This window comes from Microcaecilia unicolor, chromosome 8 (genome assembly GCF_901765095.1).
Source record: "Microcaecilia unicolor chromosome 8, aMicUni1.1, whole genome shotgun sequence".
Classification (NCBI taxonomy): domain Eukaryota; kingdom Metazoa; phylum Chordata; class Amphibia; order Gymnophiona; family Siphonopidae; genus Microcaecilia; species Microcaecilia unicolor.
The window spans coordinates 103,797,951-104,944,720 of record NC_044038.1 but is presented as its reverse complement, the minus strand read 5'-3'; the positions used below and the strand labels follow the sequence as shown (position 1 = coordinate 104,944,720).

Here is a 1,146,770-nt window from a genome sequence, read left to right as displayed (position 1 = left end):
TTTTAAATGTTCTCAGGTTTTAACCCAATTAATGTTTAACGTGGCATATAATGTCTGTTTTAGGTGGCCCTTTACCAAGAGAAAAACTCTGCTCGAATATAACACATAATAGGGTGTCCCTATAACCAGCCCCTCCAAATGAAACACTGATTACGATTTATAACAAATTACTACTTTAATTAAGAAAAGTTATTCCGTTATTATACTTCCTCAGTGTATATCAGTATGCTGCACAAGCTGGTACGTTTGAAATGAAATTAAATAAAAATGCTACCAACAATAAAGAACGAACGTGGATATGGCAGCTCATAGGGTTGTTTGTTTGAGTGTACGAAGAATGACGCCTGCGCGGGAAAGGGGAAACATAGACTGACCTAAGTAGTGGCTTTAACTTTTTGACGTCATGCCGCCCAAACGTACTTTGTCGCAATAGTATCAGTTGTACCTTTTTTTCTACTATGAAAATACAGATTTCGGACAAGCTACGCTGGCTGTGCCCTCTCCTCTGACGCAACGCAACTTCCTGTTCCGGCAACGGCGGGATGTAGAGAAGTTGTGTGTGGGGTGTGTAGTAGTGTATCATAGGGGAGGGGCACCGGACAAGGAAAGCAGTGGGACTGTAAGTGAGCGACCTCAGGTATGGGTTTTGCTCGGGGGGAAGAGGGAAGGGGGCGTTTGAGGGAGAGGTACCGTATCGCGGACAAGGAGGAGAGTGGAACGTAGAGGGAGAGATGGCAGATCATGCGGAGGGAGACCGGTCCCCGATCCACGAATGCGTGTGAGGAGGGTGTGAGAGTGTGAGTACAGTTGATTGCGTGTGTCTTGGTATCTTTGCAGATGTAGACTAGAGTGCATACGGAAGACTAAATCTCACCACTGCTGTGAGTAGGTTAAGGATCGGTGTAAACAGCACATCCCCAAGATGGAAACGTGCCCACCACAGCAGGAAAGGAGCTTGCAAGAGCCTAAACGCTGTTTACTTACTGATGCTGAACAACCAGACTTTCAAGACTATGAGGTGCTTTAATTTATAGATCTTAATATTCTGCCTCTGGTAACAAGGATCAAGGTGTATTACAGTTATACTCAATATAAAACAAAACAATAAAAGAATGAATACATAGAATCCATGTTTTCAACTTCTTTGTAACCAATATCTTTTTGTTTGTTTATTTAGCAGAGGGGGATCTCTCAATTTCTAATTGCAATTCATTGGACTACTAGAAGACATTTGTTTATTATTATTATTTTGTTTTTAGTTCATACCTTTTCAGTAGTAGCTCAAGATGAGTTACATTCAGATAAATTAGACATTTCTCTGTCCCCAGACTGCTTACAATCTAATTTTGTCCCTGAGGGCAACAGAGGGTTATTGACTTGCCCAAATCACAACAGTGAGATTTGAACCCAACTTCCTACATTATCAACCCAGTGTTCTAACCACTAGAGGAGAAACCACACAAATTGAAAGGACTAATATGAGAGAGAGAGTCAGTCCTGCAAAGGAAGCATTGAAAAGTTTAGGTTTTGTAGTTCTTTCATGTCAATGTAATTATGTTCATGCTTTGAAATTTTGTGATTACATGTGTGATTTGGTATTCAATATGCAGTTCATAATTCTCTTGAGACCATGTCCACAGATCTGTTTTTCCAGACCAACTGTTTTGAGGAGCTTAGCCAATAAAGAAAGGGTAGAAATGAGGAAGTGCCTGCAACAATAAAGACGGCTGTATATTATAAGCTGTTGGTTAATGGATAGCTGAGTGTTTTATGATAGCATGTTTCCTGGTTAGCGATTGTACTTTCACACAACTGCATAGATAATAAAATAGCCGCTTTAGAACTGGTTAGTTTGGAATGATGTTACTTAGCAAAAATTTTCAGAAATGTGTGGGGTAAACATATTGTATAGAAAGAGGAGGGAATCGAAGCCGAACTTAAATACACAGTAGATGATGGCAGATAAAGACCTATATGGTCCATCCAGTCTGCCCAACAAGCTATATGAAATGAGTATGGTACTTGATACTTATATGTACACCTGGTCTTGATTTGTCCTTGCCATTTTCAGGGCATAGGCTGTAGAAGCCTTCCAGCGCTGCCCTTGTTCTAAGGTTTCTGAATTTAGCATTGAAGCCCCTGAAAAGCTCCAGTCCAGCCATCCAAATGTATTCAGCCACGGTCAGGGCACAGACTGTAGAAGTTTGCCCAGTACTGGACTTGTTTTCCAATTCTGAAGTTGTACTACTACTACTTAACATTTCTAAAGCGCTACTAGGGTTACGCAGCGCTGTACAATTTAACATAGAGGGACAGTCCCTTCTCAAGGTGCTTACAATCTAAAAGACAAGTGAACAGTCAGTCCGATAGGGGCAGTCTGGATTTACTGAACGGTAAGCTGTAGCTGAATCTGTCCAGTCACGATCAGAGTGCAGGCTGTAAAGGTTTGCCTAGTACTGGCTTTGCTTCCCAATTACCAATGTTGCTTTCGAATCTTCATTAAGCTTCTTTGGATCCATTCATTCTAAACAGGATTCCTTTGTGTTTATTCCACACATTTTTGAATTCAGTTACTGTTTTCATCATCTTCATTTCAGACATCTACCACCCTCTCCGTGAAAGAAATACTACTAAATGTTAGTAGTAGTAGTAGTAGTAAAAAAATATTTCCTGACATTCCTCAGTCTGCCCCCTTTCAACCTCAATTCGTGACCTCTAGTTCTAGCTCCATCCTGTCTCTGGAAAAGATTTGTTCGTGGATTAATACCTTTCAAATATTTGAACATCTGTATCATATCACCGTTGTTCAGGTCAGTAAGTCTCTCCTCGTACATCTTTCAATGCAAATCCCATACCATTTTCATTGCTTTTCTTTGAACCTCTTCAAGTCTTTTTATATCCTTAGCGAGATACGGCCTTACCAACGATTTGTAAAGGGGCATCGACACCTCCTTTCTTTTACTGGTTATACCCCTTTCTATGCAGCCTAGCATCCTTCTGGCCACGTCCACCGCCTTGTTGCACTGTTTTGACATCTTCAGATTCTCAGACACCATCACCACAAGGTCCTTCTCCTGAGTCAAGTTTACCAGTCTCTCACCTCCTATCTGGTACATCTCTTTTGGATTTTTGCACCTCAGGTGATCACTCTGCACTTCTTGGCATTAAATTTTAACTCTAGAGTAATCAGTCTGATAGTATTTTATACTATTTATTGTAAGCCACATTGAACTCAAACTTGTTTGTGATAATATGGGATATAAATGTCATAAATAAATAACAGTTTGTACCTACAAGGGTCATATTGGTAATTAATTTTTAACTGCCAGACCCTGGACCATTCTTGTAACGTTTTGAGATCTCTTCTCATGTTTTCTACTCTCTCCAGGATATCTGCTCTATTGGCTATCTTCGTGTCATCCACTAAAAGGCAAATTTTACTTCCAATTCTTCAGTAATGTTTCTCACAAATATATTAAAGAGAATTGACCCCAGCACCGACCCCTGAGGCATGCCGCTACTCACCTTTCTCTCCTCAGAGTGGATTCCATTTACCACCACCCTCTGTCGCCTGTCGGTCAACCGGTTTCCTATCCAGTTAACCACTTTGGGTCCTAAGTTCAGTCCTTTCAGCTTATTCAGGAGTCTTCTGTGAAGGACTGTATCAAAGGCTTTGCTGAAATCCAAGTAGAATACTTCTAGATCACATCCTTCATCCAGTTCTTTGGTCACCCAATTGAAGAAGTCAATAAGATTTGTTTGTCAGGATTTTCCTTTAGTAAAACCATGTTGCCTTGGATCCTGTAACCCATTGGCTTCTAGAAAGCCTGGGGAACTGAGTTCGATTCCCACTGCAGCTCCTTGTGACTCTGGGCAAGTCACTTAACCCTCCATTGCCCCTGGTACAAAATAAGTACCTAAATATATGTAAAACGCTTTGAATGTAGTTGCAAAAACCTCAGAAAGGCGGTATATCAAGTCTCATTTCCCTTCAGCAGCGATTATTTTTCCTACTACTGACATGAGGCTTACCAGCCTGTAGTTTCCCACTTCTTCTCTGTCTCCGCTTTTGTGAAGAGGGACCACATCAGCTCATCGCCAGTCCCAAGGAACGTCTCCCGTTTCTAAAGATCTATTCAATAAATCCTTAAGAGGTCCCGCCAGGACTCCTGAGCTCCCTCAGTACCCTGGGATGTATCCCATCTGGCCCCATAGTTTTATCCACTTTCAGATTGTCAAGCTGTTTATAAATGCTTTCTTCCGTGAACGGCACAATATCCACTCCATTCCCAGATACTCCCTCAGCAGCCGACCATGGTCCTTCTCCAGGATTTTCTTCTGTGAACACTGAGAAGTATTTGTTTAGCACATTTACTTTATCCTGCTTGCTGTCCATATAGATATTCTCAGCATCTTTCAGTCTACTAATTCCATTCCTATCTTTTCTCCTTTCCCCAATATATCTGAAAAGATTTTGTCACCTCTCTTTACATCTTTAGCCATTTTTTCTTCCGCCCGCGCTTTCGCTAGCCAAATGCATAGAGGGATGTAACTTGAATGGAGTGACAGGTACAAACCCAAACTGGAAGGGTGAAACCTGTACGAGGAGGTAGGTACAGCTCTACCTACCTTTATTGGGTGGACTAGATGGATCATGTAGGGCTTTATCTGCTGTTTTACTATGTTACATGCCTTTGCTTATGTTCTTGCATCTTCTGGATGAGATCCACTTGACCTGTGACATGCAAAGTTATTACCTGTGGGAAACAGATTGGTTGTACCTGCCTGTGAGCCTTCTTTCCTCCCTTCTACCCTGGCACATGCATCCACCTCTTTATGTCCCATCTCCTCTTTTGTTTAATTTAACACAGTTATATTCCACTTCTCTTTACAATTCTTGGCCGATTACAACACCCACAGTCTGATAACAAACAATGCACTAATAAATACAGAAATACCATATATACTCATGTGTAAGTTGGGGCAGTTTTAGGATGAAAAATGGCCAAGAATGCTGTTACCCATGTATAAATCGAGGCTGGGTCCTACATTGCTTGTTCACTATCCCTCACTTCCACCACCGGGTCCAACATTGCTCCCTCGCTCTGTCCTTCCCCTCCATTATCCCCTCCTGCCTTTCCCAAACCCACCCCACACCTTTCCCATAGCTTACAACTTCACAGATTTCAACAGGGTAAGAACAGACTTAAAACCTGAAGAAAACGGCTAAATCATCAGATTTCAGTATGTGAGGATTATATATTTATCCCTCGCAGATAAGCCTCTCACTCTAAACTTTGGCAAGTTCACTGAAACAGAGTGTATTTTCAAAACTCACTCACCCTTCCTATCCAAAGAGAATTGTTTTCAGGAATCAGTATTTCTTCACACACTCCTGTTTTTCTTTTACCAAAAAAAGCAATCTGTATTTCACTCATCAACCTTTTACACACACTATCTCAGCTAATCTTCCTCTTTGAACCTACTGCTTGAGCCATCAGTCAGTCAAATGACTCTTAGCTGTATCCTGATAATTGTCATGCACATTTCCCTGCAGGCATGCCCTCCTCTGAGTATATGCTTAGCACAAACTTTCAACTAGCCAGAACATTTACAGATTTTAAACAATCACCACTATTTTTTTTATCATTTCTCAGTCTCACTTGCACACCTCTTCCAAAATCTTCTCTTTAATTAGAAAACTGTACAAGCTTCCCCTGAATTAACAGTTCTTCCTGTGTCAGGGACATGTATAGCACTAGTTGTATCTTCTCAAGCAACTTCAGCACAGCCAGAGTCTGTTTATAATACTCCCATGAAGCTAGCAAGCGTACTATGGTACTAATGAGCATAACCCACAGATAAGATGACCCTGGTTTATTGATGGGATTTGTAGTCAAAATTTATTTTGATTTTATTAATTTCAGTTATTTGTATTCTGTCTTATCTGGATATTCTAAGTGGAGAACAATATACACTCATAATAAAAATAAACAATATTAAAACAGTAATAATACATATATCATAAAAATCTGCATCAGATAATTTCTCCATAATTACCTTCTCAGTTCAGATGTTATCACAGGTTATAGTCGGTCTTAATCAAACATAACTTCAGATTGGCAGCCATCATTCTGTACTCCAATCTTAATCCAAGATAACTCCAGTTCAGACCAATAACCATCTGTCTGTTCTGTAACACTGTTTGAAAAGGAATGTTTTCAATTCTCTTGTAAAATGCCCCCACAGTTTGTATTATGTGTAATTCAGAGAGCAAAGCATTCCATATCTGTGGCTCAATAATATAAAAGATAGGTGTTCTATACTCCTGAACTCTAACTAAATGAAAAGAGAAAACATCTAATTGTTTTCGTGCAGACATCAAAGCTCTAGGCGGTTGTTAAACTTTGAAAATAGAAGGTACAATTACTGATACACTACCTACTAAAACTTTAAAAATCAACAACAGTATTCTTGACTTATGCATGAGTATTACAGTACTTCTTACAAAGTATTATAACATTGACTGAACAAAAACACTTTGAGCTTCTGTAATAATCTATTGTTCCAAGTAGTCCCCTTGACAGAGTTAGGTAGACCTACCAGAAGAATGCTTCCTTGCTTTCTCCCTACCTGCAGTTTCCTTTAGGATTCACTGAATTTGACCAGAGCCATTCAGGAGCTTGGGGGGTTGGTATACCAACCTTTGACTCCCGACTCCTCTTCTTTTCTACTGTCTGACTCCGACTCCTACTGATATTAGGCTTTAAATTTTTTTGCTTTACTTACCAGTACTTTAGAACCAGGACTATAGATAGATATATATATATTTAGATTGTAAGCTCTCCTGAGCAGGGAATGTCTCTTTGTGTCAGGTGTTCAGCGCTGTGTGCATCTGGTAGCACTATACAAATGCTAATAATAATAAAATAAGTATAAAATGATACATTTACCGTATATTATAGTGCAAGTTTTTTTTTATTTTGAAGCTGGAGTCAGTACATATTTTACCAACGCCGACTCCGACTCCATCCAAAATTGCTTCTGACTCCAACTCCATGATTCCGACTCCGCAGCTCTGCTGGAAAGTGAGTCTTAATGCCTTTTCTCCCTTTGTGCCTTACTTTTAGGCAGTGTCAGTGTAGTTAATAGTTCTTTACCTGCTTTAAATACTCTGTGTAATTACAGTTGCAGTCAGATGGTGCCAAAGAATTTGAGAATGTGGAACTGGGGATTGTAGGAAAGATGAAGAAAATTCCCAGGAGGATCATTCATTTTGCAAGTGGGGAAACCATGGAGGAATACAGCACAGATGAAGAGGAGGAACAGGAGAAGCGAGATCTCTTGCCTTCTGTTGACCCGGTATGTTTTGGACAAACGTGTTTCTTTTCAGCAAAGTTTCTGAGGCATTTTGGACAGGTGGGTTTGCTGTCTGGTGCTGCAGTTACAGTCATGTTTTAGTTGGGTTTTTATCCCAGCTCACACTTTATTTTTTAAGGAAATGAGTGGCCCTATGTAAAACTGAGAATGGTGGCTAGTGGTCTCTGTCTCTTGAGGGGCTCTTAGGGTAGCTACTTGCATTTGATTTGAGAAAATTATCTTTTTCACATGCTCAGGAGCTGCTTGTTCACATCTGGATATGAAACTTCCTGGTGATGACCTGCACATAGCTTGAAGCATTATAGTTTTGTGACATGACTAGAGTGTGAAGGCATATTTGATTTAATATTCTCTTCTGAGGTCAAAGAAACATTGTATAGGATGGCCCATCTAGCTTGCCCAGTTTACTATCTGTTTAGCGGTGCAAATGGTGTTTCATAAGTTGTGTTTAGTTCTCATATATGCTAAATATGGCTGTTGTTATCCTATGGACACCTGACCCCAACATCTCATCCTGAGTATTTCAGGTGTTGATCTTTTACTGCCTGCTTGGCAGTCAGCCCAGTTACCGCACATTACAGTTACGAAATTATACTTGTGTAGGAGCAGCCATTGTAATCCTAAAAGTAATACAGCTTTGAACAGTTAGGTAAGGGACATAGAGAGGTGGATGTCAGGTTTCACATGGAGAATTTTTGTGCACTTATCCAAAATGGATGGGCCATTTTGGTTTATTAACTTTATATATCGCCAGGCTTTAACAGATCTAGGCAGTTAACAATAAATAAAAATCGTACAAATTGTATAGTAAAAGAGGAACTCCATTCAAATAGGAAAGACCTAACTCATTCAAGTATATCCAAAGAAAAATTGTTTCTAAAATTGCAGTAACTTTAATAAATCCTCCTGTCTCCTCATCATATATATCAAATGCCTGACGAAAATATAAGTTTTCAGCAAGGCCATAAATTTCTTCAAATTAACTTCAGCCCTCAGAGCTTTTGGTAGTTCATTCCATAGATGAAGAGCAAAAAGGCTCTATCTTGTATTCTTTCCCATCTCACTTTATTTTGGTCTTTGTCTGCTTTCATTTACTATGTTAATATGATCCTCCCCTTTTGAGCAGCCAGTATATTGCAGAAGATTTAAGACCCATAACTTCTACCTATTGTGGGTTGCTCAGAAGGGGAAAAATTGTCACTTTAGGAGCTGCATACTTGCATCACAACATCTGCATGCCACTATACTAGCACTGTGCTTGAATTTAGAGTTGCTTCTAAAGTCACCCTGTTCATATCGAGCTCACCTGGGTTGTGGTCCTGAGTCACCTTTTACTGCTGGCTTCTAGGGGCTGTGATCCTTGTGATCAGGATTGGCCACTGTTGGAAGTAATACTGTATGGCTATTCTTATGTTCTTCAGCTGTCATCATTGTGAAAGAAAAAGGAGTGGTGGAGACAGAGAGAGAGAGAGAAGGCAGTGGAAATGCACAGGGTGGATTGAGTGTGTGAGTTGGAGAGAGCTGGAGGCTGGTGGAGATGGAGTTGGGACATTGAGAGGGGGGGGAGCAGTGGGATGAAGGGTATGTTGAGAAATGTGGCCTCATCTTATGGGGGGGGGGATTTCGTTTCCTTTCCCACCCTACCTCCGATCAAAAAAGGTGAAGGTATCTACTCCTGTGTATTCTGAAGGGTCTGGAGTGTGGAAGGTTATGCTGTCCTGCCCCAGACCCTAGTTGATCTTGTAGAAGCACATAAATGTATAGAAATAAAATGCATTGTCCCATGCAGGAATAGTAAAACTGGTCTTTTTATTAGATGTGCATTATATATCTTATTGGAATAAGGAGGGAAGACTGGGAGAGAAGTATAACAATCCAAATGCTTACATTTATACTGATAAACATATGAGGTAATTGATTCATCTATACAGAATTCCATAGCATCAGCAAGACATACTATTTTAGAAGGCTGAACTTAATCTAAGCAAATAAGGGCATAGTACAATGGAAAAACCGATTACATAGCATTTCTTAACTACTTTTAATAGTAGACCAACATTTATGACCTGTTTTCTTTAAACACAAAATATACTCTACTTTTCCAAAAGAAGATATCTATCACAAACAGTGGTCAATTTCAGACCTTCTGTAACATCTCATCAAATGGCCTTTCTTTGTCAATACAGAAAAGAGGTCTGTAGTAAACATCTCTATTTGTACTTAACTGGCCTTCCCCTAAGTCATCTAAGCCAGCATTTGTCAATAACTCATTTAAGACAATGTCTTGCATTTCTTTTAAAGACAAGGTTAACTTTATCTGTCTTTCTCAGTTCCACAATTTTTTGCTTTTCTGTTATCAATTTATGCATCTCCCACATTTTTTTAAATTGTTTTTGTCTTCACCACCTTTGCAGCATGCATCCACCACCCTTTTCACAGAGGAATATTTTCTGATGTTGCTTCTGTGTTTTGGATCAGTTAATGTCCTTATCTGATATCTCTGCTTCATATGCTTACTTCATTGTGTATATATGCTGTGTTATTCAGGTCAAGATTTAGTACTTTAACTTGTTTCTCATTGCAGACAAACTAACCTGGGGCCCATATGTGTGGTTTTACATGCTGAGAGCAGCTACATCTACTCTTTCAGGTATTAATTATTGTTCTACAGCAAATATTTTTGGACTAGAACCTGAAAATGAATTAGATATGAAATTTGCCCATATAGTAACAAAGTAGATGACGGCAGAAAAAGACCTGCACTGTCCACCCAGTCTGCCCAACAAGATAAATTCACATGTGCCATTTTTTGTGTATACCTTACCTTGATTTGTACCTGTCTTTTTCAGGGCACAGACCGTTTAAGTCTGCCCAGCACTATCCCCGCCTCCCAACCACCGGCTCTGGCACAGACCGTATAAGTCTGCCCAGCACTATCCCCGCCTCCCACCACCGGCTCTGGCACAGACCGTATAAGTCTGCCCAGCACTATCCCCGCCTCCCAACCACCGGCTCTGGCACAGACCGTATAAGTCTGCCCAGCACTATCCCCGCCTCCCCCACCGGCTCTGGCACAGACCGTATAAGTCTGCCTAGCACTATCCCCGCCTCCCAACCACCAGCTCCGCCTCCACCACCGGCTCTGGCACAGACTGTATAAGTCTGCCCAGCACTATCCCCACCTCCCAACCACCAGCCCTGCCTCGCACCACCGGCTAAGCTTCTGGGGACAGGGAGATTATCTTGTTGATTTAAGACACTTCCAACAGCTTCTGTTTGTGGAAATTGTCTGCCATGAGAATAACATTTGCTGTAGTAAGCTGGAACAGTTCAAGTTTTAATGGTTTTTATTCAGGATCAAAATACTCTTATGCAGTTGTTGCCTTATTATCTCAATATAAAGTATACAGTAGCAATCAAACAATTACACAGAAGCTAACAAAGCTTCATAATGCAGAAAATACAAAAAGAACTTAGGATCCTGCTACCATCTACCCCTCAATTCCCTTTTAGCCCTACGTGAATACAACTGTGATGGCCTGTTGTCTGGACTGTTCTAGATGGAAGTCACAGATCACTTTTCAACTGAGTTTAATGCCCACCAGCATGGCCACAGTTGCATTTGTGAAACATTCAGGCATGTAGTCCATTGATGGCTTTCTTATACACATTGGTGCTGAGTAATCCCTTTAATTTTTCTATTAAATTATTGCTGCTCACTTTTAGTGATGCCATCTCTAAAACTGAGCAGGCAGTGACCCTTGCAGTCACCATGCACAGTCATACCCCTTCTTTTATTTCTTACTTTTACGTACATTCCATCTCTAGATTTAATAGCTTCAAAGAAAAAAAGGCATAGAGGGTGTAGACCACTGGTCACCTTTCTGGGCAAACTGGATTGGCCCTGCTAGACTCTATCTGCAGCCATTTACGTTGTTACTACGGTGCTCGTTTTCCAAGCACTTAGACACACAAAGTACCATAAGTTACTGTGGTACTTTTAAATGTCTAAGTGCTTTGAAAATGAGCCCCCATATATGGCTGTGAAATTGAGCCCCATATCTGTTACAGTGTTTTCCTTATTTTTTTTCAGTGTGTGATTTCCTTGGTGAAAGGATTGCCTCTTTTCTGGGTATAAGTACCCCCAAGTACCAGTATGCCATTGATGAGTATTATAGAATGAAGAAGGAGTGTAATCCTTTTTTTTTTTTTTTTTTTTTTAAATACCACAATTTTCATGTCAGGCTAGTTAGTTCTTTTATCTTTGTAACCATTACATATTGCTGTTTTCCTCTGTGTTGCTGGACATAAAGGGTGCCGAGAGTGGAAGCTTCCTCTACACCACCTTTCTGCTTCCAGAATTTCTGTCTTTCTCTTCTGTAGACATGAAGAAGGGGGGCTTAGCCTCCTTTCTGAGGGTATAACATACTGATCAGGATACTTGGATTTAAGACCATTAACTTGTTTCATGTAAGCCACCAAGGAGGTAATTGTAAAAGCCATTTACGTGCATAAAATGGCAATTTGTATATGACAACGGCTTGTTGTAAAATTGCCCACAGTATGTGTGGGTAAAAGGGGGTCTGTAGTGTAATTTTGCACATACTTTACTGCAAGCGGAGGTGTTCCCAGGGGTGACGTTGGTTTTATGAACTTGTATTTGGATTTTCAAAGTGTGCATGTAAATTGTGTTCTGGATAGCATATGATTTTGATTGGTTAGTTTTCAAGGGAAATACGTACATGCTTTCAACTTGAAAATCAGTTATACTTGTGCATATGTTAAGTGACCCTGAGAATTACCCTATAATAGATACTAAATTTCCCCACCCCTTTTTTTTCTTTTTCCCTGTAGAAATATTTTTGTTTTTCAAAACAGTCAAAGCAACGATACTTGCAAATTCAAACAAGTATCTCCAGCCCAGAATATTATCCATATATAGAGGTCCTTACAAATCTAAAATAGCTGGTATAGCAGCTATGTAGATCCATCACGCCATGTTGTGTATATACATTCCAAATTTTATGATATTGCAAAATATGGCCATGCTTTCACCTGTCCTCTTTTTACTAGTTTTATATATAGGTAAAAATTTTCACTTTAATTCTTTACTCTATGTACAACTAAAGAAATGTGACTTCAGAGTTGTGAAAAAAAAATTCAAATGTGTAAAACAGACACATTTGGGCAGGCCGTCTAACTCAGTCCACAGTACTTTGTGCTGTGGTGTGGGTGCGTCTGTCTGCTGGGCTATTTGGGCTTTGGGGAGGTCCACTAAGGTTTGTGGGAGGGGGGGTGAAGGAAGGAGAATGTACCAGCAAGAATGGCTACAGTAGTAGCAGCCATCTTGGAAGAGGTACCCCCTCCCCCCGCTCCCACAGGCCTTGGGCCAATGAGAGCCCGAGCATGCCTTGGGTGGATGAGGAGGGGGAGTACTAAATGGAGGAATTTAAAAAAAAAAAAAAAAGGGAATAAGGCAAAGAATTAAACCTAAGCACCTTTATACATGTTAGTATTAGTATACAGTTATAAAGCTAGATAAAATACTCAGCATGGCTTCGGTCCTGATAACTGCATCCGTTTTGCATGTGTATGTGTGAAGCACTATAACTTATGTATCTTTCCAGAAGAGTTTTTGTAAAAAAAAAAAAAAAAGCACAGTTGGCTAACTGTTATATACTGTTGTACTAAAACCTGCTCAGTTTATTGAATGTGGCAGGATCGGAAAGACAGGTGTGTCTGCTTTTGAAGGAAGAAAATTTTAATGGTATAGTGATCTTACCCTGAATTATTGGGATGTACGATTAGATCCATACTTGTTAGGAGTTACTTGCATTGAGGTATTTGAGGAGTTTGGTATCTTGGTCTATTCTGGAATAGATTCTACAGCACATCTTGGGTAGCTGAACATTTGCAGTCAGTCATTGTTTCCTAGTTTGACAGTCTTGTAGTGATGAGCTCAGGGGCAGGACTGAGGCTTTGTGGTCCTTGCCTGACTGCAAAGTTAACATTCAAATCTGCTATATTTTTTTAACTAGCCTATAATACTTCTGATCTTTTTAGGAGGAAGAAGAGGAAGAGGAGAATAAAATGTCAGAAGAGGCAGAAAGACGTTATCAAGAACAGAACAAGACACAGGAAGGTGACAGTGTTGAAACTGTCCAGCCTGAAGTGATGACTTCCTTTGTGAATATTAATTTTGAAATCAAGGGAATGCTCAGCCCACTGTGAAACATTAATATGATGCAACAACTGTTTTAACTTAGACTAAATTAATAACTGTACCGGAGAATGTAAAGAAAGACGAGCAGCAGAGGTTTACTGTATTTGTCCAACAAGTTCTTGTCAGTTTCTTTTCTCTGTTAAAATTTACAAAAGTAGGTGGTTTTCTATGGCTGAGTTAACTAAGGTCATGTTATTTCTCTGGGATTACTTGGCTATTATACATTTGTGTAGAAATTTGTCTAAATATCATGGTCCTACCTGAAATGACTGTGGCCTTAAACTTTACCATTTGGATGGACCATTAAGGATGTTTCAGATTCCAGCTTACATCGTTGTACTTGTGTTATAAATATTTTGCTGCCATATGTTAGCCTACCAACTCAGCATCTTGTGTAACAATCAGTGCTTTCTCTGGAGCTGAGAAAGCACTGATTGTTACACAAGATGCTCAGTAGGTAGGTTAACATGTGAGAACCATACTGAGCAATGTCAGGCGTAGACCTTAGTAACAGGCCTACACATGGGTATCGGAGAAAGATCCTTGCCACAACATTTTCCAGTTGCAACCTCTGGTAGTTACTGCTATAGATAACTGCAGAGATAACCATTTACTGACAGAATTTTTTAATGGCTTATTTGACACTTGCACTTTTTAATGACAGTGGGTTTTAGAATATTGAAATATGTGTAAGCAGAGGTCATAAGATAGTAGTGTGGGATTTGAACTTATAGCTCTTTTCTTGTTTCACATGTCTGGGTTTTGTGCAATGTTGGTATCAGAAAGTGCTGGGCAAGCAAACCAGAGGGAGACAGCAACACAAAACAGCTGTGAAGTGTAGAGGGCCACAGATGAGACAAAAAGGCGAATCCAAGATCAGAGGAAGTTAATTTTTTATTATGGGACCCTGATATGGCCTGTGTTTTAGCGAATGCCTGCATCAAGGGTCATATGATGTATGCTGAGCAAAGCTTAACAGCTGAGTAAAGTATCAGGGGTCATAATGTAACAGCCGAGTAAAGCTTAACAGCTGACTAAAGCATCAGGGGTTATATGATGTAAAGCTTCCTGTGTTGGTCTTATAAGCGTCGTCAACAAAACACTATACATGATTGTGAGACTGACACCAGAAGCTTTACTTAGTTTGTTACATCATATTCCCTGAAGCAGGTATGCACTGAAACACAGGCCATGTTGGGTCCCATAATAAACTTAGTTTCCGCTGATCTTGATTCTGCCTCTTTGTCTCATCAGTGGCCCTCTACACTGTCACTGCTTCACACCAGAATGTGCTGAAATAGGGGTTCTCAACCCTGTCCTTGGGACACACCAAACCAGTCTTGTTTTTAAGATATCCACAACAAATAAGCATGATATAACTTTGCATACAGGCAATCTCATCCATATTTATTGTAGGGTATCCTGAAAACCTGATTGGTTTGGCATGTTCCAAGGATGAGATAGATTGAGAATCCCAGGGGTGGTAGGATGTCAACACACATGTGCCTAAGGTGGTGGTTCTTAACCAGCCAGACAGGTGTTCAGGATACCTTACAATGCATATTCATGAGAGAAGTTGCATGCACTAAATCCACTGCATTCAAATATTCATTGTAGATATTCTGAAAAAGCTGACTACCTAGGCATATGCTAAGAGCTGGGTTGAAAACCCCTGGCCTAAGGAGTTTTGTTTGGTTGAAAAACTGAATGAAATTCATACTGTTGATGAAGGAATATGTAATAATATAACCTATTTATTTCATTTGCATCTAGCTTCTTCCTTGGATGAGTGGTATTTGTATATGGTTTACAAAGTAATTTCTGTTTAATATAAATATGTAGGGTGAGGAGGAGACCTTTCTTTTGCCATTGTTGGTGTTGACATCTTTTGATGATTCAAGAAGGGTGAGGGTGGAACAGATTTTTCAAAAGTCTCAGGAGCGAGAGCAACTGACGAGAGATGCTGCCTACTGACTGTGTGCCCTTATTCTTAGGGAATAGAACATAGTTTGTAAATAAATAAATGAATGAATGAAGAAAATGGGAGTTCAAAAATATATTTTGTAGTCCATAGACATACCTTTTCCATTTCTTAAACTATAATGGTTATGTTCATATGCTTAAAAAGCCATAGAGCAGTTGGTATTGGCTGGTCCTAATATGTTTTACACACCTGAAAAAAAATCCTCCTCTCAATTTTCTTTTTAAATAGAAAATCTTGAATATATTTGCTCAGTCCAAAAACACAGTTTAAGCAATTGCTGTGTAAAGATTTACTTATATGTCTCATCAATGGAGGCTACATTTATAGTATAGAGATGGATTGCTAGTGAAAGTCGAACCATAGGGGTGGGGCTGGAGGCTTTAGAAAGAATTGCTGGGCAGTGCAGGTGCCCTATTTCTGATCGTTAGGATGGGAACAGGGTTGGCAAGCTGCCTTTTCCTACCTTTCAGAGTGCCTTGATTCAGGTAGATCACATAGTACCTGCTTCGATGGTGGAATGATGGCTGTTTTGGATTTGGGCTTGGTAGTATCTGTACCACCACCCCCCCCCCCCTTTTTTGCCAGTCCAGCCTATTTTTTTCTTAGTCCTCTGGAGCTGAAGCCAGAGTGGGAGGGCCCTGGGGGACATTGCAGGGCTCATTCTATCCTGCTCCAATTCTTTTTTTACTTTCTGCAATAGAGTTTGTCTTAGTTATTTATAAGATTGTCTAAACCATTAACATCTTTTGTGGAAGAAGCCTCACCCATTTTGGCCTAGGGAAAATTAATTTGCTAGTGGCTGGTTTTCCAACCTCTTAAGAAGCCAACGCTCATGGAAGGTCTGGTCTAAAGAGCCCCTTCCCCAGCCTCCTGATGGAGGACATGGCAGAGAAGGCATCTATCCCTCTTGGAAGAGTGCTACCATGGTGAAAGAGGATACATTGGTAATTTACCTGTTCTGGAGGAGGCGCTCTCACCTATGGAGAAAAAGGAGCCATTGGTAATTCACCTTTTCCAAAAAGAGAGTTGTCTTCTTCAACCTTGCAGATTACTTTTGCATACCGTGTTTTGGACACGCGTACTGAAAAGGCTTTGGAGGGTGATCCTATCCTATAGGGGATTAGAAAACTCTCCATGTGTTTCCTTTTCACTGCACACACCAGTACATGATTTTAGCTGAGCTTGGAGTCTCTGGATGTGGTCTTTTTTTCTCATATGGAGGTTTTGAGAATATCTTCTGCATTCTTAAGATGGACACATTAGTTGCAACTGTAACCTGCAAGACTACCATCCTCTGGGCAGACGTCATGTAGTCCTCAAGGACCCTCTGGATGGAAAAGTTGAGGCTCTGAAGAAAACATTCTCTTTTGCAGGACAAAGGATTCAGCCTTTCATTTGCAGCAGTTATGATTCTTATGCAGCAACTGCTAGAGTCCAAAAGTGATCCAGCTGGGAGTGGTGACAGTTTTGTTGGTAGTTGCGCAGTATGATTGGTTTAATCTCTTCTATGTAGTTTCCATGATCGTTGCAAAATGTTTACTCTGGCTTTGCAACTAGTCTTTAGACACTGCCTCCACGTCCTAATTCTGGCAAGCCTCCTTTCAAAGGGTGAAGAGCTGGAAAAAGTTTGGGGAAATTATTTCCAGAAGGTAAAATCTGCATGTCTTCCAGGGATACCGGGTTAGAAAAGCAGCCTCCTACTAATTTAACAGGTTTCAGGGAAAGAGTTATATAGACAGATGTGTACTGTGATTTCCAGTGGATGAGAAAAAGAAAGGAATGATGGTAGCCATTTTTCTATTATTCCTCTAGTTCTGAAGAAACAGAGCAACTGAAAACCTTCATTTGGGTTCACATGTGCTGAACTTTATTGTGAAATAAATTGTTGAATTTCCAAGCTAGCCCTGAAAGCGGGCAGCAAACTCTTTATAGCATTTCCTGTAAGCGGATTAAAGCCATTTAACAAATTTTATTCAACATATTTAAAACAGATTAAATCAGTTTATGGTTGGATTATTTGTGAGAAAAAAAAAATTATGAATACTACATTGCAACCCCTTAGTACTGCAAATCTCCACTAGCGTGGCTGGACAAGTCTGTGCTTTCCCCTAAAATTGTATGTAAAGGTGGAAAACTTTCTGAAAACAGAGACTCCAGCCACATTTTTTTCCTTAGGGAGCCAGCAGAAAACTGCAACCCTCCCCCATTTTTTTGCCATTTTTTGGATTGTGTATTTTTGTTTAGGCTTTTTTTCCCGCCCTCGCTTCCCCCTGCTCGTTTCCAGCTTCCCTAGGCCTGACGAGACTGTGTCTTTTGCCTGGAGGGGGGGGGGGGGGGCAGACTCTCTTTCACTAGACCAGGCTAGAAGCCAGCAGCAGCAGCAGCAAGTGTGCTCTCACCAGCCTCGAAGAACAAGAATATGTCAACTCATGTGAAGCACATGCCAGCAGCAGGGACCCTTGCCATGTTCAATCTGGTGCAGCATATGTAGAACATAAACTAAAATGTTTTGCTACATTTCAATAAATTCTGTCATTGACAATATGTTCACTGTGTAAAAGGAGTTGCTAGAACTGGACGTCCAGAACTGCTCTAATATATAAAGTCCTAATCATCCTCTTTTTCACTAGAAGTATTTGTATGTGAGAGTGAACACTTGCACACTTTTTTTATACTCTTGGAAAGAAGTTTACTCATGTAGTTACTTTATAAACAATGAAGCCTTTTGGGCTATTCAAGCTTATCTTTACCATTATTTCCAGGTCACAACTATACATTAGAAGTATTTGTATCTTAAGAACAAAAATGAGAAGCATGTTACAATCTCAACCTAAAAAACACCCCAAATACGAGTAATACAAACCCGGGTGGAACTGGATAGGATAAAAGTGATCTCATACTCTGGCTTCAGTAGGAGATCATAAGCTTTTCATTCTCTAGTGCCAGATACATATTTATTGACCATGGCCACTGAAAATGCATCTGCTGTCTCACACTTAAGCATTAAGGGCAGGATTACGTGCTATTCAATACCACTTTCATACTTCCGGGGATAAAGCCACAAGTTACCATTTACAGTTTTTAGATAAGGAACATCTGGCTTCAGGAGGGGATGAGCACTCATAAGGCATGTGTAACAAAGCTATAATTTCACTGGGAAGAACAGATCAAAGGTCATGTGTCCTCAAGATCCGCTGTACTCTCAATGTCATTTGCAACAAGGACTTCTCGGTTCTCATAAGTCCAGAAGCCATTCAAGTCAATCAGGATGCTGGTAACTGTATCCCCTTGACTGCTGTTGATTAAATCTTGAAGTGTGATTTTGAAAGGGTTCTTGGGTTTCACCATGTCAAAAATTTCATCCTATAAAAAAAGAAATTATATTTTACTTGCAGAAAACATCTCAATTTGAAATAAAGGACTCAATTCATAGTCAAAACTGAAAGAGCATTAAATCAATTCTTTTTCTGAACACTAGAGCTGTAGACTGTGATGTACTCCACTAGGGCTGTAACAAATATTCATATTCAATTTGATTCAGCCCTGAATACAAATAATCTGGCACTCTACTATGCTAAGTCCTACTGAAATAAACACTCTGATTCACATTTCTTCTTTTATTATTTGTTATGTTAAAGCTCAATGCCCATTAGTTGGATTTGACTGAAAAGTAAAATATGCTATTCGGTACAGCTCTACACTCTAACTTGGTCTGTCTACAAAGGATTTACACCAGCTCTGATTCAGAATAGAGCAGCACAACTGACAGGTTATAAGCAACATGATCACATCATGTCATTTCTGTAAAAACTTCTAGCTACCAGTACAATACAGGGCCAAATTTAAAAACTCTATCCTGCTTATAATCGAACGAGAAAAAACGCCCAAGTTCCGACCTAAATCGGGAGATGGACGTTTATCTCACAAAAACGAATAACGCGGTATAATCGAAAGCCGAACTTGGATGCGGAAGCGTACAAAGTTGACGGGGGCGTGTCGGAGGCGTGGTGAAGGCGGGACTGGGGCATGGTTATCACCCGAACAGAGATGGGCACCTTTCGCCGATAATGGAAAAAAAGTATGCGTTTGTAGCTAGAATTTAGGGCACTTTTCCTGGACCCTGTTTTTTCACGAATAAGGCCCCAAAAAGTGCCCTAAATGACCAGATTACCACCAGAGGGAATCGGGGATGACCTCCCCTGACTCCCCCAGTGGTCACTAACCCCCTCCCACCACAAAAAAATGATGTTTCACAACTTTTTATTTTCACCCTCAAATGTCATACCCACCTCCCTGGCAGAAGTATGCAGGTCCGTGGAGCAGTTGTTAGGGGGTGCAGTGGACTTCAGGCAGGTGGACCCAGGCCCATCCCCCCCTACCTGTTAAAATTGTGCTGCTTAATGCTTAGTCGTCCAACCCCCCCCCCCCCAAACCCACTGTACCCACATGTAGGTGCCCCCCTTCACCCCTGTGGGCTATAGTAATGGTGTAGTCTTGTGGGCAGTGGGTTTGAGGGGGATTTGGGGGGGCTCAACCACAAGGGTGCTATGCACCTGGGAGCTTTTACCTTTTTTTTTTTTTGTAAAAGTGCCCCCTAGGGTGCCCGGTTGGTGTCCTGGCATGTGAGGGGGACCAGTGCACTACGAATCCTGGCCCCTCCCACGAACAAATGCCTTGGATTTATTCGTTTTTGAGCTGGGCGCTTTCATTTTCCATTATCGTTGAAAAGCAAAAACGCCCAGCTCACAAATTGTCGAATAAAACATGGACGTCTATTTTTTTCGAAAATACAGTTCGGTCCGCCCCTTCACGGATCCGTTCTCTGAGATAAACGCCCATGGAGAGATCACGTGATGCAGTGAGAGGAGGCAGACGTGTTTTCTGCCTTCTGCTCGAGGGTCCCATCCTCAATCCCTTGGAATTGATACTGAAAGACCCGAATTGGCCTGCCTTTTGCCTGGAGTGAAACCTGGTGGAGCATATGGACAGATATCTCACGCCGAAAGGCAGAATGGCTGCAAAAACGGCTAAAAAAGGGGCAGATAGAGCCAAAGCTGTAGAGGACAAGATGGCGGACCAGGGACAGGTCCCGCAGCTTACCTGTACCGAGGCGGCTATAGCAGAATTGACTAACGCGGTGGTACTTGCTTTAGAACCGCGCCTGCAACGTCTATCGGAGCAGCTGACCGGTATTTCACAAATCACGACGGACTTATCCCGGCGGACGGGAGAATTAGAGTGCCGCGTGTCAGATCTGGAAGATGGCGCCCAGGGGAATAGCGCGGAACTGACAAGACTCCAAGAGCTGGTGGTGGAACAGCAGAACAAGTTAGAGGACCTGGAAAACAGGTCTCGGCGAGATAATCTTCGTTTCCTAGGCATTCCTGAGACTGTTCCGGAGAGATCCCTACGTCGGGTGATGGAGAGTTGGATGAGCCCGATGGTGGTGAGAGATGAAGAGACACCGGTCAAGCTCGAGCGTGTGCATCGCCTGGGAGCGGCTCGAGCTGGTGAAAGACGCCCTAGAACAGTAATAGCGAAGTTCCTCAACTCGGCTCAGAAAGAAGCATTTCTTCAGTATTATCGCCAGCATAAGGAGGACGTTTGCTATGAGGGAGCCCAGGTGCGAGTCTATCAAGACTATTCGGCGGCTCTTGCGGCGAAGCGCCGCCGGTACGCAGAGGTTGCACGCGCTTGATTGAGAGGAAATACAAGTTTCAAGTTCGTTATCCTGCGGTGCTAAAGATTCTGCATAACGGACAGTGGCGCTCGCATGAGACACCGAGAGTGCGATGTCCTGGCTCAATGGAGAACCGGAGCAGCAAGAGGCAGGAGAGTGAGCTCGAGAGGCCATAACGGTGACCGGATTAAAGAAATTGAGCGTATTGTCCCGAGGAGTTGGTAATGACAGAGAAAGACTTGTATTTGGACACGTTGTGGCACTGTTTCCCTGAGTTCTTTTACTGCACCTTAAAGATTTCTGGGGGGGTGGGTACGTGGGGGGGGGGGGGTGAACGAGTGTCTGATAGTGTGTAAAGTTAAGTGTAAAGGGTGTAATGCGGTCTGATCGGTGCAGAGAGAAGAGGTGGTGTATGGAGAGTGAGGTGTGCGGGGACAATAAAGAGTGAACTATGCAACATAGGTAGTGTGAATGTTGGGAGAGCTGAGGGGTGTGTGTAACAAACGGAAGAGGGTGCCTTACACTGTTAGGCATGGCTAATGGGCATGCATTGGTTATGAGGGAGGATGGGACTCCTCCTGGCATCATTGAGTGATCACAGACAGGCTTCTCTGTGGCTCCATGGAGAGGAATGGTTCTGAGAGGGGTAGGGGGGGGGAATGGGGGAAAGGGGGGGTGGGGGGTTGGATTGTGGGAGGGGGGAAGGGCAGTTGGGTCTTGTGTATTCCATGGTGTCTGATGGAGGTTTTAGTGTTGTGTTGGGGGCTGGTGGGGTAAGAGAGATCTTTGCAAGAGAGGTCAGGGTTTTGAGCTCTAGGGCGAAGGCTGGGCGCCCGGGAGTTCTGGACCATCAGAGAGCTTGGGTCTTTGTTAAAGTGCAGATCCGAGATCCTGGCTAAGCTACCACTGCCTAGAATAATATCTTGGAATGTGTGTGGCATCACTTCTCCTATTAAGCGCACAAAAATTTTAGCGGCTCTTCAGCGTCACAATGTCTCCATAGCTTGTTTACAAGAAACTAAATTATCTGACGTAGAACATGTAAAATTAAAACAGCGATGGGTGGGGGACTGCTTCTTTGCGTTCAGCCATAGGTAAAAAGGGGGAGTAGCGGTACTGGTACACAAAAACATGCAAGGTAATGTTAAGGTGGTGTCACGCGATGGGAATGGTCGTTATATTTTATTGAAGATGAATGTTATGGGGCAGGACTTCTATCTATTAAATGTTTACGGACCCAATTTGTACGACCACTCATTTTTCCAGCACCTGGTGCGCCTGGGAATACAACATGCATCAGCGCCTTGGGTAGTGGTGGGCGATTTTAACCAGGTGCTGGATGCTCTTCAGGATCGCTCGGCCCAGTCCTCGGGGACGGTAATGGGAGGGGGGAAAGGCTTACCCTACTTGTGTCAAGCTTTAAATTTGGTAGACCCGTGGCGGCTGTGCAATCCCAGTGCCCGAGACTACACTCACTTGTCACGAGCACATGGCACTTGGTCCAGACTGGATTACATATTGGTGTCGGCACCCTTGTTTCCACAGGTTGTACGATCGGAAATTGGCCCGATGGAGGTCTCGGACCACGCAATGATATGGGTAGACATGGATCTGGGTGAGGAGCGGCTGAGACAGCGATTGTGGAGATTCCCGTCATACTTGATAGAAGATGATAACTTTAAGGAATATTTGCAGAAAAAGTGGTCGCTCTTTGCTGATGCGAATGGTTCCCATATTTCAGATGCTAGGTTATACTGGGACACTGCCAAGGCGGTGTTGCGTGGGGATATAATAGCTTATATGTGTGCACGCTCGAGGCGAATCTCACAGGGTTTGGTTCGGCTTGAGCGGATATATCAGGAAGCGAAGCGAGCACATCTGGCAGCCCCTTCAGCGCAGAGGCAAGAGCAGATGTTGTCGGCTCTGGCGGCGCTGAACGCCCTCATCCACGAACGTACCAAGAAATATCTTTTTTACCGCTCCTTTAGGTTCCATCGCTTCGGGAACAAATCGGGCAGGTTGTTGGCGCGGCTTGTGAAAACCTGGGGGGGCAATCGGTTTATCCCGTCATTAACAGCACCAGATGGGCGACAGGAGACGCAGACGTCGAATATAGCGAAGTTGTTTCATGACTATTATGCTGCCTTGTACGCGTCGCCAGCTCCTCAAGAGGGACCCTCGATGAGAGAATACTTGGAGGGTTCGGGTATGCCCCGCCTCTCGGCTTCCGTCGTAGCTCAGCTGGATGCCCCTCTGAGGGGGACAGAGATTCAGCGGGTGGTCAAGGTGTTAAAAAGGGGCACAGCGCCTGGGCCTGATGGCTATGCGTCTGAGTTCTATCAATGTATGCTCCCACAAATTGCAGGCCCATTGCTTGACTATTTTGAAGCATCGCTGTTCCAGGGTTCCTTTCCCAAGTATTCGAACGATGCCTTGATTACCCTGATACCTAAGCCGGGTAGGCCGGCAGACTTGCCGGGTTCATACAGACCGATCTCCCTGATAAACGTGGATCTGAAGATCTTAGCCAGGATCCTTGCGGATAGATTAGCTCCACACATACCAGCGCTGATTGGGGAAGGGCAGGTAGGCTTTGTCCGAGGACGACACTCTTCATTGAACGTGAGGAAAGTGTGCCTTGCAATAGCCCGGAGCCAGGTAGTCAACGAGCCTCTGCTGTTAGTCAGCCTAGACGCGGAGAAAGCGTTTGATAAGGTGCACTGGGACTATCTGTTTGCAATGTTAGACTTTATTGGGATCACGGGATGGTTTCGAAAAGCGGTAGAAGCGCTTTATGAAAAGCCTAGTGCATCGTTAGTGGTGAATGGAATGCGTACCGCCCCCTTTGAGGTGGGTTGTGGAACCCGACAGGGCTGCCCTTTGTCCCCTCTATTGTTTCTTTTATACCTGGAGCCATTGTTGCGATCCATTCAGGGTGATCCAGATGTTAGCGGTGTGGACTTCTCGTCGTTCTCAATGAAAACATTAGCTTTTGCGGATGATATTTTAGTGGCCTTGACGAATCCACAAAGATCGGTCCCTGCCCTTCTGAGTGAAATCGAAGAATTCAGCTATTTTTCTGGTTTTACCCTTAACCTACAAAAATCAGTAGCGTTCCCAATTCAAGATCAGATACGAAGCCGGTGGGAGGGCGAGTTCCCCTTGTCTTGGACATCAGGTCCACTTAAATACTTAGGAGTGTGGATCTCAGGGGATTTAAATCAGCTTTATGAGTTGAATGTAGAGCCATTGCGGGAGAGTACGAGGGCTTCTTTAAGGGTGTGGCAGTCTTTGCCGTTGTCGGCTTTGGGCAGGGTGGCACTATTTAATATGGTGTTAGTGCCCAAATGGACTTATATTTTACAAATGGTACCGATGATGCTTAGTTGGAAGGATGAGCGGCTGGTGACCCGGCTGGTGGCACGTTACGTCTGGCAGGGCAAGCGGGCGCGGATGGCAGCGTTGCAACTTTATCGGCCAAAGAGTAAGGGGGGCTGGGGATTATTGAACGTCAAATTATTGTCGGTAGCTGGAAATATGAGGCATATCTCGGACTGGTTCAGAGGAACGAGTCACTTCACCCTGTCGGAGGAGGAAAAGTTGTTGTTGAGTCCGATGCATTTTAGTGCTTGGTTGCATGCAAGGTCGCGCGGGTGCCGGTCATTGGGGCCATACGCGCCTCTGTTTTTACCATTGCGACGGGCGTGGACGTGGGTGTGTCGCTTTTTCGGGCTATCCTCGAGACTCTCTCCTTTGTTGCCTCTGCAGGGCAATCCAGATTTCCCCCGGGCTCGACATCAGCCCAGTTCGTGGCTTGGAGAGGCAGGGGTGCGCACTATCTACATCAGTTATATACAGGGGATGGCGAGAGGAGGACGTTGGATGAGTGGAGACTGGAATTTGGGACGGTAACGGGTGATTCCTTTGCCTGGCTCCAGCTACAACATTATGTGCGGTCGATCCCGTCCGCTTCCCTGTCCACTGTGGTGTGGGAAAAGCTGCTTGAATTATTTGCCTTGGATGCGCAATCGGCAGTCCCCCTCAAATACTATCATTTATGTTTGCGGGGTCAGCTGGGCGAGGTAGATTATGAGAAGCTGGCAACTCAATGGAACAATGAGTTATCCCTGAGACTTCGGGGGGAGCAGCTAAAGACTTATGTATTGAATATTTCCAGGGTAACGGAGAATGTGACGCTGAGAGAAACCCTTTACAAGTTTGTAATGCGAATGTATTTTTCACCGCATAGGGCAATGAGAGCAACCATGCGTACAGATGATGCTTGTGCGAGGTGCGCCCACTCCCCGGCGGGCCTTGGCCACATGTTCTGGCAATGCCCGAGCGTTATGGAGTTCTGGAGGCAAGTGGCGGGGCATGTGTCGACTCTCTGGGGAGTGGCCTGGACGCCTCATGCATCCCAATTATTTGATATATTTCAAGTAGCGACCCCGGGGGCAGTGGGGCTCAAGCCTTTCCTAAAGCGGGTGGTGCTCATGGGCAAGAAAGTGATACTTCATCAATGGATAGTGGCGGAACCCCCAACTTTTCAGCAATGGAGATCCAGGATGATTTGTTTGTGTGCGCTGGAGCGCAGGGGGGTGGGAGACTTGACATCGGCCAAAGGAGAAGAATTTTGTCAGAGATGGGCGCCTTTTTGGGACTCATTGACCCCAGTGGCGCGCAGCAGGGTTCTGAATTGTTGATCAGCACACCATGGAAACACAGGAGGGAGAGGGTGGGTAGGGGGCTAGGGTGGTTTGAGGGGAGTGGGTTTAGTAGTGTAGGGTTGGTTTGAGACCCATTAGTCGATAGTATCTGTTGGCCGCGCTTTAGTTGCCTTGTACTTAGTTAAAGAGATCTTGGAGGCTGATGTTTGGAAGTATTTATGAGGGATTGCTATTGTCAGTGACTCAGATGTACACCTGGAAAGCTGGGAGTCAGGAATAGTGGCTCATACTTGTTTGAGCGGTGGATCACTTACAGGGGGCCATAAGAAAACAGGTCCCAAGTGGGTGTAGTAGTCAGTGGGTGGCATTGCTAGATTTGGAGGATGTCCCAGAGGCTGAGTGCTGCAAAATCAAACAGACTTAAACAAGACATGTTATATTGTTCAAGGTCAACCAGGGGGGAGGAAGGGGATGGGAAGGGAGTAACACAGGGGGGGAAAAATGTTATGATGGTGTTGAACACCTTGATCTTGATTGTTTATTGAAACAAGTGTTTGATGCTTTGCCATGTTGTATGAGTTGTGTTTTATACTTGCCATCAATAAAAAGGATTTAAACATAAAAGGTATGCAGGGGAGGGGGGATGTTTGAGAGACAATATGACATGCAGGTGAAAGAGAGAGAGACCAAATCACTTGTGGGACAAGGCGGAGTTCTTTTGCCCACCTATCTTGAACCCAGGCCCACCCAAAATTGGGTGTCTGGCTATGCCCCTGTTCTGTACAAGCAAGAAGTGGTTATGATCTTGAAAATGATAATGGACCAGAAACTTTGAATAATAAGGTGGATGTTTTTGTGGATGATTAATGTCAAGATTTTTGTTTTTCCCAGAGTTCCAGGTATGACTCCTAAAGTTTTCCTCAGAAATATTTCCTTAATTATTACTTCGAAAGGAGTGAAGCCTGTGAAAACTGGGATTGCTTTAATCAGTGGGATTTGAATTAGAGACTTGAGTATATGTATCGTTAAATAATTTCTGGTTTTTTAAAGAGAGAGAATGTAATTAGATGTATTATTTCTAACTAAAACCTGGACAATAAGTATGTTCTCAATGAAATGAATTGACTGTACGCTGTATTTGGTCTTTGTCAGGTTCTCAGGTTCAGAGCCCGCGGGGCTGGGCTCTGGAGCAAACGTGAGCCCTTGGGCTGCTGACGAGGAGCGACAGCAGCAGGCAAAACCCACCAACCAACGCTGGGCTAGCACACCGGCACCAGCAGGGACTGCAGGCACCGCCCAGCGAGCCGGAACACATGGACTGGAATCCCCCGGACTGGAGGACACAGGACTGGAACACTGGACTGGAGCACACCGGACTGGTCCACACAGCTTCACCTGCACTTAGCTAAGCAGCCCCCCAGGAGTTGAGCTCCTGGGTTCGAGTAGCCGGCAGGACTTACTGGATACCGGATGACACAGGGACCAGGACTGGAAACAGAAGTGCTCCTAAACCTAAACTGATCTACGTGCTCCCAAGCCCTAAACCAGCAGGAGTGTTCCTAACAGTAAACTGACAAAAGGACTTCCTAAGCCCTATACTAAACAGGAGCTCCTAAGCCCTGCTCAAGAAAGGGACTTCCTAAGCCCTAAACTAACAGAGCAGGGAACTAAACCCAAAGCTAACACAGGTGCTACTAAGCACCAAGCTACAAGCAGAGCTCTACACTAATAAGCTAAACACAAAACTACCAAGCTACCTAAGCACTGCTCTAGCAAGCTAGATACAACTAACAAGGTGCTTCCTAAGCACTACTCTGGCAAGCAACCAGAAGAGCTCCTAGCACTAAAAGGGAAGACAGGGGAGCCACAAGGAAAAAGCAGGGAAGCTAACACATAAGCCAAAAGTGCTTCTAAAGCACCAAACACCAACAGCAAAGACTGCAATGCTCCCAATAGCACAAACACCAGAAGTACTTCTAACAGCAAATTCTGCAGTGTTCCTAACAACACCAAACCCTGAAGTACTTCTATCAGCAACAGAGCTTCCAAAGCCCTACACACAGCAATGCTTCTAAAACCAAGAGGGAAAAGCAGAGGAACCAAAGGGAAAAGCAGGAAAGCTAAACACACAGTCACCAGTGCACACTGCACTCACACTAACCTGGACCTTTAGCAAAAGCAAGCAGGGAAACTAGACACAAAGTCAGAAGTGCACACTGCACCACCCTACCTAAAGCAAACACCACTGTTGCAAAGGCTCTGAAGGAAACAACACCACTTCCTTATCAAGGCCCTCCCTGATGATGTCACACTCCCTAGCCCCAGGCAACAGCACACTGACCCAGAGAGGCCCAACCCACACCAATGCAAAACCGTGAAGCACTTGAAGCCAGTACCCCCAAAGAGAGGTAGAGGTAACTCAGTCCACCCACACAGGTGCAGTATAGTGAAACAATTAGAGTCATGCTGCTGGAAGCTGCCAGCACAGAGAGACAGAGCCAGCTCAGAAAGGACAGACAAAAGAAACAGAAGCCAGCTAAGAAGCTGACCCCCAGGAAAGAGGTAAGTTTGAGAAGAGTTCTGACCCCAATCATAACAGTCTTGAGGAAGACAACCAGATGATCAATGTGGAATAATGTATTAGATGAGTAATATCTGGGGATAATCAGGTTAATACCATGTTTTCTTTTTTCTGTTTACTGTTTAATTGATCTCCTTGTCTTATTTCACTCTCCCTATTTTTCTTCACTTTTTGGTCTAAGAAAGAGAAAGATTGTATATAGTCCATATATCTAGTTGGGATTGTTTTCTTCTTATATCGTATTAATGTGCAATCATCTCTGTATTACTGTTTGCAAGTGACCCTTGTAAAATGAAAAAATTATAAATAAATGATTTAAAAAGTGATAAAGGTAAAGGGCATGCCATGAATCTAACTTATAGCACATTAAATCAAATTTAAAGGAAAATAATTCTCCAACACACACTATTGATGTGCAGGTTGTAGCAAAGAATGTATTTAAGACAACTATCATAACTTACTTTAAAAAGATGAGGACCAAACTCCATTATTATGGAGGCAAATTTAGGGTTTGCTGTTACTCCAAGGAATGAATAGAAGTAAAGTATCATTTCATTTGAACTTTTTGGGTACTTGCAATTGTCTGAGACAAGATGCTGGGCTAAGTGGACCATTGATCTGACCTGGCACGCTATTGATGTCTATCCTGCTTATAATCGAAAGAGAAAAACGCCTATACTGCGACCCAAATCGGGAGATGGGCGTCTTTCTCCCGTGGGTGCCCAAATCGGTATAATCGAAAGCCGATTTTGGGCGTTTCCAACTGCAATCCGTCACGGAAACGGGTAAAGTTGACGGGGGCGTGTCGGAGGCTTGGTGAAGGCAGAACTGGGGTGTGGTTATCGGCCGAGGAGAGATGGGCATCTTTAGCTGATAATCGAAAAAAAAGGCGTTTTGACCACGATTTTGGGTCACTTTTTTTGGACCCTTTTTTTCCACGAACAGGTCCCAAAAAAGTGCCCCAGATGACCAGATGACCACTGGAGGGAATCAGGGATGACCTCCCCGGACTCCCCCAGTGGTCACTAACCCCTCCCACCAAAAAAACCCCCCACTTTAAAAACTTTTTTTCCAGCCTCTATGCCAGCCTCAAATGCCGTACCCACCTCCATGACAGCAGAATGTGTTCTATCCTCTGACAGCGTTTCCCTAGTTCTGATGTGGCTCTCGGGTGAGTGTGACACCTTTTCTGTTATGTGCACTGCAGAGTCACATCAGCAATGCATTGTGGTGGGTGTAGGGTATTGGGCTCCGTGATTCCACTAGCTTGTGGCAAATGCTCACGATGTTGGTAGTTGGTAGGCTCTACTCCCATGGTGCTTTTCCCTCTGCTTACTGGGTCAGAGTGTGCCCTGTTTTGTTTCCGGTAGTCCATGAGGTGGTGGCCATTTTTGTAAGCCAGTTTTAGATCTCTTTCACATGTTAGCCACTGTCAGGTTCTCAGGTTCAGAGCCCGCGGGGCCGGGCTCTGGAGCAAACGTGAGCCCTTGGGCTGCTGACGAGGAGCGACAGCAGCAGGCAAAACCCACCAACCAACGCTGGGCAAGCACACCGGCACCGGCAGGGACTGCAGGCACCGCCCAGCGAGCCGGAACACATGGACTGGAATCCCCCGGACTGGAGGACACAGAACTGGAACACTGGACTGCAATCCCCCGGACTGGAACACACACCGGACCGGAACACACTGGACTGGAGCACACCAGACTGGAACACCCTGGACTGGTCCCCCGGACTGGAGGACACAGGACCGGAACACGGGACTGGAGCACACTGGACTGGTCCAACAGCTTCACCTGTACTTAGCTACTAAACAAGAGTTGAGCTCCTGGGTTCGAGTAGCCGACAGGACTTACTGGATACCGGATGACATAGGGACCAGGACTGGAAACAGAAGTGCTCCTAAACCTAAACTGATCTACTTGCTCCCAAGCCCTAAACCAGCAGGAGTGTTCCTAACAGTAAACTGACAAAAGGACTTCCTAAGCCCTATACTAAACAGGAGCTCCTAAGCCCTGCTCAAGAAAGGGACTTCCTAAGCCCTAAACTAACAGAGCAGGGTACTAAATACAAAGCTAACACAGGTGCTACTAAGCACCAAGCTACAAGCAGAGCTTTACACTAATAAGCTAAACACAAAACTAAACCAGCTACTTAAGCACTGCTCTAGCAAGCTAGATACAACTAACAAGGTGCTTCCTAAGCACTACTCTGGCAAGCAACCAGAAGAGCTCCTAGCACTAAAAGGGAAGACAGGGGAGCCACAAGGAGGGAAGCTAACACATAAGCCAAAAGTGCTTCTAAAGCACCAAACACCAACAGCAAAGACTGCAATGCTCCTAATAGCACAAACACCAGAAGTACTTCTAACAGCAAACTCTGCAGTGTTCCAACCAAACCCTGAAGTACTTCTATCAGCAACAGAGCTTCCAAAGCCCTACACATAGCAATGCTTCCAAAACCAAGAGGGAAAAGCAGGGGAACCATAAGGGAAAAACAGGAAAGCTAACCACACAGTCACCAGTGCACACTGCACTAACACTAACCTGGACCTTAGCAAAAGCAAGCAGGGAAACTAGACACAACGTCAGAAGTGCACACTGCACCACCCTACCTACAGCAAACACCACTGTTGCAAAGGCTCTGAAGGAAACAAGACCACTTCCTTATCAAGGCCCTCCCTGATGATGTCACACTCCCTAGACCTAGGCAAAAGCACACTGACCCAGAGAGGCCCAACCCACACCAATGCAAAACCGTGAAATACTTGAAGCCAGTACACCCAAAGAGAGTTAGGGCAACTCAGGCAACACACAGCTGTAGTAAAGTAAAACAATTAACCCCATGCTGCTGGAAGCTGCCAGCACAGAGAGACAGAGCCAGCTCAGAAAGGACAGAGAAAAGAAACAGAAGCCAGCTAAGAAGCTGACCCCCAGGAAAGAGGTAAGTTTGAGAGGGGTTCAGACCCCAATCATAACAGCACCTCCCCCTCAAGGCTCCCGTGTCCCCACGGGAGCCCCAGGTCTCAAAAGACAATTTAGGTCTCCATGGGTAGCTGTGATGAAATCTCCCAATGGGTTTCACAACATAAATCTGGGCGGCTGGGCAGGACGTGACAAGTACATCTGGAACTAGGAAACCAGAATGGCTTTGGCCGCCACGAGGCTCTTTAGAACGGCTGCTAGGCAGGATCAGAGTCTTGGATGCAACAAGTGGAGTTCTATTCAACAGGAACCATCTCCTGAAGGAGTCCACAACTTCCTTGACTTCCTGGCACTCCACTGTAGCAGCCAGAACTGGGCTAGAGCCCACACCCATCCTGGAATCTGAAGCCAGACAGGAACTTGAACTGGACTTCAGACTAGACCTTGCCCCTTGGCTGGAGCTGGAACTCAGAAGGAGTTCAACATCTTGGCTGAAATGGGAACTCGGAGTAGACTCAGCATCTTGCCTGAGACTGCAACCTGGTCCGGCCTCAGCATCTTGGCCGGAACTGCCACTCAACTCGGCCTCAGCATCTTGGCCGGAACTGCCACTCAACTCGGACTCAGCATCTTGGCTGGACTTGGTACTCGCTCCGGACTCAGCATCTTGGCCGGAACTGCAACTTGACCCGGACTCAGCCTCTTGACCGGGACTGCAACTTGACCCAGACTCAGCATCTTGCCTGGGACTGCAACTTGACCCGGACTCAGCATCTTGCCTGGAACTGGAACTCCAACTCTCACCGGACTCAACATCTTGACCGGAGTTGCAACTTGACCCGGACTCAGCATCTTGCCTGGAACTGGAACTCCAACTTGGCCCGGACTCGGCATCTTGGCCGGGACTGCAACTTGACCCGGACTCAGCATCTTGCCTGGAACTGGAACTCCAATTTGGCCCGGACTCAGCATCTTGCCTGGGACTGGAATTCCAACTTGACCCGGACTCAGCATCTTGGCCGGGACGGCAACTCTCTCCGGACTCAGCATCTTGGCCGGAACTGCAACTTGACCCGGACTCAGCCTCTTGACCGGGACTGCAACTTGACCCAGACTCAGCATCTTGCCTGGGACTGGAACTCCAGCTTGACCCGGACTCAGCATCTTGCCTGGGACTGGAACTCCAACTTGACCCGGACTCAGCATCTTGCCTGGGACTGCAACTTGACCCGGACTCAGCATCTTGACCGGGACTGCAACTTGACCCAGACTCAGCATCTTGCCTGGGACTGGAACTCCAGCTTGACCCGGACTCAGCATCTTGCCTGGGACTGGAACTCCAACTTGACCCGGACTCAGCATCTTGCCTGGGACTGCAACTTGACCCGGACTCAGCATCTTGCCTGGAACTGGAACTCCAACTCTCACCGGACTTAACATCTTGACCGGAGTTGCAACTTGACCCGGACTCAGCATCTTGCCTGGAACTGGAACTCCAACTTGGCCCGGACTCGGCATCTTGGCCGGGACTGCAACTTGACCCGGACTCAGCATCTTGCCTGGAACTGGAACTCCAATTTGGCCCGGACTCAGCATCTTGCCTGGGACTGGAACTCCAACTTGACCCGGACTCAGCATCTTGGCCGGGACGGCAACTCTCACCGGACTCAACATCTTGCCCGGGACTGTAACTCAATTCTGATTCGGCATCTCGGCTGAACTCTGCACCCGGTGCAGACTCAGCACTCATCGTGGACTCATCACTCGGTGTAGACTCAGCATCCCGGCTGGGACTACAACTCGATCCAGACTCAGCATCTTGACTGCCAATGCTGCAACTCACTCCAGACTCAGCATCTTGACTGGAACTACAACTCGATCCAGACTCAGCATCTTGACTGGAACTACAACTCGATCCAGACTCAGCATCTTGCCTGGAACTCCAACTCAATCCAGACTCAGCATCTTGACTGGAACTACAACTCGATCCAGACTCAGCATCTTGACTGGAGCTGCTACTCGATCCAGACTCAGCATCTTGACTGGAACTACCACTCGATCCAGACTCAGCATCTTGACTGGAACTACAACTCTCAGCATCTTGACGGGAACTACAACTCGATCCAGACTCAGCATCTTGACTGGAACTGCAACTCGATCCAGACTCAGCATCTTGACTGGAACTGCAACTCGATCCAGACTCAGCATCTTGACTGGAACTGCAACTCGTTCCAGACTCAGCATCTTGACTGGAACTGCAACTTGACCCGGACTCAGCATCTTGACCGGGACTGCAACTTACTCCAGACTCAGCATCTTGACTGCCAATGCAGCAACTCACTCCAGACTCAGCATCTTGACTGGAACTACAACTCGATCCAGACTCAGCATCTTGACTGGAACTGCAACTCGATCCAGACTCAGCATCTTGACTGGAACTGCAACTCGATCCAGACTCAGCATCTTGACTGGAACTGCAACTCGATCCAGACTCAGCATCTTGACTGGAACTGCAACTCGATCCAGACTCAGCATCTTGACTGGAACTGCAACTCGATCCAGACTCAGCATCTTGACTGGAACTGCAACTCGATCCAGACTCAGCATCTTGGCTGCCACTGCTGGAACTCGCTCCGGACTCAGCATCTTGGCTGCCACTCGCTCCAGACTCAGCATCTCGGCTGGCAAAGCCCTTCAGGCTCGACTCAGAAATTTGGCGGGAAAAATCAGGAAGCCACCTTCTTTCAGCTTGGGCTTCAGGAGTATCCCGTAGGGTTGGCTCCGAGAGGAGTTGGAAGCGGTAAAAGAACAGCTTGGTAGAGGGATCAATAGCAGAAACTGGGTTTTCTTCGAACCCAAGCCAGGAGACACGCCTTCTTTCCGCTGCAGCTTCAGGAGTATTCTTCAGGGCTGGAGCAGACAAAAGTGCAACCCGGTAATCCTGGAGTGTCAGAAACGGATCCAGATCAAAAATGGGGTTGGAACTGGGATCCAAACTGGTACTAGGAGGCTTGGTTTGAAGCGCCACTTGAACTGGACGCAGAGACTTGGCTTGAAGCGCTGCTTGGACTGGAATCGGAGACTCAGTCAGAAGCATCCCTCGGACTGGACTCAGAGGCTTGAGTGGAAGCGCCACCTGAACTGGGATCGGCGACTCGGTTAGGAGCATCCCTTGGACTGGCCTCTGAAGCTTGGCTGGACGTGCTGCTCGGACTGGACTGGACTCCAGCTGAGCCCATAGCGTAGAATTCCCCAGACGTCTCCTCTCAGTGACCGCTTCAGGAGTATCCCACAAAGCTGGATTCAAGACAAGGCTGCGGCGATACTCAGCGAGCGTGATAAAAGGGTCCATATCTGAAACTGGGTTTTCAGTGATTCCAAGCCACCGGACACGTTTTCTCTCAGCTGCCGCTTCAGGGGTCTTCTTCAAAACAGGATGAGACAAAAGTTTCCCACGATACTGACGAAGAGTCATAGAAGGATCAAGAACAACGATGGAGCTGGACCCCAGCTGGGTCAGCTGGGCGGGGGTTCTTGCCGGGCTCATGGCCTTTGCAATCTGTCAGGTTCTCAGGTTCAGAGCCCGCGGGGCCGGGCTCTGGAGCAAACGTGAGCCCTTGGGCTGCTGACGAGGAGCGACAGCAGCAGGCAAAACCCACCAACCAACGCTGGGCAAGCACACCGGCACCGGCAGGGACTGCAGGCACCGCCCAGCGAGCCGGAACACATGGACTGGAATCCCCCGGACTGGAGGACACAGAACTGGAACACTGGACTGCAATCCCCCGGACTGGAACACACACCGGACCGGAACACACTGGACTGGAGCACACCAGACTGGAACACCCTGGACTGGTCCCCCGGACTGGAGGACACAGGACCGGAACACGGGACTGGAGCACACTGGACTGGTCCAACAGCTTCACCTGTACTTAGCTACTAAACAAGAGTTGAGCTCCTGGGTTCGAGTAGCCGACAGGACTTACTGGATACCGGATGACATAGGGACCAGGACTGGAAACAGAAGTGCTCCTAAACCTAAACTGATCTACTTGCTCCCAAGCCCTAAACCAGCAGGAGTGTTCCTAACAGTAAACTGACAAAAGGACTTCCTAAGCCCTATACTAAACAGGAGCTCCTAAGCCCTGCTCAAGAAAGGGACTTCCTAAGCCCTAAACTAACAGAGCAGGGTACTAAATACAAAGCTAACACAGGTGCTACTAAGCACCAAGCTACAAGCAGAGCTTTACACTAATAAGCTAAACACAAAACTAAACCACCTACCTAAGCACTGCTCTAGCAAGCTAGATACAACTAACAAGGTGCTTCCTAAGCACTACTCTGGCAAGCAACCAGAAGAGCTCCTAGCACTAAAAGGGAAGACAGGGGAGCCACAAGGAGGGAAGCTAACACATAAGCCAAAAGTGCTTCTAAAGCACCAAACACCAACAGCAAAGACTGCAATGCTCCTAATAGCACAAACACCAGAAGTACTTCTAACAGCAAACTCTGCAGTGTTCCAACCAAACCCTGAAGTACTTCTATCAGCAACAGAGCTTCCAAAGCCCTACACATAGCAATGCTTCCAAAACCAAGAGGGAAAAGCAGGAAAGCTAACCACACAGTCACCAGTGCACACTGCACTAACACTAACCTGGACCTTAGCAAAAGCAAGCAGGGAAACTAGACACAACGTCAGAAGTGCACACTGCACCACCCTACCTACAGCAAACACCACTGTTGCAAAGGCTCTGAAGGAAACAAACAAGACCACTTCCTTATCAAGGCCCTCCCTGATGATGTCACACTCCCTAGACCTGGGCAAAAGCACACTGACCCAGAGAGGCCCAACCCACACCAATGCAAAACCGTGAAATACTTGAAGCCAGTACACCCAAAGAGAGTTAGGGCAACTCAGGCAACACACAGCTGTAGTAAAGTAAAACAATTAACCCCATGCTGCTGGAAGCTGCCAGCACAGAGAGACAGAGCCAGCTCAGAAAGGACAGAGAAAAGAAACAGAAGCCAGCTAAGAAGCTGACCCCCAGGAAAGAGGTAAGTTTGAGAGGGGTTCAGACCCCAATCATAACAGCCACGTTACAGAACTTAGTTCTTACCTTGAACGTGGCTGAAAGAGGGCATTGTACACCATTCTGCCAGCTCGGACCTACTGCTAATCTCAGTACCAGGGAGATTCTTTGCCAGTGGGGCACAACCTCTGATCTGCAGTTAACTGTGAGTAAGCGTGCTTATTCCAATAAAGGACGTTTTCGGAGAGATTAGTCTTCAGGTGTCAACTGGTGTGCCAATGTTATATAGCAGCAACAAGTCCTAGAGGCCTGCGTGTATGCAGGTCCCTGGAGCACTTTTAGTGGGTACCGCAGTGCACTTCAGCCAGGTGGACCCAGGTCCATCCCCCCTACCTGTAACATTTGTGCTGGTAAATGGGAGGTCTCCAAAACCCACTGTACCCACATGTAGGTGCCCCCTTCACCCCTAAGAGCTATGGTAGTGTTGTACATTTGTGGATAGTGGGTTTTGGGGGAGGGGGGTTGGGGGCTCAGCACCCGTGGTAAGGGAGCTATGCATGTGGGAGCGTTGTCTGAAGTCCACCGCACTGACCTCTAGGGTGCCCAGTTGATGTCCTGGCATGTCAGGGGGGCAAGTGTACTATGAATCGTGGCCCCTCCCACGACCAAATGGCTCGGATTAGGACGTTTTTGAACTGGGCATTTTTACTTTCCATTATCGCAAAAAAAAAACAAACGCCCAGCTCAAAAACGTCCATTTTTTCGAAAATACGGTCTGTCCCGCCTCTTCACGTACCCGTTTTCGGACATAGACGCCCATGGAGATAGGCGTTCGCGTTTGATTATGTCCCTCCACATGATCTTATGAATTCTCTACAAAACCACTCTGAAATTTTAAGTTTCAGTGCTGCAGGATTAGTCCTTGCTGGTCTTCAGTGAGAGCATAGCTACACTATTTATTTACGGGGCCTTTTCACTAAAGCTTAGAGCACGCTAATAGTACACATAAAGGAATCCTGTTCAGAAGGAATGGATCCTCAGAAGCTTAGCCGGGGGGAGGACGAGGCTGGTGGTTGGGAGGCGGGGCTAGTGCTGGGCAAGACTTCTATGGTCTGTGCCCTGAAAATAGCAGATACAAATCAAGGTAAGGTATAAACAAAAAATAGCACGTATGAGTTTATCTTGTTGGGCAGACTGGATGGACCGTGCAGGTCTTTTTCTGCCGTCATCTACTATGTTACTATATATATACCCAGGGTTACATATATATACATATATATACACACACAGAAACGAATATGCTAATATGCCCCGCCCCATCCTTTGCCCCCCCCCCCCCCAAATGAAACAGTCAAACTATGCCCATGTTTAAGGCTAACACAATGACATGACAATGGGAGGCATAAAAAGCACTATAATGTTCTTCCTCATCAGGATGAGATGGTGATTATCCAAGAGAAAGATTGCTTTCCTAGGCAGGTTTATCATTCTTAAGGAGATTTCTACTGATGGAACAAATTCCTTGAAAAAACAATTACAGAAAATGTCTTTGTCCATCCAGGCATTCCTCTGGTTCCTATAGGAAGTGCAGAAGGAGCCATGTTTTTAAAAAGGCGAAAGTCAGTGGTAATTTATGTTTACCTGTTGCATTGTTACAGTCCAGAATAGTCACTCTTTCTTTACTTCGTTTATAACCTGGAGCCGAGGCTTCGAGCCGTGATGCAAGAGTTCTTGATAGCAACATTTTAAAATTTAACCCAGTTTCATCACAATTATATATCCGGTCCCTTGAATCCCCTTCCTTTTTAAAGAGACGCTGAAATTTCGCTTTGAATGTGACAAATTCCTCAGAATTTGCTGACAGCTTTTCCCCAGCAATGTAGAGCTGCCTTATTCCATATTGTTTCTTCCAACAACCAAGCTACCGAATACTAGCAGTGAAATCAGGGTCACCTTCACTAAATTCCTGTAGAAAAAAACAGGGCTTTCTCTTGCAATATAGGTCCTTGTCTCTTTACTGTGCTTCCTTCCTAGACACTAGAAAGCAGGAATTTTCCAGTGGAGATCACCCCAAGCTGACCAGTTAGCAACTTACTTCAATGATAAAATTATAACTCTACAGTCTACCTCAGCAAGTTGTCTATCTGCAGTGGATGACTTCCTCAGCTCTTTAGTTCCAGTGCCTGACCGACCGCATTTGGAGCACCTTTCGTGTTGTCCCGGCTGCCACGGTGTCCAAAGTCCTGCGTAAGTTCTCAAGCAAGCACTGTGGCCTGGATGCTTGTCCCAATCACTTGCTGACAAGTGCTCCACGCTGCTTTATAGCTGACTTGAAGACCCACCTCAATTATTTACTATCAAAGGGCTTGTTCCCACCGGACCATGGGCGCATACTTCTCATGCCCATAAAGAAAAACACTAAGGTCAAACCTGATGTAATCTCTAATTACCGCCCTGTAGCTTCAATACCTCTGTTGGTCAAGGTTGTGGAGAGTATAGTCAACACTCAACTAAATGAATATCTGACGAAGTATGACATCCTTCACCACTCGCAGTCCAGATCTCGTGCCCAATACAGTACCGAAACAGTACTGGTTACTCTCCTGTCTTATTTTAAACTTGAGATGTCGGTTGGGAAAAAAGTTCTTTTACAGCAATTTGACCTGTCCAGTGCCTTCGATATGGTGGATCATAAACTCCTTCTACACCTCCTTGACTCGTTCGGCGTGAGTGGCATTGTTTTGCACTGGATCAAGGGGTTCCTGTCGTCCAGATCCTACCAGGTCAAAGTGAACTCTACCATTTCTGCTCCCTGGAGAGCCTCCTGTGGGGTGCCTCAGGGCTCGCCCCTCTCACCTACACTGTTTAACATCATGCTGATCCCACTTGCTACCGCCCTCAGCAACCTGGGCCTAAATCCTTACATTTATGCTGATGATGTCACCATTTCTATCCCTTTCCGTGACACGGTTGCCGAAATCTCGGACCTGATTGCTACAAGCATATCTACAATGGAACATTGGGTGAGGGTGTTCCGGTTCAAGTTGAATAAGGATAAAACGCAGTGCCTAATTCTCCACTCCCCTTACTATTCAGTCCCTACTGATACCCTTACTATAAATGACTATGTTCTCCCTCTATCCAGCAGTCTAAAGCTCCTTGGGGTGACCTTGGATAAGCATTTGCTTCTGGATGACCAGGTACGAGCTGTCACTAAGAGAATGTTCAATGCAATGTGGAGGCTTCGGCAGGTCAGATACTGCCTAACTAGAGAACTGTTTCGTACCCTTGTTCATTGGTTGGTGCTATCTCACCTGGATTACTGCAGTGGGATTTATGCAGGTTGCCTTGGATACCTTTTGCAGAAACTCCAGACTGCACAAAACACTGCGGCAAGACTAATCCTGGGTAAATCGTGTTTCGAGCCTGCTCAACCTCTGCGTTTCCTTCTCCACTGGTTGCCTGTGAGGGAACGTATCTCTTTCAAAATCTGCTCCCTAACTCACTAAATCATATATGGGTTGGCTCCGGAATATATGCTTCGCCTTATCGACCTGCCTCCCAGGAATGCAGTTGCCACCTCGAGGTCGTATCTCAACCTGCACTTTGCAAATTGCAGGGGCGTTAGATACAAGAAGATCTTCACTTCGTCCTTCCAATACTCCTGTGCCAAGATTTGGAATGGTTTGCCAAAATGCTTAAAGCTGCAAAATGATCACCAGCTGTTCAAGAGGCTGCTGAAAACCCACCTATTTGGACTGGTCTACTCCCCCAACTCTCTTACTGATCAATAGTCCCACTTTCTTACCCCTGCATCGGTTATGCCCCCTTCCCCTTCCTTGCCTATTCTTGTCTCTTACCATTTTCTGTTATTGCATTGTCATTTTTTTTTTTTTTTTTATTTGCATGAAGTCTTTATTGAACAGGACAACGGTACATTATTGCCTCATACATTTCAAACAAAGTGAACTACCAATATTTTTAAACATGCAAATGTAAAATTCCTTATTCATTCCAATACGCCATCCAATATCGTCGTATTTGAACCTCTATAAACTTCAGTGTTTTAAAGTACATTTTCTATAGTTTTACTTATCAATAAGACCTCCTTCCCCCCAACTACCCCCCCTCCCCTGCCACCCACACCCTCCCAATCATTACCATATCTTATTTTATACAGTTAACAGGTTAGACCATGATGCTTAATCTTTGGATAACGGTTCCCAAATGGATTGCCATCTATTTAGCTGGTGTTTTCTTTCAGCAAGCAATCGCTCCATCTCACAGATATATTTTAGCTTATGAAGCCATTTTTTGATTGAAGGAACCCCTGCCTGTTTCCAATGAGATGCTATGACTATCTTTGCTGCCCCTAATGCCTGCCGCACCAAGATCCGCTGATGCAGTTTTAAGCCCACCATCTTTGCAGTAAACAAGAAAAACTCAGGGGACCATGGAACTGCACATCCCACCCAATTCTGCAACCTGCTCTGAACTGATTTCCAGTAAGCTCGTACTTTGATACAGCTCCACCACACGTGACCCATAGTCCCCTGCTGACCACATCCCCTCCAGCACAAGCCCGATGTACCAGGGAAAATGCGCCGGATACGGTCCGGAGTAAGATACCACCGAAACAATACCTTCACCGCATTCTCCTTAAGGGGCACATGTACAGACACACCTATCGCCCCCCTTTCTATTCTCTCCCACTCGGTCCCCTCCAGGGCCACACCCAGCTCCCGCTCCCAACTAGTCCTATGTAGAGTATAACGAGCAACCTGCGCATTAATGCTTCTATATATACGGCCAATCAATCCCCTGGAAGAAACAGACTTAGCACAGATCTCTTCCAATTCTAGTGTTTCCCGTTGAAAGACCTGACTGATCGCTTTTGTTGTAAGGAGATGTTTAAGTTGATGATACGCAAATTCATCTCCATCCCCAACAGCGTATCGGGCCTGCAGCGTCGTAAATGACAATATTGAATCTTTTTCTATTAATTGGCCCCAGGTCTTCAACCCCCCTTTGTACCATCGTGTAAACGGTCCAACTTCAGTCCCAGGAAAGAACAATGGGTTGAATGCTATAGGTGACATCCTTGTAAGGACACATTGCCCCTTAGGAAATAGACTATCCCAATAGTGAAAGGTGACACACATGGACGGACACACCCCCTCCCCTATCTCCCGAAACTTCTTATGCACCCACATAAGCGCTCCCAGTGGCATCGATCCCAAGGCATGCTGTTCCATAAACACCCACTGTCTATCAGGGTATTCCTGGTACCATTCAATAGCAGCCTTCCCCTGGGCAGCCCTATAATACCAGGTAAGATTTGGGACTCCTAACCCCCCTCTTTTCTTGTCTTGATAGAGAAGCTTACTTGCTAAACGCGGACGCCTGCCTGCCCAGACAAAACGCATAATGGAATCCTGCAAGGAAGCAAGGAAACGTCTGGGCATCATCACAGGCAGCGCTTGAAACAAGTATAGCAACCTCGGCAGCACGTTCATCTTAACTATTGCTATCCGCCCAAACCAAGAAAATTCCTGATCCCCCCATCTTTCCAGGTCTGCCTTTATCTTACTAACCAGTCCCATATAGTTAGCTGCGAATAGTTCAGAAAGATCAGATGGTATATTAACCCCCAGATATTTGATACGCTTAGATGCCCATCTGAAAGGAGTTGATGTTTTCAGAGAGGCCACTACATTTGTCGGGAGCGTAACATTCAACGCTTCTGACTTGGTCATGTTGACCTTAAACCCCGACACAGCTGAATAGTCCTTCATAAGCTGCATTAAAGTAGGGAAAGCGGTCTCAGGGCGAGTAACATACAACAAAATGTCGTCCGCAAAAAGGGCCATCTTATGCATAGTGTCCGCTATTCGGGCCCCCGAGATGCCCGGGTCTGCCCGCACTCTTGCTGCAAATGGTTCAATGACCATAGCAAACAATAGCGGCGAGAGCGGGCACCCTTGTCTTGTCCCTCTGTGCAAAGTAAACAGAGCGGAGTTACTCCCATTCACTCTGACACACGCCCTAGGAGCTACATAAAATGCCTTAATCCACCGCCTAAATTGGTCACCAAACCCCATAACCTCCAATACCTTATACATAAAAGGCCAGTGGACTCTATCAAAAGCCTTTTCAGCGTCTAGACTAAGAAGGCATAACGGCTTTTGGTTTCTCTTCGCAAAAAACATGAGGTCTAGAGTACGTCTAATATTGTCCATGGCCTTACGATGGGCCACAAATCCCACTTGGTCTGGGTGAATGAGCGTCGGCATTATAGGTCCAAGTCTATTTGCCAGAACCTTTGCCAGAATTTTGACATCTGCATTCAGGACCGAAATTGGCCGATATGACCCACATTCCGCTGGGTCCTTATCCGGCTTGGGCACCACCGCGATCCATGCCTCCATCATTGAAAGGGGCAACGCCCCTCCCCTTCCCACCTGATTAAAGAGGTCTGCAAGCAACGGGGCCAGTTCAGGAGCAAACTTCTTATAAAATTCATTGGGAAGCCCATCCAACCCAGGGGATTTATTTGTTGGTAGGCCTTTAATGGCCGTCTGTACCTCAAGTGGCGTAACTGCCTCTTCAAGCAAATCCCTGTGACTACCTGCCAATGGAGATAGCGGACAATTCTCCAGATATTCCTCAATATCCTCCCTAGTTGGATGGATCTCCTGGGCATATAGTGTTGTGTAAAATTCCGCAAAACGATTACGGATCTGCTCAGATGTAAATAACGCCATATTGTGCTCGTCCCGTATTTGCTGTACCGTTCTATCCACTTTTTGCCTGCGCAATTTTATTGCAAGAAGCCGACCTGCCTTATTGGAGAATTCGTAAGCTCCCGCCTTATACTTTGCCTGCAACATACTAAGTTGTTCTGAGTAGATAGAATCTAACTTCATCCGCTCCCCACTCAACTGTTGCATAATCTGGGGTGACTTGTCTACCTTATGCTGACCTTCAAGTTGACGTATGCGCTCCAGGCAGCATGTTATTTGTTGCCTACATATCTTTGCACGCTTACTAGCAATTTGCAAAAAGTAACCCCTGGAAACAGCTTTCAGAGCATCCCAAATAGTAGCAAGAGAGGGCCCTGAGTCTATATTGAGCTCCAGGTACTCTTGCAACATTGCTCGGTAACCCGCCTCCACCTCTGGCTCATACAGTAAACTGGTATTTAAAGTCCATCTCCTCTCTTTAGTTTCGGCTCTTATGGTTGGTAGGGTAACCCATATTGGAGCATGGTCTGAGATTGTTACACTGCCCAGTCCCGCTGATGGCCCCCTCTCTACCAATGCTACATCTACAAATATGTAATCTATGCGCGAGTATGAATCATGGACTCTAGAATGAAATGTGTAATCTTTATCCGCCCTGTGTGTCAACCTCCACAAGTCTAGTGTTCCCAGGGAATGCACCATGGATTCTAAGGCTAGCGCCTCTTTCCTCCCTCCATCGATTTTAGGAGAACCAGATCGATCCAGGGCAGGGTTCATAACTGCATTGAAATCACCTCCCATTATTAACGAACCCCGTACAAACCCTGCCAAGGAGTTCCTCACCTTTGCAAAAAATTCTACCTGTCCAGAGTTAGGGGCATATACCAATGCTATCGTTAAGTCCACTTGTTTAATTTGGACATGCATAAAAATAAAGCGTCCTCCCGGGTCTTTCTTAACTGCCATTACCTGTGCCCCAACTGATGAATGAATCATAATTGCCACACCACAAGTTTTAGAAGCTTCCGTGGAAGCACAATAGACCCCAGAGTAACCCGAGCAGGAGAGAAGCTTTTCATGTCTACGCTGAAGGTGTGTCTCCTGCAAAAAGACCACGTGTGGTTTGAGCTGCTGCAGCTCTTTATATACTTTCTGCCTTTTTTGGGGCATATTAAGGCCCTTTACATTGTAAGACAATACTTTTAAGTCATTATTCATAAGTTAACTCAAAATGAACATGCTACCGAAATTTTTAGCTTTAACTTTGCATTCCAAATAAATATATATTCAATCACTGTTTGTAGAACCGTCCTCCAGGTCATATCCCCATTGTCTCTAACCTTTTCCCCTAACAACAATTCATCCCCCTCCCCCCTCCCTACCCTTCTACTCCACCCTCTTCCCATCTCTAACCTCCCATGATATACCCCAATCCCCTCCATTCCACCCCTCTCCCCCCTTCCAGCCATCCACCAGACAATGCCTGCCGGCACTGAATGGGATTTATAGGGGAAGTAATACACTGGCCCAGCTAACCACCCATTCCCCCCCCCCCCCCCGCATCAATCCCACACCCACATCCTCTTTTATCCATCGCACATGTTCCCAACTCATCCAACACCCATCCACCACAGCATTAATAATTACCACTGGTGCAGTGTCCAGAGTCCAACCTGCGTTACATGTCCCAAGGCTAGAATATTGCGCAAGTCCATTGCTACGCAAGCCAAATCAAGTCCCTCGCTTCGAAGACTTCTGCCCCACTCGCTTCCACTTCTGGAGCTTTGCTTGTGTAACTGGCGCCAATCCCATCGGTGGCGTTGCCGTTGCAGTTAACCCAGCTTCATGAAGGCTCTGCCATGCTTCCTGGACTCGGCGAAACCGGAGCTGTCTGCCTCTGAGCTCGAAACACACCGCGAAGGGAAAGCTCCAGCGATATGCAATCTTCTCTTTTTGCAAAATTTCAAGGACCGGCTTCATAGCCCTTCTTTGCGCCAGTGTATAATTCGATAGGTCCTGAAATACAGTAACCCTCGCCTCGTTGTACTCCAGTGTTGTTTTTTCGGGCCTGCTGCCAAACTCGCTCCTTAAAAGGATAGGAGGTGAAGCGCACCACTATGTCTCGTGGTCTGTTACCCGGAGCCTTGCCCAAGGACCGATGCGCTCGCTCGATCTGTAGCTCATTAGGGACGACAGTTTCGCCCAAGATCTGCTCGCACAAGGTATGTATAATGATAGGGACATCTTCTCCGCCTCCACTCTCAGGTACTCCACGGAATCGCAGGTTGTGCCTACGACCCTGATTTTCGAGGTCGTCTAGTTTATACTGTAGGTCCTCTGCTTGTTCCACCAAATGTGACATTCGCGATTCCATCGCCACTGCTGTTTCAGCCTGTTCCTCCACTCGTTCCTCTAGAACCTCCACGCGCCCACCCAGCTCTCTCAGGTCTAGGCTAATGGCGTCCACGTGCTCCAGGATCTCCAAACGCGAGGCCTTAATTTCCTCCCTAATCGCCTCAAGGCACTTCGTTAAGTCCTTTGGATGACTTTTCTTTTTTACAACTGTACTTTGACGATCAACGTGGGAGGATGCAGTATCGGAGTCGGACGATCTCTGCGTTTCTGGGGACTCGCGGCGGGAAAGGCCCTTCGCCAACTGTCGGGTGGAATGCTGCTCCCCCTCTCGTTGCTGCGACCCCGGTGTTTTGCTCATCTTGTTCAGCAGTATCTACACTACCTGCCGGTAAGTCAATCTGCAATTTTTATAGTGGATGGGCCTGGATGGTAGGTCTATGGTGTAAGACAGTGCAGGAGCCAGAAGTTCAGGCAGCCATCTAGCTCCGTGACGTCACTTCCTCCTTGCATTGTCATTTTTAATTCTCCTATGTAAGCCACATTGTGCCTGCGTGTGTGGGAAAATGTGGGGTAGAAATGTACTATAAATAAATAAATTTACCTTCTCATATTTGCATTTTTTCATAGTTTTTCTACTGTCCAATAAAAATGTAGAGGCACGATTTGAGGCCCATTTCTCCATCTCACTGCGTTGTTTTTTTCCAGTAAAGAACTGTTACTCTCACCACTCCTGGTTCTGTTGCAATTTTTTGGATGGGTTAACCCTTGCCAATTCTTTTTAAAGTGTCAAGTTTCTGCTCTATAGACAAAACAGCTTTTTCCTCTTTTGACTGGCCATTTCAGAAGTGATGTTCTACAGATCTGAAGGGGAAGAATAAAAATACAGTACTGTAGTATTACATACCTATTAAAACTGTTGCAAAAAGCTCACTGCACAGTAAAAGCAGGGTCCCGGGTCACAATGATGCTGTTTTGCAGTTAAAGCAGGGTCCTAGGATCAAAACTGATTGTCTCAGGTGTGAAACTTCCCTCTGTGCTATGCCGGAAAATGGAAAGAGAAAGACGCACGCTTCTTAATGGCGAGGCGATGATGTCACTGGGAGCCTGTCAGATATGCCGGATGGTCGGATTTGTGAAGGTCAGACAATCGAGACTGTACTGTACTATAGAGGAATAGAATGAGTAAGATTCTTTTAAGTTAAGGTGGTTATTTTAGAAGCGTTCTTCTTGTTTTAGACATCTGAAAACTGGCATTTAGATGTCCATATTGCATAGATGTCCAAATCCCAATTTTAAAAAGGCAGGATATGGACATCTAACACTGCAGTACATTCATATGGCAAGGGGGCATGTTTTGGGTGGGGCTAGGTAGGGTCTAAAATATGGACATCCAACTCCAGTCACAGAAGGGGAAGGGATGTCCATGTCTAAAAAGATGGGCATTGTTATTTAGATCAGGTTCTTATCATATGCTCTGATTGAGTAGATGACCACTGGAGGGATGAAGGCACAGCACCTCCTTAATCCCTAAGTGATTGCTGTCTCCCTTTCTCTCTCTCCTGAATGTGAAACTGGCAAGAGAAACATAAGCACATAAGCACTGCCACACTGGGAAAAGACCAAAGGTCCATCAAGCCCAGCACTCTGTCTTCGACAGCAGCCAATCCAGGCCCCAAGAACCTGGCAAAAAACCCAAAATTTAATAACGATCAATGGACTTTTCCTTCAGAAATCTGTCCAGACCCCCTTTAAACTCAGCAAGGCCAGCTGCCGTCACTACTTTCTCCGGCAATGAGTTCCAGAGTCTAACAACGCGCTGAGTAAAGAAAAACTTTCTCTGATTTGTTTTAAACCTACCACATTCTAATTTCATCTTGTGTCCCCTAGTTCTATTATTGTTAGAAAGCGTAAACAAACGCTTAACATCTGTCTGCTCTATCCCGCTCATTATTTTGTAAACCACTATCATCTCACCTCTCAGCCGCCTTCTCTCCAGGCTAAAGAGTCCTAGCCATCTTAACCTCTCCTCATAGGGTAGTCGTCCCATCCCTTTTATAATTTTTGTCGTCCTTCTCTGCACCTTCTCCAATTCCTTTATATCTTTTTTGAGATGAGGCGACCAGAACTGAACACAATACTCCAGGTGCAGTCGCACCATGAAGCGATATAACGGCATTATAACATCCTCATGCTTGGTTTCCATCCGTTTTCTAATAATACTCAACATTCTGTTCGCCTTCTTAGCTGCCGCAGCACATTGAGCTGAAGATTTCAACGTCCTATCCATGATGACTCCCAGATCCCTTTCTCAGTCCGTAACTCCTAACGCGGAACCTTACGTAACATAGCTGTAATTCGGGTTACTCCTTCCCACATGCATCACTTTGCACTTGTCAACGTTGAACTTCATCTGCCATTTGAACCCCCAATCCCCTAGTCTCACGAGGTCTTCTTGTAATTTTTCACACTCCTCCCGCGACGAGATGACCCTGGATAACTTTGTGTCATCTGCAAATTTAATTATGTTAATATGTGGCCTGGCTTCAGACTTACCACTGGAAAAGTGGTGGGCTAAGCTACACAGGCAAAAGCAACTGAAAAGTACTGACTAGGCCAAATAACAAGCTAATGATGTCATATTTGAGAATCTGCAAAAAGCAGGTTTGAACAATGGGTCTTAACACAACCAGGTACAACTTTCTAATTGAATATAGCACCTATAATGAAATAAAAATGGGAAAAAGGAATAAAATGAGGTTTTTAAAGTGGGACTTATTTTCCATCAGATGGCACCGAGATCATAAGATGTGATGAAAGGTATGACTAAAGAAAGATGTGAAACTAGTATCTTAACAGAAAGATATTTTGGTAAACGAAAAAAATTAAATGTTCCAAAAACATGTTGACTTTAACGGATATGGGGCAATCTCTTGAAATAGCTAGAACGGAAAGACAGATGCGCATGTGGCCGGATACGAAAGTATGATCTCAGAAATTGAGAAATATTAGAAAAAAATGTTCCTCACAATTGACTTCTATTGAGAGCTGTGGGTATAAAAGAAGGGAAATTTTGGCTTAGTTTCGGAGTTCTCCCCAACGCTTGTTCAGACGGCAAGGCCCTGTGCGACTGAAACCAGAGTCTGTTTGATGTCTGTACTTAATTGAACAACTTGGTAAGATTAAAGTCTTCTTTCTGAAATTTATCTCTGTCTTTATTTCCAATAATTCTTTACCTGTCATTCTAACTTAAAACTAAGCCACATACAACTCACACACACTCTTTACATTAAGTTTCATAGATTTATAATACTATATATATATGGGAACTTAAATGGACAAAGATCTACTTAGATCCTGATAGATAGAAGACTATGGTCATGGACAGTATCCTAGACTTATGCCTTCTGGTATCTACACAAGAGACATATCACTGGAATGGAATATCAAAAGGATTTAGGCAGGCGGCCCAACACATAGTGGAAGAGCAGACCCTTTGGCCCTACAGAAGGGTATTCCTGGGGCGCAAAGAGGGCCCCTAGAATTTACATTGGTGACCCCGGATCGCTGATCTAACACAATAGCCCCCCAATACTGTCCTTCTTTCCCTAATTTTTGAACGCAGAGGGGATACATATTTGCGTTCAAACTTTCGTTTCTGTCTTTCAATATTCTGTTCTGTTCTTTCTCACCCTCTTTTCTTTCTTCTATTCTGTCCATCCTTTTTGATTTGCGTGATGTGTGCAAGAGTGTGCTTGCTGTGTGATTGGTGCATAACAACGAATCCAGGCGACTGCGATTTGGAGTTTGCTGACTGTTTATATCACGCTCAATTCTTTGGATTGGTCTTGATGCGAGCATTCTGGCTCTACGATCCTTAGAGGTTGCGCGTTCTCTTTTTCTCTTTCCTGTTCTCTTCTCTCCTCTTTTATATGCGGTTCCGCTTACCTTCCCGCCCGCCATTTGAACGCCAGAGGGGATACCTTAATCTGTGCGTTCAATGCTCTATTTCTGTCACTCAATATTCCTTTCTCTTTTTCTCTCATATTTCTATTTTTCTTTTCCTGCCTCTCACGGACATTGCCCTTTTGAGGGGTACTGGGCACTGCTATTCTGTTCGTTCTTTTTTTTCACCCCTACCGCAACTATTCTTCTATCTTTCTGCCCTCCTCCTCTGTTCCCTTTCTATTTTTCTGCCTTCTTCTCATGTCCCCTGCACGCCTTATTCTCCTGCGCTGGACTGTCACATTTGTTTCTCTGTTCCTGTGCGGTTCTGATTCTGTACATCTGATAACTGTCCTTATATCTTTTCTTTTATTCATCACCATACAAATGGCATCTCGTTTCTAGACTGGGAAACCACGCCTAGCAGATGCTGGCTGCTCCCCTTGTCTTTCCTGGCTAAGTTTATGTTCCTTAAGTTCTCTACTATCCCTATCTGTTGATCACATGTTTGTACTTCTGCCTTAACCCTTGTTCACGGCTGTTCCCTGGAATCTTATATCTCCTAACAAATCATTCTGGTTTATGTGCCTTCTAAACAGCCCACAGCCCCCCCTTCCTACTTTAAAAATACGTCGGCTCATTTTCTTTGCGCTGCACTGAAACCTTCCCTGTGGTTTTCTCCTCATGCCAGTTTGCAACTATACTGCTGTGCTTCTGTGAAAGATTTAGACTTTCAATCTTATGCTTCTTTGCAATCTTTTCAGCTGATACACACATTTCCTGGTCTTTAATAAAGAAACGGCGTAGTAACTCTTATTTCCCCTTTTTAACTACTGTGACGGTATGTGCCCATCTTGTTGTCCGTGGGCGTCTCCCTCCCTCTTACATCTTTCTATATGTCCCATATTTTATTTCAGAAGGATATGTCTCTCCAACACCGTCTCATTTTTTCTTTTTTCCTTCCTTCAGTAACACTACTGTAAGAGGTTCCGCCTCTGCATTTCTCATCTCTGTAAGACATAACCGTAGGAAGCACCTGGTTCCCCTAACCGGCTATTCACAGGTTGCCAGTGTTTTGTTAATGTGATCTCTCATTTTTTCTATATTCTATCCTTGCACAAAAGAATACCCCATGTGCCATGCTTTTTCACTTTTTAAGGGCGTACTTTGTTCTCCTCTCCTGTGCCATGCTAATAGGACGTAGTCCCCACTTCTCCAATTTTCCGCTCGTATTGTTTTGACTTATGGGCGTTGCCCCCTATTTCATTTCATGGGTTTCTGCCCACTTCTTTTTCTTTTAATTAATTTCCTTCAACTAATTCTCTCGGTTAGCAAGTATGCAACTGTCTCTCTTCCTCTTCTATGCACAGTCTAGTTTCTGCTAATCTCTAGCTTTAGAATCTATTATTAAATCCTGCTTCTACTCGGTATTGACCTCCATTGGTTATTGCGACGGAATGTCCCTTTTCTTTTGGGCTATATTTCCTGCTCTCATGTTAGCAACGTTATATTCTTGTCTCTGTCACTGATTCTTCCGCCCTATCATCTTCTTTGATACCCTGTGACAGGTCTGTTACTAGTTCTCAGTATTGTCAGCCCGTGTCTCTACTTTGCAAGTACTGCTCATACTTTGAGAGCTTGCGGTGCCCATATCTCTGACTCCCTAGACTTTGAAAACCCTGCCCTCATCTCTGATGCTCTCCTCTTACATATTTTTATTTATTTCCCACCCTCACCCTAAACAATAGACCGTCTGATACTTTAAGGCTTTCTCACTCTGTTTCTGAGGCTAGATTTAAACCTCGAGACAGGTTTTTCTTTCTTTTTACGCTGCAAGTGACAGCTTGATAGACCTGCATGGGGTCTGCAACGTGGTTTACAAAGTTTTAAAATGTTTTTTTTTCCTTCAAATAGAAATTTGTGTACTTTCCTTCAAAACCGGCTTTCTCCTTCTTCCTCTGCCTTGATTTCACATGCCCGATGATGCTTCTTTAATTTATTTTAGTATACTGGGTAATTGATGGCACATGTACTTTATTATGTCTATTTGTATGGCCCCCCCCATGTCTCATTATGGTAATATTTTGATTTAATACTTCGTGATTCCACTTTTTGAACTGTTATGGTGTGGGTTAAAATTTGGATGTGTAACATTTAGAAATACACGTCTTACTAATCCGCAATATTGTCACATATTTCCTTGTTATGATTGAAACGCATTTATTTCCTGTACAATGATTAACTGATAGCATTTCAGGATGCCCGTTGCATAATTAACCACATGTTTCATTTTGCCGTTAAGAAGCTGGTGGTTTTCTCCTTTTTAAATGCTATCCTATAGTGCTGGGTCCTATGAAAAAGGGTTGTAGAACATTGTTTCCAAGCCATGCATTCAATCTAGTTTCCTCTCTATACGCGTTATGTTCTTTATTTTTAATAGACACAAGCTCTTTCCTGCAAAACCATTTGTGCTCAAATACTGTTAGGTTTTACTCTCATGATGGCAGCGCTGGTTCGCTGCTCACCTATAATCTTTACATTTTTATAACACTAATATACAACACGTTTTACTTTAATAAAATCAGTTTACATACTTATCTTTAATTTTCTTCTCGATACAAAGGATTTCAGCCGTACGAGAAAATATTATGCTGTTTGCTTAATGATCTACAATGCCCGTCCATCAATCTCTAAGTCCCGCTTCAGTGAATGCCACGTATCTCTCAGACTTCTTCTGCTTTGCTCGTTCTGCATGATTGGTTTCGTACTGCTTGGCTAAACTCCCTTGCTGTCAGCCGTTTCGCTTATTGCTTTCCAGTCTCCCTGTCATTGTTTGTTGGGTGGCACTGTATAGTGAAGGTATCATACCCGAAGAGCTTACATGTTTTTTATTTTTTCTTTTTTTCTTGCTATCGCTGGAATAGGTTTCACGGATTCTTTCTATGAACATGACATATATCTTTTTTATTCTCTCTTTTTCCTTTATTTTTATTTGTTTTTTTCTATATCTCTTACCAGTGTCCGGCTATAACTATTAACTACGATACTGATGCCTGGGGCTTACACCTATTGGAGGGTCGCAAATCCTTCAATGGATGACAGTATCTTAATTATTAGATTTAAAGCAGAATTCCATTCCATTTTCGGAGTGGCCTGTGGATTCGGCATTATTGCCCACATTGGGGTTACTTGTATACATGATCGCCGTGACAATAAAGGGACGCCTACGTCATTGGTTGAGATTGCATGCAAGGTGACTCGGGCGATTCTAAATTCTTAAGTGTATTTTGGTTTGTTGAATCGCGTAGAATCTTCAGTGAATTGAGCAGAATCTTCATTCTAAATTTTTAGCTGTATATTAAACTATCCTGTGGAGGTTAGTTGAATTGAGTAGAATCTTCATTTGAATAGAGCAGAATCTTCCCTAACCAGCGAAAAAACCATAGGATATCTGTTCTCCCGAGTTCAGGGAACTAGTTTGCAGCTCCTGGACCCTTTCAGGGGTAGTAGCCTCCCCTCTTTTGAGGGTTCTACCATTGGAGTGAATCATGGCCAATGGAGTTGAATCTTGGCGACTAGTAGAGCAGAATCCTAGTTGTAGAAGCCTACCCTGGGGAAGCAGTGTTTTCTTTATTAGAGTAGGATATATAAATACATACAAGCTGACACTATTCACATTAGCACTATTTCTTAAGCACTGCTTTTTTCCTGTTACTTCCATTTCTCTGTTCATATAACCTGCGGCAAAAGCATGGAGCTTTCCGCCAATTAGTAATTTTTGTTCTAGGTTCCGTCACCGGGACGCTCTTGAAGACGCGTGAGTATAACAGTGTTTTGTATACGCATGATGCATGTTTTTGTATAGATAATTTTCCCTTGCACGTTATTGTTTGTATACTTTAGTTGCCCCTGTTATAGATCTTAGAAATTTGACTTGAACCATCTCACTTATACATATTGCATTATATTGAATACACTCTTCTATGAGTTCCTATGTGGATTGTCTTCCCCCTATTTCAGATCCCACTATGTCCCCCTCCTCATCCCCTAGTCCCCTGGAAGAGTCCTTAATTTCTTTCCCGCTGATAGAAAAGAACTTACCCGCTTATGTCAAACCTGGCATACCGGTGGTCTGCCTAAGGATCAAGGACTGGAATGGCATCAAAGGGCTCATTTGATCAGGGCAAGCTCCAAGCCTTGGTCTGCTACAATGAGTCCAACAAAACAGGAAAATCTAGGGATAAACATTTAGCTGCTATTAATAAGTTCATACTTATTGCACGCAACCAGCACGATAGGAGTTTAGGTAAGTCCGATACTGATCAAGCCCCCTACCAAGATCCAGTGACACCTACCGCCCCACCCCGTTATGACGCTGCTGCTGCCGCAAGCACTACTAAGCTACTACATGTGCTGTGGGATATACCCCAATACCCCCCGGATATTGTGATAAACCTATCACTGATCCTCTGCTACAGAATTCCCAGGGATCTCAGACGCAGATCCTCCTCATCCCAGGGATCGCAAACCGTGACACCTTCGCTGACTGCGGGATCTCTAGCTCCTGCGATTTTCGACCCACCTACCACTGTGCACATTGCTGGTGTTGTCGATATATCTCCTCTTTCATCTCAAAAGAACCCCTATCCCAATGTCCCAGGGGTCGGCACCAACTCAGCCACCCGTAACCCCCGCAACATACCAGTGGCTCAGACTATCGCTCAGTCGCCCACTGTCACAACTGCTCCAACGATTGCACGTAACTACTCAGACCCAGACTCTTACCCACAGACACGTCATGTCTATCGCCACTATTGGAGGTTATGAGATTGAAATACCCCCTCTCATTATTGAACAATATCCTTGTGTCCAGAACCCAACGGTTCCGGTCAACATCCAACGCCCAGCTACCAGTCAAACTGACGCGGCTGCCCAGACCTCCCTCTGTCCAGCACTTGGATCAGGAATGACCTCACACATGACCACCCAAACGACTACTTACCCATATATGGGACATACAACTCAGACATCACCCCACCACCACCACTTTGGACCTCCTCGGCTCAAACTGGTCCCTGCCCCCTGCCATCATTACCATGCCTCCTCTGTCTCAGTTACGACAGATGGGTTTTGTTCCATGCAGTCCTGCCACACAGGCACCGCGCAATTTGTCGGAATTATACGATCCGGGTTATGTAAATTGCCCCTGACTCGGATAATCCTCCCATGCCATTCTTGCACCTGAATGTTCTACTCCCCCTAGATGGGATACGTTAGGTGCACGACCGAAGGTTCAGATACCAGCTAAAGAGGGGCAACAAAGGTTAGACCCTCCCCATTAGAAGAAGCATGGGAAGTTTTTAAAACAACAACTCCCAACAAAATCTGACATGGAGGATATTCGAAACGAGCCTCCTCCGATACTCGATTTTCCTCTCTTCAAGATAGCGATTCACCTCGTCTCACTTTCCCTAAGGCTCTTCACCTTACTCCCTCAGGTCCCCACTGGAGAAACGACCTATGCAATATGGTCATACATTGGCCAGTATGGGAGATGACCTCGCGTTCGTTTCAGAAGGACTTCGTTCCTTACGTAAGTCCATTTCAGCACTCCCGGATACTATTGCATCTGCTGTATCAAAATCCGAAATACCCCAACAACATGACGTTATTTCTCATCATACCAGACAGCGCCACCCTCAAAGTTATCTTACTAATGAGGGATATAGTCGCTGCCTTGCAGTCATTGACAGTCCCCGTCACTCTACAGGTCTGAATATCAGTGCGGAACCATCTTATCTAGTCCGCCTAGCACACCTGCCCAATATGTGGCATTACATGAGAATTCATGGCATTATGTTCAGCCATGGATTGATAATCTTTGCCGGATGGTCTGAGGCGCTCCAGCCCCAGTCCGCCCTTTCCCACGTGAAGGATCCTTGCGGTCTGATAAGCTCTCACTAGTCAGAGATCTATTTCTGACCACCCTGACCCCCATTGGGATCAGCAAACAACCCTTTATCTAATCCAGGGTCTTCAGGTTGGAAAAAGTATGAGATCAATTCCCCCCCACCGCCGCGATCGATCTTCTTACATCTTCATTGGTTTAACCCCTTTGAGAAAGTGAAACTCTTTCCCCTGCTGAATCAGATGTCAGGGGGTGTCCTCATACAGAGTACACCCCACTGTCGGCTGTTGAATTAAATAGCCTAATACTACAACTCCCAGATTGCAATGGGAGGCAACCGATGGTTAACGAAATTACAGGACATTACACTGGGTACCACCCTGTCAGTCGGTGATATGAAAGCGCTTTTGGGCAGAACCCCACACGCCAGTGTCACTGACATATCACCCAATCAGGCTATGCCAAATTTGTAACCGATACCCAGTATGATGGCAACCCTTTAACAGAGATTCAGACCAAAGTATATCAGGAAATCCGGACCATGTATCGGCTCTTAAAGATTTTTTTCAGTTATCATTCCCAAAGATGGGAAATGGATTCAGAGCCTATTGAGGCTTACTTGCTCAGACTCCAAGATCTCTTTAAAGAAGAGACGGAGGAAAAATTTGACTCTGATAATGCCCTTCCAGTGTTCTACCATTTACTTAAGGGAACTTTACCTTCAGAGATTAAAAATAAACTGGAGAACACAGTTGCTCTCCAATTGGAAAAATGGCAAAAATTCTGTGAACACATCCTTCATCATTGCAGACGGCTTATTAAAGCAAGCAAGATGAAGCTCAACATCGTAAGGACAGTACACACTAACTTAGAAGTGCTACAAACTGAAGATCTCAAAGAGAAAAGAGCATCCAGGAGCTCTGACACAGATCCCACAGGTCCCCAATACCCCCGAGACCTCTCCCCGTTATTGTTATGTATGCTGACCAACGCTCTGACAATAACACCCGAAATCAGGGCCCACGGCCCTACGCCCAGACCGTAGAACTGATTACCCTGAAGAACGTGGTCGCCGCTTTCAACCTCAGAGAGGCCTCCGAGGGGTCCTCCTGATGTCAATAGACGACCCAGAGGACTATCCGCTCCCAGCCTAGCCCTGATCGCTATGCTAATATTCAGTGTTACCGCTGTCAACAATTTGGCCATTATGCGGCGGAGTGTCCTCAGCCACCGCCCCATAGAGTTATGAGACAGCTCCGCCAAAATCCTCCAGAACGGCAGTCTTTCCCTCTATGGAACCCAGATCAACGCCGTCCACAGTGACTAGGCGTAGTTCACACTAAGGCAGGCATGGATGATCCTATGATCACCCTGCTTATCTGTGACGTCCCTGTCCCCTTCTAATTGACACAGGCGCTTCTCGTTCTGTGCTGGCCCATGTTCCGCACAAACTGCAGAAACTTCTTAAAGTTTCCCCTACCAATATTACCACCACAGGATTTGATGGTGTCCCCAACTGACACACCCCTGCTTGAGCCCTTGCCAATTACATATGCGGATCAACAACTATCTGCTCCCTTTTTGTATGCTCCATTATGCCCTGTCAATTTTACTTGGAAGAGATCTATTGACATTGTTTCATTTTGAAATTCATTTTGATCCTTCCCTAATGAAGGCACTTCACTCATGATGGCTGTCACTTCTATGGTTGAGAACAAATAGAGGTGGCGCTGAATTATTTGCCGGGTTTCCTTTGGGCCACACCTGATAAGCCCTATGGTGAAGTATCAGGCCCTCCCCATCGTATCCAGCCTCTACCTGGCTGTAAAGGCCCCAAAATCGCCCAATATCCACTGAAGCCTGAAGTTATTGCTGGAGCTCAGCAACAAATTGATTCCTTGTTACAACAAGGTATTATTGAAAAGTGTAATTCACCATACAATACTCCATTATTCCCAGTGCCAAAGAAAGAGCCTGGCGCCTTCCGTATAGTACAAGACTTACGGGCACTAAATGACCTCACTTACGCGGTATTTCCGAACGTGGAAAACCCAACTACACTCCTCAATAGTATCTCCTTGCAAACATATCATTCCACCATTGACCTGTCCAACGCCTTCTTTTCCATCACCCTTGACCCTGTCAGCCGTCCGCTAACGGCCTTCCAATTCAATAACACAACATATCAGTGGACTCGCCTTCCCCAGGGATTCACTGACAGCCCTACCATCTTTTCCCAAACTCTAGCAGAACACATACATGAATTTAAACGTGACAGGTATGTTCTCCCACCACATACTTCTATTGTTCAGTATGTGGATGACATGCTTATCACATGCCCTGACTTTGACACTTGTGTTCAAGTCACCTGTGATTTTCTAGGCTTTCTTGCTACAAAAGGCTATAAAGTTAACAGAAAGAAATTAAAGTAGCTCAGACACACGTTACCTTCCTTGGCCATCATATTGGCCCCCGTCAGAAGGGCCTAGGTCCCAATACCCTCCAACACGTTTCTTCTTTACGTCTGCCCACAACAGTTTCTGATCTCAGAGGTGTCCTTGGCATGCTAAACTTCTGTCGCCTTTGGATACCCAATTATTCCGCCCGGACTCAGCCATTTTACATGAAGCTACAAGGTAAACAGAAAGTGAAACATGAACCCTTACACTTTACAGCTCAGGAAACAGCTGATCTTATGGCCCTTGTAAAGGATGTTATGCTTTCCTCACCATTGGCAACCATTGATGTTTCTCAGGATGTGCACCTTTGGGTTGTGCATACTGAGGATACGTGGTCTTGCCTAATCACACAAGAACATGATGATCTTGCATGTGGTTACCTTTCAGGAACTTTTTCACCCGTGAAAGAGCCTTTGCAACTTGTGAGAAAGGTCTTGTTGCCGCCAGTACTGCTGTTACCAAACTATACAGCTACATTCCTCACCTTCCGGTGATTCTCCACACGTCCCACGATGTTAAATATCTCTTGGACAAACAGATCAGTCACATGACTGTCTGCCGTTTGCAAAAGTATCAAGTACTTTTGTTTAGTGTAGTGCACTCCATTCACCCATTAACTTTAACTGACCTTCAACGTTTGGATCCATTGCTCACCGTAACAGAGACAGCACAGAATGCTATCTTTCCCCATGAGTGCACTACCCAATTATCTGTACCCGAATCTCTCCACGTACATTCTGAAATCTTGCAGAGTGGCGAGGTTTGGTTTACAGATGGTTCTCAGCAAAACGGGGTAGCTGGTTTTGCCGCCCTACGCTACACACCCGAAGAACATATACTCGACCCTGTACAATTTCGACTTACCAGAGGCATTCACCGCCCAAACTGCAGAACTTGCTGCTGTTTTATACGTTCTGCTATTCAAAGCACTACACTCAGATTTGAGCATTGTCACTGACTCAGACTATGTTTTTGCTTCCTGCATCCCATGTCCGCAAATGGAACCAGAGGGGTATGATTTCCTCTACTGGACAACCCCTAAGTCACTTACCGTTGTGGGACTGCTCTTTTTGAACGCACTGCAGCAGCGTCATCAAAAAGGCCTCCGCACCAGTATCTCCTGGATAAAGGCACATCAGGAGACAGTCTTTTCTTTCGCCATCAACGGCAACCATGCTGCTGATGAACTAGCCCGTGAGGTCACTTCCTTTTCCAGTCCTCTTCCGGTAACCCGCTGCCGATGCGGCACTTCCGGTCATTGTGTCAGATGCTCCACTTCTTGACACGCCTCCTTCAACCCCTTCCGATTCCACACAATCTGATTCCTCCTCTCCAAGTACCCCACCCCTTTTTCCTACTCCTCCCATCATTACCCCTCCCTATTTCCTGACCCCGCAGTGTCCTCAGAACGAGCCTACTCCTCCTGTAACCTCTGAATCCCTAACCTCAGATTTCTCCTCTACCCTCACGTCCTCACTGACACAAGCAGAAATTACCTTGTGGAAGCAAGCAGGCTGTTTCCTTAATCCTAATGGTATTTGGACCCATCCCAACGGTCAATTATGTGTTTCACAGCATGTTTTGTCTCTCCTCCTGCATGCCCTCCATTACCCTTTGCATTTGAATGCTAATACATTGTATGATCAACTGTCTTCCAAATTATGGGCTCCCCAAATGATGCCCATGTGTCACACTGTGGTTCATAATTGTTACAAATGTTTTCTGTACACACCCAAACGAGGACCTGTCATTCCTTCAGGTCATTTACCTGTTGTCCAAGGACCTGGCCAACATTGGTATATTGATTTCACAGATATGCAGACACCTATTCGTGGTAAACAGTATCTGCTTGTCTGCGTGGACTGTTTCTCTAGGTGGGTGGAAGCTTTCCCTTGCTCTAGAGAAACCGCACAAACTATGGCACAATCACTGTGCAATGAAATTATTCCTCGATTTGGTATTCCTGGCAAAATAACCACAGATAATGGTACACACTTTGTAAATGAACTGCTGCAGAATCTCCTTCCATCACTTGGCATTACTCACAGAAACTGTCTGTGTCTATAAACCCACCAGTAATGGTTTAGTAGAAAGATACAATGGATGCTCAAAACCAAAATGCGTCAGCTTATGGCAAATGGGATAAAGAATTGGCTCGATGCCCTCCCACTGGCACTCTTATCACTTCGTGCAACTCCATCCTCTTCCCTTAAAACTGACGCCTTTCCAATTGTGTACAGGTCGCCCAATGCGACTTCTACCTGGCAATCCAGACACTCAAGTGCACCGACCAATACTCAGTATATTGGGATATCTTGCAGACTATTGTAAGTTCTCTGTCCTCAATTCCCAGGCCATTTCGGACAGAAGAGGGGATTGTGATGCCAATAGATCCCCCCCTTACAAAGTGGGCGATCTAGTGCATCGGCGTTATTACACGCACAAAACCTGGCGAGATCCCATCTACGTTGGCCCCTTCAAGATAGAAGCTCTGTCAGCTACAGCTGCTAAGCTGGAGGACCACACATCCTGGGTCCATCTGAAAGATATCCGAGTCTACCCGAATACCGAATCAGGCCTTCTGGATGTTTCCATTGATGTTTCCAGCACAGCAGTCACTGGAGAGACCCTGTCCCACCACAAACTCCATCTCCACCGCCACTGAGCCCAAGACCACCGACCCCACATCCAACACTCTTGAACCATCTTGATCAACCTCGATCAAAGACTAACCACTTAATCAACTTAGACCATCCATCTCCTTGATCTGGCTGACATTGTCATCCCATCTCGAGGTCATTATAATATGTAAAAAGCAGCGGTCCCAGCACAGACCCCTGAGGGATCCCACTAACCACCCTTCTCCATCGAGAATAAGGGCCATTTAACCTACTCTCTGCTTCCTATCCTTTACCAGCTCTTAATCCATAATAATACACTGCCTCCGATCCCATGACTCTCCAGTTTCCTTTGGAGTCTTTCATGTGGCACTTTGTCAAACACCTTCTGAAAATCTAGATATACAATATCCACCAGCTTCCCTTTGTCCCCTCAAAAAAATGCAGTAGATTTCTGAGGCAAGACTTCCCTTCACTGAAACCGTGCTGACTTTGTCTCAGTAGCCCATGCTTTTGTATGTGCTCTGTAATTTTATTCTTAATAATAGCCTCCACCATTTTTCCCGGCACCGACGTCAGACTCACCGGTCTATAATTTCCCGGATCGCCTCTGGAACCCTTTTTAAAAATCGGCATTACATTGGCCACCCTCCAATCTTCTGGTACCACACCTGTTTTTAGGGATAAATTGCATATTACTAAACAGTAGCTCCGCAAGTTCATTTTTCAGCTCTATTAATACTCTGGGATGAATACCATCTGGTCCCAGTGATTTACTACTTTTTCAGTTTGCAGAACTGCCCCATTACATCCTCCAAGTTTACAGTGAAATCATTTAGTCTTTCTGACTCATCTGCTTCAGATACCTTTCTCGGGCACCGGTATCCCTCCCAAATCCTCCTCGGTGAAGACTGAAACAAAGAATTCATTCAATTTCTCCGCAAGGCTTTCTCTTCCCTGATCCGCACCCTTTAACACCACAGTCCGTCCAGCGGCCCTACCAATTCTTTAGCCGACTTCCTGCTTTTAATATACCTAAAAAAAATTTTGCTATGTGTTTTTGCTTCTAACGCTAACTTTTTTTCAAAGTCCTTCTTAGCCCTCCTTATCTCCTTTTGCATTCGGTTGACATTCCTTATGTTTTATCTTATTGTCTTCAGTCTGTTCCCTTCTCCATTTTCTGAAGGATTGTTTTTTGGCTCTAATAGCTTCCTTTACCTTACCATTTAGCCTGACGTTTGGTCTTTTTTCCTCTTTTTCTAATACGCGGAATATATTTGTCCTGTACTTCTAGGATGGTGTTTTTGAACAGCATCCACGCCTGATTCAAGTTTTTTACCCTTTCAGCTGTTCCCTTCAATCTTTTTTCACCGTTCTTCTCATTTTATCGTAATCTCCTTTTCTAAAGTTAAACACTAGTGTATTTGAATTGCCTGAGTTCATTTACTTCGCAGCCAATATCAAAACCGATCATATTATGATCACTGTTATCAAGCGGCCCTCGCACCAGGCTGTATGACAGTTTCAGGAACTGTAGACATTCTTAGGAGAACAGCATGTAGGTCTGAAGAGTAGCCCTATGGTTAATGCATGGGGATGGAGAACCAAGGATGCAGATTCAATTTACATTTCAGCTTTTTTTTAAACTGTGATCCCTCCAGGGACAGAAAAATACCTACTATACCAGAATATATAATACACCTGCAAGCTTGAAGGCTATTGAAGTGGTGTACATTCAGGTACAGTATGTTATATTCTAGTCTTTTACCACCACCTCAAATTATTATGTACCAGCCACCCACAATTTGGAGTGATAAAAGACCAAGGCCACGTATGAGAAAAGCAAATTTTATTACTTACCAAAGTACAGGTACAATCAATAGTTTCTCATGGGAGAACAGTGCTGCTACACATAGGTGTTCTCTGCCACTGTCTCTCCAAAGTAATGCTCTGATACAGCTGCTTATATATCTTTTCTTTAAACAATGCTTAACATAGCTTCAGCAAGTTATCTTTCTCAAAGATCATTTTGTTTTCTTTCAACAACATCTGTTTCCCCTCAGTTGCTAAACCACATTTTCTTGTCTTTTTATAATTGCTCCTTTTCCATGCCTGCTTGCACGCAGGAATGTCTTATCAGATCATGAGTCTCTGGTTCACATGCTTATCAGCTTTTGCCCTTTGGCCCTGTTCCATGGTGCATGACCTGTGCTCATTATTTACAAGTAGGTATTTTCTGTTCTTGAGGGCTCACAATTAAAAAAAAAAAAGTCACAGCAGGAATGGGATTTCAACCTGGTTCCCCTGATTTCAACCCACTGCTCTGCATGAATGTCTGTGGGCCAATTTATAAGATGGGCATTCTGTATTCCTTGTTTTCCTCTGTTCATAATTTGGACATTTGTTTGTAAAATGGATGTTCATCTTACATATATTTTAGAACAAGCTGTATCCTGAACTAAAATACATGTGAGATGGATGCCTTTTGGTGACTTTCTGATTTATACATCCATATTTTGAGTTAAGAACATAAGTGTAGCCATACTGGGTCAGATCAATGGTCCATACTGCTTCCTACAGTGGCCAATCCAGGTCAAAAAGTACCAATCCTGGGGCAAGCAGTGGCTTCCCCCATGTCCATCTCAATGACAGACTATGGACTTTCCCTACAGGAACGTGTCCAAAACTTTTTTAAACCTGAATATGCTAACCACTGTTACCACATCCTCCGGCAGTGAGTTCCAGAGCTTAGCTGTTCTTTGAGTGAAAAAATGTTTCCTCCTATTTGTTTTAAAACTATTTCCCATGTAATTTCATTTAGTGTCCCCTGGTCTTTGTACTTTTTGAAAGACTGAAAAATCGATTCATTTCTACCTGTTCTACACCACTCAAGATTTATAGACCTCAATCATATCCCCCTCAGCCGTCTCTTTTCCAAACTGAAGAGCCCTAACCTTTTTAGCCTTTCATCATGTGGGAGGAGTGCCATCCCCTATATCATTTTGGTCATTCTTCTTTGAACCTTTATAATTCCGCTATATCTTTTTTGAGATACGGCAACCAGAATTGAATGCAATACTCAAGGTGAGGTTGCACCATGGACTTCCTTTCTAAAATGCCGCCCCACATCTTTCACATGTGGATAACATATGTGTATATCTATGTGTATGGGGGGGACGGTGAACAAGGGGAAAAGGGTCCTATGAAATGCACTTTCTGATAAAGATATTGTCAGCAGGCGCTATATCTGCAAGGTAATCATAATATTCTGGAATCTAATAAATACACTGAACAGAATCACTTCCTTCCTTCCTTCCTTCCTTCCTTTCTGCTGCTCCCTATCCTTCTGCCCTCCTGGATTCTCTTCCTTCCTGCCTGCTTATCTGACATGATGTGTTAGCTGAGACAGTTTAGAGATCATAGAAGCCCTCTTTCCTCACCCCATGTGATGTCTTGAGAGATATGCTATGGGAAAGGAAATAATGTTTTCTTCTGTTTCTCATGGAGAGTATTTCTCATATAGTATCCAGAGAGAGTCAGAGGTATATGTGCAAGAGGAGGCAGAGAAAAGTGAATGGGGGGGGGGGGGGGGGGTGATGTTTTTACTGAAACATAGAAAGAAGAAATTCGCTTTTCACGCAGTTGTATGCCCTAGGCTGTTCAGTCCTGAAGGGAATTAATGCAGCAGGTATAGAAAACAATACACACACAGGATCCTACCAGAGAACAGGTGCACCACAGGTAGTGGGGTACAATATGGGACAATGGTGGTACAAGGGTCTTCTACATACTATACTGAAGAGCTGAAGGACTTTGGGGCTCATTTTCAAAACAGAAAAACGTCCAAAAAAAGGCATAACAGGCAGATGGACATTTTTCTATCAGAAAAACGTCTAACGCATACAATTGAACAAAGGAAGAAAATGACCACTAGTCATTTAAGGTATAGTCATTTGACCACGGAGATACAAAGCCTGGAGAGATGGATCTTAAAAACACTTGTTTATTGATGAAAAAAGACTCGACACAACTGTTGTGTTTCGGCCTTTAGGCCTGCATCAGGAGTCTACAAAACACATATATACACATTGTGAGAAAGGGGGTGGCAACCCGGAGGGGTGGGGGAGGAAAGGGCTACCTGTGCCTGCCAGGGATCAAAGAAGAAGAGTGGGGCTATAAGAACTACAAGTCCCAGAAGCCCGAGCTGAGCAGGAAGCAGGAATGGGAGGAGAAGTCCTCTCAGAGGGGAAAGGGGGAGGAGGTTGATTGGGAGATGAAGTCGGAGGAAGGGATGAGGCACACCTGTGGGAGAAGGGAGGTGGTGGAACAGATGGATTGGCAAGGGGGGGGAGGGGGAGAGGAATCAGAGAAAATGGATATCTCAGCCTTTGCTCAAGGCCACGCGGAGAGGAGAAAGAGTGCTGTGTCTACTGGAAGAAAAGGTATGAATTCCTTAACCCGGTGGGTGGTTGTCAGGAGTTAGTGCTGACAAAATGAGGGAGGTGGGTCTCTAGGTGTAGCCAGTAGGAAGTGCTAAACCTAGAGGAATTCATACCATAGGGGACAATTGGGAACTTTATAGTGGTTGCTTGAGAAAAGCGGAACTGTGTGATAAGCATTTGATTCTGAATAGAGGCTCTAAAGAAAGGGGCCTGTGCCAGGAACAGGTCCCGGTCCCGAGGCCTGGTTGGGGACTTAATAGCCGGACTGGAAGAATCTAGGCGGCTAGGCTACAAGGAGGGGGGACTCCACCCGGAGACGTATACTTGCCAGTAGCCAGTAGGGGTTGAACAAGGGGGTGGGCTACTGGCTGGAGAGAACGCAACTGAGTAAACCTGAGGAAGGTTTGCATAACTTACAAGGATTGCAGACCGCACGGAGAGGTGCAACTAGAGCGCAGACAGCTCGGAGAGGAGCGGAAGTCTGACATTGGTGCGGCTGGGTTGCAGACAGCACGGAGAGGTGCGGCTGGATTGCAGACAGCACGGAGAGGTGCAACTAGAGCGCAGACAGCCCGGAGAGGAGCAGAGGTCTGACATTTGGTGGCAGTGGTGGGATCGGTCGAGCCCTGGTTCCAGTAAGCCGAGGAGGAGGGCGGAGGAGCGAGCCGGACCAGAAAGCTGGGGAGCTTGAACCCGGAGGCGAACAAACCTCCTGCTTCCGGTGAGCATATTGGGAGTAGGGGGGGAATTGGAGTGCGAAGGGGAAGTGTTGTGAAAGTCCACACTTGGGTTTTTGTTTTCTTGTGTTTTCTTATAGGAAGAAGATTAAAGTTATCGGGATGGATCCGAAAGAGATGTTTGCCTTTATGACTCACCAATTTCAAAAGCAACAAGAGATGGCACATAAACTTATGGAGGAGTCGTTGGCAGCTTCCCGAGCACAACAGCAGCCACTTTTGGACCTATTTCAGGAATTTCTGCGGGCTGGAGGAAGAATGGCCGGACCTAGCGAAAGTGGGACAACCTTGCGGGGCGAAGGGACTGCTGGACTGGTAGGACCTGTGGGGGTGAACTGGTTACCGTGGGGAAAATTAACTGAAGCAGATAATATCGAAGATTATCTGGGGGCCTTTGAGAGGGTGGCGGTGACAGCAGGATGGCCTCAGGAGCAATGGACCCTAAGACTAGCTCCTGCACTGGCTGGGGAAGCTTTAGCGGCTTTTCGGGCCCTACCTACGGGACAAATAACAGACTACACAAGGCTGAAAGCCGCTATTTTGGATAGGTTTGGGCTAAGCAAGCATACGTACCGAAGGAAGTTTCGGGAGTTCAGGTGGGTGGAGGGAGAGACACCTAGGGTACTTGCTCAGAAACTAAGTGATTTGGCGGGAAAATGGTTAGAGCCTGAACGACGGTCCATGCAGCAGGTAATGGAAGACCTGGTGCTGGAACAGTTCTTGGAGTCCCTACCTAGAGGGCTTCAGGTGGACTTGATTAAACGGGGCTGCAGTACCCTCGAGGAGGCAATCCAGAGCATGGATTGTTTCCTAGAGTCGCAGCATTGTGCCCACAGGGGAACTCCGCCGGGAGGAGGATTGGGAGGTCCAAAAGGGCATCAGGTTCCTGAAGGTAGGGGCATGAGAGTTTGGGAGGGGGGTAAAGGGGAAGAAAGAATGTGTTATCGTTGTGGGCGGAAGGGCCATGTGAGGAGAGACTGTGTTGTGAAGTTACAATTGGTGGCTGAAGGGGGGAAGGGGGGCAGGCGGGAGTTCTGCCAACGGGTAGAAGTGATGGGGGTGGGGGTGGAGGGGCTGTTGGACTCTGGAGCGGACCAAACTATGCTGGCCCAGTCCTTGTGGGAGAGGATCAGGGAGAAGAGAGTTGGGAGAGGGGGGAAGAAGGGCGAGAGGTCACCATACGGTGTGTGTATGGGGCTTCCAGTAGATACCCGTTGCGGCAGGTGAGGATCGTAGGCCCTTTGGGGGCTCATTGGGTCTGGGTAGCGGTACTACCTAGGTTGCCTCAGGCCCTTATCTTGGGAAGGGATTGGCCCCCATTTTCGCAATATTTGAAAGAGAGAGAGGGGTTAGTGGTTACCCGGTCCCAACGGGGTGCGGAGGGGACGGAACAGGAACAGGCTTTAGCCCAGATATTTCCGTTTCACATGGAGATATTGGGGAACCCGGGGAAAACCAGGGATTCGGGGGGGCAGAAGAAGACGGGGCAGCGTCAGCGGGCTCGGTCTATGAAAGACTTGGAGCAGGCGGCGGATTTCCCTGAGGAGGCAGGGGAGGTGCAGGAACAATTCCCCTCTTTTAGTAGGGAGCAGCAAGCCGACCCTACTCTGCAATATGCTTGGGCGCGGGCAAAGGAGGGGGACAGGGAGGTGCAGGGACCCGGGTTTGTGATAGAGCAGGGCTTTCTGTTTCGGAGGCCTGCAGGAAACGGAGGGGAGGAGGGACGGAGCCAGTTAGTGGTGCCGAGGGGATTTAGGAACCTACTGTTACGGGTAGCTCATGATCACCCTCTGGGGGACATAAAGGAGCTCAGAATACGGTTTCACAATTGTTGCGGCGCTTTTATTGGCCCGGGATATATAAAGAGGTTGAAAAGTATTGTGAGTCTTGTCCTTTATGTCAGAAGGTATCCGAACAGGGTCCAGGGAGAGTCCCTTTACATCCTTTGCCCCGCATAGGGACCCCCCTAGGGAGGATTGCGATGGACATAATTGGTCCTCTGCCAAAATCGACTCGGGGGTTCTCCTATATCTTAGTCATTATGGATATGGCCACCAGGTTTCCTTGGGCCATTCCTTTACGAAACATTTCGGCTAAAGGTATTGCTGCGGAACTTATTCACATTTTCTGTGAAGTAGGATTCCCTCGGGAGGTGCTGACTGACCGGGGGTCCAACTTTAGATCACGGGTTCTAGCACAGGTATGGGAGGCCTTCGGGATTGTTCACATTTGTACGGCTGCATATCACCCGCAGACCAATGGCCTGGTAGAACGATTTAATAAGACCCTGAAGACTTTGCTTAGGAAAGGAGTGGGCTCTTGCCCGGAGAAATGGGATCAATTGCTGCCCTTTGTCCTGTATGTAACGAGGGAGTGTGTGCAGGCCTCCCTAGGGGTGTCTCCCTTCGAGTTGTTCTTTGGGCGAGCACCAATGGGGGTCTTGGATATAGTGAGAGAAAGATGGGTACCCCCGGAAGCCGAGGATAACACTGTAATATCTTACCTACAGGATTTAAAGGGGCGCTTGAGGCGGTTGGGGGTTTACTCTAGAGACAGATGGCAGGCGGCTCAGCAGTATCAGAAGGCCTCCTATGATAAAAAGACCCGGGTCCGGGAGGTGGCGATAGGGGATAAAGTGCTGATCATGGTCTCGGATAGTCCTCATAAATTTAGTGGGAACTGGAGGGGTCCGATGATAGTTACGAGGCGGTTGGGCCCAGTCACGTATGAAGTGAGGAATGAACGGGGGAGGACACAGACTTATCATATAAATTTGATCAAACCTTGGCAGGCCCGGGAGGTTTGTTGGGTGACTGCAGAGGATTTAACGGAGGAGGATCTAGGTCCTCAGATATCGGAGATGGATTCTAAAGGGGGGTTGCAGGTGGGAGAGGATTTAGAGGGACCCCAAAAAGAGCAGATAAGGGCTCTTTTGGGGGAATTTAAGGATGTGCTGACTCCTTGCCCAGGGGCAACGAGATTGATTACGCACGATATCGTAACGGGGGAGGGAAAGGTAGTAAGGCAAAGACCGTACAGGTTATCCCCCATGAAGCAGCAGGAGGTGAATCGGCAGGTTAAGGAAATGTTGGAATATGGGGTGATTGAGGAATCACACAGCCCCTGGGCAAGCCCGGTAGTGTTGGTGCCCAAGACCGATGGAACCTGGCGGTTTGCATTGATTTTCGGCAAGTTAATGCTCTATCGGACCCGGATGCTTATCCGATGCCGAGGATAGAGGAACTGCTAGACCGATTAGGGTCAGCCCGGTTTCTGTCAACGCTTGACTTAACAAAAGGCTATTGGCAGATTCCGCTCTCTACTGCAGCTAAGCCAAGACAGCCTTTTGTACTCCTCTTGGCCTGTTTTCAGTTCAAGCAGATGCCATTTGGCTTGAATTCGGCGGCGGCCCTCTTGCCAACGCCTGTTAGATCAGGTATTAAGGCCTCATCAGGCCTATGCCGCCGCGTATCTAGATGATGTCATCATACATAGCCAAGACTGGGGGTCTCATCTACTCCAGGTGGGGAAGGTATTAAACGCTTTTTCGAAAAGCTGGGCTTACACTGAATCCCCAAAAATGCTATTTTGCGCAGAGAGAGGTGAAATATTTGGGTTACAAAGTGGGAAATGGCCAGATAAAACCATTACAGGGTAAAGTCGAGAGTATTCCAACTATTTCCCCGCCCAGAGACCAAGAAATTGATGAGGGGTTTTTTGGGACTAGTGGGATACTATCGAAGATTCATTCCTCACTTTGCTACATTGGCCGCTCCTTTGACTGAGATGTTAAAGAAGGATAGGCCCAACCGGTTAAGGCGGGGGGAGGTGGAGCAGGGAGCGTTTGTGGCCCTACGGCAAGCTCTGTGTGAGGAACCTGTGCTTAGGGCCGTAGATTTTGACAGAGATTTATCCTACACACGGACGCTTCGGGCACCGGGTTGGGGGCAGTACTGTCGCAGGTTTTTGAGGGGGAGGAACACCCAGTATTGTATTTGAGCCGGAAGTTGCTCCCTCATGAAACGAGGTATGCCACTATTGAAAGGGAATGTCTAGCTGTAAAATGGGCTATACAAAAGTGTCAGTTCTATCTAGAGGGACGGTCATTCAAGTTGTTTACAGATCATGCCCCTTTAAAGTGGTTGGCCCGGATGAAGATAGCAATGCCAGATTGATGAGGTGGTACCTGGCATTGCAACCCTTTCAATATCACATTGAGCATAAAGCCGGGAAGTTGTTGCCTCATGTAGATGTCTTGAGTCGGGTTGCTAGCCCGGGGAACGAGGGAAGGTTGGAGAAATGGGCTAGCAATCGCTTAAAGAGGGGGGTATGTGAGGAAAGGGGGTGGCAACCCGGAGGGGTGGGGGAGGAAAGGGCTACCTGTGCCTGCCAGGGATCAAAAGAAGAAAGAGTGGGGCTATAAGAACTACAAGTCCCAGAAGCCCGAGCTGAGCAGGAAGCAGGAATGGGAGGAGAAGTCCTCTCAGAGGGAAAGGGGGAGGAGGTTGATTGGGAGATGAAGTCGGAGGAAGGGGATGAGGCACACCTGTGGGAGAAGGGAGTGGTGGAACAGATGGATTGGCAAGGGGGGGAGGGGGAGAGGAATCAGAGAAAATGGATATCTCAGCCTTTGCTCAAGGCCACGCGGAGAGGAGAAAGAGTGCTGTGTCTACTGGAAGAAAGGTATGAATTCCTTAACCCGTTGGGTGGTTGTCAGGAGTTAGTGCTGACAAATGAGGGAGGTGGGTCTCTAGGTGTAGCCAGTAGGAAGTGCTAAACCTAGAGGAATTCATACCATAGGGGACAATTGGGAACTTTATAGTGTTGCTTGAGAAAAGCGGAACTGTGTGATAAGCATTTGATTCTGAATAGAGGCTCTAAAGAAAGGGGCCTGTGCCAGGAACAGGTCCCGGTCCCGAGGCCTGGTTGGGGACTTAATAGCCGGACTGGAAAGAATCTAGGCGGCTAGGCTACAAGGAGGGGGACTCCACCCGGAGACGTATACTTGCCAGTAGCCAGTAGGGGTTGAACAAGGGGGTGGGCTACTGGCTGGAGAGAACGCAACTGAGTAAACCTGAGGAAGGTTGCATAACTTACAAGGATTGCAGACCGCACGGAGAGGTGCAACTAGAGCGCAGACAGCTCGGAGAGGAGCGGAAGTCTGACATTGGTGCGGCTGGGTTGCAGACAGCACGGAGAGGTGCGGCTGGATTGCAGACAGCACGGAGAGGTGCAACTAGAGCGCAGACAGCCCGGAGAGGAGCAGAGGTCTGACAACATAAACATTAGATAAAAACAAAAACTATATGTATTTCAAAACTTAGACATTTAGATAAAAGAAGGCAGGGCTTTTTTGAGGGGGTACTTGGGGGGTACTGAGTACCGGCACCTTTTCCATTGTCTGTTAAAATTGATCCATGGACCCCAAGTTTTAATGATAGAGCTCAGGCTCTATACACCAATTCTGCCTTGTCATAGATTCTGTGACTGGTTGCAGGGGGCCTGGCTATTATGGGGTGGGTCTCTCAGTGATCACCCCAATCCTGAAGGGTGGCCTAGCATTTGAGTACCGGCACCTTTTTGCTAGAAAGAACATACTAGTATATAGGTATACATAAAAATGCATAGGTGCACAAAGAAATATGTGCATAGATATATATAATGCGCACAAGTGTATAGAAAGAGTGATAGATTATTGTCTGTGTACTATATAAAATACATATTTTCAATATGTCGCACAGACATATTTCATTTAGATGCTCTTTACGTCCATCTTTACAGTTTACTTATTTTTTTAATTGTTTGTTCAATTATTTGCAAAGTACTGTATACGTGGTTGATGCAATTTTCTTTTCCACCATTTTATGATTTGCCATAAGAGTATCTTATGAGTAACACACATATAAATGGTGTGTGGTTGTTGTACAGTATTGATGCAATATACTTACTTTTTTTATCTGTTTTTTATCTGCATATTTATATATGTTTTGGATTATCGTATTAGTCTTTACTTTATTGATTATAAATTGTTTTAGCTCTTTTTATATTTAATGTTTTACATCTAAGTTTTGAACTACATATAGTTTTTGTCTAATGTTTATGTGTATATATGTGTTTTGTACACTCCTGATGCAGGCCTATTGGCCGAAAAACACAACAGGCTTTGTATCTCCATGGTCAAACATTCCACTTTCTCCTATACCTGTGTTCTCCTGTGGGGTGTTCGAGTTCTCCGCTTGCTTGCGGATCTGTCTAAACACTAGTCATTTAAAACATAAGCATCGCCAAACTGGAACAGACCAAAGGTCCATCTAGACCAGCACCCTGTCTCCGACAGTGGCCAATCCAGGTCACAATCACCTGACAAGATCCACAGAGCAAAGCATTTTGTACTGCTTGTCCTACGTCCATTTAATAACATTCTATGGCCTTTTCCTTCAGGAAGCCGTCCAAACCTTTCTTAAACTCTGCTAAGCTAACTGCCTTAACCACATTCTCCGGCAACAAATTCCAGAGTTGAATTACGCGCTGAGTAAAGAAAGCTTTTCTCTTATTTGTTTTAAACTTACTGCACTGCAGCTTCATCGCATGCCCTCTTGTCCTAGTATTTTTGAAAAGCGTAAACAGACGCTCCATATCTATCTTTTCCACTACATTCCTTATTTTATATACCTCAGCCGCCTTTTCTCCAAGCTGAAGAGCCCCAGCTGCTTTAGCCTTTCCTCATAGAAAAGTCGTCCCATCCCCTTAATCTTCTTTGTCGCCCTTCTCTGCACCTTTTCTAATTCCACTATATCTTTTTTGAGGTGCAGCGACCAGAATTGAACACAATACTCTAGGTGCGGTCGCACCATGGACCGATACAGTGGCATTATCATATCCTCATTTTTGTTTTCCATCCCTTTCCTAATAATACCTAACATTATATTGCTTTCTTAGCCGCAGCAGTACACTGAGAAGAAGATTTCAATGTATCGTCAATGACTCCCAGGTCCCTTTTTCGTTCCGTGACTCCTAACGCTGAGCCTTGCATGACATAGCTATAGTTTGGGTTCCTCTTTCCCACATGCATCACTTTGCACTTGCTCACATTGAACGTCATCTGCCATTTAGATGCCCAGTCTCCTAGTCTCACAATATCTTCTTGCAACTTTTCACAATCTTCCCTGCGATTTGACAACCTTAAACAACTTTGTGTCATCAGCAAATTGATAGCCTCGCTAGTTACCCCAACCTCCAGGTCATTTATGAAATGTTAAAAAAGCAACGGTCCCAGCACAGTTCCCTGAGGGACCCCACTAACTACCCTTCTCCATTGCGAATAGTGACCATTTAACCCTACTCTGTTTACTATCTTTCACCCAGTTTTTTAATCCATAACAATACACTACCTCCGATCCCATGACTCTCTAATTTCCTCTGGAGCCTTTCATGAGGGACTTTGTTAAACGCTTTCTGAAAATCCAGATACACAATATCCACTGGCTCACCTTTGTCGACATGTTTGTTTACCCCTTAAAAGAAATGCAGTAGATTGATGAGGCAAGACTTCCCTTCACTAAATCCATGCTGACTTTGTCTCATCAGTCCATGCTTTAGAATGTGCTCTGTTATTTTGTTCTTAATGACTCACCGGTCTATAATTCCCCGGATCTCCCCTGGAACCTTTCTTAAAAGTTGGCGTTACATTAGCGACCCTCCAATCTTCTGGTACCACTCTTGATTTTAAGGATAAATTACATATCAACAACAGTAGCTCTGCAAGCTCATTTTTTAGTTCCATCAGTACCCTGGGATGAATGCCATCTGGCCCAGGAGATTTGCTACTCTTTCGTCTGCAGAACTGCCCCATTACATCCTCCAGGTTTACAGAGATTTCATTAAGTTCTCCGACTCATCAGCCTCGAATACCCTGTCCGGCACCGGTAATCCCAACCAAATCTTCCTCGGTGAAGACCGAGGCAAAGAACTCATTTAATCTTTCCGCTATTTTTTTTATCTTCCCTGAGTGCCCCTTTTACTCCCTGGTCATACAGTGGCCCCAACTGATTCTTTTGCCAGTTTTCTGCTTTTTATATACCTGGAAAATTTTTTACTATATCTTTTTGCCTCTATCACTATCTTCCTTTCAAAGTCCTTCTCAGCATTTCTTATCAGCACTTTGCATCTGATTTGACATTCCTTATGCACTTTTTATTATCTTCAGTTGGTTCTTTCTTTCCATTTTCTGAAGGATTCTCTTTTTGTTCCAATAGCCTCTGTTTTATGCACCCCTCTCTAGATCTCCGTTGGACCCGTGCCCACGGAGGTGGAGAGAGGGTTTCAGAAGGCTCATTCTAAATCTGTTAAATGAGATCTCGGCTTTCTGACTCCTAGCATCTAAGTGCATCTTTGTGTATCTACGCTCCCACATTAATGGGTAATTGGGTAGGAGTTTCCTCACTATGTGGATTATATAGAGAATAATTTTATCTGTGTAGGTGTATTCAGAGAAATAAGTATGTAGCCAAGAAATGGATACTGACAAGAGAGATAAGGGGTGATAATGATTTTAATTCTTACCCAATGCAAGTTCAATCAATCTGGCACGCTCATCAGTCTAAGTCTCAGGTTGACCGACCGTAGTTCTGCCCTCTGGGTAGAGTTGGGGAAAAGTCTAAACTCCGCCTAAATTGGCAGATCTTAAATACCCTCTCCTTGCCCATTAAACCCAATGGGCACACATTTTTTTCATATGTGAATCATATTTTCTGACAGCTAGCTTAACCGCAGATCGGAAGCCCATTTCACCCTCCCTTCTACCTGTTTCACAACAACTGTCACATCCTGAGTTGTAAACAAATTTTCTAAAGATGCAAAGACAAGTATTCATATACTGAAGACCCATCTCTTTGAAAAAGCATACCAAAAAGACCAACCCAAGTGAACATACACTACACAACTTGCCTACTTAATCTTAGAACTGTTTCTTAAAATCTGCCTGTATATTACTACTTTGTTTTTATCATATACTAACCATTATCATGCAATACACAATGTTTATGATACTAACACTTTTTCACTACTCATGATGTATTGTAAGCCACTTTGAGCCTGCAAAGAGGTGGATAAGGTGGGATACAAATGCAACAAATAAATAAATAAAATAAATTTCATGAACAGGACTCCATCTTACAAAACCAGACTCCATTTTATGGACCTAACTTTTTACTATTCTAGCCATTTATTCCTCCATCTTGGCTCTTACACTGTATTTGAATGTCACGCCAGATCCTGATAAGGCCAGGTAACCGGTCCTGCTTCAGCAAGTGCTCAGCTGCAAAGCCATCATCAGATTTCTGGCCTAGTCAGTGCTTCTTAGTAGCCTAGGCTATAGTCTCGGCCCACCACTATTCCAGCGGAGGGGTCTCTAGTTGAAACGCACATTAACATTCCCCTCTTCACCCTATCTCATAGGGTGACACTAGGGTTGTCTAGCTTGGTATCATCTATTCCAGAAGGTATCCTGCAAAGCTATCAAATTTGAGAGTCTGAATGAAATCTGGTACGGTGAAATTTTGGAATCCTAGTCACAACATGAATACTATCTCTGCCTCATTCTAACCCCTCTTGGGACTAACCCTTATCTGCGGTTCAGCAACAAAATACACTTACAAGGGTATTATCATTAAACCTATTAATATGCAGGTTTGATCATACTTTTACATATATATATATATATATATATATATATATATATATATATATATATATATATATATATATATATATATATGTATATATATAGAGCTAAAAATCATCAAGCTAATTAATTCCTTGATTATGCTGATTAAACGTTTGCCTTGATTACAGTTTATATGATTATATTCTTGCATAGCCCACATGATTGCATTCATTATAGCATTTCATCATTATTTTGCTTTTCCATGTGCTTTATCCTATTATATAGTTGCAGGTACATCTGTAGCTTCTCTAGCATTTGCATAGCGATTGGTCCACCTCATAGGGAGATAGTCCAATGTATTGTCTCCTGTGGTGTTAGGAAGGAGATTTCCGTACAAGACATATTGTCCTGTTGTTGCTTTTTTTGTTATGGCAGTTTCAATTAAGCGTTCTACTAAGCCTCTAGCACATGGGATTATGCAGCATCCTACCAATATGAAAATGGCAACCCACTATGATAATGGTGGTGGCTGCAGAAATGATAAATGTCTTCCATTTACCAAAAGCTTTATCCATCCAACCAGTCCAGGATGTATCAACACCGAGTTTTCAGCCAATTCCTCTGAGAGTGAGGTGAGGCCTTTCAGAGCTCTGGTGATTGACCCATCTGGGGCAGTGTTGTTGGGGATAAAAGTGCAACATTGGGTGCCTATTTCCGGCACACCCCTCCGTCCACCGCTAGTAATTGGTCAAGAACAAGTCTGTTCTCAAGGGTCATTCTGCTAGTGGCATCTAACTGTGCTGCAATACCTTGAACCGCATCTCTGGTGTAATTCACAAATCTCTGTTGATTGTAATATATGTAGTTGATCCAATCTACGTTCTGTTGATGGTCGCCTACCAAAAGAAGGCAGATTCAAATCCTGCAGCAATCTGGTTTCTGGCTTTGAATTCATCAGGGACCCCTCTCGGAACTCCGATTGCATCAATATAGACCCGGTCATCAAAGGATCCGGGCACTGCATGTCTCTTCACTCGTGAGGAAGAGCTGCTATGAGAGGAATCAAAGATGCAATAACTATTGGGATTACTAATTTGACCAAGGCACATCTGCCTGTCCAACTTCTGTGGAGTGTATGGTGGATGGTGTTGGTCCACAATACCACCATACATCTGCTCGAGCCTCAGCAAAGTCTGTAATGTTCAGACCTCGCAGGGCCCCTTTTCCTAGAGTGGTATTGCAATTGGTCAAATTTCCCAAAAAACCGTGGGTTCTTAACTGCATATCGGTCCAGACATGTATGATATCTTGTGGCAGGGTCTGGAATTCTGAATGCAGGCGGGCACCCTCAGCCAAGGGGGCAAGTAGGGATGTTTTGCAAGGTGTTGACAAGACTGATTAATGTCCTCTTTTACCTGCAATAGCTCTAGCATACACCAAAAACCATCTGGATCATTATAGAGATCTAAGGGAAAAGGAACCGCTGTAGGTTCTGCCCTTGCATGTGCGCAGAAATAACAATTAGAAACATTCAAACTTGCTGTGGTATAGTGGGCCCATTCGAGCCACAAGTTAGTATCCCCAAACCCAGTTTCAAGTGCAACTAAGTCTTGGCATTGTTAATCTGTACAACTTGGTAGGGAATCTTTTCTTCCGGGGCCTTTGTTGGCATTAAGGGGTTTCTTTCTGGTTTGGGAGGGGAAATAATAAGAAATCTGCCAATTGGATCCCTGCCTGTGGTATCTATTCCAAGGGAATAGGCTCTGTATGTGACAGAGGTTACTCCTCTGAAAGTGATAGCCACCTGATTGCACTTGGTCATTGGACAATTGGTAAATACCGGTGGCTTCATAATGGAAATACTCTTCTTGAGTTCAGGAATTGCTTGACCTGAGTAGGGATCCCATGTGCCTGTGTACCACCATACCTCTGCCCAACTTCCACATGTGGAGAAGGGACATATGTATATATCAAAGGCTGAATAATATTGCTGATAAGGCCGTTCACCACACCTAGTGTAAGCACACACATCGAGGGTTATTGTAATCGTCTCCTTGGTTGGGGCTAACACTATCTTGTATTCAATCAAGCGATCTGGTAATTGCATTACTTGTGACTTGGAAGATTCCATGATCTTGGCTAACACACACAGTAGGGGGGCAAGGCATATCATGTTGGCAGTTTTCTTGATTGAACACTGTATCAAGACTGTAGGAATGGTAATTGGCAAGCAATGAATATTGCAAGTAACAAAATTAACCCTAAGGTTTTAGCAAGAACTGAAATTATGACAATTGTAACTCCCAAATACAACAGGAACGGATATACATTAGGCGTTGCTAGTGTAAGGGGGGTAGATTCTGGTAGCTCCTGTTGCGGAGAGACTAAATACCTCCAAGGGTCTTGATCCCACTTCTCTAATGAATAGAAAGGGGTATCCAATCAGTTCTAAGCACACTGTATGTAACCAGAAATCTACTACCTCACGAGTTTCTGGTCTAACTAGGGGTACTTTGGTTTGTTCTACTTGTAAACCTAGACTTCCTCCAAACAACGCAAGGGTGTGAATGATAGTCCGATCAGGGCCAATAGTCAAGGTGTCGAGTAAGGGTTCACACAGTGTCTGATATCGGGTCAATGAATCCCAATTGGGATCGTCTTGCGGAGCCGGGTCCCAGTGAGGATATCTTAGCTCACGGGGATCTAAAAGGTGGATCGGGGGTTCGGAAATTACTGAATCCCAGAAGTCAGAGGGTGACAATGGTGGGAAATCAAGGGAAGGTACTGTCTGTGGCGGAGAAGGCTGGTTATCTGTTCCTCTATTGGACATGTACTTTTGCAGTTAAACTAATGTGTATCACGGGTGCAAACGGACGGCAGCAAAGGAACCCCTACCGTCAGGTGAAAGACAATACTTCTCAAGGGGTCTATTCCCGACCTTTCTCACGAAAAGCCAAGGCAACCAATCTGTAACAGTAAAGTGACAATCCAAAAGATGACTTCTTCTCCTGTTTGAGGTCTAAAAAATGGGAGAGTACCTCGTGCTACCTTAACTGTAACTGCGTTATGAAGTATTGAGGAAAGGTGTTGTATGACCCTGGCAGGGCCTGGACCTGAGGCTTGTATAAAGGTTCACCACAACAGATGATACCTGTCGGTGGAATTCCAAAAGGGGACAATCGTCGGGCGCCGGATCCCAGTACCCAACAACACCTTGTTGGGGTTACTCTGGCTTGTTGGGGGGGTCTGTCACACTTAGTAGGCGCTTGTGGTGGGAAGGGTAAGGTCAATAAATTTGCTGCAATGCTCTAGTTAAATGGGAAAGCCTTCTGAAGGAGATAAATCGGCGAGATGGTCTTGTGGGGCGTCTGCGTGAGGTGGTAGTTGGTACTTCAGTATACTGGGTGTTCAGGGTAATATTTGTGGAAGGAGTAGTGTCACTATCAGGCACCCTAGGATAATTAGGAGGGGTGGGTTGAAGTTCAGACAAGGTAACATTATCCCCAAAAGTAGTTTCAGAAGGTGGGGACAATAGTGTCTGAGCTACCACTAATATTGGGAGCACTTGTAGGATACAGGGTAGGAGGATCAGTAAAGATAGGAGTAGTCTCAGAATTTTCAACTGGCAATGTGTAATTTCCAGCTGGAAATTCAGTCTCAGTGGGTGTGTCTGCTAACGGGGTGGTGTTACTGGCAAAGATGGTACTAACCCCTGTGGACTTGTGGAGGGAAGTATTTTCAGGTGAATGTTTACTTGGGACTTTGTGTAAGCTGCTGGAGTGGGTTGCTGGTACAGTAGCGTTTCCAACGGATAAGGTGAGGGTTACCAGTTGGAGAGGCACTGAGTGTGTGCAGATAGTCAGCAAGACTTTCGTTCTGGTTGTGGTGAAGGCAAACAGTGCAGTAAAAAACAACACTAAACCTATGCAAAATATGATAAAAAAACACAAGTCCAACAACAAACAACTGAACTGATGGGAAGCAGAAGAAGAGGGTGTACTGATGTAACACCGTGACCTCTTCTGATGCAATGCTTCCAGCGATGCTTCCTTCGTCAGTGTCCCCGATGTCGTTGGACCACTGGGTGATGGTTTCGGACAAGTGCTCGGAGCTACACTGATCTACAGGGTATAGTTCAGTTTTACTTGGATCAGGTTCCTTGATGTTCTCGAGGGTGGTTAGGTCAGCTGCCGTTGGTTCTTTGTGAAGTACAACACTTAAGAGGGAAACTGGAAGTGGCGGTACAACAGCTTGGATGCACAGAGGTGGTGCATGGACTTGAAACTTTCTGCAAAGGGATGGCTTCTGGCTTGGGCTTTGGCTTGGATTGTTGTGGCATCTAGCTGGTCTGGTTGGGGAAATCTGGATCTCACTTAACCCGAGATCAACAGATTAGGAAGGGTAAAAGCGGCCACAGATAGGGAAGACAAAAAGTAAGAAAGAAATGACAGAGGACACAGAGAGTAAATGTGTTAGTAAGGTGTGAAGTAGGAATAGGAAAAAGCATGAAATCTCAAAAGCGTTCAGCGAGAGTTGCTGGCATGAGTCCGCTGAAGAGGATCGTACTCGATATACACAAATAGCATAAGCGGGATCGCAGTTGCCTGGCCCCGCGGTTATGCGCCAATCATACATCTATCATACACTTGCACACGCCACGCAAATCAAAAAGGGACAGCAAATAGACAATAAATATAAAAACAGATATAGAGACAAGTAATACACGGTAAGGAGAGAGAGAAAGGGAACAGATGAAGAGCAGAGTATCAGAACAGGTAGTTCCCGGACCCCTAAAAGAAAGGCAGAAAGGAAGACCTACATAAAAAGCAAGAAAGTGCAGGTGTAACATGAAAAGAGTAACAGGGTAGAAGTGGAACTGAGTGTGCATATCAGGAACAATTAAACAAAAGCAGCTTGCAGAGCGAAACACAGGAAATAGCGGGCAAGAGCAGCCAAGAAGGGGAGATGGGCAGAAAGATTTAGAGAATAAAAACGGAGAGAAAGCTGTCTGTAAGGATCAAAGAGTAGGAGGAAAAAAACTTAAAAGCGAACGTATAGCAAGCGAAATGAGGAAAGGCTCACGAGGCAAAACCACGGAGCAGAAAAAGGAAGAAAGTATTTCACATAAGTGTGGTTTAAAAATCCAACTACAGAGAATAGAGAGAAAGTAACATATCAACTTAAAGAGTGACAGGGAAAACAGCAGGTGGGGCAGCCAAAGAAAAGGTATAAGAAGGTAGATAGGGTAGAAAAGAGTATGAGAGTAGAGGGAGAAAAATAGAGAGAAAAAGAAAGTGCAGGACTTGGACACATGATATAGAAATATCCCCTCTGCGGCCAAGGACTGGCAGCAAAAGGAACAGAGAAGGGCGAAAGGGTCAGAGACCGGGGGCAGAGAAAGCAACAGAGAAAGAAGAAAGGGTCAGCAGCCGGAAGTCACCAATGTTTTATGCACCCCTCTCTAGATCTCCGTTGGACCCGTGCCCATGGAGGTGAAGAGAGGGTTTCAGAAGGCTCATTCTAAGTCTGTTAAACGAGATCTCGGCTTTCTGACTCCTAGCATCTAAGTGCATCTTTGTGTATCTACGCTCCCACATTATGGGTAATTGGGTAGGAGTTTCCTCACTTATGTGGATATTATAGAGAATAATTTTGTCTGTGTAGGTGTATTCAGAGAAATAAGTATGTAGCCAAGAAATGGATACCGACAAGAGAGATAAGTGGTGATAATGATTTTAATTCTTACCCAATGCAAGTTCAATCAATCTGGCCGCTCATCAGTCTAAGTCTCAGGTTGACTGACTGTAGTTCTGCCCTCTGGGTAGAGTTGGGGAAAAGTCCAAACTCTGCCTAAATTGGCAGATCTTAAATACCCTCTCCTTGCCCATTAAACCCAATGGGCACACATTTTTTTCATATGTGAATCATATTTTCTGACAGCTAGCTTAATCGCAGATCGGAAGCCCATTTCACCCTCCCTTCTACCTGTTTCACAACAACTGTCACATCCTGAGTTGTAAACAAATTTTCTAAAGATGCAAAGACAAGTATTCATATTTCATGAACAGGACTCCATCTTACAAAACCAGACTCCATTTTATTGACCTAACTTTTTACTATTCTAGACATTTATTCCTCCATCTTGGCCCTTACACTGTATTTGAATGTCACGCCAGATCCTGATAAGGCCAGGTAACCGGTCCTGCTTCAGCAAGTACTCAGCTGCAAAGCCATCATCAGATTTCTGGCCTAGTCAGTGCTTCTTAGTAGCCTAGGCTATAGTCTCGGCCCACCAATATTCCAGCGGAGGGGTCTCTAGTTGTAACGCACATTAACACCTCCTTCACCTCTCTTTTTAAACCACGCCGGTTGTCGTTTGGTCTTCTGCCCTCCTTTACTGATACATGGAACATATTGGCCTGGGCCTCCAGGACGGTGTTTTTGAACAGCATCCACGCCTGTTGTAGGTTTTTTACCCTATCCTTCGCTCCTCTAAGTTCTTTTTTTTACCATTCTCCTCATTTTATCATAGCTCCCTTTTTTGAAGTTAAACACCAACATATTTGACTTCCGTTGTCTACTTTTTTGAAAGCAGATTTCAAAGCTGATCATATTATGATCACTGTTATCAAGTGGCCCCCGCACCGTTACCAGATCATGTGCTCCACAAATGACTAGATCTAGAATTTACAAGAAAACGTTCCCAAAGGGGGCATTTCTTAGGTATAACATGGGTGGTGTTACATGATGAACATCTTCAGCCCATAATGGATAGCAAAACGACTTCCTACAGGTGGGAAGAAAAATATCCAGAATTAAACCTGCTTGAAAAGCATCCAGGGTAAGGCCAAACTTGTCTTTAGACTTGTGATTTTGTTAAGTTGAAGGGTGATGATGTGGAAGTGGTCGTTTGTGAGAAAGAGTGGAGAGTTGCTGAGTGCTTTGTTACCTTTGTCTGTTTGCCCAGTCTGAACGTTTTCACCTTTACATTTCCTGACTTGCCTCCTCTGTGTCTCATCCAGTGGTGTTCCTAGGTCGGCTGCCACCTGGGCGGATCGCCGCTGTGCACACCCCCCCTGGTGCAGCGGCGTCCGTCCACCCCCAGGGTGCAGCACAACAACCCCCTGGCATATCAACCCCCCCACGGCGCAATGACACCCCCTCCCTGGCGTATCAAGCCCCCCCCCCTCCGCGGTGCATTCTTGGCTACTGGAGGGTGCAGAGAACAACTGCGTGCCTGCCGGCTCCACTGTCTCCCTCTGCCCCAGAACACGAAGTAACCTGTTCCAGGGAAGAGGGAGTAGGGAACCAGCGGAGCCGACAGGCGTGCGGCTGCTCTCTGCACCCCTCCAGCAGCGTGCACCGGGGGCAGACTGCCCCACCGCCCCGCCCTTGGTACGTCACTGGTCTCATCACCTCCTCAACTCGGCCACACCTGCTAGCCCCCCAGTCACACCCATCCCTTCCTCTGTATCTCGCCCCCTTCCCTCAAACAAACCCTCACTGTCCCCAAACTCCCACAGCCTCCCATTCGTTTGTGAGAAAGAGTGGAGAGTTGCTGAGTGCTTTGTTATCTTTGTCTGTTTGCCCCAGTCTGGATGTTTTCACCTTTACATTTCCTGACTTGCCTTCTCTGAGTCTCACCTCCTCAACTCCTTGCCTAAACCTGCTAGCCCCCCAGCCACACCCATCCCTTCCTCTATATCTCACCCCCATTCCCACACAAACCTCACTGTCCCCAAACTCCCACAGCTCCCAATCTACATCCCTACCTGCTTGTCCTCTGTCTTTCAGTGTTCCTCTGTTTGTTCACTCCTAGTTTGTCACTGTGTGCTCTGTGCTGCTGCTGCTGCTGCTGCTGCTGCTGCTGTGTGTGAGGACTGTTTGCTGGTACTGGGAGAGTGAGTACTTTGTGTTGCAGCTGTGTATGCCAGGATTGTTTGTCTGTGGTGGAAGAGTAAGTGGTTTGTGCAGCTGGTGTTTGTCTCATGACTGTGTGTTGGTGAAGGGGCTGGTACCAGGTTTCACGAGATGCAGTAGGCAGAGGTGTGCACTGTGGTGTTTCTGGGATTAGTGGGTTGCACCTGTGGTGGTGGAACACTTGCATGCCAATCATGAATGTGCTGAATACTTCAGTGGCTCAGGCCTTGCTGGAAGTGGAGGAGAGTTTGGAGGTGAGGCCCCGGAGGAGATATCCCTATCAGAGAGCCTTCAGGCACCGCACCAGCTTCCTGGATCTCACTGACCAGGAATGCCTAACTCGGTTCCACTTCGACATGGCTGCCACACAGCACCTCTGTCACCAGCTACTACCCCAGGACATGCAGAAATAATCCTGTGCCTGTCCACCTGAAGATCAATGCTTCCCTCACCTTTCTGGCCACCGACACCTTACAGTCAGTGCTAGCAGTCAATGCAGGCCTCACCCAGCTATCTCCAACTGCCTTGCCCATTTCCTTTATGTAGGGTTACCATACGTCCGGATTTCCCCGGACATGTCCTCTTTTTGAGGGCATGTCTGGGGCGTCCGGCGGATTTTGCCCGCGCCCACGTTTGTCCGGATTTCTGGACAAACGTGGGCGCGGGTGCGGGCAGGCGCGTGCGGTGGGCGCGCGATCGGCGCCGTGGGTCGTGACCTGGTCTCCCATCCCCTCCCCTTCCTTACCATGTTCCCTGGTGGTCTAGTGACGTCTTCCGGGCAGGAAAGAGCCCCCTCTTTCCTGCCCGGAGCGCTGCCTCCCCTGTCTATCATCCTTCTCGGTCTGGCTGGGGATTCAAAATGGCCGCCGAGATTTGAACTCTCGCGAGGCCGCTTTAACTCTCGGTGGCCATTTTGAATCCCCAGCCATACCGAGGAGGATGCAGCAGGCAAGGGCAGGCAGCGCTCCGGGCAGGAAAGAGGGGGCTCTTTCCTGCCCCGAAGAGAAGACGCTACTAGACCACCAGGGCTAGATAGTAAGTGAGGGGGGGAGGGGACTATGTGACGGGGGGGGGGGGCGTGGCGGAACCCGACCTGAAGGGCGTGGCATGAGGCGTGGCGGGGGCGGGGTAGGGGGCGTGACATGTGTCCTCTTTTTCAGAGGACACAAAATGGTAACCCTACCTTTATGCCTTCCTTACCCACACCTCACACTATATTACCTTCCCCGCTATCACCCAGGCACTCCAGAATAACATGGCTCAGTTCTACACCATAAACCAATTCCCCTCAGTCACTGGTGTCATCAACTGCATACACGTTGCACTCAGAACCCCCCCTCCCTCCCCAGGCACATGAGGAGACCTAAAGAAATAGAAAATCATTTCACTCTATGAACATGCAGGTTGTGTGTGATGCCCAGGGAGAGACTGTGTATGCATATGCTCACTACCCAAGGTCCATCCACAATACCTACACCCTCCAGCATTCAGGAATCTACTGCATGTTTGACCGAGGGGAGATCACTGGCAGCTGGGTCCTAAGTAACCAGGACAGGGATTCCCAAACCACATACCTCCTCCCCCTTCCTTTTTAGATGCCCCCAGACCCCACAACCATTACCCCCCCTCCTCAAGGTCACCATACCAGCCATGTTACACCAACCATACTAGCCATGTCACATATGTCTGTGATTCTGCTTCCCCCAACAGGTGACAGACGCTACCCATAGTGAACCTAGTTCATGATTCACATAGTCCACCCCCAAAATGAGACGGAGGAGGAATACAGCAAGAGGCATAAGAACACCTGCACCATCATTGAACACACTTTTGGCCAGTTCAAGAATAGATTCCAATGCTCCTCTACAGCCCTGAGAAGATGGCCAAAATATTCATGGCTCTCCAAAGAAGACAGGCCCTGCCAGAGGAGGGACAGCAACCACAGCAGCAGCCGCCAGACCCAGAGGATGAGGAGCCCCATTCCCCTCCCTGCACACAGAGCTGACCAGGGTGCACACCAGCTGTGGGTCCATGCTAGACAAAGACTCATTCTCACTAATTTTCAGTAAATGTAAGTGTACAATGTATTTGTGCGCAACACCTCTAACATTCCCCCATCACCATCACTACCACCCTCCCCCTCCCTCAGCGCGCGTGCACATACACACACACATACCCCAGCACCCAACCCTCACCCCCTCACCCAGCACATACAGCTGCACACCCATCCTCCCAGCACACACTACCACAGCATGGTTAGTGAATGGCTTACAGCTTTACTTACCCCTCCCCTGTACCCTCTGGGATCCACCTCTCCCACCCCATCCCCAAGCTGTTGGCGATGGCCTTGGCCTAGCAGGAGCTAAAGGTGTGTCAGAGTTGTGCCTTGTTGGGCTACCACTGCCCTCAGTGGTATAACTCCATCCTGCTACCTCTGCTGCACCCTGAAAATCAGGCCACCTGATTGGCTGGGTGTCAGATATATTTCTCTGTCCAGCACCCAGTAAGGGAGCGTGTACTTGCCCTGAGGGACCTGGCCTCTTGGTTGGCCCACCGGCCTGGGGTTTGTTGGGTCTCATTCTTGGCCGTTTCAAGGGTGGTTGTAGCTTGGCAGCTGAGGCGGGTGCAGCAAAACTTGGCCGGGCTGTGTGGCCACTGGTGGTACTTGCAGCTGGTGTGGAGGGCAGGACTGGTGGCATCGCTGGTTCCAGGTGAGGCTCAGGTGCTTGCTGTGTCAGCAGTGTGTTCAAGGCCACCGTATAATCCTGGAGATCCCAACTAATCCACAGAAGCTGCTGTCAGATATTCTGGTTTGCCTCATGCCTCTCCTGCTGCATGCTCTGCAGCAGCTGGGCGCATTCTTGGTGGGCTGCGACCCCTGCTGCAGCAGTTGTAATTTCTGCTGCTGGTAGTCAGCCAGCTGCAAATTATGTGCCAGCAATTTGTTGGCTAGGCACAGCACCTACCGCCTGTGGCGATAGGGTCCCCTATGGGCCCCCTGAGGCTCCTCCTCAGCCTCCTCTGCCTCTATTGAGTCATCTGCAAATGCCGTGGGGGAGGGGGGGCATGGGTTGCACCACTAATTGCTCTTGCTCTCCATCCCCTGCAGGTGGGTCCGGGCTGATGTCCTCTTCCTCTTTAACTGTGCCACCAATTTACCCTCCTCCTCCTGATGTGGCTGCCCTGCCTGCTGGCTGCTGGTTCCTGGCTCTGCATCTGACTCCGTGTCCTCGCAGCCATAGGGAAAGTAGAGGAAATGTGCTAACCTGACAGTCTGCTGCAGCCTTCCTGAACATTCCCCTGCATGTGCACTTCTAGACCACATCTGCAAATGCTGTGGGGGGAGACGGGGTTTGCACCACTAATTGCTCCTGCTCTCCATCCCCTGCAGGTCCAGGCTGGTGTCCTCTGGGTTCTCTTCCTCAACCTCGGTGCCCTCTTGTGAAGCCTCAGGTGCCACCAATTCACTCTTCTCCTCCTAATGTGGCTGCCCTGCCTTCTGGCTGCTGGTTCATGGTTTTGCATCTGACTCCATGACCTTGCATGCATAGGGAAAGTAGAGGAAATTTGTCTGTTGCATCAGCTAACCTGGCAGTCTGCAGCAACCTTCCTGAACATATCTGATGAGGAATGGCAATGTCAGGCAATCCATAGATGTATGCCTCTACGTCCAACTGCAGGAGCTAAGGGATATGGTGCTCTGTGAACCTCAGAGGTGAGGGTGCCACATAGCCACACAGCCAGATGAGTACAGAAGGATGGATTATGGAAGGGGTGTGGAGGGCACAGGGAGAGGAACACAGAGTTGTGGAAAGCAGAAATAGAAATGGGTTGGTGATTGGCCTAGGTGGAGGGGGGGGGGGGGGGGGGAGAAGGCACCCAAACATGAACGTGAGGGTGCCCAGACTTCCCAACTAACCAGTTCTCCCTGTGGAAGTGTTTGAACATAGCTCCTGATAACCAGCCTTTCAGCATGTAATCTGGTGTGCCTTCTTACCCCATCCTCCACCTACCTGAGAACCTGTAATACACATGGGAGTGGTATCAATGAGGCCCCCACTGTCCCTGTTAGAGGAAGAGAGGGTGACACAGAGAGAACAGCCAGCACAGCTTTTTTTGCCCAAACTTACCCGACTCCCCAGCCTGTGCTGAGGTGTCCTGGCTTCCCAGGAAATGGATTCCATCCTGGGGTAGGTGCCCTTTGGGGTGAGGTTCATGGTGTCCACACTTTTTCGGGTTGACCCCAACCTTGTATCTCACCAACCTCTTCAGCTGCCTCCATTTTCTTTTTTTATGTCCTCTGTGGATCGATGTGCATTGTAGACCACATTAAGCCTGTTAGACATGGTGATCCATTCCTTGGGAGCAAAGAGGTTGTGATGGAGTGCCGTGATCGCCTTAACAAGGAGCTCAATTTCTCCATCATTGAAATTGTGCTTCCTACTCACTACCTACTTTTGAAAGGTTGAAAATCCCGAGATGGATGTTTTTATAGAGTACTGGAGATGTTTCAGCTGCAGCCACTTAGATGTTTCTCTTTGGTTTTTTAAAAATTATGATCCAAGTAAGAAAAAATTATTTTTGATTATCAAACTCACATAAAAATATTTAGGGAAGAGTGGCATTTAAATCCTGTGAAATTAATGTTCCTAAAAAGGAGATGACTTCACATCTGTCTGGAATTCCACACCTGGGAAACTGACTCATTTGCTCTCCATTCTGTCCGCAGCACCAGGCAGCTGAACCCTGGAAATCATGAGCCAGCTCTGTCTGCAGGTAGTAGAGACCTTTTGTCCTACCCTTCCCCTTCCCCTTCTGCTAGGGAGGTTACCTGAGGTCTGTATCTGTTAATAAAGGACTCCTTGCTTTTTGTAGGACCTGACTGCAGGACAGGATAGAGTACAGGCACTAATCAGCAGGAACAGAAGGGACAGCAGTGGACTATGATAAAAACTGTTTTCATGCTCTTTACCTATGTATTGGTTTAAAACAGGCGCTATAGGACTATGGGGGTATGTGCAGCTATGAATGTCATAGAGACACCCATTTGTGGCTGCCTGCCTGACCTGCGGGGAAGGGTAGGGTGGGGGAAGGAGGAGGGATGTCCTGGGAATGGGTCTGTGCAACATGTTCTCCTAAGGCCTGAGGTTCACAGGATCCAAATCTGGTGACTTTTCTCGAGCTTTGTGTTTCACATTTCTCTTCAGCTGGCTCCTTTGTTTAGTGGCAGTCCTCCACATCTCCATTTGTGTGGTAAACCCCATTCAACTTTGCCCATGTGCCCACCCAGTCCCAGGATTGAGGGGGGACCATAGCAGCGCAACAAACCAAAAGAATAACAACCAACTAAAATTAAAAACAAATACATACGGAAATTACCAACAGAAAGAGAAGAAAGGACACAACAAATCCAAACACCAAGAAACCAGACAAATAACAAGAATCAACACAACCAAAACCCAAACGGAACCTTACAGTCAAATCCAAATGGGATACATAAACGCCAGATCAGTGATAAGCAAAACAGTGTCTATAACAGATTGGATCACTACAGACAATCTAGACCTTCTATTCATCACTGAAACCTGGATTCATGACCTTAAAGACCCTATAATCTTAGATCATAGTAACATAGTAGATGACGGCAGAAAAAGACCTACACGGTCCATCCAGTCTGCCCAACAAGATAAACTCACATGTGCCAAATTTTTGTGTGTACCTTACCTTGATTTGTACCTGTCTTTTTCAGGGCACAGACCGTATAAGTCTGCCCAGCACTATCCCTGCCCCCCCAACCACTCACCCCGGCACAGACCGTACAAGTCTACCCAGCACTATCCCCGCCTCCCACCACCGGCTCTCTATGTCCACCGGGGTACAAAATAACCCACTGGACAAGAAATGGAAAAAGAGGAGGAGGAATAGCAATTATTTACAAATCTGAGTTTATCACCACAACAATACCCAAATCTATTCTACCGCAACTTGAAATCGCTTCGGTAAGAATTAGCCACCCAAACCTGCAAGAACACCTTACTGCATTATTGCTCTATAGACCACCAGGCAACTGGCAAGAATCCCAAACACACCTCATGGACTTTATCTCAAACACTTGTGTCTCCAGCTCAAATCTCATCATAATAGGAGACATTAATCTAAATCTGGAAGATCTCAACTTAACCAGTACCCAAGAATGCGAAGAGTTCCTATAACTATGGGATCTTCATAGGACACACACACAACCTACCCACAGAAAAGGACACACTCTAGACATCATCACACACAACTTTGATCTTGATGTAAACCTTATACTAACAGACACAAAATGGACACCCGTACCATGATCAGACCACTATAAAGCAAACATCTCCCTCCAATGGCGAACGAAAGGACCACCGAATAAACAAGAACAAAAAACTTACACCACAAGAGGAAAAATAGATCCGGTAATATTTTGGCAACAGATTTACCATAATGAATGGACAATAAAAACAGATACGATCCAATTCCTCTTAGAATGGGACGACAGATGCAGATCTATACTAGACAACATTGCTCCAACCCAAACAAGAACCTCACACAGAAAAAACTCAACACCATGGTTCAATGAAGAGCTGAAAAAACTTAAAACCCAAGTCAGAAGGTTAGAATGAGCTTGGAATAAAAAGAAAGACGACACCACACTTAACGCCTGGAAACAACTTCAAAGAAAATACAAATACACCATAAGACAAACCAAAAGACTACATTACAAAACCATAATCGGACCAAATTACAAAGACACACATAAACTCTTCCAACTCGTGAACAAAATATTAGATACCACACCAGTCACAACCAACAACAAAGACACTCCTGGAGCAGACAAACTCGCGAGATACTTCACAAAAAAATGATACAATTACAACTTAAAATATCTGTCAGTACCTTCGACTATGTTGAACTCCTTAATTGCCTAGACCCAGTCCCTGGCATTCACCCAGCGGACAGAACCTGGACTAACTTCGAAATGTTATCGGAGAACATTATCTCCCAAACACTCAAAAGATTTGCCAAATCTCATTGCAAACTAGACATATGCCCAAATAACCTGATGACATCTGCTCCTCAGCGATTCATAAACGACATAACGAAGCACCTAAACTACATGCTACAAAATGGACTCTTCCCGAAGGAAAAAGGAAACATTCTACTCACCCCCATTCCCAAAGACGCAAAGAAAAGCGCCGGTGAACTAACGAACTACAGACCAGTAGCATCTATTCCCTTAATAACCAAATTAACGGAAGGGTTGGTGACCAAACAACTTACAAATTATCTAGATAAATTTTCAATACTTCATGATTCCCAGTCAGGATTTTGGTCTAACCACAGTACCGAAACAGTATTAGTAACTCTCATGACTAAATTCAAACCAACGATTGCGTCTGGGAAGAACATACTACTTTTACAATTTGACATGTCAAGCGCTTTCGACATGGTTGATCACGGAATTTTATTAAACATTCTTGAATACTTCGTGATCGGTGGCAACGTCCTCAACTGGTTCAAGGGATTCTTAACCACAAGATCATACCAAGTAACATCCAACTCAACTATTTCAGCCACGTGGATACCTGAATGCGGAGTACCACAAGGAACCCCCTTTCGCCAACTCTATTCAACTTGATGATGATACCCTTGGCAAAATTACTTTCAAATCAAAACCTTAATCCATACATTTATGCAGATGACGTAACGATCTACATCCCATTCAAACAAGACCTAAAAGAAATTTCCATTGATATCAACCAAAGTCCCATGTTCAAGAAGATATGCTGGTCCGGTCTGGATCTTCCAGCCCTCCAGATTGTTGTGGGAGTTTTTTGGAACTAAGCAGTACCCGTACCTGGTGAACTCCTTTGTATGCTGCCTTTATTAATCACCTGGGAAGTTTCCTAGTTTGCTTTGCAACAGAGGTCCTCAGAGGTGTTTCCTTTGGTGAGAGTTGTTGCAGTGCGTCTGTGCTATTTTTTTCCCTTTTGTGACTTTGACCCTGCTTGTCTCCTGGATTATTCTTCTGCCTGCTGCCTGCCCAGACCTGGCTTGTTGTTGGATTATTCTTCTACCTGCTGCCTGCCCAGACCCGGCTTGTTGTTGGATTATTCTCCTGCCTGCTGCCTGCCGAGACCCGGCTTGTTTCTGGACTATTCGTCTGCCTGCTGCCTACTTGGGACCCCAGCATGTTTCTAGTGTGACCTGATGCTTGTCAGTCGGCTGCTGTGTCCTGCAGTTCTGCCTTCCTGTCCTGTCCGGTAAGTCCTGCCGGCCGCTTGCAGCCAGGAGCTCAACTCCTGGTGAAGGGCGGCTAAGTGTAGGTGAAGCCTTGCTCCAGTCCACTGTGTTCCATTTCCGTTTTGCCTTGTCTTGTGTTTGGGTGATTCTCCTGTCACTGCCACCTCTTGGCAGTGGTCCAAGGGCTCACTATCCAGAGGTTCGCCGGGAAACCTGACAACACGGTCTTACTTTTTAAACCCAAAGGTGAATCCTAAGAGTGTTGGAACAATTAGGTATAAACTGTGTAATTTCTGACTTTACTTGTTTTGGACTGCTTTGGTTCCTGCTGATCTGTACATCTACTGTCTAGAATTTTGTAAGAGGGAAATGTGAAAATACAAATTAAGTTTTGGATGTACTCTGTAGAAGTTGTTATTTACTTTTGCAACATGTGTATGGATGCCTGTTCTGGTGTATGCATGTGATAACTGTCTATACTTATGCCTATGATTTCTGAACATGTGGCATCATTAAAGGACAGACTTTTAAATGCCCAGTTGGATATATATGCTAATCTTAACTTTGTTAAATGTTTCAGACATATCCATTTGCTCCCATGATATAACTGAATTCTATTATTCTGTCTCACTGTATTTTCAAATGTAAGCCACATTGAACCAGACTTTGCTTGGGATAATGTGCAATATAAATGAAAAAAAAATCCTTTATCCTCCACCTTTTAAGACACTGCCTATTCAGCTAGATGGTGATGGCACAAGGAAAGAAAGTTTGGTCCAGTGAAGACTAACTCAAAATAACCTGATCCCTAACTGGGCCCTAGTATCACCATATTGAAAATGCAACCATACCATGTAAGCTCCTTTGAGCAGGGACTGTCATTCTTTGTTAATTGTACAGCGCTGTGCAACCCTGGTAGCGCTTTAGAAATGTTAAATATTAGTAGTAGTAGTTATGTTCCACTAATAAGTTAAATGATTAATTGGATTTCTTGAAAGGAATATGGGGCTCATTTTCAAAGCACTTAGATGTACAAAATTATGTGGACGTGTATTTTCAAAGCACATAGACTTACAAAGTTCCACAGGTTACTATAATAAGCTTTTGATGCATGACTAGGAACACAAACATACTCTTACTTATTCAACATCACAATTCCTCACGTACAGCCACAAAACAACCTTTTGAGCTGGATAGTGTTCACAATGAGCTCCTTTTATTATCGACCAGATAGAGATAAGAGTTTTCAGTTTTGGCAAAGTATAAGTCATCCATCACAAGAACAAAATATAAGAAAACCAATAGACTGCATTAGGGGCTTATAGCCAATTTAGTTATGTTTAAATAAAATAGATCTGTATGAAACAAAATATTTATTTTTATTTTGACTTATAAAACCACTAGCCCCTGAAACATGTTCAAAACAGAAAAATACATTTGTGTATCTAAAAGGTAAACTTCTACAAAACAGATGAAGATGTGAGTCCATGTGCCCCAATGAAAGGAGAGTGTAATTTTACTTCCATTTCATTTCAAAATATTCCATCGTTATAACATCAGGCTTCGCAAGGCAGATTACAACAGTTAAAATGATCCCATCAGAAACAGGATAAACTCACTGAAATTTGGCCATCCATATTGTTTAGAACAGTGGAGACAAATGAGCACAAAATACAGAGTTTATAACTGCTTTAGCTATTTTTATTTCATGATATTTATATCTAGATATGGGAAGCACCAAAATCTAAGTGGTTGTAACCTTTTGTAAACCCTCTATTTGTTGTGTGATGCTACTATTTAATTAAAAAACAGAGTTAATAAAGGTACTTTGAGAAAAGGGGTGTGTGTGACCTACAATTAATATTAAGGAGGGCACCAATCTATAGGTTCACAGAGGGGCGCGAGAAGGCATTGCAGCACCATTGGTCTAGGAGAATGGCCAGATATTTCACCCCCAGGGAACAGATGGCTACAGAGTACAATGGTGATGTAGGTAGCAGTCTGCCCCGTACTGTGACCCACACTGCTGTTTCTGTGACATCCTTGATTCTTACCTCCAGGTAACTGTAGCTACACTAGGGGATAATCTCCTTTACTGCTTGTACCTTTCAAAACATTCCCCTCATTCTTGGAGGGACATGGGCTGAGCTCATCGGTGTAGGGTATCTGGAGGTTGAGCCCTTCCCAAGCATAGGCAGGTCCTGGGGGCCTGCTGGGCCAGCTGTTAAGCAGCTGGAGTGTACCCTGTGCATGTAAAAGATGTAGAAGTGAGATCAAGACATCCTACATAGCTTGAATAGTGGTGCAGCTGGCTGTCAAGAGGCAGGGACCAGGATAACTGTGGACAGTTGTAGCCTGGGGGACATGTCTGAGGTGTGGCACTGATGAGATGGCGTAGTAGGGAACCCTGGAGGCAATGATATCAGAGGTGTTTTCCCCTGAAAGAGTAAGCAGGAGGGCCCTGGGTGAGCAAGCACTGGCTAGGAGGTAGTATGCCACTATGCTGCTGGATTGATGTGGCCATTGTAACATTTTTTTGTCAAAGATGTGGGTGTGTGTGTGTGTCCATTACCTATGTGTCCAACAGCTGGGTGGGAGATGGCTGGGGACCATGTGGGAGGCGCCCATCCTTCTGGTCACCTCTGCTGGGACTCCAGGATAAAGGCAGTTCCCATATGTACAGTTTGGAAACCTAAGTTTGGAAGAAGTTTTCTGTGGAGTACTTAGGCTAGCTATTTGAGGGCCCTGACTTATGGCAGTGGGTGCACATCACTACATGAATCATAGCCATAATTTGGGGGTACCGGGGTGGGGGGGGGGAGGACGGTAAGTGTATATTTAGGTGGGAGTTTCCATAAAGGGTTGTTGTGGGCCTGCTCTAATGTGAAGATTTCAGGAGCCTTGAGCTAAGGCTCAAGCTCAAGGCTCCTGAAATCTTCACATTAGAGCATCTCACAGGGCAGCATAATGACCTTTGGAGCAGTATATCCAATGAATGTGGTTAGGGGGCATGAGAGACCATCCATTTGGGAGGGGGGGAGCAACTGATGCTGTGGTGGCCCTCTGTGGTCAGTGTACTGTCCTCCTTGAACACTTCAAATGCATGTTTGGTGTACGTGTTAGGGCTGTAATCCCGAAATGCAGGGGATGAGGGTTTGATTCTCAGTGTGGATGTTTGAGGTTACTGTTTTATTTCCCCTGCCATTGCGGCTGCAATGTGTGTGTGTGTGACACACTGACCACTTTTGTATTGGTGGCTAGAGGATGCTGACCAAAGGGCTTCCCCCTCCCCCATTCCTTTCCATATGATCTCATAGGTTGTGGGTTGGCAGCAACACATTCTAGTAGATATGACGTTGTGGGCACACTGTAAGGAGGGTAGCTGCATATTCAGGCCTCGATTGGGGACAGAGATGTTTTAGGGGTGCTATGTCTGTGGTACTTACGTCAGGCTCCGAGGCGCTCCCACATATGCCGGATTAAAACTGGATCCACTACGAGGGGAAGTACGTTTTAATTTATAATGAAGATCACCTGAATTGTCTTATCCAAGAAGTCAATGACATAGAACAAAGAGATTTGAGTCACCCACCCACAGAGGCATTATTAGCCAGATGGACTAACATTATTAATTTGAAGAAGAAAGCATTATTCTTCAAGCTCTTGTCTCCTTGGTTTTATTTGGAAGTGTCCTGTTGATCACGCTACTCCTCTGTCTCTGGATAACATGTTGTGCAATGCTACTCACATAAGCTGTGACAAATGGCAACAAGCAGATTTGGGGGGGGGGGGGGGGGGCTGAGGGTATGCCTTACATAGGCACAAGTGCTGTGTAAGCTGAGGTGGCCATGGGGACAGAGGGTGACATGGTGCCCTTTCTGTAGAGCATGTGCACTGTTGCTGGGAAATGGGGATGGGCAGTGGGGTAAAGCAGGTATGCTTTTAGGCATCTCTGTCCAGATTTGTGCAGCCCCTCATTTTAGCATTGCATGATTAGTGTTAGTTGTTATTGGATATTCTGCACATGCTGATTTCAGCAATGGGTTTTTTTTTCTTATGAAAAAGCAATAACATGTACTGCATCAACAAAGGGACCTCGGTACATGGGAGCCTATGTATAATGCTTCCACGAGTGGGACTGTGATCCTTAAGTACATAAGTAATGCCACACTGGGAAAAGACCAAGGGTCCATCGAGCCCAGCATCCTGTCCACGACAGCGGACAATCCAGGCCAAGGGCACCTGGCAAGCTTCCCAAACGTACAAACATTCTATACATGTTATTCCTCAAATTGTGGATTTTTCCCAAGTCCATTTAGTAGTGGTTTATGGACTTGTCCTTTAGGAAACCGTCTAACCCCTTTTTAAACTCTGCTAAGCTAACCGCCTTCACCACGTTCTCCGGCAATGAATTCCAGGGCAATGCTTCACACTCACCTTTGTATGCTGCTCCTTCTTGATCTCCGTGCCCTCATGGAGACATTGTGTGGGGGCAGGTGGTGGTAGTGCTTCATAATTTGTCTCCTGTACCTCAAGCACAGAAGCTCTGCCTCCTCCACAGAGAAACTGTGCTCCTGCACAGTGACATCACTGGGCACTCTGAAAAACGTTCCTCCATGTGCAGAGGTATATATGTATGTTTTGAACTTGGAGAGAATATCCTGCCATTAGCATAGACGTTTTTGGGATGCAGGGACCAGTACTGCCGTTGGACATTTCTATTGGTGGAAACATTATTTCAGAACATCTAGGAAATTTTCAGGATGTCTTCTTTCAAAATGTTTTTTTTTGGGGTGGGGGGGAGGTATTTTTTAATATCAGAAAATATTTATTTTTTTCTTCTATTATGGACTCCAGTTTTTAAATGTTTTTCGGTAAACATTTATTTCTCTATTTGGACGCCATATCAAAAATGCCCTCTTTGTATGCTTGCAGAATTCTTTGTAGTGTCTGCAGCTGCTTTTCCTTTGCTGCTGAGTTAGGTTTCAGCAATTGGTCTCTTTTTAAGACACATGAGTCAGCGTGTCTGGTTCCCCCATTAGCAGTGGTGTGCTGGAGCCAGCTTGCACTGGCTTGCAAGAGCCGGTTGTTAATTTTTCTGACATTTTGCAAGTCGGTTGTTGAGGCAGGGCAGGCCGGTTTGCCTCTCCTCTCCCCTCCCCCCCGAGCCACAGGGTCCCAGCCAGGGGCGTAGCTACAGGTGGGCCTGGGTGGGCAATCTCAGCTCAGGCCCAGCCAGTATTCCCTACTCCTTCAATCAGTGCACAGCCTTTGAGTTCTGCCATGGCAGCTTAAGCCACGTACTTTTAGGCAGCCAACAGGAAAAACAGCAGCTCTCCAAAATGCATGGGCATAGTTTGGGGGGGATGCCCCCCCCCAAACAAACTGCAGCAGCATCTATGTTTCTCTCCTTCCAGTATCACGGCACCCAATATCGCTCCCCTCCCTTGAGTCCTCCAATCCCTCGAGCCGCCTGCAGCTTCAGTGAGAAAGCAGTACACACGCTGCTTTAGACCTGCCCCCAGAAGCCTTTCTTTCTCCTTCAACTTCCTGTTTCCATATAGGCGGGAAGCTGTAGGAGAGAGAAGGGCTTCTGGGGCAGGTCTAAAGCAGTGTGTGTACTGCTTTCTCATTGAGGCTGCTAGTGACTTGAGGGAGTGGAAGACTGGGGGGGGGGGGGGGCTGGAAGGAGAGAAAGAACTGGAAGACTCCAGTGCTATGGCGGTGGCAGCAGTGGGAGGGGGGCTGGAAGGAGAGCAAGAGAGACAGGGGCGAGCCTGGGCAGCGCAGGGTAAAAAAAAAGAGATGGGGGAGGAGTAAGAGAGAGAGATGGAGAAGGATCAGAAGATGAATGGGACTAGGGGGGGTGAGGGGAGGAAGAGGGAGCAGAATATGAATAGTACTAGGGGGTGTGAGGGAAGGGAGAGAGAGCAGAAGATGGATTGGACTAGAGGGTGTGGGTGGAGAGAGGGAGAAGGAGCAGAAGATGGATGGGACTAGAGGGGATGGGTGGAGGGAGGGAGAAGGAACAGAAGACAATAAGTACATAAGCACCGCCATACTAGGAAAAGCCCAAGGGTCCATCAAGCCCAGCATTCTGTCTCCGATAGTGGCCAATCCAGGCCTCAAGAACCTGGCAAAAACCCCAAAACAAAACAAAAATTTAAATTAATAATGTTCAATGGACTTTTCTTTCAGGAATCTGTCCAAACCCCCTTTAAACTCAGCAAGGCCAAGTGCTGTCACTACATTCTCCGGCAACGAGTTCCAGAGTCTAACTATGCGCTGAGTAAAGAAAAACTTTTTCCTATTTGCTTTAAATCTACCACATTCTAGCTTCATCTTATGTCCCCTGGTTCTATTATTGTTAGAAAGTGTAAACAAACACTTCACATCTGTCCACTCCATTCCACTCATTATCTTGTAGACTTCTATCATATCACCCTTCAGCCACTTCTTCTCCAAGCTGAAGAGCCCTAACCGTCTTAGCCTTTCCTCTTAGGGAAGTCCTCCCATCCCTTTTACCATTTTCGTCACCCTTCTCTGCACCTTCTCCAATTCCACTATCCAGCTTATTTTTGAAAGAGAAAGACGCTCATATTTCGACCCAAATCGGGAGATGGGCGCCTTTCTCCCATGGGCACCCAAATCGGTATAATCGAAAGCCAATTTTGGGAGTCTCCAACTGCAATCTGTCGCGGGAACGGACAAAGATGACAGGGGCGTTCAGAGGTGTGGTGAAGGTGGGACTGTGGCGTGTTTATTGGCCGAGGAGAGATGGGCGCCCTCGGCCAATAATCGAAAAAAGAAGGGCGCCAGAAGCGAGAATTTGGGTCACTTATTCTGGACCCTTTTTTCTCACGAACAAGTCCCCAAAAAGTGCCCCAACTGCCCAGATGACCACCGGAGGGAATCGAGGATGACCTCCCCTGACTCCCCCAGTGGTCACTAACCCCCTCCCACCCCCAAAAAATAACTTTAAAACCTTTTTTTTTCCAGCCTGTATGCCAGCCTCAAATGTTATACCCAGCTCCATCACAGCAGTATGCAGGTCCCTGGAGCAGTTGTTAGTGGGTGCAGTGGACTTCAGGCAGGTGGACCCAGGCCCATCCCCCCTACCTGTTACACTTGTGCTGGTAAATGGGAGCCCTCCAAACCGCCCCCAAAATCCACTGTACCCACATCTAGGTGCCCCCCTTCAGCCATATGTGCTATGGTAATGGTGTAGAGTTGTGGGCAGTGGGTTTTGGGGAGGATTTGGGGGGCTCAGCACCCAAGGGAAGGGAGCTATGGACTTGGGAGGTATTTTAATTTTTTTTTCATTGTTACAAGTGCCCCCTAGGGTGCCCGGTTGGTGTCCTGGCATGTGAGGGGGACCAGTGCACTACGAATCATGGCCCCTACCACGACCAAATGCCTTGGATTTCTTCATTTTTGAGCTGGGTGCCTTCGGTTTCCATTATCGCTGAAAAACGATACCACCCAGCTCAAATCCGCCCAAATCCGATGCATTTGCCTGGCACAAACCTATTATCGAAAAAAAAGATGGACGCCCATCTTTTTCAAAAATACGGTCTGGCCTGCCCCTTCACGTACCCGTCCTCAGAGATAGACGCCCGTGGAGAAGGACGTTCGCGTTCGATTATGCCCCTCCACATCTTTTTTGAGGTGCGGTGACCAGAATTGAACACAATACTCGAGGTGCGGTCTCACCATGGAGCGATACAACGGCATTATAACATCCTCATGTTTGTTTTCCATCCCTTTTCTAATAATACTCAACATTCTGTGCGCCTTCTTATGAGATGTCATATGTGTGTGCTTGATGCAAAGAGCTCCTAGCTCTCAGAGAATGAGTCCGGTCACTTAAGGCTAGAGTAGCAGATTTGGAAGAGCTAAGGGAGACAGAGAGGTACATAGAGGAGGCCTACTGTCAGACTTGTGAGTTCTTGTACCAAGTAGAGCACTGCTGAGCCCGGTACTCGGACCTGGTTCTGCTTGGCGGCCGGACAACCCCGGGTTTCACCTGCGCTGACCACCGTTCCCCAGAGGTTGAGCCCCTAGGTGCGGGCGTCCTGCAGGACTTATGAGACGGAGCTGGAAGCGGGGTGGTGAATGTATCAGTCAGGAAGACAGCAGGCAAGAGAGTGATCCAGGAACAGGCAATGTCAACAGGCAAGCAGCAGGCAGGGGAGTAATCCAGGCACAGGCAATGTCAATAGGCAAACAACAGGCAAGAGAGTAATCCAGGCACAGGTAAAGTCACTAGGCAGGCAGCAGGTCAAGAGAGTAATCCAGGTACAGGCAAAGTCAGTAGGCAGGCAGCAGGCAAGAGAGTAATCCAGGCACAGGTAAAGTCAATAGGCAGGCAGCAGGTCAAGAGAGTAATCCAGGTACAGGCAAAGTCAATAGGCAGGCAGCAGGCAAGAGAATGATCCAGGTACAGGCAAAGTCAGTAACGAGGGACAAGTAGATAAGAAGCAAACTACTGAGCAAGTAGCACCTACCAAAGTAGAAGCCGAAGCATGGCGTCCAGGAAGAGCTCAGCTGATAAAGTGCTGGTGTCTGACAACAGCAGGAACCAGCAGGGAGAAAGAGCACAGTCATAGGACAAGAGCAGGGGAAGGAGGACCTGGAAGACCAATAGGAGAGAAGCAAGGGAAGCCAGGCAGAGGGAGAGCAGACACAGGTGGGTGGAAGCAAAGCAATTAAGGAACCTGCAACTACCGCTCTCTGAACAAACCCAGAGAAGAACTACACACACGTGGTTCAGGGAAGTGCCAGTCAAGTGTGCGTGTTGACGGGACCCCGCGCAGCCCGAGGACGCCGCTTGCATTGAGGTAGGGGACATGACACCTGGTTCTGTTTGGCGGCCGGACAACCCCGGGTTTCACCTGCGCTGACCGCCGTTCCCCAGAGGTTGAGCCCCTAGGTGCGGGCGGCCTGCAGGACTTACGAGATGGAGCTGGAAGCGGGGTGGTGAACGTATCGACCAGGCAGGCAGCAGGCAAGAGAGTGATCCAGGTACAGGCAAAGTCAATAGGCAGGCAGCAGGCAGGGGAGTAATCCAAGTACAGGCAATGTCAATAGGCAAACAACAGGCAAGAGAGTAATCCAGGCACAGGTAAAGCCAGTAGGCAGGCAGCAGGTCAAGAGAGTAATCCAAGTACAGGCAAAGTCAGTAGGCAGGCAGCAAGTCAAGAGAGTAATCCAGGTACAGGCAAAGTCAGTAGGCAGGCATCAGGTAAGAGAGTAATCCAGGCACAGGCAAAGTCAATAGGCAGGCAGCAGGCAAGAGAATGATCCAGTTACAGACAAAGTCAGTAACAAGGGACAAGTAGATAAGAAACAAACTACTGTGCCAGTAGCACCTACCAAAGTAGAAGCCAAAGCATGGAGTCCAGGAAGAGCTCAGCTGATAAAGTGCTGGCGTCTGACATCAGCAGGAACCAGCAGGGAGAAAGAGAACAGTCATAGGACAAGAGCAGGGGAAGGAGGAACTGGAAGACCAATAGGAGAGAAGCAAGGGAAGCCAGGCAGAGGGAGAGCAGACACAGGTGGGTGGAAGCAAAGCAATCAAGGAGCCTGGAAGCTAGGCATAGAGAGAGCAGACACAGGTGCATGGAAGGAAAGCAATTAAGGAACCTACAACCACCGCTCTCTGAACAAACCCAGAGAAGAACTACACACACAAGGCTCAGGGCAGTGCCAGTCAAGTGTGCGTGTCGACGGGACCCTGTGCAGCCCGAGGACGTCACTTGTGTTGAGGTAGGGGACATGGCAGTACCCCCTCCTTAAGGACCCCCCTCTGCCTAGGTCCGGGTTTCAGTGGGTAGCGGTCATGGAAATCTCAAATCAGGTCAGGAGTGTGGACGTTAGCAGCGGATTCGCAGGAATTGTCCTCCGGGCCAAAGTGTTTCCATGACAGCAGATAAAATAGTCATCCTCTCTGACGCCTGGAGTCTAGGATCTCCTCCACCTCAAATTCAGGATCAGGCTCAGAATCAGGGACGATGATCTTCTTGGGTTCCAGATGCCATTTGGAAGTTAAAAATGGTTTAAGCAGGACTACATGGAAGGTGTTGTGAACCTTGAGATTAGCTGGTAACTGGAGACTATAAGTGACCGCCCCCACCCAAGATTGTACTGGAAATGGCCCTATAAATCAGGGAGCGAATTTGAAGGAGGGTAGGCGAAGCCTCAAGTATTTGGTGCTGAGCCAGACCTTCTGTCCAGGTTGGAAAACTGGTGCAGTTCATCTTTTCCGATACGCGAAGAGCTTGTACTTAGCCGAAGCTCGCTGGAGATGTTGCTGGACCTTGGCCCAGATATCCTGAATGTCAGTGAGAGTCCGGTGGAGCAGAGGCGAGGCTTGTGTCTGAGGGATAGGAAGCAGCAGATGAAGATGGCGTCCATACACTGTAAAAAAGGCGAGGTATGAGAGGCACTATGAAAACTGTTGTTATAGGCGAATTCTGCCCAGGGGAGCAATGCAGACCAATCATCCTGTCGATTGTTAGTGTACATCCGTAGGAAGGCCTTGAGAGTTTGATTGACTCTTTCCATGAGGCCATTGGTCTGTGGGTGATAGGCAGAAGAGAAGTGAGTGGTAATTTTAAAGGTAGAGCACAGTGCTCTCCAGAACCTTGAAGTGAATTGAGAGCCCCAATCACTAATGATATGCAGAGGGAGACCATGTAAGTGGAAAATGTGTTGGATAAAGGCCGTGGTAAGGGTGGCAGCAGAAGGAAGGGCCTTCATGGGGATAAAATGGGCCATCCGGGAAAATCAATCCACCACTACCCAAATGACTGTGTGCCCTTGGGATTCAGGGAGCTCAGTAACAAAATCCATTGATATTTCCTGCCATGGGAGTTGCGAAACTGGTAAAGGCTGCAGGAGTCCCCACGGCTTGCCAGGAGGGAACTTGTTCCGGGTGCAAGTGGGACAAGTAGAAACAAAATGTAAGATATCTTGAGCCATGCGGGGCCACCAATAATACTGAGATATTAAATGAAAAGTCTTATGGAAACCGGGGTGACCAGCAAAAGTGGAGGAGTGTCCCATTTGAGGACCTTCTTCCTGGATTGAGGTGGCACAGAAGTTCTTGTAGATTTGGGCGAGACCAAGGTCATAGAGGCAATGCAGGCAGGATTGAGCATGGGGTAACACTCTTCGGGTTCTTCAGAAGGGTTGAAGGCCCTGGATAGGGCATCAGCTTGCGCATTTTTCTCGGCCGGTCAGAGCACCAGGCGGAAGTTAAAACGGGCAAAGAATAATAACCAGCGTGCCTGCCGTGGGTTCAACCATTTGGCTTCCTGAAGGTAAAGGAAATTCTTGTGATCTGTGATTACTGTGATGGGGTGCAGGGCCCCATTCCAGGAGGTAGCGCCATTCTTGAAAGGCCAATTTAAGGGACAACAGTTCCCGGTCTCCGATGGTATAATTTTGTTTGGCCGGAGGAAATTTTTTAGAAAAGAAAAAACAGGGGTGACGTTTACCAGACTCTGAGGCTTGAGAAATAAGAGCCCCTGCCCCGAGGGAAGAGGCATCAACCTCCATAAAGAACGGTCTTTTGACATCAGGACTTTGAAGTACAGGGGCGGACAGAAAGGCTCGTTTAAGGGTGGTGAAGGCGTCTTGGGCTTCCAGTGTCCAGTTCTTTACGTCTGCCCCCTTCCTGGTCAGCGCGGTTAGAGGGGCAGTGATGATGGAATATCGATGGATGAACTGCTGGTAGTAGTTAGCAAAGTCCAAAAATTGTTGCAAGGCCCGGAGACCCTGGGGCACGGGCCAATCTCGGATGGCTCGGAGTTTAGTGGGGTCCATTTGGAGGCCATTCGAGGAGACGATATATCCCAAGAATGGGATAGACCGTTGATGAAACAAGCACTTCTCCAGCTTGGCGAATAGGCGGTGGCTCCGGAGGCGCTGATGGACCGTACGCACATGATGGACATGATCCTTAACAGAAGTAGAGAAAACCAGGATGTCATCCAAGTAAACTATGATCGAGGATTACAGAAGATCTTGAAAAATAAAATTGATGAATTCCTGAAACACAGCAGGTGCGTTGCAAAGGCCAAACGGCATAACTAAATACTCGTTTATCGTTTATCATTTATTCATCTTACTATACCATTTCAAATTGTAGTTACAAACAAAAAACGGTTTATATGGTAGTATTAAATCATGGTAAAAGCAATCATAAAAGAACTCCATCGAATAGATAGGAAAGCACACTAAAAACACTCTTTCTTAAAAATAGAAAACACCAATTCATACTAATACAGTCATTCATAACAAAGTACATAAAAAGTAAATAAATGTTCTTCATATTTAATATATAGATATTCTGCATGTTTAAAGCTACCTACCCAATGCTGTCATTTCTCATAGATTATTTTCAAGTGTATCCTGGAACAGGTAAGTTTTTAAAAATTTTCGAAACTGAATATATGACTCTTCCAATCTGAGGTGTTTTGGAAGACAGTTCCAGAGAGAAGGTGCTGAGAAGAAAAATGCTGAATTTCTAGTGGACTCCCATCTGGCCTTCTGTGGTGATGGGATAATCAATCTGTTGTCTGTAAGTGAACGAAGTGTATGCTTAGGTGAATAAGGCAGAATAAGGTTAGATAGATACGACGGAATTAGGAAATATAATGCTTTATGAGTCAGTGTCCCTCATGGGTATTAAAAGCGGTCTTCCATTCATCCCCATGGCGAATTTGGACTAGGTTGTATGCCCCTCTGAGATCTAACTTGGTGAAGATAGATGCCCCTTGCAGACGATCAAAAAGTTGTGGAATGAGGGGAAGCGGATACCGATTTTTGATGGTTATTTCGTTCAGATCTCGGTAGTCAATGCAGGGTTGCAACGAGCCATCTTTCTTAGAAACCAAAAAGAACCCTGCCACCTCTGGGGATGAAGAGGGTCTGATGAAGCCCTTATGGAGGTTTTCTTGAATATATTCCTGAATGGTATTAGATTCCTCCCGAGAAAGGGTGTAGAGCCGGCCCCGAGGGGGCATTTTGCCTGGGAGTAGCTCAATGGGGCAGTCAAAGGGCGATATGAAGGAAGGGAGTCCGCCTCCTGCACATTAAAGATGTCTTGGAATTTCACGGTATTCCTTGGGGAGAGAAACATCACACGGGCGCAAGACCCCCGGGGAGGCAGCAATAGTCCTCGGGGATGGCACCACCGGCATAAGACATATAGTGAAACATTGAGAACCCCAACTGCTGATATCACCAGTAGTCCAGTTGATATTTGGTGCGTGTTGTCGTAACCAGGGTAGGCCCAAAATAATGGGATGAATGGCCCGGGGAAGCACCAGAAATTGAATCGCCTCCTTATGTAAAATTCCAACTTGCATCTGCAAGGGCTGGGCAACGTGAGTGATGGAGTAGGAAAAGTTAAACCTTGAATGGAAGTCACTAGTAGCATAGGTTTGCAAGAAATTGAAGGAGCTCCTAGTTGGTTCTGGAGACCGGCATCAATAAAATTTCCTCCTGCTCCTGAATCGATCAAAGCCTTGATGCAAACACAAAATTCTTTCCAATGCAAGGAGATTGGAAGAGAGACAAGGTTATCTGGAAGAGGTGAAAAACGACCCAGAGCCACCCCCTTCAGTGACCCTGGGTCTAGGCATTTCCCCGTTTATTCGGACAATGTCTTAGGAAGTGGCCAGCCTGCCCACAGTAGAGGCAAAGTTGATTGTCCTGACGGTGAGCCCTCTCCTTCTCAGAGAGGCGATGCTGTCCAATATCCATTGGCTCTTCAGGGACTCCAGAAGTAGAGCTTGCCGCACCTTTGGGAGAAGAAGGGTGCGGTGTCCGAGGAGATGCTCTCTGAGAGTGGTGCTGAGTAGAGTGTTCCAGTGACCTTTCTTGAAACCGTACGTCGATACGGACGCAGAGAGTGATCAGAGCATCCAAAGCATTCGGAAGTTCCCAGTCGGCCAGTTCATCTTTGATCCAGTTGTTGAGTCCTTGCCAAAAAATGGCCGTAAGGGCCTCTTGGTTCCATCGTACCTCTGAAGCTAGGATTTGAAAGCGAACGGCATAGACACCAACAGAACAATTGCCTTGTTGAATTCGTAGAAGATCTGCGGCTGCCGAGGAGGGCCGTCCCGGCACATCGAAAACTAACCGGAAGCGGCAAAGAAATTCTCCAAGATCAGTGAGTAAAGGGTCCCGTTGCTCCCAGGGAGGAGAGGCCCAAGCCAAGGTGGATCCGGAGAGTAGAGAGATGATATAGGTTATCTTGAGTCTATCCGTAGAAAAGGCTGCCGGTTGCATTTCAAACAGCATAAGACATTGGCTGAGGAACCCTCGGCAAGCAGAAGGGGTGCCGTCGAACCGGGGAGGTTCAGGAAGCCGGAACTCTGGAGTAGGTAACACGGATCCGGAAGACGCAGCAGGAGGTTGTCTTTGGGATTGAAGGGTTGACATCTGCGAACACATATCCTATAGAACTCCGGACAGACGGTTTAGCTGGGCCTGTTGCTGCTGAAGAACCTGGGCCAACTCAGACAGGTTGGGTTTGTCCGGCGAACTCATGGCTTTGGCTTACTGTCAGACTTGTGAGTTCTTGTACCAAGTAAAGGGCTGCTGAGCCCGGTACTCGGACCTGGTTCTGTTTGGTGGCCGGACAACCCCGGGTTTCACCTGCGCTGACCGCCGTTCCCCAGAGGTTGAGCCCCTAGGTGCGGGCGGCCTGCAGGACTTATGAGATGGAGCTGGAAGCGGGGTGGTGAACGTATCGACCAGGCAGGCAGCAGGCAAGAGAGTGATCCAGGTACAGGCAAAGTCAATAGGCAGGCAGCAGGCAGGGGAGTAATCCAGGAACAGGCAATGTCAACAGGCAAACAGCAGGCAGGGGAGTAATCCAAGTACAGGCAATGTCAATAGGCAAACAACAGGCAAGAGAGTAATCCAGGTACAGGCAAAGTCAGTAGGCAGGCAGCAAGTCAAGAGAGTAATCCAGGTACAGGCAAAGTCAGTAGGCAGGCATCAGGTAAGAGAGTAATCCAGGCACAGGCAAAGTCAATAGGCAGGCAGCAGGCAAGAGAATGATCCAGTTACAGACAAAGTCAGTAACAAGGGACAAGTAGATAAGAAGCAAACTACTGAGCCAGTAGCACCTACCAAAGTAGAAGCCAAAGCATGGAGTCCAGGAAGAGCTCAGCTGATAAAGTGCTAGCATCTGATATCAGCAGGAACCAGCAGGGAGAAAGAGAACAGTCATAGGACAAGAGCAGGGGAAGAAGGACCTGGAAGACCAATAGGAGAGAAGCAAGGGAAGCCAGGCAGAGGGAGAGCAGACACAGGTGGGTGGAAGCAATTTTTAACCATCTTGTTCCTCATTAGTTGGATCCAGCTTATGGGCTATAACAAATTCCTGACCTCGCCTCAGGCTCCACTGCTGATTTTTCGATACTGAAAGTTGGCGGGAAGTGCTGATTAATGAGACGGGCAATTGAGACGGAAGAGTACAACTGTGAGTGGAGAAGCTGAGAATCGGCGGTTGACAAACAGTACCTCTAGCTAATACCCCCGATATACAGGATATAGCGTTACTCCAACCTCTGCTCCTCTGTTCCTGTGTGTGTCCTCACCTGCCCACGAAGTGCCTAATTGCCATCACTGCAACCTGCATCATCTGCTTAATTACCAACGCTGCAACCTGCGTCCCCTGCTCCTGCCTTCGTCCTCTGCCCCTGCCTGCCCACGAAGTGCCTAATTGCCATCACTGCAACCTGCATCATCATCAACCTACCCTGCTCTTCTGTTCCTGCCTGCATCCTCTGCTCTAGCCTGCCCACGAGCCTTCACCCTCTGCCCCGGCTTACATCATCTGTTCCTGCCTGCATCCTCTGATCCAACCTGCATCACTTGTTCCAGCTTGCGCCCTCTGACCCAGCCTACATCATCTGTTCCTGCTTGCACCCTCTGCTTCAGCCTTTGGTCCTTCTGCTCCAGCCTGTTCCAGTCCTGCTCGTCTTCAGCCTCATCTACTCCAGCCTTCGGTCCTACTGTGCCAGCCTGTTCCAGTCCTGCTTGTCTTCAGCATTGACTCCATCCTTCCAGCCCTCGGCCCTTCTACTCCAACTAGTTCCAGTCCTGCTTGTCTTCAGCCTCGACTCCATCCTTCCTTCCATCAGCTATTGTCTTGATGTTCCAATTGCTGTTTCTACCTATTACCTGAAAGTTCAACTACTGTTCCCACCTACCACCTGAAAGTACCTGACTTTTCATGGCCCCTATACACATTCTCTTCCTAGCCCTATCCCTTCCTAATCTTTTCCCTCACCCCCCACCACTGTCCATTACAGGAACTCACTGTCCATCCATTGATTTCATCACCTCACCTTCACTTCTACCCCCTTCCTCCTTCTCAGCTTTTAATCTTCATCTCTTTCTTCCCTCCATTGTGCCTTCCCCATTCTACCTGAGTACCTCTCGCCTTCGACGCCTTCTTGGCCACACCTTTCCTACTCTCCTCCGCTCTCTTTTACTCCTTCTCTTACTCTCAGCTGGTGACATCAATCCCAATCCTGGTCCTCCTCTTCTGCCTTCTTCCTACTTATGCAGGCCACATCATGATGTCTCTAATCTCATCTATATTCCTCTTCTTCCCCCTCACTCCTTACCCTTCTCTTGCGCCCTATGGAATGCCCGCTCCATCTGCAATAAACTTCCCTACATTCACGACCTCTTCATTTCTCGTTCCCTCCATCTACTTGCCTTAACCGGAACTTGGCTCTCCCCTGATGACTCTACTTCTGTTGCAGCCCTTTGCCATGGTGGTTATCTTTTTTCTCATACCCCTCGCCCTGCCGGCTGCGACGGTGGCATTGGATTGCTACTCTTTCCCTCCTACAAATTCCAACCTCTTCTTCCACCCCAGTCTCGCTGCTTTTTGTCCTTTGAAGTCCACTCCATCCGCCTTTTCACTCCTCTGCCTCTCCGATTGGCAGTCATTTATCGACCTCCTGATAAGGCTCTTTCATCCTTTCTCACTGACTTTGACGCCTGGCTTTCCTTCTTTCTTGAACCTGTATCCCCCTCCATCATCCTAGGTGACTTTAACATCCACGCCGATGATTCCTCTAACTCTTAAGATTCCCAATTCCTTGCCTTAACGTCCTCATTCAATCTTCAGCTATGCTCCTCTGCACCTACCCACCAAAATGGTCACTGTCTCGACCTTATCCTCTCCTCCAACTGCTTCCCCTCCAGCTTCTGTTCCTCAGCTCTCCCCCTTTCTGACCATCACCTATCAACCTTCACACTTAAGCACCCTCCTCCCCAGTCCCACCCAATCTCAATCCCCACATCTAGGAATCTTCAAGCTATTGACCCCCTTACTCTGTCCTCTTGTGTCTCTAACCTTTTCTCTTCCACCACTCTATCTAAATCTGTCAATGAAGCCGTTTCTTCCTATGATACTATTCTCTCCTCTGCTCTGGACACTGCCCCTCCCATCCTACTAGGTGTACCAAGCCCCAGCCTTGGCTAACCTCAAACATCCGCTACTTTCGTTCCTGTGCCCGCTCTGCTGAACGTTCTTGGCTTAAATCCTGCACCCTTGCCGACTTCATTCATTTCAAATTCATGCTTAACTCCTTCCAGTCTGCCCTTTCACAGGCCAAACAGGATTACTTCACCCAATTGACAAATTTCCTTGGCTCTAACCTCTTCACCACACTGAACTCTCTTCTCAAAGTGCCTCCGTCCCCAATTCCCCCTTCACTTTCTCCTCAGACCCTAGCTGAGCACTTCCACAATAAAATCCATAAGATTAACCTTGAATTTTCATCCAAACCCTCCCCACCTCTCTCTCCCTTAATCTGCACCCCCTACTCTCCTTCCTCTCCTTCTTTTTCCTCCTTCTCTGAAGTTTCTACTGAGGAAACTGCCCTTCTTCTTTCCTCCTCTAAATGTACTACCTGTTCATCTGATCCCATCCCCACTCATCTACTTAGCACTATCTCTCCTATAATCATCCCTGTCATCTGTCACATCCTTAATCTCTCACTCTCCACTGCAACTGTTCCTATGGCCTTCAAACATGCTGTTGTCACTCCACTTCTTAAAAAACCCTCACTTGACCCTACCTGTCCCTCCAACTGTCGCCCCATCTCCCTTACTACTTACTACTACTTAACATTTCTAGAGCACTATTAGGGTTATGCAGCGCTGTACAGTTTAACAAAAAAGGACAGTCCCTGTTCAAAGGAGCTTACAATCTAATGGGCGAAATGTCAAGTTGGGGCAGTCTAGATTTCCTGAAGGCGACATTGAAGAGGTGGGCTTTGAGCAAGGCTTTGAAGATGGGCAGTGAGGGGGCCTGTTGTATGGGCTCAGGGAGTTTATTCCAAGCATGGGGTGAGGCGAGGCAGAAAGTGCGGAGCCTAGAGTTGGCGGTGGTGGAGAAGGGTACTGAAAGGAGGGATTTGTCTTGAGAGCGGAGGTTACGGGTAGGAATGTAAGGGGAGATGAGGGTAGAGAGGTAAGGAGGGGCTGCAGATCGAGTGCATTTGTAGGTTAATAGGAGAAGCTTAAACTGTATGCGGTACCTGATCGGAAGCCAGTGAAGTGACTTGAGGAGAGGGGTGATATGAGTGTATCAGTCCAGGCGGAAGATAAGACGTGCAGCAGAGTTCTGAATGGACTGAAGGGGGGATAGATGGCAAAGTGGGAGGCCAGTGAGGAGTAGGTTGCAGTAGTCAAGGCAAGAGGTAATGAGAGAGTGGATGAGAGTTCGGGTGGTGTGCTCAGAGATGAAAAGGGCCAATTTTGCTGATGTTATAAAGGAAGAAGCGACAGGTCTTGGCTGTCTGCTGGATATGTGCAAAGAAGGAGAGGGAGGAGTCGAAGATGACTCCGAGGTTGCGGGCAGGTGAGACGGGGACGATGAGGGTGTTATCAACTGAGATAGAGAGTGGAGGGCGCGGAGAAGTGGGTTTGGGAGGGAAGACAATAAGCTCGGTCTTGGCCATGTTCAGTTTCAAGTGGCGGTTGGACATCCAGGCCGCAATGTCGGATAAGCAGGCCGATACTTTGGCCTGGGTTTCTGCAGTGATGTCTGGTGTGGAGAGATAAAGCTGGGTGTCATCAGCATAAAGATGATATTGGAAACCATGAGAGGAGATTAGAGAGCCCAAGGAGGAGGTGTAGATTGAAAAAAGAAGGGGTCCAAGCACAGATCCCTGAGGAACTCCAACGGAGAGCAGAATGGGGGTGGAGGAAGAACCATGAGAATGTACTCTGAAGGTACGGTGGGAGAGATAAGAGGAGAACCAGGAGAGGACAGAGCCCTGGAACCCAAATGAGGACAGTGTGGCAAGAAGTAAGTTGTGATTGACAGTGTTAAAAGCGGCAGATAGGTCGAGGAGGATGAGGATGGAGTAGTGACCTTTGAATTTGGCAAGGAACAGGTCATTGCAGACTTTAGATAGTGCCGTTTCTGTCGAGTGTAGGGGGCGAAAGCCGGATTGAAGCGGATCGAGGATGGCATGAGAGGAGAGAAAATCAAGGCAACGGCTGTGAACGGCGCGTTCAAGTATCTTGGAGAGGAAGGGTAGGAGGGAAATGGGGCGATAGTTGGAGGGACAGGTAGGGTCAAGTGATGGTTTTTTAAGGAGTGGTGTGACTACAGCATGCTTGAAGGTGTCAGGGACAGTTGCAGTGGAGAGAGAGAGGTTGAGGATATGACAGATGGGGGGGTGACAGTAGGAGTGATGGTGTTAAGTAAGTTGGTGGGGATGGGGTCTGAGGAACAGGTGGTGCATTTTGAGGAGGCGAGAAGATAGGCGGTTTCCTCTTCGGTGATGTCAGGAAAAGAGGAGAAGAAGGCCTGGGTTGGTTGGTTGAGGGAGTGGGTTACCAAATTACTTGAACACGCTGTTCACCGCCGCTGTCTTGACTTCCTTTCTTCTCAACCTATTCTTGACCCACTCCAATCTGGTTTCCGCCCTCTTCACTCCAGTGGTGTACCAAGGAGGGGGGCGGTGGGGGCGGTCCGCCCCGGGTGCACGCCGCTGGGGGGGTGCTGCGCGCCGGTCAGCTTTGTTCGTTTCCATGCTGACTCTGCCCCGGAACAGGAAGTAACCTGTTCTGGGGCAGAGGGAGCATGGAAACGAACAAAGCTGACCAGCGCGCGGCACCCCCCTAGCGGCGTGCACCCGGGGGGGGGGGGGGTTCTTTTGCTGGGGTGGGGGTGTCCCTTCACCGGGGGGTTGCTGCACCCGGGGGGCCGGGCGCATCGGCGATCCGCCCCGGGTGTCAGCCCCCCTAGGAACACCACTGCTTCACTCTATTGAAACTGCACTTACCAAAGTCTCTAATGACCTGCTGCTGGCTAAATCCAGAGGTCTCTATTCTATCCTTATCCTTCTTGACCTATCTGCTGCTTTCGACACTGTTGACCATACCATACTCCCTGATACGCTATCCTCGATTGGATTCCAGGGCCCTGTTCTTTCCTGGTTCTCCTCTTACCTCTCACTTCGCACTTTCAGTGTTCACTCTGGCGGTTCCTCTTCAACTTCCATCCCGCTTTGTTGGTGTCCCCCAGGGTTCTGGCCTTGGACCCCTCCTTTTCTCCATCTATACCTCTTCCCTTGGTACCCTGATTTCATCTCATGGCTTTCAATACCATCTTTATGCAAATGACTCTCAGATCTACATCTCCAACTCTGAAATCTCAACCGTAATCCAGGACAAAATTTCATCCTGCTTGTCTGACATTGCTGCTTGGATGTCTCAACGCCATCTGAAGCTAAACATGACTAAAACTGAACTTCTCATTTTCCCCCTAAATCCACCTCCCCTCTTCCCCCATTCTCTATCTCTGTTAATGGCTCTCACATCCTCCCTGTCTCCTCGGCTCGCAATCTTGGCGTCATCTTTGATTCCTCTCTCTTCTTCTCTGCGCATATTCAACAGAGTGCCAAAACCTGTCATTTCTTTATCTACAACATTAGCAAAATCCGCCTCTTCCTTTCTGAATACGCTACCAGAACCCTTATCCAAACCCTTGTCACCTCTCGTTTGGATTATTGCAATTTACTTCTCACTGGTCTTCCTCTCAGCCATCTCTCTCCTCTCCAGTCTGTCCAAAATTCTGCAGCATGACTTATTTTCCGCCAAAATCGTTATACCCACACTAGCCCACTCCTCAAGTCACTTCACTGGCTCCCTGTCCGCTTCCGCATTCAGTTTAAACTTCTCTTACTGACCTTTAAATGCATTCACTCTGCAGCCCCCCATTACCTCTCCACTCTCATCTCTCCCTACATTCCTCCCTGTGAACTCCGCTCACTGGACAAATCTGTCTTGTCGTCCCCCTTCTCTTCCACTGCTAACTCCAGGCTTCGTTCCTTTTCCCTCGCGGCACCTTATGCCTGGAATAGACTTCCTGAGCATGTATGTCTAGCTCCATGTCTCCCTGTTTTCAAATCTATGCTGAAAACCCACCTTTTCACTACTGCTTTTGGCTCCTAGCCACTACTCAATTGCCTCCTCTTGTTCCTTCTCACCCAGTACTTCCCTCGCCCTTAATTTGTCTTGTCTGTCTGCATTATATTTTTAGATTGTAAGCTCTATTGATCAGGGACTGTCTCTCTGTCAGGTGTTCAGCACTATGTGCGTCTGGTAGGGCTATACAAATGTTAATAATAATAATAAAAATCTTGATAGTGAGGTTGTAAAAGAGTCCATAGTAGATCAGGTGTCCTTAAAAAAAATAAAAATCAGACAAAAGATTGCAAGTTAATTCTGTCAAGTACTGAGCATGATGTAAATAGGAACAACAAACATAGTTTGAAATATCTATATGTGAATGCCAGAAGACTAAGAAATAAGATGAGAGAGTTAGAATATATTGCACTAAATGATGTCTATATTCGAATGCCAGAAGCGTAAGAAATAAGATGGAAGAGTTAGAATATATTGCACTAAATAAAATATTAGACATAATAGGCATCTCTGAGACCTGATGGAAGGAGGATAACCAGTGGGACGCTGTCATACCAGGGTACAAATTATATCGTAGTGATAGGGTGGATCGAATTGGTGGAGGGGTAGCATTATATGTTAAGGAGGGCCTTGAATCAAATAGATTGAAAATTCTGAAGGAAACAAAATTTATTTATTTATTTTATTTATCAAAGTATTTATACCCCACATTACCCCCACAAACATGCAGGCTCAATGTGGCTTACAGAACCAGAGAGAGAGAGAGATCTCTGGGTGGTATCATAGACAAAGTAGAAATAAGAGCATGAGCGGAAGAAAGAAAAGACACTTTACACAGAACATACAAAAGAATGAGTCCAACCAGATGCCACAGTTGCATAGTTGCAGAGGTTATAGTCCTACATAGTTCTTGTAGAAAATGACTTTGTAAACAAATGCGTTTTTAAAGCCCTGCGGAAGAGAAGGTAGTCACTCCTTTCTTGAAGTTACTATTGAGAAAACTACACTTCTCCTTTCTTCCTCAAAATGTACCACCTGTTCCTCTGATCCCATTCCCACCCACCTTCTTAATGCCATCTCTCCTGCTCTTATTCCTTTTATCTGTCACATTCTCAACCTCTCACTTTCCACTGCGACTGTCCCTGCTGCCTTTAAACATGCTGTGGTCACACCTCTCCTTAAGAAGCCTTCACTCGACCCTACTTGTCCCTCTAATTACCGACCCATCTCCCTCCTTCCTTTTCTCTCCAAATTACTTGAGCGTGCTGTTCACCGCCGCTGCCTTGATTTTCTGTCCTCACATGCTATTCTTGACCCACTACAATCTGGTTTTCGCCCTCTCCACTCAACAGAAACTGCGCTTACTAAAGTCTCCAATGACCTATTACTGGCTAAATCCAGAGGTCAATATTCCATCCTCATTCTTCTTGATCTTTCCGCTGCTTTTGACACTGTCGATCATAGCATACTTCTCGATACCCTGTCCTCACTTGGATTCCAGAGCTCTGTCCTTTCCTGGTTCTCTTCCTACCTCTCCCTCCGCACCTTTAGTGTTCACTCTGGTGGATCCTCTTCTACTTCTATCCCTCTGCCTGTCGGCGTACCTCAGGGTTCTGTTCTTGGTCCCCTCCTCTTTTCTATCTACATTTCTTCCCTTGGTTCATTAATCTCATCCCATAGCTTTTCCTACCATCTCTATGCTGATGACTCCCAAATCTACCTTTCTACCCCTGATATCTCACCTTGCATCCAAACCAAAGTTTCAGCGTGCTTGTTGACATTGCTGTCTGGATGTCTCAACTCCACCTGAAATTAAATATGACCAAAACCGAGCTTCTCATTTCCCCCCCCCCAAACCCACCTCCCCGCTCCCCCCGTTTTCTATTTCTATTGATGGCTCTCTCATTCTCCCTGTCTCCTCAGCTCAAAACCTTGGGGTCATCTTTGACTCTTCTCTCTCCTTCTCTGCTCATATCCAGCAGATCGCCAAGACCTGTCGTTTCTTTCTTTACAACATCCGTAAAATCCGCCCCTTTCTTTCCGAGCACTCTACCAAAACCCTCATCCACACCCTTGTCACCTCTCGTTTAGACTACTGCAATCTGCTTCTTGCTGGCCTCCCACTTAGTCACCTCTCCCCTCTCCAGTCGGTTCAAAACTCTGCTGCCCGTCTCGTCTTCCGCCAGGGTTGCTTTACTCATACTACCCCTCTCCTCAAGACCCTTCACTGGCTCCCTATCTGTTTTCGCATCCTGCTCAAACTTCTACTAACCTATAAATGTACTCACTCTGCTGCTCCCCAGTATCTCTCCACACTCGTCCTTCCCTACACCCCTTCCCGTGCACTCCGCTCCATGGATAAATCCTTCTTATCTGTTCCCTTCTCCACTACTGCCAACTCCAGACTTCGCGCCTTCTGTCTCGCTGCACCCTACGCCTGGAATAAACTTCCTGAGCCCCTACGTCTTGCCCCATCCTTGGCCACCTTTAAATCTAGACTGAAAGCCCACCTCTTTAACATTGCTTTTGACTCGTAACCACTTGTAACCACTCGCCTCCACCTACCCTCCTCTCTTCCTTCCCGTTCACATTAATTGATTTGATTTGCTTACTTTATTTATTTTTTGTCTATTAGATTGTAAGCTCTTTGAGCAGGGACTGTCTTTCTTCTATGTTTGTGCAGAGCTGCGTACGCCTTGTAGCGCTATAGAAATGTTAAATAGTAGTAGTAGTAGTAGTATAGAAATGCTAAATAGTAGTAGTAGTAGACTGGTTATGGCTCTGGGAAGTGCATTCCAGTTGTGCGCACTGATGAATGGAAAGCTTGATGCCTGAGTTGAGCCATGCTTACATCCTTTTCTGCTTGGATAATGCAAGGTGAGATATAAGCGCGATGTAGGGTCAGCATTTCTGGCAGGCAAATCAATCATGTTCAGCATGTAATTTGGAACAGTCCCGTGGATGATTTTGTGTACCACGGTGCAAACCTTGAATACAATTCGCTCCTTTTGCTGCTTGGAATCCCTATGGATTGAAATTCCATGTGTAAAGGGGAAAAGGATAGTGATAGGAGTACACTACTGTCCGCCTGGCCAGGATGAACAGATGGATGTAGAAATGTTATCAGAAATTAGGGAGGCTAACAAACTGGGCAACACAATAGTGTAGGAGTGGCAAGCAAACACTGTACTCGGCCTGCGGCCATCACTAGACTGGCAGGACAACCTCAAGCTCTGTACTTACTACCTATGGACTTTGCTCTTTGCACACAACTTATGGACTTTGCCTTCTTTGTGGCATACTTTATACTTGGGTGTTTACGGAACATTTGCATCTTCTTGTATTGTGCCTTAACTATCAACTGTCAGCTCCTGATAGCTAGATAGATAACTGATTGAGACAGGATGCAGATGCATTAGATAAACAGCATAATACACTGTTTATTTTGTGTAGATTGTTGTGGACTTTTTGTACTAACAGGATTTTCTATTTGAACTTTGCATCCACACTTGCACCTTTGCTTTGTACCAAAACCTAAGCTTACATATAATGAGCCTAGACTAAGACCTAAACCTGTGCAGTTTAGACCTTTACTAGTAGTATGTATTTATTAACCAGCAGCTAGATAACAAGTTGTAGTAGTCAGCAATTTAGGATTGTAGGAAAGGCAGCTGGCTCTGCCAGCGCAGTCTTGTGATTCAGGCATAAAGGCTGTATTGTGTAAATGTGCTGGAACACTGCAATAAGTTACATTTCTTGCAAACAATTTCTATGAAAGCTGTAAAACTGACATATCTTTTCTCTGTGAGAACTACAGAACTACAAATGTATTGCGCATGTGTATGTGTGACGTATGATGCGTTTTATGCGCATGACCAGTAATCTGTATAAGAACAAGTGTCAGATGACGCTCGTGACGCAGTATCCTGAGACTGATCTCGGTGCTGTTCATTGCTAGCAATAAAGCTGCCTCATTGTCGGAACCATTTGCCTCTTGTCTCCTGATTTACTTAGCCGAAGATTCTGTTACAATAGTAATGGGTGATTTCAATGATTCCGATATTGACTAGGTAAATTTACCATCAGGGCATGCTAGGGAGGTAAAATTCCTTGACGAAATCAAGGACTGCTTTATGGAGCAGCTGGTACAGGAGCGGACAAGGAAAAATTCTAGACCTAGTCCTTAGTGGAGCACATGATCTACTGCAGGAGGTAATGGTGATGGGGCCACTTGATAGCAATGATCATAATATGATCAGATTTGATATTAGCTGGAGTAAGTATGAACAGGAAATCCAATACGTTAGCGTTTAACTTTTAAAAAGGAGACTATGATAAAATGAGAATGGTGAAAAAAAACTTGGAGGAGCGGCTGCAAGGGTCGAAAATTTACATTAGGTGTGGATGCTGTTTAAAAATACCATCCTAGAAGCCCAGGCCAAATATATTTCATATATTAAAAAAGGAGGGAGGAAGACCAAATGATAGTGTTATGATTGGGGTCAGAACCCCTCTCAAACTTACCTCTTTCCTGGGGGTCAGCTTCTTAGCTGGCTTCTGTTTCTTTTGTCTGTCCTGTCTGAGCTGGCTCTGTCTCTCTGTGCTGGCAGCTTCCAGCAGCATGGCTCTAATTGTTTCACTATACTGCACCTGTGTGTGTTGCCTGAGTTGCTCTACCTCTCTTTGGGTGTACTGGCTTCAAGTGTTTCACGGTGCTGTATTGGTGTGGGTTGGGCCTCTCTGGGTTTCAGTGTGCTCTCTGGGCCAGTGTGCTGTTGCCTGGGTCTAGGGAGTGTGACATCATCAGGGAGGGCCTTGATAAGGAATGGTGTTGTTTCCTTCACAGCCTTTGCAACGGTGGTGTTTGCTTTAGGTAGGGTGGTGCAGTGTGTACTTCTGACTTTGTGTCTAGTTTCCCTGCTTGCTTTTGCTAAGGTCCAGGTTAGTGTTAGTGCAGTGTGCACTGGCGACTGTGTGTTTAGCTTTCCTGCTTTTCCCTTATGGTTCCCCTGCTTTTCCCTCTTGGTTTTGGAAGCATTGCTATGTGTAGGGCTTTGGAAGCTCTGTTGCTGATAGAAGTACTTCAGGGTATGGTGTTGTTAGGAACACTGCAGAGTTTGCTGTTAGAAGTACTTCTGGTGTTTGTGCTATTAGGAGCATTGCAGTCTTTGCTGTTGGTGTTTGGTGATTTAGAATCACTTTTGGCTTATGTGTTAGCTTCCCTGCTTTTTCCTTGTGGTTCCCCTGTCTTCTTCCCTTTTAGTGCTAGGAGCTCTTCTGGTTGCTTGCCAGAGTAGTGCTTAGGAAGCACCTTGTTAGTTGTATCTAGCTTGCTAGAGCAGTGCTTAGGTAGCTTGGTAGTTTTGTGTTTAGCTTATTAGTGTAAAGCTCTGCTTGTAGCTTGGTGCTTAGTAGCACCTGTGTTAGCTTTGTGTTTAGTTCCCTGCTCTGTTAGTTTAGGGCTTAGGAAGTCCCTTTCTTGAGCAGGGCTTAGGAGCTCCTGTTTAGTATAGGGCTTAGGAAGTCCTTTTGTCAGTTTACTGTTAGGAACACTCCTGCTGGTTTAGGGCTTGGGAGCACGTAGATCAGTTTAGGTTTAGGAGTACTTCTGTTTCCAGTCCTGGTCCCTGTGTCATTCGGTATCCAGTAAGTCCTGCCGGCTACTCGAACCCAGGAGCTCAACTCCTGGGGGGCTTAGTAGCTAAGTGCAGGTGAAGCTGTGTGGACCAGTCTGGTGTGCTCCAGTCCGGTGTTCCAGTCCTGTGTGCTCCAGTCCGGGGGATTCCAGTCCAGTGTTCCAGTCCGGGGGGTTCCAGTCCTGTGTCCTGTCCGGGGGATTTCAGTCCAGTGTTCCAGTCCGGGGAATTCCAGCCCAGTGTTCTAGTCCATGTGTTCCGGCTCGCTGGGCGGTGCCTGCAGTCCCTGCCGGTGTCGGTGTGCTTGCCCAGCGTTGGTTGGTGGGTTTTGCCTGCTGCTGTCGCTCCTCGTCAGCAGCCCAAGGGCTCACGTTTGCTCCAGAGTCCAGCCCCGCGGGCTCTGAACCTGAGAACCTGACAGATAGCCAGCATGGTTAAAATGTAAGATGAAGGAAGCTATTAAACCTAAAAGAAAATCTTTCAGAAAATGGAAGAAGGAACCAGCTGAAAATAATAAGAAGCAGCATAAGGAATGTCAAGTCAAATGCAAAGCGTTGATAAGGAAGGCAAAGAAGGACTTTGAAAAAAAAGATTGCATTGGAGGCAAAAGCACACAGTAAAAGTTTTTTTAGGTATATTAAAAGCAAGAAGCCGGGAAAAGAATCAGTTGAACCGCTATGTGACCAAGGGGTAAAAGGGGCAATCAGGGAAGACAAAGCCATAATGGAGAGATTAAATGAATTCTTTGCTTTGATCTTCACCAAGGAACATTTGGGAGAGATACCGGTGCCAGAAATGGCATTCGAAGCTGACAAGTCGGAGAAACTGAATGAAATCTCTATAAACCTGGAAGATGTAATGGGGCAATTTGACAAATTGAAGAGTAGCAAATCTCCTGGACTGGATGGTATTCATCCCAGAGTACAGATAGAATTGAAAAATTAACTGGCGGAACTATTGTTAGTAATATGTAATTCATCTTTAAAATTAAGTGTGGTACCAGAAGATTGGAGGGTAGCCCATGTAACACCGATATTTAAAAAAGGTTCCAGAGGGTATCCAGGAAATTATAGACCGGCGAGCCTGACATCGGTGCCGGGCAAAATGGTAGAGACTATTATAAAGAACAAAATTACAGAACATATTCAAAAGCATGGATTAATGAGACAAAGCCAACATGGATTTAGTGAAGGGAAATCTTGCCTCACCAATCTATTATATTTCTTTGAAGGGGTGAACAAACAGGTGCATAAAGGAGGAAGAAATTGGAGAGTCAAGGGATAGGAGGTAGTGTGCTATTGTGGATTAAAAACTGGTTAAAGGCTAGAAAACAGAAAGTAGGGTTAAATAGTCAGTATTCTCAGTGAAGAAGGGTAGCTAGTGGGGTTCCCCAGGGGTCTGTGCTGGGACCGCTGCTTTTTAACATATTTATAAATGATCTAGAGATGGGAGTAACTAGTGAGGTAATTAAATTTGCTGACGACACGTGGAGGGGCATAATCGAACGCGAACGCCTATCTCCATGGGCGTCTATGTCTGAAAACGGGTACGTGAAGAGGAGGGACAGACCGTATTTTCAAAAAAAATGGGTGTCTTTTTTTTTGTTTCAAAAATACGGTTTATACGGACCAAATGCCATGGATTTGTTCGTTTCTGAGCTGGCCGTTTTTGGTTTTTTTTAGCGATAATGGAAACTAAAACCGGCCAGCTCAAAAATGTCCTAATCCGAGCCATTTGGTCGTGGGAGGGGCTAGGATTCGTAGTACACTGGCCCCCCCTGACATGCCAGAACACCAACTGGGCACCCTAGAGGTCAGTGCGGTGGACTTCAGAAACAGCTCCCACATGCATAGCTCCCTTACCACAGGTGCTGAGCCCCCAACCCCCTCCCCCAAAACCCACTACCCACAAATGTACAACACTACCATAGCTCTTAGGGGTGAAGGGGGCACCTACATGTGGGTACAATGGGTTTTGGAGGCCTCCCATTTACCAGCACAAGTGTTACAGGTAGGGGGGATGGGCCTGGGTCCACCTGGCTGAAGTGCACTGCGGTACCCACTAAAAGTGATCCAGGCCTCTAGGACTTGTTGCTGCTGTAGAACCTTGGCACACCAGTTGACACTTGAAGATAATGTCTCCGAAAACGTCCTTTATTGGAATAAGCACGTTTACTCACAGTTAACTGCAGATCAGAGGTTGTGCCCCACTGGCAAAGAGTCTCCCTGGTACTGAGATTAGCAGTAGGTCAGAGCTGGCAGAATGCTGTACAATGCCCATTTTCAGTAACGTGGGTAACACATGAAAGGGAGCTAAAACTGGCTTACAAAAATGGCCACTACCTCATGGACTACCGGAAACAAAACAGGGCACACTCTGACCCAGTAAGCAGAGGGAAAAGCACCATGGGAGTAGAGCCTACCAACTACCAACATCGTGAGCATTTAACACAAGCTAGTGGAATCACGGAGCCCAATACCCTACACCCACCACAATGCATTGCTGATGTGACTCTGCAGTGTGCATAACAGAAAAGGTGTCACACTCACCCGAGAGCCACATCAGAATTAGGGAAAAGCTGTGAGAGGATAGAACACATTCTGCTGCCATGGAGGTGGGTACGGTATTTGAGGCTGGCATACAGGCTGGGAAAAAAAGTTTGTAAAGTGGGTTTTTTTTGGTGGGAGGGGGTTAGTGACCACTGGGGGAGTCATGGGAGGTGATCCCCGATTCCTTTCGGTGGTCATCTGGTCAGTTGGGGCACTTTTTTGGGACTTGGACCTGAAAAAAAAGGTCCAAATAAAGCAGACCAAATTCTCGTCAAAAACGCCCTTCTTGTTTCGATTATCAGCTAAAGACGCCCATCTCTCCTCGGCCGATAACCACACCCCAGTCCCGCCTTCACCATGCCTCCGACATGCCACCGTCTACTTTGATCGTTCCTGCGATGGAGTGCAGTTGAAGACGACTAAAATCGGCTTTCGATTATACCGATTTGTTCGCCCACGGGAGAAAGACGCCCATCTCCTGATTTGGGTCGAAATATGGGCGTCTTTCTCTTTCAAAAATAAGCTGGAAAGTTATTCAAAATTGTTAAATCATGAGGATTGTGAAAATTTACTAGAGGACCTTACGAGACTGGGAGACTGGGCATCTAAATGGCAGTTGACATTTAATGTGAGCAAATGCAAAATGATGCATGTGGGAAAGAGGAACCTGAACTATAGCTACGTAATGCAAGGTGTCACGGCTGTGGCCGTGCCTTTATATCCAGATCTTCTGATTATATCTGGCTCTGTGACCCCTCCAGACTCTCCCTGCTGTTGATGTTCCTGCTAGCCAAGCCTCGTTTTGGTGTTTCTGAAACCAAGCCTCACTTTGGTCTCTCTGCTTCCAAGCTTCATTGACCAGTGTAACATCATCAGCCAACTCCTTTTTAAGGACCCGGGAAACTTTCCTGGGTTGCCTTTGCAACAGATCTATTTCCCTTTTCTTGTTAAAGTTGTACTGTGTTTGATTCTGAGGGAACTGGTCGTCTTGTTAGCTGTGCCTCAGGGCACAGCCTTGAGCTCTGTGTGTGTGCTTCTGGTTTAAACCTGAGTGGATTACTTTCATGTTAGCTATGCTCTCCAGCAAAGCTCTGTTCTGTTTCCCTGTGAGTGTGCTTCTGGTTTAAACCTGAATGGATTACTTTCATGTTATTCTTTCCTGCAAAGCTCTGTTCTGTTTCCCTGTGTGTGTGGTTCTTATTTGGAACAGATTTCAGGATTTTCCCACAGGCTTCAGGATTTATAAACTGACTTGGCTTGGCTGGAGGGACCCCAAAGCAAGTCTGACAAGGAATATAGTCACAATCATGACAGTGTCCTTCCTTTGTTCCTGCTTTTGTTAAGCTCCGTTCCTGGTTTTGCTTTAGCCAGGCTCTGTTTCTTCCCTGTCTTGAGTGTGCACTGTCTATTGCTATGTCTTGTGTCTTGTCTGGATTCAGTGTCTGACTCGCCTCTGCTTTGTACCTTCTCAGAGGACTTGTCTGCTGCAGCCTGGCTGCAATCCAAGGCCTCACCATCTCTGTATCTGTGACACAAGGTTCCACATTAGGAATCACCAACCAAGAAAGGGATCTCTGCGTTGATGATATGTTGAAACCCTCTGCTCAGTGTGCTGTGGTGGCTAAGAAAGCAATCAGAATGTTAGGTATTATTAGGAAAGGAATGGAAAACAAAAGTGAGGACATTATAATGCCTGTGTATCGGTCCATGGTGCGACTGCATCTTGAATATTGTGTTCAATTCTGGTTGCCACATGTCAAAAAAGATATAGTGGAATTAGAAAAGGTACAGAGAAGAGCGACAAAAATGATAAAGGGGATGGGACAACTTCCCTATGAGGAAAAGCTGAAGCATCTAGGGATCTTCAGCTTGGAGAAAAGACAGCTGAGGGGGAGACATGATAGAGGTCTATAAAATAATAAGTGGAGTGGAACGGGTAGATGTGAATTGTTTGTTTACTCTTTCTAAAAATACTAGGACTAAGGGTCATGCGATGAAGCTACAAAGTAGTAAATTTAATACGAATTGGAGAAAATGTTTCTTCATTCAACGTGTAATTATACTCTGTTGCCAGAGAATGTGGTAAAGGCGGTTAGCTTAGCGGGGTTTTTAAAAAAGGGCTGGACGGCTTCCTATAGGAAAAATCCATAGACCATTATTAAATTGGCTTGGGAAAAATCCACTGCTATTTCTGGGATACGCAGCATAAAATGTATTGAACTTTTTTGGGATCTTGTCAGGTATTTGTGACCTGAATTGGCCACTGTTGGAAACAGGATGCTGGGCTTGATGGATCTGTTCCAGTGTGGCAATACTTATGAATTTATGTACTACAATGAGTGGGTGATTGAATGGGAAAGGAAGATGACAAGAGAAGAGAGAAGAAATGGAAAAGCCAACCTGGAAAAGAATTTAGAAGACTTGACACATGGAAAGTAGCCCAATCAGAAAAATAAAGTGCTCAGACAACAAAGGTAGAAAAGAAAAAAGTTATTTTTATTTAATATTTTTTAAATATTGAGATGTTCCTGCTTTGTGAAATGTACATTAAAAAAAATTTTTTTAGTTTTGTATTTTGCAGAGTACAGGAGAAAAAACATTTCTATTTCTCTCTTACCCGTATTGCCCTGCTTGTAGAGTCTGGCTTTCTTGAGTGGAAGGAAGGGGAGGTCTCCATTTCAGTTTTTGTCTGAATGTTTTTTTTTGTGAGTGTAATGCTAGTGGTGGGCTTCTGGGTGGAGGTGGGTTCTTTACTGCCTAGGGGAAAAAAGATATATTTAATCTTTTTTCCCTAGGCAGTGAAGAGCCCACCCCACCCAGAAACCCACAAATAATGTTTGGGTAGGCTTAGTGTACAGATTTAAAATATATATATATAACCTTTTTTTAAAATTTTATGTTGGTGGGTTTTGGGGTGGGGATGGTCTCTGCAGTGCCCAGGTTTAAAATTAAAAAAACCTTTTTATTTGATGTAGGCAGGTTCCTGGGTAGGGGTGGCCTCTGCAGTGCCCAGGACATTAAAAAACAAAAGGTTTTATATTTAATGCTGGTGTGCTTCAGGTGTGGGGGGGGGGGGGGAGATGCCAGACTATGGGGGGATGGGTAGGGGATAGGACAGGACTGACACTAGGCTACAGGGAGGAGTGGAGGTTAGGGTGGGGCTGATGCATAGCTATGGGATGGATAATGGGGAAGGGAAGGGCTTATGGTGGCCTCACGAGACTTGGAGTCTTGCGAGGCCACCCTTGCAAGTCTCGGCAGCCTTTTTAAAGATGATGCGGCAGCAGGAAGGTCAGCGCCTGCAGCGGGCAGGAAAGATTGGAGATCTTTCCTGCCCCGAAGAATCCACTAGAGCACCCTGCAGCTCGGGGGACCAGGGGAGCAGGGAGGAGGCCTGGAGTAGGTGGGGTGGGGATCACAGTGAGGATACTGTAAAAAAAAAAAAAGTATTTTCAAACATGCCTGCTTGTGTACAGAGGAAGTATAATAAGGGGATAACTTTTCACCAGGGGAGTGGGGAGGAGGTCTGGAATAACCTAGGTGAGGTGAAGTGGGGTGGGGACCGTGGACTGTGGACCGTGGAGAGGATACTGTAAATAAAAGTTATATTTTCAAATATGCCAGCTTGTGCATACGGATGTACACAGAGGAAGTATAATAAGGGAATAACTTTTCATAGTAGTAATCTGTTATAAATCGTAATCGGTGTGTCATTTGGAGAGGCTGGTTATAGGGACACCCTAACCCTGTTATATTACTGCAGAGATATTATTTTTCTCCTGGTAGAGGGCTTCTAAAACAGACATCATGTTATGAGAATCAGGTGCTCAACGTTCAGAGTTTCTATCTATTTATTTACTTATTTATTTATGGTATTTTATCCCACACTAAACATGACTTAGATTGGAGCCTGGGAGCATTTAATTTTTTTTTTTTCTTGAAGCGAGTAATGCATTGCCCCCGCAGGCTTTCTCCCCAGGTATAACCAGCTCTGCAATTTGGGGGGGGGGGGGGGGGTGCGCAGAGGTGGACCGGGGAAAGAGCCTGCTGTTAAAAATTTACCAGCACACCACTGCCTGTTAACAATAAATTATGTTTTAATTTTCTCTATAATCTTAAAACTTAACATGAGAGGAGGCTTGGGGTATAGACAGTAAAGTTTGTGACATTGAAAATGTCTTTTATTTAGAATCTCTGGACCACTATGCTTCTGACCCTCTGCACCGGCTCCCTGCAGCCTGTTAAGCTTATAAATTGTAGCCCTCCCTCCCTCCCTCTCCATACCTGCTGCAGTAAGGACTTACAATACACATGGAGGGATTGTGGCAGAATGGAGCACTTCCAGCCGCATGCAGTGACAGGGAATTTAGCTGCAGTGGCAGGAGCTTCTTTGCAACCTGCCACCAGCCAGATGATTTCCTCATGTAAACACAGTCTCCCCCTTATCTTTCTGCTTCCACCTAGCATGATCCCCATTTGATGTGAAAGCTATGGCAGCTGCCACTTTATCATAGCACAGTGTTTTAAGCCCAAAAGCTGTATTTGAGGAGGAAAAGTTTGGAAGAGGTGAAGCTTTCTGGTTGTTAATACCATGCTGTGACATTGGGTCTGTATTGTATTAGAGGAAGTTGGAGGAGTAGCCTAGTGATTAGTAAATAAAATCAAAACAAAGAAAAATATATAAGGTAACATCTTTGTATTGGACCAACTAAATACATTTTTGATTAGCTTTTGGAAGGTAATCCTCCCTCCCCTCCCCCTTCTCTGGTAAGGATGGAAAGAGAAAAAGATGACAATATTAGAATATAAGTTATTCATCCATTTTCTCATATGGTTGTATGTGATATCTGCCTCCTTATATACAGCATTGTGGCAGCTATGCTAGTCCACTTTAATGAGTAATAAATAAAAACAAAAAAGTATATAAGGTGGTACTTACAATATAATACTCCTGTTTACAAAGCCGCACTGCCAGCCACTAGTGCAGTTTAGCAAATAGGGGGTTTATAGTTCACAGTTTCCACATACAGAGTTTAATACAGATTACAAAGAAATTTGACCAGGTTTAATCCTGGGAACCCCCCCCCCCCCCAACTGAATGAAAATAAATCTGCAGAAATTAAAATTCCTAAAGATTGCTGGAACAAGTGAGTTTAAATTTTTTTTTCTAAAATTCATATAATTTGATGTTAATGGGAAAAAATGCTAAGACTGCTGCTTGGTAGGAAAATAGTAAAGCATGTTTTCATTTGTATCTCATGTAAGACGGAGTTTGTTTGTATTTTATGTAAGATTGAGTATCTAAATTGCAGATGAAATTTAATTTAGACAGGTGCAAATAAAGTACAAAGGGAAATGGGATGGGATTTGATATACTGCCTTTCTGTGGTTACATTCACTACCCAGGTAAAATGGATAGTTATTGGTGTCCAGCACAAGAAGCTCTACAGGAAGCTGAAAAAAGTAACAACAATGATAAACAGAGGGGAGCTGTGCCAAGCCACGTTAAAAAGTGGCTGGAGCTGGTGTCAGTGCGTGTTTTCCATGCACTGCAGCCACTTTTAGTGCAGAGGTAAAATGGCCACCACGCTATATTATTTTAGTGTAATGGCCACACACCAATTTCTCCATTACAGTGTGACCATTACCATGGAAGCCATTACCACTACCTGCCGTGCTACTCCCGCGGTAATTGGGTAGCGTGTGGCAATGTGCCTACTCTCAGCCCATGGGCATGCCTTCCTCACTAGAAAATAAAAAATATTTTCCAGTGTGAGATTAACATGCTGAGCGGGCAACTACCATGGGATGCTTCAGCGCATTCCACGGTAGTGCCCTTTTAGCACATGGTAGGCCCATGTAAGGCCTACTGCGTCTTAGTAATTTGAAAGAAATGTGAGACTCTATTTGTAACCAATGCCAACTTCTTAATACAGGAGAGACCCTATCCCATTTTTGTAAATGATGTATTAGCTGAGGTATTCTGCAAGGTTTGTGATTGCTTTCGTTGCCTGATGGAACAACCCCTATAAATTACATTAGAATAATCCAACTGAGATATCGGCCTGAACCATAAGATGAAAATTAATAGACTGAAAATATTTTCTTTTTTTTTAATAATATATTTATTGATTTTTTATCCAACAGAATATAACAAACACGTCATTCACATGGTACATTAAGCCAACGTCTTCCATTGATTATAGAAATTATACAAACAAACTCCTTACCCCCCCCCCTCCTCCCACTCCACCCTACCCCCCCTCCCTCCCCTGAGGTAACTCAGCATGTACAACTCAAACTCTTGAGGATCAGACTTGCTAATGTGTTACATCTTCAACCCTCTCCACTCCATATATGTGTTCCATGTTTTAAGGAATCGAACCATTGTACCTCTTCTACTAGCTGTCATTTTGTCCATTATACAGCAAAAATCTAATTTTGCCAGCACCTGCTCCACCGTAGGAGCCACCACCTGCTTCCATAGCCTGGCTATCAGGGTCCGAGCTGCTGTAACTATATATACCAGCAAACCATGTTGTGCTTTACTGATCCCTGCCTCCGGAATGTTAAGCAAACACAAACCCGGAGACAGTGCGACCCGGATCCCCAGTTTCTCTTGTATTTGGGCCATTAAGGTCGTCCAGAACTTGTGAATCACTGGGCATTCCCACCATATATGCCAGAATGTACCCTGTGCCCCACATCCCCTCCAACAAGTCGATGTCCCTGTTTTAAATATACGGGATAGCCTATGTGGTGTAAGGTACCACTGATAGAGCATTTTATAACCATTTTCCACCAATGGTGTCGCCACCGTGAAGTTTAATAATGTTTTAAATATCTTTAGCCATGTTTCCTTCGGATATTGGACTGTTAGTAAAGCTTCCCATTTTTTAATATATGGAGTCAGGGGAAACGAGTGGTGCAATAGTGCTTTGTAAATTCTAGATATACCGCCTTTTCCTGCCCCAGAATCCATGGCCCGCTCTAGTTCAGAAATTTGTAAAGACAGGTCATCCTTGGCTTTCCGTTGTATAAAATCTCGGACCTGCATATAATGAAATTTATCCCTGTCCACCAGCCCATATTCCTCCTTTAGAGTGTCAAATGTACAGCAGTGTCCCTCCACCCATAACTGGCCTAGTACTCGTAATGATTCTGCCGACCACTGCTTATATGCATGCTCCTCCCGACCCGCTGGGAAATCCAATGCAAAGATTATGGGGGTATTTAAATGATACTTCCGACCCGGGAACCAGGTTGTTCTACACCTGATCCATTCTTTCAGAGCCACCCCCATTTGACCCTGTAATCCCTGTGTAAGACTCTTCAATGACGGTATAGGGAGCCAAGGAGCCACCCATATTGGGATCCCCCTCAAACCCCACTGTGCCGCATGTGACCACGGTCTGGTAAGTCCTTTCTGACCTATAGCTAACATTTGGAATAATGATGCTCTATAATATAGCCAAAAATTCGGTACCCCCATCCCCCCATCCCTTCTAGATTGATACAATACATTTCTTGCAACCCGCGGGGGGTTTTTCCGCCAGATGAAGGCGAAGACCTTTCGGTGTAGCATCTTGAAAAATGTTTTCGGAATTTGGATGGGGATTGCCATAAACAGGTATAGGAGCTTGGGGAGTATGGACATTTTCACCGCCGCTATTCTGCCCATCCAGGACATCCCCAGCCCTCCCCATCTTTCTAATTCCGTGAATAAAGCTTGCGTTTTAGGGACAAAATTTGCCTGAAACAAGTCTCTCGTATTCGGGGTTAAATTCACTCCTAGATAGCGTATAGCCTTTGGTGCCCATTTGAATGGGAACAGCGGCTGCAGGCTCTCCTGTAATCCTGCTGGAAATTGTATAGCTAGAAGTTCTGATTTCTGTATATTAATCTTTAGGCCTGCTACCTCCTCATATTTTTTAAGAATATCCATCACTGCACACATAGACTCTTCCGGATTTGCTAAAGTTAGTAGAACATCGTCCGCATAAAGCATTATTTTAGTGTCCTGACTCCCTATATTTATGCCCTGAATCCGTGGCTCTTGGCGAACCAACCGGGCCAGCGGTTCCATAGACAAGACAAACAGCAAAGGGGACAACGCACACCCCTGTCTCGTGCCCTGAAACAACTCGAACGGAGCAGTACTCCTGCCATTGATTTTTAGTTGAGCCAGCGGATTACGATAGAGCGCCATGACCCAATGCAGAAACTGGCCGCTAAATCCTACGTATTCCAGCAACTTAAAAAGAAAGGGCCACAGCACTCTATCGAATGCTTTTTCTGCATCCAGTGACAAGAAAACCGCCGGCTGCCCTGTCCACTGTACTCTGTCCAATAAATATTGCGCTTTTCTGGTGTTATCAAAAGTCTGCCTAGTTGCGACGAAACCTGCCTGGTCCTCATGCACCAGGCGTGAGAGCACTTTTTGTAGTCGCGTCGCCAGGATCGTGGTGAAAATTTTATAGTCAGTTCCCAACAGGGAGATTGGCCGATAAGATCCACAGTTCTGAGGATTCTTATTGGGTTTGAGCAACAACACCACACTCGCCAACCTCCATGAATGGGGGAGTGTAGTCCCCTTCGTGATATTGTTAAACACCCGAAGTAGCACCGGTGATAGAATGGCTCGAAAGCATTTATAAAACCGGTTGCCCAAACCATCTAGCCCCGGTGCCTTCCCTCCCGGCAATCCCTTTATAGCTGTTTCAATTTCCTCCTCCTCGATGGGGACCGATAACATTTTCCGCTCTGTTTCTGTCAGAGTGGGGAAATCTACCCTCTGTAACAATGCGTGTATTGATCCCTCCTCTGGGAAGGTTTCTGGCTGGTATAACCGCTTATAGTATTTCACAAACTCTCTTTGAACGTCCTCCACCTGATCCCACACCCGACCTTCCTCATCTGTTATGCTATTAATGTTGTTGCGATTAGCTAATTGTTTTAATTTGTATGCCAATAGCTTACTAGCTTTGTTGTTAAATTCATAATACTCTTGCTGAACCCTTTGCAGCTGTTCCTGAATGCTCCTATTTTCCAATGCTGCCAATTGCACGCGAGCTCTATGTAGATCTTCCTGAATATTTGGTGCAATCTGTTGCTGCTTCACCTTAGTATCAAGAAGATCTATTGTGGCTCGCAGCGCTTTTTCCTGCTGTTTAAGCTCTTTGTGTAAATGCGCTTGTAAGGATATCATCTGACCGCGCATCACGACTTTTAAGGTTTCCCACAATATCTCAGGTGAGACCTCCGGTGTATCATTTATGCTAAGAAATTCTTTTAACTCCCCTTCAATGATTTTCACCTGTTTAGGGTCATTTAGCAAGTTGTCCGGAAATTGCCATTGTCTCCTCCCATCCATCCCGTTTACCTCGCAATGAAAGAACCACTGGGGCATGGTCAGACCATGTACGCGTCTCTATTTCTGTAGATATAACCTGTAACATTAAGCCCGGGCTACCCATCCACATGTCAATTCTGGAATGTGTGCCATGAGGGGCTGAGTAGCATGTGTAATCTCTTTCTGTTTCATGTAGAGCCCGCCATATATCCACCAATCCCCATATATTCAGAAAATGTATTAGTCGGCTACGCTCCGCCCCTGCGTAGTGCGCAGCCTCCCCTGTATTATCTACCTTAGGATCTATGGTAATATTGAAATCCCCTCCCAGCAATATCTCTCCCTGAATAATCTTTACCATTCGCGAGCTGACCTTTTCAAAGAATTCACCCTGTGCTTGGTTAGGAGCATAAATGTTTACTATTGTATACAATTGGCCCTCCAATTTGCCCACCAGCATTATAAAACGCCCCCCGTTGTCCCTTGTCACATCAATAGTGTCCCAGGCCAGTCCCCGTTTCAATAAGATCCCCACACCTGCTGTCTTTCTCTGTAGCTTATTAGATGCCAAATATTGTAACGGGTAACGTGAATCACCCATCAGATGTTCATGTCTCTCCATTAGATGTGTTTCTTGTACCAGTATAATATCTGCCCCTATCCTACTGGCCTCTTTAAAAAAACTCTTTCGTTTTTGTGGAGAGTTTAGGCCACGAGCATTGAATGACATCAGTTTTATCGCTACCAACATTGATTTAGCCAACAGAACTTCGCTATTAATCCTTTCATAAAATAAGTCCCCCTCCCGATATCCTGACAATCTTTTCTTTTCTGAGTTACCCCCCCCTACCCCCCCTTCCCCTTTGCATCCAGTGGGACATCCTATTCCCACCTATTAGTTAATTGAGAGAGCGGTGATCCCTTGCATGCCCTCCCATCTTTATGATAATAAGAAAGAAAGAAAAATACATATATATATAGCACTATCCTTATAGCACCCCCAGAGTACCTTCTGCAAAAATATAACCCCACATATACCTCCTTCAAATTGAATTAGCAGAGTCCCTGTCACATTTTAGTTCTCAAGGTCCGTCTTTGGCGGTAGGACTTTGCTGCTGACTGGGTTGATGCCTGGTGAGTCGTCCCTTGCCTCTGGTCACCCGAGTCCAACCCTGGCGGGTCGAACGCATCCCAGTATCCGCCGTGGCACCCGCTCTTTCCGGCACTGTCTCGACCTCTGGCCAAGTAGCTCTAGCTTCCTCCACGGTCCGGACACGGTGCCATTTTCCATCCATGCTGTAGGCCAGAGCAAATGGGTATTGCCATTTGTAGGATATCTGTTGATCGCGTAGGTATCTTGTAAAGCTCCTTAAAGCCGCTCGTCGTTGCAGCGTCGAAGGCGCCAAGTCCTGGTATATTTCAATCGGGATCGTGTCCCACTTAATATCGTCCTTTTTTCGTGCTTCCCTCATAATGGCCTCTTTGATCTTATAGTCCGAGAGGCAGGCTATAATGTCTCGAGGTATATTTGCACGAGCGCGTGACAACGCTCTGTGAGCTCGATCTATCTTTATATCCTCCGGGGCCACCTCGTGCTGGTCATCCGACAAAAGCATGCTCGCTATCTGCTGCACAATCTTTTCACAGTGCAGATACTCTGCTTGTTCAGGGATACCCCGGATCCGTATGTTAGAGCGTCTACCTCGATTCTCCAAATCTTCCACTCGATCTAAGAGAGTGTTATAGCTTTCTTGTTGTTCCTTCAAAGCTGTGTTCATTGTGCTTAACACCTCTTGCTGCTCCTCTACACGATTGTCCACCTCTGCCACGCGTCGACCCATCTCTGCTAATTCGCCGCGAAGCTCAGCGGCTAGTTTTGTAATATCTTCACGCCCGCCTTTCACTTCTTCTCGTATCTCCATAAGGAGGGCATGGAACTCGCTTACCGAGAGATCCACATCTCCCGCCGCTCCACTCTTCTCAGCCTCCCGGGTAACACCTGTGGCCTGCGCCGCTCTCGGCCCCGCCGCCATCTTGCCTCCTTCCGACTGCGGCTGGTATGAGAAAGCTTTTAAGGTTTTACGCGGCCCCGCTGACTCTTTACCCGCCATGAGTGCGCTCGTTAGGGTTTCCGATGCTTGTTTTAAAGATGACCTGGGGGAAATAAATCACCGCTGTTGCTTAAAAACGTGATCTTTCTTACTGGGCATGCAGAGCTCCTTTCTCACGCCGCCATCTTACAGCGTGACGTCACCGCTCCCTGAAAATATTTTCTAATTCTATCAAGTTGTATAAATTTTCAGAAACGTTTTCTAGCCAACAAATTAATATGAGTTTCAAAAGTTAACAACGAATCAAAAGTTATTGTTATTTAAAGAAGATTCAATGAGGAGAGTAATATTCCTAAGCATGCAAATATTGCCTGATAGTTCTGGGCACCCAAAGTATTTTGGTTTTATCAACATTTAATTTCAATCAACATCTAGTTGCCTGGGCTTCTACTTTTTATTGGACAAACAATACACTTTTTGACTATTTATATATTTATTTAAAAATATTTTATTCTGCATTATCCACTATTCTAGGCAGATTACAAGTTTACATTCATAAAAATCACATTACAAATTGTTCAATGCACATAAATTATAAACAAACACAATCCACTATGTGATATATCTTTCACCTGCTATTCAGACATCACTACAGATAATACTTTCTCGTATGAACAAGCTGAAATTACCCATATGCTTCAACAAACAGCAGTGTCTTAAAGTTCTCTCTTAAAATCCCTCAGAACATTAATTTCTCTAATTCGTTGTGGGATTTTATTCCACAGCATTGGACCCGCAATATAGAAGATTCTTCTTCTATGCTCCTCCAATTTGATTGTGTGATAAGGTGTTACTTCAAACGAACATTGTATGTTAGATCTTAATGGCCGTTTAGGCTGATACAAATACATTTTTGATGACAGTACAAGAGCCCCAAGTTCATGCACAGCCTTGAACATCAGATATAAAGCTTTAAATTTAATTTTTTGTGCAATTGGCAACCAGTGTAGCTCTTGTAGAACAGGGGTAATATGTTAAAATCTAGGTTTTTCCCATCAACACCCTTGTGACCGCATTTTGCGTCATTCACAAAATCACAATCTTTCGCAAAATCTTAATTGTAATAGAATCATATACAAATTCTAATGGAGATCACTGCTCTCTTTACTAGATAAAAGAATCTTGAGTTTTTGCTACATTTAATTTTAAATGATTATTCTTCATCCAAATCTGGATGGATTGCAGATAGGATCTTGACAAAGGTATCATCAATAGCAGCATCAAGAAGTACAAGAAATTGTATATCTTATTTATTTATCACATTTGTATCCCACCTTTTCCCACTGATAGCAGGCTCAAAGTGGCTTACAAAAATATTGTAGTAAGTTACAATGCAAGAAGTACAATTTTTTCAAATTTAGCAGAATAAGAAAAATAACAGTTAAACAACAATGGGTATTGAAGTAGGATATAAATAACAATTAATCAGTATTAAATATGAAAGATAAGATGTAATTAGAGTCTATTGGATCTTATAATAGTAAGGGATAATTATGATTATATTGAACCTGGGGAATAAGCCTTCTTGAACAATACTGTTTTCAATGATTTCCTAAAGTTTAGGTAGTTCTGGGTAGTTTTTGTTAATTTGGGTAAGGCGTTCCACAGTTGAGTGCCAATGTAAGTGAAGTTTGAGGTGTAAATTGATTTATACTTTAAGCCATTGCAGTCTGGGTAATGTAAGTTCAGATAAGATCGCGATGAACTAGTTCTGTTTCTAGGTGGTAAATCAACCAATTCAAGCATGTATTCTGGTACCTCACCATAGATTATTCTGTGGATTAATGTACAAATTTTAAAGGCTATTCGTTCTTTTATAGGGAGCCAATGCAGAATTTCTCTGAGTGGTTCTGCAGTTTCAAATTTAGATTTTCCAAGTATCAGTCTTGCCACAGTATTTTGGGCTGTTTGTAATTTCTTGAGCAGTTGTTCTTTGCATCCTGCATATATAGCGTTGCAGTAATCCATCTGGCTCAAGACCATGGATTGTATCAAATTGCGGAAGTGTTCACGGGGAAAGAAAGGTTTTATTCGCTTGAGTCTCTACATTGAGTAGAACATTTTCTTTCTGGTGTTGGTCACTTGAGACTCTAGTGTTATCGATCTATTGTGATCCCTAGAAGTTTCAAATTATCCGAGATTGGCAGTGAAAGGTTGGGGGTATTTAAAGTGGTGGGATTATAATTGTTATATTGAGATGATAAAATGAGACAGTGGGTCTTTTCGGCGTTTTGTTTCAGATGGAAGGAATTTGCCCATTTTTCCATTGTGGTCAGTCCAAGAGTGATTTGATTGGTAATTTCTTGCAAGTTTTTGCTGAAAGGTATATATATTGTTACGTCATAAGTACATAAGTAATGCCACACTGGGAAAAGACCAAAGGTCCATCGAGCCCAGCATCCTGTCCACGACAGCGGCCAATCCAGGCCAAGGGCACCTGGCAAGCTTCCCAAACGTACAAACATTCTATACATGTTATTCCTGGAATTGTGGATTTTTCCCAAGTTGTCACGTCTGTGGCCGTGACCACCCTCAGCCTTTCTGGGGGTCAGCAGCTCTGCTGGCGTCTGTCTGTGTTTGTGTTTGTCTTGTCTCTAGTCTCTGTGCTGATTGCTTCACTAGACCTCACCTGTGTGGCAGTGGCGTAGCCAGACAGCCAGTTTTGGATGGGCCTGAGCCCAAAGTGGGTGGGCACAAAATTTTCTCTGCTCCGCCCTCCCTCCACCACTATACCCACCATTTCTCCCTCCTCTCCACCCCTATGCCTACCATTTCTCCCCCTCCCCACCTATCCCCTCTGTATGCAGCATGTGTCCCTCCCCTCCACCTCATACACAGCCAAGACTTCTCCCTTCCTCACCCCTCCACCCCTTTGCTGCATCTCTCCCTTTTTCCCCGTGCATCTCCCTCACCCACCAACCAAGCCTCATCTTTCCATCTTCCCTCCCCCCTGTGCAGCATCTTTCTTTCCATCTTCCCTTCCCCCTGTGCAGCTGCTGTGTCCCCCGTCTTCTCTCCCCCATGCGACATCTTTCCCCCATCATCCCTCCCCCCCGTGCAGCTGCAGCATCTCACCCTCCTTGCAGGCCCGCCCAGCAGCAGTGTTCCTGACGGTGATTCTACTCGCAGGCTCCGCTCACAATTGCAGCGATTCCCACACGCTGCCTGCCGGCTGCCGCTCAACAATCTCCTTGCGCTACTAAGCGCTAACCCGGAAGTCTCTCCTGCAGAGGAGAGACTTCCGGGTTAGCGCTTAGTAGCGCAAGGAGATTGAGCGGCAGCCGGCACTGGCAGGCAGCGTGTGGGACATAGGCGTAGACTGGGGGGGGGGCGAGGGGGGGCAGTGCCCCCCCAAACGACGATGACGTGGACTGGCGCTAGAAGTGAAAAAAAAAACAAAACAAGCAGGCACGCGCTCATCTCTGTCCGCTTCGCTGCTTCCCTGCCCTCTCTGTCTGCGTTCCGCCCGAAAGGAAATGACATCAGAGGAAGGCGGGACGCAGACAGAGAGGGCAGGGAAGCAGCGAAGCGGACGGAGACGAGCGTGTCTATCTACCCCCTCTCTTCCTACCCTCCGGCGCAGGCAGCACCAATCTTCTCTAAGTCTTTCTTGTTCCTGGCAGCGGTAGCGACATTCACGCTGCCTTCAGCTCTGCCCCGAAGCCTTCTCTTCAAGTTCCTGTTCCCGCATAGGTGGGAACAGGAACGTGAAGAGAAGGCTTCCGGGGCAGACCGAAGGCAGCGTGTACGTCGCTACCGCTGCCAGGAACACAGAAAGGCTGAAGAAGACTGCTGCCTGCACCGGAGGGAGGGAGGAAGAGAGGGGGTAAACGGAGTCACGATCCTGGACCTCGCGGGGGGGGGGGGGCAGCAGAGGGAAGATGAATGGGACTGGGAGGGTGGAGAGCAGAGGGAAGGAGTAAGAGATGGATGGGACTGGGAGGGGTGGGTGGGGAGCAGAGGGAAGGACCAGGAATTGGATTGGACTGGACTGGACTGGGAAAGGAGGTCAGAGGGAAGGAGCAGGAGATGGATGGGACTGGGAGGGGTGGGAAGCAGAGGGAAGGAGCAAGAGATGGATGGGACTGGGAGGGGTGGGAAGCAGAGGGAAGGAGCAGGAGATGGATGGGACTGGGAGGGTGGGAAGCAGTGGGAAGGAGCAGGAGATGGATGGGACTGGGAGGGGTGGGAAGCAGAGGGAAGGAGCAAGAGATGGATGGGACTGGGAGGGGTGGGTGGGGAGCAGAGGGAAGGACCAGGAATTGGATGGGACTGGGAGGGTGGGAAGCAGTGGGAAGGAGCAGGAAATGGATGGGACTGGGAGGGGTGGGAAGCAGAGGGAAGGAGCAAGAGATGGATGGGACTGGGAGGGGTGGGTGGGGAGCAGAGGGAAGGACCAGGAATTGGATTGGACTGGGAAATGAGGTGAGCAGAGGGAAGGAGCAGGAGATGGATGGGACTGGGAGGGGTGGGGAGCAGAGGGAAGCCTACTGGAAAGAAGACACTGCATAAAACAGAAGACACTGGGACCAAAGCGAATAGAAAAACTAAATGATCAACAAAGGTAAAAAAGTATTTTATTCAGAATATATTAATTGAAATATGTCAGCTTTTTGAAATGTGCATCTGTGATATTTTGCCTGTAAATTTCAATTCCTTCCTCCATATTAGCATATTCATTTGCATATGTATATATGCAAATGAATATGCTAATATGCTCCGCCCCATCCTTTGCCCCCCCAAATGAAACAGTCAAACTACGCCTATGGTGTGGGAATCGCTGCGACTGCGAGCGGAGCCTGCGACTGGAATCGCCGTCAGGAACTTTGCTGCTGGGCGGGCCTGACCCGAAATTCGGTGGGCCCCGCCCGTGGCTACGCCCCTGCTGTGTGGGCTATGCCTCTCTAGGGAGCCAGCATCTAAGATGGCTGCCACCGGCTCTGTGCCAGCTTCCAAGATGGCTCCTGCTTGTCTTTCCTGTGGGCTCACTTCCTAGGTGTGTCAAGCCTCTCTTTGGGGTCAGTGTACTTCCTGCTTCTGTCCTACTGCTGGTGACTCATCATTGAGAGCCTTCATAAGGAAGTGCTGTGCTTGCAGTCAGGGCCTTTGCATACGTGTTATGCTCTTAGGCCAGGTCAGGTTAGTAAGTGTCTGCTGCACTACTGCTTAGCCTTTCTCTGGGTTCCAGCCCAGCTTCGCTCTGTGTCTGTTGTCTTCCTATGGGGGGTTCTTCCCTGCCTCTGCGTGTCTGAGGACTGTGGGTCCTTCCTGGCTTACTCTGTGTTTGGGGTGAAGCCTCTGTTCCTGGCTTACTGTGTGTTTGGGGTGAAGCCTCTGTTCCTGGCTTACTCTGTGTTTGGGGTGAAGCCTCTGTTCCTGGCTACTCTGTGTTTGGGGTGAAGCCTCTGCTCCTGGCTTACTCTGTGTTTGGGGTGAAGCCTCTGTTCCTGGCTTTCTCTGTGTTTGGGGTGAAGCCTCTGTCCGTGTTTGTTCTCTGTCTGCATGTGAAGCCTCAGCCTTTGTGAGTTCCCACTTGGTGTGGGGAGCGGCTGTGGCTTCAGACCCTTGGCCTGTTCTTCCTGGTTTACTCTGTTCACTCTGTTGCCTATCCTGAACCCTGCTTGTATATCCTGTGTGCATATCCTGAACCCTGCTTGTATATCATAGTTAGGGTTACCATATGGCTCCAGAAAAAGGAGGACGGATTGAGCCAGCCGGGTTTTACTTCCATTGCTTTCAATGGAAGTAATTGAGCCAGCCGGGTTTTACTTCCATTGCTTTCAATGGAAAGCAATGGAAGTAAAACCCGGTTGGCTCAATCCGTCCTCCTTTTTCTGGAGCCATATGGTAACCCTAATCATAGTAACATAGTAGATGACGGCAGAAAAAGACCTGCATGGTCCATCCAGTCTGCCCAACAAGATAAACTCATATGTGCTAGTTTTTTGTGTATACCTTACCTTGATTTGTACCTGTCTTTTTCAGGGCACAGACCGTATAAGTCCGCCCAGTACTATCCCCGCCTCCCAACCACCAGCCCCGCCTCCCACCACCGGCTCTGGCACAGACTGTATAAGTCTACCCAGCACTATCCCCGCCTCCCAACCACCAGAACTGGCACAGACCGTATAAGTCTGCCCAGCACTAGCCCCGCCTCCCAACCGTCTCTGCCACCCATTCAAGGCTAAGCTCCTGAGGATCCCTTCCTTCTGAGTGTATATCCTGAATCCTGTATCTGTCTAGCTAGTGTGTATTTCCTGGGTGATTCTTGCTAGTGGCTGTGCAGCAGCACACTGTCTGAGTCTAGTTCTGTGCCCTGTCGCCCTCGTGTATCCCAGACCCAGGGTGGGTCCTCTGGATCTTCAGTTCCTGCCTTATCCTGCAAGTCCTGCCGGCCGCCTGCACTTCGGAGCTCAACTCCGGAGGAACAGTGGCTAGGTGCAGGTGAAGCTGTTCCTGTCTCATCTGTTCTAGTTGCCTGCCTTGTACTACTCCAGTCCAGAGTTCCAGTTCTGCTCTTCTGTGTTTCCAGTCCCGAGGTGGTCTTGCCTGCCACTGCCACTCCTCGGCAGTGGCCCAAGGGCTCACGAACTCCAGTCCTGCCTCGAGGACCTGACAGAATGCCAAGGCCCTCGAGAACGCAAAAGAATGCAAAGGCGATGAGTCCGGCAAGATCAGCCGTCCAGGTGGGCTTCCTGCCCATAGCTTCGTTCCCTATGGACAATCCGGGTGTAGTTTCTGATTTTGACTTTGACCCGGCAAGATCATCACTCCCGGTGGGCTGCCTGCCCATGAGTTCGTTCCCTGTGGACAATCCGGGTGCAGTTTCTGATTTTGACTCTGATCCTTATGTCAGCCCAGTTTCTTTTTTGGGTCCTTTTATGACGCTTCGGGAGTACCGAGATAAACTTTTGTCTGATCCAGCCCTGAAGGATACTCCTGAAGCAGCAGCTGAAAGAAAGCGTCTCTGGTGGCGTCTGGTCCGCCATAGCCCAGTTTCTGACATGAATCCTGCTATCTCGCTCTGTGAGTACTGCCTCAGACTTCTGGAGGAGCCAGCTCTGCGGGATACTCCTGAAGCTGAGGCCGAAAGAAGACGCCGGGGAATTCCTCCACTCAGGTCTCCTCAGCAGAGCAGCCTGCGGTACCATAGCGGGTTAGTTCCTATTCAGGATTCCAGTCCACCGGTGCTGAGTCCAGTCCGAGCAGAGTTTCAAGCGGAGCCTTCTAATCCTGTTCGAGTGAAGTCACCAGTTAAGCCTCTGAGTTCGTTCCGAGGGACGGTCCTGACCAGGTCTCTGAGGTCAGGCCGAGTGAGATGTCGGACCAAGCCTCTGATTCCAGTCCAAGTAGTGCCACCTCCTAGGCGCCTGAGTCCAGTCCAGGGAGTGCTTCATACTGAGTCCCCGCTTTCAGTTCAAGTAACGCTTCCACTTAAACCTCCGAGTCCAGTCCGAGGGAAGCTTTCGATTGAGCCTCTGATTCCTGCTCGAGTGGCGCTCCAGGCCGAGCCTCCAGTCCTCCTTCAAGTGGCAAGCCCCTTGAAACCTCTGTGTCCAGTCTGAGGGGTGCTTCTGACGGAGTCTCCGAGGCCTGTGCAAGTGGCTCTTCGGGTCGAGCCTCCGGTTCAAGTCCAAGTGACCCAACCAGTCAAGCCACTGAGTCCAGTTCGAGGGGGGCTTCTAACCAAGTCTCCGGTGCCAGTCCGAAGGGTGGTTCAGGTGGAGCCTCCGCTTCTAGTTCAGAGGGCACCTCCTATCAAGCACCTTAGGCCAGTTCGAGTGGTGCTTCAGACCGAGCCTCAGTTAAAGTCCAGTTCGCGGGGCGCTCCCAGCCAAGCTCCTGAGTCCAGTTTGAGGGGCGCTGCCAGTCAAGCTTCTGATTCCAGTCCGGGTCCCAGTCCCGGTTCAACTCCTGTTCAGAATTCCTGTTCCAGTCAAGACTTTGATGCCAGTCTGGGTCCCTGTCCCAGTTCAGCTCCTGTTCAGAGTTCCAGTTCCAGTCAAGCTCCTGACGCCCGCACGGGTCCCAGTCCCGGTTTGCTTCCTGAGTTCAGTCTGGGTTCCCTGAGAAGGGTTCCTTTTGAACTTTGTTCCTCTTGCTGCATCCAAGTTTCTGAGTCTGCCCAGCGGTGATTCGAAGGAGCCTCCGGTTTACAAGCTCTGCTCCTGTCTGCCAGTTTTGAACTTCCTTGGGACTTCCAGTCCAGTGATCCATGTCTGGGTTTTGAAACCCATCAGGAGGTTTCACCACAGTTACCCCTGGGCACCTGAAAACCCCATGGGACCGGGAGGGGGGTCTTGAAAAGGAGGTACTGTCATGTCTGTGGCCGTGACCACCCTCAGCCTTACCTTCTTTCTGGTGGTCAGCAGCTCTGCTGGCTTCTGTCTGTGTTTGTCTTGTCTCTAGTCTCTGTGCTGATTGCTTCACTAGACCTCACCTGTGTGGGCTATGACTCTCTAGGGAGCCAGCATCTAAGATGGCTGCCACCGGCTCTGTGCCAGCTTCCAAGATGGCTCCTGCTTGTCTTTCCTGTGGGCTCACTTCTTATGTGTGTCAAGCCTCTCTTTGGGGTCAGTGTACTTCCTGCTTCTGCCCTACTGCTGGTGACTCATCAGTGAGAGCCTTCATAAGGAAGTGCTGTGCTTGCAGTCAGGGCCTTTGCATAAGTGTTATGCTCTTAGGCCAGGTCAGGTTAGTAAGTGTCTGCTGCACTACTGCTTAGCCTTTCTCTGGGTTCCAGCCCAGCTTCGCTCTGTGTCTGTTTTCTTCCTATGGGGGGTTCTTCCCTGCCTCTGCGTGTCTGAGGACTGTGGGTCCTTCCTGGCTTACTCTGAGTTTGGGGTGAAGCCTCTGTTCCTGGCTTACTCTATGTTTGGGATGAAGCCTCTGTTCCTGGCTTACTCTATGTTTGGGATGAAGCCTCTGTTCCTGGCTACTCTGTGTTTGGGGTGAAGCCTCTGCTCCTGGCTACTCTGTGTTTGGGGTGAAGCCTCTGTCCGTGTTTGTTCTCTGTCTGCATGTGAAGCCTCAGCCTTTGTGAGTTCCCACTTGGTGTGGGAAGCGGCTGTGGCTTCAGACCCTTGGCCTGTTCTTCCTGGTTTACTCTGTTCGCTCTGTTGCCTATCCTGAACCCTGCTTGTATATCCTGTGTGCATATCCTGAACCCTGCTTGTGTATCCTGAGTGTATATCCTGAATCCTGTATCTGTCTAGCTAGTGTGTATTTCCTGGGTGATTCTTGCTAGTGGCTGTGCAGCAGCACACTGTCTGAGTCTAGTTCTGTGCCCTGTCGCCCTCGTGTATCCCAGACCCAGGGTGGGTCCTCTGGATCTTCAGTTCCTGCCTTATCCTGCAAATCCTGCCGGCCGCCTACACTTCGGAGCTCAACTCCAGAGGAACAGTGGCTAGGTGCAGGTGAAGCTGTTCCTGTCTCATCTGTTCTAGTTGCCTGCCTTGTACTACTCCAGTCCAGAGTTCCAGTTCTGCTCTTCTGTGTTTCCAGTCCCGAGGTGGTCTTGCCTGCCGCTCCTCGGCAGTGGCCCAAGGGCTCACAAACTCCAGTCCTGCCTCGAGGACCTGACAGAATGCCAAGGCCCTCGAGAACGCAACACAAGTCCACTTAGTAGCAGTTTATGGACTTGTCCTTTAGGAAACCGTCTAACCCCTTTTTAAACTCTGCCAAGCTAACCGCCTTCACCACATTCTCCGGCAATGAATTCCAGAGTTTAATTACGCGTTGGGTGAAGAAACATTTTCTCCGATTTGTTTTAAATTTACTACACTGTAGATTCATCGCATGCCCCCTAGTCCTAGTATTTTTGGAAAGCGTGAACAGACGCTTCACATCCACCTGTTCCACTCCACTCATTATTTTATAAACCTCTATCATGTCTCCCCTCAGCCGTCTCTTCTCCAAGCTGAAAAGCCCTAGCCTCCTTAGTCTTTCTTCATAGGGAAGTCGTCCCATCCCCACTATCATTTTAGTCGCCCTTCGCTGCACCTTTTCCAATTCCACTATATCTTTCTTGAGATGCGGCAACCCGAATTGAACACAATACTCAAGGTGCAGTCGCACCATGGAACGATATAATGGCATTATAACATCCTCACACCTGTTTTCCATACCTTTCCTAATAATACCCAACATTCTATTCATTTTCCGTGCCGCAGCAGCACACTGAGCAGAAGGTTTCAGTGTATTATTGACGACGACACCCAGATCCTTTTCTTGGTCTGTAACTCCTAACGTGGAACCTTGCATGACGTAGCTATAATTCGGGGTCTTTTTTCCCACATGCATCACCTTGCACTTGCTCAGATTAAACGTCATCTGCCATTTAGCCGCCCAGTCTCCCAGTCTCGTAAGGTCCTTCTGTAATTTTTCACAATCCTGTCGCGAGTTAACAACTTTGAATAACTTTGTGTCATCAGCAAATTTAATTACCTCGCTAGTTACTCCCATCTCTAAATCATTTATAAATATATTAAAAAGCATAAATAAAAGGATTTAAACCTAGTCTGGATAGGGCATTAGCTAATGGGGTCATCATTATATTAAATAGTATAGGGGACAGTGGCGATCCTTGAGGGACTCTGTAGGTTGCATTCCAAGTTGAGTTTACTTTCACATGATAGGATCTAAGTGAGAGGAAGCCCTTGAACCATTCAAGTACAGGTCCACCTATTCCGAAATAGTCCAAAAGATGCACCAAAATGTTATGATCAATCATGTCAAATGCGCTGGACATATCGAATTGCAAAAGGAGTATATTCTTTCCAGCAGCAATTTGTTGTTTAAACTTGGATATAAGGGTAACCAATACCATTTCAGTACTATATAGGGAGCGAAAACCGGATTGAGAAACATGTAAGATGGAGAATTTATCCAAGTATTCCACGAGTTGTTTGGCTACCATGTTCTCCATTAACTTTGTTAACAATGGTATGGAGGCAATTGGGCGATAGTTAGTAATGTCACTTGATTTTTTTAAATTATCTTTGGGAATAGGGGTAAGGAGTATGTTTCCATAATTTTGGGGGAAAAAGCCAGCTTTAAGCATAAAATTTAGACTTGATGTGATATCTTGAATAAAGCATGGAGGGGCGGATTTAAGTAGATAATTCGGACATATATCTAATTTGCAGAAGGAGTTTGAAAATTTACTAATTGCTTTGGTGATTTGTTTTATGGAAAGAGGATTGAAATGCAGCCAAGTGCGATCTGCTGGGTGGTCTTCGGAGGTTGACTGAAGGAGAATAAGGAAGGCATCAATGTCAGAGTTTTGTAGGGTGAGAGAGTTGCATAATTTTAGAATTTTTTCTTTGAAGTAGTTAACCAATGAATTTGCTGATGGAGAAGCTGAGTTTGGGGATGTTACTTAGTTTGTATCTAGGAGATTGTTTACAATTTGGTATAATTTCTTTGGGTTTGAGTAATCATATCCGATTTTTGATTTATAATATAGCTTTTGTGCTTGTTTTGTAGCATATTTGTATTTCCTAAGGGCTAGTTTCCATTCTGTTAATGTGAGTTCATCTTTGGGTTTGTTTTCCATTTGCGTTCCATTTTCCTGGTTATTGATTTTAGGGACTTAAATTCTTCATTATAGCAAGGGGTAGGATTTGGTCTTTTTTTCTCCTTATTTTTTAAAGGAGCTATTTCATCTAATATATTTTTGCATCTTTTGTCCCATTCGTCAAGGAAGTGAATGGAGTTTGCATTAGTAGTCCATTAGTAGTCATATAGTTTGGACCAGAACTCCTTTGGATCTATTTTACCTCTCGTGGTGATGGTTGTGTGTTGTTGTGCACAGTGATGACCTTTATTTTAACCACAACATTGATAGCTTTAATTTAAAGTGATCGGACCATGGGACTTCGGACCAGCATGTGTCTGTTATTTTAAAATTCTGGTCTGTGGTTTTTCTGATGGAACAAAAGTCCAGAGTATGACCTTTTATGTGTGTAGGTCTGCAATTGGGCCATGAATAGTCCCATGAGAGGAAAAAATCTTTGCATCCTTTTGTTGATGGGGAATTCACATTTTCCAGATGTAGGTTGATATCTCCTAATATAAGTAAATTTGAGTTAGATACACTCATATTTGAAATGAAATCAGTGAGGGTGGGGAAGGATTTATTCCAATTTCCAGGTGGTCTATATAAAATTATACATGACAGTTGGTCTAGTAGGGATTTTTCTTGGATTCTTATATATGCAATTTCAAGGTTATTGGAGATAATTTCATCAATAATTTCAATCAGGAAGTTGGAGCAATAAATTATGGCTAATCCTCCACCTTTTTTGTTTTTCCTGGTCCAGTGTAATATTTTATAATTTGGGGGACATAAATCTAGTAGAATTGGGTCTTTTTGATTATGGAGCCAGGTCTCAGTGAGGATAAGCAGGTCTAGGTTGTCAGAAGCAATCCAATCAGAGGTAAGTAGAGATTTGTTAACGACTGATCTGGCATTGATGTAGCCAATTTTGGTGTTTTGAAATTGGTTTTCTAGGTTTGGGAGGATGTCAATTTTGGTTAGGGTTCTTTCCTTGGCATGAATTGATTTATTTGAGCCTTTTTTTAGAGACCGTAAATGCTGGTCATGTTTGGTGATTTTTTCTTTGGTATAATGATAATTGATTAGATGTGGGGTTGTTTTACTGGGATAGTTTGATTTGTTTTGGATGATAGTATTTATATTATGTCCATTGTATAGTGTGGATGATGACTGATTAATTAGTAGGAAGGAATAAGTTATTAGAAGATATTTGGTTAATTCCATTTTGATTGGGAAGAAAAGAATTGAAAATTTTTGACGTCAATGCTATATTGAGCAGGTAGAAAATGTCAGGTTCGTTTTAGTACTGAAAGATATAAGGTAATGAATAAGGCAATGTATGGATTCTATAGGTATGTAGAAGTTGATTTAGGATTCATTTCCTAGGCTATTAAACCATATATAGTAGGTAAGCAGATGATGTAGTCTGGATCAGAGGATGCAGGCAGAAGAAGATTAAAGGCTGGATCAGTGGGTGCAGGCAAAATATGAGGCAATGGATAAGGCAATGGATGGATTCTATAGACAGGTAGAAGTTGGCTTAGGATTTGTATTCTGGGGCTATTAAACCATATATAGTAGGTAACAGAAGATGTAGTCTGGATCAGAGGATGTAGGCAGAGGCATATATATCATCTGCATATATCTTAAAATCAAGCTCCAGATCATTCAATAATCTACAAAGAGGCAATAAAAAGATGTTAAAAAAATTGCTGACAAACAGGATCCTTGTGGGACTCCTGTTTTCAAGTGAATAAAGTCAGACTTAAAATACATTTGACTAACACTAAATTGTCTTCCAACAAGAAAAGATGCAAACCATCTCGACATCACCATCAGTTCCTATTGATTTCAACCTGTTTAATAAGATTCAATGATCAATTGTATCAAACGCAGCTGATATGTCCAGTGTAATCAATAAGTAATGAGTACCTTTGTCAAATCCAGATCTCACTATCAGGCTTATTTTCGAAAGTGATCGCCGGCCATTTCCCGACGTAAATCGGGAGACGGCCGGCGATCTCTCAAAAGCGGCGACATCGGTATAATTGAAAACGGCTTTTTTGACAACATCACCGCTTTCTCGTCACCTCGTCGGCAAAAGATCAAGGGGGCGTGTGGGCGGCGTAGCGAAGGTGGGACATGGGCGGGCATGGGCATGGCTAGCAGATGGCCGGCTTTCACGGACAATGGGAAAAAAAGCGGCGTTCAGCAGTATTTCGCCGGGTTTACTTGGTCCTTTTATTTTCACGACCAAGCCTCAAAAAGGTGCCCCAACTGACCAGATGACCACCGGAAGGAATCGAGGATCACCTCCCCGGACTCCCCCAGTGGTCACCAACCCCCTCCCACACTAAAAAAACACAATTATAAGCATATTTTGCCAGCCTGTATGCCAGCCTCAAATGCCGTACCCACCTCCATGACAGCAGAATGTGTTCTATCCTCTGACAGCCTTTCCCTGGTTGTGATGTGGCTCTCAGGTGAGTGTGACACCTTTTCTGTTAGGTGCACTGCAGAGTCACATCAGCAATGCATTGTGGTGGGTGTAGGGTATTGGGCTCTACTCCCATGGTGCTTTTCCCCCTGCTAACTGGGTCAGAGTGTGTCCAGTTTTGTTTCCGGTAGTCCATGAGGTAGTGGCCATTTTTGTAAGCCAGTTTTAGATCCCTTTCATGTGTTACCCACATTAGAGAACTTAGTTATTATCTTGAATGTTGCTGAAAGAGGGCATTGTACACCATTCTGCCAGCTCTGACCTACTGCTAATCTCAGTACCAGGGAGATTCTTTGCCAGTGGGGCACAACCTCTGATCTGCAGTTAACTGTGAGTAAACGTGCTTATTCAAATAAAGAACTTTTTCAAACAGATTAGTCTTCAGGTGTCAACTGGTGTGCCAAGTTTATACAACAGCAACAAGTCCTAGAGGCCTGCGTGTATGCAGGTCCCTGGAGCACTTTTAGTGGGTACCGCAGTGCACTTAAGGCAGGCGGACCCAGGCCCATCCCCCCACCTGTAACACTTGTGCTGGTAAATGGAAGCCCTCCAAAACCCACTGTACCCACATGTAGTTGCCTCCTTCACCCCTAAAAGCTAAGTTAGTGTTGAACATTTGTGGGTAGTTGGTTTTGGGGGGGGGTTGTGGGAGCTTTTTCTGAAGTCCACCGCACTGACCCCTAGGGTGCCCAGTTGGTGTCCTGGCATGTCAGGGAGGCCAGTGCACTACGAATGCTGGCTCCTCCCATGACCAAATGCCTTGCATTTTACTGGGTTTGAGATGGCCGGCAGTTTTTTCCATTATCGCTGAAAAAACCGGCGATCTCAACCCCGGCGAACTCTAGCATTTGGCCGGGCTAAACCGTATTATCGAAAAAAAAGATGGCCGGCCATCTTTTTCGAAAATACGGTTCTGTCCAGCTGTAGCGCCACCGCCAAAATAGATCGCCGGCGATCTATTTCGCCAGCGCCGTTCGATTATGCCCCTCCACATCTAACAATGAGAGTAACAGTGTTTCAGTATCATATAATTTTCTAAAGGCAAACTGATTTGTATCTAAGATCTCAAATTTGTCCAAAAAATCAAGCAGCTCTTCATATACAATTTTTTGCACAACGTTTGTTATAAATGGTAAAGACGATATTTATTTATTTATTTGCTGCATTTGTATCCCACATTTTCCCACCTATTTGCAGGCTCAATGTGTCTTACAATATGTTACAACAACATTCACATTAATGGAATAAGAATTTCAAAATACAGATTCAGATAAGGTACGTAAGAATATATAGGTCTATAACTACTAATCTCACAAGGATCTAAATCTGCATTCTTCAGTAATGGTCAGGGCCGGTGCTAGGGATTCTGAAGCAGCCCTGCAGCCTATTAGTCAGTGCCCCCTACCCATCCAGCATCTCCTCTCTCTCCTTTCTCCTCCCAACCCCTCACCTCCCCTCAGTGAAAGCAACACAAACTCCTCCACTACCAGACACCTGCCCCCAGTGCTTTTTTTTGTAGGAAAAAAGGCACTGGTACTCATTATGGGTAACTTTAGGGGTGGGATCACTATGGCTCAGTCCCAACAGTAGCCACACCCCTTTTACCAGCCATGGTACATAAAAACAGGCATCATTGAAAATATTATACCAGCGAAGGAGAATAAAAATAACTTGTGTTTTATTTTTGTTATAAATAATTTTTGTAAGATGTTACAGCTCCAGTATACCCAAAATGACACAAACCAAATTAGCATACAGACCAGGAATTAGGAGAACAGTCTTGCCAAATCTGAAACACAATCAGGGGCATAATCGAAAGAGAAGGATGCCATCTTCCAACGCAAATCGGGAGATGGGCGTCCTTCTCTCAGGGTCGCCCAAATCGGGATAATCGAAAGCCGATTTTGGGCATCTTCAACTGCTTTCCGTGGCAGGGGTGACCAAAGTTCCTGGGGGCGTGTTGGCAGTGGACGGAAGGCGGGACAGGGGCGTGGTTAACAGATGGGTGTCCTCAGCCAATAGTGGAAAAAAGAAGGGCGTCCCTGACGAGCATTTGGCCGACTTTACTTGGCCCAATTTTTTTCACGACCAAGCTTCGAAAAGTTGCCCGAACTGACCAGATGACCACTGGAGGGAATCGGAGATGACCTCCCCTTACTCCCCCAGTGGTCACCAACCCCCTCCCACCCCCCAAAAAAATTAAAAAACATTTTTTACCAGCATCAAATGTCACACCCAGCTCCATCACAGCAGTATTCAGGTCCCTGGAGCAGTTTTTAGTGGGTACTGCAGTGCACTTAAGGCAGGCAGCCCCAGGTCCCCCCCCCCCACCTGTTACACTTTTTGTGGTAAATGTGAGCCCTCAAAAACCCACCCGAAACCCACTGTACCCACATCTAGGTGCCCCCTTTACCCTTTAAGGGCTATGGTAGTGTAGTACAGTTGTGGGTAGTGGGTTTTGGGGGGGCTCAGCACCCAAGGTAAGGGAGCTATGCACCATGGGAGCAATTTCTGAAGTCCACTGCAGTGCTCCCTAGGGCATGTGAGGGGGACCAGTGCACTATGAATGCTGGCTCCTCCCACGACCAAATGGCTTGCATTTGGTCATTTTTGAGATGGGCATCCTCGGTTTCCATTATCAGCGAAAACCGAGGTCGCCCATCTCTAAGGACGACCATCTCTTAGGTCGACCTAAATGTTGAGATTTGGGCTTCTCCAACTGTATTATCGAAACGAAAGATGGACGCCTATCTTGTTTTTTGATAATACGGGATGCCCCGCCCCTTCGCGGGGACATCCTCAGAGATGGACGCCCTTAGAGATGGGCGTCCCTGTTCGAAAATGCCCCTCCACATGTTATCAAAATCTCAGAACCTAACAAATAGATCCCTATTCAGACACTTGGCCTTGCAGTCACACATGCAGAACAGAGATAGCCCTTCTTCAAAAATTAAGCTGAAATCCTAAGAAGCTAGATTCTGCATGCAGCACAATACCAGAAGAATACAAACACATTGATATACATTGTAAAATAAGACAGCAGATGTAAATTCTCAAATTGCAGATATTCCAAACACTAGAATGAAAATAAAATGATTTTTTTTCTACCTTTGTTGTCTGGTGACTTTGTTTTTCTGATCATATTGGTTCCAGTTTCTGATTCTGCTGTTCTCATAACTCTGTTTCCAGGGCTTCCTTTCCATTTATTTCTTTACTTTTTTATTTATTTTTGTTACATTTGTACCCCGCGCTTTCCCACTCATGGCAGACTCAATGCGGCTTACATGGGGCAATGGAGGGTTAAGTGACTTGCCCAGAGTCACATGGAGCTGCCTGTGCTTGAAGTGGGAATCGAACTCAGTTGCTTAGTTCCCCAGGAGCAAAGTCCACCACCCTAACCACTAGGCCACTCCTTTCTTCTTCATTTCGTGCCTTACATCCATAAGTAAAAGCTGGGTCCTCCACGGACTTGACTGGAGGAGGTATCGAGTGGATCCAGATTTTGCCTATTTTCTCCATCATGTGTAGTTTTTCTCCTCTCTTCCTTTTCCCTCATCTCCATCAGTATGCATCTCCTTCCTCTTTCTTCCTTTCCCTCCATCCATATGCATCTCCTTCCTCTATATTTCCTCTCCTCCATCCATGCCCAGCATTTTTCCTCTCCCCCTCCATCCATGTCCAAAATTTCTCCTCTCTCTCCTCCCCTCCATCCATGTTTATCTCCTTCCTCCGTTTTCCCTCCCCTCCATCCATGTCCAGCATTTCTCCTCTCTCCTCTCTCCTCCATCCACATGCATCTCCTTCCTCTGTCTTCCCTCCCCCTCCATCCATGTCCAGCATTTCTCCTCTCTCCCTTCCCCTCCATCCATGTGCACCTCCTTCCTCTGGCTTCCCTCCATCCATGTCCAGCATTTTTCCTGCCCTCCTCTCCATCCATCCATCCCTGTCCAGCAACTCTCCTCTCTTCCCTGCCCTCTCCTCCATCTATCCATGTCCAGCAATTCTCTCTCCCCTGCCCTCCCCTCCCATCCATCTCCAGCGATTTCTCCTCTGTCCCCTGCCCTCCCATCCCATCTATGTCCAGTGATTCTCCTCTCTCCCCTGCCCTCCCCTCCCATCCATGTCCAGGCAATTCTCCTCTGCCCTCCCCTCCCATCCATGTCCAGCGATTTCTCTTCTCTCCTCTGCCCTCCCCTTCCATCCATGTCCAGCAATTCTCCTCTATCACCTGCCCTCCCCTCCCATCCATGTCCAGCGATTCTCCTTTGCCCCTATCCCCTCCCATACATGTCCAGCGATTTTCCTTTGCCCCCTATCCCCTCCCATTCATGTCCAGCGATTTGCCCCAGCCCTCTACCTGCCCCCTTTTCAGCCCCAGCATTCCAGTTCCAGCCCCCCCCCCCTTTTAATGGGAATAATTTTATGATTAAACGATTTTTATTGATGACAAAGCAAAATATACAATCCATCTTTCCAAACAAACATTGATCAAAGAGTGTAAATAAGCAAGCAGCAGCATTGTTAACAGTTTTGTCATAATCCCCTCTCCCTAGTATGTTTCAGCTTGCTGACTAAGGAGTATCACTTAAGTCCACATATTCAATCAAATCAACAATAACAAATTACTATCTGAAATCTCATACATACCAATAGTATGATTGTCAACAATAAACAGCCCTCCTCTTACCCTTAGGTATCATAGCCCCCCTCCCCATATATTCCCCCCCTCCCAACTATTATCCCCACCCTTACCTACCCTCCCCTCCCTCTGCTCAGGAAGATATGTTGCAATCAGTATCCACACCACATTCTAGACTTCTCACAACACATTAAGAATAAGGCTTCTTCCTTTCTGGGTTAGAGTATCCAACAGGCATCCCCAAACCTTAAGAAAGTGTGCTTTGCGCTTACATGATCCCTTTGCCTCTCTTGCCTCCCATGACATCAAACAGCCCCCTTTTTATTCCTGACGCCCTGCTTTTAAATCTGTTTTACCTCAAATTCAAAGCGGTAGCAGCAGTGAAAGAAGCAGGCTTGCCTCGAGCCTTCCCTTCCCTTACAGTGTCCCGCCCTCACAGAAACAGGAAATTACATCAGAGGAAGGTGGGACACTGAGAGGGACGGGAAGACTCAAGACAAGCCTGCTTCTTTCACTGCCGCTTTGACTTTGAGGTAAAATAAAACAGATTTTTAAAAATACAGGGCAGCAGGAACAAAAAGAGGGCTGTCAGGGAGCTGAGGGCGGGCAGGTAGGAACCGAGCTGCAGCTGCTGGCAGTGGTAAGCATGGCTTGTGGTGCCCTCCAGAGGTTGGTACCCTCCTGTCATGCTTACCACGCTTACTGGGTTGCGCCCAGTGGTGTGCTGGAGCAGGCTCTCACAGGCTCTCAAGAGCCGTTTGTTAAGTTTTTAAGAATTTTGGGAGCCGGTTCTCCATGGCTACTTTAACAAATGGATCCCAAAATGTGGGCTTGAGCCCCTCCTGAATTCTCTTTTACTTTGCTGGCGAGAGAGAGCCCCCTGTTAACAATTTACCAGCACACCCCTGGTTGCGCCTGCCCTGATAATGGTTTAACTACTGCTTTTTTCATATCCACTGGAATCTTCCTGTTTGCAAAGCGCTACTAGGGTTACGCAGCGCTGTACAATTTAACATAGAAGGACAATCCCTGCTCAAAGGAGCTTACAATCTAAATGACAAATGTACAGTCAGTCAAATAGGGGCAGTCAAATTGGGGCAGTCTAGATTTCCTGAAAGGTATAAAAGTTAGGTGCCAAAAGCAACATTGAAGAGGTGGGCTTTGAGCAAAGATTTGAAGATGGGTAGGGAGGGGGCTTGGCGTAATGGCTCAGGAAGTTTATTCCAAGCATAGGGTGAGGCGAGGCAGAATGAGCGGAGCCTGGAGTTGTTTATTCAAACAAAAACTGGGGGGCCAGGATCTTTCAAACCTTTCACTACATTTGGTGCACATAGGTCCAAACTGCAATAGCTGTTCTTGATTTTTGCAAACATTTTCACAATATGCTCTATTTTAACAGGTTGAAACGTGGACCATTTTTCTACTTTATCTAACATACAAGATGATTCAACTGGCAAGTTATCAATGATCAAAAGAATTAGTTATGTCAATGATCTTTATTGAGATCCCATTTGTAAAATCATTGCTAGAAAGGTTTACTCCATCAGAATGTTTTAACCGTTGTGAAGCAACCAAAGTTGAAACAGTATAAAATAGTTCTTTTGAACTTGAAGGGGCTTCCTCAATCTGTCTATCCAAAAATTCACATCTAGTGCTTTCTACCTTACTCTGGTAATCATTGAGGTTTTGCGTAATAGATTTCTTGTGATATTCTGCTGGGAACTAATCTCCATTCTCTCTCTGATCTTCAAAGATCCTGCTTTGCTAATCTTAATTCTTCTGTAAACCAAGGAACTCTATGTTTCCTAATCTTTCTTTTTTTCTTTATAAGGTGAGACAATATCTAAAGCTGCAGACAATTAATTATTCCAGTACTTTAAATAATTGTCAGCACAATCAAATATGGTAAAATTATGTATCATACCTGATAATTTTCTTTCCATTAATCATAGCTGATCAATCCATAGACTGGTGGGTTGTGTCCATCTACCAGCAGGTGGAGATAGAGAGCAATCCTTTTGCCTCCCTATATGTGGTCATGTGCTGCCGGAAACTCCTCAGTATGTTGATATCCAAGCTCCATCCGCAGGACTCAGCACTTAGAGAATTACACCCACAAAGGGACACTCTGCCCAGCTCACCACCGCCGAAACGGGGGAGGGGAATTAACCCAGCTCATCCCCACACGTGGGGGAGGGGAATCCGTCCAGCTCATCCCCGCGGAGCGGGGGAGGGACACCACACCCGCCGATGCGGGGGGATATGGCTTATCCTGCAACCGCAACTGCGGGAGGAGCTGACTGACCCTAACACAGCTGAAGCGGGAGGGGTACAAAGCTGCCCTACTGCCGCACGAAGTGGGAGGGAGCGCCGGCAGAATTTAAGTCTCAATCCAGCCCCGTAAAACGGAGGGGAGAGGAATGCAGCAGCTCACTAGGCTACTAGGAACTGGTCCACCTGAGCCTGAAGTTTGACAATCCGATTGTCCGGCAGGAACACTCTGCCCACTTGGGTGTCGAATCGAACTCCCAGATACTCCAGGGACTGAGTCGGGCGCAGCTGGCTCTTCTCCCAGTTGATGATCCACCCCAGGGAGCTCAAAAGAGCAATCACCCGGTCCACAGCTTTGCCGCACTCTGCATAAGAGGGGGCTCGGATCAACCAGTCGTCCAGATAAGGATGGACTTGTACTCCTTCCTTTCGCAGGAAGGCCGCGATGACCACCATTACTTTGGAGAAGGTCCGCGGAGCAGTAGCCAACCCGAAAGGGAGGGCTCTGAACTGGAAGTGTCGGCCCAGGACTGCAAAACGCAGAAAGCATTGATGAGGAGGCCAGATGGGAATATGCAGGTACGCTTCCTTGAAGTCCAAGGAAGCCAAGAACTCCCCTGCCTTCACTGCCGCTATAACAGAGCGGAGAGTCTCCATGCGAAAGTGCCGCACTTTCAAGGCCCGATTGACCCCTTGAGGTCGAGGATAGGCCGGACAGAATCTCCTTTCTTTGGTACCACAAAGTAAATGGAGTAACATCCCTTGCCAATCTGATTTTCTGGCACCGGAACGACCGCACCCAGGCGTATCAGGTTGTCCAAGGTCTGCTGCACTGCCACAGCTTTGACCGGAGACTTGCAGGGAGAGAGTACAAACCCGTCTCGTAAGGGTCGGCAGAACTCTAACTTGTAGCCGTCTCTGATGACTTCCAGAACCCAAGCGTCTGAAGTTACACTGGTCCACTCGCCCAGAAACGAGGACAGCCGTCCTCCAATCTGCACTGGGCCATGGACCAGGGCCCCGTCATTGGGTACGAGACTCTGGGGGAGGACCGGAGGGCGCACCTCCGGGACGGCGGTCTCTGCGAAAGGAATGCTGCTTGGGGGAGAAGTTCCTTTTGAAGGAAGAGGGGGCAGAGGAGCCCGACTTGCCCGGGCGGTACCGACGGGCTTCCTGAAACCGTCCTCTGGAGATACCGGGGCGAGCACTGGCCCGAGCCCTGACCTCTGGTAACCTCTTGCCCTTAGACGTGCCGAGATCGGTCACGATTTTGTCCAGCTCAACCCCAAAGAGCAGCTTGCCTTTAAAAGGCAACTTAGCCAGGCGGGACTTAGAGGCGTGGTCCGCAGACCAATGTTTCAGCCAAAGCCAGCGCCGCGCAGAGACTGTCTGAGCCATACCTTTAGCCGAGGCTCTCAAGACATCATACAGTAAGCCTGCCAAATAAGCCAAGCCCGATTCCAGTGCCGGCCAATCAGCCCTCAAGGAAGGATCCGAGGGGGAAGCCCGCTGCACCATCGTCAGGCACGCCCTGGCCACATAGGAGCCGCAAACTGAGGCCTGCAAACTTAAGGCAGCCGCCTCGAAGGACGACCTTAAAGCCGCTTCCAATCTTCTGTCTTGGGCGTCCTTTAGGGCCGTGCCACCTTCCACCGGCAACGCCGTTTTCTTAGTCACCGCAGTGACTAAAGAATCCACGGTAGGCCAAATAAAGGCCTCACGTTCACTTTCAGGCAAAGGATAGAGGCGGGACATAGCCCTAGCCTCTTTGAGGCTCGCTTCCGGGACATCCCACTGAGCCGAAATTAAGGTGTGCATGGCATCATGCACGTGGAAGGTTCTAGGCGGGCGCTTCGTCCCCAGCATAATGGCAGAGCCAACAGGGGCTGAGGGAGAGACGTCCTCTGGCGAGGAAATCTTCAAATTGCTCATGGCCTGCACTAACAGGTTGGGCAAATCCTCTGAGCGAAAGATCCGTGCTGCAGAGGGGTCATCCGCTCCATCCGAGCGGGAATCCGTCTCCTCCAAGGAATCCCCAAAGGACCGTTGGGAGAACTCAGATACGCTGCCCTCATCTACATCAGAGGAAACAGAGTCCTCTAAGGCCTGGGAATCCACCCGAGGGTGTTTACTTCCGGGGGCCTCAACCCCTTTATCGGACAAGGGAGAAGGGGCAGCGTTTTGCATAAGAAAGGCCTGATGCAGCAGCAAAATAAACTCGGGGGAGAAACCCCCCAGACTGTGCACTTCAGCAGCCTGGGCCACAGCCCTAGACGCACCCTCAACCGGTGCTCGCAAGAGCGGGGGAGAAACATGCTGCGCATCCAAGATGGCGTCCGGCGCGACACTCCGTGAAGGAGCCGCGCGAGAAGAACGGCGCTTAACTTTAGCCGCTTTTCTGCCGTCGCCCAAATGAAGGGCAGCCATGGCATTAACGTCTCCCACCTCAAGGGCGGCCCAAGAAGAAGCCGTCCGAGCAGCGTGGCCGGCCAAGATGGCGGAGGCGAGCAGCAGGGGATGGGCGTTTATGGCGGGAAAAACCGCCGCACCCGAGGAAGAACCGGGACACTGACCGGCCTCCAAACTGACACCCAACAAGGGCGAATCAGACTTTAAAACCCCCGCATCCCGCTAGACGCGCACACGCGGTCCGGGGAGCGATTCTTTGCGCCCTCGCCCTCCGACGCCATCAGCCACGTGGAGATCAATCGGGGAACCCCCTGCCCGCTACAAAAAGGTAAAAATTACCTGCTTTCCGCTCCGAGCTGTAACGACCTGGTGTCCCAGTGAGTAGCTGCAATAAACGTTTAAATAAACGTCGAAATAAACGCCCTTAAGGACGTCCAAAATTTTTTTTTTTTTTTTTTTAAATGGAGCCAGCGGGAGGGGGGAGAAAAGGAGGGACCTGGCACCACCAGGTTTGCACTTGCTCAAGAAAAGCCCTCAACCCCAGGCACTCAACAAAACCTAAAAATTAGGCTTGGAGGCCTAGCCAGAGCTGCTGCTGTGTGTGACCACCACCTGCTGAGATAGAGAACATACTGAGGAGTTTCCGGCAGCACATGACCACATATAGGGAGGCAAAAGGATTGCTCTCTATCTCCACCTGCTGGTAGATGGACACAACCCACCAGTCTATGGATTGATCAGCATGATGATATGGAATAGACCTTTATCTTTTTCCAAAATATTAGGTGACTGATTTTAAATCTTGCAATTTATAATTCACATGCAGATTCTCAATAAGTATAAAGCCATGTCCTGTTTTTAACCTCTTTCCCACTTTCACTTTACTCAACACTAAAAAGTGATCTGACCAAGGTACTTCTCTAAATTCAGTTACATGTAAAAAATTGAAGTCACTAGATTAAAAAAAAAAATCAAATCCAAACAATGTCCTTTGCTATGTGTTGAACACTCTACCAGTTGTTTCTAACCCATAGCATCCATTACTGTAAAAAATCCAGAAACTATTTTGTCAGATACACTTACATCTACCTTTAGATTCAAATCACCCAATACTATTGTATTGCAATTTGAGAAATTCAAACCCACTAAAAGTTCCACAAAAGGGGAATAATCATCATACATGATTCCTGGTGCCTATGAGGAGTCACAGAGAGGGAGCCAGAAAGTCTGTAGGGAAAAGGACTGCAGAAAGGAAACTTGTCCAGCAGCCCCGCCCGGTATAACTTGCCCTGCTCTTTTAGAGAGAACAGTCCTTCCTCTTTCTCTGAGAGGAAGGACTACAGTTCCCAGCAGGCCCCAGATAGAGCACCTGACCCGGCCAGGAGGTGTGTTCAGCACTACAATCTCCAGGCTTCTCAGAGAGGGGAGGGTGATTGGTCTGGGATGTCTAATCAGGAGGATATCATGCAGCTGGGGGAGAGGCAGAGGGAGGAACCCATGGACTGGCAGCCCTTAGAGGGAGGGGATTCCTCAGGAGACAGCATTGGACCAGGAACCAGTGCATTTTTTCTAGCAAAAAGGTGCCGGTACTCAAATGCTAAACCACCCTTCAGGGGCAGGGTAATTACTGAGGGACCCACCCCATAATAACCAGGCCCCCTGCAACCAGTCACAGAACCTATGACAAGGCAGAATTGGTATGTAGAGCCTGAACTCTTTCATTAAAACTTTGGGTTCATGGGTCAATTTTAGCAGACAATGGAAAATGTGCTGGTACTCAGTACCCCCAAGTACCCCCTCAAAAAAAGCCCTGCCAGGAATGTCTCAGCTCTGGCCAAGGTGAAAGGGCAACAATTGAATGGGATCATAGCAGCTTTGCTTTCTGGCTTGGTCCAGGAGGGGAGATGGTTTCTGGGAAGGGAGAAAAGAACCCGATAGAAAGCTCAGCCTGGACCCATGTAGGAGGATACCAGGAGATAGTGCTGGTAAAGATATGGGAGGGGGTCCCTTCAACCTCTACTAATTCTCAGGGAAAGGGGTGGAGGAAAAGAGTTGAAGCTAAGTGCAAGCAAACTGTTCTGCCTATAGATGAACTTTGATTGAAACTGAATGCAGCAGAACTATTATGCTACTAAATGAACTTGGATTGGAATTGGAAGCAGTAACATTGTTCTGCCTACAAGTGGACTCGGATTGAAGCTGAGAGTCACAGCTCTGCTAAACTAATGGCCAGGGCCTGTGATTGATGTTGGAACTGAGCTGCTGGGGGATGCCTGTGCGGATTTGGGGTTTTGCTGTGAACTGTACTTTAAAGAGTGAGGAGTGGACTGATTTTTATCCGACTGCTTTCTCCCCATTATTAATAATTGGATTCGATTCCTCCTCTAGACTAAACAGACTGACTAAGAAGGAGGAGGGAACCAAGGACAAAGCAGTACATTGCACTTGGGGCTGCAACTGCACTAGGCGGATGCCTATATGACTGTGGAGACAGGATTCCGGGCCCCCAGAGAGCCCAGACTATTGAGGAGTGAGTACCCTTAATTCAAGTGAGAATCCGAAACTCACCCAAGCAAAGTGGAGTGAAGTATATCTACATATCCCAAGGCCTGACTAACCACTCTCCTACCTGTATAAGGGGCGGGGATCTGCCCACCTGTGACCACATGCCACATAGCACAGAAAATTATTGAGCATACTACTGGTCAGAACTAATACCTCCACACCTTGTAACTGCGTACAACCCAATCCATTTCAAATTCCAATGGTCTTTACAAATAAACACAACTTCCACTCACCTCTTATCACTCCTACACTGCAGATATGTATAAAACTTGGTGGGAGTAACTGACTGATCAACACCACATCTTCTCATTCTAACAATGATTCTGTAATTCATAAGAAATCTAAGCATTCATCCCTAATCAAATCAAAAATTAAAGCTACCTCATTTCTCACCAATCTAGCATTAATTAATCCCATTTTATACCAATATATTGTACATCACTACTGTTTTTAATCAATGGGATCTCTATCAGACATTTATCCCTATTCTTAATTTTCTTAACAGTACTCAAATTACCATAACGTCCATGTCCAGTAATCAAAGGGATAGCATAACAACACATCTCTATTTTTACAAAAAGCCCTCAGTTCACCAAATTCCACACAAAGTAGCGCTCCTTTGTTGCGCTCTTTCGTCTGCGCAATAGAGTCAACACGCACTCCTCCAGCGTGTGCATCTCCGGCACAAGGCTTCTCCCTTGGAGCACTTGACACCCTTGCTGATGTCACAAGTGGGCGTAGTTAAAGTTGATTCGGGGAGAGCATCCTGTAACATAGTAACATAGTAGATGACGGCAGAAAAAGACCTGCACGGTCCATCTAGTCTGCCCACGATAAACTCATATGTGTATACCTTACCTTGATTTGTACCTGTCTTTTTCAGGGCACAGACCGTATAAGTCTGTGCAGCAGTATTTCCCGCCTCCCAACCACCAGTCCCGCCTCCCATCACCAGCTCCGGCACAGACCCCGTATAAGTCTGCCCTCCCCCATCCTAGCCTCTCAACCACCAACCCCTCTTCCCCCCGCCACCCAATTTCAGCTAAGCTTCTGTGGATCCATTCCTTCTGCACAGGATTCCTTTATGCCTGTCCCACGCATGTTTGAATTTCGTTACCGTTTTCATCTCCACCACCTCCCGCGGGAGGGCATTCCAAGTGTTCACCACCCTCTCCGTGAAGAAATACTTCCTGACATCTTTCCTGAGTCTGCCCCCCTTCAATCTCATTTCATGTCCTCTCGTTCTACCGCCTTCCCATCTCCGGAAAGATTCGTTTGCGGATTAATACCTTTCAAATATTTGAACGTCTGTATCATATCACCCCTGTTCCTCCTTTCCTCCAGAGTATACATGTTCAGGTCAGCAAGTCTCTCTTCATACGTCTTGGAACGCAACTCCCATACCATCCTCGTAGCTTTTCTTTGTACTGCTTCCATTTTTTTAACATCCTTCGCAAGGTACGGCCTCCAAAACTGAACACAATACTCCAGGTGGGGCCTCACCAACGTCTTATACAGGGGCATTAAAACCTCCTTTTCTCTGCTGGTCACACCTCTCTCTATACAGCCTAGCAACCTTCTCGCTACGGCCACCGCCTTGTCGCACTGTTTCATCGCCTTCAGGTCCTCAGATACTATCACCCCAAGATCCCTCTCCCCGTCCGTGTCTATCAGGCTCTCCCCACCTAACACATACGCCTCCCTTGGATTTCTTCTCCCTAAGTGCATCACTTTGCATTTCTTCGCATTGAATTTTAATTGCCAAACGTTAGACCATTTTTCCAGCTTCTTCAGATCTTTTTTCATGTTTTCCACTCCCTCCGGGGTGTCCACTCTGTTGCAAATCTTGGTGTCATCCGCAAAAAGGCAAACTTTACCTTGTAACCCTTCGGCAATGTCACTCACAAATATATTGAACAGCATGGGCCCCAGCACCGATCCCTGAGGCACTCCACTACTCACCTTTCCCTCCTCCGAGCGAACTCCATTCACTACCACCCTCTGGCGTCTGCCCGTCAACCAGTTCCTAATCCAGTTCACCACTTCGGGTCCTATCTTCAGCCCTTCTAGTTTATTCAAGAGCCTCCTGTGGGGAACCGTGTCAAAAGCCTTGCTGAAATCTAAGTAGATGACGTCCATAGCATGTCCTTGATTTAATTCTCCCGTCACCCAGTCAAAGAATTCAATGAGATTCGTTTGGCACGACTTCCCTTTGGTGAAACCATGTTGTCTCGGATCTTGCAACTTATTGGCTTCCAGGAAATTCACTATCCTTTCCTTCAGCATGGCTTCCATTACTTTTCCAATAACCGAAGTGAGGCTTACCGGCCTGTAGTTTCCAGCTTCTTCCCTATCACCACTTTTGTGAAGAGGGACCACCTCCGCCATTCTCCAATCCCTCGGAACCTCTCCCGTCTCCAAGGATTTATTAAACAAATCTTTAAGAGGACCCACCAGAACCTCTCTGAGTTCCCTCAGTATTCTGGGGTGGATCCCGTCCGGCCCCATGGCTTTGTCCACCTTTAGCTTTCCAAGTTGTAGATTATATAGCGCTAACCAGCAGTTCTAGTCAGGATGTTCTTGCGGGGATATTATCCCACTCAGGCACAGGTCTAAAAAGCTTGTCACACACTCGCACTGGAAAGCACAGGGCCTCTCCCTTTGAGCACTCAATGCCCTTGCTGATATCACAAGTGGGCGGAGTTAAAGCTGATCTGGAGAGAGCATCCTGTATAGAGCTAATCAGCGGTTCCAGTCAGGATGTTCTTGTGGGGATATTATCCTGCTCAAGCACAGGTCTAAAGCAGCTTTTCGCACACTCACACTGGAAAGCAGAGGGCCTCTCCCTTTGAGCACTTGAAGGCATCGCTAATGTCATAAGTAGGCAGAGTTAAAGTTGATTCAGGGAGAGTGTCCTGTAGATTGTATAGAGCTAACCAGCAGTTCCAGTCAGCATGTTCGTGTGGGGACATCATCCCGCTCAGGAACAGGTCTAAAGCAACTTGTTGCACATTCACCACTTCCTCACACCCAGACAGAATGGTTATAACCACTTCCTCACACCCAGACAGATTGGTTCTAACCAGTTTGTCACACCCAGACAGATTGGTTAAAGCAGTGGGCTGAAAACCAGGGAAGCCAAGATTTCAATCCTGCTTCTCCCACTGCTGCTACATATGACCTTGGGCAAGTCATTTCACATTTACATTGTAAGTATTGGGTGAGTATTAAATTGGAAGCATGCCTCTAATCAGGGCAATCACAATGGCTTCCTTCTCTGTATAATCACTGTGGAGCTTCAAACAACTCACATTAAAATATTATATTTGCTCCCACAATCCCTCAGTTCTTAAGTTCTCAAATCAAAACCTTCATTTCAATACTTTTTATCTCTTAGTGTCCTCAGTTGTGCACATTGCCAAGATTACTGAATGGCAATGGTTCCTGCACACCTTTCTTCATCGGTACACTTTATCCACCCTTTTTAAAAACTTGTTTAGCACTATTCTTCACTTATATATTTTTTTTAATTTTAATTATCAATATTCATCTTTGAAAAATACATCAAGCTCAGGGGTTGATGTTACTGCCCGACATGCATGTTTCGCCCTTAACAGGGCTGCTTCAAGGACTGCCCCCTACAAAAAATCATACACAAAAATTAACTTCAACGATATGGTGACAGAGACATATATTTAACTGCTCATATCACCCCACCGTTCTAAAACCTCTCACTCACCCTTTGCCGTTTAGCGCCAGCTCTGCTCTACAGTTAAAGGATCTTCCTCTTGCAAAGATGGCCACTGCGGCCTCTCTCTAACCCCTTATTATAATCTACCAAACCTGATGTCACCTCTCTTCTTCCCAGCTCCTAACAGGATAAAGCTGCTGAAATTTACCACCACCTATATAAGAGATGCCCACTCCAATTCTGCATTCAAGCCCAAAGGTGTCACTGACTGTAAAGTAAATATATACCACTGCTCCTTAAAATTTAAAACTTTATTATTTGATCCACCCTCCATCCTTTCATCTACATGCTCCAGCACCCTCCACCTCATATCTGCCACCTGATGACCCTTCTCCATCCAGTGCTCCACTAAAGGAGCCTGGGTATTATTAGTAACAATACGGGATTTATGTTCCGTTAACCTGATTTTAATAGGACATGCACTTCTCCCCACATATATCATTTTGCAGGGGCATTTAATCGCATACACCACATTCCTGGTTTCACAATCCACCCTATCTCGAGCACGTATTCTCTTGCCATTTGGAGCATTCCATTCAGACCCAATTATTGCCAATTGACACCACTGGCATTTTCCACACATACTCTGGTGTCCATTATCATCTCTTTTTCGTGGCTCATAAAATCTATTGGACATTAACCACTCTCCAATAGTTTTGCCTCTAGTGAAAGATATCAAGGGAGGGTCCTGGAAGCATGGATATAGCTGCACCACATGCCAGTGCGTCTTTATCACTTGAACCATCTTCTGGGACATATTCGTATATGGAAGTACACATGTCAGAAGTTCTTGTTCCACCCCAATCTTCTCCTGCAGCAACAACGGTCTCTGAGCAAACCGTGCTCACAGATAAGCTTTTTTTATCTCAGACTTGGGATAGCCTCTATCCAAGAATCTGCTCTTCAACTCTTGAGAATGTCTCTTAAATTCTTGCAAACTTGAGCACAAACGACGTGCCCTCAAAAAACTAACAGGCAAACTGCATTTCAGTTTATCAGGGTGACAGCTATCAAACTGAAGCAATGTATTCCTACTTATAGGCTTTCTATACAAAGTAGTGCACAACCTGCCCCCCTCCTTAAACACCCAAATATCCAAAAACTCAAGACTTGTTTTACTGGCTGTTTTAGTAAAAGTTATATGCGCATCCAAGATATTCAGCCATCCCACAAACTCATTTAAAGCTTCTTCTGACTGTCCATAGCAAAAATATATCGTCGAGAAATTGTTTCCATAACCTCACCCCTTTAAACTTCTCAGATATATTTGCTGCTCCTCAATCTTTGCAATATACAATGTCGCTATTGAGGGTGCCGCTGTGGCCCCCATCGCCACTCCCTCAATCTGTTGATAATACTGATTTTGATACCAAAAATAATTCTGATGAATAACTAGCTCAGCTAGTTGGATAATAAATTCAGATGGTATCCTCTGGGGTCATTGTCGCAAAATCCAAAGCTTCTTGTATAACATCCATAGCCCCCATCTGAGGTATACGGGTGTACAATGACACAATGTCCAAAGTCACTAACCAAGTGTCTTCTGTAAGTCCATCAACCACTTCAATGTCTCTCAGGAATTGGGCAGAATCCTTAAGATATGATGTCATCCGTATTACCTGCTCCCGTAAAAACACATCAATAAATTTCGACAAGGGCTCCAGCACAGATGATCTTGTAGAGACTATTGGGCGTCCAGGTGGTTTCATGATGTCTTTGTGAACTTTTGGGACAAAATAGATCTTAGGTGTCTGTGGATTTGTTTCAATCAAGAACGTACTCAGGGCAGTCACTTGAAAAAACAGTACCTCCATGCAATGGATATTTTTGGGCTTATATGCTTGCAGACTGACTGACAAAGAATGATGAAGTGTCCTCTCCTAACTTCATATCTTGACCATCCTGTACAATGACCCTCCCCTAACTTCATGCCTAGGTAATTGGTCAGTAGTGGCTCAGAGGGATGAGTGTTCTTAACATTGTGTTGGAGCATTGGGTGAGTAGCAGATCAAAGAGATATTTGTCTTCTACTGAGCCAGTAAAACTTGATGTAAAGTCTCCAAATGGGTTATTTTTGTGCATACCATAACAGGAATTAACTTCACTCTTGTGCCAGGATATGTTGCAGATATTGCAGTCCCTCATATTCATTAGAATGTTGATCTAAAAAATTGCATTGGTGTATCATTTGAGCACCTTTTCTTAGTTTCTGATTACATTTGTTGGGATTTGAGGATCATCTCTTTCTCAGTGGAGAAAGTACTACCTTCTAGTACTTTTCTTCTTTATCAAAATGTCTAATTTTCTTGCACTGAACTTTTTATCTGTGGGAGTAGAAATGTCCCAGATGATTACAACTTTTTTCTCTATAATGCTCTCAGGGTCTTGCTGGGTCAAAATGAGAAATTTTATTACAGACTTGACACAGATCTGTGTGTTCGGCCACAGGCCTGCCTCAGGAGTCTAAAAACTCATATAATCTCTGAGAATATACTATAATTTATGTCAAAGTAAACAATGCTTATATTTAAATTATGTTTTTAAAACAGGCTTATGAAAGCAAAAAATAATTATTTTATGTAACATAGGTATAAGAACAATAACAATTAAGTAAAAAAGAATTACAGTGGTTAGTTATGTTTCTCTCTGCCTTACACACACTGTTGATAATGTGAGTTCAGATGTATCTACGTAACATTCATGATGCAAACTCAGATTTATCCTCACATCACTCCATTGTTATGTTATTTTTTGATAAGGTTGTAATTCAATTTATACATTCATTTACAAACACTATTTTATGGGCACGAAGTTCCCTGTGGACATCACTTTGCTATACTAGAGGTTATTCGGTACAAAGCACACAGTACAATTTAACGTCCGATGATACACACCCCTTTGTCATTTAATTTTATATGTTCTTCATGTTCACTCTTACATTTGCTCAAATACATACATTTTCATCTCGTTTGGCAGTGTATGCACTTATCCTTGAATGTGAGGTTTTAGTTCTTCTGTAGTTGGCTATATTATTTCAGATTCTTTGTTTTTTCTTATGGAATATGTTTATATTAAATATATTTTGTATTTTATCATTTATATCATCTTACATGCATTTTTATCATTTATATTGTCTTACATGTTATTTTATATATGTTTTTAGATGCCTGTGGCCGAAACACAGATCTGTGTCGAGTCTGTAATAAAATCTCTCATTTTGACCCAGCTGTCCCAGTCATTGGAGTCATTGGTCCACTTCCCACTCTCGTTTGCTATTTGTTGGTTCCATGGGATTTTGTTGTTCACCCACTTTAGGTCCCTGTCCCAATGTTTTTAAGGCACAGCAATTTTATAGTGTTTATATAGCGAGGGACTTCCGGTGATGCGGTGAGCGGGTCGGCAGCAGTTCAACTCGGCTCTGAGGTCCCTCGCTGTTGAGCGCTAACATTTATGTGGAATTAACCTAAAACAACCGCCTACCACGATAGCGCACAGTGCACACACTGTATGGACAAGTTCCTCCACAAATCGCCGACGGAAATGGCACAGAAATCATCAAAAAAAGAAAAAACTAAAGCGGGGGAAGCGAGTCCAAAATGGCGGACGCGATCGCGGCACCAACTCCTATATTTACAGATGCGCAGTTAGAACAAATAACGGCGGCAGTAATAAAAGCCATGGACCCGCGCTGGAACACGCTTTCGGAACAATTGGAGTCTTTTCAGGCAAGATTGGACGGCTTGGGGAAAAGAACTGGAGATTTAGAAGCAAGAGTTTCGTCTATGGAGGACGAAACCCAATTACAGACCCCAGATTTAGCTTTGTTAAAAAAACAATTAGCAGAGCAAGCCCAGAAACTGGAAGACCTGGAAAACAGATCCAGGAGAAACAATATAAGAATCGTGGGCATTCCGGAGAAGGTTCCAGAGAAGAACTTGGAAACGTGGCTGGAGGCATGGCTGGCAAAAGAGCTAGCAGTAACGGATTCTGGAAACCCTCTAGTGGTGGAACGGGCGCACCGCGTGGGCCGCAAAGATGACTCTAAAAACCGCCCCAGGGTGATTGTGGCGAAGATACTTAATTTTAAACACAAAGTGGAAATAATGCAAGGATTTCGCCTCAAGAGAACAGAACTTGAGTATGAAGGGCACAAGATATTGATTTTCCAAGACTACTCTCAGTCTGTTCAGGAACAGCGGAGAGGATTTCACCCATTATGCTCCTGGTTAATTGCAAATCATTTAAAATTTGCCTTGATGTATCCAGCCCGCCTTAAGATTTTGTTTCAGGACAAGTGGCATCATTTTCAAACTGTGGCTGCAGCTAAATCTTTCCTCGCAGACAAAGGGCATGCAGTGGAAGGCTGAGTAGATGCATGTTAACTGTTGTGCACTGTTATGTGAAACTTTGTAGTCATGTTACAGAGTGGTGGTTGTTACTTGAGATGTTACAGGGAGCGCTGGGAGCGAGGGCCTCTTGCCTCTAACGGGAGAGAACATTCTGTGTTTGTTCACAGAATGATTGGGGAGCAAGATTGGGTATTGGGGAATAGGGATGGGGGGGGAGGAAGGGAGGGGGGTTGGGAGTTAGATAAGGGGGGTAGGGTTAAACATGGGAAAGGGAACAAGGAGGTCAATGAGGAATGTCATGTGCTCCAGAGAGTGAGGATAAGGCCACGGTTGCATAGGATGTGGAGAAGAGCTGTTAACATCAGAATGATTATTTATACAACTCACTGGGGGGAGGCTGGGTCCCCTGGGGAGAAGATTAATGATGGGATTGGTTACTGGGGTACGTTACACATAAGGTATGACACATATTAGGAAAACACGTTTCATTTCATGGAATGTGGGAGGGATTACGTCGCCAGTAAAGCGGGCAAAAATTCTAGCGGCATTGCGGCGACATGAAGCAGATATCGCTTGTTTACAAGAAACTCGACTTTCAGAGGCAGAACACACGAAATTAAAGAGGTCTTGGGTGGGGGAAGTATTCTCAGCCTCGGCAGATGGAAGGAGGCGAGGGGTAGCGGTCCTCCTCAAAAGGAGCGTGGCTGCTAAGGCAGAACTAATATCAAAGGACGAACAGGGAAGATATGTTTTAATAAAATTGTGGCTACAGGGGAAGGAAATGGCGTTGCTGGGTGTCTATGGCCCCAATATATATGAATCTACATTTTACCAAACATTAATACGTCAATGCGCCAAGCTGCAGTGCCCGCTGATAGTACTGGGTGACTTCAATTTAGTGGTGGACCCAACACAAGACTGCTCAACTCCTAAAGGGGATACATGGGGAGGAAGTAAGGCAAAGGCGCTAAAAGTGTTTATGAACACCTTGGGGGTGCTGGATACTTGGAGAACAATGCACCCAGGTGAGAAAGAGTTCACCCACTTGTCACGAGCACATGGGACTCTCTCCAGAATAGATTACATTATGGTAAGCAGAGAGCTGTTCCCGGCTGTCTTGCAGGCAGAAATAGGCCCTGAGGAGATATCAGATCACAGCATGGTGTGGGTGGATATGGAGGCGCCTAGCTATTTTCAAACTAACCTGGGATGGAGATTCCCAGGGTATCTCTATGGGAATAAAGACTTTGCGCAATTCATTGTAACAAAATGGGAAGATTATGCCAAATTCAATAGCCAACATTTAGATAATCCCAATTTATATTGGATGGCAGCGAAAGCGGTCCTTAGAGGGGATGTTATAGCATATGTGACGGCACGGAATAAAAAGATAGCTAGGGCTATAGTACAACTGGAAAAACAGGCACAGAGGGCAAAAAGACAGTATGCGGCTAACCCAAATAAAAGGACATGGGAACAATATAAGACAATACAAGTAGGCCTTAACTCATACTTGCATGAGAAAACCACTAGAGCGATGTTTTATCAAAAATACAGATTGCATAGGTATGGGAACAGAGCAGGCCCCTTATTAGCAAAGTTAGTAACGAATTGGAAGCCCCACCGAGTGGTCACAGCTGTGAGAGACAGTCAGGGGGCGCTACGGACCAAAAATGAGGACATCAGACAGATATTCGTGCAATTTTATTCTAAGCTATATCAGAAACAACAAACGATTAGAGAACAGTCTTTGGATAACTATTTGGGGAGGCTAGGTGTTCCGCGCTTGCAGGATCAAGAAATAAGACAGCTAAATGAACCTATCCAGGGCCAGGAACTCCAAAGAGTGGTTAGAGGATTGGCGATCTCCTCTGCACCGGGCCCTGATGGCTTCTCGGGGGAGTTCTACAAATTATTGCCCGAGACTTCCCTGGGCGTCCTTGGGGCATACTATGATACGGTGGTGGAGGCTCGGAGGTTTCTGCTTTACGCAAATTCAGCGCTTATAACTCTGTTACCGAAACCGGGCAAGCCCGAAGACCAAGCTGAGGGCTATCGGCCAATATCACTACTTAATGTGGATAACAAAATTTTGGCAAAGATATTGGCTGATAGATTAGCAAAAATTCTGCCGGGGCTAATCGGGGAAGACCAGACGGGGTTTGTGCGTAACAGACAAGCAGGAGGGAATGTCCGTAAGTTGCTCTTGGGAATGGCCCGTAGCAGACATGAGGAAGTACCAGCACTCCTTCTGAGCCTTGATGCCGAAAAGGCATTCGATAAAGTGGACTGGGAATTCATGTTTGATATGATGCGCTATATGGGCTTTCATGGCTGGTTTTATGAGGCTATCACTGCATTATACACAGAGCCCTCAGCCGCGATCCTTCTTAATGGAGTGAAAAGTGAGAATTTTCAGATATGCAGGGGGACACGTCAGGGATGCCCTTTGTCGCCCCTATTATTTATCATAGCGTTGGAACCCTTGATCAGAGCAATAAAATTGGAAAGGGCAATACAAGGGGCTAAGATAGGAGTCAACGAGATTAAAGTGTTGGCATTTGCTGATGACTTGCTAATTTTGACTACTAACCCCAAGGAAGCACTTCCGTTATTATTAAATATAATTGAGAGGTATAGCCAACTCTCGGGGTTCACTCTTAACCTTGCAAAGTCAACAGCCATGATGGTGCATGGGGAAGGGACTCATATTTCCAGGCAACTTAAGGTGAATTGGGTGGATAGTGAGATTCGGTATCTGGGGGTCCGTATACCAAAAGATTTAACACAATTGTACCACCTAAATGTTTCTAAATTGATGAGGGACACATGTACAAGATTGCAACTGTGGCATGATTATCCACTTTCTCTGTTGGGCCGTATTGCTATAATTAATATGATGATAGTGCCTAGGTGGTTATATGTTTTTCAGGTACTTCCGCTATTCTTAACAACTTCAGTGGAAAAGAAATGGACTAAAGCCATCCAACGTTTCCTCTGGCGGGGGAAAAAGGCACGAATACCGTTATGGATACTTCATACCCCGGTGGAATATGGGGGCCTGGGACTTTTGAACATTAGACATTTAACAATAGCGAGCGGTATGCGCCACATAAATGACTGGCTCAGAGGAACGAGCTACTTTTCAGCTACAGCAATAGAAACCGCAGCGCTACAGCAAATACACCCTGGATATATGCTGCATGCCCCAAAAGCGATAATAAATACGGAGTTTGTGGACACAGGAATCTTCACATCAGCACGAGCGGTTTGGAGATGGGTTTGCAGACTACACCACTTCTCCGCAAAGACGACACCATACCTGCCCATATGTGGGAATTTGGACTTTCCACCAGGGCAGCTACATAGCGCTTACCGGAGATGGAAAACGCAGGGATTAATTTTTTTGGCACAGGCGTTGACAGCGGAAGGAAAGATTCAGCCCTTTGGGGAATTAAAAAACAGATACCAATTATTACCATCGGACATTTTCTACTATTATCAATTGAAACATTATATCACCGGGTTACCATGGGACGATTTGACAGAGGATGTCCAGGAGGAGTTGGCGGAGGCATTTTCCATCAGATCCCAGCAGAAGGTTCCTCTGAAATTTCATCATAGACACCTTAAAGATGCAAATACAGAGCTTGACGCTGGAAAACTGGCAGAGGCATGGAGTGTGGAGCTGGGTGTAACTATAAAAGCTGCAACACTAAAGGAACATATTTTGGGACTGAGGCAAATAACCCAATCCTCAAAACATTGGGAGATGCAGTACAAGGTAGCGCTCAGAGCATATATACCGCCAAGGCGGGCCTTTCATATGGGCTTATCCCCAGATGGGGCATGCCCAAAATGCGGGGATAGGGAAAGGGAGGAAGGGAGAGGGTGGGTAATGGATTAGCTAGGAAGGGGGGAGGTGGGAGGGAGGTGGGAGGTAAGGAAGATTAAAGGGTTGAAATTAGTTGTTAAATGCAGAGACTTATAATGTTGGTAGTATGTTGCATAATGTTGAATTTATATGTCTTCAAAAACTAATAAAAATCATTTAAACATAGTGTTTATATAGCCATGAACATTTGAGGGTAATGTCCAACTGGACTACTTCTTTGCATACTATTACAGTACTGAACCTCATTCCTAAGCTAGGGCAGTGACGTAGCCCACTTTGGGCTCAGGCCTACCCAAAATTGTTGCTTCTTTGTTGTGGGTGGTGGGGATTCCCAAACCCTGCCAGCAGAAGACCTCCTCCTTCAGATTCTGGAGGCCATAACTCTTTCTAAGCTTAGCAGTAGTGTCTCTGAGCTGCCGCTACTGCTGGTGCCCCTGTGCATGTTCAGTTTTCACAGGTGTGTGTATTGGGGGGGAGGGGATGGTGGTGGCAGCAGCAGCAGCAGCAGATCAGGCACACTGCCACTAGCTTGGAGTTCAGGCCACTGAAGGAGGAAGTCTGCTGGCAGGGTTTGGGTATTCCTGGCAGCTTCATCCTGGAGTTCATAAGATGTAACATGTATAGGCAACCCTTCAAGCCTACTACTACTACTACTTAACATTTCTAGAGTGCTACTAGGGTTACGCAGCACTGTACAGTCCCTGCTCAAAAGAGCTTACAATCTTGTATCTTTATCCCACATTTTCTTGGTCTCAGACTGCATGTCTAGTACTTGAGGGTGTTCCCTAATATTTTCTTGTGTAAAATCCAAGATCTTCACTAACATTCTCTTGTGCAAAATCCAGCATTCCTTTGAGATTGCCCGGGTAAGCACTGGCCAAAGGGGAAGGTAGTTTGCTTTTAAGTTATGACTATGGGTTCAAGTGAGTTATGACACATAAGTGAGTTATGACACATTTGTCTGTATTTACCAATCAGTTTCCAGTGAATGTATTATCATTAGTGATATGATAGTTCTTCCTTGAAGGAAAGCCACAAAATAGCAAAGGATCGCTACTGAAGGCACACTAAAGCAGTAGTTATCGATAATACATGTCTAGCATAGGCACACTCATAAGTTTTGGTCTATTTTAGCTATGACGTAAAAAACGACACACTTTGCATACTGTATGCCTCTGTATGAAGTCATAGGCAGCTCTTCACCAATGACGGCCACTCTGGCTGATGGGGCGGGTGTAGCATCTTAAAGGGAACGGGACAGAAGCCCTGAAGCTGATGAAGTGACTGCGGTGGCTGCTAAAGCTGCTTACTGTCTCTGGTTAAAGAAATCCTGAGCGGTTCAGCGAAGACACCTAACTAGTTCATGTGAAGACAAAACAGTGAAAGTGTTGGGTCTTATTTGCTCCCGAGTCTCGGGCCGGTGCAGAGCAGCACAATTCGGCAGGATGGTGCAATGCATCAGCTCTTCTTGGCCCCCCTCCTCCTCCTCCATGCGCGCATCATCCTGCCCCTCCCCTTCCTCCTCCCTCTCTTTCCGTTGCAGCATCCTCGCAGCTCTGCAGAACCCGCTTCCTCCCGAGGCAGTCTGGGCTTTGCTGTGAGAGACTGATAGAAAGAGCGAGGAGTGAGAAAGAAAAGAACTTAGAGAATGAGGTAGAGAGCTGAAGTGAACTCGAGCTCCCAGGAATACCGTGTCAGTGCACTGGATTCGCTTCGCTAGGGAAAGGGAGCCTGGCAAGAGGCCAGCAAGCGCTGCAGAACTGGCACTCTGCTCTCCAGGGCAGGAACAGCATGCAGCTTTGATTTACACCGATTTGCCACGATCAAAATTAATGCCGACTTTCCGGCTCCGAAAAATCCAGCCAAAGAAGAAAAATTTTAAAAAGCTGTTAAAGTTATTTCGCATTTTACAGGAAGAGCCTCTGGATTATACATGGTATCCTTTATTTTACCCGGATCGTTTCTTCACTATAGCTTCTTAAGGAGACGGGTGTTGCACAAGGATTTATAAAGTACCAGTGCTGGTAACTGTATCTTGGACAAACTGTTGGGGCCCCGGCACAAATCAAAAGGCGACGATAAACCAGGAAAAAAAAACCCCAAACCACGGATTAGCCTAGTAAACCTGCCAGCCGAAACAAATATTAGCACATTTGTTATTTACTTAATGATTGTGATCACGGCGGGTTGTGTGTGATATTCAGCTGCTGCGGTACAGTACCCTTGTACCATCTCCTCCCGAAAAGAATAGGTGATCTCCAGTAGATGCTACGTGCTAAGCCGCGGAGGTTGGCACATCTTTTGGCGGTCACGGATGGTCCATAGAGGTGACAGCGATTAAGGATGTCTCATGGTGCCTAGTGCCCGCACAGATGAATGAGTAAGCTCATGCACTATGGCAGATCTATACTGATGGCCGCGAAGAGCACCAGTCACAAAAGTGCTGCTACCTGAAGAGCAGAAAGTGTGGCTGCGCTGTTCTAGCAGGCATCTGAACCCCTTGGGATGAGAGTCACCGAGAAGATTGCCGGGCTCCGGGGGCTGTCGTTATTAAAAACTTTTTACTGCATTGTATCCTGCTGACGTTTTTTGTCTGGCGGCAAAGTTGAGGAGTTTCTCTTTGGTTGACAAATAGTTCAGTTCACAATGCAGTTTTCAAATGCTTATCAGCTGTGGACCTGAAGAAAAGGAGAGAGGGAGAAAGAGTGAGCCATCAGTGAAAGCTAGCAGATCTTTTATAGCTGCCTAGTTTGGAGGACCCCTTTACTGCCCCTTCCCTCCTCTACCCAGCTATAAATATCTTTCTTGAAGATTCCTGAAGGGGATCAGTTACTACCTACTTAAAAGGGAAGGAGGGGGCTTGAACCGCAAAGGAGAGCTGCACATACAAATTCGGTGGACGGAAAGGTGGAAAAGACTTTTGAGACGTCACTGGGAAGCGGCTGAGGCCTCTTTGGAGAAGGCTGGGGCACCTTTTGGTTGTCCAAGGTTTTGCGTGGCTAGTGACTGCGTTTGCTTTTGATTGAAACATGCCTTTCTCAACCCAGATCTTTCTGCTTTGCCTCATGTCTGGTGAGTAAGACTGGCTGTTTTGGAGGAGAAAGCTATTGAGAGGGATGGGGACTGACTCAGTAGTTCTAAGACCATCTGGATTCCTCCCTTGAGTGTGAGGGAATCTCCATGTTGTTGTTTGTGGATTGCTGAATGCTTTTCTTGTGTAATAGCCTGTTCAGACCCTTCGGTGTTTGCCATCTGACCCTAATCACAGTGTCTGATCTGCCATGGTTTTTAGATTGTTTTGTTTCTACAAAGCTTTTGAGTCTTTTTGTTTCTGCTGAGACTTCAGGGGCTCCGATTACTGTAAGAAAAGTAGGAGCTACAAGTTCTCCGGTGCAGTGGGACAGACCCAGCACTGGCTCACTCTGTCCTTAGTGAGATGGAATCAGCCTGATAACTCTATAAAAATCTAAATATATACACGGTCTCCCACGTTAGCAGAGACGCAAAGTTACCCAGTTCCAGGTTGGAAACATTCTGACCAGTCCTGGTTTTGAGCAGTATGGGATTTGTAGTGCCTGATCCTGCCCATTAAAATCAGTTCTACAAGTCCCATAATGCACCGTTGATGGGGTGGTCTGAAATTCAGGTCTGTCCCAAAATCTCCAGCTTGTACCTGGGTAACTTGGCATCTCTGGTTTTCTGACATCCCCAGCTTGATACAATATTACTGGGCAGCTTTATGTGTCTTCTCTACTTTCAGGGGGCAATTAATAAAGTACACCAAAAGTTAGATGCCAAAAGGCTGGGCACTAAGCATGAATTTTATAACAGGATCCAGGCACCAGGATTCCATATTAGAATACAAGTATATGCTGGCATTTACATGCAACATTTAGGCATGGTCACTTATACCATGTCTATGGTAAGCAAGCGTTAATGCACGTTCAATGCAGCATTTTAGTTCGTGAATGGCACTGCTCTATGACGTGCATGTAATTGTGGGAGATGCCCATGCCCCATCCACATGAATGCCCCCTTTCATTTGCACACTATGCAGGTGTATGCTAAGATTATAGAATATTGTTTAGCACCTAACTTGCACATACATCTGTAACATTTGAATGTATAAATTCTGGTATTCTGTAATCTGAGCGTGCAAATAGGGGCTCACATAGAATGAAGGGGCCAGTGCCACACTCACTGCAAATACTGCTGCTCCAGCCTGCACGTCTCCAAGCCTTCCCTTTTGCTACCTATAGTAACTTGGAGGGGCATAATCGAACGCGAATGCCTATCTCCATGGGCGTCTATGTCTGAAAACGGGTACGTGAAGAGGAGGGACAGACCGTATTTTCAAAAAAAATAGACGTCTTTTTTTAGTTTCGAAAATACGGTTTGTACGGACCAAATACCATGGATTTGTTCGTTTCTGAGCTGGGCGGTTTTTTTTTAGCGATAATGGAAACTAAAACTGGCCAGCTCAAAAACGTCCCAATCCGAACCATTTGGTTGTGGGAGGGGCCAGGATTCGTAGTACACTGGCCCCCCTGACATGCCAGGAAACCAACTGGGCACCCTTGAGGTCAGTGCGGTGGACTTCAGAAACAGCTCCCACATGCATAGCTCCCTTACTTTGGTGCTGAGCCCCCAAACCCCTCCCCCAAAACCCATTACCTACAAATGTACAACACTACCATAGCTCTTAGGGGTAAAGGGGGCATCTACATGTGGGTACAGTGGGTTTTGGAGGCCTCCCATTTACCAGCACGTGTTACAGGTAGGGGGGATGGGCCTGGGTCCGCCTGCCTGAAGTGCACTGCGGTACCCACTAAAAGTGCTCCAGGGACCTGCATGCACGCAGGCCTCTAGGACTTGTTGCTGCTGTAGAACCTTGGCACACCAGTTGACACCTGAAGACTAATGTCTCCGAAAACGTCCTTTATTGGAATAAGCATGTTTTCTCACAGTTAACTGCAGATCAGAGGTTGTGCCCCACGGGAAAGAGTCTCCCTGATACTGAGATTAGCAGTAGGTCAGAGCTGGCAGAATGCCGTACAATGCCCACTTTCAGTAACGTGGGTAACACATGAAAGGGAGCTAAAACTGGCTTACAAAAATGGCCACTACCTCATGGACTACCAGAAACAAAACAGGGCACACTCTGACCCAGTAAGCAGAGGGAAAAGCACCATGGGAGTAGAGCCTACCAACTACCAACATCGTGAGCATTTAACACAAGCTAGTGGAATCACGGAGCCCAATACCCTACACCCACCACAATGCATTGCTGATGTGACTCTGCAGTGCGCATAACAAAAAAGGTGTCACACTCACCTGAGAGCCACATCAGAACCAGGGAAAGGCTGTCAGAGGATAGAACACATTCTGCTGTCATGGAGGTGGATACGGTATTTGAGGCTGGCATACAGGCTGGGAAAAAAAGTTTGTAAAGTGGGGGGTTTTTTGGTGGGAGGGAGTTAGTGACCACTGGGGGTGTCAGGGGAGGTGATCCCCGATTCCCTCCGGTGGTCATCTGGTCAGTTGGGGCACTTTTTTGGGACTTGGACCTGAAAAAAAAGGGTCCAAATAAAGCGGACCAAATTCTCGTCAAAAACGCCCTTCCTGTTTCGATTATCAGCTAAAGACGCCCATCTCTCCTCGGCCGATAACCACGCCCCAGTCCCGCCTTCACCACGCCTCCAACACGCCCCCGTCCACTTTGTTCGTTCCTGCGACGGAGTGCAGTTGAAGACGACCAAAATCGGCTTTCGATTATACCGATTTGTTCGCCCACGGGAGAAAGACGCCCATCTCCCGATTTGGGTCGAAATATGGGCGTCTTTCTCTTTCGAAAATAAGCTGGATAGTAAATGATGGCACATAAAGACTTGAATGGTCCATCCGGTCTGCCCAACAGTCACATTCATTATCACTTCAAGATTAACTCAACAATGAACGTGATATTATATACTTGTATTTGATCATGGTCTTTCTTTGGTGTTTTTGGCACATAGACAGTAGAAGTCCGCTCAGCTCTGTCCTTAAAGCCCACTTCAGTCTATCTGAATCCATTTTGTCATTTGCGGGACTCAGACCGTAAAAGTCTGCCTGGCACTGTCCTCATGTTCCAGATTACTGGAGTTTCCATCTAAGCTCTCTCCAACCCATCCTAAACCGGATTGCTATATACGGGACTCAAACCGTACAAGCCAGCCCAGCACCGGCCTTAGTTGATACCAGGTACTTGTGACCTGGCTTGGCCACTGTTGCTAGATGGACCATTGGTCTGACCCAGTATGGCTACTCTTATGTTCTTATGATACAGCCAGAGATGCCATCTAAGCACCACTTGACATACAAACACATATGCAACCCTTTAAGTTTTGTTTTTTTATACCATTCATTTTCTAATTAGAGATCCTCTTTGTTCATCCCACGCCTGTTTGAATTCCGTCAAGTTTTTTTTCTTCACCTCCTGCCTCGAGAGGGCATTCCAGGCATCAACCACCCTCTCCATGAAAAATAATTTTCTGACATTACTCTCTACCACCCTGCAAACTCAATGCATGTCCTCTAGTTTTACCATTCTCTGGAAAATATTTGTTTCTATATTAATACCTTTCAAGTATTTAGATGTCTGTATCAATTGTCCTTCCTCTCCTCTAGGGTTTACATATTCAGGTCTTCCAGTCTCTTCTCATATGTCATTTGGCTCAAGCCCCATATCATTTTTGCGACCTTTCTCTGGACCGCTTCAAGTCTTCTTACATCTTTAGCAAGATATGGCTTCCAAAACTGAACACAGTACTTCCAGGTGGGGCCCCTGCTGGTTACACCTCTCTCTATACAGCCTAGCATCCTTTGGTTTTGACAACCGACTTGTCACACTATTTCGTTGCTTTCAGATCCTAAGGTACTATCACCCCAATGTCCTTCTCCCTGTCTGTGCATATCAGCTTCTCACCATCTAACACATATGTCTCCTTTGGATTTCTGCTCCCTAAGTGCATCACTCTGCACTTCTTTCATAGGCGCCCCGTATAAGAGGCTTGGGGAGGTTAAGCCTCCCCAGCCAAGCTGTGACCTTTCCTCGCCTTTTCCGCCGCCGCCCATCCCCCGCTGAGCCCGCCCTCAGCTCCCCGACCTTTCCATTCCTGCTGTGGCCGCCGGCGTTTAAATCTTTTTAAGTCGCAGCGACGGTTCACCTCCGCTCCAGCATTTCCCTTCTTCTCGCTTCTCGCTCAGTGTCCCGCCTTCCTCTAATGAGGTATTTCTTGTTTCCGTTAGGGCGGGACACTGAGTGAGAAGGGAGAAGAAGGGAAAGGTTGGAGCAGACAACAGCTTCCTGCGCGCTTGGGGGTTTCGTAACCGCGTGTATATCGGTGGCGGCCGCTCCTTCCTGTTCTCCAGCTCCTTTTCCTCCTCATCCCCGCCACCAACCCCATTCTTGGGCCATGGATAAAACTGGGCTGATCCAGAAAGCCAAGCTGGCCGAACAGGCCGAGCGCTACGACGACATGGCATCCTGCATGAAATCGGTGACGGAGTACGGCGAAGAGCTCTCTAATGAGGAGCGCAATTTGCTTTCCGTCGCCTATAAGAACGTGGTGGGGGCGCAGTGCTCCACCTGGAGGGTCATCTCCAGCATCGAGCAAAAGACCGAGGGCTCTGAGGCAGACAAGAAGCTTCAGATGGTGCAGGAATACCGTGAGAAAGTGGAAACGGAGCTCCGAACTATATGTAAAATTGTCCTGGTGAGTACCACCTTGCAATATCTAGTTAGTATGGCTAGATATTAATCATTTTTTTCTAACTTTGTATCCTGTAATAAAGTGAAGAGGCCAAAGATGATAATATTTTTTTTTTAAACAAGAGCCTGGGGAAGCAGCAGGTATGCCCCTTGTGTTAACATTGCACCAGTTTTCCAGCCCTTTCAAGCTCTGACTTGCTGCAAGGTGGTGGATGCTCCTCCTGCTCCACAGATACGAGATGCACTACCCTATTATATGCAATCAATAAACTGTGAAGCAGGTTGAGTTGTAGATGCCCAATGTAGGGGAAGAAGCTACAGTGATGGTGTGCATGTATAAGCTTGGATGAAACTATTTATAGTTCTCTGCCAGAGTGGTTTGCCATAGGAAGGTTTCTTCATTAATTCTGAAGTTTAGTATTATTCTGACAAATTTGTACATTACCTTAATGGTTAGAATTGGGGTATTGTGAGAGAACGTCATTTCTGTTTCTGGAATAGGAGCACGTCAATTACAAAGGTTTGGGTAGTCTTACCCTTACTAGCTAGCTTTTCAGCAGGGTAGTAAAGGGCCTTTATCATATAAAGTAGCTGGTAATCAAGATATTACACTCTCTTCCGCTGGAGAATCTTTTTAGTAGTCATGAAAACACTGCCTTAACAATGCCTGTTTACTTTCAGTGCTGGTTGTTAATAAAAGGAGCTCATTGTGAACACTATCCACCCTAAAAGGGTGTTTTGTGGCTCTACATGTGAATTATGATATTATGATCCCTTATTTCATATTGTTGATGGTCTGCATTTTCCGTATGGGTGGTATATTGGTGTATTAGGGTCTGCCCAGTGTAATATTTATGGTACAGTAAGGTTCTGAGTGTGTTTTTGCACAAAGTTGTGCATAGTGTTTTGCAGTTGAGCGATTGTGGTTAGTATATGCTTTGAGCAACCACTTTATTCTTTGACATATCTACATTTCTAAATTTATCTAATATCTAAATTTAATAAAAGGTATTGTGACTTTTATTTTTTACTGTGTGTTGTCAGACAATGATGGAGATAAGCTCCGCCCCTGGCCCCACCCTAACCCCGCCCCCTTTAGCCTCCCCAAACAATTGGGCCACCGACCGCCTATGACTTCTTTGCATTGAATTTTAATTGCCAAACATTAGACCATTCTTCTGTTTCAGATCCTTTTTCATGTTTTCCACTCCCTCCAGAGTGTCCACTCTGTAACAAATCTTGAATCATCCGCAAAAAGGCAAACCTTATCTTCTAACTCTTTGGCAATGTTGCTCACAAATATATTGAACAGAATTGGCCTCAGCACCGATCCTTGAGGCACTCCACTACTCACCTTTCCTTCCTATGAGTGAATTCCATTAACCACCACCCTCTGGTGTCTGCAACCAGTTCCTAACCCAGTTCACCACTTTGCATCCTAACTTCAGCCTGTCAAGTTTATTCAAGCAGGGCCGCCGAGAGGGGGGGACAGGGGGGACAAAAGTCCCCGGGCCCGGGCCTCCAGGGGGGCCCGGCGCCGAGTCCGTGGGTGCTCGCCCCTCCGTCCGACTCCTAGGTCCCTCCCTCCCTCCGTCCGACTCCCAGGGCCCGCCTCCGTCCCTCCCTCCCTCCGAATTGCAAAAGCGATCTTCTTACTTCTTCGGCGGGGGTTACGGCGAGAGCAGCACGCAGACGCAGTAAGAAGCGTGCAGGCTCCCGCTTCAGCCTTCCCTCGTTGTCTGTCTCTCAGCTCTGGTCCCGCCTTTGAGGGCGGGACCACAGACAACGAGGGAAGGCTGAAGCGGGAGCCTGCACGCTTTTTACTGCGTTCTCTTCTGCATGCTGCTCTCGCCAACCCCCAACGAAGTAAGAACAAGATCGCTTTTGCAATTCGGAGGGAGGGACGGAGGGGGGCCTTGGAATTCAGTCGGATGGACGGAAGGAGAGGGGGGCCTTGGATCTGGGAGGGAGGGAGGGAGTTTAGTAGCGCTATAGAAATGATAAGCAGTAGTAGAAGGGCCTTGGATCTTGGAGGGAGGGGGGAGGCCTTGGATCTCGGAGGGGGGCAGGCCTTGGATCTCAGAGGGGGGGGGGAAAGAAGAGATTGCTGGACAAGAGGGCAGGGGGGAGAGAGAAGAGATTGCTGGACAAGAGGGCAGGGGGAGAGAAAAGAGAAAAGAGATTGCTGGACAAGAGAGCATGGGGGAGAGAGAAGAGATTGCTGGACAAGAGGGCAGGGGGAGAGAGAAGAGATTGCTGGACAAGAGGGCATTGGGGAGAGAAAAGAGATCGCTGGACAAGAGGGCAGGGGGGAGAGAGAAGAGATTGCTGGGCAGGGCAGAGGGGAGAGGAGAACTGCTGAACATGGATGGATGATTGGAGGGGGCAGGGGAGAGAGGAAATTTACTGGATATGGTTGGATGGAGGAGAGGCCAGGAGAGAATGAGGAGTTGCTGGACATGGATAGATGGAGGGGAGGGAAGTCAGGAAGGAGATGCACATGGATGGAGGGAAGGGAAGAGAGGAGAAATGCTGAACATGGATGGATGGAGTGGAGGGCAGGGAAGAGAGAAGAAATGATGGACAAGGATGAAGGGAAGGAAAGACAAAGGAAGGAGATGCACACGGATGGAGGGAAAAGGAAGAGAGGAGAAATGCTGGATATGGATGGAGGGGAGGGAAGACAGGAAATATATGTACATGGATGGAGGGGAGGAGAGTGAGGAGAAATGCTCAATTTAAGGGCTGGATCGGAACACTTTCAGGACAGATGCCGAAACTTGAGGAAGGATAGGGACAGGGCTACAGATGGTAGACAGGACGCATAAGGACACAGGAGGATGGTGAGAGAAAAAATATCAAATGGAAAGAAGACACTGCATAAAACAGAAGATGGGACCAAAGCGAATAGAAAAACTATGATCAGACAACAAAGGTAGAAAAAAGTATTTTATTCAGAATTTATTAATTGGAATATGTCAGCTTTTGGAAATGTGTATGTGATATTTTTCATGCAAGTTTCAATTTTTCTAGTATTGCTGCATGCTGAGTCTGACTTCTTGAGATAACTTTCTAGTTCAGTATTTTGCCTTCATATTTTTTTATTTCTAGTTCCTTGTGTCATATCTGTTGCCATGTGTTTTTCATGTGTGATCAAGGTACAGTATTCTGCTAGTGTGTAGTATTTGCAGCCCTTTATGTTTTGTTTTTCATTAGGTTGTGTACTGGTGTTTTAGAGCCCGGTGTAATTATAGTGCTGCCTTTCTACGCATAAGGTTGTAGTTCGTCCTGTCCTTGGAATTAGTGCTGTTATGGTTTGGTAAGGTTATGAGTGGGTTTTTGCACAAGTTTGTGTATAGTGTTTTGCAGTGGAGAGATTGTGTTTTGGCTTTACTGAGGTGGCACCAAAACATCAGAAAAGGTGTAGAGCCTAAATCATGACACACTACCTCTTGAAGGATCTACATATAGTGCAAGGGCCCGGCAGTGGGGGGGGGCCAGGGGCGGCCTTGTCCCAGGCCCGGCCCAGTCTCTCGGCGGCCCTGTATTCAAGAGCTTCCTATCAGGAACCGTGTCAAAGGCTTTGCTGAAATCTAAGTAGGTTACATCTAGGGCATGTGCTTGATCCAGTTCTCTGGTCATCCAGTCAAAGAATTCAAACAGATTTGTTTGGCACGATTTACCTTTGGTAAAACCATATTGTCTCGGTTCCTGTAAACTACTGGATTCCAGGAAATTCACTATCCTTTCCTTCAGCTTCACTTCCATTACTTTTCCAGTAACCGAAGTGAGGCTTACTGGCCTGTGGTTTCCAGCTTCTTCTCTGTCTCCGCTTTTGTGAAGAGAGACCATATCTGCTCTTCTCCAATCCCATGGAATCTCCCCCGTCTTCAAGGATTTATTAAACAAATCTTTAAGAGGATCCGCCAGAACCTCTCTGAGCTCCCTCAATATCCTGGGATGGATCCCGTCCAGTCCTATTGCTTTGTTCACCTTCAAATTTTCAAGTTGTTCATAAACACTTTCTTCTGTGAACAGTGCTATATCTGCTCCATTCTCATATGTACTCAGTCATGGTACTTTTCCAGGATTTTATGCTGTGAGCACAGAACAGAAGTATTTGTTTAGCAGGTTTGCTTTTTCCTCATCATTATCCACATAGCGGTTTACAACATCTTTCAGTCTCACAGTTCCATTTTTAGTCTTCCTCCTTTCACTAATACACCTGAAAACATTCTTGGTGCTCCTCCTTACATTTCTAGCCATTTGTTCTTCCGCTTGTACTGTTGCCAGACGTATATCTCTCTTGGCTTCTTTCAGTTTCATCCGGTATTCCGCTCTGTGTTTCCTTTCTTGAGTTTTTCTGTATTTCATGAATACCAACTCTTTAGCCTTTATTTTCTTAGCCACTTGCTTGGAGAACCATATCGGTTTCCTTTTTCTCTTGCTTTTATTTACTCTCCTTACATAAAGGTTAGTAGCTATATTGAGACCTCCTTTGAGCCTGGACCACTGCTTTTCCACTTCACGTATGTCCTCCCAGCCCATCAGCTCTTTTTTCAGGTATTCCCTTATTTTACTAAAGTCAGCATGTTTGAAATCCAGGATTTTAAGTTTTGAAGTGGCTGTCCTCCACTTTAGCTGTTATATCAAACCAAACTGTTTGATGATCACTGCTGCCCCACTCGGACATTAGACACACTTTCCCCATTTGTGAGCACGAAATCCAGCGTCGCTCCTTTCCTCGTGGGTTCTGTCACCATTTGTCTGAGCAGAGCACTTTGAAAGGCATCTACAATCTGATTCCGCAAATGAAACTTTCCAGTCCACATATGGCAGATCGAAATCTCCCAACAACAGCACCTCTCTTTTCTTTCCCAACTTTTGGATATCTGTAACTAGATCTTTAGGTGCTACTATATCTTCTCCAGTGCATCTGTGTTTCTAGAGAGGTAAACTTTTGCAATAATTCCTTGTACAGGAAACAAACTGATTCAGAGCATTAGGTGCCTTTAAGGCAGCGGCTTCCGAACTTGTCCTGGGGGAACTCCAGCCAGTCAAGTTTTCAGAATATCCACAAAATATTCTTGAGAATGATTTGCATATATTACTTCCTTGGTATACAGATCAATCTCGTGCATATTCATTGTGGATATCCTGAAAACCTGACTGGCTGGGTTTTCCCCAGGTCAGGTTTGGGAATCACTGCTTTAAGGATGTATGCAAATCTGTTGGATTCTGAATTTGTTCCACCCTTCAACTTGACAGATCCAATCCTGGTTTTACTCCATTGCTTCTGTGGTCTTGTAGTTCCTGTTTTTTCTAGGAACCACAAGTTTGGAGATGTGATGGGGCAAAATCAGGACTGAAGTCTGGTGACCTGGAATCAGCTGACAGTTGAACCTTCTCTAATCGAAGCACAGCAACAAAGTGACTTGGTTCCTGGAAGGACACTTTGGGATCAGTCCTTTTTGAACATACTATCCCATTGCATTTTGGGATTTGTTGTTCTGCTTCTTCCATGTGCCATCAGATGACAAAAACAATAGGCGGGGGCAGCTTAAAGAGCAAGTATTGACTTAAAGTCTCTCTCTAGAACTGGAGTCATTAAGTAACCTTGTAGAAAGAGATCTATGGGGGATTTTGCTGTGGTGTAGCACAGAAGGATGTCCGCCCAACCTTCAAATCTTTGCAGGTTCAGCACTTAGGGATGAAGAGGGTGGAGGTGAACACCTGTCATTATTTCAAATTTGGAAGAGGTTTGGTTCGTATTCTCTGAGGGTTTCTACTTTGCAGAGTAACTAGAGATGCAATTTATAATTAAACACTTCCGGGAGAGAAGCACTGTTTGTGTACTACTGCAGAGTCCTCTGAGAGCAAACTAGGATTGTACAACAGTTTAAAGACACCCCTCTCCCCAGCTACTCCATCCTCAGACTTTCATCTGCTCCCCCAATCATCATTAATAATAATGCTGAAGAAACACTGATCTGCCCCAAAGGAGAGCACACTGCACTGATAATACTCAAAGGTGCTGATTTACCAAAGTGAAGCACGCTGCTCCAGTAATATTAAGAAAGAGAGTACAGTTTACCAATAACACCGAAAGGGTACTGATTTACGAAAGGTGCACCGATAATACTGACAAGGTGCTGCTTTACTTAACAAATACACACTGTACTGATAAGACTGATAAGATATTGATTTAATAAAAGAGTGCATGCTGCAGTATTTTCACAAACATAGCACTGATTCACTAAAGGAGTACACTTTTCAGTCCACGTATGTTGACAGATCCCTCTGATGGTGGAGGAGATTTGTGCTGTGTATTTGATATAATGAAAAATATTAGACTTGGGCTCTACCAGAAGTCTCAGGACTTTCAGGCTTATTTTCAAAAGTGATCGCCGGGCATCTTCCGACATAAATTGGGAGATGGCCAGCGATCTCTCAAAAGCGGCGAAATCGGTATAATCGAAAGCTGCTTTTTTGACACCATCGCCACTTTCCCGTCGCCGAGCCGACGAAAGTAGAAGGGGGCATGTCGGTGGCGTAGTGAAGGTGGGACATGGGCAGGCATGGGCATGGCTACCAGATGGCCGGCTTTCGTGGATAATGGAAAAAAAAAGCGGCGTTAATCAGTATTTCGCCGGGTTTACTTGGTCCTTTTATTTTCACGACCAAGCCTCAAAAAGGTGCCTCAACTCACCAGATGACCACCGGAGGAAATGGGGGATGACCTCCCCATACTCCCCCAGTGGTCACCAAACCCCTCCCACACTAAAAAAATAAAAATAAAAACCTTTTTTGCCAGCCTGTATGCCAGCCTCAAATGTCATACCCAGCTCCCTGACAGCAGTATGCAAGTCCCTGGAGCAGTTTTTAATGGGTGCAGTGGACTTCAGGCAGGCAGACCCAGGTCCATCCCCCCCTACCTGTTACACTTGTGGTGCTAAGTGTTGAGCCCTCCAAACCCCCCCAAAACCCATTGTACCCACATGTAGGTGCCCCCTTCACCCATAAGGGCTATGGTAATGGTGTAGAGTTGTGGGGAGTGGGTTTGGGGGGGATTTGGGGGGCTCAGCACCCAAGGTAAGGGAGCTATGCACCTGGAAGCTATTTGTATATATTTTTTTAATTTTTAGAAGTGCCCCCTAGGGTGCCTGGTTGGTGTCCTGGCATGTCAGGGGGACCGGTGCACTACAAATGCTGGCTCCTCCCACAACCAAATGCCTTGGATTTCGCCGGGTTTGAGATCACCGGCATTTTTTTCCATTATTGCTGAAAAACAAAACCGGCCATCTCAAACCTGGCAAACACTGGCATTTGGCCGGGCCAAACCGTATTATCGAAAGAAAAGATGGCCGGCTATCTTTTTCGATAATACGGTTACGGCCAGCTGTTGCACCACAGCCAAAATAGATCACCGGCGATCTATTTTGCCGGTGCCGTTCGATTATGCCCCTCTTTGTTAGCACTGACAATTAAAGTTCTCATTAAATCTGTGGGTATGGTCGTGTGGAAGGTAGTTAATTCAACTCAATAAGTATATTCAAATGGTTTGAAGCACAATCTTCAGACTGCTGCTAGAAGGGTTCGGGTTCTTGTTCTGGTTCTAATGTGGTTAGGTGTTGACGGAGTGGCCTGGGATGGCAAGTGCCACTCCAAAAAATAGATTTGTAACCCCTTTACCACCCCAGCTAGAACCAGACATTACCTGAAAACTGGCCAGGCTGGAGCCGTGGTTCTGGCAGCAGCAATGGGTCTCATAGCAGGTCCTTCCTCCACAGAAGGACTGGGCTGCATGATTCAAGCCATTCAGTTTGAACCAGAGGGCTCTGTGTCTACAGAGACCTACATGGTTCAAATATTTGTTTCAGCTGTATGGTTAAAACTGATGACTGGACTATGCTGGGCTGCGTAGACACAGAGACCTGAGGATCAAACTCATTGGCTCCTCTGTGAAGGAGAAGAGAGCTGCCATGAGACTTGCTGGCACTGCTAGAACCAGAGCTCCAGCCAGACCAGCTTACAGATGCGGGGCCAAGGATGAGATGTGGATGAGTTGAAGAAGGGGAACATCAGAAGACACATGGAGAGAGGATAGTACAGAAGGAGAGAGAGAGAGGATTTGAAGTGAGGGGGAGAAGATGGATGTGACTCAGAAGAAATTGGACTTGGTGATTGAGTGGGACAGTGTTGAAGGGCAGGACAGGGAATTATGGATGGGAGCGTGTTGAGGGGCAGGGGGCAGGGCAGGGAATTATGGATGGTTGAGACTGAGTGGGAAATTTTGAGGGGATAGTGAGGACCTGGCAGTTGGTAGGTATGAATGGGGGTGGGTTGATAAGCTGGGAGTATGAGTGAGGGAGTAATGGGGTAAGGAGATGAAGTGTAGGGAGAGGTTCAAACGTAGTGTGAATAACCTGGAAGATTAGAGAGAGGATGACATGCACTGTGAAGGGGTATGAGAGGAAGGGAATAGATCTCTGAAGGGGTTGAGTGAGGGTGGAAATGGCATTAAGAAGATGGTGAAAGTGAGGCAATAAAAGAATGTCCCTGAGGCAAGGTAAGAAAGGAGAGACAGGGATGGAGCTGGGGCTGGTGAGGGTATTTGAAGGCTGAGGGTAAGTATACAGGATAGAAGTGGTGGACTGGGGAGTGGGTGAAAGATAAAGAGGTGAGGATAGGAGACTGGGGAAGGGGGTGGGCAATGGGAGTACTGGAGAGGGGATGAGAAGGAGATGGGGAAAAAACAGTAGATGGATAAGAGGTGAAAAGGGGGACTATAGAGGGTGAGAGAAAGGGAGAATTATTGAAAAACTGAAAAATATTAAGATGGAGACAGCAGACCAGCAGTGAGAGGGGTGCTATCCAGTCTTTTGCATTGAATGTCACATGTATGATTATCTCCCAGTTGGTGAGCAGTTATATGTGTGTGCACTTGATGCAAAGAGCTCCTAGCTCTCGGAGAATGGGTCTGTTCTCTTGAGGCTAGAGTAGCAGACTTGGTGGAGCTGAGGGAGACACAGAGGTATATAGAGGAGACCTACAGGGATGTTGTACAGAAGTCCCACCTCCAATCTGGCAGCCCCTGTGCTGCATTGGAGGAGGGAGGTCTGCTAGAAGGAGAACATCACCCTGGTGAAGTAGGAAGTACTCCTGTAGTCAGGACCTGCCCACCAGGGGATGTATTAGCCTCTTGCACTGAGGATATGTCTCCAAGAACTTCTGTAAAGGTATACAGATCCAATTCACTAAAAGTAAAATGTGAGAAACCACAAAGAATAACAGTGAATCAAAATGAAGGCACATCCACTTATCATATAAGGAGGAAAAAAACCTCATCAAACTGTGTCAATCAGCGGTATGTGAAACTGGACCGTGAAATCAGCAAATAAGCGTGCACACAGTAGAAAAAGTAATCATTGGCCAAAAAACCTCCTGTAATTCAATTTTTGTTCAATTACAACAAAAAGCTGTTCCATGACAAAAACAATCTTCAATACATGAAAGCCATGCAAATCCAATCATCAGCAAGCACTTATCATTAATCGTGCGATACCTCAGTGCCCAAACTTGGTTGCTCTGGCTTGCCAGTTTGATGAGCTTTTTTTCCTCCTTATATGATAAGTGGGCATGCCTTCATTTTGATTCACTGTTATTCTTTGTGGTCCAAGGACTGCCCAGGCGGGAAGGGTTAGGTAAGCTGTTGTAGTTGGTGATTTGATCATTAGGCATATAGATAGCTGGGTGGCTGGTGGACATGAGGATCGCCTGGTGACTTGACCTCATGCGTCACCTAGACAGGATCTTCAATAGTGCTGGGGAGGAGCTAGCTGTCTTGGTACATGTGGGTACCAATGACATAGGAAAATGTGGAGAGAGGTTCTGGAAGCCAAATTTAGGCTCTTAGGTAGAAAGCTGAAGTTCAGATCCTCCAGGGTAGCATTTTCAGAGATGCTTCCTGTTCCAAGCGCAGGACCCTGTGTTGAGGGTACAAATTGTATCGCAATGATAGAGAGGATCAAATTGGAGGGGGGGGGGGGGGGTTGCGCTATATGTTAAAGAGGGAATTGAGTCAAATAAAATAAACATTCCACGTGAATCAGATAGCGTGGAATCATTATGCATAGAAATTCCATGTGTGACGGGAAGGAGTGTTCTTGTAGGACTTTACTACCATCCAGGACAGAACGAACAGACGGGTGAAGAAATGTTTACAGAGATTAGGAAAGCTGGGAAATTGAGCAACACTATAATAATGGGTGATTTCAATTATCACTACAATTGTTGGAATCTGTATTACTTAATATCAAAATGTGTACAAAGTTACTTCTACAATTCTGTCTTAAGTATCTCAGGGTATATCTTGTATCATTTAATAGTGGAGAAAAAAGACCTCAGTATCTCTCAGAGAACACCTCAGTTTGAACGATAAACTTTCATAAACACAGAGGGCTCCTTTTAATCATTGGTCTAAAAAAAAAACTCCACTAGTATCTATAATATTCATATAACAAAAACAAGATAGCCTTTTTCAAGATACCAAATTGACTGGAGACCATGAAAATGCTGTTCACAAGCACACAGTACTTATCTTGGATGATAAATCATGTTTCAATCTTCTTTATATCCATCGAATAAGTTATCCTCAAACATCCCAACAGTGGTTCCCAGTTTGTGGTTCCCTGTTTAACCTTAACCAGGCTGCTTCAGGGTAAAAAAGTTTTTTAAATATAGTCCATCTAAGAACAAGAAAAACATAGCTGTTAACAAATGTCTCTACTGGCTCTTAGTGCTGGGCAAAATAGTGGAAACTAAATTTCAGAACACGTAGACAAACATGGTTTAATGGGACAGAGTCAGCATGGGTTCAGCCGAGGGAAGTCTTGCCTCACCAGTTTGCTTAATTTCTTTGAAGGCATGAATAAAGATGTGGATAAAGGTGAGCCGGTTTATGTAGTGTATGCAGGGGTGTGCTGGTAAATTTTTAACAACAGACTCTTTCTCCAGACGTAGCCAGCTCTGCAGTTGGAAGGGCCAGGGGTGGTCGGGGTGGGATGGGGGAGCAACACTTGCCTCTCTCTCCTCCCTCCCTTCGTGTGGGCACACTAGGCATACCTTTGCTGGCAGCCAATAAATGGACTGCCACCACTCCCAAGGTCTTGCTTTGAGCAGCATGCAGGAACTTCTCTCACATGCACGAGAAGTCCCAGCCTGCTGCCCAGAGCTGGAAACAAGGAGCGGGGAGCAGCAGTAGTCTATTTACTTGGCTGGCAGGGCTCAGCATCCCCACCAGCAAAGTAAAAGATAATTCAGCAGGGGGCCCAAGCCCACATTTTGGGAGCCAGTTGTTAAAGTAGCCATGGAGGGCCCTACTTTAACAACCGGCTCCCAAAATTCTTAAAAACTTAACCGGCTCTTGCGAGCCTGCTCCAGCACACCACTGAGTGTATGTAGATTTTCAAAAAGCTTTTGATAAAGTTCCTCATGAGAGATTTCTGAGAAAATAAGAGTCATGGGATAGAAGGCAAGGTTCTCTTGAGGCTAGAGTAGCAGACTTGGTGGAGCTGAGGGAGACAGAGAGGTACATAGAGGAGACCTACAGGGATGTTGTAGAGAGGTCCCACCTCCAGTCTAGTAGCCCTTGTGCTACCTTGGAGGAGGGAGGTCTCCTAGAAGGAGAGCATCACCCTGGTGAAGTAGGAAGTACTCCTTTAGCCAGGACCTGCCCACCAGGGGATGTACTATCCTCTCGCACTGAGGATATGTCTCCAAGTGCTGCTCGGGAGGGAAAGGTTAGGACAGCTGTTGTAGTTGGTGATTCGATCATTAGGCATATAGATAGCTGGGTGGCTGGTGGACGTGAGGATCGCCTGGTGACTTGCCTGCCTGGTGCAAAGGTGGCGGACCTCACGCGTCACCTAGATAGGATTTTAGATAGTGCTGGGGAGGAGTCCGCTGTCTTGGTTCATGTGGGTACCAATGACATAGGAAAATGTGGGAGAGAGGTTCTGGAAGCCAAATTTAGGCTCTTAGGTAGAAAGCTCAAATCCAGATCCTCTAGGGTAGCATTTTCTGAAATGTTACCTGTTCCACGTGCAGGGCCCAAGAGACAGGCAGAGCTCCAGAGTCTCAATGCGTGGATGAGACGATGGTGCAGGGAGGAGGGTTTTAGATTTGTTAGGAACTGGGCAACATTCTGGGGAAGGGGGAGCCTATTCCGAAAGGATGGGCTCCACCTTAACCAGGGTGGGACCAGGCTGCTGGCGTCGGCATTTAAAAAGGAGATAGAGCAGCTTTTAAACTAGAAATGGGGGGAAGGCCGACAGTCGCTCAAAAGCGCATGGTTCGGGAAAAGGTATCTTGCAAAGATACCTCACAAACAGGGAAGATAGGGTTTCTGGATAGTGAGGTTGCACAACAGACCGTGGTAGGCCAGGTGCCCTTAAATACAACTAGATGTCAAATCAATAGTGTCAGGTACTAAGCATCATGCAAATAAGAACAACAAACATACTCTGAAATGTCTAGGAGTCTAAGAAATAAGATGGGAGAGTTGGAATATATTGCACTAAATGAAAAATTGGATATAATAGGCATTACTGAGACCTGGTGGAAGGAGGATAACCAGTGGGACACTGTCATACCGGGGTACAAAGTATATCGTAATGATAGGGTAGACCGGACTGGTGGAGGGGTAGCATTGTATATTAAAGAGAGCCTTGACTCAGATAGATTACAAATTCAGCAGGACACAAATCACACCTTTGAATCACTGTGGGTTGAAATTCCATGTATAAAAGGGAAAAAAATGGTGATAGGAGTGTACTACCGTCCACCTCGCCAGGATGAGCAGGTAGACACAGAAATGATAAAAGAAATCAGAGATGCGAACAAAATGGGCAATGTGATAATAATGGGTGACTTCAATTATCCAAATATAGACTGGGTAAATGTAACATCGGGACACGCTACAGAGATACAATTCCTTGATGAAATCAAGGACAGCTTTATGGAGCAACTGGTGCAGGAGCCGACGAGAGAAGGAAAAATTCTAGACTTAGTCCTTAGTGGAGCGCATGATCTGGTGAGGGACGTTATGGTACTGGGGCCGCTTGATAACAGTGACCATAATATGATCAGTTTTGACATCAACCTTGAAGTAACTGTACACAGAAAGTCAAATACGTTAGCGTTTAACTTTAAAAAAGGAGACTATGATAAAATGAGAAGAACGGTAAAAAAAAAAACTTAGGGGGGCAACTGAGAGAGTAAAAACTGTACAACAGGCGTGGACGCTGTTCAAAAATACCATCCTGGAGGCCCAGGCCATACATATTCCGCGAATTAGAAAAGAAAGACGGAAGTCCAAAAGACACCTGGCCTGGTTGAAAAGTGAGGTGAAGGAAGCTATTAGGGCTAAAAGAAACGCCTTCAGAAAATGGAAGAAGGAACCGTCTGAAAATAACAAGAAACAGCATAAGGAGTGTCAAAGCAAATGCAAGGCGCAGATTAAGAAGGCCAAGAGGGAGTATGAAAAAAAGATAGCAGTAGAGGCAAAAAAACATAGTAAAAATTTTTTTCGGTATATTAAAAGCAGGAAGCCGGCAAAAGAATCGGTTGGGCCGCTGGATGACCGAGGGGTAAAAGGGGCGATCAAGGAAGACAAAGACGTAGCGGAGAGACTGAATGAATTCTTTGCTTCGGTCTTCACCGAGGAAGATTTGGGTGGGATACCGGTGTCGGAAATGGTATTTCAAGCGGACGAGTCGGAGAAACTTACTGACTTCACGGTAAACCTGGAGGACGTAATAGGGCAGTTCGGCAAACTGAAGAGTAGCAAATCTCCTGGACCGGATGGTATTCATCCTAGAGTACTGATAGAACTGAAAAACGAGCTTGCGGAGCTACTGCTAGTGATATGCAACTTATCCTTAAAATCGAGCGTGGTACCGGAAGATTGGAGGGTGGCCAGTGTAACGCCCATTTTTAAAAAAGGCTCCAGGGGAGATCCGGGAAATTATAGACCGGTGAGTCTGACGTCGGTGCCGGGGAAAATGGTAGAGGCTATTATCAAAAACAAAATTACAGAGCACATCCGAGGACATGGATTACTGAGACCAAGAGGCATATTTTCAAAGCACTTTGGGAGGCTAAGTTCCATAGGTTTCTATGGAACTTTGGGAGGCTAAGTGCTTTGAAAATGAGCCTCCAAGTCAGCATGGCTTTTGTGTGGGGAAATCTTGCCTGACCAATTTACTTCAATTCTTTGAAGGAGTGAACAAACATGTGGACAAAGGGGAGTCGGTTGATATTGTGTATCTGGATTTTCAAAAGGCGTTTGACAAGGTACCTCATGAAAGGCTACAGAGGAAATTGGAGGGTCATGGGATAGGAGGAAATGTCCTATTGTGGATTAAAAACTGGTTGAAGGATAGGAAACAGAGAGTGGGGTTAAATGGGCAGTATTCACAATGGAGAAGGGTAGTTAGTGGGGTTCCTCAGGGGTCCGTGCTAGGACCGCTGCTTTTTAATATATTTATAAATGATTTAGAGATGGGAGTAACTAGCGAGGTAATTAAATTTGCTGATGACACAAAGTTATTCAAAGTCATTAAATCGCGACAGGGTTGTGAAAAATTACAAGAGGACCTTACGAGACTGGGAGACTGGGCGGCTAAATGGCAGATGATGTTTAATGTGAGCAAGTGCAAGGTGATGCATGTGGGAAAAAAGAACCCGAATTATAGCTACGTCATGCAAGGTTCCACGTTAGGAGTTACGGACCAAGAAAGGGATCTGGGTGTCGTCGTCGATAACACACTGAAACCTTCTGCTCAGTGTGCTGCTGCGGCTAAGAAAGCGAATAGAATGTTGGGTATTATCAGGAAAGGTATGGAAAACAGGTGTGAGGATGTTATAATGCCGTTGTATCGCTCCATGGTGCGACCGCACCTTGAGTATTGTGTTCAATTCTGGTCGCCGCATCTCAAGAAAGATATAGTAGAATTGGAAAAGGTGCAGCGAAGGGCGACTAAAATGATAGCGGGGATGGGACGACTTCCCTATGAAGAAAGACTAAGGAAGCTAGGGCTATACAGCTTGGAGAAGAGACGGCTGAGGGGAGACATGATAGAGGTATATAAAATAATGAGTGGAGTGGAACAGGTGGATGTGAAGCGTCTGTTCACGCTTTCCAAAAATACTAGGACTAGGGGGCATGCGATGAAACTACAGTGTAGTAAATTTAAAACAAATCGGAGAAAATTTTTCTTCACCCAACGTGTAATTAAACTCTGGAATTCGTTTCCGGAGAAAGTGGTGAAGGCGGTTAGCTTAGCAGAGTTTAAAAAGGGGTTGGACGGTTTCCTAAAGGACAAGTCCATAAACCGCTACTAAACGGACTTGGAAAACTCCAAAATTCCAGGAATAACATGTATAGAATGTTTGTACGTTTGGGAAGCTTGCCAGGTGCCCTTGGCCTGGATTGGCCGCTGTCGTGGACAGGATGCTGGGCTCGATGGACCCTTGGTCTTTCCCAGTATGGCATTACTTATGTACTTATGTACTTATGGTGTGGATTAGGAATTGGTTATTAGATAGAAAACAGAGGGTAGGGTTAAATGATCATTTCTCTCAGTGGAGGAGAGTGAACAATGGAGTGCTGAAGGGATCTGTACTGGGACTGGTGCTATTTAACATATTTATAAATGATATGGAAATTGGAACAACGAGTGAGGTGATAACATTTGCACATGATACAAAACTATTCAAGGTGTTTAAAACACGTGTGGACTGTGAAATATTGCAGGAAGACCATAGGAAATTGGAAAATTGGGCATCCAAATGGCAGATGAAATTTAATTTGGACAAATGCATGGTGATGCACATTGGAAAGAATAATCCGAATCATAGTTGCCTGATACTAGGGTCCACCTTGGGGGTCAGAACTCAAGAAAAAGATCTAGGGGTCGTTGTAGATAATTTGTTGAAATCTTCTGTGTGCAGCAGCGGCCAAGAAAGCAAACAGGATACAAAAAATTATTAGGAAAGAGATGGTGTAGAAGACCAAAAATATCATATTGCCTTTGTATCACTCCATGGTGCATCCGCACCTTGAGTATTGCGTTCAGTTCTGGTCACCGTATCTCAAAAAAGATATAGTGGACTTAGAAAAGGTTCAAAGAAGAGCAGTGGAGTACTAAGGGCGGGGTGGTGGGGTGGTCCACCCTGGGTGTCAGCAGGTGGGGGGTGCTCCGCTGGCGCCGCAGTCCCCACCTGCCTACCACCAGCTCCGTCGACAGACGACCCTCTTCTGCCACCCGGCTGGCACCCAGCCTTTAAAAACAATCTGTGAAGCGCCTCGCGTCTGCTCTGCTGTCAAAGATGCAAATTGCCTCGTCGCGTTGGCCCTTCCCTCACTGTGTCCCACCCTCTGATGTAACTTCCTGTTTCCGCGAGGGTGGGACACAGTGAGGGAAGGGCCGACGCGACGAGGCGATTTGCATCTTTTACAGCAGAGCAGACGCGAGGCGCTTCACAGATTTTTTTTAAAGGCTGGGTGCCGGCCGGGTGGCATAAGAAGAGGGTCGTCTGTCGACAGAGCTGGTAGGCAGGTGGGAACTGGGTCAGGGAGGGGGGAGGCTCAGATGGGAGAAGGGGAGGGGGGAGGCTCAGATGGGAGAAGGTGAGAGGGGAGGCTCAGATGGGAGAAGGGGACTGGGTCTGGGGGGAGCTCAGATGGGAGAAGGAGACTGGGTCTGGGAGGGGGCTCAGATGGGAGAAGGGGACTGGGTCTGGGTGGGGAGGGGCTCAGATGGAAGAGGGGGCCTGGGTCTGGGGGGGGGGCTCAGATGGGAGAAGGGGCCTGGAGCTGGAACTGGGGTCTGAGAAGGGGGCAGGAGGGAGAATGGGGCCATGTCTGGGGCAGGTGGGAGAATGGGTCTGGGGCTGAAAAGGGGGGCCCTAATGCAAGGCATGTGGATGAAGGGGACGAACTGGGGGCTGAAAAGGAGGGTAGGTGGGATAAGGGTGCTAGTACTGGAACTGGGGGCTGAAAAACATAGTAACATAGTAGATGACAGCAGAAAAAGACCTGCACAGTCCACCCAGTATGCCCAACAAGATAAAATACCTTACCTTGATTTGCACCTGTCTTTTTCAGGGCACAGGCCGTATAAGTCTGCCCAGCACTATCCCCACCTCCCAACCACCAGCCCCGCCTCCCACCATCGGCTCTGGCACAGACCGTATAAGTCTACCCAGCACTATCCCCACCTCCCAACCACCAGCACTGCCTCCCACCACCGGCTAAGCTTCTGGGGATCCCTTCCTTCTGAGGAGGATTCCTTTATGTTTATCCCACGCATGTTTGAATTCCGTTACCGTTGTCCTCTCCACCACCTCCCGCGGGAGGGCATTCCAAGCATCCACCACTCTCTCCATGAAAAAATACTTCCTGACATTTTTCTTGAGTCTGCCCCCCTTCAATCTCATTTCATGTCCTCTAGTTCTACCGCCTTCCCCTCTCCGGAAAAGGTTCGTTTGCAGATTAATACCTTTCAAATATTTGAACGTCTATATCATATCACCCCTGTTTCTCCTTTCCTCCAGAGTATACATGTTCAGGTCAACAAGTCTCTCCTCATACGTCTTGTAACGCAAATCCCATACCATTCTCGTAGCTTTTCTTTGCACCGCTTCCATTTTTTTAACATCCTTCACAAGATACGGCCTCCAAAACTGAACACAATACTCCAGGTGGGGCCTCACCAACGTCTTATACAGGGGTATTAAAATCTCTTTTCTTCTGCTGGTCACACCTCTCTCTATACAGCCTAGCAATCTTTTAGCTAGTGCCACCGCCTTGTCACACTGTTTCGTCACCTTCAGGTTCTCAGATACTATCACCCCAAGATCCCTCTCCCCGTCCATACCTATAAGACTCTCACCGCCTAACACATACGTCTCCTGTGGTTTTGTACTCCCTAAGTGCATCACTTTGCATTTCTTCGCATTGAATTTTAATTGAAAAGGGGCAGGGGCTAAAGCTGTGGGGACTGGGGGCTGAAAAGGGGACAGGGAGAAGTAGCTGGGGGCTGAAGCTCGGGACTGGTGGGAGAAAAGCGCTAGGGTTGAAAGTAGGGACTGGTGGGATAGTGGGGCTGAAACTGGGGGCTGAAAAGGGAGGCAGGTGGGAGATGTGGGCTGGGGCTGGAACTAGGGGCAGGTAGGATAATCGGGCTGGAACTGAGGGCCGAAAAGAGGGGGCAGAGAGAGAAAGGGGACAGATCCTGGATGGAAGGGGGAGGGAGAGGGAGGGCAGACTCTGGATGGATGGGAGAGGGAGGGCAAATGGTGGATTGAAGGGGCAGAGAGAAAGGGCAGACAGTGGATGGAAGGGGCAGGGAGAGAGGGCAGGCACTGGATGGAGGGGACGGCAGAGAGGGCAGATGGATGGCAGAGAGAGCGTAGACAGATGCTGGATGGAAGGAAGACAGTGAAAAGAAGATGAGGACAGCAGAAACCAGAGACAACAAACTGTAAATAAAATATATATTTTTATTTTTTTGCTTTAGGATAAAGTAGTATTGTAGCTGTGTTAATAAATGTTTATAATAGAACATGGAAATAAGGTAATCTTTTTATTGGACTAATTTTAATACATTTTGACAAACTTTCAGAGAACAAAACCCCCTTCCTCAGGTCAGGATAGGATACTGTAACAGCGCTATACTGTATTGACCTGAGGAAGGAGCTTTTGGCCTCTGAAAGCTAAATGTATTCATCCAATAAAATGGTATTATTTTATTTTCTATATTTGTTTTATTTCTATTTGTTAATTTGTAAAGTGGTGATTGGTACTTGTTAGTTTTTTCAAATTTACATCTGCTGTTTTTTCTATTTTGCACAGTACTAGGGGACATTTTCTGTTTCTGTGGTGTTGCATTGTATGCAGAGTCTGGCATCTTGGGGGTTCAGTTTAATTTTTGTCTAAATAGAAAGTTTATGATTACTTATTTTATAGTGTTTGTGAAAAAGACATGGCTTTCAGTTGGCACTGACTGTGCAGGATCGACGATTCTGTCTGGTTTTGTTTTACAATAGGTGAATTGATGTTCTAGTGCTCACTATAGTGTTTAAGATGCTTTCCTTTTCCTTGTGTGACTTGTAGAAATTACTGCTTATGGTATGCTAGAATTGCTCTATAGGTCCTGAGTGTTTTGCCTAGTACTGGATTTTGGAGGGGGGTGTTAAAAAATGACCAGCCCCGGGTGTCAACCACCCAGAAGCGTAGCTAGGTGGGGCGCAGGGGGAGTGGTCGCTCCCCCAACTGCATTTCTAATAATGAATGGCGCCTATGCGCATGCGCTGCTGCTCCTGCCTTCCCTTCCCGCGTGGAGTCCGATGCAACAGCTGACTCCGAGTCCGAGCCTGCCTTGCGCCGCTGCCAGACCGACGAGACGAGTCAGTGACTGCCGTGCCTGCAGCCTGCCCTGCTGCTGCTAACATACTGCCAACATGAGCGCCGTCCGCCGGGAAGGGAACGAACGACACAGAACTGCTGAGGCCCTCAGCTAACAGCAGAGGAGGGAGGAGGACGGAGAACACTCACACAAAGACGTAACTTCCTGTTTGGGAGGAGAAAGCAGACAGAGGAGGAAAGAACCGGCAGAGGCAGCAGTGGCACGCAAAGGGCTAAGGCCCCGCATGCGCTTAATTTTTGTTGCAGTCAAGTTGGGGAGGCAACGGTGCGAACAAGGAGGAGGAACTCAAAACATTGAAAGGCAAGCTACTGTTGTATCCATTTTTTACCTTTTGCCTGTCTCTTCCTTTCCTTCGCTCTGCTCCACACAGCCGTTAACTTCAAAGCAAGCAAATCTAGGAGGAGCTGCTCCATTACGTTGTTGATTTTAGTTGTTGGTATTTGATCTTCTTTTTTTACTTATATTTTTAAGCATGCCGGCTTGTGCAGCATAGGGATGTGTATACAAGGAAGTACTGGTTTAATGGGTTAGAGTACTGCTATGTTCTAAATCATGTCATTTGGAGGGGCTGGTTATAGGGACTCCTTGTATTCATGTACAGATGTTTTCAGGTGCTTAACAATCAGACTTCTATTTAAAAGTATATTTAAAAAAATAACATTAATTAGGTTGAAACCTGGGAGCATTTAATATCTTTTTTCCCTGTGCCTACATCAAAAGATTATGCATGTCTGGGAACTTGCTCCTTTTGTTTTGTGGATTGCAGTGGTATATTATAAAAATACACTTGCCTTTTCTATTACTACTATTTCACAGAGAGGTATTGAATAATGAGGGAAGGACATCCTTCATAAGTTCTGTCCACTCAGTCTAAATATGCTGACATTGTCCAGTTCAGCACACTATTAGCCACCAAGTTCATATGAGTTAATTATGTTCAGTGAAAAATAAATTTGTTGGCTCAGGCTGCTTACTTCTGAATATTCCATCATTGTTTCATTATTGCTACTAAGTATTACATATTAAGGGCATTTGCTTTAAACTTTGTTTTAATTCGTTTATTTAGTCCTTACATGCATATGGTTTTGCTTTTTAAACCCAATGGTGAATGAATCCTAAGGGCGGTTGAACAATTAGGTATAAACTGTTGTTTCTGACTTTACTTGTTTTGGACTGCTTTGGGTCCTGCTGATCTATCTGTACATCTGCTGTTTAGAATTTTGGAAGATGGAAATGAGAAAATAAAAAGTTTTGGATTATTCAGTAGAAGTTGTTGTTTTGCAATGTGTGTATGGATGCCTGTTCCGGTGTGTGCATGTGAGAATATTTGAATAGCTGTCTATACTTATGGCTATGATTTCTGAACAAGTGGTATCACTAAAGGACAGACTTAAATCCCAGTTGGTATATATGCTAATCTCAATTTTGTCAAATGTTTCAGACATGTCTATGTACTTGCTCCAATTATATAACTGAATTCTATGGTGATGGCACAAGGAAAGCAAGTTTGATCCAGTGAAGACTAACTCAAAATAATCTGTTCCTTAGTTGGGCTCTAGTATTACCATAGTGAAAATGTGACCATACCATGCCTCTGTGGTGATGTTCCACTAATAACGATTAACTGACTTTCTTGAAAGGATTATATAAACTTTGGATGCATGACTAGGGATACAAACAGACGCTTATTTATTCAACATCACAATTTTTCATGTACAGCCACAAAACAACCTTTTAGGGTTGATAGTGTTCACAATGAGCTCCTTTTATTATTGACCAGATAGAAGAGTTTTCATTTTTGGCATAGTGTATGTTATCACAGGAACAAAATATAAGAAAACCAATGGACTGCATTAGGGGCTTATAGCCCGTTTAGTTATGTTTAAACAGAAGAAATCTGCATGAAACAAAATATTTATTTTTATTTTTACTTATAAAACCACTTGTCCCTGAAACATGCATCAAAACAGAATAGTCCATTTGTGTTTATACAATATAAACTTCTACAAAACAGATGAAGTGAAGATGTGATTCTATATGCCCCAATGAAAGGAGAGTTTAATTTAATTTTACTTCCATTTAAATTCAATATATTCCATCTTTATAACACCAGCTGTGGAACTCTTTGCTGGAGGATGTGGTAACAGCGTTTAGCGTATATAGGTTTAAAAAAGGTTTGGACAAGTTCCTGCAGGAAAAGTCTATAGTCCGCTATTGAGACAGACATGGGAAGCAACTGCTTGCCCTGGCCACTGTTGGTGCCCCCTGATGACTACCCCCTTGCCAGTCAGATTTTCAGGCTATCTACAATAAATATTCATGAAATTGATTTGCAGATTCATTGTGGATAGCCTAAAAACCTGATTGGCAAGGGGGTAATCCAGGACCACATAGGGAAACACTGCTCTAGGGCCCAGTGTGATATTTGTAGCACCGTCTTTCCATAGGTGGGTTATGGCTGTTATGGAGGGGCATAATCGAACGCAAACGCCCATCTCCATGGGCACCTATATCCGTGGGTGCCTATTTCCGTGAACGGGACAAACCGTATTTTCGAAAAAATATGGGCGCCCATCTTTTTTTCGATAATACGGGTTGTGCGGGGCAAATGCCTAGGAGTTGGCCGTTTTCCAGCTGGGTGCTATCGGTTTTCAGCGATAATGGAAACCATAGTAACATAGTAACATAGTAGATGACGGCAGAAAAAGACCTGCACGGTCCATCTAGTCTGCCCACGATAAACTCATATGTGTATACCTTACCTTGATTTGTACCTGTCTTTTTCTGAAATTCTGAAATTGGGTGGCGGGGGGAAGAGGGGTTGGTGGTTGAGAGGCTAGGATGGGGGAGGGCAGACTTATACGGGGTCTGTGCCGGAGCCGGTGATGGGAGGCGGGACTGGTGGTTGGGAGGCGGGAAATACTGCTGCACAGACTTATACGGTCTGTGCCCTGAAAAAGACAGGTACAAATCAAGGTAAGGTATACACATATGAGTTTATCGTGGGCAGACTAGATGGACCGTGCAGGTCTTTTTCTGCCGTCATCTACTATGTTACTATGTTACTATGGTTTCCATTATCGCTGAAAACCGATAGCGCCCATCTCAAAAACGAACAAATCCAAGGCATTGGGTCGTGGGAGGGGCCAGTATTCGTAGTGCACTGGTCCCTCTCACATGCCAGAATACCAACTGGGCACCCTAGGGGGCACTTTTACAAATTAAAAAAAAAACAGTAAAAGAGCTCCCAGGTGCATAGCACCCTTCCCTTGTGTGCTGAGCCCCTCAAATCCCCCCAAAACCCACTGCCCACAAGTCTACACCATTACCATAACTAAGGGGTGAAGGGGGGCACCTACATGTGGGTACAGTGGGTTTTGGGGGGGGGGGGTTGGAGGGCTCAGCATTAACCAGCACAAGTGTAACAAGTAGGGGGGGGATGGGCCTGGGTCCACCTGCCTGAAGTCCACTGCACCCACTAACACCTGCTCCAGGGACCTGCATACTGCTGTCAGGGAGCTGGGTATGCCATTTGAGGCTGGCATACAGGCTGGAAATAAAAAGTTTTAAAAGTTGTGTTTTTTTGGTGGGAAGGGGTTAGTGACCACTGGGGGAGTCAGGGGAGGTCATCCCCGATTCCCTCCGGTGGTCATCTGGTCATTTAGGGCACTTTTCTGGGACTTGTTCGTGAAAAAAAAGGGTCCAAAAAAAGTGCCCTAAATTCTCGTTAAAAACGGCTATTTTTTTCCATTATCGACGAAAGCCACCCATTTCTGTTCGGCCGATAACCATGCCCCAGTCCCGCCTTCACCACGTCTCCGACATGCCCCCATCAACTTTGGCCGTTTCCACGACGGAGTGCAGTTGAAGACGCCCAAAATCGGCTTTCGATTATACCGATTTGGCCGGCCACGGGAGAAAGACGCCCATCTCCCGATTTGGGTCGATATATGGGCGTCTTTCTCTTTCGAAAATAAGGCGGATGGTGTTGTAAGTTTTTAGTATAGGTTTTTGGTGTCATTTTGCAAAGTTTTGTGTTATTTCACAAAGTGTCTGGCCCTATTTGAAAGTAGGCTGTGGGGCAAGGGCTGCCTTTGGTGGCCCTTGTCACACAAAATAAAAATGCTCAGGACTAGTGGTCTCCACATCCTGTAGAGTCACCACACAAACAAAAGCCCATCTGATTTAAACAAAGTGTCCAGCAGTGGAAGGAGTGTATGTGCTGTTCCTGGGGTGATGGTCACAATTTTAATATTTTTACTTGTAGTTAGGAAGACAGGTTGCTTGCTCTGGCCAGTCCAGGGATCTCTTTCTGCGTCCTGTCTCCTGATGTAACTTCCTGTTTCCTTGTAGGCAGGACGCAAAAGAGACAGCCTGTATTAATCATTGCCTGCCACAGCCACTGCACCTGAGAACAACACAGGCACTGCTGTCCAGCTGACACCAACCGGCGCCTATTTTATAAAAGTCTGCTCCCCCTGATGTCAAAACCTGGCTACGCCTCTGCAACCACCCTAGGTATGCCACTGAAGAAGAGCGACCAAAATGATAAAGCGGGTGGAACTCCTCTCATATGAGGAAAGGCTAAGGAGGTCTAGAAAATCCTGAGTAGTATAGAATGAGAAGTAAATCGATTGTTTACTCATTCCAAAAATACAAAGACTAGGGGACATTCAAGGAAGTTACATGGAAGAACTTTTAAAAGAAATAGGAGAAAATATTTTTTTCTCTCAACAAATAGTTAAGCTCTGGAACTCTTTGCCGAAGGATGTGATAACAGCGGTTAGTGTATCTGGGTTTAAAAAAGGTTTGGACAAATTCCTGGAGGAAAAGTCCGTGGAGGGGCATAATTGAAAGGTCATCCAAGTACGCATTAGGACGTCCTTACGAAAACGTCCAAAATCAGGCAGGTATAATCGAAAAATAGTATGGACGTTTTTCGACAATCGATTATTCCCTGTTGCAAACGACCAAATGAGGGGTGCATGAAGGTTACTAAACAGGGCGCCCTTACACATTCGATTATCACAAGTGAAAATGACCAAATCAGATAGTAAAACAATTTGTACTGCAAGTACAGTGCATGCTGTTCTGGACATCCAGGTACGGGAAATATGAAGAACGTTCATAAGCGTAAAATACAGGAAGATCATGCTGCTCCACTGAATACTCCTCATATGTGCCCTATCTGGATGTCCGAAACTGCATGCACTGTACCTACTGAAAATGCAGCTATGTGCATATTGTGTATATGTGAAAAGGTTCGCGTGCTTCATACTGATCTATATAAGGCAAGTTCCGCACGCATCAAGGGCCCGCACGCATAACAACCATTCATGCACATCAAGGATGTCTATGATTACGACGGCGTCCACGTACTGATAGGGCCATATATGGGATGGTAATCCATATATGGAGCTGTGCACGAAACGATGCAAGGGCGTCCATATAAGGCGCTTGTTTTCCAACACCTATTCTCACTGAAAAATATGACGCACCTGCGACGCAAGCCAAATTTCAGTGAGGCTGAAAGCCTGCTGCTGGTGGCACAGGCTCTTCATTCATCACCACCACCTGCCACCCAGGATCCAGGCAATGAGAGCCTGGTCTCACATAAGGGGGAGGCTTGAAAGGTAAGTGTTTGGGCTGCCCCCCCTTGCGGTCCCCCTCCTGTACCGTGTTTCCCCGAAAATAGGGCATCCCCATAAAATAAGACCTACCGAGGTTTTTGGTGCCCTTAGAAAATATAAGGCCTCCCCCGAAAGTAAGGCCTAGCAAAGTTTTGTTTTTCCCGGTAAGTAGGGTCCCCCCCCCCCCTGAGATCACCGGGCCCCCCTCCGTCGTTCTGAAACTAACCCCCCACCCGAGGTCGTCCCCCCCCACCCGAGATGGCGCCCCCACCCGAAGTCGCCGGACCCCAACCCCCTCTGTCGCTCCGAAACTAACCTGCACTTAAGCCTCCTTTCACTTTCCTTCCAGTTCGCAGCAAGCAGCAGCAGTAGGAGGGCAGGCCACTCCTTCCTTCCGTGTCCCGCCCTCGCCTGACGTAACGTAACGTAACGTCAGGCGAGGGTGGGGCTCGGAAGGAAGGAGAGGCCTGCCCTGCCCTGCTGCTCCTGCGAACTGGAAGGAAAGTGAAAGGAGGCTTAAGTTCAGGTTAGTTTCTGAGCGACGGAGGGGGGTGGGGTCCGGCGACTTCGGGTGGGAGCGCCATCTCGGGTGGGGGGGGGGGCGACCTCGGGTGGGGGGTTACCGGTAGTTGCAGGAGCGACGGAGGGAAGGTGGGCGGGCCAACCGTGTTTCCCCGAAATATTAAGACATCCCCTGAAAATAAGACCTAGCGCCTTTTTGGGCGCAAAAATTTATATAAGGCAGTGTCTTATATTCGGGGAAACACGGTACCTACACATATAACAGCACCGTCATCAATGTAAGCAGTAACTGGAGTGTGCATGCAAGGATAATGAGTAATATGGGCACAATCAGTAATAAAATGTATGTACTTGAAAGGACAACCATTCCCACATCCCTTCAATAATTTATTTCATTATTTACTTATTTATTGTATTTGTATCCCACATTTTCCCACCTCTTTGCAGGCTCAATGTGGCTTACAATACATCATGAATAGTGGAAACATTTAATAAAATAAATGTATAGCATACAGAAAGATCTTGATAACATGGTAATGATAAGACATATTAGTAGTTTAACAAGCATAAATTATAATGCATACAAATGGTACTTTCTGGCCTCATGGCCACCTCTATGGCATCGTCTGCATAGGAGCCGACTCTGTGGCTGCTATGGGTGCTTGAGCACCACCAATATTGAATAAATTCCTTGTATGTGTCCAGGGAGGGTTATCTCCACTGGGGTTAGCACCCACAATAACTTAAAAAAGGTGACTCCTATGATCATCTGTACCAATGGAATGCCCCCCCCCCCCCAACAGTGTTGGCCCTCTCTGCTATTTGATAGACGAATGTGTGTGCAGAAGGCAAGAAGGACCATCCCCTGACTCCTGCTGTACAAACTTATATCCTACAGACAGTTTGGGATTCACAGGGACCTCAAGTCCCTGAGGAGGAGGTTCAGGCGCGTACGCCGTGAGCGCCCAGATATCATCAGGGCAGTGTGACGGCACCTGAGGGCTCAACGTAAGTCTTCAAAACAGGACATCTGTACTCATTTGTAAATGTATTTATTGAATAATGCAAATGTACTGTACAATATCACTTTCCATGTGGCTAATAGCCAACTAGTAGGTAATAACATATCTGTACCAGATCAAGGACTCAGGTTGCAGGTGCCCTTTCATGAGTGTGGCTGTAACTTCCAATGACCCTCCCCCATGAGATGAATGAGATGACATGCCTCACTTTACTATCCCCCTTTCTGTGGTGGGTGGATAGTGTTTCCTGGTAGACCTGCCTGAGGCCCTACTTTTAGTGGATGTCATGGCCTCATGGTAAAATTATGTATCATACCTGATAATTTTCTTTCCATTAATCATAGCTGATCAATCCATAGACTGGTGGGTTGTGTCCATCTACCAGCAGGTGGAGATAGAGAGCAAACTTTTGCCTCCCTATATGTGGTCATGTGCTGCCGGAAACTCCTCAGTATGTCGATATCAAAGCTCCATCCGCAGGACTCAGCACTTAGAGAATTACACCCACAAAGGGACACTCTGCCCAGCTCACCACCGCCGAAACGGGGGAGGGGAAGTAACCCAGCTCATCCCCACACAAGTGGGGGAGGGGAATCCATCCAGTTCATCCCCGCGGAACGGGGGAGGGACACCACCCCGCCGATGCGGGGGGATCTGGCTTATCCTGCAACCGCAACCGCGGGAGGAGCTGACTGACCCTAACACCGCCGAAGCGGGAGGGGTACAAAGCTGCCCTACAGCCGCACGAAGCGGGAGGGAGTGCCGGCAGAATTTAAGTCTCAATCCAGCCCCGTAAAACGGAGGGGAGAGGAATGCAGCAGCTCACTGTAACACAAACTCGTCTCAACTCTTGAAGAATCCAAGTGAAAAAACTTGAACACGAAGTCCTCCTGAAGTAACTGAAGTAACTGAAGACTAAACTTGAACCTAAAATTCAACCAGAATATAAACAGTACAGATATCTGGGAGGGGCTATGGATTGATCAGCTATGATTTATGGAAAGAAAATTATCAGGTATGATACATAATTTTACCTTCCATATCATCAAGCTGATCAATCCATAGACTGGTGGGATGTACCGAAGCAGTACTCACCCAGGGCGGGACATTGAAATCCCTGACCTCAACACTGAAGCTCCAAACCGGGCCTCCGCCCGTGCCGCCACAGTCAAGCGGTAATGCTTGGAGAATGTATGGGCCGATGCCCAAGTTGCCGCCTTGCATATCTCTTCCAAGGAGACGGACCCGGCCTCTGCCATCGAGGCCGCCTGAGCTCTAGTGGAGTGAGCCTTCAGCTGGATAGGCGGCACCTTCCCTGCGGCCACATAAGCCGCTGCAATGGCTTCCTTGACCCATCTTGCCACTGTAGGCAAGACCTGCAAACGAGGACCTGCAAACAGGACAAACAGATGATCCGATTTCCGGAAATCATTGGTCACTTCCAAGTATCTGATGATGACTCGTCTCACATCCAGATATTTAAGAGCAGAGTATTCCTCTGGGTAGTCCTCCCTACGAAAGGAAGGGAGACAGAGCTGCTGATTCACATGGAAGCGAGAAACAATCTTGGGCAGGAAGGAAGGCACTGTGCGAATAGTCACTCCTGCCTCAGTGAACTGCAGAAAAGGCTCTCGACATGAGAGCGCCTGGAGCTCGGAAACTCTTCTGGCTGAAGTGATAGCCACCAAAAAGACTGCTTTCAACGTCAGGTCTTTCAGAGATGCCCTAGACAAGGGTTCAAAAGGCGGCTTCTGTAATGCTCTTAGCACCAGATTGAGATTCCACGCAGGCACCACCGAGTGCAGAGGAGGGCGCAGGTGATTAACTCCCTTGAGAAAACGCACCACATCTGGCTGCGAAGCCAGGGAAGCACCCTTCAGGCGGCCCCTGAAGCAAGCCAGGGCCGCTACCTGGACTAAGGGAACTGAGCGACAGGCCTTTCTCCAGACCTTCTTGCAGGAATGCCAACACTGAAGAAATTGGAGCAGTGAATGGAGAAAATTAGCCTGCTTCACACCACGCTGCAAAGGTACGCCAAACCCTGGCGTAAGCAGTAGAAGTAGAGCGCTTCCTCGCTCTCAGCATAGTGGCGATGACCTTGTCTGAGAAGCCCTTCTTCCTCAGACGCTGCCGCTCAATAGCCAGGCCGTAAGACCAAAGGGGGAGGGATCCTCCATCACCACGGGACCCTGATGTAACAGACCCTGCTCCACTGGCAGCCGCAGAGGATCGTCGACTGAGAGCCTGATCAAGTCCGCATACCAGGGACGTCTGGGCCAATCCGGACCCACCAGGATTATCCGGCCCGGATGCTTTGCCACCCGGTCTAGCACCCTGCCCAACATGGGCCAGGGCGGGAACACATAGAGAAGCTCTTGTGTCGGCCACTGTTGGAGAAGAGCATCTACTCCCAGGGATCGAGGGTCCCGTCCTCTGCTGAAAAAGCGCGGCACTTGGCAATTGGCCGATGACGCCATCAGATCTAGGCTCGGCAGGCCCCAGCGCTTCGTGATGTCCAAGAACGCCTGAGCAGATAGCTGCCACTCTCCGGGCTCCAAGTTATGGCGACTGAGAAAGTCCGCCTTGACATTCATGACTCCGGCAATGTGGGCCGCTGACAGCTGTTCCAGGTTCGCTTCCGCCCACTGGCATAGATTCATGGCCTCCTTGGCTAGAGGGGCGCTCTTGGTACCTCCCTGGCGGTTGACATAGGCCACAGCCGTGGCATTGTCCGACAGGACCCGTACAAGCTTCAACACCAGTACCGGGATGAACTCCAAAAGCACCAACCGAATGGCTCTGAGTTCCAGGAGGTTGATAGACCACTTTGCCTCTGCAGGAGACCAGAGCCCCTGCGCTGTCCTTCCCAAGCAATGGGCTCCCCAGCCCGACAAAGAGGCGTCCGTCGTGACGACAATCCACTCCGGGGTCACCAGAGGCATTCCTGCAGACAACTTGTCTGTCTGCGTCCACCAGCTCAGCGCCTTGCGCACTGCTGGGTCCAAGGGAAGGCGCACAGCATAATCCTCCGACATCGGAGTCCAGCGCTGCAGCAGAGAGAGTTGTAGTGGTCTCATATGAGCCCTGGCCCAGGGCACTACTTCCATCGTGGCCGTCATAGAGCCCAACAGCTGCACATAGTCCCAAGCCCGAAGAGGAGAGGCTACTAGGAACTGGTCCACCTGAGCCTGAAGCTTGACAATCCGATTGTCTGGCAGGAACACTCTGCCCACTTGGGTGTCGAATCGAACTCCCAGATACTCCAGGGACTGAGTTGGGCGCAGCTGGCTTTTCTCCCAGTTGATGATCCACCCCAGGGAGCTCAAAAGAGCAACCACCCGGTTCACAGCTTTGCCGCACTCTGCATAAGAGGGGGCTCGGATCAACCAGTCGTCCAGATAAGGATGGACTTGTACTCCTTCCTTCCTCAGGAAGGCCGCGATGACCACCATTACTTTGGAGAAGGTCCGCGGAGCAGTAGCCAACCCGAACGGGAGGGCTCTGAACTGGAAGTGTCGGCCCAGGACTGCAAAACGCAGAAAGCGTTGATGGGGAGGCCAGATGGGAATATGCAAGTACGCTTCCTTGATGTCCAAGGATGCCAGGTACTCCCCTGCCTTCACTGCCGCTATAACAGAGCGGAGAGTCTCCATGCGAAAGTGCCGAACTTTCAAGGCCCGATTGACCCCTTTGAGGTCGAGGATAGGCCGTACAGAACCTCCTTTCTTTGGTACCACAAAGTAAATGGAGTAACGTCCCTTGCCAAGCTGATTTTCTGGCACCGGAACGACTGCACCCAGGCGGATCAGATTGTCCAAGGTCTGCTGCACTGCCACAGCTTTGACCGGAGACTTGCAGGGAGAGAGTACAAACCCGTCTCTTAAGGGTCGGCAGAACTCTAGCTTGTAGCCGTCTTTGATGACTTCCAGCACCCAAGCGTCTGAAGTTATTGTGGTCCACTCGCCCAGAAACGAGGACAGCCGTCCTCCAATCTGCACTGGGGGGTGGACCAAGGCCCCGTCATTGGGTACGAGACCCTGGGGGAGGACCGGAGGGAGCACCTCCGGGACGGCGGTCTCTGCGAAAGGAATGCTGCTTGGGGGAGAAGTTCCTCTTGAAGGAAGAGGAGGCAGAAGAGCCCGACCTGCCCGGGCGGTACCGACGGGCTTCCTGAAACCGTCCTCTGGAGGTACCGGGACGAGTACTAGCCCGAGCCCTGACCTCTGGTAACTTCTTGCCCTTAGACGTGCCGAGATCGGTCACGATTTTGTCCAGCTCGACCCCAAAGAGCAGCTTGCCTTTAAAAGGCAATCTAGCCAGGCGGGATTTAGAGGCGTGGTCAGCAGACCAATGCTTCAGCCAGAGCCACCGCCGCGCAGAGACTGTCTGAGCCATGCCTTTAGCTGAGGCCCTCAAGACATCATACAGCAAGTCTGCCAAATAGGCTAAGCCCGATTCCAGGGCCGGCCAATCAGCCCTCAAGGAATGATCCGAGGGAGAAGCCCGCTGCACCATAGTCAGGCACGCCCTGGCCACATAGGAGCCGCAAACTGAGGCCTGCAAGCTTAAAGCAGCCGCCTCAAAGGACGACCTTAAGGCCGCCTCCAATCTTCTGTCTTGGGCGTCCTTTAGTGCCGTGCCACCTTCCACCGGCAACGCCGTTTTCTTAGTCACCGCAGTGATTAAAGAATCCACGGTAGGCCACAGATAGGCCTCACGTTCACTTTCAGGCAAAGGATAGAGGCGGGACATAGCCCTAGCCACTTTAAGGCTCGCTTCCGGGACATCCCATTGAGCCGAAATTAAGGTGTGCATGGCATCATGCACGTGGAAGGTTCTAGGCGGGCGCTTCGTCCCCAGCATAATGGCAGAGCCAACAGGGGCTGAGGGAGAGACGTCCTCCGGAGAGGAAATCTTCAAAATGCCCATGGCCTGCACTAACAGGTTGGGCAAATCCTCTGAGCTAAAGAGCCGCGCTGCAGAGGGGTCATCCGCTCCATCCGAGCGGGGATCCGTCTCCTCCAAGGAATCCGCAAAGGACCGTTGGGAGAACTCAGATACGCTGCCCTCATCAACATCGGAGGAGACAAAGTCCTCCAAGGCCTGGGAATCAACCCGAGGGCGTTTACCTCCGGGGGCCTCAACCTCTTTACCAGACGAGGGAGCAGGGGCAGCGTTTTGCATAAGGAAGGCCTGATGCAGCAGCAAAACAAACTCGGGGGAGAAACCCCCCAGACTGTGCACTTCCGCAGCCTGGTGCGCATCCAAGATGGCGTCCGGCGCGACACTCCGCGAAGGAACCACGCGGGAAGAACGGCGCTTAACTTTAGCCGCTTTTGTGCCGTCGCCCAAATTAAGGGCGTTCATGGCATTAATGTCTCCCACTTCAAGGGCGGCCCAAGAAGAAGCCGTCCGAGCCGCGTGGCGGGCCAAGATGGCGGAGGCGATCAGCGGGGGATGGGCGTTTATGGCGGGAAAAACCGCCACACCGGAGGAAGGACCGGGACACTCATCAGTCACGAAACTGTCACCCAACAAGGGCGAATCAGACTTTAAGACCCCCGCATCCCCTCTAGAAGCGCCCAAGCGATCAGGGGAGCGACACTTTGCGCCCTCGCCCTCCGACGCCATAGGCCACGTGGAGATCAATCGGGGAACCCCCTGCCCGCTATAAAAAGGTAAAAATTACCTGCTTTCCGCTCCGAGCTGTAACGACCTGGTGTCCCAGTGAGTAGCTGCAATAAACGTTTAAATAAACGTCGAAATAAACGCCTTTAAGGACGTTAAAAATTGTTTTTTTTTTTTTTTTTTTTTTTAACGGAGCCAGCGGGAGGGGGGAGAAAAGGAGGGACCTGGCGCCACCAGGTTTGCACTTGCTCAAGAAGAGCCCTCAACCCCAGGCACTCAACAAAACCTAAAAATTAGGCTTGGAGGCCTAGTCAGAGCTGCTGCTGTGTGTGACCACCACCTGCTGAGATAGAGAACATACTGAGGAGTTTCCGGCAGCACATGACCACATATAGGGAGGCAAAAGTTTGCTCTCTATCTCCACCTGCTGGTAGATGGACACAACCCACCAGTCTATGGATTGATCAGCTTGATGATATGGAAATAAAAGTTATGTGCTAAACACCCTACCCACCGCCCCCCCCCCCCCCCCAACAATAAAAACAAAAAAAACAGGTCAGCAAACCGTCGTCACATATCAGAATGCAAACATGCTGGTCAGTAATGAGTGTGGTGTGCCAACATGTCCTGTGTGTTCTGTGTCAGAGCACCTTCCAGGGTTCCCTGTCATGTCATCTGATGCATCTCAGTCCCCCATGGGTATAGGCCATGCCTCACCACACCTTTCCCCATTCCCCGCCTCAGGCCACCCAGCTACTGCACTGTGCAAGCCATCTTGCATGTGCTGATCTCAACCACACTCCTTTTACATACACAGGGCTCCAGCACCAGCAGGAGGAGGAGGCGGACGAGGAGGGCCACCTGGAGGAGAAGGAGCCAGCCGAGGAGGGCCACCAGGAGGTGGAGGAGGAGGCGGCCGAGGAGGCCCACGAGGAGGAGGAGGAGGGGGTCCTCATCATCGATGAGGACTTTATGGAGGCTCCATCCCCTGGCCCAACTCCACCCCCTGGGCCAGCGCCTGGGCCAGCTCCAGCCCTGCGCCTCCTGCAGCAGCTGGTAGTTGGTTAGAACCAGGTGCTGCAGGAGCTCAGAGCCCTAAGGCAGGGTAATGAGCAGCTCCACGGCCCCCTGAGGGTGCTGCTGTTGCTGCTCATTACCCTGCTACAGAGGGCGTTGGTAAGAGGGCGTGGCCACCCTTGACATACTTGGGTGGGTGGGTGGGGGAATTGTTGGATTTGGGGGTGGGGGATATGTAGGGGTTCTGGGGATTTGTTGGATTTGGGGGGGATATGTAGGGGTTCTGGGGATTTGTTTCGTGGGGTGGGGGTGGGGAAATATGTTGGGGTTTGTACAGAAATATATTTTTTCTTTTTTATCTAACAAGGTGTGTGTGTCTCTACCTTGTGCATTACATATAACCAAATGGGGGTGTGGATGTGAGAGGAGGGAGCAATATGCATTGCATGAAATGTGAAGTGTGAATGAGAAAGTTGATGCATGTCTGTGATAATGTTGCCCATACAGAAGCCCACCTGTTCATTCCAACCTGCATGGCCGTATGTGCAGGGGGATGGGCCGGGGAGGCTGGATGGCTATTACTGTTGAGGAACACAAATGGCCATCCAGCCTCTCTCCCTCCCCCTTACCATACAGCCCCACAGCACAGAGTGGCATAAATAATAGATGTGTTGTCTAGCACTTGTGATCTGCCAAGTAGAAACTTGCACATAACCCTAGGTAGCACATAGATGATGTTTGCTCTTTGATCGCCAGACATCCTTACCCACAACCAAACCACATTGGTTGGGGGGGGGGGGGGTCCACGAAGGAGCTACAAACAGCTGGCTCATCTTTTCACATTCAGTGCATCAGCAATGGTATATAGTGGTGAGGAGAAAAGGGAAAACAATGGGAAAACCATTAGATGGATGGTTACTTCATCACAGTTGCAATATAATACAAGAGTTACAGAAGGGCACAAATAAATATGGTGTTTGCTCACGTGTTTTTCAGTAGTAACTCAAGGTTAGTTACATTCAGGTATTCTGGGTCTTTCTCTGTCCCAGGATGGGACAAAAGGCCCACTGCAGCTACCAGGCTGTAGCCACCTGCAGGTAATTTGGGTTTGGACCTGTAACCACAAACCCTCTCCCTCACCATGTCTTAAGGGCTCAGTAGGCAGTACCTGTGGCCACCTTGAACCTAGTTTGCAGCCTACCACATGTTAGAAATGTGGTTGTTCCATAACTGTGGAGGATTGTAGGACGGTGTTCAATAATGTGGTAAAGACATTCATTGCATATATTATTCCCCCTCCCCCTCCTATTGAACTTGAGAATGGGTGGCCACTTCATAAATGGGGACTGGGGTTCACCACATAAACAAGGAAGATGGAACCTAGTGGGAACCAATACAGCAGCTCCAACAGCTGGCACCATTGAGGACCTGCCAAAACCACACAGTACGGCGCTGATGGCCTCCAACCAGTGCACAGGAACCTGGTGAAAAGAGAGCTAAGAGTTGACTGCAGACTACATACAGTGAATGGACACTTCTTGATTATGAGCAGAAAGAGAAGAGGTGGCTGAGAAGTATGAGCTTACCTTGAACATGTGTTGCAAGATTGTGTAGTGTGGCTTCTATCTCCTGGACCATTAGCTCAATTTCTGCCTCAGTGAAATGACCCTTACCGATGGGTACTTGCTTTGATGTCATTCTACCAATCTCTTCGCTCCCACAGACTGTGTAAACTAATGTTAATAACAACCGCAAAAGCCCCAGCACAGGAAATGGCGGTTTAACTGGCAATCAATAAAGGGAAGGGATGTGGGGACGCCGATACTTATCTACCCATAATCGAAATCACGTGGCCCAAATCGCTACCTCAGCTGGACACGTTTAGGAATTTTGTGTATAATCGAAATTAAAGCGCCCATATCAGACACGCCTATCCTGTTGCAACATGGGCGTTCCTGGCGACTATTTAGACGCCTTCTCTGTATTTTCGAAACTCATTGGTACAATGCCGCCACGCCAGCCCCTAACCCGGAAGGGTAATTTTAGTGATGCAGAGGTGGAGCTCCTGGTCCAGGAGATGGAGCAACGGCACTCCAATCTGTTTGCTCCCACAGGACAGAGGCTGGCTGCAACCACCAAGCAGCGGGAATGGGAGGCGGTACGTGACCAGCTGAATGCAGTCTTCCATTGTGCAAGGGACGTGGAGGACTGCAAGCGCAAGTGGCGCAAGCTGAGGTGGGATGTGAGGAGGAAGGCTGGGGCCAATCTCGCAGCACATGACACCGCCAACCTCAACCCCATGGAGCTCATGGTTCACGCCCTCCTACCCCAGGAGGGCATCCACGGGATCGGGCCCCTTGACACCTCGGCACAGCCTGAGGGCTCAGGTAGGTCGACCATTATGAAGCTGGGGTATCTGTTGTGCTGCACTACACTGTGTTATACAAATTGGGGGCAGGAGGAGGGAGGTGGGGGGAGGAGTTTCACCAGGGTGTGTCTCTGGCTGTCTTCATATGTAGAATAAAAGGCCACCTTTATGATGCTGTCCTGACCTCCTAACCCCTACTCACTTGCTCCGTACCCTTACTCTCTATCCCTACCATAGTCATTGGCTTCCCTCTTACTTGTCCTGTGTGTACATCTTAATTACATTGTAAGCTCTATTTGAGTAGTGGTAGTATTAATGTGTGTCATAGGAGCAGATTCTGTGGGTGCTGTGGGTGTTTGAGCACCCCCAATATTGAGGAAATATCATGTAGGTGTCCAGGGAGGGGTTATTTGCACTGGGCTTAACACCCCCAATAATACTTTACACTTGGCGCCTATGGGTGTGTGTAGATTGTAAGCTCTTTGAGCAGGGACTGTCTCTCTTTGTTAAATTGTACAGCGCTGCGTAACCCTAGTAGCGCTCTAGAAATGTTAAGTAGTAGTAGTAGTAGGTTACTACTGTAGCACAACTTTGGGGCCCTTCCTTCCCTACTCTTCCTCCTATTATTTCCTAGCACCAAACTGTGCATATTTCCTTCTATGACCTCTGTGCTCTAGTCAGTGTGGGCCACATGCATGAAACTTAAGGAGCCTGTAATCGGGATCATAAAGCAGCTCTAGGCAGTCTACCAAGTCAGTAGTAACACAAGACATGCTCAAATATCCCACACTTTAACAAATATACAACAAACAGCTTGTCCACAGAGTTGTGAGCGATGTCCTTCTCTTGACTGTCCCTCCACCACCTCTACCCAGCTGCCTGTGGGGCTCTGTTTCACATCGGTGTCAATCCCATTCCTCCTCACCATCTCTTTGCTGGGTCATCAAGTGTGGGGCAATGTATATGAATGCTGAAAGACAAAAGTGGGTTATTTTCACCAACACACTTCCTCACCCTTGTGCTATACAGGTGATGACTCTGAGGAGGCTGGCTCTAGTGGCCTTCAGTCCCAACAAAGGAATACACCAGCAGGACAGCCTCAACCTCCACCGCCTGCAGCAGCAGTCCAGCCTCTACCTTCACCACCTGCAGCACCAGCAGTACAGCCTCAACCTTCACCGCCTGCAGCACCAGCAGTAGAGGCTGTACCTCCACCACCTGCAGCAGCAGAACCAGCAGTAGAGGCCCAACCTCCCACCAGCACCACCGGCAGAGGCTGTACCTCCAGCACTGGTAGACTTTGCTGATGAGGAGGATGCAGATAGAGGGCCAGCTCCTCGCCAGCGGCCATCCAGCCAAAGGAGGCAATTACTGCGGTTGGCCACTGAATTGCTGCGGCACAATGTGCACTTGGAGGAGTACCAGCAGCAGAAATTACAGCTGCAGCGGGAAGGTCCACCCCGATCTTCCCAGGGCCCTCGCTCCAAGTGCACAGAGTTTCCAGGTGCTTTTTGGCTAGGATCAGGCGACCCTCAGGGGGAGGAATGCTGGCTTTGGCCTAACCCCTGGTAAGCCTTTCCTCAGCTGAGAGGTGCCCAGCTGTACCACCGGCTGCCTTTCAGGTGCTGTGGAGGACTTGCAGCTCATCTGCATATCCTTACAGCCTTCTCCGGGGTGACACCCAGGTCCACTCAGGGCCACCGCTCTAGGTGCCGCGCGCCTAACAGCGCGTGGGGCATTTTTCTCTTTACAGCTAATCCTCTTCCCACTTGCTAAAGTACCTCAGTCATTTATGGCCCCTATTCACATTCTCTTCCTAGCCCTGTCCCTTCCTAATCTTTTCTCTCACCCCCTACCTCTCTCCTCTACAGGAACTCACTGCCCATCCATCGACTTCATCACTTCACCTTCTCTCCTACCCTCTTCCTCCCTCTTGGCTTTTAATCTCTGTCTCTTTCTTCCCTCCATTTTGCCTTCCCCATTCCACCTAAATACCTCTCGCCTTCGACGCCTTCGTGGCCACACCTCTCCTACTCTCCTCTGCTCTCTTTTACTCCTTCTCTTACTCTCAGCCGGTGACATCAATCCCAATCTTGGCCCTCCTCACCAACTATTATCCCAACTCTACAGATCTTACCGCGATCTCTCTAGCCTCATCTCTATTCCTCTACTCCCCTCCTCTTCTCTGCCCTTCTCTTGCGCCCTATGGAATGCCCGCTTTATCTGTAACAAACTCCCCTATATCCAGGACCTCTTTATCTCGCGTCACCTCCATCTGCTCGCCATAACAGAAACCTGGCTCTGCCCTGATGACTCTGCTTCAGTCGCAGCCCTCTGCCATGGCAGTTATCTTTTTTCACATACTCCTCACCCTGCTGGTCGCGGGGGCGGTGTTGGACTACTTCTCTCTCCCTCCTTCAGATTTCAACCCCTTCTTCCACCTCAATCTCACTGTTTTTCCTCCTTTGAAGTCCACTCTATCCGCCTTTTCTCTCCTCTGCCTCTTCGAATAGCGGTCATTTATCGTCCCCCTGATAAGTCCCTTTCATCCTTTCTCAGTGACTTTGATGCCTGGCTTGCCTTCTTCCATGATCCTTCCTCCCCCTCTCTCATCCTTGGTGACTTTAATATTCCTGCTAATGATCCTTCCAACTCTTATATTTCCAAGTTACTCGCTTTAACATCCTCCTTTAATCTCCAAGTATGCTCCACCTCCCCCACTCATCAAAATGGTCACTGTCTTGATCTTATCTTCTCCTCCAACTGTTCACCCTCTAGTTTCCTTGCCTCTGATCTTCTCCTCTCTGATCACCATCTTATAACTTTCACACTTAAATCTCCTCCCTCCCAGTCCCGTTCTATCTTATCTAATTTATCTAGGAATCTTCACGATATTGATCCTTCATCTCTATCCTCCCATGTTTCAAACCTCCTCTCTACTGTGGCACCATCCACGTCTGTCAACGAGGCTGTTTCTTCTTACAACAATACTCTATCCTCTGCCTTAGACACTCTTGCACCTTTGATGACCCGCCCTATAAGGCGTACAAAACCCCAACCTTGGCTGACTTCTAATATCCGCTACCTACGTTCCTGTTCCCGCTCCGCCGAACGCCTCTGGCGGAAATCTCGGGCCCTTGATGATTTCTTACACTTTAAGTTCATGCTGACCTCCTTCCAATCTGCTCTTTTACGCGCCAAACAGGATTATTATATCCAACTGACCAACTCTCTTGGCTCTAACCCTCGACTTCTCTTCATCACATTGAACTCTCTCCTCAAGGTGCCCCCTCTCCCAACTCCCCCTTCATTATCTCCTCAGACCCTTGCTGAATTCTTTCACGACAAGGTTCAAAAGATAAACCTTGAATTCTCTACCTTGCCACCTCTCCCTCCACTAGTCCATTCCCCTCTCTCTCCTTCCCCTCATTCCTTTTCCTCCTTTCCTGAAGTTACTATTGAGGAAACTACACTTCTCCTTTCTTCCTCAAAATGTACCACCTGTTCCTCTGATCCCATTCCCACCCACCTTCTTAATGCCATCTCACCTGCTCTTATTCCTTTTATCTGTCACATTTTCAACCTCTCACTTTCCACTGCAACTGTCCCTACTGCCTTTAAACATGCTGTGGTCACACCTCTCCTTAAGAAGCCTTCACTTGACCCTACTTGTCCCTCCAATTACCGACCCATCTCCCTCCTCCCTTTTCTCTCCAAATTACTTGAGCTTGCTGTTCACCACCGCTGCCTTGATTTTCTCTCCTCACATGCTATTCTTGACCCACTACAATCTGGTTTTCGCCCTCTCCACTCAACTGAAACTGCGCTTACTAAAGTCTCCAATGACGTATTACTGGCTAAATCCAGAGGTTTCTATTCCATCCTCATTCTTCTTGATCTTTCCGCTGCTTTTGACACTGTCGATCACAGCATACTCCTCGATACCCTGTCCTCTCTTGGATTCCAGGGCTCTGTCCTTTCCTGGTTTTCTTCCTACCTCTCCCTCCGCACCTTCAGTGTTCACTCTGGTGAATCCTCTTCTACTTCTATCCCTCTGCCTGTCGGGGTACCTCAGGGTTCTGTTCTTGGTCCTCTCCTCTTTTCTATCTACACTTCTTCCCTTGGTTCATTAATCTCATCCCATGGCTTTTCCTACCATCTCTATGCTGATGACTCCCAAATCTACCTTTCTACCCCTGATATATCACCTTGCATCCAAACCAAAGTTTCAGCGTGCTTGTCTGACATTGCTGTCTGGATGTCTCAACGCCACCTGAAATTAAACATGACCAAAACTGAGCTTCTCATTTCCCCCCCCAAATCCACCTCCCCATTCCCCCCGTTTTCTATTTCTGTTGATGGCTCTCTCATTCTCCCTGTCTCCTCAGCTCGAAACCTTGGGGTCATCTTTGACTCTTCTCTCTCCTTCTCTGCTCATATCCAGCAGATCGCCAAGACCTGTAATTTCTTTCTTTACAACATCCGTAAAATCCGCCCCTTTCTTTCCGAGCACTCTACCAAAACATGCATCCACACCCTTGTCACCTCTCGTTTAGACTACTGCAATCTGCTTCTTGCTGGCCTCCCACTTAGTCACCTCTCCCCTCTCCAATCGGTTCAAAACTCTGCTGCCTGTCTCGTCTTCCGCCAGGGTCGCTTTACTCATACTACCCCTCTCCTCAAGTCGCTTCACTGGCTCCCTATCCGTTTTCGCATCCTGTTCAAACTTCTACTACTAACCTATAAATGTACTCACTCTGCTGCTCCCCAGTATCTCTCCACACTCATCCTTCCCTACACCTCTTCCCGTGCACTCCGCTCCATGGATAAATCCTTCTTATCTGTTCCCTTCTCCACTACTACCAACTCCAGACTTCGCGCCTTCTGTCTCGCTGCATCCTACGCCTGGAATAAACTTCCTGAGCCCCTAAGTCTTGCCCCATCCTTGGCCACCTTTAAATCTAGACTGAAAGCCCACCTCTTTAACATTGCTTTTGACTCGTAACCACTCGCTTCCACATACCCTCCTCTCCTCTTTCCTGTACACATTAATTGATTTGATTTGCTTACTTTATATTTTGTCTATTAGATTGTAAGCTCTTTGAGCAGGGACTGTCTTTCTTCTATGTTTGTGCAGTGCTGCATACGCCTTGTAGCGCTATAGAAATGCTAAATAGTAGTAGTAGTAGTAGAAGCACTGCAGGCGCAGCGCAAAGCCCACCAGGAACTGCTCCAGGCACAGCGCCAAGGCCACCAGGAGGTGCTCCAGCAACTCCAACGACTGGAGCAGAGCATCGAAAGCCTGCGCCCTCAGGTCACAGCACCTACTCCAGCCATGCTGCTCCCACAAGACCTGCCATCCACTTCCTGCAGTGAGCAGCAACCACCAGCTAAGAGGTGGGCATTGAGATCGTCCGCCTCCGCAGCCAATAGTGCAGCACTTACCACACCAGCTCCCCTTCTGGGTCCTGTGCTCAGGCTACAGCCAACAAGGTGGCCGGATTTCTACAGGGCAGCTGAAGCCGCAGACTGCTGCGTGGATACGGAGGAGTACAGTGGGAGCAGCCCATCAGAGGAGTCTGAACAGACTTCCCCTGCAGCACCAGCTGCAAAGGAAGTCCTTGGGAGGGGTAAGAGGGGATGGGGGAGGGGACGGGGAAAGTGATGGGACATGCTGGAGGGTGAGGATTGGTGGGTGGTGGTGGTGGTGGGTGTGATGTTAATAGTTATGTGATTAATAGAAATAAATGTGCACTTACTTTCACACAAAACTTGTTTCAATGAGTCTTTGTATGGCTCTGACGCCAAGCTGGTAAGCAGTGAGCTCTGCTCTGTGGGCTGGGGGTGGAGGGGGCTCCTCTTCCTGCTCATCTGGGGCCTCCTCTGGAGGCTGTGGCTCCTCTGGGAGGGCCTGTCCTCTGTGCTGGGCCAAATTGTGCAACATGCAGCACGCCACAAAGATCTTGGCCACCTTTAGGGGGCTGTAGAGGAGCTCCCCTCCAGACCAGTCCAGACAGCGGAAACGGTTTTTCAAAAAGCCAAAGGTCCGCTCAGTGAGCCCCCGGGTGCTCCGATGTCTCCTGTTGTGGGTTTCTTCTGCCCCTGGTTGTGGGTGCACCACAGGGGTCATGAGCCACGTCCTCTGCGGGTAGCCTCGGTCACCTTTGGAGAAAAGCAGAATGAGATAGATGAGTGTGTATTGCTTGGAGCTGGTGCGGGGGGGGGGGGGGGGGGGGGGGGGAGGGGGGACTAGGATAGTGGGTTGTGGAGTGAGCTGGAGGAAGCCAGGGTGGAGGGTTGCCCAGTGGAGGAGGTATAGTATGGGTACATCCATGTTGCACTTACCTAGTAGCCATCCACCAGTGAACGCCCCTCGCTCAAACCTGCGGAAGATGCCCGAGTGCTGTAGGATGTAGGCATCGTGGGTGGAACCCGGGTACCTGGCACACACGTCTAATATCTCCCCCTGGGCATCACACACAACTTGCATGTTCATAGAATGAAATGCCTTCCTGTTTCTGTAGGTGGCTTCGTGTGGCCGGGGGGGGGGGGGGTCTCAGTGCGACGTGTGTGCAATCAATCACACCTATGACCGATGGGAATCTAGCAACAGGATAGAAGGCAGCCATGTTGTTGTGCAGGGCCTGGGGGGTGGTGGGGAAAGTGATGTAGTGAGAGGCGTGAGTTAGAAAAGCATCCAGGAATTGGGTGAGACAGTGTGAAATAGAAGCCTGGGTGAGACCTGTGTTAGCAGCTAATACAGATTGAAAACTCCCAGTGGCCAGGACAGAGAGAGAGGCAGTGATTTTGAGGTGGACAGGGATGGGGTTATTCCTACGGGTCTGGGGCTGAAGGAGGGGTTTCAGCTGCTCACAAAGCTGCTGAATGGTCACCCTATCAAACCGGAACCTTGTTAGACACTGCTGGTCAGTGAGGTCTAGGAAGGTGATATGGGGCCTGAACACTCGGGGCCGTGAGTACCTCCTGCGGTGTGTGGCCTCTTCCTCTAACATGGAAGCCGCCAGTGAATTTAGTGCATCCATTTCCCCACCAGTGCAAGTATTAGTAGTAGTACTGAAACAACAGCAGCACACAGAATCTCACTCTGAACACACCCTCTGGCCACTCGCTCACCAAACAGTACAGGCAACACAGAGACAAACGGAGGTCAGGGAATACAATATACACGTGGGAACAGTGAATGGAGAGGGGAAGGGGCCGATAGAGCAAGGAGGAGGAGTAGGGAAAGGTCAAAAGGTAAGACACAAAAGAGGCAGGTGAGGGTGAAAACGTTCCGACTAGAGCACACAGACGAACATAACAGGTACTCAACACACTCAGCTTTCTCTGCAACCAACAATTCAGCTCTCCCAACAACGATCTCGCCACTCTCCAACTCCACACAATCACTAATGGGTCTAAAGACGATTTCCCCCTTGCTCTGGTCACTTTTATTTTGGGTCTAACCAATGACGCCCATGTTCCCGCCCAACCAGAAGCATTTCGCTATCCGTTATAAGTTGTACATGACCACCTCGTAACACCGCCCCTAACACGCCCCCAACACGCTCCTTGTTTGGGCGTCTGTATCTGAGCGTATGAGCGATACAGACAAACTGAAAGTTTTGTTTCGATTATACCCATTTAGTCGTTTTTGAGAGATAAACTTCTATCTCCCGATTTGGGTCGCAATATAGGCGTTTTTCACTTTCGATTATAAGCAGGATAGTCTGCTATTGAGACAGACATGGAAAGCAACTGCTTGCCCTGGGATTTTTAGTGTGGAGTGTTGCCACGTTTTAGGTTTCTGCCAGGTACTTGTGACCTGGCTTGGCCACTGTTTGGAAAACGGTATGCTGGGCTAGGTGGACCATTGGTCTGATCCAGTTTGGCTACTCTTATGTTCTTATGTAATTTAGGAGAAGATAGAAACATGATGGCAGATAAAGGCCAAATGGCCCATGCACTCTGCCCATCCGCAACATCCACTATCTCCTCCTCTCCCTAAGAGATTCCACGTGCCTGTCCCACGTTTTCTTGAACTCAAACAGTCTTTATCTCCACCATCTCCACCGGGAGGCTGTTCTACGCAACCACCACCCTTTCTGTAAAAAAGTATTGCCTTAGATTACTCCTGAGCCTATAACCTCTTAACTTCATCCCTTACCCTCTCATTCCGGAGTTTTCCTTCATTTGAAAAAGGATCCCCTCCTGTACATTGATGCCACAAGATATTTAAACGTCTCTTACCATATCCCCTCTCTCCCGCCTTTCTTCCAGCATAAACATATTGAGGTTGATAAGTCTGTCCCCATACGCTTTATGACAGTTTTGTAGCCACCCTCTGAACTGACTCTATTCTTTTTATATCTTTTTGAGGGTGCAGTCTCCAGAATTGCACACAGTATTCTAAATGGAGCCTCATCAGAGATTTTTAAAAGGGCACTATCGTCTCTTTTTTCCTTCGAGCCATTCCTCTCTCTTTGCACCTGAGCATCAGTCTGGTTTTGATCATCACCTTTTTTTTTTTACCTGTTTGGCCATCTTAAGATGATCAGATATAATCGCCCTCAAGTCCCGTTCTTTTTTTCATGTTCAGAAGTACTTCACTATTCCCTTGGATTTTTGCAGCACAAGTGCATAACCCTGCATTTTTTAGCATTAAATCTTAGTCACCAATTTCTGGACCATTTTTCAAGCTTCACTAGATCCCTCCTCTTGCTATCCACACCCTCTGGGGTGACTATGCTAGTACAGAGTTTGGTGTCATCTGCAAAGAGACAAATCTTACCAGACAGTCCTTCTGCAATATCGCTCACAAAAATGTTAAAAAGAGCCAGCCCAAGGACAAATCCCTTTGGCACATCACTGATAACATCCTTTTCCTTGGAGCGAACTTCATTTACCACAACCTTCTGTCTCCTTTCACTTAACCAGTTTTTAACCCAGTCAGTTACTTTAGGGCCCATACTGAGGGCACTCAGTTTATTTATCATTCATCTATGCTAAAATCCAAGTACACCACATCTAGCATCCTTCCCATATCCAACTGTTTGGTCATCCAGTCAAAGAAATCAATCAGATTTGTCTGACAAGACCTGCCTCTAGTAAAACCATTCTGCCTCGGGTCCTTCAGTCCATTTGATTCTAGAAACCTCCCAACCCTCCGCTTTAGAAGCATTTCCATTAGTTTACTCACCACTAAGGTCAGGCTAACAGGCCTGTAATTCCCAACCACCTCTTTACTTCTGTTCTTGTGCAGAGGGACCACCTCCGCCTTCTCAAGTCCTCCGGAACCATTCCAGACTCTAAAGAAGCATTGAAAATGTCAGACAACAGAGCACCAGAACCTCTGAGTTCTTGAGTACCCTTGGATGTATCCCATCAGCCGCATTGCTTTGTCCGTTTTCAGTTTAGTTAGCTCTTCACGAACATAGTCTGCTGAGAATCTGTCCTGGTCTACCACACATCCATTCCCATTAGCATTTGTTTTTTTGCGGTCCTATCCCCTGCCCTTCATCCGTGAACACAGAACAGAAATAATTGTTGAACAATTCAGCTTTATCCTTATCAGCTTCTACATATTCCTCCCCTTCACCTTGAGCCTCACAATGCCATTTTGGCACTTCCTCCTATAACTTACATATCTAAAAATTGTTATGTCCCCAAATTTTACTGTATTGGCCATCTTTTCTTCCATTTGCATCTTTGCTTTCCGGACAGCTTTTCCAGATATTTTTGCCTGTCTTCCTCTTTCTGTGATATCTTGTAATTTATTAAGACTAACCTTTTTTCACTTACCTTTTCATTTAAGAACCAAAGCAGCCTTATTTTCCTCTTACTTTTATGTGCTTTTTTTAACATAAAGGTTTGTCGCCTTTAAAATAGCACTTTAAAGTTTTGCCGACTGCTGTTTTTCCCATGCAGCTAACTCCTCCTTGAGGTATTCCCCCATCTTGATAAAGATAGTTCTTTTGAAGTCTAGAACCTTCAATCTTGAATAAGCCCTGTGTCTTAATATTGAACCACACCATTCAGTGATCACTAGATGCCAAAAGATCACCCACCATCAAATCAGAAACACTCTCCCTGTTTTGTAAGCACCAGGTCTAGAATAGCTCCATCCCATAAGGACCAGGTCTAGAATAGCTCCATCCCGCATGGGTTCCATTACCACCTGCTGGAATAGTTCTTCCTGTAGTAAATCCAAGATTCCCTTGCTTCTATACGACCCTGCAGCAGGGATGCCCCAATTCATTTAAGCTGTTTCAATTTGGGTGTATACCAAGAGGATCTATTGGAGTGTTGTTCTTGACAGTGCTGCAAAGGAGCTAGATCGTCAAGTGCAGTAGCAAGAGAACATGATAGAGCAAGGAGTTTATCATCTAAGGAACTGCTTGGGGAGGGAACAAAGGAAGCTAGACATTTGGAGGCAAATACCTCTTTATCCAAAGAATGCTAGTTGAAAACAGGTTGAGCACGACTGAAAATAGGGGACCTAAAATCGGGTATGATACAGTCACAAAGAGTAAGACCAGGCAACAAGCATTGTGAAACAAGAATTGGGAGGGGGGGATTGGAAGTACTCTGATTGCAATTAGATCATGGCACTGACCACCTTTAAGAGTTGGTGCAGTAAATGCAATAAAGCCTAAGGCATGATGCAGGGAAAACAAATCACGCTGAAAACAAAAGGAAGGGTAATCTGTGTGAATATTAAAGTCCCCTAACAGTACGAGAGGACTGGTATGTAACCAGAAAGCGGATAACAATGAACCAAGATTATCAAATGAAGCAGAGGACAAGGAGGGAGCATGAAATAGAAGAAGACAGTAAATTGTGGGGGCCCAGTTCAGTTGCACTTCCAAAGAATTCACGTAAAGAGAAGATCAGGAAGACTAGGTTTAAGAGAGGAACGAATATAAAGGGCTACCCCTCCCCCTCATTTGGTTGAACGCACACAGGACAGAACAACATAGCAGGATCGGATTGTGCAAGGCAATGTGAATTGTCATCGTTAAGCTGAAATTCTACAAGGGCCAAAAGAAAAGGGTTATAACTCAAAATACATCAGAGAGAAGCAGAGAATTACTTTTTAAAGCCAAAGACTGACAACTCCCAGGAGAACAGACAATTGGTGTAAGTGTTCTACTATATGAGGGAGACGCGGTCGGGCAGGGGAGCAGTTACCCACAAGAACAGATACCTGGTATGCACTTACCTCAGACATAGATGTAAGCATGGGACAAAAAAGAATTAAAAGTGCTAGAAAAGAAATACAGACCACATAGAGGTTCACAATGGAGTGGCATTTATTATCATCATCATCATTATACTGTGCTACACTGGTGCATCTAACACTTGAATCTGTACCCACGTCCCTCCCGCTCAGTGAGTTTTCTTTTACTATATAAATAATGTCTGCTGTATTCTCTTTGGTTAATCAGGCCCTTTTCAGTATTATTGATGAAGTGTGCTATTGGTAAGTGGGCACACCAGTAAGTATTTTTGGTGCAGTGCAATGCTTCATCAGTAAATGAGTACATTTTCTATGTTAACATATGTGTATGTGTATGTACCCCTTTGTTAATTGGTTGGACCCTCAGTATGTTCCCAGCCTTTACATGTTCCTAAGCATTGTGGCATGAATGCAAGTATCAAGGATTAGAGAGATAAGGTATTATAAGGGCTATGCTATTGTGATTTTAAAACAGCTGCACAACAGGCTCAGGAATGCTATATTTCCCTAGAAGGGTTTAGGGCCTTTGGAATGACAGTACTTCATGATTCAGGAATGATTCACGGTTTAAGTCAGGGGTCGAGATTCAAAGCAATTTAACTGGCATGAGAGCATCCTGTCTGGTTAAATTTATTTATTTATTATTTTATTGTATTTGTACCCCCATTATCCCACCTATTTGCAGGCTCAATGTGGCTTACAGAGTGTTGTTATGACATAGTCATGACAGGATCCTGTATACAATCGTATTAATCACCAGTGTGGGGCTCCCTGCTGATATTCATTGGAACTTAACTAGGTATTGCCACAGAATATCAACACTAACGTCACTATCTGAATCCAGGCAATGGAGGGGTGTTCTAAGGGCAGAGTCTGGCAGTGTTGGCATTCATACAAGAACTTGCAGATAGCTAACTGGACAGACAAGTGCATAATAGTCTTACTATATATCTTTGTCCAGTTGGATGGCTGTTAGAGGTTGCAGTGGCCATTATGAGTCTGGCACCAAAAGGGGTAGGAACAAGGGAGTTGGCTTCTGCCATTAAGACCCCTAGATGACCAGGGCTCTTAAAGGTAGACCCAGGAGAACCTACAGGGGGGTTCTTGTTGGGTCTATGTTTTATCTTTTGTGGGGGGGGGGGGGGGGGGGGCAGGTTAACTTGGGCTACTGTTAAAATGGATTATTTTACCACAACTTGTGCTATGTCAGCACAGGTCCTATTTTATACAAATGAGACCCAGTCATTAATATTATTATATTTAAATTCTTGGTTATTTTACTATTGTCATGCTGTTAACAAAATTGTTAGTTTTATGTTAAACTGTACCTGCTGTACACTGCTTTTGGTGAATCTCTTCATAAAGGTGGTTAATAAATTCAAATGAATAAATAAACCTGAGTTAACAGTAACATGACATGTCTTAATGGTAGCCCACATAGATAGCTTCCCCCTTAAACCCCTAATTCATAAGTACATAAGAACATAAGTAATGCCACACTGGGAAAAGACCAAGGGTCCATCGAGCCCAGCATCCTATCCCACGATAGCGGCCAATCCAGGCCAAGGGCACCTGGCAAGCTTCCAAATGTTCAAACATTCTATACATGTTATTCCTGGAAGTGTGGATTTTCCCAAGTCCATTTAGTAGCAGTTTATGGACTTGTCCTTTAGGAAACCGTCTAACCCCTTTTAAACTGTGCCAAGCTAACCGCCTTCACCACGTCTCTCCGGCAACAAATTCCAGAGTTTAATTACACGTTGGGTGAAGAAACATTTTCTCTGATTTGTTTTAAATTTACTACACTGTAGTTTCATCGCAAGCCCCCTAGTCCTAGTATTTTTGGAAAGCATGAACAGACCCTTCACATCCACCTGTTCCACTCCACTCATTATTTTATATACCTCTATCATGCCTCCCCTCAGCCGTCTCTACTCCAAGCTGAAAAGCCCTAGCTTCCTTAGTCTTTCTTCAAAGGGAAGTCGTCCCATCCCCCGCTATCATTTTAGTCGCCCTTCGCTGCCACCTTTTCCAGTTCCACTATATCTTTCTTGAGATGCGGCGACCAGAACTGAACACAATACTCAAGGTGTGGTCGCACCATGGAGCGATTTAACGGCATTATAACATCCTCACACCTGTTTTCCATACCTTTCCTAATAATACCCAACATTCTATTCGCTTTCCGAGCCGCAGAAGCACACTGAGCAGAAGGTTTCAGTGTATTATCAACGACGACACCCAGATCCCTTCTTGGTCCGTAACTCCTAACATGGAACCTTGCATGACGTAGCTATAATTCGGGTTCTTTTTTCCCACATGCATCACCTTGCACTTGCTCACATTAAACGTCATCTGCCATTTAGGCCGCCCAGTCTCGTAAGGTCCTTCTTAATTTTTCACAATCCTGTTCTGAGTTAACGACTTTGAATAACTTTGTGTCATCAGCAAATTTAATTACCTCGCTAGTTACTCCCATCTCTAAATCATTTATCAATATATATAAAAGGCGAGTGTCGTACTCACTTGCAAATGCGCAGTAGAGACCTCTGCCCCGCCCCCGCGTCAATACGTGATGACGAGAGCGGAACACAGGGGTTCTGTACTGCGCATTTCTGAGGGAGGGACACCGCCGTCTAACGCTCCCCCCACCCGAGTCGCCGCCACCCACCTTCTACTCGGCCGGGCCCTCGCTCCACTATTGAAACAGCGAGGGTCCGGAAATGCAGCACTGAGCTCTGCTGAGCTGCCGACATCGCCCTTCCTTCTTCTTCTCTGCCTCTGTCCCGCCCTCGACGACGTTACGTCATACGAGGGCGGGACAGGCAGAGAAGAAGAACGAAGGCCGACGTCGGCAGCTCAGCAGAGCTCAGTGCTACGTTCCCGGACCCTCACTGTTTCAATAGCGGAGCGAGGGCCCGGCCGTGTGGAAGGTGGGTGGTGACGGCTCGGGGGGGGGGGGGGGGGGGCGAATTCGGAGGGGGGGGGGCAGCGGCGAACTCGGCGGGGGGGGCGGGCCTTTCAACCCCCCCTTCCTATAATAGCCCGTTTTTACGGGCTCAAAGGCTAGTAAATATATTAAAAAGCAGCGGTCCTACAAAGTTGTGAACCCAATTTCTGACTATTATAAGTTTGTACGTACCAATTAATGACTTAATTAGACACATGGTGGGGCCTTTTTGAAAGAATGTCTAAGTCTGAATTGGGATGTCCTGCTCATACATCAAAAAAGAAATCTATCCTGTAGCCATTTTCGAACACGAAAAATGTCAGAATTTCCTGTTCGAAAATATGTGAGAATGTCCAAGCTAAACAACCATTTTCCAAAATAAAATGTCTAAACTACGAATGCCAAAAATCAGAGACAAGAACATTTATCTGGCAGCATTTGTACAAAAAAAACCCACACAGACATTGCTGCAGAGCAGAGGGCAGCCTAGTGGTCAGTGCAATGGACTTAAAAAAATGGCACCCAGGTACGAATCCCACCTTAACTCCTTTATTTTATGTTGTGAGCCCTCCAGACACAGAAAAAAAACCTAAGAATATAGAATAGCCATACTGGGTCAGACCAATGGTCCATCTAGCCCAGTATCCTACTTCCAGCAGTGGCCAGGTCACAAGTTCCTGGCAGAAACCCAATTTGTAGTACCATTCAATGCTATTAATCCCAGGCAAGCAGTGGCTTCCCCATGTCCATATCAATAACATGGTAACGCAGTAACAAAAGAGAGGGTAATACAGCATACTAATATACAGCACAGACAAAAAAGCACCACTGGGCCTTCAAGAAACAGATAATAGCCGTCCTTTTATTGTGAAAAAGACCCGACACGGGCCGTGTTTCGGCGCACAAGCGCCTGCCTCAGGGGTCTAACATAAAAACACACAGAATACAGTTATAAATGCAATTATGCACATAAATAAACATTTATACCATAAAATAATGAATGATTAGATTATAAAAACAATATAAAATATAGTAAAATTAAATAAATGAGGTAATGCAATAAATGGTTGAGTTATAATATTAAAATGAAATACAGAATACAATGAATGGTGCTTTTTTGTCTGTGTCCCATCTCAATAACATGCCCATCTGCCCTGCCCCGAATGCACAGGGATGACGCCTGTGTGGGGGAGGGGAAACAGACCAACCTCCATGGCCTCAACCCTTCAGCGCCATGCTATCTCCCTCTCTAAATCCAACTCCCTTGGGTCCTGAGCTCACTGGAGAGATTCAAGAAACCTGGCCTTGCCAGATCGATGCATGTGCTGCACAGGCAGACAAACGCATTAGTAAGCAAAGGCTAGAGAAGCTGCCTGCAATAACAGCAGGCAGCTGTAGAGAATGGAGGCAGAGAGAAGTAAGCCACCCAAAGAAGAGCTCGAAGTAGAGTGGAGTGGAGACCCCCCCTCCATGCTCGACTCCCGCCCCGAGCAGCAGCAAACAACGCAAGGTGGTAGGAGGTGCTTTGGCTGTGCAGGGTAGCTGGCACCTGATTGGTGATTAATGAGACTGGGTGGTGGGCCAGAGTAATCAAAAATGTGCCATACTCTCGGTCATTTGCGCATGCGCAATTGCGCAATCACGATTCAACATTTCAAGGACCCATTATGGGTCAAACAATGGTCTTCCCATTTTTTCTTTTTTTTTTTGCATATATATTTTTCAACATTTCAAGGACTCATTATGGGTCAAACAATGGTCTTCCCATTTTTTCTTTTTTTTTTTTGCATATATATTTTTATTAATGACCACGGAATTTGTACACAGAAAGGCAAATACTGTTCCATTATACACTTCAGACACGTGGTATCTCGTGGTCCCAAAACTAGCAGCCAACATCTTGCAAAATGCACCCAAAAAACTCCCCCCAACAACCCCCCTACCCCTGTTCCACCAATTCAAAATGTACTCCAAAAATGAGATCTACTTACCATTCAGTATTCTGCTGCGAGCAAGTGAAGTCAGAGTACCCCAAAAGGGGGACCAACATTGGAGAAAGCGGTTTCCCCGCATTGAAGACTAGTCCTGAATGTCTTTACATTCCAGAGCACTTAATGTGATCATGGCAGACCGCAACTGTTGTATAGAGGGGTTGTCCGGTCATAGCCTGATGCCAAGAATAGTCTTTTTTTCCCCATGATCACTGCTGTCTTTAAAAATCCTTCAAACCCACTCGGGCCATTCCCTGTATGTGAAATGAGTGAAACAACAAAGCGGGGCCGGGCCTCCACGTTCGTTATCTTCCACACCCGGGACACAGTTGAGTCCAAAAGTCTAAAATTGGAGGGCAATGTGGCCTAAATGTGTCCCAGTCCCCAAACACTTCGGGCAATCATCACTGGGGCGTAGGGTAGCTTTAAATGCTCTGTGTGGGGAGATGTGGAGACACATAAGGAATTTAAATTGCAGCTCCCAAAAGTCCGCACTCCCCAAGGTTTTGTAGGTGCTCAACAAACATGATTGGAGTTTGTGTGTCCTGGATATGCAGCCCCTGCTCAGTAGACCATTTCTGAGCCAGGGGGCCATAGGCAGTGATGTGCTGGTAAATTTTTAACAACAGGTTCTCTCCCCGGTCCACCTCTGCGCCCCCCTAAATTGCAGAGCTGGCTATACCCAGGGAGAGAGCCGGGGAGGGGGGTAATGCATTACTCTCTCCAGGGAATTTTTTTTTTTTTGTTAATGCTCCCAGGTTCCAATCTAATTCATGTTTAATGTGGGATAAAATGCCATAAATAAGTAAATAAATAGATTTAAACTCTGAACGTTGAGAACCTGATACCCATAACATGATGTCTGTTTTAGAAGCCCATTACCAGGAGAAAAAAAAATCTCTGTACCAATAACAGGGTTAAATGTCATAAATAAGTAACTAACTAAATAAATAGATAGATAGAAACTCTGAATGTTGAGCACCTGATCCTTATAATATGACATCTGCTTTAATGGCCCTTTACCAGGAGAAAAAAGATCTCTGCACAAATATAATACATGCTAGGGTGTCCCTATAATAACCAGCCCCTCTAAATGACACACTGATTATGATTTATAACAAATTACTACTCTATCTATGAAAAGTTATTCCATTACTATACTTCCTCTGACCTCTGTGTACATCTGTATGCTGCAAAAGCTGGTATGTTTGAAAATATAAGCAAGATTGAATGAAAATGCTACCAACAATAAAGAATGACAACGTAGATGCAGCAGCTCATAAGTTTGCTTGATTTTGTTTAACAGAGTGACTAATCTAAATAGTTTCAACTTTTTTTTTCCTTCAAGCTGTCTCCGTCCTCATGCAAACCCAGCATCTCATCTCCCTCCCACTCTTCTGCGAGTCCTACCTCACTCAGCTTCCATTCCCTCTGGCCATTCATTCTTCAAACCTTCCAGCAGCTGGTAACTCGCTGCCTGGTTGACCCCAGAGTGTACTGCTCTGCCCTGCTGATGCAACTTCCTGTGGGTGGCATCTGGCAGAGAAAAGGCTCCGGGTTGGTCAGGCAGTGGTGAGTGGGGGATGATGGAATGACATGATGAGGTATGCTGGGGGCTCACAGGAAGGTGGGGGCTGGGGGAGGAGGGAGAGAGAGGAGGAGAAAAAAAAAACCAGATGCTTGTGTGCTCGCCAGTGGCGTAGCCAAGGGTGGGCTTGGGTGGGCCCAGGCCCACCCACTTTGAGCTCAGGCCCACCAGTAGCAGCACACCTATGGTGTGGCCAACAGAGATTCCCAAGCTGAAAACTCCCAACTGTACCTCCTGTGTACCTTATAAATAGCAGATCTTCGCCTGCAGGAAGCAGCGACTGATACATACTGCTTACACCAGCCCCACAGCCTTCCCACTGACGTATTCCCGCCTATGCGGAAACAGGAAGCTGCATCAGTGGGAAGGATGTGGGGCCTACATGAGTAGTGTGTATTAGTTGCTCCTCACTGAGAATCTGAAATTTAAAAGGTGTGCAGGAGAGGAGGGATATTTGAGAGACCATATGGCATGCAGGCGAGAGAAGAGACCAAACCACCTATGGGATGGGGTGGGGTTCTTCTGCCCACCCATCTTGGGCCCAGGCCCACCCAAAATTGGGTGTCTGGCTACGCCCCTAGTGCTCGCTCTCGCTGCCTGACTCAATCAACAACCGGCTCGCAAAAATCAGTAAAATTTAACAACTGGTTCCTGCGAGCCGGAGGGAGCCGGCTCCAGCACACCACTGGCCATAGGCAATCGTAGGGGAGTTCTCTCGTAGGTGACCATGGTAGTACTTAAGAGGAACCAACAACTGAGCGTCCAGACCATACATCTCCACTAAACGTTCCCACACCCCTAAGGACAGTGAGACCTGAGTCAAAGATGCAATATAATGTTGTATCTGGTAATAAGAAAAAAGCCTTGAGCAGAGAGGTAGTAGCTGATCTGCAGATCGTTGAATGATTTAAGTGTGCCATCTTCGTTCAGTACATGAAAAAGGTAGATAAGTACCTCTTGTTTCCAGCGACGAAAGACTGACAATGACCTCCCCACTGGGAAATCTGCATTCCCTGAAATCGGTAGTAATGGGGATACATGCAGGTTTAATTTGTGAAATTTACATATCCATCACCATGTCCTACATAGCAGCGAAAAAACAGGGGCAAAATTTGTGGCTGTCCAAACCATTCCCGGACAAGCTTGCAACCAATAGCTAAAGTGATGGGTGCCCAACAGAGTACGTTCAGTATTTGTGAACGAAAAAAATGTTGTACCCCTATACCAGTCTGTCAGATGGCGCATGCAGCCAGCCACCAACAGCATATTAATGTTGAGAACCCCCAGGTCGCCTTTGAATCTAGGTAGATATGTTTGAGACAAGGGGATGTGAGCGCGACTACCCTTACACAAAAAGTGTATCAGCAGACGATGTAGCCCAAGTTCGTTCTTATGTAAAAGAAAAAGAGAGAAAACCTGAACTACATAGGTACACTTCGGTACTAGTATCATATTATAGAGTGCGACCCTACCCCAGAAAGAGAGTGGAAGGTTTTGCCACATCAATAGTGATGTCCTCATTGTAGTCCATAGAGATGTAAGGTTAATTGTATATATCTGTTTCAACTCTGCTGGGATATAAATGCGTAGGTATTTAATCTGGGAGGATAAGTCTAGTTCATTGAAGAAGTTTTCGATGTCGGCGTTGTGATGAGGGAGTGTGCTGCGTAGTTTTATTATTTTTTCGTTGAAGTATTTAGCAAGTTTGTCTGCGGGTGGGGTGTCTGTATTGCTTGTAGTGGCAGGGGTGGTGTCCAGTAACTTATTTATGAGTTGGAATAGTTTCTTCACATATTTGTAGTCCGGTCCTAGTTTGGTTTTGTAGTAGGACCTTGTGGTTTGTTTCATTGCATAATTGTATTTTCTATGTATGTGCTTCCATTCGTTAAGTGTGTGTTCGTCTTTTATTTTTCTCCATGCTCGTTCGAGTTTCCTGGATTGCGTTTTGAGTTTTTTTAGTTCGTCGTTGAACCATGGTATTGTGTTCTGTCGTTTTGATGTTTTTGTTTTTAAGGGTGCTATTACATCTGTCCTCCCAGCAATTAAGATAGGGTTTGGAGTCAGTTCTTATTGTCCAGTCGTTGGTGTAAATCTGTTGCCAGAATGCTAGTGGGTCTATTTGCCCTCTTGTGGTATAGGTTGTGAATTCTGGTTTACGGATTAAGCCCTTCTTCCACCAATTCAGAATTAGGCTCAGCTTGTAATGGTCGGACCAAGGTGTTGCAGTCCATTTGATGTCTGATATTAGTAGGATGTGGTCTGTGGACAGTTTATGTGATAGGAGGTCCAATGTGTGACCCTTGGTATGGGTCGGTTGCATATGAGGCCAGTTGAGATCCCAGGATTGCAGAAATTCTTTACATTCCCGTACGTTGGTGGAGTTAGTGTCTTCTAAGTGAAGGTTGATGTCAGCTAGTATTAATGTGTTGGAGTTATTTACACAATTGTTTGATATGAAGTCTGTGAGAGTGGGTTGGGTTTCGTTCCAATTGCCGGGTGCTCACTCAAATACTGTATGATTCAAACCATAGCTGATCTAATTCCAAGAGACTTCAGTCTCCATGAGTAAATGATTCAGAATCAACAGCAGATGACTCTGAATCATTTATAATGACTCTGAATGGATTTATAATGATTTTCCTGACAGCAGATGGTCTGTCAGGAAAATCATTATAAATCCATCACCCTTTTCCTCCAGGCCATATACCAATCTAGCAAACATCAGTGTCTCTACATCATGATTCTTACAGAATCTGAAGAAGAAGGGGTTATCTTCGAAAGCTTATCAAAAAATGTATTTTGTTATTCCAGTAAAAAAAAAAGTATCATCTTATTATTATTTTTAATATCATTATTGACACCAGAAACAGCATGAGATACATACTAAGAACAAACCAGTAAGCAAAGAATGAACAGAACTAAACAGCCTGGTCATGAAAACACAATGTAACTTTCAAGACGCTCTCAAAGTATAGTTACAATATGCCCCTTGTGTTTTCCATATTAAGAAGCCCCTCTCCCCACACCCCCACTGAGGAAACAAATATGGAGTAAGTTCTCAACAAGCAAATTGGGTATAATTCCAGGAAGCGCTTCCATAGAGCACAATATGGACCTTGTCTCCCAGCTTGAGACAAAACCTGAGAAAATTGTATCATCACCCATGCGGCCATCTCACGCATGAGGGTATGCCAGGCCACAGGAGAGGGTGCCGCTGGGGTGATCCAGGATTGTAGAATACATTTCCAAACCAAAAGAAGGGCAAACTGTACTGATTGACACTGGGCATCAGCCAATCCTTGTTCTTGCAGTGTACTCACATCCCCCATTAGCAAAATACTATAAGCTTATTCAATATTCAACTGTAAAATATGGCCCATGACTTTTAAAGCAGCAGTCCACAATTCCTTTAATTTTGGGCATTTAGAAAGGAATGCAACAGAGTCCCTGCAGTGCTCTGATAAAGTGAATGATACATACCTGTAGCAGGTGTTCTCCGAGGACAGCAGGCTGATTGTTCTCACGACTGGGTGACGTCCGCGGCAGCCCCCACCAACCGGAAGAAGCTTCGCGGGTGGTCCGCAAGCAGGGCACGCCCACCGCGCATGCGCGGCCGTCTTCCCGCCCGTGCGCGACCGTTCCCGCCAGTTGAATGACAAGCAAAAATGATGAAAACGCAACTCCAAAAGGGAGGAGGGAGGGTAGGTGAGAACAATCAGCCTGCTGTCCTCGGAGAACACCTACTACAGGTATGTATCATTCACTTTCTCCGAGGACAAGCAGGCTGCTTGTTCTCACGACTGGGGTATCCCTAGCTCTCAGACTCACTCAAAACAAGAACCCAGGTCAATTGAACCTCGCAACGGCGAGGATACAACAGAAAATTGACCTACGAAGAACAACTAACTGAGAGTGCAGCCTGACCAGAATAAATGCGGGTCCTGGAGGGTGGAGTTGGATTTACACCCCAAACAGATTCTGCAGCACCGACTGCCCGAACCGACTGTCGCGTCGGGTATCCTGCTGGAGGCAGTAATGTGATGTGAATGTGTGGACAGATGACCACGTCGCAGCCTTGCAAATCTCTTCAATAGTGGCTGACTTCAAGTGGGCCACTGACGCTGCCATGGCTCTAACACTATGAGCCGTGACATGACCCTCAAGAGCCAGCCCAGCCTGGGCGTAAGTGAAGGAAATGCAATCTGCTAGCCAATTGGAGATGGTGCGTTTCCCGAAAGCGACCCCTAGCCTGTTAGGGTCGAAAGAAACAAACAATTGGGCGGACTGTCTGTGGGGCTGTGTCTGCTCCAAGTAGAAGGCCAATGCTCTCTTGTAGTCCAATGTGTGTAACTGACGTTCAGCAGGGCGGGTATGAGGCCTGGGGAAGAATGGTGGCAAGACAATTGACTGGTTAAGATGGAACTCCGACACCACCTTCGGCAGGAACTTTGGGTGGGTGCGGAGCACTACTCTGTTGTGATGAAATTTGGTATATGGAGCATGAGCTACCAGGGCTTGAAGCTCACTGACCCTACAAGCTGAAGTAACTGCCACCAAGAAAATGACCTTCCAGGTCAAGTACTTCAGATGGCAGGTATTCAGTGGCTCAAAAGGAGGTTTCATCAGCTGGGTGAGGACGACGTTGAGATCCCATGACACTGTAGGAGGCTTGATAGGGGGCTTTGACAAAAGCAAGCCTCTCATGAATCGAACGACTAAAGGCTCTCCAGAGATGGCTTTACCTTCCACACGATAATGGTAAGCACTAATCGCACTAAGGTGATTCCTTACTGAGTTGGTCTTGAGGCCAGACTCTGATAAGTGCAGAAGGTATTCAAGCAGGTTCTGTGCAGGGCAAGAACGAGGTTCTAGGGCCTTGCTCTCACACCAAACGACAAACCTCCTCCACTTGAAAAAGTAACTCTTTTTAGTGGAATCCTTCCTAGAGGCAAGCAAGACACGGGAGACACCCAACGCAGTGAAGTCTACGCCCTCAACATCCAGGCCGTGAGAGCCAGGGACTGAAGGTTGGAGTGCAGCAACGCTCCGTCGTTCTGCGAAATGAGAGTCGGAAAACACTCCAATCTCCACGGTTCTTCGGAGGACAACTCCAGAAGAAGAGGGAACCAGATCTGACGGGGCCAAAAGGGCGCTATCAGAATCATGGTGCCATGGTCTTGCTTGAGCTTCAGTAAGGTCTTCCCCACCAAAGGTATGGGAGGATAAGCATACAGGAGGCCGGTCCCCCAATGAAGGAGAAAGGCGTCCGACGCTAGCCTGCCGTGTGCCTGAAGTCTGGAACAGAACAGAGGCAGCTTCTGGTTGGTCTGAGAAGCGAAAAGGTCCACCGAGGGGGTGCCCCACTCTCGGAAGATCTTGCGTACCACTCTGGAATGAAGCGACCACTCGTGCGGTTGCATGACTCTGCTCAGCCTGTCGGCCAGACTGTTGTTTACACCTGCCAGGTATGTGGCTTGGAGGAGCATGCCGAACTGGCAAGCCCAACGCCACATCCCGACGGCTTCCTGACACAAGGGGTGAGATCCGGTGCCCCCCTGCTTGTTGGTGTAATACATTGCAACCTGATTGTCTGTCCGAATTTGGATAATTTGGCAGGACAGCCGATCTCTGAAAGCCTTCAGTGCGTTCCAGATCGCTCAGAGCTCCAGGAGGTTGATCTGCAGATCCTTTTCCTGGAGGGACCACAGACCCTGGGTGTGGAGCCCATCGACATGAGCTCCCCACCCCAGGCGAGATGCATCCGTCGTCAGCACTTTCGTGGGCTGTGGAATTTGGAATGGACGTCCCAGGGTCAAATTGGTCCGAATGGTCCACCAGAGCAGTGAAGTGCGGCAACTGGTGGAGAGGCGGATGACATCCTCTAGATTCCCGGTGGCTTGGAACCACTGGGAAGCTAGGGTCCATTGAGCAGATCTCATGTGAAGACGAGCCATGGGAGTCACATGGACTGTGGTCTGCGAAGCCAGGGACAGGAGGTTGTTGGCCCTCGCTTCGGGAAGGAAGGCCTGAGCCGTCTGGGTATTCAGCAGAGCTCCTATGAATTCCAGAGACTGGGTTGGCTGGAGATGGGACTTTGGGTAATTTATCACAAACCCCAGCAGCTCCAGGAGTTGAATAGTGCACTGCATGGATCGTCGAGATAAGGGAACACGTGCACTCCCAGCTTGCGTAGATACGCCGCCACCACCACGAGGCACTTTGTAAACACCCGTGGGGTAGAGGCGAGCCCAAGGGCAGCACACAATACTGAAAGTGCCGTGCGCCCAGGCGGAATCTGAGATACTGTCTGTGAGCTGGCAGTATCGGGATGTGAGTGTATGCGTCCTTTAAATCCAGGGAACATAGCCAATCGTTTTTCTGAATCATTGGCAGAAGGGTGCCCAAGGAAAGCATCCTGAACTTTTCTTTGACCAGGAATTTGTTCAGGCCTCTCAGGTCTAGGATGGGGCGCATCCCCCCTGTTTTCTTTTCCACAAGGAAGTACCTGGAATAGAATCCCTGCCCTTCCTGCCCGGGTGGTACGGGCTCGACCGCATTGGCGCTGAGAAGGGCGGAGAGTTCCTCTGCAAGTACCTGCTTGTGATGGGAGCTGAAGGATTGAGCTCCCGGAGGACAATTTGGTGGAAGGGAGGCCAAATTTAGGGCGTATCCGCACCGCACTATTTGGAGAACCCACTGGTCGGAGGTTATGAGAGGCCACCTTTGGTGAAAAAATTTTAACCTCCCTCCGACCGGCAGATCGTCCGGCACGGACACTTTGAGGGCGGCTATGTTCCCGTGGATCCAGTCAAAAGCCCATCCCCGGCTTTTGCTGTGGAGGCGCAGGGGGCTGCTTAGGCGCACGCTGTTGACGAGAACGAGCGCGCTGGGGCTGTCCCTGTGCCTGTCAAGGCCTTCGGGCCGGCTGGGTGTACCTACGCTTGGCAAAAGCATAGGGCGCAGCCTGCCGGGCCCGGGAAAAACGTCCACCTGCTGAGGTGGATGCTGAAGGCGCCCGGTGGGAGAGCTTCTCGAGGGCGGTTTCCCGCTGATGTAGTTGGTCCACCAGCTGCTCGACCTTCTCGCCAAAAATATTATCCCCCCGGCAAGGGACGTCGGCCAGTCTCTGCTGGGTGCGGTTGTCCAGGTCAGAGGCACGCAGCCATGAGAGCCTGCGCATCACTATACCTTGGGCCGCAGCATGAGATGCCACGTCACAGGTGTCATAGATACCCCTGGACAGGAACTTTCTGCACGCCTTCAGCTGCCTGACCACCTCCTGATAAGGCCTGGACTGCTCCGGCGGGAGTTTATCGACCAGGTCCGCCAGTTGCTTCACATTGTTCCACATGTGGATGCTCGTATAGAGCTGGTATGACTGGATGTGGGTCACGAGCATGGAGGATTGATAGGCCTTCCTCCCAAACGAGTCCAGAGTGCGAGACTCCCGCCCCGGGGGCGCTGAGGCGGTATCCCTCGAACTCCGTGCCCTCTTGAGAGCAGAATCCACGACCGCCGAGTCATGGGGCAATTGGGGCCGCATTAACTCTGGGTCCGAGTGGATTCTGTACTGGGACTCTGCTTTCTTGGGAATGGTGGGATTAGATAATGGTCTCATCCAGTTCCCAAGCAGTGTCTCTTTGAGGACATTGTGCAACGGCACCGTTGAGGACTCTCTAGGTGGTGATGGATAGTCGAGGACCTCGAGCATCTCAGCCCTCGGCTCATCCACAGAGACCACGGGGAAGGGAATGCAAATGGACATGCCCCTTACAAAGGAGGCAAAGGAGAGGCTCTCAGGAGGCGAGAGCTTCCTCTCTGGTGAAGGCGTGGGGTCAGAGGGAAGGCCCACAGACTCATCTGAGGAGAAATATCTGGGGTCCTCCTCTTCCCCCCACGAGGCCTCTTCCTCGGTATCGGACATAAGCTCATGTAGCTGAGTCCTTAACCGGGCCCGGCTCGACGTCGAGGCACCGAGGCCTCGGTGTCGTCGAGCGGTGGACTCCCGCGCTGGCGGGGACGAAGCTCCCTCCATCGACGTCGACGGGGACTCCACCTGCGTGGCGGTCGAGACGTCGAAGGCCTCGGCACCTGGCTAGAGCTCGCCGGCGCCACAGTCAACGGCACCGAGGGCGCAAGCACCCCCGGCGCCGGCACAGCCTGGCGCATCAGCCCTTCCAGGATCCCCGGAAGGATGACTCGGAGGCACTCGTCCAGGCCCGCTGTCGGGAAAGACGGGGGGGCCGGTAGAGGTGTCGGTGCCGGAAGCTGCTCGGGTCCAGGAGGCTGCACCGAAGTGCTGGGACCCTGACGCGTCGGTACCTCCACTACCGAGGGGGACCTCTCCTCTCGACGCGGACGCTTCGGCGTTGACTCCTCGCCGGCACCGAGAGCCGGGCGCACCGATGGGGACCGATGACGGTGCTTTTTCTGCTTTTTGCGGTGCCCGTCATCGGCGCCCGGTGGAACGGAGGAGGAGGAGGTCGATCCCCCTCGGTCTCGAGGGGCCGGGTCAGACAGGGTTCGGTCCCGAGGGCCATGGGCAGAGGGAGTGACCGGGGCCGATTGCCCACGCGGCCTCTCACCCCTACCATCACCGGAGGACCGGCGGGCCGACGGGACCTGTGCTCCTGGGGTCCATGCCATCGGTGCCGATTTCGCGGACATCGATACCGGTACCGAAGAACCGGCCGTCGATACCGATGCCGTCGACGTCGAGGGGCCGGCGCAAGTTCCAAAAAGACGGTCCCGAAGAACTTTCCTCGCAACCTGAGTCCGTTTCCGGAGACCAAGACACAAAGAACACGACTTGATATTGTGCTCCGGCCCGAGGCACTGGAGGCACCAAGCGTGGGTGTCGGTCTGCGAGATAGGCCAGCCGCACCGACCACACTTCTTAAATCCACTCGGGACCTTCGAGGACATCGACGGAAAAATCGCGTCGGCGAAATTAAAGTCGTCGATGGTGGCGGTAAATCACACCTCGAAAAATAAATCGACCGCGCGGCCACAAGGCCGCAACGCGACGCCCCCGCTAGAAAACGAGGGAAAAAACAAGCGCGTTCACTCGTTTTTTTTTTTTTTACAAGAAAAGAAAAGGTCCGGAACGCGCAGGAACCAGAAACAAAAATAAGAAATTCGCGAACAACACGAGGGTTTTCCGGGCTGACAAGAGAGAGCGGCGACGCACGACTCACTTCAGCGCGGAAAAAACAAGACTGGCGGGAACGGTCGCGCACGGGCGGGAAGTCGGCCGCGCATGCGCGGTGGGCGTGCCCTGCGTGCGGACCGCCCGCGAAGCTTCTTCCGGTTGGTGGGGGCTGCCGCAGACGTCACCCAGTCGTGAGAACAAGCAGCCTGCTTGTCCTCGGAGAATGTAGGCAACATGAATCATTCCAAAGACCCATAGTCATACCCCTCTGTTGGGTAATATACACCCGGTATAAGAGCTTGTACTGAATATCCTGAAGGGCTGCATTAGGAGTAATCTGGTGTATGACTTGAAAAACTTGTTGTAATCTATGAGTCGAGAGCTACATTCATCTCCAAGTGCCGTGCTAATTCACTTGGATAAGGGGCTTACCTGGCCTCACTAATAATGCAATACCATTGAGAAAGCTTATTTATGGGTGAAGGAAGTTGCAGAAAAACATGATCTAATTTGGAAAATGACACTACAGGGGTTCCAGGATCGGTAAGAGTAAAGTAGTAATGCTACGCTTGTAAATATGCAAAGAAATGCTGATGGGGGAGGTTCCAGGCCCTTTGCAGTTGTAAAAAAGAGGGACACGAACCATCATCCAATTGTACAAAATCCCACAAAAGCTTCCCTCCCTTGGAGTACCAATGTCTAAAAACTCTTGAGTTCATGCCTGCTAGGAAGTCTGGGTTACTTTCTAAAGGGATGAAAGGGTCTACCCCCGATCTCACACGCTGGAAATCCCTCCACCAGGACCAGGCCTTATCAAGTGCCCCAAAAAGCGGGTTGCTACGAAGTGTACCCAGGCGTTTCTTTTTTTTTGCAAGACAAAGCTGCAAACATGAAGTAGGGAGCGCACCAGTTAGACCAAAAGTTAGCTGGTGCAAAAAAGGAACAGGATGTACACAGTTCGTGTAGCCAGCATAATAGAATAGCAACATTATATGCTCTAAGGTCCGGAAGGTGGACCCTACCCAGTGTACATCTAAGGTCAATTTAGCAATACTTATGCAGGGCTGCTTAGCATCCAAAGCAGCGAACAGGAGAAACCTCTACGACAGTCCAAACAACACAACGGTAGAAGCTGACCACAGTCAAAACCAACTCGGGAGATGGTGCTTGAACAACACTTTATTGTTTGTTTGCACAAGGGACCCGACACTGTCCGTGCTTTGGCGTGACAAAGCGCCTGCCTCAGGGGTCACAAATAGTATTCGCAGAGTACACTGACTAAATAAGGTTGCCACCAAGCATGCACTCTGTGAAATTGGAAACAAGTAACAGAACAGTGTGCCGACAAGTACACACTTCTTACAGTCAGTGTATACTTGTCAGCATGCTGTTCTGTTACTTCCTTCAAGTTTATGTTTGGTGGGAACTTTGTTTCCAATTTCACAGAGTGCATACTTAGTGGCACCCTTATTTAGTCAGTGAACTCTGCGAATACTATTTGTGACCCCTGAGGCAGGTGCTTTGTCGCGCCGAAACACGGACTGTGTCGGGTCCTTTGTGCAAGCAATCAATAAAGCGCTTTTGTGCTCAGCTTCTACTCCTGTTGGGCTGCTTAGCATAGTAACATAGCGGGGAATAATCGAACAGCGCCGGCGAAATACATGGCCGGCGATGTATTTTGGCGGTGCCGCAAACAGCTGGCCAGACCCCTATTTTCAAAAAAGATGGCCAGCCATCTTTTGTTTCGATAATACGGTTCCGGCCAGCCAAATGCCTTGGAGATAGCCGGCTTCGTTTTTTTAGCGATAATGGAAAGTTATGTCGGCCATCTCAAACCCCGGCCAAATCCAAAGCATTTGGCCGTGGGAGGAGCCAGCATTTTTAGTGCACTGGCCCCCCTGACATGCCAGGACACCAATCGGGCTCCCTAGGGGTCATTGCGGTGGACTTCAGAAAAGCTCCCACATGCATAGCTCCCTTACTTTGGGAGCTGAGCCCCCCACCCCCCCCCCCCCCCCCAAAACCCTCTACCCACAAATGTACTGCACCCACTAAAACTGCTCCAAGGACCTGCATACAGCCTCTAGGACTTATTGCTGCTGTATAACTTTGGCACACCAGTTCACATCTGAAAACTAATCTCTCGGAAAAAATCCTTTCTTGAAATATGCACGTTTACTCACAGTTAACTGCAGATCAGAGGTTGTGCCCCGTTGGCAAAGAGTCCCCTGGTACTAAGATTAGCAGTAGGTCAGAGCTGGCACAATGGTGTACAATGCCCTCTTTCAGCACCATTCAAGGTAATAACTAAGTTCTGTAACGTGGGTAACACAGGAAAGGGAACTAAAACTGGCTTACAAAAATGGCCACTACCGCATGGACTACAACAGGAAACAAAACAGGGCACACTCTGACCCTGTAAGCAGGGGGAAAGCACCAGGGGAGTACAGCCTACCAACTACCAATACCTACACCCACCACAATGCATTGCTGATGTGACTCTGCAGTGCAAATAACAGAAAACGTGTCACACTCACCCCAGAGCCACATAACAAGCAGGAAAAGGCTGTCGGAGGACAGAACACATTCTGTTGTCATGGAGGTGGGTACGGCATTTGAGGCTGGCATACAGGCTGGAAAAAAGTGTTTAAAGTGGGGTTTTTTGGTGGGAGGGGGTTAGTGACCACTGGGGGAGTACGGGGAGGTCATCTCCGCTTCCTTCCGGTGGTCAAGTGGTCAGTTTGGGCACCTTTTTGAGGCTTGGTCGTGAAAATAAAAGGACCAAGTAAACCCGGCGAAATACTGCTTAATGCCGTATTTTTTTCCCCATTATCGGCGAAAGCCGGCTATCTGGTAGCCACGCCCATACCCGCCCATGACCCGCCTTCGCTTTGCCTCCGACATGCCCCCTTGAACTTTCACCGACGAGGCGACGGGAAAGCGGCGATGCTGTTAAAAAGTCAGCTTTCGATTATACGCTTTTAGCCGCTTTTGTGAAATCGCCGGCGATTTCCCGATTTGTGTCGGAAGATCGCCGGCGAAAAGTTTCAATTATAAGCTGGATAGTAACATAGTAGATGATGGCAGAAAAAGACCTGCACGGTCCATCCAGTCTGCCCAACAAGACAAACTCATATGTGCTAGTTTTTGTGTATACCTTACCTTGATTTGTAACTGTCATTTTCAGGGCACAGACCGTACAAGTCTGCCCAGCACTATCCCCGCCTCCCAACCACCAACCCCGCCTCCCACCACCGGCTGTGGCACAGACCGTATAAGTCTGCCCATCACTATCCCCGCCTCCGAACCACCAGCCCTGCCTCCCACCACCAGCTCTACCATCCAATCTCGGCTAAGCTCCTGAGGATCACTTTCTTCTGAACAGGATTCCTTTATATTTATCCCACGCATGTTTGAATTCCATTACCGTTTCCCTCTCCACCACCTCAATAAAACTGTTGAAATATAAAAAGGAGATACAGCAGCTTTTAAACTAGAGACTGGGGGAAGGCTGACAGTCGCTCAAAAACGCATGGTTCGGGGTAAGGTATTTTCAAAGATATCACCAAAACAGGGAAGATAGGGTATCCTAATAATGATGTTGCAAAAGAGACCATAGTAGATGAGGTGTCCTTAAATAAAAATCAGACAAAGATTGCAAATTAATACTGTCAAGTACGGAGCATGATGTAAATAGGAACAACAAACATAGTTTGAAATATCTATATGTGAATGCCAGATGCCTAAGCAATAAGATGGGAGAGTTAGAATATATTGCACTAAATGAAAAATTAGATACAATAGGCGTCTTTGAGACCTGGTGGAAGGAGGATAACCAGTGGGACACTGTCATACTGGGGTACAAATTATATTGTGGTGATAGGATGGATCAAATTGGTGGAGGAGAAGCATTGTATGTTAAGGAGGACCTTGAATCAAATAGATTGAAAATTCTGCAGGAAACAGAACACATCTTGCAATCTCTATGGATTGAAATTCTATGTGTAAAAGGGAAAAGGATAGTGATAGGAGTGTACATAAGTACATAAGTAATGCCACACTGGGAAAAGATCAAGGGTCCATCGAGCCCAGCATCCTGTCCACGACAGCGGCCAATCCAGGCCAAGGGCACCTGGCAAGCTTCCCAAACGTATAAACATTTTATACATGTTATTCAATTCGTTCAGAGGTCTGCTGCATGTCTTATATTCCGCCTGGACCGATATGCTCATATCATCCCTCTCCTCAGGTCACTTCACTGGCTCCCGATCAGATACCGCGTACAGTTCAAGCTTCTCCTTCTTACCTACAAATGCACTCAGTCTGCAGCTCCTCATTACCTCTCTACCCTCATCTCCCCTTACGTTCCCACCCGAATCCTCCGCTCACAGGACAAATCCCTCCTCTCAGTACCCTTCTCCACCACCGCCAACTCCAGGCTCCGCCCTTTCTGCCTCGCCTCACCCTATGCTTGGAATAAACTTCCTGAGCCCTTACGCCAAGCCCACCTCTTCAATGTTACTTTCGGCACCTAACCTTTATACCTATTCAGGAAATCTAGACTGCCCCAATCTGACTGTCCCTATTTGACTGACTGTACATTTGTCCTTTAGATTGTAAGCTCCCTGAGCAGGGATTGTCCTTCTATGTTAAACTGTACAGTGCTGCGTAACCCTAGTAGTGCTTTAGAAATGTTAAGTAGTAGTAGTAGTTATTCCTGGAGTTGTGGATTTTTCCCAAGTCCATTTAGTAGTGGTTTATGGACGTGTCCTTTAAGAAACCGTCTAACCCCTTTTTAAACTCTGCCAAGCTAACCGCCTTCACCACGTTCTCTGGCAATGAATTCCAGAGTTTAATTATGCGTTGGATGAAGAAACATTTTCTCCGATTTGTTTTAAATTTACTACACTGTAGTTTCATCGCATGCCCCCTAGTCCTAGTATTTTTGGAAAACGTGAATAGACGCTTCGCATCCACCTGTTCCACTCCACTCATTATTTTATATGCCTCTATCATGTCTCCCCTCAGCCATCTCTTTCCAAACTGAAAAGCCCTAGCTTCCTTAGTCTTTCTTCATAGGGAAGACATCCCATCCCCGCTATCATTTTAATCGCCCTTCGCTGCACCTTTTCCAATTCTACTATATCTTTCTTGAGATGCGGCGACCAGAATTGAATACCATGGAGCGATACAACGGCATTGTAACATCCTCACACCTGTTTTCCATACCTTTCCTAAGAATACCCAACATTCTATTCACTTTCCTAGCCGCAGCAGCACACTGAGCAGAAGGTTTCAGTGTATTATCGACGACGACACCCAGATCCCTTTCTTGGTCCGTAACTCCTAACATGGAACCTTGCATGACATAGCTATAATTTGGGTTCTTTTTTCCCACATGCATCACCTTGCACTTGCTCAGATTAAACGTCATCTGCCATTTAGCCGCCCAGTCTCCCAGTCTCGTAAGGTCCTTCTGTAATTTTTCACAATCCTGTCGTGAGTTAACGACTTTGAATAACTTTGTGTCATCAGCAAATTTAATTACCTCGCTAGTTACTCCCATCTCTAAATCATTTATAAATATATTAAAAAGCAGCGGTCCTAGCACAGACTCCTAAGGAACCCCACTAGCTACCCTTCTCCATTGTGAATACTGCCCACTCTCTGTTTCCTATCCTTCAGCCAGTTTTTAATCCATAATAGGACATTTCCTCCTATCCCATGACCCTCCAATTTCCTCTGTAGCCTTTCATGAGGTACCTTGTCAAACGCCTTTTGGAAATCCAGATACACAATATCAACCGGCTCCCCTTTGTCCACATGTTTGTTTACTCCTTCAAAGAATTGAAGTAAATTGGTTAGGCAAGATTTCCCCACACAAAAGCCATGCTGACTCGGTCTCAGTAATCCATGTCCTCGGATGTGCTCTGTAATTTTGTTTTTAATATTAGCCTCTACCATTTTCCCTGGCACCGACATCAGACTCACCGGTCTATAATTTCCCGGATCTCCCCTGGAACCTTTTTTAAAAATGGCGTTACATTGGCCACCCTCCAATCTTCCAGTACCACGCTCGATTTTAAGGATATATTGCATATCACTAACAGTAGCTCCGCAAGCTCATTTTTCAGTTCTATCAGTACTTTAGGATGAATACCAGCTGGTCCAGGAGATTTGCTACTCTTCAGTTTGCTGAACTGCCCCATTACGCCCTCCAGGTTTACCGTGAAGTCAGTAAGTTTCTCCGACTCGTCCGCTTGAAATACCATTTCTGACACTGGTATCCCACCAAAATCTTTCTCGGTGAAGACCGAAGCAAAGAATTCATTCAATCTCTCCGCTACGTCTTTGTCTTCCTTGATCGCCCCTTTTACCCCTCGGTCATCCAGCGGCCCAACCGATTCTTTTGCCGGCTTCCTGCTTTTAATATACCGAAAAAAAAACTTTTACTATGTTTTTTGCCTCTAATGCTATCTTTTTTTTCGTAATCCCTCTTGGCCTTCTTTATCTGCACCTTGCATTTGCTTTCACACTCCTTATACTGCCTCTTGTTATTTTCAGACGGTTCCTTCTTCCATTTTCTGAAGACGTTTCTTTTAGCCCTAATAGCTTCCTTCACCTCACTTTCAACCATGCCGGCTGTCTTTTAGACTTCCGTCTTTCTTTTCTAATTCGTGGAATATGTTTGGCCTGGACCTCCAGGACGGTACCCCCGAACAGCGTCCACGCCTGCTGTACAGTCTTCACCCTCTCAGCTGCCCCCCTAAGTTTTTTTTTTCACTGTTTTTCTCATTTTATCATAGTGTACTACCATCTGCCTGGCCATGATGAAAAGGAGGATGCAGAAATGTTAAAGGAAATTAGGGACACAAACAAACTGGGCAACACAATAATAATGGGTGATTTCAATTACCCCAATATTGACTGGGTAAATGTAACATCGAGGCACGTAGGGAGGTAAAATTCCTTGACGAAATTCCGGACTGCTTTATGGAGCAGCTGGTACAGGAGCCGACAAGAGAAGGAAAAATTCTAGACTTAGCCCTTAGTGGAGCATATGATCTTTTGCGGGAGGTAATGATGCTGGGGCCGCTTGATAACAGTGATCTTAATATGATCAGATTTGATATTAGCTTTGGCTTAAGTATACACAGGAAATCCAATATGTTAGCGTTTAACTTTCAAAAAGGAGACTACGATAAAATGAGTAGAGGAGCATCTGTGAGGGTCAAAACCCTACATCTATGAGCCTTACTGCTGCATCCTGAAACAACTGGAGCTGGTGCAGGCCCTTTGTAGTCAGACCATTGTATAGTGCATTGCAGTAATCCAGTCTTGATGTTATCATGGCATGTACAACTGGGATAAGATTTACCTTCTCAATGTAAGGAGAGAGGCAGCGTAGCTGTCGCAAATAGTAGAAGCATCTCTTGAAGGTTGCTTGGATTTGGGAAATCAGAATAAATGTCAAATCTAACTGTATTCCAAGGTTCCTGACTTGTGATTTGAGGGGGGCGTTCTTACTTCCTAAAAGGGATTTTGATGTCAGTTATGTATCCACTTGTGTTAAGGACCCAGAGAAGCTCGGTTTTACTTGGGTTCAGGCAAAGTTTGTTGTGCTTAGCCCATTCTTGAATTGATGTTAGACAAGTAATCAGTTTATTCAAGGCTGTAGGTAAGTGAGGTTCAACGGGTATGAGTAGCTGCACATCATCCGCATAGATGTAGAACTGAGTGTCCATTGACCTAATCAGCTCAGCTAGTGGCTAGAGGTAGATATTGAACAGAATAGGTGACAGTATCGATCCTTGTGGTACCCCGCAGGTCAGTGTCCATGGTGGTGATGAGTTGCTGCCAAACATTATGGATTGTTGCCTGTCTGATAGGTAGGATCTGAACCAAGCAAGTACTGAACAAGCATGCCATATGAAGGTGGTGATAATAGATTTGTAAAGCTTGTCTTCCTTAGGGTCAACCTACAGAGGAAGTATTTGGAGAGGGTAAAGCAACTTTGGCAGAAGAATCACTTTAACCAGAAAATTAAGCGGTAAATCCTTCCATTTAAAACAAAGCTGACGAACATACTCCAGCTTGTCTATAACATTTTTCCAGTATAGCCAGGTATACTCAGCCCCCAGGAAGACTCCCTAATATTTAAAACACACAGGGCCCATGCCAAAGGAAAACTGGGATCCCTAGTACTTAGACAAGGGTGAGAAATTGGCAGAACCTCGGATTTAGACAAATTAATCTTTAGACCTGTAAAGGTCTCAAAACAGCAGATAAGGTCCATAATACGAGGCAAACTGATAGAAGTGTTATCTATGAGAGTAAGTACATCATCTGTAAATAAGTTTATCCTATATTCGGTCCCTCTAACAGTAATTCCCCGCACCCCAGGGTCTTGGCTTAACTTGGCAGCAAGAAGCTCCAGAGAAAGAACGAACAGTAAAGGGGAAAGAGGGCATCCCTGGCAAGTTGCTCTTTGCAGGTGAAAGACCGGAGTAAGTGCATCATTAATTAATATTTGAGCAGTGGGGCAGCTATATAACACCCGAATCCCGTCTAACAAGTGTCCGTGAATGCCAGATCTCTCCAGAACCCAAAAGAGGTATTGCCAAATGACCTTATCAAAGGCCTTTGTGTCCAGGATGGCCAGTATTGCATCACCTGGGGTCCCACACCCTCTTGTATAAAATTCTGTGCCCAGACCATCAGGCCCAGGAGCCTTAGCCAATTTTAACCGTTTAATTACTGCATGGACTTCAGGTAAAAGGGGCATTCAGAGAATGTACCTGAGGGCAGACAGGCAAGACAACTCAAGGGACTGAAAAAAACATTCTCAAGCTGGGAGCATTTTATAGGGAAAGGGAAATGGGACTTGATATATTGCCTTTCTGAGGTTTTTGCAACTACATCCAAAGAGGTATACATATTCTTTGAGCAGGGATTGTCTTTCTATGTTAAATTGTACAGCGCTGTGTAACCCTAGCAGCGCTTTAGAAATGTCAAGTAGTAGTAGTGTACCGGGGGCAATGGAGGGTTAAGTGACTTGCCCAGAGTCACAAGGAGCTGCAGTGGGAATTGAACTCAGTTTCCCAGGATCAAAGTCCACTGCACTAACCACTAGGCTACTCCTCCACTCCTATTGCTTTCCTGGGATGTCACTTTTCCACTATTCTACCCGATACCAAGCTTTCTATTTTTTTTATAACATCTGAGCCTTGTGTTTATCAGTAGATTTGGGCTTTTTTTTATAACATCTGAGCCTTGTGTCTATTGTTTATCAGTAGATTTGGGCTTTGAATTCAGATCTATACATGAAAAGGAGGTCTCATTGCATATATCTAAATACCAGAGTGCTATTTTTCCATACTTAATAGCAAGAGCACATTCCCTAATTACCTGTCCCAATGCAACTGAAGCTTTTACCTCCTCAGTGCATGTAATTGGTTTCATCCCTGTGTGGATTCTCTGATGCCATGCGAGTCTTTCTTTCCAAGAGTGTACATTCCCTAATTACCTGTCCCAATGCAACTGAAGCTTTTACCACACTTAGGACATGTAGAGGGTTTCACTTCTGTGTGTATTTTCTGGTGCATTGTGAGGTTTACCTTCTGACCAAAGCTTTTACCAGACTCTATACATGCAAATGGTTTCTGTCCCGTGTGGAATTTCTGATGCACTTTGAGCTAATTTACCACCACCACTGCCTCAGAGAATGAAATATCAGAGGAATAGATGGGTCACAGTAGGCTCAAGTGGATTAAGATCTGTGAGACAGAAACACTTAGGAATGGATCCTAAGGAGCTTAGCCGAGATTGGGTGGCAGAGCCGGTGGCGGGAGGCGGGGATAGTGCTGGGCAGACTTATACGGTCTGTGCCAGAGCCGGTCTTGGGAGGAGGGGCTGGTGGTTGGGAGGTGGGGATAGTGCTGGGCAGACTTACACGGTCTGTGCCCTGAAAAGGACAGGTACAAATCAAGGTAAGGTATACACAAAAAGTAGCACATATGAGTTTATCTTGTTGGGCAGACTGGATGGACCATGCAGGTCTTTTTCTGCCGTCATCTACTATGTTACTATGTTACACTCGCCCTCCCAAGTTTTGCCCCTCTCAAATTCTTTTGCAGCGTTGCATCATTACGATGGTGAAAAAAGAAATACTGTGGAGGAACCAGAGGCAATGAAAGTAGCACAACCCAAGAAACATCCCCCAAATAATGACAGAATGGTGAAAAGCAGACGTATGTGTTAGGCGGTGAGAGTCTGATAGCTACGGACGGGGAGAGGGAAATTGGGGTGATAGTATCTGAGGATTTGAAGGCAACGAAACAGTGTGACAAGGCGGTGGCTGTAGCTAGAAGGTTGTTAGGCTGTATAGAGAGAGGTGTGACCAGCAGAAGAAAGGGGGTGTTGATGCCCCTGTATAAGTCGTTGGTGAGGCCCCACCTGGAGTATTGTGTTCAGTTTTGGAGGCCGTATCTTGCTCCTTAGTAAAAAGAATTGAAGCGGTGCAAAGAAAAGCTACGAGAATGGTATGGGATTTGCGTTACAAGACGTATGAGGAGAGACTTGCTGACCTAAACATGTATACTCTGGACAATGTATAACTCTGCACAATGTAATCCATAACCAATTTGTAACAACTGTATTTCCATCATTCATCTCATATTGTAAGCCACACTGAACCCGCAAAAAGGTGGGAAAATGTGGGATACAAATGCAATAAATAATAAATAAATAAATAAATAAATAAACAGGGGTGATATGATACAGACATTCAAATTTTTGAAAGGTATTAATCAGCAAATGAACCTTTTCCGGAGATGCGAAGGCGGTAGAACGAGAGGACATGAAATGAGATTGAAGGGGGGCAGACTCAAGAAAAATGTCAGGAAGTATTTTTTCACGGAGAGAGTGGTGGATGCTTGGAATGCCCTCTCGCGGGAGGTGGTGGAAAAGAAAACGGTAACGGAATTCAAACATGCGTGGGATAAACATAAAGGAATCCTGTTCGGAAGGAAGGGATCCTCAGGAGCTTAGCCGAGATTGGGTGGCAGAGCCGGTGGTGAGAGGCAGGGCTGGTGGATGGGAGGTGGGGATACTACTACTACTACTTAACATTTCTAGAGTGCTACTAGGGTTACGCAGCGCTGTACAGTTTAACAAAGAAGGACAGTCCCTGCTTGAAGGAGCTTACAATCTAAAGGACGAAATGTCAAGTTGGGGCAGTCAAGATTTCCTGAATAGAGGTGTAGTGGTTAGGTGCCGAAGGCGACATTGAAGAGGTGGGTTTTGAGCAAGGATTTGTAGATGGGCAGGGAGGGGGCCTGGCGTATGGGCTCAGGGAGTTTATTCCAAGCATGGGGTGAGGCGAGGCAGAAAGGTTAGTGGTGGGCAGACTTATACGGTCTGTGCCAGAGCCGGTGGTGGGAGGCAGGACTGGTGGTTGGGAGGCAGGGATAGTGCTGGGCAGATTTATACGGCCTGTGCCAGAGCCGGTGGTGGGAGGCGGAACTGGTGGTTGGGAGGCGGGGATAGTGCTGGGCAGACTTATACGGTCTGTGCCCTAAAGAGGACAGGTACAAATCAAGGTAGGGGATACACAAAAGTAGCACATATGAGTTTATCTTGTTGGGCAGACTGGATGGACCGTGCAGGTCTTTTTCTGCCGTCATCTACTATGTTACTATGTACTATGTTATTATCAGAGGCATTAACTTAGGAACACAGTTCAGGGGTTCCAACCTAGTGAAATGTCTTCCAGGATCTTCAGCTACAAGATGTACAGACCAAATCCTGAAAGTGATCTGAGAAGAGAGCGAGGCTTCAAATGCTGATGTTGTAATTCACCTGGGGACAAATGACCTGGCCAATAATAGCAAGTTTACAGCACAGAGAGCATTCCAGAAGTTTGGGGAGGGACTGAAATCTTTGGTTCGAACTGTGGCTTTTTCTGAAGTAATTCTTACGTGAGGTAGGGGAGAGGAAAGACTACGCAAAACAGAGGAATTCAATAAGTGGCTTGAGTCTTGGTGTAAAGAAGACGGTTTTAGATACATTGGAGCATGGGGTAATACGTGGAAATATAACAGGCTGTACTGTAATGATGGGCTACATCTTTCTGTGATGGGAAAAAGGATCCTTGGGGAGAAATTCAGACAATATGTTTCTAGACATTTAAACTAGAGGGTGGTGGGTGACAAAAGGAAACAAGGGATTTCAGAAAGTCACCCCCAAAATAAACATGATGGCAGAGGGAAAGGTCATGTAAATATAGTAAACCACCTAAACTCACTTAGCACATGGAAAGCTATGTGTACAAATGCTCGTAGTCTAAGTAAAAAGGTTCAAGACTTGCAAGCCCTGATGTTTGAAGAAAACTTGGATATTGTTGCTATTACGGAGACGTGGTTCAACGATTCCCATGAATGGGATGACCATACTGGGCTATAATCTTTTTAGGAAGGCTAGAGAGGACCGAAGAGGTGGAGGAGTGGCTCTGTATGTGAGAGACTATATCAGAGCGGCTGAAATGCGGGGAACCTGGGGAGAGGAAGAAGCTTTATGAATCGTCCTGGAAAGAGAAGACGGAACCTGTATCCACACGGGGGTTATCTACAGACCTCCTGCGCAAACGGAGAAGTTAGACAAGGATCTGATAGAAGATATTCAAAAGATTGGTCGGAAAGGGGAGGTGCTACTGTAGGGAGATTTCAATTTGTCTGACGTGGATTGGAATGTCCCGTCTGCGGAATCGGAAAGAAGTAGGGAGATTGTGGATGCCTGTCAAAGTACCTTGCTCAAACAAATGGTGACGGAACCCACGAGGGAAGGGTCGATGCTGGATCTAGTGCTCATGAGTGGGGGTAATGTTTCCAATATCTGGGTGGGTTTGAAATAAGAGTGAAGTTGGAGTGCAGATGCACAAAACTCAAAGTACTAGATTTCAGATTTACTGATTTTGATAAAATGGGGGAATACCTGAAGAACTAGCTGTTGGCGTGGGAAGACGCAGAAGATGTGGAAAAAACAGTGGTCCAAGCTAAAGGCTGCTCTACATATGGCAACCGATCTTTTTGTGAGGAAAGTAAACAAAAACAAGAGAAACAGGAAGCCTATATGGTTCTCCAAACAAGTAGCTGAAAAAATAAAGCAAAAGAGGCTTTGTTCAAGAAATTCAAAAGCACGCAATGAGAGGATCATGGAAAAGATTATCGGATTAAACTCAAGCGAAGAGGGAAATACGGCTGGTGAAAGTGTGAGCAGAAGAAAAAATGGCTAAAGCTGTAAAGAGAGGTGACAAGACATTTTTCAGATATATTGGAGAAAGGAGAAGAGATAGGAATGGAATTGCGAGCTTGAGAATCGAAGGTGGACAAAGTATAGGGCTGGATGGGATACATCCCAGGATACTGAGGGAGCTCAGGGAGGTCTTGGCGGGACCTCTTAAAGATTTATTTAATAGATCTTTAGAGACGGGAGAGGTTCCGCGGGATTGGAGACGAGCGGATGTGGTTCCTCTTCACAAAAGTGGAGACAGGGAAGAAGTGGGAAACTACAGACCGGTAAGTCTCACATTGGTGGTAGGAAAAATAATGGAGTCGCTGCTGAAAGAAAGGATAGTTAACTTTCTAGAAGCTGACGGGTTACAGGACCTGAGGCAACATGGCTTTACCAAAGGAAAATCCTGCCAAATGAATCTTATTGACTTCTTTGACTGGGTGACCAAAGAACTGGATGAAGGACGTGCGCTAAATGTAATCTACTTGTACTTCAGCAAAGAAGACTCGTGAAAAAGCTGAAAGGGTTGAACTTAGGACCGAAAGTTGTGAACTGGATAAGAAACTGGTTGACCGACAGGTGGCAGAGGGTGGTGGTAAATGGAATCCGCTCGAAGGAAAGGAAGGTGAGCAGTGGAGTTCCGCAGGGGTCGGTGCTGGGCCCTATTCTGTTTAATATATTTGTGGGAGATATTGCTGAAGGGTTGGCAGGAAAGGTGTGCCTTTTTGCGGATGACATGAAAATAGCCAATAGAGTGGAGGGAGTAGAAACGATGAAAAGGGATCTCCGAACCTTTGAAGAATGGTCGACGGTCTGGCAGTTAAAATTTAATGGATACTAATATAACACTGGGGTAACCAAATGTCCTGGTTTCAATGTTATGATCTCATATAAATTATTTAGAAACCGTTATTGAGTTCTTATATTTTTTTTTCCTTTTTATTATGCTGTGACTTCTATGTGAATAAAGGTGATAGCATTCAGCTTATGATATGTGAGTGCTCAGTAAAATACATTTTGCTAATGCTGGACTACTGAGAGGCAACATGCAAACCCAACATCATTGCACCTCAGCCCTACCTACTGCCTAATTCAAATCCTGCTGTCAAATGTTGTTAAACACCTAAATAAACAGTCGGTAGGTATTACAGTGGGAAAACTAATACTTAGCTTGGGGCTGGATGATTGTGACAGAAAACCATTGGGTGCTCCTCAGTAGTGCCTCAGCTTTGTCAATAAAGGTCCGTGTTCGTGTCAAAAGTGTATGAGTGAAACCTCAACTCTATTTTCAGTTCGTAGATCTTTATTGGTCCACCTTCTTTCTTCTCTTATGTTCTCATGCTCTCTCAAGTTCTCGCTCTTATCGTGTCATCAGGAGAACTTAAGGGATAAAGACCTGTATCCCTGCTCTCGTTGGTTGTCACCACTGTATAATATGAACAATATGTAAAACAATGTATTATATCATATGCATGCTATACTCCTATTGATAGTAGAAATATATACTCTGCATCGATGCATTGACCTCCTCGGTTATCAAATTTCTGTTAAATTTTGCCCATCTTATTATAAAATTAAGGCTTACCTATTAAGTGTGCCGCCCTGCTCTCCCGCGGCTGACCATTGAAAAAATGCTAGCGCCTGCGCACTGTTTAAATATGATCTATTAGGTTCAGGCCTAATACATCACATTCTATTTCCCGGTTCAGGTCGCTAGGGGTAACCGTATCCCATTGGAATATCATTCTTTGCTCTTTACGCTTCAACATCCTGGCTATATCCCCCCCATGCGATGTAATGATCTGCTTCAACACTAAGTACCTTAAATCAGAAATGGCATGCTGTTGGGTGGCCCAATGCTCTACGAAAGGGGCTTCTCTCTTTTGGAGTCTCAAATTACTGATATGTTCCGCTATACGCTGTTTGATCTTCCGTGTAGTATAACCAATATACCATTTATTGCAAGGGCAAGTGATGCCGTACACGACTTGTGCGGACTCACAGTCTGTGACTGATGTAAAATAGAATGGTTTCCTGTCTTAGGGTGAATCACCTGATCAGTTTGCCACACTTATTTGCAGTAGACACAACGGGAACATGGTTTATGGCTCCCTCTGGATTCACCACTCGCTCTATTACTCAAATGGGACCGCGATCTAAATATCTCCCCCATGTTCCTTGCCCTTGTATTAGCAAACAGTGGATAATCAGTAAATTGTAGTAGTGACAGCATGTGCCAATGTTTCCTTATAATTCCATGTACTGATGCAGTTCTATTGGAGTATGGCAAAATGCATGTGAACCTTTCTTGTTTGGTCCCAGAATGTCCTTTCTGCGGGGTTAACAGTCATTGTGGATGTGTATTAGATGCTCGCTTCCAAAAAGTTTTTAACATTTTGGGAGGGTAGCCTCGCGCCCTAAACCTATCATACATATGCTTGGCCTCCATATTAAAATTGTCTTTTGTGCCACACAATTTCCTTATGCTTAAGAACTACCCTATATACAGTGATACCTCGGTTTGCATTGATAATCCGTCCGAAAACAATCGGTGAAATCCGAAACCAACGAAAAACGAGGCAATAAGAAATTTATATAAAATGAATACAAAAGAATAAAGGAACATTTATTTAACATGGCAGTTTCATCACAGTTGAAGGACCTTAGGTATCAAGGCACTATCTGGGGTCACTTGTCTTCTTGGTCTTTTGGCACTAGGGCCAGCTTCAGAGTTAGTGGACCCATGTCGCACAAGAAAGCTGTCCAAAGAGGTCTGTTTCTGCCGCCTCTTAAAGATTTGCCTAAAATAGAGCAAGACATTATCATTAAACAAGTTGCAGACACGGCCTGCCACAGCTTTGTCTGGGTGATTTTTCTCCACAAACCCCTGTACTTTACTCCACATGGAGAAGATGTCCTTAATCTCTGAGGAAGGCACATTCTCCCCTGTCTCTTTCTCCTCATCTGAAGCAACTTCTGTTGCACTTTTAGGTGAAGGTCTTGCAGCTCTTCAGTGGTGAGTTCTTCACTGTGGTCATCCACCAACTCTTCCTCATCCTCATCACTCACCTCCAAACCCATGGAATTCCCCAAATAAACAATTGACTGCACCACATGTGTAGGGTCATCAGGTGAAGGCTCAAACCCTTCTAAATCTCTCTCATGCACACATCCTGGCCATAATTTCTTCCAACCTATTACAAAAAGACTCCAGTATGCTATTAATATCAAAAAGCTTTTTATTGCACTATCGTGTCACTATAAAACATCTGACACTTCTACTTAACTAAAACACACGTTCATCCCATCCATTCACCGTTCACTACCTGTGCCTGAATATCAAATACAAAAAGTATACAAACATCAAATACAAAAAGATCTAATACACATTAAATACCCCTGCACATTTCTTCCAGCCAGAGTTCAATGTCCTGGATGTCACTCCCTGCCAAGCCTTATCTATGAGGCTAATGCAGTTGAGAATGTTGAAATGGTTTTTCCAGAACTCTCTTAAGGACAATTCTGTATCTGATGTCACTTCAAAGCACCTTTGAAACATTGCTTTTGGTTACAGTTTCTTGAAATTGGAAATGACATTCTGGTCCATAGGCTGGATGAGTGGTGCGGTACTAGGGGGCCGGAACTTCACTGTGATAAAATTTAACTCCTCCAACAATGCGTCTTCCAAACCTGGAGGATGTGCAGGAGCATTGTCCATTCACAGGAGGCACTTAAGGGGCAACTGATTATCCTGGAGGTATTTTTTCACACTCGGGCCAAACACTTCATTCATCCACTCAATGAAAATTGGCCTCGTGACTCATGCTTTCTTGTTTGCCCTCCACATCACACACAATTTACTTTTGATCACGTTGTTTCTGCTAAAACCTCTAGGAGTTTCTGAATGGTAAGGGCTTCACTTTACAATCACCACTAGCATTACCACACAACATAGGCTTATGTCCTGGCAGTGTCTTTTACTCCTATGTAATGAACGTCCTCTTTGGCATTTTCTTCCAAAACAGGCCAGTTTCATCACAGTTGAAGACTTGTTGGGGGATGAATCCTTCAGCCTCTACGTAATCTTTGAATTCGGACACAAATTTTTCGGCCCCAGACTTGTCTGAACTTGCACCTTCGCCGTGCCTAGTGACACTGTGTATGCCAGTGCGCCTTTTGAATTTTTCGAACCAGCCTCTGCTGGCCTTAAAATCACTAACCAGCTTACAATCGAAAGAGAAAAACGCCTATATTTCGACCCAAATGGGGAGATGGGCGTTTTTCTCGCAAAGGCGCCCAAATCGGTATAATCGAAAGCCGATTTTGGGCGTTTCCAACTGCACTCTGTCGTGGAAACGAATAAAGTTGATGGGGGCGGGACTGGGGTGTGGTTATCAGCCAAGGAGAGATGGGCGTCTAGCTGATAACCGAAAAAAAAGGCGTTTTTACCGTGATTTTGGGTCACTTTTTTTGGACCCTTTTTTTTCACGAACAAGTCCCAAAAAAGTGCCCCAACTGCCCAGATGACCACTGGCGGGAATCGTGGATGACCTCCCCGGACTCCCCCAGTGGTCACTAACCCCCTCCCACCAAAAAAACCCCCACTTTAAAAACTTTTTTCCTAGCCTGTATTCCAGCCTCAAATGCCGCACCCACCTCCATGACAGCAGAATGTGTTCGATCCTCTCACAGCCTTTCCCTGGGTCAGATGTGGCTCTCGGGTGCACTACAGGGTCACATCAGTATTGCATTGTGGTGGGTGTAGGGTATTGGGCTCCGTGATTTCATTAGCTTGTGTTACAGTCTCACGATGTTGGTAGTTGGTAGGCTCTTCTCCCATGGTGCTTTTCCCCCTGCCTACTGGGTCAGAGTGTGCCCTATTGTGTTTCCTGTTGTAGTCCATGCGGTAGTGGCCATTTTTGTAAGCCAGTTTTAGTTCCCTTTCCTGTGTTAGCCACGTTAGACAACTTAGTTCTTACCTTGAATGTGGCTGAAAGAGGGCATTGTACAGCATTCTGCCAGCTCTGACCTACTGCTAATCTCAGTACCAGGGAGACTCGTTGCCAGTGGGGCACAACCTCTGCAGTTAACTGTGAGTAAACGTGCTTATTCCAATAAAGGACGTTTTCGGAGAGATTAGTCTTCAGGTGTCAACTGGTGTGCCAATGTTATACAGCAGCAACAAGTCTTAGAGGCCTGCGTGTGTGCAGGTCCCTGGAGCACTTTTAGTGGGTACCGCAGTGCACTTCAGGCAGGTGGACCCAGGCCCACCCCCCCCCCCCACCTGTAACACTTGTGCTGGTAAATGGGAGGCCTCCAAAACCCACTGTACCCACATGTAGGTGCCCCCTTCACCCCTAAGAGCTATGGTAGTGTTGTACATTTGTGGGTAGTGGGTTTTGGGGGAGGGGGGTTGGGAGCTCAGCACCCGTGGTAAGGGAGCTATGAATGTGGGAGCTTTTTCTGAAGTCCACCGCACTGACCTAGGGTGCCCAGTTGGTGTCCTGGCATATCAGGGGGGCCAGTGTACTACCAATCCTGGCCCCTCCCACAACCAAATGGCTCGAATTAGGACGTTTTTGAGCTGGGCGTTTTTAGTTTCCATTATCGCTAAAAAAAACAAACGCCCAGCTCAAAAACGTCCATTTTTTCGAAAATATGGTTCGGCCCGCCCCTTCACGGACCCGTTCTCGGAGATAAATGCCCATGGAGATAGGCGTTTGCGTTCGATTATGCCCCTCCACGTAGACTAGCACTCGTCCCAGGCATTTTCTTAATGAGATCGGCATACAACATTCTAGCCTTTTCACATATGATGGCCTCAGAAACAGAATCGCCATCTAACTGCGTTTGATTGATGCAGATTAATAATAACTGTTCCACATCTTCAATTGTTTGTGATCTTTGTTTCATTAGCACATTCACGCCTTTCGCTACATTAGCCTCCTTTATTGCTACCTTTTTCGCCACAATGGAACTTATCGTGGATGGTGACTTCCCGTACATGCGGCAGATTTTGGCGATCTTAACGCCATTCTCGTATTGTTCAATGATTTCCTTCTTCAACTCGATCGTGTTCCTGGCCTTATTCTTCGAAGGGCTGCTGGCTGTGGAAACTTTTTTTGGCCTCATGATGGAGCTAGGGGTGATGATCACACAACGAGAAACAACGCCACAGGAGAACGCCATAGGAGAACGCCACAAGAGAACGCAAAATTAGCAGCTTGGGCACGCTGACGAAATCCGAGGCAACCAACGAAAACCGAGACAAAATTTTCTAAGAAAAAAACGATGAAAACCGAAAACGACGATAACCGAAGTCAACGAAAACCGAGGTTTGGATTTGATACCAAAGTATATAGGAAGCCCACCGATACCAACACGATATTACATTATAGTAGCTTTCATCCTGCATCGGTTAAAACTGTGAGACTGTGAGTCCTCACAAGTTGTGTACTACATCACTTGCCCTTGCAATAAATGGTATATTGGTTATACTACACGGAAGATCAAACAGCGTATAGCGGAACATATCAGTAATTTGAGACTCCAAAAGAGAGAAGCCCCTTTCGTAGAGCATTGGGCCACCCAACAGCATGCCATTTCTGATTTAAGGTACTTAGTGTTGAAGCAGATCATTACATCGCATGGGGGGGGGGGGGGGGGATATAACCAGGATGTTGAAGCGTAAAGAACAAAGAATGATATTCCAATGGGATACGGTTGCCCCTAGCGGCCTGAACCGGGAAATAGAATGGCTGCACGGTTTGATGGGCAGCATATGTCACCTAATACATCATATTTAAACAGTGCGCAGGGGCTAGCATTTTTTCAATGGTCAGCCGCAGGAGAGCAGGGCGGCACACTTATTAGGTAAGCTTAATGTTATAATAAGATGGGTAAAATTTAATAGAAATTTGATAACCGAGGAGGTCAATGCAATCGATACAGAGTATATATTTCTACTATCAATAGGAGTATAGCAGAGATACAGGTCTTTATCCCTTAAGTTCTCCTGATAAGAGCGAAACACATGATGTGTTGAGAACCTGAGAGAACATGAGAACGTAAGAGAAGAAAGAAGGTGGACCAATAAAGATCTAATTGAAAATAGAGTTGAGGTTTCACTCATCTACACTTTTGACATGAGCACGGACCTTTATTGACAAAGCTGAGGCACTACTGAGGAGCACCCAATGGTTTTCTGTCACAATCATCCAGCCCCAAGCTAAGTATTAGTTTTGCCATTGTAATACCTACCGACTGTTTATTTAGGTGTTTAACAACATTTGACAGCAGGATTTGAATTAGGCATTAGGTAGGGCTGAGGTGCAATGATGTTGGGTTTGCATGTTGTCTCTCAGTAGTCCAGTCCAACATGTATTTTACTGAGCACTCGCATATCATAAGCTGAATGCTATCACCTTTATTCACATAGAAATCACAGCATAATAAAAAGGAAAAAAATATATAAGTACTCAATAACAGTTTCTAAGTAATTTATATGAGTTAAAATTTAATGCCAAGAAGTGCAGAGTGATGCACTTGGTGTGCAGAAACCTGAAAGAGAGATACCGAATTGGAGGGGAGAGATTAGTAAGTTCGACTTGGGAGAGAGACCTTGGTGTCTGAGGATCTAAAGGTGAAGAACAATGCGACAAGGCGACGGCCGTGGCCAGAAGGATGCTAGGCTGCGTAGAGAGGGGCAATAACCAGCATAAGAAAGGAGGGTGTTGAGTCCCCTCTACAAGTCGTTAGTGAGGCCCCACTTGGAGTATTGTGTTCAGCTTTGGAGGCTGTATCGTGCTAAAGATTTAGAAAGACTGGAAGCGATGCAAAGAAAAGCTACAAAAATGATATGGGATTTGTGTTGCAAACCCTACGAGAAGAAACTTGCTGACTTGAACATGTATACCTTAGAGGAAAGGAGAAACAGGGGTGACATGATACAGACGTTCAAATATTTGAAAGGTATTAATCTGCAAATGAACCTTTTTCGGAGACGAGAAGGCGGTAGAACTAGAGGACATGAATTGATATTGAAGGGGGCAGGACTAATGTCAGGAAGTAGTTTTTCGCGGAGAGTGTGGTGGATATGTGGAATGCCCTCCCGTGGGAGGTGGTGGAGATGAAAACGGTAATGGAATTCAAACATGCGTGGGATAAACACAAAGGAATCCTATTTAGAAGGAATGGTTCCACAGAATCTTAGCGGAGATTGGGTAATTGGAGATGCTGGTAATTGGGAAATAAAATGGGAGCTGGGCAGACTTCTACGGTCTATGCCCTGATTGTGATTGAATTGATAGGGATGGACTGGAGTGTAAATTTTAAGGGGCATCGATGTTAGCTTCAGAACTTTGTACAAGAACAGTTTCTGGGTAGACTTCTATGGTCTGTACCCTGAGAAAGGCAAGGATAAATCAAACTCAGGTATACATATAAAGTATCACATACCATGTAAATGAGTTTATCTTGTTGGGCAGACGGGATGGACCGTACAGGTCTTTATGTGCCGTCATTTTCTATGTTACTATGAGATTTGCATTACAACCAAAGCTTTTACCACACTTAGAACATGTGAATGGTTTCACTGTATTGTGGATTTTCTTGTGTATTTTGTACGTTTTGCATTTGGATGTTTTTTGTTTGAAAATGGACCAAAAAAATAAAACATCCAAATCACAAAACATTTTTCAAACAGCATTTTCAAAAGGAAAAGATTGACTTTTTTTTGTACAAAATGACCTTTCCTTTTCTGATTTTGGACGTTTTACAAAAAACGTCCAAATTCAGACTTAGACGTCATATCCAAAAATGCCCCTTGTGCAGTTGACTTGCCCAGAGTCACAAGTAGCTGCCGTGGGAATCGAACCCATGTTGCCAGGATCAAATCCCGCTGCACTATTAAGCCACTCCACCTCTATTTTGGACGTTTTGTATTTGGACATTTTTTGTTTGAAAATGGACCAAAAAATAAAACGTCCATACCATAAAACTTCCAAAGGGAGACCACGTGATGCCATGAGGGGATAAGGACGCACTTTCCTCTCAGGTAACTCACCGCATCCAAAACCGTCATAATACTCTCCTTGAGAAAGGCTGAATCCCCCGAATTAGATTAAGAATTGCATGGACAGATATTTGAACACTCCGAAGAGAGAAATGGCTGGAAAATCACAAAGACAATTAAAAGAGAAGCAGAAGCCGGCCGATGACAAGATGGAGGACCATGCTGCACCCACCTCGTTATTTACCGAGGTACAACTGGAACAGATCACACAAGCAGTGGGGAAAGCACTGGAACCCAAGTTTGGCCAGGTTATCATACGATTATCGAGTCTAGAAACTATTTTAGAGGACACAACACGAAGGACTGGAGAGGTGGAGGCTAGAGTGTTGTCCTTGGAGGATCAGGCCCCGTGCAGCTCCGTGTTGGTAGCAACTCTTGAACGGAAGGTCAGAGAGCACGCAGAGAAACTGGAAGACCTTGTGAATAGGTCAAGGCGACAAAATCTGAGGATTGTGGGGATTCCGGAGTCGGTAGGAGATAGAGTGCTGGCCTCTGAACTGGAGAAATGGATGGTCCAGGAATTTGTGTTATCTGGGCCCACTGCATGGACAGGCGGCAAAACGATTCACAAAGGCCCAGAGTAATTCTTGTGAAAGTACATAACTACATCCACAAAGAGGAAATATTGAGAGGCTATCGTTTAAAAAAAGAATCCCTGACATACATGGGACAATCAATAAAGATTTTTCAAGACTTTTCAGCGTCATTACAAGATAAGCGCCATCGCTTTACACGCATTATGTGCTGCACTTCATTCGAAGCAACACTGCTTCATGCTGATCTATCCTGCACTCTTGAAGGTACAGGTGCAGGGACAATGGCAGTCATTCCAGACTTTTGAGGCGGCGAAGGAGTTTGTAGCCAGCATTCAGGACTCTCAGGAGGAAGAGAGTTGATTGGTACTGATTTGTCCCAGTATCGGGATAAAGATACCGTTCCACCATGGGATTCAAGGAGAAGATCAGCTTCACATAGTTTACTTTTCAGGAGGAGTAAAGAATTAATAAGACAAGGCAGACAAAAGGTTAACGCAAGAAGATCGGCGGATGAGGACTGCTTCAGAGCTAAAACGAAATCCAAAGAGCCTTGCAGAAGTTAGCAGAGGCTGGACAAAGAGATTGAACTGTATGGATCGGGAGAAATATGAAGTCTCTTTCAGTAATCTAGCAGGTGTTGTGAGTTCAGTGTGGGCAAGGGGAGGATACACATGTACTAGGTTGGGGGGGGGGGGGGGTGTCCAGGGCAATAACTGGTCTCTGAGAGGCGGCCACGTAGGTTGTGACTGGTTATCAGTTGTTTGCAGGGGAGGATGGGAGGTGGATGGCAATCTGGAGGGTAATTGTTCTTTGTTTTTGTGGTTTTGTGTAGGGCAGATGGGGGATGGAACGAGGGAATACAAGGAATTCTTTGCAATATGCACGCTTTGGGGGTGAGGCTGGGAGCCCCTGGGGTACTTTAAAAAATAACATCTTGGCAGACGCAATGTTATATTGTAAATGTCAGCATGTAAAATTACCTCCTGGAATGTGGGAGGGATCACTTCTCCCATTAAGAGATCTAAGATACTGACAGCTCTTCAAAGGAGCAAATGTGATATTGCATGTCTTCAGGAAACTAGACTCACCGATGCTGAACATCTAAAACTTAAGAGGAGATGGGTGGGAGAAGTTTTCTTCTCCTCATCAGGGTCCAGTAAGGGGGGCATTGCAAGTGTTAATTAGAAAAATCCCTAGCATGCACTTCCCAAGTGATGTTTACTGACAGAAATGGACGCTACATACTTTTAAAGCTGTGGATTCAAAGTAGGGAGGTCTTTCTTTTAGGAATATATGGGCCCACTCCCTTTGATAAAACATTTTTTCCTGATTTGCTGGGCAAATTGGCGCCTTTCATGGAATCCCAGATTCTAGTAGTGGGTGATATGAATCTAGTCATGGATCCTAGACAAGATTGTACAGCTAAACATGGTGAGTCAAGGTCGGGTAGGGGGTTGCTGTCGTCATTTATTCAATCACTGGGATTGGTAGATGCATGGAGACTCTTGCATCCCATAGAACGCACCTTCACCCATAGATCCAAAGAACATGACACTATGTCCAGATTGGATACTATTTACTTCCCAAAGTTGTTTCCCAACAGTGTAGAGGCAGATATAGGGTGGAAGCCATCTCAGACCACTCTATGACGTGGGTGGACGTTGGGCTGGTCCATCCCATTATAAGCCCTCCCCGGGTTGGAGGTTTCCTTATTTACTTCACTGAAAAGAATTCCATAAATTCCTACAGGGGGAGTGGGATGATTACTGTACCCATAACTCAGGACACGCAGAGGATCCACATTTGTTTTGGGAAGCTGCTAAGGCAGTGATGAGGGGTAAAATCATAGGGTATACAAGTCACAGAAAGAAGCAAGTGGCAGCAGAAATAACAAGGCTCGAAAAACAATTGAAAAAAGTGCAACAGCGCTATGGGCAGAACCAATCAGCGGTCAATAAAGATAACTTAGTGGCTGTTCAGGTGGTGTTAAATAGCTACATACATGAGTAAAACTAGCAGAGGTATGCTTTATCAGCGTTATAAATTATATCAGTATGGAAATAAACCTGGACGCTTGCTAGCAAGGCTGATTAAAAATTGGGGGGGGGGGGGGGGGATCTAGGACGGTGTCAGTGTTGAAAGACCCAAAGGGGGGGCTGACTAATAGTAGCGATTGTACAAAATTGATTTTCTTCAATCATATTCAGTCCCTCTATAGGGAAGAAGGAACTGTAGTCCCCAATTACAAGAATTTTAAACTCAGCTGGACCTCCCTAGGTTAACCTGCGAGGGAGAGGACCTGCTGAATGCACATTTGCAGGCTCAGGAACTTCAATTAATTATTAAGAATTTTTTTTTATTTTTATTTTTTTTTATTTATAAGATTTCCCAATTTCTTACAAGCATATCACTTGTTACAGAAAAAAACAGCATAATACAAGCATAAAAAAAATAAGCAAGAGGAAAAATTATACATGCTTCCTTAGACCTCAAGTTAAGGGGGGAATTACAGTTTAGTGGAGTTATATACAGGTATGTTAACACAAATATAGAAAATGCAGTTTATGTGTGTAATTCATCACGTTTCATTTAACTAATTCTACATTAAGCTGTTTCATATCCAGAAAGGATTTTAGCTGTTTTGAGTCATAAAATACATACTTTATCTTGTTTCAATGCCAGAAATAATTTTCTACGTTCTTGAGTTACTTTAGTAACATCTGGAAATATCCATATTTTTGTTCCATAAAAAGGAACCTTTGAAAATTTATAGTATAATTTTAATATTGCATTGAGGTCTTGTTCAAATACCAGCGAGACCAGAAGGGTGGCTCTTTGCGGAATTATTTCAATGGATTGTTCTAGAATTTCAGACAGATTGTTAAAGTCTATACCATCCAAACCTTCTTTCTTTCCTTCTTTTCCACCTGAGCTTGTCAAAAGATAATAAATTTTATTTATAGGAGGAATAAGTTCTTGAGGCATTTTCAAATTTTCTTGCAGGTATTTTTTAAATAACGCAATAGGCGTCTTATCAGGGAATTTGGGAAAATTCAGTGCATGAAGGTTTAGTCTTTTATTAAAATTCTCAATCTGTTCAATTTTCTATGCATTGCCAAATTGTCTTTTATCACCGTCACTTTAAATTCTTGCAATTGATCCATATCTTTTTTTAGAATCTTTGACTTGTGGTCGTCAGGTCTTCTTTAACCGTTTCTAGAGTTTTGCCATGTCCTCAATTTTCAAAGATAAAGTATTTACCTTTTCTGAAGCATTTTGAAGCGTAGAGTCCATTTTACTCAGCTTTAGTCAGATCCTCTCTAGATTAACCTCCGGAGTTGTTTTGGTCCTTTAAACCCAAGGACCTCTCTCTCCTGACTATTTCATGTGGCATGGGTCCTCCGTCTGCTGGCTCCTTATTCCCCTTATTGGGTTTTCGGATACCTGCTCCCCTCACCACATCTATAGCCGGACACGAAGGACATTTAGAATCGGGAGGCGGGGATAAAGATGTTTCTAAGCCCATCAGGGGCTCCGCTCCACCGAATGCCCCTGCAGCAGGCAACCCGGTCTCTTCACTCTGTGATGGGCGCGTCAGGAAGTGCTCCATGCTACCCTGAAGTGGAGAAGAAGAAGCTGTGGGTGGCGGTGGAAGCCTCACGGCTCCTTTTCGCTTTGTATGCGGCATTGTTGAATAAAGGAATCGCTTCAACCCTCGAGCAGCAAGGAAGCGTTTTACCGAACCGCTCACACTTGCCGCCATCTTGGTAATGCCCCGTGTGTCTAATTATTAGAATTTAAGTCCATCAAACGGCCCCTGGGGCTGACCGGTTTTCAGGAGCTTTCTATAGAATCCTACATACCTCCTTGTTGAAACCACTATTGGCTTACTTCCAATCAGCGGTAGAACAAAGGGAGTTGCCCCCCCATGTGAACACTGCCCTAATTACAATATTGCCAAAACCAGGAAAACCTAGGGATGAGGCTGATTCCTACTGACCGATCTCACTTATTAACTTAGACATAAAAATCTTGGCCAAACTGTTAGCAAACCGGTTGGCAGGATTACTGCCCAACTTGATAGGAGACGAACAGGCTGGATTTGTGAGAGACTGGCAGTCTGTAAGGAATGTTAGGAAAATACTGATGGCAATGTCCAACACTAGGAAAGAAGGTCAACATGCAGTTGCAGTCAGCCTGGACGCAGAAAAAGCGTTTGACAAAGTGTGGTGGGAATACATGTATCAGACACTGGAAAGGGTGGGCATTGGGGGGTGGTTTTTGGATGCCATTAAAACACTATACCACCATTCTATGGCACAAATTTTAGTGAATGGAGAACGGACAACACAATTTCAGATACAAAGGGGGACTTGCCAGGGATGCCCCTTATCTCCCTTACTATTTGTGCTTTGCATTGAACCATTGATTCGAAAAATTAGCCTGGAAGGAATCATCAAGGGAGTGGTAATGCGAGGGGCAGGAGGTGAAAGTATTGGCTTTTGCCGATGACTTATTTCTCACCCTGACTTAACAGAGACCTCACTTTCTAACTTGCTTAACGTGATACAATTATTTGGACAATTCTCTGGATTTACTCTAAATTGGACAAATCCAAGGCCCTCCCAATTGAAGAAGGGGTGAGGGTGGGCTGGAATGGGCGTTTCCCCCTCCAGGGGCAGACACAACTCTTAAATATTTAGGCATACTTTTACTGGCAGATCTAACTAAACTATACTCTGCGAATCTGCAGATCTTGTTATCGGACACAGCCAGACAATTGCAAATATGGAACGCCTAGCCTGTTTCCCTATGGGGACGGGTCCATCTTGTTAATATGATAATCATTCCCCGCTGGTTATACACTTTCCAAATGTTGCCACTATACTTACAAACTAGAGACTTGAGACAGTTCCACAGATTAGTGCATCTGTTTTTGTGGAAAGGAAGGAAGCCAAGGTTATCCGTTGAGGTCATCCAGACACCTAAGAAATTCGGAGGGATGGGAATGCTGAACATTAGACATTTGACAGTCGCCTGTGAGATGAGGCATATAAATGATTGGCTTAGGGGGGGTGGAAAAATTCTCGGCCACATCAATAGAAGGAAGTGTCATTTACCCTATCCATTTGAGTCATATTCTCCATGCTACCAAATCATTGCCGTCCGGAGTCTTTAAGGAGTTTCCAGTATACCGGGTGGCAAGGAAAACATGGAGATGGTTGTGTCATAGGTTTGGCTTTTCGGCATCGGTGACTCTATTCCTCTCTATAACTGGAAACCCAGCATTTCCACCAGCGATGAAGGGGTGGGGGGACGTTTTCCACTTGGGTGGCGAATGGCCTGAGGTATTTGTTCAATGTAGTGGGGGATGAAGGGAAAATCAAAACCTTTAATGAACTCCAAGAAAAATATGGGCTGAATCAATCCAATCTTTTCGCGTATATACAATTACAACATTATGTAAACTCTTTGCAATGACCTGATCTAAGATGTACAGGAGGTCCTTTCTGAGGCCCTTACCTTGGGGGGAACACGGGGAGTGTCGTTATCATTCCACCACAGACTTTTACAAGATAACACACCAGACATTCGCTATAGTGAAATTGCATCTGCTTGGACTCTGGATCTGGGAATTGAAGTAACCTGCAACATGTTACAAATCTCTATCAGGTCAATTCATCAACAAGTTATTTCGGTTCTGCTCAAAGAGACGATGTATAAGTTCATTATGAGACTGTTTGTTTCACCTAACCAGGCGAGGCAGGCTGGGTTTGGGGGGGGGAAGGAAGATGCCCAAAATGTGGAAAGGAATGAGCGTGTCTTGGGCACATGGTTTGGCAATGCAAGCCCGTGAAGCACTTTTGGGATTCCTTAATAAAAATGATATCGAGGTGGGACCAGGCTGCTGGCATCGGCATTTAAAAGGAGATAGAGCGGCTTTTAAACTAGAAATGGGGAAAGGCCGACAGTCGCTAAAAAGCACATGGTTCGGGATAAGGTATCTTTCAAAGATATCACCAAAACTGGACAGATAGGGTATCCCAATAGTGAGGTTGCAAAAGAGACCGTAGTAGATCAGGTGTCCTAAAATAAAAATCAGACAAAAGATTGCAAACTAATACTGTCAAGTACTGAGCATGATGTAAACAGGAACAACAAACATAGTTTGAAATGTCTATATGCGAATGCCAGGAACCTAAGAAATAAGATGGAAGAGTTAGAATATATTGCGCTAAATAAAAAATTAGATATAATAGGCATCTCTGAGACCTGGGGAAGGAGGATAACCAATGGGACACTGTCATACCGGGGTACAAATTATATCATAGTGATAGGGTGGATCGAATTGGTGGAGGGGTAGCATTGTGTATTAACGAGAACCTTGAATCAAATAGATTGAAAATTCTACAGGAAACAAAACACGTCTTGGAATCACTGTGGATTGAAATTCCATGTGTAAAAGGGAAAAGGATAGTGATAGGAGTGTACTACCGTCCGCCTGGCCAGGATGAACAGACGGATGCAGAAATGTTAAAGGAAATTAGGGACGCAAACAAACTGGGTAACACAATAATAATGGGTGATTTCAATTACCCCAATATTGACTGAGTAAATGTAATATCGGGACACGCCAGGGAGGTAAAATTCCTTGACGAAATCAAGGACAGCTTTATGGAGCACCTGTTTCAGGAGCCGACGAGAGAAGGAAAAATTCTAGACCTAGTCCTTAGTGGAGCGCATGATCTGGTGCGGGAGGTAATGGTGCTGGGGCCGCTTGATAACAGTGATCATAATATGATCAGATTTGATATTAGCTTTGAAGTAAGTATACATGGGAAATCAAATACGTTAGCGTTTAACTTTAAAAAAGGAGACTATGATAAAATGAGAAGAAAGGTGAAAAGAAAACTAAGAGGAGCGACTGCGAGGGTCAAAAATTTACATCAGGCGTTGTCAAGCCCCGGAGTAGAATAGAGAGTCTAACAGCCGAACAACCCTGACCTTACCTTGTGGAATGGAAATGAAGAGCCAAGGTACCACAGCACAGTCCAGGTCCGGGCAAAAGGCAGGTGGCAAACAAAAGCACAGCCCAGGTTCAGGCAAAGGTTCCAAAGCAGGTGCCAAGTTAAAGCACAGTCCAGGTCCAGGCAAAGGTTCCAAGTTGTGACGTAGCCAGACAGCCAACTTTGGGTGGGCCTGAGCACAAAGTGGGTGGGTACAAAATTTTCTCTCATCCCCAGCACTTCCCAATTCAAAATATAAATACTTTAGCAGATGAGGATCCCCAATCTCTGTCAGCTGAAGACCTCCAGTAAAGATGGCCAGAACTCCTCTCCACCAAGCACAGTAGGCAGCAGCAACTCCTCGAGCCACTGATGCCAGCACCCCATACATTCTTAGTTGTCAGTGGCTCCAGGATGCTGCCCTCATCTACCAAGCTCAGTAGAAGGCATCTCTGGCCAGCTTCAGAGGAGACCCCAGCTAGTAGGGCTTGGGAATCCCCACTAACTACAGCAAGGATCAGGGCTGCCGTTAGCCATGCTGGTGACCCCAATTCCCTCTCCTCTCCAATCTCCTCATCTGCAGTTAAAGTCACACTGACGGACCCTCACAAATTAGAAATAAAAATATATAGACAAAATTGAACTGGGAACCTCAGCATGTACTGCAACACTGGAGGGAAAAAACCCCCAAAACAAAACAAAAGCGCATTTCCTTTCTACTTAACACAATAAAAAGACATCCGCTATGCACATTTCCCAAAGTTAACATATTCCATTTAAAATATTCAAAGTAAAATGATTTTCCTACCTTTATTGTCTGGACATTTTATTTTTCCATAATGTTGGTTCCAATTTCTGTCTGTATTCTGCTAATTCTTCAAGCGGTTGTCCATTTGTCATTTTTCTCCTGTCGTTTCATTTCCTCACTACACCTACCTCTGAAATATTGATCCTTCCATTTTAGCTCTTTCCTTTCTTTTTTTCATTTCTGCCTCTGTACACTCAAATTTCATCCTCTTCCTAAATCTTTTCCTTCTTTTTACTTTTCAGATATCTATCACATTTCCATCTCCTTTCACCCACTAGCTCTCCCATTCCCCATCTCTCTCCTTCTCAGCCTTCCATTCCCTTCCATCTTCGATCTTCACGTCATTACCATATTTCTACCCCCTGTGATCACTATTCTCTCATTTTTTCCTTGCCATCTCCACTCCCTGAGCCTCTCCCCCATGCTTTCCACCATTCCCAGTGTCTCCCTCCCTCCACCCTTCCAGCCCAGCATCTGTTCCCTCTTTCTACCCGCCTCACCCTTGTAGCCTGATATTTCCCTATCCCTTTTACCTCCCACCACCATCTTCCTGTCCCATCTCTCTCCCCTCCCCCATTGTTCAGCATTTTTCCCTTTCTCTTCCCTACCGTCTGTCTTCTCTCCCTGGATCCATCTTCCCTCTTTCTCCCCTCCCCCGCTTGTGCATCTCTCCTTTCCTCTCCTCTTCTCCACCTTCATGTCCAACTTTTCTCCCTCTCCCTACCTTGAGCCCCTGGTTTGACATCTCTCTCTACCCCCCCCCCCCACCATCATCATCTCTCCATCCTTCCTTTCCCTCACTGCCATGTTCAACATTTCCCCTCTCACCTGTCCCTTCCACTTCCATGTCCAAAATGTTTTTTTCTCTCATGCCCTTCTCTCCCTTTCCCCATCCCACCCATATCCAACAATTCTCCCTCTCTTTCCCCTTGCAGCATCTCTCCGTCCCTCCCCCTACCTAGCTCTACCCTGTTTCACTCCCTCATCCCAACAGTGCTCCTGTCTCTCCCCGACCCTCCACCCACACACCACCACCATCACACACACACGTTTTTTCCCTCCCTTTCCCCAGCCACAGCCTGGCACCTGGCTGCAGGCCTTCTTTCCCCTCCCCTTCGGGCAGCGCCGCAGTCTAACGCTACAGCTGAGCAAAGCTGCACCGCACCGGGTCCGTCTCTGTCCTGCCGCTACTTCTGCCCTCCGGCTCCGTTGTGATCTTTGTTTGCTCTCTTCTGCTGCTTATCTGCAGCAGTTCCGGATCCGCGCGCTCCAAGGCCTGTCTGTATGCTGCCTGCAACTGCTTCCTCTGTGCTGGCCCCGCCTACTCTTCTGAAGAGGCGGGGCCCAGCGCAGAGGAAGCAGTCGCAGGCAGCATACACAGAAAGCCCTGGGAGCGCACAGATCTGGAACCGCTGCAGATAAGCAGCAGAAGAGAGCAAACAAAGATCACAGAGCCGGAGGGCAGAAGTAGCGGCAGGCCAGAGATGGACCCGGTGCGGTGCAGCTTTGCTCAGCTGTAGCATTAGACTGTGACGCTGCCCGAAGGGGAGGGAGGGAGGGGAAAGAAGGCCTGCAGCGTGCCGGCGGCGGATCAATTCTTTTGGCATCTCTCTTTATCCTCGCTGGGTGGGCCCGAGCCCAAAGTGGGTGGGCCCGGGCCCACCCGTGGCTACGCCCCTGGTTCCAAGGCAGGCGGCAAGCAAAACACAGTCCAGGTCCAGGCAAAGGTTCCAAAGCAGGCGGCAAGCAAAACACAGTCCAGGTCCAGGCAAAGGTTCCAAGGCAGGCGGCAAGCAAAACACAGTCCAGGTCCAGGCAAAGGTTCCAAGGCAGGCGGCAAGCAAAATACAGTCCAGGTCCAGGCAAGGTTCAAAGGCAGGCGGCAAACAAAACACAGTCCAGGTCCAGGCAAAGGTTCCAAGGCAGGCGGCAAGCAAAACACAGTCCAGGTCCAGGCAAAGGTTCAAAGGCAGGCGGCGAGCAAAACACAGTCCAGGTCCAAGCAAAGGTTCCAAGGCAGGCGGCAAGCAAAACACAGTCCAGGTCCAGGCAAAGGTTCAAAAACGACAAGCGGCAAAAACAAGAGAAACAAACGCCCAGGAGTCTACACAAGTAGAAGCTGAAGCAACGAGGCTGCTCTTAAATAGCTCCCCCCCCCCCCATCAGGAAGACAGGGAACAGCTGACAGGAGGCGAAGAACTAGTCGGCCATCAAAGAACCCCAGATTGACCGGCCAGCAGAAAGAGGCAGTGTCAAGCTGCGAGTGACCAATCCGTGCGTCGGGGAAGTGTTCTCGTGCCTGGCCTTCGCGCCCGGAAGAGTATCCTTACTTCGGGGACACCAGCGCTGCCAACATGGCCGGCGTTCCCCCACCACCACTGGAGACAACCAGCGTCGGACCAACCTTCTTGGTCAGCGCCCTCCTCCGCAGAGCCGGTGAGTGAGACGGCTGAAGAGAGAGCATCACAGGTGAGGGACGCGACAGGCGTGGATGCTGTTCAAAAACACCATCCTGGAAGCCCAGGCCAAGTAAATTCCGCGTATTAAAAAAGGAGGACGGAAGACCAAACGACAGCCAGCGTGGTTAAAAAGTGAGGTGAAAGAAGCTATTAGAGCTAAAAGAAAATCCTTCAGAAAATGGAAGAAGGAACTGACTGAAAATAATAAGAAATGGCATAAGGAATGTCAAGTCAAATGCAAAGCGCTGAGAAGGAAGGCTAAGCGGGACTTTGAAAAAAAGATTGCGTTGGAGGCAAAAACACATAGTAAATATTTTTTTAGGTATATTAAAAGCAGGAAGCCAGCAAAAGAATCGGTTGGACCACTAGATGACCGAGGAGTAAAAGGGATAATCAGGGAAGACAAAGCTGTAGCGGAGAGATTAAATGAATTCTTTGCTTCGGTCTTCACCGAGGAAGATTTGAGTGGGATACCAGTGCCGGAAATGGTAGTCAAAGCTGACGAGTTGGAGAAACTTAATGAATTCTCTGTAAACCTGGAGGATGTAATGGGGCAGTTCTACAAACTGAAGAGTAGCAAATCTCCTGGGCCGGATGGTATTCATCCCAGAGTACTGATAGAACTGAAAAATGAGCTTGCAGAGCTATTGCTAGAAATATGTAATTTTTCCTTAAAATCGAGTGTGGTACTGGAAGACTGAAAGGTGGCCAATGTAACGCCGATTTTTTAAAAAGGTTCCAGAGGAGATCCGGGAAATTATAGACCGGTGAGTCTGACGTCGGTGCCGGGCAAAATGGTAAAGACTATTATTAAGAACAAAATTACAGAGCATATTCAAAAGCATGGATTAATGAGACAAAGTCAACATGGATTTAGTGAAGGGAAATCTTGCCTCACCAATCTACTACACTTTTTTGAAGGGGTGAACAAACATGTGGATAAAGGTGAGCTGGTTGATATTGTGTATCTGGATTTTCAGAAGGCGTGTGACAAAGTACCTCATGAAAGACTACAGAGAAAATTGGAGAGTCATGGGATAGGAGGTAGTGTTCTATTGTGGATTAAAAACTGGTTAAAAGATAGAAAACAGAGAGTAGGGTTAAATGGTCAGTATTCTCAATGGAGAAGGGTAGTTAGTGGGGTTCTCCAGGGGTCTGTGCTGGGGCCGCTGCTTTTTAACATATTTATAAATGACCTAGATATGGGAGTACCTAGTGAGGTAATTAAATTGCTGATGACAGAAAGTTATTCAAAGTCATTAAATCGCGGGAGGATTGTGAAAAATTACAAGAGGACCTTACGATACTGGGAGACTGGGCGTCTAAATGGCTGATGACGTTTAATGTGAGCAAGTGGAAAGTGATGCATGTGGGAAAGAGGAACCTGAATTATAGCTACGTCATGCAAGGTTCCATGCTAGGAGTCACGGACCAAGAAAGTGATCTAGGTGTCGTCGCTGATGATACGTTTAAAGCCTTTTGCTCAGTGTGCTGCTGCAGCTAAGAAAGCAAATAGAATGTTAGGTATTATTAGGAAAGGAATGGAAAACAAAAATGAGGATGTTATAATGCCTTTTTATCGTTACATGGTGCAACCGCATCTCGTATATTGTGTTCAATTCTGGTCGCCGCATCTCAAAAAAGATATAGTGGAATTAGAAAAGGTGCAGAGAAGGGCGACGAAAATGATAAAGGGGATGGGACGACTTTGCTGTGAGGAAAGGCTAAAGCGGCTAGGGCTCTTCAGCTTGGAGAAAAGGCGGCTGAGGGGACATATGATAGAGGTCTATAAAATAATGAGTGGAGTTGAACAGGTAGATGTGAAGCGTCTGTTCACGCTGTCCAAAAATACTAGGACTAGGGGGCATGCGATGAAGCTAAATGTAATAAATTTAAAACAAATCAGAGAAAAGTTTTCTTCACTCAACGTGTAATTAAACTCTGGAATTCGTTGCCAGAGAATGTGGTAAAGGCGGTTAGCTTAGCGGAGTTTAAAAAAGATTTGGACGGCTTTTTAAAGGAAAAGTCCATAGACCGTTATTAAATGGACTTGGGGAAAATCCACTATTTCTGTGATAAGCAGTATAAAATGTTTTGTACTTTTTTGGGATCTTGCCAGATATTTGTGATCTGGATTGGTCACTGTTGGAAACAGGATGCTGGGCTTGATGGACCTTTGGTCTTTCCCAGTATGGCAATACTCTTACGTACTTATGGTGGAACCAAAAAGTGGAGGTCACCCCAGTGTTGCTATTTGGATAATGGAATGAGGGGAAATCCGTTAGTGGAGGATTTGGATCTTTTCTTAGGCATAGAGTGATATTTGGCCTCAAATCAATATTGTGTGTATGGCTTCAGTCCTCCCCTCCCAGCTTGCAGTGATGGAAAACGTACATGATGGAACAGTTGAGGATGGACAGATTGGGTATCTCCGATCTGGATATCATACAAGGCCGCAGGCTCATAGCAACATGGGAACTATTTTGGTTGATATTAACGCACCAAGCATGCAGTCGATTGTTAAATTGGACTGATTGCAGTTAATATAGGAATGTGTTGTATCCACCCCCGTTTCCTTTTTTTTTGGGGGGGGGGGGGAGTCAGAAGGGCGGGGGGGGGGGCTATGGAGGGTAGGGATTAGAAATAGAATGGAGAGTACATTGCATATTGGTATAACTTTGTACAATAGAACAGTGCAGCATTGATTGTAAACATACAGCTAGGAGAAGTTAGCCTCAGAAATCCCTGTGGGAGATTGAAAACTTGTAATTTATAATGTGCAATGTATTGCTTTGTCGTTATGTTAAAATAAAAACAAATTTAAACATAAAACTTCCAAAATACAAAACGTCCATAGTATTTTTGAAAAAAAAAAGATATATGTTTTTCTTTTTTGAAAATGACTTTCTTTCCTGTTCTGGATTTGGACGTTTTGTGTAAAACGTCCAAATTCAGACTTAGATGTCATATCGAAAACTAACACGCTTATTTTCGAAAGAGAAGGACGCCTATCTTTCAGCACAAATCAGGAGATGGGCGTCCTTCTCGAAAGGTCGTCCAAATCAGCATAATTGGCCGACAGTCACTCAAAAGCGCATGGTTCGGGAAAAGGTATCTTGCAAAGATACCTCACAAACAGGGAAGATAGGGTTTCTGGATAGTGAGGTTGCACAACAGACCGTGGTAGGCCAGGTGCCCTTAAATACAACTAAGATCAGACAAAAGATGGCAAATCAATAGTGTCAGGTACTAAGCATCTTGCAAATAGGAACAACAAACATACTCTGAAATGTCTATATGCAAATGCTAGGAGTCTAAGAAATAAGATGGGAGAGTTGGAATATATTGCACTAAATGAAAAATTGGATATAATAGGCATTACTGAGACTTGGTGGAAGGAGGATAACCAGTGGGACAGTGTCATACCGGGGTACAAAGTATATCGTAGTGATAGGGTGGACCGGACTGGTGGAGGGGTAGCATTGTATATTAACGAGAGCCTTGACTCAGATAGAGTACAAATTCAGCAGGACACAAATCACACCTTTGAATCATTGTGGGTTGAAATTCCATGTATAAAAGGGAAAAGGACAGTGATAGGAGTGTACTACCGTCCGCCTCGCCAGGATGAGCAGGTAGACGCATAAATGATAAAAGAAATCAGAGACGCGAATAAAATGGGCAATGTGATAATAATGGGTGACTTCAATTATCCAAATATAGACTGGGTAAATGTAACATCGGGACACGCTACAGAGGTACAATTCCTTGATGAAATCAAGGACAGCTTTATGGAGCAGCTGGTGCAGGAGCCGACGAGAGAAGGAAAAATTCTAGACTTGGTCCTTAGTGGAGCGCATGATCTGGTGAGGAACGTTATGGTACTGGGGCCGCTTGATAACAGTGATCATAATATGATCAGTTTTGATATCGACCTTGAAGTAACTGTACACAGAAAGTCAAATACGTTAGCGTTTAACTTTAAAAAAGGAGACTATGATAAAATGAGAAGAACGGTAAAAAAAAAACTTAGGGGGGGCACCTGAGAGAGTAAAAACTGTACAACAGGCGTGGACGCTGTTCAAAAATACCATCCTGGAAGCCCAGGCCATACATGTTCCGTGAATTAGAAAAGAAAGACGGAAGTCCAAAAGACAGCCGGCCTGGTTGAAAAGTGAGGTGAAGGAAGCTATTAGGGCTAAAAGAAACGCCTTCAGAAAATGGAAGAAGGAACCGTCTGAAAATAACAAGAAGCAGCATAAGGAGTGTCAAAGCAAATGCAAGGTGCAGATAAAGAAGGCCAAGAGGGATTATGAAAAAAAGATAGCATTAGAGGCAAATAAACATAGTAAAAAATATTTTCGGTATATTAAAAGCAGGAAGCCGGTGAGACCACGTGACGCTATGAGCTGAGCAAGACGTGACTTGCTCTAGCTCCGAGACTCGCTCCCCCAGAACTGCTTAATTTACAATAAAGCGGCGATTACCACCATCAGCCAAGACTACAAGTGCGTATGGACAAATATATTAAGAAATCGCCAGGTGGTATGGCGCTGCGCACCGCAAAGAAAGAAAAAAGCTAAAGCGGGAGCCCTGGACGGAGTTATGGCGGAAGGCCCGGGAATCGAGGCAGCGCCATGCACCTTCACAGAACAACAATTGGTCCAACTGACCTCTGCTATTGAAAAAGCTTGGGCTCCAAAGTGGTCGGCATTGCATGAAAAATTAGATCATTACCAGACTGCGGTGGATGGCTTAGGGATCAGGACGGGAGATCTAGAAACCAGAATGGCGGCCCTCGAAGATGAGACACGTGGTTATGGGCCGGACATCCACAGTCTACAACAGCAACTGAAAGAACAGAGTGCAAAGCTGGAGGACCTGGAGAGCCGCTCGCGGAGAAATAATGTTCGCATAGTTGGGCTCCCAGAACAATTGCCAGAACGCAACTTAGAAACCTGGCTTGAAAATTGGCTAGGAAAAGAATTGGCGCTCACGGATTCGTCCGGCGCGCTGGTAATTGAACGGGCACACCGAATAGGGCGCAAGGTGGAAGCTAACAACAGGCCAAGAGTAGTGGTGGCGAAAATCCTCAATTATAAGCACAAAATTGAAATATTACAAGGATTTAAACTTAAGAGAGACTCACTTAAATATGGCGGACGCAACATTTTGATTTTCCAAGACTACACAACGATGGTTCAGGAACAGCGTAAGAAGTTTCACCCGTTGTGCTCACAATTGATTGAGAAAAGGATAAAGTTTGCATTACAATATCCCGCTAAGCTGCGGCTGCATATTCAAGATAAATGGCAAACTTTTGACAAAGTGGAGGAGGCACGAGCGGCTCTGGCGGAATACCAGTTGTTGGACAGTAATTAGAAAGGAAAGTGAGCATAACTGTGTAAGAATGCATAACTGATTGTGAGTAAGGCCGGTGCAGGGGAAAAGCGGGGAGAAAATATGATGTACAAAGTATGGGGGAGGGGGTCTCAAAGCAAAGACACGTGGTTTTTACATTTTCGTGGGCATTGTGACCTGGGGAAATGTTTCGGGGTAGCATCACAGGATGGGGTAACGGGGAGCAGGGGGGGAGGTTGGGAGGGGAGTGGGAGGGGGGGTGGGTAAGATATACACTAGTGTGGCTCGGCCAGAACAGAGATTCATATGGCACAGTATTTCTCCGAGGGCAGGACAGGGAGATGACACAACCAAAGCGTGGGGCACATGGGATAGCGGACAAGAGTCAGTCAGCTTGGAGAAGAGACGGCTGAGGGGAGATATGATAGAAGTGTATAAAATAATGAGTGGAATGGATCGGGTGGATGTGAAGCGACTGTTCACGCTATCCAAAAATACTAGGACTAGAGGGCATGAGTTGAAGCTATAGTGTGGTAAATTTAAAACGAATCGGAGAAAATTTTTCTTCACCCAACGTGTAATTAGACTCTGGAATTCGTTGCCGGAGAACGTGGTACGGGCGGTTAGCTTGACGGAGTTTAAAAAGGGGTTAGATAGATTCCTAAAGGACAAGTCCATAGACCGCTATTAAATGGACTTGGAAAAATTCCGCATTTTTAGGTATAACTTGTCTGGAATGTTTTTACGTTTGGGGAGCGTGCCAGGTGCCCTTGACCTGGATTGGCCACTGTCGGTGACAGGATGCTGGGCTAGATGGACCTTTGGTCTTTCCCAGTATGGCACTACTTATGTACTTATGTACTTATGTAGGGCGCCATGCGTTAGGGCATCACATACAATCTAGTCCATGCCCGCGCGTATAATAACATGGAACGTGGGAGGGATCTCCTCTCCAATCAAACGGGCAAAAATACTTGCGGCCTTGCGGAGGCACGGAGCGGATATTGTCTGTTTACAAGAAACCCGCCTGTCGGTGGCAGAGCACAATAAATTAAAGAAAACCTGGGTTGGAGAGGTGTTTGCCAGCTCCCCCCAGGGCCGCAAAGGCGGTGTAGCAATTCTATTTAGAAAAGGCTTGTTGTATAAGGCCTCGTTGATAGCCACGGATCAGGCGGGGAGATACTTGATGTTAAAGGTATGGTTGCAAGGATGGAATAAATTTACTGTAATCTATGGGCCTAACAAATACGATCCTGAGTTTTATTCAAACAATAATGAAGTTATGCAATCAAAATGGAAACCGCCCATTACTGATAGTGGGAGATTTAATTTGGTAATGGATCCAGACCGGGACTGCACAAATCCAGGCTCCTCACATTATCAGGACATAGAGGGGAGACACTGTCATGCTTAGTACGCACACAGGACCTAGTTGACACATGGAGGGCCTTACACCCAACAGAAGTAGATTTCACACATAGATCTCGGGCTCATGGGACGCAAGCCAGGCTGGATTACATGTTAATAACACGGGGAGAGTTTTATAGAGTGCAGAGGGTAATTATAAGACCGGAAGAAATATCTGACCACACTCCAGTGTGGCTGGATCTGGAAACTAACATTGGGGAGTCGGGCGGGAAAAGATGGAGATTCCCGGCCTATCTGGTGGCAGACCCACAATTCCAAAAATATATTAACAAGAGGTGGGATGAATTTGTGACAGATAATGCGCAGCATGTGGACCAAGCGTCCTTATTTTGGTCGACCTCTAAGGCCGTCCTTCGGGGAGCCATTATAGCTTACGTCTCTCTTAAAAAGAAGAAAGAGGCACTAGTGTGCTTTTACTAGAAGCGCAACTGAAACGTGCGAAGAAGGCTTATCGAGGATCCCACCCCAATGAGGTTGGAGACTTTGAAAACCACACAGGTGTCCCTTAACACGTTACTGCATGAAAAAGAAACACACTCCCAACTGTATAAGAAAATATAGGCTAGAAAGATATGGCAACCGGCTGGGTCGCATGCTGGCACGGGCTATAAGACCTGGAGCGGCCCAAGAACAATGATGTGCTTAGAAATCGCAGGGTAAATTAACTAAACAAACCCAACGCAAATTGCTAAAATTCTGGCTTCACACTTTGCCACTTTATACAAAAAAGAACAGTTAGAAAGCCCACAGAGGATTAGGAAGTATTTGGCACAAACTGGGCTTCCCAGGCTGACAGCTGAGGAGCAGCAAGCCCTAAATGCCCCATTGACGGCGAAAGAATTACAGGCTGTAATAAAAAAACTGAAGTCATACTCTGCGCCAGGGCCAGATGGATTTTCAGGTGAATATTATAAGATGTTGCCACCGAGGGCCGGGGGGGGCATTGATTGACTACTTCGAAGAGGTGATAGAAGGCGGCGAGTTGCCCCTGTACGCTAATACGTCCACAATTACCCTAATACCAAAACCAGGTAAATCAAAAGAGTTAGCAGAATCGTACAGACCCATATCGTTATTGAATGTAGACGTCAAAATATTAGCAAAAATTCTGGCGGAACGCATGGCCGCTGTCCTTCCCAGATTGATAGGACCCGATCAAGTGGGATTCGTTAGAAATAGGTCCTCGGTTTTAAATGTGCGGAAGGCCCTGGTGGCGATGGCCAGATGTCAGGAGAGGAGAGAGCCCGCGATGCTCCTGAGTCTGGACGCTGAAAAAGCTTTCGACAAAGTGAGTTGGGATTTCCTCTTTCAGACTCTGGAGCATCTGGGTTTTGGGGAATGGTTTGGGGAAAGCAATAAAAACCTTGTACAATCAACCAAGGGCGGCAATACTGGCAAACGGGGCACTAAGTGAGGAATTTAAAATAGAACGTGGCACGAGACAGGGGTGCCCCTTATCCCCACTGTTGTTTGTGCTCACTTTGGAACCGCTACTGAGACAAATAAACAAAGTAGAAGCCATAAAAGGAGTGAGTTTGGAAAGGCACCAACTCAAAGTACTAGCGTATGCCGATGACCCTTTTGGTGATAGTTACAGATGTTAAGCAGATCGCTTAATCCCTCCTTGAGGTATTAGCCGGGTATAGGCGGGTGGCGGGGTTTACCCTAAATTTGGATAAGTCCAGGCTTTGTCAATCATCCCCGAATTGGCAGATAGAGAAGGGGTATGGCTCCCCTTTAAACAAGCAGACGGGGTGCTCAACTATTTAGGGATATGGTTATCAGTGAATTTGGCTCAGGTTTACACACTTAACATACAACGACTACTGAGGGACACCGAACAGAATTTAAGGGGGTGGGGAGTCCTTACCACTAAATTTATGGGGGAAGAATAGCCCTGTTAATATGTGCATTATACCTAAATGGTTGTATGTGTTTCAATTGTGCCTTTATTTCTGAGAAACAAAGAAGAACGTAGCCTGAATAAATGTTAAGAAAGTTCCTATGGAAGGGGAAAAGAGCGCGACTACCACTGAGAACTCTGTGTACCCCCAGAAGAATATGGCGGACTGGGATTAATTAGTATTAAAAATATAACAGCTGCTAGTGGGATGCGGCACATCAATGACTGGTTCCGCCAGACATCCTACTTCTCAAACACAGATTTGGAACTCAGCCTGCTTCCACAGACTCATTTAGTAACTGTCTACATTCAGGAGGAGGGGACATTCCTGCGACACTGAGAGCCACAGGGATCATGAGTTCAGCCAAGGCGAATTGGAAATGGATATGCCGGTTGCACCAGTTCTCGCCCAAAGTGACCCCTTTCCTTTCTATTGTGAACAACCCTCGCTTCATGCCAGGATGCATCTACCCAGCTTTTGGTAGGTGGAACAAAAAGGGATACATATCTTCTACAAGTGCTGACGTTGGAGGGGCAAGCTCAAGTCATTTTCAGATTTGAAGACAGAGTTTTTAATCCCTCCAAGAGACTACTTTCATTATATACAGTTGCAACATTACATCACGACATTGCCATGGACAGACCTTGACAGAGGATGTGCAAGAAGAATTGTCTTCAGCGTACTCTTTAAGAGCACAGGATAAAGTACCGTTGGCATTCCATCATCGCCACATAAAGGATATGACTCAAGAGGTGGATTATAAACGATTGGCAGAAAACTGGGGAAAAGATTTATCCACAGACATTACTGCAGACCTGCTTAAAGACTATATTCTGTCAATTAAGAGACGCTCAAAATACACAGTACATTGGGAAATTCAGTATAAAACTGCGATGCGGATGTACGTGGCGCCTAGAAGGGCATTTCATATGGGTATGTCCCCTTGGGGGACGTGTCCAAAATGTGGAGTAGATGGAGCGACGTTGGGCCACATGCTGTGGTCCTGTAAAGGAATACAACAGTTCTGGAAAGTCATAATATCCAGGTTTCTAAATTGTGGAAAGTGAAATGGCAGTAGATGCGAGACTGTTGTTGGACCACTTCAGAGCGCCGTGGCGCACGTGAAAAGGACTGAACGTATTCTTAGGAAAAACTGTCATAATAGCACAGCAATGCATAATGGCCAACTGGATTACCAATAAATGTCCGACTTTGCAAGAATGGAGGGTTGCGCATGATTACTCTGCTGCGAATGGAGAAGCTGGCAGTCGGGGATATTCATCAAGGTACTGGGGAGAACTGGCCGCACTGTTGGTGTTTAGTTCTGCGTACACTGACCCCGGCGGCGAGCAGCCGACTTTTGAACAGATACACTATAAAGAGCCTGAGCCCACGTTAGATTGAGTCAAGTTGGTTTAGGATGCCAGGGAGAGAGGGGGGGAAGGGGGGAATTCAAAGGGAAGGGATAGGGGTGGCAGGGGGGAGGGTGGGGTAAGGATGTGCGGGTTAAAGGGAGAGAAGGGGGGGGGAAAGGAATTGGGAACCTGTCAGAAGGAATGATGTTAGCACGGTCATATTTGTAAAATGCTTAAGCTGTAACAAATGACTTATTATTCACAATGTTAATGTCTAGTTCCGTAATAAAAATGATTTAAATATAAAAGCAGGAAGCCGGCAAAAGAATCGGTTGGGCCGCTGGATGACCGAGGGGTAAAAGGGGCGATCAAGGAAGACGTAGCGGAGAAACTGAATGAATTCTTTGCTTCTGTCTTCACCGAGGAAGATTTGGGTGGGATACCGGTGTCAGAAATGGTATTTCAAGCAGACGAGTTGGAGAAACTTACTGACTTCACGGTAAACCTGGAGGATGTAATGGGGCAGTTCAGCAAACTGAAGAGTGGCAAATCTCCTGGACCGGATGGTATTCATCCTAGAGTACTGATAGAACTGAAAAATGAGCTTGCGGAGCTACTGCTAGTGATATGCAACTTATCCTTAAAATCGAGCGTGGTACCGGAAGATTGGAGGGTGGCCAATGTAACGCCGATTTTTTTAAAAGGCTCCAGGGGAGATCCAGGAAATTATAGACCGGTGAGTCTGACGTCGGTGCCGGGGAAAATGGTAGAGGCTAATATTAAAAACAAAATTACAGAGCACATCCGAGGACATGGATTACTGAGACCAAGTCAGCACGGCTTTTGTGTGGGGAAATCTTGCCTGACCAATTTACTTCAATTCTTTGAAGGAGTAAACAAACATGTGGACAAAGGGGAACCGGTTGATATTGTGTATCTGGATTTTCATAAGGCGTTTGACAAGGTACCTCATGAAAGGCTACAGAGGAAATTGGAGGGTCATGGGATAGGAGAAAATGTCCTATTGTGGATTAAAAACTGGTTGAAGGATAGGAAACAGAGAGTGGGGTTAAATGGTCAGTATTCACAATGGAGAAGGGTAGTTAGTGGGGTTCCTCAGGGGTCTATGCTAGGACCGCTGCTTTTTAATATATTTATAAATGATTTAGAGATGGGAATAACTAGCGAGGTAATTAAATTTGCTGATGACACAAAGTTATTCAAAGTTGTTAAATCGCGACAGGATTGTGAAAAATTACAAGAGGACCTTACGAGACTGGGAGACTGGGCGGCTAAATGGCAGATGACGTTTAATGTGAGCAAGTGCAAGGTGATGCATGTGGGAAAAAAGAACTCGAATTATAGCTACGTCATGCAAGGTTCCACGTTAGGAGTTACGGACCAAGAAAGGGATCTGGGTGTCGTCGTCGATTATACGCTGAAACCTTCTGCTCAGTGTGCTGCTGCGGCTAGGAAAGCGAATAGAATGTTGGGTATTATTAGGAAAGGTATGGAAAACAGGTGTGAAGATGTTATAATGCCGTTGTATCGCTCCATGGTGCGACCGCACCTTGAGTATTGTGTTCAATTCTGGTCGCCGCATCTCAAGAAAGATTTGGAGGCATATTTTCAAAGCACTTTGGGAGGCTAAGTTCCATAGATTTCTATGGAACTTTGGGAGGCTAAGTGCTTTGAAAATAAGCCTCATAGTAGAATTGGAAAAGGTGCAGCGAAGGGCGACTAAAATGATAGCGGGGATGGGACGACTTCCCTATGAAGAAAGATTAAGGAGGCTAGGGCTATTCAGCTTGGAGAAGAGACGGCTGAGGGGAGACATGATAGAGGTATATAAAATAATGAGTGGAGTGGAACAGGTGGATGTGAAGCGTCTGTTCACGCTTTCCAAAAACACTAGGACTAGGGGGCATGCGATGAAACTACAGTGTAGTAAATTTAAAACAAATCGGAGAAACCTTTTCTTCACCCAACGTATAATTAAACTCTGGAATTCATTGCTGGAGAAAGTGGTGAAGGCGGTTAGCTTAGCAGAGATTAAAAAGGGGTTGGACGGTTTCCTAAAGGACAAGTCCATAAACCGCTACTAAATGGACTTGGGAAACATCCACAATTCCAGGAATAACATGTATAGAATGTTTGTACGTTTGGGAAGCTTGCCAGGTGCCCTTGGCCTGGACTGGCCGCTGTCGTGGACAGGATGCTGGGCTCGATGGACCCTTGGTCTTTTCCCAGTATGGCATTACTTATGTACTTATATATGTACTTATGAAAGCCGATTTTTTGACACCCTCGACTGCTGACCGTTGCAGGGACGACCCAAGTTCACGGGGATGTGTCGGCAGGGTAGCGAAGGCGGTACTGGGGCATGATTAGGAGATGATCGACCTCGGCCGATAATAGAAAAAAGAAGGGCGTCCATGACGAGCAGTTGGCCGACTTTACTTGGTCCATTTTTTTTCACGACCAAGCCTCAAAAAGGTGCCCCAACTGACCAGATGACCACCGGAGTGACCAGTGGTCACTAACCCCCTCCCACCATAAAAAACAAGTTTAAAAATACTTTTTTGCCAGCCTTTATGCCAGCCTCAAATGCCATACTCAGGTCCATTGCAGCAGTATACAGGTTCCTGGAGCAGTTGTAGTGGGTGCAGTGTACTTCAGGCAGGTGGACCTGGGGAGTGTTGGGGTGCTCAGCACCCAAGGTAAGGGATCTAAGCACCTGGGAGCAATTTCTGAAGTGCACTATAGTGCCCCCTAGGGTGCCTGGTTGATGTCCTGGCATGTGAGGGGGACCAGTGCACTACAAATGCTGGCTCCTCCCATGACCAACGGGCTTGGATTTGGACGTTTTTGTGATGTCTTTGGTTTCTATTATCGCCGAAAACCGAGGACAACCATCTCTAAGGTCGACCTAAATGTCAAGATTTGGGCGTCCCCGACCGTATTATCGAAACGAAAGATGGATGTCCATCTTGTTTCGATAATACGCGTTGCCCCGCCCCTTCGCGGCACCGTCCTTAGGGTTGGGCGCCCTTAGAGATGGTCGTCCTTATTTGAAAATGCCCCTCTATGTGTCATATCCCCTGTTGACAGTGAAAGCTGGACCATCCTAATCAAGTAGTCTACAACACCTGCATCTGCTTTAACTTCACTGAGCCAGCTCATGGGACATGTATCACGAAGTAAAGTAGTCATATGTAATGCCAAGTTCCCAGTTTATTAATACTTGATATACCGCCTTAGGGAGATCTGTCAAGGTGGTTTACAAACACATTCAGTAAGGGAAAGCAGAAAGGAACTACAATATAGATAGAAAGTGAGCAGGAGAGTATGGCATGGTACTAAGGAGGGAAAAGGGTACTAAAACTAGAGGAGGAGAAAAGTGGAGATGCTCTAATTGGGTCCTAGCCATCTCAGCAGCTGTTGACACAGGGCTAGAGGCGAGAGCTGCAGCAATGAGTGATGGAGGACAGCATTCCAGAGTGTAGGGCTTGCTATGCTGAATATCCTAGCATGTACTGAGGAAAGCTGAATAGCGTGTAGCAAAGGAACATGTAGTAAGTGGTTCTGCAAGGATCACAGAGATTGTGGGGGTTTGTAGGGGGATAAATACTGAAGCAGGTAGGTAGGTTGGCCAGACTGAAGAGTTTTATATACAAGGAGAAGTATTTTGTATTGGATTCTGAAGGAGACTGGAAGCCAATGCTCACCTCGTAGGAATGCTGTAATGTGATCAAATCGTTTTGCCTTTGTAAGGAGACAAATGGAGGCGTTTTGTACTATCTGCAGATGCTGAATATCTGTCTTTTTTTTCCCTTTATTATTCATTTAATAATTCACAACACAATGTGATTATGCAATTCAGATTCAAATAACAAAAAAGGCACTTTACATGAAAATATAAGGAAACAATAAAGACTATTTTCCGTCCACTATAAAAAGAAAGAAAAGATTCCAAGAAAAGGAAAAGAAACAAGATATTAAATTGTTATTACACAACTACTATCTCTATGTTCCGACTCCTGCCTGCTATGTAGGAGGGCATGTAACAGTCACATCAACTCTAGCATCTAGGAAATCTTTAAGCTGTTTGGGGTCTACAAATTGAAATTGTTTACCCTCTAGCAATACAATGCATATACAAGGAAAACGCAAAAGAAAATTTGCTTTCAAGGCTTCTACTCTAGAACGCAGATCTAAAAAGGCTCTACGTCTAGCTTGTGTCGGCCTGGAAAGATCTGGAAAAATCCTAACCTTGGAGCCCATAAACAGATCATCTAAATGCCTCAAGGAAAGTCTTAAGACAGCGTTCCGATCCGGTTCCAGCACAAAGGTGACTAACATTGTAGTCCTATAGGTAATCACATCCAATGAACTTTCCAGGAAGGAAGTAAGGTTCATTTCTTCACCCATTTCTCGTCTAGGGGGATCTCCCATTGTCCCCCTAATATTCCAGATGTAATGGGCCCGAGTTATTGGAGGCAATGAATCTTTGTCCATTCCCAGAATATCAATCATGTATTTTTTCACCATCTCAATAGGAGGAATTAAAGGAGACTTGGGGAAATTAAGGAACCGAAGGTTAAGTCTCCGAGATTGATTTTCAAGATGTTCCAATCGTTTATGCAAAAAGTTATTGTTCTTAACCAAAGCGGATTCCAAAACCCCCATTTCTTGAATTTGAGTATCCACTTTTTCAGTCTTAGAGGACTGCTGTGCTGTCACCTGTGCCTGTATCAAAACTGCTTCTGAAAGAGTTTTAATATCGCCAGTATTTTCTTTTAACATACTTTGCATGCAGGAGTGAGTGTTATATACCATATCCCACAGTGACTCAAGTGTCACAATAGAGGGCTTACTTATTCCACCTGATGGTAGAAGGGAGTGTGGTGGGATCTCAGTACGAGAGAGCTTATTAACAATATCTTGCGGCAGTACCTTTAAGGCCCTTTCCGCCGAAAACGCTGGATCCGAGGTCCCACTCAAATTCGCCGCTAGCCTCCCCTCTGTCAGCTCCGGATTCACCCCTTCGGTATCGGATACTGGCCAGGCTGCAGCGAATAATTCACTTCCTGGCTGTGGTGGATCCCTGCGGTCTTCGGGGCTCAGAGAAATCCCGTCTGCGCTTCCTATTGACGTTGGCGCGTCAACAGTTGCAGAGGGAGTCGACGAACACAGAGGTCCTGATAGCATCCTGGGGAACTGCAAAGTCGACTGTCTCAATGCCGGCAAAGACCCAGGAACCGAGGGGAGTTCCCTCACCTTCCCCCTCTGTTTTCCCATCGCTAGCGACGGGACCGAGGAACCGCAAGAGGCAACGGACCACAGCATCTCCAGGGAGCTTACTCAGGTGCGTGTGAACTCAACGCCATCTTGGAATCTCGCTCCGCTGAATATCTGTCTTAGGGAGATCGTGTAGTAGTGCGTGCAATAGTCAAGAGCCGAGAGATACCAGAGTGAAGAAAACTCGCAGGGCGGAAGTGATAAATAGGTGACGGACAGTGTAAAGCATTTTTTAATTTGTAGAAGAACGAGTGTATGATTTGGGAGATGTAAGGCTGAAAGGATAAAGCCTCATCCAAGGTAACAGTAGTGTAACACTGCCCTTCTTTCTTCACAGGGGAGGGGGTCTTAGTGAAAGCCTCTCAATTGCAATATTCCAGTTTTGCACCGGCATCTTTAGACTGTCATCTACATCCTGCATCAGAAAGTGTCTACATTATCAAAACAATGTTATACTTTCTATCAGTGTTTCTCGATCAGATTTATTGGAATGCCTCAGTGTCCCTACCTTCCTATTCTGGGACCCTGACCTTAATGGTGCCCCTGGCATAGAGAAGTTTAATAGAAAATGGTCAGACCATGGCATAGGTGTTATTGACAATGATACTTCAACAACTTCAGTCTGCTTTATGTGGAAAAAAGTGGGGTATAAATGTTAAAAAATAAATAAATAAATAAATAATATCAGCTGGGACAAAGATTAGAAACAAGATTATTCCTTTTCCAAGGTTTGCTCATAACTCACCATGCATAGTAGTCAAACAATATCAACAGTATTTCCTGCAAAGGAATTGGCAATTAAAATTCCTTACCACGGACAGCCTTGAAATCTACTATAATAAAACTCACCCTCAACGTTCTGAGGACACTGACGTCAGTGAAGCCAAGCCCTGACTTCCTTCAAAAAGGTTCGAAGGTTCGTGGTGGTGAAGCCACCAAAATCGCTCCGGGCCTCGCCCTCGAGGGCGGAGCAATGGCAGAACAACGAAGGGGTTGGCAGGGAGGGAGGCAGGGAGGCGGGGGGTGGGTGGGAAATCGCTCCGGGCCCCGCCCTCGCGTCAAACGTCATGACGTTGGGGGCGGAGCAATGGCAGAACAACGAAGGGGTTGGCCAGGGAGGGAAGGGGGGTGTTGGCGACGAAAACCTTTCTAGTGCCCGTTTCATTTGCTCTGAAACGGGCCTCTTTTACTAGTGTTTACATAATTTGACATCATTTTGCTAGTATTGAAGATAAATTTGTATAATCCATCGATAGCAGTCTGTATATTAAACACATACCCCCCCCCCCCCCCCCCCGATATTCGAAACCATTTAACCGGCCAACCGTGGCACCTGGCCGGTTAAATGGTACTTAGACTGTTATCCGGCAGTATTCAACAGGAGATAGCTGGCTGTCTCATGTGAATATCCCTGATTAGCAGCTAAAGGATAACCGGTTATATCGCCCAATATAACTGGTTATCTGCTGATTTTTAGTGTGAGTGTGAGGGCCATATTTGGCCGAATGAATACCTGGAACATCTTTGGCCAGTTTAAACATAACTGGTCAGCGCTGAATATCAGCTTGTTTGATTATGTTTAAATCAGCAAAAAATAAACCAGATAGTCAATGCCGGTCACTGGAAATGGCCCAGCATTGAATATCCGGGCTCAGTGCTGACCTTTCACAATCTGAATATCGGCCCCATAGATATTATTTAATTTCTGTTCATTAGTTCTTCCAGCCCCCATCTAACAGTAAGCTCCACAACTGTAACTTCAAGTTTAAGAAGAGACTAAAGACATGGGGGTAGAGACCAACTGAATTTCGGATTTGGTTTCAGTTATGGTGCACAAAATCCTTTTTCTAGATTAAGAACTAGTTTAAAGATAGAAAACAGAGAGTAGGGATAAGTATTCTCAATGGAGAAGGGTAGATAATGGGATTCTTCAAAAATACAAAATATAAAAATACAAAAGAAACTGAAGATCCCTTAAAATCTCAAAATAATACTAAATCCACTGGAAACAAACCAAATCAGTGTAATGATAGAGAATATAAATAAATGCTGTAAAACCATATGCTCTAATGTATAATATTAAAAAAATGTTGTGAGAAAAGCCTCAGAGCCAAAGTCTGGGACATATCTGGCCTCACAGACATCAAAGGGTAACCTCATAGGCATAAAAACCTTCCAAATTCAGTTATTAGAGCAGTGCTTAAAGAAAAAACTTCAATATTGAATTTCTAATTATAAAATGAAATTGTGAAACTGTGAAAACTTACCTGAGCTTTATAGCAAACGACTTCAACTGAGAGCACTGTAAGAAGGTACCACTGACGGTGACCAGCATTTCTCTAGAAAAGCTGCTTCAGCGTATTTGGGACCAAAAATCTGCAACACACAACCACTATAAAAATTATTCCTCAGTATTTCAAAAACAGCACTTAAACAAATCACTGTAGTTAAAAAACAAACAAACAAAAAAACTTACTATTTCAGCTCACATCATATTGCTCTCCAAACATGATTGCTGGCATGTACTTCCACTTCTTAAACATGGTGGGTGACATCACTTTTCAAGTTTCATTTTGAACACCAAATTTAAAACTTAATACACTCAATCCATCAATTGTATCAGCTCTCAATAAATGCCAGTTTTGGTAAAGAAGAAAAATTAGATATTGAACAAAGCTAACAAAAATGTTGCTACTCAATCATAAGAACATAAGAGTAGCTATACTGGGTCAGACCAATGGTTCATCTAGTCCAGTATCCTTCCAATAGTGGCCAAGCCAGATCACATTCTTCTTGATCTTTCCGCTGCTTTTGACACTGTCAATCACAGCATACTTCTCAATACCCTGTCCTCACTTGGATTCCAGGGCTCTGTCCTTCATTGGTTCTCTTCCTACCTCTCCCTCCGCACCTTTAGTGTTCACTCTGGTGAATCCTCTTCTACTTCTATCCCTCTGCCTGTCGGCGTACCTCAGGGTTCTGTTCTTGATTCCCTCCTCTTTTCTATCTACACTTCTTCCCTTGGTTCATTAATCTCATCCCATGGCTTTTCCTACCATCTCTATGCTGATGACTCCCAAATCTACCTTTCAACCCTGATATCTCACCTTGCATCCAAACCAAAGTTTTCAGCATGCTTGTCTGACATTTGCGTCTGGATGTCTCAAGCCACCTGAAATTAAACATGACCAAAACCGAGCTTCTCATTTTCCCCCCCAAACCCACCTCCCCGCTCCCCCCGTTTTCTATTTCTGTTGATGGCTCTCTCATTCTCCCTGTCTCCTCAGCTCGAAACCTTGGGGTCATCTTTGACTCTTCTCTCTCCTTCTCTGCTCATATCCAGCAGATTGCCAAGACCTGTTGTTTCTTTCTTTACAACATCCGTAAAATCCGGCCCTTTCTTTCCGAGCACTCTACCAAAACCCTCATCCACACCCTTGTCACCTCTCGTTTAGACTACTGCAATCTGCTTCTTGCTGGCATCCCACTTAGTCACCTCTCCCCTCTCCAGTCGGTTCAAAACTCTGCTGCCCGTCTCGTCTTCCGCCAGGGTCGCTTTACTCATACTACCCCTCTCTTCAAGACCCTTCACTGGCTCCCTATCCGTTTTCGCATCCTGTTCAAACTTCTTCTACTAATCTATAAATATACTCACTCTGCTGCTCCCCAGTATCTCTCCACACTCGTCCTTCCCTACACCCCTTCCCGTGCACTCCGCTCCATGGATAAATCCTTCTTATCTGTTCCCTTCTCCACTACTGCCAACTCCAGACTTCGCACCTTCTGTCTCGCTGCACCCTACGCCTGGAATAAACTTCCTGAGCCCCTACTTCTTGCCCCATCCTTGGCCACCTTTAAATCTAGACTGAAAGCCCACCTCTTTAACATTGCTTTGACATTGCTTTGACTCGTAACCACTTGTAACCACTCGCCTCCACCTACCCTCCTCTCTTCCTTCCCGTTCACATTAATTGATTTGATTTGCTTACTTTATTTATTTTTTGTCTATTAGATTGTAAGCTCTTTGAGCAGGGACTGTCTTTCTTCTATGTTTGTGCAGCGCTGCGTACGCCTTGTAGCGCTATAGAAATGCTAAATAGTAGTAGTAGTATCACAAGTACCCAAATCGTGGCAACACTTCATGCTACCAATCCCAGGGCAGGAAGTTGCTTCTCCATGTCTGTCTCAATAGCACACTATGGACTTGCCCCAGGATTGGTAGCATGGAATGTTCTGATTTCCTTATCATTTATAAATATATTTAAATAGTACCGGTCCCAGTACTGATCCCTGCGGCAATCCACTGTTCACCCTCCTGCATTGAGAGAATTGACCATTTAACCCTACCCTCCGTTTTCTATCTGAAAAACAGTTCCTAATCCACACCAGAACATTGTGTCCTATCACATGACTCTTTAATTTTCTCAGGAGTCTCTCATGAGGAACTTTATCAAAAGCTTTCTGAAAATCTAGATACACTACATCAACTGGCTCACCTTTATCCATGTGTATTCATGCCTTCAAAGAAATGAAGCAAATTGGTGAGGCAAGACTTCCTTTGGCTGAACCCATGTTTGTCTATGTGTTCCATAATTTTATTCTTCATAGTAGTTTCCACTATTTTGTCCAGCACCAACGTCAGGCTTACCGGACCCAGAACACCCCTAGAACCCTTTTCAAAAATCGGCGTCACAGTGGCCACCCTCCAATCTTCAGGTACTACAGACGATTTTAATGACAGGTTATATATTACTAACAGCAGATCAGCAATTTCATGCTTCAGTTCTTCGAGTACCCTTGGATGTATGTCATCTGGTCCAGGTGATTTACTACTCTTTAATTTGTCAATTTGGCTTAGTACATCTTCCAGGTTCACCGAGATTTCTTTCAATTCCTCCGCATCATCACCCTTGAAAACCATTTCCAGTATAAGCAGATCTCTTACATATTCTTCCGTAAAGACCGAAGCAAAGAATTCATTTAGTTTCTCTGCTATGGGCTTGCCCTCCCTGAGTGCCCCTTTTGCGCTGTGATCTAACGGTCCCACAGATTCCCTTGTAGGCTTTCTGCTTCTGATGTACCTGAAAAAGTTTTTACTGTGAGTTTTAGCCTGTTAGGCAAGTTTCTCTTCATATTCTCTTTTAGACTTCTTTATTAATGCTTTGCATCTGACTTGCCAGCACTCATGCTGCTTCTTATTTTCATCACTTGGGTCCCTTTTCTATTCTTTGAAGGACATTCTTTTGGCTGTAATAGCCTTTTTCACTTCACCTTTTAAATAGCCTCTTTCACTTCACCTTTTAACCACGCTGGCTGTCTTTTTCTCTTCTTTCCAGCTTTGCAAATACGTGGAACACATCTGGTCTGGGCTTCTTTTAGTTAGTTTCCTAACCTTTGCAGTTGACCCTTTTAGCTTCTTTTTAACCATTTTCCTCATTTTATTATAGTTACCTTTTTGAAAATTAAATGCATCTACAGTAGATTCCCTTTGCGGGTTCATTGCAGATAGCAGCTCAAACTTGATCAAGTTATGATTACTGTTTCCCTGTGGTCCCAACACCGCCACCTCTCACACTATGACCTGCATGCCACCAAGAACCAGATCCAGATGGCTCCCCTTCTTGTCAGTTCCTGGACCAGTTGCTCCAAAAAGCAGTAATTTATTACATCTGGAGATTTTATCTCCTTGGCACTCTCTGATGTAACATTTATCCAGTCAATATTGGGGTAATTGAAATCACTCATTATTATAGTGTCCAATTTGCCAGCTTTCCTAATTTCTGTAAACATTTCTTCATCTGTCCGTTCTGCTCCAGTGGATAGTAGTATAGCCCTACAAGAATACTCCTTTCCTTCACACATGGAATTTCTATCCATAATGATTCCACGCTGCTATCTGTTTCATGTGGCATGTTTATTTTATTTGACTCAATTCCCTCTTTAACATTTAGTGCAACCCCCCTCCAATTTGATTCTCTCTATCATTGTGATACAATTTGTACCCTGTTAACACAGTGTCCTATTGATTGTCCTCTTTCCACCAAGTCTCTGAGATTCCTATTATATCTGCCTCATCATTTAGTACTATATATTCTGACTCTCCCATCTTATTTTTTAGGCTTCTAGCATTTGTGTACAGGCACTTCAAATTGTGTTTTTTCCTTGGATCTACAAGCTACTTAGAAATTGAAGGGGATAATTTGCATCCTTTATCCTGCTCTCTCATTAAGCACACTTGGCTTACTTTCAGCATTGTTGAAACCTATCTACTGGGATTCCCTAAATGTACTGTTTCAATAACATCCTTCAAGGAGATTCCACACCGAACCATGCGCTCACAGGCAACTGTCGGCTTCCCCCCCATTCTAGTTTAAAAACTGCTGTATCTCTTTTTTTTTTAAGTTAGTACCAGCAGCTTGGTTCCATCCCGGTTAAGGTGGAGCCCATCCTTTCGAAACAGTCTCCCCCTTTCCAAGAATGTTGCCCAGTTCCTAATAAATCTAAATCCCTCATACCTGCACCATCATCTCAGCCATGCATTGAAACTTCAGAGCTCTGCCTATTTTTTGGGTTCTGCGCGTGGAACGGGGAACATTTCTGAAAATGCTACCCTGGAGGATCTAGACTTCAGCTTTCTACATGAGCCTAAATTTGGCTTCCAGAACCTTCCTCCCACATTTTCCTATGTCATTGGTACCCACATATACCAAGATAGCCGGCTGCTCCTCAGCACTATGTAAGATCCTGTCTAGGCGACACGTGAGGTCTGCCACCTTTGCACCAGACAGACAAGGGACCAGGCAATCCTCACATCCATCAGCCATGCAGCTATCTACATGTTTAATGATCGAATCACCAACTAGAACAGCTGTCCTAACCCTTCCCACCTGGGAAGAAGTTCTTGGAGACATATCCTTGGTGTGAGAGGATAGTGCATCCTCTGGTGGGCAGGTCCTGCTGCTCTCCTTCTAGGAGCCCTGGAGCTGCTAGACTGGAAGTGGGACTTCTCTACAATGTTGTAGTAGGTCTTCTCTATGTACCTCTCTGTCTCCCTCAGCTCCTTGCTAAGGTATTAAGGATATCGGTTTATATGGTATATTGTGTGATTTATTTAGTGTTTTCTTAGAAATTGGCATGTAATTAAAACTCTTTAAGAGGACTTCTCCCTTGTTATCCTAACTAGAATAACTGACTATAAATGAAGAGTTGTGCTAGGGGTGGGAGAGAGTTAGGGGAGGGTGGGTGGAATTGAAAACTAAACTAGGCACTGCTGTGCCTTCTAGAGGCTATCTGTTAATGTTGTAGGCTGTGACAGAAAGTTCAAGTTTTAAAGTTTTAAAACTATAGGGAAAAGGGTTTTATACAATGGAAACTAAGCTGTGCTGCAAAACTAAAGTTAAATCTCTAGCCCAAGGTTTCCTGTGACTGTCAGCTCTGTATTCCTTATTTGAACTGGCTAAGTTGTGCTGCAAAACTAAAGTTAAAACTCTATACTGGAGTTTCCTATGACTATCAGTTCTGCTCTACACTGATGCTATGGTAAACTGTAGAATAATCCCTTAACCTCTAGCCTTTGAAACTGTAATAGAGACTTTAAAATGCTTAACAAACAAAGAAAACCCTATTGCCTTTGCTAAATAAGTAGAGTAACTGAAAAATAAAGACACTGAGATAACCTATTTAACTGTAAATCTACCCTTCCCAGGTTTAAAAGCAGTATCCCAGCAAATAACACATGAATGAAGATTTGTCCTGCTCTGGAAGTCTGGACAGAGAAGAACTGAGGGGCGGATGCAGTAAGGTCCTTGGAAGAGCCCTTCCCTTACCGATTCCATAGCGAATTGGTAGGGAACGGCCATGCATCAAGGAAAGGGAATGCAAATGAGCTGCTCGTTGTAGCTTACTTGAATTCTCTATTCCCTTGGAAGCCAGTCGGCCGGTCGAGCATGCGCAGAGCAGCCAAGCGTTATGCTGGCTGCTCTGCGCATGCCAAGGACGTCCTTTATGGATGTCCTTCACTCAAAAAAACAACAAAAAAAAAGGACGTCCCTGACCAGCAGGAAACTTGTCAGCAGCCTGAAACCTCAGAAGAGAAACAGTGCTGAAAAGAGCCCCAGTTAATTTAAGTGCTACTGCTCTTAACATTTCCATTATTTACTGCTTTGCATGTTAAAGGCAGGCTTACATCAGGCAATTAGGAAGGACTTCTCTGAAGAAAAAAAAATCCAAGTGCTCATCAGGGGCATCTAACAAGAGCTGGACATCTTCCTGCAGCTTTTGTGATGGGTGTCCTTGGACATGTTTTTCTTACCTGCAATTAGGAAGGACTTCTCTGAAGAAAAAAAAAAAGGACATCCCTGTTTTTCTTACCTGCCTGAACTGATCACAACCACAGTTCTCTCAACAGTCCCCTCCAAGGTTGTTTTCATCTTGCGCCCCCTCCCCCCAGGATCAGCTAAACGTGCTGGGATTGGCTGAGAGAGACCTGGAGGGAGGGACATCCAAAAAGTTTTGATTTGGACATCCTCGCACGTCCTGATTCGGGGGGGGGGGGGGGCAAGATTAAAACAACCTTGGAGGGGACTGTTGAGAAAACTGTGGTTGTGGTCAGTTCAGGCAGGTAAGAAAAACAAGGACGTCCTTTTTTTTCTTCAGAGAAGTCCTTCCTAATTGCAGGTAAGAAAAACACGTCCAAGAAGGACGCCCATCACAAAAGCTGCAGGAAGACGTCCAGCTCATGTTAGACGTCCCTGACGAGCATTTGGATGTGGCTAGGCAGTGAAGGACGTCCATAAAGGACGTCCCTGACGAGCATTTGGACGTTTTTCTTCCCGATTTTTTTTGTTACATTTATAGAAGTTTTTAGAGGCTGTGCAGCCCCAATGAAAGGTACAGACCTTCTGTAAGATTTTCCACGGTTAGGCAATTGGAAGACGGTAGTGCATCTCATTACAATACGATTTATACACATTGGGGTACTAATTTGCTCGTCTGCATTCCGTTTTCGTTAGCAGCTACCATGATCAGAAAATGACTCGGAGAAGCATTTAGTGTATGCCACGGTTTTTCTACTTGCTCGGTAATGGCTCGTTTAGTGCATTTGGCCCTGAAAGTGTAGCTTATGGTCCTGTGGTGTTTAGGTGACTCACATTGCAAACAGTGAGATAAAAGGGCCCTTTTCAACTTCCCTCTTTAATCTGTTCCAGTGACTTGATTGACAGATACTTGAAAACTATCACAGTGTTTCTTAGTTCCTAACAGGAAGACCCTTTCTAAAAGATTCTCTATGAAGGTAACTTTCTTTTAGTAAATAATTTTAAAATAGAGACACACAAATATGACTCAACCTTGTTTCCTGAAAGATATCTTTTTCTTTTTGTTTTGAATGGCCAAGCTATGTTGCAAACAAAAGTTAAAACTCTAAACTAGGATTTCCTGTGACTATAAGCTCTACATATTCCTTATTTGAACTGACTAAGCTGTTAAAACTCTAAACTGGGGTTTTCTGTGACTATCAGCTCTGTATTGGTTATCTGAACTGGCTAAGCTGTGCTGCAAAACTAAAGTTAAAACTCTATACCGAGGTTTAGCCTATAAAACTGTAATAGAGACTTTAAATGCTAAACAAAAAAGAAAACCCTAAATTCCTTAAATGCTTTTGCTAAATAAGTAGAGTAACTTAAAAATAAAGATACTGAGATAACTCTAAATCTACCTTTCCCAAGTTTAAAGCAATTTCCCAGCAAATTACTTACCAATGAACCTGCTGTGAACACATAGGTTCTTCAGATTGCATCTTAAAAATCCACTCCTGTTCACGTTTTAACAGTAATAGCGTTCTGTTTCACCCTTGGTCAGATGCCGGTACATGAACTACAATGCAGCACTGAAATTCACTAAACAGATGATTTGTATCAATACAGTGCTGGAAAATAGGTGCCTCCAGACATCTTTGTTTAACACAACTTCTGTGTTCACCAATCCTAGCCCTAAACTGGTGTGACGTCTCTCCCACATAAATCTTCTGGAGGGGCATATGATCACATAAACAACAAACTCCATTATATGTGTGGTCTTATATCTCAAATTATATTTATGGCCATTTACAGGATGTACAAAAACCTTGTCCAGTTCAAGGGTGATCTCACATGTTTTACAAGTATTACTTTTTATATTTCTTCTATCTGAACGTGACTGCTGTTTACAGTGTTCTCAACTGAAGACCTTTGCTTTAAAGCTCAGATAAGTTTTCAGTTTCACAATTTCATTTGATAAGAGAAATCTATTCTTTAAGCATTACTCTAAGAACTGAATTTGTAAGTTTTTTTTTGCTCTGAGGTTACTCAGTGATATCTGTGACTTTGGTTTTGATGCTTTTTCTTCCAAAGTGTTTTGCTATTATACCCTAGAGCATATGGTTTTACAGCATTTATATATATTTTCTAGCACTTTATTGTGCTGATCTGGTTTGTTTCCAGTAGATAATGGGGTTTCCCAGGGATCTATGCTGGATCCACTGCTTTTTGTTTGTTTTTTAATGTATAAGAAGTCTTTATTAACAGTGTAAGCATGAAGAGAAAGAAAAAATACACTTTGCCACAAACATCATTGCTCTGTCTTTGCATATGTAAATGTATAACAAAGAAAAGGAAGTATGTATCGGAACAATATTCCTTCCAGCCCAAACATTAGGAAAGTAATTGAATGAAACTTCAAACTTTTTTAGCAGATGATGTTTAATGTGAGCAAGTGCAAGGTGATGCATGTGGGAAAAAAGAACCCGAATTATAGCTACGTCATGCAAGGTTCCACGTTAGGAGTTACGGACCAAGAAAGGGATCTGGGTGTCGTCGTCGATAACACACTGAAACCTTCTGCTCAGTGTGCTGCTGCGGCTAGGAAAGCGACTAGAATGTTGGGTATTATTAGGAAAGGTATGGAAAAAAGGTGTGAGGATTTTATAATGCCGTTGTATCGCTCCATGGTGCGACCGCATCTTGAGTATTGTGTTCAATTCTGGTCGCCGCGTCTCAAGAAAGATATAGTAGAATTGGAAAAGGTGCAGCGAAGGGCGACTAAAATGATAGCGGGGAAGGGACGACTTCCCTATGAAGAAAGACTAAGGAGGAAAGGGCTTTTCAGCTTGGAGAAGAGACGTCTGAGGGGAGACGTGATAGAGGTATATAAAATAATGAGTGGAGTGGAACAGGTGGATGGGAAGCGTCTGTTCACGCTTTCCAAAAATACTAGGACTAGGGGGCATGCAATGAAACTACAGTGTAGTAAATTTAAAACAAATTGGAGAAAATGTTTCTTCACCCAACGCATAATTAAACTCTGGATTTCGTTGCTGGAGAACGTGGTGAAGGCAGTTAGCTTGGCAGAGTTTAAAAAGGGGTTAGACGGTTTCCTAAAGGACAAGTCCATAAACCACTACTAAATGGATTTGGGAAAAATCCACAGTTCCAGGAATAACATGTATAGAATGTTTGTACTTTTGGGAAGCTTGCCAGGTGCCCTTGGCCTGGATTGGTTGCTGTCGTGGACAGGATGCTGGGCTCGATGGACCTTTGGTCTTTTCCCAGTGTGGCATTACTTATGTACTTATGTAGCAATTATTTTGTGATACAGAAAAGTAACCCTCCTCCACCCACCCCTCTCTCAACAAATCAGGAAGATACATCAAAGGAGGTCCCTCACAGTCCAGTCAGACAATGCTCATGCGAAATAAAAGGCTCCCAAACAGTTTTCCATTTATGCCTCTGATGTCTGCGCTTAGCTAATAAATGCTCAATTTCACAAATATACCATAATTTATTAAGCCACTTCATCAGTGTGGGAACAGATTGATGCGTCCAGTGAGCGGCTACTATCACCCGAGCTGCACTCATAGCATGCCGCACCAAAGTAGCTTGAGTGAGCGTTAATCCCGGGGCCTTCGTAGGAAAAAGAAAAAATACTGGTGCCCATGGAACAGAGCGCCCCAACCACTTCTGTAGCCTATGTTAAATTGCTTTCCAAGAAGTGCAAATTTTAACACAGGGCCACCATATGTGACCCACCATACCAAGTTCGTCACATCCCCTCCAACACATGCCTGATAAAGCTGGATATATGCGTTGAAGACGAGCAGGCATTAAATACCATCATTTTCTTTAAAAGGCACATAAAGAGACACTTTCGCCGATGCCCTTTCCATGACCTCCCACTCGTCATCCCTCAACTCCAAGCCCAGCTTACGCTGCCAATTCCTGTGTATATTGGGGGCTGCGAGCAGAGATATTTGTATAGACAGGTAATTAGACCTCTCGTGGTCTTGGAGTCTTCATATAAATCCTCCAAAAAGGAGTTCTCTCGTGTGATTGCAGAACGAAAAAAGGGCGCATTGAGGAAATGAGAGATCTGGAGATATGCATATCTATCCGATGATGTAAAAGAAAATTCTTCCACAAGTGAAGAGAAAGTTAGCAAGGATTCTTCATCAAACAATTGCCCCCAGGTCCTAAGACCCTCAGTGTACCAACGAGTGAACACTCCTTGTGTATTCCCAGGAGGAAAAAGAGGGTTAAATGCTATAGGTGTAAGATGTGACAAAATATGGTCCTGATGTGGGAAAAGACCATCCCAGTAATGGAATGTAGTATAGATCGAAGGACACAACCCTGTCCCCAGAGATCTATGCTGACGTGGAAGCCACATGAGGGCTCCCAAAGGCCGGGAGCCAAAAGAAATTTGTTCCAAGTGAATCCATAGCTTATGAGAGTGTGCCTGATACCATTCTATTGCTGTGTGCGCTTGAGCTGCCCGGTAATACCAGTAAATATTAGGGACTCCCAGCCCTCCCTCCTTCTTATCTTGATAAAGAAATGATCGCGCTAATCGAAGATGTCTAACAGCCCAAATAAAATGTGTGAAGCGGTCTTGTAATTTAAAAAGAAACCCCCTAGGCATCTTCAAAGGGAGCACCTGAAATAGGTAGAGTAGGCGTGGTAAGATATTAATTTTGTTGGTAGCTATCCTACCAAACTAAGAAAGAGTCAGATCCTTCCATCTGTCCAAGTCAACAGAAATGGCTCTAAGCAAAACTGAGTAGTTGGCGGAAAACAGATCAGAAAAATGCGGAGTCAGGAACACACCCAGATAACGTATTCCCTTTGTAGCCCAGAGAAAAGAGAATGAAGTCTGCAAGGAGTCCACTAACCTCGAGGACAAGGTAATATTTAAGGCTTCTGACTTGTTCATATTAATCTTAAACCCAGAAACAGCTGAGTAATTGCCAATAGTTTGCACAAGATTAGGAAATGAAGTTAAGGGACAAGTTAAAGACAACAATATATGATCAGCAAATAGTGCCATTTTATGTTCTCTATCAGTGAGGCATATACCAGAAATATCCGGGTTCGAACGCACTTTCTACGCAAAAGGCTCCACAACCATCACAAAGAGCATAGAAGACAAAGGGCAACCCTGACAGGTTCCCCTAAACAACGGGAATAATTCAGAATTACCTCTATTAACCCGGACACATGCCTTAGGAGAATAATAAAAGGCCTGGATCCATCCACAGAATGATGGGCCTATCCCAAAGCACTGCATAGTCTGATACATAAATGGCCAATGAACCATATTGAAAGCCTTTTCCGCTTCTAAGCTGAGAAGACACATAGGGATCTTATCTCTTTTAGACAAGTACATCAGGTCTATAACTCTTCTAATATTATCCATAGCTTGCCGATTAGCCACAAACCCCACTTGATCAGGATGTATAATAGATGGTAGGATATGTGCAAGATGATTTGCTAGAACTTTTGCTAGAATCTTAACATCCGCATTTAGAGTGGAGATAGGGTGATATGAGGTACATTCAGTATGATCTTTATCTGATTTTGGTACTACTGCAATCCAAGCCTCCATCATGGAGGGCGGCATGGTTGTCCTATTTCACTGCTGATTAAGTAGATCTGAAAGAATTGGAGCCAGTTCTGAGGCGAACGTCTTATAGAACTTGTTAGGAAAGCTATCTAAACCAGGTGATTTCTGTGAAGGGAGGCCCTTAATAACTTTTTGAATCTCCAGTGAAGTTACCAGCTTATCCAGGTCAGCTGCTTGCACAGGGGTAATCAAAGGTTAATTACAGGATGTTAAGTACTCTGCGATAGCCTCTGAGGTGGGGTGAGATTCTTGTGAGTATAGATAGAATTGCTGAAAATGCAAACAAATCTGAGAGGAAGTAGTCAACAAGCATAGGCGCCCGGTATAAGAGGCTTGGGGAGGCTAAGCCTCCCCTGCTGCAGCAGGATGGATCAGCTGTGGAGTTCCACTGCTCTGGGGGGGGGGGGGGGGGGTTAAATTGTTGATTTACCTCTAGCCTTGTGTAACCAGTTGCAGAAATTGGTTTATGGTTTAATTTGTTTACCTTACTGCTGGGAGAGCAGGGGGGTTGGTTGGAGGTGTCCTGGGTTGCCAGGGAGATATTTAACGAGGGTGACTTCCTGACATGCACATGAGCAGTTCATACCAAAGAGACTTGCACTGACACCTGAGGACAGATAGCAGCAGAATCGGATACTGGACCAGCATGATCAGAAAAAGTCACCAGACAACAAAGGTGGAAAAGATCATTTTATTTTCATTATAGTGTTTGGAATATGTCCACTTTGAGAATCAGGTGCTCAACATTAAAAGTTTATATTTAATTACTTATTTATGGCATTTTATCCCACATTAAACATGAATTAGGGTGTTTTGTGGCTCTACATGAGAATTGTGATGATATGATCCCTTGTTTCATATTGTTGACGGTCTGCATTTTCCGTATGGGTGTTATATTGGTGTATTAGGTTCTGCCCAGTGTAATATTTATGGTACAGTAAGGTTCTGAGTGTGTTTTTGCACAAAGTTGTGCATAGTGTTTTGCAGTTGAGCGATTGTGGTTAGAATATGCTTTGTGCAACCACTTTATTCTTTGACATATGATACATATCTAATATCTAAATTTAATAAAAGGTATTAATTGTGACTTTTTATTTATTTATTTTTTCTGTGTGTTATCAGACAATTATGGATTTAAGCTCCACCCCTGGCCCCACCCCTAACCCCGCCCCCTTTAGCCTCCCCAAACAGTTGGGCCACTGACCGCCTATGTGAACAAGCTACCTGTACTGCCTCAAACATGTACGATTGTGTGGTCAACCTTTTGTTTACGCAGTCGAAGAGCAAGGGTACGCCCCGCTTTGTTAGTGAATTCATAAGAATGTATCCTATGACATGCTTGCAACAGGCTAAGTTGTTCAGAATAAATGGAATCTAAATGAAGTCTAAGACTGCGCAATTAACGCAGGATCTCGGGTGAACCACTATCCTTATGGCTGGCCTCCAAATGCTGAATTTTATCTAAATAGCTGGCTAACCGTACCTTTTGGAGATGAGCACACTTACTAGCCACTTGCAGGAGGTATCCCTGAGACACCGCCTTCATCGCATCCCAACTATGTTTAAAGAAGGACCTGAGTCTATGTTGTTTTCCAAGTATTCTTTTAATACTCTCCTATAGCCTCCCACCACCTCAGTTTCCCTCAGCAAGCAGATATTTAAAGTCCATTGTTTATCTTTGACCTCTTCCGTAAGGGAAGGCAGAGTTACCCATATCGGCGTATGATCTGATATAGTTATATTGCCAATGCCAGCCTCTGGCCCTCTCTCAACCAATTTAGTATCTAGAAAGATGTGTGAATATGAATCGTGCGTAGGAGAATAGTAAGTATAATCTTGGTCTCGCGGATGAGAAATGTGCCATATATCCAGGGATCCCAAAGAGTATATAAGAGAGCCCAAGGCTATGTACAGTTTAGTGTCAGTGGCTATGAAGCCCCCCGATCTATCAAGATCTGGATCCAATACAGCATTAAAGTCCCCACCTATGACCAGGGAGCCCTGTATAAATGGAGATAGAGTCCCTCAACCAGGCACGTATATAGACGCCAGGGTGACATCCAGTTCATCAGTGGTAATATGTAAAAATAAGAACCACCCACCCGGGTCCCGTTTAAGTTTAACAACCTGAACTGGTAATGATGAATGAATCAGTATAGACACTCCCCATCTCCTAGAGGAATCAACAGGTGAAGCAAAGTAAACTGTAGGGTAGCAGGGATGAGAGAGAGGAGCCTTTCGTGTGCCCGGCGAAGGTGTGTCTCCTGCAAAAAGACTATATGTGGTCTATGTTGTGACAGTTCTTTATAGAGCTTTTGACATTTCTGAGGCGTATTGAGGCCTTTAACATTGTAAGAAAAACAGTTCTAGACCTCTGATCACTGAACATAAGGAACCCTTTAGGCTACTAAAAGCCACGTACCTGATCATCCCCCCCTCCGGTACCGACCCCCCCCCCCCCCCCTGAACCCCCCCTCCCTCCCCTCTACATCAGACAGAAGGTATAAACCCCTGAATGGGATATCAAGGAACTGAACCACCACACTCCAGACAAACTCGTCCACATATACCCCCCACCCCTGCACACAAACAGCTATTTGCACCCCTTTCTAAGTTAAACGTGTTATCATGTCATACAACTCCAATCACATCCCAACACAGCCACCCTCTAGGTCAACAATCCACGCACACAATTATCCCCTCCCCCCCACATTGCATACCCAGTTATAATCTAAAGCACACTTCCTTCCTGTTTCTTCTAACAGCCCATCCACTCATCCCCAAACCCAATTTACCAGTGCCAAATACATATTATATAAACTTACTTTCAGCCCACGCACACATACAGAAACTCTTATGTCAACGAAAGGAAATTTCCCCGTCCGCATTACTCAGAAATCACTCCATAATAGTGAAGAAAATGATATAAAACCAAAAATACAGGTAGTGTCCAAATCAACTCCCTTCCACTGAATTCGCAGCTTTCTGCATATTCTTCTTAGAAGATGCAGGAACTCTCTGCCATCTCTGAAGTTTAGCTCTGGTTGCAGGAGCCAGTGTATTCTGGTGGGTGAGGCAGTCAAACCCGTGGCATGAAAAAATTTCCAAGCTCCTGCCAAAGATTGTACCCAATGGCTTTTGCCCTACAGAGCAAAATTCAGGGAGAACGGAAACCCCTATCTGCACGATAGGTCTCATCAATCTTCACTGTTGTAGCGTGAATTGAGAAATATTTTGATACACACAGCAATTCTGGAGCCGTTATACTCCATGTCCGGCATCTGACGAGCATGTGTTAGAATAAGATCTTTGTCAGCGAATTTAAGAAAACGTGCAGTTATATCTCATGGCCTCCCATCCATGCGCTGAGCTAATGAACGATGAACTCTTTCCAGGTCAATTGGGGCAACACCCAGTTCAGACGCCAGCAGGGTGACACAGAAGGATCTAACAATAGCCGAGACATCCTCAGTTGCTCCTCCTTCCAACACACCCCGAAAGCGGAGATTATTCTGGAGGCCCCTATTCTCCAAGTCATCCAAGTTGTTCAAGTCTTCATGTTTCTTCCCCAGCTTCAGAATATTCGAGGTATGGGTTGAAATTGATTCCACATGTTCATCTAATTTCAGTTCTATATCTTTGACCCATCCACCCAGCTCATGGAGGTCGGAACTTAGTGTAGCTATCCGGTCCAGGATTTTCTCTTTAGAGGTTTTTATGTCTGCTTGTATTCACCTGAAATACCTTTTTTTGAAGGAGGTGGCCGCGATTCCACCAAAGACAAAGCTGAATCCGAGTCGGACGGGGAAAGACGTGCTGGTGACACATGGCGACTCAAGGCCTTGCTTGCTGATCGGCCCGACTGCTGTTTCATCTCTTTTTTTCTGCACGGCAGAAGACTTACTCATCGTTGTAGCGATTATACAAGTCTGCACCACTTGTATAATAAAAATAGGTGCCGATGGCAAGGGATATCACTATTGTTAGCGTGCTAGGAGTGAGAGCGAAGGAACTAGGCTGCCATTTCGTGCAATGATGTCACTTCCTGTCTGGAACAGCTGCTTTTTAACATATTTGTACATGATCTAGAGATGGGAATAACTAGACAGGTAATTAAATTTGCTGATGACACAAAGTTATTCAAAGTTGTTAAATTGCAAGAAGATTGTGAAAAATTGGCAGAGGACCTTATGAGATTGGGAGACTGTGCATTCCAATGGCAAACATGAAAAGGGATCTGAAGAAGCTAGAAGAATGGTCTAAGGTTTGGCAATTAAAATTCAATGCCAAGAAATGCAAAGTGATGCACTTAGGGAATAGAAATCCACGGGAGACGTATGTGTTAGGCGGCGAGAGTCTGATAGGTACAGACGGGGAGAGGGATCTTGGGGTGATAGTATCTGAGGATTTGAAGGCGACGAAACAGTGTGACAAGGCGGTGGCTGTATCTAGAAGGTTGTTGGGCTGTATAAAGAGAGGTGTGACCAGCAGAAGAAAGGGATTGTTGATGCCCCTGTATAAGTCGTTGGTGAGGCCCCATCTGGAGTATTGTGTTCAGTTTTGGAGGCCGTATCTTGATAAGGATGTAAAAAGAATCAAAGTGGTGCAAAGAAAAGCTACGAGAATGGTATGGGATTTGCGTTACAAGACATATGAGGAGAGACTTGCTGACCTGAACATGTATACCCTGGAGGAAAGGAGAAACAGGGGTGATATGATACAGACGTTCAAATATTTGAAAGGTATTAATCCGCAAATGAACCTTTTCCGGAGATACAAAGGTGGTAGAACGAGAGGACATGAAATGAGATTGAAGGGGGGCAGACTCAAGATAAATGTCAGGAAGTATTTTTTCTCGGAGAGAGTGGTGGATGCTTGGAATTCCTTCCCGTGGGAGGTGGTGGAGATGAAAACGGTAACGGAATTCAAACATGCGTGGGATAAACATAAAGGAATCCTGTTCAGAAGAAATGGATCCTCAGGAGCTTAGCCGAGATTGGATAACAGAGCCGGTAGTGGGAGGCGGGGCTGGTGGTTGGGAGGCGGGGATAGTGCTGGGCAGACTTGTACGGTCTGTGCCCTGAAAAAGACAGGTACAAATCAAGGTAAGGTATACACAAAAAAGTGGCACATTTCTTGGGCAGACTGGATGGACCGTGCAGGTCTTTTTCTGCCGTCATCTACTATGTTACTATGTAAAGTGAGGAAGCCAAAATTATAGCTATGTGATGCAAGGTTCGACATTAGGAGTCGCCATCCAGCAAAAGAATCTAGGTGCCATCATTGATGATTTGTTGAAACACTCTGCTCACTGTGCAGCAGTGGCTAAGAAAGCAAATAGAATCCTAGGAATTATTAGGAAAGGAATGGAAAACAAAAATCAGAATGTATCGCTCCATAATAAAACCACACCTCGAATACTGTGTGCAATTCTGGTCATCGCATCTCAAAAAAGATATAGTGGAATTAGATAAGGTACAGAGAAGGGCAACAAAAATGATAAAGGGAATGGGACGACTTCCCTATAAGGAAAGGCTAAAGCAGCTAGGGCACTTCACCTTGGTGAAGAGATGACTGAGGGGAGATATGATAGAGGTCTATAAATACTAATTGGACTATAATGGATAGATAAAAAATCATTTGTTTACCCTTCCCAAAAATACTAGGACTGGAGGGCATGCAATGAAACTACTAAGTAGTAAATTTAAAACAAATGGAGAAAATATTTCTTCACTCAACATGTAATGAAACTCTGGAATTCGTTGCCAGAGAATGTGGTAAAAGCAGTTAGCTTAGCAGGGTTTTAATAAAGTTTGGATAATTTCCTAAATGAATAAGTCCATAGGCCATTATTAAGATGGACTTGGGAAAATCCAGTGCTTATTTCTAGAATAAGCAGTATAAAATCTGTTTTACTGTACTGGGATCTTCCCAGGTGCGTGTGACCTGGATTGGCTACGAAACCTTCGGTCTGTCCCAGTATGGCGACACTTATGTTCTTATGTTATGTTTACTGTACCTGTCCATGACCCATGGAGATATTTTGAGTAAAAAATTAATTTTAAATTCAATTAATTAATTTTGCTTCTAGTCTATAAGACCATGAAAGCTAAACATTTTAGAATGGGCATAGACTTTATATACCCATTGTATAACTCTTGTAATGCAAGCACTGATCAGGTCATGACAAATATTCTTTGAATCTAAGACCTCTTTCACTCCCACTCACCCTGGAAAAATGTTGAGGAGAAGGGGAGTGGGGGAAGAAATAGTCTCTGAGAACTGCTACAGCTAGATTTAATAATGTATGCTACCAGGTTAATGCCATTAACATACATTAGTGGAGGAGTGGCCTAGTGGTTAGAGCACCGGTCTTGCAATCCAGACGTGGCCAGTTCAAATCTCACTGCTGCTCCTTGTGATCTTGGGCAAGTCACTTAACCCTACATTGCCTCAGGTAGAAACTTAGATTGTGAGCCTTCTTGGGACAGAGAAATATCCAGAGTACCTGAATGTAACTCACCTTGAGCTAATACTGAAAAAGGTGTGAGCAAAATCTAAAATAAATAAATAAATTATTAGTAAGCAGCTCCTTCTGCATAAAATTGGACTTTGGGTAACTAGCACACGTTAATGCAAATTAGAAATGATTTACATAGTAGCACACTTCAGTAAAGCTAGGCCTCTGTGTCTATATTACTACTACTACTACTACTATTTAGCATTTCTATAGCGCTACAAGGCATACGCAGCGCTGCACAAACATAGAAGAAAGACAGTCCGTGCTCAAAGAGCTTACAATCTAATATGGGAGAATGCTTAGTAAATCAGGCCTTATAATGCACCTTTGAATGGTGCTGGCAAAAGCACACAGCCAATAGTCCCCACCTCCTAATCCCTCTTTCAGATACCAAGGCACACACATTGAGCTATACAAAAATGCTGAGCATTCCTCTTCTCATACATTCTGGAACTAGTCAAGTGGTAGAGTCGGCAGCACGTGACTAGTCTAGGAAGTGCAAACAGCCATCAGCCTGGGCTTCACCTGCAGCCAGTCTGTTACGTCTGTGTTCATCTCGCCCTCTGGTGGCCAGAACCGGTGGCTGCTGTGGACCGTCACCCGTTCCAGATTTCAGCCTAGTCCGGTCCGGATCTTCCAGGCTGCCGGGTTTGCTTGTGCCGTTTGAGCCTGCACAGCACCCGTAGTTGCCTGATGATTGCAGCAGCTGAGTTCCAACTGCTTCTGGGCTTATCAGCCATTTAGAACATGTCTTCTTGCCTTTGCATTGCGTCTAAGGCCCTGGTATGTTGGGGTGCTGGTGCACTTCTGCTGTTTCCAGTTCTAGTTTTTGCCTGCCTTGATTCTTGTCTGTTCTTGCTAGTCTGTGGATAGTTAGATTAGATTGTTTGTTTGTTTGCTTGTCTCTGAGTGGTAGTTTGGTGTTTAGTCCTTGTCTGTTTGTTTGTTTCCTGCTGGCTGCTCTGCAGCTTTTAGTTCTGTGTCTTGTTAGTCAGTGTTTTGTTCCCTGTTTCAGTGGCTGCTTGCAGCTTCCAGTTTCTGTCCCCTAGCTTGTCCTGTCCCTGCCTTGTGTTGTATTGTCTAGCCCAGTTTTCTGCCTTGCTGCCCATGTTCCTTTCTTTCCCCTCTGACACTCAGTCCCTGTGCTGCCTAGCTGTTATCCAGCTCCTGCCCTGCCCTGCAAAGTCCAGTCGGCCACCTGAAGCTGGGAGCTTAACTCCTTTTGGAAAGTGGCCAGGTACAGGTGAAGCCTAACTGTTGTCAGAGTTCTGCCTTGCCCCTGGTGTGGGGTGGTTTTGCCTGCCACTGCCGCTCCTCGGCAGTGGTCCAAGGGCTCACAACCCAGTTCCAGATTTGAGTACGTGACACAGTCGCTGCCCCTATTCTTGGCTTTCCCAGAAGCCAGTTAGCACACCCTGGGTTTTCTCTCCTTCCTCCTCCCTACCCCACCAAAGTACTCCCCCCCTCTTTTCTGGCTGGTAGAATCTTGCTACTGTTCAGAATTCCACCAGGCACTTGTGGCTTGGATTGAACACTGTTGGAAATAGGATATTTGGCTTGATGGATTTTTGGTTTGACCCAGTATATCAGTTCTTATGTTCTTATTTTTATTTCAAGTACAGGAAGAACAAGCTGGTACACTTGGGCTGTCTTACAGCGCAATCAAGACAACATTAAATGTTCACTCTTAGTGTTTTGCATTGAAGAGCGTTTTACTTTGTGCAGTATCAGCTTTTGATGTTTCACCTTACAAGTCAATTATAACTGAGCAGTTCTTGGTACAGACTCCTGAGGCAAGCCTTGCAGCCGAAACACAATTCATGTTGAGACTTTGTTACCAATTAATAAACTTCTGCACCACACCGCTTGTTTTGGGACTTAGTTTTATATCTGCATCCTGTAATTTCTTCTACTGTTGTTATCACTGTTTTGTAAATATTTTCCCTTTTAATGTAATTATTTTGGAGTTCATATTAAAAGTGATTTGTCCAGGTAACTGCAGGAATTAAGTGGATAAAACAGAGATGCCAAGAATGGCCCATCTCAAAGGGTGAGGTTTCACCAGCACAATGAGGATTTCTAGCAGTGCAACTGGAATATACATTTTGAAAGATGTGCATGTTGTTTTGCTAAATCCTGCTGAGGCTTTAAGGCAGTATTTTTTCAGTCAGATGATGCTCACATATGTGACACACTTCATACAAGATCCCTCATGGACATTTGATCTGACACTGTAGCAGTTCTTATGAGTTAAATGTAGACGTGCTCTGCATCCACAAAAATAAACAGCTGCAGATCAGAGCAAAGACATTTCTCCATGGAAATCACCATTCAAAAAAATATTCTGATTTTCAGGTAATCTGAGCAATAGCAACATAAATGTCTCCACTACTAGGCACATTGTGAAATAATACATAACTTGAAAAAAAATCCTAACTCAGCATACATGTAGCAAACAAGTTATATACACCAGTAAAAGTAATCCTATGATTCCAGCAGCAAGAACCCTACCTATGAATAGGCAGTACTACAAATATTACACTGGGTCTTAAAACACCGATACACCTACTGCTGGTAAAACATGACACTTCCACAGAGTTCTACACAGAACTACATGCACTAGCCTCACACAGACCCTCACCAAATACAGGGATCACAAATTAGAAATAGAAATTTGAAGAAAAAAATTTAACTGGGAACCAAAGAAGTCAAACTCAGCATGTATTACAAGTCTTGAGAAATAAAAATAGAAATGCATTTCATTTTGCACTGAACACAATACAAAGTTATCTGTCATTCACATTTCCCAAAGATAACGTATTCCAGTTAGTAAATTGAAAATAAAACAATTCTTTCTACATTGTTGACATTTTATTTTTCTATCATATTGGTCTCTGTTTCTCTTTTCTGCTTTCCAGTCTTCTGCAAATTTTTTTTCCAGTGGCTGCTGTCCATTTGTCATTTCTCTTCTCTCCTCTTGTCTTGTTCCATTCCCTCTCTACACCTGCCTCTGACATAATGATATTTCTGTTTTATCTCTTTCCTTCATTCTTTTCTGACTCTGTCCACTCAATTTTTACCTTCTTTCACACTGTTCTCCTTCTTTTAACTTCACCTACCTATCAACTTTCCATCTCCTTGTCTTACCCTCTAGCTCTCCCATTTCCCTTCTCACTCCTTCCCCAGCCTCCTATTCCATTCTCTTTCATCTACTCCCCATTACCGCATTTCTACTCTCTATACTCACTCCCTCTTCTCTTTGACAACTCCCTCATGGCTTCTCCCACATGGTTCCACTATTCCCAGCATCTCCCCTCCCTCTCCCTTTCCTTCCTTCCACCATTGTAGCCCAGCATCTCATCCCTCTCTCTGTACCCCACCCTGTAGTTTTACATCTCCCTGTCCCTTCCCGTCCACCCCCCAGCATCTTCCTGACATAAGAACATAAGAGCATAAGCACTGCCATACTGGGAAAAGACCAATGGTACATCAAGCCCAGCATCCTGTCTCTGACAGCGGCCAATCCAGGCTTCAAGAACACGGCAACCCCCCCCCCCCCCCCCCAGTAAATTAATAATGTTCAGTGGACTTTTCCCTTGGGAATCTGTCCAAACCCCCTTTAAACTCCGCAAGGCCAGGTGCTGTCACTACATTCTCTGGCAACGAATTCCAGAGTCCAACTACACGCTGAGTAAAGAAAAACTTTCTCCTGTTTGTTTTAAATCTACCATATTCTAGCTTCATCTTGTGTCTCCTGGTTCTGTTGTTGTTTGAAAGTGTAAACAAACGCTTCACATCTGTCTGCTCTACTCCGCTCATTATCTTGTAGACTTCTATCATATCACCCCTCAGCCGCCTTTTCTCCAAGCTGAAGAGCCGTAACCTTCTCAGCCTTTCCTCATAGGGAAGTCTTTCCATCCCTTTTATCGTTTTCATCGCCCTTCTCTGATCTATCTCTCTTCCCTCCTGCTCCTCCCCCCATGGACCCCTCCCTATTTCTTCCCTCCCTCCCTCTCTCCTCCCTCCCCAGTAATCCATCTCTCTCTCGTCCTTCCTTCCCTTTCATTGTCCTTTGTCCAGCATCTCTCCCTCTCTCTTTCCCCACATGTCTAACATCATCTCTCTTAGCCCTCTCTTCCTTATGTTTTCCAGCATGTTTTCCAGAAGTAGCCTGCCCGCCCCCTCACCCCATCCCTGAGCCCCATAGAAAAATGAGAGCAACACTCTGCACGAGCCTAGACAATTATACACCTAAGATTCATGACAAATTAGAAAACCTTCTTCAGACCTACTACAAATCATAAAGCTTCCTACTCCTATCCCTGCCCTAGTACCTCATTTGGTCTCCCTAGTGGCTAGTGGGGAGCAGGAGCAATCTGACTACATAAAACTTTAGCTAAGATTTGTAGTGGTAGTCTCGCAGTACTTCTGCTAGGGGTCAGTGTGCCAAATAAAGGAACATTCCTTTTACCTAGCATCCTGATTCCTAATGGTAGTACTGCAAGACTAGTAGAGAGACCTGAAGGATGCCATTTGTATGGAAGAAGCCATCTGGCAAGGACTAACTAAAAATCACTTGTGCCTCACCATGTACCCACCAATAGATGGCTGGGGGGGTGGGGAGAGCAGGGAGTTGGGTAGGGGGCCTTCTGATATTAAATGAATTCAGAGTGTGTCCTGGGGGGGGGGGGTGGCACTCTCATTCTTGTATAGGAATTGGGCAGGGTTATTTTGGACTAATCACCCGCCTTTTCTGAGCACTCCCAGGAGTATCAGCTCAATATTTGTGGGCTGATGTTCCTGGTGGAAAGCTAACATCTCTTCTTGAGTTGGTGGTAACTTGCAATAAATAATGCAGCTTGAAGTTTAACACAAGTTGCATTATTTATTTTCCATAATAAAGAGCTACTACTCTGTATTCATTTGGATATTTCACAGCTCATTATTACATGTGCTGTGGAAAAAATCTTGCACTAGGCTGTATTATTGTCAAATAACATACATTATTGCCACAACACAACTTAGTAAATAGGAGTCTTTACTATAAGCTCTCTGGGGACAGCAAAGTACTAGTGTACCAATTTATAATTGCCCTTGAGCTATTAATATAAATCAGTCTATTAAGATGTGATTATCTTGAGGACTGTCTCCTTGGTGCACCACCAGTACCTCACGTCTCACTCTTCCTTTCCCTCCTCCTCCCACCCCTTAGATTTATACATCTCAAATGTATAACTGTGGCTTTTCATTTTGTTGGCTCTCTTATGTGTGAAACACTTGTTGCTTAATTCCCTGTATGTCCAAATAACTCGGTGCTAGTTACTAGGTTTGTACAAATGAATCTTTTTTTGTTTTGTTTAGCTTCCTATGTCATTTATATGAATTTTTGTTTTGTTTTTGTTTTTTGGGGGTGGGGGGGGGGCAATGTTGTAAATAGTGTGTGCTCTTTGGAAAAAGCGCATACTATTTACAAGAAAAAAATGAAATTTGGAGTTTTGTCATGTTGTTTCATGCAAAACAACAACATGAAATAACATGTTGACATTTTCCATGTTGTTTGAAACAAATGCACATCCCTACTAGTTACCAAAACAGGAACATTTAATGGGTCAAATGCTATCCACCTGACCTTGAGATGCAGCCCGTTTGAGATTGTTAGGGCAAAGGTTTTTTTTTTTTTTTTTACTTGACTGGCTAGCACACATGATTTGGAAGCACTACAGGGCTATATAGTGGATACAAAGTCACAGTTTCAGAAGAGATTCACAGATTTTGAGGAAAATAAATGATGCTGTAACAGTCTATTAAATTCATACAGCCTGTACAGGTTTCTGATCATGTGGGCCCACTGTTGAAAAAATTTTAAGACCCCCCCTGCACTAAAACATTTATAGGGAGATGATCAAAAGTAAATGTGGGCACCGGAAGCCAATGTACCAGTGAATATCATGCGCAGGACCCAAGAGGCAGGCAGAACTCTGAAGTCTCAATGCATGGTTGAGACGATGGTGCAGGGATGAAGGATTTAGATTTGTTAGGAACTGGAAAACATTCTGGGGTAGGGGGAGCCTGTTCAGAAAGGATGGCTCCACCTTAACCGGGATAGAACCAGGCTACTGGCATCAACATTTAAAAAGGAGATAGAGCAGTTTTTAAACTAGAAATTGGGGGAAGGCCAAGAGTCACTCAAAAGTGCATGGTTCAGAACAAGGTATCTTTAAAATATATCACCATACAGAGAAGGTAGGGCATCCCGATAGCGAGGTGGCAATTGAAACCACAGTAGACCAGGTATCTTTAAATAAAAAGCAGACAGATTTTCAAGATTGCAAATTAAAACACTGTCAACTGCTGAGCAAGTTGTGAATAGGAACAACAAATACTGTGTTAATGTTTATATTCAAATGCCAGAAACCTAAGAAATAAGATGGGAGAATATATTGCCCTAAATGAAAAGGTAGATATAATAGGCAACTCTGAGACCTGGTGGAAGGAAGATAACCAGTGGGACACTGTCATACCAGGGTACAAGTTATACTGTAGTGATAGGGTGGATCGAATTGGTGGAGGAGTTGCATTATATGTTAAGGAGGGCCTTGAATCAAATAGACTAAAAATTCTACAGGACATGAAACACATCTTGGAATCCCTATGGACTGAAATTCCATGTGTAAAGGGGAAAAGGATTGTGATAGTGTACTATCGTCTGCCTGGCCAGGATGAACAGTCAGATGTAGAAATGTTATTGGAAATTAGGGAGGCTAACAAACTGGGCAACATAATAATAATGAGTGATTTCAATCACCCTGATATTGACTAGGTAAATGTAACAGCAGTGCATGCTAGGGAAGTAAAATTCCTTGATTAAATCAATAACTGCTTTATGGAGCAGCTGTTTCAGGAGCCAACGAGAGAAGGAAAAATTCAAGACCTAGTCCTTAGTGGAGCACATGATGTGCAGGAGGGGCACCCCGACATAATAGCCCGGGCAAAATAGGTCTGACAAAATAGCCTTGTAAAAAATATTCCATAACAAAATAGCCCTTAACAAAATGACCCTAGACAAAAGCAGCTTGATAAAATAGAACGAGTAGAAGTAAATCGATTTTCTACTCGTTCCAAAAGTACAATGACTAGGGGACACTTGAGGAAGAAAAATACTTTTAAAACAAATAGGAGGAAATATTTTTTCACTCAACAAATAGTTAAGTTCTGGAACTCTTTGCAGGAGGATGTGGTAACAGCGGTTAGCGTATCTGAGTTTAAAAAAGGTTTGGACAAATTCCTGGAGGAAAAGTCCATAGTCTGCTATTGAGACAGACATGGGAAGCAACTTCTTGCCCTGGGATTAGTAGTATGGTGTGTTGCCATGATTTGGCTTTCTGCCAGGTACTTGTGACCTGGCTTGGCCACTGTTTGAAAAACAGGATACTAGGCCAGATGGACCATTGGCCTAACCCAGTATGGGTACTCTTATGTTCTTAGCCCTATGACAAAAATAAAAAGTGCATATATTTACACAATTTCCTAGATCCTTCAAAAGAAAAAGTCAGTTGCTGTGTGTGTACAAGTTTATGTGCATATCTGGAGGGAAACCTTTTTAATAGCTTTTAATAGAGTCAGAAGTACCCTGGCATTCCAAAGGTAAATCATCTGATATGCTCCCTGTTTGTGAAATGGTATGTAGCAAGGTGTTAGACAGGGGGAGAACTTACTTGCTGCACACTGCATGAAAATATCCTGACTTTTACTTGTAGAGGATCCAACTGACTTTTTCTTTTGAAGGATCCCGTATTTGAGGAAAACTTATCAACAGCCAACCCCAGAACTCGTGTCTGCCTTGTCTCTGCCACATCCCGCCTATGTGGTAACAGGAAGTAGTAGTAGAGATAAGACTTCCTGGGATGGCTGGTGATCAGTTCTCCTCGAATACAGGGATCTTTTATACGTAAAAGTTGGGCAGATCCTCTTTCAATGTGCCGCAAGTTCTGCCCCGTCTGGTACTGTTTGGGCTACTTTGTCAGAGGCCATATTCTGGGCAGCCTGGTAGGGCCCTTTTGTCAGGGGGCTAATTTGTCAGGGGATATATTGTGGACAGGCTGTTTTGACAGTGGCTGTTATGTTGGGGGCTACTATGTCAGGAGCTTTTTTGTTTGGGTTTTTTATCTGGGCTATTTTGTGTGGGGCTCTTTTATTGGGGCCATTTTGTCAGGGTTTTTTTGATGGGGCTATTTTGACTGGGTAACATTCCATCCCAGAGTACTGGTAGAATTGAAAAATGAACTTACAGAGCTATTGTTAGTAATATGATTCAAAAGTGCCAAACCCCTCCGAGAAAAACTGCACTGGCTCCCAATCAAAGAATGTATTACCTTCAAAATCTGCACCCTGGTCCACAAAATTATCTACGGTGAAGTCCCAGGCTACATGACAGACAGACCACGGCTAGGGAGGGAGTGAGAGGGATAGATGCTGCATCGTGGGGTGGGGGGATGAGAGAGAACCTGACAGTAGCAGCAATCTGATTAAATTAGAGGGACTGCAGGGAGGGAGTGAGAGGGATAGACGCTGCATCGGGGGGTGGGGGGATGAGAGAGAGAGCCTGTCAGTAGCGGTGATCTGATTAAATTAGAGGGACTGCAGGGAGGGAGCAAGAGGGATAAATGCTGCATTCGGGGGGGGGGGGGAACGAGGGAGAGGGATAGACACTGCATTTGGGAGGGAAAGAGGGAGAGGTATAGATACTGCATGGGGGGAGAAACAAGGGAGAATTGCTGGATATGGGTGGATGGAGGGGAAGGCAGGGGAGAGAGGAGAATTGCTGAAGATGGATGGAGGAGAGGGCAGGGGAGAATGGAGAGTTGCTGGACATGGATGGATGGATGGAGGGGAGGGCAGGGAAGAGAGGAGAATTGCTGGACATGGATGGATGAATGGGGGTAGGGGAGAGAGGAAATTTGCTGGATATGGGTGGATGGAGGAGAGGGCAGGGGAGAATGGAGAGTTCCTGGACATGGATGGAGGGGAGGGCAGAGGAGAGAGGAGAATTGCTGGATATGGATGGATGGAGGAGAGGTCAGGGGAGAATGGATAGTTGCTGAACATGGATGGATGGAGGGCAGGGGAGAGAGAGGAGAATTGAGGGACATGGGTGGATGGAGGGGCAGGGAAGAGAGGAAATTTGCTGGATATGGATGGATGGGAGGAGAGGGCAGGGGAGAATGGAGAGTTGCTGGACATGGATGGAGGAGAGGGCAGAGGAAAGGAGAATTGCTGGACATGGATGGATGAATGGGGGCAGGGGAGAGAGGAAATTTGCTGGATATGGATGGATGGAGGAGAGGGCAGGGGAGAATGGAGAGTTGTTGGACATGGAGGGCAGGGAAGAAAGGAGAAATGTTGGACAAGGATGGAGGGGAGGGAAGACAGAGGAAGTACATGCACATGGATGGAGGGGAGTGGAGTGAGGAGACATGCTGGATATGGATGGAGGGAAAATTGCTGAATTTAAGTGCTGGATTGGAACACTTTGAGGGCAGATGTTGAAACTGGAGAAAAGATAGGGACAGGGCTACAGATGGTAGACAGGACGAATAAGGGGACAGAAGAATGGTGGACATGGTGAGAGAAAAAATATCAAATGGAAAGAAGACACTGCATAAAACAGAAGACACTGGGACCAAAGCTAATAGAAAAACTAAATGCTCAGACAGCAAAGGTAGAAAACATTTTTTTAATTCAGAATTTATTAATTGGAATATGTCAGCTTTTGGAAATGTGCATCTGTGATATTTTGCATGCAAGTTTCAATTTTTCTCGTATTGCTTCATGCTGAGTCTGACTTCTTGAGGTAACTTTCCAGTTCAGTATTTTGCCTTCATATCTGTTGTGTCATGTGTTTTTCATGTGTGATCAAGATACAGTATTCTGCTAGTGTGTAGTATTTGCAGCCCCTTTTTTTTTTGTTTCACTAGGTTGTGTACTGGTGTTTTAGAGCCAGGTGTAATTATAGTGCTGCCTTTCCACGCATAAGGTTGTAGCTGGTCCTGTCCTTGGAATTAGTGCTGTTATGGTTGGTAAGGTTATGAGTGTGTTTTTGCACAAGTTTGTGTATAGTGTTTTGCAGTGGAGAGACTGTGTGTTGGCCTTACTGAGGTGGCACCAAAACATCAGAAAGGGTGTCGAGCCTAAATCATGACACACTACCTCTTGAAGGATCTACGTATGGTCGTTAATAAAAGGAGCTCATTCTGAACACTATCCACCCTAAAAGGGTGTTTTGTGGCTCTGCATGAGAATTGTGATATTATGATCCCTTGATTCATATTGTTGACGGTCTGCATTTTCCGTATGATGGTATATTGGTGTATTAGGTCTGCCCAGTTTAATATTTATGGTATAGTAAGGTTATGAGTGTGTTTTTGCACAAAGTTGTGCATAGTGTTTTGCAGTTGAGCGACTGTGGTTAGCATTGCTTTGAGCAACCACTTTATTCTTTGACATATGATACATATCTAATATCTAAATTTAATAAAAGGTATTAATTGTGATTATTTTATTTTTACTTATTTTTTTCTGTGTGTTGTCAGACAATTATGGATGTAAGCCCCGCCCCTGGCCCCACCCCTAACTCCGCCTCCTTTAGCCTCCTCAAACAGTTGGGCCACCGACCGCCTATGCTCTGAAGTACACAGTGCTCCTCATTTCCAGTAGTGTTGCATGTAGAATGACATCTATGAGTTGCCTGCCAATGCCATTCCTCACCATCTGTTTGCTGGATGTTCACATGTAGAGGTGTGTATATGAATGCTGCAAAACAGTGGCAGGTTGGTTATTGTTACAAGCAGACTTCCTCCCCTGTTGCTGTGCAGGTGATGAAACAGAAGCTGGCCCTAGTGGCCACCAGCCCGAGCACACTGAAGGGCAGGTTGAGAAGCCTGCATCAATATAGGAAACCAGTGGACCTGGAGGTCTGGCTACACAGGACACCATCCAGAGCCAGTCACATGTGGAGGAAACACATGATGCAGCTGGAGATGACCTCCCTCTACCCCCCCCCCCCCCCCCAGCCTTTGCTGATGTTGACACTGAAGATGAAGAGGCTGAAGGGGAGACACATAATCAACACAGGCCATCCAACCAGAGGAAGCAGCTGCTGCACCTTGCTACACAACTGCTTGGCCACAGTGTGCAGCTGGAAGAATATCGGAGGCAGAAATTGGAGCTGCTACGGGAAGGGGTACAGGCACAAAAAGAAGTTGTCCAGCACCTCACACAGCTGGAGCATAGTTTCAAGGGGCTACTTGAAGACATTCAAGCTCATACTAATGCCTTAATGCACCAGCACCCAGCAGCCACAGCTACTACAATTGTGGCCAACAGGTACCCGTCTCCTTCCACCAGGATGATGGGATCCTTGTCCCCCACAGCCACTGGTCCACCAGCTCGCAGGTCATCATCAGCCACCACACTAGCTTCCATTCTGGGTCATGTGCCCAGGTTGCAGGGCAATACCCAGCGAACAAGGTGGCCAGACTTCCAGAGAGCAGCCAAGACACCAGGCTGCCTTGTCTAGACTGAGAAGAGTGGAAGTTCATCAGGGGAGGACTCTGAACAGAGTTCTCCTCCTGCAGCAACTGTACTGCCACCAGCTGTTCAGGAACAGGGTGAGAGGGGTAGGAGGCAATGGGGGAGGGGAAAGTAGGCAATAGTTTTTCTGACAGACATGCTGGGGAATTGGGGGTGGTGGAGGTTGGGGTGTGTATTGGAGGTGAGAGGAAGGAGTGTGAGGATTGGAGGGAGGGGAATATGCACAGAGCGGGTGGTAGGAGGGTGTGGTGGTGGTGTGTAACTGGTGTGTCATTGAAATGTTCATTTCTTACCATCACTAAAAATTTGTCTCAATGAGTCTTTGCCTGATTTGGACCCCAGCTGGTCGGCACTCTTCTCTGTTCTGTGGATGGGAGGTGGAGGGGGTTCTTCATCTTGATCTGGGGCCTGCTGCTCTGGTTGCTGTGGATCTTCTGGGAGGGCCTGTCCTCTGCGCAGGGCCACATTATGTAGCATGCAGCAGGCCATAAAGATGTTGGGAACCTTTTGGGGGTTGTACAGGAGCTCCCCTCCAGAATGATCTAGACATCAGAACCTGTTTTTTCAGTTGTCCAAAGGTGCGCTCTATGATGCACGAACTGATTCCATTCACTACCTCTCAGAATGGGACGCAAGATGTAGAAGCGTACTAGACATACTGGTACCCTTAATAACTAGAACATCAGAAAGACAAAACTCGATACCATGGTTCAATGATGAACTAAAGAAACTAAAGACATAATCCAGGAAACTCGAACGAGCATGGAAAAAAGCAAATAATGAACACACACTCAGTGCATGGAAACAAGTACAAAGAAAATACAAATATGCAATTAGACAGGCCAGAAGGTAAAAGAATACTCCTTCAGTTTGACATGTCGAGCGCATTTGATGTGGTAAACCATAATATTCTACTAAATCTTCTGGACTACTTTGGGATAGGTGGAAATATACTTAGCTGGATTAAGGGTTTTCTAACCTCTAGAACATATCAAGTAAAATCGAATTCAAGCATATCATCACCGTGGAAAGCAGACTGCGGAGTCTCTCAAGGATCACCGCTATCACCAACATTCTTCAACATAATGATGATTCCACTGGCCAAGTTCTTATCCAATCTAGGCCTTAACCCATTCATCTATGCAGATGATGTCACAATTTATATTCCTTTCCGACACGACCTGACAAAAATCACCAATGCAATCAAGATCGGTTTGAACAGAATGGACTCATGGGCAAATTCATTCCAATTGAAACTGAACACTGAAAAAACTCATTGCCTCATCCTTTCATCTCAACACAATAAGTTTAAACCTACAACCTTTAACACCCCAGACCACACCCTCCCTATCTCGGATCGCCTAAAAATACTCAGCGTTATAATTGATCGCAACCTGACACTTGAAAGCCAAGTAAATTCCACCACAAAGAAAATGTTCCACTCAATGTGGAAACTTAAACGTATAAAACCTTTCTTCCCGAGAGATGTATTTCGCAATCTAATACAATCAATGGTATTAAGCCACTTAGATTACTGCAATGGAATTTATGCAGGATGTAAAGAACTACATGTTCTGATGTTGGAGGCAGACTTGGATGTTGTTGCAATCACGGAGACGTGGCTCAATGGTTCCCATGAATGGGATGCAAACATACCAGGCTATAATCTATTTAGGAAGGATAGAGAGGGTCGTAAAGGTGGAGGAGTAGCTCTGTATGTGAGGAATGATATCATTGCGACTGAAATGACAGGGACCTGGGGAAAGGAAGAAGTGATATGGATCACCTTAAAAAGAGATGATAGAACCTCTGTCCACGTGGGTGTTGTCTACAGACCTCCGACACAATTGGAGGAATTAGATAAAGACCTGATCGCAGATATTCAAAAGTTGGGAAGCAAGAGAGAGGTGCTGTTGCTGGGAGATTTCAATCTGCCGGATGTAGATTGGAAGGTTCCGTCTGCGGAATCGGAAAGAAGTAGAGGGATCGTGGATGCTTTCCAAAGTGTTTTGCTCAGACAAATGGTGATGGAACCCATGAGGGAGGGAGCGACACTGGATCTGGTGCTCACAAATGGGGATAGCGTGTCAAATATCCGAGTGGGTGCCCACCTGGGCAGCAGTAATCATCAAACGGTTTGGTTTGATATAACAGCTAAAGTGGAGAGCGGCCACTCAAAACTCAGTCCTGGATTTCAAGCGTGCTGACTTTAGTAAAATGGGGGAATACCTGAGGAAGGAGATGATGGGCTGGGAGGAAGTACAAGAAGTGGAAGGACAGTGGTCCAGGCTGAAAGAAGCTATAAATAGGGCCACGAACCTTTATGTAAGGAAAGTAAATAAAAGCAAGAGAAAAAGGAAACCGATATGGTTCTCCAAGCAAGTGGTTGAGAAAATAAAGGCTAAAGAGTTGGCATTCCAGAAATACAGAAAAACTCAAGAAAAGGAACACATGGAGGAATACCGGATGAAACTGAAAGAAACCAAAAGAGAGATACGACTGGCAAAAGCGCAAGAGGAAGAACAAATGGCTAGAAATGTAAGGAGGGGTGACAAAAATTTCTTCAGGTATATTAGTGAAAGGAGAATGACTAAAAAGGGAATTGTGAGACTAAAAGATACTGCGAACTGCTATGTGGAAAATGATGAAGAAAAAGCAAATTTGCTAAATAGATACTTTTGTTCTGTTTTCACAGAAGAAAATCCTGGAGAAGGACCGCGATGGACTGGAAATAGTACAAATGAGAATGAAGTGGATAGAGCACCATTCACGGAAGAAAGTGTGTATCAACAACTTGAAAAGCTAAAGGTGGACAAAGCCATGGGACCGGACGGGATCCACCCCAGGATATTGAGGGAGCTCAGAGAGGTTTTGACGGGTCCTCTTAAAGATTTGTTTAATATATCCTTGCAGATGGGAAAGGTTCCGAGGGATTGGAGAACGGCGGATGTGGTCCCTCTTCACAAAAGTGGTGATAGGGAAGAAGCTGGAAACTACAGGCCGGTAAGCCTCACTTCGGTTATTGGCAGTGCTTTTTTTGTAGAAAAAAAGGTGCCGGTACTCACTGTGGGCGGAGTCACCACATATGACTCCACCCCTATTGTAGCCACACCCACATTAGCCACACCCCTTATACCAGCCATAGTGCATATAAACAGACATCATTGAAAATATTATACTAGTATAAGAGAAAAAAATAATGTGATTTTTTTTTCATTATAAATAATTTCTGTAAGCTGTTACAGCTCCAGTATATCCAGTGCAAAATAAGACAGCAGATGTAAATTCTCAAATTGGACGTATTCCAGACACTAAAATGAAAATAAAATGATTTTTTCTACCTTTGGTGACTTTGTTTTTCTGATCATGCTGGCTCAGTATCTGATTCTGCTGCTATCTGTCCTCTTAACTCCGTTTCCAGGGCTTCCTTTCCATTTATTTCTTTACTTTCCACCTCTCTTCTTCATTTCTTGCCCTACATCCGTAAGTAAAAGCTGGGTCCTCCGCAGACTTGACTGTCCAGTGGATCCAGCTTCTGCCTATTTTCTACATCCATGTGCAGTTTTTCTCCTCTCTTCCTTTTCCCTCATCTCATCTCCTTCCTCACTCTTCCCTCGCCTCCATCCATGTCCAACATTTCTTCTCTCTCCTCCATTCACCCATGTCTAGTAGCCCTCCTCTCCCCTGCCCTCCCCTCCATCCACCCATGTCCAGCATTTCTTCTCTCTCCCTTCCCTCTCCTCCATCCACTCATGTCCAGCAACCCTCCTCTCCCCCATCCACCCATGTCCAGCATTTCTTCTCTCTCCCTGCCCTCCCCTCCATCCGCCCATTCAGGCTATTTGTGAGACCTCACTTTGAATACTTTAGTTTTGGAAGCTGTATCTTGGTAACAATAGAACACGGCTAGAGGTTGTCCAGAGAAAAGCAAAATGGTGCATCAAAATGGTGCAAGGCCTGCACCAGAAGACATACAAGATGAGAATTGAGAGTCTAAATATTGTGGTAAAGGTACCTTTGGGTTAGCTCTTTTGGACAGGAACTCAACTGTCCGCTGGTGTACTATTTATATACTTTATTTACCAATTTAAATGGGAAACCTCTCCATAAGCTTATTAGCAAATTTCCATGCTTAACATACAGCCACTTATAAAGCCATTTCCATACCAATTAACCGATAGTGCTTTCCTCAAACCATAACATGCAGTAGACCTTTTCTGATCCAGATTTCAGTCAGTGGTTTTATACAGCTCAGTTCCGGTGAATCTTCCAATAGGCTTACAGTTGACTTTTCTAAGTACATTTTCCAGGCAGGCAAAATACTTCTGTTTGGATAGCTCTATGCTACTACATTTATTCTAATTATAAAGTTACTCCACCCATGCTCTCTGGTCAGCGACTTGGAGCTCTCTAGCAACATTCTAAACCAGGGTACATTTCCAGTGACACTACAGTGCCATCACAGCCTTTCTGTCTGCGACAGCACAGGATAAATGCAGCTTTATGGCTTCCATCAGAACATTTCACACAGCATACACGTTATTCTTCTGTCTGCTCAAACACTGCTGGTTCCTTAATACCTTAAATATAAAGCTAGAAAGCATTCGGGGTTCTGCTTTATTAGAGATTCTGAAAATTAAACACCAAGCATTCGCCACCTAAGGGGTTTTCTTCTAAATCCATCTATCTGGCTCAGTAGCTGTAGCTACTCAGCTGAGCGCCTCTTGGTGCTCTGGCCTGTTTTTTTTCTGTAAATAGCCTGACTTTTCCTTACATTCACCAGATGTCTGCCTGATTAACTGCAAGTGCTTAATTGTTATTATTAGTGTGCCAAGACTCCTGCTTCTGTGAGCTCATTTCCTGTCTATCTAGTACTCACTGCAACTTCCAGTGGTCCTGTGGCTCATTTTCAGAGCTCTGCTACATGCTCTGGAGTTTCCTCTAGTATTCCATCAGTGTAAAAACTGTGGCATGCTAACCAGCACACTACAATATGTCTGATCTAGATGAGAGTGGGGACAGGGTATATGTGTTTCAGATTTGATGAGGTATCATGTAGTGCAAGCGATCTCCATCTTCCCCTCCCAAATGCATATTCTCACCTGGTCCAGCATCAGCTTCTGCTTTGCCACTGCCAACAGGACCTGGTCATCCTACAAGCCATGCCGCACTGTGCCCTCATTACTGCCTCAACTTCCCAGCAGCTCTTCCTCGGTGCCACAGCATGTTCAGCTGGCAGGGTTCAAGGCCTCTCCACAAAGTGTCACTTTCTTTAAAAAAATATACGAAGCGGCGGCACGGTGCCTCGCGTCTGAATGTAAAAGAAGAAAAATCGCTTCGGCCGGCCTTCCCTCGCTGTGTCGTCCTGCCCTTGCGGAAATAGGAAGTTACATCAGAGGGTGGGACGACACAGCGAGGGAAGGCCGGCCGAAGCGATTTTTCCATGGACAGGATCTTCTAGCCACACCTCTGAATATACGCCACGATGACGTGCGTGACCCGGCTATCCAATAGCAATGCTTGAGAATTAAAAGCAACAAGTTAGCGGATTCCCGCCCATCGGCAAAGTATAAATACCATTCGACAGCCCAGACAGTCAGTTTTATTTTTTCCGCGCTGACAGAGCGACCCGGTGGTTTTTTCTATTCAGTCAGTCAGTCAAAATTATTTGTATTGTCTCACGATGTAGTAAATTGTTTACTTATAGAAACAGTGTTTAACAGCTTTGTACTCTTCATATGTAAGTTCTCTTACCAAATCTTTACCAGTACTGTCTTTACAGGTATCGCATGATTCAGCTGCTATGGAGAATAATATTATCCCTGCTCTCCCCCTTGCCTTAGTGCCCGGGGATCAGGTGACTTCAATTCCTGCTCTCCCCCTTGCCTCTGTGCCCGGGGATCAGGTGACTTCAATTCCTGCTCTCCCCCTTGCCTCTGTGCCCGGGGATCAGGACAATTTCTCGCCCATCAGACAGCAAACGTTTCGAGAGGGTTTGCCTGACTCCATGGGCAGGTCTGTGGATCGACGTCGACGTTCATCACGGGATCGACGATCTTGAACAGTGACATCACGATCGAATTCAGGAAGTGAACTCGACATCGATGTCAGGTAGGGTACTTACCTCAACATCGCCATCCATCTAAATGTAAGTTTTTCACTACTTTCTTTACAGGTATCGGAGACTTTAGCTCTAATGGAGAATACTATTATCCTGCTCTCCCCCTTGCCTTACTGCCCGGGGATCAGGTGTCTTCAATTACTGCTCTCCCCCTTACCTCAGTGTCGGGGATTACATCTTTTCTTCACGGTATACACAGCAAACGTTTTAGGATGTTTTTGCTTGTGACCGCTGCCATCTCCAGAGGTCGATGTCCAGACAAAGTCGGCTATGAGGTCGACGTCGGGCATGGGCGCCCAATTCAGCATCTTGGAAGGGCAGTCAGAACCGTCCATCTTGACAGGTCAGTCCATCTGGGCATGGATGTTGTCGGTATCGTTGCCTAGTTAACAACAATTGTAAATAGGCTTCTGTATCGGAGGTTTAAAAAAAAAAAAAAAAACCAACCTCGAAGTCCAGAAAGTCTCGTCACAGTTCAATTTCAGGATTATACAGACTCAATAGAGGGTTACAGAACTTTCGGGTTCTATATTTCACTCTGAACAAGCTGTCTCACTGCATTTGATTTCATCTACGTAGCTTCTTGTCCTCTCACTCCTCAGGGGCAGAAGCTGTGGTGGGTATCTCATTCTTCTTCTCTTCCAATCAATTTGTCTGTGAACTCACAACTCTCTGTATCAGCTCTTCCTAACACTCATATTATTCAGACAGGACAGAAAATCCCTGCTACTTTTTATATGTAGTACACTAATCAGGGAAGAGATTTCTCTGTGATGAATATTATGCAAACTTTTTTACATAGATTGGTTCATGCATTGCATTTTTCTCTAACTTCTCAAGAAGAGGTTTCTAAGGATAAATGCATAAGTCACTAAGTGTTTAAATTTGGTCAAGCTCCTTATACCTCAGGTGCTTCAGGACCATCATAGATTGATATACAATATTCTATTCAATCTACCTAAGGATCAATACATACTAAATATAAGGTTCTTGAACTCTTTAGTCTTCATAAGAGTCAGCTTACCCATGCATCATTGGTGGTGTAATCTACGATGTATAAGAATAACGGATTTCCAGTTTATGGATATATTAGCAAGAAAGAATTATCACTCTCCTATGCTATCTGCCCCTATTTATGTTTATATACTTCATCACATAGTATATTTATCTACTAATTGGGAGGATTTGTCCCAATTACAATCATTGTCTCTACAGGATATGCCTCTTTTTCAGCAGATTATGACAATTTAGTAGGGGTTTTCTTTACAAATGGTCATTACTTTATATGATCACTTTGATACTTCTGTCAGAAATGTAGTTTCTTTAATTCCTTCAAGATGGTTATCATGCTTAAGAGCCTCAGTTTTGGGTGCTCATTGTTTATGAAAGGTGCCTGATGCTCCTTTCTTGTGGTGCTTTCTTATTTGGCTTCTAATCCAGCGGTGGTGAGTTCAAATCCCTGTAATCGTTTAAGATCGTGTTAAACAGCTAATTGAAGCTTTTAAGAAGGGTGGTACAACCAATACTATTTTATAGCGCTACCAGAACATTTGACAAGAGAGAGCTTACAGTCTGGGTATAATGAACAGGATTGGGTATAACACTTGATACCTCGGAGCAGGATAAACACCAATTTTTTAAATCCAGTTATAAGAAGTGGCCTTTCTTTACCTCTGGAACCAGATTTCAACAGCGTAAATCTTTTATTTATCAATGCCCTGCTTATCAATTTAAATTTTCAGTATCCACATATTTTCACACTGGACCAACTCGAGAACAGCGTTCTCAGAAGCCTGTTCAGACACATCAGCAGCAAAAGCTTTCTCCTTCTTTTTCACCTTTCCAAGTGGCAGAGTCTGGTGGGGAGCAGAATTCAACACGTTTTCATTGTTTGGAGATCAATAACATTAGACACGTGGATTCTGCATATTCTTCAAAATGGTTATTCTCTAGTATTTTCACAACCCCTACATCTTGGATATAACACAACTCAACAAGTTTCTCCCACAACAAAGATTTGAATGCCATTTTTACTTGTAATACTTCCTGCATTAAGTCAAGGAGTAGGGTTTTCAGCCCTAGATATACAGGATGATGACTTACATATTACTATTTCATCCCTATTCAAGACGATACCTTCGGTTTGTCTGTCAAGGACAAAATTACCAGTACAAACATACATTTTGGCTTACCGTCAGAGCTCAGGGTGTTCTCAATTAGGTCAATTTATTGATTTAAATACAGACCTTGTTTGGGAAACATAAGTTGTGAGAGATCTCTTTTTGGTTCCTTTGTTTGTACATTTGCTTTTTAAATTGTTCAGTTACATTGATAAGGAATCCTCCTGTTTTTCATATCAAAACAATTGGTTGATGGTAGCCCAGTCTCCACAACAAAATCTTCAAGTTTTACAGACTACCATTATTCTTTTTGAAGGTTAGGTTTACTGATCAATAAAAAAAAAATAAAAAAAATAAAAATAAAAATAAAAAAAAGTCACAGGTGATCCCGACACAGAAGTTGACTTTCATGAGACTGGATCTGGTTTCTGCATAATCTATACCACAGTCACCACTCCCGCGAGCTCATTTTCCTCATACAATTAGTTCATTATCTTCATTCAGTAACATCACGAAATTCTTTTGGGACATATGGCTTTAACATTTGCTGTTCTGCCGCTAGTGCTACTACACATAAGGCCTCTACAGTGGTATTTTAAGGAAAAGTGGATTCAGTATCGACATCCTCTTACGTCATATGAACTAAATCTCTTTGTAGGAGTTCCGTTCCAATCACCTTTTTCCAACCAAGTTTCTTACTACAGATGCATCCTAAGTTGGTTGGGGGACAGACACATCTAGGACCCTTGTCAACACAAGGCCACTGGTCACTTCAGGACAGCTTCTATTCCATACTCTCCTCGTATTCAGAGCGGTCAGAGTGGCTGTTCAAACTTTTCAACATCTACTTCCATCTCAAGTGATATAGGTTAGTATAGACAATAAGGTGGCAATATTTTCTATAAATAAGCAAGGGCTTATGAGCTCTCTTCATCTGTGTCAAGCAGCTGTCAGACTTTAGACCCTAATTCTATCACTCCCTTCTGTGATTCAAGTGATTTATCTATCAGAGTGGGAGAATCACATTGCAGATGTGTTAAGCAGGATACTTGTCTTACACAAGTGATATCACAATTCTTCACGACCTTTTTCAGCTTTGCACTGTACTCTGGTACATCTTTTTGCATCCTCACAGTAATACAACTGTCATAAATATTGTTCAAGGTGGTATTAAAGGAACATGATAGCCACAGAAGTATTACTATTTCTTGGGCAAATTCTCTCTTTTACGTCTTTCCTCCAATTCTAATAACAACATATTGGCCGAGGCAAGCGTAGTTTCCTGGACTAATGCAGTTAACTGTCCTCCATCCATGGTTTTCTTCATGCAATATCAGACCTCATCTAGCAGATCAATGGTCAACTTCTTCATCCAAGTCTCAATAAACTCCATCTTTCCAATTGGTATCTTCAAGTAACCAGATAGGTTATTCGGTTTTGTTTTGTTTTTCTCAACCAGTTATTAATGTATTCTTGCCTTCCAAAACAATCGATCAGACTTGTTTATCTGTCTAACTGGAACAGATTTCGCTATGACTGTATAACACATGAGATTTACCTAACATTTTGCCTAATTTCTTCATTTTTTGGAATATTTCCTCTTTTTATCCATCTCAGGTTTGGCTACTTCTTTAGTTAAGGTCCAAATTGCGCATATTTTCTGTTTTTCTCTGGTTTGATTGATAATTACAGAGTAATGACACATCCTATCGCAAACAGATTTTTGAAAGATCTTCTGAATCATAAATCTCCAATTCACTTACCCCCAGTAGTATAGGATTTCTCTTTGGTTTTAGAAAACCTCATGTAACCTCCATTTGCACCATTTCATTGGGTTACTTTCAATGTTTTTCCTTGGAAAACGTAGTTTCTTATTACTATTACTTCACCTCGAAGACTTAGGAAACTACATGCACTTGTATTTTTCACCCCATATACTCAAGTTGTACATAATGATCTGATACTACGATCTTATCTGGAGTTTTCTACCAAAAGTAGAGTCTTTTTTTTTCGCAGAAGTTAATCGGTTATTTTACCAGTAATTTTTCTACCTCCTTATCAATCTACTCAACATAATAGATTGCACACATTGGACTGTAACAAGCGCATTATCAAGTTATTTACAGTGTACATCAGGTGGTCATATACCTTCGCAGTTATGTCTTTCTTACAATGTAAAAAAAAAAAAAAAAAATCGACATCCAATCTCTAAATGTACTCTTTATTCAGTTGTTACTCAATATATAAAATTTTGTTATAATCAACATGCTTCACATCATCATGTTACAACTCATACGTTGAGTGCTATGGCGACCTCAACTTCATTTTTACATCTCTAGGGCAGCTACATGATCATCCCTGCATACTTTTCAAAGTATTACTGTTTCCATGCAGCTTCACGTACAGATTAATTATTTGGACTGTCGATCCTTCAGGAGGTAATGTAAACGACAACTGTCCTCCTCCTCCTACCACAGGTAACAAATTTTCTTTCATCATGTTTATTGGATTAGTCATGTTTGATCTATCACATGATTGTTACCTGTGTATGCTTGGGAGTCTTCAGAGGTGTGGCTAGAAGATCCTGTCCATGGAAAAATCTTAGTTTCTTACCTGTAACGGTAGTTTTCCGTGGACAAAGGATCTTCTAGCCACACCATCCCTCCCTGGTTGTCGTAGCTATATTATTAAACTGACTGTCTGGGCTGTCGCTTTTAATTGTTGCTTTTAATTCTCAAGCATTGCTATTGGATAGCCGGGTCACGCACGTCATTGTGGCGTATATTCAGAGGTGTGGCTAGAAGATCCTTTGTCCACGGAAAACTACCGTTACAGGTAAGAAACTAAGATTTTTCTTCTTTTACATTCAGACGCGAGGCACCGCGCCGCCGCTTCGTATATTTTTTTTAAGGCAGTCAGGTGCCGGCCGGGTCGGGTGGCAGACGAAGAGGGTCATCTGGCAGCATGGAGTATGCCACTGACTCGGACCCTGTGGGCTATCTCGGGAGTGCATTATAAATATAACGTGGAATCGCTTGAATCAATTTCTGCAACATTTCCTCTCGAATACCTAAGCTATGATCTTTACTCCAACTGTGGGGTCAAGGTCACATAATTCTTGCCTGGAGTATACTTCTGATGTATACTAGTAACCGAAGGTCGATATTGAGTGAGGGAATGAAAAAAAACTTCCAACACCGGAAGCACCCCATGAGAACAGCCATCCAGAATGGACCTAACATAATGAGAAACCTGAAGATATGCATAATAGTTCAATGGATGAGGCTGTAATGTTTGCAAAAGAGATGCATACGTTTTTAGTGTACCATCTCCCATCAAAAGATCAGCTATATAAAATATCCTCTGTAGCGCCCATTTATGAAATATACCTTTTCCCTGACCAGGTACAAAATCTAAATTCCCCACCAACGGTAGGAAATCAGTACACATATGATTCTTACCTAAGTACATCAACATACATTTCCAAGCATAGCGCATAGGTTTCAACAACACATGCAATTTCCATCGCAGGTGGAATTTCTCCTGGGGCGCATACAGTAGATAGTGTGGATGCAGCGGAAGAAATATGTCCCTCTCCAAAGACCAACAAGTATAGTGTTCCATCCCCAAAATCCAGTCTACAAGATGTCTCAATATACACGCCGAATTATAAAGTCTCATATTCGGAAGCCCCATTCCTCCCTATTGCCAATTACCATATAATTGTTCTAATTTAACCTTTGGTTTCTTCCCTCCCCTACAGAAGTGAGTAAGAGCTTTCCTTAGGAGTTTATGATCTCGAAAGGCAGTTGCCGTAGCACATACGTATAACCAACGGGCAAACAAAATCATTCGATATAAACTGATTCTCCCACTTAACGTAACCGAAATAGCTTGCCAAGCAGCCAATTGTTGTCTCGTGCCACATAATAAATTATCATTATTAATTTTATAGATCTGTCTAGGGTCAGCCGGCAATAGAATTCCCAAATACCAAAAACTCCCCGTGGCCCATTTTAACAGGAATTCACTCTGCCATTGCTCCTTGAGTTCTGGAACAGTTGGTAATCCCTCCGATTTATTCATATTGAGACGGAACCCAGAGAATGACCCACATTCTTCAAAACTTTCCAACAAAACCCCAAGGGAGCTAGCCAGTGACGACAAATGCACTAATAAATCTTCAGCAAAAGCCGAAATCTTAAACTCAGAATTCCCCACCATCACCCCCGTTATTTCAGGATTCTCCATAATTTCCCTTACCAAGGGGTCCAGTGTTAGTGCAAATAGCAACGGGGATAACGGACAACCCTGCCTAGTTCCATTTAATATCATAAATTTCTCTGAAACACACCCATTAACTAAAAGCCGGGCTGCCGGGTCCTTATATAAAGTCCAAATGACTTGCTCAAAAAACCCCTCTATGCCATAAGTACGCAAAACAGCAAATAGAAAATCCCATCTAACCCTATCAAAAGCTTTTTCAGCTGATAAGCAAGGTAGATAACTTGGCGTCCTGAACTTTCTCCAATGTAGCTAACACTGTACGAATATTCTTGACCGCCTGTCTCCCCTGAATAAATCCCACCTGAGGTTCTGCAATAATCAGCGGCAATATTGATGCCAAACGATTCGCTAATATAGTCGCCAAGAGTTTTGCTTCATAATTGATCAAAGATATAGGTCTGTAAGATCCAGGATAACTAGGATCCTTACCAGGTTTAGGAAGGACCACTATCTCAGCCATATAAAGTGATTCAGGTAATTCTCCTCTCGCTATCACAGTCCCCCCAAAACTCTACCAAAACATGCTATTTATCTGGCAACATTAATTTGTAGAATTCAGCTCTACAGCCGTCCGGTCCTGGAGCTTTATGTAACGAACTTCTTCCCTCCGCCCAAATCACTTCATCCAAACTAACTGGTGCGTTAAGTCCTGCCAATTGTGCCATCGATACCCTCGGCAAGTCCAAACTATGCAAATACGTTTCAGGATCCAACTCTTGCACCCCATCAGGGGTGTAGAGTTTCTCATAATAAGACCGGAATACCTGTACAGTCTCCTTATCTGAGCATACCAGTCGCCCTAAATCATTATGCATTACTAGAATTCGCTGTGCCCCTTTCTTCTGTCCCACTAATCTCGCTAATAACTCCCCCCCCCCCTTATTACCATGCTTATAATGCTGATACTTGTAATATAATGCTGATTGTTTTGCTCTTTGATGAAGAAGTTCATTGAGGGTGCTTTGATCTGCCAAATACCTATCCTTATTTTCCGCCATTGGCCATTTCCCATAGTGCTGTCTATAATGTGAAATTTGCGTCTCTAACCGCAGTATTGCAGCATCTCTACGCTTTCTCTTCAAACTACAATACGCTATAATATGTCCCCTCAATACCGCTTTAGCTGCTTCCCAATATAATACTATATTCGAGCTATGTTGTTCATTAAATCTACTATAATCCCGCCATTGTCCTCTGATATATTCCAAAAACTCCAGATCCTGATACAAAGTTAATAATCTGTTCTACATTTTAAATCATTGCGTCATTTGGAGGTGCTGGCTATAGGTACTCTCTGTGTTCTTGCAGAGATATTTTCACCTAGTAAAGGGCCACCAAAACCTACACCATTTTATGATAATCAGGTACTTAACAGTCAGACTTACTATTTATAAGTACAGTTTTAAAAATATGTTTAATATGTTGAAACTGAGAGCATTTAACATCTTTTTTTTTCCTGTGCCTACATCAAAAGAAAAAGATGGCATGTTGGAAGTTGCTCCTTTTTATTTTGTGAAATGCAGTGGTATATTATAAAAATGTACTTACTTTTTTTTTTTCTTTTTATTACTGCTATTTCACAGAGAGGTATTGAATAATGAGGTAGGGGCTTCCTTCATGCAGAAGTTCTGTTCAGAGGCAGTATAAATATGCCAACATTGTCCATTTCAGCGCACTGTTAGCAGCCAAGTTCATATGAAATGATGTTCAATGATAAATACATCTGTTGGCTCAGGCTGCTTGCTTGTGAGTATTCCATCACACCTTCATTATTGATATTAAGTTTTACATATTAAGGACATTTGCTGTAAACTTTAATTTGTTTATCCAGTTCTTACATGGACATAGTTTTGCTTTTTAAATCCAAATGTAAATCCTAAGGGTGGTTGAACAGGTATAAACTATATTGTTTTTTTGTACTTTACATGTTTTGGACTGCTTTGGGTCCTGCTGATCTGTACATCTGCTGTCTGGAATTTTGGAAGATGAACATGAGAAAATAAAAATTAAATTTTGGATGTACTTTGTAGACGTTGTTGTTTACTTTTGCAGCGTGTGTGTGTGAATGCCTGTTCTGGTGTATGGATGTGATAATATTTGAATAAACGTATATATGTATGGCTATGATTTCTGAACATGCAGCATCATTAATGAACAGACTTTTAAATGCCCAGCTGGGTATATATGGTAATCTCATCTTTGTTAAATGTTTCAGACTTATCCATGTACTTGCCCCCATGATATAACTGAATTCTATTATTCTGTCTCACTGTATTTTCAAATGTAAGCCACATTGAAACCGTCTTTGATTGGGATAATGTGAAACAAAATGTAAAAAAAAGAAAAAGAAAAAAATCCTTTATCCTCCACCTTTTAAGACACTGCCTATCCAGCTGGATGGTGATGGCACAATGAAAGCAAGTTTGGTCCAATGAAACTAACTCAAAATAACCTGTTCTTTAGCTTTGCCCTAGTATTACCATATTGAAAATGCGACCATACCATGCCTCTGTGGTTATGTTCCACTAATAACTGATTAAAGGGGTCTTTTACTAAAGCTTAGCTCAAGTTATCTGCAGCAGGATTTACTACTTAGCTTGAGGTATCTGCAGCAGGTCCCATTTTAAGTGGCTATGTTGAAAAGATTTTATAACCTTTGGGTGCATGACTAGGAACACAAACATACACTTATTTATTCAACTAGTAAAAAAGGCCCGTTTCTGTTTTGAAGGAAACGGGCGCTAGCAATGGGGTTTTTTTTTAGTGTGTTTTTGGTAATCATACAGTTGTTAGTAAAGTATTATAATGAGAAGGAATAATTGTTAAATTTGTAAATCATTCCAAGCCCCTCCCCCCTCTTTCTCCCCCTCCAGCCACCCTTGTCCAGCGACCCTCCCCTGCCCCCCCTCTGGGCATCACCCAAGCCCCTACCCCCCCCCCCGGGCACATCAACCCCCTCGCTACCCGCAACCCCCAATAGTAACGGTGTCCGGCCGCTGCTGCTTCTCATGTTGAGCAGCAGCAGCCGGTACAAAAAGAAAAAAACGAAAAAAAATTACAACCTGAAAAACGCGGCTCCATAGACAGCCATCTGGCATTGGCTGTCATCTCTGCAGCCGGTCCTCCTCTCCTCTCTGACGTCGCTGCGCTCCTCCGGGGTCTTCTTCCAGGGGCAGTGACATGCAGGGGAGAGGAGGAGCGGCTGCAGAGACGACAGCCAATGCCAGATGGCTGTCTATGGAGCTGCGTTTTTCAGGTTGTTTTTTTTTGTGTGGATTTTTTCTTTTTGTACCGGCCACTGCTGCTCAACAGGAGAAGCAGCAGCGGCCGGACAGCGTTACCATTGGGGGTTGCGGGTGGCGAGGGGATTGATGTGCCCGTGGGGGGGAGTAGGGTCTTGGGTGATGCGCCGGGGGGGGTGGTTTGTGATGCGCCGGGGGGGAGGGTCGCTGGACATGGGTGACTTGAGTGGGAGAAAGAGGGGGGGAGGGACTTGGGTGAAGTGCCGAGGGGGGGGTAGGGACTTGGGTGATGCACCGAGGTGGGGCACTGAAAGCTGATTCCTAGGCAGGGGGAGGAGTAGGGAAACACACAAAGCGTGTTTCCCTACTCCTCCCCCTGCCTGGGTCGCTGTTTCCTATTGGATTCACTCAGCAGTGTCATTGTGACGTCACTGATCTACAGACGGAAGCTCACCACCTCCAAGGGATCCACGGTCCCAGGCAGCTTCAGAACGTTGGAGGTGAGAATTATTATATAGGATATCACAATTCCTCATGTACAGGCGCCAGAAAACAAACTTTTAGGCTGGATATTGTTCACACTGAGCTCCCTTTAATATTGATCAGATAGAAGAGTTGAGAGTTTTCAGTTTTGGCACAGTATAAGTCATCACAAGAACAAAATATAAGAAAATCAATGGACTACATTAGGGGCTTATAGCCTACTAGTAAAAAAGATCCGTTTCTGACAGAGATGAAACGGGCGCTAGCAAGGTTTTCCTCGGAGTGCGTATGTTTGACAGAGTGTGTTTGACAGTGACTGTGTGAGAGAGAGAGAAAGTGAAAGTGCGAGTGTGTGTGTGTGACAGAGAGAGAGTGAGACTGTCTCCTCTGTCCCCTGCCCCCCCCCTCTAGCCACTCAGCGATTCTTCTCTCTCCCCTGCTCCCCCTCCAGGCACCCAGAAAGTCGCCTCTGTCCCCTGCCCCCCCCCCTGTAGCCACCCAGTGATTCTTCTCTCTCCCCTGCCCCCCCTCCAGCCACCCACCGATTCTCCTCTCTCCCCTGCCCCCCCTCTCCAGCCACCCAGCGAGTCTCCTCTCTCCCCTGCCCCCCTCTCCAGCCACCCAGCGATTCTTCTCTCTCCCCTGCCCCCCTCCAGCCACCCACCAAGTCTCCTCTCTCCCCTGCCCCCTCTCTAGCCACCCACCGATTCTCCTCTCTCCCCTGCCCCCCTCCAGCCACCCACCGATTCTCCTCTCTCCCCTGCCCCCCTCTCCAGCCACCCAGCGAGTCTCATCTCTCCCCTGCACCCCCTCTCCAGCCACCCAGCGAGTCTCCTCTCTCCCCTGCCCCCTCCAGCCACTTTGCAATTGTCCTCTCTCCCCTGCCCCCTCTCCTGCCACCCAGCGATTCTCCTATCTCCCCTGCTCCCCTCCAGGCACCCAGCAATTCTTCTCTGTCCCCTGCCCCCCTGAAGCCACCCTGCGATTCTCTTCTCTCCCCTGCCCCCCCCCTCCAGGCACCCACCGATTCTCCGTCACTCCTTTGAAAGCCCTGCCCGTCTGTAGCCTTCCCTTCGAGTTCGTTCCCTGTGAGTCTCGCCTTCTGATGTCATTTCCTCTTTCCGCGAGGGCAGGACTCTGAGGGAACGAAATGGAAGGGAAGGCTACAGACGGGCAGGGCTTTCAAAGGAGCGACGGAGAATCGGTGGGTGCCTGAAGGGGGGGCAGGGGATAGAGGAGAATTGTGTGGCAATGACAGTCCGGGCAGGCAGGTTGGGCTTTTTTTTTTCAGACCGTCCATTGGCTCCTCTGTCTTGTGACATTGCAGGACAGTGAGAGCCAATGAAACGGTGAACTACAGATTTACGAACCCTACACTGCCACAGTGCCATGGAGTCAGCTTCAGAACGTTGGAGGTGCTTTTTATTATATAGGATTTAGTTATGTTTAAACAAAAGAGAAATGCATGAAACAAAATATTTATTTTTATTTTGACTTATAAAATCACTTGTCTCTGAAACATGTCTAAAAACAGAATAATCCATTTGTGTATCTAAAATGTAAAATTCTATGTAACAGATGAGGTGAAGATGTGATTTCATGTGCTCCAATGAAAGAAGAGTTTAATTTTACTTCCATTTAATTGCAGTCTATTCCATCTTTATAACACAAGGCTTCCCAATGCAGATTACAACAACATTTAAGATGAACCAATCAGGAAACAGGATATCCTCACTGAAATTTGGCCATCTGTATTTGTATAGAACAGTGTAGAAAATGAGAACAGAATACAGTGTTTATACCTGCTGTTTCTACCAGCTACAATAATTTTTTTAACTGTTTTAGTGATATTCAATTTTTATTTACTACTACTACTATTTAACATTTCTAGAGCGCTACCAGGGTTACGCAGCGCTGTACAAAAAACAAAGAAGGACAGTCCCTGCTCAAAGGAGCTTACAATCTAAAGGACAAGAAGGACAAGGATTGCAGACAATCAAAAATTGGAACAGTCTAGATTACCTGGGTAGAGGCATAGGAGCCAACTTTTCAAAATGATCGGGGGTGCTGAATTTTTCCTTTTTTTTTTTTTACAGATGGTGCATTCCCCTGCCCCCTCCCCCTCCTCCTCCCCCTCCCCTGTCCCTCCCTCCGAGTTCCAGGCCTCCCTCCCTGCCTCTGTTCCAGGCCCCCCTCACTCTCCCAGTTCCAGGCCAGGCCCCCTCTCCTCCCCCTCTAAGTTCCAGGCTCCCTCCATGCCTCTGAGTTCCAGGCCCCCCTCCGCCTCCCTCTCACCCTCCCAGTTCCAGGCCTCCCTCCCCCTCCCACCCAATTCCAGGCCCCCCTTCTCACCCTCCCAGTTCCAGACCCCCCCTCACCCACCCTCCCTCCCAGTTCCAGGACCCCTCCCTCCCCTACTACTACTACTTATCATTTCTAAAGCGCTACTAGACGTACGCAGTGCTGTACACTTGAACATGAAGAGATAGTCCCTGCTCAACAGAGCTTACAATCTAATTAGGACAGACAAACAGGGCAAACAAGAGATAAGAGAATATTAAAGTGAGGGTGATAAAATAAGGGTTCTGAACAAGTGAATAAGGGTTAGGAGTTAAAAGCAACATCAAAAAAGTGGGCTTTTAGCTTAGATTTGAAGACGACCTTAGATTTGAAGGAGCTTGACGTAGTGGCTCAGGAAGTCTATTCCAGGCATATAGTGCAGCAAGATAAAAAGAACAGAGTCTGGAGTTAGCAGTGGAGGAGAAGGGTGCAGATTAGAGAGATGTACCCAGTGAACGGAGTTCCGGGGGACTCCAGGTGAGAGTTGACATGGAGGGGCATAATTGAACGAAAACGCCTATCTCCATGGGCGTTTATCTCCGAGAACGGGTCCGTGAAGGGGCGGACCGAACCATATTTTGGGAAAAAATAGATGCCCATGTTTTATTCAACAATGTGTGAGCTGGGCGTTTTTGTTTTTCAGCGATAATGGAAAATGAAAGCGCCCAGCTCAAAAACGAATAAATCCAAGACATTTATTCGAGGGAGGGGCCAGGATTCGTAGTGCACTGGTCCCCCTCACATGCCAGGACATCAACCGGTCACCCTAGGGGGCACTTTTACAAAACCAAAAAAACAGGTAAAAGAGCTCCCAGGTGCATAGCACCCTTCCCTTGTGTGTTGAGCCCCCCAAATCCCCCTCAAAACCCACTGCCCACAAGTCTACACCATTACTATAGCCCTAAGGGGTGAAGGGGGGCACCTACATGTGGGTACAGTGGGTTTGGGGGGGTTGGACGACTAATAAGCATTAAGCAGCACAATTGTAACAGGTAGGGGGGGATGGGCCTGGGTCCACCTGCCTGAAGTCCACTGCACCCCCTAACAACTCCTCCAGTGACCTGCATACTGCTGCCAGGGAGCTGGGTATGACATTTGAGGGTGAAAATAAAAAGTTGTGAAACATCATTTTTTTGTGGTGGGAGGGGGTTAGTGACCACTGGGGGAGTCAGGGGAGGTCATCCCCGATTCCCTCCAGTGGTCATCTGGTCATTTAGGGCACTTTTTGGGGCCTTATTCGTGAAAAAACAGGGTCCAGGAAAAGTGTCCTAAATTCTAGCTAAAAACGCATACTTTTTTCCCATTATCGGTGAAATGCGCCCATCTTTGTTCGGCAGATAACCACGCCCCAGTTCCGCCTTCGCCACACCTCTGACACGCCCCCATCAACTTTGTCCGCATCCGCGACGGAGTGCAGTTGAAAACGTCCAAAAATCGGCTTTCGATTATACCGCTTTATTCGTTTTTGTGAGATAAACGTCCATCTCCCGATTTAGGTCGGAACTTGGGCGTTTTTCTCGTTCGATTATAAGCAGGCTAGTCTTTCTAGACTAGAATGGCATAAAAAGAGAGCCCTAAAAAGGCTTAACAGAAAAAACAATCTTGCTGTTATATACTTCAGGCAGTGTAGGGCATGTCACCTTCAGAAGCACTTCCAGCCTAAGGCAGACAAGCCAAAGACAGTGATGGAACCCAATCCTGCAACCTGCCAGCACCTTACATCAACTCAGACACCAGCCTCACTCCAGTGGTGCTGGTTCTGTCTTGATACATAAATCTATATATATAAAACTCACCCTCAACGTTCTATCCTCTGACGTCACTGAAGCCAGCCAAGGTTCGTAAGTTCGTGGTGCTGAAGCCATGAAAATCACCCAGTCTCTGGGCCCCGCCTTCACGTCAAACGTTATGACATTGAGGGCGGAGCAATTCAGTCACACATCGACGGCGAGCAGGGCGGCGCAATGGCGTCAGTGACGATGAAGGTGCGGTGGTTGGGGGGGGGCAGAGGAAAGCCTTGCTAGTGCCCGTTTCATTGGCTCAAAAAATGGGCCTTTTTTACTAGTAAAAAATAAGGCAGAAAAATGTTTATGTTATCACCTGTGCAATCATTTCATTCTGATGGCGTCCTAGTCAATTTAACTATGAGTGAATGCGAGGCCAGTTTGCAATGCTGAGGTAAGCAATCTCCACTACATCACAAAGGAAACCCATCTGTGCTCTGGGTAGATGCACTGCTGAGAAACATGCTACAGCACACAGCTTTTAAAAGCAGCTGGTTACACCATGATAAGCTTGGTTTCAAAAGCCACAAACAGGTGGGCTAAGATTTGTATTGGTTGTGTACACACAGCACATCTTGCCTCCATTTTCAACACAACTTCTGAGTTACTACTGCTACTGAAAATGACTAGACATGCACAGCGCAGTGCAGATACATCCCAATAAATAAATATCACACACAGTCCCTGCTCCATTGAGCTTACAATTTAGTCAAGGACTTCAGAAAAAAATATTTACTACAAGAACATGTTTAAAATCAAGAAGGCTAAGACCTTGAAGAGTTGGTGCTTAATGGCACAATATTCAGAAAATGCTAAGCACCCGAGTTCCAGGGTGGACCCCCCCATCTCCCTCCCTCCTTCCGAATTTAAAAAAGTCACTCATCTTACCTCCTCGTTGGAGGAGTTACATCTACAGCAGCAGCAGCCCAGGAAAGCATGCAGGCAGGAGACTCAGAGCTGTTCCATCTGCACTCTGCTCTCTCTGAGCTCTGGTCCCGCCCTTGCGTAAACAGGAAATGAGGGCGGGACCAGAGCTCAGAGAGACCAAACGGAACAGCTCTGAGCAGTGGCATAGCCAAGGGTGGGCCCGGGTGGGCCCAGGCCCACCCACTTTGGGCTCAGGCCCACCCAGTAGCAGCACACCTATGAAGTGGCTGGCAGGAGTCCCCAAGCCCTACCAGCCAAAAACTCCCAACAACTGTCCCTCCTGCATACCTTGTAAATAGCAGATCTTCGCCTGCAGCGAGCAGCAACTGATACATGCTATTCGCACCGGTCCTACAGCCTTCCCTCTGATATATTCCCGCCTATGCAGAAACAGGAAGTTGTGTCAGAGGGAAGGCTGTGGGGCCAACATGAGCAGTGTGTATTAGTTGCTGCTCGCTGCCGGTGAACATCTGCTACTTAAAAGGTATGCAGGGGAGGAGGGATGTTTGAGAAACCATATGGCATGCAGCCAAGAGAGGGAGAGATCAAATCACTTGTGGGACAGGGCAGAGTTCTGCCCACTCATGTTGGGCCCAGGCCCACCCAAAATTGGGTGCCTGGCTACGCCCCTGGCTCTGAGTCTCCTGCCTGCAAGCTTTTCCTGGGCTACAGATGTAACTCCTCCGACAAGGAGGTAAGATGAGTGACTTTTAAATTTCGGAGGGAGGGGGAACGCCCTGCAGGGAACTTCCGGTGGGTGATTATTGGGGGTGCTCGAGCACCCACAGCACCCACGAGTCGGCGCCTATGGGTAGAGGTACAATGGTTAGGTTCCAAAAGCGACATTGAAGAGGTGGGCTTTGAGTAAGGATTTGAAGATGGATAGGGAGGGTGCTTGGCGTATGGTCCCGGGGAGTTTATTCCAGGCATAGGGTGAGGCGAGGCAGAAAGGGCGGAGCCTGGAGTTGGCGGTGGTGGAGAGGAGGGATTTGCCCTTTGATCGGAGGTTAGGGGCGTAAGGGGAGATGAGGGTAGAGAGGTAGTGAGGGGCTGCAGCTTGAGAGCATTTGTAGGTTAGTAGGAGAAGCTTAAATAGTATGCGGTACCTGATCGGAAGCCAGTGAAGTGACTTGAGGAGGGGGTGATATGAGCATATCGGTTTTGGCGGAAGATAAGACGCGCAGCCGAGTTCTGAATGGATTAAAGGGGGGATAGATGGTTAAGTGGGAGGCCAGTGAGGAGTAGGTTGCAGTAGTCAAGGCGAGAGGTAATGAGAGCGTGGATGAGAGTTCGGGTGGTGTGTTCAGAGAGGAAGGGGCAAATTTTGCTGATGTTGTAGAGAAAGAAGCGACAGGTCTTGGCTGTCTGCTGGATATGGGCAGAGAAGGAGAGGGAGGAGTCGAAGATGACTCCAAGGTTGCGGGCGGATGAGATGGGGAGGATGAGGGTGCCATCGACTGAGATAGAGCGTGGAGGGAGAGGAGAAGTGGAAGCTTTCAAATAAATTAAAAGGTTGTCAAATAAGTAAAAAAAAGAAAAAAATCTTTTGTTCTCTACCTTTTAAGGCACTGCCTATCCAACTGAATCACGTTTAGACTTTTTATAGATGGACCACGCTTAAGCAGTCCATTATTTCTAAGAATCTTTTGCTATTGTTTTCAATAACGTTTGCTATTGTTTTGGGTGAACTATCGGCGGCAAGCGTCACCTTTTTGGCTTGTGTCATCTAACCCTCTGCAGCCAATCAGGCAGATGTTCATGGAATGTTTAATTTTTTTTTACTGTTTAGAATGTAGTAGAAATCTCTATTTTGAAACACATTTTTCCCATCGAGTTAAATGGGAAAAATGGATTTTTATACAAAACCAAGTTTAAATTTCACAGAATTAGAATTAGTTATGGACTTCCGGTGACGTCATCAACCTTGATGGCAGCCTGAACCTGTTGCTCCCGATTTACCCTGCTACTGTAGCGAACATTAGCAATATAAACGACAGAAGTTTTACTCTTTTTGGAGCTAAACGAGACCTTTGGTGTACACGGATCGCGATGTCCCAAAAAACAAAAACTTTGGTGGCTAAAGGAGGGGCACGTAGCAGTCAGAGAGTTTCCAAGGTGGCAGTGCGCCATGTTTCCTCCCAGCGTGAAGAGGCCTCTGACTCAGAATCTGTGCGGTCGGAAGAAGAAGTCGGCAGTGAGCATGAGGTACATTTTACCAGATTGCTGAGAGATCTATGTAAAGATCTAGCTCACATGAAAGCTGACATTGTGGAGCGAATAGATAATCTGAGAGGCGAGCTTAAAGACATGGAGGCCCATATTGAAGATCTAGAGGTGCGAGTCGAGGAACAAGTGGAAACGGTGCTACAAATGCGTCAGAAAGAAGAAGGCTTTGCGAATCAATTGGAGGAGCTGCATTACAAACTTGATGATATGGAGAATAGGGGACATCGTAATAACTTGAGATTTCGGGGAGTCCCGGAAGTGGGTGAGCAAGAAGTTGTCAAAAAAGTAGTACAAGAGCTTTGTATGCAGATTCTTGCTGAGATCCTGGGAAGCCCTGTTCCAGAAATTGAGCGTGCACATCGGGCCCTGGGGGTGCCGCCGAATAATAAACCAAGTGACATTGTAGTGAGATTTTGGAGATATACAGATAAAGAGCAGCTGTTTGCCCTGTCGAGGCAGAAAAAGGATCTACAATTTAATGAGGCTCCAGTACAGGTGTATCAAGATTTGTCAGCCTATACGTTGCAGCAGAGGAGACTTATGAAGCCCATCTTGGAAGCATTGGGACAACATAATGTAAAGTACCGCTGAGCAGTCCCGTTTGCCTTGTGCTTCACCATACTGGGGAAACATCATAAGGTATGCACGATGAGTAATGCCAGACAGATTCTGCAAAAGGCGAGATTCCTAGGGCCAGAGTGTGAGGCCTCCTCGGTGATGGCAACAAATCAAGACAAAGAGGCATATTTTCAAAGCACTTAGCCTTCCAAAGTTCCATAGGTTTCTATGGAACTTTGGAAGGCTAAGTGCTTTGAAAATAAGCCTCATAGTGTGTCAGTGGCAGCAGGTCTTTAATAAAGCAAAGAAGCCGCGTTTGAGTGTAATTAGTCTGCCTTCGTAATAAGTGAAGAACCTTGGTGGACTATAGTTGAAGGACTTATTTTCTCGTTGTTATACGAGGGGTCGGATTGTGTGTGGGGTTTGGTGACTTTGCTAGGGAGGAGTGTGACAGGTGGGGAGAATTTTTCCTTTGTCATTTTTCACACTGGGGGTAACATTTGGAGTAGGGGGGGTGGGAAGGGGTGAGGATGGGTTCCATTCAGTCTTCTCAGAGCGGATGCTCTGTACTGATAGGCCCTTATATTTTCTTTTTGATTTATGACATTTAATCTAAAGACTGTAACTTTAAATGTGAAAGGCCTGAATGCCCCTAGGAAAAAACAATTGATTTGGCAAGAAATAACCAGATTGAAGCCACAGGTAGTGATGTTACAAGAAACTCATCTGAAACGTGCTCACGAATGTTTTGCCATTCTTCATAACTCAAAGATTTTCTTTGCTTCGGACATTTCTAACAAGAAGCAACTAGGGGTTGCTTTTCTTTTTCAGACTGACCTTCCTATACAGATAAAGCAGGTGAAGCGCGACCCAAGAGGGCGTTTTGTTTTGATTCGAGGGACTCTTGATGATAGAGAAGTCACTTGGGGTTGTGTGTATGGCCCTAACATGGGGTAACCCTCCTTTTTCAAATTGCTTAAAAGACAAATACAATTAGTGGTAGGTGGACAACTTATCTTGGGAGGTGACTTTAATGCAACCTTGGACCCGGAAGTAGATAAGTCTGGCCCTGTCTCTAAGGGGGATAGGGTCATAGCTAAGCATTTGAGTCATTTTTTGTCTGAAGTGGGTCTGTTTGACTCATGGCGGGATCTCCAGATTGGGACTATTCCTTTTACTCCCTGTACATGCCACATACTCCTGTATTGACTATCTTTTTGTGGACAGATCTCTGGGGGGCCATGTCCTGGACGCTCAAATTGGTAATATTATGATATCTGACCATGCTCCATGTATAGTGAATCTTAAGTGGTCCTCAGATGGTACCTTTGGGGGCAGATGGACTTTTAATAACACTTTGCTGCGACAGGATGAGGTGTGTAAGGAATATATAACTGTACTCAAGGAATATTTACATTTTAATTTGGATTCTGGGCCCTCGATAGCAGTTGTATGGGATGCTCTTAAAGCAGTTTCAAGGGGATACTTTATGAGGGTGGCGGGAAGTCTTAAGAAAAAGAGGGAAAAGGAGATGCATTATTGGATAAACCAGATTAGAGAACTGGAAATTAAGCATAAGAGAACAGGATCACCTAGGATTTATAAATCATTACAGTTTGCACGGCTACAGTTGGATGCTTTACTTTCTAGGGATCTTGAATTTCTTAATGATAAGTTGCGTCTGCAGGGCTATACAGAAAGGAACAGGATTGGGAGACAGTTGGCAATTGCGGAAATTGAGAATTGAAAGAACAGTTTTTCATATTAAAGGGCAAAGGGGAAAGATTTTGAGAACATTCCGAGACATCAGAGATAGGTTTAGTAAGTTCTATACTGAATTATACACTCAAGACTCCTCCATAAAGGTAGATGCCATTCGGTCATATCTGGTAGCTTTAGATTTGCCAATTATGGCATTGGATCATAAGGCTCAGGTGGAGGCACCAATTGAGGTACAAGAAGTGTTTAAAGCCATTAAAACCTTGAAATCTGGAAAATCGCCAGGTATAGATGGTTATACTGGTGAATTTTATAAAACTTTTGCTCCTCAGTTGGCACCTATACTCACAGAAGTGTTAAATTTTGTACAATGAAAGAGGCCTGGATAGCATTTATTCCTAAGCCCAATAAGGAGGTGACCGAATGTACATCGTATCGCCCCATATCGGTACTGAATGTTGATGTACGTATCTTGACTAAAGTGTTGGCCACTAAATTGAATAAAGTTCTGCCGACTTTGGTCCACCCAGACCAGGTTGGCTTTGTTCCTAATAGGCAGGCATCTGACAATATTAGGCATACTTTAGACATCATGTATTTAACGAAACAACAAAAGACACCCTACTGCTTACTTAGTGTAGATGCTGAGAAAGCATTTGACAGGGTCCATTGGCAGTTTTTACATCAGGTTCTGGAGAGATTTGGGTTTGGGTCTAACTTTATGGGCTGGCTTAGAGCATTGTATACTTTTCCTAAAGTCTGTGTACGGATTAATGGGCAGGTCTCCTCCTTTTTTGAGCTACAGAGGGGTACTCGAAAGGGCTGCCCCCTCTCGCCCCTTCTTTTTGCCCTTGTGATGGAACCATTGGTTCTAAGCATTAGGGGTAATTCAGAGATTCGGAGGGGGGGGGGGTGAGGGTTGGACAGTGGGAGTCTAAGATTGCTCTTTTTGCAGATGATGTCCTCTTAACACTTTCTTCGCCTCTGGACTCTCTGCCAGTGTTGTTTCAGGAGATTGAGAGTTATGGTCGAGTCTCGGGGTTTAAAATCAATGTTACTAAGACTGAAGCGATGGCACTGGGTATGGTAGATGAGGATTACCATAGATGTAAACAACTTTATCCTTTAACTTGGGTGATAAAGGACATAAAATATTTAGGTGTCTTCCTTGCTAGCAATCTTGAAGGGTTGAGCGATGCTAATTATATTCCGTTGTTGAAAACGCTAAGGAGTGATTTGGAATGCTGGGACCTTCTGAACTTATTCTGGTTCGGTAGGATAGCCACTGTGAAAATGAATATTTTGCCCCGCTTGCTTTACCTATTTCAAGCAATACCTCTGCCCATTAAAGTGCAGTTGCTTCGGTTCCTGCAGGATAGATTACATAATTTTATTTGGAGGGGGCCGACCTAGATTTCCATGCTCTATTTTGTATATGGTGCGTAAAGCTAAAGGAGGGTTGGGGGTTCCTAACTTAGAATTATATCATAGGGCCGCTCAGGCCAGAGTGGCTGTGGAATGGTTCCAGGAACCTTCGCATAAGCTATGGGTTCCAATGGAACAATACCTGACTCGTAGCCCATTAAAATTAGGACATTTGATTTGGCTGTCACCTAGGCAAAGATATTTGGGATCCCAATTAAATCCTATTGTTCAGTTTACATTCCTATGTTGGGATAAATTGGAACGTTCGAAGGGTTTTCATAATTCACGTCTGTCTCCTATAGTGTATAATTCAGCATTTCCACCAGGATGTGCCCTTTCAGCATTTACTCGTTGGAGGAGACTGGGTTTGGATTTATGGGGCCAGTTGGTGGGTAAGGATGGATTTATTTCTTTTGCAGAGTTGGCTGACACGTATAACCTGCCGCAAACGGATCAATATGCTTACCACCAACTCATTAATTTTCTTCATACCCCTGGGATTAGAGATAAATTGTTTGGGGAAGTGTCCTTTTTAGAGGAGATATGTGTTAGAAATTTAGGCTCTAGAGGTCTGATCACTTTGTTGTATGGCCACCTAAGGGACCTTTTACCTGTGGTCTGTTGACACCGTACTAGATGGGAAAAAGAATTGGGAGTGCACTATGAAGTGGGTGAATGGCAGAGGAAAAGGGCATCTGTTAATATTTCTCCAGCGGTTAATATTAAAGAAAACTGTACTAAAGTACTTTATCGGTGGTATCTTACGCCGGTAAGGTTGAGTAATATGTTTGTAGGTGTTTCCCCTCTATGTTGGTGAAATTGTGGCCAAAGGGGTACATTAGGCCATAATATTTTGTGGTCCTGTAGGAAGGTGAGGGCCTTTTGGAAGGCGATTCAGGGGCAGGTACAGTTTTGGGTGGGTTCTTCGATCCCATGAGATTCAGCCACATTCCATATTGGGGGTGGTTGGAGCCGGAAGGGTTCTGCTTAAACATTGTTTTAGTGCAGGTCGGGTAGCGATTGCTTGTTTGTGGAGACAGAATGGGAGTCCCTCTATAGTCAAGTGGCAGAGTCTATTGGAGTATATTGCTGAGAGGGTGAGACTAGTGGCCAGGGAACTGAAGACCATGGCTAAATGGGAACAGATTTGGGCCCCCTTGAGATTTACAGTCTAGTTAGGGGAATAGCCTAGGCTTCTATTGTTGGGCGGATATCGATCGGAGACCTTGAGAAGATGATGGGGGGGGGGGGGTAATACTGGGGTATGAGAGGTATAATGGATGGTTTTTGCATTATTAATTTTGTTCTAAAAAAGTTCTAAAATACAACTGGGACATGTTATGTATATGTGGGGTGATCTACTGCGTGGGATCCTCGAATGAATGACTTATTCTATTAGATATTGATATTGTATATGTGTATTACATTGTATTTTTGCTGAAGTCATTCAATAATGCTTCCGGTTATAAAAAAAAAAAAAGAATTAGAATTAGTTATACTATCTTCCGAGTCATTTCAAGCACAATCCAGTCCGTATTTTTAAATTTAAAACCCACTTACAGTTACCAAATTACACAATTTCACTATTAAAATTCAATGAAAAATTACCAAATTTTCTACATGGGTTAAAATAAGTTTACACTCACAGACGCCACCATTGGATTCCAAAAACTCATGTCCCATGCAGCGCAAAGTGCTCCACACTAAAACTGGACAAAATAGCCACTAAAAATAAATTCTAAAATTTTTAAAGAACCCAGCCCACCTAAAGGGAACCCCAGGACCCCCCCCCCCCCAACTATAAAAAGAAAATTTTTAAAACCATCCTGGAAGGCCCGAAAAATAAAACACCAAAAATGGGTAAAATAAAATTATATTAAACCAAGGTGCAAAGGCCTCTTACCTTATTCCCCAGATGACTATCTGGTGGTCCATATACTTCTTCGGGGTCCCGGTGAACCCCCAGCACTACTGGTATTCCAGCGTGATAAACCACAGAAGCCTGCCAGGACGCCTCAAAAATTCAAGGTGCGGCTTATAGAATAGCACTTTTTCAGCGCCATATATAGAATTCACACCTCTGTGATCTTTTTTCCAATCAGAAGTTCATGTCCTTCCAAGCTTTGCATAATAAATATGGTTTGCCTCCTTCTCAATACTTTAGATACATTCAACTCAAGCATTGTATACTGAGGATTATAACAGTGACTGGGAATATAATTCATCTACCTGATACTGTTTCAGCTGTGATCAAAATTGGGCGTATCCTCAACGTTTTGTGCACAATTTTTAGAAACTTTTTTAGAATTAGGGAGTATATGACCACCCAACCTATGTATGCCCTCATCCAGTGGTTGTAGAAGAAATAGTGCTGATCCCTAGGGAACCCCAATCTTACTATCCTTCCAGGAGGAGCAATTTCTTTGTACCTACCCTCTAAATTGTCAGTTGTGCAAAAATGAAAACTGTTCTCCCAAATCCTACCTGTGCATCTCACAATTTAAACATCTCATGTTGCACACTGAAAGATCTAACAATACCAACAACACTTCCTCTCCCCTCTAGACAAACAATTTAAAATAGAATCTTCAACAGCAAATAATACTGACTCTGTATTGCCTCATCTTCTAAAACCTGATTGAATTATGTTCAATCTTCCATAATCTTCTAAAGTCTGAAATTTGAGAACAGCTTTACAAAGCAACTTTACTAACCAAGGGGGTTGTTTACTAAAGCTTAGCTCGAGTTATCTGCAGCAGGGACCATTTTATTCCTATGGATCCTGCTGCAGATAACTCAAGCTAAGCTTTAGTAAACAACCCCCCAAGACTGATTTGCCACAGATCTATAACTTTCACAGCACTTTGATTCGCTAACTCCACTTTTCAAAATTAGTTTTAACAATTTACTTTTTAAAGATTTTATACTGTTGGTACTTGACCCCAGATCGCCTCAGTAAATGGATCCCATAATCTAATCCAACTTGCTGGAGGCAGTGTGGCCTTCAAAGTACATTGGGCCATATATGGTGGGCGTGCCCTAAAGCATGCTCTTTTTGGAAGTCTATTCAATTTTGTGGCGTACTGGCCTGTAGATCCCTTGGGACCCAAGGATCTTCTTGCTCAATAGAGACATTCCTGGATTCCATAAAAAACAAACTGCACTTCTTAGAAATTTTCTCAATGCAGTTAAACTGACACTTGCAGTGTGCTGGAAGGACTCTGGTATTCCCCCTTTGAACCTTTGGAGGGTGAAACTAAGTTATATCTACAACATGGAGAGACTGACTGCCATTTGTTGGAAGACTGAACTTTGCTGGAAATGGATTTGGGGAGCCTTGAAGGATGTGGACGTTTTGTAACTGACGAGTGACCTCCCTTGATTTTTCTTTTTCTGCAGTGTGTGACTTCTAAACTTGAGAGGAACAGTCTCCTCCCTTAGTTCTTTTTGCACTTTAGTCTGGGTATTTGCTTAAAAACTTATAAATAAGGAAGTATTGTGTGTTGTACTTTTCTTGGAATTTTTTGTACATTGCTGAGATTGCGTTTGATCCTTTGCTTTACTTGTATTGTACAAACTTTAATAAAGACTTCCTGTTACATTAAAATACAGTTGAAGTTTCCATCTTTGCAGAACAACTCTCGCCTTCAACAAAAGATTCACCAAATCTGTAAGAACTATCATCCATCAAGTTTAGTTTAGTTTAGTTGGCGTTTGATATACCACCTTTCACTCAATAATCAAAGCGGTGTACAATTCAAAAATAGGAAACCAGAAAAGAACTACATAATGCATAGAATAGGAAGAAAAGCAGGAAAAGAAAGGAGAGAGGAGGAAGAGAGAATGCAAAGCTGCCTACCTAGTGCCTGGACTCACTGATACCTCAGGAACGCTAGAGTAAATAAATTAATTTTTAGGGCAGATTTGAACTTTGGATAAGAGCATTCAGAACAGAGATCAGTAGGGAGAGTATTCCAGAAGGAGGGGGCAATGAAGAAAAATTCAGAATGGCATAAGTACATAAGTAATGCCATACTGGGAAAAGACCAAAGGTCCATCGAGCCCAGCATCCTGTCCCCAACAGCGGCCAATCCAGGTCAAGGGCACCTGGCAAGCTATCCAAACATACAAACATTTTATACAAGTTATTCCCGAAATTGTGGATTTTTCCCCATTTAGTAGCGGTCTATTGAATCAAAACCGGAACAGTAGACAAGGCAGAGATGTCGTCATTCAAAAGCTGGACGCAGTACACATGAGGGTCTGTAGTGAGGAGAGGTAAGCTGGGTAGCAGAATGGAGAACGCTGTGGGAAAATTGTGAGAATTTTATGCTGAATACAGAAAGGAATAGGGAATCAATGGTGTTTCACTAGGAGAGGGGTGACATGGTCAAACGGATGGGCGTGAAAGAGGAGACAGATGGCAGTGTTCTGGACTAACTGTTGCCTTTTCATGAAAGATCTTTCATTATCGAAAAAGTGTAATTATCAGGCATATATGGGCCAGGCTTGAATCTTTCCCCCCAAAAAAGATTATACCTGTAGCACTGAAACTGGCATTTCTCTTTTAATATTCTTTTTCTCAACCTCTCAATGCATTTATAAAATAGTACAACATATGCACCTATGTGCCTTTCCTGCTCAGGTGCCTTGTGCTGTGTTTACTTGGCAATACTACCCTCTGTGTAGTAACCAAGAACAGTCAAGCTAGCAGTTCTGAGTCCTCCGGTGCTGTTCCGAATAGCACTATAAAAATACCACCGGAACAGTGCACTAATGCTCAATGCTAATGAGAAGCAAATATAGGTGCACTTATAGCATTGAGCATTAGGGAGTTCAGCAGGAGGATTGTGCTTGGCGCATGTGCAGAATAATTCCACGGTATGCTCGGCTCCTGTGTTCAATGCGCCTAGTAAAACCCGAATGTGAAGCACAAATTGGCGTCTGTTTTCTGTGGCCTAAATATAAGCGTTTAAAATTGTTTTTAGCTTGGATGCTTATATTTAGACACAGGAAACAGGCACCAATGTGTGTTTCAGTTTGAGCGTTTTTAATTTTTTTTTTTTAGCATGGATGCTTTAAATTTAGACGCAGGAAACAGATTTGCTAATGTGTGCTTTCGCTTGGGTCTGCTGTTTCTCATAACCATTGCTTAAGGGCTTGCACAGGCTTTCTTCTTCTTCCAAAAGCAATCAAACCTGGCATATTTTGCAGGAGATTCATAACACCCTAACACCTGCTCCAACCTGATGTTATTTTTTGTAGAGGTAAGGCAGTTTTGTTTCAGGTGTTCTTTTCTGAGCATTAGGGAGGAATACAAAATGACCTCATTAACATGAGCTTGACTACATTAGCATGCTACTTGCATTGTTCATCTGCGCACTCATTTGTTCCCACGCTCTGGGCCTCAGAACATTCTGCACAGGTAAATGCGGGTGCTAGGTGCTAATCAGTGGTGTGCTGGTAAATGTTTAACAACAGGCTCTCTCCCCGGTCCACCTCTCCGCCCCCGTCCACATCTGCGCCCCCCCCCCCCCAAATTGCAGAGCTGGCTATAGCCCCCTCCCCTGGGGGGAGGGGGCAATGCATTACTCCAGGGAAAAAAATTTAAATGATCCCAGGTTCCAATCTAATTCATGTTTAATGTGGGATAAAATTCCATAAATAAGTAAATAAATATAAACGTTTAATGTTGAGCACCTGATTCTCAAAGTGGACATATTCCAAAAACTAGAATGAAAATAAAATTATTTTTTTCTACCTTTGTTGTCTGGTGACTTTGTTTTTCTGATCATGCTGGCTCAGTATCCGATTCTGCTGCTTTCTGTCCTCTTAACTCCGTTTCCAGGGCTTCCTTTCCATTTATTTCTTTACTTTCCGCCTTTCTTCTTAATTTCTTGCCCTACATCCGTAAGTTAAAGCTGGGTCCTCCGCAGACTTGACTGTCCAGTGGATCCAGCTTCTGCCTATTTTCTTCATCCATGTGCAGTTTTTCTCCTCTCTTCCTTTTCCCTCATCTCATCTCCTTCCTCACTCTTCCCTCCCCTCCATCCATGTCCAGCATTTCTTCTCTCGCTTCCCTCTCCTCCATCCACCTATGTCCAGCAACCCTCCTCTCCCCCCTGCCCTCCCCTCCATCCACCCATGTCCAGCAACCCTCCCCTCCCCTCCAGCCACCAATACCCAGCGATTCTCTTCTCTCCCCTGCCCCCCTCCAGCCACCCATACCCAGCGATTCTCTTTGCTCCCCTGCCCCCCCAGCCATCCATACCCAGCGATTGTCCTCTCTCCCCTGCCCCCCTCCAGCCACCCATAGCCAGCGATTGTCCCTTCTCCGCTGCCCCCCACCAGCCACCCATACCCAGTGATTGTCCTCTCTCCCCTGCCCCCCTTCCAGCCACCCATACCCAGTGATTGTCTTCTCTCCCCTGCCCCCCTCCAGCCACCCATACCCAGCGATTATCTTCTCTCCCCTGCCCCCTCCAGCCACCCATACCCAGCGATTGTCCTCTCTCTCCTGCTCCCCCTCCAGCCACCCATACCCAGCGACTGCCTTCTCTCCCCTGCCCCCCTCCAGCCACCCATACCCAGCGATTGCCCTCTCTCCCCTGCCCCCCCTCCAGCCACCCATGCCAGCGATTATCCTCTCTCCCCTGCTCCCCCTCCAACCACCCATGCCAGCGATTGTCCTCTCTCCCCTGCCCCCCCTCCAGCCACCCATACCCAGCGATTATCTTCTCTCCCCTGCCCCCCCTCCAGCCACCCATACCCAGCAATTGCCCTCTCTCCCCTGCCCCCCTCCAGCCACCCATGCCAGCGATTGTCCTCTCTCCCCTGCCCCCCCCTCCAACCACTCATGCCAGCAATTGTCCTCTCTCCCCTGCCCCCCTCAAACCACCCATGCCAGCAATTGTCCTCTCTCCCCAGCCCCCCCTCCAGCCACCCATACCCAGCAATTGTCTTCTCCCCTGCCCCCTCCAGCTACCCATACCCAGCGACTGTCCTCTCTCCCCTGCCCCCCCTCCAGCCACCCATACCCAGCGACTGTCCTCCCCTGCCCCTCCTTCAGCCACCCATACCCAGCAATTGTCCTCTCTCCCCTGCCCCCCCCCCAGCCACCCATACCCAGGGATCGTTGGTTGTTGATTCTTTGGGGCAGGCAGGAAAGATCCGCAGTCTTTCCTGCCCGCTGCCGGCGCTGACTCTCCCGCGACGCTACTGCATCACTCTTCAAAATGGCCACCAAGACTTACAAGGGCAGCCTCCAAGACTTCAGCAGAAGTCTCGTGAGGCCGCTGCTGGAAGTCTCAGCGGGCATTTTTAAAGAGCGATCTGGCAGCAGGGGAGGGTCAGCGCCGGTAGCGGGCAGGCAAGACTGGGGATCTTTCCTGCCTTCCCCGAAGCATCCACTGGACAACCAGTTGCCTTCTTCAGGTATGGGACCCTGTAGTGGGCGGGAGGGAGGGAGGGTGGAGAGCCGGCTCACCCTGAATAACAACCGGCTCACAAAATTGTAAAAAATTTAACAACCGGCTCTTGCGAGCCGGCTCCAGCACATCACTGGTGCTAATAGCCTTTTGAGCATCAGGGCCTTAGTGTTCTAATGTTTTCTCATATTCCCTGGGATTACCACATGCAGAGAACTGTCAACAAATAGGAAGAGAAGGGACCTGATGGTGCTCTGTTGTGTAGCTGTTTTTTATTTCTAAAATAATTCTATTGCAGATGGATATGACAGCTAAGGCCTTGCAGGAAACAAAGAATCGTTAACATGCATCATAGCTCAAAAGAGCCAAGTAAGAAAAGTTGCTGAAGAAAGTTTCAGTACTTCAAATAGGTCCCAGAGCTACAGATGGAAAAAGCATTTTAGCACAGGACTCATTCAGTGCTGGGGAGAGGGGTCTGCACACAAAGTAACTGAACCTCACACTGTCTGGTGCCCAGTCGCTGTGAAAGGTCAGAAATAAGATTGGTAGGAATGCTCAGCCCTTCTGCAGAATGACTAAGGAACACTAAACTCTCAACAGAATCACTGCTAGGATTACTTAGCCTTGCTGCAGAGTCGTTTCTATGAACTGAATTGTCTTATTACAGAAGTTTCCACTGAAATCTTGGCAGGCTTCCAATTTCTTTTCAGCAATGTTTGGCTTTCTTTTTTTTCTTGATCCTGTACGCTTCCCATGCTTCCATGCTGTTTTGTTGCTACATAGAAAATTCTTAGATGTCAGAGTATTTTTACATGGTAACTTTCTATACTGTTTTCTTAAAGATCTTCTATCTATAGGCTTACCAGACCATCAAAAAAAGCCTGAGGTAGTTCTTTCTGGGTTTGTCCTGTTGCATCTACAGACTTGTAGCTCTTTCTTGCCTGAGAAAAACAGAATATACTTCTTGTACAACCGCCATGAGGAAATCTCTTCAAGGCAAGTAATAAATCTTAATAAATAAAACAAAATAAGCAAAATGTCCATAGATGTAGTGGATTAAAAGCAGGCCTGGCTCCATGAAACTATCAGCTATACCTCTTCTAAGTCAGGCAGACCACAACTTCTCTCTACAGCTAGGCTTTCCAAATCTGAGCTGGGGAGCCCATGGCCAGCCATGTTTTCAGGGTATCCACAATGGATAATGCATATGATGAATTTTCATGTTCTGGATCTCTAAGGTATGCAAACTCACCTCATGCATACTGTGAAGAGGTAATCCCAGATGACCCCTCTAGAGGGTGGATTCACAGCAAAACAACCCTTAGGGATAAAGCTTCTGGCCTTAGACCTAAGGGAGGGGAAAGCAAAACCGGAATGCCCTCGGGAAGAAAGGATTAGGATTGTTCCTCCTAAACTACAGGTGAAGTTACCTTGTTTGGCAGCCAGGGGGAGCCTCAGTGAGAAAGTCCAGCTCCCCTGGGTGGAAAAAGCAAGACGTACTTCATCAGAAGGGAAAGCTGCCGGGAGGAGCCATTCCCATTCCCAGCTGAAAATAGGCAGGCTTGAGCCAGAAGGGCAGAGAGGAAAGAAAGCACCCGGAAAGAGGAAGGTGTTGTTCTCCCCACCCGGAGGTTATGAAGTGTAGAGAGAAAGGTAACCCTAATTCTGGTTGTGAAACAGAGGGCAGTGAACTGGAATAAGAAACCTGCTAAAGGAATTCCAGATACTGCAAAAGGTAGTTTTAGGAAGCTACAGAAAGAAGCTGTTGCCCACTCAGCACACTCTTGGTTCACCACTGAACCACTTCAGTGACCACTCAGACTAGCACCTCACTTCTTGTTTCTAGTGCACTTTGTGAACAAGCCCTCTCATGTTCTCAGCTGGCCATCTGCAGGACATCCACCATGCCCTCTGTAATGTCTGAGTCTTCTGTCAACTGTCCCAGGTTTGTGTCAGGACATGTACACTTTGCCTCAGCTGCCTCTTGGTCATTCTCTTCTTGACTTCCTTGAGTTGGTTCTCCTTGTCAGAGCAGCTTCCTTAATTTGGGTATCCATATACTCTAACTTTCTATCCGTCTCCCTCCTGGAGACTTTCATCAGGGCCATCTAGGTTTGTTCCAGGGCCAGCTGCTTTTGCATTGTCTGCACTCTTCATTCAACACCGACACCTTTTCTTGGTATTCCTGCAGACTGACACACTCAGTGGTGATGTGGCACTGTAACCCTGTCAACTCATGGGACAACAGTGAATTCTCTTTCCGCAGCCGGTTACATGCATCTTGGGCTTCTTCCTTTCTCTTACAGTATTCTTCTTCCCAGAGGCACATCTCCTGTACTTGAACCTGGAGGTCAATGATCCTGCCTTCCAGCACTCGGACCTTCCAGCACCTTTGCTGGAGATTAGACAGCTGTCACTGCAGCTGAGAGTACTGTTCCACTGGCACTACTGCTGCCACCTCTTGCTGCAGCTGCTCTACTTCAGTTTCTGTATCCTCTACTGTAGTCTGGTATCCCTCAGTCTGGACTGTCAACAGATGAACTTGTCCTTCAACTTCTGGACCTCTTGTTGCTACTGTATCAGCTCTCCATCCTTGGCTTCCAATAGCATGTCTTTCTTGGCTAACTCCTCGGTCAGCCTCTTCTGCATTTCTGTGAACGGATCAGCTGGAACACTCCTCTCCAGCTGTCTGTATAGTTCCTCCTTTGCTTGGGCACAACTGGCTTTCTCCCCTGCCAGCATGTGAGCTGGGCTTCCTTGCAGTGCAGCTCTTCTACCTGACGTTCCAGTCACTGGCACTGCTCACATGACTGGCTGACTTCAGCCAAGATCTTCTCCCACTGCTCCTCTGCAACCTGAGTAAGTTTCTTGGCCTTCTCTACTTCAACAAGCAGCCCCTCTGCCTGCTTCTGCAGTGTCTCAGTGGAGGACTCCATACAGGTTACTTGCTCTTGCAGCTGGGTAACCTCCTCTGTCTTCTGCTTCAGACACAGTTCAGAAACAGGATTTCCTGGGTCTTAGCCTCCAACTGGCTCTCAACCATGCATTCTGGCTCTTTGACCATTCTCTCACCTTCTCCAGTTGCTCTCTGTAGCTTAAGGAGATTTATTTATTTATTTACTTTTCTGCATTTATATCTCACATTTTCCCACCTCTTTGCAGGCTCAATGTGGCTTACAAATACCATAGTGGCGATTGCCATTTCCGGAATAAGAAATACACAGTAATATTCCAGTTAAAATAGAGACACAATATAAATTGGTAGAAAAATAGATAAACAGTACAATTCAGGTATTTAAGAACAAGGGTAATGAAAAGCATTCAATAATAACAATGTGATAAAGTAACCAAATAAGAATGATTCAATCTTAGCTAATTGTAGTACAGATCAATGTCATGTTTTAAGAAGGATCCCTTTGATAAGTCTCTTTGAACAGCTTAGTTTTTAGTAATTTCCGGAAGGCTGCCAAGTCATGTGTTGTTTTTATGGCATTCGGCAGTGCATTCCAAAGTTGCGTGCAGATGTAAGAGAAGCTGGATGCATAAATTGATTTAAACTTAAGTCCTCTACAATTGGGATAATGGAGGTTCAAGAATGTACGTAATGAACTTTTTGTATTCCTTGTTGGTAGATCAATGAGGTCTAACATATATATCGGGGCTTCTCCATGAATAACTTTATGAACTAGAGTACATAATTTGAAAGCAATTCGCTCTTTTAAAGGGAGCCAGTGTAATTTTTCTTGGGGGGTTTGGCACTTTCCTATTTCGTTTTTCCAAATATAAGTCTAACTGCAGTGTTTTGGGCTGTTTGAAGTTTTAAAATAATTTGTGCTTTACATCCGGCAAAAATGGAGTTGCAATAGTCCAAATGGCTTAACACCATGGATTGCACCAGGTTGCAGAATACCTCCCTTGGGAAGAAAGGTTTAACTCTTAAGTTTCCACATCGCATGGAACATTTTCTTTGTTACATTTTTTGCGTGACTTTCCAGAGTGAGATTGCAATCAATTGTGACTCCTAGAAGTTTCAAAGTGTCCAAAACATGGAGAATGTGATTCGGAGTATTAATATTAGCATACTTGACCTTATTATATTGCGACGAAAGGATAAGGCATTGTGTCTTTTCAGCATTAAGCTTCAGTTGGAATGCATCCGCCCATAAGTTCATTATTTGGAAGCTGTGATTGATTTTCTTTGTGATTTCTGTTAAATCATTACTGAACAGGATATATATCATGACATCATCAGCGTAGATGTAAGGATTGAGGCCTTGGTTGGATAATGATTTGGCCAGTGGTGTCATCATTAAATTGAAGAGAGTTGGTGAGAGCGGCGATCCTTGAGGCACTCCACATTCAGGAATCCATGGCGAGGATGTAATAGAGTTTGATAATACTTGGTACCTTCTTGTGGTTAGGAAGCCTTTAAACCAATTCAATACATTTCCTCCAATCCTGAAATATTCCAGGATGTTTAGTAGAATGCTATGACCGACCATGTCGAATGCGCTAGACATGTCAAATTGTAAGAGGAGAACATTATTGCCAGCTGCAATAATTTGTTTAAATTTAGATGAGTGTTATTAACACTGTTAGTACTATGATTAGATCGAAATCTAGATTGAGATATATGTAATACTGAGAAGTTGTTTAAATATTCAGTAAGTTGTTTAGTAATTAATTTGACAATTAGAGGAATGGATGCAACCGGTCGATAGTTGCTTATAACATTTAAGTTTGTCTTTAAGTCTTTAAGAATTGGGGTAAGTAGGATATTTCCTTTGTCCATAGGGAAGTATCCATGTTGGAGCATATGGTTTAAGTAGGAGGTAAGATCTATTATAAAGCGTTGAGGAGCAGATTTTATTAAGTAACTAGGGCATGAGTCTAATTTGCAGTGAGACTTAGCAAATTTGTTAATCGCTTGAGTAACTGTATTCTCCGACAGTAAGTCAAAGTTTGTCCAAATTCGGTCTACTGGATATCCATCTGTGGTTGGGTCCAAACAGTTGATGAATTTTTTGTAGTCAGTGGAGTTAAGTGGCAAGGTGGATCGTAGCTTAATAATTTTCTTGTTAAAGTATGTAGCCAGATCATCTGCTGATGGGGTATCTGTTTTAGTTGTGATAACAGGGGAGGTGTCAAGCAAATTGTGAACGAGTTGGAATAGTTTATGTGAGTCTTTTTATAGTCTGGTCCTATTTTGGATTTATAGTAGGTCCTTTTGGTTTGTCTGATTGTATATTTATATTTTCTTTGCATTTGTTTCCATGCATTGAATATGTGTTCATCTTTCGATTTATTCCATGCTCGTTCAAGCCTCCTTACTTAGGTTTTTTTTTTTTTTTTAAAAGATTTGTTGATTGAGTTTCAAAGAGAATACAGCATCAACTGGCTACAAGCCAACTATAGGCATATTACATCAAAATAACCATAACAAACCACACAATTATTATCTGCATTTTGTAGTGTTCTCCCTCCCTCCCCCTCCCCTTATACTACCTCTCCCCCTCCCTCCCACCGTCGATGTATGTTATCCTGCCTCTTTACAATCCTTTCCACTTTTCATAATATTCCCATATTTTTTGAAATTTTTGTAGCTGCCCCTTTCGCATAGCTGTCAGCTTCAACATTTGGTATATGTAGTTTAGCCTATTCTCCACCACCTGCATAGCAGGGGTCTCCCTCTGTTTCCATGCCCTTGCCAGCGCCAATTTCGCTGAACCAAGGACATGTACGACTAACTTACGGCAATGTATAGGGGTCTTTCGAGGCCGTATATGTAATAAACAGTGTTCAGCCCGCTTTGGATAAGTGATCTCAGTCATATCTCTCACTCTGCCCAGAACCTCTGCCCAATACACTTGTACTTTGGGGCACTCCCACCAAATGTGCCAGAATGTACCTCTCCCCCCACATTCCCTCCAAGTCTGCTGATAAGTGCGGACAGAACTTCTGTAAACGAATCGGGGTATAATACCACCAGTAGAAAATCTTATATCCATTCTCAACCAGTGGCTGGGCGATGGAGGGCTTCAATAAGTGCCTGTAGCTACTTGCCCACCAGTCTTCCAAATAAGTGGTCTGTAACTTCGTCTCCCACCTTCCAGTGTAGAAGTCCTGCGGGGAGGAGAGCAGTAGCAACGCTCTATATATCTTAGTTATGCCACCTTTTCCCCCTCCCCCTCCAATAGCCTTCTCCAGTTGGGTTTCAGCCAACTCCAATTCATCCCGTGCTCGTCTCAGTATATAATTCCGGAGGCAGTTATAATAGATAAGGTCTCTCTCCTCGAGCCCATATTCATCCTGCAATTCCTCGAAAGCCCGAACTTTCCCATTGTCCCATAACTGGCCCAATTTATGGAGGCCTCTCTTAGCCCAGATCTGGAATATCTTTTCTTCTGTCCCCAAGGGGAACCCTGGAGCCCCCTGAATAGCCATCTGGAGGAAATAAGTTCTATCCGGGAAGACCCGCTTCCTTAATTGAAGCCAGGTCTGTAATATGTGACTAAGACTCACCGGGATCCTCCCTATCATCTCCCATATTTCCCTTCCCGACTTCCATAATATATCCCCTATATATCGTGTTCCCATCCAGGCTCACTCCCAGTGCAACCACTTTTTAGTATTAGCCGGGTCCCACTCAGCAAGTATCTTCAGCTGCGCTGCCTGATAGTAAAGGTAAAGGTTTGGGACCCCCATGCCGCCTTTGTTTGGTCTTTGATATATCGCGCTTCTGCCCACTCTAGGAGGCCGCTTCTTCCAGATATAGGCAAATAGTTTTTTGTTTAGCTGTTGGAAGAATGCCCGGGGGATTGGGAGTGGGAGGGCCATGAATAGATACAGCAATTTCGGCAAGAGCATCATTTTTACTGCTTGAATTCTGCCTAACCAGGATATCGTAAGTCCCTCCCATCTGTCCAACTCTGACCTTCCTGGGGAAGTTTTCCTGATATATTTGCTCTAGCTTTAGAAATGTCAAGTAGTAGTAGTAGTAGTAGTAGTCTTGGGGTGATCATTACCCCAAGGTATCTAATTGCTTTTGGCGCCCATCTAAATGGATAGGTTTTCTGTAATTCCTGGACCACGTTTTGGGGTGTTGTAAGGTTCTGATTTGGTAGCATTAATTTTAAAGCCTGAGAGCTCCCCATAATGTGAAAACACCTCCATGACCTGCTGTAGTGATTGTGTAGGTTGGGCCAACGTCAGCAGCACATCGTCGGCAAAGAGCATGATCTTATGTTCCTGTCTGCCTCTGACTACTCCCCGTATGTTCCCATGTTCTCTGATTTTTTGTGCTAATGGTTCAATGGATATTGCGAACAGCAGGGGTGATACCACGCATCCCTGTCTCGTCCCCCTGCTCAGGCCTATCGGTTCTGTGCAGGACCCATTTATTTTTAGTTGAGCCAGGGGGTTAGTATAGAGTAATTGGAATCATTTCAAAATTCTCCCATCTAGTCCTATCTGTTTCAACACTGCAAAGAGAAAGGGCCACTCCACCCGGTCGAAGGCCTTCTCAGCGTCTACCGAGAAAAGCAGTACCGGTTCCGATTCGTTATTTACATGCTGAACTATATGGAGCAGAGTTCTTACATTATCAAACGTTTGTCTGCTGTCTATGAATCCCGCCTGATCATCCTGTATCAGTCTTGGGAGTACCTTCTGCAGTCTTGTTGCCAATATTTTTGTAAAAATTTTATAATCCACATTTAAACGTGATATAGGTCTATATGAAGCAAATACCCACAGAAGGTGAGCTCTCCACAGGAAAACCAACGGTAGGCAAAACAAACAGTGGATCCAATAAAAGTCCTCTCACAATGAGTGTCTTCCTGAACAAGGTCTTTATTAACAGTAGCACAATTGACAAAACGTTTGCTATTTGTTGCGTATGATAGAGCAGCACAGCGCAGCTTTGTATACGATACCTCTTTTAGCAGTTTTAGTGCTGTTTTTTCATCTGACCTACAAGGCATTTTTTCTTCATATAACACTAGACCCCTGACACAGGCCTTACGGCCGAAACACGTCACGTGTCGGGTCAATTGTGCTACTGTTAATAAAGACCTTGTTCAGGAAGACACTCATTGTGAGAGGACTTTTATTGGATCCACTGTTTGTTTTGCCTACCATAGGTCTATATGATCCACAATATAATGGATCCTTATCTGGCTTCTGTATCAGAACTACCTCAGCTACCCTCCAAGAATAAGGCATCTCTCCTATATTGTCAAAGGAAGTAAGCTTTTTCAACAGTAGCAGTGCTAACCATTTGGTATATAACTTATAGAAACGTGTGGGGAAACCGTCTGGGCCTGGCGCTTTATTGGCTGGCAAATTCGCAATTGCCTTCTCTACCTCCTCCAGCGTTATGGGGGAGGACAGATACTCTACTTCCTCCTCCGATAGGCCTGGGAGTTTCACCTCCTGCAGATATTGAACAATATCTTCCTGCGTCCCCTGCTGTTCCGACTTATATAGGAGAGCATAGTAGTCTCTGAATACTTTCTGTACCTCCTCTGTTTGGCTAACTAGTTGACCTGTTGCATTATAAACCCCCGGAATATAGTTTCTCTGGGCCTGCTTTTTCAACTTATTTGCCAAAAGTCTACTAGCTCTATTGCCAAATTCGAAGTATTCTTGCTGCACTCGCTGTAGTTGCACTGCTATCTCTGTCATCTGTATATCGTTTAGCTGCGCTCTAGATTCCTGTAGATCTTGCAATTTCTGCGGATCTGCCGAGTCCGCTTTATGCTCTCTCTCACTGGCCTCCCATTTAGTTCTAATTACTTCCTCCCTGCCTTTCTGCGTCCTAGTAAGGTAGGCCTGCAGGGCAATAATTTGACCTCTTAACACCGCCTTCATTCCCTCCCAGACACTTGCCGGATGTGTTTCCCCGTTGTCATTGATTTCTATATATTCCCTTATATACTTCTCAAGCTCAGCTATTTTCTGCGGGTCTAGGAGAAGTCCCTCATTTAATTTCCAATTTGTTCGCCCTTTGGGTCTTGCATCCATCAGCAAGGTCAAGACCACAAACGAGTGGTCCGACCAGCTGCAGGGCACTATGTGTACCTCCCCCACCTGGCTCCTCACCCTCACATCTCCCAGCCAATAATTCTTGAATATGTTTTGTGCGAGGAGGCATAATGAGTAAAATCTTTTTCAACCCCATGTTTATCCCTCCACAAATCGGTCAGGCCCCATCTTGCCAGCCAGGACCTAAAAGCCTCTCTGTCCCCCTGAGCATACCGTGCCATTCCTCCCGAGTAATCTATATTTGGGTCCACTGTCAGGTTCATATCACCCCCTATCAGTAATTGCCCCCTGGCATGCTTTTGCAAAATCCTTTCTATTTCCTGCAGGAATACCTTTTGACCCTCATTGGACGCATAGACACATAGCATAGTATAATACACATTATATAGGGAAACCACCAGCAATAAGTATCTACCCACTTTATCCTTAATCGATATATGGACCTGCCAGGGCAGGGCCCGGGACAGGGCAATCAAAACTCCCCTCTTTTTTTGAACCTCTGTGGCCGAGGCACATTTTATAATCGGGTAATGCTTATGACTCATCAGATATTCATGGGATTTTTTGAGGTGCGTCTCCTGAAGAAACATCACATCTGCCTTTTGGCGCAGCATTTCTCTAAATACCTGTTTTCTTTTCTGCGGGGTATTCAGCCCCCGCACATTTATAGTCATGCATTTAAACATGGTAAGGATATAACATATAGCCCATTTCTAGCATCCCTTTAACATACATTACGGTTCCCCTCCCTACTCCCCAACCCACCTCCCTTGCCCCCCCACCCTGCATCTTCGAACCCCTTACCCCTCTCCTATTCTCCTCCCCCTCCCCTCCCCCCTTCCCAAGCACCAATGCACCTGTGCCATATCTTGGTCGGTGCGTTACGGGAGGAATGTGATCCATTAATACCCATTCATGCCTTTTAGGTTTTGGTGCCTTTAACATAACAGTTAACATGCTAACATTTATTACCCTATTCTCTATTTCCCAGCTTCATACCCCAACTAGCATCAACCACCAACATATTCAACTTAGTTACTTCCATACCCGGAGCTCCTGGTGCCTCCAGGACCCAGGTAGTCTCAAGTTCTCACAGGGGGTCTAACCCCCCACTGATACAAAATGTCTTCAAGTGATACGTCCCGCTGATTTCTGACGCTGAAGGCGTCTTTGACCAACTCTTTGCCACTTTGGGTTGGTCCTGGAGTCTGTTGCCCTTGGTGGGCGCTCTGCTACAGCTGGTGTGGCTATCTGGTGCTCCCCCTGTAGTATCCTCTGCGCTTCCGCCAGCGTTTTAATTAGGTGCTGCTTTCCATCCTTATAAAATGCCAGTCTAAATGGATATCTCCAACGGTAGCGAATGTCCATTTCTCTTAGCTTGGCCGTTACCGGTTTTAAATCAGCCCTTCTCTTCAAAGTGGCAGCAGCCAGATCCTGATATACTTCCACCGAATTTGTATCCCATCTGAAGTCTTTTGCTTGTCTTGCCGCCGCCATCACTCGCTCTTTTAGTTTAAAGTCTTGGAAGCAAGCTATTATATCTTTGGACAAGTTCTTCTTGCTAGCTCCCAGGGCCTGGTGAGCTCTGTCCAATAGTATTTTTTCCGGTGGGACCGGCTCTTCTGTAGTCGCTAGCAGAGCACTGGCTATTTGTTGAATCACTTGCTCGCTATTTTGATACGCTGGGGTCTCTGGCAGACCACGAAAACGGAGATTATGGCGCCTGCTTCTATTTTCTAGGTCTTCTAGCTTTTCAGATAATATCTGCTGGCCCAAATGCTCATCAGCTATTTGCCGCTCTAAGGAGCCCAGGGACTCTGAGTGATCATCAATTTGGCCTTCCACCTCTTCTACCCGGCGTCCCAGCTCCGCTATCTCGCCTCTCAGATCAGCTCCCAATGTCGCCAGCTCCAACCTCATTGATTTTAAGTCCGAGCGGATTTCTTGAATCCAGGCGCAAAGCTCCGGCAATCCAGCTTCCCCAGCGTCTCCCTGGGTCTGTGTTACAAACATATCGCTTGAGGGCTGCAGTTCTGCTTGCTGCGCTTCATCTTCGAGCTCTGGCGCCGCCATGTTTTTTTCCCCGTCGCGCTCTGTTTAAACGTGAATTTGGACAGGTTAGGCGGCACCGGTCACTTTTGCATTAATGCCTTGGGTCCACTCCACTCTTATTCGGCTCCTAGCAGGGTATTTTCCACACATCGCTCTCAGATATGATCGGGAAATTGCTGTTTTCGCCGTGGGCATTTGGGAGCATGGAGTTTAGGCGATGTTAATATGGATTGGAGCTTGAGTATCCACTGGAATGGTGGTAAGCCAGGTTACAGGACTTTTGGTCAACAGAGAAGCCTTGACTAGGCCTGATAACCCACTAATGGCATGACAGTTGAGAACCTGCAAACGCAGGACTATATGATGAAGTCTTGATAGAACCTGAAACTAATTACAAATTGAATATAGCATATATGATGATAGGATAATAGATAAAAATGGTTTGTAAAATCTAGCTTGTATCTCTATAACATGGCACACAGGTCATAAGATTATATGAAAATAGATTATGAAACTGGATGTTTCTATAAAAGATAAAGACAAGATGTTCAGGGTGACGGAAATGATGCGAGGTTTTGAAATAGCAAAAGAAAGAGATGTTTACCGGAAAAGACAGTTGGGTACAGATGGACACCTGGCCGGAAAGAAATGTTTCAAAATAACTAGAACAGGAAAGAAGTTAGTACAAGATGGTACAAAAAGTACAAATGAACATCTGCCGGAAAAGAGGAAAAAAATTGGTACAGAGATATTGGCCAATACGATAAAAAAATAGGTACTGACATAAGCTTCTATTGAGATCTGTGCCTATAAAAGAGCTAACATTCAGACAGAGAAGTTAGAAGCTTCTTCAGCACTTGACCGACGGCAGAGCTTTGTGCATTTGAACCTAGATGTATGTATTAAACTGAAGACTTTATCTTGGTAAGAATAAACAAGATCTTATTCCTGAAAACTATCTTTGTCTTTATTCCTACATACTGTATTATATGTACTCTTTCCTTATTATCTGCTATACACAAATAAACTACACAGACTGAACCAGAAAGAGTAGATTAGAAATATATATATATATATGTGGGAACATAAATGGCCCAGGATACACCTAGATCCAGAAAGACAGAAAGCAGTGGTCAGGGGGATCAGGTTTGAATTGCGGCTTCTGATGCCTCCTCAGAACAGACCCCCCTGGGATTGGAGAGAAACTATAAAAAACCTTTTAGATGAACTTAAGAAGTTTACTCCCCCATGTGGAAGAGTCCAGAAGGGGTCAAGAGGAGGGGCATTTAAACAGCGACCATGCTTGCCGCTGACGTCACTTCCTCCCCCTTACTTAGGTTTTTAGTTTTTTCTGTTAATATAAGGGTTTGATCAGAAGAAAATTTATATGTGAAGAGGTCAAGTGAATGACCTTTTGCATGAGTTGCTTGAGTACTAGTCCAGGTAAATTCCCATAACTGGAGAAAATCTATACATTCTCGGGAGTTCTTTGCATTGGGGTCTTCTAGATGCAAGTTTATGTCCCCTAGTATAAGAAGATTGGAATTAGATATGCAGTTACTTGAAATGAAGTCCATAAAATGTGGTTGGCATTCTTGCCATTTACCTGGTGGTCTGTAAAACAAAATAATGTTTAAATGGTCAAGTAAGGAGTTGTGGTTAACACTAACTGAGGCAATTTCCAGTGGTGGTGTGATGGATTCAGCTGTAGTTGATACTGTAAGATAAGATTTGTAGATCAATGCGATGCCTCCTCCTCTCTTGCCCTCTCTTGTCCAATGGATAATTTTATAGCCTGGAGGGCAAAGGTCCAGCACTATTGGGTCATTGTGGTCATAAATCCAGGTTTCATTGATGATTAATAGATCAAGGTTATCATTGGTAATCCAGTCTGTTATTGTTGTAGTTTTATTGACTACTGATCTGGCATTCGTATATCCTAGTTGAATTGTTTGAAAAGGATCAGTTGGGTTAGAGATTATATTGATTTTTCTTAGTTGTCTGTTTTCTTGAAGCATAGGTTTATTATGCCCTTTTTTCCCTTTATTTTGATGTTGTTTATGTAAAGTAGTATTTCCATTGTTTAGGTTATTAATGTTATTATGTTTAGGTTATTAATGTTATATTGTGTCTAGATGGTCAAAAAGGCAGGGATATTGTTGGAATGCTATTGGATTCTGATAGGGGGGTGGTTAGTGTATGGTGGATTAATGAAAGAGAGTAAATAGTAAGGAGCAATTTAGTGGTAATCATCTTAGTATAATTTCTGTGAAGATGATGAGTTAACCAGGATGCTTATGGGGGGTACTGACGTCACCGCACCAAGATGGCTGCCTGAGTGAAGAGCTCTGATGGTCCCACAACAAAAAGCAAGAAAATAAGCGTCTAACCTTGAGCTCTAGCACAGTGTACAAGCACGCGAAATATAGGAACTTCGTGGGAACAAATTGAGCATGGCCACTCGAGTGTCTAAGCAATCGCTAGTGAGCTTTGCATATACAGGCCCAAGCGCGTCGACTCCGCAGCCCGCCAAGCTGGGAAAAATATGGCGGAGGAGCGAACATTCGAGAAATCGGTGCCACAACAGGCGATGCAGGGTTCCCAGCCGCTGTTCACCCCCAACGAAGCACAAGAGGAAGAGATAGAGCCGCTGACTGAGATCCATGAGTAGCTGAAGGAAATTACGGGAGAACTTAAAGCAATGCGCACTGATTTAAATACGCTGGGAGCTGATCTTAGAGGTGAGATAGCAACTCTGGGACAGCGTGTAGCGGAGACGGAGGATCGCCTGGATGAACAAATGGACATAATACAAACAATAACGGAACAGAGAGGGGAGGACAAGAAGAATTTCCAACAAATATGGGACAAGATGGAAGATATTGAGAACAGGAGCAGGCGGCATAATATCAGGTTCTGCAGCATCCCAGAGACTCCCCAATATGCCAATTGTGAGTTAACATTGCAGCAAGTGGCTAGTACACTTTTAAAGAAATTACAAATCACGCTAGAACCAGCAGATATCGAGATAAAACGGGCCCACAGGTCCCTGGGAACAACTAGGAATAATCTACCGAGAGACATAATAGCCTGCTGTGTGGATTTTAAAACTAAAGAAAAAAATACTGCAAGCAGCGCGTGAACATCCAGAGTTTACTTGGGACACACATCGCATTCAACTCTATCAAGATTTGGCACTCACCATGCTGTGCCGGCGGGCAGAATTGCGTCCCATCACACAATACCTACGCTCACAAAACATCAAATATCGATGGGGCTACCCATTTGTGCTGCGGTTCTACAAGGAGGGTAAGCTCCACCAGATAAGAGGAGCTGAGGAGGCAGAGCAGCTCTTTCCAGACCAAGAATGGAGTACCCTCAGCGCGCCAAGACAGAAGGCAGGAGTAGGGCGCATGGAAAAGCCCAGATGGCAGCGAGTGACAGCAGGAAAAGGCAGACTGCAGCGCCAACAGTCCGACACAACATTGAGACATGGAGAACTGGCAAAAAGCTGAGAGTGGGCAACATGGCCCAGGGACATGAGACATACTATAATGGATAAAACCGAAACATCCAGCAGTGAGTGGACATACTTGAAGCCTCACAACTAAGGCTACTGGCTGGCAAAAAAAGTCTGAGTAAACAAAAGTAAGATTTTGCATGATTGTAAAGTTAATGGTTAGAGTTGTATAAGGTTTGAAGTTGAATTATGTATGGATGAAACACAAAAGTCAGTTAGGCGATAAAGTACAAGGTATAGAGGTGGGATGCGGGGAAATCATGAAGGCCCCTGAAACCTTACCTTCTTATGGAGGATGATATTTGGATACGAGGGGGGGGGGTAGAGGGGGGGAAGGGGAACGGGAATGTACTGATGCAAATAAATCAAGGTGGGATATGGTCTCCTGATAACCAACATTGTAGAGATGCTAGCCTGAGAAATCATATAGACGTCATGCTTGGGAAAGATGGGTACAATTGAATTACTTACCATTAATGTGAAAGGGCTTAACTCACCGGCAAAGCGACAGCTTCTCTTTAAGGAGGCACTTCATTTAAGAGCAGATGTTATATTTGCCCAAGAGAAACACCTGCTGCCACTACATGAAAGACTCTGTGTACATGAGGAATATAGGGAGATATACTTTGCATCAAATCACATTGAAAAGAAAAAAAGGGAGTCATGATAGCCTTAACGAGGAAGGTGCCCTGGCAAGTGCAGCGAATAGTGAGAGATAAGGGAGGGCGCTATATTTTGCTAATCATACGACTAGGAATGGAAACTTTCACCATGTTGAATATCTATGCTCCTAATGAGAAACAGAGCTCTTTCTATGAGGAGTTATCGGAATTATTGGTAAAATATATTGAAGGGGAACTAGTAAACGGTGGAGATTTTAATCTGACCCCATGCCCCTCTATGGATAACTCAACCAAAAAGATACGCTATGCTCGGCATGATAGGGCAAAATTACATACATTTATAAGCTACTGGCAGCTGATAGATATATGGCGGCACTATAACCCGCTGCCTCGCAGTTACACTTATTATTCGGCGGGTCCATGCATCACATTCACGAATAGACATCTGGCTAGGAGGGAAAAATCTGATACAAAAGAGTACAAAAGGTGCACATACAGAACAGAACTTGGTCTGATCACGCACCAGTTACGCTAACATTAAGAAGCACAATAACATGGATATCTAAGTCAACATGGCAAATGGATGACAGTTTACTAACAGACCCAAACATATTAAAACAATTAGAAGCCAATATAAAGAACTATATTATGAATAATGATATGGGGGATGTGAGAGACGAAATATTATGGGAGGGCCTTAAAGCAGTCCTGAGAGGACAGATTATATCAATACAAACATACAGGATGAGACAAAAAACAACTTAAAAGGCAACAGCTACATGTAGAGCTTGACCAACTGCAACACGTGGTAGCCAAAGGGCCACATACGCCAAAAGTGGCTCAATGCTGCCAACAGGTACAGTTAGAACTCCGTGAACTTCAATTAGCAGAAGTGGTGGAAGCACTTCAAAGAACACAACAACAATACTAAGAATTCGGCAATAAAGCTTCACGATTATTAGCATATAAATTAAAAAAGCAAAAGATGAAAAATCATATACATGTACTCGAAGACGACATAGGGCAGCGGTTGACTGCAACAGATGATATTAAGCAAGACTTTTACAATTTCTATAAACAGTTATATATTGATGATATACAACCAGGGGCCCAGGTGATTCAAGACTATTTAGAAGGGATAGAGATACCCCAAATTACACCAAACCAAAATGCTGAACTTTCGGCACTCATCAAACTAGAAGAGGTTCAATGGGCTATTCATAATCTGCCAAATGGAAAAGCCCCAGGACCCGATGGGTTCACAAATAGATTTTACAAATGCTTTGGGAAACTATTGGCGCCCCTATTAGTCCGGGTCTTGAATGAGATAGAACACCAAGTAGAACTGCCATATTCTTGGCGTTTAGCACATATCAGTATACTATTGAAACCGGGGAAAAATCTGATGCAATGTGGATCCTATCATCCTATATCACTGTTAGATACAGATTACAAAATATTCACAAAAATATTGGCTAAACGATTACAGAGACTCATGCCGGGCCTAGTACATACAGGATGATCAAACGGGATTCATAGAGGGCAGACAAACGTTTGATAATATTAGGAGGGCACTTCATTTGATAGATGAAGCCAATAGCACACAACACTCAACAATATTTCTCTCCCTTGACGCCGAGAAAGCATTCGACAGAGTGCATTGGCCTTATATGTTTGGAGTTCTAAATAAGATGGGTATGACGGGACGCTATATAACGTGGCTGCAGCGCTTATATGATAAACCATTAGCAGCGTTAACTGTAAATGGAGAGTGCTCAGACACATTCATATTGGAATGGGGAATGCGTCAAGGGTGTGAATTGTCTCCCATACTTTTTGCCCTGACAATGGAACCATTAGCCCAGGTAATTAGATCAAATGAGGAGATCCAAGGAATTTGCATAGGACAAAAAAAAACATAAAATCATGCTATTTGCTGATGACATCTTATTGACACTAACAGAACCTCATAGATCGCTACACTACTACTACTATTTAACATTTCTAAAGCACTACTAGGGTTACGCAGCGCTGTACAATTTAACATAAAGGACAGTCCCTGCTCAAAGAGCTTACAATCTAAAGGACAAGTGAACAGTCAGTCCGATAGGGGTAGTCAATTGGGGCAGTCTGGATTTCCTGAAAGGTGAGAGTTAGGTGCCGAAGGCAGCATTGAAGAGGTGGGCTTTGAGCAAAGACTTGAAGATGGGCAGGGAGGGGGCTTGGCGTAAGGGCTCAGGAAGGTTGTTCCAGGCATAGGGTGAGGTGAGGCACAATGAGCGGAGCCTGGAGTTGGCGGTAGTGGAGAAGGGTACTGAGAGGAGGGATTTGTCCTGTGAACGGAGGTTTCGGGCGGGAACGTAAGGGGAGATGAGGGTAGAGAGGTAGTGAGGGGCAGCAGACTGAGTGCATTTGTAGGTAAGAAGGAGAAGCTTGAACTGAATGCGGTATCTGATTGGAAGCCAGTGAAGTGACCTGAGGAGAGGGGTGATATGAGTAGATCGGTTCTGGCGGAATATAAGACGTGCAGCAGAGTTCTGGACAGATTGAAGGGGGGATAGATGGCTAAGTGGGAGGCCAGTGAGGAGTAGGTTGCAGTAGTCAAGGCGCGAGGTAATGAGAGCGTGGACGAGGGTTCGGGTGGTGTGTTCAGAGAGGAAAGGGCGAATTTTGCTGATGTTGAAGAGGAAGAAGCGACAGGTCTTGGCTATCTGCTGGATATGCGTGGAGAAGGAGAGAGAGGAGTCGAAGATGACTCAGAGGTTGCGGGCAGATGAGACGGGGAGGATGAGGGTGTTATCAACTGAGATGGAAAGTGGAGGAAGAGGAGAAGTGGGTTTTGGTGGAAAGACGATGAGTTCGATCTTGGACATGTTCAGTTTCAGGTGGCGGTTGGTTTCAGGCAGCAATGTTGGATAAGCAGGCTGATACCTTTGCCTGGGTCTCCGCGGTGATGTCTGGTGTGGAGAGATACAGCTGGGTGTCATCAGCATAGAGATGATACTGGAAGCCATGAGATGAGATCAGGGAGCCCAGGGAAGAGGTGTAGATTGAGAAGAGAAGGGGTCCAAGGAATGGGGTGGAGGAGGATCCATGAGAGTGAACTCTGAAGGTGCGGTGGGAGAGATAGGAGGAGAACCAGGAGAGGACAGAGCCCCGGAACCCAAATGAGGACAGTGTGGCAAGGAGTAAATCATGATTGACAGTGTCAAAAGTGGCGGATAGATCGAGGAGGATGAGGATGGATTAGTGGCCTCTGGATTTGGCAAGGAACAGGTCATTACAGACTTTAGAGAGTGCTGTTTCTGTCGAGTGAAGAGGGCGAAAACCGGATTGAAGTGGATCGAGGATGGCATGAGAGGAGAGAAAATCAAGGCAGCGGCTGTGAACGGCATGCTCAAGTATTTTGGAGAGGAAGGGTAGGAGGGAGATGGGGCGGTAGTTGGAGGGACAGGTAGGGTCAAGTGATGTTTTTTTGAGGAGAGGTGTGACTATGGCGTGCTTGAAGGTGTCAGGGACAGTTGCAGTGGAGAGAGAGAGAGAGGTTGAGGATATGACAGATGGAGGGGGGTGACAATATGAGAGATGGTGGTAAGTAAGTTGGTGGGGATGGGATCAGAGGAACAGGTGGTGCATTTTGAGGAGGAAAGAAGGCGAGCGGTTTCCTCCTCGGTGATGTCAGGAAAGGAGGAGAAAGAGGCCTGGGTTGGTTGGTTGAAGGGTGAAGAGGAGGAGATGGCTTGTTAGTGAACTCAAGGTTGATCTTTTGCACCTTGTCGCGGAAGTAATCGGCTAGTGATTGAGGAGAGAGCGAGGGGGGGGGGGGGTGGGAGCGGAGGGCACTATGAGGAGGGAGTTAAGGGTGGCGAAGAGATGACGGGGGTTGGAGCTGAGAGAGTTGGTCAATTGGGTGTAATAGTCCTGTTTGGCAAGGAATAGGGAGGAGTGGAAGGAGGATAGCATGAATTTATAGTGAAGGAAATCTGAATGGGTGCGAGATTTCCTCCAGAGGCGTTCAGCAGATCGGGTGCAGGAACGAAGGTAGCGGATGCAAGGGGTCAGGAATAGTACGCTTTGTGGGACGGGAGGTGGATGGTGCGAGGGTGTCCAGAGCAGAGGAGAGAGTGGCATTGTAAGCGGAGACAGCCTTGTCGACAGACTCGGAGGACATGATGGAGGGGAGGAGATTAGAAATACTAGAGGATAAGGTGGGAGGGTCAATAGCCTGGAGATTCCTGGAGGTAATGGTAAGAGTTGGACGGGGCTGAGGGGGGGGGGGTGAAGAAGTGTGAAGGTGATCAGGTGATGATCGGAGAGAGGAAGAGCTGAAGTGTGGAAATTGGAGGGCGAGCCGGAAGAGGAGAGGACGAGGTCAAGACAATGGCCGTCTCGATGAGTAGGGGTGGTGGAGCATAGTTGGAGGTTGAAGGAGGATATTAGAGTGAGGAACTGAGAAGCATGAGGGTCGGATAGGTCATCAATGTGTATGTTAAAGTCTCCGAGAATGAGGGACGGAGATGAAGGTTCAAGAAAAACGGAAAGCCAGGCATCGAAGTCGGTGAGGAAGGAGGAGAGGGATTTATTAGGGGGGCGGTAAATGACTGCCACTCTGAGTGGCAATGGGTAGAATAGCCGGATGGAGTGTGCTTCAAAGGATGAGAAGCAGTGAGACTGCGGTAGGAGGAGGGGTTGGAAACTACAGGAGGGCGAGAGTAGTAACCCGACGCCTCCACCGCGGCCAACTGGGCGGGGAGTGTGGGAGAAGAGATAACCTCCATGGCAAAGGGCCGCGACTGAGGCAGAGTCGTCAGGGGAGAGCCAGGTTTCGGTTAGGGCGAGCAGTTGAAGGGAACGAGAGATGAAGAGATCATGGGTGAAGGGCAGTTTGTTGCAGACTGAGTGGGCATTCCACAGGGCACATGAGAAGGGGAGGGAAGAGGGGGGAAGGAGGGGAATAGAGACGAGATTGGAGACATCCCGGAATCGTTTGCATGGATAGGAGGAGGCCAGGTGAGGGGGGCATGGATTAGGATTAATGTCTCCCGCGGATAGCAAGAGGAGGAGTAAGAGAGTGCGAAGGAGGGTGGGGGAGATCGGGCGACGAAGGCGACGAAGACGGGATGCACTTAGTAGGAACGGTGATGGGTTAATGGCAGGAAGGAAGTGTTGAAGGTTAAGAGCTAGGAAGGAGGAGGGGGACAAGAAAGATGGTGAGGTGGTGAGGGATGGGGTGAATAGGGTATTGCCGTAGCGAGCAGGACGGGAGGGGACATGGGTGGGCAATGAGTTCCAGCGGTAGACAGCGGTGGGGGGAGGGGAAAAAGATTAGGAAGGGACAGGGCAAGGAAGAGAATGTGGACAGGGGCCATAAGTAGTGATTGAGGTGTAGCAGGTGTGTATGTAGTGACTGAGGTGTGAAGCAGATAGAAAGAGCAGAAAAGCTGGATTGGAGGCTTGGAATTGATGGGATTGAGGGCTGGAGAGCAGGTAAGTCAATGACTGACAAGCTAGGAAGCAGGCAGGCAGGTTGATTGATGGGTTAACAGGCAGGCAGGCAGGAGCAGGACTGGAGTTAGCTGGAGCAGACGGATTGAAGTAAACTGGAACAGATGGGCTGGAACACTGAAGTAGACCAGCTGAGATAAATGGACTGGAGCAGGGCGGCAGGACTGGAGCAGACTGTAGCACTTTGGAGGTTGGTTTTATAGGCTAGCAGGCAGGCAGGAACAAGCTGGAGCAGGTGCACTGATTAGGCGGATGGGACAGGTTGGATCGACGGACTGGAGAAGCTGGATCAGGCGGGCTGGAGAAGCTGGATCAGGTGGACTGGAACAAGCAGGGAGCAGATGGACAGGTACAAGCGGGGAGGAGCTGGATCAGGCTGACTGGTACAAGCTGGGAGCAGATGGACTGGAACAAGCAGGGAGAGGCTGGATCAGGCGGATTAGTACAAGCTGGAGCAGATGAACTGGAACAAGCAGATGGACTGGAGTAGGCAGGGAGAATCTGGATCGGTGGACCAGAACAAGCAGGGAGAAGCTGGATCGGCGGACTGGAACATGCATGGAGAAGCCGGATCAGCGGACTGGACTGGAGGAACAGGCTGGAATCGGCAGACAGGAACAGGCTGAAGCTGGATCGGGGGACTGGAACATGCAGGGAGAAGCCGGATCGGTGGACTGGACTGGAGGAACAGGCTGGGATCGGCAGACAGGACTGGACTGGAGGAACAGGCTGGAATCGGCAGACAGGAACAAGCTGGAGAAGCTGGATCAGGCGGACTGGAACAAGCTGGGGCAATAGACTGCAGAAGCTGGAACAGGCGGTCTGGAACATGCTAGGGCAAGCTGGGTCAAGCTGGGGCCGATGGGGCAGTCAGGAACAAGCTGGAGAAGCTGGATCAGGCGGACTGGAACAAGCTGGGGTCGATGGACTGCAGAAGCTGGAATAGGCGGTCTGGAACACGCTAGGACAAGCTGGGTCATGCTGGGGCTGATAGACTGGAACAGGCAGGGTCAGGCAGACCGTAATACGCTGGGTCAGGCGGACTGAAGCAACTGGAGCACAAAGAGAGCAGCCGATCAGCGGGGCTGGGACAAACTGGGGCACACAGGAACTACAGCACAGACACGGACTGCGAGGCTATGAGGGCTTAACGACAGACCCTCAGGCCCAACACAGCCCTGGACGATGCTGCAACGTGGTCGGGTCTGGTCAGACGAGGTGAACCGCCACGGGTACGGAAGGTGCTATCGCGGCTCACCTCGACTACCTGGTCTGAACCTACAGGCAATCTTCCCGTGTCGGTGCGCTCCCAATCCGTGTCCAGTGAGTCCGCGCCCGGGCCGTTCCAGCCAGGGAGTGCGGCGGTAGCTCACTGAGACACGCCGGATCTCTGTCTGCCCGGCACTGGGGGTCGCCTAGAGGGTTCGGACCACACCAGAGAGGCAGTTGGGGACGCAGCGCGACCACGAGGTAGGCCCGCTGCCGCGATCAACCCCGCGACCAGTCCCGGCCCACCGCTGTGCAGAGTCCAGAGTCCAGCGAGGCCGTCGAGAACCTGTGGTCCCCCACCCAGCAGCCGGTCAGCCCCCGGTTTCCTTCGGCCCGACCGGAGACAGCGCAGCGCGGTCCGGGTAGGTCAATTCCCTAGACCTCGGGATCTCAGTCTCGGAGCTCCTTACCCGTCGGCCATCTTGTATCCTTGTTCTCTGCCTCCTTGCTCGCTCGGACTCTTCACGGCCTGGCTCCTAGCGGTGAGCTCGAGTCGGGGAGGTCGCTTGACCCTGGTCTCACTGGGTCTGGTCTGGTCCAGGTCTTTTCGCAGCACAAATCGGGTAGAGCAGCAGTAGGCCTTGATCGGCCCATGCGCTCCTGTTCGCGCTGGGGCTTGGTGGATCAGGCATTGTGGTCTTGCGCTTGGCAGCAGTTCTTTCAGGAGGCCGCCCGAAGCCGTTAAAACAGTTACTGTTTGAGGCAGTTTGGACAAATAGCAGGCTTCAAAATAAATATGACAAAATCAGAAATAATGGGAGTAAATGTGAATACAGATGATAGGCGTAACCTACAAGAACACTACCCTTTTAGATGGACAGACCGTTTTCTTCGGTATCTAGGAGTCAATTTGACACCTGATCTAAAAGATGTTTTTGGGGCAAACTTTCCAAGTAAAATACGGGAAATACTACAAGACCATGAAAGATGGGAAGGGTTGGAGTTATCATGGATAGGTACAAGCAATAAAAATGATGATATTACCTAAAATCCTATACCTCTTAGCATTACCAATATCGATCCCCCCAAAATTATTTTGAAAGTTAAAGCGTAAAACATTTGCATTCATATGGAAACACAAGCCACCGAGGGTGCGAGCAGAAGTGCTTTACCAAACCAAAAAAAAAAGGGGGAATGGGAGTACCGGATTTCTTTCGGTATTTTCAAGCAGCCCAGTTGAGATCATTGGCAGCATGGGTCAATGAAGAAGACAAACCGTGGCTCCAAATAGAAAAACACTGGATAGGACTTAATCATCCAGCCACATTGGTCTGGCTCCCTCATCGGCGAATCAGAGCAATGGCTGCCTTGTTACCTGCTGCGGTTGCCCACCCCCTGATGACATGAAGTACACTAAGACAACAATTTTGCCCACAAAGAACGTATTTTCGCAATATGCATATACAAGGGGCACCAGGATTTGTGTGGGAGGAGGGGGATAAGGTATATAAACAATGGGGACAGAGGGGGTTACGGCAATTGGGTCAAATATGGGAGGAGGGGGCAGTACGCCCATTCACTGAGCTGCAAGAAGAATTTGGTCTCCAATCACAACATATGTTTCACTACACCAGAGTCAGAGACTATATCCTTCGGAAGCTAAAGGGGAATTACAAGTGGAAGAAACAGAATTAGAACGGGCAATAGGTGGGAGTAGTCGCAAAAGGTGTGTCTCAAGAATATATGCAGCACTGCTCTCATATAGGAACCCAATTATGGTATATACACAGAAATGGGAACAAGATTCCGGGGTCACACATGACACACAGAGCTGGAAAAGAGCGATGGGTTTTTTGCTAAAGGGGTCGGTGAATAGCTCAATGATAGAGAATGGATATAAGATTCTTTATCGCTGGTATTACACACCACAAAGAATAGCGAAAATGTTCCCAGGGTCCTCGAATCATTGTTGGAGGGGATGCCAAGATATAGGAGATATGATACACATATGGTGGTCCTGCCCAAAAATACAGAATTACTGGCAGGAGCTACTTAAGTTACTTCAACAGATATTGGGCAGAGAATATCTGAAATCAGTAGACAATTATTTGTTGCACTTTCACCCTCCAGGACTATCACGGCCACTACACTGCCTGGCCTCAATGTTTTTAGGGGCCGCTAAGATCACAGTAGCATCTGCCTGGAAGAAACAAATGGCTCCTCCAATTGTCAAAGTCCTGCATAAAATGGACTATATATATCAAATGGCAAAGCTAACGGCGATGAAGAATGGACAGATTATCCAGTTTCATAAGATAGGGGACAAGTACAAGATATGGAGATCCCAGGCGGGAATTGACTTAGATGCTCCACAACTGGTGGTACCGATGATGTGAAAAATGTTTAATATTCTGGGACTATTCCCGACAAGAAGTATTAAGCACAAAGACAATGTACTCAGGAGACCTTTAGGAGAACGTAGGGACTGGGAGGGAGGGGGAGGGGTGGATGGGGGGGGGGATAAATATAAAATGTAAAATGTGTTACTGATGTTTTATATATAACAGATGTTTTTACATTAAAAATAAAGTTTCCAAAAAAAAAAAAAAACAACCAGGATGCTTATTATAATATTGAACTCAGTACCGTTGAATGGTATTTACTACCAGTTAAGATAGAGTTAGAACTAGTAGGATTTTGATTAGAGAAGAACATCAAATTCGGTACAGTTAGGTATAGCTATAATGCTTCCAGTTAGATAGTTATATCAAATTAGATAGTTGAATCAGATTTGAATCAGATTCCAATTAGATAATTATATCAAATTTGATTTAGGTAGGCTCAAAACTAACTGAGAGGTTGATGTAGGTTCAGCTAGGCTTAAAACAATTGACAGGAGGAAGCGAACAAGCAGATAATAGTGATGTCTGATTAATGGATAGCTACTCGGAACTGCAGTAGCAATCGCATAATGAATGAGGGGATCTCTGCTATCCCAGAGCTGCAAAGTCCCAGTATAACCGTGTGGTAAGGTTACCTCAGACTTTGAGATCGCTTGGGTGTTTATGATAAGATGTTCAGGTTCGACAGTCACAGTCACTAATAGCTTGGTTCCCACAATCATGCCGCGATCCGCGGGTCACCTCGCTTGTTATGGGGAAGCAGATCCAACTGTGCATGGTCACCTTGCTCCCTAATGGCTTGGTTCCCACGATTTTGCTGCGATCAGTGGGTCGACTCGCTCGCTGATAATGTGGTACCCGCGATCATGCACGATCCGCCCCACTCTCCTGCTTCCACTGTCACACCTCATGTCTCGGGCGCGTGCTGCGAGGATCGGCCGCTTCAACCGTCAACAAAGGCCATAGGAGGGGGAGGGCAGCCAGCCGTGCTCTCCTCGGTGTGCCGCACCGGCAGAGGATGAACTGTCTGCTCATCTAGGCAAGCAGAGAGGGGTGATGAGATCGGCTGGGGCAATGCTGCTAAACTGAGGTAGCGTGGGGGCACAGGGTGACTCACAGGGTAGGCTGACCTGGTTGGGAGGTTTGGTGATGAGCTGGGTTTCTTGGGGCTATAACGATTACGTTGGTCTGAGAAGTTCTCGATCTCCGGTCCAGCCAGATCGTATCAGATAGCGAGATAGCTGTTCTCCGAGATTTAGAACTGTCTAATGGTCACGTTTTCCCTATTACAGTTTAGGGTCCGTGGAGCAACTTGTTCTCGTGTCCTACTGGTCGGCCATCCTGCTTGCTATTTCCAAGTCCTCTCCAGCCTTGCTTTTATTAATGTCTCTGCAGGGTCCCTTCCTCTGGACTTGGCACTCAGTTGCTTTATCTCTTCCACCTGCTGTTCAATGGTTCCACGTAAACCTTTCTGTTCTGCTTCTGCAGCAATATGGATCCTCTGTAATTCCTCCCCATACTTTTCAGTTTGCTGTCTGAGAGCTCCCATCAGCTCAGGGGCGTAGCCACGGGTGGGCCTGGATGGGCCTAGGCCCACCCAGTTTGGGTTCAGGCCCACCCAGCAGCAGAGCGGAGGGAGCAGGCAGCACTGATCCTGCATCTGCCTCCTTCTCTCTGACGGCAGCGCTTCCCAGACGCTGCCTACCGCCGCCACGATCTACCTCCTCCCTCTGTCTCACTCTCAACAGCAGCGGTAGCGATTCAAACACGCTGCCTCCTGCTTCTAACCCGGAAGCGTCTCCTCTGCAGAGAAGACGCTTCCGGGTTAGAAGCAGGAGGTAGCGTGTTTGAATCGCTATCACTGCTGTTGAGAGTGAGACAGAGGGAGGAGTCGAACTCGGAGGTAGATCTTGGCAGCGGTAGGCAGCGTCTGGGAAGCGCTGCCATCAGAGAGAGGGCGGGCAGGTGGAATGGGAGGGAAGGATGCATGGGGGTGAAGGAGAATCGCTGGACACATAGAGGGGAGGGGAGAGAGGAGAGTCACGGGATGGATGGATGGAGGTGGGGGTCAGGGGAGAGAGGAGAATTGCTGGGGATGGATGGATGGATGGAGGTGGGGGGGCAGGGGAGAGAGGAGAATTGCTGGGGATGATGGATGGATGGATGGAGGTGGGGGGCAAGGGAGAGAGGAGAATTTCTGGGGATGGATGGAGGTGGGGGTCAGGGGAGAGAGGAGAATTGCTGGGGATGATGGATGGATGGATGGAGGTGGGGGGGCAGGGGAGAGAGGAGAATTGCTGGGGATGGATGGATGGATGGAGGTGGGGGGCAGGGGAGAGAGGAGAATTGCTGGGGATGATGGATGGAGGTGGGTGGGGGGGTAGGGGAGAGAGGAGAATTGCTGGGGATGGATGGAGGTGGGGAGCAGGGGAGAGAGGAGAATTGCTGGGAATGGATGGCTGGAGGGGACAGGGGCAAGAACAGAATTGCTGGGGATGGATGGATAGGGGCAGGGGAGAGAAGAGAATTGCTGGGTATGGATGGATGGAGGGGAGAGGAGAGTTGCTGGACATGGGTGGATGGAGGGGAGGGAAGAGGAGAGAGGAAGATTGCTGGACATGGGTGGATGGAGGGGAGGGAAGAGGAGAGAGGAAGATTGCTGGACATGGGTGGATGGAGGGGAGGGAAGAGGAGAGAGGAAGATTGCTGGACATGATGGATGGAGGGAAGGGCAGGAGAGAGGAGGCTGCTGGATATGGATGGAGGAGAGGGAAGGGAGAGAGAAGAAATGCTGGACATGGATGGAGGGGAGGGAAGAGTGAGGAAGGAGATGAGATGAGGGACAAGGAAGAGAGGAGAAAATTGCACATGGATGAAGAAAATAGGCAGAAGCTGGATCCACTGGACAGTCAAGTCTGCGGAGGACCCAGCGCAAGAAATGAAGAAGAAAGGTGGAAAGTAAAGAAATAAATGGAAAGGAAGCCCTGGAAACGGAGTAAAGAGGACAGATAGCAGCAGAATTAGATACTGGGCCAGTATGATCAGAAAAACAAAGTCACCAGACAGCAAAGGTATAAAAAAAATCATTTTTATTTTCATTATAATGATTGGAACATGTCCACTTTGAGAATCAGGTGCTCAACATTAAAAGTTTATATTTATTTACTTATTTATGGCATTTTATCCCACATTAAACATGAATTAGATTGGAACCTGGGATCATTTAATGTTTTTTTTTTCTGGAGAGAGTAATGCATTGCCTGCCCCACCCCCCAGGCTCTCTCCCTGGCTATAGCCAGCTCTGCAATTTTGAGGGGAGGTGCACAGGTGGACGGGGGGGGGGGGGGGGGGGGCACAGAGGTGGACCGGGGAGAGAGCCTGATGTTAAACATTTACCAGCACACCACTGTCTAGTGCCCACCCATCCAACCTGTTGGCCCACCCAAAAATTGACTTCTGGCTACGCCACTGCATCAGCTCCTTTTTCTCCTTTGCCAGATCCTGCAGCCTGACCTGGTCTTTGTTCCACTTTTCTCTTTGACTTTGCAGCTGGTACTTAACCTCTACCAGTTGCTGTTGGAGGCTCTTATTTCCCTCCTGTAACTGATGCATATACACTGGTCTGCTGCAGTTCTTCCTCCAGCATTTTAATATAGCAGTCGGCCTCCTCCAACTCGTTAGCTAGATCCTGTGGTATGTCCTGAACCTCTACTGGGTAATCTTCAAGGGGTTCTCTCTCTTCCCCAGGTTGAGACACCATGGCAGACAACCAATCCAGGTCACCTCTAAACCGAGCACATGACAGGCGCCCTTTCCCTTCTTGCGCCCTTTAGGTGCCCCTGTTCATGAAGGCGCCCTTTCCCTTCTTGGGACTTCTGGGCTTGGGTTGTAACTCACTCCCTTGCCCAGGCATCACTTTCTCTTGCAGCCCAGCCACTTGTCTGGCTTCTGGCTGCCTGCCTTTATCAGGGCACATAACCTCCTTTTACTTCTGGCAGGTCACTTAACTTGCTTCCTCTTGGAGACCTGGGGATTCCTCAGCTACCCCAGTAGGCTCTCTGTCAATCATCTATTCTGACTGTTCCATGGCCCTCTTCATGGCCTTCTTTGTTCCTCAGCCATGCCCCCAGGGGCATAGCTATGGGTGGGCCTGATCACCAATCAGATGCCAGCTATCTTGCACACTGCACAGCTGCAGTACTCCAATCACGTTAGTAATTGTGTAGAAAGCAATGAAGCACCTCCTACCACCTTGCTTTGTTTTCTGCAGCTCCGGGCTGGAGTCGAGCTCGGGTCTCTGTTCCGTTCTACTTCATGCTCTTCTTTGGGTAATTTACTTCTCTCTGCCTCCATTTCCCATGGCTGCCTGCTGCTATTGCAGACAGCTTCTCCAGCCTTTGCTCACTAACGCACTTGTCTGCCTGTGCAGCTCGCGCATCAATCTGGCATAGCCAGGTTTCGTGAATCTCTCCAGTGAACCCCCAGGACCCAAGGGGGTTGGATTGAGAGAAGGAGTTGGCATAGCATTGAAGGGTTGAGGCCATGGAGGTTGGTCTGTGTTTCCCCTCCCCCGCACAGTTGTCATCCCCGTTCACTCGGGGCAGGGCAGATGGGCCTGTGGGCTGCTTCATCCACATTCATACAATATGTCGAAACATGTATCATTCTCTTTCAGAAAAACTAACTCATCTAATTTTTCTTTCACTTTCTGTTTCCTCTCCTTACATGTCTTGATGATCAAAATCATTAAATCTAGGGAGCATTGTTAAGTATTGCTTCCCATTGTATCATAAACGAACTATCATTAAACATAGCAGATGATTTATTTTTGCGTAAACCCCTAGGTATCCTTTTATATCTACAATATATGGCTTGTTGCCTGTCTGATAGATAGGATCTGAACCAGGCAAGTACTGTTTCATTGATACCTGTTTCTGTCAGTCAAAAGCTGCTGAGAAATCTAGCTGTACTAATATTGAGGCTAATCCCTTATCTCAGTTTCTGTGAAGATCATCTAGTAGGGATACGAGGACCGTTTCTGTTCCATAACTGGGTCTGAATCCAGATTGACATAGATCTAGCCAGTTTCTCTCTTCTAGCCAATCATTAAGTTGAGCACAGACTGTTTCTTCTATGAGTTTCCCTAGAAACCGCATGTTGGATACTGGCCTGTAACTTTCAAGTTTGTCCTGGTCAAGGTTGTTTTTCTTTAGCAGAGGGCGAACCACTGCCCTTTTTAATGTTGTTGTTAGTTGCCCATTAGAATGAGAGGCATTCACAATTTGTGTGGCGCCTTCTATGAGGCCCATACTTGCCTGCTGCACTATCTTTGATGGGTAAGGGTCAAAGGTCTCTTAGGATTTTGTCAAGGCTCTCCTCTGTCATTAGGTTAAAAGTGTCCCATCTGTCTCTGTCAAGAGGGGGTGAGTTTGTGCACCCTTAGTTGACTGGTTGGGGACTGGGTAGGATTGCCTATAAATCCTGGCGGAGACTTTTGTTGGCAAAGTATACAGTAAAATCATTGCGGTTCAGTTTAGACTGGGCAGGCTGGTTCTGTTGTGAGGGTTGCAGTAGGCTGTTTACTATAGTGAACAAGTGCTTGGTTGAACTGGCAGCCTGTGCAATGCATTGAGAGAAATACTGTTTTTTGGTTGCTGTTAAGGCTTGGCGGTACTTTGCCATGTGCTTCCTACAGTTTAGCCTGTCTTTATCCAGGCGAAATTTACGCCATCTCCTTTCCAGTTTTCATCTTTCACATTTAAGGATTCAATGTTCTGGACAAAACCAAGGTGAGCGTTTGTGAGTGGGAAATAAGACCTTTTTTTAGTGGCGCTGTTTTTTCTAAGGTCTTGGCTAAGTGTGTATTCCAGATGTCAACTTGTTCTGACACTGTAGTTTTCTTTTCATCCACATGTGGATAGTCCAAGGCCTCTAGGAAATTCTCAGAGGTCAGCTTTTTTTTTGTCTCTGATCTCCTTCCAAACTCTGAGAGTTGCCATTTGTTTCAGGTGGTCACTTAGGGAGAATTTAATTAGAAAATGGTCTGACCATGATAGGGGTGTTATTTCCAAGTTGTAAAGGTCTAAAATACAAACTAGTACATGCGTCTAGCTTTTCCTACATTGGCACACAGATGTGGAATGCATTGCCACTTGACCTGAAGACTATTCACGACCTAATCAACTTTTGAAAATCACTAAAGACTTACCTTTTCAACAAGACTTACCATGATTCCAATCACTACCACTGAATATACAAGCATCCTTGAATGCCTAGACCCGAAACCTGGGGAATATTCAGCGGACAGATCATGGACCAACTTTGACTTGATTACAATGGATGAACTCACACACTGGCTTGGAAAATACGCCAAATCTCAATGCAAACTTGACATCTGCCCGATTAGCTTACTAAAAGCTGCCCCCAAACAATTCAAAATAGACCTCACAAACCAACTGAATTACAGACTCCTAAATGGTCTCTTCCCTAAGGACAAAGGAAATATCCTTCTCACACCATTGCCAAAAGATCCCAAGAAAAGCACAATGGACCTAACAAACTACCGACCAGTCGCCTCCATCCCGATCATAAGAAAACTGATGGAGGGCATAGTGACGAAACAACTCACGGAATACCTAACAAAACACTCAATTCTACATGAGTCTCAATCAGGATTCAGATCAAACCACAGCACTGAAACTGTACTTACTTGTGTCTGCAATGAATTCATTCAAAAAAACAATTGCAACCGGCAAAAATATACTCGTACTACAATTCGACATGTCTAGTGCTTTCGACATGGTAGACCATGAAATAGTACTACACTTATTAGAATATTTTGGAATCGGAGGCCCAGTTCTCAACTGGATCAAAGGCTTCCTCACCACCAGGTCCTACCAAGTAGCAACGAACAATGACAGATCACCAACCTGGACACCGGAGTGTGGAGTTCCTCAGGGATCCCCCCTCTCGCCAACTATTTTCAACCTGATGATGACACCACTGGCCAAATTACTAGCAAATCAGAACCTAAACCCCTATATATATGCGGACGACGTGACGATCTATATCCCGTTCAAAAATAACCTAAACGAAATAACCAATGAGATCAATCAGAGCCTCCACATCATGCACTCTTGGGCAGACTCATTCAAGTTAAAACTGAACGCAGAAAAAACTCAATGTCTGGTTCTCACATCCCAATACAACACAAGCAACTATCCTACCATAACCACACCTTACTGCACACTTCCCATCTCAGAAAATCTGAAAATTCTGGGAGTCACTATTGATCGAAACCTCACACTCGATACCCATGTGAAGAACACAACAAAAAAAATGTTCTACTCAATGTGGAAACTCAAAAGAATAAAACCTTTTTTCCCTAGATACGTCTTCCGCACCCTGGTACAATCACTAGTGATAAGTCACCTGGACTATTGCAATGCTCTGTATGTAGGATGTAAAGAACAGACCATTAAAAAACTCCAAACAGCCCAGAACACCGCAGCCCATCTTATTTTTGGAAAACCCAAATACGAAAGTGCAAAACACCTAAGAGAGAAACTACACTGGCTCCCGCTCAAGGAACGAATTGAGTTCAAGATCTGCACGACCGTATACAAAATCATTCACGCAGAGGCCCCAAGCTACATGCTGAACCTAATAGACTTATCACCCAGAAATGCCAGAAGATCAGCCCGTAAGTTCCTCAACTTGAACTTCCCCAGCTGTAAAGGAACCAAATACAAACAGGCATACGCTACTACCTTTGTGTACAAAAGCACACAGCTATGGAACGCACTACCCAAGACCCTGAAAACCACGGACAACTTAACCAACTTCCGCAAAACTTTGAAGACATTTCTCTTCAACAAAGCCTACAAAATAATCCTTGATGAATCAAACTACAAATCTTTGAAGACATTTCTCTTCAACATAGCCTACAAAAACAATCCTTGATGAATCATACTACTCCGTACATCACCCAAACGCTCTAAAACACTTCGACACGACCTTACCCATTACCTTCTAATTAATTCCTCTTTTACTTCCAATTTATTACCGATTGTATCTAACACTATGTAACGATCATACCAAATTAACACCTTGTAATCCACATTGAGCCTGCAAAAAGGTGGGATAATGTGGGGTACAAATGCAATAAATAATAATAAATAATAATAATCAATAATAGGATTTCTAACATACCGCTAGTCACGTGATATTCTGACTGTTTTCTTGTTTACTGAATTGATTATATCCACTATGTTTCACTTGTTCTATATGTAATTAATTGTGTATCAACTCTTGAATGACGCTTGACATGATGTAATATTGTAAGCCACATTGAGCCTGCAAATAGGTGGGAAAATGTGGGCTACAAATGCAATAAATAAATAAATAAATACTGTTTCCCAGAATTCTGGGATATCCACCCTTTTGTAGAATACCAGGTCTAGTATGTGACCTTTTTCATGGGTTGTAGAATTGATCACCTGTGTAAATCCTAGTGCTGTCATTGTGTCCAGAAAGGCAGCTGTAGTGGTATCTGGGGTTTCAGTGTGTAGATTGAAGTCTCCCATGATCACCAGCCTAGGGTAATTCAGGGTCACTTGAGTAATCAGGTCTAGGAGTTCTTTCACAGATAATGTGTTATTACGAGGTGCTCGGTATCCCATGAGCAGTCAGATTGGCTTCTCCTCTTAAAGTTGGATTAAAAGAGATTCTGATTCATATAGCTGGGGAATGGATATTCTGCGCAGTTTGATTGTATCCCAAATTAAGACTGCTACCCCTCCACCCCGTCTTCCTGGACTTGGTTGATGTTGGATATTGAAACCTGTTGGGCATAATTCAGCCAGTGGTAAACCCCCACTTTCATCTAGCCAGGTTTCACTTATTCCTAGGATGTCAAGATGCTGTTCATTTATGGCATCATGGATCACCGAGGATTTCTTTGCAGCTGATTTGGCATTCACTAGTCCTATAGTTCCCAAAGGTGGTCTGGGAGTGCTGGGAGTAGCTTTGGTGTGGCAGGACGTCAGGAGGAAGAAAGAGTAGCAGGGCGACGAACACGGCGTGCCAGCGCTGAAGAAGGCTTCGGGTGGCAGGGGTTGGGGACCCCACCAGCAAAACCAGGAGCTCGGATGAAATCTGAGGGGGCCCAGGCTCCCGTGCCCCCACCTAGCTACGCCACTGGTACAACCTGATGCAGACCTCTAGATAGCAATGTGCTTTTCAGATGGTCAGTGTGGTCCGACACTGTCTTGCTCCTCAGGCGGGATGTTGATACAGTCTCTTTCTTTGAAAATAGCCCTAATTTATAGAGAAATCGCGAACTGCAGCTGTACTGAAGATGCATACTCTGTCCTTGTGGATGATTTATACATAACATTTTCCCCATTGTTGTGACTTCAGGGGCCACATGATTGTCTCACTGGCACCACAATGGGGGGGGGGGGCATCTTGACAAACGGACAGGGTTTCATTAACAATGTGAAGTTTTGCCAGCCACCATAGGCGGTCGGTGGCCCAACTGTTTGGGGAGGCTAAAGGGGGTGGGGTTAGGGGCGGGGCTGGGGTGGAGTGGGGTTAGGGGTGGGGTTAGGGTGGGTCAGGGTGGGGTTAGGGCTGGGCCAGGTGGGGCTTACATCCATAATTGTCTGACAACATAGAAAAAAATAAGTAAAAATAAAAGTTACAATTAACAACTTTTATTAAATGTAACATAACATAGTAGATGACGGCAGAGAAAGACCTGTACGGTCCATCCAGTCTAGATATTACATATGTATCATATGTCAAAAAAATTGGTTGCTCAAAGCATATACTAACCAACGTGTATACTATTCAAAAATGTTATCAATTATTAAACAATGCTATTTCTATCCATGGAAAATCCCAAAATGAAATAGTCACATTAGTGAAGTAACATCCGGCGACTAGACTTCACATCATAGGTGTCAATGATCTGCTCAGGGTTAATATCTCCAACAAGATCACTTTCAATGTTCAGTAAACATAAAGTTGTCAGTCTTTCCTGACCCATTGTGGATCTCAGCCAGTTTCGTACATGTCTCATGCCAGAAAAAGATCTCTCACAGGTAGCTGTGCCAACAGGAAGAGTAAGTGCCAGTTTCAAAAGCTTTGTAAAATTTGGATAAAAATGTGTTGAAGTAGCTGCTTTCAGAGCTTCCAGAGTGATTTCTGTGTTTGGTAGTAATTTTTTATCATTTCCATCTCTGTGTGAGCAAGTTTCGTATTGATAGAAAGAGCACTTGCATATTTACTGAGTAGCCCATTGCTGCCCTCCAAATCACATTTCAGAACTGCATCAACACTTTTTGCAATTTCCATTGACTGAGGTGAAAACCTGTGACTACATTCTTCTAATAGTGTATCTAGCACAGAAAAATACAGTTGTTTTCCCCATTTTTCATTTGCATTCTCATTTTCACTTGACGACTCTGAGAGATATTCTCGTTGTCCAAGTGTGCTTGTAATAAATGAACATTCTAGCGAAGCTGTTCTTTTCACAGGTCTTGACTGTCGACGTTTGTAAGCGTGCTCTTGATCTGTGTCAGGAACATCATGCAGTTCACAGAACGTTTGGATCTCCTCCCAAATATCAGCCCACTTAGCATCTGTTCGCATATTCTGCAATACGTCGATGGTTTTCTGGAGTACACTAAAGGCCAGAGAAAGTGTTGTATCTTCTGCCTGCAGTGCTTTGTGTGTCACATGAATTGTACTAAGTACATGGTAAAAAATAATCAAGCACACACAAAATTCTAACTTGCGCACAGTTTTCAGCAACACTGATGCTTCAATGAATCTACGGTATGGAGGCTCTGACAATCCCAATAAAGTGCTGAGAAGTGCTCCCAGTGAGTTTTTAACAGCAGATTCATTTTTCCATCGACAGACCCATCTCGCGTCACTTAAACTGGACAATTCCAATTTGACACCAAGCATCTTCTGGGCCTCTAGGTATGCATGATGTGTACCAGGCTGTGAGAAAAATGTGAAAAAAATGTGAACAAGCTTTCCAGGGTGTAAAAAAAAACCTGTTGCCGCTCTGTTTACTTTGCAGGCCTCTACTAAAACCAAATTCAATATATGGGCCATGCAGTGTATATATATAGCTGTGGGGTGATCTTGCAGTAATTTTTTCTGTACTCCATTGACATGACCTGCCATGACAGCAGCTCCATCATAGCACTGTGCTACAATTGGCAAATCTGCAATCCCTGATACTTGTAAGAATTGTTTAATGTGCTGATAGATAGCATTAGCATCTCCTCGCTCAGAACAATCGATCAATCTCAAAAAGCGTTCTTTTATTTCTAGATTTTCTGTATATCTTACACACACTGTCATTTCTTCTTGCTTGAAACTGCATGCTTCATCAACAAGAAGAGTAAAGAACCCATTTTCCTGCAATTCCTGAATGATTTTAGCTTTTACAAAATCTGCTGCAATCTGTAGTAGCTCATTTTGCGTTCTGTGGCCCAGTAGATTGAAAGAACCCTTCAGTTTTCTTGCAAATGCTTCATCGTATTTTGAGAACAAATTGCACAATTCCAGGAAGTTTCCACGATTTGCTGATTCTTTTCTTTCATCATGTCCCCGCAGTGCAATTCCTTGTTTGGCCAAGTAAAGCAGTAAATTAGTAATTTTTAGAGCATAGTCTCTATTTTCTTCTACTGTTTTCTTGTGAGAAGATGAGAGCTGTGTTGTGATAGAGCCCACTTGTCTGGATTTTTTTGAGAGAATGCCATCTTTCAGAATCTACATGTTTCTGAAGCTTTTTCTTTAAATTTTTCCAGTCCCTGACTCCTTTTTCAGTAAAAGCAGAATCTTTCAAAACACTAGAACTTGAAAACTGTCTGCAAGGAAAGCAGAAAACTGCATCTGACTGCTGACTATACTCTAAAAATGAAAATGTCTTGTAATATTCTGATGTGAAGGAACGGTTTTGCTTTCCAAACACAGATTTTGGAAACTCAGGTAAATGAGGCTGTGATGGTCCCATTGTAGTTGACCCAAGATCTAATACAGGAGTAAGGACAAGATTTTTTTCAGTTGAAATTGCAAGATTTTGAGGCTGATTTTGATTTGATGAGAATTCTTCCTGTGGATTAGGAACTAAGATGTTGCTAGAGCAGCCAGCCAATGACATATTTGAATCTTGCTCAGAATCACTTGGTATCTCATTCTCTTCAGAACTTGTTTTCTCTGGAGTGCACTGTCCAGAGCTCACTGTGGCTTTTGGCACAAAATATTTTCTAATATCCATGATGTTTTGAGTAACTGCCTGGGTTTGTTTGAGATGATCTGAACTCAAATTCTGAGTCAGGAGGGTCGCCAGCAGAGGATCTTCAGTCTCAAGTCCCAGGGCCTTTAGAAAGAGAAACGAGGCAGCAGCAGGGGCATAATTAATAGGGCTTTCAAAGAGACTCTTAGCACAGAAGTCAATGTTTAGTATATTCTGGTTGAAGACTATAGATCTGAAAGTCCAAAATACCCTATTTACTTGTGCATCACCATAAATCTACTCTAGGGGAGCGAAGGGTGTCCCATCCCAAATTTGAAAAGTTACAAGTACCACTCTAATTAGTGAGATTGAAGGTTAGCAAGTGAAAGTTTTCTTGCAGTGTATTCGGTATATAAATTTGTCATGGTGGAGAAGAAGAGACTGAATCCCAAGGAAGGGCTGCTGCTGCTGATTATTGACAAGTAATGCTTCTATGTGCGTGTAAAAATGGATTTATATATCATAAATTACATATATTTTAAACTCAATTATTTCAAGCACTTAACCATACACATCTGGAACAATTCAACACCAGATCCTCCAAAATATTCTAAAACCAAACCATGTCTGGTGTTATGACACACTAAAATTAAATTAAAGTGTTGATGTTTGTCACCTCAATAAGGCCAACAATCCCAATTGTAAAACACTATGCACAAAATTGTGCAAAAACATACTCAGAACCTTACTGTACCATAAATATTAAACTGGGCAGACCCTAATACACCAATATACCACCCAAACGGACATCACAGACCGTCAACAATAAGAAACAAGGGATCATATCACAATTCTCATGTACAGCCACAAAACATCCTTTTAGGGTGGATAGTATTCACAATGAGCTCCTTTTATTAACGACCAGATAGAGATAAGTGTTTTCAAATTTCAATTTTGGCACAGTATAGTCATCTTTATGACTACTGATGCACTCAAGCTTGCAAGTAATTAATTTGAAACTCCAAAGCCACAGTCTCACACTACCTGTGCATAAAACAGGATACAGGAAAAGTTATCATCATCACCCACAGTTAAATGTGAATCTTCTTTCAGCATATAGAGTGGAGAAAAAAGGGGGGTTCAGTAACGCCACCCAGCCAGCTCAAGATGATCAGACTATATAAGGCGTAGTAGGCCCGGCGCAACATCATCTAGCCCCCCAAAAACTCCACACTATTAAATGTCCAAAATTAATATAAAAAATGGACTTGAAATGTCCTGAGGGTTAATAATGGACAAATTCCTGTATCCAAAAAGTTGAGATCACAGCAGTGGCGTAGGAAAGGGGGGCGGTGGGGTGGTCTGTCCCGGGTGCATGCCGCTGGGGGGGTGTCAGCTCCGCTGGTTCCCTGCTCCCTGTGCCCCGGGACAGGTTACTTCCTGTTCCGGGGCACAGAGAGCAGGGAACCAGCGGAGCCGACACAGCTCCCAGCGACATGCACTCAGGGCAGTTCGGCCCTCCCACTCGTCCCTCGCCGCTTTCCCATGTAAGTACGTGCTCCAGGGGGGGGGGTGCGCTCCGGAGGGGGGAGGATGCACAGTGCTGCACCCGGGGGAGGGGTGCGCAGCGGTGACCCGCCCCGGGTGTCAGCTGCCCTCGCTACGGCACTGGATCACAGTCTGTCATCACAAACAATATAGGAAAAACCAAAAGCATTAATTAGGGGCTTATAGCCCATTTAGTTATGTTTAAACAAAAGAGATGTGCATGAAACAAATTTTTTTTTTTTGACTTGTTTTAAAACCTTCAGGCTTCAGAGTCAGTCAGCACCTCTGCCTAATAGTTGAGATCACACAGTCTGTCATCATCATCACAAACAATATGGGAAAAAAAAACTCAAAAGCATTAGGGGCTTGCTTGGCTTATATAGCCCAGGCATTTAGTTATGTTTAAACAAAGAGATCTGCATGAAATTTACAAAAATAACAAAATATTTATTTTTTTTACTTCTTTTGTTTTAAAACCTGCTTCAGAGTCAGTCAGCTGCACCTTACCTCTGTCTCCTGAAATCCAAGGTACGGTTGGTGCAAATTTCTAGAAGGAAGTGGGAGGGAACATCAGACTCTCAGTCTCCTTCTTCTTGCCTTCCCCGCGCGTTCCCGCCTATGCGGGACAGGAGTACACCACGGGACGGGAGCGAGCGCTCGAAGAAGGCTGACTGTGACTGGCTGCTGCGTGAGCTGAGGGCGAGCCCAGCCGAGGCGGGCAAGGGGCGAAGAAAGAAGCAGTAAGCACTGCAGGCACACAGGACCGGCGCGCCGGTGAGAACCCGAGCGGGCCGGGCGGACGGAACTCAACTGCCTGGGGCTGGGCGGGCTGAATGTGGGATGGCGTGTCCGTGTCGGCTTGGCGTCGTGGTCGCACGCGTCGGCGTCGGTCCGAAAAAGTCTTGATCCTGCGGCTGGGCCGAGCGGCGAGCCCCGCGGGCGGAACTGGGGGCTGATGCGGCGTGTCGTGTCGGCGTCGTCATCGCGACCTGTCAATCATAATCCGACGGTCCTCCGGCTGGGGAGGCTTAGCCTCCCCAAGCCTCTTATACCGGGCGCCTATGCCAGCCACAGTGTCTCTTCAGCTACAAGGGCAATTCCAGGAGTCCTTGGCTGTTCTGGCCATGAGGTTGATTAACATAACAGCCTTGCTATTCTAGTACAATGAGAATCTTGAAAGCACTCTTTGTCTGTACGCAAGGTTGAGGCTTTAGAAAGGGAAAATCAGTGACTACTTCTTCACGTCAGCATACACCCTGTCAGCTGCTCCTTGAGGCAGATGCCACTCCACCGGCACACACTCTCCGGTACGCCTCTAAGCGCTGGATCCAGTCAGGCCACAGCAGAGGTGCGTACGTACTCTCATGCCCAACCAGTGAAACGGCAGCAGGAGAAGTGAAGGCTCTGAGGAATGATGTCACAAATCAGAGACCTTTTACCCCCACAGGAGACCCACCCTGGTGCCTTTGCTTCTTCGGCTCATGCTCTTGTCTAGAGGGTTAAGAACATAAGAACGTAAGCTTTGCCATACTGGGACAGACCGAAGGTCCATCAAGCCCAGCATCCTGTTTCCAACAGTGGCCAATCCAGGTTATATGTACCTGGCAAGATCCCAAAATAGTACAATACATTTTATGCTGCTTATCCTAGAAATAAACAATTGTGCCTGTGCTCTGTCGAGCATCAAAATATAACAAAATATTTAAACACACATGAATACAAGTGTATTGCTTCTTCAGCTTATTGAGAGTGGAGTAGTCTCATATATAACACACGATAAAGATTATTTGATTTTTCACCCAATGACTGGGTGTATTATCTGTGTGTATTGTCTAATCATTGACTTAACCTCCACCACCCTTTGCTAATCTTATATATGAAAATATATTTCTGTTTATCCATATGCTATCATCTAATTTTATGCAGCACTTAGCTTGAACAAGTTGGTGCTCTTAAAACCCCGACAGGTCCCCGTTTCGTGGCTACTTTTTCAAGGGGGAGTCACCAGTTCTAAAACCAAAAACAAGATGCAGCACAAAGTTACTTACAAAATTGTTCTAAAAGGCATATTAGTTGTATAATTACTTGTATTCTAAATAAAAATGCTGATGGCTTACCAAGTAACTGTCTCAAGTGCAACTGCAGCATTACTCTGTCTCTCTCAAAATGGCCACGGCGTCTTTTTGTTAGTGCTCAGCCGTGCCAGCTGATTATGAAGCTAACTTCAAAATAAAAGTCCTTAACAAAGACTTCTAACTAAATAAAAGGCTTGTGCCCTGTCTGAGACTAGTGTGGAAAACTGCCACTGTTGATATTCATCTTATATGTCTCAAGCAAACACTCCTTAATTGACCATTTGTTTGTGGCAAAAGTTTTAACATATCAGAAGATTTTTCTATATATTAAGAAATAAAGAAAATTGAAAAACATTGAAAAAATTATGTTAAACTTAGTGCCTGTTGATAACTCTAGAACTGATATGGGTATGTTCAAAAACCAGTGTGCGTGTTTATTATGAACCATCCAACCAGAGACAAGAACTGAATTGCTCACTTCTTATATCAAAAGGGGAATATTGTGTTAGAAAAAACAACTCCACTGTGTGTAAGTGTTCAAACCCCTTGGTTCTATAGTATCCAATGTAAAAATCCAAAAGGTTTCACGCTGTAAAATTTTTCTGTTTAAATCACCTCCTCTAGTGGAGGGAATCACTTGTTCAATCACCATACATTTGAGATCTTCGATGGTATGATTTTGCGATGTCCAATGTTGTACCATAGGTGCTCCAAAATTTTGTGCAGTAATTCGTGAACGGTGTTCAATCAGTCTCTCATGTAATGACCTCATTGATTTCCCAATGTAGTATTTGTCGCATGGACATTTTATGTAGTAAATGATGCCCGTGGATCGGCATGTAGTTCTGCACTTTAATTTATAACTCATGCCGTTACAGACGAAATCTGTCCCTTCAATGGTTATGGGGCATGTTTTGCAACGAGGTTTCATGCATTTAAAGTGGCCAAAGTTACCTGCGTTGTCAATGGGAACCATAGGTAAAACCGCTGGACTTAAAATTTCTTTCAGATTTTTGGAACGTGAAAATGCCGTCCTGATGTTGTAATTTGCACAAAATTTTGGAGCACCTATGGTACAACATTGGACATCGCAAAATCATACCATCATACCCTGGGTATCCCCACTATCTATCCATCCCCATTGAGAATACTGTTAACCCTACTCTATGTTTTCTATATTTTAACCAGTTTTTAATTCCTATTCCATGACTCTTCAATTTCCTCTGGAATTTTTCATGTGGTACTTTGTCAAACGTCTTTTGAAAATCCAGATACACAATATCGACCAGCTCACCTTTATCCACCTTTGTTCACCCCGTCAAAGAAATGTAGTAGATTGGTGAGGCAAGATTTCCCTTCACTAAATCCATGTTGGCTTTGTATCATTAATCCATGCTTTTGAATATGCTCTATAATTTTATTCTTTATAATAGTCTCTACTATTTTGCCTGGCACTGACGTCAGGCTCACTGGTGTATAATTTCCCGGATCTTCTCTGGAACCTTTTTTAAAAATTGGCATTACATTGGCCACCCTCCAATGTTTTGGTACCATGCTTGATTTTAAAGATAAGTTACATATTACTAACAATAGTTACGCACATTCATTTTTCAATTCTATCAGTACTCTGGGATGAATACCATCCGGTCCAGGAGATTTGCTACTCTTCAATTTGTCAAATTGCACCATTACATTGTACAGTTTTATAGAGATTTCATTCAGTTTTTCTGACTCGTCTGCTTTGAATACCATTTCTGGCACCAGTATCTCTCCGAAATCTTCCTCAGTGAAGACCGAAGCAAAGAATTAATTTAATCTCTCTGCTATGGCTTTGTCTTCCCTGATTGCGAAAACTGCAGACAATTCAAAACACTGCACTGAAATTGATTTATTCTCTAAAACGTTCCAACCACTTAACATTCTACTATTCTAAAGTTCATTGGTTACCGGTGGCAGCTCAAGTTATTTATTTATTTTTTCAGTCTTAGTATTTTTATTAATTTTAGTATAAGAGAAACATGAGTAACAACAAATGGATTAGATAATTTGACTTAACATTGGAAAATATAAAAAGAAAGAAAAAAAAGGAAAATTACAAGTCATACATGTAATATATTATAAATACAAGAACACTTCTCATTTTACATCTTGAAAATAAGATATTAAAGGAGACCACTTTTCCTCATACAAAGCAAAATGAGATGATTTTTTTAGCAAAATATGTTTCATGTTTATAAGTTTGAAATAACAAAATCCACCATTCTTGATAAGTAGCTTGATGCAGAATTTTCCAATGTGAAAAGACTACTCTCAGCGCTAAATTCAACATGGTATTAACACGTCCGCATTCATTAGTCTTTAAAGTATTTTTAAAACATTGAGCTTTAAGTATCACATATTTATATAATATTGGACCAGAAAGATGGAATATATCTACTAATAAAGACCATATGTTCATCCAAAATTTTTGAATACTTATGCAATCGAATGTAATAATATGTTTGATAGTGCCTTGTTGAGATTGGCAAGACCAACATAAATTTGAGATAGAAGGATCAATCATGTGTGATTTGAGAGGTGTCCAGATGGACCTATGCGTGAAGAAATAAAGAGATTGTGTTAATGATGAGGATCTAGAACATTTAAATAGTGAATTCCATATCTGTTCCCATACGTTGTGTGAGATAGGCTGCTGGATATCCTCTTCCCAGCATTTACGTAAACCTATACATTTAATAGAAGATTTATTAAGGAAAAATGTATATATATGAGATGCCACATGACCAGTAAGTTGGAATCGTTTAGATATAGCAATAAGTTCAGGTATGTGAAACATTTTTGAATTTGTAGATTGCTCTTTTTTAGCATTGAGTTAAGTTGTAACCATTGATAAAATTGAGAGTCTAATAAAGAGAATTCTGCTTTCATAACAGAAAATGATTTCCAAGCATGATTTTTTAAATCAAGGAAATTACTAAGATCCCATATACCAATACGCTGCCATTGTGATCAGGAAATCTGTTTTCTATTAATTTTTCGGACTATAAGACGCACTTTTTTCCCCCAAAATTTGGGAGGAAATGTGGGGTGCGTCTTATAGTCCGAAGGTAGCGTTTTTGGACCGCCGTCCCGTACTTACACGATTCCATGTTCCCTGGTGGTCTAGTGAATTTGAATATCGCCGAGACCGTCAGAAAGCAGTGAGGAGCACGGAGAGCAGCGCGATGGGCAGGAAAGAGGGGGCTCTTTCCTGCCCCGACGTCACTAGACCACCAGGGAACATGGAATCGTGTAAGTACGGGACGGCGGTCCAAAACTCGGACAAGACGCACCGGAGCACCTAGGTTTTAGAGGAGGGAAAAAGAAAATTTTTTTTTTCCTATTTCCCTCCTCTAAAACCTAGGTGCGTCTTATAGTCCGAAAAATACGGTAGGTTTGTGTGTGGTAGCAGACCAAGGTATATTTTGCTGCTTATCACAAGAGGATAATAATTTGTGGGTGGTGTTAATAATAGGATTAGAAGCAATATTTTTAGGAAGGTACATGCCCATTAGATGAGAGTATATTAATGGATTTATAATGGACTGCTCAAGAATTAGCCATCTAGGCAGAGAAGAGGTATTGAAAGGAGTGATCCATTCAAAGCCCTGACGAATAATAAAAGCTTTATGATATGTTAATAAATCAGGGAATTTTACCCCACCTTGTGATTTAGGTAGTTTTAATTTACCTAAGGAGATTCTGGGTGACCGAAGATTCTACAAAAAATCAGAGAGTAATTTTTCCAGTCTTTTGTAGAAAGAACAAGGGAAAGGAGAGGAATCATGCTCAGAGTTTATGTAATTTGGGGTATTAACATCATTTTGATAGTATCAAGTCTGCCCCACCATGTTGTTAAGTGGGGACCAGGATGAAATGGAATTTTCAATTTTTGTCGTAATCTTATCAGAATTGATTTTAATAATAGTAAGAAAATCTCTTATCAAAACAAAAACACCCAGATATTTAATAGAAGAGACTACCCATTTAAGAGAGTAACCAGATATAGTAAAAGGAATACAGGCATCATTTAAAGGCATCAACTCAGTTTTATCCCAGTTAATTTTATAGCCAGACAACATAGAGAATTGGGAAATTAGCTGAATAAGTGCCTGGTATAACATGATATCATCAGCATATGCTGAGAGCTTGAACTCATTTTTGCCCATAGCAACTCCAGTAATATCTTTTGAGTTACGAATAGCCACCAAAAGAGGTTCAAGAGCCAGGTTAAACAAAATGGGAGAAATAGGGTATCCTTGTCTGGTACCTCTGTATAGTATGAACGGGGCAGAGAATTCATCATTAGCTGCAATTTGAGCAGAGGGGTATGAATACAATAATTGCAGCATATGTATGAAGAATTCAGGAAAACAAAAATGATTAAGCACATTAAACAAGTATTTCCATTCCACCCGGTTGAAAGCCTTTTCAGCATCTAGAGAGACAGGTAATACAGGATAATTTTCCGACCGGGTGAAGTGGATAAGACTACATAATAAACTAGTGTTGTCACCACCATATCTGAATTTTTCAAATCCAGCTTGATCTCTATGTATAAGTGTTTGAATAACACTCTCCATTCTGCAACAAAGTAGTTTCATGTAAATCTTATAATGATAGGAAATGGGTAGTTTTTCCCGGGAGTAGGCCGCAACATAATACGGTGAGCACACTCTATGTCTAACACTGTGTCAGTAGGCAGATCAGCGATTTTTATGAAGAACGATCTCAAGAACTGAAATATGTCCTTACCCTCAATTTGTTCAGGTACTCCAAGTATGCGTATATTATTTCTTCTCAAACTATTAGATAAGTCCTCAATATCATACTGCATGAGATCAATTTTATTCAGTTTACGGTTCATTTCCAAATTAAGTAACATAGTAACATAGTAACATAGTAGATGACGGCAGAAAAAGACCTGCATGGTCCATCCAGTCTGCCCAAGACAAACTCATATGTGTATACCTTACCTTGAATTTGTACCTGTCCTTTTCAGGGCACAGACCATATAAGTCTGCCCAGCAGTATTTCCCGCCTCCCAACCACCAGTCCCGCCTCCCATCAGCGGCTCTGGTACAGACCGTATAAGTCTGCCCTCCCCTATCCTCGCCTCCCAACCACCACCCCCTCTTCCCCCCAACTGCTCCGCCACCCAATTTCAGCTAAGCTTCTGAGGATCCATTCCTTCTGCACAGGATTCCTCTATGCATATCCCACGCATGTTTGAACTCCGTTACCGTTTTCATCTCCACCACCTCCCGCGGGAGGGCATTCCAAGTGTCCACCACCACTTCCTGACATCTTTCCTGAGTCTGCCCCCCTTCAATCTCATTTCATGTCCTCTCGTTCTACCGCCTTCCCATCTCCGGAAAAGATTCGTTTGCGGATTAATACCTTTCAAATATTTGAACGTCTGTATCATATCACCCCTGTTCCTCCTTTCCTCCTGGGTGTACATGTTCAGGTCAGCAAGCCTTTCTTCATACGTCTTGGAACGTAAATCCCATACCATCCTCGTAGCTTTTCTTTGCACCGCTTCCATTTTTTTAACATCCTTCGCAAGATACGGCCTCCAAAACTGAACACAATACTCCAGGTGGGGCCTCACCAACGTCTTATACAGGGGCATTAAAACCTCCTTTCTTCTGCTGGTCACTCCTCTCTCTATACAGCCTAGCAATCTTCTAGCTACTGCCACCGCCTTGTCGCACTGTTTCGTCGCCTTCAGGTCCTCAGATACTATCACCCCAAGATCCCTCTCCCCGTCCGTGCCTATCAGACTCTCCCCGCCTAACACGTATGTCTCCCTTGGATTTCTACTCCCCAAGTGCATCACTTTGCATTTCTTCGCATTGAATTTTAATTGCCAAACGTTAGACCATTCTTCTAGCTTCTTCAGATCTTTTTTCATGTTTTCCACACCCTCCGGGGTGTCCACTCTGTTGGAAATCTTGGTGTCATCCGCAAAAAGGCATCATGAGCTGACATACGATCTTCAAGAAATTCAATTCTAGCATTGAATTGGGGTAAGTTGGGTAGAGATTGTGATTAATTCTGATTTTATTTCAGAGGTGGTGCTGAGATTTTGCTGCATTAAGATATGTAAAGCTTTTATATCATATGCAAGAGATTCTGCTTTGTCACGCAGTAACAGTAACGGTGATTGCAGGGCCTTTTCTGGTGTAGAGAGGTCCATTTTCTTCCTTTTAGAGGCTGAATGGAGAGAGTACGAACCTTTGTTTCGATTAGATTTTGAAGTCATCTTGCTAAGATATGTTGAGAGTGAAGTTATACACGATAAGATGAAATAATCAGGTGCTATATCATGGCACCAGAGAGAAATCCGGCAGGAGAGAAAACTCTAAGCATCAGTGCTGGATGATTTCAAGCGCTTCCCCCAGCTCGAGTTATTTTTAAATTGCCTTTTGTGATGTATAAAGTATCATTTGGATTAGCCCCTTCGTATTTCTTAAATTATTTTGTTTTGTTCTGTCCAATTTGGAGCGTTACACTTGATTAAAAAATCTGATCTCTTTCCCATCTTTAAAGGGTAAATCAAGGAAGAAAATAATAGATTCCTTATTTGCCTATCAAGCTGCAAAATTGGGGAAAGATATCTCTCCTTTAATAATGGAAGCTTCAAGTTATAGTCATTTTAGATACTTGTTGAAGGCATATTTGTTTGGTATATTTTGTGTTAATTTGTGCAATGTTTCCTGAATTGTTTAGTTTTCTTTCGTAATCTGCATCGAACCGTGAGGTATTGTAGGCTATAAGAATAAAATGTTATGTTATGTTCTAATTCAACTATATCTTTTTTGAGATGTGGTGACCAGAACTGCACACAGTATTTGAGGTGTGGTCGCACCATGGAGAAATACAAAGTCATTATAACGTCCTCATTTCAGTTTTCCATTCCTTTCCTAATAATACCTAGAAGAGTGTGGTATGTCTCTGTATGTCTCTGTTGATCACCCCACCCCTCACCTATCCACACCCATCCTGTTAGAATATCAATGATATGCTTTGATGTCCCCATGCATACCTCCGACCCACCCCCATCTTCCCACCCTGTCAGACTGTCATAGTAATGCTTGAATGTTTTCACTTATATACACTGTCAGCTAGCACATTTGCTTATTTCCGATCTGATGAAGAAGGGCAACCTTCGAAAGCTAATCAAGAAATGTATTAAGTTATGTCCAATAAAAAAGGTATCATCTTATTTTCTTTTCCATGTTTTATTTTATTTGATTTCTATTGATAACCTAATAATACCTAAAATTCTATTTGCTTTCTTAGCTGCTGCCACACACTGAGCAGAGGGTTTCAAAGTATCATCAACGATGACACCTAGATCCCTTTCCTGGGCGGTGACTCCTAATGTGGAACCTTGCATTACATAGCTATAATTTGGGTTCCTCTTTCCCACATGCATCACTTTGTACTTGCTCACATTAAATGTCCTCTTGCATTTGGATATCCAGTCTCACAATCCTTTTGAGTTTTAACAACTTCGAATAACTTTATGTCATTGGCAAATTACATGTTACTAACAATAGTTCTGCAAGTTCATTTTTCAGTCAGTACTCTGCTGTTCTTCAGTTTGTCAAATTGCGCCATTACATCCTCCAGGTTTATAGAGATTTACATAAGTACACTTGCCACACTTGGACAGACCAGGTCTTCCAGAATGGTATTTTTGAACAGCATCCACGCCTGATGTAAATTTTTGACCTTTGCAGCTGCTCCTCTGAGTTTTTATCATAGTCTCCATTTTGAAAGTTAAATGTTAACGTATTGAATTTTCTGTGTGTACTTACTCCAGAGCCGCTATCAAATCTGATCATATTATAATCACTGTTATCAAGCGGCCCCAACACCATTACCTTCTGCACTAGATCATGTGCTCCACTAAGGACTAGGTCTAGAATTTTTCCCCTCTTGTTGGCTCCTGTACCAGCTGCTCCATAAAGCAGTCTTTGATTTCATCAAGGAAATTTACTTCTCTAGCATGCTCTAATACTACATTTACCCAGTCAATATCGGGGTAATTGCAATCACCCATTATTATTGTGTTCCCCAGTTTGTTTGCCTCCCTAATTTCTGATAACATTTCTACATCAGTCTGCTCATCCTGGCCAGGTGGACAGTGGTACACTCCCATCACTATCTTTTTCCCCTTTACACATGGAATTTCAATTCATAGGGATTCTAAGATGTGTTTTTTGTCCTGCAGAATTTTCATTCTATTTGATTCAAGGCCCTCCTTAACATACAGTGCTACCCCTCCACCAATTTGATCCACCCTATCACTACAATATAATTTGTACCCTGGTATTTACAGTGTCCCACTGTTTATCCTCCTACCACTAGATCTCAGAGATGCCTGTTATATCTAATTTTTCATTTAGTGCAATATATTCTAACTCTCCTATCTTATTTATTAGGCTTCTAGCATTTGCATATAGACATTTCAAACTCTTTGTTGTTCCTATTTACATCTTGCTTAGCAGCTACAGTGATAATTTGCAATGTTTTATCTGCTTTTTATTTAAAGACACCTTGAGGCATATTTTCAAAGCACTTAGCCTTCCAAAGTTCCATAGAAACTTATGGAACTTTGGAAGGCTAAGTGCTTTGAAAATATGCCTTCTTGTCTACTGTGGTCTCTATTGCAACCTCTCTATCGGGATTCCCTTTCTTCCCTGTTTTGGTGATATCTTTGAAAGATACCGTGTTCTGAACCATGCACTTTTGTCACAACTGACAGGAATAGTGAGCCCTTGGACCAAAGCTGGAGCTTTGGCAGACAAGTCACCTGAGCTGGCATAGACAGGAGTGAGAACAGACTGGACAAGAATAAACTAGCAGACTCAAAAAAGGCAGGACACAGGTAACTAAACACAATGGACTGGATCCAGGCGAGGCAAGGAAAACAAGGGGCCAGAACTGGAACCCAGACAGGACAAGGCGAGACTTGGAACTGGATTAAAACTGGGACTGAGACACAAGCAGTACAAAGCAAGGCAAGACACGGAACTAGATTAAAACTGGGTCCAGAAAAGGGCAAGACAAGGACACGGCAAGCACTGGATCTGGACAGGACTAGACTGAATGAGACAAGACAAAGCACAACTAGACAGGCAAGACAAGGTAGGAGCGAGGCAACAAGAATAACAGAAGGAAGACAATAAGCAAGGCAGGAACAGGATTCTTGAACAGACATGGCTGGAACAGGATTCTCGAACAGGCTTGGCTTGGCTGGAATAGGATTCTCGAACTGGCTTGGCTGGAACAGAATTCTGGAAGAGGCTTGGCATGGCTGGAACAGGATTCTGGAACAGGCTTGCCTGGAACAGGATTCTGGAACTGGCTTGGCTGGAATTGGATTCTGAAAGGGACTTGGCTTAGCAGGGAACAGGAGCAGAACCTGGCTCAAATACATAGCAGGAACAGAACTTGGCAGAAACAGAGCTCACAAGAGCCAGGAAGCAAACACAGTAGACAAAGGATTAAGCAGACTAGGGGTCAGATGCACTAAACTTAACGAGCCATTAACGAGCAAGTAGTAAACCCTGGCATGTACTAAAGGCTTCTCCGAGCCATTTTCCGATCACGGTAGCAGCTAACGAAAACAGAATGCAGATGATCCAAAGGCTATTATAATGAGATGCACTACGGTTTTCCGATCCCCTTACCGTGAAAAACCTAACGGGAGGTCTACACCTCTCGTTGGGGCAAATCGGAAGAAACAAATGTCGTCAGGGACGTCCTTTTTGGACGTCCACCTAGGGAAAAAAATCCACCCCAAAGACGTTCTTTTTGGACGTCCTTCACTTAATTAAAACCTGTGCCGCAAAAAGGAAGATGTCGCGCCGTTCACCCCCTCCACGGCCTGCTGCAGGAAGTCTCCGATGCAGCTCGATCGTAGAAGACGAGTGCAGTTGAGGACGTCCATCCAAAAAGACATCCTTTTTGGACGTCCCCCCCCCCCCCCCCGCAATAATAAAAACGTCGTTTTTGGACGTGCTTCACTCAACTGAGAGACATGGAAGTCTCTGTTTCAATCATGGCGCGTTTAGCTCAGCAAAAAGCGTTGTGATTGGCTCAGAGACTTCAAGGTCTCTCAGCTGAGTGAAGCACGTCCAAAAAGGACGTTTTTATTATTGGGTGGGGGGAGGACGTCCAAAAAGGACGTCTTTTTGGATGGACGTCCTCAACTGCACTCTCCTGCTACGATCAAGCCGCATTGGAGCCTTCCTGCAGCAGGCCGTGGAGGGGGTGAGCGGCGCGGCATCTTCCTTTCGGGTGGCAGAGAGGCGTATTTGGCATGCGCAGAGCGGTCAGCATAACGCTTGGCTGCTCTGCGCATGCTTGACCGGCCGACTGGCCGACTGTTTACCGATGGAATAGAGAATGCAAGTGAGCTACAACGAGCAGCTGATTTGCATTCCTTTTCTTTGATGCATGCCCGTTCCTTACCGATTCGCTAAGGGAATCGGTAAGGGAAGGGCTTTAATGATTTTTTAGTGCATCTTGGCCTAAGGGAAAAGCTGCTTCTAATACACAAGTCAGCAAAGGAGAAGTGCTCAAAAGAGCCAGGACACAAACACAGCACACAAAGGGTTAAAGCAGGCTACAGGGAAGACAAACAAAGAAGCAATATGCTTACCAGCACCCACAGTCGAGAAGGGAAAGGCAAGGCAGACTGAGAGGCAGCAAACACAGCTGCACAGCAGTGAAAGTAATCAGGGACGATGCTAGCTTCTACAGACTCTCAGAATAAACAGACAAGAACTACACACGCCCAGAGCTTGAAACCAAAGCTAACTAAAAGGTAGTTCATACAGGTACAAACAGAAACCACACACACAGGAAGCAGAACAGGGCATACAGAAAGCAGGAACATAGCTTGGCTTAAACACAGAGCTTAACTGTAGCAAGAGTCAAAAGCAGGGCTAGACTGAAAGCAGGAGACAAGGATAGAGTCAAACCGATACAGACACCAAGAGCAGGGTGTGGCTCTAGAGCCAGGCTTTCAGGAAAAAGGTTTAAAAGCAAAACTCACAGAAACAAAGCATTGCGATACAAGATTCATAGAAACACAGAACAGACCTCCAGGAGCAAGACTCACAGGAACAAACCAGGCTGGAAACAAAGCATGCAGGACGAAAGCCAAGCAGGGATAAGATCTAAACAGGGAACACAACGACAAGATTAAGAGACCTCTTGCAAAGGCCAAACATGAGAGTTCCCAGGTGCTTAATAAAGGACTTGCTGATGATGTCACAACTTAGAATGAGGCTTGAATAAACTAGAGTGAGGCTTGGATTGCTGGCACACCAAAGCGAGGCTTGGATTGCAGGCACACTAGGCAGCAGATGCATCATTGCAAGGACAAGGCAGTCCAGAAAACCCACAGGGCCAGATCACTGGAAACAGGTGAGTCAGAACGCAGAGGCACAACCAGAACAAAACCATGACAATTTTTGAATGACTGTCGGCCTTCCCCCAGTTTCTAGTTTAAATGCTGCTCTAACTCCTTTATAAATGCCGAAGCCAGCAGCCTGGTCCCACCCTGGTTAATTGTATCCAATTCCTGCTTTAATATGCTATGCTCCTGTTTTATACTAGGAAACTGAAGACAGATAAGAAAAGACATAAGCCTCCAGACGGTGTGCCTTGGAACTAAAGAACCACAGTTATTGGAGACAGCATGCTGGGATTGATGGACCTTTGGTCACTCTGTCCCAGTATGGCAATACTTATGTACTTACTAGTAAAAAAGGCCAGTTTCTGCCACAAATGAAACGGGCGCTAGCAAGGTTTTCGTCAGAGCGCCACCGCTCACCCCTCCACCCCCCCAGGGTGCCAGCGCTCCTCCCCTCAACCCCCCCCCCCGAGGTCGCCGTAGTCACTGCTCCCCCCACCACACACCCCCAAGGTCACCTCCACTTCCCCTCGCCCTGGATCCCCTTCCCCCCCTTTATGGTCTCAGGACCCCCTTCCACCTCCACCTCACTGGTCTCAGGACCCCCCTCACTGGTTTCAGGACCCCCTCCCCCATCTCTCGTCCCTGGACCCCTTCCCCCCTTCTCATCCCTGGACCCCCTTCCCCCCTTCTCTCTGGTCCCATGCACCCACTATCAGTCTCTGTGGCCTCGCAGTGCAAGCAGGACGTGTGCTGCAGCCCGTGCTCCCCTTCACTGTTGTGCTGAAGCTGCTGCTCTGTACCTGCAGAGCCCCAGCTGTAATATTTCCCAGTTGACTTCTAAGTGGCTAGATTTAGAACCTGTCAGCTGCTCCCGACTGCAAAGACTGGGAGAAACGGAAGTTTCACTGTTTCCTGCTTCTATCTGAAGGGGGACGTGTGCTGCAGCCTCTCCCCTTCATTAGTGCTGGCTGCTGTTAAAAAGAGTGAAGGGGAGCACGGACAGACGACACAGCTTCAGGCTGCCTTAACCTTTGCTTTGGCTTTTGTTTCAGCTGTTCCGCAAACAGGAAATGAGGGCGGGACCAGAGGAACAGCTGAAACAAAAGCCAAAGCAAAGGTTAAGGCAGCCTGAAGCTGCGTCCATCCATGCTCCCCTTCACTCTTTTTAACAATAGCCAGCACAAATGAAGGGGAGAGGCTGCAGTACACGTCCCCCTTCAGATAGGAGCAGGAAAGAGTGAAACTTCTGTTTCTCCCAGTCTTTGCAGTCGGGAGCAGTGCCTTAAGAGGTGGAGGACAAAAGTTTTTTTTTAAAACTTGACAGCTTTTTAGCTTATTTGAAAGTGTCCCACTTCTAATATAATAATTTGCTCCTTCAACGTCAGGAGCTGGTTACAAACGCAGGTAGCCTCATTGGAACGTTGGAGGAGCAAATTATTATATTAGAATACGTTGTAGGTGACGTTGACTCGCACTGCTTTGCTGTTATTGGGCACAGTCATTTGTGACGCAACCGGGGGTGCGAGACGTCATCATGCCAGGATATGGATACAGGAGCACGAATGCTTCAAGTTTTTGTCCATGCTGCCACTGGCCTGCCAGCTTCAGAACGTTGGAGGTGCGTTTTATTATATAGGATATAATAAAAGTCATCTTGATTGGTTGGAATGGCTTTGAACAGGTGTACTATGAGAGGGTTAACAGTCTGGAAAATTTGACTGAGGAGTAATTTTAATGACTTTTGGGTAGTCTATATATGATTAGAAAACTCTGGGAAAGGTGGGGTGTGAGGAGGTTTGTGGGACTATAAGTCCCAGTGTGTCAGCCAAAGCCTGTATCAAAAAAGTTCTCTAGTAGGGCAAGCAATAACAGTTTGCTAAAACAGTCAAATTCAGTTTGATACAACAACTTCAGCTAGAAACTAACTTTTCTCCTGTAAATCTAAACATCCCTAATAAGTACAGCAGTTTCATCAATGTAAAAGCAAATTAAGCAGCTTTTTTCCCTAGGACTAGCAATGGAAAATATACCTGGCAGAACTTGTCCAACGTTAGGAGCTCTTTTATAAAGGTGCGGTGCACCAAAAAGTGGCCTGTGGTACTGTCGGCTCGTGTATTGGATGCGCGCTGGACCATTTCTTCAGTGCGTCCAGAAAATAAGATTTTTTTGAGGGGGGGGGGAGAAATGGACATGCGGCAAAATTAAAACCAGCTCGCATCTATTTACAGCCTGAGCCCTTAATGCCACCCATTGACTTAGCAGTATGGGCTCATGTGTTACCCACACGATAACTGTCTACCGCATGTTTTGGGTGTGTGACAAACTCGAATTACCGCCAGGTGCACATGCCAGCCGGTAATGCCAACTTGACGCACGCTGGACACGCTTAGGCCCTTATGCGCCTTTGTAAAAGGGCACCTTAGAAAGCTACAGCAAGGGTTAGCAGGGTGAAGGACAAGAAACATTTTGAAAATCCTATCCTCTTTACTATCAAAGCTAGGAAGAAAGGGAGAGAAAGTGGGATTTTTAAACATCTTTTTGGGGGGTCTGGGTTAGAAGACAGAGGGCCAGATGCACTAAACTTAACGAGCAAGTAGTAAACCCTGGCATGCACTAAAGACTTTTTCCCGACGACAGTAACAGCTAACAAAAACGGAATACAGTTGAGCAAATTGTATAGAAACCCTATGTAATGAGATGCACTAACCTTTTCCGATTGCCTTAACACTGGAAAATCTAACAAGAGGTCTGTACGTCTTGTTGGGGCTGTGCGGGATTGAAAAACTTCTACAAAAGTGAAAAAAAACAAATAATCGGGGAAAAAAAGTCAAGTGCTCGTCAGTGCAATAATAAAAACATCTATTTTGTCCGTCATTCCCCCCCCCCCCCCCCGAAGATGCCGTGCTGCTCACCCCCTCCGATGCACCTTGATCCAGAGGACAGTGCAGTTGAGGACGCCCATCCAAAAAAACACCCATTTTGGCCGCCTTTCCCCCCCCCCCCCCTGCAATAATAAAAACATCTTTTTTGGCAGTGCTTCACTCAGTTGAGACCTGGAAGTCCCTGAGCCAATTATAACGCGTTTAGCCGAGCTAAACCCGCTGTGATTGGCTCAGAGATTTCCAGGTCTTTCAGCTGAGTGAAGCACTGCCAAAAAAGACGTTTTTATTATTGCAAGGGGGGAGGCGGCCAAAATGGGTGCCCATCCAAAAAACCGTCCATTTTGGCCCCCTTAATAATAAAAACATGTTTTTTGGCAGTGCTTCACTCAGCTGAGACCTGGAAGTCCCTGAGCCAATCACAACGCGTTTAGCCGAGCTAAATGCACTGTGATTGGCTCAGAGACTTCCAGGTCTCTCAGCTGAGTGAAGCACTGCCAAAAAATACGTTTTTATTATTGCAGAGGGGAATGACGGCCAAAATGGAAGTTTTTTTGGATGGGCGTCCTCAACTGCACTGTCCTCTGTCGAGCCGCATCGGAGGAGGTGAGCAGCGCGGCGTCTTCGGGCAACACAGGGAGGCGTATTTGGCATGCGCAGAGCAGCCAGCATAATGCTTGGCTGCTCTGCGCATGCTCGCCTGGCCGACTGGCCTACTGTTTAACGACGGAATAGCGAATGCAAGTGAGCTACAACGAGCAGCTACTACTACTACTACTACTATTTAGCATTTCTATAGCGCTACAAGGCGTACGCAGCGCTGCACAAACATAGAGGAAAGACAGTCCCTGCTCAAAGAGCTTACAATCTAATAGACAAAAAATAAATAAAGTAATCAAATCAATTAATGTGAACGGGAAGGAAGAGAGGAGGGGTAGGTGGAGGCGAGTGGTTACAAATCAAAAGCAATGTTAAAGAGGTGGGCTTTCAGTCTAGATTTAAAGGTGGCCAAGGATGGGGCAAGACGTAGGGGCTCAGGAAGTTTATTCATTTGCATTCCTATTCCTGTGATTGGCCGTGCTTCACTCAGCTGAGAGACCTGGAAGTCTCTGAGCCAGTCACAGTGTGTTTAGCTCAGTTAAACACGCTGTGATTGGCTCAGAGACTTCCAGGTCTCTGAGCTGAGTGAAGCACGGCTAAAAAGGACGTTTTTATTATTGCGGGGTTGAATGTCCAAAAAAGAGCCTGCAGCATCGGAGCCTGTTTGATTTTTTAAAATAAAGCTTCGCTTAAAAAAAAAAACGTCCATTTTGTGCGGCCCACCCCTCGCATTAATAAAAACGTCCTTTTTGGCCGTGCTTCACTCAGCTCAGAGACCTGGAAGTAGGGGAGGGACTTCCAAGTAAGTATGGTTGTGGCTGAGTGGTTAGAGCAGCGGTCTTATAATGCAGAGGTGGTGGGTTCAAATCCTAATAGTTTTGTTAAAAAAAAAAGGACGAGCACTTGGATTTTTTTCCACTTTTTTAAGTTGTATGAAGTCTTTATTGAACATTTATCAATAAAGTGACGAGCACTTGGGCGGTTTTTTCGGGTGTAGGACGGCGATAATGGCCATCCATGACGAGCGCTTGGCCGTTTTAGCCCCCCTGATTTTTTTTTTTACATTTTAATAATTTTTCCAATCCCGCGCAGCCCCAACGAGAGGAACAGACCCTCTCGTTAGATTTTCTACTGTTTTCTAGTGTTAAGGCAACTGGAAAAGGTTAGTGCATCTCATTACAATAGGGTTTCTACATGATTTGCTCATCTGCATTCCGTTTTCGTTAGCTGCTACCGTCGTCGGAAAAAAGTGTTTAGTGCATGCCAGGGTTTACTACTTGCTCATTAATGGCTTGTTAAGGGCTCATTAAGTTTAGTGCATCTGGCCCACAGTTTGCTAAAACAATCAAATTCAGTTTGACACAAGCAATTTCTTGACTTTCTTCAGTTGTGGCAATTCTCAATGTTCAGTGGTCAATCTTCTCATGTCAAAGGTCATCAATTGGATATAGCAACCAAATTTGGAGACTCTTAATTTTTCTTTGTTTAATCCACAATGGTTAACAATTAATTGGTCTTAAAACAAAAGGTGGTACATAAATCCTAATAAATAAGAAAAGATTCTTACATCTTTCAAACCAGAGGTAAAATTGACTGTATAAACTTTTGGTCAAATGAGCAATTTAGTCAACTATTTTCCTCTCCTCTACCAACTGACTTTATTCAAAAATGGAATGACACCTGTAGCATAGTTCTAGACAAGATAGCACAGATCAAAACTAAATCCAGACCAATCAGAGGTTATCTCTCTGGTACAATGTAGATCTCTTAGAAATGAAATGAAAATGCAGAAGATATGAAAGAATTTGGTCCAAAACTAAAACTAATGATAATTGGATAAATTGGAAACAGCTCCTAAGAGAATACAAACATATGACTTACAAAGCTAAAATTACTTATTACTCAAAATTCATAGGTGAAACAATAATTAATCCTAGAAAACTATATGCTTTAGTTAATTCATTACTGAATACCCAACAGGTAACCTCCATAAATGAATCTGTCCCTTCAGTAGACCAACTAGCCTATTATTTTGAACAGAAAATAACAAAAATAAAACAAAAATTGAAAACCCCCTCCATCTCATTATAGCAATTCCTTAATTTCTAAAATGAATTGTCCTTTTGCTCATCTATGAATAGAATTTGGTCGACATTTCAACCTATCACATTGGACCAACTCAATCATTTCCTTTGCAAATATACCAAATCACAATGCTTGCTTTACTCCTGTCCTAATTATCTCTTGAAACCAGCTCCTAAGGTTTTAATTGATCACCTACATTCTAGTCAAATTTGAATGTTATCTCAGGGTATATTCCCTACTTGCAGTGGTAGCATAATCTTAACTCTGATCTAATCCTGAAAAATAGTCAAATTAGTATTGTTTCCAACTACGGACTAGTGGTCTCAATACCTCTATTAGTCAAAGGTTTGGAAGGGCTAATCACTAATTTAATGGAATATCTTCAGCATCATTCAATTCTACATAAATATCAGTCGGGTTTCAGGACTTCGTATAGTACTGAAACCATTCTTACTACTTTAGTAGCCAATCTTAGACTAGAGTTAAGGTTAAGCAACAAAGTTTTAATTCTCCAATTTGACATGTCTAGTGCATTTGATACAGTAGATCATGACATCTTTTTAAACATACTTGACTATTATGGAATCTGTGGAACTGTCTTGGAATGGTTCTTTGGATTTTTAAACTCCAGGTCTTACCAAGTTAAGCAGCTGGGTACCATCTCGTTGTCATGAGTTTTTTGTAGTGGAGTGCCACAGGGCTGTCCTCTGTCACCTATTTTGTTTAACATTATAATAATCCCTTTAGGCCATTTGCTAGAATCAAACGGGTTTTCACCGTTCATATATGCTGATGATATTATTATTATTATTTATTGCACTTGTATCCCACATTTTCCCACCTATTTGCAGGCTCAATGTGGCTTACAGAGATCTGTTATGGCATCGCCGTAACAGAGAAGAAATACAATTGGTGTTACAAAGAATAAACGAAGATAAGAGGATTAGGTTGTGTAGCTATACAGTGAGACAATCTGGATAAAGAAGTGTAGGGGTTGAGTTCTAGTCATTATTGGTTCTCATGATAAGCTTTATTAAAGAGATAGGTTTTCAAAGCTTTGCGGAAGTTAGTTAATTCGTTGATCATTTTCAATTGAGTTGGTAATGCATTCCACAGTTTCATACTCATGTAGGAGAAGCTGGACATATGTGTTAGTTTGTATTTGACCCCTTTACAGCTGGGGAAGTGTAGGTTAAGAAAGGAACGAGAGGATCGTTTAGCATTTCTGGATGGAAGGTCCACGAGATCTAGCATGTAGGTCGGGGCGTCTCCATGAATAATTTTATGAACAATCGTGCATATCTTGAACGCGGTGCGTTCTTTCAGTGGGAGCCAGTGTAGGTTCTTTCTTAGGGGTTTTGCACTTTCATATTTTGTTTTTCCGAATATAAGTCTGGCTGCGGTAGTCTGGGCTGTTTGGAGTTTCTTGATGATCTGTTCTTTACAGCCAGCATAGAGTGAGTTGCAGTAGTCCAGGTGGCTTATTACTAGGGATTGTATCAGGTTTCGAAAGATGGCCCTTGGGAAGAAAGGTTTTACTCTTTTAAGTTTCCACATGGAGTGGAACATCTTCTTCGTTGTATTCTTCACGTGGGTTTCGAGTGTGAGATTTCGGTCAATGGTGACTCCCAGGATTTTCAGATTGTTTGAGATAGGGAGGGAGAAGTTAGGGGTGGTTATGGTGGTGAATTTATTTGTATTGTGTTGTGATGTGAGTATAAGACATTGTGTTTTTTCTGCATTGAGTTTTAGCTGGAATGCATCCGCCTAGGAGTGCATGATTTGGAAGCTTTGGTTGATTTTGTAGGTGATTTCCTTTAGGTCTTGTTTGAATGGGATGTAGATTGTAACATCATCAGCATACTGTATATGTATGGGTTAAGGTTTTGATTGTCTAATAGCTTGGCTAGTGGTATCAACATTAGGTTAAAGAGGGTTGGTGAGAGGGGAGATCCTTGGGGGACTGCGCATTCAGGTATCCATGGGTCTGATATCGTCATATTAGTTGTTACTTGGTATGATCTGGTTGTCAGGAATCCTCTAAACCATTTAAGAACATTACCTCCAACTCCAAAGTAGTCCAGGATGTGTAGTAGTATTCCGTGGTTGACCATGTCGAAGGCACTGGACATATCAAATTGTAGGAGGAGTATGTTATTGCCAGTTGTGATAGTTTGTTTAAATTTATTCATTAAGGTAACTAGTACTGTTTCTGTGCTGTAATTCGATCGAAATCCTGATTGAGATTCGTGCAAGATTGAGTGTTTATTTAGGTGGTCAGTGAGTTGTTTTGTCACTGCACCTTCCATAAGTTTGGTCAATAACGGGATGGATGCTACTGGGCGATAGTTGGTTAGGTCATTTGTACTTTTCTTCGCGTCTTTAGGTAGTGGAGTAAGTAAAATGTTTCCTTTGTCCTTTGGGAAAAGACCATTTTGTAGCATGTAGTTCAAGTGGCTCGTGAGGTCTGTTATAAATTGTTGGGGGGCGCTTCTTATCAGGTTGCTAGGACAAATGTCTAGTTTGCATTGCGATTTGGCGTATCTTTTGAGTAGTTGGGAGATATTTTCAATCGATAGCGCGTCAAAGTTGGTCCATAATCGGTTTGCTGAGTATTCCCCATGTATTGGGTCTAGACAGTCTAGGAGGTTTGGATACTTAATTGTGTTACTGGGTATAGTAGATCGCAGTTTTGTGATTTTCTCTTTGAAGTAGCTGGTCAGGTTGTTTGCTGATGGGGTATCTACGTTGTTGGAAGTAACCGGTGTTGTATTTAGTAAATTGTTTACAAGTTGGAAGAGTTTATGTGTATCTTTGTAGCCTGGACCAATTTTAGTTTTATAATATGATCTTTTGGTCTGTCTGATAGTGTATTTGTATTTTCTTTGTAGTTGTTTCCAAGCGTTCAGTGTAGGGTCGTCTTTTTTCTTGTTCCATGCACGTTCAAGTCTTCTGACTTGTGTGTTTAGTTCTTTTAGTTCTTCCGTAAACCATGGTATTGATTTTTTCCTATGTGAGGTTCTGATTTGAAGTGGTGCTATGTTGTCTAGTATGATTCTGCATATGTTGTCCCAGTCATGGAGAAATTGGGTTGATTCTGTTGTTATTGTCCATTTCATTATCATAGACTTGTTGCCAAAATAACAGTGAGTCTATTCTGCCTCTTGTGGTGTAGGTAGTTTGTTCTTGTTTATGTTGTGTATGTTTTGTTCTCTAGTAAAGAGAGATATTCGCTTTGTAATGATCAGACCATGGTATGCATGTCCATTTTGTATCTTTTATTACAATTTCTATCCCATTCATCAAAGAATTACATGAGATTGCAAACAAAAATCAAAGTAGGTATCAACTTAATGGAATCCTGGGCTCTTACTTTCGTATTGAAACTTAATACTGATAAAATTAAATTTATGATAGTAACTAGCCCTTGTCACCCAATAACCAACTCAAATTTTAAGATTGATAATGTGGCTTCAACAATGAAAATCTTGGGGATCTTAACTGATCAGTTTCTTTCTTTTGATTTCCAAATTTCCAAATTAGTCTTGAATGTCTTTAATTCATTGTGGAAAATTAAAAGATTAAGACCATTCTTTTCAAGATCAGTCTTTCGCACTTTAGTTCAGTTGTTAGTCTTAACTAAATTTGACTATTGCAATTCAATTTTAACGGAGTCTTCTAAGAAGACTACAAACTGCACAAAACACAGCTGCCCGCCTTATATTTAGATTGCAGTGTTAACTTAAAGCATCTTCTCTTCTTAAGGATCTACATTGGTTGCCTATCAATGAAAGAATTTCATTTAAGCTCTGAGTTATTGTTCATCAGATTCTTTATGGTATCTTACCATTTTATATGATGGATCTCATTAAGTTATCACTGTGCAATGCCACCTAATCATCTAGAGAATATCTCATATTACATTTCCCAAGTTGTAAAAACTTAACCTACAAAATTATCCATAATTCTTATTTTTCGTACCAAAGTACCAAACTCTGGAACTCATTACAAAAGTATATCAGACACTCAGTTGATTATTGGGCTTATTTTCAAAAGTGATCGCCGGCCACCTTCCGACATAAATCGGGAGATGGCCGGCGATATCTCAAAAGCGATGAAATTGGTATAATCGAAAGCTGCTTTTTTGACACCATCGCTGGCGAAAGTTCAAGGGGGTGTGTCGGCGGCATAGCGAAGGTGGAAAATGGGCGGGCATGGGCGTGGCTACCAGATGGCTGGCTTTCGCGGATAATGGAAAAAAAAGCGGCATTAATCAATATTTCGCCGGGTTTACTTGGTCCTTTTATTTTCACAACCAAGCCTCAAAAAGGTGCCCCAACTCACCAGATGATCACCGGAGGGAATGGGGGATGACCTCCCCGTACTCCCCCAGTGGTCACCAGCCCCCTCCCACACTAAAAAAATAAAAATAAAAACATTTTTTGCCAGCCTGTATGCCAGCCTCAAATGTCATACCCAGCTCCCTGACAGCAGTATGCAGGTCCCTGGAACAGTTTTTGTTGGTTGCAGTGGACTTCAGGCAGGCGAACCCAGGTCCACCCCCCCTACCTGTTACACTTGTGGTGGTAAGTGTTGAGCCCTCCAACCCCCCCCAACCCTCCCCCCCCCCACTGTACTCACACATATAGGTGCCCCCCTTCACCCATAAGGGCTATGGTAGTGGTGTAGAGTTGTGGGGAGTGGGCTTTGGGGGGCTCAGCACCCAAGGTAAAGGAGCTATGTACCTGGGAGGTATTTGTATATTTTTTAAAAAATTTTAGAAGTGCCCCCTAGGGTGCCCAATTGGTGTCCTGGCATGTCAGGGGGACCAGTTCATTACAAATGCTGGCTCCTCCCATGACCAAATGCCTTGGATTTCGCCGAGTTTGAGATCGCCGGCATTTTTTCCATTATCACTGAAAAACAAAACTGGCCATCTCAAACCCGGCGAACTCTGGCATTTGGCCAGGCCAAACCGTATTATCGAAAGAAAAGATGGCCGGCCATCTTTTTCGATAATACGGTTCGGCCAGCTATTTGTGGCGCCGCCAAAATAGATCGCCGGCAATCTATTTCACCGGCGCCGTTCGATTATTCCCCTCTATATGTCATTTAGAAGTTTACTTAAAGCCCCCTTCTTTAGATCTGTGTTCAGCTAATATGAAAATAAATGTTATTTTATGTATTATTTTTTTAAATAGTTGTATTCTTGTATTAATGTCTTGTAATGCTTCATCTTAATTGGTTATGTAAGCTGCATTGAACCTGAGCTTTTGTGGGAAAATGCAGGGTAGAAATGTCTTAATTAATTAATTCGGCTTAGAAACTAACTTTTCTCTTGTAAATCTAAATATCCCCAATAATTATAGCAGTTTCATCAATGTAAATGCAAATTAAGCTAGTTGTAAGACAAAAGCTGCTTTTTATTTTTTTACCTAGGACTAGCAATGGAAAATAAACCTGACAGAACTTGTCCACAGTACAGTTGTCAAATTTAGGAAGCTACAGCAAGAGTTAGCAGGGTAAACTTGAGGACAGAAACAGTTTGAAAAGCTTATCCTCTTTACTATCAGAGTTAGTCAGAAAGTGTGTGGGTGTCTATTCTTTGCAGTAGATGATTGGAGGGTGGTTGTCCCAGTTCTTTGAGGAGCGGACCAATATTACCACAGACGAATGAGTTCTAGAACTTATCAAAGAAGACTACAAATTAGAATTGTCCTCTCTCATTGTAGATTTTTGTAACCCGGTGGTAAGGTTACCACCCGTCCGGATTTCCCCGGACATGTTCTCTTTTGAGGGCGCCGTCGGGAGTCCGGGCGGATTTCATTTTTCCGATCATTTGTCCGGGTTTCTCGGGTCATCGCATCACATGACCGCTCCGAGTCCGACGTCCGACCTGTCACCTGACTCCTATGATGCAAGGGCGGCGGCGTGGGCTGACGCAGGCAGGCTACAGGCAGCGTACGTGCATGTGCGTCGCCTTCCTGCATCAGCTGATGTGATTTTGTTGATCCTGCACGCAGCACGCTGCTACTGCAGCCGCCTGCCTGGCGCCTGCCCACAGCCTTTTTCGCCCTATATAATTGAGTCGATGATGACTGAGGCTGCAGCGTGCAGCGTCTGGGGTCTGTCTGTGTGTGCCCTCCTTGCTGCCCTGCTTAGCCGGCCGGCCGACACCATAACCTGAGAAGAAGGACGAGGTAAGAATCAAGATTTAAGATTAAAATAATTTATATGTGCGTCCGGGGAGCGGGAGCCTAAGATTAAAAGGCTACTTCTGCTTGAATTTGAAGGGGAAGGATTAAGGAAGGGGTCAAAGGGAGGATATTCTTGTTGGCGGGGGAGGGGGAGGGGAGGAACTGAAAACACATGGCTCTCCTGTTCAGGAATAGAGAGAGAAGAGGATTTTAAAACACAAAACAGAGGAAATATGGTGTAATAAACTCAGCCCAGTCATCTACCCAGTAAAAGATAAGTGTAGATGTTTTAAAGACATTTTCTTGAACTGTTTAAACCATGATATTGTTCTTGGACCGGGTCAGCACACAATACTTATTTGAATTGATTATTAAGGATAGGAAGGAAGGATAAGTGCTGTGATGTTTGGCAGCTGATGTCTTACCCCATATTTATGGTTTAAAAGGCACTACAAAGCACTACTGAGAGCACTGCAATTTAAAAAAAAAATATGTGTTGTGAATGAATTGATTATATGCTGGATATTCTGGTGTAATTGGAAGTATCAGTATAAAGATCTAACTAACACCAGGTTAGATTTGAATTGATCCCTAAGGATTAAACTGTTCTCCTGTGTGTGTGCCAGCAGCCACCGTTCTGAGCACATCTAAAATGTGTTGGAAGTGTAACCGGACAGATCAGCAAGTAAATCAGGAGACTGAGACGCTGACTTCCAAAGCAAGGCAACTTTTATTAGCTAGCTGACACAGTACTAAGTTCAGACTCAGGATACTGCGCGCCGAGCATCACCTGACACTCATTCTTATACCTCATTAGTGAGCACGCGTATAACACACACCATACATCACACAAGCACATGCGCAGTACAAGCACATGCGCAATACAGTAGTAGTTCTGTAGTTCTCACAGAGAAAGAATACGTCAGTTTCACAGAAAATGTTACTTTGCAAGAAGATGTAGAAAATGTACAGGGGTGGTCAAAACTAGGGGACTTACACCCTCAGTGTACTGCTGAATTTCCTGCACTACTTCCCGTAGCCCTTTCATTTGCCGCATAAGGGTACCCTCACCTTGGACTTGCAATGATATGGGACATGAGGGTATGGGCGGAGGTCTAGCGTACATCATTCATAAGGAGTGAGACCAGTGGCCCTGGGCAGACACCGGAGATGTAACAAGGCTAGTGGCAAAAGATCAGGCCACTTGGCTTTAGCCTCCCTGACAGAGTTTGGCTAACTGATTCTTCAGGGATCTATTTGCCCTCTCTACCGCCCCACTACTCTGCGGCCTCCACGCGCAATGCAACTTCCAATCGAGGCCTAATCTCATGCTGAGTTGTTGAGTTACTTCGCTAGTAAAGGCAGGACCATTATCAGAATTGATCTGCTTGGGGAACCCGTACCTTGGAAGAAGATGATGGAGAAGTAAAGAGGTGACTTCTTTAGCCATTTCAGTCCGTGTAGGTATGGCCTCAATCCATCCAGTATATGTACACACTGCTACAAGGATAGCTGTATATCCCTTGGCTGGGGGCATGTGCGTGAAATCAATTGACAGACTTAGAAAGGACTGGTGCCCCGTAGGATATTACCAGGAGCTGGGCCTGGCCCCGTCCGTGGGTTATTCTGGGCACAAGTACACATTGACTAGATGCATTTTTGGTCCAATGAAACAGGTTGTTGATATAATAGGTTTTTCCAAGTAATCTACCTAGGGCGTCTCGGCCGAAGTGGGTCTGGTCATGTGCTCCCTTGACCACAGTCCAAGCTAACGCCTCAAGTATCCATATTCGGCCATCTGGCAGCACCCACCATCCGTTACGCAGTTGTAGTGCCTCCTGTCGAGCCCATTCTTCCTCTGATGAAGCATGTTGGTGTCTCAGTCGGTAAATGGATTAGGAGTAGCATCCCAGAATCAGAAGAGTAAGGAAGTTGGCTCGCCTTCTTTGCTACATCATCTGCTCGCTGATTGGCCCTGGCAATGGGGTCCGTTCTGCTGGTATGAGCTTTACAATGCATCACCGCCACTTTCTTTGGCTTCCATACTGCTTCAAGTAACCGACAGATTTCAGTAGCATGTGCAAGTCCCTTTCCTTCGGCAGTTAGGAATCCCCTTTCCTTATACAATGCCCCGTGTACCTGAAGGGTTAAGAAAGCATATTTGGAGTCAGTGTAAATGTTAACCACCTTTCCTTCTGCCCACTGAAGGGCTCTGGTTAGGGCAATCAATTCAGCCTTCTGAGCAGAGGTTCCGGGTGGTAAGGCCATTGCTTCTATTACGTGGTCCTCTGACACAACAGTATATCCTGCTCGTCGAACCCCTGCTATCACCTGACTACTCCCGTCTGTAAATAGTGTAATTCCCCCTTGCCACGGCTGGTCCTTAAGGTCAGGTCTGCTAGAGTGGTCACTTCTTCACAATCGTGTAGCCTGGGTTCGGGAGCTGGTAAGAGAGTGGCAGGGTTTAAGTTGGTGGTATCTTGAATCTGCACCTCCGGGCTCACACAATAGGGCCTGATACTTGACTAACCGGGAGTTAGTCATCCAACGGGGTCCATGGCTTTCTAGTAGGCCCCGGATGGTATGTGGGGTGGTTACAAATAGTGTTTGGCCAAAGGTGAGCTTATGGGCTTCTCTGATCAGCAAACAAGCAGCAGCTATGCTCCGTAGACATCCCGGCCAACCTTTTGCTACATTGTCCATGCTTTTATAAAGGTATGCTACTGGTCGTTGCCAAGTACCGACTGTTTGCGTTAGTACTCCAAGTGCCAGGCCTTTCTTCTCATCTACAAACAGGTGGAAAGGCTTTGTTACGTCTGGGAGTCCGAGTGCTGGGGGGGATATAAGCAGGGGTGTGCTGGTAAATTTTTAACAACAGGCTCTTTCTCCGGATGTAGCCAGCTCTGCAGTTGGAAGGGCCAGGGGTGGTGGGGGGGGGGGGGGGGCAACACTTGCCTCTCTCTCCTCCCTCCCTTCGTGCAGGCATGCTAGGCATACCTTTGCTGGCAGCCAATAAATGGACTGCCACCACTCCCAACGTCTTGCTCTGAGCAGCATGCTGAAACTTCTCACACATGCTGAAACTTCTCTGCTGCTCAGAGCTGGAAACAAGGAGTGGGGAGCAGCAGCAGTCTATTTACTTGGCTGGCAGGGCTCAGCATCCCCACCAGCAAAGTAAAAGAGAATTCAGCAGGGGGCCCAAGCCCACATTTTGGGAGCCAGTTGTTAAAGTAGCCATGGAGGGCCCTACTTTAACAACCGGCTCCCAAAATTCTTAAAAACTTAACAACCTGGCTCTGCGAGCCTGTGAGAGCCTGCTCCAGCACAACCACTGGATATAAGGGCCTTCTTCAAATCTGCTAGAGCCTTCAATTCGTGTTTTTCCCACTGGAAGGGTTGGACCTCGGGTTCAGGTCCTTTCAGTTTGGCATATAGGTCTTGGGTCAAACTGCAAAATTGAGGATCCGTATTCGGCAGTAACCTGCTGCCCCTAACAATGCCCGCAGTTCCTTGTTTGTTGGTATGGGCTGGTTACAAATAGCTTGAGTACGGGGCATACCAAGCCTCCGGGTACCTTCCCGGAGGCGAAATCCCAAGTACTCAACCTCGATTTCACACATTTGCTCTTTTTTCCGACTAGCTCGGTATCCTTGCGCTTCCAGAGTTTTCAGAAGATTAAAGGTGGCCACGGTAAAATCAGTGTATATTTCCCTGGCTATCAGCAGATCGTCCACATACTGGACAACAGGCCCATGCTCAGCCTGATACATCTTCAAATCATGGGCGAGTTGTTCCCCGAACAGAGTGTGGCGAATTCTTGAAACCTTGCGGTAATCGGGTCCAGGTAAATTGTTGTTTAGTTCCGGTCTGTAAATCCTCCCATGTAAATGCAAAGAACTGCTGACTCTCTTCAGCAAGAGGTATGGAGAAGAAAGCATCCTTTAAGTCAATGACACTGTACCACCTGGTTTGGGCCGGCACTTGGGCTAGAATGGAGTAAGGGTTAGGTACAAGAGCAACTATAACCACAACTTGGTTATTGACTTCCTTAGGTCCTGAACAGGTCGGTATTCAGGGGTCCCTGGCTTCTTGACTGGCAGTAAGGGGGTATTCCAGGCTGATCTGGTAGGTTTCAAGACTCCCTGTTGGAGGAGTTTCTGTAAATGCGATTGCATACTATGTCAAGCAGCATAAGGTATACTGTATTGGCCCTGGTTAACAATTTGAGCATTGGGTTTCAATTCGATCCAGATAGGGGTGGCGTTTACAGCCAGTCCTCCGGGATTCAATTCTGCCCAGACCCCAGGTACTCCCGCCATAAGAGTCCTCCTCTGCTGTGCAAATGCAGTATCTTCTGTGTATCGACTGTCAGCGACAGTAACAACCAGAGGAGCATGTAATCGCCACTCTTCCTGGACAGGACAAATAAGGGATACTGGCTGCTCTTCAAAAGTGGCCTCAACTTCCCCAGTGGATTTAAATTTCAGAGTGGCCTGCAATTTACATAGCAAGTCCCGTCCAATAAGAGGAACGGGACACCCAGGTATATGGATGACCTGGTGAGAGACTGTTTTCCCTCCAATCTGGACTTGGCGTTCCTTCAACAGAGGCACAGTAAGGGATTTCCCTGAAGCCCCCACTATCGGTATGGTTTCCTTGGTCTCGGGGGCTATTGCTGTAGTGATGACAGATCTTTGAGCCCCTGTGTCCAACAGGGCTCTCATTTGTTGCGTCCCCACTCGAATTTCCACCAGAGGGTCAGTGGGGACTCTCCCCTCCTGGTGTCTTCATGCTGTATGTGTTTGAACAGCATCCACTGCCATCTGCCACTCCTGCTGCTCTGAGCGTCCCCGGCCTCGCCCTCTTTCTCCACACTCCGCTTTCCAGTGGCCTTCTTGCCTGCAGTATGCACACTGGTTCCTCCCTAGGGGAAACCTCCGGCCCCTGCCCCTGTACTGGCCCCTACGTTCTTCCGGTGCGGCCGCTCCTCTGCTTTGTTCCCGGTGTTCTTCCAGTGCAGCAGCTAACAGAGTAGCATTCTCACGCATCTGTCTGCTTGCTTCTCATCGGGCCTCACTCTTCTCCTCCTGATCTCGATATCCAAAAACACGATCGGCCATCGCCTTCAATTGACTTATACTCATGCCCTCAAACCCCTCGGTCTTCTGCAACTTCTTCCTAATGTCTGGGGCTGCTTGGGTAACAAAGCTCATTACTATCATCGGACGGTTGGCTGGATCCTCAGGGTCTATGGGGCTATATTTTCAATATGCATCCATAAGCCGCTCCAGAAAATCACCTGGGCTTTCATGATTCCTTTGTATTATGTCATGAATCTTTCCCATATTGGTGATTTTCCGCTTTTCCTTCTTCAAGGCTGCCAAATAGGCCTGCTGATATTGCCGTAAGGACTTTCGGCCTGCTAGGGTTCAGTGATTCCATTCGAATTGGGTAGTGGGTACCAGGGCAGTGACACGATTGGCCAAATCTGGTTCATTCGGATGTGCCTGCTGAACTGCCTCTTCCATATTCTGTTGCAACTGTCGGCGTTCTTCAGTAGTTAATATATGGGAACTCAGTTGCCTCAAGTCAGACCAGGTTGGATTATGGCTAAATATTATGCCTCCACTAATTCGATAAGCTGCTCGGGTTTCTGTTCATATGTAGGCCCATGATTTTTCCAATTCAGGAGGTCCGAACTCGAGAAGGGAACATGATTATAAACAACTGACTCAATCGGATGGTCAGAGTCCTCAGGATTTGGTAATTGTACCATGGCCTCCCTAATGGGATACAAGTCGGCCGCGGTTCGGCAGTCCGATGAAACTATAACGGGACTCGTAGCAGGATAGCGGGTGGGTTCCTTGAGACTCTCTGACTTTTCCTAGCGGGCTTTTGGTCTACTGGGAACTCTGTCTGATCAGGTGAAGGTGGGCTGTCTGAATCCACTTCCGGGGAGGTAGGCCCAGTGTCCCCTCTCCACTTTCTTAGTTCAGTAAGGTCCGGATAGATTGGGCTATAAGGGGGCAGCGCCGGACTGGGCATGGGGTCCTCCTCCTCCGGTTTCTCCAAGACGGGGACTACCTTCTTTGAACTGGTGGGCCTAGCCTCACAGCGACCATCAGCACCTCCCCCAACTGCCGTAGGTAGGGACTGGGATCTGGATTTCAACTTGGGCCTCTGGCTTCTTCTCTGGGCCACCACCATTAAGGCTGCCTTCTCCACCTTCCTTTGGGCCCATTTTGGTGGGTTCCGAACCACATCCGCCCACCCCTCTATGTACGGGATATCCTCCGGACAGCCGGGATTACCGTCAACTATAACAATGTTCTGAACAGCAGCAACTTTTTCATAGGCAAAGGTGCCCTCTGGCGGCCAGTCGACAGACTGACCTAACCCAGGCCACATAAACTGACAACGCTGTATCATCCCTGCCCTGGAACATTGTTTCTGGTCGAACACTTCGCTAAAGTGCTCAGTCATTAAATCCAAAGGTGTAGACCCACCCCCGCCCATCCTATCCGACGGTGCCAAAGGATAGTAGACAGACAGAAGAAGGGTAAAGGATAGCAGAGGGGTAAGGGGTCCCACTCCACCAGACACGAAAGGTTCAACACTCGCCCTGGCCAAGACGCGGTCGCCCGGCTTGAAACCGCAGGGCCAATCACTCTGCTTTCACACTTACAGGAAGTCCGTCCTCCCGTTTCCGCCCGGAGCCTAGTGGGTTTCGGGACCTAGTCCCTACTCGGCACTGGCAAAGGGGGTGATCAAACCCCTCTTCGACCCTTTACGGGTCGGTCAGCTGCTACCCCGAGTATACTCGCCTGATTCCGCTGCAGATTCAAAAGTCTCCGGAGACCCAAAAGTTGTCCTGCTAGGATCGCACACCCCTTGTGCAGGCTACCCAGCTCTGCACAGCTCTCTCACAGCGGCCAGACGCTGAACTCAGCGGTGCGCACTCTCCGGTCAGCTGGAGAGAACCGTCAGTCTCGGCTCAGCTGTGCCACTATCAGGGAGGGGAGGAAATATCCTCGTCCTCGGCCCCGCCTCCTGGCTGGCTCACCAAATGTAATCGGACAGATCAGCAAGTAAATCAGGAGACTGAGACGCTGACTTCCAAAGCAAGGCAACTTTTATTAGCTAGCTGACACAGTACTTAGTTCAGACTCAGGATACTGCGCACCGAGCGTCACCTGACACTCATTCTTATACCTCATTAGTGAGCATGCGTATAACACACACCATACATCACACAAGCACATACGCATTACAAGCACATGCGCAATACAGTAGTAGTTCTGTAGTTCTCACAGAGAAAGAATACATCAGTTTCACAGAAAATGTTACTTTGCAAGAAGATGTAGAAAATGTTACTTATTGTATTGTTTCAGCACATCCACATAATACAGCCTCTGTGTATTGATCACGAGACTGCGCTGACAGACACTGGCTGTCTCCATTCCAAGCCTGAATTGCTGACTACTACAAATTGTTATCTGGCTACTGGTTCACAAACGGGTTCTACTATTAACAAATTCAAGCTGTGAGGGTTTTAGTTTAGGTTCATTAGAGAAACTCTGATTCTTTGGTTCAAACACAAAAGTATATGCAAAGTGTAAGTATAAAAAGTCCTTCAACAGTCTTCAACAGTCCTTCAAGTTCAATTAGTGCAAAACCTCACCCCCTACAGAAGGACATGGAACTGTGGCTGTGGCCAAACTGGTGATTGTTTCTATCTCAGTGCCCAAGGATTTCCACATCACTGATGCCAGCTGGTTAATCTGCTTTTACTGCAATGGTTTTCTCCCTTATCATTATCAGGAACACAGATCCTCTCTATATGTGTCTTGGTGCTGCTGCATGATTCCAGCCATTACACAAATAAAGGAAATCCTGTTTCAGCTGAAATCGCAGAGCAAATGATAATCAAATGCCTGCAAGCTTAAAAAAAATTAATAGGTGTTTAAATTTAAAAAAAAAAATATATATATATATATATATATATATATATATATAATTTTTAGGGGGTGAGGAGGAAGGCTGAAGGGATGGTGTGTGTGTGTGTATATATATATATATACACACGCTGCATAATTTCTGTTACTATTCATAGTTGTATCAACCCATAATACAGACCTTCTTGCAAGATGGAGCATTTCCATAGACTCGAATTGATCCTTCAGCATCAGTATGCATATCATTATTCACCACTATTTTAAACGGTTCACTCAGGATTATAATCTTATAACTTTAGGGTTTCAAAATCTTTTTTTTAAGGATTTGAGGGCAGCAGACAACTATTTTCAGAAAACTCAAACTAGAATGTTAAGGTAAAAGGGGGTGGGGGATGTACAGCCACTTTTTTAATGTTAGCCAGTTTGCAATGCAGTAAAGAGACGCAGCAATATTATTAGCTGTACACAGAGCAGATTTCCCGGGAACAACAAATTCCAGAATTTAATTAAACGTTGAGTGAGGAATATTTTCTACAGTTTGTTTTAAATTTACTACTCAGTAGTTTTGTTGCATATGATCCCATAGGCCTTGTATTTTGGAAAATAGTAAACAAGCGATTCATGTCTACTCATTCCACTCCACTCATTCTTTCATAGACCTCTATCATACCTCCCCTCAGCTGTCTCTTTTCCAAGGTGACGAGCCCTAGCCTCTTTATCCTTCTTCATAGGGAAGTCTGTCATCCTGTTTGCCATTTTTTGTCACTCTTCTCTATACCTTTTCTACTTCCGTTATATTTTTTTTGAGGTACGGTGACCAGAATTGCACTCAATATTCAAGTGCAGTCACACCCATGAGTGATACAAAGGCATCATAATATTCTCATTTTTGATTTTCATTCCTAATAGCTTAGCAGACAATGGGGGGGGGGGGGGATAAACTAGGAGACGTTTTGGAACTGGGAATGAGGTTGAGCATGGCATGGGGGAGATATGCTGGATAAGAAGACAGGATGAAGTGGAAGAAGTGAACAGGGAGACAGTAGGAATCCCAGGTCATACAAGGATAGATATGACGGTTTCTTTGGTTTGTGTTTACAGAGTTTTCACTGCACTGACCTAGTGAGCACAGTCGTCTAACGTGAGCTACGGACTTGAAATGCCGAAACGAAACTGTTCATTTACTGATACGATGAAAGCGAAATACCCATGTTTCCGTTCAGGTCGACATGACAAGGAGCAGAATGCATAACATGTGGCGTTGGGACTTATATTTCTGTTGCGCATAAAGGTGCACTTGATTTAGAGGCACATATCAGAACATCGAAACATGTTAGAAGAATGTTCGTGGAGAAAGCTCATCTATGAAACTTACAGATTTTTTCATAGCACCGTGTGTTCCAAAATTGATGATTCTGTTCGGCTGTTGAAGGAACATTGGCGTTTCATGCAGTTAAACATCATCATAGCAGTTGCAGGTTAGTAAAAACAATATTACCTGACTCCAACATTGCACCGAAAAATATCATGTGCACGAACAAAAACCGAAAGCAATTGTTAATAGTGTGCTGGCTCCACATTCCGTTGATGTGGTTGTAAAAGCACTAAGCTGTGTATGCTTTGTGGGGTCGCGACAGATGGTAGTAATCATGGATCTCAGAAGTTGTTTCCAATTCTTATTTACTACTTCGATTGGAAAAATGGTGGTTTACAGTCGAAACTTATTGATGTGCATAGCACTCCAGATGAAACTGCAGAAAGAATTTCAACATGCATTAAGAACACCTTGGACAGACATAGCTTATTTCAGAAGTGTATAGCCTTTGCAGGAGATAATTGTAATACTAATTTTGGAGGTGTCCAGCGTAGAGCTACTGGCAAGAATGTGTTTGCAAATTTAAAGAAGATGAAAGGAGAAAGCAGTGGCAATGGTACATTAGTTGGAATTGGTTGTCCAGCACATGTTTTGAATAACTGCATTCAGCATGGCACTGATACACTTGATGTTGATATTGAGTCAATAGTTTAAAAAATTTACAACTATTTCTCAATCTACACTGTTCGAACTGAACATTTAAAAGAGTACTGTTAATTTGTTGAAGTGGAATATCGCCAGCTACTTTATCACTGCAAGACTCGATGGTTGTCTTTGTTTCCTAGCATCCATCGCATGTTGCAGATGTTTCCAGCCTTGAAGTCTTCTTTTTGTCTCAAGAAAAGCCACCTGCTATGATCCGAAATTTCTTTGAAAATGATCTCAGTGAGATTTACCTTTGGCATATGCATTCACTGAGGAATGTGTTCCCATTCACACATTGAACAAATTGAACGTGAAAATAACTTACTACTGGAGGTTATGAACTGCCTTAAATCTGTCCAGTCTGTTCTCACATGTCGAGCACAACAGAGTTTCATGTCCACTAAAGGTGAAGGTGATGTTAAATAAGTTGCGTCAGATGGACTGAATGACCACTGTGATGCATTTTGTTCACAAGTAGCCTCGCTGTACACCACATGTTTGGATATTTGGAAATGTGGACCATGCCACTGGAGGAGTTCACTGTATTTTCATGGATGGCTTTCACTAAATTCCAAGTTGGGGTGAAGTTTTAAACTGTGGCATATCTCAAAGAAAAAGGGAATAGACATTGACGATAGCAAATGTTTTGATCAGTTCTGCAACTTGAAGAGATTTGTTGAGTCAAACCAAAATGAAGATTTTTAAAAGTTATTGTCACATGAGAAATGGGTGAAGTACAACAGATGCAAGACTGAGGAATGTTTCTCAGAACTTCTTATCATTGCAGAGTTTTTCTTTGCGATTCCATCACATAATGCTAACACTGAACAAGTTTTTTCCTTAATGCAGAGCCAATGGACAAAGGAGAGAAACAACTTCTGGTTGAGTCTGTAAAGGGAATTCTCCTTGTGCACCACAAACTTTAAGCATATGACATGCAAAGACTTTCATATGTATCAAGTGCCAACCAAAGTTGTTGCGGGAATATCCGCTCTTCTGATAAGTATTCTAGAGCTCAGACTCAATCAAATTCAGATTCAGAAACCTTTGAAACATAGATTGTCTACTGCTGCTGCAGTGTCATGAGAGAGGTTTGCACTGCATGTGGGTATCCTGGAAATCTGGCTGGGGAGCCTCCAGGACCACTGAATGCAAACTTTGCAAACCTGACTGGCTGGAATGCGGGTGCCTCCAGGAGTATGGACCAGGTTTGGGAACCACTGCAATTCTCTGTTGTACGGTACACTCAATACAGCTGCTTGTCAACTTTTTGCTTTTATAGTTGTAAGAGGTTTTACACTAGATAGTTGGTCTACCTCCATTTTCTTGTGGGTTTTATTTGTCCCGTTCCCGTGCAGGTCTCTGTTTTACACTTCATGTGTTCATGTGTTCCTGTGCAATTGATATACTGCTGCACTCTTTTGAAGTCACTATTCCATGGTGGTTAAATGGTGCCACAATTGTTATTTCTGTTTGGACTCATTGAATCCTGCGTAAACATTACTGTTTGTTGTGCTTTAGATGTCAATTAAAGTCGAACCCTTGTGTTTCAACGTTATTGGTCTACCTCCATTTTCTTGTGGGTTTTATTCAGGGGTGTGCTGGTAAATTTTTAACAACAGGCTCTTTCTCCGGACGTAGCCAGCTCTGCAGTTGGAAGGGCCAGGGGTGGCCGTGGGGGGAGGGGGGGAGCAACACTTGCCTCTCTCTCCTCCCTTCCTTCGTGGGGCACGCTAGGCATACCTTTGCTGGCAGCCAATAAATGGACTGCCACCACTCCCAATGTCTTGCTCTGAGCAGCATGCTGAAACTTCTCACACATGCTGGAGAAGTCCCAGCCTACTGCTCAGAGCTGGAAACAAGGAGTGGGGAGCAGCAGCAGTCTATTTACTCGGCTGGCAGGGCTCAGCATCCCCACCAGCAAAGTAAAAGAGAATTCAGCAGGGGGCCCAAGCCTACATTTTGGGAGCCAGTTGTTAAAATAGCCATGGAGGGCCCTACTTTAACAACCGGCTCCCAAAATTCTTAAAAACATAACAACCAGCTCTTGCGAGCCTGTGAGAGCCTGCTCCAGCACACCACTGGTTTTATTTGTCCATGCAAATGGGGGCAAACAGTTGTTCAAAAACTTGAAATCTGACATAAAATCATGGCTCTCCCTGGTAGGGTTAACATGAGGCTCATTTTCAAAGCGCATAGACTTACAAGTTATGTATGTTACTATGGAACTTTATAAGTCTATGTGCTTTGACAATGAGCACCCATAAGTCCAGTTTTACCTGGACATGTCCTCTTGTTGAGAACACGGCCAGGCATCCGGGTAGGTTGGGCAGACTGGAGGGCAGACAGCTGGGCAGTCCTCAGGGTGTCCTATCCTCCCCTCCTCTCCTTTACCTTACTGTGGTGCCCTGGTGGTCTAGCAACCTCTTCAGGGCAGAAATGACTGTCTTGCTCCCTGTGCCACTTCAAAATTGCTGCTACCAGTTCAAGCGGCAGCTTCGTGAGACTTCCATTGAAGTCTTGCATAGGAGGCGGGCGGGGAAGAGGTGTGCCAGGGGGCGGGGTATGTGTCCTCTTTTTTCTTAGGGCAAATATGGTAACCCTACCCGGTGGGTTATATTTTTTTTTTTACCTGGGTTCCCAGAGATTGTTGGTGGTCAGTGCTGTGACTCCAGAAGCAGTTCTGGAATTCCTGCATGGAGCTGCGCTGTCTGCGGCTTGCCCCAATGCTCTGAGTGTTGGATAAAAGTCTGTAAATGTATTAGATGTGTGTTTAACACATGTGAAAGGTGCACTGTATGTGTGGTTTGATGGCACCAATGATTGTGGGATGTTTTGATCTGATTGTATAGAAATTTTATGGGGTTTTGTCTGAAAGTATAGCTTTTCTATTATTTCCTATGGAAAGTTATTTTCAAAAATAGAGATTATGAAAAAATGTTAATTAGTCTCCATGAGGCAAACACCCTGTGTTCTGACACCTTATTGGCCAGCAGAGGGCAGCTGGTGATTCAGAGACCCAGTGCCCTTGGCAACAGCTTGCCAGGAAGTGGAGGAGGGGCTGAAGATACTGAAGTGTAAAGATGTGTTTGGGAGAGCTCTGAGTGCATGACAGGATTCTAGGCAGAAAGGTGTGTGAAAGTAAGTTTTTCTGTGAGCTTTAAATTCCTGAATACAGGTGAAGAGAGTTGAAAGTGAAAGTGTTGGATTTGAGCAGAGAAAGAAAGTTTCTAAAACTGATTTTTGTTTGTTTGTGTGCTGTTTAAAAGTTTTGCAAGTTAAGACTGGTAGAGAGACCATGATTGTGTAAAACAAATTTGTGCAAGTAATCCCAGTTAAGCCACTAGGAAAACTGGTCTTCAAGCTTAAGATTGGGCTTGCAGTATGTGGGTTCACATGCTGGTGCACTAGAGTGGAAGATTGCATGAATTTGGAGAGACAAAGATGCTGAGAGCTGTGTGACTGCAAGATCCAATGACGAGTGCCCTTCCTTAGTTAGGGAACGCAGTACAAGAACAGAGAAACTATTTAAGGTTATGTTGCAGGAATTACCACTATTGTTACCTATTAGCTTCATACACAGAACTAGCTAGGACTGTGGATAATTCAAACCAGATGATGACCTCTTAAACTGCAGACAAATCTCACTTGAAAAGTCAGACAAAGATGTAACACTGAATTGAAAAGATATTTTACAGGGAGAAATAAAACTTATTAATTAAACAGAATAAAACATATTTTAAAATAAGCAGAAATCAGAATTCCTTATAAAACAAAGTCTAAATCATCTAGAATTATTTAAATCTACTCTATCTCCTTCTAAACAGCGTTCAGTCTAATCTTTTAAAACAGCTTGCTTGCTGATCCCGAGATTGTCCAGTATGCCTTACTCAGAATGGCATCCAGATGTGGTAAATAATACCTATGAACAATCCATCACTCAAAAAGGGACAAAGAAAGTTTCATTTCTCACTGACCTTTCTAACCTCTAGTCTAGCAAAACCAGATGGCATTCTACCACTTGCAGGACTGAACCAAACTTAAACAGAATTAATTAACAAATATGATTTCTCTGTCCAGGCTGCCTCAGTTATACAATTATTATTTATTTTGTTAGTTAGCTAGCCATAGTTATCCCTGAATCCCAGCTAGTGCTGTTCCTGCTGTTAGTCAGGAAGGAAGGTTTTTTGTTGATTTCATTTAAAGGGTGAGGCAGTAGGTTCCTGTACTGAAAGAGAAGCCTGAGCTCCAGCATTCAAGGGGGAAGAACAAAGAAGCTCCAAGAAGGGCCAAAGATAAGTCTTCACTACTATGCAAAAGGACACTGCAAAAGGACACTTAAAGGTCACAGTTTAATCTGACTTACATGTTGTAGAGACTGAATCTGGGTGTTCACACCTAAAAGACAAAGTAATTCAAAATAATTGATTCTTGAGACACACAATATAAAGGAAATGTATAGATTGAGAGAGAACAAATAAGATAATTTGGTTAATAAGTATTAACCAAATTATCTTATTTGTTCTCTCTCAATCTATACATTTCAATAGACGTTTCACTGTTGTTCTATTGCTGCACCTGTAAGAAGAAAATTATGCTATTAGTTTACGTATAAATGTATTTTTATGTTACAAAAGAACCTACATAGTAACATAGTAGATGACGGCAGAAAAAGACCTGCACGGTCCATCCAGTCTGCCCAACAAGATAACTCATATTTGCTGCTTTTTGTGTATACCCTACTTTGATTTGTACCTGTGCTCTTCAGGGCACAGGACCGTATAAGTCTGCCCAGCATTATCCTCACCTCCCAACCACCAGCCCTGCCTCCCAACCACCGGCTCTGGCACAGACCGTACAAGTCTGTCCAGCACTATCCCCGCCTCCCAACCACCAGTCCCGCTTCCCACCACCGGCTCTGGCACAGACCGTATAAGTCTGCCCAGCCCTATCCCCGCCTCCCAACCACCAGCCCCGCCTCCCAATCTTGACTAAGCTCCTGAGGATCCATTCCTTCGGCACAGGATTCCTTTATGCTTATCCCACGCATGTTTGAATTCTGTTACCGTTTTCATTTCCACCACCTCCCGCGGGAGGGCATTCCAAGCAGCCACTACTCTCTCCGTGAAAAAATACTTCCTGACATTTTTCTTGAGTCTGCCCCCCTTCAATCTCATTTCATGTCCTCTCGTTCTACCACCTTCCCATCTCCGGAAAAGGTTCGTTTGCGGATTAATACCTTTCAAATATTTGAACGTCTGTATCATATTACCCCTGTTTCTCCTTTCCTCCAGAGTATACATGTTTAGTTCAGCAAGTCTCTCCTCATACGTCTTGTAATGCAAATCCCATACCATTCTCGTAGCTTTTCTTTGCACCGCTTCAATTCTTTTTACATCCTTAACAAGATACGGCCTCCAAAACTGAACACAATACTCCAGGTGGGGCCTCACCAACGACTTATACAGGGGCATCAACACCCCCTTTCTTCTGCTGGTCACACCTCTCTTTGTACAGCCTAACAACCTTCTAGCTATGGCCACCGCCTTGTCACACTGTTTCGTCGCCTTCAAATCCTCAGATACTATCACCCCAAGATCCCTCTCTCCGCCCGTACCTATCAGACTCCTCCCCGCCTAACACATACATCTCCCGTGGATTTCTACTTCCTAAGTGCATCACTTTGCATTTCTTCGCATTGAATTTTAATTGCCAAACCTTAGACCATTCTTCTAGCTTCCGTAGGTCCTTTTTCATGTTATCCACTCCCTCCGGGGTGTCCACTCTGTTACAGATCTTAGTATCATCCGCAAATAGGCAAACTTTACCTTCTAACCCTTCGGCAATGTCACTCACAAATATATTGAACAGAATCGGCCCCAGCACCGATCCTTGAGGCACTCCACTACTTACCTTTCGCTCCTCCGAGCGAATTCCATTCACCACTACCCTCTGGCGTCTGTCCGTCAACCAGTTCCTAATCCAGTTCACCACTTCGGTTCCTATCTTCAGCCCATCCAGTTTATTTAAGAGCCTCCTGTGGGGAACTGTGTCAAAAGCTTTGCTGAAATCTAAGTAGAGTACGTCCATAGCTCGTCCCTGATTCAATTCTCCTGTCACCCAATCAAAGAACTCAATGAGGTTCGTTTGGCACGATTTCCCTTTGGTAAATCCATGTTGTCTCGGATCTTGCAACTTATTGGCTTCCAGGAAATTCACTATCCTTTCCTTCAGCATCGCTTCCATTACTTTTCCAATAACCGAAGTGAGGCTTACCGGCCTCTAGTTTCCAGCTTCTTCCCTATCACCACTTTTGTGAAGAGGGACCACATCCGCCGATCTCCAATCCCTCAGAACCTCTCCCGTCTCCAAGGATTTATTAAACAAATCTTTAAGAGGACCCGCCAGAACCTCTCTGAGCTCCCTCAATATCCTAGGGTGGATCCCATCCGGTCCATGGCTTTGTCCACCTTTAGCTTTTCAAGTTGTTCATACACACTCTCTTCCGTGAACGGTGCTCTATCCACTTCAATCTCATTTGTACTTTTTGCAGTCCATCGCGGTCCTTCTCCAGGATTTTCTTCTGTGAAAACAGAACAGAAGTATCTATTTAGCAAATTTGCTTTTTCTTCATCATTAGCCACATAGCGGTTCACAGTATCTTTTAGTCCCATAATTCCCTTTTTAGTCATTCTCCTTTCACTAATATACCTGAAGAAAATTTTGCCACCCCTCCTTACATTTCTAGCCATTTGTTCTTCCGTTTGCGCTTTCGCCAGACGTATCTCTCTCTTGGCTTCTTTCAGTTTCATCCGGTATCCTCCTCGTGTCCCTTTTCTTGAGTTTTTTTGTATTTCTGGAATGCCAACTCTTTAGCCTTTATTTTCTCAGCCACTTGCTTGGAGAACCATATCGGTTTCCTTTTTTCTCTTGCTTTTATTTACTTTCCTTACATAAAGGTTCGTGGCCCTATTTATAGCTTCTTTCAGCCTGGACCACTGTCCTTCCACTTCTTGTATTTCCTCCCATCCCATCAGCTCCTTCCTCAGGTATTCCCCCATTTTACTAAAGTCAGCATGTTTGAAATCCAGGACTTTGAGTTTTGAGTGGCCACCCTCCTCTTCAGCCGTCATATCAAACCAAACCGTTTGATGGTCACTGCTGCCCAGGTGGGCACCCACTCGGACATTTGACACATTATCCCCATTTGTGAGTACCAGATCTAGCGTCACTCCCTCCCTCGTGGGTTCTGACACCATTTTTCTGAGCAAAGCACTTTGAAAAGCATCCACGATCTCTCTACTTCTTTCTGATTCCGCAGACGGAACCGTCCAATCTCCATCCTGCAGATTGAAATCTCCCAACAACAGCACCTCTCTTTTCTTCTCCAACTTTTGAATATCAGCGATCAGATCTTTATCTAGGTCCTCCAATTGTGTCGGAGGTCTGTAGACAACACCCACATGGACAGAGGTTCTATCCTCTCTTTTTAAGGTGATCCATATCGCTTCTTCCTTTCCCCAGTTCCCTGTCATTTCAGTCGCTGTGATATCATTTCTCACTTACAGAGCTACTCCTCCACCTTTACACCCCTCTCTATTCTTCCTAAAAAGATTATAGCCTGGTATGTTTGCATCCCATTCATGGGAACCATTGAGCCATGTCTCTGTGATTGCAACTATGTCCAAGTCTGCCTCCAAGATTAAGGCATGAAGGTCATGAACGTTATTGCTTAGACTGCGAGCATTTGTGGTCATCACTTTCCATCTACATTTCCAAATATGTGTTTTGGTTTTAGTGATTTGGGGGTGTCTTTTCTCTTTGGGTACCTTCATATCTTTTTGTTCCACCTTCTTTGCTTTTTCTTTCTCTTCCGCCTCAGTTTTATTTTCAGGAGCATCACAGTGCTGTAGTGGAGCAAAAGAATTCTGTAGGGGCAAAACTTGTGAGGGCGGATGCTTCTGTGTCACATAATGAAGCCTGCCTGAGCCTACTGTGAACCATCTATTCTTAGGTGGTATTATCCTTTGAGGCAGTGGTGAGAATTTGGTATGATTCTGTGCAGTATGATTTTGTGCAGTCCTAGAAGTTGCTTTAAGTGCATTCAATTCCTGCTTTACTTTGCTGAGCTCCTGTTTTAAACTAGCAAGCTGAAGACAGATAGGACAAGCTTTAAGTCTCCAGAAGCTTGGTCTTGAAACTAAAGCACCACAATTATTACAGAGAATAAAAGTCATCTTGATTTGTTGAAATGGGTATGAACAGGTGTACTATGATGGGGTTGTAATTAGGGTGGGGTTAATTTATGATATGTAGTATATTTGGTAAAGCTATATAGGAAGTGTCAGTCTAATGTGTTAAGAACATCATTTTTTCCATACTCCAAATTGAGTTTAAATAAACAACTAGTAACTTGTACTTACCATCTGCCTGGTTACTGGGTCTTAAAATCCTTTTAGTTTTCTTTCCCTTCCATGGTCTAGGACTTTGGAGGCGAGGTTAGTTTAATTGTCTCCAAGCTCAGAGGTGAACTGCAGGCTTGAAGTATTCGGCCACGGGTACTAGTAGAGCTTGCAGGGCCTTCTGGGACGAGGAAGCTATATTTTTTTCTTGAAATCCCTGTGCAAGAGTTCTTGCAAGTGGGCAGTGATTCTTTCCACTCTTCTCTTTTGAAAGGACATTGGAATGGTGGTTCCAGTGCCCTTGTATGAGCACGATCAAGGCCACTACTCCATTTATTTTGTGGTGCCAAAGAAAGGAGGAATTTACTGCCCTGTGTGCAACCTCAAGAAGGTCAACAAGTTTCTTCAGACGTCATGCATTTTTGTATGGAGACCTTATGATCAGGTGTGGCTTAAAGCTTCTGTGAATGTGCTGCAGTTAACCCACGAGGTCTTTTCTTGACTCCTTCCTAAAGGACACTCACAGATAAGATTGCTCTGGCTTTAATTCTGCATTTATATCTTTATATCTTTCAAAAAAAACCTGTTTTTATCTACTCTGCTAAAATTGTCATTTGCTTGTCCCAATCCTTAGAGCTGTGGTTCTGGGCATTTCTGGTGCATTTAAATGCAGCGCTACAGATAGGTTTATAGCAAACACATTCCACAGGTCTTAAGCTTAAGTCTACACACCCTGCCCCTCAACCCACCCACCCCAAGACTGACACTACCTAAATAGCTTTCCCAAATACACCACTTATCACAAATTAACTCCACCCTAATTACAACTGTCTCTGAAAAGTAAACCCCTCATTATCACAGGAATCTCCACTTTTCTGCTCACCATCAAGGGCTTACTGCTCTAGATAAAAAGGACCTCTGATAGCATATCCACAGGCTGCTATTCTCATTATTTATCACAAAGGATGCCATTTTACCTTCTCTTCCTTAAACTTGTTTATCAAGCTTCTCTCACTGTTGGCAGTACCATATTGGCAGGCTAATCAAAAAGATCATTATTAATCAGCTATACCCATAGATCTACCATCTTTCCTTTCCTGCCTAGCTCTGATAGAGAATAGGTTTTTCTAACTGCTTCTGGTCCTGTAGCATTCTAACTTTGAGGAAAGGTTCTGCCAGATCTAGTTATATTCTAGTGGAATTTGAAAGTTAAATCAACTGGAAATTCTTAATCAGACTCTATCAGTTCTAGTCATACATAGGCGCCAAAACAGTGTGACAAGGCGGTGGCCGTAGATAGAAGGTTGCTAGCTGTATAGAGAGAGGTGTGACCAGCAGAAATAAAGAGGTTTTAATGCCCCTGTATAAGTCGTTGGTGAGGCCCCACCTGGAGTATTGTGTTCAGTTTTGGAGGCCGTATCTTGCTAAGGATGTAAAAAGAATTGAAGCGGTGGAAAGAAAAGCTACGAGAATGGTATGGGATTTGTGTTACAAGACATATGAGGAGAGACTTGCTGATCTGAACATGTATACCCTGGAGGAAAGGAGAAACAGGGGTGATATGATACAGACGTTCAAATATTTGAACGGTATTAATCCGCAAACGAACCTTTTCCGGAGATGGGAAGGCGGTAGAACGAGAGGACATGAAACGAGATTGAAGGGAGGCAGACTCAAGAAAAATGTCAGGAAGTATTTTTTCATGGGGAGAGTGATGGATACTTGGAATGCCCTACCGCAGGAGGTGATGGAGATGAAAACGGTAACGGAATTCAAACATGCGTGGGATAAACATAAAGGAATCCTGCCCAGAAGGAATGGATCCTCAGAAGCTTAGCCGAGATTGGGTGGCAGAGCCAGTGGGGGGAGGCGGGGCTGGTGGTTGGGAGGTGGGGCTAGTGCTGGGCAAGACTTTTACGGTCTGTGCCCTGAAAATGACAGATACAAATCAAGGTAAGATATACACAAAAAGTAGCACATATGAGTTTATCTTCTTGGGCAGACTGGATGGACTGTGCAGGTCTTTTTCTGCTGTCATCTACTATGTTACTATGTTATGCTTGGTTATGGCGACTGTTCAGCCTACGGAGTATCTCACTGGACTAGATCTAAAAGAAGCATACTTACACATTCCCATTTGGCCATCTCATCAGGACTTCCTCAGGTTTGTGATGTTTGGATCAGCACTTTCAGTTCTCGGCAATGCCCTTTGACCTTGTGACAGCTCCTGAACCTTTTCCAAGATTATGGTAGTAGTGGCATTTCTGAGGAGATCAGAGTACACCCCTATTTAGATGACTGGCTGATCAGGGCTTCTTCAGCTCAGGAGAGTCATTGAGCCGCTGCCAGGGTGATTTCCCTCTTGCAATCCCTAGGTTGGATGAACAACTTCCCCAAAAGTTCCCTCTGGTAGTTCGTTTCAACATGGCTCAGGGCAAGATATTTTTGTTGGATCAAAGAAGGATCAAATTGCAGAACCAGATTCGCCTCTCGCACATTGGATTATGTCTAGGTTCTGGGCTCCATGGCAGTGAGGTTAGATGTGGTGCCGTGGGCCAGAGCTCACATGTCTACTTCAGTCCCTATTGAGCCAGTGGACGCTGGTTACGCAGGACTATGACCGTCAGCTGTTGTGGACCCAGGCACAGAGCAGTATGTTATAGTTATAGTTTATTGAACTTGTCTCCTCCGTGGCACGTCTCAGACCACTCTATCCTGGTAGTCTCAGATGCCAGCCTGTCAGGATGGGGGGCACACTGTCTCTAGCACAACACAAGGTCTAGAGAGCGAAATGGAGTCATTGTGACCCATTATTCATTTAGAGTTAAGAGCAGTTCGTAAGGTTCTTTTGGCCTTTCAACACATTCTACAGGGCAAGCCAGTTTGCATTGTTTCAGACAACATGACATTGGTGGCTTATATAAACAGGCAAGAAGGCACTTGCAGTGCTCTTCCAGCAATGGAGCCTAGCCTGCTCACTTATTGGATGGAGATACACTTACAGCATATCTCGGATGCCTACATTGTGGGAACGTTTAATATTCAAGCAGACTAGCTGAGCAGGCACTCCTTGGACCTGGAGGAGTGGGAGCTGTCACCAGAAGTCTTCCACCTGATCATTTATAAGTGGAGTAACCCAATTTGGATCTTGTGGCTTCTTGTCTCAACGCCAAGGTCCTCGGGATTCTTTAGCAGACGTTCAGATCAGAGAGACTAGACACTTTTCTCAAACCCTGACTGGAAGCGCATCTTCTTTATGTATTTCCTCCATAGTTGATGTTAGGTAGGGTCCTCTCCATAATACCCATCTTCATCGAGGATTGGTAATTGTGATTTGCACCAGACTGGTCCAGGAGACTGTTGCATGCAGATCTAGTTGGTCTCCTAATGGACAAGCCATTCTGGATTCCCCTGTGCTAGGGGTTGCTCCTTCAAAGGCCCCTTCAGATGGAGGTTCTGTCCCGCTTTGGTCTTGTGGCATGGCTATTGAGCGGTTGAAGTTAAACACCTCAGAGTAACCTCTTTTTTTTATTTCTACCTTACTACAGGCAAGAAAGCGTTCTACCTCCTTTGTTTATGCTCAGATCTTGCAAACCTTTGAAGCATGATGTTCTGAAAGGTCCCCTTAATTTATTTATTTGTTGCATTTGCATCCCGCATTTTCCCACCTATTTGCAGGCTCAATGTGGCTTACAATATGCCGTAGTGGCGATCGCCATTTCTGGACTGAAAATACAAAAAAGGTACTGCGTTGCGGTTCTTGCGTGACAGAATAAGTTAAGCAGTCAGTATAGAGAGCTCATTTCCAAAATAAGAGATAAAGTAGTCAGGTGTATAGAATTTGGTTTTGTCCAGTTCTGGTATAGGTTATGATTTTTGGTATTTAGGATGGGTCATTGTGGTATGCCTTTTTGAACAGGTTAGTTTTTGGTAATTTTTGGAAGTTTGTTAGGTCGTGCATTGTTTTTATGACGTTTGGTAGTGCATTCCATAGTTGCCTGCTTATGTAGGAGAAGCTGGATGCATATGTTGATTTATATTTTAGTCCTTTGCAGCTGGGGTAGTGGAGATTCGGGAATGTGCATGCTGATCTTTTTGTATTTCTGGTCGGTAGGTCTATGACCTACAGGCTTCCTTACCTCTCATTTTGGCCTTCATACAAGAGGGCCTTAAAGGTCTGGCTTACTATTCTCTAAGAGTACAGGTAGCAGCCGTAGCTTGTTATAGAGGGCGTAATTGTATATCTTCCTTTGGCCGCTCATCCATCCTCTCTGTCATCCTGGCTCTGAGTGGAATCTTAATCTTGTTTCAGTCACTCCAGAAGGCACTGTTTGAGCCTCTGAGGAAAATTGCTCTGAAAAACCTTACCCTCAAGTCTGTTTTTCTGGTCACCATCTCATCCGCACACAGGATTCTGAGTTAAAGCGTTGTCTTGTAGACAGACATTTCTTAGTTTTTCTGGAGCAGGAATAACCATTCACACAGTTCCTTCGTTTCTATCCAAGATGATGTCTGCAGTACACTTGAATCAACCTTTGCTTCTTCCATCATTTCATGAGGAGGATTATCAGGCTGATTTTAAAATACTCCATTTGTTTGATGTTCGTAGAGTTCTCATTTAGTACCTTTGAGGTACAGATGAGTTTTGTCATTCGGGCCACCGTGGAAATTCGGCCTCCAAGCCAACCATTGCTCACTGGGTTAAGGAGACTATTAAGGTCTTTCAACTCCCTGGGTGGAATCTCGGGCTTACTCATCAGAAGAACCTGTAGATTGGCCAATTGGTCCTCAAGGCATATGTTTTCTAGGCACTGTGGCTTGTATATCGCATTTGATTCAGAGGTGTCTTTCAGGGCAGTTATTTCTGATTCCCGCCCTATGTAAGGACTGCTTTGTTATATCCCACAAGTCTCTGGATGCATCTGCTTCTGATGACCAGGAAAGAAAAATGGTCTTACCTGATAATTTTCTTTCTTTTAATCACAGCAGATGAATCCAGAATCCTTCCCTACATTTTTTTTCAGTGATGCTATCTATATTTCAAGTTATTTGTTTAGAATGTTACATTTTCCTGTTCTTTGTTCCAGTTGTAATTTTGTTCATCTCTGTTCTTTGTGCGGAAGGAGAAATGTAATTTGGATTCTCAGAAGCTTAGCAGAGATTGGTTGGCAGCATCGGTGGTGAGGAGGCGGGGCTAGTGCTGGGCAGACTTCTACGGTCTGTGCACTGAAAATGGTAGATACATAAGAATTGCCATACTGGGAAAGACCAAAGGTCCATGAAGCCCAGCATCCTGTTTCCAACAGTGGCCATCCAGGTCACAAATACCTGGCAAGATCCCAAAAAAGTACAAAACATTCTATACTGTTTATCCCAGAAATAGTGGATTTTCCCCAAGTCCATTTAATAATGGTCTATGGACTTTTTCTTTAGGAAGCCGTCCAAACCTTTTTTAAACTCTGCTAAGCTAACCACCTTTACCACATTCTCTGGCAACGAATTCCAGAGTCAGGTATAAAGTAGCACATATGAGTTTATCTTGTTGAGCAGACTGAATGGACCGTACAGGTCATTTTCTGCTGTCACCTACTATGTTACTATCCTACTTATTTTCGAAGGAGAAGGGCGCCCATCTTCCGACACAAATCGGGAGATGGGCGTCCTTCTCCTAAGGTCGCCCAAATCGGCATAATTGAAAGTCGATTTTGGGCATCCTCAACTGCTTTCAGTTGCAGGGATGACCAAAGTTCAAGGGGGCGTGTTGGCAGTGTACCGAAGGCGGGATGGTGGCGTGGTTAACAGATGGGCGTCCTCGGCCAATAATGGAAAAAAGAAGGGCGTCCCTCATGAGCATTTGGCCGACTTGGTCCATTTTTTTTCATGACCAAGCATCAAAAAGGTGCCCGACCTGACCAGATGACCACCGGAGGGAATTGGGGATGACCTCCCCTGACTTCCCCAGTGGTCACTAACCACCTCCCACCCTGAAAAAAAAGAACTTCAAAAGCTTTTGTCTTTTTTTTTTAGAGTATGTCCTTCGCTATGCCTCCGTCCCTGCGACTGCAGTTGAGGACGTCCTTCCCTGCGACGGCAGTTGAGGATGTCCAAAATGTGGATGTTTCTGTGAGAAGGACATCCATGCCTTTGCTATGCCTCTGACACCCTCTTTATTTATTTATTTGGATTTTGGATCACAAGTAGCAGCAGTGGGATGTGAACCGGCCACCTCTGGATTGCAAGACCAGTGCACTAACCACTGGGCCACTCCTCCATGCCACTCCACTCCCTTGAAATTTGGCCAACCCTGGTGGGGGGGGGGTATGTGTGTGTCAGCGGAGTCATAAGGAAGGCATGGACTTCCTTCTTTCAAACATTTTGGACGTCCTCAACTGCCCCCCCCCCCCAGGGATGGCCAAATTTCAAGGGAGTGGAGTAGAACAGAGGAGTTGCAGAGTGGCCTAGTGGTTAGCGCACTGGTCTTGTAATCTAGATGTGGCCGGTTCAAATCGCACTGCTGCTACTTGTGATCCAAAATCCAAATAAGTAAACGAAGAGGGTGTTGGAGGCATAGCAAAGGCATGGACGTCCTTCTCACAGAAACATCCACATTTTGGACGTCCTCAACTGCCGTCGCTTCCCCTCCTTAGGAAGGAAATCGTGTGCAAATGAGCTAACAGCGAGCAGCTCATTTGCATGCAATTTCCTTCATCCTTAGGAAGGAAATCGTGTGCAAATGAGCTAACAGCGAGCAGCTCATTTGCATGCAATTTCCTTCATCCTTAGGAAGGAAATCGTGTGCAAATGAGCTAACAGCGAGCAGCTCATTTGCATGCAATTTCCTTCATGCATGCCAGTTCCTTTCCGGATCGGTAAGGGAAGGGCTTTTAGTGGGACCAGTGCACTACGATTGCTGGCTCCTCCCACGACCAAATGGCTTGGGTTTGGTCATTTCTGAGATGGGCGTCCTCGCTTTCTATTATCACCGAAAACCGGGGATGACCATCTCTAAGGTCGACCTAAATTTCATGATTTGGACGTCCCCGACTGTATTATCGAAACGAAAGATGGACGTCCATCTTGTTTCGATAATACAGTCAGGGACGCCCAAATCATGAAATTTAGGTTGACCTTAGAGATGGGCGCCCCCATTCGATTATCCCTCTCCATGTTACTATGTGTTTGTGTCGGGGGGGGGGGGGGTTGTCTTTTGTTGGGGTCTGGGATAGAAAACAGAGAAGTAAACCACATACATATTCACAGGACAAATTAATTAAGCAATAAGCAATAAAGTCTACAGAATAGCTATATCAGGTAGCTAAACCTGTAGTCAGAAATGTGAGAATTTAAGAATAAAATATCAGAAAAACACTTAGCTGTATTATGGTTCAGGGCTAGCACGTGGAAAGCTTCAAAATCTCTCTTGCTATATCAAAAACATGGAGGGGCATTTTTGAATGGAGACGCCCATCTCTAAGTGCGCCCATCTCTAAGGACGTCCCGGCGAAGAGGCAGGGAAACTCGTATTATCAAAACAAGATGGGCGTCCATCTTTCATTTCGATAATACAGTCGGGGACACCCAAATCTCAACATTTAGTTCGACCTTAGAGATGGTCAACCTAAATGTTGAGATGGTCGACCTTAGAGATGGTCATCCCCGGTTTTCGGCCATAATGGAAACCGAGGATGCCCATCTCAAAAACGACCAAATCCAAGCCCTTTGGTCGTGGGAAGAGCCAGCACTCGTACTGCACTGGTCCTCCTCACATGCCAGGACACCAACCGGGCACCCTAGGGGGCGCTACAGTGGACTTCAGAAATTGCTCCCAGGTACATAGCTCCTTACCTTGTGTGCTGAGCCCCCCCCCCCAAACTCACTACCCACAACTGTACCACTACCATAGCCCTAAGGGGTGAAGGGGGGCACCTACATGTGGGTACAGTGGGTTTTGGGTGGGTTTTGAAGGGCTCACATTTACCGCCACAGGTGTAACAGGTAGGGGGTGATGGGCCTGGGTCCGCCTGCCTGAAGTGTACTGCACCCACTAAAAACTGCTCCAGGGACTTGCATACTGCTGTGATGGAGCTGGGTATGACATTTGAGGCTGGCATAGAGGCTGGCAAAAAATTTAAATTTTATTTTTTGGGGGTGGGAGGGGGTTGGTGACCACTGGGGGAGTAAGGGGAGGTCATCCCCGATTCCCTCCGGTGGTCATCTGGTCAGTTCGGGCACCTTTTCGAGGCTTGGTCGTGAAAAAAAAATGGACCAAATAAAGTCGGCCAAATGCTTGTGAGGGACGCCCTTCTTTTTTTCATTATCGGCAGAGGACGCCCATCTCTTAATCACGCCCCAGTCCCGCCTTCGGTACGGTGCCAACACGCCCCCATGAACTTTGGTCATCCCCGCGACAGAAAGCAGTTGAGGGAGCCCAAAATCTGCTTTCGATTATGCCGATTTGGGCAACCCTGAGAGAAGGACGCCCATCTCCCGATTTGTGTCAGAAGATGGGCGCCCTTCTCTTTCAAAAATTCCCCTGATAGTAACATAGTAAATGACGACTGAACGGTCCATCCAGTTTGCCCAGCAAGATAATCTCATTTTACATGGTATGTGATACTTTATATGTATACCCGAGTTTGATTTGAGTTTTGATTTGTCCCTTGCTTTCTCAGGGCACAGACTGTATAAGTCTGCCCAGCACTATTCCTGTACTAAAAGTTCTGAAGCCAGTGTTGAAGCCCCTTAAAATTTACACTCCAGCCCATCCATATCTATTCAGTCACGATCAGGGCACAGACCGTAGAAGTCCGCTCTGCACCGGTTTTTACTCTCCAAATACCCAGGGCCGGTCTTAGCAAGTGCGGGGCCCTATGCAGATCAATTTGATGGGGCCCCACCCTAGCCCTGCCCCCACCCTAACTCCGCCCCCACCCTAGCTCCAGGGCCCGCCACCCCTCCCTCCAAGCTCCAAGGCCCCCAGCTCCAGGGCTTGTCGATCCTGCACAGTCAATGCCAACTGAAAGCCATGTCTTTTTCACAAACACAGATACACCCTAATCCACTATAGAATAAGTAATCATAAACTTTCTATTTAGACAAAAAATAAACTGAACCCCCAAGATTCCAGACTCTGCATACAATGCAACACCACAGAAACAGAAAATGTCCCCTAGTACTGTGCAAAATATAAAGACAGCAGATGTAAATTTGAAAAAACTAACAAATACCAATCACCAGTTTACAAATTAACAAATAGAAATAAAGCAAATAAAGAAAATAAAATACCATTTTATTGAACTAATACATTTAGCTTTCAGAGGCCAAAACATCCTTCCTCAGGTCAATACAGTATAGTACTGTTACAGTATCCTATCCTGACCTGAGGAAGGGGGTTTTGTTCTCCGAAAGTTAGCCAAAATGTGTTAAAATTAGTCCAATAAAAAGATTACCTTGTTTGCATGTTTTATTATAAACATTTATTAACACATCTACAATACTACTTTATCCTAAAGCAAAAAAATTAAAATATATATTTTATTTACAGTTTGTTGTCTCTGGTTTCTGCTTTCCTCATCTTCTTTTCACTGTCTTCCTTCCATCCAGCATCTGTCTTCGGTCTCTCTCTGCCATCCAGTGTCTGCCCTCTCTGCTGTCCCCTCCATCCAATGTCTGCCCTCTCTGCCTGCCCCTTCCATCCACATCTGCCCTCTATCTCTGCCCCTTCCATCCACCATCTGCCCCTGTCTGCCCTCTCTCTCTCCCCCATCCATTCACTGTCTGCTCTTTCTATCCCTTCCATCCACTGTCTGCCCTTTCTCTCTGCCCCTTCAATCCACTATTTGCCCTCCCTTTCCCATCCATCCAGGGTTTGCCCTCTCTCTTTCTCCACCATCCAGGATCTGCTCCTCTCTCTACCCCTTTTTTTCAGCCCCCAGTTCAAGCCCCACTATCCCACCAGTCCCCCATTTCAGCCCCAGCCCTTTTCTCCCACCAGTCCCGAGGTTCAGCCCCCCAGCCACTTCTCCCTGTCCCCTTTTCAGCCCCCAGTCCCCAGTTTCAGCCCCTGCCCCTTTTCAGCCTCCAGTCCCAGTACTATCCCCCTTATCCCACCTACCCTCCTTTTCAGCCCCCAGTTCCAGCCCCCTTCATCCACATGCCTTGTATTAAGGCCCCCCTTTTCAGAACCATTCTCCCACCTGACCCACGCATGCCCCATTTTCCCACCAGCCCCAGGCATGGCCTCCATTTTCCCATATTGCCCCTTCTCAGACCCAGTCCCCTTCTCCCATCCGAGAACCCCAGTCCCCTCCCCACCCGTCCCCTTCAACCATCCCCCTCCCCACCTCAGTCCCCTTCTCCCATCCAAGAACCCCAGTCCCCTCCCCACCCGTCCCCTTCTCCCATCCGAGAACCCCCTCCCCAGTCTCTCCCATCCAAGAACCCCCTCCCCACCCCCTTCTCCCATCCTTGAACCCCCCTCCCCACCTCAGTCCCCTTCTCCCATCCAAGAACCCCAGTCCCCTCCCCACCCGTCCCCTTCAACTATCCAAGAACCCCCTCCCATCTCAGTCTCCTTCCCATTTGAGAACTCCCTCCCCACCCCACCCTTCCCCCATCTGAGAACCCCACACCCTTCTCCCATCTGAGTCCCTCCCCACCTACCAGCTCCATTCTCCTGCCCCCCACCACCCTCACTGCCTTTAAAAAAAAAACAATTTTGAAGCGCTGGAGTGACAAGCAGCAGCGCCTCGCGTCTGCCCTGCTACTAAAAATCTCTTCGACAACGTCGTTGGGCCTTCCCACATTGAGTCCCGCCCGCCCTCGCGGTAATTGGAAGTTACCTCAGAGGAGGGCGGGACTCAATGTGGGAAGGCCCAACGACATCGTTGACGAGATTTTTAGTAGCAGGGCAGACGCGAGGCGCTGCTGCCTGTTACTCCAGCGCTTCAAATTGCTTTTTTAAAGGCAGGACAGGGCGAGCAGCGGGAGCGGACTCGGGGCACCCCCCCACCCGCTGACATCTGGGGTGGACCGCCCCCACCATGTCGCCGTCGCGTGTTGTTGAACTTGGGAGGGAGGGAGAGTGGAGCTCGGGCGGTCAGGGTAGGGTGACCTGAGGCGCGTCGCGCGGGGCCCCCCTGAGCACGAGGCCCTATGTGGCCGCCTTGGTCGCCTCGCCTTAAGACCGGCCCTACAAATACCGGCGTCGCCACTCAATTTCTGCTAAGATTCTGTAGATCCATTCCTTCTAAACAGGATTCCTTTGTGTTTATCCCACGCACGTTTGAATTCCATTACCGTTTTCATCTCCATCACCTCCCGCAGGAGGGCATTCCACGTATCTACCACCCTCTCTGTGAAAAAACACTTCCTGACATTACTCCTGAGTCTGCCCCCCTTCAATCTCAATTCATGTCCTCTAGTTCTACCTCCTTCCCCTCTCCGGAAAAGGTTTGTTTGTGGATTCATACCTTTCAAATATTTGAACGTCTGTATCATGTTACCCCTGTTTCTCCTTTCCTCCAAGGTATACATGTTCAGGTTGACAAGTCTGTCCTCGTATGATTTGCAACACAAATCCCATACCATTTTTGTAGCTTTTCTTTGCACCGCTTCCAGTCTTTTTACATCTGTAGCAAGATACAGCCTCCAAAAGTGAACACAATACTCCAAGTGGGGCCTCACCAGCGACTTGTAGAGGGGCATCAACACCTCCTTTTTTCTGCTGGTTATACCTCTCTCTATGTAGCCTATCATCCTTCTGGCCATGGGCCGTCGCCTTGTCACATTGTTTGTTCACCTTCATATCCTCCGACACCAACACCTCAAGGTCTCTCTCCTGCATCGAGCTTACTAATCTCTGCCTTCTTATTTGGTATCTTTTTTTGGTTTCTACACCCCAAATGCATCACTCTGCACTTCTTGGCATTAAATTTTAACTAACTACAAAATCAGAGAAACCCCTTTTACAAGACTAGTATCATGTGAATGTACTCACAACAATTCTTTTTTTTATTCTTTTTAAATCTGCAAATAGTGCTCAGTGTATTACAATTGACCACAGTCAGTATCTTAGTAATAACACCGTCCCGACATCATTGCACAGGAGTCCTCCTGCCTGCCGTTAGTAGTAATTGATATTCCACATTCAATTTAATTCAATTCGATTAAATATAGAAAACTACTTAGCTTGTTAGACGCCAGCAGACAAGCTCCTATGCTGGGACTGGTGCACCCAATGTCCACTGTGAGTTTTCTTGGTCAATGTAATAATAAATTTTCAGTGAAACCGCTTCCCCTGTGCGTTAAAAACGAAGCTTCATAATTCAAAATGCTGCCATAATTTCTTGTCCCGAAAAAGGGGTTTCTCTGATTTTGTAGTTGTTTATAATAAGAAACCGAAGAAAACAATAACACAGATTCTAAGTTTGGATTAAATTTTAACTGCCAGACCCTTGACCATTCTTTTAAATTTCAGAGATCCCTTCTCATCATTTCTACTCCCTCCAGGGTATCCACTGTATTGGCTATCTTTGTGTCATCCGCAAAAAGGCAAACCTTTCCTTCCAACCCTTCAGCAATATCTCTCACAAATATATTAAACAAAATGGGCCCCAGCACCGACCCCGAGGAACCCCACTGCTCACGATCCTTTCCTCCGAGCGGATGCCAGTTATCACCACCCTCTGCCACCTGTCGGTCAACCAGTTTTCTATCCAGTTCACCACTTTCGGTCCTAAGTTTAGCCCTTTCATCTTATTAACGAGTCTTCTGTGGGGACCCAACCTGCATCATCTGTTCCTGCCTGCATCTTCTGATCCAGCCTACTTCATCTGTTCCTGCCTGCATCTTCTGATCCAGCCTACATCATCTGTTCCTGCCTGCATCATCTGCTGAACCTGCATCATCTGTTCCTGCCTGCATCATCTGCCCCAACCTGCATCATCTGTTCCTGCCTGCACCCCCTGATCCAGCCTACATAATCTGTTCCTGCCTGCACTCGCTGATCCAGCCTGCATCCTCTACTCCAACCTGCATCATCTACTCCAGCCTGCTCCTGCCTAAACTCCATCCCTGCAACCCCTGCTTCTGCCGGCATCATCTGCTCCAGCCTGCAGTTTTAACTCCAGTCCTGCAGTCTTGACTCCTCTGCCGTCCTTCAGCCTCAACTGCCTCACCTTGTGTGTGACTGTTAGCTGACGCCTAGGACTGCCTGAGTCTATTCGTATGGCTCCATTTCACATCCTCCTCCTAGTACTATCCCTTCCCAATCTACTCCTCCACCCGAAATCACCATGGACTTCAGTTATACATTGCCCTTTCGTTCATTATACTACCTCACCATCTCTCTTATCCTCTTCCTCCCTCCTTGCTTTCTGCCTTCAACACTTCATCCCTTCCATTTTACCTTCCCCATTTTGTCTGAACTCATCTCGCCTTCGTCGCCTTCATTGCCACTCTTCTCCTACCCTCCTCCATACTTTCTTACTCCTTCTTCTTCTCTCTGCCGGAGACATCAATCCTAATCCTGGTTCCCCCCCCACCAACCCTCATCCTATTTGTACAGGTCGCACAGACCTCTCCAATCTCATCTCTATTCCTCTCTTCCCTTCTTCCGTGCCCTTCTCATGTGCCTGTCACATATGTGAATGTTTTTTTGTCTGTGCTCACCTCGCCCCCCCGGTGGCTGCTATGAACTGTCACACGTTCCAGACTTCAGCCTAGTCCAGTCCGGATCTTCCAGGCTGCCATACTTGCTTTTCTTGTTTGGGCCTGAACAGCACCCGTAGCTGCCTTGTGATTCCTGCAGCTGAACTTCAGCAGCTGATGGGCTTTATTAATCACCTGGAAACTTCTGTGTTTGCCTTTGCATCGTCTAAGGTCCCTGGTTTGTTGGTGCTTTGTTGCACTTCTGCCTATTCTGGTTTCTTGTTTGAGTTTCTTGTCTGGTTCTAGTTAGTCTGTGTGCAGTTTAGCTTAGGTTTATTGCTTATTTCTTAGATTTGTTTCTGGTTTGTATTCTTGGTCTAGTTTCTGTTTGTCTGTGTCTCTTGCTTAGTGGCTGCTCTGCAGCTTTCAGTCCTGTCTCTTTCCTGTCTCAGTGTTTGTACTCTGTTTCAGTGGCTGCTTGTCAGCTTTCAGTTCCTGTCCTCTAGCTTGTCCATTTTCCTGCCTTATCTAGTATTGTCTGTCTGTGAGTCCTAGCCCAGTTTCCTGCCTTGCTGCCCATGTTTATTCCCTTCCCCTCTGACCCTCAGTGCCTGTTCAGCCTAGTTGTTATCCAGTTCCTGCCCTGTCCGGTAAATCCTGCCGGCCGCCTGCACCCAGGGACTCAAGTCCTGAGGAACTGTCACGTCTGTGGCCGTGACCCCTCTCCGACTCACCGTATTTCCTGTGGTCAGCTTCTGAGCTGGCTTCTGTCTGTTCTTTGTGAGTTAGTTCTGTCTCTGTCTCTGTGTGCTGGCTGCATTAGATTGTCTGTGTTCTGTCACCCATTCCAGATTTCAGCCCAGTCCGGTCCGGATCTTCTGGCCTGCCAGACTTGCTTGTTTTGTTTGAACCTGCACAGCACCCTTAGTTGCCTGGTGATTGCAGCAGCTGAGGCTCAGCTCCTGCTGGGCTTATTAGCCATTTTGAAACTCTCTGCTTGGCCTTTGCATCGTCTAAGGTCCCTGGTATGTTGGTGCGCTGTGCACTTCTGCCTAGTCTGGTTTCTTATTTTAGTTTCTTGCCTGATTCTGCTGTCTACCCAGACCTGGCTTGTTTCCTGGTTTTCTCTTGTGCCTGCTGCCTGCCCTGACTTGGCTTGTTTTCTGGTTTTCTCTTGTGCCTGCTGCCTGCCCTGACTTGGCTTGTTTTCTGGTTTTCCCTTGTGCCTGCTGCCTGCCCTGACTTGGCTTGTATCCGGGTTTTCTCTTCTGTCTGCTGCCTGCCCGGACCCGGCTTGTACCTTGGGTGATTCTCCTGTTCTGTGTCTAGTTGTGGGTTGTCTGTTTGTGTCTTGTTGTCAGTGTCTTGTTCCCTGTTTTAGTGGCTGCTTGCAGCTTTCAGTCCTGCCCATGAGCTTTCCCTTCCGTGCCCTGCTGCCCTGTATGTTCCTTTCCCCCTCTGACCCTCAGTCCTGGTTCAGCCTAGTGGGTATCCATTCCTGCCTTGCCCAGTAAGTCCTGCCGGCCACTCGCAGTCAGGAGCTCAACTCCTGGTGAAAGGTGGCCAAGTGCAGATGAAGTTTAAGTGTGCCTGCTCTGCTTTCCTGCTTGTTTGCCTCTGCTGCTACTTCAGTCCGGGGGTCCAGTCCTGTTCTGCCTAGTCTCCGGTGTGGGGTGGTTTTGCCTGCTGCTCCTCGGCAGTGGCCCAAGGGCTCACAATCTGAGTTCCTGCGTTTTTGGAAAACGTGACAGGAACAGCGGTCAAGTGCAGGTGAAGTCTAACTGTTCCTGTCAGAGTTCTGCCTTGTCTCTGGTGTGGGATGGTTTGCCTGCCACTGCTGCTCCACGGCAGTGGCACAAGGGCTCACGAACCTAGTTTCTGCTTTGGAAACCTGACAGTGCCCGCTCCATCTGCAACAAACTTCCTTATATCCATGACCTTTTTATCACTTGTAGCCTCCATCTGCTGCGATAACTGAAACTTGGCTCTGCCCTGATGACTCCGCTTCAGTCGCAGCCTTCTGCCATGGTGGTTATCTCTTCTCCCATACCCCTCGCCCTACTGGCCATGGTGGTGGTGGTGTTGGTCTATTACTCTCGCCCTCTTCCAAATTTCAATCTCTTCCGCCACCTCAGTCTCTCTGTTTTTCTTCCTTTGAAGTCCACTCCGTCCGCCTATTCACTCCTTTGCCTCTTCGAATAGCAGTTATTTATCGTCCCCCTGATAAATCCCTTTCATCCTTTCTCTGCGACTTTGATGCCTGGCTTTCCTTCTTTCATGATCCTTCCTCCCCCTCCCTCATCCTTGGCGACTTTAACATTCATGTTAATGATCCCTCCAACTCTTATGTCTCTCAATTCCTCACCTTAACATCCTCCTTAAATCTTCAACTATGCTCTACTTCCCCTACCCACCACAATGGTCACTGTCTTGATCTTATATTTTCCTATAACTGCTCTCCCTCCAATTCCTCTACCTCAAATCTTCCCCTTTACGACCATCATCTAATAACCTTCACACTTAAACTTCCTCCCACCCAATTCCATCCAATCTTAACCAATTTATATAGGAATCTCCAGGCCTACTACCCTATTCTCCATTGTCTCGAACCACTTCTCTACTTCTACACCATCCAAATCTGTCAATGATGCCGTCTCTTCCTACAATTCCATTCTATCCTCTGCCTTAGACACTCTTGCACCCCTCATGCTCCGTCCTATAAGACGTACCAAACCCCAGCCCTAGCTAACCCCTAAAATCCGCTACCTGTGTTCCTGTACCCGTTCCGCCGAACGCCTCTGGTTGAAATCTCGTGCCCTTGCTGACTTCTCACACTTCAAATTCATGTTGACCTCCTTCCAATCTGCTCTCTTGCTTGCCAAACAGGACTACTACGTCCAGCTGACCAATTCTCTTGGCTCAAACCCTCGACTTCTCTTTGCCAGACTAAACTCTCTCCTCAAGGTGCCTCCACCCCCAACTTCCCCCTCACTATCTCCCCAAACCCTAGCTGAGTTCTTCCACGACAAGTTCAGAAGATTAACCTTGAATTCTCTACCAAACCACCCCCACCTCTCTCTCCCCTTGTCCCTCCCCTTGTCTGTTCCCCTATTTCCTCAACCCCTCCTTCCTTTTCCTCCTTTCCTGAGGTCACTGATGAAGAAACATCACTTCTTCTCTCCTCCTCAAAACAAACTACCTGTTCCTCTGATCCCATTCCTACCCACCTTCTTAACACCATCTCTCCTACTCTCACCCCTTTTATCTGTCATATCCTCAATCTCTCTCTTTCCACTGCGACCATTCCTGATGCCTTCAAACATGTTGTGGTCACACCGCTCCTAAAGAAGCCTTCACTTGACCCTACAAGTCCTTCCAACTATCAACCCATCTCCCTCCTCCCCTTCCTTTCCAAGTTACTTGAACGCGCCGTTCACCACCGCTGTCTTGACTTTCTCTCATCTCATGCTGTTCTTGACCCACTCCAATCTGGCTTTCGCCCTCTACATTCAGCTGAAACTGCACTTATTAAAGTCTCTAACGACCTGTTCCTAGCCAAATCCAAAGGTCTCTATTCTATCCTCATTCTTCTTGATCTATCCGCCGCTTTTGACACTGTTGATCACAGCCTACTCCTTGACAGGCTATCTTCATTTGGATTCCATGGCTCTGTTCTTTCCTGGTTCTCCTCCTACCTCTCGCTTCGCACCTTTAGTGTGCACTCTGGTGGATCCTCTTCCACTTCTATCCCTCTACCAATTGGTGTACCTCAAGGTTCTGTTCTCGGTCCTCTCCTGCTCTCCATCTATACTTCTTCCCTTGGCTCTCTGATATGTTCCCATGGATTTCAATACCATCTCTATGCTGATGACTCCCAAATCTACCTCTCTACCCCCGAAATCTCAACCAGCATCCAGACCAATGTCTCAGCCTGCCTATCTGACATCGCTGCTTGGATGTCTCAACGACACCTAAAACTTAACATGGCCAAAACCGAGCTCCTCATCTTTCCCCCTAAACCTACCTCTCCTCTCCCCCCCCCCCCCTTTTTCTATTTCGGTGGATGGCACTCTCATTCTCCCAGTCCCATCAGCCCGTAACCTTGGGGTCATCTTTGACTCCTCTCTCTCCTTCTCTGCTCACATTCAGCAGACTGCCAAAACCCGTCGTTTCTTTCTCTATAACATCAGCAAAATCCATCCCTTCATCTCTGAGCACTCTACCAAAACCCTTATCCACACTCTTATCACCTTCTGTCTTGATTATTGTAACCTACTACTCACCAGCCTCCCTCTTAGCCATCTCTCTCCTCTTCAATCAATCCAAAACTCTGCTGTGCAACTCATTTTCCGCCGAAGTCGCTATGCCCACATTAGCCCTCTCCTTAAGTCACTTCACTGGCTCCCTATCCATTTCCGTATTCTATTCAAACTTCTCCTATTGACCTATAAGTTGTCAGCCTCTCCGCTCAGCCGAGTAATCGTCTCTCTGTCTCTCTCTCTTTCACTCGTCCGTGCTGTCCGCCACTGACTCCCCACTCGTCAGTGCAGTTTGCTCTTCCCTTCACCGTTCAGCTAGCCAGGTGTCACATCCGTCGCTCCCTCCGGCTGCTCCTCCGCGGGAAGCAGGAGCCGGCGTCCACCACGATGAAGGCCGGCTTTCTTGAGGCCACGGAGGGGAGCCGGGGCTCGCCGTGGTGATGGCCGCCCAGTCCGGGGCCAAGGCCGGAGGCCGGCGATCGCGGCTGCCGGACTCTTGATCGCCGGTGTTAATATATGGCCTAGCTTTGGATCTACCACTGGAATAGTGAGGGCCAAAGCTATGAAGCCTACAATAAATGAAGAAGTACCGACTAGGCCAAATAACAAGTACATGATTTAATATTTCAGAATCTGTAAAAAGCAGGTCTGAACAATGAGTCCTGACACAAACTGGTACAACTGTCACTTTAAATCAGATGAACAAAATGGAGTCTATTAGTTTTGTATAGAAGGCTACAGAGGTTATACAGAGTTCTTAAAAGTATTGCGACACAGACAGATGTGGAACTGTTATCTCAAAGCTTCTCAAAACATGCTGATAAGACTGCATGGGAAAGTATCATCTCAGAAATTGAGAGCTAGGTATCTCACCATAGACTTCTATGGAGAGGTTTGTGTATAAAAGAAGGGACAATTTGCCATAGCTTTGGTATCCGCCCCAACGCTTATCTCAGACGGCGAAGCTCTGTCCGGTTGTACCCAGAATCTATCTGCTGAATGTACCTGATTAAAGTCTGATGTCTGTATTTGTATCAACTTGAAGACTTGTCTTTGGGTAAGAAATAAAATGTATCTATCTATTTAAACCTATCTCTGTCTTTATTCTATCTTCTCTTTACCTTACATTTAGCTTACAAGGCACATCACATACACTCAGTCTCTGGAGAAACTTAGACAGATTTTTATTAGGCATTATCTGGGAACATAAATGGCCCAGAGTATACCTAGATCCAGGAAGACAGAAAGCAGTAGTTATGGGAATTAGTTTTCAATTACAGCTCCTAATGCCACCCTCTTGTAATTGGGTGACAATGGAGGTTAGAGAAACTATACAGAACCTGTTATGTGAAATAGGTATCTTTAGTCCCCCGTGTGATCTGGAGTCAGAAAGAGGTCCAAGAGGGGGAAATTAAAACACCGGCTATAGGGGCTGTGTTTGCGCCAGTAAGGGAAATGGCGCCGAGGCGCGATGGCCGGCGTCTTCTTCATTCCCGGGTGCGGGAACCCAAAGCTCCGCTTCAGAGGAGTTAGACCGGAAGGCCAGCACGATAGATCCGCCTGGGAGATCGGTCAGAGCCAATCAGAAGGGTTCTGTCGATAACCAAGTTCTGATTGGCCGGCTATGTCTACGGGGGCTGGGCGGCTGATTGCCGAACAGTATTTAAGGAATGAGCCTGAGATAGGATATTGCTTCAGGTTCTGTTACCCGAGGCCAGTCTCCATGGTTCCTGTGTTCAGTTGCTGATTTTGGACTTTTGGACTGTTTCCTGGTTTACTCTGCTAGCTGCCTGCCTTGACCTCTTGCCTGTCTCTGACTACTCTGCTAGCCACCTGCCTTGACCTCTTGCCTGACTCTGACTACGCTGTTAGCTGCCTGACCTGATCTGTTGCCTGGTTGTGGACGTCTCTATTCCACCTGCCCGCTTCTCTCCTGGTTCCAGTCCAGGTCAGTCCGTCAACCCCGCGGTTCCTGAAGTCCTGTTGACCGCCTGCAGCTGGGGGCTCAACCCTTGGTGAACGGCGGTCGCCTCGGGTGAAGACTTGGGGTTGCACGGCTGTCCTTTGAGGTCCTTCGGGGCCTTACGGGACCTAAGGGCTCACCTTCCTTGTGGACAAGACACCAGGCCTTTCTCCACTTCAGCCAACCCGGCATTTAAAATACAGTTCAGCTAGCTGGGCTTTTAAACACAGTTCAGCTAGCTAGGCTTTTATACTCAGTTTAACCCGCAAGGCTTTTATCCACAGTTCAGCCAGCCAGGCTTTTCTCCACAGTCCGGCTAGCCAGACTCTTAAATACAGTTCAGTGAGCTCGGCTTTTTAAATACAGTTCAGCTAGCTGGGCTTTTAAACACAGTTCACCCAGCTAGGCTTTTATCCATGGTTCAGCCAGCCAGGCTTTTCTCCACAGTTCAGCCAGCCAGGCTTTTCTACACAGTTCAGTTAGTAAGGCCTCAGAAATCAGCAAGGCCTTCCAAAACTCCCTTTTAGCCAGCCCAGCTTTAAACACAGATCCACAAGTCAGGCTAAAAACGATCCACCACCCACAACTGTCAACAACTTGTCTCTTGACATCCACCCACCGGATCTCCCCTGACTATTATACTTTCCTTGTTACCTTGGGCTCCTCCAGCAATCACTCTTCTCCTCCAGCCACTTCCTCACCCACCTCCATCTCTTCTTCCACCCCTTCTCCCCCTACCTCCTCCAACTCCTCCCATTCCATCCTCTCATTCTCCACCCCCTCACTCAGATGTTCCACCCTCTCCTCAGCTGATTCCATTTCCCAATCAGCCACCTCTCTTTCCTTCTCCTGCCATTCCGCTTCTTGTTTGTCAGGACCACCCTTATTCTTCCAGGCAGTCTCAAATCTGTGCTCTCTATGCTCCTGCCTCCTCCCCTCCCGCCGTGCATTCTGGGTTCTGTAGCTGTTCTGGACTTGTCTTTCCCTCCCCTGCAATTCTGGGATCTGTAGTTTTTCTGCTCTGGCTTTTCCCTCTCCCACCATGCATTCTGGGATCTGTGGTTTCTGTGCTTCTCACAAAGTGCATTCACTCTGCCGCTCCCCAGTACCTCTCCACTCTTGTCTCCTCCTACGTTCCCCCTCGAGTACTCCGTTCTGTTGATAAATCTCTCTTATCTGTCCCTTCCTCCTCTACTGCTAATTCGAGACTCCGTTCCTTTTATCTCGCTGCACCTTACGCCTGGAATAGACTTCCCGAGCCTGTACGTCTAGCCCCGTCTTTAGCTGTTTTCAAGTCCAAAATCAAAACCCACCTCTTTACCACTGCTTTTGACTCCTAACTCACTTACCCTGTCCTTTATCCTCATCTCTCTTTATTCCCTTTACCCTTAATTGTTCTGTCTGTTTACTTTTCTTATCTAGATTCTAAGCTCTTTGAGCAGGGACTGTCTTCTGTGTATGGTGTACAACACTGCATATGCCTTGTAGCGCTATAGAAATGTTAAGTAGATAGACCGTATCAAAGGCTTTGTTGAAATCCAAGTAGATTACATCTAGCGCACGTCCTTCATCCAATTCTTTTGTCACCCAGTCAAAGAAGTCAATGAGATTCGTTTGGCAGGATTTTCCTTTGGTAAAGCCATGTTGCCTCAGGTCCTGTAACCCGTTGTCTTCTAGAAAGTAAACTATCCTTTCAGCAGCGACTCCATTATTTTTCCTACCACTGACGTGAGACTTACCGGTCTGTAGTTTCCCACTTCTTCCCTGTCTCCACTTTTGTGGAGAGGGACCACATCCGCTCGTCTCCAATCTCACGGTACCTCTCCCATCTCTAAAGATCTATTAAATAAATCTTTAAGAGGTCCCGCCAGGACCTCTCTGAGCACCCTCAGTACCCTGGGATGTATCCCATCCAACCCCATAGCTTTGTCCACCTTCAGATTCTCAAGCTGTTTATAAACTCTTTCTCCCCGACGCAGTATCCACTCCATTCCCAGATGTTCCCTCGGCAGCCAACTGTGGTCCTTCTCCAGGATTTTCCTCCGTGAACACAGAAGAGAAATAGTTGTTTAGCACATTCGCTTTATCCTCCTCACTCTCCACATAGCCACTCTCGTTATCTTTCAGTCTCACAATTCCATTCTCATCTTTTCTCCTTTCTCCAATATATCTGAAAAAGGTCTTGTCACCTCTTTTTACATCTTTAGCCATTTTTTCTTCCACTCACGCTTTCGCTAGCCGTATTTCCCTCTTCGCTTCTTTGAGTTTAATCCAATAATCTTTTCCGTGATTCTCTCGTTGTGTTCTTTTGTATTTCTTGAACAAAGCCTCTTTTGCTCTTATTTTTTCAGCTTCATGGTTGGAGAACTATATAAGCTTCCTGTTTTTGTTTACTTTCCTCACGTAAAGATCATTCACCATATTTATAGCAGCCTTCAGCTTTGACCACTGATGTTCCACTTCTCCTACGCCTTCCCACTCCAACAGCTCCTTTTTCAGGTATTCCCCCATTTTATCAAAATCAGTACGTCTGAAATCCAGTACTTTGAGTTTTGTGCGTCCACACTCCGCCTTTATATCAAACCATATTGTGTGATGATCACTATTACATAGGTGGGCACCCACTCAGATATTAGAAACAATTCCTCCATTCATGAGCACTAGATCCAGCATCGACCCTTCCCTCGTGGGTTCCGTCACCATTTGTCTGAGCAAGGCACTTTGACAGGCGTCCACAATTTCCCTAATTCTTTCCACTAGTTACTAGCGCTTTTGTGCAAATGAGAAGGCTCTTCATAGAGCTCTACCTTTGCAAGTGTGGCGATTTATAATCATCATTAAACATCTTGGGGCAATGACCCTATACAACTTACCTATTACAGAACTATATCTTGACCCCTGAGGCAGGCGTTGATTAACGCCGAAACACGGCTCGTGTCAGGTCACTTGTCAATAAAGAACTTCAGTTGTCCCAGTCTTGAAGGCCCAGTGTTGCTTTTTTTTGTTTGTATACTTTCTATGTATGCTGTATTACCCTCTCTATTGGTTTTGTAGGATTATATCAGCCTGTTAATCAGCTTTGCTGAATTTGGAGTCCCAAAGAGGAGGGGTGTTAAAAATAAGAAAAACAAACTTCAGACTGTTGCAAATAAAGACTCTTGGCACTGTAGCTGCAAGAGTGGCACTTCTTTCTTTTTTTTTTACTTTATTTTTGTTGAAATATTTTCTTTTATAACATTCAAGCAGTTATTCCAGACAGAAAGACAATAATCAAAACATTCAAATTTCTATATTCATAATACAAAAATTCAAGCTGATGTACCTTCATGTGAGAATATTCTCACATAATAGTAGTAGTGGCCATTTTTAGTTGAACTGGAAATGTAAAAGAGAGGTTTGAAATTACCAAGTCAAAAAAAGGAAAAAAGAAAGACCTGTTTGGATCTGGGTTAGTATTTTTGTGTTTTTGCTTTTCCTCAGTGCTGCTGACATCAGCACATGAGCATGCTCAGTTTAGTCCTGCTGTGACTGGTCCATATGTGTACCAGAAAAAGGAGATTGAGGCTGTTAATATATTGCAGCTTTAAAGCTGGCCACTTTCCAGAGATACCCAGTGCCTCTTAGCCATAGATTATAAACAAAAGATGTGGTGATTTGTATCTGCAAAATTTGGCAAATAGTTTTCTGCTAGAAATTTTTGTAAGGCCTGAATTTGAGTCAGTGCCTTATGGAAATAAATAAATGCAAGTTTACTACTGCTTATATGTAAAAGTGTATCTGGTTTCCTTAGGAACTCTAAGAGTATCTTCCTTTCTTTGTCTTTCAGTATCAGCCTGCTGGGCGGGGTGTGTGGAGGTTGAGTCGGAGACTGAGGCTGTCAATGGCAACTCATTCAAGATAAATTGTATCTCCTGCAAGAAGCGTGGTGAGACCACTGCCACAACCTTCACTGAGTGGTTTTTCAAGGGCAAAGAAGATTCAGACTATACCCTTGTAAGTTCAGAGTGACATGGAGGCGAGCAGCTTTATGTATATTGGGTTGCAAATTCTTCAGGAATAAAGGGGTAATCTCCAATACACTCCTCCAAACAATCCTGGAGAAAAAGAGAATTCTCTAAACTAACCGCCAGATTCTATATATCGTGCCTAGTGTTCCGTGTAGAAATCCAAGCGTATTCTATAGCATTACGCATAACTTGGCTTTACAAGCCAAATAGCGTTTTTAACAGCACTTAACAAGCAATAATGAGCACTAATTGGAAATAATTATTTACATGCATAACTTGCTATGCATATTCTGTAACGCACAGCACATAAATTCTAATGCACAGAGCCAAAAAGGGGCCTGGTTATGGGTGTGGAAATGGGTGTTTCATGTGCCCCTCTGCACCTAAGTCTATGCTCCGGTATTTATGCCACGTTTCCCTTGGGATAAATTGCTGCGCATAGCAGTGGCGTAGCCAAGGGTGGGCTGGGGTGGGCCCAGGCCCACCCACTTTAGGTTCAGGCCCACCAAGTAGTAGCACACCTATAATGTGGCTGGCAGGGACCCCAAGCCCCACCAGCCAAAAACTCCCAACAACTGTTTGCTGCCGGTGAAAATCTGCTATTTAAAAGGTATATGGGGGAGAGGGGATGTTTGAAAGACCATATGGCATGCAGGCGAGAGAGGGAGAAACCAAATCACTTGTAGGAGAAGGCGGAGTTCTGCCCACCCACCTTGGGTCCAGGCCCAGCCAAACTTGGGTGTCTGGCTACGCCCCTGGCGCATAGTTCTAGGCGCTGGGATATCAGCTAAGCATATTCTATATAATGTGCCTAAATCTAGGCACCGCTTATGGAATACGCATAGGTGGAAAATTATTCCATGTGGATTTATCAGGTGCCATATATAGAATCTAGCCCTGAGTGTGCAGATTGGTGAATCAAGAGTTACTGTATGTTGTTATCACTTCTCTTCTGTTATATTTGTTCCTGGTAGGGCTCAGATGAAGTTTGTTATGGCAGTGAGAAAGAATGACAGGAGCAAAGATCCTCAACTGTAGGGGACCCGACTTGTGTGAAATAAATCCAGCAACATGTATTTCAATTTATTTTAATCCTGTGAGTAGATTGTAGATGCACTAATCATGTCAGAATAGTATAATAATTTCTTTTTTGTTTTCTTTATTTTATGATATTGAATGGGAATTGACTGGCCCATTCAAACATGCAGGCACCCGAGCCCACACACAAACCATTTGAATATCCACTGATGTTCAGCACTACTAATTGAAAAATTAGTCTTGTTTTGTTTGGGTAATCTACTTCAGCCATGCAAACATGAACAATATGACAGACACTTGCTATGTTATTCATTTTCTAAAGTTAGAGTATTCCAGTCATGAAATAAAACTGAAGGAAAAGGTCCAGCAGATCTGGTAATACTGTGTGTGTTTGTGTGTTCTGTGCGAGTGTCTTATAGGGAAATTGCAAACTGACCAGTTTTGTGTGCACTGTATAGTGAGAGGCTGGAGTGGCCAACTATATGAGTGCCAGATAGGGAAGGGGTAGAGTGACCAGCTTTGTGGGTGTGTTGGATGTGGGGGGGGGGGGGGGGGTCTTGGGATGACCAACAATATGAGTATTGCTTGAAGAACTGTTTTTCTTATACACACAAAGTTGAAGGCAGCAAGAAGGCATATAAATGGCTGTATTCAACCACAGATGCCTAAATGACCAATTGTAGAATACCGCCTAGCAGAAAACTACACATTATGATTTGATAGCTGTACTTTGCTGGTGGATTTGCACATGGGCAGAGCATGGTTGGAGCGTGCATGCAAATATGCATGCAAATTATAGTATTCTTTAATTTATGTACTCCCTGGCTAACATCTAGTCACAGGCATTTACTCTAGCTATAGGACTGGTGTAAATGATGTGTGTGTTTTCTGGCACTTTTGTGCTAGTATTCTGTAAAGAATAGTCAGCACTTATGTTTCCTTATAGTGATATGACTTGAAATAGGTGCCTGCTTACCACCTTGTCTTAGGCCCCCTCTTAGAGGGCGACCGAAATCGGGGTTCTTGGTTTCAGCTGAAACTGACTCTGTGGCCAAAATTTGCTGCTTGGTTTCAACTGAAACCAAAATGATCACCCCCCCCCCCCCCCCTTGGTAGAGAGCGGGTCTCCCCAGCAGAGAGCAGGACCCTCGGGCTGCACACCCCTTCCACCACCCGTAGGACCTCCCCAGGCTTACCTTTAGAAACCATGGTGGTCTAGTGGCCTCTTCGGGCAAGGAATGATCCCCAATTGCTCCTGCCCATGCCAGTTCCAAAATAGCTGCCACAACCTCCTGCTGCAGCCCTGTCAGACTGCAGCAGGAAGTTAAGGTAACCATTTTGACTGTAGTGCGGGCATGGGCAGGAGCAACTGGGATATTGCTCCTGCCCCTAAAAGGCCACTAGATCACCAGGAATTCTAAAGGTGGGCTCAGGGAGGGCCTATGGGTGGTGGGAGATGGTGCTTATGGAGGGAGGTGGGGACAGGCAGAGAGTGGTCATGTTATGGTTGTGGAATGTGGGGGGGGGGGGGGGGGGAGAGTGGAGTATTGATTTCAGCTTAAATGCACTGGCATTTTCAGCCCAAACCACGGCATGGCCATACCCGGATTTTGGGCCGGTTTCAGTGCCGAAATTGAAATTCAGTCAGCCTTTATACTCTGTTATACAATTACCCTTATAGAGGATCATTTTTGAAAATGTTTCAGCTGGCAAACATCTGTTGCTGCACAGAAACAGGCCTTTTATAAAATTGTGTGCTTGATATGCACATAAAATTAAACTTATGTGTGTACACACTTTACTTCATCAGTCTGAGGAGAGGTATTCCCCAGGGCGGGGTTGGAGGAAGATTTGCATTTATATGCATACATCAAAAATATGCATGTATATATATGCATGTAATTTAACCCAGAAAATTTGTGTGTGGTACTTTTGCATTGAAAATTTGCCAGAGTCCACAGAGGGATAAAGTATGTATATACTTTATGGAAGTAATGTTATAAAGCATTTTCCACATGTAAAACATATGTTATACATGGCAAATTGCTGTTATAAAATTGTGCACAGGTATACATGTGTAAAACTTTGGCATACTGCAAGATTGTGCCTACTTTTATGTAATCTGTATGTGGATGTAATTCGGGCAAAGTTGCGATGTATGCATAAAATACATGTGCAGATGCATAGAGTAAAGCACACATTTACATGTTTGGAGCATGTGTAGATTTGTGCAAAAGGATTTATGCGATATTGGATGTCAATATGCAATCCCATTTTATAAAGGCACATAAGCACCTTTGTTCCCGTTATGAAATTGCAGGGTGATTTGTCAAATGCCACTTTTAGGAGAATTCCTTGATTCAGTGATAGCAAAACAGCCTATGTCAGAAAGTGGTCTCCTAGCTAATTCATGTTAAAGATCTTAAAGATGAGTATTTGTTAACTTATTGTTCTGGAATTTGTATTGAAAATTGATGAAGTATCAAATAGAAAGAATTTCAGCTGTTAAAGAGTGATAAAGAAAAAATTGTTGGACCAGAGATGATTAGGTGTATGAGACTGAACGGCAGAGAAGTGTGAAGCTGAGCAGCAACACCACTGAGGTCATATATAAGAATATTAAAGCAGGAGTTGTATAAAGCAGTGAAACTTGTATGACCTTCAAATTGTGTCCATTTGGTATGATCTCATTACTTTATCATTACGGGGGTAGTTCTATAAGTGTGTGCCTGGTGAGAGTCTATTATAAAGGAATTTAGGCCTACAGTCCTGCAGATCAGACGCAGTGAAGGGATGTAATAACCACCAGCAGTGTGTGTGTGTGTGTGTGTGTGTGTGGTGGTGGGGTATTCGCTTGAAAATTGTTGTTTTTTAAAGCATGTTATTTGTGGCTAATTTCATTACCGTTGAAATTTATTGTTGACCTTTTGCCAACTTGTGTCTTCAATAAAAATAATCATCTATAAAGGTAGCTCAATGATTAAAAATGTAATTATTGAACTTTAAACACAATCTTAATACTTGTTTGTTAAATGGTAAAATATATATCCTTTAAAAACTGATGGTATGCATTGACCATTTTTGCACCTTGTTAGTGTGCCATGAGTTGAAAAAGGTCAAAATTCTCTGTGCTAGATAACTGAGTGGGAATTACTTACGTGGAGGCGCAGTGTAACCAAGTGCTCCGCAGGACCTTGCACTGCAAAAATGCTGATGAAAGAAGCCTGTCATAAAAACCGGTAAAACACGAATATGCAAGACGATGATGTCACTGCCAGAGAGAAGAGATTATAAGGTGTGTGAAACATAAGAACGCTTGTAAAAGAGAGTAGTATGCAAGTCCTTTTACAAACCATGAAAAAGAAAAAGAGAACAAAAATAAAAATAAAATGGATTAAAAGTGTCGGCCATAAAAATGAAGGACATCACAACTAAAAAAAAGAGAGGAGAACCGAATCCCCACAACACTTACTGCCCTTGGGTAAATGCATCTTCTTTTATAATCCTATATGTCCCGTTTAAATCTCTCCATTTTTTTCTCTTGTAAGATCTTTTTTAAAGGATTCCATGTGTGTGTTAAGATCTTGCAATACAACATCATAATTTCAATTTCTCCAACTGACTATTTAAATCCATTTTCACTTTATTTATTTTTAGCTGTAACAGTTAATGACACTTTTTGTTTGGACGGTCTCGGGATATTCAGCAGCACTGTCCAGTTAAGTGCCGCTCAATATCCCTGGTTAGGTGCAAGAAAGCTATTTAAGCAGGCAGGAGAGGCTCCTTCTTGCTTACTTCATTTTGAATATCGGCCTCTCAATATTAAAATTACCAGATGTCCTCAATTTGGGGGGATTGTCCCTGAACTTACATAAAGGACCCTGATTGGTCCCTCTCAGGAGAATACGTGTTCCCAATTGGAAAAATTCACTTTGCACATGCGCCTTCCCCTTTTATTTTCGATGTTGCCACTGCACAGCCATTGGCACCCAAATGCACATGCTGCTGCATGCAGCCTAGTAAGTAACAGAGCAGAAAAGACCAACAAGAAAAGAATAGAAAGCAAAGGAAAGTAGTTGAGAGCTGAGGAAGGACTGAGTACAGAGGATGGAAATGGGAAGTCTGTGAAATACAGAAGGGAATTAGTCAAGCAGAGGAGATGGATAATGGTGAGGAGGGTTGGTGTTAGGGAGACGATAAGATTGGGGAGATGAACTAGGAAGTAGGTAAGAGAAGGAGATGGAAAGCTAGAGGTAGGTCAAAGATATATTGTGGGGATCATGATTATTGCTTTAATAATCAAAATCTTGGGTGGTCTCCAATTCTTAAGTTCCAAAGCTTCTGCCCACTGCTCATAGGTTAGAGTATCTGGCACTTCTCTTTTCTCTCCCTCATTTCTACCTCAGATTCTGCTGTCTGATCACAACTGACAGCAAGAGAATGGAGTTGGTAGCCTGTTTTGCCAGCTTCTCTTCCGGTGTGCAATAGCTATCCACAGAGTACCAGACAGATTGAACAGAGCTGTGAATCACATTTGCAGGAGTGGTACTGATAACAGTAAGTGCAGTGTAGGGCTAATAAGGTGATTAATAAGCTAATTAGTTAATAATTACTCTGGTAGAATTTGTAGCTTGTTTCATCTGTTTGGAGCATGATTTTGAGCTAAAGTGGTCCCAAAACAAAGAAAATAATTTGTACAAAGGTTTTGTTGGCAATATGAGAGAAAAATGCCACACTCTGGAAATATACATTACAAAGAAATTAACTGACAAAAAATAACTTCATGTGTGCACTAACCCTCCCGTTTACTTAGCCGCGCTATTGCTAACATAGTCCATTCACTTTGAATGGGCTGTGTCGGCATTGCCACGCAGCTTAGTAAACAGGAGGTAAATAACAAGTATAAATGCAACATTCAAAACTACACATAACTATGCAACATTAAGTATAAATAAAAATATCACTGTATAAATATATAAATGTGTGTTAGTGTAAGTCCTAACCTTAAGTGAAATCACTAAACTAAAATGCAATGCAGCATGTGATATAAGTGAAAATGTATGAATTAATTAAAATCATGACTATATAGAAATCATAAATGAAAATCATATCTAAGAGCATACATGGAGGAATAATTATGATGAAACTAGTAAAAAAAGCCGGTTTCTTTTTGAGAGGAAACGGGCGCTAGCAAGGTTGTATGGTTTTTGTTTTTTGCACCTTGAAGATTTTGCTTATAGTGTGTATGTTTAGAGACTGTGTGTGAGAGTGAATGTGAGAGTGTGTGTGTGTGTGTGTGACAGACAGAGATTGTTAAAGGGCAGTTTTTGTAAGACATGAAACTTGTGCTAGTAAGCTTAGATGACAAAGTTATTTGTTGTTAAACAAACAGTTTTATTTATGTTGTTACATTTGCAAAATTTCTTTATATACAATGTTTTTTGTGTAAACTTTGTTACAATTTTTGAACAGTAGTCCTTGTTCAGGTCCATTAATAATTTTCACAATTGCATCTGCAGATGTTTTAACTCTTGAGAATGCAACATGTAGTTGCCCATGTGTGAAGACAGGTTCTGGTAGATAAATTCCTACTTTGTTAAAAGTTTGTCCTTGTGCTTTGTTTATAGTCATTGCAAATGCTAATTTTACTGGAAACTGTTTTCTTAGTAATGTAAAAGGCAGGTCATTCTTTGATGGTGCTAGTTGTATGCGTGGGATAAAGACAATTGTCCCTGTTGTTGTTCCTGTGATTATTTGGCTAATAATGAGATTTTTTTTCAACTCTTTTACTATCAATCGAGTCCCATTGCATAAACCTTGCTTTGTGTTGTTCCGGAGCAGTATAATTATGGCTCCATTTTTTAGCTGTAGTTTATGGGGAGGCATGCCACTTGGTGTTTGCTCATGTAGGAACTCTATAGGATATAAGTGATTTTCCTCTTCATTTGAATCTTGAATTGAGTCTGTACTTAAGTAAGTGATTGTTGTTCCCTGTAAAATATTTAGTACATACTCATTTATGGTGTCCACTTGTGAATTCTTTGGGCACAGAATAGCTTTTTTGGCAAATTGTGAAACAGAATCTGGAGTGTTTTGCCATAAATTGCGTTAACTATATTGCCCTCACAAAGGTGTTTTTGTGGTATTTCAATAAGGTCATTGTAACCATTTGGACATGGTAGATTTCCTTTTGCTAAAGTAATAAGCCATTTGTTATATTCTGGGTCAACTGAGCGCATAGGAGCCACCTTTTTTAAATTATTGGGGGTGCTAACCCCAGTGGAGATCACCCCTCCCTGGACACATACAAGGAATTTATTCAATACTGGGGGTGCTCAAGCACCTACAGCAGCCACCGAGTTGGCTCCTATGACTGAGCGTACATTTTGTTTCAGTTTTAGTATTTTAAATGCTTTCCAAAGTTTGTTAAACTTAATGCTTGCTTCAATAATGTTTGTTGGATTCGCATGTGGTACCACTGGTAAAGTTTGTTGGAAATCTCCACCAAGCAGTAGAACCTTCCCACCAAATGGTCTTTGGTTGTTCATTATCCTGCTTATAATCGAAAGAGAAAAACGCCTACAGTGGGGGAAATAAGTATTTGATCCCTTGCTGATTTTGTAAGTTTGCCCACTGACAAAGACATGAGCAGCCCATAATTGAAGGGTAGGTTATTGGTAACAGTGAGAGATAGCACATCACAAATTAAATCCGGAAAATCACATTGTGGAAAGTATATGAATTTATTTGCATTCTGCAGAGGGAAATAAGTATTTGATCCCCCACCAACCAGTAAGAGATCTGGCCCCTACAGACCAGGTAGATGCTCCAAATCAACTCGTTACCTGCATGACAGACAGCTGTCGGCAATGGTCACCTGTATGAAAGACACCTGTCCACAGACTCAGTGAATCAGTCAGACTCTAACCTTTAAACTTTACATTTGGAAAAATCCAAAATTCCAGGAATAACATGTATAGAATGTTTGTACGTTTGGGAAGCTTGCCAGGTGCCCTTGGCCTGGATTGGCCGCTGTCGTGGACAGGATGCTGGGCTCGATGGACCCTTGGTCTTTTCCCAGTATGGCATTACTTATGTACTTATAATGAATTGCATTTATAAAATGATAAAATAAATTAATGGATTTTCTTATAAAAGACCAATTTCATGATGAATTGAAGTCAGTTTTGACATAAACTTAATTCAAAATTTATTAACAGTGGACATTGTTTCATAGAATTGTGTGTAACAATAATATAACACATTTATTTTTTAAGATCTTAAATCTCACTGTTGATAAATATATAGTTTCATAATATAAGTCGTTGAGGTTTAGCTTAATCAGAAGAATATTTTATAAGTTATATAAAATCGAGGGTCACGTGATGCGCTGTGAGTGAAAGGTGCATTGCAGCATCGCTCCGAGGCCCCTGCTCTGCATATCGATAATTGTGACCGTTTACCAGCCGCATCGGCGGGATTTTTACCTGTGATACGCTGTGGGAACAGTGTATGGAACAATATCTGATCTCGATGCCGGCAGGGAGCTCCAAAAAGACTGCGAAAGCAGAGAAAGAAAAGGTGACACCGACCATCGGCGAATCCAAGATGGCGGGCGGAGCGCCGAGCGCGGATGAAGAATTCTCCGCCAAACAAATGAATCAGATCACAGCTGCAATGGGAGCGGCACTGGAACCCAAATTTGTTGAATTGAATGTGCGGTTTGAAAAGCTAGATGCCTTACTGCTGGATTCCAATAAGCGGCTGACAGAGGCAGAGCGGAGAGTTTCAGACATGGAAGACACGTGCAACAGCGTGGCACCAGAGCTCGACCAACTAAAAGAGACCGTGCGAGCACAACAAGACAAGATTGAAGATCTAGAGAACCGGGCACGAAGGAGTAACCTATGCATTGTGGGCCTACCAGAAAAGCTGCCAGAAAAGAACTTAAGCTTCCTGCTCGAGCAGTGGTTTAATACGGAATTTGCCTTGTCTGATAGTTATGGCCCCCTGTGCATTGAACGGGCTCACAGGCTGGGCCGGATGAAACTTGAGAACCAAAAGCCACGGGTTGTCATCATTAAAATACATAACTATTCCCACAAAGAGGAAATATTGCTTGGATACCGCGCAAAGAGAGACACATTAAAGTACGATGGTGCGCAGATCCGGATCTTTCAGGACTACTCTGCGGGGGTGCAAGAGAGGAGACGCCGTTTTCACCCGCTCTGCACATCCCTAGTAGAAAAGAAAATAAGATTCATGCTATTGTACCCTGCCACGCTGAAGGTGTTGCACGAGGGAACGTGGTCTGCATTTGATTCGGTACAAGGGGCAACGGAGTTCCTGAACCGTAATGGAAAGGTGGCGACCATAACAGATAAGTGAGGCAGAAGATCGTTACAGAGGATTTGCTGTTTTGTGCAGATGATGGGGAACACATTGACTGCATTAAGTTTAACTGTTGAATATTGGGTATCGGCTGGAGAACAGAGTGATGGACGGTGGAGTGGGGGCCTCAGCATTAAGTGACTACCTGTGAGATGGAAGAAGTTCCACTCAAGTCAAGGGTAACAGCAGGGGAAAGCGGGGGGGAGGGGGGTGGAAGGGAGGAAGGGTGGATGGGAGGGGGGAGGGGGGAATTTGGGGTGGGTAATAATGGTATTTTGATGTTGAAGAAGCGGGGGATGGATATGAGGGGTTGGGGGGAGGGGGGAGAATCATGTGTGTATTATGCTTTTCAAGACGATGTTACATGTGTCAATTATGGTGGCAGCTTCGGTAGGCAGATGTGCTACATGTGGGATCCGGGGGGAGGCTGGGCCCCTGGATTCACAGCAGCGGGAAACCTTGGTTTGCGACACACTTTGGGATGGGACCCCTAATTGCAGATTAGTAACTTGGAATGTGGGGGGAATCTCCTCCCCGATCAAAAGAACGAAAATCTTGGCTCACCTGAGGCGCCTTAAGGCAGATATAGCATGTCTGCAGGAGACACGATTGTCAGAGGAAGAACATGCAAAGCTGTGCAAATCCTGGGTGGGCCAGGTTCACTCGGTATCATCGGGAGGGAGAAGGAGCGGAGTGGCTGTTCTGCTTCATAAGAGGCTGACGGTCACTTCCGAGGTACTCTTACAGGACCCCTTAGGCAGATATATACTGATAAAGATGTGGCTTCAAGGTAGAGAGGTATATCTACTAGCAGTATACGCCCCTACGCCCTATGATAAGAAATTTTTCCCTGAGCTGCTAAGGGCTTTGGTGCCATACCAAGGTAAAAACCTTATTCTTGCAGGTGACATGAACCTCTTAATAGATCCTGAGATGGACTGTACAGGCTCCCGTAGCGATGGGAACACAGGAAGAGCAGCGCAGGGGGTGTTGGAGGAGTTTGCAGTCTCACTGGATTTGATAGATGCCTGGAGGGTATTACACCCTGGGGAGCAAGACTTCTCTCATAGGTCCCGGGCCCATGGATCCTGGTCCAGACTAGATTATATATTTGTATCATCAGTGCTTTTCCCCTGGGTGTTGGCATCCCATATAGAGGAGGTGGTGGTCGCGGACCATGCACCTGTTTGGGTAGAGTTGGAACCGCCGGGGAGCTTTAGTCCTGTCCTGACCTGGAGATTCCCAGGATACTTAATAAAGAATAAAGATTTTCAGGAATTTTTGAGGGGACGATGGGAGGAATACGTATCTCACAATGAGCAGCATCAAGCTAACCCCCAATTGTTTTGGTGCGCTGTGAAGGCTGTACTGAGAGGGGAGATAATATCATATACGGCGGCTCGTCGTAAGAAGACGGCCGCGAGCCTTGTGAATTTACAACGACAATTGAGAAAGGCCAAATTCTCGAGTCTTCACTCCCCGACCCAAGCTAATAAGGATGCATATGTAGCACTGCAGGTGTCCATTAATACCATACTACATGAGCACACACAGCGTAGGTGGTTATTTCAAAAGTTTCGATTTCATAGATTTGGGAACCGCACAGGCGGGCTATTAGCTCGTCTAGTTAAGAGTAAACGGGGCACGCGGACCATCATGGCTTTGAAAGACAGCACAGGAGTGGTGGTAAACCGACCGGAGCGTCTACTGCAGATATTGCAAGATCACTTCCAGACAGTGTATAGAGGGGGAGACCCGGCAGATAGGAATTTAATGAACGACCTTTTAAACCGGGCGGATATGCCCAGATTGTCAGACCAAGCGGTAAGGGAGTTGGACATGCCGCTACAGATGAGAGAGTTACAGAAAGCAATTAAGGGATTGCGGCCGTTAACGGCACCAGGTGAAGATGGTTTTTCGGGAGAGTTCTTTAAATTGATGCAGGCTCCAATGGGGGGAGCATTGCTGGATTACCTGCAGGCCATCATACAGGAGGGCACAATTCCGGGTAGGGAAAATACAGCCCTCATTTCACTCATACTAAAGCCGGGTAGGCCGTCCGAAGATCCGGCATCGTATAGGCCCATCTCTTTGATTAATGTGGACATTAAACTCCTTGCAAAGGTAATGGCCAATAGATTAGCCGCCCGGATTGCAGAGTTAGTGGATGTGGCACAGGTGGGCTTTATTCCTCGCAGACAATCAGTATTGCATGTCCGCAGAATCTTACTGGCTATGGCACAGAGCAAGTATTCACAGACACCGTTACTAGTGGCCAGCTTAGATGCTGCTAGGGCTTTTGACCAGGTGGACTGGAGATATTTGTTTCATGTATTGGAATGGGTGGGGCTCCCTGAAGGGTTTTTGAGAACAGTCAAAGCGCTCTACTCAGGCATGATGGCGCAGATTGTAGCAAATGGGAGCAGGTCGGCACCATTTGAAGTACAACGCGGTACGAGGCAGGGCTGCCCGCTATCCCCGCTCCTATTTGACCTTTCTTTAGAACCCTTGCTGCGGATACTTAACAAGACAAGTAAGATACAGGGCATTAAGGTAGGGGGGGAGGAGCTTCGTGCGCTGGCGTATGCAGATGACATCATGCTTTTGCTCGCGGACCCCCAAGCCTCTCTAGAATACATTTTACAGGTAGTGGAACAATACGGTGCGGTGTCAGGGTTTTCCCTTAATCTTCAGAAGTCATGTGCGATGGCACCGGATGATGACACGTTTCGTGAATGGAGAGGTCAATTCCCCCTGCGTCAGGAAGATGTAGCACTAAAATACTTGGGGATCTTAATACCTAGAGATTTAGCACTCCTATATGAGCAAAATGTCAGAATACTCATGGAGATGACGAAGAAACAGTTGCTGCTCTGGCAGGCCCTTCCCTTGTCTCTGTGGGGAAGGATAGCGCTGTTCAACATGCTGATAGTGCCGAAATGGGTATACGTTTTTCAGCAGCTCCCGCTATTTCTAAAAAAAAAGGATGAGAATAAACTGGGGAAAATGTTGCAAACATATTTATGGAAAGGGAAACGCCCTAGACTAAGGCTCTCAATGATCTGGACACCCAGGGAGTATGGGGGTATGGGAATGCTGAACCTCCGATCGTTGACGGTAGCATGCTCTATGCGCCACATCAGTGATTGGTTCCGAGGATCCTCGGACTTCTCCTTGACGGCTATAGAGACCGCGGTTTTCCCGGAGATTCAATTTAGTCACTTGTTACATACTGGGGGTAACTTACCTCAGGCGGCGCTGAAACGCCATCCATTGCTGGGACCCTTGCGAGCGACTTGGAGGTGGCTTTGCCGTCGTCATCAGCTCTCCGCCAAAGTAACACCATACCTCTCAATTTGCAATAATCCGGATTTCCCACCAGGTCAGGGAAATAGTGTGTTTCAACAATGGGAAAAGAAGGGCATAATATATTTGGTGCACATCATAGATGAGGAAGGTAAGATACGGCCCTTTGCCACCTTGCAACAGCAATATGGTATCTCAGGGAGGCATTTCTTTGCATATCTCCAATTAAGACACTATGTACAGACTTTACCCTGGACGGACTTGACGGAGGATGTGTCCGACATTCTCTGAGGCCTATACGTTGGGTGCTCAGCTGTGTGTGCCATTAAGATTTCATCACCAGCAGTTGAAGGACACGACTGTAGAGCTGCAATATGCATCCTTGGCATCAGACTGGTCCAAAGATTTAAATTGTGAGGTGACGGAGGAGATGTGCAAAGCATACTTAAAACAATTATATGCGCGGCGTTTGTCAGTACTACAGCGCGAAAAACTATATAGATTCTTGTTAAGACTGCACATCTCTCCCCTGCGGGCATTCAGGGCAAAAATTTCTAATTCGGGGGTCTGTCCAAGGTGTGGGGCGGTTATGGCCTCCTTAGGTCACATGTTCTGGCTCTGCCCGGAGGTACAGCGCTTTTGGGGGGCAGTATTACAGATTATAGATCTGTGGTGGGGATGTACTCTCACTTGTGACCCCTTGCTGCTATTTAATAGCTTTAAATTTACAACACAACCTCCGGCGGGGTTCAAGAGATTTGTACAATTCGCAATTTTTTGCGGCATTCATGCCATCTTGACAGCCTGGATGATGCCGCAGGGCCCTCAAATCTGGAGGTGGAGATCACAGTTAATTCACCAAATGAGAATAGATAGGTGTGGGGTGCAAAGCATAGATAGTGTCCCAGGCACCAGGTTTAGAGAAATGTGGGAGCCAGTATGGAACGCCCTGCCACCTAAAGGGAGAAGTTACATCCTAAACATCTAGCCATCCTAAACATTTACTTATCACACATGAAGGGAGGGTGGGTAGGGAGGGAGGGAGCTGGGTGGGAGGGGACAGAGGGAAGGGGTTCCTGCGCTGTACCAATTAGTGCCAACGAGGGAGGAGATGAATGGGACTGATGCTGGGGGAGTATATATCTGGTTCGATCATTGTGAAGGTATCATCCCCACGCTAAGAGGCTGGGGTAGTGGGCTGGAGGCTATAAGAATCAAGGCCTCTGGTCTACGTGCGAACACTAGTCATTGACCTACAAAGTGTAAATGGTTTTCTTAAAGTTCATTTGTTTAGTTGTCTGGCTGCTGGCGCAAGGGAGGGGGGGGGGGGGGGGGAGGAACGGGGGGACTGCAAATTTGTTGTAATCCTTAAGCACGTGACATCTTGAATCACATATGTTGTATTTGTGTTGAGATATGTACCTGTAATATATGTACTGGATTACTAATAAAAAGATTTAAACATAAGTTATATAAAATCAATTTTGAAATATATGAAATGAATTTAGTTCAAAATGAAAATAATATAATGGACATTAATTCTTTAGTAGTGCTGTGTATTGCCATAATGTGGCACCTTTTGGATTTGAATCTTAAATTCCATCTATAATTAAATGTGTAATATGGGATAAAATATTGCATAGGTCATCTAAGATGTAACTTCATACTTTGTAATTAATTCAGAAATGATGCTCCATGTGGAAAAACATGTTGAAAATAAAATAAAAATAATGATAATAATAAAAATAATTTAAAAATTAATTATTATTTTGACACTCCTTATTAGGGGATAACAATAAAAATGAGAATGATAATTAGAGAGTGAGGATTCAAAAATGAGGAAATCAAGAAAAGACTGCTAAATCCAATTCTGCGTTAAGTCCTGCAGGATGTAATGTATTGAGCTCGAAAATTGTTCTTTGCTCCTGTTTTAGTAAAATTGAGTCCAAATTTCCACCTCTCCATGGTTTTGAAATTACTTTGAATACACAGAAGCGTAGTTCCCCAAAGCTATGAGAATGCTCTATACAATGATTGACCAATGGTGCAGAAGAATCCTCACGTCTGATACTGCTTCTATTGTAGCGTTGAAAAACCAGGCTGGGTCATTGGTTAATACTAGAGAAGAGATCACGCAGATATTTGATAGGTATTATACCAAGTTGTATACGGCTGGGTCAGCAGGAGAAGTACAGATAACCCGGAATTATCTGCGGAAAGCTGGTTTGGACGGGTTGACTGAGGAAGAGAGAGAGGGATTAAATGCTCCTTTGACAGTGAAAGAGTTGAAAGGGGCGATTAAAAGCTTAAAGCTCCATTCAGCCCCAGGCCCAGACGGTTATACGGGGGAGTACTATAAAATGCTGTCCCCAGAGGCATTAGCTTCCTTGCTAGAATACTATGAGGGTGTAATAGACACAGGCCAGTTCCCTCCATATGCAAATCAGGCACTAATCACTTTAATCCCCAAACCTGGCAGGTCACCGGACAGGGCAGATGCTTATAGGCCCATATGACTACTTAACGTAGATACTAAGATACTGGCCAAGGTAATGGCCGAAAGATTAGCAGACTGCCTACCCCGTTTAATAGGTAAAGAACAGGTAGGATTTGTGAGAGGCCGACAAACTACCCAAAATGTTCGCAGATTACTTTTGGCAATGGCAGTTTGTATAGAGAAAGCTGAGCCAGCTTGGGTACTCAGCTTAGACGCTGAAAAAGCGTTTGATCGGGTGCAATGGGATTACCTGTTTCAGATGCTTGAGCATATGGGTTTTAATGGTAGGTTCTTAAATATAATTAAAGTTCTTTACTGTCACCCCACGGCGAGAGTGTTGGTAAATGGCCTGCGGGGCAGTGAATTTGAAATAGAGCGAGGCACTAGGCAGGGCTGCCCCCTCTCTCCCTTGCTGTTCATATTGGCATTGGAACCTCTGCTGCGCACGCTGAAAGCAGAAAAAAGAGTTGAGGGGGTCTAGGTGGGGAGACAGTCAACAAAAGTGCTGGCGTATGCCGACGATTTGCTGCTAACGGTGACCAACCCACAAAGATCTACAGAGGTTATGTTGGAACACATTAAACAATATGGGTACATATCAGGATTCCAATTAAACTTGTCAAAATTGGTGGTATTACAGATAGGACACATGGGGGGGGGGGGGGGGAGTCCGGGGAAGACAGATACCATTCCAGGTGGCCCAGGGTAAATTCAAATATTTAGGTGTCCTGGTTCCAGCGGAGATGAGGGAGTTATATGACCTTAATATACAGAGACTACTAAGGGATACTAGAAATAGTCTACAAGCATGGATGACACTGCCCTTCTCTCTGTTGGGCCGAATAGCCTTATACAATATGATCATTGCCCCGAAGTTGTTATACGTCCTGCAAACTTTGCCACTGTATTTGAATAAGAAGGATGAGAAAGAGTTGGACAGATTAATACAAAAATACCTTTGGTGCGGTAAAAGAGCTCGATTGCCTGTGAGGGTACTATGCATGCCAGTGGAATACGGAGGCTTAGGACTGCTGAGTGTGAGGTACTTTAACGTGGCCAGTGGAATGAGAAACGTGAATGATTGGTTCCGAGGAACAAGTGACTTTTCAGATACCCCAGTGCAACTGAGCCTTACCTTGGGGATTCATTTCAGCAATTACTTGCACTCGACTGGAGCACCCGTTCCGCAGGTATCGCGACAATCCCTGATCATGGAAACAGCGGTGGCGACATGGAAGTGGGTCTGTCGGATGCATCATTTTTCCACAAAGGTTTCACCATACTTATTTGTGACAACATGGCGTTTGAACCAGGCCGTATGTATGGGACATTTAAGAGATGGAAAAAATGTGGATTGGAGTACCTGCTGCAGGTGTTGACCCGGGAGGGACGCATGAAATCATTTGAAGACTTGAAAAAGAGTATGACCTTCTTGATGGAGAACGGTTTATTACGAACAATTAAAACACTATGTAGCGTCCCTGCCCTGGGAGCATCTGGTGGAAGACACCCAGGAGGAGCTTGCGTTGGCTTTCTCCCTGGAAGCCCAACAAAAAGTGCCACTCTCTCATCATCATAGACACATAAAAGATACCATGCCAGAACCGGATTATAAAACCCTATCTCAGCAGTGGACAACAGATCTTAAGACAGATATTGCTCCAACACTGGTACAGTCTCATATACTATCAATTAGACGAGTGACATACCAGTCCACACATTGGGAATTACAGTATAAATTTATTTTTCAAATGCACATACCCCCTAGAAGAGCGTTTTACATGGGTCTGTCATCCTGGGGGGAGTGCCCGAAGTGTGGAGCAGAGGGTGCCACTTTAGGGCACATGTCTTGGACATGCAAAAGCATAGAAGAAATCTGGAAGGCCATCATAAAATATGTTAACACAATTTGGCGCCAGCGTTGGAGTTATGATCTGGCTCTATTGTTTGGCCAACCTCAGCTGCGGCAGCCTTTGGCGAAGGGCTTTATGGCTTTCATCGCTAGAGCCGTGATAATTGGCAAGCAAATTGTTCTAACAGAGTGGCTGTCGCCTAACGCTCCTACCCTCCAGCAGTGACGATCGAAAATGTTGTTAATGATGCGGATTGAGAGGGTAGGGATTGTTGACTTTGAATCACAAGAGGGGGAAAAATTTCAACAGCTGTGGACACCTCTCTGGAGCACGTTAACTCCGTCTGCACGCAGTCATCTATTGAATTTATAAATAATGTGATGTTAGTCATAGAACAAAAAGGGGAGGAACGGGGGGAGGGTTGGGGGGGATAGAAAGGGGAGGAGGAGAAGAAATTTAAAAATTCTTTCTTGTTTCAAGAGCAGTACTGTTATTGTTGTATTGTTTGAATAAAAATGATTTAAACATAACATAAAGCTGTAACACCATCAAAATGATGAAACAACAATGTGTAGAAATGAGATCGTAAATTGTTTCCCCTAGTTGGAATTACACTGGTCTCCATCAATTGTTTTTCTTTGTTCTTGTGCTGTCCAAAAAAGCAAACAGGTGGAGTTAAGCCAGAAAACTCTGCAAATCTAGAAACTTTATTGAACATTAAGAACGGTAACACAAATTAAATAGTGATATATGCTCCTTTCAATTGGCTCTAGATGACAGCATTGATAAAAGTATTTTAATGCATTTCATAACATCTCCTTTTCTTTAGCTGTAAATTCACCCACCCCTTCCCCTCCTACCTCCACATTCCTCCCCCCTCTTCCCCACTCCTTTTTACAGGGGCCGATATACTAAGTTGTGCTATCATTTACTATGGTATTTTACTTCCAATATTCATGCACTAAACTTGCTCCCGGTGTGCATAGAAAAATTTGCAGTAAAACCACTAAAAGGTATCAAGGTCAGCATGCAAAATGGTTGAATCCAAAATTGCTCCTGATGTTTAAAAAAAAACACATTAAATTTTTGTGTGTTTCTTTTTCACTTCTTCTTTAGTGCTGAATCTTTACTCCAGGGCTAAAAGAAAACTCTAGCAAAAGGGTTATCTGAAGTGAAGTGCAGTACTTCACCTCAGATGATCCTGATCTGCAAAATTTCTAGGTGGCCCTGGAATCCATCCCCCCCCCCCCCCCTTTCTCTTAAAAAAATACCTGGTGGCCCAACTAGGCCTCACACAACTCCTTCCCTTCCAGCCACTAAATTCACCTTGGTGAGAGGCAAGAATGATACCTACTTGCTCTTGCCTCTGGCTCTACCATCTTGCTAAGTGGTAATGCCTGACCCCTAGCAATACATCAGAATGCACCACTAGGGGTCAGTCTGTCACCAACAGAAGTACATCCTTTATTTGGCAACCCAACCCCCAGCACTACTTTCACTTTTCTGTCAGTGCAAGAGTCAATTCCATGTCAGTAATCTAAACTATCACCTTAATAGCGATAATGAGCTGAATGCTTTTGAACACTTAATCAATGTACTATGTACAATGCGGTATCCATTCTATTAATCCTACTTATCTTTGTCTTTTTTTATTTTCTCTTTTTTTCTTTTTTTCTCTTGTATTAAACTCAAAGCAGAGAAAAAAACCTCATCAGTCCTTGCATGGCGTTACTGTGCTTAATGTGCTCAAACGCCAGCGTTCCTTGGACTCCGTTATAATCCTCGGTCTTAAAAAACTCCGCTTCTACATAAGTACATAAGTACATAAGTAGTGCCATACTGGGAAAGACCAAAGGTCCATCTAGCCCAGCATCCTGTCACCGACAGTGGCCAATCCAGGTCAAGGGCACCTGGCACGCTCCCCAAACGTAAAAACATTCCAGACAAGTTATACCTAAAAATGCGGAATTTTTCCAAGTCCATTTAATAGCGGTCTATGGACTTGTCCTTTAGGAATCTATCTAACCCCTTTTTAAACTCCGTCAAGCTAACCGCCCGTACCACGTTCTCCGGCAACGAATTCCAGAGTCTAATTACACGTTGGGTGAAGAAAAATTTTCTCCGATTCGTTTTTAAATTTACCACACTGTAGCTTCAACTCATGCCCTCTAGTCCTAGTATTTTTGGATAGCGTGAACAGTCGCTTCACATCCACCCGATCCATTCCACTCATTATTTTATACACTTCTATCATATCTCCCCTCAGCCGTCTCTTCTCCAAGCTAAAAGCCCTAGCCTTCTCAGCCTCTCTTCATAGGAAAGTCGTCCCATCCCCACTATCATTTTCGTCGCCCTTCGCTGTACCTTTTCCAATTCTACTATATCTTTTTTGAGATACGGAGACCAGTACTGAACACAATACTCCAGGTGCGGTCGCACCATGGAGCGATACAACGGCATTATAACATCCGCACACCTGGACTCCATACCCTTCCTAATAACACCCAACATTCTATTCGCTTTCCTAGCCGCAGCAGCACACTGAGCAGAAGGTTTCAGCGTATCATCGACGACGACACCCAGATCCCTTTCTTGATCCGTAACTCCTAACGCGGAACCTTGCAAGACGTAGCTATAATTCGGGTTCCTCTTACCCACATGCATCACTTTGCACTTGTCAACATTGAACTTCATCTGCCACTTGCACGCCCAATCTCCCAGTCTCGCAAGGTCCTCCTGTAATCGTTCACATTCCTCCTGCGACTTGACGACCCTGAATAATTTTGTGTCATCGGCGAATTTAATTACCTCACTAGTTATTCCCATCTCTAGGTCATTTATAAATACATTAAAAAGCAACGGACCCAGCACAGACCCCTGCGGGACCCCACTAACTACCCTCCTCCACTGAGAATACTGGCCACGCAATCCTACTCTCTGCTTCCTATCTTTCAACCAGTTCTTAATCCATAATAATACCCTACCTCCGATTCCATGACTCTGCAATTTCTTCAGGAGTCTTTCGTGCGGCACTTTGTCAAACGCCTTCTGAAAATCCAGATATACAATATCAACCGGCTCCCCATTGTCCACATGTTTGCTTACCCCCCCAAAAAAATGCATTAGATTGGTGAGGCAAGACTTCCCTTCACTAAATCCGTGCTGACTTTGTCTCATCAGTCCATGTTTTTGTATATGCTCTGCAATTTATTCTTAATAATAGCCTCCACCATCTTGCCCGGCACCGACGTCAGACTCACCGGTCTATAATTTCCCGGATCTCCTCTGGAACCCTTCTTAAAAATCGGAGTAACATTGGCTACCCTCCAGTCTTTCGGTACTACACTCGATTTTAGGGACAGATTGCATATTTCTAACAGTAGCTCCGCAAGTTCATTTTTTAGTTCTATTAATACTCTGGGATGAATACCATCAGGTCCCGGTGATTTACTACTCTTCAGCTTGCTGAACTGACCCATTACATCCTCCAAGGTTACAGAGAATTCGTTAGTTTCTCCGACTCCCCCGCTTCAATATTCTTTCCGGCACCGGTGTCCCCCCCAAATCCTCCTCGGTGAAGACCGAAGCAAAGAATTCATTTAATTTCTCCGCTACGGCTTTGTCCTCCATGATCGCCCCTTTAACACCATTTTCGTCCAGCGGCCCCAACCGACTCTTTGGCCGGTTTCCTGCTTTTAATGTATCTAAAAAATTTTTACTATGTATTTTTGCTTCCAACGCTAATTTCTTCTCAAAGTCCTTTTTTGCCCTCCTTATCTCCGCTTTGCATTTGGCTTGGCATTCCTTATGATCTATCCTGTTACTTTCAGTTGGTTCTCTTCTCCACTTTCTGAAGGATTGTTTTTTTGGCTCTAATGACTTCCTTTATCCTTACTGTTTAGCCACGCCGGCTGACGTTTAGTCTTTTTTTCCCTTTTTTCTAATACGTGGAATATATTTGTCCTGAACCTCCAGGATGGTGTTTTTAAACAGCATCCACGCCTGACGCAAGTTTTTTACTCTGCGAGCTGCTCCTTTCAGCCTTTTTTTCACCATTTTTCTCATTTGTCGTAATCACCTTTTCTATAGTTAAACGCTAGCGTACTTGATTTTCCTAGTTTCACTTCCTTCAATGCCAATATCAAAACCGATCATATTATGATCACTGTTATCAAGCGGCCCTCGTACCGTTACCCCCCTGCACTAGATCATGAGCACCACTAAGGACTAAGTCTAGTACTTTTCCTTCTCTTGTCGGCTCCTGAACTAGCTGTTCCATGAAGCTGTCCTTGATTTCATCAAGAAATCTTATGTCCCTTGCGTGTACAGATGTTACATTAACCCAGTCTATATGCGGGTAATTGAAATCCCCCATTATTATTGTGTTGCCCAGTTTGTTTGCGTCCCTGATTTCCTTTAACATTTCCGCATCCGTCTGTTCGTCCTGGCCAGGCGGACGGTAGTACACTCCTATCACTATCCTTTTCCCCTTTGCACATGGAATTTCAATCCACAGTGATTCCAAGGAGTGTTTTGTTTCCTGCAGAATTTTCAATCTATTTGATTCAAGGCTCTCGTTAATATACAATGCTACCCCTCCACCAATCCGATTCACCCTATCACTACGATATAATTGTACCCCGGTATGACAGTGTCCCACTGGTTATCCTCCTTCCACCAGGTCTCAGAGATGCCTATTATATCTAATTTTTCATTTAGTGCAATATATTCTAACTCCCCCATCTTATTTCTTAGGCTCCTGGCATTCGCATATAGACATTTCAAACTATGTTTGTTGTTCCTAAGTACATCATGCTTAGTACTTGACAGTATTAATTGGCAATCTTTGTCTGATTTTTATTGTTATTTAAGGATACCCGATCTACTACAATCTCTTTTGCAACCTCACTATCAGGATACTCTATCAGGATACTCTATCTTCCCTGTTATGGTGATATCTTTGAAAGATACCTTATCCCGAACCATGCTCTTTTGAGCGACTGTCGGCCTTCCCCCCATTTCTAGTCAATCATGATATTTCTTTCCTTTACAAATCTAATGTTGTAAACAATACTTAATGTTACTTAGCTTTTGATCTTGCCCTACGGGGCTCTCCGTTTCGCTATATGAAATAAGCTTCATCAGGGGGCCAAGCAACTTTTGGCTAATCACGATATCTATAATCAAACAAAATGATACCACATAAACCTTAATATAAATAATCGTTTATTAATATAAAATCACAAGCCATTAAACCACTAACCTTACAACATGGTGTCTCTGCTCGTATGACACCGGTAGTGAAAAGCACCACCCGGAAGGAAACTCTCCTATTTATGCTCTCAATCAGATGTAATCAACTCCAGATGGAGCCTTGACTATATTTTATTCAATCAAAGGGATTTTTCAAAAAGAATTCTTAACTACTCAAAAAAAGACAGCCCATTCAATTAGTGAATTTAACCCTCTGGGTTCCAAAGTTTGTAATGTGTAAATCCACTTCTGTTCTCTTCTAATTAACATCTTATCTCTATCACCTCCTCGAATATTACATGGGATATGATCTATCGCCAAACATTTCAAAGAATCAAAAGTATGTCCTTTCTCTTGACAATGTGCTACAATCGGAGCTCCTTTCTTATTCGGTTTAATACATGAACGATGTTCAGTAATACGTTGATGTAAACCGATGTTTTTAGTCTTCCCTACATATATTTTTTGACAGGGACAAACCAAAATGTATATAACGAATGTCGATTGACAATCTGTCTGAAACGTAATTGATACATTTTACCATCTATTGGATTTCTAAACTCAGTCACTTCTTGTGTGATGTTACAAGTTTTACACTGTTGACATTTCTTATGTCCTCCCGATGTATTATGTTGAGTTAAAGCCGGTAAATTGGCTGGACTCACAATCTCTTTCAAATTACGAGTTCTGGAAAAAGCAATTCTGATATGTTGATCATGCAAGATTGGATGTGATTGCATCATAGACTAATTGCGTTTAATAATGTTCCTCATTCTATCTCCTCCCTTGAAAAATTGAATAACGAAAGTGTTTATGTCATTACTATCTATCTGTGTTCGTGATGAATTGCACAATAATAACTCCCTGTTGTTGTGTTTGGCCCTTTTGTATGCGGTTTTAATCACTTGATCAGGGTATCCACGTTTATTTAGATCTTTCTGAAAACTCTTAGCACATCTTTTAAAGTCATCCTGATTTTTACAAACTCTCTTAAATCTTAAAAATTGCGAAAAAGGTATACTGTTTTTTAATTTTGTAGGATGACAACTTTGGTATTGAAGGAAGGTATTTCTGTCAGTTGATTTTTAAAAATTTTTTGTATTAAACTTCTGATTCACTATGGTTACATCAATATCCAAAAAATGCACGTTCTCAACTGATTGTTCATATGTATATTTAATGTTTGGATGACAGGAGTTAAGCCATATAGTGAATTGGGTTAACATAGTCTGACTTCCATACATAGTAACATAGTAACACAGTAAATGACGGCAGAAAAAGACCTGCACGGTCCATCCAGTCTGCCCAACAAGACAACTCATGTGTGCTACTTTTGTGTATACCCTACTTTGATTTGTACCTGTGCTCTTCAGGGCACAGACCGTATAAGTCTGCCCAGCACTAGCCCCGCCTCCCAACCACCGGCTCTGGCATAGACCGTATAAGTCTGCCCAGCGCTATCCCTGCCTCCCAACCTCCAGTCCCGCCTCCCACCACTGGCTCTGGCACAGACCGTATAAGTCTGCCCCGCACTATCCCCGCCTCCCAACCTCCAGCCCCGCCTCCCACTACCGGCTCTGCTATCCAATCTCGGTTAAGCTCCTGAGGATCCTTTCCTTCTGAACAGGATTCCTTTATGTTTATCCCACGCATGTTTGAATTCCGTTACCGTTTTCCTCTCCACCACCTCCCGCGGGAGGGCATTCCAAGCATCCACCACTCTCTCCGTGAAGAAATACTTCCTGACATTTTTCTTGAGTCTGCCCCCCTTCAATCTCATTTCATGTCCTCTCGTTCTACTGCCTTCGTATCTCCGGAAAAGGTTCGTTTGCGGATTAATACCTTTCAAATATTTGAACGTCTGTATCATATCACCCCTGTTTCTCCTTTCCTCCAGGGTATACATGTTCAGGTCAGCAAGTCTCTCCTCATACGTCTTGTTATGCAAATCCCATACCATTCTCGTAGCTTTTCTTTGCACCACTTCGATTCTTTTTACATCCTTAGCAAGATATGGCCTCCAAAACTGAACACAATACTCTAGATGGGGCCTCACCAACGACTTATACAGAGGCATCAACACCCCCTTTCTTCTGCTGGTCACACCTCTCTCTATACAGCCCAACAACCTTCTAGATACAGCCACCGCCTTGTCACACTGTTTCGTCACCTTCAAATCCTCAGATACTATCACCCCAAGGTCCCTCTCCCCGTCTGAACCTATCAGACTCTCGCCACCTAACACATACGTCTCCCGTGGATTTCTATTCCCTAAGTGCATCACTTTGCATTTCTTTGCATTGAATTTTAATTGCCAGACCTTAGACCATTGTTCTAGCTTCTTCAAATCCTTTTTCATGTTTTCCACTCCCTCCGGGGTGTCCACTCTGTTACAGATCTTAGTATCATCCGCAAATAGGCAAACTTTACCTTCTAACCCTTCGGCAAGGTCACTCACAAATATATTGAACAGAATCGGCCCCAGCACCGATCCTTGAGGCACTCCACTACTCACCTTTCCCTCCTCCGAGCTAACTCCATTCACCACCACCCTCTGGCGTCTGTCCGTCAACCAGTTCCTAATCCAGTTCACCACTTTAGGTCCTATCTTCAGCCCATCCAGTTTATTTAAAAGCCTCCTGTGGGGAACCGTGTCAAAAGATTTGCTGAAATCTAAGTAGATTACGTCCATAGCTCGTCCCTGATTCAATTCTCCTGTCACTCAATCAAAAAACTCATTGAGATTCGTTTGGCACGATTACCCTTTGGTAAAACCATGTTGTCTCAGATCTTGCAACTTATTGGCTTCCAGGAAATTCACTATCCTTTCCTTCAGCATCGCTTCCATTACTTTTCCAATAACCGAAGTGAGGCTTACCGGCCTGTAGTTTCCAGCTACTTCCCTATCACCACTTTGTGAAGAGGGACCACCTCCGCCGTTCTCCAATCCCTCAGAACATCTCCTGTCTCCAAGGATTTATTAAACAAATCTTTAAGAGGACCCGCCAGGACCTCTCTGAGCTCCCTTAATATCCTGGGGTGGATCCCGTCCGGTCCCATGGCTTTGTCCACCTTTATCTTTACAAGTTGTTCATACACACTCTCTTCTGTAAATGATGCTGTATCCACTCCACTATCATTTGTACTTTTTCCAGTCCATCGCGGTCCTGCTCCAGGATTTTCTTCTGTGAAAACAGAACAAAAGTATCTATTTAGCAAATTTGCTTTTCCTTCATCACTATCTACATAGCGGTTCGCAGTATCTTTTAGTCTCACAATTCCCTTTTTAGTCATTCTCCTTTCACTAATATACCTGAAGAAACTTTTGTCACCCCTCCTTACATTTCTAGCCATTTGTTCTTCCGCTTGCGCTTTTGCCAGACGTATTTACCAAAGTAAAAAGACGTCATCGATATACCGTTTCCACATGGCTATATGTTGTTTAAAGGGAGAGTTGTTGAGCCATGTTTTTTCATATCGTGCCATAAACAAATTGGCTATTGAGGGGGCAAATGTTGCCCCCATAGCTATTCTCGATATTTGCAAATACAATTCCCCATTGAATAGAAAATAATTTTTGGTAAGTGCTAGTTCAGCTAACTGTAACAAAAATTTGGTGGGAATTCTATGTGGTCTTGTTCTTTTTTCTAGGACCTCTAGAATAGTCTCTAGTGCTTCTGTTTGAGGAATTGACGTATATAATGATGTTATATCTAGTGTTGACAGAAGCATATCTTCCTTGATCAGGTGATTATGATCCTCTAGTATATTTAAAAAATGAGTACTATCTTTCACATAGGATGAACATTCGTTCACATAAGGTTTTAAGATAACATCAATAAATGAAGATAGTGCTTCTAACACCGACCCTCTAGCTGAAATAATTGGGCGTCCAGGTGGTGCTTGTAAATTCTTATGTATTTTTGGTAATGCATAAAACACTGGTATCGTTGGATGTTCTCTATTCAGAAACTTAAACTCTTTCTTTGTTAGAAATTCTTGTTGTAACCCTAACTCTGTTAGATATTTGATCTCATTCTGAAGATATATACTGTAGTGGGGTCAATATCTATCTTCCTATATGTAGTCTCATCTGAAAGTTGTCTGTTAATTTCTTTAACATAGAGGTCACGATCTAATACCACAATGGCGCCCCCTTTGTCGGCTCTTTTTATCACCAGGTCGGTCTTATCCTGTAAATCTTGCACAGCAATCCCTTTTTACTCAAGTTATCATGAAACCGCCAGTGTTTCTTATCAAAATAATCATCCATGTCTCTTAGTACTAGGGTACGGAAGGCTGAAATTAAAGGATCCATGGGAGTCGGTGGGATCCAAGTTGATTTGGGAGCTATAATTGAATTATCCTGTATGTTCTCTTTTCCATCAAAAAAGGTTTTTAGTTGTAAAGTCCTCAAAAATCTTTCCAAATCAATCCTAAATTGAAACGGATTGTAATTGACTGCTGGTACAAATGATAAGCCTCTTGAGAGTAGACTCATTTCAATACTGGATAAAGGTTTAGAGGATAGATTAATCACTTCCGACGTGATCCTCTCTGTGCTCTTATTGGAAAATTGCTTCTCCCTCTGTTTCTTGTTTGTCGACTCATTACACGATTTTCTTGGTTGGATCCTAAAAAACCTTCAGATATCCCGCCACTGCTGGAACTCAAGCTGGCTGATGTATCTCTAAAGCCAACCCGTTTGTATTGAGTATCCTGGCTCTCTTGATGTTCTTTCCACATCCATGGATACACCTTACCGTCTTGATAATCTTTAAAGTCTCTAGATAATTTTTTTGTCTTTAGTCCTTTAATATTCTCTTTAAACTTTTCCATCGATTCTTTAAACTGAAGGTGTTGACGATCAAAATCATCTAATGATAATCTCTCTTTCATGTTAGCAAGTTCTTTGTCTAAAGTGTCTTTATTCTGTTGTAACATAATGTCGCTTTTCTCAATAATTAACAACATGAGGTCTAAGGAACATTTGTTTAGGATCATATTCCATTTAGAGATAAATTCAGAATCTTCTTGAAATAAACACTTTCGTTATTCAATTTTTCAAGGGAGGAGATAGAATGAGGAACATTATTAAACGCAATTGGTCTATGATGCAATCACATCCAATCTTGCATGATCAACATATCAGAATTGCTTTTTCCAGAACTCGTAATTTGAAAGAGATTGTGAGTCCAGCCAATTTACCGGCTTTAACTCAACATAATACATCGGGAGGACATAAGAAATGTCAACAGTGTAAAACTTGTAACATCACACAAGAAGTGACTGAGTTTAGAAATCCAATATATGGTAAAGTGTATCAATTACGTTTTCAGACAGATTGTCAATCGACATTCGTTATATACATTTTGGTTTGTCCCTGTCAAAAAATATATGTAGGGAAGACTAAACGTCGGTTACATCAACGTATTACTGAACATCGTTCATGTATTAAACTGAATAAGAAAGGAGCTCCGATTGTAGCACATTGTCAAGAGAAAGGACATACTTTTGATTCTTTGAAATGTTTGGCGATAGATCATATTCCATGTAATATTCGAGGAGGTGATAGAGATAAGATGTTAATTAGAAGAGAACAGAAGTGGATTTACACATTACAAACTTTGGAACCCAGAGGGTTAAATTCACTAATTGAATGGGCTGTCTTTTTTTGAGTAGTTAAGAATTCTTTTTGAAAAATCCCTTTGATTGAATAAAATATAGTCAAGGCTCCATCTGGAGTTGATTTCATCTGATTGAGAGCTTAAATAGGAGAGTTTCCTTCCGGGTGGTGCTTTTCACTACCGGTGTCATAGGAGCAGAGACGCCATGTTGTAAGGTTAGTGGTTTAATGGCTTGTGATTTTATATTAATGAACGATTATTTATATTAAGGTTTATGTGGTATCATTTTGTTTGATTATAGATATCGTGATTAGCCAAAAGTTGCTTGGCCCCCTGATGAAGCTTATTTCATATAGCGAAACGGAGAGCCCCGTAGGGCAAGATCAAAAGCTAAGTAACATTAAGTATTGTTTACAACATTAGATTTGTAAAGGAAAGAAATATCACGATTGACTATTATTGATTATTATTATATTCATAATTCACTATATAGAAGCGGAGTTTTTTAAGACCGAGGATTATAACGGAGTCCAAGGAACGCTGGCGTTTGAGCACATTAAGCACAGTAACGCCATGCAAGGACTGATGAGGTCTTTTTCTCTGCTTTGAGTTTAATACAAGAGAAAAAAAGAAAAAAAGAGAAAATAAAAAAAGACAAAGATAAGTAGGATTAATAGAATGGATACCGCATTGTACATAGTACATTGATTAAGTGTTCAAAAGCATTCAGGTCATTATCGCTATTACAGTGAAAGTTTTTTTGCTGAAATTGTGTCCAATAAGATCTTTTTGTTTTTACAGTAATCTAAACTAAACAGGTACTGGTTCATGCACTGACAGGCAGGGAGCTAAAATATCCAATGCAGAAAATGACGACAGAATAACACAGTGGTTTGTGTGTGTGTGTGTGCACATTTTTTAATGCTGCACTAAGTTGTATGCCATTAATTTACAGTATCAGTGTAAAACTTTTGTTCAGTGCATATATTAGGAATCTGCACAGTTCTAATGTACAGTTTATTACACTGGTCCAACGTAGGGTAGCCTGTTATTTATTTATTTGTTACATTTGTACCCCACATTTTCCCACCTATTTGCAGGCTCATTGTGGCTTACATAATACCGTAAAGGCGTTTGCCAGTCAGTTGATAACAAATACAAGGTTGTATTGTGGTCAAATGAGGTAGGTGTGTGTCAGGCACCATGAAGGTCGAAGGAAATGAAGATTGTATATTGTCCAGTACGATCATTATGATACTGGGATGATGTATCAGTTCTGCTATCAACTGGCTATTCCTCATAGTAGTACTGGTTTGAGTTATAACAGAATATGTGTTGTTGAAAGGTATGAATTGCCCAGAAACATGCTGCCAGACACCTACAGCAAAACTGGAGTTTTTTTGTAAGCCATTATATTATATCCCCATCAACCTGTAAACCTAAGTTTTCTATATGTAGAGATAGCTAAATTTATGCCTGTTGAGCAATGCTGGAATCTTTAGTTCAGAGCTTCCAAAGCTGGGGATCAGTACTCCAAATGGGGTCACAAAACCTGCATTTGAGTCACTACCTGGGAGGGAATCTCATAGGATATCGGTGTCCTACGCGGCTACGCCGCCCTGGGGTTGCACACTTTTCTTGACTGCATAACTTGGGTTTGTGGCTGCAGAAAGATTGGTGACCACCAGAGTAAAGGAGTTCTGATCTTTTCTAAGCCCACAATTTCTAGAAGGTAAAATTATGTATCATACCTGATAATTTTCTTTCCATTAATCATAGCTGATCAATCCATAGACTGGTGGGTTGTGTCCATCTACCAGCAGGTGGAGATAGAGAGCAAACTTTTGCCTCCCTATATGTGGTCATGTGCTGCCGGAAACTCCTCAGTATGTCGATATCAAAGCTCCATCCGCAGGACTCAGCACTTAGAGAATTACACCCACAAAGGGACACTCTGCCCAGCTCACCACCGCCGAAACGGGGGAGGGGAATTAACCTAGCTCATCCCCACACAAGTGGGGGAGGGGAATCCGTCCAGCTCATCCCCGCGGAGCGGGGGAGGGACACCACACCCGCCGATGCGGGGGGATCTGGCTTATCCTGCAACCGCAACCGTGGGAGGAGCTGACTGACCCTAACACCGCCGAAGCGGGAGGGGTACAAAGCTGCCCTACAGCCGCACGAAGCGGGAGGGAGTGCCGGCAGAATTTAAGTCTCAATCCAGCCCCGTAAAACGGAGGGGAGAGGAATGCAGCAGCTCATTGTAACACAAACTCGTCTCAACTCTTGAAGAATCCAAGTGAAAAAACTTGAACACGAAGTCCTCCTGAAGGAACTGAAGACTAAACTTGAACCTAAAATTCAACCAGAATATAAACAGTACAGATATCTGGGAGGGGCTATGGATTGATCAGCTATGATTAATGGAAAGAAAATTATCAGGTATGATACATAATTTTACCTTCCATATCATCATGCTGATCAATCCATAGACTGGTGGGATGTACCGAAGCAGTACTCACCCAGGGCGGGACATTGAAATCCCTGACCTCAACACTGAAGCTCCAAACCGGGCCTCCGCCCGAGCAGCCACAGTCAAGCGGTAATGCTTGGAGAATGTATGGGCCAATGCCCAAGTTGCCGCCTTGCATATCTCTGCCAAGGAGACAGACCCGGCCTCTGCCATCGAGGCCGCCTGAGCTCTAGTGGAGTGAGCCTTCAGCTGGATAGGCGGCACCTTCCCCGCGGCCACATAAGGCGCTGCAATGGCTTCCTTGACCCATCTTGCCACTGTAGGCTTAGCAGCCTGCAGACCCTTATGAGGACCTGCAAACAGGACAAACAGATGATCCGATTTCCGGAAATCATTGGTCACTTCCAAGTATCTGATGATGACCCGTCTCACATCCAGATATTTGAGAGCAGAATACTCTTCTGGGTAGTCCTCCCTATGAAAGGAAGGGAGACAGAGCTGCTGACTCACATGGAAGCGAGAAACAATCTTGGGCAGGAAGGAAGGCACTGTGCGAATAGTCACTCCTGCCTCAGTGAACTGCAGAAAAGGCTCTCGACAAGAGAGTGCCTGGAGCTCGGAAACTCTTCTGGCTGAAGTGATAGCCACCAAAAAGACTGCTTTCAACGTCAGGTCTTTCAGAGATGCCCTCGACAAGGGTTCAAAAGGCGGCTTTTGCAAGGCTCTTAGCATCAGGTTGAGATTCCACGCAGGCACCACTGAGTGCAGAGGAGGGCGCAGGTGATTAACTCCCTTGAGGAAACGCACCACATCTGGCTGCGAAGCCAGGGAAGCACCCTTCAGGCGGCCCCTGAAGCAAGCCAGGGCCGCTACCTGGACTTTCAGGGAACTGAGCGACAGGCCTTTCTCCAGACCTTCTTGCAGGAACGCCAGCACTGAAGAAATTGTAGCAGTAAATGGAGAAAGTGAACCTGCTTCACACCACGCTGCCATGGTACGCCAAACCCTGGCGTAAGCAGTAGAAGTAGAGCGCTACCTCGCTCTCAGCAGAGTGGCGATGACCTTGTCTGAGAAGCCCTTCTTCCTCAGACTCTGCCGCTCAATAGCCAGGCCGTAAGACCAAAGGGGGAGGGATCCTCCATCACCACGGGACCCTGATGTAACAGGCCCTGCTCCACTGGCAGTCGCAGAGGTTCGTCCACTGAGAGCCTGATCAAGTCCGCATACCAGGGACGTCTGGGCCAATCCGGACCCACCAGGATTATCCGGCCCGGATGCTTTGCCACCCGGTCTAGCACCCTGCCCAACATGGGCCAGGGCGGGAACACATAGAGAATCTCTTGTGTCGGCCACTGTTGGAGAAGAGCATCTCTCCCAGGGATCGAGGGGCCCGTCCTCTGCTGAAAAAGCGCGGCAGTTGGCAATTGGCCGATGACGCCATCAGATCTAGGCTCGGCTGGCCCCAGCGCTTCGTGATGTCCAAGAACGCCTGAGCAGATAGCTGCCACTCTCCGGGCTCCAAGGTATGGCGACTGAGAAAGTCCGCCTTGACATTCATGACCCCGGCAATGTGGGCCGCTGACAGCTGTTCCAGGTTCGCTTCCGCCCACTGGCATAGATTCATGGCCTCCTTGGCTAGAGGGGCGCTCTTGGTACCTCCCTGGCGGTTGACATAGGCCACAGCCGTGGCATTGTCCGACAGGACCCATACAGGCTTCAACGCCAGTACCGGGATGAACTCCAAAAGCGCCAACCGAATGGCTCTGAGTTCCAGGAGGTTGATAGACCACTTTGCCTCTGCAGGAGACCAGAGCCCCTGCGCTGTCCTTCCCAAGCAGTGGGCTCCCCAGCCCGACAAAGAGGCGTCCGTCGTGACGACAATCCACTCCGGGGTCACCAGAGGCATTCCTGCAGACAACTTGTCTGTCTGCGTCCACCAGCTCAGCGCCTTGCGCACTGCTGGGTCCAAGGGAAGGCGCACAGCATAATCCTCCGACATCGGAGTCCAGCGCTGCAGCAGAGAGTGTTGTAGTGGTCTCATATGAGCCCTGGCCCAGGGCACTACTTCCATCGTGGCCGTCATAGCCCAACAGCTGCACATAGTCCCAAGCCCGAAGAGGAGAGGCTACTAGGAACTGGTCCATCTGAGCCTGAAGCTTGACAATCCGATTGTCTGGCAGGAACACTCTGCCCACTTGGGTGTCGAATCGAACTCCCAGATACTCCAGGGACTGAGTTGGGCGCAGCTGGCTTTTCTCCCAGTTGATGATCCACCCCAGGGAGCTCAAAAGAGCAACCACCCGGTTCACAGCTTTGCCGCACTCTGCATAAGAGGGGGCTCGGATCAACCAGTCGTCCAGATAAGGATGGACTTGTACTCCTTCCTTCCTCAGGAAGGCCGCGATGACCACCATTACTTTGGAGAAGGTCCGCGGAGCAGTAGCCAACCCGAACGGGAGGGCTCTGAACTGGAAGTGTCGGCCCAGTACTGCAAAACGCAGAACGCGTTGATGAGGAGGCCAGATGGGAATATGCAAGTACGCTTCCTTGATGTCCGAGGATGCCAGGAACTCTCCTGCCTTCACTGCCGCTATAACAGAGCGGAGGGTCTCCATGCGAAAGTGCCTGATTGACCCCTTTGAGGTCGAGGATAGGCCGTACAGAACCTCCTTTCTTTGGTACCACAAAGTAAATGGAGTAACGTCCCTTGCCAAGCTGATTTTCTGGCACCGGAACGACCGCACCCAGGCAGATCAGATTGTCCAAGGTCTGCTGCACTGCCACAGCTTTGACCGGAGACTTGCAGGGAGAGAGTACAAACCTGTCTCTTAAGGGTCGGCAGAACTCTAGCTTGTAGCCGTCTCTGATGACTTCCCGCACCCAAGCGTCTGAAGTTATTGTGGTCCACTCCTCCAGAACCGAGGACAGCCGTCCTCCAATCTGCACTGGGGCGTGGACCAAGGCCCCGTCATTGGGTACAAGACCCTAGGGGAGGACTGGAGGGAGCACCTCCGGGACGGCGGTCTCTGCGAAAGGAATGCTGCTTGGGGGAGAAGTTCCTCTTGAAGGAAGAGGGGGCAGAGGAGCCCGACCTGCCCGGGCGGTACCGACGGGCTTCCTGAAACCGTCCTCTGGAGGTACCGGGGCGAGCACTAGCCCGAGCCCTGACCTCTGGTAACTTCTTGCCCTTAGACGTGCCGAAATCGGTCATGATTTTGTCCAGCTCGACCTCAAAGAGCAGCTTGCCTTTAAAAGGCAATCTAGCCAGGCGGGATTTAGAGGCGTGGTCAGCAGACCTATGCTTCAGCCAAGGCCACCGCCGCGCAGAGATTGTCTGAGCCATGCCTTTAGCTGAGGCCCTCAAGACATCATACAGCAAGTCTGCCAAATAGGCTAAGCCCGATTCCAGGGCCGGCCAATCAGCCCTCAAGGAATGATCCGAGGGGGAAGCCCGCTGCACCATAGACAGGCACGCCCTGGCCACATAGGAGCCGCAAACTGAGGCCTGCAAACTTAAAGCAGCCGCCTCAAAGGACGACCTTAAGGCCGCCTCCAATCTTCTGTCTTGGGCGTCCTTTAGGGCCGTGCCACCTTCCACCGGCAACGCCGTTTTCTTAGTCACCGCAGTGTTTAAAGAAACCACGGTAGGCCACAGATAGGCCTCACGTTCACTTTCAGGCAAAGGATAGAGGTGGGACATAGCCCTAGCCACTTTAAGGCTCGCTTCCGGGACATCCCATTGAGCCGAAATTAAGGTGTGCATGGCCTCATGCACGTGGAAGGTTCTATGCGGGCGCTTCGTCCCCAGCATAATGGCAGAGCCAACAGGGGCTGAGGGAGAGACGTCCTCCGGAGAGGAAATCTTCAAAATGCCCATGGCCTGCATTAACAGGTTGGGCAAATCCTCTGAGCTAAAGAGCCGCGCTGCAGAGGGGTCATCCGCTCCATCCGAGCGGGGATCCGTCTCCTCCAAGGAATCCGCAAAGGACCGTTGGGAGAACTCAGATACGCTGCCCTCATCTACATCGGAGGAGACAAAGTCCTCCAAGGCCTGGGAATCAACCCGAGGGCGTTTACCTCCGGGGCCTCAACCTCTTTACCAGATGAGGGAGCAGGGGCAGCGTTTTGCATAAGGGAGGCCTGATGCAGCAGCAAAACAAACTCGGGGGAGAAACCCCCCAGACTGTGCACTTCCGCAGCCTGGGCTACAGCCCTAGACGCACCCTCAACCGGCGCTCGCAAGAGCGGGGGAGAGACATGCTGTGCATCCAAGATGGCGTACGGCGCGACACTCCGCGAAGGAGCCGCGCGTGAAAAACGGCGCTTAACTTTAGCCGCTTTTGTGCCGTCGCCCAAATTAAGGGCGTTCATGGCATCAATGTCTCCCACCTCAAGGGCGGCCCAAGAAGAAGCCGTCTGAGCCGCGTGGCCGGCCAATATGGCGGAGGCGAGCCGCGGGGGATGAGCGTTTATGGCGGGAAAAACCGCCACACCGAAGGAAGGACTGGGACACTCATCGGTCACGAAACTGTCACCCAACAAGGGCGATCAGACTTTAAGACCCCCGCATCCCCTCTAGAAGCGCACACGCGATCCGGGGAGCGACTCTTTGCGCCCTCGCCCTCCGACGCCATAGGCCACATGGAGACCAATCGGGGAACCCCCTGCCCGCTATAAAAGGTAAAAATTACCTGCTTTCCGCTCCGAGCTGTAACGACCTGGTGTCCCAGTGAGTAGCTGCAATAAACGTTTAAATAAACGTCGAAATAAACGCCTTTAAGGACGTTCAAAAATTTTTTTTTTTTTTCAACGGAGCCAGCGGGAGGGGGGAGAAAAGGAGGGACCTGGCGCCACCAGGTTTGCACTTGCTCAAGAAGAGCCCTCAACCCCAGGCACTCAACAAAACCTAAAAATTAGGCTTGGAGGCCTAGCCAGAGCTGCTGCTGTGTGTGACCACCACCTGCTGAGATAGAGAACATACTGGGGAGTTTCCGGCAGCACATGACCACATATAGGGAGGCAAAAGTTTGCTCTCTATCTCCACCTGCTGGTAGATGGACACAACCCACCAGTCTATGGATTGATCAGCATGATGATATGGAACAAGGTTTTGTCTTTCTTCCTGACAGGGTTAGAGGATACATCCCTCAGAAAGAAAATCTGGGCTAGTATAATGACTTAGTCCAAAAGAATCCTATCTTTGGTTCCAGATCCCCAGCCAATGTACCCTGCAGCAAAGGGACCAGGGATTTAGATTCTGAATCCCTGGCCAATGGTGACCCTGTCTTCCACCACTGCCTGAAGGTGCAGAAAGAGGAAAAGGAGAAGAGATGTTACATAATACAGTGGGAACAGAACAACCACCAGGGTAAAGCCTCTCAGATATCCCTCTGGAAAGAACCAGCTTCACACTAAAAACTGTAACTAAGCCAAACTAGGGTGTGTAACTGTTGCTATTTTTCTTTTATTACTTGTATTTACTGGCATATACAAAAGAAACTTATAAACATAGAAAATGACTGCAGATAAAGAAAATGTAGCCTATCCATTCTGCCCTCCAATACAACTTCCTCTCCTTTAGAGATCCTCTGTGTTTGTCATATGCTTTCTTGAATTCAGATACAGTCTTTGTCTCCACCTTAGAGGCTGTTTAATAAATTCACCACCCTTTCCATAAAGCAAAGATAATGTATCAGGTATTCTCCGAGGACAGCAGGCTTCATATTCTCCACGAGTGGGTAGACACCAATCCGCGTTGCCCAGTCCAGCATTTATGCCAAAGTAAAAAAGTCAGAGCTTTGTGAAGCGCGAGCTGTGCTCCACTGCGCATATGCAAGTGCCTTCCCGCCTGCCACGAGAACACGGTTCCCTCAGTTTAATTTTAAAGCAAAACCAAATAAAAATAAAATAATGAAAGAGACAATTCCAAGGGATGTGGGCGGGATTGTGAGACTATGAAGCCTGCTGTCCTTGGAGAACAACTGCCACAGGTAAGTATCTTCACTTTCTCACTTTCTTGCATATTCTCACGAGTGGGGAATCCCTAGCATCCAGGCTCACTGAAAACAACAAACATTGGTCAATTGGGCCTCGCAACAGTGAGGACATTACACAGATTAACCGAAAACTATATATAATCTGAATGAAAGTGCAGCCTGGAACAGAATAAAACGGGCCTAGGAGGATGGAGTTGGATTCTAGACCCCAAATAGATTCTGCAACACTGACTGCCCAAACCAACTGTTGCGTCAGGTATCCTGCTCAAGGCAGTAGTGAGATGTGAATATGTGAAGACCACATTGCAGCATTGCAAATTTCTTTAATGGAGGCTGACCTCAAGTGGGCTACCGATGCAGCTATAGCTCTGACATTATAGCTCTGACATGACCCTCCAAGGCCAGCCCAGCCTGGGCATAAGTGAAGGAAATGCAACACGTCACCAGTTTCTGGTCTTATTAGGAGCTCATCAGTCTGTTCAACCTGTAAACCCAAGCTTCCTCCAAATAATGCCAGAGTATGAGTAACTGTTCGACTGGGACCGAGTGTCCAACTCTCAAGTAAGGGTTCACACAGTGTCTGATATCGAGTGAGGGGATCCCAATTGGGATTGTCTTCTGGAGCTGGGTCCCAATGGGGAAATCTTAATTCTCGAGGATCTAAAAGGTACTCTGGGATTACTTGATCATCTAAATTAGGCAACGGTAGTGGAGATTCAAGGGAAGGAACTGTTTGCGGCGGTGAAGGCTGGTTGTTTAGTCTGCTATGGGACATATATTATGTCACGGGTGTAACAGTCAATGAGCTCTTCCTCTCCACATTATCAGGGACGAAGGTGTAAAGATTTCTGTGCCTTCCGGAGAATGCTGGGGTTGGTGGATGCCTGGAGAGTTTTGCACCCTGAGGATAGGGAGTATACTCATAGATCGAGGGCACATGGTACCTTGGCAAGCCTAGACTATATATTGGTAGAGACCACCGTGTTCCCCTGGGTGCAGTCTGCAGAAGTGGGTCCCGAGGAAATCTCGGACCACGCTCTCATATGGTTGGATATTACGATCCCGGCGGACAGAGAGGGAGGAAAGGGATGGCGGTTCCCAGCTTATTTACAGGGAGATGTACAATTTCAGGCATACCTACGTGAAAAGTGGGAAGCATATATTACTCACAATGGGGCGCATGCAGAGACACAACCGGTGCTGTTTTGGAATGCGTCCAAGGCAGTGCTAAGGGGAGATATTATTGCATACTGTAGCTCCTGGCGCAGGCACCAACAAGCCAGTATCTTACATTTAGAGAAGCAATTCCAGAAGGCAAGGCGCACACATATGCGTAAACCCACTCCAGAGTCCTTGGAGGCACTGAGGGTGGTTCAGGTAGCGCTGAACACCCTTCTGCATGAACGGGAGACACGGTCCTCCCTATATTACAAATACAAATTAAGTAGATTTGGGAATAAAGCAGGTCCCTTGTTGGTGAGAGTGATCAAAAATGATGGGGGGGGGGGGGGGGTTCCCCGAGCCATTGTAGCGTTCTATTTTCTATCATTCTAGTTTTTTTTTATTTTTTATTTTAGTTACATTTTAACGAATTGTCTTTCCTGTGTATATTAGATGGCAAAGACATATAATTAGGTAGACAACACCCTCTGATGAATGGTTCAATGGATAGTGTTTCATTGTGATTGGTTGTATGAAAGTACTGATACACATAGAGGATGCACACATGGAGCATGACCCGCAAGGTCTGTGTCCAGTTGGGAGCTGTAGTGTTGGTCTTTCAGAGAAGCCACCTTTTAGAGAGAGTCTGCCTGCAGATTACAGCTCTGTCTCAAAAGCAACAGCTTTTTTCAGAGAAAATACCTTTTAGAGATAGTCTCCCTGCAGAGAACAGCTCTGTCTCTTAGGCTCTTGACCTACCCTCCCCCACATTTTTCAAACTTAGTGGGTGTGACTAGTTCTTTCTGGGGAGAGCAGATTTCTGCCTCAAAACCAACTGCTTTTTCAGAGAAGCCACCTTTTAGAGAGAGTCTGCCTGCAGATTACAGCTCTGTCTCAAAAGCAACAGCTTTTTTCAGAGAAAATACCTTTTAGAGATAGTCTCCCTGCAGAGAACAGCTCTGTCTCTTAGGCTCTTGACCTCCCCTCCCCCACATTTTTCGAACTTAGTGGGTGTGACTAGTTCCTGCTTGTTCCAGTCCAGCTGCCCTAGCGTGTTCCAGTCCGCCTGATCCAGCTTGTTCCGGTCCGCCTGATCCCAGCTTGTTCCAGTCCGCCGATCCAGCTTCCCCCTTGCTTGTTCCAGTCCATCTGCTCCAGCCTGCTTGTTCCAGTCCAAATGCTCTAGTGTGTTCCAGTCCGCCTGCTCCAGCTCGTTCCAGTCTGCATGATCCCATCTTGTTCCAGTCCGCCCGATCCCAGCTTGTTCCAGTCCGCCGATCCAGCTTCCCCTGCTTGCTCCAGTGTTCCAGTCCAACTGTTCCAGCTTCTCCCTGCTTGTTCGAGCCCATCTGCTCCAGCCTACTTGCTCCGGTACACCTGCTCCAGCCTACCTACTCCAGTACATCTGCTCCAGCGTGTTCCAGTCCGCCTGAACCAGCTTCTTACTAATATAAACTCTACTACCTGTATCCAAACCTTCAAAATAAGATACCTCCCCTGCCCTCCCTGTGACAACAAATTAACTTTGCACAGGAGTCCTTTCCGGATTAAGACCGCTAAACCCCCCTTCCGCCCCTGCGCCGCCACCGCATGACATTCTCCCACCCAGGTCCTATTCAGTTTAGCATGTCCCTGGTCATTCAACCGTGTTTCCTGCAGGCAAGCAATGTCTGCTTTGTGCCTACACAACGCCTGCAAAATTTTATAGCGTTTCGTGGAGGTGCTAATCCCCCCCACGTTCCATGATATTATCCGTGCTGGCATAATGCTTCTGTATCTGCCTTCGTGACCAACCCCTGATCTCCACCGTCGTCCACACGGCTTCCCCCCATAAACAGTTTATTTCCTTCCAATGTACCAATACCAACTAGTTTCGTGTAACTCCACCTTCTCTTTATATTTAATCTAGTGATGTTTTGTAGTCCCCTGTTCCAACTAGAATTTCCCCCTCCCAAACCCACCCCCCCCCCCCGTGTCTCCCTTTATCTACCACCCTTTTCATGCTCCAGGCCTACCTGGTTATGGAACTGAATCACGCAAACAGGCTTGGGATCCCCACCCGCAATACCCAAATGTGAGTGAATTGCCCTTGTCTTTTACTCACATACAGTCCAACTTCTATGTCCCTTTTATATTAAGGCCTGCTGTCTTACTCTTGCCCTGGACTGTATATGTTATTGTCCTGGAGATACTTCTGTGCAGCTGCCACAGTATGGAATGTGTGCCATTGATCCTGCAGCAGCACCTTCAATTGTGCCGGATATTGCAAAGCAAAGCGAATTTTTTTGTTGATTAAAGTTGTACACACTGGATGAAACAGTTTACGTCTTGCTTGTACCTCTGCTGAAAAGTCTTGGAAAATTAAGACATTCCTCCCATTATATTTAAAGGTCTCCCTCTTCAAGCGAAAGCCTTGCAGGATTTCTTGCTTGTGTCTATAGTTCAGCAGCCTTGTGCCTCCATTTTCCTCCCCACGCGGTGGGCCCGCTCTACCACCACTGGCCCCATAGAATCTGTTAGTGCCAGCGCTTTCGATAGCCACGTCTCCAACCATACCTCCAAGTTGCGCTCCGGGAGCGATTCAGGGAGTCCCACCAGCCGTATATTGTTCCGGCGGGAACGATTCTCCAGATCTTCCAACCTGGAGGCATGCGTCTTCATCTGTTGCTGCAGGCTGTTTATATCTGGGACATAGGCGTGCACATCGTCTTCTAGCGCCGCCACCCGCACCTCCGCATCGCTTACGCGGGTTTGCAGACCCGCCAGTGTGGCCTGCATCCCTTCCAGTTTCCGGTCCAATGCCATCCATTTCGGCTCCCATGCTTTCATCATTGCAGAGGTGAGTTGCTCCAGCTGGACCTCTGAAAATACCATCGGTGAATCGTGCACGCCGTCCGCCATTTTGTTTTTGCCGAGAGCGGTTTTAGTTTTTTCTTTTTTACTGGGCTTTGGTGCCTTTATCACCGGCAAGCTTCGAAGATATCTATCCATGCTGGGTTCACACGTTTCACTGCTAGAAAATATTCCAACAGTGGTCGCCGGTTCGCTCAAGTTGCGGGTGAGGGTTCCGGAGCTAGTGCAACCAGCTGCTGCCTAGCTCATAGCACCACGTGATCTCACAGCTTTATGTTATAATGTGACTTATTGGCAGTCATTCACTGACTAACAATTTTCCATTGTCAACTAGACTGGAATATCTCTGACTCCTGTTTAAATGCCCCCCCTTTTAGACCCCTTTTTGTCCCCTCTACACGGAAGGTTAAAGAGCGTTAGTTCATCCAAAAGGGTTTGAATTGTTTCCCTGACCTCAAGGGTTACCCAGTCCCATGGGGGTCTGCTCTGGGGAGGCATCAGAAGGCGGAGTTCAAAGCTTATTCCCATGACCACAGCTTTCTGTCCATTAGGATCAAAGTAAATCTTTAACCTTTTATTTTCCCACATATATTATATTGAAGATCAACCCAAATTAGTTCAGGGAATCAGTATTATTGGTGTGTGGATTACTTAGTAGATCAGGTGATAAATAGAAGGCAGATAGAAATATAGAAATGAAGACAAAGATAGTTTCCAGAGATAAAGTATTTATTCTCACCAATATAAGGTCTTCAGGACAGTACAATCATCAACAGATCCTGAGTTCAACTGGACAGAGCTCTGCTGTCGGTCAAGTGTTGGAGGAAACTTCCCACTTTCTGTCTAAATCTCATCTCCTTTTATAGGCGAAGACCTCTATACAAATTAATGGCAAGACCCTGTTTTTTTTTTATTCTTGCCCAACTCTTTCCGGCAGGTGTACATCTGTACCATCTGTACTATCTCTTTTCCGGTTCTAGCTATTTCAAACATTTCCGTTCTCGTAAACATCTTGTTTTTTTCTTGATACCAAAATATCTATTTTAGCTATTGCAAATGATTGTGAAACTTCCGTTCTCGTCAACACTTGTTTTTTCTCTTTCTCTCCTATTATTAACATATCAGCTTTCATAACATCTTATGATCTGAGTATCATCTCATAGAAGCACAGACTTCATTTTAAAAACCAGATTTTATCCATTCTAATCCATTATTCAACCATCATATGTGCTACATTCAATTTGTAAGTTGTACCAGGTTTTATTAACACTCTTCCTGCAATCCTGCTTCTGCAGGTTCTCTACTACAAGGCCATCAATGGGTTATCAGGCCTATTCAGGACTTCTCAGCTGGCCAAAGCCCTGTAACTTGGCCTACCACCATTCCAGTGGATAGGCCTCAAGCTACAACACATATTAACATTCCCCTCTTCACCCTATCCCATAGGGTGACACCAGGGTTAACATACCATGGTACCATCCATTCCAGAAGGTATTCTATCGGTTTATTGCATTTGGAGAGTCTAATCAAAAACCTGTATAGTCCAACTTGTTTGAATTGAGATTAAATTACCGAACTCTATTTCAATTCTTCTTGGGACTTACTCTTATCTGCAGTTGAATGAAAGCACTAACAACTATATTTTCCAACCTATTAATATGCAGGTTCTATCTTACTTCTACCTATATATGTATATACTGTTAACAATCATTAGTTCTTTGGTTATATGCTGATTATATCTTGAGTATATATTTGCATAGATTAAATAATCATATTGAATATTGATTACCTTGTTCCATAAAGCATTACGTTATTATATTGTATCCCTGTGTGCTATTACCTGATTATACAGTTGCAGACATTTCTATAGTGTCTCTAGCATTCGCATAGCGATTGGTCCGTCTCAAAGGGAGATAGTCCAATGTGTTATCTCCAGTGGTGTTGGGAAGGAGATTTTCATACAGGACATATTGTCCTGTTGTTGTCTTTTTTGTTATTGCAGTTTCAATTAAGCGTTCTACTAAGCCTCTAGCACAGGGGATTATGCAACATCCTACTAGTACAAAAATTGCTACCACTATGATTATGGTAGTGGCTGCAGAAATGATAAATGTCTTCCATTTACCAAATGCTTTATCCATCCAACCAGTCCAAGAAGTGTCGACACCAGAGTTCTCTGCCAATTCTTGTGACAGTGAGGTTAAGCCTTGTAAAGCTCTGGTGATCGATCCATCTGGAGCAGTATTGTTGGGGATAAAAGTGCAACACTGTGTACCTATCTTGCGGCACACTCCGCCATCTGCTGCCAGAATCTGGTCAAGCACTAATCGATTTTCTAACGTCATTCTGCTGGTGGCATCTAATTGTGTAGCAATTCCTTGGACCGCGTCCCTAGTGTAATTCACAAATCTCTGCTGGTTGTAATATATATAGTTGATCCAGTCTAAATTTTTATTTATAGTAGCCCACCAAAAGAAAACTGATTCGAACCCTGCGGCTATCTGGTTTCTGGCTTTGAACTCATCAGGTACCCCTCTTGGAACTCCAATTGCATCTATATATACCCGATCATCAAAGGATCCAGGCATTGCATCTCTCTTCACTCGTGAGGAAGAGCTGCTATGAGGAGGGAGCAAGGATGCTATAATGATTGGAATTACCAATTTGACTAGGGCACATCTGCCTGTCCAACTTTTGTGAAGTGTATGGTGGATAGTATGGGTTCCACAGTACCACCATATGTCTGCTCTAGCCTGTGAAAACTCTGTGAGGTTCAGATTTCGCAGAGTCCCTTTTTCTAGGGTTGTGTTACAATTAGTCAAATTTCCTAGAAACCGTGTATTTTTCACCCCATATCGTTCCAGACATGTATGATATCTGGTAGCAGGATCTGGAATCCTGAATGCAGGTGGAACCCTCATCCGAGGGGGTAAGTAGGGGTGGTGTTTGTCAAGATGTTGACAAGACTGATTCACTTCAGTTGTTACCTGAAGTAACTCTAGCATACACCAAAAACCATCTGGGTCATTGTGGAGATCTAAAGGAAAGGGGACTACTGTTGGTTCTGCTCTTGCATGGGAACAAAAATAACAATTAGAGACATTCAAACTCTTTGTAGTATAATGCGCCCATTCGAGCCACAAGTTTGTTTCTCCAAATCCTGTTTCTAATGCCATTAAATCTTTGGAATTATTAATTGGCACGATCTGATAAGGAATCTTTACTTCTGGGATCTTTGTTGGCATCAAAGGATTCTTTTCTAGTTGTGCTGGGGGTGGAACAATCTTAAATTTGCCAATGGGGTCTCTACCTGTGGCATCAATTCCTAAGGAATAAGTTCTGTATGTAACAGCCGTTACTCCTCTGAAAGTGATAGCCACTTGATTACATTTGGTCATTGAACAAAGGCCAGTCACTCGCAATTTCATAATGGAAATGCTCTTTTTGAGATCTGGAATTTCGCTACCTGAGTAGGGAACCCATGAACCTGTGTACCACCATACTTGCGCCCAACTTCCGCAATTGGAGAAGGGACACAGGTATATTTCAAAAGCTGACAAATATTGCTGCACAGGATGTTCACCACACATAGTGTAGGCACACACATCAAGGGTTATTGTGGTCGTGTCTTTTGTGGTGGGTAATGTTATTTCGTAAGTGGTCGTAAATTTTTGCAGAAATTTTTCTAAATCCTGTGCTCCATGTACAATGGGCATGGTGAGCACACACAAGAAAAGGGCCAGGCACTTCATGTTGGTAGTTTTCATGATTAGATGTTAGATCTGGACTGTACAAAAGGCAATTGGCGGCTAAGAATAAAAGTGAGTAACAGAATCACCCCTAGGGTTTTAGCAAGAGCTGCAATGACAATAATCAATATCCCAAAATATATCAAGGCTTGATATATCATTGGGTATGACTTGGGTAAGGGGGGGTAAACTCTGATAGCCCCTTTCTCAGTGGGATCGGGTACTTCAAAAAGACTATATATTTCCAAAGGTCCCAATCCAACCTCCCTGAAAAACAAAAAAGGTATCCAGTCAGTGCCAAGTATGGCGTATGTGAATAACCAAAAATCCACCACGTCACCAGTTTCTGGTCTTATTAGGAGCTCATCAGTCTGTTCAACCTGTAAACCCAAGCTTCCTCCAAATAATGCCAGAGTATGAGTAACTGTTCGACTGGGACCGAGTGTCCAATTCTCAAGTAAGGGTTCACACAGTGTCTGATATCGAGTGAGGGGATCCCAATTGGGATTGTCTTCTGGAGCTGGGTCCCAATGGGGAAATCTTAATTCTTGAGGATCTAAAAGGTACTCTGGGATTACTTGATCATCTAAATTAGGCAACGGTAGTGGAGATTCAAGGGAAGGAACTGTTTGCGGCGGTGAAGGCTGGTTGTTTAGTCTGCTATGGGACATATATTATGTCACGGGTGTAACAGTCAATGAGGGGTGTTGGGCTATCTGGGAGGACGTGTAGCTGGGACTCTGGTACCTGGAGTGGTTAAGGTAGTATTCGTGGGAGGAGGAGCGTCAGTATTAGGCACCAAAGGATAAGGAGGAGGGGTGGTTCGTAATACAGACAAGGTAATATTATCCTCAAAAGTAGTTGCACGATTGGGGACAATATGAACCGAGCTACTGATATTAGAGGGAACACTTGTAGAATGCAAAATAGGAGAATTAGTGAGGACAGGAGTAGTTGCAGAGTTCTCAATAGGCACTGTAGGATTGCCAGTTGAAAAGTCTGTTGTGGCAGATGTGTCTGCCCAGGGGGTGGGATTCCTGGTGGCAAGGGGACTGATCTTTTTGATCGTTTGGAGGGATGTGTGTCCAAACAAGCGTGTGAATGTGGTATACTGTTGGGGTTCTGTGTAGGCTGCTGTTGTAGTTGTTGGAACAGGAGGAGTTGCAAATACAGAAGTAGTTGCAAGTACTGCTGGGGTAGTTGCAAGTACAGAGGTAGTTGCAAGTACAGAGGTAGTTGCAAGTACCGTGGCGTTTCCAACGGGCAAAGTAACGTTGCCAGTGGGAAAGGCACTGAGTGTGATCCAAAGATCAAAGAGGTTTCTGTCAGCAGTATAGGTAAACAGGGTAGTGAGAAACAACACCAAACCTATACAAAGTATGATAAAACACAAGAGTCCAACAGCAAACAATCGAGCAGATGGAAAGCAGAAGAAGAGGGTGTACTGATGTAACACCGTAACTGCTGCTGAAACAACACTTGCAACGGTGCTGTTTGTGTCCGTGTCGTCTGGAATGGTGTCGTCTTCCAGATAAGGTTCGTCAAAGTCGTTGGACCAATGGGTATTGGTTTCAGATAACTGCTCAGAGTCACACTTGTCAACAGGGTAAAGCTCGGTTCTTTGTGGATCTGGTTCCTTGATGTCCTCAAGGGCAGCAAGGTTCTCTGATGTTGGTTCCCTACGGAGGGTTGATTCCCTGCGGAGTAGTATAGCAACTGAAGAGGCGGAGGGAGGTGGTAAGGGGGTTGGAACCTTCTGTAAGGGAATAGTCTGTAAGGGGATGGTTTCTTCTGGAGTGGACTGTGACCGGACTTGGCGTGGCATTTATCTGGCCTGATTTGGGAAGTACAAGTGTTGCTGTACAAATTCTGCAGTGTTAAAAAGTGCTCAGACTCTGGTTCACCCAGATTCAAATCTGCTGCAAAGTTGCGGATTCGGATGAGACGGATACGAAGATCAACGTAGGGAAGTGGAAATTCAGGAACACTGGAAGGTGGAGGTGAGGATGGCCACTCAAATGCAGGTTCAAGTACTGGTGGTTGTTCAGGTGGTGACTCAGGTGACTCAGCAATTGTTTTGATGGTGATATCAGCGAGATCTAGCAGGTGCGATTCGGGAGATGGTCGGTCTTGTGCAACTAGTTGATTAAGTTTCTGATCTAGTTGATCCAAATGATTACACAGTGATGCTGGGTGCGGTGTTGGTGGTCTTGGGCTCAGTGGCGGTGGAGATGGGGTCCGCGGTGGGGCAGGTTTCTGCAGTGGCTGCTGAACTGGAAACATCAAGGAGGCCTGATTCGGTATTCGGATAGGCTCGTATATCTTTCAGATGGACCCAGGATGTGTGGTCCTCAAGCTTGGCAGCTGTAGCTGACAAAGCCTCTATCTTGAAGGGCCCAATGTAGATGGGATCTCGCCAGGTCTTGTGCGTATAATAACGCCGATGCACCAGATCACCAACTTTAAAAGGGGGGGGGTCTATTGACATCACAATCCCCTCTTCTGTCCGAAATAGCCTGTGGAATTGAGGACAGAGAACTTACAATAGTTTGTAAAATATCCCAATATACAGAGTATTGATCGGGTACTAAAGTGTCTGGATTGCCGGGTAGAAGTCGCATACGGCGACCTGTACATAGTTGAAAAGGCGTCAGTTTAAGGGAAGCGGATGGAGTAGCACGAAGAGATAAGAGTGCCAGTGGGAGGGCATCAAGCCAATTCTTAATCCCATTTGCCATAAGCTGACGCAATTTGGTTTTAAGCAATCCATTGTATCTTTCGACCAAACCATTACTGGTGGGTTTGTAGACACAGACAGTTCTGTGAGTAATGCCAAGTGCTGGGAGGAGGTTCTGCAAAAGTTCATTCACAAAGTGTGTACCATTATCTGTGGTGATCTTAGCAGGAATGCCAAATCGTGGGATTATCTCAGTACAAAGTGACTGTGCCATGGTTTGTGCGGTTTCTCTAGAGCAAGGGTAAGCTTCCACCCACTTAGAGAAAGCGTCCACGCAGACAAGCAGATACCGTTTACCACGAACAGGTGCCTGCATATCAGTAAAATCAATGTACCAATGTTGGCCAGGTCCCTGGACAACAGGCAAATGACCTGAAGGAATGACAGGTCCTCGTTTAGGTGTGTACAGAAAACATTTATAACAATTATGAACTACAGTGTGACACATGGGCATCAATTGAGGAGCCCATAATTTGGAGGACAATTGATCATACAATGTATTAGCATTTAAATGTAAGGGGTAATGAAGAGCATGCAGAAGGAGTGATAAAACATGCTGTGAAACACATAATTGACCATTAGGATGGGTCCAAATACCATTCGGATTAAGAAAACATCCAGCTTGCTTCCACAAGGTGAGTTCTGCTTGTGTAAGTGAGGAAATAAGGGTAGTAGAGAAGTCTGAGGTTAGGGATTCAGAGGGAGGGGACGTCACAGGGGGCTCAGGTTCAGGAGATAGCAAGGAGGTAATGACAGGAGGGGCTTGAAAAATAGGAGGGGTGTTTGGAGAGGAGGATTCAGAGTGTGTGGAGTCCGAAGGAGTAGAAGGAGGCGTGTCACAGGGAGGCGCTTCGGACGCGATAACCGGAAGTGTAACATCGGCTGCGGACCCGGAAGGAAGGGTGGAAAAGGAAGTGACTTCACGGGCTAGTTCATCAGCAGCATGGTTGCCATTAATGGCGAAAGAAAAAACCGTCTCCTGATGTGCTTTAATCCAGGAGATACTGGTGCGGAGACCTTTTTGATGGCGCTTTTCCAGTGCATCAAAAAGTGCAGTCCACAAAGGTAAGTGACTGAGAGGTTGCCCAGTAGAGGAAATCATACCCCTCTGGTTCCATTTGCGAACATGGGAATGCAAGGAAGCAAAAACATAGTCTGAATCAGTGACAATACTTAAATCTGAGTGTAGTGCTTTAAACAGTAGGACGTACAAAACCGCTGCAAGTTCTGCGGTTTGGGCTGTGAATGCATCTGGTAACCTGAATTGTACAGGATCCAGTATATCTTCTTCTGGAGTATAACGGAGGGCGGCAAAACCGGCAACTCCGTTTTGCTGAGAACCGTCTGTAAACCAAACCTCGCCACTCTGCAAGATTTCAGAATGTACATGGAGAGATTCGGGTACAGATAATTGGGTAGTGCACTCATGGGGAAAGATAGCATTCTGTGCTGTCTTTGTGATGGTGAGCAGTGGATCTAGGCGTTGAAGGTCAGTTAAAGTTAATGGATGAATAGAGTGCACTACACTGAACAAAAGCACTTGATACTTTTGTAACCGGCAGACAGTCATGTGACTAATCTGTTTGTCCAGCAGATATTTAACATCATGGGACGTGTGAAGAATCACCGGAAGGTGAGGAATGTAGCTGTATAATTTAGTGACAGCAGTGCTGGCAGCAACAAGGCCTTTCTCACAAGTAGCAAAAGCTCTTTCAACCGGCGAGAAAGTACCTGAAAGGTAACCACATGCAAGATCATCATGTTCTTGTGTGATTAGGCAAGACCAAGTATCCTCGGTATGCACAACCCAAAGGTGCACATCCTGAGAAACATCAATGGTTGCCAATGGTGAGGAAAGCATAACATCCTTCACAAGGGCCATAAGATCAGTTGTTTCCTGAGCTGTAAAGTGTAATGATTCATGTTTTACTTTCTGTTTACCTTGTAGTTTCATGTAAAATGGCTGAGTACGAGCTGAATAATTGGGTATCCAAAGGCGACAGAAATTTAGCATGCCAAGGACACCTCTGAGATCAGAAACGGTTGTGGGCATACGCAAGGAGGAGACATGTTGCAGTGTATCAGGGCCTAGACCTTTCTGATGAGGGCCGATGTGATGGCCAAGGAAGGTAACATGTGTTTGAGCAACTTTTAATTTCTTCCTGTTAACTTTATAGCCCTTGGTAGCAAGAAAGCCAAGAAAGTCACAGGTGACTTGAACACAAGTGTCGAAGTCAGGGCATGTGATGAGCATGTCATCCACATACTGGACAATAGAAGTGTGTGGTGGGAGAACATATCTGTCATGTTTAAATTCCTGTATGTGTCCTGCTAAAGTTTGGGAAAAGATGGTAGGACTGTCGGTGAATCCCTGGGGAAGACGAGTCCACTGATATGTTGTGTTATTAAATTGAAAAGCCGTTAACGGACGGCTTACAGGGTCAAGAGTGATGGAGAAGAAGGCGTTGGACAGATCAATGGTGGAATGATATGTCTGCAAGGAGATACTATTGAGAAGTGTAGTCGGGTTTTCAACGTTCGGAAATACAGCGTAAGTGAGGTCATTTAGCGCTCGTAAGTCTTGTACTATACGGAAGGCGCCAGGTTCTTTCTTTGGAACAGGGAATAATGGAGTATTATATGGTGAATTACATTTTTCAATGATGCCTTGCTGTAATAAGGAATCAATTTGTTCCTGAGCTCCAGCAATAACTTCAGGCTTCAGTGGATATTGGGCGATTTTGGGGCCTTTACAGCCAGGTAAGAGCTGGATACGATGGGGAGGGCCTGTAACTTCACCATAGGGTTTATCAGGTGTGGCCCAAAGGAAACCCGGCAAATAATTCAGCGCTACCTCTATTTGTTTCTCAATCATAGAGGTGACAGCCATCATGAGTGAAGTGCTTTCATTAGGGGAAGGATCAAAATGAATTTCAAAGTGAAACAATGTCAACAGATCTCTTCCAAGTAAATTGACAGGACATAGTGGAGCATACAAAAAGGGAGCCGAAAGTTGTAGATCGGCATATTTAATGGGCAGGGGTTCAAGCAGCGGTGTGTCTGTTGGGACACCATCAAATCCTGTGGTGGTAATATTGTCAGGAGAAACTTTGAGAAATTTCTGCAGTTTATGCGGAATGTGGGCAAGCACAGAGCGAGAGGCGCCTGTGTCAATTAAAAAGGGGACGGGAACATCACAGATTAACAGGGTGATCATAGGATCATCCAGTCCTGCTGTAGTGTGGACCACGCCTAGTCACTGTGGGCGGCGTTGATCTGGATTCCACAAAGGGAAAGACTGCCGTTCTGGAGGATCGCGGCGATTTTGATTTCTGGGAGTGTGTTGTAATGGTTGTGAACATTCGCGTGCATAATGACCGTATTGATGACAACGATAGCACTGGACATCTAGATATCGATCTGGACTAGGTCGGGAACGGTAGTCTCTGGGTCTTCTATTGGAATCAGACGGGCCCCTTGGGGGGCCTCTTTGAGGTTGAGAACGGCGACCACGTTCTTCAGGGTAATCAGTTCTACGGTCTGGGCGGTAGGGCCGTGGGCCCGGATTTCGGGTGTTATTGTCATAGCGTTGGTCATAAGTACATAAGTACATAAGTAGTGCCATACTGGGAAAGACCAAAGGTCCATCTAGCCCAGCATCCTGTCACCGACAGTGGCCAATCCAGGTCAAGGGCACCTGGCACGCTCCCCAAACGTAAAAACATTCCAGACAAGTTATACCTAAAAATGCGGAATTTTTCCAAGTCCATTTAATAGCGGTCTATGGACTTGTCCTTTAGGAATCTATCTAACCCCTTTTTAAACTCCGTCAAGCTAACCGCCCGTACCACGTTCTCCGGCAATGAATTCCAGAGTCTAATTACACGTTGGGTGAAGAAAAATTTTCTCCGATTCGTTTTAAATTTACCACACTGTAGCTTCAACTCATGCCCTCTAGTCCTAGTATTTTTGGATAGCGTGAACAGTCGCTTCACATCCACCCGATCCATTCCACTCATTATTTTATACACTTCTATCATATCTCCCCTCAGCCGTCTCTTCTCCAAGCTGAAAAGCCCTAGCCTTCTCAGCCTCTCTTCATAGGAAAGTCGTCCCATCCCCACTATCATTTTCGTCGCCCTTCGCTGTACCTTTTCCAATTCTACTATATCTTTTTTGAGATACGGAGACCAGTACTGAACACAATACTCCAGGTGCGGTCGCACCATGGAGCGATACAACGGCATTATAACATCCGCACACCTGGACTCCATACCCTTCCTAATAACACCCAACATTCTATTCGCTTTCCTAGCCGCAGCAGCACACTGAGCAGAAGGTTTCAGCGTATCATCGACGACGACACCCAGATCCCTTTCTTGATCCGTAACTCCTAACGCGGGACCTTGCAAGACGTAGCTATAATTCGGGTTCCTCTTACCCACATGCATCACTTTGCACTTGTCAACATTGAACTTCATCTGCCACTTGCACGCCCATTCTCCCAGTCTCGCAAGGTCCTCCTGTAATCGTTCACATTCCTCCTGCGACTTGACGACCCTGAATAATTTTGTGTCATCGGCGAATTTAATTACCTCACTAGTTATTCCCATCTCTAGGTCATTTATAAATACATTAAAAAGCAACGGACCCAGCACAGACCCCTGCGGGACCCCACTAACTACCCTCCTCCACTGAGAATACTGGCCACGCAATCCTACTCTCTGCTTCCTATCTTTCAACCAGTTCTTAATCCATAATAATACCCTACCTCCGATTCCATGACTCTGCAATTTCTTCAGGAGTCTTTCGTGCGGCACTTTGTCAAACGCCTTCTGAAAATCCAGATATACAATATCAACCGGCTCCCCATTGTCCACATGTTTGCTTACCCCCTCAAAAAAATGCATTAGATTGGTGAGGCAAGACTTCCCTTCACTAAATCCGTGCTGACTTTGTCTCATCAGTCCATGTTTTTGTATATGCTCTGCAATTTTATTCTTAATAATAGCCTCCACCATCTTGCCCGGCACCGACGTCAGACTCACCGGTCTATAATTTCCCGGATCTCCTCTGGAACCTTTCTTAAAAATCGGAGTAACATTGGCTACCCTCCAGTCTTCCGGTATTACACTCGATTTTAGGGACAGATTGCATATTTCTAACAGTAGCTCCGCAAGTTCATTTTTTAGTTCTATTAATACTCTGGGATGAATACCATCAGGTCCCGGTGATTTACTACTCTTCAGCTTGCTGAACTGACCCATTACATCCTCCAAGGTTACAGAGAATTTGTTTAGTTTCTCCGACTCCCCCGCTTCAAATATTCTTTCCGGCACCGGTGTCCCCCCCAAATCCTCCTCGGTGAAGACCGAAGCAAAGAATTCATTTAATTTCTCCGCTACGGCTTTGTCCTCCTTGATCGCCCCTTTAACACCATTTTCGTCCAGCGGCCCAACCGACTCTTTGGCCGGTTTCCTGCTTTTAATGTATCTAAAAAGTTTTTACTATGTATTTTTGCTTCCAACGCTAATTTCTTCTCAAAGTCCTTTTTTGCCCTCCTTATCTCCGCTTTGCATTTGGCTTGGCATTCCTTATGATCTATCCTGTTACTTTCAGTTGGTTCTCTTCTCCACTTTCTGAAGGATTGTTTTTTGGCTCTAATGATTTCCTTTATCTTACTGTTTAGCCACGCCGGCTGACGTTTAGTCTTTTTTCCCTTTTTTCTAATACGTGGAATATATTTGTCCTGAACCTCCAGGATGGTGTTTTTAAACAGCATCCACGCCTGATGCAAGTTTTTTACTCTGCGAGCTGCTCCTTTCAGTCTTTTTTTCACCATTTTTCTCATTTTGTCGTAATCACCTTTTCTATGGTCAGCATACATAACAATAACAGGGGGAGAGGTCTCGGGGGTATTGGGATCTGTGTCAGGGCTCTTGGAGGCTCTTTTCTCTTTGAGATCTTCAGTTTGTAGCACTTCTAAGTTAGTGCGTACTGTCTTACGATGTTGAGCTTCATCTTGCTTGCTTTTAATAAGCCTTCTACAATGATGTAGAATGTGTTCGCGAATTTTTGGCCATTTTTCCAATTGGAGACCAACTGTGTTTTCTAATTTATTCTTGATTTCTGAAGGTAAGGTTCCCTTAAGTAAATGGTAGAACACTGGAAGGGCATTATCAGAGTCAAATTTTTCCTCTGTCTCTTCTTTAAAGAGGTCTTGGAGTCTGAGTAAATAAGCCTCAATAGGCTCTGAGTCCATTTCCCATCTTTGGGAAGTGATAACTGAAAAATCTTTAAGGGCCGGATACATGGTCCAGATTTCCTGAAATACTTTGGTCTGAATCTCTGTTAAAGGGTTACCATCATATTGAGTATCAGTTACAAATTTGGCATAGCCCGCTTGAGTGAATATATCAGTGACACTGGCGTGTGGGGTTCTGCCCAATAACGCTTTCATGTCACCAACTGACAAGGTGGAGCCTAGTGTAATGTCCTGCAATTTCTTTAACCATCGGTTGCCTCCCATTGCAATATCTGGGAGCTGCAGTATAAGGCTATTTAGTTCAACAGCCGAAAGTGGGGTGTACTCCGTATGAGGGACACCACCTGACATCTTGTTCAGTAGGGGTAAGAGTTTAGCATTTGAGGATGGAAGGGTCGCTATTGCGGCAGGTGGGGGGAATTGATTTTCGTACTTTTTCCAAACTTGAAGACCCTGGATTAGGTAAAGGGTTGTTTTCTGATCCCAATGGGGGTCAGGGTGGTCATAAATAAGGTTTCGCACTAACGAGAGCTTATCAGACCGCAAGGATCCTTCACATGGGAAAAGGGCGGACTGGGGCTGGAGAGCCTCAGACCATCCTGCAAGATTATCAATCCATGGCTGAACATAATGCCATGAATTCTCATGTAATGCCACATATTGGGCGGGTGTACTAGGTGGGCTAGGTAGAGCATGCTCTGCACTGGCATCTAGGGCAGTAAAAACTGTAGGGTTACGAGGACTGTCAATGACTGCAAGGCACCTGCTGGTACCCTCAGCAGTAAGATAGCCTCCCGGGTGACGTTGTCTGGTGTGGTGAGAAATAACATCATGTTGTTGGGGTAATTCGGATTTTGGTGCAGCAGATGCAACAGTGTCCGGGATATCAGGACGCGGGTGTGCTGAAAGGGACTTGCGTAAAGTACGAAGTCCTTCTGAAACGAACGCAAGGCCGTCTCCCATGCTGGCCAATGCATGGCCATATTGTGGCAAACGGCATGCCCCTGAAGGAATCAGAGTGTCAAGGGGAAGGGTCTTTGGCAGTGTAAGGTGAGGAGAATCTTCCTCAAGAAAGGAAGTGATTGCTTCACCATCCGCAGAGGAGGAAAAACTTAGCACCGGGGGGGGGGGGTTCGTTGCGAATATCCTCCATGTCAAACTGAGTTGGGAGTTGTCGTTGTAAAACTTCCCATGCTTCTTCTAATGGGGAGGGTCTAACTTTTGGTCGCGCACCCAAGTTATCCCATTTTGGAGGAGTAGAGCGTTCAGGTTCTAGAGTAGGCATGGAAGGGTTCATCGGAACAGGGGGCTCTTTAATGAAACCCCGATCATAGAGTTCCTGACAAATAGCCCGTGTCTGTGTAGCAGGACTACATGGAATAAAGCCCATCCGTCGTAAGTGAGACAGGGTGGGGCAAGGTAGGGATGCAGGGGGCAAGGGACCAGTTTGGGCAGAGGTGTCCCAACGTGGTGGTGGAGGTGATGTTTGAGTTGTATGTCCCATGTGTGGGTAGGTAGTCGTTTGGGTGGTCATGTGTGAGGTCAATCCTGATCCAAGTGCTGGACAGAGGGAGGTCTGGGCAGCCGCGTCAGTTTGACTGGTAGCTGGGCGTTGGATGTTGACCGGAACCGGTGGGTTCTGGACACAAGGATATTGTTCAATAATGGGAGGGGGTATCTCAATCTCATAACCGTCGATAGTACGATAGACATGACGTGTCTGTGGGGTAAGAGTCTGGGTCTGAGTAGTTACTTGCATCGTTGGAGCAGTTGTGACAGTGGGCGACTGAGCGATAGTCTGAGCCACTGGTATTGTTGCGGGGGTTATGTGCGGCTGAGTTGGTGCCGACCCCTGGGACATAGGGATAGGGTTCTTTTGAGATGAAACAGGAGATATATCGACAACACCAGCGATGTGCATGGTGGTAGGTGGGTCAAAGATCATAGGGGCAGGAGATCCCGCAGGTAGCGGAGTTGTCACTGTCTGTGATCCCTGAGATGAGGAGGTCTCCGTCTGAGATCCCTGGGAATTCTGTAACTGAGGAGCTGTGACAAGTTTATCACAATATCCTGGGGGTACTGGGGTATATCCCACTGCACATGGTAGCAGCTTGGTAGAGCTGGCAGTAGCTGCATCATAAGGTGGTGGGGCGGTAGGTGTCACTGGATCTTGGTAAGGAGCTTGATCGCAATCAGACTTACCTAGATCCCTATCGTGTTGGTTTCGTGCAATAAGTATGAACTTATTAATAGCAGCTAAATGTTTATCCCTAGATTTTCCTGTTTTGTTGGACTCATTGTAGCAGACCAAGGCTTGGAGCTTGCCCTGATCAAATGAGCCCTTTGATGGCCATTCCAATCCTTGATCCTTGGCGGACCAAACGGTATGCCAGGTTTGACATAACCGGGTAAGTTCTTTTCTATCAGCGGGGAAAAAGTTAAGGACTCTGTCCAGAGGAGTAGTGGATGAGGAGGAGGACATAGCGGAGTCAGAAATAAGGGAAAAGCAATCCACATAGGAAATTCCACGTGGGAAAATGTGTGCAATATAAAGTGGTATTTAAAGAGCAAGGTTCACAGGTGATGCAAAAATAAATCTCAATCTGGATCCTAACTCAAATATTTATAGTAGGGGCACCTGTAAAATATATGTACAATAAACGTGCAAAGGGATATTATCTAAACAAAAACATGCATCATGCGTACACAAAACACCTTTATACTCACGCGTCTTCAAGAGCGTTCCAGCCACGGAACCTAGAACAGAGATTACTAATTGGCGGAAAGCTCAATGCTTTTGCCGCATGTTAGGTTAACAGACAAATGAAAGACACAAAGGTGAAAGGAGAGTTTAAGAAAATAGTGCAAGAAGTGATTGGTGTCAGCTATTATAGATCTATACTACTCTACCCTTAATTAATGAAAACTACTCTCCAGAGTGTGCTTCTAAAGACAGGAGTAATGCCTGCTTCTACTGCCTGCCAAGAGTTATCCCTGCTACGATTGGCCATGGGTTCCAACCCATGATAGAGCCCCCAAAAAGGGACATTGCAAACACTCCCAAAAAGAACCCCAAAAAAACCAGCGTATAAGGTCTCCTGAGTCGGGGAGCAGCGGTCCGATGGGTTTCCGCTGATTAGGAGTCCTCGCGTCTACAACTAAGCACCCCAATGGACCTGCAGTGGTCTAACACACCACCCAAAATTTTATAGTTAGGAGTCCTCTCGTCTACCACTAACCATCCTGAAACATTGAAAGGTTAGGAGTCCTCTCGTCTACCACCAACCATCCAAAAATATGTAAAAGCCCTCGTCACCTAGTCCAAACTCGCAACGAAAAGCGTCAGACGTCTCTATATTGCCCCCACGCTCATCTGTACTAGGTAACTCATATGTGGGCAATAAGGCCGAATCCGCAGGCCACTCCGAAAATGGAATGGAAGTCTGCTCCTACTAATTGAGATACCGTCATCCATTGAAGGATCACCTCCAATGGGTGTAAGCCCCAGGCATCGATATCAAACCCAATGGTTATAGCGTGACACTGGTTTATAAGAAAAAAAAAAATAGAAATAAATAATAAAAAAAATTAAAAATAAAAATATAGCATATCCCAGGGAAGAGCCCCTGAAACAAACTGCAAAAGTGGTAAAAATAAAGTAGATGTAATAATAAAATAAAGTAAAAAAAAAGGAAATTGAAAGAAAGATTTGTAACTCTGAACACATGTAAGCTCTTGGGGGATGGTACAACCATAAAAGAATCATTAGACAATAGATTTTCTATTAAATAATTCATAAGAAGGGAACTGAAAAGCATTAAAATAAAACAGCCGACAGTAAGAAGGCCTGCAAAACCAGGACAATACAATACAAAATAAAATCATTCACACTGTTGTACTGCATAAAAATGCATTAAAGTCTGAAACAAGAGTGACACACGCAAAATAGGAGAGTAGGTGGGACTTGGAGGGAGAAAAAAATGATTTTGATGGACAAGCAGAGCAAACCAATGAACAAACGACTTCGTATGTTCCCCATATCAGAGGAAAAAAAACTGTACAACAAAATTGGAATATCAAGTAAATGAACAACAAACACCCTGGACAAACAGACTGTAAATCATTATTATGGAACTTGCAATATTACACTGCAGAAACAAAAGCCATTCTAGACAAGCAACAAACCAGCGCTGCCACCGCAAAAATGAAACCGAATTTAAAAGAAATATGTACCATTACATAGGAATATCATTATGCATGCTGAGAAAATGAGCCATAAAACAAGATTAAACTTGCAGAAAACTGAAGATATGATTGAACTGAAAACAATGGCGCACACCATTTATTTATAGAACTCGAACACAGGCTCACAGCCTTAAGTAAAATAAAAACTCCAGCTTCCCACAGTAGAGCAAATCAGTAGTTTACAATGTAACTTGTATCCTGAAAAGTTACGGGCAAGTAGTTCTACAGGAAATAAGTGCATATTAATCATGCCGTTCAGAAACAATGCCGTGAGCTGAATTCCGGAGTCAAAAATAATATGCTAACAAGGCTAAAGATACCGAAATTGCTTCTAAGTCATGTTATCATGAAACTACATAACGGCTTGTCACGTCAATTATCCCCTCACAGCTAAACAAATGCAGCATATGTTTGTCCTAATCCAAAAACGGACACACACAATTACTGTTAAAAATATCAATTCGAAATATAATAACAATAATCTACGGAGGGCCACACATTTAAATGTTACTACTTTTGATATGAGGGACAATCAGAAGGAGGAAAATAAATAAATTATGTAAGAGGAGAGCATCAGAAAAGAGGGCAGGGAAGAAAATAAAAAGGTGCAAGAGTCGGTAGAGCATCAGAGAGGAGGGCAGGGAGTATGGAACGTCAAAGTGAGAGCACAAAGCATATCCAAGACATACACAATAAATTGTAACAAGGGAGTAAAAAGGGCTAATAGGAAAAAACCTTTTTCTGGCTGAAACTATAAATTTTAACCACTGACAGAGTAGAGGAACTGTATCGGACGTGCTACGGGGGGGGGGGGGGGTACTGGATACCGCGTCAGGAACAGATATTTATAAAGGTTAATAGAGAAGATAACCAAAAAAAGTATCTAAAAGACATATTCAGAGAAAAGGCAGACTAGTTTCCCTTTTCTGCCATAGTCTGCCTTTTCTCTGAATATGTCTTTTAGATACTTTTTTTGGTTATCTTCTCTATTAACCTTTATAAATATCTGTTCCTGACGCGGTATCCAGTACCCCCCCCCCCCCCCCCGTAGCACGTCCGATACAGTTCCTCTACTCTGTCAGTGGTTAAAATTTATAGTTTCAGCCAGAAAAAGGTTTTTTCCTATTAGCCCTTTTTACTCCCTTGTTACAATTTATTGTGTATGTCTTGGATATGCTTTGTGCTCTCACTTTGACGTTCCATACTCCCTGCCCTCCTCTCTGATGCTCTACCGACTCTTGCACCTTTTTATTTTCTTCCCTGCCCTCTTTTCTGATGCTCTCCTCTTACATAATTTATTTATTTTCCTCCTTCTGATTGTCCCTCATATCAAAAGGACAGCGGCCAGAGAGTAATTATGCAGTTGTAAATGGAGAAGGCAAAAATACAGAAAAATAAATGGGACGATAAATAACGACAGGTGGTTTAGTACAGGCGTTGAACAAAGATAGAGCGAGAAATCTCAGTCATAAACGACTGAGGAAACAGGCACTTCCCCCATCTAAAGCATATTGAGAAAGAAAGAAACTAGAGGTAAAACCACATTAATTATAGGCAAAGACCTAATGGTGGAAACAAATTATATATTCCCTTAATATATTTATAAAAGAAACCAAACAGAGTAAGGACACATTCAAGGAAGAAGGGATATGGCCTAAACATCTTTCCATGAGGGGGACCTCAGAGCGGACAGTAGTGAAAAGAGAAGTAAGAGTAACTACGCAGTTATTAATAAGAGACAGGAAATGTGTTTTATAGTAAGAAAACAAGCAAAATTGTAAGATTTAAACTATATATGGTTCACAAAGGCACAGCCGGACAGCTTTCATAAGGGGATGAGGGGCGGGCGATATTGTCCACAGAAACAGAGGGCACAAGATTGAAGCTCCTCATTAGCATGAGCCAATCAGTGAAAGGTAGAGGTTAAATACCTCTAGCTGGATCTAAAAGTCTAAGTAATACAGGGACAGTCCCTCTGTAAGAGGTGTAAAAACAAGATTTTAAGGCAAGAAAATAAAGGTGGGGTTGCCAGTCCTAAAGTATAATTCTAAAAGCACATACAGCGAACAGCGGTGAATAAGGGCTCAAACAGAGACAGGAACACATGATAGGAAGACAGAAATATGGTGACAATCTGTCAAAAGCGATGGTATAGAACATGTACAGCGCACAAATGGACCGCAAGCTCTCAAAGCATGAGAAGTACTTGCAAAGTAGAGACACGGGCTGGCAATACTTAGAACTAGTAACAGACCTGTCACAGGGTATCAAAGAAGATGATAGAGCAGAAGAATCACTGACAGAGACAAGAATATAACCTTACTGACATGAGAGCAGGGAATATAGCCCAAAAGGAAAGGGAGATTCCGTTGCAGTAACTAACGGAAGCCAATACTGAGCAAGACGTTGTTAAAAAAAAATTAGTAGAAGCAGGATTTTATAATAGATTCCAAAGATAGAGATTAGCAGAAACTAGATTGTGCATAGAAGAGGAAGTTAAACAGCTGCACACTTGCTAACCGAGAGAATTAGTTGAAGGGAATTAATTAAAAGATAGGTGTACAGATGGAATAAACCGTCATAACAAAAAAGGGGAATTCAGACAACACCCACATAGCCCCAGTGGAGAGAGGGGAGGTGGGGCAACGGCCACAGAACAGTTCCAGAAATAAGGGAAACAAAATAACAAAATTGAAAAGGCAATGATGCAGATGTGAAATAAAGATAGAGCAAGAAATCTAAGTCATGAAAAGCCGAGAACTCTAAAACAGCTGTTGATAGGAAACAGGCTTTTCCTTTATGTATGGCGTAGCGAGAAAAAAGGAGGGCAGAAAACCGTAGTTGACAGTAATCTAATGAAGTAAAGAAACATAGAAGAGGGTACAGAAAAGACAGCATTCTATCAGGGGTGTCCATAGAACGAGACAGCGGGGATAAGAGGAAGCAAAAGTGACTGCGCAGTGTTTAATATAAAGCAGGAAACGTGCTTCACAGCTAGAAAGCTAGTCTAGAAGCAGAATACTGACAGGTGTAAAACATAGTTCAGACAATACACAAAGGAACATGATTTTAAAGGAGAGAAATAAGATTTCAGGAAACAGTAGTACCTAAGAGCATAGGCAAACATGACCTACAGATAGGGAGACAGAATGGGAAAGTAAGACAGAAGAGAGGACGGAAATGGGGGTACTCACCTAATCCAGAGACAGACCAATATAAGAAAGAGGGTGCAATCAGGCAGAGGAATGGCACAGAAGTGTGTCAGGAAGAAAACAAATAAGGCCATGAGAAAAGTAGGAAGCCAGACCATAAGTAGTGGGTTAACCACAGAAAAGAGTTAGAGAATAGAGAGAGGAAGCAAAAGACATGGGGACAGATAGAAACGAAGCTTTGAACGCATAGATTTATCCCCTCTGCGTTCAAAAAGAAGACGGGGAAGGACAGGAAAGCGGGACAGGGAATAGCAGCGTTCGGGGAATCACCACTGTTTAAATGCCCCCCCTTTTAGACCCCTTTTTGTCCCCTCTACACGGAAGGTTAAAGAGCGTTAGTTCATCCAAAAGGGTTTGAATTGTTTCCCTGACCTCAAGGGTTACCCAGTCCCATGGGGGTCTGCTCTGGGGAGGCATCAGAAGGCGGAGTTCAAAGCTTATTCCCATGACCACAGCTTTCTGTCCATTAGGATCAAAGTAAATCTTTAACCTTTTATTTTCCCACATATATTATATTGAAGATCAACCCAAATTAGTTCAGGGAATCAGTATTATTGGTGTGTGGATTACTTAGTAGATCAGGTGATAAATAGAAGGCAGATAGAAATATAGAAATGAAGACAAAGATAGTTTCCAGAGATAAAGTATTTATTCTCACCAATATAAGGTCTTCAGGACAGTACAATCATCAAACAGATCCTGAGTTCAACTGGACAGAGCTCTGCTGTCGGTCAAGTGTTGGAGGAAACTTCCCACTTTCTGTCTAAATCTCATCTCCTTTTATAGGCGAAGACCTCTATACAAATTAATGGCAAGACCCTGTTTTTTTTTTATTCTTGCCCAACTCTTTCCGGCAGGTGTACATCTGTACCATCTGTACTATCTCTTTTCCGGTTCTAGCTATTTCAAAACATTTCCGTTCTCGTAAACATCTTGTTTTTTTCTTGATACCAAAATATCTATTTTAGCTATTGCAAATGATTGTGAAACTTCCGTTCTCGTCAACACTTGTTTTTTCTCTTTCTCTCCTATTATTAACATATCAGCTTTCATAACATCTTATGATCTGAGTATCATCTCATAGAAGCACAGACTTCATTTTAAAAACCAGATTTTATCCATTCTAATCCATTATTCAACCATCATATGTGCTACATTCAATTTGTAAGTTGTACCAGGTTTTATTAACACTCTTCCTGCAATCCTGCTTCTGCAGGTTCTCTACTACAAGGCCATCAATGGGTTATCAGGCCTATTCAGGACTTCTCAGCTGGCCAAAGCCCTGTAACTTGGCCTACCACCATTCCAGTGGATAGGCCTCAAGCTACAACACATATTAACACTCCTGAGGAAGGGGCTTGCCATGCCGAAACGCAGGACTGTGTCGAGTCCATTTAATTTCTTGATATTTTGGACATCAGCTTTGTCTTACATATTTTTAGTATTATCAATAAATTATTTCCCTTGGTTGGAATTACAGGGTCTTCCCCAATTGTTTTTCTTTGTTCTTGTGTTGTCCAAAATATCAAGTAGTTGGAGTTAAGCTAGAAAACTCTACAGTTACTTTAAAGAATTGAAGTGTTCTCTGCCTCCAGCAGCTGGTTGGGGAACACAACTCAGTAGTCTGGACTAGTCTAGCAGAAGGAAAAGGAAATTATCATTTTATGATGCAGTCTAGCTAGTTCTCTGATCCAGCAGTTCTCCTGAGTAGATATTCTATTTGTCTTGCTTGCATGTAATTGTTGCCTCTTGCTTCTAGAGGAAATTCATTCATATTCAGATAAATTTATTGCCGTGACAGTTGTACATGTGCTACCAAAATAATACATTTACTGGTAGATAAAGAGAGAGAAAAAAACAGAAGGAAATAATTTGCAAAATAATAGTAATAGCAGTAAAATAAAGTTAAGAACAGAGGTCAGTAATTCCTTGGTTTTGGTCCTGGTCTGTATGGTTACTGCTCAGTCATATTTTGTGTCTGATGGCAGTATGCAACATATTTTTCTGCTGTAGTTGCTGTTTCTCCCTCCAGAATTATAGTGAGTTATTCCTACTCATTCTTTTGTAGGGAAGTCTTTTATTTTCTTAGTTTTGGGAAATGTGTATATCTGATGTCTTTGTATTTAGCATAATGCAAAAGAAAATGCATGTCTGTTTCTATTTCTCCAGTACTGCATTGCATGCAAAGTCTGGCTTGTTGGTTTCCAATTTAGATTTTCTCTTCCTTTTTCTATTTCTAGTCTGTGGTCACATATTCTGTATTTGGTGAGGGTCTGTTCTTGTTTTGCATCTGTGAGCAAGGTCAGGTATTCTGCTAGTCTATAGTTGTATACATGAATCTGTAATTGTCCAGCTTGTTCTGTTTTTGGATCTATGCCTTCCAACAGGAGGTGTAATATTTCTTTAGACACCATCTTTCAACCCACTCTTCTGTTCCTCAGATCTTCCAGTATATCAACCAGGTTGCAGCTGTCCATGATGAGCGCTTTATTGAACGGCTGGCATGGAGCGGAACCAATCACACTAATGACCTTCAGGACATGTCCATTACAATCACCAACGTCACCTTCAACCATTCTGGGGACTACAAGTGTATTGTCAACCGCACCCTCCACTTCGAGGCTCATGAATTTCTGACTAATACCACCAAGTATGTCCACCTGACAGTAGTAGAAAAAGGTAACAACTGCATTCCCAAGGGGACACAATTCAAATTTCCTTTTCTCATCTCTGGGGAGTGTGAAATTTTCTGTTCTTCAGAGGGGCTGTGCCTGGTATCCATTTCATGAATCCAGTATAGGGATGAGATGGCTTAGTCCTTCAAAATATCTTGATTAGCTAAGGCAATATCTTGATTGCTTAGTTGGCAGGCAAACATTATGGGGCCACCATCATAATCCTTTAAACAGGAGAAGGAGGTTGATGGTTGATGGATGTCACCAGGGGACAGCTGGTGGAAGAGGTTGAAGTTTCTGGGTGTGAATGAGTGAGTCAGCTGACAAGTGATGTAATACATGTATTTAATTTCATTGCAAAGAGTCCCTGCCACAGAATTTTGAAATATTTTTGAACTGGTTAGCTGTGCTGATCTGCTGCTCATGAGATGTAGAAGCTCATAGTAACCCCTGTCATTTTAGGGCAGTTGGCAGTTGGAATCATTGATGAGCTACTAGTAGCTTCCCTAAACTTCAGATTCATTCACCACCTAAAGATTAGAATTAGAATTCAAATGTATTATTTCTAATCCGCTTTTATCCAGGGTGGAGTACAACACAACATACACAAAAAAAAAATTCACATACAAAACATACTCAGACAAATAGAAGTCTACTTTAGGGTCTTTTCTATCTCCCATGGGCTGTACCCAGAGCTTATGCCATGAACAGCAGAAATGCAGATGAAGATTTTTGTTATGAGCAGAAGAATTTATCTAATTAATTCCCTGTGTTTTAAGATATTTTCTCTTTGAGGGCCTGCTGCTTATTACAGGAAGTACTACATAAGAACATAAACATTGCATACTGGGACAGACTGAAGCCATCAAGCCTAGTAGTAGAACGCCGATTATTCAATCTCTGATTACCCAGATGTCCAATTATCCGATTGCTTCTGTTCCTTATTTTTCCATGTTTTTATCATAATCTCTGTATTATAATTATCACATTATGCCTGATATACAGTACAAAATTTTGTAACATCACAAATAGCTTGATATTTTTTCCCATTTATAATTGAAAACAAAAAATAATGTTCAACCTGTAACTCTCAAAGTATATTCTCTTTTCAAAAAGCAATTTGTTACATTTGCATCCCACATTTTCCTACCTAATTGCAGGCTCAATGTGACTTACATAGTACCGGAGAGGCGTTTGGAGAGTCCGGTGTAAACAAATACAAAGTGATGTTGTGGTAAGATAAAGTTCATGTGGTACAACCACATTAGGGAATCGTACAACGGAAGAGTTGTGTTATGTCTATTACGTACTTTAGTTTTGTTGTGTTGCAGGGGTCAGGAATTTATGTTGGATTGGTAGGGTATGCCTTTTTAAACAGGTTAGTTTTTAGTTTTTTTCTGGAAGTTTAGGTGGTCGTAAGTAGTTTTCAGGGCTTTTGGTAATGCGTTCCACAGTTGTGTGCTTATTTAGGAAAAACTGGATGCGTAAGTTGATTTGTATTTGAGTCCTTTGCAGCTTGAGTAGTGCAGATTTAGGTACGTTCATGTTGATTCGGATGTGTTTCTTTTTTTTTTTTTTTTTATTAATGATAAAGTGATACATCCATATACATAGACTTAGAAATAACAGAATTGAGTTTGAAGGCAAAAAAGAAAAGAACAATACTTACAACCAAATGGTTAAAGTATAACATACTAATTTTACATTTGTCCCCAGTAATAGGATCAAGATACTAGGAAATATTTCAATCAACAAACAAAAGTAATAATTAACGGAGGGGGCAGCTCGAATATCTACAGCCAACTTAACAGCGCTTAAATTAGGGAGGCAAAGCAACAGGTGATCTAACTGTTTCCTTAGATGATATGAATTGTAATAATTTTAAAGGGGAAAAAATATATAATTATTTGCTTCATACGTTATGAAGCACTTACATGGAAACTTTAGCAGAAAAGTTGCACCCAAATTAATCACTCTGGTTTTATAGGATAGAAATTCCTTCCTCCTTTTTTGAGTGCTTCTTGCCAAATCTGGAAAAATTTGAATTTTTCCCCCCAAAAAAACATCATTTAAATGACGAAAGTAAAGTCTTAAAATGTTATTTCTATCCAGTTCAAGAGCAAAGGAGACAATCAACGTAGTTCTCTCTGTGACTATCTGCAGAGAGGTTTCCAGAAACTCAGTAAGATTTAAATCAGGAGGGTTCTGTGGGTGATTTTCCCCTTTCTCAGTTCCTGAAATGTATTGAGTCCTCGTAATAGGAGGACAAGCCTCCATAGGTATCCCCAATATCTCATTAAAGTATCTTTTTAACATATCAGTAGCTGAGATTAAGGGAGATTTAGGAAACCTCAAAAGCCTAAGATTATTCCTCCTGATTCGGATGTGTTTCTAGTTGGTAGGTCGATTAAGTGTGTCATGTATCCCCAGGCTTCACCGTAGATAATTTTGTGAACCAGAGTGCAGATTTTGAGAGGAATGCGTTCTTTGGGAGCCAGTGTAGTTTTTCGCGGAGGGGTTTTGCGCTTTCAAATCGCGTTTTTCTGAAGATAAGTCTAGCTGCCGTGTTTTGAGTGGTATGAAATTTCTTTAATGTTTGTTCTTTGCATCCCGCATAAATTCCATTGCAGTAGTCTACATGGCTTAGTACCATTGATTGTATCAGGTTGGGAAATGTTTCCCTCGGGAAGAATTGTTTCATGCGTTTGAGTTTCCACATTGAGTGGAACATTTTCTTTCTTGTGGATGTCACTGGCTCTCTAGTGTTAGGTTGCGGTCCAGTGTAACGCCAAGGATTTTCAATTATCCAGACTTATGATTAAATGGACCACCCCTTCAGAGGATGGTCTGAATAATCGGAGTCATACTGTATCTTGTTTCCAACAGTGGTCAATCCAGGTCACAGGTACCTGGCAAGATCCCAGAACAGTAAAACAGATGTTATTCTGCTTATCCTAGAAATAAGCAGTGGATTTTCCCATGTCCATCTTAATAATGTCTTATGGACTTATCTTTTAGGAAATTATCCAAACCTTTTTTAAACCCTGTTAAGCTAACTGCTCTTGCCACATTCTCTGGCAACAAATTCCAGAGTTTAATTACATGTAGTGAGAAGAAATATTTTATCTGGTTTGTTTTAAATGTACTACTTTGTAGCTTAATTGAGTGTCCCCTAGTACTTCTCTGTACCTTTTCTAATTCTGCTATATCTTTTTTGAGGTGCGGTGACCAGAATTGCACACAGTTTTTGAGGTGCAGTCGCACCATGAAGCAATACAAAGATATTATTCTCATTTTTGTTTTCCATTTCTTTCCTAATAATATTCATGAGAGAGATTTGCATGCACTGCCTCCACTGCATGCAAATTTCTCTCAGCTTTGCATCAGGTGCTCTTCCTGTTTTAGATTAAAAAGATCTCTTTTACATACACACAGGTTTATTAATCTTTATATACCTCTAATAGAAAGATATTAATTTACCTTCTCTTACCCTTAAACTTGTGCATCACCATAATGGAAGGAGTGTGTGTGCTGTCCCTGAGGTGATGGTCACAATTTGAAATATTTTTACTTCTAGTTAAGAAGTCAGGCTGCCTGCTCCCACCAGTCCTGGGACATCTGCTGTGTCTGGCCTCCTGATGTAACTTCATGTTTTCCTCATAGGCAGGACACAGCAGAGGCAGTCTGTGTTAAATCATTGCTGGTCACAGCCATGGCACCAAAGCGACAACATCGGCACTGCTGGCTAGCCGACACCAAACAGCGCCTATTTTACAAAAGTCTGCTCCCCCTAACCTCAAAACCTGGCTACGCCTCTGCACTCAATATTTTATAGACCTCTATTATATTCGCCCTCAGTTGTCTCTTCACCAAGCTGAAGAGCCCTAGCTGCTTTACCCTTTCCTCATTGGGAAGTCATCCCATCCCCTTTATCATTTTTGTTGCCCCTCTCTGTACCTTTTCTGATTCCACTGTATCTTTTTTGAGATGCAGTGACCTGAATTGCACACAATATTCGAGTTGCAGTCGCACCATGGATCGATACAAAGGCATTATAACATTCTCATTTTGTTTTCCATTCCTAATAATTCCTAATATTCTATTTGCTTTCTTAGATGCCGCTGCACACTGAGCAAAAGGTTTCAACGTATCATCAACACCTAGATCCCTTTTCCTGGGTGGTGACCCCTAATGTGGAAGCTTCCATCATGCAGCTATAGTTTGGGTTCCACTTTCCCACATACAACACTTTGCACTTGCTCACATTAAACATCATCTGCCATTTGGATGCCCAGTCTCCCAGATGCGTAAGGTCCTCTTACAATTTTTTACAATCCTCTTGCGATTTAACAACTTTGAATAACTTTGTGTCATCAGCAAATGTAATTGCCTCATTATTTATTCCCATATCTAGATCATTTATAAATATGTTAAGAAGCAGCAGTCCTAGCACAGACCCCTGAGGAGCCCCACTATCTACTCTTCTCCATTGAGAATACTGACCATTTAACCCTACTGTCTGTTTTCTATCTTTTAACCAGTTTTCAATCCACAATAGGACATTACCTCCTATCCCATGATTTTCCAGTTTCCTCAAGAGTCTTTCATGAGGTACTTTGTCAAATGTCTTTTGAAAATTCAGATGCACAATATCGACCGACTCACCTTTATCCACATGTTTCTTCACCCCTTCAAACAAATGTAGCAGATTGGTGAGGCAAGATTTCCATTGACTAAATCAATGTTAGCGTTGTCTTATTAATCCCCAACTTCCCCTTTTTAGCCCCTTATTACCCGTCCCTATGGACTAGTCACGGTTACGCCCCTCCCCACATTTCCTTATATGATCATGTTCCCAGCCATAACCCCTTAACTTCCTCTTAGCCCTCCTTTATTATGCTCCCCCATCAAGGTCATAGCCCCCACATACTCTTACATTCCCATATATCTCTACCATACTTATTTAACAAATCTTTTAAACATTCCAACAGTTTAACCTCAATTACAGCTGGCGTTTCGGTATTGATCTTCGAATCCTACTGTGAGGGTAGGTTACAGTATATGCATTCACCTGTGATTTTAAAATCAAACATTTTTATCTGTGTTGAGACAACCTCTTATCACTTGTAAAGTCCTTTTTTTGGAATAACGGTATCATTCTTTCTCCCCCTTCATAGTATAGTTTCCCACCCTCACATTTTCGTTCACTGACTGTAGCCCCACTATTGCAATACTTGTCCAATTTCAGAGATCTGATCTCAACCTCGCTACTCTGAAGAAGAAGGAGGGGATTATTATCTCCAGGTGGCAGGCCTGGCCGTGGAGGCCATCCAGGCTTCAATTACCAACCGGGTCCTTAGTAAGATCATTAAGTTCCAGGCCAAACCAGTCGACCAGGCCACCTTACTTGAGTCAGCCTTATTTGAGATCATGAAACTCCCCTACATTAGAATCTTTTATTTCCAACAGCAGTTGTAATCCAAAGCCAAGAGACTGTATGTTTGTGTCCTTCCACATCGATCCACAGTTGCTTTTAACCATTAATCATTCATTTATTTCCAAGGCTTGGCATTTGCCTTAGAAAGTGGTGAGTTGTTGCAACTACGTGACCCAAACTGCATGGTCCGATAAGTATTATGGTACGTTCAATGGGTGCTAAGTAAATCTAGGTGACCAGGTCCTCTCACCCAGAGCAGCTTACCCTGAGGATCCTTAAATTTCCTTTTATAGAATCCTTTTGTTTCAACCAGTGGCGTACCTAGGGTAGTTGACACCCGGGGCCAGTCATTTTTTTAACCCCCCCCCCCCCCCCCCCCCGAAAAAAAAAATCCAGTACTAGGCATGCCGAGAATACAAAACACTCAGGACCTATAGAGCAATTCTACCATACCATAAGCAATCATTTCTACGAGTCACACAAGGAAAAGGAAAGCATCTTAAACACTACAGTGAGCACTAGAACATCAATTCACCTATTGTAAAATGAAACCAGACAGAATAGTACAGATCGTAGATCCTGCACAGTCAATGCCAACTGAAAGCCATGTCTTTTTCACAAACACAGATACACCCTAATCCACTATAGAATAAGTAATCATAAACTTTCTATTTAGACAAAAATTAAACTGAACCCCCAATGCCAGACTCTGCATACAATGCAACACCACAGAAACAGAAACTGTCAACTAGTACTGTGCAAAATATAAAGACAGCAGATGTAAATTTGAAAAAAACTAACAAGTACCAATCACCACTTTACAAATTAACAAATAGAAATAAAACAAATATAGAAAGTAAAATAATACCATTTTATTGGACTAATACATTTAGCTTTCAGAGGCCAAAACCTCCGTCCTCGGGTCAGTACAGTATAGTGCTGTTACGGTATCCTATCCTGACCTGAGGAAGGGGGTTTTGTTCTCCGAAAGTTAGTCAAAATGTATTAAAATTAGTCCAATAAAAAGATTACCTTGTTTACATGTTCTATTATAAACATTTATTAACACAGATACAATACTACTTTATCCTAAAGCAAAAAACAAAAATATATATTTTATTTACAGTTTGTTGTCTCTGGTTTCTGCTTTCCTCATCTTCTTTTCACCATCTTCCTTCCATCCAGCATCTGTCTTCGTTCTCTGCCATTTAGTGTCAGCCCTCTCTGCTGTCCCCTCCATCCAATGTCTGCCCTCTCTCCCTGCGCCTTCCATCCACATCTGCCCTCTATCTCTGCCCCTTCCATTCACTGTCTGCCCTTTCCCTTCCATCCACTCCACTGTCTGCCCTTTCTCTCTACCCCTTCAATCCACCATTTGCCCTCCCTCTCCCATCCATCCAGGGACTGCCCTCTTTCTCGCTCCCCCTTCCATCTAGGATCTGTCCCCTCTCTCTCTCTGCCCCTTTTTTCAGCCCCCAGTTCCAGCCCCCTTCTCCCCTCTGAACACCCCCACCCCAGTCCCCTTCTCCCCTCCCCTTCTCCTGTCTGAGACCCCCACCCCAGTCCCCTTCTCCCCTCCCCCTCCCCTATATGAGACCCCTACCCCAGTCCCCTCCCCCTCCCCTGTCTGAGACCCCTACCCCAGTCCCCCCCCTCCCCATCTCCCATCTGAGATCCCCAACCCAGTCCCCTTCTCCCCTCCCCCTCCCCTGTCTGAGATCCCCACCCCAGTCCCCTTCTCCCCTCCCCTTTTCCCCTCTGAACACCCCTACCCCAGTCCCCTTCTCCCCTCCCCTTCCCTTCTCCCGTCTGACCCCCACCCCAGTCCCCTTCTCCCCTCCCCTTCTCCCGTCTGAGACCCCCACCCCAGTCCCCTTCTCCCCTCCCCCTCCCCTGTCTGAGACCCCCACCCCAGTCCCCTTCTCCCCTCCCCTTTTCCCCTCTGAACACCCCCACCCCAGTCCCCTTCTCCCCTCCCCTTCCCTTCTCCCGTCTGAGATCCCCACTCCAGTCCCCTTCTCCCCTCCCCTTCTCCTGTCTGAGACCCCCACCCTTCTCCCCTCCCCCCTCCCCTGTCTGAGATCCCCACCCCAGTCCCCTTCTCCCCTCCCCTTTTCCCCTCTGAACACCCCCACCCGAGTCCCTTTCGCCCCTCTCCTTCCCCACCTCAGTCCCGTTCTCACTACTGTCTGAATCGGCGAAGCAGCATCGCAGGCAACGCATCGTCTGCCCTGCTGCTTGTAAAAAAATCAAATCTCCTTCTCCTCGTCTTGACGTCTTGACGTCGACTCGGGCCTTTCAATCAATCACTATGTCCCGCCCGCCCTCGCGGAAGTTACCTTAGAGGAGGGCGGGACATAGTGATTGATTGGAAGGCCCGAGTCGACGTCAAGACGAGGAGAAGGAGAGATTTGATTTTTTCACAAGCAGGGCAGATGAGGTGCTGCTTGCGACGCTGCTTCGCTGATTTTTGTTTAAAGGAGGCGGCGGGAGCGGAGCACCCCCACCCACTGGCACCCGGGGCGGACCGCCCCCATCGCCCCCCCCCCCCTTGGTACACCACTGGTTTCAACAATAACTGTGCCCCCAAACAAAACAAGTAAAATTGCAAGTGTTTACTCCACTCTATCAGTCCATAGCCAAGTCTTATCAAACAGTCATTCATCTTCAGTGCTTAGTATTTGCCTTACATATTGTTGAGCTTCTGATACTGATTCACAGATCTTTGTTGCGGACTGATAAAAAATTTTCAGTTTTGCTGGGTATAATAATGCGAATTTGATGTTATTCTTCACTAATTGTGAGCAAACTGGTAAAAAGGTCTTCCTCTGCGTTGCCACCGCTATCGAGTAATCCTGAAAGCAAAGGATCTTTTGATTGTTGTAATTCAGCCCCGCTCTTCCTCGTATAGCCTGCATTATCGCAGTTTTCTGGATAAAATTGAGCAGCCGGCAAATCACCACCCTGGGCCTGCTGGAGTTTTGTCTCAACGGTCCCACACGGTGAGCCCGCTCAATTATCAGGGGTCCCATACCTGTTGGCAATTTAAGTTCCTTTAATAGCCACGTTTCCAAAAAGGCGTGAAGCTCTTTGTCTCCAAGTTCCTCTGGGAGTCCAACAAATCACAAGTTATTGCACCTAGACCTGTTTAGAAGGTCTTCAATTTTTTTCTGCCTGTGTTTCCACCATTTTTAGCATTTTAGCATATCTCTGTTCCATTGTAGTAACTTGATCCAGCAAGGCTCCAGTACGCTGCTGAAAGCTTGCCTTGTCTTAACTTAGCTGCGCCATATTATTCCTTAAACCCTCCAGCTTGGAGTCTAGCCCTTGCAGTTTTTTATCTAAAACTGCTTCAAGGGCGGTTGTCACTTCTCCAACGATTTTTGCAGTCCAGGCGGCGCTTACTGCTGTTCCTGACGGGCTGGCCAGGGCCGCCATCTTGTCTTCTCCGACTTTGCTTTTTTCCTTGTCTCTTCGCTGTGTTTTCGCTGTCATCGTCGGTCCAAACCCACGTTCCAGCCAAATTATAATCAGGGTAAGTTCGCTGACCGAAATGCCTTGCTTTTCGCTTCTTTCATGGGATTTAACAGTGGGAAATGCTAGAAAGAGCACGGAGCGGAACTTTCAGCAACCGCTCTCGTGCATCGCGTCACGTGACCCCCTGTAAAATGAGTTTTAAATGCTGGGTGGCAGGAAGGAAAGGAGGGCTGATGTGCATATGGATGGAGGAGAGGGAAGAAAGAGGAAGGAGGTGCATACTGACGGAGATGAGGGAAAGGGAAAAAGAGGATGGATGGAGAAAATAAGCAAAAGCTGGATCCACTCTATACCTCTTCCTTTCAAGTCTGCGGAGGTCCCAGCTTTTACCTATGGATGTAGGGCAAGAAATTAAGAAGAAAGGAGGAAAGTAAAGAAATAAATGGAAAGGAAGCCCAGAAAACGGAGTTAAGAGAACAGATAGAGAGTAGTAGAATCAGAGAGTGGGACCAACATGATCAGAAAAACAAAGTCACCAGACAACAAAGGTAGAAAAAAAATCATTTTTCATTTTAGTGTTTGGAATGTGTCCAATTTGAGAATTTACATCTGCTGTCTTATTTTGCAGTGTATAGCAATGTGTTTCTTTCTGTTTTTCTGGTATTGTGCTGCATGCAGAGTCTAGCTTCTTAGGATTCTAGGTTAATTTTTGAAGAATTTGAAGAGGGGCTATCTCTGTTCTGCATGTGTGACTGCAAGGCCAAGTGTCTGAATAGGGATCTGTTTGTTAGGTTCTGAGATTTTGATAACATATTGTTTCAGGTTTGGCAAGACTGTTGGCATGAGTTGTCCAGTGCTTCGCTGAGTGGGACTACGGCTCTTTACTTTTGGGTATTCAGGAACACTTGGTGTAGCAGGCCATCTTAGCCTCGCAGTGCCACTTCCTTTATAATTTTCTTTTGCTCATCAAGAAATTGATTCTATCTTATTGGGTGGCAGAAGATTCACCACCACTATCTGCAGCTATGGTTTATAAATCTGAGAGAAATGGCATGTTTTGAACTTAGGAACTATCAGCACAGCAGTCCCACTGTCTCCCACATCTGATGATAAGAAATGTTATGGTCAAGTTTTTACACTTGTACCCTGCAACTACTTAGACAGTAGACTCATTTTGCACACCATTCATTTTTAATTTGATATTGCTCTGTTGTTAATGTTTTATCTGACTGTTGCAATAAAATATATTTTAAAAAAAAACAAAAGAAAGGTGAATGTAGTCTAAGACTATTTCTTTTTTGGTGGTGGCAGGTGGCAGGAGAATATTGGGTTGTGTTCATTCAGCACCCCCAATCATTTTAAAAAGTTGGCTTCTATGGGGAGAGAGACTAAGAGGGTGATACGTTGGACTACAGAAGATGCAGGGAACAGAGGGGGAGAGACAAACATGGTTTAATGGGACAGAGTAAGCATGGGTTCAGCCAATTTGCTTCATTTCTTTAAAGGTGTGAATAAAAATGTAGTGTATCTAGATTTTCAGAAAGCTTTTGAGAGACTCCTAAGAAAATTAAAGAGGCATGGGATAGGAGGTAAGGTTGTGGTATGGATTAAGAAATGGTTATTGGATAGAAAACAGAGGGTAGGGTTAAATGGTCATTTATCTCAGTATAGGAGAGTGAAGAGTGAAGTACCGCAGGGATCAGTATTGGAACCTGTGCTATTTAACATATTTATAAATGATATGGAAATCAGAATGATGAGCGAGGTGATTAAATTTGCAAATGACACAAAACTATTCAAGGTTATTAAAACACATGCGGACTGTGAAATATTTCAGGAAGACCTTAGGATATTGGAAGACTGGTCATCCAAATGGCAAATGAAATGTAATGTGGACAAATGCAAAGTGATGCAAGTTGGAAAGAATAATCTGATTCATGGTTACCTGATGCTAGGGTCAACCTTGGGACTCAGCACTCAAGAAAAAGATCTAGGTGTCATTGTAGATTACACTGAAATCGTCTGCTCAGCGTGTGGCAGCAGTCAAAAAAGCAAACAGGATGCTAGGAAAGGGATGGTGAATAAGACCGAAAATACTATAATCATAGGCGCCCGGTATAAGAGGCTTGGGGAGGCTATGCCTCCCCAGCCACAGCAGGATGGATCAGCTGTTTCTATAGAAATGCTAAATAGTATTAGTAGTAGTTCTCCTGCGAGTCCTCCTGCTCTAAATAGCAGCAGCTGCAGTGAAAGCTGTCTCTAGCCTTGTGTATAACCAGTTGTAATTTGATTATCTTACTGCTGGGAGAGCAGAGCAGGGGGGTTGGCTGGAGGTGTCCTGGGTTGCCAGGGAGATATTTAACTAGGATCATGAATTCCTGCACATGAGCAGTTCACACCAAAGAGACTTGCACTGACCCCTGAAATTTTAAAAGTGCTAAAATAAGTTTTAAAAGTATTTGCATTAAATCTAATTGCAGAATTTAGGTGCTAGGAAGTGGGATTGGTATGCTATGTACTCAAATTTGCTCAAGCCATATGCAAATTAGTCCATTTTTGGGAGGTTCTCATTTGCATATTTATGGGTAAAAATTGTTGGAAATGTTTACAGCCTTAATGTTAGGGCATGGCTCTGATCAAAAATGTGAACTTTGATCCAAAAACGAAGGATTTAGCTAATGTTTTTGACTAAAAATTCCCATTAGAGTGTCTGTATGTTAATCTGCATTCAAATAGAGCTCTCTGATTGGATGAGCAGCTCCTGTTAGAAAATCTGCCCGGGAACAGAGAGGAGAGGAGAGAATCAATGGGTGGGTGAGTGTGGATGGCTGGAGGGGGGCAGGGGAGAGGAGAGAATCAATGGGTGGGTATGGATGGCTGGAGGGGGGGCAGGGGAGCGAGGACAAGAAAGGCAGAAAGTAAAGAAATAAATGGAAAGGAAGCCCTGGAAACAGAGTTAAGAGGACAGATAGCAGCAGAATCGGATACTGGGCCAGCATGATCAGAAAAACAAAGTCACCAGACAACAAAGGTAGAAAAGATCATTTTATTTTCATTATAGTGTTTGGAATATGTCCACTTTGAGAATCAGGTGCTCAACATTAAATGTTTATATTTATTTACTTATGTATGGCATTTTATCCCACATTAAACATGAATTAGGATGTTTTGTGGCTCTACATGAGAATTGTGATATCAGGATCCTTGTTTCATATTGTTGATGGTCTGCATTTTCCGTATGGGTGGTATATTGGTGTATTAGGTTCTGCCCAGTGTAATATTTATGGTACAGTAAGGTTCTGAGTGTGTTTTTGCACAAAGTTGTGCATAGTGTTTTGTAGTTGAGCGATTGTGGTTAGTATATGCTTTGAGCAACCACTTTATTCTTTGACATATGATACATATCTAATATCTAAATTTAATAAAAGGTATTAATTGTGACTTTTATTTTTATTTATTTATTTTTTCTATGTGTTATCAGACAATTATGGATTTAAGCTCCACCCCTGGCCCCATCCCTAACCCCGCCCCCTTTAGCCTCCCCAAACAGTTGGGCCACCGACCGCCTATGACTATAATGTCTCTGTATCGCTCCATGTTGAGACCGCACCTTGAGTATTGTGTTCAGTTCTGGTTGCCGTACCTCAAAAAAGATATAGCAGAATTAGAAAAGGTTCAAAAAAGAGCGACTGAAATGATAAAGGGGATGGAACTCCTCTCATATGAGGAAAGGCTAAAGAGGTTAGGGCTCTTCAGCTTGGAAAAAAGATGGATGAGGGGAGATATGATTGAGGTCAACAAAATCCTGAGTGGTGTAGAACCGAGTAGAAGTAAATTGATTTTTTACTCATTCCAAAAGTAAAAAGACTAAGGGACACTCAAAGAAGTTACATGGAAATACTTTTAAAACAAATAGGAGGAAATATTTTCTACTCAGCAAATAATTATGCTCCGGAACTCTTTGCTGGAGGATGTGGTAACACTGTACATAAGTACATAAGTAGTGCCATACTGGGAAAGACCAAAGGTCCATCTAGCCCAGCATCCTGTCACCGACAGTGGCCAATCCAGGTCAAGGGCACCTGGCACGCTCCCCAAACGTAAAAACATTCCAGACAAGTTATACCTAAAAATGCGGAATTTTTCCAAGTCCATTTAATAGCGGTCTATGGACTTGTCCTTTAGGAATCTATCTAACCCCTTTTTAAACTCCGTCAAGCTAACCGCCCGTACCACGTTCTCCGGCAATGAATTCCAGAGTCTAATTACACGTGGGTGAAGAAAAATTTTCTCCGATTCGTTTTAAATTTACCACACTGTAGCTTCAACTCATGCCCTCTAGTCCTAGTATTTTTGGATAGCGTGAACAGTCGCTTCACATCCACCCGATCCATTCCACTCATTATTTTATACACTTCTATCATATCTCCCCTCAGCCGTCTCTTCTCCAAGCTGAAAAGCCCTAGCCTTCTCAGCCTCTCTTCATAGGAAAGTCGTCCCATCCCCACTATCATTTTCGTCGCCCTTCGCTGTACCTTTCCAATTCTACTATATCTTTTTGAGATACGGAGACCAGTACTGAACACAATACTCCAGGTGCGGTCGCACCATGGAGCGATACAACGGCATTATAACATCCGCACACCTGGACTCCATACCCTTCCTAATAACACCCAACATTCTATTCGCTTTCCTAGCCGCAGCAGCACACTGAGCAGAAGGTTTCAGCGTATCATCGACGACGACACCCAGATCCCTTTCTTGATCCGTAACTCCTAACGCGGAACCTTGCAAGACGTAGCTATAATTCGGGTTCCTCTTACCCACATGCATCACTTTGCACAGTGGTTAGTGTATCTGAGTTTAAAAAATGTGTGGACAAGTTCCCAGAGGAAAAGTCCATAGTCTGCTATTGAGACAGACATGAGGAAGCAACTGCTTGCCCTAGGATTTGTAGCATGGAATGTTGCCACAATTTGCGTTTCTGCCAGGTGTTTGTGATCTGGCATGGTCACTGTTTGGAAACAGGATACTGGGCTAAATGGACCAGTGGTCTGACCCAGTATGGCTGTTCTTGAGAGACACTGGACTCTGGGGGTGAAGAGGGAAGAGAGAGATGCTGGCCCATGGGATAGAGGGAAGAGAGACCGTGAGATAATATTCCCATAGAAGGAGATGAAATGCTGGATGGAGGAGGGGCAGAGAGGAGAGAGATGGTTGGATCATATCTGGAGTGGAAATGGATAGGAAAGATGTTAGGCAGGAAGGCAGACTAGGGAAAAGCTGGGCATGGGGAGGAACGAGGACATAGAAATAAGATTCTGGGCATGGGGGAACATAAAAACATGGACACAGAGGGCCAATGCTGGATAGGAAGGGGGTACGGACAGAGAGGAGCAATGTTGGACATGGAGGGATATGGACAAAAGGATAATTGCTGGCACGTTGGGAGGGATGCTGGACATGAAGAAGAATGGGAGCAATGAAAGGAGATGGTGGTCATGGAGGGAATATAGGGACAGGAAAGGGGTTATAATGGACACTGGGAGGGGGATAGAGAGACAGAGGGGTGATGTTGAAAATGGTAGGATAGGGAAACAGGGGTGATGCTGAATAAGGGTAGACAGGGGCAATGCTGGATATGAGGGGATAGGGACAAAGGGGGAGGGATATGGCACAGAAGAGAGATGCTGGAAAGGGAAGGATAGGGACACAGATGGAAGATGGGTGATGTACAGGATACCCTGGTAAGAGAGTTAAGAGAAGACAGAGGAAAGCAGAAACCAGTGACTGGGACCAATGTAATTTAAAAAAATAAAATGATTTTATTTTTTATTTAGTGATTTTGGGCCCAATATTCAGCATAGGCAGGCAACGCATTTGCTCTCCACCACCAGTATTAAACCCCGATATTCATTGCCGGGTGGTATCCGGTTAGATCATCATTGTCATGGACGTAAGAAGAGAAGGGACCTATTATTAAGTCCAAATTGGACTGGTAGGATGCCAGGCAGAAAGAGGGGAGTTTAGGGACAAGAGGGATTGACAGAAGGGGTGGGGAGAATGGGTCCCAAGGAGGTGATTGGGTCTTGTCATGATAAAGAGAAGAAATAGCAGTAGAGGTTGTATAGAAGGAAGCATTTGGGGTGCAGGAGTGAAAGAGGTTAGGGTCAGGGCAGGATGGAAAGAAAGAGGGGCATGTGGGGTAAAAAGAGGGATAGGAGTGTTGGTGGACAAATTTCAGGGTACAAGAAGGGAAGAGTGAAGGACTAGGGACAGAGAAGGGAGTATGGGGTGGGGTCAGGATAGAAAGACAGGGGTATGACAACAGTAGGCGTAGTAATTGTGAGAGGATTGGGTGAGAGAAGGTAAGTGGACAGCAAGGTAAGAGACAGGGGAGTGTGGGTGAAGGGATGGGAGACAAAGTGAGAGGAAGTGCATGAGATAGGCAAGAAAGGGAAAGAAAAATCTTTTGGGTACAGTTTACAGGGAGATAGGATTGGGAAGGGATATGAGTGGTGTTTTGTTGGGGACACTGTGTGCCCCTGTCTGTACTAGGAGTGGGAACTATTATGTTGTGGCCATTAAGCCTCTTTTGGTTTGTCTTTTTATTTTTTTCATTGGAATGGGAGGTATTAGGTTTGGCCCAACAAGTCTCTCTTGGTGTTCTTGCTGGAATGGGAAGTATTGCGTTGGGGTTGCTGAGTTCCTCTTGTTTTTGTAGGGGTGGGAGATGCTGTGTTGGTGTTGTTGAACTTTTCTTGTTGCACATATTTATTGCATCCCCTGTTATAAATGTCACTGCATGCCACTGAAGGTAAGATTGTGTGGGAGCACCAGTTGGCTGTCAGTAGTCTGTAGAGCTTCTGCCAATGGTGAACTGAGAGAATAAAATTTTCTCCAATCGAGAGAGGTGGTGGGAAAAGGGGGGAATATGGTGAAATGTTGAGAGAGAGAGAGGAAAGGAGGAAGAAGCGATTTGGACGTGAAAGCTGGTACAGTATAAGGAAGAAAAAATTAAACAAAAACCTCTTAACCAAGGTATATTAGTTAAAAAGGAAGGTTAGAGGGAAGTGCAATTACTCCCTCATTAAAAAGAATTTCCAAGCACACCTGGATCAGTTGCCTATACATTAGGGATCCTCAAATCCAGTCCTTGTGGTCCACAACCCAGCCTGGTTTTCAGGAATTCCACAATGAATATATATGAGATCTATTTATATTTACTGCTTCCATTGCATGCAAACAGATCTGGATATTCAGTGCCGGGCCATGTCCAGGCACCAGCATTGAATATGGCAGGAGAAAACAGCAGATCAAACAGGAAATCTTTATCCAAAGCTTTATTATCTATAGTAGATAAAACATAAAATAGCCTGACACTGGCCATGTTTTACCCACACAAGAGCTGTGTCAGGGGCTAACAGCAACTAATAACAAGATAAGATAAAAACATATTAGTATAAAAGATCATATTAGTATAAAACAATCAAACACTCAGTGTACACTTATAAAAAAAACCAAAACATGTACATAAGATAAAATTACAGCCAAAATCATATAACTTATAAAATGACAAAACTACAACTTAAAAATTGAAATTAGCATAAGTTAATGTTACAAAATAAAAGGTGAAAGAAGAAAACAGCCTAGCTAAAACTGAAAATCAAGCAAACAATGATTTAATCCATAGGCAGCAATTGAATCCCAGTACATATTTAAAAAACATGAAAGCAAAGTTTCCTTACCAGTTGTCTTCAAAAGATGGCAGCCTCACACAGCACTGTAACCGAACAAATTCTGGCAGCAATTCTGATGCTGCTCTCAAAGCTGCTGGTATGTACTCTCCCAAAGGAAAAAACACTAGAAACTTAAAACATAATGCAAGACAGGCTGAAATCAAGTATGTCCAACGTCCAAAGTGTGGTCCACCAGAGATTTCTCTGTTATTTGTCTCTTAATCAAGCTTTTATATTCCATAATCCTAATATTTAATCTTCTCTTGGTATTCCCAATATTCATCGAAAGGCAAAGAGGGATTTTGAAGAAAGATAGCATTAGAGGCGAAAACTGATAGTAACATTTTTTTTAGGTACATTAACAGCAGGAAACCGGCAAAAGAATTGCTTGGCCCGCTGGATGACCGGGGTGTAAAGGGGGCGATCAGGGAAGACAAAGAAATAGCAGAAAAACTAAATGAGTTCTTTGCTTCGATCTTCACTGAGGAAGATTTGGGTGGGATACCGGTGCTGGACAGGGAATTCGAAGCTGAAGAGTTGGAAAAACTTATTGAAATATCTAAGTACATAAGTAATGCCACACTGGGAAAAGACCAAGTGTCCATCGAGCCCAGCATCCTATCCACGACAGCAGCCAATCCAGGCCAAGGGCACCTGGCAAGCTTCCCAAACATACAAACATTCTATACATGTTATTCCTGGAATTGTGGATTTTTCCCAAGTCCAATTAGTAGTGGTTTATGGACTTGTCCTTTAGGAAACCGTCTAACCCCTTTTTAAACTCTGCCAAGCTAACCACCTTCACTACGTTCTCCGGTAACGAATTCCAGAGTTTAATTATGCATTGGGTGAAGAAACATTTTCTCAGATTTATTTTAAATTTATTACACTGTAGTTTCATCACATGCCCCCTAGTCCTAGTATTTTTGGAAAGCGTGAACAGACGCTTCACATCCACCTGTTCCATTCCACTCATTATTTTATATACCTCTATCATGTCTCCCCTCAGCCGTTTCTTCTCCAAGCTGAAAAGCCCTAGTCTCCTTAGTCTTTCTTCATAGGGAAGTCGTCCCATCCCCGCTATCATTTTAGTCGCCCTTCGCTGCACCTTTTCCAATTCTACTATATCTTTCTTGAGATGCGGCAACCAGAATTGAACACAATACTCAAGGTGTGGTCGCACCATGGAGCGATATAACGGCATTATAACATCCTCACATCTGTTTTCCATACCTTTCCTAATAATACCCAACATTCTATTCGCTTTCCAAGCCGCAGCAGCACACTGAGCAGAAGGTTTCAGTGTATTATCGACGACGACACCCAGATCCCTTTCTTGGTCCGTAACTCCTAACGTGGAACCTTGCATGACGTAGCTATAATTTGGGTTCTTTTTTCCCACAAGCATCACCTTGCACTTGCTCACATTAAACGTCATCTGCCATTTAGCCACCCAGTCTCCCAGTCTCATAAGATCCTTCTGTAATTTTTCACAATCCTCTCGCGAGTTAACGACTTTGAATAACTTTGTGTCATCAGCAAATTTAATTACCTCGCTAGTTACTCCCATCTCTAGATCATTTATAAATATATTAAAAAGCAGCGGTCCTAGCACAGACCCCTGAGGAACCCCACTAATACCCTTCTCCATTGTGAATACTGCCCATTTAACCCCACTCTCTGTTTCCTATCCTTCAACCAGTTTTTAATCCACAATAGGACATTTCCTCCTATCTCATGACCCTCCAGTTTCCTCTGTAGCCTTTCATAAGGTACCTTGTCAAACGCCTTTTGAAAATCCAGATACACAATAACAACCGGCTCCCCTTTGTCCACATGTTTGTTTACTCCTTCAAAGAATTGAAGTAAATTGGTCAGGCAAGATTTCTCCACACAAAAGCCGTGCTGACTTGGTCTCAGTAATCCATGTCCTTGGATGTGCTCTGTAATTTTGTTTTTGATAATAGCCTCTACCATTTTCCCCGGCACCGACGTCATACTCACCGGTCTATAATTTCCCAGATCTCTCCTGGAACCTTTTTTATGTTTCAATCATTTTTATTGGAGAAAATTTCAAAATAAACTTATTCAACAGTATTTTGGCTTCTGTTATAACTTATTTGCGTCACCATCAACATCTTATTGGACCCTTACAGCTTAACAGTAACTTATGCATCTTTATACATTGTACAGCAAAATAAACTCAGTATATGGCATACTAAATATCTGCCCTTTTATCGCCAAACTGATCTATTGTTCTCCAATTCTTTATTTTTCCCCTCTTTTTCCCCCCTCCCTTTCCCTTCCCTCCCTCCCTCCCTTCCCTACCCTCCCACCCTTACCCACCCTCTATCACAGTTATAATTCACACCACGGTTATTTCTTATTCCACTTTAGTTCTCACATATTTATTATTTGACCTCTGGCTTGGGGAGTCAAGGTCAACCAGAACAGGGTCCAGCAATTCCAAAAGTTCTTTGTAACGAGGGGTCCCCGACCTCTCAGGCTTATCCGTTCCGTGCGTAACAAGTTAATCATCTGCCCTCTCCAGTGAGATACCGAAGGGCTCTCCGCTGACAACCACATCAATAGGATTATTTTCTTAGCCACCATAATCGTTTTGAACACAAATGTTCAACATCCTCTTGGAGGGCTTCCCGATAGTTTTGGGTGGCCAAACAGCAGCATTGGTTCTACTTGCCATTGTATATCCCACATGTCTGCCACTCGTCGTATCAATGCCTTCCAGTATGATCCAATCTGTGGACAACTCCAGAACATATGTCCCAATGTTGCTCCCTCCGCCTTACACTTGGGGCATGCTCCATCTGGTGATATGCCCATGTGAAATGCGCGTCTAGGAGGGACATACGCTCTCAACGTAAACTTAAACTGCATCTCCCAATAATACGTTTGATCCGTATTCTTACGATATCCAATCAAATGTTCCCGGATCAATGCTGCAGTTATATCCACTCCCAACTCCGCACTCCACAGTTTCGATAGTGTCACGAAATCTGGTTCTTTTGCCATTTCCTTTAAATGTCTATGGTAAAATTTCAATGGTACTTTTTGTTGTGCTCCCAATGAGAGGGCCGATCCCAGCTCCTCCTGTACATCTTCTGTCATTGTTTCCTGTGGGAGACTACGGCTGTAATGTTGCAGCTGCAAATAATGAAACCAATCTGATGAGTCAAGCAGAAACTGGTTTTTAAGTTGTTCCCATGATTTAATCTTCCCATCCTTGTCTAGTGCCTGGTACATGTATTCCAATCCTTTTTCCTTCCAACGTACAAAGGCCGCATGTTGTTGTCCAGGTGGGAATTCTGGGTTACCCCAAATTGGAAGGTATGGGGTTTTGGCGGCTCCAAATTTATGGTGTCTACAGAGCCAACTCCACACCGCTTGAGCTGTGTGCAAAATTTGTGCTGCCCTTAACAAGCTCATTTCTGCTTTATTTTTTTTTTTTTATGTATCAGGTAGCTGATATGTCTCTGGCCTATTTCTTGCAGCTCGAGGTGAGAGGGAGTAAAATATTGTGTGCGTCTTAGCCAGTCATTTAAGTGCCTCATGCCACTTGCAATTGTCATTTCCCGAAGGTTCAATAGTCCCAGGCCTCCGAATTCTCTTGATAGATGAAGTGTGGATAGTGCTATTCTTGGTTTTTTCTGCGCCCACAAAAAGGTCTGTAATAACTTGTTTAGTTGTTTTTCGTCAGCCTTGGTCAGGTACAAAGGCAAAGTCTGAAATACGTAGAGCCATCTGGGCACTGTTACCATATTATAAAGGGCTATCCGACCCAGAAGCGATAATGGGAATCCTTGCCACATTTGTAAAGTTAACTTTGTTGTATTCATCAGTTTTCTCATGTTTCGATCGTATAGCTGAGTAAGTTCTCGAGGTATTAATACTCCCAGATATTTTATTGTCTCTGTCTCCCATTCCATGGGTAATGCTAGTGTCTGTCTGAGAGCATCCCCCTGCAGTACCTCCAAAGCCCTAGATTTTTGAATGTTCAATATGTACCCCGACAGGTCCCCATACTCCTTTACTATCTCCAGTATTCTAGGTATTGCCCTTTCTGGTTGTTGGGTTATTACTAATAAATCATCAGCAAAGGCGAGGGCTTTGACTATGCCTCCCGCCAAGGGCACCCCCTTCACCCCTCCATCTGCTTTAAGAGCTTGTAGCAGTGGTTCCATGGCCAGGATAAACAGAAGGGGCGAGAGCGGGCATCCCTGCCTAGTTCCCTGTTTGATCTCAAAAGAAGTTCCCTTTATTCCATTTACCAAAACTGCTGCTCGAGGTTTGTTATACAGTGCCCCCAATGCATCTCCATACCATCCTTGAATACCCATATGGTTTAACAGACCAAACAAGTATCCCCAGTCTACCTTATCAAATGCCTTTTCAGCATCCAGACTAAGAATCAAAGCTGGTTCCTGGTCTTGCTGGCTCTTTGCCATTGCCAAGAGCAGTCGTCTAACATTGTTCCCTGCTTGCCGGTTCCTCACAAAACCTACTTGTTCTTCCCCTATTAAGTCAGGAAGGAGTTGTCCTAATCTGGTGGCAAGAATGCGAGCCAGTATCTTTACATCTAAGTTTATCAGAGAGATTGGCCTATAGGAACCTGGTTGTGTGCTCTCCTTACCTGGCTTAGGTATCAAAGTGATTAGTGCATCGTTAGCATACAGGGGGAATTCTTTGTCTTCTACTACCTGTTCCAAGTATTTCCCCAGGGCTTCCAAACCTTCTTTCGATAGTATCTTATAATATTCTCCCATAAAGCCGTCAGGCCCAGGTGCCGAGTTCATGGCTAACGCTTTGATCGTGTTTTGCAATTCAGTCCCTGTTATAGGACTATTTAACATGTCTATTTGTTGTGGCTGGAGTTTAGGGAAGCCCATTCGATCTAAATATTCCTCCAAGTCCCCTATGTCCTTTCTCGGCAAGCCCCCATATAGAGAACTAAAATAATTATGAAATATCTTCCCTATATCTTCACTCTTATTTTTTATCGCCCCCTTGTGGTCTTGCATTGCAGTGATTACCCGTCCTGGGGTCTCTGTTTTCAGCAGCCTTGCTAATATAGTGCCTGCTTTGTTACCAAAGCGTTGTAGTCTACATTTATAATATGTTAAGGATCTTATGGTCTGCTTGTGAATTAAGGTATTAAGGGTGATTTGGGCCGTTAAGTATTGTTCCTTATTTATTGCTGTTGGGTTTTTTATATGAACTTGTTTGGCTTTCTTAAGTTGGGTTTCTAAATGTAAAATTGCCCTTGCTTGCTTTTTCTTACGGCTTTGTACAAAGGCAATTATATCCCCCCGCACTACTGCCTTGGAGGCCATCCAGTATAGTTTTGGATTATTCATGTGCTGGTTATTAAACCGTTCATAATCCTTCCATTTAGCATTAAGGTAACGAGTGAATTCTTTGTCTCCATGTAAGTACATCGGGTATCTCCAACCCCCTCCATGCCTATAATACTCTGAGGCCTCTATCTCCATCCACACCATTGCATGATCTGATATAGGGCCTATTCCAGTATCTCGTACCCAGGAGAACGCCGAACTGTCCAGGAGTATATAGTCTATTCTAGAGCTGGTACCATGTGCCCTAGATAAATGTGTATAATCTTTTGTCTCTGGATGTAATGCCCTCCAAGTGTCTACCAAGCCTAACGTGCGTATGAATGTCGAGAGTGCCCGCTTTCTACTCCCCCCTTGTGGTGCTTCTCTTGGATTAGTGGTGTCCATCATTGGGTCCATTACTAAGTTAAAGTCTCCACATATCAGCAATTTCAAAGACGCATACGGGGCACACTGTTTTATTAGGGTTTGGAAGAAATTTGGCGAGAAATCATTGGGCCCATATAAGGATATGACCAAGAACTCTTTATTTTGAAGCCAAAGATGTATTAGGACGTATCGTCCCTGGGGGTCTGCCTGGAGCAATTTTGCCTTAGCTGCTATTCCCTTCCTTATTAATATTGCTACTCCCTTTGACCTGCCTGCCGCAGGAGCAAAAAATACTTCCCCCACCCAAGCTCTTTTCAATTTACAGTGTTCGTCTTCCGAAAGTCTAGTTTCCTGTAGGCAAGCCACATCTGCTCTATGTCTCTGCAATGCCTGTAGTATTTTCGACCTTTTCACAGGAGTTGCTATGCCTCCAACGTTCCAAGATATGAACCGGATCATCTTAGCCATCCCAGCCTAGCATTAGCCATATTAAAATCCAGTTTTTCTTTAGTATGTTTGAGATTTGGGCGCCCAGCCTCGCCTTCCTCTCTATTGATCTGCTCTTATCTGTGGGTTCCTTGATTTTTGTTCTACTCAACGCATGTAGGGGTGTATTATTCCTACCCTCCCTCCCCGAAGTTATTCCCCTTCTCCTCTTACTACATATCTTCCCTTCTTGTGGTTGTAATTTCAATTGTGTTAGTTGTTTCTGTGATAGTTCCCCTTCCCTCTTTAATCTCCTGTGTCCTGCTCTCTTCCGATTTTCTCCCCTCTTCCCTCCCTCCCTCTTTCCGTCCCGCCCCCCCCCATTTCTCCTTCCCAAAATCCTTGGTCCACCCCATCCACCTTATGGTGTAAGACTTATAATGATGGTTCCCCTCCCCCAGCCCGCTTATTCTCTATATTATCCAATTTCTTGTGTTCGGTCTTGTGCAGGTCTAATTGCCTTCCCCCTCTAACTCAATATAGTGTAAAAGCCAACAAGTCCTCTTAAGTTATAGTTGTACTCCCTATGTCAGGGTATTCAAAGCTATACCTCAGATATCTTGTACTGGATTCATGTGTTAGTGTCCTCAGAGTTCAGTTGATCTTGGAGCCCATCTTGTGCTTCTTGCGGTGTCTGAAATATTTTCCAGTTTCCATTTTGCAGTACTCTCAATTGTGCCGGATAAGCGAGCATGAATCTTCTATTCAATGTTGCTAATTTTGTGCATATTGGTCCAAAGGCTTGCCTGCGTTCCTGCAGTACTATCGAATAGTCCTGAAAGATTTTTATTTTTGCTCCATCAAATGTCAATGTGTCCCATTTCTGGCGTGCACCTCTTAGTATCTCAGTTTTGTGCACAAAGTTGTGGATCTTTGTAATAACTACTCTTGCTCTGCCATTTCCAGTTCCTTTCGGCCTAATTGATGAGCGCGCTCCAGGCAGAGAGGCCCCGCGCTGTCCGACAGCGCAAATTCCTCTTTTAGCCAGCGTTCTAATTGTGTTTGAAGTAGTTGGTCAGGCACTGTCTCAGGAATTTCCACTATCCGCAAATTCGATCTCCGTGATCTGTTTTCTAGATCGTCTAGTTGTTGAGCCTGGGTTGCCGTTAATTTTTCCAATTCACGGACTCGCTCCCGCAAAGCATGTTCTGCCTCCTCGGCTACTACTATGCGGCCTTCCAGGTCCCCGGTCCTCCTTGTTGTATCTGCCAGTAATGTTTCTACCGCTGCTAGTTGTTCGGATATCTGGGCATACTGGGGCGCCATAGCTGTTTTGACGGCCTCCGTCAATTGTGCTAGTTGCGACGGGGTAAACACCGGAGACGAGTTCATCTGCGTAGGGCTTTCCGCCATTTTAGGCTCACTCGGTCCGCGCTGTCGTTCGGCTTCTTTCTTTACTGTTTTCCCAGGCATTGTTGTTGCTGTTCGAATTAGGTATTGGTCCATATAGGACTGCTCCTATGATCGCAAAACGCTGTTAGTTCGTTTATTTTTAGTGCTATTTTAGCGTTGCTGGGGGAGGGTTCTCAGAGAGACAGAAAACACGTCTTCTCCTCTCACTCCATCACCGGAAGTCCTCCCCTGGAACCTTTTTTAAAAATCGGGCTAAATGTAACAAGACAATGTCGTTATAGTGCTCTGTTCTTTCCTGGTTTTCTTCTTATCTCTCCCAGCGTACCTTTAGTGTATACTCTAGTGGATCCTCTTCTACTTCTATCCCACTGTCAGTTGGTGTACCTCAGGGATCTGTCCTGGGAGAGACCTCTTCACTTCTCCATCTATACTTCTTCCCTTGGTACTCTGATCTCATCCCATGGTTTTCAGTATCATCTTTACGCTGATGACTCCCAGATCTACCTCTCCACACCAGAAATCTCAGCCGAAATCCAGGCCAAAGTATCAGCCTGCCTGTCTGACATTGCTGCCTGGATGTCTCAGCGCCATCTGAAACTAAACATGACCAAGACTGAGCTTCTTATCTTTCCCCCTAAACCAACCTCTCCTCCTCCCCCATTCTCTATTTCTGTGGATAACACTCTCATCTTTCCTGTCTCATCAGCTCGTAACCTTGGGGTCATCTTTGACTCCTCCCTCTCCTTCTCTGCACATATTCAACAGACTGCTAAAACCTGTCGTTTCTTTCTCTATAATATCACCAAAATTTGCCCTTTACTTTCAGAGCACACTACCAGAACCCTCATCCACACTGTTATCACCTCTCGTTTAGACTATTGCAACTTGCTTCTCACAGGTCTCCCACTTAGCCATCTCTCTTCTCTTCAATCTGTTCAAACTTCCGCTGCACGACTAATATTCCGCCAGGATCATTATGCTCATATTAGCCCTCTCCTCAAGTCACTTCACTGGCTTCCTATTCGTTTCCGCATACAGTTCAAACTCCTCTTATTGACCTATAAGTGCATTCACTCTGCAGCTCCTCAGTACCTCTCCACTCTCATCTCTCCCTACATTCCTCCCCGGGAACTCCATTCACTGGGTAAATCTCTCTTAGCTGCACCCTTCTCCTCCACTGCTAACTCCAGACACCGTTCCTTTTATCTTGCTGCACCATATGCCTGGAATAGACTTCCTGAGCTAGTACATCAAGCTCCATCTCTGACCGTCTTCAAATCTAAGCTAAAAGCCCACCTTTTTGATGCTGCTTTTAACTCCTAACCCTTGTTCACTTGTTCAGAACCCTTATTTTATCATCCTCACTTTAATATTCCCTTATCTCTTGTTTGTCTGTCCTAATTAGATTGTAAGCTTTGTCGAGCAGGGACTGTCTCTTCATGTTCATGTGTACAGCGTACAGCACTGCGTACGTCTAGTAGCGCTATAGAAATGATAACTAGTAGTAATAGTGAAATGTACATTGCCCCTCTTCAACCTTCCCCGGGCCTTATGCTACTTACAATATCTTTTTTTTTTTGTTACATTTGTACCCCGCGCTTTCCCACTCATGGCAGGCTCAATGCAACTTACATGGGGCAATGGAGGGTTGAGTGACTTGCCCAGAGTCACAAGGAGCAGCCTGTGCCTGAAGTGGGAATCAAACTCACTTCCTCAGGACCAAAGTCCACCACCTTAACCACTAGGCCACTCCTCCATCTAAATGATCCTGGAGGAAGATAACAATGCTAGGCAAAGGAAATCATAAAAAAGATTTAAACATCATCATCAACATACATCTTCAATCTGTGTTAATATGTAGTTTTTCATACAGAACATAGTGTCCTATGGGTTCTCTCTTACTTAAAGCAGTTTCAATTAAACGTTGTACTAAGCTTCTGGTACAAGGTATTACACAAGAGCCAAGAAGTACAAATACAGCAATAACAATTATCATTGTGGTTAAACTAGATACTATAAACGTTTTCCATTTCACAAAAATATTGTCCATCCACCCAGTCCAAGTGGTATCTATACCAGAATGCTCGGCAAGTTCATGTGGCATCTAATTGAGCAGCAATACCTTTAACTGCATCTCGAGTGTAATTAATGAAGCGCTGTTGATTATAATAAATGTAATTAATCCAATCAATACTCTTGTTAATAGTGGACCACCAAAACAAAGAGAATTCAAAACCTGCAGCAATTTGGTTATGGGCCTTGAATTAATCTGGCACCCCCCTTGGTACACCTATAGGATCAATATAAATTCTATCATCAAAGGAACCAGGGATTTCTTGCTTCTTTCTAGAAAGAACTAGATTATCAACTGATTGGGTTACTAAATGGAGTCACTAATTAGACTAGACCACATTTGCCTTGCCAGTTCGTGGGCAGCACTGAGTATAAGGTTTTGGTTCCATAATATCACCATATGTCCGCCTGAGGACAAAAAAAAAGTCAGAAAAGTCAAGGTCAATGATAGAGGTTAAGTTAGCGTTACATAGTGAAAGGTTACCAACCGAATAAGGATTCAGGATTTTTTTTCTCAGGTTAGATAGATCTCAAAAATTGTCCTAGGGACTGGTGGTCTGAATACCGGGGTTGTTTTTGCTCCTTTGGGTAAGTCGGGGAACAGTAGACTGAGGGAAAGGCAGTGTGGTTCGATAGTTTTACTGGAACCCTGAAGCAGTTTTTTTTTAAGTTTAATATCTTTTATTGGATTTCAATACAATACAATAGAAGCAGGAGCTCACCACAGTACAACAAGCAACATTTACAAATTATGGCAAAACTGGAGCTCACATTCAAGAAGCAACTATCCACAACTAGAATCACATTAAGAAAAAGGGGAAGAAAGAGGAGGTGGAGAAGAAGAAAGGGGAAAAAAAGGGAAGGGGGAGGGCTGGAGGATACAAATCCAGACATAGAGCATGCATAGGCCACAAAATACATCAAACTCAGTACATCAAATACATCTCTATACCGAAGCAAAATAAGATACCAGTGGCAGCCATTTTTCCCTGTAGGAAGATTTCTTCACCAGATGTAATTCGAATGTGTACATTTGGAGCAATAAGTTCCACCATTCCTGATAAGTGGCCTGGTATAAGGACTTCCAGTGGGAGAAGATCACCTTCAATGCCAAAGAGACCATGGCACTAACAAGAGCCCCTTCACTAGGAATTAGCCGACCCCCAAAGAACTGCTCCCGAAGAATCACAAATGGATAAGAAATGGAGCCAGGGAGGGGAAAAATGGCTACCAGCTGTGACCAGACTTCTGACCAGAACTTGCGAAGGCACACACAATCAAATATAAGATGCCTGAGAGTACCCGTTTGGGAATGGCAAGACCAACAGACATCTGGACTAGAGGAATCAATAACAAGCAACTTTTACGGCGTCCAAAGGGATCTATGCATAAAGAAATACATAGATTGCGTGGTACAGTGGCGTAGGAAGGGGGGGCAGTGGGGCGGTCCACCCCGGGTGCACACTGCTGGGGGGGGTGTCGTCTCCGTTGGGTCCTTGCTCCCTCTGCCCCGGAACAGGTTACTTCCTGTTCTGGGGCAGAAAGAGCAAGGAACCAATGGAGCCGACGCAGCTCCCAGCGACGTGGGCTTGGGGGCGGATCAGCCCTCCCGCCTGCCCCTTGCTGCCAAAGTAAGCTACAATGCATTCCGGCGGGGGGAGGGTGCGCACCGGAGGGGGGGCACCGTGCGCCGATGGGGGGGGGGCGCCTTGCTGCACCCGTGGGGGGTGCGCGGCGGCGACCCACCCCGTGTGCCAGCCACCCTCGCTATGGCACTGGCATGGTGGTAGAAGAGTTAGAGCACCTGAAAAGGGACTTCCAAAGCAATTCCCACAGCTTGCCAGAAATAGGTCGCTGCAAGTCTTTCTCCCAGCACTGTCGCAATCCAGTACATTTAGTGCTGGATTTACGAAGAAGATATTTGTAAATGTGGGAAGCAGCATGACCAGTGCACTGAAGCTTCAGACCAAAATCCAGAAGCCCTGGGGTTTGAGAGAGGAACTGGGCTTGTAATCCACCCTTGTACTGCTTTTTTACCATGGAGCCAAGCTGAAGCCACTGATAAAATTGGGTGTCAGAAAGGCCAAAGTCTAGTTTCATTTCTGTAAACCTTAACCGGCATGGACGCCTAAGGTGGTTCTCCTTGCCAGCCTTACCATTATTTGATCCGTAGCAGTCCGAATTAAGTTTCTGGTCAGCTGTTAACTTGTGCTGAAGACCTTGCTGTAATAGCTTCCAAAACGGGTCGGACTGATGCCTCTCACCCCCTGTTTCGAAGCGCAATAAATCGGATGTTGCTCCGGTCTCTGATAAGACCCTGAAGCAGTTTTAAGATGCACATGGTTCCATTGTAATCATTTACCGAATTTAAGGCAAAAGGGACTGCTTAAGGCTCAGGGCGAGAAGCAGAACAAACATAACAATCAGATACGTTTAAACTCCAGATAGTATACCGAATCCAATCTAGCCACACATTAGCTTCACCGAAACCAGTCTCAAAAATAAAAGTTTCCTTAAGGCTGGTTACGTTGAGGAGCTTAATAGGAATCTTTGCTTCTGAAATTTGAGGTATATTATGACGTAAGGGATTATTCCAAGCCAATTGATATTTTTCTATGGAAAAGTTGGGTCCGGTATACCACCATACATTAGCCCATGTCATTCAAGGAGATGTATACTGACTCATTTCAACATAAGTACACAAATAAACATAATATTGACAATACCATCATTGCCAGTCTAAAGATCCACAATTGGCTATGTTACAAGCATCCAATTGTAATGTGACTATCTCATCAGTTAAATTTAACTTCATTGTGGTCTTGACCGGATATCTTCCCAGAGCGTAATACCTATCCACGTCTTGGGAATCTAAGTTATTATTGCCAAAAAAGTCCTGGAGATTAAAGACATGTGTGCTGATAGGCGTAAAAGTATGAATAATAAAAAGCCAATAGATGATATACATATTAATGGTTATGCTAAACAAAAATAACACAGTTCCTTTCTAATAACAGTAATATTATGGATAATAAGAAGGTGAAGATTAATAATCCTATAACAGTGAGTCCCTAATCATAAACAGAAAGATAAATTAACAACAGATAATACAATGTGAAAAATTAACAAAATATAATACAATGTTTTTCTAGCAATATTAATACCAGCGCGAACACAGCTATGCCCTCAAACAGTAGTCCCCAGATAGTAAACTGAAGAGTCTATGGCTCCAGGCACTGTTGTTTCAGGGTTGTGAGCTGCATGAGGCAAAGATGTCTGTGCAGGAGACTGGTTGTCAGTTCGCTGCTGTGGCTTACAGGGCCTCAATTCAGAAAGGTCCAACATAAACAGGATCCTTCCAAGTTTTGTAGGTGTAGTGCTTGCGGTGTACTAGATCTCCTGTTTTCAAGGCCTTGATATTTGCTGTACCATCCCCCCTTCTGTCTGGCAATTCCTGTGAAATGCAAGACAGAAATGTGATTAGAAATTTATAGTGCAGTGTAGGGATTATGCCGTGGAGAGGCTCACACAGGCAGGCATCATGTTGCATCTAGAAGACTTCCATTTAGAGGGTCGCATGGTGTCCGGGAAGGTAAATAGTCCATATAATAGTTGTCCAATTCATGAGAAACATGTCATTAACTTAAGGATGTTCTCCGATTTCATTTGTTGCACAGTTCAAGGTATATGTAGGATATAATAAAAATCTTATTATGTGAACAGAAGCATTATCAAACATGAAACAATCAGTTGCATTTCCAACTTCTCCTACATAAGTACCCAACTATGGAATGGACTCCCAAGTACAGTGAGAACAATCCAGGACCACCTAAATTTCAGAAAATCACTCAAGACTCACCTATTCAAAAAAGCCTATTCCAACAATCTAACATAAAACCCCAACACCCAGCAACACAACATAACTAATGATCATACTGGACAATCTAATCTTCACCTTTTTTGACCCCATGATACTTGATCCAAACCCACCTCTTCTGTTCACAACATAATTTTGTATCTGTTACCAACCAAACCGGCAACAGCCTATACGGTACCATGTAAGCCACATTGAGCCTGCAAATAGGTGGGAAAATGTGGGGCACAAATGTAACAAATAAATAAAAAAAATATTAAAACTGAGTGTGTTAACCAAAGAAAGAAATTAACTTATGAGTTTTATACCTAGGACTTAGGGTCAGAAGAAGAGAACCAAAGAAAGATATCATCATAACTCAAAATGTAACTTAATTAATGAAAGATTATACAAAAAAGTGTAATATGCCATCAAGTCAAACCAACAGTTTAAATGCTAGAGTTTAACAATTCACCCAATGAATGGAGTATGTCTTTAAAGCACACAAATGAGTCCAACTAAAAGTGTCCTTCCAGCAATGCAGCTGTAGAAATAGAGAAAAGCCAATATCAGAAAAGAAAGATGTAAAAACTATATATTTCTATGAGGCCTCCTCACGTGACCTTTACAAGGTTTAAATAGGTCAAATGAGAAGGACAATAACCTATAGTCCTCTGTAATAGTTCAGACCCAATTTGGAAAATGAAAATTATATTAAATTCTAAACTGATCATTTCTATGCTGTCACAATTTGGGCCCTAAATTATGATAGCATATCAAGATTCACATTCAGAGGGATAGCTAAAAATAAGCTTATATATTCCCAGGAATCAATTTACAATTTAGAGTATATTTTAAATTACAGAGGAGGAGCAGCTTTATAAGCAGGAGACAAGTAGGAGCATTTCTTAAAACATTATAGTAAAATTCAAAAATCAAGGATATAATAACAATTTTTATTAATGCAATAATGCACAAATTGACCAGTAGGATATGTTCATATAGACCAGTATGATAAATGGAACAGCTTGTAAACCTACATTGTAAATTGAATTCTAAACAAAGAGTAGCAAAGATAACACAGAATCATAGAATAACCCATCTAGTTATTAAAAATCTGAAACACGTAATTAATTCCTGTATCATATACTGAGTTCAAAGCTTTTGTAAAGATGAACTTTAGAGAAAATAAGAACTACAAGGGTTAATCTCTATCATTCGGTCCTAAGGAAATCACGAAATAACGGTGTTTCCTGTGTCTAATTTGAGTTTACTGCTCACTGCAAGCATTGGATATTATGGTGACTGAAAATAGGACTATACATCAAACAAAAACTGTAAGTTTAAGTTTTCGTATTAAAACTTCATGCTGGTGTAATTAGAATTAATTAATACTTCAGGAGAGGAAAAGAGGAGAAGGTTATTACTTTATCTGTCTTATCCAGATTTAGAATCCGGATGTGATTACCGGAGCTAACAAAGATAAATTATCGAAAACCCTTAATCTATTTATAGCCACTATAACTAAAAAGTGCTTGCATTTCTAGTGAAAGCAATTTACCGGAAGTAAATAACAACAATCTATTTAATATCATGTCACAAATTAAACAAACATTGCTTAAATGAAATAATATGCAATCCTGGAAAAAACACTCCTTTGAGATTTACTACCACTGCAGTTGATAGGCAATCTCGCGGGGTAACCTTAGAGCACTAATTTAAAACTAAAGAAATGATTCCTTAATAACTAGCTGGTTTAATTTATGCCATTTATCACAGGACACACAGGAACATACAGACATAAAATTAAAACAATAACCTAACCCTGATAAGTAGAAAACTTAAAGCTTAGAAGAGGAAGCGAGATATTTCTAAATGTAGTTCAAAACCAATCATTGGAATTGTGCACGGTTAAGGAATTGTTTAGAGTTTCAGAATAAAAGATCCCCAAAATAAATATTCCAGTAGCCAATCACAAGTCACAGCACACAGACAGGATAGAAAAGGAAAACCACACTCATACACATACAGTTATTGTCCCACATACAGAGGTATCCCTGTGTATTGAGGACAAAATCTTAATCCTAAATTTGATAAAATAAAACATTTAAATTAGAGCTAATCCAACAGGCCATGAAAGTATACAACGGAAAGCTCAATAGTATCACATGTAGTAAATAAAAATATACTCACAATTCGTGCAATGTACTCTCCAGCGCAGAAAATCAATTGAGAAAGAGGACAGTTGGCGGGATCACTACGCCCTTCCGAACTCTCGGTGGCGTAGGGGGATCAACCGCAAAATAGAAAGGTCTGTTTCAGAAAGCCCTTACCAGAGATCTAAATAGATGTCAGATCACCAGTATCTGGTGTTGGGTGCGGAGAGGAAGATATGATATAATGGGTAGTGAACAACATCACCCAATATGTATAATAATGGGACCTAGTGAGCAAGTGGTCTACAAATAAGCTTCAGACCTGTAATCTGCTATAGAAAAATGAACTAGAGTAATAATATATATATTGACCAGACCTAGAACCTGGTACAAGGTCAGTGGTTCAAAAGGCAGCTTCAGGGATAGCAGGGAGACCTAGAAATGATAATGTGCTAACAGTTTACAAAAACATGCAATGATTATCCTGATAGTAAAACATGCAGAGACATAACACAATCATACTCACGCATCTGCTAATGTACTCCAACATAGGGACCTAAAATAAAAATTACCAATTGGCGGAAAGCTCCACGCTTTGACCGCAGGTGACATTAACAGAGAAACAAATGCTACAAAACAGAGATGTGTACTCGAGGAATTAGTGAGCAAATATTTAGTGTCAGCTAATATATGTACCCTACTCTATATAAAATAATTGTCCCCCAGGGTAGGCTTCTAAGGACAGGAGCATACAGCAGCTTCTACAGTCCGCCAGGAGCGTTCAGCAGCTTCTATTGGCCATGAGCATTACAGCACTCAAATGATAGAACCCCTAAAAGGGGGTGGTTGCTACTACCCCTAGAAGAATACAGGAAACGCGGAAGAAAGTCTCCCATAGTCAGAGGACAACGGTCCAATGGGTCTCCGCTGGTTAGGAGTCCTCAGCATCTACAACTAACCTCCACTGGATCCACCCCTGGTTAGGAGTCTTCAACATCTACAAATAACCTTCTAAAAATTTAGACAATCTGGTTAGGAGCCGTCAGCGTCTACGACTAACCTTCCTGAAACCTGGTTAGGAGTCTTCAGCGTCTACGACTAACCTCCATAAAATTTAGAACCTGGTTAGGAGTCGTCGGCTTCTACGACTAACCTTCATAAAATTTTAAATGCCCTAGTCAACTAGTCCACAATTGCAACTTAAGGCGTTAGACGTCTCTTTATTACCCCAGCGCGCATCTGTACTAGTGTCAGGTTCTCAGGTTCAGAGCCCGCGGGGCCGGGCTCTGGAGCAAACGTGAGCCCTTGGGCTGCTGACGAGGAGCGACAGCAGCAGGCAAAACCCACCAACCAACACTGGGTAAGCACACCGGCAGGAACTGCAGGCACTGCCCAGCAAACCGGAACACATGGACTGGAATCCCCCGGACTGGAGGACACAGAACTGGAACCCTGGACTGCAATCCCCCGGACTGGAACACTCGATTGGAATCCCCCGGACTGGAGGACACAGGACTGGAACACCGGACTGGAGCACACCGGACTGGTCCACACAGCTTCACCTGCACTTAGCTACTAAGCCCCCTAGGAGTTGAGCTCCTAGGTTCAAGTAGCTGACAGGACTTACTGGATACCGGATGACATAGGGACCAGGACTGGAAACAGAAGTGCTCCTAAACCTAAACTGATCTACGTGCTCCCAAGCCCTAAACCAGCAGGAGTGTTCCTAACAGAAAACTGACAAAAGAACTTCCTAAGCCCTATACTAAACAGGAGCTCCTAATCCCTGCTCAAGAAAGGGACTTCCTAAGCCCTAGACTAACAGAGCAGGGAACTAAACACAAAGCTAACACAGGTGCTACTAAGCACCAAGCTACAAGCAGAGCTTTACACTAATAAGCTAAACACAGAACTAACCAGCTACCTAAGCACTGCTCTAGCAAGCTAGATACAACTAACAAGGTGCTTCCTAAGCACTACTCTGGCAAGCAACCAGAAGAGCTCCTAGCACTAAAAGGGAAGACAGGGGAGCCACAAGGAAAAAGAAGGGAAGCTAACACATAAGCCAAAAGTGATTCTAAATCATCAAACACCAACAGCAAAGACTGCAATGCTACCAATAGCACAAACACCAGAAGTACTTCTAACAGCAAACTCTGCAGTGTTCCTAACAACACCAAACCCTGAAGTACTTCTATCAGCAACAGAGCTTCCAAAGCCCTACACACAGCAATGCTTCCAAAACCAAGAGGGAAAAGCAGGGGTAGGGTTACCATATGTCCGGATTTCCCCGGACATGTCCTCTTTTTGAGGGCATGTCCGGGGCGTCCGGCGGATTTTGCCCCCGCCCACGTTTGTCCGGATTTCTGGACAAACGTGGGCGCGGGTGCGGGCAGGCGCGTGCGTGCGGTGGGCGTGTGGGCGGGCGATCGGCGCGTGGTCTCCCGTCCCCTCCCCTCCCCTTCCTTACCATGTTCCCTGGTGGTCTAGTGACGTCTTCGGGGTAGGAAAGAGCCCCCTCTTTCCTGCCCGGAGCGCTGCCTCCCCTGTCTATCATCCTTCTCGGTCTGGCTGGGGATTCAAAATGGCCGCCGAGAGTTGAACTCTCGCGAGGCCGCTTCAACTCTCGGTGGCCATTTGAATCCCCAGCCATACCGAGGAGGATGCAGCAGGCAAGGGCAGGCAGCGCTCCGGGCAGGAAAGAGGGGGCTCTTTCCTGCCCCGAAGAGAAGACGCTACTAGACCACCAGGGCTAGACAGTAAGTGAGGGGGGGGTATGTGATGGGGGGGAGGGGACTATGTGACGGGGGGGGGGGGAATAGGGGCGGAACCCGGACCTGAAGGGGGCGTGGCAGGGGCGGGGCATGAGGCGGGCGGGGCGTGGTAGGGGGGCGTGACATGTGTCCTCTTTTTCAGAGGACACAAAATGGTAACCCTAAGCAGGGGAACCAAAGGGAAAAGCAGGAAAGCTAAACACATAGACACCAGTGCACACTGCACTAACACTAACCTGGACCTTAGCAAAAGCAAGCAGGGAAACTAGACACAATGTCAGAAGTGCACACTGCACCACCCTACCTAAAGCAAACACAACTGTTGCAAAGGCCCTGAAGGAAACAAGACCACTTCCTTATCAAGGCCCTCCCTGATGATGTCACACTCCCTAGACCTAGGCAAAAGCACACTGACCCAGAGAGGCCCAACCCACACCAATGCAAAACTGTGAAACACTTGAAGCCAGTACACCCAAAGAGAGGTAGAGCAACTCAGGCAACATACCCACAGGTGCAGTGTAGTGAAACAATTAGAGCCATGCTGCTGGAAGCTGCCAGCACAGAGAGACAGAGCCAGCTCAGAAAGGACAGAGAAAAGAAACAGAAGCCAGCTAAGAAGCTGACCCCCAGGAAAGAGGTAAGTTTGAGAGGGGTTCAGACCCCAATCATAACAGCACCTCCCCCTCAAGGCTCCCGTGTCCCCACGGGAGCTCCAGGTCTCAAAAGACAATTTAGGTCTCCATGGGTAGCTGTGATGAAATCTCCCAATGGGTTTCACAACATAAATCTGGGCGGCTGGGCAGGACGTGACAAGTACATCTGGAACTAGGAAACCAGAATGGCTTTGGCCGCCACGAGGCTCTTTAGAACGGCTGCTAGGCAGGATCAGAGTCTTGGATGCAACAAGTGGAGTTCTATTCAACAGGAACCATCTCCTGAAGGAGTCCACAACTTCCTTGACTTCCTGGCACTCCACTGTAGCAGCCAGAACTGGGCTAGAGCCCACACCCATCCTGGAATCTGAAGCCAGACAGGAACTTGAACTGGACTTCAGACTAGTCCTTGCTCCTTGGCTGGAGCTGGAACTCAGAAGGAGTTCAACATCTTGGCTGAAATGGGAACTCGGAGTAGACTCAGCATCTTGCCTGAGACTGCAACCTGGTCCGGCCTCAGCATCTTGGCCGGAACTGCCACTCAACTCGGACTCAGCATCTTGGCTGGACTTGGTACTCAGCATAGACTCAGCATCTCGGCTGGCACTGGAACTCGCTCCGGACTCAGCATCTTGGCCGGAACTGCAACTTGACCCGGACTCAGCCTCTTGACCGGGACTGCAACTTGACCCAGACTCAGCATCTTGCCTGGGACTGGAAATCCAACTTGACCCGGACTCAGCATCTTGCCTGGAACTGGAACTCCAACTCTCACCGGACTCAACATCTTGGCCGGGACTGTAACTTGACCCGGACTCTGCATCTTGCCCGGGACTGTAACTCAATTCTGATTTGGCATCTCGGCTGAACTCTGCACTCGGTGCAGACTCAGCACTCATCGTGAACTCAGTATCTCGGCTGGCCTCTACACTCAGTGCAGACTCAGCACTCATCATGGACTCATCACTCGGTGTAGACTCAGCATCCCAGCTGGGACTGCAACTCGATCCAGACTCAGCATCTTGACTGGAACTACAACTCGATCCAGCCTCAGCATCTTGACTGGAACTGCAACTCGATCCAGACTCAGCATCTTGACTGGAACTGCAACTCAATTCTGATTCGGCATCTCGGCTGAACTCTGCACTCGGTGTAGACTCAGCACTCATCGTGGACTCATTATCTCGGCTGGACTCTGCACTCGGTGTAGACTCAAAATTCCGGCTGGGACTGCAACTCGATCCAGACTCAGCATCTTGACTGGAACTCCAACTCGATCCAGACTCAGCATCTTGACTGGAACTGCAACTCGATCCAGACTCAGCATCTTGACTGGAACTACAACTCGCTCCAGACTCAGCATCTTGACTGGAACTCCAACTCGATCCAGACTCAGCATCTTGACTGGAACTCCAACTCGATCCAGACTCAGCATCTTGACTGGAACTACAACTCGATCCAGACTCAGCATTCATCATGGACTTATCACTCGGTGTAGACTCAGCATCCTGGCTGGGACTGCAACTCGATCCATACTCAGCATCTTGACTGCCAATGCTGCAACTCACTCCAGACTCAGCATCTTGACTGGAACTACAACTCGATCCAGACTCAGCATCTTGACTGCCAATGCTGCAACTCACTCCAGACTCAGCATCTTGACTGGAACTACAACTCGATCCAGACTCAGCATCTTGACTGGAACTGCAACTCGCTCCAGACTCAGCATCTTGACTGGAACTGCAACTCGCTCCAGACTCAGCATCTTGACTGGAACTCCAACTCGATCCAGACTCAGCATCTTGACTGGAACTGCAACCCGATCCAGACTCAGCATCTTGACTGGAACTACAACTCGATCCAGACTCAGCATTCATCATTGACTTATCACTCGGTGTAGACTCAGCATCCTGGCTGGGACTGCAACTCGATCCATACTCAGCATCTTGACTGGAACTACAACTCGATCCAGACTCAGCATCTTGACTGCCAATGCTGCAACTCACTCCAGACTCAGCATCTTGACTGGAACTACAACTCGATCCAGACTCAGCATCTTGACTGGAACTGCAACTCGATCCAGACTCAGCATCTTGACTGCCAATGCTGCAACTCACTCCAGACTCAGCATCTTGACTGGAACTACAACTCGATCCAGACTCAGCATCTTGACTGGAACCGCAACTCAATCCAGACTCAGCATCTTGACTGCTAATGCTGCAACTCGCTCCGGACTCAGCATCTCGGCTGCCACTGCTGCCACTCGATCCGGACTCAGCATCTCGGCTGCCACTGCTGCCACTTGATCCGGACTCAGCATCTTGGCAGGCAAAGCCCTTCAGGCTGGACTCAGAAGTTTGGCGGGAAAAATCAGGAAGCCACCTTCTTTCAGCTTGGGCTTCAGGAGTATCCCGTAGGGTTGGCTCCGAGAGGAGTTGGAAGCGGTAAAAGAACAGCTTGGTAGAGGGATCAATAGCAGAAACTGGGTTTTCTTCGAACCCAAGCCAGGAGACACGCCTTCTTTCCGCTGCAGCTTCAGGAGTATTCTTCAGGGCTGGATCAGACAAAAGTGCAACCCGGTAATCCTGGAGTGTCAGAAACGGATCCAGATCAAAAATGGGGTTGGAACTGGGATCCACACTGGTACTAGGAGACTCCGTAGACAGCGCCACTTGAACTGGACGCAGAGACTTGGCTTGACGTGCTGCTTGGACTGGAATCGGAGACTCGGTCAGAAGCACCCCTCGGACTGGACTCAGAGGCTTGAGTGGAAGCGCCACCTGAACTGGAGTCGGAGACTCGGTTAGGAGCATCCCTCGGACTGGACTCTGAAGCTTGGCTGGACGTGCTGCTCGGACTGGATTCAGAGGCTTGTCTAGGCGCGCTGCTTGAACGGGACTGGACCCCTGCTGGGCCCAGAGCGTGGAATTCCCAAGACGTCTCCTCTCAGCGACAGCTTCAGGAGTATCCCACAAAGCTGGATTCAAGACCAGGCTGCGGCGATATTCAGCGAGCGTGATAAAAGGGTCCATATCTGAAACTGGGTTTTCAGCGATTCCAAGCCACCGGACACGTTTTCTCTCAGCTGCTGCTTCAGGGGTCTTCTTCAAAACAGGATGAGACAAAAGTTTCCCACGATACTGACAAAGAGTCATAGAAGGATCAAGAACAACGATGGAGCTGGACCCCAGCTGGGTCAGCTGGGCGGGGGTTCTTGCCGGGCTCATGGCCTTTGCAATCTGTCAGGTTCTCAGGTTCAGAGCCCGCGGGGCCGGGCTCTGGAGCAAATGTGAGCCCTTGGGCTGCTGACGAGGAGCGACAGCAGCAGGCAAAACCCACCAACCAACACTGGGTAAGCACACCGGCAGGAACTGCAGGCACTGCCCAGCGAACCGGAACACATGGACTGGAATCCCCCGGACTGGAGGACACAGAACTGGAACCCTGGACTGCAATCCCCCGGACTGGAACACTCGATTGGAATCCCCCGGACTGGAGGACACAGGACTGGAACACCGGACTGGAGCACACCGGACTGGTCCACACAGCTTCACCTGCACTTAGCTACTAAGCCCCCTAGGAGTTGAGCTCCTAGGTTCGAGTAGCCGACAGGACTTACTGGATACCGGATGACATAGGGACCAGGACTGGAAACAGAAGTGCTCCTAAACCTAAACTGATCTACGTGCTCCCAAGCCCTAAACCAGCAGGAGTGTTCCTAACAGAAAACTGACAAAAGAACTTCCTAAGCCCTATACTAAACAGGAGCTCCTAATCCCTGCTCAAGAAAGGGACTTCCTAAGCCCTAGACTAACAGAGCAGGGAACTAAACACAAAGCTAACACAGGTGCTACTAAGCACCAAGCTACAAGCAGAGCTTTACACTAATAAGCTAAACACAGAACTAACCAGCTACCTAAGCACTGCTCTAGCAAGCTAGATACAACTAACAAGGTGCTTCCTAAGCACTACTCTGGCAAGCAACCAGAAGAGCTCCTAGCACTAAAAGGGAAGACAGGGGAGCCACAAGGAAAAAGAAGGGAAGCTAACACATAAGCCAAAAGTGATTCTAAATCACCAAACACCAACAGCAAAGACTGCAATGCTACCAATAGCACAAACACCAGAAGTACTTCTAACAGCAAACTCTGCAGTGTTCCTAACAACACCAAACCCTGAAGTACTTCTATCAGCAACAGAGCTTCCAAAGCCCTACACACAGCAATGCTTCCAAAACCAAGAGGGAAAAGCAGGGGAACCAAAGGGAAAAGCAGGAAAGCTAAACACATAGACACCAGTGCACACTGCACTAACACTAACCTGGACCTTAGCAAAAGCAAGCAGGGAAACTAGACACAATGTCAGAAGTGCACACTGCACCACCCTACCTAAAGCAAACACAACTGTTGCAAAGGCCCTGAAGGAAACAAGACCACTTCCTTATCAAGGCCCTCCCTGATGATGTCACACTCCCTAGACCTAGGCAAAAGCACACTGACCCAGAGAGGCCCAACCCACACCAATGCAAAACTGTGAAACACTTGAAGCCAGTACACCCAAAGAGAGGTAGAGCAACTCAGGCAACATACCCACAGGTGCAGTGTAGTGAAACAATTAGAGCCATGCTGCTGGAAGCTGCCAGCACAGAGAGACAGAGCCAGCTCAGAAAGGACAGAGAAAAGAAACAGAAGCCAGCTAAGAAGCTGACCCCCAGGAAAGAGGTAAGTTTGAGAGGGGTTCAGACCCCAATCATAACAACTAGGTAACTCCTATGTGGGCAATAATCCAGAATAGTGGAAGCAGGCCACTCCGAAAAATGGAATGGAATTTCTGCTCAAAATCTAGTAATTGAGATACCGTCATCCATCGAAGGGTCTCTGACCCTCAGATGGGTGTAAGCCCCAGGCATCGGTATCAAAGCCAATGGTTATAGCGTGACACTGGTAAAAGGAAAAATAATAAAAGTATAGCATATCCCAGGGAAGAGCCCCTGAAACCTACTTCAGAGGTGGTAAAATAAAAGAGGATTAAAAAAAAGGAAGAAATATTTTAAAGCAAAACTAAACACATGTAAGCTCATGGGGGAAGGTACAACCATAAAGGAGCCATTAGTTGGAACATATTAACCAGAACAAAAATTGTGAAAAATTCCACGTTCATCATTCACTAGACAATATATTTTCCACTCAACAAACCACGAGAAGGAAACTCAAAAGCATTAGAATGGAACAGCTGACAGTAAGGAAGCTTGCAATGCAAGGGCAAACAGTGCAAATAAATTCATTCATGCAGTTATACCTGTAGTAAAAGAAGAATAAGGAAAGAAAAAAAGTTTTACAGCTTGACAACAAATCTAAATTCAAAAGTGAGTACTGCTATTCTAGCATTGAAGTCTCAAAGAGAAATGACACACTGTAAGAGGGGAAGTGGGCAGGATAAAAAAAAATTGACAGACAACCGTAACGAACCAATGAGTAAGCAGTTGTATAAGGCTGAGCTAAACCTAACAGTGGGTAAAAAGCTGGCAGATAGCCCAGAGAAAAGGATTTGACATACCAATCAATAAGTAGTCCATAAGTAGAGAGAAGAGACACAAAAAAAAGTTTGAAAGCCCTGTTGAGCAAGTCTTATTTAAGCTGAATTAAGGAATAGCAAGGGAAAGAAGTGTAAAACCACTAGAGTGAGAGTTGTGAGACAGAGCAACCATCAAGGAAGGGAGGGGCAGTGCTGGAGGAGAGTAAGTAAGAGAAGTGAAAAAAAAACATGACGCAGTAAGAAAAACCTTGTAGCAACAGAGAAAGTGTTCTCAGGAAGTATAAAAAAAAAAAAAAGGACTACGCAGGAGAAATAGAGATAAGATTTAGTATCGAGAACTCCTCTATTAAGGGAAAAGAAGCAAACTTTTTTTTAAAACTTTATAACCACATTGTGGAACACGATAAGATCTACCAGGCTGTTTCTTGCAGCATAAAAAAAAAATCTGTCTCTGAGTTTTAACGAGTTTTATCGAAACCGGGCAAAAGATTAGATTGCCAAATATAGCATCTTAATTCTGAAAGTCTCAGAAACAGTTTTAGAAAGAGACTAGAAAGCAAAAATAAAACAGCAGTTTATAAATTCAGCCAAAAATTATGCTAGTAAGGGCAACATTCAATTGGAAGATAAAACAACAACAGAATTTTAGTCAAGAGCTATAATCAACCCCCACTTTGACAAAAATTCTGGTGGCGTGTTTAAATCTAACGCTGGGTCACCAATGTTGTGAATTAAGGGGTCCCGAGCCCCCCAAGAAGGCTGGAGTGACCTTAAATCTGACTCCATCTCTAAATAGCACTAGTACTGGGATAATCAAGGAGTTGTGAAGTTCTAAAAGGAATTGCCACTAAGAGAGACATTAGGTCTAAGGAAAAGATACCAGCCTTATGACAAACTGGATTTAGATTACAAGTTATACAATGCAGCGAAAGACAGCCTGATACAGCAAAAGCATTTATACTTACAGCCTTTCATCATTAAGTGAAGCCCACAAACCATCATTTAGAATGAGGAGTTTATTTGCCAAGGTACATGTCAAATCAGTGATTGACAACAGGCATGTACAATCAATTAGTTATAGGAATATAATAATCCAGCTGCAAACAGGTGTTAATTAGTTCCTAATCTTTTATAATTTCTTTTACCAATTAAAGGTTTTACAAGGGAAAGCAATTAGGTAGTTTGTCAATTCTGCTGGACACATTGGTTTCCCTTGGAGAGAGAGAGTGGCAACCCTTTTCTCTCTAACTTAAACCAGGAAATACTCTGATTTTTATAGGTGCCCTCAGGATATGGATAATATGACAGCAGATATACCTGATTGGATCTATGCTAATGTCATGGTTGTCACTGATTGGCTCATGCTAATGAGTAGCTTCTATCTTGCTAACATGGTTTTGTCTTTAGCTCGCTTGACCACAAATCTTAAGCAAGACCCTGCATCCAGCTACACCTTTCCTTTCTCACACCATGGCTGACCACAATCCTGCTCACAGGAAAGTCTCATTTCTCAACTTGTTTTTCTAACTTACATTAGAGAAAATTCCACTTTGCAACAGATACGGCTTCCATTTTGTGCTGAAATCCTCCATTTTGTTTCCATATCTATTGACCTAACTTTTCCTAATTTAGCTTATTTAGGCCTCAATCCGGGCTACAAACTAGGCCATACTTTTCCAGTAAGCTCCCAGTTATGTTAGCCATCAGATTTCTGACTCAGCCAAGGTCTGTAATGGCCTGAGCTCTATGACTGGGCCTGCCACCATTCCAGTGGGGGGGGGGTCTCTGGCTGTACCATAATTATACAATACTATGCAGTCCCGTATAGATTGGGTCTTGCCACGTTTTATGGGTGAAATTCTCCTTTTATACCAGCTGGTCAGGCTGATATGTGTAAACAGGATGACATGATGCTTCTGAAAGGTGGCAACTTTAGAGTAAATAAGGGTGCTTTGAATGAAAACAATAAAACAATTAAACAGAGCAATGTACATAATGTTTGCCCAGTTCCTTTCAATGCTGTTTTCAGGTTTTATACTTTATACAATTCTGGTTATAGTTAGTTTAGAATAAACTCAATTGCTATTCTGGTCTTAACTAAAAGAATATATCATAATTCATATACATATCCCTGATCAAAGACTTCCATATATATTCACGTTGCTCATTCTTTCTAACTAACTTACAATATCCTTTCTATACATGCTGTTCCACTAGCCTGTACTCCCTCCATGTGACCACCCACAGCATGCACCGTTAAACAGTTCACACAACTGGCCCTTTTCTAGCTTACTACAAATAGACCGCCAAACATTTCTGTAACTTGCTACATAAAATTTTCCAAAATTGATTGGGAAATGGCTTCCAACTTCTTTACAAGGTTTCTCCATTTAAACTAAACAAAGGATACAGAAAATAGAAGAAAAGAGTTTAACATTCCAGATGTTTGTAAAGAGTATCTCATATATATATATATATATGCTGAAACAACCTGATGAAAGAGAAGGTAATTTAAGCAAGTTGGGGCGAACTAGGCAGTTGCCTAGAAAGGTTAGTCTTTGTTCTGGGACAGTATAAAACATTTTCTTTCAAGGTACACAAAATATCTTAACATCTTAATCTAAACATTCATTCAAATGCACTTGTCCCGTGGGGCAATTTTTCTGGAATTCCATTTATCTAAGGTAAAATAACACAGATAGTAATGAACTAAACAGATTAAGTACTTCAGCAGGCAAACGTTGCCTTGCACAAATCACAGCCAGCAATACAAAAAGTTCAGCAGGACTGTGTTAAATCCTGTGTTGATAAATCTAATACAGGCAGGAACCTTCACAGTTAAGGTAAAATTTGTATGCAATGCAACAAAAATCAGAGTTAAAAAAGAAAGAAAATATTTCTGCATATTCCACTGGTCTAGGATACACATGTACTGGAATGTGGACACGTGTCCTAATAGCGGAAACATCCTAAAAGTAAAACTGTAAAATTCTTAGCAAGCCCAGCAGGGAAACAAAATCAAAATTGTTATCTAGAAATCATATACACAAAATAAAACATTGAAATAGAATTATATACAAAAGAAAACATTGATGAGATTTAGGCCAAAAGAAATAAAACTGTAAAACGAAACTGGTCTCTGACTGGGTATGGTTTTTTTCTTTGATTAGGCAAAAATAGTGCCAGGCCAGCAGTTAACTGCTTCAGGCTAAAAACAAAAGGCAAGCCAATTCCTATCAGTTTGGCGGGATTTCAAAGCTCACACAAAGAAGGAGACAGAAAGCTATTTACAAAGGAATGTTGGTAGCAAACCATTCACTCCAGACAAAAGAAACAATTCATCTGTACTCTCAGAAATAGTCCCTCTAAGCAGGAAAAGAAAAAATGTGTTTAAAAAAAGAAGAAAAAGGCTGCTCTACAACAAAAATTAGCAATCCAAGCAACTGTAACCATCTGGAAATAAGAAAAAAATAATGTTTGCATGAGCATGTCAGGAAATCTAATAGCTAATGTAAAAGCTACCTAGCTATAAAACATACAACAGAGAATTCAGAAGAATTAATGGCAGTGAAAAGTACGACAAAGGTGCATCCTTGGCTGACCTTTACAAGATTCATAGATCAGGCAAGTAGAGGAGTGTGGTAGCCGTGTTAGTCCACTCTTAAGGTTATCAATAGAAATCAAACAAAATAAAACATGGAAAAGAAAATAAGATGATACCTTTTTTTATTGGACATAACTTAATACATTTCTTGATTAGCTTGATTAGGGGATAATAAACCTCTCGAACCATCAATTATCACAGCATGAGGTCTCTGTGCTATCCAAAGATCTCTCATTTTGCCCATCCAGTAAACTAGATGAAATCCAACTATATTCAGACCTAGAAGAATTCTTTAGAAAAATGCGCCTTAAAACACATTTCTATAATAAAGGGAACACTTATTTCACCCCACAGGAGGGACAAAACTACAAGCTGGATAATTACATAGAAAGTTTCAGACATAGGGTGAAATCCCAACTTTCCAACAAACAAAAGAGAATCCTGTACAATCTTACCTCACCAGAAAGAGCGGCCATAAGAACCCTACAAACTAACGAACGCATTATCATCAAACCCGCAGACAAAGGAGGCGCAGTGGTAATTATGGACAGACAAAAATACATTGAAGAGGGGCACAAACAGCTCTCAGACAATAAATACTACAGGAAACTAACTGAGGACCCCACACAGGATTACACAAAACAGCTGAAAGACCTTATCAAAACATTTCCTACGCAAGCGCAACCTCACCTGAAGAAACTCATACCAAACCTGCCTTCTATGGGCACATTCTACATGCTACCCAAGATCCACAAACCGGGAAACCCTGGCAGACCAATCATATCAGGTATTGGCACACTCACGGAAGAAATATCTGGATTCATAGAGGGAATTCTGAAACCTCTCGTACACAAAACTAACAGCTTCATACAAGACACCACAGACTTTCTGAATAAATTGAAAAATATCAAGCAACTACCATCTAACACCCTTCTGGTCACGATGGATGTAGAATCACTATACAGCAACATTCCACATGCGGATGGCATAGCTGCATGTGGAAGACTCCTAAAAAAATCCACACTGGACCATCAATACTCACCAGAAACTATTACAAAATTAATCAAATTCATTTTAACTCACAACTACTTCCGCTTTAATAATGATATCTATCTACAAATAATGGGCACTGTGATGGGCACCAGGACAGCGCCCCAATATGCCAACCTTTTTATGGCTGAGCTGGAAGAGACATTTCTGAATACACACCAGACCAAACCTCTAAAACACTACCGGTACATCGATGACATTTTTATGATTTGGACAGAGGGTGAAGAAACTCTGAAACAATTTTATTCTGCCTTCAATATATACCATCCTACAATCAGATTCAAAATTGACTACTCCCCAGAAAAAGTCAATTTTTTGGACACCACGGTCTCAATCAGTGATGGCTGTATACAAACATCTATATACAAGAAACCCACAGACAGATGCAGCTACCTCCACAACTCCAGCTTCCATCCTTCACATACAAAAAGATCCATCATTTACAGCCAAGCCACAAGATACCACCTGTGAAAATGATGAGGCTACTGTGATGATGAAGCTCCCACCTCAGGATCCCAGGTCCCTCTTTCACTCAGGGTGAGCTGGTTCTCAGTATGCAGATTTATGCAAATCAATCTACCACCCTTTTCTGCTCAGGGTGACCTGCTTCTCAAAAAGCAAACACAGTCAGGTTTCACCTCTCAGGCTATTTTCATACACATCTTTATTCCAGCCTCTGGGGCACACTTCTTTTAGCTTAAAACACTTTCACAAGCTTAAACAGTTCTTCCAGCTTAACTATTTCATTTCTTCCTACTCAGTGCAATCTTCCATTTTAAACATTTCTTCTTGCACAGTTCAATGTCCATAGATTTCTTCTCCCTGAGCCCTCTCACACAGGCCTTTGGGCTCAGTACTAACTCAGTCCCCGGACACGCAGTCCCCGGACACACAGTCCCTCTTCACTGTTCTAGACACACAGGCTTTTCAGCTGGGACACACAGTACCTCTTTGAACCCATAGTTCTTCAACCTGGCACTCTAGGGCCTTCTTCCCTCAGCCAGCTTCCTTCTTGGGAACACCCAGTTCTACCACCAGTCCAAAGGGCACAGCCAGTACTTCTCAGGGGGATTCCTCTTTGCTTTAGTTACCAGCTCTCTTTTCCAGCTGCCAGCTCTCCTCCCTCCCTTCACAACTCAGGAGGAGTATAAGTAGTTAATAGCCAAACAGGACCCAGCCCATACCCTGCTGCACCTGTTTCTATCCCCAGGACTCTCCCCGGTCCTAACGACCTCCAGCTATCCTCCAGGACTCGCCCCGGTCCTAGCGACCTCCAGCTATCCTCCAGGACTCGCCAGCTATACCTCCCCTTTCTGGCTCCCTTCAGCAACTCACCCAGCCCTTTTCCCTGGACATTTTAGGGGATCTACGCCCTCTAGGGGCCTAACCAGGGTAGGACAGCCTCTTCCTTATTACACACCGTATCTGCTCTGACCCAGGGGACACAGACAGACACCTTAAAAGCCTGACTGCATCCTTCAAACAGAAAGGCTAGAACCCCAAAATAATCTCCAAGAATATTGCCTCCTCCCTCAAAACACCCAGGGAGAATCTGCTTCAGTACAAGGAGAAAAAATCCATAGACAGAATCCCCCTTGTAGTGACATACAATCCAGAGCTGGAAAAACTGAGGAAAATCATAAGAGATCTACAACTTATACTCCAGGAGGATGAATTACTGAAAGAGATATTCCCATCCCCACCAGTACTGGCCTTCCGACAGCCACCCAACTTAAAACACAAGCTAATCAGAAGTAAACTTCCATCACAGACTGAAAAGGAACAGAAGGGCACACTTCCTTGTAATTTATCCAGTTGCAAACTATGCCAAAATATTTCACAGGACCCCACAGTCATCCACAAAGGAAAGAAATTCAACATAAAGGAATCTTTCACTTGCTCATCTTCCAATGTGGTATATATCATTCAGTGTAAAAAATGTAACGAAGGATGCTATATTGGAGAAACAGGCCAGATGCTTAAGACAAGATTCAATTTACATAGACATCACATGAACAATACTGGTGCCAGCAGGGTTCCCACCCCTGTTGGTCAGCATTTTACAGGACCAGGACACTGTACCAGTGACTTCACAGTGAGAATCCTGAAAGGTAACTTTAAAACCATACAAGAACGTAAGACCTTTGAAGTCAGAATGATTGAATATTTTAACACCCAACAGAAAGGACTTAACAAGGATTTGGGGTTCCTAGCCCATTATAAACCATAAAGCTGTATTTCTCTCCACCCCTCACCTATCCACACCCATCCTGTTAGAATATCAATGATATGCTTTGATGTCCCCATGCATACCTCCTACCCACCCCCATCCTCCCACCCTGTCAGACTGTCATAGTAATGCTTGAATGTTTTCACTTATATACACTGTCAGCTAGCACATTTGCTTATTTCCGATCTGACGAAGAAGGGCAACCTTCGAAAGCTAATCAAGAAATGTAACATAGTAACATAGTAAATGACGGCAGAAAAAGACCTGCATGGTCCATCCAGTCTGCCCAACAAGATAAACTCATATGTGCTACTTTTTGTATATACCCTACTTTGATTTGTACCTGCCCTCTTCAGGACACAGACCGTATAAGTCTGCCCAGCACTATCCCCGCCTCCCGCCACCGGCTCTGCCATCCAATCTCGGCTAAGCTCCTTAGGATCCATTCCTTCTGAACAGGATTCCTTTATGTTTATCCCACGCGTGTTTGAATTCTGTTACCATTTTCATTTCCACCACCTCCCGTGGGAGGGCATTCCAAGCATCCACTACTCTCTCCGTGAAAAAATACTTCCTGACATTTTTCTTGAGTCTGCCCCCCTTCAATCTCATTTCATGTGCTCTCGTTCTACCGCCTTCGCACCTCCGGAAAAGGTTCGTTTGCGGATTAATACCTTTCAAATATTTGAACGTCTGTATCATATCACTCCTGTTTCTCCTTTCTTCCAGAGTATACATGTTCAGGTCATCAAGTCTCTCCTCATACGTCTTGTAACGCAAATCCCTTACCATTCTCGTAGCTTTTCTTTGCACCGCTTCAATTCTTAAGAAATGTATTAAGTTATGTCCAATAAAAAAGGTATCATCTTATTTTCTTTTCCATGTTTTATTTTGTTTGATTTCTATAGATCAGGCAAGAAATAGCACATAGACGTTTGCAAGTCTTATGAAGAAATTTGGAAATGAAAGCTTGTAGTGTATTGTAAATATAAATCACATTCCTCCTCTACATTGTGAATCGGGCCCTGAAACACAAAGCAGTACAAAGTACTGTAAAAAGAAAACAAATTTAATGTAATTTAAATATAAAAAATAATCCCATAAGACTTGAGTAAGAAAAAAATCATAACGGAAGCAAGGGCACTGTCCCAGAGAAAGTTCAATGCAGGACATAACTGATGAGCACAACGAATGTGCACAGCTCAAAGAAAATAGCAAAAAAGCAATACAAGAAAACAGTTTATTTCAAAGAAAAAGTCTATGTACAATAAAGCTCAGGAATCTCTTATAACGCTAAAAGTTAGTGCTCTCAAACAAAGTGAAGTTTCTGTCACTTAACTTAAAACAAGGCAATTAACAAAAGAACATGGCTAAATATACAGACAGCTGATATTTCCCTGAAAGAAAGCACAAACCGAACCTCACTCACACCCACACCCACACCCACACATACTTATGAAGGATAGCAAAAGAAAGAAATGACCGCTGCTTTCAATCCAGACAACCTCTGCCGGGAAGCAGGGAAAAGAACGTTGAAAAAGATATAACTTTCCTATCCTGAGATCAACTGCCAAAAAATAAATATTTTAGTACACAAAACAACTCTCTTTTATCAAGTTAAATTCTCCAGCACTGTTTCTCACTTTATTCCAAAGTTAAAACAGTAATAAAGGCTGTAACAAGCTGTTAGCCCTCTCACAAATATCCAAGGCTCTCAACAAGAGTACAAGATAACGGGGCAGGAAAGATCCCCCTTAAACCAGGACAAAAAGAGGTAGTCTTTAGCAATTTATGGCATTTTACATTGTACAATTTAATATCCTGAACCTTTAAGGGAAGAACAGTACATACGCAAACTACAGATGCTGACTTTTTATCATGCTCCCTCTTCCACAAATCATTTACAATTTCTTTCTCTAATAAAGAATTACTCAAAATCTAAATTAAAAAACATAGCAATACTTAGAGCAGCCGGCTTCAAACTTATTTACACGCACACTTTCAAGTATACCTGAGACGTCTGTACCTCTCACCGCTTTATGCCAGTGAACTTTATTAGGATCCCTTCTCTGAGCTATCGATAAGTCTCCACAGACCAGCTGCAGGGATAGCCCAGGTTTCTTTTATTGGAGCAATCATGTGTAATCCTATTGGTGGTGGTGGTGGAAATTTAGAGGAGTCAGGTAGACTCTGGGATTCAGGCAGTGTTTCACCCACCAAAATCCATTGATTAATAGCTTGTAAATGTTTCAGTTGGGATTTTCCCTTATTCTGTTTCTCATTGTAAGCAATTAATTGTTTCATTAGGGAACCCACAAACATAGGCGGTCGGTGGCCCAACTGTTTGGGGAGGCTAAAGGGGGCGGGGTTAGGGGTGGGTCCAGGGGTGGAGCTTAAATCCATAATTGTCTGATCACACAGAAAAAAAAAATAAATGTCACAATTAATACCTTTTATTAAATTTAGATATTAGCTATATATCATATGTCAAAGAATAAAGTGGTTGCTCAAAGCATATACTAACCACAATCGCTCAACTGCAAAACACTATGCACAACTTTGTGCAAAAACACACTCAGAACCTTACTGTACCATAAATATTACACTGGGCAGAACCTAATACACCAATATACCACCCATACGGAAAATGCAGACCGTCAACAATATTGAAATAAGGGATCATAATATCACAATTCTCATGTAGAGCCACAAAACATCCTAATTCATGTTTAATGTGGGATAAAATGTCATAAATAAGTAAATAAACTTTTAATGTTGAACACCTAATTCTCAAAGTGGACGTATTCCAAACACTATAATGAAAATAAAATGATCTTTTCTACCTTTGTTGTCTGGTGACTTTGTTTTTCTGATTGTGCTGGCCCAGTATCCGATTCTGCTGCTATCTGTCCTCTTAACTCCGTTTCCAGGGCTTCCTTTCCATTTATTTGTTTACTTTCCGCCTTTCTTCTTCATTTCTTGTCCTACATCCGTAAGTAAAAGCTGGGTCCTCCGCAAACTTGACTGTCCAGTGGATCCAGCTTTTGCCTATTTTCTTCATCCATGTGCAGTTTTTCTACTCTCTTCCTTTTCTGTTATCTCATCTCCTTCCTCACTCCTCCCTCCCCCTCCATGTCCAGCAACCCTCCTCTCCCCCCTACCCTCCCCTCCATCCACCCATGTCCAGCAAATCTCCTCTCCCCTGCCCTCTCCCCTTCTTCCACCATGTCCAGCAAACCTCCTCTCCCCTCCATCCAGCAACCCTCCTCTCCCCTTCCCTCCATCCAGCAACCCTCCTCTCCCCTGCCCTCTCCTCTCCCCTTCTTCCACCATGTCCAGCAACCCTCCTCTCCCCTTCCCTCCATCCAGCAACCCTCCTCTCCCCTTCTTCCACCATATCCAGCAACCCTCCTCTCCCCTTCTTCCACCATGTCCAGCAACCCTCCTCTCCCCTTCCCTCCATCCAGCAACCCTCCTCTCCCCTTCTTCCACCATATCCAGCAACCCTCCTCTCCCCTTCTTCCACCATGTCCAGAAACCCTCCTCTCCCCTTCTTCCACCATGTCCAGCAACCCTCCTCTCCCCTTCCCTCCATCCAGCAACCCTCCTGTCCCCTTCTTCCACCATGTGCAGCAACCCTCCTCTCCCGTCTGCCCTGTTTCCTTCCTGCCCCCCCCCCCGCCGTACCTTTAAATATTATAGTTTTGCTGGAGTCGCGGGCAGCCGGCATTGAAGACATCAGCAGGCTTACGCCGGTTCCAGCAGCCTTCCCTCTTCCCTCGTTGCAAGTCGGATGATGGCTCCGTCCTCGTAGATACAGGAAATACGTCAGAAGAGGGCGGAGCCATCATCCGACTTGCAACGAGGGAAGAGGGAAGGTTGCTGGAACCGGCGTAAGCCTGCCCGCGACTCCAGCAAAACTGTAATATTTAAAGGTACGGCGGGCGGCGGCGGCGGGGGGCGGGGCAGTGGCGGGCTGGGGAGGCTTAGCCTCCCCAAGCCTCTTATACGGGGCGCCTATGCCCACAAATGAGCCATTTGGTGTCCAGCAAAAATTAGTTTGCTCATGGTTCCACTTAAACCATTTTTCTCTAAAGGAAAGTATTTAATTAGCGTAGCCACTATATTAAAAACCTAGTATTTTAAAACACCTATTCTGACAAACAAGACTTAGGACCTACTAGGACTTGTTTTCTAAACCCGGTATTTTACTCACACCTAAGGAGGATCAGACCCTAGGACCTACCAGAGGTTTTTGCTATTTTAAAACACCTAGTCAGACAAAAGTGACATAGGACCTAGCAATGCTATTTTAAATACACCTAGACTGCGTACAAAGTTCAGACCTAGGACCTAGCAATAATAACAAGAAATAATTTAAAGATGTCACTGACCAATCTCGTATTAAACAACACAGTCGGTGTGTCCAGGAGTATATAGCACCCTTGTCCGGCACAGAGGCTACCGTGCCTCCACCAGTGCGGCATCAGCTGCTACAGCACAACCACTAGCCAAACATGCCAGATTGGAACCCCCAGCAGTCCAGCCTGGTGCAGCAACCAGGAGAGCAGCTCCATCATATGAGGGCCACACTCCTGCTGGGTGCTGACCCATATACAAGATCTGACTTGTATGCCAAATGGTCAGATTTTTCATTGGACAACAGAGGCAGCAGGAACCTTAGATGAGAGTGAGGACAGTGAGAGCCCCACATGGGAGGACATAGACAATGTATCTGCTGCTAAAAGGGCCAGCTCCTCACCAGTTGCTTGGGGCCAGGGGGGGGGGGGTAGTGTGTGCTGGGAGAGGGGGTTGGGTGTGTGTGTGGTGAGGGGGTGTGTGTGCTGGGGGAGGGAGTTGGGTGGGTGGGTGGGTGTGTTCTGGAGGGAATTAGCTGGGGGAGAGTGTGTGTGCTGGGGAGGGGGTTGAGTGTGTGTGTTCTGGGAGTTTTGTGTACGCTGGGGGAGCAGGTTAGGGGGTGTTTGTGCTGGGGGTGTGTGTACTAGGGGAAGGGGTTGGGGATGTGTGTGCTGGAGGAGGTTCAAGGGGTTGAGGTGTGTGCACGGAGAGGGTGGGGTGGTGGTGGGTAATTGGAATGGTGTTGTACATTAATAAATAATACGTACCTTCACTGAAAATTGGTCAGTCTGAGTCTTTGCTTGGACCTCAGCTGGTGTGCACCCTGGTCAAGGGGGCTCCTTATCCTCTGTGTCTTGTGCCTGCTGCTGTGCTTGCTGTCCCTCCTCTGGCAGAGCCTCTCTTCATTGTGCCAGGTTATGTAACATGCAGCAGACCATGAAGATTTTTGCTACTTTTTCTGGGCTCTAGAGGAGCTCCCTTCTGAACCAGTCAAGACATCAGAAGTGATTCTTCAACTGACCAAAGGTCTGTTCGATGTTGCTGCATGTGATCCAGTGCCTCTTATTGTATTCCTTCTCCGCCTCGTTTTGGGGGTGTACTATAGGGGTCATGAGCTACATTCGCTGTGGGTATCCTCTCACCTTGGGGGGTTAGCAGAATAAGACAGGGGTGTGTATTGGTTGCTCTGGTGACCTTGTGGAGATGGGTGGTGGTTGTGGGTTGTGGGGCACCTAGAAGAAGGGAGTATGGAGTTTCAGGACCCTTGTAGTGCTTACCTAGGAGCCAGCCACCAGTGATCTCCCCTCAGTTGAATCTGCTGTGGATTCCTGAGTTCTGGAGGATGTAGGCATCGTGGAGCCTGGGTAGTGGTCACACTCATTCACAATCTCCCCCTGGGCATCACACATAACCTGAGTGGAGTGGAAGGATTTTTTTTATCGCGGTAGCTGGCCTCGCAGGGGGGGGGGGGGTCTATGGCATAGAACTGAGCCATGTTGTTGTGGAGGGCCTGGTGGGTAGTGGGGAAGGTAATATAGTATGACGTGTGGGTGAGAAAGATATCAAGGACCTGGGTGAGGCAGTTGGAGATGGCGGGCTGGGTGAGACCTCATTGACCGCTAACACTGACTGAAAAATGCCGGTGCCAAAAAGGCGAGGGAGGGAGTGATCTTCAGGTGGACCGGGATGGGATTATTTTTGCATGTCCTGGGCTGGAGGCGGGGTTGTAGCTGGTCACAGAGGTGTGCTATATGGTGGCCCTATTGAAGCAGTAACTAGTAAGGCATTGGTCGTCAGTGAGGTCAAGGAAGTGGGTGCAGGGCCTGAAGACCCTCTGCTGGGTGTATCTCCTGCGGGACCTCCCCTCCAAACTCTTTTCCACCTCCATCAAGGCATAAGTCATCAATGCATTCAGTGCATCCACATCCCACCACCACAGGTGCAACCTGATGTCCCCAGAAACACCACTGTGCACCTCTGCACCTACTGTACCTAGTGAGAACCACCACCAACACCCAGCAATCACTCTCCCACCACTGCCAAACAGTCCTCAGACATACACAGCTGCAGCACTAAGCACTCACTTTCCCAGCCACAACACACAGTCCTCACATACACACAGCAGCAACACAGAGCACAGTGACAAACTGGAGGTGGACAAACAGTGGAACACAGAGACAGAAGCCAAGCAGGTAAGGCGATGTAATGGGAGGTGTGGGGATTTTGAGACAGCGAGGTTTTGATGGGGAAAGGGGGTGAAAGGGGGATGGGTGTGGCTGGGGGGCTAGCAGGTGTGGACAAGGACTTGGAGGTGAGACACAGAGGAGACAAGTTAGGAAATGTAAGGGTGAAAAGGTTCAGACTGGGGCAAACAGAAAAAGGTTAACAAAGCATTCAGCAGCACTCCACTAATTCTCACAAATGGCCCACTTCCAGCTCTTCACTCTCCAAATTAGCAAAATCACAAATGGGTCTAAAAACAGGTTTGTCCTTACCCTAGACACTTTTAAAGCAGGTCTAGCGCTGGATGTTTTTCTTCCCGGCACTAGGAAGTCATTTTGCTATCTAGAGATGTTCATTGTATAAGAACATCTTATACATCTTATGGCCCATGTCACGGCCACAAAACACCCCTTCTGGGGATGTTACATGATGAATGACTAGCGGTCTTGGCTCTTTATTTTTCCTTTGTTCGATTATACGCTTTGGACGTTTTTCTTTTTCTGCTGGATAAATGTCCATCTCCCTGTCATTTTTTGGATGTTTTTGTGTTTTGAAAATGAGCCCCTGTATGAGCAATCCAACCAAGAAGTATAGTGAAGATGATCGATCAATTGTTTATATACATATATCAATTTAATATCAGAAGTACCAAAATATAGTGTAAAAAGGCTTTCCAATGATAAAAGAGAAACACATAGTCAATTGATTTTATATATATATATCAATTTAGTAACATAAATGCCCAAACATATTATAACAGGGATACCCAGTAATACAAGGGCAACGTATACAACAATGAGTAGAAGAACCTACTGAATAAACGCATTATTCAAATACAGTATGCAGCAAACACCTCTGAAAAAAAAACAGCAGAAAACTGGCAATGGGGAAAAAAAACCAAGCATCACTAAGGGCCCTTTACCAAGCTGCAGTAAAAGGGGCTCTGCAGAAGCATCAGCACGTGGATTTGCTGTGCTCTGAGGCCCATTTTAGCACAGCGGGTAAAAGGCAAAAAAAAAGGAAATGGATGTGTGGTAAGTGCACACTTGCTATGTGGCCATTTCCGGGAGGAGCCTTTACCACCACCTAGTTAGGAGGCAGTAAGGCTTCCGAGCTGCCCATTTACTGCCAGGTAAGTCTCTGACGCAAAAAAGAAAAAAAATAATTTCTGTCTCACTGGAATTTGTGATGGGCCAGCGGTAGTACCAAACTGGCTCATGCCAATGCCATGGTAGCTCTACCGCAACATTGTAAAAGGGCCCTTAAACTAATAGGCAAGAGAAGTCAACATTAGTGAATAAAAGAAAGTGAAGAGGGGCATAAACAGAATAGTAGTGGCCATATATGAAAAACAAAGAAGTAAAGTAATAAAATCAAGTACCAGATGAACCAGGGCAATAGAAAGTAAAAAAATCTATGTAGGGTGAAGACAAAAGAATGTGAGAATAAGCCAACCTGACCAAAAAATGAATGTGCTGAAAACAAAGAGGTTAATGGTTCAAAGAAAAGGGATCACAAACAACAGAGAGAACGCAGAAGCACTGAAGCAGTACAATCAGAAAATTGGCCGTGCATGACTGAAATAACAAACAAAAATTTTGAGAATCTTGCAGTGCACCCTGGAAGATCCTGGGCACCGGCTACATTGAGGAAGCTCTACGGGGGACAAACGCTCAGCTGGAAGAGGGGGGAGATTTCCATATCGAGGCACTTTCATGCAGGCTCTAGCCCCTCTTTGAGGCCACTCTTTCAGGTTCCCTGCTCCAGATATGAGCTAATCTCTCAAGATATGGAATTCTCCCCTCACTGAGCTAGTCTAGGGTTTCCAGGTGTGCTGAAGAGCCAGAGCTTTAACTGAGGATTGCAAACCCACTGCAGCCGGTGCAGAGAAGATGCTATTCCCTTCGATGAGCATGCAACTATGGAAACATACTGTGCTTTACAAAAAAGCAGGCTAACAGCAGTGCCCCTTTGGAGCCTGGTATCACACAAAAGAGCTTTGAACCCTCAGTGCAACTCTCAGTTGCCAAAAGACAACACAAACCTCCGGAACACTACAGAAAATTGGTCGACCTCCCACACTCCTGCACTTGACCCTGCACTTGGCAATGGGTGAGCAGATGGGTGCAGCAACAGTGGCCCACATCAGAGTGGCAACAGTCACCGGAGAGGAAACAGCCATCGGCATTCACAGAAGTACTCGCAGCAGAGATAACAGCACAGAAGAAGCCACCACTGCTCCCGACGCAGCTACTCCAGCAGCCCAAATCGATGCACCATTCTACCCAGGGTGGTACGGCACAAGACTGTGAGTCAGCAGCAGGTGTTGCTGCGACACCACCAGCACCAATGGGAGCCCCCATGGTAGAACCCCCACCTGTGGCAGGATCTGGGCAGTGGCCAGCATGCCAAGCCGACAGTTTCAATGCTGCATCTCACAAAAACAAAGGAAAGAAATGCAAGGGAAAGCCAGTCAGACACATGTGCATGGAGATTTTGTGACTTCGCTGTGATTTGCGACTTCATTGTGTGCATGTCTGAAGAAAATAAAAGTACTTACACTTATCTGTGCATGAACTGAATATTGCTCCGTGCATAAATATTGGCCTCAAAAATTTTTCTTTCACATAAAAACTTTTGCAAGGCTAATAATAAAGTGCAGAACAATACATATTATAATGTTTGGAATTCTTCCTGTTTTGTGTGAGTTGGTATCGTGCAACTGCTGTTGTTCTTTTGAAAAAGGACCGTCTTCTTCTCCCAACATACAATCCCTGATGCAGGCTTATGCTGAATAGTCAAAAAAGAAGGGGGTCCAATACTTCCACAAACGAGCCAAAATTATCAAAACACACAAAGGTGGAAGAACGCAATATCCAAAAAGACCAGTCCTGAAGCCATGGTAGTAAGAGCACCAAAATAAAGTTTATTGGGACCCTACACGGTCTGTGTTTCGGCTGCAAAGCCTTCATCAGGGGTCTAAAAACATAGAATCAAATAGTTTAAAAACATAAAAATGCAGTGGCGTACCAAGGTGGGGGCGGTCCGCCCCGGGTGCTGGTGGGGTGCTGCGCGCCGGTCAGCGTCGTTGGTTTCCATGCTCCCTCTGCCACGGAACAGGAAGTAACCTGTTCCGGGGCAGAGGGAGCATGGAAACCAACGACGCTGACCGGTGCGCTGTACGGGGGGGCGCTTCACCCGGGGGGGCGGGGCGCATCAGCAATCCGTCCCGGATGTCAGCGCCCCTCGGAACGCCACTGTAAAAATGAAAAGCTTTTCATCTAAATTACACCACATATATAGGTCATAAGACATGACATAAAAATTCTAAAAACTTTAAAAGATACAAATCAATCATAATAAAAAGGATATGATATATTGCACAGGACATCAATATATGTAAAAGGCGAGTGTCGTACTCACTTGCAAATGCGCAGTAGAGACCTTCTCTGCCCCGCCCCCGCGTCAATACGTGATGACGGGGAGCGGAACAGAGAGGGTCTGTACTGCTTATTTCTGAGGGAGGGACACCGCCGTCTAACGCTCCCCCCACCCGAGTCGCCGCCGCCACCCACCTTCTACCCGGTCGGGCCCTCGCTCCACTATTGAAACAGCGAGGGTCCGGGAACGCAGCACTGAGCTCTGCTGAGCTGCCGACATCGCCCTTCCTTCTTCTCTGCCTCTGTCCCGCCCTCGACGACGTTACGTCACACAAGGGCGGGACAGGCAGAGAAGAAGAAGGAAGGCCGATGTCGGCAGCTCAGCAGAGCTCAGTGCTGCGTTCCCGGACCCTCGCTGTTTCAATAGCAGAGCGAGGGCCTGGCTGGGTGGAAGGTGGGTGGTGATGGCTTGGGGGGGACGCGAATTCGGAGGGGGAGGGGCAGCGGCGAACTCGGCGGCGGGGGCGGGCCTTTCAACCCCCCCTTCCTATAATAGCCCGTTTTTACGGGCTCAAAGGCTAGTATATAATGAATTACACAAAATATGTAATGAAGTAAAATAATGTAATAAAATATATTATGCAATAAAATGTAATGAAATATATATATATATATATATACATACATACACATATATAAACACACATGTATAATAACTGCAACATCCAGACACCCTTACCACCCAAAGTTTATATATAAAATCAAGTGAATAGCAAATAAAAATACCTACAGGTATGTGTACATATATAATTTCCCCTTGGGTTGTGCTCCTCTCGCCCTCTGGTGGCCAGAACCGGTGGCTGCCATAGACTTTCCAGACTCTTTTCATTCCGGTCCAGATATTTTAGCCTTCCAGTCTTGTGTGGAAGTTTGGCAGCTAGCCTCACCTGTAGTTGCCTTGTGATTGCTGCAGCTGAGCTCAGCTGTGATGAGCTTATTAGCCACCTGGGAACTTGCTGCCTTTGCCTTTGCAATATTTTGCTTCAGGTCCAGGTTAGTGTTGGTGCAGTGTGCACTTTTGACTTATGTGTTTAGCTTCCCTGCTTTTTCCTTGTGGCTCCCCTGCTTTCCCTTTTGGTACTGTTAGAAGCACTTCTGTTTTGCTGTGAGAAGTACTTGTGGTTGGTGCTGTTAGAAGCACTTCTGTTAGTGGAGTGCTTAGGAGCACCTTTGTTAGTTTAGTGCTGTGGAGCACTGCTGTAGCTTGGTGCTTAGGAGTACCTTTATTAGTTTATGTGTTTAGCTTCCCTGCTTTCTCCTTGTGGCTCAGCTGCTTCCCCTTGGTTAGTTTAGTGCTATGGGGCACTGCTGTAGCTTAGTGCTTACGAGTACTACTGATTAGTTTAGTACTTAGGAGCGCTTCTGTTAGTGGAGTGCTTAGGAGCACCTTTGTTAGTTTAGTGCTGTGGAGCACTGCTGTAGCTTGGTGCTTAGGAGCACCTTTGTTAGTTTATGTGTTTAGCTTCCCCACTTTCTCCTTGTGGCTCACCTGCTTCCCTTTGTTAGTTTAGTGCTGTGGAGCACTGCTATAGCTTGGTGCTTAGGAGCACCTTTGTTAGTTTATGTGTTTAGTTTCCCTACTTTCTCCTTGTGGCTCACCTGCTTCCCCTTTGTTAGTTTAGTGCTGTGGAGCACTGCTGTAGCTTGGTGCTTAGGAGCACCCCTGTTAGTTTAGTGCTTAGGTATTCCTCTGTTAGGGTAGTGCTTAGGAGCCCTTCTGTTAGTGTAGTGCTTAGGAGCACTTCTGTTAGTTTGGTGCTTAGGAATTCTTTTGTTAGTTTGGTGCCTAGGAGCACCCCTGTTAGTTTAGTGCTTAGGACTTCTGTTAGTGGACTGCTTAGGAACACTTCTGTATTGCTGGGTTTCCCTGCTTTCCCCTGGGGGCTTCCCTGCCTTTCCTTTTGGTGCTTGGGAGCACTTCCGTTTTGTCTTGGCCCTGTGTTCCTGGTTTGTGCAAGCTTGCGTGGTATGCCAGGGTCTGAGGTGGTCCCTCAGCCCTAGTCCCATTCCTGGTCCTGGTACTGTCAAGCTTGTTCTAGTATCTCAGCCCCTGTGTTATCCTGTATCCGGTAAGTCCTGCTGGCCGCTTGAACCCAGGGGCTCAACTCCTGGGGGACAGTGGCTAAGTGCAGGTGAAGCAGGGCGGACCAGTTTGGTGTACTCCAGTCCAGTGTGTTCCGGCCCAGGGTGTTCCAGCCCGGTGTGTTCCAGTCCAGTGCGGACCAGTCCAGTGTACTCCAGTCCAGTGTGTTCCAGTCCGGTGTGTTCCAGTCCAGTACGGACCAGTCCGGTGTCCTCCAGTCCAGGGGGTTCCAGTCCGTGTGTTCCGGCTCACTGGGCGGTGCCTGCAGCCCCTGCCTGTGCCGGTGTGCTAGCTCAGTGTTGGTTGGTGGGTTTTGCCTGCTGCTTTCGCTCCTCGTCAGCAGCCCAAGAGCTCTGAACCTGAGAACCTGACAGATTGCAAAGGCCATGAACCCAGCAAGATCACCCACCCAGCTAGGGTCCAGCTCTGTCGTTGTTCTTGATCCTTCCATGACTCTTCATCGGTATCGTGGTAAAAGTTTGTCTTATCCTGTTTTAAAGAAGACCCCTGAAGCGGCAGCTGAGAGAAAACGTGTCCGGTTGCTCGGGATCGTTGAAAACCCAGTTTCGGACATTGACCCGTTTATCACGCTCTCTGAATATCGCCGCAACCTTGTCTTGAATCCAGCTTTGAGGGATACTCCTGAAGCTGTCGCAGAGAGGAGATGTCTTGGGAATTCCACGCTATGGGCTCAGCTGGAGTCCAGTCCAGTCCCAGCCAAACCTCTGAATCCAGTTTAAGCAGCACATCCAGCCAAGCCTCCAATTTCAGTTCAAGTGGCGCTTCCACTCAAGCCTCGTAGTCCAGTCCGAGTGACGCTTCTAACCGAGTCTCCAATCCCAGCTCAAGTGGCACCTCCACGCAAGCCTCAGAGTCCAGTCCGAGGGATGCTGTCAACTGAGCCTCCTAATACCAGTTTGCATCCCAGTTCCAACCCAATTTTTGATCTGGATCTGCTTATGACGCTCCATGATTACCGTGTTAAACTTTTGTCTGATCCAGCCCTGAAGGATATTCCTGAAGCTGCAGCGGAGAGGAAGTGTGTCTCTTGGCTGGGGTTCTTAGAAAACCCAGTTTCTGCTATTGATCCCTCTACCAAGCTGTTCTTTTACCGCTTCCAACTCCTCTCGGATCCAGCCCTGCGGGATACTCCTGAGGCCCAAGCTGAAAGAAGGTGGCTTCGTAGTCCCACACCGAGTGCCGAGCCCAGCCAAGATGCTGAGTCCGGATCAAGTTGCAGTTCCGGTCAAGATGCGGAGTCCGGATCGAGTTGCAGCAGGTCCAGGCAAGATGCTGCTGAGTCCGAATCGAGTGGCAGTCCCGGCCAAGATGCTGAGTCCAAATTGAGTTGCAGTCCTTGTCAAGATGCTGAGTCCGGATTGAGTTGCAGTCCCGGCCAAGATGCTGAGTCTGGATCGAGTTACAGTCCCGGCCAAGATGCTGAGTCCGGATCGAGTTGCAGTTCCGGCCAAGATGCTGAGTCCGCATTGAGTTGCAGTTCCAGTCAAGATGCTGAGTCCGGGTTGAGTTGCAGTCCCGGTCAAGATGCTGAGTCCGGCGTGAGTTGTAGTTCTGGCCAAGATGCTGAGTCCGGGTCGAGTTGCAGCAGGTCCAGGCAAGATGCTGCTGAGTCTAAATCAAGTTGCAGTCCCGGCCAAGATGCTGAGTCCTGTGTGAGTTGCAGTCCCGACCAAGATGCTGAGTCTGGGGTGAGTGGCAGTCCCGGCTAAGATGCTGAGTTCGGATTGAGTTGCAGTCCCGGTCAAGATGCTGAATCCAAATTGAGTTACAGTTCCAGTCAAGATGCTGAGTCTGGTCGGAGTTGCAGTTCTGGCCAAGATGCTGAGTCCGGATTGAGTTGCAGTCCCGGTCAAGATGCTGAGTCCGGATTGAGTTGCAATCCCAGCCAAGATGCTGAGTCCGGACCAAGTCCCAGTCTCAGGCAAGATGCTGAGTCTGCTCCGAGTTCCCATGTCAGCCAAGATGTTGAATCCCTTCTGAATTCCAGCTCCGACCAAGAGGCGAGGTCCAGTCTGAAGTCCAGTTCGAGTTCCTGTCCGGCTTCAGATTCCAGGATGGGTGTTGACTCTAGCCCAGTTCCAGCTGCTACATTGGAGTGCCAGTAGGTCAAGGAAGTTGTGGATTTCTTCAGGAGAGTGTTCCTTTTGAAGTTGACTCCACTTGTTCCATCCAAGACTCTGATCCTGCCTAGCAGCGGTCCTAAAGAGCCTCGTGGTGACCAGAGCTACTCCTGTTTTCAAGTTCCAAATTTACTTGTTACTTCCGGTCCCGTAGTCCAGGTTTTTGTTTTGAAACCCATTTGTAAATTTCATCACAGTTACCCATGGAGAACGGAATCACCCGTGGAGATCAGGGGGGCCTTGAGGAGGAGGTGCTGTCACATTCGTGACTTTTTTCCCTTGGGTTGTGCTCCTCTCGCCCTCTGGTGGCCAGAGCCGGTGGCTGCCATAGACTTTCCAGACTCTTTTCATTCCGGTCCAGATATTTTAGCCTTCCAGTCTTGTGTGGAAGTTTGGCAGCTAGCCTCACCTGTAGTTGCCTTGTGATTGCTGCAGCTGAGCTCAGCTGTGATGAGCTTATTAGCCACCTGGGAACTTGCTGCCTTTGCCTTTGCAACGTTTTGCTTTAGGTCCAGGTTAGTGTTGGTGCAGTGTGCACTTTTGACTTATGTGTTTAGCTTCCCTACTTTTTCCTTGTGGCTCCCCTGCTTTCCCTTTTGGTACTGTTAGAAGCACTTCTGTTTTGCTGTGAGAAGTACTTGTGGTTGGTGCTGTTAGAAGCACTTCTGTTAGTGGAGTGCTTAGGAGCACTCCTGATTAGTTTAGTGCTTAGGAGCGCTTCTGGTAGTGGACTGCTTAGGAACACTTCTGTATTGCTGGGTTTCCCTGCTTTCCCCTGGGGGCTTCCCTGCCTTTCCTTTTGGTGCTTGGGAGCACTTCCGTTTTGTCTTGGCCCTGTGTTCCTGGTTTGTGCAAGCTTGCGTGGTATGCCAGGGTCTGAGGTGGTCCCTCAGCCCTAGTCCCATTCCTGGTCCTGGTACTGTCAAGCTTGTTCTAGTATCCCAGCCCCTGTGTTATCCTGTATCTGGTAAGTCCTGCTGGCCGCTTGAACCCAGGGGCTCACCTCCTGGGGGACAGTTTTCTAAGTGCAGGTGAAGCGGGGCGGACCAGTTCGGTGTACTCCAGTCCAGTGTGTTCCGGCCCAGGGTGTTCCAGCCCAGTGCGGACCAGTCCAGTGTACTCCAGTCCAGTGTGTTTTGGTCCAGTGTGTTCCAGTCCAGTGCGGAGCAGTCAGGTGTCCTCCAGTCCAGGGGGTTCCAGTCTGTGTGTTCCAGCTCACTGGGCGGCGCCTGCAGCCCCTGCCTGTGCCGGTGTGCTAGCTCAGTGTTGGTTGGTGGGTTTTGCCTGCTGCTGTTGCTCCTTGTCAGCTGCCCAAGAGCTCACGTTTGCCCATTCCCGCGGGCTCTGACCCTCAGTACCTGACAATAATCTTATGCATGAATATATATACTGAGCGATCTCAGATGAACACCAGAATTATTTGTAAATAGCATCATAAATCTACATACCAACAGCTTGACATATACAGATTGGCTTCTTAATCTCTCAAAATGAGGAACGCATAAACTGCAATGGATATAAAAAGTGATATAAGGATATATAAACCTCATCAATTGTGAAACATAAAAGTGGATGATGGTTGAAAAACGGAAAAAATGAAAAAAAGAAGAAAAAATAAAAATGAAAAAATGAAAAGCCGAAAAAATGGAAAAAATGGAACCATCATTACAATAATGAGGGTAAAACATACGAACGAAGCCTCATACGAACAATGGGTTCTAAAAAATATATAAAAATAAAGATAATAGCAGATAAGACCGAGTTTAAATGTAAAATATAAAATATAGCGTGAACATACACCCTCGATACTCTGCTAAACCTACAAAAATAAAATAAAAGTGTGATGACATAACAAACTCGATGGTGTTACAAAGGCATAATGAGGAGCCCAACGTGATGACAAAACAACGTAATAGGGAGCCGAACGTGATGACAAAACTAACCGTCTGATGATATAAGAATAGTAAACAGCATGAATTAAAGTGGATAATGGTTAAAGACGTAAGTATGAAACACCAGGATCTCAACCAATTGCTTACTATTAGGCAGTAGTGGGAATTCAACCTGGTTCCCCAGGTGCGCAACCCGCTGCAATAACCATTAGGCCACTCCTAGTGTCTGGAAAGTGATTGTTCCTTTTGTCGATAGACCTGAATTCATAATGCTCAAATAATAACAGAACTAACTCCACACCCAAAGGTATTATAAAAATAGATTGCTTCATTTATTTACAATAGCAGCAAAAACGGTGAAAGAGATGCAAGAATAATGACACAGTTGGTCTTATCACAGAAACAGCCCAGAGTAAATACACAAAAATCCCTAAGCCAGGCTTCTGATACAGCACTATACAGCTATTACATGGCAGTTATACAACCTGGCCAGTGATGGCACATGATGTCTGGCAGGTGGCAGAGCGCTCCTCATACAGGTCATCTAGATGGCAGAGCAGGGCTGCACTTCAGATGAAATGTAAACAGCCCTTTGCCTCAGATATGAGTCTCTTTTTATACAAAAGTTGCATGCTAGAGCTGAGTCAGTGATGTGCAATCTGGCCTTGCCAATGCATAGACAACTTTGTCTTAGATGTTCTGACTTGAGGGGCCACAATATTGTCCTACTGGCACCATGTTGAAGATGCACTTCAGCCATGAGATCATTTGTACCAATAAACAATGTGTTTTTCTTGGGTGAGGAGGAGCTTCAAAATCTGCAACAATGAGCTTGTAAATTCCCCTTCTGGTAATGTAATGTGGTTGTTGTTCTCCTTGCTCACTGACAGCCTTGGTGATGTTTTGTAATGTCCTTGTAAGACTGAGACCTGACAAGCAACAGGCCTCGGCAGTGAAGTTAGCCAAAGTCTGTATTTTAAAATCAGGTTGGTAATGCTGGAAGGTGCCAGGTATTATAATCCTATATAACTTTGTTATATAGTGGCATGTAGTACTGCATATAGTGCCTTTTGCTCCTACAAGAATAATAAAGCACAGAACAAGCAGCGCAGATGTATGCTGGTACTTTCATTTTCTTTGGACACTGGCACAGTGATGCTGCCATTACCTCTGTTCACACAACTGTTACTTCTGTCCTGTCTTTTAAAGTTGCAGGTGCAAGAAAAAAAACCACTAGCAGTAAATCCCAAAAAACTGTCAAAATATCTTCTCAATTAACCTTTCTATACTGCCACAGACCTGTTAGTGACTTTCTCACATTGAGCACACATTAAAATTCCCTGTTTACTTCTGTGCATTGTGGATGAATACCTAATGGCCTTTTCTCATTCATATTAATAAACTGTGCACCCATGTGTACTGTGCAAGTTAACTACCATGGTGAACACTTTTCTGCATCATGCAGCGAGTAATGTGGGCGCAAAATGCTTGTTAACTGTGCAATTCTGCTCAAAATAGCTTTATGCATGAACCTCACATCAAATAGGAATGCCTACCTATATCAGTTAAGGTCTACAAGGTCAATATTTTTCAACAAGCTAGTCAAAGAGTTACTCCTGGGGGAATTCTGTGCAATGGCGCAGTTCAGAATTTCCCATGCCCAAAGGTACTGGCGTCAGGTCTGTCCTCAGACTCTCTCCCTGGCCTCAGCAGAGATCACATGGCAGGAGGAGGAGGAGGAGGAGGAAGTGAACTGCTGCATATCAAGTCACTTCCTTCTTCTCTGGTGGCTTAGATCCAACTGATCATGTGAACTGTGGAACTGTAGGGAGGACCATGTGGTTCATATAAACAGTCGGGTCTAGAGGAAGAGGAAGTGACCCAGTGTGCAGCAGTTCACTTTCTCCTTCTCTTGCTGTGTGATCTCTGTGGGGGAGGGAGAGACAGCAACTGATACTGGCTGAGTATACCATGGGTGGGGGAACAGAGCAAGGTGAGTGTGCCTTGAGGGTAGTGGGGGAGGGGAGCAAAGGAAGGCTAGTTTGCCTTGAGGGTAGGCAGAGCAAGGTGAATGTGCTGTGGAGGGGGTGGGGAAGAATAGAGCAAGGTGAGTGTGTCCTGCAGTCAGGGGGGGGGGCTGTGGTGTGCTGGGGTTGGCTTGCAAGAGCTGGTGGTTAAATGTTTTTTTTTTTTACTTTTTGCGAGCCAGTTCTGGCAGGGCGAGCCGGCTCTCCCCCTCCCCCCCCCCCCCCCCCCCCCCCCCCGAGCTACAGGGTCCCAGGCTCCAGCACGTACCTGAAGAAGGCAGTCACCCTGGTGGTCTAGTGCATTCTTCGGGACAGAAATGATCCCCAGTCTTTCCTGCCCACTGCTAGTGCTGACCCTCCCGCTGCCTCATCGCTCTGTAAAAATGGCCACCGAGACTTCCAAAGGCGACCTCGCGAGATTTCCACTGACGTCTTGGAGGCTGCCCTTGTCAGTCTTGGCAGCCATTTTAAAGAGTGATGCAGCAGCAGCAGCAGAGTTTCATCTAAAAAATATTTTTGATGGCTCTGTTTTCTTAGAACAATATAAATTTTCTGCAAAATCATTGATACATATTGTTGCATTGTTAATACTACTACTACTACTACTACTACTACTATTTAGCATTTCTATAGCGCTACAAAGCATACGCAGCGCTGCACAAACATAGAAGAAAGACAGTCCCTGCTCAAAGAGCTTACAATCTAATAGACAAAAAATAAATAAAGTAAGCAAATCAAATCAGTTAATGTGAATGGGAAGGAAGAGAGGAGGGTAGGTGGAGGCGAGTGGTTACAAGCGGTTACGAGTCAAAAGCAATGTTAAAGAGGTGGGCTTTCAGTCTAGATTTAAAGGTGACCAAGGATGGGGCAAGACATAGGGGCTCAGGATGTTTATTCCAGGCGTAGGGTGCAGCGAGACAAAAGGTGCGAAGTCTGGAGTTGGCAGTAGTGGAGAAGGGAACAGATAAGAAGGATTTATCCATGGAGCGGAGTGCACGGGAAGGGGTGTAGGGATGGACGAGTGTGGAGAGATACTGGGGAGCAGCAGAGTGAGTACATTTATAGGTTAGTAGAAGTTTGAACAGGATGCGAAAACGGATAGGGAGCCAGTGAAGGGTCTTGAGGAGAGGGGTAGTATGAGTAAAGCGACCCTGGCGGAAGATGAGACGGGCAGCAGAGTTTTGAACCGACTGGAGAGGGGAGAGGTGACTAAGTGGGAGGCCAGCAAGAAGCAGATTGCAGTAGTCTAAACGAGAGGTGACAAGGGTGTGGATGAGGGTTTTGGTAGAGTGCTCGGAAAGAAAGGGGCGGATTTTACGGATGTTGTAAAGAAAGAAACGACAGGTCTTTGCAATCTGCTGGATATGAGCAGAGAAGGAGAGAGGAGAGTCAAAGATGACCCCAAGGTTTCGAGCTGAGGAGACAGGGAGAATGAGAGAGCCATCAACAGAAATAGAAAACGGGGGGAGCGGGGAGGTGGGTTTGGGGGGGAAAATGAGAAGCTCGGTTTTGGTCATATTTAATTTCAGGTGGCATTGAGATATCCAGACAGCAATGTCAGACAAGCACGCTGAAACTTTGGTTTGGATGCAAGGTGAGATATCAGGGGTAGAAAGGTAGATTTGGGAGTCATCAGCATAGAGATGGTAGGAAAAGCCATGGGATGAGATTAATGAACCAAGGGAAGAAGTGTAGATAGAAAAGAGGAGGGGACCAAGAACAGAACCCTGAGGTACGCCGACAGGCAGAGGGATAGAAGTAGAAGAGGATTCACCAGAGTGAACACTAAAGGTGCGGAGGGAGAGGTAGGAAGAGAACCAGGAAAGGACAGAGCCCTGGAATCCAAGTGAGAACAGGGTATCGAGGAGTATGCTGTGATCGACAGTGTCAAAAGCAGCGAAAAGATCAAGAAGAATGAGGATGGAATATTGACCTCTGGATTTAGCCAGTAATAGGTCATTGGAGACTTTAGTAAGCGCAGTTTCGGTTGAGTGGAGAGGGCAAAAACCAGATTGTAGTGGGTCAAGAATAGCATGTGAGGAAAGAAAATCAAGGCAGCGGCGGTGAACAGCACGCTCAAGTAATTTGGAGAGAAAAGGAAGAAGGGAGATGGGTCGGTAATTAGAGGGACAAGTAGGGTCGAGTGAAGGCTTCTTAAGGAGAGGTGTGACCACAGCATGTTTAAAGGCAGCAGGGACAGTCGCAGTGGAAAGTGAGAGGTTGAGAATGTGACAGATAAAAGGAATAAGAGCAGGAGAGATGGCATTAAGAAGGTGGGTGGGAATGGGGTCAGGGGTACAGGTGGTACATTTTGAGGAAGAAAGGAGAAGTGTAGTTTCCTCAATAGTAACTTCAGGAAAGGAGGAAAGGGAATGAGGGGAAGGAGAGAGAGGGGAACGGACTAGTGGAGGGAGAGGTGGTGAGGTAGAGAAAGCAAGGTTTATCTTTTGAACCTTGTTGTGAAAGAATTCAGCAAGGGTCTGAGGAGATAATGAAGGGGGAGTTGGGGGAGGGGGCACCTTGAGAGAGTTCAATGAGGTGAAGAGAAGTCGAGGATTCGAGCCAAGAGAGTTGGTCAGTTGGATATAATAAACCTGTTTGGCACGTAAAAGAGCAGATTGGAAGGAGGTCAGCATGAACTTAAAGTGTAAGAAATCAGCAAGGGCCCGAGATTTCCGCCAGAGGCGTTCGGCGGAGCGGGTACAGGAACGTAGAAGTCAGCCAAGGTTGGGGTTTTGTACGCCTTACAGGGCGGGTCATCAAAGGTGCAAGAGTGTCTAAGGCAGAGGATAGAGTATTGTTGTAAGAAGAAACAGCCTCATTGACAGACGTGGATGGTGCCACAGTAGAGAGGAGGTTTGAAACATGGGAGATTAGAGATGAAGGGTCAATATCGTGAAGATTCCTAGATAAATTAGATAAGATAGGACGGGACTGGGAGGGAGGAGATTTAAGTGTGAAAGTTATAAGATGGTGATCAGAGGCAAGGAAACTAGAAGGTGAACAGTTGGAGGAGAAGATGAGATCAAGACAGTGACCATTTTGATGAGTGGGGGAGGTGGAGCATAGTTGGAGATTAAAGGAGGACGTTAAAGCGAGTAACTTGGAAATATAAGAGTTGGAAGGATCATTAGCAGGAATATTAAAGTCACCAAGGATGAGAGAGGGGGAGGAAGGATCATGGAAGAAGGCAAGCCAGGCGTCAAAGTCACTGAGAAAAGATGAAAGGGACTTATGAGGGGGACGATAAATGACCGCTATTCGAAGAGGCAGAGGAGAGAAAAGGCGGATAGAGTGGACTTCAAAGGAGGAAAAACAGTGAGATTGAGGTGGAAGAAGGGGTTGAAATCTGGAGGAGGGAGAGAGAAGTAGTCCAACACCGCCGCCACGGCCAGCAGGGCGAGGAGTATGTGAAAATAGATAACCGCCATGGCACAGGGCTGCGACTGAAGCAGAGTCATCAGGGCAGAGCCAGGTTTCTGTTATGGCGAGCAGATGGAGATGACGTGAGATAAAGAGGTCCTGGATATAGAGGAGTTTGTTACAGATAGAGCGGGCATTCCATAGGGCGCAAGAGAAGAGCAGAGAAGAGGAGGGGAGTAGAGGAATAGAGATGAGGTTAGAGAGGTCACGGTGAGATCTGTAGAGTTTAGATAATAGTTGGTGAGGAGGGCCAGGATTGGGATTGATGTCACCGGCTGAGAGTAAGAGAAGGAGTAAAAGAGAGCGGAGGAGAGTAGGAGAGGTGTGGCCACGAAGGCGGCGAAGGCGAGAGGTATTTAGGTGGAATGGGGAAGGCAAAATGGAGGGAAGAAAGAGACGGAGATTAAAAGCCAAGAGGGAGGAAGAGGGTAGGAGAGAAGGTGAGGTGATGAAGTCAATGGATGGGAAGTGAGTTCCTGTAGCGGAGAGAGGTAGGGGGTGAGGGAAAAGATTAGGAAGGGACAGAGCTAGGAAGAGAATGTGAATAGGGGCCATAAACGATTAAGGTACTTTAGCAACTGGAAAAATATTAGATACAAAGAGAAAAATGCCCCGGCGCGCGGCACCTAGAGCGGAGGCCCTGAGTGGATCGGAGTGGACCTGGGTGTCACCCCGGAGAAGGTTGTAAGGATATGCAGATGAGCTGCAAGTCCTCCACAGCACCTGAAAGGCAGCCGGTGGTAGAGCTGGGCACCTCTCAGCTGAGGAATGGCTTACCAGGGGTTAGGCCGAAGCCAGCATTCCTCCCCCTGAGGGTCGCCTGATCCTAGCCAAAAAGCACCTGGAAACTCTGTGCACTTGGAGAGAAGGCCCTGGGAAGATCGGGGTGGAACTGGAGTCACCCCGGATACAGCTGTGAGGAAATGCAGAAGGGCTGCAAGTCCACCACAGCACCTGGTGGGAGCGCTGGGCACCTAGAGCGGAGGCCCTGAGTGGATCGGAGTGGACCTGGGTGTCACCCCGGAGAAGGCTGTAAGGATATGCAGATGAGCTGCAAGTCCTCCACAGCACCTGAAAGGCAGCCGGTGGTAGAGCTGGGCACCTCTCAGCTGAGGAAAGGCTTACCAGGGGTTAGGCCGAAGCCAGCATTCCTCCCCCTGAGGGTCGCCTGATCCAGTTAAACTCCCCAAATTTTTGACTGAAGATCTATTGAAAACTTATTTCCATCAGTTGAAAAACCAGGACTAGAGCCTATCTAAAGGAATTTACAGGCTGATCAAATTCCCTGCACTGTTCAAAACAACGTTGAAAAATTAGTACCAGAACAGCACTAATAGCATGCAAATTTATGCGCAATATTAGTTTTGATCATGGGGAGAACTTCTGTGGGAGGATTGTGCCTGGACGTGTTTTTTTTTTTTTGACAGCCTGGACCTGTCAAACAAACAGGCTGGAGGCCCCCCCCCCCCAAGACAAGTTTCCCACAAAGAGAAGAAAAAACTACGGCTTTGATCAGAAGCAAACATGGGTGCTAGAGGCTATTAGCACCATACTAGCGCCCATGTTTGCTCCCGCCTTATGATCAGAGCCGGTGAGTGCATGAAACAACGAGCTCGCTGGCTCTGACCACAAGTAGCATTACCTATTCTTCTGCAATGCTCAGCGGGCAGCGGGCCAAAAATTGGCGCTGCTCCCACAGCAAACCCTAAACCAGCTCAGACCTGGTATTAGAGTTTGCGCAGCATTGGGGAGGAATGGGGAGCCCTGTCCAGCATGCATTTGCATGCTTACAGGTCCCCACCTCCCCCAGACACAGGGGGCTGGTGGACCTCCAGCCCCCTCAAGCCCCCCAGCCATGTTTCTCTGTGGACAACCTCCTCACCTGGACACCAGGGGGGCTGTTTACCTCCAGCGCCCCCGATACCAAAAATAACTTTCCCAGGTGGCCCAGTGGGCAACCCTACCCCCACCCACCTAGTGGTCTAGTGCTCCCAACCTCCCCAATATATTTAAAAGGGAGTAGCACTCCCTCCTGAGGCACTGCCTTGAAAATGGCAGCACCCTGCCTTGCCTGGTGCTTCCTGGGATGCACTGGGAAGGGCTTCAATACCATATAAGAGGTGGGGTGGGACTGTGAGACAATCACTTGGGGGCAATGTTGCACAGGGTGCATTTGTAGCTTGTGACGCTCCTGAATTAGGGTCAGAAATATGTTTTTATCCAGACAAAAGGTAACTGGTTGTCAGGGACGGACATTTATGTGTGGATTTGTTTGGTTAACTTCTGTTAAACTTCTGGATTCATGGTGCACTCTATCAGTAGAAATCTTGGCTTGTGAAATATCCGGTGATAATAGACTCCTTTTGTTTCATTTTACTGCCCACCAGGTAAATGGGTGGAAGCAAAAGATAATTTTTATGTTTTTATTTTTCATAATGGTTTACATTTTAATCATAGTTTACTGGTGGATGATATTAATTTATACTTGGAAGATCTCTTAGATGCTAAAGTAAAGGACTTATATAGCTTTCTAGAATCAGCATGAAAAGGGGCACCAACTAGATTTGGTTGTCTTTTCCGGACATTCTTCTTTAAATATTTTGATTGAAACACAGGTTTAGATACCAGTGGTGTGGTTAGATCTAGAAAATGACACAGGGACAAAGTTTGTCCTCACCCCAGCCCTGCAAACTCTGTCCTCATCTCTGCCCTGTCCCTGCAAACTATGTCCCCGTCCACAGAAGCCTCTGTTGATTTTATATTTAAATCTTTTTATTACAATATAAAAAGGAACAATATTCTGAACCGTCATTTATAAAAAATAGAAGATACACCCCCCCATCTTCCCTCCCACCTCCCTTTTCACAAACATCCCCTCCCCTATACTCCCTCCCTCACTGAGCTGTTATAGCCCCTCCAAGCACAGCCACAGCAAACAAGAGTGATCTTAAAAGGTGGAGGATAAAGGATTTTTTAATTTTTTTTTACATTTATATCCCACATTATTCCAAGCAAACTCAGGTTCAATGTGCCTTTACTTTGAAAATACAGTGAGACAGAATATTAGCATTCAATTATATCATGGGAGCAAGTAAATGGAAAAGTCTAAAACATGTAACAAAGTTGAGATTAGCAATAGCATACCCACCTGGGCATATAAAAGTCTGTGCTTTAATAATGCCTTATCATATGTTCAGAAATCATGTCATATGCACATTGTACTCACCAGAACAGGGCATCCATACACACATTTCAAAAGTAAACAAACCAACTTCTACTGTACAGACTCAGAGTACATCCAAAACTTAATTTTTATTTTCACATTTCCATCTTCAAAAATTCTAGACAGCAGATATACAGATCAGGAGGACCCAAAGCAGTCCAAAACAAGTAAAGTCAGAAACAACACAGTTTATACCTAATTGTTCAACCACTCTTAGGATTCACCTTTGGGTTTAAAAAGCAAAACCATGTGCATGTAAAGACTGAATAAACACATTAAAACAAAGTTAAAGCAAATGCCTTTAATATGTAATACTGGTTGCAAGCAATAATGAAAAAGTGATGGAATATTCATTCACATAGCAAACAGCCTAAGCCAGCAACAGATTTATTTTCCACTGAACTTAATTAACTTTGTTTGAGCTTGGCAACTGCTAGTGGACAATGTTGGCATGTTTACAGTGATTCTGAACTTCAGCATCAGGGAAGCCATTCCCTCATTACCTCTCTGTGAAATAGTAGTAATAAAAAAAGGCAAGAGCATTTTATAATATACCACTGCATTTCACAAAACAAAACATCTTTTTCTTTTGATGTAGGCACAGGAAAAGAAGATATTAAATATTCCCAGGTCTCAATTAAAGATTTTTTTTAATTATAAACAGTAAGTCTGATTGTTGAGCACCTGATACTCATAGCATGATATCTGTTTCGGTGGCCCTTTACTAGGAGAAAACATCTCTGCACGAATACAGGGAGTCCCTAGTCCCTATCAGCCCCTCTAAATGAACTAATTACTAGCACTCTAACCGATGAAACCAAAAGTACTTCCTCAAAGTGCATACGTATGCTACATGAGCCAGCATACTGGGGGTGGTCAGGGATGGGGGCACCTTACCGTGGTCTTCTTCACACAATGTCCGAAGGTGTACTGATCCTCCTAGGCTCACGCACGCTAGTTCCTTGCTGAGTCCTCCTCCTGCCTGAGTCCTCTAGCTGAGTCCCGAGTCCGTCCTCCCCTCTACTGCTGTGCTGCCCTCGGCCTCTACTCTCTTTTCTTGACCCCACTACCACCACCACACTGAATAACCCACAAAATAGCGTGCTGTGGTGGCACACTATTTAACAGTGTGGAGGGCCTGGTGGCAGTAGCACAAAATGAAAAATGAAGAAAGGCCAATCAGGGTCCTCTCTTCTGGTGGGCAGGGAAGCTGGCGGCTTCTCAGGAACCCACTCACACATGGAGACAGGAAGCATTGCTGGAACCCATTCGCGCAGAGCATATCAGGACCCAGAGGAAGCAGAAGCAACTGGGCAGCTAATGATGCAAGAGCCCTGCTCCTCCATGTCTGGCATCTGACGTCGTCATAGGGGTACACGGTGGCTGGCTGATGCAGGTATCACAATGGTATATCCTTCTGATGAGGGTAGATTGGTAATGAAATCCATGGAGATGTGGATCCAAGGCTTTTCAGGGGTGGGTACAGGGTGAAGTAATCCATGTGGCTTTCTAAGATCTGGTTTGTGTTGGGCACATTAAGGAGAGGCTGCAACAAATTCCTGGACATCCTTCCCTAGAGATAGCCACCAGTAAGTCTGGGAGATGAAACGTTTAGGACCCAGAATGCCTGGATGCCTTGCCATTTTAGACTTGTGGCTCCACTGGAGAATCTTTTCCCACAGATGGCAGGGTACAAATGTCTGAAGGTACAGCCACCACAGCTGCAGGGAGGATATTACTTGGGTCTTCATCCCTCCCACCCCTAGCACAACTCTTCATTTATAGTCAGTTATTGTAATTAGGATAACAAGCAAGGAGTGCTCTTACAGAGTTTTAAATACATTTCATTACCATTTAAGAAGGAAACACTAAATAAATCACACAGTATAACATATAAACTGAAAAATATTTTTATATTAGACTAATATCCTTAATACTTTTACAAGTTTTAAATTCTTGAAAAACTCAAACATACTAAGATGGAGTCAGCAGTCCAGCAGCGGGAGGGGTGCTATCCAGTCTTTTGTATTGAGTGTCACATGTATGATTATCTCCCAGTTGGTGAGGGGTTATATGTGTGTGCCCGATGCAAAGAGCTCCTAGCTCTCAGAGAACGGGTCCGTTCTCTTGAGGCTAGAGTAGCAGACTTGGTGGAGCTGAGGGAGACAGAGAGTACATAAAGGAGACCTACAGGGATGTTGTAGAGAACTCCCTTCTCCAGTCTGGAAGCCCCTGTGCTACTTTGGAGGAGGAGGAAGGTCTCCTAGAAGGACAGCATCACCCTGGTGAAGTGGGAAGTACTCCTGTAGCCAGGACCTGGGCCCAAGAAACAGGCAGAGCTCCAGAGTCTCAATGCGTGGATGAGATGATGGTACAGGGAGGAGGGTTTTAGGTTTGTTAGGAACTGGGCAACATTCTGGGGAAGGGGGAGCCTATTCTGAAAGGATGGGCTCCACTTTAACCAGGCTATTGGCATCAGCATTTAAAAAGGAGGTAGAGCAGCTTTTAAACTAGAAACTGGGGGAAGGCCGACAGTCGCTCAAAAGCGCATGGTTCGGAATAAGGTATCTTTCAAAGATATCACTAAAACAGGGAAGCTAAGGTATCCCGATAGTGAGGTTGCAAAAGAGACCATAGTAGATCAGGTGTCCTTAAATAAAAATCAGACAAAAGATTGCAAATTAATACTGTCAAGTACTGAGCATGATGTAAATAGGAACAACAAACATAGTTTGAAATATCTATATGCGAATGCCAGAAGCCAAAGAAAAAAGAGGGGACAGTAAGAATATATTGCACTAAATGAAAAAATTAGATATAATAGGCATCTCTGAGACCTGGTGGAAGGAGGATAACCAGTGGGACACTGTCATACCGGGGTACAAATTATATTGTAGTGATGGGGTGGATCGAATTGGTGGAGGGGTAGCATTGTATGTTAGAGGTCCTTGAATCAAATAGATTGAAAATTCTAAAGGAAACAAAACACAACTTGGAATCACTGTGGATTGAAATTCCATGAGTAAACGGGAAAAGGATAGTGACAGAAGTGTACTACCGTCTGCCTGGCCAGGAGGAACAGACAGATGTAGAAATGTTATCAGAAATTAGGGAGGCTAACAAACTGGGCAACACAATAGTAATGGGTGATTTCAATTACCACTATGATTATCCAGAATATGTAGGATAAACAATCAGCAACAATCTCACAATCCTACCTACTATGCAACGTGTTTGAGGGACACACTGGTAGATAATACAAGAAAAAGTGGAGAAAAAAGACCTCAGGTCATTCGGCTACTCCTCGTTCTTAAAGGACAAGCCTTTTGTATAATGAGGAGGCCTTATCAGTCACAGGTCTTAAAAAAACTCCACACTACTAAATTTCTCATTAACATTACCATGAATCTCAACAAGCAGATGCAAAGGAGACACAATTTTCATATATATTAAAGCTTGGCAAGAGTACTTATCTCTATTAATGAATTCTTCAAAAGCCCAGGGGAATCTTTCAAAATAACAGCAAATCCAAGCCTTTAACATTTCTCCATCTCCAAATCTCACTGGAACAGAAAATGGCGGACCAATGGTTCCAGTGAGATTTGGAGATGGAGAAATGTTAAAGGCTTGGATTTGCTGTTATTTTGAAAGATTCCCCTGAAGCAGCTATATTGTTTAGCGAAACAGGGTTTCCCTGTCGGGACTTTTTGAACGCCAAGAGCATATCAGATATAAGGCTGGACTTTTGAAGAATTCATTAATAGAGATAAGTACTCTTGCCAAGCTTTAATGTATATGAAAATTGTGTCTCCTTTGCATCTGCTTGTTGGGATTCATGGTAATGTTAATGAGAAATTTAGTAGTGTGGAGTTTTTTTTTAAGACCTGTGACTGATAAGGCCTCCTCATTATACAAAAGGCTTGTCCTTTAAGAACGAGGAGTAGCCGAATGACCTGAGGTCTTTTTTCTCCACTTTTTCTTGTATTATCTACCAGTGTGTCCCTCAAACACGTTGCATAGTAGGTAGGATTGTGAGATTGTTGCTGATTTCAATTACCCCAATATCAACTGGGTAACATCGGGGCATGCTAGGGAGGTAAAATTCCTTGACAAAATGGAATACGCCTAGCTGGTTTACAGAATACGCCTAGCAGCCATATCTGAGCCTAACTCTAGGGGCATCCATTTACACCGTTTGGTGTAAATACTGGCATTGGAATTTACGCTCGCCACTAGCAAGTGGTGCCTATAAATTCTAATTAATGCCAATTAGTATCAATAACTGCTTGTTAAGTGGCAATTATCAGCTTTGATTGGCTTAAGTAATTAAAATGCATGTGCAGAATATGACTGAATTTGTGCATGCAATTTCGGTCACGCTATATAGAATCCAGGGGCTAAATGGATAACTATCATCTTTGTGATTACCTTATAATAACCAAGCTGCAGTGTAGATATCCCATATAGACAATATTACAATAGTCTAGTTGTGATGGTAACAAAGATTGCACCATTCATCTTAACAAAGACTGCTCAACATACTTCCTTACTTTTCTCAATTTCCTCAATAGTAAAAATGGTCTTTTGATTTCTGCATTTACCTGTGGTTCCATGGATAGCCTACCATATATTTCAACCCCAAGATTTTCAAACTCATATTAAATTTATACTGGTTGATACTCAAAATGATTTAACTGGCCAGAAATGGCTGATGACCAGTTAAATCGCTTGTTTGGGGCTCTCTGCTAATTTGCAGCAGCACTTAACCGGTTATCTCCACTGAAAATTACCGGTTAGCGCCTAAGTGAAAGTTGGCTATTTGGGAGGGTTCTGGAGGTGAAGTCGGCACTTGGCCATTTAAGGGCTCCTTTTACTAAGCGGCAGTAAGCCCAACATGGGCTTACTGCTCGCTACACCGGAAGTACTGCTGGGCTACCGCAGCAGCCCAGCGATACTTCCCACCCCTAGCGTGCTGTCATTTCCGGCACTACAAAAATGTATTTATTTTTGTAGCGCTAGAGTGTACTCGGCGGTACATAAGTACATAAGTATTGCCATACTGGGACAGAGCAAAGGTCCATCAAGCCCAGCATCCTGTTTCCAACAGTGGCCAATCCAGTTCACAAATACCTGGCAAGATCCCAAAAAAGTACAAAACATTTGATACTGCTTATCCCAGAAATGGTGGATTTTCCCAAGTCCAATTTAATAATGGTCTATAGACTTTTCCTTTAGGAAGCCGTCCAAACCTTTTTTATACCCTACTATGCTAACTGCTTTTACCACATTCTCTGGCAACGAATTCCAGAGTTGAATTACACATTGAGTGAAGAAATATTTTCTCTGATTCATTTTAAATTTACTACTTTGTAACTTCATTGAGTGCCCTCTAGTCCTAGTATTTTTGGAAAGAGTAAACGAGTAGTTCACACCTACCCGTTCCACTCAGTATTTTATAGACCTCTATTATATTTCCCCTCAGCTGTCTCTTCTCCAAGCTGGTGATCCCTAGCCTTTCCTCATACGGAAGTAATCCCAATCCTTTTTATCATTTTAGTCGCTCTTCTCTGTACCTTTTCTAATTCTGCTATATCTTAAGGGATGCAATAATGGATGGAAATATTTCTGGGACATTTTGTGAGTGCCCACCTATAACCCTGAACCACTCTGATCAAGTTGGATGTGATGATGTAGGTACCCTAGAGAATCTGGGAACTCAAGTTGATAATTACATTTGGTGTCAGAAAGGTGTGGGTGGTGGTGGTGGGGGTTCGTTGCTGTAGGACTGGCTCCAGCTGATCAGAGGACGTGGTAACAACAGTTAATGTATCTGGGTTTAATAAAGGTTTGGACAAGTACCTGAAGGAAAAGTCCATAGTCTGTTATTGAGATGGACATGAGGGAAGCCACTGCTTGCCCCAGGATTGGTAGCTTAAAATGTTGCTACCAATTGGGTTTCTGCCAGGTACTTGTTACCAAGATTGGCCACTGTTGGAAGCAGGATACTGGGCTAGATGGTCGTATGGCTATTATGTTCTTATGTTCTATTCTTAAGTGTTCATCCTCATTCCCTGAATGACCAGGCTGAAAAATACCAGACATTCAAAGGAAGGATGGATTTATTGAACTCTGCTTCTCTCCCAGTGCAAACAAGGAGAGGTTAGGAGGGCTGATAGTCTCATGTGTTCTGGAGTCTGTGCAGTGAGAGAATCGCCATGGACACAGGACTTCCCTGTCCTTTTTCTCAGTGCAGTACAGGATGGTTTCCTCATGTTCTTTTCTCTTTTGAATGCTTACCACAGCAAACAGAGATATAGCGTCCATCGTCTCGGAGATCATGATGTATGTGCTAATTGTGTTCCTCACTATCTGGCTGGTGGCAGAGATGATCTATTGTTATAGGAAGATTGCGGCGGCCAGTGAAGAGCCCGTGCCAGAGAACGCGTGAGTGCCTTACTGAGCAACACCCTTAAACAGACACACATTTACATGCCAGCATGCATAGGACAGCACAGGCACTCTCCTTCCCTGCTTCTGCTTTTCAGCTACTCCAGCCATGAAGCAACACAAAGTGATCACATTCAAAAAAAAATTTGAGACTAGGTACAAGGTGAAATTATGAACTATATAGATAGCTCTTTAAAAGCCTGACTTTAAATATTTGATACTTCCAGGTTTTGGGTGAAAAAGAGCTCAGAAGCTGCTCTTAGGGCCAAATATCTTTCATCAGTCTAAAAAACCTCTTTGTTTTATGTTTATTAAAAACTTTATATACTGCCATGCTTTACCAGATCTAGGCAGTTAACAAATAAAAAATATGTATAATAACAAAAGACAAGAACACCATTTTTAACAGGAAAAACCTGTGCCATTTATTCAAAACTAGTAAAAAAGGCCCGTTTCTGACACAAATGAAACAGGCGCTAGCAAGGTTTTCCTCGGAGTGTGTATGTTTGGGAGAGTGTATGTGAGAGTGACTGTGTGAGAGACAGAGTGAAAGTGTGAGTGTGTGTGTGTGAGAGAGAGAGAGTGAGTCTGGGTGTGAGTGTGTTTGTGAGAGAGTGTGTGTGTGAGAATGAGAGTGTTTGCAAGTGTGTATGTGAGACACAGTGTGAGAGAGAGTGTGTGTGTGTGTGCGAGAGAGAGAGTGTGTGTGAGACACAGATTCTCTGTGAGAGTGAGTGTATGAGACCAAGCGAGTGTGTGAGTGACTGTGTGGCACATAGAGAGTGAATGTGATACAGTGTGAGACAGAGTGTGTGAGAGTGAGAGTCAGAAACACATTGTATATGAGAGAGAGAGTGTGAGCCCTGCCCTCCCAATCCATGCCCATCTGTCCCCTGCCCCCTCCATTCATCCTTTTCCAGCAATTCCCCTCTCTCCCTGAGCCCTGCCCTCCCAATCCATGCCCATCCATGCTCCTCTGTCACCTGCCCCCTCCATTCATCCCTATCCAGCAATTCCCCTCTCTCCCTGAGCCCTGTCCTGCAATCCATATCCATCCATGCCCATCTGTCCCCTCCATTCATCCCTATCCAGCAATTCCCCTCTCTCCCTGAGCCCTGCCCTCCCAATCCATGCCCATCCATGCTCCTCTGTCACCTGCCCCTCCATTCTTCCCTATTCAGCAATTCCCCTCTCTCCCTGAGCCCTGCCCTGAAATTCATATCCATCCATGCCCATCTGTCCCCTCCATTCATCCCTATCCAGCAATTCCCCTCTCTCCCTGAGCCCTGCCCTCCCAGTCCATGCCCATCCATGCTCCTCTGTCCCCTGCCCCCTCCATTCATCCCTTTCCAGCAATTCCCCTCTCTCCCTGAGCCCTGCCCTCCCAATCCATGCCCATCCATGCTCCTCTGTCACCTGCCCCCTCCATTCATCCCTATTCAGCAATTCCCCTCTCTCCCTGAGCCCTGCCCTGCAATCCATATCCATCCATGCCCATCTGTCCCCTCCATTCATCCCTATCCAGCAATTCCCCTCTCTCCCTGAGCCCTGCCCTCCCAGTCCATGCCCATCCATGCTCCTCTGTCCCCTGCCCCCTCCATTCATCCCTTTCCAGCAATTCCCCTCTCTCCCTGAGCCCTGCCCTCCCAATCCATGCCCATCCATGCTCCTCTGTCCCCTGCCCCCTCCATTCTTCCCTTTCCAGTAATTCCCCTCTCTCCCTGAGCCCTGCCCTCCCAATCCATGCCCATCCATGCTCCTCTGTCCCCTGCCCCCTCCATTCATCCCTTTCCAGCAATTTCCCTCTCTCCCTGAAGCCTGCCCTCCCAATCCATGCCCATCCATGCTCCTCTGTCCCCTGCCCCCTCCATTCTTCCTTTTCCAGCAATTCCCCTCTCTTCCTTCCATGACCCCCCCCCTCGCATCCATGCTCCTCTCTTTCCCATGTCCCAGCCTGGCCCGCCCTCTTCTCCCCCCCCCCTCACATCCATGCCCCCCCCTTCGCATCCATGCTGTCGTTTCTCCCCTGCCCTCCTGCTCCCATTGTTCAACTTTACTGCCCACCCTCTTCTCTCCCCCCAACATCCCTTTTCTTTTTTTTTTCTTTTTAAATTTACCTCCGTGGTGGCGGTTCCGGCAGTGCAGCGTCAGGGAAGGAGGCGGTGCTCCCGACGTCTAGCCTTCCCTTCGCTTTGTTCCGCCTTCTTCTGACGTCATCTTTGACGTCAGAAGAAGGCGGAACACAGCGAAGGGAAGGCTAGAGACGTCGGGAGCGCCGCCTCCTTCCCTGACGCTGCGCTGCCGGAACCGCCACCACGGAGGTAAATCTAATATACTAAAACGCACCGTGCGTGGGTGCGATCAGTTTGTTTGTTTTTTTTTCCGCCCTCGCGATACGTTTTTTTTCCCGCCCTCGAAGTCATGACATTTGACGCGAGGGCGGGGCAGAGACGGCTGGGTGGCTTCACACCACGAATCCACGAACCCTTCAGGAAGTGTTTGAGTGACTTCAGAAAGTTGTCTTCAGAACGTTCACGGTGCGTTTTATTATATTAGATAGATCATTCATAAAAGAATTAAATTTTCTGTAATTGCAGCATCTTCTGTACATCCTCCTACAAAGCTCATTTAGTACAAATGTGCTTACTAAAAGTGTTCTTTTTAAACATTCTACTGTGTTACCTACAGTAGTTCCAGAAGGGAGAGTCTTTGACCAGTCCTGGTTTTTAACATTTATTATAAAGCAATGTGGCATTTATAGTCCTGCAATGCATCTTGGTGGGGTTGTAAGAAATACAGGCTTAAAATCTTCCTCCTGGAATTGAGTAACTTAGCAGCACTGCACCACAGGTAAGTATAAAAGCAGTGTGCTTTCTGTGATCATATTTGCCCCTCCTTCTGCATATGGGCTCCTAGTTTAGGGAACAGGAAGGAGGTACATGCAGTTTCAGAAAGATGAGGAGAGGGAGGCAGCTGCAAGGACAGGTGGAGGAAAATGCCAGGGTGGGGAGAGCCTCTGGCTAAGGCAATAAAGATGGGAAAGGAGGAGGAGGAGGCTACTAAAGAGACAGGGGAGGTGACAACAGCTACTGAGTTGGGGAAGATGGTGGCAGCACCTTTAGGAACATGAAGCTAGAAATTTTATTGTCCCCATAGTGCTGTGCTGGTATAAAGAGATCAGAATCAGTGAGTTTAACAGAGGAAGCAAAGCACTAAGGGACAACTGTAGAGGAATGGAACTTGAGAGAGAAGTGCTAAAAGAGGGAGCAAAATAGGAGAGAGGGGATGGGAGATAACAAAGGAGATAGAGGGCCAGGGAGTATAAGGAAGAATCAGAGAGAGAAGTGGTACTGAAAATGGGGAAAAACTGAGAGCTTGCAAGGAAAAAGATACAGACAAGAAAGTAAAGTATGAGAGGAAGAAATGAACCGTGATAAGCATATAGTGAGGTGAGAGAAATTCTAGGAGGGTGATAAGTGGAAAGAAACAAGATTAAAGGGAGGGAGGAATGAAGGATGTTAGGTTGATCGTGAGCCCTTGGGCTTAGGCAGAGTCCTAGGACAGACCTAGGCTGAGGCCTAGGGCACACTAAGCTCATGCTATACAGTAACAACGTCCTACGAAGCCCAGGACACTTGGGGAGACCAGCAAGCACCACCAGAAAGAGATATAAACCACTCATATGGGCCGCAAGGACGAACTGGAACCCAGTCACACACAAGAGAAGGGAAAAGTCTTGGAAGGGACTGGCACTTGTGCTGCTCATATAGCGCCACACACAGACACCAAGGAAAGGTCATCAGACCAAACACACAGATACAGACAATAACCAGATTAAGGGAACTCGCGCAGAGAGACAACCCAAGCTGTGCCACACAGCTAAACAAAGGAGTGACCTATACAGGATCCAAACGAGCTACAGCAAGAATAGGGAAAAAGGGAAACCATACAAAAGACAACAAAAGCAACACAGCTTGGTAAGGAGCAATCCACAAACAGCAGGTAAAGGGTAATGCAGACTACAGAGAGGGACTGCTTCTAGTTATACAGCTCAGACAAGGAGCAGTTCTCACAAGAACCAAGCAACAGATACAGCAGGTGAAGGGTTAAAGCAGGTTACAGAGAGAGACTGCTTCTGGGTACACAGGTCAGACGAGGAGCAGTGCTCACAAGAACCAAGCAACAGATACAGCAGGTAAAGGGTTTAAGCAGACTATAGAGAGAGACTGCTTCTAGGTACACAGGTCAGATAAGCAGTGCTCACAAGAACCAAGCAACAGATACAACAGGTAAAAGGTTAATAGGGAAATCCAAACAAAGGAAGTAAGCTCTTACCACGGACTCAGCCAGCACACACAGAAGCTGAACACAGCTGCACAGCAGCTAAGTAATCAGAGAAGAAGCTAGCTTCTGCAGACTCTCAGAACACACACAAAGGGAATAATGGCAACCAAATAACAAAGAATTCAGCCTGTGAAACACGCACAGACTAAGCGGAAACAAGGTAAGCTCACAGCTGAATGAGATAACGGTAGAGCGTCCTATGTAGGCAGAGGTATGTTTAAATAGGGTCTGGTATCTGATGTCAGCTGCCTCAGATGTCAGCCCAATCCTTGACATGGCCAATCAGGAGCGAGACTCAGTCACTACCCTGTCTGTCCCAGTAGGATAATAACATCACTCGGGTCCGGGGTTTAGGTTTATGAGGAAAGAGTCGATGGAAACATCGGACCAATACAGGAGCATGCACTTGACTAGCAGCTTTCCAGGAATTCTCCGCTGGTCCATACCCTTTCCAAGAGATGAGATATTGAAGTTGCCCCCTGAGGCGTCGAGCGTCAAGGATATCACAAACTTCATATTCCTCTTGGGAGGCTGATATGACTGGTCGAGAAGACAGAGCAGGCAAAGAGCCCTTTCTTAGGACCACTGGTTTAAGCAAAGATACATGAAACGTATTGTGTACTTGCAAAGTAGGTGGCAATTTGAGCTGATAGCTAACTGGGTTGACTTGTGTTAAAATGGGATATGGGCCCACAAATAGCAGAGCAAATAGAGTGGAAGGAGTCTTCAGTCAAAGATTGTGAGTGGACAGCCACACCAAATCACCAGGTTGGAACTGAGGCCCCAATCATCTATTTTTGTCTGTTTGAAGTTTCATACAAGCAGTGGTTTGTTAAAGTGTCTTCTGGACCGATGACCAAATAGATTGGAGGGAGGTTACAGCGCTGGCTGCTGCTGGAACATCCGCGTTAGTTTTCAACAGAAAGGGAATGCGAAGATGTCGTCCACAGAGGGTGTAAAATGGAGAGGACCCAGTGGCAGAGCTTACTGTATAATTATGGGCAAATTCCGCCCAAGGAAGTAATTGACTCCAATCATCATGATGAGCAGTGACATTCATTCGCAGGAACTGTTTCAAACACTGATTAATACGTTCAGTTTGATTGTGGATGATATCCTGAGGAAAAATTCTACTTTACACCTAGGGCCTGATTCAAGGCTCACCAAAATTTAAGACACAAGTAGCACTCCACGATCTGAAGTGATAGATTCTGGCAGTCCGTGGAGATGGAAGATTGCCGTGATGAAATGTTGCGCCAGTTTCACAGTAGAATGAAGGCTGGACATAGGTACAAAGTGTGCCATTTTAGAAAACTGGTCTACTACCACCCGGATGACTGTGTATCCTTCAGAAGATGGGAGGTCAATAATGAAATCCATGGCTATATGGGTCCATGGTTTCTCAGGCACCAGGAGGAGACCCTGGGGTCTCTGACGATCAGCCTTATGCAGTGCACAATCTAGGTAGTCGGCAACAAATGCTTGAACGTCATGGTCGAGTGTGGGTCACCAGTATTTCTGCAAAATAAATGTCCTGCAATTCGGTAGGCATGACCCCATCGAAGTATCTTATCTCTCAAACGAGGTACAAATGTCATACCTGGGGACACCGCGGCCACCATAGCTGGAATGATGGCAGCAGGTTCAATCACATGCTGCAGGAGTGGAGGAGTGGCCTAGTGGTTAGGGTGGTGGACTTTGGTCCTGGGGAACTGAGAAACTGAGTTTGATTCCCACTTCAGGCACAGGCAGCTCCTTGTGACTCTAGGCAAGTCACTTAACCCTCCATTGCCCCAGGTACAAATAAGTACCTGTATACAATATGTAAGCCACATTGAGCCTGCCATGAGTGGGAAAGCGCGGGGTACAAATGTAACAAAAATAAAAATTCATCTTCAAGATCAGGCTCCAAAGATCTTGAAAGAGCATCCGCCTTGGTATTTTTCTCCGCTGGGCGGTAAGTCAAGGATAAATTGAAGTGGGAGAAAAATAATGTCCATCAGGCCTGTTGGGGATTCATCCTCCTCACTTCATGTAGATAGACCAGATTCTTGTGATCCGTAAATACTGTGAAAGACACCTGTGGCCCTTCTAAGAGGTGCCGCCACTCCTCTAGGGCCAGTTTAATGGCTAAGAGTTCCTGGTCTCCTGTGGAATAATTCCTCTCTGCTGGCGTGTAATTCTTAGAAAAGAAGGCACATGGGAGAAGCTTCCCACTAGAATGGGCCTGTGACAGTACAGCCTTCATACCAACCTATGAAGCATCTACTTCCACAAAACTGTTTTCTGCAGGACTAGGATGTCATAAGACAGGCACAGCTACAAAAGACTGTATAAGGTTCTCAAAGCCTCCTGCAATCAATGACGAGCATCAGCATTCTTTCTAGTCAAAGCGGTAAGAGGAGCGGTCAACGAAGAGTAATTTTGAATACATTGTCTGTAATAATTGGCAAATCCTAGGAAGCGTTGCAATGCTTTATTCTCTGTAGGCTGTTTCCACTGCAAAATTGCGGTCAATTTACTGGGATCCATCTGTAATCCTTGGTTCAAAATAATGTATCCCAAAAAAAGGCAGTTCAAAACGGTAAAACTCACATTTTCTAGTTTCTCAAGCAATTGGTACGCTCTTCACATGTTAATAGTGTTCTTCAGCAGGTCTACAAAATATAAAAATATCATCTAGATAAACCATAACAAACTTATACAAGAAGTCTCTAAAAATATCATTCATGAAGGACTGAAACACAGCTGGGGCATTAGCCAGGCCGAAGGCCATCACTAAGTACTCGTAGTGCCCGTCACGAGTGTTTAAAAGCAGTCTTCCACTCATTACCCTCTCTTATCTGAATGAGGTTGTAGGCCCCTCTAAGATTCAACTTGGAGAATATTTAGGCTCCTTGAAGGCGATCGAACATCTCAGAGATGAGTAGCAAGGGATATTTGTCATAAGTACATAAGTATTGCCATACTGGGAAAGACCAAAGGTCCATCAAGCCCAGCATCCTGTTTCCAACAGTGGCCAATCCAGATCACAAATACCTGGCAAGATCCCCCAAAAAGTACAAAACATTTTATACTGCTTATCCCAGAAATAGTGGATTTTTCCCAAGTCCAGTTAATAACAGTCTATGGACTTTTCCTTTAGAAAGCCGTCCAAACCTTTTTTAAACTCCGCTAAGCTAATTGCCTTTACCACATTCTCTGGCAACGAATTCCAGAGTTTAATTACACGTTGAGTGAAGAAACATTTTCTCCAATTCGTTTAAAATTTACTACATTGTAGCTTCATCGCATGCCCCCTAGTCCTAGTATTTTTGGAAAACGTGAACAGACGTTTCACATCTACTCGTTCAACTCCACTCATTATTTTATAGACCTCTATCATATCTCCCCTCAGCCGCCTTTTCTCCAAGCTGAAGAGCCCTAGCCACTTTAGCCTTTCCTCATAGGGAAGTTGTCCCATCCCCTTTATCATGAGTGGAGAGGAAGGTAGACTTGAATCATTTGTTTACCCTTTCCAAAAATACTAGGACTAGGGGGCATTTGATTAAGCTACAAAGTAGTAAATTTAAAATGAATTGGAGAAAATTTTTCTTCTCAGGGTATAATTAAGCTCTGGAATTCATTGCTAGAGAATGTGGTAAAGGTGGTTAGCTTAGCGGGATTTAAAAAAGGTTTGGATGGCTTCCTAAAGGATAAGTTCATAGACCATTATTAAAATGGCCTTGGGGAAACTCCATTGCTTATTTCTGGGATAAGCAGCATAAATGTTTTGTACTTTTTGGGATCTTGCCAGGTATTTGTGACCTGGATTAGGAACTGTTGGAAACAGGATGGTGGGCTTGATGGACCTTTGGTCTGTCCCAGTATGGCAATACTTTTGTACTTATGCACTAACATGTTTGTTGCTTCTCCTGGACCTACGTTCGACCTTCATAGGCTCTGACCTATCTTGCAAAGTATGAGGCTGGGATGGAGGACTTTTATGTCAAAATTTCAGGTCAGTTCACCCAAACCGCTGACTGGCAAGACGCTCACTGGCACGTTCTCTGACATGAATGTGCACCTGGGTGCATAGACGAATGAGGTCATCCAAGTTGGAGGGTAGCTCCCAACCAGCCAATTCATCCTTAATAATGAGGGGAAACCCATGCCAGAATACGGCAGTAAGACTCTGATTGTCCCATCCCAGTTCAGCTGCCAAGGTTCTGAACTGAATGGCTTACTCGCCCAGGGAAAGCTGACCCTGGCGCAGATTCAGTAGTTGGGTAGCCGCAGACGAAGCCTTCCTGGGTTCTTCAAAAATAAGATGAAATTGTTCCAGGAACTCCATCAAACTATTCAATATGGGGTCCTTCTCCTATAAATGGGAGGCCCATGCAAGAGCAGATCCCAAGAGTAAGGAGATAATGTATGCTACCTTCGCTTGATCTGTAGCAAAGTCCTGGGCCTGTAACTCAAACAACTTGGCATTGATTAAGAAAGCTCTGAGAAGTCTTACTATCACCGTCATAACGAGGGGACTGGGCTACACGAATGCCTATTCCACCCATGGGTTTTTGTGGCCTAGGAGGCAAAGCATTCCCAATAGTTCCAGTAGCCAATTGTCAACCCGTTGATTCAACGCATCAACGGCTCCAATAACCTTTTCTACCTGAGAATGCAGTTTCTGGAGTAACTGCATAGCGGAGGGCTAGGTCAAACTCATGACTCTAGCGTTCTATTAGGTTGATTGTGAGCCTTTGGGCCTAGGCCAAGTCTTAGGACAGACCTAGGCCTAGGGCAGACCAAGCTCACTGTATACAGTAACAACATCCTATGAAGCCCAGCACACTCAAGGAGACCAGCGAGCATCACCAGAAAGGGACATAAACCTCTCATATGGGCCGCAAAGCCGAACTGGAACCCACATGTACAGAGTCCAAGCGTATGGGCTGCAAGGCCAAACTGGAACCCAATCATACGCAAAAGAAGGGAAGAGTCCCGGAAGAGACTGGCACTCAAACTGCGCCCACAGCGTCACAAACAGACACCAAGGAAAGGTCACCAGACCAAACACACAGATACAGACAATAACCAGAATAAAGGAACTCACACAGAGAGGCAAACCAAGCTGTGCCACACAGCTAAACAAAGGAATGACCTACACAGGATCCAAACAAGAGCTACAGCAAGAATAGGGAAAAAGGGAAACCACACAAAAGACAACGAAATCAACAGAGCTAGATAAGGAGCAATCCGCAAACAGCAGGTAAAGAGTAACGCAGACTACAGAGAGGGACTGCCTCTAGTTATACAGCTCAGTCGAGGAGCAGTGCTCACAAGAACCAGATACAGCAGGTGAAGGGTTAAAGCAGACTACGGAGATAGACTGCTTCTAGGTACACAGCTCAGACGAGGCACAGTGCTCACAAGAACCAAGCAACAGATATAGCAGGTAAAGAGGTAAAGCAGGTTACAGAGAGAGTCTGCTGCTGGGTACACAGGCCAGATGTGGAGAAGTGCTCACAAGAGCCAAGCAACAAGCATATTTCTCCCTTATTCCCCTCCCCAAACCTCTGCTAAGTGTAACCACTCTTCAGCATTTGGGTTATAATTGCCCATGCGTCTATCCATCAGTTTTTCCAATCCCATCAATAACTGAAGTTTTCCTTTCCAGTCTAGCCCCATAGGGCCCAACTTCTGCTTCCATTTCAATGCTATAGTTGTTTTTGCTGCTGCAATATAAGATGTGGTTTGGGAGGGGTTGGGAAGGGGGAGGGAGGGGGCTGGGGGAAGGGGACGAGAAGGGTGGGAGGTTGGGAATTCATGAAGGGGGAAAAATTGGATGTGACATTGCTTGATTGTTGATGTTTTTAATTTCTCAAGGAGCATTTGTCTCCAGATTTTGTTATTAATAAAGTTTTATAAATAATAAAAAAAAGAACTAAGCAACAGATACAGCAGGTAAAGGGTTAATAGGGAATCCAAACAAAGGAAGTAAGCTCTTACCACGCCTCAGGCAGCAAACACAGCAGGGAAGGGAAAGGCAAGGCACACAGAGAAGCTGAACATAGCTGCACAGCAGCTAAGTAATCGGAGAAGAAGCTGGCTTCTACAGACTCACAGAACAAACACAGACATCGGGAATAATGGCAACCAAACAACAAAGAATTCACCCTGTGCCACAAGCACAAACTAAGCAGAAACAAGGTAAGCTCACAACTGAAGGAGATAACCTATGCAGGCAGAGATATGTTTAAATAGAGTCTGGCATCTGACGTCAGCTGCCTCAGACGTCAGCACAATCCCTGACATGGCCAATCAGGAGCGAGACCCAGTCACTACCCTGCCTGTCCCAGTAGGATCATAGCAAAGGAAAGAAGGAGAGACAAGGAGAGGAGGAGTAAGGAAGAGATACAGTGGTTGAGAGGCAGCGTGCATACCTAGGAGGGGGAGAAAGGAGGAGAGACAGTGGCTGAGACAGTGTGTATACCAAGGGACTGCTCATGTCCTCTGCTCAGTAGGATGCTGCAGAGGAGAGGGAGGATGGAGCCATTCATTGTGTAATGGAGACAGCTAGTGGCCAGTTTTGAGCTCATAAGTGCAGGGTTCCTCAAGGAATTTGGTGCATGGTCCCTGGCTGAGGTCTGTCACTGCAGTGACTTGGGTAAAGCAGGGCTGCCATGACCATTAAGCAGAACTAGGCAGTCAACTAGGGCAGTTGCTTCTGGGAGTGCCAAAGAGCAGCAGGGGTCAACGTGAAAGAATAGATCCTGACAATAGTACAAATTGCAAGAAACAAGAGGATGTGCCTTGCCAGCAGAGAGGATGGGCAGTTTTCAAATAGCCCATTTCCCCAGAGTGATCATAATTGTTGGAGGGGCCAGAGGATATAAAAGTTAATAGAGGGGAGGGGGCACAGGGCTGAAAATTTGCCTGGGATGTCTGATACCCTTGCACCAGGTCAGGGCTAAAGTAAGTTGGGAGGAGAAATCAAATAGGAAAAAATTCAGAGATAACAGCAAGTGAAGATTCCTGGTGCCAGATCCCAGCCATGGTTCAGATTGAATTGAGGGTCCAAAAACCAGGAAAAAATTGTTGAACCCAGAGAGAGAAGGAGGAGAGACCAGAGAAAATGTAAAGAAAAAGTGGAAAAGAAGAGAGAAGGAAAGCTCCTAGGCATCCAAATCACCAAAAAAATTTCAATTTAATCTCCAGTTTAGTTATTAGAATATGGCTTAAGTAATACATTTATTATTTTGTATTTTCGGTATGATTTGTTTAAAATGTTTTTTTAAAAGGTGAATGGCCCTATTATCTTTACACTCCCCAACCTACATCTGTGCCTAAAGTTCACTATAGGATGAGGGTTGAGAGATGCACAGGATGATGCTGTAATCCAGTTTTTCTACATTATCTCCTGGAGGTACTATAATGAATATGCATGAAATGAATTTTCATCAGACAGATTTCCATATGATGGCTGTATGCAAGTTTATTTTAATCCTGAATAGAGGAGTGTGGTAGCCGTGTTAGTCCACTCTTAAGGTTATCAATAGAAATCAAACAAAATAAAACATGGAAAAGAAAATAAGATGATAACTTTTTTTATTTTAATCCTGAAAACCAGGTTGGTAAACTGTGCCTCCAGGAGAGGGTAGAGAAGAACTATTGTAATCCATCCTCTTATCAGGGTCTTCATTTGTGTGATGCAGGAGTTCTCAACCCAGTCTCCAGGACACACCTAGTCAGTGAGGTTTCAGGATATTAACAATGAATATGTATGACTTATACAGACAATCTCACCAGAGATTAATACACATACCCCCTAGTTCTAGAAAGTTGCGAACCCAAATTTCTGACTAGTGCACAACTATGTATATGCAACTTATAGATAAGGTCAGTTGCATGCCTAACTTAAGTTAATCATTGGATAAATGTCAGGCAGCAACCCTAGCTATGAGGTGTGCCAACACCTCCTTTCTGTCTCTGTAGTATCCGCATCCAGCCTGAGGATGTGCATTGAGAATAAAATCAAGAATGTGATAAGCCTGTTGATAACCCTCTAGGTGACATTAATTGTATTTGTTTAATACTTACCGTACTTGGCGTTCACCATTACGGTATTTTGTAAGCCACATTGAGCCTGCTAATATGTGGGAAAATGCGGATACAAATGTTACAAATAAATAAATAAATTGTAAGCCTGACATGTCTCTTCTTCCTGCAGGTCTGACTACTTAGCAATAACTTCAGAGAGTAAAGAGAACTGCCCAGTGGTCCAGGTGGAAGAATAGCAGAGGAGCCAGCAGTAAGAAGGCTCTGTAGATAGGTAAGCACTGGATGCATCCTCTAGAGAGCTCTTTGGCATCAGCAGCAGTATATTTAAAGGAAGAACTGTCCTTTCCTTAGCCTCAGCAGCAGATGAATCCAGGAACTGGTGGGTTGTGTCCATCTACCAGCAGGTGGAGATAGAGAACACTAAAAGTAGGCATTGGCCTCCTGAACACAGGCCCCTCTATCTTTAGTATATCTCTATCTCCAGTAGGTGTTAGACGGAGCTTTCCAGCTCCTGGATTCTGTGGTTGAGGGGAATCCTGGGTTGCCTAGTTGAGCTGTGGGTGTGTGATGGTGCCCACTTTGAAGGCATACTTGAGTTTCAAGTCCCTGCCTTACCCTTTTCTCCCTCCTTCCCAAGTTGACTGCTCTGTGCTGTTGTCTGTGAATTTGCTCTTTGGCTTGGCTCACAGTAAAAAAACAAAACAAAAAAACGGCATGTTTCCAGACCCGAGCTCTTCTTTGACTGGGCGCTGGAGCGCTGAGACGCTGTTGTTTCAGGCTCCTCGGGGGAGTGGCTGCAGTGGGCCGGTCTGCCTGGGAAGGGTGAGTGTGTCTGGCTCTGTGCCGCTCCTAGTGTGAGTGACGCTATGGCAGCTGAAGCAGCTAAACGCTGCCATCGCTGTGGTAAGAGACCCAGTGCAATGGGAAATTGCAGCGCAGGCTGCCTTGAGGAAGCGGAGTTTATGAGTCTGCTGGCAGCCTCCGAGGTAGTTGTTTCCCGCGCTCAGACGCTTGTGGCGGTCGTCACATTGGAATCACCAGGGGGGGGGGGCAGTTCGGACGGTTCCTGAGATGGAGGACCTCAGAGGACAGGCGAGGAGCAGAAGCGTAGCTAGGTGGGGCGTAGGGGGAGCGGTCGCTCCCCTAAACTGCTGTTTTGAAAAAATGCCGCCTATGCACCTCGTGGCAATAAATATTTTTTTCTGATCCCTCCCTCCCGAGTCCTCTTCTTCCCGTCTTTCCCATCCTGTCCGCGTGGCCACTTTTTACTTCCCTGAAGCCTTCTCCGTCTCCCTCCTGCGCAGCACCGGCGATTCACAGTCAGCCTTCTGCCAGCGTCGGGGCCTCTCTCTCCTCAGGCACATCCCACCTCTGCGGAAAACAGGAAGTTGCAATAGAGTAGGCAGGACGCAACTGAGGAGAGAGAGGCCCCGACGCTGGCAGAAGGCTGACTGTGAATCGAATCGCCAGTGCTGTGCAGGAGGGAGACGGAGAAGGCTTCAGGGATGTAAAAAGTGACCACGCGAACGGGACGGGAGAGACGGGCAGAAGAGAGGGTGACGCCAATTTTGGTAATGTTTCCACTCCCCCTCCCCCCTGCGCCACCATTGTTGACGTTCAAAGCAAGCAAATTTACAATCTGCTGCATACACGTTGTCATTCTTTATTGTTGGCCCATCTGTAAAAATGCTAAAGCTGTTTCAGATTATAGAATATACTGAAATTAAATGGAAGTAGAATTAAACTCTCCTTTCACTGGGGCACATGGAATCACATCTTCATCTGTGTTGTAGAAGTTTACCTTTTAGATACACAAATGGATTATTCTGTTTTTTGTATAAGAGAAAATCCGCCGCAAGGCGAAGAACTCAAGACTCCCCACGGAGAACAACAATAATACAAAAAGCTGGAGGATGACCAAGGATCCCAAAGACTGAGAAGATGTATATTGAAACAGTGGCATAGCTAGGGTAGTTGACACCCAGGGCCGGTCATTTTTTAACACCCCCCCCAAATCCAGTACTAGGCATACCGAGAATACAAAACACTCAGGACCTATAGAGCAATTCTACCATACCATAAGCAGTAATTTGTACGAGTCACACAAGGAAAAGGAAAGCATCTTAAACACTACAGTGAGCACTAGAACATCAATTCACCTATTGTAAAATGAAAACAGACAGATTAGTACAGATCGTCGATCCTGCACAGTCAATGCCAACCGAAAGCCATGTCCTTTTCAAAAACACAGATACACCCTAATCCACTATAGAATAAGTAATCATAAACTTTCTATTTAGACAAAAATTAAACTGAACCCCCAATGCCAGATTCTGCATACAATGCAACACCACAAAAACAGAAAATGTCTCCTAGTACTGTGCAAAATATAAAGACAGCAGATGTAAATTTGAAAAAAGTAACAAATACCAATAACCACTTTACAAATTAACAAATAGAAATAAAACAAATAAAGAAAATAAAATAATACCATTTTATTGGACTAATACATTTAGCTTCCAGAGGCCAAACTCTCCTTCCTCAGGTCAATACAGTATAGTGCTGTTACCATATCCTATCCTGACCTGAGGAAGGGGGTTTTGTTCTCTGAAAGTTAAGTCAAAATGTATTAAAATTAGTCCAATAAAAAGATTACCTTATTTACATGTTCTATTTATAAACATTTATTAACACAGCTACAATACTATATCGTAAAGCAAAAAAATAAAAATATATATTTTATTTACAGTTTGTTGTCTCTGGTTTCTGCTTTCCTCATCTTCTTTTCACTGTCTTCCTTCCATCCAGCATCTGTCTTCGCTCTCTCTCTGCCATCCAGTGTCTGCCCTCTCTAATGTACCTTCCATCAACATCTGCCCTCTCTCTTCCTTCCATCCACATCTGCCCTCTATCTCTGCCCCTTCCATCCACCATTGCCCCAATCTGCCCTCTTTCTCTCTCCCCCTTCCACCCACCACCTGCCCTTTCTCTCTGTCCCTTCAATCCGTCTGCCCTCCCTCTCCAATCCATCCAAGGTCTGCCCTCCCTCACGCTCCCCCCTTCCATCCAGGGTCTGTCCCCTCTCTCTCTCTGCCCCCTCTTTTCAGCCCCCAGTTCCAGTACTAGCCCCCTTATCCCAACTACCCTCCTTTTCAGCCCCCAGTTCCAGCCCCCTTCGTCCACCACATGCCTTAATCCCCCCCCCTTTTCAGCCCTAGACCCATTCTCCCACCTGCCCCAGGCATGGACCCATTTTCCCTCCTGCCCCCTTGTCAGACCCCAGTTCCAGCTTCAGACCCCTTCTCCCCTCCCCAATCCCCTTCTTCCCTCTGAGCACCCCTCTGAGCTCCCCCACCCTCCCTAATCCCCTTCTCCCCTCCCCAATCCCCTTCTCCCCTCTGAGCACCCCTCTGAGCTTCCCCACCCCTCCCCAATCCCCTTCTCCCCTCTGAGCACCCCTCTGAGCTCCCCCACCCCTCCCCAATCCCCTTCTCCCCTCTGAACACCCATCTGAGCTCCCCCACCCTCCCCAATCCCCCTCTGAGCACCCCTCTGAGCTCCCCCACCCCTCCCCAATCCCCTTCTCCCCTCTGAGCTCTCCCTCTCCAATCTGAGCCCCCCCCCCCCCGACGAGAGCCGACAGAGCCCTCTTCTCCTGCCACCACCCTGCCTTTTTTTAAAAAATCCATGCAGCGACGCAGGTAGTGCGTCGCATCTTCCCTGCGTGTGCTGTGAAAGGGAAAATCGCCTTGCTGGCGTTGGGCCTTCCCTCGCTGTGTCCCGCCCTCGAGAAAATAGGAAGTTACCTCAGAAGAGGGCGGGACACAGCGAGGGAAGGTCCGACGCCAGCGAGGCGATTTTCTCTTTCACAGCACACGCAGGGCAGACGCAAGGCGCTGCCTGCATCGCTGCATGGATTTTTTAAAAAAAGACAGGGTGGTGGCAGAAGATGAGAGCTGTCGGCTCTCGACGGAGCACCCCCCACCCGCTGGCACCCGGGGCGGAACGCCCCCACCACCCCGGCCTTGCTACGCCACTGTATTGAAAGAGAAGTTTATTGTGATATAAAGAGTCTTTATATCACAATAAACTTCTCTTTCAATATACATCTTCTCAGTCTTTGGGATCCTTGGTCGTCCTCCCACTTTTTGTATTATTGTTATTCTGTTTTTTGAACATGTTTCATGGGCATGTGATTTTATAAGTCAAAATAAAATTAAATATTTTGTTTCATGCAAATCTCTTTTGTTTAAACATAAATGAGCAATAAGCCCCCAATGCAGTCCATTTGTTTTCTTATATTTTGTTCTTATGATGACTTATACTGTGCCACTACTGAAAACTCTTATCTCGATAATAAAAGGAACACTATCCACCCTTAAAAAGTTGTTTTGTGGCAGTACATGAGGAATTGTGATATTGGGTAAATAAGTATATGTTTGTGTCCCTAGTCATGCATCCTACGTTTACATAATCCTTTCAAGAAATCCAGTTAATTGTTTAACACTAGTGGAACATAGCCACAAAGGCATGGTATGGTTGCATTTTTAATATGCTAATACTAGGGCCCAGCTAAGGAATAAGTTATTTTGAGTTAGTCTTCACTGGACCAAACTTGCTTTCCTTGTGCCATCACTATCCAGCAGGATAGGCAGTGTGGTGGAGGATAAAGGATTTTTTTTTTTTTACATTTATATCACACATTATCCCAAGCAAAGTCGGATTCAGTGTGGCTTGCATATAACACATGCTAGAGTGTCCCTATAACCAGCCCCTCCAAATGACACACTGATTACGATTTATAACAAATTACTACTCTTCCTATGAAACGTTATTCTGTTATTATACTTCTGTGTACATCTAACTTCTGTGTACATCCGTATACTGCACAAATCGACATGTTTGAAAATATGTGAGATTAAATACAAATGCTACCAATAATAAAGAGTGACAACGTGGATGCAGCAACTCATAGGTTTGCTTGCTTTCTTTTGAGAATGCGGCGATGACAGCTGCGCGGGGAAGGGGAAACTGAAATTGGTTTTAACATTTTGACGTCACTTAGTAACATAGTATCATAGTAGATGATGGCAGGAAAAGACCTGCACGGTCCATCCAGTCTGCCCAAAAAGATAAACTCATATGTACTACTTTTTGTGTATACCCTACCTTGATTTGTACCTGTCCTCTTCAGGGCACAGAGCGTATAAGTCTGCCCAGCATTATCCCCGCCTCCCAACCACCAGCCCCGGCACATTTATTTCACTTGGTCTCCTGTCTATTAAAACCTTCTTGGAGCTGCCAGAGGATGGACCGTGGGAGCAGGCCAGGGAGATATGTGGCCCTAAGGAGGATGGGGAGCGCTGAAAGAGACGGGGAAGAAGGTTAACATGGGGAGAGAGAAGGATATAGTAAATGCTGGACAAGGACACAGAGTCAATACTGGACAGGGAGAGGATAAGGACACTGGAACACAAAGAGGCAATGCTAGAAGAAGAAAAGAAATGTGGACACAGTGCACTATTCTTTATTTTCTCAGAATCTGCCTTTATTAATCAGGCAGCGGAAGCAGTGGCCCGTCTCATCTCTCTGGGCAAAGTTACATATGCCCTCCAAATATCTAGCTTTCCCCACCTTGAATCTGCTCATGGCAGTTCGGTACAGACTCAGCCGTAGCTAAGTCTGTAATTAAAGAGGAACCCAGTTTTAATTAGCTAAAGAGATATAGTTTATTAGTATTAATTAGCATTGATACATTACCCAATAATGAGGATACCAGCAATTCAGTCAATCATACAGTGGAACAGAATCACACGACACATCAGCTCTCTGTGGTGCTCTGTCTTTCTCCTCCATCTGCATCTGCATCTGCATCTGTGTCTTACACCTCTCGGGGTGCTTCCTTTATACTGTCTCAACCCAATTAATTCCAAATGGATCCAGCTTTGTCAGCAGAACTTGCTATCCCTTATCAGTTGATAAGGAACCGATAAGGGTGACTTCATTGGGTCCCAGGTTCTAACTATACACAAAAGGGGTGCAAAGCACAGCTGGCGAGATGACTTCATCGGGCACTCTGCCCTTCTCAGCTATTCTCAGCTCCCCCCTCCCTCTGAGTACTCTCTAACTACGTACATCTACCCCTTTATCTACTTTCATTAACCCAAAACATCTTTCTCATGACTCTTCACCGATGCCAGTCCCAGGCATGTTTATAAGAGCAAAGGACCCCCTCCCGTGCCAGCTCCCTGAGAACTCAGTTCAGCTTATGCTGCAGAAAAATGTATTTTGTATCAGAGAAGACTTTGGATTTTTAAGAGAAGCCTAGCTCTTATTATAAGCCATTTGCTTGTAGAGGCCTAGCTCTTTAGCCTGAGCCATTGACCTGTATTTTACTGAGAGCAAGGGCGGCCATATATATTCATTTCCCCTCTTGCCGGACCTCTAAAAAGGGCAGGCACACCTGACTATGGGTGTGGCCATCTTTTCCAGAGGGCTCATAGAATCCTGTGTGGGGGGGAAGATATATATCTGAAGTGGGAGGGATGCTCCGTCAAGACATGGGACTGAGGCCGTAGTGAAAGTCAAGCTTTCAGTACATAGATATATACTATGTAAAACTTCTATGCTGTTTCCCTCTTAAGGTAAAACCACCCAAAAAGAAAACCTAACTATGTATCCAACAGCTACTCTTTTGGAACAGGTAAAACCTGGGAATATGAGAAGTCACATAAGCCTAGGTATCATACAAAGGAATCAATGAGGTTGAGTGTATGGCTGCAACAAGCTAAGATTATTACTACAACAGTAATCAGTCAGTAGTCATGTTCTGACTATTTAAGTATTGCCCAAATTGGAAATAACAAGGCAGCTATATTTCATTTAACATTACTAGAAGTGTAAATATCTGTTATACAAAAGAAATCTATTGACATTAATGACTATTGCAAATTTATGAGTCTTATAATGATGAATATTGCAAATGACTTAACCTTAATAGGCCAAAAATATATATGAAGGCCATGTTAACCACTAATGGTTTGAAAAGTACATAGAAGCATATGATCCTTCTTCTGTTCCAGCAACAAGCTCAATATCAGTGGTAAAGCGTTCATACAGGACATAATGACCTGCAGGTTCTCTCTTGCTTATAGCAGCGGTAACTACACGTAGTACTAATTCTCTAAGGCATGGGATAATACAACATCCTACAACTATGAAAATAGCAATGCAAACAGCAATAGCAATTGCAACTGAAACAAAAATATTCTTCCATTTTCCAAAAGTTTTATCCAGCCAACCTGTCCAAGAGGTGTCAATACCAGAGTTGTGAGCCAGTTCCTCTGAAAGTAAGGTGAGGCCTTTCAGAGCTCTGGAGATTGATCCTTCTGGAGCAGTGTTGTTGGGGATAAAAGTACAATATTGAGTACCTAGTTTAACACACACACCACCATCCGATGCTGTCATCATGTCAAGAATCATTCGGTTTTCCATTGCCATTCTACTGGTGGCATCTAATTGTGCTGCTATTCCTTGAATAGCATCTCTGGAGTAATTAACAAATCTTTGTTGATTGTAATAGATGTAATTAATCCAATCTACGTTTTTGTTAATTGTAGCCCAAGGAAAGAAAAATGACTCAAATCCTGAGGCAATTTGATTACGGGCCTTGAATTCATCAGGTACCCCTCTAGGGACTCCTATTGAATCTATATAGACATGATCATCAAATGAGCCTGGTACAGAGGCCTGTCTCTTAGATCGGTGGGAGGAAGGTGAATGGGGTGAACCTAGGGAGGCGATCGTTAGTGGAATTACCAATTTAGCAAGGGCACAAGTTCCTTTCAAACTTTTGTGTAAGGTATGATACAGAGCATTGGTTCCACAATACCACCATACATCAGCACGGGCTTGAGAAAAGATGGTAAAATTTATCTGTGCAATACTGTGATGAATAGATCTGCAGGAAGTCAAATTACCTACAAATCTGGAATTTTGAGTTGGGTACCTGGCCAGACAAGTCTGGAACTTGGTAGTGGGACTGGGCCTTATGAATACAGGAGGAACTCTGTGTCGTAGGGGCAATGCAGGATAGCTCTCTCCTAGAGCTTGACAAGACTAATTAATAGGCTCTAACACCTGGAATAAGTGTAACATGCACAGGAAACTCTCTGGATGGTTGGAGAGGTCAAATGGGAAGGGAACTGCTAAGGGATCTGCACGGGCATGGGCATAGAAGTAGCAATTGGAGACATTCAAACTGGTTGTGGTGAAGTGGGCCCATTGTAGCCAAAGGTTTCGTTCACCAAATCCAGTCTCAAGAACAACCCAATCTTTAGCAGTTTCAATTCTGCGAACCTGATATGGAATCCTTATTACAGGGGCTAAGGTTGGCATTAATGGATTCTTCTCTACCCGGGGGGTGAGATGGACAATTTGATAGTCGGTGGTATTTGTGTCTCCATTGGGAATATGAATTCCGAATAAAGAAGTGGCAGGAGGGAGAATACAAATTGTGGCAATAGGATCTCTACCAGCAGCATCTATTCTGAGGGAATAGGTCTGATAGGTACTGGGTGTTACACCTGTAAAGGTGATGGCAACAGGGTTACAATGGCCTATTTGGCAGTGCTGAACATCTGCTTTTAACTTGAGAATGGCAATACTCTTTCTTAGGGGGTTGTCATTACCCTGGTATTGACTTTGGCCTGATTTCCACCATACCTTAGACCAAGTGCTACAACTGGAACCTGGACACATGTACATATCATATGCAGAGTAATACCGTTGCCAACTTAAATCTCCACAGTTAACATAGGCACAAACATCAAGAGTGACTACCAGTGTGTCATTCGGGAGGGATAAGATGATAGGATGGCCAGGTCCTGACATCACCCGAGGTATGGGAATGGCAAACAGGGAACAGATTAGGAAAAAAAATAGGAGTCATGATAGATCAAGTCAATTATTAAGGTACCTGGGATAAATCCTGGTTGCTCCAAGTTGGTCTCCAACAGGGCAAAGGGAATAGATTTTGAGATCTTGGTCCCCTTTTGTCCTAATGTAGAACCAAGGGTGCCAACCACTGCTGACAATGTTGTACGAGATAAGCCAAAAATTAAACAGTTCTCTTGTCTCAGGTATGGTTAATGGTGCTTGTGGTCGTTCAATTCTCACAACACCACATCCTTCAAATATGTCAAAAACGTGTACTACTTCTCTATTAGGGCCTACAGTCCAGGTGTCAAATAATGTAGAACACAGTATCTGATACCTGGTCAAGGGATCCCAGGTAGGGTCATCTTCTGGGGCAGGATCCCAGGGAAAGGCCCAAGGGAGGGGTTGCGTAGCAGGGGCCTGGGTCATGCAGTGGGAACTACCTCCCTAAAGCAGGAGGAGAAAAGAGCCCAAAAATGAACAGTGGAAAGGAGAGGGAATTCAGTAGCAATCCCCTAGGCCTTACTTTCTGTACTGGAGGAACTCATGGAGTTTCTCAAATACATAAATTATGAGACCAAGCAGCAAAATTATAAGAACAATAAGAACAGTAATTTCAAGGGCAAGTTTAGGTGTGCAAAATTGAAAGTCCTGTGTTGCTTGGAGGTTCAGGAAAACCGGGTGGGCTTGCATCACACTGTTCCGGTGGGAGAATGGCAGGTGCAGACTCAGCAATGAGTTCAACAGGGGACAGATCAACAAGGGTGGAGTCCGGGGGATGGACAATATTCCGTACAGGTACAGGTGGTATGTCCTGGCAGGTATTGTCTGTGAGGGTTAGAAGCTCGGTCATAGGACAGGATTTTCAGTCCAGTGGCTCTAAATGTTGGTGGCAAAGACGGTGTAACTCATGAAGTTCATGGTAAAGATGATGAAGACGGTCAAAATCAGGAGCATCAGGAGAAAGCAAATCCTCAACCAAATCAAGGATATACAAACTCCTGGCATGCAAAGAAGGAATGCGCTCTTCAGATACAGGAACCAGGTGTACCAGTAGTGGTGGAGGTGGTGGTTGCAAGAGTGGTAGTGGCGGAAGGGGCAAGAGTGGCACCTGTAGAAATAGTGGAGGTGGCTGGGGGACTTGTGGTGGGCGCTCTGGGAGTGGAGGAGTGGCCTAGTGGTTAGGGTGGTGGACTTTGGTCCTGTGGAACTCAGGAACTGAGTTTGATTCCCAGCACAGGCAGCTCCTTGTGACTCTGGGCAAGTCACTTAACCCTCCATTGCCCCATGTAAGCCGCATTGAGCCTGCCATGAGTGGGAAAGCGCGGGGTGCAAATGTAACAAAAAAAAAAAAAATCAAGTGGCTGCAAAAGGTCAGAATCAGGAGCCTTGTAGACCCGGATATCTTGCAGGTGAACCCAGGAAGCATGGTCTTGTAACTTGACTGCAGTGGCTGGCAGAGCCTCGACTCGGAAGGGGCCTATGTAGATAGGATCCTTCCAGGACTTGTGGGTGTAATACTTCCGGTGAACCCAAGCTCCGACTTTAAGAGGTGTCAAGGAACCAGGGGCAGGGCTATCATTACCCTCCCCTCTTCTGTCTGAGATTGCCTGTGGAAGCGAAGACAGAGAAGTAATGATGCTTTGCAATACATCCCAGTAAACAGAATAGGAGTCTGGTAAGGTGTGGTCAGGATTGCCTTTAAGAAGGCGCATATTGCGACCTGTGCAAAGCTGAAAAGGAGACAACTTAAAAGAGGCAGAGGGAGAGGCTCGCAGGGCTAGCAAAGCCAAAGGTAAAGCATCGAGCCATGTTTTAATTCCATTTGCCATGAGTTGTCTCAATTTCGTTTTCAAAAGGCCATTGTAGCGCTCAACCAGGCCATTGCTGGTAGGCCTGTAAACAGAAATAGTGCAGTGGGTAATACCCAAGGCAGGAAGAAAAGACTTGAGGAACTCATTAACAAAATGAGAACCATTGTCGGTGGTGATGCGACAGGGAATCCCAAATCTGGGAATTATTTCCTGACATAGAGAAAGTGCCATAACCTGCGCAGTTTCTCTGGTGCAGGGAAATGCTTCTATCCAACGTGAGTAAGCATCCACGCAGACAAGCAGGTACCTTTTACCTCTGACAGGTGTCTGCATATCAGTAAAATCAACATACCAGTGGAGGCCTGGACCTTGCACAACAGGCAAATGACCAGGAGGAATAGCGGGTCCCCGCTTAGGTGTATACAGAAAACATTTGTAACAATGCTGTACTACTGTCTTACACAATGCTAACAACTGTGGAGTCCATAATTTAGCAGAGAGTTGGTTAAACAGTGTAGAAGCATTCAAGTGAAGCGGGTAATGAAGTGCATGTAAGAGTAGCGAAACAACGTACTGTGATGCACAGAACAGACCATTAGGGTGTATCCATACCCCATCAGGATTAAGAGAGCAGCCTGCATGTTTCCATTGTTTCAGTTCTGCTTGTGTAACTGAAGACTGCAAAGTATAGGGAAAATCAGGAGGAGGGGGGGGGGGGGTGGGCTGCCAGGAGGAGGGGGTGTGTGGAGAGGGGGCTGTATGGGAAGGTGGGAGGGAGGGGTAGGAGGTAGAGAGGAGGGAGGGGCAGGGCGGGGGAGGAAGGAGGGGCAGTGGTGGATAGGGGAGGGGTGGTGAAGGGAGAGGAAGGGAGGGCTACGGGGGATAGGGGAGGGGTAGAGGAGGGAGAGGAAGGGAGGCAGCGGGGGATAGGGGAGGGGTAGAGGAGGGAGAGAAAGGGAGGGCAGCGGGGGATAGGGGAGGGGTAGAGGTGGGAGAGGAAGGGAGGGCAGCGGGGGATGGGGGAGGGGTAGAGGAGGGAGAGGAAGGGAGGGCAGCAGGGGATAGGGGAGGGGTAGAGGAGGGAGGAAGGGAGGGCCACAGGGGATAGGGGAGGGGTAGAGGAGGGAGAGGAAGGGAGGGGTGTGGGCGGAGGTGTGTCAAGGGAAATGGGGAAGGCATCCGTGACATGCAGCGGCAGAGTGAGGTCAGGGGCTGGTGAAACCGGATATGACGTCACCTGGCATGCCAGGTCATCAGCGAGATTGTTCCATTGATTGCAAAAGAGAAGGTGGTCTCTTGGTGAGCCTTAATCCATGTAATGGCTATGCGCAGGCCTTTCTCATTGCGGGCCTGTAGGGCCTCAAATAATGAGGTCCAAAGTGGTAATTGGCTTAAAGGCTGACCATACTCCTCTTGTTCCCTTTACGTGCATGAGAGTGTAGAGAGGAAAAGACATAATCAGAATCTGTTACAGTAGAAAGATCTGTGTTCAAAGCTTTAAATTGTAAAACATACAAAACTGCTGCAAGTTCAGCTGTCTGAGCAGTATAATTTTCAGGGAGTAAAAACTGGACAGAGTCAAGTATTTCTTCATCAGATGTGTAATGTACAGCTGCAAAACCTGCCCTGTCGTGCTGAAAGGACCCATCTGTGAACCATTCTGTAATAGCTCATAATGAGTTGTAAGACAGTCAGGCAAAGGGGGCAAGTGTGAAGTGCACTGGTGTGGAAAAAGGGCACTGTGGTCTGCAAGCGTATGGGTAAAGAGAGGATCAAGACGGTGAATGTCTTTCACTGTCAGTGGAAGGATGGAATGCACTACACTGAATAAAAGTACCTGATATTTCTGGAGGCGAGAAGCAGTCATGTGACTAATCTGTTTGTCTAAAAGGTACTTAACATCATGAGAGGTGTGCAAAACGATAGGAAGATGGGGGACATAGCTGTAGAGCTTCAGGATTGCAGTCACTGCTGCAACTAATCCTTTTTCACAGAGAGCAAAAGCACATAGGAAAAAGAGCCTGAGAGGTACCCACAAGCTATGTTTTCGTCCGCCTGAGTTATCAATGCGCACCAGGTGTCTTCAGAGTGAACAACCCATAAATGGACATTTTGTGAGACGTCAATTGTTGCTAATGGAGAACTGAGCATGACATCTTTGACTAATGACATAAGATCTTCAGTTTCTGCTGTAGTGAGGCTCTTGTTTAAGTTTTTGTTTGCCTGCTAACAAATTGTAAAAAAGCTGGCTACGGGCTGAATAATTCGGGATCCATAATCTACAGAAATTTAACATTCCCAGTATAGCTCTGAGAGCAGAAACCGTTTCAGGCATGCGCAAAGCAGATACGTGTTGCAGTGTCTTAGGGGCTAGGCCGTGTACCTGAGAGCCTATCTGATGACCAAGAAAAGTAACTCGAGACTGTGCAACCTGTAACTTCTTTCTGTTTAATTTGTAACCCTTCGTAGCTAAGAATGCCAGAAAGTCACAAGTAACCTGCAAACAGGTATCAAAGGTAGGGCAGGTAATTTTTTTTTTTTGTTACATTTGTACCCTGCACTTTCCCACTCATGGCAGGCTCAATGCAGCTTACATGGGGCAATGGAGTTAACCCAGAGTCACAAGGAGCTGCCTGTGCCTGAAATGGGAATCGAACTCAGTTCCTCAGGACCAAAGTCCACCACCCTAACCACTTGGCCACTCCTCCACTTCAGCATGTCATCGACATATTGAATGATGGAAGTGTGGGGTGGCAGGACATATCTGTGATCTTTAAATTCACGAATATGTGCAGCCAGTGTCTGAGAGAATATAGTGGGACTGTCAATAAAACCCTGTGGAAGGCGTGTCCATTGGTAGGTGGTGTTATCAAATTGAAAAGCAGTGAGAGGGATATTGCAGATCAGCAACGTGATCATGGGATCTTCATAACCTGCCTCGGTGCGGACCACGCCTAGTCACTGAGGACGGCGGCTATCAGGGTTCCACCTAGGGAAAAATTGCCGTTCAGGTGAGTTATTGCGCAGGGCGTGTCTATCAAAGGATCGTGAATCCTGGCGACACTCAGCTGCGAAATGGCCTAAGCCATGACAGCGCCAGCATTCAATATGTGCTCAGCGATTGGGGCTAGGCTGGTTAGTGTCCACCAGGGGTCGCATGTCACGATGTGGTGGACCTCTGTGCTGTGGTCTACCCCGAGACATGGGGTAGCCATTTCTGGTATCATTTGGGTAGGACCTGGGGTTGTGACCTCTGGCATTATTGTAATAAGTACCAGAGTACATGGTAAAGTGGGGTGAGGGTGAAGGGTCATGCTTTGCACAAAAAGGAGAGTCTTTACAATCAGGAGGGCAGTGGGTAAAAGGGGTTTGAATCTCTGGACTGGAACTGGAACTGGAACTGCTGGATGGGGTACCGTAACGGAAGGGAGACAAATCGGGTGAGCAGTCACTAGAAGTTGAGGGGAGACAGGGTGAGGACATGGAGGAACTGGAACGAGATCTGGAGGAGGAAGCAGAGGAGGATGAAGGAGTGGTCGGTTGAGACCGTTCATCCTTCAGTTTGGCTATCTTAAGGGTCAAAAGATGGGTACGCATGGCTTGTTCCTTACGTAGCTCATTCTGTGAATTTTTAAGTAGGACACTGCAATGGTGCAATATATGGTCCTTCATCTCAGGCCATGGCTTATGGGATAGGCCAACGGTACTATCAAGACCCTCTCTAACTTTAGAGGAAGGGTCTCCTTGAGGAGATGATAAAAGACAAGTAGAGCATTTGTAGCGTCAAACCTCTGTTCAGTCTCCTCTCAGTATAGCTGTTGCATCCGCAACAGGAAGGTTTCAATTGGTTCTGTGTCTGGAACCCAGCGTTGGGAGGTAAGGACGGAGAAGTCCTTATGGGCGGGGAAGGCAGTGCGTATGGCAGCCATTAATTTGTCTTCAATTAATGAGAAAGGATTACCATCAAAGGTAGTGGAGGCCATGATTTCAGCATAGCCTGCCTGTGTAAACAGGTCACCCACATTGGCGTGGGGGGTGCGACCTAAGAGCGCTTTGATATCGCCAACAGCGAATGAGGTTCCAAGTGTGATTTCTCAGAATTGGCGAATCCATCGCCCACCTCCATTGGTAATGTCTGGGAGTTGCTGAACCAAGGTATTCAGGTCAGCAGCGGAGTAAGGAGTATACTCCGTGTGAGGTTTCCCGCCAGACATTTTGTTAAGGAGCGGCAAGACTTTGGCAGGGGGTGTACGGGTGGAAGGGGTGAGTACAGCAAGGCTGTAGTCAGTACCATCGGGTAACTTGTATCCTAAAGGTTGTTTGGATTGGGTATTATCTGCAATATTAGGAAGATAGCTGTCCGCATAAACTGGGTGGTAATGTCGGGCAATCACAGCATCTATGCGGTCATTAATGGTATGGTCCTGCAGAAGCAGAGTGGAGGATGCAGAGTCACTGTCCAAGGTGGACGATGCTACGGGCGAGGTACTGGAAGGCAGCAACTCAGTCGGGAGCTGTTGGGTAGTAGAACTCACTAGTGGAGCCTCGTGTGACGAAAGTGGGGGCATGGTATCAGCTGGTGAATGCTGTACCGATAGAGAGTGGCCCACCAAAGGGGGCATTAGGCCAGATGCTAGAGGCTGTGCAGACATGGGCACAACCTGTGGATCAGAGTAGGCCACGGGGGAGTGATCAATTAGCCTACACTTCAGAGGAGGCAGATTATCTGCAACTGAAGCTGTCACCGGACTTCATGGGACCGACTGGGGACGCAGGGGATGGTCCACAGGAATCTTGGGGCGTGCACCCAAGAGTGGCCATTCAGCAGCACTGGTGTGAGCGGCGGCCATGGGGGGTGAAGTTGATGGCAAGGCAGTGTACTCAGTGAGGGTGGTGCCATCATGGGCATGCAAGGAGTATGCCAGTGAAAGGGGTGGAGGGACAGGGGATTGGGAAGATGAGAGAGTCACACCACTGACCGTAGCAGCAGTAAGGTGTGGTGACTGGGCAGAAGCCACAGCTTGTCCAGCCAAGACAGCTTGAGAGAGGCCAGTGGGGACATGGGGTGGGGCAGGAATAATAGAATCGGGAAATCTCCAACAGCCAGATCTATGCGATCAAACAGGGCCATAGGATTGTGTGGAATTGCACCGGCAGGGGGTGCTTGCCGTGGAAGGATGGGAAGTCCCTGGTAAGGGGACAAGTTAGAGGCTGCAGCATCGAGCAGCATTGCAGGGAGAGGAGGAGAACGGGAGGCAGGATTAGGGACAGCAGGTATAACCATGCTGGTGATACCAGACCTACGTCGGGGTATTGGTACAGGTTCGAGGAGACTAGGGGGGGGGAACAGGCATAACAGCACCTGTGATAGCAGGTTGAGGGAGAGTGGGGATAGTAGCACCAGGGGTCACAGTGGTGGCACCTGGAAATGTGGGTGGAGAGATGGCTGGCATGGCAGTACTTGGAAGTATAACTTGGGGGGGGGGAGCGGGGTAGCAACACCCAAAACTGGAGAGGGGATGTCAGGGACAGCAGCACCTGGAACAATAGGTGCAGGAATGGCAGAGGCAGCAACGCCTGGAGCCATAAGTTGGGGGATGGCAGGGGTGACAGTACCAGGGACAACAGGAACCACAGGTCCTGGATTAGCAAGGGTGACTACACCTGGAACAGTCGGGGTGACAACACCTGAAACAACAGGGGGAAGAATGGCAGAGGTGGGACCACCTGAAACAACAGGTGGAGGAATGGCAGGGATGCCAGGAGTTGGAACAGCGGATGTAGGAATGGCAGAGATGGCAACACCTGGAATAACAGGTGGAGGGCTAGCAGGGGCAACCACACCTGGCACAACAGGTGGAGGTATGGTAGGGTTGACGGTGGCTGGAACAACAGGTCCTAGACCGGGAAGGACAGGAGCCGGGACAGGTGACAGATCCACCGTACCGGAGATCTAGACCATGGTGGGCTGGTTTAATGTGACGGGCTGGGAAGGAAGGATTGGAGCAGGTGTGGGATTCAGGATATGGGGGGGGGGGGGTATGGGCGTATAGCCAATGGCTACGCCACAGGTTAAATGTTTCTCAGTAAAGCCTGGCTCATATGGGGGCGGAGTCCCCTCATATGAAGGGAGAGCTGTGGGTGCAGTGGCATCCACAGGTGGATGTGCTGGGGTTTGGGCAGTGAGCAGAGGGCTGGTCTTGCCTTCTTGTTCCCCAATAAGGATAAATTTATTTATGGCATTGAGATATTTATCTCTGGACTTCCCTGTTTTACGGGAGTCATTATAGGCAATTAAGGCACGCAATTTAGTGGGATCAAAGGAACCAGTGGCAGGCCAATCAAGGGTCTTATCATTGGCATTCCACACTTTAAACCATTTCTCACAAATGCGGATAAGAGTTTTCTTTTCGTTGGGAAAGAACTTCAGGACTGTGTCTAAGGGCGAGGACATGGCAGAAAGGTGTGAGGCCCAAAGGGTACCACAAATTATGTGATGCAACTATGTGCAGGGCTATATGATAGTTTGGCAACAGTACAAATAATACAACAGAACTGGCACTATGTCTAAATGTGTTTCAGCAATCAATCACAATACAAATGGAAGTAAATGGTATACTGGTATACCTGTCTTCAGAGGTGTCAGTTCTCCAAGGAGACTTCACAAAAGAGGGCTATTCAGATACCCCACATTCACCCAAGGAGGCCTGTGAATACGTTCAAGTAAGAAGAAAGGGTTGCCTAGGGCAATTCCATAAAGGTACAATTTTAGCTGAACCGGACAAAAATAAAAAAGAAAATTGCAATGTGCACTCAAACAAAAAATTCTCAATATGTGTTTGTAATAGTCAAGGTACTTAGCAAAACCCCGCGGTCTAAACCCGGCCCATCAATTAGTGCGTCCACTTATTGAGAGTACACTCAGGATACATCACAAGACACTTAAGACAGGGTGGCTAAAGGTTACCTGCATTACAAAAAAAAAACCGCGGTTCTCCTTGAACCGGAAGAAAAAAACCCTCAACCTTGGTCAGGAGATCGGACAAAAAAAACCCCTCAGTTACTCTGGACTGGACCCTCAGCCTCTCTGGACTGGACCCTCAGCCTCTCTGGACTGGACAAACTCTCGGTCACTCTAGACCGGAAAAAAGAACCTCGGTTCCACACCTAGAACCAGAATAACCCTCAGTCAATTTAGACTGGAATACAAAAATATCCCTCAGTATTAAACTGGAACTCTTGGTCACCTTGACCAATATAAAACCCCTCGGCCAACTGTAGACCGGTTAACAAAAATAACCTATTTAAAAAAAAACGTAATGGTCAGCTAAAATTATAGTACCTGAATGAGGGCAACCCAAAAAAAACTACCTATGGGTATTCACCAAGGGACATAGGGTCCAAACAGCTCTCTGTAATAAAGAGAGACCTCAAGAGAAACCCACAGCTCTGTAAAAAGACAGTAAAAAGTGTGTTTGAAATCAGCGTGTCTATCCTGCTTCAGACAGCACAAGCTGGGCTGAATCGGTAAACGATGTATGGTTGGCCACTTGCCCAGAAACAAGACAAAGGAAATGTACTATGCAATGGCCAGTCTCAAAAACATGTCCTGCACAAGGCCTAAAACCCTCAAAAGTACCTTGGTAGAGGTTAGAAGGTGCTTCTTACTCCCTTTATTAGTACTGGGGAAAGCGCAGCAACCCACACAGACTATAAGTCCGGAACCTCTACAAAGGGTGGGGTCAGTGTCCAGTAATTGGATACTGGCTACTGCGTGACCCAGCTTAAAGTGGTAATTAGAGACCGCAGCCAGGGGAAGGCTGTTTGTGTATCAGAAAGTGCTGCTGAAGGAGGCAGACTGAAAATCTAGAGATAGGGAATCATAAATCTCATCAGCGTTAAGGGAAGGACCCTTGCATAAGTCCACCATCGAGAATATGGTGAAAAAAAAGTTGTACCAGTTCTGAGAGATGAAACTGGAGTTTAAAGGCGTGAAAAAGATAAGAGAGGGAGTTAGTTAGATCGATTTAGGAGCAATACAGTTGACAGAGGATAGACAGCGAGCGTTTAAAAAGAATACCTGTGTAAATGACTGTTTAACTTGTACCACTTCAGCATGGGACATAAAGAGAAAAAACTAAAGGAAAAAATTGCTGTTTGAAAGTGCTGTGTGCTCTGTACAGAGCTGGATAGATAAGACAGCTACATCGGGCAAATCTCCCAGCTGTACGTGACCTTGAGACACTGAGTTAAAGTGCTCATTAGGAAGAACTGTAAACAGTAAAGGAAAAAAATGCTTGATTTGAAAATACAGTTCGGTGGTAAGAAAAATATTTTAAAGTAAGTTACAGTTCTGTGCTCCAAATCAGAGTGAATCAAATTAAAAGTATAAGGAAAAATATTATAGAAAAATTTATAGTCTGGCGCCCAATGTTAAGAAAAGGTACTTAACTGTTAATTAAAAGTTAGGGAAGCACATCCGAAGCTCAGAGGGGAAACACATCCGTCTGCTACCAATATGTTTATTTTCTCAGAATCTGCCTTTATTAATCAGGCAGCGGAAGCAGTGGCCCGTCTCATCTCTCTGGGCAAAGTTACATATGCCCTCCAAATATCTAGCTTTCCCCACCTTGAATCTGCTCATGGCAGTTCGGTACAGACTCAGCCGTAGCTAAGTCTGTAATTAAAGAGGAACCCAGTTTTAATTAGCTAAAGAGATATAGTTTATTAGTATTAATTAGCATTGATACATTACCCAATATGAGGATACCAGCACTTCAGTCAATCATACAGTGGAACTGAATCACATGACACATCAGCTCTCTGTGGTGCTCTGTCTTTCTCCTCCATCTGCATCTGTGTCTTACACCTCTCGGGGTGCTTCCTTTATACTGTCTCAACCCAATTAATTCCAATGGGATCCAGCTTTGTCAGCAGAACTTGCTATCCCTTATCAGTTGATAAGGAACCAATAAGGGTGACTTCATTGGGTCCCAGGTTCTAACTATACACAAAAGGGGTGCAAAGCACAGCTGCCGAGATGACTTCATCGGTCATTCTGCCCTTCTCAGCTATTCTCAGCTCCCCCCTCCCTCTGAGTACTCTCTAACTACGTACATCTACCCCTTTATCTACTTTCATTAACCGAAAACATCTTTCTCATGACTCTTCACCGATGCCAGTCCCAGGCATGTTTATAAGAGCAAAGGACCCCCTCCCGTGCCAGCTCCCTGAGAACTCAGTTCAGCTTGTGCTGCAGAAAAATGTATTTTGTATCAGAGATGACTTTGGATTTTTAAGAGAAGCCTAGCTCTTATTATGAGCCATTTGCTTGTAGAGGCCTAGATCTTTAAGCCCGAGCCATTGACCTGTATTTTACTGAGAGCAAGGGCAGCCATATATATTCACTATGGAAAAGGGGGAGAGATAGGGGCTCTACTAAAAAGAAGGGGGATAGGGATACAGAGGGGCACTACTGGAAAGGGGGGAAGGAGATAGGGACACAAAGAGGGCACTACTGGAGAGGGGAGGAGGAGATAGGGACACTACTGAAAAGAGGAGGAGGAGATAGGGACACAGAGGGGCACCACTGGATGGGGGATATAGGGACAATGGTGAAAAAGGGGTGAGATGAGGACAAAGAGGTAATGCTGGAAAAGGGGGAAGATGGTAACAGGGGTAAAGCTGGGAACATGGGGACACAGGACAATGTTAGAAAAAGGGAGAGGTGGGGACACCAGATGCTAGAAAGGGGGAGATGAGGAGACCAGATAGGCTTGTGCTGAAAAAGGGGGGGGAGATGGGGGACACAGAAAGGGCAGATGCTGAACTTAGGGGTAGGATAGGGACAAGGGACACAGAAGGGAGATGCTGGACAGGACAAATAGTGGTGCAGAGTTAAAAAGGATGGTGCACTTGGAGAAGGAAAGGAAGAAGACAAGAGGCAAGAGAAGAAACGGAAAGGCCAACCTGGAAAAGAATTTGTAAGGATGACTCTTGGAAAAAAAGACTGGAACCAGCCAAATTTCCAGACAACAAAGGTAGAAAAAAATTATTTTTATTTAATACTTTGTAAGGACTGAGATGTACCTGCTTTGTAAAATGTACATTTTTTTCTTTTTTTATTTTCCAAAGCACAGGAGAAAATGCATGTCTATCTCTTTTTTTTTTTATTTACCAGTATTGCACTGTTTAGAGTCTGGCTTCCTTGGGCAGGGAGGGGTCTCTATTTCAATTTTAGTTGTTATTTTTTTTTTGTGGCTCCCTATCCTGTATTAGATTGGTAACATAGAATGTTGTCACAATTTGGGTTTCTGCCAGGTGCTTGTGACCTGGGTTGGCCACATTGGAAACAGGATACTGGGCTAAACGGACCATTGGTCTGACCCAGTATGGCTACTCTTATGTTATATAGATGAGGGTCTGTCCATGTTCTGCATGTATGACTGAGCTGAAGGATTCTGCTAGCATGTAGTATCTGTGTAGGAATGTGTAATGGTGCAGCTTGTTCCAGTTTCCCAATAGTAGGTTGTAACCAGGTACATATAGGTTGCAGCCAAGGATAGAATAATCTCCTCCAGCCACAGGCTCCCGGTACAGTCAAGAAATACATTTCCACCAGCAACTTTGGTTTCTAGTAGACCTGATACACAGTTCCAACAGCAGCATTCACCTTCATAAGTACATAAGTAATGCCACACTGGGAACAGACCAAGGGTCCATCAAGCCCAGCATCCTGTCCACGACAGCGGCCAATCCAGGCCAAGGGCACCTGGCAAGCTTCCCAAACGTACAAACATTCTATACATGTTATTCCTGGAATTGTGGATTTTTCCCCAGTCCATTTAGTAGTGGTTTATGGACTTGTCCTTTAGGAAACCATCTAACTCCTTTTTAAACTCTGTCAAGCTAACTGCCTTCACCACGTTCTCCGGCAACGGATTCCAGAGTTTAATTATGCATTGGGTGAAGAAAAAGTTTCTCCGATTTATTTTAAATTTACTACATTGTAGTTTCATCGCATGCCCCCTAGTCCTAGTTTTCTTGGAAAGCGTGAACAGATGCTTCACATCCACCTGTTCCACTCCACTCATTATTTTATATACCTCTATCATGTCTCACCTCAGCCGTCTCTTCTCCAAGCTGAAAAGCCCTAGCCTCCTTAGTCTTTCTTCATAGGGAAGTCATCCCATCCCCGCTATCATTTTAGTCGCCCTTCGCTGCACCTTTTCCAATTCTGCTATATCTTTCTTGAGATGCGGCAACCAGAATTGAACACAATACTCAAGGTGTGGTCGCACCAAGGAGCGATATAACGGCATTATGACATCCTCACACCTGTTTTCCATACCTTTCCTAATAATACCCAACATTCTATTCGCTTTCCTAGCCGCAGCAGCACACTGAGCAGAAGGTTTCAGTGTATTATCGACGACGACACCCAGATCCCTTTCTTGGTGCGTAACTCCTAACGTGGAACCTTGCATGACGTAGCTATAATTTGGGTTCTTTTTTTCCCAAATGCATCACCTTCCACTTGCTCACATTAAACGTCATCTGCCATTTAGCCACCCAGTCTCCCAGTCTTTTAAGGTCCTTCTGTAATTTTTCACAATCCTGTTGCGAGTTAACGACTTTGAATAACTTTGTGTCATTAGCAAATTCAATTACCTTGCTAGTTACTCCCATCTCTAAATCATTTATAAATATATTAGTAAAACATGCCCGTTTCTGGAGGAAATGAAATGGGCGCTAGCAAGGTTTTCCTCCCGAACCCCCCCTCCCTACCCACCCCTTCGGCGTTTTGAACCCACTCACCGCCATTGCTCCGCACCTCGTCAATGCACGCCACCTTCATCCACTGACGCCATTGCTCCGCCCTCGCTCTTTGACGCCACTGCTCGACGCGAGAGCGGGGCCCAGACACAGCGATTTTGGTGGCTTCACCACCACGAACCGGAAGTGCCCGCAGGTACTGACAGTGACGTCATTGTCCTCAGAACTTTGAGGGTGAGTTTTATTATATAGGATTAAAAAGCAGCAGTCCTAGCACAGACCCCTGAGGAACTCCACTAACTACCCTTCTCCATTGTGAATACTGACCATTTAACCCACTCTCTGTTTCCTATCCTTCAACCAGTTTTTAATCTACAATAGGACATTTCCTCCTATCCCATGACCCTCCAATTTCCTCTGTAGCCTTTCATAAGGTACCTTGTCAAAAGCCTTTTGAAAATCCAGATACACAATATCAACTGGCTCCCCTTTGTCCACATATTTGTTTACTCCTTCAAAGAATTGAAGTAAATTGGTCAGGCAAGATTTCTCCACACAAAAGCCATTCTGACTTAGTCTCAGTAATCCATGTCCTTGGATGTGCTCTGTAATTTTGTTTTTAATAATAGCCTCTACCATTTTCCCCGGCACTGACGTCAGACTCACCGGTCTATAATTTCCCGGATCTCCCCTGGAACCTTTTTTAAAAATCGGCGTTACATTGGCCACCCTCCAATCTTCCGGTACCACGCTCGATTTTATGGATAAATTGCATATCACTAGCAGTAGCTTCGCAAGCTCATTTTTCAGTTCTATCAGTACTTTAGGATGAATACCATCCGGTCCAGGAGATTTGCTACTCTTCAGTTTGCTGAACTGCCCCATTACGTCCTCCAGGTTTACCGTGAAGTCAGTAAGTTTCTCTGACTCGTCCGCTTGAAATACCATTTCCGACACCGGTATCCCACCCAAATCTTCCTCAGTGAAGACCGAAGCAAAGAATTCATTCAATCTCTCCACTACGTCATTGTCTTCCTTGATCGCCCCTTTTACCCCTCGGTCATCCAGCGGCCCAACCGATTCTTTTGCCGGGTTCCTGCTTTTAATATACCGAAAAAAAATTTTACTATGTTTTTTTCCCTCTAATGCTATCTTTTTTTTCGTAATCCCTCTTGGCCTTCTTTATCTGCACCTTGCATTTGCTTTGACACTCATTATGCTGCTTCTTGTTATTTTCAGACGGTTCCTTCTTCCATTTTCTGAAGGCGTTTCTTTTTGCCCTAATAGCTTCCTTCACCTCACTTTTCAACCACTTTTGGACTTCAATCTTTCTTTTCTAATTCGCAGAATATGTTTGGTCTGGGCCTCCAGGATGGTATTTTTGAACAGCGTCTATGCCTGTTGTACAGTTTTTACCCTCTCAGTTGCCTCCCTAAGTTTTTTCTTAACCGTTCTTCTCATTTTATCATAGTCTCCTTTTTTAAAGTTAAACGCTAACGTATTTGACTTCCTGTGTATAGTTACTTCAAGGTCGATATCAAAACTGATCATATTATGATCACTGTTATCAAGTGGCCCCAGTACCACAACGTCCCTCACCAGATCATGCGCTCCACTAAGGGCCAAGCCTAGAATTTTTCCTTCTCTCGTCGGCTCCTGCACCAACTGCTCCATAAAGCTGTCCTTGATTTCATCAAGGAATTGTCTCTAGCGTGTCCAGATGTTACATTTACCCAGTCTATATTTGGGTAATTGAAGTCACCCATTATTATCGCATTTTTTTTGTTACATTTGTACCCCGCGCTTTCCCACTCATGACAGGCTCAATGCGGCTTACATGGGGCAATGGAGGGTTAAGTGACTTGCCCGAAGTCACAAGGAGCTGCCTGTGTCTGAAGTGGGAATCGAACTCAGTTCCTCAGGAACAAAGTCCACCCCCCTAACCACTAGGCCACTCCTCTACTCACTGCCTATTTTGTTTGCGTCTCTGATTTCTTTTATCATTTCTGCGTCTACCTGCTCATCCTGGCAAGGTGGACAGTAGTACACTCCTATCACCGTCCTTTTCCCTTTTATACATGGAATTTCAACCCACAATGATTCAAAGGTGTGATTTGTATACTGCTGAATTTGTAATCTAGCTGAGTCAAGGCTCTCGTTAATATACAATGCTACCCCTCCACCAGTCCGGTCTACCCTATCACTACGATATACTTTGTACCGCGGTAAGACAGTGTCCCACTGGTTATCCTCCTTCCACCAGGTCTCAGTAATGCCTATTATATCCAATTTTTTATTTAGTGCAATATATTCCAACTCTCCCATCTTATTTCTTAGACTCCTAGCATTTGCATATGGACATTTCAGAGTATGTTTGTTGTTCTTATTTGCTTGATGCTTAGTACTTGACACTATTGATTTGACTTCTTTTGTCTGATCTTTAGTTGTATTTAAGGGCACCTGGCCTACCACGGTCTGTTGTGCAACCTCACTATCCAGAAACCCTATCTTCCCTGTTTGTGAGGTATCCTTGCAAGATACCTTATCCCGAACCATGCGCTTTTGAGCGACTGTCGGCCTTTCCCCCATTTCTAGTTTAAAAGCTGCTCTATCTCCTTTTTAAATGCCAACGCCAGCAGCCTGGTCCCACCTTTCGGAATAGGCTCCCCCTTCCCCAGAATGTTTCCCAGTTCCTAACAAATCTAAAACCCTCCTCCCTGCACCATCGTCTCATCCACGCATTGAGACTCCGGAGCTCTGCCTGTCTCTTGGGCCCTGCGTGTGGAACAGGTAACATTTCAGAAAATGCTACCCTAGAGGATCTTGATTTGAGCTTTCTATCTAAGAGCCTAAATTTAGCTTCCAGAACCTCTCTCCCACATTTTCCTATGTCATTGGTACCCACATGTACCAAGACATCCGACTCCTCCCCAGCACTATCTACAATCCTATCTAGGTGACATGTGAGGTCTGCCACCTTCGCACCAGGCAGGCAAGTCACCAGGCGATCCTCACGTCCACCAGCCACCCAGCTATCTATATGCCTAATGATCAAATCACCAACTACAACAGCTGTCCTAACCTTTCCCTCCCAGGCAGCACTTGGAGACATATCCTCGGTGCGAGAGGATAGTACATTCCCTGGTGGGCAGGTCCTGGCTACAGGAGTACTTCCTACTTCAACAGGGTGATGCTCTCCTTCTAGGAGACCTCCCTCCTCCAAGGTAGCACAAGGGCTACCAGACTGGAGGTGAGACTGCTCTACAACATCCCTGTAGGTCTCCTCTATGTACCTCTCTGTCTCCCTCAGCTCCACCAACCTGCTTATAATCGAACGAGAAAAACGCCCAAGTTCCGACCTAAATCGGGAGATGGGCGTTCTTCTCACAAAAACAAATAAAGCGGCATAATCGAAAGCCGAACTTTGGACGCTTTCAACTGCACTCCGTCGCGGATGCGGACAAAGTTGACGGGGGAGTGTCGGAGGCGTGGTGAAGGCGGAACTGGGGCGTGGTTATCACCCGAACAGAGATGGGCGCCCTTCGCCGATAATGGATGCGTTTGTAGCTAGAATTTAGGGCACTTTTCCTGGACCCTGTTTTTTGACGAATAAGGCCCCAAAAAGTGCCCTAAATGACCAGATGACCCCCAGAGGGAGTCGGGGATGACCTCCCCTGACTCCCCCAGTGGTCACTAACCCCCTCCCACCACAACAAATGATGTTTCACAACTTTTTACTTTCACCCTCAAATGTCATACCCTCCTCCCAAGCAGCAGTATGCAGGTCCCTGGAGCAGTTGTTAGGGGGTGCAGTGGACGTCAGGCAGGTGGACCCAGGCCCATCCCCCCCCTACCTGTTACAATTGTGCTGCTTAATGCTACTAGTCGTCCAACCCCCCCAAACCCCCTGTACCCACATGTAGGTGCCCCCCTTCACCGCTTAGGGCTATAGTACTGGTGTAGACTTGTGGGCAGTGGGTTTTGAGGGGGATTTGGGGGGCTCAACACCCAAGGGAAGGGTGCTGTGCACCTGGGAGCTCTTTTACCTTTTTTTTTGTTTTTGTAAAAGTGCCCCCTAGGGTGCCCGGTTGGTGTCCTGGCATGTGAGGGGGACCAGTGCACTATGAATCCTGGCCCCTCCCATGAACAAATGCCTTGGATGTATTCGTTTTTGAGCTGGGCGATTTCATTTTCCATTATCGGTGAAAAGCAAAAACGCCCAGCTCACACCTTGGCGAATAAACCATGGGCGTCTATTTTGTTTTGGAACATACGGTTCACTCCGCCCCTTCACGGACCCGTTCTCGGAGATTAACGCCCATGGAGATAGGCGTTTCTGTTCGATTATGCCCTCGCAAGTCTGCTACTCTAGCCTCAAGAGAACGGACACGTTCTCTAAGAGCTAGGAGCTCTTTGCATCGGGCGCGCGTATATGACATCTCACCAACTGGGAGATAATCATACATGTGACACTCAATGCAAAAGACTGGATAGCACCCCTCTTGCTGCTGGACTGCTGACTCCATCTTAGTGTTTTTGAGTTTTTCAATAATTTAAAACTTGCTACAGTATTAAGGATATTAGCCTAATATAAAATTGTCTTTTAGTTTATATAGTATATTGTATCATTTATTTAGTGTTTCCTTCTTAGATGGTAATGAAATGTATTTAAAACTCTGTAAGAGCACTCCTTGTTTGTTACCCTAATTGCAATAACTGACTATAAATGAAGAGTTGTCCTAGGGGTGGGTGGGAATACTAAATTAGATCCTGCAGTGCCTTTTAGATTCTATCTGTTAATGCTGTGGTACAAAGCTTTTAAAGCTAAATGGAAAAGACTGTGGAGATTAGTTGTTAAAATTTGCTTTTTATATTTTTATTTTGCCTAACTCTAACCTACAATTCCTCCTTTAAGCCCCAATCTTTAAGTTCCCAAAGCACAAAGCAAAGTAGCGTTCACTTACCAGAGAAATGTCCTCTTCTCTCAGACTTCTCAGAAGGAAAGTTCAGTGGGACCTTTCTTCTTTATATAGTTTTGAATCTAAGGGGCCTCTTTTAAACAGGCTCTTTGAAGCTGACTCAGCAACCTGTGCAAGTATTCTACTTCCCCACACCTTAATTAACACTTAATTGAGGTCGCTGGATGAGCTACCTCTCCAGCAGCCAAGGAACAGAAAATAACTGCCTTTTAGAACATAGTAACATAGTAGATGACGGCAGAAAAAGACCTGCACGGTCCATCCAGTCTGCCCAAGAAGATAAATTCATATGTGCTACTTTTTTTATTTGTACTGTCCTCTTCAGTGCACAGACCGTATAAGTCTGGCCAGCCCTATCCCCGCCTCCCAACCACCAGCTCTGGCACAGACCGTATAAGTCTGCCCAGCACTATCCCTGCCACCCACCACCGGCTCTGTCACAGACTGTATAAGTCTGCCCAGCACTATCCCCGCCTCCCAACCACCAACCCCGCCTCCCAACCACCAGCTCTGGCACAGACCGTATAAGTCTGCCCAGCACTATCCCTGCCACCCACCACCGGCTCTGGCACAGACCGTATAAGTCTGCCCAGCACTATCCCCGCCACCCAACCACCAGCCCCGGCACAGACCGTATAAGTCTGCCCAGCACTAGTCCCGCCTCCCAACCACCAGCCCCAGCACAGACCATATATGTCTGCCCACACTAGAACAATTAACAATTAACACTTAAATGACGTCGCTGGATGAGCTACTTCTCCAGCAGCCAAGGAACAGAAAATAACTGCCATTTAGAACAAAAGAGTTTTTGGCTGTTTAGTTTCTACCTCTAGAAAAGGTTTCAGTTTAAAACTATGGGGAAAATGCCTATTTCTAGAGAAAATTTCAGTTTAAAACTATGGGAAAAGGGTTTGTACACTATACTTGCTTCTCTCTCTCTCTCTCTCTCTCTCTCTCTTTCTCTCTTTTTATTCCCCCCTTAATACTAAACTAGGTCCTGCTTGCTTTTTCCCTCTCTCTTTTTATTCTCCCTTAATACTAAATTAGATCCTGCATTGCCTGTTAGATTCTATCTGTTAATGCTGTGGTACAAAGCTTTTAAAGCTAAGTGGAAAAGACTATGGAGATTAGTTGTTAAAATTTGCTTTTTATATTTTTATTTTGCCTAACACTAACCTACAATTCCTCCTTTAAACCCCAATCTTTAAGTTCCCAAAGCACAAAACAAAGTAGCGTTCACTTATCAGAGAAATGTCCTCTTCTCTCAGACTTCTCAGAAAGAAAGTTCAGTGGGACCTTTCTTCTTTATATAGTTTTGAATCTAAGGGGCCTCTTTTAAACAGGCTCTTTGAAGCTGACTCAGCAACCTGTGCAAGTATTCTACTTCCCCACACCTTAATTAACACTTAATTGAGGTCGCTGGATGAGCTGCCTCACCAGCAGCCAAGGAACAGAAAATAACTGCCTTTTAGAACAAGAGTTTTTGGCTGTTTCGTTTCTACCTCTAGAAAAGGTTTCAGTTTAAAACTATGGGAAAAATGCCTATTTCTAGAGAAAATTTCAGTTTAAAACTATGGGAAAAGGGTTTGTACACTATGCTTGCTTCTCTCTCTCTCTCTTTTTTTATTCCCCCCTTAATACTAAACTAGGTCCTGCTTGCTTTTTCTCTCTCTCTTTTTATTCCCCCGTAATACTAAATTAGATCCTGCATTGCCTGTTAGATTCTATCTGTTAATGCTGTGGTACAAAGCTTTTAAAGCTAAGTGGAAAAGACTATGGAGATTAGTTGTTAAAATTTGCTTTTTATATTTTTATTTTGCCTAACACTAACCTACAATTCCTCCTTTAAACCCCAATTAAGTTCGCAAAGCACAAAGCAAAGTAGCGTTCACTTACCAGAGAAATGTCCTCTTCTCTCAGACTTCTTTAGCACATATAAGCCACCTGAAAGTGGGTGGCAAATAGTCCCCTTTAATCAATAGGATTCAATACAGGCTCACAGTCAACTCCAGTCTGGGCTCTTTATCCAGTGCACAATAAGCAGTAGTTCAGTTCCAAATAGAAGCAGTTCATTCAATTCATCATCACAGTTAAATCACTAAGCAGCAGTTTCTACCTTCTATTCTCTTTACCTTCAGGAGAGTTCAATACTTTAGGGACTTCGAATACCCAAGGGATTTCACCCTGCATCAGCTTCACTGGTAAATTCAATACTTTAGGGACCTCCCTTACCCAAGGATTTTCAGCGTGCAAATACTTGTGGGACTTCCTCTCACCCAAGGGATTTCAGCCTGCTTCAGTACTTTAGGGACCTCTCTTACCCAAGGGTTTTCAGCCTGCAACTGCTTCTCGCTCTTGGGACTCCTTCCCACCTGCCTAATCAATCCCTGGCTTCTGCTACCACAACCAATCATTCTCCTTCCATTAGCTTCCCCCACACCCATACCAGCTGAGTTAAGCTTTAGACTAATGATGAGCTCCTGCACACAGGGTTTGCAAACTCTCTTCCCCCCTAGTGGCAGCCAATCTACACGTCCTACCAGCTTACAACCATGTCTTCCCCAGGAGTCCAGTCCGGGGTCTTGATCTCAGCCCCTGGCTCCTTGCCTGCAATGCCTTCTGGGACTTGTATTTCAGACTGAAACTGCCTTAACCCAACTATCCTGGATGTGACTCTATCACAAGGTATATTGGTGCTCCAGAGCCCAGTGTACTATATATAGCACTGTCTTCTGATAGGTGGGTTAGGGCTGTTATGGTGTGGTAAGGTTTGTGTTCTAGGGCAGTCCTGGAGTACCCCCTTGTCAGTCAGGTTTTCAGGATATCCACAATAAATATGCATGACATTGATTTGCATATACTGCCTTCATTACATGCAAATCTTTTTCATGCAGATTCATTGTGGATAGCCTGAAAACCTGAATGGCAAGAGGGTACTCCAGGACCAGCTATAGAAACACTTCTCTAGGTTCCACTGTAATATTTATAGCACTGTCTTTTCATATGTGGGTTAGGGCTGTTATGGTGTGGTAAGTTTTCAGTATAGGTTTTGGGTGTCTTTTTGCAGGGGTTTGTGTTATTTCACAAAGTGTCTAGCCCTATTTGAAAGTAGGCTCTGGGGCAAGGGCACCTTTGGTGGCCCTTGTCACCCAAATTAAAAATGCTCAAGACTAGTGTTCTTCACATCCTGTAGAGTCACCACACAAACAAAAGCCCATCTTGATTTAAACAAGGTGTCTAGCAGTGGAAGGACTGGGTGTGCTATTCCTGTGGTGATGGTCACGATTTGAATATTTTTATTTGAAGCTAAGAAGACAGGTTGCCTGCTCTGGCCAGTCCAGGGACCTCTTCTGTGTCCTGCCTCCTGATGTAACTTACTGTTTCCTTGTAGGCAGGACGTTACAGAGACAGCCTGTATTAATCGTTGCTCGCCATAGCCCCTGAGCAACAACACAGACACTGCTGTCTAGCTGACACCAACCGGCGCCTATTTTATAAAAGTCTGCTCCCCCTGAGATCAAAACCTGGCTACGCCTCTGGCGAGGAGCCTTGTGGATGGCAATTGGGTGATGTGGGAAACTCGGGGATCAGGAGCGCCTGAGGGTTTTACCTCACAGCAGCAGGGGGACCCGTTTTCCGCAGAGTTTATTCTCCTTATGCACCAGGCCTTCTTGTTAGAGAGGGCCTCACCAAGTTCTCTGCCTCTGCCCCCTCAGTCTTCAGTTTCCTTGGTGCAGTCATGTTCTGCCTCAGAAGCAGGCTCCATCACCTCACATTCTCCTCAACATTCCCTGTTTGAGGGAACAGGAGGTTCCGCCAGGTCTACTGGACAGGAGGAGCAGGATGATACTAAAGCAGTGCATATTTTTCACAGAGACGAGCTGCCCTCCCTTATTAAAGAGGCCTTACAGGCACTCAATATTGAGGACCCTGAGGCGGCGACAGCAGCGGTGGTCAACGTCAAAATGACCAGCACAAAAATGCCCGCCCAAACTTTTCCGGTTAACAAGGCCATTCAGGAGCTCATTTAGGACCAGTGGTTGGATCCTGATGGGAGCCTGAAGGTAGCACGCACGATGGCCCGCCTCTACCCGGTGGGAGATTCCCATTTGAATCTTTTTGCATTCCCTAAGGTAGACTCCCTGGTGGCGGCAGTCACCAAGAAAACCACCCTTCCTGTGGAAGGAGGTGTCGCCCTCAAAGATATGTAAGATCGCTGTCTGGAGGCATTCTTAAAGCGCTCTTTCGAGGTTTCAGCCTTGGCTCTGCAGGCTGCTATTTGTAGTTCGTACACAGCTAGAGCCTGTCTTTTTCTTGGCTTCAAAGTTCGGTGGGGCAGAATGTGGAAGCTTCTACCTGTTTTCCAGAATTAGCCCCCAGTATGGAATCATGGCTTGCTTACTTGGCTGATGCTCTTTATGATTTGGTGAGGGTATCTGCTAAGCAGATGTCTGTAGCTGTTTCGGCTCGGCATCTGCTGTGGCTTTGCCACTGGTTGGCTGATATGGCATCAAAGCAGTGCCTCACTAAATTGCCCTTTAGGGGTAAACTGCTGTTCCGTGAGGACTTGGAAAAGATTGTCAAAGATCTGGGGGATTCCAAATCCCAACACCTTCCAGAAGACAGACCCAAGCCTGGTTCCAGAGTTTCTTCTGTGAGGCTAAGATTTCGGGACACCCGCCGATTTCACCCTGGCCGACCCTCCATACCCTTTCAGTGTTCCAGATTTCAGCCACGTTCCTCCTTTCGTTCAGATAAAAAAATTTGCGACCCCTGCACAGAGGCAGGGAGGCCCAAACCGTGCTTTCTAATGATGGGGTGCCGGTCCACTGTTCGGTTCCACACATAGGAGGCCGTTTATCCCTGTTTCTCAAAGAGTGGACCAAAGTCACGACAGACCAATGAGTACTCAATCTAATCAAGAACAGATACAGGTTGGAGTTTGCCACACCCATTGGAGACGCCTTTTTTGAATCCCAGTGCGCAACTGCCGTCAAACGTGTGGCAGTTACCGACACATTGCATGCACTCTCTTCTGGATATAGGGGAGGTGGTTCCCGTCCCTCAGTCTGAGCTTTGGCTGGGACACTACTCCATCTATTTTTTGGTTCCTCAGAAAGGAGGGTCGTTCAGACCAGTCCTCGATTTACGAAGAGTCAACGAGTCTCAGAGTGCGTCACTTCCATATGGAGACGCTGCATTTGGTGATAGCAGCAGTTCAGCCCGGGGAGTTTCTGACTTCGTTGGACCTCAAGGAGGGGTATCTGCATATCCCAATTTGGCCTCCTCATCAGAAATTCTTAAGGTTTGCAATTCTAGGCCAGCATTTTCAGTTCCGAGCCTTACCGTTCGGGCTGGCCATGGCTCCACGCACCTTTTCCAAGGTGATGGTAGTGGTGGCGGCGGCCTTCCTGAGAAGAGAAGGGGTCAGGGTTCATCCATATGTGGACGATTGGCTCATTCGGGCGGACTCAGCTCGAGAGAGTCAGCTACTTCACAGGTTATTGAAGTGCTACAGTCCCTCAGTTGAGTCGTCAATTTTCCCAAGAGCCATCTGGACCCCTCCCAGGCTGTCAACTATTTGGGAGTTTCCTTCAACACGGAATTGGACTGTGTCTTTCTTCCCGACAGCAGGCGACTCAAGTTGTGATCGCAGATTCTCCGGTTATTGAACATTCCTCGTCCTTGGGCGTGGAATTTTGTTCAGGTTCTAGGCCTCATGGAAGCCACCCAGGGCATGTGCCATGGTCGAGGTCACACATGAGGCCCCTGCAGCATGCCTTACTCAGGCAATGGTCACCGATGCCTCTGGAGTATCGGTGTCAGTTGTCCTGGACCCCAGTGGCCAGGAACAGCATTTATTGGTGGCTATTCAGGAACAATCTGAAGCGAGGGATGCCGCTAGCTTCCCCTAAATGGATACTAGTGACTACCAATGCCAGTCTTTCGGGGTGGGCGCACTGCCTCCACCAGTATGCTCAGGGGCTATGGTCAAGTGTGGAGTCGAGCTGGTCCATCAATCGTCTGGGGTTGAAGGCCATTCGGCAGGCCTTTCTGGCGTTTCACAAGATCCTGAAAGGACAGGCAGTGCAAGTTCTGTCGGACAATACGACGGCTGTGGCCTACATCAACCGCCAAGACGGCACGCAGAACAGTGCATTAGCGGACGAAGTAGCCATCATTCTGGCTTGGGCGGAGCAACACCTTCTGTTGTCGGCGGCACATATCACCGGTTTAGACAGTGTGCAGGCCAACTTTCTCAGTCACCACTCCCTCGATCCAGCAGAGTGGGAGTTGGCGACAGAAGCCTTCAGGCAGATTTGCATCAAGTGGGGCACTCCAGCAATTGACCTCATGGCGTCCAGTTCCAATGCCAAAGTCGCGCAGTTTTTCAGCAGACGAAGAAAGTGAAGGTCTGTGGGGTTGGATGCCGTGTCTCAACCGTGGCCGCCGTCCACACTTCTGTATATGTTTCCTCAACGAATTCACCTTCACTCGAGTCTAGTGATCATCGTAGCCCCAGATTGGCTGCGTTATCCATGGTATGTAGATCTGTGCCATTTACTGGTGGAGGACCCGTTCCATCTTCCTCTCCTTCCAGGTCTGTTACACCAGGGTCCGTTGGATATGGGGGATCCTTGCCGCTGTGGTCTTACGGCTTGGCTCTTGAGAGGGCTAAGTTGAAGAAGAAGCATTATTCGGAGGAAGTGGTAGTAACTTTGCGCAGAGCACGGAAGCGGTCCACAACTACAGCCTATGCTCGGGTCTGGCAAACTTTTGAGAAGTGATGTTCTGAGCATAATTGGAAGCCAATGCAGGCTTCAGTTTCCCAGATCTTAGCTTTTTTGCAGAAGGGTCTGGCATACAATTCGCTTCGAGTGCAAGTGGCAGCTTTGTCGTGTTTTAGGGGCTGAGTAGCAAGTTCTTCGCTGGCAGCTTATCCGGATGTTGCACGCTTCTTGCGGGGGGGGGGGGGGCATTGAAGCTTTGTCCTCCGTTGTGTAATCCGTGTCCTACTTGGAGCTTGCAGCTCATGCTGCAGGCCTTGCAGTCGGCGCCTCTTGAGCCGCTTCGGCAGGCTTCAGAGAAAGATCTGACACTTAAGTCGGGTTTTTTGGTGGCGCTGGCGTCAGCATGTAGAGTGTCGGAAATTCAGGCTCTCTTATGTCACGATCCCTTCTTGCAGTTTTCGGAATCCGGGGTCACGGTCCGCACGGTACCATCGTTTCTTCCTAAAGTGGTTTCTGCGTTTCATCTGAATCAACCTCGTTTTCTTCCTTCCTTTCGAAAGGAGGACTGTCCAGAGTCATTTCGGCAGCTACGCCTTTTAGATGTCTGGCACGTACTTTTGCAGTACTTACTGTATGTCAAATGAGTTTCAGTGCTATGATCACCTGTTTGTCCTATTTTCAGGTCCGCAACAAAGTTTTCAGCTTCTAAGACCACAATTGCGCACTGGCTTAAGGAGGCCATTGTTTCAACTTATCCTTTGGCCAGGAAATCTCTTCCAGAGGCCTTGAAGGCACATTCCACATGGGCACAGGCTTCCTCTTGTGCGGAAACTAGCATGTTTTCAGTTCTAGAAATTTGTTGGGCGACGACGTGGGCATCTCATCTCTTGTTTGTTAAACATTATCGCCTGGATGTTGCGGCTTGAGAGGATGCGCATTTTGGAGCGGCGGTTCTCTCTCAAGGAGCTGCAGCTTCCCACCCACTTAAGGGAGTGTTTGGGTACATCCCACCAGTTCCTGGATTCGTCTGCTGCTGAGGCTAAAGAAGGACTTACCTGATAATTTTCTTTCCTTTAGTTGCAGCAGATGAATCTAGGATCCCTCCCTGCTTGCAGTCTGATACAAATTTAAGAAAAACCTTCAGACACTGTACAAATGTAAGAGACACTTTCATGGTCTAGTCCATTAGTTACTCTGTTTTGAGTATGGTTCACTCCAGTTGAGCGAGTTTCTTTTATTGTGAGTTAAGTAAAATGTTTCTATTCCTTTTCTCTGCTTTGGAATTATTTCTGTACTAAAGGTAGAGGGACCGGTGTTCAGGAGGTCAATGCCTACTTTTAGTGTTCTCTATCTCCACCTGCTGGTAGATGGACACAACCCACCAGTTCCTGGATTCATCTGCTGCGACTAAAGGAAAGAAAATTATTAGGTAAGCCCTAATTTTACCTTCCTTTCTACCTGGCTCAACAGATCCGTGTGCAAACAATGAGACATAACCCGCTTTTTCCCCTTTTTTCCTCCCACCCATTCTGGCTCCTCCTTCCTTACAAATTATTGTACTCTTTTTTTTTTTTCCTTGTTCTGAATCAATGTGTATACTGATATGTGTTACTCCTAAATAAGACTTGAAATATTGTATATCGAAATTTGAAATTAATCTAAATGTGTAACTCACCCCACTCCCCTCAGTTAAAAGGCGTATTTGCCACCAGTGGAGGTAAAGATGCCAAGTCTCATTAGGAGTGTGTTACACTCATTTGAAGGCTCTCTCACTCACACTCTCTAGGCCCCTTCCCTCACTCATTAGGAAAGTGTTACACTCATTTGGAAGCAGGCTGTCAGTCTCTGAGCCCCTTCTCTCACTTATTAGGAGTGTGTTACACTCTCTGAACCCCCTCTCTAACTCATTAGTCTCTCATTGCCAGTGCACTGATTCTGGGCACTGCTTTAATGAGAGGCAACACTAAAAGAAGAAAAGCCAAGTGACCCAGTCAGAAGGAAGAAATCCGAGCACATTTTTCTGCCCATGCCTCTCCCTGCCCTTCCCATTTTCCTTCACCTACAATTACATGTACTGTGAAACCTATGTACATATTTTTAGTCGGTTTGCCTGTATCCATACAGAGGCTCCAAAGAAAAGCAAATACCATTCTATGCTGCTTTGTTCATTTGCAGAACAATGTGACACTTGATATTTTTTTTAGAATTGTACTCCAGACACACACCATCTGAAAAATCTCACTCTTTGAGATGGTTTACTCTTGGCATCTCTGTAGAGGGAAGGTCACCAGTAGCAGGAATCCTGCTGCAGTAATATTTATTAACTAGCACCTGGGCCATTCCCAGAGGGACTAATAAATTGTGAGATTGTGTCTATATGTGGAGCAAAATAGTTTTTAGCGTCACACGCTCCATATACTACAATATAAAAAAATAAAAATTGTAAACAATGCTATAGTGTAATGAAAACATTAATGAGAATATAATAATAAAACAGAGTAAATAATACAAAACTTGATTATGGAGGATGGTATAGAATGTTTATATAAAATAATGTAATAAAAATGTGCGTATGGCATATTTATATACAAAATACTGGATAAGGGAATGACATCTATTTACATAAATAGAAATGCATTTCAAAAGCATTAATCTCACAATGTGATATTGTTGAATACAATTATTTATTTATTTGCCATATTTATATCCCACTTTAACCCTGCTTCCCAAAGCGAGTTACAATGTAAACATATATAATTTGAAAACTTATATAACAATACAAAAATATAAAATCATTAAATTTTAAAATCTAACCTTTCGCTGCTAGCCTTGATGAAAGTCCATATCAAATTTGAGATTAGTCATCACCAATGTATTTCACAAAGAAATATGTTTTTTAAAGTTTCTTAAATTTGATCTATCAGAATGTAATCTCTGATAACCAGGTAATTGATTCCAAAGAATTGCCCCTGCAACCAATAAAGCTTTCTTACAAGTATCTACCAATTTACAAATCGAGACACATAATTGCTTAGTTCTTTTTGAATGTAGAGATTGCCTTGATTGTGTTTTATATTACTAGTCTTTTTGCCACCTCCCCAAATTAGTACTCACCAGCCACCTGCAATTTAGAGATATAAAAGACTAGGAAGGCCACGCGTATGAGAAAAGCAATTCTTTTTATTACTTACCAAGATACAGATACAAATCAGTATTTTCTCATATGGGAAAGGAGCACTGTTACATAGAAATATAATCTGTGACTATCTCTTCCAATGTACTGCTCTGATACAGCAGTTTGTATACCTTTTGTGTTAAGCAATGCTTCACATTACTTCAGCATTTATCTTCCTCAGAGATCATTCTGTTCTTTGTTTTCATCATCTATTTTCCCTTAAGTTGCTAAATCACATTCTCTTGTTGTTTAGACTAGTTTCTTTCCCAAGGCCTGCCTTGCCCTGAGTTTACATAGGCTCATGTTCTTTAATAAATTACAGGTTTCTCAGTCTCAGATAGATTCCAGAGTCCTTTTGACCTCTGCTGGGGTGCTGACCTGTGCTTATGATTCTACAGTTGATATAAGATCAAGCGTAAACCCTTTGATGAATCAACATGAGCACTTTAAACAGTACACAGCATTTAATAGGTAACCAATGAAGTTTTTAAAAAATTGCATCATATGATCTGATGTCTGCAAGGCAGTCAGTAACTGCACTGCTGCATTTTGTATAACTCTTGCATTCTGGCAGCTGATATGCCCTATTACAAGGAATAACAGTAATCCAACCTTGTTAAAATCAAACTCCGTACAACTGTTTGAAAATCAGAATTAGGTATCACCCCTTTTTTGTTTACTGTGACTCGAAGTTGAAAAAAATAGGTCGAGATCATATGATCAACTTGATGCTGCATAGTTAAATTGGAGTCTAATAACACTCCCAAAATGCAGTGATGCAGTTTAACCTTTAAATCCATTCCTTGAAACTTTAAAACAGAAGGCAAAAATGAATTCAATTTTTGCAAGATTTAGGTCCAGTTTGTTGACGCATACAACTCATCTCATTCAGATATTATGTCAACTACTCGGGTACATTTTGTATGTTCTTTCTCTGTTATTGTAAAAAAAATTGGATGTTGTCAGCATAAATTCTGAATGACACTCCTATATTCTGAAATACTGCACTCAGGGATGACATATTCAGATTGAACAGTAGTGCTGATAATGCACTACTCGATTTATAGAATGTTTATAGATAAGGCACGCCTCGATTTATAGAATGTTTCTCTGACACAGAATCATGAATTTTCACTACAAATGATCTTCCCTGTAGAAAGTATTCAGACCTTTGTAATACTTTTCCTCTAATACCAACATTATACAGATCTTGCAATAATGTAACATGATTAACCATATCAAATGCTGAAGTGATATCCAGTGTTACTAAACAAAAGCAGATATTCTGATCCATACCCAGCAGAGGAGTAGCCTAATTGTTAGTGTAGCGGACTTTGATCTTGGCAACCTGGGTTCAATTCCCACTGCAGCTCCTTGTGACCTTGGGCAAGCCAAGTGGCTTGGTACAAAAAAACTTAGATTGTGAGCCCCCTAGGGACCAGAGAAAGTACCTGTATATAATGTGTACAGCACTGTGTACTAGAGAATGACACAGGAGCGAATAATCCACAGTAAAACTGCAGGAATGGGGAACATTTTCAAAGTTTTACTGCGGATGCAAAAAGAGGTTATTTCTCTACCCCGCAGGAGCAGTAATAACCCCTGCACCCACGGTATAACAGACGCCTACCTTTTTCTCGTCCTCCCTCCCTTCCTTCCAAGTCCGGTGTCATTCGCTTGCTCTCCCTGCCCCCCCCCCCCCCCGCCGCCACCGTCTGGTCCTGTATCGCACTCTCCCTCCCCCTCTGCAAGCTCCAGTGTCACTCTTGCACCTCTCTGCTATGCTCCTGCTGCAGCCTTACCATCTTCCAGGCTGCCGGCAGCGTTAGCAATGTAAGCACGCTGCCTTCACACAGCCCGGAAGCCTTCTCTCTATTGCAACTTCTTGTTTCCACTCGCTGCAGAGAGAAGGCTTCCCGGCGCATGAAGGCAGCGTGCTTATATTGCTAACACTGCAGGCTGCAGCGGGAGCACAACAGAGAAGTGCAGAGTGACACCAGAGCTTGCAGGGGGGGAGGGAGAATGCAATACAGGACCCGATGGCGGCAGCGACGGGGGTGGGTGGGAGAGCAAGCAACACCAGACCCTGTGGGAACGGAGGGAGGGAGACACCAACCCTGTGGGGGGGGGGGGGCAGGAAGATTGAGAGAGTGACACCGAACTTGGGAGGGGGGGAGGGAAAGCGACACAAGACCTTGTGGGGGGGGCGGGGTGGTATGGAGGGAAAGCAACACCAGACTTTGTGGAGGGGGAGAGGGAGGGAAAGTGACACCGGACCTTGGAGGGAAGGAAGAAGGGAGGGAAGGAGAGTGACACGACCTTGCAAGGGGGAAGAGGAAGGAAGGGCATGGGGTATAGGGCCTTGGAAGCACGGGAATGAAAGAGAGAAACAGATGCCGCTGGGGACTGATAGGGTGATGAGATCCAGTGGAGGGTAGATGAGGGCTACTAGGATGGGAATGAGGGCTAAGGAAATGGGTGAAAAAAGATAGGGGTTTAGGAGACAGAGGGAGCAATGGTAAAAGCTAGTAGGTAGATGAGAAGTGAAACATAGTAACATAGTAACATAGTAGATGACGGCAGAAAAAGACCTGCACGGTCCATCCAGTCTGCCCAAGAAGATAAATTCATATGTGCTACTTTTTTATTTGTACTGTCCTCTTCAGGGCACAGACCGTATAAGTCTGGCCAGCCCTATCCCGGCCTCCCAACCACCAACCCCGCCTCCCAACCGCCAGCTCTGGCACAGACCCTATAAGTCTGCCCAGCACTATCCCTGCCTCCCACCACCGGCTCTGGCACAGACCATATAAGTCTGCCTAGCACTATCCCCGCTGCCCAACCACCAGCCCCGGCACAGACCGTATAAGTCTGCCCAGCATTATCCCCGCCGCCCAACCACCAGCCCCGGCACAGACCGTATAAGTCTGCCCAGCACTATCCCTGCCTCCCACCACCGGCTCTGGCACAGACCGTATAAGTCTGCCCAGCACTATCCCCGCCACCCAACCACCAGCCCCGGCACAGACCGTATAAGTCTGCCCAGCACTAGTCCCGCCTCCCAACCACCAGCCCCAGCACAGACCGTATAAGTCTGCCCAGCACTAGCCCTGCCTCCCAACCACCAGCTCTGCCACCCATTCTAGGCTAAGCTCCTGAGGATCCCTTCCTAAGGTGAGAGAAAAGGGGATAAACACAAATAAGGGGGTGGGGGACATGAAATGAAAGGTCCCTGACAGACAGATGTAGAGAAGGAAAGGACAAAGCCAAGAGGAGAGAGAAGAAATGGAAACGCCAATGTGGAAAAGAATTTAGAGAAGACGGACACGTGGAAAGTGGAAAAGAGACTGGGACCAGCCCAATTAGAAAAATAAAGTGCTCAGACAACAAAGGTAGAAAAGAAATATTTTTATTTAATACTTTTTAAGGAATGAGATGTGCCTGCTTTGTGAAATGTACGTCTTTTCTATTTTTGTATTTTGCAGAGTGCAGGAGAAAATACATTTCTGTTTCTCTTTTACCAGTGTTTACCTGGCTTTCTTAAGGGAGATCTCTATTTCAGTTTTTCTGTGGTTCCCTGGTTTGTATAGTGAGAAAAGAATTAAATGTGCTTGGAGTTTTAGAATGATTAGAAAAATTAGTGCTCATTATTGCTTGTTATGTGAATGAATATTCCATCACTGTTTCATTATTGCTTGCCAGACCAGTCCAGTATTATTACATTTTAAGGGCATTTGTTTTAATTCGTGTATGCAGTCCTTACATGCACATGATTTTGCTTTTTAAACCCAAAGGTAAATCTTAAGTGTGGTTAAACAGCGAGGCTTTTGTGGATAGGGACAGAGTTCGCGGGGGCAGGGATGGGGACAGAGTTTGTGGGAACGGGGATAAGAGTTTGTGGGGCGGGGTGGGGACGGGGACAAACTTTGTCCCCGCGTCATTCTCTACTGCATACATCTAGTAGCACTAGAGAAATAATTAGTAGTAATAGTATACCCAACTGAATTTTATCAGTCATAGATAATGTATAATTTTAGGGTGGGATTTATTCCTCCCAGTGCAGCGAATCTGCTGCTGCTCTCTAGGGATGAAAGAATCCCATCCAAGTCTGCTTCAGATGTGTTCGCCTCGCTTATCTAACCTCCATGAAATCCCAGAATGTACACTTTACTCTGAATAGATAGGAGAAAACTAATCAGGGGAGACCAGTAGGTATGAGTTATCAATTAGACTCTTTTATTTCTTAAACATCAAGTATGATTACAATTAGTCATTGCTCTGTAAATACAAACTACAGAACACCATTTGTCATGAGAAGTACCATTCAATTGGTTATAGGAATATAGTATTCTCAGCTGCACACAGGTGCTTTCTGCATTTTAGTCTTAGGTGATATATTTTACCACTCAAAGGAATTCATGGGAATGCAATTGGGTAATTTGCCAATTCTGATGTGCTATGTTGGTTTCCCATGGAGAGAGAGCAGCCGCAGCTGCCCCTCTAACTTGAAGTAAGAAGTACACTGATTTTTAAAGGTCTACTTAGGATACGGGTAATATGACAGTAATCACATCTGATTGGATCTATGTTAATGTCATGGTTAACACTGATTGGCTATGCTAATGAGTAGCTTCATCTAGTAAACATGTTTTTCATCTTTAGATTCAACCGTTATTACCTCACTCTTTACCACAAACATTTGCAAGACACTGCAGTGTTCCAACACTGGAGTTCAAGTCAGAGTTACAGGCCTATAAGTTTTTATCTCATTTTGAAGCCTGAACCAAAGTCATGTATGGGACCAAGGCTCATAGCTGTAGCACTATTATACAATAATAGCAACAATTCAGTACTATGATCCTGAATTGGAAATCATTTAGTAAACTATTGCTTTCAACATATTCTTTTAACTGATTTAAAACAATTTTCTCTACTTAGCTATAAATGGTAAAACTGAGATTGGTCTGTAATTACTTGGTATAGATGAATCTCCAGTGCCTTTCTTCCTCAACAGTTTCACAGTTGCAGTCTTCATACAGTCTACCAACATCCCATCGTGCAAGGACTTGCAAGGACAATTTTAAACAAAAATGGACTTGCCATGTCTGCCAAAGATCTAAATATAGCAAAGGCGCATGGATCTAAACAAGAGTGAGTAAGGGGAAAGATTTCACACTATCATAGATATTTCCTCAACGTGTATCATCAATTGCAATGCTATAGATGCTTTAATTTAATTTAAATCTTTTTTTTATTGACGATAAAACCAATATAAACATGTTGTACCATCTCAATAAGGTAAATCATGGGTACAGATAATCAGCAAACTTTCCAAGAATCGTTAATATGTTTTCCTCTTTATTTCCCCACACCAAATTCCCCCTCCTCTACATAAAGATCAATCCACGTGAAGAACAAAGTAAAAAAAAAAACCCTCATACCCAACCCCCCAACTAAGGAGGCTAGGGCTATTCAGCTTGGAGAAGAGACGGCTGAGGGGAGACATGATAGAGGTATATAAAATAATGAGTGGAGTGGAACAGGTGGATGTGAAGCGTTTGTTCACGCTTTCCAAAAATACTAGGAGTAGGGGGCATGCGATTAAACTACAGTGTAGTAAATTTAAAACAAATCGGAGAAAATTTTTCTTCACCCAACGTGTAATTAAACTCTGGAATTCATTGCCGGAAAATGTGGTGAAGCCGGTTAGCTTAGCAGAGTTTAAAAAGGGGTTGGACAGTTTCCTAAAGGACAAGTCCATAAACCGCTACTAAACGAACTTGGAAAAATCCAAAATCTCAGGAATAACATGTATAGAATGTTTGTACATTTGGGAAGCTTGCCAGGTGCCCTTGGCCTGGATTGGCCGCTGTCGTGGACAAGATGCTGGGCTCGATGGACCCTTGGTCTTTTCCCAGTATGGCATTACTTATGTACTTATGTACTCTATTCCACAGTACAATCTTAGAAATCCCAACCCAATGCCCTCCCCCCACACACACTCAACATTCTCCCATCCAAAATGGGACTGAGATCATTATGATTTGTAAGAGGTGTTAGATACACTCCAGTCTGTCCATTTCCACATATTGCCATACCTTCAGAATAAAGGGGGTTGTCTTTACTCTTATAACATCCCCCCTTATTATTTGTTACAGACCTCTGGAGGTTCCCAACCCTTTTCCGCCTATTCCATGATCCTAATCCCCCCTCCACCCCCCCCCAAGGATGGAGGTAAAGAAAAAAAATCGATAGTGAACAGAGTGCTCCATTCTTCTACCTACATATGAGCACTGGGCCCCCCTTCCCCCATCCCAAGATCCTCCTCCATGTGTATTTAAAACAAAACATCATGGGAGAACTAGAAAGAGTTCAGTACCAGGCTGCGGGCTCTATAAGGTAGAGACTGGAGATATTTATCCCAAGTGGCCAAAAATATTTGTTTCCTTCTACAGGAAGAGCTTGCATATTGTTGTTCTAATAGCATCAAGTTATGGACCCTGTTCCTCCATTGCCAATAAGAAGGAACCTGGTCGCCGACCCATACTCCCAAAATAGTTCTTTTACTTATCATCCCCGCTTTGCAGATCATCAATTTGGAAAAGCGATCCTGCGACCCCAGGTCTTCATACCTGTCCAGAAGGAGGCTTGCTGGTGTCACCCTGATCCTTCCCCCACATAATTTCTCTAAGTATTGTAGCACTTTCCTCCAAAAGGACTATAACCTTACAGTTCCAAAATGCATGACTAAAGGAATTAACTTCTTGATGACATTTCTCACATATCAGAGATTCCACCACCCACCTGCCTTATAAAGTCTTTCCTGGGTAAAATAGGCCCTATGTAGTACTCTGAACTGACATTCACGCAATTCAGCATTAATCAATATAGTAGGAATTCGTCAAATCAACTTCAGCATGTCTGATGAGTCTGGATTTACCCCCAGGTCCTGTCCCCAGCGGGCCACAAGCTCCCTCCAATCTGGGACTTTGTGTAACAGGCTGCCATCTTGAAATGGCCCGAAGAATTCTAACAAACGATGTCTCAGCCTGAACCTGGGGTCTGCAAAGTCCAAACTTCCTATGTAATGACTCACCTGTCTATATGCGAACAAATCACGAGGCTCTACCCATCCTCTCTCTAATAATACATTCCAAGAAAGCAGCCTCCTGTCTTCCTCTAATAGGTGACATAAATGAGAAATTCCTTTAACTGCCCAACGCCGGAAGCTAGCATTCTCTTCTCCAGGTTAGAACTGAATATTGCCTAGCACTAGTAGTTGGTCAGAAATCTGAGGATTCCCTCCCATCTTTGTGATTCAATATTTCCAGGTTACCCTCAAAGATTTCAGTAATATACCACCCCAGAGACCTTCTGGTATTAATCTTGCCAGACAATGCATTAGAGAAAAGAAATTCTAGGGGTGGTAAGAAATCATTTCATATGTCCTGGGCGTGAAATTTTGTTCCTCTAATATCCAATCCCCCATATACCTAAGCAAAAAAGCCATGTTATATTTCTGCATGTCTGGAAGTCCAAGACCCCTAATTTGCCAGGAGCCACACATATACTTGAACCGAACCCTAGGCTTTTTCCCTGTCCAGCAAAAATTCAACAGTATTTTACAGAGAGATAGTAGGTCCCTGTTTGTCAGTCTGATTGGTAACAATTGCAACGTATAGAGTCATCGGGGAAAGAGAACCATATGAAACAGTCGGAGCCTCCCATATACCGAAATAGGAAGAGCCTTCTACTTTGTAAAATGGTCTTTGGAAAATTCTAACAGAGATGACACATTCAGATCGTGTATCAGAAAAGATTTATATGGCAGTCTGATACTTAAATATGAAAAGAACCTAGATGTCCATTTCAGAGGATAGCCTCCTTCCCAATTATGCCTCATCGAAGGCTGTGTCGACAGAGCCAAAGATTTATCAAAATTCAATTTAAAACAGGAAAAGTCCCCATATTCAGCAAAGCTATTCATCAAAGCACTTAGGGACGTCTCCAGATTAACCAAGTGTACTGAAATATAGTCCGCAAAGGCCGATAATTTAAACTCTTGGGCACCATTTCGTACTCCTTGAATATCTGGATTATTTAAGATCTCCCGAATAAGTGGATCAAGAGTTAGAATAAAAAGAAGTGGCGACAAAGGACAACACTGACGGGTCCCCCTCTGAATCTCAAAAGGTTCTGAAACTGTCCCCTGTAGCCATAATGCCGCCCTAGGTTCATTATACAATGCCCATATAACCTCTAGAAAAAAACCATCAAACCCATAGGCCTCTAATTTGCGTATAAAAATTCCCACCTTACTCTGTCAAATGTCTTCTTCGCATCAAACCTTATGAGCAGAGAAGGCACCTTTGTCCGTTCTACGCATTCCATTGATATTAATACTTTACGAATGTTCTTAGCGATCATGTGCCCTTGCACAAAGCCAACCTGACTGTCATCTATCAGCGATGGTAAGACGGAGGCTAGTGTATTCGCCAAAAGTTTCACCAGAATTTTAGCCTCCACATTCAATAAAGATATGAGTCTATATGAAGTGGGCAATTCTGGGTTCCATCCTGGTTTCAGCAGCACTACTATCTGCGCTAGATACAATGAACCAGATAACGGCCCTGTCTCTACAAATGTTGTGAATAAATTTCGCAAAGTCGGCACGGTCACAGGATTCAAGATTTTGTAAAATTTGAAACGAAACCCATCTGGTCCCAGTGCTTTATAAAGGGACCCTTGCTGTATGGCCCGACTGACTTCCTCCTCAGAAATCGGTGCATTTAGTTTAGATCTGGCCTGTACTGTGAAAACCAGCAAGGACCTACCCTCCAGATACGTTCGACCCTCCAATCCCTCCTCTCGAGGCTTGGCATAAATATGTTGATAATATGAACAAAATACTTCCATGATTTCCTTATCTGTGCGTACCTTAGTCCCATCCCCTCTATCTATCTGCATAATCGTTTGTAAATCCAACTTCTGCCTGACAAGGTTAGCCAGTAATTTCCCTTGCTTATTGCCTTATGCAGAAAGTTTATATTTATAATACTGCAGAGATTTAACCGTGCGCATATGCAGAAGCATATCGAGAGCTGCTTGTGTTGCCATCGGTTGCGTTTTTTGTTGAGGTGTGGGAGACAATCCAAATTGCCATCTTGCTTCTTGTACCTGACGTTCCAGACGCAAAATCTCACTGTCCCTGACATTTTCTTGTAACTAATATATGCTATTATTGTTCCTCCAAGGACCGCCTTAGCCGCTTCCCACAAAACGACCAGGTTATCACGATTCTCCTCATTTGTCTCCTGATAATCTGCCCATTGGCAAGCTAAATACTCCTTGAACTCAGTCTCCCAGTACAAATGGGTAGGAAAGCGCCACCGTGGCAGCAGATTTCCACTAGGCCTCACGACTATTGAGCACCATACCAAAGCGTGATCTGAGACACCATAAGGGCTTATCCCTGCATCCTGGACCTTAGGAAATACCAATTTAGATATCAACCAATAATCGATTCTAGATTGAGAAGAATAGGCCCTAGACAAATGGGTGAAATCCCTTTCCTCTGGGTGTAGAACACGCCATACATCTATGAGGTCTAATGCCGAACACACTGAAGAAATCCCCCGAGGCATGGGCCCTTCCCCTCCCCCTCTGCCTGTACTTCTATCCCATACCGGGTCATGAACTATATTGAATTCGCCCCCCATGATCACCGGGATATCCTGGTGTTGCACTACAGTATAGATCAGCGACCTAAAAAAGCCCCTATCATAAACATTTGAGGAATATACGTATGTTACACAAAAGCAGAGGTTGTTTTTTAATCATTATCTTGGCTAAGAGATATCTTCCAGAGTCCGCTGTCCAGCACCCCTGAATCTGAACATCCAGGGTCTTCCGGAAAAGAATCATTACCCCTGCTTTACAGCCCACTGCTGGAGCTTCCAATGTATCTCCCACCCACCACCTCTTAAATTTGCATGCTCTGAAGCCGACAAGTGGGTTTCCTGCAAAAAGGCCACATCCGCTCTGTGACGGTTCAAAAACTGCAGCATTTTTTTGTCTCTTGATAGGAGAAGTAACCCCTATTAACATTCCAAGAAATAAATTTAAGTGGCATCTCACACCAGCCTTTTGATAGTAAACATGCAGACCCACGATTTTATCTTTAAACGGGAGGGTCGCCCCAGCCTACCACCCTCCCTGTCAGGTTCTCAGGTTCAGAGCCCGCGGGGCTGGGCTCTGGAGCAAACGTGAGCCCTTGGGCTGCTGACGAGGAGCGACAGCAGTAGGCAAAACCCACCAACCAACGCTGGGCAAGCACACCGACACCGGCAGGGACTGCAGGCACCGCCCAGCGAGCTGGAACACATGGACTGGAACACTGGGCTGGAATTCCCCGGACTGGAGGACACAGGACTGGAACCCCCCCGGACTGGAACACTGGACTGGAATCCCCCGGACTGGAGGACACAGGACTGGAACACCGGACTGGAGCACACCGGACTGGTCCACACAGCTTCACCTGCACTTAGCTACTAAGCCCCCCAGGAGTTGAGCTCCTGGGTTCGAGTAGCCGGCAGGACTTACTGGATACCGGATGACACAGGGACCAGGACTGGAAACAGAAGTACTCCTAAACCTAAACTGATCTACGTGCTCCCAAGCCCTAAACCAGCAGGAGTGTTCCTAACAGTAAACTGACAAAAGGACTTCCTAAGCCCTAAACTAACAGAGCAGGGAACTAAACACAAAGCTAACACAGGTGCTACTAAGCATCAAGCTACAAGCAGAGCTCTACACTAATAAGCTAAACACAAAACTAACAAGCTACCTAAGCACTGCTCTAGCAAGCTAGATACAACTAACAAGGTGCTTCCTAAGCACTTCTCTGGCAAGCAACCAGAAGAGCTCCTAGCACTAAAAGGGAAGACAGGGGAGCCACAAGGAAAAAGCAGGGAAGCTAACACATAAGCCAAAAGTAATTCTAAATCACCAAACACCAACAGCAAAGACTGCAATGCTCCCAATAGCACAAACACCAGAAGTACTTCTAACAGCAAACTCTGCAGTGTTCCTAACAACACCAAACCCTGAAGTACTTCTATCAGCAACAGAGCTTCCAAAGCCCTACACACAGCAATGCTTCCAAAACCAAGAGGGAAAAGCAGGGGAACCATAAGGGAAAAGCAGGAAAGCTAAACACACAGTCACCAGTGCACACTGCACTAACACTAACCTGGACCTTAGCAAAAGCAAGCAGGGAAACTAGACACAAAGTCAGAAGTGCACACTGCACCACCCTACCTAAAGCAAACAAACACCACCGTTGCAAAGGCTCTGAAGGAAACAACACCACTTCCTTATCAAGGCCCTCCCTGATGATGTCACACTCCCTAGACCTAGGCAAAAGCACACTGACCCAGAGAGGCCCAACCCACACCAATGCAACACCATGAAGCACTTGAAGCCAGTACACCCAAAGAGAGGTAGAGCTAACTCAGTCCACCCACACAGCTGTAGTAAAATAAAACAATTAACCCCATGCTGCTGGAAGCTGCCAGCACAGAGAGACAGAGCCAGCTCAGAAAGGACAGAGAAAAGAAACAGAAGCCAGCTAAGAAGCTGACCCCCAGGAAAGAGGTAAGTTTGAGAGGGGTTCTGACCCCAATCATAACAGCACCTCCCCCTCAAGGCTCCCGTATCCCCATGGGAGCTCCAGGACTCAAAAGAAAATTTAGGTCTCCATGGGTAGCTGTGATGAAATCTCCCAATGGGTTTCACAACATAAATCTGGGCGGCTGGGCAGGACGTGACAAGTACATCTGGAACTAGGAAACCAGAATGGCTTTGGCTGCCACGAGGCTCTTTAGAACGGCTGCTAGGCAGGATCAGAGTCTTGGATGCAACAAGTGGAGTTCTATTCAACAAGAACCATCTCCTGAAGGAGTCCACAACTTCCTTGACTTCCTGGCACTCCACTGTAGCAGCCAGAACTGGGCTAGAGCCCACACCCATCCTGGAATCTGAAGCCGGACAGGAACTCGAACTGGACTTCAGACTAGACCTTGCCTCTTGGCTGAGGCTGGAACTCAGAAGGAGTTCAACATCTTGGTTGAAGTGGGAACTCAGAGTAGACTCAGCATCTTGCCTGAGACTGCAATCTGATCCGGCCTCAGCATCTTGGCCGGAACCACCACTCAATTCTGACTCAGCCTCTTGGCTGGACTCGGTACTCAGCGTAGACTCAGCATCTCGGCTGGCATGGGAACTCGCTCCGGACTCCGCATCTTGGCCAGAACTGCAACTTGACCCGGACTCAGCATCTTGACCGGGACTGCAACTTGACCCGGACTCAGCAGCTTGGCCGGGACTGCAACTTGACCTGGACTCAGCATCTTGCCTGGGACTGGAACTCCAACTTGACCTGGACTAAGCATCTTGGCCGGGACTGCAACTTGACCCGGACTCAGCAGCTTGGCCGGGACTGCAACTTGACCCGGACTCAGCATCTTGACCAGGACGGCAACTCTCCCCAGACTCAACATCGTGACCGGAGCTGCAACTCAATTCTGATTCAGCATCTCGGCTGGACTCTGCACTCGGTGCAGACTCAGCACTCATCGTGGACTCAGCATCTCGGCTGGGCTCTGCACTCAGTGTAGACTCAGCACTCATTGTGGACTCGTCATCTTGGCTGGGCTCTGCACTCGGTGTAGACTCAGCACTCATCGTGGACTCAGTATCTCGGCTGGGCTCTGCACTCGGTGTAGACTCAGCACTCATCAGGGACTCATCACTCGGTGTAGACTGAGCATCTTGACTGGAACTACAACTCGATCCAGACTCAGCATCTTGACTGGAACTGCAACTCGATCCAGGCTCAGCATCTTGACTGGAACTACAACTCGATCCAGGCTCAGCATCACTGGAACTACAACTCGATCCAGACTCAGCATCTTGACTGGAACTGCAACTCAATTCTGATTCAGCATCTCGGCTGGCCTCTGCACTCGGTGCAGACTCAGCACTCATCATGGACTCATCACTCGGTGTAGACTCAGCATCCCGGCTGGGACTGCAACTCGATCCAGACTCAGCATCCCGGCTGGGACTGCAACTCGCTCCAGACTCAGCATCTTGACTGGAACTACAACTCGATCCAGACTCAGCATCTTGACTGGAACTGCAACTCGATCCAGACTCAGCATCTTGACTGGAACTGGAACTGCAACTCGATCCAGGCTCAGCATCTTGACTGGAACTACAACTCGATCCAGGCTCAGCATCACTGGAACTACAACTCGATCCAGACTCAGCATCTTGACTGGAACTGCAACTCAATTCTGATTCAGCATCTCGGCTGGCCTCTGCACTCGGTGCAGACTCAGCACTCATCATGGACTCATCACTCGGTGTAGACTCAGCATCCCGGCTGGGACTGCAACTCGCTCCAGACTCAGCATCTTGACTGGAACTACAACTCGATCCAGACTCAGCATCTTGACTGGAACTGCAACTCGATCCAGACTCAGCATCTTGACTGGAACTACAACTCGATCCAGATTCAGCATCTTGACTGGAACTACAACTCGATCCAGACTCAGCATCTTGGCTGCCACTGCTGCAACTCGATCTGGACTCCGCATCTTGGCTGCCACTGCTGCAAATCGGAGTGGACACAGCATCACGGCTGGCCTCAGTACTCGGTGTAGACTCAGCCCACAGCACGGACTCAGCATCTCGGCTGGGACTGGCACTTGGTCCGGGACTACTAAGCCATCTTCTTTCAGCTTGGGCCTCAGGAGTATCCCGCAGGGCTGGATCCGAGAGGAGTTGGAAGCGGTAAAAGAACAGCTTGGTAGAGGGATCAATAGCAGAAACTGGGTTTTCTTCGAACCCAAGCCAGGCAACACGCTTCCTCTCTGCTGCAGCTTCAGGGGTATCCTTCAAGGCTGGATCAGACAAAAGTGCAACCCAGTACTCCTGGAGTGTCATAAGCAGATCCAGATCAAAAATTGGGTTGGAACTGGGATCCAAACTGGTACTAGGAATCTTGGTTAGAAGCGCCACTCGAACGGGACTCAGAGACTTGCCTGGAAGCACAGCTTGGACTGGACTCGGAGACTCAATTACCAGCCCCACTCGGACTGGAATAAGAGGTGCAGTCAGCGTTTCTCGGACTGGACTCCGAGGCTTGCGTGGAGGCGCCACCTGGACTGGCACCGGAGGCTCGGTGAGAAGCCCCCTCCTTCGGACTGGAATCGGAGGCTCGGTCAGCAGCGTGCCACGGACTGGACTTTGAAGCTTTAGTGGAAGCGCCACTTGAACTGGCACTGGAGGCTCGGTCAGAAGCATCCCTCGGACTGGACTCAGAAGCTTGGCTGGACGCGCTGCTCGGACTGGATTCAGAGGCGTGGCTGGGCGCGCTGCTTGACCTGGATTCAGAGGTTTGGCTTGGCGCGCTGCTGGGACTGGACTGGACTCCAGCTGAGTCCATAGCGTAGAATTCCCCAGACGTCTCCTCTCAGCGACAGCTTCAGGAGTATCCCACAAAGCTGGATTCAAGACAAGGCTGCGGCGATACTCTGAGAGCGTGATGTAAGGGTCAATGTCCGAAACCAGATTTTCAACGATCCCAAGCAGCCGGACACGTTTTCTCTCAGCTGCCGCTTCAGGGGTCTTCTTCAAAACAGGATGAGACAAAAGCTTCCCACGATACTGACGAAGAGTCATAGAAGGATCAAGCACAATGACGGAGCTGGACCCCAGCTGGGTCAGCTGGGCGGGGGTTCTTGCCGGGCTCATGGCCTTTGCAATCTGTCAGGGTCTCAGGTTCAGAGCCCGCGGGGCTGGGCTCTTGAGCAAACGTGAGCCCTTGGGCTGCTGACGAGGAGCGATAGCAGCAGGCAAAACCCACCAACCAACGCTGGGCAAGCACACCGACACCAGCAGGGACTGCAGGCACTGCCCAGCGAGCCAGAACACATGGACTGGAACATTGGACTGGAATTCCCCGGACTGGAGGACACAGGACTGGAACCCCCCCGGACTGGAACACTGGACTGGAATCCCCCGGACTGGAGCACACCGGACTGGTTCACACAGCTTCACCTGCACTTAGCTACTAAGCCCCCCAGGAGTTGAGCTCCTGGGTTCGAGTAGCCGGCAGGACTTACTGGATACCGGATGACACAGGGACCAGGACTGGAAACAGAAGTACTCCTAAACCTAAACTGACCTACGTGCTCCCAAGCCCTAAACCAGCAGGAGTGTTCCTAACAGTAAACTGACAAAAGGACTTCCTAAGCCCTATACTAAACAGGAGCTCCAAGCCCTGCTCAAGAAAGGGACTTCCTAAGCCCTAAACTAACAGAGCAGGGAACTAAACACAAAGCTAACACAGGTGCTACTAAGCATCAAGCTACAAGCAGAGCTCTACACTAATAAGCTAAACACAAAACTAACAAGCTACCTAAGCACTGCTCTAGCAAGCTAGATACAACTAACAAGGTGCTTCCTAAGCACTACTCTGGCAAGCAACCAGAAGAGCTCCTAGCACTAAAAGGGAAGACAGGGGAGCCACAAGGAAAAAGCAGGGAAGCTAACACATAAGCCAAAAGTAATTCTAAATCACCAAACACCAACAGCAAAGACTGCAATGCTCCCAATAGCACAAACACCAGAAGTACTTCTAACAGCAAACTCTGCAGTGTTCCTAACAACACCAAACCCTGAAGTACTTCTATCAGCAACAGAGCTTCCAAAGCCCTACACATAGCAATGCTTCCAAAACCAAGAGGGAAAAGCAGGGGAACCATAAGGGGAAAGCAGGAAAGCTAAACACACAGTCACCAGTGCACACTGCACTAACCCTAACCTGGACCTTAGCAAAAGCAAGCAGGGAAACTAGACACAAAGTCAGAAGTGCACACTGCACCACCCTACCTAAAGCAAACACCACCGTTGCAAAGGCTCTGAAGGAAACAACACCACTTCCTTATCAAGGCCCTCCCTGATGATGTCACACTCCCTAGACCTAGGCAAAAGCACACTGACCCAGAGAGGCCCAACCCACACCAATGCAACACCGTGAAGCACTTGAAGCCAGTACACCCAAAGAGAGGTAGAGCTAACTCAGTCCACCCACACAGCTGTAGTAAAATAAAACAATTAACCCCATGCTGCTGGAAGCTGCCAGCACAGAGAGAAAGAGCCAGCTCAGAAAGGACAGAGAAAAGAAACAGAAGCCAGCTAAGAAGCTGACCCCCAGGAAAGAGGTAAGTTTGAGAGGGGTTCTGACCCCCCTATACCTAGGGTGAGAAAAGAGGCCCCAAGTATCGCATTCTGTGAAGTTCACAGCCATAATAAACCTCCAGTGATAACCACATTCCAAATGCAAACTTTGATATAGTACCAGATATCAGTGGCGTACCTAGGGTAGTTGACACACGGGGCCCATCATTTTTTAACAACCCCCCCCCCCTCCAAAATCCAATACTAGGCATACTGAGAATACAAAACACTCAGGACCTATAGAACAATTCTACCATACCATAAGCAGTAATTTCTACGAGTCACACAAGGAAAAGGAAAGCATCTTAAACACTACAGTGAGCACTAGAACATCAGTTCACCTATTGTAAAACAAAACCAGACAGAATAGTACAGATTGTCAATCCTGCACAGTCAATGCCAACTGAAAGCCATGTCTTTTTCACAAACACAGATACACCCTAATCCACTATAGAATAAGTAATCATAAACTTTCTAAATAGAGACAAAAATTAAACTGAAACCCCAAGATGCCTGACTGCATACAATGCAACACCACAGAAACAGAAAATGTCCCCTAGTACTGTGCAAAATATAAAGACAGCAGATGTAAATTTGAAAAAACTAACAAATACCAATCACCACTTTACAAATTAACAAATAGAAATAAAACAAATATAGAAAATAAAACAATACCATTTTATTGGACTAATACCTTTAGCTTTCAGAGGCCAAAACCTCCTTCCTCAGGTCAATATAGTATAGTGCTGTTACAGTATCCTATCCTGACCTGAGGAAGGGGGTTTTGTTCTCCGAACGTTAGTCAAAATGTATTTAAATTAGTCCAATAAAAAGATTACCTTATTTACATGTTCTATTTATAAACATTTATTAACACAGCTACAATACTATTTTATCCTAAAGCAAAAAAATAAAAATATATATTTTATTTACAGTTTGTTGTCTCTGGTTTCTGCTTTCCTCATCTTCTTTTCACTGTCTGCCTTCGCTCTCTCTCTCTGCCATCCAGTTTCCGCCCTCTCTGCAGTCCCCTCCATCCAGTGTCTGCCCTCTCTCCCTGCCCCTTCCATCTACTGTCTGCCCTCTCTCTCCCTTCCATCCACATCTTCTATCTCTGCCCCTTCCATCCATTTGCCCCAGTCTGCCCTCTCTCCCCCTTCCATCCACTGTCTGCCCTTTCTCTCTGCCCCTTTAATCCACCATTTGCCCTCCCTCTCCCATGCATCCAGGGTCTGCTCTCCCTTGCGCTCCCCCTTCCATCCAGGATCTATCCCCTCTCTCTCTCTCTCTGCCCCCTCTTTTCAGCCCCCAGTTCCAGCCCCCTTATTCCACCTGGGCGTCCCTTTCGATTATGCCCCTCATAGTAAGCTAATCCTACAGTGTGTGACTTGAGCGGGACTGTACTGAGCTATAGCTACACCCTGTATGACTCCAGGGCCATGCCAACTCAGTAAGCGGGGTAAGCACCGGAGGGGGGCGCCGACCTCTGGAGGGCGCTGCCCAGGTCCACTCACTTGCAAAATCTTTTACCTGAAGCTGTGATTCTCCTCTCTCCCCTGCCCTTCCCTCTCGCGTCAGGAAGTGAAGGCAGCCCAGCAGTGCTGAGGCAGACACGCTCTGCTAAAGTTGCTTCAAAGAGTACAACCAGTGATATATATGTCTTTGGTGTGGGAATAACTCCTCATTCAGGGTGAGCTTGAACAACGTTCAAATTAAAGAGAACAGGTTTGGAGGGAGGTGTGCAAGTGAGACTGGGGAGAAATAAAAAATAAATAGTGTAATTATTTGTTAAAATCTGTAAGTGGTTCAAAGTTTTTGTTTTTGTTTTCTGAGCATGTACACTGAGAGGAGGGCATGACTGCAGTGATGTGTGCATAATTATCAGGTAACCTGTGATAGCTACAGCTAAAAGCCATTTTATTAGCTGATGGTTCAAACAGTAGGTTCAAAGAGGAAGTTTAGCTTAGAGCTGGTAAGTGAAAATCTGATTGCTTTTTTTGTGTGTAATTACTAAATGTTTATTTCTTATATATCTCCATCATTCATGATAGATTGTAAGCCACCAGAATCTTCAAAACCTTTAGTATATGAACATTGCTGGGCAGACTTCTATGGTCTCTGCCCTGATTGTGACTGAATAGATATGGATGGCCTTGAGTGTATATTTTAAGGGACTTCATCTTTAGTATCAGAACTTAGCATAAGAAGAGTGCTGGGTAGACTTCTACAGTCTGTGCCCTGAGAATGGCAAGGACAAATCAAACTCAGGTATACATATAAAGTATCACATACCATGTAAAATGAATTTATCTTGTTGGGCAGACTGGACGGACCATACAGGTCTTTATCTGCTGTAATTTACTATGTTACATTGAGCCTGCAAAGAGGTGGGATACAAATGTAATAAATAAATAAATATAAAACATTCTGCTTGGATAGGAAGAGTTTGTGATATGTGAAAATACATTTTGCTTTAATTAAATTGCTAAACTTTAGAGTCAGAGTCTCAGAGACTTATCAATGAGGGATACATACAGTGCTTTTTTTGTACCGGCACCTTTTTCCTGAGGTCCGGCTCACGTGCCCGCTCCCTTCTGTTCCTGCTCTCGCGCTCCAAAATCTTTTACCCGAGGTCGTGATTCTCTCCCCTGCCCTCCCCTCCATGTCCAGCAATTCTCTCTCCCCTCCCCTTCATGTCCAGCATGTCGCCTCCCTCCCCTGCCCTCCCCTCTCCATGCTGGACATGTAGAGGAGGGGAGAGGAGGGCAGGGAAGAGAGAATTGCTGGACATGGATGAGAGGGGAGGGCAGGGGGCAGAGGAGACATACTGGACATGGAGGGGAGGTCAGCAAAGAGAGATCGCTGGACATGAAGGGCAGGGGGGAGAGGAGAATCTTTGGACATGGATGGGAGTTGAGGGCAGGGGAGAAAGGAGAATCGCTGGACATGGATGAGAGGGGAGGGCAGGGGAGAGAGGAGAATCGCTGGACATGGATGGATGGAGGAGTTGGCTAGGAGAGAGGAGAAATGCTGGTCTTGGATGGAGGAGAGGGGAGAGAGAATTATTGCTTTATATGGATACAGGGAAGGGACGAGAGAGGAGAAATGCTGAATATGGATGGAGGGGATGAGAGAGGAGAAGTGTTGGACATGGATGGAGGTGAGGAAAGAAAAAAAGAAGAAGATGCACATGGATGGAGATGAGGGAAAGGGAAGAGAGGAGAAAAACTGTACATGGATGGAGAAAATAGGCAAAAGCTGGATCCACGTTATTTTTATTTATTTATTGCATTTGTATCCCACATTTTCCCACCTCTTTGCGGGCTCAGTGTGGCTTACAATAAGATATGAGTAGTAGAAATACATTTGTAACAACTTGAATATGGAATACGTTGTGCAGAGTTGTGTGAGACATTCGATTATCATTAGGAATGAAACAATGGGACATCAATATAGAAACATTAGGAGGAGACAGTGGGACAATTGATTACAGGATGAGGGATCTGAAGTGGTTGTATGTTGCATTGATGAACAGTGAGTATGGACTCTATGTGTTTTGGTTCTTTCCGTAAGTTTGTTCAAACAGGTGCGTCTTCAGTAGTTTTCGGAAGGAAGCTTGTTCGTTAATCATTCTTAGGTTGCGCGGTAGTGTATTCCAGGCCTGCGTGCTCATGTGGGAAAAGGTTGACGCGTGTAGCGTCTTGTATTTCAAGCCCTTGCAAGTGGGGAAGTGGAGGTTGAGGTATGTTCGGGATGACCTTTTAGCGTTTCTGGGTGGTAGGTCTATTAGATCAGACATGTACGCTGGGGCTTCGCCGTAGATGATCTTATGGACTAGTGTGCAAACTTTGAAAGTAACGCGTTCCTTAAGTGGAAGCCAATGTAATTTCTCTCGTAGTGGTTTCGCCCTTTCGTATCTTGGTTTTCCGAGGATGAGCCTGGCTGCTGTGTTCTGGGCTGTTTGAAGTTTCCTCATTATTTGCTCTCTGCAGCCCGCGTATAGTGAGTTGCAGTAATCCAGGTGGCTGAGGACGAGGGATTGCACTAGGCTGCGGAAGACGAATCTTGGGAAGAATGGTCTTATCCTTTTCAATTTCCACATGCCATAGAACATCTTCTTGGTTGTATTGTTTGCGTGGGTTTCGAGTGTTAGGTGGCGGTCGATGGTGACTCCAAGGATTTTTAGTGTTTCTGAGACTGGGAGGTTTAGGGTTGGTGTGTTTATAGCGCTGAATTCATTTGTGTTGTATTGGGAGGTGAGTATCAGGCATCGGGTTTTTTCTGCGTTTAATTTCAGGCGGAATGCGTCTGCCCATGTGTTCATGACGTGTATACTTTGATTGATTTCGTTGGAGATTTCTTTGGTGTCTTGTTTGAATGGGATGTATATTGTTACATCATCGGCGTATATATACGGGTTGAGCTTATGGTTTGATAAGAGTTTTGCTAAAGGGATCATCATTAGGTTGAAAATGGTTGGTGAAAGAGGTGATCCTTGTGGGACTCCACATATAGGTGTCCATGCCTTGGACGTGGTTGAATTAGATGTGACTTGATACGAACGTAGGGTTAGGAACCCCTTGAACCAGTTCAGGACATTTCCTCCTATGCCAAAATGTTCGAGTATGTGTAGCAGGATTCCATGATCTACCATGTCGAAGGCGCTTGACATGTCAAATTGTAGGAGGAGTATATTGTTGCCAGTTGCGATGATTTGTTTGAATTTGGTCATAAGGGTGATTAATACTGTTTCTGTACTATGATTCGATCGGAATCCTGATTGGGCGTCATGCAGTATTGAGTGTTTATCTAGGTAGTTTGTGAGTTGTTTAGTTACCATACCTCCTCCAGTCAATTCCACAGAGGAGGACACAGCTTTTACTTATGGATGTAGGAAGAAATGAAGAAGAAAGGAGGAAAGTAAAGAAATAAATGGAAAGGAAGCCCTGGAAACGGAATTAAGAGAACAGATAGAGAGCAACAGATTCAGAGACTGGGACCAATATGGATAGAGAAACAAATTCACCAGACAACAAAGGTAGAAAAAATCATTTTATTTTCATTTTAGTGTTTGGAATATGTCCACTTTGAGAATTTACATCTGCTATCTTATTTTGCAAAGTATAGCAATTTGTTTTCTAAGAATATTGCTGACAATTCTTGTCAGTGTGGCAAGTGGTGAGCGATCATTTTCACAGTTAAAAATCATAAAAAATTATTTGCAATCAAGTATTTCGCAAAGAAAGGCTTGTAAGCCTTGCCATCTTGTGCCACACGGGGGGAAGGGGCGCCAACTGATTTTCACGGTTAAAAATCATAAAAAATTATTTGCGATCAAGTATTTCGCAAAGAAAGGCTTGTAAGCCTTGCCATCTTGTGCCACATGGGGGGAAGGGGCGCCAACTGATAGTCTGCAGGGGGGCACCAGAGACCCTAGGCACGGCCTTGTGTGACTCACCCACTGATACCCTCATGTCCATGCCAATGAGAGGAGCTGGGCTGGGAACAAGCTTTGCACTCCCCTCCATATCTGCATCTTTTACAGCTGCCCTTCTCGCACAGCCTTTGGTAGGGTTGTGGACTTGAGTGTGGGGGTCCAGTGAGAAGATGTTGTAGCTGGGATGGAAAGGCCTCTTTCGACTGTTCATGTTTATGTTTCAAGTCCAGCACCTAAATATTACATACAATAGGAATCCCCAGACCCCATTTTACAATGATGGAAAAGCTTCCAAAGCATGTGCTGCTTTTTATTATGAAACAAAACAGCTGCTGCTATTGCTAAAGGATTTAAGCAGAATTCATCCTCACCTCTGCTTTCAGTTCAAATATATCCCCCTATAGCATTGTTCAGTTTGTTCATCTATGTGCTCCAGATTTTGAAAAGAAATAGTGGCCTTGTTTCTTGGTTTTGTCAGGTCGCGTAGATTTCTGTAACATAATGGTATCAGTCCACATAGAAAGAATGGTTGGCTTCACGGGCCCAGCAATCACCTCCTTTCCCCCACCCCACCACCTTTCACATGATGCCTCTCAAGCATACTGGTTACTTGAGATCCACCTTTCTTATGCATGAGAGATGCTACTGTGAGTGTCTGTATCGGGCCCTGTTCTCTTTTCTGTGCCTGTGTCCGCAAACTACAGCCAGGAGCATGCAGCAAAAGGGGCAGACATTGGTATGTGGTAAAATCTGCAGCTGTGCAACTCTGCGACAGTCACGACGGAGAGAGGAGTCAGTCAGGAGGAGCCAAACACCGAGGAGACTGAGACGTTACTCTGCAGCAGCAGCAGGAAGGGTGAAGGCCAAGGCGCGCAGGGTGCCGCAGGGGGAAGGCGTCTGGCGTCATGACGTAGTAGTCCAGAAGGGCGCCTGGGCGGGACTCATCACGGACTCGGAGACTGAGAGGGAGGGAGAGAGAGAGGAGCCGCTGGAGGAGACAAGTGAGCCTGCGAGCTGCAGAGGTGTAAAGGCGCGCGCCGGTGCAGCGTTAGCAGGAGACGGTAGAAGAAGTTAGAACACCCCGTCGTCACCCCCCCATTGGCTTGCACCCGGGGCGGTCCGCCCCCACCACCCCCCCCCCCCCTCGGTACGCCACTGCCAGATATTTATTTATTTAGATCATTTATAACCCGCTTTTTGCCATGGAACGCAGCCCCAAAGTGGCTTACAATGAACTAAAGAAAAGAATTACAATGACAGTTAAAAGCAAAGGGAAGGGAAAATAGGTGCAAAATGAAGCAGATAAGCAGCAGGTAGGGAAAAGAACAGAAAGAAAGAAGAAAGGAAAGGGAAATAGGACAAAACCAGATCTTGACTCGCCAAATCACAGAAGATAACGATGAAGATATTCCCATCAGGGCCAGGGACCAAACTACAGGTTGTCCAGCAGGCAAAACAGGCGGAGGCATGGCAGTGCAGAAGGCAGTCTTTAGACAGGAGCGTCCGAGAAGCTTGTCAGGAGGAAAGAGCTCATCAGCTGTTAGACCGTACCGTTGTAAAGGAGGCGTTACTGGACGAGGGCCATAATGAAGAGGGCTCAAACCAGTCCGGGAAGCAGAGGCAAGCAGAAGTCAGGTGGCCCCCGACAGCTGGGGCGTCAACAGTACTGGGCGTCCACAGGAGAAGGAATGAGGAAGGGTGGGGGACACTGTTTAGTTCCCTGGATGTTCACTTTATTCCCTGCTTCTGATTACTTCCTCGCTCGGTTTCACAGTTTCTCTCCTTTGCAGTTAAAGTGCCTCTCGTATCAGTTTCTGTGTGGCAGCTACAGCTATGTCTGCTGGGATATGCCTGTGTGCCGTTAATTGGCGGTTGGGCTGCAGGGATGTCGACAAGAAGCAGGGCAGCCAACGGCTCTGGGGGCACTCAGGCTGTCTCATACACCCCCCTCCGTGCTCCATACCCGCCGACAGGATCACGACTCTGGGCCGCCGACCTTCCTATGATGGTACCGTCGCGCCAAGTGCGACAGATGAACCCCGCACTGAGCCCCACAGAAGAGTCCTCCTGCGGTGCAGCAGGCCTCCCCGAATCGGCCTCCCCCAGCATCGCCATCAGTGATAAAAGCGAACGGGAACCGACCCAAGAATAAGCAGGGCTCCACGGCGACCCACATGGGGCACTGGCAGAAAAGATCTGGCCAGATCTCAGCCAGGTAACGGCCGGCTGCGGTGATGGCATCAGGAGCCAACGGCTTCTGCGTCTGCTATACGGCGGCCATCTTACATCCTCTGGAAAGCGACCTGCTATGCCCCCTCAGGTAGGGCTTCCGTCGCCCACGGACCAAGGGAGGTCACGCGCAGGACTTCACTTCTGCTGCCAGAAATCTCCCCAGGCCCAAGGTTGGGATAGTTGGAGCATATATTCTAATACTGGTCTGCGGTCTCCTCACAGATACCAGAAGTCAAAATCCCATGGCACTGGAGATCTTCCCCTTGGACTCCTCTCTAAATCATGGTCACTCTCTGACATGTACTGGATACAAAAAAAAAACGGGGGGAATGTGAGGGGAAACTTCAAGGGAGAAATAAAGTAGAAAGTAGGACAAAGGATAACTATAAGCAATGATCGTGCTGTAATTTATCCTGTTCAACTGATGTCAAGATCCAGTGGAGAAAACCAAACATGTCATTGGCGCCCCTGCGAAATCACCTTATTCAGTGGTATTCCGTTTCGGAGAGGCTTGTTGGTTCATAAAGACTTTAGCTGCTTCTGGTGTGTCAAAGAAGTTAGGTTTTCCATCTATAAACACTAAGCCGCGCTGGGTATAAAAGGGCAAATTGTATTTGGCATCTGTGTAATTTAGAACATATGGGTGTATACGCTCTCTATAACAAAAAAGTCCTGGAAACACAATATTCTCATTTTCATATGTGAGTGGGCCTCGAGATCTTATTGCCCGGAGTACTTTAGTCTTATGCATGTAATTTAGTAGTTAATAGATTTAAAATTCTGCAGGAAACAAAACACTTTTTGGAATCACTGTGGATTGAAATTCCATGTGTAAAGGGGAAAAGGATAGTGATAGGAGTGTACTACCGTCCACCTGGCCAGGAAGAACAGACGGATGCAGAAATGTTAAAGGAAATAAGGGATGCACACAAACTGGGCCCCGATATTGACTGGGTAAATGTGACATTGGGGCACGGTAGGGAGGTAAAATTCCTTGATGAAATCAAGGACAGCTTTATGGAGCAGCTGGTACAGGAGCTGATGAGAGAAGGAAAAATTCTAGACCTAGTCCTTAGTGGAGCACATGATCTGGTGCGGGAGGTAATGGTGCTGGGGCCGCTTGATAACAGTGATCATAATATGATCGGATGTGATATTAGCTTTGAAGTAAGTATACATAGGAAATCAAATACGTTAGCGTTTAACTTTAAAAAAGGAGACTATGATGATATGAGAAGAACGGTGAAAAAAAATCTTAGAGGAGTGACTGCGATGGTCAAAAATTTACATCAGGCATGGATGCTGTTCAAAAACAAAAACAAAAAAGGAGGTAAAAACCCTCACGAAACCGTGGGATATAAAACAAAAAGTGAGGAGAGTGGATGAGGATACCAACAATTATATATTTATTCACTTAAAAATTAAAAAATAACAATGTACATAAAAATGACCCGACACGGCCGTGTTTCGGCCCAATGGCCTGCCTCAGGGGTCTTTGTAACCTAAGTTGAACAATGAATCAAATAAAGAATATTGTTACAAATATATCATAAACATGAATATGGTGAATAAAACAACAGATATTAGCTAAAAATATAGCATAAATAAATGAACAAACAGCCAGAAAATTATCTGTGACTCATTCTAATAATATAATATTGAGTGATAAAGGTAAAACATATATGTAAAGTTTTAAAAGGTTTTTTAAGGAAAATTATGTATGATTAAAAATTATTTTTGTGAATTATAAAAACACATGGATAATGCTTTGAACAATACATCAATGTATTTATATGCAAATACTAAAATTTATAATTGAAATTGTATGGAATAATATATTATGAATATTTAAACACGTGAATAATACTTTGAATATATCAAATTGTAAAAATAAACAATGTATTTATATGCAAATAATAAAAAATTATAATTAAAGTTGTATGGAATAGTATATTATGCATATTTAAACACATGAATAAATACTTTGAATGCATCAAGTTGTAAAAATAAACATTGTATTTATATTCAAATAATAAAAATTAAAATTGTATAGAATGGTATATGGGTATGTATATTTTAAAAAATTTTTCATTTGTAATAAACATATATTAATCTTCACATCAAAATCTAACGTGAATATAATGAGTTAATTGTGCCCAAATTTTAAAATGAAATGAATGAATTGTAAAGTACCTCGGAAGATGTAACTCGGAATGTGTACTCCAAGGGAAATAACGAGACACAATCCTCTTAGGTCTGTGTGTATAAGAATAATTGATAAAATGCAGGGAAATTGAAACAGGTAAGATGATGTAAAATGAAACAATAGAAAAAGTATATATTATGATAGCATATACCTAAAAAGGCATAAATGTGAAACAACACCGGTATAGAACGAAGCATTAAAATGAAAGGGCTAAGTGCTAAGTTGAGAGATATTGAATAAGTAACGATAAATATTATGGACTCTGTATTGAAAACTGAATATGGTGGAATCTCTGTATATGAACAGAAAATTCTGTGTATGAACTTGCTAATATTGTATTTAATCTAACATGTAGAGGCTGGGGAAACTTACCTCCTCTCTTCAAAAAGATATATATAAAATATATATTAAAAGGCAAAACGAACTTGTAATACTGCAGGAGAAACAAAAAAGTAAAACGAACTTGTAATACTACATAAAGAAACAAAAACTGGTTATAATGCGAGAAAGAAACGTGTGCTTATGATAAAATGAATGAAATGACGTGATTTGATAAAATGGTTAAGAAACATAATGTGATGGGCACCAAAATCTCTGTTCTAACATCTATAAAATCGATGTTACTGATGTTATTTATATATTAAGGACGCTGGGATCTCTATTGTAACATCAACTGAATCGATGCTACTATGTTGTTTATATATTAACAACCGTTAAAATCTAAATCATATGAAAAGTTGTCTGTGTCAAACTGTCGGAAGTCTATGAACAAAAATGATCTTCAGTGGAAATTTTTCAAAGCGTTTATTTAATAAGTACTGCGATATTGATATATGAGTTCTAAATCTTTAAAATTTTAACTATTTTAAAATAACGATAGTCTGTTAACAAAATTGAAAAATTATATGCGTGATGGTTTAATACCAAGGAGCGCAGAGAAAGTTTTAGATCTTAATGCTTACCTCCTCTCCGAAGAGATGTCTACAATTGTGAAATATATTGAAAAAATGGCGGTAGTGTCAGCGTCTCTTAAATAGATGAAATGGAGGAAATTACGTTTTTCAAAAATTGGAGGGAAAAAGTAAACGTATAATTTTCAATTAGAAACAAATAATTAAATTAAGGAAATGAAGTCAAACTGAAATTTACTTAATCACGCTTGTTTTGAGGACAATGAAATGTGTTATTGCAATTTAGCAAAATAAAGGAGGTACTAAACAAAAGTAATTATATATATGTAGGGGATCAACAGGTAGTGTAACCATGATAGGAAATGAAATGAATGTTATCATAATGGAAAACTAAAAGATAATTGTCACCCACGTTAGATGATTATTAATGAACGTGATGAATGCATGATATAAAATAGTTTGGAGTGTAAACGTTATCTGACTATTAAATGATTAGTGATGAACGTCATGAATGCGTGGTGTAAAATAGTTTGGAGTGTCAACGTTATCTAACTATTAAATGATTAGGTGAAGAAACTTAAATATCGTGTATTTGAGTTTGTAAAAAGGATACTGTTTAAATTTAAAAAGATATATTGAAGATTAAAGTAATTGTTTAATAAAATATAATGTGAATAGGTGAAAAATAAACCAAGACGTATCTAATGAGTATGATTCGGTTTGAGAGTCATTTAAACTGGAATAATTTGACAATAAGTGAATCTGAATTTTAAGAAGACTACCTGTGTAAAGAAAAACTAAACGAACTTGATATCTCTAACTTGAATTTAATGAAAAAATACTTAAAATAAGCAAATGAGGGGAAAAAATTTTTGGCCGTATAATTGCACAAAATTATGTACCTGCAAATATGAAGTTGTAAAAGGTAGGACTGGAATTTACTTAATCGCACTTGTTTTGTGAAAAAAAATATAGCAATTAGCAAAATAAAGAAGGTGCCCATGATTGAAAGTAAAATGAATGCTATCATAATCGAAAACTGTCGTGGTAGAAGGCTGAAAAATAATTGTAACCTACAATAAATAATTTGAATGCATGTATATGAATTTGTGAAAAAGATACTACTTGAATTATAAATTATATGTTTGAAAAATGAAATGAGCATTAATTGAAATATAATATGAACAGATAAAGCATAATCCAAAACGTGCCTAATGGATATAAATAAATTTGAAAATAATTTGGAGCTGAAATAATATTGAATTTTAAGAAAACTAAATGTTTGAAGAAAAAACAAGACAAACTAAACGTCTCTAACTTAAATTCAATAATACTGAAAAAAATTTTTAAAAGGACTAACTGAAGAAAAACAAACTGTTTGAAGATAAACAGAGCGAACTTGACATGTCTGACTTAAATATTAATGAAAAAAAGGCACATAAAAGAAAAATAATTTTTGACCCTATGTTTACACAAAACTATGCAAGATGAAGCCATCTAGTTATTGATTTTGAATGTGATGTGGATTGTGAAAAATGAATCCCATGAAATGTGTATAAAAAATAATAAAATATATGTGAAACAGTGCGAAAATGCTTATATGCCTTTTAATATATATTTTATATATATCTTTTTGAAGAGAGGAGGTAAGTTTCCCCAGCCTCTACGTTAGATTAAATACAATATTAGCAAGTTCATACACAGAATTTTCTGTTCATATACAGAGATTCCACCATATTCAGTTTTCAATACAGAGTCCAAAATATTTATCGTTACTTATTCAATATCTCTCAACTTAGCACTTAGCCCTTTCATTTTAATGCTTCGTTCTATACCGGTGTTGTTTCACATTTATGCCTTTTTAGGTATATGCTATCATAATATATACTTTTTCTATTGTTTCATTTTACATCATCTTACCTGTTTCAATTTCCCTGCATTTTATCAATTATTCTTATACACACAGACCTAAGAGGATTGTGTCTCGTTATTTCCCTTGGAGTACACATTCCGAGTTACATCTTCCGAGGTACTTTACAATTCATTCATTTCATTTTAAAATTTGGGCACAATTAACTCATTATATTCACGTTAGATTTTGATGTGAAGATTAATATATGTTTATTACAAATGAAAAAATTTTTTTTAAATATACATACCCATATACCATTCTATACAATTTTAATTTTTATTATTTGAATATAAATACAATGTTTATTTTTACAACTTGATGCATTCAAAGTATTTATTCATGTGTTTAAATATTCATAATATACTATTCCATACAACTTTAATTATAATTTTTTATTATTTGCATATAAATACATTGTTTATTTTTACAATTTGATATATTCAAAGTATTATTCACGTGTTTAAATATTCATAATATATTATTCCATACAATTTCAATTATAAATTTTAGTATTTGCATATGAATACATTGATGTATTGTTCAAAGCATTATCCATGTGTTTTTATAATTCACAAAAATAATTTTTAATCATACATAATTTTCCTTAAAAAACCTTTTAAAACTTTACATATATGTTTTACCTTTATCACTCAATGTTATATTATTAGAATGAGTCAGATAATTTTCTGGCTGTTTGTTCATTTATTTATGCTATATTTTTAGCTAATATCTGTTGTTTTATTCACCATATTCATGTTTATGATATATTTGTAACAATATTCTTTATTTGTTTCATTGTTCAACTTAGGTTACAAAGACCCCTGAGGCAGGCCATTGGGCCGAAACACGGCCATGTCGGGTCATTTTTATGTACATTGTTATTTTTTAATTTTTAAGTGAATAAATATACAGTGGGGGAAATAAGTATTTGATCCCTTGCTGATTTTGTAAGTTTGCCCACTGACAAAGACATGAGCAGCCCATAATTGAAGGGTAGGTTATTGGTAACAGTGAGAGATAGCACATCACAAATTAAATCCGGAAAATCACATTGTGGAAAGTATATGAATTTATTTGCATTCTGCAGAGGGAAATAAGTATTTAATCCCTCTGGCAAACAAGACCTAATACTTGGTGACAAAACCCTTGTTGGCAAGCACAGCGGTCAGACGTCTTCTGTAGTTGATGATGAGGTTTGCACACATGTCAGGAGGAATTTTGGTCCACTCCTCTTTGCAGATCATCTCTAAATCATTAAGAGTTCTGGGCTGTCGCTTGGCAACTCGCAGCTTCAGCTCCCTCCATAAGTTTTCAATGGGATTAAGGTCTGGTGACTGGCTAGGCCACTCCATGACCCTAATGTGCTTCTTCCTGAGCCACTCCTTTGTTGCCTTGGCTGTATGTTTTGGGTCATTGTCGTGCTGGAAGACCCAGCCACGACCCATTTTTAAGGCCCTGGCGGAGGGAAGGAGGTTGTCACTCAGAATTGTACGGTACATGGCCCCATCCATTCTCCCATTGATGCGGTGAAGTAGTCCTGTGCCCTTAGCAGAGAAACACCCCCAAAACATAACATTTCCACCTCCATGCTTGACAGTGGGGACGGTGTTCTTTGGGTCATAGGCAGCATTTCTCTTCCTCCAAACACGGCGAGTTGAGTTCATGCCAAAGAGCTCAATTTTTGTCTCATCTGACCACAGCACCTTCTCCCAATCACTCTCGGCATCATCCAGGTGTTCACTGGCAAACTTCAGATGGGCCATCACATGTGCCTTCCGGAGCAGGGGGACCTTGCGGGCACTGCAGGATTGCAATCCGTTATGTCGTAATGTGTTACCAATGGTTTTCGTGGTGACAGTGGTCCCAGCTGCCTTGAGATCATTGACAAGTTCCCCCCTTGTAGTTGTAGGCTGATTTCTAACCTTCCTCATGATCAAGGATACCCCACGAGGTGAGATTTTGCGTGGAGCCCCAGATCTTTGTCGATTGACAGTCATTTTGTACTTCTTCCATTTTCTTACTATGGCACCAACAGTTGTCTCCTTCTCGCCCAGCGTCTTACTGATGGTTTTGTAGCCCATTCCAGCCTTGTGCAGGTGTATGATCTTGTCCCTGACATCCTTAGACAGCTCCTTGCTCTTGGCCATTTTGTAGAGGTTAGAGTCTGACTGATTCACTGAGTCTGTGGACAGGTGTCTTTCATACAGGTGACCATTGCCGACAGCTGTCTGTCATGCAGGTAACGAGTTGATTTGGAGCATCTACCTGGTCTGTAGGGGCCAGATCTCTTACTGGTTGGTGGAGGATCAAATACTTATTTCCCTCTGCAGAATGCAAATAAATTCATATACTTTCCACAATGTGATTTTCCGGATTTAATTTGTGATGTGCTATCTCTCACTGTTACCAATAACCTACCCTTCAATTATGGGCTGCTCATGTCTTTGTCAGTGGGCAAACTTACAAAATCAGCAAGGGATCAAATACTTATTTCCCCCACTGTATAATTGTTGGTATCCTCATCCACTCTCCTCACTTTTTGTTTTATATCCTGCTGTTCAAAAACACCATCCTGGAAGCCCAGGCCAAATATATTCCGCGTATTAAAAAAGGAGGATGGAAGACCAAACGACAGCCAGCATGGTTAAAAAGTGAAGTGAAGGAAGCTATTAGAGCTAAAAAATATCCTTCAGGAAATGGAAGAAGGAACCAACTGAAAATAATAAGAAACAGCATAAGGAATTTCAAGTCAAATGGAAAGCGCTGCTAAGAAAGGCTAAGAGGGATTTCGAAAAAAAGATTGTGTCAGAGGCAAAAACACATAGTAAATTTTTTTTAGGTATATTAAAAGCAGGAAGCCGGCAAAAGAATCGGTTGGACCGCTAGATGACCGAGGAGTAAAAGGGGTGATCAGGGAAGACAAAGCTGTAGCGGGGAGATTAAATTAATTCTTTGCTTCGGTCTTCACCTAGGAAGATTTGGGTGGGATACCGGTGCCAGAAGTGGTATTCGAAGCTGACGAATCAGAGAAACAAAGAATTCTCTGTAAACCTGGAGAATGTAATGGGGCAATTCTACAAATTGAAGAGTAGCAAATCTCCTGGACAGGATAGTATTCATCCCAGAGTACTGATAGAACTGAAAAATGAGCTTGCGGAGCTATTGTTAGTAATATGTAATTTATCCTTAAAATCGAGCGTGGTACCGGAAGATAGGAGGGTGGCCAATATAACACCGATTTTTAAAAAAAGGTTCCAGAGGAGATCCGGGAAATTATAGGCCGGTGAGTCTGACGCTGGTGCTGGGCAAAATGGTAGAGACTATTATTAAGAACAAAATTAAAGAGCATATTCAAAAGCATGGATTAATGAGACAGTCAACATGGATTTAGTGAAGGGAAATCTTGCCTCACCAATCTACTACATTTCTTTGAAGGGGTGAACAAACATGTGGATAAAGGTGAGCCAGTTGATATTGTGTATCTGGATTTTCAGAAGGCGTTTGACAAAGTACCTCATGAAAGACTCCAGAGGAAATTGGAGAGTCATGGGATAGAAGGTAGTGTTCTATTGTGGATTAAAAATTGGTTAAAAGATAGAAAACAGAGAGTAGGGTTAAATGGTCAGTATTCTGAATGGAGAAGGGTAGTTAGTGGGGTTCTCCAGGGGTCTGTGCTGGGACCGCTGCTTTTTAACATATTTATAAATGACCTAGAGATGAGAGTTACTAGTGAGGTAATTAAAGTTGCTGATGACACAAAGTTATTCAAAGTCATTAAATCGCGGGAGGATTGTGAAAAATTACAAGAGGACCTTACGAGACTGGGAGATTGGGCGTCTAAATGGCAGGTGACATTTAAAGTGAGCAAGTGGAACGCGATGCATGTGGAAAAGAGGAACCCGAATTATAGCTACAACATGCAAGGTTCCACGTTAGGAGTCACGTACCAAGAAATGGATCTAGGTGTTGTCGTTGATGATACGTTGAAACCTTCTGCTCAGTGTGCTGCTGCGGCTAAGAAAGCAAATAGAATGTTAGGTATTATTAGGAAAGGAATGGAAAACAAAAATGAGGATGTTATAATGCCTTTGTATTGCTCCATGGTGTGACCACACCTCGAAAATTGTGTTCAATTCTGGTCCACACATCTCAAAAAAGATATAGAGGCATATTTTCAAAGCACTTAGACTTACAAGGTTCTATAGTAACCTATGGTACTTTGTAAGGCTAAGTGCTTTGAAAATGAGCCCCTAGTGGAATTAGAAAAGATGCAGAGAAGGGCGACGAAAATGATAAAGGGGATGGGACGACTTCCCTATGAGGAAAGGCTAAAGCGGCTAGGGCTCTTCAGCTTGGAGAAAAGGCGACTGAGGGGAGATATGATAGAGGTCTATAAAATAATGAGTGGAGTTGAACGGGTAGATGTGAAGCGTCTGTTTACGCTTTCCAAAAATACTAGGACTAGGGGGCATGCGATGAAGCTACAATGTAGTAAATTTAAAACGAATCGGAGAAAAATTTTCTTCACTCATCTTGTAATTAAACTCTGGAATTCGTTGCCAGAGAATGTGGTAAAGGTGATTAGCTTAGTGGAGTTTTAAAAAGGTTTGGACGGCTTCCTAAAGGAAAAGTCCATAGACCGTTATTAAATGGACTTGGGGAAAATCCACTATTTCTGGGATAAGCAGTATAAAATGTTTTGTACTTTTTTGGGATCTTGCCAGATATTTGTGACCTGGATTGGCCACTGTTGAAAACAGGATGCTGGGCTTGATGGACCTTTGGTCTTTCCCAGTATGGCAATACTTATGTACTTAATAATTACTACCCTGGGCTTGGCCTCCGACTGTCTTCTGGGGCCCAGCCTATGCGCTCTTTCTATTCTCAAAGGCCCTACTTCTGATTGGAGCTGCAGCAACTTAACCAGCCAGGTTTCCAGAAATCCTCGCAGCTCTGTCTCCACTATAGACTACGGTAGGCCCACCAATCTCAAATTGCCTCTCCTAGATCTGTTTTCCATGTCGTCTATCTTATTTTCCAGCTCCTCCATTTTGGTTTGCAAGGAGGTGTTCACTGAGCACGTTTGCTGCACGTGGTGTTCTACATCTGAGACTGTCTGGCAATAGGCCGTAAATTCTCCCTTCAATGATTCCATCCACCCATCCATCATATCCAATTTGTCGGTGGCGCTTTGGAATATTTTTTATCTAAAGAAGGATCTATTGCTTGAGTCACCTCCAAGACTATTTCAGCCACCCATGCCGAGCTCACCGAGGCTGTCCCATGTCCATCTGCATCCGCCATCTTGTGCGCCTCCAATGGTCTCGATTTCTCAGACTGCTTTTTCACTGATTTAGAAGCCATAGAGCCTTGCTTCATCCAGTTGCTAGCACCTCAATCTTCTCAGATGTTTCTCCCTTTAGTGGTAAGGTCTGTGTTCTCAAAATTTGTGGTATTAGGGCATTAAAGGGGTCGACGTTCGGGAGCTCCCCTCACCTACAGTGGGGGAAATAAGTATTTGATCCCTTGCTGATTTTGTAAGTTTGCCCACTGACAAAGACATGAGCAGCCCATAATTGAAGGGTAGGTTATTGGTAACAGTGAGAGATAGCACATCACAAATTAAATCCGGAAAATCACATTGTGGAAAGTATATGAATTTATTTGCATTCTGCAGAGGGAAATAAGTATTTAATCCCTCTGGCAAACAAGACCTAATACTTGGTGGCAAAACCCTTGTTGGCAAGCACAGCGGTCAGACGTCTTCTGTAGTTGATGATGAGGTTTGCACACATGTCAGGAGGAATTTTGGTCCACTCCTCTTTGCAGATCATCTCTAAATCATTAAGAGTTCTGGGCTGTCGCTTGGCAACTCGCAGCTTCAGCTCCCTCCATAAGTTTTCAATGGGATTAAGGTCTGGTGACTGGCTAGGCCACTCCATGACCCTAATGTGCTTCTTCCTGAGCCACTCCTTTGTTGCCTTGGCTGTATGTTTTGGGTCATTGTCGTGCTGGAAGACCCAGCCACGACCCATTTTTAAGGCCCTGGCGGAGGGAAGGAGGTTGTCACTCAGAATTGTACGGTACATGGCCCCATCCATTCTCCCATTGATGCGGTGAAGTAGTCCTGTGCCCTTAGCAGAGAAACACCCCCAAAACATAACATTTCCACCTCCATGCTTGACAGTGGGGACGGTGTTCTTTGGGTCATAGGCAGCATTTCTCTTCCTCCAAACACGGCGAGTTGAGTTCATGCCAAAGAGCTCAATTTTTGTCTCATCTGACCACAGCACCTTCTCCCAATCACTCTCGGCATCATCCAGGTGTTCACTGGCAAACTTCAGACGGGCCGTCACATGTGCCTTCCGGAGCAGGGGGACCTTGCGGGCACTGCAGGATTGCAATCCGTTATGTCGTAATGTGTTACCAATGGTTTTCGTGGTGACAGTGGTCCCAGCTGCCTTGAGATCATTGACAAGTTCCCCCCTTGTAGTTGTAGGCTGATTTCTAACCTTCCTCATGATCAAGGATACCCCACGAGGTGAGATTTTGCGTGGAGCCCCAGATCTTTGTTGATTGACAGTCATTTTGTACTTCTTCCATTTTCTTACTATGGCACCAACAGTTGTCTCCTTCTCGCCCAGCGTCTTACTGATGGTTTTGTAGCCCATTCCAGCCTTGTGCAGGTGTATGATCTTGTCCCTGACATCCTTAGACAGCTCCTTGCTCTTGGCCATTTTGTAGAGGTTAGAGTCTGACTGATTCACTGAGTCTGTGGACAGGTGTCTTTCATACAGGTGACCATTGCCGACAGCTGTCTGTCATGCAGGTAACGAATTGATTTGGAGCATCTACCTGGTCTGTAGGGGCCAGATCTCTTACTGGTTGGTGGGGGATCAAATACTTATTTCCCTCTGCAGAATGCAAATAAATTCATATACTTTCCACAATGTGATTTTCCGGATTTAATTTGTGATGTGCTATCTCTCACTGTTACCAATAACCTACCCTTCAATTATGGGCTGCTCATGTCTTTGTCAGTGGGCAAACTTACAAAATCAGCAAGGGATCAAATACTTATTTCCCCCACTGTATGTCCGTTCACCAGCACGACATCACGTGACCCCCTATAGATGCATTTAAAACAAAATTATGAGGTAAAAGCATAAACACATCAACTTGAATAAACTGATATAAACAGCTAAATTACTGAGAAATAATAAAGGGCTTCTTTATAAAGCCATGCAAACTATTCCTACGCAAAAATGAGAGGAAGCCCATAGGAATTGAAATGGCTTCCTCTCATTTGCCATTCCAGGAATCACTAGTGTGGTTTATTAAAAGAGGCCCAAAATGTCTTAAGATTACATATTCCTTTAGAAACAATGGTACGATATCTTAGGTATATATGCAAATAAAACAAAAATGGCACGTCTGTGGAGCAAAGAAACATGAGTGAAAAAACAGTACCAGACACAGAAGTATATAAATATCTTTTAAATGTGAAATTTGACATATTAAAATCAGTAAACCGCAATCTATGTAAGTGCATTACAAAGCCAACATGGCAAGCAATGTGACCAATGAATTATACCTGAGACTATATTAAATTATGATAGAGCAATAGCTTTACTAAATAAAGGTCTAAAGACTATATAGGACACAGTTTAATAGTTATTAGGGAATATGGTTTACATACTGTCCACGTAACAGCGAGCAGACGAGGATAATAGACACACAATTGATGATTGTATGGAGCTTCTTGAATTGACTGCACGAAATTTCAAAAATTTACCTGAGGTTAAGATCCATAATGCGTATGAGAATTCCATGTACAGTCACTACTAAAGCAATGCGTAAATGACATGGGGGCATCCCTCATATCAAAGAGGGGGATGGGGATAAAATGTGAAAAGTGATTGGCACTCTGTACTAGGTTAACAAAAACTTTCTCTGTGAACATTTATACCTGTGAGGCTGTATATAAACGGACAAGCGTGTATTTTATTGAAGTGTCATTAATAAAAATGTTGTACAAATAAATTATGATAGAGCAGATGGCAAAAGGGAAATATGCCCACACAAAGTGAACACGCACCAAAAAAATTAACTGTAAGTGATTTGTAATTTTACGGCAATTGAGTGATGAGAACTGATGCAAAAAGTCTGTGAACTCAATCAGTGGTGACTGTGCTGAAAAAGTGCAGAACCATAGGAGCCAACTTTTCAAAATTATTGGGGGTGCTAAGCCCAATGAAAATAACCCCTCCCTGGACACATACAAGGAATTTTCTCAATATTGGGAGTGCTCAAGCACCCACAGCACCCACAGAGTCAGCTCCAATGTGCAGAACACTCTGTTACCGAAACAATGAGAGTGGGCTGCAGTGTATAAATAGGAACATAGAAAAAATTTGATAAGAGGATTTTGACCTGCACTCAAACAAGCATTACTTAGGAATTAGACAATATACAAAACTTAAAGAAAATCTCAAGAGGGATTGCTGTATAATACAGTACTGAAATTAGAACATAAGAGTAGCCATACTGGGTCAGACAAATGGTCCGTCTAGCCCAGTATCCTGTTTTTCAAACAATGGCCAGTCCAGGTCACAAGTACCTGGCAGAAACCCAATCAGCAGCAACATTACATGCTACCAATCCCGGGGCAAGCAGTTGCTTCCCCATGTCTGTCTCAATAGCAGACTATGGACTTCTCCTCCAGGAATTTGTCCAAACCTTTTTTAAACCCAGATACTCTAACCTCTGTTACTATATCCTCTGGCAAAGAGTTCCAGAGCTTAACTATTCGTTGAGTAAAAAAATACAATATAAGTACATAAGTACATAAAAGTAATGCCATACTGGGAAAAGACCAAGGGTCCATCGAGCCCAGCATCTTGTCCACGACAGCGGCCAATCCAGGCCAAGGGCACCTGGCAAGCTTCCCAAACGTACAAACATTCTATACATGTTATTCCTGGGATTTTGGATTTTTCCAAGTCCGTTTAGTAGCGGTTTATGGACTTGTCCTTTAGGAAACCGTCCAACCCCTTTTTAAACTCTGCTAAGCTAACCGCCTTCACCACATTTTCCAGCAATGTAATATTTCCATGTAACTTCCTCAAGTGTCCCCTAGTCTTTGTATTTTTGGAACGAGTAAAAAATCAATTTACTTCTACTCGTTCTACACCACTCAGGATTTTGTAGACCTGAATCATATCTCCCCCCCTCATCCATCTCTTTTCCAAGCTGAAGAGCTCTAACCTCTTTAGCCTTTCCTCATACAAGAGGAGTTCCATCCCCTTTATCATTCTGGGCGTTCTTCTTTGAACCTTTTCTAATTCTGCTACATCTTTTTTAAGATATGGCGACAAGAACTGAACGCAGTACTCAAGATGCAATCGCACCATGGAGCAATACAAAGGCATTATAGTATTTTTGGTCTTATTCACCATCCCTTTCCATTTTTGGCTGCCGCCACACACTGAGCAGAAGATTTCAGCATATTATCTACGACACCTAGATCTTTTTTCTTGAGTGCTGACCCCCAAGGTGGACCCTAGCATCAAGTAACTATGATTTGGATTGTTCTTTCCAATGTGCATCACCTTGCGTTTGTCCCCATTAAATTTCGTCTGCCATTTGGACACTCAGTCTTCCATTTTCCTAACGTCTTCCTGAAATATTTCAGTCCACACGTGTTTTGACAACCTTGAATAGTTTTGTATCTGCAAATTTGATCATCTCATTCGTTGTTCCGATTTCCATATCATTTATAAATATGTTAAATAGTACCGGTCCCAATTCTAGTTTAAAAGCTGCTCTCTCTTTTTTAATTAGTTAGCTCCAGCAGCCTGGTTCCATCCCAGTTAAGGTGGAACTCATCCTTTTGGAACAGTCTCCCCCTTTTCCAGAATGTTGCCCAGTTCCTAACAAATCTAAATCCCTCATCCCTGCACCATCATCTCAACTACACATTGAAAGTTCTGAGCTCTGCCTGCCTTTTGGGTCTGCACGTGGAACGGGGAGCATCTCTGAAAATGATACCCTGGAGGATCTGGACTTCAGCTTTCTACCTAAGAGCCTAAATTTGCATTCCAGAAGCTTCCTTTGTCATCAGTACCCACATGTACCAAGACAGCTGGCTCCTCCCCAGCACTATTGTATGTAATGATACTGCCACCGTCACTAGTGTTATTACTATAGTGCTGAAAGTGGTGACCAGTACCGAAAAATAAATGAATGTGAATTTCAATTTGCCAAACAGGACTGAAAAGATCTATATATTGAACAATAGCGCAAAAGCCAAAATAACAGAGAAGACTTACCAGCCGCAAAACAAAGTGGCGTCTCTCTTGAAAGCCAGAAGTAAACTGCACATGTGTGCATATCAGGGCCGGCAGAATGCGGTAAGCAGGGTATGAATGGCAGGGGGCGCCAACATTGGGGGGCTCCAGAGACTGTCATACTTACCCTCCCCCACCACCACAACAATGTTGCCATCCCCCTCCCGCGTACTACTACCTTGCCGCCCGCCCTGGTGGTGTAGTTGTCTCTGCGGCTGTGGGGGCAGGAAAGAGACCCACTCTTTCCTTCCCGCTGCCACTACTCCATCTCCGGCGCTCTCCAATTTTCTCTTCTGTTGCGTGGACGGCCCCGTCGTATTTAAAAAATGGCTGCCAAGGCTTCCAGCAGTGAAGTCTCAGTAGCCATTTTGGGAAAACATGGTGATGGCGGCCGCAACACAGAAGAGAAAAGCAGAGAGTGCCAGAGACGGAGTAGCGGCAGCAGGCAGGAAAGAATGGGATTCTTTCCTGCCCCCACAGCCTCAGAAGTCACTACACCACCAGGGCGGGTGGCAAGGTAAGACTGTAATACTCTGGAGTGGGATGGTGGCATTAATGTGGGGAAGGGGGGCAGATTTTGGCACAAAATATGTCATCACAAGGACAAAATATAAGGAAACCAATGGACTGCATAAGGGGCTTAAAGCCCATTCAGTTATGTTAAAATAAATGAGAGATCTGCATGAAAGAAAATAATTTTTTATTATTTTGACTTATGAAAACCACTTGTTCCTGAAACATGCTCAAAACAGAATAATCCATTTGTACAAAAGAGATGAGGTGAAGATGTGATTCTCCGAGGACAAGCAGGCTGTATTATACTCACAACTGGGTCGGCAATAGAGAGCTGCACGGGAACGGGGTTTGCGGGAATCCCACGGAACCCGCAGGATTCCCACAGGGATGGAAGCAGTTCTGCGGGTTCCCGTGGGGACGGAAGCAGTTCTGCAGGGTTCCCGCAGGGACGGAAGCAGGTCCTGCGGGGCTCCCGTGGGGGTGAAAGCAGTTCTGCGGGGTTCCTGTGGAAGTGTAAGCTGCACTGCATCATCCTCTCATCTACTGAGTACCTTGAGTGCTGTCTCCTCCTCCTCTTCCTCCTTGCTTTAACAGCATAACTGTGGAAAGTCTTCCGTTAAGGAGGTGGTAGAGACACAAATGATGATGGAATTCAAAAAGACTTGGAATGAACACAGAGGATTTCTAATTAGAAAATGGAAGTTATAAAAATCCTAACCTTAAATGGCTGCATGTGTGTGGATGTGTCAAGTGACGCTTAGATGGCGACTCTGGCTGAGATTAACTAGGGCCGATACCGGGCAGACTTGAATGGTCTGTGTCTAATATATGGCAGTCTGGTTTAGGATGGGCTAGAAAGGGCGTAAACAGCAACTTCAGTGGCTGGAACATAAGGACAGTGCTGGCCAGATTTTTACGATCTGTATCCCACAAATGAGAAACAAATAGACTGGAGTGGGCTTCAACGAGAACTCCAGCAGTTGGAACATAAGTATAGGGCCAGATAGACTTCTATGGTCTATGTTCCAGAAACACAAAATAAAGTATATAATATCACACTCGTTGATTTCATCATGAATTGATAATGAGTGTGACTATTGGGCAGACTGGATGGACCGTTCAGGTCTTTATTTGCTGTCACTTACTATGTTACAATTAATCCTCTTTGTTCCCAGGCTGATGCGCAGACCTCAGGTCTGACACCTGACCTACTGGTGACCTCTCAGCACACAGTGCCAGAAATCAGAGACAAATCTTACATGTGCTCACCAGAGTGTTCTAAGTTTCAGCTTCCATTCCTTCCTTGCCTATAGTGATGTGGCTCAAATCCAGAGAGAGACTGAGGGAGCTAACCAGAATTTTCTTTTATGTGCCATTAAATTCTTGGGGGGACGGGTGGGGATGGGTTGTGATGGGTTAAATTTTTGCGGGGCTGGGTGGGGATGGGTAAGATTCCAGTGGAGACAGGTGGGGATGGGTGAGATTCTAGCAGGGACGGGCGGGGATGGGTAAGATTTCTGTCCCCGTGCAACTCTCTAGTCGACAATCCGGGAGCCTTCTGATCACGCCGTGCGCTGAATGTCTTCCCACCCACCGCGCGGCCGCGCTCATCAGTTTTTTTTCTTCCGCATGAGGAGCTACAGTCTGTTTCTGTGGTTCCTCTGCCCGGGAAAAGAGCCTTTGAATGTTTTTTAGAGCTTTATTCTTAGTATTTTCTTCACTGAGGTAAAGTTTTTTTTTTTCTTTTTGGCACGGCCGTTTTTAGGCTGCTCAACCGGGTCCTTCCCTTTTTTTGTGCCTTTTTTTCTTGGTACAATCGAGCCTTTTGATTTAGCTGGTGCTGTCTTCCCTTCCATGTCATCGAAGACACCCAGCGTCTTCAAACGTTGTACTCGGTGCAACTGGACCATCTCAGGCATAGATGCTCATTCGTGGTGTATCCAGTGCCTTGGGCCCAACCATAGCCCAGCTCATTGTGCCCTCTGTCTTCGCATGAAGAAGAGGACTCAACTGGCTCGAGAAGAGGAAAAACCTTTTGGGGCTCAGTATGGTCCTTTAATGTCTGTATCGGAACCGAGGTTGGTGGCGTTGACATCGACATAGAGGGATGCATTGACGGGAGTGAATGTAGGCATGGCTGCTGAGAGGCCACGGCACGTTGGGAGCAGTGAGGCATCGAGTGGGTCTCCACCTACTTCAGGGCCTCCTGCTGTGGGGATTAGACGACATCCTCATCGGCACACAGGAGCATCGGTGAGGTGCATCGCTCCCCCTCGACGCATGGTGCCGGGGCGCCGAGCGATTCGGCACCTGAGAAGTGTCTGCACCAGGAGAACTGCTCCCCCTCCATTAAGGAGGTGCCAATGCGTCGGCCTCTCAGTAGTCCGGTTCCTGCTCCCGAGCCACCAACTGCTCCATCAGGTCTGCAGCCTTCTCCGATGGCGGCTCTCGACGAGCACATATGGGCCTTGCTTCCAGAGCTCCTGGAAGGACTGCTGCACCAATCGTCTTCTGTGTCGGGGGTGCTTGCGCCTGCCATTTATTTATTTACTTGTAGCATTTGTATCCCACATTTTCCCACCAATTTGCAGGCTCAATGTGGCTTACATTTGCCGTAATGGCGGTTGCCATTTCCGGGTAACAGAGTTACAAATGGTATTGCGTTAAGGTGCATACATACATGATAACATACATGTAACAAAACGTTTATGGAACAGATCAAGGTATATATATATATATATATATATATATATATATATATAGATATATAGATATATATATAGATATATTTATATATATACCATATATACCATGTATATATATATATATATACCATGTGCATACATCCTCGCCAGGATGAGCAGGTAGACGCAGAAATGATAAAAGAAATCAGAGACGCGAACAAAATGGGCAATGTGATAATAATGGGTGACTTCAATTATCCAAATATAGACTGGGTAAATGTAACATTGGGACACGCTACAGAGGTACAATTCCTTGATGAAATCAAGGACAGCTTTATGGAGCAGCTGGTGCAGGAGGCAACGAGAGAAGGAAAAATTCTAGACTTGGTCCTTAGTGGAGCACATGATCTGGTGAGGAACGTTATGGTACTGGGGCCGCTTGATAACAGTGATCATAATATGATCAGTTTTGATATCGACCTTGAAGTAACTGTACACAGAAAGTCAAATGCGTTGGCGTTTAACTTTAAAAAAGGAGACTATGATGGCTGGAGGGGTTGAGTGTGATGTATATGGCTAAAGCCTGGCAGTGCTCTAGAGCTTTAATGTTTCATTTTCTGATATTTGTGATAAGCACTATCTTACCTAATGAAGTATTCAAGTGTATGATATTAGGAACATGAGTCATTTAAAACCTAATGTTAACATGGGCCAAGGAATTGTTAAGAGGGGAGGGGGGAGGAAAAAAATGGGGACGAAAAGTGTTTGGCGAAGTTGAATATGTTGCAAGAATGCTGTTTTGTATATCAAGCAATGCTATATGCATATTCTACATTACTTTGTATTGTGATAATCGTTAATAAAACAGTTTAAACACAAAAAAGGAGACTATGATAAAATGAGAAGAATGGTAAAAAAAAACTTAGGGGGGCAACTGAGAGAGTAAAAACTGTACAACAGGCGTGGACGCTGTTCAAAAATACCATCCTGGAGGCCCAGGCCATACATATTCCGCGAATTAGAAAAGAAAGACAGAAGTCCAAAAGACAGCCGGCCTGGTTGAAAAGTGAGGTGAAGGAATCTATTAGGGCTAAAAGAAACGCCTTCAGAAAATGGAAGAAGGAACCGTCTGAAAATAACAAGAAGCAGCATAAGGAGTGTCAAAGCAAATGCAAAATGCAGATAAAGAAGGCCAAGAGGGATTACGAAAAAAAGATAGCATTAGAGGCAAAAAAAACATAGTAAAAATTTTTTTTGGTATATTAAAAGCAGGAAGCCGGCAAAAGAATCGGTTGGGCCGCTGGATGACCGAGGGGTAAAAGGGGCGATCAAGGAAAACAAAGATGTAGCAGAGAGACTGAATGAATTCTTTGCTTCGGTCTTCACCGAGGAAGATTTGGGTGGGATACCGGTGTCGGAAATGGTATTTCAAGCGGACGAGTCGGAGAAACTTACTGACTTCACGGTAAACCTGGAGGACGTAATGGGGCAGTTCAGCAAACTGAAGAGTAGCAAATCTCCTGGACCGGATGGTATTCATCCTAGAGTACTGATAGAACTGAAAAATGAGCTTGCGGAGCTACTGCTAGTGATATGCAACTTATCCTTAAAATCGAGCGTGGTACTGGAAGATTGGAAGGTGGCCAATGTAATGCCGATTTTTAAAAAAGGCTCCAGGGGAGATCCGGGAAATTATAGACCGGTGAGTCTGACGTCGGTGCTGGGGAAAATGGTAGAGGCTATTATTAAAAACAAAATTACAGAGCACATCCAAGGACATGGATTACTGAGACCAAGTCAGCATGGCTTTTGTGTGGGGAAATCTTGCCTGACCAATTTACTTCAATTCTTTGAAGGAGTAAACAAACATGTGGACAAAGGGGAACTGGTTGATATTGTGTATCTGGATTTTCAAAAGGCGTTTGACAAGGTACCTCATGAAAGGCTACAGAGGAAATTGGAGGGTCATGGGATAGGAGGAAATGGTCAGTATTCACAATGGAGAAGGGTAGTTAGTGGGGTTCCTCAGGGGTCTGTGCTAGGACCGCTGCTTTTTAATATATTTATAAATGATTTAGAGATGGGAGTAACTAGCGAGGTAATTCAATTTGCTGATGACACAAAGTTATTCAAAGTTGTTAAATCGCGACAGGATTGTGAAAAATTACAAGAGGACCTTAAGAGACTGGGAGACTGGGCGGCTAAAAGGCAGATGACGTTTAACGTGAGCAAGTGCAAGGTGATGCATGTGGGAAAAAAGAACCCGAATTATAGCTATGTCATGCAAGGTTCCACGTTAGGAGTTATGGACCAAGAAAGGGATCTGGGTGTCGTCGTCGATAATACGCTGAAACCTTCTGCTCAGTGTGCTGCTGCGACTAGGAAAGCGAATAGAATGTTGGGTATTATTAGGAAAGGTATGGAAAACAGGTGTGAGGATGTTATAATGCCATTATATCGCTCCATGGTGCGTCCGCATCTTGAGTATTGTGTTCAATTCTGGTCGCCGCATCTCAAGAAAGATATAGTAGAATTGGAAAAGGTACAGCGAAGAGCGACTAAAATGATAGCGGGGATGGGACGACTTCCCTATGAAGAAAGATTAAGGAGGCTAAGGTTATTCAGCTTGGAGAAGAGACGGCTGAGGGGAGACATGATAGAGTTATATAAAATAATGAGTGGAGTGGAAAAGATGGATGTGAAGCGTCTGTTCACGCTTTCCAAAAATACTAGGACTAGGGGACATGCGATGAAACTACAGTGTAGTAAATTTAAAACAAATCGTAGAAAATTTTTCTTCACCCAACGTATAATTAAACTCTGGAATTCGTTGCCGGAGAAAGTGGTGAAAGCGGTTAGCTTAGCAGAGTTTAAAAAGGGGTTGGACGGTTTCCTAAAGGACAAGTCCATAAACCGCTACTAAATGGACTGGGGAAAAATCCACAATTCCAGGAATAACATGTATAGAATGTTTGTACGATTGGGAAGCTTGAAGGTGCCCTTGGCCTGGATTGGCCGCTGTCGTGGACAGGATGCTGGGCTCGATGGACCTTTGGTCTTTTCCCAGTGTGGCATTACTTATGTACTTATACATGGTAAAGAAGAATAATTTATGGTATTGCATGAAGGTTCCTGAGTAATAAATTGGGTTGTCAACTATAGAGAGACCCTGTTCAACATAAGGTTTAAATGGTTTTGCTTGATCATTAATATCAAAGAGGTTGTTCAGTCATGTGATAAGAGTTCGGTTTTGTATAGATCGTGTATGGCGTTATTATATCGTATTTAAGATGGATGTTTATGGTAAGCCTTCTTGAAAAGATCTGTTTTCAGTAGCCTTTGGAAGACGATTATGTCTTGCGTTGTTTTTATAGCCTTCGGTAGTGCGTTCCATAGCTGCGTGCTGATATAAAAGAAACTGGTCGCATATGTGGATTTATATTTTAGTCCTTTACAGTTAGGATAATGGAGATTGAGGAATGTGCGTGATGATCTTTTTGCGTTCCTAATAGACAAGTCTATATGGTCTGACATATAGGCCGGAGCTTCCCCGTGAATGATTTTGTGGACCAGGGTGCAAACTTTGAATGCAATTCGTTCTTTTAGTGGGAGCCAGTGTAGTTTTTCTCTTAGGGGTTTGGCGCTTTCGTATTTCGCTTTCCCAAATATGAGTCTGGCTGCTGTGTTTTGAGCGGTTTGAAGCTTCTTAATGATTTGTTCTTTGCATCTGGCATAAATGGCATTGCAGTAGTCTAGATGACTTAGCACCATTGATTGTACTAGGCTGTGGAATTGAGTAGAACATTTTCTTTGCTGTATTTTTCGCATGGTCTTCGAATGTGAGATTTCGGTCAATTGTGACTCCCAGAATTTTCAGGCTGTCTGAGACCGGAAGGGTGTAGTCTGGGGTGTTTATGGTATTGGGTTTGTTTATGTTGTATTGTGAGGACAGGATGAGACATTGTGTTTTTTCTGCGTTTAGCTTTAGTTGGAATGCGTCCGCCCATGAGTTCATTATTTGGAGGCTGTGTGTGATTTCATTTGTGATTTCGGTTATGTCTTGTTTGAACGGGATGTATATCGTGACATCGTCTGCATAGATGTATGGGTTGAGTCCTTGGTTGGATAGCGATTTGGCTAAAGGTGTCATCATTAAGTTAAAAAGGGTTGGTGATAGCGATGATCCTTGTGGTACTCCGCATTCAGGTTGCCATGGTGTTGACGTTGGACATATCGAATTGTAAGAGTAGCACATTGTTTCCAGTTGCAATTAGTTGTTTAAATTTGGTTATGAGAGTGGGAGGTGGTGGAGATGAAAACGGTAACGGAATTCAAACATGCGTGGGATAAACATAAAGGAATCCTGTGCAGAAGGAAGGGATCCTCAGGAGCTTAGCCTAGAATGGGTGGCAGAGCTGGTGGTTGGGAGGCGGGGCTAGTGCTGGGCAGGCTTATACGGTCTGTGCTGGGGCTGGTGGTTGGGAGGCGGGACTAGTGCTGGGCAGACTTATACGGTCTGTGCCGGGGCTGGTGGTTGGGCGGCGGGGATAGTGCTGGGCAGACTTATACGGTCTGTGCCAGAGCCGGTGGTGGGAGGCAGGGATAGTGCTGGGCAGACTTATACGGTCTGTGCCAGAGCTGGTGGTGGGAGGCGGGACTGGTAGTTGGGAGGCGGGGATAGTGCTGGGCAGACTTATAGGGTCTGTGCCAGAGCTGGTGGTTGGGCGGCGGGAATAGGGCTGGCCAGACTTATACGGTCTGTGCACTGAAGAGGACAGTACAAATAAAAAAGTAGCACATATGAATTTATCTTCTTGGGCAGACTGGATGGACAGTGCAGGTCTTTTTCTGCCGTCATCTACTATGTTTGTTTACTATGAGAGTGGTTAGCACTGTTTCAGTGCTATGGTTGGATCAATTCATGTAATATTGTAAATTTGTTTAGGTAATTGGTGAGTTGTTTGGTTACCATACTTTCCATTAGTTTTACTATCAGGGGTTTGGATGCTACTGGTCGATAGTTGGTTGTGTCATTTAATTTTTTCTTTAAGTCTTTGGGTATGGGTGTAAGTAATATATTTCCTTTGTCCTTGGGGAAAAGTCCGTGTTGCAGCATGTAGTTCAGGTGTGACGTAAGGTCTGTTAAGCAGGGTTTGGGGGCGAACCTTATTAGGCTACTGGGGCATATATCCAGTTTGGAGTGGGTTTTGGAGAATTTGTTGAGTGCTTGAGTTATGGTTTCTTCGGTTAGCAGATCGAAGTCATTCCAGGTTCGATCTGCAGGGTATTCACTGGGAGTAGGGTCCAGGCAATCCATAAATTTTTCGTGATCAATGGTGTTGAGTGGTAATGTGGATCGAAGTTTTATAATTTTCTCATTGAAGTATTTGGCAAGTTGATATGCTGATGGGGTGTCTGTACTAACTGTTGTAACTGGTGTGGTGTCTATCAATTTATTCATGAGTTGGTAGAGTTTATGTGTGTCTTTGTAGTCTGGTCCTATTTTGGTTTTGTAGTATGATCTTTTGGTTTGTCTTATTGTATATTTGTATTTTCTTTGCATTTGTTTCCAAGCTTTAAGTGTATGTTCATTTTTCATTTTTTGTCATGCGCGTTCAAGTCTTCTGACTTGTGTTTTTAGTTTTTTCAGTTCATCATTGAACCAAGGTATTGAGCTGTGTCTTCGTGTGGTTCTTGTTTGTAGTGGTGCAGTTTCATCAAGTATGCTCCTGCATCTGTCGTCCCAATTTTGGAGATAATGTTTGGAATCTGTCTGTGCTAACCATTCATTTTTGTAGATCTGTTGCCAGAAAGTAACAGGATCGATCTGTCCTCTAGTTGTATAGGTTGTGCTTTCTTGTTTGGGGTGTGTGTCTTTTTTCCGCCATTGTAGGGCTACGTTTAATTTATGGTGGTCTGATCATGGTATGGCCGTCCATTTTGTGTCTATTAGTATAAGGTTTGAGTCTAAGGATAGTTTGTGTGTAATGAGGTCAATTGTGTGTCCTTTGACATGTGTAGCTTGCATGTTAGGCAAGTTGAGGTCCCATAGTTGTAGGAAGTCTTTGCAGTCACGTGTATAGGTTGCATTAGGGTCTTCCAGGTGTAGGTTTATGTCCCCTATTATGAGTAAGTTTGAGTTGGATATACATGTGTTCGATATGAAATCCATAAAGTTTGACTGGTATTCTTGCCAATTTCCTGGTGGTCTATAAAACAGGACCACGTTTAGATGGTCGAGCAGGTTAGCATGGTGGATTCTAACTGAGGCAATTTGAGTTTTGGTGTTATGGACTCAGCAGTTGTTGTTACGGTGAAGTGGGATCTATAGATTATTGCTATTCCACCTCCTCTTTTTTCTTTCCTTGTCCAGTGTGTAATTTTGTAGCCTGGGGGGCAGAGTTCTAGGATTTGGGGGTCCTTGTGATCGTGGATCCAGGTTTCGCTGATGAGTACTAGGTCAAGATTGTCTGCCGTGATCCAGTCAGTTATTGTTGTTGTTTTATTTACTACTGATCTGGCGTTTATGTATCCCACCTGAATTGTTTGGTAGGGGTCTTTTATGTTCGTAGTTGTGATGATTTTCTTAAGTTGTCTGTTCCCTGTTATGTCCTTTCTTTCCTTTGTGATATGTTTGTCCTTGTGGGGTAGTTTTTTCAGTGTTTTGATTATTGTTGTTCTGGTGAGGTGTGTTGTGCCTAGGTAGCCTGAAGAGGTTAATTATTGTGGGTATGTTGTTGGTGTTTGTGAGGGGGGTGGTTAGTGTGTGGTGAGTTAGGGATAGTGTGTAGGTTATTAAAAGTAATTTGGTAATAATCATTTTGTTGTTTCTCTTTGGGCTTCTCTTTAAGGTGGGAGTGATGGGTTTGTTTGTTTTTGTGAGGGGTTTTCTAGGGGTCTTTGAGGGTGAGCTTAAAGTTATCTCCAACTAACGTTTCTCGTCTGATTCGGTGACAGTTAATGAGCTGGGGAGGTAGGAGGGAGGGGGGAGAGCAGCTAGATTTTTCCCACCTCCTTGCTCATGAAGTCTTCAGTTTCTGCCTATGGTTGGAGACAGATGGGAGGCAGGGGGGGGAGCTTCAGAGCCCTTTCATGTATATAACAGGGAGATGTCAGTATGCAACTGGGTATCTTTTGTTGCTGACAGACAGGATGGCCCAAGTGTGAAGTTTGCTCTTGATGGGGCGAGTTATTTGAAAGACAATGGTAGAGTACTTAATTTAATTGCTCTGTGGAATGTGGCAGTGGAGGAGTGCTGGTGTTTGAGCACTAGTTTAAGATATCTATGGTATCTTTTACATTTCACAGACATCTGGATCAGGATGTGCTCTTCAGCAGGCTTGTTTCTTTAGTTAAAAGTTTCTTTGTATGCAGACCATTTAATGTCCGGCTGGTACTCTGAAGTACCTGAGTTATAAGAGTAATTTTCTTACTGATTAGATCAACTTGTATGGATCTGTTTTCCAGCCTATCATCTCCGACTTGATCAGACGTAGTGTAAGCATAACCCTGGCACACTAGAACACACCCAAGCCCAGTGCTTTTTTTGTAGAAAAAAAGGTGCCGGTACTCATTATGGGCGGGGTCACCACATATGGCTCCACCCCTATGATAGCCACACCCACATTAACCACACCCCCTATACCAGCCATGGCGCATATAAACAGACATCATTGAAAATATTATAGTACTATAGGAGAAAAAAATAACGTGATTTTTTTTCATGATAAATAATCTCTGTAAGCTCTTACAGCTCCAGTATACCCAGTGCAAAATAAGACAGCCAATGTAAATTCTCAAATTGGACATATTACAAACACTAAAATGAAAATAAAATGATTTTTTTCTACCTTTGTTGTCTGGTGACTGTTTTTCTTTCCATATTAGTCCCAGTCTGTGATTCTGCTTTCCTTTGTTTTCGCTTAACTCTTCTGTGCCATTTGTCATTTTTGTCTCCTTTTTCTTTGCTTTCTTCAATATTTTTCAGGCTCTCTCTCTGTCCAGATTTAATTCATTCTTACTATCCATTCTTTAATTTCCTTCATCTACCTGTGGCTTTTCATCTTTTCCTCACCCTTATTCTCCCCATGCCCCTTCCTCTTATTCTCCAGTCTTTCTCTATTCCCCTTTTCCATCCAGCAGCTCTGCTTTCTCTCCCCATCCTTCCGTTTTCCCTCTCTCTCTCTCCCCATCCTTCCATCTGTTTTTCCCCCTCTCTCTCCCGATCCTTCCATCTGTTTTCCCCCCTCTCTCTCCCCATCCTTCCATCTGTTTTCCCTCTCTCCCCAATCCTTCCATCTGTGTTTTCCCTCTCTCTCCCCATCCTTCCATCTGTTTTTCCCCTCTCTCCCCATCCTTCCATCTGTTTTTCCCCTCTCTCCCCAATCCTTCCCTCTGTTTTTCCCTCTCTCTCCCCAATCCTTCCCTCTGTTGGTTTCCCTCTCTCTCCCCAATCCTTCCCTCTGTTGGTTTCCCTCTCTCCCCAATCCTTCCCTCTGTTGGTTTCCCTCTTTCTCTCTCTCCCCAATCCTTCCCTCTATTGGTTTCCCTCTTTCCCTCTCTCCCCAATCCTTCCCTCTCTTGGTTTCTCTCTTTCCCCAATTGTTCCCTCTGTTGGTTTCCCTCTTTCCCTCTCTCCCCAATCCTTCCCTCTGTTGGTTTCCCTCTCTTCCCAATCCTTCCCTCTGTTGGTTTCCCTCTTTCTCTCTCTCCCCAATCCTTCCCTCTGTTGGTTTCCCTCTCTCACCAATCCTTCCCTCTGTTGGTTTCCCTCTTTCCCTCTCTCCCCAATCCTTCCCTCTGTTGGTTTCCCTCTTTCCCTCTCTCCCCAATCCTTCCCTCTGTTGGTTTCCCTCTTTCCCCAATCCTTCCCTCTGTTGGTTTCCCTCTTTCTCTCTCTCCCCAATCCTTCCCTCTGTTGGTTTCCCTCTCTCCCCAATCCTTCCCTCTGTTGGTTTCCCTCTTTCCCTCTCTCCCCAATCCTTCCCTCTGTTGGTTTCCCTCTTTCCCTCTCTCCCCAATCCTTCCCTCTGTTGGTTTCCCTCTTTCTCTCTCTCCCCAATCCTTCCCTCTGTTGGTTTCCCTCTCTCCCCAATCCTTCCCTCTGTTGGTTTCCCTCTTTCTCTCTCTCCCCAATCCTTCCCTCTGTTGGTTTCCCTCTTTCCCCAATCCTTCCCTCTGTTGGTTTCCCTCTTTCTCTCTCTCCCCAATCCTTCCCTCTGTTGGTTTCCCTCTTTCCCTTTCTCCCCAATCCTTCCCTCTGTTGGTTTCCCTCTTTCCCTCTCTCCCCAATCCTTCCCTCTGTTGGTTCCCTCTTTCTCTCTCTCCCCAATCCTTCCCTCTGTTGGTTTCCCTTTTTCCCTCTCTCCCCAATCCTTCCCTCTGTTGGTTTCCCTCTCTCCCCAATCCTTCCCTCTGTTGGTTTCCCTCTTTCTCTCTCTCCCCAATCCTTCCCTCTGTTGGTTTCCCTCTTTCCCTCTCTCCCCAATCCTTCCCTCTGTTGGTTTCCCTCTTTCCCTCTCTCCCCAATCCTTCCCTCTGTTGGTTTCCCTCTTTCTCTCTCTCCCCAATCCTTCCCTCTGTTGGTTTCCCTCTTTCCCCAATCCTTCCCTCTGTTGGTTTCCCTCTTTCTCTCTCTCCCCAATCCTTCCCTCTGTTGGTTTCCCTCTTTCCCTCTCTCCCCAATCCTTCCCTCTGTTGGTTTCCCTCTTTCTCTCCCCAATCCTTCCCTCTGTTGGTTTCCCTCTTTCTCTCTCTCCCCAATCCTTCCCTCTGTTGGTTTCCCTCTTTCTCTCCCCAATCCTTCCCCCCCCCCCCGCGACACTCCGGGCGAGTCCTGCACTTAGTTTTTTTTTTAAGACTCAGAACGTGCGAACGATGCAGCCGGCAGCGATTGAAAGAGGCTGTCTGGGCTGGCGTCTGCGTCGGAGCTTCCCTCACCCTCTGCGAGTCCCGCCTTCATTGTTACAACTTCCTGTTTCGCGGGACTCGCAGAGGGTGAGGGAAGCTCCGACGCAGACGCCAGCCCAGACAGCCTCTTTCAATCGCTGCCGGCTGCATCGTTCGCGTGTTCTGAGTCTTAAAAAAAAAAACTAAGTGCAGGACTCGCCCGGAGTGTCGCGGGGGGGGGGGGGGCGGGGCGGGCAAAAAAAGGTGCCGGTACGCCGTACCGTTGCGTACCGGCACAAAAAAAGCACTGCCCAAGCCTCTCTATTTTCTGAAGTTTCCTTCATTGAACAGATCATGGATAAGTTACTCACGGTCAGATGTTCAGTCGTGCCGTCCCAGGGCGCAGAGACACCATAGTTCTGAGCACTGTAGCAGTGGTTGGAGAAATCGAAAGATAGGCTGCTTATTGCAGAGATGGGAAAAAAAGTTGGACAGGTAGAAGTAGTTCAGGTCTGGGTGATTTAGGAGTTCAAGAGCTCATCAGGAAGTAAGCAGGATGGATGCGAGGGGCCCACCAGACAGCCCAGTACCTCTCCGTCACGCCGAGCTCCCTTTAGGTAGGTGCTGGTTTCTTGGCTGGCCATTCACGCTGAATCTGGCTGCAGTGGCTCTCGTGATCAGCCACTCTTTTGCCACTCCTGACTAGATCCAGTCTCCCTCAGCTGTGGGCTAATCGCCTCTGCTCACCATTCCTGCTCATTCGTCCATGGACAATCTCGGGTCTCGTCGTCCTTCGGGCGATGTGCAAGGCAGCGCCATCTGTCGCAGGTCAGTCCCGCTCGCTCTGCGGCTCTCTGGCTCTCCAGCTGTCCGCTGCTCTGTGTCTCTCCGGACGTCCATTGCAATCCTCCTCTGGCCCGTCTTCCCCGTCCTCTCTCTCCGTTCTGTTCTCGCCTCGTTACATTCCTCGCTTTTCTCTTCTACACCAGCTGGCCTGGTCGTCAGCCCCAGGGATGGGACAACGGGCCATGCTGTCTGCTGCAGCTCTCTGGCCCTTCACCCGCAGTGAGGTCCCCAAGCTCGGTGCTGCTTGTGGCTCCGGTATCGGCTTCCACCCAGGTCGACTCCCCATCGACATCGGTGGAGGAAGCTTCGCCACAGTCCCATGCGGGCGTCGGCCTCTCGACATCGCCATCGAGAACGTGGTTCTTCGGCAGGTACATTCTCGGAGGTCACTGAGGGAAGCGCTGTCCGATACTGAGGAAGAGCGCTCATGGGAGTCATAGGAAGATCCCAGGTACTTTTCTTCCGATGAGTCCTTTGGGATTCCCTCTGAACTCTCCCCTCCACCTGAAAGGAGACTGTCTCCTCCAGAGAGCCTCTCCTTTTCTTCTTTTGTACGGGAAATGGTTCAGGTCATTTCATTCCCTGTAGATGTGGAGGATGAGCCCAGGGCTGAGATGCTTGAGGTCCTGGACTACATCTCTCCACCTAAAGAGGCAGTAACAGCTCCTTTGCATAAGGTACCCAGGGAAGTCCTTATGCGAAACTGGGCATTCCTTCTGTCTGGTGCCGTGATCCCTAAGAAGACAGATTCCCAGTATCAGATCTACGGTGAGCCTGAGTTGATGAGGTCTCAGTTACACCATAGCTCCATGGTGGTGGAATCCGCTCTCAAAAGAGTCAAGAGTTCTAGAGACTATGCTTTGGTGCCCCCAGGCAGAGAAGCTAGGACCTTGGACTCTTTTGGGAAGAAGATCAGGCCACTATGCTCACTGTCCATATCCAGTCATACCAGCTGTTCATGAGCATCCACTTGCGGAACTCGGTGCAGCAGCTGTCTAGTCTGGTCGATGCCCTCCCCCCCCCCCCCCCCGAGCAGGCCGAACCTTTTCACCAGGTGGTCAGGCAGCAGAAGGTGTGTCGTAAATTCCTGACCAGGGGCGCATATGACAACTTTGATGTAGCATCCAGGATCCCTGCTCAAGGTATAGCAATGCACAGACTCTCATGGCTGCATGTCTCTGACCTGGATCATTGAGTCCAGCAGAGGATAGCAGATGTTCCTTGCTGGGGGGATAATCTTTTTGGAGAGAAAGTGACAGATCTGGTTGACTAGATCAAGAAGCACACAGATGCAATGGCTTCTCTCCCCTGCCGGGCGCCTTCTGCTACTGCCTTCTCAACTAGGAGGTATTTTGGTTGGCCAAAGAGTGCTCCCTATTCCTATTCTAGGCGTAGGTACACTCCCGCATCTCACCAGCCTACTCAGGCTCAGCCTAAGTGCGCTCGTTCCCGTCAACAGCGTGCGCCCATGGCCCCTGCTGCTCCCCAGCAGAAGCAAGGGACAGGATTTTGACTGGCTCCAAGAAAGCATAGCCGCAATACTGCCGGACGACTTGCTGGTTGGAGGGAGGTTAATGTTTTTTCACCAAAGGTGGCCTCTCATAACGTCCGACCAGTGGGTTCTCCAAATAGTCCGGTTAGGATACACCCTCAATCTGTAATCCAAACCTCCAAATTGCCCACCGGGAGCTCATTCAAACAGCTCTCAGCACAAGCAGGTACTTGTAGAGGAACTCTCCACCCTTCTAAAGGCCCATGCGGTCGAACCTTTTCCACCAGGGGAAGAAGGGCTGGGATTCTATTCCAGGTACTTCCTTGTGCAAAAGAAAACGGGGGGGGTGCGTCCCATGCTAGACCTAAGGGCCCTGAACAAATTCTTAGTCCGAGAAAAGTTCAGGATGGTTTCCCTGGGCACCCTTCTTCCCATGATTCAGGAAAACGATTGGCTATGCTCTCTGGACTTAAAGGATGCTTACATACACATCCCAATACTTCCAGCTCACAGGAGGTAACTTTGATTTCGGCTGGGAATGCAACACTTTCAGTACTGTGTACTGCCATTTGGCCTAGCGTCAGCTCCCAGTGTATTCACAAAATGCCTACCAGCTGTCGCAGCATCTACGCAGACTGGGAGTGCATGTGTTCCCTTATTTTCAACGATTGGCTGGTGAAGAGCACCTCAGAGGATGGTGCTCAGGAGTCAATGCAGATCACTATTCAGGTGCTGGAACTACTAGGGTTTGTGATAAATTACACCAGTGGTATCGGATTTGCATTACAGGACGAATGAGGAGAGACTTGCTGACCTGAACATGTATACCCTGGTGTCACGATTGTGCCCATGTTTCATGCTCTCATTCATTTCGCCACCTGGTGGTCAGACCTGGTGGCTGCGATGGACTATCTGCTTGTTGTTTCCCATGTTCCAGAAATCATTCCAGTCCAGTCCGGATCTTCCAGCCTTCCAGACTGTGTTGGGATTTTTGGAACTAAGCAGCACCCTTACCTGGTGACCTCCCTAGTATTTTGCCTTTATTAACCACCTGGAAACTTTTTTTTAATAATGTTTTTATTAACAAGAGTAGCAGACAATTATCCAAACAATCACTTTTCTACTCGCTGTAACACTACTAATATGGATCATACATCAGCTAGGGTTCCAATTACATTACCAGAACAGTACATTGCATATTTAACACAGAATATTTAACATCAACTGTTTAGCACCGCTATTCGTTTAAAAATCCTTAATACCCCAGGTCTATCTGGGCTACGTCCACTCTGCTGGTGGTGTTCTAAAGTACCCTTTTGGTTCACACACTTTTCACAGTCCTCTGATTCCCATAACCCCATTGGTTTGCCACTGCTCCTCGTAATATACGCCTGGTGTAGAATTTTAAATTGAGTTTCATGGCAACTCACGTTAGGAGTTATTTTGTAGGCTAAATCAAAACATCGCTGTATTTCCTTGTTCAAAACCTCCATTCCTACCATTTTACTCCACTGCCTTCCAGTACATCCACCATTGATGCTGGCCTCCAGGTTTTCCCCAAATAATACCAACGTGAAAGCTTACTGCTCCCCGTTGGTACCTGTTTAAACACCACGTCTAGTGCAGTAAATGTGGGGAGCCTATCAACTTTACCTCTCAACGATAGTATGTAGTGTCTGAGTTGTAAGTATGAAAAAAACAATTTGTGTGGGATGTGCCATCGTTCCTGGCATTCTGCGAAGGAGAGAATCTGGGTTCCCCCCTCTGCCACCACCTGCCCCACATATTTACATCCTCTTTTTACCCACTCTTTAATATGTGTGTTCCCCACTCCTGCCGGAAATCCTGGGTTATCCTGAAATTCTAAGAATGGTGAGGGGCCTTCTATAGCTCCTATCCTGCGGTGCCACCACTCCCAGGCCAACCTCAACGGTTTCATGATAGGGGTGAGCCGAACTTGAGAACTCTGCAAGGCGTTAGGCACTGAACAAGGCTGGGTGATGCTCTCCCACACCTCCGGTGGCGCGAAAACAAAGTGACCCGAGTGCAGCTCATGAATCCATCTTAAGAGCACCACCATATTATAGAGCCTTAGGTCCAGTAAATTAACTCCCCTTTCGCTTCGGGCCCTCGTTAGTTTGTTATCCCGTATCCTAGCTGTCTTACCTCCCCAGATAAAAAATAGTATTGCTCCCCTGTAAACCCCCTCATCCTTGCTATGTACCCACAAGGGCATCATTTGCAAGGCGTACAGAATTTTAGGGAAGAGCACAATTTTAACAAGCGCAATCCTGCCCATAAATGAGACTGGTAAGTCCTTCCACTGCCCGCATAAGCGTTTGATCGCTTCCAGCTTGTCACTAACATTTTTCTTGTACATAATCTTAAAGTCTAGATGTAGGAACACTCCCAAGTATTTCATAGGACCCTGCGTCCAGGCCAAAGGGAAGTCTGGACAGCTCTTACTTGCACAATTGCTAGACAGCGCCATTGCCTCCGATTTGTCAAAGTTAATTCTTAGACCAGAAAAAGTTCCAAATTGTTGGATAAGATCAATCAAAACAGGGATCCCTTTATTTGCCTCCCCCAGAAATATTAGCATATCATCTGTGAAAAGGTTAATTTTATATTCTTCTTTCCCCAACTTGATTCCCTGCAGCTCCCGTGTCTGCCTGATTTTACTCGCTATGGTTCCAGAGCCAAAACAAAGAGCATAGGTGATAATAGGCACCCTTGACACGTGCCCCTCTGTAGCACAAATGAGGGGGATAGTTCATTATTGACCATGATTTGCGCTGTGGGATTCTTGTATAAAGCCCTTATCCCCTGCAGGTACTCCCAATATATGCCAAATTGCGGCAGCACCCAAAAGAGGTAATCCCATAAGATCTTATCAAACGCTTTTTCCGCATCTAGGCTGGCGATGATGTTATTGCCCAATTGGTTCCCCTTTGCCTGAATAGCGCTTAGGGCTCTTAGTATGTTAGTAGAGGCATACCTGCCCGGCACAAAGCCAGTCTGATATGGATGCACCAAAGTTGGCAAAATCTTTCCCAGTCTGGCAGCCATAATACTAGCGAATAGTTTTATATCCTGATTCAACAGGGATATGGGCCGGTAAGATCCCAATAGCTCTTTATCGCGTCCCAGCTTAGGTAATACTATTATGGTTGCATGTGTCAAAGCTCCCGTGAATTGTCCCTCTAAGCACAGCGCATCACATAGCTCACTAAAAGGCCCTATTAACTGCCCTCCCAGTATCTTGTAAAATTCGGGCCCCAACCCATCGGGTCCTGGGGCCTTTGCTAGTTTGAGCTTTTTTATTGCTTCTTGGATTTCAGGTCTCTTAACGCCCATGTTCAAGGTTGCTCTCTGTTCCTGCGTCAAAGAAGGCAGCCCAAGATTCTGAAAAAATATCTCCCGCTTGGTCCCATCACAGCTCCCCTTATCATAAAGGGATTTGTAGAAATCCACAAATGCCCCTTGTATCTCCTCTGCTTTACTCACCACTTGCCCCGTTGAAGTTCTAATGCGGGTTACCAGGTGTTTTGCCGCTCTATTGCGCACCATGGTCGCCAGTAGGCTGCCCATTTTATTGCCCCACCTGTAGAGCTTACATTTATATACCTGGATGTCCCTCGCTGCCCTTTTATTCAAAAATACTGTTAATCTTACTTTTCAGCTCTCTGAAAGTTTCCTGTTGCTCTACATCCCCTCGTGTCATCTTAATCCGAGTAGCCTGTAATAACCTCAATTGCTGTAGCAGTTCCCCATCTCTCTTTTTCCTGGTTCTCGCCGTGTATTCTATAATTTTACCCCTCATCACTGCTTTTCCGCTTCCCATAACATTATTGGATTTTCTACTGAGGATGCATTGTCTTTTAGGTATTGTTTCCATTCTTGTTGAAGGAACTCACGGAATTCCGCTTCCTGGTATAAAGTGGGATTCATCCTCCAACTTGTTTTACCCCTACCCCCACTAAAGTTACGCTCTACCCATACCATACTGTGATCCGATACTACTTCCACCTCAATTTCTGCCGCCCGACTCACAGTGAAGAGGTGCTGTGAAAGTAATATGTAGTCTAACCTCGCCCTACATTTATATGCATGTGAGTAAAAAGTGTACTCTCTCTCTTCTGGGTGTAGAACCTTCCAGATATCCACTAACCCTAAGTCTTGTTGTAATAGACCTAATCCCCTATCCTCCTACCCCTTAGGTCTAGGTTTAGGTGGGTTACAATCAATTAGCGGGTCCGCTGTTATATTAAAATCTCCTCCCACAATCATTTTGTATTCTTTCAGTGGGGCCAGAGCCGCCAGCAATTGCAAGTAGAATTTTTGTGAGTAAATATTCGGCGCATAGACCGAACACAGCACTACCTTCTCCCCCTGGAGAGTACCTGCCCAAATCACAAATCTGCCCTCAGGGTCTTGTACCACCTTATGACATGTACTGTCTAGCCCTTTCCGCAAAAGAATCGCCATACCTCTTTGCCTGCTATTGAAGGAGGCGAAGACAAGTTCACCCACCCAGCTCTGTTTTAACTTAAGATGCTCTGATGTTGACAAATGTGTCTCTTGCATTAGTAACACATCCGCCTTCATCTGTTTGCTATATTGCAAGATCTTTTTGCGTTTTATAGGAGACTGTATTCCATCTACATTAATGGAAGCTACACGCATACTACCCATTTCCCTACACCACTGCCATGCTTATATGACATTGCAAAATCGCATACATCCACCAGGGCGACATCCCAGCTGTGCCCCCCCGGAACGCTGACTTCTCATGTTCTCCCCATAGTCTTCGTCTGCACCTTCATGTATGGCAACGCTTCTCAATCTGCAGCCTCAGGATTATCTTAAGCCCTTTATACCCTTTATCCCTCATATTCTTCTTCCTTCCCTCCCTTCCTCTCTCCCATCCCACCCCCTCCCTCCCCATCCCTGCCCTCTTCCCTTCCCCCTCTTCCCCCTTTTCACACTTCCATCCGTTCTTCCTTTCTGCCCATCACTCCCCTATACACATCTCCACGACTTCCAAGCCCCTCCTACCCCCTCCCTAACCCAGTCGTCTCTGATTGAGGCTCCTCCCCCCTCAACCATCCCCCAGATTGCTTGGCCACGCCTTCCCTCCCCCCATCTTTCCCCTTATATAACAAGAAGCTGTAAAAGTACAACTTATATTCAAACACAGGTTAACTTACATACAAATAACTTCCCCTTCCACCCAGAGGGTTATGACTCCCAAATTACCCCGAACCATTAAACTGTAAAACATTAAACGCTGTATTCTTTTTTATATTTTACCGCACTTCACTCTCGCCCGTACAAGTCCATCTCTCGTATAAGCATTCAGTCACCATCATAACCGCTCGAGTCGGGTTCTGTCATTCTTAATTGCTCCCTGGTATAGTGAACATTAGCCCGTTCTGTCTTCACCTCGTGACCGTATCTCTCCCCTGACTTGTTCTTCCAGGCTTTGTTTATTTCCATGCGGATCACTATTCAGGTGCTGGAACTACTAGGGTTTGTGATAAATTACACCAGTGGTATCGGATTTGCCACCTGGTGGTCAGACCTGATGGCTGCAATTGACAATCTACTTGTTGTTTCCCATGTTCCAGAAATCATTCTAGTCCAGTCCGGATCTTCCAGCCTTCCAGACTGTGTTGGGATTTTTGGAACTAAGCAGGACCCTTACCTGGTGACCTCCCTGGTATTTTGCCTGTAATAACCACCTGGAAACTTTCTAGTTTGCCTTTGCACAGTGGCGTACCAAGGGGGGGGCGGTCCGCCCCGGGTGCCAGTGGGTGGGGGGTGCTCCGCTCCCATCGCCTCCCGTGGCCGTTCCCGCAGCACCGCACATTAAAAAAACCGGCGAAGCTGCGTCGCAGGCAGCGCCTCGTGCCCTGCTTGTAAAAAAAAAAAATCAAATCTCCTTCCTTCTCCTCCTCATCTTGACGTCTTGACGTCGACTCGGGCCTTCCAATCAATTATTGGAAGGCCCGAGTCAACGTCAAGACGAGGAGAAGGAAGGAGATTTGATTTTTTTTTTACAAGCAGGGCACGAGGCGCTGCCTGCGATGCTGCTTCGCCGGTTTTAACGGGACTGAGGTGGGGAAGGAGAGGGGCGAAAGGGACTCGGGTGGGGGTGTTCAAAGGGGAGAAGGGGACTGGGGTGGGGGTCTCAGGCAGGGGAGGGGAGAAGGGGACTGGGGTGGGGATCTCAGAGGGAGAAGGGGACTGGGGTGGGGATCTCAGAGGGGAGAAGGGAAGGGGAGGGGAGAAGGGGACTGGGGTGGGGGTGTTCAGAGGGGAAAAGGGGAGGGGAGAAGGGGACTGGGGTGGGGGTCTCAGACGGGGGAATGGGAGGGGAGAAGGGGACTGGGGTGGGTGTGTTCAGAGGGGAGAAGGGGACTGGGGTGGGGATCTCAGACAGGGGAGGGGAGAAGGGGACTGGGGTGGGGATCTTAGAGGGGAGAAGGGGACTGGGGTGGGGGTGTTCAGAGGGGAAAAGGGGAGGGGAGAAGGGGACTGGGGTGGGGACCTCAGACTGGGGAGGGGAGAAGGGGACTGGGGTGGGGATCTCAGAGGGGAGAAGGGAAGGGGAGGGGAGAAGGGGACTGGGGTGGGGGTGTTCAGAGGAGAGAAGGGGACTGGGGTGGGGGTCTCAGACAGGGGAGGGGAGAAGGGGACTGTGGTGGGGGTCTCAGACAGGAGAAGGGGAGGGGAGAAGGGGACTGGGGTGGGGGTGTTCAGAGGGGAGAAGGGGGCTGGAACTGGGGGCTGAAAAAAGGGGCAGAGAGAGAGAGAGGGGACAGATCCTAGATGGAAGGGGGAGCGAGAGGGAGGGCAGACCCTGGATGGATGGGAGAGGGAGGGCAAATGGTGGATTGAAGGGGCAGAGAGAAAGGGCAGGCAGTGGATGGAAGGGACGGCAGAGAGGGCAGACACTGGATGGCAAAGAGAGAGAGAGAGAGAGTGAAGACAGATGCTGGATGGAAGGAAGACGGTGAAAAGATGAGGAAAGCAGAAACCAGAGACAACAAACTGTAAATAAAATATATTTTTTTATTTTTTTTGCTTTAGGATAAAGTATTGTAGACGTGTTAAATGTTTATAATAGAACATGTAAATAAGGTAATCTTTTTATTGGACTAATTTTAATACATTTTGACTAACTTTCGGAGAACAAAACCCCCTTCCTCAGGTCAGGATAGGATACTGTAACAGCACTATACTGTATTGACCCGAGGACGGAGGTTTTGGCCTCTGAAAGCTAAATGTATTAGTCCAATAAAATGGTATTATTTTACTTTCTATATTTGTTTTATTTCTATTTGTTAATTTGTAAAGTGGTGATTGGTACTTGTTAGTTTTTTTCAAATTTACATCTGCTGTCTTTATATTTTGCACAGTACTAGGGGACAGTTTCTGTGGTGTTGCATTGTATGCAGAGTCTGGCATTGGGGGTTCAGTTTAATTTTTGTCTCTATTTAGAAAGTTTATGATTACTTATTCTATAGTGGATTAGGGTGTATCTGTGTTTGTGAAAAAGACATGGCTTTCAGATGGCATTGACTGTGCAGGATCTACGATCTGTACTATTCTGTCTGGTTTCGTTTTACAATAGGTGAATTGATGTTCTAGTGCTCACTGTAGTGTTTTTTTTTTTTCCATTCATTTTTATTAAACACAAAAAGAACACAAAGTTACAGGATTGTAGGTACAGTGTACACTAAACCTTGGTATTCACAGACCACACAACAACTCTACCGAGGTTTAAACATTTTCCCCCCCTTCCTGCGCCTCCCCCCTTCCCCAAGAAACATGCCCACCTCCCTACCCTCCCCCCACCCACTCTATTGCCCCCCTACCCTCCCCCCCTCATAGGTTCAGAATACGGCTTCTAGCAGTAGGGGTAAGTGTGGTCCCAAAAGGGTGCCCAAGTGGCACAAAAATGTCTCCTTTGTCCGACGCCAAGTCCTTTATTTTCCTTTTCTCTAAAGAGCACATTTGGATCATTGCTGTACGCCACTGTGCCAGAGAGGGGCTTTCCGCATTTCTCCATAATTGTAATATCGTTCTCTTGCCCATCAGCACAGCGCGCTTTAAAAAGGCTTTCATTTTCGCTGGCATACACCCCGCACTGGCAAAGGACTCAAATAGTTGTCCTGGGCTATCTCCATCTTGTGCCCCAACAGCTAGATACTTGTAGACCCACGTTTTCCAGAATTGTTGCACCCCGGGACACGTCCAGAACATGTGCCCCAGGTGTGCCCCGGAAACTCCACATTTTGGGCAAGAATCCACCTCTGCTATGGTCGCTCTCCAGGCCCTATACGGCGAGATGTACAGCCTCAGCAAAAATTTTAGCTGTAGTTCCTGCCAGGCTACATTCTCTGTAAATTTAGTCACCGATAGCAACTGGCTGTGTAATTGCTCTTCCTGTAAATTAAGTCCCAGTTCTGCATTCCATTGCTCAATTATCTTGGTAAAGTCAAACTTTGGGAAAGATTCTCTTATGCAAGAGTGAAAGTATTTTAATGGTACTCTCTGTTGGGCCTCCAGGCCCAACAGTTCAGTAAGTTTATCACCTATCTCCACAGTCAAAGCTTGTTTGGGGAGAGCGGCCACATAATGTCTCAGTTGATAGTATGCAAAAACATCTCCTTGATCCATATAAAATTCTGTACATATGTCCTGCAAAGGCTTCATCTCCCCTTTTTCTGTTACAACATGAAACAAGTAGGTTATCCCGTGGTTTTCCCACTCCCTAAATACAATTGATGTATCACCTATCGGAAAGTCTGGGTTCCCCCTGATCGACAGAAGCGGGGAATTTTTACTATCTAGTGAAAGGAATCTAGTCACCCACTTCCAGGTTTGTTTTAGTGGCTGAAATATAAATCTGGCCTGGCCTAGGGTATTTCCCTGATATCTCCTCCCATGCACCCAATTTGCAAAATGGGTTTTCCCTAGCATATGTGTTTCTGTCTTTGTACAAGAGAAATAGGATGTGGAGCGAAACCAATCTGACAAATGCCGTAGGTTACTAGAAATGGAAAAAAGCCGCAGACTTAGGAGGCCTAGACCTCCTTTGGCTCTGGGCAAATGGGCCCTTTTTATGTTTAGTCGAGCCCTTTTCCCATTCCATAAGTATCCATTTAACCTTTTATGTAGCCATTGTTCATCCCTCCGTAACAGATATATAGGAAGCATTTGAAACTTGTATATCCACATGGGAAAAAGGACCATATTATATAAAGCTACCCTTCCTAACAGAGACAGCGGTAGACTCTGCCAACTTTTCAATGTCTCTGCTGTCTTCATCTTCAAAGGTTCAATGTTTAAAGTATAAATCTCCGCTAAATTTGTGGGAATCTTCACTCCTAAGTAGGTAATAGAGCCTGACGCCCACTTTAACGGGAAGCAACCCACCCACCGGTCTTTTATTTCAGGGAATAGGGGTAGTGCCTCCGACTTCTGCAAATTTAACCTGAAGCCGGAGTAGAACCCAAACTCCTCCACCGCAGAGATCAGTCTATAAAGCGATTCCTGAGGGGAAGTGAGTGTTATCAACAAGTCGTCTGCATAGGCCAGTGTCTTGACATTTTGAGATGGCAATTCTACGCCCTCTATATCTGGATCTTTCTCAATAGTACGTATCAAGGGCTCTAAGTAAAGCAGGAATAATAATGGTGATAGTGGGCAGCCTTGTCGGACCCCTGCTTGGATTTCAAAGGAAGGGGAAACGAATGAGTTAAGTAATAGCTTCGCTGAAGGTCCCTCATAAAGAGCCTGAAGTGCTTCCATGAACCATCCTTCCACCCCCACATATTCCAAAACTTCAAACATATAATCCCATTGCACCTTATCAAATGCTTTCTCAGCATCCAGGCCTACTATTAACAAAGGCTTTTCTATTGTATGACAGTGAGCCATAGCCAGCAATAGCTTATGTACATTTAGGGTGGAGTGTCTGCCTTTTACAAAACCCACCTGGGGCGAGCTAACCAACTCTGGCATATAATATGCGAGTCGTGCAGCCATTGCCCTCGTAAGTATTTTTAGGTCAGAGTTCATCAACGATATTGGTCTATAAGATGTTACCTGATTACTGGGTTTTCCGGGTTTTAAAATCAATGTAATTAGAGCTGTGTTTACTTCTTGTGGGAAAAAACCTCTCTGAACCACCGCCTCAAAAAATTTGGAAAGATACCCCCCGGCCTGCGGCGGCAGTAGCTTATAGTATTCATTGGGCAAACCATCAGGGCCCGGAGTGGACCCCAGGGGGAGCGATTTTATTACCTGCTGTATCTCTTGTGCTGTAATCGGTTTCCCCAGCCGGGCCCTAGCTATCTGAGGCAACTTCGGTATACCCGAGTCTTCCAGATAATCTAACAATTCTGGGCCTTTCCCCTGAGGTTCGCCTGAAAAGGTTTTAGTAAAGTAGTCGTAAAATATTTTAGAGATTCCCTCTTGTGATGATACCTTGTCTCCTCTGTTATCTAGCACTTCTGTAATTAAGGGTCTGGTCCCCCTGTATCTCACAATGTTTGCTAAGAGCCGGCCAGCTTTATTTCCATATCTCTGGAAATTTAGTTTCCCATACATTAACTGTTTTTTTGTTTGTTCATGTATTGCCGTGTTCAAGGCCGCTAGTGTGGCCGCTAGATTACCTTGATTTTGCAGAGTTGGCTGCCGGATACTAATTTGTTTCAATTTTTTATATTCTTTTTCCAGCCTTAATATGGTTCCCGCTTTCTTTTTTGCCTGCGTGCACACATACGCAATGACACCCCCTCTAAGGACTGCTTTAGAAGCCTCCCACAGCAAAATGGGTGAAGTGCATGAACTTTCATTGTCACTCAGGTATTGCTCCCATAGATTTATCAAGTGAGCCCTAAAGTGGTCGTCACCATACAAGTGTGCAGGGAACCTCCATCTAGCTCCTATGGCTCCCATCAAATTGAACTCCAAGTCGACCCAGACCATACAGTGGTCCGATACTACTAAGGGCCCAATGTCTGCTCCCCTAACCTTAAAGAACCAAGATTGGGTTATCAATATATAATCGATTCTAGACCAGGTTTTGTGTGCTTTAGATAGGTGGGTAAAATCCCTAACTGTAGGGTTCAAGGTCCTCCAAACATCTATGAGGTTAAGAGCTCTGCTCATTTGCGACAGGACCTGGCGTGGTCCCGCACTCCCTATTTCGCTGTTCCTGATATTTGACCTATCTTTCCCAGGGTCCATCACCTCATTGAAATCTCCACCCCACACCCAGGGGGCATCTGCATAACGGTATCCCAATGCGATCAAGTCTTGGAAAAACCTTGTGTTTGAGTCATTGGGGCCATATATTGAGCATATATAAAAGGGGAGTCCGTGCAATACAACATGTAGCAGTAATATCCGTCCCTCTTTATCTTTATGGATCAACTTAGCCTTACAATGGAGACCTCTTCTAATTAGAATTGCTACTCCTCTACGGCCATTTCCAGCTGAGGAATAATAACATTCCCCAACCCATTGTCTGGTTAGTTTCTCATGTTCTGCGTCTGACAATTTGGTCTCCTGTAGACACGCTATGTCCACTTTATGTCTTTTTAATTGTGTTAATATTTTTGTACGCTTTACAGGGGACGAGATACCTGAAACGTTCCATGAGATTATACGTTTTGTGATATTACTCGTCATATAAGGACTCTCTGATATATAGCGTCGGTACTCTGTGGTGTACCACCCGGGAGCCCAGCCCCTCCCAGTGGCTTCTTCTATTCTTGCTTCCCATTTGCTCCCTTCTACTATTAAATTGTATTTCCTGCCCCCCCTTCCCCCGTGACCATCTCCTAGCTAACCCCCTCCCCCCCTTCCTCCCTTGTTGACCCTTCCTATCTCTCCCCTATTTTCCCCTCTTAGTTTACTATTCCCCATAATGGGTCGGAATCACTATTGATGCACGAGGCCCCCCTGCCCCCACTTACAGTGCTATACAGTCCACATAACATATTTCCAAACTTTTTATAAACCTCTTAGAGTTCCCCAGTTTTATAGCCATAACATTCACCATTTGAAATCCAATCTCTTCCTCAGTGTAGTTTCAGTCTCCACTTCTATCTGGGCTTGCAGACATCTGTCCATTATTTGTTTCAAGTATTTTCACCATTTCCATTGCGGCGGCCGCTGTTTCAAACGCCTGCCACCTTCCTTCATGTTTAATTTTCAACGTAGCAGGGTATATTAGCATAAAGTTCTCCTTTGCCTCATGTAGGCGACGACAGATTGGGGTGAATTGTTTCCTTCTCTCTTGCAGCGATGCTGAATAATCCTGAAAAATGCGGATCAAATGCCCTTCGAATTTAGTGTCATTTCTTTTCAGGCGGTATCCTCATAGTATCTCCGTTTTATGGATATAATTATGCAGTTTCAAGATCACTACTCGGGGAGATGAGCGGCCATCTTGTTTCCTGCCCACGCGGTGTATTCTCTCTATGCACAAGGGCCCTGCATGGTCCGAGGTTGCAAATTCCTCTTTCAACCATCGTGCCACCACCGTTTCCAGCACCGAGTCTCCCACCGACTCCGGGAACCCCACCAGCCTCAGGTTTGCCCGTCTCGATCTATTCTCAAGGTCGTCTAATTTGGCGGCGACCTCCTGCAACTTTTCTGTGTGCTTTTTCAGTTGCTGCGGTATCGGCAAAACAGAGTCCTCCAGCTCCGATACCCTGTGCTCCAGCTCACCGGTACGCTGCGTAGTTTCCGTCAATAAAGATTCAAAGCTAGCGAACTTCGTGGCGAGCGTTACCAGCTTTGTCTCCAGCGTTTTCTCCATAACCTCTGTGAGTTGTATTAACTGTTCTGGAGAGAACTTCTGTTCCAGCGGTTCTGGGCGCTGCTCTATGGCCTGTTCGGCGCCCTTTAGTTTTTCTTTCTCTTTTTTGGCGGTTTTCCCCACCATCTTTTTCGCGGGGGTTTCTACAAATTTGTCCATTTGTGTTTCAAGTCCCTTGGTCTGTATGCTAGAATTTCGTCTGAAGTCAAATTTTAAGTTTTCAGATGCCGGGTGGCTGCGGGGCCTCGGAGAGCAGAGCAGGCACGTCTTGCTCTCTCTACAGCATCACGTGACTCCGCTCACTGTAGTGTTTAAGATGCTTTCCTTTTCCTTGTGTGACTCGTAGAAATGACTGCTTATGGTATGGTAGAATTGCTCTATAGGTCCTGAGTGTTTTGTATTCTCGGCATACCTAGTACTGGATTGGGGGGGGGGGGGTGTTAAAAAATGACCGGCCCCGGGTGTCAACTACCCTAGGTACGCCACTGCCTTTGCAACAGAGGTCCTCAGAAGAGTTTTCATCTGTGAGAGTTTGTTGCAGTGCTAACCTTGCTACTTTCAGTTTCAGCTAGGCCCTGCTTGTTTCCTGGTTTATTCTACTGTTTGCTGCCTATCCAAGACTCTGCTTGTTTCCTGGTTTATTCTGCTTTGCTGCCTGCCAGTAAGACTTTGCTTGATTCGTGGACTATTCTCCTACTTCTTCTGTTCCAGTCCAGCTGCTCCAGTCCAGCCTGTGCCCGTCTGTCTGTGGTCCGCCTTGCTGCCTGTTTGGGTGGTTCTCCTGCCGCTGCCGGTTATTGGTAGTGGCCCAAGGACTCACTTTTCCTGACCAGTGTGACACCTGGAGGAAAGGAGAAACAGGGGTGATACGATACAGACGTTCAAATATTTGTAAGGTATTAATCCGCAAACAAACCTTTTCCAGAGAAGGGACGGCGGAGAACTAGAGGACATGAAATGAGGTTGAAGGGGGTCAGACTCAAGAAAAATGTCAGGAAGTATTTTTTCACGGAGAGAGTGGTGGATACTTGGAATGCCCTCCCGAGGGAGGTGGTGGAGATGAAAACGGTAACAGAATTCAAAAAAACGTGGGATAAACATAAAGGAATCCAGTTCAGAAGAAATGGATCCTCAGAAGCTTAGCAGAAATTGGGTGGCAGTGCTGGTGGTTAGGAGGCAGGGCTAGTGGTTGGGAAGCGGGGCTAGTGCTGGGCAGACTTCTACGGTCTGTGCCGTGAAAATGGCAGATACAAATCAAGCTCAGGTATACATATAAAGTAGCACATATGAGTTTTTCTTGTTGGGCAGACTGGATGGACCGAACAGGTCTTTTTCTGCCGTCTGTTACTATGTCCCATCTCACGCCTGTTCAAGACTTGGAATTCATTGGAGCACTGCTGAACACAAAAACAGTTCGGGCCTATCTCCCCGACACAAGGGCAGACATCTCTCCCTAGTGTCCAGGGTTTGAGCGTCTCAGCAAGTCACAGCTCAACAGATGTTTTTATTTATTTATTTATTTATTGCATTTGTATCCCACATTTTCCCACCTCTTTGCGGGCTCAGTGTGGCTTACAATAAGATATGAATAATGGAAATACATTTGTTACAACTTGGTTATGGGTTACATTGTACAAGTTATGTGAAACCATCGAAGTATCATTAAGAATATAACAATGGGACATCAACATTGAAACGTTGGAAAGAGACAATGGGAAGCTTAAAGGGCAGTATTAAGACACAGAGACATATGGTGTACATATTCCTGTGAGTAAATGTATGAGTGATGTGGAATTATGGGGGATGAGGGTTAGAAGTGGATGTATGATGCATTGATGATCAGTGAGTGTGGACTCTATGTGTTTTGGCTCTTTCCATAAATTGTTTCAAACAGATGGGTCTTCAGTAATTTGCGGAAGGAGGCTTGTTCGTAAATCGTTCTTACATTGCGCGGCAGTGTATTCCAAAGCTGCGTGCTCGTGTGAGAAAAGGTTGACACGAGTAGCGTCTTGTATTTCACGCCCTTGCAATTAGGGAAGTGGAGGTTGAGGTATGTTCTGGATGATCTTTTAGCATTTCTGGTTGGTAGGTCTATCAACTCAGACATATAGGCAGGGGCTTCACCATGAATGATCTTGTGGACTAGTGTGCATACCTTGAAAGTGACACGTTCCTTAAGTGGAAGCCAGTGTAGTTTCTTTAGTAGTGGTGTTGCCCTTTCATATTTTGGTTTTCTGAAGATGAGTCTGGCTGCTGTGTTCTGGGCTGTTTGAAGTTTCCTCAGTATTTGCTCTTTGCAGCCTGCGTATAGTGAGTTGCAGTAATCCAGATGGCTAAGGACGAGGGATTACACTAGGTTGCGGAAGACGAATCTTGGGAAGAATGGTTTTATCCTTTTCAATTTCTACATGCAGTGGAACATCTTCTTAGTTGTGTTATTTGCGTAAGTTTCGAGTGTTAGGTGGCGGTCGATAGTGACTCCAAGAATTTTTAGCGTTTCTGAGATTGGAAGGTTTAGGTTTGGTGTGTTTATCGCGTTGAATTCATTTGTATTGTATTGGGAGGTGAGTATCAGGCATTTAGTTTTTTCTGCATTTAGTTTCAGACGAAATGCATCTGCCCACATGTTCATGATGTATAGACTTTGATTGATTTCGTTGAAGATTTCTTTGATGTCTTGTTTGAAAGGGATGTATATCGTCACATCATCGGCGTATATATATGGGTTAAGGTTATGGTTTGATAGGAGTTTTGCTAGAGGGATCATCATTAGGTTGAAGATGGTTGGTGAGAGAGGTGATCCTTGTGGAACTCCACATTCAGGTGTCCATGCCTTGGACGTGGTTGAATTTGATGTGACTTGATACGAACGCAAGGTTAGGAACCCCTTGAACCAGTTCAGGACATTTCCTCCAATGCCAAAGTATTCCAGTATGTGTAGTAGGATTCCGTGGTCGACCATGTCGAAGGCGCTTGACATGTCAAATTGTAGGAGGAGTATATTGTTGCCAGTTGCTATTATTTGTTTAAATTTAGTCATAAGGGTGACTAATACTGTTTCAGTGCTATGGTTCGACCGGAATCCTGATTGGGCATCGTGCAGTATTGAATGTTTGTTTAGATAGTTTGTGAGTTGTTTGGTTACCATTCCTTCGGTTATCTTGGTTATTAGTGGTATGGATGCTACTGGCCTGTAGTTGGTTATTTCGCTTGTGTTTTTCTTTGTATCTTTAGGAATTGGGGTAAGATTTTTCCTTTTTCTTTTGGGAAGAGTCCGTTTTGTAGCATGTAGTTTATATGGTTCGTTAGGTCTATTATGAATTGTTGAGGAGAAGATTTCATGAGGCTATTTGGGCATGTGTCTAGTTTGCAATTGGATCTGGCATATCTTTTGAGAGTCTTAGAGATGAGGTATTCTGATAGTAGTTCGAATTCGGTCCAGGTTCTGTCTGCTGGGTGTGTTCCTTCTTCTGGATCTAGACAGTCCAGAAGAGTGGCGTATTCTATAGGACTAGCGGGTATTTTGTGTCGTAGTAGTATAATTTTCTCCTTGAAGTACTTCGCAAGGTTGTCGACGTCTGGCATATCTTTGCCGTTGTTTGTAACTGGTGTGGTATCTAGCAATTTGTTCACGAGGTTAAAGAGTTTGTGTGTGTCTTTGTAGTTGGGTCCTATTATTGTTTTGTAATGAAGTCTTTTTGTCTGTTTTATGGTGTATTTGTATTTTCTCCGAAGTAGTTTCCAATCGTTTAGTGTTTGTTCGTCTTTCTTTTTGTTCCAAGCTCGTTCTAGTTTTCTGACTTGCGTTTTAAGTTTTTTCAGCTCTTCGGTGAACCATGGGTTTGCTTTTTTCCTGTGTGATGTTCTGGTTTGGATTGGGGCGATTTTGTCTAATGTTGTTGTACATAGGTCGTCCCATTCTTGAAGGAATTGGATGGTGTCAGCGTTTGTTGTCCATTTGTTCTGGTAGATCTGTTGCCAGAATGTTGTGGGGTCTATTTTTCCTCTCGTTGTGTATGTTGTTCGCTCATGTTTATTGGTCGTGTTTAAATGTGTTTTTCGCCAGCAAAGAGTAACATTTGCTTTATGGTGGTCTGACCATAATGTGGGTGTCCATCTTGTGTCAGTGAGTATGATAGTTGAGTCCGATTCGAATTTGTTTGTTATGATATCTAGTGTGTGTCCTTTTTCGTGGGTTGGTAGCATGTTGGGTGCTTGCAGTTCCCAGAGTTTTAGGAATTCTTTGAATTCTCGTGTGTTTGGTAAGGTGTCATCTTCTATGTGTAGGTTGATGTCTCCTAGTATAAGGATGTTTGAGGCAGATACGCAGGAGTTCGAGATGAAATCCATGAGTTGTGTTTGGGAGTCTTGCCATTTTCCTGGAGGCCTGTAGAATAGGATTGTGTTAAGGTGTCCTGTTAATTTTGGATGGTTAATTCTTGTCGATGCAATTTCGAGTTGTGGGGAGGTAGATTCGCCCGTGACTGTGATGGTGAATTCGGGTTTGTAAATTATAGCTATTCCGCCTCCTCTTTTTTTTCCATTTCTTATCCAGTGGGTGATTTTGTAATCTGGTGGTCACGTTTCTAAGATGGCGGGATCTGTGGGACTATGGAACCAGGTTTCTGTGATAAATAGGAGGTCTAGTTTGTCTGCGATGATCCAGTCTAGAATGTCTACTGAATTGCTTACTACTGACCTTGCATTGATGTATCCTAGTTGGATTGAGTGATATGGTTCCAAGGGATGGTTTGATGTGTTTATTTTTATTAATTGTCTGTTTCTTCGGTGGTGGAGTTTGTTGTTGTTGTTATTTTCCTCGTTTTGTCGGTGGTGTTCATATCCGGAGATTGTTCCTTTTGGTTGGTTATTGTATCTTTGAGTTGGTGGATTGTTAAAAGGTTGTGCATAGGGTTGGTGAATTGTGGGTGGGTTGTTGTGGATGCTGTTTAGGATATGCATTATGTGTATGTGAGTGCTGTGTGATTTGTGGGCAATGGGGGTGTTGTTGTCTAGGTTGTGGGTTAAGTTTGTGCGTAAGAGTAAGGTGAGACAATGGATGATTAGGAGTGTCTTGCTGGTGTTCATATCTATGTGTAAGGCGCTTTGGTAGATATTCAGCTGGTGTGCATTCAGGCGAATTAAAATTTACATTTGCATTTAAGCTTGGCAATTCAGCACGAGGCAAGGTCTACATTTACATTTGAACTTGGCTACAATTCAGGCGAGGTAATGCTTACATTTGCAATTAAGCTAGGCGACAATGTAATTTAAAGCTTGGCAACAATTCAATGCTAGACAAACGAGGTAATACTTACATTTGCTTTTTAGGTTGGTAACAATTTACTTTAAAGCTTGGCACCAATTCAGTGCTAGGCAAGTCTACATTTAATGCTTGGCAAAAATTCAATGCTAGGCAAGCGAGTTAATGCGTACGTTTACATTTAAGCTTGGCAACAATTTAAATTTAGATTTAAATTTAATTAAGTTCAAAGCTTGGCAACAGTTCAATGCTGGGCATGCCTACATTTGCATGTACATTTGAAGTAAGCAGAGCAAAGCAAGCAAAGTGAATAGTTAATTCAAGCTGAAAGCAGTGCATGCATGCAATTAAGTTGAGCAAGCATTTATTTATTTTGTTTAGTTACGGTAGTGTTGTTCTTGGTGCTCTGTCTGTTCCCATCCAACGTTCGGCTCTGGTGGCTTGCTGGTCCCTGATCTTCGATATTCGGTCTCTGTGGGCTGCCTGATATTCCTCGGGTCGGCGTTGCGCTTTCGCTAACTGCAAGGCTGCTCGATCATAGCGGCTCTCCTCGGTCCTTGGGAAGGCACGTGGCTCCTCTCTCAGTTGGCCACAACCACAATCCTTCAGCCGGTTAGCGGATTTGCTGCGGCTTGGTGCCTGGTCGGAAGGAGAGCTCGACTCGCTCTCAGCGATCTTCCGCTTGCGCTCGTCCTGCTTCCCTACTGGTCGTCGGCGCCGCGTGGCCTCAAGGCTGCTGGCTGAACAGCCCCTGCGCCTGTGTTGGGCTTAGTAGGTCTGGTTCTGCGGTCCTGCGCCCAGCATCATTTCCTCTCAGGAAGCCGCTCGGAGCCGCCAAACCAGCCACGGCCTACTTTGCTGTCTCTCCGACGTCGGTCGCTCCGGCGTCTGCCTCTGGGTCGGGTCCCCCAAATCAGCAAGTCTGGGCAATTCGGAGCATGGACCTCGATCCAAGTGTTGTCCGGACTCTTCCAGTCCGATCTGGGGTATCTGCTGACGCCTGGACGACCTGGCGAGTTCGCTCTCTCTGGGTCTCGGTCATCAGCGGGCAGATGGGCCGCGTGGTGCAGTCAGCTCGTCCGAGATGGGGTCGCGGTTGGCTCCCAGCTCCCAGCTCCAGATCGTTCACGCTGGGCACCCGCGGGGTGTACGAGATGGCCCGCTCCGCTGTGTGCGAGATTGGCAGCCGAACGGCTGTTCAGACTCTTGGGGCACGTGCCTCCACGTTACACCCTTGGCACATCTACATATGAGATCAGCTCAATGGACCCTAGCTTCCCAGTGGTATCAAGCTGCGGGAAGTCTAGAGGATGTCATCCAACTGTCCACCGACTTCCACCTCAGTGGTGGACCATTCGATCCAATTTGACCATGGGACGACCATTCCAAATTCCTCAAACACAGAAAGTGCTGAGAATGGATGCATCCCTCCTGGGGTGGGGAGCTCATGTAGATGGGCTTCACACTCAGGGAACCTGGTCCCCCCAGGAAATAGGTCTTCAGGTTAACCTCCTGGAGCTTCGAGCAATCTAGAAAGCTCTAAAGGTCTTCAGAGATCGGCTGCCCAATCAAATTATCTTAGTTCAAATGTTTTGTTTTTGTTTTTTGTTACATTTGTACCCCGCGCTTTCCCGCTCATGGCAGGCTCAATGCGGCTTACATGGGGCAATGGAGGAATAAGTGCCTGAAGTGGGAATCGAACTCAGTTCCTCAGTTCCCCAGGACCAAAGTCCACCACCCTAACCACTAGGCCACTCCTGGAAGATCAGGTTGCAATGTACTACACCAACAAGCAGGGGGGCACTGGATCTCGCCCACTGTGTCGGGAGGCCATCCAGATGTGGCTTTGGGGACACCGGCACGGCATGTTTCTCCATGCCACTTATCTGGTAGGCATAAACAACAGTCTGGCTGACAGGCTGAGCAAGGTAATGCAATCTCACGAGTGGTTGATGAATATGGGCGTAGCCCGCAACATCTTCCGAGCATGGGGCACCCTCTCAGTGGATCTTTTTGCCACTCAAACCAATCACAAGGTCCCTCAGTTCTGTTCCAGGCTTCAGGCCCCCAACAGACTAGCGTCAGATGCCTTTCTCCTACATTGGGGAACAGGCTTCCTCTATGCATATCCTCCCATGGAGAAGACTGCTGAAAAGCAATACCGCAAAACCATGATCCTGATTGTGCCCTACTGGCCTTGTCAGATTTGGTTCCCTCTTTTTCTGGAATTGTCCTCCAAAGAACTGTGGAGATTGGAGTGTTTTCCGACCCTCATCACTCAGAATGAGGGATCGCTTCTACATCCCAACCTCCAGTCTCTGGCTCTCACGGCCTGGATGTTGAGAGCCTAGATTTCGCTTCCTTGGGTCTTTTGGAGGGTGTCTCGTGGGTCTTGCTTGCCTCCAGGAAAGATTCCACTAAGAGGTGTTACTCTTTCAAATGGAGGAGGTTTGTTGTCTGGTGTGACAGCAAGACCGTAGATCCTCTGTCTTGTCCTACACAGACCCTGCTTGAATACCTTCTACATTTATCAGAGTCTGGTCTCAAGAACAACTCCGTAAGGGTTCACCTTAGTGCAATCAGTGCTTATCATCACCGTGTAGAAGGTAAGCCTATCTCTGGCCAGCCTTTAGGTGTTCGCTTCATGAGAGGTTTGCTTTTATCAAAGCCCCCTGTCAAACCTCCACCAGTGTCATGGGATCTCAACATCATTCTTACCCAGCTGATGAAAGCTCCTTTTGAGCCACTGAATTCTTGCCATCTGAAGTACTTGACCTGGAAGGTCGTTTTCTTGGTGGCTGTTACTTCAGCTCGTAGGGTCAGTGAGCTTCAGGCCTTAGTAGTGGATGCACCTCATACTAAGTTTCATCACAACAGAGTAGTCCTCCACACTCACTCTAAGTTCCTGCTGAAGGTGGTGTCAGAGTTCCATTTGAACCAGTCAATTGTCTTGCCAGCATTTTTTCCCCGTCCTCATGCCCACCCTGGCAAAAGCAGCTTGCACACCTTGAACTACAAGAGAGCATTGGCCTTTTACAAGGAGCAGACGAAGCCCTTCAGACAGTCCGCCCAGTTGTTTGTTTGTTTTGATCCCAACAGGATGGGAGTTGCCATCGATAAACACACAATCTCCAGTTGGCTAGCAGATTGTATTTCCTTCGCTTATGCCCAAGGTGGGCTAACTCTGGAGGGCCATGTCATGGCTCATAATGTCAGAGCCATGGCTGTGTCGATGGCTCACTTAAAGTCAGCCTCCATTGAAGAGATTTGCAAAGCTGCAACGTGGTCTTCACTCCACACATTCACATCACACTACTGCCTTCAGCATGATACCTGACGCGACAGTCGGTTTGGGGTTTAGAATCCGATAGAATTATAGCTCAGCCGATTCCAAGATGGCGCTCTGAACGGACGCACCTGTGTTTGCTCTTAGAGGTCGCTTCGGTCTTAAGCTTCTTTCGTTGCCCTCGACCCGTCGATATCGATGGGGAAACGGAGGGGAAAGGTGAAGGAGTACCCCTCGGCTCCTGGAGCCTCGTCACCGTTGAAGCAAACGACCCTCCAGTTCTCTAAGAATCAACCGGGTCCTCTGGGCACTTCTACCCCCTCTGCAACTGTCGACGCATTGACGTCGATAGAAAGCGGCGACGGGGCTTCTCTGAGCCCCATGGAATGCATAGCACCACGCCAGCCGGGGAGTGGATTGTTTGCAGCAGCCCGAACGGAGACAGATACCGGAGGGGTGCAACCTGACCTGTTCGAGGGGAGGACTGTTGCAGCGATGAGCGGATCCCAGGTTCGAGAAATATCAGCTCAATTAACCTTAAAGGTACTGCCTCAAGATATAGTTTCTAAACTCTCTCATACCGAGGTTCAGCCTCACTCTCCCTCACCAACAAGTGGTATAACTAAACCGGCCATTGTGACGCTTGAGTCACTGTGGGATATGGTCTACAATATTCAATCCTCTATGCAAAGTACTATGAAAGAAAATACTAATGATATTAAAGTTCTCTCAGAAGCTGCTCTGATACAGGCACAAGTGACTGCACAGCAATCCTTGAAAATGGAAAATGTGGATGTTAAAATTCAGGAAATGGAGACTTTGGAAACCGCTTTAGTTAAGGACAATAATTTTCTGCATAAACGTTTGGAATACCTGGAGAACCAGGCTAGAAGACTTAACCTTAGGTTTCTCAATTTCCCCAAGTCTCTGTTAATTTCTCCTTTAGAAATGGTGAAAAAAATATATGATTGAAATTTTAGGAATGGACAAAGACTCATTACCTCCCATTACACGTGCTTATTACATCTGGAATTTTAAGGGGACGGTAGGAAACCCCCCTGTGATGGGTGAAGAAATGAATCTTACTTCTTTCCTAGAAAATTCGTTGGATGTGATTACCCAAAGGACAACTATGCTGGTTACTTTTGTGCTGGAGCCAGATCGGAACGCTGTATTAAGACTTTCCCTAAGACACTTAGAAAATCTGTTTTTCGGTTCAAAAGTTAGGATTTTTTCAGATCTTTCTAAGCCTACACAGATGCGGTGCAGGGCTTTTTTAGAACTACGCCCCAGAGTAGAAGCTATGAGAGCAAATTTTGTATTACGTTTTCCTTGTATTTGTAATGTAATGCTTGAGGGTAAGCAATTTCAGTTTATGGACCCTAAACAGCTTAAAGAATTTCTTGATGCTAGAGTTGATGTGAATGTTGTATGTCCTCCCAAATAGCAGGCTGGGGTCTAAATACAGAGGTAGCTACTGTGAGATTTATAATTTTCCTTACTTAGATTCTTTAAATCTTGGAATCAGTTTTTCTTTATTCATGGACGGAAAGGCTGTTATTATTATTTTTCCTTATTGTATTTAATTTTCTTGTAAAATGAATGCCGATTTCTTAATCACATTGTTTTGTGATATATTATAAAATGTTAATAAAGAAAATTAAAAAAAAAAAAGAATCCAACTCCACCCCCCCTTGGCCCATTTTGTTCTTTTCCAGGCTGCACTCTCAGCTAGTTGTATGTAGTGTTAGGTTAATCTGTTATGTCCTCGCCGTTGCAAGGTCCAATTGACCAACCTTTGTTGTTTTGCGTGAGCCTGGATGCTAGGGATACCCCACTTGTGAGTATAATACAGCCTGCTTGTCCTCGGAGAAAGCAAAGATACTTACCTGTAGCAGGTATTCTCCGAGGACACCAGGCTGATTATTCTCACAACCCCTCCCCCCCCACCTCCCCTTGGAGATGTCTCCTCTTTCTTGCGCTCTTTGATTATTTTCACAACCCCCCCCCCCCCCCACACACACACACACACACCTCCCCTTGAAGATGTCTCCTCTTTCTTGCTCTTTCATTCTTTATTGAACTGAGAAGTGTGACCGCGTGGCAGGCTCAGAAGGCTCTAGCAAACTTTTTGCTATGTGAAATGCTGGTTTCCGGGCCGGCGCGGATCACTGACCCAGTCTGGAGAATAATGCCTGCTGTCCTCGGAGAATACCTGCTACAGGTAAATATCTTTGCTTCCATATGCCTCAATGAAAGAACAGTTTAATTTTACTTCCAATCTTTATAACACCAGGCTTCCCAAGGCAGATTACAAAAACAGTTAAGATGAACCCATCAATAAACAGGATATCCTTACTGAAATATGGCCATGTATTACTATATTGTATAGAATAGTGTAGAAAAAGGAGCTCAAAATATAGCCTTTATTAGTGCTTTTTCCAATAGCTACAACAATTTTTAAAGCAGTTTTAGTAATATTCAATTTTATTTCATGATATTTATATCTACATATAGGAAAATTTCAAATAAATTAAAAATTTGTCAAGTAAAAATTTAAAAAAAAACTTTTGTTCTTCACCTTTTAAGGCACTGGGCTGAAAAAAGGGGGTGGGGTGGTAGAAGGGGGGAGGGAGAAGAAAGATGCTGGACTGGGGAGGGGGCGCCAATTGATAGTTTGAAGGGGGGTGCCAGAGACCCTAGCACCAGCACTGGTGCAGAGTTTAGATGGTTTACATGGCGCCAAAAATGAAATCCCCAAAAAACAAATAGAAACCATTGCATACCACCTAATAGTAGTGAATACACGTAGGTGGTCGGTGACTCAGATTTTTGGGGAGGCTAAAATGGGGTGGGCCTAGGACTTGGGTGGCATGGGAGGGGAAGCTGTGGGCCAAGTTAAAATCCTTGTGGTGGTGACATCTGTGTCGGCAGTAAAGGAACAGTGGGGGCACTGAACAGAGCTGCCTCCCCCACCTGGTACCTTTGTTACTGATTATATTATACACACTGAACTGACTCCAGGGAATTTTGTGCCAAAAAAAATTTTAATACACCAAAATATGTAAGGTAACTATCTCCTCTATGCCTCTTTCACTGCAGATAGGCGCTGTACATCATGAAACCATCCAGTTTTATGTGTTACCTAAGTCTGTCTATCCCATAGTCTTGGGTCTTCCTTGGCTACAACTTCATTCTCCATGCATCGATTAGAAAAATAATGAAATCACAGCCTGGGGCTCCTCATGTTTTCAATTCATGCCTGATGTCTGTTTTGCCTCTGGTGACTACATACCCCAATGATCAACTACAATTGTCTGCTTTTCTCAGGGTATATCAATACTTTAAAGATGTTTTTTGTAAGAGACAAGCAGAGAAACTTCCACTTCATCGAAGCTTTGATTGTGCTATAGATTTAATACCTGGAAAAATAACCCCTCACGGTCGAGTCTATAATTTGTCCCAACCTGAGATGCAGGCCATGACGGAATATATCCATGAGAATTTACAAAGAGGTTTTATCCGGCCCTCTACCTATCCTGCCGGAGCCAGGTTCTTCTTTGTTGGGAAGAAAGATGGGAGTCTTCGACCATGTATTAACTGTCGTGGCCTAAACGCCATCATTGTCAAGAACCGATATCCTCTATCACTAATTCCTGAATTGTTTGACCGATTGCAAGGAGCCAAGGTGTTTTCTAAGTTGGATTTAAGAGGCGCGTATAACCTGATTCGTATAAAAGAAGGGGATGAGTGGAAAACTGCGTTTAAGACCCAGGATGGCCACTATGAATATCTAGTTATGCCGTTTGGCTTATGTAATACCCCAGTTATATTCAATCATTTTGTAAATGAAATCTTTAGGGACCTGCTCTACACTTGCTTGGTGGTTTATCTGAATGATATTTTAATATTTTACCCAACTTTTCAGATCAAGTTCAGCATGTCTGACAGGTTCTCCAGCATCTCCGAGACAGTGGACTCTATGCCAAATTGGAGAAATGTGCATTTCATCAAAATTCCATTCCCTTTTTAGGGTATATTATCTCTGCTTCTGGATTACAGATGGATCCTACCAAAGTTCAAGCTATTCGGAATTGGCCTCAACCAGTTTGACTTCGAGCACTTCAGCGCATTCTTGGTTTTGTCATTACTTCCCACTCTGACACCACTTGTACCAGCCAAAGTGTAGTATATACTATAACTTGTCCTTGTAATTTAGTATATGTGGGTCATAGCGGACACTCAGTGAAAATAAGAATCTAGAATCGCCACAAAAAATCTTCAGGCACCATTAGTACATTAGTTGACATTTCATCATACAGCTTCAGATCCTAAAATGGAGGGTTATTGACCAGGTATTAGAAGGGTGGAAGGGTGGGTCTGTGGAAAAAGCATAGTGAGGTCAGTATACAGTGAACTAGATTTAAAACGCTGCTACCATTTTCACCAAGTAAAAGTACTGACCAGTGAAGCTGGCGCTGAAATTGCACTAAGGTAGTTCTGTATGATAAGTTCTTGCATATGGAGAACAAGTGAGTTACGGCAGTACAGATAAAGATGTTATGCCTTCCCTCTCTCTGCAGGGAACTTCCTTGAAACAGCTCTCTAAACGAAACATGAATCATGTCGAATTCTGTCCCCATCCCAGCAGTGATACAATACCTAGATGAGTATTAAATATATTCTCTACTAAAAAAGTTATTTAGAAAACAAATTGTGGGAATCACTAGATAAACATTGAAGTTTAGTCTTAAAAAAATCTTTTGCTGCAGAGCCAATGAAGAGGTTGGTGCTGTAATTCTCGCCAGGCTTGAAATCTCAAGTGATGAGTTGCATCACTGAGGTATACATAGCACAACTCATATCACTGATAGCCATAATCTCCATCAAAAATACCTTCTCTCCCCCTTCACCTAATAAACCCTCACCCCTTCCATTTGAGCAACTCAAATTCTGTGTGTCTCATTAAATGGAAAGGAAAATAAAAGTTGTGTAGGGGGCTCCCAAGCCTCTTAATAGTCAACCCCTCTCTGCAAATATCACCTTATTGTATTGCACTTGGCTAATCAGCAGCCAAACCCATATTTCCTGAAAACATTTAGGTTTTCTCCTGATATGCCATGTCAGTTTTTCACATCCCATGAACTCACCCCCAATTTCAGTCCACTCCTGCGCCATAGGACCAGATTCAGATTTCCACTATCAAGTTATTACCATTTTAGCAGCTAACATGTGGGATTGAATCGGTTTGAACAAATTAATTGGAATAGAACTTGTAGGGTACAACCCCAGCAAATAAATAAATAAATAAGTAGGGTTCTGTACTACATCCACCCTCACTAAGTATATAATGTGACATGATACGTCCCCCCCCCCCCGCCCCAAAAGTCCCCGACAAAACTACATTTTACCACATATGGTTAAACGACCCCTTTTCCCCACACCCATGCCAACAATACAGCCTTACCCATTTTAAAAGGAGAAGGAGTGTACAGTAAACAAGTTGTTATACTGCAACTGCTTATAATTAGTTGCAGAAGAGCATTTGTTCAAGAAACAATGTGCTTTTCTCCAAGTCTCTTCATGTAAAGGTGTCCAGGGCCGGTCTTAGGCAGAGGCGACCCCGCATAGGGCCCCCCGCCTAAGGGGGCCCCACCTGGCACGCCTCAACTCTGCCTCGCTCGTGCCTCCGCTCCGACCTCCGCCGTTGCTTGCCTTAGTCACCTGAGATGATCCCCATTCCCGCGGCTCAGCCGCTCCATTCCCGCCACCACCGGTGCGGCGCCCACCCCCGGCTTGGGCCCGCTGAGCCCACCATCAGCTCCCGAGTCCCCGGACCCCGGCGACTGATTGATGCCAACGAGCCAGCCCAGGCAGCGACGGCCCCGACAGCAACGACAGACAGTTGCAGCACGACGGCTCACCTCCAAGCTCCAGCTTCCCGCTCAATGTCCCGCCTTCTGATGTATTTCCTGTTTCCGGATGCGAGGACGGGAGTCACTGAGCGGGAAAAGCTGGAGCCTGGTCGGAGGTGGTGAGGACGTGAGGTGAGCCATCGTTGCTGACGCCAACAGTTGTGCACTTATGCCAAATCAAAATCGAATTCCAAGCAGGCAGGAAATCAGGAGAAGTGTCTCTCTCATTTAATGACGCTTGTGGACGGTGCAAGGGTTGGAAATGTCTGCCTCCCTGAGAGGAATTTGGCCCAACAACATTAGTTGCTGGAGAAGCTGAGCAAGTAAGATCTTCTGGCTTGGAAGAGGGTGTTTCTAACATATCTGGGCTATTTTCACATAGATCTGCAGATATTTCTCCTGATAAAAATTTGGATGGCAATAGCAGATTTAGCTAAAACACTGCTTCCAGTAATTAATGATATGACACCTCGAATTAATCATTTGGAAGCTAGACTGCAATCACAGGAAGAAAAGATTACTAAGCTAAAATCTGAGAATGGAAATCATGAAATAGCAAAATCTGATATAAAGTAGGTACAATCAGTTCAAACTATTTTAGTAACTGATGTGGCTACTTGCCTCTCTGGTTTGATGGGTTACAGAGTAATAGGGGAATTTGAAAGTACTGGATCTTCTTAATATTTTTCCTTTATTCTCCTTTGTTATGAGAATTGGAACTACTAATTGTAGTGGACTTGAACTGAATAATTTCTGGGGAGGGGAGGTTTCATGATAGCATTGTGCTTATTATTTCAATCAGTTTTTTTGTACAAGTTTAGCTTCATTTGTCTTTATTTGAAATTTCATAAATAAAAAAATTTTCTAAAAATGGAATAATCTTATCAATGGGGTGGAGCTAGGGTGGGGGCGGGGCTATGGTGGGCAGGGCTAGGGTGGGGCCCCACCAAATTGGTCTGCATAGGGCCCCGCACTTGCTAAGACCGGCCCTGAAGGTGTCTGTTCCACCATTTATCCCCCCCCCCCAAAAAAAAAAAACTGCTGCTTTAGACTGGCCCTGCTGTTGAAATAATTACCCGCAAATACCCTCCATTGCGTACCTTAAAATGAAAATTATCAGGGATAACCTAGGCTATCAAATTAAACATCAAATCCTCCGACTTATATTCTCTCTAATATGGACCATACATTCATGGTTCAGTGGCCTAGGCAAACAGCAGGTTTGACAAAGAGCACCCTGCTTACTGCCCCTGTATCAAACCAGTCCTCAGGCACACCCAGCCAGTCAGGTTTTTAGGGTATCCACAATGAACTTGCACGAGATAGATTTGTATGCACTGCTTCCTTGGAATGCAAATTTATCTCATGCAAATTCATTGTGGATATCCTGAAAACCCTGAGTACTGGGTTGAGAACCACTGCCCTAGATAATGGAAGCTCTTCTGAGTTGATACCATTAACTAAAATTCTGCTTTTTGGGCTGTAATATAATTTTTGGACCCATGTTGAAAAGTTTTCCCCTTGTCTAAGACTGTAAACAAAAATCCCCATTGTACACTATCAAATGCCTTACCGCCTAGGAAGGGCTCCTGGCCGCTTAGATAGCATTTAGCTAGCTAACTACTAATATTCAGTGGAAGGTAGCCGGTTATCTCTGCTGAATATTCGTGGTTAGCGCATAGGGTTGAATTCTAGATATGCTGCCTAAAAAAATCAGCACTGAAAAAAACCACTGTTCTGTAAGACACACTTAAAGTTAGACATGGTTTATAAAATAGCGCTTACACCCGGGACTCGCACCTTAATTTAGGTGTAGCCATTTGCAGCAACTGAAATGTGGTGCAAATGTACGCACCTAAATTAGACACATATCCCTGTTATTTTATAACAAAGCACATAAATGCTAGGAAAGCCCCCCATTCTGCCCATGATGCTCCCATTTCCACACTCCATTTTTTTACTCGCGTGTAAATTTTAGGCACGTAAGTTTCAATTAAATCTAATTAGTGCCAATAATTTCTTGTTAAAACAATTATTGGCACTAATTGGCTCATTATTCAATTAATTTGCATGCACCAAAATTTACGCATGTAATTTTTGGTGACTTTTATAGAAATAGGGGGATAGCGGCTAACCAGCTATATCGTGCAATATAGCCAGCTATCCATGAATCTTAAAGTGCTGGCCAGTACTGAATATACACTTAGCTGATTAAGTTTGAGCTGATCAAAAAAACCCCAAAACCTGGATATTCAGTGCCAGTCATCGGAAACGGCGGCACTTATGCAGGCTGCCTCCCGTGGTCTGAATATCAAGCCCAAAGACTTCTTACCCTCTCCCTCATTACTTGAAGAAATTAACCACTTTCCCTACATTATCACTAATCAGTCTCCCTTTTATAAAACCGGATTGCTCCTAATGAATCCCTCCAGATTGGCCAGTAACTTAGCAAATGTGTTCATGTCACAGTTTCAATAAAGCAATTGGACAGTAGCTAATGCATAACTTACTAGATTTACCAGAAGCATAGTGAAGGGGGAGCAGACTTTTGTAAAATAGGCGCCGGTGTGAGGCCGAAGGGACAATCCACATAGGCGCCATTTCATTCAAAATCCATGCACTCCCCCCAGCTACATCTCTCCCCTCCTCTTTATGCAGCACAACCACATTCGCTTTGTACATTGAGTCTGGTAAGGGGGAGCCACTGAGAACCTCAATCAACAGCTTTGCCAAGACCCGGTTAATCTATTCATTTAATACTTTAAAATGCTTCATGGAAATATTCCACTGCTTTCCCTTTAGGGAAGTTAATATAGTAACATAGTAAATGACAGGATATAAAAACCAGCATGGTCCATCCAGTCTGCCCTGAAAGGATTGCACCTGCTGCTCTCTGCAGTCTACCCCCTCTATGAAGGTTACTCCCCTTTTTTGTTAGGGTTATGACTGCTGCTCCTTGCACACTATCCCCCTCTATGCTCTCTCTTTTATATATATTTAGATTTTGTTGAGTGGAAATACTCCGTACTTTGATTACATTCTCAGGGTCGGTCTTAGGCAGGGGCGACAGAAGCGGTTACACAGGGCCCCGTGCACTTCCTCCTGCACCATGCCGTTCGATCCTCAGCTTTTCTTCCAGCTGCCCTGCATTTAAAAAGTTGTAGCAGCAGCAGCGAAAAAGCAAGCTCACCTCTAGCCTTCCCTTCTCTCTGTGTGCTGCCTTACTCTGATGCAATTTCCTGTTTCCGTGAAGGCGGCACACTGAGAGGGAAGGCTAGAGGTGAGCCTGCTTTTTTGCTAACGCTGCCACCACTGCGACTTTTTTAACGCAGGGCAGCTGGAAGGAAAGGAGGGCTGTGGAAAACTGAGGGCACAAGTGGGGCTGGGGTTGGGAACTGAAACTTGGGGGCTGAAAAGGGGGGTAAGTTGGGGGCTGGAGCGAGTCACTGGACATAGAAAGGAGGACAGAGGAGAGAGGAGAGTTGCTGGACATGGATGGGTGGAGGGGAGGGCAGGAGAAATGCTGGACATGGATGGAGGTAAGGGAAGACAGGAAGGAGATGCACATGGATGGAGGGGAGAGAGGAGAAATGCTGGACATGGATGGAGTGGAGGGTAGGGAAGAGAGGAGAAATGTTGGAGGGAAGGAGATAGAGGAAGGAGATGCACACGAATGGAGGGGAAAGGAGAGAGGAGAAATGCCGGACATGGATGGAGAGGGAGGGAAGACAGAGGAGGAGATGCACATTAATAGAGGGGAGGGGGAGAGGAGAAATGCTGGACATGAATGGAGGGGAGGGAAGACAGAGGAGGAGATGCACATGGATTTAGGGGAGAGGAGAAATTCTGGACACAGATGGAGGAGAGAGGAAAGTTGAAATGCTGGACATGGATGGAGGGCAGGGAAGAGAGGACGTGAGATGAAGTGAGATGAACATGGATGGAGGGGAGGGGAGAAAGGAGAAATGCTGGACATGGATGGAGAAGAGGGAAGAGAGAGGAAGAAGATGCATATGGATGGAGGGAGGGAAGAAAGAGGAAAGAGATGCATACTGACAGTGATGAGGGAAAGGGAAAAGAGGAGAAAAACTGCACATGGCTGGAGAAAATAGGCAAAAGCTGGATCCATACTATACCTTCTCCAATCAAGTCTGCGGAGAACCCAGCTTTTACCTATAGATGTAGGGCAAGAAATGAAGAAGAAAGTAAAGAAATAAATGGAAAGGAAGCCCTGGAAGTGGAGTTAAGGGAGCAGATAGAGAGCAGCAGAATCAGAGACTGAGACCAACATGATCAGAAAAACAAAGTCACAAGACGACAAAGGTAGAAAAAATCATTTTAGTGTTTGGAATATGTCCAATTTGAGAATTTACATCTGCTGTCTTATTTTGCAATGTATAGCAATGTTCTGTTTTTCTGGTATTGTGCTGCATGCAGACTCTGTATGCTAATTTGGTTTGTGTCATTTTGGGTATACTGGAGCTGTAACCATAGGAGCCAACTTTTCAAAATTATTGGGGGTGGCACCCACAGCACCCTCAAAGTCGGCTCCTATGGCTGTAACAGCTTACAGAAATTATTTATAATGAAAAATAGCAAGTTATTTTTCTTCTCCTGTACTGGTGTAATATTTTCAATGATTACTGTTTATATGTGCCATGGCTGGTGAAAGGGTGTGGCTCAATGTGCCAGCATTTTCCAGTTCAGCACACTATTAGCAGCCAAGTTCATATAAAGTTAATTATGTTCAATGGAAAATAAATCTGTTGGCTCAGGCTGCTTGCTATCTGAATATTCAATCACTGTTTCATTATTGCTAACCAAGTATTACATATTAAGGGGATTTGTTTTAATTCATTTATCCAGTCCTTACGTGCACATGGTTTTGCTTTTTAAACCCAAAGGTTTCCTAGTATAGCATTTTTCATGTTTGAATTAGTTTTTGTATACAAGTTTTGCTTGATTTGTCTTTATTTGAAATAAAAGAAAATGTTTAAAACATAGCTTGTCAACAAGGGGCAGGGCTGGGGGGGCAGCGAACTGGTCTGCACAGGGCCCCGCAATTGCTAAGACTGGCCCTGTATATTCTCTTTCCATATAGGGATCCTCTGTGTTTATCCTGTGCCTTTTTAAATTCTGTCACTGTTTTTGTCCCCACCACAGCCTGTGGAAGAACATTACAGGCATCCACCACCCTCTGTGAAAAGGTATTTCCTACATCAGCTTCATTTCACACCTTCTAATTCTGTAGCCTCCCTGTCTTTGGAAATTATTTTCCCCTTAACTAGAAGAGGTTGATTTCTATAAATGCTCAAAAATGTTTAAGCCCCTATGCAATATCACTATTGGTCTTAAACAGCAGGTCTCTCTTTCTATCAATCCCTTTGACCAATATTTCTCTCCTCTTTTGCCTTAATTGCCACACAAACAGTTTTCTAGCTCATTTCCCGTATTCTAAGAAGTCTCTCTTAGATAATTGTAGCAGATATTCCATTTTCTCAACTCCTAATACTCCAGCTTTATAACGTGCATTTGTTATGCAAAACCCTACTTTCCCTCAAGGCCTTATGTTGCTTCTGTAGTACTTCTAATTATTCATTTAGGGGCCAATATTCAGCCCACAGTGATCAAAGAATATAATTGCATTGACCACCATGGGCAGAACTTGACCCAGATATTCAGTGCCCGCCCTATTCCAGGCACCAGCATTGACTATATGGAGCTTGCTTGGACACCAGAAATTGTATAATGTCAAATGCACACCTACTTGACTTTTTTAAACTACTAGTGATTAGAACGTATGCCAGCTCAAAGGCAAAAATTAAGGAATTTTATAATATGTGTGCATAAGTGTGGACCCTGCCCGCACACTACCCAAACTCCATCCCTGTGCACACCCATAGTGAAAGCACACACCATGAAACACAGACACATACTTTCATGTTAGTCGGTATTTTATAAGAGGCCAAAATAATGACATTTACTCACATTCTTAGCTTCCAAAACTAGGCAGCTCCTTATAAAATTATCCCTGATAAGTTGAAATCCTCATCTAAGTATGTGCTGGCAGTCAAAAAAATAGGAAATAGAAAATGAGGAATTATTAAAGAACAAAATTGGGAATATCATATTGTCTTTGGATGTGCTTATGAATGAGAAAAAGTTCACAGAAGAGTGACCAAATCAGAAAAGGGACGGAAAGGCTCCCCTGTGAAGAAAGGCTAAATGGATGAGAGGTCTTCAGTTTGTAGAAGCTTTGAGAGGAGATGTTTTTATTTTATTTAAAACTTCTTATATATTGCTTTCCCAGCTAAAAGAACCACTCAAGATTATTAACATTAGAGATCTGTAAATCTTGTCAGATGAATCTGATTAATTTCTTTCACTGGGTGACCAGATAGTGGGATGGAGGGAGAATGTATGCACTGCTTACTATCCTAAACTGTTACATTCTGATGTCCATTTACCATCTTCTGCACTGCTAACTTAAAGCTGTTTATTTCCTGATGTCTAAGCACTAGCAGTACTTTGGAAAAAATCAGACTTACCGAATTCTGTGTTTGCTGCTTTAAAAAGTTTTGGGGAAGAAATCAGTGATTTATTTATTTCTCTGTTTGCTGCTTCAAAGAAGTTACATATATATCAGTGTTCTGCTCCTCCCCCATAATTTCTCTGAGCAGTTGTATGGGAGGCAGGCTTGTTGGAAGCATAGGAGTGGCTATCATTCAGACTATTAGACTAAGATTGCCTTTGCCTTGCGTCCAACACCAGTTTTTAGAGCAGCTGGAATCTCTGTCTCATCTGATGAGCAAATAACAGCATTCTATCATATCATTATCTGTCTAAAACTTCTGCCTCTTTCTATACTTTTCCTGTATTTATTACGAAAATATTTAAACCTTGTCTTTCATTGTATGCACTATTTACTTACTACCCTGAACTGTTACATTCTGATATCTGTTTACCATCTTGTGCACTGCTATCTTAAAGCTGTTAATTTCCTGATGTCTGAATGCTAGCAGTGCTTTGTAAATCAGACTTATCTAATTCTGCGTTTGCTGCTTAAAACGGGGGGGGGGGGGGGGGGGGAGAAATCAGTGATTTATTTATTTCTGTGTTTGCTGTTTCAGAAAAGTTACATTGTGATATCAGTGTACTGCCCCTCCCCCATAGTTTCTCTGAGCAGTTACCTGGTATTGGAGGCAGGCTTTTGTTGCAAAACAGCAGTGTAGTAAAGGTAATTTTAATACATTGGAGATAGCCGTGAAACCTAACACATTCTACAGTTCCTTGGTTGCTTAGTCCCTCCCACCCTGCCCCTCAGCCCAGCCCCCAGGGATGCCACTTTATATATACAGTAGTTGCCTAATCCACTGTCTATCTCCAAAATTAAATATATCCAATTTGCAGATATTTTTTTCAAAAATACAATCTCCTCTGATTTCAGTAGCTCTCCAGCTTTCTGCTTTGTACCAGGTGCCCTTCCTATTGTAGAATAAAAAGATCTCTTTTTAACATGAACACAGGTTTGTTACTCTTTGCATACCTTTAATAGAAGGATATCAATTTACCTTCTCTTTTCCGATCTGAGGAAGAAGGGCAACCTTCGAAAGCTAATCAAGAAATGTATTAAGTTATGTCCAATAAAAAAAGTATCAGCTTATTTTCTTTTCCATGTTTTATTTTGTTTGATTTCTATTGATAACCTTCTCTTACCCTAAACTTACTACAGGCTTACCTTTGCCCACTTCAGAAGGGGGCAAGAAGTCATCCTCTTTTCTGTACTCTATAATCCAATTCAAGATTTGAATAGATTCGTTTGGGGGAAAAAAATCTGTAGTCCCGATTAGGGATTTCCCCACTTCCGTTCCTCCCACTCTCTGTCACCTAAGCTGCTGCTGTTTCTCTCCCTCCCTATGTCACTTAAGCCGCTGCTTCCCTCACTTTTTCCCTCCCTCTGTCACCCAGCCAGATCCAGCCAGACCTAACATTTTGGGTGGGCCCAGAGCTAATATGGGTGGGCACTATGTATATGGGTGTGAGTAGTGTTTCTTGGGACACTCTTAGAGTGCACTTGATGACAGATTTTTAATAAACAGTCTGCCTGCATCAACATAAACCACATACATACTTGGAACCTCTGTTGCAAACTTTAACACCACCAGTTCTGAACACACAAATACCAATAACAGCACCTTTATGTTTTTCATTATCATGTAACCCAAAATCCTTCTGTAATACCAAACGTCTATTCTCGTCTTATTTCCACTATTCATGATGTATTGTAAGCCACATTGAGCCTGCAAAGAGGTGGTAAAATGTGGGATACAAATGCAATAAATAAAATAATATGCACAACAGCAATGTGTTCCATTGGAACAAAACAGACAAGTCAGACTGATATAGATCCCATACAAACCATATGCCAGCAGAATCTCTCACCTGGGTCACATGCAGAACACAGATTAACCCTCATCAATTGAGAACAGAGGACCAAATTTTGAAATTGGCCTGTAGCTCAGTATCAGCCTTGCCCTTCCCAACCCCCATCCGTCTCTGTAGCCTGGCATCAGCCCTGCCCTTCCCTAATCCCATCCATCCCTGTAGCCCAGCATCAGCCCTACCCTTCCCCCCATCACATCATCCCTGTAGCCATCTCCCCTACCCTTCCCAATCTCTACCCCACCCTGATGCACACCAGCATTAAATATAAAACCCACCAACATTTATATTTAATGTTGATGGGTTTCTCGGTAGGGGGTGGTCTCTGTCTGCAGTGCCCAAGATTTAAAAAAAAAGTTTTATATATGAACATTTTTTTTAACGTCTTTGGCACTACAGAGCCCACCCCCACCCAGAAACCCACCAACATTAAATACACAACATTTTTGTTTAAACCTGGTATTATACAAATTAAAACATTTTTGTTACCTGGTCTTGAGCTTCCTATAGAGATCTATTGCCCCTGATGAGGTCCTAATGAGTGTGCACGTGGGATTCCAGGTTCTAGGCCCGATTCCCCAAGCATAGCAGCAAGAATGTTAAAAAAGCAGGCAGGAAGGCTTCTGAATGGCTGCATGTTGCTGTGCAGCCTAACTGGTGCCAGGATCCAAATTACTGAAGCTATTCATCTCCAATTATCACATAAACTTCAAGATGTATTCCTTGTGCAGCCAGAAATCGCCCCATCCTTTCCCCTGTAAGCCACATTTTGTAATTTTGAGCCTAAAGCGGCCCTTATACTCCCACCCCCCCCCCCCACCCCCCACTTATTTCGGCCCGTTTCTGAGAAACCGGAGATGAGGAGGAAAGAGAAAAAGTTTTATTCTAGTCTGCACTGCAGGCAGTTCAAATTCACAATTCACCATTAATTTCATGTAAAATAACATATCTAGACGGCACAAAAATAATAAAAACAAAGGGGGAGTAAGAAGAGGAGAGACATAACGGGTGACCTAAATTCAACTAATATGAACACATTTTAGAAATAAATAAAATGGGAGCTAGAAATAATTTAAAAATAATGAGAGAAGATAATTGTTTAAAACTAAAGGCAAAATACAATAGGACAGGAAGCGTGAGAAGGGCAGGGCATAAAGGTGGTATATGTGGAATAAACAAACATCATATGAACCTGTGATTGCAAGAGAAGAACAACTGTGGGTTTGGCCAAAGGAGAAGAAAAAAAAAATCAGAGCCAAGTACTGCAGGGGAAGAAGCACCCTTACCTGAATATTAAAAGAAGAGAAAAGCTCTGGAGGAGACCTGCAAAGAGCTCAGCAGGATTTAAAAACACCCTGAGAGAAAGCAAATAATGAGCCCCTATATAAACTCAGTAGGGAGACCGGAGACTGTTAGGCTGATTCAATTGCAGCTCAGTTGTAGGCTGTTCAATCTCAGATCTCTCCCTAGTTAGATGTAATCAGTGCAGATAAACTCAGCAGGGAGACAGTAGGCAGATAGGCTGGTTCAATCACAGCTCGGTTATGGGCATTCAGTCACCTGCGATCCCTCCCTGGTGTTTCAGTCAGTGGCCGGAGTCAGAGTAGCAATATAAACAACAACTGGAGAAGCGATTGACTCAGGGAGAGCCCGATGGAATAATGAGAGCCGGACAAGGAAACTGAGAGTGAGCTGCTGACGCCTAAAAAGACAGGTACCGATTGGCGGATCAGAGAGACTGGGCGGGCCTGTGCTGAGATTGGGTGGGCCTGGGCCCACCCAGGCCCACCCATAGCTACGCCCCTGACCCAAGCCACTGCAGCTGCTGAGGGAAGCAGCAACAGTGACAAGAAGGCTGTCACTCAAGCCATTTCAGCTGCTGAGGGAAGCAGCAACAGTGACAAGAAGATAACATAGCATGGCCCAAGGTCTCTCTATTGGCACGTAGCTGGAACAGGAACAGACATCAGGAGGCGAGACTGGTATCCGTGCCATGCAAGCTACCAATGCAAGGAGCAGGAGGTTGGATGAAAACAGGAGGCGTCTAAGGCGGATGACAAACCTATGAGCTGCTTCATTCACATTGTTGTTCTTTGTTGTTGGTAGTATTTTTATTTAATCTCATTTACATTTTCAAACATGCCAGCTTGTGCAGCATATGGATGTACACAGAGGAATCATAATAACAATAAGTTTTTGTAGGTAAATTGTTTTATAAATCGTAATCAGTGTGTCATTTGGAGGGGTTGGTTATAGGGATACCCTAGCACTGTTATATTCGTGCAGAGATTTTTTATTTCTCCTTTTAAAGGACCTCTAAAACAGACATTATGTTATGAGAATCAAGTGCTCAGCATTCAGAGTTTGTCTATTTATTTACTTATTTATGACATTTATATCCCACATTAAACATTAGACCATCTCCCTTCAGGTGGAGGGTAGGGTTCAGAGGGGATCCCATATGACTCATCTGAGGAGAAGTATCTGGGATCCTCCTGTGAATCCTATGAGCACTGCTCCTTGGTGTTGGACAGTGTCTCCCCTAAAGGGATCGCCGAGACCGAACCTGCCTCGATGCTGAGGAACCGTGCCCTCGAAAGCGGTATCGAGAAGTCAGCTCCCATCTCAACATCAGCGAAGCTTCCTGCACCAACGTCGAGAGGGTACCGGCTTGGGAGGCAGTCGACACAGTGGCCACAAGAAGCGCCGGAGGCCGCACCACCAGCTTAGGGCCAGACGGGGCCACAACAGAAGGTATGGCAGGCGCAAAAATCCACGATACTGATACACACCGCGGCATGAGGCCATCCTACAGCTCTGGAAGCAAGGCCCGGATGCACTCATTGAGAGCTGACACCAGGAAAAGCAGAGGTGCAAAAAGAGGCGCAGATTGCAGAACCACTGGGGTTAACACGGGAACAGAATCTCAGCAGCTTGGAGACAGGTGCATTGGCACCTCCTGTATGTAGGGAGAGCAATCCTCCAGACGTCAATGCTTCTTGGGTGCCAAATCATTCAATGCCTCAGAAGCTGACACTAGAAATCAGGATGTAACGAAGGTTTGAGAAAGTGCTGTGAGAGGTGAAGGATGGTTAAGAAACAGAGAAGTAGAGAAAGGGAGGGGTAAGAGGGATTCCTAGGGATAGAAATCCCCCGTGGATGGCCTCCCGATCTGAATGTGCTAAATGTGGGGAGAGAGGGCACTTTAAGTTAGTGAGGGAAGAAAAAGTTCTCACTTTCATGGAATCTATGGAAGATTAGGGGAGTCAGGGACTCCGGATCTTGAGGTCTCACCAGAAGCACTCGATGAATTTATGGGTGGGACCAGAGAGGGAAGAGACAGTCTCTTTGGTAGAGCCTCTGTGACTCAGCTGCCTAAAGGAGTTAAATTAAAATCACAGAAGTCTGGGAGGGGAGTGGGAGGAGAAGGATTTTCAGTTCCCCCTGTTGGGAAAAAAAAAGTGATTAGAGCAGAGACTTAATAGCACAATTAGGTCTGGGAATGCGAGTCAGAGACAGACAAATAACTAGTAAAATGAATCATTTTACTGCAGAAGATGAAAAGGGAATGGATCCTGAGGGAGGAGTCAGAGAAGGGAATTGAGAGAGGGATTAAAAATTCCTCCATTAAAAAGTAAGCTGCAGCAGCAGAGTGAATTGATATGCCAAAGGCAATACCCTATTTCATCTGAGGGAAGAAAGGGTCTGCAACCATTGATAGAACAATTAATAAAGGATAAGTTAAAAATAAAAATTGGGGGCCGAAAATGGACGTGCGGCAAAATGAAAATTGGCGCATCCATTTTGGGCCTGAGACCTTACTGCCACCCATTCACATAGCGATAAGGTCTCATGCGTTAACTGGGCAGTAATTGTCAGCACGCGTATAATGCTGATTACTGGCCGGTTAGCGCTGCGCACTGGAAAATAAAATATATTTTCCAGTGCGCATACTGGATGCGTGTAAAAAAATGAAATTACCAAGCGGCAGCCGGGCAGTAGTTCTGAATTGGTGCATGCTGGGCACACGTAGGCGCCTACGCGGCTTCGTAAAAGAGCCCCATCAATAGCATAACTTTTCAAAACCCATTATTGGTTCGAGACCAATATGCATCCTATAGTCTTCTAATACATTCATTTCACTCTCAGCACTATTCAGCAACTGATGTAACATATTAATTCAATTTCATCAAACTTGCCTGTCCAATAATACCATCTTTTTTTTCTCTAACTTTAAAAAGCAAAAGACAGAGCTCACATACCTTCTTGATTGAGGGTTTGCCCGGGGTCAGCCCTAGGCTAACTGAAACTGTGGATTGGTGCCACCTCCTGCCTTGCAACACTATAAGCAGTCACAGAGTCTCTTTCTCTCCCCCTACTCAGCTTATAACCTTCCTCTTCTCCCTACCCCTTGGCCCTTTGTTCTTTTCTCTCTATCCAAAATAATTGGAATATTATGGGTGAAGGGGGCACCGTGTGGTGATCTCCCCTCGTGCATGGTGCCTTCATTTACTCCAAGCCATCCCTGCATCTATTTATGTACATATATTTTTTTTAAACCCACTAATTACAACATCTTTCATTAGCTGAAGTACTCATTGGCAATGACCCACATTTATGCTAAAGATCACTGACCTGTTCTAACGGCACAGAACAACCAGCACTCTTGGAGAACCCTCTAGTGCCCAGAGAAGGGATGGTGTAGCCCTTGACACCCTTAGCCAGTCTGTAGTAGTACACAGTCAATCTGCAGGTCCAGGGTTGCCATTTAGAGCCAACGAACACAGATACAACACAGCTGCTGGTAGGAATTTCCTGTCATCTTCTCATGCTCCTGGATTCTATTGGCTTGTCTACATGCACTCCTAATTCATTTTGAGAGAAATATTTATCACTGGTCTCAGTGCAACATTCTGCTATTTATAACATCTGTGTGTGGTGTCAGTCCATGCGTGAGAGAGGGGAACTCGAAAAATCCGGTTTCACTTTAAATCAAAAGCAGAATGCTGAGGCCACGAAGATACGCGTTCAGTCTAGAAACAGCCTTTATATCCCTCTGCTCAAGTTAAATGACAACAAAGCTGAGAGCGGTCTTCTCAAGCCACTGCAGAGCGGCGGGCCTGGCAATCCTGGCGAACCCTTCACTTGAGGCCACTGAGTCAGCTTCAGAACGTTGAAGGTGCCTTTTATTATAGTAGAGACTAGCTTAGCACAGCTCATCCCGGCACCTAACTATGGGCGCCATTTATTGACTCTAGCCCTAAGTTACCACTTGCTAAGTTGCTAATGCAGAATTAAGTATAACATGCTAGCTGGCTAATCCTTCCATGCCCGCTCTCTGCCCATGCCATGCCCTCTCAGGGAAATTCATAAAAATGTAATAATTGTGGTTTTATGCGCAGTAACAGACATATTTCCACACAACCCTTTAATACATTTGTGGGGTAGACTGTTACATGCGCTAACCACACATTGAGCCCCTAATTCTATAAAAATTGCTAGAAACTGTGTGTGCAAATTTGGGTGCATGTCCAATTTGTGCATGTAATTTAACTGAATAACAAGCTAATTGTTGACAGCCAATTAGTATTAATTAGATTTAATTGAAATGTGTGTAATTGAGGCGTAGAATCCACGCCTATATTTTACATGCAAGTTCAAAAAAAAGGGGCATGAAAATGGGAGGGGCATGGGCAGAATGAGGGCATTCCTTACATGCTTTGTTATAGAATATAGGGGGGGTAATGTGCCTAATTTAGGCACATTTCAGTTGGTGCAAATGGCCACACCTAAAGTTAGCCACAATTCCTGGGCATAAGCGCTATTCCATAAACTGCGCCAAACTTTAAGTACGGTTTATAGACTAGTGTGGGAGGGGTTGTTTTTTTTTTACACCATATATGGATTTACCCCTAGGTGCTTAATGCACTTTACTAAAAGGACCCTTTAGTGGCTTATTTTCACTTTCACAGTTTAAAGGTTACCTTGATACATCTGTAAAGGTCATTCAAATAAATTAATTTTAAGAATTTCATGCTATTAGTAATTTAATTTAAGCTTTATTTTTATTAAATCTAGAATAAACACTGAATGAATAACTATTTTAAAAACAGAAAACTAAAAGAGCATATAATGAAAACACTACACAAAATGTTAGTAACCACAATGATTTATAAATATTATTATAGTGGGAAAGAGATATCAAAGGTGGGTGGAGGTATTGAGATAGGGCAATGATATTAAAGGTAGAGAGCAACCGGCATTGAGACACTTGGGATCAACATTGAGTACTCATTGAAAGATACCCAGAGATTTGTAGGCTAGTGAGCATAGGTGCCCGGTATAAGAGGCTTGGACAGGCTAAGCCTCCCCTGCTGTGATCTGAGAGGTTTAAATTGTTGATTTACCTCCATCCTCACAGCAGGAGCTGCAGTGAAAGCCCTCTAGCCTTGTGTAACCAATTGTAGAAATTGGTTTATGGTTTGTTTACCTTACTGCTGGGAGAGCAGGGGGAGGGGGGGTTGACTGGGTTGCCAGGGAGATATTTAAGGAGGATGACTTCCTGACCTGCACTGAGAACAGATAGCAGCAGAATCGGACAACCAGACAACAAAGGTAAAAAAGATCATTTTATTTTCATTATAGTGTTTGGAATATGTCCACTTTGAGAATCAGGTGCTCAACATTAAAAGTTTATATTTATTTACTTATTTATGGCATTTTATCCCACATTAAACATGAATTAGGGTGTTTTGTGGCTCTACATGAGAATTGTGATGATATGATCCCTTGTTTCATATTGTTGATGGTCTGCATTTTCCGTATAGGTGGTATATTGGTATATTAGGTTCTGCCCAGTGTAATATTTATGGTACAGTAAGGTTCTGAGTGTGTTTTTGCACACAGTTGTGCATAGTGTTTTGCAGTTGAGCGATTGTGCTTAGAATATGCTTTGAGCAACCACTTTATTCTTTGACATATGATACATATCTAATATCTAAATTTAATAAAAGGTATTAATTGTGACTTTTATTTTTATTTATTTATTTTTTTCTGTGTGTTATCAGACAATTATGAATTTAAGCCCCACCCCTTTACCCTCCCAAACAGTTGGGCCACCGACCGCCTATGCTAGTGAGACAAGCATAATCTGCAATTACAGTATATCTAGTCATTACCCAACTTTTGGATGCCTGCAAATCTAAACACCCTGAAGTAAAGAAGAATCAGTACACAGCGTGTTTTCTCTCTGTTGCTTTTGCTTGGCTTCAGTTCCAGTTTGATCTATACAACTTTTCCCCCTTCTTCCTCTTTCCCTTATATGTCTGATTGACTTGACTGTTACAGTAAATGAAACCGGACATAAGAAAACAGACTAAAGGCTCAAAGTGGTAAGTTGGTAAGAATGATGAGGAGAAGGTTTTCATGCCATGCAATGACATCACCTCTGAATAAATTGGTCACATTCATGCCAATAGCCGGGAGTCTTTAATCTTTCTTCACTGCTGCGCATAGAGAAGCTTTGCCTGTCCCCTGCCAGTTCACTTTGCTGCCAGTGTTCTGGTAAAGCTAAATAAAATAACAAAAATTGCACAAGGCTTCATTCAGGCTATCAAGAAAAAAAGTCACACTTACTGCTCTCGTTTAGTCACAGCCGCTATTCAGGAAAGGTTTTCTCCCTTTCTGTGCCTATGGCAGCTATCCTAAATAAGTTGGACTAATATATGAGAACAGCATGAGCAAGTAGCAATGTCAACGCTACAATAGCGGTCGCAGGAAGTCTAGTGGGGGTTGATTTTTTTTTCCTTAAAAAATAGGTTATTTGACTACTAGAGAATATGTTTCAATTTGAATACATAGACATATTTTTGCTTTCCAAAAATTATCATCCCTATCATTTTCCTAGAGTTCTGTATAGAAAGTAATACTTTTTATTGGAACAATAAAAGAGTTATAAAGATGCTGCAGTATATGAGCTTTTGAGATCACAGAGGTTCAGGTTTGATTGCTGTTTTAGGTTGTCACATCTGAAGAAAGGGACCAAGGTGGTAAAACCACTTTTGATTACCTATGTGCTGCAGTGGCGTAGCCACAGGTGGGCCTGGGTGGGCCAGGGCCCACCCACTTAGGGCTCAGGCCCACTCAACAGTAGCACACGTTTAGTGGTAGCTGGTGGGTATCCCAAGCTCCGCCAGCTGAGGACTTCCCCCTGATAGTAACTAAAACTCTACTCTCTACGATACTGGCATCTGCACATGCTCAGTTTTCAGCGCATGCCTGCTGCAGAACTGCCAAGGTGGAAAGAAACGTTTTCCCGCCAACTGGTAGGGGAGAGGGAACACTTGGTGCCCACCACCTCATTGCCTAGGCCCACCCAAAATCTGTTGTTGGCTATGCCCCTGATGTGCTGGTATCTCATCCGAAGAAGGGACCTATGGTGGGCTACAGTTTGAGAGATATGGCGGTTTCCCAGAGTCCTAGATATCCTGTTTCTTTAGCCATGGCAAGGACTATGTATGAGATTCTAAAAGCAAATAGAGTATGACAGTCTCATTCTGGGGAAGGAAGGCCACAACACAGGCACCTGTCTAATACTGCTAGCTGCAAAATGGTGGCTGATTGCATCAGTCAGTTGCCCTGATTCCCCTCCCAGCTACAACTCCAGGGTGAAGGGAAGGATGGTAAAGGGTTAGGCAATCCTGGTTGCTAGACAGGGACTCCAGAGGCCACTAAAGTGGCTAATTAGGCAGGGATAGTTGGGAGGGTGGAGAACGACCACCTAAACTTCTGGAAAATACTAAAAACCACCCTGTTTAAAAAGGCATACCCTACAGATCCAACCTAATTGCCTGAACTTGGCTACACAACGAAAGCACGTAATGAACATAACACAACTCTTCCGCTCTCTGATTCCTAATGTGGCTGTACCACATGAACTTTATCTTACCACAACATCACATTGTATTTGTTCACACCGGAGTCTGCAAACGCCTCTCCGGTACTATATAAGCCACATTGAGCCCACAAATAGGTGGGAAAATGTGGGATACAAATGTAACAAATAAATAAATATATTTTTTCCTGTACTTAGATAAAAGAAAAAGATGACATGTAGGAACTTGCGCCTTTTGTTTTGTGGATTGTAGTGGCATATTATAAAAATGCACTTGATATTTTTTATTACTACTATTTTTTTTTGTTACATTTGTACCCCACGCTTTCCCACTCATGGCAGGCTCAATGCGGCTTACATTTAAAAGACAAGGGGGTCTTTTACTAAAGCCTAGCTTGAGTTATCTGCAGTAGGATCCATAGGAATAAAATGGACCCTAATGCAGGTAACTCGAGGTAAGCTTTAGTAAAAGACCCCCAAATATTGAATGAGGGCAGAGTTACCTTCATGTAGAAGTCCAGCGTAAGTCTGTGCCAAAATTGTTCAGGTTCAGCACACTGTTAGCCATCAAGTTCATAGAAAGTTAATTATGTTCAATGGAAAATAAATCTGTTGGCTTTGGCTACTTGCTATGTGAATATTATATCACTGTTCCATTATTGCTACCAAGTATTACATGTTAAAGGCATTTGCTTTAAACTTTGTTTTAATTTGTTTATCTAGTCCTTACACACACATAGTTTTGCTTTTAAACCCAAAGCTGAATCCTAAGGGTGTGGAACAATTAGTATAAACTGTGTTGTTTCTGACTTTACTTGTTTTGGACTGCTTTGGGTCCTGCTGATCTGTACATCTACTGTCTGGAATTTTGGAAGATGGAAATGAGAAAATAAAAATAAAGTTTTGGATGTTCTCTGTAGAAGTTGTTTACTTTTGCAGTGTGTGTATGGATGCTTGTTCTGGTGTATGCGTGTGATATATTTGAATAACGTCTATATTTACAGCTATGATTTCCGAGCAAGCGGCATCATTAAAGGACAGACTTAATGGTGGGTATATTTTGAACTTAATTTTAATAATAAACAATAATTGGGAGATAGTGTAGACATTTTAAAGAAGTAGAGACTAATGCAGTTTAACCTGTCGTAAATGCTGTCATGAATGTTTAAAATGTTCAGTTGCTGCCTGTTGTGTTACTCTTCTATAGTATTAGCATAGGTCTGAAGGCTATCTGGCTCATTTTCGAAAGAAAAGGGCGTCCAAAAAGTGACACAAAAGGTACATGGGTGTCCCGTGAAAGAAGGCCGCCCAAATGCAATAATCAAAACTGGGCCGTAAGGGCGTCCGCAACGCGAGGATGCCCATCTATGGTCATCCCCACACTGGGCATGTTATGGGCGGGTGTTACGTGATGTGCGCCCCCAGCGTATAACAGCTTACGAAATGGTTTTGCATGGGTCGGAACATGAGTGTTCTTAATTAGAACTGAAATAAAAGCGACCAGAGTAAGGGGGAAGTCGTCTTTAGACCCATTAGTGATTTTGTGCAGTTGGAGAGTGGCGAGAGCATTGTTGGGAGAGAAAGCTGAATCATTGTTTGCAAAGAAAGCTGAGTTTGTTCAGTACCTGTTACCTTTGTCTGTGTCCCCTAGTCGGAACATTTTCACCCTCACCTGCCTCATTTGTGTTTTATCTTTCAGCTTTCCCTACCCTTCTAGCCCCCAAACTCAGACACCACTACTCCTTCCTCTTTCTCCCCATCCCCTCCCCCATCCCTCTCCATTCACTGTCCCCAAGTTCATATTTCATTCCCTTACCTGTTTGTAGTCTCTGTGGTGTCTCATTGTCCTGTGTACTGCTGCAGCGTGTTGTGAAGACTGTCCGTTTGCTGCTTGGAGAGTGAGTGGCTAGAGGATGTGGCAGGAGTGCTTGCAGTGTGGCTCTGCTGTGTGTGACCGCATTGTTTGTCGGTGGTGGGAGAGGAGTATCAGCTTCTGTTTGTTCCTGCTGTGTTTCACCAAGTTGGTAGGGAGAGGTGAGCACTGGTGGCACTGCATTGCACCTCTAGTGTGAGGAAATGTAGGCACAAAATGCACAGGTGGTGTTACATGTTGGAAGAAAGAGGAGAGGCACCACAGGAGGTACACACTACCCGAGTTTTCAGGCCCCGTAGCAGTTTCCTAGACCTCACTGTTCTGCAGTGTCTCACTAGGTACCGCTTTGATAGGGCTGCCATTCAGCGCCTTTGTGACCAGATCCAACCCCTCTTGCAGCCCAGGACCCGTAGGAACAACCCCATCCCTGTGCACCTAAAGATCACTGGATTCTCTCTCTTTTCTGGCCACTGGGAGTTTCCAGTCTGTCCTAGCTGTGAACACGGCTCACCCAGCCTTCCATTTCTAACTGCCTCACCCAGTTTCTTGATGCCTTCCTTACCCACACCTTGAGTGCATCACCTCCCCACCACCCCCCAGGCCCTGCAGAACAACATGGCTGACTTCTATACTGTAGCTCGCTTCCCTCGGTCATAGACGCCATTGACTGCACACATGTTGCACTCAGAGCCCCTGGGCACGAGAGGCCACTTATAGGAACAGGAAAGCATTCATTCACTCAATATGCAAGTTGTGTGTGACGCCCAGGGGGAGATTCTAGACGTGTGTGCCCGATATCCAGGTTCCACCCATGACACCTATATATTGCAGCACCTCAGGAATCTTCCGCAGGTTGAGCGAGGGGAGATCACCGGCGGATGGCTCCTAGCTAAGTGCAGCAGGACCTGCCCAAACTATACCTCCTCAAACAGGCAGCCCTCCAGCTCACTCCACAACCGACTATCCCCCCCCCCACCTCCACAAAGTACCCACTCCAAACAATCACACCTCATCTTTCTCATCCTTCTCTCCAAAGGTGACAGAGACTACCCACAGTGGAGTGGCTCATGACCCCCATAGTGCACCCACAAACAGGGTCAGAGGAGAACTACAACAGTAGACATCGGACCACCCGTGGCATCATCGATCGCACCTTTGGACAACTGAAGAACAGGTTCCGATGTCTGGACCCCGATCTGGAGGGGGCTCCTGTACAGCCCCAAAAGGTGGCAAAGATATTCCTGGCCTGCTGCATGCTACATAATTTGGCAATGCGCAGAGGACAGGCCCTCCCAGAAGAGCTACAGCCCCCACAGCAGCAGGCCCCAGAGGAACAGGATGAGGAAGCCCCTCCACCTCCTGCCCACAGAGCAGAGCAGAGTGCACACCAGCTGGGGGTCAAGAGCAGGCAAAGACTGATCGAGAAAGATTTTTGTGTGAGAGTAAGTTGACATTTATTTATATCACACCAGTATTTACACACCCAACACCAACCTTCCACCACCATCACCCTCTCTGTGCATATTCCCCTCTCCAACCCTCACCCCCCAGCATGTCCCATCACTTTCTCCCCGCCCCCTCCCCTGGCCCCGTCCCCTCCTACCCCTCCCGCCGTGTTTCCTTTCCAACTGGTGCTGCAGGGGAACTCTGTTGAGAGTCCTCTGATGAGCTCCCACTCTCCTCCTCTGTGTCCACAAGGCAGCCCGCTGCCTCAGCTGCCCCGTGGAAGTCCAGCCAGCTTGCACTCTGTAGCTTGCCTGCAACCTGGGCACAGGACCCAGAAGGGAGCTGGTGTGGTGGCTGCTGGACCAGTGGTGTGTTGGGGGCAGCTTTACAAAGACTGGAGATTCAGAGTTAAGCTTTTGTTGTAAACGACAGTCTATTGTGTTTTTGCTAAAGAAGCTGTACTTGTAATAGTTAACAGAACTGCAGACAGAATTGCAGAAGCTTGCAAACAGGATGCTATGGCAACCAGATAAGATAACGGTTATAGCTTGTGCAGAGTTCGCTTCTGCCATATGCTCATTAGTATAATCCTTTGTCTGTGTAATGAAAATGAACTGTGTGTTAAGTTTCGATTCCTGACTTCTGTGTAATCTTTTTGTGAACTCAATGCGCATGACTGCTGATAAAGCCTATAAATGTTAGTGGCAAATGATACAGGACACGCAGTGTTACTGAAACATTTCAGCTGTGTCACTGCTAGCAATAAAGTTCTCTTGATTTGGATCCGTTGCCTCCAGCCTCTTGATTTACTTGCTAATATCCGGTTACATTTCTGGCGAGCCAGCCAGGAGGCTCGGGGAATGAGGATATTCCTCCCCCTTCGGCACATGGTCACACCGGATGGCGGCCCCTCTCTGGCTGATCGGTGAGTGCGCACCACTGAGTTCAGTGTCCGACCGCCCAGAAGAGGGGCTGCACAAGGCTGGGTGACCTGCACCAGGGCTGCGGGAGCCGAACAAGACAAGCTTTCATCTCCGGAATATCCTGATCCTAAAGCCAGGCGGATACTTGGAATTTGGCCGGTCCTGGTTTAAAAGACCGAAGGGGGGCCTGATCAACCCCCCACCGGGCGCCGAGTAGGAACTAGGTTCTGAAACCCGCCCGAGACAGGGAGGAACGGGAGTCGGGTTTCTTGTTGTGTGAAAGAGTGGTGACTGGCACCGTGGCTCTGGGCCGGGCGACCGCGTCCCAGCCGGTGCAGACTGAAAACCCTCATGTGTCCGTGGAACGGGACCCCTTACCCCTCCACCACCCCTTTCCCCCCTTTTCTGTCTACTATCCTTTTGTACTCAGGCCAGGATGGGCGGGGGTGGGTCACACCCCTTAGACCTAATGACCGAACATTTTAGTGAAGTGGTTCGACCAGAAGCTGTGGACAAAGGGAGGTATGATCCAGAGATGCCAAGTCATTGTGGGCCAGGACTCGGCCAGATAGTATGACTGGCCGGAAGAAGGAGCTGTCCGAATTCAGAGCCCGAGCAGCCCGGGTGTCAGAACATAGTTTAATCGTTGAGGGCACACCCAGGAGCCAATCCTTAATGACAGTACATATTAGAGAGGCCTGGATCAAGGTTATCAGGGATCCCCCCCAAAGTGGCCGAGGAAGGGAGTGGAAGCGGCTTGCTTCTCATCAGGATTGAACACAAATAAAGAACAGGAAATAATAGACGACGTCAGAAAAAAGAAAAATAAGAGTTACGGCCACACCCACACATGGCCGCGATAGAAGTTCCAAATAGAGGAAACCAAGAGAAAACCCAGGAAAGGGCCCTACCCTGACTACAACCCCCCTGTACAAGGCCTTATTCCCATGGCCTAGAGAGGAGGAGGGTCCGACCCCCACCTTACAGTCCTTTATATCCCAACCTGCCAACCTTGCCGGGTCCCGGAGACCGTTCACCCGGTAACCTCAGACCTAGATGAATCTGGCTCTGATCACGATGAAGGGACAGAGCAACAGGCCCCCGGACTCGACCGCAACCTCTTAGTGCGACTGCAGTCCTCTACTACCCGGAGGGTCCAGGATCCGGCACCCGGAGTAAAACCCCTGGAAGGCCACGCCACCTCAGAGGGCCCCAAAGAAACAAGGAACTAGTCCTGACAGCCAGCATGACAAGCCAGCGAATACATTCCCCAATGTGACGACTACCACCTATGTCCCAGGTACCCATTGGTGGAGGCCCAGCTCAACCCTCCCACTGACAATGTACACTTACGTACCCTTCACTAGTTCCAACCTCCTTAACTGGAAACTCATGGCCCCTCTTATGAACAGAAGCCTGACAGATGATCGAGATGGTGGCAGGCCTAATTACCAGTCACAACCCCAATTGGGCAGACATAGCGACAACTGGGGTCCTATCTCCTCAGTACAGAGGAACACCGCCAAGTGCAATATGGAAGATGCCGCCAGAGCAACCAACCCCCCAGGAGACTACCAGCTATCCGTAACCACCAACTTGTCCCGACTACTGACCCCCGATGGGACCATTAGACCCAGGAAGGGCGGATCGTATTGCCCGGCATACCAACAAGCCTATCTGGAGGCCCTGAAAAAGGGAAAAAGAAAGATCACCAACATGAACAAATCCACGATATAACCCAGAAAAAGAAGAAAGTCCCAGGGATTTCTTGGAGAGATTGATGGACGCGTACCGGAAAACACAGTCCCTTCGATCTGGAGGACCCGAATAGCAGACAAATGATAGTCATGAGTTTCGTCAGTCAGTCAGCACCAGACATACAAAAGAAGTTACAGAAAACTGAAGATTCGAAGGAATGATCATTAGTCAATTAAAGGCCATGGCGGATAGAGTGTTTGGAATAGAGATCAGGAAGAAAAGAGAGAAGCAGTAGACGAATGTGAGAGAAAGTAAGTCCTTTAGCGTCTGCCTTAGAGACACCCGGGCAGTGGCGTTCCTAGCCTCGATGACACCCGGGCGGATCGCCGATGCGCCCCCCCCCCGCACGAAATGACACCAGTCCCCCCCCCCGGTGAAATGACACCCCCCCGGGTGCACGCTGCTGGGGGATTGCCACGGCACGCGCCTGTGGGCTCCGAGTTCGCTACGCTAACTTCGCTGGTTCGCTGCAGCTCCCTCTGCCCTGGAACAGGAAGTAACCTAGTTAAGGAGGTTGGAACTAGTGAAGGGTACGTAAGTGTACATTGTCAGGGGATGGGTTGAGCCGGGCCTCCACCCATGGGTACCTGGGGACATAGGTGGTAGTCTGTCACATTGGGGAATGTATTCGCTGGCTTGCTTCTCTCTCTTTTCTTCCTGAACTCGGAGCCCACAGGTGCGCGCCGCGGCACCCCCCAGCGGCGTGCACCCGGGCGGACCGCCCCCCCTTGGTACGCCACTGCACCCGGGCAGGAGTCGGGAAAGAGGACCCCCAAGGAGTTGGGGAACCAGAGGACGACAGGGGAGTAGACCCCCTTTGGGAAGAAACCAGTGCGCTTATTGCAAACAAGAAGGTCATTGGAAAGCAGAATGTGAGGAAAGACGACAAAAATATGGAAGTGAGGAAGTTACCGCCGGACAAACCTGTCCCCCTGATCGCCTCGGATCCCCAGAAGAGGAGAAAGCCGAGGCAGAGGTCGAGGACGATCGGAACGGGAGGAATGGCAAATGGCCATACAGAACATGGGAGAATACACAGCATGAAGAGACCGGGAGGGCGGAAGTCCCCACCGACCCGCTGGTGGAACTCCGAGTGGGGACACAGCAAATGAAGGCCCTGTTGGACTCAGGGGCCCAACGATCCATCATCACCACAGCAATAGCCCCTCACACCAAGGAAACCATACCGATAGTGGGAGCCTCGGGGAATCCCTCACAGCGCCATTATTGAAAGAATGCCAAATTCAGATAGGGGGAAAGACTGTATCCCATCAGTTTATACATGTACCCCGAATGCCCAGTTCCCCTGATTGGGAGAGACCTACTGTGTAAACTACAAGCCACCCTAAAATTCAAACCCACCGGCGAGGTGGAGGCTACCTTCGAAGATCAACCAGTGACACTCATATGCCCCATACAGGAAGAATGAGGCTTCATGCCCCCTTGATCACTGGAACCACGGATAGCCGGTACTCCCAAGATACTGTTTCTGCCCAGCAGAGGAGAGACCTCATGGCAGAAGTACCAGGAGTATGGGCGGAACTGAACCCTGAAGGATTAGCTTGTGAACGCCTCCCCTGTCTGGATCGAGCTGAAGCCTAACGCCCAGGTCATGAATCAATCCCGGTATAGCCTACCCTATGCAGCCCGACATAGCATGCAGACACACCTGCAAAGGCTCCTCCACCTCGGAGTTCTGAAGCCGACCAGATCCTCCTGGAACACTCCATTATTGCCGGTCAAGAAACCAGGGACCACGGAATACCGGCCAGTCCAGGACCTAAGAAAGGTCAATAACCAAGTGATGGACATAGTTGCCCTATTACCCAATCCTTACTCCATCCTGGCTCAGGTGCCGGCCCAAACTAAATGGTACAGCGTCATAGACTTGAAAGACGCCTTTTTCTCCATACCACTCGCCAGAGATTGCCAGGCGCTCTTTGCCTTCACGTGGGAGGATATGCAGACCGGAGCCAAACAACAAATGACATGGACTCGTCTCCCACAAAGATTCAAGAACTCACCAACCCTGTTCGGGGAACAGCTAGCCAGAGGTCTGAAGATGTACCAGACCGGGGAACAGCTAGCCAGAGGTCTGAAGATGTACCAGACCAAATACGGACCAGTTACTCAGTATGTGGATGACCTGTATGCCAAACTGAAAGGACCCCGAACCCAAAGCCCAGACCCTCACATGGGAAAAGCATGAACTTAGGGCCCTGGCAGATCTGAAGAAAGCCCTCATGTCCCCACCAGCGCTGGGACTACCAGATGTCACCAAACCTTTCCACCTGTTTGTGAATGAGGAAAGGGGCTTGGCGCTCGTGACCCAGGCATTCGGGACATGGCAGCGACCAGTGGTGTACCTCTCCAAAGGCATGGACAATGTGGCAAAAGGCTGGCCTGGATGTCTCCGGGCTTAGTCACTGCATGCCTACTAATCCAGGAAGCCAACAAACTCACTTTCGGTCAGACACTGCTTGTGACCACCCCCCACACCGTCTGCGGCTTGCTCGAAAGCCATGGACCCAAATGGATGACCAACTCCAGATCAGTCAAATACCAGGCTCCCCTTTTGAAACTTTTGTATGATCCAGCCCTGAAGAATACTCCTGAAGCTGAGGCCGAAAGAAGACGCCTTGGGATTCCAGTCCGCCGGCGTTGAGTCCAGTTCGAGGGGTGCTGCTGATGGAGCCTCCGAGGCCTATGCAAGTGGCGCTCCAGGTCGAGCATCGTTTCCAGTACAAGTGACCTGTTCCAGTCAAGACTCTGATTCCAGTCCGGGTCCCAGCCCCGGTTCAAGTCCTGATTCCAGTCGGATCCCAATCCCGGGACTGCTCCTAATACCAGGCTGAGCGTCAGCCTATAAGGGTTTCTTCAGTTTCTGCCCTTAGTGGAGGAGTGGCCTAGTGGTTAGGGTGGTGGACTTTGGTCCTGGGGAACTGAGGAACTGAGTTCGATTCCCACTTCAGGCACAGGCAGCTCCTTGTGACTCTGGGCAAGTCACTTAACCCTCCATTGCCCCATGTAAGCTGCATTGAGCATGAGTGGGAAAGTGCGGGGGTACAAATGTAACAAAATAAAATAAAAAAAATAAATGAGATGATGCTCCACGAGTACCGTGATAGACTTTGTTCTGATCCAGCCTTGGAAAATACCCCCGAAGCTGTAGCTGAGAGATGGCGAGTTCAGCGGCTTGGTGTCCAGAGAAACCCAGTTCTGCAATGGATCCTTCTATCACGCTCTGTGAGTACCGCCGCAGTCTTCTCTTGGAGCCTGCCCTGCGGACTACTCTTGAAGCCAACGCCGAAAGGAGACGGCTTAGAAGGTCGTTCCAGTCCAACCAGAGAGCATCAGTTCCAGCCAAGCTGTTGCATCTATTCTGAGTTCCAGTTCCATCCCCGCGTGCTGAGTTCACTCCACGTTTCAGTTCCAGCCAGATGAGGTTGAGTGCACTCGAGTTCCAGTGCCACCTCAGAAAAGGACTCCTCTTGGTGCATCCAAGATTCTGATTCTGTCCAGCAGTGGTTCGAAAGAGCCTCCTGTTACAAGTGCTGGACTTCCTTGTTGCTTCCAGTCCAGCGATCCATGTTTGGGTTCTGAAACCTATCAGGAGGTTTCACCACAGTTACCCCTGGATACCTGAACCCCCCGTAGAGACCGGAAGGGGGGTCTTGAAGGGGAGGTACTGTCACGTCTGTGGCCGTGACCACCCTCCGACTTACCTTATTTCTGGGGGTCAGCTTCTAAGCTAGCTTCTGCCTATCCTTTCTGGAGTAGTTTTCCTTCTGTGTGCTGGCTGCTTCCAGCATGGCTCTAATTAATCCACTCTACTGCACCTGGGGTGCTGCCTGAGTTAGCTCTACCTCTGTCTCCAGCCTGGCTCTGTTTGCTCCTCTGTGCTGCACCTATGTTCTGTGTGCGCTCTGCCTGCTCCTTGGTTTGTGCTCCTCTCACCCGCTGGTGGCCAAAGCCAGTGGCTGCCATAGCTTGTCTTGCTGTTCCTACCCGTTCCAGACTTTAGCACAGTCTGGTCCGGTTCTTCCAGGCTGCCGGACTTGTCTCTTGTTTGTGCCTGGACAGCCCCGTAGTTGCTTACTGGTGGCTGCAGCTGCTCCTCAGGTGTTGAGAGGCTTTATAATCACTTAGAGAACTACTACTACTACTACTATTTAGCATTTCTATAGCGCTACAAGGCATAACGCAGCGCTGCACAAACATAGAAAAAAGACAGTCCCTGCTCAAAGAGCTTACAATCTAATAGACTAAAAATAAATAAAGTAAGCAAATCAATCAATTAATGTGAACGGGAAGGAAGAGAGGAGGGTAGGTGGAGGCGAGTGGTTACAAGTGGTTACGAGTCAAAAGCAATGTTAAAGAGGTGGGGCTTTCAGTCTAGATTTAAAGGTGGCCAAGGATGGGGCAAGACGTAGGGGCTCAGGAAGTTTATTCCGGCGTAGGGTGCAGCGAGACTGCAGCCTTTGCCTGGCATCGTCTAAGGTCCCTGGTATGTTAGGAGTGCTCTGTGCACTGCTACCTTGTCCAGTTCAGTGTGAGTTTCTAGCTTGTTACTAGTAGCTTGGGCATAACATTTCTTGTTTGCTTGTGTACAGCTTTACTAGTTTCTTGTGTTTAGCTTTCTGGTTTTCCCCGTGTGTGTTTCCTTTACTTCTGGAGCTTCAGCCCTAGTCCTGTCCGCTGCCAGTACTCCTTGCTACTGGAACTCCAGGCATAGTCTTGCTACTTGACCTGACCATTGCCTGAATCTGACTACTCTCTGCCAGCTGCCTGACCCAACTACTGCAGAGTGGGATTGGACGAAGAACTTAGGGAACTGGTTTGCTGGGGTGGGGGGCCTTAAGGGGATGTTTGCTGTCCTAGCGGGCCTACTCCTACTATGCTTGATCCTGCCCTGCTGCATACCCCCTTGATGAGCACCCTAAAGGGGACAGTTGAAACTATCGCCGACCGCAGGGCAACGGCTCAGATTATGTCTCTACAATGTACTCCCCCGTCCCTGTATCCGACACTGAATAATTGGCTTTCCTTCTCTCCACAGGACGGATCGGCAAGGACAGCCCACCGCCCCTGCTGTGGCAAGTCCGGCTACAAAGGGGGGGGGGGGCCCTCAATAGGAACCCTCCTCTCAAACCGGTGAAGCAACCAACGCCGGAGTAGGGGTTTAGGGCCACTTAGTCAGAACCGTCAAGTAACCATTTCTCTTCTGTTTCAGGGGTCGGATAGATGATATTTCATCAGCTGTTCACTGGCTTTAACCGCACCGTTTGAGCAATGGAAAGGTCAAAGGTCTCATCAGCTCCGTGGTCAAACCTACGGATCAAGAATGTGATACTTTCCACTATGAAGATGATAAAGTATCAAAGGGGGGATTGTTGAGGGCAGCTTTACAAAGGACTGGAGATTCAGGGTTAAGCTTTTGCTGTAAACGACACTCTATTGTGTTTTTGCTAAAGAAGCTGTACTTGTAATAGTTAACAGAACTGCAGACAGAATTGCAGAAGCTTGCAAACAGGATGCTATGGCAACCAGATAAGATAACGGTTATAGCTTGTGCAGAGTTTCGCTTCTGCCATATGCTCATTAGTATAATCCTTGTCTGTGTAATGAAAATGAACTGTGTGTTAAGTTTCGATTCCTGACTTCTGTGTAATCTTTTTGTGAACTCAATGCGCATGACTGCTGATAAAGCCTATAAATGTTAGTGGCAAATGATACAGGACATGCAGTGTTACTGAAACATTTCAGCTGCGTCACTGCTAGCAATAACGTTCTCTTGATTTGGATCCATTGCCTCCAGCCTCTTGATTTACCTTGCTAATATCCGGTTACAGCTGGGGAGGCTGAGGATCTTAAGCTCCACTTCTTAGCAGGTGGTTGCTGTGCAGTGGTGGAAGTCGACGCCAGTTGTTGCTGCATCAGGGCTGTATTAGGTGCTGTATCATATCACGGTGGGCCTGTACCACTTCCCGTTGCACCTGGAGCGCTTCCCGGTGCACCTGTACTGCTTCCTGTTGGGCCTGGAGTGCTTCCCAGTGCAGCTCCAATTTCTGCTACGGGTAGTCTTCCATGTGCACATTCTGGGCCAGCAATTGTGTGGTGAGGCGCAGTAGCTGCCTCCTCTGGCTGGATGGCCTCTGCTGAGGTTCCCCCCCTTCTGTATCTTATTCAGTGCCACCGTCAGCAAAGGCTGTGGGTGGTTGAGAGAGAGCCTCTGCTGTGGGTGGTGGAGGGAGAACCTGCGCTGCTGCTGCTGGGTCCTGTGGTTCCACCCTACGGTCCTGTATGGTTTCTTGAGCAGGCCTACTGGTTTGCTGCTCTGTGTGCTGGGGCTGGTGGCCACTAGGGCCAGCTTCTTCCTCCGACTGGCTGTCATCACCTGCATAGCAAAATGGGAGGAAGTGTGTTGGTCAAAATAACCCGCTTTTGTTTTTCAGCATTCATATACATAGCCCCACAGGCAAAGACCCAGCAAAGAGATGGTGAGGAATGGGATTGGCAGGCAAGCCACAGATGTCATTGTACATGGTACAGAGCTAGAGGCAAGGAGCACAGTGTACTACAGAGACTGATGTGGAAGAGAACCACACAGGCAGGTGGGTAGACATAGAACTTTGGAAGGAGTACAGAGGACACAGTGGCTACAGCACAGAGGTGTGGGAAGGAGATATGCAGAGTTTGGTGATGGGGAAGGCCCCCAAAGCTGTGAAACAGTGCTAACCTACACACACATTTTATTTATTTTATTTAGATTTTAAATTTTAAATATATTATTTACATATATTATATACATTGATGGAAACTCTTCCCCCTTCCACTCTCCCCCTTCCCCCTCCCTCCTGCTACTCCCTGTGTCATGGTCTGTAATGAAAAGTGTTTTGCATTGCATGTGGTGTTCTCCCCCCTTTCCCTACTTAGGAGCACCACACTGCCCCCACTTGTGTAAAACAGAGTGTAATACAGCACAACAGATACCCCAGCTTCCTAATGGTGAACCTACCTGAGCCCTCAGGCTGTGCTGATGTGTCAAGGGACCCAATGCCATGGATCCCCTCCTGGGGCAAGAGCCCATGAATGATGCTCTCGATGGGGGTGAAGTTAGCAGTGTCATCTGCTGGGGGGTTGGCACCAGCCTTCCTCCTGACATCACACCTCAGCCTGCGCCACTTTCGTTTGCATTCTTCCACATCCCTGCCACAGTAGAAGACCGCATTGAGCCGATCCCTTACTGCTTCCCATTCTCGCTGCTTCTTTGTAGCAGCTAGCTTCTGGCACGTGGGAGCAAAGAGATGCATGTGCCTCCTCTGTATTTCTTGAACCAGCAGTTCAATTTCTGCGTCGGTGAAATTACCCTTGCAGGTGGGTGGTTGCTTTGGTGCCATTGTACCAATGTGATGCAAAGAATCGAAAATACAGAGAAGGGCGCTTAAATACGCTCTCAGGGACGCCCATGTGAGAATGAGATGGGTATCCCTGAGATGGGTGCCCTAATTTGATTATCGACAAAATCCCTGAACGTCCCCAGCTGCTTCAGCCGATTTTGGCGTCCTAATTTCTATTATAGGTAGGGAACTGTGGGCGTCCCCAGCTGCACTGTGTTTGGGTGTCCTCATTTCGATTAAGGGGTGATAATGATAAATGTCTGCAGCTGCTCTTCCCATTTGGAAGTTTGCATTCCCTTTATTGGCGCCTTTTTAAAACGGCTTTCTCTGTGCTTGCACTTTAGAGGTATTTCTTTCCATTATGGGGTAGTATTTGAAAGCGTTTTAGCGTTATAGTAACCCTTGTTTTTGCCACTGTATGCTTTTGTACAGCTGTTTCTTTGTGGGGGGGGGACTTTTTTGCCAATTCTTGAAAGATAACTGGTGTGTGGGCTTTGTTTCAGACTGGGTGTTAGCTGATAGCTTAGCATATACTCTGCATTTTCTACATGTGACCAACTCTCCATTCTCTACCCTCCATGAGGTCCTTGCTGTGTGTGATGTGCTCCCTCACTGCCCCCCCCCCCTCCCCATTCTCTCTCTCTCCTTTGTTGAAGCAGGCAGCCTCTGGTCCCTTGGAGCCAACAGATTCTTGCACCACAAGTTCAAGGTAAGCTCACACCTCTCAGCCATCTCTTCCCTTTCTGTTATGTAGGTGCTAAACAAACACTTCTTGCATCTTGCAGGACAGCTGGTCAAGAGGATTGCAAGAGACAGCAGTGGATTGTAATACACTGGACTCAGAGAGCCATGATTATTTCTACCCAATTCATTGTACAAATGTCTTGTTCTCTATTGGACACACTCAGTTGTGGCTGCCTGTGGGGTGCGGGAGGGTAAGAGGTCCTGAGAATGGATGTGTGCATCCCTCAAGGTCAAGGGCTCCCCATTCTGTCTCTGTTCTTTGCATTCAAATCTTACCTCTATTTTCACCAGGTTCATGGGTATCCACAGCAGTAGTTTTTCTCCCGCTTTGCACCTCATGTGTCTCCCCGCTAGGTTCCATCCTTCTTTATGTGATGAACCCCAGTCCCCTTTATGAAGTGCCCACTCTTGTTTTGCCTTTCTCCTCGGCACTATATACCATTGCTGATTCCTTCAATGTGAAAAGATGACCCAGCTGTTTGTAGCTCCTTCCTGGCCCTCACCAATGAGGTTTGGTTGTGGGTAAGGGTGTCTGGCGATCAGAGAGCAAACATCGTCTATGCGCTACTTATGGTTATCTGCAAGTTTATACTTGGCAGATCACTAGTGCTAGACAACATACCTATTGTTTACACAACTCTGTGCTGTGGGGCTCTATGGTAAGGGGGGAGAGGCTGGATGGGCATTTGTGTTCCTCAACAGAATTGCCCACCCAGCTTCCCCCCCCCCCCCCCTTACCATACAGCCATGCAGTTTGGAAGGAACAGGTGGCCTTCTATATGGCCACACTTATCACACATGCACCAAAGTTTCTCTGTCACAGTTCACCTGTCATGCAACCCAGATTGCTGCCTCCTCTCACATCAACCCCAGCATTTGATAATAACACATATGTAGTGCACAAAGTACACACACAGACCCTGGTCAGTGCCAAAAGTGTCAAATTGTATTGAAACATATATACAATAAAAAACTATATACAATTCCCCCCCCCCCCCCCCAAAATCATTCTCCCCCCCCAAATCATTCTCCCCTCCCCTATCTCTCCCTCTGCAAATGGTGTCTTAGCAGCTCAATAACCAGCAGCACGAGCCTGCTGTGTGTTTCTTGCCGCTCCCCCACAGAGTTCCGCAGTGCTGCTACCTCCTGCAGCAACTGGTTGACTATAGTAACCAGTTGCTGCAGGAGTTGCAGTACTGCGGCACTGTTGTCTGGAGCTGCTGGTGTGACTGGAGCTGGTGGTGTGGGTGGAGCTGCTGGTGTTGCTGGGGCTGGTGGGTGCTCCTCCCCCTCCAGAGGAGGCATATCTTCCCATGCCTCGGCCTCCTCCTCCTGGGCATCCTCCTTCTCCTCCTGGGCCTCCTTCTGCTGCCGCTGCCGCCCTGTGTATGTAACAGGATTGTCTGAAATCAGCACATCCAACATGGTTTGCATAGTGTAGGAGCTGGCTGGCCCGAGGCGGGGGATGGGGAAAGGTGTGGTGATCCCTGGGCTATACCCATGGGGTTTGAGATGCATGAGATGACATGACAGGGAGCCCTGGATGCTAGTCTGACACAGAGTACACAGGCAGACCACACTCATTGCTCAGCAGCATGTTTGCATTATGATTTGTGACTATGGTTGGCTGACCATTTTGGGTTTTGTTTTTTTTTTTGGGGGGGGGAGTACATAACTTTAATATGAGACAATGACATCCACTAAGAGTAGGACCTCAGGCAAGAATACCATGAAACAGTATCATCCCCAGAAAGGTGGATACAGAAGTGAGGCATGTCATGTCATTCATCTCAGAGGAGGAAGTTGCAGCCACACTCATGGGAGGGTAGCTGCAACCTCAGGCCTTGCCTATTAGCCACATGGAAACTGATATTGTACAGGACATTTGCATTATTAAATAAATACATTTACAAATGAGTACAGGTGCCCTGTTTATAATACTTACGTCGAGCCCTGAGGCGCCGTCTCACTGCCCTGATTATGTCAGGGCTCTCCCTCTTGGTTCTTCGGAACCTCTGCCGGAGGGACTTGAGGTCCCTCCGAATGCCAAATCTTCTGTAAGATATAAGTTTGTACACCAGAAGTCAGGGAATGGCCCTTCTTGCCTTCAGCACACAAATTCATTTGGAAATCAAATAGGAGAGACTCACAACACTGATTGGGGGGGGAGGGGGGACATTACATTTGTACAGATGATGTCATTGAGGTGGACATGAGGACAGAAAGTACCGTTGGGGTGCAGTATTGTAGGGATGTGGGAATGTTTTTGCTTCTAGTACATAGATTCTATTAATGAATGTGCATGTGCACATATCACTGATTACCCTTGAATGCAGACTACAGTTTGTGCTTACATTGCTGAGGAAGCTCTTATATTTGTAGCTACAGCAGGGGGCCCTGATAGCGGGGGGGGGGGGGGGGGGGGTGAGCAAACACTTACCTCACCAACCTGTCCCTTATCTCACCCCAGGCTTCGATGGAGAGAGTCCTGGGGGGCAGGTGGTGGTGGTGGTGAAAAAGAATTCTTCTATGCTTTAAGCACAGGCACAGAGTCTCCTGCTCACTAAAATTTGGTTCTCTACTGAGTACCATGTTTCTCAGTGAATAACTTGTTGGAAACCGTGCATCGCCTTATAGGGATGCCCATGCGTGATGGACGTCCTTACATGCACAGCTCCACATAGGGATGACCATCCCATATATGGACAGGTCAGTACGTGCACGTCTTGGCATCTATAATGGCTCCACACATGGATGGCCGTGACGCATGGACTGTCGACCCGCGTGCGGGGCCTACTTTCGGAGTCTTCCTTATATGGATCATTATGAAGTGTGCGAACTTCATATACACACAATAAAATATGTATGTTCCTTATATTTCCCATAGCTGCCTGTTCCAGAAGTACAGTGCATGTAGTTGCGGATATGCAGGTACGGGGAAAATATAAGGAACATTGAGAAGTGTGAAGTACAGTAACAAGGACACGTTTGTCACAGAACTGCCGAAGTACATCCCTGTTACAGGGCCGCCATCCTTAGGTCGGCCTAGTAAGATGGACGTCGTTCGGAAGTTCTGTAACAAACGTGTCCTTGTTACTGTACTAAGGACGTCTTTGCAGTATTTTTCCCATACTTTGTGGGCATCCCTGATTTGAACGTTTTCAACTGCGACAATGGAATGTCTAAGGGCGTCCTTTTTCGTATACTTTGGGCGTCCCTGATTTGGGCGTTTTCAACTGTGATAATGGAATGTCTAAGGACGTCCATACTATTTTTCCATTATACCTACCTGATTTTGGCCAACTTTGTGAGGGCGTCCTCATTCAGACTTGGACGACCTTTCGAAAATGCCCCTCCTATGGGTCCCTATATTTTAGTAAAGCAGAACTGAATTGAAATGGAATTGAAAAACCAATTCATATGAGCAAATCAAATTAAAATTTTTTTGAGTGAATCAGACAGACCTACTGTATAGAGTTTACAATTAAACTACCTGCTTCCAGTAACTTACTGAACAGGTAAAGAAAAAAAATATGGTTGGATCTTTAGTAGGCCTATAAGTACATAAGTATTGCCATATTGGGAAAGACCAAAGGTCCATCAAGCCCAGCATCCTGTTTCCAACAGTGGCCAATCCAGGTCACAAATACCTGGCAAGATCCCAAAAAAGTACAAAACATTTTATACTGCTTACCCCAGAAATAGTGGATTTTTCCCAAGTCCATTTAATAACGGTCTATGGACTTTTCCTTTATGAAGCCATCCAAACCTTTTTTAAACTCCACTAAGCTAACCGCCTTTACCACGTTCTCTGGCAACAAATTCCAGAGTTTAATTACACGTTGAGTGAAGAAAGATTTTATCTGATTCGTTTTAAATCATCGCATGCCCCCTAGTCCTAGTATTTTTGGAAAGTGTAAATAGACGCTTCACATCTACCCATTCAACTCCACTCATTATTTTATAAACCTCTATCATATCTCTCCAAGCTGAAGAGCCCTAGCCACTTTAGCCTTTCCTCATAGGAAAATCGTCCCATCCCCTTTATCATTTTCGTCGCCCTTCTCTGCACCTTTTCTAATTCCACTATATCTTTTTTGAGATGCGGCAACCAGAAATGAACACAATATTTGAGGTGCGGTTGCACCATGGTGCGATACAAAGACATTATAACATCCTCATTTTTGTTTTCCATGCCTTTCCTAATAATACTTAACATTCTATTTGCTTTCTTAGCCGCAGTAGCACACTGAGCAGAAGGTTTCAACGTATTATCAATGACGACACCTAGATCACTTTCTTGGTCCGTGACTCGTAACGTAGAACCTTGCATGACGTAGCTGTAATTCGGGTTCCTCTTTCCCACATATGTAAGAAGACGGAGAACTCAAAACACCCCATGGTAGATACAACAGTACAACAAAAAAAAGTGGGAGAGCGACCAAGGAATCCAAAGACAGGAAGATGTACATTAATAAGAAAGTTTATTTGACGTATGAAGACTCGACACAACGTTGTGTTTCGACTGTTAGGCCTGCATCAGGAGTCTATAAAAATATATATATATATTTTTTTGTTACATTTGTACCCTGTGCTTTCCCACTCATGACAGGCTCAATGTGGCTTATATGGGGCAATGGAGGGTTAAGTGACTTGCCCAGAGTCACAAGGAGCTGCCTGTGCTTGAAGTGGAAATTGAACTCAGTTTCTCAGTTCCCCAGGACCCTAACCACTAGGCCACTAGGCCACTCCTCCACTGCTTGTAATAAATTGTATTTTATATTGATGTTTATTTCCAGTATATTCAGCATAAGTAAATTTATATATAGTCATGTCTTATGACGACATATATTCACACACATTTTATCATTGTTTTCAGATATGTATGTGTTTAATCTCTCTATCTATATATATATATATATTTTTTTTGAATTTGACCTGTTTTTAATTTTTATTGCACATATAAATATTTACTATCCTCTGATATAAATGCCCTAAATATAAATTTTGCTTTATATGTATTTTAATTCATTTATATTGAATTACAGTTATGGTTTATTTTTACATTTATATTTACATATACTTTATTATATCTTTGCAATTATGCATATATGTGTGTATTGTATACATTTATTATTTTATATTTGACTTGTTTTTATTATATGGAGTGGCATGGCCTAGTGGTTAGGGTGGTGGACTCTGGTCCTGGGGAACTGAGAAACTGAGTTCAATTTCCACTTCAAGCACAGGCAGCTCCTTGTGACTCTGGGCAAGTCACTTAACCCTCCATTGCCCCAGGTACAAATAAGTACCTGTATATAATATGTAAGCTGCATTGAGCCTGCCATGTGTGGGGTACAAATATGAAAAAAAAATGAATGGCAAATGTAATAATGTGGTGATGTGTGAGGCATTAGATGAATTAAAAAACAGATTTAAAGATAAACCATGAATAAATGAAATGGGAGGACACTTGATGGGAGCTGATGTATTTGTTAAGTGTTAAAGGGAACACTAACAAAGAGAAATCTTCAAGTACCACAATAGTCTATTTGAGAATGTCAAACATAAAATGAAAAAAATTAATATATTTTTTAAAAGATGAAATGTAATCCTTTGTTCTAAAAGGCAGTTATTTTTTGTTCCTTGGCTGCTGGAGAGTTAGCTCATCCAGCGACCTCAATTAAGTGATAATTAAGGCATGGGGAAGTAGAATATTTGCATAGGTTGCTGAATCAGCTTCAAAGAGCCTGTTTGAAAGAGGCCCCTTAGATTCAAAACTATATAAAGAGGAAAGGTCTAACTGAACTTTCTTTCTGAGAAGTTCTGAGAGAAGAGGACATTTCTCTGGTAAGTGAACGCTACTTTGCTTTGTGCTTTGGGAACTTAAAGATTGGGTTTTAAAGGAGGAATTGTAGGTTAGTGTTAGGCAAAAATAAAAATATAAAAAGCAAATTCTAACAACTAATCTCCATAGTCTTTTCCACTTAGTTTTAAAAGCTTTGTACCACAGCATTAACAGAATCTAGCAGCCACTGCAGGATCTAATTTTCCCACCCTCCCTCCCCTAGGACAACTCTTCATTTATAGTCAGTTATTTTAATTAGGGTAACAAGCAAGGAGTGCTCTTACAGAATTTTAAATACATTGCATTACAATCTAAGAAGGAAACACTAAATAAATCACACAATATACTATATAAACTAAAAGACACTTTTATATTAGGCTAATATCCTTAATACTGTAGCAAGTTTTAAATTATTGAAGAACTCAAAAACACTAAGATGGAGTCAGCAGTCCAGCAGCGAGAGAGATGCTATCCAGTCTTTTGCATTGAGTGTCACATGTATGTTTATCTCCCATTTGGTGAGATGTCATATGTGTGTGCCCGATGCAAAGAGCTACTAGCTCTCAGAGAACGTGTCTGTTCTCTTGAGGCTAGAGTAGCAGACTTGGTGGAGCTGAGGGAGACAGAGAGGTACATAGAGGAGACCTACAGGGATGTTGTAGAGCAGTCCCACCTCCAGTCTGGTAGCCCCTGTGCTACCTTGGAGGAGGGAGGTCTCCTAGAAGGAGAGCATCACCCTGGTGAAGTGGGAAGTACTCCTGTAGGCAGGACCTGCCCACCAGGGGATGTACTATCCTCTCGCACCGAAGATATGTCTCCAAGTGCTGCCCGGGAGGGAAAGGTTAGGACAGCTGTTGTAGTTGGTGATTCGATCATTAGGCATATAGATAGCTGGGTGGCTGGTGGATGTGAGGATCGCCTGGTGACTTGCCTGCCTGGTGCGAAGGTGGTGGACCTCACACGTCACCTAGATAGGATTCTAGATAGTGCTGGGGAGGAGTCCGCTGTCTTGGTACATGTGGGTACCAATGACGTAGGAAAATGTGGGAGAGAGGTTCTGGAAGCCAAATTTAGGCTCTTAGGTAGAAAGCTCAAATCCAGATCCTCTAGGGTAGCATTTTCTGAAATGCTACCTGTTCCACGCGCAGGGCCCAAGAGACAGGCAGAGCTCCGGAGTCTCAATGCGTGGATGAGACGATGGTGCAGGGAGGAGGATTTTAGATTTGTTAGGAACTGGGAAACATTCTGGAGAAGGGGGAGCCTATTCCGAAAGGATGGGCTCCACCTTAACCAGGGTGGGACCAGGCTGCTGGCGTCGGCATTTAAAAAGGAGATAGAGCAGCTTTTAAACTAGAAATGGGGGGAAGGCCGACAGTCGCTCAAAAGCGCATGGTTCGGGATAAGGTATCTTGCAAAGATACCTCACAAACAGGGAAGTTAGGGTTTCTGGGTAGTGAGGTTGCACAACAGACCGTGGTAGGCTAGGTGCCCTTAAATACAACTAAAGATCAGACAAAAGATGGCAAATCAGTAGTGTCAAGTACTAAGCATCATTCAAATAGGAACAACAAACATACTCTGAAATGTCTATATGTAAATGCTAGGAGTCTAAGAAATAAGATGGGAGAGTTGGAATAGATTGCAGTAAATGAAAAATTGGATATAATGGGCATTACTGAGACCTGGTGGAAGGAGGATAACCAATGGGACACTGTCATACCGAGGTACAAAGTATATTGTAGTGATTGGGTGGACCGGACTGGTGGAGGGGTAGCATTGTATATTAACGAGAGCCTTGGCTCAGATAGATTACAAATTCAGCAGGACGCAAATCAGACCTTTGAATCATTGTGGGTTGAAATTCCATGTATAAAAGGGAAAAGGACGGTGATAGGAGTGTACTACCGTCCGCCTCGCCAGGATGAGCAGGTAGACGCAGAAATGATAAAAGAAATCAGAGACGCAAACAAAATGGGCAATGTGATAATAATGGGTGACTTCAATTATCCAAATATAGACTGGGTAAATGTAACATCGGGACACGCTAGAGAGGTACAATTCCTTGATGAAATCAAGGACAGCTTTATGGAGCAGCAGTAGCAGGAGCCGACGAGAGAAGGAAAAATTCTGGACTTAGTCCTTAGTGGAGCGCATGATCTGGTGAGGGACGTTATGGTACTGGGGCCGCTTGATAACAGTGATCATAATATGATCAGTTTTGATATCAACCTTGAAGTAACTATACACAGGAAGTCAAATACGTTAGCGTTTAACTTTAAAAAAGGAGACTATGATAAAATGAGAAGAACGGTGGAAAAAAAAACTTTGGGGGACAACTGAGATGGTAAAAACTGTACAACAGGCGTGGACGCTGTTCAAAAATTCCATCCTGGAGGCCCAGGCCAAACATATTCCACAAATTAGAAAAGAAAGACGGAAGTCCAAAAGACAGCCAGCCTGGTTGAAAAGTGAGGTGAAGGAAGCTATTAGGGCTAAGAGAAATGCCTTCAGAAAATGGAAGAAAGAACCGTCTGAAAATAACAAGAAGCAGCATAAGGAGTGTCAAAGCAAATGCAAGGCGCAGATAAAGAAGGCCAAGCGGGATTACAAAAAAAAGATAGCATTAGAGGCAAAAAAGCATAGTAAAAATTTTTTTTCGGTATATTAAAAGCAGGAAGCCGGCAAAAGAATCGGTTGGGCTGCTGGATGACCGAGGGGTAAAAGGGGCGATCAAGGAAGACAAAGACGTAGCGGAGAGATTGAATGAATTCTTTGCTTCGGTCTTCACCGAGGAAGATTTGGGTGGGATACCGGTGTCGGAAATGATATTTCAAGCGGACGAGTTGGAGAAACTTACTGACTTCACAGTAAACCTGGAGGACGTAATGGGGCAGTTCAGCAAACTGAAGAGTAGCAAATCTCCTGGACCGGATGGTATTCATCCTAAAGTACTGATAGAACTGAAAAATGAGCTTGCGGAGCTACTGCTAGTGATATGCAATTTATCCTTAAAAATCATGCGTGGTACCAAAGATTGGAGGGTGGCCAATGTAACACCCATTTTTTAAAAAGGTTCCAGGGGAGATCCGGGAAATTATAGACCGGTGAGTCTGACGTCGGTGCCGGGGAAAATGGTAGAGGCTATTATTAAAAACAAAATTACAGAGCACATCCGAGGACATGGATTACTGAGACCGAGTCAGCACGGCTTTTGTGTGGGGAAATCTTGCCTGACCAATTTACTTCAATTCTTTGAAGGAGTAAACGAACATGTGGACAAAGGGGAGCCAGTTGATATTGTGTATCTGGATTTTCAAAAGGCGTTTGACAAGGTACCTCATGAAAGGCTACAGAGGAAATTGGAGGGTCATGGGATAGGAGGAAAAGTCCTATTGTGGATTAAAAACTGGTTGAAGGATAGGAAACAGAGAGTGGGGTTAAATGGACAGTATTCACAATGGAGAAGGGTGGTTAGTGGGGTTCCTCAGGGGTCTGTGCTAGGACTACTGCTTTTTAATATATTTATAAATGATTTAGAGATGGGAGTAACTAGCGAGGTAATTAAATTTGCTGATGACACAAAGTTATTCAAAGTCGTTAACTCGCGACAGGATTGTGAACAATTACAGAACATAGTAACATAGTAAATGACGGCAGAAAAAGACCTGCATGGTCCATCCAGTCTGCCCAACAAGACAAACTCATATGTGCTACTTTTTTGTATACCGTACTTTGATTTGTACCTGTCCTCTTCAGGGCACAGACCGTATAAGTCTGTCCAGCACTATCCCCGCCTCCCAACCACCAGCCCCGCCTCCCACCACTGGCTCTGGCACAGACCGTATAAGTCTGCCCAGCACTATCCTCGCCTACTACTACTACTACTAACTAGCATTTCTAAAGCGCTACTAGGGTTACGCAGCGCTGTACAATTTAAACATAGAAGGACAGTCCCTGCTCAAAGAGCTTACAATCTAAAAGACAAGAGAACAATCTAAAGACAAGTGAACAATCTAGAGGATGAGTGAACAGTTAATCTGATAGGGTGGATAGATTGGGGCATTCTATATATCTCGAGCGGTTAGGCGCCGAAGGCAGCATTGAAGAGGTGAGTTTTAAGCAGAGATTTGAAGATGGGTAGGGAGGGGGCATGGCGTATGGGTTAAGGAAGATTGTTCCAGGCATGGGGTGAGGCAAGGCAGAATGAGCGGAGCCTGGAGTTGGCAGTGGTGGAGAAGGGTACTGAGAGAAGGGCTGTGTCCTGTGAGCGGAGGTTACGGGCGGGAACATAGGGGGAGATGAGGGTGGAGAGGTAGTGAGGAGCCGCAGACTGAGTGCATTTGTAAGTAAGGAGGAGGAGCTTGAATTGTATGCGATATCTGATCGGAAGCCAATGAAGTGATTTGAGGAGAGGGGTGATATGAGTATATCGGTTTTGGCAGAATATAAGATGTGCAGCAGCGTTCTGAACTGATTGAAGGGGGGATAGATGGCTGAGTGGGAGGCCGGTGAGGAGTAAGTTGCAGTAATCAAGGCGAGAGGTAATGAGAGCGTGGACGAGAGTTCTGGTGGTGTGCTCAGAGAGGAAAGGACGAATTTTGCTGATGTTGAAGAGGAAGAAGCGACAGGTCTTGGCAGTCTGTTGGATATGCGCAGAGAAGGAGAGGGAAGAGTCGAAGATGACTCCGAGGTTGCGGGCAGATGGGACGGGGAGGATGAGGGTGTTATCAACAGAGATAGAGAGTGGAGGAAGAGGAGAAGTGGGTTTAGGAGGAAAGACGAGGAGCTCGGTCTTGGACATGTTCAGCTTCAGGTGGCGGTTGGACATCCATGCCGCAATGTCGGATAAACAGGCCGATACCTTGGCCTGGGTCTCCGCGGTGATGTCAGGTGTGGAGAGGTATAGCTGGGTGTCATCAGCATATACTGAAAACCATGAGACGAGATCAGCGAGCCCAGGGAAAAGGTGTAGATTGAGAAGAGAAGGGGTCCAAGGACAGATCCCTGGGGAACTCCAACAGATAGTGGGATGGGAGTGGAGGAAGATCCATGGGAGGGTACCCTGAAGGTGCGGTGGAGAGATAAGAGGAGAACCAGGAGAGGACAGGGCCTTGGAACCCAAAAGAGGACAGCGTGGCAAGAAGTAAATCATGGTTGACAGTGTCAAACGCGGCGGAAAGATCGAGGAGGATGAGGATGGAGTAGTGACCTCTGGATTTGGCCAGGAGCAGGTCATTGCAAACTTTAGAGAGTGCTGTTTCTGTCGAGTGCAGAGGGCGAAAACCGGATTGAAGTGGATCGAGGATGGCATGAGAGGAGAGAAAATCAAGGCAGCGGCTGTGAACGGCGCGCTCAAGTATTTTGGAAAGGAAGGGTAAAAGAGAGATGGGGCGGTAGTTGGAGGGGCAGGTAGGGTCAAGTGAAGGTTTTTTGAGGAGAGGTGTGACAATGGCATGCTTGAAGGTGTCAGGGACAGTTGCAGTGGAGAGAGAGGTTGAGGATGCGACAGATGGCGGGGGTGACAGTATGGGAGATGGTGTTGAGTAGGTTGGTGGGGATGGGATCAGAGGAACAGGTGGTGCATTTCGAGGAGGAAAGAAGGCGGGAAGTTTCATCCTCGGTGATCTCAGGAAAAGAGGAGAAAGAGACCTGGGTAGGTTGGTTGAGGGAGAGGGTTAAAGGGTGAAGAGGAGGTGGTGGCTTGGTCGTGAACTCAAGGTTGATCTTTTGCACTTTGTCGCGGAAATAGTCAGCCAGTGATTGAGGAGAGAGAGAAGGGGGAGTAGGAGCGGGGGGCACTTTTAGGAGGGAGTTAAGGGTGGTGAAGAGACGACGAGGGTTGGAGCTGAATTGGTCAATTGGGTGTAATAGTCCTGTTTTGCACGCAATAGGGAAGAGTGGAGGGAGGATAGCATGAATTTGTAGTGGAGGAAGTCTGAAAGGGTACGAGATTTCCTCCAGAGGCGCTCAGCGGATCGGGTGCAGGAGCGAAGGTAACAGATGCAAGGAGTCAGCCAGGGCTGGGGATTGGTGCGCTTTGTGGGACGGGAGATGGATGGCGCGAGGGTGTCCAAAGCAGAGGAGAGAGTGGTATTGTAAGCGGAGACCGCTTTGTCGACAGTTTCGGAGAACGTGATGGAGGGGAGGAGATTAGAGATAGTAGATGATAAGGTGGAGGGTTCAATAGCCTGGAGGTTCCTGGAGGTGGTGGTTAAAGTTGGACGGGGTGGGGGGGGGGTGAAGAAGTGTGAATGTGATCAGGTGATGGTCGGAGAGAGGAAGAGCTGAGACGTGGAAATTGGAGGGTGAGCCGGAGGAGAGGACGAGGTCAAGACAATGGCCGTCACGGTGAGTAGGGGTGGTGGAGCACAGCTGGAGGTTGAAGGAGGATGTTAGGGTGAGGAACTTAGAAGCATGGGGGTCGGATAGGTCATCAGCATGTACGTTAAAGTCTCCGAGGATGAGGGGTCAAGAAAGACAGAGAGCCAAACATCAAAGTCGGTAAGGAAGGATGGAAGGATTTATCAGGGGGGCGGTAAATGACTGCCACTCTGAGTGGTAGCGGGTAGAATAGCCAGATGGAATGGGCTTCAAAGGATGAGAAGCAGTGAGACTGCGGTAGGTGGAGGGGTTGGAAACTACAGGAGGGTGAGAGTAGTAGCCCAACGCCTCCGCCGCGGCCAGTTGGGCGGGGCGTATGGGAGAAGAGATAGCCTCCATGGCAGAGGGCTGCAACTGAGGCAGAGTCTTCCGGGGAGATCCAGGTTTCGGTTAGGGCGAGCAGTTGAAAAGAGCGAGAGATAAAGAGATCGTGGGTGAGAGACAGTTTGTTGCAGACTGAGTGGGCATTCCACAAGGCGCATGAGAAGGGGAGGGAGGAGGGGGGAAGGAGGGGAATAGAAACGAGATTGGAGACATCCCGGGATCGTTCGCAAGGATAGGACGGGGACAGGTGAGGGGGACCTGGATTAGGGTTAATGTCTCCCGCGGATAGCAGGAGGAGGAGCAAGAGAGTGCGGAGGAGGGTGGGGGAGGTCGGGCGACGAAGGCGACGAAGACGGGGTGTACTTAGGAGGCTGGCTCTGCCACCCAATCTCAGCTAAGCTCCTTAGGATCCATTCCTTCTGAATAGGATTCCTTTATGTTTATCCCACGCGTGTTTGAATTCTGTTACCGTTTTCATTTTCACCACCTCCCGCGGGAGGGCATTCCAAGGACCTTACGAGACTGGGAGACTGGGCGGCTAAATGGCAGATGACGTTTAATGTGAGCAAATGCAAGGTGATGCATGTGGGAAAAAAGAACCTGAATTATAGCTACGTTAGGAGTTACGGACCAAGAAAGGGATCTGGGTGTCGTCGATAATACGTGAAACCTTCTGCTCAGTGTGCTGCTGCGGCTAGGAAAGCGAATAGAATGTTGGGCATTATTAGGAAAGGTATGGAAAACAGGTGTGAGGATGTTGAGTATTGTGTTAAATTCTGGTCGCCGCATCTCAAGAAAGATATAGTGGAATTGGAAAAGGTGCAGCGAAGGGCGACTAAAATGATAGCAGGGATGAGACAACTTCCCTATGAAGAAAGACTAAGGAGGCTAGGGCTTTTCAGCTTGGAGAAGAGATGGCTGAGGGGAGACATGATAGAGGTATATAAAATAATGAGTGGAGTGGAACAGGTGGATGTGAAGTGTCTGTTCACGCTTTCCAAAAATACTAGGACTAGGGGGCATGCGATGAAACTACAGTGTAGTAAATTTAAAACAAATCGGAGAAAATGTTTCTTCACCCAACGCGTAATTAAACTCTGGAATTCGTTGCCGGAGAGCGTGATGAAGGCGGTTAGCTTGGCAGAGTTTAAAAAGGGGTTAGACGGTTTCCTAAAGGACAAGTCCATAAACCACTACTAAATGGACTTGGGAAAAATCCACAATTCGGGACTAACGTATAGAATGTTTGTACGTTTGGGAAGCTTGCCAGGTGCCCTTGGCCTGGATTGGCCGCTGTCGTGGACAGGATGCTGGGCTCGATGGACCCTTGGTCTTTTCCCAGTGTGGCATTACTTATGTACTTATGTACATATGACATCTCACCAACTGGGAGATAATCATACATGTGTCACTCAATGCAAAAGACTGGATAGCACCCCTCTAGCTGTTGGACTGCTGACTCCATCTTAGTGTTTTTGAGTTTTTCAATAATTTAAAACTTGCTACAGTATTAAGGATATTAGCCTAATATAAATGTGTCTTTTAGTTTATATAGTATATTGTATGATTTATTTAGTGTTTCCTTCTTAGATGGTAATGAAATGTATTTAAAACTCTTTAAGAGCAGTCGTTGCTTGTTACCCTAATTACAATAACTGACTATAAATTAAGAGTTGTCCTAGGGGTTGGTGGGAAGACTAAACTAGATCCTGCAGTGCCTGCTAGATTCTATCTGTTAATGCTGTGGTACAAAGTTTTTAAAACTAAGTGGAAAAGACTATGGAGATTAGTTGATAAAATTGCTTTTTATATTTTTATTTTGCCTAACACTGACCTACAATTCCTCCTTTAAACCCTAATCTTTAAGTTCCCAAAGCACAAAGCAAAACAGCGTTCACTTACCAGAGAAATGTCCTCGTCTCTTGGGAACTTCTCTCAGCCTCTCCACTTCTTGTATCCACAGGGACAAATAGCTCCTACAATTGTAGTATGATACAGAAACATTGTGCCCTTGAAGCTGAGGCTCTCATTACAGCTCCTCTGTCTGTCCAGACTGAATGCTCAGCCCAAGACAACATTGCATTCTGGTTTCATGCAATAGATGCATGCACACTGAGTCCCTCATGAAAGAAGTACATGAACTAAGAGAGGAGGTGGCAAAACTAAGAAACATCTTAGAAAATCATCCTGGAGGTGCATGATGAAACACTGAGGATCACCAGCAAATGGAGAGAAGATTTTGTGCAGAAAGAGGACAGTTGGACACAGATCACCAAATCCTTCTGTAATACTAAATATCTATTCTCTTCTCATTCCACTGCAGTTACTAAAGTCTCCAATGACCTATTACTGGCTAAATCCAGAGGTCTCTATTCCATCCTCATTCTTCTTGATCTTTCCGCTGCTTTTGACACTGTTGATCACAGCATACTCCTCGATACCCTGTCCTCACTTGGATTCCAGGGCTCTGTCCTTTCCTGGTTCTCTTCCTACCTCTCCCTCCGCACCTTCAGTGTTCACTCTGGTGGATCCTCTTCTACTTCTATCCCTCTGCCTATCGGCGTACCTCAGGGTTCTGTTCTTGGTCCCCTCCTCTTTTCTATCTACACTTCTTCCCTTGGTTCATTAATCTCATCCCATGGCTTTTCCTACCATCTCTATGCTGATGACTCCCAAATCTACCTTTCTACCCCTGATATCTCACCTTGCATCCAAACCAAAGTTTCAGCGTGCTTGTCTGACATTGCTGTCTGGATGTCTCAACGCCACCTGAAATTAAACATGACCAAAACCGAGCTTCTCATTTCCCCCCCAAACCCACCTCCCCACTCCCCCCATTTTCTATTTCTGTTGAAGCCTCTCTCATTCTCCCTGTCTCCTCAGCTCGAAACCTTGGGGTCATCTTTGACTCTCCTCTCTCCTTCTCTGCTCATATCCAGCAGATCGCCAAGACCTGTCGTTTCTTTCTTTACAACATCCGTAAAATCCGTCCCTTTCTTTCCGAGCACTCTACCAAAACCCTCATCCACACCCTTGTCACCTCTCGTTTAGACTACTGCAATCTGTTTCTTGCTGGCCTCCCACTTAGTCACCTCTCCCCTCTCCAATCGGTTCAAAACTCTGCTGCCAGTCTCGTCTTCCGCCAGGGTCGCTTTACTCATACTACCCCTCTCCTCAAGTCGCTTCACTGGCTCCCTATCCGTTTTCGTATTCTGTTCAAACTTCTTCTACTAACCTATAAATATACTCACTCTGCTGCTCCCCAGTATCTCTCCACACTCGTCCTTCCCTACACCCCTTCCCGTGCACTCCGCTCCATGGATAAATCCTTCTTATCTGTTTCCTTCTCCACTACTGCCAACTCCAGACTTTGCGCCTTCTGTCTCGCTGCACCCTATGCCTGGAATAAACTTCCTAAGCCCCTACATCTTGCCCCATCCTTGGCCACCTTTAAATCTAGACTGAAAGCCCACCTCTTTAACATTGCTTTTGACTCGTAACCACTTGTAACCACTCGCCTCCACCTACCCTCCTCTCCTCCTTCCTGTACACATTAATTGATTTGATTACTTTATTTTTTGTCTATTAGATTGTAAGCTCTTTGAGCAGGGACTGTCTTCTATGTTTGTACAGCGTTGCGTACGCCTTGTAGTGCTATAGAAATGCTAAATAGTAGTAGTAGTAGTATCCATTATTGTAAGCCACATTGAGCCTACAAAGAGGTGGGAAAACGTGGGATACAAATGCAATAAATAAAATAAATAATAAAATAAATCCTGCAAAATCAACCCCCCAACTCTCTGTTGAACTGAAGAATCAGTTCACAGCCCTGGAAGTAGAAGAACTGAAAACATCTTGGGAACAGGAGGAAACAACAATCAAAAATCCAGAGGCTGCCGGATCAGTGGCCAATAAGAAGCAAAGGTTAGTGGTGGTCGATGATTCTCTTCTGCGGGGTACTGAAGTGCCCATCTGCCGACCACACATGATGTCCAGGGGAAGTGTGTGGTCTGCCTGGTGCCAAGATTCGAGATGTAGCGGAAAGATTGACTAGACTCATCAAATCTACTGACCACTATCCTATGCTGCTAATCCATTTAAGCACAAATGATACTGCTCAGTATCCTACTGAACATATCAAACGTGACTTCATGGCTCTGGGTCAGATGGTAAAGCATCTAGGTGCACAGGTGGTGTTTTCATAGATTCTTTCTGTTGAAGGTAAAGGCCAAATGAGGAAAGCTCATATCTTGGAGCTAAATGTGTGGCTGCATGGACGGTGCCTACGTGAGCACTTTGGTTTCCTTGACCATGGGATGATTTTCCAAGAGCTACTGAGTGGAGATGGTGTCCATCTTTCAAGAAAGGGACAAAGTATCTTCAGTAACGGACTGGCTGACGTACTAAAGAGAGCTTTAAATTAACTTTGCTGGGGGTGGGTGAGACATTAGCAATCCTCAGGAAGGTAAGACATTGAATACCCCTATAGAAAGGGAAAAACAGGGTAACATCTGGAGAGCCTTACATACCAATTCCCGTAGTATGGTAAACAAATGCCTAGATCTAGAGGCAGCAATGATAGAAGTCAACTTGGATATAGTGGCAGTCATGGAAACATGGTTCACGGAGAACCATGACTAGGATGTAGTTATACCTATAATCTATTCAGGAAGAACAGGGTAGGAAAAAAAGGTGGAGGAGTGGCGTTTATATGTTAAAATAATATCCAAGTGACAACTGCAGGATGTATAGGGTAATGAAGAAGCGATGTGGGTTAAACTGGTAAGAGGGAAAGGAAAATGTATTTACGTTTGGTGTAATATACAGGTCACCTTCACAGTCAGAAGAAATGGACAGAGACTTAATTGAAGATATCCATATGATAGCTAGGAAAGGGGAACTACTACTGGCCGGATGTCTATTGGGGCGTGCCTGCTGCAGGGTCAACTAGAAGCAAAGGGATCTTGGATTCTCTACAGGAAGAATTGTTTCAGCAGTGGGTGATGGAACCGATGTGGGATGGAGCTATTCTTGACTTTGTGCTTACAAACGAGGACATTGTTTCTGATGTTACTGTGGGAGATCATTTGGCATCTACTGATCACCGAATGGTATGGTTCAATATTAAAACAAAGGGAGAGAGGGTGAGATTGAAGGTCCTAGATTTCAAGAGAACTAACTTTGCCGAGATGGGGGAATTTCTCAAGGAAGAGTTGGATGGGAACAGCTGAAGAAAATAGAACAGCAGTGGGCAAAACTGAAAGAAGCTGTTTTAAAAGCAACTAACCTTTATGTTAGAAAGTTACGTAAGGGTAAGAGGAAAAGAAGGCCATTCTGGTGCTCGAACGCAGCAGCTGAAAAGGTAAGGGAAAGAAGATTAGCCTTCACACTTTACAAGAGGACTCAGAAAGAAGAAGGCAGGCAAATATACCTCAAAAAGCTAAGAGAAGCTGGAAAAGTTGTCAGGAAAGCGAAGAGACAAATGGAAGAAAAGATAGCCGATACGGTAAAATTGGGCAACAAGACTTTTTCAGATATATAAGTGACAGGAGGAGGTGCCAAAATAGCATTGTGAGGCTCAAAGCTGAGGGGGAGGAATATGTAGAAGCCAGTAAGGATAAAGCTGAACTGCTTAACAATTATTTCTGTTCTGTGTAGGACCGCAGAAAACAAATGTTAAGGGGGATGGATGTGTGGTAGACAGGGACCACTTCTCAGAAGACTGTTCGTGAAGAGTTAGCTAAACTAAAAGTAGACAAAACAATGGGCTATGATGGGATACATCTGAGGGTGCTCAAGGAACTTGGAGATGTTCTGGTGTTTCTGCTGTCTGACCTCTTCAATGCCTCCTTGGAGACTGGAGTGGTCCAGAAGGACTGGAGAAGGGAGGATGTGGTCCCTCTGCACAAGAGCAAAAGTAAGGAGGAGGTTGGGCATTACAGACCTGTCAGTCTGACCTCGGTGGTGAGTAAACTAATGGAAATGCTTCTAAAGCGAAGGATCGTGAGGTTTGTCGGTTTGAATGGACTGCAGGACCCAAGGCAGCATGGATTCACTAGAGGCAGATCATGTCAGACAAATCTGATTTATTTCTTTGACTGGGTGACCAAACAGTTAGACGTGGGAGGGGCGATAGATGTGGTATACTTGGATTTTAGCAAAGCTTTTGACATGGTTCCGCACAGGCAACTGATAAATAAGCTGAGTGCCCTTGATATGGGACCTAAAGTGAATGACAGGGTTAAAAACTGGTTGAATGGGAGGAGAGGTAAATGGAGCTTGCTCTGAGGAAAAGGATGTTATCAGTGGTGTGCTACAGGGATCAGTCCATGGGCCGGCCCTTCTTAACATCTTTGTGAGTGATATTGTGAAAGGGCTGTCTGGTAAGGTTTGTCTCTTTGCAGATGATACCAAACTCTGTAATAGGGTGGATACCTCAGAGGGTGTGGATGGAATGAAGAAAGATCTAGCGAAGCTTGAAGACTGGTCTGAAAATTGGCAACTAAGATTTAATGCTAAGAAATGTAGGGTCATGCAGTTGGGTTACAAGAATCCAAGGGAACGGTACATTATCGGGGGTGAAGTGCTTTCGTGTATGGAAGAAGATTGGGACTTGGGGGTGGTTGTGCCCGAAGACCTTAAGGGTGGCCAAGCAGGTAGAAAAGGCGATGGTCAAATCCAGAAGGATACTTGGGGTTCATAAGGAGAGGGATGACCAGCAGGAAAAAAAAGGTGATAGTGTCCTTGTCTAAGTCTGTGGTTAGACCCCATTTGGAGTACTGTATGCAATTCTGGAGACTACACCTACAGAAGGATATGAACATGGTGGAGTCAGTCCAGAGGGCAGCTACCAAACTGGTAAATGATCTCTGTCATAAAACATATGGGACAGGCTCATGGACCTCAACATGTATACGCTGGGAGAGGGGATATGATATAGATGTTTAACTACCTCAGTGGCGTTAATGCACAGGAGGTGAGCCTTTTCTAAATGAAGGAAAACTCTGGAATAAGGGGGTTTAAATGGGGGAAATAGGCTTAGGAAGAATCTAAAAAAATACTTTTTCACGGAAAGGGTGGTGGATGCGTGGAATGCCCTCCCAGTGGAGGTCATGGAGACTAAGACTGTGTCGGAGTTTAAGAATGCGTGGAACAGGAACGTGGGATTCTTTAGGAAAAGGCGGAGCTAGTGGTTACTGAGGAAGGGTAGACTGGATGGGCCATTTGGCCCTTATCTGCCTTCATGATTCTATGTTTCTATGAGAATGCTAGATGTGATGTACTTGGATTTTAGTAAAGCCTTTGATATGATTCCACATAAACTAATAAATAAACTGAGTGTCCTCAGTATGGTGTCAGGTTTTCAAGGCAGGAACTAGATTTGTGAGCCCTTGGGCCACTGCCGAGGAGTGGCAGCGGCAGGCAAAACCACCCCACACAGGGATAAGACAGAACTCTGACAGGGCCAGCTAGACTTCACCTGCACTTGACCACCGTTCCTCAGGAGTTGAGCCCCTGGGTGCAGGTGGCCGGCAGGACTTACCGGACAGGGCAGGAACTGGATACCCTCTGGACAGGTCAAAATGTCAGGAACTGAAGCTGCAGAGCAGCCACTAAAACAGGGAACAAATACTGACAGACAAGAGACAAGACTGAAAGTTGTCAGGAAGCCACTAAACAAGAAACACAGGCAACCAATAAATACAAACAAGACTGGGAACAAGTAATACAGTACAAGATAAAATACACAAAGACTATAGTAGAAACAGGCAACAATCTCAGACAATAAACTGAACTAGGCAGACGTGCACAGCGCACACCAGCATACCAGGGACCTTAGGTGATGCAAAGGCAAACACAGAAGTTTCCAAATGGCTAATAAGCCCAGCAGCAGCTGAGATTCACTGCAGCAATCACCAGGCAGCTATGGGTGCTGAGCAGGCTCAAACAAGACAAGCAAGTCTGGCAGGCCAGAAGATCCGGACTGGACTGAGCTGAAGTCTGGAACGGGAAACAGCACACAGACAATCCAATGCAGCCACCAGGTCTGGCCACCGGAGGGCAAGAGGAACACAAACCAAAACACAGGCAGCAAGCATACTGAAGCACAGAGAGGCTTAACACACACAGATGCAGTATAGTGGAGTAATCAGAGCCATGCTGGAAGCAGCTAGCACACAGAGACAGAGACAGAACTAACTCAGAAAGACCAGACAGAAGCCATCTTAGAAGCTGACCGTAAGTCTGAGAGGGGTCACGACCACACACGTGACATATGGCTCCTACAGTGACTGACTGGGTTAGAAACTGAGTGGAATGCGACAAAGTGTAGTGATAAATGGAGCTCAGTCGAGGAAAGGGACGTTGCAAGTATGGCAGTGATTATGTTCTTATGAGGAGGGATCTTGCAAAGCGTGAATAATGGAGCAGAATTTGGCAGCTAAGATTTAATGGTAAAAAAAATGTAGGGTCATGTTTTTGGGCTCCAAAAACACAAGCGAGCGGTCTCTCTCTCTCCCCCCCCCCCCCCCTCCCTCTCTCTCCAACCTTACTTTTTGCCTCCTCTGAGGGATGGGAGGGGGCAATGAGAGAGGAAGAGATGCAGGGATCGGTGAGGTAAAAAGAGAGGGAGGAGTGGCCTAGTGGTTAGGGTGGTGGACTTTGGTCTTGGGGAACTGAGGAACTGAGTTCGATTCCCACTTCAGGCACAGGCAGCTCCTTGTGACTCTGGGCAAGTCACTTAACCCTCCATTGCCCCATGAAAGCCGCATTGAGCCTGCCATGAGTGGGAAAGCGATGGGTACAAATGTAACAACAACACTTGCTGGATCCTGGGATTAGGGTGGGAGGTGAGGGAGATGGAGAGGAACTTGCTGGAACATTCTGCAGAAGGAAGAGGGAGAATGAGAAACAAGAACCAGGAGAGAGAGGAACACTTGCTGGACCCCAGGGAGGGGAGACAGAAGGGATGGAAGAGAGACAGAGAGATGTTTGCTCTGGGAGAGGAGGATAGGAGTAAAGGAGAAGAGATGCTGGCCCCTTGGCAGTGTCTGAGCAGGAGAAAGGGAAGAGTGAGGGAAGAAGCTAGACATGGGGAGAGATACAGATACAGAGGGGCGATAGTAGACAATGGGGGAGGATAAGGACACAGAAGGGAGATTGTGGACAGAGGGAGAGGCATATAGATGCAGAGTGGAGAGATGCTGAACATGGCAGGAGGATAAGGGCAGGGACCCAGAGAGGAGATACAGGGATACAGAGGGAAGATGGATGGTGGACATGGAGAGAGAAGAAATGCCAAATGGACAAGGCGATTCTGGCAAGAGAGTTAAGCAGACAGAGGACAGTGGAATCCAGAGATTGGGACACAATTAGAAAAATAAAATGGCCAGACAACAAAGATAGAAGAAGGAATTTTATTTTCTATTTATTGATTAGAATATGTCAGTTTTTAGAATGTACATCTTCCAGAACTGGTGGTTGGCAAGGTCCCCAAGAAAACTTTACTGGCCTTCAATCATAGACATAGCAGTAGTAAATCTCCAGCTTTGGGATAGGCTTGGCATGTTTGAAACAGGCAGTTTATTTCATCTATTAACAAAATCCACCGCCACATTTTTTTATACTGTAGGCATGAATGTGCTGTTTGGTTTTCATTAACTGAAAGCAGCTGAACAAAAATTTGCCTATTCCCATAGCTCTAATCCTCTGTGCCTTGCTGTTTTTGTTTCAGATGGGGTTTTGATAGGACAGCAAGCAAACGAAGAGAGAGTCACAACACAATCCTGTTGATTGCTGCTGAAAGAAAAAGAAAATATCCAACATTTTGAAACACTCACTCATCAAAATCAAAAGGACTTACATAAGTGCTCCTCCATCACTCTTGCTACCACAAAGAATGAGGGAGAGGAAGAAGGAATATTTACAAATAAAGCATGTTATTTTTAATAAATAAAAACAAAAAAGACAGAAATATTGTAAAGACATAAATTAACCCAAGGGGACAAAAAGAAAAATTGGAACTCTGCTCTTTAGCATCTTGTTTCACAACAGGCTATTGTGTAGTCAGCATCAGTGCAGTGCATGATGGGATACAGCAAAATGGCTGCTGCCTTGCAATGCAAGTTTTTATTCTCCTACAGAACTTTAAAACTATATGCATAGGGAAAATGTGTGTGTGTGTGTGTGTGTATATATATATATATATATATATATATATATTATAAGACTATTGCTTTAATTTTGCTTAGCCCGTTGCAGATCTTTTTTCTTAGAGTAAATATTGGCATAAGTGGTTTAAGGCCCATTCATGAACACTTCCCTGTAGTGCAGGGCCAACTTGCAACATCACTTTCTGGCTAAGGAAATATCAATATGACTCTTATTAATGGTAGGCCACCATTTTTTCCCTTTAAGACTGTTGATGCTTGCCTTCAAAGGGGAAGGGGTGTGTTGGAGGTTATTGATGGCAGAAAAAGACCTCCACAATCTATTCAGTGTGCCCAACAATGCTACCAGAGCTGCATCCACCACTCGGTGCAGATTACAGGCTTTCGTGATACAACACTGGCATCACAAACAGGGCAATTGGCAAGCCTTCAAAGTCCACTGTGTAGCCTGTCCTGATCTGTCTTTCTTTTTTGGGACATCTGCTCAACTGGCTTTATTTCCCCACTGCTGAAATTGTCAGCATCATTTCTGCCATCAAAACACATCAAAAGCCATGCTGTCATTTAAGTTTTGTTTAGATTCTATTTTCTTTCTATATAGGTGTCTTGTGTTTATCCCATGCATTTTTTAATTCTGTCCCAATCACCTCCACCGGAAGAGTATTTCAGACATCCACATCCCTATCTGTGATGTTACTCCTAAGTGTACTACCCTTCAACCTCAACTCATGTCTTCTAGTTCTACCACTTCCCCGTGTCTGGAAAAGATTAATTTGTATATTAATATCCTTCCAAGTATTCAAATGTCTGTATCATATCTTCCCTATTCCTCCATTGTATTTAAATTTATCTCATGCACATGCATTATGGATTTCCTGAAAACCTGACCTGCTAGGTGTGTCCCAAGGACTGGGTTTAGAACTACTGCTCTAGGGTATACATATTCAGGTCCTCAAGTCTCTTCTTATACATCTTTTGGTGCAAATCCCATACCAGTTTTGTTACCTTTCTCTGAACTGTTTCAAGTCATTTTATGTCCTTAGCGAGATATGGCCTCCAAAACTGAGCACAATATTCCAAGTGATGCCTCACCAGTGACTTATACAGGAGCACTAACAACTCCTTTCTTCTACTGCTTATGCCTTGCTCTGTGTAGCCTAGCATCTTTCTGGCTTTGACCATTGCCTTGTCACTTCGTTTCGCCACCTTGAGATCTTCAGACACCATCACCCCAAGGACCCTCTCCTGATCTTCTTTAGCAGAGGAGTAGCCTAGTGGTTAGTGCAGTGGACTTTGATCCTGGGGAACTGAGTTCAATTCCCACTGCAGCTCCTTGTGACTCTGGGCAAGTCACTTAACCCTCCATTGCCCCTGGTACAAAATAAGTGCCTGAATATATGTAAACCGCTTTGAATGTAGTTGCAAAAAACCTCAGAAAGGCAGTATATCAAGTCCCATTGCCCCCTTTACATTAAATTTTAACTGCCAGATTTTAGACCATTCTTCTAATTTTTGTAAGTCTTTCATGTTGGCCAATCTCTCTGGGCTGCCCACTGTTCCAGATGTTCGTGTCATCCACAAAATGGCAAATGTTTCCTTCCAGCCATTAAACAGCGTCAGCTCACAAATATATTGAATAGAATCGGCCCTATGACCAGTCCATGAGGCACTCTATTACTCACTTTTGTGTTCTCTGAGTGAATGTCATTGATTTATCCCTTCCTTACCCAGAGAACACTATCAGTTGCAGTTTTTCCTATAAAGCCTGATATTTGTATAATGAGGGTGGTCCTTCTTTTGAACTTTTCCTCCAAATCTGTACAACCCCCATCTTTTAGGCCTCATGCATTATTTCCTTCTTTCCATGGAAGAGTATTAGACAGCCTCATGAGTAGCTTGCAGAAGTCTGTTAACATCCTCTCTTCTGTATCCCATATATCAATGATAAGTGTCATTCTGAAATGCAGGGGTAGGTCAGCGTATAAGTCTACAGAGTGAGGTGTGAGAGAGAGGCTGCACAGTTAACCCACAGAAAATTGTATCAGTCTGTATGATGGTATTAACCTGGAAGCACAGGGCATTGAGTGTGAGAGAGGGTCTGTGAAGCTTGTAGTTAATAGTCCTGGTGGAAGGTGTAAACTCCTTTGGTAGAATTTTGGGCTCAAGAAAAACCTCTCTCCCCCCAAATATCCCAATCCACTGTAGGAAACACTAGTAAACTTATTGTGCATTTCCACAGCCCTGCTCCCGCATGGCATGGTTCTTCTGCTAACAGCTATACCCATACTTGGATCTTTAAGGGCAGGATTTGAAAGGTCAGCATTGTTTGGTGTAATTTGAGAAATCACTGTATGAGTTATGAAATAAAGAACTGGGAACTCAGTTTAATTGTCTCACTGTGTTGCTGCTTTATTCACAGAGTTACAAATCCAAAAACTGGAGAATCAGAGTTTAAGGCAGAGCACAGGTTGTTTCTGTGAAGGCCATTTTTATTTGTGGGCTTCAGTTCTAATCAGCTCTGCCTATGGCTTTCTATATGATCTTGAATGAGTCTATTTATGTTCAAACTTTTTATTAAAGAACAGTAATATTCCAGTACAAGAAAAAATAATTCTGCAAAATGCTATACAGGAACAGCAAGAAGCTTGGACTGTTATAGCTCCCCCCCCCCTAAAACCTAACCCTAGGAGAATGGTCAAGAAATATACAAATATTGTAGGGTAAAACAAATTCCTAGCATCTGCCAGAGGAATATAAATGATTCAGGATCAACCTCCGTGCAGCAGGAGATAGCGAGTGCAAGTAGGAATCCCAGTTGCGTCTCTAGCCTCCCACAGTGCCAGACTATGGACGGGCTCGTCAAGACCAGAAAGACGGAGGCTCCGGGCTGTCATATCCCCCTTCTCACTCAGGGTGACCTGGTTCTCAATATGCAAATCATATGCAGATTAGTGTGCTACCCCTTCTCGCTCAGGGTGACCTGGTTTCCACTCAGCAAATTAAGCAGGTCTCACCAACTGCATATTTCTCAGGCAACTCTTTATTCCAGCCCCTGGGCACACTTCTTCTAGCTTAACACTTTATGCTTTCAAAGATCTTCACCTTGAGCCTTCCCACACAGATACATGGGCTCAGTACTATACCAATACTTTGGGGACTCTCACCCCAGGCTTTGCAGCCTGCTTCTCTCAGTACTTTAGACACACAGTCTCTCCTTTGAACACACAGTTCTAGACACACAGTCTTTTCTTCTTCGGACACACAGTCCCTCTTTGAACACACAGTTCTAGACACACAGTCTTTTCTTATTCGGACACACAGTCCCTCCACTGAACACACAGTTCCTATAAGTACTGAGGACACATAGTCAAACACTAATGCTTTAGGGACTTCTTACCCCAGGACTTTCAGCCTGCTGATCTCCTTTGGACACCCAGTCCACCCCAAGTCCATAAGGTTAGCCAGTATCTTTCAGGGACTCTCTCTTCTTCTGCTGCTAGCTCACTTCCCTCCTTTCACCACTCAGGTGGGGTATAAAGTGGTTAATTAGCTACCCAGGACCCAGCCCATAACCACCTGCACCTGTGGACCTCCCAGGGCTCTCCCCGGTCCTAGTGACCGCCATCTTCTTCTAGCGCCCTCTAGTGGCCTACACCGTATAGGACAGCCTCATACCTTCTCACAGGGCTCACCCATGAACAGAGAATACACTTTTTCCCCATCACAATAAACTTTCAAAGAAGAGTCTTCTTGTCTTTTCTCACCCCTTCCAGTCCTCCCTTCTGTTCCAGAAAAAAATAGATTCACACTAAAGTGGATGATCTGGTGGAACAGGCCGCTCAATAGGATGCCACCCCTGACCAGAACTGTTGGATAACTATACAGGCCCACATGGCATGGTAAAAGGTGTTGTCCCCCCTGGAGCAACAACCACACATTGGAGAGGGCAATCCACCCGCTCTACTTAATTGTACTTGAATGACATAAGCTCTATGTAGCACCCAAAACACACATTCCCTGAGATCGGCTCCCAGAGACGGTTGAGGTATTTTACCAATGGTACCGGCCACATTCCATTTCAAGAGTGATCTTCCCAAGTCCACCTCCCATCGTGTTTTAATCAGCTGAAAATCCTTTCCCCCTTCCAAGGTCTGAGCTGCTTTAAAGAGACCTGAGATAGCCTGTCAGACGCAATCGTCTCAAAAAAGCCTCTCAATTTATCTTCCAACTTATTTTAAACTATTGGAGGTCTAAGGAATTAACATAGTGTTATCATTGCTCAATCTCCACCAGGCCCCCAGTGAACAAAGGTGGCATTATCCATCCCTGGAGGGAACAATAAATTACCCCTTAAAATTGATCCGTATTCATGGGGGCTTTTCCTAGCCATTGGGTCAACTTAAGCAAAGTATTCTTCAAGGTTCTGAACAGGATACAGTTTTAAAACAAATTGGGTAGGAGGCAGTAAGGAACTTGCAAGAGAGATCTGATATTATATGGGGCATATAGCAACTGCTCATTTGCAGTTGGAGCATAGTCTGTTCTGTCCAACAGCCAATTACCTAAGTAACGCAAAAGACAAGCATAGGGTAAGCCCAGCTCTTCCTTCCTCCAATTACCATATAGATAAGACAAGCAAAGTTTTGCCTTCCTCCCGCCCCAACAGTATTTAGTCAGTAACTTTGCTACTTGTGCAAGATCTTTCTTAAGGAGGCAGACAGGCAGGACTTGTAACACATGTGGAGATGTATTTTCAAAACCCTTAGACTGGCAAAGTTACATGGAGGGGCATAATCGAACTGGGCACCCATCTGTACAGGTGCCCCGGGGAAGGGGCGGGGCATCCCGTATTATTGAAACAAGATGGGCATCCATCTTTCGTTTCGATAATACGGTCGGGGACGGCCAAATGCAAACATTTAGGCCAACCAAAATGTTGAGATCGCCGACCTTAGAGATGGTCAACCTCGGTTTATGCGGATAATGGAAACTGAGGCCGGCCATCTCAAAAACGACCAAATCCAAGCCATTTGGTTGTGGGAAGAGCCAGCATTCGTAGTGCACTGGTCCCCTCTCACATGCCAGGACACCAACCGGGCACCCTAGGGGGCACTGCAGTGGACTTCACAAATTGATCCCAGGTGCATAGCTCCCTTACCTTGGGTGCTGAGCCCCCCCCCCCCCAAAAAAAAACCCCAAACCCACTACCCACATCTGTACAACACTACCATAGCCCTTAAATGGTAACGGGGGGCACCTACATGTGGGTACAGTGGGTTTTGGGTGGGTTTTGGAGGACTCCCATTTATCACCACAAATGTAACAGGTAGGGGGAGGATGGGCCTGGGTCCGCCTGCCTGAAGTGCACTGCAGTACCCACTAAAAACTGCTCCAGGGACCTGCATACTGCTGTGATGGAGCTGGGTATGCATTTGAGGCTGGAAAAATGTTTTTTAATTAGTTTTTTTGGGTGGGAGGGGGTTGGTGACCACTGGGAGAGTAAGGGGAGGTGATCCCCGATTCCCTCCAGTAGTCATCTGGTCAGTTCGGGCACCTTTTCGAGGCTTGGTCGTGAACAAAAAGAGACCAAGTAAAGTCAGCCAAATACTCGTCAGGGACGCCCTTCTTTTTTCCATTATCGGCCGAGGACGCCCATCTGTTAACCACGCCCCGTCCCACCTTCGGTACACTACCGACACGCTCCCTTTGGCCGTCCCTGCGACGGAAAGCAGTTGAGGACGGCCAAAATCGGCTTTTGAGTATGCCGATTTGGGTGCCCTTAGGAGAAGAACGCCCATCTCCCGATTTGTGTCGGAAGATGGGCGCCCTTCTCCTTCGAAAATAAGCTGGATGGTAACCTATGGAACTTTGTAAATCTAAATGCTTTGAAAAGGAGACCACTTGGGGAACACTGCCATTCTATATAGGCTATTAATACCAGACAAGGACAGGGCAATGCCTTCAAGTCCTCCAACTGCATTTTTGTCATGGCTAAAAGGTATCCCATATTAAGGGAACATAATAACTGAACTCCTAGGTACCAGAAAGATTGTATGGCCCACTTCAATGGAAAGGCATCTCTCCAAGTCTGGCGTACCTCCTCCTCAGTGGCCAAGGCTTCAGATTTGGATAGGATCAATTTGAAAACAGTATAGTTTCCATATTCCTAAAAAATATTGAATGAGTCTCTTTATTGTATATAATTCTGGAGACTGCTCCTTCAAAAAGATATAAACAGGATGGACTCATCCAAAGGGCAGCCACTAAAATGGTCAGTGGTCTTCGTCATAAAGCGTATGGGGACAGACTTAAAGATCTCAATATGTATACTTTGGAAGAAAGGTTGGAGAGGAGATATGATAGAGATTTAAATACCTACATAGCATACATGCATGCACAGGAGGCAAGTCTCTGTCAAAAAGTACAGAGACTAGGGGACACTCAATAAAATTATATGGAAATACTTTTAAAACAAATAGAAGTAAATATTTTTTCACTCAAAGAATAGTTAAGCTTTGAAACTCGCTGCCAGCGGTTAGCGTATCTAGGTTTTAAAAAGGTTTGGACAAGTTCCTGGAGGAAAAGTCCATAATCTGTTATTAAGATGGACACGGGAGAAGCCACTGCTTGCCTCAGGATTGGTAGCAGGGAATATTGGTACTAATTGGGTTTCCTTCAGGTACTTGTGACATGAATTGGCCACATAGAGGCAGGATACGGGGCTAGATGGACCACTGGTCTGACTCAGTATGGCTATTCTTATATTCTTATGTTCTTAAGTTCTTAATTGAAAGGAAGCTCTGGATCGAGGGGACACAGGAAGAAAATGAAAGGGGATAGACTCAGATGTAGCCTGAGGAAATACTTTTGCATGGAAAAGGTGATGAATTTGTGTCTCCTCACTCTGAACCTGTCCTTAATCCCTAACCACCATCCCCATGAGACTCACCTGGGGGTCTCCTTCATAGTGTAGGGCAGTGTTTTTCAACCGGTGTGCCGCTGTCAAGAGGGAATCTGGCAGGGATCTCCTCTAGCCTGCTCTTTCCTGGTTCTGCAGCTGTGTGTGCTCCCAGCTTTCTTCCTCTCTTTGCAGCTCCAAGGGGCCGGCACTCCTCTCGATGTGCAGTGGGGGTTGAGAGCACCACTGCTTAGCCAACTATGCCAGAGGTGTGGACGGGTTCCGAGGCCAAGGTGGGGGTGGCCCTGAGGCAGGGAGGAAGCTGCATCTGAGTCTCAGCAACAATTTGATCCAGATAGGATGGCCTGGGTTCATCAGCGCTTCCCACTCCACCTCCTGTAGGAGTGTATAAGCCTTTCAGTGATTATCCACCTACCCAGGGTCCTACATGATGTCCAAATACTGCCTCCTCCTCCTCCCTTTAATAATTTAGCAAAGCCGCTCTTGCTCTCTGCCTGGGCTGATGCAGCAAGGCTCACACATACATGGGCCAGCCTCATAAAAAATCACCTGATCTACTGGTGCATGCGTGTGGTGACCTCCGTGTGCAGCTGGCCTGTTCATGTGTCAGTGTGAGCCTTGATGCATCAGCCTGGGCACAGAGTAAGTGCAGCACTGAATTATTGACAGGAAGACTTGGACAGTGCCAATTAACTGTGCTTTGCCACCAAAGTGTTTGTTGTTCTCAGATGAGGACAGATAGGAGTGTGGGTGCAAGCAGGAGGGATGGAAAAAAATGGATGGTGTGTGTGTACAGGGGGAGGGACCTGGATAGAAGGTGTATGGAATGTGGGTGCAGGGAGAGGCTGGAGAAAAGGGTGGATGGAAATGTGGGTACATGGAGAGAGGTTGGAGAAAAAGATGGATGGTATGTGTGTGCAGGGGGAGAGGCCTGGAAACAAGATGTATGGAGTGTGGGTGTAGTGAGAGGAGCTGGAAAAAAAGGTGGATGGAGTGTGGGTACAGGGAGGGGGGGGGCTGGAAAAATATAGATGATATGTGGCTGCAGGAAGAGGGCTGGAAAAAAGATAGATGTGTGTGTACACACGGAGGGGGCTGGAAAAATATAGATGGTATGTGTGTGTAGGGAGGATGGCTGGAAAAAAAGATAGATGTGTGTGCAGGGAGGTGGGCTGGATAAAAGATGGATGGTGTGTATGCAAAGAGGGGGGCTGGAAAAAATATGGATGGTATATGTGTGCAAGAGGGCTAGAAAAAAGGTGGCTAGAGTATGGGTGCAGGAAGGGGTCTGGAAAAAAGATGGTGTGTGAGTGTGTTTGCAAGGGGGGCCTGTAAAAAAGGTGGATGGAGTGTATGTGCAGGGTGGAACTGGAAAAAAGACAAATGGAATATTATAATGCCTCTGTGGTGTGACCTTACCTTGGGTATTGTGTGCAATTCTGGTCACTGTATATCAAAAAAAGATATAGCAGAATTAGAAAAGGTTCAAAGAAGGGCAACAAAAATATGAAGAAAGGCTTAAGAAGTTAGGGCTCTTCAGCTTGGAAAAGAAGTGGCTGAGGGGGGATACAATAGAGGTCTATAAAATCCTGAGTGATGTAGAATGGGTAAATGTGAATCGATTGTTTCAAGAAGTACAAAGACTAGGGTACACTCCATGGAGTTGTATGGTAATACTTTTTAAAACAAATATAAGAAAAAAATTTTATTTTACTCAATGAATGTGAAATTCTATTAAGTGAGGTAATTTTCATAATCCATTGACCTGGGTAAAAGGGCTGTCTGAAAGCCACACATGCCTGAGATAAAGGTGTTTTCAGCCAGGCTATATGGAGAAGTTTCTAGGGCGTGTTTTGGGCAGAATTAAGAAATTGTGTACAGTAATGACAAAAGCATGGGCTTTCAAGGACCAGAGCCCAATGTCAAGTGCATGAAGGTGGTATATAATGAAAATGGGATGGTGGGAGGGAGGAGAGAATACATAGTATAGAGAAAGTGAAAAATAAAGGGAGAAGGGGGTATTCAGGTCCAGAAAAGTGTCAACTGGGCACTACTGGGTAGGGATGTGCAGCCAAAACGTTTTGTTTTATTTTCCTGTGTCATTTAAAGGAATTTTCATTTTGATATGTTTTTCCCCCATTTTGAGGGCAATGTCTTAAATAGTGAGGCCCCACTTGGAGTACTGTGTTCAGTTTTGGAGGCTGTATCTTGCTAAAGATGTAAAAAGACTGGAAGCAGTGCAAAGAAAAGCTACAAAAATGGTATGGGATTTGTGTTGCAAACTGTATGAGGAGAGACTTGCTGTCCTGAACATGTATACCCTGGAGGAAAGGAGAAACAGGGGTGACATGATATAGACGTTCAGATATCTGAAAGGTATTAATCTGCAAATGAACCTTCTTCGGAGATGGGAAGGCGGTAGAACTAGAGGACATGAATTGAGGTTGAAGGGGGGCAGACTCAGGACTAATGTCAGGAAGTATTTTTTCACAGAGAGGGTATGTGGCATGCCCTCCCGTGGGAGTTGGTGGAGATGAAAATGGTAATGGAATTCAAACATGCGTGGGATAAACACAAAGGAATCCTATTTAGAAGGAATGGTTCCGCAGAATCTTAGCGGAGATTGGGTGGCGACACTGGTAATTGGGAAACAAAATGAGAGCTGGGCAGACTTCTACGGTCTATGCCCTGATTGTGACTGAACAGATAAGGATGGGCTGGAGTGTAAATTTGAAGGGGCTTCGACGTTAGCTTCAGAACTTAGTACAAGAACAGTGCTGGGTAGACTTCTACGGTCTGTGCCCTGAGAAAGGCAAGGACAAATCAAACTCGGGTATACATATAAAGTATCACATACCATGTAAATGAGTTTATCTTGTTGGGCATACTGGATGGACCGTACAGGTCTTTATCTGCCGTCATTTACTATATTACTATGTTAGTGTACACTATGTTTCAATTGTGTGTGCATGTGCAAACTATTTTCTATCAGTGTACACTATTTATGACTTAGAAAAAAAATTAGCCGGCTCCGGAAAAAACATATATTCAAAGCCGAAGCCTGGAAATGACCCAGCTTTGAATATCCAGGAATAACGCTGGCAGCAGTTAGCAAAACATTCCCCGCTGCCTGCCAAATATTGCTTCCAAAAAGAAATTTCAAACGAATGCATATCTCTACTGATTAATAAGTTATTAGATGGGAACAGACCAGTGGCGTAGCCAGACCTGACATTTTGGGTGGGCCCAGAGCTAATATGGGTGGGCACTGTGCATATAGGTATGAATAGTGTTTCTTGGGATACTACAAAATAATGCCTTAGAATGCACTTGTTGATGAATTTCTAAGTAGTCTGCCCAACAGATGCCCTGCATCGACATAAACCACAGACATACTTAAAGGAGAACTCAATATTTTTAAATATATTGACATTATGCCATATCAAATTTGACCAGACATAGATCTACTATAATGGCAAACATCTCAATGCATGTGACAGGATCCTGCAATACAATTACAGTAATGACATACAGCAATGTATTCAAATTCTGATAGCACCTCAATAATAGCAACAAAATCCCTTCACTGCCAGGTACTTTGTAAAGTAACACTAAATCCTGCAAAGAGGCTTCTCAGATCCTATGTTGCAAACCTTAACACCAGTTCCAATAACAGTACTTTACAAAGGCAGCAGTGAATATACACAACAGCACTACACATCCCATTGGAAAAGCCAGACAAGTCATACTGATAGATCCCCACACAAAGCACTTGCCAGCAGAATCTCTCACCTACTCACCTACATAGACCAACCCTCATCAATTACAGAATAATGGAATAAAAATTAGAAATTGTTCTTTAACCCGAGATCAGCTTTTCCCCTCCATCTCTGTAGCCCAGAATCTGCCCTTCTTTTCCTTCCCTATTCCCCCCATCTATCCCAGTAGCCCAGCATACATCCCATAGCTAGGCATCAGCGCTACCCTTCCCCCACCCCTCTCTGTAGCCTAGCATCAGCCCTGTCCTACCCCCATCCATCCCCCGCCCCCTCCCCCCACATGGTCTGGCATCTCCCCACCCCCAGCCTGAAGGACACAAGCATTAAATATAGGACCTTTTTTATTTTAATGTCCTGTGCACTGCAGAGTTCACCTCCACCCAGAAACCCACCTACATTAAATGTAAAACTTAAAAAAAAATTTTAACCAAGGCACTGCACTGCAAAGGCCAACCCCATCCAAAAACCCACAAAGGCACCAACCTATATCTTTTTTTGCCCTTTGCAGTGAAGAGCCCACCCCCACCCAGAACCCCACCACCAGCCAGCATTAGACTGTACACATTAAAATTTTTAAAATATATTTTACCTGGGCTGGGTAGCTGTGCTTCGGCGGTGGCAGGCACTGGTGCAGATTCAGAAAGCACTGTGCTCTGTTCCGTGTGCGCTGTTGTAGGACCGCAGGGGAGTGCTGAGGCTAAGGCCTTGGGGGGGGGGGGGGGGGGGAGATCAACAAAAACGGCTAATTCACCCATGAAGGTTCAGTGAGGAACGCGACACCGATGGTGATGAAAGCCAGCAGATTTTCCCATGCAGCAGATCTGTAGGAGTGGACACTAGATACGGCCTGCAGCAACCACTGGACTGGCAGGACAGCCTCAAGCTTTGTGCATATTACCTATGGACTTTGCCTTCTTTGTGCCACATTCCATACTTGAATGTTTTACTGAACACTTACATCTTCTTGCACTGTGCCTTAATACTGTGCCTTACCTACAAACTGTCAACTCCTGCTTGCAAGCTAAATAACTGGTTGAGACAGGATGCAGGAGCAGTAGATAATGGCTTGTAACATTTAGTTGCCAAGGCTTGTACACTGAATCAGCCTGCACATAGACGCCACATGAATAGAAGATAGCCTGCATTTTTGAGCCTTACGCTACAGTGAGCCTTATCAACTCTGTGAAAGAAGCATTGTGTGATTATATGTGTGTGTGTGTGTGTGTGTGTGTGTGTGTGTGTTAAACAGGGAGATAAGTTTCGTTTCCCTTGCTAGTATCATTTCAGTATTATGACGTATGTATGTACTGTAAGAACTACAAGAACTACAAATGGTTACTGCGCATGCCAACTGTGACGTATAAGGGGCCTAATGCGCAGGCCCAGAAGGGAGGTATAAATGTGAGTGTCAGGTGATTTCTGACACACAGTATCCTGAGACTGAACTCAGTACTGTACATTGCTAGCAATAAAGCTGTCTTGCCTTTGGAACCAGTTGCCTCTTGTCTCCTGATTTACTAGCCAAGGGTCCTGTTACATTTGGCGAGGCAGCCAGGAGTATATAGAGGGAAACGGATTATATTCTTTCCCCTCCCCCGCTGCACGGTCGGGCCGGGTGATCGCCCCCCCCCCCGAGCGGGTGGTGAGTGGCCACCGCTGAGTTCAGCGTCCACCCCCGAAGGAGGGCTGATAGACGCCGACTGGCTGGCGGTGGGGCTGTGTGGTTCCGGCAAGACACCTTTCCTGCACTCCGGAGAAGAGCGTGCCGGCAGGCCACGTCCGAAGACAGCGGACAGGCGAGTATACTCTGGGTAGTTGACCGACCCGGTAAAGGGTCGAAGAGAGGCTTGATCTCCCTCTTAGCCAGTGTCAAGTACGGACTAGGTCCCGAAACCCACTAGACTCCGGGAAGAAACCGAATGGGAGGGTTTCTTGTGGTGTGTGAAAGTTGAGTGAGTGGGCCTGCAGTTCCGGATCGGGCGACCGTACTCCGGTTAGGCCGACTGTTGACTAGAGAGTTGCACGGGAATGGGGTTCGCGGGAATCCCGCGGAACCCGCGGGATTCCCGCGGGGACGGAGGCAGTTCCTGCGGGGTTCCCGCGGGGATGGAAGCAGCTCTGCGGGGTTCCCGTGGGGACGGAGGCAGTTCCTGCGGGGTTCCCGCGGGGATGGTAGCAGTTCTGCGGTCTTCTCTTAGAAGTGTAAGCTGCACCTGCACCAGCCTCTTATCTACCGAATACCAATTTCTTTGAGTGCTGTCTTCTCCTCCTCTTCTTCTTCTTTGCTTTAACAGCACAAATGTGGAAAGTCTTCCATTAAGGAGGTGGTAGAGTCACAAATGATGACGGAATTCAAAAAGGCGTGGCATGAACACAGAGGATCTCTAATTAGAAAATGGATGTTATATAAAACCTAACCTTAAATGGCTGCATGTGTGTGGATGTGTCAAGTGACGCTTAGATGGCGACTCTGGCTGTGATGAACTAGGGCTGATACCTGGCAGACTTGTATGGTCTGTGTCTCATACATGGCAATCTGGTTTAGGATGGGTTGGAAAGGGCTTAGACATCAACTTCAGTGGCTGGAACATGAGGACAGTGCTGGACAGACTTTTATGGTCTGTGTCCCACAAATGAGAAGACGAATAGACTGGAGTGGGCTTCAACGGCAACCCCAGTAGTTGGAACATAAGGATAGGGCCAGATAGACTTCTGTGGTCTTTGTTCCAGAAACACGAAAGAAAGACCATAATCAAGTATATAATATCACACTCGTTGATTTAATGATGACTTGATCATGAGTGTGACTATTGGCAGAGTGGATGGATCATTCAGGTCTATTTGCTGTCACTTACTATGTTACTATTAATCCTCTTTGCTCCCAGGCTGGTGCACAGACCTCAGCTCTGACACAGGCACGAGAATCAGATGTCACCTGACCTACTGGCGCGTGCATGTGGCAACCTCTCAGCACACAGTGCAAGTGAATTGGAGACAAGTCTTACATGTGCGCACCAGAGTGTTCCAACTTCCAACTTCCATTCCTTCCTTGCCTACAGTGCTGTGGCTCAAATCCAGAGAGAAACTGAGGGAGCTAACTGGAATTTTCTTTTATGTACCATTAAAATTCTTACGGGGACGGGTGGGGATGGGTTAAATTCTTGCGGGGACGGGTGGGGACGGGTTGGGATGGGTTAAATTTTTGCGGGGATGGGTGGGGATGGGTAAGCTTCCAGCGGGGATGGGTGGGTACGGGTAAGATTCCAGCAGGGACGGGCGGGGATGGGTAAGATTTCTGTCCCCGTGCAACTCTCTACTGTTGACCCTTTTGTGTCCGGTGGAACGAGACCCCTTACACCTCCACCATCCTCTTCCCCCTCCGTCTGTCTGCTATACTTTGGCACTCAGGTTAGATTTAATGACTGAACACTTTAGCGAAGTGTTCGACCAGGAACAATGCAGTAGAGCCAGGATGATACAGCGATGTCAATTCATGTGGCCCGGTCTAGGGAGATTTGTCGACTGGCCACCGGAAGGTTCATTCGAATATGAGAAAGTGGCTGCCGTCATGAATGTTGTTATAGTCGAGGGAAACCCAGGATGTCCCGAGGATATCCCGTATGTGGAAGGGTGGTTTAACGTGGTCCGGAACCCTCCGACCTGGGCCCAGCATAAGGTGGAAAAGGCCGCCCTTATGGTAATAAGCCAGAGGAAGGGTCACAAGACCAAGTTGAAAGCCCAAGCCACGCCCAGGACCTCTAAATCCCCGGCTACACTTGCCGTCGCGAAGGCCGTAGGAAACACCCCTACCACTGAAGCCACGCCCAGTCCCACTAGTACCCTCCCAAGACCCCCGAAGGATATCCGAGATAGGGCCCAGGGCTCCCAACATCCTGGAAAGGGTCAGAAGGCCCCTATACTCAGTACGGCAGAGGCCTATGAGGAGGACCCAGCACCACCTCCCTACAGTCCCATATACCCCAACCTCGCAGACTTGACCGAGGGCCAGAGTACCGCCGGGGCCTCCGCCCCAGGGTCGGACGCTGAAGAAACGCCCGAGACCGAACCCGCAGCCCATGGAACTCTCCGGAAAAGTCAGAGGGTTACTAAACCGATAACTCGATTTCCCCAGTTGAGCCCGATAAGTACCCTTCCCCCAAGCCGACGAGCGGATGCCGCCGACCTGTTTCCGATCCGACAATCAACAACGTACACTCCGACCCCGGAAGGCCAGCCCATCAAGTCAACAGTCTACACCCACGTCCCCTTCTCTAGTTCTGACCTGTATAACTGGAAGGCGCATGGACCTTCCTACGAACAAAAGCCTGAGCAACTTATAGAACTTGTGGAGGGCATAATATACAGTTACAACCCGACCTGGGGTGACCTCAGACAGTTGAGTGCCCACGTCCTGACCACTGAAGAACGCCGCCTGCTACAACAGAATATGGAAGAAGCAGTCAGAAGAGCCCACCCAGACGAAGCGCAGATAGAAGACCGCTTAAGAAGGGAGGTGCCCACCGCACGTCCCGACTGGGATTACCGGACTGAGGATGGCCAGAACCACAACCACCAATATCAGCAGGCCTATCTAACGGCCTTGAAAAAGGGAAAACAGAAAATCACTAATATGGGAAAAATCCACAACTTTGTCCAGCAGAAACAAGAAAGCCCAGGGGATATCCTAGAACGCCTTCTGGAAGTGTATCGGAGACATAGCCCCATAAATCCCGAGGATCCAAAGAATGTCCCCACAGTGGTTATGAGTTTCGTCAGCCAGTCGGCGCCGGACATTAGGAAAAAACTCCAGAAGACCGAAGGATTTGAGGGGATGAGCATAAGCCAACTGAAGGCTATAGCTGATCGCGTGTTCGGATACCGCGACCAGGAAGAGAAATCCGAGGCCAGAAGGGAGGCAAGTAGACGGATGCGTGAAAATGCGGATGTACTGGCTGCTGTGCTGGAGGAGCGCTTGGGATCGAGGCAACGCGGCAGGGGAAGAGGCCGAAGAGGCAGAGGGGCGAGGTCCCCTATAGGACGGAACCAGTGCGCCAACTGCCGACAAGAAGGACATTGGTGGGCGGACTGCCCGGAGAAGCCACGAGACCAGAACCGAGAGGTGGTGGAAGACGACCGTCCAAGGGGCCCCAGGCAAGGGCAACGAGGCCAAGGCCGGGGACACATAGAACAACAGGAGTGGCAGATGGCCCTCGATGCAGCTCAGGGCTACCCCGCATGAAGGGACCGGGAGGGCAGAGTCCCCACTGACCCTCTGGTGGAAATCCGGGTGGGGACACAACTAATGAGGGCCCTATTAGATACAGGGGCCCAGCGATCTGTCATCACCACTGCCATAGCCCCTCCCACGAAGGAAACCATACCGATTGTGGGAGCCTCAGGAAAGTCCCTCGCAGCCCCACTCCTCAAGGAACGCCATGTCCAAATCGGAGGAACGATGGTGTCCCACCAGTTCATACATATCCCTGAGTGTCCAGTCCCCCTGATTGGCCGGGACCTACTGTGTAAGCTCCAAGCCACCTTAAAATTTAAGACTACGGGAGAAGTAGAAGCCCAGTTCGAAGACCGACCAGTAACACTCATCTGCCCTGTCCGGGAAGAATGGAGACTACACGCCCCCCTGATCGCAGGCCCCGCCGACTGCCGCTATTGCCAGGATACCGCTTTCGCACAGCAGAGGAGAACCCTCATGGCTGGAGTGCCCGGCGTGTGGGCAGAATCAAACCCCGGAGGGCTGGCAGTCAACGCCATCCCCATCTGGATTGAACTCAAACCAAATGCCCAGATCATCAATCAAGGACAGTACCACATTCCCTATGCTGCCCGACACAATATGCAACGCACCTACAGAAACTCCTTCAACAAGGGGTCCTGAAACCAGCCAGATCTGCCTGGAACACCCCATTGTTGCCCGTTAAGAAGCCAGGGACATCAGAGTACAGACCTGTCCAGGACCTGAGGAAGGTCAACAACCAGGTGGCCGACATAGTGGCCCTCGTGCCTAACCCGTACTCCATTCTAGCCCAAGTGCCAGCCCAAACCAAGTGGTACAGTGTCATTGATCTGAAGGACGCCTTCTTCTCCATCCCTCTTGCTGCTGATAGTCAACAGTTGTTTGCCTTCACGTGGGAAGACTTACAAACTGGGAGTAAGCAGCAATTCACTTGGGCCCGACTCCCCCAGGAGTTCAACAACTCACCCACTCTCTTCGGAGAGCAACTTGCCCAAGACCTGAAGTCATACCAGTGCGAGTATGGGCCTGTCGTCCAGTATGTAGACGACCTGTTGGTGGCCTGGGAAATGTACACGGCTTGTGCAGAAGCTACCCTTTACCTCTTGAAAACCCTGGAAGCCCAAGGGTACCGAGCCAGCTGAAAGAAAGCCCAGATATGTGAGATCGAAGTTGAGTACCTGGGATTTCGCCTCCGAGAAGGAACCCGAAGGCTCGGTACACCCCGTACCCAAGCTATCCGCAACCAACCCACTCCTGCGAATAAGAAGGAACTGCGAGCGCTACTGGGAGCAGCCGAATACTGCCGGATCTGGATCATTAATTTCGCTGTTTTGACCCAAGACTTATACACCAAGCTGAAGGGACCTGAGCTCGAGGTCCAAACCCTCCAGTGGGAGAAACATGAACTGAAGGCTCTCGAGGACCTAAAGGAGGCCCTCGTGGCCCCGCCAGCGCTCGGATTGCCAGATGTGACTAAACCGTTCCACTTGTTTGTCGACGAGAAGAAAGGTTTGGCACTTGGGGTCCTCACCCAAACAGTTGGCACCTGGCAACGACCCATAGCATACCTTTCCAAGGGCATGGACAACGTGGCACGAGGTTGGCCGGGGTGTCTCCGAAGCATTGTGGCTGCATGTCTGTTAATACACGAAGCAAACAAACTCACCTTTGGCCAGACGCTCCTCGTGACAACGCCCCATTCCATCCGTGGCCTGCTCGAGAGCCATGGGCCCCGATGGATGACTAACTCCCGACTAGTCAAGTACCAAGCCCTCCTATGCGAGAATCCGGAGGTGCAAATTCAGGACACCACCAACCTGAACCCTGCTACCCTTCTCCCCGCCCCGGAGCCACCATTCCATGACTGTGAAGAGGTCATGGCCACCGTACATTCTAGCAGACCCGACCTTAAAGACCAACCCTGGCAGGGGGGAATCACCTTGTTCACAGACGGAAGTAGCCAAGTGATCGAAGGAACTCGGAGAGCTGGCTATGCCGTCGTATCCGAGGATCATGTGATCGAGGCAACGGCCCTGCCACCCGGAACATCAGCCCAGAAAGCCGAACTGATCGCCCTCACCAGGGCCCTCATGTGGGCAGAAGGAAAAATTGTGAACATTTACACCGACTCCAAATATGCCTTCCTCACCCTCCAGGTACATGGGGCCTTGTACAAAGAGAGAGGATTCTTGACAGCCGAGGAAAAAGGACTCGCAAACGCCGCTGAGATCTGCCAATTACTCGAGGCTGTATGGAAGCCAAGGAAGGTGGCTGTGATACACTGCAGGGCTCACACAGGCCGGACGGACCCCATTGCCCGGGGAAATCAGCGGGCGGATGATGCGGCCAAAAAGGCGAGTCGACTCCCTCATTCCTCTGATTCTGTGCTTTTCGTCCATCTCCCCACAGAGGTCCCCATCTATGCCCCACAAGAAACCGATTGGGCCCGACGAGGGCCTGGAATCGCGGAATGGGTGGTGGCTACTACAGGATGGCCGAATATGGATACCCGAAGCCCTGGCCTGGACAGTGGTCAGGGAAGCCCATAACCGCACCCACCTGGGCAGAAACGCCTTGGGACGCCTGCTGGAAAAGACCTACTACATCAACAAACTATCCCTCTGGACCAAGAATGCTTCCAGTAGGTGCACAACTTGTGCCCGGAACAACCCACGGACAGGATCAGGTCCTGCTCCTGGTCACATCCTCCGCGGCACCAGCCTATTCCAAGTCTGCCAAGTTGACTTCACGCACATGCCCACGGCCCGGGGCTACAAAGCTATCCTCGTGGCAGTGTGTACGTACACCGGATGGATTGAAGCCGTACCCACCAGGACGGAGATGGCTAAAGAAGTTACTTCCTTACTTATTCACCACATCTTGCCTTGATACGGCCTCCCTAAACAGATCAACTCTGATAACGGGCCTGCATTTGCCAGTGAAGTGACCCAGCAACTCAGTACTAGATTGGGCCTCAATTGGAAGCTACATTGTGCCTGGAGACCCCAGAGCAGTGGGGGCAGTGGAGAGAGCCAACCGATCCCTGAAAAACCAGCTAGCTAAATTATGCCAAGAAGCCAAAGCTAAATGGCCCGACCTGCTCCCACTCGCATTGCTGCACCTTAGGTGCACGCCCAAAGCTACTGGTCTTACCCCTTATGAGATGATGTACATCAGGCCACCACCTCTGCCTTCCTTTCCCAACTCCTTGCAGATACAGGGTGAGAGTTCCTTAGTAAAACAGCTGAAAGCTTTACGCGAGGTAGTGCAGGACATCCAACAGTACACTGAGAGTGTAAGTCCCTTAGTCCTTACTAGCCCTACACACCAGTTTCGGATGGGAGATGAAGTATGGGTGAAAGAATGGGACGAGTCTGACTGCTTGAAGCCCAAATGGAAGGGGCCATCCCTTGTCCTCCTAACCACCCCGACCGCTGTTAAAATTGCAGGAAGTCCCGCTTGGATACATTGGACCAGGCTGAAGCCAGCTGCGCGAACCGACAGCCCACTCAGAGTTTGGAAAGCCCACAGCCACCCAGACGCTCCACTGCGACTAACCCTCAAGATGAGGTGAACCAGGTCCATGCCTAGTCATAAACTCAGCCCCTGGACTTTCTGTGCTTTAGGTTCACTGTTTATTGGAGCTGTCATCCTGAGCCTCGTCCACTTCCTGCTGCAACAACTCGGATACCTCTTCCCCCAACCATGATGTTCGTCCTGCTCTTCGTTCTCCACCTCTGCCTAGTCCCGGTGGAGATGACTGCTCTTAGCTTGAACTGTACCGAGTGCCTGCGCCTGGTGCGTCACCGAATGGCAGAAGGGTACAACCTTGTCACCACCCTCATTCACCAGTCTCAGCCCCCAGAGAAGGACTGTAATCCCCTTACTCCCTGTGTCATTACCACACCGGATGGCCCCCAGCAGTTCCACAGATGCCTTAAGAATAAGAACCGCACTATCTGCCATTCTCCCTCAGCCCCCAGATATTATAATGTCACCCTTAGTGTTGGTCTTCCCCAGTACCCGGTCCGAAGGCCTCCAGGGCGGACCATCACGTCGGCTACAGGAATCGAGGGAGATGGCATCCTGTATTACGTAAACTCCACCCGCGTTCTTGTAGCCGGTACCCAAACTGTGGCCACCCTCACCTTTGACGTTTGCGCTGCTATGGACAAACACCCCTGGTCTCGCAAGTGCGGCAGCCAAAACTGGCGAAAGGCCTATGCAGACAACCACAAGTATGTTTGCCCCCTAACTCTAGATTGGAGATATGGTTCCCCTTGGGCTTGGCTACCATGTGTGGCAGACACCCGGGCCTCGGGGTGGAAGAGGGTATGCGCCTACACAGGAGGAGGATATCCTGGATGTACCGGCCTGGGCGAATTCCGCCGAGGTTCCGGCAACACTGTCCTACTGGACTGGCCTCTTAGAGGACACGGGGTCCCCTGGAAAGAAACCTGGGGCCTCGGCATTGACGGGACCGGGATGGATCCGCTTACCTATGTCACCATATGCCAGAGCCTCGATGCTAAGCCTCCCACACATTATCAGACTACCATAGTTGGATTCCAGGAGGTATTCGATGAGATTGCCCGTGCAGAGGAGGTAGCTACTAAGTTTCCTGTTTCACCTGAAGCCCGGAACATGTTCCTTAATTTGGCCGAGAACATAGCCCTCTCCCTCGGAGTTACTAACTGTTTTGTCTGTGGCGGCACTGACATGGGTGAGCAATGGCCCTGGGAAGCAAAGGAAGTCCACCAGCACATGTGGGATGCCTTGAACACCACTAACATCACCTTTCCACAATGGCCTCGCCCTTATGAGTGGGCACTGAGAACCAACATTATAGGCACTCTGTGTGCCAGCCGTGCCCCCTCGAAACGATACTCTGTTCGCGTTGGTGACTCGGCCTGCACGGGAGTTATCCAGTATAATGGCAGTCACACCACCTGGTGGCAAACCGACAACCTGCCCATACCGACACCCATATGGTCTGAACCTATCCTGAACGCGACGTGGACGCACGGGGGTAACGCCTCCCTCAAATGGATAGCTCCGGAAGGCTACTATTATATATGCGGCCACAGGGCCTACGAACAGCTTCCCGCCCGCTGGTTCGGTACCTGCCTCCTAGGCACAGTCCGACCCAGTTTCTTCCTCTTACCCCTTCGGGTGGGCGAAACGCTAGGTATTCCCCTCTACATGGAGCAGGGGCCCGGACATAGACGGAGGCGGTCTACCCGTGACACCAAGGTCCGGATAGGAGGTTGGAAAGACAATGAATGGCCGCCCAAACGCATAATTCATTACTATGGCCCGGCCACCTGGGCTGAAGATGGCACGTATGGATACCGTACCCCTATCTATATGCTGAATCGCATCATTCGCCTGCAGGCTGTGCTTGAAATACTCATGAACGACTCTGCCTTTGCGCTCAACGTATTGGCACGGCAGAACACCAAGCTGATCACCGCAGTTTACCAAAACCGCCTTGCCCTTGATTACCTGTTGGCCCAGGAAGGGGGGGTGTGTGGGAAGTTCAACCTCAGTAACTGCTGCCTGCAGATCGATGACCAGAGTCATGTCATTAAGGATATCACCGACCGGATGGTGAAATTGGCCCATGTCCCCGTTCAAACCTGGAACAGTGCCTGGGACTGGACTTCTTCCCTAACCGACTGGCTGCCCACTTCCGGAGGCCTCAAGGGCACACTTATCATGGGGGGCCTGTTCTTGTTGTCCTGTTTACTAATACCCTTATCTCTTCCCTTTGTTTTCAGGTGCCTCCGTTCCACCATGGAAACCACTGCCGACCGGCGGGCAGCCGCTCAGATTATGGCCCTCCAGATGTACTCCCCCATACCGCAATCTGATGTTGATGAAGTTGAAGTTTCTTCCTCCGAGGTGACCGGCGGGCTGACCCCCTTGTGACAGCAAAAGTCCGGCTACAAAGGGGGGGGGGGGCTCCAATAGGGACCCTTCGTCTTGACCCCGGCGAAGCAACCGACGGCTGCACAAGGGCATAGGGCCCCTCATTGCCTCCTTAAGCTAATTCTTCTTGTCTCTCTTTCTTTTTCAGCACCCTTGAAGGTGATACTCTCCACCGGAACGGATGTTCAAGTATCAAAAGGGGGGAATTGTAGGAGTGGACACTAGATACGGCCTGCAGCAACCACTGGACTGGCAGGACGGCCTCAAGCTTTGTGCATATTACCTATGGACTTTGCCTTCTTTGTGCCACATTCCATACTTGAATGTTTTACTGAACATTTACATCTTCTTGCACTGTGCCTTAATACTGTGCCTTACCTACAAACTGTCAACTCCTGCTTGCAAGCTAAATAACTGGTTGAGACAGGATGCAGGAGCAGTAGATAATGGCTTGTAACATTTAGTTGCCAAGGCTTATACACTGAATCAGCCTGCACGTAGACGCCACATGAATAGAAGATAGCCTGCATTTTTGAGCCTTACGCTCCAGTGAGCCTTATCAACTCTGTGAAAGAAGCATTGTGTGATTATATGTGTGTGTGTGTGCTAAACAGGGAGATAAGTTTCGTTTCCCTTGCTAGTATCATTTCAGTATTATGACGTATGTATGTACTGTAAGAACTACAAGAACTACAAATGGTTACTGCGCATGCCAACTGTGACGTATAAGGGGCCTAATGCGCAGGCCCAGAAGGGAGGTATAAATGTGAGTGTCAGGTGATTTCTGACACACAGTATCCTGAGACTGAACTCAGTACTGTACATTGCTAGCAATAAAGCTGTCTTGCCTTTGGAACCAGTTGCCTCTTGTCTCCTGATTTACTAGCCAAGGGTCCTGTTACAGATCCACATGACAAATCAGAGGACCAAATAACATGGCTTCAAAGTTTCCAGACATTATACTTACTTGTCCACATTTAGGCAGACTGTCAGTTAAGTGAGTAAGTTTGAAGTAACTTCCCCACAAGGTTTTACACATGTGAGAGCAGTGAAAGAAGCATACTCATGCTTTCCATACCATCCTGGACAATTTTCAATACACACACACAACAAAACACGAATTCCATTTATAGCATTAGGTAGCACAAAACAGGGACAAGGGGAATGAAACATCTGACAAATATTTTGTTTAGAGTTGGCATGGTCAGCTTTACATTTTCTCTGGCTCGCTGGCACAGATTCCGATGCCCTGGATCAAATTTGCACTTTCCCAAAGGGTTTTTTTTTCTTAAATAGAGTCTAACTGGTTTCACTATACCTCACTCGGACAGATCTCTGTTGTAGCAAACTCTTTGGCACTTTTAAGATTCAGCAAACCTTCGTTTCTGTACAGTTCTGTACATCTCCTGATACTTCAGGTTTCCTAATTCATATGCTATGTAATTGCTTTACTACGTTCCCAGTTGCGATTTGTGTATGCGGCGCTATTTTTCCCCTCTCGTGTCTTTTCATCTGTGATTGCTAAAAGCACTTCTCCTTTTTTTTTTTTTTTGCCCCAGTAAAAAGGTTCCTATAGCATCCATTTACCAGGTAACCAGGATTTCCATAACAAAGCCCAGTGTGCTTTTGTCCTTTCCCAGCCAAATGCTGCTTGGCTCTAGAATGACAAGTGGCCAAGGGACTGTTGTACAATAATTAGCAACTTTTGTTCACGGCACTTCAGCCCATGAAACTCAGCCAGTCTGAGACTTCAAATGGGTAAAGAAAGAACGTTTGGGGATCACTCGCCTTGTTTTTCCAAAACCAGTTTATCAAATGTCAGTGTCCCTCTTCTCAATGCCTCATCTGTAATAGTTGTCCATGATTAGGGGAGAGTTGGAACTGCATAATTTGGGTGGCGAGGAGGAGGTTACCCCTGGTAAGTTGCTACTCTGCCTAGTGGTTTGGAGCTGGGTGTTAGGGGGTAGCAGCACTGCGATGCCGTCATGCACACTGTAGTGTGGAGGAGGAGCGCAAAGCAGCAGATTCCAGAGTGAGATCGGATGGGGAGTGAGCAACAGAATAGTGGTGCCGACATGCAGTGCTACAATGCCTACGCCTACCCACTTCCGTATCAGGACCTGACCCGCACTTTAAAAAATGTGGTAGGTAAGAGGAAGAGGACCGGAGAGTTGTCAGCTGTGTGGGTGGGCCTGAGCTGAGATTGGGTGGGCCTGGGCCCACCCAGGCCCACCCATAGCTACGCCCCTGCTGTGTGGGAAAACTCAGCCATCCCAGGTAATTACTGTGTCAAAAGCAAAGAAATGGCAAGCAGAAGGGCCATCCCACAGCAATAGGTCAGGAAACTCAGGACAGGCCCCCTGGAGAGGGCAGGGCAGAGGTAATTTTAGAAATTCCTCAGGCTACATCCCTTTTCATGAGCTCAAAGCACAGAGAGACCAGTTACCACAGCAGAAAATTAAGTGGGAGCAAGATAAATATTCCATGCAGCTAGAATTAGACAGAATAAAAAGCTGCCCAGGATAATCAAGAAAAAAAGGATTAGGGATGTCCTGATCCCCAGTATCCAAATATCAAACAATCCCAAGCCTTTTGGGCCCAGCCTGACTCCTTTCACTTACCTGAGCACTCACTTCCAGCACCTATGGAGAGGGGAAAGGAGACAGACTCAGAATATAAATTAAGGTTTGTGGCACCCTTGATATTGGACACTTGTGGTCACCCCAATGTGAACAGCCGGATAGGGGGTCAGGATAAATTAGCGTTGATTGACATAGGGGCTGGAATCAGTTTTACAAGTAGGGCTTCTCTTACTGCAGACCAGGAAAATGTGCAAACATATAAAATCCAAGGGGTCAATGACACAGTTACCAACTGTGTGGCTATCCCAGTTAAATGAGGTATCCCGGTGCAGATGCAGAAGGAACATGATAATGAAATTTTGGAAACCAATGCCTCCACTATAGTGAGCACAGAAAAGGAGATAATTGGAATTGATGTTCTCAACCAGTTAAATCTGGTAGTGGATATGGATAATCTTACATTGTGGCAATGTATTTGATCTCCAAAAATGTCTACAATTGTGGTGCACGAAGTAATTCCCATGCATTTGGCCACACAATGCACAAAAGCTGACCAACAGTATGATCTGATTGTAATTCCCACAGAGGTTACAGACATCCCTGTCTGGGCACAAGACAAACTAGAATGTGGCAGAATGTCCACAGAAATCCTGTTGGAAGGAGAGGATCCTCCGCCACAAAAGCAATATCCGGTACCTCATCAGGCAATAGAACCCTTAGCTAAGATTATACAGGTACTGGAAGAGAGGGCATAATTAAACCGATCTCTTCTACATGCCCAATAGTTAAACCAGGAGGCTCCTTTAGACTGACCATAGATTTCCGTGCCCTAAATCAAGTATCAAAATCTGTGGTGCCGGCGGTAGCCTCATACCCCAAAATGATCTCTAAATTAAGCCCCAACTGTAAATTTTTTCTGTCCTAGACATTTCAAATGGGGTTTGGAGCCTGCCCCTGGCCCCGGAATGCCAGTACAAAACAGCATTTCAGTGGCTAAATAAATAGTACGCATGGACTGTGTTACCTCAGGGTTATAAGGATTCTCCATCCATTTTCCACAAATACATGCAGGAAGTCCTAGCCCATCCAATATGTTGATGACATTCTAATTCAATCTGAAAAGGAATCTGACCACTGGGCCCATGTAAGAGAGATTTTAAAAGCTCTTTTGGAAGCTGGTCTTAAAGTAAATCTGGCCAAAGCTCAGCTGTGTGAACCACAGGTTTCCTTTCTAGGAGTCACCATTGGCCAGGATGGTAAATCCATAGATTCTCAGAGAACAGATCTCATACAGAAATTATCTCTTCCTATAGACCAGAAATCCCTCCAATCATTTCTAGGGCTTACAGGGTTCTGCCATGATTTTATGCACAACTATGCTGAAGTGGCTGCTCCACTATACTCCCTGCTTAAACATAAAGCATATCTTTGGGAGGCAGAGCACACAGAGACAGTGACTAAACTCAAGCAGACTTTGACTTCTGCTCCTGTCTTTGCTCCCCCAGATCACAAGCAGAGTTCTTTTCCTATACCCAGTGGTTGGGGAGAACAGTATACGGGCTACCCTAACACAGCGCTTAGGAGGGACAGACCGGCCAGTTGCTTTCTTTTCCAGAGTTCTCACTTCTCCAGATCTTAAAATGGGAACCTGTGAAAAACATGTGCTATGCTGCTATGCAGCAATTTACGTATATTATTGGTGCTCAAACCACTTACCAATGTAGCCACCACCACAACCCCCCCCCCCCCCCTTAAATTCATTGTGGAGGGCAAGCTGGCTTGTAGTAGAATTAGGACAGAGAGAATAGTCCATTGGACCCTGATGTTGTAGGCACAGAATGTGAAATTTGAATTACTAAAAGAGCCTAAAGTACAGGTTGCAGGATCTTACTGGAGGGACAACCTCAAGACTGTCACTCTTCACCCAACAGCCCCCAATCATTTGATATTTAAAGAACTGGTACTGGACAGAATATCCCCTTTTCTTCTTACAGTATACATTGATGGCAGTAGCCAATGTGAGGGAGGAAGGAGACTAGCAGGTTTTGCAATTGTACAACTGGGCCCAGATAATCAAGTAATTCTGTAGAGGCAGTACTCCTGTGGGTCAGTCTCGGCATAATACTGCGAACTGGCTGCCTTTGTGGCCTGTTTGCAGCAATAGCAAGACTCCCACCCTGAAATACAGATAATCTTAGATTCAGATTACATATTCAGAAGTGCCATTGCATTGCTGCCATGGTGGTTAAGCCACAACTTTAAATCAAAAGAGGGGTCCATTGTAAAAAATTCAGCACTATGGGCTATGGCACAAGAACTCAGTGAAAAATTTCAGAAAGTTCATTTAGTGAAGGTGAAAGCACACAGAAAGAAAGGCCCGTTAGTAAAAGGAAACACTTTAGCAGATTATTCAGGGTCGTCAAGTCGCAGGAGGAATGTGAACGATTACAGGAGGACCTTGCGAGACTGGGAGAATGGGCGTGCAAGTGGCAGATGAAGTTCAATGTTGACAAGTGCAAAGTGATGCATGTGGGTAAGAGGAACCCGAATTATAGCTACGTCTTGCAAGGTTCCGCGTTAGGAGTTACGGATCAAGAAAGGGATCTGGGTGTCGTCGTCGATGATACGCTGAAACCTTCTGCTCAGTGTGCTGCTGCGGCTAGGAAAGCGAATAGAATGTTGGGTGTTATTAGGAAGGGTATGGAGTCCAGGTGTGCGGATGTTATAATGCCGTTGTATCGCTCCATGGTGCGACCGCACCTGGAGTATTGTGTTCAGTACTGGTCTCCGTATCTCAAAAAAGATATAGTAGAATTGGAAAAGGTACAGCGAAGGGCGACGAAAATGATAGTGGGGATGGGACGACTTTCCTATGAAGAGAGGCTGAGAAGGCTAGGGCTTTTCAGCTTGGAGAAGAGACGGCTGAGGGGAGATATGATAGAAGTGTATAAAATAATGAGTGGAATGGATCGGGTGGATGTGAAGCGACTGTTCACGCTATCCAAAAATACTAGGACTAGAGGGCATGAGTTGAAGCTACAGTGTGGTAAATTTAAAACGAATCGGAGAAAATTTTTCTTCACCCAACGTGTAATTAGACTCTGGAATTCGTTGCCGGAGAACGTGGTACGGGCGGTTAGCTTGACGGAGTTTAAAAAGGGGTTAGATAGATTCCTAAAGGACAAGTCCATAGACCGCTATTAAATGGACTTGGAAAAATTCCGCATTTTTAGGTATAACTTGTCTGGAATGTTTTTACGTTTGGGGAGCGTGCCAGGTGCCCTTGACCTGGATTGGCCACTGTCGGTGACAGGATGCTGGGCTAGATGGACCTTTGGTCTTTCCCAGTATGGCACTACTTATGTACTTATGTACTTATGTACTTATTCACTAGCCAAGGAAGCATGCCATGTAGGCCCTATATGGCCCTGGTATGAGCCGACCCAGATGGTAGCCACGGCCACAGGGTCCACTGATTATGATCAGGTGGTACCACCAGATTATTTCTGTACACTGCAGGAAAATGACTCGGAGCTTTCCAATCTGAAGCGACTAGTGCAACACACCCCAGATAACACTTACCAGAATACACCCTTTCTCACACTCACTATACAGAAAGACATGCTGTGTGTGAAGAAGGAGGAAGGATGGGTTATAGCTATCCCCAGAGCTCAAAGGAAAGATTGGATGCAGTAGGTTCATGGAGCAGGGCCCATGGGGCACCCTAAAACGGAAGAGATGCTGACAGCCCTGAATATGTTGGTCTGGTGGCCAGAAATGAAACATGACATACAGGATCATGTGGCCTCCTGTGTGATTTGTGCTTCATTTGGGAGACAACCTAAAAAGAAAAGGGGACAGCTGATGAGAGCGCCACCACGGGGCCCATTTGAGAGGCTACAGATTGAACATGTGGGCCCTCTCCCTTTCACAGCTAGGAAAAACAGATTTTTACTCTTTATAGTCGATTCCTTTTCCCACTGGGTAGAGGCATTTTCTGTATCAGATCAAACTGCCAGAACCACAGCTGAGGTCCTAACTATGCAATTTTTTACACGTTGGGGAATTCCTAAGACTATTGAATCTGATAATGGTCCTGCTTTTGTTTCTCAGCTAGTCAAGGAATTGTTTGATTTTCTAGGCATAGAACAGCAAATGCACATTTTGTACCATCCCCAAGCAGCGGGGCAGGTAGAATGCATGAATCAAACAATGAAAGCACATCTCAGCCCTATGCTGAATCTGACAGGGAAAAATTGGGATCAGGCCCTCCCTTTGGTCCTTATGCGTATCAGAGCCAATGTCTGTAAGTCCACAGGTTTTGCCCCCTATGAAGCCTTAATGGGAAGGCCAATGCCTCGATGGGAAAACCTGCTACATCCTTTCCTCCCGGAGGATCAGACTGTAGTTCTTGCAAATGAGTGGATGAAATCCCTGCAAGAATACCTAAAAGAAATCCAGACCACTGTGCTGGCAAACACAGAAAAATCTAGGGATTATCTACAGGAGGTGCAGGCCAAAGATTCTGATTTACGACTACTCAAAGTGGGGAGTAAGGTCAAGCTCCTAAACCCTAGACCAAATCTCCCTTTTGGCATAGCAAAGTGGGATGGACCATACTTGGTTACAGATACCTTAGGCCCAAGCCTATATCAGATCCTAAGGCCAGACAACCAGCGATGTTGTAAACACATCACTCAGTTGAAACCATATGGATAATAAGTGGTTACCAGTTTCTGTTTTCAGATTCCACCTGAATACAGCACAGAAGGCTGCCCCCCAAACAAAAAAATGTTGGAAGAGTGGTAACTATAGTAGTTATTCATGATGTATAGTTGAGGAGTCCTATACATGCATTTAATAGGGATGATAATACTTAGTAAACATTAGTAAACATTATTTCTGTTGAGGTGTTATATAAGTAAGTTTATAAGTAGGTTAGTTATTGTACTGTAATAATCAGTGTGCTTCTGGCATGGCACGTTTTCTGTTTAGTGTGATATGTGTTCTCCTTTACCCAAGTCTCATTACAGGAACTATCGTCCGAATATGCACAATTGGTGGGCCAATTCCACAGATAGGGTATATCGCTATCAAGAAATACCCCCACCATATCCTGAAGGAAAAGACCTAGTTATCCTGAGTTTCTGTTTGGCGCAGGACAGACCAGCCTACTATTCCCCAAACATCACGCACGTGAAGTGGGCTCCACCAATTTCCACTTCCCTAGAAAGAACACAAGAATTGATTGCACTTCCAGAGAAATACTTTCTAGGCCCTCCTGCCTTGATTCTGTACAATATTTCCTGTCAGGATAAAGGTACTTGGCAGATCACTTATACGTGGACTCAAAATAATCAACGGCACATTACTGAGACTTCTTTCTTTTTTGATGTACCTTGCTTACGTACCACCCCTCCTCCCACCCCACCCCCCACCACTTTAGCTCCTCCTATTCTGTACCTCTCAGAAATTAATTTGTTCCAGGAGGGGAAACCATTTCAGATTAAATACGATGCACCCCATGATGTTTTATATGATGTAGAATACCACTTTCTTACTTGGCATCTGTTTCCTAAAGTATTTCTAGTCACTACCAAATATCCAAACTGCTCTCAATTTGTTGCCAACCACATACATATGCTTAATACGTGGTTCGATATGCAGTCAGTCACACCCCCAGCCAATCCCTCTAGATACAAGTGGGAATTATTGGACACCATTTTAGGGGGCACAGGAACTGCACTGGGAGCCCTTAATACAATTGATATAGAGGTGCTCTGGAATAAGATGGGATCCACAGCTCAACATGCTTCTGAAGGGTTTACCTCACAACATATTATTAATGAGGCTTCAGATAAACTATCTAATGTAATTGTAGATACCTTTGCTCTTATATCACACATTATAGAACAGAAAATTGTGACTTTAGCACATGAAGAATACAGGTTGGGAAAGAATATTTCATGGGCTATGGCCTGTGATCAAATACAGATCAAGCTTATTACTATCTTAAAGGAAATTTTGATCACGTCTAAGTTAGGCCACTGGCCACCATCTCTTGTTCAGATGGCTAGCACCAAATTACCGGAATTTGCTATAGCTCACCTTGATTGGTGGATGGTTAGTGTTCCAATCTGTTCACAACAAGGATGCTCTATCTGTACTTTGATCCCATGGTCAGGACAACACACAGTTATTTACCCTGTTGTTAATATTGGTGTGCAAGTTAATAATGTGATCATGTATCCTTTGGACCATCTCGCATGGGTGCAGCCCCTGGACAATAATTGGACATCATTCAAACCAATGGACCCTAGCCTGTGCCAGCGGACGCCCTTTCATTTCCAGTGTGAACCTCATCAGTTTAAAGAGAGGGACAGCTCCTGCTGGAACAATTCATCCTCCTGCACTCTAACTGCCAAACGTTTGTATTCACTCACTGTCTCACATAAGGTGTACTACCTTGGAGCTGGACACTTTTGTTTTAATCTGTTCTTTCCTCAAAATATCTCTTTTTCCATTGCTCCCCAAGTACATGACATCCACCTCCCTAAGAACACTTTGCTGAACAGTTCGAACTATTTACAGAACAATACTTGGTGCAGTCATACACCGCTGGTCTCCATCACCATTAATAAGACAACATATTCTGCACCTCTGGTTACCAATGACTCTCTTGACATTCCAGATTTTATTCCATACGCTGTACATCCACTCCCTCTGGGCATGGGAGAAGAGACTTTACACAAACTACTGAACTTTACTGAACACCATGCCTATATGGACCATCTGAAAACAACCTCCACAGAAGTGAATCACACCATCACCTATGAGAATGGACAAATTAGACAAACTGTTCAAATTTGCTACAAGACTCCCATGTTTCAGCATGGGAACTATTCTTTGGATATTCACCTACTGCTGATCATGTCTTTAATGTTTTAATATCGCAACATAGTAGATGACGGCAGAAAAAAACATGCACGGTCCATCCAGTCTGCCCAACAAGATAAACTCATATGTGCTACTTTTTGTGTATACCTTACCTTGATTTGTACCTGTCCTTTTCAGGGCACAGACCATATAAGTCTGCCCAGCACGATCCCCGCCTCCCAACCATTAGCCCCGCCTCCCACCACCGGTTCTGGCACAGACCGTATAAGTCTGCCCAGCACCATCCCCACCTCCCAACCACCAGTCCCGCCTCCCACCACCGGCTCTGGCACCCAATCTCGGCTAAGCTCCTTAGGATCCATTCCTTCTGAACAGGATTCCTTTATGTTTATCCCACGCATGTTTGAATTCCATTACCGTTTTCATCTCCACCACCTCCCGTGGGAGGGCATTCCAAGCATCCACTACTCTCTCCGTGAAAAAAATACTTCCTGACATTTTTCTTGAGTCTGCCCCTCTTCAATCTCATTTCATGTCCTCTCATTCTACCGCCTTCGCATCTCCGGAAAAGGTTTGTTTGCGGATTAATACCTTTCAAATATTTGAACGTCTGTATCATATCACCCCTGTTTCTCCTTTCCTCTAGAGTATACATGTTCAGGTCATCAAGTCTCTCCTCATACGTCTTGTAATGCAAATCCCATACCATTCTCGTAGCTTTTCTTTGCACTGCTTCAATTCTTTTTACATTCTTAGCAAGATACGGCCTCCAATACTGAACACAATACTCTAGGTGGGGCCTAATTCACCCTATCATTATTTTAACTGGTGTACAAGTATTGCTATGCATTGGTATGATTTTCATGTTCTGTAAACTTAGACACATGTACAACTCTTTGCAAAGTTTAACCTATAAAATACCCACACCCCTGTAAGGCAGGCATACACACAAATACACACTCTAGTCTGTCAGGTTAATTTAGGCTTTTTATACCTGGCATCCAGGTACCTGTAGGCCTTAACCTCCAAAATGCCTGCATCCCTTATGCATGGTCCATTCTGCTCCAAGATGGGTAAGAGGTGGCATGTTGGGTTATCCCCACCCACTAGTGACTGCCCACCCTAAGGCACGCGGCTTGGACTTATAAGGGGATTTAAACATCTCACTATTCTGGAGATATGAATAAGCAGGACAGGGGACCTGCCAGAACTAGCAGAAGCAATATAACTGGAGGTATGAGAACATGAACAGTCATCACTACAGTGACAGATCAGGTATCCAGGTTTGCTTCCATCTTGCCTCCAGGCATTAAAAAAAAGTGGTGGAGATGTCAGGATTGCTGGACATACTTAGATTAATATGAAACCAGCTTCTGATAACTCCCCCCTCCCTCAGGAAGCCCTGAGGATGGCAGAAGGACCAAATGTTGCCCAGCTGCCTGCTAGACCTTTGTTTTCACAAGTACCCCTAATTAGCATACCTTTGGGCATCTAGGAGCAGGGCTCTCTGAGAATAATGAAAGCCAGACAGAGAGGCTCCAAAACTAGGGACTTCAAAGACTAAAACCTGTGAAAATGCTCACCATCGTTACATCAGGAAATTAAACTGGAGTTTGCAAAGGGAAGAGCTGATAACAAAAGGCTGGGAAGGAAAGAAGTTATTTGATCCCTCTCTGTTCCTGTTAGGTATAAAAATCAGAGCACATGGCTCTGCCTCTGGCTCTTTCTCTTTCTCTGCACACACATATCTTCAGCCACCAGAGCACCTGGCTCTGGCCCCCCTTCTCCTTCAGCCCTACCCCAAAGCTTTCTCTCTATTTCTCTGCACACCCACATCTTTAGCTGCTCTCCCCCTCTCATTACCTTTCTCTCATTGATTCTCATCTAAACACACACCCAGATACAGCATTGCAATATTTATCTGTACTAAGTGCTGTGAGCCTATATATGCAAATATAATATACTTTCTATCCAAACCCGTGTGGATTGTGCATTATTGAGAACCCACTGCCTCTACGGACTGGACCCGGGACCATACCTTGACAAAGAATGCTGACAATGGGGTGGGGCACACCAAGGGGGAAGGTGTGCACCTGATGTTGGGGTTGGGGATGGCACCAAAGCAAAAGTTGGCTCAGGACATTACAGTCCTTTGAACGAACTAGCCCTGCTGTGAACAATTTCCTGATGCATAGAGTAGTGTTACATTTATGCATGTAGGTACTGGATTTCTTTCTCCTCTTTTAATGTTAATGTTGATTCCATAAGATACCACTGTACTCTTACTGCTGCTGCTGCTGAAGCAGAATTCTATGCAGGTGGGGCAGTGGCGTAGCCAGACCTGACATTTTGGGTGGGCCCAGAGCTAATATGGGTGAGCACCATGGGCCTAATATTCAAAATTATTTAACCAGCCAGGAACAGCTCCTGGTCAGTTAAATAGCATTTTAGCACATAACCGTAGATATTCAGCAGGAAAAAAACTGTCATCTCGTGCTGAATATCCACGGTTAGCCACTAACTGGCTATATTGTGCAACATAGCCGGATAGGCACAGGTATTCAGTGCCAAACCAACTATGTTTACTGGTTAAATTAGGCCGCTTAAGAAGCAGGCCTATCTTTAACCACAAAGCACTTAATGGGTTAGCTCTGAATATTGACTTAACCGGTTAAGTTGCCGCAGTAAAAAATGAGACCGATATTCTATTCCAGTCACTGGAAATGGCTGGAATTGAATATCTGGGTTTAACACTAAATATCAGGGGCTATGTATATAAGTATGAGTAGTGTTTCTTAGGATAGCACTAAATAATGCCTTAGAGTGCATTTGATGACGGATTTCTAAATAAATAATCTGTCCAACAGCTGTCCTGCATCAACATAAACCACATATATACTTAATGGAAACACTGACATTTTAAAATATAGTTACATTATCCCATAACTTAAACTTGACCAGTCTACCATAATGGCAAACATCTCCACACACAAAATTCCTTCACTGCCAGATACGTGGAGGGGCATAATCAAATGCGAACACCCATCACCATGGGCGTCTATGTCCAAAAACGGGTATGTGAAGAGGCGGGACAGACCGTATTATCGAAAAAGATGGGCGTTGGAAAGTTTCGAAAATATGGTTTGGACGGACCAAATGCCATGGATTTGGTCCCTTCTGATATGGGTGCTTTTTTTTTTTCTTTTGCGATAATGGAAACAAAAAAACGCCCAGCTCAGAAACGTCCCAATCCAAGCCATTTGGTCGTGGGAGGGACAAATGTACAACACTACCATAGCTCTTAGGGGTGAAGGGGGCAACTGCATGTGGGTACAGTGGGTTTTAGAGGCCTCCTATTTACCGCCACAAGTGTTACGGGTGGGGAGGGGGGATGGGCCTGAGTCTGCCTGCCTGAAGTGCACTGCAGTGCCCACTAAAAGTGCTCCAGGGACAGGACTTGTTGCTGGTGTATAACCTTGGCACAGCAGTTCACACCTGAAGACTAATCTCGCTGAAAACGTCCTTTATTTGAATAAGCACCTTTACTCACAGTTAACTGCAGATCAGAGGTTGTGCCCCACTGGCAATGAGTCTCGCTGGTACTGAGATTAGCAGTAGGTCCGAGCTGGCAGATGCCCTCTTTCAGCAACATTCAAGGTAAGAACTAAGTGCTGTAACGTGGCTAACACATGAAAGGGATCTAAAAGTGTCTTACACAAATGGCCACTACCTCATGGACTACTGGAAACAAAACAGGGCACAATCTGACCCAGTAAGCAGAGGGAAAAGCACCATGGGAGTAGAGCCTACCAACTACCAACATCGTGAGCATTTAACACAAGCTAGTGGAATCAAGGAGCCCAATACCCTACACCCACCACAATGCATTGCTGATGTGACTCTGCAGTGCCCATAACAGAAAAGGTGTCACACTCACCCGAGACCCACATCAGAACCAGGGAAAGGCTGTGAGAGGATAGAACACATTCTGCTGTCATGGAGGTGGGTACGGCATTTGAGGCTGGCATACAGGCTGGGAAAAAAGTTTGTAAAGTGGGGTTTTTTTTTGGTGGGAGGCGGTTAGTGACCACTGGGGGAGTCAGGGGAGGTCATCCCCGATTCCCTCCGGTGGTCACCTGGTCAGTTGGGGCACTTTTTTGGGACTTGGACCTGAAAAAAAAGGGTCCAAATAAAGCAGACCAAATTCTCATCAAAAACGCCCTTCTTGTTTCGATTATCAGCTAAAGACGCCCATCTCTCCTCGGCCGATAACCACGCCCCAGTCCCGCCTTCGCCACGCCTCCGACACGCCCCCGTGATCTTTGTTCATCTCCGTGACGGACTGCAGTTGAGGACGCCAAAAATCGGGTTTCGATTATACCAATTTGGGCACCCACGGGAAACGGATGCCCATCTCCTGATTTGGGTTGAAATATGGGCGTCTTTCTCTTTCGAAAATAAGCTGGTTAGTGAATTAACACTAAATCCTGTGAAGAAGCTTCTCAGAGCCAATGTTGCAAACCTTAACAACACCAATTCTGAACTCACAAATATCAATGACAGTATCTTTAAAAAGGAAGCAGCGAATATATACAACGGAAAAGCCAGACAAGTCAGACTGATATGACACTAACCACATGCCAGAAGAATCTTTCACCACAATCACATGCAGAACAGAGATCAACCCTCATGAATTACAGAATAAAGGACCAAAAATTAGAAATTTGATTTATTTTCTAAATTTTTCTGCAATTCTAAGAAGATCACAATTCAACACACATAATTTTAAAACATGTTACTAAAACATAAAACATATAAGTACATAAGTATTGCCATACTGGGAAAGACCAAAGGTCCATCGAGCCCAGCATCCTGCTTCCAACAGTGGCCAATCCAGGTCACAGATACCTGGCAAGATCTCAAAAATGTACAAAACATTTTATACTGCTTATCCCAGAAATAGTGGATTTTCCCCAAGTCCATTTAATAACGGTCTATGGACTTTTCCTTTAGGAAGCCGTCCAAACCTTTTTAAAAATCCGCTAAACTAACCGCCTTTACCACATTCTCAGACAACGAATTCCAGAGTTTAATTACACATTGAGTGAAGAAACATTTTCTCCAATTCGTTTTAAATTTACTACATTGTAGCTTCATCGCATGCCCCCTACTCCTAGTATTTTTGGAAAGCGTGAACAGACGCTTCACATCTACCCGTTCAACTCCACTCATTATTTTATAGACCTCTATCATATCTCCCCTTTTCTCCAAGCTGAAGAGCCCTAGCCGCTTTAGCCTTTCCTCATAGGAAAGTTGTCCCGTCCCCTTTATCATTTTCGTCTCCCTTCTCTGCACCTTTTCTAATTCCACTATATCTTTTTTGAGATGCGGCGACCAGAATTGAACACAATATTCGAGGTGCGGTCGCACCATGGAGCGATACAAAGGCATTATAACATCCTCATTTTTGTTTTCCATTCCTTTCCTAATAATACCTAACATTCTATTTTTTTTCTTAGCCACAGCAGCACACTGAGCAGAAGGTTTCAACGTATCATCAACGACGACACCTAGATCCCTTTCTAACGTGGAACCTTGCATGACATAGCGATAATTCGGGTTCCTCTTTCCCACATGCATCACTTTGCACTTGCTCACATTAAACGTCATCTGCCATTTAGACACCTAGAGGCATATTTTCAAAGCACTTTGGGAGGCTAAGTTCCATAGGTTTCTATGGAACTTTGGGAGGCTAAGTGCTTTGAAAATGAGCCTCCTAGTCTCCCAGTCTCGTAAGGTCCACTTGTAATTTTTCACAATCCTCCCACGATTTAATGACTTTGAATAACTTTGTGTCATCATCAAATTTAATTATCTCACTAGTTACTCCCATCTCTAGGTCATTTATAAATATGTTAAAAAGCAGCGGTCCCAGAACAGACCCCTGGGGAACCCCACTAACTACCCTTCTCCATTGAGAATACTGACCATTTAACCCTATTCTCTGCTTTCTATCTTTTAACCAGTTTTTAATCCACAATAGAACACTACCTCCTATCCCATGACTTTCCAATTTCCTCTGGAGTCTTTCATGAGGTACTTTGTCAAACGCCTTCTCAAAATCCAGATACACAATATCAACCGGCTCACCTTTATCCACATGTTTGTTCACCCCTTCAAAGAAATGTAGTAGATTGGTGAGGCAAGATTTCCCTTTACTAAATCCATGTTGACTTTGTCTCATTAATCCATGCTTTTGAATATGCTCTGTAATTTTGTTCTTAATAATAGTCTGTACCATTTTGCCCGGCACCGACGTCAGACTCACTGGTCTATAATTTCCTGGACACCCTCCAATCTTCCGGTACCATGCTCGATTTTAAGGATAAATTACATATTTCTAACAATAGCTCCGCAAGCTCATTTTTCAGTTCTATCTGGGATGAATACCATCCGGTCCAGGAGATTTGCTACTCTTCAGTTTGTAGAACTGCCCCATTACATCCTCCAGGTTTACAGAGAATTCATTAAGTTTCTCTGACTCGTCAACTTCGAATACCATTACTGGCACCGGTATCCCACCCAAATCTTCCTTGGTGAAGACCAAAGCAAAGAATTCATTTAATCTCTCCGCTATGACTTTGTCTTCCCTGATCATCCCTTTTACTCCTCGGTTATCTAGCGGTCCAACCGATTCTTTTGCAGGCTTCCTGCTTTTAATATACCTAAAAAAATTCTTACAATGTGTTTTTGCCTCCAACGCAATCTTTTTTTCGAAGTCCCTCTTAGCTTTCCTTATCAGTGCTTTGCATTTGACTTGACATTCCTTATGCCATTTCTTATTATTTTCAGTCGGTTCCTTCTTCCATTTTCTGAAGGATTTTCTTTTAGCTCTAATAGCTTCCTTCACCTCACTATTTAACCACGCCAGCTGTCGTTTGGTCTTACGCCCTCCTTTTTTAATATGTGGAATATGTTTGGCCTGGGCTTCCAGGATGGTGTTTTTGAACAGCATCCACGCCTGATGTAAATTTTTGACCCTCGCAGTCGCTCCTCTAAGTTTTCTTTTCACTGGTCTTCTCATTTTATCATAGTCTCCTTTTTTAAAGTTAAACGCTAACGTATTTGATTTCCTATGTATACTTACTTACATAAAGACCTTCCCCCCCCTCCCATCCAACCCAGCAGCCTGGCATCAGCTTTCCCTTCCCTACTCCCTATCCATCCCCTTAGCTCAGCATCCTTTCTCTACCTTACCCCCCCCCATCCATCCCTGTAGCCCACCCTACTCCCTATCCATCCCCTTAGCTCATCATCCTTTCTCTACCTTACCCCCCCCCCCCATCCATCCCTGTAGCCCAGTATCAATCCTTCCGTTCCTCACCATCCATCCCATAGCTAAGCATCAGCCCTATCCTACCTCCACTGCACCGGTCCATGTCCCAGAGAAAAACGCTTACACTTTTTTTTTTTTAATTTTAACCTAGGCACTGCAGAGACCATCCCCACCCACAAACCCACCAACATGAGAAATAGACAACTTTTCTAAAATTAACCTGGGCACTATTAAAATTTATTTTTGGTGAATTTCTGGGTGGGGATGTGCTCTTCATTGCCTAAGGCAAAAGAGATATATTTATTTATTTGTCGCATTTGTATCTCACATTTTCCCACCTATTTGCAGGCTCAATGTGGCTTACATAATACCGTAGAGGCATTCGCCAAGTCCGGTAGAGAAACAAATACAAGGTGATATAAAATATAGGTACATGTGTTTCAGGTACAATAGGGATAGAGGAGAGGAAAGTTAGATAGTGTCCATTACAATGGGGATTGAGGAGAGGAAGGTTGTGTAGTGTCCATTACGATCTTTGGTTTTGCTGTGTTGCAGTGTGTAAGTGGTTATGTTGGGTCTGTGGGGTATGCCTTTTTGAACAGGTTGGTTTTTAATGATTTCCTGATGGTCATATGTTGTTTTTACAACTTTTGGCAGTGCATTCCATAGTTGTGTGCTTATGTAGGAGAAGCTGGATGCATAGACTGCTTTGTATTTAAGTCCTTTGCAGTTTGGGTAGTGGAGGTTTAGGTATGTTCGGGATGATCTGGTTATGTTTCTGAGTGGTAGGTCTACGAGGTCTGTCATGTAACCTTGGACATGGCTGTAGATAATTTTGTAGACAAGGGTGCAGATTTTGAAGGTAATGCGCTGTTTGATTGGAAGCCAGTGCAGTTTTTCTCGGAGGGGTTTGGCACCTTCAAATCGCGATTTGCCAAATATCAGCCATGATTAAATATACCTTTTTTTTGCTCTATGCAGTGAAGAGTCCACCCCCTACCCAGAAGCCAACCACCAGAGTTGGTGGTGTGCTTCTAAGTGGGGGTGAGATCTTCACTGCCTAGGGTAAAAAAAAAGGTATATTTAATCATTAAAATTTATATATATCTTTTTTGCCCTAGGCAGTGAAGTACTTACCCCACCCAGAAGCCCACCACCACCAGCCAGCATTTTGAGTACAAAATTACATGACATGTTTAAACAATATATTTGTTACCTGCTGGGCAGCTGCATGCAGTTGCATGTGGTGCAGAGCACCCTGGCTCCTGTAACTGTGTTGTGTGGGGCCGTGGGGGAGTGCTACCGCTGCTGTGATAATGACTGTGATCAATTTGAACCGACACTGAGACTAAGACCCAGCTGGCAGGCAGGCACAGTGTGCACTCAGCCGGGCCAGCCGAGCAGCCTTTCCCATGCGGCACTATGTGCGGCAGCCATCGTGCTGTGCACAATGCAGGGAGCAGGAAGTGCAGCATGGAGCAGGCAGCTAAGTCTGCTGGGCTTCCTTGCTTCTTACATATGTGGCGCAGGTGCAGCGGCTGAGACTTTAGCGCGAGAAGCGCATGCCTTGTGGGATGGCAATGCCGACTCAGGGCCAAAAGTCAGAAGAGCTGCCAAAAAGCAGGTGGGAGGTAGCTGAGCGGACTGCCATCTTGACGGCACGCAGAAAGGCTGTAGCTGAATGCACTTTTCAGCACTTAACTGGGTGGGCCTGAGCCAAGATTGAGGTCCACCTGTAGCTATGCCCCTGAGGTGGGGAATCCCACACAAATTTTACATGGCACAGAATTCTCTCCCAGGAGTGTCTTTTGAACAGGAAGCAGAAGCATGTGGTGTCTTTCTTACACCACATGCTTCTGCTTTCTGTTCATAAGACACTCCTGGGAGAATTCTGTGCAATGTAAAATTTGTGCAGGATTCCCTACCTGCACAGAATTCTGCATGTGCAGCAGCAGTAAGAAGTAGCAAACTCTCATGGACCCTCTCTCCCAGCAGAGGAAGCAAATTGCTGCACATCATGTCCTCTTCCAATGTTCAAATCAGCAGTTGGGCCCATGCAGCCATTCACCAATTTCTCTTGCCACATGATTGGGGCTGGGGAGCAGAACAAACTGGGGGAGGCCATGGGGCTGGGCTGTAGCAATCTGGGAGTTGTGCCCCGACAGTGGAGGAAGAGCACTGGGAGGAGAAATATATGAGGTGTAGATATCTACCTTGGGGGGGGGGGGAAGAAAGAATGAGAGGGGGTATGTATGTGGGTATGGGGCCAAAGCAAGCTGGGGCTGTGGATATGGGGGGCAGATAAAGAATGAGAAGTGGGGGTAAGTTCTTAAAGAGGGGATAAAGAGATAGGGGGTACATAAGTAAAGTACATAAGCATCGCCATGCTGGGACAGAGCAAGGGTCCATCGAGCCCAGCACCCTGTCACCGACAGCGGCCAAAAGAACAAGCAATTTGTCACGCCCATCCTAGAAATACTGTATTATTCCCTCGTCCATTCAATAACATTCTATGGCCTTTTCCTCCAGGAAGCCGTCCAACCCTTTTTGTTAATATGGACCTAACAGTTTATGCTGGTCATGACTGAAGGCCATATTAAAGGCTGATCAATAGCTGGTGGCTAGATGTGTAACCAGGCCTCAGAAAAGGTTAATAATTAAATGGCAATTTAGAAAAATACTGGAACAGCAGTATTGAGTTACTGAGTAGGTGTTAATACCAGCTGCTATGTGAAATGACCTAGTGATATGAAAAGAACAAGGAAGTATAGACAGTTTTAGAGAAAAATATAAATATGTGTTTCTGAGAAAATGAGTAATGGACTAGATTATGTCAAGAGAATAAGGAAGTAGAAAGCAGGTAAACAAAACATGTGGTTGGGTAGATCAAGTGAAAATGACCCTCAGTAATTAGAAGTAGGCCTATTTCTTGTAAATGGTATATGAAGTAAGTGGTAATATCTAAATATGTCTGCTGATTATATGGAAATTCAATACTAATAAACAGGATAACAGAGGTTTGAAAGAAGAAGTAGAAAATCTCATTTAAGGAACTAGCAAAAGGCAGAGTTAGTGATGTAAAATGACAAGCACTCAATAGACTTCAATGTAAAGTTTGCACTATATAAGTTGTGACCAAATCAATAGGAATTAGAGATGTAAGCCTGAGTATTCATGTGTTGTGACCAGATTACTACTCTCTATGAGAACAAGCCTGAGGCCTGTACTTTGATTGATGCATCAACTTTATGCTGTATTGCCTGATTTGAAATAACCATTGTACTCTTGGTAAGTCATGGAAACTGTAATAATAAATTTGCTTCTTCTCATACAATTTAACAAGCCTTATGAGTCTGTCTCCTCTCTTTCTTGTAATTATAACGTTTAATTTACTTCAGTGGTAGACACTGTTAGAATTAATAGACATGTGTTAGACTATAAGATAGAGGGGCAGGGGGCTGGGAGTCAGAGGTCTATTCATTTTCCAGCAGCGAATTCCAGAGTTTAACTATGCGTTGAGTGAAGAAAAATTTCCTCTGCTTCGTTTTAAATTTACCACACTGCAGCTTCATCGCATGCCCTCTTCTCCTAGTATTTTTGGAAAGTGTAAACAGACGCTCCACATCGACCCGTTCCATTCCACTCATTATCTTATAGACCTCTATCATATCTCCTCTCAGCCGCCTTTTCTCCAAGCTGAAGAGCCCCAGCCTCTTCACCCTATCCTGATAGGGACATCGTCCCATCCCCCGTATCATCTTTGTCGCCCTTCTCTGCACCTTTTCCAATTCCACTATGTCTTTTTTGAGGTGCGGCGACCAGAGAAGAAGGGAGAGAGACCTTGGGGAAGGGAAGAGAACTGGGGGGGGGGGGGGGGGGGGAGCAGAAAAGGCTGAAAGTTGGGGAGAGAGCTGTGGAGAACAGAAAGCCAGTGGCGTAGCTAGGGTAGTTGACACCCGGGGCTGGTCATTTTTTAACACCCCCCCCCCCCCCCAAATCCAGTACTAGGCATACCGAGAATACAAAACACTCAGGACCTATAGAGCAATTCTACCATACCATAAGCAGTAATTTGTACGAGTCACACAAGGAAAAGGAAAGCATCTTAAAAACTACAGTGAGCACTAGAACATCAATTCACCTATTGTAAAACGAAAACAGACAGATTAGTACAGATCGTCGATCCTGTACAGTCAATGCCAACCGAAAGCCATGTCTTTTTCCACAAACACAGATACACCCTAATCCACTATAGAATAAGTAATCATAAACTTTCTATTTACACAAAAATTAAACTGAACCCCCGATGCCAGACTCTGCATACAATGCAACACCACGGAAACCGAAAATGTCCCCTAGTACTGTGCAAAATATAAAGACAGCAGATGTAAATTTGAAAAAACTAACAAATACCAATCACCACTTTACAAATTAACAAATAGAAATAAAACAAATATAGAAAATAAAATAATACCATTTTATTGGACTAATACATTTAGCTTCCAGAGGCCAAAATCTCCTTCCTCAGGTCAATACAGTATAGTGCTGTTACAGTATCCTATCCTGACCTGAGGAAGGGGGTTTTGTTCTCTGAAAGTTAAGTCAAAATGTATTAAAATTAGTCCAATAAAAAGATTAACTTATTTACATGTTCTATTTCTAAACATTTATTAACACAGCTACAATACTATATCCTAAAGCAAAAAAATATATATATATATATATTAAAGGAGCTCAGAGAGGTTCTGGTGGGTCCTCTTAAAGAGTTGTTTAATAAATCATTGGAAATGGGAGAGGTTCCATGGGATTGGAGAACGGCGGATGTGGTCCCTCTTCACAAAAGTGGTGATAGGGAAGAAGCTGGGAACTACAGGCTGGTAAGCCTCACTTCAATTATTGGAAAAGTAATGGAAGCGATACTGAAGGAAAGGATAGTGAATTTCCTTGAAGCCAATAAGTTGCAAGATCCGAGACAACATGGTTTTACCAAAGGGAAATCGTGCCAAATGAATCTCATTGAATTCTTTGACTGGGTGACTGGAGAATTAAATCAGGGATGTGATATAGACGTAATCTACCTAGATTTCAGCAAGGCTTTTGACACGGTTCCCCACAGGAGGCTCTTGAACAAATTGGACGGGCTGAAGATAGGACCCGAAGTGGTGAACTGGATTAGGAACTGGTTGACGGACAGACGCCAGAGGGTGGTGATAAATGGAATTCGCTCAGAAGAGGGAAAGGTGAGTAGTGGAGTGCCTCAGGGATCGGTGCTGGGACCGATTTTGTTCAATATATTTGTGAGTGACATTGCTGAGGGGTTAGAAGGTAAAGTTTGCCTTTTTGCGGATGATACTAAGATTTGTAACAGAGTGGACACCCGGGAGGGAGTGGAAAACATGAAAAAGGATCTGTGGAAGCTAGAAGAATGGTCTAAGGTTTGGCAATTAAAATTTAATGTGAAGAAATGCAAAGTGATGCACTTAGGGAGTATAAATCCACGGGAGACGTATGTGTTAGGCGGGGAGAGTCTAATAGGTATGGACGGGGAGAGGGATCTTGGGGTGACAGTATCTGAGGATCTGAAGGCGACAAAACAGTGTGACAAGGCGGTGGCCGTAAGTAGAAGGTTGCTAGGCTGTATAGAGAGGGGAGTGACCAGCAGAAGAAAAGAGGTTTTAATACCCCTGTATAAGTCGTTGGTGAGGCCCCACCTGGAGTATTGTGTTCAGTTCTGGAGGCCGTATCTTGCTAAGGATGTAAAAAGAATTGAAGCAGTGCAAAGAAAAGCTACGAGAATGGTACGGGATTTGCGTTACAAGACATATGAGGAGAGACTTGCTGACCTGAACATGTATACCCTGGAGGAAAGGAGAAACAGGGATGATATGATACAGACGTTCAAATATCTGAAAGGTATTAATCCGCAAACGAACCTTTTCCGGAGATGGGAAGGCGGTAGAACTAGAGGGCACAATATGAGATTGAAGGGGGGCAGACTCAAGAAAAATGTCAGGAAGTATTTTTTCACGGAGAGAGTAGTGGATGCTTGGAATGCTCTCCCATGGGAGGTGGTGGAGAAGAAAACGGTAACGGAATTCAAACATGCGTGGGATAAACATAAAGGAATCCTGTTCCGAGGGAATGGATCCTCAGCAGCTTAGCTGAGATCAGGTGGCAGAGCCGGTGGTGGGAGGCGGGGCTGGTAGTTGGGAGGTGAGGATATTGCTAGGCAAACTTATACGGTCTGTGCCAGAGCCGGTGGTTGGGAGGCAGGGATAGTGCTGGGCAGACTTATACGGTCTGTGCCCTGAAAATGACAGATACAAATCAAGGTAAGGTATACACAAAAAGTAGTACATATGAGTTTATCTTGTTGGGCAGACTGGATGGACCATGCAGGTCTTTTTCTGTTGTCATCTACTATGTTACTATGTTACTATTTACAGTTTGTTGTCTGTGGTTACTGCTGTCCTCATCTTCTTTTCACTGTCTTCCTTCCATCCAGCATCTGTCTTCGCTCTCTCTCTGCCATCCAGTGTCTGCCCTCTCTAATGTCTCTTCCATCCACTGTCTTCCCTCTTTCTCTGCCCCTTCCATCCACTGTCTGCCCTCTATTTCTGCCCCTTCCATCCACCATCTGCCCCAGTCTGCCATCTCTCTCTCCCTCTTCCATCAACATCTGCCCTCTCTCTTCCTTCCATCCACATCTGCCCTGTATCTCTGCCCCTTCCATCCACCATTGCCGCAGTCTGCCCTCTTTCTCTCTCCCCCTTCCACCCACCATCTGCCCTTTCTCTCTGCCCCTTCAATCCGTCTGCCCTCCCTCTCCCATCCATCCAAGGTCTGCCCTCCCTCACGCTCCCCCCTTCCATCCAGGGTCTGTCCCCTCTCTCTCTGCCCCCTCTTTTCAGCCCCCAGTTCCAGTACTAGCCCCCTTATCCCAACTACCCTCCTTTTCAGCCCCCAGTTCCAGCCCCCTTCGTCCACCATATGCCTTGCATCCCCCCTTTTCAGCCTCAGACCCATTCTCCCACCTGCCCCAGGCATGGACCCATTTTCCCTCCTGCCCCCTTGTCAGACCCCAGTTCTAGCTTCAGACCCCTTCTCCCCTCCCCAATCCCCTTCTCCCCTCTGAGCTCCACCACCCTCCCCAATCCCCTTCTCCCCTCCCCAATCCCCTTCTCCCCTCTGAGCTCCCCCACCCCTCCCCAATCCCCTTCTCCCCTCTGAGCACCCCTCTGAGCTCCCCTACCCTCCCCAATCCCCTTCTCCCCTCTGAGCACCCCTCTGAGCTCCCCCACCCCTCCCCAATCCCCTTCTCTCCTCTGAGCACACATCTGAGCTCCCCTACCCTCCCCAATCCCCTTCTGAGCACCCCTCTGCGCTCCCCCACCCCTCCCCAATCCCCTTCTCCCCTCTGAGCTCCCCCACCCCTCCTCAATCCCCTTCTCCCCTCTGAGCTCCCCCTCTCCCATCAGAGCCCTCTTTTCCTGCCACCACCCTGCCTTTTTTTTTTTAAATCCATGCAGCGACGCAGGCAGCGCCTCGCGTCTGCCCTGCGTGTGCTGTGAAAGGGAAACTTGCCTCGCTGGCGTTGGGCCTTCCCTCGCTGTGTCCCACCCTCGAAGAAATAGGAAGTTACCTCAGAAGAGGGCGGGACACAGCGAGGGAAGGCCCAACGCCAGCGAGGCGATTTTCCCTTTCACAGCACACATAGGGCAGACGCGAGGCGCTGCCTGCGTTGCTGCATGGATTAAAAAAAAAAAGGCAGGGTGGTGGCATAAGACGAGAGCTGTCGGCTCTCGATGGAGCACCCCCCACCCGCTGGCACCCGGGGCGGACTGCCCCCACCGCCCTGCCCTTGCTACTCCACTGCAGAAAGCATACATAAATGTAGGGAGGGAGAGAGCGAAACGGAAACAGAGAGAGAGGGGTGGGGCAGGCCAAATAAAGCTATGGGACAGAGAGATGGCTAGGAGGTGAAGACCACCTTGGAAAAGAGAGAGAGAAATTTGGGGGATGAAATCTATATAAGATAAATGGTTTTTTTCTATGTTTTGCAGCTAAAATAATAAACCCATTTCCAAAAAAAACCTGCCAGGGGAGGTAAAGGTTCAAGCTAAGTTGGGACAAAAGAGAGAGTTGGGGAGTGTGAAACCTGGAGAATGATATTGTTGGGAAGGGTGGGAGTGGGGCAAGGAGTGGGGATTTCAGATCTGGGGGCATCAAGTTTTATGATTGGGGAATTCCACACATAAAAAATTGCAAATAAAGCATGCAGAATTTTAAAATTTTGTGTGCAGATCAGTGGCGTAGCCAAGGGTGGGCTTGGGTGGGCCCAGGCCCACCCACTTTGGGTTCAGGCCCACCCAGTAACAGCATATCTGTGATGTGGCTGGCAGGGATCCCCAAGCCCCACCAGCTGAAAACTCCCAACAAGTGTCCCTCCTGCATACCTTGTAAGTAGCAGATCTTCACCTGCAGTGGGCAGTGACATACATACTGCTCACACCGACCCCACAGCCTTCCCTCTGATGTATTTCTGCCTAGGCGGAAACAGGAAGTTGCATCAGAGGGAAGGGTGTGGGGCCAACATGAGCAGTGTGTATTAGTTGCTGCTCGCTGCTGGTGAAAATCTACTATCTAAAAGGTATACAGGAGAGGGGGGATGTTTGAGAGACCAGATGGCATGCAGGCGAGAGAAGGAGAGACCATATCACGTGTGGGACGGGGCGAGGTTCTTCTGCCCACCCATCTTGGGCCCAGGCCCACCCAAAATTGGGTGTCTGGCTACGCCCCTGATTCTGTCTGTCTTCTGTTGGACTTGGATTCTTCAGAGAATTCTCCTTTCTCCACAGTCAAATTTCACACTAACCATAATCAATCCTTCTTAAAGTTGAACCAATAAGTTCCAATATCCACAACTGGAAATAAATGTTCTCAATATATTTATTTATTTATTTAAGGGACTACTTTAACGATCACTCTCTCTCTAAAGTGAACTTAAAGAAAAATAGAAATGTCACTTTCTTTACTTTAAACCAAATTTCCTACTGTCTGAAGTGCTTTGAACAGGCATCAAATTTTCTTCAAAGAATCTATAAATAAATCTATATTAACATTATATAAAATAGATTCTTCTTTACTGAATTAGAATCCTGAAATCAGTGGCGTAGCCAGGGGGGGGTGCCAGGGGAGTGGCTGCTCCCCCAAACGGAGTTCTGCCAGCTCCGGCGCCTATTTTTTTCTCAATGTGTTGCATTGAAAATGTGCGCCAGCGCCGGCAGAAGTCCGCTCTTGCGCTGCTCTCGCTCCCCCCGCGCCATCAACCTGGCTCTGCTTCTGCCTGAAATATCTCTCAAAGTTTTATAAGAGGGCTCACTACTGTCAATGCCATTTCCTTCCCACGCTGACAACTTCCACTGACCTTCTATAATTCCTCGGAAATGATGGATTTATACCCACTCTTTAAGGGCCCTGTTTACTAAGCCGCATTATGGGTGCATTAGCATCTTTAATGCGCGCAAACCATGTACACACATTAACCATGTATGTGCCTACAATATCCCTATAGGCGCCTACATGGTTAGTGCGTGCACTAATTGTAGGCGCATTAAAAATGCTAACACACCTTAGTAAACAGGGCCCTACGTTCTGAGGAAATTATAAGTATTCTATATTATATTCTCAATAATTTATTCAAGAATTTACTCTCAAAGTCTGAGAGGTCAATCTTAAAATTTCAAGAATCTAATCTTCCTATTAAACACTTTTCTTAAGCGTACATCTACTTTTCTTAACTCTTTTCTCTATATAACTTTCAAATTTACTTTTAAACTACATTTCCTCACACCAATCACACAAACAGCAATCACTCAACACCTTTCTTCTTTCCAGTCCAACTGTCTTTGCCTCAGAGATTCTAAACTTCTCCTTAGAAACAGGTTCCTAGAGAGAGCTGTGCAGACAATCAAAGCTGTCCTCTTAAAGGCACAACACTTCTGAACATTCCATTTCTTAATTTAGTATAAAAATAAGCTTTAAACCCAACGTTTTTGATAATACACCAATTCAAAGCTATAGCCTAACCTGTTTTATGTAAAAATTTACATCTTTACATACCTCAGAAACCCACAAATGGAACTCTCTAAACACAACAATTTGCAATCAAACAGGACTTAAATAACCTCAAAGTGAAACAGGCCCTAGGCTAAGTGAATCAGGAGACAAGAGGCAAATGATTCCGAAAGCAGGACACCTTTATTGCTAGCAATGAACAGTACTGAGTTCAGTCTCAGGATACTGCCTCCTGAGCGTCATCTGACATTCGGTCTTATACAAATTAGTGATCATGCGCATAAAACACACCATACGTCACACATACACATGCGCAGTACATGCACATGCGCAATACATTAGTAATTCTGTAGTTCTCACAGAGAAAAGATACGTCAGTTTCATAGCTTTCATAGAAATTGTTACTTTGCAAGAAAATGGAACTTATTGTAGTGTTCCAGCACGTTCACACAATACAGCCTCTATGCATAGATCACGAGACTGCATTGGCAGAGCCTGCTGCCTTCCCTACAAACCTGAATTGCTGACTACTACAACTTGTTATCTGGCTGCTGGTTAACAAATACATACTACTAGTAAAAGTCCAAACTGCACAGGTTTAGGTCCTAGTCTAGGCTCATTATATGAAAGCTGAGGTTTTGGTACAAAGCAAAGGTGCAAGTGTGAATGCAAAGTCCAACCAGAAAATCCTGTTAGTGCAAAAGTTCACAAAAGTCCAGTAGTTATTCAAAGGTGGAGCATGCCACAGGTAAGGCAGAAGTTCATAAGTGTTATGCACAAAGGCTGAGGTTGTCTTGGCAGTCCAGTAGTTTCTACATTACAGTCGTCCACTCCTACAAAAGCACACATCTACAACCCTCCCACACCTTAATTCTTTAAAAACTTTTAAGATACCTTTAAAATTGTTTAAATCCTTATTTAAATTTGCAAGTGTTCTTGCAGGTTTCCTTAACCCTCACAGCACATGCGCCTCAAATCATGCCATTTTAGTGCCTTTTGTGGGCTTTTTGTAGCCCCCTCGCTTTCCCAACATTCTTTGTGGTTTATTTAATGAAAAACAAATGTGCAGCTAGGCACAGGATATCTGACACTGACAGACCTGCCAAGTCTCCCGCATTCAGTGGGAGACTCCTGCTTTGGCAGGTCATCTCCTGCACTCCCGCCAAAGCGGGAAAGTCTCCCGCTCACACATGGCGGCGGTAGCTCCCTCTTCCACCTGGTATTCATTTCCTGGCGATTGCTGCTTTTCCTGTTGAGCAGCAGTGGCTGCAACCAAAAATAAAATTAGAAAAAGCAAGCGCAGGGCCACAGCAGCCTTCAGGCATTGGCTGTCAGCTCTGCAGATGCTTCTCTCTCCTCTTTCTGCCCCTGAAGCAGGAAGTTGAGATCGACTTCCTGCTACGCTCCTCTGGGGACAAAGAGAGGAGAGAGGAGCAGCTGCAGAGCAGACAGCCAATGCCTGAAGGCTGCTGTGGCACTGCGCTTGCTTTTTAAAAATTTTTGTGTTTTGCGGCCGCTGCTGCTCAACAGGAAAAGCAGCAGTGGCCACGAAATGAATATCGGGTGGAAGGAGGAGCGGGAGGCAGAATAGAGAGAGTGGGAAAATGGGGAGAGAAGGAGGGGAGATAGAGAAGGGCTGGAGAAAGAGAGAAGCTGCTGGAGATACAGATGGGGAGAAAGGAGGGGATCCTGGCTGAGAGCAGAAAGAAGGAAGACGCTGGAAGGAACAGAATCAGAAGAGACATTGAAAGATGGGGAGAAAGAGGGGGGGACATGATGAATGTAAAAGGGTAGAAAGAGAGACACTGGATGGAAAGAAGGGGATAAAGAGAGAGAGAGAGAGAGACACTGGATGGAAGGATAAGGAGATAGGGATAGACGGATGGAAGGATGGGGAGAGAAAGAGGGAAAATGGAAGGATGGGGAGAGAAAGATGCTGGATGAAAGGATAGGGAGAGAAAGAGGGGAGATGGATGAAAGGATACAGAGAGAAAGGTGAGAGACTGGAAGGATGTGGCGAGAGAGAAGATACTGAACAGAAAAGGGTAGAGAGATAGAGAGACAGACACTAGATGGAAGGATCAGGAGAGAGGGTAGATGGGTGAAACGATGGGGAGAGAAAGTGGGAAGACGCTGGATGGAAGGGTAGGGAGAAAAGAGGAGATGCTGGATGGAAGGATGCAGAAAGAAAGAGGGAAGACACTGGAAGGATGGGGCGAGAAAGAGGGGAGCTGCTGGATGGAAAGGGGGAGAGGACAGAGTAGTGAAAGACTGGAGAATAAGAGGGAGGGGCATTGGGGAGAACAAGGGTGAGGAAAAGATGAAAAGCCATAGGTAGATGAAGTAAAAAGAAGGAAATTAAAGAATGGATAGTAAGAATGTATTACATCTGGACAGAGAGAGAGAGGCAGAAAATAATGAAGAAAACAAAGAAAAGGGAGAGAGAAATGACAAACGGACAGGAAACCCTGGAAAAAGAGTTAAGAGAAGATGAAGGAAAGCAGAATCAAGAGACTGGGAGCAACACAATTAGAAAAAGTCAACGGCCAGATAACAAAGGTAAAGAAAATAATTTTATTTTTATGTTTAAATCTTTTTATTAAACAAAATACATTCATATACTGTAGTCATATTACAACTCAAGGTATTACCGCATGTTAACTTCTGATAACTACTACTGTCAACGTATTGTCTGATTATTTCTTTTAACAACTTTTAACAACTTTTATTACCCCAGCAATCCCTGTCCCTCCCCCCTCTCTGCTATCCCTTCTCTTCTCACCCCTCCCTCCCACCCTCCCTCGTCTACTCCTCAGTTTAGTGGCTTCCTAGGCATTGCAGGGTCTACCCAAAGTCTCACATGTCTAATTAGCAATTAAGTAGTCTCCTCCTGGCTGCTGGCTGCAGAGTGTCCCAAAAGTTACTCCAAATACTTGTCAGGTGTTTACCCGCTTCTGTGTCAAAGTCTTGTACTCCACGCCTTTCTAGTTTCAACATCTCTATCATCTGTACCCTCCATTGGGCCAAAGTTGGTCTTGCACTCTCTCTCCAGTTTGTCAGTAGTACTCTTTTCCCCTGCAACATCATTCTTTGTAAAAATCCCTTCAAGCCCGCAACTCGGCGGCCCACGTTTTTAAAGTCCTCGAATAAGAGCAAGGGTTGTACAGGCACTGCACAGTTCCAATACTTCTCAGTAGCTCCTATCACCGCTCTCCAGAAGCTCTGCATCTCCGGACATGTCCAAAACATATGGCTCAATGTAGCTGTATCTTGGCCACATTTCAAACATGCCCCTGAGGCTCCGAACTTTGCCTTGTATGCTCGGTCAGGCGCCACATAAAGTCTCAGTGCAAACCTGTACTGCAACTCCCAATCACGGGGGAACGTGGCACTTTTCCGTATACTATTCAAGAATCCTGTAAACAGCGTCTCTGTCACTTCCTCTTTAAGGTCTGTCGTCCACTTTTTTGCATAGCCTCTGTAGTCTATGTCCTCTGTTGAGTCCAGGAGGTTTCTGTGAAAGAATCTCAATGGCACCACATTCTGCGCTCCCAAAGTCAATGCCGAGCTGATAACCTCCTGCACGTCCTCGCATAGGTTCATCCAGCCCAATGAGTGTATATAATGTCTCACTTGCATATATGCAAGGGGGTCGATTCTCTGTAGCCCAAACTCTCGCCGCAGTTCTGCCAGACTCTTAAGTTGTCCTTCCTCATCCAGTATCTGATAAAGATATAAAATCCCTCGCGAGTGCCATTCCTCAAATGTTCTAGAAGAGGTTCCCACCGGGAAATCCGGATTATGTTTTAGTGGCAGGAAGGGCGTCGCTGCCGGCGAGAATCTGTGTCGCCTACACAGCCATCTCCATGCTTCCCGCGCTGAGTTGACGAATGGATTTTTCCTGATCTCCAGCTGCGGCCTCCTCCCCGTGGTGTGCAGCAGCCATCCCAGGTGTTCCCTGGGAGACAGTAATGTCTCTATTGCAGTTGGCGTGAAGTGTTGCGTGCCAGCCAGCCAGTCCCTGATGTGTCTTAGTATGCAGGACACTCCTAAGTACCTTACATTCAACAACCCCATTCCCCCATGGGCCCTGGGCTTCTGCAGCACCGATATTGGCAATCTGGGACGCCTTCCCCTCCACAGGAATTCCTGGATCTGTTTATTGAGCTTCCTCTCCTCCCTCCTCCGCATGAACAGTGGCAACATTTGAAATAGATAAAGCCACTTAGGCGCTATCAACATGTTAACCAACGCTATTCGACCCATTAACGAAATGGGGCAGGCGCCCCAGAGTTGCAGAAGCCGTCGGGTTTCCATCAGCATTGGAATTACATTTAGCTTGTACAGTGTAGCCAGGTCCCCTGACACCCGGACTCCTAGATATTTAATATTTCCTTCTGCCCATTCCAGTGGAAATCCCCCTTTCCAACTGTCCCTTATTCTTTTCCCCAATGGCAGCCCCTGCGATTTTGTGAGGTTAAGTTTAAAGCCTGACAGGTTCCCATATGTCTGCAGCACCTCTAATAAACAATTCAGTGATGAGTGGCCTTCATCCAACAGCAGCAATAGATCATCTGCATAGGCAAGAATTTTTGTTACTGTCCCTTGGATTTTTATTCCCTCTATTCCCTCCTCTGCCCGCACCCTGCACAACAATGGTTCCAATGAGAGCACAAACAGGAGAGGGGACAGAGGGCAGCCCTGCCGAGTCCCACACTTTATGTCTATCTCACGAGTCCTAACCCCATTAATTATGAGCATTGCCTTTGGTGATGAATATAACGTTCTTATGGCCTGCAAAAACCACCCCGTTATTCCTACCCACTGCAAAGTTTCGAACATAAAGGGCCAGAGCACCCTATCAAAGGCGCGCTCTGCGTCCAGGCTGGCTATAAGACCACCCTCCCCTTCTACCGTTGCATGAATCACGGTCGCTAGTAGTTTACGCACATTAAGCACTGACTGCCGCCCTCTGACAAAGCCCACCTGACTATCATGGATCAGCCTGGGCAGCAAGGGAGCCAATCTATCTGCTAATAATCGCGACAAGATTTTTAGGTCTACATTAATCAGTGATATCGGCCTGTACGACCCAGGGTTCATCAAATCTCTCCCTCCCTTCGGTATCAGACTGATTAAAGCTGTGTTCGCCTGTGGGGGTAGGGTCTCTTGTTCTATCACTTCGGTGTAATATTCCCATAACGGTCCTATCAACTGATTCCCCAATAATTTATAAAATTCACCCGAATAGCCATCTGGCCCAGGCGCCGAGTATAGTTTTAATGCCTTGATAGCCTTCTGGATTTCCTTAGCAGTTATCGGTTCGTTTAGCCCTGCTGTCTCTTCCGCAGTGAGTTGTGGTATCCCCGAGTTTCTCAAATAGGTTCTTATTGCCTCTGAATTCCCCTCCCCCCTTTGGTATAGTGCTGCGAAATGACTCCAGAATGTTTCAGCTATTTCTTCAGTTCTAGTCTTCACCTGCCCCATGTTATTTTTAATTGCCACAATAAAGTGGGAACCTCGAGCCCCTTTCACCATCCTTGCCAAGCGCCCCCCTGCTATGTCTCCATATTTATACATCTTGTATTTTCTGTATATTAGGGAGCGAGTCGTTCGTTCATGCAACAACTCATTCAGAGCTGCTCGTGCCACCAACAGCGTTTCATAGTTCCCTGTAGTGGGTGACTTTACATGTCGCCGCTTTGCTTCTCTAAGCTGACGTTCTCTGTCTATGATGCCTTTTGCAATGCGGCGATTACGCTGACTGACATATGCAATTATGTGGCCCCGTATGACTGCCTTTGCCGCTGCCCAGAAGAGCACTGGGTCCTCTGTGTGCTGCGCATTGAATGTACAGTAGTCCTCCCACTTTGCAAGCAAATACTTCTTAAAGTCTGCCGAATGATAGAGATAAGCTGGGAACCTCCAGTTCCCCTGGGCTCTATAGTATGGCTGCGCTTCAAAATCCACCCAGATCATTGCATGGTCTGAGGGACCCTCCGACCCTATTTTTGCCCCTTGCACTTGACTAAAGAGTTCCTGCGAGAGGAGAATATAATCTAATCTAGAGTGGGTCCTATGGGCCCTTGAGGTGTGTGTGTAGTCCCTCTCTTCCAGATTCATCAGCCGCCACGCATCTACCAGCCCCGCTAACCTACAGAAAGATTCCAGCAATGAGGGGCCCGAAGAAGTCCCTTTGTGGCTAGACCCAGAGCGATCCATTTCCAGATCAAAGACCTGATTCATGTCTCCTGCTACTATTATGGGCAGTTCTGGGTACTGCTGACATTTGGCCAGCAACTGCGAGTAAAAAGCCTTATTGGGTCCTGTTGGTGCATAGACAGCTATCAAGAGCCGGTCCTTACCTTGTAACTTGAGTTTAACCCCCACATATTCCCCTTCTGTATCTTTAAACAACGGTGTTACTTGGCAAGCTAGGGCTTTATGGATTAAAATAGCCACCCCTCCCTTTCTACCTTTTGCTGGGGAACAGTGTACCTCTCCTACCCATTGCCTTTTCAGTTTTTCACTTTCCTCTTGTGAGAGCCTGGTCTCCTGAACACAAGCTATTTGGGCCCCCTGTCGTTTCAGGGCATCTAAAATCTTAGTTCTCTTTATTGGGGACGTAATCCCGCAAACATTCCAGGAGACCACCCTTACCTCTCCTCTCTGCTTCTTAACCAGGAGTTATGCTTTGTTTCTCTGCCAGTTCTCTCATTATGTTGCCCCGGGGGCGCCCAGCCTCCCCCCCAGTGCTTTGCTGTGCCCAGCTTTCCAGCTCACCTAGTTCCCCCCCTACGTTCTGACTTTGACTTCCCTGCCTTGTGTTCACTTCATATAAGGTGCCACGTTGTTTTGAGATTCTGCTCCCTATTTCTTCCCATCTACTCCCCCTTTCCCCCCCTCCCCCCTCCCCTCCCTGCCCCTCCCTGTTCAACTGTAGTTCTGGGTCCATATTTCTACAGACCTAGAGTCACTTCAATGCCAGTGGCCCCCCCACCTCTATAACTTTTCCAAGGTGCCCAGATTTCACCCCTTACTGCTACAAGGTGTTTCAACCCTCAGTGTGCTGAAAAAATAACATTTTTACATTTTCTTTATCATACCTATGCACAGGAACTTCATTTAGCGTTGTTACTAGCTTGAACATGATTTGCAGTATTCTCTATCTCATTTATAAACGCTGAGGCCCCTGCCACGTCCTCAAAAGACCTCCATCGGCCCTCGTGCTTGATCTTGAGGATAGCTGGGTAAATCAGCATGAATTGAATGCGGGCCTCATGTAGTTTCTTGCACAACGGGGTAAAGTTTCTCCTCCTTCCCTGCAACTGTGCCGAATAGTCCTGAAATATTCTGATTGTGTGTCCTTCGTATTGAGTAGAATCCCTTTTCATCCGGTATCCCTGCAAGATTTCCACTTTGTGCAAGTAATTATGTACTTTTAAGATGACTGCTCTCGGAGCCTGTCTCCCTTCTTGTTTCCTGCCCACGCGATGGATCCGCTCTAGACAAAGCGGGCCCGCGTGATCCGAGAGCGCAAATTCTTCTTTTAACCATTTTTCTATTTTAGTGCACAGTACACCGTCCCCCACTGATTCGGGGACGCCGATGATTCTGAGGTTTGCTCTTCTTGACCTATTTTCTAGGTCGTCTAAGGCCGACGCCATTTTGTCAATCTTTTCCAGCGCTCGTTCCAGTTTTTGAGTTGCCGGTGCCCCTGCGTCCTCTAGCGCCGAGACCCTGCTTTCCAGCTCCGTCGCTCTTTGCACCGTCTCTCCCAGCAGCGTCTCCATGTTTGCTAGCCGCCCCTCCAGCCGCTCCCATCTCGGCTCCATTGCCTTCTCCACCGCCGCTGTAAGTTGCGATAGTTGCTCCAATGAGAACACGGGGTTTTCCGGCGCTTGTTTTGTTTCTGCTGCGCTTTCCGCGCTTTTGGCCTTCTCCTTATCCTTTTTTTGTCCTCTGCTCGCCATTACTTTTCCCGATGTTTCTATAAATTTGTCCATCTGCTATGCGCTGCCTTCGCTGCGTGTTCTTTTGTCTCCCGTCCTGTTTTTGCTTGATTTGAGGTGTTAACGATGAATTAAGAGGTGTTGGGGCCTAAGAGAGCCTGAGAACACGTCTCACTCCCTCTACAGCATCACGTGACTCCTTCATAATTTTATTTTTAATTTAGGATAAAGTAATGTGGTAGCTGTGTCAATAAAGTTTAATAAAAGCAAATAAAACACAAAATAGAAAATAAGGTGATACCTTCACTTATTTTAAAACATTTTTGATTAGCTTTCAGCGACCAACATTTCCTTCATCAGGTCAGGAGAGGATACCATAACAACATTATACTGACCTGAGGCAGGAGGTTTTGACCTCTAAAAGCTCATTTAAAAGGGTATTAATGGCTATTAAAATATTATCTGAAATGGCCGTGGGTTTGAGGTGTGCCAGGGGGCAGAGCCATGTAGAGTAGGTGGAGCCAATGCAAATTAGGGTGGGGCAGGGGGGGGTGTGTACTAAAATCTCCCACTCAAAAATTGGGATCCCTTGGCAGCGCTGCACTGAGGCAGCCAGACAAAGGAACTCTGATTCTGTGGCAGGAACTGGAGGGAATCAGGGATGACTCTCTCTTAATCCCTCAGTGGTAACTGACCCACGCCCAGTCCCACCCCACCCCCAAAAATGTGCTTACCAGCCTTATGAAAGCCTTAGATGTTATAGCACAGGAACGCTGACTCTTGAGGCACAGCCAGGCACAGGAACTCTGACTCTGAGGTGCAGTCAGGTACGTTGTCGTGCTTTATTGTTGTAGCATTTTATTTAATCTTACTTATATTTTCAAATATGCCAGCTTGTGCAGCTTATGGATGTACACAGAGAAAGTATAACTTTTCATAGGTAGAGTAGTAATTTGTTATAAATTGTAATCAGTGTGTGATTTGGAGGGGCTGGTTACAGGGACACCCTAGCACCATGTGTTGTATCATGAAGAGATTTTTTTTCTCCTGGTAAAGGGCTACTAAAACAGACATCATGTTTATGAGAATCAGGAGCTCAACATTCAGAGTTTCTATCTATTTATTTATAACATTTATATCCCACATTAAAAATGATTTAGGCTGAAACCTGGGAGAATGTAAAATCTTTTTTCCTGTGCCTAGATCAAGAGAGAGAAGTGGTCTGTGGTGGGAACTTGCTCCTTTTATTTTGTGGGTGGGTGGATGGATGGATTATGAATTTGTGCTAATTATGATTATGATGATTGTGCTAATTATGGTGCTGATTGTGCTAATTATGCTGATTCTGATGATTATGCTGCTGCTGATTCTGATTACCTTATTAATATTCATATTGACCTTATTAATATTTATATTAATATTGTATTATTTTGGGGCTACTTTGGGGTTGGAAAATTTTTCGTCATCTAGCAACACTCTGACAGTGTGGCAGGAACAAGGGGGAATCAGGGATGACTCCCTTAATCCCCCAGTGGTTACATAAGTACATAAGTATTGCCATACTGGGAAAGACCAAAGGTCCATCAAGCTCAGCACACTGTTTCCAACAGTGGCCACTCCAGGTCACAAAAAAGTACAAAACATTTTATACTGCTTATTCCAGAAATAGTGGATTTTCCCCAAGTCCATTTAATAATGGTCTATGGACTTTTCCTTTATGAAGTCATCCAAATCTTTTTAAAACTCCGCTAAGCTAACCGCCTTTCCCACATGCATCACTTTGCACTTGCTCACATTAGTCATCTGCCATTTAAACGCCCAGTCTCCCAGTCTCGTAAGGTCCTCTTGTAATTTTTCACAATCCATTATAAAAAGTAGACCGATACACATATATAAAAAACAAAGAAATAATTTATTCAAAGCAAGATAAAAACAGTACCCAACATGGCCACGTTTCGTCAGGGGTAAAACTACAAATAAAAACATAAAAATAGTAATAATATCATCTCAAGTTATATATATATATTGTGAAAGATCCGTCCCTCCTCCCGGGGTCCTCAGGATCTTGTCTCTGCCCTGGCCAATCCGGCTAAGAGTCAGGATACCTGTCTCAGTCTCCCAGCCCACTGCAGTTCACAGGGCAGGGCTTAAAGCAATCCAAACTCCAGAAAGCAAAATCAGTAAGTATCTTTATTCTCTTGGGATTCACAGTCCAGCAGTTCAGAATTAAAGCAAAAAAAAAAACCCCACAATCCCACTGTTTCTCCTTTCGGGGTCACAGCACAGCAGGAAAGAAAAACAACCCCACTTCCCTGCTTCCAGAACTCAGTTTGTTCCACCTTAAGCAGTCTACAGCCCCGTGCTCTCCTTCTCTCCCTCCCCTTTGAAAAGGGGGAGAATGTCCGTAAAGGGCAGTAAAAAGAAAACACAAGAAAAAGAAAGAAAATGCTCCCGGTTTCTTCCTGGTGCTTTGGCAAACAGTCCCAATAAACAGTTCCCAATAAACCACTTCTTCAGGCTTGAGCAAACACTTTCCCACAACAGCTTCCTCCCGCTGTGAGCAGTTCACACAGGGGGAGTCAATAACCCTTCTTCAAATGGCACTCTTTAACACACAGTTCAAAAACAGCCTGAACTCGCTTTGGGGAGAAAAAAAAATGTCCCACCCTTTCTTGGGTCACTCTCTCAATACACTGACCCTCCTCCCTCATGACCCTTTTTCTTTCCCCTTGCAACCCAGCTGCCATACCACGAGTTCACCTGCTTTTTCAGCTTTTTCCCTAAGGAATGAGCCCAGGCTGTGAGGTCCATCGGCTCCTCTGGGTTCTCCTCTCCCTCTCCTCAGCCTCTTGCCATTCCATGGGTTCCTCGTCCCACCCACTTTGCAGCTGTTCCTCGTTCACTTGATTACCCTCCAGGAGCCCCTCCCTTGCCCTGTCAGAGTTCTCCCCTGTGACCTGCTGGGGAAGGTAATCTCTGTACCAGGGCTTGTGCTGGGGCTGCTGGGTGATGTAGTCTTTTCCTCTCCTCCATTTTCCAGGGCGCCTTACCCTTTCTCTTCTCTCTCTCTGTGGAAATAGTAAAGGCAAGGCCCTGTTCTGTCTTCTTCTGTTCTTGAGCCAGATACCATCTCATGAGGCGGGTATTACTGTTCTTCATCTGATTAAGCCATTTGAGGGGTGCATCATCTGTTACCAGCCTAAACTCCCTTCCCTCCAAATTGTCAGGTTCTCAGGTTCAGAGCCCGCGGGGCCAGGCTCTGGAGCAAACGTGAGCCCTTGGGCTGCTGCCGAGGAGTGACAGCAGCAGGCAAAACCCACCAACCAACACTGGGCAAGCACACCGGCAGGGACTGCAGGCACTGCCCAGCGAACCGGAACACATGGACTGGAATCCCACGGACTGGAGGACACAGGACTGGAACACCGGACTGGTCCACACAGCTTCACCTGCACTTAGCTACTAAGCCCCCCAGGAGTTGAGCTCCTGGGTTCGAGTAGCCGGCAGGGCTTACTGGATACCAGATGACACAGGGACCAGGACTGGAAACAGAAGTGCTCCTAAACCTAAACTGATCTACGTGCTCCCAAGCCCTAAACCAGCAGGAGTGTTCCTAACAGTAAACTGACAAAAGGACTTCCTAAGCCCTATACTAAACAGGAGCTCCTAAGCCCTGCTCAAGAAAGGGATTTCCTAAGCCCTAAATTAACAGAGCAGGGAACTAAACACAAAGCTAACACAGGTGCTACTAAGCACCAAGCTACAAGCAGAGCTCTACACTAACAAGCTAAACACAAAACTAACAAGCTATCTAAGCACTGCTCTAGCAAGCTAGATACAAAACTAACAAGGTGCTTCCTAAGCACTACTCTGGCAAGCAACCAGAAGAGCTCCTAGCACTAAAAGGGAAGACAGGGGAGCCACAAGGAAAAAGCAGGGAAGCTAACACATAAGCCAAAGGTGCTTCTAAAGCACCAAACACCAACAGCAAAGACTGCAATGCTCCCAATAGCACAAACACCAGAAGTACTTCTAACAGCAAACTCTGCAGTGTTCCTAACAACACCAAACCCTGAAGTACTTCTATCAGCAACAGAGCTTCCAAAGCCCTACACACAGCAATGCTTCCAAAACCAAGAGGGAAAAGCAGGAGAACCATAAGGGAAAAGCAGGAAAGCTAAACACACAGTCACCAGTGCACACTGCACTAACACTAACCTGGCCCTTAGCAAAAGCAAGCAGGGAAACTAGACACAAAGTCAGAAGTGCACACTGCACCACCCTACCTAAAGCAAACACCACCGTTGCAAAGGCTCTGAAGGAAACAACACCACTTCCGTATCAAGGCCCTCCCTGATGATGTCATACTCCCTAGACCTAGGCAAAAGCACACTGACTCAGAGAGGCCCAACCCACACCAATGCAACATCGTGAAGCACTTGAAGCCAGTACACCCAAAGAGAGGTAGAGCTAACTCAGTCCACCCACACAGCTGTAGTAAAGTGAAACAATTAACCCCATGCTGCTGGAAGCTGCCAGCACAGAGAGACAGAGCCAGCTCAGAAAGGACAGACAAAAGAAACAGAAGCCAGCTAAGAAGCTGACCCCCAGGAAAGAGGTAAGTTTGAGAGGGGTTCTGACCCCAATCATAACACAAATACTGCCCATCTGATGGCCAAACACTCCTTTTCAATCGTGGAGTAGTGGATTTTATGTGGGAAGAGCTTCCTACTCAAGTACGGTCAGTGCTTTTTTTGTAGAAAAAAAGGTGCCGGTACTCATTATGGGCGGGGTCACCACATATGGCTCCACCCCTATGATAGCCACACCCACATTAACCACACCCCCTATACCAGCCATGGCGCATATAAACAGACATCATTGAAAATATTATAGTACTATAGGAGAAAAAAATAACGTGATTTTTTTTCATGATAAATAATCTCTGTAAGCTCTTACAGCTCCAGTATACCCAGTGCAAAATAAGACAGCCAATGTAAATTCTCAAATTGGACATATTACAAACACTAAAATGAAAATAAAATGATTTTTTTCTACCTTTGTTGTCTGGTGACTGTTTTTCTTTCCATATTGGTCCCAGTCTGTGATTCTGCTTTCCTTTGTTTTCGCTTAACTCTTCTGTGCCATTTGTCATTTTTGTCTCCTTTTTCTTTGCTTTCTTCAATATTTTTCAGGCTCTCTCTCTGTCCAGATTTAATTCATTCTTACTATCCATTCTTTAATTTCCTTCATCTACCTGTGGCTCTTCATCTTTTCCTCACCCTTGTTCTCCCTATGCCCCTTCCTCTTATTCTCCAGTCTTTCTCTATTCCCCTTTTCCATCCAGCAGCTCTGCTTTCTCTCCCCATCCTTCCAGTGTCTCCCCTATTTCTTTCTGCATTCTTCCATCCAGCGTCTTCCCTCTTTCTCTCCCCATCCTTCCATTTTCCCTCTCTCCCCATCCTTCCATCTGTTTTTCCCCCTCTCTCTCCCCATCCTTCCATCTGTTTTTCCCCCCCTCTCTCCCCATCCTTCCATCTGTTTTCCCTCTCTCTCCCCATCCTTCCATCTGTTTTTCCCCTCTCCCCAATCCTTCCATCTGTTTTTCCCCTCTCTCCCCAATCCTTCCATCTGTTTTTCCCTCTCTCTCCCCATCCTTCCCTCTGTTGGTTTCCCTCTCTCTCCCCAATCCTTCCCTCTGTTGGTTTCCCTCTCTCCCCAATCCTTCCCTCTGTTGGTTTCCCTCTCTCTCCCCAATCCTTCCCTCTGTTGGTTTCCCTCTCTCACCAATCCTTCCCTCTGTTGGTTTCCCTCTCTCCCCAATCCTTCCCTCTGTTGGTTTCCCTCTCTCCCCAATCCTTCCCTCTGTTGGTTTCCCTCTTTCCCTCTCTCCCCAATCCTTCCCTCTGTTGGTTTCCCTCTTTCCCTCTCTCCCCAATCCTTCCCTCTGTTGGTTGCCCTCTTTCTCTCTCTCCCCAATCCTTCCCTCTGTTGGTTTCCCTCTTTCCCTCTCTCCCCAATCCTTCCCTCTGTTGGTTTCCCTCTTTTTCTCTCTCCCCAATCCTTCCCTCTGTTGGTTTCCCTCTTTCTCTCTCTCCCCAATCCTTCCCTCTGTTGGTTTCCCTCTTTCTCTCTCTCCCCAATCCTTCCCTCTGTTGGTTTCCCTCTTTCCCTCTCTCCCCAATCCTTCCCTCTGTTGGTTTCCCTCTTTTTCTCTCTCCCCAATCCTTCCCTCTGTTGGTTTCCCTCTTTCTCTCTCTCCCCAATCCTTCCCTCTGTTGGTTTCCCCAATCCTTCCCTCTGTTGGTTTCCCTCTTTCCCTCTCTCTCCCCAATCCTTCCCTCTGTTGGTTTCCCTCTTTCCCTCTCTCCCCAATCCTTCCCTCTGTTGGTTTCCCTCTTTCTCTCTCTCCCCTATCCTTCCCTCTGTTGGTTTCCCTCTTTCTCTCTCTCCCCAATCCTTCCCTCTGTTGGTTTCCCTCTTTCCCTCTCTCCCCAATCCTTCCCTCTGTTGGTTTCCCTCCTTCTCTCTCTCCCCAATCCTTCCCTCTGTTGGTTTCCCTCTTTTTCTCTCTGCCCAATCCTTCCCTCTGTTGGTTTCCCTCTTTCCCTCTCTCCCCAATCCTTCCCTCTGTTGGTTTCCCTCTTTTTCTCTCTCCCCAATCCTTCCCTCTGTTGGTTTCCCTCTTTCCCTCTCTCCCCAATCCTTCCCTCTGTTGGTTTCCCTCTCTCCCCAATCCTTCCCTCTGTTGGTTTCCCTCTTTCCCTCTCTCCCCAATCCTTCCCTCTGTTGGTTTCCCTCTTTCCCTCTCTCCCCAATCCTTCCCTCTGTTGGTTTCCCTCTTTCTCTCTCTCCCCAATCCTTCCCTCTGTTGGTTTCCCTCTTTTTCTCTCTGCCCAATCCTTCCCTCTGTTGGTTTCCCTCTTTCCCTCTCTCCCCAATCCTTCCCTCTGTTGGTTTCCCTCTTTCTCTCCCCAATCCTCCCCCCCCCCCCCCGTGACACTCCAGGCGAGTCCTACACTTAGTTTTTTTTTTTTAAGACTCAGAACGTGCGAACGATGCAGCCGGCAGCGATTGAAAGAGGCTGTCTGGGCTGGCGTCTGCGTCGGAGCTTCCCTCACCCTCTGCGAGTCCCGCCTTCGTTGTTACAACTTCCTGTTTCGCGGGACTCGCAGAGGGTGAGGGAAGCCCCGACGCAGACGCCAGCCCAGACAGCCTCTTTCAATCGCTGCCGGCTGCATCGTTCGCGCGTTCTGAGTCTTTAAAAAAAAAAACTAAGTGCAGGACTCGCCTGGAGTGTCGCGGGGGGGGGGGGGCGAGGCTAGCAAAAAAAGGTGCCGGTACGCCGTACCGTTGCGTACCGGCACAAAAAAAGCACTGAGTACGGTACTGGATGCTCTTCCCCCTCATGCTCCTGGGACAACACCGCTCCTAGCCCTACCCCGGAAGCGTCAGTCTGCAGGATAAAGTTTTTCCTAAAATCTACGGCCTTCAACACAGGTTCCTGACAGAGGGCCCTCCGGAGGGTTTCTATCACCCGGGCCCTTTCCTCCTCCCACTTTAACTGATTGGGCTCATTTCCCTTCAGCATGCCAGTAAGGGGTGCGGACAGGGTAGAGAAATGGGGGATAAACCGGCGATAATATCCGATAAGTCCCAAGAACCCCCTTAACTGTTTCTTTGTGCTAGGCCGGGGAAACTCCTGGACGCTCTGGACCTTGTCAATAATCGGCCGTACTTCGCCTTGCCCTACCATATAACCCAGGTATTTCACCCTCCTTTGGGCAACGTGGCATTTCTCCGGATTAAGGGTTAGCCCAGCCTCCCGGAAGGAACTAAGCACCGCTCGGACCCATGGGTAGGCCAGTCCCTGCTGTGAATGACCACATCGTCCATGTATGCGGCAGCATAGCTTTGATGTGGTCGCAGCACCCTATCCAGCAGGCGTTGGCAGCTAGCCGATGCCGAGTTCAACCCAAAAGGCAACTGCTTAAATTGGTACAGCCCCTGGGGCGTCCGGAAGGCCGTCTTAGGACGGTAGGACGGGCCTCCTCTGACAGGGGGATTTGCCAATACCCTTTGGTCAAGTCCAGCGTGGTGAGAAACTGGGCCGTTCCCAGCCTATCTAGCAATTCATCAATATGGGGCATGGGGTAGGCATCGGTCTGCGCAATGGTGTTCAGCTGCCGAAAATCAATGCAGAACCGCCATGACCCATCTGGTTTAGGCACCAGCACCACCGGACTTGACCAGGGGCTATTAGACTCCTCGATCACCCCAAAGCCTAGCATCTCCTGAACCTGCCGCATGACCTCCTGCCTTTTTTGGGGTGACAGCCTGTAAGGCCTCTGTCTAACCACCTTCCCCTTCTCTGTGACAATCTCGTGTTGCAACACGTGCATTTTCCAGGGACAGGGTGTAATGACATCTTTAAACTCCTCCAGGAGCTTTTGCATTTCCTTCTTCTGGGCACCACTTAACTGGGCGTTAATGTCTGGTAACCCGGGCTTGAAAATCTCATCTATCTGGGCCCCAGGTCCTCCTCTGCCTCCTCTTTAGTCAGAGCCTGAAACCCTTTCCTTTCGATCCAGGACTTGATCAAATTAACATGAAAGGTCTGCCTCTTCCCAGACCCCCGGGCTACTTCGTATGTCAGAGGGCCCAGTCTCCTATGCACCACCCAGGGTCCCCTCCACCTGCTTTCAAACTTATGCGGAGTTTCCTATACTAATATGAGGACTTTATCTCCCTCTTGAAACTCCCTCTCCTGAGTTCCCTGATCGTAGTACTCCTTTGTCTCTCCTGACTCTGTCTAAGCTGCTCCTGAGAATATTCCCTTAGTCGTTCGAGCCTCCCTCTCAAGTCCTGCAGGAAGGATCCTACCGATTCCTCCTCTGTCTGGGGCCACCCACTGCTCCTTTAGAATATCTAGGATCCCCCTGGTGGTCTGCCAAACAAGAGTTCAAATGGTGCTACCCCCAAGGAGGACTGAATGGATTCCCGGCAGGCATACAGCACAAAGGGGAGCAGCTGATCCCAGTTCTCTAACTCAGTCCCCAGTCCTCTCCTCAGCATCCCCTTAAGGGTTCGGTTAAACCTCTCCACCATCCCATTTGTTGGGGGGTGGTAGGCTGAAGTTCTCACATGGTGTATCTGAAATGCCTCCCACACCCGTTGTAATGTTCGGGACATGAAGTTAGATCCTCGGTCTGTCAGCACCTCCCTGGGAAACCCCACCTCACAAAAAAGTTTAATTATTTCGGCCGCTATCACCTTAGCCGAGATATTCCTTAGGGGAATGGCCCAAGAGAATCGCGTAGCGACGTCCATCACTACCAGTACATATTTGTGGCCCCTTTTTGACTTGGTAACTGGGCCGATTATGTCCATAGCTATACGCATTAGGGGCTGACCCACTCGGGGCAGAGGACACAAAAGGCGATCGGCCACGTTCTGGCAATTCGGACAGGATTTACAGTACCCTTCCACCTCCTTGTACACCCCGAGCCAATAGAATCTCTCCAGCACCTGCTCCAATGTGGCTTGTGTCCCCTTATGCCCTTCCCAGGGGATGATCGTGGGCCAGGCGAATTACCAGGGGCCTGGGTACCAGGGTACCACCAATTGCTTCACTCCTTCGGGATTCTCCCAGGTGGGCCTCACCCTATACAGCACCCCTTCTTCTACTACAAATCTTGGGACCTGGCTACCCTCCTTCCTACAGGCACCTTCCCAAGCATATTCTAGAGTAGGGTCCGACTCCTGCTCCCTAGGGAAGTGGGGGAACTGCTCTTTGAGTCGGCTTACTTCCTGGGGTATATAAGCTTCCCTCTCGCCCTGGTCAAAGGCCTCTCTCTGTTCCCTTTTCTCCGCCCTTCTGTCTGCCCTCGCCTTGCGAGTCTTCCCAGGCTCCCCCACCACCTCACCTTGAAAAGGAAAAATTTTATCCAAATGGGGCTCGGATGCCTGGCGCTCCCAGGCCTGCGCTCGAGTGGTCACCATAACCCTCTTCCTCTCTATACATTCTGCGAACAGCGGCCAATCCCTGCCCAAAATCAACTCTTGGGGCAGTCTGGGCAAAACCGCTACGGCTAGCTTTATTTTCCCTGTGGGGCCCCGAATGCTCACCCGGTGCAGACCATACTGGGTACTAGCCCTATGAATGCACTGAATCACCACCTGCCCATCATAAGTCCCCTTGTCCTGCATCCCGGTCCTCCTTATCTTTTCCCACAGGGTCCTTGCCATCATCGACTGATCTGCCCCGGAGTCCAATAGAGCCTACCAGGATGCCCTCCACCTCTACCTCCTGGGTATAACTAGATTGGGCACTAGGGGAGACCTGGGAGATCCACCCCGCTCGACCAGGACACTTACTTTGGAAATGCCCCCTCCCTCCACACTGGTAGCAGAGGCGCTCTTGGGACATCCCTGCCCCCTTCGTGTCCCTTCCCTGAGGTTGGCCCTTAGAACATGGGAAGACGGGCCCAAGGCTCCCCATACCCCCCTTTGGAATCGGGGACGGCAGCCCCAGCACCTCGGGAGAGCTGCCACTTGCTTCCCCTCCCTTCTGGTCCTTCCCCACCTTACCCCACTGTTGGGCTTCCATACAGCCCTCTAGGCTCCCCACAGCTTCCTCTAAGGTACGACACCCCCTCCGTACCACCAATACCCTTACCTACCCAGGTAAGGCTTGTAGGAATTGCTCCAGCACTAGCTCCTGCAGAATATCCTCCACAGTACGTCCTTCAGGCTCTAGCCACTTCTTTGCTAGGTCCATCAATTTAGTGGCTAGGCCCTTAGGAGACTCCCCTTTTCCCCATGCCAGGGCCCTAAATTGCCTACGATAGGCCTGAGCACTAAGCCCATACCTATCTCTGATGGCCTCTTTCACTTTCCTATAATCCCCAGCATCCAGGGGCGATAGTCCGCGGAAAGCAGCTAGGGCCTCCCCTGATAGAGAGGGGGCTAAACGAATGGCCCATTGTTCCTGAGGCCACTTAGCTGCCACCGCCCCCCTCTCAAAAGCACACAAAAAGTCATCCACATTTTCCTTTTCTGACAGTTTACCCCAGGTGAGCCAGTTCAGTGGATAAGGTCCTACCATACTCGTTCCCTCCATGGTCAAGTCCAGGTCTCTTATCCCACTCACGGCTCCCTGGGCATGGGCTTCCCTCTGCAGGAACTCCTGGAACATGTCCAGTACCGGCTGCTTCTGGGCTCGATTAGCCGCCAGGGCATCCCCGATCATCTTTTCCGCCAATTCGTGCTGCTTTTGGAATTGCAGGGTTATCCAGGCGAAAACCTCCTTAGGATCCATCGTTTGTGCTGCTGCCGTCACCTACAAAGAGGGCACAACAAAAAAAAACACTCCAAGTGCAGCATCTTGACACCTGGACCCCGCTGGCCACTCCCTTCTCACCTCCACTCCACCCCTGCTCCCGTGTATGCTTACCAGAAGCAGAAACGAGTCTGCGCTGCTCTCAGCGTTGGCCCCCTCAACGGGCTTCTGGCTCCCTGCGGGTCCGCCTTCCTTCTGCGTGGACATCCGGTGTGATCCCACCACTGCCACCACTTGTGAAAGATCCGTCCCTCCTCCCGGGGTCCTCAGGATCTTGCCTCTGCCCTGGCCAATCCGGCTAAGAGTCAGGATACCTGTCTCAGTCTCCCAGCCTACTAAAGTTCACAGGGTAGGGCTTAAAGCAATCCAAACTCCAGAAAGCAAAATCAGTAAGTATCTTTATTCTCTTGGGATTCATAGTCCAGCATTTCAGAATTAAAGCAAAAAAAAAACAAAACACAATCCCACTGTTTCTCCTTTCGGGGTCACAGCACAGCAGGAAAGAAAAACAACCCCACTTCCCTGCTTCCAGATCTCAGTTTGTTCCACCTTAAGCAGTCTACAGCCCCATGCTCTCCTTCTCCCCCTCCCATTTGAAAAGGGGGAGAATGTCCGTAAAGAGCAGTAAAAAAAAAAAACACAAGAAAAAGAAAGAAAATGCTCCCGGTTTCTTCCTGGTGCTTTGGCAAACAGTCCCAATAAACAGTTCCCAATAAACCACTTCTTCAGGCTTGAGCAAACACTTTCCCACAGCAGCTTCCTCCCGCTGTGCGCAGTTCACACAGGGGGAGTCAATAACCCCTCTTCAAACGGCACTCTTTAACACACAGTTCAAAAACAGCCTGAACTCGCTTTGGGGAGAAAAAAAAATGTCCCACCCTTTCATGGGTCACTCTCTCAATACACTGACCCTCCTCCCTCATGACCCTTTTTCTTTCCCCTTGCAACCCAGCTGCCATACCACGAGTTCACCTGCTTTTTCAGCTTTTTCCCTAAGGAATGAGCCCAGGCTGTGAGGTCCATCGGCTCCTCTGGGTTCTCCTCTCTCTCCCTCTCCTCAGCCTCTTGCCATTCCATGGGTTCCTCGTCCCACCCACTTTGCAGCTGTTCCTCGTTCACTTGATTACCCTCCAGGGGCCCCTCCCTTGCCTTGTCAGAGTTCTCCCCTGTGACCTGCTGGGGAAGGTAATCTCTGTACCAGGGCTTGTGCCGGGGCTACTGGGTGATGTAGTCTTTTCCTCTCCTCCATTTTCCAGGGGGCATTACCCTTTCTCTTCTCTCTCTCTGGGGAAATAGTAAAGGCAAGGCCCTGTTCTGTCTCCTTCTGTTCTTGAGCCTCCTCACTTCTTCCCCTTCTACTTCCATCTGATCCACCCCTTCACAATATATATATCTTCGCATTACACATTCAAAAGTAAAATGGAGGAGGAGATAAGACAAGCCACTTTCCAAACATATAAAAGTGTGATCAAAACTTATATAGTCATTAGAACATATATAAAACATTGAATTGATTTGCTCAAGTCCAATAATGTATCAATACATACCTAAAAATCAGGGTTTGAATAAATTATTTCTTTGTTTTTTATATATGTGTATCGGTCTACTTTTTATAATAGATTTTTATGTAGCAGGTAGACTGTTGCCTTTTTTGTTTTCATTTTTCACAATCCTCCCACGAATTAACGACTTTGAATAACACTCAAGCTCATTTTCAAAGCACTTAGCCTCCCAAAGTTCCATAGAAACCTATGGAACTTAGCCTCCCAAAGTGCTTTGAAAATATGCCTCTTTGTGTCATCAGCAAATTTAATTACCTCACTAGTTTTTCCCATCTCTATGTCATTTATAAATAAGTTAAAAAGCAGCAGTCCCAGCACAGACCCCTGGGAAACCCCAATAACTACCCTTCTCCATTGAGAATACTGACCATTTAACCCTACTCTCTGTTTTCTGTCTTTTAACCAGTTTTTAATCCACAATAGAACACTACCTCCTATCCCATGACTCTCCAATTTCCTCTGGAGTCTTTCATGAAGTACTTTGTCAAACTCCTTCTGAAAATCCAAGTACACAATAGTAAAAATTTTTTTAGGTATATTAAAAGCAGGAAGCCGGCAAAAGAATCGGTTGGACCGCTAGATGACCGAGAAGTAAAAGGGGCGATCAAGGAAGACAAAGACAAAGCGGAAAGATTAAATGAATTCTTTGCTTCGGTCTTCACCGAGGAAGATTTCGGAGAGATACCGGTGCCAGAAATGGTATTCAAAGCTGATGAGTCGGAGAAACTTAATGAATTCTCTTAAACCTGGAGGATGTAATGGGGCAGTTCTACAAACTGAAGAGTAGCAAATCTCCTGGACCAGATGGTATTCATCCCAGAGTACTGATAGAACTGAAAAATGAGCTTGCGGAGCTATTGTTAATAATATGTAATTTATCCTTAAAATCGAGCGTGGTACCGAAAGATTGGAGGGTGGCCAATGTAATGCCGATTTTTAAAAAAGGTTCCAGAGGAGATCTGGGAAATTATAGACTGGTGAGTCTGATGTCGGTGCCGGGCAAATTGGTAGAGACTATTATTAAGAATAAAATTACAGAGCATATTCAAAAGCATGGATTAATGAGACAAAGTCAACATGGATTTAGTGAAGGGAAATCTTGCCTCACCAATCTACTACATTTCTTTGAGGGGGTGAACAAACATGTGGATAAAGGGGAGCCGGTTGATATTTGTTTTTCTGATCATGCTGGCCCAGTACCTGATTCTGCTGCTATTTGTCCTCTTAACTCCATTTCCAGGTCTTCCTTTCCATTTAGTTCTTTACTTTCCTCCTTTCTTCTTCATTTCTTGCCTTACATCCGTAAGTAAAAGCTGGGTCCTCTGCAGACTTGACTGTCCAGTGGATCCAGCTTCTGCCTATTTTCTCCATCCATGTGCAGGTTTTCTCCCTTTTCCCTCATCTTATCTCCTTCCTCTCTCTTCCCTCCCCTCTATCCATGTCGATCATTTCTTCTCTCTACCTTCCCCTCCATCCATCTGCATCACCTTCCTCTGTCTTCTTTGCCCTCCATCCATGTCCAGAATTTCTCCCCTCACCATGTGCATCTCCTTCCTGACTTCCCTTCCCCTCCATCCATGTTCAGCAACCCTCCTCTCTCCCCTGCCCCTTCCATGCACATCTGCCCTCTATCTCTGCCCCTTCCATCCACCATCTGCCCGTCTGCCCTCTCTCTCTCCCCCTTCCATTCACTGTCTGCCCTTTCTATCCCTTCTATCCACTGTCTGCCCTTTCTCTCTGCCCCTTCAATCTATCATTTGCTATCCCTCCCCCCCCATCCATCCATCCATCCATCCAAGATCTGTCCCCTCTCTCTCTGCACCTTTTTGCAGCCCCCAGTTCTAGCCCCCTTATCCCACCTGCCCCTAGTTCTAGCCCCAGCCCACATCTCCCACCTGCCCCCCTTTTCAGCCCCCAGTTTCAGCTCCACTTCCATCTGAGAAGCCCCCACCCCCTTCTCCCATCTGAGAAGCCCCCTCCCTACTCCCTTCTCCCATCAGAAACCCCCCTCCCCACCCCCTTCTCCCATCTGAAACCCCGACCCGACCACCAGCTTCATCCAGAGAGGACAGCCCTCATCTCACCTGCCTTTAAAGAAAAAGGTGTGAAGCGGCATGGCAGGCAGCGCCTTACGTCTGCCCTGCTTGTAAACGAAGTAAATCTCCATTCTCCTTCTCCTCCTCGTCGTCGGGCCTTCAATCACTGGGTCCCGCCCTCGCGGAAATAGGAAGTTACCTCAGAGGAGGGCAGGCAGCGCCTCGCGTCTGCCCTGCTTGTAAACGAAGTAAATCTCCATTCTCCTTCTCCTCCTCGTCGTCGGGCCTTCAATCACTGGGTCCTGCCCTCCTCTGACCCCTGTGAAGAAGGGGATAAGGGAACAGAGAGGGGGGGTACCAGTGGAGGAGAAGATAAAGCCCAGAGGAGGACAACCCAGATTCTTAGCTCAGGGAGTTCCACATGTCAGGAGAAAGCATAGATCATTTTCCCCAGAGGGCTGGAGGCAGGGTAAAAACTACTATTCCCAGCAGCCCTTGAGAAAGTCTTACAACAGAATCAAAGACTTCCTATCCCAGCAGCCCCCAGTGGAGCCCAAGGGAAAGGCAGGTAAAGTTTAAACCCAAGACATGGAGGGGAGGCCAGGAATGGAGGGGGAGCATCTATGCAGAGCTAATCAGGGAGAGGAGGATCAGCTGGGGAATGGGTGGGGCGAGGAGCCCATGGAATGGAAGGGAAAAGAAAAGGAGGAAGAAGTGAGGCAAGAGGAGTCGATGGAGATTGCAGCTCTGGCAAGATCCAAAAGTAAAAGGTTCAGACAGCAGGTAACTGCTGAGAAGCTGGTCACCTTTCCAGACTCCAGCCAGGGCTGAGCCTGCTTAGCTTCCACCACATACAGTCACTGCTGGGCTCTAGCCTTCTTGGTACCTCCCAGGCAGTGGCGTACCAAGGGGGGGGCGGTGGGGGCGGTCCGCCCCGGGTGTCAGCGGGTGGGGGGTGCTCCGCGAGAGCCGACAGTTTTTTTTTTTAATCCATGCAGCGATCGCCGATGCAGGCAGCGCCTCGCGTCTGCCGTGCATGAACTGAAAAGAGGAAATCGCTTTGCTGACGTCGGGCCTTCCCTCGCTTGTTGTCCCGCCCTCGAAGAAATAGGAAGTTACCTCAAAAGAGGGCGGGACAACAAGCGAGGGAAGGCCCGACGTCAGCAAAGCGATTTCCTCTTTTCAGTTCATGCAGGGCAGACGCGAGGCGCTGCCTGCATCGCTGCACGGATTAAAAAAAATAAAGCAGGGTGGTGGCTTTAGGGTGAAGAGGGCTCAGGCCTCTCGACGGAGGGGGGGCTCAGATGGGAGGGGGGGGGCTCAGATGGGAGAGGGGGGGCTCAGAGGGGAGAAGGGGATTGGTGAGGGTGGTCATAGGGGAGAAGGGGATTGGGGAGGGTGAGGGTGCTCAGAGGGAAGAAGGGGATTGGAGAGGGTGGGGGTGCTCATACCGTAGGGGAGAAGGGGATTGGGTAGGGTGCTCATAGGGGAGAAGGGGATTGGGGAGGGTGCTCAGAGGGGAGAAGGGGATTGGAGAGGGTGGGGGTGCTCATACCGTAGGGGAGAAGGGGATTGGGGAGGGTGCTCATAGGGGAGAAGGGGATTGGAGAGAGTGGGGGTGCTCATAGGGGAGAAGGGGATTAGGGAGGGTGGTCATAGGGGAGAAGGGGATTGGGGAGGGTGCTTAGAGGGGAGAAGGGGATTGGGGAGCTCAGAGGGGAGAAGGGGATTGGGGAGGGTGAGGGTGCTCAGAGGGAAGAAGGGGATTGGGGAGGGTGGGGGTGGTCATAGGGGAGAAGGGGATTGTGGAGGGGAGTGCTCAGATGGGAGAAGGGGTCTGGGGGTCTGACAAGGGGGCAGGAGGGAAAATGGGTACATGCCTGGGGCAGGTGGGAGAATGGGTCTTGGGCTGAAAAGGGGGGATGCAAGGCATGTGGTGGATGAAGGGGGCTGGAACTGGGGGCTGAAAAGGAGGGTATTTGGGATAAGGGGGCTAGTACTGGAACTGGGGGCTGAAACGGGGCAGGGGCTGAAACTGGGGGCTTTAAAGGGGACAGGGAGAACTGGCTGGGGCTGAAGCTCGGGACTGATGGGAGAAAAGGGCTGGGGACTGGTGGGATAGTGGGGCTGAAAAGGGGGGCAGGTGGGAGATGTGGGCTGGGGCTGGAACTAGGGGCAGGTGGAATAAGGGGGCTGAAAAGAGGGGGCAGAGAGAGAGGGACAGACCCTGGATGGAAGTGGGGAGCGTGAGGGAGGGCAGACCTTGGATGGATGGGAGAGGGAGGGCAGACGGATTGAAGGGGCAGAGAGAAAGGGCAGATGGTGGGTGGAAGGGGGAGAGAGAAAGAGGCAGACTGGGGTAAATGGTGGATGGAAGGGGCAGAGATAGAGGGCAGATGTGGATGGAAGGAAGAGAGAGGGCAGACAGTGGATGGAAGGGACATTAGAGAGGGCAGACACTGGATGGCAGAGAGTGAGCGAAGACATGCTGGATGGAAGGAAGACAGTGAAAAGAAGATGAGGAAAGCAGAAACCAGAGACAACAAACTGTAAATATATATTTTAATTATTTTGCTTTAGGATATAGTATTGTAGCTGTGTTAATAAATGTTTATAAGTAGAACATGTAAATAAGGTCATCTTTTTATTGGACTAATTTTAATACATTTTGACTTAACTTTCAGAGAACAAAACCCCCTTCCTCAGGTCAGGATAGGATAATGTAACAGCACTATACTGTATTGACCTGAGGAAGGAGATTTTGGTCTCTGAAAGCTAAATGTACCAAGATGGCGCTCTGAACGCACGCACCTGTAGTAGCTCCGAGTGTTTGTTGCAGATTGCTGTTTCCTCCGGGACCCTCGATTCCTCGTTATTGATGGGGAAGCGAAGGGGGAAGGTAAAGGAGGTCCCCTCGACTCCTGGACCATCGTCGGGATTGAAACAATCTACTCTGCAATTTCCCACGGCGCTACCGGGTCCTCTCTGTACATCGACTCCCTCTGTAAACGTCGACGTATTGACGTCGATGGGAAGCGGGGACGGGGCTTCCCTGAGCCCCGTGGAACGCAGGGCTCCACCACAGCCGGGGAGTGAGTTATTTTCAGCAGCCCGAGCAGAAACGGACACCGGAGTGTTGAATCCGCAACTGTTAGAGGGGAGGACTGTTGTCAATCGGATTGGGACACAGGAGCAGGCGTTTTCGGCCGATTTGGCCTTAAAGGTATTACCACAGCATATTGTGAATAAGTTATCACGTACTGAGCCCCCGTCCCACACCTCGGTACCAGCAGGTGGAATAGCTAAGCCCTTAAATGTGACGCTTGAGTCACTGTGGGATATGGTCTATAATACTCACTCCTCCATGCAAAAAATGTTGCAAGAAAATACTAATGATATTAGAACTCTTTCTGATGCCGTTCTGATACAGGCACAAGTGACTGCGCAGCAGTCCTGTAAGATTGAAAGTTTGGACACTAAAATTCAAGAAATGGGGACTGTGGAATCTGTTTTGGTTAAAGACAGTAATTTTCTACATAAACGTTTAGAATACCTAGAAAATCAAGCTCGTAGACTTAACCTTCGGTTCCTTAATTTCCCCAAATCTCCTTTAATTTCCCCAATGGACATGGTGAAAAAATACATGACTGATTTACTAGGAATGGATAAAGACTCATTGCCTCCTATAACTCGGGCCTATTATATCTGGAACACTAAGGGGACAATAGGAGAACCCCCTATACGAGGGACGGAGACAGAAATGAATCTTACTTCCTTCCTGGAAAGCTCTCTGGAAGTAATCACTCACAGGACGACTATGCTGGTCACTTTTGTGCTGGAACCAGACCGGAATGCAGTACTAAGGCTTTCCCTGAGACATTTAGATAGCATGTTTATGGGTTCCAAGGTTAGGATTTTTCCAGATTTATCTAGGCCAACACAAATGAGACGCAGGGCCTTTTTGGAACTGCGACCCAGAGTTGAGGCCATTAAAGCAAATTTTGTTTTACGTTTTCCTTGTATTTGTAATATAATGTTTGAAGGTAAACAGTTTCAATTTGCAGACCCTAAACAGCTTAAAGATTTCCTAGATGCAAGAGGTGAAGTGAATGTTATATGCCCTCCTACACAACAGGCTGGAGTATGAACAGAGAGGTAGCGATTGCGTATTAATTTAATACTTTTGTTAAAAAAAAAAAAAAATTTCCTATCTTGGAATCAATTTCTTTCTTTTGAGTGGACAGAAAAAATTTTCTCACTGTTTCCTTATGTGTTAAATGAAATGTTTTTCAGCTTATGGATCTAATGTGAATTGCATGGTCACATTGTATTGTGTATCATTGAAAATATTAAAAATAAAAATGAAAGCTAAATGTATTAGTCCAATAAAATGATATTATTTGTTTTATTTCTATTTGTTAATTTGTAAAGTGGTGATTGGTATTTGTTAGTTTTTTCAAATTTACATCTGCTGTCTTTATATTTTGCACAGTACTAGGGGACGTTTTCTGTTTCTGTGGTGCTGCATTGTATGCAGAGTCTGGCATCTTGGGAGTTCAGTTTAATTTTTGTCTAAATAGAAAGTTTAAATATTACTACTTATTCTATAGTGGATTAGGGTATATCTGTGTTTGTGAAAAAGACATGGCTTTCAGTTGGCATTGACTATGCAGGATCGACGATCTGTATTATTCTGTCTGGTTTCGTTTTACAATAAGTGAATTGATGTTCTAGTGCTCACTGTAGTGTTTAAGATGCTTTCCTTTTCCTTGTGTGACTCGTAGAAATTACTGCTTATAGGTATGGTAGAATTGCTCTATAGGTCCTGATGTTTTGTATTCTCGGTATGCCTAGTACTGGATTTGGGGGGGGGTGTTGAAAAATGACCGGCCCCGGGTGTCAACTACCCTAGGTACGCCACTGCTCCCAGGATTCTCTCTCAAACACTGGGGAGTTTTCTGTCTCCTCTTCTCCCTTCACAAAACGCTCATCAACACCAGGCTTCTTGCAATTAAGGGGTTTATTAATGTCTTTAACATAAACATTTCTTCAAGTCAAAAATAACAAAAACACTCTGCTCAGAGCCTGCTTCTTAAACCCTTCTCAAACTTTAGACAGGTCCTCAAACTCAAATAGAGAAACAAAAGAATTTACTTTCCTTCTCAGAGCTATCACCTTTTCCAGAGAGAGCTTCCCCAGTGTTTCCATTTCCTTCCTACAGCTTTCCACCACTCTTTTAATAAAGCTGCCTCCAACCTTCTCACACCTGGTTCAATTTCCCAATCAACTGCTGGCTTCTCCCTCTCCTGCCTAGAGTCCTCCCCCTGACTCTGATTCTCTTGCTGCTGCAGTGCATTCTGGACCTTGTAGTTCCCTGCCTCATCACACTGCTTGGTGCGGGGTCTTGGTAAACAAGGGAAGGCAGTGGCTATCGTGGAGGAGCCAGGGAGTGACGGGGTCAAGTGGGAGGAAGCCAGGACATAGAGCTGGCCAGAGGAGGGAGGGGACCCCTGGGAGCTCTTTGACTCTGAACTGCTGATGGGATTTCTAAACTGCTTGTTTGAACTGCCTGTTTGGAAGTGCTTGTTTTATTTGAACTGCTTGCTTTTCTTTGTGGAACGTTTTTTGCTTTTGCTTTTGGGATTACTTATTTTGAATTGCATCATTGGGACTGCTGAGATTCATGTCCTGTTGGTTTATGAACTGCATTTTTGAAGCTGTGGAGATTCCTGAACTGCTTTGCTTTTGGAACTGAATTATTAAAAACAACTTTTTCTAAACTGTTTTTGGGATTGCATTCTTGAAACCGCTGGGATAATTTCCCTGGCGGATATCTCAGGAGCTGTGCTGGAATAGTACTGCTGACGTACCTCAGGTCGGAGGGTACACCTGTAGGATCACAGGAAGTTGTACCTAAGTGGAATATCATATAGAAAATTTGGGCTGGAGGCCTGAGTTTTCCTGAGAGGAGTGGAGGGATCCTTCACACCCCACACTTTTTGTTTAATTTACCATGGTGGTCCAGTGGACCCTGGCCACCCCAATCTTTTATCCAGTGGACCACGACGTCCCACCCCCACAACCCCCTGTGATCCCACAAATCTTTTTTTTTTAATTTCCATGGTAGTCCAGTGGACAGAACCCCTTCCCCTGGTGGTCTTGTGGACCGCAACCCCCCCAACCCCCCCCAAAACTTTTCAACTTGAACAGGGAGTGGGCGCCACCATTTTGTTCCGGGCTGGCTTGAGGCAGGAGGGAGGAGCCGTTGCTCCTGACCTCCTGCCTCCAACCTGTTGTAAAGGTACAGGGAGGAGCAGGGTGGGGGTGCAAGTGCATGGGAAGGAGTTCGATCCACTGGACCACCAGGGAAAATGTTTTTAAAAGGTTCGGGGTTTAGGGGTCATGGGGGGGGAGTGTCGCGGTCCACTTGACCACAAGGGAAAATGTTTTAAAAGGTTTGGTGGTCTTGGGGGGGGGGGGTCCAACAGAAGGCAGATAGATTAAGATAGGGACTTTAAGTAAAAGACAGTACAGGAAAAATAGGTAAGGTATTGATAGTTATTTTATTTTTGAAAGTAAGATTTTATACAGTGCAGGAATCCAGATCCTGACAAGAACATAAAGTTAATTCACACACATAGTTAAGAAGATAGTTTTCTTCCTTTTATTTTATACTAGTAAAAAAGGCCCGTTTCTCAAACCAATGAAACGGGCGCTTCTAATGGTGATTATGTTTTTAAGGGAACTGTTAGGAAGAATGTGCTGTGATGATAAAGAATAACTGGGAAGAGTGTATAATGAGTAATATGGTCCAGGGGTATGACATGTGGATTGTTTTCTTATTTTTATTTATAATATTTTCCCAAAAAGCTAACGAGTATGCAGAAATTAAATTTTTTTTATTAGAAATATAATGCTTGTTTACATTTGCAAGATTTCTTTATAAACAATATTTTTAGTGAAAACTTTGTTACATTGTGGGAAAAGCTTTCCTTGTTCAGGGCCATCTATGACTTTTACAATTGCATCAGAAGAGTTTTGAACTCTTGAAAATGCTACATACAGTTGCCCATGTGTAAACACTGGTTCTGGGAAGAAAATGCTAACTTTTTCAAATGTTTGTCCTTGTGACTTGTTAATTGTCATTGCAAAAGCCAGCTTCACAGGAAATTGTTTTTGACGTAATGTAAATGGGAGGTCAGTGTTAGATGGTGTTGGTTCAATACGTGGGATAAAAACAGTACTCCCTGCAGTTGACCCAGTGATTACTTGACTAATAATGAGGTTAGTTTTCAAGTCTTTCACTATTAAGCAAGTTCCGTTACATAAACCTCGCTTGGTATTTAAATTCCTGAGTAGGATAATTATGGCTCCAATTTTTAAATGCAGTTTATGGCAAGGCATGCCAGTTGGAGTTTGTTCATGAAGGAATTCTACAGGATATAACTGATGTTCCTCATCATTGGAGTCATGAATGGAGTTCGAACTTAAATAAGTAATTGTCTCACCTTCTAAAATATTTAGAACAGCCTCATTTATCTTGTCAACATGTGCATTTTTTGGGCAAAGAATAGCCTTTTTAGCAAAGTTGTAAACAGTATCTGTGGTAATTTTTTCTCCAAAAACGGCATTAACTATATCGCTGTCACAAATGTGCTTCTGTGGGATTTCGATAATATCTTTTAAACCGTCTAGACATGGAAGATTTCCGTCTGCTAAAGTAATAAGCCAGTTGTTGTAATCTGGGTCTACAGAGCGGTCATTGTAGTTTAATTTTAGTATTTCAATTTTTTTCCATAGTTTATTTAACTTAATGCTGGCTTCAATAATGTGAGCTTGATCACCGTGTGGTACCACTGGTAGAGTTTGTCGAAAATCTCCACCAAGGAGAAGAACTTTCCCACTAAATGGTTTCTGATTGTTCATGATGTCTTTGAGGATTCTATCTACAGCAGTAAGTGCCATACTGAGTGCCATAGTTGACTTATCCCAAATAAGGATTTTAGCATCTCTAATGATGGAAGCGTCATTTGATGTTAATCTGATACTTGATGTTGATGTTTCCAGTAGAGGAACAGGTAACTTAAACTGTGACTGATAAGTTCGTCCTCCTGGAAGGAGATTTGCAGCAATTCCTGTAGAAGCAACAGGTAGTGCAATTCCTCCATCTCCTCAGATGGAGCTCAGGATAGTATTATATGTATACGTTTTTCCACTTCCAGCAGGACCGTCTAGGAAGAAGCACGTGTGGCTTATGTTTTTTGTATTGCAGGCAGAAAGTATAGTATGAAATGCTTCCCTTGGCTCATTATTTATTTATTTATTTATTGCATTTGTATCCCACATTTTCCCACCTTTTTGCAGGCTCAATGTGGCTTACAATGTATCATAATTGGTATATAATAGATAAGTAGATGACAATTAGTGTTACATAAAGACCATGATTAACATAATAGAAATTTAAACAAGTAGGTATAGGAAAAAGACAGTTCTGATTATAGGTAATGTGGAGACGGGTTCCATTTACAATTGCTGATCATTGTGGTAAGCCTTGTTGAAGAGGTGGGTCTTCAGAGATTTGCGAGTTAGTTAGTTCATAGATAGTTTTCAAGTTGCGCGGCAATGCGTTCCATAACTGTGTACTCAGGTAAGAAAAGTTTGACGCATGCGTTAGTTTGTATTTTAGGCCTTTACAGCTGAGGAAGTGAAGATTAAGGAATGTGCGGGATGATCTTTTAGCATTCCTGGGTGGTAAGTCTACCAGGTCTGACATGTAGGCTGGGGCATCTCCGTGAATGATTTTATGAACTATAGAACATATCTTGAACGCGATACGTTCTTTAAGTGGAAGCCAGTGTAACTTTTCCCTTAGGGGTTTAGCACTTTCATATTTTGTCTGGCTGCGGTGTTCTGGGCGGTTTGAAGTTTCTTGATAATTTGCTCTTTACAGCCAGCGTAGAGTGCATTGCAGTAATCTAGGTGACTAAGCACTATTGACTGTACCAGTTTGCGAAAGATGGTTCTTGGGAAGAAAGGTCTTACTCGTTTTAATTTCCACATTGAATGAAACATCTTCTTGGTTGTATTTTTCGCATGATTTTTCAAGTGTAAGATGATGATCAATGGTAACTCCAAGAATTTTCAGGGTGTCCGAGATGGGAAGGGACAAGTTTGGTGTTTTTATGGTGGTGAATTTGCTCATGTTATGTTGTGAGGTGAGTATCAGACATTGTGTTTTTTCTGCATTAAGTTTCAGCTGAAATGCATCCGCCCATGAGTGCATGGTATGGAAGCTTTGGTTGATGTCGTTGGTGATTTCCTTTAAGTCATGTTTAAACGGGATGTAAATCATTACGTCATCTGCATATATGTATGGATTGAGGTTTTGAATGGATAGTAATTTGGCCAAGTCATCATTAGGTTGAAGATAGTCGGCGATAGGGGGGATCCTTGGGGATTCCACATTCAGGTATCCATGTGGCTGAGGTAGTTTTTCTACCATTTGTTCAGCTTTCTGCTTTTCATCTCCAACATTGAAGGCAAGTTTAGGATCTTCTATTCTGTGGATGATTGTTGGTAAACCAAAGTGTTCAAGTTTTTTGCCATGTGTAGTCAGAATGGCTTGGATTTTCTGAAGGCACAATTGTTCACAAATCGAGCAATCACCTTTGCAACCATGGATGTGTTGAAAATCTTGTGTCATATTAAGTTTGTATTTTTGGAAAATTTGGAAAGCATTTGATGGTATGGCAAAAACACAAATGTATGCAAAAAGGTGTTTGATTTGCTGTGGCATACTGCATGTGAGTGCATCGTCTAAGGTGTTCTCCCACAGAGCTTTATCGTGAATGAGCCCCATTTTCTTGACTGCATCTTGAAATGTATTATAAAAAACACATGCAACTGTTTTTAAGTCTTCAAAGGACTTAGCCCCTGGTTTGTGTAGTAGAATTAGCCTTAAACAGTAACGTTCAGGGTCCGCTGAAAAATGAACTGCATACATTCTCCCAATTGTTTTGTCATGTCCTGCTTTTCTACGTTTCCACTTTTGTCAAAAGTATAGTACATAGGAATATCTATATACAAAATGGTCTTTGGAGGATTGTCTTCTGCATTAAGTTTAAACCATGCTGTTAAAGTTGTGTCCCTGGTTCTGGCTCTTTTTACTGCAGCCTCAAGTTCGTTAAGGTGAAAAACAATGCTTTGTTGATCTGGTAAGTGTACTTCCAGTCTCTGGATAGTATGTGATTGGTGATGCATTTCAAAACCGTTTAATTGTCATGCAGCTTCAGGAGCGCTAACATATCTAGAGTCAGTAAACATTTTAATTTCATCATGTTGTAAAGTTTGATGCTCTGTAATAACCACATTGGCACAATCGTGTCCTTTATAGACATATTTAAAGAGGTACTTGACACTTTTAATAGATGCACATAGTTCCACATTCATAATTAAACTCTGGAATTCGTTGCCAGAGAACGTGATGAAAGCGGTTAGCTTACCAGAGTTTAAAAAGGGGTTAGACGGTTTCCTAAAGGACAAGTCCATAAACCACTACTAAATGGACTTGGGAAAAATCCACAATTCCAGGAATAACATGTATAGAATGTTTGTACATTTGGGAAGCTTGCCAGGTGCCCTTGGCCTGGATTGGCCGCTGTCGTGGACAGGATGCTGGGCTCGATGGACCTTTGGTCTTTTCCCAGTATGGCACTACTTATGTACTTACAGTGGGGGAAATAAGTATTTGATCCCTTGCTGATTTTGTAAGTTTGCCCACTGACAAAGACATGAGCAGCCCATAATTGAAGGGTAGGTTATTGGTAACAGTGAGAGACAGCACATCACAAATTAAATCCGGAAAATCACATTGTGGAAAGTATATGAATTTATTTGCATTCTGCAGAGGGAAATAAGTATTTGATCCCCTACCAACCAGTAAGAGATCTGGCCCCTACAGACCAGGTAGATGCTCCAAATCAACTCGTTACCTGCATGACAGACAGCTGTCGGCAATGGTCACCTGTATGAAAGACACCTGTCCACAGACTCAGTGAATCAGTCAGACTCTAACCTCTACAAAATGGCCAAGAGCAAGGAGCTGTCTAAGGATGTCAGGGACAAGATCATACACCTGCACAAGGCTGGAATGGGCTACAAAACCATCAGTAAGACGCTGGGCGAGAAGGAGACAACTGTTGGTGCCATAGTAAGAAAATGGAAGAAGTACAAAATGACTGTCAATCGACAAAGATCTGGGGCTCCACGCAAAATCTCACCTCGTGGGGTATCCTTGATCATGAGGAAGGTTAGAAATCAGCCTACAACTACAAGGGGGGAACTTGTCAATGATCTCAAGGCAGCTGGGACCACTGTCACCACGAAAACCATTGGTAACACATTACGACATAACGGATTGCAATCCTGCAGTGCCCGCAAGGTCCCCCTGCTCTGGAAGGCACATGTGACGGCCCGTCTGAAGTTTGCCAGTGAACACCTGGATGATGCCGAGAGTGATTGGGAGAAGGTGCTGTGGTCAGATGAGACAAAAATTGAGCTCTTTGGCATGAACTCAACTCGCCGTGTTTGGAGGAAGAGAAATGCTGCCTATGACCCAAAGAACACCGTCCCCACTGTCAAGCATGGAGGTGGAAATGTTATGTTTTGGGGGTGTTTCTCTGCTAAGGGCACAGGACTACTTCACCGCATCAATGGGAGAATGGATGGGGCCATGTACCGTACAATTCTGAGTGACAACCTCCTTCCCTCCGCCAGGGCCTTAAAAATGGGTCGTGGCTGGGTCTTCCAGCACGACAATGACCCAAAACATACAGCCAAGGCAACAAAGGAGTGGCTCAGGAAGAAGCACATTAGGGTCATGGAGTGGCCTAGCCAGTCACCAGACCTTAATCCCATTGAAAACTTATGGAGGGAGCTGAAGCTGCGAGTTGCCAAGCGACAGCCCAGAACTCTTAATGATTTAGAGATGATCTGCAAAGAGGAGTGGACCAAAATTCCTCCTGACATGTGTGCAAACCTCATCATCAACTACAGAAGACGTCTGACCGCTGTGCTTGCCAACAAGGGTTTTGCCACCAAGTATTAGGTCTTGTTTGCCAGAGGGATTAAATACTTATTTCCCTCTGCAGAATGCAAATAAATTCATATACTTTCCACAATGTGATTTTCCGGATTTAATTTGTGATGTGCTATCTCTCACTGTTACCAATAACCTACCCTTCAATTATGGGCTGCTCATGTCTTTGTCAGTGGGCAAACTTACAAAATCAGCAAGGGATCAAATACTTATTTCCCCCACTGTATGTACTTTAAAAGTAAGGGTTATAAAGGACTACCCAACTGTTATTAATGAATTTTCCATTTAAGAGTGTACCGATGCCATTTAAGAGTGTTAACCCTTCTGCAGTATTTAGGATATCCGTCACAGTTCTCAATAGTTTCATTTTGGAATGGTTTTGAAACTGTTTAGAGCACTACCCATAAAGCATGCAGGGATAATTTAAGTTATAGTCACTGCATGGGCCATGTATCATATGTTTAGCAACTGTTGCATGGAGACGTGGAAAGTTGTTTATTTCAGGAATTTCAGCATATACGATTTTGTCAATTATTTCCTTTCTTTTCGGCTTCTGTTCCTCTTTCATGATAATTAATATATGAGCGTGAGGTAAACCACGCTTTTGAAATTCAATGACATGAATTTTTGCAAGAGGGACACCAAGTATATGTTTTTTTGCATATATCGTGTAGTAACTCTTTTAGTTTTAAATGAAACACCGTTGCCAATAAGTCAGGTTGAAACTCTGGTGCCTGACCTTTTTTCAGATTTTGAGTAATTTCTTCCCATCTTGGGTTGCAGGTCATAGTAATGAACAGATCTGGCTTGCCATATTTGCGAACTATTGCCATTGCATCCTAAAAATTTTGATGCATATTTCTTGGGCTGCCAGCAAATGATGATGGTAAAATAAATGCCTGGCCAGGTGTAAATCCTCCATTTGCAGCTTCACTTATAATTATAATTAAATATAATTAAGTCTGTTTGCCTCTGTTTTAATATATGCATCCACAAAATATTGTTGCGTTAGTTTTCTTGCACTAAGAAAAGGATTGAAGTCGTCTCTTATTGCCAAACAGTACCCATAGTACTGCATTTGCGTAACTCTTAGTCTTGGGTTGTTTGATTTGCAACGGAGGTGCATTATACATTTTGGTTATTTAGACAAAAGGAATATGTATCCCCCAGCTCTGATCTCCATATGGAAAGAGTAATGGATATACCATTGGTTCTAGATTGGGGTCCAACACACTGATTATCTCAGTTTTGTTTTCTTCATTTTGCTTGTTTTGGCAATGTATTATCAGATCTCTGTGTAAGGGAGGTTCCCCATCTGTATTTTGAAAAATGAAAGCCACCTCATTGGCTCTAGGGGCATTGTATCGTCTTGAATCATTTTTGCGATCTTGAACAATGGCCAACTGTTGGAGGTTCTATTCTTCTTCGTTGTGCTTCACATATGCATTCATTTTCTACTTCATACAGCATCTTGCATGCGTCTGCAAATGGATTTTCCCATGCCATAAAATCGCTTAATTGTCTCATTAATGTATGGGTTGATGTGTGCATTTGTTGAGATTCGTAGTTTCTGAACGGCTGCTTCATCAGGATCAAAAATATATAATTGAGCAAATTGTCTTTGATTGTCATTTTGAGGATGTAGTGCTGCTGTTCTATGGTAAACAGTACCATTAATTCGAAAACAATAAGGGCCATATCCGGGTGGTGGTGCAATGTTAGCTCCCATGGAGGCAAAAGCTAAGGAACTATTAATTGACCTAATGTTTTGTACAAAATTCTTTGAATATTCAAGTTCCCCGGAGAGAAGCTGTTGTATTAATTCATTGTACCTAATTCATGGAAGTTGTACTTTGCTCTTACTACAACATTGTGTAAATAGGTTGTCAGAAGGTGTTTCATTGTGAAAATGTTTGGCATTGCAAAATATACAGACTGCGTTCATTGGACCACAACTATAGTATTGAGTTTCTTTCTCATTGATACAGTCTGTTATTGCAATTCCTGTGGTTGGAGTTCTGCACTGTGCTGTCACTGTATCCGTTCTTCTTGCTTTATTTTGTGCTGTGTCACAGGGTTTTTTCTTTTGTTTCATATTTCCAATTGTTTTGCGTTTGAAATCTGTTATATTTTGTGTAGTCATTCTTCGTTGCTTGTCTGTCATTTCTGCAAGTCTTTTCCGCCCTAAATCTTTTTGTCTGTCTTGCTGTTTGTCTCTGTTCCTCTGTCATTTGTTTAATTCTTTCATGTTCTAAATATGCTCTCCTTTTTCTATTTGTTGCTCTTTCTTCTGTCATTTTTTCAAATCTTTTGCATTGTACAGCAGTGAGCCTTGTTCTGTGTGTTTATCTCTGTTCATCCGTCATTTCAGCAATTCTGTGCCTTTCTGAATCGGCGTTTCTTTGTGGGTTACTTGCACTTTCCTCATCAGTCATCTTTTGTGTCCTGGACCTTTTTCTTGCAGTGGCTTTTTGACTTTCATGTGCTTTTTCATCTTCACAGAGCTGCACGCCTTTTTTGTTGTGCTTCAGCTCTTTTTCTTTTAACTTCAGCCTGCTCCTCAGCAGTTAGTATTCTTTTTCTAGTCATGTGATGTTCACCACATTGGAATGTGTCTCTGATTGTTGTTTGTGAGCTACAGTACGTTGGACTGTGCCTCTGCTTCTCCTCGATGCCCTGCCTTCCCCTCCATGTGCTGCAATTCTTCCCTACGCTCTCATCCTCTCCGATGCAATCCATGTGCAGTGATTCTCCTATGCCGTTCCCTCCCCTTCCCTCCCCTCCGTCTCCAGTGATTGTGGCCTCTACATGATGTGCAGCAATTCTCCTGTGTTCTCCCCTCGCCTCCCATGCCATCCATATCCTGCAATTCACCTGTGTGCGAGTGTGTGTGTGTGAGAGAGAGAGTGTGATAGAGAGAGTGAGTGTGAGAGAGTGAGTGTGTGTGAGACAGAAAGACAGTGAGTGTGACACAGTGAGAGAGAGAGAGAAATAATGAGTGTGTCCAGGGGCGTAGCCAGACAACAGATTTTGGGTGGGCCTAGGCAAGAATTGGGTGGGCACCAGTGTTCTCCCCCCCCCCCCCCCCCCCCTCCAAAAAAAAAATTATCTCTGCTGGTGGGAAAACACCACCTTGGCAGCAGGAATGCACTGAAAACTGAGCATGCGCAGGTGCCGGTGTCGTGGAGAGTAGCGTTTTCATTACTATCAGGGGGAAATCTTCAGCTGGTGGAGCTTGGGATTCCCACCAGTTACCACTAAACATGTACTACTGTTGGGTGGGCCTGAGCCATAAATGGGTGGGCCCTGGCCCACCCAAGCCCACCTGTGGCTACGCCACTGAGTGTGTCTGAGAGAGAGTGTGTGTGTGAGAGAGAGTGCATGTGTAAGAGAGAGTGTGTGTGTGTTATTAAGAGAGAGTGTGTGTGTGTGTGTGTGTGTGAGAGAGAGAGAGAGACACTCAGACAGACTCTGTGTGTGTGTCTGTGTGAGAGAGCGAGAGAGAGTGTGTGACAGTGATTGCACTGTCTGTGTGTTTTGTATCCTTTTCTTTTTTAGATATCCTGTTTTTTCTGTTATATATAAATTTATGTGCTGTGTCGTCCGCTGGGTACCTCGCAGATTCGTGTCTGCCTAACGTCAGCTCAGCTTGCCTCCAGCTTTCCCTTCCCTCTCACTGTTCCACGAGGGCAGAGCAGTGAGGGGGAACGGAATGCTGGAGGCTGGCTGACGTCATTTGATGTTACGAACCCTGGCAGCCTGACAGCAATGGAACGTTGGAGGTGCAAATTATTATATAGGATAAGTATAGGTTTAGGTACAGAAGATCATCAACTAGAAGAAGGCTGGCTCCAACGCTGCAAAGAAATTGAGAAGTACGAAGACAGATAAGTTGAATTCTACAGTGTACACATAAACATACACATAAACATCACATTACATCAGTAGCGGAGAGATTAAATGAATTCTTTGCTTCGGTCTTCACCGAAGAAGATTTGGGTGGGATATCGGTGCCGGAAATGGTATTCGAAGCTGACGAGTCGGAGAAACTTAATGAATTCTCTGTAAACCTGGAGTATGTAATGGGGCAGTTCTACAAACTGAAGAGTAGCAAATCTCCTGGACTGGATGGTATTCATCCCAGAGTACTGATAGAACTGAAAAATAAGCTTCCGGAGCTATTGTTAGAAATATGTAATTTATCCTTAAAATCGAGCAAGGTACCAGAAGATTGGAGGGTGGCCAATGTAATGCCAATTTTTAAAAAAGGTTCCAGAGGAGATCCAGGAAATTATAGGCTGGTGAGTCTGACGTCGGTGCCGGGCAAAATGGTAGAGACTATTATTAAGAACAAAATTACAAAGCATATTCAAAAGCATGGATTAATGAGACAAAGTCAACATGGATTTAGTGAAGGGAAATCTTGCCTCACCAATCTACTACATTTCTTTGAAGGGGTGAACAAATATGTGGATAAAGGGGAGCTGGTTGATATTGAGGGGCATAATCGAACGAAAACGTCTATCTCCATGGGCGTTTATCTCCGAGAACGGGTCTGTGAAGGGGCGGACCGAACCGTATTTTCGAAAAAAATAGACGTCCATGACAATAGACGTCGACAATTTGTGAGCTGGGCATTTTTGTTTTTCAGCGATAATGGAAAATGAAAGCGCCCAGCTCAAAAACGAATAAATCCAAGGCATTTGTTCGTGGGAGGGGCCAGGATTCATAGTGCACTGGTCCCCCTACATGCCAGGACACCAACCGGGCACCCTAGGGGGCACTTTTACAAAAACAAAAAAAAAGGTAAAAGAGCTCCCAGGTGCATAGCACCCTTCCCTTGTGTGTTGAGCCCCCCCAAATCCCCCTCAAAACCCACTGCCCACAAGTCTACACCATTACTATAGCCCTAAGGGGTGAAGGGGGGCACCTACATGTGGGTACAGTGGGTTTGGGGGGGTTGGACGACTAAGCATTAAGCAGCACAATTGTAACAGGTAGGGGGGGATGGGCCTGGGTCCATCTGCCTGAAGTCCACTGCACCCCCTAACAACTGCTCCAGGGACCTGCATACTGCTGCCAGGGAGGTGGGTATGACATTTGAGGGTGAAAATAAAAAGTTGTGAAACATCATTTTTTGTGGTGGGAGGGGGTTAGTGACCACTGGGGGAGTCAGGGGAGGTCATCCCCGATTCCCTTTGGGGGTAATCTGGTCATTTAGGGCACTTTTTGGGGCCTTATTCGTGAAAAAACAGGGTCCAGGAAAAGTGCCCTAAATTCTAGCTACAAACGCATACTTCTTTTCCATTATCGGCGAAAGGCGCCCATCTCTGTTCGGGTGATAACCATGCCTCAGTCCCGCCTTCACCACGCCTCCGACACGCCCCCGTCAACTTTGTACGCTTCCGCGATGGAGTGCAGTTGAAAACGTCCAAGTTCGGCTTTCGATTATACCGCGTTATTCGTTTTTGTGAGATAAACGTCCATCTCCCGATTTAGGTCGGAACTTGGGCGTTTTTCTCGTTCGATTATAAGCAGGATTGTGTATCTGGATTTTCAGAAGGTGTTTGACAAGGTACCTCATGAAAAACTCCAGAGGAAATTGGAGAGTCATGGGATAGGAGGTAGTGTTCTATTGTGGATTAAAAACTGGTTAAAAGATAGAAAACAGAGAGTAGGGTTAAATGGTCAGTATTCTCAATGGAGAAGGGTAGTTATTGGGGTTCCCCAGGGGTCTGTGCTGGGACCGCTGCTTTTTAACATATTTATAAATGACCTAGAGATGGGAGTAACTAGTGAGGTAATTAAATTTGCTGATGACACAAACAGGCTTATTTTCGAACGAGATCGCCGGCGATCTTCCGACACAAATCGGGAGATTGCCAGCAATCTCTCAAAAGCGGCGATATCGGTATAATCGAAACCCCCCTTTTTTGACACCATCACCGCTTTCCCGTCGCCGTGCTGGCGAATGTTCAAGGGGCGTGTTGGCAGCGTAGTGAAGGCGGGACATAGGCGGGCATGAGCGTGGCTACTAGATGGCCGGCTTCAGCACATAATGGAAAAAACAAAAGCGGCGTTAATGAGTATTTCGCCGGTTTTACTTGGTCCTTTTATTTTCACGACCAAGCCTCAAAAAGGTGCCCCAACTCACCAGATGACCACCGTGGGGAATGGGGGATGACCTCCTTGTACTCCCCCAGTGGTCACCAACCCCCTCCCACACTAAAAAAATAAAAATAAAAATCTTTTTTGCCAGCCTGTATGCCAGCCTCAAATATCATACCCAGCTCCCTGACAGCAGTATATAGGTCCCTGGAACAGTTTTTGTTGGTTGCAGTGGACTTCAGGCAGGTGGACCCAAACCCATCCCCCCCTACCTGTTACACTTGTGGTGGTAAGTGTTGAGCTCTCCAAACCCCCCACAAAACCCACTGTACCCACATGTATGTGCCCCCCTTCACCCATAAGGGCTATGATAGTGGTGTAGAGTTGTGGGCAGTGGGTTTTGGGGGGGGGGGGATTTGGGGGGGCTCAGCACCCAAGGTAAGGGAGCTATGCACCTGGGAGCTATTTGTATATATTTTTTTAATTTTGAGAAGTGCCCTCTAGGGTGCCCGGTTGGTGTCCTGGCATGTCAGGGGGACCAGTGCACTACAAATGCTGGCTCCTCCCACAAGCAAATGCCTTGAATTTAGCCAGGGTTGAGATGGCCACTTTTAGTTTCCATTATTGCTGAAAAACACAACCGGCCATCTCAAACCCGGCAAACTCTGGCATTTGGCCGGGCCAAACCATATTATCGAAAGAAAAGATGGACGGCCATCTTTTTCGATAATACGGTTCCGGCCAGCTGTTTACGGTGCCACCAAAACAGATCGCTGGCAATCTATTTTGCCGGCGCCATTAGATTATTCCCCTCAAAGTTATTAAAGTCATTAAATCACGGGAGGATTGTGAAAAATTACAAGAGGACCTTACAAGACTGGGAGACTGGGCGTCTAAATGGCAGATGATGTTTAATGTGAGCAAGTGCAAAGTGATGCATGTGGGAAAGAGGAACCCGAATTATAGCTATGTAATGCAAAGTTCCCCCTTAGGAGTCACGGACCAAGAAAGGGATCTAGGTGTCGTCGTTGATGATAGGTTGAAACCTTCTGCTCAGTGTGCTGCTGCTAAGAAAGCAAATAGAATGTTAGGTATTATTAGGAAAGGAATGGAAAACAAAAATGAAGATGTTATAATGCCTTTGTATCGCTCCATGGTGTGACCGCACCTCGAATATTGTGTTCAATTCTGGTTGCCATATCTCAAAAAAGATCTAGTGGAATTAGAAATGGTGCAGAGAAGGGCAACGAAAATGATAAAGGGGATGTGACGACTTCCCTATGAGGAAAGGCTAAAGCGGCTAGGGCTCTTCAGCTTGGAGAAAAGGCGGCTGAGGGGAGATATGATAGAGGTCTATAAAATAAAGAGTGGAGTTGAACGGGTAGATGTGAAGGGTCTGTTCATGCTTTCCAAAAATACTAGGACTAGGGAGCATGTGATGAAGCTACAATGTAGTAAATTTAAAACAAATCGGAGAAAATATTTCTTCACTCAACGTGTAATTAAACTCTGGAATTCGTTGCCAGAGAATGTGGTAAAGGCGGTTAGCTTAGCGGAGTTTAAAAAAGGTTTGGACGGCTTCCTAAAGGAAAAGTCCACAGACCGTTATTAAATGGACTTGGGGAAAATCCACTATTTCTGGGATAAGCAGTATAAAATGTTTTGTACATTTTTGGGATCTTGCCGGGTATTTGTGACCTGGATTGGCCACTGTTGGAAAACAGGATGCTGGGCTCGATGGACCTTTTGTCTTTCCCAGTATGGTAATACTTATGTACTTATTAAAGAAATACATTTTTAAAACAAAAAGTGACTTATGTGAGAAGAAGACTATAAGACCAAACAAACAAAATACTTACCTGAAAGGAAATTATTTAAGATACTTACCTGTATAAGTTTAGACTAAAATTTGTTTTAGTCAGTTGAAATATTAAAAAGAACCAGAGAAGAAATCTTTAAAGTTATTATTATTCATTCCAATGAGTAAGGTTCGTGATAAATGGTAACACTTCTGATTTATATATAAAACCTTTATTTGAATAAATCTTAATTAAATGAAAGATCAAGTTGTGTTAAGAAAACTGTATTTAAAATAAGAAGTTTTTGAAAGATTTGAAACACAGCTGAATTTACACAAGTTTCAAGGAAGGTTACTTTACAGCACTATGTACATCTAGTAGCGCTATAGAAATGATAAGTAGTAGTAGTAGTAGTAGTAGTTATAACACAAGTTATTTATTGAAATTTTCAATTCCTGAATATTTTTCTTTCATATTTAATTACATTCTTAACTAAAATTCAACACTTTAATAATTTTTAATGTTTAATTTAAAAAACTCATTACAAATCAATACAGAGTATAACATTTTTTCTCTGCCTATATCTTTTAATTTAAATTCTAATATTAATAATTTAATCCGCCTTCTTTCTTTGAGAGAGAAGGAAGTGGGGTTTCTTTAAAAGTGTAAAGACCCATCTGGGAGGATTGAAACCTGAGGTACCAGGACACTGTGACACTTTGAGGCATATTTTCAAAGCACTTAGCCTTCCAAAGTTCCATAGAAACCTATGGAACTTTGGAAGGCTAAGTGTTTTGAAAATATGCCTGTTTGAGTTTTAAATTGGCAATTGGTAAGTAAGGTTTTTCTTTTCTGATGCTAGGTTCTCTTACATTTTAAAATGGTGTCACGGGCAGTAATGTAGCCACAGGTGGGCCGGGCCCCACCCACTTAGAGCTCAGGCCCACCCAACAGTAGCACACATTTAGAGGTAGCTGGTTGGGATCCCAAGCTCTGCTAGCTGAAGACTAATGGTAGCAAAAATGCTACTCTCCACGATACCGACATCTGTACATGCTCAGTTTTCAGCGCATGCCTGCTGCAGACTGCCAAGGTGGAAAGAAGTGTTGTCCCGCCAACTGAGATATTTTTTGGTGGGTGGGGGGAGGGGTAGAACACGGTGCCCACCCACTTCTTGCCTAGGCCCACCCAAAATCTGTTGTCTGGCTACGCCCCTGGTCACGGGACAGGATTCTATTATAGTTTCTGGAATGTTTTGAAATTGTTAGGGATTCTAAATTCTTTGCTTTACAGCATAAGTTGGTGGTATCCAGATAATAATAAAATTTGTTGGTTGCTATGTGGCCTTATTTTGAAAATACTTTGGAACCCTGTTTGTGAATGAGTATCTGGTCTTTGAAGAAGGAAGACAAAAAGAAGAGTTAGAATACCAGAGTTCAGTCAGAGGACAAGAAGCGTTTGAGTCAATAAAGATGGAAGAGTTGAAGAAACAAGTGGAAGAATTACAGAAGACAATAGAAAGAACAGAAGTCCAACTCCAGTACCACCTATTATAAATACAGTGGTAATTCAGAAAGAGAAAAATATTACAGATTTTTGTGGATTTCCCAGTAAATCTGATGATTTACCAGTAGAGGAATGGATAGAAAAAACTAAAGCTATTTTGAGAATATTAAAAGTGTCAGCTGAAGATCAGATGGAAATGATAAAAGAACATTTGAAAGAGCAGGCTTTGGAGATAGTAAAATATTCAAATTTGAGAAGATGCTATGCTGCAGAAAAACTCTTTGAGTTACTACAACAGGTTTATGGGGACAAAGTTCCTCTAGGATTAAGAGTTAAAGATCTTTATGACAGAAGACAAAGATATAAAGAAACTATAAGAGAATTTGCTCATCAGTTACAAGAAAAATTGACACTAGTAAGAAATAGAGATACCAGGATTGCAGAGCCTGTTCTATAAGAACAATTCTTATTAGGTTCAAGAGATGATACTCTGAGAAGAAAAATGACCAGCAAATCTGATGAACATCCTGATATGTATTTTCAAGATCTCATGCATTCTGCTATAAAATGGGCAGAAAATACAGCTCCTGTAAGAATTTTGAAAAGAGGGGTTCAGCATTATGGGACAGTAGTGGAGTAACTGAAACGTTAATGACAACTTTGACTGAAATGACTAAATGTCTAGTAAAGGTAGATAAAAAAACAAGATGAAATATTGGTAAACCAAAGACAAGATGATGTTAGAGAAAATATTATCCAAGAAGGGGACTGAATAGAAGATTTACAAATTTTAAGAGAAATAATCCATTTGTTCAAAGTAAAGATCCTATCTGTTAACGGTGTCAAGAGGCTGGACATAGTAACATATAGAGGGGCATTTTCAATATGACTTCTAAGTCTGACTTTGGATGTTTTGCAAAAAATGTCCAAAATCTGAATAGCAAAGAAGGTCATTTTCAAAAAAGAAAAACGTCTATCTTTTGTTTTCGAAAATAGAAGGTTTTATGATTTGGATGTTTTATTTTTTGGTCCATTAAAAAACCCCCCAAAAACATCCAAGTGCAAAACGCACAAAATCAAGCCATTGAGATGTAGGAGGAGCCAACATTTTTAGTACACTGGTCCCCCTGCCATCCCAGTAAAGCAATAGGGCACCCTAGGGGGCACTGCAGTGGACTTCATAAAATGCTCCCAAGTGCACATCTGACCATTGCTCCCTTATCTTGTCTGCTGAGCCCCCCAAACCCACCCAAACCCAATACCCCCAACTGTACACCACTACCATATCCCTTACGGGTGAAGGGGGCACCTATATGTGGGTACAGTGGGTTTCTGGTGAGATTTGGAGGGCTCACAGTTTCCTCCACAAATGTAACAGGTAGGGGGAGGTAGGAGCACTGCACCCACCACTAGACTACTCCAGGGATCTGCATGCTGTTCTAATGGACCTGAGTATAACATCTGAGGCTGACATAGAGGCTGGCAAGTGATGTTTTTCATCACATTTTTGGGGGGTGGGAGGAGGTTAGTGACCACTGGGGGAATAAGGGGAGGTCATCTCTGATTCCCTCCGATGGTCATCTGGTTATTTAGGGCACATTTTTGTGCCTTATTCGTTATAAAAACGGGTCTAGCTCAAAACGTCTTAGTTTTAGTCCTGGACAATTTTGTTTTCTTCTATTATGGCTGAAAAATGTCTCAGGAATGACCAAGTCCCGCCCTGAACACGCCCCCTTGAGATTTGGATGCACTTCTGACGGACTTCAAAGAAAAATGTCTAAAAATAGGTTTTGAAAATGCTGATATGTACGTTTTTGTCAGAAAAATGTCCAAATGCTGCTTTATGCCACTTTTTAGACATTTTTCTGTTTTGAAAATGAGCCCAATAGTAACATAGTAAATTATGGCAGATAAAAAACCTGTACAATCCATCCAGTCTGCTCAACAAAATAAACTCATTTTACATGGTATGCGATTCTTCATATATATATATACCTGAGTTTGATTTGTCCTTGCCATTCTCAAGGCACAGACCATAGAAGTCTGCCCATCACTCTTCTTGTACTAAAAGTTCTGAAACTAACATCGAAGCCCCTTAAAATTTGCACTCAAGCCTATCCATATCTATTCAGTCACGATCAAGACGTAGACCATAGAAGTCTGCCCAGCATTGGTTTTGCTTCCCAGTTGCCACCCAGTCCATGAATCCATTCCTTCTAAACAGGATTCCTTTGTGTTTATCCCACGCATGTTTTGTGTGTGTGTGTGGGGGGGGGGGGGGGTCGCGGTCCACTTGACCACCAGGGAAATTGTTTTTAAAAGGTTCAGGGGTCATTGGAGGGGTCACGGTCCATTGGACCACCATGGAAAATTTTTTTTTTAATTAGGGGGGGGGGGGGGAGGGGTGCCAGGAGGTGAGAGGTAGGAAGCAGAAGCAGGCAACCTTTGCAGCAGCCTGCTTGTGCTTCTCTCCTCTCTGACAGCTCCAGAGCAGCTGTAAAATTTGCTTGTTAAATTAGGGCTGCTCTGGAGCTGTGAATCCCCTGGAATATACATTAAGACTACTAATGAGCTCATTAGAATACTAATGAGCTCATTGTAATTCATTTGCATGGGGTTCTCATTGGCTGCTAATGGCACACGTTAGAGCCATGGAAAACCCCTTTTTGCATTACTAAGAACCTAAACATTTGCTTTAGACTGGCTAGAACCAGTCTAAAGCAAAAGTTAATAACACCGCAAGCTTTGTGCACCATGGTATCGATGTGTGTCTTCATGTGGTTCTTGTTTGAAATGGTGCAATTTTGTCTAATATGCTCCTACATCTGTCGTCCCAGTTTAGGAGATAGTATTTGGAGTTTGTGTTAACCATTCGTTATTGTAGCTCTGTTGCCAGAATGTTACAGGGTCAATTTGGCCTCTCGTGGTATATGTTGTGCATTGTTGCTTGAGGTCCGTGCCTTTTTTCCGCCATTTTAGGGTTAGGTTTAGTTTGTGGTGGTCTGACCATGGTATGTCTGTCCATTTTGTTGTTAATATGAGGTTTAAGTCTGGTGATAGTTTGTGTGTGATGAGGTCAATTGTGTGACCTTTGACATGGGTAGCTTGCATATTAGGCCAGCTAAGGTCCCAAAGTTGGAGAAAGTCCTTGCATTCCCGTGCGTTGTTTGCGTTAGGGTCTTCTATATGTAGGTTTATGTCTCCTATTATATGTCTATTGGAGATGGCTACACGGGTATTCGATATGAAATCCGTAAAGTGTGGTTGACAGTCTTGCCAATTGCCTGGAGGCCTGTAGAACAGGACAGCATTTAGGTGGTCAAGCAGGTTAGGGCGTTGAATTCTAACTGAGGCAATTTCAAGATTTGGTGTTATAGACTAGGCAGTTGTTGTTACGCTGAAGTGAGATCTGTAGATTAGTGCCATGCCTCCTCCTCTTTTTCCTTTTCTTGTCCAATGGGTAATTTTGTATCCTGGGGGACAGAGTTCTAAAATTATGGGGTCCTTGTGATCATGGATCCAGGTTTCACTGATGAATAGTAGATCAAGATTGTCCGCCATGATCCAGTCTGTGATTAATGTTGTTTTGTTAACTATTGATCTTGCGTTTAAGTATCCCACTTGAATTGTTTGGTAGGGGTCCGTTGAGTTCATGGTTGTATTGATTTTTGTAAGTTGTCTGTTCTCTTGTTGTGTAGATTTATTATGGCTTTTCTCTCCTTTATAGTGACTTTGCTCTCGAGAGGTAGTTCTTCCGTTGTTTTGGTTGTTATTGTTCTGATGAGGTGTGTTGTATCTGGGAAGTCTGTAGAGATTATGTATTGTAGGTATGTTGTTGGTGTTTGAGAGGGGGGTGGTTAGTGTTTGGTGGATTAGTGATACTGTGTAGATTAGTATGAATAGTTTGGTGGTAATCATTTTGGTGGTGTTTCTCTTTGGCTGTTTTATAGACGGGTAGTAGGCTGGTCACTGTGTGGGTGTAAATGGGATGAACGACTAGTGGGCTTCATTGGCTTTTGGCGGTATTGGTTGCATTTGAGACACGTAATTTTTTTTTTTTACATCTAGCTTCTCTGTCCAATTGCTATCACAGACGTTTTTCAGATAGAACAGTAAATATTTTCCCTAAATATCGTCCTTGGGAGGTAGTTCTCTGTTTTGTCTTTAGGCATCAAGGGAACAGTTTTATCAGAAGGGAGGAAGAGAAGGGACCGGTCATGTTGGGGTGGGGGGGGGGGGGGTGATATCGTAAAAGTAGCTCCTCATCTTGAGGGACTTAGAGACAATAGAACAATTGCTATATAAGAGATCTTGATTCCACCAGATTAGTTTTGTTAATATGTGTCCCAGCTTGAGACCCATCCACTGGAATAGTGGCGGGCCGATTTACATAGCTTAAATTGCAGACAAGCACTGACTAGGCCTGAAAAATCTGAAAATCTGATGATGGCCTTGTAGCTGAGCGCCTTCAGAAGCAGGGCTGCTTGGTAAGCCTTATTAGAATTTAGTATGTCATTCAAAAGCAGTGTAAAGGCCAAGATCAAGGAATTAATGGCTAAAATCCTAAAAAGTTTGGTTCAGAAAATGGAGTCTGCTGCAGTTAAGATGGCACCCAGAATCACAAGATATAAAACTGATCTCTCCATATTAGGAAAGATGTTTACAAGACAGGAAACTGTCGTTATTAAGAAATTTCAAGGGGGGGGGAAGAGGGAGCAGGTGGGCACCTGACCTACGGTTAAGTATGATTCACAGATGAAAAAAAAAAAAAAAAAAAAGTGTTTCTCCATTGAATTGTATGGGCAGCAAATACTATATAAGAAATGTAAATCTGAGTTAAATTTGGAGTCCTTCCCCAACGCCAGTCAGACGGCGAAGCTACGGTCGGTTGAACTAAGAATCTGACTGATGTGTGTACCAGCTTGAAGTTTCAATTGGTGAGAATAAAAGACTATTTCTATCACAACATTCTCTAGTCTCTGTGTCAACTTTTCTGTTTCCTTTAACACTCTTATACAAGTGGTGTTCACATAAGTAGATTATCTTTTAAACTCCAGTACATTATGTGGGAGAATAGATGGTCAAAGATTCACCTAGACCCCAGAAACCAGAAAGCCGAGGTCCTGGGGCTTAGATTTGAACTGCGCCTTCTGCCACCCCCTCTGCGCCTCCGTGCCAAAACGCGGTCATCAGAGACCCACACTTCACCCCCATGGGAATGGGTTGTCTGGATGCTCAGATTCCCCATGGGAAAGGGCTGTCCGGAGGTATAGAGGGGGGGCCATTAAAAACAGTTTCTAAATGGTTCTGTTTCAATATAGAATCATGTACTGACATGTATGACAGCCTCAGATGTTATAGCACAGGAGCTCCAATGCAGGCAGGCACAGGCACATTGGTCTTCGATGCAGGCAGGCACAGGAACACTAAGATAGAAACAGGAGGGAATCAGGGTTGATTCTCCCTTTCTCCTCCAGTGGTCACTGACCCCCTCCCACCCCCAAACAATGTGAAGAAAAATAGTCCTCACCAGCCTCTATGACAGCCTTAGATGTTATAGCACAGGAAATATGACTGCAAGGCAGCCAGGTACAGGAACTCTGACTCAGAGGCGCACCCAGACATAGGAACTCTGACTCTGAGGCAGCCAGGCATAGGAACTCTGACTCTGTGGCAGGAACTGGAGGGAATCAGAGATGACTCTCCCTTAATCCCCCAGTGGGCACTGACCTTCCTGCTACTCCTGCCCCACCCTAAAATGTGAAGAAAAATAGTACTTACCAGCCTCTATGACAGCCTTAGATGTTATAGCACAGGAACTGTGACTCTCAGACACAGCCAGGCACAGGAACTCTCCCTGAGGTAGTCAGGCACCGGAACTCATGAATTCAATGTTCCTTGGCATGTGAAGAACTCAGTTGAACTGAATGACAAATACACTTTCCCGCAGATTCTATATAGTGTGTCTAGAGATCTGTGCTGAAATTGGTGCAGATTCTATAACAAGCTTAACAAACTAATGAGCACCAATAATAGTACTTAATTAGAATTTAGGTGCACAAATCTCTAAGCATATTCTGTAATGATGTGTGCTGAATTTCTAATGCTCATGCTAACCTCATCTGAAGAAACACATACCAAACAGTCTTCTGTGGGCACATTCTACATGCTACCCAAAATCCACAAACCTGGAAACCCTGGCAGACCAATCATATCAGGTATTGGCACACTCACGGAGGAAATATCTGGATTCATAGAGGGAATTCTGAAACCTCTCGTACACAAAACTAACAGCTTCATACAAGACACCACAGACTTTCTGAATAAATTGAAAAATATCAAGCAATTACCACCAAACACCCTTCTGGTCACAATGGATGTAGAATCACTATACAGCAACATTCCACATGCGGATGGCATAGCTGCATTGGGAGACTCCTAAAAACATCCACACTGGACCATCAATACTCACCAGAAACTATTACAACATTAATAAAATTTATTTTAACGCACAACTACTTCGCTTTAACAATGATATCTATCTACAAATAATGGGCACTGCGATGGGCACCAGGACAGCACCCCAATATGCCAACCTTTTTATGGCTGAGCTGGAAGAGACATTTCTGAATACATGCCAGACCAAACCTCTAAAATACTACCGGTACATCGATGACATTTTTATGATTTGGACGGAAGGGGAAGAAACTCTGAAACAATTTTACTATTCCTTCAATACATACCATCCTACAATCAGATTCAAATTTGATTACTCCCCAGAAAAAGTCAATTTTATGGCCACCACAGTCTCAGTCAGTGATGGCTGTATACAAACATCTATATACAAGAAACTCACAGACAGATGCAGCTAGCTCCACAACTCCAGCTTCCATCCTTCACATACAAAAAGATCCATTATTTACAGCCAAGCCACAAGATACCACCATATCTGCTCGGACCCAGTGGATAGAGACAGACACCTTGAAACCCTGACTGCATCCTTAAACAGAAAAGCTACAACCCCAAAATAATCTCCAAGAATATTGCCTCCTCCCTCAAAACACCCAGGGAAAATCTGCTACAGTACAAGGAAAAAAAGCCACAGACTGAATCCCCCTTGTAGTGACATACAACCCAGAGCTGGAGAAACTAAGGAAAATCATGAGACCTACAGCCTCTACTCCAGGAAGATGAATTACTAAAAGAGATATTCCCATCCCCACCAGTGCTTGCCTTCCAACAGCCACCCAACTTAAAACACAAGCTAATCAAAGTAAACTCCCAACACAGACTGAAAAGGAAAAGAAGGGCACATTTCCCTGTAATATATCCAGCTGCAAGCTATGCCAAAACATTTCACAGGACCCCACAGTCATTCACAAAGGAAAAATATTCAACATAAAGGAATCTTTCACATGCTCATCTTCCAATGTGGTATATATCATTCAGTGTAAAAAATGTAACGAAGGATGCTATATAAGAGAAACAGGCCAGACGCTTAAGACAAGATTCAATCTGCACAAACATCACATGAAGATAGCCGGTGCCAGTCAGGTTCCCATCCCGGTGGGCCAGCATTTTACAAGACCAGGACACTGCACCAGTGATTTCATAGTTAGAATCCTGAAAGGTAACTTTCAACAATACAGGAACGTAAGACCTTTGAAGTCAGAATGGTTGAATATTTTGTCATCCAACAGATAGGACTTAACAAGGATCTGGGTTTTCTAGCCCATTATAAACCATAAAATTGTATTTCTCTGTTTATCACCCTCCTCTCACCTACCCACACCCATCCCGTTAGAATATCAATGAAATGCTTTGATGTCCCCATGCATACCTCCTACCCACCCCCGCCCTCCCACCCTGTCAGAATGTCAAAGTAAAGCTTGGATGTTTCACTTATATATACTATCTGCTACCACACTTGCTTATTTCCGATCTGACGAAGAAGGGCAACCTTCGAAAGCTAATCAAGAAATATATTAAGTTATGTCCAATAAAAAAGGCATCATCTTATTTTCTTTTCCATGTTTTATTTTGTTTGATTTCTATTGATAATCTTAAGAGTGGACTAACACGGCTACCACACCTCTCTACTTAAAGCTCATGCAAAAAAGGGGCATGGTTATGGGTGGGAAAATGGGTGTTCTGAAATATGGCCCACTGTTCCCAAATCTATGTGCTGGGATTTATGCTACGTTTTTATTTGTGTAAATGGATGCACGTAGATTTAGGCGCTGAAATATCAACTAAGTGTATTCTATAATCGACTCCAGCAAAAAAATGATGATCGGTGCTTACTGGGTGAAGTGGAGAAAAAGCCCTCAGAAACCACTGGTGCAATGCCAGAGGTTTAGTGCGTGGTTATATGATATTCACTGTATAATTCACGCAGCGGTTCTATCATTGGGCAAAAAACTCCACATCCCCGGGCTGAGTCTTTAAGCCTCAAAATTAAACTGTGAAAAGGAATTGTTCTTCTCAATTAAGCAAATTCTTTCTTTTAGAATGAGTCTTTAACATGGGCGTAGACTGGGGGGGGGCGAGGGGGGCTTTGCCCCCCCAAACGACGACGACCCGCAGCGGCGAACGGGTGGCCAGCAGTAGTAAAAGCAGCAAGCAGCAGACAGGCTCGACGACTCCGCTTTCCTGCTCTCTCTGCGTCTCGCCCGAAAGGAAATGACATCAGAGGAAGGCGGGACGCAGAGAGGGCAGGAAAGCGGAGTCGAGCCTGTCTGCTACTTGCTGCCTTTACTACTGCCGGCCGCCCGTTCGCCGCTTCAACTTCGGTACCAGGGGCTGTTGGTAGCGGCGCTGCAGCGATTACAACAGTCTGCCTCGGCCTTCCCTGCCACACGTCCCGCCTATGCGGAACAGGAAGTTGTACCAGAGGAGGCGGGACATGTAGCAGGGAAGGCCGAGGCAGACTGCTGTTATTGCTGGCTGGCTGCAGTGCCGCTACCGGCAGCGATCAATGCAAGTGAGTGAGGAGGAAGGAAAAAGGAGAGACGCTGGAACCGGGATGGGGGGGGGTGAGAAAAGGAGAAAAATGGAGGTACTGTTCAGCTGCACCTTTGGGAGGAGCGAGGTGATGGAACCATGTGGGTAGGGATGAATGGAGGGCAGAAGGAGGATCTACAGGATGGAGGGAGAGAGGTGCAGGTCTGCTGTGCTGGATATTTTTTTTGGAGGGGGGGATGATGAACAGAGAGGAAGAGGTGATGGATTGGGGGGGGAGAAGGGATTGTTAGATGTGGATTAGCTGGTAGGAGGGAAGAAGGGAGAATGGATGGTAGGAGGAAGGGAAGAGAAAAGAGAGTGTCAGGGAGACAGAGAAGCGAGATTGTGGTCATTGAGGGAGCATAGAGACAGGGACACAAAGGGACAATGCTGGACAGAGAGGGGATAAGGGCATACAGGGACAATGCTGGGAGGGAAAAAGGGATATTGGAAGATGATGGACATAGGGTGAGTAAGAAGACAGGGGAGATGCTGGAAATGGGGAGGTAAGAAAATGATGGGGGGGGTGTGCTAGACATTGTATGGGGATGGGGACAAAGAGGGGATATGCTGGACATAGGAGAAATAATGATATAATGGAGAAGCTGACATGGAAGGGAAGGGGACATGGAGGGATGCTGGATTGAAGTAAGGGAAGGAGGATATGCTGGACAGAAGAGGGTGAGAGAAAGAGAATATACTGGTCAGAGGAGTGAAAATAGGGAGAGAGGGTGCTGTATAGAAAGGAGGAAATAGAAAGAGAGGGTGCTGGAAGAGGGGAGAATTAACAAAAAACACAGGAATAACAGGATGAAGATTGGGGTGAGGGACACGTTGAGGGCAGATACTGAAACTCGAGGAAGGGTAGAGACAGGGCTACTGCATAAAGAAGGCACTGCATAAAACAGAAGACACTGGGACCAAAGCGAATAGAAAAACTAAATGATGAGACAACAAAGGTAGAAAAAAGTATTTTATTCAGAATTTATTAATTGGAATATGTCAGCTTTTAGAAATGTGTATCTGTGATATTTTGCATGTAAGGTTCAATTTTTCTGGTATTGCTGCATGCTGAGTCTGTCCTTGGAATTAGTGCTGTTATGGTTTAGTAAGAATATGAGTGTGTTTTTGTACAAGTTTGTGTATAGCGTTTTGCAGTGGAGAGATTGTGTGTTGGCCTTACTGAGGTGGCACCAAAACATCAGAAAGGGTGTAGAGCCTAAATCACGACACACTACCTCTTGAAGGATTTACATATAGAGCCTATGCATTTCTAAGGTCAACACTGGTATGGTATGGGAAAGGGGGGCGGGAAATACTACTGGAGATGAAGAGGGAGTGCTGGGTAAGGAGGAAAGAAGGAAGGAAGGGAGGGAGAAAGAGCTGGCTTGATATCTCATACATATTCATTATGGTTATTCCCCCAAAAAGCCAGCTCTTTTTCCCTTCCTTCCTCCATATTAGCATATTCATTTGCATATGTATATATGCAAATGAATATGCTAATATGCTCCGCCCCATCCCTTGCCCCCCCAAATAAAACAGTCAAACTACGCCTATGGTCTTTAAGACTTTTAAATGGTTCAGCATTACAAGAAAAGGGAATAGCACTTAGCTTTCACTTGAATCAGGCACTCTTCATTATCCATTCAACGGGGACCACCGTTTCACCTAGAAACACGGCTCCGTCAGGAACGGAGTGCTCTCTTGTTGTGCTGAAGGTCTGAAACAAACAGGATATATCATAAGCCTGCAATTGCATGAAGAATCTTCTTTAGAAAAAATAATAACGCACAGAAAAAGTCACTCCACGGACAAACATACTTGAATTGGAGGCATTGAACTTTTCAAAATGGCACCTCAGCGTTCACGTACAAACAGCTGATAGATATACTTGCGTGAACGTGACATAATGGGGATGTGGAGTTTTTTGCCCAATGATAGAATCGCTACGTGAGTTATACAGTGAATATCATATAACCACGCACTAAACCTCTGGCATTGCACCAGTGGTTTCTGAGGGCTTTTTCTCCACTTCACCCAGTAAGCACCGATCATCATTTTTTTGCTGGAGCTGTTTGTTTGGTATTAGGTTACAATTTTTTGCCCCAGCTATACTGCATTTGTTCTGCCAGGTATTCTATAATCGGCACATGAATCTAGTCTCATTGCCAATTTTTTTAGGCACCATATATAGAATCTCACCCTTTATGTATATGTTAGGGCACACTTCACGAAACCTGGATATAATGGAACTATTTCTGCCACACATGATACTACAGCCATTGGTTGCTAAGTCTAAGCAGTTGTCTATTGCCAGACAATTTGCTGCAAGAAACGTGGTAATGGCACTGAATATTCCTTCCTCTATACCAGCCTCAACAGATATTATTTCTAGAAATGTGGTGGTAATACATTTCAAGGAATGACTGTAGTAGCGTACCATCACACAGAGCTGCTTCACTAGGCCGATATCTGTGCTTTCATCGATAATCAATGAGTACTATGTCTCCTTTTTATCCAGGTCTGAGATTTATTCCTCATGGACTGCAGGGTCAAGGATGTGCTTGATCAGTGCAGAACATTTCAACCGGTGTAAAGCTATATCTTTGCTTGAAATGTCCTTGATGACCTCACCTAAGTGGTCAATCGTTGCAGTACTGGAATGGCATGCAACATGTGCCACCAACTTCAGCTCTGCTGTCTTGACAGTGTGGTCAATGTTCTTTGATGACAGCTAACATCAAATAAAGTCTGAGCACTGGAAAAAGGCGCTGCATTCTACTTGTGCTTGGCTGTAGAGGCATGGCTAACCAAATCAGCATGATGTGCATGGCTGTCACACTTGCAATACTCAAAAATAACTAAGGGGAAGAGATCCCTAGTGTAGTCAAATATATACACAATAAAAATGGTTCTCAATGAATATAGCAAACACACTGTTAGTCCTTTGGAGGAAAAAACCTCGAGAAACTCCCAAACACATGAAAAAGTCTATAGGGAGCTGGACTTCCTCATCATCAGCCAAAAAAACCTCCGTGTGGGGTAAAGACTCACTAATATTTTTATTAAGCTTTAAACGTAGCCAAATAAATAAATAAACTTAGCTTTCGTTGGTAGATCTCTGTGTCTTTCTGTTAACCTTGACCGTGATCAACGGCGGCCAGCGTTTGAATTTACACTTTCTGCTTCAGGATCACAGGCCAATCAATCTAAAATGGAAACAAAGAAACACCGATCTCAGTTTATAGTTTAATATATTCAGAAGTTCTCCTCAAATGTGCTTACTTCCGCTCAATTCTGCCGGCGGGAGCAACAGAGACAACCTCCTGGAAAATGGTATTTCTTTTAAAACCTGGCTGACGTCACACGCTGCTCCGTTCGTAAAAAATGTTTTGCTACCGTAAATCCTTAACTAAGTGGTAATGTCCTTTCCAAATCCTTGATGTTTCCATTATAAACTTCATGAACATTTCAAAATCTTCAGGAAAACTTCATAGAAAATGGATCCATTCTATTTTAGAATTTAATCCTGCTGGAATAGATGCTTTCAATTTAAAAATCCATCTCTGTTCATTTTGTAAAAGGAGTTGGTGTCTATCCGCCCCTCTCGCTGAAATTTGTTGTAACACAAGACAACGGAGGGAATTAAACTGATGTTTGAACCCATTACAGTGGAGAGCTAAAGGCGAGGTACTCTTCATAGTCTTAATCGCACTTTTATGCTCTATCAACCTCACATAGAGGTTCCGAGACGTTTGCCCTACATAGATCTTTTTGCAGGGACAAATAATGCAGTAAATCACAAAACTAGATTTGCAGGTTCTGTTACTCCGTGGACAAAGTAATTCTTTCAGATTTCTTCCTCTAGTATATGCAAACCGTACTTTTGATTCTGCAAAAACAGGAAGTGCCTGGACTACGTGCCAGTGTTCCCTGAAAATTTGTGTTATCTTACTAGATGACTGTCAGGGGAAATTTCGAAAGAGAAGGGCGCCCATCTTCCGACACAAATCGGGAGATGGGCATCCTTCTCTCAAGGTTGCCCAAATCGGCATAATTGAAAGCCAATTTTGGGCGCCCTCAACTGCTTTCCGTCGTGGGGACGACCAAAGTTCATGAGGGCGTTTTGGCACCATACCGAAGGCGGGACTGGGGCGTGATAATGGAAAAAAGAAGGGCGTCCCTGACGAGCACTTGGCCGACTTTACTTGGTCCATTTTTTTTCACGACCAAGCCTCGAAAAGGTGCCCGAACTGACCAGATGACCACTGGAGGGAATCGGGGATGACCTCCCCTGACTCCCCCAGTGGTCACTAACCTCCTCCCACCCTCAACAAAGCAACTTTAAAAACTTTTTTTGCCTGAAATGTCATATTCAGGTACATCGCAGCAGTATGCAGGTCCCTGGAAAGGGAGGTATGTGTGTGTCAGCGGAGTGTAATCCTATTATCCCTCGGTGCGGGGCAGACAACTTCCGGGCTCTGCCCTCCCTGGCTTGAGCTCTCCTCTTTCACATAAAAGTAAGACACAAAACTCCCTTGAGGATCCACAGCTTTTAATTCGGAGACCTCTTACACAAGCTTCTCAGTAGTCCAAAATAAGGCTTGCAGTTCACTTTAGAGTTCCCTTTAAAAGGCTTTCAGGCCCTTTTCTTTATCAACACAGTTCAAGTCGATTTAGGCATAGTCCATAACAAAAGAAATCAAACAAGAAAAAATCACCTGCTCTCTGAATACCTTCTCTCTCAGAGAACTGCAGGTTGGGCAGTTCACCTCCCTCTTCACAGCTACTTCATTCTGTGTCCGCCTACACTGCCCCTTTATACTTGCAAACTTTGGTCATTTGTATCCTCATAGTCCATGGGTACTTGCTCCTCCAAACTGTTCTCTCCTGCAGGGGAGTCAAGTCCTTCTTCTATGCCTTCCATCCAATCAGGTGCTTCTCCACCCTACTCTCTTAATTCCTCACTCCCATCAGCTGGCCTGTACCTTTCCTCCCCTTCTTCCCAGGTTGGTGGAATACTATATTGATTTTGTATCCATGGAAACGGGGTTTTAACATTGCTGATCCCTCTACTGGCCTCTCGCTGGTATAACTTCTTTTCCCTCGGTGCCCTTCCTTTCCTTCCTAGACAAGGACTCCATGTCAGCATTTCTGGGTTGCCTTTTCTCCCCTCTCCCCCCTGGCATTGTGGGTAGGATAGTTCTATACCCCCTGGATCTTCAGCGTGCCTAAGTTGCCCTTCCTAACTACAGGAGGCATAGCGAAGGGGTGGACTTCCTTCTTTCAAACATTTTGGACGTCCTGAACTGCCCCCCCCCCCCACAGTGACAGCCAAATTTCAAGGGAGTGGAGTGGAGGAGTGGCCTAGTGGTTAGAGCACTGATTTTGCAATCCAGAGGTGGCCAGTTCAAATCCCACTGCTGCTACTTGTGATCCAAAATCCAAATAAATAAAGGGGGTGTCAGAGGCATAATAGGCCTGGACGTCCTTCTCACAGAAACATCCACATTTTGGATGTCCTCAACTACCATCACAGGGACAGAGCCATAGCAAAGGACGTCCTCAACTGCTGTTGCAGGGACGGAGGCATAGCGAAGGACGTCCATCACCCATACTCTAAAAAAAAAAAAAAAAAGATGTCCCTGACGAGCACTTGGACGTTTTCATCTGGACTTGTATTTTTCTAAGGTTGTAGATGGCAATTTATTTAAGGTTGTAGACGGCTATTATACACGCAGCTTGTCTGCATGTATGAAGCCATCTTTGGCATGCGCAGAGCAGCCACACATAATGGTTGGCTGCTTTGCACTGGCTTCCCCTCCTTAGGAAGGAAATCGTGTGCAAATGAGCTGCTCACTGTTAGCTCATTTGCACACGATTTCCTTCATGCATGCCTGTTCCTTTATGAATCGCTAAGGGATCAGTAAGGGAAGGGCTTTTTCCGTTCAGTTAGTGCATCGGTTAGTCCACTGCATTGCCCTCTAGGGTGCCCGGTTGGTGTCCTGGCATGTCAGGGGGACCAGTGCACTACAAATGCTGGCTCCTTCCATGACCAAATGAGGTGGATTTGGTCGTTTCTGAGATGGGCATCCTTGGTTTCCATTATCGCCAAAAACCGGGGACGACAATCTCTAAGGTCGACCTAAATGTTAAGATTTGGGCGTCCCCGACCATATTATCGAAATGAAAGATGGACGCCCATCTTGATTCAATAATACGGGCTTCCCCGCCCCTTCGCCGGGACGTCCTTAACGATGGGTGCCCTTAGAGATGGTCATCCCCGTTCGATTATGCCCCTCCACGTATACTTCAACACACACATATGTAAGTCCTTATCTTCTTCCATTCTAGGACTAGGATATAGTAGAAGATCTCTATTATTATATTTGGCTCTCTTATATGCTGCCCTTACAACTTGCTCTGGGTAACCTCTTTCAACAAGGCGTTCTTGCATTGCCTTAGCTTGACTATGAAAATCCCTGTCATCAGAACAAATCCTTCTATATCTAAGAAATTGTGAAAATGGAAGACTATCACATAGTTTCTTTGGGTGACAGCTATTATATTGAAGGAACGTATCCTTGTCAGTTTACTTATGATGTACTGTAGTTCTAAATCCTCGTGTATCTTTCTGTATTGTCACATCTAAAATGTAATTTCATTTAGATCATGATGGGCTGTGAACTCTCCGCGGATGGCAGTGGTTCAAATACCTCAGCAAACTGGATAATTCCTCAACGTCCGCATTCCACAACACAAAAATATCATCTATGAAGCGGATCCATAACTCAATCTTTGCCCAAAAAGGGGTCGAATAAACAAAACGATCTTCAAAATCAGTCACAAATAAATTCGCTATGGACGGGGCCATCATCACTCCCATCACAACTCCCGAAATTTGCTGAAATGCGTTATGCCAGTATTGCAAGTGTTCTCAATGAATATAGCAAAGACACTGTTAGTGCTTGGAGGAAAAAGCCTCGAGAAACTCCTAGACACATGAAAAAGTCTATAGGGAGCTGGACTTCCTCATCATCAGCCAAAAAAAACCCTCCGTGTGGGGTTTAGACTCACTAATATTTTTATTAAGCTTTAAACTCAGCCAAATAAATAAATAAACTTAGCTTTCATTGGTAGATCTCTGTGTCTTTCTGTCAACCTTGACCGTGATCAACAGCGGCCAGCGTTTCGAATTTACACTTTCTGCTTCAGGATCATAGACCAATCAATCTAATATGGAAACAAAGAAACACCAATCTCAGTTTATAGTTTAATATATTCAGAAGTTCTCCTCAAATGTGCTTACTTCCGCTCAATTCTGCCGGCGGGAGCAACAGAGACAACCCCCTGGAAAAATGGCGTTTCTTTTAAAACCTGGCTGATGTCACACGCTGCTCCGTTCCGAAAAAATCTTTTGCTACCGTAAATTCTTAACTAAGCGGTAATGTCCTTTCCAAATCCTTAATGTTTCTATTATGAACTTCATGAGCACTTCAAAAACTTCAGGAAAACTTCATAGAAAATGGACACTTTTTTACATCTCCTAGTACCGAAGGGTCGGTCATACATAAAAGACTCTACACATTTTTTGAATAAATTACATCAGTGGTTAGGCCCCCTGGATAAGTGCCTGCTTGTGACTTTAGATGTGACTTCCCTGTACACCTCGATTCCCCAAGCTGAAGCGCTTACTGTTATTAAAAAATCATTGCTACAGACGGGGGTAGAAGACGTTTTAGTCACTTGTTACCAACTTAGCTTTTTTTTTTTTTTTGTTACGTTTGTATCCCAAATTTTCCCACCTTTTGCAGGCTCAAAGTGGCTTACATAGTACCATAAAGGCGTTTGCCTAGTCTGGTAGAGAAACAAGTACAAGGTGATGTTGTGGTCGGATAAAGGTGCATGTGTTTCGGGTACAGTGGGGATCGGACAGAAGAAGGTTATAAAGTGTCCATTACGAACTTTGGTTTTGCTGTGTTGCAGAGTGTAGGTATTTATGTTGGGTCGGTGGGGTATGCCTTTTTGAACAAGTTGGTTTCCTGAAGTTTAGGTGATCGTAGATTGTTTTCACAGCTTTTGGCAATGCATTCCATAGTTGTGTACTAAGACCGCAAGCTTGTCAAAATCTATCCTTCGCATGCCTCTTATTCTGCCATCCTACTGGGCTACATTAATGCCAGATCTGTGGTCAATAAAGCTGCAATCATCACAGACTGGATTGCACCAGATAACCTAGACCTGGTCTTTATCACAGAAACCTGGATCCCTAAACAAACAGATCCTATCTTACTTGATTTATGCCCCTCAGGCTACAAGCTTGTCCACTGGCCGCGGTCTGGGAGGAGAGGTGGAGGTATTGCCCTAATTTATCACTCCACCTTCGTAGCAGAACCCATTGCAGACTCTATCTCACCGCATCTTGAAATCACTTCTATCAGAATCTACAATAAAACCTTATTTAGTCATCTGACCTGCATCCTGTTATATAGGCCACCTAGCGACTGGAATGAGGTACAGCCTATTTTTGCAGATTTTGTTTCCAGCGCATGTTTGGCTAGCTCCAATGTACTCATTCTGGGTGATATTAATCTGCATCTTGAAAATTACTCATCTTCTGACATGTGTGACTGCTTGGGCTTTCTCCAATCCTGGAACTTCTCCTGCTGGAATCACCAAGCAACCCATTCGAAAGGACACACGCTTGACCTCCTCTCCCTAAAATCAGCCGATAACCTCACTTTTCATATAAACTCTGATAAATGGTCAGCAATCCCTTGGTCGGATCACTTCAAGCTGATCTGCTCCATTTCATGGCAGGTGAAAGGCCCACCGTATTCACGACATCAAACAACTTATTACACTAGAGGTTATATTGACCCCAAGGTATTTTGGCAGTTAATCTATGAGACAGATTGGCCTGAGCCGGTGGACTCTGTTAACTTCTTGGCAAATTGGGAAGCACGATGTAGAAGAATTTTGGACACCATTGCTCCTCTCAGAGCAAGGTCCACAAAGAGGACTGCTGCTGCACCATGGTTTAATGATGACCTTAGACAAATTAAAACCACTTGCAGACGACTCGAAAGGGCCTGGAGAAAGCGCCAGGACGCTCAGCATCTAAATGCATGGAAGGCCTCTCAGAGAAAGTATAATTATGCTATCAGACAATCCAAGAAACTCTATTACAAATCTAAAATAGGCCCTGAGTACAAAGATTTAAAACAACTCTACTCTTTCGTTAACAAACCCACGGATACTACAATGCTCACATCTGTCAATAAAAGTATTCCACTGGCTGCAACTTTGGCCAAGTTTTTCTAAGAAAAACTCATAAACTTAAAGAATTCCCTACCACAGAGCAGTTTGTGTGTAAGTGATTTTCTTAGTGCCCTTGATCCAAGTTCATGCGAGCACTCAGCTGATCGATTGTTCTCACTCTTCGCACCTCTTACTGTGGATTCTGTCCTACAGGAGATTCACAGATTCTCCAGTAAATTTTGCAAATTAGATGCTTGCCCTAATTATTTATTCAAATGTGCTCCTCGTTGCTTTATAGCTGATTTGACACAGCATTTCAGCTTCATGCTTGGTATTGGCCTGTTCCCTGAAACTTTTGGAAACATCTTACTTACCCCGATTCCCAAAGATGTCAAGAAAAGCAGCCAAGATCTTGCCAACTATCGGCTGATTGCATCTATTCCGCTTTTCGTGAAATTGATGGAGAGCATGGTATACAAACAGCTTAAGGAGTACTTGGACAAGTTTAATTTATTACATGAGTCGCAGTTAGGATTCCGTCCACTCCATAGTACCGAAACCGTGCTTGTCACCCTCCTGACCAACTTTAAAAAGGAAATAGCTGTTGGAAAGAGAATTCTGCTCTTACAATTTGACATGTCTAGTGCTTTTGACATGGTGAGCCATGACATCTTGCTTCAGCTCCTTGACTATGTTGGTGCCAGTGGAAATGTACTAGCATGGCTGAAAGGTTTTTTAACCACAAGATCATACCAAGTTAGCTCTAACTCAAGCCTGTCGCCTAGCTGTAATGCAGACTGTGGTGTGCCTCAGGGCTCACTGCTTTCCCCAATGCTCTTCAACATAATGCTGGTTCCTCTGGCCACAGTCCTTTCCAAATTAGGTCTCAACCCATTTATTTATTCGGATGACATCACTATTTCTATTCCTTTTAAAGCGGACTTGAGTGAGATAGCCAATGAAAAACAGCTTGGGTTACGAACGATGCTAGATTGGGTCAACACTTTTAAATTCAAATTTAATGCTCAGAAAACACACTGCCTTGTCCTCTCTACTCCCTATAACAAGTTCACGACCTCCACGTTAATCACGCCTGAGCTTGTTTTACCGATCTCTGAGTCTCTAAAAATATTAGGTGTACTTGTTGACAGACACTTAACTCTGGAGCAGCAAACAAACTCTACCACCAGGCAAATGTTCTTCTCTCTTTGGAAGCTAAAACACATAAAACCTTACTTCCCTAGGGAAGTATTTCGAGGTTTAATTCAGTCTTTCGTACTTACAGTAGCTGCCTAGATTACTGTAATGGGATATATGCAGGGTGCAAAGACATGCTTCTGAAAAAATTACAAACTTCCCAGAACACAGCTGCTAGGCTCATTTATGGTAAATCGAGGTTTGAAAGCTCAAGGCCACTAGTACATAAGTACATAAGCACTACCACGCTGGGAAAAGACCAAAGGTCCATCAAGCCCAGCACTCTGTCTCCGACAGCGGCCAATCCAGGCCCCAAGAACCTGGCAAAAACCCAGAATTTAATAACGATCAATGGACTTTTCCTTCAGGAATCTGTCCAGACCCCCTTTAAACTCAGCAAGGCCAGCTGCCGTCACTACCTTCTCCGGCAATGAGTTCCAGAGTCTAACCACACGCTGAGTAAAGAAAAACTTTCTCCAATTTGTTTTAAACCTACCACATTCTAATTTCATCTTGTGTCCCCTAGTTCTATTATTGTTAGAAAGCGTAAACCAACGCTTCACATCTGTCCGTTCTACCCCACTCATTATTTTGTAGACCTCTATCATATCACCTCTCAGCCGCCTTTTCTCCAGGCTAAAGAGTCCTAGAGGCATATTTTCAAAGCACTTTGGGAGGCTAAGTTCCATAGGTTTCTATGGAACTTTGGGAGGCTAAGTGCTTTGAAAATGAGCCTGCTAGCCATCTTAACCTCTCCTCATAAGGTAGTCGTCCCATCCCTTTTATCATTTTCGTCGCCCTTCTCTGCACCTTCTCCAATTCCTTTATATCTTTTTTGAGATGAGGCGACCAGAACTGAACACAATACTCCAGGTGCGGTCGCACCATGGAGCGATATAATGGCATTATAACATCCTCATGCTTGTTTTCCATCCCTTTTCTAATAATACTCAACATTCTGTTCGCCTTCTTAGCCGCCGCAGCACATTGAGTGGAAGATTTCAACGTTCTATCCACGATGACTCCCAGATCCCTTTCTCGGTCCGTAACTCCTAAAGCGGAAACTTGCATGACATAGCCGTAATTCGGGTTCCTCCTTCCCACGTGCATCACTTTGCACTTGCCAACGTTGAACTTCATCTGCCATTTGGACGCCCAATCCCCCAGTCTCACGAGGTCCTCTTGTAATCTTTCACACTACTCCCGCGACGAGACGACCCTGGATAACTTTGTGTCATCTGTGAATTTAATTACCTCACTAGTTACTCCCATCTCAAGGTCATTTATAAATATGTTAAAAAGCAGCGGTCCCAGCATAGACCCCTGAGGGACCCCACTAACTTCCCTTCTCCATCGAGAATACTGACCATTCAACCCTACTCTCTGCTTCCTGTCTTTTAACCAGCTCTTAATCCATAATAATACACTGCCTCCGATCCCATGACTCTCCAGTTTCCTTTGGAGTCTTTCATGAGGCACTTTGTCAAACACCTTCTGAAAATCTAGATATACAATATCCACCGGCTCCCCTTTGTCCACATGCTTGTTCACCCCCTCAAAAAAATGCAGTAGATTTGTGAGGCAAGACTTCCCTTCACTAAATCCGTGCTGACTTTGTCTCAGCAGCCCATGCTTTTGTACGTGCTCCGTAATTTTATTCTTAATAATGTCACGTTGTGGCCGTGACCACCCTCATACTTACCCTGTTTCTGGGAGTCAGTGGCTGTGCTGGCTTCTGCTTGTCTCTGTGTCTGTCTCTGTCTTAGTTTCTCTCTGGCTCTGTGTGCTGATTGCCTTACTGGACCTCACCTGTGTGGGCTATGCCTCTTCCAAGATGGCTGCCGCCTCCTCTATGCCAGTATCCAAGATGGCTCCTGCTTGTCCTTCCTGTGGGCTCTCTTTCTCTGTGTGTCAAGCCTCTCTTTGGAGGCAAGGAACTTCCTGCTTCTGTCCTGCTGGTAGTGACTCATCAGTGAGAGCCTTCATAAGGAAGTGCTGGGCTTGCAGTCAGTGCCTTTGCATGAAGTGTTATGCTCTTAGGCCAGGTCAGGTTAGTAGGTGTCTGCTGCACTATTGCTTAGCCTCTCTCTGGATTCCAGCCCAGCTTCTTTCTGTGTCTGTTGTCTTTCCGTGGGGGGTTTCCCTGTCTCTGTTCCTGGCTTACTCTGTGTTTGGGGTGAAGCCTCTGCTCCTGGCTTACTCTGTGTTTGGGGTGTTGCCTCTGTTCCTGGCTTACTCTGTGTTTGGGGGTGAAGCCTCTGTTCCTGGCTTACTCTGTGTTTGGGGTGAAGCCTCTGTTCCTGGCTTACTCTGTGTTTGTTCTCTGTCTGCATGTGAAGCCTCAGCCTTTGTGAGTTCCCACTTGGTGTGTGGAGCGGCTGTGGCTTCAGACCCTTGGCCTGATATTCCTGGTTTACTCTGTTCGCTCTGTTGCCTATCTTGAACCCTGCTTGTATTTCCTGAGTGTATATCCGGAATCCTGCCTTGCCTAGTCTGTGTGCTTACCCTGCTTGTATTTCCTGTGTGTATAGCCTGAATCCTGTCTCTCTGTCTAGCTAGTGTTTATTGCCAGGGCGTGGCCCCTGTTTCCTGCTGCTTCCTAGCTAGTGGGTTTACCCGCTGGGTATTCCCTGATCCCCAGTCTGCCTTGCTGGCATGTTGCCCTAGTCTTTGTTCCTATGTCTTGTCTCCTTGGTCTGCCTTCTGGTTCTTGCTAGTGGCGATGCAGCAGCTCCCTGTCTGAGTATAGTTCCTAGTCTAGTTTCCCTCGTTTTTCCTACACCCAGGGGGGGTCCTCTGGGTCTCCAGTTCTGGCCCTGTCCTTCAAGTCCTGCCAGCCACCTGCACGCTAGAGCTCAACTCTAGCGGAACGGTGGCCAATAACAGGTGAAGCGGATCCTGTCCTGCCGGTTCCAGTTGCCTACTTCCGATCCCGAGTTCCAGTCCTGTTCTTCCGTATGTCTGATTCCAAGATGGTCTTGCCTGCCTCTGCCGCTCCTCGGCAGGGGCCCAAGGGCTCACGATTCCCAGTGCGGCCCCGAGGACCTGACAGCATACCAAGGGCCTCGAGAACGCAACAAATAATAGCCTCCACCATTTTTCCCTGCACCGACGTCAGACTCACCGGTCTATAATTTCCCGGATCTCCTCTGGAACCCTTTTTAAAAATCGGCGTTACATTGGCCACCCTCCAATCTTCCGGTACCACACCTGATTTTAGGAATAAATTGCATATTACTAACAGCAGCTCCACAAGTTCATTTTTCAGCTCTATTAATACTCTGGAATGAATACCATCCGGACCCGGTGATTTACTACTTTTTAGTTTGCAGAACTGCCCCATTACATCTTCCAAGTTTACAGAGAAATCATTTAGTCTTTCAGACTCGTCCGCTTCAAATACCTTTTCCGGCACCGGTATCCCTCCCAAATCCTCCTTGGTGAAGACCGAAGCTGTCCCGTCCGTGGCCGTGACAACCCTCAGACTTACCCTGTTTCTGGGAGTCAGTGTCTGTGCTGGCTTCTGCTTGTCTCTGTGTCTGTGTCTGTCTTAGGTTCTCTCTGGCTCTGTGTGCTGATTGCCTTACTGAACCTCACCTGTGTGGGCTTTGCCTCTTCCAAGATGGCTGCCGCCTCCTCCTCTTTGCCAGTATCCAAGATGGCTCCCGCTGTTCCTTCCTATGGGATGCCTGCTCTGAGTGTCAAGCCTCTGTTTGGTCACAAGGTGATTGCTGCAGCTGTGGCCCTGGTGTTGATGGGCTTTATTAGTCACTTGGAGACTACAGTCCTGGCCTTTGCATCTCATCTAAAGGTCCTGGTGTATAGAGTGCCCTGTACACAGTTTCAGTGTTTGCTCTGAGTGAGTTTCTATGTTTGTGTATACTAGCTAGCTTAGGCACCGTGTGGCTTGTAGCCTGTGTATAGCTTTGCTAGTGTTCTATGTTTGTTCAGACTAGCTAGCTTAGGCACCGTGTGGCTTGTAGCCTGTGTATAGCTTTGCTAGTGTTCTATGTTTGTTCAGACTAGCTAGCTTAGGCACCGTCTGGCTTGTAGCCTGTGTATAGCTTTGCTAGTGTTCTATGTGTGTTCAGACTAGTTAGCTTAGGCACCGTTTGGCTTGTAGCCTGTGCATAGCTCTGCTAGTTCTCTGTGTTTGTTTCCAGTGCATGACTAGCTAGCTTAGGCACCGTCTGGCTTGTAGCCTGTGCATAGCTCTGCTAGTTCTCTGTGTCGGTTTCCAGCGCATGACTAGTTAGCTTAGGCACCGTCTGGCTTGTAGCCTGTGCATAGCTCTGCTAGTTCTCTGTGCTTGTTCCTAGTGTTAGACTGGCCGCCCTTGCTAGTCACTATCCCAAGACTGTGTTTGTTCCTAGTGTTAGACTAGCCGCCCTTGCTAGCCACTATCCCAAGACTGTGTTTGTTCCTAGTGTTAGACTAGCCGCCCTTGCTAGCCACTATCCCAAGACTGTGATTGTTCCTAGTGTAGACTAGCCAGCTTAGGCACCGTCTGGCTTGTAGCCTGTGTATAGCTTTGCTAGTTCTCTGGGTTTGTTCCTATTACTTGACTAGCCAGCTTAGGCACCGTCTGGCTTGTAGCCTGTGAAAAGCTTTGCTAGTGTTCTGCGTTTGTTTCCAGTGCATGACTTGTTAGCTTGGGCACAGCTTAGTTGTTAGCTGGTGTATAGCCTTCCAAGTCTCCTGAGAGTGCTCTGTGTATGTTCTTGTGTATGACTGGTTTGCCTGGGTATAGCGTTCCTATTAGCCTGGGTACAGTTTACTAGTCATTGTGTGGAATCCTGCCGACTGCCAGAACCCGGACAGACCCTGCTTGTCTGCCTTGCCTTCGCCTAGGTGCCAGGGGGCACCCCTGGACCTTCGTTCCTGCTGTTCCTGTAAGTCCTACCGGCTGCCAGAACCTGAGGGCTCAACCCGAGGGGGAAGGCAGTCAAGTGTAGGTGAAGCCTAGGTCCAGGGTGTTCCAGTTCCGCGGGTTCCGCTCCAGTGTGTTCCAGTCCAGCGGGTTTCACTCCTGTATGTTTCAGTCCAGTGGGGCCACTCCAGTGTGTCCAGTCCAGTGGGCCCCACTCCAGTGCGCACCCGTCCGGTGCGTTCCAGTTCCGAGTATTCCAGTGTAGAACTCCAGTCCGGAGTTCCGGTCCAGTCTTATCTCCTCTCTACCTGGAAGGTGATTTTGCCTAAAGGACTCACAAACCCCGCGCTTCCGGGGAAGAAGCCTGAAGGTATGCCAAGGTCCTCGAGAGCGCGGCAAGCGCGAGAGACGCGACAGAAGCAAAGAATTCATTTAATTTCTCCACTACAGCCTTGTCTTCCCTGATCGCCCCTTTAACACCACCATCGTCCAGCAGCCCTACCGATTCTTTAGCCGGCTTTCTGCTTTTAATTTACCTAAAAAAAATTTTGCTATGTGTTTTCGCTTCTATCGCTAACTTTTTTTCAAAGTCCTCCTTAGCCCTCCTTATCTCCTTTTTGCATTTGGCTTGACATTCCTTATGCTTTATCATATTGTCTTCCGTCGGTTCCCTTCTCCATTTTCCATTTTGCATGAGAAACTGCACTGGCTCCCTGTTAAGGACCAAATAACATTTAAAGTTTGTGCTTTGGTGCATACAATTCTCTATGGTGAAGCCCCTGCGTATATGGACGCCCTCGTTAGCTTACCACCTCGAAACTCTCACAGACAAGCTCGTTTGTACCTGTATCTGCATTAACCAATCTACAGTGGCCTCAAGTATAAAACCACTTACACCACCACCGTCTCCTATATTAGCGCACAAATGTGGAATGGCCTACCTAGATTCGTGAAAGTTATCCTTGATCATCCGACCTTCAAAGGATACCTTAAGACCTACTTATTTGGAAAGGCTTACGCTCTTGACCCGCCCCGCACCGCTACCCATTGAATTCTTTTTTCTATTCCTATTCTCCCACCTCTGCTATTACTCACTTGTTCCTTTCCCTACAATGCCGTTGACTGTTTGTTTGAAGATTTCATGTATGCTTTTGTAAATTACTGTAAGCCACATTTGGGCCTATCCATGGGTGGGAAAATGTGGGATATAAATGCTGTAAATAAATAAATAGGAGAAGTTGGATGCATAGGTTGTTTTGTATTTAAGTCCTTTGCAGTTTGGGTACTGGAGGTTTAGGTATGTGCAAGATGATCCGGTTATGTTACTGTTTGGTAGGTCAATGAGGTTTGTCATGTATCCTGGGGCTTTGCCATAGATAATTTTGTGGACCAGGGTGCAGATTTTGAAGTAGATATGTTCTTTGATTGGAAGCCAGTGTAGTTTTTCTCAGAGTGGTTTGGCACTTTCGAATCGAGTTTTGCCAAATATCAGCCTGGCTGCTGTATTTTGAGCGGTCTGGAGTTTCTTTGTGAGTTGTTCTTTACATCTCGCATAGATTCTGTTGCAATAGTCTGCTTGGCTTAGTACCATTGGTTGCATTAGGTTATGAAATATTTCCCTCAGGAAGAAAGGTTTTACGCGTTTAAGTTTCCACATTGAGTGGAACATTTTCTTTGTTGTGGAGTTCACTTGGCTCTCGAGTGTGAGGTTGCAGTCGATTGTAACGCCAAGTATTTTCAGGCTATCTGAGATAGAGAGGGTGTGGTCTGGGGTGTTTATGGTTGTGGGTTTATAAGTATTGTGTCAAGATGAGAGGATGAGGCAATGTGTTTTTTCAGTGTTTAATTTCAGTTGAAAAGAATTAGCCCAGGAGTCCATGGTGTTCAAACCGAGCATGATTTCATTGGTAATTTCTGTCAGATCGTGTCTGAAGGGAATGTATATTGTGACGTTGTCAACGTAGATGTACGGGTTGAGGCCCTGATTGGATAAGGACTTGGCCAGTGGGGTCATCAATGTGTTGAAAAATATTGGTGATAGTGGTGATCCTTGAGGTACTCCGCAGTCTGCTTTCCATGGTGGTGATATGTTTGAACTAGATTTCACTTGGTATGTTCTGGTGGTTAGGAAACCCTTGATCCCGTTAAGTATATTTCCACCAATCCCGAAGTAGTCCAAGAGTCTTAGCAGTATATTGTGGGGTTTACCATGTCGAATGCGCTCAACAAGTCGAATTGGAGGAGAAGTATGCTTTTACCTATGGCTATTTCCTGCTTGAATTTGGCCAGGAGAGTGACCAGCACTGTTTCAGTACTATTGAAGGGTCGAAATCCCGATTGTGATTCATGTAGTATTGAGAACTTGTCCAAGTAGTCAGTAAGCTGTTTGGTCACTATGCTCTCCATCAGTTTGACTGCTAGTGGGATAGATGCAACTGGGTGGTAGTTGGCAAGTTCGTTTGTTTTTTTTCATGGTATCTTTAGGGATTGGGGTGAGTAGGATGTTGCCATATTCCTCAGGGAAGAGACCTTGTTGGAGCATGTAGTTTAGGTGGGGTGTAAGGTCTGTTATGTAGCGGTCAGGGGCAGATTTTAGTAGGTGGCTGGGGCACATGTCCAGTTTGCAGTGGGTGCTAGAGAACCTTTTGATCGCCTGCCTTTTAATCGCCTGGGCGACTGTTTCTACGGGGAGGAGCGTGAAGCTTGACCAAGTTCGATCAGCTGGGTATACTCCAGGGGTTGGATCCAAACTATTGATGACGTTTTCGATGTCGGTATTGTCCTGAGGTAGCGTGTCGCGTAGGTTTGTAATTTTTTCATTGAAGTATTTAGCGAGTTTGTCTGCAGATGGAATGTCTGTGTTGGTTGCAGTGACCGCTGTGGTGTCTAGTAGTTTATTCACAAGTTGGTATAGTTTCTTCGTGTCTTTGTAGTCAGGCCCTATTTTAATTTTATAGTATGTCCTTTTGGCTTGTCTTATTGCGTATTTGTATTTTCTGTGAGTTAGTTTCCATGTATTGAGTGTGTGTTCGTCTTTTATTTTTTTCCATGCTCGTTCGAGTTTCCTGGATTGTGTTTTTAATTTTTTAAGTTCATCATTAAACCATGGTATAGAGTTATGCCTACGTATGGTTCTTGTTCGTATGGGCGCTATTTCATCTAGTGTGCTTCTGCATCTATTGTCCCATTCTGTGAGGTAGTGTGTGGAGTCTGTTTGTGCTGTCCATTCGTTATTGTATATCTGTAGCCAAAATGTTTCCGGGTCTATTTGGCCTCTGGTGTTTTAGGTTATGTGTTCTTGTATGCTGTATGATCCCTTCTTTCGCCATTTTAGTGATAGGTTTAGTTTATAGTGATCGGTCCATGGTGTTTCCATAGCTATGAAAAAAAAAATTTTCAGCATGACACGAAGTTTTTTTCAGCAAATTTCTGGAGTTGTGATGGGAGCGACGATGGCCCCATCCATAGTGAATTTATTTATGACTGATTTTGAAGATCGTTTTGTTTATTCGACCCCTTTTTGGGCAAAGATTGAGTTATGGGTCCGCTTCATAGATGATATTTTTGTGTTGTGGAATGCGGACATTGAGGAATTATCCGGTTTGCTGAGGTATTTGAACCACTGCGTATCCAGTCCATTAAGGCATCATCTTTTTCCCAGTTCTTGCTGTAACGTTTTCCATACTTAGAAACATAGAAACATGACAACAGATAAGGGCCAAATGGCCCATCCAGTCTGCTCATCCTCAGTAACCACTAACTCCTCCTTTTCCTAAGGGATCCCACATTCCTGTCCCATGCTTTTTAAAACTCTGATCACAGTCTTTGTCTCTACCACTTCCACTGGGAGGCCATTTCACGCTGTAAATACATAACATAGTAACATAGTAGATGACGGCAGAAAAAGACCTGCATGGTCCATCCAGTCTGCCCAACAAGATAAACTCATATGTGCTACTTTTTGTGTATACCTTACCTTGATTTGTATCTGTCATTTTCAGGGCACAGACCGTATAAGTCTGCCCAGCACTATCCCTGCCTCCCAACCACCGGCTCTGGCACAGACCGTATAAGTCTGCCCAGCAATATCCTTGCCTCCCAACCACCAGCCCCGCCTCCAATGTGGCCTCACTAGAGATTTATAAAAGGGCACTATCACCTCTTTTTTTCCTGCTGGTCATCCCTCTCCTTATGCACCCAAGCATCCTTCTGGCTTTGACCGTCGCCCTTTCTACCTGCTTGACCACTTTAAGGTCATCAAACACAATCACCCCAAGTCTCATTCTTCTTCCATACACAGAAGCACTTCATCCCCTATATTGTACCGTTACCTTGGATTCTTGTAACCCAAGTGCATGACCTTGCATTTCTTAGCATTAAACTTTAGTTGCCAAATATTGAACCATTCTTCAAACTTTGCTAGATCCTTCCGCATGCCAATCACAACTTCTGGGGTGTCCAACCTATTACAGAGTTTGGTACCATCCACAAATAGACAAACCTTATCAGACAGCCCTTCTGTGATATCGCTCACAAATGTTAAAAAGAGCCGGCCCGAGGACTGATCCCTGTAGCACACTGCTGATAACATCCCTTTCCTCAGAGCAAACTCCATTTACCACTAATCTGAGTCTCCTCCCACGTAAGCAGTTTTTGACACTGTCAGTCACTTTAGATTCCATACCAAGGGCACTCAATTTATTTATCAGTCACCTCTGTGGAACCGTGTCAAAGGCTTTGCTAAAATCCAAGTACACCACATCTAGCACTCCTCCCACATCCAACTGTTTGGTTACCCAGTCAAAGAAATCAATCAGATTTGTCTAACATAACCTGCCTCTAGGGAAGCCATGCTGCCTCGGGTCCTGCAGTCCATTCAATTTGAGAAACCTCACAGTCCTTTATTTTAGAAGCATTTCCATTACTTTGCTCACCATCGAAGTCAAGACTGACAGGTCTGCAGTTCCCAACCTCCTCATTACTTCTGCGCTTGTGCAGAGAGATCACATTCACCCTTCTCCAGTCCTCCGGGACCACTCCAGCCTCTAAGGAAGCATTGAAGAGGTCAGACAGTGGAGCAGCCAGAACCTCTCCGAGTTCCTTGAGCACCCTCGGATGTATCCCATCGGGCCCCATCACTTTGTCTACTTTTTGTTTAGCTGGCTCCTCATGAACACAGTCTTCTGTGAATCGGTCCCGGTCTACCATATATCCATCCCCATTTGCATTTGTTTTCTGTGGTCCTTCCCCTGGCCTTTCATCTGTGAACACAGAACAAAAATAATTGTTAAGCAGTTCAGCTTTATCCTTATCATCTTCTACATATTCCTCCCCCTCACCTTTGAGCCTCACAATGCTATTATGGCACTTCCTTCTGTCACTTACATATCTGAAAAAGTCCTGTCCCCCAATTTTACTATATCGGCTATCTTTTCTTCCATTTGCCTCTTCGTTTTCCTAACAACTTGTCCAGCTTCCCTTAGCTTTTCCAGATACTTTTACCTGTCTCCCTCTTTCTGAGTCATCTTGTAACTTAAGAAGGCTAACCTTCTTTCCCTTACCTTTTCAGCTACTACGTTTGAGAACCAGAGCGGCCTTCTTTTACTCTTACTTTTATGTAATTTTCTAACAAAAAGGTTTGTCGCCTTTAAACTAGTTCCTTTCAGTTTTGCCCACTGCTGCTCTGCTTCCTTCAGCTGCTCCCATCCAACCAACTCTTCCTTGATAAATTCCTCCATCTTGGCAAAGTTAGTTTTTTTGAAATCTAGGACCTTCAGTCTTGAGTAAGCCCTCTCCTCCTTTGTTGTAATATTGAACCACACCATTCGGTGATAACCAGATGCCAAATGATCTCTCACCGTAACATCAGAAATATTTTCCCCATTTGTAAGCACCAGATCTAGAATAGCTCCATCCCTCGTCGGTTCCATTACCCACTGTTGAAACAATTCTTCCTGTAGAGAATCCAAGATCCCTTTGTTTCTAGATGCAGGGCCAGTCTTAGGCAGGAGCAACCGGTGCAGCCGCACAGGGCCTCACTCTCTAAGGGGCCCCACAGTGCCGACTAGAGACCTGGCTCAGCTGCACGGGAATGGGGCAGATCCAGCACCGGATCTGATCCCTTGCCTCCTTGTAAGTCCGGTGTCCCCCCCCCCCCCAAAAAAAAACCCTGCCACGTGGGAATTCCCAGCTGCCTGCTCGTGCTTTGCTTCCATTCCACGGCTTTCATGCCTTCACAACGTCACTGGGAAGCATTGATTGGTGGGGTCACTGCACAAGGCGGCGGTAAGACTAGAATAAAGAAACACCACCAAGGAGAGTGGGTCCGACTCCTCTTTGGCGGTAGATGGTACAGCTCACAGAAGGCAGAAGAGCATGGGGGCAGAAAAAAGTAGTTGCAGAAGATAGCCGGAACTAAACCAGCAGCTCCTTTGCTGTGCCTGCAACGGTGACGGGAACAGGCTGTCTGGACCGTCGCTGATCTGGTCCTTCCCTCTGCAGCGTCCCTCCTGCACTTAAACAGGAAGTTGCATAAAGGCGGGATGCTACAGAAGGAAGGACTGGTTGGCCCAGACAGCCTGTTCCCATTACTTCTGCTAGCACCAGCAAAGAAATCAGGTTTTGGGAGCTGGGGGGGGGGGGGGGGGGGGGGGGGGAGGGGAGAGGGAGAGGTGCTGCGCTGGATCCATACCTGGAGAGGAGAGGAAAGGAAACAGAGGGGAAATGAGGGAACACAGAGCTGCTGGGCTATAAGGTGGAAGGGAAGATAGAAGACAATAAGTGCTGGACCATAGGGGCGGATGGGAAGAGAGGGTGGACAAGTAAATGCTGCATCATAAGGGAGAAGGGTGGGGATTGGAGACAGGGATTTGATGGACCCCAATTTGGGGTGGATGGGAAGGGAGAGAGGGGAGAGGGAATTGTTGGATCATGGGGTGGAGGGGATCGGGAGAGCTAGGCTATAAGGGTGAAGGGGAAGGACAGGCAAAAAGGAAATGCTGGACTAGGGGTGGAAGGGTGGGCAGGGGAGAGAGGAGAATTGCTGGACATGGATGGAGAGGAGAGCAGGGGAGAGAGGAGAATTGCTGGACATGGATGGATGGAGGGGAGGGAAGGGGAGAAATGCTGGACATGGATGGAGGGAAAAGAGGAGAAATGCTGGACATGGATGGAGGGCGAGGGAAGGCAGAGGAAGGAGATGCACATGGATGGAGGGGTGGGGAGAGAGAAGAACTGCTGGGCATGGATAGAGGGGAGAGAGAGGAAGTGAGATGAACATGGATGGAGGGGAGGAGAGAGGAAGGAGATGCATTTGGATGGAGGGGAGGTTGAAAATGCTGGACGTGGATGCAAGGGATGGGAGAGAGGAGACATGCTAGACATGGATTGAGGGGAGAAAAGAAAAGAAGATGATGCACATAGATAGAGATGAGGGAAAAGGAAGAGAGGGGAAAAACTGCATATGGAGGGAGAGAAATCAGGCAAAAGCTGGATCCACTCTGTACCTTCTCCAGTCAGGTCCACGGAGGACCCAGCTTTTATTTAGGGCAAGAAATGAAGAAGAAAGGAGGGAAGTAAAGAAATAAATGGACAAGAAGCCCTGGAAACAGAGAATAGATAGGGAGCAGCAGAATCAGAGAATGGGACCAACATGAACAGAAAAACAAAGTCTCCAGACAAAGGTAGAAAAAAATAATTTTATTTTCATTTTAGTGTTTGGAATATGTCCAATTTGAGAATTTACATCTGCTGTCTTATTTTGCACTGTATAGGAGGAAACGTGTTTCTGTTTTCCTAGTATTGTGCTGCATACAGAATCTGGCTTCTTAGGATTTCAGGTTAAATTTTGAAGAATTTGAAGAGGGTTTATGTCTGTTCTGCATGTGTGACAGCAAGGTCTGAATAGGGATCTGTTTGTTAGGTTCTGCGATTTTGATAACATATTTGTGTTTCAGATTTGTCAAGATTGTCTAATTCCTGGTCTGTGTGCTAATTTGTTTTGTGTCATTTTGGGTATACCGGAGATGATTTTTTTTTTCACTATAAATCTGTTACAAGTTAATTTCCTTCTCCTATACTAGTGTAATATTTTCAGTGATGCCTGTTTATATGCGTTATATATGGTAAAAGGAGTGTGGCTACTGTGGGAGTGGCTGTCGCCCCTAAGGTTACTCATAATGAGTACCGGTACCTTTCTCCCTACAAAAAGAAACCTACTGGCTACAAGTGTGGGTTGAGAATGAGAGAGAGGAAATGTTGGGGTAGAAGAGTGTAGGAAGAAAAAGGGAAGGGAGATGCTTGGCAGGGTGGAACCATATGGTAGAGACATCAGGGTTTTCAGGGGAGATGAGTGATAAGAGGATGGTGAGTACAGAGGGTAGAAGTGAGTCAACGGGGGTGGAACTAGGCAGGGGAGGGGTTGGGCGGAGCTATGCAGGATTGGGGTGGGCGGGGCTAGCAAGGGGCTGGGGGGCCTTACCAAACTGGTCAGCACAGGGCCCCACAATTGCTAAGACTGGCCCTGTCTAGATGACCCTGCAGCAGGGACACACCAGTCAATGTCCAGCATATTAAAATCACCTATCAGTAGTACTTCTCCTTTTCTACCTGTCTTGTGGATGTCTTCAATTAAGTCGCTGTCCATTTGTTTTGACTGTGAAGGTGACCTGTATATTACACCAATGTAAATACATTTTCCTTTTCCTCTTACCAGTTTGACCCACAGTGCTTCTTCTTTACCCCATATGTCCTGCAGTTCTGTCACTTTAATATTGTTCTTAACATATAATGCCACACTTCCATCCTTTTTTCCTACCCTGTCCTTCCTGAATAGATTATAGCCAGGTATAACTATATCACAGTTATGATTCTCTGTGAACCATGTCTCCGTGACTGCCACTAAGTCCAAGTCGGCTTCTATCATTGCAGCCTCTAGAGCTAGACATTTATTTCCCATACTATAGGCATTGGTATACAAGGCTTGTCAGATGTTACTCTTTTTTCTGCTTTCTATAAGGGTATTTGATATCTTACCTTCCTGAGGGTTATTAATGACTTTGGGGCTTTTCTCTCCCATCCCCAGCAAATTTAGTTTAAAGCCCTCTTTAGTACTTTAGCCAGTCTATTACTGAAGACACTTCGTCCCTTCCTTGAAAGGTAGACACCATCACCACTAAGTAGCTCTTGGAAAATCATCTCATGGCCTAGGAATCACTAGGTCTCACTAGGTCTTTTTGTTTTGCATATAGGCGGCCAAAAAAGTCCCCCAATATTTTGACTATACTTTCATCCGTATTTACCTGTGTTCCCTTGTTATCCTCCATTGCGAGTATTTTTTTGGCACTGAATCGCCTGTGGGCGATTCGAGCTAGAAATCTACCACTTTTATTAGCAAACCTATATAGCTTGTACTTGTAATATATGTTCGTTTTCTGCGTTTGCTCATGTAAAAGTTCATTAAGGGCCTGTTGTGTCTCCAATAACTGTCTTTTAAGTCTCAGTTCATGATGTACCCCATATTTCTTCCGCAGCGCTACTACTTGTCTTTCCAGCCTCATCACCTCCCTATTTCTGACCCGTTTTTTAAAAGCTAGATAGGATATTATATCTCCCCGAAGTACTGCCTTCGCCGCTTCCCAATAGAGTACAGGATCTATCCTATGTTGTTCATTGTTACTGCTATAATCTCTCCATTTCTCCACCAGGAAGGGCAAGAACTGGGGGTCGCGGTAAAGATAGGTTGGAAAACGCCTGGACCCTAGCTGAAATCCTCCCTCTCCTAATTTAATCTGAACTCTCACCCAAGCATGGTCAGAAATCGTTATGGGGCCTATCTGTGCCTCCTCCACTTTTGTTAGTAACTCTCTGGAAATCCATATATAGTCTATTCTAGATAGCGTTTGGTGTGCTCTGGAAAGATGTGTAAAATCTTTGTCTACCGGGTGCAATATTCTCCATACATCCACCAGTTCTAACATATCACAAAGTCTAGAGTTACCTCTCTCCCTTCTAGCCAGATCCCTCCTGGTTGGTTGGGACCTATCCCAAGTCGGGTCTAATACATCATTCAGATCTCCTCCTACCACTAAGGGAATGTCACCCAAGCTATGGATTTTACGCGTGATTTGAGTGACAAACTTCCTATCATAGGTATTGGGAGCATATATATTGCATAGCAGGAGTGGCTGTCTCTCCACAACCACTGAGGCTATAACATATCTCCCCCCTCTATCAGCCACCACCTTCTTGACCTCTACATTCAAGTTTTTCCTTATCAATATCACCACTCCTCCCTTTTTCCCAACTGCTGGCGCATCATATAGCTCCCCCACCCACCAGGTTTTCAACTTCTCGTGTTCATCCCTTGTAAGATGTGTTTCCTGCAGGAACGCTATGGACACTTTTTTATCATTCAACACTTTCAGGATGTTTTGCCTCTTAATTGGCGAGTGGATGCCCCCCACATTCCATGTTATGCATTGCAAAGTTGTCATGTCACACCTCTCTCTGTTCTGTGTCTTACTTGTAAGGCTTTATTTACACTCTTCTTTCTTATACACAGAGAGAGCGTCCCAGCCTCCGCCCTCTCCTTCTCTAGGGATTCCTCCTTCACTCTCCTTTGGGCCGCCCCTAGGTTTTCCTTCATACCTCTCACCTTCCAATTCCATGCATACAGGGATTTCCCCTTCCCTTCCCCCTCCCTCCCATCCACCCCCCCTACCCCCCGTATCCCCTTCCCCCTCTATACCCACCATCTGTCGTCCCTTGCCTATTGGCATAACTTCCTGTTTTCCAAGGCTAGGGCGCCTCATGTATCTGTGGCTATCCCCACCCACCCAACCCGTCACCAGAACTTATTTCTTACCAAGCCAACGAAAATGTCCCTTCTGTTCATGTCCATCGTAAGCACCCTCAGTTCTCCTCAGGCTAACAGCTGTGCCAGCCCCTCACTGTGCCAGTAATCATTTGGCAGGCTGTAGTCCTCAGAATTCCATGTCTGTTAGCCCGAACAACCACTTTTATCCGCTTTGCTTGCACTTGGCACGTAATAAATCCGCAGTGGAGATTCAAACAATCACTGTCTACAGCCTTTATGGCCACTACTCCTCTGTCTTGCCTCTGTCATTAGCTGTCTGCTGCACCAAGTGTCCTTAATGCTTCTAACAACTGGGCCAACTGTAAACTCTCAAAACACAAACAACAAGAGTGGGCTCATCTCCCAGTATCTCCTGATATGAGCCAGCCAAACTCACTTATAACTTGCTACTTGCATAACTTGCATAACAATACTCATGTAGCCCGAACATGTCAGTAATTTGTACTTATATGGACCAGTCCATCTCCACTGAGACTATTAACTTGTGAACGATGCTCAGTGTAGTCTCTTCTTTCCTTGATAGAGCTCCTTCTTGTTCTCAGCCCTCATGCTCTTTGGCCAGCATTCGGTCTACATATTTAGTTGCTTCTTCTACTTTCTCAAAGTAGACTGCTTGGCCATTTTCCAGCAGTTTGAGCTTAGCTGGGTATAGGAGACTGAATCTGTACTTGAGCCCAAAAAGTTTGGTGCACAGCGGTGCAAAGCCTTTTCGCGCTGCGGACACTGCAGTGGAATTATCTTGAAAACAGAGGATTTTTTTGCTTTTATATTCCAATTGCTTGCCTGCACGCAGTTCTTGTAAGATGAGCATTTTATGGGCATAGTTCAAGATCCTAAAGATCACCACTCGGGGCCTTCCTGTATCCTCCCTCCTCTGGCCGAGTCTGTGCGCTCTTTCCACCCGTAATGTCGCCAGTTCCTCATTGCTAAGCGCCTCTGGTAGCCATTTTTCCAGGAATACGCAGAGATTCCGCTCAGGCAGGGTTTCAGGCAGCCCCACAAGGCGCAGATTGTTCCGTCTCGAGCGATTTTCAAGATCGTCGAGCTTTGCCTCCACCTCTGCAAGGCGCGCCTGCATTCTCGGTTGCTAATCTGAGACCTTTTGGATATCCTCCTCCGCAAGCCCAACTCTACGCTGCACCTCCTGAAGTTCAGTAAACAGTTGCATGTGCCTCTCTGTCAGCCCTTCTAGTTTGTCCAATATAAGTTGCAGTTTATTGCCCACCGCTTGTTCCACCGCTGCCCTCACCTCTTCCGTGATTTCTGCAGCCCACGATGTGCCTGGCGATGGTGATGCTGGCGTGGCCCTGTCCGCCATTTTGTTCTCCGCGGCGCGGGCTTTTTCTTTTGGATCTTTGCGGGCCGCTTTCGCAGCCATCCGCGTCGCTTCAGCCGCCACCAACAGCCAATTTGTGTGCGATATGCCTTTGCTTGTTTGTGTTTCGATTTTTGGGTGGGTGTTCGATTCTATGAGCGCCGATTTAGATATGCGCCCCGGAGCAGTTCTGTCTCACGTCTTCACCGCTCCATGCCTCCACCGGAAGTCCGACAACAAACAAGTAAGTCTGCGCAAAATCCATTAGTACGATAAGTTCGGTTTCTTTTAGGCCAGCTTTTAATTACTTCAAATATTCACTTTGATGTTTTGAGATGAAGTGGTGGCCAGTCAGTTTCCAAATTTTGCTAGCAAGTTTTTCAATAAAGTTGTCAACAGTGAGAACAAGTGTTTTGAGCGTTTCACGGTCAGTATGAACCCATTGTTTGAATTCTATTGATTCTTCTGAATCCAAGTCCTCAAATATTTCTTCCAAATATGCTATCAGTGCCTCTTCACCAGGACAGTTTTGGCATCGCTGCAACATACAATCTTTGGCGTCCAGATCGCAAACTGCCTTTCCCATGAGCATCTTGTAGTCTCCTTTAATGTTGGCACCTTGTAGCATAAGCTTAACATTCTGATGGACGGTGCAGACACACCGTCCATCAGAATGCACTGACAGTAGCACACCACTTTGGTCTGAGCTCACAGAATTTGGAAAAACCAATTTCAGCACCATATTTGTTTCGATATGCTACATACAGTTCTTTCAGATTGCACAGTAGCAACCGCTTTTGTTTTTGAACCTTGATGCCATCAAGCCGAACAGAAACAAAATCATTTTTTACCAGGGCACATCCTGCTAAATTCATCATCCTCGTAGAAATCTCAAATTTTGTCGGCGATTGCCTTTGGTAGCAGTTTCCCAACTTTTGCATCCAGTAGTGCACAAATGCTTCTCTCTTGCTTTAATTTTCACGCTGTTTTAACCATACGTTCTGAAACGCTAAACGTTTTTGCTGTCACTGGTATTGACCAACTCTTTGGGGCCAAAGTCAATAATTGAATTTTCATGGATCTATTGGATATTTTAATTTTCGTTTTCATATCTTCGATTAGGTCAGTGTAATCTTGGCATGACAGACATTCCTTATCAGCCGACTTGCTAGTTTGTCCAATATCTTTGGCTGATACTGCAGCGGCTACCATTATTTTTTCTGCTACCACTTTCTGCACGCGTTCACTTTTTCGTTTCACATATCCAGTTTCATCCCTACTGGCCAACCTCTGAATTTTTAATGGAGAAGTCCCCAAATCAGTCAAACTTTGATCAAGAGTGTCTGAAATGTCCATATCGTAATTTTCTGATGACGATGACTCTGCCTTGCTTTCAACCATAGAAACATATTTGGCTTTACACTTGAAACACATTTTTTGGCCCGGCTTCACATTTGTTTTCAATTTTTCCAAATCATCGGACATGGCTAGATCGACTTTCAACAGTCCATGTTTAACTATGTGATTTTGTTTGTTGAATGGGTTGCCGCAAGACTTTTGCTTCATTTCGTACTTTTCCAAATACATCGCTTTGTGATGCAGGCAGATTTGGTCGTCTGTGAACTCAACCTCTGATTGCCGAGTAATGAGAATTTTTTCATTGGCAGACAAGCTGTGCACCTAATGCAGCCCAATTTCTTCAGAATAAAATGAACCATGGTGGCAAGTTGCCGAAAACTTTTTTCCAACAACGCAAATGGGCAAAGTGGGATTGTCAGTTGACTCTTTGACATTCATTTTTCGCATATTAAGCAAAATTGCAATAATTAATAATATGAAGTAAGTGTATTAAATTAATGCGAATCTGAAAAAGAGAAATTATAAAGATTCTTATGTTATGACAGAAACATACAAACACACACCATGTGGAAACTCAAAAGAGTGAAACCATACTTCCTGAGATACATCTTCCGCACCCTGGTACAGTCAATGGTAATAAGCCATCTGGATTACTGCAACGCACTATATGCAGGCTGCAAAGAACAAACTATCAAAAAACTCCAAACAGCCCAGAATACTGCCGCCAGACTCATATTTGGAAAAACTAATTATGAAAGTGCAAAACCCCTAAGAGAGAAACCGCACTGGCTCCCACTTAAGGAACGCACTGCGTTCAAGATATGTACGATGGTACACAAAATCATTCACGCTGACGCCCCGATCTACATGCTGAACCTAGTGGACCTACCTCCCAGAAACGCCACAAGAACATCCCGCAAATTTCTCAATTTGCACTTCCCCATCTGTAAAGGACTAAAATACAAGCTGATGCATGCCACCACCTTCTCTTACACGAGCACGCAGATATGGAATGCTCTACCCACAGACCTGAAATCAATTGTCGAAGCAAATAATTTTCGCAAATCTCTGAAGACATACTTCTTCAACAAGGCCTACAACAAGAACCAATAGCTTCACCGATCCAATTTCCCAACCCAACCAACTACGAAAATCCACTTCTACAATCACCCGTCTAATCACTTCCTCTTTCTTCTCTACTTAATCTCTGCACACTACTAACTGTATTTGATATTCTGGAATGATAATGTCATAGCAAAACTATGTAAGCCACATTGAGCCTGCAAATAGGTGGGATAATGTGGGATACAAATGCAATAAATAAATAAATAAACTACACCTGCACAGTACAGAATCCTATAGCCGAAACGTGCTAATGTGCGGCATCAATAAGGTACTTACAGAATATTTAACCAATGTCATTAGTGTAGAAGCACCGCTAGTAGACTAACAGATTCATATAGCATACAAAAAAATGAATTATACACTTTAAACTTCAGCAGAAATGGAAAGAAAATGACACAATATAGAAAAATGCATGTTGAAGTATATGACGTTGCAATAGCAACGTCCTCAACTTTGTCCCTATTTCTAGGGCCTTATATGCCAGTGATGAAAAACCAACCCTACTTTTTTAAGTGGTTTGAAACATGCTCTTTCTAATGAAAATGGTTAAAAAGAGTTGCCAGAAGGTCTTTTTTTGTAAAAGTGGGTAAAAATACCCTATTTTTGGCATTTTTGCAAAAATCATCAACTTTACACTCAATTTGTGAACTAATGGAAAATAATAGGAGAATGAAATTTTATATTCGAAAACCTTGTTGTGTGCAAAGTTTCACGTTTATCACACCTTAATTCCAGAGATATAAAAAGCCAAACTTTACAATTTTTTCGTGCCACAAATTTTTCGGACCAAGTTTGCTCCAACTTTTCTTCATGGAAATCGCTCATGAAGATTTTTTTATTATTTTGTTTAATAGAGCGCAAAATGTTGTACAAGATGGCCAAGTTTTGTTTCTCTCAACAAAATATTGCCGGAGATACAGTGTCTCAAAGTTGCCGAAATCTCGGAGTCATACCATAGAAGGCTGCAGTATGGGGTCAAACAGATTACTATTGTACTACAGTATTGCATCCGCGAACGTAAAACTTTACCAATGGTCATTGAGGAGATGTATGAATGTTCACAGAAAACTTTTATCGAAATCCGTGATGGTCACGCAGGGACCATCAGACCACTTGCCACGGACCCAATAGTAAAACTAAGGTGCTCGTTTTCAAAGCACACAGAGGCGTATTTTCAAATCACACAAAGTTCCATAGGTTATCACGGAACTTTGGAAGTCTAAATGCTTTGAAAATGTGCCCCATAGTAACCTACGTACCTTTGTAAGTCTATGTGCTTTTGAAAATAATCCGTTCGTCACATTTTTAAATCCAAAGGCTTTGGAAAGGGTGTTTTAATCTTGAATTGGAAGAGGGGCGGGACAGGGTAAACATTTCCGTAGCCGGGTTGCTCCTGTACTGTGTAATGTAAGGGTGGGAGGGGGCAGGGAAGCTTAGACAGGTACAGTGCTTTGTTGAATAATTTTCTCTTCCGTAGTCCACGTCCGCAGCTTGGGTACAGGGGGGACGAAGCCGTCATCCTAAGGTACAGAAGACCCCATTTTGCAGCACGGGCGAACCCGATCGAGGTGACAGAGGGAGAGAGCAAGGGAGAGTGTTACTTTCTCGCCCCAAAATCCATCCTGCTGCGAGGAAGCCTGAAACTGCAGGGAACGCGCTTCCGATGCACAGGTGGGTGAGCGAGCGAGCGAGCGAGCAAGATATTCGTCCTCAAGAAGCGTTTTGTGTTTTTCTATAGTTATCGGATCAATACCCATCCGCTCGCCTAAAAGCTTTCCTACCAGTTCTCTCGGTTTACAAATGCGAAGACAACACGCTACAGTTATGTGTTGTGGTTTAACGGTAACCACATTATAAAGGGGCAATCTTCAAACTTACAAAAATAAAAACCCTTCTATGTATCCATACAAAAAAAAAAAAAATGAAAGTACGTTTGTGAACTGCGTTCTGCTACCAGTGAAGCGAGTGTGAGCTTTTCTCTAATTCGTAGTTTTGGAAATGTGGTTATTTTCCATCTGTTTTGGCTATTGAGTTATCACTGTGGTTTCTTTCTAAAGGTGTTTATCAGCCATTAAAACACAAACATATTAATAGAAGGAGGTAATTCAGCGAATCAAAGGCTGAGATTAGTGGCGAGGTGCTTTTAAAGTAAACTAGTACCGAAAGAAATTAAAATAAAGGCTCAGACAAGTTGTGTGGGAACTCTTGTGTTTATAGCCTGAAGCATTCTGAGAGCTGTAGTCCTGCATTTTGCTTGATGAGGCTGAAGGTAGGAAAACAAGGAGTAGCTGAAAAGTCTACAGGATATAGTCAACGAGTGAGGCCTTCTCAGGCTCTTTAATTGAAAATAGAAGTGTTTTTAAGCTGTTGAAAAGTAAGTAAAGTTTTAGAGATCTCCTGTTCTTTGGCCTGGAGGTGAGGGTGGGGAAGGGGAAGGGACAGAGGCAGGATACGGAGAAATAGGGAGAAGGGAATTCAGATTGAGCTAGGCTAGACAAAATGGTGTCCAATCCAAGAATTACCTGTAGTGTCCCATTTGTCTTAAAAGGAGGGTGTTGTAGTGCATCAGTGGCATGGTGCCCATAACAGTTGCCTTTTTTTTTTTTTTTTAAATTCACCTCTTAGACAGTCCTGCAAATTGGATACACAGCAAGGGCAGATAGAAGCACACTCTAAAGTTTTTCCAGTACAGAAAGCTGCTGGATCCAGTGTGCACAACCACATCTTGCCAAAAATCTGGTTTAGTCCTTGAGAAGGTTTGCTAGACATTTTATTGTAAGAACATTATACATAGTCACAGAGCCATAGCGAGGGGAGCTGACACCCGGGGCGGGTCGCCGCTGCGCACCCCCCCCCCCCGGGTGCAGCACGGCGCACCCTCCTCCCGCTGGAGCGCACCCCCCCCCCGAGTGCATACCTGTGGCGAGGGATGGGCGGGAGGGCCGATCCGCCCCGACTGCATGTTGCTGGGGTGTGTTGGCTCCGCGCTGGTTCACTGCTTTCTCTGTCCCGGAACAGGAAGTAACCTGTTCCGGGGCAGAGAGGGCAGTGCACCAGCGCGGAGCCGACACCCCCCAGCGGCGTGCACCCAGGGCGGACCGCCCCCCCCTTCCTACGCCACTGCATAGTCATATAATCTGTTCAATTAAGATTCAGATTCCTTTATTGTTATGACAATTTTACATGTTTAACTGGGAGGCTTTGTGTTTCATAGGTGGTCACATAGGAAATTCTATAAATGGTGTTCAAAATTCATTGCTGGAAAAAAATGGCACAAAGCACGATTCTACAAAGGCATGCACCCTTTATAGAACTGAGCTTGGCACCGATTTCAACATCTAACTTTAGATGCTAGACGTATGCCTGCTGAAACCTGGTGTAAGTGTTGGCGCCCAAGTTAGGCACCCTGAAGCTGTATTCTGTAACTATGTGCACAGCTTTTCAGAACACCCCGAACATGCCTGGGGCCATGTCCTCTTTTGAGTTGCACACTAGTAGAATTAGGTGCCAATCCTAGGATAGTGTACAGCCAGATACATGTGCAAATTTTAATGAGTACCAATTAATTGCAATAATTTGTTAGCACCCAATTATTGATAGTTAAGGGCTCATTACTCAACTAACTTGCATGCACATCTTGGTTGCATGCACATAAGTACATAAGTATTGCTATACTGGGAAAGACCAAAGGTCCATTGAGCCCAGCATCCCGTTTCCAACAGTGGCCAATCCAGGTCACAAATACCCAGCAAGATCCCCAAAATGTACAAAACATTTTATACTGCTTATCCCAGAAATAGTGGATTTTCCCCAAGTCCATTTAATAACGGTCTATGGACTTTTCCGTTAGGAAGTTGTCCAAACCTTTTTTAAACTCCGCTAAGCTAACCACCTTTACCACATTCTCTGGCAACGAATTCCAAAGTTTAATTACACGCTGAGTGAAGAAAACTTTTCTCCGATTCATTTTAAATTTACTGCATTGTAGCTTCACCGCATGCCCCCTAGTCCTAGTATTTTTGGAGAGCGTGAACAGACACTTCACATCTACCTGTTCAACTCCACTCATTATTTTATAGACCTCTATCATATCTCCCCTCAGCCACCTTTTCTCCAAGCTGAAGAGCCCTAGCTGCTTTAGCCTTTCCTCACAGGGAAGTTGTCCCATCCCCTTTATCATTTTCGTCACCCTTCTCTGCACCTTTTCTAATTCCACTATATCTTTTTTGAGATATGGTGACCAGAATTGAACACAATATTCTTGGTGCGATCGCACCATGGAGCGATACAAAGGCATTAAAACATCCTCATTTTTTTCCATTCCTTTCCTAATAATAATACCTAACATTCTGTTTGCTTTCTTAGCCGCAGCAGCACATTGAGCAGGCGCTGTCAACGTATCATCAGTGATGACACCTAGATCCCTTTCTTGGTCCGTGACTCCTAACGTGGAACCTTGTGTGACATAGCTATAATTCGGGTTGCTCTTTTCCACATGCATCACTTTGCACTTGTTCACATTAAATGTCATCTGCCATTTAGACTCCCAGTCTCGTAAGGTCCGCTTGTAAGTTTTCACAATCCTCCCGCGATTTAACGACTTTGAATAACTTTGTGTCATCAGCAAATTTCCTTTTCATCAAGCAGATGAAGCCATTACGTGTGGGTTGTGTCCATCAACCAGCAGGGGGAGATAGAGAGCACTCAACTTTTCACAGTGCCTCATGGCCAGCCAGCTCCACTGCCTCTTCAGTATTCTCTATCTCCCCAAGCAGGGTGGCTGCAGCTTCTTCGAGCTCCATCAAAAATCTGCCTGGGGTGGCTCCTGGCTTGCCAGTTGTTAGCCGGGGTGTTAGAGGCTATAGCAGCTTCACTTTGAAGGCACATAGATTAGCCCTTTCCCCGCCTTACCCATGCCCCTGTGGATGTGGATATATTAGCTTGCTTTTCCCTGTCCTTTCCCACTCAGTGGATGCAGGCACATTGGTTCGCCTTTCCCTGCCTTTCCCACTCATCTGAGCCTCCGGAGTTCTTATTACCTCTGCTTTCCTCACAGCATTAAAAAAAAAAAATGGAACAGAGGTTTTCCTTTGATTCTTCTATGGGACCGGAGCTGTGATACTCGGTCTGGTGAGGTAAGAGTGTTTTCTAACTCCTCCGGGGTGGGCCCGCGATCGGGGCGTTTTTGACGCGAAACCGCCATTTTGAATTTTCACGCCGTTTTCGGCAATGGCTGCAGAGAATGTAAAGCGCTGTTCCCGGTGTGGCAAGTGCAAATCAGCAGCGGGGCTCTGTAAATTGTGCTGTACAGGTGTAAGAGCCGGCCCGAGCATGGCGAGCGGCGATGATTCTTCCCGCTCAGAGCTGGCAGCGGACACCATTTTGAATTCTCCACTTGGCGCGGCCTCTGTAGAGACGGAGAGCCCTGAGCCCGGGGGGGGGGGGGGGACCTCGATTTGAGGCTATTCAGGGAGCGGCTAGCCCCGGACGGGATCTGGGTGCCCAGTGTGAGTTTTTCTCCCCTGATTTTGTGTTATTATTGCATAAAGCATACATGCTGAAAAGAGCTCTCCCTCAAGGGTCGTCTGAGGCCCCTTCTATTGTCCCCCACTGTGGATTCTGGCCTGGGACTGCCCGCTGAGGCTATTTTTCCTGATAATTGGCATAAAGAAAAGCGTAGAAGGGCTAATTCCCCTTCAGATTGTGGTGCACCTCCTTTTTCCCCCCCATGGTCGGGCTGTGAGGATTCGGAGAGTTCTGGCAGGCCTTCATGGTCTGAGGAGCCAGAGTCAGGTGCAGAATTACCACAGGATCTGGATGATCCCTCCGCGGTGAGGATTTTCCACTGTGATGAGCTGCCAGCGCTTATTTCAAATGCACTACAGGTCCTTTTTATTGAAGAGCCTGACAGTGGCACGGCCTCCTCTGTGAATCCTAGGATGGCTAGTACCAAAAAGCCTGCTCGAGCCTTTCCTTTGTATGACTCCATCCAAGAGCTTATTTCTGCTCAGTGGGCTGACCCCGAGGGACCTTTGAAAGTTTCCAGGGCTATGGGGCAATTATACCCTCTGCGTGAGGAGCATTTGGCTCGCTTTGCAATGCCTAAAGTAGATGCCCTAGTCACTGCGGTGACAAAGAGAACTACCCTCCCTGTGGAAGGAGGAGTTGCCCTGAAGGATATACAAGACCGTAGGCTGGAAGCAGCACTTAAACAGTCCTTTGAAATTGCAGGTCTTACTGTTCGGGCGTCTGCTTGCAGTTATTATGCTGCTAGAGCCTGCCTGGCGTGGTTGCAACAGGCAGTGGAACAGCCCAGAGATGGAGCGGAGCCCTTCTCGAATGTGGCTCTGCGGCTGGAGTCGGCCTTGTCCTTTTTGGCTGATGTCCTTTATGATATTGTCAGAGCTTTGGCTAAACAAATGGCAGTAGCAGTGGCGGCTCGCTGTCTTATTTGGCTATGACATTGGGCAGTGGACATGGCCTCTAAGCAAAGGTTGGTGAAGTTGGCCTTTCAAGGCCTTCTCCTATTTGGTGAGGAGTTGGAAAAAAAATTGTTAAAAGCCTGGGAGATCCTAAACCCCAGCGCTTGCCCGAAGATAGGCCGAGGCCTTCCTCCAAGGGCCAGGCGGTCCACTCCTCTTATAGACCTCACTTCCGTGAAGCTAGAAGGTACCGCCCGGGCGTTCTGCTGGGTTCACTTCTCGTGCCTGTTTTTCAGCAGAGGAACTCCTTTCGCTCAGACAAGCATTCCGCAGCCTCCGGCTCTAGGCCTGGAGTTCAGGGGCGACCCTCTCAATGATGGTGCGCCGGCCCCCTCCTCGCTTCCTGTCATCGGAGAACATCTTTCCCTCTTTGCCGAGGAGTGGGCCAATATTTCCTCAGATCAGTGGGTTCTGGACCTGATCAGAGATGGCTACAGAATAGAATTCAACGTCCCAGTAAGAGACATGTTTGTGAAGTCCCGATGACCAATTAAATATGACCAAAACCGAGCTTCTCATTTTCCCCCCCAAACCCACCTCCCCGCTCCCCCCGTTTTCTATTTCTATTGATGGCTCTCTCATTCTCCCTGTCTCCTCAGCTTGAAACCTTGGGGTCATCTTTGACTCTTCTCTCTCCTTCTCTGCTCATATCCAGCAGATTGCCAAGACCTGTCGTTTCTTTCTTTACAACATCCGTAAAATCCGCCCCTTTCTTTCCGAGCACTCTACCAAAACCCTCATCCACACCCTTGTCACCTCTCGTTTAGACTACTGCAATCTGCTTCTTGCTGGCCTCCCACTTAGTCACCTCTCCCCCTCCAGTCAGTTCAGAACTCTGCTGCCCGTCTCGTCTTCCGCCAGGGTCGCTTGACTCATACTACCCCTCTCCTCAAGACCCTTCAGTTGCTCCCTATCCGTTTTCGCATCCTGTTCAAAATTCTTCTACTAAACTATAAATGTACTCACTCTGCTGCTCCCCAGTATCTCTCCACACTCGTCCTTCCCTACACCCCTTCCCGTGCACTCCGCTCCATGGATAAATCCTTCTTATCTGTTCCCTTCTCCACTACTGCCAACTCCAGACTTCGTGCCTTCTGTCTCGCTGCACCCTACGCCTGGAATAAACTTCCTGAGCCCCTACATCTTGTCCCATCCTTGGCCACCTTTAAATCTAGACTGAAAGCCCACCTCTTTAACATTGCTTTTGACTCGTAACCACTCGCCTCCACCTACCCTCCTCTCTTCCTTCCCGTTCACATTAATTGATTTGATTTGCTTACTTTATTTATTTTTTTGTCTATTAGATTGTAAGCTCTTTGAGCAGGGACTGTCTTTCTTCTATGTTTGTGCAGCGCTGCGTACGCCTTGTAGCGCTATAGAAATGCTAAATAGTAGTAGTAGTAGTAGCGGTTCTGCCGCCAAATGGGCGGTGGTAGAGGAGACTTTGCAAGGTCTGATTCAGTTAGGGGCCGTGTCCCCGGTACCTCCCGCCGAACACGGCTACGGGCGATATTCCATCTACTTTGTGGTGCTGCGAAAAGGTGGGTCTTTTCGCCCTATTCTGGACTTAAAAGAATTAAACAAGTCCCTGAAAGTGCGCTCCGTCATTGCTGCGGTACAGCCAGGAGAGTTTCTCACGTCTCTAGACCTGAAAGAAGCTTACTTGCACATACCAATTTGGCCCCCGCACCAGAAGTTTCTGAGGTTTGCGGTGTTGAGAAAACATTTTCAGTTCCGGGCCTTGCCTTTTGGCCTCGCCACAGCTCCCCAAACCTTTTCGAAGGTAATGGTGGTAGTAGCTGCTTTGCTCAGGCAAGAAGGTATCAGGGTTCACCCGTACCTAGACGACTGGCTCATCTGAGCAGAATCTGTAACAGAGAGCTATCAAGCTATAGCCAGAGTGGTCTCAGTACTTCAATCTCTAGGCTGGGTCGTCAATATGGCCAAAAGTCACCTGACCCCCTCGCAATCTCTAGAATATTTGGGGGCCAGGTTCGACACAGACTCGGGCTATGTATACCTACCCGAGCTAAGGCGATGCAAGCTTCAGAATCAGGTCTATCTGCTCCTGAGGATGCCCCGCCCGCGAGCTTGGGACATTGTCCAGCTGCTGGGATCGATGACAGCCACATTGGAAGTGGTGCCCTGGGCGAGAGCGCACCTGAGACCAGTATTCCCTACTTCAAAGATGGTCTCCAGTTTCTCAGGATTATCAATGCAGACTTTCTTGGCTCCCTGCGGTCCGACTCAGCATGGAGTGGTGGCTCTCAGACAGCATGCTGCGGCGAGGAATGCCGCTGGCGCTCCCCGATTGTTATCTAGTAGTGACAGATGCCAGCCTGAAGGGCTGGGGCGCACATTGCAAGGGGAAGCATGCCCAGGGTCTATGGACACCCGAGGAGTCGGAGTGGTCCATCAACCGCCTGGAGTTGAAAGTGGTGTTTCAGGCGCTTCTGACCTTTCAAGTGACCCTGGAAGGATTGGCTGTCAGAGTGATGTCGGACAACACGACAGCAGTGGCCTACATAAATCGAGAAGGCGGCACTCAGTGCAGAGCACTGGCCGCGCAGGCCGAACAGATTTGCCACTGGGCCGAGCTGCATCTTCAGTTTCTGTTGGCAGCTCACATTGCAGGTCAGAGCAACGTGCAAGCCGATTATCTAAGCAGGCATCAGATCGATCCAGCAGAATGGGAACTAGCAGACAAAGTATTCCTGCAGATATGTGCCAAATGGGGCAAGCCCGTGATGGATCTTATGGCGACAAGTTCAAATGCCAAAGTCCCGTGCTTCTTCAGCAGACGGAGAGATCCTCGCTCAGCAGAGTTGGATGCCTTGACTCAGCCCTGGCCTCCGGGCCTACTATATGTGTTCCCTCCGTGGCCCTTGATAGGGTGCGTGCTCCTGCGGATTCGGCTTCACCCAGGAGAAGTGGTCCTCATCGCCCCGGATTGGCCCAGGAGGCCTTGGTATGCGGACCTTCGACAGATGCTAGTGGAGGCTCCCCTTCCTTTACCTCTGGTACCGAACCTGTTGTCACAGGGCCCGGTAGCCATGGAGGACGCCTGCCGCATTGGTCTTATGGCATGGCGATTGAGAGGGTGCAATTGAGGGACAAAGGTTATTCAAACACAGTCATTTCCACTCTCCTGCAGGCCCGCAAGCGTTCCACTTCTGTGGCTTATGCCAGGATTTGGCGCCAGTTTGAGTCTTGGTGTGCTTCAAAAGCGATCACACCCATGCGGGCTCCTGTCTCGCCGATTTTGGACTTTTTGCAGGATGGTGTATAAATAGGCTTGGCCTATAATTCCCTGCGGGTGCAAGTGGCAGCGTTGGCCTCCCTTCGTGGTAAGGTTGAAGGCGTGTCTTCAGCTGCTCATCCAGATGTGGCATGGTTTCTTAGTGGGGTGCTTCGGCTCCGGCCTTCCGTGCGAGCACCCTGTCCAGCTTGGAACCTGGGGCTAGTTTTGAAGGCCCTGCAGGCTTAACCTTTTGAGCCGCTTCGGTGAGCATCGGAGAAAGATTTGACACTAAAGGCCGTTTTTCTTGTGGCCATTACTTCGGCGAGACGGGTGTCAGAGCTCCAGGCGCTGTCCTGTAGAGACCCTTCTCCGAGGACAAGCAGGCTGCTTGTTCTCACGACTGGGTGACGTCCGCGGCAGCCCCCACCAACCGGAAAGAAGCTTCGCGGGACGGTCGGCACGCAGGGCACGCCCACCGCGCATGCGCGGCCGTCTTCCCGCCCGTGCGCGACCGCTCCCGCCAGTTCCTTTTTTTCCGCGCCTGGAGAGAGTCGTGCTTTGCCGCTCTCTCTACTTCAGCCGCCGGATTCTTGCGATCGCGTATACGCGGATCGCGCTTCGTTTAATTTCCTTTTAGTATTTCTCTTTTACAAAAAAAAAAAAAAAAAAAAAGAAAAAAGACTGCGCGTGTGGAGCACGCGCTCCCCTTTTCCCTCGCTTCCAGCGGGGACGCCTCGTTGCGGCCTAGTGGCCGCTCGGTCGGCTAGTTTTTTCGTGGTGTGATTTTAGCCACCATTGCCGACTTTGACTTCGCCGACGCGATTTTTCCGTCGATGTCCTCGAAGGTCCCGAGTGGATTTAAAAAGTGTGGTCGCTGCGGCCGGCCGATCTCGCAGACCGACACCCACGCTTGGTGCCTCCAGTGCCTCGGGCCGGAGCACAATCTCAAGTCGTGTGCGCTGTGTCTCGGTCTCCGGAAACGGACTCAGGTTGCGAGGCAAGTTCTGCGGGACCGTCTTTTTGGAACTTGCGCCGGCCCCTCGACGTCGACCTCGACGGCATCGGTATCGAAGGCCGGATCTTCGGTACCGGTATCGATGCCCGAGACATCGGCACCGATGGCAGCGACCCCAGGAGAACAGGTCCCGTCGGCCCGCCGGTCCGCCGGTGAGAGTGGGGTTGAGAGGCCGCGTGGGCTGTCGGCCCCGGTCACTCCCTCAGCTCGTGAGCCACGGGACCGAACCCTGTCGGACCCGGTACCTCGAGACCGAGGGGGATCGACCTCCTCCTCCTCCATGCCCTCCGGCGCCGGTGACGTGCACCGGAAAAAGGACAAGAAGCGCCGTCACCGGGAGCCCTCGGTGCACCCTGAAGGGGAGTCGACGCCGAAGCGTCATCGTAGAGAGGAGAGATCTCCGTCGGTGGTGGAGGTACCGACGCGTCGGGGTTCCGGCACCTCGGTGCCGTCTCCTGGCCCCCAGCAGCCTCTGGCACCGACACCCTTACCGGCCCCACCGCCTTTCCCGGCAGCGGGCCTGGATGAGTGCCTCAGAGCCATCCTTCCGGGGATCCTGGAAGGGCTGATGCGCCAGGCTGTGCCGGCGTCGGGGGTGCTTGCGCCCCCGGCGCCGATGACTGTGGCGCCGGCGAGCTCTAGCCCGGCGCCGGGGCTGTCGACACCGCCGCCGCTTGCGGTGCCGGTCTCGACCGCCACGCAGGTGGAGTCCCCGTCGACGTCGATGGAGGGAGCTCCGTCCCCGCCGGCGCGGGAGTCCACCGCTCGACGACACCGAGGCCTCGGTGCCTCGACGTCGAGCCGGGCCCGGTACCGGACTCAGCTACATGAGCTAATGTCCGATACCGAGGATGAGGACTCGTGGGGGGAAGAGGAAGACCCGAGATATTTCTCCTCAGAGGAGTCTACGGGCCTTCCCTCGGACCCCACGCCATCACCGGAGAGGAAGCTCTCACCTCCTGAGAGTCTCTCCTTTGCCTCCTTTGTGCGGGATATGTCCATAAGCATTCCCTTTCCCGTGGTCTCTGTGGAAGAGCCGAGGGCCGAGATGCTCGAGGTCCTCGACTATCCATCACCACCTAGAGAGTCCTCCACGGTACCGCTGCACAATGTCCTGAAGGAGACGCTGCTTCGGAACTGGGTGCGACCACTAACTAACCCCACCATTCCCAAGAAAGCAGAGTCCCAGTACAGGATCCACTCTGACCCAGAGCTCATGCGGCCCCAGTTGCCCCATGACTCAGCGGTCGTGGATTCTGCTCTCAAGAGGGCACGGAGTTCGAGGGATACCGCCTCGGCGCCCCCGGGGCGGGAGTCTCGCACTCTGGACTCATTTGGGAGGAAGGCCTACCAATCCTCCATGCTCGTGACCCGCATCCAATCTTACCTGCTCTATATGAGCATCCACATGCGGACCAACAGCTGGGGGACCTGGTCGATAAGCTCCCGCCGGAGCAGTCCAGGCCTTATCAGGAGGTGGTCAGGCAGCTGAAGGCGTGCAGAAAGTTCCTGTCCAGGGGGATTTTTGACACCTGTGACGTGGCATCTCGTGCTGCGGCCCAAGGTATAGTGATGCGCAGGCTCTCATGGCTGCGTGCCTCTGACCTGGACAACCGCACCCAGCAGAGACTGGCTGACGTCCCTTGCCGGGGGGATAATATTTTTGGCGAGAAGGTCGAGCAGATGGTTGACCAACTGCATCAGCGGGAAACCGCTCTCGACAAGCTCTCCCACCGGGCGCCTTCAGGCTGCACCCTATTCTTTTGCGAAGCGTAGGTACAACCAGCCGGCCCGAAGGCCTCGTCAGGCACAGGGACAGCCCCAGCGCGCTCGTTCCCGTCAACAGCGTGCGCCTAAGCAGCCCCCTGCGCCTCCACAGCAAAAGCCGGGGACGGGCTTTTGACTGGATCCATGGGAACATAGCCGCCCTACAAGTGTCCGTACCGGACGACCTGCCGGTCGGAGGGAGGTTAAAATTTTTTCACCAAAGGTGGCCTCTCATAACCTCCAACCAGTGGGTTCTCCAAATAGTGCGGTACGGATACGCCCTGAATTTGGCCTCCCTGCCTCCAAATTGTCCTCCGGGAGCTCAGTCTTTCAGCTCCCATCACAAGCAGGTACTTGCAGAGGAACTCTCCGCCCTTCTCAGCGCCAATGCGGTCGAGCCCGTACCACCCGGGCAGGAAGGGCAGGGATTCTATTCCAGGTACTTCCTTGTGGAAAAGAAAACAGGGGGGATGCGTCCCATCCTAGACCTGAGAGGCCTGAACAAATTCCTGGTCAAAGAAAAGTTCAGGATGCTTTCCTTGGGCACCCTTCTGCCAATGATTCAGAAAAACGATTGGCTATGTTCCCTGGATTTAAAGGACGCATACACTCACATCCCGATACTGCCAGCTCACAGACAGTATCTCAGATTCCGCCTGGGCGCACGGCACTTTCAGTATTGTGTGCTGCCCTTTGGGCTCGCCTCTGCCCCACGAGTGTTTACAAAGTGCCTCGTGGTGGTAGCGGCCTACCTACGCAAGCTGGGAGTGCACGTGTTCCCTTATCTCGACGATTGGCTGGTCAAGAACACCTCGGAGGCAGGAGCCCTCCGGTCGATGCAGTGCACTATTCAACTTCTGGAGCTGCTGGGGTTTGTGATAAATTACCCAAAGTCCCATCTCCAGCCAACTCAGTCTCTGGAATTCATAGGAGCGCTGCTGAATTCCCAGATGGCTCAGGCCTACCTTCCCGAAGCGAGGGCCACCAATCTCTTGGCCCTGGCTTCGCGGACCAGAGCGTCTCAGCAGATCACAGCTCGGCAGATGTTGAGACTTCTGGGTCATATGGCCTCCACAGTTCATGTGACTCCCATGGCTCGTCTTCATATGAGATCTGCTCAATGGACCCTAGCTTCCCAGTGGTTCCAAGCCACCGGGAATCTAGAGGATGTCATCCGCCTCTCCACCAGTTGCCGCACTTCACTGCTCTGGTGGACCATACGGACCAATTTGACCCTGGGACGTCCATTCCAAATTCCGCAGCCCACGAAAGTGCTGACGACGGATGCATCTCGCCTGGGGTGGGGAGCCCATGTCGATGGGCTTCACACCCAGGGTCTGTGGTCCCTCCAGGAAAAGGATCTGCAGATCAACCTCCTGGAGCTCCGAGCGATCTGGAACGCACTGAAGGCTTTCAGAGATCGGCTGTCCTGCCAAATTATCCAAATTCGGACAGACAATCAGGTTGCAATGTATTACGTCAACAAGCAGGGGGGCACCGGATCTCGCCCCCTGTGTCAGGAAGCCGTCGGTATGTGGCGTTGGGCGTGTCGGTTCGGCATGCTTCTCCAAGCCACGTACCTGGCAGGCGTAAACAACAGTCTGGCCGACAGACTGAGCAGAGTCATGCAACCGCACGAGTGGTCGCTCCATTCCAGAGTGGTACGCAAGATCTTCCGAGAGTGGGGCACCCCCTCGGTGGATCTTTTCGCCTCTCAGACCAACCACAAGCTGCCTCTGTTCTGTTCCAGACTTCAGACACACGGCAGGCTAGCGTCAGATGCCTTTCTCCTTCATTGGGGGACCGGCCTCCTGTATGCTTATCCTCCCATACCTTTGGTGGGGAAGACCTTACTGAAGCTCAAGCAAGACCGCGGCACCATGATTCTGATAGCGCCCTTTTGGCCCCGTCAGATCTGGTTCCCTCTTCTTCTGGAGTTGTCCTCAGAAGAACCGTGGAGATTGGAGTGTTTTCCGACTCTCATTTCGCAGAACGACGGAGCGTTGCTGCACCCCAACCTTCAATCCCTGGCTCTCACGGCCTGGATGTTGAGGGCGTAGACTTCGCTGCGTTGGGTCTGTCTGAGGGTGTCTCCCGGGTCTTGCTTGCCTCTAGGAAGGATTCCACTAAAAAGAGTTACTTTTTCAAGTGGAGGAGGTTTGTCGTGTGGTGTGAGAGCAAGGCCCTAGAACCTCGTTCTTGCCCTGCACAGAACCTGCTTGAATACCTTCTGCACTTATCAGAGTCTGGCCTCAAGACCAACTCAGTAAGGAATCACCTTAGTGCGATTAGTGCTTACCATTATCGTGTGGAAGGTAAAGCCATCTCTGGAGAGCCTTTAGTCGTTCGATTCATGAGAGGCTTGTTTTTGTCAAAGCCCCCTATCAAGCCTCCTACTGTGTCATGGGATCTCAACGTCATCCTCACCCAGCTGATGAAACCTCCTTTTGAGCCACTGAATTCCTGCCATCTGAAGTACTTGACCTGGAAGGTCATTTTCTTGGTGGCAGTTACTTCAGCTCGTAGGGTCAGTGAGCTTCAAGCCCTAGTAGCTCATGCTCCATATACTAAATTTCATCACAACAGAGTAGTGCTCCGCACTCACCCAAAGTTCCTGCCGAAGGTGGTGTCGGAGTTCCATCTTAACCAGTCAATTGTCTTGCCAACATTCTTCCCCAGGCCGCATACCCGCCCTGCTGAACGTCAGTTGCACACATTGGACTGCAAGAGAGCATTGGCCTTCTACTTGGAGCGGACACAGCCCAACAGACAGTCCGCCCAATTGTTTATTTCTTTCGACCCTAACAGGCTAGGGGTCGCTGTCGGGAAACGCACCATCTCCAATTGGCTAGCAGATTGCATTTCCTTCACTTACGCCCAGGCTGGGCTGACTCTTGAGGGTCATGTCACGGCTCATAGTGTCAGAGCCATGGCAGCGTCAGTGGCCCACTTGAAGTCAGCCACTATTGAAGAGATTTGCAAGGCTGCGACGTGGTCATCTGTCCACACATTCACATCACATTACTGCCTCCAGCAGGATACCCGACGCGACAGTCGGTTCGGGCAGTCGGTGCTGCAGAATCTGTTTGGGGTGTAAATCCAACTCCACCCTCCAGGACCCGAATTTATTCTGGTCAGGCTGCACTCTCAGTTAGTTGTTCTTCGTAGGTCAATTCCTGTTGTTTCCTCGCCGTTGCGAGGTTCCATTGACCTGGGTTCTTGTTTTGAGTGAGCCTGAGAGCTAGGGATACCCCAGTCGTGAGAACAAGCAGCCTGCTTGTCCTCGGAGAAAGGGTATGATACATACCTGTAGCAGTTGTTCTCCGAGGACAGCAGGCTGATTGTTCTCACCTACCCTCCCTCCTCCCCTTTGGAGTTGTGTGTTTCATCTTTTGCTAGTCATTCAACTGGCGGGAGCGGTCGCGCACGGGCGGGAAGACGGCCGCGCATGCGCGGTGGGCGTGCCCTGCGTGCCGACCGTCCCGCGAAGCTTCTTTCCGGTTGGTGGGGGCTGCCGCGGACGTCACCCAGTCGTGAGAACAATCAGCCTGCTGTCCTCGGAGAACAACTGCTACAGGTATGTATCATACCCTATTTCTGCAATTCTCAGAGTCCGGGGTCACGGTTCGGACCGTGCCTTCCTTCATGCCTAAGGTGGTTTCAGCGTTTCACCTAAACCAGCCTATTTTCTTGCCCTCCTTTGATAAGGAGTTTCCAGAATCTTTTGGGCATTTGCACCTGTTGGATGTGCGCAGGACTCTGCTGCAGTATCTGCGAGTTACTATCTCTTTCAGGATCAATGATCATCTGTTTGTTTTGCTATCGGGTCCTCGCAGAGGGTCTCCAGCGTCTAAAGCCACTATTGCCCGCTGGCTCAAAGAAACTATCTTTTCAGCTTATGTGCTTGCCGGCCGGTCTCCGCCTGTAGCCTTTAAGGCGCATTCTACCAGACCGATTTCTTCCTCTTGGGCTGAAACTGGAGCACTCTTTCGTCAAGAGATATGCAGTGCAGCAACATGGGCTTCTAAGCTCTCTTTTGCCAGACATTACAGGCTGAATGTGGCTGCTAGGAGGGATGCGCGTTTTGGAGCACAAGTGCTAGCGCGTGGTGTGATCTGTTCCCACCCTATATAGGGATTGCTTTGTTACATCCCATACGTAATGGCTTCATCTGCTTGATGACAAGGAAGGGAAAATTAGGTTCTTACCTTGGTAATCTCCTTTCCTTTAGTCATAGCAGATGAAGCCATGAGCCCTCCCTGTATGAGTGTCTGGAGTGTCTGTATGCTGTGAATCTGTTTCAGGTTTTGTTCTTGTTTCCTGAAGTTCCTTCCTTGGGAGAAAGTTGGAAAACAGTCTTCAGGATTCATGTTCACTTATACGAGGATGAGTCCATTCCCTCCAGTTTATGTTTTGGAGGATGAGTTTATTCCCTCCAGGAGGTTGCGTGTATCCCCTCCAGTTATACAATAAGGAGGACGAGTTTATTCCCTCCAGGAGGATGTGTTCATTCCCTCCTTTTGAGTTCATGCCCTTGTTAAGGGGCCATCGTTCGCTGTGAGGAAAGTTCATGTTATTCCCATTGCGGTTTGCCATACTGCTTTGGAAGCTTCAAATACTGAAGAGGCAGTGGAGCTGGCTGGCCATGAGGCACTGTGAAAAGTTGAGTGCTCTCTATCTCCCCCTGCTGGTTGATGGACACAACCCATACGTAATGGCTTCATCTGCTATGACTAAAGGAAAGAAAATTACCAAGGTAAGAACCTAATTTTCCCATTTTAAGAAATTTAATTTAAGGCCAGAGTAGTCCCCATATTCCTGAAGGCTTTCCATCAAATGTGGGAGTGACTGACGGGGCTCTGTTAATAATACAAGCAAGTCATCCGCAGACGCCGCTGTCTTAAATGTTACTTCTCTTATCTGAACCCCTCTAATATCTACATTCCCCTGTATCTCTTGCAACAAAGGGTCCAAAGTAAGGATAAAAAGAAGCAGCGATAACGGACAGCCTTGCCTTGTTCCCCTGTGAATCGTGAACCACTGTGAGAGGTGCTTTAGGCTCCTTTTATAGTATTTCTACTGCCTGGGCGAACAACCCAGTAATACCATAGGCCTTCAGCACCCCAAAAAGGAAATCCCACCCCACTCTATCAATTGCCTTTTCGGCATCAAAGCTTATTAACAAAGCTGGGGTCTGCTCCATCTTTACCCTTTCCAGCGCAGCCCATATATGCCTCATATTTTTTGCTATCACTCTACCACAGGTGAATCCCACCTGTGGTTCCATCACCAGGGTTGGGAGAAATCTCGATAGTCTGTTTGCCAGTATTTTAGCCAACAGCTTAACCTCCACGTTTAGAAGTGAAATTGGTCTATATGAGTCAGGCCGATCCATTGGTTTACCCGGTTTTGGCAATACACTAATTTGGGCCCTGTTCAGATGTCCAGGCAACTGTCCCCGCTGTAAGGAAACATTAAATACCATTGTGAGCACCTGACTAATCTCTACATTTAATAACTTATAGAATTCTGATCTCATTCCATCTGGCCCTGGTACCTTATTTAATTTACTTTGCTTAATCACCCATTCCACCTGTTCAACCGCCACTGGCGCGTTCAATACTGCCAGCTCCCCTTCCGACACCTGAGGCAAATCGATATTTGCTAAATATGCTGCACATGGTGTCACCAATTCTTCCTTTGGCGCTTACAATTTCTTATCGAAATTCATCAATATTGCATTGATCCCCTTATCAGTATGCAACCGCACACCTCTCTCATCTATTATTGTTAGTTTTTTTTTTGGCACCAGTTTTCTGATTGGCTAATCTGGCAAGTAACCTCCCACCCTTATTCGCAAATCTATATAGTTGGTACCTATAATACATATTCGATTTCTGTATTTCCTGTAATAATTCATTTAGGGCCTGTTGCGCTTCTAATAACTGTGTCCTTATGTTTAACGAATGCCCTCGCCCATATTGCTTTCTGAGCATTGTCACTCTTTTCTCTAACTTTAACACCTCTCCATCTCTGACCTTCCTCTTGAATGCTACATAAGATATAATTTCTCCCCTGAGGACCACCTTTGCCGATTCCCAGAAGAGAAATGGATCCTCCCTGTGTTGTTCATTATTATCTTATTATTCGTGCCATCACTCTACCAGGAAAGGCAAAAATTGACTGTCCCGATATAGAAAAACTGGAAAACGCCATGACCCATGTTCAGGCACTCCCTCCCCCCCATCTGAGTTGCACTCTCACCCAGGCATGATCAGAGATCATTAAGGGTCCTATCTGAGCCTCCTCCACCTTAGTCAGTAACTAAGGTGGATGAGGATAATACATACTATTCGAGACATTGTCGAATGCGCCTGAGATATATGGGTAAAATCGTTCTCTACTGGATTCAATGTTCTCCATATATCCACCAATTCTAGAGCAGTACACAGTCTAGCCACACCCCTCACCATTCTGGCCAGTTCCCTTCCCGTCAGCTTAGATCTTTGAGCAGGGACTGTCTTTCTTCTATGTTTGTGCAGCGCTGCGTACGCCTTGTAGCGCTATAGAAATGCTAAATAGTAGTAGTAGTAGTAGATCTGTCTAGTCTGGGATCTAGTACGTCATTCATATCTCCGCCCACCAAAATTGGTATGTCTCACAGCGTCTGGATTTGCCTTATAATTTGGGTAAAGAACTGCTTGTCATAGTTATTTGGAGCATATAAATTGCTTAACAACAATGATTTGTGCTGTATCACTACGGAAGCCAGGATATACCGCCCTCCGGGATCAGCTAATACTTTCTTTATCGCCACATTGAGCCCCTTCCTAAATAATGTCACTACTCCTCCCTTCTTCCCTATTGCGGGGGCATCTATCCAGTCTCCTACCCACCATCTCTTCAATTTGGCATGCTCTTCCCTCGTGAGATGTGTTTCCTGCAGAAACGCTATGGAGACCTTCTAATCATTCAGGGCTTTTAGTATCTTTTCTCTTTTAACTGGGGAATGTATACCCCCCACGTTCCACGATATCACCTGCAATACAGTCATGTTACCTCTTGCCTAATTCTGGGAACCTGCTTTCTGACTTGCTGCTGTGAACCGCTATCTTTGTACCCAGTGAGTGTCCCAGCCTCCACTACCCGGGGAACGTGTTCCATAAGGCGAACAACCTTTGTATATTGCTCTCTTCCCTGTTTCAAGTCAGTGAGTACTCTGCATGCATGCATACTGCTCCAGATCCCTCCCCCCTCTCCCCTTTTGCCCTCCCCCCTTCCTCCTCCCAGCCTACTCCATCTTATGCCTCTAGGCATAACTTCCTGTTTTATTGAGGCTAGAGCGCCCCCTCAAACAAGTGATTATCCCATCCGCCTTCCCCCTTTTATTTTTGCAGCTCACCGCCCCATGGGTGTTGATTCAGTCCCATGCAAGAGTCCATTTCATGTTTATATCTGCTATAGTGCTTGTCCCTTATAGCTTATGCTCTTGATTTTTTGATTTGCCTGTTCTGATTGCTACATGCTCCAACAATTCGCACCCTGCAACTTCAAATTTCCATTGAACAGTCAACAACATCAATCAGTTCCTAAGTATTCAATTTCTCCTGTATCCGTTGGGTAACCGGACCTCAGCCAACCTGTCCATGCGCCAGCATCTTCTCCACGTACAAATTCGCCTCCTCCACTCGCTCAAAAAACACCGCTTGGCCATTGTCAATCAACTTAAGTTTGGCTGGATAAAGCAGGCTAAACTTGTATTTCAGCACAACAAAGGGGCAAAGTTCTTTCGCGCCTCAGACACTTTAGTTGAGTAATCCTGGAAGCAGAGCACTCGCGTGCCCTGGTAGTCTAATTTCTGCCCTGCTCTTAGTGTTTGCAAAATCAGTACCTTGTGTGCATAATTGAGGATCCGAAGGATGATCACTCTAGGTCTGCCCTGTCCTTCTCGCCGCTGCCCCAGTCTGTGGGCTCTTCCCACCCGTAGGGATCCTGCGAGCTCTGCGCTTTCCAGCGCTTTGGGCAGCCAGCTTTCCAGGAATAAGCACAAGTTCCGTTCAGGTAGGGCCTCTGGTAGCCCCACTAGGCGGAGATTATTCCTCTGGGAGCGATTTCTCCGGGTCTTCCAGCTTCGCCTCCACTTCCGTGAGTCGCGCTTTTATGTTTCAACATTTTTATTGATGACAATGCAACGATAACAGTTCACACGTTTAGGATACAGAATCAAACATGAAAAAAAGAAAATGTGTTCATATATTTGTAGAACTATAGTCTGTCATCAAGCGTTTTACCTTTTATCCCCATCCCCTCCCTTTATATTTCAATAATTTTTATTGAGGAATCAACATATTAACTTATCCATAAAATGCAATATATGACAGTCGAGTTAACTTAACATATCTCCATGAATACATCATTACCCCTTAACATTCAGATTACAAACTTCTCTCCACCTCCCCGCCAGCTTTGTAACTTACTTTCCACATCAGGGAAACAATATTTCACCAACAACTTGTACAACAAATAAACCAGACAAGAGGCTTTGTTTCTTATAGCCTCCTGTCCCTATCTCCTCATTGGCACTTTGCCAACAGTAACATTTGCCTGTATTTCAAATCATACCATTTATGCATTAGTTGACTGTCCATAACATTCCTCAACTATCAGCCACCCTTCCCCTCCCAAACACCCCCTTCCTTGCCCTATCCCTGCCCCCCCAGATAAGGCTCTATCAGGGCAGCAAGACATCGCATACGTATCAACACAATTTGTTTAGGATTAGGCTTCTCCCTTGTTGCGTGAGCTTGGCTAAATAGGGGTTCCAAATCTTAAGAAATCGGTTTTGTTTATAGGAGCCCCTGGCCTCTTGCGCTTCCCATGTTAATACTTGATGCACTTGATTGCGCCAATGCCAGAATTCAGAGGTATCTGGGGAGGTCCACTTCTGCAGGATACACTTTCTTGCAATCAAGCAAAGCTTGCGGCATAATATTATCCCTCCTTCCCTAAGCCCCCTAAAGGACCCAGGTCAATCAAGTACCATCTGGTTAGGTGTCCCCTGGACACATCTTGACATCAAAAGAGAAAGAAAAGCTGCTACCCGTCTCCAAAAACATCGTATAACTGCACATCCCCAAAACCCATGGAATAGAGAGTTATCCGCAGAGTTACACTTCAGGCAGGTGGGTGTTTCAATTCCCCCCGCTCGAAATAGCTGAACTTGTGAGAAGAATGCTCTGTGAACAACTCGATATGCGCATTCTCTATACCCTGCTCCACTGATTAATTGGGGAATGCTTTTAAGAAGAGCTACAATGTCCCAAGAAGCAAGATCGCACCCCACATCTACCTCCCACCGTCTTCGAAGCTGGGCCAGCTCCTTCCCAGTTACCATAGACCAAATTTTCTTCTGAAGATTAGAAATGGAGGGAGCATCTTCCGAAATCTCTTCAAACAAAGTCCGGGCCTTCCCACCCAATTGAAAATTAAGTGCCTCTTTATCAAGAGAGTGAACATAATGCCTCAACTGGCAGTAGGCGAAGGTGTCCCCCCCAGCAAACGGCCTCACCTGGAATTAACTGATCTAAAGGCCTAATTTCTCCTGATTGATCTATCACTGCCCCAATACTGCTAAGACCCTGTGCGTCCCAACGCGCGAACACTGAGTTCTCCTTCCCAGGAACAAACATTGGATTCCCCCTGATTGTTAGCAGTTCTGATACATGTGGGTCCCCTCCCAAAAGTTTCCCCAAAAATCTCCACGCTTCTCGTATTGGCCCCAATAGTACTGAACTAATCATGGACCGTGGTAAGGAGGCTGTCTCTCCCTGAATTAACAAGACCAAATGATACGGTTGAAACAGAGCTTTTTCTAGATCAAGAGGTGTATGATACTCAGAATCAAAAATCCAATCCCGTACATGTCTCAAATTACAAGCAATATTGTAGTATTTGATATTAGGTAAACCCAATCCACCTTGACGCCACCCCCCCAATAGTAAAGACATACACATTTTTGCTTTTTTGTAGGCCCAACAAAACCGCAGCACCAGGCGATAGAGCAATCGTATATCTTTCTGTAGTAAATGCAAAGACAATGTTTGCATCATATAGAGCCATCTGGGGAGAATTACCATTCTAATAAGACACAGTCTACCTGACAGTGACAGTGTCAGAGGTCTCCAAGCTTCTAGTTGTTGTTTAGTTTTGTCTAGCAGCAATTGGACATTTATTCTCTAGAGCTCCTTTGTCCGTGCTGCAAGGTAAATACCCAAATAGCGAAATGATTCTTCCACCCATCTCAATGGGAATTGACCCTTCCATAGACCCGCAGTATTTGCTGTAATCGCTAACGCCTCTGATTTGTCATAGTTTAATTTAAACCCCGAGAATGCCCCAAATTCTGCAAATACCTCTAAAAGATCCCTCAGTGATTCCCATGGCTTTGTCAAGACCACCAACAAGTCGTCAGCAAAAGCTGACACCTTGAATTCGTGATCTCCCAACCCCACCCCACTGATTGTTGGACATGAAGTTATATCACGGATCAGTGGGTCCATATATAAGGCGAAAAGTAGGGGAGATAGTGGGCAGCCCTGCCGCGTCCCTCTCTGGATTCCAAACTCTTCCGAAAACATCCCATTCACCCAGAGCCGAGCTCTAGGAGACTCATAAAGAGCACCCACCGCCCGCAAAAACCACCCCCTAAATCCATAGTTCTCCAAAGTAGTGAACAGGAAAGGCCATTCCACCCTGTCGAATGCCTTTTCGGCGTCAAAACTAATCAAAATTGATGGCTCACAGGTATCTTCTAGGCGTTCCAGGGAAGCTAAAATACTTACTAAGATTCCGAGCCACCGACCGCCCTTGAACGAACCCCACCTGTGCCTCATGAATAATAGATGGGAGTACCCGTCGCAGCCTATTTGCAAGTATTTTCGTGAACAGTTTCACTTCCTGGTTGAGAAGCGAAATAGGCCTATAGGAAGTTACCAAGGTATGATCTCTTTTCGGTTTGGGCAGTACTATTATCTGAGCCAAATTAAGATGGTCTGGTAATCGTTCTTGATCCACCCAGGCATTAAATGCATCGGTGAGAGACGGGACTATAGGGTCTCCTAGCAATTTATAGAACTCTGCTTTAAGTCCATCCGGACCGGGGGCTTTTCCCAATTTACTATGTCCAATTGCCCAACTGACCTCATCACTACTAATAGGAGCATTCAAAAATTTTAGATCTGTGCGTTTGATAGTAGGGATTGAGACATTGCTCAGATATAGTTCACCACTGAGACCATTCTCTTCTCCTGAACCATACAGCTGCTTAAAAAAGCTCTGAAAAGCGTCTCGTATTTCTTTATCTGTGTGAAGCAATTTCCCTTTAACATCCCTTATGGCTAAGATATGTCTAGATGTAGATTTGGCTGCTATTAGGTTTGCCAACATATTGCCCCCTTTGTTTCCATGTTTATAAAGTTGGGAATTTGTAATATGTTTGTGATTTGACTGCCCGGTCGTGTAGTAAGGAGTTCAATGCCATCTGAATGGCTATGATATCCTGTCTAAACCTAGAGGTGGGGTGGTGGCCAAATTGCTTGCAAAGGCCCAACAGCTGTTTCTCAAGGTGTATGATTTCTCTATCCCTAGCCTTCTTGTGGTGACTAACAAAGCTAATGATGTTCCCCTGCAGTACAGCCTTTGCTGCTTCCCAAAATAACATTGCATTATCTTTCATCCCTTCGTTGAAATGTGAGTATTCCACCCACTTATTTACTAGAAACTCTCGAAAAGCTCCATTTTTATAAAGATAACTAGGGAAAGACCAGCCATTCCTCTTCCCTTCCTGACTCCCCAGATTCCAGGTCAACCAGGCCGCCGCATGGTCTGAGATTATACAGGGGCCAATTTCAGCTTTATCAATGTCCGAGAAAATTTCCCGTGAAACCAGCAAGTAGTCAATTCTAGAGTGCGTCCCATGTGCTCGTGACTGATGTGTGTATTCTCTATCTAAGGGGTGTAAGACCCGCCAAACATCTATAAGACCAAGTATCGAGCAAAAATCAGGTAATCCCCGCGTTGATTTAGACCTTTGCCCTAACGGGGGGTTGGATTTGTCCAGCTGCGGGTCCCAAGTCGTGTTGAAATCTCCCCCAAGTATCAAAGGATTAGAGTCTAAGTTAGACAGTATAGCCAGGAGCTTTTTGTAGAATTTCAGATCAAGTTGATTGGGGGCATATATACTTCCCAATGTCACATGCTTTCGGGCTACCATGGCCTTACAGAAAATAAAACGGCCTTCTGGGTCATTCTTAATATCAGTAATTTGTATAGCCACCCCTTTTCGAATTAAAATTGCCACCTCTCCTTTGCTTCCTTTTGCCGCTGAAGCCACACACTTCCCCACCCACCACCTCTCAAGTTTTTCATGCTCACTCTCTGACAGGTGTGTTTCCTGAAGAAATACTATATCTACTTTAATCCGCTGTAGGTATTGCAATATTTTTGATCTTTTTATGGGTGAATGAATACCCCCCACATTCCATGAGACTATCTTGATCATTTTTTTCCTATAGTTTATTCTGGTATTCCACCAAAAATTCCTGAGAATAGCCGAGAGGAGCCAGCCCAGCCTCTGGACCCCCTCATACACACCAGATATGCATTCCCAATCCCAAGCAACATTACGTTCAAGTACCCCAGTTGATTGAGCCCTTTTCCTTGTATGCGATGTGCGCTTGTCATGGTCCCCCCCCCGAAACCCTCCCCTTCCCTCCTTTCCCCCCCTTAGCCTATCCGAACCCATTCTTACCAACCCTCAAACTACCCCTAAGATCCCCCCAACGGGATTAAGTCACTTTAACGCCTCCCCACCCATCCCAAATCAGCTTGTTAACAGCCGTAATCCGTAAGATATATTTACCCCGTTGATACCCTTGCAATCATCATTCAGCCTCTTCCCCCCCCCCCCCCAAGTTAATCTCAGAATCACCTTATTTATAATTTCCAGATCTATTCACAACAGTCACTGCAGTCAAGTGCAAAATTCATGGGGGCGAATCTATTGTGTTCTGTCACCAATCCCTCTGTCTTGATGTGGAGCCCGCCAATCTAGCAAGTGTGCACTCACTCAAATCAACAAAACCAAACCTTCTCTGCATCCCATGTCTGACGGTTGCCAAGTAAACTTGCATCAACCACTGCCAAGCCAGGTATCTCAGCGATTTGAGTCCAATTTCTGCATAAATTTCTGAGCTTCTTCTACCGAGGTGTATATGTCAGTTTGGCAGGGTACATCAGCGCGAATTTTATCTTGCGTTTTACCAACTCAGTGCAAATAGGCGAAAACAGTTTCCGTTGCGCTGACACTCCCGCTGAGTAATCTTGAAAACATAAGATCTTTTGAGTGCCACAGAACAATTCCTTTCCATTGCGCAGCGCTTGCAATATTGCTGATTTGTGCGTGAAATTGAGGATTTTACAAATAACCACTCTAGGCCTTGAGGAGTTCGCCTGCTTCACCCCCAGACGGTGTGCACGTTCAGTCCGCAAGGGGCCCAATTCCGCTGGCAGGTCCAACTCTTTGGTTAACCACACTTCCAAATACCGCTGCAGGTCGCGATCTCCTTGATTCTCAGGTAGGCCCACCAGTCTTAAGTTGTTTCGATGAGCTCTGTTCTCCAAGTCTTCAAGTTTGTCAGCATAGGAGACCACCTGTTTTTGAAGTTTAGATTGCGCCTCTTCGACGTGCACCATGCGGTCTTCTAGTTCACCGGTTCGGCGCTGATACGTTGCTAGATCTTCCCCTATTTGGGTAACATTATTGTGGAGGGCTTCCAGTTTCGCAGCCAAAGAACTCAACTTCTTTTCCAATATTGTCTCCATGGCGGTGGTTACTTCATCGACGATCTCGGCGGCCCATGCGGATCCCACCTGTGAGGCCGCCGGGCTCACCGGCGCCGCCATCTTGTCCTCCGCCGTTCTCTTCTCTTTGTTTTTATGCAGACTTTTAGCAGCCATGGCTGGCAGAAGTAGGATTTTGAAGTTGGGTTCTACCTCCGATGATCTTGTGTCAGGTTTTTGGGTGAGTGCGGTCACTCTATCGGGGTGATTTTTGCTGAATTAGCTAGGAGGGAGCAGGAGCGAAGCTACTAGCGTCCGCTCCTCAGCGTAGCGTCACGTGACCCATGAGTCACGTTTTTAACCGGGGTTGCTCCTTCGACATTTTTAGGATGACTTCCTTCGCCTGCCCTACCCTTTGCTGCACCGCTTGTAGTTCCGTTGTCATCGTTGTATGCCTCTCGTCTAATCCTTCCAGTTTAACTAATATAAGCTGCAGTTTCACACCCACCGCCTGCTCGACCGCTGCCTTTACCTCTTCTGTGATCTCTGCCGCCCATAGCGAGCTGGGCGATGGCGACGGCGGTGCGACCCTGTCCGCCATTTTGTTCTCAACGGCGCGTTTTTTTTCTTTTGATTCTTTCCGAACTGACTTGGATGCCATCTGCAGTGCCTTTCCGTCGTTTGATTGCCTGGGCTTTCCCTGTAAATCCTCGGGCAAACTGCTTGCTGCACTCGGCGGGAAATGGGGTTATTCGAACGCAGGTTATCTGGGGCGCCCTGGAGCAGTTCTTTCCTGTGTCTTCACTGCTCCATACCCCCACCGGAAGTCATTGCACTTGCTCACATTAAATACTATCTGCCATTTGGATGCCCAGTCTCCCAGTCTTGTAAGGTCCTCTTGTAATTTTTCACAATCCTCTTGTGGTTTAACAAGTTTGAATAACTTTGTGTTGTCAGCAGATTTAATTACCTCACTAGTTACTCCCATCTCTATTTATAAAGATGTTAAAAAGCAGCGGTCTCAGCACAGACCCCTGGGGAACCCTTCTCCATTGAGAATACTGACCATTTAACCCTACTCTCTGTTTTTTTTTTTTTTAATTTTATTTATAAGAATTTAATTTTACAAGCACTAAAATAACTTGCCAGAAATACAGACAAAATAATACAAGAATTATTTCAATCAGGTAATTATAAACTCTTCCTTAGACCACAAAATAGGGAGAGTGAAACAAGACAAGGAGATCAATTAAACAACAGTAAACAAAGAAAACGTGGTATTAACCTGATTATCCCCAGTTATTTATTATCTGAATCATTATTCCACACTGATCGTCTGGTTGGCTTCTTCAAACACAAAACGGTGTATAGTCAAATTATTTCATTGGAAACATACTTATTGTCCAATATTAGTGGAAATAATACAACTGATTCCATTTTTTCTCTTTTAAAACCAGAAATTATTTAACAATACAAACACTTGAATCTCTAATCCAATTCCCACTGATTTAGGTAATCCCAGTTTCACAGGCTTCACTCCTTTTGAATAAATATACTAAGAGGAATCATTTCAGAGGAAAAAAACTTTAGGAGTCATACCCGGAACTCTGGGAAAACAACAATCTCGATATTTATAATAATATTCATTTTGTTCAAATTTTTCTGGTCTATTATCATCTTCAAAATCTTAACCACTTCCTATTCCTGTAGAACTTAATTTGCCGTATCAATTTTTCATTCTCAAAGGATTCAATTAGATTATCCATGTGGCTCACTAATAAGATTATATTGGAAGCAAACTTATTTAGTACCACCGTTAGGTCCTGGAGCGCCTTCCAGATGATATTCAATGTAACCTCCACGGGAGCCAAAAACTCCAAGCTGATAGCTCTTGCGGGTTTAGGAGTGGCACCGCCGACACGAGTTCAGCTGTAAACGACTTCCGTTTCAGCATACACTCCTAACTCACTCCTCCACTCCTTTGGACATGGTAGTTAAATGATTTGGGAGCGATGAAGTTGTTTCCATGTCCAAGAGCGTCGACGCTCCTTTGCCGGCACTAAGCAAAGGACTCACCAACCCAGTCATCTGTGAGCAGCTCGTCACGCAGCGGTCCCACACTTGCTGCACAGGGGACAAAGCGCTGGCTATCGGCGGCTGACCCCCCATTGTCCCCTTCCTCTCAGTTAAGGTAACTGCAATTGCAGAGAGGAAATTTCAAGTAAACAAAAACAAAACTTCAGAGGTCAGCTGGGTCGTTGAGTGTACGAGCTTCAGGTCGCCATCTTTTCACTCTCCCTAATTGGGACACTCTTTGTCTGGTTTCTCCTCAGAGGCCTGTCTGATATGGGTAACCCTTCAGCACATAGGCGGTCGGTGGCCCAACTGTTTGGGGAGGCTAAAGGGGGCGGGGTTAGGGGTGGGGCCAGGGGTGGAGCTTAAATCCATAATTGTCTGATAACACATAAAAATAAATAAAAATAAGTCACAATACCTTTTATTAAATTTAGATATTAGATATGTATCATATGTCAAAGAATAAAGTGGTTGCTCAAAGCATATTCTAACCACAATCACTCAACTGCAAAACACTATGCACAACTTTGTGCAAAAACACACTCAGAACCTTACTGTACCATAAATATTACACTGGGCAGAACCTAATACACCAATATAAATGATTAAAAAAAAAGAATTGTAAGAATTCTAATGGTACTTGTCAACATGCAGCATTTCCTTCATCCCCTTTGACCTATTTGGTTGTTCTCAAACCAGCTTCCAAATCCACTAGCTGTTACAGGAATGTTTTTTCCAAACGGGGAAAATATTTAATTCCTTTTTGGTTTTCCAGCTCAGTCTGAACATGCCCTGAGCCATATTACCATGGCTAGTGAAATGATATACCTTTCAAAAAAGATATGAAATCAACAGCAATATTTCTTATGTCATAAATTCTACTGAAACTATCTACAAATGGCTACCACTTGCTCCAAATAATATTGAAATTACTGCTCAAACAAGGGTTCACATAGAGCCTTGTATAACATACTGCCCAAGTAAAAAAAAATTAAATATTTTGTTATTTTTGTAAGTTTCATGCAGATCTCTTTGTTTAAACATAACTTAGTTAAACAAAGAGATCTGCATGAAACTTACAAAAATAACAAAATATTTAATTTTTTTTTTTTACTTCTGTCTTTTGTTTTAAAAAAACCTTCCTTCAGTCAGTCAGCACAGCAGAGCAGCACTTACCTCTCTGTCTCCTGAAATCCAAGCTGCCCCCCGGACCTGGGGCAAATTTCTAGAAGGAAGTGGGAGGGATCATCAGATAGAGAGTACTCTCTGTCTTTCTTCTTCTATTACTACTTGTGCCGTCCCGCGCGTTCCCGCCTATGCGGAACAGTACACCACGGGACGGGAGCGAGCCAGCGCGCGAAGAAGGCTGACGTGAGCTGAGGAGGACCTGGGCGAGCCCAGCCAAGGGCGGGGCGAAGAAAGAAAAAGAAGCTGCTAGCCGCACGTCCGTCTTGTCTTCTGATTCGCAGTAAGGCAGCAGCACAGGACCAACCGGCGCGCTGGTGAGAGCCCGAGCGGGCGGAAGTTCGGAACTCAAGGCCCTGGGGCTGGGCGGGCTGAATTTAGGATGGTTTGTGTGTCCGTCCGTGTGTGGGCATCGTCGTGGTCGCGCGCGTCGGCAGGTCTTAAAAAGACGATGCTGGGCCGAGCGGCGAGCCCCGGGGCCCGCGGGCGGAACTGGGGGCTGATGCCAATGCGGTGTGTGTCATGTCGGCGGCGTCGTGGTCCGAATCCGACCAGCTGAGCTGTCAATCAGAATCCGACGGACTTCTGGCTCTTATACCGGACGCCTATGCTTCAGCATAGCCCTCTGAGTCATTGAAACACGGAAGCCCCTCCACCACTAACAAGGTGGTGTGTCCCTTCGGAGGGGCCTACTCTCTGTTTTTATTTAACCAGTTTTTATTTCACAATAGGACACTACCTCTTATCCCATGACTTTCCAATTTCCTTCTTTTCCTTCCATCTACCCTCACAAATAGTTCAACATCTGTCCCATCTTCAGCCAGCAACCAGGCATGAACCCTTGTTTCTTTTGCCCCCCCCCCCCCCGTGTACCTTTTTAAAAGATTTTTGTAGCGAGCAGCAATTCATACAGCCTGCTCACATCAACCCCAGAGCCTTCTCTCTGATGCTTCCTGCCTATGCGGAAGCAGGAAGTTACATTAGAGAGAGAGCTCCAGGATGATGCGAGCAGGCTGTATGAATCGCTGCTCGTTGCCGCTGACTGCTACAGACAAGAAAACATTGACCCTCAACTCCCACGGCACACGATTGAAAAACACTGGACAAAAATTTCTAGTTGTGGTGCTCTGCCTGGCAACCATTGATGTCAGACAAAGGGGAATATTACATTTAGTAGATGCTCTAAGAATCTGTGCAGGCACACACACTGCATGGTTTTCAGCTGCCCTACATGTGTTACCAAAGTAATACGTTATGTGGTGGATAAAGAGGAAAAAAAAAGACAGGAGATAATTTACAAAGCAATTCAAGTAAAATAGTTATATACAGAGAAATCAATAATAAGGGAAAGGGACTTGATATACTGCCTTTCTGTGTTTTTTTGAAACTACATTCAAAGTGTTACGTAGTATATATAGGTACTTATTTGTACCTGGGGCAGTGGAGGGTTAAGTGACATGCCCGGAGTCACAAGGAGCTGCAGTGGGAATCAAACCCAGCTCCCCAGGATCAAAGTTCACTGCACTAACCGCTAGGCTACTCCTCCACTCCTAAGAAGAGCAATCTGCAGGTTCTGGTCCTTGTCCCCATTACAGAGCACATCCGAGGGCATGGATTACTGAGACCGAGTCAGCACGGCTTTTGTGTGGGGAAATCTTGCCTGACCAATTTACTTCAATTCTTTGAAGGAGTAAACGAACATGTGGACAAAGGGGAGCCGGTTGATATTGTGTATCTGGATTTTCAAAAGGCGTTTGACAAGGTACCTCATGAAAGACTGCAGAGGAAATTGGAGGTTCATGGGATAGGAGGAAAAGTCCTATTGTGGATTAAAAACTGGTTGAAGGATAGGAAACAGAGAGTGGGGTTAAATGGTCAGTATTCACAATGGAGAAGTGTAGTTAGTGGGGTTCCTCAGGGATCTGTGCTAGGACCGCTGCTTTTTAATATATTTATAAATGATTTAGAGATGGGAGTAACTAACGAGGTAATTAAATTTGCTGATGACACAAAGTTATTCAAAGTCGTTAACTCGCGACAGGATTGTGAAAAATTACAGAAGGAGCTTACGAGACTGGGAGACTGGGCGGCTAAATGGCAGATGACGTTTAATGTGAGCAAGTGCAAGGTGATTGATGCATGCGGGAAAAAAGAACCTGAATTATAGCTACGTCATGCAAGGTTCCATGTTAGGAGTTACGGACCAAGAAAGGGATCTGGGTGTCGTCGTCGATAATACACTGAAACCTTCTGCTCAGGGTGCTGCTGCGGCTTGGAAAGCGAATAGAATGTTGGGTATTATTAGGAAAGGTATGGAAAACAGGTGTGAGGATGTTATAATGCTGTTTTCCTTGTCATCAAGCAGATGAAGCCATTACGTATGGGTTGTGTCCATCAACCAGCAGGGGGAGATAGAGAGCACTCAACTTTTCACAGTGCCTCATGGCCAGCCAGCTCCACTGCCTCTTCAGTATTCTCTATCTCCCCGAGCAGGGTGGCTGCAGCTTCTTCGAGCTCCATCAGAAATCTGCCTGGGGGTGGCTCCTGGCTTGCCAGTTGTTAGCCGGGGTGTTAGAGGCTATAGCAGCTTCACTTTGAAGGCACATAGGTCAGCCCTTTCCCTGCCTTACCCATGCCCCCGTTGATGTGGACATATTAGCTTGCTTTTCCCTGTCCTTTCCCACTCAGTGGATGCAGGCACATTGGTTCGCCTTTCCCTGCCTTTCCCACTTATCTAAGCCTCTGGAGTGTTTTTATTTACCTCTTTTGCCTCTGCTTTCCTCACAGCGTTAAAAAATAAAATTAAAGTCGCGTCGCGCTTTAGCGCAGCGATCTTGAAAAAGAGGTTTTTTCTTGAGATTCTTCTGCAGGACCGGAGCTGTGATACTCGGTCTAGTGAGGTAAGAGTGTTTTCTGACTCCTCCGGGGTGGGCCCGCGATCAGGACGTTTTTGGCGCGAACCGCCATTTTTGAATTTTACCGCCGTTTTTGGCGATGTCTGCGGAGACTGTAAAGCGCTGTTCTAAATGTGGCAAGCACAAATCAGCAGCGGGGCTCTGTAATTCGTGCTGTACAGACGGTAGAGCCAGCCCGAGCATGGCGAGCGGCGATCTTTTGCGCTCGGAGCTGGCAGCGGACGCCATTTTTGATTTTCCACATGGTGCGGCCTCCGTTGCGACGGAGAGCCCTGAATCCGGGGGGGGGGGGGGGGTCCTCTGAGTGAGGCTAATAATAGAGCTGATAGCCCTGGGCAGGATCCGGGCGGTCAGGGAGCGATTTTCTCCCTGATTTTGTTTTAATGCTGCATAGGGCGTACATGCTTAAAAGAGCTCTTCCACAGGGTTCTTTGGACCCTCTGCCTGCCCCCATGGTGGATCCTGGCCCTTTGGAGTTGGCTTTGCCTGTTTCTTATCCTCCTGATAAATGCAGAAGGGCTAATTCCCCTTCTGAGTGTGGCAACCCCCCCCCCCCCCCCCCCCAGTGGTCGGGCTATGAGGATTCTGAGGAGTCTGGCAGAACTTCTTGGGCTGAGGAGCCAGAGTCAGGTGCAGAATTGCCACAGGAGCTTGATGATCCATCTGCGGTGAGGATTTTCCACCATGAGGAGCTGCCAGCGCTTATTTCAGATGCCTTACAAGCCCTCTCGATTGAAGATCCTGGAAGTGGCACAGCCTCCTCTGTTAATCCAAGGATGGCTAGTACCAGAAGTGTGCTCGAGCCTTTCTTTGCATGACTTCATCCAAGAGCTTATTTCGGCTCAATGGGCTGACCCCGAGGGACCTTTTGAAGGTTGCCAGGGCTATGGGGCAATTATACCCTCTGAGTGAGCAACATTTGGCTCGCTTTGCAATGCCTAAAGTGGATGCCCTGGTCACGGCTGTGACAAAGAGAACTACCCTCCCTGTTGAAGGAGGTGTGGCCCTAAAGGATATTCAAGACCGCAGGCTTGATTCAGTTCTGAAGCGGTCCTTTGATTTGGCAGGTCTCACTGTTCGGGCGTCTGATCAGAGACGGATACCGAATAGAATTCGATGCCCCGATGAGAGACGTGTTTGTGGAGTCCTGATGCGGTTCTGCCGCGAAACGGGCGGCGGTAGAGGAGACTTTGCACAGTCTGTGCCGGATATGGGCTGTGACCCCGGTGCCTCCCGCCGAACAAGGTCTAGGCCGCTACTCCATTTACTTTGTGGTGCCACGAAAAGGCGGGTCTTTTCGCCCGATCCTGGACTTAAAAGAGCTAAACAGGTCCTTAAGAGTGCGGCATTTTCACATGGAAACCCTGCGCTCCGTCATTGCGGCGGTACAGCCAGGAGAGTTTCTCACGTCTCTGGACCTGAAAGAAACTTACTTGCACATAGCAATTTGGCCCCCGCACCAGAAGTTTCTGCGGTTTGCGGTGTTGGGAAAACATTTCCAGTTTCGGGCCTTGCCTTTTGGCCTCGTCCCAGCTCCCCGAACCTTCTTCAAGGTAATGGTGGTAGTAGCTGCCTTTCTCAGGCGAGAGGGTATCCGGGTTCACCCGTACCTATATGACTGGCTCATCAGAGCAGACTCAGAAAAAGAGAGTCATCTAGTTACAGCCAGAGTGGTTTCAGTCCTTCAATCTCTGGGCTGGGTCGTCTATGGCCAAAAGTTACCTGACCCCCTCGCAATCTCTAGAATATTTGGGGGCCAGGTTCGACACAGCCTCGGGCTATGTGTTTCTTCCCGAGCAAAGGCAGTGCAAGCTTCAGAATCAGGTCCGTCTGCTCCTGAGGATGCCCTGCCCGCGAGCTTGGGACATTGTCCAGCTGTTGGGATCGATGACGGCCACCTTGGAAGTGGTGCCGTGGGCGAGAGCGCACCTGAGACCTCTACAGTATTCTCTACTTCAACGATGGTCTCCAGTATCTCAAGATTATCAATGCAGACTTTCTTGGCTTCCTGCGGCCCGCCTCAGTATGGAGTGGTGGCTCTCGGACAGCATGTTGCGGCGGGGAATGCCGCTGGCGCTCCCCGATTGGTGCCTAGTGGTGACAGATGCCAGCCTGAAGGGCTGGGGTGCATATTGCCAGGGGTAGCATGCCCAGGGTCTGTGGACGCCCGACGAGTCTGAGTGGTCTATCAACCGCCTGGAGTTGAAAACGGTGTTTCAGGCTCTTCTGGCCTTTCAAGTGACCCTGGAAGGATTGGCTGTCCGAGTGATGTCGGACAACACGAAAGCAGTGGCCTACATAAATTGACAAGGCGGCACTCAGTGCAGAGCTCTAGCCGCGCAGGTCGAACAAATTTGCCAGTGGGCCGAGCTGCATCTACAGTCCCTGTCAGCAGCTCACATTGCAGGTCAGAGCAACGTGCAAGCCGACTATCTAAGCAGGCATCAGATCGATCCAGCGGAGTGGGAACTAGCAGACGATGTATTCCTGCAGATATGTGCCAAATGGGGCAAGCCAGTGATGGATCTTATGGCGACCAGTTCCAATGCCAAAGTCCTGTGCTTCTTCAGCAGACGGAGGGATCCTCGCTGTGCCGGGTTGAATGCCTTGGCTCAACCCTGGCCCCTGGGCTTGCTGTATGTGTTCCCTCCGTGGCCCTTGATAGGGCGAGTGCTCCTGCGGATTCGGCTGCATCCAGGAGAAGTGATGCTCATCGCCCCAGATTGGCCCAGGAGGCCTTGGTATGCAGACCTCCGACAGATGCTGTTGGAGGCTTCCTTTCCATTACCTCTGGTTCCGCACCAGGGTCCGGTGGCCATGGAGGACGCCTGCAGCTTTGGTCTTATAGCATGGCGATTGAGAGGGCGCAATTGAGAGATAAAGGCTACTCAAATAAGGTAATTTCCACTCTCCTGCAGGCCCGTAAGTGCTCTACTTCCGTGGCTTATGCCAGGATTTGGCGCCAGTTTGAAGTCTGGTGTGTTTCAAGAGCGCTTTCTCCGTTGTGGGCTCCTGTCTTGCCGATTCTGGACTTTTTGCAGGATGGTGTACACAAAGGCTTGGCCTATAATTCCCTGCGGGTGCAAGTGGCAGCATTGGCCTCCCTGCGTGGCAAGGTTGAAGGCGTGTCCTTAGCTGCTCATCCAGATGTGGCACGGTTTCTTATAGGGGTGCTTTGGCTCCGTCCTCCCGTGCGGGCACCTTGTCCAGCTTGGAACCTGGGGTTAGTATTGAAGGCCCTTCAGGGGGCTCCCTTTGAACCGCTTCAGCGTGCTTCAGAGAAAGATTTGACACTGAAGGCCGTCTTTTTAGTGGCCATTACCTCGGCGAGACGGGTGTCAGAGCTCCAGGCCCTGTCCTGTAGAGATTCTTTTCTGCAATTCTCAGAGTCAGGGGTCACGGTTCGGACCGTGCCTTCCTTCATGCCTAAGGTGGTTTCAGCGTTTCACCTAAACCAGCCTGTTTTTCTTCCCTCCTTTGTTGAGGAGGAGTTTCCAGATTCATTTGGGCAGTTGCACCTTTTGGATGTGCGCAGGACTCTGTTGCAGTATCTGCGAATTACAAATTCTTTCAGGACCTCTGATCATCATTTTGTGCTGTTTGCAGGTCCTTGCAGAGGGTCTTCAGCGTCTAAAGCCACTATTGCCCGTTGGCTCAAAGAAACTATCTTTTCAGCATATCTGCTGTCTGGCTGGGCTCCGCCTGAAGCCTTTAAGGCACATTCCACAAGAGCGATTTCCTCTTCCTGGGCGGAAACTGGAGCACTATCTCTTCATGAGATTTGCAGTGCTGCAACATGGGCTTCTAAGCTCTCTTTCGCCCGACATTACAGGCTGGATGTGGCTGCCAGGAGGGATGCGCGTTTTGGAGCACAGGTGCTAGCGCGTGGTGTGGCTTGTTCCCACCCTAGTTAGGGATTGCTTTGTTACATCCTATACGTAATGGCTTCATCTGCTTGATGACAAGGAAGGGAAAATTAGGTTCTTACCATGATAATTTTCTTTCCTTTAGTCATAGCAGATGAAGCCATGAGCCCTCCCTGTATGATTGTCTGTATTGCAGTGATTCTGATTTTAGGTGCTGTTCTTATTTCCTGAAGTTATATTCCTTCCTTGGGGAGTCGGAAAACAGTCTTCAGGATTCTTCTTACAGTTATAGGAGGATGAGTTCATTCCCTCCAGTTCATGTTTTGGGAGGATGAGTTTATTCCCTCCAGGAGGATACAAGTATTCCTTCCGTTTATACAAAGTGGAGGACGAGTTTATTCCCTCCTTTTTTGGAGTTTATGCCCTTGTTAAGGGGCCATCGTTCGCTGTGAGGAAAGTTCATGTTATTCCCATTGCGGTTTGTCATACTGCTTTGGAAGCTTCAAATACTGAAGAGGCAGTGGAGCTAGCTGGCCATGAGGCACTGTGAAAAATTGAGTGCTCTCTATCTCCCCCTGCTGGTTGATGGACACAGCCCATATGTAATGGCTTCATCTGCTATGACTAAAGGAAAGAAAATTATCATGGTAAGAACCTAATTTTCCCATATCGCTCCATGGTGCGTCCGAACCTTGAGTATTGTGTTCAATTCTGGTCGTCGCATCTCAAGAAAGGTATAATGGAATTGGAAAAGGTGCAGCGAAGGGCGACTAAAATGATAGCGGGGATGGGACGACTTCCCTATGAAGAAAGACTAAGGAGGCTAGGGCTTTTCAGCTTGGAGAAGAGACGGCTGAGGGGAGACATGATAGAGGTATATAAAATAATGAGTGGAGTGGAACAGGTGGATGTGAAGCGTCTGTTCACGCTTTCCAAAATACTAGGACTAGGGGGCATGCGATGAAACTACAGTGTATTAAATTTAAAACAAATCGGAGAAAATATTTCTTCACCCAACGCGCAATTAAACTCTGGAATTCGTTGCTGGAGAACGTGGTGAAGGTGGTTAGCTTGGCAGAGTTTAAAAAGGGGTTAGACGATTTCCTAAAGGACAAGTCCATAAACCGCTACTAAATAGACTTGGGAAAAATCCACAATTCTGGGAATAACATGTATAGAATGTTTGTACGTTTGAGAAGCTTGCCAGGTGCCCTTGGCCTGGATTGGCCGCTGTCGTGGATGGACCCTTGGTCTTTTCCCAGTGTGGCATTACTTATGTACTTATCTGTGGTCAGGCTATGTTTCTTGCTTGGTGGCAGGATACAACCACAAGAATTAGGTCATGCAAAAGAATTTAGGCAATAAAAATAGTAGTACTGCATTACCACAAATTGATATTACAGCTGAGGGTTAATATTCAAAGCAATTTAACTGGCCAAAAACGTCTCCTGACTAGTTAAATCGATTGTTCAGGGCTAACCAGTTGTTTTCAATGTCATTTAACTGCTTAGTTCCACTGAAAATGATTGGTTAGCGCCTAAAGCAAAACCGATTATTTGGGGGGTTTTCTGGGGGCGGAGTCGGCACGACTCAACACTTAATTGGGCAAAGTCACCACATAAACAGGACCGCGCAAAAGTCAGTCCTATCTTTATGTGGTGCTCTGTAGCCATTTAAGTGCTTAATATTGGGCAAACCGCGCATGGTTCCTGCGCAGCCCCTACGTTTCAATCTACACTGGCTATCTGTGAGAGAACGAATCGCATTCAAGATCTGCACTCTGACACATAAAATAATCTACGGCTTAGCTCCGGAATACATGATTCCTCTAATAGATCTCCCACCTAGAAATGCCATCACAACAGCACGCACCTTTTTACAACTTCATTCCGGGTCAAGTGGACCAATTTTAAAGGTCGTCCCCACCTCACCATCTCAGATTTTGATGAAATTTGGTACATAGTTTCTTTATGATAAAAAACTAAGCTGTGCAAAATTTTAGTTCAAAAGACTAAACATTGGAGGTTCTAGGGGACCTCAAGTAAAGGGTTGCAAAATGTCGCCTGAGCAAAAATGACATTTTGGGCCAACTTCCAGAAGCTGTAAAACTGGAAGTTTTAGTAGTACAAGGGGGATATTTGGAGAACCTGCACTACTTTTAGGGCTTAATGAACTGGCAAAACCCCATGTTCCTAGTCCTCTTACCTTTTGAATGGTTTAGGCTCAAACTTTGCCAAAAAAAACGGCAAAAATCAATTTACAGCGATGTTGAGGCTGCTGTAGTTTCTAAACTAGTTGGCCTTTCAGGTTGATTTTTGGTAGGTGTACTAAATGCACGGCTGTAATGAGGTATTCCAATTTGCAGCACTTTCCTTCAAGTGGTTGAAAAATTATAAGCGTTCAAAGTTGGTATAAAAAGCATTTTTGCCCATTTTGGACTATCTTTGATGCCCTTGATCTCCAGTGGGACAGCTTCAATATTCTTTCTTTTAGCACCATTAGAAAGAGCAGATTTCCTTCTATCAGAATATGTAGTTTTCAATTTGGAGTCTCTCCATATAAGGATTGCAAAAAAAGTGTTTTTTGGCCGGTATTGTTGAATGATAGATGAAACGGATATAGGGCCCATCGATGTTTCTAATTGCTGTATAAGTCACTCAGTTGCTTTAAGCATGCATTGGTCCATGGTGGCTACGCCACTATCAATTCAATAGGAAGTGGCAACCTCATCGCCAAGAGGTCACGCCCGATAGCCAGGCAAGTCCAGCCACTTGGCACAGGTTCCCAAGCCTGAAGGTGGGCATCTTACTTGAGGTTCCCAAGCCTCATTTGGTTGTCTTTGCCTAGTTTCTCAAGCCTAATGGGGGTGTCTTAATGGTTCCCAAGTAAAACCTCAGTGCTGAAGTGACAAGAATTTTTCACTGATAAGTTTCACTGCTGTTTCTGGAAATGTATACTGTCGTCCAAGTGCTGTAGTTGCTGGTACTGGAAGAACTGCTAGAATATGCTGTTCAGAAATCCAACAAGAATCTCTTCTGCTAGGCCAATGAAATGATCGTGCAGGCCCGCATGGATGCATAAAGTTGACCAAGGCATCATGTTCTTCAAATGATGTGTCACAGACATTGCCAATCCACCATTTGTTGTCATAAACATAGGCAACATACTGCCCAGGCTGAAGTTGAGACACATTTATGCCAGGTACACTCACTGGGTCATCTGACTGACAAAGTTTGACAACAAATGAGGAGGAATCATTTGACACTCTACTGACTGAAATTTGGTTCAAGTCAATGGGAATAAACTGGTGATTTTCACGAGTTCCAGCAACTGTGGAAGCTTTACTGAATCTTTCCTCTTGTGCAGATCTTGAAGATTCAATTTCATCCTTGGAAACAAAAATGAACTTGATTTTATTTATTTTTTTATCACAAAATTCAAACAAGCCTTGTGCTGTGAGAATTTGGCTATTTTTAGGTCGTTGCAAACTAGCCTGAGCAGCTAGTCGCTTTGTTGTACCACCTATGGCATCACATGGTGACTTGCCATGGCTTGTGCCAAAGAAATTCCACTGTGCACTTATTCCAAAAATCTGTTTAATGATAGCACAAGTTGGCAAAGTTTTTGAAGTTCTTGTATTGTACAGCTGAGCCATCACTAAAGTATGTTACATATTTTATTTCTCCAATTTTGCTTTTCAAGAACGCGATTAATTTTTCCAAGAATGCATGTACAGCAACTGCATCATGCTGCAAACACTTATGCACTGAATTTCACTTGAAGCATCACGGAAGTACACAACAAATGGATGCAGTGTAGCTTGACTGTTTTCCCAGTGGAAACCTTGAACAGCATCTTGGACAATAAAGGAGTAGTTTTCAGCAAAGTCCAAGAGAACAACAATTTCACAAGGATTTAGGTTTTCTTTAACAGTTTGGAAATGTAATGGTGAATTGACAGGTTTGAAACTTTCAATGCAAGCTCAGATACAAAATCATCAACATACATCTGTTTGGTCTCCAGTGTGGTGCGATCTGTATGAACCCACTGCTTAAACTCTATTGTTTCACCTGGGTCAGCATCACTGAACACTTCTGTCAGGTAATTTTCAAGCACATCTTTACCTGGACATATTTCACACCTGTGAAGCATGCATTCTTTGCATTCCAAATTGCACACAGTTTTAGCCATCAGTGCTTTGTAATCTTCATTCAGCAGATGGCTTCCAGCAAGCATAAGCTTCACATTTTGATGAATGACACAAACACACACTGAATGCATACCAGATGAGCCAACAGTGACACACCATTTTGGCCTTAGTTCACAAAATTTGGAAAAACCCACTTCTGGCCCATTTCGAGTACGATATGCAACATACATTTCTTTTAGATTGTTAAGCAGCAAGCGCTTTTGCATTTGAATTTTTTCAGTGCCAGTTCTGACAGAGACAAAATCTTTTTTCCCTGGGCACAGTCTACTGAATTCATCATCTTCAAAAAAGCCAATAATTTTTTTTTCTGTTTCTTCTGGTAAAACTTTACCTTTCTTCTTGTCTGGTTTTGCCAGAATTCCACAAACTGATTTCAGATTTCTTGCTTTTTTAACCATTCTAGTTGAAACCATGAATTCTGAGGCAGTTCTTTTAATAGACCAGCTGTTTGGTGCTAAAGTAAGTATTTGCAGTTTTTCTGCATGATTTGCTGAAACTTGGACTTTGTTTTTCAACTCGTTTAGCAGGTCATCATAATCAGAACATTTGTCACATTTCTGACTGGTAGAAGGTTGAGTTTCAAACTCATTTAGGTCTAAGCCACCAGCAACTGCAAGATGATGACTCAAAGTATTTTGCACTCGCCTGATTTTGCACTTGGTGTAGCCTCGTACATCACGCTTGCTGACTTTTTTGAACTTTAATGGAGAAATACCAAGAGATGTCAAACTTGTGTTCAACTTGCCAGAAATGTCACTCTGTTCATCATCTGCTGTTGTTGATGATGATAAAGAATCAGCAGCTCTGTTACTGATGTCTTTTCGACAAGATGGACATAGTTTCTGACCCGGCACAAATATTTTGCTAGTTAAGGCCTTTAGCTGGGCTGCTAGTGTGTCATCCAGCACTCTTAAGCCCCTTTTTGCATTATGACCACCTTTGGAAAATGGGTTACAGCAGGTTCTTTGCAAAAATTCAAACTTTTTCAACAGTAAGGATTCATGATGAAGGCAAATAGTTGATCCAGCATCGAAAAGTTGACCAGAACGCTCTTGTAACAACTTCTGTTGATCAGGCAGAAGCTCTTCAATTAATTTCAAACCTTTATTTTTATTGTATGTCAGTAAATGACACTCTGATGTACTTGAACAGCCAACTGAGCAAAGTGGAAATTCATCTGATCTTTCTGGATCCATTGATGACCATTAGCATCAGTTCAACAAACGCATTTATTCTTGCAATCAGGTTTTCAATGGGTAAAATTTTACTTCAGTCTAAAGTGATTAATATCTTCATTTGTGGCATTTAATTCAATATAAATGAGCCTGTCGGTGCAGGTGCGAGTTTCTTCAACAAGAAGTATGTATACAATGGTTTCCACCCTGTTTTTTAGTTTACTTGAACACAGTTTTATAACATAATGTTTAAAGAAAACTTCTTTAGCCAGTTAGACTTGGCCAGTTATGATTGGTGAACCCTGTTGCAAGGCAGAATTGTTTGTTTCATGCCCAATTGTATGCTTCTGGTACCTCCTGGCTCCTGAGTGTCTGTTGCTAGGCTTACTTTGATGCCTACAGTTCACTAAGAGGTCAAACTGTAGCAAGGGTGAAGAAACACCAGCAACAGACACTCAGACGCCTTGCAACAGGGTCCACCAATCATAATTGGCCAGGTCGGTCATTCTAACTGACTGCAGTTTTCTTTAAACCTGTTATGAAACCTGGTCTCATCCTTCCACATCCTAAAAAACATTCCTGTTTTTTAGTTTTCTTGAATACAGTTTTATAACATAATGTGTTCTTTATTTTAAAAAATTGGTGCTTTTTGAAAGAAGAATCACTTTTACTACACTTGTATCAAGGGTGTAGTGAAGAAATCACAGGCTGCTGCCCGCAAACATTTGAGGGCATTTTTGCAATCCTTATATGAAGAGACTCCAAAATGAAATCTACATATTCTGATAGAAGGAAATCTGCTCTTTCTAATGGTGCTAAAAGAAAGAATATTGAAGCTGTCCCACTGGAGATCAAGGGCATCAAAGATAGCCCAAAATGGGCAAAAATGCTTTTTATACCAACTTTGAACGCTTATAATGTTTCAACCACTTGAAGGAAAGTGCTGCAAATTGGAATGCCTCATTACAGCCGTGCATTTAGTACACCTACCAAAAATCAACCTGAAAGGCCAACTATTTTAGAAACTACAGCAGCCTCAACATCACTGTAAATTGATTTTTGCTGTTTTTTTGGCAAAGTTTGAGCCTAAACCATTCAAACAGTAAGAGGACTAGGAACATGGGGTTTTGCCAGTTCATTAAGCCCTAACAGTAGTGCAGGTTCTCCAAATATCCCCCTTGTACTACTAAAACTTCCAGTTTTACAGCTTCTGGAAGTTGGGCCAAAATGTCATTTTTGCTCAGGCGACATTTTGCAACCCTTTACTTGAGGTCCCCTAGAACCTCCAATGTTTAGTCTTTTGAACTAAAATTTTGCACAGCTTAGTGTGTTATCATAAAGAAACTATGTACCAAATTTCATCAAAATCTGAGATGGTGAGGTGGGGACCCCCGGTCCACTTGACACGGAATGACTACATTACCCATCTTGCAGGGGTGTTATATACAAGCTTCTTTTTGCCTCTACTTTCCACTACTCCAGCCCGAGGACTTGGAACGCTCTTCCTCTGTACCTAAAATCACAAGCTGACCACCTTCTTTTCAAGAAGCTGCTGAAAACGTACCTTTTTGAACAAGTGTATTCCATTAGTAATTCTGCTGTTTAGCCATCCTAATTGCTGCTAACGTTTTATCCTTATTCTACTGCTAAATTCATGTGTTGTATCTTTTAACTTTTGTAATTCATGGAAGCCACATTGTGCCTGCATTTGTGGGAAAATGTGGGGTAGAAATGAACCGTAAATAAATAATAAATAAATAAATATTGCATTTACCCAGCTATAGTGTAGCTGGCTCCAGAAATCTGGAAATTCAATGCCAGAGCACAGACGAGGCCTAGCATTGCATTTCTGGGCATTATGCCTGCTCTGGTCAGGAAAACACTGAGCGCTGCTGGCTGAATATCAGCCCTTGTTTTTTTTTTTTAATTTAGCGAATATTTATTGCCACCATTCTTCAGGGAAATTCACTATCCTTGTCAGATTACATCAGCAACATGGAGGTTTTGGCTACCCAATTCACCACTTGACATACTGCCATTTAATATATATTTTTGCAGTACTTCCCTTCATCTGTTATGCTACAGAGTGGTACAGTGGTAAGTGGGGAATAGAGGTAGAACGATCCAAATCATGCTTTGAAAAGGTATCTGCTCTTGGGAATCATTAAGGCTTTTCTTTCCCTCTTTTTGTTTGTGTGGGAGTGAAGGAACTCATAGGGCCATGTTTACTAAAGTGTAGTGCATGCTAACTGGTATTAGTGTGCTCTAAGCCAGTGTTTCCCAAGTCCAGTTCTGGAGTACCCCTTGCCAGTCAGGTGTTCGGGATATCCACAATGAATATGCATGAAAGAGATTTGCATTTAATGGAGGTAGTATATGCAAATCAAGTCATGCATATTCATTGTAGATATCCTGAAAACCTGACTTGCAAGGGGTACTCCAAGACTGGACTTGGGACACACTACATTAAGTGTTGCGCTGCTCATTTTATTCCTATTCCATGACCAGTAGTGAACTGGATTCTTCTTGTTGTACAGAAGTCTATAAAATCATGAGTGTACAGGTAAACACGAATCAATTGCTTACCCTTTCAAAAAGTACAAAGAGTAGCAAACACTCCATGAAGTATTAGGTAGCACATTTAAAGCAAATCAACTAGAGCGTCGGACGTGAGTGCCTGGTGCTCCTCGGGGGTTCCTCTCTATCCTCTTTAATCTAGGCATTATCCTTTGTAATTGTCAAATTTTTTGAAACTGAAGTAACATATGGACAGATTTTTGACTCGATCGGCTGGGATGGCGTCTAAAGCGCCTAAAAAAGGGCAGGATCGCGATAGACCAGTCGAGGACAAAATGGATCCTATTCAGGCCCCGCACTTGCAGTGCATAGAATCACTGATTACAGAACTTACTACGGTGGTTGTTCAGGCCTTGGACCCCCGATTTCAACAGCTTTCAGTGCAGATTGCGGGTGTCTCACAGCTGGTGTTCAAACTGACCCGAAGAACGGGCGAACTTGAATGTCGGGTGTCTGATTTGGAAGATGAGACGCAGACCTTCACCTCAGAGCTTTCACGGCTGGCGGAGCAGTTGAAAGCACAGCAAGCTAAGCTGGGAGATGTAGAAAATCGCTCATGGAGAGACAACTTACATTTTGTTGGTATTCCAGAGTCGGTACCAGGGAGAACATTGCAGCAAGATGTGGAATGCTGGCTTAATTCTTTACTTGTTCCTGCGGAGGGAGCTCTCCCTATTCGGCTGGAGCGGGCGCATTGTTTGGGAGTCCAGTGGCCTGGAAATCTGAAGCCACGTGTGGTGATAGCAAAGTTCCATAGTTTAGCACAAAAAGATTCCTTTCTCTATTATTACAAGTCTCACAGAGAGGAAACATGTTATGAAGGAACTCGCATATGGATTAGATTATTCTGCTGCACTTTCAGCAAGATGACGTCTTTTTTCACCTATTTGTGCCAGTCTAGCAGAAAAGAACTACACATTTCAGCTGCAATACCCAACAACTTTGAGAGTTCTCTGAAATGGGAATTAGCACTCCTTTGAGTCTCTGGATGTCATCTTGGACTGGCTGAACAGGGCTGGCCCGGGACAGGTTTAATTTGATTAGCTAGTAAGCTGTGCAGGACAAATACTTTTTGCAACATCTCGGTTTGTGGGACAGCACTGATTAGAGTTGACTGTTTGAATTCTTCCTAGCCGTGGTCGTAAGTTTCATTATGTATTGGAGCTTCTGATGAATTTTTTTTTCTAATCTCTACAGACTTTATTAGGCTGTGACGGGGCTTATTGGAAGTTATTATATGTTTGCCATATCTTAATGTTGTGCAACAACATAGTCCATAGCTGTATGTGATGTTTGGGACAGCAATGATATTGTTTATTTGTTGCATTTGTATCCCACATTTTCCCACCTATTTGCAGGCTCAATGTGGCTTACGTAGTACCGGAGAGGCGTTTGCAGACTCCGATGTGAACAAATACAAAATGGTGTTGTGGTAAGATAGGTTCTCGTGGAAGAGTCTCATTAGGGTATCATAAAGCGCAAGGGTTGTGTTATGCTGTTACGTACTTTGGTTTTGATGTGTTGCAGAGTTTGAGCATTAAATTTGGATCGTTAGGGTATGCCTTTTGAAACAAGTTAGTTTTTAGTGATGGCCGTATGATGTTTTCACGGCTTTCAGTAATGCGTTCCACAGTTGTGTACTTATTATATAGGAGAAACTGGATGCGTAAGTTGATTTGTATTTAAGTCCTTTGCAACTTGGGTAGTGGAGATTTAGGTATGTTCGTGATGATTTGGATGTGTTTCTGGTTGGTAGGTCTATAGGATCTGTATCTCGGGGCTTCGCCGAAGATTATTTTATGAACTAGGGTGCAGGTTTTGAAAGCGATACTTTCTTTGATAGGAAGCAAGTATAGTTTTTCAAGGAGGGGTTTTGCACTTTCAAATCGTGGTTTCCCAAATATAAGCCTGTCTGTCGTGTTTTGAGCGGTCTGAAGTTTCTTTAGAATTTGTTCTTTGCATCCCGCATAAATTCCATTACATAAGCAACGTGGCTTAGTACCATTGATTGTATCAGATTGCGGAATATTTCCCTCGGGAAGAATGGTTTCAGCCGTTTGAGTTTCCACATTGAGTGGAACATTTTCTTCGTTGTGGATTTCGCTTGGCTCTCTAGTGTTAGGTTACGGTCCAATATGACTCTGAGGATTTTCAGGCTGTCTGAGATAGGGAGGGTGTGATCTGGGGTGTCTATACTTGTAGGGTTGTATGTGTTGTATTGGGATGAGAGGATGAGACTGTGTGTTTTTTCTTTGTTGAGTTTTAGTTTAAATGTGTTAGCCCATAAGTCCATGATGTTTAGGCTGAGCTTGATTTTGTTGTTGATTTCTGTTAGTTCATGTTTGTATGGAATGTATATTGTGATATCGTCTGCATATATAAAAGGGTTAATGCCTTGATAGGATAATGCCTTAGCTAGTGGGGTCATTAGGTTGAAGAGGATCGGTGTTAGTGGTGATCCTTGGGGTACTCCACAATCTGCTTTCCATAGAGATGATATGTTGGAGTTTGATTTCACTTGGTATGTTCTTATGGTTAGGAATCCCTTGATCCAGCTAAGTATATTTCCACCTATTCCGAAGTAATCTAGTAGTCTTAGTAATATACTATGGTTTACCACGTCGAAGGCACTGGACATGTCGAATTGGAGGAGAAGGATGCTTTTACCTGTTGCTATTTCCTGCTTGAATTTGGCTAGTAGCGTAATTAATACTGTTTCAGTGCTGTGGAGGGGGCGAAATCCTGATTGTGATTCATGTAGTATTGAGAATTTGTTTATATAATCATTAAGTTGTTTGGTTACCAGGCTTTCCATCAGTTTGATTACCAGTGGGATGGATGTGACTGGACGGTAATTAGTGATTATCGTTTGGGTTTTTTCCTTGGTGACTTTTGGTATTGGGGTGAGTAGGATATTACCATTTTCCTTAGGGAAGAGACCTTATTGAAGCATGTAATTTAGGTGGGATGTGAGGTCTGTTGTGAAGTGGTCAGGGGCTGATTTTATTAGGTAGCCTGGACAGGTATCTAGTTGACAGTGGGTGTTGGCGAACCTTCTAATTGCCTGGTTGACTGTTCCGATGGTGAGGAGAGCAAAGTTTGACCAGATTCGGTCAGCTGGGTATCCTCCGGGTGTTGGGTCCAAACCATTGAGGAAGTATTATATATATATATATATATATATATATATATATATATATATATATATATATATATACAGTGGGGGAAATAAGTATTTGATCCCTTGCTGATTTTGTAAGTTTGCCCACTGACAAAGACATGAGCAGCCCATAATTGAAGGGTAGGTTATTGGTAACAGTGAGAGATAGCACATCACAAATTAAATCCGGAAAATCACATTGTGGAAAGTATATGAATTTATTTGCATTCTGCAGAGGGAAATAAGTATTTGATCCCCCACCAACCAGTAAGAGATCTGGCCCCTACAGACCAGGTAGATGCTCCAAATCAACTCGTTACCTGCATGACAGACAGCTGTCGGCAATGGTCACCTGTATGAAAGACACCTGTCCACAGACTCAGTGAATCAGTCAGACTCTAACCTCTACAAAATGGCCAAGAGCAAGGAGCTGTCTAAGGATGTCAGGGACAAGATCATACACCTGCACAAGGCTGGAATGGGCTACAAAACCATCAGTAAGACGCTGGGCGAGAAGGAGACAACTGTTGGTGCCATAGTAAGAAAATGGAAGAAGTACAAAATGACTGTCAATCGACAAAGATCTGGGGCTCCACGCAAAATCTCACCTCGTGGGGTATCCTTGATCATGAGGAAGGTTAGAAATCAGCCTACAACTACAAGGGGGGAACTTGTCAATGATCTCAAGGCAGCTGGGACCACTGTCACCACGAAAACCATTGGTAACACATTACGACATAACGGATTGCAATCCTGCAGTGCCCGCAAGGTCCCCCTGCTCCGGAAGGCACATGTGACGGCCCGTCTGAAGTTTGCCAGTGAACACCTGGATGATGCCGAGAGTGATTGGGAGAAGGTGCTGTGGTCAGATGAGACAAAAATTGAGCTCTTTGGCATGAACTCAACTCGCTGTGTTTGGAGGAAGAGAAATGCTGCCTATGACCCAAAGAACACCGTCCCCACTGTCAAGCATGGAGGTGGAAATGTTATGTTTTGGGGGTGTTTCTCTGCTAAGGGCACAGGACTACTTCACCGCATCAATGGGAGAATGGATGGGGCCATGTACCGTACAATTCTGAGTGACAACCTCCTTCCCTCCGCCAGGGCCTTAAAAATGGGTCGTGGCTGGGTCTTCCAGCACGACAATGACCCAAAACATACAGCCAAGGCAACAAAGGAGTGGCTCAGGAAGAAGCACATTAGGGTCATGGAGTGGCCTAGCCAGTCACCAGACCTTAATCCCATTGAAAACTTATGGAGGGAGCTGAAGCTGCGAGTTGCCAAGCGACAGCCCAGAACTCTTAATGATTTAGAGATGATCTGCAAAGAGGAGTGGACCAAAATTCCTCCTGACATGTGTGCAAACCTCATCATCAACTACAGAAGACGTCTGACCGCTGTGCTTGCCAACAAGGGTTTTGCCACCAAGTATTAGGTCTTGTTTGCCAGAGGGATCAAATACTTATTTCCCTCTGCAGAATGCAAATAAATTCATATACTTTCCACAATGTGATTTTCCGGATTTAATTTGTGATGTGCTATCTCTCACTGTTACCAATAACCTACCCTTCAATTATGGGCTGCTCATGTCTTTGTCAGTGGGCAAACTTACAAAATCAGCAAGGGATCAAATACTTATTTCCCCCACTGTATATATTTTTTTTTTTTTTCCTTCTTTTCATTGAGGGGGGGGGGAAACCTTCCAGAACATTTCTTCTTTTCATGGGGGGGAGAACCTTCCAGAACATGTATGCGTGATCTCTCGACCCTTCACATTGCTATGTGGTGGGTCAAATGTTGTTGGTGGAAGAGGGAGTTGGGGGAGGGGGTGGGAAGGGGGTGTGTGTGAGTGAGGGGTTGGATGTTGGGCGTGTGTTTGGTTTATTGTTATGCTAAACTGGAGGTTATTTGTATTCATTGCATACCTATTTTTTGTGGGCATATTTTGTAGTTTCTTTTGGGACCAGATTGGAGCGTATGGCTCCTGGATGAGGGCTGGGCATCTGGGAGTCTTTGGAGTTCTATGTACCTTGACTTTTTCTTTCAATTGGCATTGGGATCCTGATTAATTCTAAAGTACTCAGATTACCTCCCTCATTAAATGATCTAAAATGTTTTCTGTTTTACAACACCATAAAGTTTCCTTGGCATGTCTTCAAGAAACTAAATTGTCGGATTCTGAGCACTTGAAATTACATCAACATTTATTTTTCCTCGGCTCAGGTAGAAAACGTGGGGTAGCCATTCTTATCCATAAAAACTTACATTGTCAGTCTCGGGTGGTGGTGAGTGATAGTAATGGGAGATATCTCTTATTACATTCTATATAATAAATCTCACCACCAACATTCTAATGTGGGACTGCCTGTTTCCGTGGCTCCTGGAGTTGCTGAGCTAGGCTCTGTAGCCAGGATTGTCACTCACAGCTGATTCCCAGGCAAGGGGAGGAGTAGGGAAACACACGGAGCCTGTTTCCCTACTCCTCCCCCTGCCTGGGAATCAGCTGTCAGTGTGCCGCTCCCTGCCACTTCGGAGCAAGTGGCAGGGAGCGGTGCATCAAAAAACTACAAGCGCGGAACAACAGAACCCCCCCCCCTCGGCGCATCACCCAAGCCCCCCCCGGCACATCAAACCCCCCCCAAGCACATCTCCCCCTGCCCCCTTCTCCCCCTGCCCCCCCTGCAGCCAACCATGTCCACCGACCATCTCCTCCCCCCCTGCAGCCACCCATGTTCAGCGACCCTCCTCTCTCCCTGCCCCCTTGCAGCCACCCATGTCCAGCGGCGACCCTCCTCTCCCCCTGCAGCCACCCATGTCCAGCGACCCTGCTCTCCCCCTGCCCCCCCTCCAGCCACCAATGTCCAGTGACCCTGCTCTCTCACCTGCCCCTCCTTCCAATGGCGGTCTCGTGAGACTTCTGCTGAAGTCTTGCAGGCTGCCCTTGTAAGTATCGGCGGCCATTTTGAACAGCGATCCGGCAGCGGGGGAGTGTTAGCACCAGCAGCGGGCAGGCAGGAACATGGATCTTTTCTGCCTGCCCCAAAGATTTCATTACACAACCTGGGTTGCTGGAGGGGGGACAGGGGGAGAGCAGGGTCGCTGGGCATGGGTGGCTGCAGGGGGGGCAGGGGAGAGGAGGGTCGCTGCAGGACATGAGTGGCTGCAAGGGGGCAGGGGGAGAGGAGGGTCGCAGGACAAGGGTAGCTGGAGGGGGGCAGAGGAGAGGAGGGTCGGTGGACATGGGTGGCTGCAGGGGGGGCAGGGGGAGAGGAGGGTCAGTGGACAGGGGTGGCTGGAGGAAGGTGGTGGGGGGGTCCTAAAACCAGAAAGGTGGGGGTGGAAGGGGGGCCTGAGATCATAAAGGGAGGGGTGAGGGGGCGCACACTCATACTCACTCACTCTCTGTCTATCACATACACTGTCTCTGACACACTCTCTGTCTCACATTCTACATCTCTCACACACACTCTCTCTCAAACATACACTCCGAGGAAAACCTTGCTAGCGCCTTTTTTACTAGTCTATATATAATGGGCCAAAATAATTTTTCTTACGTAATATTTATGGGCCAAATGTATGTGATCATTTTTTCAGCATGTGGTGAGATTAAGTGTTCAACACTCTACAGCTCCCTGGATCATTATGGGAGATTTCAATCAGGTTATGGATGGCCAGCAGGATTGCTCTTCTCCTTTGGCAGGAATGGCAGTGGGCAGGGGAAGGGGTTTGCCTTACCTATGTAACGCACTTCATTTTTAGTAGACCCCTGGGCGCCTCTTAAATGCTGATGCGCACGACTATACTCATCTTTCTCGGGCACTTGGCAGTTGGTCTCGCCTAGATTATATTCTTGTGGATGCCAGTCTCTTTCCTCAGATCATGCATGCTGAGATTGGTCCCATGGAAGTTTCTGATCAATCTATAGTTTGGGTAGATATGGATTTGGGCTCTGCACGACTTTGGTGTTGTCAGTGGAGGTTTCCTGTTTATTTGTTTGGTGATACGCATTTCCATGATTATTTATACCAGAAATGGTTATTTGCGGAAGCCAGTTCTGGTCATGCGTCAGAGCCTCAGTTATATTGGGAGACAGCGAAGGCGGTGTTAAGGGCTGACATTATCTCCTATATGTGTGCTTGAACGCGTAGGCTGTCTCAGGGTATAATCCATTTGGAGCATAAATACAAAGCAGTGAAACGAGCCCACCTGGCTGGGCCTTCCCCCTTAACGTATGAGGCTATGCTATCTGTCCTCACTGTCTTAAACTCATTGATCCATGAGCGTACTAAAAATGATCTCTTTCATCCTTCTTTTGTTTTACATAGGTTTGGCAACAAGTCTGGTAAATTGTTAGCAAAAGTTACAAAGTCTTGTTCCAGGAATCGCTTCATTCCGTTCTTACTAGACCCTGATGTAAGTCAATCTCCAGACATTGTGCAGTTGTTTCATGATTATTTTGCCTCCTTATACTCAGCACCCGAACCCTATTCTGGTCCTTCTCTTTTAGACTATTTGGAAGATTCTGGTATGCCGCACCTCTCTTTAGAGGCTCAGGAACAACTGAATGCGCCTTTAAGAGCGAAAGAGATTCAACGCGTGATCAATTCTCTTAAAAGGGGTACCGCACCAGGACCTGATGGTTTTGCGGCCAAATACTTTCAAATCATGAGTTTGCAAGTGTGTGGCCCGCTGTCAGCTTTTTTCGATGTTTCTATATCATCTGGTTCCTTTCCAATAACTTTGAATGACACTTTGATTATGTTGCCTAAACCAGGTAAGTCTTTTACCTGTCCAGGCTCGTATAGACCTATATCGCTTATCAATGTGGATTTAAAGATTTTATTACGGGTGTTAACGGATAAGCTTGCCTCTTATATTCCGTCTATGGTGGGGGAGGCCAGGTGGGTTTTGTCCGGGGCCGCCAATCTTTGGTCAATATACGTAAAATCTGTTTGGCCATTTCGCAAAGTCATAATATCAATGAGCCTCTACTTCTGGTGAGTCTGGATGCAGAAAAAGATTTTGATAAGGTGTGCGATGGGATTATCTTTTTTCTGTGTTGGAATATGTGGGCATTGGGAGCTGGTTTTTTTACAGGCTATTCAATCACTTTAATCCAAGGGCATCCCTAGTTGTAAATGGAATATGCATTTCTCCAATTTTGGTCAATAGGGGTACACGACAGGGTTGTCCGTTGTCCCCTTTATTGTTTCTTCTCTGTTTGGAGCACATTGCCAAAAGCAGTAAAAACTACACTTGACCACCTAAATTTTCGGAAAGCACTAAAGACAGACCTGTTCAGAAGAGCATACCCCACCGACCCAACATAAAAATACCTGGTCACCTGCAACACAATGCAACCAAAGACCGTAACGGACATTACGTGACTCTTCTTCCCCCTTTCCCTCTCTAAGTTCCCCTCAACTGTACCTACCATACATGTACCTCATTCTACCACAATATCACTTTGTATTCATTCATACCTTATGTTATGATTGGGGTCTGAACCCTCTCAAACTTACCTCTTTCCTGGGGGTCAGCTTCTTAGCTGGCTTCTGTTTCTTTTCTCTTTCCTTTCTGAGCTGGCTCTGTCTCTCTGTGCTGGCAGCTTCCAGCAGCATGGGGTTAATTGTCTCACTTCACTACAGCTGTGTGTGTGTTGCCTGAGTTGCTCTAACTCTCTTTGGGTGTACTGGCTTCAAGTGTTTCACAGTTTTGCATTGGTGTGGGTTGGGCCTCTCTGGGTCAGTGTGCTTTTGCCTAGGTCTAGGGAGTGTGACATCATCAGGGAGGGCCTTGATAAGGAAGTGGTCTTGTTTCCTTCAGGGCCTTTGCAACAGTGGTGTTTGCTGTAGGTAGGGTGGTGCAGTGTGCACTTCTGACGTTGTGTCTAGTTTCCCTGCTTGCTTTTGCTAAGGTCCAGGTTAGTGTTAGTGCAGTGTGCACTGGTGTTTGTGTGTTTGGTCCCCCTGCTTTTCCCTCTTGGTTTTGGAAGCATTGCTGTGTGTAGGGCTTTGGAAGCTCTGTTGTTGATAGAAGTACTTCAGGGTTTGGTGTTGTTAGGAACACTGCAGAGTTTGCTGTTAGAAGTACTTCTGGGATTGTGCTATTGGGAGCATTGCAGTCTTTGCTGTTGGTGTTGGTGCTTTAGAAGCACTTTTGGCTTATGTGTTAGCTTCCCTCCTTGTGGCTCCCCTGTCTTCCCTTTTAGTGCTAGGAGCTCTTCTGGTTGCTTGCCAGAGTAGTGCTTAGGAAGCACCTTGTTAGTTGTATCTAGCTTGCTAGAGCAGTGCTTAGGTAGCTGGTTAGTTCTGAGTTTAGCTTATTAGTGTAAAGCTCTGCTTGTAGCTTGGTGCTTAGTAGCACCTGTGTTAGCTTTGTGTTTAGTACCCTGCTCTGTTAGTTTAGGGCTTAGGAAGTCCCTTTCTTGAGCAGGGCTTAGGAGCTCCTGTTTAGTATAGGGCTTAGGAAGTCCTTTTGTCAGTTTACTGTTAGGAACACTCCTGCTGGTTTAGGGCTTGGGAGCAAGTAGATCAGTTTAGGTTTAGGAGCACTTCTGTTTCCAGTCCTGGTCCCTATGTCATCCGGTATCCAGTAAGTCCTGTCGGCTACTCGAACCCAGGAGCTCAACTTCTGGGGGGCTTAGTAGCTAAGTGCAGGTGAAGCTGTGTGGACCAGTCCAGTGTGCTCCAGTCCCATGTTCCAGTCCTGTGTCCTCCAGTCCGGGGGACCCGTCCAGTGTGTTCCGGTCCGGTGTGTGTTCCAGTCTGGTGTGCTCCAGTCCAGTGTGTTCCGGTCCGGTGTGTGTTCCAGTCCGAGGGATTGCAGTCCAGTGTTCCAGTCCTGTGTCCTCCAGTCCGGGGGATTCCAGTCCAGGTGTTCCGGTTCGCTGGGCAGTGCCTGCAGTCCCTGCTGGTGTGCTTACCCAGTGTTGGTTGGTGGGTTTTGCCTGCTGCTGTCGCTCCTCGGCAGCAGCCCAAGGGCTCACGTTTGCTCCAGAGCCCGGCCCAGCGGGCTCTGAACCTGAGAACCTGACACCTTATTTCTTATACAACCTTATTTCCCTAGAGAAGTATTCCGCAGCTTAGTTCAATCACTATTATAAGTCGCCTTGATTACTGCAATGGAATCTATGGGGGATGCACAGACATGCTCCTAAAAAAACTACAAACTGCCCAGAACACAGCGGCTAGGCTCATCTTTGGTAAAACCAGATTCGATAGTTCAAGATCACTGCGTGAGAAGCTGCACTGGCTTCCTGTGAAGGACCGATCGCTTTTAAAATTTGCACTCTGGTGCACAAAATCATCTATGGTGAAGCCCCTGCTTATATGGACACCCTAATTAACCTGCTGCCTAGGAACTCTCACAAATCAGCTCATTCGTACCTAAACCTCCATTACCCAGTTTTTTGTGGCCTCAAGTATAAGACCACCTATGCATCCTCCTCCTCCTATCTCAGCACTCAATTGTGGAATGGGCTGCCTCAATTGATCCAACTCCTGATCACCCGACCTTCAAGAAGCGCCTCAAGACCTTCCTTTTTGGTAGAGCATACGTTTCAAACCTGCCTGGCATCTCTTCCTTCTGAATTCCAACTGTCGTAGCGACATATTGTTCACCACTACTCTTTCCCCTTTTCCCTCTTTAGCTATTTCCCTTTCTCTCTTACGACATTGATTGTTTGCTGAATTGTTATATGTTTTTATAGACTGTTGTATGCCACATTGAGCCTTCCCATGGGTGGGAATATTGTGGGATATAAATGCTATAAATAAATAAATAAATACCATGTATTTGTTCAGACTGTAATCGGCTAACGCCGTTAACGGTTATATGTAAGCCACATTGAGCCAGCAAAAGGTGGGAAAATGTGGGATACAAATGTAACAAATAATAATTAATGGCTTATGGACTGTTCTTTTGGGAAATTAGCCAAACCTTTTTTAAACCTTGCTAAGCTAACTGCTTTTACCAAGTTCTCTAGCAACAAATTCCAGAGTTTAATTACACTTTGAGAGAAGAAATATTTCTTCTGGTTTGTTTAAAATTTACTTAGTAGCTTCACTGTGTGCCCTCTAGTCCTAGTATTTTTGGAAAGAGTAAGGCGATTCATGTCTACCCGTTCCTCTCCACTCAGTATTTTATAGACCTCTATCATTTCTCCCCTCAGCTGTCTCTTCTCCAAACTGAAGAGCTGTAGCCGCTTTGGCCTTTCCTCATAGAGAAGTCGTCCCATCCTCTTTATCATTTTCATTGCCCTTCTCTGTGCCCTTTTTAATTTTTTTTTTAATTTATAGATTTAGAACATTATGCAATAAAAAAGGAGAAAATAAGGGGAGAAACCACTGTTGGTGATTAAAATGTACAAGTATGTATAAAATTAGTACAGTGGACTTCCGGTGACGTCACCAACCCTGATGGCGGTCTGAGCTCGGAGTTCCCGATCAACCTCGATACTAACGCTAACTTTAGCCATATCAAAGGCGAACGCTTTACATACTATTGCTCCGGAGGTGAATCTTGAGGTTCCAGAGTAGCGATGTCTCAAAAAACTAAAGCCCTGACGGCCAAAAGTGGAGCACGAAGTAGCCAGCGCGTGTCCAAGACCAGCGGGCGCCATGTTTCCTCACAGAACGAAGAGGTATTGGACTCAGAGTCATTAAGATCAGAAGATGAAGCAGGCAGCAGTCGAGAACCCCATTTCACGCGGGTGCTCCGCGATCTTCGTAAAGATTTGGCTCACATGAAAGCAGACATCGTGGAGCGCATTGACAATCTGAGGGGGGAGCTTAAAGAAGTCGGGTCACGTATTGAGGAGGACCTGGAAGTGCGGGTTGAGGAACAAGTAGAAACGATGCTACAAATGCGACAGAGAGAAGACGGCCTTGCAAATCAACTGGAAGAACTGCAATATAAAATTGACGACATAGAAAACAGGGGTCGTCGCAATAACCTGAGATTTCGGGGGGTGCCAGAAGCAGGAAATCAAGAAGATGTAAAGCAAATAGTGCATGAGCTGTGTAAGCAGATCCTCATGGGGGCCCCTGGAAGTGCGGTGCCAGAAATTGAGAGAGCTCATCGGGCTCTGGGTGCGCCGCTAAATAATAAGCCGAGAGACATTGTGGTACGATTTTGGAAATATTCTGAGAAAGAACAACTGCTTGCCTTGGCCAGACAGAAGCAAGATTTACAATTTAATGAAGCCTCTGTAGGTATATATCAAGATTTATCTGCCTTTACATTACAACAGAGACGAAGTATGAAGCCCATTCTGGAAACATTGGGCCAGCATAATGTAAAATATCGCTGTGCGTTCCCGTTTGCCTTGTGCTTCACCATAGCCGGCAAGCAGCATAGAGTGCGCACCTTGAGTAATGCTAGACAGATTTTACAACTAGTGGGATTTATGGGCCCTGAGACTGAGACCCCTGCAGCAATGACAACCACTAGAGAAAAAGTGCGTCAATGGCAGCAGATCTTCAACAAAGCCAAAAAGCCACGCCTGACTGTTATGAATCCGTCATCATAATGTGCAAGGATCCTTAGTAGATTGATGCTAGGAAACTCACCTCCGTGGGTAATACATGTTGGAACATGGATGTTGTTTGATATCTGAGTTAAGACATGGGGTTGGGGGGGGGGGGGTCTGATGGTTGTGGGCTGTATGGTGGGTATGGTGATCTTGCTAGGAAGAAGTGTGTATGATGTAAGCGACTTGGGGTAGACATAGGATTGGTACAAGAGACCCACTTAAAACCTAGATACGAATACTTGTGTACCAACAAGAAATACCCTATCATCCATTTTGCCTCAAGTATAGACAATACAAAAAGCAAAGGGGTACTGGTGGCATTTCGTAGTGGTAAGCCCTGGGAGATAAAAAAGGTCATAAAAGATAAAGAAGGGAGATATCTGATGATAGTATTTACACTAGGGGGGAGAACTTATACACTGGTGAATGTATACTGCCCCAACACAAACCAGGGGGACTTTCTTCAAAAAATGGACCAAGTCCTAACTAGGCACGTTGAGGGATCCTTGTTGGTGGGAGGAGACTTTAATCTTACTCTACACCCTTTGCTAGACAACACAACCCGTAAGGTGAGCTATGCCAAACAAGATAGGCGAAAACTTCATGAGTTCATAACACGTTGGCAGCTTATAGACTACTGGCGAAAAGATAACCCCTCTCAACGAGCATACACATACTACTCCATGGTACATCAGTCCTCTTCTAGAATAGACATATGGCTGGGGGATGCCTCCTTGTTGGGATCAGTGGGAGAGCAATCCATACTTCCTCACACCTGGTCGGATCACTCCCCGGTGATACTTACAATCAAGGGGCCAGACCCTAATAAAAAGAAACGGCAGTGGCGCCTTGATGACGCCCTGTTGGCGGACCCATCTAACATATCCCAGATAGAACTGAAAATTCAGGAATATATCCAGTTTAATGATAACGGGGAGGTCTCCCCAACAGTGCTCTGGGAGGGATTTAAAGCGGTAATGAGAGGACACTTGATAGCCTTGCGATCAAAGAGATGGAGGGAGAGATGTGCTAAAGAAAATTAATTACGCCAACAACTTACTCAGACTGAGCAGTTGCTCCAAGAGGGGAAAGATCAGAACCCAATGAAACTCAGGGGACAGGCACATAGCATTCGCACACAAATACAGGACCTAGAGCTAGCAGATGTGGCAGAAAAATTACAACGGGTGCGTCAACTATATTTTGAATTTGGGAACAAACCTAGTAGACTATTGGCTCATAAACTAGCACAACACACTAGCAGAAACATGATAAGTGGCCTTAGAGATGCAGGGGGAACGATACATACTGACTCAGAATTTCTAGAAACAGCTTTTAGCAGATACTATCAGCACTTATATAGCACCGAGGGGAGCAGCGAAATAGAAGAAATCAGGGCCTATCTAGTGAGTGTGGACCTCCCACGGCTCCCAGACACGGCAAATCAAACACTAGGGAAACCCATAACACAAGAAGAGGTAGAACAAACGATCAAGGGGTTATCTATGCATAAAGCTCCGGGGCCGGACGGGTTCACAAACAAATTTTATAAAACGTTTGGAAAACACTTGGCCCCCTTATTGATGTGGGTGTTTAACTCACTGGATGAAACCACAGGCCTCCCACCGATGTGGAACTTGGCTACGATTACAGTTCTTCATAAACAAGGCAAAGACCCCCAGCTGTGCAGCTCCTACAGACCCATCTCATTGTTAGGAGTAGATTATAAAATATTTTCCAAAATTATGGCCACTAGGCTACAGGGATATCTCCCACAACTTATACATGAAGACCAGGCAGGTTTTGTTCACGAACGACAGACATTTGATAATATTAGAAGGACCCTGCAGGTCATCCAGGGGGCCCGAACACTCCAATCACCTTTATGTATATTATCCTTAGACGCGGAGAAGGCCTTTGACCGGGTCAGCTGGCCGTTTCTCTTTGCAGTACTAGAAGAGGCTGGTGTGGGAGGGCGCTTTGCGGAATGGCTACATCTAATATATAAGGCTCCCAGTGCGGCTGTGAGGGTTAATGGTGCATTGACCAGTCCTTTTCCCCTATATAGAGGCACCAGACAGGGGTGCGCATTATCGCCCCTGCTGTTCGCTCTAGTAATGGAACCATTGGCAATCAGGATACGAGCACACCAGGGAATAAGAGGCCTCATAGGAGGGGGTGTTGAAACAAAGATACTACTCTTTGCAGATGACATCCTGCTTCTATTGAAGGATCCCCTGGCTGCTTTCCCAGCTCTGGAGGATGAAATACAAACATATGGAGCACTATCAGGCTTCAAGATTAATTTCGAAAAATCTGAGGCGCTTGATATAAATCTACCTAAAACCTCTCTAGATATATTGAGAAAACAATTTCCATATAGATGGGCTACTAAGTATGTCAGATATCTTGGGGTCAATGTACCACGCCAGATGGAAGAAATATTTGAATATAACTTTCCGGGTAAGGTGCGGGAACTCTTCTGGGAACTAGAACGATGGGAGGGACTGACAATATCTTGGGTGGGCAGAATCAATGCAATAAAGATGATAATACTCCCAAAATTGCTGTACTTATTCACGGCCCTTCCAATCGAAATACCAGACACCTTCTTCCGGGGCTTACAAGGCAGAATATTCTCCTTTATCTGGAAAAAAAGACCACCCCGGGTAAGGCGAGAAATGATGTATCAATTCCGAGAGCGGGGGGCATGGGGGTTCCATCATTCCAAGAGTACCACACTGCAGCCCACTTACGAATCTTAGCAATTTGGTCCCAGAACTCGGGGAAAATCTGGACAGACATAGAACAAAGTTGGGTGGAGCCATACCCACTTAGGGCCATACCATGGTTACCAAAACACATTTTACGAGGCCTGATTAAGAGAAGTCCCCCTCTTTTGCAGGGGCCCTTAAAAATGTGGTATAAGGTTAGAGAACAATTTTTCCCCCAACGTAAATACTTCAAACATACATATCTCAGATATGCCCCCACTTTGGCCCAGGAACTTTAAACAATGTGTATAAGGACTGGGAGGATATGGGATTGTATGCATTAGGACAAATGTGTGAAGAGGGCGAGATCCCCTCTTACTCGCAGTTATGCCAGGAACATGGACTCTCCACCATACAGGCCTTTCATTACCACCAGGTACAGGACTTTATTAAATGCAAAGCGAGAGAAGAACTTGAGTTGACCGAGACACAACTAGAAAAAGGAATGACAAGTGGGGGGAACAAGGGAGGTATATCTAGAATATATAAAGCCCTCTTGGCCCGAGAAAACCCAGTAGAACAATATACACACAAATGGGAGATGGCAATAGGGACCATGTATGATTCAGCACAATGGAAAAGGGCGCTCAAATCCCTACTTAGAGTATCAATCTCTAGCGCTATGGTAGAGAATGGGCATAAGATCCTATATGGTTGGTACTACACCCCAAGTCGCTTGGTCAAGATGTTTGGGTCGGGCTCCTCCCAATGCTGGCGGGAATGTGGATGTGAGGGTGATATGTATCATATATGGTGGTCATGTGTACACGCACAGAGATACTGGAAGACAATTGTGGACTATTTAAATTTAGTGACAGCCGCACACTACCAGCTGAAGGCAGAATGTTGCCTACTCCACTTCAAACCGCCGGCAATCCAACAACATGTGCATCAGTTTGCCACACAAGTGTTTGTGGCAGGTAAATTAGCGCTGGCGGCATCATGGAAAAAACCTAGCCTACCTGACATTTTAGTGGTACAGGAAAAACTGAAATACATACAATTGATGTCCAAGCTCACAGCGATGAATAAAGGACGAATGGCCCAACACCAAAAGATATGGGAATCATATCTCACTTGGTCGGCATCATCAGTGAACATACAAGGACATAGAGACTGCTAATAAGGAAAGCAGGGGGGGGGGGGGGGGGGGGAGGGGAGGGGGGGAGATGGAGATTAGCATAATGATGTTAATAGCTGAAGAGATATGGAATTGTAAAAAGCAATCATTCCAAAAGTTATTTAATTTGTGAAAAGTAACTGTTTAATGTTGATGTTATATGGTTATGGAAAAACTATAAATAAAAAACTAAAAAAAAAAAAAAAGAAGTGTGTATGATGTGAGGAATTTTTCCTTTGTCATATTCACACTGGGGGTGATTTCTGAGTTGGGGTGTTTGGGGGGGGGGGGGGGAGGGAGGGACACCATATGACCTTGCAGGGTTCAATATATTGTGCTGATAAGTTTTTTTTTTCTCTCTTTTTTTGAGTAATGGGACTTAACCTAAAGACTGTAACGTTGCATGTGAAGGGCTTGAATGCACCTAGAAAGAGACAATAGATCTGGCAGGAAATAACTAAAACCACATGTGGTGATGTTACAGGAGACCCATTTGAAACGTGCCCATGAGTACTTATTTCATCATGCTTCATACTCCAAGATTTTTTTTGCTTCTGATATATCTAATAAGAAACAAAGAGGGGTTGCACTACTTTTTCAGACTGATCTTCCTGTGCAGATACAACATGTGAAACGTGACCCACAGGGACGCTTTGTCTTAGTTCTAGTCCGAGGTACCTTTGAAAATAGAACTGTCACCTGGGGTTCTGTGTATGGCCCTGATACGGGGCAACCTTCTTTCTTCAGCTTGCTCAAAAGGCAGATACAATCTTTTGTTGAGGGCCAACTTATCCTGGGCCGGGATTTTCAATGCAACCCTGGATCCTGATGTGGACAAGTCGGACCCTGTTTCGAAAGGTGATAAGATCCTTGCTAAACAGCTGGGCATTTTTGTGAAAGACTTGGGGATATTTGACTCATGGCGGGAGCACCATCCTACAGACCGAGATTATTCTTTTTACTCTTTAGCACATGCCTCCTATTCCTGAATTGACTACCTATTTTTGGATAAATCTTTGGGAGGTCAGATTAGGGATACTCACATTGGTAATATTACAATATCTGACCATGCACCATGTATGGTATATCTTGCGTGGTCTGTGGATGGTGCCCCGGGGGGGTAGATGGATGTTAAACAATACTTTGTTACAACAGGACAATGTATGTAAGGAATATATTAATGTACTTAAGGAATATTTACACTTCAATTTGAACTCTGGGCCTTCATTACCAGTGATATGGGATGCCCTTAAAGCTGTTTCACGTGGTTACTTTATGCGGGTGGCGGGCAAACGTAGGAGACAGAGAGAAGCTGATGTACAATTCTGGAGGCGCCAGATTAGTGAGCTGGAAATTAAGCATAAGCGTACAGGCTCTGTTAGGATCTACAAATCCTTACAAGCGGCTCGTTTACAACTGGAGGCCTTGCTTTCTAAGGATCTTGTATTTCTCAATGAGAAGTTGCGGTTAAGTGGATACACAGAGAGGAACAAAATTAGTAGACAGTTGGCAATTAAATTGCGTAAATTAAGAGCTGAAAGAACAGTTTTTCGAATCAAGGGGCGAGGTGGGGAAATTCTTAGAACGTCCCAGGAGATAAGAGATAGATTCCGTAACTTTTATGCAGAATTGTATACTCAGGATTCCTCCATCGGGGATGAGGCTGTTCAGTCATACCTTGAGGCGATGGATATGCTGACTCTTACACCAGAGCATAAGGCAATGCTGGAGGCCCCAGTTGTGGTGCAGGAGGTGCTTACAGCTATTAAAACATTGAAAACTGGTAAGTCACCAGGAATAGATGGCTATACTGGTGAATTTTATAAAACCTTCGCACCTCAGTTGGCGCCTCTATTAACAGAGGTATTAAATTTTGTACGCTCGGGTGGTGATTTCCCGCCTACAATGAAGGATGCATGGATAGCTGTCATCCCTAAACCTAATAAAGATGAGGTTGAATGTGCATCATACTGACCTATATCTGTGCTGAATGTTGATGTACGTATATTTGCTAAGGTGTTGGCCACTAGAATGAACTCTGTGCTACCATCCTTGGTTCACCCGGATCAGGTGGGCTTTGTTCCAAATAGACAGGCTTCTGATAACATCAGACGCACCTTAGACATTATGTACATAGCGAAACAACGAGAGATACCCTACTGTTTGCTCAGTGTAGACGCTGAGAAAGCATTCGATAGGGTGCACTGGGCTTTTCTACACTGTGTTTTGGGGCGGTTTGGGTTTGGGCCTTATTTTACTAGTTGGATTAAGGAATTGTACTCTAGGCCAAGAGCGTGTATTAAGATAAATGGTCAGGTTTCCTCCTTTTTTGAGTTACATAGAGGCACTCACCAAGGATGCCCTCTCTCGCCTCTTTTATTTGCCCTTGTGATGGAACCGTTGGCCATATGCATTAGGAATAACTCAGAGATTCGTGGGGTGAGGGCTGGAGGGTGGGAGTCTAAGGTTGCTCTCTTTGCTGCTGATGTCTTATTAACTCTTTCCTCGCCCTTGCACTCTTTGCCTGTTCTGTTTCATGAGATTGACAGGTATGGTCAGGTCTCAGGGTTTAAAATCAATGTGACCAAGACAGAAGCATTGGCTTGGGTATGGACGAAGGGTTATTACCGCACTTGGGTGACCAAGGGTATTCGATACTTAGGAGTACTCTTGATGGTCTAAGTGCTGCCAATTATGTCCCCTTGTTGACATTGATTCGGAGTGACTTGGATAGGTGGGACCCTTAACCTTATCATGGTTTGGTAGGATAGCTACGGTGAAAATGAATATTTTACTTCGCTTTCTTTACCTCTTTCAGGCTATACTGATGCTGATTGCAGAGCAGTTGCTTCAGTCGATACAGACCCGATTACATAAATTCATTTGGCGTGGTGGGGGGGGGGGGCGTGGGGGCGGCGGCCCAGAATCCCCCGCTTATTCTGTATATGGCCCATAAAGCTAAGGGAGGGTTGGGGGTCCCTAACCTGGAATTATACAATAGGGCGGCCCAAGCTAAAGCGGCAGTGGAGTGGTTCCGGGAGGCCCCGTACAAACTATGGGTGCAAGTGGAACAATATCTGGTCCACAGTCCATTGAAATTGGGGCATTTGATGTGGTTGCCACCTAAGCATAGGTATCTTGGGTCTAACTTATGCCCTATTTCAGGGAGAGAAAACTAACATAGCAGCAGCTTCAGAGAGCATTTTCCATCTCACAGATAGGCTGCAGAGAATACCTTCTCCTGCTTTAGACTTAGCCTGGCCTCAGAATGACATCCTATAGTATATCTCCTATCAAACTGAGCTCTCTTTTTCATCAAGCACTGCCATTTCCTCCCCTCACCCTCCCCACTGACAGTTTGAACTTCGTGGGTGTGGCTTGGATCTCTTTCAGGGAGAGAAAACTAACAACTTATAGCAGCAGCTTCAGAGAGCATTTTCCATCTCACAGATAGGCTGCAGAGAATACCTTCTCCTGCTTTAGACTTAGCCTGGCCTCAGAATGACATCCTATAGTATATCTCCTATCAAACTGAGCTCTCTTTTTCATCAAGCACTGCCATTTCCTCCCCTCACCCTCCCCACTGACAGTTTGAACTTCGTGGTGTGGCTTGGATCTCTTTCAGGGAGAGAAAACTAACAACTTATAGCAGCAGCTTCAGAGAGCATTTTTCCATCTCACAGATAGGCTGCAGAGAATACCTTCTCCTGCTTTAGACTTAATCCTACCCACCCTACCCCTCTACCCACCTACCCCTAGAGTGACATGTCTTATATAACCTCCCTATCAACCCACTCATTACTTTACCTCACCCATTTCTATTCTTCTATCACCTTCTCCCACTACTCCAACCAGAGTTACACCTAATCACACTGACCACCCTTCAACATCTTCTGTCCTTCTGTGACTGTTCTCTTGTGCTTGACTGCTTAAATATTTTAAATTTAAATGCTTTACTTTTTGTCTATTAGATTGTAAGCTCTTTGAGCAGGGACTGTCTTTCTTCTGTGTTTGTACAGCGCTGCGTACACTTTGTAGCTCTCTAGAAATGTTAAATAGTAGTAGTATTGTTCAGTTTACATTTTCGTGCTGGGATAAATTGGAGCGTGTGAAGGGTTTCCATAACTCCCATTTGTCCCCCATAGCATATAATTCTGCATTTGCCCAGGGTTGCTCTCCCTCTGCATTCACTAGGTGGAAGAGACAGGGTTTAGACCTACGGGGACAGTTTGTGGATAAGGATAGTTTCTTTTCTTTTACTGAATTGGCTGAAACATATCATCTGCCTTCAAAGAATCATTATGCTTACTGTCAAATTATTCACTTCCTACGTGCTTCGGGGTTTAAAGATAAGCTTTTTGGAGAAGTGTCCTTTTTAGAAGAGATATGCGTACGAAATCAAGGATCTAGAGGTCTGATCTCTTTGTTATACAGTGTAACCAGGTACCTCTCTTGTGCTGCCAAGGATAGAACAATCTCCTCCAGCCACAGGCTCCCGGTACAGTGAAGAAACAGATGTCCACCAGTAACTTCAATCTTAAGAACTTTTATTCCATGCAGGTTTCTAGTACACAGTTCCAAAAGCAGCATAGCACATACCAGGATTCAATACAGGCTTACAGGCTCCAATCTGGGCTCTTTATCCAGTGCACAATAAACAGTAATTCAATTCCCAAGACAAACAGTTCTTTCAGTTCATCATCACAGTTCAGTCACCAAGCAGCATTTTCTACCTTCTATCCTCTTTACCTTCAGGAGAGTTCAATATTTTAGGGACTCCTTCTACCCAAGGGTTTCCCCCTGCATCATCTTCACAGTGAATTCAATACTTTTGGGACATCCTCTCACCCAAGGAATCTCAGCCTGCTTCAGTACTTTAGGGACCTCCCTGCCCAAGGATTCTCAGCCTGCAAATGCTTCTCTCCTTCAGCTCCTCTCTCCTGAACTGAACTGACCTGCTGGGACCCCTTCCCACCTGCCTAATCAATCCCTGGCTTCAGCTACCACAAGCAATCATTCTCCTTCCATTAGCTTCCTCACACCCATACCAGCTGAGTTGAGCATTAGACTAATGAGACCAATGATGAGCTCCTGCACACAGGGTTTCCTAACTCTCTTTCTGCCTAGTGGCAGCCACTCTACACAACCTGCCAGCTTACACCCATGACTTCCCTGATTGCAGCTAGGAGTCCAGTCTGGGTTCTTCATCTCACCCTCGGGCTCCTTGCCTGCAATGCCTTCTGGGACTTGTATTTCAGACTGAAACTGCCTTAACCCAACTATCCTGGAGGTGACTTTATCACAACAGACATTTGCGAGATCTTGTAACTGTATCATGTAGACATCGTACTAGGTGGGAAAAAGAATTAGGAGTCTCTTATGAGGCAGGGGAGTGGGAGAGAATGGAAAGGGCTTCGATTAAGGTATCCCCAGCGGTTAATATACAGGAAAACAGTACTAAGCTACTATACTATTGGTACTTAACACCAGTAAGACTGAATCGAATGTTTAGGAGTGTTAAACCCTTGTGTTGGAGAAACTGTGGTCAATTAGGCACATTAGGACATATTTGGTGGTCATGCAGAAAGGTGAGGGCCTTTTGGAAAGCAGTTCAGGGAAGGATACAACTGTGGGTAGGGTCTATTATCCCATGGGACCCAGCAATATTTCTATTTAATAGGACTATATTAGGGGTAACAGCGGCAGGGAGGGCTTTGATAAAACATTGTCTCAGTGCAGGTCTTTTGGTCATTGCTCATTCTTGGAAACAGAGTAGTAGCCCCTCGATAGTCAAGTGGCGGCTGCTATTAAAATATATCGCTGAGCGGGAGAGGCTTTTGGCGAGAGAGAGGAAAACTTTGGCTAAGTGGGATCAGATTTGGGCTCCTTTCATGTCGGTAGTATTGCAGAAGTCATAAGTTGGGCAGTGACTAAAAGGTTATGACTTCTGTTTGAGCCTTGCTAGGGTGGTGGTGGGGGGGAGGGTGAAAAGGGTGTGTCTGCTACATAATAAGAACATTTTGCATTAATATTTTTCTTTGAAATATACATAAAATATAACTGGGAATCCTGCTTCGGTAGGTTTCTCGGTAAAGATGAATCTAAATGTTTGGCAATGTTATTGTGTATGGTTTTTTATAATGTATATTTGCTGGATTCATTTAATAAAGCTTCCAGTTTTAAATTAAAATTAGTGCAGTGAACCACTGACATATAAAAATCAATAAATGCTGAGTACAGAAGGTAAGTGGGCATTTATTTAAAAGAGGAGAAGATATATGGAGAAAGTTAAGGAGAAGAGGAAAGAGAGCAGTAAGAGTGTAGAGGTGACCTTGTTTTATGAAAGACAGATATAGAACCTCGTTTCCATGCTAATATTTCTTCATACTTTCTAAACTGGCAAATATGGCCCCACCATTTATGAAATGAGATATTAGCATTGTTTTTCCAATGAAGAACAATAATATGAATGGCAACTGCAATCAGCAAATTAAACAGTTTAGCATTTTCAGAGGTGATAGAAATTCCAGGAGAGGAGGAACGTAAGATAATGGTTCTGTAAGTGAGATTGTCATGGATAGAAAAAACCCCCAGATTTAATTCTATCCCATACTTGTGATCAGTATGAATCCAAATTTGTACAGTAAAAAGCATGTGAGAAAGTGAACCAGTGTCATTTTGGTATGATCATCATAGTTTTGATAAGTTCTCTGACATCTTAGCGAGTTTAGCTGGAGTTCTGTAAGCATTATGCATTATGAAGTATGAAGATTGGAGAATTGCAGCAGAGAGAGATGGTCTCATGGTTTTAGTCCAGAAGAGATTCCATTCTGCTGGTGATAAGGAGATATTTAGTTCTCTTTCCCAGTCTGAGATGAGATGAGCACAATGATGTTGATGGATTGCATAGATTTGTACACCTTGGAGGCAGGTTTAGGAGCCATGAGCAAGATCTGACAAAAGGATGAGAATTTAGACAAGGTACAATGTCTTTGTTGTGGAGATGGGTAGAGGGAATCAACAGTTTTAGAAACTTGGTTCCAGTATATCCCCTGATGAGAAGGGATATCAAACTTTTGACATAAAACCTGAAAAGAAACTAGGTTAGCATTATACAATAATTGAGAATGCGACCATAAACCATTAGATCATCAAAGTTTGCGGATTTTAGGAGGACTAGAGCATTTGATGGATACCATAAAGAAGTATCATAAGAGTCTGACCATTGGAATTTGAACATTTTCATGAGAAGTGCTCTTTAGGACATATAGCTCAAACGAGAACCAATATTTATTCATAAATGGAAGAATATAGAGAGGCACTGAAGAGATTATTTGTCTTTCAAAGTTAGCCCATCTGGGAATATCACTAGCATGATCAGAGTGATACCAAAATTTGGTCTGAGATACTTGATAGGCCAGGTGATAGTGTTTGAAATCAGTAAGGTTTACATCTCCAGAAGACTACTACTACTACTTAACATTTACAAAGCGCTACCAGGGTTACGCAGCACTGTACAATTTAACACAGAAGACAGTCCCTGCTTGAAGGAGCTTACAATCTAAAGGACAAAAAAGTGCAGTCAAATTGGGGCAGTCTAGATTTCCTGAATAGATGAATAATGGTTAGATGCTGGAAAGCGACATTGAAAAGGTGGACTTTGAGCAAGGATTTGAAGATGGCAGGGAGGGGGCTTGGCATATGGGCTCAGGGAGTTTATTCCAAGCATAGGGTGAGACCGAGGCAGAAAGGGCGGAGCCTGGAGTTGTCGGTGGTGGAGAAGGGTACTGGAGAGGATGGATTTGTCCTTTGAGCAGAGGTTACGGGTAGGAGCGTAAAGGGAGGGTAGAGAGGTAATGAGGGGCTGCAGATTGAGTGCATTTGAGGTTAATAAAAGAGGCTTGAATTGTATGCGGTACCTGATCGGAAGCCAGTGAAGTGACTTGAGGAGAGGGATGATATGAGCATATCGGTCTAGGTGGAAGATAAGGCGGGCAGCAGAGTTCTGAACGGATTGAAGGGGGATAGATGGTTAGTGGGAGGCCAGTGAGGAGTAGGTTGCAATAGTCAAGGCGAGAGGTAATGAGAGTATGGGTGGTGTGCTCAGAGAGGAAAGGGGCGAATTTTGCTGATGTTATAGAGAAAGAAGCGACAGGTCTTGGCTGTCTGCTGGATATGCGCAGAGAAGGAGAGGGAGGAGTCGAACATGACTCTGAGGATGCGGGCAGATGAGACGGGGAGGATGAGGGTGGGGAGAGGAGAAGTGGGTTTGGGTGGAAAGACAATCAGTTCGGTCTTGGCCATGTTCAGTTTCAGGTGGCGGTTGGACATCCGGCAGCAATGTCAGATAAGCAGGCCGATACTTTGGCCTGGTTTCCGCAGTGATGTCAGGTGTGGAGAGATAAAGCTGGGTGTCGTCAGCATAAAGATAGATATTGGAAACCATGAGATGAGATCAGCGAGCCCAGGGAAGAGGTGTAAGATTGAGAAAAGAAGGGGTTCCAAGGACAGATCCCTGAGGAACACCAACAGGGAGCGGGATGGGGGTAGAGGAAGATCCATGAGAATGTACTCGGAAGGTACGGTAGGAGAGATAAGAGGAGAACCAGGAGAGGACAGAGCCCTGGAATCCAAATGAGGATAGTGCGGCAAGGAGTAGATTATGATTGACAGTGTCAAAAGCAGCGGATAGGTCGAGGAGGATGAGGATGGAGTAGTGACCTTTGGATTTTGCAAGGAACAGGTCATTACAGACTTTAGTGAGTGCCGTTTCTGTCGAGTGTAGAGGGCAAAAAACGGATTGCAGTGGGTCGAGGATGGCATGAGAGGAGAGAAAATCAAGGCAGCGGCTGTGAACGGGCGCGTTCAAGTATCTTGGAGAGGAAGGGTAGGAGGGAGATGGGGCAGTAGTTGGAGGGACAGGTAGGGTCTAGTGATGGTTTTTGAGGAGTGGTGTGACTACAGCATGCTTGAAGGTGTCAGGGGACAGTTGCAGTGGAGAGAGAGAGGTGAGGATATGACAGATGGGGGATTTGACAGTAGGAGAGATGGTGTTCAGTAAGTTGGTGGGGATGGGATCAGAGGAACAGGTGGTGCATTTTGAGGAGGAAAGAAGGTGGGCGGTTTCCTCCTCGGTGATATCAGGAAAAGAGGAGAAGGAGGCCTGGGTTGGTTGGTTGAGGGAGTGGGTTAAAGGGTGAAGAGGAGGAGCTTGGTAGTGAATTCGAGGTTGATCTTCTGCACCTTGTCGCGGAAGTAGTCAGCCAGTGATTGTGGAGAGAGTGAGGGGGGGGATGGGAGCGGAGGGCACTTTGAGGAGGGAGTTGACGCTGGTGAAGAGACGACGAGGGTTGGAGCCGAGAGAATTAGTCAATTGGGTATAATAGTCCTGTTTGGCAAGGAATAGGGAGGACTGGAAGGAGGATAGCATGAATTTATAATGAATGAAGTCGGTATGGGTTGCGAGATTTCCTCCAGAGGCGTTCAGCAGATCGGGCGCAGGAGCGAAGGTGTCGGATGCAGGGTGTCAGCCAGGGCTGGGGATTAGTACGCCTTATGGGACGGGGGATGGTTGGTGTCCAGAGCAGAGGAGAGAGTGGCGTTGTAAGCAGAGACAGCCTTGTCGACAGACTCGGAGGACATGATGGAAGGGAGGAGATTAGAGATACTAGAGGATAAGGTGGGAGGGTCGACAGCCTGGAGATTCCTGAAAGTTGTGGTTAGTGTTGGGCGGGACTGAGGGGGAGGGTGATGAAGTGTGAAGGTGATCAGGGGATGATTGGAGAGAGGAAGAGCTGAGGCGCAGAATTTGGAGGGTGAGCAGGTAGAGGAGAGGACGAGGTCAAGACAATGGCCAGTTGGTGAGTAGGGGGTGGTGGAGTTCAGTTGGAGGTTGAAGGAGGATGTCGGAGTGAGGAACTGAGAAGTGTAAGAATCGGATGTTTAAAGTCTCCAAGAACGAGGGACGGAGATGAGGGTTCAAGAAGAAACGGAGAGCCAGGCATTGAAGTCGGTAAGGAAGGAAGAGAGGGACTTATCAGGGGGGGCGGTAAATGACTGCAACTCTGAGTGGCAGCGGGTAGAATAGACGGATGGAGTGAACTTCAAAGGATGAGAAGCAGTGAGACTGCGGTAGGAGGAGAGGTTGAAAACTGCAGGAGGGCGAAAGTAGTAACCTGACGCCTCCACCGCAGCCAACTAGGCGGGGAGAATGGGAGAAAAGATTACCTCCATGGCATAGGGCCGCGATTGAGGCAGAGTTGTCAGGGGTATCCAGGTTTCAGTTAGGGCGAGCAGTTGAAGGGAACGGGAGATGAAGAGATCATGGGTGAAGGAAGGTTTGTTGCAGATCTAGCAGGCATCCCAGGGCACACAAGAAGGGGAGGGAAGAGGGGGGGAGGAGGGAATAGAGATGAGATTGGAGACATCCCGGAATCATTTGCATGGATAGGACGAGGACAGGTGTGGAGGACCAGGATTGGGATTAATGTCACCAGCGGAGAGCAGGAGAAGGAGTAAGAGAGTTACTGAGAAGAGTAGGAGACAGCGACGAAGGCGAGATGTACTCAGATAGAAAGGAGATGGATGAATAGAAGGAAGGAAATGTTTAAGGTTGAGAGCTGAGAAAAAGGAAGAGGAAAAAAGAGATGTTGAGATGACGAATACAGGTGGTGGAAATTGTGTTCCTGCAGTGTACAGTGGTTTAAGATGGAGAAACAAATTAGGAAGGGACAGTGCCAAGAAGAAAAAGTGTACTGGGAGCCATAGTAGTAACTGGGAGAAAGATAGATGTAAAGAGAAAAATGCCCCGGCGCGCAGCACCTAGAGCGGAGGCCCTGAGTGGATCGGAGTGGACCTGGGAGTCATCCTGGAGAAGGCAGTTAAGGCTATGCAGATGAGCTGCAAGTCCTCTACAGCACCTGAAAGGCAACTGGTGTTAGAGCTGGGCACCTCTCAGGTGAGGAAGGCTTACCAGGGGTTAGGCCGAAGCCAGCATTCCTCCCCCTGAGGGTGGAGTTTCAATTTTTTGAGTGCAATGCGAGGAGTGGAGGAGCGCCAAATAAATTTTGCTATCATTGTGTCTAGTTTTTTTATATAGTGATTTGTTGAAAAATATAGGTATCATACTGAAAAAGTAGTTTAATTTTGGTGCTAGTATCATTTTTAATGCTTCAGTTCTTCCCCAGTAGGATAAGAAGAGAGGTGACCATGATTTAGGAGATCTGTAGTTATCTGAATAATTTTTGCCTGCATTTAATTTGAGGGTATTCTTTGGAGAGGTACTGTATAGAATACCCAGATATTTATGTGGGATAATATGTCCTGTATATATCTGGAATAGGTAGAACCATAATCAACAAACTCCAAAAAATTCTACCTTATATACAACTTGTTTGGGGGCAAATATGGCAGGCCGTATCATGAAAAAAAAGGTGGAGAAAAAAAGACTTCAGAAAATTCGGATACTCCTCGTTTTTAAAGGACACGCCTTTGGTATAAGAGGGAACCGTAGCAATCATATGTCTTCACAAAAAAACTCCACTATATGACCCTTCATAAGCACTGTCATATGCCACTACAAACACTTGTAATGGAGACACAGAAAAGTGGTTACAGACTATTAATGTCGGGGGGGGGGGGCTCAGAGGGGAGAGGGGGAGCTCAGAGGGGAGTAGGGGATTGGGAGGGGTGGGGAGTGCAGAGGAGGATTGGGGAGGTGGGGGAGCTCAGATGGTGCTCAGAGGGGAGGACTGGGGAGGGGTGGGGGAGCTCAGAGGGTGCTCAGAGCGAAAAGGGGATTGGGGAGGGGTGGGGGGAGTGCAGAGGGATGCTCAGAGGGGGGAGTGGGAGGGTGGGGGAGCTCAGATGGGTGCTCAGAGGGGAGAAAGGGATTGGGGAGGGGTGGGGAGCTCAGCGGGGTGCTCAGAGGGGAGAATGGGATTGGGGAGAGGTGGGGGAGCTCAGCGGGGTGCTCAGAGGGGAGAAGGAGATTGGGGAGAGTGGGGGAGCTCAGAGGGGAGAAGGGGATTGGGGAGGGGAGAAGGGGTCTGAAGCTGGAACCTGGGGTCTGACAAGGGGGCAGGAGGGAAAATGGGTCCATGCCTGGGGCAGGTGGGAGAATGGGTCTGGGGCTGAAAAGGGGGGATGCAAGGCATGTGGTGGACGAAGGGGGCTGGAACTGGGGGCTGAAAAGGAGGGTAGTTGGGATAAGGGGGCTAGTACTGGAACTGGGGGCTGAAAAGAGGGGCAGAGAGAGAGGGGACAGATCCTGGATGGAAGGGGGGAGCATGAGGGAGGGCAGACCTTGGATTGATGGGAGAGGGGAGGGCAGACGGATTGAAGGGACAGAGAGAAAGGGCAGATGGTGGGTGGAAAGGGGGAGAGAGAAAGAGGGCAGACTGGGGCAATGGTGGATGAAGGGGCAGAGATAGAGGGCAGATGTGGATGGAAGGAAGAGAGAGGGCAGACAGTGGATGGAAGGGGCAGAGAGAGAGAGGGCGGACAGTGATGGAAGGGGCAGAGAAAGAGGGCAGACAGTGGATGGCAGAGAGAGAACGAAGACAGATGCTGGATGGGAAGGAAGACAGTGAAAAGAAGATGAGGAAAGCAGAAACCAGAGACAACAAACTGTAAATAAAATATATATTTTTATTTTTTTGCTTTAGGATATAGTATTGTAGCTGTGTTAATAAATGTTTATAAATAGAACATGTAAATAAGGTAATCTTTTTATTGGACTAATTTAATACATTTTGACTTAACTTTCACAGAACAAAACCCCCTTCCTCAGGTCAGGATAGGATACTGTGACAGCACTATACTGTATTGACCTGAGGAAGGAGATTTTGGCCTCTGGAAGCTAAATGTATTAGTCCAATAAAATGGTATTATTTTATTTTCTGTATTTGTTTTATTTCTATTTGTTAATTTGTAAAGTGGTGATTGCTATTTGTTAGTTTTTTTCAATTTACATCTGCTGTCTTATATTTTGCACAGTACTAGGGGGCATTTTCTGTTTCTGTGGTGTTGCATTGTATGCAGAGTCTGGCATCGGGGGTTCAGTTTAATTTTTGTCTAAATAGAAAGTTTATGATTACTTATTCTATAGTGGATTAGGGTGTATCTGTGTTTGTGAAAAAGACATGGCTTTCGGTTGGCATGACTGTGCAGGATCGACGATCTGTACTAATCTGTCTGTTTTCATTTACAATAGGTGAATTGATGTTCTAGTGCTCACTGTAGTGTTTAAGATTCTTTCCTTTTCCTTGTGTGACTCGTACAAGTTACTGCTTATGGTAAGGTAGAATTGCTCTATAGGTCCTGAGTGTTTTGTATTCTCGGTATGCCTAGTACTGGATTTGGGGGGGGGGGGGGGGGGGGGGGTAAAAAATGACCCGCCCCGGGTGTCAACTACCCTAGCTACGCCACTGTCTATAGTTCGCACACTATAGAAACAAAAATTTATTTGCTTAATATGTTCCTTTCAATGATAACAATTCAGTTTGTTTAAGAAAACACACATCTCCTTCAGATCTAGAAAAACACACATCCCCTTTAGACTTCATAAAAGGTGAACAATTCTGACGTCACGGGTGGTCGTTCGTTTTGGTGCCAACAAAATATATAATAAACAGTCAACAAAACCAGTTCTTTTTACTGTCTCAAATCCAGGCTAACACTTGTGGTTAGACGCCAGACGAGAGGTAAGATCAGACGTCACATAAAAGCTTAGTCTTTTTGCTAGAGGTTAGATTAGACGCTACTCAAGAACAAAAAAAGATACTTTTTACAAAGCGTTGCTGCAGCACTGCTATAACAGTAGCAGCAGGCTAACATTAACATTTAAGAATAGTTTTCTTCTCCACTGTTTACACAAAAAAGATACTTTTTACAAAGCGTTGCCACAGCACAGCTATAACAAAGCCAGTAGCAGCAGGATAACATTAACATTTAAGAACAAAGTTTTCTTCTCCACTGTTTACACAGCAATGTCGTAATACTGCTTGCATCCAACTCAAGACATTCAAAATATAGTAACTTTATAGCATCACTACACAAAAGCTAGTAGATGAGACACAGGATAGTTTTTTTTCAGGTATGTTTCTGATCAAGACATTTTCAATACATAATTGTAAAACTACATAATTATCTACATATATAATTTTTTGCATATTTCATCTATTTAGATATTACTGTTATATATACTTTCCTGCTAAGAAAATCAAGAAGTTACTTTTGGTGACGATACAAGAAAACGAGTGAGTTGATGTTTTGATTTTCTAATTTTCAATTCCTTGTCATCAAGCAGATGAAGCCATTACGTATGGGTTATGTCCATCAACCAGCAGGGGAGATAGAGAGCACTCAAACTTTCACAGTGCCCTCTTGGCCAGCTAGCTCCACTGCCTCTTCAGTATTCTCTATCTCCCTTAGCAGGGTGGCTGCAGCTTGTTCGAGCTCCAGAAAAATCTGCCGGGAGGTGGTTCCTGGCTTGCCAGTTGTTAACCGGGGTGTTGGAGGCTATAGCAGCTTCACTTTAAAGGCACATAGGTTAGCCCTTTCCCTGCCTTACCCATACCTCTGTGGATGTGGACATATTGCCTTGTTTTCCCTGTCCTTACCCACCAACAGTGGATGCAGGCATATAGGTTCGCCCTTTCCCTGCCTTTCCCACTCATCTGAGCCTCCGGAGTCTTCAATACCTCTGCTTTCCTCACAGCTTAAAAAAAAAAAAAAAAAAAAAAAGTCGCGTCGCGTTTTTAAACGCAGAGACGCTGGAACAGAGGTTTTTGACCTGATTTTCAGCAGGATCGTAGTTGTACACTAGATCCTTTGAGGTAAGAGTGTTTTCCAGCTCCTCCGGGGTGGGCCCGCGATCGGGGCGATTTTGGCGCAAAACCGCCATTTTGGATTTTACCGCCGTTTTTCAGCGATGGCTGCGGACAATGTAAAGCGCTGTTCCACTTGTGGCAAGCGCAAATCAGCAGCAGGGCTCTGTAAATCGTGCTGTATTGGCGTAGGAGCCGGCCCGAGCATGGCGAGCGATGTTTCTTCCCGCTCTGAGCTGGCAGCGGGCGCCATTTTGCTTACACCACATGGCGCGACCTCCGTAGACACGGAGAGACCTGAGCCGGGTGGGGCACCTCGAGATGAGGTTATTTCAGGAGTGGCTAGCACCGGACAGGATTTGGGTGCCCAGGGTGAGATTTTCTCCCCGGATTTTGTGCTTTTGCTGCATAAAGCATTCATGATGAAAAGAGCCCTTCCTCAAGGGTCGCCTGAGGCTCCTCTGATTGCCCCCCCGATGGATTCTGGCCTGGGATTGCCCAGTGAGGCTTTCTTCCCGGATGCTTGGCCTAAAGATAAGCGCAGAAGGGTTAATTCCCCCTTCAGATTGTGGGTGCACCTTTTTCCCCCCCGTGGTTGGGGTGTGAGGATTCGGAGAACTCTGACAGACGTTCTTGGTCTGAGGAACCAGAGTCAGGTGCGGATTTACCACAGGATCTGGATGATCCCTCCGCGGTGAGGATTTTCCACCGTGATGAGCTGCCAGCGGCTTATTTCAGATACCTTGCAGGCTCTCTCGATTGAAGAGTCCTGACAGTGGCATGGCCTCCTCGGGTAATCCCAGGATGGTTAGTACCAAGAAAGCTGCTCGGGCCTTCCCTTTGCATGACTCCACCTAGAGCTTGTTTCGCTCAGTGGGCTGACCCCGAGGGACCTTTGAGCGATTTCCAGGGCTATGGGGCAGTTATACCCTCTGCGTGAGGGACATATGGCTCGTTTTCAAATGCCTACAGTGGATGCCCTAGTCACTGCGGTGACAAAGAGAACTACCCTCCCTGTTTGAAGGAGGTGTTGCCCTGAAGGATGTTCAAGACCGTAGGCTGGAAACAGCATTGAAACAGTCCTTTGAAATTGCAGGTCTCACTGTTCTGGGCGTCTGCATGCAGCTGTTATGCTGTGAGAGGCCTTCCTAGCTTGGCTGCAACAGGCAGTGGCTCAGCCCGGAGATGAAGCGGAGCCCTTCTTGGAAGTGGCTCCGCGGATGGAGGTGGCCTTGTCCTTTCTTGGCTGATGCCCTTTATGACTTTGTCAGAGCTTCGGCTAAACAAATGGCAGTAGCAGTGGCGGCTCGCTGTCATCTGTGGCTACGACACTGGGCAGCGGACATGGCCTCTAAGCAAAGGTTGGTGAAGTTGCCTTTTCAAGGACTTCTCCTATTTGGTGAGGAGTTAGAGAAAATGTGGAAAGGCCTGGGTGATCCAAAACCCCAGCACTTGCCGAAGATAGGCAGAGGCCTCCTCTAAGGGCCAGGCGGTCCACTCCTCGTACAGACCTCGCTTCCGTGAAGCTAGAAGGTACCGCCCGGGGCGTTCTGCTGGGTTCACTTCACGTGCCCGTGGTCAGCAGAGGAACTCCTTTCGCTCGGACAAGCGTTCCGCAGCCGGTGGCTCAAGACCAGGAGTTCAGGGGCGACCCTCTCAATGATGGTGCGCCGGCCCCTCTCCTCGATGCCTGTCATCGGAGGACGGCTTTCCCTCTTGTCGAGGAGTGGGCCAAGATTTCCTCAGATCAGTGGGTTCTGGACCTGATCAGAGATGGATACAGAATAGAATTCAACGCCCCAGTAAGAGACGTGTTGTGGAGTCCCGATGCGGTTCTGCCGTCAAACGGGCGGCGGTGGAGGAGACTTTACACAGTCTGATTCAGTTAGGGGCAGTGACCCCGGTGCCTCCCGCCGAGCAAGGCTGCGGCCGATACTCCATCTACTTTGTGGTGCCGCGAAAAGGTGGGTCCTTTCGCCCTATTCTGGACTTAAAAGAAGTGAACAAGTCCCTGAGAGTGCGGCATTTCCACATGGAATCCCTGCGCTCCGTCATTGTGGCGGTTCAGCCAGGAGAGTTTCTCACGTCTCCTAGACCTGAAAGAAGCTTACTTGCACATACCGATTTTGGCCCCCGCACCAGAAGTTCTGAGGTTTGCGGTGTTGGGAAAACATTTCCAGTTCAGGGCCTTGCCTTTTGGCCTCGCCACAGCTCCCCGAACCTTTCGAAGGTAATGGTGGTAGTAGCTGCTTTTCTCAGGCGAAGAAGGTATCAGGGTTCACCCGTTACCTAGACGACTGGCTCATCTAGAGCAGACTTTGCAACAGAGAGCTTACAAGCTACAGCCAGAGTGGTCTCAGTACTGCAATCTCTAGGCTGGGTCGTCAATATGGCCAAAAGTCACCTGTCCCCTCACAATCTCTAGAGTTTTTGGGGGCAGGTTCGACACAGTCTCGGGCTATGTGTCCTACCCGAGCTAAGGCGGTGCAAGCTTCAGAATAAGGTCCGTCTGCTCCTGAGGATGCCCGTCCGCGAGCTTGGGACATTGTCCAGCTGCTGGGATCGATGACAGCCACGATGGAAAGTGGTACCCTGGGGGAGAGTGCACCTGAGACCTCTACAGTATTCCATACTCCGGAGATGGTCTCCAGTTCTCAGGATTACCAATGCAGACTTACTTGGCTCCCTGCGGCCGTCTCAGCATGGAGGGTAGCTCTCGGACAGCATGCTGCGGCGAGGAAATGCCGCTGACGCTCCCCGTTTGGTGCCTAGTGGTAACAGATGCCAGCCTGAAGGCTGGGGCGCACACTGCAAGGGGAAGCATGCCCAGGGTCTATGGGACACCCGAGGAGTCGGAGTGGTCCATCAACCGCCTAGAGTTGAAAGCGGTGTTTCAGGCGCTTCTGGCCTTTCAAGTGACCCTAGAAGGATTGGCTGTCAGAGTGATGTCGGAGAACACGACAACGGTGGCCTATATAAATCGACAAGGCGGAACAAGGTGCAGAGCACTAGCCGCGCAGGCCGAACTGATTTGCCATTGGGCTGAGCTGCATCTTCAGTGTCTGTCGGCAGCTCATATTGCAGGTCAGAGCAATGTGCAGGCCGATTATCTGAGCAGGCATCAGATCGATCCAGCAGAATGGAATCTGGCAGACGAAGTATTCCTGCAGATCTGTGCCAAATGGGGCAAGCCCGTGATGGATCTAATGGCGACAAGTGCCAATACCAAAGTCCCGTGCTTCTTCAGCAGACGGAGAGATCCTCGCTCGGCGGGGTTGGATGCCTTGGCTCAACCCTGCCTCCGGGGTCTACTTATGTGTTTCCCCCAGGCCCTGATAGGGGCCTGCTCTTTGCGGATTCGGCTGCACCCAGGAGAAGTGGTCCTCATCGCCCCGGATTGGCCAAGGAGACCTTGGTATGCAGACCTCCGACCGATGCTCCTGGAGGCTCCTCTGCCGTTACCTCTGGTACCGAACCTGTTGACTCAGGGACTGGTAGCCATGGAGGATGCCGGCCGCTTTGGTCTTACGCATGGGCTATTGAGAGGGCGCAATTGAGGGATAAAGGTTATTCCCAATAAAGTTTATTTCCACTCTCCGCAAGCCGCAAGCGGTCCACTTCCGTGCTTATGCCAGGATTTGGTGGCCTGTTTGAGTCTTGGTGTGCTTCCAGAGCCATTGCTCCAAATGCGGGCTCCTGTCTCGCCGATTCTGGACTTTTGCAGGGAAGGTGTACAAAAAGGCTTGGCCTATAATTCCTGCGGGTGCAGGTAGCAGCGTGGCGTCCCTTCGTGGTAAGGTGGAAGGCGTGTCTTGGCGGCTCACCCAGATGTGGCACGGTTTCTTAGAGGGGTGCTTCGGCTCCGACCTCCAGTGCGAGCACCCTGTCCAGCTTGGCAACCTGGGGCTAGTTTTGAAAACCCTGCAGGCATCTCCTTTGAGCCGCTCGGCGAGCATCGGAGAAAGATTGACACTGAAGGCCGTTTTTCTGTGGCCATTACCTCGGCGAGACGGGTGTCAGAGCTCCAGGCGCTGTCCTGTAGAGACCATTTCTGCATTTTCAGAGTCCGGAGTCACGGTTCAGACGTGCCTTCCTTTATGCCTAAGGTGGTTTCAGCTTTTCACTTAAACCAGCCTATTTTCTGCCCTCTTTTCAGAGGAAGAGTTTCCAGAATCTTTTGGGCAGCTGCACCTTTTGGATGTGCGCAGGACTCTGCTGCAGTATCTGCGAGTTACTAACTCTTTCAGGACTTCTGATCATCTGTTTGTTTTGCTATCCGGTTCTCGCAGAGGGTCTCCAGCGTCTAAAGCCACTATTGCCCGCTGGCTCAAAGAAACTATCTTTTCAGCCTTATCTGCTGGCCGGCAGGGTTCCGCCTGTAGCCTTTAAGGCACATTCTACTAGAGCGATTTCTTCCTCTTGGGCTGAAACTGGAGCACTCTCTCTTCAAGAGATATGCAGTGCAGCGACATGGGCTTCTAAGCTGTCCTTTGCCCGACATTACAGGCTGGATGTGGCTGCCAGGAGGGATGCGCGTTTTGGTGCACAAGTGCTAGCGCGTGGTGTGGCTTGTTCCCACCCTATCTAGGGATTGCTTTGTTACATCCCATATGTAATGGCTTCATCTGCTTGATGACAAGGAAGGGAAAATTAGGTTCTTACCTTGGTAATTTTCTTTCCTTTAGTCATAGCAGATGAAGCCATGAGCCCTCCCTGTATGATTGTCTGTATGCTGTGAATCTGTTTTTCAGGTTCTGTTCTAATTTCCTGAAGTTCCTTCCTTGGGAGAAAGTTGGAAAAACAATCTTCAGGATTCATGTTCAGTTTAAATTTAGGAGGATGTGTTCATTCCTCCAGCATGTTTTTTTTTGGAGGATGTGTTGATTCTCTCCAGGAGGCGCTGTGTTTCCCCTCCAGTTCTATAAATAGGAGGATGAGTTCATTCCCTCCAGTGTGTTGGGAGGATGTGTGATTCCCTCCAGGAGGCGCGTGTGTTCCCCTCCACTTATACAATAAGGAGGATGAGTTTATTCCCTCCAGGAGGATGTGCATTCCCTCCTTATGAGTTCATGCCCTGTGATGGGCCATCGTTCGCTGTGAGGAGGAAAGCTCTTGTGATTCCCATTGCGGTTTGCCATACTGCTTTGGAAGCTTCAAATACTGAAGAGGCAGTGGAGCTAGCTGGCCAAGAGGGCACTGTGAAAGTTTGAGTGCTCTCTATCTCCCCTGCTGGTTGATGGACATAACCCATACGTAATGGCTTCATCTGCTATACTAAAGGAAAGAAAATTACCAAGGTAAGAACCTAATTTTCCCATATAGACCCCACACATTTTAATCGTTCTCTTCGTTATAATTTCTAAACATTGACATTAAACATTTTAATCATTCCCTTTATTGTAATTTCCAAACATAGACCTTAAACATTTTTTCCGGTTTTGGACTTACAATACACTATCGAATTTCAAACTCTCCATTTACATTTCAGACTTAAATTTGTCAGATCACACAGTGAAAGGTCCAAAAAAGTGACCCTTTGAATGGCAAAAAGATAAAATATTAAACAACTAGTAAAAGAGGCCCGTTTCTGGAGCAAATGAAATGGGCGCTAGCAAGGTTTTCCTCCCCAACACCCCCCCTTCTCCCTCCCTCCCTATCTATCTACCGACCCCTTCGTTGTTCTGACGCCATTGCTCCACACCTCCTGAACACACCGTATGCCATTGCTCTGCCCTCGACGTCATCATGTTTGGATAAACATACAAATTTGGAAATTTTTCATCATGGATTTAGAAGTATGCTTAGTAGAGAGACTTTGCTTCTCTCATTGATTTACTGTATCAGTGAAGAAAATTTTAAACAAAGGAAGTCAGGCTGTGTTACTACAATTTATCAGCTGCATTCAACATGGTTGATCATTGTATAGATTGTCTGAATGTGGTATTAGAAGCACAGTGACTGGTTTAAGAAAGTTTTAGTTAGTCGTTCCTATCAGAGAAAAAAGACGGAAAATTTTTGACTATTGGAGTTCCCCCTTGTTGACTATTCTTTTTAATATTTATATGTGCTCTTTAAGGTCAATGAAATTGGAATTGGGGGGAATACCTATACTCCTACTAGGATGATATATTTTTAATACTCTATCAGGAGACTGTATATTATGGAAATCTAAAATTGTATCTTGTATTGAAAAGATTGAAGCTTGGGCTTGTTCTAATAAAGTTGAACAAAAAATCCTTTGGTTGGGAAATACGTCTCCTACTTTTTCCTCTATTCTCTCCTCACATGCTATTCTTGAACCATTACAATCTGGTTTTCGCCCTCTCCACTCAACTGAAACTGCGCTTACTAAAGTCTCCAATGACCTATTACTGGCTAAATCCAGAGGTCAATATTCCATCCTCATTCTTCTTGATCTTTCTGCTGCTTTTGACACTGTCGATCACAGCATACTTCTCGATACCCTGTCCTCACTTGGATTCCAGGGCTCTGTCCTTTCCTGGTTCTCTTCCTACCTCTCCCTCCGCACCTTTAGTGTTCACTCTGGTGGATCCTCTTCTACTTCTATCCCTCTGCCTGTCGGCGTACCTCAGGGTTCTGTTCTGGTCCCCTCCTCTTTTCTATCTACACTTCTTCCCTTGGTTCATTAATCTCATCCCATGGCTTTTCCTACCATCTCTATGCTGATGACTCCCAATCTACCTTTCTACCCCTGATATCTCACCTTGCATCCAAACCAAAGTTTCAGCGTGCTTGTCTGACATTGCTGCCTGGATGTCTCAACGCCACCTGAAATTAAATATGACCAAACCGAGCTTCTCATTTTCCCCCCCAAACCCACCTCCCCGCTCCCCCCGTTTTCTATTTCTGTTGATGGCTCTCTCATTCTCCCTGTCTCCTCAGCTCGAAAACCTTGGGGTCATCTTTGACTCTTCTCTCTCCTTCTCTGCTCATATCCAGCAGACCGCCAAGTACTGTCGTTTCTTTCTTTACAACATCCGTAAAATCCGCCCGTTTCTTTCTGAGCACTCTACCAAAACCCTCATCCACACCCTTGTCACCTCTCGTTTAGATTACTGCAATCTGCTTCTTGCTGGCCTCCCATTTAGTCACCTCTCCCCTCTCCAATCGGTTCAAAACTCTGCTGCCCGTCTCGTCTTCCGCCAGGGTCGCTTTACTCATACTACCCCTCTCCTCAAGTCGCTTCACTGGCTCCCTATCCGTTTTCGTATCCTGTTCAAACTTCTTCTACTAACCTATAAATGTACTCACTCTGCTGCTCCCCAGTATCTCTCCACACTCGTCCTTCCCTACACCCCTTCCTGTGCACTCCGTTCCCTGGATAAATCCTTCTTATCTGTTCCCTTCTCCACTACTGCCAACTCCAGACTTCGCGCCTTCTGTCTCGCTGCACCCTACGCCTGGAATAAACTTCCTGAGCCCCTACGTCTTGCCCCATCCTTGGCCACCTTTAAATCTAGACTGAAAGCCCACCTCTTTAACATTGCTTTTGACTCGTAACCACCTGTAACCACTCGCCTCCACCTACCCTCCTCTCCTCCTTCCTGTACACATTAATTGATTTGATTTGCTTACTTTATTTTTTGTCCATTAGATTGTAAGCTCTTTGAGCAGGGACTGTCTTTCTTCTAAGTTTGTGCAGCGCTGCGTACGCCTTGTAGCGCTATAGAAATGCTAAATAGTAGTAGTAGTAGTAGTAGAGTCTTGTGGCCTTCCCTCTGACCCTACTCCTTCGCCAGAGAGAAAGCTTTCTCTCCCGGAGAGTTTGCCTTTCTCGTCCTTTATGCGGGAAAAGTTTACGGCCATTCTCTTCCGGTGGTAACTGAGGATGAGCCCAGGGCTGAGATGTTCGAGGTCCTCGACTATCTTTCGCTGCCTAAGGAGTCATCCACTGTTCCTCTACATAATGTCCTCAAACAGTCATTGTTAAGGAACTGGATGAAACCATTATCTGACCCCACCATTCCTAAGAAGGTTGAGTCCCAGTATCGGATTCACGGGGACCCGGAGTTGATGAGGGCCCAGTTGCCTCATGACTCTGGGGTTGTGGATTCCGCTCTCAAGAGAGCCAAAAGTACAAGAGATTTTGCCTCGGCGCCCCCGGGACGGGAGGCTCGGACTTTGGACTCTTTTGGGAGGAAGGCCTACCAGTCAGCTATTCTCATCTCCAAAATTCAGTCTTACCAGCTCTACACGAGCCTTCACTTGCGGAACAATGTGAAGCAACTGGCGGACTTGGTCGATCAGTTCCCTTCGGAGCAGTCCAAGCCTTTTCAGGAGGTGGTCAGGCAGCTGAAGGCGTGTCGTAAATTCCTGTCCAGGGGTATTTACGATTCTTTTGATGTGGCGTCCAGAGCCGCTGCTCAGGGTATAGTGATGCGCAGACTCTCATGGCTGCGTGCCTCTGACCTTGACAATTGGGTCCAGCAGCGGCTTGCGGATGTTCCTTGCCGGGGGGATAATATTTTGGGCGAGAAAGTTGGACAGGTGGTAGAGCTCCACCAGTGGGAAACCGCATTCGACAAACTCTCCCACCGGGCACCTTCAGCATCTACCTCATCTGGTAGACGTTTTTACGGGGGAAGGAGGAATGCTCCCTATGCTTACAATAAGCGTACGTACAATCCACCTTCCCGCCAGCCTGCTCAGGCTCAACCCCCGTGCTCGTTCACGTCAACAGCGTGTGCCTCGACAGGCCCCTGCAGCTCCCCAGCAAAAGCAAGGGACGGGCTTTTGACTGGCTCCAGGCGAGCATAGCCGCAATAAAAGTGTGCGTGCCGGATGATCTACCGGTCGGGGGAGGTTAAAATTTTTTCACCAAAGGTGGCCTCTTGTAACCTCCGATCGGTGGGTTCTTCAAATAGTCCGGCGGGGGTACTCCCTCAATTTGATCTCCAAACCTCCAAATTGCCCACTGGGAGCTCAGTGTTTCAGCTTCCAGCACAGGCAGGTACTTGCAGAGGAACTCTCCGCTCTTCTCAGCGCCAATGCAGTCGAGCCCATGCCACCGGGGCAAGAAGGGCTGGGATTCTATTTCAGGTACTTCCTTGTGCAAAAGAAAACAGGGGGAATGTGTCCCATCCTAGACCTAAGAGCCCTGAACAGATAATCTGATTCGATAAAAGTTCAGGATGCTTTCCCCGGGCACCCTTCTTCCCATGATTCAGAAAAATGACTGGCTATGCTCTCTGGACTTAAAGGATGCTTATACACACAACCCGATTCTGCCAGCTCACAGGCAGTATTTTCGATTCCGTTTGGGAACTCAGCACTCAGTATTGTGTGCTGCCCTTTGGGCTCGCCTCTGTGCCTACTACTACTTAACATTTCTAGAGCGCTACTCGGGTTACGCAGCGCTGTACAGTTTAACAAAGGACAGTCCCTGCTCAAAGGAGCTTACAATTTAAAGGACGAAATGTCAAGTTGGGGCAGCCTAGATTTCCTGAATAGAGGTATAGTGGTTAGGTGCCGAAGGCGACATTGAAGAGGTGGGCTTTGAGCAAGGATTTGAAGATGGGCAGGGAGGGGGCCTGGCGTATAGGCTCAGGGGGTTTATTCCTAGCATGGGGTGAGGCGAGGCAGAAAGGGTGGAGCCTGGAATTGGCGGTGGTGGAGAAGGGTACTGAAAGGAGGGATTTATCTTGAGAGCGGAGGTTACGGGGAGCGGAGGTTACGAGGAGATGAGGGTAGAGAGGTAGGGAGGGGCTGCTGATTGAGTGCATTTGTAGGTTAGTAGGAGAAGCTTGAACTGTATGCGGTACCTGATCGGAAGCCAGTGAAGTGACTTGAGTAGAGGCGGAAAATAAGACGTGCAGCAGAGTTCTGAACGGACTGAAGGGGGGATAGATGGCTAAGTGGGAGGCCAGTGAGGAGTAGGTTGCAGTAGTCAAGGCGAGAGGTAATGAGAGAGTGGATGAGAGTTCGGGTGGTGTGCTCAGAGAGGAAAGGGCGAATTTTGCTAATGTTATAGAGGAAGAAGCGACAGGTCTTGGCTATCTGCTGGATATGCGCAGAGAAGGAGAGGGAGGAGTTGAAGATGACTCCGAGGTTGCGGGCAGATGAGACGAGGACGATGAGGGTTTTCTCAACTGAGATAGAGAGTGGAGGGAGAGGAGAAGTGAGTTTGGGTGGGAAGACAATAAGTTCAGTTTCAGGTGGCAGTTGGACATCCAGGCAGCAATGTCGGATAAGCAGGCCGATACTTTGGCCTGGGTTTCAGCAGTGATGTCTGGTGTGGAGAGGTAAAGCTGGGTGTTGTCAGCATAAAGATGATATTGGAAACCATGAGATGAGATCAGGGAGCCCAGGGAAGAGGTGTAGATTGAAAAGAGAAAGGGTCCAAGGACAGATCCCTGAGGAACTCCAACAGAGAGTGGGATAGGGGTGGAGGAAGAACCATGAGAATGTACTCGGAAGGTATGGTGGGAGAGATAAGAGGAGAACCAGGAGAGGACAGAGCCCTGGAACCCAAATGAGGACAGTGTGGCAAGAAGTAAATTGTGATTGACAGTGTCAAAGGCGGCGGATAGGTTGAGGAGAATCAGGATGGAGTAGTGACCTTTGGATTTGGCAAGGAACAGGTCGTTGCAGACTTTAGATAGTGCCGTTTCTGTCGAGTGTAGGGGGCGAAAGCCGGATTGAAGCGGATCGAGGATGGCATGAGAGGAGATAAAATCAAGGCAGCGGCTGTGAACGGCGCGTTCAAGTATCTAGGAGAGGAGGGGTAGGAGGGAAATGGGGCGGTAGTTGGAGGGACAGGAAGGGTCAAGTGATGGTTTTTTGAGGAGTGGTGTGACTACAGGATGCTTGAAGGTGTCAGGGACAGTTGCAGTGGAGAGAGAGAGGTTGAGGATATGAGATGGGGGGTGTGACAGTAGGAGAGATGGTGTTAAGTAAGTTGGTGGGGATGGGGTCAGAGGAACAGGTGGTGCATTTCGAGGAGGAAAGAAGATAGGCGGTTCCCTCTTCGGTGATATCAGGAAAAGAGGAGAAGGAGGCCTGGGTTGGTTGGTTGAGGGAATGGGTTATAGGGAGAGGAGGAGGAGATGGTTTGGTGGTGAATTCGAGGTTGATCTTCTGCACCTTGTCACGGAAGTAATCAGCTAGTGATTGAGGAGAGAGTGAGGGGGTGGGTGGGAGTGGAGGGCACTTTGAGGAGGGAGTTAAGGGTGGCGAAGAGACGACTAGGGTTAGAGCTGAGGGAATTAGTCAATTGAGTATAATAGTCTTGTTTGGCGAGGAATAGGGAGGACTGGAAGGAGGATAGCATGAATTTGTAATGAATGAAATCAGTATGGGTGCGAGATTTCCTCCAGAGGCGTTCAGCCAATCGGGCGCAGGAGCGAAGGTATCGGGTGCAAGGGGTCAGCCAGGGCTGGGGATTAGTACACCATGAGGGACGGGAGATGGATGGTGCAAGGGTGTCCATAGCAGAGGAGACAGTGGCATTGTAAGTGGAGACAGCCTTGTCGACAGACTTGGAGGACATGATGGAAGGGAGATTGGAGATACTAGAGGATAAGGTGGGAGGGTCGACAGCCTGGAGATTCTTGAAAGTGGTGGTTAGTGTTGGGCGGGACTGAGGGGTAGGGTGATGAAGTGTGAAGGTGATGGTCAGAGAGAGGAAGAGCTGAGGCGCAGAAATTTGAGGGTGGGCAGGTAGAGGAGAGGACGAGGTCGACATTGGCCAGATTGGTGAGTAGGGGTGGTGGAGCTCAGTTGGAGGTTTAAGGAGGACGTTAGAGTGAGGAACTGAGAAACGTATGAGTCGGATGGGTTATCAGTGTGTATGTTAAAGTCTCCAAGAATGAGGGATGGGGATGAGGGCTCAAGAAAAACAGAGAGCCAGGCATCGAAGTCTGTAAGGAAGGATGAGAGGGACTTATCAGGGGGGCGGTAGATGACTGCAACTCTGAGTGGCAGCGGGTAGAATAGACGGATGGAGTGAACTTCAAAGGATGAGAAGCAGTGAGACTGCGGTAGGAGGAGAGGTTGAAAACTGCAGGAGGGCGAAAGTAGTAACCCGACGCCTCCACCGCGGCCAACTGGGCGGGGAGAATGGGAGAAAAGATTACCTCCATGGCATAGGGCCGCGATTGAGGCAGAGTTGTCAGGGGTATCCAGGTTTCAGTTAGGGCGAGCAGTTGAAGGGAACGGGAGATGAAGAGATCATGGGTGAAGGAGAGTTTGTTGCAGACCGAACAGGCATTCCACAGGGCACACGAGAAGGGAAGGGAGGAGGGGGGAGGAGGGGAATAGAGATGAGATTGGAGACAACGCGGAAACGTTTGCAAGGATGAGACGAGGACAGGTGTGGGGGACCTGTGTTGGGATTGATGTCTCCCACAGATAGCAGGAGAAGGAGCAAGAGAGTGCGTAGGAGGGTGGGGGAGGTAGGGCGACGAAGTCGGGATGCGCTTAGGAGGAATGGGGAAGGGTTCATGGCAGGGAGGAGGTGTTGAAGGTTGAGAGCTAGGAAGGAAGAGGAGGACTAGAGATGGTGAGGTGGTGGGGGACAGGGGTGGGTAGGGTATTGCAGTAGTGAGCAGGACGGGAGAGGACATGGACGGGCAGTGAGTTCGTGCGGTATACAGCGGTGGGGGGAGGGGGGAAAGATTAGGAAGGGACAGGGCAAGGAAGAAAATGTGTATGGGGGGCATAAGTAGTGACTGAGGTGTTTACGGTTGCTTATGTAGTAACTGAGGTGTTAAGCAACAGGTAGATGGGCTGGGAGACAGGCAGGTTGAAGGGTGAGCAGCCAGTCAGGAGAGTGATGGGCTGGCAAAGCGGCAGGTGGGGAGGCAGGTAGGTAGTTGTGCAGGCTAGGAGGTAGGTAGTTGTGCAGGCTAGGAGGCAGGTAGGTTGTTGATGGTCAGACAAGCAGGCAAGTTGAAGGGCTGACAGGCAGGCAGGTTGGTTGATTGGCTAGCAGGGAGGCAGGCAGGCAGGAACAGGTGAGTGCAGCGGAGAGCTCATCAGCAGGACTGGAACAAGCTGGAATAATTTGGAGGTTGGTTGATTGGCTAGCAGGCAGGCAGTAACAGGTGAGTGCGATGGAGAGCAGCAGGATTGGAACAAGCTGGAATAATTTGGAGCAGAAGAGAGCAGAGCAAGCTGGAGCAGACAGGACAGGGACGAGCTGATCAGGCGGACTGGAACAAGCAGGGAGAAGCTGGATCAGGTGGACTGGAACATGCTGGAGCAGATGGACTGGAACAAGCTGGAGCAGATGGACTGGAACAAGCAGAGAGAAGCTGGATCAGGTGGACTGGAACAAACTGGAGCAGATGGACTGGAACAAGCAGGGAGCTGGATCAGGTGGCCTGAAACAGGCAGGGAGAAGCTGGATCAGGTGGACTAGGACAGGCAGGGAAAAGCTGGATCAGGCGGACAGGAACGAGCTGGGGCCAATGGACTGGAACAAGTAGGGAGAAGCTGGATCAGGCGGACTGGAACACGCTGGAACAATCTGGATCAGGTGGCCTGGACCACGCTGGAACAATCGGGATCAGGTGGACTGGAACGCGCTGGAACAAGCTGGATCAGGCGGACTGGAATACGCTGGGACAAGCTGGATCAGGCGGACTGTAATACGCTGGGGCAGATGGACTGGGATAAGGTGGAGCAGAGAAGAGCTGAGCAGCAGGACCGGATAAGCTGGTGGGCTACACCGGAGGGCACCTGGTAGGAGTGGGAAGGAGAGGTTCGAGTCCTCTGTGGAAGCTGTTACAGGTTCTATCTTGCAGCGTCAGCTCAGGGCAGCAGTGCCTCGGTCCATAGTGTCTGCTCTGCAACTTTCCTTCTCTATCAAGCGCTGCCCCCGGGCCTCTTCTAAGTCCAGTCTTACTGCCGCGTGTAGCACTAGTTGCCGTGGTTTGATTGCTGAGTCATTGTATGTCCGATCCCTCGCTGGGGCAGCGGCGCTCTCACTTTGCGTCTCTGCCCGTACTCCGCTCCGATCTACTCGATGGCGGCTGTCTCCTTCAAGTTCGACACGAGAGCTGCTCGATTTCGGCCCAGGGTCATCACCTACCACGTTCAGGTCAGGTCGGTGTGCTGGTGTCTCGAGCCCCTTCCGGGCTGACTTCGGATGGGGTGGCGTGGCGGCCTTGGTCGGTGAGCTGGCAGTTTGGGCCTCTTCCAGGCTGACCTCAGCTCGGGTGGCGTGGCGGCCTCAGACTATTTGCTGGCCACTTGGGACCCTTCGGGGTGGATTCCGCTTGGGTGGCTACCCACTAATCCTTCGGGGCACTGGGTGAGTGCTCCGGTTGGGGCGTCCGCGGTCTTTATGCCGGTTTTAGTCGGCAGGTATGTGGGTCGGCTCGCAGTGTGCCACGTGCGTTTCTCCAGATTCCCAACGTGAGGGGATCCTCCACTCTGGCTCGCTCCCGGGCTGTTCCCGCTGGGGAGCACGCCGGCGGCGTGAGAGTCCTCAGGAGCGGAAAATCAGGGTTGGGGACAGTTTGCACTTCCAGCATGGGAGGATCTCGTGCCTCGGGTTCTCCCGGAGTTTAACTGCGACAGTGAGGCAGTGGGGAGTGCTGGAAGATCGATCCTTGGACCGATTTCCAGCGGAGCTCCTCACAGTGTGTCCTCTCAGTCGGCCATCTCACTAGCAAAGGGAGATGGCCGCCCCGGGTGTTCACCAAATGCCTTGCGGTCGTTGCAGCGTCGCTACGCAGGCCTTACCTAGACGATTGGCTGGTGAAGAACACCTCGGAGGCAGGAGCTCTACAGTCCATGCAGATGACCATTCAACTCCTGGATGAATAGTCAACTCCTGGAGCTACTGGGGTTTGTCATAAATTTCCCAAAGTCCCACCTTCTTCCAGGTCAGAGACTAGAGTTCATAGGAGCTCTGCTGGATTCGCAGACGGCTCATGCCTACCTCCCAGAAGCGAGGGCAGACAATCTTCTGTCACTGGCTTCCTTGGCCAGAGCGTCTCAGCAGATGACAGCTCGGCAGATGTTGAGACTCCTGGGCCATATGGCCTCCACAGTTCGTGTGACTCCCATGGCCCATCTTTACATGAGATCAGCTCAATGGACCCTAGCTTCCCAGTGGTATCAAGCTGCTGGGGATCTAGAGGATGCAGTCCAGTTGTCCACTGCTTTTCACAGTTCCCTGATATGGTGGACAATTTGCTCCAATTTGACCTGGGGTGGGGAGCTCATGTAGATGGGCTCCACACTCAGGGAGCTTGGTCCCTTCAGGAATCAGGTCTTCAGATCAATCTTCTGGAGTTGCGAGAGATCTGGAACGCTCTAGAGGCTTTCAGAGATTGGCTGTCCAATCAAATTATCCAAATTCAGACAGACCACCAGGTTGCCATGTACTGTGTCAACAAGCGGAAGGGGGGGGCACCGGATCTCGCCCCCTGTGTTGGGAAGCCGTCCAGATGTGGCTTTGGGCCCGCCGTCACGGCATGTTTCTCCAGGCCACGTATCTGGCAGGCGTAAACAATAGTCTGGCCGACAGTTTGAGCAGGATAATGCAACCTCCCGAGTGGTCTCTCAACAGGGCAGTTGTCCGCAAGATCTTCCGAGCATGGGGCACCCCCTCGGTGGATCTTTTTACCACTCAGATCAATCACAAGGTCCCTCAGTTCTGTTCCAGACTTCAGGCCCACGACAGGCTAGCCTCAGATGCCTTTCTCCTACATTGGAGGACAGGCCTTCTGTATGCGTATTCTCCCATACCTCTAGTAGGGAAGACTTTGCTGAAACTCAGGGAAGACCACGGAACCATGATTCTGATTGCTCCCTTCTGGCCACGTCTGATCTGGTTCTTCTGGAGTTATCCTCTGAAGAACCGTGGAGATTGGAGTGTTTTCCAACCCTCATCACTCAGAACGAGGGGGCGCTTGTGCATCCCAACCTCTGGCTCTCACGGCCTGGATGTTGAGAGCGTAGATTTTGCCTCCTTGGGTCTTTCTGAGGGTGTCTCCCGAGTCATGCTTGCTTCCAGGAAAGATTCCACGAAGAGGTGTTACTCTTTCAAATGGAGGAGGTTTGCTGTCTGGTGTGACAGCAAGGCCCTAGATCCTCGCTCTTGTCCTACACAGACCCTGCTTTAATACCTTCTGCACTTGTCAGAGTCTGGTCTTAAGACCAACTCCATAAGTGTTCATCTTAGTGCTATTAGTGCTTTTCATTATCGTGTGGAGGGTAAGCCTATCTCTGGACAACCTTTAGTTGTTTGATTCATGAGAGGTTTGCTTTTGTCAAAGCTCCCTGCCAAATTTCCGACAGTGTCATGGGATCTGAAAGTTGTTCTCACCCAGCTACTACTACTACTACTACTACTACTACTACTACTTGACAGCTGATGAAAGCTCCTTTTGAGCCACTGAATTCCTGCCATCTGAAGTATTTGACCTGGAAGGTCATTTTCTTGGTGGCTGTTACTTCAGCTCATAGAGTCAGTGAGCTGCAGGCCCTGGTAGCTCATGCTCCGTATACAAAATTTCATCATAACAGAGTAGTCCTCCGCACTCACTCTAAGTTCTTGCCGAAGGTGGTGTCGGAGTTCCATCTGAACCAGTCAATTGTCTTGCCAACATTCTTTTCCCGTCCTCATACCCGCCCTGCTGAACGCAAGTTGCACACATTGGACTGCAAGAGAGCATTGGCCTTCTACTTGGAGCGGACACAGCCCCACAGACAGTCCGCCCAATTGTTTGTTTCTTTCGACCCCAATAGGAAAGGGGTCGCTGTCGGGAAACGCACCATCTCCAATTGGCTAGCAGATTGCATTTCCTTCACTTACGCCCAGGCTGGGCTGGCTCTTGAGGGTCATGTCACGGCTCATAGTGTTAGAGCCATGGCAGCGTCGGTGGCCCACTTGAAGTCAGCCACTATTGAAGAGATTTGCAAAGCTGCGACGTGGTCATCAGTCCACACATTCACATCTCATTACTGCCTACAGCAGGATACCCGACGCGACAGTTGGTTCGGGCAGTCGGTGCTGCAGAATCTGTTTGGGGTTTGAATCCAACTCCACCCTCCAGGACCCGAATTTATTCTGGTCAGGCTGCACTCTCAGTTAGTTGTTCTTCGTAGGTCAATTTCTGATATGCCCTCGCCGTTGTGAGGTTAAATTGACCTGGGTTCTTGTTTTGAGTGAGCCTGAGAGCTAGGGATACCCCAGTCGTGAGAACAAGCAGCCTGCTTGTCCTCGGAGAAAGCGAATGATGCATACCTGTAGCAGGTGTTCTCCGAGGACAGCAGGCTGATTGTTCTCACCTACCCTCCTTCCTCCCCTTTGGAGTTGCGTTTTTCCTCATTCCTTTGCTTGTCATTCAACTGAGCGGGAACAGTCGCGCACGGGCGGGAAGACAGCCGCACATGCGCGGTGGGCGTGCCCTGCGTGCGGGTCCGCCTGCGAAGTTTTTGTTCCGGTTGGAGGGGGCTGCCGTGGACGTCAACCCAGTTGTGACAACAATCAGCCTGCTGTCCTCGGAGAACACCTGCTACAGGTATGTATCATTTGCTTTTTGTACACTACTGTAACTGGACTGATGCCATCTTGAAAGCAATGGCGTATCAGTTGTTCTACCACTGACAAAACAAATTGTAGACTAAAGGTAGCTAATGCTAAGTGACACTATTACAGCAGCATAAAAGGTTAGACATCCTAGATAACAAAAAGATATTCACCTTAGTAGGAAGATTAACAACCATCCCACCTGTCAACAACCTACAGGAAGCCACTCCATCGGCTCAAAATCTAGTAGATTACTTTTCTAATAAAATCACACAAATCCGATCTGACATTTCCAAAGCAGGATCTTCTCTGGATAGAACCTAAAACAGGCATATGCAACACCCAGGTCGCCAAGACAGACCAAAACTGGTCCTCTTTTCCACTGTTGCCACAGAACACAGTAAAATCACTCCTTCTGAAATGCTGAAACTCCCACTGCGTTCTTGGCTATGGCTCCCAATCCCTTCTCCCAGGAATCCCAACAGAAGTAATTCCCTGACTGACGGCAAGCCTTAATGATCTTTTAGAGACAGGCTCCCTCCCTCTGGACATGGGCAAAATTATTCATTGCTGAAGGGAACGGGTCTAGACATAACCTTGGCTGCAAACTACTGTCCGGTGACCAGCACAGTTCTGTTCATGAAGATGTTGGAAACCTATGTCAGCAGGAAATTTTCCACATACTTGAACGATTCTCCATTTTATACTGCTCACAGTTCGGTTTCGGAAATGTTCATAGTACTGAAACCTTACTTCTCACTTTAACCACATACATCAAGCATCACCTCTGCAAGGGTAATCAGGTGATTCTACTCCAGTTCGACATTTCAGCAGCCTTTGATGCAGTTGATCATGCACTTTTGCTCAAGCAACGCGATCAAATTGGCATCTTTGGTATGGTCTTCAAATAGTTCAGCGAATTCCTGTCAAACTGAAGCTATTTGGTCAAACACGATCAACAACTCTCCCATTACTGGATCCTGGGTTGTAAAGTCTTACAAGGTTCTCTGCTGTCTCCGATTCTATTTAATTTCTTCATGCCCTTTTTAGGTTCGATTTACCTAGGGCTGGGTGAACTGCTACTGTCTTATGCTGATGACATTCTGCTTTTCTTACCACTACTCTCCAGTCACGATCTTACACAGACAGTAACAGCTGGGATGGATACAATCCAGACCTGGGCCCTCGCAAAGAAACTAAAAACTCAATGTGCTAAAAACTAAGATTATCTGGTTCCACAACCTGGGGTAAATGTCCCATCCTTAATAACGCTGTACAATGAGAGATCATTTGTAGTGGAATCAGAAGCCAGAGTGCTTGGAGTATTACTGGATTCCTCCATATCACTTTCCTTCCTCATCAGTCATCTATGGAAGAAAACACTCTTCAACTTGAGACAGCTACGATTAATTTGGCCACTGTTTGACCAGCAAGCATTCACTCTGCTGGTCCAAATGCTGATCTTGCCACATCTTGATTACTGCAACATTCTATTCCTCAGCATCAAGTTTGAACATCTAAAGAAACTGCAAATAATACAGAATATTGCAGCGAGCATGATATTCAAACTAAATAGATAAAACAGTGCATCATTATACTTGCATTATACTTAAATTGCACTGGCTCTCTGTGGCTTCAAGAATCAAGTATAAAACTGTGTGTATAGTGTTTCATATTCTTCATGGCACTTCATCCAGTGTGCTGATTAACATATCAGCACTATGCTCGGTCAGATTCAAGAGACTCAAAGATCAACTGTTCCTGTCTTCTTTGTCGTACAAGGGAATCGGACTTCTGAAGATTTTCAACTCACTCTTCCCAGTTTTAGGGACTTCTCTCTGGAACACTCTCCCCATTGACATTAGGATGGACAGCAATTACCTCAGCTTTAGGAAGAAGTTAAAAACATTTTTGTTCCCAAAGCCTGTCATGTAATTAATCATCTCCACATGATTACCCCTAGATACGCTTAGGCTACCATTACACTCCTTATACATTGCACTGCTCACAGTCCTGTTCTCTGCATTGTTATAGTCAAGTAATTTAATTATTGTAAACCGCACTGAACCCTGGTAAGTGGATTTTAGTGGTATATAAGGCCTAATTTGAATTGATCTAGGATTTGAAAGATGATAAGGAATCAACCAACATGCTTAGGTATCTACATTCAGAAACAATAGGGGTCTCCAAGTCATCAGCTTTAAACCATGGCAGGAACTTCACAGAAATGAGATTGAAGGGGGGCAGACTCAAAAAAAATGTCAGGAAGTATTTTTTCACGGAGAGAGTGGTGGATGCTTGGAATGCCCTCCCGCGGGAGGTGGTGGCAGTGGCGTAGCCTTGTCCTACAAGTGATTTGGTTTCTCCCTCTCTCGCCTGCATGCCATATGGTCTTTCAAACATCCCCTCTCCCCCATATACCTTTTAAATAGCAAATTTTCACCAGCAGCAAACAGTTGTTGGGAGTTTTTGGGTGGTGGGGCTTGGGGTCCCTGCCAGCCACATTATAGGTGTGCTGCTACTTGGTGGGCCTGAACCTAAAGTGGGTGGGCCTGGGCCCACCCCAGCCCACCTATAATGTGGCTGGCAGGGACCCCAAGCCCCACCACCCAAAAACTCCCAACAACTGTTTGCTGCTGGTGAAAATTTGCTATTTAAAAGGTATATGGGGGAGAGGGGATGTTTGAAAGACCATATGGCATGCAGGCGAGAGAGGGAGAAACCAAATCACTTGTAGGACAAGGCAGAGTTCTGCCCACCCAAACTTGGGTGTCTGGCTACGCCCCTGGGTGGTGGAGAGGCAAACGGTAACGGAATTCAAACATGCGTGGGATAAACATAAAGGAATCCTGTTCAGAAGAAATGGATCCTCAGGAGCTTAGCCGAGATTGGGTGGCAGAGCTGGTGGTGGGAGGCACGGCTGGTGGTTGGGAGGCAGGGATAGTGCTGGCCAGACTTATACGGTCTGTGCCAGAGCCGGTGGTGGGAGGCGGGGATAGTGCTGGCCAGACATATACGGTCTGTGCCGGAGCCGGTGGTGGGAGGCGGGGCTGGTGGTTGGGAGGCGTGGATAGTGCTGGGCAGACTTGTACGGTCTGTGCCCTGAAAATGACAGTTACAAATCAAGGTATACACAAAAACTAGCACATATGAGTTTGTCTTGTTGGGCAGACTGGATGGACCGTGCAGGTCTTTTTCTGCTGTCATCTACTATGTTATTATGTTACTATGTTAACATTTACTAACCTACTTTAATCTAGCCCTTAGATTGTGAGCCCTCCAGAACAGGGAAAATGCCTTCTGTACCTGATTGTATTTTACCTTGAGGTGCTACTGAAAAGATACATATTGATAATAAAATTGAACTTCATTTTGGGAAGATGAGTAATCCAGTGTAAATGCTGACATTAGGATTGAAGCAACAAGGAGTTGGGTGAGAACATCTGGAAGACTCCCCAAGTTAGTAGAGACAGGTTAAATTGATCCTGTTTTTACCCCAGAGCATGCATGGACTTGTTGTTCTGGTTTCCTTAAGAATGCAATTTCTTAGCTTTCATTCTTGCAGGTTGCATATATTGAAGCTGTGTACATTCAGGTACAATAGGTATTTTTCTGACCCTGGAATGCTTACAGTCTGAGTTTGTTCCTGAGGCAACGGAAGGTTAAGTGATTTGCCCAAGATCACAGGGAGCTGTAGTGCCATTTGAATCAGGCTTCCCTGGTTCTTAGCCCGCTACGCTAAGCATTAGGCTGCTACATACTAAAGGGAACAAGAAAAAGTAAAAGAACATTATATGCAGTTAAAAAAAAGAAGTGTAAAGCAGATATATTCTGACAGGTTCCTTTGTGTAGGCCAGGCTGCAGCATTGCTTAAAAACTGTTTCTTTCATCTGATCACTGTTTACTGACATCATTGACCAAAGTACACTGTTAACTGAGTTTGTGCACTGCAGCATCAACGGAACAGAGGAAAAGTAAGCAGTGTTATTTTTCTTCTTTCTTTTTTTTTGGGTGGGTGGGTGTCTATTTAGCAGTGGCCACCAAATATTTTTGACTCTGGTTGATGAAGGTTCTCTAGATAGATTGGCCAGCACTATGTGGGGACTCAGGGTCATTTCTTGAGAGTTTTACTGAAGCTGGGGAGAAGGACAAACCGTGTACTAAATGCTGAGTGAATAGGGTTTACAGGTAACTAGATTAGTACAGACATTTTCCTGGAAAAATAGTGGTCTAATATTCAGCCCCTAATGGTGAAAGATCACGATATTTTACAGAAGATTTTTCTTGTGTTTTTCAAACTCATATGCCAGGGAAAATACTGGTGCAACATTTACAGAAGGTTTTCTTGTGTTTTCAAACTCTTACGCTACAGCCATTAATAATTTCTGTAGCATTACCAGACACACACATGACTGTACATTTCTCTCTCTCGCTCTCTATATATATATAGTTGATTAAGTTGATTAAATCAATATGTACCTTCCATGAAAAGCATGTACTAGGATATCTTCTAGAGCTTAGACCAAATGCATTGCTGAATCTTGTGTTTGTTTATTTAATTTATATCCTGCCTATTACCTAAGCTGGCGTTGCTTTTGCTTTTGTAATTACTTTCCAAAGGTGGGGTGAGAGTAGCCCTGGAGGAGCATATAAGAGGAAACCAACAAGGAGAACAAAAAGTATAAAGGATCCAGGGGAAGTGGGAGAGACAGTTGCCTCAGGTGAGCAGCAGAAGCTTAGAAATCACTCGTGCAGTAAGAATAAGTAAAACACTTTTATTGGTGATTAACCAAAAATTAATATTTAGATTTCACTCATGTCTTTTTTTAGTAGTAGTTCAAGACAAGTTACATTCAGGTACAGTAGATATTTGCCTTTGTCTATATTTGTACCTGAGGCAATGGAGGGTTAAGTGACTACTACTACTAATCATTTCTGTAACGCTACTAGATGTATGCAGCACTATCACATTTTATGCAGGTACTATGAGAGTCCTCTAGGGACAGAGAATCTAAGTTTTTGTACTTGGGGCAATGGAGGGTTAAGTGACTTGCCTAAGGTCACAAGGAGCTGCAGTGGGAATCATGTCTAGGTCACTAGGATCAAAGCTTGTTGCACTAAATATTAGGTTGCTCCTCATGTAGAATACAAAGCAGGGTATGGCAAAAAAGAAACAAACAGGTCTCTCAAAATAAATCACCGTAGTCAGTCCTTAATTCAGGTGCTTAGACTCTAGAGCAGGCTCCTGTTACTCCATTTTTCAAACTCTTCTTCCTCAGAGTTCCAGTACTCAAGTTAAATAGTCTTGTGTCAACTATCAACTTTGAGGAAAGAAATCTTAAAAACTTCTTGCATACGTTTATGGGATTTGCTCTCCTCTTCCCCATTAGAGCAAATTCCCCCTCCCCCAAATATTCTTCTAGCAAAAACTAAAAGTCGGGTATTCCATTGGGTGTTTGGGAATGCCCCAAGGTGACCAATCCATTGGTAGAGATGGGATGCCCCTTTCCAGTCCCTCACCTACCTTTTTGATTAAAAAAATTTTTTTTAGGGAACTCCTGAGCCCTGATGCTCTCTGCTCCTGGATCTTCTTTTTAGCTGCCTTTTCAGTCTAGATCCCCTTGTCTCTCCCATCTCATTAGGAAACTTCTTTTTCGTTAAGCCTAACTGGTTAGAGGTTAAAGTTCTTCCTGTTGGTTGATCTAGCAGGGGCCATTGAGGGTTTGCTCCCTAGCTGCCTCCTGAACCTCTGGGGTTTCTGCAGCTCCTCTTCTTTCAAATGGAGTCCTGTAAAGGAACTCCCTCTGGCTCTAGAGAGGTACTTTTTATATGTCCCTTCAAAGGTAGTAGTGGAGACACTTGTCCCCCTTAATGGGCAGGCTGTCCCCAGCCTCTATTACCTCATCACTTCTAGGGTTAGTTCAGGAATAGGGACTCCAGAATCTTCCTTATTCGGAATGTAAAAAGACGATAGTGGTGTTCTGCTGTACTTTTACATTAATCTAGGTTGACTCTGCTTCCTACCTGTGAGAGTGGTTATCATTTGAAATCCATAGAAGTGAATGAGTTGGGAAACATAATGAATGAGAGTGATAACATAATAAAGGGAAGCAAATTCATATTTTAAAGGTGACTTTTTTGTGGAGGTAGATATTTTCTCCAAACTAGTTTTGCATGTACCATGACGATAATGAACCTCAATCTTAAGCCAGGGTCTGAGAAGTATGATCTCAATCTCTCAAATTACTGCTAGTTCTTGCCTTAATTTTGCATCATTCCAAAGAGACATAAAGATCCTCTTGTACTAAGAGATGCAAGAAAATGTAGCAGAAAGATAAGAGATCCCTAATTATTTTGGGTGCTAATGAGTTTGATGAAAAAACATTTCTATGTGTACCTGTATTACATTACCACCTGTGAACTCCAGTAGGAAGGTCTCTTTAGCACAATGCACGTATTAAGCTGAGCAGTAGCAGTGCTTTCTTTGTATGAGGGTGTTGGCGTTTCAATGAGGATGAATTGAGAAGACAGGTCTGTGTGTCTCTTTGTGAGCCTAAAAGGAAAATTCCTGCAAGATTGCACTTGGATTATGTAATAATGTTAATAGTTACGTAATAACAGTTAGGATATTACTTTTAAATAATAAACATCCTGGGGTTAAAATGAACAGATTGATTTTACCTGGGACAACTCGTGCAGGATCACTCACACAGAGGGGTGACATCACAAAGCCATCCCTTCTGCTAATCAGATGGGAACTTTCATTTACAACAATGAGGAAGGGGGTAGTGGAGGCTGGGTCAAGTCAAGAAGGTTAAAGGTGAAGGACTATCCTCTAGTTTACTAAGGTGGTGGACACATCCTAGAGCAATTCTGCAAAAGAAAATTTGAGTTTGCATTTTTTAAACGTGACTGTCTGCAATACCAGCTCAAGCAATTACCAGGCAGATAATATTCCAGGACCTTTTATTTTATTAGGATATATTTATTGATTTAATTCGATTAATTTATTCATCTATTAAAGATTTATTTATTGCCTCTTTGAAGAAATTCACCTAAGGTGATACACAGCAAGTATAAGCTGGACGTAGGTAACAGACAATTACAGTATGCTACTTACAATGTCAACATAGTACACATTAAAGCAGAGCTTCCCAAACTGTGGGTAGTGAAACCCATGCTCTGAGGTCGCGACCTAGGCAGGTCCTTCATAACACAACATTGCTCTGTATGGATGGAGGGGTCATGTGTTTCCTGTGGCTGCTCAAATAGGATTGCAACCACAGAAAGATTGATAAGCACTTCATTAAAACATCTTAATAGACTGCATAGGGCCAACTTATAGACAGAAGATGAATAACAGGAGTTGGATGGAAAATAAGGGTGACCTAAGGAAAAATTGCCATGTATTCAGAAAGACACAGAGTGGATAAGCAAGTCATGCTACAGTATGTGCAGCTGGTGTTAGCCCTTGTGTATGTGCGTGTGTGACTAGCTAGTTAGTTGCTTCTATTAAAGGCTTGGAAGAAGAGACATGCTTTTGCCTGCTTCTTGTATGAAGTGAAGTCTGTCTGAGACTGTGTTCCAGAGCATGGGGGCTACTCTGGAGATTTGGATTGACGTGGTGATTGGCTGATATATCATTTAATAACCTTGGAAACTGTTAGTATAGTTCGCCTGTTTATTTGGGTGTGAGGAATGAGGCAAAGGGTAAGGAAGATCACCTCATTGCCACACCAAAGCTGTCTCCAGCACCCCCAGACCACCCTTGGGAACTATAGGACTGGTGAATGCCAGATCAGCTGCAAAGAAATCTTTGGCGATCCATGATGTCATGCATGAACAGCATCTTGACATCCTAGGAATAAGTGAAACCTGGCTAGATGAAAGTGAGGGTTTACCACTGGCTGAACTATGCCCAACAGATTTCAACATCCAACATCAACCAAGACCAGGAAGATGGGGTGAAGGGGTAGCAGTCTTGATTCGGGATACAATCAAACTGCGCAGAATCTCCATTCCCCAGCTGCATAAATCAGAATCTCTTTTTTTTCCCCTTTAAAATTTTTTTATTTATTTATAACCATTTAAATTTTTACAAGCGATAAAACAACTTGCCAGAAATACAGAGAAAGTAATACCAGAAATACAGAGAAAGTAATACATAGGAACTATTTCAGTCAGATAATTCTATTCTCTTCCTTAGACCACTAAATAGGGAGAGTGAAACAAAGACAAGGAGATCAATTAAACAGTAAACAGAAAAAAACGTGGTATTAACCTGATTATCCCCAGATATTAGTCGTCTAATTCATTATTCCACATTGATCATCTGGTTGGCTTCTTCAAGGCCAATACGGTGTATAGTCAGATCTTTTAATTGAAAACATACTTATTGTCCAATATTAGTTAGAAATAATAGATCTGATTACATTCTTTCTCTTTTAAAAACCAGAAGTTATTTAACATTACATATACTGAAGTCTCTAATTCAGATTCCGCTGGTTAAAGTAATCCCAGTTTTCACAGGCTTCACTCCTTTTAAAGTAACAATTGAGGAAATATTTCTGAGGAAAACTTTTGGAGTCATACCTGGAACTCTGGAAAAAACAATAATCTCAATATTAATCATTTATAATGAAGTTCATTTTATTATTCAAAGTTTCTGGTCTATTATCATTTTCAAGATCATAACCACTTCTTGCTCATGTAGAATCATTTGTTATATCAATTTCATTCTCAAAGGGTTCAATTAAATTGTCCATGGAACTCTCTATAAAATTATATCTGAAACAAGATTATTTACTGCCACCGTTAGGTCCCGAAGCACCTTCCAGATGATATTCAATGTAACCTCCACGGGAGCCAAAAACTCCAAGTTGATTTCTCTTAGGTGTTTAGGAGTGGTTCCGCCGATTCGGGTTCTGCTGTAAACGTCCTTCGGGTTCTGCTGTAAACGTCTCATCCCATGGCTTTTCCTACCCCCCCCTTCAATCTGTCCAAAATTCTGCCGCACGTCTTATCTACCGCGTGAACCGATACTCTCATATCACCCCTCTCCTCAAGTCACTTCACTGGCTTCCGATCCGCTACCGTATACAGTTCAAGCTTCTCCTTTTAACCTTCAAATGCACTCAATCTGCAGCCCCCCATTACCTCTCTACCCTTCTCTCCCCGTATGTTCCCACCCGTAACCTCCGCTCTCAGGACAAATCACTCCTATCTGTACCCTTCTCCACCACCTCTAACTCCAGACTCCGCCCCTTCTGCTTCGCATCACCATATGCTTGGAACAGCCTTCCCGAGCCCATACGTCATGCGCCCTCCCTGCCCATCTTCAAGTCCTTACTCAAAGCCCATCTGTTCTCCCTTGCTTTTGGCGCATAACCACCTTCCGCACTCATGATACCTACACTGACTACATAGTTTGTTCCCCACTCATGATACCTACACTGACTACATAGTTTGTTCCCCACTCATGATACCTACACTGACTACATAGTTTGTAACCTTTAGATTGTAAGCTCTTTTGAGCAGGGACGGTCCTTCTCCATGTTAAACTTGTACAGCGCTGCGTAACCCTGGCAGCGCTATAGAAATGCTAAGTAGTAGTAGTAGTAGTAGCATCTCTATGCTGATGACTCCCAAATCTACCTTTCCACCCCTGATATCTCACCTTGAATCCAAACCAAAGTTTCAGCGTGCTTGTCTGACATTGCTGTCTGGATGTCTCAACGCCACCTGAAATTAAATATGACCAAAACCGAGCTTCTCATTTCCCCCCCCCAAACCCACCTCCCCGCTCCCCCCGTTTTCTATTTCTGTTGATGGCTCTCTCATTCTCCCTGTCTCCTCTGCTCAAAACCTTGGGGTCATCTTTGACTCTTCTCTCTCCTTCTCTGCTCATATCCAGCAGATCGCCAAGACCTGTCGTTTTGTTCTTTACAACATACGTAAAATCCCCCCCTTTCTTTCCGAGCACTCTACCAAAACCCTCATCCACACCCTTGTTACCTCTCGTTTAGACTACTGCAATCTGCTTCTTGCTGGCCTCCCACTTAGTTACCTCTCCCCTCTCCAATCGGTTCAAAACTCTGCTGCCCGTCTCGTCTTCCGCCAGGGTCGCTTTACTCATACTACTCCTCTCCTTAAGTCGCTTCACTGGCTCCCTATCCGTTTTCGCATCCTGTTCAAACTTCTTCTACTAACCTATAAATGTACTCACTCTGCTGCTCCCCAGTATCTCTCCACACTCGTCCTTCCCTACACCCCTTCCCGTGCACTCCGCTCCATGGATAAATCCTTCTTATCTGTTCCCTTCTCCACTACTGCCAACTCCAGACTTCGCGCCTTCTGTCTCGCTGCACCCTACGCCTGGAATAAACTTCCTGAGCCCCTACGTCTTGCCCCATCCTTGGCCACCTTTAAATCTAGACTGAAAGCCCACCTCTTTAACATTGCTTTTGACTCGTAACCACTTGCCTCCACCTACCCTCCTCTCCTCCTTCCTGTACACATTAATTGATTTGATTTGCTTACTTTGTTTTTTGTCCATTAGATTGTAAGCTCTTTGAGCAGGGACTGTCTTTCTTCTATGTTTGTGCGGCGCTGCGTACGCCTTGTAGCGTTATAAAAATGCTAAATAGTAGTAGTAGCATATGCCTCTAACTCACTCCTCCACTCCTTTGGACATGGTGGTTGAATAATATTGAGCGATGGAGTTGTTTTCTCCAGGTCCAAGAGTGTTGACGCTCCTTCGCCGGTGCTAATCAAAGGATTCGACAACCCTTCCATCTGTGGGCAGTTCATCGCGCAGCGGTCCCGCACTTGCTGCTCAGGGGACAAAACGCTGGCCATCGGCGGCTGACTGCCGGTTGTCCCCTTCCTCTCAGTTAAGATAACTGCAATTGCAGAGAGGAAATTTATGTAAAGAAGATAAAACTTCAAAGGGCAGCTGGGCTGGACATACGAACTTCAGGTCGCCATCTTACCACTCTCCCAGTTTGGGACACTCTTTGTCTGGTTTCTCCTTAGAGGCCTGTCTGTTATTGGTAACCCTTCATCATAGCCCTCTGAGTCATTGAAATACGGAAGCCCCTCCATCACTACGAGGTGGTGTCCCTTCGGAGGGGATCAGAATCTCTTTTAATCCAACTTGAAGAGAAGAAACCAATCTGGCTCCTCATGATATACTGAGCACCTTGTAACAACACATTATCTGTGCACAATTTACTCCTGAATTACCCCTGAATTACCCTAGGCTGGTGATCATGGGAGATTTCAATCTACACATCGAAACGCCAGATACCATCACAGGTGCCTTTCTGGACACAATGGCAGCACTAGGATTCACACAGGTGATCAGTTCTTCTACCCATGAAAAGGGTCACATTCTAGACCTGGTATTCTACAAAGGGGTTGACATTCTAGAATTGTGGGATAACAGAAGTGGAATAACACTCTTATCATGGTCAGACCATTTTCTAATTAAATTTTCCCTAAGTGACCACCTGAAACAAATGGCATCTCCCAGAGTTTGGAAGGAGATAAGAGACAAAAAAAAAGCTGACCATTGCAAATTTCCTAGAGGCCTTGGACTATCCACATGTGGATGAAAAGACAACTACAGTGTCAGAACAGGTTGACATTTGGAATACACACTTAGCCAAGACTTTAGAGAAAATGGCTCTACTAAAAATGGTCTTATGTCCCACACACAAACGTTCACCTTGGTTTTCTCCAGAACTTCGGGTCCTTAAACGTGAAGGATGGAAACTGGAAAGGAGATGGCATAAATCCCGCCTGGAGGAAGATAGGCTAAACTGTAGGAAGCACATGACAAAGTACCGCCAAGTAACAGCAACCAAAAAACAATATTTCTCTCAATGCATTACACAGGCTGCCAATTCAGCCAAGCAGTTGTTCAGTGTAGTAAACAGCCTACTGCAACTCCCACAACAGATCCAGCCTGCCCAGTCTAAACAGAATTGCAGTGATTTTGCTGCACACTTGCCAACAAAATTAAAAGTATCTGCCAGGATTTACAGGCAATCCCACCGAGTCTCCAGTCTGTTAACCAGGGGTGCACAAACTTGCCCCCTTCTGACAGAGAGGGATGGGACACTTTTAACCCAGTGACAGAGGAGAGCCTTGACAAAATCCTAAGAGACCTTCGACCAACTACCTGATCCCTCGACCCTTACCCATCAAAGATAGTGCAGCAGGCAAGTATGGGCCTCATAGAAGGCGCCACAAAAATTGTGAACGCCTCTCATTCTAATGGGCAAGTACCAACAACAATAAAAAGGGCAGTGGTTCACCCTTTGCTAAAGAAAAACAACCTTGACCGGGACAAACTTGAAAGTTACCAGCCAGTATACAACATCCCATTTTTAGGGAAACTTATAGAACAAACAGTCTGTGTTCAACTTAATGACTAATAAATAAATAAATGACTGGCTAGAAGAGAGAAACTGGCTAGATCCATGTCAGTCTGGATTCAGACCTGGTTATGGAACAGAAATGGTCCTTGTATCCTTAGTAGATGATCTTCATGGAAACTGAGACAAGATATTCGCTTGTGTTAGTACTGCTAGATTTCTCAGCAGCTTTTGACACTGTGGATCATGATATCATGCTAAAATGACTGACAGAAACAGGTATCAATGGAACGGTACTTGCCTGGTTCAGATCCTACCTATCAGACAGACAACAATCCATAATGTTTGCAGCAACTCATCGCCACCAAGGGAACTGACCTGTGGGGTACCACAAGGATCGATACTGTCACCTATTCTGTTCAATATATACCTCAAGCCACTAGCTGAGCTGATTCGGTCAATGGACACTTAGTTCTACATCTACGCGAATGATGTGCAGCTACTCACACCCATTGAACCTGACTTACTTACAGCCTTGAATAAACTGATTACCTGTCTAACATCAGTTCAGTAATGGGCTAAACACAACAAACGTTGCCTGAACCCAAGTAAAACCGAGCTTCTCTGGGTCCCTAACATAAGTGATACATACCTGACATCAAAATCTTTTTGGGGAAGTACAGACTCCCTCTCAAATCACAAGTCAGGAACCTTGGAATACAATTAGATTCCCCAAATCCAAGCAACCTTCAAAAGCTGCTTCTACTATTTGTGACAGCTACGCTGCCTCTCTCCTTACATGGAGAAGGTCAATCTTATCCTTGTTGTTCATGTCATGATAACATCAAGACTGGATTACTGCAATGCACTATACAACGGTCTGACTACAAAGGGCCTGCACCAGCTCCAGTTGATTCAGAATGCTGCAGCAAGACTCGTAGAAGGTTGCAAGCGACGTGACCTCATCACACCATTTTTACAAAAACTTCATTGGCTACCAGTTCAGTACAGGGCTAAATTTAAAAGTCTATGTCTGATCTTCAAGGCCCTTAAAGGAAATGACATCCTGAAGAACAGGATGGCCCTCTACACACCGCCAAGGACACTAAGACCCTCTCAAGGACTATCACTAACCACACCCTCTCCAAAAGACATTACATGATGTGACACCCGCAAGCGACCCTTCTCCGGAGTAGCCCCCACACTCTGGAATGCAGTTCCTGAAAGGCTTCGCATAACACAAGACTAACTGTACTTCAGGAAGCAGGTGAAAGCTTGGCTCTTCAACCAGGCTTTTAATGGAAGAAGTACAGTGGGGGAAATAAGTATTTGATCCCTTGCTGATTTTGTAAGTTTGCCCACTGACAAAGACATGAGCAGCCCATAATTGAAGGGTAGGTTATTGGTAACAGTGAGAGATAGCACATCACAAATTAAATCCGGAAAATCACATTGTGGAAAGTATATGAATTTATTTGCATTCTGCAGAGGGAAATAAGTATTTGATCCCCCACCAACCAGTAAGAGATCTGGCCCCTACAGACCAGGTAGATGCTCCAAATCAACTCGTTACCTGCATGACAGACAGCTGTCGGCAATGGTCACCTGTATGAAAGACACCTGTCCACAGACTCAGTGAATCAGTCAGACTCTAACCTCTACAAAATGGCCAAGAGCAAGGAGCTGTCTAAGGATGTCAGGGACAAGATCATACACCTGCACAAGGCTGGAATGGGCTACAAAACCATCAGTAAGACGCTGGGCGAGAAGGAGACAACTGTTGGTGCCATAGTAAGAAAATGGAAGAAGTACAAAATGACTGTCAATCGACAAAGATCTGGGGCTCCACGCAAAATCTCACCTCGTGGGGTATCCTTGATCATGAGGAAGGTTAGAAATCAGCCTACAACTACAAGGGGGGAACTTGTCAATGATCTCAAGGCAGCTGGGACCACTGTCACCACGAAAACCATTGGTAACACATTACGACATAACGGATTGCAATCCTGCAGTGCCCGCAAGGTCCCCCTGCTCCGGAAGGCACATGTGACGGCCCGTCTGAAGTTTGCCAGTGAACACCTGGATGATGCCGAGAGTGATTGGGAGAAGGTGCTGTGGTCAGATGAGACAAAAATTGAGCTCTTTGGCATGAACTCAACTCGCCGTGTTTGGAGGAAGAGAAATGCTGCCTATGACCCAAAGAACACCGTCCCCACTGTCAAGCATGGAGGTGGAAATGTTATGTTTTGGGGGTGTTTCTCTGCTAAGGGCACAGGACTACTTCACCGCATCAATGGGAGAATGGATGGGGCCATGTACCGTACAATTCTGAGTGACAACCTCCTTCCCTCCGCCAGGGCCTTAAAAATGGGTCGTGGCTGGGTCTTCCAGCACGACAATGACCCAAAACATACAGCCAAGGCAACAAAGGAGTGGCTCAGGAAGAAGCACATTAGGGTCATGGAGTGGCCTAGCCAGTCACCAGACCTTAATCCCATTGAAAACTTATGGAGGGAGCTGAAGCTGCGAGTTGCCAAGCGACAGCCCAGAACTCTTAATGATTTAGAGATGATCTGCAAAGAGGAGTGGACCAAAATTCCTCCTGACATGTGTGCAAACCTCATCATCAACTACAGAAGACGTCTGACCGCTGTGCTTGCCAACAAGGGTTTTGCCACCAAGTATTAGGTCTTGTTTGCCAGAGGGATCAAATACTTATTTCCCTCTGCAGAATGCAAATAAATTCATATACTTTCCACAATGTGATTTTCCGGATTTAATTTGTGATGTGCTATCTCTCACTGTTACCAATAACCTACCCTTCAATTATGGGCTGCTCATGTCTTTGTCAGTGGGCAAACTTACAAAATCAGCAAGGGATCAAATACTTATTTCCCCCACTGTAACTAACTTATTGGTCTCACTGAGACACACAAGGAGTGACACAGGCTGCACATACTGCAGCAGGACATGTTTATCCACTCCTACCCTAGCTGATATAATATTTCACCATCTCTCTGACCTCATGTACAGCTTTCTTTAAATTAGTCACCTTATTTTCTAACTCCTATTACTCTCTTACCTATCTATACGTTAACTATCTCTCTGACCTCATGTCGTGTTACTCTCTACCTCTTCTTACTATGTATATGTTTCATCTTTGCTTATACACTTTACTGTCAATTAAAATGCTCTCTTAAGTATTGTGGACATTGTAAGTAGTATACTATTGGGCTCATTTTTGAAAGAGAAGGATGCACATCGTTTGACATAAATCGGAAGATGGACGTCCTTCTCTCAGAGATGGCCAAAGTTCAAGGGGACGTGTCGGAGGCGTAGGGAAGGCAGGACTAGGGCGTGCCTAACACTTGGACGTCCTTGACCCATAATGGAAAAAAAGAAGGACGTCCCTGATGAACGCTTGGACGTTTTCACTCGGACCTGTTTTTATTATGACTAAGGCACAAAAAGGTGCCTGAACTGACCAGATGACCATCGGAGAGAATAGGGAATGACCTCCTGTTACTCCCTCAGTGGTCACTAACCCCCTCCCATCCTCAAAAACCAGCTTTAAAAATATGTCATTCCAGCCTCTGTGCCAGCCTCAGATGTCATACTGAGGTCCGAGACAGCAGTATGCAGGTCCCTGTAGCAGTTTTAGTGGGTGAGTGCACTTCAGAAAGGTGGACCAAACACCATCCTACCCCCTATCTGTTACGTTTGTGGAGGAAACAGCGAGCCCTCCAAAACCCACCAGAAACCCACTGTACCCACATCTAGGTGCCTCCTTCACCCGTAAGGGCTATGGTAGTGGGTTTGGGGGGGCTCAGCACACAAGGTAAGGGAGCTATGTACCTGGGAGCAATTTATGAAGGCCACTGTAGTACCCCCTAGGGTGCCCGGTTGTTGTCCTGCCATGTCAGGGGGACCAGTGCGCTAGAAATGCTGGCTCCTCCCACGACCAAATGGCTTGCATTTGGTCATTTCTGACATGGACGCCTTTGGTTTCGAAAATCGCTGAAAATCAGAAACGTCCATGTCTAGGGACTTCCATCTCTAAGGACGACAAAATTTAAGGATTTGAACGTCCCTGACGGTATTTTCGAAATGAAAGATGAACGTCCATCTTGTTTCGAAAATATGGTTTCCCCGCCCCTGGATCGGGACATTTTGCAAGGACGTCCAAATCGAAATGTGGACGTCCCTTTCGAAAATGCGCCTCTTTGCTATACTTTGTATTGTTATTTGAATATTTTTGCGGCTGTAATTGCCTATTGCTCATATTTGATTTATTCTTAGTGTACATCACCTTGTGTGAATGCCTTCTAAAAGGCGATAAATAAATCCTAATAATAAAATAAATAAATAAATAAATATTAGCAGCAAGAATCAGGGAAACCAATTCAGCATTAGCACCCACAGTATTTGGTGGTGCCTTGCTTCCCTCCATCCCCCCCCCAGCCCCCATATCCACCTCAAACTATGCTTATTCTAGGAAACCAAAATCAAAATGGAGCTGTCATGTACAGCTCAGTCTCTCTTTTAGTCTACAGACAGTGATAGAGTTCTGTCACAGAAGACACTTGAAAGAGTAACCTTCCATTTGTTTAAGCAATGGTTAAGATGACAGGGTGATTTGGTGGTTGCTGTTCAACAGAGTTGGGCAGAATTGATCCTGGTTTTACCTTTGGGGCATATGTAGATATGTAATTCTTAGCAGTAGAAACTACAATTTGATAGATGTACTAGGGGGAAAGCCAGACTGTCCGTGATGAAACAGTACCGTGATGTGATTGTTCAACAATTGAATCAGGCAAATATTATCCAAAACGTTTGACAGGTGGAAGTCATAGTTCTTGTGGGCATAGGGATCTAGGAGAAACTAGACTGTGTGACTTGATACCTTGGTTATACTCTGCAGTAATTTTAAGACATCCTATTTTACTGTTAACCTCAGTTATTAATAGGTCTCATTGCATAAGATGGGACCTGTGCTACAATAGCACATGTTATTGCTAAAATTACACGTCTTTACGGTAGCCCAGTTTGATAACTATGTCTGTAGATGTCTTCTGCACATACTTGAGTGTATGACTGAAATATAGCCAGTACTCTGAGAATACACTCTGAAGTACATGCATTGATATATGCATGCTGTCCTTGATTAAAAATGTGTAGTATAGGCATTTGTTTGGTGATACAGTAGTGAGAGATGGGTAAATAGACTAAAAATGTTCTGCTTTGTTTTCTCACTAGGGATTTGGACTCTTGTACAGCTCAAACTCTTATTTCTTTGGTGGATCCTACTGTCTCCAACGGCTGGTAGATTATTAACTTTATCTCCTGAAATGGCAGAGAAGAACGGTGAGTACTGGTTGCTTGGTGTATATCCTAGTTAGAGGATCCCCCCACCCCAACCTGCCTCAGATCTCTATGCATATCAGCTGTGAATTAAATATTAACCATTGGACCAGAGCCTGATTCTAGTTGGGTATCAATATGGGAGGCATGCTGTTTGCATAAGAGTTGAGTGCAGCTGCCAACATCACAAGAAAAAAAAAAAAGTAAAGAACCACTTCCTTAGGGAATACAGTTGGGTGGCTGCAGGCCTGGATTTAGGCATAGGCAACTGCCTAGGATACTAGATTTTGAAGGCATCAAATACCTGGGCTAAGAAGGAGCCTGATTCTGCTTGTTCTAGCACTCTATGATTTCTGGGGAGCACACCTCTTCTCCCCACTGCACTCCAGTCCTGCCTATGGGTGCCAACATCTTAAATCTGGCTGTGGTACTAATTTTTTTAAACACATTTTAAGGAAAAATGAAAACCTTTCAGAGTTTATTCACAATCTTAGGAGACCAAATACAAAAAGCAATTTAAAAAAAAAAAAGGGGGGGGGGAGATATCTAGAATCCACAGCCAACCTAAGAGCGCATATGCAAACAGCACTCTAAGAACATATTCCTTCAGTCTGAACCCATTCTATAGCCCTGAAAAAAAGAAGTCTAACAGTTGCTTAGGATCAAAAGAAAAATCTTGCCCTCAAAAACAACAAAACAATTATCAGGAAATTTTCTATAAAAACCTCTCTCCCAAAGCAAAAACCCTTGCCTTAATCACCAAAAAGTGGACTTTTTTGTGTAGCTTTGAATAGATCAGGAAATATCAAATAACTGATCCCATGTGTCTGAAGTATAGACGTAAGATACGATTCTGATCCATTTAAAAAGCAAAAGTCACCACTAATGTAGTTCTTTCCATAAAAATTTTCAATGATGATTCCAAAAATCCAGTCAAATCCATAGATCTGCGTTCTCCACCTACAGCTTTTCTCTCCATCACCAACCAGCAGAGTAAAATACTGGGCCCTTACCAAAGGGGGTAACATTTATCAGAAGCTATCCCATGGGAGCCAACTTTTCATAACTATTGGAGGTGCTGAACCCAACAGAAATTCTTTTCCTGGGCACAGTCAAGAAAATTTTTCAATATTGGGGGTGCTCAAGCACCCACAGAACTGGCTGCTATGATCACCAATACATCTTGTATTTAAAGACCATATCTGTAGGTGAAATCAAGGGAGATTTAGGGAAGTTCAGAAATTTAAGGTTATTCCTCCTTAATTGATTTTCTATATATTCCAACTTGCAATGTAATAGGACTTTATCTTCCCCATTGTTGTGTTGACATTTTGCACTGCAGCAACCTTTGATTCTAATAGTTGTAATTTAGTGTCATGCTGGTCAAGCTCTTGAGAATGAGTAGCAACACCTTAAGAAATATTGTCCACTTTCTCCACACAATTATTTACCTTAGTAGTAGAAAAAGAACTCCTTGGATAGCGTCCCAGTGTGCATCCATAGTTACAGTGGCAGGTTTAGACCTAATTTGTTGCACAGGAAGAAGTTGTCCTGGCACATCGCCCAAAGGAGATAGTTATAGGTAGTTGTTCCCAAGGAGACACACTCGCAATCCAACCTTCAGGGAGGACTGCGCTGTGGGTGACCCCTCTAGGAGCAGACTCGGCGTTGGGCTACTCTGGCCTTGCATTGATTACTGCAACTCTCTGAGATGATAACTTCCAGGCTGAGGGAATGCTTCTTTTCTCGGGGTTAAGTGAGGCTTCTTCTATTGCCAGTTCAGCTGAATTAGAAACTGAAGTGACAGCAGGAACGATCCGGTAGGCGTTCAACGTTGCCTGCCTCGAAAACCAAGGGGTTAGTTCTGGTCACACCCTTTCTTTTCCTCCTTGTCGGAGATTTGGAGAGCAGCAGTAGAGAGGCTAAGGAAAGGAGAACGCCATAGATCTCAGTCCGACACCATCTTGGTCTTCCCGATTTTTAAAATATTTTTTCCTTACAATAAGGGGCTGTTGAAACCTCTCTGTTGGCTCTGCTCCTAGAGGATAGTTTTCTTCTAGCTAGGATGTGCTCATCAGTCTGTATGAGGGGCAGTGAGTTAAATTTCCAAGATCCAGAATCAAATGTCTTCTTGGTGGTGGTGGTTGTTTAATGGGGCTGTTTTGTGAATTCTCAGCTAGTCAGCTCCAGAGTAAGGTCATGGCTTCAATGCATCTGTGGGACTTTATTTTTGCAAAACATTTAAGAAAGGAAACAATCCGGTCCATATAAAGAGAGAGAAGGATAATTCCAACAATAGATACAAAGGAAAAATAGCAAAATATATTGCATAACACAGAACCTATTACTAATAGACCTACCATATTTTTCGGACTATAAGACGCACTTTTTCCCCCGAAATTTGGGAGGAAAATGGGGGGTGCATCTTATAGTCCGAAGGTAGAGATTTCCCTCACTCCCTCCCTCTGAGTTCGGGATCGCCTGCCCTCCCTCCGAGTTCGGGATCGCCCTCCCCCCGGCCCTGTCACCACTTCTCCCTACTCACGTCACGCGATCTTCCCTGGTGGTCTAGTGACGTCGGGGCAGGAAAGAGCCCCCTCTTTCCTGCCCAGCGCGCTGCTCTCCGTCCTCCTGTATGCAGCCTGACGGTCTCAGCGAGATTCAAAATGGCCGCCGAGACTTCAATTCTCGGTGGCCATTTTGAATCTCGATCTCTTCATCTCTCGTTCTCTCCAACTGCTCGCCCTAACTGAAACCTGGCTCTCCCCTGACGACTCTGCCTCAGTCGCGGCCCTTTGTCATGGAGGTTATCTCTTCTCCCACACTCCCCGCCCAGATGGCCGCGGTGGAGGCGTCGGGCTACTTCTCTCGCCCTCCTGTAGTTTCCAACCCCTCCTCCTACCTCAGTCTCACTGCTTCTCGTCCTTTGAAGCTCACTCCATCCGGCTATTCTACCCATTACCACTCAGAGTTGCAGTCATCTACTGCCCCCCTGATAAGCCCCTCTCTTCATTCCTTACTGACTTCGACGCCTGGCTCACCGTCTTTCTTGATCCCGCATCTCCATCCCTCATTCTTGGTGATTTTAACATTCACGTTGACAACCCATCCAACTTCTACGCTTCTAAATTCCTCACTCTGATATCCTCCTTTAACCTCCGACTATGCTCTACCACCCCTACTCACCGTGATGTCCATTGTCTCGACCTCGTTCTCTTCTCTTCCTGCTCACCTTCCAATTTCTGCACCTCAGTCCTTCCTATTTCAGATCATCACCTAATCACCCTCACTCTTCATCACCCTCCCCCTCAACCTCGCCCAACTATAACCACTGCCTTCAGGAATCTCCAAGCTGTCGACCCCCCTACCCTATCCTCTCACATCTCCACTCACTTCCCTTCCATCTCGTCTTCCGAATCTGTCGACACGGCTGTCTCTACCTACAATGAAATTCTCTCCACTGCTCTGGATACCCTAGCACCATCTGTCTCTCGCCCCACTAAGCGCATTAATCCTCAGCCCTGGTTAACCCCTTGCATCCGTTACCTTCGCTCCTGCAGCCGCTCTGCTGAACGACTCTGGAGGAAATCTCGCACCCTGTCAGACTTCACCCATTTCAAATTCATGCTATCCTCCTTCCAGTCCTCCCTATTCCTTGCCAAACAGAAATATTATTCTCAATTAACCAATTCTCTTGGCTCCAACCCTCGTCGCCTCTTCGCCACCCTCAACTCCCTACTTAAAGTACCCTCCGCTCCCACCCCCCCCCCTCTCTCCTCAAACACTAGCTGACTACTTCCGCGATAAAGTGCAGAAGATAAACCTTGAATTCACTTCCAAGCCTTCTCCTCCCTGTGACTTCTTAACCCACTCCCTCAACCAACCTAACCTGACCTCTTTCTCCTCCTTCCCTGAGATCACCGAAGAGGAAACTGCTCGCCTTTTTTCTTCCTCTAAGTGCACCACCTTTTCCTCTGATCCCATTCCCACCAATCTGCTTACCAACATCTCTCCTACAGTTAACCCCTCAATCTGTCACATCCTCAACCTCTCTCTCTCCGCTGCCACTGTCCCTGACACCTTCAAGCACGCTGTAGTCACACCACTTCTCAAAAAACCATCACTTGACCCCACCTGTCCCTCCAACTACCGCCCCATCTCTCTTCTACCCTTCCTCTCCAAATTACTTGAACGTGCTGTCTACAGCCGCTGCCTTGACTTCCTCTCCTTTCAGGCCGTCCTCGACCCGCTTCAATCCGGCTTTCGCCTACTACACTCAACAGAAACAGCACTCTCTAAAGTCTGCAATGACCTGTTCCTTGCCAAATCCAAAGGTCACTATTCCATCCTCATCCTCCTCGACCTATCTGCCGCCTTTGACACCGTCAATCATAATTTACTTCTTGACACACTGTCCTCATTTGGGTTCCAGGGCTCCGTCCTCTCCTGGTTCTCCTCGTATCTTTCCCAACGCACCTTCAGAGTATTTTCTAATGGCTCTTCTTCCACCCCCGTCCCGCTCTCTGTTGGGGTCCCTCAAGGATCTGTCCTTGGACCGCTTCTTTTCTCGATATACACCTCTTCCCTGGGCTCGTTGATCTCATCACATGGTTTCCAGTACCATCTCTATGCTGATGATACCCAGCTTTACCTCTCCTCTTCCCCCACTTTCTGTCTCTGTTGACAACGCCCTCATCCTCCCCGTCTCTTCAGCCTGTAATCTCGGAGTCATTTTTGACTCCTCCCTCTCCTTCTCTGCCCATATCCAGCAGACAGCTAAGACCTGTCGCTTCTTCCTCTATAATATTAGCAAAATTCGCCCATTCCTCTCTGAACAGACCACCCGAACCCTCGTCCACTCGCTCGTTACCTCTCGTTTTGACTATTGCAACCTTCTCCTCGCTGGCCTCCCGCTTAGCCACCTATCCCCCCTTCAATCTGTCCAAAATTCCGCCGCACGTCTTATCTACCGCGTGAACCGATACTCTCATATCACCCCTCTCCTCAAGTCGCTTCACTGGCTCCCGATCCGCTACCATATACAGTTCAAGCTTCGTCCTATTGACCTTCAAGTGCACTCAATCTGCAGCTCCCCATTACCTCTCTACCCTCCTCTCCCCATATGTTCCCACCCGTAACCTCCGCTCTCAGGACAAATCACTCCTTTCTGTACCCTTCTCCACCACCGCTAACTCCAGACTCCGCCCCTTCTGCCTCGCATCACCTTATGCCTGGAACAGACTTCCTGAGCCCATACGCCATGCGCCCTCCCTGCCCATTTTCAAGTCCTTATTCAAGGCCCATCTCTTCTCCCTTGCTTTTGGTGCCTAACCACCTTCCCATTCCTGATACCTACACTGACTACATAGTTTTTACCTTTAGATTGTAAGCTCTCTTGAGCAGGGACTGTCCTTCTCCATGTTTAAACTTGTACAGCGCTGCGTAACCCTGGCAGCGCTATAGAAATGCTAAGTAGTAGTAGTAGTAGTAGAGTAGGGAGAAGTGGTGACAGGGCCGGGGGGAGGGCAATCCCGAACTCGGAGGGAGGGATTCGGACAAGACGCACCGGAGCACCTAGGTTTTAGAGAAGGGAAAAAGGCAAATTTTTTTTTTCTATTTCCCTCCTCTAAAACCTAGGTGCGTCTTATGGTTCGGTGCGTCTTATAGTTCGAAAAATACGGTATTTAACTATTTCCCATCTAGGTGACACTTGGAAAAAAAACATATGTTTATGTTTATTCAAGCTTGATATACTGCTATTACTTCAAGATCAAAGCGGTTTACAATGGTACAATAAAAACAAAATACAATAAAATAAAATAGAGTAAAAAATCAATATGCCGGATGTTGATTGGGGTGTCCCGGCTGCGGGGTCGTCTAGAAGCAAAGAGATCTTAGATTCCCTACAGGAAGAATTGTTCCGGCAGTGGGTGACGGAACCGACGCGGGATGGAGCTGCTCTGGACCTGGTGCTTACGAACGGAGAGTATGTTTCTGACGTCAAGGTGGTGGACTATTTGGCATCTAGTGATCATCGTATGGTATGGTTCAATATTAAAATAGATTGAAGGTCCTAGATTTCAAAGGAACTAACTTTGCCGAGATGGGGGAATTTCTCAAGGAACAGGTAGCGGGATGGGAACAGCTGAAAGATGTAGAACAGCAATGGACAAGACTGAAAGGAGCTATATTAAAGGCGACTAACCTTTATGTTAGAAAAGTAAATAAAAGTAAGAGGAAAAGAAGGCCTCTCTGGTACTCGAATGTAGTAGCTGAAAAGATAAGGGAAAGGAGACTAGAAGACTCAGAAAGATGAAGACAGGAGAGAATACCTAAATAAGCGAAGAGAAGCTGGAAAAGCTATCAGGAAAGTGAAGCGGCAAATGGAGGAAAAGATAGCCAATACGGTAAAATTGGGGGACAATACATTTTTCAGATATGTAAGTGACAAGTGGAAGTGCCATAATAGCATTGTGAGGCTCAAAGCTGAGGGAGAGAAATATGTGGAAGATGATAAGGATAAAGCTGAACTGCTTAACGATTATTTTAACTCTGTGTTCATGAATGAAAAACCAGGGGTAGGGCTGCAGAAAGCAAAGGTTAAAGAGGATGGATGTATGATAGACCAAGACCCGTTTACGGAGGACTGTGTTCGTGAGGGGCTTGCCAAACTAAAAGTAGACAGAGTGATGGGGCCTGATGGGATACACCCGAGGGTGCTTAAGGAACTTTGAGAAGTTCTGTTGGCTCCTCTGATGGGCCTCTTCAATGCTTCCTCAGAAACTGGAGTGGTCCCGGTGGACTGGAGAAGGGCGGATGTGGTTCCTTTGCACAAGAGTGGAAGTAAGGAGGAGGTAGGGAATTACAGACCTGTCAGTCTGACCTCGGTGGTGACTAAGCTAATGGAAACGCTTCTAAAGAGGAGGATTGTGACACTTCTTGAACTACATGGAATGCGGGACCCGAGGCAGCATGGCTTCACTAGTGGTAGGTCATGTCAGACGAATCTGACTGTCTTCTTTGACTGGGTGACCAAACAGTTGGATGTGGGAGTGGCGCTTGATGTGGTATACTTGGATTTCAGTAAAGCCTTTGACACGGTTCCGCACAGGGGGACCTAGAGTAATGGATTGGGTAAAAAATTGGTTGAATGGTAGGAGACAGAGGGTGGTGGTAAATGGAGCTTGCTCTGAAGAAAAGGAGGTCATCCGTGGAGTACCGCAGGGATTGGTCCTAGGGCCGGCTCTTTTTAATGTCTTTTGTAAGCGATATTGCGGAAGGGCTGTCTGGTAAGGTTTGTCTCTTTGCGGATGATAGTAAACTCTGCAACAGGGTGGACACCCTGGAGGGTGTGAATGACATGAGGAAGGACCTAGCGAAGCTAGAGGAATGGACCGATATTTGGCAACTAAGGTTTAATCCCAAAAAATGCAGGGTCATGCACTTGGGTCGCAAAAATCCGAGGGAACGGTACAGTATAGGGGGTGTAGTGCTTCAGTGTGTGAAGGAAGAGCGGGACTTGGGGGTGATTGTGTCTGATGACCTTAAAGCTTTCAAACAGGTAGAAAAAGCGACGGCCAAAGCCAGAAGGATGCTTGGGTGCATAAAGAGAGGCATGACCAGCAGGAAAAAGGAGGTGATAGTTCCGTTGTATAAGTTTCTGGTGAGGCCTCATTTGGAGTACTGCGTGCAGTTCTTTGGACTTCACCTACGGAAAGATATAAACAGGATGGAGTTGGTCCAGAGGGCAGCTAAGAAATTAGTAATGCAAAAATTATAGGGACAGGCTTATGAACCTCAACATGTATACGCTGGAAGAGAGGAGGGAGAGAGGAGACATGATAGAAACATTTAAATATCTCAAGGGCATTTATGTACAGGAAGAGAGCCTTTTTCAAATGAAGGAGAGCTCTGGACTGAGGGGGCATAAGACAAAGTTGAGAGGGAATAGGCTTAGGAGCAATCTGAGGAAATATCATTTCACAGAAAGGGTGGTGGAGGCATGGAATGGCCTCCCGGTGGAGGTGGTGGAGTTGAGGACTGTTCCAGAGTTTAAAAAGGCATGGGATAAGCATGTGGGATCGCTTAGGAACAGGAAGAATTAGGGGTTACAGAGGATGGGCAGACTCGATGAGTCATATGGCCTTTATCTGCCGTCATGTTTCTGTGTTTCTATTTAAAAAAAAGTCAATAATAGATAGGAAAGAATAACTACATACAAACTAGAGAAATATATATTACTCCAACAAACAAAGTTAAATAGATACAAACACTCTAAACCTGCCACAGGAGAGCTCTACAGTAGTGGTTCCCAAACCTGGTCCTGGAGGCACCCCATCCAGTCAGGTTTTCAGGATATTCACAATGAATATTCATGAGAAAGCTTTGCATGCACTGTCTCCACTGCATACAAACCTCTCATGAATATTCATTGTGGATATTTATTCGCTCAATGAGTGATTAAACTCAGGAATTCGTTGCCAGAGAATGTGGTAAAAGCAGTTAGCATAGCAGGGTTTAAAAAATTTTTGGATAGCTTCCTAAAAGAAAAGTCTGTAAGCTATTATTAAGATTGACTTAGGAAATATCCACTGCCTGTTTCTAGGATAAACAGCATAAAATGTTCTGTTTTGGGATCTTGCTAGGTACTTGTAAGCTGGATTGGCCACTGTTGGAAATAGGATGCTGGGCTTGATGGACCTTCGGTCTGTTGCAGTATGGCAACACTTACGAATTTATGTAAAACCTGACTGGCTAGGGTGCCTCCAAGACCAGGTTTGGGAACCCCTGCTCTACAAAGCCAATTGAAAAAAAAATGTGGTTTTAGTTTAATTTAAAATTGGTTAAAGATAGTTCATTTTGAATATCCACGGGGAGATCGTTCCATTGTTATGGTGACAAAAAGAATAAAGCAGATGATCTGGTTGATTCCAAATAAGCATATCTGGGTGAAGGCAAAGTAAGACAATTAAGAGTCTAGTGATCAAAGATTATGAGAGGGTGTATATGGGATAACAACATTTGACAAGTAGGATGGCTCTCCAGCATGAAGAACTTTGAGTCAAAAGAAGAATTTTAAATTTATTACAAACAAGCAATGGCAACCAATGTAGTTTAAAGAGGAGTGACTGAATCAACACATCTAGCCCTAAGAAGCATTCTAGTGGCTGTATTTTGAAGTTTTTGTGAACACCATAATTGAATTCATGATAAAACAAACGCTTGAAGAGGAGTGTGAACAGAAGCAAAATCCAAGTAACATCTAACAGAACAAATCTGACGTAACCAGAAAAATCCTTTTTTTTTTACCACTTGAGAAATGTGTTTTGTCAAAGAAAAGCTTTGAATCAATGATAACCCCGAGATAGTGGAAAAAAGAAACTGGAGTAACTGATAGACCTCCATAATGAAAACAGAGTAGTAGGGGGAGTTAGAGAACCAGTTACCCAACATGCAGTTGTTTTAAAAGGATTCATAACTAGTTTATGATCATCCACCCACTGTAAGAGAGCAACTAGTGCATCTTGAAGAGGAGTCAAATTAGGAGAAAGTGGAGAAGTGAGATATACGATCAGAATATCATCTACTTAAATGAAGAACTGAATGTTAAGATCCTGTAAAGCCAAAGGACTGAAAGATATATTAAATAACAAAGGAGATAGAACAGAGCCCCGGAGAACCCCAAAAAGAACAGGGATATCAACAGTACAAGTACCCTGATTTGACCCAGAATAAACACGATTAGTCAAAAAGGAAGTAAACCAAGCAAGAGTAAGGCCAGACAATCATACAATTTAATTTAGATTCTTTAACAAAAAAGTTACTGACTCAGATCAAAGAAAACATCATTCTCATCAGAAGATTTCACCAAGCACTTGCATGGGAACTTTAAAAAGAAAGTTGCCCCAATAGCAAGCACTCTGGATTTCAAAAGGAGGAAGAATTTTCTACGATTGAGTGGCATGAACCACATCAGGAAAAATCTGCAACTTCCTCTGCAGAAATGATAACCCTTTTTTAAAAGTAAGATTTCAAAAATAAGAATTTTACCAGACTCAGTCATCAGGGTTATAAGCAGAATAGAACACCCTGTAAATTGGCCTTGAGAAGTTTCTAAAATTTTTGTTAATGATTCATATCAGTAGCACCCTCCGCTTGATTAACCTGAAAGGCTGTTTTAGGCAAATAGTGATAAAATAATGATTTCCTCTTGTTAGTATCAGCATTGATCCTCATATTGATGTCAAAACAGTAATGAGTAATTTATTTTATAAGCAGGGAACAATCTGTGTTTCTCATTTGTTTCTTCTTACTGTTATCTCTTAAGGGGTCATTTTTTGTTCTTATAAATTGTATTGATGACTCTCCAGGCAGGAAATAAAATTCCATGTCTTTGAGCTGTTACACCATGTTCTTCTAATCTGCTGTAAAACACTTTCCAGCCCATATTCAAAGTGATTTAAAGGCAAGGAGAGGCTCCTGGCTATATAAATAGTTTTCTGTGGGGCTATCTGCTGAGATTCGGCAGTGCTACTGAATATCAACCACAGATTGCCCCTGCACTGTCTGGATAGTGGCGGGATGGTCCATGGGTGAAGCTTGAGTGGAACCTGGGAGGAGCCGGGACATAACAAGTTAGTGGCTATATTCATACTGCTAACTGGCTAAGGAAGGCACTAAAGCTCCACTTCTGTCCCCAGGTTGCTATGGGCTGAAGGAGATGTATTCTCAAGGCCCTACCTTGCTGGAAATTTACTTTTCCCATTCTTGTTCATAACCAAAGGACAAAAAACTGGCACTTTACTGGCAATTTCTTTTAAAAAGGTCAAACAGGAAAACAAAATGTGTTTTTAGAATAAGAACATAAGAATAACCATACTGGGTAAGACCAATGGTCCATCAAGCGCAATCTGCTTCCAATAGTGGCCAATCCAGGTCACAAGTACCTGGCATAAACCCAATTAGTAGTAACATTCCATGCTACCAATCCCGGGGCAAGCAATGACTTCCCCATGTCCATCTCAATAACAGACTGTGAAAGTTTCCTGCAGGAAATTGTCCAAACATTTTTTAAACCCAGATTTGATAACTGCTGTTAGCACATCCTCTGCCAATGAGTTCCAGAGCTTAACTATTCTTTGAGTGAAAAAATATTTCCTATTTTTTAAAAAGTATTGTCATGTAATTTCATTGAGTGTCCCCTGGTCTTTGTAATGTTTTTTTTTTTAAGTGAAAAATCGATTCACTTTTACCTGTTCTACACCACTCAGGATTTTGTAGCCCTCAATCATATTCCCCCTTAGCCATCTCTTTTCAAAGGTGAAGAGCCCTAACTTCTTTAGCCTTTCCTCATATGGGGGGAGTTCCATTCCTTTTATCATTTTGGTCACTCTTCTTTGAATCTTTTCTAATTCCATAATATCTTTTCAGAATTGAACTAATGCATTATAATAATCTTGGGCTTATTTTGCATCCCTTTCCTAATAATTCCTAGTATCCTGTCTGCTTTTTTGGCTGCCGCCTCCTTACACTGGGCATAAGATTTCAGTGTATTGTCTATAGTGACATTTACTAAGGTGACCCCTAGCATCAGGTAACTTTGATTCGGATTATTATTCCCAATGTACATTACAATGCATTTGTCCGCATTAAATTTCATCTGCCATTTGGATGCCCAGTCTTCCAGTTTCCTAAGGTTTTCCTGCAGTTTTTCACAATCTGCATGTGTTTTGACAACTTTGAATAGTTTTATGTCATCTGCAATTTCATTACCTCACTCTTCCTGATTACCAGATCAGATTATATATAAATGTTAAATTGTACCATCCCAGTTCTGATCAAGTTTCAAGCGGCACTCCACTATTCACCTTCCTCCTTTGAGAATAATGGCCATTTAACCCTACCCTCTGTTTTCTGTCCAATAACCAATTCCTAATCCATAGAAGGAGATTGCCTCTCATCCCATGACTTTTTAATTTTCTCAGAAGTCTCTCATGAGGAATTTTGTCAAAAACCTTCTGAAAATCTACTACTACTACTACTACTACTATTTAGCATTTCTATAGCGCTACAAGGCATACGCAGCGCTGCACAAACATAGAAGAAAGACAGTCCCTGCTCAAAGAGTTTACAATCTAATACAGTACATGAACTGGCTCACCATTATTTATTTATTTATGACATTTATATCCCACATTAAACCTGAGTAGAACTCAGGGTTCAATGTGTGTTACATAACAATTAGAAAAGCATGAGCATGTTCGAAATATATTAACAGAAAGCAAAATACATCTTCTTTGTCATCAGCAGCAGATGAATCCATGAACTGATGGGTTATGTCCGCCTACCAGCAGGTGGAGATAGAGAACACTGGAAAAACCATAGTGGCTGTATGGATGTCTAGCTCCATCTGCTATTACTACTACTATTTAGCAATTTCTATAGCACTACAAGGCATACGCAGCGCTGCACAAACATAGAAGAAAGACAGTCCCTGCTCAAAGAGCTTACAATCTAATAGACAAAAAATAAATAAAGTAAGCAAATCAAATCAATTAATGTGAACGGGAAGGAAGAGAGGAGGGTAGGTGGAGGTGAGTGGTAACAAGTGGTTACGAGTCAAAAGCAATGTTAAAGAGGTGGGCTTTCAGTCTAGATTTAAAGGTGGCCAAGGATGGGAGAAGGGAACAGATAAGAAGGATTTATCCATGGAGCGGAGTGCACTGGAAGGGGTGTAGGGAAGGACGAGTGTGGAGAGATACTGGGGAGCAGCAGAGTGAGTACATTTATAGGTTAGTAGAAGAAGTTTGAACAGGATGCGAAAACGGATAGGGAGCCAGTGAAGGGTCTTGAGGAGAGGGGTAGTATGAGTAAAGCGACCCTGGCGGAAGATGAGACGGGCAGCAGAGTTTTCAACTGACTGGAGGAGGGAGAGGTGACTAAGTGGGAGGCCAGCAAGAAGCAGATTGCAGTAGTCTAAACGAGAGGTGACAAGGGTGTGGATGAGGGTTTTGGTAGAGTGCTCGGAAAGAAAGGGGCGGATTTTACGAATGTTGTAAAGAAAGAAACGACAGGTCTTGGCAATCTGCTGGATATGAGCAGAGAAGGAGAGAGAAGAGTCAAAGATGACCCCAAGGTTTCGAGCTGAGGAGACAGGGAGAATGAGAGAGCCATCAACAGAAATAGAAAAAAGGGGGAGCGGGGAGGTGGGTTGGGGGGGAAAATGAGAAGCTCGGTTTTGGTCATATTTAATTTCAGGTGGCGTTGAGACATCCAGACAGCAATGTCAGACAAGCACGCTGAAACTTTGGTTTGGATGCAAGGTGAGATATCAGGGGTAGAAAGGTAGATTTGGGAGTCATCAGCATAGAGATGGTAGGAAAAGCCATGTGATGAGATTAATGAACCAAAGGAAGAAGTGTAGATAGAAAAGAGGAGGGGACCAAGAACAGAACCCTGAGGTACACCGACAGGCAGAGGGATAGAAGTAGAAGAGAATCCACCAGAGTGAACACTAAAGGTGCGGAGGGAGAGGTAGGAAGAGAACCAGGAAAGGACAGAGCCCTGGAATCCAAGTGAGGACAGGGTATCGAGAAGTATGCTGTGATCGACAGTGTCAAAAGCAGCGGAAAGATCAAGAAGAATGAGGATGGAATATTGACCTCTGGATTTAGCCAGTAATAGGTCATTGGAGACTTTAGTAAGCGCAGTTTCGGTTGAGTGGAGAGGGCGAAAACCAGATTGTAGTGGTCAAGAATAGCATGTGAGGAGAGAAAATCAAGGCAGCGGTGGTGAACAGCACGCTCAAGTAATTTGGAGAGAAAAGGAAGGAGGGAGATGGGTCGGTAATTAGAGGGACAAGTAGGGTCGAGTGAAGGCTTCTTAAGGAGAGGTGTGACCACAGCATGTTTAAAGGCAGCAGGGACAGTCGCAGTGGAAAGTGAGAGGTTGAGAATGTGACAGATAAAAGGAATAAGAGCAGGAGAGATGGCATTAAGAAGGTGGGTGGGAATGGGATCAGAGGAACAGGTGGTACATTTTGAGGAAGAAAGGAGAAGTGTAGTTTCCTCAATAGTAACTTCAGGAAAGGAGGAAAGGGAATGAGGGGAAGGAGAGAGAGGGGAACGGACTAGTGGAGGGAGAGGTGGTGAGGTAGAGAAAGCAAGGTTTATCTTTTGAACCTTGTTGTGAAAGAATTCAGCAAGGGTCTGAGGAGATAATGAAGGGGGAGTTGGGGGAGGGGCACCTTGAGGAGAGAGTTCAATGTGGTGAAGAGAAGTCGAGGATTAGAGCCAAGAGAGTTGGTCAGTTGGATATAATAATCCTGTTTGGAGCGGGTACAGGAACGTAGGTAGTGGATATTAGAAGTTAGCCAAGGTTGGGGTTTTGTACGCCTTACAGGGCGGGTCATCAAAGGTGCAAGAGTGTCTAAGGCAGAGGATAGAGTATTGGTGTAAGAAGAAACAGTCTCGTTGACAGACGTGGATGGTGCCACAGTAGAGAGGAGGTTTGAAACATGGGAGGATAGAGATGAAGGGTCAATATCGTGAAGATTCCTAGATAAATTAGATAAGATAGGACGGGACTGGGAGGGAGGAGATTTAAGTGTGAAAGTTATAAGATGGTGATCAGCGAGGGGAAGATCAGAGGCAAGGAAACTAGAGGGTGAACAGTTGGAGGAGAAGATGAGATCAAGACAGTGACCATTTTGATGAGTGGGGGAGGTGGAGCATAGTTGGAGATTAAAGGAGGACGTTAAAGCGAGTAACTTGGAAATATAAGAGTTGGAAGGATCATTAGCAGGAATATTAAAGTCACCAAGGATGAGAGAGGGGGAGGAAGGATCATGGAAGAAGGCAAGCCAGGCGTCAAAGTCACTGAGAAAGGATGAAAGGGACTTATCAGGGGGATGATAAATGACCGCTATTCGAAGAGGCAGAGGAGAGAAAAGGCGGATAGACTTCAAAGGAGGAAAAACAGTGAGATTGAGGTGGAAGAAGGGGTTGAAATCTGGAGGCGGGAGAGAGAAGTAGTCCAACACCGCCCCCACGGCCAGCAGGGCGAGGAGTATGTGAAAATAGATAACCGCCATGGCACAGGGCTGCGACTGAAGCAGAGTCATCAGGGCAGAGCTAGGTTTCTGTTATGGCGAGCAGATGGAGGTGACGTGAGATAAAGAGGTCCTGGATATAGGCGAGTTTGTTACAGATAGAGCGGGCATTCCATAGGGTGCAAGAGAAGGGCAGAGTAGAGGAGGGGAGTAGAGAAATAGAGATGAGGTTAGAGAGGTCGCGGTGAGATCTGTAGAGTTGGGATAATAGTTGGTGAGGGGGGCCAGGATTGGGATTGATGTCACCGGCTGAGAGTAAGAGAAGGAGTAAAAGAGAGCGGAGGAGAGTAGGAGAGGTGTGGCCACGAAGGCGTCGAAGGCGAGAGGTATTTAGGTGGAATGGGGAAGGCAAAATGGATGGAAGAAAGAGGCGGAGATTAAAAGCCAAGAGGGAGGAAGAGGGTAGGAGACAGTGGTGTACTGGAGCCGGCTCGCACCGGCTCGCAAGAGCCGCTTGTAACTTTGCTCGGCTCTTGCGAGCCGGTTGTTGAGACCCGCGAGGCGGCTCTCCTCCCTCCCTCACATCACCGACCTGACGAATTCTTCGGGGCAGGCAGTCTTGCCTGCCGGCTGCAAGTGCTGACTCTCCCCCGCTGGCGCTGCAGGTTCGCGCTTTAAAAATGGCCGCCGAGACTTCCAGAGGCGGCCTCGCGAGACTTTGCCATTGTAAGTCTCGGCGGCAGCCATTTTGAAGCGCGAACCGGCAGCGCCAGCGGGGGACTGAGTCAGTGCTTACAGCGGGCAGGCAAGACTGCCTGCCCCGAAGAATTAAAGGAGTCAGATCGGTGATGGGAGGGAGGAGAATTCTATTAACAACTCGGGAGGGGGTGGCAGGGGAGAGAACTAGGGAGTCGCTGGGCATGGCTGGATCATGGAGGGGAGAGAAGGGTCGTCGCTGGGCATGGGTGGATCATGGAGGGGAGAGAAGGGTCGTCACTGTGTATAGGTGGATGGAGGGCAGGGGAGAGGAGGGTCACTGCTGGATTGGGTGGATGGAGGGCAGGGGAAAGGAGGGTTACTGGGTATGGGTGCATGCAGGGCAGGGGAGAGAAGGGTCGCTAGGTATATAGGTGCATATAGGGCAGTGGAGAGGAGGGTCACAGGTCATGGGTGGATGGAGGGCAGGGGAGAGGAGGGTCGCTGGACATGGGTGGATGGAGAACAGGGGAGAGGAGGGTCGCTGGACATGGGTGGATGGAGGGCAGGGGAGAGGAGGGGAGAGAGAAGAAATGCTGGACATGGATGGAGGGGATGAGTGAGGAAGGAGATGAGATGAGGGAAAAGGAAGAGAGGAGAAAAGCTGCATATGGATGAAGAAATTAGGCAGAAGTTGAGGACCAGAAATGAAGAAGAAAGGAAAGAAATAAATGGAAAGGAAGCCCTGGAAACGGAGTTCAGAGGACAGATAGCAGCAGAATCGGATACTGGGCCAGCATGAGCAGAAAAACAGTCACCAGACAACAAAGGTAGAAAAAAAATCATTTTATTTTCATTATAGTGTTTGGAATATGTTCACTTTGAGAATCAGGTGTTCAACATTAAAAGTTTATATTTATTTACTTATTAATGGCATTTTATCCCACATTAAACATGAATTAGATTGGAACCTGGGATCATTTAATTTTTTTTTCCTGGCGAGAGTAATGCATTGCGGCCCCCCCTCCCCGGCTATAGCCAGCTCTGCAATTTTGGGGCGGTGCAGAGGTGGACGGGGATGGGGGGGGGGGGGGCGCAAGGGTGGACGTGGGGGGGGGGGGGCGCAGAGGTGGAGTGAGCCTGTTGTTAAAAATTTACCAGCACACCACTGGTAGGAGAGAAGGTGAGGTGATGAAGTTGATGGATGGGCAGTGAGTTCCTGTAGCGGAGAGAGGTAGGGGGTGAGGGAAAAGATTAGGAAGGGACAGGGCTAGGAAGAGAATGTGAATAGGGGCCATAAATGATTGAGGTACTTTAGCAACTGGGAAGAAGATTAGATGTAAAGAGAAAAATGCCCCGCGTGCCTAGAGCGGAGGCCCTGAGTGGATCGGAGTGGACCTGGGTGTTACCCCGGAGAAGGCTGTAAGGATATGCAGATGAGCTGCAGGTCCTCCACAGCACCTGAAAGGCAGCCGGTGGTAGAGCTGGGCACCTCTCAGCTGAGGAAAGGCTTACCAGGGGTTAGGCCGAAGCCAGCATTCCTCCCCCTGAGGGTCGCCTGATCCTAGCCAAAAAGCACCTGGAAACTCTGTGCACTTGGAGCGAGGGCCCTGGGAAGATCGGGGTGGAACTGGAGTCACCCCGGATACAGCTGTGAGGAAATGCAGAAGGGCTGCAAGTCCTCCACAGCACCTGGTGGGAGCGCTGGGCACCTAGAGCGGAGGCCCTGAGTGGATCGGAGTGGACCTGGGTGTCACCCCGGAGAAGGCTGTAAGGATATGCAGATGAGCTGCAAGTCCTCCACAGCACCTGAAAGGCAGCCGGTGGTAGAGCTGGGCACCTCTCAGCTGAGGAAAGGCTTACCAGGGGTTAGGCCGAAGCCAGCATTCCTTCCCCTGATGGTCGCCTTCAGTATTTCTCTATCTTCCAGCAGATGTGGACGTAGCTTGATCAGCTCCTGGAAAAATTCTGCCTGGGGTGACTCCTGTGCTTTGCCAGTTGAAGCTGGGGTGTTGTGGCTGGTGGTACCCACTTTGAAGCCACATAGGTTCTCCCTTTCCCTGCCGTACCCATCCCCCTGCCTACCAGAGTACCTCTGTTGCTGCCTGCCTCCAACTTTCCTCACAGCGTTAAAAAAAAAAAGGAGTATGCATTGATTCTGCATAATTATTCTGAGGCTATTTTCAGCGTGCAGCTTGACTGGAGCTTGTTTGACTCGGTCTTTTGAGGTGAGAGTGGTGCCCACCTCCTCCGGAGAGGTCCCGCGGACGCTGTTCCGAACAGGGTAAGTTTTGGCGCGAAGCCGCCATTTTACTTATATAATTCCGTTTGGTCGGACGATGGCTGCTGAAGCAGTTAAACGCTGCGCCCATTGTGGTAAACGTAGATCAGCAGCAGGGCTCTGTAAGTAACATAGTAACATAGTAGATGACGGCAGAAAAAGACCTGCACGGTACATCTAGTCTGCCCAACAAGATAAATTCATATGTGCTACTTTTTATTTATACCTGTCCTCTTCATGGCACAGACCGTATAAGTCTGGCCAGCATTATCCCCCCCTCCCAACCACCAGCCCCGCCTCTCGCCACCAGCTCTGGCACAGACCGTATAAGTCTACCCAGCACTATCCCCGCCTCCCAACTACCAGGTCTGGCACAGACTGTATAAGTCTGCCCAGCACTATCTCCGCCTCCCAACCACCAGTCCCGCCTTCCACCACAGACTCTGGCACAGACCATATAAGTCTGCCCAGCACTATCCCCGCCTGCCACCCACTAGCCCCGCCTCCCACCACCGGCTCTGCCACCTAAACTCAGCTAAGCTCCCAAGGATCAGTGGCGTTCCTAGGGGGGCTGAAACCCGGGGCGGATCGCCGATGCGCCCCGCCTACCGGGTGCAGCGCACCCCCCCCCCAGGTGCAGCGCGATCCCCCCCCCCCCCCCCCCCCCCCCGCAAAAGACGTGCTGTTTAGATGCTACAGCTAGTACGAGCATGGCGAGCGATGATTCTTCTCACTCAATGGAGCTGGCAGCGGGCGCCATTTTGGAAGCGCCGCATGCCTTGACCCTCGCTGTTGTGGAGGAGTCTGAGGGCAGGGGGATGCCTCAGTTAGAGGCTACCAGAGGAGCTCCTGTTCCCGTCTCTTCTAATTCAGAGACGGAGGGTCAAGGTGAGTTTTTCTCCCCGGAGTTTGTACTTTTAATGCATAAAGACTTCATGCTGAAAAGAGCTCTGCCGCAGGTGTCTGACACTGCACTCCTACCTGGTTTCACCCCGGGTGTTGATGGCCCGGGGCTGGCTGCTTTCCCCGAGCGTTGGAAGGATGCTAAACATAGACGGGTAAATTCCCCGTCGGAGAGTGGCGCACTTCCCTTGTCCCCCCCCGTGGTCGCGCAGTGGGGATTCTGAGGGTTCTTGCAGGGCCTCATGGTCTGATGAGCCAGAGGAAGGTGCCAGTGATTCTCATTGCCCTGGATTGGCCAGGCGTCCGTGGTACGCGGACCTCCGGCGGATGCTGGTGGACGGCCCCTCTTTCCTTGCCTCTGGTTCCGAACCTGTTGATGCAGGCCCGGTAACCATGGAGGATCCCTGCCGCTTTGGTCTTACGCATGGCTCTTGATGAGGGCGCAATTGAGAGACAAAGGCTATTCTAACAAAGTCATCTCCACTCTCTTGCAGGCCCGCAAGCGGTCCACTTCCTTTGCTTATGCTCGGATCTGGCGCCAGTTTGAGGCGTGGTGTGTTTCAAAGGCGATCACACCCACACGGGCTTCAGTCTCGCCGATACTGGACTTCTTGCAGGATGGCTTACAAAAAGGCTTGGTCTACAATTCCCTGCGATTCCATGTGGCAGCATTGGCATGCTTTCGAGGGAAGGTCTTTGGCTTGTCCTTGGCTGCTCATCCGGACATTGCCCGATTTCTAAGAAGGGCACTCTGGCTCTGCCCGCCGGTGCGGCTGCCGTGTCCGGCTTGGAACCTGGGGCTGGTGTTGAAGGTTCTCTAGTGTTCACCCTTCGAGCCGCTGAGGTGAGCTTCGGAGAAGGATGTGACTCTAAAGACAATCTTTTTGGTCACCATGACCTCAGCGAGACGTGTGTCTGAGCTCCAGGCGCTGTCCTGTTGAGACCCTTTTCTGCAGTTCTCAGAGTCCGACGTAATGGTACGTACTGTGCCTTCCTTCCTGCCTAAGGTGGTTTCAGCGTTTCACCTAAACCAGCCCATTTATTTGCCCTTCTTTACTAGAGAGGAGTTTCCGGAATCTTTTGGGCAGTTACATCTTCTGGATGTTCGCAGGGCTCTCTTGCAGTATCTGCAAATGTCAAATGACTTCAGGATCACCTTTTTGTCTTGTTGTCAGGTCCTTGAAGAGGGTCTCCGGCGTCTAAGGCCACTATAGCCCGTTGGCTCAAAGAAGTAAATTTTTCTGCGTATCTGCTGTCAGGGCGGTCTCTGCCTGACGCGTTTAAAGCGCATTCCACGAGAGCGATTTCCTCCTCGTGGGCCGAAACAGGAGTGCGGCTACTTGGGCTTCTAAGCTCTCCTTTGTCCGGCATTACAGGCTGGATGTTGTAGCGAAGCGGGAAACGCAGTTTGGAGCACAAGTGTTTGCTCGTGGAGTGGCATCTTCCCGCCCTAACTAGGGAGTGCTTTTGTACATCCCATCAGTTAATCGATTCATCTGCTGCTGATGACAAGGAAGGGAAAATTAGGTTCTTACCTTGGTAATTTTCCATGATCCCTCCCTGTTTGAATCTGTTTTTTGTTCAGTTTTTCCTGCAGATATGTTCCCTCATTGGGAGAAGTTGGAAAACAGTCTTCAGGATTTATTTTATTTGTTGCATTTGTATCCCACATTTTCCCACCTATTTGCAGGCTCAATGTGGCTTACAATTTTCCGTCATGGCTTATGCCATCCCAGAATACAGATACAGTTGGTGTTATAAAGAAAGCATGGATGACATAATAAACAATCGGGTAAAAAGAGAAAACATTCAGTTGGTATTACATATAGGACGTGGATGACATAGAAATAGTAGACAACCCAGTATAAGGAGAAAATATTCTAAATATTAAGTAAGTGATGGTGCATTACAGTTCCTATTATGAGTCATTATAGTATGTCTTGTTAAAGAGGTGAGTCTTCAATGCTTTGCGGAAGTTAATTAGGTTGTGAACTATTTTCAGGTTAAATGGTAAAGCATTCCACAGCTTCGAACTCATGTATGAAAAACTGGATGCATGTATTAATCTGTATTTTAGACCTTTACAGCTGGGGAAGTGAAGATTCAGGAATATGCGTGCTGATCTTTTAGCATTCCTGGGTGGTAAATCAATAAGGTCTAACATGTAGGCCGGGGGATCTCCGTGAATTATTTTATGCACCAGAGTGCATACGTTCTTTAAGAGTAAGCCAGTGTAGCTTTTCTCTTAGGGGTTTGGCACTTTCGTATTTTGTTTTCCATATATAAGTCTGGCTGCAGTGTTTTGGGCTGTTTGAAGTTTTTTGATGATTTGTTCTTTACAGCTAGCAAGAAGTCCATTGCAGTAGTCTAAATGACTTAGTACCATAGATTGTACTAGATTACGAAAGATTCCCCTAGGGAAGAAAGGTCTTATTCTTTTGAGTTTCCACATTGAGTGGAACATCTTCCTTGTTGTATTCTTCACATGGCTTTCAAGCGTGAGATTCCGATCAGTGGTTACTCCAAGAATTTTCAGGGTATTTGAAATGGGAAGGGTAAAGTTTGGTGTGGATAAAGTAGTGAAGTTATTTGCATTATATTGTGATGCAAGTACAAGACGTGTTTTTTCTGCATTAAGTTTCAAATGAAATGCATTAATGATCTGTTACAGGAGGTTGAGATCGTCCCTCCTTTGTGTGATTATTGTTCCTGTTCTGGGGCATTCGTTCGCTGTGAGGAAAGTTCATGTTATTTTACTTTGTGGATACACTGTTCTTTGGAAGTCTCAAATACTGAAGGCAGATGGAGCTAGCTGTCCATAGAGCACTATGGTTTTCAGTGTTCTCTATCTCCACCTGCTGGTAGGCGGGCATAACCCATCAGTTAATGGATTCATCTGCTGTGACTAAAGGAAAGAAAATTACCAAGGTAAGAACCTAATTTTCCATATAATGTTAGACCAGTAAAACTTGAGTTGGGAACAGAAGTAATTAAATACATGGAGGGGCATAATCGAAAGGGGCGCCCAAGTTTTCCTGAGGATGTCCTCGCAGGACGTCCCAGTGAAGGGGCAGGGAAACCCATATTATTGAAACAAGATGGGTGTCCATCTTTCGTTTCAATAATACGGTCAGGGACGCCCAAATTGCCAAATTTAGGTCAATCTTAGAGATGGTCGTCCTTAGAGATGGTCGTCCCCGATTTTCGGCGATAATGGAAACCGAAGACGCCCATCTCAGAAACGATGAAATCCAAGCCCTTTGGTTGTGGGAGGAGCCAGCATTCGTAGTGCACTAGTCCCCTGAAATGCCAGGACACCAACTGGGCACCCTAGGGGGCACTATAGTGGACATCAGAAATTGCTCCCAGCTGCAAAGCTCCCTTACCTTGTGTGCTGAGCCGCCCAAAACCCCTCAAAACCCACTCCCCACAACTGTACACCACTACCATAGCCCTTATGGGTGAAGGGGGGCACCTAGATGTGGGTACAGTGGGTTTGTGGTGGGTTTTGGAGGGCTCACATTTACCACCACAAGTGTAAAAGGTAGGGGGGGATGGGCCTGGGTCCGCCTGCCTGAAGTGCACTGCACCTACTAAAACTGCTCCAGGGACCTGCATACTGCTGTCATGGAGCTGGGTATGATATTTGAGGCTGGCATAGAGGCTGGAAAAAATAATAAAAACATTTTTTTGAGGGTGGCAGGGAGTTATTGACCACTGGGGGATCAAGGGTAGGTGATCCCTGATTCCATCCGGTGGTCATCTGGTCATTTAGGGCACATTTTTGTGGCTCGGTCGTAAGAAAAAAAGGACCAGGTAAAGTTGTCCAAGTGTTCGTCAGGGACGCCCTTCTTTTTTACATTATCGGTCGAGGACGCCCATGTGTTAGGCACGCCCCAGTCCCGACTTCTCTACGCCTCTGACACGCCCCCGTGAAATTTGGTCGTCCCTGCGACGGAAAGCAGTTGAGGACGCCCAAAATCGGCTTTCAATTATGCCAATTTGGGCAACCCTGTGAGAAGGATGCTCATTTTGCGATTTGTGTCGAATGATGGGCGCCCTTCTCTTTCGAAAATAAGCCTGCTAGTGATTTAAGCTAGATAATTGAAATATGGAGGAAACGGTAAGTGCTAGTTAGCTGGGATAGATAGAGGAATAGTGGGATGAGGTAAAAATTAATGCCATGAGTTTATTTTAGAAGATTATTTTAGAAGATTGCTTATTTTCTGAAGGGCTAGACTGAAAAAGTAAGTCAGGATAGATAGAGGGATAGTGGGATGAGGTAAAAATTAATGCCGTGAGTTTATTTTAGAAGATTGCTTATTTTCTGAAAGGCTATACTGAAAAAGTAAGTCTTCAATAGACTTCGGAATAATAAATAATCATCGGTTCATTTGATGGTTTTAGGTAAGGAGTTCCAAATTTTAGTGCCTTGATATGAAAAGTTAGCAGCAGATATTGTTTTTAGGTTGCTTTCTTACAATTCGGGAAATGTAGGATAAGATATTCTCTAGATGATTTAGAGGCATTACGTGAGGGTAATTCAGTGAGGTTGTTCATGTATATTGGGGCCAAATCATACAAAATTTTGTGAATGAAGGTACAAGCTTGAGTGAAGAGTGGTAGTCTGAATATGAGACATGCGGCAGTGTTTTGAGCGATTTGTAGTTTTTTGAGGAGATCCCCTTTAAGACGTACATAAATAGAGTTTCAGTAATCAAATTTTGTTAGGACTAGGGATTGAACTAGGGCACGGAAGACAGATTTTGCGAAGAGTGGTCTTAGTCTCCTCAATTTCCATAAGGAATTGGAAGAAACTTGAGACCACTTTGGAAATTTGGTTATCTAGAGTGCGGAATTGGTCAGTTGTGACTCCTAAGATTTTCATAGTTGAGTCATGGGGGATATGTGATATTCTCAGTGGTAAATGATTTATGATTTATAGAGGATTAGTAACTATTAGGAAATTAGTTTTATCGGTGTTGAGTTTTAATTTGAAATTGGATGCTCAAGATTCCATTAGAGAGATACCTAATCTGATGATATGAGTAATTTAATTTATGTCTTTAGTGAATGGAATATAGATGGTAGCATCAGCTGCCTAGGTGGAGCATTCCAAGATTTCAGGCTGATGTATGAGAAGGAAGATGCAAAAAGTAATTTATATTTAACATTCCTGCAATTGGGATAGTGTAGATTGAGGCAGGAACGAGCAGCCACAGAAGCATTTCTAGAAGGTAGATGTATCAAATCTAGCATGTAAGCAGGGGCTTCCCCATAAATTATTTTGTGGGTCAACAAACATTTTGAAGGTAATACGGTCTTTAATGGGAAGCCAGTGTAGATTAAAACGAAGAAGGGAAACATGGTCAAAGCGTGACTTGCCCAAGATTAACCTTGCAGCAGTGTTTTGAGCTGTCTGGAGTTTCTTGAGGATATAATCTCGGCAACATGCATAGATTCCACTGCAATAATCAATATGCGATAGGACCAACCAATGAATAAGGGTTCTAAAATGCTCTTTTGTGAGGAACTGCCTAATACGCTTCAACCTCCACATTGAATGACAATCTTTTTGTGATGAGTTTTGCTTGGTTGTCTAGTATCAAGTGATTATCCAACAAGACTCCCAGGACTTTCAGACAGTTACAGATTGGTAGAGTGTGATCCTTAATGATGAGAGAGGTCGGGATAACTTTATTATGCTGCGACGAAAGGATTATACTCTGCGTTTTGTTTTTGTTGAGTTTAAATTGAAACGCATTAGCCCAGGAATCCATGATGGAAAAAGTAGCCACTATTGAGTCGTGGACTTCAGCAAGCGTAGATCTGAAAGGAATATAGATGGTCACATCATTCACTTAGATGAAAGGGTTGAGGCCAAGCTTGGATAAGGCATTCGCAAGAGGAATCAACATGATGTTGAAGGGTAGGAGAAAGGGATGAGCCTTGAGGTACTCCACAGTAAGCTGACCAGAGTGCTGGAATGTGAGAATTTGCTTTGACTTGGTACCTTCTCAAGGACAGAAAGCCCTTAATCCAATTAAGCATGTTACCGCCTATGCCAAATGTATCCAACAGGTGGGTTAGAAGATTATGGTCTACCATGTCAACACACTAGACTTATCAAATTGAAGTAGCAACGCTTTGTGCCCTGTAGATATTAATCTTTTAAAGTTAGATAAGAGGGTCACTAGTACTGTTTCGGTACTGTACTGTCAGCGAAAACCCGATTGCGAGCAGTGGAGAATACAGAAGCGGTTCAAGTAGTAAGTTACCTGATGGTTAACTGAACTTTCCATTGTTTTAATGAGCAATGGGATTGAAGCAACTGGGCGATAGTTTGAGAGGACACCAGCTTTAACTTTCGGATCCTTAGGAATAGGTGTGAGTAGAATGTTGCCGTGCGCTGATGAGAGCAGACCCTTCCCGAACATAAAATTGAGATAGGAGGTAAGGTCAGCAAATAAATAAATGAAGCATGCAGGAGCAAATTTTAACAGGTAACTAGGGCATATGTCAAGACCACAATGCTTTTTTGAAAACTTGGTAACTGCTTCTGCTGCATTATCTACTGTTAAAGTGGCAAAGGTAGTCCAGGACCGATCAGCCGGACAATAGTCTGGTGGAGGGTCTAGGCCATCGAGGAAGGCATCGATGGTATTGTTACAATGTGGTAAGGACCATTGCTTGTCAGCCGATGGAAGATCAGATTGAGAAGATGCAACCTGTTTAGTATCAAGGAAAGCATTTAAGAGTTGGTGAAGTTTTGCGTCTCTGCCTGCTGTCTTTAGCTTAGTTGAAATGTATGATTGTTTTGCTTGCTTGATGGCATATTTGTAAGTATGATGACTTAATTTCCAAGCGTTTAGTGTGCTTTTATGTCTAGATTTGCGCCAAGCTCTTTCAAGTTTTCAGCACTGTCGTTTTAATGTTTTCAACTTGGGTGTAGAGTTGAGTTGCGCTTATATGCTGTTTTAAGTTGCAAGGGTGCTACGACATCCAGGACACGTTTATATCTGTCATCCCAAGCAGAGAGAAAATGAATGGAGTCTGGCTGTGCTAACCAGTCATTGTTGTAAAATAGTTGCCAGAATGCTAGAGGGTCGACTGCTCCTCGGGAATAGTATGTTGTAAGATCACATGGCTGGAGGACACCCATTTTCTGCCAATGCAAGGAGAAGCGCAGTTTATGATGATCAGACCAAGGAGTATCTGTCCACCTGATTTCAGATAAAGTGAAATTTGTATTGGGTAGGAACTTAAAGGAGAAGAGGTCAAGCGCATGACCTTTAATATGTGATGGGTCAAGACATGGACAGTTAAGATCCCAGAGTGTAAGGAAATCCAAGAATTGGCTTTCCTTACACTCTGCGATCTTAATTGTCCATGTCTTGACCCATCAAGATATAACTCAGTAGATGCAGGTATGAGTCTGAGTGCTTGTAAGTGCAGCTCCTCAGCCTCCACACTAAATCAGCCTAGCATTCTCCTGTATACTAAGTCCTTTTCTGTGTAGAAATGTCATCTTCCAAAGACATTCTTCCCGTATGTTGAAACACACTCGGCTGCTATGAAAAACAGCCTGATTAGGCGTGTCTACAGGACTGGACTATGAAGTACATTACATTACATTGTCTGAAAATTCCCAGACAGTGGTGGTCCGTGGTTGGCTGACACCCGGGGCGGATCGCAGCTGCGCACCCCTCCCCCCGGGTGTAGTGCAACACGGTGCCCCCTCCCCCCCGGCGTGGCACAGCACCCCCCCTGGCATGGACCCCCCGGCGCAGCGCCTCTCACTCCCCCCCTCGACAGTCCCCACCTGCCTACCAGCTGAGCTCCGTTCACCCGGCACCTCGAATCTGCAGCGCTGCTGACTAAAAGAAGAAAATTGTCTTGTCGTTGGCCCTTCCCTCACTGTGTCCCGCCCTCGAGGAAATAGTAAGTTACATCAGAGGGCGGGACACAGTGTGAGGGAAGGGCCAACGACGAGACAATTTCTTCTTTACAGTCAGCAGCACTGCAGATTCGAGGTGCTGGGTGCACGGAGCTCAGCTGATAGGCAGGTGGGGACTGTTGGATGGGGGGGGAGTGAGAGGCGCTGCGCCGGGGGAAGTCCACGCGGGGGGGGGGGGTGCCATGCCACGCCGGGGGGTGGTGGATGGAGCACCCCCCCACCCGTTGACACCCGGGGTGGACCGCCCCCACCACCCCGCCCTTGCTACGCCACTGTTCCCAGAAGAGTTCAGTGCGGATCACAAACTGAACAGGCAAACTCTGCGAGCTAACAGATAGTCATATTAGTTAAAAGGAATTACCAAATAATATTACAACATAAAATGAATCTACAAGCAATTTTAAGAAAAGAAATTCTTAAGAGAAATGTTTTCCATGCCTTCCTGAAAGAAGCATAGGCTTCTATATTCTCACAAGTGGGTGATGCCAATCTGCGTTCCCCAGTCAGACTTTTGCCATAGTAAAAAAGAGAGCTTTGGAGTGCCAGCACCTTCCCGCCTGTCAGTTGAACGCAGTCTCACTTCTCTTTTTCTGTGTGAAGAGAAGGTGTGGGGGTTTTTTTTTGTACTCTCCTCACTCCCCCGGTCTTTTTGAGGGCTGTTAGTGCCTTTCGGTATTTTTTCTGCTTCTCTTGTAGCTCCTTTTTCTTGGACTTTACAAACCCATCCTTTAGTTTTATTTTGCCGGGTTTTAGTTTTCTTTAAGTTTTGTCGTCTTCAGGCCGTTTTTGGCCCTGACTTCATTCGGATCTTTCCCTTTATTTTTCTCCTTGCCTTGCCCCTTTTTCATGCACCATCGATGAAGTTTTTCATTCCCAGTGGTGTACCCGGTACAATCGGACTATCTTGGGAAAAGACACCCATTCACGTTGTGTGCAGTGCCTTGGGCCCAACTATAGCCCTACAGGTTTCCCGAGAGGCTCAACGAGAGAGAATGTTTTGAGCCAAGTCTGGTTTCTTGATTTCGACATCGGCATTGAAGTTGAGCATTGCACTGGTATCGGAAGTGTTGGTAAGCATGGCTCCTTCTAGACGGACACTGGGAGCAGTGAGGCATCGAGTGGGACTCCACCTCTCTCAAGGCCTCCTATGCAGGCCCCTCAGGACCGCCCATCGTCGGACCCAACATTGACCTCTTCGGTACCGAGGAGCCTTTGTGACATTTTTCGGGCGAAGGCCAAGAAACACTGTCATTGGTCACCTTCGACACATGGTGCTGGGAGCTCCGGGGCGTCGAAGGATTCGGCACCTGAGAAGCATCGGTGCCGGAAGGATCACTCTCTCTCCATACAGGAGGTGCTGATGCGCCTGTTTCCAAGCAGCCGAGATCCTGTTCGTGCGTCAACCCCAGCTGTTCTGCAACCTGCACCTCTACCGGCACCCCAGCTTTTCCCGGAGTTGGCCTTCGATAAGCGCATCTGGGCCTTGCTTCCAGAGCTGCTGGATGGTCTCATGCAGCGGTGTACATCAGTATCATGGGTGCCTGCACCTGCCATACGGGAGTTGCAGTCCCACCTTGCCCTAAGCATCTTGGCCCTGGGCTCATCCTTCACTGTCCAAAGAAATGGAATGACATCAGCCATTTCCTAAACAAAATATGAAAATTAAAGGTTCTCTGGTGGAGACCGTCTCCTTTCAAGTGGAGGGGAGGGTTCAGTGGATATCCTGTTTTCCTTGAAGTGCAGTGGTGTACATCGGTATCACGGGTGCCTTCGCCTTCCATACAGGAGTTGCAGTCCCACCTTGCCCTAACCCTCCGGTGCCACTTGCAGCCATGGTATCGACTGCCACCCAAGCCGGTACCCCCTTAACGTTGGTGGAGATATCTGAGGAGAAGTATCTGGGATCCTCCTCTGAATCCCGTGAGTGCTGCTCCTCAGTGTCGGACAGTATCTCCCTAAAGGGATTGCTGAGACTGAACCTGCCTTGATGTGAAGGAACCATCCCCTCGAGGTCTGCTCCCATCTCGACACTGGTGAAGCTTCCTCCACCAACGTCGAGGGGGTACCAGCTTGGGTGGCAGTTGATACCATGGCTGCAAGTGGCGCCGGAGGCTTAGAGCAAGGTGGGACTGCAACTCTCGTATGGCAGGCGCAGGCACCCGTGATATCGATGTACACTGCTACACTTTGAACAACACGGGATCCCCTCTGAACCCTCCCCTCCACCTGAAAGGAGACGGTCTCCACCAGAGAGCCTTTTCCTTTTCATATTTTGTTTAGGAAATGGCTGATGCCATTCCATTTCCTTGGGCAGTGAAGGATGAGCCCAGGGCCAAGATGCTTCCCTCTCCACGAGGTACTCAAGGAAGTCCTCATCAGGAACTGGGAGTCCCCTCTGTTGGTCCCTGTCGTGCCCAAGAAGATTGACACCCAGTATCGGCTCCACAGTGAACCATGGTGGTGGAGTCCGCTCTCAAAAGAGCCAGGACTACTAGGGACTATGCCTCGGTGCTTCCAGGCAGAGAAGCTAGAACCCTGGATTCTTTTTGGAGGAATATGTTGCAGGCTTCAATGCTAATCTCCCGTATACAATCCTACCAGCTCTTAATGAGTGTCTGCTTGCGAAACTCGGTACGGCAGCTGTCGGACTTGGCTCCCTCTGGAAAAGGCCGAGCTTTTTTGCCAGTTGGTCAAGCAGCACAAGGCGTGTTGAAAGTTCTTGGCCAGAGGCACTTGCATCACTTTTGATATGGCATCCAGGATCTCTGCTAAAAGTATATCAATGCGTAGACTCTCATGGCTGCGTTTTTCTGACTTGGAACAAGTCAGCAGCAGTTGGTAGATGCTCCTTGCTGGGAGGATAACCTTTTTGGAGAAAAGGTTGAGGAGGTTGCTGATAAAATCAAGAAGCATACTGTTACAATTTCTTCTCTCTTCTGCAGGGCGCCTTCTGCACCTGCCTCTTCAGCTAGGAGGGTTTTTGGCAAGCCAAGGAGCGAGCTCTACTGGTATTCTAGTGAAGGTACACTCCTTTGGCTCGCCATCCTACTCAGGCTCCAAATTGCCCACAGAGAGCTCATTCATTCAGCTCTCAGCTCAGGCAGGTACTTACAGAGGAACTCTCTGCCCTTGCGGTCAAACTTGTTCCACCATGGGAAGAAGGGCAGGGCTTCTATTCCAGGTACTTTCTTGTGAAGTAGAAGTCAGGGGGGATGCGTCCCTTCCTATACCTAAGGACCCTGAACAAGTTTTTAGTCTGAGAAAAGTTCAAGATGGTTTCCCTGAGCACCCTTCTCCCAATGATTCAGAAAAATGTTTGGCTATGCTCTCTGGACTTAAAGGATGCATATACTCGACTGAGCGGTGATGTCACGCAGAGCAATGGCGGCGTGAGAGAACAGCTCCACATGCCAGCATCGAAGATTGATCATTTATAACTACTTTTAGCGTGACCAGTGAGCACAGACCCAATAAAAGCGTGTTGGAGGACTACCGGAGTGTAGTGATGGCTGGAAAAGAGGCTGCAGGACCCCGTAAGTCTTTAAAAGATTTTACATACCGGCCGCAACACTCGGCAGACAAGATGGCGCTTACAGAAGAGCGCGGTAAAAACACTAACGTTGGCCGCAGCGTCTCGCCCGCTGAGAGCGAAACGGAAGGTGAAATCTCGGCGAAAGACTTCTGGGCACTGCTTGAAGTAATCCGCTCGGACATTAAAGGGATTCGCGAGGATTTCGCGACCCTAGCAGCAGATCTCCGCGGCGAAATCACAGAAATGGGCTGGCGGGTGGAGGAGCTGGACGACCATGTGGAGGTTCAGCAGGAAGCTTTGAGCGCTGTGGAAATTGCAATGAAGGAGCAACAGGCCCTGTGCAAGTCTGGAGAACAGAGGCAGGAGATCTAATCTTCGCATTAGGGGTATCCCGGAGCAGGCAGAATATATGAACTGTGAGAAGGTTACACAACAAATTGCGAGTATGCTGCTGTCGGAAGAGGGGCAAGAAGTGGCCCCTGAATCAATCAAAGTGGACAGAGCACATAGAGTACTGGCACGGATGAAAGCTAATGTGCCTCGGGATATAATTGCCTGTTTTTCGGAATATAAGATAAAAGAAGCGATACTCCGTAAGGCAAGAAAAATGGAAGTGGTGCACTGGGATTCCTTTCCTATTGAACTGTACCAAGATTTAGCCCCTGCCACATTAAAAAGGCGTGCGAAGATGAAGAACTTTACCAGATATCTACGAGATAAAGGGATTATGTATAGATGGCAGCACCCGTTTGCCTTAGCGTATAATCAAGAAGGAAAATGAGTCGAGTCACCATATGGAGGAGGCACATGCGACATGGCCTGAGGTAGAGGCACCTGCAGGGGAGCTGGAGGAACATGGAAGACTGGAAGCGGCCTCGAGACCGGCGCGGCAGCGTTGGACGCGAGTGGCGAGAGGCAAGGGACGCCTCACCAGACAGCAGTCTGAAAAGAAACTACCAGCACCACAAAATAGTCTAACTTGACTCTAGAGATGTGAGCTTTGATATTCCATAGGTGTTTGGTATGTTCAATGTGTGTATGTTTATGGGCTTGTATATTGGGGGATGACGGGGGTAACAACATTGTAGTTATATATGCATATGCGGGGAAGCTGGGGGCATGTTATGGCGTGTGGTCAGTCACCGTTCTCAAACCTCAGAGGTAGGATAAAGTTGACCCATCGGTTGGATAAAGGCGGGGGGTGGGGGGTTGGGGTGGGGGAGGGACATGGGGTATCTCAGGAAAAAGTTAGTTATACATGCTGGCGCTGTAGACAATGCTGGACCCTAAGGATGGACATCAGGGATGTTTGCATTAAGCCCCCATGACAGGGCTTACTTTTTTGTCCCTTAACACACGTGGTCTTAATTCCCCTGTAAAACGCAAGAGGTTATACCGAGAGGCGATGCGGGTTGATGCGGATGTCTTATTTATACAAGAGACACATTTGTTGCCTCGACATGAGCATTTATTGCAGCATGCTAGATATCCGCATCAGTACCTGGCATCAAAGCGACAGCCAGAAAAAAAAGCGGGTGTGGGGATACTGCTTAAACAAGGGTGTAATTGGGAGATACAAGCGGTAAAAAAGGATTCTGGGGGCCGGTTTTGTGATTGTGGTACTAATTCTCGGGGAGCACACATATACATTAGTTAATATTTACGCCCCCAACCATGCACAAGGAGAATTCTATGACTCGCTTAGTGCTCAGCTCTCACGACATGTGCAGGGAGAGTTACTGCTCGGAGGGGATTTCAACTTGACAGTAGACCCTGCCTTAGATAACTCGAGAGGGACAGCTGGTTATGCTCAATCATTTCGGGATAAATTGTTGCAATTTTTGAATCAATGGGGACTGGTAGACATCTGGAGGGTGCTACATGGCAGCGAGAGGGATTACACATGTTATTCAGCCCCACATGATACTTACTCGAGAATAGATATGTGGATGGGCAGTGCAGGTGTGGTCTTACAGGCAGAGTCCTCAATGATACATACAAGGTCCTGGTTGGATCATGCTCCCCTTTCTATAACACTACAGGGTCTTCCTATGATTGATAGGCAGAAGAGATGGCAGTTCCCTGATGGGGTGTTGGATGATCCTAAAAATGTTCAACGAATTGCTGGAGAGCTTAGGGAGTTCCTGCAACATAATGATACCCTGGGTATATCACCAGAAATTTTATGGGAAAGTTTGAAGGTAGTAATTAGAGGGACCATGATATCACTGCAAGCTTTTTTGCAGAAAGATCATAGGGAAAAAGAAAAAGATTTGAGACAAATAGTACAACATCTAGAGCTGCTGGTTAAGCAAAATCAGGCTACGCCCAGTCAGCAAGAGGAACTGCATAGGTCCAGAGTGCAGCTCTTAGATTTAGACCTTAAGATTATTAAGGAGCAGATGCAACGGACGCAACAGGAACACTATGAATTTAATAACAAAGCGAGTAAATTATTAGCATATAGATTACGGCAGCTGCAGAGTCGGAATGCCATTGGCAGAGTAAGAACGGAAGATGGGCGGACTTGGGATCAGATAGATGATATTAGAAGAATCTTTGTTGAATACTATCAGAAGTTGTATCGGCCAGAAGAGAATGTGGCGGAGGAAGAGATACAATCTTATCTGAATAAAGTAGATATGCCAAGTCTGAGGGGGATAGATCAGGAGATGTTATCAGCACCCATAGAATTGGAAGAAGTGATCCTGGCAATTAAGGGTCTGCCCAGTGGGAAGGCTCCAGGAGTAGATGGGTACAGCAATCGATTCTATAAGTGCTTTAGCTCCCTCTTAGCACCTATTTTATTTTGCGTGTTTAATGCCATTCGGGCCGGTCCTGGGCTCCCACAATCCTGGCGGCTAGCGGATGTGGTATTACTACTTAAACCGCATAAAGACCCCCAGAGCTGTGGCTCCTATCGGCCAATATCTCTGTTAGGGACAGATTATAAGATCCTAACCACCATTCTGGCTGCTCGGTTACAAAAGGTGCTACCGCGTCTGGTCTATGAAGACCAGGCAGGGTTTATAGCGAATAGACAGACAAACTTTTGATAATACCAGACGGGCACAATATATATTGGATAGAATCAAACAGGTGGGACACCCAGCGATCTTTGTGTCATTAGATGCTGAGAAGGCTTTTCATAGGGTGTTGTGGCCCTTTCTGTTTGCATTGCTGCGGAGAGTGGGAATTAGCGGGCAGTATCTCTGCTGGGTCACGGCGCTCTACCAACGGCCTATGTGTCAGCTGCGGATAAATGGCACAGCTACTGAACCCTTTGAACTGTTTAGAGGTACTAGGCAGGGTTGCGCCCTATCCCCACTCTTGTTTGCACTAGCCATGGAGCCTTTAGCAATTTTGATTAGAGAAGACCCCAGGATACAGGGTATCCGAATAGGGAGACATGAAACAAAATTAATGCTCTACTCAGATGATGTTTTGCTGACGCTGTCACAGCCTGAGAGCTCGCTGCAAGCAGTGATGCAGACACTTCAGGGGTATGGCCAGGTAGCAGGTCTTAAGATTAATATTCAAAAGTCTGAGCTCATGCCTATACAATGTCCTGCTGGGCTGCAAGAGAAACTAAAATCTTCCTTTCCTTTTCAATGGTCATCTAAGTATATTAGATATCTGGGGGTTAACCTGACACCAGATACTGGGGATCTATTCCGGGAAAAATTTATCCCTAAGCTGCGAGAGCTCTTGCAAAAATTGGAGAGATGGGGAGGGCTGCACATGTCGTGGATGGGCAGAATAGCAGCGGTAAAGATGACACTGCTTCCTAAACTGTTGTACCTATTCATGGCCGTGCCAGTTCCTATTCCACATACCTTTTTTCGCACACTTAATAAGAAAATGTTTGCTTTTATCTGGCGTAAAAGGCCCCCTCGTGTGTCACGTAATATTCTATTTCAGCTTAGGAAAGATGGGGGTATGGGGGTCCCTAACTTTAGTCTATATTACAGAGCTGCCCTTTTTCAAATGCTATCCACTGTACAAAGGGGCCCGAATAAACTATGGACCTATGCAGCGCAATGGGGATTGAAGGGGGTGCCAATCTGGGCTGTCGCTTGGCTCCCACTCCCGCAATTGAGAGGTCTCATGTCGGACCTGCGGGGTCAGATGGGGGTGGTCTTGAGGGAATGGGCGCGATGTAGAGCTGCCTGGTTTCCGGGGTGTAAATACCATTTGACTACACCTATCATTTATGCAACAGACTTTCTCCGAGGACAAGCAGGCTGCTTGTTCTCACTGATGGGTGACGTCCACGGCAGCCCCTCCAAACCGGAATCTTCACTAGCAAAGTCTTTGGTAGCCCTCGCGCGCCGATGCGCACCGCGCATGCGCGGCCGTCTTCCCGCCCGAAACCGGCTCGTGCCGGCCAGTCTTCTTTTGTCCGCGCTCGGTACGGTCGTGTTTCGCCGTTCGCGCCCCTAAAGTTGACCTCGCGCGTCTCCTTTTTTGGTTTCGCTACAAAAAAAAAAAAAAAAAGATTGGAAGAGGACCTTTCCGGTCTTTTTCCGTTCCCGCTACTTCCAGTTTTTGCCCCGGTAAGTTTTCTTTCGTCTTCCGGGTAGGCCTTTTTTCAGGCCTCGGGTCGAATTTTTTCTTCCCCTCGTTTTTGGTGCCTACCGCAATTACGAGTTTAGATTTCGCCGGCGAGATTTTTCCACCCATGTCATCGAAGTCTCCCAGCGGCTTCAAGAAGTGCACCCAGTGCGCCCGGGTAATCTCGCTCACTGACAGGCACGCGTCGTGTCTTCAGTGTCTGGGGGCTGGACACCGCCCGCAGGCCTGTAGTCTCTGCGCCCTTTTACAAAAGCGGACTCAGGTAGCGAGATTGGCCCAGTGGAACGTTTTGTTCTCGGGCTCTTCGTCGGCATCGGCACCGGGGGTATCGAGTGCATCGACGTCTCCAGCGTCCAGACCTTCATCCTCGGCCGCCAGTGCATCGAGTGCATCGAGGCATCAACCCTCTGCATCGGCGCTGAGACATCGGACGACTGTGTCGACGTCGGTGGTACCGGGACAACGTCTGCTGATGTCGTCGGATGGTGGTGCTTCGTCTGGAGTGCAGGTGAGGGCTGTCCATTCCCCTGCTGGTGGCGGTGAGCCTTTGGGTGGGTCTCCCCCTACCCTGAGGGCTCCTGCGGTACAGCCCCCCCGAGACCGACCTTCTTCGGCCTCGGCCCCTAGGAAGCGACGGCTGGATTCTACGTCCTCCTCGTCGGTGCCGGGAAGCTCCGGTGACGTGCTTCGTCCCAAGAAGTCGAAGAAGCATCGACACCGGTCCCCTTCCCGTGTCGGCACCGAGAGCTCTGGGTCGCCGAGGGAGTCGGCACCCAGCAGGCATTGGCACCGAGAGGACCACTCACCCTCTGTTCAGGAGGTGTCGATGCGCTCCACTCTGGACAGCCCGGAACAGCCTCCACGCCCGGAACAGACTCTGACATCGACACCTGCATCGGCTTCCACGTCTTTCTCCACAGCCGCTCTGCACGAGAGTCTCCGGGCCGTTCTCCCAGAGATTCTGGGAGAGCTGTTGCGCCCTTCCCCTCCGGTACCGAGGGTGCTTGCGCCGCCGGTACCGTCGAGTGAGGCGCCGGCTGGCCCCTTGCCCGGGGTGAGGTCTCCGACATCGGTGCCGCTTGCGGTACCGACTGCAGTCGCCTCCCAGGAAGGCTCCCCGACTACGTCGGCGGAGGGAGCTTCGCCGGTGCGGGCGCGGGAGTCTACCTCTCGACGCTCCCACCGTGGCCGGGGTTCCACGGAGTCGAGCCGGGCACGGCTTCAGACACAGGTTCGTGAACTTGTGTCTGATACCGATGGTGAGGCCTCGTGGGAGGAAGAGGAGGACATCAGATATTTCTCTGACGAGGAGTCTGATGGTCTTCCCTCTGATCCCACTCCCTCTCCTGAAAGGCAGCTTTCTCCTCCCGAGAGTCTGTCTTTCGCTTCCTTTGTCCAGGAGATGTCTACAGCCATCCCCTTCCCGGTGGTTGTGGAGGACGAGCCCAGGGCTGAAATGTTTGAGCTCCTGGACTATCTTTCTCCACCTAAGGAAGCGTCCACAGTACCCATGCATCATGTCCTCAAAAAGACATTGCTGGCGAACTGGACCAAGCCATTAACTAACCCCCACATTCCCAAGAAGATCGAGTCCCAGTACCGGATCCATGGGGACCCAGAGCTGATGCGCACTCAGTTGCCTCACGACTCTGGAGTTGTGGATTTGGCCCTAAAGAAGGCTAAGAGTTCTAGGGAGCATGCTTCGGCGCCCCCGGGCAAATACTCTAGAACCTTAGACTCCTTTGGGAGGAAGGCCTACCATTCTTCTATGCTCGTGGCCAAAATTCAGTCGTACCAGCTCTACATGAGCATACACATGCGGAACAATGTGCGGCAGTTGGCGGGCTTGGTGGACAAGCTCCCCCCTGAGCAAGCCAAGCCTTTTCAGGAGGTGGTCAGCCAGCTGAAGGCGTGCAGAAAATTCCTGGCCAGAGGGGTGTATGACACCTTTGATGTTGCGTCCAGGGCCGCTGCTCAAGGTGTGGTGATGCGCAGACTCTCATGGCTGTGTGCCTCCGACCTGGAGAATAGACTCCAGCAGCGATTGCGGACTCGCCTTGCTGTGCGGATAACATTTTTGGAGAGAAAGTCGAGCAGGTGGTAGAGCAGCTCCACCAGTGGGATACCGCTTTCGACAAGTTCTCCCGCCGGCAGCCTTCAGCTTCTACCTCTACAGGTAGACGATTTTTGGGGGGAAGGAGGACTGTTCCCTACTCTTCTGGTAAGCGTAGGTACAATCCTCCTTCTTGACAGCCTGCGGCCCAGGCTAAGCCCCAGCGCGCTCGCTCTCGTCAGCAGCGTGCGCCTCAGCAAGGCCCCTCGGCTCCCCAGCAAAAGCAAGGGACGAGCTTTTGACTGGCTCCAGCAGAGCATAGCAGACATCCAAGTGTCAGTGCCGGGCGACCTGCCAGTCGGAGGGAGGTTGAAAGCTTTTCAGCAAAGGTGGCCTCTCATAACCTCCGATCAGTGGGTTCTCCAAATAGTCCGGCAAGGATACACCCTCAATTTGGCCTCAAAACCTCCAAATTGTCCACCGGGAGCTCAGTCTTACAGCTTCCAGCACAAGCAGGTACTTGCAGAGGAACTCTCCGCCCTTCTCAGTGCCAATGCGGTCGAGCCCGTGCCATCCGGGCAAGAAGGGCTGGGATTCTATTCCAGGTACTTCCTTGTGGAAAAGAAAACAGGGGGGATGCGGCCCATCCTAGACCTAAGGGCCCTGAACAAATATCTGGTCAAAGAAAAGTTCAGGATGCTTTCCCTGGGCACCCTTCTCCCCATGATTCAGGAAAACGATTGGCTATGCTCTCTGGACTTGAAGGACGCCTACACGCACATCCCGATACTGCCAGCTCACAGACAGTATCTGCGATTTCAGCTGGGCACACGTCACTTCCAGTACTGTGTGCTACCCTTTGGGCTCGCCTCTGCGCCCAGACTGTTCATGAAGTGCTTGGTTGTAGTAGCAGCGGCACTTCGCAGACTGGGGGTACACGTGTTCCCATATCTCGACGATTGGCTGGTGAAGAACACATCCGAGGCAGGAGCTCTACAGTCCATGCAGATGACTATTCGCCTCCTGGAGCTACTGGGGTTTGTGATAAATTATCCAAAGTCCCATCTTCTCCCAGTGCAGAAACTCGAATTCATAGGAGCTCTGCTGGATTCTCGGACGGCTCGCGCCTATCTCCCAGAGACGAGAGCCAACAACTTGTTGTCCCTCGTCTCGCAGGTGCGAGTGTCCAAGAAGATCACAGCTCGGCAGATGTTGAGATTACTGGGCCACATGGCCTCCACAGTTCATGTGACTCCCATGGCCCGCCTTCACATGAGATCTGCCCAATGGACCCTAGCTTCCCAGTGGTTTCAGGCTTCTAGATCCACCTGTCCACGAGTTTTTTCAAATCCCTGTATTGGTGAACGATTTGGTCCAATTTGACTCTGGGACGTCCTTTCCAAATTCCTCAGCCACAAAAAGTGCTGACCACGGATGCGTCTCTCCTGGGGTGGGGAGCTCATGTCGATGGGCTTCACACCCAAGGAAGCTGGTCCCTCCAGGAACGCGATCTGCAGATCAATCTTCTGGAGTTACAAGCGGTCTGGAACGCTCTGAAGGCTTTCAGAGATCGGCTGTCCCACCAAATTATCCAAATTCAGACAGACAACCAGGTTGCCATGTATTACATCAACAAGCAGGGGGTCACCGGATCTCGCCCCCTGTGTCAGGAAGCCGTCAGCATGTGGCTCTGGGCTCGCCGTCACGGCATGGTGCTCCAAGCCACATATCTGGCAGGCGTAAACAACAGTCTGGCCGACAGGTTGAGCAGGATTATGCAACCTCACGAGTGGTCGCTCAATTCCCGTGTAGTGCGACAGATCTTCCAGGTGTGGGGCACCCCCTTGGTAGATCTCTTCGTGTCTCGAGCCAACCACAAAGTCCCTCAGTTCTGTTTCAGGCTTCTGGCCCACGGCAGACTGGCATCGGATGCCTTCCTCCTGGACTGGGGGGAGGGTCTGCTGTATGCCTATCCTCCCATACCTCTGGTGGGGAAGACTTTGTTGAAACTCAAGCAAGACCGAGGCACCATGATTCTGATTGCTCCTTTTTGGCCGCGTCAGATCTGGTTCCCTCTTCTTCTGGAGTTGTCCTCCGAAGAACCGTGGAGATTGGAGTGTTTTCCGACCCTCATCACACAGGATGAAGGGGCGCTTCTGCATCCCAACCTCCGGTCCCTGGCTCTCACGGCCTGGATGTTGAGAGCGTAGACTTTGCCTCTTTGGGTCTGTCAGAGGGTGTCTCCCGCATCTTGCTTGCTTCCAGGAAAGATTCCACTAAGAGGAATTACTTCTTTCTATGGAGGAGGTTTGCCGTCTGGTGTGACAGCAAGGCCCTAGATCCTCGCTCTTGTCCTACACAGACCCTGCTTGAATACCTTCTGCACTTGTCTGAGTCTGGTCTCAAGACCAACTCTGTAAGGGTTCACCTTAGTGCGATCAGTGCATACCATTACCGTGTGGAAGGTAAGCCGATCTTGGGACAGCCTTTAGTTGTTCGCTTCATGAGAGGTTTGCTTTTGTCAAAGCCCCCTGTCAAGCTTCCTACAGTGTCATGGGATCTCAATGTCGTTCTCACCCAGCTGATGAAAACTCCTTTTGAGCCACTGAATTCCTGCCATCTGAAGTACTTGACCTGGAAGGTCATTTTCTTGGTGGCAGTTACTTCAGCTCGTAGAGTCAGTGAGCTCCAGGCCCTGGTAGCCCAGGCCCCTTACACCAAATTTCATCATAACAGAGTAGTCCTCCGCACTCACCCTAAGTTCTTGCCAAAGGTTGTGTCGGAGTTCCATCTGAACCAGTCAATTGTCTTGCCAACATTCTTTCCCCGTCCTCATTCATGCCCTGCTGAACGTCAGCTGCACACAAGAGAGCATTGGCCTTCTATCTGGAGCGGACACAGCCCAACAGACAGTCCGCCCAATTGTTTGTTTCTTTTGATCCCAACAGGAGGGGAGTGGCTGTGGGGAAACGCACCATATCCAATTGGCTAGCAGATTGCATTTCTTTCACTTACGCCCGGCTGGGCTGGCTCTTGAGGGTCATGTCATGGCTCATAATGTTAGATTACAAATTTGCTCCAGACTGTTGAGAATACAAAACTCTTTATTAAACACATGCGCTTCAAAACCTGCTCATGTGCATTTTAAAACCTGTAAACACACACACATAACTCTCTTCTATCTCTCATACCCATTCACTCCTGTATCATGTCTGCTTAGTGACTCTATAAGCATTTACAGTTATATACAACTTGCTGTTTTAAATGTTATTGCACTGCACATTATATTTCACATTTTACATTTTACTTTCCTCAAATAAATATCACAGTATTACACAGAATTAAAGGCCAACATCCTTTTGTAATTCTGCTGTCTTTGATCTTCCAGTTTCCCTTTCTTGCAATGTCTATTTTGAGGGTTTGTAAAAAGTCTCCAGTGCTTTCCTCAATGAATAAATGCTTTCCTCAATAAATGAATGAGTCTGCTTTCAATACTCTTCAGGCATTACATTGGAGGAATGAGTTACTCATGGTAAACTTTGCTGTGGTCCTTAATCAAACGTCGGTTCCTCTATGCAGGACCGCATTTCGTTTTCTTCCTCAGGAGGAACCACCATATCATTTAAGCTGATCTGCTTGGCAGCCTGCCAGCATGAACCCTTCTCAGGTCAGAAATCAACTGCCATGGCAGCGTCAGTAGCCCACTTGAAGTCAGCCACTATTGAAGAGATTTGCAAAGCTGCGACGTGGTCTTCTGTCCATACATTCACATCTCATTACTGCCTGCAGCAGGATACCCGACGCGACAGTCGGTTCGGGCAGTCAGTGCTTCAGAATCTGTTCGGGGTTTAGAATCCAACTCCACCCCCCTAGGCCCATGTTTTATTCTGTTCCAGGCTACACTCTCAGTTAGTTGGATAAGTTTTTAGGTCAATCTCAGTTATGTCCTCGCCGTTGCGAGGCCCAATTGACCATGGTTGTTGTTTTGAGTGAGCCTGGGGGCTAGGGATACCCCACAAGTGAGAACAAGCAGCCTGCTTGTCCTCGGAGAAAGCGAATGCTACATACCTGTAGAAGGTATTCTCCGAGGACAGCAGGCTGATTGTTCTCACAAACCCGCCTGCCTCCCCTTTGGAGTTGTGTCTTCCCTTCTCTTTGTCTTGCTACATATGAGACTGGCCGGCACGAGACGGTTTCGGGCGGGAAGACGGCCGCGCATGCGCATCGGCGCGCGAGGGCTAGCAAAGACTTTGCTAGTGAAGATTCCGGATTGGAGGGGCTGCCGTGGACGTCACCCATCAGTGAGAACAATCAGCCTGCTGTCCTCGGAGAATACCTTCTACAGGTATGTAGCATTCGCTTTATACCAGGCCGGATAGAAGGGGTGTATGGGCAGTGGTCGGCAACTTCCCTACGCCTGTTAGGTCAAATATGGGAAGATGGGAAATGTCACTCGTTTAATACCTTACAAGAGGAATTTGGATTGGGGGACAGGGACAAGTTTTTCTATATGCAGATTAGGGATTTTATTCAGAAGAAAGCGAAAGAGGACCTGTCTCTAGAGTCCACGGAGCTTGAATTAGCTATGAGATATGGGGAAGGTAAAGGTGGGATATCACGTATCTATAAAGCTTTATTACATAAGGTACAAACATAGGACAAATGCATTAATAAATGGGAGGCTCTATTGAATACCACATATGATCCTGGGGAATGGAAACGGGTGTTTAAGCGATTACTGGCATTCTCAGTGGCCACTCCTCTGTTGGAAAATGGATATAAGATGCTATATCAGTGGTATTTGACCCCTAGCCGGCTGGCCCGCATCTTTAAAAATGGCTCGGCAGCTTGTTGGCGTAAGTGTGGGGCAGAGGGCACGTTCTGGCATGTGTGGTGGGACTGCCCAGTGATATAGGAGTTCTGGAAGGATTTGCAGAACAGACTACAGGGTGGGTTGGGCCCTGAGATAGGGTTCAACCCTGGCTTATGTTTGCTGAACATACCACCAAAAGGGGGTGGCGGCTCTCATCACGGCCTCTTAGCCTATATTGTAACAGCAGCCAGGATTCTAATTGCAAAACATTGGAAACAACAGGAGATACCCACCGTGGATCAAGTACTGGCTAAAGTGGATTATTGCTGCCTAATGGACAAACTTACAGCCCTGAGACGAGGGGGAATGGTGAGATTTTTTAAAACATGGTCCTCCTATGCAGAGTGGCAGGCTCTCGCCAGGTGACACATGCGTAATGAGGGATCTACAATGCTGAAAGTGAACACTTGCATGCCTGAGATATCCTGAGGGGGGAGGGAGGGGGGGCCTCTTGAAGTTGCTTATATTTAAGATGCCTAGATTTTTCTGTTAGCCTGAGATGCTATTTTGTATTGACAAGTCATTAAAAAATAAAAAGATGATTAAAAAAAAATAAAGGATGCATATACTCACATTCTGATTCTTCCAGCCCTCCAGAAGTATCTTCGATTTTGGCTGGAAACACATCACTTTCAGTATTGCGTGTTGCCTTTTGGCCTCACATCAGCTCCCAAGGTCTTCACCTAGTGTCTAGTGGTAGTTGCAGCATTGCTATGCAGACTGGGGCTCAATGTGTTCCTGTATCTCTACCATTGGCTCTTAATAAGCACCTCAAAGCATGGTGCTTGGGAGTCCATGTAGATGACTATTCGGATGCTAGAGCTACTAGGGTTCATTTAAACTACCCCACGTCCCATCTACACCCTATCCAGTGATCGGAGTTCATAGGAGCCCCCTGCTTGACACACAGAGGGTTCGAGCCTACCTCCTGGATGATGAGAGCGGACAATCTTGTCTCACTGGCGTCCAAGGTTCTTGCCTCTTGAATATTTCTGGGTTATTTTCAGTCCTCAAGACACCCCCAGACTAGCTGAAGGTATCTTGAACACAGGAAATTCCCAAGGCTGCTTTTAATATATTTACCTCGTCTATCTGAACTCCTCAATTACCAGAGCTATATAGTAGCTCTGAAGTAACCAAGAACACAGACTAAATATAGTTAGAGGTATAAGAAGGTATGTTTTATTTCTTAGGCATCAGGTAAGAGCAAGAAAGAAACTGTTCAACATGATGTGAATACTGAAACGTGTAAAACCATATCTCCCCCTGAAAACATTCCGTAACTTGGTGCAATCCACAGTACTTACCCACGCCGACTACTGCAACAGTATTTTCTTAGGCTGCAAGAACCACATCCTGAAAAACTTCAGACTGCCCAAAATACAGCAGCTAGACTCATTTTTGGGAAACCACGATTTGAAAGTGCAACACCTCTTCGAAAAAAACTTCATTGGCTCCCTATCAAAGAACGAATCAATTTCAAAGTCCACACACTAATCCACAAGATTATCCATGGTGAATCTCCAGGCTATATGCTCGACCTGATCGACCTCCCCACCAGGAACATGTCTACAACCTCATGAACTTACCTCAACCTACACTACCCCAATTGCAAAGGACTCAAGTACAAAACCTATTATGGATTCAACTTCTCCTTAGGCAGCCAACTCTGGAATGCCCTCCCCAGACCAATCTGATTACTCAGTGACCATCTGCCCTTTCGGAAATCACTAAAAACCCATCTGTTCAGGCAAGCCTACCCAAACGATCCAGATTAATTCCCACAAACCCATCTATTCATCACATAACCAGGAGACAATGACAACGACCTAGACTACATCTCCCGCCTCATTTTTCCCTGCTTATCCCCTGTTCTATCCCCTTTTGCCTCATCGACCCCTCCCCCAATGCTCACCTACCCTTACTCACACCTCTCCTACTCCCTTCACTCTTGCCCATTCCGCTCCGCCTCTTCTACCCTCCAATTGCTCACTTACCCTTGCTCATACTTCTCCTACTCCCCTCATCCCTGCATTTCTACATTCCCATTTCTTTTATTACTCCGATAACTTATTTCTCTCCACCAATACTTTGTAATCCCAATTACTATGTAAGCCGCATTGAACCTGCTTTGAGTGGGAAAGCGCACAAATGTAATAAATAAATAATAAATAAATTGGTCTGCAGATACAATTTACAGAACACTATTTGTCATGAGAAGTACCATTCAATTAGTTATAGGAATATAATATCCCAGCTGCAAACAGGTGCTATCTGGGTCTTAGTCTTATGTGATATATTTTGCCACTCAAAGGCATTCATGAGAAAGTCATTGGGTAATTTGCCAATTCTGATGCGCTACATTTGTTTCTCATGGAGAGAGAACAGCCATGGCCGCCCCCTCTAACTTGAAGTAGGAAGTACACTGATTTTTAAAGGTCTACTCAGGATACGGGTAATATGACAGTAATCACATCTGATTGGATCTATGCTAATGTCATGGTTAACACTGATTGGCTATGCTAATGAAGTGGTTAGTATTTTACTGGAAAAAGCTAGCAATAGACCACTCCTTACTGGATGACTAAGTCATGTTCTTGCAAGACCCCTCACTTCTACATTTTTGACCACATGTTCCTCAAAACATTTTCTGTGACACCAGGTCATCTTCCCATGAAGCCATCTTTATTCCGTTTTTTCACTAACACATCTGTGGCCACCTTGTTGCTAAATAATGCTACTCTGTCAGTTAGACCCCCACCCTTGTGGTTTTCTGTTTGTTCTGCAGTGTTTCAACACTGAAGTTAAAGTCAGAGACACAGGCCTGTAAGTTTTCATCTCATTTTAAATCCTGACCCAAAGGCAGGCCTGGGACCCCAATAATACTGTTATTCACTCTCAACAGGTCACAGCTCGGCAAATGTTGAGGTTGCTGGGCCACATGGCTTCCACAGTGTATGTTACACCCATGAAACGTCACAGCTCGGCAGATGTTGAGATTTCTGGGCCACATGGCTTCCACAGTGTACGTTATACCCATGACACGTCTTCACATGAAATCACCTCAATGGACCCTGGCTTCTCAGTAGTTTCTTTTTTTTTTTCTTTAAAATTATACAAGCCAAAGTTTAAACACTACAATTCTCCAAAGTACATTAACTGGTCCAATCATCAACATTGCCAATTCTTAACCAATATCAATAATGTATCTTCTGACAAAATTCCCATGCCCCCCTACCCCCCACCCCCTCTCAACTCCCCTACTTCACTCTTCTGCAAATTATGTGGCATCAGGGTTTTACAGTGGTAGCCCTCCAAGTTGTATAAGGTTCCCAGATCTTTTGATGTTGAGTCAAATGCCCTTTTTTTAAGGCTGTAAGTTTGGACATCAATTGAATATACTCCAATTTTCCCAATACCACTGAGGTGTCCGGTAGTCTCGGCTTTTTCCAGGCCGCTGCAAGTACTAATTTGCCCGCTACAAACACCTGGGTGGCAAACTGGTGTATATGCCGTGGTATATTGGGTGGTTTAAAATGTAATAAGCAATATTCCATTTTCACTTGATAATGTAAAGTAGTCACTGAGCAAATAAAATCTACAATGCTTGCCCAATATCTTTGCGCGTGTATACAGGACCACCAGACATGATACATATCACCCTCCTCTCCACAGTCCCTCCAGCAGTCTGCTGAGCTTAATCGAAACATTTTAGCCAAACGGCTGGGGGTGTAGTACCAGCCATACAAAATCTTATGTCTATTCTCTACCATGGTCCTGGATACTGATACCCGCAGCAAAGATTTAAAAACCTTTGCCCATTGTGAAGGGTTATGGGTTGTTCCCATAGCTAGGTCCCATTTTTGTGTATAGTATTCTACTGGGTACTCTTGTGCCAATAGGGCTTTGTATATTCTAGTAATACACCCCCGTCCTCCTCCTCCAGTCATCCCCCTTTCCAACTGTGTTTCAGTTAGTTCAAGTTCCTCTCCCGCTTTTCGCTTAATAAAATTTGCACCCTGACATAGTGGAAGGCCTGAAGCGGGGAGAGCCCATATTCCTGACACAATTCCTGATACGTATGAATCCTATCTTCTTTACACATTTGTCCCAGTTCATAAAGCCCCATTTCTTCCCAGTCTTTATATACCTTGCCAAATTCTTCGGAGCCGAACTGAGAAGCAAATCTAAGGTAAGTATGTTGAAAGTAAGTGCGCTCTGGGAAGAATTTTTCCCTTATCTTAATCCACATTACTAAAGGCCATTGTAGAAGATAGGGGCTTCTCTGGCTTAGTTCCTTAAGTGTCTGTTTGGGCAGCCATGGGATCACCCTAAGTGGTGGGTATGGTTCCAACCAGTGTTGTTCAATGCCCACCCATATCTTCTCTGTATTCTGGGACCAAGTTGCTAAGAGCCTGATGTGTGCTGCACAGTAGTAATCATAAAAGGAAGGAACCCCCATACCTCCTCTGTCTCGTGGTTGGTACATTGTGTCTCGTTTTACCCTGGGCGGTCTTTTCCTCCAAATAAAGGAGAAGACTTTGCCTTGTAGGCCTCGAAAGAAGGCATCAGGTATGTCTATGGGTAGTGCCATGAACAAATATAGCAATTTCGGAAGCATTATCATCTTAACAGCATTAATCCTGCCCACCCAGGATAGTGTCAGGCCCTCCCATCTTTCCATTTCCCGGAATAAGTCACGTACCTTGCCCGGGAAATTATGCTCGAATAGGTCCTCTATTCGGCGTGTTATATTTATCCCCAAGTATCTAATGTAATTAGAAGCCCATTTATAAGGGAATTGCCTTTTCAGTAAAACTAATGTTGAGTTAGGTATATTCACATCAAGTGCCTCGGATTTGTCAAAATTAATCTTGAAACCCGATATTGCCCCATAACTTTGTATCTCTTCTATCACTGGGAGGGCCCTTTGAGGATCTTATAGGGTGAGGAGAATGTCATCTGCGAAAAGAAGTATCTTAGTTTCAATACCCCCTCCTCTAAGGCCCTGTATCTCTTGATTCGCTCGAATCTTGGCGGCCAGTGGCTCCATCACTAGCGCAAACAGTAAGGGCGACAGAGCACAACCCTGTCTGGTACCTCTGTGTAGTAGAAATGGACGTGTCAGTGTCCCATTAATGCGCACTGCCGCCGACGGGCTTTGGTAGATGAGATGGAGCCACTCTACAAACCTCCCTTTAATTCCCACCTTTTCCAATACTGCAAACAAAAAAGGCCAACCGACTCTATCGAAGGCCTTTTCCGCGTCTAAAGATAATATACAAAGTGGTGATTTAAGTATATGGGCCCCCTGTATTACCTGCAATATTCTCCGGATGTTGTCAAACATCTGCCATGTGTGAACAAAGCCTGACTGATCTTCATGTATAAGTTGTGGAAGGTATTTCTGAAGCCGTGTAGCCATAATCTTTGTAAATATTTTATAGTCCACCCCTAATAGTGAGATCGGTCTATATGAGCTGCATAATTGAGGATCTTTACCTGGTTTAGGTAAGACCGTAATTGTAGCCATGTTCCAGGTGTGTGGCAAGCTTGTGGTCCCATCTAATGAGTTAAATACTCGTAATAGCATTGGGGCTAGCATTTTCTCATATAGTTTGTAAAATTGAGGGGTGAACCCGTCTGGCCCTGGGGCTTTATTCGGGGATAACGCTTGAATCGTCTGTTCCGCTTCTTCTAATGTGATAGGCGCTCCCAATGTCTTTACGGCCTGTTCTGGTAGCCTCGGGAGGTCTATGTCTGTTAGATACGCCCTTATCTCCTCTTCTCCACCTTCTCCCTCAGCACTATATAAATGTTGATAGTATCTTCTGAATGCCATTTCTAAAAACTCGGGCTCCGAATGCACCCCTCCTCCAACTTCTCTAATCCCCCCTATCATGTTCCTATTGGTGTGTTGTGATAATTTATGGGCCAATAACCGACTGGCTTTGTTGCCAAATTCAAAGTGCATTTGACGCACACGTTGTAGTTTTTCTGCTATATCAGCCAGCTCAAGCTCATGCAATTGTGTGCGCAGCTCATACGCCTGTCCCCTTAAACGTAGCGGGTTTTGAGCTGTCCCCTCTTGCAGCTGCTTCTCTACTTGCGCTAGCTGCTGGCGCAGAGCATTGTCTTTCGCACATCTCTCTTTCCATCGCTTAGAGCGCAAGGCTATTAAGTGGCCCCGAAGCACTGCTTTAAATCCCTCCCACACCATTGTTGGGGAAACTTCCTCATTATCGTTAAACTGTATATATTCTCTGATGTGTTGTTCTATCTGAGCTATGTTCTCTGGATCTGACAGCAGTGCATTATCCAGGCGCCACTGCCGCCGTCCACCAGGTGGGCCTAAGCCCCGGAGCCGCAGAAGCACCGGGGAGTGGTCTGACCAGGTCCTTGGTAGAATAGAGTGTTCTCCAATTGCTCCCACCAGTGAAGTGTCTCCCAGCCACATATCTATTCTAGATGCCGATTGATGGACCGTAGAGAAGTATGTATAGGCCCTCTGGGTGGGATTGTCCCTACGCCAGTAATCTTGAAGTTGCCAACGTGTAATAAACTCATGAAGCTGTCTTCTGTCGCTTTTTGCATAGTTTATTCTACGTATCGTGTTATCTATTTGTGGGTTCAATGTGAGGTTAAAGTCTCCTCCCAATAATAATGATCCTTCTATGTGTCTGGTTAGAATTTGGTCTACTTCTTTAATGAAATCTCCTTGCCGTGTATTTGGACAATATAAATTCACTAATGTGTATGTTCGTCCCATCAGTGTGAAGACGATCAACAGGTATCGCCCGCCTTTGTCTTTTATGACTTTTTTTATTTCCCAGGGTTTCCCCCTGCCAAAAGCTATAAGAACGCCTTTACTTTTCGTATTATCAAAACTAGAAGCGAAGTAAATTAAGGGATATGCCTTATGTTTGCAGAGGCGTTCATATCTAGGTTTTAAGTGGGTCTCCTGTATCAGCCCTATGTCCACCCCTTGTCTTTGCAATTCCCGAAACATCAGTTGTCGTTTTCTAGGTATATTCAGTCCCCTGACATTTAGCAACACACACTTAATGTCCCCCATTCATCTCAACATTTAGAAAACATGCCATTGAGTCCTTCAACCATATGAAGCATTATCCTATATCCCACCTGTATCCCACACCACGCCACTCTTGTTCCCCTCCCCCCTCCCTCCCTTCTCGAACCTTCCTCCACCCCCCCTGCATCACCCCTGCGGATTATAGGCATCACTTGCTATCCCAGTGAATGCCTAATCTAGGAGGAAGGTACCACCCATCCCGTCCCGGACACCCCGCAGCACCAACACTTCCCAGACTACCTCTTTGTGTCCAGAGCCCCAACAGAGGCTTGTTATAACCAACCTCTTAAACAACTTTTACTTAATGGTCAAAAACTTTACCAATAGTAAGTGTCCATGTTTCTTCAGGTAACTCGTGTTGCTGATCGTTGGCGCTGTAATCTTCTAGGCCCCTTCCCCACCCTCTGCCCCCACTTCGGTGGGGGAAGGCGAGAACCAGGCCTCGTCCCGGAGCTTGTCCCTGATTTCTCCCCTGGTGTCGCTGTCTCCAGGAAAAGTTCTTGAGCTTCCTCCAATGATTTAATTTGATGTTGCTTTCCATCCTTATAGAACACAAGGGCGAAGGGATGTCTCCATCTGTATTGAATCTTTAAGTCTCGAAGATGCCTTGTGAATGGCTTCAGTTCCCCTCTTCTTTTCAGCGTCGCTGCCGCCAAATCCTGGTATATTTCGATGGCGTATGAATCCCATTTAAAATCCTGCGTTTGGCGTGCCAGTTTCAGCACTTGTTCTTTTTGTTTATATCTAGTGAAGCAAGCAATAATGTCCTTTGGCCTATTATTGCGCATAGCTCCTAGTGCCCGGTGTGCTCTTTCAATCTGTATTGTTTCAAGTTCTATCGTTTCGCCATTCGCTTTGAACAAGTCTTGCACAATTTGCTGTATTACCTGTTCACAGTTCTGGTAATTAGGGGTTTCAGGGAGGCCCCGGAATCTGAGGTTGCTGCGGCCCTCTACTTTATCCAGTAGTTGTTGTTGTTCGCTCTGCAGCCCTGTAAAATGTTGATCTAGTGCTCCCAGGGCCTCCCCGTGAGCCTCCACCTGCGCCTCTGTGTCTTCCAGGCGCGCACCCAGTTCGCGGATCTCCCCCTGCAAGTTTGCTCCTAGCGTTGACACTTCTGTTCGTAGGGCTTTAAGATCGGATCTGATATTTTGTAGCCACTGATGCACACTGAGTTGCTCCCCCTCAGTTAATTCCGCGGAGATTTGCTGTTCCAACTGGACATCTTGTGTTTGAGCACTCCCCACTTCTGTTGTGCTTTTTGTTTTGCGCGCGTCCGCCATCTTGGATTTGGGCTTCGACCCAGCGCCCACGAAGGCAAATTGAGAGAGATCCGTCGCCGTGTAGTTTAATTGCTTAGGTGGGCACCGCGCTGTTTCCTGAGCCCAGTGAGGTTTATTTCTTGCTCTTGGACCGCGTTTTAAGTCGCGATTTTTGCTGTTTTTGCCGCGGGGCGGCCGGAGCTCGTCTCTCAGACGTTCATCTAGGTTGGTGACGTCACCTTCTCAGTAGTTTCAAGCCACGTGGAGTCTTGAAGATATCATTCAAGTGTCCCCAGAGCTTGTATGCTCTCTTCAGTGGTGGACAGTTTGATCCAATTTGAGTTTGGGACTTCCATTCCAAATTCCTCAGCTACAAAAAGTGCTGACGACAGATGCATCTCTCCTGGGATGGGTAGCTCATGTCAGTCAGGTTACAGTGTATTATACCAACAAGCAGCAGGGCAGCAGATCACTCCCTCTGTGTCAGGAGGCTGTCCGGATGTGGCATTGGGCTCGCTAACACGGCATGTTTCTTCGAGCCACTTATCTGGCAGGCGCAAACAATACCATGACCGACAGGTTGAGCAGGATAATGCAGTCGCACAAGTAGTCTCTCGATAAGGGCATAGCCCGCAAGATCTTCTGAGCGTGGGGCACCCTCGCGGTAGATCTTTTTGCCACTCAGATTACCGCAAGATCCCTCAGTTCTGTTCCAGGCTTCAGGCCCTTGGCAGATGTTTATAATTAAGCCTCACCCATTTGGGCAGCGGAAGCCATGGGCTCTCTGTACTATCCTGGAAAGAACTTCATATCCCCTCTAGAACCTTAATTACTCCAACCTGGTATCTGCTCATGACAGTGCTACTCGGTCAAGGCAGTATAGACCCTTGTAATTAGAAAGGAACCCAGTATGTAGTAGATAGAATAAGATAGTTTATTACAATCTTACCAATGGTAGTACAGGCAAGTTAAGCATTCACATAATGGAGCAGCATATCATGGCACGTCCTCTCTCTCTAGCCTTCTGGAGTCTTCCTTCTCTGGTCTTCTTCTCCTCTCGTCTGCTCTAATACCCCTCAAACTGCTGCTTATATACAATTTTGGCCCTATTCATTTCAATGGACCCAGCTGTCTCAACAGGGCTCCTAGCCCTTATCAGTTGATCAGAATGACTTCATATGTTCCTAAACCTTTCTCTAGCCCCCCTTTGGATGTTCTCACCCGGGGTGCAGCTGACCCAGTACTATCTCTACATAACCATAGCAACTCTTGCTTATGACGTCTTGCAGGTGCCAGTCTCAGGATTGTTTATAGAGTAGATTGCCCCCACCGTTGCCAGTTCTCAATTACCTCATTTCAGCACTTGCCACAGTGAAATGTAACTGTGTCAAAGGTGATCTCTGATTTTTACAGGCTAGCTCTCTTTTGTATCAGAGATGATTCTGATTTTAAGAAGCCTAGCTCTTATTGTGAGCCATTGGCCTGTATTTTACTGAGAGCAAGGTCTAGCATAACTCTTCATTCCTCTCTTGCCAGGCCCCTCGGGGGGGGGGGGGGGCTGGCACACATGACTACTAGTGGGTGTGGCCGTCCTTTCCAGAGGGCCCTTAGAGTTCTGTGGGGGGGAATGTATAGGGATGAGGTGACAGGGGTGCTCTGGCACAATAAGGGATAAGGCCATAGCAAGAGTCTGTATGTGGATATATAATTATATGCTGGATGAAATGCAGCATTAGGTTTCCCCTTTTATCATAACCAAGGGCCTAACTATCCTAGACCTACCCCTCTAGGGCGGAGCAAGACTTGGAAACATGTGAAGTCAATTAAGTCTAGGTACCATACAATGGAATCAATAAGGTCAAGTGCATATGATTGTGATTGATTAATATATCATGATTACAAAGCTGATGTTGGGAGGCGGGGGAAAGAAAATTTTAAGAAATCATCAACAGTAGTAGTTACTATTTGAGGTCCAGTGATGAAAGGTACATCAGTTTAAAAATGGAGAGAAAACAATCTAAACTTGTCTATACAAATTAGCAAAATGTAACAAACTAGAAAGAAACATATGATAGTTCAATTAAACAGCATAAGCAGAATAAATATCTTCCTTAATAAAAGAGGTACACTTGCGTTACATGCAATAAGAGTAAAAATAGGAAAAATAAATAGCAGTAGTCCTACACAAAATTTATGATGGAAATGTAGTTTGTCTTGTACTGAGAGTAGTAACAAGCAGGCTTAAGGTAAACCTCTGAACATAGGGAATAATGTACCGGACAACAGTATCAACACCTGATTTAGTAGCTAATTCTGTTGACTAAGGCAGAAAGGTCTTGTAATGCCTTTATAACAGAATCATCAGTGTCAGTATTACTGGGAATGTAAGTATAACAATGATTTCTGGCTTTATATTAATCAAGTACCCCTCTTGATAGTGACAATAGAGGATGAAAAACCAAGGATGCCACCCACTTTGACCAATGCTGTAAGTGACATACCAAAAATATACAGGTTCTCTGATAGAGGGTCTGATTGTTGGATGTGTAATCTGTTAATTTTAATTTGTCCACATCCCTGAAAAATTTCAAAGTTATCATACACGGACCTATTAGATGTAGTAGTCCATGTATCAAATATAGGATAACAGAAAATATTAAATGTAGTTAAAGGGTCTCAGTTAGGATCATCATCCATTCCAGGATCCCAATTTAGGGGGTGAGTGGGGCAGGTACTGTTCAGAGGCTCATTAGAGTGAGCACCAGCCATTTAATAGCTAGGCAGGTGTAATGAATAAAACAAAACAAATAATGATTGGTATTTGTCAGGAATAATAGAATTAAATAGAATTAAAAAGGGCAAGTAATGATTAGATATAGGGTTTCAATTAAAACAGAGTAAATCAACTGTTGGGGTACCTAGGGTGGATTTTTGTGATTATTACTATGTATACTGAAAAAACCTGTGAGTCTTTTCAAATGTATAATAAATTAGTCCTGGAACCAAAAATAGGAATAACAGAAGTACAACAAGTCCCAATACAGTTGTTGGAGTACAGAGTACAGTGTCCTCTTGTGGGTAGTTGGACTTGCATCACACGGTTCCACTGGAAAGATGGCAAGTGCAGTTGTAGGCTCTCTTTGATGTGCAATGTTCCGTTCAGGTAAGGTGATAATGTCTGTAGTTGTCAGATGCTTGGAAAATGTTCTTTTAGTCCATGAACTTGAAGTGGTGGCGGAGGCTGCAGAACCAGTGGTAACTGCTGAGCTGATGGTGATGGCTTGAAAGGGACTGAATCAGGAGCCTTGTAGATGCGGATGTCTTTTAGGTGGACCCAGGAGGTGTGGTCTTGCAACTTGACTAATTTGGAAGGGTCCTACGTAAATAGGGATGTAGTACTTCCGGTGAACCAAATCTCCAACTGTGAATGCTTTTGGATAACCGGTGGCAGGGGAAGGGCTATCATTACCCTCCCCTTTTCTGACTGAGATTTCCTGTGAAAATCGAAGACAGAAAAAGTACTGATATTGGGTAACACATCCTAATATACAGAATATTGGTTATCAGGATTGGCTTGAAGAAGGCGCATGTTGTGGCCTGGACAGATGTAAAAAGGAGACAGTTTTTTTTTTTAAACTGATGGGGTGGCTTGAAGAGCTAACAAGGCCAGTGGTAGAGCATCAAGCCAATTTTTAATCCCATTTACCATAAGTTGTATTAATTTAGTTTTTTAAAAGTGCATCGTAGTGCTCAACTAGGCCATTGCTAGTAGGTTTATAAATACAAATAATATGATGTGAAATACTCAGTACAGGAATAAAAAGACTTTAGGAACTCATCAAAAATGAAAACCATTGTCCGTAGTAATCTTGCAGGGATTGCCAAATATGGGAATAATCTCTTTGATGCAAGGATAAGCTTCTATTTATTACTAGCCTTTGAGCCCGTAAAAAAGGGCTATTGTAAGAAGGGGGGGTTGAAAGGCCCGCCGCCGAGTTCGCCACTGCCGCTGCCCCTCCCCCTCCGAATTCCCCCCCCCCCCGAGCCGTCACCTTCCACCCGGCCGGGCCCTCGCTCCGCTATTGAAACAGTGAGGGTCCGGGAACGCAGCACTGAACTCTGCTGAGCTGCCGACGTCGGCCTTCGTTCTTCTTCTCTGCCTGTCCCGCCCTCGTGTGACGTAACGTCGTCGAGGGCGGGACAGAGGCAGAGAAGAAGAAGGAAGGGCGATGGCAGCTCAGCAGAGCTCAGTGCTGCGTTCCCGGACCCTCGCTGTTTCAGTAGTGGAGCGAGGGCCCGACCGCGTAGAAGGTGGGTGGCGGCAGCGACTCGGGTGGGGGGAGCGTTAGACGGCGGTGTCCCTCCCTCAGAAATGCGCAGTACAGACCCTCTCTGTTCCGCCCCCCCGTCATCACGTATTGACGCGGGGGCGGGGCAGAGAAGGTCTCTACTGCGCATTTGCGAGTGAGTACGACACTCGCCTTTTATATATATTGATTATTTTGTTTTAAATTTGATTAGACAGCATCCACGTAGACAAGAAGGTACCTTTTATTTTTCACAGGTATCTGCATATCTGTAAAATCAGTATAGGCCTGGCTCTTGCACAAGTGACCAGTAGGTATACAGCAGATGATACACTGATCTGGAATGACATTAGATAGAGAAGCTTTCTCATGTGGTATTCAAATATGTTGCTAGTAATTCTTATACATTGCCTGAGAAACAGAAAAGCATTATGAACAGAAAAATTTAGAGAATTAGAGAAATTCAGTATTGGGTAAATTCTAAGGGATACCCATTCTTGTGAAATACCTAATCCAGGTAGGGTATTTATTATTATGAAAAAGAAATAAGCAGTTTGTGTAGAGACTTCAACTATTGTTGTGTGAATATATGTGATCTGTTTGAGAGCATATACAGAGAAATAGAAACAAGATATAGATATTATATGGGCATAACACTGTTTGTTGTTATTGTGTAGACAGACAAAAAGCATTATAACTCAAAAAGCTTTAGGTAGAATCGAAGGCCACACATAAATAGAGTACAGAGGATAGCAGATACATTACAACATTGAAACTTTTCAAAATTCCTCTGGACCTTCTACGACTTTGCTCTGCACCCACTCGACTTGCGATGTTCTTTCTTAAGGGTCTGTCATGTGAATGTCTACTTATATGCACTTATAGAAAGCACATCCAATGATACATGAACAGCTAGACTATTTTAGCATGCAAACATTTCTGAAACCTGTCATATTTGAAAATATCATTTCCTTATAACCTTTATAATTATCCCAAAAATGAATGGGATTCGCACATCTATTTACCTTCCTCCGCAACTTAATCAAAACTATACTGGAAATTTGTATCATGGTAGCGCCCATGTTGGCTAAAAAGAAGGAAAAAAAACAGTTCGCAAAGTCAGAAAAAGAAAAATAATTAAAAATAAATAAATAAATAAAGTTGAATGGCAGGCTTTGAACCCATCAACTTGGTCATATGGAATGAGTGCAGTAGAAAAGAGAGTATGGACTGAGTAAATGAGCAGGATTGAGAAAGCAGCCTGTTCATTTCCATTACATAAGTTCTGCTTGTGTAACTAAAGACTGTAAAATAGAGGGAAAAAAATAAATAAAGAAAAAAATCTTGTGGGGGGGGGGGGGACATCAGGGGGAGGGGGTGCGACGGGGGGAGGGGAGGAGGAGGGAGCAGGGGAGTTGAGGAAAGGGGTAGCGAAGAGGAGGGGGTGTGGGAGTGGAATGAGGGCTGGAGGAAGGGGGGGTAGGAGGCATAGAGGAAGGGGGGGCTGTGTGGGGAGAGGAAAGGAGGGCTGAGGGGGAAGAGGGGGGCTATGGAGGGAGGAAGGGAGGGCTGAGGGGGAAGAGGAGGGGCTGTGGAGGGAGAGAAAGGGAGGGCTGAGGGGGGCTGTGTGGGGAGAGGAAGGGAGGGCTGAGGGGGAAGAGGGGGGCTGTGGAGGGAGAGAAAGGGAGGGCTGAGGGGGAAGAGGGGGGCTGTGGAGGGAGAGAAAGGGAGGGCTGAGGGGGAAGAGGGGGGCTGTGGATGGAGAGAAAGGGAGGGCTGTGAGGTGGAGGGGAGAGGAGGGAGGGGTGGAGGGGGAGAGGCTGTTGGGAGAGGGGAGGGAGGGCTATGGAGGGAGAGAAAAGGAGGGCTGAGGGGGAAGAGGGGGGCTGTGGAGAGAGAGAAAGGGAGGGCTGAGGAGTAGAGAAAGGGAGGGCTGAGGGGGAAGAGGGGGGGCTGTGGAGGGAGAGAAAGGGAGGGCTGAGGGGGAAGACGGGGGGCTGTGGAAGGAGAGAAAGGGAGGGCTGAGGGGTAGAGAAAGGGAGGGCTGAGGGGGAAGAGGGGGGGCTGTGGAGGGAGATAAAGGGAGGGCTGAGGGGGAAGAGAAGGGAGGGGGTGGATGGGGGAGTGGCAAAAAAGGGGGGGTAGTAGAGTGAGCTGTGAGCAAAAAAAAAAAAAAGTTCAAATCGTAATGAAGTAAATAAGCCTTCATCCTTGATTGATCTGTATAATATATAGATCAAGCAAGAATGAATCTAGAATATGGACATGAAAAATTACAGTGCATTTTAAATATTCCTCTGTCCTATGAATTTGCAGCTGGGAAACAGAAAATAGTTAATTTGTAGGCAGACGAATCTGCGCTTGCTAACAGAAAGACAGTTCATAAATCTTTACACACACAGTGACGTCGGGAGAGCAAATGGAAGGGAAAGAAGTTCCTTTAAAGTTCTCCGGTAGCAGAAAATTCAGATATAAATCAAAAGAGAGTTGAACAGAAAGCAGTAAACAGTGGGAATTTATTAAAAATCAAAAGGGAGAAATGAATTTTGCCTTGTCAGCAGCATTGCTTATCTTTAGAAGTTTAAAGAAAACTGTTCAGTGCTACAGACAAGTATTATAGACAAGTAGCAGAAAAAAAATACAGCTGTTAATCAAAGGAGATTTCGTCAGAAGGCAGTGAACAGTAAGACCTCATTATTCAGATGTTTGAAGTAAGGGAAAAAATAAACCAAGGATCATATTTTGTCTTTTTTCCCTTTTTGTTTCCAGTCTGTGAATAACAAAGCAAGGAAAAAAGTAACAGAATAGATAACTCTATCTGTAAATAGTTTGCGGGAGTTCATAGCGAATGTTTAAAGAAGCAAGCTAGGGCTTCCGGTGGCTTTAGGGGGAAGTGCCTTAGAATTCTGTTTCAATCAGGTAATAAAGTTATGGAAGTAGCGACACTTCTGCTAGGGAGGGGGGAAGAGTGTTTTTTTTTCTCAGTCAGCATGACCTCCCAAGTGTGAGCGTTTACACAGACAAAAGGAGAGATGCAGCTTTAAGCATGAAGTACAGAAGAATGCATTTTTATGTCTGAGTAACTCTGGCTCAAACCAGATGGACACAAGACCATTCTGTTTTATTTTAAAAAAGAATAACTTGCATGATTTAATTGCAGATTTAGCTAAAAACAAATCTATTAAATTGTTTTGATTCAGGGGATGGAGGTCTACATAATCTGTTAATAGAAAGCCTGATGAACTGGGATCATTTTATTCCTATGTAAAGATCAGATAAAGTAATGGTATTAAACCATGGCATTTTAGTACCAGGTATGGTAAAAAAAAAAAAACATATATGGATAATACAGTAATTCAAGACAGTGTAGGAAGTAACCACTACTTAGAATTAAGTCAGAAGAGACAGTAGGACTACTAAAACTAGAATATTACCAAACACACTCAGGATAACTTCTAATCTTTAATCTAATAGTTTAAGCATTGTTCTCCACAAAATTATAGTTGAGCAGAGTGACCACAGGGTGCTTATAATCTGCTCTGGTACAGGCCATGCCTAGTTACAGAGAACGGCGTGGGTCAGAGAACAACTGCTGGACAGGAGGATTAGTACGCCGGTCATACCTATGAAAAGCCTGCGGATTTCGGCGACATTCTGCTGCAAAATGACCTATCCGATGGCATCTCCAGCACCTAATATGTGCACGGCGATTTGGGCAGGCAATTTCTGGATGTCGCAAGACATTAGGAGCCTGGTCCATTTTGTCAAGTGCAGTCTCTGCGTCAATTGGTGACTGACCTGGACAAGCATTGCCCGAAGGGGTGGGGAATAACTGGGAATTCACTGGTTTAGAGGGCTGGGTTAGAAGTTCATTGGAGAACCCTGACTCATATGATGGCGGAGCCCCCTCACATGGAGTTGAAGCTGGAGGTGCAGCTGCATCCAAAGGTGGATATACCGGGCTTCGGGAAGGGTGCAGAGATTGGGTATTACCTTTCTGTTTCCCAATAAGGATGAGTATCGCATTAAGGTATTTATCAAAAGGGAAGAACTGTAGAACATTCTCTAGGGGCGTGGCCATGGTAAGAAAAGTATATGGCACTAAAAGTGGCACTAATGGTGTTGTGTAATTATGTGCTTAACTTTTATTACAGTGGGAAAGGAGTCTAACAACGTAAATCTGCATTAAAAATTAATTAAAGTGAATTATATACTTACCTGTCTTCAGAACTTTCCAGTGTTTCAGGGATACTTCATAAAAGGGAAGGAAACCTGTGAATAAGTCTAAGTAAAAAGAAAAGGTTGCCTAGGGCAATTTCATAAAGGTACAATTATAGCTGAACCGGTCAAAAACAAAAAGAAAAATGCAATGTGCACGCAAACAAAAAATTCTCAATATGTGTTTGTAATAGTCAAGGTACTTAGGAAAACCCCACGGTCTAAACCCGGCCCATCAATTAGTGCGTCCACTTATTGAGAGTACACTCAGGATACATCACAAGACATTTAAGACAGGGTGGCTAAAGGTTACCTGCATTAAAAAAAAAACGCGGTTCACCTTGAACCGGAAGAAAAAACCCTCAACCTCAGTCAGGAGATCGGACAAAAAAAAACCCTCAGTTACTCTGGACTGGACCCTCAGTTTCACTGGACTGGACCCTCAGTCCCTCTGGACTGGACCCTCAGCCTCTCTGGACTGGACAAACTCTCGGTCACGCTAGACCGGAAAAAAGAACCCTCGGTTCCACACCTAGAACCGGAATAACCCTCAGTCAATTTAGACTGGAATACAAAAATATCCCTCAGTATTAAACTGGAACTCTTGGTCACCTTGACCAATATAAAACCCCTTGGCCAACTGTAGACCGGTTAACAAAAAAAACCTATTTAAAAAAAACGTAATGGTCAGCTAAAATTATAGTACCTGAATGAGGGCAAACTACCTATGGGTATTCACCAAGGGACATAGGGTCCAAACAGCTCTCTGTAATAAAGAGAGACCTCAAGAGAAACCCACAGCTCTGTAAGAAGACAGTAAAAAGTGTGTTTGAAATCAGCGTGTCTATCCTGCTTCAGTGAGTGTCTTTAGACAGCACAAGCAGGGCTGAATCGGTAAACGATGTATGGTTGGCCACTTGGCCAGAAACAAGACAAAGGAAATGTACTGTGCAATGGCCAGTCTCAAAAACATGTCCTGCACAAGGCCTAAAACCCTCAAAAGTACCTTGGTAGAGGTTAGAAGGTGCTTCTTACTCCCTTTATTAGTACTGGGGAAAGCGCAGCAACCCACACAGACTATAAGTCCGGAACCTCTACAAAGGGTGGGACAGTGTCCAGTAATTGGCACTGGCTACTGCGTGACCCAGCTTAAAGTGGTAATTAGGGACCGCAGCCAGGGGAAAGGCTGTTTGTGTATCAGAAAGTGCTGCCGAAGGAGGCAGACTGAAAATCTAGAGATAGGGAATCATAAATCTCATCGGCGTTAAGGGAAGGACCCTTGCATAAGTCCACCGTCGAGAATATGTTGAAAAAAAAAGTTGTACCAGTTCTGAGAGATGAAACTGGAGTTTAAAGGTGTGAAAAAGATAAGAGAGGGAGTTAGTTAGATGGATTTAGGAGCAATACAGTTGACAGAGGATAGACAGCGAGAGGTTAAAAAGAATACCTGTGTAAATGACTGTTTTAACTTAAACCACCACAGCAAGGAGCAGGGACAAAAAACGAACGGAAAAGGGGAAAAAAAATCACTTTCTGAGCTTTTAAAAGTGAACTGTAGAGCCTCCTCTGCCGAAGCAGTGCTGGACTGATAAGGCAGCTAAAGTGGGCAAGCTTCCCAGATTCTCATGTCCTTGAGATAGTGAACTACAGCACTTGTTAGGGAAAACTTTTAAAAGCTACAGAAAGAAATGGCAGTTTTGAGAGCCTGGATAAAGATATTAAAAAATGTAAGAAAAAGGGTTTAGAACTTACAGCTCTTCAGGCAATTTTAAATAAATTTACAAAGGCAGATTTGAAGCCCAAGAGGGAGTAACCATCCTCTGCTACCAATAGTGGTTATAATTAGGTCTGCCTCACCCATTTGGGCAGCGGAACCCTGGGCGCTCTGTACTATCCTGGAAAGAACTTCATATCCCCTCTAGATCCTTAATTACCCCAACCTGGTATCTGCTCATGACAGTGCTACTCGGTCAAGGCAGTATAGACCCTTGTAATTAGAAAGGAACCCAGTATGTAGTAGATAGAATAAGATAGTTTATTACAATCTTACCAATGGTAGTACAGGCAAGTTAAGCATTCACATAATGGAGCAGCATATCATGGCATGTCCTCTCTCTCTAGCCTTCTGGAGTCTTCCTTCTCTGGTCTTCTTCTCCTCTCGTCTGCTCTAATACCCCTCAAACTGCTGCTTATATACAGTTTTGGCCCTATTCATTTCAATGGACCCCAGCTGTCTCAACAGGGCTCCTAGCCCTTATCAGTTGATCAGAATGACTTCATATGTTCCTAAACCTTTCTCTAGCCCCCCTTTGGATGTTCTCACCCGGGGTGCAGCTGACCCAGTACTATCTCTACATAACCATAGCAACTCTTGCAGGTGCCAGTCTCAGGATTGTTTATAAAGTAGATTGCCCCCACCCCTGCCAGTTCTCAATTACCTCATTTCAGCACTTGCCACAGTGAAATGTAACTGTGTCAAAGGTGATCTCTGATTTTTACAGGCTAGCTCTCTTTTGTATCAGAGATGATTCTGATTTTAAGAAGCCTAGCTCTTATTATGAGCCATTGGCCTGTATTTTACTGAGAGCAAGGGCTAGCATAACTCTTCACAGACTAGCATCAAATGCCTTCCTGCTCAGTTGGGGAACAGGCCATCTGTATACGTATCCTGCGATACCTCTAGTGGCAAAAGCTTTGTTGAAACTCGAGCAAGACTGCGGAACCATGATTCTGATTGTGCTGTACTGGCCGTGTCAGATTTGGTTCCCTCTTCTTCTGGAATTATTCTAAGAAGAACCATGAAGATTGGAGTGCTTCTGACTCTCATCACACAGGATGAGGGGTCGCATGTACATACCAACCTCTAGGCTCTCACAGCCTGGATGTTCACAGCTTAGAATTCACTTCCTTGGATCTATCGCAGGGTGTCTCCCGGGTCTTGCTGGCTTCCAGTAAAGATTCCTCTAAGAGCTGTTACTGTTTATTTGGCGGAGTTTTGCCGTTTGATGTCAGAGCAAGGCCCTAGATCCCCTTACTTGCCCTTCACAGACCCTGCTTGAATACCTTCTATACTTGTTAGAGTCTTGTCCAAAGACCAACTCCGTAAGGGTTCACCTTGGTGCAATTAGTGCATATCATCAATGTGTAGAAGGTAAGCCCATCTCCGGACAGTCTTTAGTTGTTCGCTTCATGAGATGTTTGTTTTTGTCAAAGCCCTCTGTCAGACCTCCACCAGTGCCATGGGATCTCAACATCGTTGAGATCCCATAGCCCTGATAAAAGCTCCTTTTGAGCCACTGAATTCCTGCCATCTGAAATAATTGCCTTGGAAGGTTGTTTTCTTTTTTTTTTTTTTAATAATTTTTATTGAGTTTTCAAGAAAATTTAAACCAATATAACATACAACAAAACCAAATGCATTACATATAGATAAATGTGATAATTTAAGTATAACTACTACTACTACTATTTAGCATTTCTATAGCGCTACAAGGCATACGCAGCGCTGCACAAACTTAGAAGAAATAGAAATTTGCTTATTTCCGATCTGAGGAAGAAGGGCAACCTTCGAAAGCTAATCAAGAAATGTATTAAGTTAAGCTGTATGTCTCTGTTGATCACCCTCCCCTCACCTATCCACACCCATCCTGTTAGAATATCAATGATATGCTTTGATGTCCCCATGCATACTTCCTACCCACCCCCTTCCTCCCACCCTGTCAGACTGTCATAGTAATGCTTGAATGTTTTCACTTATATACACTGTCAGCTAGCACATTTGCTTATTTCCGATCTGAGGAAGAAGGGCAACCTTCGAAGGCTAATCAAGAAATGTATTAAGTTATGTCCAATAAAAAAGGTATCATCTTATTTTCTTTTCCAAGTTTTATTTTGTTTGATTTCTATTGATAACCATAAGAGTGGACTAACACGGCTACCACACTCCTCTACTTAAGTATAAATATAAAAATCTAATCTCTAGGAGATGCTGATGTTTTGATGTAATGATCAAAAGGAGCCCAATGCTTCTTAAAAGTTGGCAATTGATGAAATTTAAAAGCTGCAGATTCTTCATAGTTTTTAATAGTACAAAGATGACTCCACCATTCACAAAAGTTCAAATCCAAATTATTTTTCCAATGAAATACTATAAGATGAGTGGCTAGAGCCATCATTATATCAAAACGTTTTTGATATTGATCCTCAAGTGTAAGTTTAGGAGTTGAAGAACGAAGTATTATCACATCTTATGTCAAATCAACACACGAGACACACGGGAACATTCAAAGAGTAGATGCTTCAGGTGACCAACAGGAACAGAACAAAACCAACATTTTGGAGGAGATGTTGATCTGGTTAGTTTGAACAGTTTGAAAGGAGTCCAATAAGCTCTATGAAGAACAAAAAATGATGGTTGTGTTATACCAGCAGAGAAAGTAGGTCTATTGGATTTAGACCAAAAGGTTAGCCAATCAGTTTCATCATGACAGAACAATTCCAACTCCCATCTATGTTGGAGCTCAAGACAGGGGTTTGTGAAAGAGTCATGTATACATTTGTATATTCTCAATGCTTTCCTATTATCCATTAGCATAGTACGACAAAAGGTAGTAAGATTAGCAACATCTGATTGACCACCTGTGGTTTGCAACAAATTTTGATAGACATTAGAGAGGGAAAGCCAAGAATCAGCATCAAGTGTAGTTAAATTACATTGTAGACAAGCAGATTCAGCAGAAGTCACATCATTACATAAGTAATTTGAGATAATGACCATATACCTTTTTGCTGCCACAGTGGCCAGTTTAAAGTAGAATTACTTAATTTAATAGATGAATTAAACCAAATACTAATATCAGAAAAAGGAACATACATTTTAAATATTTTTCTCATAGTGGTGATGAGCTTTGCAGTAACTTTAATTAAATGCATACCAGTGAGATATGGAAATGCATCCATCGAAGGAAGAAGATGAAGAGGAAAAGGGGAACTTAAATGCTTCTCAAAGTCAAGCCATCTAGGGAGATTATGATGATTATCCTCATGAAACCAATATATATATAGCCTGTGACAATCTGAATGCCAGATGATAAGATTTAAAATCTGGGAAGTTGATACCACCATTAGACTTATACAATTTAAGTTTTTGAAGAGCAATTCTAGGGGGTTTACGCTGCCATAAAAACCTAGAAATTTTTACTTTCTATTTTCTTATATAGCGAAGAAGGGAATGGAAAAGATACCATGCTGAAGACATAATTTAATTTTGGAGTAAGAACCAATTTTATTGCCTCAGCCCTACCCCACCATGAAAGATATAATGGATTCCATCTATCTAGTGTAGAGTCTACTATAGATAGTAGAGCTTCAGAATTTAATTGTAAAGAGTGATCTACAGTTTTACCATACCAAATTCCCAGATATTTTATCCTATTAGGCGGAAGGTCATTTTCTTGGTGGCTTACTTTAGCTCGTAGGGTCATTGAGCTTCGGGCCTTAGTAGTTGGTGCACCTTATACTAAGTTTCATCACAATAGAGTAGTCCTCTGCACGCACCCTAAGTTCTTGCTGAAAGTTGTGTCGGAGTTCCATCTGAACCAGTCGATTGTCTTGCCAACATTCTTTCCCCGACCTCATGCCCATCCTGGCAAGAGCAGCTTGCACACCTTGGATTGCAATAGAGCATTAGCCTATACAGTGTGGACAAGGACCCATAGAGAGTCCGCCCAGCTTTTTGTTTCTTTTGATCCCATTGAGAAACACACCTTTTCAGTTTGACTGGCAGATTGCATTTCCTTCACTTATGCCCTGGCTGGGCTGGTGCTAGAGGATCATGTCACAGCTCATAATGTCAGAGCCATGGCTTCATCAGTAGCCCAGTTCAGGTCTGCCTCCATTGAAGAAATTTGCAAAGCTGCAATGTGACCTTGAGCAGCATACCCAACGCTATAGTTGGTTCAGGCAGATAGTGTTGTGGAATCTGTTTGGAGTCTAGAATCCAACTCCACCCTCCTAGGCCCGATCTTATTCTGTTTAAGGCTGCACTCTCATTCAGATTGTATATAGTTTCAGGTTAATCTGTGTTGTATCCTCGCCTTTGCAAGGCCCAATTAACCAATGTTTTTTTTTGTTGTTGTTTTTTTTTTTGGTGAGCCTGGATGCTAGGTAGTCCCCACTTGTGAGAATATAGAAGCATGCTTGTCCTCTGAGAAAGCGAAGATACTTACCTGTAGCAGGTATTCTCTGAGGACAGCAGGCTTCATATTCTTACAATCCCTCCTACCTCCTGATGGAATTGTCGCCTTGGTTATTTTTACTTTTTGCTATAGTATTAAACTGAGGAGACCACGTTCGCACAACCAGTGGGAAGGCACTTGTTCATGTGCGGCTCGCACTCCACAATGCTCTCTTTTTTACTATAGCAAAAACTTGTGAGAATATGGAGCCTGCTGTCTTCAGAGAATACCTGCTACAGGTAAGTATATTCACTTTATCCAGCATATTATGAATTTTCCTTAGTTTTTTCATTAAGAAAAAAGATTTCTTAACAAGAGCATTCATCTGTGATTCTAATGTAAGGGAGCCAGATACTGTAACTCCTAAAATCTTAATAGTTTCTTCAAAATTGAAGTGTTGACTGCTTGGTTTCAGTATATTATCTTTCCATATATCATCAGTTTGGCCTAGACAGAGGAACTTGGTTTTATCCTTATTGAACTTTAAAGAATAAGTATTGAGGAGACCACCTGATGCACAGAAGGGAAAAGACGTGTTCTTTCCCTCTCTAGGGTTCCCACATCTGGCCTGCTCTAATGTTACCTGAAGAGACTCTTTGTGGTGTACCGACTACTCCCTATCTGTTTTGTTATTTCTTATGGACAAATATCTGACTATTATGGGCAGTGAGATGTCTGGTAAGACTCAAAAACAAAAAGAGAAAAAAGGACTCGGGCTGCAGACAGCAAGATTGCGGAACCGCCGCTTCTGGTGGGTCTCATGTTTTCAGATCAACAGCTTAGTCAAGTAACCGAAGTGGTGGGAAAGGCCATTGACCCGGCTTGGTCAAATGTCAGGGCAACTTTCTAGGGTGGAATCGCTTTTGGCAGACACGCATCGCAGAATGGGAGAGTTAGAACAACGAGTTTCTTCTCTGGAAGACACCACTGAAACAAAAAACACTGTACAAAATATAATGGTATAATAAAATAAGTAACATAAATACCATGTCAAAGTTAACATGAGAAAATGTGAGGACGAAAACGTGTTAAAAAAATGTATCTGACATGTGTAGTAAACAATTGCAAGACTGACCTTATGATGAAAATCACAGAATATAGGTGCGGAATGAAAAAAGAATGTAAAAGGAAGAACATCGGAACGCATAATAATCGAGTCAAAGTGTTGGAGAAAAGGGGCGAATGTACAAAGACCGGTGACATAATATATGTTGAGAACGAAGAAAAAAAAGATAAAAAAATTAATAAATCAATAATTAAATAAGTAAAAAAGTGGTCTGAGGAAACCAGATGTGTAAGCAGCATTGACTGCATATCAATATATACAATGAAAAATGTAAGTCTGTAAAATAGAAATATAAATAAAAATGTAAAAATATAAATAAAGAATACAAATAAAAGGGAGCGGTGGGAGGTGACCCACTCCCCCGGCTTGAGGTTGAGACTTCTCTCAGCCCTGAAGATTGGATGCGTCCACTCATGCCGGTGGCAGAACAGCAACGTGGTCAGGAAACCCTTAGCTTTGATACGCAAGGAGTGTTTCCGAAGCGGGGTCGGGTCGCTCTGTTAATCCACCTGATACAACTGCTCAGATGAGTGAGGCACAGGAGAGAGTCGGCGTTTCTGCTGACCCTGAAGCCGCTATGGAGAAACAGTTTTCGGAGGAAATACAGACTTTTTTTGAGTAAGTCTTTTTTGACTATGAAACCTTCCACCATTACCCTGGACACTATATGGGAAGCTCTTTTAAGTTTGGAAACTTCATTTTCCCAAAAATTACTTTCTGTAATGCATTATACTCAAGTTCCTTCGGAAAAATATCCCTGCTGGAAACAAAAGTTTTAACTATTGAAAAACAGATGGACTCTAATGTTATTAATATTCAGTCGCGCCAACAAACTCAAGTAAATTTGATTAAAGAAAATTTGATATTGAAATATAAGATGGAGGATACGGAGAATCCACAGAGATCTAAAACATTGAGATTGATACATTTTCCTAAAGTTCCAGCTGTTGCTCCTCTTATAACTTTTTCCGTCATAGAGAAGAGCTGTTTCTGAATTGTAAAATTAGAATTTTTCCAAATATTGCTAGAGCAACCCACAAAAGGTGTCAACATTTCCTCAAACTCCGCCCTCGGGTGGTGCAATTAGTTGGTTTATTTTGGTTGAATTTTCCTTGTGTGTATTAAAACTTAACTCAGTGAAATATGTTTTCTATGATCCTAAGCATTTAATATCTTTCTTGGACTCGAAGACTGTTGTAACTCCAGTTTTGCAGCCTATAGCAATATATTCTCCTACTCCGTAATATAATAATTTGATCTGTTTCGCTTTTAATTTTCATTTAAAATGTTATAACAGTATTTCATGGAATTGTACCTTGTTCTTTCCTCTAGTGGACTAGAGAATAGATAATAGTATAAATAGTTGCTTGTAAAAAAAGTAATTATTAAGTAATATGATGTTCAATATTACCTATCTTTTCTGAATCAAGTTTATTCTTGTTTAAAATTGTGAAATTGATAAAAATAAAATAATAATAAAAAAATACAAATAAAGTGCAGGCTGTAAAAGAAAAAAAATGTATGACCAACATCATATGGTTAGACTAAAAGTTACCATATGAAACAAGAAAAACAACGTTGAAAACAAAATTGTAACAATACACTATGGCCGAAAAAACTACTACTACTACTTATCACTTCTATAGTGCTACTAGACGTACGCAGCGCTGTACACTTGAACATGAAGAGACAGTCCCTGCTCGACAGAGCTTACAATCTAATTAGGATAGACAAACAAGAGATATGGGAATATTAAAGTGAGGATGATAAAATAAGGGTTCTGAACAAGTGAATAAGAGTTAGGAGTTAAAAGCAGCATCAAAAAAGTGGGCTTTTAGCTTAGATTTGAAGATGGCCAGAGATGGAGCTTGACGTACCGGCTCAGGAAGTCTATTTCAGGCATATGGTGCAGCAAGATAAAAGGAATGGAGTCTGGAGTTAGCAGTGACAGAAAAGGGTGCAGATAAGAGAGATTTACCCAGTGAACGGAGTTCACGGGGAGGAATGTAGGGAGAGATGAGAGTGGAGAGGTACTGAGGAGCTGCAGAGTGAATGCACTTATAGGTCAATAAGAGGAGTTTGAACTGTATGCGGAAACGGATAGGAAGCCAGTGAAGTGACTTGAGGAGAGGGCTAATATGAGCATAACGACATTGGTGGAATATTAGTCGTGCAGCAGAATTTTGAACAGATTGAAGAGAAGAGAGATGGCTAAGTGGGAGACCTGTGAGAAGCAAGTTGCAATAGTCTAAGCGAGAGGTGATAAGAGTGTGGATGAGGGTTCTGGTAGTGTGCTCAGAAAGGAAAGGGCAAATTTTGGTGATATTATAGAGAAAGAAACAACGGGGGAAGCAAAAGATACAAAACCAGTGGTCTATCGCGGGCAGATCAAAGAAGGAAAAAAGAAGTGGTGCATATGTGTTAGAACTTAGGAAAGGAAATGTGACGACAGTGGTGTGCTAGAGCCAGCTCGCACTGGCTTGCAAGAGCCAGTTGTTAATTTTTTTAACATTTTGCAAGCCGGTTGTTAAAATCAGGCAGGGCTCCTTCCTGCTCCGTTTGCCTCTCTTCCTGGCTCCCCCGAGCCGCAGGGTCCCAGCACATACCTGAAGCTGCCACCCTGGTGGTCTAGTGGATTCTTCGGGACAGGAAAGATCCCCAATCTTTCCTGCCTGCTGCTGGTGTTGACCCTCTTCTTGCTGCCACATCGCTCTTAAAAATGGCTGCCGAGACTTCCACTAAAGTCTCGGCAGCCATTTTAAAGACAATGCGGCAGCAAGAAGGTCAGCACTGGCAGTGGGCAGGAAAGACGTCCATTTTCGGCAAAAACTTTAAAAAAGGCATTTTTTTCTACCACCGTCAGGTCCTGGAGCACCCTCCAGATGACATTCAATGCAACCTCCACGGGAGCCAAAAACTCCAAGCTGATAACTCTTAAGGGTTTAGGAGTAGCACCGCCGACACGGGTTCAGCTGTAAACGACTTCCGTTTCAGCATACACTCCTGACTCACTCCTCCACTCCTTTGGGCATGGTGGTTAAATGATTTTTGAGCGATGAAGTTGTTTCCAGGTCCAAGAGCATCGACGCTCCTTCGTCGGCGCTAATCAAAGGACTCATCTATGGGCAGCTCGTCACACAGCGGTCCCACACTTGCTGCACAGGGGACAAAACGCTGGTCATCGGCGGCTGACCCCCCATTGTCCCCTTCCTCTGTTAAGGCAACTGCAATGCAGAGAGGAAATTTCAAGTGGACAAAACTGAACTTCAGAGGACAGCTGGGCCGTTGAGTGTACGAGCTTCAGGTCACCATATTTCCCCTCTCCCTAATTTGGGACACTTGTTAATGAGCCACATGGATAATCTAATCGAATCCTTTGAGAATATACAGCAAATGAAGTTCTACTGAAGTAGGAAACGGTTAAGATTTGAAATGATAAAAGACCAGAAAAAATTTGAACAAAATGAATATTGTTGCAGATGATTAATATCGAGATTGTTGTTTTCCCAGAGTTCCGGGTATGACTCGTAATGTTTTTTTTTCCTCTGAAGTGATTCCTCTTAATATATTAATTCAAAAGGAGTGAAGCCTGTGAAACTGGGATTACTTTAATCAGCGGGAATTGGATTGGAGATTTAAAGGTTTGTATTGTTAAACAATTTCTGGTTTTAAAAGGGAAAAAAATGAAATCGGGTGTATTACTTTCACTAATATTGGACAATAAGTATGTTTCCAATGAAATTGATGGACTATGCACCTTTATGGTCTTGAAGAAACCAACTAGATGATCAATGTGGAATAATGATTTAGATAAATAATAACTGGGGATAATCGGGTTAATACCACGTTTTCTTTGTTTGCTGTTGCTTAAATTGATCTCCTTGTCTTGTCTTGTCTCCCTATTTATTTTGTGGTCTAAGAAAGAGAAAGATTGTATAAAATCCATTTATCTTGTTGAGATTGTTTTCTTCTAATATTGTTTTACTGTTTTGCAAGTGATCCTTGTAAAATGAAAAAATTATAAATAAATGATTTAAAAAAAAAAAGGTATTTTTTTACAGGTGCGCTGACAAATGATTCTGCACGTACCCAAATCACGTGTCTACACTACCGCAGGCCATTTTTCAGTTCACCTTTGTAAAAGGGCCCATAGATCTCTGTAAAGAGATAGGGATATAAAAACAAAAATAGAAAAAAATTAAAATTATATAAAAGAACATGGGAATGTGATGTATATAAAATAAAATAAAATAAAATAAAAGAATAAAAAAATAATAAAAGAAATAAAATAATAAGAAAATAAGAAAATAAACATCACATAATGAATAAAATAAAAAGGGTAACCCCTGAAAACAAAAAATGAACTATATACAAAAAGTATATACAAAAATATGTAAAAACTGAGAATAAAAACTAAAAGAATCATAAATAATTGAAAAATCAAAGAAAGGGATGGAAATCAATGTCTATATTGAGACCGTGAGGAGTGATTGTATGAAACCGATCAATGAATCTTTGTTCCTCTTTAAGAAGTAATGTATCAATATTGCTTCCTCTTCAACTACATTGGATAGTCTTTAAAATAAAAAACTTTGTCACTTATTGAATGTTCTGCAATGTTCAACCAGGGGTGTTGTAAGTACATTTCTACTCAAACAACTGCAGTGTTCTATTATTCTAGTTTTCACCATCCTAGTGGTTTTGCCTATATACAAAAGATGCCATTGAATGACATAGATCACCTGAGAAGTAGTACAATCTGAGGTGTGGCGTAAATGAAAACTTTCTCAAGTTAATGGATGTGTAAAGGTAGAGAGCTCAATAGCATGATGACATACACTGCATTTACTGCATTTTTTATATCCCAAAGGTAAAGTAAACAATAAATCTGTTCCGGTAAAGTAGATGGAACTAGGAACTCCTTCAAATTGCATTGTCTAGTGCAGTGAAGGCGAACCTATGGCACGCGCGCTGTCGCTGGTCCGCCCAAACTCCCTCCCTCCGAGCACCAGGCCGGCCTCCCTCCCACCAACCAAGCACCAGGCCGCCCGCCCGCCCTCGCTCCCTCCAACCAACCAAGGAAGCACCAGGGCCCCCCCTCCTCCAAAATTTAAAAAGCATACCTCCGGGTTAAGGTGGCGTCAGCAGCGAAAAGTGTGTTTGCGTGTTCTTTGCTTGGCGCACCTTCGGCCTTCCCTTCTGTCTCTCAAGCTCTGGGCCTGCCCTCAAGGTGCGCCGAGCAAAGAATACGCGAACACGCTTGCCGCTGCCGACGCCACCTTAACCCGGAGGTACGCCTTTTAAATTTTGGAGGGGGGGGCCCTGGTGCTGGGAGGGAGGGAGCGCGGGTGGGCAGCCTGGTGCTTCCTTGTTTGGTTGGAGGGAGCGCGGGCAGACCTGGTGCTGGGTGGGAGCACGGGCGGGCGGCCTGGTGCTTCCTTGGTTGGTTGGAGGGAGCGAGGGCAGGCGGCCTGGTGCTTGGTTGGTGGGAGGGAGGGAGACAGGGCGACCTGGTGCTGGAAGGGAGGGAGGCAGGCCTGGTGCTGGATGGGAGGGAGGCCTGATGCTGGGTGCAGCTGGGTGGGAGGGAGGGCGGCCTGATGCTGGGTGCTGGGTGGGAGGGCAACCTGGTGTTTGGTGGGAGGGAAGGCTGCCTGGTCCTGGGAGGGAGGGCAGGGGGGAGAGGAGGGTGGCTGGACATGGGTGGCTGGAGGGAGAGGAGGGTGGCTGGAGGGGAGAGCAGGGTGGCTGGAGGGGAGAGCAGGGTGGCTGGACATTTGTGGCTGGAGGGGAGAGGAGGGTTGCTGGACATGGATGGAGGGCAAGAAATGAAGAAGAAAGGAGGAAAGTAAAGAAATAAATGGAAAGGAAGCCCTGGAGTTAAGAGAACAGATAGAGAGCAGCAGAATCAGAGACTAGGACCAATATAGATAGAAAAACAAAATCAACAGACAACAAAGGTAGAAAAAATCATTTTATTTTCATTTTAGTGTTTGGAATATGGCCAATTTGAGAACTTACATCTGCTGTCTTATTTTGCATTGGGTATACTGGAGCTGTAACAGCTTACAGAAATGATTTATAATGAAAAAAAAATCATGTTATTTTTTTCTCCTATACTAGTATAATATTTTCAATGATGTCTGTTTATATGTGCAAATCCAAGAAGACAGGAGGAGCTTCCACGGAAAGTCAAAGCAAAACAGCAAAAGTAGAGGCTGACAAATGCGCAAACCAATAGGGAGATAATATCAAAAACCAGTTTATTCAGAATATTCATATCAATATCAAGGACCCAACACGGTCCGTGTTTCGGCGCCAAAGCACCTGCCTCAGTGGTCACATGGTGTTTGCTGATCGGTTGGCTGTTCTTTTGTTCTCTCTGTGGATTAACTTGCATACATAAAGGAATTCAAGCCTATCAGCTACCTTCTCAGAGAAAGTTGATTGTGACCCCTTAGGCAGGTGCTTTGGCGCCGAAACACGGACCGTGTCGGGTCCTTGATATTGATATGAATATTCTGAATAAACTGGTTTTTTATATTATCTCCCTATTGGTTTACGCATTTGTCAGCCTCTACTTTTGCTGTTTTGTTTGGTCTGTTTATATGTGCCATGGCTGGTGTAAGGGGTGTGGCTATCATAGGGGTGGAGTCATATGTGGTAACCCCGCCCTTAATGAGTACCGGCACTTTGCGATAGATAGTTAGATTTTGGGTTGCTGTTTGGGCACTCGGGCCCAGATGATCCAAAGTCCCGCTCTGTTCCAAACAGCGCCCTAAAAATAGCGCTGGGACAGTGCAGGGCTTTTCTGCATCGATGATCAAAGATAATGCATGCAAATCTAAGCAGCGCTATTATCTTTGATTATCATGTAGAAGTGCGGGAGAATTGTGCCTGAGCATGCGCTCAGCACAATCCTCCCGCACTTGTTTGACAGGTCTGGGCTGTCAAAAGCCCAAACCTGTCAAACAGCCTGCCGAGGCCCGAACAACGAGGGCTGGAGCTCTGGTGTGTCTCCAGCCCCCCCCCAAACCCCCAGAAAACGTCGTGGCCAAACCCTCTCCCACCCAGCGATGGGGGGGGGGGGGCTGGAGGTCCAGTGGACCTCCGGTCCCCCCCAACGATCCCACCCCCTCCAGAAATCGTGAAGTGGCCACCTCCGGCCAAACGCTCTCCCATCCTCTCACCCAGTGACGAGGGGGGGGGGGGGCTGGAGGTCCGGTGGGTCTCCAGCCCCCCAAACCCCCAGAAATCATGAAGTGGCCGCCTCCGGCCAAGCGCTTTCCCACCCAGCGACGGGGGGGGGGAGGGGGGCTGGAGGTCTGGTGGGAGCCCCCCAAACCCCCAGAAATAGTTGAGTTGCCGCCTCCGGCCAAAGGCTCTCCCCCCTCCTCCCCCCCCCAGCGTTCTCCTTTGAATACCTGGTGGTCCGTGGTGACAACCCCCCCTCCCGGACCCCCTACCTTTCGTTGGAGGAGGGATGCAGCCTGCCTGCCTCCCTCCTCTTCCAGTCGACGCCGCTGCAAAATGGCGGCACCCAGCTCCGCCCATTGCATCCTGGGATGCGCTGGGCGGGGCTACAGTCCATGTAAAGGAGCGATTCCCTTACATGGTCTAGCCCAGCGCATCCCAGGATGCAATGGGTGGGGCTGGGCGCCGCCATTTTGCAGCGGCATCGGCTGGAAGAGGAGGGAGGCAGGCAGGCTGCGTCCCTCCTCCAACGAAAGGTAGGGGGGCCGGGAGGGGGGGTTGTCACCACGGATCACCAGGTATTCAAAGCCCTCACCCCCCCGTCGATGGATGGGAGGGTGGGAGAGCCTTTGGCCGGAGGCAGCCACTCAACGATTTCTGTGGGTTTGGGGGGGGGCTGGAGACCCACTGGATCTCCAGCCCCCCCCCCCCCCCCCCATCACTGGGTGGGAGGGTGGGAGAGCGTTTGGCCGGAGGTGGCCACTTCACGATTTCTGGGAATTTGGGGTCCTTGATATAAATATTCTGAATAAACTGGTTTTTGATATTATCTCCCTATTGGTTTACGCATTTGTCAGCCTCTACTTTTGCTGTTTTGTTTGGTCTGTTTATATGTGCCACCGGATCTCCAGCCCTCCCTGAACATGGGGGTGGGGGTGGGATCGTTGGGGGGACCGGCGGTCCAACGGACCTCCAGCCCCCTGTTCACATTTGCTTTGGGAGGGAACGGGGGCCTGCCAGCATGCAACTGCATGCTGAACAGGGCTCACCATTCCTCCCCAATGATCCGCAAAGTCTAACACCAGCTCGGAGCTGGCTTTGATTTTGCCGCGGCCAGCAACCCAATCTTTGGCGCGCTGGACGCTGATCATTGGGGATGAATGTGTTAAGCGCTGATTAGCATGCATTTGCAAGCTAATTGCGCTAGAAGCCCTGTTTAGCATGCATTTGCATGCTACTTGCACTAAGAGCCCTCGAGTGCCTTGTTTCAGGCGCTCGAGGGCTCTGATCATGGGTCGGCAGCAAACTCCGGCGCTAGTATGGCGTTAACAGCCTCTAGCGCTGGAGTTTGCTTTTGATCATGAGGGCCTCGGTCTCTGAAAGGTTCGCCATCACTGGTCTAGTGTATGCTATTACCAGATCTTTATCTTGAAAGCAATCATGTGCCAATGTTTACGGATAATTTTCTGTATTTTACTTGAAAGATGTGAAAATTTCAAATAGCACACTATGTCAGGAATTCTTTTCTCTCTGTGTGTGGTTAATACGTCATTGCAATAGTATGTACTGCTCTTTGGTAACCTGAGTTGACACACGTCTTCAGGTAGCCCCTCTTGTAAAAACGATCTGCCATAACAGTAGCCAGTTGTTCAAAGTCATTATAATCAGAACACAATTTCTTGAGTCTCAAAAATTGACAGTATGGGAGGTTTTGTTTCAATGATTGGTGGTGAAAACTAGAATAATGCAAAAAAAGCATTACGGTTAGTTTCTTTCCTGTACAAGGTGGTATGAAACTGATAATTGTCCTCCTTGATCAAGAGATCCAAAAAACTGATCTGGTCTTTATGGTATTGCATCTTAATTTTGAGATTATCATCTCTCTCATTAAGCTACACCAAAAAATTCTCTAAATCAGTAGCCTTACCTTGCCACACTATGAATATATCATCAATGTAGCATTTGCATAATCTAATTTTATTAGAAAAACAATGGACTTTCAAATGTAAATCTTCAAACTGTGCTACATATGTCACAGTCTGTCTCTGTCGGTCACTTGAAAATCGGGCACAAAACCTAGAAGTGAGCCCTTATGCCGATCCCAGGACAGAGAACCAGGCCAGGAGGTGAGGGATTAGTCCTAGAACAGGCAGTCGGATAGGCCTAAGGCTTCATCTTCATTGACCTGGAACAGAACTGATGGACCTATGGCAGCTTCCAGCAGCATGACTCTAATTGCTTCAGTATACTGCAGCTGTGTGGGTGGACTGAGTTAGCTCTACCTCTCTTTGGGTGTACTGGCTTCAAGTGCTTCACGGTGCTGCATTGGTGTGGGTTGGGCCTCTCTGGGTTTCAGTGTGCTGTTTGCCTGGGTCTAGGGATTGTGACATCATCATCAGGGAGGGCCTTGATAAGGAAGTGGTGTTCTTCCCTTTGCAACATTTGCTTTTGCTACTTGCTTTAGGTCCAGGTTAGTGTTAGTGCAGTGTGCACTTGTGACTGTGTGTTTAGCTTTCCTGCTTTTCCCTTGTGGTTCCCTCGCTTTTCCCTCTTGGTGCTTTGGAAGCATTGCTGTGTGTAGGGCTTTGGAAGCTCTGTTGCTGATAGAAGTACTTCAGGGTTTGGTGTTGTTAGGAGCACTGCAGATTTGGCTGTTAGAAGTACTTCTGGTGTTTGTGCTGTTGGGAGCAGTGCAGTCTTTGCTGTTTGTGTTTGGTGCTTTGGAAGCACTTTTGGCTTACGTGTTTAGCTTCCCTGTTTTTTCCCTAGTGGCTCCCCTGTCTTCCCTTTTAGTGCTAGGAGCTCTTCTGGTTGATTGGTGCGTGGGAACACCCTAGTTAGTTTAGAGTTGTATAGCTTCTGTAGCTTGGTGCTCAGAGCACCTGTGTTAGGTCTGCTGGAGTTTGGTGCTTAGGAAGCACCTTTATTAGCTTATGTGTTTAGCTTCCCTGTTCTTCCTTGTGGCTCTCCTGCTTTTCCTTTTGGTGCTGTGAGAAGCACTCCTGTTAGGTCAGTGCCTTGGGGCAGTCCTGTTAGTATAGGGCTTAGGAAGTCTTTTTGTTAGTTTACTGTGAGGAACACTTCTGTTGGTTTAGGGCTTGGGAGCACTTAGGTCAGTTTAGGATTACTTCTGTTTCCAGTCCTGGTCCCTTTGTCATCCGGTGTCATCCAGTAAGTCCTGCCGGCCACTTGAACCCAGGGGCTCAACCCTTGGGGGGCAGTGGCTAAGTGCAGGTGAAGCTGTACGGACCAGTCCGGTGTGTTCCAGTCCGGTGTGTTCCAGTCCTGTGTCCTCAAGTCCGGGGGATGCCATCTGGTGTGACAGCAGGACCCTAGATCCTTTCTCTTGTCCTACACAGACCCTGCTTGAATACCTTCTACACTTGTCAGAGTCTGGTCTCAAGACCAACTCTGTAAAGGTTCACCTCAGTGCAATTAGTGCTTATCTGCGTGTAGAAGGTAAGCCTGTCTCTGGACAGCCTTTAGTTGTTCGCTTCATGAGAGGTTTGCTTTTGTCAAAGCACCCTGTCAAACCTCCGCCAGTGTCATGGGATCTCAACATCGTTCTCACCCAGCTGATGAAAGCTTGTTTCGAGCCACTGAAGTCCTGCTATCTGAAGTACTTGACCTGGAAGGTCATTTTCTTGGTGGTGGTTACTTCAGCTCGTAGGGTCAGTGAGCTTCAGGCCCTAGTAGTGGATGCACCTTATACTAAGTTTCATCACAACCTAGTAGTCCTCCGCACGCACCCTAAGTTCCTGCCGAAGGTGGTGTCGGAGTTCCATCTGAACCAATCGATTGTCTTGCCAACATTTTTTCCCTATCCTCATGCCCACCCTGGCGAAAGCAGCTTGCACACCTTGGACTGCAAGAGATTATTGGCCTTTTACGTGGAGCAGACACAGCCCTTCAGGCAGTCCGCCCAGTTGTTTGTTGCTTTTGATCCCAACAGGAGGGGAGTTGTCATCGGAACAGCACACAGTCTTCAGTTGGTTAGCAGATTGCATATCCTTCACTTATGCCCAAGCTGGGCTGGCTTTGGAGGGCCATGTCACGGCTCATAATGTCAGAGCCATGGTTGCGTCGGTGGATCACTTGAAGTCAACCTCCATTGAAGAGATTTGCAAAGCTGCAACATGGTCTTCTGTCCACACATTCACTTCATATTACTGTCTTGAACAGGATACCGATGCGACAGTCGGTTTGAGCAGTCAGTGCTGCAGATTCTGTTTGAGGTTTAGAATCCAACGCCACCCACCTAGTCCCGTTTTATTCTGTTCCAGGCTGCACTCATCTAGCTGTATATAGTTTCAGGTTAACCTACATTATGTCTCGCCCTTGCAGGGCCCAATTGACCAATGTTTATTGTTTTGGGTGAGCCTGGATGCCAGGGGGAGGTGGGTGGGATTTTGAGAATAGTCAGCCTGCTTGTCCTCGGAGAAAGCGAAGACACTTACCTGTAGCAGGTATTCTTCGAGGACAGCAGGCTGACTATTCTCAAAATCCCACCCACCTCCCCCTGGAGTTATTTGCTTTAGGCTTAACTGAGGTACGCGCTCGCTCGGCGGGTGGGAAGTCAGTCCGCGCATGCGTGGTGCACGCTGCACACTCACCAGAAGGCTCTGGCAAAGTTTTTGCACTATTTGCTATAGCAAATGCCGGTTCCCGGTCCGACGTGGACGTCGACATACTTGTGAGAATAATCAACCTGTTGTCCTCGGAGAATACCTGCTACAGATAAGTACCTTCGCTATCCAATCAGCCCCTTGCCCCCCTCCCCCCCACTACCTCTCATGCTGAAGTTCAAGGTTAGATATTCAACAGATAGCTCCTGGCTTTAGAAGGTAAAGTGAGCCAAAAAGGTTCCCAAGTCTCACGGAACTGGTGCCCTGGTCCATTATCCAAAGTGGTAATCCCTTGTCTGTCTAAATGTATCTGGACCAGTAAGAGTGATCTCCAACGTGGGGCCTGCATCCGTCAGCCAGTTTAATAAAATTGTTTTGGTGCCAAAAGAAATAGCTTGCTGAATGAAACTCTTAAAGCCTACAGGGGGGGGGGGGGGGGTCACGTGATGCCAGCGGGCTGAAAGGACGCTCATAGTCCAGCTCCGTTCCTACTGCAATATTATCGGCAAAATCTTCGACTTCCCCACACCCCTGAGTGCTAAAATTTACGGGTTTGTGTACCGTAAGCAGTGAGGCTCTGACGGAGGTAATAGAAGCAGCTTTAACATAATGTTGCGGGGTATGCCAGCCAAGACTCCGCGGCCGACTCGAGAACGCATTCAACCCGGGAGCCCCAAAATGGCGGCAGCGGCGGCGCCCAGCAATGTGGTGATCACCCTGCAAGCGGAGGCTGTACAGGAGCTGACAAAACAGCTTACGGCAGTGTTAGACGACCGCATGGCGAAATTGCAGGCGTCGGTGGACTCAATTAATGAGAAACTAGAGAGGCAGGCAGCTCGCATACAGGGAGCAGAAGAGAGAATCAGCAGACAAGAGGACAAGGCTGAATCGCTGGAGAATCGGGTTGGATTGCTAGAAACACACACAAAGCAGTTGGCACTACTTACGGATGATCTGGAGAACAGGAGTCGACGTAATAACATCAGAATGATCGGATTACCAGAGTCGGTGCCGGAGAAGGAGCTGAGAGACACCGTTTTAAAATGGCTCCTCGCACAGCTGAAGCTGGAGCAAATACAGGACACCATTCGGGTGGAACGCATCCATAGAGTGGGAGCCCACCGAGAAACAGCTCAGCGATCTAGACCAGTGCTAATAAGAATCTTAGATTATGGACATAAAGAGCAAATAATGCAGGCTTACAGAGCTAACAGAACCTTGGAGTACCATGGCACGCAGATTCTCCTTTTTCAAGATTACTCGGCTAGAGTATCTGAACAGAGGCGCCGCATGGGACAGTTCTGCAAGATCCTGTTTGATAAGGGGATTAGATTTACAATGATGTACCCGGCGAAAGTACAGGTAGTGCACGACAATAAGACCTTGTACTTTACTGATTCCCAGGATCTTAAAACATTTGCGAGCAAGATCTAACAATGAGCATGTCTAATAAGCAATCAGGAATCTGGGTCTGTTAAATGGTGAAGTTTGTTTTTTTTTTCAAGGGGGGTTGGTTGGCCAGGTTAAAATGGCCCGGCTTCTTTGCCCAGGCTGCTAGCTGTTTGTGATGAAAACTGGAGAGCGGGGCCTCAGTCTCAGATCCCGAATGGAACCAGGGTTTTTGTTATACAAAGATAAGAAGGCTCAGAATACACATAGACCGAAATAGCTGAGAGACGATCTGGCAGTCTGGGCGGAGACGGATGACTTGTGAGTTGGTAAAGTCCAGGAGGCTTCAAGACCAGTGGTGCTGGCCTATGACAGGGGGCGAGAGATGAGGAAAAAGTACAGCACTACTTTAGTGATTGCCATCTGACAGCCTGAGTGGTGACTAGCTCCTGTTTACGGTTAACATGTTATAATGTTCTGCTTTTTAGTTTTCTTTTTCTCTGTTTTCTTACCCCTTCTCCTTTTTGTATCTGATGCAGGAAAATTTGCATTGTAAGGGGCAGCGGATGTAAGTGACCCAAAAAGAGGTTGAGAACCTTTAGAATGTGTGGACTGAATGCAGTTTGCATGCTGTATGAGGAGATTGGGGGAGTAAAACAGACTACAAGGGGAGGGGGAATACGAAGTGAATAGGGAAGGGAGGGGGACTGGACAGAGGAAGTAAGGAGGAGAATGGTGGTGTGGCTGCGGGAGCTACCTGAATCGGGGGTTTCTCTCATTATTGGGGGCGAGGGAGGGGGGAAGAGGGGGGAAAGAAGGGGGGGAGGGAGCAGGGGAGACATAGAAGAGGGGTGGGTAGGGAGGTCCAGTGTGTCCGGGATTTGGTTGTAGATGAAAAGGCCGTCACAGCAAGAACAGCATATAAAGTATGGGGGGGGGGGGGGGCTGAGCTGGGAGGTCAGCTCCAGAAGGGTTTACCAGGAAATTGTTTGGAAAGTATATCTCAACTGTAGGATAGAGGATGAGTAATATTCAGATAGCTACTCTAAATGTAGATGGGATACCCTCGCCTGTTAAGCGCACAAAAATATTGAGTTATAGCAGACGCTTGAAAGTGGATATATGGCTCCTGCAGGAGACGCACCTTTCTCAATCAGAACATATGAATTAAAGAAAGGTTGGGTTGGGGAATTGGCAACTGCCTCTTATAATAGTAGACAACGGGGAGTGGCTATTCTGGTTAGCAGATCTTTGGCATGTACTAAGCATAAGGTTATTCAAGACGCGGAGGGTAGATATGTGATTTGGGCGGGGACGATTCAGGGTGTTAAAATGGCCTTGTGTTCAATTTATGCCCCAAACGTGTACTCCCACAAATTCTTTTCTGAAGTACTGGCTGCACTTGTACCACTGAACGAATATAAATTGGTAGTGGGGGGTGATTTTAACATTACCGCTGATCCGCTTATAGACTGCAGTCCCCCAAAACCTAGGCATAAAGAAGTGAGTGGCAGGGGAATTAACTTTTTGATGAAGGAGCTGGGTGTTTTAGATGCTTGGAGGGTTCTACACCCCGATGAACACGAGTATACTTTTTATTCTAAGGTACACAAAGTGCAGGCACGTCTGGACTATGTGCTGCTACCGGCTACATCGCTATCACAATGTTGGGCGGCAGGAATAGAGGCCGGGGTAGTATTAGACCATAGCATGGTATGGGTTGACTGGGGTGGTTGCCAAAGACAGAGCCAGGCAGCTAGTTGGAGAATGAATCCTGCATTATACCAGGACCCGAAATTTCGGGAATATCTCATAAGGGAATGGCAGGAGTTCTTGCAGACCAATAAGGCATCTGAGGTAGACCCTGTGATCTTTTGGGAGGCCGGTAAAGCAGTAATGCGAGGTAGGATAATAGCGTACTCTAGCCGCACCAGAAAAGAAAGGGATGGAGAGCTCATCAATTTGCTAGGGAAGATTCAGGTGGCGAGAGCGGAATTGGTCAGGGCTGGTATGCCCAGCAGTAGAGAAAACTTTTGGCAGCTCAAAAAGCAAATCAATGAGGTGCTTAATCAGAGGGCAAGCCTGGATGTGCAGCTTTACAAATATAATTTACATAGATGGGGCAACAAAACGGGGAAATTATTAGCCGCAAAGGTAAAGAGTAGATCTGCAAAAAGGATAATTACTAGTATTAAAGACAAGTCAGGTAATACACTTAATAAAGGGGAAGATATTCAAAAGGCATTTGTGGATTAAGTCCCTGTATGATGCGGGACAAAGTGACATGGGAGAGCGTGAAAGTTTTTTTCAAGATTTAAATCTGCCAAAATTGTCGTCTCAGCAGTTAGAATCTTTAAACGCTCCATTCGAGGGCTCTGAAATACAACAAGCTATTAAGAAGCTAAAACTAGCAAAAGCTCCGGGGCCGGATGGATTGGGAGCTGAATTCTATACAGACAAAGAGGGCACTACAGTATACAGGCAAACAGGTCCAAAGAAAAAAGCAACACTGGGCCTTCAGAACTAGGACAACAGGAGTACTTTATTGATCAATGACCCCCAAAGAAAAAAGCAACACTGGGCCTTCAGAACTAGGACAACAGGAGTACTTTATTGATCAATGACCCCCAAAGAAAAAAGCAACACTGGGCCTTCAGAACTAGGACAACAGGAGTACTTTATTGATCAATGACCCCCAAAGAAAAAAGCAACACTGGGCCTTCAGAACTAGGACAACAGGAGTACTTTATTGATCAATGACCCCCAAAGAAAAAAGCAACACTGGGCCTTCAGAACTAGGACAACAGGAGTACTTTATTGATCAATGACCCCCAAAGAAAAAAGCAACACTGGGCCTTCAGAACTAGGACAACAGGAGTACTTTATTGATCAATGACCCCCAAAGAAAAAAGCAACACTGGGCCTTCAGAACTAGGACAACAGGAGTACTTTATTGATCAATGACCCCCAAAGAAAAAAGCAACACTGGGCCTTCAGAACTAGGACAACAGGAGTACTTTATTGATCAATGACCCCCAAAGAAAAAAGCAACACTGGGCCTTCAGAACTAGGACAACAGGAGTACTTTATTGATCAATGACCCCCAAAGAAAAAAGCAACACTGGGCCTTCAGAACTAGGACAACAGGAGTACTTTATTGATCAATGACCCCAAAGAAAAAAGCAACACTGGGCCTTCAGAACTAGGACAACAGGAGTACTTTATTGATCAATGACCCCCAAAGAAAAAAGCAACACTGGGCCTTCAGAACTAGGACAACAGGAGTACTTTATTGATCAATGACCCTCCAAAGAAAAAAGCAACACTGGGCCTTCAGAACTAGGACAACAGGAGCTGAATTCTATAAAATACTGGGAGTTCAGATGGTGGGTCCCTTTGTTGAACTTTGTCAGGCCCTTTGTGGGCTGGGGCAGCATACAGGCCAGCTGACACATGCTACCATAGTAGTTTTACCGAAACCTGGGAGAAATGAAGAACTGCTGGGTTCATACCGACCTATATCACTGCTCAATCAAGATGTGAAAATTTTTGCTAGTATTATGGCAACGAGGCTGGGAAAGTTGCTACCACTTTTGGTGCAGGGGGACCAGACAGGTTTTGTCCCAGGGAGGTATGCCTCGACAAATATCTTACGGGTACTGAAGGCTATGCAGGAGACAAAAGGGAAAGAGGGGGATGCCATAATCACTTGTCTAGATGCTGAAAAAGCGTTTGACAAAGTATTGTGGGACTATATGTTTTGGGTCCTGCCCCAATTTGGCATTTATGGGGAGTTTTTAAGGGGCACTAGGGCTTTGTACAAATCACCAACAGCACAAATTTTAATTAATGGAAGCCTTACTGAAAAATTCAAGTTGGAGCGGGCACTGTCCCCTATGCTTTTCGTCTTGGCACTGGAGCCATTAGCATGTAAAATCAGGCAATCAAAGGAATTGCAGGGCATTACAGTGGGAGCACAAGAATATAAAATAAACCTATTCGCTGATGATATGCTGATCTTTCTGGAACAAGCGACAAAGGGGACCCCTGTGTTAGTGCAGCTGATACAAAATTTCGGTAGTTTCTCGGGGCTCCGAATTAATTTTGACAAATCTGAAGCCATGGCATTGTCAGCTAATTGTAGGTGCAGGCAGCAGCCTGATTTTCCTTTTGCATGGGCACGGGGGGCCCTGAAATACTTGGGGATTTACTTGCACTTAGATGCCCATATGATGTATACTAAAAATGTACTTGAGAAGCTGGATAATATTAAGGTTTTGTGCGATAGGTGGCGGGACTTACCCATATCGTTCTTAGGATGAGTGGCATTGACAAAAATGGTACTTTTGCCAAAAATCTTATACTCGCTACAAATGATGCCGTTGTGGGTTTTGCAGAAGGATGAAGCGACATATAGAAGTGTTATAACTTCCTTTATATGGGGAGCCCGTAGAGCAAGAATAGGTTACAATAAGCTGACGCGAGATCGTAACAAAGGGGGAGTAGGTCTGCCAGACTTGCGCCTGTACAATGTAGCAGCACTTATGAGATAGGTACATGAGATTCACACGGGATAAGCCAAATTTGCACCTGTAGGGACCTGGGATAGCGGACGGGAGGGGATCTCGCTCTTTAACACTTTTCATTGCAGGGGTAGAAAAGCTACAATTTCTGCATTAGTCCGGCCATTAAAAAAGGCTTGGGATTGGTGGAGGAATAGAATAGGAGGGGCACAGGGCACATCCCCTTTTGTTGAAATTTTGCGTAATCCTGAGTTTACAGCGAGTCAGCCAGGGTCTCCTTTTGAGGGTTGGTTCAGGGGGGGCTGCAGATATATTGGGCAAGTGGTTGAATTGGGGAACGGTGGATGCCCCACCTTCTCTGAATATCAAAAAGCATGGAATCTCCCCCCAAAATATTTTTATTCATACTTGCAACTGCGACACTATTTGTACACCCAGAGGAGAAAAAGTGGCGCTTATGCCTCTTTTACAGCTTTAGATCAATGGTTTATGCAAACACTTAGTGCACAGAACTCGCTGTCCCTTTGGTACAAAGAGGGGAGAAAGCGCAGGCCTTCCCGGTATTTTGATATGCAGCAGGAGGAATGGAGTACACGTTTGGGGAGGGCAGTATCCGAACAAGAATTGTCTAGATGCTATGAACAGGCCTTCCGGGTCACACCAAACGTGGGTTTACATGAGATTCAGTACAGAATATTGCATAATGCGTATATCACTAGATGCAAAGGGAAGGCAATGGGTTTGTGGGATACAGATATGTGTAACAAATGTAATATAAGCAGGGGGTCCTTAGTGCATCATTTCCTGGAGTGTGTCAAACTTGAAGGGTACTGGCCTAGAGTGGTGGCATTGTTGGAAAAGGTGCTGCAAAGCTCTTATGAGTGGACATATGGAATTATGCTGATGGGATCGGATGTGGAACTGCAGGAGCAAGGGTTGAATAGTAGCAAGTGTCATTATATATTATTGGCGCTATTGTTGGCTAGGAAGGTCATTTTGCAGCAATGGATAAGCCATTTATCGCCACCCATTGAACAATGGTATAGACATCTACAGCAGATGGCTGACTGGGAGATCCAAAGAACAGCTAACCTGGGAAATAGGGCAACTAAGGAGTATAATGGTATATGGAAGCGCTGCTTGGAATGTATTCCAACTCGGCCTATAAATAGTGCCTCTGTTGGAATTTCTGCGATGGGTGCTAAAAGGTCTTTTTGAATGAGCAATTCTGGAAGGGAGGGGGGAGGGAGGTATAAAGGAAACGGGTACAGTGGGATGGCTGGGAATGGTGGGGGGGGGGGGGGAATAAAACTGAAAAAATTACAAGCACGAGCCCAGAACATAACAATGTACCTTGATGGGATAATTGGGGATGGCTCGACATAATACTTATGGAGTGAATAATATGTGTACTGTATCCTATAGTTACTTTCATGTTAGTATTACTGTTTACAATTGTTATATGTTTGTATTGGAAAGCTCTGCTTGTTCTCAATAAAAAAAAGATTTAAAAAAAAAAAAAGCCTACAGGGTGTGGATCCGTGTAAGTATAACTGTTAAAAAGGATCTGCGGATCGTAGGTGATTGTGCAGTTCCAATGGGTATCTACTGCCCGCAGCATTCGTCTCCAGAATTTGCTTATAACAGGGCAAGACCAAAACATGTGGCCCAGAGTGGCTGAAGTGGCCCCACATTTAACACAGTTTGCACTCTGTATCAGAGCTGCCCTGAATGCATGCTTTGGTGAAAAGTGGAGACTTCACAAAAATTTGTAAACCATTTCTCTTTGTTGCATACACAGTCGTTGAGAGTGAAGTTGTTTATGTTATGTTTGCAATGTTCTACTGTTACAGTACTCTGTAGGTCTTGAGACCAGTGGGTCACCAAGAGTTGATAATCCAGCTCAGGGTAGTGTCTTTCAAATGCTGATGATGGTATTCTAGAGGCACCGATTGTTGCGATCCCAACGTATAAGCCTCCGACAGTGTATCTGACACTTCTTCCATTAGATCAGTCCAAGCTAGGGAGAAAATATAATGTCTAAGCTGCAGGTAGGCAAAATAGTGCACCGGGGGTATCCTGTAAGTGCGTTGGAGATTCAAATGACCCAAGTCCCCCCTTCCTCAGTCACAACTTGAGCTAAGTATTTAAGACCATTCAAAGCCCATTGGGCAAACACGCTTCTACCCTGTCCTGGGGGGAAGGCTGGGTTATTACAAATAGATAAATATGGGGTTACCTTTGAGAAGAAATGGTATCTCTTCCATATCCACCGCCATACTTCCCTTAAGGATTTAAGCATGGGATAATTTTGAAAAACATTAGGAGGTAACTTACTTGAAGTGTGTAAAATATGGCTAAAGTGTATCCCGGGGAATATAGCTGTTTTAACAGAAGTTAAGGAGAACTCTTCAGTGCATCTGAGCCAATCGTTAATGTGGCGCATACCACAGGACACTATCAGATATCTTATGTTCAAGAGCCCCATCCCACCATAACTTTTAGGGTATGTATCAATGTCAGTGGTAATCTAGGCTTTTTCCTTTCCTTAGATAAGATTGCAGAAGCTTTCCTAACTTCCATTCCTTCCTAACCCGTAAGTACAGGGGAAGCTGCTGAAATAAGTAAAGCCATTTGGGGGCTGAATTGGGCCCTTCTGTGCCTTCTAGAGACTATCTGTTAATGCTGTGGCAGAAACTTCAAGTTTTAAACCTATGAAGACTAGCTAATAAAGTTTGCTTGTTTTTTTTCTTTTCTTTTAAAATTCTAACTGTGTTTATCAATATCCTACAATTCCTCTTTCCTTGTCATCAAGCAGATGAAGCCATTACATATGGGTTGTGTCCATCAACCAGCAGGGGGAGATAGAGTGCACTCAATTTTTCACAGTGCCTCATGGACAGCTAGCTCCACTGCCTCTTCAGTATTCTCTATCTCCCCAAGCAGGATGGCTGCAGTTTCTTCGAGCTCCATCAAAAATCTGCCTGGGGGTGGCTCCTGGCTTGCCAGTTGTTAGCCAGGGTGTTAGAGGCTATAGCAGCTTCACTTTGAAGGCACATAGGTCAGCCCTTTCCCTGCCTTACCCATGCCCTCGTGAATGTGGACATATTAGCTTGCTTTTCCCTGTCCTTTCCCACTCAGTGGATGCAAGCACATTGGTTCGCCTTTCCCTGCCTTTCCCACTTATCTGAGCCTCCGGAGTGTTTTTATTTACCTCTTTTGCCTCTGCTTTCCTCACAGTGTCAAAAATAAATAAATAAATAAAGTTGCGCTGCGCTTTAGCGCAGCAATCTTGGAAAAGAGGTTTTTTTTCTTGAGATTCTTCTGCAGGACCGGAGCTGTGATACTCGGTCTCCTCCGGGGTGGGCCCACGATCGGGACGTTTTTGGCGCGAACCACCATTTTTGAATTTTACCGCTGTTTTCGGCGATGGCTGCGGAGACTATAAAGCGCTGTTCTAAATGTGGCAAGCGCAAATCAGCAGCAGGGCTCTGTAATTCGTGCTGTACAGACGGTAGAGCCAGCCCGAGCATGGCGAGCGGCGATCTTTTGCGCTCTGAGCTGGCAGCGGACGCCATTTTGGATTTTCCACATGGTGTGGCCTCCGTTGCGACGGAGAGCCCTGAATCCGGGGGGGGGGGGGGTCCTCTGAGTGAGGCTAATAATAGAGCTGATAGCCCTGGGCAGGATCCAGACGGTCAGGGAGCGGTTTTCTCCCCTGATTTTGTTTTAATGCTGCATAGGGCGTACATGCTTAAAAGAGCTCTTCCACAGGGTTCATCGGACCCTCTGCCTGCCCCCCCGGTGGATCCTGGCCTTTTGGAGTTGGTTTGCCTGTTTTTTATCCTCCTGATAAACGCCGAAGGGCTAATTCCCCTTCTGAGTGTGGCATCGGTATCGACGGCCGGTTCTTCGGTATCGGTGTCCGCGAAATCGACACCGATGGCATCGACCCCAGGAGTACAGGTCCCGTTGGCCCGCCGGTCCTCCGGTGATGGTAGGGGTGAGAGGCCGCATGGGCAATCGGCCCCGGTCACTCCCTCTGCTCATGGCCCTCGGGACCGAACCCTGTCTGACCCGGCCCCTCGAGACCGAGGGGGATCGACATCCTCCTCCTCTGTTCCACCGGGCGCCGATGACGGGCACTGCAAAAAACAGAAAAAGCACCGTCATCGGTCCCCATCGGTGCGCCCGGCCCTCGGTGCCGGAGAGGAGTCGACGCCGAAGCGTCCACGTCGAGAGGAGAGGTCCCCCTCGGTAGTGGAGGTACTGACGCGTCAGGGTCCCAGCACTTCGGTGCAGTCTCCTGGACCCGAGCAGCTTCCGGCACCGACGCCTCTACCGGCCCCCCCGTCTTTCCCGACAGCGGGCCTGGACGAGTGCCTCCGAGCCATCCTTCCGGGGATCCTGGAAGGGCTGAAGCACCCCCGGCGCCGTTGACTGTGGCGCCGGCGAGCTCTAGCCCGGTGCCGAGGCCTTCAACACCGCCGCCGCTTGCGGCGCCGCTCGACCGCCACGCAGGTGGAGTCCCCGTCTACGTCGATGGAGGGAGCTTCGTCCCCGCCGGCGCGGGAGTACACCGCTCGACGACACCGAGGCCTCGGTGCCTCGACGTCGAGCCGGGCCCGGTTAAGGACTCAGCTACATGAGCTTATGTCCGATACCAAGGAAGAGGCCTCGTGGGGGGAAGAGGAGGACCCCAGATATTTCTCCTCAGAGGAGTCTGTGGGCCTCCCCTCTGACCCCACGCCTTCACCGGAGAGGAAGCTCTCGCCTTTTGAGAGCCTCTCCTTTGCCTCCTTTGTTAGGGATATGTCTATATGCATTCCCTTCCCCGTGGTCTCTGTGGACGAGCCGAGGGCTGAGATGCTCGAGGTCCTCGACTATCCATCACCACCTAGAGAGTCCTCCACGGTGCCGTTGCATAATGTCCTCAAAGAGACACTGCTTCGGAACTGGATGAGACCATTATCTAATCCCACCATTCCCAAGAAAACAGAGTCCCAGTACAGAATCCACTCGGACCCAGAGTTAATGCGGCCCCAATTGCCCCATGACTCGGCGGTTGTGGAATCTGCTCTCAAGAGGGCACGGAGTTCGAGGGATACCGCCTCGGCGCCCCCGGGGCGGGAGTCTCGCACTCTGGACTCGTTTGGGAGGAAGGCCTACCAATCTTCCATGCTCGTGACCCGCATCCAATCTTACCAGCTCTACACGAGCATCCACATGCGGAACACTGTGAAACAACTGGCGGACCTGGTTGATAAGCTCCCGCCAGAGCAGTCCAGGCCTTATCAGGAGGTGGTCAAGCAGCTGAAGGCGTGCAGAAAGTTCCTGTCCAGGGGTATCTATGACACCTGTGACGTGGCATCTCATGCTGCGGCCCAAGGTATAGTGATGCGCAGGCTCTCATGGCTGCGTGCCTCTGACCTGGACAACCGCTCCCAGCAGAGACTAGCCGACGTCCCTTGCCGGGGGGATAATATTTTTGGCGAGAAGGTCGAGCAGCTGGTGGACCAACTGCATCAGCGGGAAACCGCCCTCGACAAGCTCTCCCACCGGGCGCCTTCAGCATCCACCTCAGCAGGTGGACGTTTTTCCCGGGCCCGGCAGGCTGCGCCCTATGCTTTTGCCAAGCGTAGGTACACCCAGCCGGCCCGAAGGCCTCGACAGGCACAAGGACAGCCCCAGCGCGCTCGTTCTCGTCAACAGCGTGCGCCTAAGCAGCCCCCTGCGCCTCCACAGCAAAAGCCGGGGACGGGCTTTTGACTGGATCCACGGGAACATAGCCGCCCTCAAAGTGTCCGTGCCGGACGATCTGCCAGTCGGAGGGAGGTTAAAATTTTTTCACCAAAGGTGGCCTCTCATAACCTCCGACCAGTGGGTTCTCCAAATAGTGCGGTGCGGATACGCCCTAAATTTGGCCTCCCTTCCACCAAATTGTCCTCTGGGAGCTCAATCCTTCAGCTCCCATCACAAGCAGGTACTTGCAGAGGAACTCTCCGCCCTTCTCAGCGCCAATGCGGTCGAGCCCGTACCACCCGGGCAGGAAGGGCAGGGATTCTATTCCAGGTACTTCCTTGTGGAAAAGAAAACAGGGGGGATGCGCCCCATCCTAGACCTGAGAGGCCTGAACAAATTCCTGGTCAAAGAAAAGTTCAGGATGCTTTCCTTGGGCACCCTTCTGCCAATGATTCAGAAAAACGATTGGCTATGTTCCCTGGATTTAAAGGACGCATACACTCACATCCCGATACTGCCAGCTCACAGACAGTATCTCAGATTCCGCCTGGGCGCACGGCACTTTCAGTATTGTGTGCTGCCCTTTGGGCTCGCCTCTGCCCCACGGGTGTTTACAAAGTGCCTCGTGGTGGCGGCGTATCTACGCAAGCTGGGAGTGCACGTGTTCCCATATCTCGACGATTGGCTGGTCAAGAACACCTCGAAGGCAGGAGCCTTCCGGTCCATGCAGTGCACTATTCAACTCCTGGAGCTGCTGGGGTTTGTGATAAATTACCCAAAGTCCCATCTCCAGCCAACCCAGTCTCTGGAATTCATAGGAGCTCTGCTGAATACCCAGACGGCTCAGGCCTTCCTTCCCGAAGCGAGGGCCAACAACCTCCTGTCCCTGGCTTCCCAGACCAGAGCGTCTCAGCAGGTCACAGCTCGGCAGATGTTGAGACTTCTGGGTCATATGGCCTCCACAGTCCATGTGACTCCCATGGCTCGTCTTCACATGAGATCTGCTCAATGGACCCTAGCTTCCCAGTGGTTCCAAGCCACCGGGAATCTAGAAGATGTCATCCGCCTCTCCACCAGTTGCCGCACTTCACTGCTCTGGTGGACCATTCGGACCAATTTGACCCTGGGACGTCCATTCCAAATTCCACAGCCCACGAAAGTGCTGACGACGGATGCATCTCGCCTGGGGTGGGGAGCTCATGTCGATGGGCTCCACATCCAGGGTCTGTGGTCCCTCCAGGAAAAGGATCTGCAGATCAACCTCCTGGAGCTCCGAGCGATCTGGAACGCACTGAAGGCTTTCAGAGATCGGCTGTCCTGCCAAATTATCCAAATTCAGACAGACAATCAGGTTGCAATGTATTACACCAACAAGCAGGGGGGCACCGGATCTCGCCCCTTGTGTCAGGAAGCCGTCGGGATGTGGCGTTGGGCTTGCCAATTTGGCATGCTCCTCCAAGCCACATACCTGGCAGGTGTAAACAACAGTCTGGCCGACAGACTGAGCAGAGTCATGCAACCGCACGAGTGGTCGCTCCATTCCAGAGTGGTACGCAAGATCTTCCGAGAGTGGGGCACCCCCTCGGTGGACCTTTTTGCCTCTCAGACCAACCACAAGCTGCCTCTGTTCTGTTCCAGACTTCAGGCACACGGCAGGCTAGCGTCGGATGCCTTTCTCCTTCATTGGGGGACCGGCCTCCTGTATGCTTATCCTCCCATACCTTTGGTGGGGAAGACCTTACTGAAGCTCAAGCAAGACCGCGGCACCATGATTCTGATAGCGCCTTTTTGGCCCCGTCAGATCTGGTTCCCTCTTCTTCTGGAGTTGTCCTCAGAAGAACCGTGGAGGTTGGTGTGTTTTCCGACTCTCATTTCGCAGAACGACGGAGCGTTGCTGCACCCCAACCTTCAGTCTCTGGCTCTCACGGCCTGGATGTTGAGGGCGTAGACTTCGCTGCGTTGGGTCTGTCGGAGGGTGTCTCCCGTGTCTTGCTTGCCTCTAGGAAGGATTCCACTAAAAAGAGTTACCTTTTCAAGTGGAGGAGGTTTGTCGTTTGGTGTGAGAGCAAGGCCCTAGAACCTCGTTCTTGCCCTGCACAGAACCTGCTTGAATACCTTCTGCACTTATCAGAGTCTGGCCTCAAGACCAACTCAGTAAGGAATCACCTTAGTGCGATTAGTGCTTACCATTATCGTGTGGAAGGTAAAGCCATCTCTGGAGAGCCTTTAGTCGTTCGATTCATGAGAGGCTTGCTGTTGTCAAAGCCCCCTATCAAGCCTCCTACAGTGTCATGGGATCTCAACGTCGTCCTCACCCAGCTGATGAAACCTCCTTTTGAGCCACTGAATACCTGCCATCTGAAGTACTTGACCTGGAAGGTCATTTTCTTGGTGGCAGTTACTTCAGCTCGTAGGGTCAGTGAGCTTCAAGCCCTGGTAGCTCATGCTCCATATACCAACTTTCATCACAACAGAGTAGTGCTCCGCACCCACCCAAAGTTCCTGCCGAAGGTGGTGTCGGAGTTCCATCTTAACCAGTCAATTGTCTTGCCAACATTCTTCCCCAGGCCTCATACCCGCCCTGCTGAACGTCAGTTGCACACATTGGACTGCAAGAGAGCATTGGCCTTCTACTTGGAGCGGACACAGCCCCACAGACAGTCCGCCCAATTGTTTGTTTCTTTCGACCCTAACAGGCTAGGGGTCGCTGTCGGGAAACGCCCCATCTCCAATTGGCTAGCAGATTGCATTTCCTTCACTTACGCCCAGGCTGGGCTGGCTCTTGAGGGTCTTGTCACGGCTCATAGTGTCAGAGCCATGGCAGCGTCGGTGGCCCACTTGAAGTCAGCCACTATTGAAGAGATTTGCAAGGCTGCGACGTGGTCATCTGTCCACACATTCACATCACATTACTGCCTCCAGCAGGATACCCGACGCGACAGTCGGTTCGGGCAGTCGGTGCTGCAGAATCTGTTTGGGGTGTAAATCCAACTCCACCCTCCAGGACCCGAATTTATTCTGGTCAGGCTGCACTCTCAGTTAGTTGTTCTTCGTAGGTCAATTTTCTGTTGTATCCTCGCCGTTGCGAGGTTCAATTGACCTGGGTTCTTGTTTTGAGTGAGCCTGAGAGCTAGGGATACCCCAGTTGTGAGAACAAGCAGCCTGCTTGTCCTCTGAGAAAGTGAATGATACATACCTGTAGCAGGTGTTCTCCGAGGACAGCAGGCTGATTGTTCTCACCTACCCTCCCTCCTCCCCTTTGGAGTTGCGTTTTCATCATTTTTGCTTGTCATTCAACTGGCGGGAACACAACCCATACGTAATGGCTTCATCTGCTATGACTAAAGGAAAGAAAATTATCATGGTAAGAACCTAATTTTCCCTTTAAACCCTAAGCTTTAAGCTGTGGCAGAAACTTCAAGTTTTAAAACTATTGGAAAAGGCTATGGAGACTAGCTATTAAAGTTTGCTTGCTTTTTTATTCTAAAATTCTGTGTTTGTCAATATCCTACAGTTCGTCTTTTAAACCCTAATCTTTAAGCTATGTCAGAAACTTCAAGTTTTAAAACTAGGGGAAAAGGCTATGGAGACTAGCTAATAAAGTTTGCTTGCTTTTTAAATTTTTTTTATTTTAAAATTCTAACTGTGTTTGTCATGTCCGCCATCTTGGGCTCCTCACCTCGTGATTTTTCTTTTTCAAGCATAGCTCCTCTCTTATGTTGCGGCTGGCATTGCCATCATATACTGGTCCATGAGAGGTTCCTTTGTAATATTCAACCATTGTTGCCCAGATCAATGAGCAGAAAGATTAGTTTTAGCTGACGGGATGCGCGGGGACCCGGAGCATTTCTAATCCACAGCCACCACTCTCAAAGTATCACATGATCTCCTCCCACCCCACTACTTAAAAGAATCCTTATTGTCTAGCGGCACCCCCATCTTGACATGACTGACCCCCCCCCCCCCCCCCCCACTCCCCTTTCCCACTACTTAAAAAAACATTCCATGATGTTTAGTAGTGTCCCTCAGAGCCTCCCTAGAGCTTACCTGGAAAAGAAGCAGGAGCAATGGTTTTAAACAGATTAGTCTTGGTTTTTATTTCAGCTGTTGCGAAGAAAAACTCTGCCTCTGGCCCAAGTTTTAAGAATGTAATTCTAAAACAAACAGTTAAAAAAAAAAAACCAGTAGTTTTAATAATGCAGTTCCAAAAGCAAAACAGTTCAGGAATCTCAACAGCTTCAAAAATGCAGTTCATAAACACCCAGCTCAGAAATCCCCCATCAGTTTCAATAATGCAGTTCAACAGAAACAGGGCATGAATCTCAGCAGTCACAATGATGCAATTCAAAATAAGCAATTCCCCCAAACAAAAACTGTTCCAAAAAACAAGCAGTTCAAAGAAAACATGCATTTCCAAACAGGCAGTTCAAAAACAAGCAGTTTAGAAATCCCATCAGCAGTTCAGAGGCAGAGAGCTCCCAAGGGTCCCCTCCCTCCTCTGGCCAGCTCTATCTCCTGGCTTCCTCCCACTTGACCCATTGCTCCCTGGCTCCTCCACGATAGCCACTGCCTTCCCTTGTTTACCAAGACCCCGCACCAAGCAGTTACCTACTGTTTGAACCTTTTACTTTTGGATCTTGCCAGAGCTGCAATCTCCATCGGCTCCTCTTGCCTCACTTCTTCCTCCCCTTTCCATTCCATGGGCTCCTCGCCCCACCCATTCTCCAATTGATCCCCTGATCAGTTCTGCTTAGAGGCTCCCCCTCCATTCCTGTCCTCCCGACTGTGTCTTGGGTTTCACCTTTGCCTGCCTTTCCCTTGGGCTCCACTGGGGCTGCTGGGATAGGAAGTCTTTGATTCTGTTGTAAGACCTCCTCAAGGGCTGCTGGGAATCGTAGTTTTTACCCTGCCTCCAGCCCTCTGGAGAAAATGATCTATGCCTTCTCCTGACATGTGGAACTCCCTGAGCTAAGAATCTGGGTTCTCCCCTCCTCTGGGCCTTATCTTCTCCTCTGCTGGTACCCCCCCTCTCTGTTCCCTTATCCCCTTCTTCACACTGTACAGCTGGTAATTTCTAGATTTTGATTACCCCTGCTGACTCAGTTCTGCAGCATTCACTTCTACTGTTTGTTGCCTTGCTTTCAGGTGGTGGGAAGACATGTCTGTGGTCCAGACCGAGGATCCTCTTCCTGCTCCTGGGCCTCTGTGTAATGCTGGCTGGCATTGGTGTCACAGTGTGGGCTGTAGGTAAGATCTCTGAGGCAATATGCATCCCATTCTTATTTTGTGTCTGTATACTAAAATATTTGGTTTTTTACTCATTAGGACATTCCACCGGAATAGCCCTGACAATAGGTTGGTATATCCAGAAGATGAAGACAAAATAGAAATTTAAACTGTGGAAAGCCCTCTACATAAGTAGCTGTCATGGCAATCCTACTGGTTCAGTTTTCATTTTTTTCCATTGGCCTCTAACAGTTACAGTTCACCATTGTCCCAACCACATAGGCAGAAACCCTTTTTATTCACACTATACAATTAAGCTGGAGGCAGTTTGTTTGAAAAAGTTTTTAATTATTTTTTTTTCAAAATACAAAAAAAAGGAAATAAAAAATTGAGTTAACAGTCCATCCTTACCCTTAATACACATCCACTGGATTTTATAAAAATCACCCGAATTTGTGCACCAAAATTTGGGCATGATCCTGAGATGAACATACAACTTAATTGTCTAATGTGCCAATTAATGGCTATAACTAGATGCTAACAATCAATTATTGATGTTAATTGGCACCAGTTAGGATATGTGCATGCATCTTACCACACACGCTTCTATAACACTGAGTGCATAAATCCCATAGCACACAACCCAAAAGGGTGCGTGGCCATGGGAGGGACATTGGCAGGTCAGAGCGAACTGAAAACTTATGTGCAGTGTTATACAATACTAGGGATAGACATGGGGGAATGTTATTATTTGGGTTTCTACCAGGTCCTTGTGAACTGGATTGACCACTATTGGAAGCAGGATACTGGGAGAGGTCCCCCCCCCCCCCCTCCGCCCCGTCCAACTTTAACTACCACCTCCAGGAATCTCCAGGCTATTGACCCCACCCTACTCTATACTCTAGTATCTCTAACCTCCTCCCCTCCATCATGTCCTCCGAGACGGCAGACAAAGCGGTCTCCGCTTACAGTGCCGCTCTCTCCTCTGCTTTGGACACCCTCGCTCCATCCACCTCCCGTCCCATGAAACGTTCTAGTCCCCAGCCTTGGCTGACCCCTTGCATCCGCTGCCTTCGCTCCTGCACCCGATCCGCTGAACGCCTTTGGAGGAAATCTCGTACCCATTCAGACTTCCTTCACTACAAATTCATGCTATCCTCCTTCCATTCCTCCCTATTCCTTGCAAAACAGGACTACTACACCCAATTGACCAATTCTCTCAGCTCCAACCCTCGTCGTCTCTTCACCACCCTTAACTCCCTCCTCAAAGTGCCCCCCGCTCCAACTCCCCCCTCACTCTCTCCTCAATCACTGGCTGACTACTTCCGCGACAAGGTACAAAAAATCAACCTTGAGTTCACTATCAAGCCACCTCCTCTTCAGCCTGTAGCCCTATCCAACAACCAACCAACCATTGCCTCTTTCTCCTCCTTTCCTGAGATCACCGAGGATGAAACCTCCCGCCTTCTTTCCTCCTCGAAATGCACCACCTGTTTCTCCGATCCCATCCCCACCAACCTACTTAACACCATCTCCCATACTGTCACCCCCTCCATCTGTCACATCCTTAACCTTTCTCTCTCCACTGCAACTGTCTCTGACACCTTCATGCACGCCGTAGTCACACATCTCCTAAAAAAAACATCACTTGACCCTACCTGCCCCTCCAATTACCGCCCCATCTCTCTCCTCCCCTTCCTCTCCAAAATACTTGAACGCGCCGTTCACAGTCGCTGCCTTGACTTTCTCTCCTCTCATGCCATCCTAGATCCACTTCAATCCGGCTTTCGCCCTCTACACTCGACAGAGACAGCACTCTCTAAAGTCTGCAACGACCTGCTCCTCGCCAATTCCAGAGGCCACTATTCCATCCTCATCCTCCTTGATCTATCCGCTGTGTCTGACACTGTCAATCATGATCTACTTCTTGCCACATTGTCTTCTTTTGGGTTCCAGGGCTCTGTACTCTCCTGGTTCTCCTCTTATCTCTCCCACTGCACCTTCAGAGTACACTCTCATGGATCTTCCTCCACTCCCATCCCACTATCTGTTGGAGTTCCCCAGGGATCTGTCCTTGGACCCCTTCTCTTCTCAATCTACACCTTCTCCCTAGGCTCACTGATCTCATCTCATGGTTTTCAGTATCATCTTTATGCTGATGACACCCAGCTATCTCTCTCCACACCAGCCATCACCGCGGAGACCCAGGCCAAGGTATCGGCCTGCTTATCCGACATTGCTGCCTGGATGTCCAACCGCCACCTGAAGCTGAACATGTCCAAAACCGAGCTCCTCGTCTTTCCATGTAAACCCACCTCTCCGCTTCCTCCACTCTCCATCTCAGTTGATAACACCCTCATCCTCCCCGTCCCATCTGCCCGCAACCTCGGAGTCATCTTCGACTCCTCCCTCTCCTTCTCTGCGCATATCCAACAGACTGCCAAGACCTGTCGCCTCTTCCTCTTCAACATCAGCAAAATTCGCCCTTTCCTATCTGAGCACACCACACGAACTCTCGTCCACGCTCTCATTACCTCTCGCCTTGACTACTGCAACTTACTCCTCACCGGCCTTCCACTTAGCCATCTATCCCCCCTTTAATCCGTTCAGAACGCTGCCGCACGTCTAATATTCCGCCAGAACCGATATACTCACATCACCCCTCTCCTCAATTCACTTCACTGGCTTCCGATCAGATACCGCATACAATTCAAGATTCTCCTCCTTACCTACAAATGCACCCGGTCTGCGGCTCCTCACTACCTCTCCTCCCTCATCTCCCCCTATGTTCCCACCCGTAACCTCCGCTCACAGGACAAATCCCTCCTCTCAGTTCCCTTCTCCACCACTGCCAACTCCAGGCTCCGCTCATTCTGCCTTGCCTCACCCTTTGCCTGGAACAATCTTCCTCAACCCCTACGCCAAGCCCCCTCCCTACCCATTTTCAATTCTCTGCTTAAAACTCACCTCTTCAATGCTGCTTTCAGCACCTAAGCTTTTGTGAATTATAGTATTCCCTATCAGACGGACTCTATACTCTATATTTGTTTTTAGATTGTACACCTGTCTTTTAGATTGTAAGCTCCTTGAGCAGGGACTGTCCTTCTATGTTAAATTGTACAGCGCTGCGTAACCCTGGTAGCGCTTTAGAAATGTCAAGTAGTAGTAGTAGTAGTAGTAGTCTGACCCAGTATGGCTATTCTTATGTTTTTATGGGATGTGCACACAAATTGGGTGCCTGGAGTTACACCTGGATTCAGTAGGCATAAGTCCATGGTGCTCAAATTTTGGCATAGGAATCAACACTACACACTGTTCTACAAAGGGTGCTGAACCTGGAGTAATCTTTACAGAATAGCACTGGGCATTGATTTTTTTTCCGGCACCAGTTTTTGATTGCAATTTTCTGAATTTGGCTCATGATATAATCATTCCTCTCAGGCTAACATATAGTTCCTTTTGTTCACACCTTTTTCAGGAGTAGCTCAAGGTGAGTTACATTCAGGTACACTGGGTATTTTCCTGTCCCTGGAGGGCTCACAATCTAATTTTGTACCTGAGGCAATGGAGGGTTAAGTTACTTGCCCAAGATCACAAGGAGCAGCAGCAGGACTTGAACAAGCCACCTCTAGATGTCAAAACTGGTGCTCTAACCACTAGGCCACTCCTCCACTCCGTATGGGCCCAAACCTCTGCAAAGCATTGTAAACAAAACAGAAAAGTAATATAACAAATTTGGCTGCATCTACTGTAGAGATCTCATGCTTCATTCGAGCATTTACAGCTGTATGGCTTATACCACCCAGCGCTGGCCAATGAAAATTCTGAATCATAGCTTCTCCATTCGGATTCACTCTTGAATTTACCTCAGACTGCATGCTTCCCCATACCTGTTAGGTAATGATCCAACTGGCCATTGTATTCCAGAAACTCCACCCCATTGTTATTGATCGGCCATTCTTTTGGGTTATGTTAACTTTTACATCCCGTACATGGCTCACACCCTGTTTAGCCACTCAGTATTTGAAATACCTGGGTAATACAGCATTTGACTGGTCACCTTCATTATCTGGGTCTGAATCAGGTAGAGAATTCCCAGGACACGGTAACGTGGATCCCAGAGTATAGACACATACAATGTGTTAATCTACCTTATGCTTCTGGAATGATTTTATCCTGTCATGTCCCCACTAAATGTGACACATATTCTCTAGCTCCCCATAACCTCTTCAGCAAAACTCTGAATAGCTCGAGTGCCACTTCTTTAACTTCTGGGGAGTGAGATACAATTAGTACATAACTATCTCCTTTTAATAAATGGAAGAGAAAGTTTATTGGAACAAGGTAGTCTCTGGGGCCAGTGTACAAGCTGTATGAAGAATGTGTGCACTGAAAATCAGTGTCCACTGTCTTAATGTATGGTCACCCCCCCCCAACACACACACTTTATTCCTGATGCAGGAAACAAATGCCATGTTAAAAAAAAAGTGCACAGCCAATAAAATCTGAGCACAAAGCTACGGTAATGTGTGCTTAGAGTCTTTCTGTGCATAAATTTGGATTTGTTCACTACACTTCAGCAGTGATTGCAGAGATGCCAAGTTTGGACCAACCTAAAGAGTAAGATTTTAGATTTGGTCATACCTTATTCAGATGTAGCAGAATGTGAGTTACATTCAGGTATAGTAAGTATTTTCCTGTCCCTGGAGGACTCACAATCTAAGTTTGTATCTAAGGCAACAGAGGGTTAAGTGACTTGCCCAAGGTCACAAGGAACTGCAGTGGGATTTGAACCAGGATTCCCTGGGTCTCAGCCCACTTCTTTATCCATTAAGATTGAATACCAAAGGCTGAGATTTTTTCCGAGGATGTGTCTGGGGTATAAATCTAGAAAGATTTTAAATGTCATTTTGCTTTGCAAATGAGAACTACACTCTTCAATGATACTTTCTTCTTTTGGTACTTCTGAAACAATGCCTGCAGAGAGGAGGCAACATGAAACAGTTTTTAAAGGAGCTGCCCATCTAATTTTGTGGACTGAGAACTTCCAGCCTCTTAGGGCCAGGTGCACAAAAGACCCCACAAAACACTGTGTGCTTTTCAATCTCAGAAAAAGTCACAGAGTTCTAAATAACGAGTGATGCAGGAAGGAAATTGCATGCAAATGAGCTGCATGCAATTTGAACAAGCAGCCGGTATGGAAAGTGCCTAGTGCATGTTGTAATAACCTGGTAGCAATCCCTCTGGGGTGGTGGCCGGCTCGCCAGTAATCCTCCCTTCGGAGTTTCCAAAACTCCAGGATTTTCAGCAATCCCAATCCTCCCTCCAGTAGTCCATGCATCCAGTCTTTCCAGGCAACACAGTTTTTAGTTTGTTTATTCTTCTCTTCTCCTTCCCTATCACAGCTCCATTCACTTAGGCAATATCCTAGGCAGTTTCAAAAAAGAAAAAGAAACCACAACAAAAGCCAACACCCCCCTATAATCCCAGACCAGAGTTCAGTCCTCCTGGTTTCGTTTTTTTTTAAGTCTTTTCTTTCGAGTGGTTGCAGGATGGCAGTACACCTCCCTCTACACAGCTACATGACTCATGTGACCACCCACCGCCCTCAAACCTCTGGTGGAGACCAGAGTACAATCACAGTCCATATCCAACTGCTCCTCCAAACATGGCAATCCTGTACTCTCTCCTTCTCCTTCCTCCAAAAACTCCATTAACTCTGGTTCCCTCACAGCCTGCCGGTTAGTTCGCCCCACCCCTTCGCAGGTGGAAGGTATCTTGTATTGATTTTTTGACCCACGGAAATTGAGTGTTCTCATCACTGCTCCCCCTTCTGGATGTTGATTGCCATATCGGCTGCTCCCTCCAGTCTTCCACCTCCCCAATGTGCAGTCCTTGGCAGGTTTTTGAGTGCACCTTCCTACTTCCCCTTCCTAATACCTTCTGGGACGTGTAGTTTGGCGCCACACCTTATCTTACTGGACCTGGATTCTCCACCTCATCACATACCCCCTTCCTCAAATAATTGCGACTCTCTGCTCCATCTAGTACCTCTATGGGGGAGTTCGCAATTGGGGACAGAGCATCTGCGTTCCCGTGTAGTTTTCCCGCTCGATGTTGAATCTCAAAGGAAAAAGCTTGTAAAGCCAAATACCACCGGGTAAACCTGGGATTCTGCCCCTGCATTTGTTGGAGCCATTTCAAGCGAGCGTGGTCAGTAACTAGGACAAATGGGTTCCCCTGGAGATAGTACTTCAAAGCTTCTATGGCCCACTTTATGGCTAAGCATTCTTTTTCTATAACAGCATAATGCCGTTCTGCAGGGTGCAACTTCCTACTCAAGAAAAGGACAGAGTGCTCTTCTCCTCCAAACTCTTGGGATAAAACCGCTCCCAGACCTGTCTCGGATGCATCTGTTTGTAACAGGAAAGGTTTCTCAAAATCTATCCCCTTTAAGACTGGCTCTTGACATAAGAGGTCTTTCAACATTTGAAATTCTAATCGTCCTGCCTCAGCCCAATTTAGGATGTTAGGACAACCTTTCCTGAGCATATCCGTTAAGGTGCTTGACTTTTCTGCAAATCTGGGGATGAATCTATCTATCAACCCCAGGAAACCTCTCAGTGCGGGGCAAGAGAAAATCACACACTCCCTGCACTTTATCAGTCATGGGCTTGATCATACCCCTCACACACAATATACCCCCAATACTTCACCTCTTCACTAGCGAACACACACTTTTTCGGGTTTACGGTTAGGCCCGCTTGCCTAAGGGATTCTAGTACTGCTCTAACTTTGGGCAAATGAGACTCCCAATCAGGACTAAAAATGATATCATCCATTTCCTTGTCATCAAGCAGATGAAGCCATTACTTATGGGTTGTGTCCATCAACCAGCAGGGGGAGATAGAGAGCATTCAACTTTTCACAGTGCCTCATGGCCAGCCAGCTCCACTGCCTCTTCAGTATTCTCTATCTCCCCAAGCAGGGTGGCTGCAGCTTCTTCGAGCTCATCAAAAATCTGCCTGGGGGTGGCTCCTGGCTTGCCAGTTGTTAGCTGGGGTGTTAGAGGCTATAGCTGCTTCACTTTGAAGGCACATAGGTTAGCCCTTTCCCTGCCTTACCAATGCTCCCGTGGATGTGGACATATTAGCTTGCTTTTCCCTGTCCTTTCCCACTTAGTGGATGCAGGCACATTGGTTCGCCTTTCCCTGCCTTTCCCACTCATCTGAGCCTCCGGAGTTCTTATTACCTCTGCTTTCCTCATGGAGTTAAAAAAAAAAAAAATGGAACAGAGGTTTTCCTTTGATTCTTCTATGGGACCGGAGCTGTGATACTCGGTCCGATGAGGTAAGAGTGTTTTCTAACTCCTCCGGGGTGGGCCCGCAATCGGGGCGTTTTTGGCGCGAAACCGCCATTTTGAATTTTCCCGCCGTTTTCGGCGATGGCTGCAGAGAATGTAAAGGGCTGTTCCCGGTGTGGCAAGCGCAAATCAGCAGCGGGACTCTGTAAATTGTGCTGTACAGGTGTAAGAGCCGGCCTGAGCATGGCGAGCGATGATTCTTCCTGCTCAGAGCTGGCAGCGGACGCTATTTTGAATTCTCCGCATGGCGCGGCCTCCGTAGAGATGGAGAGCCCTGAGCCCGGGGGGGGGGGGGGGGGGGGGACACCTCGAATTGAGGCTATTCAGGGAGCGGCCAGCCCCGGACAGGATCTGGGTGCCCAGGGCGAGTTTTTCTCCCCTGATTTTGTGTTGTTATTGCATAAAGCATACATGCTGAAAAGAGCTCTCCCTCAAGGGTCGTCTGAGGCCCTTTCTATTGTCCCCCCCGGTGGATTCTGGCATGGGACTGCCCGCTGAGGCTATTTTCTACTACTACTACTACTACTACTTAAACATTTCTAAAGCGCTACTAGGGTTACGCAGCGCTGTACAATTTAACATAGAGGGACGGTCCCTGCTCAAAGAGCTTACAATCTAAGAGACAAGTGAACGGTCAGTCCGATAGGGGCGGTCAAATTGGGGCAGTTTGGATTTACTGAACGGTAAAAGTTAGGTGCCGAATGCAGCATTGAAGAGGTGGGTTTTAAGCAAAGACTTGAAGATGGGCAGGGAGGGGGCTTGGCGTAAGGGCTCAGGAAGGTTGTTCCAAGCATAGGGTGAGGCGAGGCAGAATGAGCGGAGCCTGGAGTTGGCGGTGGTGGAGAAGGGTACAGAGAGGGATTTGTCCTGTGAACGGAGGTTACGGGCGGGAATGTAAGGGGAGATGAGGGTAGAAAGGTAGTGAAGGGCAGCAGACTGAGTGCATTTGTAGGTAAGAAGGAGAAGCTTGAATTGAATGCGGTATCTGATTGGAAGCCAGTGAAGTGACCTGAGGAAAGGGGTGATATGAGTATATCGGTTCTGGCGGAATATGAGACGTGCAGCAGAGTTCTGAACAGATTGAAGGGGGGATAGATGGCTAAGTGGGAGGCCGGTGAGGAGTAAGTTGCAGTAGTCAAGGCGAGAGGTAATGAGAGCGTGGACGAGAGTTCGGGTGGTGTGTTCAGAGAGGAAAGGGCGAATTTTGCTGATGTTAAAGAGGAAGAAGCGGCAGGTCTTGGCTATCTGCTGGATATGCGCAGAGAAGGAGAGGGAGGAGTCAAAGATGACTCTGAGGTTGGGGGCAGATGAGACGGGGAGGATGAGGGTGTTATCAACTGAGATAGAAAGTGGAGGAAGAGGAGGCGTGGGTTTTGGTGGAAAGACGATGAGCTCGGTCTTGGACATGTTCAGTTTCAGATGGCGGTTGGACATTCAGGCAGCAATGTCGGATAAGCAGGCTGATACCTTTGCCTGGGTCTCTGCGGTGATGTCTGGTGTGGAGAGATATAGCTGGGTGTCATCAGCATAGAGATGATACTGGAAACCATGAGATGAGATCAGGGAGCCCAGGGAAGAGGTGTAGATTGAGAAGAGAAGGGGTCCAAGGACAGATCCCTGGGGAACACCAACAGATAGGGGGATAGGGGTGGAGGTAGATTCATGAGAGTGAACTCTGAAGGTGCGGTGGGAGAGATAGGAGGAGAACCAGGAGAGGACAGAGCCCTGGAACCCAAATGAGGACAGTGTGGCAAGAAGTAAGTCATGATTGACAGTGTCAAAAGCGGCGGATAGATCAAGGAGGATGAGGATGGAGTAGTGGCCTCTGGATTTGGCAAGGAATAGGTCATTACAGACTTTAGAGAGTGCTGTTTCTGTCGAGTGAAGAGGGCGAAAACCGGATTGAAGTGGATCGAGAATGGCATGAGAGGAGAGAAAATCAAGGCAGCGGCTGTGAACGGCACACTCAAGTATTTTGGAGAGGAAGGGTAGGAGGGAGATGGGGTGGTAGTTGGAGGGACAGGTAGGGTCAAGTAATGGTTTTTTGAGGAGAGGTGTTACTACAGCGTGCTTGAAGGTGTCAGGGACAGTTGCAGTGGAGAGAGAGAGGTTGAGGATATGACAGATGGAGGGGGTGACAGTATGAGAGATGATGTTAAGTAAGTTGGTGGGGATGGGATCAGAAGAGCAGGTGGTGCATTTCGAGGAGGAAAGAAGGCGAGCGGTTTCCTCCTCGGTGATGACAGGAAAGGAGGAGAAAAAGGCGTGGGTTGGTTGGTTAAGGGAGAGGGTTGAAAGGTGAAGAAGAGATAGCTTGGTAGTGAACTCAAGGTTGATCTTTTGCACCTTGTCGCGGAAGTAATCAGCCAGTGATTGAGGAGAGAGCGAGGGGGTGGTGGGAGCGGAGGGCACTTTGAGGAGGGAGTTAAGGGTGGAGAAGAGACGACGGGGGTTGGAGCTGAGAGAATTGGTCAATTGGGTGTAATAGTCCTGTTTGGCAAGGAATAGGGAGGAGTGGAAGGAGGATAGCATGAATTTGTAGTGAAGGAAGTCTGAATGGGTGCGAGATTTCCTCCAGAGGCTTTCAGCAGATCGGGCGCAGGAGCGAAGGTAACGGATGTAAGGGGTCAGCCAGAGCTGGGGATTAGTACGCTTTGTGGGACGGGAGGTGGATGGTGCGAGGGTGTCCAGAGCAGAGGAGAGAATGGCATTGTAAGCGGAGACAGGCTTGTCAACAGACACGGAGGACATGATGGAGGGGAGGAGATTAGAAATATTAGCGGATAGGGTGGGAGGGTCAATAGCCTGGAGATTCCTGGAGGTAGTGGTTAAAGTTGGACGGGGCTGAGGGGGGGGGGGTGAAGAAGTGTGAAGGTGATTAGGTGATGATCGGAGAGAGGAAGAGCTGAAACGTGGAAATTGGAGGGAGAGCCGGAAGAGGAGAGGACGAGGTCAAGACAATGGCCGTCTCGGTGAGTAGGGGTGATGGAGCAAAGCTGGAGGTTGAAGGAGGATGTTAGAGTGAGGAACTGAGAAGCGTGAGGGTCGGACTGGTCATCAACGTGTATGTTAGTCTCCGAGAGTGAGGGACGGAGATGAGGGTTCAAGAAAGACGGAAAGCCAGGCATCGAAGTCGGTGAGGAAGGAAGAGACGGATTTATTAGGGGGGCGGTAAATGACTGCCACTCTGAGTGGTAATGGGTAGAATAGCCGGTAGAATATTTTCCCTGATAATTGGCATAAAGAAAAGCGTAGAAGGGCTAATTCCCCTTCAGATTGTGGTGCACCTCCTCCCCCCCCCCCCCCCCCCCCGGGGTCGGGCTGTGAGGATTCGGAGAGTTCTGGCAGGCTTTCGTGGTCTGAGGAGCCAGAGTCAGGTGCAGAATTACCACAGGATCTGGATGATCCCTCCGCGGTGAGGATTTTCCACTGTGATGAGCTGCCAGCACTTATTTCAGATGCCCTACAGGTCCTTTCTATTGAAGAGCCTGACAGTGGCACGCCCTCCTCTGTGAATCCTAGGATGGCTAGTACCAAAAAGCCAGCTCGAGCCTTTCCTTTGCATGACTCCATCCAAGAGCTTATTTCCGCTCAGTGGGCTGACCCCGAGGGACCTTTGAAAGTTTCCAGGGCTATGGGGCAATTATACCCTCTGCGTGAGGAGCATTTGGCTCGCTTTGCAATGCCTAAATTAGATGCCCTAGTCACTGCGGTGACAAAGAGAACTACCCTCCCTGTGGAAGGAGGAGTTGCCCTGAAGGATATACAAGACTGTAGGCTGGAAGCAGCACTTAAACGGTCCTTTGAAATTGCAGGTCTTACTGTTCGGGCGTCTGCATGCAGTTGATATGCTGCTAGAGCCTGCCTGGCGTGGTTGCAACAGGCAGTGGAACAGCCCGGAGATGGAGCGGAGCCCTTCTCTGATGTGGCTCCGCGACTGAAGTCGGTCTTGTCCTTTTTGGCTGATGCCCTTATGATATTGTCAGAGCCTCGGCTAAACAAATGGCAGTAGCAGTGGCGGCTCGCTGTCTTATTTGGCTACGACATTGGGCAGCGGACATGGCCTCTAAGCAAAGGTTGGTGAAGTTGCCCTTTCAAGGCCTTCTCCTATTTGGTGAGGAGTTGGAAAAAAAATTGTTAAAGGCCTGGGAGATCCTAAACCCCAGCGCTTGCCCGAAGATAGGCCGAGGCCTTCCTCAAAGGGCCAGGCGGTCCACTCCTCTTATAGACCTCGCTTCCGTGAAGCTAGTAGGTACCGCCCGGGGCATTCTGCTGGGTTCACTTCTCGTGCCCGTTTTTCAGCGGAGGAACTCCTTTCGCTCGGACAAGCGTTCCGCAGCCACCGGCTCTAGGCCTGGAGTTCAGGGGCGACCCTCTCAATGATGGTGCGCCGGCCACCTCCTCGCTTCCTGTCATCAGAGGACGTCTTTCCCTCTTTGCCGAGGAGTGGGCCAATATTTCCTCAGATCAGTGGGTTCTGGACCTGATCAGAGATGGCTACAGAATAGAATTCAATGCCCCAGTAAGAGATGTGTTTGTGGAGTCCCGTTGCGGTTCTGCCACCAAATGGGCGGCGGTAGAGGAGACTTTGCAAGGTTTGATTCAGTTAGGGGCCGTGTCCCCGGTACCTCCCGCCGAACACGGCTACGGCCGATACTGCATCTACTTTGTGGTGCCGCGAAAAGGTGGGTCTTTTCGCCCTATTCTGGACTTAAAAGAATTAAACAAGTCCCTGAGAGTGCGGCATTTCCACATGGAAACCCTGCGCTCCGTCATTGCTGCGGTACAGCCAGGAGAGTTTCTCACGTCTCTAGACCTGAAAGAAGCTTACTTGCACATACCAATTTGGCCCCCGCATCAGACGTTTCTGAGGTTTGCGGTGTTGGGAAAACATTTCCAGTTCCGGGCCTTGCCTTTTGGCCTCGCCACAGCTCCCCAAACCTTTTCGAAGGTAATGGTGGTAGTAGCTGCTTTGCTCAGGCGAGAAGGTATCGGGGTTTACCCGTACCTAGACGACTGGCTCATCAGAGCAGACTCTGTAACAGAGAGCTATCAAGCTACAGCCAGAATGGTCTCAGTACTTCAATCTCTAGGCTGGGTCGTCAATATGGCCAAAAGCCACCTGACCCCCTCGCAGTCTCTAGAATATTTGGGGGCCAGGTTCGACACAGACTCGGGCTATGTATACCTACCCGAGCTAAGGCGGTGCAAGCTTCAGAATCAGGTCCGTCTGCTCCTGAGGATGCCCCGCCCGCGAGTTTGGACATTGTCCAGCTGCTGGGATCGATGACAGCCACATTGGAAGTGGTGCCCTGGGCGAGAGCACACCTGAGACCTCTACAGTATTCCCTACTTCAAAGATGGTCTCCAGTTTCTCAGGATTATCAATGCAGACTGTCTTGGCTCCCTGCGGCCCGCCTCAGCATGGAGTGGTGGCTCTCAGACAGCATGCTGCGGCGAGGAATGCCGCTGGCGCTCCCTGATTGGTGTCTAGTAGTGACAGATGCCAGCCTGAAGGGCTGGGGCGCACATTGCAAAGGGAAACATGCCGAGGGTCTCTGGACACCCGAGGAGTCGGTGGTCCTTCAACCGCCTGGAGTTGAAAGCGGTGTTTCAGGCGCTTCTGGCCTTTCAAGTGACCCTGGAAGGATTGGCTGTCAGAGTGATGTCAGACAACACGACAACGGTGGCCTATATAAATCGACAAGGCGGAACAAGGTGCAGAGCACTGGCTGCGCAGGCCGAACAGATTTGCCACTGGGCCGAGCTGCATCTTCAGTTTCTGTCGGCAGCTCAAATTGCAGGTCAGAGCAACGTGCAAGCCGATTATCTAAGCAGGCATCAGATCGATCCAGCAGAATGGGAACTAGCAGACGAAGTATTCCTGCAGATATGTGCCAAATGGGGCAAGCCCGTGATGGATCTTATGGCGATAAGTTCAAATGCCAAAGTCCCGTGCTTCTTCAGCAGACGGAGAGATCCTCGCTCGGCAGGGTTGGATGCCTTGACTCAGCCCTGGCCTCCGGGCCTACTATATGTGTTCCCTCCATGGCCCTTGATAGGGTGCGTGCTCCTGTGGACCCAGGAGAAGTGGTCCTCATCGCCCCGGATTGGCCCAGGAGGCCTTGGTATGCGGACCTCCGACAGATGCTGTTGGAGGCTCCCCTTCCTTTACCTCTGGTACCGAACCTGTTGTCACAGGGCCCGGTAGCCATGGAGGACGCCTGCCGCTTTGGTCTTATGGCATGGCGATTGAGAGGGCGCAATTGAGGGACAAAGGCTATTCAAACACAGTCATTTCCACTCTCCTGCAGGCCCGCAAGCGTTCCACTTCCATGGCTTATGCCAGGATTTGGCACCAGTTTGAGTCTTGGTGTGCTTCAAAAGCGATCACACTCATGCGGGCTCCTGTCTCGCCGATTCTGGTCTTTTTGCAGGATGGTTTACAAATAGGCTTGGCCTATAATTCCCTGCAGGTGCAAGTGGCAGCGTTGGCCTCCCTTCGTGGTAAGGTTGAAGGCGTGTCTTTAGCTGCTCATCCAGATGTGGTACGGTTTCTTAGTGGGGTGCTTTTGCTCCGGCTTTCCGTGCGAGCACCCTGTCCAGCTTGGAACCTGGGGCTAGTTTTGAAGGCCCTGGAGGCGTCTCCTTTTGAGCCGCTTCGGCGAGCATCGGAGAAAGATTTGACACTAAAGGCCGTTTTTCTTGTGGCCATTACTTCGGTGAGACAGGTGTCAGAGCTCCAGGCGTTGTCCTGTAGAGACCCATTTTCTGCAATTCTCAGAGTCCGGGGTCACGGTTCGGACCGTGCCTTCCTTCATGCCTAAGGTGGTTTCAGCGTTTCACCTAAACCAGCCTATTTTCTTGCCCTGCTTTGATAAGGAGGAGTTTCTAGAATCTTTTGGGCAGTTGCACCTGTTGGATGTGCGCAGGACTCTGCTGCAGTATCTGCAAGTTACTATCTCTTTCAGGATCTACGATCATCTGTTTGTTTTGCTATCAGGTCCTCGCAGAGGGTCTCCAGCGTCTAAAGCCACTATTGCCCGCTGGCTCAAAGAAACTATCTTTTCAGCTTATCTGCTTGCCGGCCGGTCTCCGCCTGTAGCCTTTAAGGCGCGTTCTACCAGAGCGATTTCTTTCTCTTGGGCTGAAACTGGAGCACTCTCTCGTCAAGAGATATGCAGTGCAGCGACATGGGCTTCTAAGCTCTCATTTGCCCGACATTACAGGCTGGATGTGGCTGCTAGGAGGGATGCGCATTTTGGAGCACAAGTGCTAGCGCGTGGTGTGACCTATTCCCACCCTATATAGGGATTGCTTTGTTACATCCCATATATAATGGCTTCATCTGCTTGATGACAAGGAAGGGAAAATTAGGTTCTTACCTTGGTAATTTTCTTTCCTTTAGTCATAGCAGATGAAGCCATGAGCCCTCCCTGTATGATTGTCTGTATGCTGTGAATCTGTTTCAGGTTCTGTTCTTGTTTCCTGAAGTTCCTTCCTTGGGAGAAAGTTGGAAAACAGTCTTCAGGATTCATTTTCACTTATAGGAGGATGAGTCCAGTTTTAGGAATCACAAGTGGAAATGTGCTTTATCAAGATATCAAGTCTGAATTATAAAATATGCTGGATATTGCAGAGGTGTAGTTGTTGCTTGGAGAATTCTTAATGTCCAGCAGAGAGGCATTGCCCCATGTAAGCCGCATTGAGCCTGCCATGAGTGGGAAAGCGCAGGGTACAAATGTAACAAAATAAAAAAAAAATGACATCATCTGGACATCTGCTGGTCCATTGTCTGAGAGCAATTGAGCTTAGATGGGCTTAGTCTTTGTCTGAGAGTAGGTGGAGGTATAGTCTTTTGTTACTGTAGTCTCTGCGGTTGCTGTCTTTGGAGAGGAACATTTGCTGGTCCATTGTCTGAGAGTGATTGGGCTTCTTTTGTCTGATAGATGGGCTTCTGAGTATGAGTAATAGGTGGAGTTTCACTGTTTTTTGTTACTGTAGTCTCTGGGATTGCTGTCTTAGGAGAGGTGTTGATGGCCTTAGGTGTCCACCCAGCTAGTTCATGTTCTCAGTAGTTTTCCAGAGGGAAGGGGGGGGGGGGGGAGATGAAAGCCAGACCAGTTTATCTGATTCTGTCCCAATAAGTCTTTGCAGCTGAATATTTTATATGATTTGGATCTGATCCAGCAAAATCAATAATTCTGACAATTAAACTTATATCATGCTACACTCTCTCCCCTCCATCCATGTGCATCTCTTTCCACTGTCTTCCTTCCCCTCCATCCTTGTCCAGAATTTCTGCTCTTTCTCCCCTCCATCCATATGCATCTCCTCCTTTGTCTTCCCTCCCCTCCATCCATGTGCATCTCTTTCCTCTGTCTTCCCTGCCCTCCATCTATGTCCAGAATTTCTCCTCTTCCCTCCATCCATGTACATCTACTCTGTCTTCCCTCTCCTCCATCCATGCCCAGCATTTCTCCTCTCTCCCTTCCCCTACATCCGTGTGCAGCTTTCCTCTCTTCCCTACCCTCTCTTCCATCCATATCCAGCAATTCTCCTCTCTCCCCTGACCCCTCCATCCATCCGTCCAGTAATTCTCCTCTTCCCTTTCGTCCCCTCCATGTCCAGTGATTTCTCCTCTCTTCCCTGCGCTCCCCTTTTTTCCATGTCCAGTGACTTGCCCCAGCTCCCACCTGCCCCCCTTTTCAACCCCCGAGTTCCTGTTCCAACCTGAGCAACATCCCCCTTTTCCTTCCTGCTTCCCTGCATTTAAATCTTTTATTTTACCTCAAGTCACCTCCAGCCTTCCCTTCCCTCTTAGTGTCCTGCCCTCCTCTGATGTAATTTCCTGTTTCCACGAGGATGGGACACTGAGAGGAAAGGGAAGGCTGGAGGCAAGCCTGCTGCTTTCACTGCTGCCGCCACTGCGACTAGAGGTAAAATAAACGTTTTAAAAGCAGGGCGGCAGGAAGGAAGTTGTGCCGGCCCTGATGGTGCTGTTGCCGTACAGGTCATGTGATCGAACTGGGAAACCCAGACAAATAATGAAAATTGGGGAACCCACCCGGACTCCCGTCAGTGCCCTCAAAAAGAGGACATGTCCGGGAAGGGGACTGTTGGCACCATCTGAATAACTTCTGAACCTGCCCTGACATGCCTCTATTTTCGCCTCACTATATATGCATAAATTTTGGCCATATATTGATTTAAACAGTGAAAAGGGCAGAAATTTGAAAGCAAAAGACTTACCAGTGTATGTTTGGGAATTACATGGATGCTTTTGAATACTTGTGCCTGTTTCTTGATTCTCTCAATCCTTTCCTGGTTTCTATGATGTTTGATTGTACCTTTCTTTATCTCTTTCTGTTTTAGTGACTTATGTTTTGAAGAGTGAAGGCCAGAACCTATACTATGGTAAGAGAGGCTTCTCCTAAGACCATAAGAACTGGAACACCTCTGTTCTTCATTTAGTTAGTCTTCATGATGGCCTGGAGTCCTTGCTTTGTAATACAGCCCTTCATCCTAGTGCTATGTGCTGTATTATCGTTATCACAGATAATAAATTATCTGCGTCCAAAATTCCCAAACAAAACTATCTGCACATAGACTGCTCAGCACTCGGTCTAGGGGGGGGGGGGGGGACCTTGGATTAGAGCCTATACAGTTCTTCCGAGAGAAAGGAATGCGACTAGAAAAGCAAGCTGAATATATATATATTAGATTTATTATGGTATATCAGGTAAGAAAATAGAGCTCAGGTATACAAAATAGAACTCTGCAAAGCTTTTGCTGAATACAAAATTACTGGCTGATAAAATTACACTCATACATCACACTACTAAACACTAATTCTTACTGGTTACCAGATAAAATTACACCACTGATCAGTCACACTATGTTACGAGGTAGTACAGTTATTAGCAGCTTCTCCTGATCACAAGTATGACGGCCCCAGCCTTCTGCTCAGGTAAATACCACTAACTAGCCCCCGACTGATAGGGAATAGATCACCATCCTGCTTATAATCGAAAGACAAAAACGCCTATATTACGACCTAAATCGGGAGATAGACGTTAATCTCACAAAAACGAGTAAATCAATATAATGGAAACCAATTTTTCAGTGCGTCCGTGTCGCTCGTACGTTCACGTAAAAACGTCCAAATAAGAGGCGTGTCGGGGGCATGTTAGGGGCGGTGATACGACGTGGACGTGTACAACATATAACGAATAGCGAAATGGCTCTGGTTGAGCGGGAAGATGGGCGTAATATGATGGACCCGAAATAAAAGCAACCAGAGTAAGGGGGAAAGCGTCTTTAGACCCATTAGCGATTGTGCGTAGTTGGAGAGTGGCGACATTGTTGGTGGAAGAGCTGAAGTGGTGGTTGCAGAGAGAAAGCCGAGCGTGTTGAGTACCTGTGACGGTCGTCTGTGTGCCCTGCCTCTTTTTGTGTCATACCCTTTGACCGTTCCTTACTCCTACTCCTTTGCTCCATCGCCCTCTTCCCCTCCCCCTATCCCTCCCCATTCACTCCTCCCACGTGTATACTCTATTCCCTGACCTCCGTTTGTCTCTGTGTTCCTGTACTGTTTGGCGAGTGAGTGGCCAGAGGGCGTGGTGGCTGGAAGTGACAGATCTGTGTGTGTTGCTGTTTGACTACT

At 45.7% G+C, this 1,146,770-nt stretch overlaps 2 protein-coding genes across 2 annotated transcripts in view; both read left to right on the top strand.

Annotated features, from left to right (window-relative positions):
* Positions 1-172,150: 172,150 nt before the first annotated feature.
* On the top strand, positions 172,151-791,619 carry SCN1B (sodium voltage-gated channel beta subunit 1). The gene is made up of 6 exons (XM_030212354.1): positions 172,151-173,673; positions 461,729-461,895; positions 525,007-525,244; positions 604,515-604,656; positions 617,216-617,317; positions 790,312-791,619. The coding sequence occupies exons 1-5, from the start codon at positions 173,631-173,633 to the stop codon at positions 617,280-617,282; spliced, it is 657 nt and encodes a 218-aa protein (XP_030068214.1). The 5' UTR covers positions 172,151-173,630; the 3' UTR covers positions 617,283-617,317; positions 790,312-791,619.
* Positions 791,620-1,020,840: 229,221 nt separating this feature from the next.
* The window catches only part of HPN (hepsin), a 639,182-nt gene continuing 513,252 nt past the window's right edge, over positions 1,020,841-1,146,770 (top strand). The window contains exons 1-4 of the mRNA XM_030213574.1: positions 1,020,841-1,020,921; positions 1,033,837-1,033,944; positions 1,128,661-1,128,762; positions 1,145,480-1,145,521. Of these exons, the coding sequence (XP_030069434.1) occupies positions 1,033,929-1,033,944; positions 1,128,661-1,128,762; positions 1,145,480-1,145,521 (160 nt within the window). The 5' untranslated portion in view covers positions 1,020,841-1,020,921; positions 1,033,837-1,033,928. The remainder of the gene's footprint in view (positions 1,020,922-1,033,836; positions 1,033,945-1,128,660; positions 1,128,763-1,145,479; positions 1,145,522-1,146,770) is intronic.

Excerpts from the sequence above, each read along its gene's own strand:
- SCN1B (XM_030212354.1), top strand. The coding sequence starts at position 173,631 with ATGCCTTTCTCAACCCAGATCTTTCTGCTTTGCCTCATGTCTG. Across the intron at positions 525,245-604,514 it reads CCTGACAGTAGTAGAAAAAG|CAAACAGAGATATAGCGTCC; the intron begins GTAACAACTGCA and ends TGCTTACCACAG. Across the intron at positions 604,657-617,215 it reads GAGCCCGTGCCAGAGAACGC|GTCTGACTACTTAGCAATAA; the intron begins GTGAGTGCCTTA and ends TTCTTCCTGCAG.